Consider the following 1,153,433-nt stretch of genomic DNA (forward strand, 5'->3'; position numbering starts at 1 on the left):
GCCGTGTGTTGGGCAAGACTGGTAAAAAAGAAAGCTGCGCCCCTTGAAGGTGGTCTAACCTAGGTGTATTCTGATCTCCGTGGGGAGGCCCATTGCCCTTTACCTGGATTTCATCCACCTTGCATTCCAATGTCAGATTAGGGGTTGGCTCTTCTAATGGGATGCAGGGAGTGTTTACATGCGATCTCACCCACACCCTATCTCTCCGCTGTCTTTTTTGCCCATCAATGACACTACAATGGTTACTCTCAGCTAGTGGTCAGTCAATATCATCCAGAGTGTCAAAAATGTCATAGCGGTTACTAGTTGGAACTGTATACATTGACTGGCCTCCATATGTGTACTCCGTCTCCCTAGACGTATGCTATGGGTGAATAGATGGAGGACGGTAGGGCAGCGGGTAAAAGAACAACAAGGGTAATATGGCAAACTCATCTGATCTAACTGCAGCTTTACCTGCCCTGTTCAGTATTAATTGTACAAAGTCTGGGGTCCTAAGGGATAAGACAATACAATCCCTTTTTAGTGACTTCCTGGACTGACCCACCCAGCCAATTCTGCGTGCCATCTTATATTCTGAATATAAGAGGTTAGAGTTAATCCGAGTCCTAGCACTAAGAAAGTGGAGGGATTTGTTCCGCAGGCTTGACCAGTGCTCATTGTTACCATCCGGCAACATGGGGACATTTGCCAGCACCACAGTGTAAGGTGTTGCATCAGGGGGCAAATGTAGGTTGCTTGCTGGCCTATGGGCATCCTCATGACCGGGGACTTTCTCCTTGCTATGTTTGGAGACAAGCCTCTCCCCGTTTGAGGGCGGTTATCCCTGCTTATACTGCTACCAGATGGTTCCTGTGAGGATATGACCTGGCTCTGTGATACCCCACCCGTGGACGGAATGGAAGATACTCTTCTGATCTCGGAGTTACCAGAATCGATGCCTACGGGGCGCATATTACCGGGACCACTACCCCCTGGGTGAGAAACAGATAAGGGGCCCTCACTCCCCTCCGGTTCTCCGTTGGCAATACAAAGGAGTTAATATAGATTTTTCGAGGTTAACTAGTCTTGCTTCGATGCTATTGAGTTTTAGAATTACAGGCTCCAGAAGAGTGGATAAAATGAATTCCTTCTTGCATATAAAATCTCCTTACAGTAAGTAACCTGGGTTTTCCACAATCACGGCCTCATTCGGGACTGATGTATTATCTTCGGTGTGGTCACTATTGGGTTCGCAGGGTTTCCCACCAGCAGATTTTAACATGGATTTCAGCGTAGAATTGGCTGATTTGTAGCTACTCTGTCCTTTTCTTTCTTTGTCGGAGGCGCAAGGGAATGACGCTGCGTAGACTTAGCCTTAGCCTTCTGGCCCCTTGTTGTAACTGGGGACCTATGTGTAGGATCATTAATTATTGGAGCTGCCACTACAACTGGGGCTGGGATCGTTGTGTCTAGACCAATCACAGGGAATGAAACCTCCTCGGTTTCCTTCACACTAATAGAGGACAGGGTGGTAGAGGGGGTATCTCGTATGAGTGTACTCTGAGGATCCAGGGATAACCTCCTTTCAGCTAATTCAATCTTGTGTGTTAAAACAGATTCGGCCCTTATAAGGAAGGCATCCAAAGCCCCAACATCCCCCTGCCCTGATGTAGACTTTTTACTCATGTTGAAATCGGCACAATAGGTCCCATTGATTGATGTATGTAAAATCAGGTCTTCACAAATTGGGCCTAATAGAAATGTTCATATACCCTACTCATCTCCTACCGAACGCTAAGATGATCGTGAACTCCAAGTATGCCACCCATTGTTTGGAGGAAAGGTTACAAGGCACTTAGGCTATGAAAACAGTTGAATATTACTTGCAAATATCTACAGTTAAATTAATTGAACCATATCTGGGATGTAAATCATCGGCTCCTTTAAACATACTTCAAATTTAATTTCATTCACCTTAAAAGTTGCTTTTCCGTTACAATGCTGTTGGCAGCAGAATTACCCCCATGTCATTGTGATAATGCCACCAAACAAAGCACATGTCACTTTAACTTGTTTTGTCCACTTTATTCAGGTCCAAGAAGTACTTCCCGATTCCTTTGCTGTGCCAGGTAGAGATTAGGCAATACCAGTCAGCCATGGAATTTTTGCAAAAAGTAATCACGAAATACATGTGCCACGCAGTTCTAAATTTTATTAGCAGTGTGATCTGGATTAAAAACCACTACGAGCTTGTAAATTGTAACTGAGGCCTTGTTTTAAAGGAGAATTATCCTTTTTTCTGAATTTTAGAGGTATCATGTAACGGAATATTTTATGTGTTTTAATGACCATTTAAGATCGTTTATATTGAAATCTATTCATGTTTTGTTATATGCTTTTTTTGGCAAATTCCCGAAATAAAGAAGCACTCAACTGAACTGACAAGGCGAAAACAAGAATTTTGAAAGGTGAAGTGTTCACGGAGCCCAGCGAGTGAGCAATTATACAGAAACAATTGCGATGCACCTGGACTTAAGCTGGAATCTGTTTTATAGCCCTAAACAGGAAGTGATAACATTTAGAATGGTGCCGGCCATCATGAATTGCAAACATACATACATAAAAATATAAATGTAATATTCTAACTGAAAATATGATAATAGCCCTGGGGCAGTAAAGCTAGAGGGGCATCCCTGCTTTTTTGCTGATGGCGTGAATACTTATAGCAGAAGTCTTCATACTTTGATTGTTCTCAGCTCCCCGTAAGCAAAATGTTTTGAAGTTGAGCCCCCTACAAACTTTGATAGATTTGGGGATCAAACGAGGCAAAGCTGAGCGTAGGCGGTGGGGCTTATGAGATAATTTCAGGGAAAACTTTGCTGTAGCTCATGATCCACACTAAATGTGACGCTTATTAAAAAGCACACATATTAAACTAAAGCAGATACTGGTCAAAAATCATTGCTCCTCATACTTGTGATGTTGTGAGCATGTCACTCTCCTGGGCTCCAATGCAACTGCACCTGCTGCACTAATGATAGCTGCAGCCCTGAGTGGCAGGGTGTCTCCTTCACTTCTTACCCACCGTACCTGGCCATCACTTCAATCTTGAAACAGACTCTGTCCTGTTCAGAGAAAAAATGAGTTCTCATGTGTGGTCTCTCCTCTAATGATAGCATGGAAATTGAGACCCGGTGCACCTTTTGTTGAGTAAGACAGTCACAATTGTGATGCAGTGGGCATCTCACACTCCTAGGCACCAGTGCCAAAGCACCTCATTCACTAATGGTAGTTATTGGCTTACAAAGCGGGCAGACTCCTCTGCCATTTGTTTAAAACAAGGACCCCCTACTTGCTTAATCCCCATCTCTGATGCCAGCTGTCTCCTCTGCTTCAGCTTTCCCCTCCCTTGAGCCATTGGTCCAAGGCCCAAAGCATACCTGGCACTGCAAAGGTGCACTGGAACCGAATGCAAGCACGGAAGGTTAGTAAAACAGCTATAATTGAGGTTTAGTTGGCACCTCACACCCCTGGGCCCTAGGGACACTACACCTGCAGAAGCTGTATCCTTTGCTAATTCTACTAGGCCATCACTTCTAAGCCTGAAGCCCAAAGCAGACCACATTCTCCTTTTTGGGAAAAAAACAGAAGAAAGCCCCACATTGCACCCCCGTTTCTTGGGTCTTGCTCCCTGCACAGCAAATGTGACCTGGGCTATAATGCAAGCAAGGAAAATGCCCCCTTCCTTTTTCCTAATAATACAATTTGGGGGCAGTCGTCCCTCAATCCCCTGGCCTCAGTGCCACAGTACCTGGTGCACTAATAGCAGTGGTTGCACTTTAAACAAGCATTGGCATAGCCAATAGGTATCGCCTTTGGTACCTTATAAGTGTTTAGCCTTGCAACAGTTGCATAACTAAATACTTATAAGGTCCCAAAAGCGAGACCTATTGGCTATGCAACGATCAAACATCAAAGCGGCCGCGAAAGTGAAAGTACTTGCGGTAAAGGGCGGCGCGCGCGCCCGCGCACATGCACTGTAGCTCCAGGCTGGCCTGGTAGCACTTTTTGGAGCCCTCTCAATAAGTCTCGCCAGACCAGCGCATGCGCTGGGTCAGGCGAGACCTAAAAACATACACGCCCCAATAGTCAATCACTTTCCTCAGGCAATCCCTCTGAGGAAGTTATCTGTGTCCATTTGTTAACAAAAATATTTGCCCTACAGAGCGCCCCTTCCTCTGAACCATTTCTTCAGCGCTATGCTTAGATCTTGCTCTTTTCCTCTTTCTCCTGGGACATTACTATGAGGCCCCAGGGGTCCAGACAATCATTGCTCTGGGTCTGAATGTGAATTCCCTGGCTTCGCTCCCCTCTACTTACCTCAAAGGACATCTGGTCAGAAGTCGAAGTGGGCAGAATCTGTGGGGACCGACATGCCCATGCTTTTTGAATTTTATAAAAAGTTTCCATTCTTTTTGTTAGAAACAACCCTCAATGGTTAATGCGGATCTTGATATGCCTCTAGGTGAAAATAAAAGGAGGGTGGGTATTTGAGAGTGTGTGGGTCTCCTATGCTGTGAAGCCAAAGAAGGGACAGAGTGCTAAAGAGGAAACAGGCCTTCTCACCAGGGTGCCTGCTACCTTAAAGACATGTAAATTCATGCATTTGTTTAATCGCCGAATGCAAAGCCTGCTTGGGAACCAGTCTAGGCTTTAATCAGTGGAGTCACTTGAATTTTCGGGTAACAAAGGTGCAATTCGTTTTCAGAATTACTGTAAGAGTGTTATCAGCTGAGTCCCGGAAAGTATACTTTCAATGGATACTATCAAAGTGTTTGTACTATGTATAGTTTACTGATGACTAAAATCTACACTTTGAACACATTTGTTCTATTTTAAACACTAAATTTTTTTGTGGCAGCCTATCTTATACTGTGTGTAATACAATTTTAAAATAATGACTTACATATTCATAGTGTTTTTTGCTGCAGGGTGGGACCTCGCAGCACTATAAATACACTAGTTATTAATCCCTACTGCACCAATCAGGATTCAGTTCTTAGGCTCTCTGACACACATACAGACATCTGCAGTGATGACATTAACCAACAGAGGTTTCCTAATGTGAAAAACTGCATTCCCACTGATTAATTTAACTTGCATTTATTTTGCCATAAGGTTTGTGCGTTTTATTTTTAAATATTAGGTTACCTAAAGGTAAAAATTCAACAAAACATACACCATTTGCTTCTTTTTAGTTAAGCTTTCGACCACCGTCACCATGGTACAAGTTACAGTTCCCATGTTTTTTTAAGCACTTAAACCCTGTATGTAAATGAAGTCGTGATTCCAGACCATCTTCATTTACAAATAATTACAGACTAGGCACGCCCCACTGTTTGAAGACCTCCGACTTAAAGTCAATGACAGTTATATAAAGGGACCTCCCCAAGAGTGGAGCATTGGAGATGGCCCGGGCCAACGTGGCAGTACAAGTAGTCCCTCATGGTAAAAAAAATAATATATATGTAAGACGTCTGAAAAAAGTTATAGACCTGGGTTGCATGAAGCCTTACTTAAAGGTTGACATTCTTTCAGCTGGTAAGCCGCACTTGATTTGTAGACTATTCAACAGGTCTGCCTTTGTGAAGGTCCTATCAGTACTCTCCTACCAAATCAGATGTCCTAGCCTCTCCTGAGTGTCTTGGCAGCATCACCACAGAGTGATGTCTAGTGCTGGAGAGGTAGGAGATGAGGCCCTTCTGTGTGCCTTTCACAGACAGGCTGGATTCATCAACTAGAGTGTAATCACCTTGAAGGCATGCAGGCCTGAAACTTAACAAGAGTGCCTTCGCTCTCTGCAACCATCGACCCTTAGCGGCTTACACATAAGCAAATCCACAATGCCACATCTGGTATGCTTGTTTGGCCCTCCCAATCTGCTGCGAACAACTCCATGTGCTGAAAAATGTAACCCCTCCAGGAGTTTGCTGTATATAACCCAGCGAATGCAATGCCCACGGGGACCTTAAGCAAAACGTTCTATTATAATTTACCCCATACTTTTGAGGCGGGAGATCGCTAAAAAGCTTTCTTTTCAATGCAGGCCCCAGATCTGTGATCAGTAGTCTTGTGGCAGGGTGGGCTCCCCAAGCCCACGGAATGCTACTGCTCTGATTTCATAGCCCCGTGCCAAAACACTGGCCAGCGGGAGTGTCAGAACCCCTTTCAGAAGTCCATTGGGCATGCAGGGGCTACTAGGTCCAATCGTGGTGGTTAAGGCCTTTTACTTCTGATGTTCCGGGGCCTGAGCTACTATGGATCACGCTCAACTGGGCCAAGTACCCCTCCTGCATTTGACTCAGTGGTAGCTGTGTTCGAGATGTCAGTGCTCCCTCGGGGGGATGTAAATACATGTCAATGAACATATCTCAGAACTCAAAGTGCAAACAGAATAAAAAGTAAATCAATGTCTAGCCAAATACTTGCTTTTATAACAAAAAGTAGTATTTTATTTCTAGCGCTATACAGGTAAAGAAATGCAACATTCAAATGCAGTAACCCAATCCCCTTTAGGTTGGGGCTATGGTAGTTGTCAGGTGAATTCCTGTCCCAACATCCTTTGTGTTACATGCTCAGGGTTATTCCCCGTTCAACAGGGGCCGCATCAGGGAATGCAATCTATTAAGCCGTACTCAAGAGTTCTCGCTTTTGACCCTTTAGAAACTTCGTCATAAGTGTCTATGGTGCCGCAGCACCATTAGTAGCGAGTTCCCCTGGTGCCCAACTGGCCCAGTTTTCGTCTTACCCACTCTTCCAAAGCAGAAGAGTTCAGTGATTCGATGGGATACTTACAACAGGCACCTGCAAGTCCTGCTCAGTTCGGAGAGGTTGGGCAGGTCGCGGCCCGAGGATCAGCACCCGGCATCAAAGGCTCTCTCCGGAGTGGTGCTGTTGGAGGTCTATCAGATGTCAGAGCAGCACCCGGCTCGCGAAGAAGCCGTAAGTTAACTTTGTTCAGTTGGGGTGGGAAATCCTTTCTTCATGTCCCGACTGGAACCAGCGAGAATGCGACATTTTCCTCTGCCTTTCTGGCAGTCCTCTGAACTAAGTCAGGGGCAGTTCCCTTGCAGCGCACGTTCAACCCAGCGAGTTGTAGCCTCAGTCTCTCCTTCGGCGGAGGCCCAAATCCTTTGGCAACATTGATAGCAAGAGCTCCTCCTGGCATATGGGGTTGCCACGGTACGTAGTGATAACAGGCGCATGCTCTTCCAGCCTCAGAGCAGCCCAGACATTCACAAGTCTTGCCCTCCTTGAAATAGTACTTTAATGGTTGCCCCCCAGCATACCGGGTCATCGCAGTGTAGTAGTACGGGCATACTGTGGCTGCCCTCTCCTGGCATTCAGGGGTTGCCAAAAACAATCTTGCATACGGGTGAATGCTTGAACAGTGCTCAGCCGAATCCTCACACCTCGCACAGGTAGTCCTCATGGTAGTGCTCCCCACCAGACCTTGCTCCCGCCAATTCTTTACTCTTCCTCACAGGGGACACTGGTCTTGGCAAGCAGGCAGGCGCTGGTGCTCCAGACTCCCTGGCAGGTGTTTTTGGTTTCCCTGGTTGTTGTCCCCATCACCCAGCAGGTAGATTAGCAGGCTTTAGCTCCCAGTCCTGGTCACAGGCAATAGTCCTACAGAGCTTCCCCTTCTCACACAGCCCGTCTAGCTGCTTGGAAGATGAACAACTTTTGGGGACTCAACCACCCCTTCTTATTTTCCTTTTAGACACCAAATGTAATTTAGGGCCGGGTGTTTGAAATTTTATGTTGGTGTTTTGCTTTTTTTGAAGTAGCACTTCTCCTTTTCATCTTCCTTCATGAAAGAGGTCTGCCATAGTAGGCACAACTCCGAAGCGGATTATCCACAGCACAGTTCATGGGAGTGACCAGTAAAGGGAGTCTCTTCCTTTTTCCTCTAGCGTATACCCACCCAGCTTACAGGAGTGTATCAATACACAAATCTATCTGGGGGGATTCCTCTCCTCCTCGTTTCTTGACCAGGCAGGCATGGGCTTCCAAAAATGTAACCCTCCATACAATGTACCATTGCAGGCACACTGAATAACTGTACTTACACAGCACGCTTTCAGTCCAGCACTGTTCCTCCATGCATTGTACCTTTACATGCACCCATGCATCCAGCACACACAGTTAGTCTGCACGCACTGTTCATCACTGAAGCTTTTTTTATATTTAACCAGGGTGTGCGCTTTACAAACACACACAAGCTGCCAGCGCATACACTCACAATGGACACGCTGCACAACACTTCACCCTTCATACTGTACTCCACACAAGTAGACTTTCTAAACCCTTCCCTCTGATTCTTACCCCTTCCCCTCTAGTCATCCCAAACCTTCTCCTGCTACTATGTTCTCCAAATAAACACTTTCTAGATCTTTCCCTCTTCTATCTCTCCATTATCCTTTTCAATCCAACAAACAGACTCACATGTCCACCGCTTAAATTAATTTCACATTTCCTTATATTGATTGAACACTAATCCTGTTTGGGTTCTGGAGTAGCGTGCTACTTGCCAAAAAGCAATTTGACGCCTCATCAGGCGTCAAGCTCTATATAAGTGCAAACCCCCACCTCTTCTATTCCTCCTCTAGCCTTTTTCAATCCAAATAACATACTCGCATGTCCACCGCTCAATTTAATTCCTTATTTCCTTATACTAATTTGCTACTAATCCTTTTTGAGTTCCCGATAGAGTGCTACTTGCCAAAAAGCGCTTGAACGCCTCGTCAGGGGTAGTAAACACTATATAAATGCAAGTACACTTACATATACTCAGCACATGCTTCCTCCACACATGCACTGCACAGCACTACATCTCTCAGGTAATGTATTCCTCTGGGCATACATACACCCATTACATGTACTAACCACACATGCACTGGACAGTACTGCTTCATTCTTGTACTGTATGCTTCAATGGCACACATACAACTAACGCAGAGTCACTACTCCTGCGCTATGCAGCACTCCACAACGTATCTGATGTAGGCTAAGGGTTTGTTAAGCACACAGAGGCGGAACTTGTAAAAAGGTGAGTTAGTCTGTAGGTTTCAATCCAGTGACACAGGGTAAAAAGGTCCTGTTCACTACTACTGATCACTAACACGGTATGCTGTCACCACAGTGCTTGTACTGCTAAATTCCTGATGAAGACAGTAACCCTCTACTATTGTGAGGGTAGAGCTTTGGATGCCCCTCCCGGTCGAACAAGACTGTAATCCGTGAGACAGGCTTATGTCATGGCGCACACACATGATCAGTGTTCACCTATGGCAAAACAAATCAGCATTAGGGATCCAGACAACCTTACAGATGGGCACTCATGGAAGGGGTACACATCTTTACCATGTAGATGACTTTTCCGTCCCAGCAGGAAGCAGCGAGGGTACATGGCATCCCTAGTCAGCACCAAAGCAGGAAGTGCCAAGGCAGGTAGGGAGACTGCAAAATATGTGATGGAGCTCCAGAAAGAGAAATTCAGGGGCACCACCACAAATGTGATATTGTTCTAATGAGATGCCAGGAGCCCCTTTCCACAAATCCCTGTGGAGTAAAGAACAATTCTGCTGCCCTAGGTCTCGTGGGACACTTAATGACTCATGAGCATGAGAAATCTAGAGTTTCTTTTTCGGATCTCAGAGAGCTTTGACTACATGAAGGATTATGGGGTGTTGGACTCTTATGTTTGAGGTCCTGAGGGGATGCTTAGAGAACAAGTGTTAAAAGCAGAGGTAGGTTTTCATGACAAAATGTTCATTTTAGTGACCTATGCATTGTTGATGAAATGTTAAGGCTGGGTAAAATGGTCATTTTCAGGGAAATGTTTGTTGCTTTATCATATTCTGGAAAGTGTGTCATAGTAAATAGGTCTTGCTCTTGATATTGTATAGCAATCATAGTAATTGTTTAATTTGTCATAGGTTTAACAAAGACAACTGGTCTCCATTATTGGTTTTCTGAACTGCCAAATCTGTAGAGTTAAATCATCATTAGTTATCTGCCAGGGCGCCATCATGAGGTATTTAAAAAGACTGTTTCCTCTGTGTTTAATGTTTGGTATACTATTTAGCCAACTGTATTGTGTCTATATATTTGTACGTATTGTCTAGCTTGTGTGTTAAACTATTTTTCCTTTTTAAAGTAAAAGCACTGGAGCATGGCTGGTTGGAGCCCAAAATGGCGGTGTCCTCTGTGTGCCCCCATAACAACTTTGCTCTCTCATCTGTTCACTTTTCCCCTGGAGGGCCATGAGCTGCTGTGCACAGATAAGGATACTGGAGTTGATAGTGCTTTGGTGAATGGTCATAATTTGACTAACCTGGTGCCAACTGAGGTGTAGCCTCCAAGACTGCCACTTCCCAGCCGACCTGTAGAGCAGTACTTCAGCACACCTGAGAGTGAGATTAGAGTCAAGGCTAACTGTACGTACTTACTTATGCCTACTACCACTCCTGGGGTATAGGCAATTAACCAGGACTCTCCAACTCCCCAGCCCTCTCTGTCCTGGGTTTTTCTTTCAGTCTGACTCCAGGTGTAACCCCTCCCCTCGCAGTCAGCCTAGCGGCCTTGATGCCGGGCATTTCTTGGCATTCCACGTTCCCTTTTTCCTTGAGGGTTCCAGGTGAGGGCTTTGCTGGTGGTGTTTGATTTTGGCTTGTAGAGGGGGTGCCATATCCAGCCCCAGCATATTTTCATGATTTCTTCATGAGCAGGGAGTTGGAAAGTCTGCTGCCATCGGCCGTTGTTGCTAATGGTGTTTGACCAACGAATTTGGAGGATTTTCCTCAGACAGGTGTTGATGAACGTCTGGACTTTGTTGGTGGTAGTCACTGTTGTCCTCTAACTTTCTGCTCTATACATAAGAACTGATTTTACATTGGTGTTAAGCCTGATCTTGGTTTACAGCGTTGGGTCCTTGGAGCTTCATTTTATTTTTTAGCTGAATGCAGGCAGCCCAGCTTTGCCAATTCTTGCCTTGACGTCAGAGTCCGTGGTGCCCTGCTTGTCTTTGACACTGCCCATGTAGGTAAAGGCCTCAACCTCTTCCAGCACATTGCCTGCAAGAGTCGGTGCAATTCTGCTATCTTTGTTAGCCTTCAGGATCTTGGTTTTTCCCCCTTGGATGTTGAGGCCAAGTTGTGCTAATGTGGAAGCCACTTAGTCGGTCTTCTCTTGCATCTGCAGATGGGTATGGGAGAGTAGGCCCAGGTCGTCTGCAAAGTGCAGGTCCTCGAACTGCGTCTTAAGTTGTCCATTGGATCCCATTTCTTTCCCTTTTTGTGGATGTCTTCATGATCCAGTCCATGACCAGCAGGAAGAGAAAAGGTGAGGGCAAGCAACCCTGGGGGACTCCGGTCCTCGCTTTAAAGGCTTCCGTGAGTTGTCCTCCATGGGCGATCATGCAGGTCATTCCCTCATAAGAGTTCCTGATGATTTTTACAAGTTTATCTGGCACACCGTAGTAGCGGAGGAGTTTCCAAAGGGCCTCCTTGTCCACACCGTTGAATGCCTTCTCATAGACGATGAAGTTGACATAGAGGGGGTGGAGTTCAATTCCTTCAACTGCTCAGTGATGATGCGCAGTGTTGCAATCAGGTCTGTGTGGGATCTATATTTGCGAAAGCCAGTTTGCTGGTCTCGTAACTGAGCGTCGACTTGTTCCTTCATTCTGTTCAGGATGAATCTGTTGAACACTTTGCCTGAAGTTGATAGAAGAGTTATGTAGTTTACACAGTTACTCAGGTCACCTATCAGATATCCCTCCTTCCAGTCTGATGGCACATTTTCTCTTCCCATATCCTTTCAAACATGGGGTAGAGCATGTCTACGGATATTTCAGTGTCTGCATTTGGTGCCTCTGCAGGAATGTTGTCAGGTCCTGCTGCCTTCCCATTTCTCAGATGTTTGATGTCTTGCCTTATTTCTTCCTTGGTTGGCCTGTTGCAGCCGATTGGCAAGTCCTTGTCAGCTGGTTGTATGTCTGGTGGAGACAGCAGCACAGGCTGGTTCAGCAGTTCTTCAAAGTGCATCACCAATCTTCGTTGTTGACCTTCGTTACCCATAATTGTATTCCCAGCTTTGTCTTTAACAGGTTTTTCTTGTTTGCTATATCTGCTAGAAAGTTTCCTTGTTATGTAGTAGAGATCTTTCAAATTTCCTTTGCTTTTTCTGCTCTTCTTTGGCTGGTGTTGACTGCAGCTGCCTTGACCTTTCTCGCTTGGATTTTGCAGAAAGTCTTGGTGGAGGTCCATTATTTATGCTTGTGTTTCTTGGTACCCACTCCTCCTGTCACTGTTTTTCCCACTGGCTTTCTGCTGGGTCTCTGTCGTCCTCTAGTTCTTACAGGACTTGACGCTTGTTACTGAGGATAACTGAGTATTCACTCCATTTCAGTGTATCTTTGACGGGGTGGTGTTATATAGCTGTCATTGGTTTGTCGGTTCCATCCATGCTTTCTTCAGCTTTAGCTTTATCCCGGCCACGACAAGGTGTTGGTCTGATACCACATAAGCCAATCTCATCACACACACTTCCTGCAGGGACCCTCAGAACTTCTTGGCAATGCAGACATGGTCAATCTGATTCTCTGTTGAATGGTCTAGTGACACCCACGTTGTATTTTTTTGGGTGGGAATACACTATCGCCAATCACCAGACTGTTTAGGGCACAGAGATCTGCGAGCCTTTTACCATTATCGTTCATGTCGCCAAAGGCCATGGTCGTACCCAGTGTAGTTGCTCCCAATCTTGCCATTACGTTTCCCCATCAGTATGGCAATGTCTCTCTCAAGAAATTTCTCCCAGGATAGACTGGAGTCTGTAGTAAAACTGTTCTTTTTCCTCCTCTTTGCTGTCATTTGTAGGTGCATAGCACTGGATAACATTCATGTTGAACCTCTTTTTCTTTGTGCAGAAGGTCGCTGTGATAATTCTGGGACTGTGGGCTTCCATCCAATCAGAGCTCTGTTGGCTGGTGGCATTAGCGTCAGTGCTACTCCCGAGTATGTGGGGTGTCCTCTTCCTCGTGTCAAGAATATAGCAGCATTCCTCCTGAAGACAGTCTTTTCTGGCAAGTCAGTGTCCATCTGGTCTCGCTGATGCCAAGTAAGGCAAGGTTGATTTGTTTTTTAACTTAGCTGCCAATTAGGTTGTCTTGTCTGTAGCATACATGGTCCTCACGTTCCATGTCCCGATGGTGATAGTCTTGGTCAAAAGCAGGTGTATCAGCTTTGTGATTTCCAGGGATCTCTGACTTTCGCCACAAAGCGTCATAACTCTCTATGAAGGAGATTCCTCAGTCCCAAGGCCGGGATGTCTTCGGGTGACATTTCTGTAGCTAGGATTTCTTTTTTACATGGTGGGGTAGCTAACCCCACACCTAACCCTCCTTGTTTCGCAGCTGGGCTTGAGACTGGTCATGGCAGAGTTAAGGCTAGCCGTGGCAACCTTTTAAAGCCCACAGAATGGAGACAGCCCAGGACAGCACTAAAGAGTGTCTGCCCCTCAGATTAACCAGACTAAGCGGCACAGAGGCAGAGACCCTCTGGACCTATGCTAACCCCAGGGGTAAAGCAGAGTTGAGTGGTCATCCAGGGGCAATTGGGGAAACATTGAATATGTAAGTGGAAGCCTGTAGTGGGGAAAAAGTTTAGACCAGCGTTTCCAAAACTGTGAGTCACAACTCACTAATGGGACGTGTGCCAATTTTTGGTGGGTCGCGAAAGTCCAAAGACTAAATAAAGAGGCCTTTAAATTCTTTATCTTGTCACATTTGCTGCACTTCAAAGACAGAGGTAAATGTCAGGCTATGTCTTCCCACAAATTGCTTCTTAGTTTTAAATATGGTGTTTACAAACTCCTCTTACCATGCAGTCAGAAGGAAGAAGGAAATGCAGGAGGGTGTTATTTTTTGTAACACAACAAAATGTAAATACTTCTATATAAACTGTACACGTTCAGCAGTAATGAAAGACTTTATTAGGATCAAAACAAGTCAATAGAATCTACTTGGTCATGCACATATGTTAAACATTCACTCAAACCCAATTTTCACACATTAACATTTGTGTGAAATATACATTTAAGAGTAAAACTATATGTATGTGAAACTTTAGTGGCCATTTCAATGGAAAGTGTACTGTCTGACAATGACAGTGCGGTACCACAACATGCTTTAGTTATATAAAAAAATCCCCCCCTTAAGCTTGGCGGGTTATAAAAGCTTGTTGTTCTAAAAATAGAGTTGTGGTTTTAAAAAATGTGGGAAGCACTGTTTTAGCAATGTCAAAATAGAAGAGGGGGGGACGAGGAGCTAGTTGATGGTCCAGTGGCCGTGCTCCAAACTAACCATGAAGTCAACAACGAGGGGGCACACTGTCACACATTCACTTAAAGGAGAAAGAATGGGAAACAGAATAGAAAGGGGAAGATCTCTAGGTCTAGGGCTAAATGGGGAAGAGCAGGTCTTGTCTCTTGTAGCTCTCACACACCCCGAAGAATGTCATGCTTCATCATCGGGCAGTTGCTCCTCGTCGGGCCGGCGCTGCAATGCCCTACGGGTCCCCCGAAGGGTATGTGAAGAGAGTCCTAAGTGGAGGGTGAAAAGGTGGGTGGGTAAAAAAAATCTCATCACCTGGAAGAGGTAAATTGACGACGTCCTCATCCTCTGGAAAGGCTCAGAGACAGGGGCCAGCACATTCCACTAGTGGATCAACAACCAGGACCCCCACCTACGCTTCACGAAGACATCCAGTGACCAGGAGATTCCTTTCTTGGACCTCCTGATAAGCCTTGAAGATGGTTATCTACACACCACCACCTATAGAAAGTTGACCGACTGTAACAGCCTTCTGAGCTTCAGGAGCTATCATCCCAAAGCTCTCAGAGATAATTTACCGTACAGCCAGTTCTTGAGGATCCAACGTAACTGTAGCAGGATGCAAGAGTTCGAGTCCCAAGCCAACATTCTGGCCAACAACCTGCAGGAGAGACATTACCCCAGGGACGTGATCTCTAAGGCAAGGAAACGTGCTAGAATCAACACCCGCCAAAGTCTTCTGGAGACCAGGGAACCCAGAACGAGTGAGGTGATCACATGTGTCACCACGTTTACCCAACTTTCCAACGAAACATAAAAGATCATCAACCGAAACTGGAGGATCATTAACACCGACACACTGGACCTGCAACCCCCAGTTTTGCGTTTAAACGGAAGACGAACCTTCAAGATCAACTGGTAAACACACGCCCACGAGCAAAAAAGAAACCCCAGGAAGCCACTTTATGGAATCTCCCCGCAGTTACAGGACACCACACCTGTGGTATCTGTGGGGCTTGCTCATTAACAAAACACACAAAATCTTTAAAATTGGGTGACCTTGTATGGGAACAGTGAAAGCACACCAATTGTAATACCAACAACTGTGTATACTTGATCACCTGCCCATGCCTACTTAGATATGGGGGGGTGACAACCCAAGATGTGAAGGTGAGGATCAGCGAGCACAAAAGTACCGTGAGACGCGGGCGAACGGCAACCAAGATGACAAATCACTTCATCGAAAAGGGACACTCCTGCGAGGCCATACATTGGACTATTCTAGAGGCTAACTCAGGGTGAAGTAGCTCGACACTTCTACGCCGAGAGCAACGATGGGTACACCGTCTCCGGACCCATGTAGAAGGCTTGAATGAGGAAATCCCATGGTCTGAACTCTAGTTCCATACATAATGCATTGCTACATGGGGCCCCGCACACACCACCATCGTATATACAGGCATACTGTCTGATGCCCCTCCGTTACCATATGATCAGTGGTACACACTCTCAGGTCTCCAAGAGCATTCACTCATTCATGACACCCCAAGAGCCCTGTGGGACTCGTATATGACAACTAACCACCCACCTGCGGTCACAGCCATCTCGTTGACTTTCTGTTTCACCTTCTTGTTAACACAATCGGGTACTCTCATCATGAGCCCCGATTTATTTGACGTCCCTTACTGGAATAAGAATATGTGTATGACATCCCTGGGATTAGAATCGCATATGTGTATGGCATCCCTGGGATTAGAATCGCATCCTGGGCAATGATGCCTCTCATGCACACCGTCTCCTTAGTCTCACTTGTGGCTCAGCCGTGACAATCTCCCACTATCCACAGGGACGCATGCATGATGCTGGTGGGCCTACACATAGAACACGTGAAGAGGAGCAACTTCCGTGCTCCACCACACACATGCGCAGTTGACATAATGTCTTATGCATCACGCATGCGCAGCCCTGAGACATCTAGTCTTAATGCACGCAGGCGCAGCTTGCTAGTAGAATGACGCGGCAAACCGGAAATAGGAACCTCCCTCACGTTAATTGAAGAGAGTACTTCTAGACGGCCCCTGCCTACTCTCTGTCACTTCCAGGCAGGCGTCAGGATGGGGCAGGTTGATTGGAGCCGACATCCGAGCTAATACGTGACTACTAGAACCTCATTGATGGCGAAGGAGAACTCTGTTAAAAGTAAGTTCATGCAATCTCCACTGTGTGTCTTGCATGTTACTTACATGTGCTCCCCTGCATTGTCTCATTATTTGCTCGACAACCCGGTAAGGTGCGGGCACCCTACGCCACTAGCCTATGGAGCACTACTCTCCCCCTTATTAGGTAAGGATTTCAGCAATCAGCATCCGCAGATACCACTGCATGCGATACCCTCTAAACGTTTGGTTGCTGGAACGCACATGATGGGCTAACCTAAGCCATCACCACTCGTTCCTCACTTGCTGCGTTTGGTGTTAGCTTTTCCCTTATGTTGGAAAACGAGGCAGCATCTGTGAGGCCTGCACAAATAACATGACTACATTTGTCCTTCACTGGGAACCAAACACCCAATTGTAGTGCCTGACTCTCAGAGGGTAGCGTTGCAGAGCAGTCTGAGGCTTACTCAAGGGAGGTGGTGTGGGCTAGTAATCGCCATTTGCAGGTGCACAAAAATAACACTCAATAATTGATTGTCCAGTCTATACTTTGCTTTATAAAAGTAAGAGTACATTTATTAAACACACACACTACTCAATACTATGCACCAATTTACAAATATACATAAGCTGTTGGAATTACTTTGTGACATTGCATAACATCTCCACCCCTCCTGCAGGGGGGGTGGGGTCTAGTATCACCACTCCCATGTATGCACATCAACTTGCTCCCAATGCAGATAGTTGAACATACCCTGGCGCGAGGGCCCTGTGCACTGGCACCATCCCAGTGGCGACCCACCCCATTACCTCAACAAGCATTAAAAAGGGGTAAACCTGCCTTGGTGACACATGACCCTGACTGAGCATCTCCTACTGACCGTAAAGTATGCATCTCTATATCTTAAGGGCTAGCAGTCTGGCGTCTTCACCTAAGCGCAGCAGCAAGAATCCATGTTTACGCACACTTTAGAATGACAGTACTCATCACCTTGGTTGATCATGTGAATGCATTGCAATTACAGCCCCTAAAGCATCACAGATTAAATCACAGGATTGCGCATATACAGCCAGACACCCTAGCAGGACTGTCTGGCAATATAACCCCACTTGGCTTATGACATCTCCTTACACATGTGACTTACAGTCCCTTCAAAATAAGTACTCCTGGCAACTACACTTCTCCTGCAGTGCGCCTCTTCACTTTAAAAGGAATCAAAGGTAAAAGCATGGGATTACGTAAATACAGTCAGACCCCCTAGCAGGAAGGTCCAGCAACATAACTCCATTTAGCTTAACATCACTGTACATAGGTACTTCACTTTACACATGTGACTTTCAGTCCACCTAAAAAGAAATAACCACTAGTAAATGCATTTCGGTGCAATTACACCACTTCACCTCCAGGGGTTGCACTTCTTCACACATCCCCAACTCAGCCCTTCACTTCATGATGCACTTCTCCACACACCATCAGCTGTAGAACAAAAGTTCCAGCATAGAATGTGTTTAAATGCTAGCTGAGCCCTTGAGGGGTAGTTTCCTTTGGGTCCCCATGACACTAAGGGTGGGACTTTTCTTTGGGATGGGGGGGAAGGGGTGGGAGACTGCGCTTCTCCAGCAGCTTCCCCAGCACCTTTTCACAAGTGAGGGTGACCCCCCTCTGGGGGCCACAAAGCACCAAAACTGCAGATTTCCAAATGCCTGGCGAGGCATTATGGGGCGCTTCATGCTCCTCTTTACCAGCACCAGCCACTGGGAACACTCTCCTCTGCCCTCTGGGTCTCTGAGAGGGTAGATTCAGCAGGGTGCTGTCTTCACTGGCTCCCTGCGCCAGCCTTTCGCCTGGCTCTCCTCCTTGGCCTCTCTTCTCCCTGCGCAGAGGCCACTGCTCCTGCGCTCCGGTCCTGAGCTCTTCTTCTGGTGCTGTTAGGGTCCTGGGGCAGTCAGGGGGTCTCTCCTTCCAACTGCCCATTGCGCCAGGCTCCAGCACCTTCAGCCTCAGCAGACCACACCCCAGAGAGAGCTTCTCTTCCTGTGCAAGCACTTTTTAAAAGTTGAGTAGGGGGCTGGCGGGAAGTCCCTGATGGTCCTATCAAACAGCAACACATCACTTTCCTGCCCCTGCTCCCTCCTTCTTGTCCAGCCTCTGGGTTTGTTCAAAATAGCGTCGTCCAGTGTGGGACACATGTCTCTGAAACCCCATCCCCCCACGCTGCCTTCCCTCCTTGGTGCAGCCTGGTGCCTGGCACCTAGTGATGCATGAGCCTGTAGCCCCACCCATCATCTCTTCATGGAGAGGATGCCCTCGCTTGTGGAAGAAAGGTTATCAATCCATCCAGCTGAGGTCAGCCCTCAGCCTGGGTCTGGTTGGGCTGGCTCAGAGAAATATGACAGTTCTGGATGACCCAAAAGCAGTACAAATATGACTTTGGACTCTGCAGGATACTTATTTTCACATTAGCTACATTGGACTTAAGTGCGTGTCTGGAATCTGTAGGCCTAATGGATGTTAATCTAGCCATGGGGGAATAATGAAGTTAAAAAACAGTAAGACTCACTGACTTTCCCTGGCATGTTTCTTTCCAGTGTATAAAGCCTATTCCATGTCACCACCCAATACTGCATAAGTCCTGCCACACCATTCACTTTGTAGTTGCTCCTGGACTGCGCACGCTAGGAATCTCCCCTGCGCAGCCCGTACATGTGTGCACACGCATGTACACATGTGTCTGCATGTAACCAGCCCGGTGTCCCTTACTCCAGCTGCTGCGCAGTGGTCTGGTCAAGCCAGGGGAACACCAGTAAATTTCCCATGCATTGTCTTACATCCTGAGTTCACTGTTGGTGAGTCCCAACTTATGAGGCTCCCCCACAGGAAAAGCTCAACAATTAGGTGCTCAAAAAGCGAAAAATCCGGGCGGCCCATATTGTCAGAACGACCTTCTAACACACGCTGCGCCCAGCTGATTCCTACAGGAAAGAAGTAGCCACTCTACATGGGTACACTTCCCGTAGTCAGCGATAACTAGTTATAAGGGGTTCTGACCAGACCCCCCTTACTGACCAGTTATCCGCTCAGACCACCTACTCCTCCCATCCATGAAATCTCCACCCATGACAGGGATCCCAGACTACCCTAAGAACCCTCCGGGCTCTAGGTTAGATACCTCTGGGTCACTCATGGTCTACATGGACTCAGCCTAACTGGCTCACCTTTGCCCTTGGGCTTCCTCACCCTCACTTGTGAAAAGGTGATGGGAGAGCTGCTGGAGAAGCGCAGTCCTCTCCCCCCCCCCTCCCCCTCCCCCCCTCAGCTAGCATTTAAACACATTCTAGGCTGGAACTTTTGTTCTACAGCTGATGGTGTGTGGAAAAGTGCATCATGAAGTGAAGGGCTGAGTTGCGGATGTGTGAAGAAGTGCAACCCCTGGAGGTGAAGTGGTGTATTTGCACCGAAATGGATTTACTAGTGGTTATTTCTTTTTAGGTGGACTGAAAGTCACATGTGTAAAGTGAAGTACCTGGCTACGGTGATGTTAAGCTAAATGGAGTTATGTTGCAGGACCTTCCTGCTAGGGGTCTGGCTGTATTTACGTAATCCCATGCTTTTACCTTTGATTCCTTTTAAAGTGAAGAGGCGCACTGCAGGAGAAGTGTAGTTGCCAGGAGTACTTCTTTTGAAAGGGCTGTAAGTCAAATGTGTAAGGAGATGTCATAAGCCAAGTGGGGTTATGTTGCCAGACAGTCCTGCTAGGGTGTCTGGCTGTATATGCGCAATCCTGTGATTTAATCTGTGATGCCTTTAGGGGCTGTAATTGCAATGCATTCAAATGATCAACCAAGGTGATGAGTACTGTCATTCTAAAGTGTGCGTAAACATGGATTCTTGCTGCTGCGCTTAGGTGAAGACCCCAGTCTGCTAGCCCTTAAGATATAGAGGTGCATACTTTATGGTCAGTAGGAGATGCTCAGTCAGGGTCATGTGTCACCAAGGCAGGTTTACCCCTTTTTAATGCTTGTTGAGGTAATGGGGTGGGTCGCCACTGGAATGGTGCCAGTGCGCAGGGCCCTCATGCCAGGTTATGTTCAACTATATGCATTGGGGGCAAGTTACTGTGCATACATGGGAGTGGTGGTACTAGACCCCACCTCCCCTGCGGGAGGGGTGGAGATGTTATGCAATGTCACAAAGTAATTCCAACAGCTTATGTATATTTGTAAATTGGTGCATAGTATTGAGTAGTGTGTGTGTTTAATAAATGTACTCTTACTTTTATAAAGCAAAGTACAGACTGGACAATCAATTATTGAGTGTTATTTTTGTGCACCTGCAAATGGCGATTACTAGCCCACACCACCTCTCTTGAGTAAGCCTCAGACTGCTCTGCAACGCTACCCTCTGAGAGTCAGGCACTACAATTGGGTGTTTGGTTCCCAGTGAAGGACAAATGTAGTCATGTTATTTGTGCAGGCCTCACAGATGCTGCCTCGTTTTCCAACACCTTAGTAGATCATTTTTGCCGCCTGACCAGTACCGCTACGGGACACCAGTCAGGGGTCACCTATCTCTTACAGGCACCCTTGCTACCTGATGCCTGATGGGGAGCCACTTAGGCCACTGCTCAATTCCGGGCGGCTTTTCTATGGCTCTTCATTTTTCGCATTCAGGTTGTGACATCACGAAGGGTGCATGGAGCAGAAGGGTTTGTGTCTCGCACTGCATAAGATGCCTCTCTGGGACATGCGGAGGCATGTCTGTGAGCCTCTATTACTTACCTGAGGCATGTCTCTCTCCTTTTTGTTTTTATCCTCTCTGCTTTCTAGGTCATAGTAAAGGATGGAATCGACCAATGAGTCATAGCCTTTACTAACAGCTCCTTAGTTCGTGGACCCCACGGATCGTTATGAGGGCTAATGTCACCTCTCGATTAATATAGTTTTCTTCGTGCACCACACAGTTTCCACAGTTCTTTTTTGGTCCTGATGAAACGCCAGGGATCTCTACGACCATAGAGGCGTGAAACATGTCAATCTTATAGTTACCTGGGCACATTACGCCTACTAGGGTAACCCTTAACCTACGGGTTTTTTACTCTGCTAAGGGTACTGCCCCATTAAAACTTCTCTCTTGGTAACCCTTAGACAGTTTTAACGTTTTGCACCCTCCTTTTCACCCTCCACTTAGGACTCTCTTCACATACCCGCATGCACCAAATGGCAGTTCGCAAAAGATCTCCGCTAAAGTGACCCTTCGGGGAACCCGTAGGGCATTGCAGCGCCGGCCCGACGAGGAGCAAATGCCCGATGATGAAGCATGATATTCTTCGGGGTGTGTGGGGGCTACAAGAGACAAGACCTGCTCTTCCCCATTGAGCCCTAGACCTAGAGATCTTCCCCTTTCTATTCTGTTTCCAATTCTTTCTCCTTTAAGTGAATGTGTGACTGTTTGTACCACTCACTTTGGAACAGTGCACTGCCTCGTTGTTGACTTCAAGCACTGTTTTAGACCAACTCGGAGGTGAGGGAGGGACAAAATAGTAGAGGCAGCAAGGTGATGGTCACGCTAACCTCCACAGACTGGAGAGAAAAGATACTGCAGGCACCAGTGAAGAAATGAAGTGTGATGTTGGGAGAGACTAGATTCCTTTTCTTTCCCAATCTTAGCCAGGATCTCCGTCAAGGAAAAGGGCTCAAAAGGACAAAAAGTGCAGCTTGTTGGAGAGGAGTATCACAGCATTGGTGTTTCAGAGGGACTGAGGGTAACCTTGCCGAGAAGAAATACTTGTACTCACAGGTAGACTCAGCCAAACATTTCTTGGAGAACCTGCCTTCAAAGAAGGGGATTTGCTGCAAAGCATATACAATACTGTTTATTGTGGTTCCTGTTGGGGAATATACAAGGCAGGGGCTGAGATTGTGATTAGTTAGAAAGGTTTGTCATCTTTTGTTTGTCCCTCCGCCTTACCCTTTCCCTTCTTTTAGCTCAAGGGCTAGCAATGATTAACAGAAGTGTTTTTTGAGCCAGGGAAATATTATTGTTAATTGCAAACTTTGTTATTGTTGAATATAGTTGGTGGATATATGTGTGGCTATATATGTTAATTGCTTCACTAAAAATATTTAAACTGTAAAAGCAAAGACTAGAACGTGATTTGTTGAGTGTTTGTATGTGTTTCTGCATTTTAAACCAATATCATCCCTACTGAGGGTGCATCCAACTGCCTAATTTTCAATTTGGGATGGCAATACTACGTGGACTCCACAATGCTAGTAGTAAAGAACCATTAGTGTCCCATTTGAGGCCCAGTAACCCCTGGTTGCTGAGTGCTCTAGTCCCCTCCACCCCCTCGGCCAGGGCCTGCATACATACCTAAGTGAGGGGAATCCACGCTGCTCTTTGGCTGTGCGCAGAGAGGATTGTCCATAAGGCCTGGTCTTCAGCCAAGCCCTGCGTCCAACCTCCTCCCCCACCAGTGATTAGCAGGGGTTGGTCACAAGATGATGTTGCGGCTGTCCAATCAGATCGCAAGGTGCCGCTGTACTCCATTGAGTGATAGAAGAAAAGGCTCCCTCAGCCAATGGGATATGAGTAACTTTAAACTTTTCGGTAACATGAGAGTCCTTTGTGTGTCCAGAGGTGTATAACGGTCCAGATTTCACTAACATTTCTAGGAGAGTAACCACTTCCTGACCACCCAAGCATGTTTTTACATGCAAATTTCTCAAACTACTGAGCAAATTTACAATAAATAACAAAAAGAGTTGTCGTCATGAGTAAAATGGAATGTAAAGTAAAAAGATTGCAGAATTGTACAACGAAATGTTGCGCAGGTATACTTTCTCCATGTTTATTTCATCATCATATAAGTACCAATAAAAAGAGTTTAAGAAAAAAAAAGAAAAGAGTGAATGATATCTGAGTAAAGTCCTACATTTCTGCCAAATTTGAGGTAATTCCACTCACCCATTTTTTCCGTATCGGAGAGCAAAGTTACCTATGGAAATTAAAATCTCTCCAATTTTTCCTTGCCCCCGTTTGCTGGATCTGCCCAAACCTTTCCAAAAAGGAGGTGAAGAGGGTGAAATTGTGTTTTTTGGAAACTTTCATGCAGATTCATAGGTGTTGAAGAAACAAAATTGCTTTTCATATGGAAAGTCAGACCACCTGTGCTATATGTATTGATAGGTATTCGTAAGAGCTGTTGTTGAATAACCTTGTTAACATTTTATGTTTAATAGCATCTGGAGTAAAGTCATCCCTTTCACAAGTTTGACTTTGAGCTGATCAAGCAAGACTCAGAGTTAAAAGGTATTATAGTTGAAAGCCAGGAATATTTAGATTGAGAAAGGAGCTAGAAATAAGTTTGTTGTTATTTACAACATCCTCTATGTCTCATTTCAGGTCTTGCTCCTATTCCTTTTCCCCTCACCTGGCCACACTATTACTCTATTGTACCGGATAGTCCCAGCTGGTGGTGCGTGGAAGTGGGTCAACATTGATCGTCGTATCACTCAGGAAAAAGAGGATACATCTGAAAGTAGACTAAGTTTACAAATGTTTCCTTCCTCCCGGGTGACACAATTTCATGATAGCCACCCTAGATGATGTAGTAAAAGCTTAGCGAACTGAGAACAAGATGTTGCGGTAGCCCAGTCCGAGACGGCAACACTAGCGAATAAGGTCGCTGAGTTGCAAAGCCATTAGAATTTTTCCCTTCAGGCAGGAATTTTTTAAGTTCCCTAATATGCTAGGTTCTTCAGCACAGACAGCAACTGCCACAATTTCTGTCAGTTTCTACTGCAGTTCCATTAGCAACCCCTGACAGGTTTCATGGAGACCCAACAACAGTTCAAGTTTTTTTACACAAGTTTAACTTAATTTGATATGCTTGCCAATTGTTTTACTTGTTTACATTCCAAGGTAGCCTTTTTAATTTCTTACCTAGGAGGAGCTGCTGGTCTATGGGTGGTTGGCCTGTTAACTAGGATGATATTTGTTATATTATTGGAACTTTTTCAAGACAGAATTCAAGTACGATTTTTACCTGTGGAATGCAACTTTCTCTGATAATAGAGAACTCTTTGAGTTCCATCGTGGTTATAAGGATTTAGATGTATATCTTGCTCAATTCAATGAGTTAGTGACTGAAACAGCTTGGCCAGAGGAGAAAAGATCCATTTTTTTTACCCAGGGGCTAAAGAATGATTTAAGGGATGTTCCAAAACAGATATATTCTCAACCCTCTGATTCTGTTGATGTGATAAGTTTAACTTCATCACTCAAAGATTAAATACATTGTTGAAAGAGAAGAAAATGTGTATAGGTTGAGCAAGAATGTATTTATAAGCCCACTCCAACTACCAGTGATTCCATAGCAGAGCCAAATGAGATTAGCACAGTTCGCCCCCCTTTATCTACAAATGAAAAAGAAAATCTGCAACAGAATGTTTTGTATATGTATTGCAGAACAAAAGCCCATTTTGTCACAGAATGCCCCCTAAACCAAAAGGGAGAACTACTGCAGTAGATATGAAAAAAACACCTAGTTGGAGTTGTTTCTAAAATTTTGAAGGAAAACTAAAGGCTCAAGGTAGAATGGAGGGAGCGCTTTGAGCAGGAAATGCAAAATCATTTCTATAGCACCAATTACCGGAGGAGGTTAAAACTGACATTTTGCAATTCCCATGTGCCTAATTATTTAAGGTCAAAAACCTATTTCAAGAATGGTAGCAATTGATTTAAAGGCCACCAAGAATTTTTTTTAATGCCCTCATTGCTGAAAATTGAAAATACCAGTTGAAAGAAAAAAAATCATAGCAGTAGTAGTGGCTTGTATTTTAGAGACATTACATGCCACACAGAAATTTTCTTTTGAGGGGTAACAGAAAGATAATGTTGAAAAGATTCAATTCAATGCATGTCAACAGGGAAGGACTGGGTGCATATGGTTCACAGCCACCTACATATTGTATACTATTTTATGGAGATAACCCAGTTTTTTGATTCTCCAGGCAAACTTTTGATACCGAATTATTTAAGTCACTGCAGTCAAGAAAGATGTTACCATCTCAATATGTAGTCTTTGCTGTGCTGATGTTTTTGACAAAATAAAATAGCCAAGGGGTTTAAGCCCCACATAGACAGTATGATTGCCATAGATCTAGTCCCAGGATCTGAGGTAGCTAATTGTACAAGCTGTGCACTGACCGAAGATGCAAATATACATTTATGAGATTCTATAGATAAATACTTGACCAGGAGCTTTATTCAACTTTCCAGATCCCCTGCTGCCTCACCATTATTCCTCGTGCTAAAGTCTAATGGGGAATTACAAACTTGCATTGATTACTGGACCCTCAACAAAATTACTGTCAAGAATAAATAAGGATTCCCGTTCATTCCTGTCTCACTCCAATAGGTGAGAGGCTTGGACTCAGAGCAGTTCGCAGGAAGTATAACAAACACATCAAGAACAAAAAAACATGTTTTTCTGTACCGCGCTAGACAGCGCAAAAAACAGACCCGAGGAGCTCTTTAACATCATCAGGCAACAAACCTCCAAGCCCGCTACGTCCTCAGGGCTGGCTTCCAAAGAACTGTGCGAGAACTTCGCTGACTTCTTTAATGAGAAAACCACCAAGATCGGGTTCTCACTGGACAGTCACAGCACCCCACCCATCAAGAGCATCACGCCTGGGGCGAATGATAACAAATCCAACCCCCTACCAAACCCTGGATATTCTTTCACAGTCAAACTGATCTCCACCTCCAATCCCTCATCTCACGTCCTAGATCCTTTACCCCCACAAATGACCAAAAAGCTGAAACTCTCCCTAGCCCCGCTCTGGTGCAAGATCTTAACAGCTCCCTGAGAAGCGGAGTCGTTCCTGACTGCCTAAAAGTTGGACAAGTCACACCACTGCTGAAAAAACCTGGCCTTGACAAAAAAGGACCTGAATAACTTCAGACCTGTCTCTAACCTACCTCTTCTATTCATAATTCCTGGAAAGATGCGTGCTCCTACAACTAACCCAGCACATGGATAGCATCAACCTCCTTGATTCCCACCAGTCAGGCTTCAGAAAAGGCTGCAGCACTGAAACCGCGATCCTCAACGTCATTGATGATATCCACAAATTACTTGATTCAGATCAATGCTGCCTCCTCATTCTCCTAGACCTATCGACAGCCTTCGACACGGTCGATCACAATCTTCTCATTAAGGTTCTTCAAGAAAGGGCAGGACTCGATGAGGTGGTCCTACACTGGTTCTCCTCCTTCCTACACAACCGCACCCAAAGAATTAAAATCAAAAACTTTGCGTCTGACCTACACCCAGTCAGCAGGAGCGTCCCCAAAGGTTTAGTGCTCTCCCTGCAACTTTTCAACATTTAGATTGAACCCCTCACCACCCGACGCAAAAAAGCCAACATTCCCTTCCATCTGTATGCAGATAATACACAGATCTACTTAAAAACCTCCTCTATCGAGGACATTCAAAGACTCAACGACACACTTAAAGAAGTCCAACACTGGCTGTCAAGTAACCACCTAAAACTTAATCAAGACAAAACGGAAATACTCCTCATCTCGAACAAAGAAGAGAACCCTCAAATTGCAAAATGGCTAAAAGCAATGGATGTGCTCAATGGGAACCTCACCCTGGCCGACTCTGTAAAATCACTAGGTATCACGCTAGACCCGAAATTGGACATGACCAAACGCATTAAGAACTCAGCTAAGAGCGCCTTCCTTAACCAGAAGCTACTGAACACATTAAAACCTTTCATCCCGCCCAAGGACCTCAAAAAAGCTACCCAAGCATTGGTGTTGTCAAGACTAGACTATGGGAATGCAGTCCGCTCAGGAATAACTAAATCATATCTTGCTCCCCTCAAAACAACTCTCAATGCGGCAGCCAGAATGGTAACCGGAATCAAGAAATTTGATCACATTTCACCCGCACTCAGAGAACTAAATTGGCTCTCAGTTGAAATGCAGGCGAGCTTCTGAACAGCCTGCCTCACGCACAAAGCCTAGCACACCGGCAATCCGGAATATCTGGCTTCCAAACTCCAAAAAGCCGGTCAGACCAGGAACCTCAGGAGTTCTAACACTCTTCTACTCATCCCGCTGAAAACAAGCAAACAAAAAACTGCAGCCCAGTCCTTCGCTGGGAATGCACCCAAAATCTCGAGCTCTATTCCCCCTCACATCAGAACTATCCCCTCTTTTGCAAAATTGAAAGACAGCTTGTCCTGTTCCTCGACCGTTCCCTAGTGAACCATTAGGAGCCGCCGGTGCGCTGAAGGAGGCACCGCGCACCGCTTCGACTCTGTGTCCTCAAGACTTCTACCTCCGCCTCGTCCCTGACCCCGTTCGTGTCACTCCTCCCCGAAACTGGAGCTCTGCTCATGAAATCAACTTTCCTCTAAGACTTTCCAACACCTTAGCGCCTCATGGTTACGCTACGAATTGGAACTCTCCGTTCATGATCTGTACTATTAATGTATTATTGTGATTTTCTGCAACGCGACTTGTAAAGCGCTCCAATACCCTCGGCTCAGGCCAGCGCTATATAAAACTTCTTAAATAAAATAAAATTAACACCAAAATCTATCTAAGATGTGGTTTTCATCTTGTACTAACAAGTAAGGCAGGGAGAGAAATGGAAGTTGACATTTAAAACCGTGCTTGAGTTTTTTGAGAGATTGAAGTCACTGAAGAGGTTGGTGTCAGTGTGTTGGATGAATGAGGTGTTGATAAGTTCTGTGAATCCGTTTATAAAGTCTTGGTCTGTCAAGGAAGCCTGTAGATGAAATGGAAGGTGACTGGCTGAGTTGCAGAGAGTGGGAATTTGTATGTGTGGTGACTCATGTGGTTGATTTTTGCTGGCTTGCTTATACTACCGGATCCGGATGACTTACGGATGATGGCGTGGTCCCCTCTCTTTTATTGATCACTGTAGAATCTGTAGTCTGTGGGTAGAATGACACCTAGGATATGTGAGGATATGGGGGTGAGTCGTGTTTTGTTATGAAGCGTGCATCAAGGTTGTGATAGGTGATGAGGTCTACAATGTCCTCAGCTTGAAGTGCCGCAAAGTGAGCAACAATAAGAATTAGATGAGTGTATGCCCAGTCAGTCAGTCAGTCATAATGCTTTATTTCGATAAATTAATATCATAAAAAGACATAGGAACAATACAATTACACTTAATCAACAGTTCATAATTAATACAGAATCAAATCATGATATATTTACATACTGTTTCTATTTACACAAAGAAAATCTAAAAGCTATGTAGTATCTAAAAACCCAATTATTAAAATCTTTAAAAAGAGGTCAGTTAAGTAAGACAAACAATTCACATCACTTGTATATAAGAATTTGGTATAGAAGAAATTCAGGGAGTATCCTTTACGAGTAGACAATATAAGAATCTCCCAATTATTGTAACATATTTATAGGATTGTTGGACAACATCCTTTTCTTAATCCTAATAGCCCCCACAAGAAAGCTAGCAACAGAAAACATGATCCTGGGGGACTGTAGTAACTGGAGAAACAAAAGAGCCGGCTTAACTTGTAAAAACCCTGCCTCCTTAAGGATCGGGATTAAAAATTTCCGTCTTAATGCCGTGAAGTGATCACAGAACATTAAAAAATGCAGTGTGTTCTGAGTCGAGAAGTTGTCACACTTACACGGCAAAGCGTTTTCGGGGGAACACCAGGTTGGAAAGTGACCAAGGGATAAATGAATCAAATTAAGCCGAAAACGAGTTAAAAGAAAACGATGGTAAGGCAGGTTTACAATAGTTAAGTATGGTTCAGGGCTGAAATGGGTACTCAAGATAATGCTAGTCCTCACCGTAGGTTTCTCAAGTTCTACTTGTTCCCTTTCCAGACTTAACAAGTCTCCCATCATACCTTTGATCAGAACAATGTCTTTCGCGGTTATCGAGGCGGGAGAAAGAAAAAGATCTGGTCTCCCTAGCTTATCAAGACAGTTTTTAATATAAGCTAGCCACGGTATATTGTTTACTCTATCTAGCTGCAAACAATCTTTTAAGATGAGATGGTTGAGGGGAATTTCTTGGTTCAGCCATATCTTTAACCACGTCAGGATGGGGGCCACTTTAATCATGTCTGATATATATCCTATACCAAGTTCGGAGTGGACAATATATGTTGAGGTCGACTGTGGTACAGAGAGAATAGATCTTAGAAACTTGTTCTCAGTAATCTGGATATTTTCCATGGAACAATTACCCCAAATAGCACTACCATATGTAGCAACAGCAAGGCATTTAGCTTTATAGATTTTAAGCAGAGTTACTATTGGCCTAGCTCCCAGTTTTTTTATAAAACTCAGGAGGGCAGAAGAGGACCTAGCAAGAGAAATGTTTCTAATTTTTATCTGGGGGCCCCAGGTTCCTCTCTCATCAAAAGTTATCCCCAAATAGGGAAAGGTAGTCACTCTGCAAAGCTCTTGTTTCCCACAAGTAAATGTTTTTATGGACTTGTTGTTTTTGCCCTTGCCCATTATCATAATTTGAGACTTTTTAACATTTATCTTTAGGTCCAAAGAACCCATAAAGTCCTCAAAGGCGTCCAGTAAATGTTGGAGACCGATGCCAGTCCGTGAAAGTAAGACAGCATCATCTGCGTATAGGAGAACTGGGATACCAAGTTCTCCTATACGAGGAACATCAAGGGTTACTGCATTTAAGGAAGGCTCTAGGGCATTTATATAGACAGTAAATAGGAGAGGTGCCAAAATGCAACCCTGCCTAACGCCCCTTTCAGACTTAAAGTGACTTGTGCAACGCCCCTCCGGGGTGACTCTAACTGCAGCTATAAGATCAGTATGGAGGTCTGCTAGAAGATTAACAAGGGCCCTGTCCAATCCTATGTCCAGCAGGATCTTCCAAAGTTTAGAACGATTTACAAGGTCAAAAGCTGACGAGAGGTCCGAGAACCCAAGGTACATGGACCCCTCCTTGGCCCTCATGTATTTTTCAATCAATAAGTGCAAATTAAGACCTTGGTCTATTGTGCTCCTTTTAGGTCTAAAACCATACTGAACGTTTGAAAGGACCCCTTTCTCAATTAACCAATCATTCAGTTTTGTTAAAATAACCCGGCCCAGAATTTTCACCGATGAATCAATCAACGAAATAGGTCTGTAACAGGATGGGTCTTGCCTGTTACCCTTTTTAAAGACCGGTATGATGATGGATTTTTTCCAGGGGTCCGGGATTTTGTCTGTTGTAAAAACATTAAAAACATTACAAAGAAGTTTTGACCAGAATTTTGGAGCACATTTAAAAACGTCCCCTGGAACCCCATCAGTGCCCGGAGCTTTATTTTTCAGGGTCAAATCTATAGCCCGTTCCACTTCAGCTGCCACAAAGGTGACAGCGGTCTTAGCAATACAACATTCCGCTGCCTCAGTTTCTGTAATGGCAGCAGAGGTAACAGCACTAGTAGTTTCTGAATATATCTGACTAAAATGTCTGATCCAACCCTCATCAGGAATATTTGCCTCTAGAGGGGAGTTAGAATCATCAGAAAAAAGTGGCTGATTTATAATATTCCAGAATTGGCCACTATTTTTTAAAATTTCTGGATCAAGAAGTTGGGCTACAGCATTTTCTTTCAGATCCCTCTTTTTTTCTAAAATAGATTTTTTATACACAGACCTTGCACTTACTATATCTGCTCGGATTTTAGGAGTGGCCTTCAGGGCTTTTAGTAGGACTTCATGTGCTTTTGAACATTTCCTATCAAACCATCTTTTGCCCACTAATAACTTCTGCCTAGATTTCTTCTGAAGGCCACAGTTCATTTCATTTCATTTCATAAGGCTTTATTCGAACATTAAGTAAGTTCATAAAAGCACACAATACAACAGAAAAAAAAAAAAAATTATTTGTTATGAATACAGAGGCAGAAAATTCATCAAAATAAAAACATATTAAAAAAGCATACTTTTCCTAGCATTAATGAATTTAAGGAGAAAAGTAGCTGTATAAAAACATACTACCGGATGATGTAAGTTAAAAAGTAAACACATACAGTCACGTATAGTTCTGACTTCAAATTTTAAAAACAGGGGTTTCAGATAGGCTATCCGGAGGTGTTTATACAATTGACAAAGCAGAAGAAAGTGCACAGTGCTTTGGGAAGTGGAGTTATCACATGGACATGGACCAACAGGATGTAGATTCATAATCGGGAAGGCAACAAGGTTGTGGACAACTCCCATTCTAAATCTAGTCAACACAAACCGGTGTGCCTTCCAAGTTATTTGAGACAGATGGGGTTGAAAGCCCACAACTTCATTTAAATCATGATAAGAAGTATATGATGAAAGATTGGAGCTGTTCTGATGTCTCTTAATAGCAGCCTGTTGTAAAAAACACTGCTTGAGATCGGTTTTAGACAACATATCTGCCCCGTGATGATCCGCTAGGATGTCGATGTTAAAAACCACCCGGAAGCTATCAATAGCGTACTTCAACCACGGAATCCTGGTAAAATGGTCCAAAGTAAGACAGTCAGAAATGATAGCTCTACACAAAGAAGTCTCTTCTTTGATCCAAATGGAGCGCCATAGGAGCAACGGTCTAAGGGGGGTCAAATCGGAGAGATGGCAAATACCCAATTCGTTATGCACTAAGGTGTTCGAGACAGAGCATGGCAGACACAAAAGTTTTTTCAAGAATACGTTCTCTTCAACCTGAAGAGAGCCTGCCGGGGCATAGCCCCATATGCCTGCTCCGTACAAAGCAATTGAGACACACCGTGACTGATAAATTTTCAGCATGTCACTTATCCGCCTATCTCCTAATTTGGTAGCCATAGTAAAAATACCAAAGGCACTCCTGGCCATTTTAGACCGTACATTCTTAAGTTCAGTTGCCCAGGTGTTTTTATTTGAAAAAGTAACCCCCAAATATGAAAACTTATCAACAACCTGGACCTTTTGACCCTCTATAAAAAAAGAGGGTTGTTTCTTTCCAATCCTATGGCCACATTCCATAACATAAGTTTTGGATTTGTTTAAAACTAGCTTTCTGCTTTTGATGAATTGCATGAAACCATCCAACAACAGTTGAAGACCGTATGGTGTATGTGAAATTAAAACCGCGTCATCCGCGTAGAGTAACACGGGAACATATTCATTATTAATTTTGGGAGCATCCACTGCCAGAGATTTAAGAAAGGATTCGATTTCATTGATGAAAAGAATGAAAAGCAATGGGGCTAGCACACAACCCTGACGAATTCCACGCCCAATCTTAAACATGGGTGTACATTCGCCTTGTGACCCAAAACGGACACAGACTCTTAATTTAGAATATAGGCGTGCAAGAAAGAAGATAATACCCTCTGGGGCCCCCATTTCTAACAGCTTTTCCCAGAGAATGCCGTGGTCCACCAGATCAAAGGCACTACTGAGATCCGCAAAGCAAAGGTAAATAGTGCCAGTCTTTGCCAGGGTATATTTACCAACCAGTAGTTCCAAATTTAAACATTGCTCTATCGTTCCACGACCCTTCCTAAAACCAAACTGGCTCTCGGCTAAGATGCCATTTTCTTCAGCCCATTCCTCCAATCTCACCATGAGCACTCGACTCATGACTTTAACAGAAGAGTCCAACAGGGAGATTGGTCGGTAATTCTTGGCTTCCCCACGATTGCCTTTCTTAAATATTGGAATTAAAATGGATTCTTCCCATGTCGGGGGCATCTTATTTCTAACCGCTGTGTTAAAAATATTAGTAAGCAGAGGCCCCCAGATTTCTGGGACCAATTTGTACACATCGATTGGGACCCTATCTGGGCCTTGTGCTTTCCCCCCCTTACTGTCCCGAATACTGTCTAAAACCTCTTGAACCGTAAAATTTAGTGGGATATGCGGCCATTGTTTCCCTGAAACTTGCGCTCCACCATCAGGCTGGAAAATTTTAGAAAAATGCGTAATCCAATCTGCCTGCATAACATAGGAGGTTAGTTCTGGAATTTTGTCATCTTTAAGAAATGGGGAGTTGACAGTTTTCCAGAATAGGGAACAATTATTCAATTCAGCTGCCATTGACAAATTTTCCCAGGCCTCTTGCCGAAGTTCCCCTTTCCTATTTTTAAGGGTTTCGTTGTATCTGGCTCTTAGATCTATATCCAGTCCCTTATCTCTGGGTTTGACAGATAGAGCAGATTTCAGCTCCCTCAGGGCCGAGGTGCAAGCTGAATTAAACCAGCCCCGCAGTTGGTCCTCTTTATGTTTACGGGTATCTGTAAGTTTTAGATTAATGGCCGCATTAATACTAATAAAATGTTCAATTGAGGAAGAAGTACATAAATTATCTTCGAGAATCACGGTAATATGTACCAGGGAACTGGTTATGATGGAATCAGACATAATGTCTGCCTTATCCCCCTTCCACCTGAGTCTTGTACCATTAGGGCGCTCTGCCTCAATACAATTAATAGTACGGCCGGGGATACTAACATCATCCATTTCCCACAACTTAGCCTTTACTACCAGGCAATTGTGGTCACTTAATTGGATATCTATAATTTTTGGGGCCGTAAGCAAAACCTCCAGGCCCGTAGAGATGCAAATAAAATCTATTACAGAGTTCATACCCCGGCCTGAAAAGGTGGGACAAATATCCCCTTGTGCATTTTTCTCGTTATCCATAATGTACATATTATAAGAGGCGAGGAAATTATTTAGGGCATCTCCATAATAATTGTGTTTAAAATGGAGAATCCCATCCTCATGAGCGTCCACTAATCTGCAAACATTAGCCTCAGAGAAAGGGCAGGTGGTAATATTAAAATCCCCTACCAGGAGTAAATCAAAGACTTCATTAGAGTCCTTATACAACTCTTCTGGTGCTTTGGAAAGATCTTTGACCGGCTGATCCCTGGAATCATTAAAACTATTGTTATAAAAATTGATTAAAAGAATGTTCCTACCTCCTTTTATTTGCAGCCATAAGATCTGGGAATAAACCCCAACTTGTACATATTTGATAACAGATAAAGGAGCTTTAACTGAAATCAAAACAAGTAGACCTCCCTTGGCTCTACCTGAAACCGAGCCAATGGCAGGAAGCTGGTATGAATTAAAACCACTATAACCTTTAAAATCAGTACACCAAGTTTCCTGTAAACAAATAATGTCAAAAATATCCAAGAATTCCATCCACCCCAGACTATCTGTTTTTGATCGGATCCCAGCAATATTCCAACTTGCAATGTAACAGTCAGGTGAGGTGTAGGTACCTGTCCCCAAATTTATACCAATGCTATCCTGTTGGGAAGGGGCAACATTTAAAATCTCGTCTACTGACACAGAGTTACCCGATATATTTTCCATTACTGCTGGGGGCTGACAAACTACAGGAATTTCCGCCACCAACCCTGATAAACACGTTTTTGGGCCAATTGTCAACAAGCCTAAATTCCCTGGAGGTTCTTCTGTAGGACCTGGGACGGCACCCTTCTCCTGTCAATCATTTTGGTCCAATCCACTCAGGCATTGATAACGGTTAGCAGTAGCTACCTCAGTGTTTATCAGACTAATGCCCTCATCTCCCCTCATTGTCCCTCCCCTCCGCTGCAATGGGAGGTGCTCAATATTTTGCCTATAGAAAAAGCCAAGGGGGCGGAGTACGATACCCTGGTCAGTGCTGGGACGGGACGTAGCGCGAATCAGAGCTGTCGTTGCTAGGTGAGGGTTACTAAAATTTATGATAACACAATCACCAGGAATGTTTTTAGGGGACATTCCAATCCAATTTGTTCTGGTGGTAACCAGAATCTGATCCGCCATAGCCACAGGAAAACCGCATTCACGGTTGAGCCACGCCACAGTTTTATTCTTAAGGGAATCATGGGATTCCACAGTACGATTAGGGCCGTCCTGTCTGATAGCTGGCACGTTGGTCAAAACTGCCACATAAGGTGCGCAGTCAGGTGGAAGATTAGGTTGGGGGAGGCAATTATCATTAAACCTCCCTCTTCTTGAAGTCATATTCGTGATCCCCGTATCATGAATAATTATATTAGTCGGGGCACCGTTAGCTGGATTAGCACTAGAAGTATCCCCGGGGGCGCATAGTGTTGCATTACCAGCAAACCCCCGCCGATCATTACTAGGAATAATCCTTTTAATTGACTGAGTAGGAGAAATAGAACCCATGCATATCTGTCCCGTACTTTTTAAGGTTTTAGATTGTTGCACATGTTGGCCCATTAAATCCCCAGTCTCCCCCACCACAGCGATCGAAGGGGAGCTATTATGGGATTTAAATCCCTGTTGCACCAGTTCACCCAATCTGTTCACTTCCCTGGATACAGCCTAGAGTTTATCTAAAAGCGGTATGATAATTTTATCTAGCTTACTATCAATCATACCGATTAACATGTCGAGCTGAGCTGGTGCTAGTATCATTTGGGTAGGGTTATCTCCATTGTCTGAACAGGTATGCTCAGGGGTGCCAGCATTAGCGACCGTGTTCTTTTTGCTTTTGCGGCCTCCCTTTTTGGGTTCAACATATCTGTTAACATGTAAACCTGATCTTAGCACTCTATGTGTTTTAGGGGGTACAGGGGTTGAAACTACAGTGACATTAGGGGACTTGCTAATATCAGAATCCATGGGCAAGTCGATATCTGGCAAGGGGACCGGAGTAGACTCTGTTACGCAAACACCCACCCTCGATGGGGAAACTGTAGGTGCCAATACTTGGCTGTCATCAAATGAATGGATCTCGACCGAAACTAATTGGCTTGTAGTCTCAGGGCCACGATTGCTGGTCAAACCTAGGGATAGTCTACGTTCCTTGTTGATTTTGTCTACTACTTTGACTAAATAATTATCAAGTGTAGACACAGTTGAACGTGGGGTCCCAGTCGTTTTAGACATGCTGCCCAAAGATAAAAATCCAAATAATATAATACAATTTCTAAAACAATAGCAACTGTTTCAAATAGCACTTACTATGAAATGATACCACCAATATAAAAGTTGGATACAAGTTAAAAATAGTTATGTACCGTAGTGATATGCCTTGGAATAGAATGCTTATTTAGCTGATACTATATTCCTAAGACCTTTATGTGCAGGGAACAAAGACCAACTACACTCCGCAAAAACACGTATATAACATATGCGGAAACAGACCTAAATAGCGTATCACAACACATCAAAGTCCACAACTTACAGCGAGGTGTCGTTGAGCCACAACAAATTAAAGCACCCTGGTTACTTCAGTGTATTTGGCGATGTCCAAATGTTCACAACTAAGGGGGATAGCCCTGCCCGGCCTCCTCCGGCCCCGGACGGCCACAGACGGTCCCGCCCTTGTCCCGGGCTTCTCCCGGCGCCGACCCGCGCGCGATCCCGCGACGCGGAGGGAGCGTCTGACTTTTAAACGCCTCCGGGCGCTTTGGTGACGTCTGGGGCGCTAAGGCGCCCGTAAGCAGTAGTCTCCCCACACCGGGCCGCGAGGTGGTCTGGCGGCGGCGGGGAAACGCACAGCGGAACACCAGCGGTGCGTGAGGAAGACAGAAAAGGGCAGGACACCAGCGACTCACTTCGCAGCTTCACAGGTAAATGTCAGGTCTCAATGCACACACCTCCCGCTCCACCGGGGGAGCGACTGACTTTTAAACGCCTCCGGGCGCTTTGGTGACGTCTGGGGCGCTAAGGCGCCTGGGAGCAGTAGTCTCCCCACACCGGGCCGCGAGGTGGTCTGGCGGCGGCGGGGAAACGCACAGCGGAACACCAGCGGTGCGTGAGGAAGATAGAAAAGGGCAGGACACCAGCGACTCCCTTCGCAGCTTCACAGGTAAATGTCAGGTCTCAATGCACACACCTCCCGCTCCACCGGGGGAGCGACTGACTTTTAAACGCCTCCGGGCCCTTTGGTGACGTCTGGGGCGCTAAGGCGCCTGGGAGCAGTAGTCTCCCCACACCGGGCCGCGAGGTGGTCTGGCGGCGGCGGCGGCGGGGAAACGCACAGCGGAACACCAGCGGTGCGTGAGGAAGACAGAAAAGGGCAGGACACCAGCGACTCCCTTCGCAGCTTCACAGGTAAATGTCAGGTCTCAATGCACACACCTCCCGCTCCACCGGGGGAGCGACTGACTTTTAAACGCCTCCGGGCGCTTTGGTGACGTCTGGGGCGCTAAGGCGCCTGGGAGCAGTAGTCTACCCACACCGGGCCGCGAGGTGGTCTGGCGGCGGCGGGGAAACGCACAGCGGAACACCAGCGGTGCGTGAGGAAGACAGAAAAGGGCAGGACACCAGCGACTCCCTTCGCAGCTTCACAGGTTAATGTCAGGTCTCAATGCACACACCTCCCCCACAGTTAATTTCTGTACAGATATTATCAAAAGCCATTATGACCTCTTTGCTTTGTATTCTATTAGATAAACATATTGTAACATCGTCCTCCACCTTGGACAGAACCTCCTGAAGAAAAGTTTCAGGGACTATTTTTGACCATTTCAGCCTTCGGTTCTGATCTTTAACCATTAGGTTTACTCCACCTCTACCTTTCACTGATTTTAAAGAAATTAAATCAGCAAGCTTCAATTCTAATAAAACAGGATTATGGTCACTAAAAACTGATACCTCCGTATAATAATTTAACACGTTATTTAACAAAAAAGAAGTCATAAAAATATAATCAATAATAGCACCCATGTCTTTTCCCTTAAACGTAGGGGCTCTATTTTTTCCATCCCCGCAGCCAGATTCATATGAATTCCATCTTGCGAGAAAGATTTCAAGAAGCTCACCACCCCTAGTATGTTCCAAATGAACTGGAAGAGAGAGGGGGGGGGGACCTTCATCTTCCTGTCTAATGCATGGTAGGGTGCATGGGTGTATATTAAAATCCCCTAAAAATATTAATTCAAAAGTATTTACATTTGCACTATAGACTGAAAGAAACTTGTCCAGTACTTCCAAATTTTGACTGGTACAATTATTTGGTTGTGAATTATAAAAATTAACAAAAAGGATCTTGGCCTTATCTTGGGAAGAAAGTTCAACAATCAAGCAATTATCAGATCCAGATGAACACTGAGTTAATTTGCCTTTTATGTCTAATTTAAATAAACTTAGCAAGCCCCCCTTTGCTCGACCTGCCACACTGCTAATAGCTGGGGTACAAAAATGGCTATAGCCATCCAGGGAATAGCTGTTAGCCTGATCCCAAGTTTCTTGTAGGGCAATTATGTCAAAAGCTTTTAATGTTGATAGCCATTCGTCATTCCCAATTTTATTCTTTATACCGGCGACATTCCAAGTGGCAATTTTGAAGGACGTGGCTGATGGCTGAGTAAGATTCCTCGAGGCATCGGGTAGTCAATCGTTTTCTTCCAATGAGGATAAAACAGTATAACGATTGTAAAGGGGAAGAGTATTGACCATCTGCCTATTGGCTGACTGATAACCATAAGAATCGCCGCTATTATGGTGCATAGGTGCATTCATAGGTATATTAGAGAAGCATCCAGCCGTTCCCTTTGCATAACCATTTCCGGGAAACCTATGCTGCTGAGGTGGTTGGTGTTGAGTGATAGCCAGATGATTATAAAAATAACCTAGGGGTCTGGCAGATACAGAATTTTCCTGGGTTGGTAAAGATGCAGCTCTAAGGAGGACGGTAGCAACATGTTGTGGGTATTTAAAATTTACAATGATGCAATCCCCTCTTATATTTTTTGTTCCTTTACCAATCCAACTGACTCTATGGGTAGATATAATGTCATTAGCAAATGCTAGGGGAAAACCACAATTCCTATTTAGCCAAGCAAGTGTTTTATTCTTTAAGGCATCATGTGTTTCTAGCCTAGGGTCAGTCAAACAAGAGTCAACCTCAGGAACATTTATTAAAACCACAGTGTATGGGACACACTGCGGTGGGAGGTTGACAACATTTTTCCCCCTGTATTTGCTATTCCTAACCGTGTCTCCCCCTGCTAGGTTATTCTCAATGCTCTTTTGTACTGTTTGAGGATGTGGTAAAGTAGGTACTAGAGCTAGTGCAGTACCCACTGGTGGTGGGTTAGATGGTAGAATAACCTGAGTATTTACAGCTGGAGGAGCCTGGGTGATCACCCCTGAACCACACGCCCTGGAGCTAGCTGATGCATCTACTACGGGTTTCAATGAACTATAACCTATGGAACCAGATGGACCGGGTTGAGGGTTCCCCATGGTAGGAGACCGAGTTAAATGGAGATCAAGTAGGCCCTTCAATCTGGTGACCTCTTGGACAACTGATTCTAATTTTGCCACCAATGGGCTTATAAGAGCTTCTAATTTAGATTCAAGAATGGCTGCCAGGAGTTCAATATGTGCTGGAGGCAGAATACTACCGTCAGCATTATTTGTAGACTCTGGAGTATCTCCCCTACCAAGTGATATTGGACCTGAATTTTTGGACTTTCGTCCCGCCACCCTCTTAGCCGGAGCCTTCCTACATGCACGCACTGTTCTACGTGCAGGGGATTTAGATGATGTGGGCCTTAGAGGGGATGTCAGGGTCTGGCTAGAAATAGGGTCAGCTAAAAATTCCGGGTCCACTGTAGACACTAAAGTGGATACATCATTCATTAAATCTACATTGCTGGAATTAGCACAGCCTATATCCGAAGTAGTAGATATGCTCAACCTTGTAGGTGACACATCTGGACTCAACCTGCTCAATGATAGTCTCCTATCTTTATTAATCTTACTGACTACTTTAACAAGATAGTTATCCAATGTCCTTGTGTCATTAGGAGCCACTGATTTAGAGGACCTGAGTTTAGACATGTTCTAGCCAGCAGGTGTTAACTACAATATATTTAGACACCAATGTATAAGAAACAGTAATGTCAATGGGACCAACACACAAAATGCGAACCTGAATCAATAATGGAAATAGTGTCCAAGCTTATTGGCAAGCCAAGAACCGAATAATACGAACCAAGATCCGTGGCCCAGCCCGGCCTCCTTTGGCCCCTGACGGCCACAGACGGCCCGCCCTTTGCCCGGGCTTCGCCCGGCGCGTCCCGCGATGCGGGCCTCTGCGCGATTTGTAGGCGCCTCCTGGCGCTGTCACAGCGTCAGCTCAGCGCGCCGCCGCTGGGGCTGCCGGGAGATCGAGTCCCGGGGCGGCGAGGCGGAAGATTGGACCCGCTGCTGCTCGCTGGCAATGGCGCCCTTGGACTCCTGGCGGTGGCGGTGGCGGCGTGGACCAAGAAGACCCAGCTTGGTAAGTTTGCTGCTTCCCTCATTTGAGGATATGGGGTGGTTAGTGGGATATGTCAGAGGCTTGATCTATGTGTTGTAAGGATACCATGTGACTGTGTTGTCTAGGTGTGGGTGTGATTGTTGAGAATGACAGTGTGATGTGCTGGATGAGGCACATGACCAGCTCTTACTTTGTAGATCAAAGTGCTGCCTTTGGTTGGGGATGCTGGGCAGTAGATTGCCCATCTGGAGTGGCTCAAAGGAGACAGCAGGAAGTGATGTCACTTCCTGTGGAGATGGAGGTTGGAGAGTGAAGTTCACTTGTCTGGCTTCTTTCAGAGATGATTTTGGTGGGAAAGCAATGATGTCACTTACTGTAGAGGTGGATGCTGGGTAATGCAGTGATGCCGCTTCCTGTGCAGATGGATTCTGGTGTTGGGACAAGCTCACTCACCATCATGTTTGTGACAAGGATTCCCTCAGCCCACATAAGGATGTGCAGCAACATTTGGTGATGTTTGACTAACTGAAGCAGCTGTCGAGTGGGGAGATGGATGGAAGTTGTGTGGGGGAAGGAACTTCATTTCCTGGAACTGACACAGTCACACAAAGGCTCCCACAACTCCTCTGCAGTTCATCTAGGGTCTGGCCCAGTAGCTTCTTACTCATTCAGCAGTCTCTTCTCCCATAGGATCTACATGGCATGGCTTCCACTTGAGTCTTCGAGCAAGGCATATCCCCAGCGAAGAAGGTCGTCCTCTGGAATTCAGTCTCCTCACCTATACTTATGTGCAGCTTTGCCTTGAATATAGATATGTAATATATATATATATATATATATATATATTTATTTTCATTGAAAAAACAAAGGTTACAGGGACGTTATAGTTATAAAATAGAATTAAAAACCTTGGAAATTCACTGAAAAAACCAAAGGTTAACAGGACGTTAAAGTTAAGTTCAGAATTTACACACACACACACAACCACAGAAATTCAGCAGTTATAGTTACCTGAGCTGACTATAACTTACACCCCCACAATGCACTACTCATGACCTCACATATTACATCACTCATGATATGGACAGGTACATCACTGATGACATTTCAAATTGACATCATTGATGGCCTCATCCAGTGAGTGTTTCGTAAAAGTTTCTGACACTGAAAGATATATACTGAGCTACTACACAAGTTGAATTACTATTCTTTCTGTACTACTACTGAGTGTTAGTATTTCTAGCATATATAATCAGAACCATAATCCCATTTTTAAAGCAGGTGTATTAGTTATGAGTGAACTGGTCTCTACACTGACACATGTCCCCTGCTGATGTATGTGTACGGTAGTGCTTTGCAACAGTCTAAACTGTTCATTGAGAATTCATTCTACAGTAATGGGGGAGTATAGTTGTGTTTTACGACATACTGACCACTTTGCTTAGACCTCACTCCTTTGTGATGATTGAGTGTAGTAGTAGTGTGTCTGAAATGTATCTGTTCACTAAGACCGCTCTCTAGGGGATGGCTCGGTGTAGTGATGGTTTGCAACAGACTGACGTCTCTGCTGACACCTTTCTTCAGGATGAAGAATAATTTTACTAGTGCTTTGTGACACAGTGGCCTGCCAGCTAAGATCTCTCTACTGGTTGTGTGTTGTGATTTGTGTAAAACTTACATATGCACAAAACCTCTTTCAAGGTTGACCAATGGTGGTGTTGTAGACTAACCTGTATGGTTAGACGTCTTACTTTGATCATTAGTGTTAATAGTGGTTTAGAAGAAACAGGACAATCCACTGAGATCTTTCTCCTGGGGGATAACGGAGTGCAGTAGTTGATAATGTTACAGTGAGCTCTCTGCTGTACTTCTATCATCTATCTCCTTTTCTTTTTAAAAAACATTAAAATGGTATTTTATGAAATATATTTGAGTTAACTTTGCTTGATGATGTTGTCAGTGATATCATCAATGATGTCATTTGAGATGTCATCAGTGATGTCAGTGACCATGTCATGAGAGATTTACATGTGTGGTCATAAGCAGTGCATTGTGGGGGCATAAGTTATAAATAACTTAGGTAACTAACTGATGAATTACTATGGTTTTGTGTGTGTAAAATCTGGACCTAACTATAACGACCCTGTAACCTTTGTTTGTTTTCAGTGATATTCTAAGGTTTTTTTTAAAGTCTATTTTTTAACTTTAACATCCCTGTAACCTTTGTTTTTTTCAGTGAATTTGTATTTTGTTATATTTTCTAACTATAACGTCCCTGCAACCTTTGTTTTTTTAGTAAATTTCAGTTTAAAAGAAATATAAATTGTACTACAATTTGACCCATAAGTTAAATGTATTAATATACATTTTCACAAGTCAATAAAGACATTTTATTTACACATTCATTCTTATATATTTTAAAACTGAAATTAAAAAAATGAAGGTAAGGTAACTTATGTAGACTTTCTATAAGTGCAATGCACCAAGTCTTACTTTTTATAATTAATTTTATAGATCCGCAGAGCTGTTCCCAACCAAAAGCACACATTCAATATTAAAACAACAGCAATTTTAATATAAACATCTAACATCATCATAACAGGGGACTTCAACATGCACCTCGTAGGGCCCCCGACAAGGGATCCACTTCTGGAAGAGCAGTTTCTTGCAGGAACAGGAGGCGAGCAAGCGGGGCAAGCAATGCAGACTAGCAAGGGAAAGCTTAAAGGACCTAGAGCACCTTAATCTAGCAGCACTAAATGGCCGTTTTCCAAACGACAGTCGGCCGCCAGCCACTTTTCACAATTCAACAGCAAGTTCAATCATAGGCTATACATCTACATCATTGTCACTGTTCAGTAAAGTCTCCGACTTCCGAATAGAAACAATGAACGTCAGCGATCACTTATCGCAAGAGATCACTAAATATTCAAGGGGCAGCATCAACCTTCCCAGTAGTAAATCCGCTGTCTTCTCTCTCAGTTACACACAAAAGAATAAAATGCAATACGCGCAACCTGGAAAGCTTTGAGATGGAAGCAAAAATACTCTGGGGAAAAAAGCACAGCGATTCATATTGATAACGTAAGACGCTGGGAGCTATTCATTAACAGCCTTGGGGCTGCACACACAAAGAGAAACAAGCATTTGCAATGCAATAGGTCTTGCATTATTAAAAGTTTGAGTTTTTGTGGTAGCAAATATTAATGCTACATTACTAGCTCGAATTTTGTTAATGTAGACCTATAGAGTGTAGTGTGGTACAGTGAAGTGGTGTAGTATAGAGTAGAGGAAATCATTATAGAGTGTAGTGGAGTTGAGTAGTTTAGCGTGGCGTGGTGTTGAGCTGAGTAATATGGAGGAAAGTTTATAGAGTGGGATTGTGTGTGCTTGTATTATGAAAAAATATAGGAATATTATGTAGGAATAAACGCATGAGAACTATACGTTGGTGGTACTACATTTGCTGTACCAATTTATTTATAATGTGTTTTGTTGTGCAAGATGACTGCTTGTTTAGTTGCCTGTTTAGGCTTTAAGCAGTGCATATAAAAATAGTATAATAAGGAATTATCTATAAGCAGAAATAATAGGGAAACATTTTATACAGCATGCAAAAAGCTGGTAATTTAGTTGGAAAGATAGCTGTTTATAACATTTGAAGTGTATAAAGGCGCATAAAAGGCAAAAAGTTAGTAAGCAATGTTGCGCGAGCAAAAAGTGTAGTATAATAATGTGTAGAGTATAAAGTTATTGCCAACCCCCTGGTAATACGGAGTGTTTGTAGGGTGATAGGGGGGCCTTGGGGCAGCCTATTTAAGTTATAGTAGAGTTAAAAAAAATACATGGGGAACAATAAAAAAAAAGGTGTAAAAGAAGTTGTATGGGTATATAAGATAGTAAGGCGCTATTGTATACTAAAAAGATAAAAATAAGCATATGGAAGAGGGGAAAAAAATTAAAGGGCGTTTGTGTGGGTATTTAATAATGGAAATGGGCTGACATTTAATAAAAAAAATAGAAGGGGGTAGTTGGAGAGAGGGAGAAAGGAGCGCCAAGGAAAAAGCAAATAGTAGTGGCATGTAGTTAAAGCAGAAGGGGCCTTAGAGAAAGAGAAGAAGGGTATGTAGTTAAATCAGTAGGGGTTTAGAAATAAGGAGGTAGACTCAGGGAGGGAGAGAACAAGCAAGTAGCAGTTGGGTAAAAGTAAGGTAGTATTGTGCGCGAATGGGATGGTGCATTATAAAACCACAGAGACACCTAGTAACAGTCTGATACAGCACCCCTGGGGGTGTACTGCGTATGCTCCTAAACAGTTCTAAATTAATCTGGTGTTTGGTGCAGGTTTGAAACCCCTTAGAGAATTTTGTTGGCAGCAACATTTGATCACTTTCTTCTGGGCAGAAGCACTGGCGTCCTCATGAACAACTGCAGGAGATTCTGGAATTAAAATGGAACCGCCACTGCAGGGCTGGACATAGCTAAACTAATGGAGTCCATCCAGCCTGAGCCACAGCCAGAGTTATAGGCAGCTGTATGGCACCGAAACTTCGCACTGGGAGGAAGTCGGTGCATCCGAGTTAGCCTGCAGCCACAAGCATGTGCTCGGCTCAATAATCCCACTGGCTAGAAACAAGCCTTAGCTAGTTATGTTAATGTATCCCGGTCTAGATCACAGTTTGAAAATTAGTATAGCTCGGGTGACGTCCAGAAACAATGCATCTGGGGCAACATTAAAGCCTCTGAAGAAGTGGTAAGGCCTTGGACTTCTTTTCCAAGATGAAGGGGAAGGGGAAGGAGCATTTCAGCTAAGGCCTTTGTTGTTGAGGAAGTGGGGGTACGGCAGAGTCTGGGTCATTCCCCCCTGCCCTTGAAACATTTCTCAGGAGTGTGACAGCTTTTCCCCTTTCATGTTTTATCAGCCTCCTCTCTTCACAAGGCCCGGAGACCTTCAGAGGGTTCCACCAAGTAGACCCTTTTTAGGTCTCGGCTAGCGAAGGCTGCGCTTGCGCAGTCTCGCTCGCGAGAGATAATGACTTGGGAGAAGAGGGGCTTGAACCCGCCCCTCTTCTGCCCTGTTCTCCATTGGCTGGCCTCGTAAATGCTGGCCAGCCATTGGAGAAGAGGTCCCGTCACTCCAATCATGCCCCGTCCTTTTCGGATCGGGGGGCGTGTTTTTTAAAGAAAGTCTCATTCTCTCCTCCAGCCAATGGCTGGAGGAGAGAAAAGACAAACACGCCCCCGAATCCGAATCCGCCACTGCCTTTCTCCGAGGCATTTCTTCTTGACCTCGGAGAAAGGCGGTGGTGTGCTTGCCTCTCCCGCATCTCTGACCTGTGTATTGCTAACAAAGGTCTGCGAAACCCAGTCCTATTAGGCATCTTTTCGTCAACATATTCAATCGGCTGAGAAAGGAAAATGAAGGAATCGTAATCTGTTTACCAGTTTCTTATCAGTCTGCTGGCTCATTCTAATGGCCATTCTGTTAGCTCTCTAGTTGTGGTTTTATTGTTATGAGACCAGCAAAGTCACAACTGGTCACGCGTTTTCTCACGTGAGTTGCAGGGACTTCCTCGTTGCGGTCCTTCATCCATTTCTAACTCTCATTTGGCACTGGCAGTACACAACAAGGGAATGTTTCTGTTCTGAGAGGGAGGGATTTACAGGCGTGGGTGCCTGGGATCCGGAAGCTGTATGGCCGAAGATGGCAGCAGTGGCGACGCTGCTGTCTCAGACGGTGGCGCGGGTCCTCAACTGGTCACGCGTTTTCTCACGTGAGTTGCAGGGACTTCCACGTTGCGGTCCTTCATCCATTTCTAACTCTCATTTGGCACTGGCAGTACACAACAAGGGAATGTTTCTGTTCTGAGAGGGAGGGATTTACAGGCGTGGGTGCCTGGGATCCGGAAGCTGTATGGCCGAAGATGGCAGTAGTGGCGACGCTGCTGTCTCAGACGGTGGCGCGGGTCCTGAGATTGGCCGGGCTTTCTGAGGGGGAGCGGGGCGCTGGCCGTGGGATTCGAGCCATGGACGAGGGGGCGCTGGAGGTTTATGGTGAATACCCGGAGCTTGATAGAATACTAACCCACCACAGATCTGTCAAACACTACCCTGCGATCTCAAACAGTTATCAACTTCATGCTATGACTTTTGCAAGGAGAGTGCCGTGCTTCAATGGTGACTTCAATTACAGTGTTTTAATTCCAACCGAGACATCCTAACAAGAAGGCCAAGCACTGGTATTGTGTTTCAGCTTTTACATAGCGCTTCCTACTACTGACGGGGCCAGAAAGCACTTTGATGGTGATTGGCTGACTGTGAAGCCATTTCGAGTGTACGGTTGGAAAGTTGTGGGGTAATTGTATGGTCTTTGCAAGAAGCACTGCGCTTAGTGCATATTGCTCAGGGACATGCTTCATATGTGTCGTACTCGTATTACTTAATTAAGTTTAGCACTCGGTCTCGGTATCAAATTAGGCCCATTCTCCACTATTGCAAAGGTTGTTTCAGAGCTGGTCCACATCTGATGTGAGGAAATAGTTGTCCAGTGTGTTTTTTCCTTGGAATTCTAGTATTTGTAGCAACACATTTATAAAAGACAACAATCTGCAAGCCCACATTTTCAAAGAAAAAACATGGCCGAATGTTCCATTCCTGCACCGGGTCAATGAAAGAGGTGTTTGTTTAGACTGGGTTCCTAAGCCTGGCAATGCCAGATAATCAATTGTGTGGGATCAAGACTGCACACTCCTATCAGTATGTAAACAAATGTACCCTTTGTACTCTGTGTTACTACATTGAGCGTGCTGGCTGGGAATGAGGAGCCAACCCCTGTGTTAACTAGATTGCTAATGCAAGAGTGTATGTTCACTTGCCCCTTCCCGCACTGCTGGGGGTGCAAAGAGCTACTTGCACAGGTTTTACAATATTTCAGTACTGCCTAGACATACATTATCTAATATACTATACACTCATTTTGTCAGAATCTTCATCTTTTTGTTACGGATCACTCTCCGTAATCAACTCATTAATGTATACAAAACATAACATCAGATCATTGAAAACAGTTTATACACAGTATTCACAGAAATCAATAATGACTGTAGTCGTTTCCCAATGCATTTCGGGATAACCTTATCCCTTCGTCAGAGGAACTAAAATGAAACAAAAAAGCCAGTGTTAGACATACAAGGAGGAAATATCGCTCCTAAGCTTTGCCAACCATTGACTCTGATAATCTGTCTGGATAGTTATCAGCATACATTTATGCCAATGTAATCACATGATACCGTATTCGGTGTAAAGTCCTCTCACTGAATTACTACTAGTGATACATAAGCCATCACCATAAAGTGTGAAAATATTCTTTTTGCGTGCTACCAAGTGCCTGCAAGCTCAAACAAGCATTTACAATGCAACGGTCTCGGCATTGTTAAAGTTAGAGCTATTGGCATTGCTCATGACAATGCCGTTTCTTTAAATGTTTTAAAAACAAAAACATAAACAAAAAAAATGTCATGAGCAATGCCAATAGCTCTAACTTTACCAATGCCGAGACCATTGCATTGTAAATGCTTGTTTCACAACTTTACCGTCGTAAAAAATAGAGGCAGGAGGCCGCAGCCCCTGGCAACTCGGCCCCAGCATGAGAAACCGGAGAGACTCCAAACTTTGTGGTCGATTTTCCAGCTAAATTGCTAAGCCGGCGGAAATTCCAGGTCCCCGGCTCAGCTTCAAACAACTGTTTATAACATGTAGTAACAAGTAGTTTGATCTTTTCACCCCCAACGTTGTTATTGTTTATATAACGTGTAAATAAAAGATGATAAAGGCAAGGTGGCATCTGTAACCCAGCTGGATTTTGGATTATGTAATGTTAACAGTTAGACATTTAAGCAAGATGCCATCAACATCGAAGTGCTGAATAAAGAATGTATAATGAGGATTTGCGAGGTTAAAGTTCTGCTCCAACTTATAACTGTCCTTTGAAATGCATTTGACTTACTAGGGGAAAATGTGTGGTCACTTAAGGAAATGTGTTATTTAGTTTTATTTACTTAAAGTGAGGATCGAATATGATTTACTTTGGGTGTCAAAAACTTTAGCTTGTAAAAACATGTTTACAATGATTTGAGCTGTTTTCCAGTCAAATGAAACAAGCATTGGCATAGCCAATAGGTCTCGCCTTTGGGACCTTATAAGTGTTTAGCCATGCAACAGTTGCATAACTAAATACTTATAAGGTCCCAAAAGCGAGACCTATTGGCTAAGTGAAACATCAAAGAGGCCGTGCGGCCGCGAAAATGAAAGTAATCGCGGTAAAGCGCGGCGCGCGCGCCCGCGCACATGCACTGTAGCTCTAGGCTGGCCTGGTAGCACTTTTTGGAGCCCTCTCAAGAAGTCACGCCAGACCAGCGCATGCGCTGGGTCAGGCGAGACCTAAAAAGGAGTGCACACAGCGCATATCGCAATATTTAGGCGCCCTTCTGATTTAATGAAAAAAAACAGTAGTCTAATTATTAACAAGATAACAGTCACTTTGAGGCAGCGTGGGAAACACCCATAGAAGGGTTCACCAATCCCGGACTTGCCTATGCAGGTGGGTGGGGTTATGAATGTCTATTCTCTCTGGTATGGCTACTCCTAGAAACGCACCTGCAGACAATCCAAGTGCAGACTGCTGAAAATAAGACGCTGCCCGTCAGTCACGTCACGAACGTCCACAGACTAGAAAGGATTGCAGCCAAACATGTTCGCCTGGTCCGCAGAGGTGCGCTGTCTGCGCCCATGTTTTATTTACAGAGCCCAGGTAACCAGTTCGCAGAGCAGGGACTAAGCGCACTTAAGACGAGCACAGGTAAACAGCGTGCAGGGCTGATGCGTGCTTAATTATGACATGCAAGAGGGGAATTGAGCAGGTTTGTAAAGGGGGGCTGGGCTTGCTCGGGGTAGACGTCACGAGGGCTCCTAGTAGTGCTGGGCTGACCTACTGTACACCGAAGGGAGTGTGGGGAGTTTCCCAGTAGATTAGGAAACTAGGCTGTGAACTAAATGCACACGGTGGGCTGCCTCTCACACGAACCTGCCTACACTGTCAGCCGCCACCATCACCCACAACCCCACGGGTGTTTCCACTCACCATTACTGCAGCATGCGACGGGGGGGGAGGCAGCCGGTGCTCTGCTGCTGCCACAGGTGAGCTTCCCTTCAGCTCATGCTGTTCCCACAATGCCCCAAACTGAAAGTTTAATTATCGCGCCCGTGACACCAATAGGCCATGGGCGGAGCAATGCACCCGTCTTTGGCCAATTGCATGCTGTCTTTTATAAAAAGACGCATGCAAAGGCCAATAGTGTGGGCCAAAAGGAAAAGCACACGCACGAGTGTGTGTGATTCCTAGGTCCATTTTCAACCTCCCCTCAAGCGGTCTCTCGCAGCGCACTGCAACGCAGGCACGAGACCTAAAAATGATCAATCAACAGCAGAAGTTCAACTGCAAAAAGGGCCCTCCCCTGAACCTCATAGTGTGGGAGGCCACGGTTTGTCATCAGAGCAAAAAACTAACAAAAGGCTCCTCAAGAGAAACATTTATAAATTACTGCGGCGCCTACGCCAAGCTGGCCCGGATACGGCTGTTCAAGTGGAATTAAAAAATCTAAAAACCTCCAAAAAGAAACTCATCTGGCACTCAAAAAGGGAAACCGAGGAGAAGCTGTGGGCCAAGCTGCTCCATGATGCGAAAAGAAACAACAGCAGAAGGTTCTGGCTTACTGTGAACAGTCTTCAGAATCCAAGAGCACCCTGCATTACTTCGCACCTGACAGAAGAAGCTTGGGCTGAGTACCTTTGGCATCACTTCAACGCGGCACCACTGGACAAAACAATCGGACCATCTGAACCCACTAGAAGCGCATCAGATCGGGCCTAGCTTGCATGGCCTTCACGGAAAAAACAAATTACAAGAAGGATAGCGAAAGGCAAAACAGAGGGGGCACCGGGTCCTAACGGTATCCCCCCCCCATCCTGTATATGCGAGACCCGGAATATCAGGCAGCGGCATTATTACCGCTTTACAAGCAGATCTTAGGAACGGAGATAATTCCCGACTCATGGAAGGGGTTAATAATAGCTCCAATCCACAAGAAAGGCAGCATAAACAAAGCAAAAAACTACACTCGTGGCCTTAATAGACAACGACGCCAAATACTATGCTGGCCTTCTATTGAATGAGCTTACGGACTGGGCCAACAATAATGCAGTGATCCCCATCAACCAGACAGGTTTCCGCAAACACACGGGAACAACAACAAACATCCTTGCCTTAACACTTCTAATAGATGCAGCTAAATCTGCCAACTAACCACTCTGTCGGCTTCATCGATTTTACCTCCGCCTTCGACAACATCAACAGAAATATACTGTGGGGTAAGCTCTCTAAAAGAAAAATTCCATCAGATTTACTATCTCAACTGATGCTACTACATACGGACATGTGGGTGCAAATCAAGCTGGGATCAGGTGACTGTTTGTCGAGGAAAATACAGACTACCAAGGGCCTTAAACAAGGATGCGTTCTGGCCCCGACCCTATTCAACATCTACATGTCCGACCTCACACCCGAGCTAGATGACTGCAACTCTCATGCTCCCAAGCTGGGAGGTCTTAACCTCTCAAACTTATTATATGCCGACGACATTGTTCTAATCAGCCGTACGCCAATTGGTTTACAACATCTTATTGATACAACATATAAGTACTCGGCAACAAATTGACTAAGCATAAACCACTCTAAAACAAAAGTGATGAGAATAAACTCTAAGAGGTCTACACCCAGGTTCCTCTGGCAACTGGGAGGATTACCATTGGAAATTATGGAAGAATTTAGGTATTTCGGTGTAATAGTTGATAGTAGAGGTACATTCCAACCACACAAAGAAGCAGTAGCAAGGAGAGGGAATGCAACGGCGGTTGCACTGAAAAAATCTCAAACTGAAAGCAATCTGGCATCAGCTTTACTCCTTTGCTACAGGTGATCCAAGCTAAACTTCTTCCTGCTATCACCTATGGAAGTGAATGCTTACGAGGAGGTGATGCACGGACCTTGGCCAATACAGTATCTAGGGCAATGCGAATGATATTCAATCTCCCTAAATATATATCTTAGGCAAGCAGAGGGGCCTCGCAGAGCAGCAGTGGACATCTTGCTGCATCGGGAGTAATACAGTCGGCAGCAGCAGGCAGAACCGGGCAGCCATTCCCTGCCTTCCACCGGACTTCCTGCCGGACACCAGCGCGCCCGGAGGCGCTACTTAATCAGAGGCTCCCTCGGCAGAGCGGGGGGCTTCTCACCTGGTCCAGAGAACAGCGGACGCAGCAGCAGGCAGAACCGGGCAGCTTACGGGGCCCTGACGTTGTTTGTTCCCTCGCCGCCACTTTCCATTACTGGCCGCAGCAGAGGGGAACTACAACTCCCGCCATTCCCTGCCTTCCACCGGACTTCCTGCCGGACACCAGCGCGCCCGGAGGCGCTACTTAATCAGAGGCCCCCTCCGCGTCGCGGGACGCGCGCGGGCGGCGCCGGGCGGGGCAGACTGAGGCAGGGCAGGGCCTCCCCCCTTCGGTCCACGCTATTGAATCTTGTATTGGCCCAAGGTGAGTGCACACCCTTATTATGGGGAAACGTTCTGCCACAGCTCCTGGACAGGGTCCCAGATACCCTCCTGTAATTACGTCTACCTTGGAAAACATGCTAGAAAATGCTTTCATGTTGGTCACTTCCGAAATTGAGAACACGGAACGGAGACTATCTTCGGGTCAACTTACATTGGTATCCCCAATGTCTCATGGTACCGTTGCTATTGACCCCATAATTTCTGTGCCTTTAACACCTAATATAACAGTTGTTAATCCCATCCATCATGGAAATTCTCCCAGGGTTACAGAGGCCACAGAGGTTATTACCCCCACCGTTGAAATAGCTGACTCTCAGCCGGAAATTGAAGATGTCCATCTTACTGTTAAACCGGCCTTAAACAACAAGCCCTCCGGGGGGAAAAGGAAAAATGGCAATATTAAAGCACCTATTGCTAAAAGAAAACAACCTCTTCGCAATACTAAAAGCCAACCAACTCCTCAAAGTATGTGGTCGCGAGGGAAAACCCCTGCAAATGTGGAACCTATTAGTGTAAATATACACTCTCATGGCCTAACTAAAAGCACTGCTGATGTCACCATAATCGCAGCTGAAACGAACTCCATATGTACACAAACTGAGTTAATAACTGCTAACAGCATGTTGGGAAGGCCTACTGAGAACCTAATTGACACTATTGTGGACTCAACTTTTAAACAATTGAAAAGTCTAATGGACAAACAGTTTAATCTTATTTTTAAACGCCTGGATAGGCTGGAGAGCCTAGTAAAGAAAGAAGATACCAAGAGGAAAGGGACCACGATTATTGATCAAATTAGGGGTGAACGTTTACTAAAGGATATGGAGGCTATTAATAGGGGCACCCAAGGCGGCTGCGGAAAATGTATTACAACTAGTGTAGATACTGCACGCGCTAAGTGTAATGGCAATAAGGAGAGTTTGCCCCACAGCCCCCCTTTGAGTAATCTGGCCAGCTCTTCACCCCTGCTAAGAGCTCCGGTGACCAACGAACCCTCCCGTCACAACCCATCTTCAGGGGCTGTCCCTCCCACCCCCTTAGAGACAGCACTTTTAAATCCAACGTCACATACCAATCATGAGCCCACTCCCCTTACCCGGCCAAAAACACATGCTGTTGCGGTACTTAATTTGCCTCCAGAAGCATGTCCTTATGTTCTAATTTTGGCCGGAGTACCACCTTTGCAGGAAAATCAAAATGAGTCTTGGGATCAACTCAAGAATAAATGTATTGATTGGTTATGTAAGTTTAAGGGGATGAGTATGGGGATTGCTAATGAAATCTTGATGGTGAGACGGGTGGGTTGGGTTGGACCTTCGATAAAAAACATCACAGGTGACTGCATAGTCATGAATTTTAGGTATCCTTCCCTGGTAAAAAGCATATTAAAATACAATTTTATCCACCCTAGCATTGTAACTGCTATAACTTCCTTACCACTAGGCTTCTTTTATAGACCACCCCAAATTAATCGTCATCCCGTTACTTCAATATATTCTGTACAGAATCGATTCAACGTCCTGACTGATTTAGAGGGTCAGGACTGACTCCCGGGCAAATCTTTAAACACTGCAGGGGAGGTATTAATAGCTAAGCTACCTATGGATAAAATTATCCCAACCAAGAACATTCAAACAGTCTGTCCGGTAGAGCATCCTCCCATCAAGTCTGCCATCTGTAAACCCATCTCTCCTGACCAACAATTAAAAATTTTAAGCTGGAACATCGCAGGACTAAAATCAAAATTGAACATAGTAGAGTGGACACAAATGGTCAGTAGCTTCGATGTTTTGATGTTCCAGGAGACATGGAGTACTACTAGCCTGCTACTTGAGGGTTTTGTATGCTTTAATAGTACTGCTTCTATTCCTGATGTTGGTAGACCCAGTGGGGGCCTATCCACATGGATAAAAATTACTGCTGGTAGTAGTATTAAACCTCTGGAAACAAATGACAGTCATTTTCAGGCTACAATATACTCGAATGGGATCACAATATGTTTTATAAATTTTTATAATAATGATTTTAAATCACTGCCAAATAGGAATTTTATCTCCTTATTCGATTTTATTGATGACATGATAGAGGGTAATGGGCTTGGGAAACTGGATGGAATTTGTTTAGGGGGCGACTTTAATGCTCATTTGTATAAAAAACCGTATAATACCACAGCCTCATCTTCTACGATAATTTCTTGTAAAAGAGGAGAAGAATTGTTTAACCATTTATCCTCCAGGGATCTAACCAATGTTATGGAAAAAGCTGGTGGTACACTCGATATTGAGCAACCGCCTACCTTTATAGGTCGTGGTTGTTCATCAATCATTGATTATGTTTTTATATCATCGGCCCTTGAGAACTGCCTAGTTAAGGCTGAGGTCCTGCCAACTAGTTATAGCGACCACAACCCTATATTGACAATTATTAAATTTGTAAATAAAACTATTAAACGACAAGAAATAGGGGCTAGGGACTTGGCCGTATCCACCGACAAACTTAGAGTAGTTTGGAAAGGAATAGATAATAAAGCATTACTCGCGCGAATCATAAAACTCTATCCCTTAATGGTGGAAACGTGCTTGTCCAGCGACTCCCAAGATATAGAGATTGTCGAGGCCTTTACTGGGTTGTGCTCTGCGATTAAAAAGGAAATTTCAAAACCTATTAGACAACAGAGCAAGAATAAGAGATGGTTTGATAGGTCCTGTTCACGGGCAAATCGGGACCTCCGTAAGGCATTGGCCGAAAAACCTCGGATCATCACGCTGGTTTCGGCCTTGAGAAATCGTTATAAAAAAGCAATCAAATTACGCACAGATGAGATCCTGAAGGAGAGGTGGGACTCACTGGCATGTACTGCCGCGCTCAAAGATGTAACAGGGTTCTGGGGCGAGGTAAAAGCTCTGAGGTCCATGGGATCCAATCTAACCCCCATTAACTGTAACATACCAAGTAAATTATGGGAGGAGCATTTCGCGAAAATATATGCAGCCCCTGTAACAACTATCGCTCTCTCTTGCCCTGTACCAAAGGTTAACATATCTATTTTTGAGGTAGAAGATGCCATTATTCAAAGTGCAGGAAACAAAGCCCCAGGCCCAGATGGCCTATCCATCGATCTAATAAAATCCGAAATAGACTTTTGGTCCCCACTGCTTTGTAACGTTTTTAACAAACTGTCTAACACCAAAATCCCTGAAACCTGGTCAAGCAGCATCATCGTACCTATCTTTAAGAAGGACGATAGATCAAACCCCAGCTGCTATCGCCCTATATCTTTAATAGATAACACATTGAAAATTTTGGGTAGGGTGATTTTTAATAAAATCAGATTTTGGGCAGAGGAAAACCAAATTTTACATCCCTGCCAGCTGGGATTTAGAAGTAAAGTGGGAACCGTGGAACAATGTCTGAATTTAAACCTCATATTAGACAAGTACACCATCGCTAAAAAAGTCCCCTTGTACCTGGGCTTTATGGATTTATCTTCAGCGTTGGATTTGGTCAATCGCTCAAAACAATGGGAGATTCTCCTGAATTATGGACTAGACGAGTCACTTGTCTATTTCCTGGCACATCTGCATAGAGACCTCAAAGCTCGTGTTAGGATAAACAATGACGGAGAGGTCTCCGGTGATATTTTAATCGGCAGGGGGGTCAGACAAGGTTGTGTCTTGGCCCCCCTGCTTTTTATTCTTTATATAAATGAACTAAATAAATCCCTCTCTAAATCCACATGCGATGTGCCGAAAATTAATGGTAAATTACTCCCAGTACTGTTATACGCAGATGATGCGGTCCTGATGGGCCGCACACCTAAAGCACTACGTACTTTAATTACGGGCTTTGTCTCCTTCATGGCTGGTTTGGACCTATGCACTAACTTTAAAAAGTCATATATTATGTCGTGCGGTCCAACTAAATATCGCATTAATCACATAGTCTCAGGAGAAAACATTTTAAAAAGCACTAGCACTTTTCCGTACTTGGGCCTGATTTTTTCAGACACTGGTTCATGGGCCGCACATGTAGCACATGGCAGAAACAAACTCGCAAAGGCAGTTAATTCTATTATTAGCTTACAACAGCCAAAGAGAGCTGAGGTTATGGTGCCCCTAATACAGATCTACAAATCTCAATGCCTACCTACCGCAACATACGGTGCTGAGGTGTGGGGGTACACAAACAGTAGTGGCATTCAAAGAGAAGAAAATAGATTCTGTAGAAAGATTCTGGGGGCTCAAATTTCTTCTCCTACTTATATATGCCATAATGAGCTAAACTTGTATTATGTTGAGGATTTTATCAAGTCCCGGCCAGCTCTGTTCTGGCTGAAGATATGGCAAAATCCGGCTGCAATTTTAACACAGGAAATAATCATTGACTGCCTCAAATGCGATAGGGGCAGTTCCATACCGTGGCTTAACGCTGTGAAGGAAAGTTTAGCTAGTGTGGATTTGGAACATATCTTTTTTGACCGTTCGAACACAGAGGGCGTGAATATTAAGACACTGAGAGAGGCATTATTTGATTTATACCGAAGGGAAAGAGAATGTTCAGAGCTTCCTAAACCTTCAATAATCAGATATACTTCTTTCTCGCCTAGTTTAGGTTATAAGAAAGACACACCACAAGAATATCTTAAAAAGAGTATTGGAAGATGGAATAGGAGCCTGCTCTTCCGCCTTAGGGATGGAAGTATAAAATACTCCCTTTGCTTCCCTCTTGGCTTTACCAAAAATTTAGAGCATTCACTTTGCCCTTGTGGGAACGGTCAAAAACAAACAATTCTACACTTCCTTCTTTTCTGTAACTTTTACAATAGTTACACTAAACAGTATTTTATTCCTTATTTTAAGTCACTTGCTATCACTGACCATAAAATGGCATATAACGAAATACTACGGTTAGGAAGTGACATGATGATTTTTAGAGTAAGTTCTTTTTTATATTCTGCGGTTCGCTCACGGAAAACAATGGATATTTCATAGTTGTATTATATCTGTTTTTCCTGTCATTTTTTGCTTACAGCTTGCTCATTTGTACATGGTTACAGTTTGGCTGTTGTATGCATAGTGTGTATACTGAAATTGTGAGCACTTTATTGCTAGTTTGCACAACTTTTATGACATTGACAAGACGCCCTGGCTATATAAGTGAATTTACTTGTATTTTATTGTTACCCTGCACTTTCTGCCTATGTTTCAACACCATTACCATGAAATTGATCATGTTTTTACTATTGTTTCATGTTTGTACTTTTATCCTATTGGTGGTGATGACTTGTACTTTTATGGATATTTTTATCCGAATAAAGACCATTTGACTTGACTTGATATCTTAGGCACAAATAAGGCTTGAATTTGGCCTGAGGAACCAAAGAATAGCACAAATGGGTGCCTACGCCAAATGTTGGCATATAATACAGGGAGCTGACGTAACAACAATGGATCACTATCTCTGGAAGGAGCTAGAAACAAAAAAGGTAGCGCAGCTACAATCTACCTACAGCATTCAATAGACACCCTGGCTCTACGAGATCTTTGGGAAAGCACTGGATCGCACAATACGCTCAAACAACTGGTAAATAAAACAGTAAGGATCATCTCTCAGAGGACAAAGCAACGTTAATCAAAAGGGCCCATGGCTGGATTGTCATTCAAAGCTACACCAGAGGCTCCCATCAACCCTATCTAGGCGCTGGATTCATGCGGACAACGAAGGAAAGGTTTCTACAACTACGGCTGGGCATCCTTCCATCACTGTATCATCTGCCCCCATGGAAAAGCCCACAAACAGCAACCAACTGTTGCCTATGCGGGGACTAAAAGAGGATATTCTCCATCTAATATGCATCTGCAAGGGATTAGACAAGGAGCGCAGATCCCTATCAAAACCTGCCATAAAGAAAATGGAAATTAGAACATGCAGGCAGGCGGTTAAAGCATGCTTTGATGGTGAAAATATCCAACTAGCGTGCTGCCTTGTCCAATTCTTAGATAAAGCAGAAAACAGCGGATTTCTAACTGGCAGCGAACAGATGATTACACATTATGCTGTACACAAGACGCACTGCCCTTGGCAAGAAATAAGGGGAAAACAGCAGCAACCCGAAATTAGGCAAATGCAAAACTTTTAACCCTTCTATTTATTCTCCTTTGTTGAACAGATCACTCTCTAAACCTGGAGACTTATGAAATGATACACGTTACTCCACAAACAAGGACCTGACCCTTTAACACTTGGCTGTGTCCATTTTACCACAACGCCCTGTGATTTAAATATGTTTGTTCAATTGAAATTGTTTTCTTCTTTTAACACATTGATTTTATGGTTGCAACGGTTTTAAGTAATCACGCAATAAAGGTTATTATGATTATCAATACAAACATATGTAATTGCAATTTCTATAAGTGTATAACTGCCTGTGTGTGGGTATGCGAATAACTTGAGTGGCTATATGGGTGTGTAAGTGGGTGTGTCTGTGGGGGTGAGTGTAGGTGGTGTGTGAGTGGCTGTGTGGGTGAGTGAGTGGTTGTGTGGGTCTGTGAGTGGGTGTATGAGTGGCTATATGGGTATGTGATTGGGCGTGTGAATAGCTGTGTAGGTCTGAGTGGGCTTTGTGGGTGTGTGAGTGGCTGTGTGGATCCATGAGTGGCTGTGTGTGCTTTTGTGGGTCTGTGAGTGTGTGTGTTAGTAGTGGCTGTATGGGTGTGCGAGTGTTCGTGTGGGTGTGTAACAGCAGGTGTGAGTGGCTGTATGGGTCTGTGAGTGGTTTTGTGGGTCTGTGATTGGGTGTGTGAGTGGCTGTATGGGTGTGTGAATAGGTGTGTGTGATTGTGTGGATGTGTGAGTGGCTGTACAGGTTTGTGAATAGTTGTGTGAGTGATTGTGTGGGCTGGGTGTGTGAATGAGTGTGTGAGTGGTTATGTAGGAGTCTAAGTGGGTGTGTGAGTGAATGTGTAGGTATGTGGGTCTGTGAGTGGGTATATGTGTTTTTCTTTAATTGGGGTTTGGATGCGTGGATCCACTGTTGGGTCACACTAAGGACTGCGGTGGCTCTGGACCCTCATGTGATAAAAAAAAAGCATGTTGGGACAAATTCTTACCCATTAGGGGTCCCTCGCAGATCCCACCATCAGTCCCATGGGGTCAGGTTACCCCTACCCTGTCCCCTTCTATCACTTTTAATTTTTCTTTTTTTCTTTGTAAACTGAGTCAAGAAGGACAAAATGGCAACCACAACTTTCCTCTCAGGTTGCAGCCAGCCAATAACGACACTACTGTTAGCTCACAGATTCGCCACGGTGGATCCGCGTCTCTAGATATACATACATCTTTTTACTTAAATAACTCCAAAACTACTGAACAGAGTTACACCAAATTACAAAGAGCATTCTGTCTGGACCAAGCTCTAGCTTTCTGCCAAATGTGGTGTAATTCCGTTCGGCGATTCGGGCTGTAATCATTTCTAAAATCCCTATGGAAATTGCATGACGAAAACGCGTTTTGGGAGCCCCTCCTTTTTCTCGACCCCCACTTGACGGATCACCCCAAAACTTTCCCGACAGTAGTTGAAGTAACTGGCAAACTAGTTTTCGAAGATTTTGTGAAGATTAGTCAAACGGTGCCAATGTTATTGGTAAAACTAAAAATATTCTTCCTATGGAACTAGGTCCTAACTATAAATATATCTACTGGCTGTCATTCGGTTCCTACGAATTAAGTAGAACTGTGTATCTAGACAACCTAACCATCAGAATATGGGGATTGAGTCCACACATATCAAGAGTATGTTGGCCCAATTCCTAGCTAGCTCACAGTGCTCCATCTGAACCCCCAACCTTCCAGGATACCAGAGTGCATCTGCAATCTCAGAACATGACCACTCTAATTCCCCAAGGAATTTGTGGAAACAGATCTACCCTTTCATTGTTACACAGGTATGCCCAAGGGAGATACAAAAGATACAAATTGGTTTTTCAAATATTTATTGAAACAATTATTTTCCTGTGTGAAAGGCATGAACTGGAATTATTAGGAAGATGAACCAAAGCATTGTAACTAGCATTTCAAGAATGGTGAAAAAGATAAAACAGTTCAACATTTTTGTGTGATTATATGATCATGGTTATAAGTATACTCCTATCTAATACTACCTACACTAGTGGGAGCATAGTGGGAGAACCCTCTGCCAGATCTCTTCGGACAACCAAACCCCCATACCTCTGGTGTTGAGCAAGCTACCTTCCTTTGCAAGATAATGGCTAGAGTTAGCAGAGCTGCATCTCAGTCACAGTGCACAGCATTCCAGGATAATCCACAAAAGTGCTCCTGTACCGAATTTGGCAGTTTTATATAATAAAAGCACAGTTCCACTCGCACTGTGTCAAAGATGCAGCACTGATGTAATTGTTTGTCTTGAGACTTAGAGCTGTCTCTAACCGGGCAACCAAATGCAAGGGCATCACGTTCAATGTTCCTTAGCCTTGGACAGAGTGTACAAACTACATGATATAATGCTTACTAACAAATGTGCTGCATGCAGAATAATTTCAAAGTATATTATTGTGTAAGTGCAAGGCATGTAAAAAGTCACCATTAGAAAAAGATGTCAAGTTTAAATGTGTAACTAAAATGGAGACTTGTGTTTGGGCCCTTGAACCTTACAACATCCACTCCTTGGCTGGAGGCAGACTTTGCTTAAAAATAAAAAATGTAAAGCTAGTCTAAAAAATGTAACTCCATATATAAGCCTAATGATTATAAAATGAGTATAAAATGCACTCTAATAAAAAAAGTGAATGAAAGCTATAATGCATCAAAATGCCAATTAAAAACATGAAGTTGTTAAAAATTATTACAAATCTATTTGAATTAAAAACAAGGTGCCCTGTTGATATCTAGGAGGCTCCCTCCAGAATGTTTTCCATGTTAAGAGAGTCCGTAGGATCCAGAAAGGAACCAGCATCCACAGATGGTGTTTCCACAGTGGCCTGGTCTACAACTTCCAAAGAACAACCATGGCCATATTCTGCCCAGTCAGCAGCCGCTGATGGTGTGCCAGCCAGCAGTGTAACCACAAAGGAGGAGAAAGTATCTGAAGCATCTAGGAATGGCTCATAGAAGCATCCTGTTGCAAAGGTAGTCTCAGAAGACAGCACTAAAAAGCCCTTAATGTAGACACCTGCAGATCCATATCCATAGATTGAACCAGATGCATTGCAGACATAGTTCCAGTGCACACTTGAAAGTGCACAGTAGATATTGGAACAAAGTCTGCATGCAGTATAACCATATAGGTCGAAAGGACAAAGACCTGTTGTCATTCAGTTCCTGAATTAAAGACACTCCAGAGTACTGTATCATGCGTTCACTACACAGCAGGGCATGGGGTAGTTCCATCACCATTTGGGCTCGAGGAGGAACATCCATTGCTGGGCAACAAAAATAGGTCCAAAATTCCAACAATCAGGAAGAACACTAGCGGTATGCCTCCAAATACTCTGGATATCAAAGAGTATATAAAGGACGGAATCACTCAGAATACAGGCTGGAACGTGCTTACACAGCCAGACCCAATCACTTTAAAAAAGTGTATCCCTCCTGTGGTATTTGAAGTATTAAATATGCGGTAAACAAAATGTAGTGACAGATTCGTGTGCAGTAGAGACTGTATTTCAGAAAAAGACCTTGCATCTTGGAGATCAAACGTCTCTCTACCAGATGTTAATATGACATCCGTTTGAAACCATAAGGCTTTCAGTCGACTTGTCAAAATTAACTTTAAGAATAGCAATTGAAGGCCATACGGTAACTTCCCTGACTGTGTGTGTAGGTGGGAACAACACATTTTTACAAGAGGTCACAGCCCTGGAAACTGTCACCACATATGGTACTCCCGGTTTCATTCCACAACAATCTTGGTCGATTAGAATCATCTAAACTGGCAAATTAAGGCTGCAGAGACACCCTTCAGATAACATGACAAATTGGCCATGGAAGCATCGCATACGCCATGAAGCGTTATCTCCTTACATATTAATGAATGGCAAAACTAAGTTTCACATTCGTTTCCGCTGCGAAAGATCTCAGTTTCCACTCAAACACCTGTAATTGAAAGGTGAAACCCAGGTTTTGTGAACAAATCTCTCCCCTAACACCTCATATCTGCCTACTTGAAAGTGTTTCAAACTAAATGTAAAATGAAACATTGAGATTGGTAATGAAATGAATCAACCTTACGGCTGATAGTGTTTCATTTACTGTGAAGGGCAATTTCTCTAAACGCTCTATACTTGTACATTGTGTAAGTCACATCTTTTTTGCCATTATTTTTTGTGCACATGTTAAATTATAATGCATAACGAAATCAGTTGAGTTCAGATATTTCCATGCACACAATTTGATTTTACGATCTGCAATGTCTAACTCAATTGCATAATCAATCTCAGTTGACTTTGTCCATACTGGAGGAGGGACTTAATTCTGTATTTTATTGAATGCAGATGATACAGTATTATTCAGAGAAGAAATGTGAGTTGATTATGTGGACATGCCATAATCTATAGCAGCTAAAGCCTTTTCTAAATTAGCCCTGTCAATTTCTTTCAGAATTTCATCAGTTTCCTGTAGGGGCACTTTCCAAATTTCATTGTATATGGCGTATAGGAAATGTTTAGAATGTGGTAATCTAGGACCCAATAAGAAATCTTGTAATTCCATGTCATCAGAAAGGAGACTTAAATGTTCCTTAACTGCAGATATAGTCAAATGGTGTTACCATTACTGGCATAACTTCCCTACACTGTAGGTAGTAACCGCTCCTGAGTGTGTTGTGTGCGCATATCTTCTTTCTTTAAAACCGGTTGTGGTGTTTAAAAAAAGGTGCATGACAATCATTAGTGTCTACTGGCCACACTAACCACCCGTATGAACCTGAAAGTGAAGAATTATTTATACAATTCTGTATCATGTTGAGCTATTGTTCTGAGAAATTTGCAAGGTATTGCCAAAACGTGCAAAAGAGGGAATCTTAGGTGTGCTCATGTCTTTAATTTTTGCCAAACCCAGTCAGGTTGTTTGCTCTGTCTTGTTTAGAAAAAAAGTATTTATCTGAGGGTTAGACAAGCTCTAAATAATGCCTCATAGCTGAGGACTTGCCAATTTCGTGTTCCCCAAATTGATTTTAACTCAGTGTTGTCCTTTCAAAATTCATAGACTTGTACGGTCCTCTGGGAAATGAATGACTCTGACTAGATTAATTTTGTTTGGGTCAGCATATTTTTCTTCGCTGGATCCAAAAGGTTGATACCAGAAAAATATGCAAACTTGTGCAGGTATGTTTTTGAACTTCCCACTAGTGGTGTCTGGCAAAGTTCACATTGAGTGTAAATGAAAATTTCACATGGAGTACTAGCTCAGTGTAAATAATGGTGTGCATAATGATGATCACAAAACATTTCACCATAATTAGCAGATATAAGTCCTTAGTTTTAAATGCTATACAAGATTCTAGTTTGAAAGCATGCTTTCAACAGTGATAACACCCCAGTCATCAGAAATACTACCAGGAGCGATAATGTCATCTAAGGAGATTTTAAATTGCTAAGGAATTTGTTCGGTTGGATCAAAAATATCAAATGGGACCTGATCCCAAATAATTTCTTTCAGGACAGGAAATGCAGATATGTTTACAAGTGACAGGTCTTTTAGGACTTTATGTGAAGAGGAATGAGGCTTCAATATCTCAGCTACCAGTTTAGCAGAAGAGCGTTCTGGGAGATAATGTTCATTTAGGAGCAAAAAGAAAACTGTGACAAATCCAATCAAAATAAATAGGGAAAGCAGTGAAAAAGAAATCCAAATATATGACCATGGTGGAATCAGATAAGTCTGTTTCACCCAGTAAACAAATGCACATGCAGCAAAGTATGTGACAAATCAGAGGAAAAGTAGCGGTCTGTGCAAAAACAGGTATATTCCAGGGCAAAGTAGAACTGGTAGGTACTTCCAAAGGTGGTTGTTAATAAACAGCTTCATTGTTATTAATGGCAGTCGAGGACTGTGAATTCACATATGTAGTGTTTTCAGTGTTAGCAGTAGAAACAGGAAGTAGTAAAACTTCAGTATCTGACATCTCCAGCCGGGGAGTAGCAATTTCTGTAGTATTTAGTGCTTGTAGAGGTATTTTCTGTATGGTAGTGAGAGGAGACAGGTAACTACCCAATAGCCCCCTTGGTCTATTGTGTAGGACTAGCCACATGGTGTGGTTTGATTAGGTTGATTAACACAAACAATTTGTTTCTATAACCAGCAAGTGCAATGTTCTAGTACCTGCAATGCCAAGGACTGGCACTGGTGCTCTGTATGATGGACCAAACTCCTTCTTTTCGTTAATCTTCTCTCAAACTAGATCCCCAATTTTAGGAATCCAGACAGGAGTTGCTGGTTAATCCTTCACTTCTCCAGTAGCAGAACATTTAGAAGTTAAATGTGAGCGTTCATCTTGGAAGTCTTTTAGTTCCTGTAAGACAGCGAAATGATCATTGATGTCAAAAAGCGTATCTACTGACACTGTGCCAGGAGTATCAAGATCTGAAACGTGTATCTGGATGCCGAACAGGATCTTGTAGGGGGTCTGACTACCCACGGATCTTTTACGCAGTTTATTTAAAGCTCTCTCTACTCCATACAAGTGACAGAACCAACTAAGTCCGAAACCTAATACCCTAGCTGTTAAACACTACTTTAAGTCATGGTTTTTCGTTCCCACTATCGAATTTCTCTCAGGATGATAGGGAAAGGTGCAATGCACAGCCACACCCAGGGTTTCCATGGTATCCCGATAAGCCCTAGTGGCAAAAGCTGGTCCCTGGTCCAAGTGGAATGCAGCTACTGCATATGTCCCGATAAAGACTAGTTCAATGTAGAATACCACGCACACCTTAAATTGATCATTGATTTAAAACGTTTATGTAGATCTGGGCGTGCTAAGAGGAGTCGTCCTCTAAACCAAGACATGGAAATAAGCGTCAGTTGCACCAATCCCGAATGGGTGGTGTCCCTCTTATAGCACAGACCCTGTGTGCAACGAAGTTGCAATAATGTAAGTCATGAAGTTAAGACTGTAGTTTGAAAGTAAATGATTTATTGATGATAATCCATCATAATGATAATCTTCATTATAATCATGAGATTTTCAGTTTCCAAAATTCAAGTTGTTTAAAGCAACCGGAAAATAATCCTCAATGCATTTCGGGTATACAATTACCCTTCATCAGGATGAATCCTGAAAGAATGTAAAAAATGGGAGTAAATTGAAACGACCTATTCAATGGTGTTAATGTTAGTCGTGAGGTATCAAAGTAACCCAAAAAAGCTATGATCGTGTTAACGTTGAAAGAAAAATCCGATGTGTGTAAACAGTGGTTTAAAAGATTGAAAGGAATGGAAAAGAAAACCGGTGAACGGAAAAATAATATAGTGTATCAACATTAAGAAGATAATGACATGTGCTGAAAAAAATAACTTGAAAAGTTATAGAGGTAACACCAGTGAATAGAGGAATAACGTGGTGTATCCACGTTGAAACGGTAATACCGTGTGCTGAAAAAATAACGTTCATACCCCCGTGATTGGGTGTCACTATAAACAGAAGGAATTCAGTGCTAGATAATCTGTGAAGAAAGAAGACATACCTCGGTGAAGTTGACGAAAAGAATTCAACATGCTCCGTGAAAAATACACATGGCAGCCGTGGACCGCTATGGTAATGAACAGTGAGAAGAGACAGGTTAAATGTAGACGGTTGGCGTGGCAGCCATATTAGATAGGGAAGACCATGTTAATAAAGTTACAAGAGAAAGAATGAAGAGTGAAAGTCAAATCAAGAGGGCAAAGTAAAATGCGCTGTGAGCTGAATTAGAAATGACAAATGAATGCTTAATTCAATCGTTAATAAATAGAGAATCATCTCAGAATCTACTCAACTCACACAACACATTTCAATCATGGAAAACCGTTTTCTTGATCGTGGGTATCCCACAGAAATTCTCACTACAGCCATCAAACGCCTATCTACTAAATCAAGATCTCAACTATTGGACACTAAAAGCAACATCAAAACATCATCCAGATCAGAGATGGTCTCCAAATTCTGTACTGAAAGTTTCGACTTCAAGAAAGCTATTTTGAAGCATTGGCCTATGTTGCAGGTGGAACCCGATTTCAAAAACATTTTTGTGGACAGACCTATTTTTGCCTATGAAAGAAGCAAAAACCTCATGGAACTATTGAAGCCCAAACCTTTTTCCAATTCAGTTTTGTTACATAAAGGTACCGTACCTTGTCGCAACTGTGGCAATCTCAACAAACATTATCAAGGGGAATTGTACCCAGCATCCCACACGTGGTTTTAACATCAAGTTACACGTCACGGCTACATGTGACTCCAAGAACCTTGTATACATGCTTAAGTGCCCTTGTGGCCTTGCCTACATAGGCAAAACTGAGAGAAAAATCAAAGTTCGATTAAATGAACACAAGAGCAACATCTGCAACAAAAATATGAAATCCACGGTGGCAGCACATTTCCAAGATTACAATCACAACATTAGCCAATTAAGATTTTTGGTATGTGAAATTGTACCCATCAAAGACGGCAGAGACAATCGAAAATTTTTATTGCAGAGAGAGACAGCTTGGATATATAAAATGAACTCACTGGCACCGCACGGACTCAATGACCGCGTTGAATTTAGTTGTTTTTTGTAAACAACTTAGTGTTCTTTGTACTACTTTCCGGTTCCACTTCAAGTTTCCATTATTGTGATCTTTTGCAATGTTATGTGTGTTTTTTATTAATATTTTTTCATCATTCTTCATCTTCTGTCATCACTCACCCTCTCGCACTTGCTTCATTTCATTTTCTTCCTCATTTTAGTATTGATTCTTGTATCTCTCACACCTACACATCTTCACTTTCCATTCTCAACCTTTACATTCGCCCTTTTTAACGTCTCCTAGTCATCAGTCCCAAAACATGTTTCTCATCCTTTGTGAACATTCATTCTTTATTACAATCATGTATCTTTCTAACTTGACCCATTTTACTTTTCTTCATTTTCTTCATTTTGATGACTTTTTTAGCATCATATTGTTTTACAATCATTATCCCTTTCCGTCTAACAGTTTACCAAAGGACGTTTTTTATTTCCATGTTCTTCTTCGTTTATGATTACCTTTGTCTCACGAACGTGTTTTCTTTATGGTTTTTTACATTTTATTAACGATTGAATTAAGCATTCATTTGTCATTTCTAATTCAGCTCACAGCGCATTTTACTTTGCCCTCTTGCTTTGACTTTCACTCTTCATTCTTTCTCTTGTAACTTTATTAACATGGTCTTCCCTATCCAATATGGCCGCCACGCCAACCGTCTACATTTAACCTGTCTCTTCTCACTGTTCATTACCATAGAGGTCCACGGCTGCCATGTGTATTTTTCACGGAGCATGTTGAATTCTTTTCGTCAACTTCACCGAGGTATGTCTTCTTTCTTCACAGATTATCTAGCACTGAATTCCTTCTGTTTATAGTGACACCCAATCACGGGGGTATGAACGTTATTTTTTCAGCACACGGTATTACCGTTTCAACGTGGATACACCACGTTATTCCGCTATTCACTGGTGTTACCTCTATAACTTTTCAAGTTATTTTTTTCAGCACATGTCATTATCTTCTTAATGTTGATACACTATATTATTTTTCCGTTCACCGTTTTTTTTTTCCATTCCTTTCAATCCTTTGAACCACTGTTAACACACACCGGATTTTTCTTTCAACGTTAACACGATCATAGCTTTTTTGGGTTACTTTGATACCTCACGACTAACATTAACACCATTGAATAGGTCGTTTCAATTTACTCCCATTTTTTACATTCTTTCAGGATTCCTCCTGATGACGGGTAATTGTATACCCGAAATGCATTGAGGATTATTTTCTGGTTGCTTTAAACAACTTGAATTTTGGAAACTGAAAATCTCATGATTATAATGAAGATTATCATTTTGATGGATTATCATCAATAAATCATTTACTTTCAAACTACAGTCTTAACTTCATGATTTACATTATTGCAACTTTGTTGCACACAGGGGCTGTGCTATAAGAGAGACACCACCCATTCGGGATTGGTGCAACTAACGCCGATAAAGACCAGGCCATCTTTTATAACAGTTCGAGCATCAGACGATCATTGTGGCCACCCCCATATAAATCTAGAACATGAACCTTCTAAATTTAGAGGTCTGCAGTGGTCAAGATAGACACATGCCAATGGTTTGCTTAAAACTAAGAGAGGTGTTCTGTGGTTGGCGAGCTGTGGTCAAACCTTTAATTTACTGACAAATGTTACAATTCAGGACATATTGTTTTGTCTGTTTGCAGAGACCAGGCCACCAATAGTATTTCTGTAGTAAGGAAATTGTAGCCAACACATTAGCATGGGCAGAAGCTAACCTCTCATGAGCAGCTGTGATTAATTCTAGCCTGTGGTCTTGATTTGGTATTACTCAATCCCCCACTCCGGGAATACACGCAAAAGGTATGTTTTGGGCACTCAGTAGATCGAAGTAATTTGCTGGAAATGTTTTAGGTAATGGTGTGCCAGTTCATGAAGCGTGGACAGCAACCATTATTTCAGTATCCACTCTCGTGGGTGAACGAGTAATTGCAGCTACCACAGCAGTTTGAACCCTTGTTTTTGCAGCTTCATTAGCCAGTGAATTCCCTGCAAGCTGTGTTCCACCACATTGGTGACTCAATGTATGAATTACGTGAGCCTGTGGCAAACATTCTTTAAGATGTGCCACCTTTCCCCAAAGCAATGTATGCTTGATAGAGTTCCCTTTTGAATCTCTGAATCCATTCAGGATCGGTATTCTATAGTACCAGAATTAGAGCTTTGAGTTCAGCCAGCTGAGCAGTATAATTCACTAAAGATTGTGTAAAGGTTTTTGGAGGATGGAACTCTCTATTCCTCATAACACCATGTACTGCGGCACAGGCTGCTATGTATTGCTGTTTAGTTCCAACAGTGGGCTGGGCTGAACCATCAGTATATACAATATATTCATACTTGTTAAGAGGCACAATGTCACTGGGCACAGAATACACTTGTTCATATTGGAAGAATTCTTGTGTTCATTAAGTGGGGTCAAAGACATAGTCAAGATCAGTATCTGTTAAGGAGGTGGCCCACCATCTATGGTATAAGACGTTCGCGTTAGGAACGCTGACCTTTGTGACAGCCTTTTAGGCTGGAATGGGAGGAACCACAAATACTCATTTATCCTGAGTCAACGGTCTTTCTTTAATTACATTTGTCTGAACTGCAGTCATTCTTTTTTCAATAGGTACAAAACGCATTTCAGCATTTGAATATAGATGCAATTGATATGCAATCGGTACAGTATCACCTTCGTTGAAAGTGTATAGTCAGTGGATCCCGCAATTACACGGATCACCAATTTGTTGTGTTGATACGTGTGTCTTTATGCAAGCATGTCTGTTTGCAGTGTTCTCAGAATCCATGTATGCTCTGGTGTCCAATGCGTGCGTGAAAAGTCTGGGTGAATTAATCCATAAATCTGTTTTACCTGTTGTGAATAGTTTGGTATATATGTTCTACCAAAGTTGAGAAAGTCTAAAAGTGATTCTAGCTTTTTGATTGTATTTGGTGGTAGCAGGAGTGCACATTTCTCTTAGAAATGTGGTGCTTGGCTTTAACCTTCATTTGACAACTCCTATTCCAAAAACTAGGACACTGCAATAGGCAATTTTTGTTTTAGGAAGTCGAATTTGTAGCCATATTCAGCAAGTTCCAAAACTATGCAATCCACTCTGGCTAGATGCATGTTTAAGTCATCATCCGTAAGATATATGTCATCGACATAGGACAATGCTTCTGGGTCAATTTCATGTCAAATTGATGTCACTCATGAAGAGAACAGACCAGGGCTATTCTTAAACCCTTGAGGAAGTTGACAGAATCTCTCCTGGCTCCCTAAAGTGGTGAATATGGTTAAATCCCTGCTTTTAGGCACAATGTTTTGTCAAAAAAAGGCAACTGAAATGTCCAATGTAGTTTTGTATTTTTTGCTCAATATGTTGTTCATTAGTGCTACGATGTGTGAATTTTGTATTCCAAAACTGCTTGCAAGACTGTTTAAATGTCTGTAGTCTAGGACTAGGCAGTATGAATGATGTAATTGTGCTACTGGAAACAAAGGATTGTTCATTGGAGAGATACAAGGCTCTATTACGCCTTGAAACCCTAGTTGTGTTCGAATTTCTCTAACTGATCATTTAGCTTCATGCTTAATTGGATATTGTGGTTGCACTTGCGAGCTGCACCTTATAGTTATAATATGATAAGGTGAGTCTTGATCCCAGCCTAAATGATTGCAGTCTAATGCCTGGGTTTGTGCAAGAGCCCATTTTTGTGGCATACACTTGTTTGACAACTTCAGGAACACGAATGGAGAAAGACGGTATTATCATATCTTCCCCTAGTGGGACATCCTAACAAACTCAGGTGGCCAATTCACTTCAGCCAAGAGAATGTCATAAGTCTTTGTTAAATTTTCACAAAAAAATTACTTTAATGGTATGTGGTATGTCACCCTTAATTTGGATGTCCACATCATACTGTCTGTCGGGAGGGCTAACCTGCTGATCTGGTGTTTCAACTTGAATAACTTCATTAGTTGCACTTGAAACCAGAAAATCTTGAAGATTCTGGTGAACTACTGTGACCTTTGAAGCACTGTCTAGCAGTATCAGCGCCCACTCCTTGTCCTGAAGTATTGTCCTCAATATGTGTGGCATATTTAATGGAACTACCTTCTTTTTGAATTGAGGTTTTATGTTGTGTAAGTTTCGCTTTCTTTTTTATGATGTCAGATGAGCGTTGAGTCCTTTCTCGATTTCACATACTATTCTTGTCTGCACGTTGATCATCCTCCTCTCTCTGAGCATTTGACCAGTGAGTCCTTAAAGGAACAAGAAGGATGTTTATCAGATTACTGATACCTATCAGTGTGTAATTGATTTACGGTTACACAGGTTATAACGTTTTTCAGTGGACTGTGGTTGCGGAGATCCACCCCATGTTTATGTTTTTTCTCTATTTTTTGGTTTATCCCAGTGTTCTTTAGAATATTCATTTGCCTGTTTGGTATTATCTTTTTCGGAATTACCCTTAAACTTTGGCTTATTTTATTTTGCTCTCAAATTATCTCGATCTATAGAGGTGTAAGTTTCAGCAAAAATATTCTTGGTAGTTCACGTTCTTGGTCCGCAATGGGAACTTGCGGAAGGTGTTGGCGTAATGCTAATGCTGCTGCTTCCCCTTTTATGTTATTTACAATAATTGAGCCGACTGTGGCATATTTGCCAATTAATTTAATCCCCAAATCCAGGGCAGGGGCAGCTCATTATTCACTTTGAATCTGTTTTAGCACTTCAGTGATTGATGGTGTACCAGTTGTTACGGTATATATTGCAGCAAAGACTGTGCTTCAGGTGGCAATTCATCCACTGGGGGAACCACCCCTAGTGGTAGGCACATTGTAATAATTCTATATTTGTCTTGGGGTCATGTATAGGAAAACACTGCTGCAAGCTGATTTGTTTTTAGCGCAATGCAGAACAGAATTTGCCCATGATTGCGTTGATGGTTACTGGACCATCATCATCATCATAAGTCTTTATTCAGTTTCATCAAGAAAACCATAAAATAATACACATATAATATAGATAAAAATATCCAGAGATAAAAATACAAATTAAGACAGTAGATATAACTGCTCATGAGAATTCTAACGTCACATCATGTAGCAAATAAAGTCTTTCTCAAACGGGCAGCACCAGATAAAAAAGATGCTACATTAAAATAAGTAAACACATCTGACAACAACATGAAATATAATAATACAGGACAGACTTGTCAAAATGGTTCAGGGATGTGGAATTCCTATAGCCCAACGCCCAGGACATATTGTTTGGGGCAAGGGCAACAAGTTTTCATATATATTTTGTCCTTAGGACACGTAGGCCCAACCCCCTGCAGCAAAAACCCTTTGGCTGCCAGTTTGCAGTCCCACATTTTGGATCAGGGAAGGGTACTGTCTGCAGTTAAGGTAATATTTTTGTCCATATGTTAATGCTGTTCAAACTTGTATTTGTGGTTCATTAATTGAAAGCCTTTATTATTAGGGGGAGTGTTCTAAGTAAATGTCGTAAACTTTGACTGCACTACTGACAGTGGTTCCAATATAAAAATGCGTACGCACGTTTTCAACATTTATCAACATGAGGCTATGTATAATGCTCCCAGAATGCTCTCTGATTTGATGCAAATATTTGCAGAAGTTTGAAAGCAAGATTGAGGATTCTTTGCTTTCAAAATAAAATGTTCCTAAAAAAACATGAGAGCAGGAAACATTTATTTTTGCTAAACTACTGTAAAATTTCAGGTACCATTTCTTTGCAGCATCATTTAGTAACATGTGATAATGCATGCTAGTAATTCCCAAAAATATTCATAATGAAAAATCAGTGTAACCAGTTTCAATAAGATTATGGGGGGGAAAATAAACAAGCATTTGCAAAGGCAATAGGTCTGAAATTGGTGGTCAGCTTTTTAGTTTTGTTAATGTTGCCTTGTTTTGGCATGGTTTTGTAAAACCTTATTGGTGTGGGAGCTGCTGGACCCTCACTACTATAACAAACATTGGCAAAAGCAAAATAAAATTTGGTCTCAAAAAGCACACACTGCCACAGTAGTTACTGGCACCGAACAAAACTACTTTGTGCGCCGATATGCTCCTTGTGAAAGAGCAGAATGCTGTTACTCACAGTGAAGCCAGCCGATACAGAGAAAGAGTGACATAATTTTAATAAACAAAAAAGGTCCCGGTCAACGATAGACCAAATTAAGTGCCCAATTATTAAAGAAAGTCTCAAAAGTGCACACATGGTATATGTCCTCACATTAAGTGCAGCTATAGGGCTTTCGCGAATTCCCAAGCATTTACAGAAGTAGGACAACAAATAGTACTCCTAGACAATATTTGTGAACTGCATTTTAGCATCAGCAAGATGCATGTGTAGATTTGCTCATGCGAAAATCTGAATGTTTGCAAGTTTTCTTTCGCCCCAACCACTTTTTTTCCAACTCTGGAAGAAGGTTTACGTCTGCCATTGTCAGGAGTAAATTCCCAACATTTCTCAGTATGGGAAAAGATTACCAAGGTGATGAGCCTAGATGTGGATCATAGGGTTAAATGGATATCAAACGTTAGGAAAACCATTACTCTCTTGGGCCTCAAAGAATCATGGGATAGTCAAAACCCCCCAAAAAAGATAGAGCTCAAACGCATATACTGGGATTGGACAGACAGCCAGGAACTCAGTAAGCCAAACGCAGGGAGGCTAACGGATGAATTGTTTAACCACAAGCAGACCAGAAGCCTCGAGCCTTACCTGGACATAATCCAGGTCCCACCAGATAGGGCATTGTATATGCATTTTAGGCTCAGCACACTCCCAGTCCACAAAATAACAACAAAATGGCGTCCACCCAATCACACAACAGAAGGTTGCCCTTGTTGCAGAGCCTCGCTGGAGTGTGTTGCCCATGTCATGTTTGCCTGCCCAGCCTATAGAATCGCGAGGACCAAATGGCTGAAACCGTTCTGCAGACACATGGGCACCCAAGACCATCGGGTTGCTCTGCTCATTCTGAAATCAGACTCCAGTGCTCTCTTTGCTTGTGAGGTGGCTAAGTTCTTAAGCCATGCTTGGACAGTTAGGCAAAAAGCCTTGCGAGGGGTGCCTTAATCTTACACTCTAGGTCATACTGAGAAGTCATCTCAACCCAAGAAAGCCTTTTTATAATGTAAACGCACTGGCACTTTATACAAGCCCATTGGGTTGCTTTGTCAATTTTTTTATTTTTTTAACTATTCACATCTAAATTATGCATGATTTTAGCAAAGGGTTTGTAGAAATATTTATTGTATAGCTTTGCCGATAACTATTTTAGGTCTTGTGGTGCAACAACATGTTTAAATGTACTGAGTAAGCATATTCTTTGGATCGACCATCTATCAACTGATTATTTGCATTATATCAATTTTCAACCTCTTCTAAAAATGTTGCACAATGCTTTTATGATGCAAGTTATCGAAATAAAGCAGTTGACTAATTGATTGAAAAGATTAGAGAAGAGTTGTTGAAAACCCTTAAAACGTGCAAGTTGGTAGGTTTGCACAGACTCAAAAGGGCATTTTAACCCTGGAACTATTTCTTACCACTACCTTCAGCCCCAGTAAGTAGATCTGTGGCAACATAAGGGGATTGCAAGTATTCAAACACTACTATGGTATGAGCTCTGGCATAATCAGAGAGGCTATATCAGAGCTTTTATATGAGATTGCTGCCATAATTTGTCGCTGCACTACATGACACCAAAGGGGCAAGTGGATTTTGTTACAGGACAAGTAGATTTATGTAGCAACCTGCCCCAATGGACAAGTAGATATTTTATTAAATTCCACACCCCTGTGGTTACTGGACTAATCGCAGGCACGGCCAAATGTGACTGCACAGCTCTCACTGGGGATACTGTTATTATTCGCATAAACAAACTGTGCTAAATGTCTATACAGTCTAACATGACCTGGGTAAAGAGAACGGAGGTCTGCAGCATTTAATGGTGCTAATGTTGGGTATGGTATATAGCCAACTAGGACTGGCTAGGTTGCTCCCTCATTGCTGAGGGGATTCCGTATTACATTATCTAGTAGATGTGGTAAGGTGCCTTGGAACCAATTCTGATGTTCCTGAAATGGTAATGGTATTTCTAAATTTACATAGGCTCTGGAGTAGCTTGGTATTACAGCTGTTGAGTATGTGTTAAATGTTTGTGTATTGGTATCTGCTGCAGAAAAAGTGACCCAAGAATACAATACCTCTGTGTTATATGCTTTGTGGGCCTCAAATGCAAAGGTAAACTATCCCTCTGTGAGAGGAAGCCCTTGCTGCTGTAACATTGCTGTTACAGCATACCAGAAATTAATAGGAATATTTGCTACTTCCGCCATATTTAATTAATAGAATTCAAAGAAGGGAAAAACTACAGTGGGGTGATTCTTTTAAAGGGTTCAAGCTTGAACAACCTTCAGACAGAAACAGGGGTTTCCCGTTCAGCTGAGGAGGATTAATTCCTAACAACACAGACGTATCTGTATAGGGGCCAGATGTACAAAAGCATATGGCATTTCTTAGCGGATTATTTACAATACCCAAATAGGGATTTCCTAACCACATGAACAAAGCATTTCAAAGTAATTGCATTTTCTAAATACCTATTAAAAGAAAGAAATATCTTTGTGGCCCGTTGTGAGAAAGTGCCATCTTTCTTGCATGGTATGCCCCCACTTTTTGCTGAATTGCTGAATGTACTTTGACTGAGTGTGCCCTGGACTCCTGCCAATCAGGTGCCCAGGGCCTATGTTCCTTCCCTAAAAACCTAAAACCCAAATTGGCAAACCCTGGCCACATGTCAGCCCCTGGTAAAGGGTACACAGGGCCTTGTGACCAGGGAAGGCCTCTAAGGGCTGCAGCACTCATTGTGCCACCCTTAGAGGCCCTGTACCCTAACACACACACACTGCCCTTGCAGGCTGAGTGTCTGGGTACAGGACAAAACAAAGAGTCGACATGGCACACATCCCTGTGTGCCATGCCCACCACCTACACTGCCCTGGCATACATCAGCCACCCCTCTAGCTGGGTGTCCTGTGCCAGTGGTGTGGGCACAGGAGCAGGAGCCCTGTCCCCCTACAGTACCCAGGTCCATTCCTGGGCACTGTAAGTGCAGTGCTGCCATTTAAGAGTACATGGTGCTGAGAGCTCGTCAAACACGAACTCCACAGCACCATAATGGCAACACTGAAGACTGAGAAGTTTGGTATCAAACTTCTCAGCACATTAAACCCGCACTGATGCCAGTGTAGGATTTAATGTACCAAGCACCCCAGAGGGCATCTTAGAGATTCCCCTTGAAACCTAGCCTACAATCCTCATCTGGTCTGAGAGGCTGCCTAGGCTGCCACACAGCAGACATGTTGCAGGACCCCTGGGTAGGAGAGCCCCTGCTCTCCTGGGCCTGCAACAGTGCACATCTTGGGCGAGGTGCTAGATCTTCTCCCCCAGGATGGGCAGGGGGAAGCTTCAAAGGCATGCTGCCTCTGTGAGCTTCCCCAGGCCACTGCAACCCCCCACTCTGGAGGGAAGCTTGGCCGGAAACCCCAAATAAGGACAGGGGATGTGCCAGCCTGCCAACCCCACCCCTCAGGTGGGGGAGGCGAGGAGAAGCACATCTCCGGGCTCTCGCCATCTTGAAAATGGGGAGTCCTGCCCAATCAGGACTAGGCTACTTCCCCCCTCCCACAGGAGAGAGGCAGGATAGGGGGTGTACCCACCCCGGGACAGGGACCCATTGGTCCCTGCCCTTTACCTACCTGTAACGCCCCTAAATCTATTATTTAGGGACACCCTGAACCTTCCTTCCCCAGATTCCAGATTCCGAAATACAAAGAAGAGCAAGAAGAAAGAAGACCTGCCCTGCAGCTGCTAAGAAGAGGAAGACACCAACTGCTTTGGCCCCAGCCCTACCGGCCTGTCGACCCTCGAACCTGCTCCTGCTCTAACCCAGCATCTCTTGTGGCCAGCAACCTCACAAACCCTGGAGGACCTGGCTACCTTTTGGCTGTAATCCCCTGGGACTCCCATGAGTAGAGGCTCTACTCAAAATTTGCTTCTAATCCCTGGCATCAGCCCGGAACCGCAAACCCTTCACACTCTGCACCCGCCAAGCCTGGCCTGTGCCAGAGTGAACAAAGACCACGACGACGACCCCACGGCGACTGTGACCCCGAGTCCGGCACCCAAGGACTTTCCTCGACGCTCCTGACGACGCCTGCAGCCTCAGTACCAGGTGCCCCCCCAACCGCGATCAACAGAGGGTAAGATTTCCCGACACCAAAAGGCACCCCTGCACCCGGCGCCCCGCGGCCCCCTGTGCCCAACTCCGGGGTACCTACCTATCCTCCAACTACCCAACTTACCTCTCGAAGTGGTGGTGGCACCTGAAGAATCTTCGTCCCCGAGATTGCAGTCTTTTTCTAAACCAGAGCTTTCCCATTGAAATCAATTGAGCGCCCGAAGGCTCAAAAGCACCCTGCACCCAGCCGCCCGAGGGGCCCTGGCTGTGTAACCTCTACACCTATATACTTCCCCATTTGCCCTGAGCAAGTGACCAGGAGCCCAGCTCACACAACCGCGTGGCCTGCTAGTCAGCAGCCACCAACCAATGCCCCCCTACCTCCCATAGGATAACATTGGGCCTAACTCTCTATGCACCTGGCTGCCCCTGTGCCGCTGAGGGTGAAACAACTGTACCTACCTGACCCTGGGAGACCCCTGAGTCTATGCCCAGAACCTTAACTCTGCCAGTCGAGTACTTACCTTAAAGCCGATAACTCAGTTTTCTCCATAGGGTAACATTGACTGGTTTTTCCTGAAATTTCTTCTAAGTGTGGACTTTTCAAAACTTAAAATATTCACCAAAAATCAGCCAAGTAACGAAAACAAAATTCTCACCTGCTATTAGGTGAGCTCCCAGTGCTGGATCTTGGTACCCAGCACTGACTCAGAAAAATTTTCACAACCGTACTTACCAGTAACCCAATTTTCTTCCATAGGAAACCATTGACTGTTGTTTTCTGTGAAATTTTTTCTAAGTGTCGATTTCTGCAAACTTTAAATATTCTTTAAAAATCGTATAAATTGTGAAAAAGTAATTACTTACTTGTTTTGGATAAAGGTCCCAGTACTGAGTCTAGGCACCCAGCACTGGATTACAAAAGTAACGAGAACATACTATACCTGCAACTTGAATTTTCTTTCATAGGGAATCATTGACTGTTTTCTATGAAATATTTTCTGTCATCTTTTAAAATAGCAAAATATTGTCTAAAAATCATAACAGTAACTAAGTCTACTTTTATCACTTGTTTCTAAGTACTGAATCTAGGATCCAGTCCTGGAATCACAAAAGTAATCCTTAAAATAATCTATTGCAAATAACTTGAAACTTCCATTGAACCCAATGCATTATTGTGTTTGAAATTGTGTTGCCTATTGCAACCACTTGTAACTTTCTACAAAAGCCAATTGCATATTGAAAAAGTATTTATATAAAGCATCTCATTCTGAGAAAGTATATTTTAATACCTATTGTTGGTTCTAAAATAAAACAAGCATATATTTTTTATATATAAACCATTGGCCTAGAGTTCAGTTATTGAGTGTGTGAGACCATTTGCTGACTGAGTGTGTGTAACAAATGCTTTTCACTGTCCTCTGATACTGCCTTACAGCTCCACCAAGCTACCACTTTAGAGAGTAGGGTTATATCTACCTTTAGCCTCTGCCAAACCTCTGGGGACTGTGGACTCTGTACACCCTGTACCTATTTGGGAACAGTATATACAGAGCCACTTTCTCACACCCGTGACTTTAAATGTATCTCGCATGTTGCACTGAAATATAAACACGAATTGTGTAAATGGAATTTAATCCTGGAAACCATGACAGTAATGTTTTAATTAATATGTTTCTGGCGAGCGCAATAACACTTTGACACTAATATGAGCACTTTGAGGAGAACCAGCACACATCAAAATCGCAATGGATCGTGGTCAATGTAGGAAACGATATACTGTAGTCATGTTGAGCTGTGATAAAAAGAAAAATATTGCGCCAACAACATTTGGAAAAATGATTTTTAGATAAGAACAATTCAACAACAGTGTTTTTACTAAACTTGGGCATTGATTTTGGTGTTATACTAAAAAGCAAGTAATATCAGAACTGCGACTTTAAAGATCAAGTGGCATGTGTGTGGTTGTCCTTCTTTGTCTGATGAACATTTAAATCGGAAGGGAAACTGACCGCTTCAAGAAGCATGTGAAAAAGACCTGTGAGGGGTTGAAACATGTCATGAATTAAAATGGATTTGTCAGCTGGAAATAAAGTACTTATGCCAAAGTCGGATGGTGTGGCTCATGTTTGCGCCCTCGGGCCTGAGGGTGCTGCCTCTTCTGCATGTAATATGCGGTGAACCCGCATTGTGAGCCCCGACCCGCTGGAAGGGCCCTGCCTTTGCGTCAAACTTCATATGGAATATATATTTTACACACATGAAACCACAAATTCAGTCGCTATAGTTAGTGTTATCTCAAGTAACTATACATCGTGCTCTAAGGTAACTATAACAACTATAACAAGGCTTCTCATCAATAATTTTACAGCAAATCTTGCAGTGATATTATCTTTTATTTTATTTTTGTTACCCAGACAAGTCCCCATTACAGATGATTCCTAGATAAATGACAATCGTATATACAACTTCATATAAGATATTGCTGGAGAGGCTAGTACAAAATGTTGTATACCTCCCCCATTCTGCATGAAAATACTAATTGAATAATCTATTAATTATAATATTATTAAATGAGTTTGCATGAGGAATAAACCAACATTACTAATATCCAAAATTACACGTGGGATTGCATATTGCATGGCGAAATAACCTTATGACTAAAATCCGTACGCATACTGCCAGTAGTATATGTAATGAATAGAATATTGCATGATATATGTTGCTTTTGTAATGTCTTTGTAATGTTGTCGAGAGGAGGACCAAAAGGGTGAATATAAATGCTTTAAATGTTGCTATACGCTAGATAAATACAAGCACATAGAGGGATTAGTAAGGGGTTAACATTAGATTTATTATTTCAATGCATTAATTACTCTTTTGTGTTTGTTTCGCTTAAGTTGGGCGTTTGGGCCTAAATCCCAAAATAGCCGCCGACGCGACACGACGAAGTAGCCACTGTCCCACGAGGCATGGAGCGAAGTGCACAGAAGCGACAAAGTCTTCTAGACCTCGACATGAACCCTAAACGTGGTATACCCAAACAAGGTCACTGTGGGATGATGGCCAAGACGAAAGACAATGGACTTCCACAGCAAACTAGTACGGACTGACTTTGGACGAACTCATGACATCACTCCTTGAACTGTACCAAATTTGCTAACTTCAGCATCGGACGATCTCAACCGACCAATCATGACTGTATTAAAATAACGAAATGTATCTTCTAGCTTTGATTCTATTATAAAAATACGCGGTAGAAAAAGAGGCTCTCGATTATTCTATTCAACTCTACTTGATGCTCAATGCGATCGCTCTTTCCGATGACGACAACGGTGACTTAGGGTGACTGCTGTGTTCCCTGAATCCTAGATGGTCCGGACGCTGCCCAAGTACCTGATGACTTCGAACTTTCCCTAAATTCTATGGGCACTGACAGATGCTTGCACGTCTCTGGTCTTTACCGATCCTTTGAGACTGTAGCGTGCTGAGCAAAGAACTTTGAACCTTTAGACGAATAACAACAGATCTGAGTATGCAGACTTAACGACTTAGAGGACTTTGGATAGCCAGATTAGGTAAATATGATGTTCTGTGATTTGCTTAAAATTTGAGATAAACTTTCCAAATGCAAACCTAACTTTCTAGAGATTTTCGATAAACAGATATTGATTAACAAGAATTGAGTATGTGGTTTATTAAGAAGGATAAGATCAAAATCTTGAAATGTGTTTTAGCTGGTTCTAGATCACCATCAACCAATCCAACTATTTGGTCCATTGACCACGTGGAGGGATTGCCTTGATGTTCAGGATTGAGATCTGTAGGTAGAAGGGTATTGATGTATATTTTGTAAATTAACTTTTCTTTTCCTATAGGTTATAAGGTGTTCCCCCATATGTCGAGCGCTTGAAACGCTCATCCCTCCAACTGTGTGCAGACCGGTGAATGGTTAGTGTGAGTGTTGGTGTTATGGGCCCCACCAATGAATGCGTGTGTGAATGAGTTAGTGTGACGTCTGGTCTGCCGAAGGGAGTATATCGGTACGGGTTTGCTTTCCCTGTTACCAGGGTTTCCGCGCTCCATCAGTTTTTCTGGTAGCGAGATGATGGTTTTTATTGTTTTGGTTTGGTGATTATTGCTTGTAAATAGCTTATTGATTATTCATTGTGGAAAAGTATTGGTTTATGTATTAACTCTCGCGTTGAGTTCTATGTTGTTTGACGGCTTCTGGGATGTAGGAAGTCGGAAGTTTGTAACAGTTCCGTAGTAGAGCAGAGGTAAGCGCTGCTTTCGGGAAAGACAGAATTGTTGTTGCCCTGTAGGTACTCGGGGAAAACGTGTGATGATTGGAGTCGCACGACGCATTGTCTGGGCTTAACTCGGTAACATCGCCGTGTGTTGCCATTAGGGACATTTTCTGTATGAGACAAGTGTATGGTACTGAAGGTCACCTATGAAATTTTGGTCTTAAGAACCAGGAGTCCAAAAGGAGCTCTGATTACGCTTATCACTGGAAACGTAATAGGTGTTCCCTAAGCTTTCTAGAAGGATAAAGTAGAGGGAAGTGCTACTTTATTAACGTGTGTCATAATTATGTAGTAGGACAGACTGTTCGCTGTTCTCGGGAAAGACAGAATTCTGTGTGAATGAACTACATTTTCCGTATGAAAGTGCGTGAATGAAATAGCTTTCAGGTTAATTGTGAAACTCTGGTTTTATTTCTCTGGAGCATTACGTCTCCAACTAGGTGTCTTAATTCTGGAGAAACGGTTAGCTAATGCTTGCTAGAAGGGTGAAGTAGAGGGATGTGCTACTTTATCAACGGAAGTAACGATTCCGTAGTAGGGCAGAGGTAAGCGCTGCTCTCGGTAAAGACTGAATTCTTGTGAGAAAGGTCATTTACTGTTCCTAACAGATTTGTAAATCAGAAGAACGTAAAGAAAAAGTTACCGATAAATCTTGTAAAGGAGGGGTCAGCAGGAGCAGGAGCTGCGACAGCGAGAAAAGCTGATGTCAGAAAGACCGCGCTGGGATTGGCTAGTCAGTAAGAAACGTAGACGCTCCAGATTGGTGCGTTAGTGTGAGTCGCGCTGAGATTGGAAAATTACAGGGTGACGTAGACGCTCCGCATTGGTGCGTTAGTGTGAGTCGCGCTGGGATTGGAGAATTGTAGAAGTGACATAGACGCTCCGGATTGGTCCGTTAGTGTGAGTTGCGCTACGATTGGCTAAGACAACAGAATAGTCGTAGGAAAGAAAAAAAACTAGCGATACACGGAAGACAAAATGATGTATTACGATCCACCAGAAAAGGAGAAAAGGTCCTGGTTTGGGAAGATTAAGAGTTTGTTTAAAAAGGACAAGCCGATTAAGTCTAGAGAGGGACAATTGCTTCCTCCTCCGAAATCGCCCGCATCCTTTATGGTTGCAAAATACAGATATCATACATGCATTTGGTTGGACAATTGGGCAAAATATACGAAAGACGATGGCGTTTTGGCATTTCCAGAGCATGGTTCATTTAATTTAGCGGTTTTGAGAAATTTAAGAGAGAGAATGATGAATTTAGAACCGAGACCTAGACCAACACAATTTGAAGCGTTGCCGGAATGTGAAGATGAGATGCATGACAGAGAAAGACAGAGGAGTGGCAGAAGATATAGGTACATGTTTGGTAGACCCCATTGTCAAGAGAATCACGATGACAGATTGAGGAGATGGCGAAGTGCAAATATGGCTGATGGTTTGTTTCCTATTAGACATGTTGAAGAAGTTAGTGGTAAAAAATGTACGGAAAAGAGACATAATATAGGGTCAGGAGGGTATGGAGTGAATGAATCGGAGGATGATGTTCTTGACGACATGTTTTATGCATCCCCGTATCAACCAGATTCTGAAATGTTAACACCAAGTGCTCCAATGAGAGAGACTTTGCGAAGCATTAAGATTGAATCAGTACCCCAAGAGTTAGGGAGAAATGATTCTTTCAGAGAGACAGAGAGAAAACAGGATAGCAAGGTAAGTAGTTAGAATTCAACAGAACTAGCAAAAAACACTTTAGAGTTAACTGAAAAGATCAGGGAATTGACTAAAAACTTAGAAGCCGTAACTGTCCTGTAACTATAGGTCCAGTGATGCCTATTTTTGATAAACAGAAGGAAAATGAACATTGTTTAACGGTCCCTTATAACAGTAATAAACAGACATAAAGGCCAAGAATAAATGCAGAAGAAAACCCATGGAGACAAACAGTAAGTGCATCAGAACAGAGTACGCCTTAAAATTTGTCAGCAAATCCAGGTTTAGTTGAAAGACTGATAATGACTACAGATCCCATATCAGAAACCCCAAGAGAATCAGAACGAGGTAATGAGGAGAAACCAGTAGGTCCTACTTCAGCGGAATTAAGTGAATGGCTAAGGAGCCTACAGAGAAAAGACAGAGAATCTCAATCTATAGATGTGGCAAAATTAAGGATGGTCTTGGAAGAACTAATAGTAGGAACGATCCCCACAGAAAAATTAAAATCCTATCAGGATGAAGAATTACTCTTTTTATGCAAAAGTATAACTTGGAGAGCAAAGAATCTACATGAAAGAAATGAAATGGGTATAGACATTGAAAAGGTAAAGGCTTTACAAAAACCATATTGAGTAGATTTTACTGAGAAAAATATTGAAAACTTGAACACCACAGGACGGATAATCCAGATTAAAGACATAATCATTTTGTTGAGAAAATGGGGAGATGTGGATAAATGGAGAAGTAGGTGGTTTAGAAAACGAGATGATGCCTCAGGGAAAACGTTTGCAGCTTTCCCTGTAAGAGAATACGAAAGGATAGTGACAGAATGCCCTATGAGAGAAATTCCAGGAGGAGGATATGTACATGTTCCTTGGACTAGGCAAGATATTTTGTCATTTACAAATGATTTCCCTCGACTACGCGAGAAGCCAGTCGAGTGGTATAGACAAGTGGATAGATTTGTAAAATTATCAAAAGTTTTGTGGATTGATTTGAATAGCCTATTTGACATAATAGTACCAGCAGATTTATGGACAGAGTGCAAAATTGTAATAGACTGGCCTACAAAAGAATATCCTAGAGATCCAAAGACAGGTGCCCCTGATCCAGAGGTGATGAAAAAATATGAACAAGTAATTACCTTTTTGAAAAACAAAGTACCTCCTAAAGAGATCGATTGGGTAAAAATAGACCGAACTGATCAAGAAGCTAAGGAGTCAGTACATGCATACTACGAAAGGTTAATTCTTGCCTTTAAGCAATTTAGTGGTGATGAAAATTTGAGTGAAAAGGATTTAAGTCATTTTGTATACAGATTTGTAAATGGACTACGTCCTGAAATTAGTGAAATGATCAAGCAGCATACAGTGGATTGGCAAAATACGAAAATAGATGAAGTACTGAGACATGCAAAGTATTTTAGTGATGAAATTGAGGCCAAGCAGCGTAAATTAAAAGAAAAAACTATGTGGGCACAAGTAAAGGTAGCAGAAAGACAGGAAGCACAATTGATTGAACAAGCAAATAATGCAGGACCAAAACCTAGATTTAATACAGGAAAAGGAAAAGGACAATTTAATATTGAAGAAGCCAAAAAGAAATGGCCATGTCATGATTGTGGAAGAATAGGGCACTGGAAATCAGAGTGTAAATTTCCCCCAAATACTAATGGTGATAATGCATCATTGAATCCGCAGGTGCAGAAAGAGGTGAGTGGTCAACCGCAGCGACAGCAGCAGGTTGTTACCCAACAGAATCAGGTGCCAAAACCGCCTATTCCACAGAGCGTAAATTCACAGAAATACAGTAATGAGACAGGTTTCTACAACAAAGAACAGGTAACTAAGCTGCCGCGCGCTAGCGCTGTTTCGCAGTATTGGCTACAACGCGATGAGAATGAGTCAGAAGAAGGTTATTGAAGGTGCCGAAGGGAGGAAGAATAGTGCGTACTTGGCGCAACTCTAGAGGAAGACCAGACAGGCCCTTTTGTGGACGGAAAGGTAAATGATGAAAATATTACTTTCCTAGTAGATTCTGGTGCTACTCGATCAACTGTTAGGTCAGCTGATGTTAAGAATCTTCCTCTCTCGGATGAAACAATCCAAGTGGTTGGAGTATCCAACAGACAAATCAAAACGTATCTCACAGAACCAGTAAAAGTTAATATAGGGAAATTTTCCGAAATGCACCGCTTTGTCGTGTGTGATTCCAGTCCTGTAAACCTATTAGGACGAGACCTGTTGTGCAAAATTAATTGCACCATATTTTGTACCCCTGATGGTATAGCATTTGAGACCCCTGATGAAGATGTACTGTATAAAATGACTATGGCTAATATGGAGACCGAGATTGTATTGTATTGTATATGAGCTTATATAGCGCGCTATCACCCTACGGGTATCCTGGTTCAGATTACTGAAGCCTATGCTGTATTCAACCCTGACGAACTACCAATAGAATTGAAACAGACAGTGAAAGCAGAGGTTTGGGATTTTACAGGAGAAGATGTAGGATTGAAGAGCAATGTGGATCCCTTAAAAGTAACAGTGAATGAAGGAATAAGCTACCCAAATGTTCCTCAATATAAATTAAAACCAAAGGAAATGATGGACGGAGTGTTGAACATTGCAAGCACTCACCCCCAGTCAACTGATCTGGGTTTAATCCATCACCGTTCTTTAGCCCACTCTGCCACCCCAGTTCAGACATGGCCATATGCAAATCAGTCTGACCCTGTGCCTCATGGGAACAGTCCAGCCCGAACTGCCAAACCATGTCTTCCCTGGACCGGAAACAAGCTTCCTAGGACCGGTTTCTGGCATTTCAGCCGTCTTCAGCCAGGCTAGCTTGAATCCAGTGGCAAAGTGAGCAAGGGACTCACGTCTGAGCATACCCTGCCAACCGGTCCTAGGAAGCTTGTTTCCGGTCCAGGGAAGACATGGCTTGGCAGTTCGGGCTGGACTGTTCCCATGAGGCACAGGGTCAGACTGATTTGCATATGGCCATGTCTGAACTGGGGTGGCAGAGTGGGCTAAAGAACGGTGATGGATTAAACCCAGATCAGTTGACTGGGGGTGAGTGCTTGCAATGTTCAACACTCCGTCCATCATTTCCTTTGGTTTTTGCCTCAATATAAATTGACACCTGAGATAATTGAAGGAGTTACCCCTATAATTGAGAAAATGATTAAACAAGGAATTTAGAGAGAAATAATGAGTAGCCCATGTAATTCACCAATTATGGGACTGAAAAAGCCTAACGGTAAGTTCAGGATAGTGCAGGATTTGAGAAAGATAAACAAGATTGTTGTATCATGTTGTCCTATTGTACCAAATCCATCAGTGATTTTGTATCAGATTCCTCATGATGCAGAATGGTATATAGTAATTGACTTATGTCACGCTTTCTTTTCCATCCCGTTGCACCATGATAGCCAGCAAATTTTTGCGTTCCGTTTTGGCGAATGTATTTTGGCTTGGTGCCGAATCCCACAGGGGTATACGGAAAGCCCCTTGATATTTAATCAGATTTTGTAAAGGTCTTTGGAAGATTTAGAAATGCCTGAAAATTCAGTACTAGTCCAATATATCAACGAACTGCTTGTGGCGTCGAAAACTCGAGAAGCTTGTGTAATGGACACCATAGCATTGTTAAATCATTTGGCAGATGGAGGACCTAAAGTGTCCCCAACAAAATTGCAATTTTGTCAGAAAGAAGTACAATATTTGGGTCACAAAATTGAAAAGGGATTGAGGAAAATAACAACAGACAGAATCAGGATAATAAAAGTAATGAGAGCCCCAATGACGCACAGAGAAGTGAGGATGGTTCTTGGAATGATTGGATTTTGTCGTCAGTGGATAAGTAACTTTTCCCATATTGCAAAACCTATGGTACGACTGACGAGAAGTGATGTGAGAGATCCTATTGACTTAGATAGGGAAGAACTAGCAGCATTTAAGAAATTGAGAGACAGTTTGTGTGAAGCGCCAGCATTAGGAATGCCTGACTATGAAAAGGAGTTTGAGCTGTACTGTAGTGAGAGGAATGGGTGTGCACTCTCTGTATTGATGCAGAAACATGGAAAATTAAGAAGACCAATTGCATATTTTTCAGCTATGTTAGACCCTGTAGCTGTAGCCCTTGCCAGGTTGTTTGAAAGCAGTAGCTGCTACTTGTAAGAGTCTGGAACAGAGTGAGGGAATTGTGATGATATATCCTGTGTGAGTGTTTGTACCTCATGATGTGGCAATCCTTTTAACAAGGAGTCGCACTCAGTTCATGACACATAGTCGGCTGACTAAGTATGAGAAAGTCATATTAGGTGTAACAAATGTGAGCCTTGTGAGATGTTTGAATGTGAATCCTTCAATGTTATTGCCTGATGCTGAAAATGTCGAAGTTAGAGACGAAGTGGATCATGATTGTTTGGATGTTTTGGATTTCTGTACCAAACCACGTCCTGATATAAAGGATGTACCCTTGTCTGAGAGTGACTTTGTGATGTTTGTAGATGGATCATGTTTGAGAACAGACAAAGGAAATCTGAGTGCAGCATATGCAGTATGCACAGTTGCAGCAGTAATGGAAGCATCTTACCTGAAGGGAGTAAAATCAGCCCAGGTTGCTGAACTGATAGCTTTAAGTAGAGCGTGCAAGATTGGAAAGAATGTGAGAGTGACTGTGATAACTGATAGTATGGGTTTGGTGTTGTGCATGATTTTGACCAGATATGGCTGCAGAGAGGATTTCTGACTTCAAGTGGAACTCCAATAAAGAATGCTGAAGTGGTTGGGAAATTGCTTGAGGCGATACAGCTGCCAAAGCAATTGACTGTTGTGAAGTGTGCTGCTCATGTGCAAACCGCTGATTACATCGCGGTTGGAAACAACTATGCCAACGATATGGCTCAATATTGTACTCGAATTCAGAATTCAGTGAACAGGGCTAAAGAGAGGGAAATTAATTCTTTGCCTCTAATGTTTACTAACATTGTGGGTACCTGGGAAGAAGTGAGGCAATTGCAGGAAGAAGCAGGAGATGAGGAAATGAGACAGTGGGTAAAAGCAGGTTGTGCACCAAGGGTTGGCATCACTGGCTTGGCGGTCGGACGCGTAGGTTCAAGAGTGCAGGCACCTGCCATCTACAGTCATGTTCAGGAGCAGTACAAATGGCCCGCCCTGACATATATTGTCATGTTCAGGAGCAGTACAAATGGCCCGCCCTGACATATATTGTGGGTATTTATTTATATATTTTTATATTCACGTACACACTCACGTGCATTTCACTACTCTTTGCACTTCTTTGGTCCTGATGAAGCGCCAACGACTCTAGCAGCGACAGAGGCGTGAAACATGTTGACCGTTTTAATGACACCGAGGCACAATGTGTCCTTGGGGACCATACTCAAAATGAGAGTTTTTTGTTGACAGGAGGGTAACTAAACCAACATAACCCCCAGTCATTTTTAATTCACATTGCACACATTTTAGCTACCCTCTTTAGAACCCACACACCCTCATACACCTTCCGGCATGCCTCAAAAAGATCTCCGAGAAAGTGACCCTTCGGGGGCCCGTTGGGAATTGCAGCGCCGGCCCGACGAGGAGCATAGCCCGATGATGAAGCATGACACCCTTCGGGGTGTGTGAGGGCAACAAGAGGCAACATATGTGCTTTCCCCCTTGTGGTGGGTCTGCCTAACCCAGGACTTCCCCTCTTTTCTTTTTGTCTTTTTTACAAGACATATGGGTCAACCTCTGGACCCTATCCTTGGAACAGTGTCCAACCTTTGTTTGTGGTAATGTGCACCAAGAGAAACAGATAATGTGTGGGTTTATCGAGATGGAAGACCAGTCATGCCTGATACCATGATATCTGCCATGGCACGGATGTATCGTGGACAGGGACATATAGGGAGGGACGCGATGATTCGGTCCTTCAAGCAAACGTGGTACAATGCAAAATTTAGACTTGTAGCTGAGAGTCTTTGTCAAAGATGCCTTATATGTCAGCAGTTCAGGCTGGAGGGATGCCTGCATGTCACCCAGGATACAGGTCATATCATGAAGGCTCCGACTCATTCAACTCAACTTCTACACATGACCTACATCACACAAGTGTGGCTTTGGCACGCCGACACTCTGGCAACGCCGGAGTGTTGCCGATGCTCAGAGACATGCATTCCAACCTACCACATGGTATGGAAGTGCTCCCAGATATTCCAATACTGGCACATCATTTTCACCACACTTGCTAGGGTGATTGGGGCCAATAGACTTTTTTCCCAGGCTCGCAATGCTGGAGGTCCTAGGCGGGATCAGCGGCACAGTCGTGGGAAAGAATCCTGTTGGAGATTGGGAGTTCTCTCCTCCACCCATGACAGCTTGGATGAAGGCAATGGACTGGCGCGCCACGTAGGATAAAGCTGTCTATATATCCCGGGGCTGTCACATGAAAATATATATCGGGACGTGGATAACTTATCGTGGGATATCATAAATTGTAGCTAACTTATAAAGTTTTGTACTGTGCATTTCCAGGATCAACTCTGTATCGATGAAAGTGGTTATATAACACTGAGGTCCCTTGTGCAAAATAATAAAATACAGTTTATAAACAAAATAGGTTTTGGTAGCCATATTTAAGGTCTAGTTTTGAAAATCACTTTGATTCATTTATCTTTGCCACAGGGTCATCCACTGTCCGTATCAGGTATCTTCCACATTGATTGTACACATGTACATATAAAAGCAGATGCACACAACATTAGATTATTTCGGTTTGTATGCAACTATCACTGCAGAAACCGATGGCATTGATCCATCTACTGGCACAATGCCTGCTTTCTCTAAATTCAGTAGTTCTTCTTCTGCCTTTTTTATACTTCTGAGATGCCACTAATTGGTGCCTCAACACCACAGTTTGAATGATCTCACCTATCTGGAGTCACTAATTTGCCTCTCAGGTACAGACTTTTTCAGTCATTTAGCACTCAGTCTGTCTCAAAAGCTTGTATGTACACTGACGGTAAACTGGATCAAATGTAAATGTTGTATACTTGTAAAGCGCACAGCTGCCCCAGCAACGAGGCGTCCCGGCGCTGTATACCGCTGGGGAACCCATCCTGGCTTTCCCTGTGAGATGGTCCCTACTGGGCATCTCCAAGGTGAAGACAAGCATCCCCGGCGCTGATGGGGCCGTAAGTGGAGATTAAGCAAGCTATTGCCCAGAGTTGCTGAGTGGGATCCATGGTTAGAGTAGGCACCGAGGCGAGAATTATCGAGTCCGCTGACCTTGGCCCAAGACCCTGCCGCGTCGGGAATCGAACCCTGGTCCCGGGCCGACCTCTGCTTCCGGGTCTGCTGCCTCTAACCAGTGAGCCACACCACTCCACCGCTGTCATTTGGCTGTTCGACAGCTGAGGATGTTGCTGTTTACCAGCTTGGTGATGACAATTTCCTTTGTTTCAGTTTGTGGTGGTGTAGTGTTTCATTAACATGTGCATTATATATATCCATTTTGTCACCATATAAGTCATCCGTATAAATATTTTTATCCACAGACTTCATAGTTTGGATAGTTTTGATCATCAGACCAAATTATTTAATTATATGATACTGAGCATTTCTTACCTTTTGCAGGGCATTCATCTGTCTGAGGATAAGTTTCACAGATCTTGCTTGACTTCTGGGTGGTTTGTCGCTAGCTTTGCAGCCTAACCACAAAGTTCAGCTTTGATGCTTATGGCAATAAAAGCTTTATTCATGTGGGATGCTCTGGCATTAGGCACTTTGTGAGCTGCCCCAATATTTAACTAAAAAGGTTAGCAAAAATGTTTTATGTAAAATAATTTTATATAATGATTATAAATATAGAACAAAATAAAAAATGCTACATTAACTTAATTCTGCATTGCATTTAAATATATTAAATTTAAAAGAAAATTCTGAAACTTTCCACTTAAAGTAAAAAATTATTTTAATATGCATTAACAATTATTAAAAGCGATGTATAGAAATAATTACAGGTAATGTAATTATAGTTTCATAATATGAATGTTACATTAATTTATAAATTCAAAAAAGTTGTTCAAATATTTTAGAAGTAATAATGTTTTTGGGGGGATATTTCTTTCAACATTAGATTATATTTATTTATATTTTAAAATATTTTATACAATTAGATATAATTTATCATGATTTCATAAGGGTTTTTATTGTAATTTCCTACCTCCATTATTTTCTAGGGTCTGTTGCAGTGCCAGTGGTTAGCCATGTGTGGTGCTGGACTTACTCCAGCTAGGAGCAGGAGCAATTTACTATTGTTTTGGATTCCTTTATGGCTGTAGTAACTTTTAGAAGTGTAGTTTGTGAACGGCAAGCAGTTACCTCTTATGTGTGTGGGTGCATGTCGCTCCCTAAACCCCTCCTTCCTCCTCCCTAAACTAGGGTGACCAGACGTCCCGGTTTTCCCCGGACGGTCCCCGTTTTTGGAGAAGTGTCCCCGTGTCCCGACACTTTTCTCCAATTCAATGAAATGTCCGGGTTTTTAAACAGTGTCCGGGTTAAACATACAAATGTCCCGGTTTTTCATTGTCCGGGTTAAACATACAAATGTCCCGGTTGTAGCAGGAAGGGAAATCGGGCTTTGAATGGGATGGGGGGTGGGAAGAGGTGCTCCTTTCATTCCACAGCGTGAGGTTCAGCGCTTTGAATGCGACCTCTGTCTCCAGGCCGAGAAGTTAAAGGATGCAATCTGCATACATTCACACCTGAATGCCGGTCACTTAGGGTGCTTCCAGAGATACCTTTGTTTTGTTAATGCAGCGCTCCTGCTCCAACAGCTACTGATGGCAATGCGTCTTTGAATGTCTTTATTTTGTAAAAGCCTACTTGCAGGACCTGCTTATATCCTTGTTTAGAAACAGTAACCTGTTTGTACTTCGTGTCCAGGGCACCGGGTGCTGGCTTCCTGGGGGCGCCGTGTTTTAAAGTTTATTATGCTTTTGAAGCACCTGCTGCAGCGTTTCTATACCCCCAGCAATTACCAGGCCTCACATAAATGTCAAGATAACTCGTGTGATTAATATTCTTCCTGGAGAGAGATCAGCATTTTGTATAGTAGAGGTTTTGACTTCGGTGAAGTTAGTGTAGAGGGTTAACATGCCTGCTGCAAAGAACCTGTACCAAGTAGATTACAGAGTGCGTATGATGTAAACAGATCAGCAGATTACTGCTTTCAAAAGAGATATCCTTTTGTTACTTGCAATTTATAACTTAAAGTCCTGATATAGAATAGTGAGCTATTAACTTTCATCCTAGAACTACATACACACTGCAAAGTATACATTATTAGAGCATTGATTAATGTTGCAAAAAGGGATAATTTGGCTAGAAATCGATTCTTATTATTAAAGAAAACTCCCAACTATGCTGTTTCTTTTTCAACTCTGCGTTTGTGCTTCTCCACACAAAGCACTCTTAAACTATACAGCCTACAAGTATGGATGACATGTGACTCCCTACACTTTTAGTCCTTTGGCTTATGTAACATTTCCTATACACTGATTACACATGCATGATTGATTGTCTCTGTGTAATGTGTGTGTGATGCGAAGTGCTCGGACACCCTACACTGGTATGAGTGGCGCTATATAACTAATTCAATGCATCTGAGAGAGTGTGGTTATGGAGACTTGGTCACTGTTAAAGGGTGCTAGTGAGAGAATCCGTGGTGGAGGTGGTCTTGGGGGGGCGCCAACAAACACTGTCGCACAGGGTGCCACCAGCACTAAAGCCGTGGTCACCAACTATAGCAAATGTTGAGGCAAAGTCTGTTTACATGGAATTAATGGTTACAGCCAATAAAAGACCTCTGATTTGTCGTCTGTAATGCTTCATCTCGGTCTGTGGAGGGAGCTGTCTTTAAAGTCCTTTTTCTATGTCCATGGCAGCTGTCAAATAGTCCTACCTTTATGTCGATGGTTACTGCAAACCGTAGTCCTACTTCTATGTCTATGACCTGTCCCCGTTTTTTGTTTTGAGAATCTGGTCACCCTACCCTAAACCCTCCCTTTAGTAGTAAGATTGCAATTCTTGCCAGCCACTCCACCAGTCCCTCCCACACTGACTTCAAAGTAGTACACTTATCATGTGGTGATCTCCCCATAGAAAAGATTGGAGAGGTGGAGGTGTAGATTTACACTCATAAGTTTGTTAATAACATTTTGTAGTAGTTACTACTAAACGTATAACAAAATGCAGCTTGTGACTAGGCTCCTGAGTGTTCATTGTTGCCAGCTTTGTGCCAGAAGTGTCGCCAGCGTTGGAAAAGGATTTGAACATCGTATGCACTTTCTTGCAAGCTGGGTTTTTAATTGTTATAAGCGGCAATGACATTGCTGTCATTCTTGGCGACCCATTGCTTCCTTAAATTATTGCAAAATGTTGCAGTCAGAGATGTTGGAGGACTGAAAAGAAGAGAACACATTACTTCTGGTTGTGTCGGCGCCTCCTTTGACTTCCTGTGAAACGTAGGATCTCCTTTTATACTTTGTGTCTTATGCACAAGGTTTATTGTACGTGAGACTCAACCTCCTCACCCAGTTTCTTTGTTTCAAACGCACACAAGAGCTGTTATAAAACAAGCATTTGCAATGCAATAGGTCTCGCATTTACGCGAGTTTGAGATATTGACATTGCAAATGACAATGCCTTTTATTTTTGTTTTTAAAACCTAAATAAAAGGCATTGTCATTTACAATGCCAATAGCTTAAACTCGTGTAAATACGAGACCTATTGCATTGCAAATGCTTGTTTGTTGCTGGAACCGTAATCCTGCCTTCCTGTCCCTGCTTAGAGGGCAGCTAAGGAATGAGCTTCCCAGAGATAAGCACCTGATTTATGAGGTCTTTGAGCTCCACATGAAGGCCCCTTGATGTTTACAATCCCTTGTGTTCGCACTGAAAGGGGGGGGGGGGGGTTTATGGCCTTCACAGTCGCCTGCTAGAAGCTTCTTATATGTTAGCTGTATCTGGGCCCGTGTTGTAATTGTGCTGCATGCAAAAAAAAAAAAAAAAAAGCATTTGCAATGCAATAGGTCTCTCATTTACGCTTGTTTGAGCTATTGACATAGCAAATAATAATGCCTTTTATTTTTGTTTTAAAAACATAAATACAAGGCATTGTTATTTACAATGCCAATAGCTGTAACTCTCGTAACTGCGAGACCTATTGCATTGCAAATGCTTGACATCTGTGACACTTCCGCTATCCACCTTTGCTTCGCCCCTTCCTTCAGTGGCACAGTAGATTGCACTCTGGCTGCAGGGAATTCCCGCTGAATAAAGTCACTGTGTGCCCGTCTCCCTCCTCACAGCCACAGAAGAGCCATCTCACTTTAAGAGGGGAGAGGGTGCTGCTTTAGGGCTAGAGCGAATCACACTCCGTGACGAAAACCTCACACGTTCTTGGTGACAAGACGGGAAGTGACATGCAGTTCTTTTGTCCTGGGGTGGGGGTGGGGGGAGCACCACTCGAGATGACATCATGAAAGGAGTAAACAGTTCTGGTTTAAATATACAATACATTCTGCATATTACTGATACAGCTCACTGACACTTCTAGGCACTACAGCCCTATCTGTATAATTGCTCAAAATAATGATTCATACACGTTAGATCAGAGGATGTGCAAAGACGTTATTGGGGTGACAGCAACTCCACAGAGGAAGGAAGTCTATCTGGCAACTTCATCATTTCTAAAAGCTGTCAGTTCAACGATTTTGTATACACGTGGAAGTAACGCACACAGTAAAATGTGAATGACAATACAGGCAGTGACTTTTAAATTAGCCCCTTTCAAAATACAACTGTATTTTGCCTCCTGTTTGCTGCTGTGTGTATAGCAGTTGGGGAATGCCACGTCTTAAAATAAATCGCGCCGCCTTGTCTTTTTTTTTTTTTTATAGAAACCGCATGTGCGTTTAAGTAACATAAAATAACAGCACTCAGTATGGGTGTACATACTATGTTTTCCTTGTCAGTTTGTTGGAAGGGAACTTCATTTCTAAAAGCTGTCAGTTCAACGATTTTGTGTACACGTGGAAGTAACACACACAGTAAAATGTGAATGACAATACAGGCAGTGACTTTTAAATTTGCCCCTTTCAAAATACAACTCTATTTTTCCTCCTGTCTGCTGCTGTGTGTATAGCAGTTGGGGAATGCCACGTCTTAAAATAAATCGCGCCGCCTTGTCTTTTTTTTTTATTTATAGAAACCGCATGTGCGTTTAAGTAACATAAAATAACAGCACTCAGTATGGGTGTACATACTATGTTTTCCTTGTCAGTTTGTTGGAAGGGAACTTCTTTCGAACAACTAAAATGCAAGCCTAAACCGTTTGCAAGTGTGTGAGGGGTAGCCCATACATTAGAACAGAGTACATTCTTTCCCAGAACTGTTTCACCTGAAAACGTTTCTTTGTATGCTGTGGTTGGTGCAAGAGTGTGTTGTAATTTATGTAAAACGCGCACGAGGCACACATTACAGCGTCTTGACACAATGTGTACATTGTATGTTTAGACTGTTTAATTGTAAATGAAGAATATAACGATGCTGTTTTCTTTTAGAGTGCTCTTTGTACACGCAGGCTGCCACAGTGTGAAAGTGATCGCGATCACATCAAAGCGGCCGTGCCACACTTCAAAGCGCGGCTGTGTGACAGGCGAAAGTGAAAGACGAGTGCTTTCAGGCTGCCAAATGGTGCGCGCGCCCGGCACACATGCACAGTAGTTGGCGGCCTGAAAGCACTCGTTTGCACTTCCAAAAGTGCTTACTATAAGTCTCGCCAGAACAGCGCTAAAGCGCTGTCTCAGGCGAGACCTAAAAAAAAAGATGGATGCAGTGGCGTAGCTAGTCCTTTTGCCGCCCGTGGCGGTCCCTCCTTTGCCGCCCGCAGGTGAGGGGGGTGGGGGGAGGGCGGGATTGAGGCCGCCCCCTTTTGCTACGCCACCGTGTGAATGTTTAGTGGCTTTTCAGTACCATATGATTGCACGTGACTCAAGTTCTGCCTATGTCACTTCTGGCTATTTCAGTGACGTCAAAGATTGTACCTTCTACATTTGCTCCCACAGGGAAATTTGGAAGCTGGTTCTAAGGCTCCAGAACATTCATACTTATGAGCCTGACTTCAACCATCCCTTCGTCCTTCCACTTCACAGCATTGCACATTTACCGCTACGTATGTGCTTAGAAACCAAAGACGCGGTAAAAAAAAAAGCAAACACAGATTAAAATAATAAAACAATTGATATATAAAACAAACTAGTATATACATTTAAAATGCACGTGATGCATGTAAATCCATCCATGAGTACTATTTAAAATTCCATATCTCCGTGTTTCATTTCGTAGTGCACCAAAGCACGTAATGGCCACTAGGTGGCAAACAATCGTAAAGAATGAAATGTCCGTATTCTAAATTAAACATATTCAGCTTTCAAATGGGTACTTATCCACAGAAACCCGCAGTTGCCTAGCTGCTTGATGAGATATCTCAGGCCAAATTGATGCTTGATTATGTATTATAAAACATATTGGTACTTCTATCTAACATTCAACTGTTGTGTCAGTTCAAGGGATAGTATATGCTAGACACCCTGTGTCACATGAGGGAATGTTAATCATATCACAACCCAAACATTCACTAGGTAACACATTTTCATCATCACTGGGGCTCAAGTTGACCGTATGTATCCAATACTGGATAGTAAGTTAGATAGTTAATGTTCACATCTGCTGTCAAATAGCAATAGAAGTTTGTTGGGGGGGTTTGTTTCGGTTCCGTTTCAGAAAAATGTAAATCAAAAAGTAGTAATGTGATTACAGGGCACAATTGCAAATAGACTATTGTGATTGTGGGATATTAAGGATCCCTAGAATACTGTACCAGCAATATGGCCTAGATTACATTGTAAATTTAATTCCTTTGCGGCGCCTCCTAAAGCTTGCGCTCTGTGAGCTTGGAACGGCGCCAAGCAACTGTTTACAGATGGGCACGTTACATACCGCATTGATGCTTGTAATATGATGTCTGTATATTGATCAGAATATCACTCGTTACTTAGCATGCGTTTAGTACGCATGCCATTACAACGTGGTCGTTAGTACAACCGCGTTGTTAGTTCGCATACCTTTACTACACAATTCAGAACAACGAATTGCAGTAGGGGGCACTGGATGTTGGAATAGTATAATTTACTATTCCAACTCCAGTCTATGCGGACAGTAGGGAAGGTGTTGGATTTTAAATCCAACACCTTCTCCCCCCTAACGCAAGTCGCTGTTCCGACTTGCGTAGTAAAGGTATACGAACTGACAACGCGGTCGTACTAACGTCCGCGTTGTAATGGCATGCGAAGAATCGCATGCGAAGTAAACGCTGTTTATCTATTGATCATCCCATGCATACTACTATTAAAAAAAATTGCATTTTTTTTTTTCACATCTAATCACCTATTTGCTATTATGAACTGTTTATTATATGTATTTCCTAAAGGGAGCTGTAGTATTAAACCCAGCAGTGCCATAGTGTTAAAAACTAAAAACAATATAAACTAGGTTTAAGCAAAACACACAAAATACAAATTAGTCCTGATGCTCGGAACACTAGTTAAATATGTAGTGACCCACCGTAGATCACACATCGCAGTGGGTTGCAGGAGTTGTATTCTAGTATGTCAGGGAGGGAAGGAGGGGTCTACAAGGCAACCCATCTATTGGAATAACCCAGTGATAATTCAGAGAGGTCAACAGAACACAATTGCCCAGGGGGTGGGGGGAGCCAACACCTGTTTCGCCCCTTTTGGTGGGCAGGCCTGGGGCTTTCTCAAACCTACAAGTATGTTGTCTTTAGGGACGCGGTGCACCGCAAATTCAGAATGAATTGTGAAAACTTGATTGAGTGTGCTTTAATATGTACCTTAAACATTCTGTGTATTCCTTCAAATAGAATCAAAGCAATAATGAAAAAGTGCCATAGAGCATTGTGTTCCTTGAAACCTCGCATACTATACCATTTGTGGTTATAAATATTTGGGAATGAATGCATGTGTACAGCACAGCTTTAAAGTTTGGTCATATGTGAGGGCCATGCCCCCCTAAAAGCATGATTCTGGCTAGGGCCCTGCGGCAGTTCATAGTTCTCTTGTAACTTTGACTTTTCTGCCTAATAAATAAATACATTTTGCAAAATAACACAAAAGAAAACATAGAAAAAAGAAAGAACTGCACTGTTTCTCAGTTGAAGGAAGAATAACAATCAAATGAGAAAAAAAACAGAAAGACTCGTATTGCTACCCTCTAGGGAAAAGAATACAATTCAAATACTTTGCACATTGTGGGCAAAAGGTTTACATCCCTACAGGAACCGCACTATAAACAGAACATAAGGTGGGCACTGACCAGCAAGATTGATCTCTCAGCAAAGATGCAACTATAGTAAGAATGGAGGCAGAGCAATCAGAATACTAGGCCCACAACTCTGGACCGGTCTAAGGCTTTTAGAACGATGCTCTAATCTCAAGCTATGAAAGTCACAGGATCACCAAGGCTGTTCATTCTAAGGATTCCACATTATCAACCAGTAAAAGACCTGACACAAGCAGGTAGTGTTACAGCAATTAAATGATGGACGGAATGCTGACAATGCAAACATTCTCCCCCAGTCAAAAGATCTGGGTTAAATCCATCGTTCTTTTGCCCACTACGCCGCCCCAGTTTGGACCTAGCCATATGCAAATCAGTCATGACCCTGTGCCCCATGGGAACAGTCCAGACTGAACTGCCAGGCCAGGTCCTCCCTAGACCAGAAACAAGCATCCTGGGACCGGTTTCAGGGTATTTCACCCTTCTTCAGCCAGGCCCCGAAACAGGTCCTAGGATGCTTGTTAAATGGTGTAAATCCATTCAGTAGTTCCTGAGAAATGTAAACATTTCTCAGATATAGAACTGGGGACACAGAGGATCTGTGAACCCTCCCGATCTCATGCCTGAGATCTGATTGGCTGCCAAAACTTCAAACCAGGAAGTGTTGACAGCCATCTTGGGACTCGGTTAAACCAAGCCACAAGAAAAAAGGTGAAAAAAATGATGAAAAACGAGAAAAGGGGTCTGGGTAGAAACACTCTGACCCCCTAGGCCTGCTCAGGGAGTCCCACAGGGACCGCCACCTCGCCGGGGCTCAGTATATAATTAGGTGCGGGAGGTTCCTGCCCCCCCACGGAGCCCGGGGGACCGCCACCTCCCCGAGACTATGTTGAAAATAATGTGTGCAGGGCTCAAACCCCACCCACATCCCCTGGGGATCAGCACCTCCCCGGGGCTACTTACAAATGGGAGGGGGCCTGCGACCACCTCTCAGCAATCCCACTGTGTGGGGCTTACTGAAGGTAACAGGTAGGCTAGTTGGCCCCTAAGGACCCACAGCAGGAAGGGGACTTCATCCCTTAACCAAGAGCACGCCAGGAGGTGCATTTTCAGACTGCTGGAGAAAGGGGTCATGGCCTGCTATCAGAACTCAGCAGTCCTGGACTTACTGGCGGTAATAGGAGGGGTATTTGACCCCCAAGGACGTCCTTGGTGGCCAACTACCCCTCTTGTTACCTACAGTAGGTCCCACACAGCAGGACCCACACAGCAGGATTGCTGAGAAGTTCTCAGAGGCCACGCCCCCTTTCTTTATCACTCTGACCACTCTGCAAATGCGCCTGCCAGCGCACTACTAGTTGGGGGATAAAGTCCCCTTGGCACCATAGGGACCTTGGGGGCCAGGAAACCCTCCTTCTACTTCCTGTAAGTCCTATGCAGTGAGATTCCTGAGAGCTGGTTGGAGGCCGAGCCCCCTTTCTCCACCACTCTAGATACGCGGCTGCTAGTTAAAAAAAACCCTAAAAATTTACTAAGAAAAACAAAGGTTACAGGGATGTTAGATTTAGCAAATAGAACTTAAAAAACCTTAAAAATTCATAAAAAAAATAATGGTTACAGGGACGTTATGGTGACGAAATGGAATTTTAAAAACCTTAAAAATTCACTGAAAAAACCACAGGTTTCAGGGATGTTATAGTTAGGAATTAGCATTTAAAAACCATAGAAATTCACGGAAAAAACAAAGGTTTCAGGGACATTATAGTTAGGAATTAGCATTTAAAAAACCATGGAAATTCACCAAAAAAACCACAGGTTTCAGGGACGTTACAGTTAGGCTGACATATCACTCGTACAAAACCAAAGAAATTCAGCAGTTATAGTTAGCCGAGCTACCTATAACTCGAGCCCCCGCAATGCACTGCTTATGACCTCACATATTTCATCACTCATGACATGGTCAGTGACATCGCTGATGACCTCACTGATGACATCTCAAATGACATCAGTGATGACATCATCCACAGCATCTGATGCACCCACTCACACGCTATATAATCTTTTATACACCCACTCCCGCACAACCATTCACAGAGCCATACCAGTACTTACACACCCACTCACTGATTCATTGATCTATATACACATCCACTCTCTCCCCCATACTCCCACTCATAGACCCACTCCCTCACTAATACAGCCATTGACATATCCACTCATACAGCCATACAGGCGCTCACACACTGAGTGACTCACCCATCAAACTACTCACACACCTAGACACTCACCCATAAGGTCAATTATACAGCCACTTACTCACCCAAACATTTACACACCCACCCACTTATACAAATAGTAACACATACTCACTCAGCTATACAATCACTGACAGAAGCATGCACTCATACATATAGCCACTCTCATATTCACTCACTCACGCAGTCACTCATATATCCTGTCACTCGCATATACTGCCTTTCACATACTCAGTTACTCACCAATACTGTCACATGCTTTCAATCACGACACAGCCATAGACACTCACCCATACAATTGCTCACACATGCAACAGTACCCCATACAGCCACACACTCACCCACTCACTGATCCATACAGGCAGCCACACACCTCCTCACCCACAAACACAGACACCCAACCATAGACATAGTCAGACAACCAATCAATCACCCATATAGCCATTCATGTACCCACTAACACACTTATAGACCCACACACCCACTTAGACTTCAACTGACAGACAGATATACACATTCACACAACCAGTCACTCACCCATACATTCACTGAGACACCTAATCACTCACTTATACAGTCAGTCATGCACCCACTGAGTCATCCATACAGTCACTCATACACCGACTGATTCACCAATACACCTTGGTATATATATTTAACACTCATAAATGTTTAAAAACACTCAGTCACTGGATGGTCATCAGTGATGTCATTTGAGATGTCATCAGTGATGTCACTGACTATGTCATGAGTGATGTAATATGTGAGGTCATAAGCGGTGCACTGCGTGGGCGTGAATTATAGTTAGCTCAGCTAACTATAATGGCTGAATTTCTCTGTTTTTGTATGAGTGAAATGTCAGCCTAACTATAACGTCCCTGTAAACTTTGTTTTTTCGCGTGAATTTCTAAGGTTTTTTTAAATGCTAACTCCTAATTATAACGTCCCTGAAACCTGTGTTTTTTCAGTGAATATTTATATATATATATATATATATATTTCAAAGCAAATATTGAAGAATACGCCGCACTCGTTCTGGAAATAGCCAACTCATATTTATTGACTTTAGCTTCTCTCCTCCTACACATTTCGAGCTGAACGCAGCTCTTGATCACGGTAGTAATACAAGTCAGTTTTTTGTTTTACCACATTTATACCAAGTAACCACTCAGGCAATTCATTACATTTCTTACATCTGTTAATGTAATACAATGATCACTAACAAAGTCCATACCGGTTTGTCAGACAATGATTCACACACATGTAAGCATGTATTAGTTAAAAACTACCAAGCCCACAATGCCTCATTATGGGCGTTTGTGGTTACTTGGTATAAATGTGGTAAAACAAAAAATGGACTTGTATTACTACCATGATCAAGAGCTGCGTTCAGCTCGAAACGCGTAGGAGGAGAGAAGCTAAAGTCAATAAATACGAGTTGGCTATTTCCAGAACGAGTGTGGCGTATTCTTCATTATTTGCTTTGAAATACCACGCGAGGACAAGTTCTTTCCTCGCCGCCTGCACCAGCTGAAAGTTGTTCCCCCCCACAAGGACATTTTGCTAATTTTATATATATATATATATATATATATTCAATCCAATTCCAATGTAAGGCGCGCTCTCAGTTTAGGTTATAACAGCGATCTTTTATTCCGACGTTACGCGTTTCGAGAGTGAACTCTCTTGATCACACGTCGAATGCCAGTGACCCAGTGCATTACATACAGTTCGACAGCTCAACATGGAAAACGGACTCATAGTGAGGTAGTATTTCCAAAGTACATATGGTCGCCATCTTGGAACATGTCATATTCAATACATACAACTGTTCAGTGCCGTAATACCAACAGATAACAGTGATACATTATAAATTCAATTGGTGCATACGAAAGTAATGCCAAGAGGCACTTCGATTCTGCTAATTCAGTGCCTTTTCTCAGTAACAACATAATTTTTTTTTTCGTGTACCCATTGGTATGCAGACCTCATATGATATAGACCGCTGTCTCCTAATGCGCGCCATAGCAGGAAGTTAATACAGACGTTGCCTACAGACATCGGTATTTGTATATGCATCAGCACCGAGTGGCGTGCAGTAATAAATTCAAGTATGTGGCGCGCACTTGCAGCCTTAATCGTAATAGTCTAATTTGAACGTCCTGTAGTGGCACATATACTACTGCTGGCGCTCTAGTGGCTAAATGATCAGCACCGAGTGGCGTGCAATTATTAAAGTGTGTGGCGCGCACTGACAGCCTTAGTCTAATTTAAACGTCCTGTTTTGGCACATGTACTACTGCTGGCGCTCTAGTGGCTAAAGGATCAATAAGGCATGGTACTGATAAGTGAGTAGCAGTCGAACAGTGAAAACTATAGTGACAAAATAAATGTGGAAGTCCTTATCTAGTTTCTTCTTCGGTGCTCTCCCTGGAGTATTGAAGAAAAGGGTAGGTGGCCCGTGAATGTGCTCGTGTTGCTGTGATGGGCCCCTTCCTTTCTTCCTGCATAGAAAGAGAAAATACAGGTTAAAATATACTAGAGCACCAAGTGTTCTAAGTCATAAAATCAAAACATAGTAATTACATACGTAGGTACATTTACATACTCATCATGAATTTAACACAAGCGGACAAAAGCCAATCCACACTTATTCTTCTATCAGGTGAGTCGCCATCTCCTCATCATGATTATGTCCCTTAGGCTGCCTAGTTTCGAGGTCTAGGATCCATTTCGATTCCTTCCTTCTAAGGGCCAGCTCCCTGTTACCCCCTCTCTGTTTGGCAGGTATCTGTTCTATGACAAAATATTTAAGCAGTCTGCTGTTGGATAGATGAAATTGCGGCAGCAGGCACAGCACGTAATCCCTTCCACAAGTGAAATGCCAAACATGTTTCGGGCGGGGACAGTGAGATAACAGTCCTCACAGCTGCCGGGACTGTGTTTGATTGCAGCCAGTGAACAAGGGCTTGGCGCCCGAAACATGTTTGGCATTTCACTTGTGGAAGGGATTACGTGCTGTGCCTGCTGCCCACATTAAAGGAGGTTCTTATGCTCAACTGTGTTGGCGTTTCCATGCAGAGCGCAACAGGGTGAAACCTGGACTTTGGAATTTAATTGCGGCGTGCTCCGCCGCGGAGATGCCCCGCCGCAAATGAAAGCGGACCTGCGTGCCCTCAGTCATCGGCACGCATAGGAGTTGGACATGCCTATTTTTGTGGGGGTAAGAAAGTCAGCAGAGTATGTGATGTTTTTCCTGCTACAGGACCCACTTTGTTTTTTAATTTGCACGACTATGTCTCTGCAGGCTTCCACTATGGCTATTGAAGGACTACTTACCCCAGAAGGCTATTGGCTAAAAGAAGTCCCATTTGGGCGGGGACAGTGAGATAACAGTCCTCACAGCTGCCGGGACTGTGTTTGATTGCAGCCAGTGAACAAGGGCTTGGCGCCCGAAACATGTTTGGCATTTCACTTGTGGAAGGGATTACGTGCTGTGCCTGCTGCCCACATTAAAGGAGGTTCTTATGCTCAACTGTGTTGGCGTTTCCATGCAGAGCGCAACAGGGTGAAACCTGGACTTTGGAATTTAATTGCGGCGTGCTCCGCCGCGGAGATGCCCCGCCGCAAATGAAAGCGGACCTGCGTGCCCTCAGTCATCGGCACGCATAGGAGTTGGACATGCCTATTTTTGTGGGGGTAAGAAAGTCAGCAGAATATGTGATGTTTTTCCTGCTACAGGACCCACTTGGTTTTTTAATTTGCACGACTATGTCTCTGCAGGCTTCCACTATGGCTATTGAAGGACTACTCACCCCAGAAGGCTATTGGCTAAAAGAAGTCCCATTTGGGCGGGGACAGTGAGATAACAGTCCTCACAGCTGCCGGGACTGTGTTTGATTGCAGCCAGTGAACAAGGGCTTGGCGCCCGAAACATGTTTGGCATTTCACTTGTGGAAGGGATTACGTGCTGTGCCTGCTGCCCACATTAAAGGAGGTTCTTATGCTCAACTGTGTTGGCGTTTCCATGCAGAGCACAACAGGGTGAAACCTGGACTTTGGAATTTAATTGCGGCGTGCTCCGCCGCGGAGATGCCCCGCCGCAAATGAAAGCGGACCTGCGTGCCCTCAGTCATCGGCACGCATAGGAGTTGGACATGCCTATTTTTGTGGGGGTAAGAAAGTCAGCAGAGTATGTGATGTTTTTCCTGCTACAGGACCCACTTGGTTTTTTAATTTGCACGACTATGTCTCTGCAGGCTTCCACTATGGCTATTGAAGGACTACTTACCCCAGAAGGCTATTGGCTAAAAGAAGTCCCATTTGGGCGGGAACAGTGAGATAACAGTCCTCACAGCTGCCGGGACTGTGTTTGATTGCAGCCAGTGAACAAGGGCTTGGCGCCCGAAACATGTTTGGCATTTCACTTGTGGAAGGGATTACGTGCTGTGCCTGCTGCCCACATTAAAGGAGGTTCTTATGCTCAACTGTGTTGGCGTTTCCATGCAGAGCGCAACAGGGTGAAACCTGGACTTTGGAATATGTATATATATATATATATATATATATATATATATATATATATATATTCACTGAAAAAAACAGGTTTTACAGACGTTATAGTTAGGAATTAGCATTTAAAAAACCTTAGAAATTCACTGAAAAAAACATAGGTTTCAGGGATGTTATAGTTAGTTGGACATTTGACTCATATAAAACCAGAAAAATTCACCCTTTATAGTTAGTTGAGCTAACTATAACTCGCGCGCCCGCAATGCACTGGTGATGACGTCACATATTACATCACTCATGACGTGGTCAGTGACATCACTGATGACATCTCAAATGACATCACTGATGACATCATCCAGTGAATGTGTGTTTCTGTAAAGTTTAAATATTTTTCACATATATCTATGCCAAGGTGTATTGAAGAAAGAGTGAATTTACAAGTCCCTGAATGGATTATTTAGTAGGTGCGTGCCTGATTGTATAACTGAGTGATTGAACATGTGTTACTGAATGTATAGGTTAGTGACTAAACTGTGTGAAAGTCTGTATTAGTGTCTCAGTTGGTGTATGAGCGGCTGCATGGGTTGGTGAGTAGCTTCATGAGTGTCTATATGTGTTATTGATTTGTTGTCTGAGTATCTGTATGAGGGTCTGTGTGGGTCGGTGGGGGCGGTGTGACTCTGTGCACACATGTCAGAGTGGGTGATTCACTGGTTGTATGGATTCAAAAGTGTAGGAAAGTGGCTCTGTATATACTGTTCCCAAATAGGTACAGTGTGCACAGAGTCCACAGTCCCCAGAGGTTTGGCAGAGGATAAAGTTAGATATAACCTTACTCTCTAAAGTGGTAGCTTGGTCGAGCAGTAAGGCAGTATCAGAGGACAGTGTAAAGCATTTGTTGTACACACTCAGTCAGCAAATGGTCTCACACACTCAAGAACTGAACTCTAGGCCAATGGTTTGTATATAAAAATATATGGTTGTTTTATTTTAGAACCAACAATAGGTATCAAAATATACTTTCTCAGAATGAGATGCTTTAGTTAAATACTTTGCAATGGCAATTGACTTTTAAATGCAATAGTTACAGTTTGTTGCAATTGGCAACACAATTTCAAACACAATAATACATTGAGCTCAATGGGAATTTCAAGTTAAATGCAATTGATTACTTTTAGGATTACTTTTTTAACTCCAGGACTGGATCCTAGATTCCTGGGACAGTTCTTTGAAACAGGTGAGTAAATACGATTTAGTTACTGTGGTGATTTTTAAGCATTATTTTGGTATTTTAAAAGTTGACACTTAGAAACTTTTTCTAATGAAATCACCAATGTTATCCTATGGGAGGAAATTCACTTAGCAGGTAAGTGGGGTTATTGTTACTTTTTCTATCTCAGTGTTGGATCCTGGATCCAGCACTAGTGTACCACCTGTAAGCAGTTGAGAGAATGCGTTTAGGTTATACAGGCGATTTTTAACGAATATTTGTAAGTTTGCAAAATCGACACTTTTTCAGCAAAAACCAGGCAATGTTATCCTATGGAAGGAAATTCAAGTTGCAGGTAAGGTATGTTCTCGTTACTTTTGTAATCCAGTGCTGGGCTCCTAGGCTCAGTACTGTGACATCTATCTAAAACAGGTAAGTAATTACGTTTTCACAGTTGGTACGATTTTTAAAGAATATTTGTAGTTTGCAAAAATCGACACTTAAAAGAAATTTCACAGAAAAACAGTCAATGGTTTCCTATGGGAGAAAATTGAGTTAGCGGTAAGTACGGTTGTAATTACTTTTCAGAGTCAGTGCTGGGCACCAAGATCCAGCACTGGGATCTCTCCTAATAGCAGGTGAGTATTTTCGATTCCGTTACTCGGTTAATTTTAGGTGAATATTTTAAAGTTTAGAAACTCTACACTTATATGAATTTTCAAGTGAAACCAGCCAATGTTACCCTATGGAAGAAAAGTGAGTTATTGGCTCTTGGGTAAGTACTCGACTGGCAGAGTTAAGGTGGTGGGCATAGACTCAGGGGTCTCCCAGGGTCAGGTAAGTACAGTTGTTACACCCTCAGCGGCACAGGGGCAGCCGGGTGCAGAGTGAGGTAGGCCCAATGTTATCCTATGGGAGGCAGGGGGCCGGTGGTTGGTGGCTGCTGGCTAGCAGGCCACGCGGCTGTGGGAGCTGGGCTCCTGGTCACTTGCTCAGGGCAGAAGTTGCACTGCCAGGGCCATCCATGTGGCTGGTTGCAGGGTGCTTTTGAGCCGTCAGGCGCTCAATGGATTGCAATGGAGAAGCTCAAAAATGAACAAAGGTTGCAATCTCGGGGACGAAGATTCTTCAGGTGCGACCACCACTTCAAGAGGTAAGTTGGGTAATAGGAGGATAGGTAGGTACCCAGGAGTTGGGCACAGGGGGCCGCAGGGCGCCGGGTGCAGGGGTGCCTTTTGGTGTCGGGAATTCTTACTCTGTTGATTGCGGTTGGGGGGGTCCCTGGTTCTGAGGCTGCAGGCGTCGTCAGGAGCGTCGAGGTTGGTCCTTGGGTGCCGGATTCGGGGTCACAGTCGCCGGGGGGATGTTCTCTTGGTCTTTGTCCACTCCAGCACAGGCCAGGATTGGCGGGTGCAGAGTGTGCAGGGTTCGCGATTCCTGGCTGATGCCAGGGGTCAGTTACTTGCTTTGAGCAGTCACTGCTCGTGGGAGTCCCAGATGCTCAGAGTCACAAGGTAGCCAGGTCCTCCGGGGTTTGTGAGGTTCTTAGCCACGGAAGATGCCGGGATTTAGCAGGAGCAGGTTCGAGGGTCGACAGGCCGGTAGGGCTGGGGCCAAAGCAGTTGGTTTCTTCCTCTGTTTGCAGCTGCACGGCAGGTATTCTTTCTTCTTGTTCTTCTTTGTTAGTTTAGAATCTGGAATCTGAGGAAGGAAGGTTCAGGGTGCCCCTAAATACTACATTTAGGGGCGATACAGGTAGGTAAAGGGCAGGGACCACTGGGTCCCTGCCCTGGGGTGGGTACACCCCCTATCCTGCCTCTCTCCTGTGGGAGGGGGCAGTGGCCTAGTCCTGATTGGGCAGGGCTCCCCATCTTCCAGATGGCGAGAGCCCGGAGATGTACTTCACCTCGCGTCCCCCCCACCTGAGGGGTGGGGTTGGCAGAGGCTGGCACAAACCCCTTTCCTTCCTTGGGGTTACCGGACAGTTTTCCCGCCAGAGTGGGGGTTTAGAACCGGTAGGGGCCAGTTGCTGAGTACAGCAAATGGCCTGGAGAAGCTGACAAAGGCGGCATGCCTTTGAAGCTTCCCCTGCCCATCCTGGGGGAGGATACCTAGCACCTCGCCCAGGATGTGCATTGTTGCAGGCCCAGAAGAGCGGATGGCTCTCTACCCAGGGGTCCAGCAACATGTCTACTGTGTGGCAGCCTAGGCAGCCGCTCAGACCAGACGTGGATTGTAGGTTAGGTTCAGGGGGCATCTCTAAGATGCCCTCTGTTGTGCATTGTACATTAAATCCTGCACTCGCATCAGTGCGGGTTTAATGTGCTGAGAAGTTTTCTCAGTCTTCAGTGAAGCCATCATAGTGCTGTGGAGTTCGTGTTGACGATCTCCCAGCACCATATACTCTTAAATGGCAGCACTGCACTTACAGTGCCCAGGAATGGACCTGGGTACTGTAGGGGCACAGGGCTCATGCTCTTGTACCCACACCACTGGCATAGGGCACCCAGCTAGAGGGGAGGTTGATGTATGCCATGGCAGTGTATGTTGTGGGCATGGCACACAGGGATGTCTGCCATGTCGACTCTTTGTTTTGTCTTGTACCCAGACACTCAGCCTGCAAGGGCAGTGTGTGTGTGTTAGGGTACAGGGCCTCTAAGGGTGGCACAATGAATGCTGCAGCCCTTAGAGGCCTTCCCTGGTCACAAGGCCCTGGGTACCTATGGTACCATTTACCAGCGGCTGACATGTGGCCAGGGTTTGCCAATTTCGGTTTGAGGTTAGGGAAGGAACATAGGCCCTGGGCACCTGATTGGCAGGAACCCAGGGCACACTCAGTCAAAGTACATTCAGCAATTCAGCAAAAAGTGGGGGCATACCATGCAAGAAAGATGGCACTTTCTCACAATGTATATCACACAAAAAAAGAGGGGGGGATCTAGGAGCCAGAAAGGTCCAGTGTCCATGCTCCCTAAATTCAATATCTAAACCAAGAGGACACAGTTCCTATGGGCGGGTGCAAAAAGTCACCAAGCCCTAAAAAAGAAAAAAAGGAAAGCAGAGTGTGAAAATTTCCTAGATTGGAAACCCACTCATGAAACTGGAAGACCACTCTTTGTCCTCTATTGCCCTCACACACCCCGAAGGGTGTCATGCTTCATCATCGGGCGGTTGCTCCTCGTAGGGCCGGCGCTGCAATTCCCTACGGGCCCCGCGAAGGGTCTCTTTGTCGGAGATCTTTTGAGGACCGCCGGATGGTGCATGTGGGTGTGTGGGGAGTGGGTTGTTGATGGAGGGTAAATGAAGTGCGTGCTAGTTGGTGTGAAAAATATGTAAAAAAGGGTCATCATGCAGCAAATTGTGTTAGATGTACCCTTAGCAGGCTTTGGACTGCTGAAAAGTTATGACCCTAGAGGCACGCTATGCCCAGGGGTCATAGGTCATAGGTCAGTCATAGGTCAACATGTTTCGCGCTTCTTCCGCCTATAAGAGGTCGACGGCGCTTCGTCAGGACCAAATTGTTAAAATTAAGTGCACGTGAAGGTTGGTGAGACATAATAAAATACCCTCAATACCGCTCTGGGCCACAAACTGTGTTCCTCAGTGTGGTCACAGGTTGATGATGAATAGTGAGCTCCAGGTCAGTATCCTCAATACCGCTCTGGGCCACAAACTGTGTTCCTCAGTGTGGTCACAGGTTGATGATGAATAGTGAGCTCCAGGTCAGTATGTTGTTTGAGAATATCGAAGGAGGATCTCAGTGTAGTTTGAACTGCATTTAATTCTGTTCGCACTGCACTTTAGTTCCGCTATCTGCTATCCACGGTCCACCACGGCTTTGTGTGCCGCTTGTGTGGAGGGACGCAGCTCCACCCCCAGCCCTCCTTTCTCACAATGGCCACATCAAAAGCATTCAGCATGTGCACAACCAGCAATGATGCGTGCTGCGGGCGGGCCGTACTAGGAGCAATGTCTGTTGCCTACAACACTACATCATCTGCAATAGCGACTCGATCTGAATTGTAAACACTGCTGTCTGCAGTGTAGGCCAGAGAGCGGTCAGCAAGGGCCCACAGCCACGTGGTGTTGACTTCAGCTGCCCAGTTTGCCATACGTGAAGCAACAAAAACCGTGTGCGGACCCTGTGATTATGCGTGGTGCGGACATAGCGCACTGGAGTAATGTCTTTTGCCTACAGGACTGCGTCATCTACAATAGCGACTCGATCTGAATTGTGAACACTGCTGTCTGCAGTGTAAATTGAAGGCAGTAGTGAGCACAGTCTTCCATGAATACTTTTTCTCACGTCTTCTGCACAAAATACAACATAAATTACACAAAACTCTGCAATAAATCAATCAAAACAATTCGAATTGCCATCTCTGCTGTCCACTGTGTACACTGTTATTCAGTGTTCTTTACCACTACCAAGAAAAATTTGGTCATTGTACTAGACCTATATGTCATCTTAAAAAACTTCTTCAAGCAGGTATACTAAAAGGCTATTGTGTATATTTCAATAGACGTTGTAGTTAGTTGCCTACTGGATTTGGTAATTAAACAATCACCACTCGATCTGAATTGTGAGCCCTGCTGACCGCACTGTAGGCCAGAGGCAGTTGTCATTAACGCCTCACAACCACATGCTGTTGGATTCGGAAACACGCAGTTGGTTGCACCTGATCGGAGTGGGTACACAGAAATCATCACAAACTTTAACTTCTGACATCCTCAATCACAGAATCAAGACCCCGTTTCACTGTTCCGACCTGCTGTACCACGGTGTATTCCACCGACTGCAGTCAACCAAGCCCAATAATCATGTGCAGCAGTTAGCTACTGAAGCAGAGTCTGATGCACCTCAACGGAGGGAGTTCTGTCAAAACCAAGCAGCAAGTAATATCGGACATCGTCTATTTTGGGATCAAGACACCGTTCCACTGTTGGGACCTAGAGTTGGTTGCACCTGGTCGAAGGGGCTACCTTCATCTCCACTCTCAGATACAGTTCTAACATCGTCCATTGTGGGATCAAGACCCCGTTCCACTGTTCGGACCTGCTGTACCGCGGTGTACTCCACTGACTGCAGTCACCCAACCCCAATAATCATGTGCAGCAATTAGGTACGGAAGCACAGAGTCTAATGCACCTCAACGGAGGGAGTTCTGTGAAAACCAAGCAGCACGTAATATCGTACATCGTCCATTTTGGGATCAAGACCCCGTTCCACTGTTCGGACCTGCTGTACCACGGTGTACTCTACCGACTGGTGTCAACCAAGCACAATAATCATGTGCAGCACTTCGCTACGGAAGCACAGAGTCTGATGCACGTCAACGCAGGGACTTCTTTGAAAATTCACAAGCAGCAGGTAATATCGGCCATCGTCCATTGTGGGATCAAGACACCATTCGACTGTTGGGACCTAAAGTTGCTTGCACCTGGTCGAAGGGAGTACCTTCATCTCCACTCTCAGATGTAGTTCTAACATCGTCCATTGTGGGATCAAGATACCGTTTCACTGTTGGAACCTAGAGTTGCTTGCACCTGGTCGAAGGGAGTACCTTCATCTCCACTCTCAGATGTAGTTCTAACATCGTCCATTGTTGGATCAAGACACCGTTCCACTATTGGGACCTAGAGTTGGTTACAGCTGGTCGAAAGGAGTACCTTCATCTGCACTCTCAGATGCAGTTCTAACATCATCCATTGTGGGATCAAGACACCGTTCCACTGTTGGTACCTCTTCGACTACTGTGTTAGTAGAATACAGAGCACTTCACGGTGCTGGGCCTCAGGCTGGGCGCTGTCTGCCTGTGTCACGGTAGCCAGCGTTGATCTCAGGAGCCTACCCAGCTTGCAGACCTCTGCCCAAAAGCTTCCGCCGGCACGTGGTGGGCCCTATTTCACATATGACGGTGTCGAAAGGTGAACTGTGGGGCCTATGTGCGTCGCAGGGGCCATGACGGTTTCTGGGTAGCAGCAGGCTGAGAGCATTATTCCCGCAGCCACCTTCGCTCACGGCGTCAGCCTCGTGGCGGTGTAAGCTGCGCAGACCTGACAGACATGTTTGCCATTCCGGAAGAGAACCACACCCAGAGAAACGTACCTTTTATTCATACCCCTACGCTAGCCTTGTGTACGCCGAGCCAGCCAACTACGCTAAAGATTTATTGGGGGGGGGGGGGCAGGTACCCGCTATGTTTTCATAATCTTCCCTACTGACTGCACTATCATGGTTGTGTCCACTGTCGACTTCACTCAATAGACCATCAGTGTATGTTGACATGTAAATGTCTGTGCTCTGGATACTAAAGTCTCTCAGGCACATCCCCTCAACACTTTGCATTGTATACTTTTATCATCGAGAATCACTTGCCACCTTCGCACATACTTTGCTCCCATTCTCCCCACATTATGCATTGTGTGGCAGAGGTGCCATGCGTTTGTGTACATGGCTAGCCACAGTTCCCACAGTGCGTAGTGTCGTTGTGTCTGCTAGGTGTACATGTTGTTTATCATGTTGTATGTGATTATATAAGGTAGCACGTTTATTTACGAACAGTGGTTTCTCCAATTTACATATCGCTGTCTTAAAGAGGATACAGAAGTTTTTCTCACAGGTGAAAAGTGCGAACACAATGGCAGTCATTCATTACTATGCAAGAATGTCCAACTGTACAACGCTTGTAAGCTTACAGGCCCCAATCTTGCGTGCTTTCTTAAAAGCATGCCAACTTCCACAATCAGACCAACATTCACACAGCTTTCTAACGGCAGTTATCTGCTTCTTTTCCTCTTCTTTTTTTCCTTCAAAAAAGCTTTATTGTGCAGAGAAAAAGGGTACAAGCACGGGCCTACAACCTCCTGGGCCGGCCGCTAGTATTCAGAGATGTTCAAGCAGTTCAAAAACAATGACTGGCCCACAGGGGCTCCGCTAAATTACAGGAGATCAGACTGCACATAAGGGACGTCAGGATACACCCTTTTAAAAAAAAAAAAAAAAAAAAAAAAAATTAAATAAAAAACCAAAAAGCAAGGCGAGAAACATTGAAAGGGCGTCTAACCACAGCAGAGGAACTCCACACCCGACCACCATAGGGTGGTCAATAAAAAGGGGGTCTGAGAGGGAGGGGGGGCCACGGGAAAACCAAACCTATACACAGATGAACAAATTAAGCAAGGAACCCTCAAGGATCAGGGGGACAAGGCAACCTCAGACGCATCCACCAGGGGGGGGAGAACAGATAGTCCCTCGATACACATTCCACTGACCCCAGATTCTACCCCATGCCCCCGATTTACCACGAGCCACATACACCGTCTTCTACCTGAACATGCACCAGTCCATGTTCTCCTTCCATACGGACACGGTGGGAGGCCGTTGGGAACCCCAAAGCTGCGCAATATCTCTCTTTGCAATCATGTTCCCAAGGGCCGCCCACCGAGCCTGGGCCGCATTACAGTCATTGGGCTCCCACACATTCAGAACACATCGGCGCACCTCCGGCAGCAGAGCGACCCCAGTGACTCGTTTCATAACATCATGCACCTGGCGCCAATATTCCGCCACCTCGCGGCACTCCCAGAGGATGTGGAGAAAGGTGGCACTGAGCCCGCAGCCACGCTTACAGAGCCCGTCGTCAGAAAACCCCATCGAGACCAAACGGGGACCCGTCACATAGACACGATGGAGAATCTTAAGCTGGACCAGACGGAGACGGGCCGGGATGGCAACCTCCTTAGGGGATGACAGCGCAGACTGCCAGTCCTCGTCATCCAACTCAACCCCATCCCCCGTCCACGCCTCCCGAAGACGCACCAAGAGATCAGCCCGATTATTTATTAGTTTTTTATAAATCAGAGAGATAGTACTGTCGGGCACGTGTCCGTCGAGTATACGGTCCTCGAGAGGCGAAGCAACAGGGACCGTGGTCCCCTCCCCAAAGACAGAGAGTAGGGCGTGCCGAACCTGGGCATAGCGGAAGAACTCCCTTTCACTAAGCTCGTACTCGCTCTGAAGCGCCGCGAAGGATTTAACCGCGCCTTTAACCCATAGGTCCCCCACTCAGCTAATGCCGATCGTATCCCAGTGCTCAAAGCCTTTCGTTGTCCAGAGGCTTCCCAAGCGCTCTGAGGCGAACAAAGAAGTAGCACACGTTAAACGCTCACTCCAGCCCACAGCTACATTCGCCGCCTTCCACACACGTACCGCAATCCTAGTAGGGCCCGTGAGGGTCCTCCCGGCAGATCGAGAGTAAAGCGCTCTGTTATAGTTACCGCCGGGAAGCAGGAATTTATCCATCTCATATGCCGGGTTCGAACCAGGAGCGTACGTAGCATGGTTAATGGCAGACAGCTGGGAGGCCCAATAGTACCTTCTAATGTCAGGAAGCGCGATGCCCCCGTCATACCAGGGAAGAGTCAGCTTTGCCAAAGCGATACGCGCCCGACCGTCCCAAACCAGTCTCCTCTGCAAACTCTCCACTTCCCTAAAGTAGGCCGCCGGAATGATATCGAAGGAGTTCTGGAGTGCGTAAAGAAATCTGGGGAGGGACATCATTTTAAACAGTGCTGCGCGACCAAGTTGAGACAAGGGCAACTTACACCACCGAGCCGTATCCACCCTCAAACGCCAGAGGGGAGACAGGAGATTCTGCTCGTAGCGGACCGCCGGATCCAACGAAACGTACACCCCCAAGTATTTAAAGCCGGATTGAGATGTTTGAATCGGAAGCCGAGGCGGTAAGAGAGGAAGGCCACCGGAGATAGGATACACGCAAGATTTGGACCAGTTAATTATCAACCCCGAATTCCTCCCGAAGGAAGTAAGGACATCAAAAAGCACATTGAGCGACTTCCGCGGCGAGGTGAGGTACAAAAGAATGTCGTCCGCGTACAACGAGACCTGATCCTCGAAGCCCGGGGCCCACCGGATCCCTCTGATCGAGGGCTCCCAGCGGAGCCAGGCAGCGAGCGGTTCCAAGGCGAGAGCAAAGAGCAGAGGGGACAACGGACACCCCTGCCTAGTACCCCTCCCGAGAGCGAAGGGCCGAGAAACCCGCCCATTGACAACAACCTGAGCCACTGGTCCAGCATAGAGGAGCTTAACCCAACTAATAAATCCCTCCCCAAAGCCAAACTTCGCCAAGACGGCCCAAAGGAATGGCCACTCGATGGTATCAAAGGCCATCGTGGCGTCTAAGGAAACCAATATGGCCGGTTCAGAGAGGTACTCCGCCCTAGCGAGGACGCCGTGTAGACGCCGCAAGTTGAGAGCGGTATTCCGATGAGGGATAAAGCCGCATTGATCCGGATGTATCAAATCACATATAACTCTCAGCAAGCGATTAGCGAGGACCTTGGCGAGGATTTTCGGTTCGGCATTTAGTAGGGAAATAGGCCTATATGAGGCACAGCGGTCTCGTGGCTTACCGTCCTTGGGAATCACAACTATAGTAGCCAGACGCTGGTCGTCGGGGAGGGAACCCCGCTCGAGCGACTCCAGAAACATACGACGGAGGAAGGGCGCGATTTTATCCAGGCGTAGTTTATACAGTTCAATCGGCAGTCCGTTGGGGCCCATAGCCTTGCCCGAGCGAAGGGAACGAATCGCGGTAGCAATCTCGTCGACAGACAGTGAGGCCTCCATCTGCTCACGGTCCTCGACGGATAAGCCGGGCAAGGCAATATCCCGCAGCAAGAGACGAGAGTCATCCTCATCTCTATCAGACACCGGGGAGTACACCGCCTATCTGCTTCTTAATAACATGGACTGATACCCAATGTGAGCTGGCATACCGTATGTCCTTACTGTTTCAAACCGGATAACTTCCTCTGGCAATCTCTATTTCCAACCACACAAAGTAACTCCCAAAGTTCAACTTGGCCTTCAATACCTACTTTGAAAACAGATTTTTTTAAACGGAGCAAACTGAAAGCGCTTTTGCTTACACGAATCCCAAGAATCAGGCACAGATGAATGTATTAATTACAGAGCTGCCACATCTAACGCGTTTCGGGCAGTTGCCCTTGCTCGCAGCCCTTTCCCGCCATTTGTTTAAATATGCTTTGTGTGCACCACGTGTGATAATAAACATAAAGAAAATACTATGTGTTTCTTACATTTGGGTCAGTCTTTTTTCTGCCTGATCATACACCATGAGTTAATCTTAATAAAATCTAACAACGAAAGGCATATATGTCTGAATAAAATATGACCAGTTTCATAATTTAAAAACGGAGCAATTTGTTGTTACTTTAATTCGTTCAATTCGTGTGCTACACGGTTTGTCGGCAATCAATATGTCTAATATTGTATATTCAAAGACAAATGTGCAAATTCATGTGCAAATACCGCAAATAAATATGTGCAAAATAGAGCATGCATCTCTTACAATATGTGCAAATTGCGCTGTCTATGTATTTATGTGCAAATACCGCTACGATCTGTTGTGTAAATCAATGAAAATTTGTAAACAATTACATCGAACATGTGCAAATTACGCAAGCCTTGAATCAACCTCATATTGAAAGCCAATATGGTCTCTCCTAACAATAAAACATAATCAATATACAGCCTAAATGCTGATTGATTCTCTATTGCCTTTGAACTGAAGGTTCTTATGCTCTATACTGAAACCAACATGGAGTATATTATCTACAAAATGACTGAACCATCCTCTGTGAAACAGCTTATAGAATGTGTAAGTATAATGTACAATCCACGTCAATATAGGAAAATCCCCAAAAGGTGAACATAATATCTTTTAAGAATCAAAAGAAGTTATAGTTAAAAACAACGGTGCTGCAGGGAAGCAGTCTAAATGGATATATGCAGAAAATTAAATGTTGCTATATTTGTACAGAAAAACAACCGATTATAAAAAATGATACAAATCTTCCGTAGTATTTAACCACTTGGGGAATTTACTGTCTAGTTCTAAAATTATTCTTGATTCCATCCTTCTCAGCATCTTATCCCTGTCTCCTCCTCTGTTTGGTTTGGGAATTGCCACTATTACAAAGTACCTTAGACACTGCAGATCATTATTGTGAACTGACTTAAAATGTCTGGCAACTGGATAAGAGCTGTCGTTGTTCACGATTGCTTGAAGATGCTGGAGGATTCTGACATGCACCTGCAGCTTGGTGCTACCAACATATCTCAAGCCGCAGGTGCATGTCAGAACATAAACTGCATATTCAGTTTTGCAATTGTAGGTCTCCTTGATTTTTACCATGTCTGGACGGAAAGGGCTTGCAAGTTTGGTATTAGTTCCAAACTTGCAAGCCCTGCAGCTGGAACATTTGACAAACCCTGGCCGGGGCTGCAAACACATGGGGTCTTTGCTCAATTCAGGAAAACTTTTAGTAATTTGAGCTCTCATTGAGGGTCCTTTTCTGTATGTAATGGTTGGAGTACTGGGGAGTCTAGGAGCTAGAACCCCATCAGTTAAAAGTATAGGCCAGCTTTGTGTAATGATGGACCTAATCTTTCTTTTTTGGCAATTGTACGTTGTGACAAACCTAGGAGCAGAATCATTGTCCTTCGCTACTGAATGTGTATTATGTATTGTTGTTGCATCATTTCTTAACAAAAAATCTCTGGGCTTGGCATACATTTTCTTGACTGCCTGATTTAAAATGGCATCTTTATACCCTCTCTGTTTGAATCTATCGAGTGCCAGTGTGGTGCAGGACGCTAAATCCTCTTCTGTGCTGCAGTTGCGCTTGAGCCTTAATAGCTCACCATACGGGATGTTATTAATGACGTGTTTAGGGTGAGCACTGCTGGCATGTAATGTAGAATTGCCAGCAGTGCTTTTCCTGTGGAGGGTGGTTGCTATTTGTCCTTCACGAATAAAGATGTTAACATCTAAAAAATCAACTTGTTGTCTATTTATGTTAGATGTAAATTTAAAATTCTCGTTATTGATATTAACCTCTTTGACAAATTCAATTGCACTTAACTCATCCCCCCTCCATATAATAAAAACGTCATCGATATAACGCATCCATGTTAAAACATGATCAGTAAAAACAGAATTATGTGTGCGCTTGAGGACCCGCTCCTCCCACCAACCCACGTGAAGACACGCATAGCTGGGAGAGAAGCAGGCCCCCATCAAGACACCCCTCTTCTGTAAGTATATATCCTTGACAAACAGGAAATGATTGTTGCTGAGACACCAGGATAATAGTTCCATCATCATTTTGTTATGGCTATAACATTGTAACGGTCTAGTACCTAAATTTTTTTTTAATCCAGTATGATGTTCAATACTGGTATAAAGGGATTCAATATCCAAAGTAATGAATATCGAATCTTCAGTCCAAGGAATGTTCTTGATCTTTTAAAAAAAAATCTCCGGTGTCTTTAATATAAGTTGGCAAACTCGTTACTAGATCCTGTAAAAAGTAATCAATGTACTGAGTGATATGTTCTGCGACGCCCTGTATGGCCGATATAATGGGTCACCCAGGGACCGGTAATATCTTTTTATGCACTTTGGGTATTAGATATAACCTAGGTAAAACAGGATTTTCTACATGTAGAAACTGGAATTCCTCCGTGGAAATCATCCCCTCTCTTTTCCATTTGAAGAGTATTTTCTTGAGGTAATCTCTAGCAGCATTGTACTCCCTGAAAGTGGATTTTTCATAACACAAAGGATCGCTTAGCTGTTTCTGCGCCTCTGCGATATATTCTTTTTGCGGCCAAATAACAATGTTGCCCCCTTTGTCAGATGTTACAATGCCAAACAGGAATTGATTGTTGCTGAGACACCAGGATACTAGTTCCATCATCATTTTGTTATGGCTATAACATTGTAACGGTCTAGTACCTAAAAAATTTTCTAATGCTTTTAATCCAGTATGATGTTCAATACTGGTATAAAGGGATTCAATATCCAAAGTAATGAATATCGAATCTTCAGTCCAAGGAATGTTCTTGATCTTTTAAAAAAAATCTCCGGTGTCTTTAATATAAGTTGGCAAACTCGTTACTAGATACTGTAAAAAGTAATCAATGTACTGAGTGATATGTTCTGCAACGCCCTGTATGGCCGATATAATGGGCCGCCGAGGGACTGGTAATATCTTTTTATGCACTTTGGGTATTAGATATAACCTAGGTAAAACAGGATTTTCTACATGTAGAAACTGGAATTCCTCCGTGGAAATCATCCCCTCTCTTTTCCATTTGAAGAGTATTTTCTTGAGGTAATCTCTAGCAGCATTGTACTCCCTGAAAGTGGATTTTTTATAACACAAAGGATCGCTTAGCTGTTTCTGCGCCTCTGCGATATATTCTTTTTGCGGCCAAATAACAATGTTGCCCCCTTTGTCAGATATGGTGACAATAATTTAATGGTCATTACTCAATTGTTTGATCAACGATGCATATTCTTTTTCCTGTTCGCTCTTGTATCTTCTCCCGTGTTGGATTTTGTAGTGCAATTTTTTTAGATCTTCCACTATGACCTCATGGAAGATATCAATAGCGTCCTTAGGCATGTTTGGCACAAAAATGAACTTTGGCTTGAAGGGGCTTGTGTTAGCTCCTATTTGGGAAATGGTCGCCTCAGTTAGTTCTTGTTGGGTTGATAAATCCTCCTCTGAGGCACCAGTCATGTCGAAGTTGGTGCATTGTAAGAAACATTTTCGCATCGGCTGCTGTAAGCTTGATATTTGACTGGTTGTCCAGGTTATGTTCTCGTTCTTTGGGACCTTCTTTAATACTAAAGAATTTCTGCAAGTTGAGTTTACGGATGTAACAAAAGATGTCTACACGTGTCCGTGTGTAATCAAAGTCACTGATAGGGCAGAAAGACAGACCGAGACTGAGAAGCTGTTTTTCAGCCTCAGAAAGAGTGATGGTAGAAAGATTTACTATAGTGTTGTAAGTTATTGATTTTTCTCGCCAATACTGCCTTTTTGTTTTTTTGTAAGAGTTTCCGCTTCTTGCGGCGCTCTCTCCGTCTTTTGTTGGTTCTTGTTCTTTTTTATTTTGATTGCGGGGCCTCAATGTTTGCAGACGATCGTATACTAAAAAAAAAAAAATCGATCTCCTCGCCTAAATCTAAAATTTTGGACCTGTCGAATGTTTCTGTACTATTAATGCTGCCTTCATCTGACGACATAGTGTTAAATGGTAGCGGCAGTCGTAGTCGATAACCTTTCAAGTATTGCCCGGCGGTAATCGCCTCTTATACCATTCGATGCTAAACCAATAAAGAGGCAGGCGCCGGAGACTGGAAGGCAGGAAACAAAGTTTTATTCCGTCGGAGTGGAACACATCAGATCAGACAGCGAAGTATCGTCACGAGGTGCTCTAACTGCATCTCTGAGACCTGTTCTCTTATACACACGTTTATGACTTTATTGCAGGGTTATCATACATGGCACATTCTTGAGATCACTTTGATGCATGAAAGAACATCCTCAGAATCCCCGGCTCAGATCCGATCCCACGCATAGCTACAGTAGAAGTTCCCACCCCACCCGCAGTAGGAGATGGCTATCACACAGCAGGATATTCCGCCAGTTCCCGGGGGTGTGTGCAACCGGTCGGGTCTCAGGGGGTGGGGGCCTTGATCTGCTGTAATCCCTTTGATGTGGGGTGTTTCCCTTACAGTAGGGGCAATAAACTGCATCCGCAGGGCTAGGTGATGGCCTGGGATCGGTTCGGACAATCGGGCGCGGAGGAAGGGGGTTATCAGAAAGGATGTATGACCATGTATGGGATGAAAGGAGGTGTTGGTCAGGCACGGGGTGCGATTCCATGGCAGGGTCGCGCAGAAGGAGAGGTTTTACGGCCCATGTATGAGAGAGCGGGGGTGGCCAGCGCGCGGGGGATGTTCGCAGCGCCTGAGGGGCGCGCTGGTGATCGGCAATGAGCGGGGAGAGAGAGTGGGGTGCCTAAAATGGCGGCCGTGCGTTCGCTGTGCGTGGCGCTGGGGAGAGGCAAGATGGCGCAGATAATGTTCAGTTACAAGCTAAATTTCCACAATAGTGCTCACCAATGAATCACTGTCACTATTGCCTGGGGCAGATTCAATATTCGCACTTGCAGTTGCCCCTCTTTGTGCAGTCGATGTGGTTGGCTTTTGGTTCAGTTTTGATTTTTTTGCATTATCAAACTTTCGCTCAAAAGTATAAATGCGCCCCTGCTCATAGTCCTCTTTGTCTCGAGCGAACTTACATACTTTGCGTGCCTTAATTTTGTCTTCTTGCTTAGCCAACCGTTCCTGCATTTCCTTTCTAGATTTTGTAATGAGTTCACTGGGTTCAAACTTACGTAGCAGCTCATTTATTTAATCAATTTCTTTTACCAAAGGTAATCTGTCAATTTCTGCGTATTTAACTAGAATTTTTACTAGATTTGTCGACGCTTCCAAGTTGCTATGTCCCCATTCCTTCAGCATTTCCGGATTGGGGCTCTCGTAATTTGGGGCTAGTAGGATATGTAGCCCCCTCGGTACTCGCCCCTCCTCAATGTATTTGGATAATGACTTGTGCTCCCAACATTTTGTAACTTCGGAGCGCATGCATTTCTCAAATCGATTGAGTAGATTTTTAATTTGACCCTCATTGGTAGTGTAAGTACCGCCGTGAGTTGTCGTGGCCATTGCCCCTTTATTGATTGTTTTCGGGAGGTTGGAAAATAAAGCATCCGTCGCTGCCTCCCTGCCACGGACTGCCTCTGCTGACATTGTTATGCGAGCTCGGTTATATCTAGTAAAGTTTTTTTACGCGGTTATCTTCCCGTATACTCTGTGAGTTCCGCTTGTGCAGTAAAGTCCTCCCCACCGCTGCTATTAGCCGTCTCACTCACCGCAGACAGGAACCGTTGTCGTACAGAAATGTAGTTTATGCCGTCTTTTCCCTTCGCTGCGGGATTTGTATATAGCTGCTATATATATATATATATATATATATTACCTACTGGCGGTCGCCAGTAGATAGTTATAGTTAGGACCCTGTTTCCATAGGAAAACCGCAACATTCTATTTGGAATAACTTTGGCGCCGGTCGACGAATCCTCGCGAAATTTTCAAAATAGGTGGGGCGCTACGCTCCGCTCCTACCCTGAAAGTCTCGGGGGGATTCGTCAAGCGGGGGCTGAGAAAAAGGGGGGGTCCCAAAACGCGTTTTTCCCATGCATTTTTCCATAGGACCTTTAGACACAGCTACAGCCCGAACGGCTGAACAGAGTTACTTGAAATTTGGCAGAGAGGTAGTCCTCAGGTCAATGAAGTGCCTTTTGTAGGTCTGGTGTAAATCTGTTCAGTAGTTCCTGAGAAAATAGCATTTAAATCAATATATATATCTGTGGCAGCTTACGGTGCGCTTACGGTGCGCTTACGGTAAGCTTAACGTACGCGTACGGTGCCGTGCGCGAGCGCGAATCTGATTGGCTGTTAGATCTTAGTAAACATTCGAATCGGTCGAAACCAGGAAGTGGCGGCCGCCATTTTCTCTGTCGCACTCTGAGAGGGGGTTGAAAAACAAAGGCCAAAAACATGTAAAGGGGCTGTTTAGACGCGCGGGGGATGTTCGCAGCGCCTGAGGGGCGCGCTGGTGATCGGCAATGAGCGGGGAGAGAGAGTGGGGTGCCTAAAATGGCAGCCGTGCGTTCGCTGTGCGTGGCGCTGGGGAGAGGCAAGATGGCGCAGATAATGTTCAGTTACAAGCTAAATTTACACAGTCCTCCCTTTTAACATATCTCGCCAGCTTGTTTAGTTCGGATCTATCCCCATAATACTACGAACTTCCAACTCATACAGAGCTTTCATTCGTTCCGCTTCAAAGTTCAAAGTCTTAGGGCAGATGCAGTTCATAAAAAGCGAACATAAAGGTGGCAGACACTGAATCCCCAAGCAACATCCACATAGTATCACAATCGGTATTAGGATAAATGAAAACAGCATCCATCCCCAACTTTTAATAGTGTCCCAAAACCAACTCCCAAGGGACCATCCTTCTTGCTCCTGATGAACCTCTGCGGAAAGTCTGTGGAGGTGTTCAATTGCTTTGTAGACTGAGGGTGAGTTATCCGGTACGTAGGTACAACAGCTGGACCCAATGATGCGGCATGCTCCTCCACGATCATCCAGAACCACATCTAGAACGAGGCGGTTCTGAAGAGCCACCAGGCGGACGGCCTGAAGCTCGGGGGTGTTGTTGGCGAGGATGCCAGCCGTAATGTTCATCGCCGTCTCGACTGCCTGAGTTAAGTGGCGGATGGCACGGCTGTTTGCCATTGGACCCCAGAGTGGAACAAGTCCCTTTACTGCATCCAGGAACTGTGCTCCGGTGGAGTCGGCTTGTACAAGGTCTTTGGCACGTTTCTGTCGGTGATGGTTTGCTGGAGCCACATATGTCGGAGGAAGGACAAAAGCGATGTAGCAGGTGCCTCCCCAACCTTTCGGAAGCCAGGTGTAGGCCTTAGTACCACAGACGAAGTACATATTCGGGGAGGCAACAAAGGAGGGTGGATCAACTGAGTCCAATGTTCGGGTGATGAGGCAGGAGCTGTGGCCCACCAGCTGCGCCCCCAGGCCTTCGAGGCACACAAATCCAGTGGTGTTGATGACGGATAGGGCCACTGTTAGGGTGGCGGACGTTCGTTTCCGGAGGTAAGAGAAGGTGGGTCTGGCTGGGTTGTTGAACACTTGCATTTCAACTCGTTCTTTGGCAGGGATGTCCATGTGAAAGGAAGTGTTTGATCTCAGAGGACAGAAGGGGGCAGAAGTTCTTCCAGTTTTGTTCAGCCAGAACCCATGGTAGAAGTGTGACATAGTTCTGCCGGAAGTGGCATTGTCCTTGTAGCTTTCTTGCAGGAGGATTAGCCAGGCGAGGCAGGAACCATGGACAGAAAAAGGTGAAGGGATGAAAGGGATAGAGTGTCCAGTGGCATGTGGTAGCAATCCACAGATCCAGCAATTAGTGGCATTGGCGGCAAGATTGTGTTGGTGGAGCAACTGCACAAAAGAGTTATTCCAGAACTCCTTACGCCTTTCTCGGAGTTGGGGTGAAAGTGAGATCAGATGGTGTTCTTTCATGGTGATAGGTTGAACGGTGGTCAGCAATGTCTTATGAGCGGGTGTGCTCTCCTCCATGATCCAGAAGGTGACCATGAGGAGAAGGGAAAAGAGAAGGGTAATGAAAAGGGCAATAGTCTTTGAGCTGTGCATTCTGTCAGTCTTTGGGTTTTTGTAGTGGATCTTCGGACGTCCGGTTGCTTCCATCATCTTCATGTCGGATGCTTCCATCACCTTCAAGGGACTCGGTAGCGGGCAGAACCACAGATTTTGTTTAGTTTCTCTCCTGGTGGCCTTTGAGGTGACTAGGCAACCGCTCTGAGATTTCAACTTAGTTTGTGGTCTGCTTAGCCGAAGTTCCCTCCTTTCGTCGTAGGTTATACCCTTCCTTGGATGGCACAGTGGGATCGGGATATTTCATTAATTCAAGTGTCTCTGTATCCGGGCAGCGGCTCAGGGATGGTCGGTCTTTGTCCAGAAGTTCTTCTTGGGCGGTGATGTTGTCCGTGGTCGTCAGGGTCGATGATACCTTCTTGCAGTGGTGTGCATGCAGCCAATTGCGCTTCCCCTCCACTCGAAGAGCTGTTCGGGTGGTGATCAGGACTTGCAGGGGGCCCGTCCACCGGGGCTCCAGACTCTTGGTGCGCTGGAAGTTACGCACTAAGACAAAGTCACCGGGTTGGATGTCGTGTCCGGGGCCCCTGGAAACATCGGGAATGGCTTGCAGCACCTGCTGATGGATAACAGACAATGTTTTAGTTAGGTTGTACAAATAGTCAGACATGAGGACGTCCGGGACGTCGTGGATGGATGTTGGTTTCGGTGCAGTCCAAAGGTTCATGGGCCGCCCGAAGACGACCTCGTAGGGGGTTAAGTGGTGTTTGGTGGGGGTGGAACGCATTGATAGTAATGCTAGCGGGAGAGCGTCTGGCCATTTCAGTCCTGTGGTGGCAACTATTTTTGCTATCTTAAGCTTCAATGTGGCATTATGTCGCTCAACCAAGCCTGCAGATTGGGGATGGAAGACCGCATGGAACTTCTGTTTTACACCCAGCCCCTTTAAGATGAGTTGGATAACCTCGGCTACAAAGTGGGGCCCGTTGTCGCTCCACAAAATTCGACAAAGGCCGTATCGGGGGAAGAATTCTTTCAGTAGTACTTTTGCGGTAGTCATAGCGGTGTTGTCGTGGGTTGGGTAGGCTTCCACCCACTTGCTGAAGGCACACACAACGACAAGTACGTACTTCAAACCTTGGCACCTTTCTAACTGGACGTAGTCCATTTGTAGGACTTCAAAGGGGTGATTGGGAACCCCAAACCCTCCCCGGGGTACAGCAGTTCCTTTCCCAGGGTTGTGTTGGAGGCATACCAGGCATTGTTGGACCAGACGTTTGGCTGAGTCTGGGATTTTGTCGTTGTGCCAGACTTTGGAGATGAGTTCGATCATGGGGGCAGACCCTATGTGTGCGGGGGAGTGTGCCATGGTCAGCATGGGGATCAAGTATGAGTCAGGTAGCAACCATTTGTTCGAGTCTTTAGTTCGCCAGCAACCGTCATCGTCCTTCAATCCCACCCGTGCCCATTCAGTTAACTCGTGTGGTGTGCTGGCTAGTTCGATGTCCCTAATCGTTTCCCTAGCATCCTTCCATTTCTCAGTTTGTGACCTGGTCACGTACACACGGGTCGTGGACCTATTCTCGGCTGTGGTTCGGGCAGTAATGTCAGCTAGTGCATTTCCCTGTCCTATAATGTCTGTCACCTTCTTGTGTGCCTGGCATTTGATCACAGCCAGCCGTGTGGGGAGGAGGACTGCTTCGGTCAGGGCAGAGACTAGATCTCCATGCAGGATGGGTGTGCCATGGGAAGTCAAGAATCCCCTCTCTTTCCATAAGAGCCCAAAGTGGTGAACTACCCCGAAGGCGTACTGACTGTCTGTGTAAATGTTTGCGGTTGTCCCTGCTGCCAGGATGCATGCTCGTGTGAGAGCAATTAGTTCCGCCGCCTGTGCGGATCGCTGTGTGATGCGGGCTGTCTCAACAACTGTTCGGGCTGTGGTGACTGCATAGGCAGCTGAGGTGGTGCCATCGGGGAGCTTGATGCATGAGCCATCCACCCACAGTTCTCCGTCAGGGTCCGGGAAGGCAGTATCTCGGAGGTCAACCCGACTCTTGGTCTGTTCGTCGGTGAGGGTCACGCAGTCATGTATAGGGGACGCATTGGGGTCAGTGTCAGGGAGAGGTAGTAGAGTAACTGGATTCAGAGTGGTGCATCGTTTCAATGTGATGTGGGGTGCAAGCAGAGTCAGTTCGTAACCAGTCAGTCGTGCGCTAGTCAGGTGTTGAGTCTTGGTCTGGTTCAGGAGGGTGTCAACCGCATGGGGTACCAATACAGTGAGGGGGTTCGAGAGCACGATCCCCTCACTTTGCCGGATAGAGACAGCAGCGGCGGCTACTGCTCGAAGGCAGGCGGGCAATGCTCTGGCTACAGGGTCAAGAGTGGCAGAGAAGTAGCACAAGGGCGTTGTTTAGGGCCTATGGACTGGGTTAGTACAGACAACGCACATCCCTCCCTTTCGTGGGTGTAGAGGGAGAAAGGTTTAGTGTAGTCTGGGGTTCCTAGGACTGGGGCCGAGCAGAGGGCGTCTCGTAATTCTTTGAAGGAGGATTGGCATTCGGGTGTCCAGGGGAGGGGGAAGGGGACATCTTTAGCCAGCAGGGAAAGCAGAGGTTGTACAATAAGACTGAAGTTTGGCAACGATTGTCGACAAAAGGAGGTGAGGCCTACTAGAGACCGCACTTGCTTCTGAGTTTTGGGAACAGGGGTTTCTAGGATGGTCTGGATTCGGTCAGGCGTACGTTTCCTCCCATCCTTGGATAGGAGGTGGCCTAGGTATGTCACTTGGGGTTGGCAGAACTGCAACTTCTTCCTGGAGACCTTGTGACCGTTCTCCGCGAGGAAGTGGAGGAGGTGAAGGGTGGCCGTGACAGCAAGTGGGGTGGTGTCGGCCGCCAAAAGGATGTCATCGACGTACTGTATTATCACCACTCCATCGGGCAATTGGACTGCATCTAGTTGTCTCTTGAGGGCTTGGCTATAAATGCTGGGACTCTCAGTGTAGCCTTGGGGTGCCCTACAGAATCTGTACGACCGTGCTTTCAAAGTGAAGCCGAACAGGTAGCGGCTGTCTGGGTGGATGGGGATGGAGAAGAATGCGTTCTTGAGATCAATAACAGTAAAGGTGGTGGCAGTGGACGGAATTAGGGTGAGGATGGTGGTGATGTCTGAGACCACGGGGTACTGAGGTATGACTACTTTGTTGACTTCTCGTAAGTCAACAATGAAGCGGTATGCTTTCTCATCTCCCTCGCCTTGCTTCTTTACAATGGGTAGGATAGGGCTGTTGCAAACATTACTGACTACTTCTTCTACTACTCCTGCATTGACTAGGGACTGGATGATTTCCACCAATGCCTTCTCACCTTCGGGCGATATTCGATACTGTGGAAGCTTTGGTAGCACTGCGTCCGGTCGGACGGTTATGTGTACTGGGTCGATCACCATGCGCCCTACATCTGAGTCGGTTTTAGCCCATAGATGTGAGGGTAACGTGTCGAGTAGGGACAGGTCAGCATCAATTATAGAGAGCATACGTCGTGTGTGACAAGGTCTGAACAGATCTGGGTTATCGTGCAGGATGACTCGAACTCCGTCTGGGGAGCATCTGATGGTAGCTCGGAAATGTTTTAGCAAATCAAGTCCCATAATAGCATCGGGGGTGTTGGAGGAGAGCAGAAAGGTCGTGTCAGTGGCGTTATCTTCTAAGTCAAAGGAGATTGGTGCTGATAAGGGTTAGTGGAGGGCGTTCCATCGAAGCCTATTGAGGTTACGTGTGAGCCAGACAAGGGTGCCCTAGGAATCAGTCGTTTAGATAACGCACTACGTGTCGCCCCAGTATCTACCAGGAATGGAGACTTTGTGCCCAAGACCTTAGCAGTGACGTAAGGACCTTGCTGGTCAACACGGAGTTCGACTGGATCCCTCCCTTGCCCCTGGCGGTCCTATGCGAAGTCATGGGTGCTTTCATAGTCGGACTGCTGACACTGGTTTTGTCGGGGGCGATCAAAGGTGTTTGGTCTGCCTGGCCTGTCGTTGATGGCGTCGTTCGTGTACCCTCGTCCCTGTCCTCTATTTCTGGGGTCATATGCTGTGTCTCTGGGGTCCCTATTTTTGTTCAATTCCAGAAGGACCGGGCACTGGGATTTCCAGTGTCCGAACCCTCTACAGAACGCACATTGGTTCCCATCTAAGTCTCTCCGTCCGTTGTTCTTCCTCTCTGACGCCCTATCATTCTCATTCTTTTGGTTTTCGTAGTATTGGGCCATCTGGAGGATTGCTGCGGGTTTGGAGGCTGCCCAACTACTCTCGCTGGTCTGTAGCTTCTGGGAGACTTCTTGTGACAGACCCTTCACATAATTCTGGACAAAGAGGTGATGTCCGGTTGCGGTGGTCATGTCCTGGCCACTATAATCGGCAAACACAGTCTCGAATCGAGAGAAGTATTCAGACACATCCTCCTGGGGTTTCTGGCGACAAGCCGTCACTATCGACCAGTCTACCTTTCTTTCTGGGATTAGAGTCTTCAACTTCTGTACAATCTTGTCTGGGAGCTCCAATATGGCTTTCGGGGGTTTCTGTCCCGGTTCTCGCTGTTTATCTATGGTATCGAGTTGTACCCAGGTATATCCGAACGGCTCAGCGTGGTCAACTTTCCGGATTTGCTTCCACACATCAGCCGGCAGACATAACCCGAAGAACAAGTCGATATCTGCTAAAGTCATTATTGTTGAACCTAAGGCTGTACCTAGTTCGGTGTAGAAGGCAGTCGGGTTCTTTCTTAAGTCGGGTAGAGTTTTTCTAAAGGTCAAAATGTCTTGTCGGTCCCATGGCTGGTAGACCCAATTATATACAACCCTTCCCTTCGCATCTTGGTGGTTGATGTCGTCATGTGTTCCCTTACCTCGTGGGGGGACCCAGTAGGGGGCGGCCTCTTTGATGGGCATCATGGTATCAGTCCTTTCTGCCTGGGGCTTAGTCGCTATGGGAGTTTCTGCTTTGGTTGTCTGTCTGTGCTCTTTAAGGTGTCGATAGACCTCGAGTGTACGAGTGAAGAGGTTCGTCACATCGCCCTCTCCTTCTTCCCCAATGTCTACCTTCCTATATAGGGCCGCTAAGCCTTCGGGACCTTTATCGTGGTACCTATCCTCATATGTATTCAGGGCGTGATAACAAAGTCGTACGACAAAGTGTCGTCTGCGGTTGTCGGCATACGAGTTATACACGTCTGTTATATACTCCTCACTTTCCTTTCGCTCCACCAGTGTCCCTACTATCTTGTCGATTCCTGCTCGTTCATCCTTTGTTAGTCGATTCATTTTGGTGGAATCTTTCTTTCTCATCTCAGGGTCATCCAACGTTATTGCCGACGTTGTGTTCAGTACAAGAGGCTCGGCCGGCGCGGAGGCCGTGAGGACCGAGGCCCCTGTACTGCTTTCGCTTGTGTTTGGGGGTTGTGGGTGTTGCACTACCGATTGGGAGGGTGCGTATGGAGGGGGCATGTAAATGATCGGGGGACCTAATAGTAATTCGTCATTCGTTCGTTGCTTAGAGGACAACTCAGGGTAGAGCATAGAGGGGGTCCTAACAGGGTACTGGCCTGATGTTTCGGGCTCCTGTCTTAGTTTAGTTTCCCTTCTCTCCTTTATTTCTTCTTCTAACTTTCTAGCGGCAAGGTGAGCTGCCTTTCGTAATTCCTTTTCTGCTTTTACTTCTTCCCTCTTTTTCCGTTGTGTTGCTTCTTTGCACCACATGCCGATACTGTCAAGCATAGTAGGCGTCGTCTTATTGCTACGCAGAGCTATTTCTAGCATTTCTATCTTATGGTCGTCGAAGGATCCCATCAGTGGCCACTGACTCTCGTGGTCCTTCCTTGTATATTTATGCCATAGCTTGCTATAAGCTACAGCGACTAGTCCATATTTAGTGAACATGTCCTTATTAGGGGTGCCATCCAGTGGAGCCGGATGGTTCACCTCTAATAAGCGGTCCGGGCAGAACCAACTACCAATCAGTGGGGAGAAGATAGGCATGACGGGTTACAACGGGGACAAAAGTCAGCACTACCTATCTTTTCACTGCTTGCAAAGACTAGACAGAATATCTCTACTCCTCGTTATTTGTAAGCAGAGAATACCTCCAAAGAACCAATATCGAACAACTAGTGTTCGGACAATCAATCAATCAATGGGGAGATAAAGATAGGCACGACGGGTTACAATGGGGACAAAAGTCTGCGTTACCTACCCTTCACTATTTGCAAAGACTAGACAGAATATTTCTATTCTACGTTATTTGCAAACAGAGAATATCTCAAAGAGCACGATCCTTCAAAACAATCAATGTTTGGACAATCAATCAGTGGGGAGATAAAGATAGGCAAGACGGGTTACAACGGGGACAAAAGTCTGCGTTACCTACCCTTCACTATCTGCAAAGGGAGAGAGAGAGAGTATTTCTACTCCTCCCCGTTTGTAGACAGCGAATATCTCAAAGAGAACAATCAATAAGCAATACTAGTATTTTTCAATCAATCAATCAATCGTTTCGCAATTTGTCGTGTTTCACGACCTTACCCGGACCGCGTGGACAGTTTCTCGTCTTCCGCCTCCAGCGCCCGATCGTCCTCTACTCTCCGTTATTGCCGCGGCACTCCTGATGGTTCCCAGTCAGGACCGTAGATCACTCGAGAGAGGTCTGCTCGGAACCAGTGAAGTTCGGATGATCGGCTGCCAGACGAGGGTCTATCGGGCAGGAGCTCTCCCGATCGTTGCAGTTGTTCACTCTGTCGTCGGGACCTCTCCCACTGGATCCACGTGTCGCTGATGGGCCCCACGCTTGGGACGCCAATTGTTAAATGGTAGCGGCAGTCGTAGTCGATAACCTTTCAAGTATTGCCCGGCGGTAATCGCCTCTTATACCATTCGATGCTAAACCAATAAAGAGGCAGGCGCTGGAGACTGGAAGGCAGGAAACAAAGTTTTATTCCGTCGGAGTGGAACACATCAGATCAGACAGCGAAGTATCGTCACGAGGTGCTCTAACTGCATCTCTGAGACCTGGTCTCTTATACACACGTTTATGACTTTATTGCAGGGTTATCATACATGGCACATTCTTGAGATCACTTTGATGCATGAAAGAACATCCTCAGAATCCCCGGCTCAGATCCGATCCCACGCATAGCTACAGTAGAAGTTCCCACCCCACCCGCAGTAGGAGATGGCTATCACACAGCAGGATATTCCGCCAGTTCCCGGGGGTGTGTGCAACCGGTCGGGTCTCAGGGGGTGGGGGCCTTGATCTGCTGTAATCCCTTTGATGTGGGGTGTTTCCCTTACAGTAGGGGCAATAAACTGCATCCGCAGGGCTAGGTGATGGCCTGGGATCGGTTCGGACAATCGGGCGCGGAGGAAGGGGTTTATCAGAAAGGATGTATGACCATGTATGGGATGAAAGGAGGTGTTGGTCAGGCACGGGGTGCGATTCCATGGCAGGGTCGCGCAGAAGGAGAGGTTTTACGGCCCATGTATGAGAGAGCGGGGGTGGCCAGCGCGCGGGGGATGTTCGCAGCGCCTGAGGGGCGCGCTGGTGATCGGCAATGAGCGGGGAGAGAGAGTGGGGTGCCTAAAATGGCGGCCGTGCGTTCGCTGTGCGTGGCGCTGGGGAGAGGCAAGATGGCGCAGATAATGTTCAGTTACAAGCTAAATTTCCACAATAGTGCTCACCAATGAATCACTGTCACTATTGCCTGGGGCAGATTCAATATTCGCACTTGCAGTTGCCCCTCTTTGTGCAGTCGATGTGGTTGGCTTTTGGTTCAGTTTTGATTTTTTTGCATTATCAAACTTTCGCTCAAAAGTATAAATGCGCCCCTGCTCATAGTCCTCTTTGTCTCGAGCGAACTTACATACTTTGCGTGCCTTAATTTTGTCTTCTTGCTTAGCCAACCGTTCCTGCATTTCCTTTCTAGATTTTGTAATGAGTTCACTGGGTTCAAACTTACGTAGCAGCTCATTTATTTAATCAATTTCTTTTACCAAAGGTAATCTGTCAATTTCTGCGTATTTAACTAGAATTTTTACTAGATTTGTCGACGCTTCCAAGTTGCTATGTCCCCATTCCTTCAGCATTTCCGGATTGGGGCTCTCGTAATTTGGGGCTAGTAGGATATGTAGCCCCCTCGGTACTCGCCCCTCCTCAATGTATTTGGATAATGACTTGTGCTCCCAACATTTTGTAACTTCGGAGCGCATGCATTTCTCAAATCGATTGAGTAGATTTTTAATTTGACCCTCATTGGTAGTGTAAGTACCGCCGTGAGTTGTCGTGGCCATTGCCCCTTTATTGATTGTTTTCGGGAGGTTGGAAAATAAAGCATCCGTCGCTGCCTCCCTGCCACGGACTGCCTCTGCTGACATTGTTATGCGAGCTCGGTTATATCTTGTAAAGTTTTTTTACGCGGATATCTTCCTGTATACTCTGTGAGTTCCGCTTGTGCAGTAAAGTCCTCCCCACCGCTGCTATTAGCCGTCTCACTCACCGCAGACAGGAACCGTTGTCGTTCAGAAATGTAGTTCATGCCGTCTTTTCCCTTCGCTGCGTGATTTGTATATAGCTGCTATATATATATATATATATATATTACCTACTGGCGGTCGCCAGTAGATAGTTATAGTTAGGACCCTGTTTCCATAGGAAAACCGCAACATTCTATTTGGAATAACTTTGGCGCCGGTCGACGAATCCTCGCGAAATTTTCAAAATAGGTGGGGCGCTCCGCTCCGCTCCTACCCTGAAAGTCTCGGGGGGATTCGTCAAGCGGGGGCTGAGAAAAAAGGGGGGTCCCAAAACGCGTTTTTCCCATGCATTTTTCCATAGGACCTTTAGACACAGCTACAGCTTGAACGGCTGAACAGAGTTACTTGAAATTTGGCAGAGAGGTAGTCCTCAGGTCAATGAAGTGCCTTTTGTAGGTCTGGTGTAAATCTGTTCAGTAGTTCCTGAGAAAATAGCATTTAAATCAATATATATATCTGTGGCAGCTTACGGTAAGCTTACGGTAAGCTTACCGTACGCGTACGGTGCCGTGCGCGAGCGCGAATCTGATTGGCTGTTAGATCTTAGTAAACATTCGAATCGGTCGAAACCAGGAAGTGGCGGCCGCCATTTTCTCTCTCGCACTCTGAGAGGGGGTTGAAAAACAAAGGCCAAAAACATGTAAAGGGGCTGTTTAGACAGCTCCTAAGCACCTAGCCATGTTGAGGGAGTCCCCAAAGATCCCCCAAGGCCAAAAAGGGAATTTTAATTTTTTCGAAAATTTCGCCGATTACGCTTACCGTACGCGTACGGTAAAAATTATTTAAAAAAAAAAAAATTATCCATACTCTCCCCACCCCATGTGCAAATGGTGCACCAAGGGCACCATTTGTGCATGGCATATCACTGCTCTGAAAAATTAAAATATTACCTTTCACAACGAAGCGCATCATATGTCCTCCATGTGCACACGGTGCGCGAAGCGCATCGTGCGTACATGGCCCATCTAGCGTAACGTGGGCACGCGGTGCGCGTAGAGCACCGCGTGCCCACCGTGCGTGCACGGCACTAACTGCGTAAAGTGGGCGCGCGGTGCGCGAAGTGCACCGCGTGCTCACTGTGCGCGCACGGTGCGCGAAGCGCACCGTGCGCGCACGGAACGAACTGCGTTAAGTGGGCGCGCACGCCACGAATGGCGTAAAGTAACTTAGCATTTAAAAAAACGTACAAATTCACTGAAAAAACCATAGGTTTCACACACGTTATAGTTAGGAATTAGCATTTAAAAAACCTTGTAAATTCAGTGAAAAAACCATAGGTTTCACACATGTTATAGTTAGCTGGACATTTTACTGATAAAAAACCAGTGAAATTCCCCCGTTATAGTTAGTGCAGGCAACTATAACTCACGCGACCGCAATCCTCTGCTGATGACATATGTGTCTTTATGAAAAAAAAATATTTGTAATATATGTATAGCTAAAATTTAATGGAAGAAGACATGGGCAAATAAGTGTCTAAATACAGTATTAGCATCAGCAGAGGATTGCGGTCGCGTGAGTTATAGTTGCCTGCACTAACTATAACGGGGGAATTTCAATGGTTTTTTATCAGTAAAATGTCCAGCTAACTATAACATGTGTGAAACTTATGGTTTTTTCACTGAATTTACAAGGTTTTTTAAATGCTAATTCCCAACTATAACGTGTGTGAAACCTATGGTTTTTTCAGTGAATTTGTACGGTTTTATATATATATATATATATATATATATATATATATATATATATTTAGTCCAATCCTGCTTGTCTTCGTTACGAACAGGCACTGACACCGTGGGATATTTCAAAGATTCTTTATTCCATCAAGAACGCTTTAACCCAAGACGCGTTTCGGCGGACAGGTCCGCCTTGCTCACTTGTCTGATTTCACTCAAATGCGGTCCTTTCACAGTTTTCAACACTCGTACACAGCACAAGGGGTTACCTTGGCAACACAAGGTCAGTAAAAGACATAGAAGAGTTCTTAAGATAAGTGAAATACTAATGGTTGACTCACGTAAAAAACAGAAAAGAACCAAATGTCAAATTAAATTACACATTTTGTCAAGTTTAAACATTGGTCAACTTTGTTAGCTCTTGTGATTCAAATAATTCAATTTGGTGTTTTGCCTAAATGCAACTCATGAGCGAAACAGAGCGCTCAGACCATTGAGCCCAAGTGGGCAGTGATTAATCAAGAAAATATATAAAACACCAAAAAATCCAAAATTACAAAAAATTACAAAAAATAAATAAAAATTCCAAGAACAGTTGGCCTTGTAATGTGAGTCTAATATTATAATATGTTCATGATCACAGAAAACTGAATCAAAGCAGGATTTGCTCAAATCTAAGGAGTGAGTCAGAAAAAAGGGGGGGAAAAAACAATAAACAAATTAAGAATTGCTTCAGGGATTTCAAAGTATGCAGCGACTTTACAATACTAAGTGATAATTCGGACATCATTATGCGGTTTCACTAAACAAGGGATTACAGATGTGTACTCAACGCTTCGTCTGCATTCATACCATTGGGAATTTTACAATCCAACAAGGTTATATATTTGGATTCCAATCTCCGTAGTGCCAATTGCCTATTTCCTCCCCTGACATTCTTTTTCACACTATCGATGACAAAATATTTTAGATCCTCTGCTCTCCCACCATGTACTGAGTTTATGTGTCGGGCAACAGGATATGTCGGGTCGTCATTGTTAATTGCCCTTAGGTGTTGCAATATCCTGACATTTGCGGGGTGGATCGTACTGCCTACGTACATTTTATTACATGTACATTGTAGTACATAAACCGCGAAATCCGTTTTACATGTGTAGTGGTCACGGATTTCTAGCGGAGTTTTTCTCAGGGGAGTGGAGAATGATCTAATATTTACTCCATGTCTGCAGGCTTTGCATCTTGAACATTTGAAAAATCCCTTTTGCAATTTTAGCCAACTGCTACCTTTCTCATTCACAGGGGCATTGACAACTAATTCACTTTTCATAGACTTGGCTCTTCTGAATGTTAATTGAGGGAGCTTAGTACACGAGGGGCCTATGATGGGATCACATTGAACTATCGGCCAGTGTCTGTACAAAATCCTTCTTAGATTATTATGATACATATTGTACCCTGTAACTAATCTAGGGGTTTGAACTTTCTGGACCAGTTTTTCTTCAGATTTTTTGAAAATCAAATTTTCTCTGGTAATGCCTACACACTTTTGTTTGGCTTTTTCCAAGGTTTGTGTTCTATATCCTCTCTTGCTGAGTCTTGTACATAAATTCTGCGTGGAGGCTTGTAAACTCTCCGGGGTACTGCAATTACGTTTCATACGCAGACACTCCGCATAGGGAATACTTTCTATCAGATTAGTTGGATGGAAACTCTGGGCGTGTAAAATCGCATTTCCTGATGTTGTTTTTCTAAATGTACGAGACTGTACTTTGTTGCTACTAATGTAGAGCTCTAAATCAAGAAATACTATAGATGTAGTGCTAGTAGTACAGGTAAATTTAAGATTTAAGTCATTCTCATTAAGTTTAGTAGCAAAATCGATGGCTTCCTGTTCAGTACCTCTCCACAAAAGGAAAATGTCGTCTATGTAGCGCTGGTATATCACTACATTTTCTGACATGTGTGTGGAGAATTCTTGCATGAGTACTTGCTCCTCCCACCAGCCCATATGCAAATTAGCATAACTGGGGGCGAAGCAAGTACCCATTGCTGTACCTTGTAATTGTTTGTACAGAAGTCTGTCAAACATGAAAATATTGTTTTCTAAACACCATTCGATCATGTTTAGCAGCATGAGAGTATGTTGATGGAAACCTATATTTCTTGTACTCAGATAATATTTCACTGCATTCAAGCCATCAATATGTCTAATACTTGTATATAGGCTTTGTACATCCAATGTCATGAAAACAAAGTCTTTTTCCCAATTACAATCGAAAAAAAATGTCAGAAAATCTCCAGTGTCCTTTAAATATGCAGGTAGTGTTTGCACAAACGGTTGAAGAAAGAAGTCTATGTATTTGCTGGTGTTCTCAAAAAGGCTTCCAATGGCAGAGATGATGGGCCTACCCGGTGGACATTCTGCATTCTTGTGAACTTTGGGGAGTAAATAGTTGTGGAGTGATAGGGTAATCATTTTTCAGATAGTCAAGTTCCAATTTTGAGATGAGACCTTTTCCTCTCCATTCGTATAAGCAACGTGGTATCTTTCTTTGATACTGATTATATTCGTAGCAGTTATCCGGATGTAACAATTTTTATCCAAGAGTTGTGACATGGCTTCTCTGTTATACATTTCAATTGGCCACAGCACTACGTTCCCTCCTTTGTCTGACCACCGTATAACTACGTCTGTACGTTCTTTGATTTTTTGCATGACTGTGGAATATTGTATTGCTTGTTTATTCAAAGTCTGTTGAAAGTTGTTACTGCTGTTGATTGCCAATTTCTTGAGGTCTGTAATCACTTTGTCAGAGAAGATGTCAATGTTATCTCTTGGCATTATTGGATTAAAAACCGATTTAGGTTTGAATGGAGTCCGAACAGTTGTGTAGATGTTCACATCTGATCTGCCTGCAGCTTGGCTCATACTCATTTGATCGATTTCTTCATTGTACTCCAACTCTACCATGTCTCTCAGAATCGTCATGTCAGCCACATCCAATGCCATAGGTGAAAAATTATTATCTGCTTCTTCGTTCTTTTTACTTTTCATATTGAAAAAATGTTTGCGTAATTTCAAGTTTCTTATGAAATGATAAAGGTCTATCCTGGTCTGTATGTAATCAAAGTTCGTTGGTTTACAAAAAGATAGGCCAAGGGCCAAAATTTGTTCTTCCGCTTGTGTCAAAGCCATGGTGGAAAGATTTATAACTGTGTTGTCAGACTCTTTGAGGTCAATTATCTTCGTCTGTTCCGCCTGTAAGTCGGTTTTGTATAATGTTGTTGACCGCTTTCCCCATCTCCTGTCTTTTCTCCGTCTGCTCTTTGATTTGGAGTTCGGTTTGATGTGAACTCTCGTTGCTGGGGTCTTGGACGTAGGCTCATTAGGCGTTCTACACGTAACAAACCCAGCTCTTGTACAGGTGTTGGGGCTTTACTTGCTTGGGGTCCACCGCCAGGACCTTCAGGGTCAGATTCAATTTCCGAACTTAATTCGGATTCACTGGGTACAGGATATCCACTGGTGCCGCTACTGGTTGTTGATAGTTGTTGGCGGTGAATGTTATCGAATTTTCTCGAAAAAGTGTAGATACGACCATAAAGATAATCATTCCTATCTCGTTAGAATTTGTTAGCCTTTCTTTCCTTGATAGTTTGTTCATATTTAAAACACGATTTTTGATATCCAGCAGACCCTTATTCACTTCCTCTTGATTGGATGCTTTGTCAAGTTCTTTGCATATTTCATCAATGCGTAATAGAATTTTTTCTCTGTCCGTTGTCGCAAACTTGATTAGTATTTCTAACATGTTCCTGGATGATTGGGCACTATTCTCAGCCCATTCTTGGAGCATAGCGGGATCAGGGTTGTCATAGGTCGGTGCCACTAAAATCCTCAGACCCCTCGGTATCCGCCCCACCTCGAGATATCTTTTTAAGGATGTGCACTCCCACCACTTAGCCACCTCATGTCTTCGTAATTTCTCCAATTTGCCCAATAGCTGCTTTACACCACTTCCTGCTACTGTTAGTTGCGTGATTCCTCTCGTGTTGGCAACATTTCCTTCCTTATCACTGAATATGTCAATCGCTGCCGCTTCTCGATCTCTGATCCAATCCTCAGCCATTATTGTGGAATAGCGTATATTTTAAACACCCACTGTCTGTAAGTTACGAACCCCACATAACTCACTCTCCCATAAGCCACCTGAACGGAAACAGAAGCAAAAGATGGATCACACTGTGAGCTTACCTGGATCCCGGTCTGCCCTCCGGCAATCACGAGAGACAGGATACTCACGTACGTGTAGTCACACCTTGTGCATCACCGTAGTATCGGCTTGGGGGGGCTCTCCGCTTTCCTTGTTTACAAAGAAAATCCACACAGTTTGCCGGCAGCCGAGTGCGCCAAAACGAGGAGGGCCAGTGTAGGAGGCTCCGGAATGCCTCTAATATTTAGTCCAATCCTGCTTGTCTTCGTTACGAACAGGCACTGACACCGTGGGATATTTCAAAGATTCTTTATTCCATCAAGAACGCTTTAACCCAAGACGCGTTTCGGCGGACGGGTCCGCCTTGCTCACTTGTCTGATTTCACTCAAATGCGGTCCTTTCACAGTTTTCAACACTCGTACACAGCACAAGGGGTTACCTTGGCAACACAAGGTCAGTAAAAGACATAGAAGAGTTCTTAAGATAAGTGAAATACTAATGGTTGACTCACGTAAAAAACAGAAAAGAACCAAATGTCAAATTAAATTACACATTTTGTCAAGTTTAAACATTGGTCAACTTTGTTAGCTCTTGTGATTCAAATAATTTAATTTGGTGTTTTGCCTAAATGCAACTCATGAGCGAAACAGAGCGCTCAGACCATTTTGTCTTCTTGCTTAGCCAACCGTTCCTGCATTTCCTTTCTAGATTTTGTAATGAGTTCACTGGGTTCAAACTTACGTAGCAGCTCATTTATTTAATCAATTTCTTTTACCAAAGGTAATCTGTCAATTTCTGCGCATTTAACTAGAATTTTTACTAGATTTGTCGACGCTTCCAAGTTGCTATGTCCCCATTCCTTCAGCATTTCCGGATTGGGGCTCTCGTAATTTGGGGCTAGTAGGATATGTAGCCCCCTCGGTACTCGCCCCTCCTCAATGTATTTGGATAATGACTTGTGCTCCCAACATTTTGTAACTTCGGAGCGCATGCATTTCTCAAATCGATTGAGTAGATTTTTAATTTGACCCTCATTGGTAGTGTAAGTACCGCCGTGAGTTGTCGTGGCCATTGCCCCTTTATTGATTGTTTTCGGGAGGTTGGAAAATAAAGCATCCGTCGCTGCCTCCCTGCCACGGACTGCCTCTGCTGACATTGTTATGCGAGCTCGGTTATATCTTGTAAAGTTTTTTTACGCGGATACCTTCCCGTATACTCTGTGAGTTCCGCTTGTGCAGTAAAGTCCTCCCCACCGCTGCTATTAGCCGTCTCACTCACCGCAGACAGGAACCGTTGTCGTTCAGAAATGTAGTTCATGCCGTCTTTTCCCTTCGCTGCGGGATTTGTATATAGCTGCTATATATATATATATATATATATATATATATTCACTTAAAAAACCATAGGTTTCACACATGTTATAGTTAGCTGTACATTTCACTCGTAAAAAACCAATGAAATTCCACGTTATAGTTAGATCAGGTAACTATAACTTGCGCGCCCACAATAAACTGCTGATGACGTCACATAGTACATCACTCATGACATGGTCAGTGACATCACTCATGACATCAATGATGACATCTGAAATTACATATTGTGGATTGCGGTCGCGCAAGTTATAGTTACCTGATCTAACTATAACGTGGAATTTCATTGGTTTTTTACGAGTGAAATGTACAGCTAACTATAACATGTGTGAAACCTATGGTTTTTTAAGTGAATTTGCAAGGTTTTGTAAATGATAATTCCTAACTATAACGTGTGTGAAACCTACGGTTTTTTCAGTGAATTTGTACGGTTTTTTAAATGCTAAGTTATGTATTTATTTTTTATTTTTTTTTCCGGTTTTTCACTATGCGCACACACTGCGCGCGAGGTGCGCTTCGCGCACCGTGCGCGCGCTGTGGGCAGTCGGGCACCGAGCACCCACGTTGCGCAGTCCATGCCGTGCCCGCCTCGCCTTTTTTTACGCAGTAACATTTGTTTTTTTCTCCCTTGTGGGTCCTTTAATTTATTTAATAAATGTGATTGTTACTTCTTTATTTTTTTATTTTTTTTGCCGTGCGCGTACGGTAAGCTTACCGTACGCGTACCCCGCGATTTTTTTTAAAAATTATTAAATTTATTTTTCGTACTTTTGGGTCCTTCTTGGACCCCCTGACAAACACTAGGGGGTCTGCAACTCTCTTCGTTGCCCCCGTTTCACGTTCCCCACCTTTGTTTCTCAGTGCGAGAGACAGAAAATGGCGGCCGACCGATTCGAATGTTTACAGTCATGTAACAACCAATCAGAATTGAGCTCGCGCACGGCACCGTACGCGTACGGTAAGCGCACGGAGCGCGCTTACAGATATATATATATATTGATTTAAATTCTATTTTCTCAGGACCTACTGAACAGATTTACACCAGACCTACTAAAGGCACATCCTTGACCTGAGGACTACCTCTCTGCCAAATATCAAGTAATTCTGTTCAGCCGTTCGGGCTGTAGCTGTGTCTAAAGGTCCTATGGAAAAATGCATGGGGAAAACGTGTTTTGGGACCCCCGTTTTTTCTCAGCCCCCGCTTGACGAATCCCCCCGAGACTTTCAGGGTAGGAGCGGAGCGTAGCGCCCCATTAGTTTTGAAAATTTCGCGAGGATTCGTCGACCGGCGCCAAAGTTATTCCAAATAGAATGTTGCGGATTTCCTATGGAAACACGGTCCTAACTATAACTATCTACTGGCGACCGCCAGTAGATAATATATATATATATATATATATATGAGTTACTCTGCATTAGAGGGCCTCCCACAAAAAAGTTACTCTGCATTAGAGGGCCTCTCACAAAAAAGTTACTCTGCATTAGAGGGCCTCCCACAAAAAAGTTACTCTGCATTAGAGGGCCTCCCACAAAAAAGTTACTCTGCTGTTGGGAACGTTGTGCTTCCAGTTGGTGGAAATCGAATTTTGGGAAGGTGAGCAACAATGAACTTACATGCTAACCTACTACAGGATTAACAGCGTTTTTCATCTGGCAGTATGCACTATGCTCATATTGTGGATACTACATCTACCATGATGCAGAGTGAACCAGGGGCGTGTATTTAAATGAGGCGCAGGTGCGCTTTGAAATGTTTGCTGCTTCCTGAATTTGCCTTGGATTTTAAATGCCAGTGATCAAGGGAAATGCTGCCCGAAACATGTTTGGTTTTTAAGGCAAAGCTGAATAAAGATGCTTGTAAGGACAATGTTTACGAGCCTTCCTTCTGCCAGCAAAAGAGGAATTCATTGCCACAACGTGAGAGGCCCTCTAATGCAGAGTAACTTTTTTGTGGATTTATTACGGTCTGACTCAGATCGGGGAGGGCCCCACTGCAGAAGTGCAGGTCTCTGGCACTAATTATTTCCAGCGCTGTTGGGAACGTTGTGCTTCCAGTTGGTGGAAATCGAATTTTGGGAAGGTGAGCAACAATGAATTTACATGCTAACCTACTACAGGATTAACAGCGTTTTTCATCTGGCAGCATGCACTATGCTCATATTGTGGATACTACATCTACCATGATGCCGAGTGAACCAGGGGCGTGTATTTAAATGAGGCGCAGGTGCACTTTGAAATGTTTGCTGCTTTCTGAATTTGCCTTGGATTTTAAATGCCAGTGATCAAGGGAAATGCTGCCCGAAACATGTTTGGTTTTTAAGGCAAAGCTGAATAAATATGCTTGTAAGGACAATGTTTACGAGCCTTCCTTCTGCCAGCAAAAGAGGAATTCATTGCCACAACGTGAGAGGCCCTCTAATGCAGAGTAACTTTTTTGTGGATTTATTACGGTCTGACTCAGATCGGGGAGGGCCCCACTGCAGAAGTGCAGGTCTCTGGCACTAATTATTCCCAGCGCTGTTGGGAACGTTGTGCTTCCAGTTGGTGGAAATCGAATTTTGGGAAGGTGAGCAACAATGAACTTACATGCTAACCTACTACAGGATTAACAGCGTTTTTCATCTGGCAGCATGCACTATGCTCATATTGTGGATACTACATCTACCATGATGCCGAGTGAACCAGGGGCGTGTATTTAAATGAGGCGCAGGTGCGCTTTGAAATGTTTGCTGCTTCCTGAATTTGCCTTGGATTTTAAATGCCAGTGATCAAGGGAAATGCTGCCCGAAACATGTTTGGTTTTTAAGGTAAAGCTGAATAAATATGCTTGTAAGGACAATGTTTACGAGCCTTCCTTCTGCCAGCAAAAGAGGAATTCATTGCCACAACGTGAGAGGCCCTCTAATGCAGAGTAACTTTTTTGTGGATATATATATATATATATACCTGTGCTCGTGATCAAGGGGTTGTCCCCGAAACGCGTTGGGTTGTGTTCGAAGCGACAATAAATCACCGCTTTTTGCAACGTTATGGTCTTCGGCTGTTGATTTAACGAAGAGGAATCGACAATTGTTTTGGATATATATATATATATATATATATATATATATATATATTTTTTTTTTTCACTGAAAAAAACAAAGGTTTCAGGGGCGTTATAGTTAGGAGTTGGCATTTAAAAAACCTTAGAAATTCACTAAAAAAAACATAGGTTTCAGGGGCGTTATAGTTAGCTGGACATTTCCTTCGTACAAAACCCTAGAAATTCCCCTGTTATAGTTAGTTCAGCTAACTATAACTCGCACCCCCGCAATGCACTGCTGATGACGTCACATATTACATCACTCATGACATGGTCATGGGGATCCTAACAAGAAATACTCATGCGGCACGGCTAGTATGATGAAGCACCTAAGGACCCTTCATCCAAACAATCTTGCACGAGAATAGTGCAAACGGATGAGAAACACTCCTACGCCTTCCACCTCATCGCAGCCGAGCACTTCAAGAGTGCATCCATCAGCCCAAAACTTGGACATCCGTCCTCAATTTCAATTTTTAAAAGTGCTCTGCACTAAGTGCAATGCGACTTTGTGCTACGGTGAGCAGTCGATCGATCTGATCTGCCGCCGGCAAGAAAGTCACATTTGCTAGTTTTTTTATTTTTATTGTTCCCTGAAGTTCATTGTTTGGTTCCTCCTGTTTTGTTTTTTTGTTTTTCAAAAAATCCCCAAAAATCACAAAATTGTTGGAAAAACCAAAAAAAAAGAAGGAAAAAAAAGTTCTTGTAAGAACTAACTTTCCTGGTTTAAAAAAAGAGCTAAATTTCTTTGTTAGTGTGTGGAAGTTTAGATGAATGTATGTGTAGTATGTAATTGACTGAATGAATGCATTAGTAGCGTATGGTGAATGTATAAGTGCAGAACTATGAGGAAGTGCTGCAGCATCACACAGTAACCTCCTTAACTGCAGTGTGCAGTAGTACTTTCAAAGCACAGGGATGCAACATATGTACATAAATATGTTGCAAATCTATGCTTCCCTCTGCACGGCTGCTTAAACTGCAGCCATGTGGTGACACTGTTGGCCCCGTCTTCTGTCTACTGTGCTGTGTCTCTTGTGGCAGGTTGTTATTAAAAGCACCGGGACACTCTTTGGAGTAGCTGAGCGCTATAAAGGACCAATTTTGACATAACATAACATAACATAACAGGCACCCTTGCACCATAGTGCAAGGATATCTATGTCATGTGCTGTTTGTTTTTGTGCAGGAAGACGCACCTTCCTGCACAAAAACAATCATTAAAGGCATTTTTCTCCTTCAATGTATGCTGAGCATTGTAGCATGCATTGAAGATATAAAAATGTGGAGAAATGAAAACAATTCTCCTTGTTGTGCTCTCCTACACCAATTTTAGAATGGTGCAGCATTCACACACATATCGAGATTTATGATTTATGATAAATCTAGACATGTGTCTTGTTCTATGAGTATTCAGTGCAATCATGCACAACAACACTTATAGAACACCCTTTCAACGCAAACTGGTGTGCATAATGAGGTTGTATTTACATGGAGTATAACAAGTGCACAGAGTGCCTTTTCCTCTCTTTGTAAATATGAAAGAGTGTCTTGCGCAATAACTATGTTACAAAAAGTGACATTTCCAGTTTTAAAATTCCTTGCGAATGATAGAAGGTAAGCACAGAGTTTTGTCTGCAAAGATGTTCAAAGAAGAATGATTGAAATGATTGCGGTCCTTCAATAGCTACAATGGGAAATATTATGAACCCCTCAAATCTCTTTTTTGCAGGTCACATGATATCTGATTATGGTCAGATTTTAAAACTACATAGGTATAAACAGAGTGTTTTTACAAACGTGTTTCAACTTTGTAGCTTCTTGCAGACCTCCTCAATCTGCATATTGAGACTTAGTTAAACTTACCTTCACAGTAATAGCAATAAAAAATGGTATAAATTGCTTATTTTAAAATTTGGATGTGTGAAAGAAAAGAAAAAAAAAATTATAACGTGTACAAATACATTTTTAACAACACAGCATAATTTCCACAAAGTAATTTGTTTGCCTTTTTTGCTGTTCTCAGAATATATTGAATTTCACTAGAAATAGTGATTTCAATCGTACTCATCACTTAACAGCGGGCAAAAAAAAAACAATCAGAAAGATTGTTAAAAAAAAACAACATGCTATTCTCAGTAAAATACCAGAAAATACAAATCACACATATATGAAATGCTTACGGCTAACAAAAGTTTATAACTTTATCTTATAAAAACTGTAAATATTGCCGCATTAAAATATTCACCGAATCAATGACCACCAAAAAGTCCATAATTCAAAAATATACCTTTCCTTGAGGCCAAATGGTATTTTTGCACTCCTTCTTTATGTAAATTGTCCAATGGTAGTCCTATTAAATTATAATAATAAATTCCTCAGAGAGTGGATTATCTTCCTAAAACTTTGACTTTAAAAATATTAGTTAGGAATTTTGTAATTCCTCAGGCAAACGTTGTTTAAAAACCAACTGGGAATCATTACAAAGTGTCCAGCCTGTCTCACATTTTAGATAGGCAGTGTAATGTCCAGATGTGGTGGAAGGACCATCATGGAAAATTATTGCAATTGCTACAAAAGTCCTTCCTGATATTGATAGTTGTGCTGCTACAAATTGCTTTATTAAAGTCTCCAATGTTCTTCCGTCAGCTGTACAACGTTGCATCATTAAAATTATATATTTTCCATATTTTGTTAAGAATAATGTGGATAACATTTCTGATTTACATTGGCTACACTCCATGTTTTGATTTGCACCTTTAACCAATTTATTGAAAGACACTGATTTACAGTCTGGTAATGTTAAATACAGAAATCTCTCAGTGTCTACATTGGTGCTACATGTATACATGCAATTTTCACAATTATGTTCCCCTTTGTAAGAAAGGCCAAAAATATTTTCTATTTCTACACCTTCATTTTCAAAAATGGTAAGCATATACATTAAAAATTCCTGAGCATCTTGTTGGATATTTTGTGTAAATTGTGTGGAACCAGAACACACATCCAAAAGACTACGAACATCTGAAACAGATTGTATTTTACTTCTATCTGTTGTCAATTTTTCATAAACAGAATGCAACAGAGAACAAAATCTTTTTTCCTGATTCTGCATAATCTGTTCTTGCACACCTTCCAGATAAAAAACAACATTGACCAATACATTAGCATAGCAGTTGACATCAGAACTATTTTCAAACAGATAACCAACAATCTCTTCAGCAGTGTCCAATTTCTTTATACCTGCAATCACAACATTATCTTGTTCTTTTCCCTTCTTCACACCTTCAGAACAGATATTCTCTAACCTTCTTTTTCGACCAACCACGCGCTTTTCAAATACAGGATATTGACCTAAATTTGGAGCATAAACCCTTCTTAACCTATTATACTCTTTTACACAGTTTGCATCTGCAGTAACCTTTGTCTCATCAAAATCAATCAAAAACAAACCAGATAATGTTCTGACTCGCGACAAAGCAACATATGCCATACCCTCTTTAAATACAGTAGATCCAATGTTCACCAATGCACTGTCTACACTTAATCCTTGAGATTTATGAATAGTCACTGCATATGCCAGAGAAAATGGAAATTGTTTCCAACGGACATATAAATCTTTAACAAGCAAAAAACGAACTGTACAACGACCAATTTCTTTAACTTCATCAATCTGATCAAATTTAATTTTTAAAAATTAAATTCCTTCTTTTTTCTGATAATTCACAAAATCCACCACTTTACCCATTGCACCATTAACTAAACCTTTCTCTACATCCAAATTACGCCTTAAAATTACCCGACAGTTTACACACGAATATAGTGTCTTTTCTAAACCAGCAGTTTTAGAAAGAAAATATTTCAAAACAAGCCAGTTTTGATCTCAACTTTTCCGTCAAAATAATAGTGATTCCTTCATGCAGTATTTTATCGATGGCTTCCATTTTTACAATTTCTTCATTTTCCAGTTTCAATAATTCTTCGTTGAATATGGAACTCTCACGCAGTGTTGGCATTAAGCAAATTACTGATTTATTTTTAGCAATTTCCACGTACACTTTTGCAGGAACTGCATTTTCATTTGGAAAGACATTACAAAGTAATCGACTCTCCAAAGCTTGTTTTCCTTGTTTTGAAAGAATTCCAATTCTTATATCTTGAAGAATACTTCCATATTCAGCATAATTTGCCTGTCGCATATTTGTTGTCAGTTCTTTGTATTCAAAATGAGTCCAAATGTTCACATTACCAACACTGCCAAGAGACTTTCTGGTGTCTACATGGGCTAGTGTTTTAAATACTGGTTGTCCTTTTACCGGAGTCAGTTGCAGTAGATCTCCAAAAACTATGACGTGGTTTCCTCCAAATAACACGTCATACTCTGTTTTAAGAATTTGCTGCATTCTTAAATGTACAAAGGCAAGCATCAAGTTTGAGACCATGCTCACCTCATCAATAATGAGAAGTTTCATTTTCTTCAGGACTCTTGAAACTTCACAACAAGCTTCTCCAGATAGCTTGTGGTATTCCAATTTGTTCTCATGCTCTACTGGCAGCATTAGTAAACGATGTAAAGTAATTCCTTTAATGTTATGTGCTGCCAACCCAGTTGGAGCAGTGACAACACAAGACAAATGCGAATCAGTTGTTTTCTGTAGATAACTTGTAATTACTTTAATTAAGAAACTTTTTCCTGTTCCAGCTTGACCACTCAAATACATTCGGATAGGTTGAAATGATGTACATGAGCACCCTCTCTTTTCATGAAGTAATCCATGGTCAATCTGCTCTTTCACTTGCTGATATATTTGTTTATGTTCAACATTTAGTTGTTCTTCCAAGTTTCCTAACTGTATTGCATCTTCTTGAGCTTGATACATTGCTGTTTCCACCTCATTCATTGCAATCGCTGCTTCATTTTCAATAATTGGTTGTCCTAGTGGATCTTGACTCAGTGCAGGAGAACTTTGACTGTCTTGAGAACTGTCTCTAGCAATCTCAGCTGCAATTGTAGCTTCTTGATCAATTTCATCATTCAACATTTTGACATAATTTGCGAAAGCACTGCATTGTATGCTATCTTTAGAAGCATTAAATGAATGTTCATAGCTGGGAAAATCTCCAAGTAATTCCAGTTCTGAACGCCATGGTTTGAACATTTGCAAAAGGGCTAAATAGTAAAATTCCCTTTTGTCAGCAGTGTCGCAACTCAGTTTCCTGTGATTAATAAAATTTCCTTTCCTTTGTTTCACCAGACATCGTTCGGAACCAATCACTCCATATTTTCCATCGTTGATGTTCTCTGTAGTATTGCGTTTAGAAGTGTAGTTTTGCAGCACTTCATAGAGACACATGTTCTCAAGATGATGACTTCTATTTGGGTAGTATGCGTCCAACATATTCGTTTTCAAAATATCTGTACTTTCTGGTTCATTTTCTGCTAAATATTCAATTTCTTGAACAGATTTCAGTACCCGATTTCGCATTCCTGCAAGACCTAGACTCACCCAAATGATTCTTCTACTTTTGGAATATAGACTTGCAGATGATAACCGATGTGTACATTCATATGCTCCAATTTCATGATGCGATAACATCTTGATATGATATGATATGAGATGAGATTGTATTTATAGAGCGCTGCTGTCACTCCGCAAGGAGTATCTTGGCGCTATTGTCAAACGTGGATAAGGGAACCCAGAGTGGTGAACTGTTGAGAAAGGTTTTAAATCAGAGCAAAACAGCAGACCTCCGAGATGCCATAGATCCAGGTTTTAAGTTCTTTCATGAAAGTGAGTTCCGAGTTGCTAAGTTTGATCTGAGCTGGGAGTTTATTCCAGGCTCTGGCACCCAAGAAGGCCATCGTTCTTGCACCTTTTGACTTGTATTTAAAGTGTGGTACTTTAAGAAGGTTAGCTGAGGATGACCTAAGCACTCTGGAAGTGGTATAAGGAGTAAAACGAGCAGACAGGAATTTAGGGCCAATATTCATCTTTGCCCTATATGTGACCAAAAGAATTTTAAAAAGGATTCTTTTCGGAATCGGGAGCCAGTGTAGAGCGTTCAAAGCAGCCGAGGCTGAGGACTTTCTAGGGAGCTTGAGCACCAGGCGGGCTGCAGCATGCTGCACCACCTGGAGCTTCTTTAGAACTGATTTATTAACTCCAGCCAAAAGGCCGTTGCAGTAGTCGATACGAGAGAGTATCAGAGCCACTGCCACGGACTTTCTTGCGGACAGGGGAAGAAACTTAAACATTTTTTTTAAAGATTTAAATAAAGTAAAACAGGTGCCTGCAACTGTTTAGACATGGGGAAGGAAACAGAGGGAATTGTCGAATTGAACTCCTAGGTTCCTGACAACCTTCACCATCTCAGGAGGGGGGGCTGCTCCCTCAGGCCACCATCTAGACGGCTGGAAAGAGATCTCCGACCCTATCGGGGGAATCTCAGTCTTATCCGTGTTGCACCTCAGATGATTGTTTCGCATCCATTGGAGGATAGCAGTCAAACATAGTTTGAAATTTATTTCCGCCTGCATAGAGTCATTCTCCAAGGAGACAATCATTTGGGTGTCATCTGCATATGACATAACCTCAATCCCAAATGAATTGATCAAGGTGATAAGGGGAGCCATATACACATTGAAGAGTAACGGGCTAAGGGAAGATCCCTGAGGGACTCCTCCCGTGATGGCGCGCTCTGCGGAAAGGAACGAGCCCAAAGTAACCACCTGTCTCCGACAGACCAGGAAGGATGTAATCCACTTCAGTACTGTACCAGTAATGCCGCTGCATTCGAGACGCCTCAGAAGAATGTCATGGGAGATCGTGTCGAATGCAGCCGACAAATCCAACAGAATCAGAACCGCTCTTCTCCCTCTATCTGTGATCATTTTCAAAGAGTCAGAGACTTCAATGAGAGCTGACTCTGAAGAGTGTTTGGGCCGAAATCCGGATTGACACGGATGAAGAGTATGATGCTCTTCAAGAAATTTAGTTAACTCCCTTAGGACAAATGTTTCCGTGATTTTACCCAAAAAAGGGAGAAGAGAGATAGGGCGAAGATTAGAGAGTACTGTCGCATCTATATTTTGTTTTTTTTTTAGTGGTTTAACTAGTGCCAGCTTCCACTCCACTGGCACCACCCCCGTCTTGAGAGAAGAGTTGATGATCTGATTAATCATAGGGTTTGCTACCATTAACAACTTCTTTAGAACTGACGGGGGACAGGCATCCAGTGGTGAACCAGATTTACAGTTTTGAATGGCTAAATGAGTCATGTCCAATGAAACAGGTTCAAATGTGGAGATGGAAGCCGAACCGTCATTCCAAGGAGGATCGGGAATGAAATTTCCTGCTGGAAAATCTACCTGAATCTTGAGGATCTTTTCCTGAAAGAACAGGGAGATCTGGTCACACAGTGACTGGGAGGCCGGAAGCCCCGCTTGTTCTGCCATGGGTTTAAGAAAGGACCTCACAATTTGAGAGATGGTTTTCTGATTATCCTGTGCCATGTTGATTTTATTAGTAAAGAATTCCTTTTTTGCCAACTGCACCTGACAAAAATATACTTTCCTGCCCTCCCTATACAACTGTTTTTTGTCCTCTCTATATCCCTTTCTCCACTGCCGCTCCAGTTGCCTGCAGTGAAGGCGAGCTTGGGCCAGTTTGGATGTGAACCAGGGAGTATTTAAGTTTTTTGATTTTTGCGGTTTAGTCTTAGAGATTGAGGACGAATTTACCCTACCTAGGGTGGCCAGCCAAGACTGAAAGAGACGAGAATCCGTCTCTGTCTGGCCAGTCAACGTAGGGACAAGATCTATGGCCGTCGTCAGAAAGTTGGGGTGTTTCATGATCTGTAGCCAGCTCGGTCCTTGTTGAGGATTATTAAAAAGTTTTGCAATCTGTGTCTTCGGAGGCAAAGTAATTCTAAAAGAAATAAACGAGTGATCAGACCAGATTACAGGGGAGGGAGGGTCGACTGCAAGCCAGGATAGGTTGGAGCAGACCCCATCCAAGGTGTGACCTGCCTGGTGGGTAGGACCCTTAACTATTTGTTGTAATGAAAATACATCTAGAACTTGAAGAAAACTAGATGTCCATGGATTGGAGTTCTCTTCCAGGTGAAGATTAAAATCACCGAGGATTGTAAAATTGGCATATTTGAGCATTAGATGACTTAAGGAATCATTAAGTGCTTCAAACTGAAACTGTATAATTTCTTACTTAGAGTCTTCTCGTGAGAAATCTTTTCCCACATTTCTTTCAATTCAGTCTTTTCTGATTTAGTAATGTAAGACGTTACATATCGAGCAACAGCAATGGAATTGTCCGCAACATACTGAATATCCATGTTAGCGTTCCACATGGATAAAATAACTGGATTGTAGTCATTTATGTATTTCGATTCTTCGCTTCTTCTTAAGTTGTAAGTGTTTTTCGGAGACTTTCTTGTGATGGTATGTCGCATAGCTGACATAAAACTGTTCACTCTTCCTTTGGATAATACAGGACGTGGAAATCCAAAACGACATTTGGTATAGAACTTATCCTTTGACTTGTACTTTCGTCGACAGTATTTTCCACACCTGTGGCTTTAAAATCGTAAGACTTGTTGTTTGAAGTTTTTATCTTCTCTGCTATTGGGAAGAGCACATGTAGCATAATCTTCAATGAAAGACAAAACAGTTTCATCTGAATCTGTTCCAAATTTGGGGGCGTCCTTGATCCATAACAACATATGTATATGAGGAGCACCTCTTGCTTGATGCTCCTTTCTCCAAAAGAAATCCACAACTTCTCCAAGAGGAGGATTCTTTTTATTGCAGATGAAAGACATCATAGCTTCAAATCTATGATTGAAATATCTGCATACATTGACAGGATCCAAAGAGCACAATTCTCCAGGTGTCTTGTATTCAATATTTTTTATATTGGAATTTGCCTCTCGAAGAAATTCAAGTAAATCATCCCAAGCATACTCAGCACAGCTTAGTGTAGCAAACCATGTAGGAGTTCCCAAGTTCCGTAGCATACATTTCAGTTCTACATGTCGACGGTACCAATATTCATTAGTCCCACACTGACATGTCATCAGATTAATCAACTGAGATTCTATATGATCATCTCTCTGATGCACTTTATCCATAAAATCCTTTGCAGTTACATTTTGAAGATGCATTCCAGTTTTTAAAATGTGATTTACTGCATATGAAAGTCCAGACAAGTCACTTTCAAACAGAAGATGAAACATATAAGGGATACATTGTCGAAATCTTGGATCTTCTGCATATAATCTTGTTGTCCGATATTCAGATGCAGGAATCTGCACAGGACGTTCATCATATCGTCCACCTTTTCCTGTTGGAAACAACTGTGGGAAATAATGAGCTTCCAAGCTCTCTTCCCATACACTCATGGGACTTCCTGTTGCTTTTTTCATTTGAAACAACTCAATTGTATTCCCCATCACCTCTTTGGAATGAAGTGGATGTACACTGTAATGTTCATAGATTTCTTCACATCTGGACATGTCCACTTTTTCTATTTGTCCACTTAATGTTTCAGTATCTTCTGCTAAATCTATTTCTTCTTCTCCTACAAACACATTTCTATAGTACTCATTATTTTTTAACAGATACAATGATGCCTTTTGCACTTTTCGAACATCCACTAACTCTTGCCAAATTTTCTTAGTCTTAGTAGGAACACCATTAACTAGAATGACTAGTGGCTCATTTTCTGCATGGTCTACACCAATAGTTTCAATATTTTTCGTTAAATCTAACGGTAAATACACAACTCTTCCTTTCAATCCTCTTTGCAACTCTGATGGAGGTAATTTACCTGTTTTGGGCTCCATACGAACAATAGCCTGAAACGGGTGAACACATTGTATGAGAATAGACTCATACGTATTTAAATCTATCAGCTCTGATGGAATAGCAACCAACTCTAGATTATTATGAACAGCTCTAGCAGGCATTTTATTCTCAACTAATTTTTTATAACAATATTTGCAAATACGCTGCTCAGATCCCAAATCAAAACAATCCTCTACCAACAAATAAGTTGCAAATTCCATCCACTTATCATTATCTTCTATTTCACTTTTTAAATACAGATTGACACCCCTAGTCTGATTTTTATAGTGACTTCGCTGACAACAAATACAAGAAACATTTGGTCTTTCACCTGAAATTACCTTAAACTTTGTGATTTCATCCTCAAATGTTTCTGTAATTACGGGTTGTACATTGTCTTCAACATTTTGTTCTACTAATGTGTCAGTTTCTTCACTCTCTTGCTGAGGACCAAAGTAACAAAACTCAATATCATCACAGACCTGCTTCACATCTGATACTGACCCACGCAAAAGAGCACTGTTCAAATCACTTAACTTTAGTGCTGGACTTTTAGCATAATACAACCTTCTTACTAACTTCCGCATTTGAGTATGATGTACTGCCAGCATTCCGAAATGGTGAAAAACACTTTGACAAACTTTCCTAGAAAGACAAGCCAGAGAATGACCTTGCAAACCAGTATGTTTTCTCACTCTGCAAGGGTCTAGTCCATGCAACAGCTTAATCTTTTGTTTTACACTTTTTTTAGTATAGGCTCGTAAAAAACTACATAATTTTTCAATAGATTCCTGTCGTACACTGCAAGTACTACTGCAATCCCAAGTGTACACAGGGTTTTTAGAACATCTCCCTAAAACTTCATCAGCTATCACTTCTTCTGCATTTCTTTCAACCATTTTCTCTTTCTAAATTGGACAACCGTCTCTAACCTCATAACCTCTACCATTGGTGTCAACTGCATACAATAATTTTTCGCTCTGTGAATAACTCTCTTCGTTAAAAAAAGGCTCTGAACTGGAACTGTGTTTCCATTCTCCCAAAAAAACATCACCACATTTTTTTTTTATTAAAAACTCTTTTCCTCCTACTTTTGGCCTTCATTACATGGATTGGTTTATCTAGTGATCGAATTCTGTTTAATACTAAAATAAACAGTTTCCTTTTTATTTCAAAAGCCTTTTCCACAATGTTTTCAATATGCTTCTTCTTTTTATAAAATAAAGCTCTCTTTTTATATTTCTTCACATCTTTCAGCAAATTATGCACTACTCTCTTGTAAAATATTGTTTTGCGTAATTCCTTATACTGATTTTGCCTTCTTTTACCATACTTTGTCTCCTTTGACTGGCCATTTGCTTTTTTGCTTTTCCTCTTATTTTGAATTTTTTTCTTACTTGAAAAATTCTCAGTAGTTCTAGCATTATGTACATTCTGTTTGGTCCTACAAACATTTTTAATAAATTGCTTTGTAATCTTACCAGAAGATTTTTTCCTTTTAGCCACATTATCTTGTACATTCAATACTTGTGGTTGATGTTTCTTCAAGTAATCCTCCTGTTTCTGTTCTTTACTTTTTCTTTTTTTTTCTGGCATGATTTCTCTATTTTAACATTGAAAAACAGTACCTGTAAAAAACAATCACAAATAAATGTATATTAATAACTTTCAAATTTGTACTATTCTATTATTGTAGAAACACATTTTATATAAAAACTGACTAAGAAACTATAGCCCTGAAGCACAAGTGTGACAATGGTTAAAACACTACATGAATAGTGCATACTACTTTGAAGCAGTTCATGACCTAAAGCCTACCTCACTAAAAGACTACATGCTAACTGACTGAATGATTACAGTACTATAAGGAAACACACTGGGTGAGTGACAGGGTGTTTGCTAGAAGTGTACGAATACTGACTGGGGAATTGAAGGTGTGAAAGACAAGTGTGTAGGTGGTTAGAGGACTGCATGCATAGTGGATAGGCGTTTGAAGCAGTCCATGTGCTAAGGCCTGGCTCACTGCATGAGTACTTGGGTACTGACTGAATGATTAGAGTACTGCAAGGAGAGTGCCTGGGTGAATTTATAAATGGTTGGCTTTTGGCGCAGTGAATGGATTAGTACTTGGTACTGAATGAGTCACTAGAGGAGTGCAAAGGGAGTGACAGGGTGTTTGTTGGAGTGTATGGATACTGACTAGGGAATTGAAGTTATGAAAGAGAAGTGTATACGTGGTTACAGGACTGCATGTATAGTGGATAGGGGTTTGAAGCAGTCCATGTGCTAAGGCCTGTGTTGCTGCATGAGTACTTGGATACTGACTGAATGATTAGAGTACAGCAAGGAGAGAGCCAGAGTGAATTTATAAGTGGTTGGCTTTTGGCGCAGTGAATGGATTAGTACTTGGTACTGAATGGGTCACTAGAGGAGTGTAAAGGGAGTGACAGGGTGTTTGCTGGACTGTATGGATACTGACTAGGGAATTGAAGGTGTGAAAGACAAGTGTGTAGGTGGTTAGAGGACTGCATGCATAGTGGATAGGGGTTTGAAGCAGTCCATGTGCTAAGGCCTGGATCGCTGAATGAGTACTTGGGTACTGACTGAATGATTACAGTACTGCAAGGAGAGTGCATGGGTGAATTTATAAGTGTTTGGGTTTTGGCGCAGTGAATGGATTAGTACATGGTGCTGAATGGGTCACTAGAGAAGTGCAAGGGGAGTGACAGGGTGTTTGCTGGAGTGTATATATACTGACTGGGGAATTGAAGGTGTGAAAGACAAGTATGTAGGTGGTTAGAGGACTGCATGCATAGTGAATATGCGTTTGAAGCAGTCCATGTGCTAAGGCCTGGCTCAGTGCCAGATTACTTTGGCACTGACTGAATGATTAGAGTACTGCAAGGAGAGTGCCTTGGGGAATTTATAAGTGTTTGGGTTTTGGCACAGTGAATGGATTAGTACATGGTGCTGAATGGGTCACTAGAGGAGTACAAAAGGAGTGACAGGGTGTTTGCTGGACTGTATGGATACTGACTAGGGAATTGAAGGTGTGAAAGACAAGTGTGTAGGTGGTTAGAGGACTGCATGCATAGTGGATAGGGGTTTGAAGCAGTCCATGTGCTAAGGCCTGGGTCGCTGAATGAGTACTTGGGTACTGACTGAATGATTACAGTGCTGCACGGAGAGTGCATGGGTGAATTTATAAGTGTTTGGGTTTTGGCGCAGTGAATGGTTTAGTACATGGTACTGAATGGGTCACTAGAGAAGTGCAAGGGGAGTGACAGGGTGTTTGCTGGAGTGTATATATACTGACTGGGGAATTGAAGGTGTGAAAGACAAGTATGTAGGTGGTTAAAGGACTGCATGCATAGTGGATACGCGTTTGAAGCAGTCCATGTGCTAAGGCCTGGCTCAGTGCATGAATACTTGGGCACTGACTGAATGATTAGAGTACTGCAAAGAGAGTGCCTTGGTGAATTTATAAGTGTTTGGGTTTTGGTACAGTGAATGGATTAGTACATGGTGCTGAATGGGTCACTAGAGGAGTACAAAAGGAGTGACAGGGTGTTTGCTGGAAGTGAATGAATACTTACTGAGGAATTGAAGGTGTGAAAAACAACTGTGTAGGTGATTAGAGGACTGCATCCATAGTGAATAGGCATTTGAAGCAGTCTATGTGCTAAGGTCTGGCTCACTGCATGAATACTTGGGTACTGACTGAATGATTAGAGTACAGCAAGGAGAGTGCCTGGGTGAATTTATAAGTGGTTGGCTTTTGACACAGTGAATGGATTAGTACTTGGTACTGAATGGGTCACTAGAGGAGTGCAAAGGGAGTGACAGAATGTTTGCTGGACTATATGGATACTGACTAGGGAATTGAAGGTGTGAAAGACAAGTGTATAGTATGTTAGAAGACTGCATGCATACTGCATAGACATTTGAAGCACTCTATGTGGTAATGTATGGTTCACAGCATGAGTACTTGGAAACTGACTAAATCATCAGACTACTGCTAGGACAGTACCTGGGTAAAACTTTTAAATTTTCAGTTCTGGTGCAGTGAAGAGAATACTACATGGTACTGCACTTTAGTGTCAATGCATAACAAAAGACTAGCTTCTAATGCTACTAAAACTTGACAACATGAACGGTTTTAAAACAGTTATCTATCAGCAAATACACGATCTACCAAATGCTTATCTCACAGTTCCCAAATGCACACAGACTCACAGTGCGATTCTAGACAAGCACCACTATCCCTAGGGGTTTACCAAAACTCATTCACTACAGTGGAATTGGTAAGGGAACTGCACACAATCTACATATTTCAGGACTGCACTTTTGTGTCAAAGCCTGACTCATTTAATCAAAGCATAAGCAAAAACTGCCTTCTAATGCTACTAAAACTTGACAACAAGACAGGTTTTAAAACAGTTATCTGTCAGCAAATACACGATGTTACCAAATGCTTCTCTCACAGTGGTTCCCAAATGCACACAGACTCAGTGTGATTCTAGACAAGCAACACTATCCCAAGCAGCTTACCAGAACTCATTCACTACTGTGCAAGGGGTAAGAAGACTACAAACAATCTACATATTAAAGTACAGCACATTAGTGTCAAAGCATGACTCATTTTATCAATGCATAAGCAAAGACTGGCTTCTAATGCTACTAAAACGTGACAACATGACAGGTTTTAAAACAGTTATCTGTCACCAAATACACAATGTTAACAAATGCTTCTCTCGCAGTGGTTCCCAAATGCACACAGACTCACAGTGAGATTCTAGACAACAACCACTATCCCTAGGAGTTTACCAAAACTCATTCACTACTTTGGAAGTGGTAAGGGAAGTGCACACAATCTACATATTTCAGGACTGCACTTTTGTGTCAAAGCCTAACTCATTTAATCAACGCATAAGCAAAGACTGGCTTCTAATGCTACTAAAACTTGACAACATGACAGGTTTTAAAAGAGTTATCTGCCAGAAAATACATGATGTTACCAAATGCTTCTCTCACAGTGGTTCACAAATGCACACACACTCACAGTGTGATTCTAGACAAGCACCACTATCCCTAGCAGCTTACCAAAACTCATTCACTACTGTGCAAGGGGTAAGGAGACTACACACAAGTTACATATTAAAGTACAGCACATGAGTGTCAAAGCCTGACTCATTTAATCAATGCATAAGCAAAGACTGGCTTCTAATGCTACTAAAACTTGACAACATGACAGGTTTTAAAAGAGTTATCTGTCAGAAAATACATGATGTTACCAAATGTTTCTCTCACAATGGTTCCCAAAAGCACACACACTCACAGTATAATTCTAGACAAGTACCACTATCCCTAGGAGTTTACCAAAACTCATTCACTACAGTGGAAGAGGTAAGGGGAATGCACACAAACTACATATTTCAGAACTGCACTTTAGAGTCAAAAACTGCCTTCTAATGTTACTAAAACTTGACAACAAGACAGGTTTTAAAACAGTTATCTGTCAGCAAATATACGATGTTACCAAATGCTTCTCTCACAGTGGTTCCCAAATGCACACAGACTCACTGTGTGATTCTAGACAAACAACACTATCCCTTGCACTATACAAAAACACATTTCTTCATCTAGAATGTACTACATTTTAGTGTAGAAACATAACTCATTTCACAAATTCATAAACAATGACTGGTTTCTAATTCGACCAAAATATAAAAACAGCACAGTTATCTGTCTGCAACCACATGAAGAACACAAATGCTTATCACAGAATGGTTTCTACATGCACACACCCTGTCAATAAGATTGTAGAGAAAAAAAGTACTCCCTACACTTTAGCAGGAGAAATACATGAGTCTGATTAAAATCAAAATAGTCTACATACATCCCCTCACAATTAAATAACTCACCTTTCAAGTTGTTTTGTAGATTAAGAAGTATATCAGTCACACACCAGATTTTCTTATACAGAATCTCTGCACTGTGCACCTGTCAGCAGAACCAAAGAATGGCAAAGTTTCCCTCTCATTTTCCCCACATATACATGTACACATCAAATCCCATTCCTTCCCACATAAATTCAAAACCAAACACACATTTCTATTGGTTAAACATTTCAATCCTTTCCAAATGACATAAATTTGAACCCTTCCCCCAATCTGCCTTCTGCCTGTTACCATAGAAACAGGTCATGGAACACTGTACTGAGCACACAGGTCACAAGTTCAGCACACAATGTTGCTAATCAAGACAGCAAGTGTGCTTGACTTTTCAACATATCAGCTTATCATATATAATGTTCCTTACAATCAGTTTTTGTTAACCCCTTCCCTGCTCATGACGGAACCGTTCCGTCATGAGCCACGGTTGCCGTGTGCTCATGACGGAACGGTTCCGTCATGACACGCCCGTTGGCGGCCGCTCCGCCTGCGCGGCGCTGTTTCCCCGCCTGTGCGGGGGGACAACGCAAATGGGCGGAGTCATGACGGAACCGTTCCGTCATGAGCACAGCCCAACCGTGGCTCATGACGGAGCGGCTCCGTCATGAGCACAGCGCCACCGCGCTGCCCCCCCGCACCCCCCAGCACCGCGGCGGAATTCCCGCCGCGGTGAAAGGGTTAACCAATAAGAATCATACGTTTACAAAACAGAAATATGCACCCTACCTTTCAGTGTAGAAGGTTGTCAAACAACCAATGATTTCTTGTCTTTTTTCAAAACTGCATCTTAGCCACCAATTTAGAAAAATCTTACTTTCCAAACTGCCATTTCATTTACAGAGACCATCTGAGTGCATCCAGACCTCCTTTCAAGATGCTTAGAGTGTGGATTGTGGGACACAGCTATATTTTCTGGAGCCAAAGGTATGCAGAATACAAAGGCATTCACAAAGACCTAGGTTTGCCAAATGTAGACATTAAATGGATTGGACAGAGAGGGTTAAAGTGGCACCAATTGATGCCATTGGTGAAATCCTTCATGCATATCCAACACCCTGACCTCATAATAGTGCACTGTGGTGGCAATGACCTAGGCACTTTGACTGGGGTAGGTCTGGAAATGCTTATGAAGGACACCTTTGCAGAACTGATTTCACTTTTTCCCAAAACTGCCTTTGTGTTTTCTAACATATGCCAAAGGCAGAAATGGAATTGGTCCGATCATTTTTGTCCACAAATTGAGAAAGCTAGGAAACATGTGAATAAATCGGTTTCTGCTTTTCTCCGAGACTATAGAATGGGGTCCATTTACAATAACAATCTGCTCTTTCATATGCAAGAGATGTATAGGAGAGATGGCGTACACTTTACTGATGAAGGAAACAGAGTCTTCCTCAACAACTTTAGACTGTATAGGTACTTACTTATAAGTACCAAACACTCTCAATGAACACAACGGCTCTTTTTAGAGCCACTCAAGAACAAAACACTTAAGCTTGATGTTTATCTCCCAAAAATTTCAGTTTTTTTTCCTTGGATCCGCGCACCCAACGCGTTAGGAACCGCTCAACCAACGCGTGAGAATCCGTGCACCCAACGCGGTAGGATGCGCACATTTCGCCGTTTTTTTTTTTTAAAGGGTGGTCCTTCTGGGACCCCCTAAGTACCTCTAGAGGGTCAGAGTATTTCCACTCTGCCCCCTTTATATGTTTTACACACTTATTCCCCTTGCTTCTTCAGCCTCACTTCTACCGAGGCAGAAAATGGCCACCAACAGTTCCTGGTTTCGAATGGTTTCGACACTCGACAGCCAATAAGCATTCAGCGCGCGATCGGGAGGGTGCGCGCTTGGTGCGGGGAGGGTGCGCTTACGATGCGGGTAGGGTCCGCGGATCCTCCCCCGCCATAGTTATCACTAACTTTTTTACCCTAATTTTCTCAGGAACTACTGAACAGTATGCAAAAGGCAGGAGTCTGAACTGAGGACTACCTCTTTCCCAAATTTGGTGTCATTCCGTTCAGCGGTTCGGGCTGTAGCTGCGACAACAGATCATATGGGAAATTGCATGGGGAAAACACGTTTTGGGACCCCGCTTTTTGCTCGGCCCCCGCTTGACGAATCACCACGAAACTTTCAGGGTAGGAGCGGAGCGGAGGTGGCCAAAAGTTTGGAAAATTTCGCGAGGATTCATCAACCGGCGCCAGACTTATTGGGAATAGAATGTTGTGGATTTCCTATGGAAAATAGGTCCTAACTATAACTATCTACTGGCGACCACCAGTAGATAATATATATATATAAATATATATATATATATATATTCACTTAAAAAACCATAGGTTTCACACAGGTTATAGTTAGGTGGATATTTCACTCGTAAAAAACCAATGAAATTCCCCCGTTATAGTTAGTTCAGATAACTATAACTCGCGCGCCCGCAATCCACTGCTCATGACGTCACATATTACATCACTCATGACATGGTCAGTGGCATCACTCATGACATCACTGATGACATCATCCTTGTGATAGAGTGGCGGTCGCGCGAGTTATAGTTATCTGAACTAACTATAACGGGGGAATTTCATTGGTTTTTTACGAGTGAAATATCCACCTAACTATAACCTGTGTGAAACCTATGGTTTTTTTAAGTGAATTTGCAAGGTTTTTTAAATGCTAATTCCTAACTATAACGTGTGTGAAACCTATGGTTTTTTAAGGGAATTTGTACGTTTTTTTTAAATGCTAAGTTATGTATTTATTAATTATTATTTTTTTTCAAGGTTTTTCACCGTGCGCGCACCGTGCGCACAGTGCGCGCACGGTGCGCGCGTATAGATATTTAAATGCTTTTAAATGCTATTTTCTCAGGAAATACTGAACAGATTGACACCAGACCTGCAAAAGGCACTTCCCTGACATGAGGACTACCTCTCTGCCAAATTTCAAGTAATTCTGTTCAGCCGTTCAGGCTGTACCTTCGACTAAAGGTCCTATGCAAAAATGCATGGGGAAAACGCGTTTTGGGACCCCCCTTTTTTTTCGGCCCCCGCTTGACGAATCACCCCGAGACTTTCAGGGTAGGAGCTGAGCGGAGCGCCCCATTTGTTTTGAAAATTTCGCAAGGATTCGTCAACCGGCGCCAAAGTTATTCAAAATAGAATTTGAGATTTCCTATGGAAACACGATCCTAACTATAACTATCTACTGGCGACCGCCAGTAGATAATATATATATATATATATTCAACTTTTCTTTCCCTCGGTACAGCCGCCGCTCACCAAACCAACGGGTGCGTCGTCATAAAGGACCACCAAGGCAAGGTCCGCAATATTGTCTCTCTCTTTCTCGAACCGACAAAGATTGACGACGCTGTGTTCTGACCAAAAATTTATTGGAACAGCTTAGGAGGACGCGTTTCGCCTGCCAAGCAGGCTTGTTCACCAATAGTTCAACCATTTTTGAAATCAGACATTTTACATCGTAGTGCATGAGTCAAATAGTCACGTGATGAGACTACAATCACAGTGTGTTGGAAGAAAGACTCGTAGTTCTCACTCATGGACAACTACCGTTCTCGCTGTACAATTCATACAACTATGAATAAACAAATGTCACAATGTCTGCCATTACAGTACAATACTAATTAATAATTAGCTAAATAAACATAAAGTGCATTTATATAATTTCATTCGTTATTTTTCAATAAAACTTTATGTAAAATTTGGCATCTGGCTCAGCGAATCACAATGTACTGAATAATCAATCGTCCCTGAAATGCTTGACCTAGGACACGCATAGATATATTTGTCCTAGCGGGTTTATCTTTTTGCATACACCTTCCATTTGCAATAAAACTTTATGCAGACAATTCTGTCCTTGCAAAATGTATTCATATTGACATCTAAGGTTCTATTCTCATTAGTGCAACCTGCTCTCGAGTACAAAATACAACCCAAGTGGGTATAAATTACTCGTTTTTACAAGCAGTTTCTCAAATGATGAAGGTTGAAAGAATTGTATCGCTTGGTCTAATTGCGCCCAAGTGGGCAAACACCCATTTCTGATGATCTTCACGAGTATGATCCTGGTTAAAGTAACAGTGGGATAAGCGTTTAAAAGTGCAATCAGCTTGAACTCAATAATCACATAAGCAACTATAGTGTATAGATCCTTCAATCCAACTTCCGACTTATAGCCTCTCATGCCTCAAAGAAAAACTTAATAAAGATAAAATCGAAGAAATGAAAAACAAAAGAAAATAGTTAAAACTAGAAATTGAGAGAGGTATAGCATGCATTTCTTGTATCTTTGGTTGTCCAATTGCATCACAGATTAGTGCAGATGTTGTGCCTACACTTTACAAATGGGTTAACAGGTCCTCTTCCATATTTAAGCCCATAGGCGTTTTGGTGTTTAATTCGATAATATAGCGCGATTCTAATCTCCTAAGCTTTTTCTCTCGGTTGCCGCCTCTGATACTCGGAGGCACGCAGTCGATGACAAAATAGCTTAGTTCTTGCGCGTTTTTATCATGAAATGCGTCAAAATGACGTGCAACTGGGTATGTTTTATCCCCATTTCTTATGGCTCTCAGATGTTGCAGGATTCTTATATGTACTGGGTGAATAGTACTGCCTACGTATTGCAGGCCGCAAGGGCACTGCAAAACGTAGACAGCATATTCTGTTTTGCACGACAGAAAACCTTTAATCTTTTTCTCTCTTTTGGGGAGTCCCGGTTTGTAGGAAGAGGTATTCTTCCCATGGTTACAGGCTTTGCATTTTGTGCATTTTAAAAACCCTTCTTTTCTTCTAAGCCATGTGAATGATTTTGTAGTTTGCTGGTTTGAAATCATGTTGCTGACTAGCATCTGCTTAAATGATCTAGCTTTTCTGAACGTGATTGCAGGCCTTTTTTGTACTAACTTGCCCAGAATTGCATCGTTTCTGATAAGATGCCAGTGCTTACTCAGAATGCTCCTAACCTGGCCATGCTGTCGGTTGAAGGAGGTGATCATTCTTACTTGATTATTCTGCGTGTTGTGTCGCTTAATCTTACTCTTGCTGTCATGAATAAAATATCTTCTCTTGTTCTTTTTTTCGCTTGTTTAATAGAAGCCTGAATATATTCCTTTTAAAACCCCGGGATTGAAATCGTTGTTCCATCTGCTCTAATTCAGTATCCAAGGTTTTCTGTTCACTACAGTTGCGGATGGTTCTGAGGCACTCACCGTAAGGAATGCTTCTGATTAAATTTTGCGGATGAAAACTCGTTGCGTGCAGCAACGTATTCCCCGCTGTGGGCTTTCGATACAGTTTTGTATGGACTTTGGAGTTTTGTATATATACAGTTAGGTCTAAAACATTAACTGAACTATTACTGATAGTGTTGGTAAATTGTAAGTTCAAAGAGTTTATTTGGATTTTTTCAATGAAACTCTTTATAGATTCCTCCGTCCCTTTCCAAATGATAAACAAGTCGTCGATAAATCGACTCCAATGTAAAATGTTGTTTTCCCATTCTTGATGGCACTTAACTCTGACCACCTGCTCCTCCCACCAGCCCATACGCAAAGTCGCATAGCTGGGGGCGAAGCAGGTGCCCATTGCAGTGCCACAGATCTGGTGGTATAGATCATTTTTGAAAAGGAAATAGTTGTTTTTCAAACATAACGAGGTCATTTGGATTAACATTTGGGTGTGTGCCCAGAGGGTTATTGGACGCACACTTAAAAAATGTTTGATAGCTCTCAGTCCATCTTCATGTCTGATACTGGTATACAATGTGGTCACATCAATGGTGACCAATAGCATGTCATCTTCCCAAGGTATGTCATATATTCTTTTTAAGAAGTCGGGGAAAACGCGTTTTGGGACCCCCCTTTTTTTTCGGCCCCCGCTTGACGAATCACCCCGAGACTTTCAGGGTAGGAGCTGAGCGGAGCGCCCCATTTGTTTTCAAAATTTCGCGAGGATTCGTCAACCGGCGCCAAAGTTATTCAAAATAGAATTTTGAGATTTCCTATGGAAACACGATCCTAACTATAACTATCTACTGGCGACCGCCAGTTATATATATATATATATATATATATATATATATATATATATATACACACAGACATACATACATGCATACATACTACTGGCAGTTGGTAGTTATAGTCAGAATCTAGTTTCTATCAAAAGGTGATTTCCAGTTGCCTATATCTTTGGAGCCGGTTGATGAATCTTCATGAAACATTCCCCTAAAATTTGCGCATTGCTCCAGATGCTGTCTGGAATGTTTCGGGGTGTTTTGTGTAGTAGGGACAGAGAAAAAGGGGGGTCCCAAACCTAGTTTTTCCCATGTTAATTCTCATAGGATCCTAAGATACTAAGATCCTAAGATACGACTACTGCCCGAACCGCTGGACAGAATTACACAAAATTTGGTAGAAAGCTAGTTTGTTCCACAGATTGTGCTTTTTGTGATTTGGTGTAAATTTGTTCAGTAGTTTTGAAAATACTCAGGGAAATACAAATTTGTCTATATAGGGACACGGATCCTTAGCGGATCCAGCAGTCAATGTGTTGAAATCTGATTGGCTGCCAACAATTCAACCAGGAAGTGTTGCCAGCCATTTTGGGTTAGGCTTAAGTCCCACAAAAAATGTAAAAAAATACCTCCCCAAGGCTTTTCTTTAATTTAATGGGAGGGCCGAGCGGACCTCCCCCACAGACCTAGAGACTGCCATCTCCTTGGGGCACTTTAAAATAAGGATGCAGCCAGCCACACTTAGCCCTCCCACACCCTGGGGACCACCACCTCCTTGAGGCCAAATCCAAGAAAGAAGGGGGGCTGCACGCCCCCACCCCTCCTGGAGCCATAGATGGACCTTGGGATGGCCACCACCTGCTATGTCCTGGGGTGCCCACCCCTGAACATAGCTGTGGCTTGGTGGGAGCTTTACTGCTCCCGCCAAGCCTCAGCAAACACTCCGCTTTCAGCAAGCGAAAGCAGTGGAATGCTCTCGCTTGCTGAAAGCGGAGGAATCCTCTGTTTCTCTGCCCGCTGTCAAGAAAGCAGGGAAACAGACATATTGCTTTCACACGCAGGGAGCTGCATGTTTAGCAAATCCCTGTGTATGAAAGCAGTGCCAGCTCTTGCAGAATGCAGGGAGCCGGCAGGGACTGCAGGTGCCTTGAGGTTTGCAGACAGGGTACCCTGGGTGGGACCAAGGCACCCAGACACATATGGCTGAGGATGGGGTCCCCGGGGCCGAAATCTGGCCAGGAAGAGGAGCTGCTTGGGCTGAGCAGCCACCCTCCCCCATTAAATTGAGGCCTAACCCAGAGGGAAGGAGTCCCCAGCGCCAAATCGGCCTGGGAAGGGGAGCCGCCAACCCCCCTCCCCCATTAAATGAACCCCTTTGCGGACAGGCTTTTTTTGGCTATTTATTTTTGTTCCCACTTAGGCCCCCATAACGTTTTCTCCACATAAGGTATCCATGCCAAATGTGTGTCCTTTTTTTTCAAGTACCCTAAGGATTCTGAATGTACCCAGGGTTTGTGGATTTCACTGCAGAAGACCAAGAAATTAACCAAAATACAGCTACATTTTGTTTTTTGGGGGGGATGAAATGGGAAAAAGTGCTGCAGAAGAAAGCATATGGTGTTTTCCCTGCAAATAGTATCAACAAAGGGTTTGCAGTTCTCAAGCAATCAATCAGGGATTTGTAGAGCACACTACTCACCCATGAGGGTCTCAAGGTGCTGAAGGAGGAGAGTGTGAGAGCAGCTCTGTTGGGGTCATTCGAAGAGCCAGGTCTTGAGGTCCTTTCTGAATTGGTGCAGTGTCGGGCTTCGTTGGAGGAGAAGGGGGGGTACGTTCCAGGTCTTGGCTGCAAGGTAGGAGAATGATCTCCTACCTGCTCTGGTCCTGTAGAAACAAGGGACGGTGGCTAAGGCGAGGTCGACTGAGCGGAGGTTTCTTTTGGGGGCGTGGAAGGAGATTCGGTCATTGAGGTATTGGGATTCAGTGTTGTGGAGAGCTTTGTAGGCATGTGTGAGCAGTTTGAAGATTATTCTTCTTTCAACGGGAAGCCAGTGGAGGTTGGGGGAGGTTTCTGGTGATGTGGTCATGTTGTTCGATGTCCAGCATAAGTCTGGCTGCGGCGTTCAGGGCAGTCCGGAGTTTGCGGAGGAGTTTTTTGTTGAGTCCGGCATAGAGAGCATTTCCGTAGTCCAGTCTTCTGGTGATGAGTGCCTGGGTGACAGTTTTCTTGGGGTTGGGGGGATCCACTTGAACGTCTTGCGAAGTATGCAGAGGGTGTTGAAGCATGCAGCAGATACGCCGTTGATCTGGCGATTCATGGTGAGTGAAGAGTCGAGTATGATGCTGAGGTTGTATGCGTGGTCCGTTGGGGTGGGTGGGGGGCCACCAGGTGTTGTCCCATGCAGAGGGGGTGGAGCCGAGGATGAGAACTTCTGCTTTCTCTGGATTGAGCTTCAGGCCGCTGTTGCTCATCCAGGTCGCGACAGCGTTCATCCCTTCATCAGTTCTAAAATCACCATCTTTACAGCTTTCAGGAACAGGCAGACTTTTGTCAGAAAATCAAATTTTTCTGCACAGTTTTGGCATTTTACAGGGAGATAACCTAATTTTCCTATATTTTGTGCTTTCAACCTCCTTCCAGTTTGTGGTAGGAATGGACATGAAACCAATAATCGTTCCTAGAAAACTATACATTTCTGAAAAGTAGACATAATTCTGAATTCATCAAGTGGTCATTTGAATAGATCCTTGTAGCTTTTCCTGTAGAAAGTAACAGTTGAAATAACAACATTGTGAAATTGAGTTGAAAAAGCATAATTTTTTGCCAACATTTTCACCTGTAACTTCTTCTAACTATGGCTGATTTTTTAAAGCAATATACCATTACGTCCCCTGGACCTTTCTGATTGCGGGGATATATAGGGCTTGTAGGTTCACCAAGAACCCGAGGTACCCAGAACCAATGACTGAGCTGCACCTTGCAATGGTTTTTCATTGTGTACCGGGTATTCAACAATTCATTTGGTCAAATATAAAGAGTAAAAAAAAGGACTCAAGGAAAGGGAACAAGACACAGAGTTTAGAAGCATTGGTTATTTGCAAATCTCTGAATTTGAGGATACCCATACGAGCATGTGAATTAGAAGGCATTATTCAAAATGACTTCTTTTTTACACACTGTCTTACAATTGGAAGGCAGAAATGCATAAAAAGACAATTGGTTGTAACATTTGAACTACTATTCTGTATTCCTCTAAGTCTCACAATAAAAATGGTATCTCACTTGTGTGTGTAGGCTTAGTGCCCGCGACAGGAAACAGCACAAAATGCAACATGGACACATCACATTTTTCCACTGAAAACTGACCCTTTTTTTTGCAATGTGCCTAGCTGTGGACTTTGGGTCCTAGCTCAGCTGACATCTAGGCAAACCTGTACATTTTTAAAAACTAGACACCCAGGGGAATCCAGGACGGGGTGATTCTGTGCCTCTTATCAGGGTCTGTTGCCCCGAATTCCTTGCAAAGCGCAAACTTTGTCAAAAAAGCACATTATCCTGACATATCTGTGATGGAAAGTTTTTGAATCTGTGAGGAGCCACACATTTCCACCACCCGGCATTCCTCCAAGTCACCTGATAAAAATGGTACCAAACTTGTGTGGGGAGACCTAGTGCCCGCAACAGGAAATGGTCCAAAAGGCAATTTTGACAATTCACGTATTTTCATTGAAAACAGATCCTTTTTATGTAATGTGCCTAGCTGTGGATTTTGGGTCCTAGCTTAGCCTGCACCTAGGGAAACCTAGCAAACCCGTAAATGTTTTCAAAACTAGACACCTAGGGAAATCCAGGATGAGATGACTTCTGTGGCTCTTACCAGGGTCTGTTACCCAGAATCCCTTGAAAACCTTGAACTTTGTAAAAAAACAAACACATTTTCTCGACATTTCTTTGATGGAAAGTTTTGGAATCTGTGGGGAACCGCAAACTTCCACCCAATCAGCATTCCCCCCAAGTGTCCCGATAAAAATGGTATCTCACTTGTTTTGGGTCCGGGGCTTGGCAGCCATCTATGGAAACCTACCAAACCCAGACATTTCTGATAACTACACATCTGGGCGAGTCCAGAGATATGTGGTTTGTGTGGATCCCCAAAAGCTTTCTTACCCAGAATCCCCTTCAAACCTCAAGTTTACTTACAAAATCATATTTTCCTCTCATTTCTGTGTGGGATCACCGCACCGGCACAAATTTCCTATCACCCAGTGTTCTCCTCAGTCTCCTGAGTAGAATGATACCTCACTTCTGTGGGTGCCCAAAGCAGAGTCAGGCTATTTTTGGGGGGATGGGGGCATTGTCATGCCTATTCTAGTTAGCCCCCACCCCTAACATACAAACAAAAAAGTCCCTGGTACCTAGTGGGCTTTCTGTCCTCCCGGGGGTACAGATCGGGGGCTATTGCCCCATATGCCCCCACAGTGAGGCAGAAAGACAGTGGCCATTTGTTTTTGAGTGTGATGGGGCATTGGCATGCCCATTGTGGGAAGCCCCCACCCCTACTCTGGCAAAAAACAAAATGCTAATGTCGCCATCTGCGCACCAGGGGGGCCGAAACACTGTAGCTATTTTTGGGGGACATTGGGATGCCCAATCTGGGCAGCCCTCACTTCTGAACTACTAAACAAAATAGTCCTTGGCTTCCTAGTGGGCTTTCTGCTTCGCGGGGGGCAGAATGACTATGCCCATTGTTTTTTGAGTGGGCTGGGGGCATTGGCATGCCCATTCTGGGCAGCCCCCACCCCTACTCCATCTAAATAAAAATAGTGGCCCCTGTTTTGTTCATCAGGACTCTGTTTCCAACAGGGAAAATAAAATTAAAAAGTGATAGAAGGGGTCGGGATAGAGGTACCCCGACCCCATGGGACTAATGGAGGGGTCTGTGAGGGACCGCTCATGGGCAAGGAACTGTCCAAAAACCTGTATTTTAAAACCATATGGGAATCCGCGGATTCTTCCGGATCCGGATTTGGATTCAGAACCGGATTCGGATTATCAGATCTAGACCCCAATAAAAAAAAAATTACACTCACTCACAGACTCATACCTATGCATGCACACACACACACACCCATTTACACACCGACACAACCAGTTACACACCCATGCAGCCACTCACACACCCACTCACAGACCCTCACACCTACTCACAAAACCACTCGTAGACCCACACAGCTTTCACACACCTACTCACACACCCACTTACAGACCACTCAGACACTCACGCACCCACTTAGAGACTCATGCGCCCACTCATGCATCCACTCTGGCACCCACACTCTGACCCAAACAGACACAAAGGCTGTGTGCAACGCGGGGCTGGATGCATGTGGGGGTTGACTGTAGGGCCTGGCCGCAAACTAGGCCCTGCAGCCTACCCCCTGCTGCGCACATCCAAATGCTGTGCGCAGTGTGGAATTGGCAGCACGTCGAGGTTGGCCGCAGGCCAAGCCCTGTGGGCAACCCCCGCTATCTTAAAAAAAAAAAAACATAGAAATTTACTGACCAAAGGTTACAGTGTGTTATAGTTAGGAATTTCCACTTAAAACCCCTAGAAATTCATTAAAAAAAACAAATGTTATAGGTGGATTCTGAATTTACACTCACAAAACCATAGAAATTCAGCTGTTATAGCTAGAGTTATTTCAATTAACTATAACTCGTGCCCTCGCCATGCACAACTAATTACCCCACACATTATACCATTGATAACATCTTCTATAGCCTCATTGATATTATCACTACAACATTTGCAGTGAAATTATTGATGCAAAAACTGTGCATGGTGGGGGCACATGTTATAGTTACCATTGGGCATGAGTTATAATTACTTGAAATAACTAACTATGACTGCTGGGAAAAAAAATATATATATATATATATATTCGAGATGAAATCGTCCAACAGGCACACTGGTACACCGGCAAAAAGGACGAAGCGAACCCGTTGACTGGTGCTCAATATTTTATTTTTCACTGCCCGACACCATCACCACCATGACGCGTTTCAGCCCACGTGGGGCCTTGATCACATGACACGCAAAGGAAATACAATTGAATTTAAAGTGCACAGTGCATGACGTCTTTCCTGAGATGCAATAGACATAGAAAGAGTGTACAGATCTGATTCAATGTTGAAACAGAGACACGTTCAGAATACCATTACTATATGTAAAATACATCAGATAAAATGGATGGACATCTTAAAATTATCAAGTGCAGCAACGTTGCTACCTGACAAATATTACATGGGTTTAAAAATTAATTAATTCATTGATTAACACAAAATCAGACAATACTTATAAATACACTTAAATAATTTAAATACATTATATAAATATATAAATACATTGTAATAAATATATAAATATATAAATAAATAAATAGATAAATGCTAAGAGTAAAAAAGTCATTTGTCTAAGTTTTAATATAGTGTTAAAGTAGACCCATTGTCTGCAAGGTGCCTGGTATCTGACCAAACCTAGTCTTTACAAGGGGAGAAGGGGACACTTAAGCCCAAGTGGGCCCTCTCTTATTTTAACCCTGGAATGGATCAAAGGTTCTATGTGCAAATATAAGCAGAAAGATTTAAAAGAGATAAAAAAATAGTGCAAACCCAATGTGAATGGAATTGTGAATTAAAATATCATTATGTGTAAAACAAATTTTTTTATTTTTTAAGAGAGGTAGATGCAGTAAGTACGGAAGACTATGACATTGCCTAGTGTAGATAGGTATAAAAATCCTCACTAGCGTTGAGTCCATTTGGGGTTTTACAGTCCAAAAGAACAATGTGCCTGGTTTCAAGTTTACGTAAAATTGACTCACGATCCCCACCCCTTCTCTGTGGTGGGACTGAGTCAATGACAAAATATTTGAGGCCTACGGGGTTTTTTTCGTGTAGTGCCTCAAAATGTCTCGCCACGGGATATGCGATATCCCCATTGGAAATGGCACGTATGTGCTGAAGTATTCTCTTGTGGACCTGAAGTTTAGTACTTCCCACGTACCGTAGGCCACAAGGACACTCCAGCACATACACCGCATATTCAGTTTTGCAATTTAGTTTGTTACGAATACGGGTGGGTGTGTTGCTGAGAGGTGTCATATACTCGGTTTTGTTCACACCATACCTGCAAGCTTTACAAACTGAACATTTGAGGAACCCTTTACTGCTGCCAAGCCAAGAGGTGTTAACTCTAACCTCAGGACTACTTGAGACTAGGAATTGACTCATAGATTTGGCCTTCCTGTATGTCATACAAGGGGAGTGAGTCATGAGTTGGCCTATCACAGGATCATTGGCAATTAGGGCCCAGTTCTTTTGGACAATTTTGCGTATACTCTGATGCTGAGTATTGTAGGTGAGGATCAGGCGGGTTGCCTGCACATCATTGGACTCATTGTTCTTGGTGTCTTTTATATACGGTGTAATCAAAAGACTGCTGGACTTATTTGCTTTACAGATTGCTTTATCAAGCAAATCGGGGCGGTACCCTCTTCTCAAAAATCTTTCTTTGCAATCTTTCTGAGCCTCGAAACAATCCTGATCAATACTACAAATTCTTCTAATACGGAGCATTTCGCCGTATGGGATGCTTTTGATCAGGTGTGCAGGGTGGTGACTCGAGGCATGTAGCAAGGCATTACCAGCTGTGGGTTTACGATACATCCTAGTTTGTAATGTGTTCTGTTGGATGTATATTTCCACATCAAGAAAGTAGATAGTGCTACTGCTAATCTGACTTGTGAAATGTAGATTGAAATCATTTTCATTAATGTCAGAAATAAATTGCACGGCATCAGTCATGGTACCATCCCAAATGATTAAAAGGTCATCAATATACCTGAACCAATTTACCACATTATTGGACATGACATCAGGAAATGTAGGTAAGAGGACCTGTTCCTCCCAGTAGCCCATATGAAGGCAGGCATAGCTTGGCGAGAAACAGGCCCCCATAGCCACGCCCCTCACCTGATGGAACACTTGACTAGAGAACAAAAAGAAATTATTTTCCAAACATGATTTGATCATAGATAATAACATTTTGTTATGATCACAAAAGTTCATTGATCGCGTGTTCAGGTAATATTCAATTGCTCTCAAACCATCTCTGTGGTAAATGCTAGTGTATAGGGATGATACATCCAAAGATATTAACAAATATCCATTTTGCCAATGTACTCCCTGTAGTTTTTGCAACAGGTCTCCAGTGTCAAGTATAAACGACGGGAGTTTTTTGACATGTTCCTGCAGAAAGAAGTCAACATATTTACTCATGTTTTCCATGATGCTACCACACGCAGAGATAATGGGACGCCCAGGTGGTTTCACACTGTCTTTGTGAATCTTGGGGATAAAGTAGATTGCAGGCATCACCGGGTGTTCAGTTTTTAAGAATTTGTATTCATCCATTGTGATGAGTCCCATACTCCTCCATGCCATCAACTTAGTATAGTGCGTATTCCATGAAAGTTTAACCTCTGCCATGGTGGTTCTTTTGTAGCACTCTCTATCATTAAGTTGTCCGAGGGCCTCCTCCATATACATCTCCCTTGGCCACAGCACCACATTGCCACCTTTGTCCGATTGGCGGATGACCAAATTTACGTTCATTTGTAGTTTTTTAACCAATTGATAATATGCATGGTCACGGTACAGGTGTCTTTTATTGGCATTGACCACATTGATATGTAATTGTCTTAAATCATATGCGATCTTATCATGGAACATGTCAATATTGTCTTTAATCATCAAAGGGCAGAAAGTAGACTTGGGTTTAAACGGGGTAGGAATAATCTTGGTAGCTTGTCCCAAAGCAAGGATAGACGTTGACTGTGTATCCTCAGTCTGCAACTGGAGCAACGCATTAAGCAAATCTTCGTCTCCTGCTGTTAAAGATGGAGAACTAAGATTAGGAAGCAATGGCTGTGGGACACGGTCAGGTTTCTGCAAACAATGAAACTTGCGCAGTTTTAGTTTTCGAATATATTTGTAAAAATCAACCCTGGTCCCCGCATAATCAAAGTTACTCCTAGCACTGTAGGATAGACCCAATGCCAAGGTATTCATCTCTTTGTCAGACAGTACAAGTTTTGTGAGGTTTACGACTGATTGCGAATCATATCCAGCATTCAGGCCACTTACTTGTTCTTCCATTGTTTTCGCGCTTTTCTGTATGGTTGCTTGGTGCTTGCGTTTTCGCTCTTTGTTGCATCTCCGCCTCTCGCTTCGTTTGTTGTTTGCCCTTTGTTTGAATTGGCATTTCGTACACCGGACCGTAGGGTTTGCCGGCGGTCCTGTCGCATACAATCCAACTCTTGCGCAAGAGTGAGTTTGCGAAACCCCAAACGCTGTTCTCTATGTTGCTCGTTGTCTGATTCACTGTCTATGTTTGAACTGAGCTCAGATACTGATGAACACTCTGGGGGATTACTGGCAGTTTTTTGTGCAATGTCAGGTACACTCGTTGTTATATTGCTTTTTACCCTGGCATTGTCATATTTCTTCGCGAATGTAAAAATCTGCCCATTTTCATAATCCAAGCGATCTCTTTGGAATTTATAAGTCTTTCTTTTTTTGATGATTTCTTCCTCCCTTTTGAGCCGCACCACCATTTCCTCACGATACTTGCTAGTGAGAGGAGTTTCGGGTAGTTTATCAATTTCATGGTTAAGCGCCTCTATTTGGTTTTGCAATTTCACTCGATCACTCTCGGCGTACTTGACCAAAATTTCCACCAGACGCCGAGAGGACTCTAAATTGCATTCGGCCCATTCAAGGAGCATACCAGGATCCGGATTTTCGTATGAAGGCGCCACCATTATACGTAATCCCCGCGGGATCCTACCCACCTCCAAGTATCTTGTTAATGAGCGATGCTCCCACCACTTTGCTTGTTCCGACTTACTTGCTCTCTCTAGGGTTTTGAATAGTTCTCTTAAGTTGGGTTGTGAATCCGTCGTACCAACGGAAGTCCGATTGAGTACACTTTCCCCAGCCGGGGAATCCACAAACATATCGGAGGCTGCCGCCTCCCGACTCCTCAACGTGTCAGCAGACATGGTGTCGAACAGTGGGCTTGCAGAAATAAAGACTGTGGCTCAGACCGCAGTAAATACCGCAGGTCCAAACCAGGCACACTCCTTCACGGGGCTCTCCGCGGGGCTCCTGCCACAAGAGGAAGGTAACGGCTAGCAGCACAGGCCTTCCGGTCAGCTGACCATCAAACCCGCTTCGCCAAACCACTCCCCTGCAGTCCGTCGCACTACCGCTGTCCCGGGGCAATCACAGCTGTTCCTTACTTGGAAAAGAGACGGACTCCAAACAACGGTTCGAAGTCACTGCTTCATGCTGTACAGCCCGAAAGAAGGAGGGGTTTCGCTGGTTTCCGAGGAAGCAATCTCAGAAAATATTTGAGATGAAATCGTCCAACAGGCACACTGGTACACCGGCAAAAAGGACGAAGCGAACCCGTTGACTGGTGCTCAATATTTTATTTTTCACTGCCCGACACCATCACCACCATGACGCGTTTCAGCCCACGTGGGGCCTTGATCACATGACACGCAAAGGAAATACAATTGAATTTAAAGTGCACAGTGCATGACGTCTTTCCTGAGATGCAATAGACATAGAAAGAGTGTACAGATCTGATTCAATGTTGAAACAGAGACACGTTCAGAATACCATTACTATATGTAAAATACATCAGATAAAATGGATGGACACCTTAAAATTATCAAGTGCAGCAACGTTGCTACCTGACAAATATTACATGGGTTTAAAAATTAATTAATTCATTGATTAACACAAAATCAGACAATACTTATAAATACACTTAAATAATTTAAATACATTATATAAATATATAAATACATTGTAATAAATATATAAATATATAAATAAATAAATAGATAAATGCTAAGAGTAAAAAAGTCATTTGTCTAAGTTATAATATAGTGTTAAAGTAGACCCATTGTCTGCAAGGTGCCTGGTATCTGACCAAACCTAGTCTTTACAAGGGGAGAAGGGGACACTTAAGCCCAAGTGGGCCCTCTCTTATTTTAACCCTGGAATATATATGTATTCACTTATATATATATATAGTTACTGCAGGCAACTATAACTCACGCGACCGTAATCCTCTGCTGATGCTAATACTGTATTTAGACACTTATTTACCCATGTCTTCTTCCATTAATCTTTAGCTATACATATATTACAAATATTTATTTTTCAGAAAGACACATATGTCATCAGTGATGTAATATCTGACGTCATCAGCAGAGGATTGCGGTCGCGTGAGTTATAGTTGCCTGCAGTAACTATAACGGGGGAATTTCATTGGTTTTTTATGAGTGAAATGCCCAGCTAACTATAACATGTGTGAAACCTATGGTTTTTTAAGTGAATTTGCAAGGTTTTTTAAATGCTAATTCCTAACTATAACGTGTGTGAAACCTATGGTTTTTTCAGTGAATTTGTCCGTTTTTTTAAATGCTAATTTATTTATGTATTATTTTTTTTATATATTTATTTTACAATAAACTACGTATTAAAAATTATTCTTTTTTTTTTTTTGGTTTTCACCCTGCGAATTATTTTTTTTCTTTTATAAATTTTTTTTTTTTTTTGTGTTTTTCAGGGTGCGCGCACTGTGCGCGCACCCCCGCGATTTTTAAAAAAAAAAAAAAAATTTTTTTGCCTCCGGGGTCCTTCAGGGACCCCCTGACAAAGGCTAGGGGGTCAGGAACTCTCTACCCTGCCCCCTTTTCACGTTCGCCACCTTCCTTTTTCACTCTCGCACTGAAAACAAACAAAATGGCGGCCGACACTTCCTGATTTCGACCGATTCGAACGTTGACTAACATGTAACCACCAATCAGAATTACGCTCGCGCACGTTAGGGTGCTCGCACGGTGCTCGCACGGTGCGCGCACCCTGCGCGCATATAGATATATATATATGGTTTTAAATGCTATTTTCTCCGGAAATACTGAACAGATTTACACCAGACCTGCAAAAGGCACTTCCTTGACCTTATGGCTACCTCTCTGCCAAATTTCAAGTAATTCTGTTCAGCCGTTCGGGCTGTAGCTGTGTCTAAAGGTCCTATGGAAAAATGCATGGGAAAAATGCGTTTTGGGACCCCCCTTTTATCTCAGCCCCCGCTTGACGAATCCCCCCGAGACTTTCAGGGTAGGAGCGGAGCGTAGCGCCCCACCTATTTTGAAAAATTCGCGAGGATTCGTCGACCGGCGCCAAAGTTATTCAAAATAGAATGTTGCGGATTTCCTATGGAAACGTGGTCCTAACTATAACTACCTACTGGCGACCGCCAGTAGGTAATATATATATATATATATATATATATATATATATATATATATATATATATGCCACAGAAATCGTCTCACAGCTTGCCAATAATCCTCGTGCAAGAGACGAACACGGACCCAATATTCAGTGCCAATTTTTATTCAGTCCAACATAAACGCACCACCGCCATGTCGCGTTGCGGCCTACTGGAGGCCTTGATATATATATCTACTGAAGAGTTGTTGCGCTTAGTGGTTCCCTTCCCACGGCATCGGTGCCTGATAAACGGCGGCAACAGCTGTTTGTAAATTCAAATGGAATCCTTTATTCCGCCTCAATGGCAAAACATAACAGGAAGCGGCACACCAGGAGACAGCACAAATAATTTTATTGTGTACCAAAGTTAAGAATGACGCGTTTCAGCGTTTCGCCTTTATCAAGTTACTTCCTGTACATCTAATTCCTTTAGAAATATGTTTCAGAATTCATAGACATAGTAAACATACTCCGCTTGTTTCCAATGTTTCTCCATTTGGCACTACACAAGAATATTCAAACTGAGAATAAAGTAAATTAAAATACAATACAAATAGCTAACAATGCATTAATGTGATTGTCATGAAATGTGCTGTTGAGTGCCACTGAATAAATACAAGTCATAGGCAGTGTTTGTTCCCAGCATTTCGGTACAATAAAGTTATCGTAGTTGGTCTCCCACATTATAGAAACTACTTATACCAGAATGCCTCATTCATAGTCTGCGAATACCTTGCACTGAAACCATGCATTCCGCCACTATAATAAGCATCTCCGCAGAGATGGTTTTAAGTTGAACCGTATTATCTCGACACAATTACCAGTGCGCAATTTGACAATATTCACATATGCGTGGTGCTTGGCACGGAAGTACGTACAAACATAATTTTTGACCATACTCAGGACTTTTCCACAATCTTATGACAAATTTGTCCCAAAGGTCTAAACAGCAGAGAGGAGCTTGCAACTCATATTGGATGCTGAATCTGAAAGAAGCTGCGATAAGGGCCGACCAGGTTTTAGATGCTGTAAGAACTGTAAGGCATGTAGAAAAAGCATTGATTGTGACAAATTGCTGTTACCGAATTCTAAGAGAGAGTTTGTGATCAGAAAACCATTGAAATGCAATACTGTATACTATGTTTATGTCTTGATATGCCCCTGCAATAAATGGTATGTAGGGAGCACGATACATCGGGCCAAGAAGCTGGTACTTGAGCACATTCGTGCAATAAGACATAACAGGCAGTACCCGTAGCTCGCCATTTTCATGCAGGTCATCTCCAAGATAAAAATGGTGCTCGAATGGTGGTCATCGATTCTGTAATTATTGGTGTCAGAGGTGGCAACTGTGAGCTCTCTTAAGAAAACTTGAGTCACGGTATATTATTGATTTCGAAAGCAAGTCACCGAAAGGCTTGAATTCCAGTGAGGAGCTGGCAATCCATCTGAATGTTTAATTAATTGGTATATTATGGCAGTATCCAGGTTTTAGTGATTTTAAAAACTTTTTTTGTATCCCTTTTTCAGGTTTGGGCACTTCATCTATCAACTGTGACAAGAATGATGGGTTGTTTTTGTTATACTGTCATTTTATGGTGTTATTATGATTGGAATTTGTATTATGGCCCACTTGGGTTAGACTAAATGTACACCATTCACCCATATTGGGTTCCTGAATGCCTATAAGTTAATGTCAACTTTTGAATTATAGGCCCACTTGGGCGAGACCATAATGCGAGTGACATGATGCAAAACATTATATTGTGTTTACCTAGTGCATTTGCATAGGTTTTGGATTGGAGTTAAAGTAAATCCAAGTACGAGAGGCACAGGACCTGGGAGTATTTTAGTGTATGATTTCTACAAAATCCCAATTGAATTGACTATGCAACATATTAAGTTTGCACATTACAAAATGGCCGCCACAGTTGCTAAGAATGTATATACACAGTAAGATTGTTAGTCCATCCTCTAATGAGCCTAAGGAAGTGGATATAATCACGTGTGTTTTGGTCTTCTACGAGCGTGAGCAAGGCACAAGCCAAAACGCATCAATTTAGTCTGCCATTAAAGACTTTCTGCAGCACATAGAAGTGTCCGAGTGTTTCCTGTGATCTGCAGTGAATTGTGGAGTGAATATTTAGGATTTCCGGTATCCCGTATCGGACCGCCCGTGACAGCCTTTCATAGTCCTTACCGGGAATTGTGGAGTGAATATATATACATATATATATATAAATATAATGGCAGTGATGATGTATTCTGGGTATTGTGGTCCGAGTACTACAATTGAAGACCATTGGAAAACTATACAGTGGTGGGACACAGTTATAATGAAAATACTTTAATTTTCAATGGCTTTTCCATGATTAAAACAAAAAGTACTTACTGCCACTGTATGAAAGAGAAGCGATGCACATTAATTCCGCTTTAAATCGAACAGGTGGACATCAGTCCTTCTTCAATGTTTGGAGCTACGTTTAAATATGCTAACGAACCCATCTATAGAAACTCTGCATATGATTAAACCTCGAGGGAGGCGAAACGCGTCATGCTGCTCTTGTCTCCAATAAAGAAATGAAGAAATGCAACAGCATGTTGGAGTGGCCTGTTTCATGTTACGAAGGGTAACGTGCTTTTGTTGAATATATAAATATAAATATATATATATATATTATATATATATATATATATATATATATATATATATATATATATATATTGTATCCAATCCTGGTTTCTCGTCGTTAGAAACAGGCGCCGACACCGTGGGATAGAGTTTCAAGGAAAATATTTAATTTCAACATGTGGCCCAGATGCGTTTCGGCGGACTGGTCCGCCTTGCTCACTGTGTCTGACCCTGTTCACGTGAGTTTTTTATACAATTAATCCACATGACACAAACCAAAGAGTTGCTTAGAAACAGTGAAGGCAAAGATTAACATAGAGGAAATACTAACGGAAAAGAAGTCTTTCTTCCGAATAGCAATATTTACAAAACTAATAAGCAAAGCAATACATTAGTCGAACAAAATGCCACCATCATGATTAATGATTTAGTGCCTTCATAAGCAACATGGATCAAATAATTAATATCTTAATGATCGTTATGAATGAACGTGTCACAAATCAAATAATATTGGAACGGGATAAAGCCCCAGTGGGCAATAGACTTGACTTGCATCTCCTCTGCTTAGTATAACCCAATTGATACAAAAAATGGTGGTGGCAAATCTAAACAATTGTTACTACATCATAGTATTTTTGCTACAAAGTAAACATATGATATTGCCATAGGAATTCGGTTAGTGAAGATTTTGTGAAAACCAAACAAAAAATTAATACGAAAATAGCTAGGTCAGATCTAATAGGATTGGTATTCGAATTTTGAAGAGGCCGTTGTTATTTTAAAGATGTACACTTAATGCTTCATCAGCATTGAGGCCATATGGAATCTTACAATCCAACAGGATTATATATCTTGACTCAAGTCTCCTGAGTGCCTGTAGTCTGTTACCACCCCTGATGTTCTTCTTGACACTATCAACAACAAAATATGCCAGATCTTCTGCTTTGCCACCATGTGTGTTGTTGATGTGACGGGCCACAGGGTATGCTGAATCGTTATTACTAATGGCCCTGAGGTGTTGTAGAATTCTGATATGTACGGGGTGAATGGTACTACCCACATACAATTTGTTACAGGTACAGCGCAGCACATATACTGCAAATTCTGTTTTGCATGTGTAGTGCTCCCTAATCTCCAATGGGGTTTTACGTAAGGGAGTGGAGATTGAACTGGTGTTGACTCCATATTTACAAGCTTTGCACTTTGTGCATTTGAAAAATCCATTTTGGCACTTAAGCCAACTAGTGCCCTTAACTTGTACTGGAGCATTGCATACAAGTTCATGTTTCATTGATTTAGCCCTCCTGAAGGTCAATTGGGGGAGCTTAATGCATGATGGGCCTATGATAGGGTCACAACTCACTATAGGCCAGTGTCTATACAGGATTTGCCTCAATTTCTGATGGTAAATGTTATACCCTGTGATTAGCCTTGGTGTTTGTGACATTGCCTGCCCTGGTGTTGCTGTTTTATCTTTATTTTTGAATAACAGATCTGCTCTGCTAACATTTGAACATTTCTGCTTGGCAGTTTTCAGAGTTTTGACATTATACCCTCTGTTGCTGAGTCTTTTAAACAAATTATTAGTTGAATCTACTAGACACTCTGGAGTGCTGCAATTTCTTTTCATGCGCAAACACTCTGCATAAGGGATGCTTTCAATCAATTTAACAGGATGGAAACTTTGGGCATGTAAGATAGCATTGCCTGATGTTATTTTTCTGTGTGTACGTGAATGTACTTTGTTATTCATAGGGTAAAGTTCCAAATCCAGATATACAATGGATTGCTTACTGATCGTGCCTGTAAACTTTAAATTTAACTCATTACTGTTGATGGCATGTATGAAATCATTGGCACTTTGTTCACTGCCCTTCCACAAAATGAAAATATCATCGATGTAGCGCTGATACAACATTACATTATTAGACATTTGGATGTTATATGCCTTCATGAGTACCTGCTCCTCCCACCAGCCCATATGCAAATTCGCATAGCTGGGGGCGAAGCAGGTACCCATGGCCGTACCTTGTGTCTGTTTGTACAGCAATCTATCAAACATGAAAATATTGTTCTCAAGGCACCATTCCATCATTTGCGTTATCATAACAGTGTGTTCATGGAAACTTATATCCCTTGTACTTAGATAATGTTTGGCTGCTCTTAGACCATCCGAATGTCTTATGCTCGTGTACAGACTCTGTACATCCAATGTAACAAACAAATAATATTCATGCCAATTGCAGTCAAAAATCTTCGTCAAAAAATCCCCAGTATCTCTGGTGTATGCTGGCAAAGCCTGTACGAAAGGCTGAAGAAAGAAATCAATAAATTTGCTCGTGTTTTCGAACAGACTTCCTATGGCGGATATGATTGGCCTGCCTGGCGGACACTCTGCATTCTTATGAATTTTGGGTAACAAGTATAATTGAGGTGTTACAGGGTAATCATTTCTCAGAAAGTCCAATTCATTCCTTGTTATTAACCCATTTCTTCTCCATACATACAGACTTGCATGATATTTTTCTTTGATACTAATGGTGTTAGTGGCACTGATTCTTATGTAGCAGTTTTTGTCCGATAGTTGGGTTAAAGCTTCTTTATTGTACATTTCCAAGGGCCAGAGTACAATGTTGCCCCCTTTGTCTGACCAACGTACAACAATATCGGGGCATTCCTTTATTTTACGCATTACACTTGAGTATTCCATCGGTTCTTTATGCCTAATTCTGTTAAAGGCATTGCTACTCTCAACTGCCAAAATTTTGAGATCCTTAATCATTCTCTCAGCAAAAATGTCGATGTTATCCCTGGGCATTAAAGGATTAAAAATGGATTTGGGTCGAAATGGTGTACTCACAGATATGCCCGTATTTAAATCCGATACAAATCCTGCTTGCCCGTTAGTTTGTTCATTTGCTGAGATCTCATTTTCCAGATCCGTCATGTCCTTCAGGAAAGTAAAGTCTGCCACTGTTAAGGTCCCAGGCTCTTGAGATATATTGCCCTCCTGGTCCCTAACTTCAAGCTTTTGCTTAGTATTAAAGAAATATTTTCATAGTTTCAGTTTGCCTGTGAAGTGGTACAAATCGATTCTGGTTTGTGTATAATCAAAGTTCGTTTCCTTGCAATATGATAGTCCTAAGGCAAGGATTCTTTCTTCTTCTGATGTCAAAGCCATGGTTGTCAGATTGACTACTGTGTTATCACTTTTTGCTGTCATATTTATCTCCTTTTGTTGCACCTGTACGTTGTTCTTTGTGCTTTTTTTGCCCCATCTGCGGTTTTTCCTCCTTCTGTTCCTTGACTGTGAGCTTTGTTTGATGAGTATTCCTGTCTTTGAGGTCTTGGACGCAAACTCATCAAACGCTCCACACGTAAAAAAACAAGTTCTTGGATCGGTGTTGGTGCCTTAAGTGGTTGATCTCTGCTTCCACTTGTTTCAGGTTCTGATTCCAATTCAGAACTTAATATAGATATATACGCACACACATGTCAAATAACGCTACTTTGCAGTGAAAGGTAGAGGGACAAATATGTGTATCAAGGTGTAGCATCTGTATTACCTCCTGGTACATTTAACAGCTGTAGCGGTGAGGCACAAAGTGGAGGGGACTAGGACACATTGAGCCGGGGCACAATCAATCAATCAAAGAACTAGTAAAGCACGCTACTTACCCGTGAGGGTCTCAAGGCGCTGAGGGGGGGTGTGCTGCTACTGCTCGAAGAGCCAGGTCTTGAGGAGCCTTCTGAAGGTGAGCAGGTCTTGGATCTGCCGCAGACGGGTGGGGAGGGTGTTCCAGGTCACGGCGTCGAGGAAGGAGCAGGATCTGCCACCGGAGGTAGTACGTTGGGTGCGCGGGATGGCGGCAAGGGCGAGGCTGGCAGAGCGGAGCTGGCGGACGGGGGTGTAGAAGTTGAGTGTTGTTCAAGTAGGCTGGTCCGGTGTTGTGGAGTGCTTTGTGTGTGTGGGTGAGGAGCTTGAAGGTGATCTTCTTCCTGACGGGGAGCCAGTGCAGGTCTCTTAGGTGGGAGGTGATGTGGGTGCGGCGGGGACATTGAGGATCAATCGGGCGGAAGCGTTTTGGGTGCGTTGTAGTCGTTGCAGGTGCTTGGCCGGGATTCCTGCGTAGAGTGCGTTGCCGTAGTCCAGCCTGCTGCTGAGGGCTTGGGTCACTGTTCTTCTTGTTTCGGTTGGGATCCACTTGTAGATCCTGCGAAGCATGCGGAGGATGTTGTAGCAGGAGGAGGAGATGGCGTTGACCTGCTTAGACATGGAGAGGGAGGAGTCGAGGATGAATCCTAGGTTGCGTGCGTGGGTGTTGGAGCTGTTCCCAGTGTGGTCGGCCACCAGGAGTCGTCCCACGCCGAGGGGGTGGGGCCAAGGATGAGGACCTCTGTCTAGTCCGAGTTCAGTTTCAGACGGCTGCTCCTCATCCACTCGGCGACGGCCTTCATTCCCTCGTGGAGGTTTGTTTTGGCGGTGTGCGGGTCCTTGGTGAGGGAGACGATGAGCTGGGGGTCGTCGGCGTAGGAGATGATGTTCAGGTTGTGCTGGCGGGCCACTTGTGCGAGGGGGGCATATAGACGTTGAACAGGGTCGGGCTGTTGATGATCCCTGGGGAACACCGCAGATGATGTTGGTGGCTTCGGATCGGAAGGGCGGGAGGCGGACTCTCTGAGTTCTGCCGGAGAGAAAGGACGTGGTCCAGTCCAGGGCCTTCTTCTGGATTCTGGCTTCTTGGAGGAGTGTTCTTAGTGTGCGGTGGCAGACCGTGTCGAACACGGCTGACAGGTCCAGGAGGATGAGGGCTGAGGTTTCGCCGTTGTCTAGTTGGCGCCTGATGTCGTCTGTTGCGGCGATGATGGCAGTCTCGGTGCTGTGGTTGCGTCTGAATCCGGACTGGGATGGGTCTAGGATGTTGTTGCCCTCGAGGTGGCCGGTTAGCTGTATGTTGGTGATTTTCTCGATAACCTTCGCCAGGAAGGGGAGCAGGGAGATGGGCCGGAAGTTCTTGAGGTCTTTGGGGTCCGCCTTGGGTTTCTTGAGGAGGGCGTTGATTTCGGCGTGCTTCCAGCTTTCCAGAAATGTCGCTGTGTCGAAGTGATGACCTTCCGTAGTTGGGGTGCGATGGTTGCGTCCGCTTTGTTGTAAATGTGGTGTGGGCAGGGGTCTGACGGAGATCCTGAGTGGATGGAGTTCATGACTTTGCGTGTCTCTTCGTCGTTGACGTGGGACCAGGAGGTCAGCTGGTTGGTGCGGGTGGCGTTCAGGGTGGGGTCAGTTGCTGTCAGGGCGGATGAGGAGTTGAAGCTGTCGTGGATGTCGGCGATCTTGCAATGGAAGAAGGTAGCCAGTGAGTCGCACAGCTCTTGCGAGGGCAGGATGTCGTTGGTGTTGGTGCTGGGGTTGGAGAGTTCCTTCACAATGTTGAAAAGTTCTTTGCTGTTGTGTGCGTTGTTGTCCAGTCGGGCTTTGAAGGACGATCTCTTGGCTGTTCTGATGAGATGGTGGTGTCTGCGGATGGCGTCCTTGTGGGCTGCGTGGCTGTCTGGTGTGCGGTTGTGGAGCCATTTCTTCTCCAGCTTTCGACATGTGCGTTTGGAGGTCTGGAGTTCTTCGGTGAACCAGGCGGGCTTCTTGCTGGGATGGTTGCCGGAGGGTTTCTTGATCGGGGCGAGGGCGTCGGCGCAATCGTCGATCCATTGTCTGAGGTTTCGGGCGGCGGCGTCTGTGTCAGTGGGGTCGGTGAGTGGGTTCAGGGCGAGGGTGGTGGTCAGCTGGTCTTTCGTGACTTTGCTCCAGTAGCGGCGAGTCGGCAGTTGGGTGCGGTGGTGCGTGGTTGGTTTCTTGAAGGTGAAGTGGATGCATCGGTGGTCGGTCCAGTGGAGTTCGGTGGTGTGGCTGAAGGCGATGTGGGTGCTTGTGGAGAAGACGGGGTCGAGCGTGTGGCCGGCGGCGTGGGTGGGTTCGGTGACGAGTTGCCGGAGGCCGAGGATGGCGAGGTTGTCGATCAGGGTGGCGGAGTTTGCGTCGTTGTTGGTCACAAGGTGGAAGTTCAGGTCCCCGAGGAGGATGTAGTCCGTGGAAGCGATTGCGTGGGTGCTGGCGAGGTCGGCGATGGAGTCGCTGAAGAGGCCCTGGGGTCCAGGAGGTCTGTAGATGAGTATTCCTCTGAGGGTGGTGTTCAGCCGCGGTCGGTAGTAGGAGTTCCTGCAGGGCGGTGACGTCGGGAGGGGGAGGGGCAGGGTGGGGGGTAGTAAACTATGGATTACGGAGGTTTACAGGTAAGTAAACATATAAATTAATAAAACGAATTTCGTTGCGTGCACTGCATCGCATTTGGGGATGCAGTGCACGCAATGAAACTCGTTTTATTAATTTATATGTTAACTTACCTGTAAACCTCCGTAATCCATAGTTTACTACCCCCCACCCTGCCCCTCCCCCTCCCGACGTCACCGCCCTGCGGGAACTCCTACTACCGACCGCGGCTGGTGGTGTTGGGGTCGGTGTGAATCCGGAAGTGAAGGTGTTCGGCTGAGCTGAGGGAGTCGTCTGCGAGGGTGTGGACCTGGAGGGTGGACTTGTGAACAATGGCTATTCCTCCTCCAGTTCCGTTGGTGCGGTCTCTGCGGGAGATCTTGTAGCCGTCCGGGATGGCTAAGGCGATGTCAGGTGCCAAGGAGTCGTTCCACCAGGTCTTCGTGAGGAAGGCAACGTCTGGTGCGGCGGTGTCGAGCAGGTCCCAGAGCTTGACGGAATGTTTGCGAGCGGAGCGGGTGTTGTGGAGTATGCAGAGGAGGTGGTTGGGTCCGGTCCTTGGAGGTTTGGTGGTTCTGTCACATGCGAAGTTGCAGGTGTGTCAGGAGAAGGGTCCGTGGGTGCATCTCGGGGCAGCCTGGAAGCAGCGGTGGTCTCGGCCAGTGTTGAGAGCATGAAGGGTGTTGGCGTCGTATCGGAGTCTGGCGTCGTGGCGTGTGCGGGGTCCTGGTGTTCTGGTGCTGGGCGCGGTCCAGGCGCGGACGGGCGCAGACGGGCTTGCCTTTGGCAAGCCTTCGGCGCAGCAGCCACCATTTAAGGTGGGAAGGGCGGGAGGAGCAGCTGGGAGGCGGGAGCGAGGCGGCGAGGGGGCATGGCCTCAGGGGCAGCGGCAGAACAAGAGCGGGGTACAGAAAGCAAAAGGGGGGTGGGGGGAGCGAGTAAACAAAGGGTCTAAGAAATGGAGCAAAAAGCACAGAGAGCACCACAAAAACACAAAAACAGGATACAAGATTCAAGCAAAGATCTGACCTAAGGTCACGGCGGTGAGCAGCGGCAGACAGCTGGCGCGAACCCGCGCGCAGTCACAGGAGCAGGCAGTCAGCTGGTGGAGCTGTTCGGCAGCAGGGGGGTGACCTGGCCTGCAAGCAGGGTCGGGGTCACTCCTGCTGTCGAGCAGCGGCCGCCATTTAAGGCGGGGAGGGCAGGAGGAGCAGCTGGGAGGCGGGAGCAGGGCGGCGAGGGGGCGTGGCCTCAGGGGCAGCGGCAGAACAAGAGCGGGGTACAGAAAGCAAAAGGGGGGTGGGGGGGAGCGAGTAAACAAAGGGTCTAAGAAACGGAGCAAAAAGCAAAGAGAGCACCACAAAAACAGGATAAAAGATTCAAGCAAAGATCTGACCTAAGGTCACGGCGGTGAGCAGCGGCAGACAGCGGGTGCGAACTCGCGCGCAGTCACAGGACCCTTCTGTCCTTACTCTAGAGATGGCAGTGTGGGTCAAGTACCCGCGACAGGCAAGAGCACAAAACGTATTGAGGAGACATCAAAATGACCTATCACAAAACAACCTGCTTGCAAGAGGGGTCACCTGGGCTTTTTTGCCCCGGGCTTGACGGCCATCTTGGAAAACTACCAAACCCACACATTTCTGAAAAGTAGATACCCAGGGAGTCCAGCGAGGTATGGCTTGCGTGATCCCCCAACGTTTTCCTACCTAGAATGCCCTCCAAACCTCAAATTTAGCTGAAAAAAACACATTTTCCACATATTTTTGAGTGGAATCACTGTGCCGGCACAAATGTCCTACCCCACAGCGTTCCCCTCAGTCTCCAGAGTAAAATGATACACTTTTTAACATTTTTCCTATATTCAGCGGTTAGTTTCTATAAAGAAACCTTGAAGGATCTACACAAATGACCCCTTGCTGAATTCAGAATTTTGACTACTTTTCTAAAATGTATAGCTTTCCAGGGTCCATTATTGCTTTCATACCCATTTCTACCATTAACTGGAAAGAGGTTGAAAGCACAAAAAATACCAAAATAGGCTATGTCCCTGAAAAATGCCAACAATGTAAAACATTTTGGTTTTCTGACAAACGTCTGCTTGTCCCTGAAAGCTGGGACGATGGTGATTTCAGCACCCCAACCACTTTTTTGATACCATTTTCAGGGAGAAAACCAGACGCTTTCATCAGTAGCCCTTTTTCCATTCAAAATGTACCTGTATTTTGGCTAATTTCTGTGTCCCCTCCAGGGGAATCTACAAACCCTGGGGGGGGGAGGCCTAGCAGCAAAGGGGATTAGCAGATCATGTATAATCGCAGAATTTTAACGATTGTGCTCTGCCCCTTGCAAAAGCCAGCTTGGAGATGTGATATTATGTAGTTTTCCTCCACCAAAAATGTTGCCTACATCGTCCAGTAGCGAAATAGGCCGATAATTGGTGGGGTCATCTCTCCTCCCTTTTTGTGGATTGGAACTATTACAGAGGGCCTCCAGGAGTCAGGAACCACACCTTCCTCCAATATGGTGTTGAATGCTGCTGTCAGAGGACCCAGCCACGCCTCCAGGTTGGTTTTGAACACATCAACTGCCACCTTATCTGGGCCTGGAGCTTTCCCCAAATTTTGATGTTGTATAGTCTGGTCTATTTCCGTTTCACTAAAAGAGATTTCTTCAATATGGTGGTTGCACAGGGAGGCTGAGGCTACAACTTGATTCTTTTGAGCTCCATACAGGTCTTTTTCTGTGATTCCCTAATCAGCCTCTCGGAGCTCTTGATATAGGGAGGCAAATGCAGGGCTTATGTTAGGTTTGAGATTCCTGGAAGATCCTGCGCAGCCCCAGCCTATGATTTCCCAGAACTTTTTTGTCAATTGCATCTTTCCAGGCCTTGGTGCACTGGTTCTTCTTCTTGTGTCTTATGAGGTGTCTGTAGGACCTTCTGGCTTCCAGCAACTGTGTCTCGCCACCAGGTTATTTCTGCAATTTTCACTGAGCTCTTTCTTGTTTTCACAGCAACCCTTGTCATATCAATCGAGATATGAATCTTGCACTTGCAGGTATATACAGAGTCTGTTTGGTGCCATTTCTCAAATTGAGTTTCTGGAAGATCAAGCACAAGGTGGTGTGGATCGTGGTCATTTCTTATTCTTTCTTCCACCCATATATCCGAGACCAGATTCCAAGCCCCTAAATTGATCAATATGTAATTGATGGCACTATCGCTTCCCAATACGAAAGGTTGGTTTTGGGGGATTGTCGAAAGTAGTTTGACCATTCAGTGGCCTCAGGCCCACGTTAAAGATAATCGCACTTAATAGTTCCACCTTTTTGTTGTTATTCTGTATCCCTTAGATGAAGGTAGTGGAAGCCCCCATGCGTGGTCCTCCTCCGTTTCTTTGCAGTCCTGCATGACTGGGTGGAGGCTGGTATTCAGGTCCCCACATGATATTATTATTCTTGCCAGATTGTCAGAATGTGTGCGATTAGTGGCACTATCCTGCCTTAGAGCAGACAGTAGTAAGTCAAGGGATTTTAGAAGCATTGAGGTTTCATCCTTCCCACACGGTGGTAGATAGACGTTGATAAGGTCTATCACTCCTTTGTCTTTTTCCAACTTCAGGTGTTATTATTGAGGAAGAGAATGTTATTTTAGCATTTTCGGTGCAGGAAACTTTGACCCAGATATGAAGGTCACCCTTTGCCCTTCCTCTTGGCTGGCTTATGTCAGGTGTATTGAAGAAATGAACCTCTCTAAATCTATAGTCTCCGATCCCAGGTTTCGTGCAGGCAACAGATGTTTTGCATTGCCATATATGCTGCCCAGTCCTTGTCTTCCATCTTTTTGCCTAATCCCGCTGTTCAAGCTAATTATCCACATTGGTTTGGCCACTGGATGGAGGGATTACTGTTCTTCCTATAAAAAAACTGTTTGATCGCCGAGCAGTGTCAATGGGGTACCACCCAGAATGATGTTGCAGATTAGTGGGACAAGGGATGGCTTTGGCCTGTCTGCCTAGTAGCAATTGTAGACCTGCCACTGCAGCTTGCTTTGTTGCACCATGGAACTTTAGTTTCTGGAGATCGTCTTTTGATGGTAGGGCATAAGAGGGACCACATGCTTTGTCCAAGGTTGAGGAATAATCAGACCGTTCTTTGGGGCTGGGGTCTTGGTGCTTTTGTGTCTCACCTCAAACTTGGAAGGGTATGGTTTTATAGACGGCTTCGACTGTTATGCACCAGGCTGCCAGGTCTTTGACATAGTCTGCTGCAGCATAATTTCTCCAGGGAGTTAAAGTCTGCTCTCTCCTCAGCGGGAGAAAACGTACACTAAATAGGTCCTTGGAAGTTATTTGGAACGATCCTATCAAGGAGTTGGGCAGTTTGAGAATGTTACCCCTGTTTAGAATATTGTGGTTCCCTGAATGATACTTCGCGTAAAAACTAAAGCCACTCTGCCTCTGGGCCCTTGGTGCATCTGAGTGGGGCATTGGGTTCTCCGTGGGAGTGCTTTGGTTGAAGGCCAGATTTTTGACAGGCCAGGCCCTGCATCGCTGCATGGACTACAGCATTTGCATACATAGCTTTCTTAGCACAACTTGATATTTTAGGGGCTTCTAGCACTGATCTCAAAGAGAATTCTGGAATCTCAGAGTTAGTGTGGACAGTGTGAGGGAGATCGTCAAAATTATCCTCAACCACCATTGTCGATTTAGACTGGTTTCGAGATCACAGTTGAGCTGCGTTGAAGTTCGCTAAGTCAATATTAGATAAAGCCACAGGGACCAAATTGCTTTTCTGCACTAACGCAGCTCCCATGCCATCTTTCATCCTGTGTTGATTAATTGCAAATCATCCTTAACTAAATTAATGACTGTCTCTTTCTTTAGTACCACTTCTTGCAGTTCTAAAGGCCACCATCAATTGTGACTGATCTGGCCCCACTCCAGGACCTTGCTGTGGCAATAAATCTCTTTGGTCTCTCCCGGGGAACCCATTTGGGGACACCTTGTTAAGCTGATAGTAACGGTATGGTCTGAACTTGCTTTGGCTGAGACCAAAGCTTGGGAACCCTTAGTGCGTGTGGCAGTATCATTAGGACAGCAAATATAGGAAGCTTTCCCTCCTTTGCTGATCTTTGGGCTAGCCACCTGGGTATGTCTCTGGTCAGTGAGGAATCTGTTAATGTGTGTGTGTAACTTGCACTGTTTGTCACATAGGATGCTATGGTAGACAGAGGGTGGATCCCGAAGTGAAGGGTTGGTAGGCTGGAAGACCTGCAGATTATTTAGTAAAGTCCCAGAGTAGCGGGCACGTTATCCTCCAAAGCATCGGATGGCGGACCAGTAAAGGGTGCCATTCAGTCAGTCAGTCAAAATACTTTAGTCCGCTCTATTTGAGCCATAAACGCGTGCCCAAAATCCAATTCATTTAACTCCATTTACATATAAAATAACAAATAAATACATATTACTTGCATTAAAAACAGGAGCGAACATAATACAAATTTACTATTTACTACGTATCCTAAATGCTGTTAAAATAAAATTGAAAACATCATATAGAATAGCCTTGTTGTCTAGGGACAGTAAGCCAGAGCCAGAGGCGCAACTAGAGCCAAATTTCGGGGGGGGCTGAGCAAAAATTTCGGGGGGGGCTGAACTTTAAGCAATCGGCAGAGTGGAGCAGCAGGGGCTCTTAGAAGGGGTGAAACAACAGCAAGGTCTCATTAACATGCAAATAGTCGTTTAAAGACCTGTGAAGTGCTCGGGTGCGGCTGCTTTTTTGCCCGGGAAGGTGTCTCATCCCGGGCTGCCACACGCGACGGGGGGGGGGGCTGAAGCCCTGTGAGTCCAATGGGTGTTGCGCGCCTGGCCAGAGCCATCTCGTGATTCCTGATTTTCTGTGCTAATAATAACGGACGGCACCGCGAGGAGGTGTTTGCTTGGACGGGCGAGCGACGGAAGCTCAAGCCACACACCCCGCCACGTTCTGACTCAGAGTCGTCTTCTGGAGAGGCCACGCAGCAACTTCCTAAGACTAAAGGGAAGACAAACCGAAGATCACGGTCGAGGCGCCGCTGGAAATCACAGGGCGCTTCTGGCTCCCGGAGTGATGGGGCCTTCAGTGAGTCCTCGCTGGCGCACAGCGGAGACTGAAAACTGCAGGCAACATCTTTATATGGACTGGACTGGCTGGTGAATTTTAACTCACTTTGCCAAGTAAAGAAGATATATATTTTGTAATCTCTTTAAACTAAATGACATGTATATGGGGATTTGAGAATTGTGTTTGTTCATTATGTTGATGGTACTTCACATGGGCCTACATGAGGCCTTCGCCCCAACCCTCTTTTCTCAGTATCTGAGAGCCTAGTATTTGTTTGGGGATAGTTCTATAGGGATCCATTGGTGTGGGGCTGTGCCTTGCCCCCGTTGGGGCAATGGTATGACGCTCACCACAACAGATACAGGTTTTCTTGATTTGTTTGATGCCATTTGTTATTACCACTATATTTTCCGCCTTATGTACTTTTGAGATTGTCAATGTTATCCACTTTATTAGATCCCTAACTATATGCCATCGCTGTGCATGCCGCAAGATTTAGCCGGGGTCAGGAGTTGAGAGCTCCTAGTCCTTAGTTGGAATGTTAATGGTCTACTGGATAAGATCAAGCGGGGTGCGGTCCTGCGCCAAGCAAAGCCCCATAGGGCGGGGGTTCTCTGTTTGCAGAGGACTCACCTAGCAGATAACAAGACACCTAGCCTGGGACTGTTTGGTTTTGCACACACTTACCATGCTGGCTTCACTAGAGGCTCCCGGGGAGTTGCAATACTTATACATCGCAGTGTCCCCTTCGTTCATAGCAGCACATGGTCGGATCCACAGGGTCGATACATCATGATATACGGGACGTTATATGGGGAGCCCATTGTTTTAGGTAGCGTCTATGCGCCTCCCCCTCTCTCGTGGTCTTTACTGGAAAAATTTACAGTACTTTGGACCGACCTTTCGTCTGTATTATCAATAGTTGGGGGGACTGGAATGATGTTATGTCCCCATCACAAGATAGAGGGTGTGCTACGGCCCGAGTTGCAGAACCTCCAGATTCCAAACTATTGCCCATGGCTTGGGGTGGGCTGACTCGTGGAGGACTATACACCCAGACACATGCACCTACTTTTCCAGTGCCCATGATTCCTTTTCTCGCTTAGATTACATTTTCCTTTCTGAGACACACACGCATAGGCTGACTGACGCTACAATTCTCCTTAGGGGGTTATCTAACCATTCCCCGGTGTCCATTCTCCTGTCCCTGGATCCCAGGCGGTCCCGATTTCGGTGGCATCTGTCGCCTTGGTTATGGAGGGATGAGGAATATAGGGCACATGTGCATGTGCCTTTAACGGAGTACTTATTACTAAACACAGAGACGGTGGAGTTGCCGGCCATCCTGTGGGAGGCTATGAAACCTACTCTCCGGGGAGCGGACATTGCCTTCTGTACTGGCCAACGTAGACTGCGACGTGACAAGCTGCTTAGCATTGAGGCCCAAATACTTGATACGCGCTAGTAGGGATGTAGCAATAGTGGGACAGCCCGCACGCAGACAATTATTGCCAGTGCAGCAGACATACGCCAGTGAGCTACTTAACGAGGCCCACATCTATTGGCTTGCTACCCGTAGCCGAATTTACCAGTGGGGAGACAAATCCAGTGCACTGCTGCATCACCTGTGTCAGCAGACACTACGCCCTCAGACGCTCCCGAGTATACGTGGCCCTGATGGGACTGCGCCTACAGACCCGTCCGCCATTGGTGACAGTTTTGCCGCCTACTTTGCAGACCTCTATGCTCCCCATGAAACATTGCCTGCTGCAGAAATTTATTGATGACTTCCCTTCCCGCGCGCTGTCAGATACAGCGCGGGAGGCACTGGACGCTCCCCTCTCGGCAGATGAACTTCTGCCGGCACTTTTGGCTATGCGGGTGGGAAAGGCACCAGGCCCAAACGGCTGCCCATGTGAGTTCTTTCAAAAATATCACGTCCAACTCTTAGAACCTTACTTAGCGACCTTGGAGGCTTCTTGGGAGTGAGGAATCCTTCCATCCGATTGGCAGCATGCGGAGATTGTTGTGTTCTTGAAGCTCGGCCGTCCACCGGAACACTTCTCGTCCTATCGCCCAATTTCTTTATTCAACGTAGAAGCTAAGCTTCTAGCTAAAGTCATTGCAAACCGTCTAGTCCCATACATCACGGAGCTGATCCATCCGGATCAGGCAGGATTTATGCATCGTGCTATGTGACACAATATCAGACGTGCCCATAATGCCATTGCCGCAGTTGACAAACTTGGCACTCCTGCTGCACTTCTTTTGGCAGACATGAACAAGGCTTTTGATTCCCTTAGCTGGACCTATCTTTTTTCCTTGCTAGATCGTCTTAATATAGGCCCCCAGCTGCTCAGCTTTATTCGCCTGCTCTATACGGACATAACTGCCTCAGTCCGAGTGGCTCATTCGATATCCAGAGGCTTTCGTATTGGGCGGGGGACGCGCCAGGGCTGCCTGCTTTCTCCCTATCTTTTTGCTCTTGCTATGGAGCCGCTCGCGGCTTGGATACGGATAGACGCGCAGCTGCGCGGCTTCGAGTGGGCACCGGGCATCTCCGGCCGCATAGCGCTTTATGCAGATGATGTTTTGTTCTTCCTCACTAATCTGGACCGGTCTGGTCCGCGTCTTATCCGCATCATGCAGATCTTTGTCGAAACCTCTGGCCTCTATATGAACTGGGGTAAATTCTATTATGGCCACTGCGGGGCGGAGATCGGCAGGGTGACTGGTCGCAGGAAGTGGTGGTGGCCCCAGACGGCTCTAAATATTTGGGAGTTTATCTCTCTTCATCTCAGGCCCTGGCATGGAGTAAGAACCTCATCCCTTTATGGACACAGGTGGGGGACCAGACACGAGTATGGTCTCACCTACCTCTATCTCTTTTTGGTAGGTCTGCTTATTTTTAAAATGATCTTCCTCCCTCGTCTTCTTTACCAGCTACAAAATCATCCTTATCTGATAAAGCCTACGTGGTTTCACCAATTGAATGCCATTCTAGACCGCTTCCTCTGGGGGGGGCGGCGCGTTGTGGGTGGCTCTGAGGACTTGCTTCCAATCTACTAACACCGGCGGAGTGGCCACTCCACATGTTCAGGCATATTATAAGGCCTCCCATCTGCTTGTCCTCAATGATTGGTGGTATGGTGACCGTGGGGACCCGGCGTATGCGGTTGAACCACCTGCCACAGCCACGATTTGTAAAATTTGGAAGGCGGCACTCCATAGGATGGGCTGGTGAGGGAGACTTACTAGGGAAATTCCACTGTGTAATAACGGCCAACTACCAGAGCTAATACACCTGTCCAGGTTCCGGGGTTGGGAGGCCATTGGGATTGATACGGTAGGGGCAGTAGTGCGTGGATGCACTCTCAAGTCTTTTCTAGATATACACACAGAATATGATATGCCTCGTAAGCAATTTTATCGTTATATCATATTCCGATATGCCTTTACCCCATACTGGTCTCATCTGACGGTAATCCCTGAATTTAACCCTATTGAAGCAAAAGTTTTTATGGGCGATCTAGGCGACCATAAAATCACTAAAATATATTGCACACTTATCAACAACACCCCTACCACACTGTCTAAAACTTGAGAGGCATGGCAGCAAGATCTGGGCCCCCCTAAAGGAGGATGAATGGGTGGAGGCTCTGGCGTTCCCACGTAGAGCAGCAATTGCGGCTCGGCTGCGTCTCATTCAGTTTAAATACTTACATAGAGCCTACTATACCAGACACAGGTTATGGCGTGGTGGGCTCATTGCAACCCCACACTGCCTGCGATGTTAGTCCATAGAGGGTACTATCCTACATATTGTGTGGACATGCCCACTATTGTCAGAGTTTTGGAAGGGGGTGTTCACATGCTTGTCGGAGGTCTTGGGGTGGGTCATTGCTCCTCACCGAGACTTGCTATACTACATATTACAGAGGACATAGATGGGAATAGGTACAAGCGCCACCTCCTATTTGTGGGCCTTACACTGGCCAAACGAGATATTTCCCTGATCTGGAAAGATGAATCCCTGCCGTCACTCAGGGTGTGGAAGAAATGTCTGTTTTGTATGGGCCTGGAGCTTCTGGTGTTCGAGGCAAGAGGATGCCCCCTAAACACTACAAAATCAGGAAATGGTGGGCCGACTATAGAGGTTTATATCTGGAGCCTCCTCCCCCGTCTGATGCTGAAGAATCATTACTATAATATTAGTTGATTGGCATATACTTAATGATAGCATTCACGACGACTATGGATGGCAGAAACTTTCTCGCTATATGGGATCCTTAGGTTTCTTAAATAGAGGCAATGTGGCACAGTGGTTCTTTTCTTTTTCCTTTTCTTTGTTGTTAATAATTTTTCCTGCAATATATCTTTTGTGGAACCAATCCTTTTTTTTTGCTGAAAATGTTGATTCACTTATTTGCTACCATGTATATCTACACGGATATTTTCGCGCCGGGACACTTCGGAGTAGCCGTGCGCGCTTTAAATGCTGGTTAACATAACATAACATAACATGGAGTGCTCTATGAGGCCATTGTATTGGATGTCAACAATAAAATTATGTTGTGGAAAAAAAAAAATAACGGACAGAGAAATTGCCTTCTCTGAAGAATAAAAATTGTGCAGGATAAAATAAAATACCTAGTGCTTTGATATGTAGAACCATCACAAGGACATGGTGTCTGCGAGTTATGCTGGGGTTTGGAGTCTGCCCCTCAGTCAGCTAGGGTTCCTCGCACTGCCAGACTCCTGGGAGGTTGTAGGAAGTGCTTGCCGCTCACGTATGCGGCTCCCTGCCGTGAGTTTGGCTGGGGCTGCTCACGTATGCAGCTCCCTGCTGCGAGTTTGGCTGGGGCTTTGAGTCTGCCCTTGGTCGGCTCTGGTGCTATTTATTTAAGGATGGTTCAGGAGATCCACAGGCCTTTACGACCTCCCCACATGCCCCAAGGTCATTGAACTCACAGATACACTGATGCAGATACATTAATGATTCTTTGGGCACCTGTTTAGCTAAACACAGTAGGTTTCACCAGCCATATCTACTGGAACAGCAGTTGTCACCTGAGGGAGATAGAAGAGTCTCATTAGGAGCTCTGTGTGGTATTTGGCTGTGTGGCTGACTAACTTAGTGGAACATTGTTTCACTATCTTGATAACTGCATTATTTGCAAGTCTTGACTGTCACCCAGCATGCCTGTATCATGTCATGAATCCAGAACATGTTTTAAGTATTCATTGAAGCATAAATTAACATCAGATACTAACTGAATTCTACAAGTGATGCATCCATGGCAGTTTCAGTGGGAAACTGCTACCTGTAAGGCCTCTTGATGGCTATTTAAGTGCATTCAATGGCCCCTCTATTGAGGGAAAGTGACTGATATAGTAGGCATACCTCTGTAGCTTTTCCTGTAATATATGCTGTGGAATGCGTAGGACGGTGACGTGGCAAGCAATATGGTATTTTCGTTTTTTGCCCTGCAGGCTTGTGCATGATTGCTTATGAGATGCTGATTGCAGGTCTGGGGACTCTTTTTGCAGACCCAATGACCTGATATTGTAGTGTGCATAGAGACTTTGGCCCTGATTTAGGGCCAGATGTACCAAGCATTTTTCTGATGGCAAACAGCCTGATTCTCAAAATTAGGCCATCTGGGACTGTAAAAATGCTTTTTCTGATGTACAAAATGCGATCAGTAACTTGTTACCGAATCACAATTTGCATTTGCGATTCACTATTTGGAAGAGGTGTGTGCTTTGCGCGTCTCTTTCAAATACCGAATTGGTTTGGTTTATATTACTGTTTTGCGATCAAATTCCGTTCGCAAAACAATAATACTTTACCACCAGATTTAAACTGGTGGCAACCCATTTTCAAAGGGGAAGGGTTCTCCAAGTGACCCCTTCTGCTATGAGAATGTAATTAATGATATTTTTAAAGTGCAGGGAGTGGTCCCACGGACCACTGCCTACTCTTAAAAAATTGAAACTTCAAGGTTTTCATTTCTTCTTTTTAAACTGAACTGGGGTGGCAGAGTGGGCTAAAGAACAGTGATGGATCAAACCCAGATCTGTTGACTGGGTGTGAGTGTTTGATTGGTTCTGATGCTCCGTCCATCACCACCCCCTTTTGTACCCCTTTGTTCGCCATAAGTTGGCAGGGTATGCTCAGACGTGAGTCCCTTGCTCACTTTGCCACTGGATTCAAGCAAGCCTGGCTGAAGACGGCTGAAATGCCAGAAACCGGTCCTAGGAAGCTTGTTTCCGGTCCAGGGAAGGCATGGCTTGGCAGTTTGGGCTGGACTGTTCCCATGAGGCACAGGGTCAGACTGATTTGCATATGGCCATGTCTGAACTGGGGTGGCAGAGTGGGTTAAAGAACGATGATGGATCAAACCCAGATCTGTTGACTGGGTGTGAGTGTTTGATTGGTTCTGATGCTCCGTCCATCACCACCCCCTTCTGAACCGCTTTGATCGCCATAAGTTGGCAGGGTATGCTCAGACGTGAGTCCCTTGCTCACTTTGCCACTGGATTCAAGCAAGCCTGGCTGAAGACGGCTAAAATGCCAGAAACCGGTCCTAGGAAGCTTGTTTCCGGTCCAGGGAAGGCATGGCTTGGCAGTTGGGGCTGGACTGTTCCCATGACGCACAGGGTCAGACTGATTTGCATATGGCCATGTCTGAACTGGGGTGGCAGAGTGGGCTAAAGAACGGTGATGGATCAAACCCAGATCTGTTGACTGGGTGTGAGTGTTTGATTGGTTCTGATGCTCCGTCCATCACCACCCCCTTTTGTACCGCTTTGTTCGCCATAAGTTGGCAGGGTATGCTCAGACGTGAGTCCCTTGCTCACTTTGCCACTGGATTCAAGCAAGCCTGGCTGAAGACGGCTGAAATGCCAGAAACCGGTCCTAGGAAGCTTGTTTCCGGTCCAGGGAAGGCATGGCTTGGCAGTTCGGGCTGGACTGTTCCCATGAGGCACAGGGTCAGACTGATTTGCATATGGCCATGTCTGAACTGGGGTGGCAGAAAGGGCTAAAGAACGGTGATGGATCAAACCCAGATCTGTTGACTGGGTGTGAGTGTTTGATTGGTTAAATGCTCCGTCCATCACCACCCCCTTTTGTGCCGCTTTGTTCGCCATAAGTTGGCAGGGTGTGCTCAGACGTGAGTCCCTTGCTCACTTTGCCACTGGATTCAAGCAAGCCTGGCTGAAGACGGCTGAAATGCCAGAAACCGGTCCTAGGAAGCTTGTTTCCGGTCCAGGGAAGGCATGGCTTGGCAGTTCGGGCTGGACTGTTCTCATGAGGCACAGGGTCAGACTGATTTGCATATTGCTATGTCTGAACTGGGGTGGCAGAGTGGGCTAAAGAACGGTGATGGATCAAACCCAGATCTGTTGACTGGGTGTGAGTGTTTGATTGGTTCTGATGCTCCGTCCATCACCACCCCCTTTTGTACCACTTTGTTCGCCATAAGTTGGCAGGGTATGCTCAGACGTGAGTCCCTTGCTCACTTTGCCACTGGATTCAAACAAGCCTGGCTGAAGACGGCTGAAATGCTAGAAACCGGTCCTAGGAAGCTTGTTTCCGGTCCAGGGAAGGCATGGCTTGGCACTTCGGGCTGGACTGTTCCCATGAGGCACAGGGTCAGACTGATTTGCATATGGCCATGTCTGAACTGTGGTGGCAGAGTGGGCTAAAGAACGGTGATGGATCAAACCCAGATCTGTTAACTGGGTGTGAGTGTTTGATTGGTTCTGATGCTCCGTCCATCACCACCCCCTTTTGTACCGCTTTGTTCGCCATAAGTTGGCAGGGTATGCTCAGACGTGAGTCCCTTGCTCACTTTGCCACTGGATTCAAGCAAGCCTGGATGAAGACGGCTGAAATGCTAGAAACCGGTCCTAGGAAGCTTGTTTCCGGTCCAGGGAAGGCATGGCTTGGCAGTTTGGGCTGGACTGTTCCCATGAGGCACAGGGTCAGACTGATTTGCATATGGCCATGTCTGAACTGGGGTGGCAGAGTGGGCTAAAGAACGGTGATGGATCAAACCCAGATCTGTTGACTGGGTGTGAGTGTTTGATTGGTTCTGATGCTCAGTCCATCACCACCCCCTTTTGTACCGCTTTGTTCGCCATAAGTTGGCAGGGTATGCTCAGACGTGAGTCCCTTGCTCACTTTGCCACTGGATTCAAGCAAGCCTGGGTGAAGACTGCTGAAATGCCAGAAACCGGTCCTAGGAAGCTTGTTTCCGGTCCAGGGAAGGCATGGCTTGGCAGTTCGGGCTGGACTGTTCCCATGAGGCACAAGGTTAGACTGATTTGCATATGGCCATGTCTGAACTGGGGTGGCAGAGTGGGCTAAAGAACGGTGAGGGATCAAACCCAGATCTGTTGACTGGGTGTGAGTGTTTGATTGGTTCTGATGCTCCGTCCATCACCACCCCCTTCTGTACCGCTTTGTTCGCCATAAGTTGGCAGGGTATGCTCAGACGTGAGTCCCTTGCTCACTTTGCCACTGGATTCAAGCAAGCCTGGCTGAAGACGGCTGAAATGCCACAAACCGGTCCTAGGAAGCTTGTTTCCGGTCCAGGGAAGGCATGGCTTGGCAGTTCGGGCTGGACTGTTCCCATGAGGAACAGGGTCAGACTGATTTGCATATGGCCATGTCTGAACTGGGGTGGCAGAGTGGGCTAAAGAAAGGTGATGGATCAAATCCAGATCTGTTGACTGGGTGTGAGTGTTTGATTGGTTCTGATGCTCCGTCCATCACCACCCCCTTTTGTACCGCTTTGTTCGCCATAAGTTGGCAGGGTATGCTCAGACGTGAGTCCCTTGCTCACTTTGCCACTGGATTCAAGCAAGCCTGGCTGAAGACGGCTGAAATGCCAGAAACCGGTCCTAGGAAGCTTGTTTCCGGTCCAGGGAAGGCATGGCTTGGCAGTTCGGGCTGGACTGTTCCCATGAGGCACAGGGTCAGACTGATTTGCATATGGCCATGTCTGAACTGGGGTGGCAGAGTGGGCTAAAGAACAGTGATGGATCAAACCCAGATCTGTTGACTGGGTGGGAGTGTTTGATTGGTTCTGATGCTCCGTCCATCACCACCCCCTTTTGTACCGCTTTGTTCGCCATAAGTTGGCAGGGTATGCTCAGACGTGAGTCCCTTGCTCACTTTGCCACTGGATTCAAGCAAGCCTGGCTGAAGACGGCTGAAATGCCAGAAACCGGTCCTAGGAAGCTTGTTTCCGGTCCAGGGAAGGCATGGCTTGGCAGTTTGGGCTGGACTGTTCCCATGAGGCACAGGGTCAGACTGATTTGCATATGGCCATGTCTGAACTGGGGTGGCAGAGTGGGTTAAAGAACGGTGATGGATCAAACCCAGATCTGTTGACTGGGTGTGAGTGTTTGATTGGTTCTGATGCTCCGTCCATCACCACCCCCTTCTGGACCGCTTTGATCGCCATAAGTTGGCAGGGTATGCTCAGACGTGAGTCCCTTGCTCACTTTGCCACTGGATTCAAGCAAGCCTGGCTGAAGACGGCTAAAATGCCAGAAACCGGTCCTAGGAAGCTTGTTTCCGGTCCAGGGAAGGCATGGCTTGGCAGTTGGGGCTGGACTGTTCCCATGACGCACAGGGTCAGACTGATTTGCATATGGCCATGTCTGAACTGGGGTGGCAGAGTGGGCTAAAGAACGGTGATGGATCAAACCCAGATCTGTTGACTGGGTGTGAGTGTTTGATTGGTTCTGATGCTCCGTCCATCACCACCCCCTTTTGTACCGCTTTGTTCGCCATAAGTTGGCACGGTATGCTCAGTCGTGAGTCCCTTGCTCACTTTGCCACTGGATTCAAGCAAGCCTGGCTGAAGACGGCTGAAATGCCAGAAACCGGTCCTAGGAAGCTTGTTTCCGGTCCAGGGAAGGCATGGCTTGGCTGTTCGGGCTGGACTGTTCCCATGAGGCACAGGGTCAGACTGATTTGCATATGGCCATGTCTGAACTGGGGTGGCAGAGTGGGCTAAAGAACGGTGATGGATCAAACCCAGATCTGTTGACTGGGTGTGAGTGTTTGATTGGTTCTGATGCTCCGTCCATCACCACCCCCTTTTGTACCGCTTTGTTCGCCATAAGTTGGCAGGGCATGCTCAGACGTGAGTCCCTTGCTCACTTTGCCACTGGATTCAAGCAAGCCTGGCTGAAGACGGCTGAAATGCCAGAAACCGGTCCTAGGAAGCCTGTTTCCGGTCCAGGAAAGGCATGGCTTGGCAGTTCGGGCTGGACTGTTCCCATGAGGCACAGGGTCAGACTAATGCATATGGCCATGTCTGAACTGGGGTGGCAGAGTGGGCTAAAGAACGGTGATGGATCAAACCCAGATCTGTTGACTGGGTGTGAGTGTTTGATTGGTTCTGATGCTCCGTCTATCACCACCCCCTTTTGTACCGCTTTGTTCGCCATAAGTTGGCAGGGTATGCTCAGACGTGAGTCCCTTGCTCACTTTGCCACTGGATTCAAGCAAGCCTGGCTGAAGACGGCTGAAATGCCAGACACCGGTCCTAGGAAGCTTGTTTCCCGTCCAGGGAAGGCATGGCTTGGCAGTTCGGGCTGGACTGTTCCCATGAGGCACAGGGTCAGAATGATTTGCATTTGGCCATGTCTGAACTAGGGTGGCAGAGTGGGCTAAAGAACGGTGATGGATCAAACCCAGATCTGTTGACTGGGTGTGAGTGTTTGATTGGTTCTGATGCTCCGTCCATCACCACCCCCTTTTGTACCGCTTTGTTCGCCATAAGTGGGCAGGGTATGCTCAGACGTGAGTCCCTTGCTCACTTTGCCACTGGATTCAAGCAAGCCTGGCTGAAGACTGCTGAAATGCCAGAAACCGGTCCTAGGAAGCTTGTTTCCGGTCCAGGGAAGGCATGGCTTGGCAGTTCGGGCTGGACTGTTCCCATGAGGCACAGGGTTAGACTGATTTGTATATGGCCATGTCTGAATTGGGGTGGCAGAGTGGGCTAAAGAACGGTGATGGATCAAACCCAGATCTGTTGACTGGGTGTGAGTGTTTGATTGGTTCTGATGCTCCGTCCATCACCACCCCCTTTTGTACCGCTTTGTTCGCCATAAGTTGGCAGGGTATGCTCAGACGTGAGTCCCTTGCTCACTTTGCCACTGGATTCAAGCAAGCCTGGCTGAAGACGGCTGAAATGCCAGAAACCGGTCCTAGGAAGCTTGTTTCCGGTCCAGGGAAGGCATGGCTTGGCAGTTCGGGCTGGACTGTTCCCATGAGGCACAGGGTCAGACTGATTTGCATATGGCCATGTCTGAACTGGGGTGGCAGAGTGGGCTAAAGAACGGTGATGGATCAAACCCAGATCTGTTGACTGGGTGTGAGTGTTTGATTGGTTAAATGCTCCGTCCATCACCACCCCCTTTTGTGCCGCTTTGTTCGCCATAAGTTGGCAGGGTGTGCTCAGACGTGAGTCCCTTGCTCACTTTGCCACTGGATTCAAGCAAGCCTGGCTGAAGACGGCTGAAATGCCAGAAACCGGTCCTAGGAAGCTTGTTGCCGGTCCAGGGAAGGCATGGCTTGGCAGTTCGGGCTGGACTGTTCCCATGAGGCACAGGGTCAGACTGATTTGCATATTGCTATGTCTGTACTGGGGTGGCAGAGTGGGCTAAAGAACGGTGATGGATCAAACCCAGATCTGTTGACTGGGTGTGAGTGTTTCATTGGTTCTGATGCTCCGTCCATCACCACCCCCTTTTGTACCGCTTTGTTCGCCATAAGTTGGCAGGGTATGCTCAGACGTGAGTCCCTTGCTCACTTTGCCACTAGATTCAAGCAAGCCTGGCTGAAGACGGCTGAAATGCCAGAAACCGGTCCTAGGAAGCTTGTTTCCGGTCCAGGGAAGGCATGGCTTGGCAGTTTGGGCTGGACTGTTCCCATGAGGCACAGGGTCAGACTGATTTGCATATGGCCATGTCTGAACTGGGGTGGCAGAGTGGGCTAAAGAACGGTGATGGATCAAACCCAGATCTGTTGACTGGGTGTGAGTGTTTGATTGGTTCTGATGCTCCGTCCATCACCACCCCCTTTTGTACCGCTTTGTTCGCCATAAGTTGGCAGGGTATGCTCAGACGTGAGTCCCTTGCTCACTTTGCCACTGGATTCAAGCAAGCCTGGCTGAAGACGGCTGAAATGCTAGAAACCGGTCCTAGGAAGCTTGTTTCCGGTCCAGGGAAGGCATGGCTTGGCAGTTTGGGCTGGACTGTTCGCATGAGGCACAGGGTCAGACTGATTTGCATATGGCCATGTCTGAACTGGGGTGGCAGAGTGGGCTAAAGAACGGTGATGGATCAAACCCAGATCTGTTGACTGGGTGTGAGTGTTTGATTGGTTCTGATGCTCCGTCCATCACCACCCCCTTTTGTACCGCTTTGTTCGCCATAAGTTGGCAGGGTATGCTCAGACGTGAGTCCCTTGCTCACTTTGCCACTGGATTCAAGCAAGCCTGGGTGAAGACTGCTGAAATGCCAGAAACCGGTCCTAGGAAGCTTGTTTCCGGTCCAGGGAAGGCATGGCTTGGCAGTTCGGGCTGGACTGTTCCCATGAGGCACAGGGTCAGACTGATTTGCATATGGCCATGTCTGAACTGGGGTGGCAGAGTGGGCTAAAGAACGGTGATGGATCAAATCCATATCTGTTGACTGGGTGTGAGTGTTTGATTGGTTCTGATGCTCCGTCCATCACCACCCCCTTTTGTACCGCTTTGTTCGCCAAAAGTTGGCAGGGTATGCTCAGACGTGAGTCCCTTGCTCACTTTGCCACTGGATTCAAGCAAGCCTGGCTGAAGACGGCTGAAATGCCAGAAAACGGTCCTAGGAAGCTTGTTTCCGGTCCAGGGAAGGCATGGCTTGGCAGTTCGGGCTGGACTGTTCCCATGAGGCACAGGGTCAGACTGATTTGCATATGGCCATGTCTGAACTGGGGTGGCAGAGTGGGCTAAAGAACGGTGATGGATCAAACCCAGATCTGTTGACTGGGTGTGAGTGTTTGATTGGTTCTGATGCTCCGTCCATCACCACCCCCTTTTGTACCACTTTGTTCGCCATAAGTTGGCAGGGCGTGCTCAGACGTGAGTCCCTTGCTCACTTTGCCACTGGATTCAAGCAAGCCTGGCTGAAGACGGCTGAAATGCCAGAAACGGGTCCTAGGAAGCATGTTTCCGGTCCAGGAAAGGCATGGCTTGGCAGTTCGGGGTGGACTGGTCCCATGAGGCACAGGGTCAGACTGATGCATATGGCCATGTCTGAACTGGGGTGGCAGAGTGGGCTAAAGAACGGTGATGGATCAAACCCAGATCTGTTGACTGGGTGTGAGTGTTTGATTGGTTCTGATGCTCCGTCCATCACCACCCCCTTTTGTACCACTTTGTCCGCCATAAGTTGGCAGGGTATTCTCAGACGTGAGTCCCTTGCTCACTTTGCCACTGGATTCAAGCAAGCCTGGCTGAAGACGGCTGAAATGCCAGAAACCGGTCCTAGGAAGCTTGTTTCCGGTCCAGGGAAGGCATGGCTTGGCAGTTTTGGGCTGGACTGTTCCCATGAGGCACAGGGTCAGACTGATTTGCATATGGCCATGTCTGAACTGGGGTGGCAGAGTGGGCTAAAGAACGGTGATGGATCAAACCCAGATCTGTTGACTGGGTGTGAGTGTTTGATTGGTTCTGATGCTCCGTCCATCACCATCCCCTTTTGTACCGCTTTGTTCGCCATAAGTTGGCAGGGCATGCTCAGACGTGAGTCCCTTGCTCACTTTGCCACTGGATTCAAGCAAGCCTGGCTGAAGACGGCTGAAATGCTAGAAACCGGTCCTAGGAAGCTTGTTTCCGGTCCAGGGAAGGCATGGCTTGGCAGTTTGGGCTGGACTGTTCCCATGAGGCACAGGGTCAGACTGATTTGCATATGGCCATGTCTGAACTGGGGTGGCAGAGTGGGCTAAAGAACGGTGATGGATCAAACCCAGATCTGTTGACTGGGTGTGAGTGTTTGATTGGTTCTGATGCTCCGTCCATCACCACCCCCTTTTGTACCGCTTTGTTCGCCATAAGTTGGCAGGGTATGCTCAGACGTGAGTCCCTTGCTCACTTTGCCACTGGATTCAAGCAAGCCTGGCTGAAGACGGCTGAAATGCCAGAAACCGGTCCTAGGAAGCTTGTTTCCGGTCCAGGGAAGGCATGGCTTGGCAGTTCGGGCTGGACTGTTCCCATGAGGCACAGGGTCAGACTGATTTGCATATGGCCATGTCTGAACTGGGGTGGCAGAGTGGGCTAAAGAACGGTGATGGATCAAACCCAGATCTGTTGACTGGGTGTGAGTGTTTGATTGGTTCTGATGCTCCGTCCATCACCACCCCCTTTTGTACCGCTTTGTTCGCCATAAGTTGGCAGGGCGTGCTCAGACGTGAGTCCCTTGCTCACTTTGCCACTGGATTCAAGCAAGCCTGGCTGAAGACGGCTGAAATGCCAGAAACCGGTCCTAGGAAGCTTGTTTCCGGTCCAGGAAAGGCATGGCTTGGCAGTTCGGGCTGGACTGGTCCCATGAGGCACAGGGTCAGACTGATGCATATGGCCATGTCTGAACTGGGGTGGCAGAGTGGGCTAAAGAACGGTGATGGATCAAACCCAGATCTGTTGACTGGGTGTGAGTGTTTGATTGGTTCTGATGCTCCGTCTATCACCACCCCGTTTTGTACCGCTTTGTTCGCCATAAGTTGGCAGGGTATGCTCAGACGTGAGTCCCTTGCTCACTTTGCCACTGGATTCAAGCAAGCCTGGCTGAAGACGGCCGAAATGCCAGAAACCGGTCCTAGGAAGCTTGTTTCCCGTCCAGGGAAGGCATGGCTTGGCAGTTCGGGCTGGACTGTTCCCATGAGGCACAGGGTCAGACTGATTTGCATATGGCCATGTCTGAACTAGGGTGGCAGAGTGGGCTAAAGAACGGTGATGGATCAAACCCAGATCTGTTGACTGGGTGTGAGTGTTTGATTGGTTCTGATGCTCCGTCCATCACCACCCCCTTTTGTAACGCTTTGTTCGCCATAAGTTGGCAGGGTATGCTCAGACGTGAGTCCCTTGCTCACTTTGCCACTGGATTCAAGCAAGCCTGGCTGAAGACTGCTGAAATGCCAGAAACCGGTCCTAGGAAGCTTGTTTCCGGTCCAGGGAAGGCATGGCTTGGCAGTTCGGGCTGGACTGTTCCCAGGAGGCACAGGGTCAGACTGATTTGCATATAGCCATGTCTGAATTGGGGTGGCAGAGTGGGCCAAAGAACGGTGATGGATCAAACCCAGATCTGTTGACTGGGTGTGAGTGTTTGATTGGTTCTGATGCTCCGTCCTTCGCCACCCCTTTTGTACCGCTTTGTTCGCCATAAGTTGGCAGGGTATGCTCAGACGTGAGTCCCTTGCTCACTTTGCCACTGGATTCAAGCAAGCCTGGCTGAAGACGGCTGAAATGCCAGAAACCGGTCCTAGGAAGCTTGTTTCCGGTCCAGGGAAGGCATGGCTTGACAGTTCAGGCTGGACTGTTCCCATGAGGCACAGGGTCAGACTGATTTGCATATGGCCATGTCTGAACCGGGGTGGCAGAGTGGGCTAAAGAACGGTGATGGATCAAACCCAGATCTGGTGACTGGGTGTGAGTGTTTGATTGGTTCTGATGCTCCGTCCATCACCACCCCCTTTTGTACCGCTTTAAAACGCTCTGATGACCTTGTGAAGGTCCCATCCACCAAATTTTGAAATGTCTGTCTGACCGATAGACATTTCTAGCATTCACAGAAACCGCTGTCAAGGTGATTCCAGTGAATGCATTGAAACTATGCCCTAGGGCTCCGTAAAACATGACAGAGCCGTACAACCAAGTTTCCCAAAATTTTCTTTTTTTAAATACAAAAATCCCAAAGTGTTTTGTGTTTTTGAAAATGTAAAAAAACACAATGCCCTCCTCGCCATGGGATTATTATTTTGGTTTTTTACTGCCTCTTACTGCCAGGGTTTGCCTGGCAGTGACAGACAGTAAAAACGGCTATATGTCCACCCATCCTAATTGGACGGATAGACCTATAGCCAGTTCCTCAAATGGCCCGTAATCCGTCGAGCCGTTTGAAGAAGTCTGGCCACGCGGGAGACGGGGTAGTCTTCACCATGGACAAATTATGGTCCTCTCACTTTTAAATTCGGTAGGCAGACCATCATGTTGGCTGTAAGTCCACTCCATCGTCGTTGCAACAGAGTATGCACACCTCAACATTTAAATATTCTGGCCATATGTCACTGCAGTGATGTTCTGCTGTATGTTCTTCAGTGTGATGAAACGTCGATGGCCATTGATGCTGTCCTTACTGAGTATGGATCTAGTAAAGCATCCTGAGTTGGTGTAGTCCCAGCATGTTCTCCATTGTCTGAACCTCCTTGTTGTGTGTTCTTTACTGATCTACCTCCTGAGATGTTGCATAAGTAAGTGTGCCAGGAAGTACTGCATGTGTATGAGGGTTGGGTTACCATATTGCATGCAATGTATTGAATGCCAAGAGTATTTTATTGACTACATCAACTATCCCTATATTGTCAAAGTAGGTAGATGTGGAGTTAAGAATAATAAATACATTCTACCCTTAAAGATTTGGTGGTAGGCTATCTAGTGGATGTAATGTGTTTGTAGGTCAACATTGATGACCTCGATTTAGTGACCTCTCGCAGATTGTCTGCATTGCATAAATCAGAGTGCACAGTTATGGCCCAGCACTGAAAGCAGGTCTTAGCCATTACAGTGTTTGTAGAAGTGTGTTCAAAGGTAATCCACTGTTCACTGTGCATTGGTTGTGATGCGGGAGATGACTCATTTTGCAAAAATGTACCTCTTTGATTTGTGCATTTTCGTCCTTTTCTCCCATCCAATGATGGTTTGTTCTTCGTTTTTTCCTTTAAGAGACATTTTTACGTAATGTTTGTATCTGTATTTTTCATTTTACGTTGTGATTCTTACTACTCTTCTTGTTTTAGCGTCTGTGTGTATTCAACATGTATTTGCTGAGAACTAGTGGCAACATGTATTTAAGCAATTCAGACTTTTGCAATTTGTACCATTTTTGCCTCTTAGTTTTCTTAAGTAGGTGAATTTATGTAAACACGTTGGACATCACAGGACTTAATCTCCCATTAGTTTTGATGAAGAAGGTGTAATCACCATCATGTAATCTATTTCATAATCCGTTGTTGAATAGAGAAATATTTATATTTATGTTCAATGTGAATTTCCTTTTTAGTGTTATTTGGCAATTTGGCTGGGGCGAAACGGGACCCGAACTTCAGGGAAGGCATGGGTGGTCAAGGGGAGTTCTTGCAGGTCAAACAATGAGGCAGATCTAACCTTAGAACCAATAAGAGAAAATAGTGATACATTGTGCATTTTAAAACCATTGATCAAACCGAATATTATTACAACAAACATGTTTTAGTGAATTTGACACTGTTTATAGGCTGCTGACATGTCTTAGTGGAATATACAATGTTTCATAAAACTGATGTGTCTATCCAAAGGGGCCTGGACGTGCATGGAAGCAGAATCTGCCTTGTTCTCTTGCACCACACCAACTGAACCAGGCAAATTTGGCAAATATGTCAGGAAGAGCTGTTACAGGAGTGACAAAAAGGGTGAAGGCTTGTAATTGTGCAGCATAAGACAGGATGAAACTGGGAGCTGGCCAATACATTCATGAATGGACTTGATCCCTTGGTTTTCTCATTTAAATAACACATAGCTGCCTGAACCTGTGGAAATCGAAAAGAGTGCCTGCCTAATGCTGCTGCTGGGGGGTACTTCAGTTCCCACTGCGCATGCTAGCGCGCACATGAGCACGACGTGGCCATGTGGTGTTTGTAACTGCCTGAAGCTTGAACTGGTGGAAATCGACCAGAATGCCTGCTTGATCCTGCAGGGGGAACACCCGCTTTGCATTGCTCCTGCCAACGAGCACATAAGCGCAATGCGGCCCCTCGGCGCGGGACATGCACGGGGACATGCCCGGGCAAAGGGGGGGCCTGTCCACGCCCATCATCACCTGGAGGAGGCTGGGCTGGGCCACCCCCCTTTCGCTTGGGCTCTGAGGTCTAAGGTCTAAAGCCTTGGACATGGTCAAGAGAAAAATAAAGCCCGAACCGGGAGGGGAGATTATAACCACCCTGGACTCCTTCCTGATGAGAGCGGCTTACCATTTAGGAGGACATGGGTCCCTCGACTTCCAGGAGGGTCCCTGATAGCAAATCCCCCTCAAGTCTGATGGCCCATGGGAGAGCCCTAGAGGGATTAATTCCATTGGAACTGAATTTAGCCCGGTAATCGAACCCCCGGTAAATGGAAGAGGGGGGAGGACTAAAATCGGGACGAATAGTAATAGCAACACCAACCCAAAGGCCCCCAAACTGCGTTAAATACGATGACGAATCCAGTGCAAAGGCACATTACAAACATACCTGTTACACTGGCAGTATCCCATCCCCCGCACCCCCCCGGGGACGTTATATGCCAAAAACTGGACCAAATTTTTCCCACTGTGTTACAGCCAATCACAGACAGGTTAATAAAGATAGAAGAAGCCCTTCAGATCCTCCTCCTGAAAGATGATCAAACGCATGACCAACCAGCCCCACGGTGGTTACCGGATGGGGACACTGGTCCCCGCAACCTTCAAAAATGTCCTTCAGGGGGCCTTCGAGGATATAGTTATCAAACAGATGCTTCCGCTAAGAGACCAAGACAGACTGTACTTAGACAATCCTACTTTGAATTCCCAACACAATGGCGACCCCAATCACCATAGTGTACACTTGTCCTCCATGCCTGGAGGGGGGACACAGGGGCGGGAGAGGCCTGGATCTAACTGTGAGGAGAGAACTAGAAACATCAGAGGCAGTAATGCGTACACAACTACGGACCATTTCAAGGCTATCGAAAGAACAAAAACCATATCACAAGGAGAATACCTGGACTTACCCCCGGCAGTATGCCCATACAATATCTTAGCCAATACGCCCAAACTTAAACAGCATCAGTATGAGTCAACAATGCAGCCGATGGACAAGGCCCTGCACTGGCTCTCTAAATCTAGCATGGGGGATCTTAGGCTTTATAATCACATCATAACGGCCAGGTGTGTAAAATGGGTGTGTCGTGACACAAAATCTATTGGGAGGGACTGCGTAGCTATAAATTTTAACAACCATAGGTTGGCGGAGCATCTTTTGAATGCATTGCCAAATGCCCCTGCGATCTGAATCCCAGATCTTTGCACTACCACTTCGTTTTTTCTACAAACCATTAGGGCATATCAATATCCCACAAACCAGGGCCACTCCCAATTTAAATCAAAACTGGCATTGTGACGATTGGCTAGCAGTTGCAATGAGAAACAGATACGAGCTACTAACTGACCTGGAAGCCTGTTATTGACTCTACCCTAACTGAACCGCAGGCCCCTAATACTGTTCCCTCTAGTAATGTAACTGCCACTGCAGGCCTAGAACAGCAGAATCTAACATTCATCTCATAGAATATAGCGGGATATAGGCAGAAAACTCAGGATCACGAATGGCTATGACTTGTATCGAATTATGATATCCTGTGTCTACAAGAAACATGGGAATTTAAAACGATTCGTATAGATGGTTTTAGCCCCTACCAGGTGTCTGAAGTACCGTACAGAACAGGACGCACAAGAGGGGGACTTGTCACTTTAATAGCATGCAAAGGTGGTGTTGAGGTAAAAAAAGTTTATAAATACATCATCATGCTACCATATTTTTCTATGTGAAGGCCGGCATGGAAGGGACTGGCTCTTGATTAACCTGTACAATAACTATTTCGCAGGAGACATGGCTGGGGTGATAGAATTAATTGAGGAAGACAGACCATCTACAGGAATGCCATCATGTTCCCTTAGATATCTTATGGATGGGGGATTTTAATACCCGTACGCTTAATAGGATACAGCTTGCTGGTTGTGGCATGATGGATGAACAAGGGGACCTGATTTGTCACTTCATCCATAATGGTTATGGCACTGCACTAAACAGACTATTAGTGATCCATAACTTGGAGATACTAAATTCAGTAGACACTATTACAGGCCAATTAGATCACACATTTTTTGCCTGATCTTCTAAGACAACAATTGATTTTATCTTGGCCTCCGATTATATAACATCACATGTTTCCTCTATTAAGACAATAATGTATCCATTTAGTGACCACAAGGTAATTAGTTGTCAAATACCTTGGGGTATGAAGATTCTTACCTCAGGTGAACAAGTCGCTAAGCCATCAATTGCAAGGAAAAACTGCATTATCCTGAAGTGGGACAAGTTGGACATACCAAAATGTACCCATAGCTTTGTCTCTACTATGTTCCAGGAAATTCTAATCTGCCTAGACCCACTTTATTATTTTTTTTTTATATAATTAAATCGGACATCTTGTAAAGGGTCTTATCTCAGCTCCCTCAATATGTCTACATGTTTATCCAGTCCACCTTAGACCTCTGGAAGTTTTCTAGTAGCTCAGGCACACAGTCATCTTTTGTGCACGCTTACATCAAATCAATCCTTCATTCGCACATTCCTCTTCATACGGCCCTGCTAGGTCACTAGATCCAGTGCTAATTTGACCTGTTCTCAGAAGTCACGTACATCTTTCCTGAATTTGTAATTGGGCCCCCCTGCTTTATTACCCGACATGGCCTCTCCCAGAATGGTGATAAGCTTTGAGCACACAGGATCCAATGCCTCTACGATCAATTATCCTCCTAACCTCTCCAAAAATGCGACCAAAAAGCACAAACATCGCCTACTCAAACCCAGACCTGAAACACTAATCTTAGACATCTACCTTTGTGCAAACAAGGCTATTATATCTAATGACCTCATCTTCTATTCCAGAAAATGGCCATGTTGGCGGAATGTTTTATACTCCATGCTTCGTATAAGGGGCACAAGGAAAACCCCACATGGTCTCAAATTGACAGCCTCGCCCTCGCCTTTTTTCAAAGCAAATGCCACCATCACCATTTATAATACTGGTATCATTCTAATCCGAGCCTCTAATTTTGATCTAGCTAAGATGGACAACATTTTCCCTACACTCAAGAAAATGGTGACCACTAAATCCACTGTTAACTATCCACACCCTCCTAGTTCACAGGATTTAACTAACTCACCCTCCAACGCTTCCGGAACACCCCAACTTCTCATAACTCCTCTCACTCCATAACGGATTTAGGAGACATTCAGCCCCCTGTTTAAGTCTCTCACTCCTATCAACACAGATGGCTGGCAGGTGTACTGTTGCACCCGCCTCGCTGATCTCAAGTCAACAACACGCCTATTCCCCTTCCTTGATCCCATTGTCCTCGCCATCATCTCTGTCGGGTACAAGCGGAGTACTCATCCCAACCCACTTAATCTCCACTTGACCACCACCTACACACAATACAATTGTCCTTCCATCTTCTCACCTTCGCCAGCCACCCCATCCATTGAACAGAGACTCCGCAAGACATTAACGACTCTTTCTCTCCCCAGAACACTGCATCACTGCCCTGAACCAACCAAGCATCCCTCGAGGCCCATCTCCCCCGCTGGATCTCACCACTCAACCTACACCCTTTAACCATCACTCAGACCTTGTTGTGCTTTTGGATTAGATATCGCTCCAACTGCACCGTCTCTCATATGAACTCCATGAACAGAAAGCCCTCTCAATTGAGCGCCTACCCATGGCCAGTTCCCTAGGAAAGCTGCCAATATTCCCCGCTAGCGCAGTACCTTACCTCGCCCAACACTCTTCGCACCATATCTCTAAAACCCTACCCCTCCCTAATACCCCATCCCGCCCTAGAAGAATGCAGGCCGATCTTGCAACCAGGGATATAGAGGAGCTACTCCTCTCTTACTCTATCAATCTAGACACCGCCAAGACCCCTCTGGAGCAAATTAAAGCCATTCATGCAAACCCGCACAGGGAATGCTCACACAACCTCAGAGTAGTAAATAGTGACAACCTCAAGAGAGTTAACGTCAAGCAGACTCAAACCTCACACACGACTATATGGCCAAAATGTATACTTCTTAACTGCAGATCAGCCAGTAAACATACCTCTGATATCTTTGACCTCATCCAAAACAATGACGTAGATATCATCATCCTACTGGAATCCTGGCTTAATCCCTCTTCCACCCCTATCCTAGACATCATAGTTCCTCTGAGTCATGATATAATCCGTCTTTACAGATCTAAGAAGTAGGGAGGTGGCCCAGCTTGTATACACCGAAACACACTATCGGTTTCCCACACAGAGACTACCCCTCCACCCTCCAGTGAATACCTTTGCCTAAACATTGAAAGTAATCACCTACCAGTTTACAAACTTCACACGTTCTACCACCCCCCGGGAGACAATCTCTCCTTCATTGAACAAATAATGGAAATCATCTCCTGCAATGTCGACTCCTCAGTGTCACAAATCTCCCTCAGTGATTTCAACCTTCACTGGTCTAACCCTAATGACCAGGCGGTAACCTGCCCAAAATCATTTGTATTGGATCACGAGATGACCCAATTCTGTGACCGGCCAACTCATAATAAAGGAGAAATTCTTGACCTCATCATATCTAAAGGCAGGGCTTTAAGTCGGCCAGGTCTCACCGGGTCTGAGCACCGGCAGTTTTTTAAAGGGGGCCTCGAAACGGGTCTCTATCGGGCTCTGTTTAGATCCGTAGCACGGGCGGTCTGTTTTTTCCCCAGACTGCAGTGACCGCAGGCACGTCGATGTGCCCTGCTCACTTCTCACTAGTGGAGAAGATACAGCATGACGTCATGCCAGGTGAGCTTTGTAGGGGAAGGGAAATCCTTTAAAGAGAGTCATTTTCTCTCTGGATTTCCCTTCTCTTTTTGAAACTCAGGAGCAGCAACATTGTCGTAGTGTCTGTCACCAGGGCTTTAAGTGGAAGCTTTTTCAATATTATTTACAAGCCATAGTTGCTGCCTATTTATAGTATGCAGCTAACAACCACTGACAAAGCCAATAGTCCTGCCTTGTTGTAGGTATGATGTTACTTGTGTCATATATCGGGATGCAATGACAGAAACACCAAAATACAAGTCGGGCGGCACACTATGCTAAGCACAGATTTTTAGGTGTTTTTAAGCCACGCCCTTAAGTACACTGGCCACGCCCCTTTGAGAGACCCCCCAGTTTTTTCATCCCACTTAAAGCCCTGTCTAAAGGAAACACCATCACACTGGATGACATTACCCCATTGAATTGGTCTGACCATTACATCATCTCCTTCCATATTAACAGGGATGTCGTAATGAGGAAGGATCAGCCGAAGAAAACTAAGCAATGGAAAAGGGACCTCAGAAATATCAACTCGGAAGATCTAACAACCCACTGTGAATTCGGCTTGTCTTCACAAACCAACAAGACAGATGTTCTTGATCTCACTGAATTCTATAACTCGACTATCTCTAATATCATGAATTCCATTGCACCATTACAAAAAAAAAATGCCTCTTCCAAAATCTCCAAACCTTGGTTCAACAACAATCTAAACTTGGAATGGCGCAAGTAAATGGCAGCCGAATGATCCTGGAGATCCAAACCCTCCTCGGAGCATTTAAAAATCCTTAGATCGGTAAGGAGTTCTTATAATAAAAAAATCAAGAATGCTAAGGCTGATTACTTCAGATCCCAACTTAATCAAGCCTCAAACCGACCCAAGAAACTGTTTGAAATTGTTAAACAACAATCCGTGAGATCACCCAACCACCTTGACCCAAGAGTCGCCTCTCCTTCATGCGACGACCTGGCTACTTAAAGAGAAAACAAAACTCATCAGTACTGACCTTGAATTCAAGAAGGCTCTTCTGTCAGCATCCAAGACTGCGTCTCCTCTGGCTTACTATGAGAGGCTTGATGCATTTAGTCTTACCACCAAGAACAATGCATCATGGGGTACTTTTACTCCCCTCAGCGAAAGACATCTACAAAACCCTTCTTAGTATCAACCCTTCTAATCACTTCAGCGATCCGCTGCCACCAAACATATTCAAAGAAATCAAGGATGCCTTCATACCCCTGTGGACAAAGATCGTCAACGCTTCATTGTCACAAGGCACGATCCCCGCATGCCTAAAAGCAGCTCAGGTTACACCCATTCTAAAAAAAACGAATGCAGATAGAACTGATTCCAACAACTTCCGCCCCATCCCCAACATCCCCACTGTGGCTAAGCTCCATGAAAAATGTGTGCAATCGCAACTCTGCACTCGCTTAGAGAACTTCCAACTCCTGGAGCAACATCAATCCAATTTTTGGAATGGTCACAGCACGGAATCAGCGCTCACTCACACTATGGATGACATGTTAAAAATGCTAGACCAATCCGATTCCTGCCTCCTAATCCTCCTTGACCTTTCTTCTGCGTTTGACACTGTTAATCACAACATCCTGTTATCCATTCTTGAGCACAGGATGGGCATTTCTGGTCTGGTATTGCAATGGTTCTTGACATTCCTGCACAACAGATCCCAAAGAGTCAAGGTGAATCAATCCTTATCCCAGCCCTCCACAGTTTCCATGGGGGTCCCACAAGGGTCTGCCTTATCTCCCATACTCTTTAACATATTAATGGAACCTTTAGCAAACGCACTAAATTCCACAAACACTCTTTTTCACATGTATGCGGATGGCACGCAACTTTACCTGAAAATAACCTCCGAAGATTTCACTTCACTCAACTCTACCGTGACGAATACTCAAAACTGGCTAACTGAGAATCACCTCTTACTCAACACCTCCAAAACTAAATTCCTTCTCATATCTCCGCCTAATCACCCCCCCAAGATAGACCACTGGATGAAACTCCTCACAGCCTTTAACTGTTTTCCTCATATTATTGACTCAGCCAAATCTCTCAGAATCACCCTAGACATGGACCTGAACATGAAGAATCATATTGGTAAGGTATGCAAGGGTGCTAACCACCAGTGGAGGTTAATTAGGTATCTCAAACCATTCCTTCCACAAAAGGACCTCAAGCAGGCGGTTTAAGCGATGGTTTTGCTGAAGCTAGACTATGGCAGTGCTACGCTCTGTGACCTCCCCAAATATACCTTGGCACCCCTATGGGCTTCCTTGAATGCCGCAGCCAGACTGATTATGGGTACAAAGAGAAATGATCACATTTCCCTATCCCTAAAATCCCTAAATTGGTTGCCATTGGAAGCTAGAATACAACTAAAGATTGCCTGCATGACTCACAAAGCCCTCCATCTCAATACCCTCCGTTACCTGGCGCAAAAGCTAGAACTATCAGGAAGGGGCAGACCATCAAGAAGTGCAAACTCCTTCCTCTTGAAACCACAGATTTTGCGCAATAAGAGGATGAAGCACAGAATTTTCTCTGGTTCCGCCCTGAAGATTTGGAACTCGCTCCCACCGGAAGTCCTCAGAATCTCAGCAACAGCTTCTTTCGAAAAGGAAGTGAAAACAATCCTTATGAACAAGTTATTGCCTTAAATGACCATGGCTCGTCTGTCTCACTCACCCCCCTTGGATTAACTAAGTTAGGAGTCTATCACTTGTGACGCCCAGAGTTGTTTGGTTATACTATCATAAGTTATGTTTGTTCTTCTCCAAGCAAGCTTTTATATTATCTAAATGTGTTGTTATTTTGATACCCCTTCTTTATTGATCCTTGCATTCATTCGCAAATTACCTTTATTTTTACTTCTTTTTTTCCCCCTCTAGTTCCTCCAACAATCCAAATTATGAAGCGCTGTGATACCCATCTGGGTCTTGTTCACGGTTTACAAAACTTTATAAATAAATATATTTCACAGCCTGAGGAATCCCCTGTAGTGTTTGAGCGAATTTTAGCCCAAATTAATGCAAATCTCTTACGCCCTTGTAAAAGAACGGCCAGGGGTCCGGTATGCTGGTTCAATGATCGTTGTACCAGAGCATTCAAAAACCTTCGTACTCCCCTTCCGGACTAACCCTAGCAATATCCCACTGGTAAAATCTCTGCGCTTCATTTATAAAACAGAAAGAGAGAATAGATTAAGGGTTTAAAATGCAGAGGCATGAGATAAACTAATAAAAGCAGCTACCCTTTAAAAAATAGTAGGGATTTCTGGCTCATAATTAACGCCCTGTTCCTTAAAGACTAGACAGACCCCTCTTTAGATCAGCATGTGAAGTAGGACGATTGGGTGAGCTACTTTACGGGATATTTGGTACAGAAGGAGAGGGCCTCGTAGAGGTATTACCTTGTATGACTCGCCCAGAGGGACCTAAACTATCTTTCACCCTGGACGAAATGAAAATAGCACTGAACCAATGTAGCAGTTTGAGGGCAGCTGGGCTAGACGGGGTGCCAATAGACTTCTTTTTAACAAACCAGGAGCTTTGTGCCCCCTTACTCACTAATGTCTTCAATGCCATGTGTAAAACACATGCTCCCCCTTCTTGAAAAAAGTCTGTGTTCATCCCAAACAATAAAAAGGGGGATACAGCGCTAGGGAAAATATACGCCCAATATCGCTTTTAGATAATACAGCAAAATTAATGGGATGCCTCTAGTTAAATAGGCTAGAGGCTTGGGCCGAGGAAAACAATATATTGATTCAAACCCAGTACGGTTTTAGAAAGAACAAAGGGACAGTGGATCAGTGCCTTACTTTAAACCTGCGGATTGCCAAATATACGGCAGCTAAGGAAGGCCATCTTTACATGGCTTTTGTGGACCTGTCGCTGCTTTTGACCGAGTGGCCTATATGAAGCTATGGTCTATATTGGATGATATGGGCATAGATAAAACAATAATTAATTTTTATTCGGGAGCTGTACTGCTCAGCCGAGGCCTGCGTGCGTAAGGGAAGAGAGGGTGAGGGTTCTAGACCTTTCCCTCCTCGCTCGCGGTGTTAGACAGGGGTGCGTACTTGCGCTCTTTTTTATTCTCCATCTACACAAATGGTTTGGAGGCTGCACTGGTGGTGTCCACCATTGACGTTCCCATTATTCATTCTGCTACTGTGCCTCTACTCCTTTACACAGACGATGCATTATTGCTGGCCCGGACGGGCAATGCGTTGAATAATCTAGATCTGAAAGTTAATGAAACTTTTTCGGTTTCCTCTAATTTATAACTGGACATGCTTTAAAAATGTGATCTACCTGTTCTTCTCTGCAGTTCACTAAGCCCATATGTGGGTGTACAGCTTGCATATTCAGAAATCTAAATGCTGAAAATCTGACAATGCGGAGTTAAACTTCAAAAACCCAATGCCCCATCTTTTGCTCCACTGCATACGTGCTCAGAGGCTTCCAACTGGTGCTGAACTGCGCGCTACAAAAACTCTAAAATAATAAAATAGGCACAGAGGAGAAGTTCTTCCTATAAGGAGGTCCACTTGAATTGTGCGATTCTGCGGCCACACCATTGTCTGTATAATTATGTATTTGTCAAATCCAACATCTACTGTATAGTTGAAGCTTTAAAAAAAAAAAGAAATTGTGCCTCAAATGGATCAAAAGTTTCTAAAAATGTGCCGCTCGGTGGAGGCCCTTCACTAAGTTTGACTGGTCACCTTTCGGTTGCTTAATGCTGCATTTGGTTGTTAAACTGGTACGAATTAGGTGAAACCTTTGCTTAGAGACTATTAACATGTAAAAATGATAAAATAAATAACACTATCACATATGTGTTGCATTTTGCCACATACTACCCCTTTTTTTGACGCATAATTTAGTCAAACCTGCTAATTTGGTCCTCACTGGCCATATAATTCCAGTGGCCCTGCCAATAAGGCTTCATTCAGATTGCCGAGTGTAGTATAGCAAGAATCAGTGGGTCATACATAAAGAACCCACAGATTAGGGCAGTCTTCATTTGAGGGTGCCTTGAGCTCTTGCCTCTTGAATTTATTTACTTATTTAAGGTGTTTTATATATCGCAAACATGACCTGTCTGGGTATCAGAGCGATGTACAAATAGAAAAACAAGTTAAACATAAAAATATGCGTAAAGGTAACAAGTAATAAACAGATAAAAACACAGATAGCAAAATGTTGTACAAATAGCAAACAAGTTGAAACATCAAAAGGAACAAGCAAGAAACAAAGTATGTACAATGTAAACAAACGACTTAGTAGATTCAGAATCCAGATATATATACAAAATAAGTCAAGCATAGTGAATTCAGGACTACTGCTGAAGGTATGTATTCAGCAACAGCAGTTTTACTTTATTTTTGTAGGAGGTAGTTGAGGGGTTAGATCTGTTTCAGGAGGTATTGCATTCCATATTCCTGAGGTAAGACCAGAAAAGGAGCATTGATAAGTTTAATTTTTGTTGTACTTCTGTGGCTTCAACAACAGAGTTAGTACTTCTTGAGGAATGACTTTCACCAGATAGTTCAAGTTTTTTTGCCAATTAGACAGCAGTGTTATGATGAAGAGCCTTATGTAACATGCAGGCTATCTTCAACTGAATCCTTGCTTCAAATGGGAGCCACTTGAGATGTTTTCAGATCTAGTGTAATGTGGTTGCGTTCACTGGATCCCATGATGAGCCTAGCAGCAAAGTTTAGAGTGGCCCTTAATGGAGCCAGCCTAGCTTTGGGTAATCCTGCAAGAGCAGCACTCCTCTAGTCCAGGCGGGGAAGAGTAGGGATTGGACTGCTAACTGAAAGTCATCCAGGATTAAGAAGGGTTTGATATTCCTTAGAGTGAATTGGTAGTTAGCTTATTTGATGGTTTAACTGATGTGAACTTGCATATTTAGGTATTCGTCCAATGTTATGCCTAAAGATCTAGTGGAATCAACATGCGGGGCGCAGTTGAGCACTGTAAGTTGTTTGAGCCATTTATCTATGGGGTAGGGAGATTGTAGGGAGCAGCCAGCAGAAATTCCATCTTGAGTGTGTTTAGCTAAAGGTGATTGCGGGTTAACCATGGTTGGTTGTTCAGTAGGGCATAGTTAAGAGTTTTGATATCTTCAGGTGAGGACATTTTTAACTATAATTGTGTGCCATCCGCATACACATGGTACTGTATGTTTGAGTGTTTAAGAATTTCGGCATGAGGTTCCATGAACAAGTTGAATAGCATGGGTGAGAGTGTATCCCTGAGGTACTCCAGTCGAGACCGGAGTAATATCTGATAGGGTTTGATTGACTTTGATTTGTTGAGCTCTTTTAAGAAGGAACAAAAAAACAGTTTAAGACCGGAACAGATAACCCCATCCTTTTCTCAAAAAGGTCTATCATGTTGTCATGTTTGACCATATGAAATGCAGAGGAGAGATCATCATGTTTGACTATATCAAACACAGGGGAGAGATCAAGGAGTATAAGCAGGCAAGGTTCTTCCTGATCAAGTAGTCTCAGGGCATCATCTACAATTTGCGTTAGATCTGTTTGAGTGCTAGGACCTGTTCTGAAGCCAGATTGGCAATGGTCAACAAGCTGAAACTGCTCAATGTGATTGTAGAGTTGTAGATGTAAGCATTTCTCAAGTAGGTTTGCTTCTGTCATAGTGCTAATAATTGGATGAAAATTGTTTAGGTCAGGCAAGTCTGCATTTGTCTTTTTTGGGGATTGGGGTTACCCGTCCTTTTATTAGGCAACCAGGAATCGTGCCCTGGGACAGAGATGCATTGACAATCAAGGACTAAAGTAGGAGTATGGAAGATCTAAACTCTTTGAATTTGGCAGGCAGAGGATCTTTGAAGTGGTTTGAGGGTTTCATTAGTGGTTTGAGTATCTTAACTTCATCTGGAAGTTTGAAGTAATTTCATGTAGCATTATTTTTTGTAGTAGAATAAGTGTGTTAGGACCTTATCATGGGAAGCATAGGGAGGAGACTGGGTTAGGCCTGGCTTAGTGGACGTTGAGAGGCGAGTTGTAGCTCTGATTCAATCTTCCCAGTTTTTTCAATAGAATGAGCGGAGAAATTGCCTTTAGCCCGTAGCATTGTACCAGTGGGTGGGGCAAAGGACGACTAATGGAGACTTCCAATACTCTGTGTTTGCCATGCTTCCAGCACGGCACCTTTTCTGCCAGCATGGGAGCACAAGGACAGAATCTAGGGCAGAGCCAGACTGGCCTGCTAGATCACTCAGGCCATTTCCTAGCATTACAGTGATGCCACCTTAACTAAATTTAAACTAATGAAAGAAGACTATCGCTTGAATCATAATCAGTTTAAATGTAACTAAGGCAAACATGTCAGCAGCAGTTGGGTGATTAAATTCTGCGATGACTGACTTTGCAGGTCAGCAGAGAGTAGCCTATAATGAAGGCTCCCCGTTTCCTGTTTTTGCTGATTTTTACAGATAAATACAGACGGAAAACCATTTATTTTCATGTCTGTATTTATTTTTAAATGTGAATAAAAACTGAAATTGGGTTGCTTTTTGAGTGATTCTAAATACTGTCTGCCATGACTGCTAGGCCAATAGCTGTTTGGGTTGATAGGCAAGGGGGTTAAAAAAGAAAGTTATTTTAGTAAATAGGCTTAAACAGCAGTAGATATGCACAAGGTTGATACTGAAATTTGCATATTTTCATATAGGTGCATTGATTTATCTTCTGCAGGTGTTCAGATCACTGAAACCTGGCAAGCATTCAAGCACAAGTGCATATTTCTCGGTTAAATAAATGTGGAAATACACCAGTTTCAGCTTCATCATTTTCACAAAGTCCAAAATAAATATGGATAAATACAGATAAAATTAGCAAAAAATACATATGGATAAATACAGGAGGGAATGTCAAAAAAATAAATACCATAAAACCCAGAGCCCTAGCTATAATCACTTCCAGAGGGCAAACACAGGTTCTTTAAAAATAATTTCCTGCTCTCAACCCAAGTAGTAACATCCCCTACCCTACTCTAGACCCATCAGCAGTCTTTACATAGCTACATTCCCAAGATACACCAGTGCACAGCTGAAGCTGGCAGGAGAACAGGACAAGTGTATTGCTCTTTTCTCTCTCTTGTCAACAACAGAAGACTGACAGGTGTTCCTCAGATCGTCAACCCACAGTTGCACCACTAGACAACACCTGCCCAGGCCTGACAATGACAATTGACAATCGGTGGTATTGAAATGAGTATTGTAGCCGACTCTGGTTCACAGTATACTATAGTGAACAATGAAGTATGGAAGGAGAAATTCGCACCTCATTTGGGGGGAACAGCTGGATAAGGCTGACATCTCCATCAAAACATTCACTGGGGACCCAATAGAGGTATGTGGATTTAGAAAATTAAAATTTGCCTTTAAAGGAAGGGAGTCGATCTGCAAACTCTATGTTTCTGCCATGGGACCCTCCGTTTTGGGATGGATGGACCAAGGGGATCTAGGAATAAAACTGGATCCCAGCAGGTCAGACCCAGTCCTGGTTGTGCATGACAGCGAGAGCTTCAGCAAGACCTTGTTGGATAAATTTCCCAGTGTTTTCAACGGGGAAATTGGAGCACTCAAGGGGTATAAACACAAGATACAAGTGAAGAAGGATGCCATCCCAATAGTGCATAAAGTTCGAAACTTACCATTCTCAATAAAAGAAGAAGTAAAGACACAACTTGACAAGCTTCTAGAGGATGGGATTATAGAGCAAGTAGAAGCTTCGGAGTGGGTGGCACCATTGGTTGTGGCTAAACGGCCTAATGGCAGCCTTCGGCTGTGCATTGACTTATGCGATCTCAATCAAAACATAGTGGTTGAGCAATACCCTCTACCAAGAATCAATGAAATGCTAGCGAAAACAAAGGGGGTAAAGTGGTTTTCGACAATAGATTTGAAATCCGCGTATCACCAAGTCCCACTACATCGTGAGAACAAGAGACTTACCACGTTTATAACGCCTTTCGGATGTTACCAGTTCAATAGGGTCCCCTTTGGTTTGGCCTCTGCGGCTGCAATGTTTCAGAGGCTAATGCAAAACATCTTTGCGGACGTTCCTGATCTCCTGATGTTCCAAGACGAAATCCTTGTCATGGGAAAATCCAGGCAAGAGCATGACGACAAGGTCAATCAGGTTCTGGGCATACTTGCGGAAAAACGTTTGACAACAGAACACAAGAAGTGTAAATTTGCTTGCCGCAAGGTTAATTATCTGGGACACGAAATAACAGGGGAAGGAATCCGTCCAAAGAAAAACTGTTGGAAGCCATCAATGAAGCCCCTGTACCCAAGAATAAGGAGGAGTTACGATCCTTCTTGGGATTAGTAGAATTTTATGCAAAATTCATACAGAATTTCTCACACAAAACTTATCCCCTTAGACAATTGTTGAAATTAAAGAACACATTCTTATGGGATAATGAGTGTCAGAATACTTTTGATTCCTTAAAGCAGGAAATGTGCTCAACAGTACCTTTACAGGGTTTTGACCCCACTCTTGACAACATCATCACAACAGACGTAAGTTGTAGAGGACTAGGAGCAGTTCTAACTCAAAGGGACACCAAAGGCAATGAGTATACTATAGCCTTTGCCTCACACTCCTTGACTCTCAGTGAAGAAAAATTCTCAGTAATTGAGCGTGAGGCACTAGCTTGTGTTTGGGGCCTTGAACATTTCAGGCAATTTGTCTGGGGTAGCAAGGTTACCCTACGCTGCAACCACAAGCCACTGACTAAAGTCTTTACCACGAAAGGCTTGTACGCAGCATCACCTAGGCTTGCACGGTTATCTATGCGATTGTTTGAATACAATTACGCTGTAGAGTATGTCCCTGGGGTTAAGAACATTGTTGCAGACTTTTTGAGCTGTATGCCCATACTTTATCGTGAGAAAAGTGAAGAAAGTGATGAACTTTGCATCGCTAGTGTGAAGGAGGGATTAGATGGTATATCACAAGAAGAATGGATCTCTGAGCAAAACAATGATAAAACCTTGTGTGAAGTGATTGAGAGAGTAGAAAAGGGTTGGGGTCCCAAGTCAACCTTGCCTGAAAGACAGACATTTCTGGGAAGTGAAACACGAACTGTCCAAAGAAAATGATTTACTATTAAAGGGGGGAAAATTTGTTCCATCCAACTCGTTAAGAAGGAAGATAATTGAGATCTGCCACGAGGGGCATCTTGGCATAGCTAAAACTAAGAACAGAGTGAAGAATAGTTACTGGTGGCCAAGAGTGAGTATAGCAGTTGAAAGAGCAGTCAGGGACTGTACCTCATGTCTAAATTCAGATAAGTCACAGGTAACTTTTAGACCTCCGTTACAGCCTATTCCCTGCCCATCCATGCCGTGGGAAAGGGTAGGGGTGGACATTACAGGACCCATAATGGACAATGGTGAACGGGTATATGTAATTGTCCTTATTGACCTTTTCTCTAAATGACGCGAGGTTAAGTTCATTACCCAGCCAGATTCTTTGAATGTAGTAAAATTTATGGACGAAGTCTTCACACGTGAGGGGTTACCCAAAACAATTATCAGTGATAATGGGCCTCAGTTCACGTCTGAAACTTTTAAAAACTATATCCAGAGGAATGTAATTTGTCATAAAACCACCTCTGTATATCACCCCGCCGGAAATGGGGTGGTAGAGAGGTTTAACAGAGTCATCAAGGGTATTGTACAACTGGCTAACAGCAGTAGGCAGGCTTGGAAACAGGAGATTCTTAAAACCATTTGGGCTTACCGCATCACACCTTGAGTCACTACCGGGCATAGCCCTTTCGAGCTGATGCGTGGCAGAACCCCATTGTCCAAGGACAATGTAGGTTGGGCCAAAGCAGCCAAGAGAGTCAATTGGTCTAATGAACATGTTATGGGAAAAATGAAGGTAGCACAAGATTCTTGCAAGGAAAGGTATGATCTGAAACATGGGTGCAAACCCGTCAGGCTTGAAATTGGAGACACAGTTAAAGTTAGAAGAAGTGGCCTCATTTGCAAGGGTAATGATAGATTCACACAGCCCCTATCTGTACGTAATGTGTTTTGCAATTCAGCTTTGCTCAGCGATGGTAACGTTTGGCATTTCTCTGCCCTTTCACGGTGTACGAACACCCCCGTTGAGCATGACGCTGATATTCAGACACACAACCACACCTATGGTAGCTCATTCACTGATTCGTCAGATGAGGAAATGGATTGTGCGGCGTGGGGCAATGAGGCAGAGAGCAAGTGAACTGGTTGGGTAGGAGCATTTGGGTCTTTTGGAGTGAGGTATTATTCATAATAGGGCTTTCAGGCATCGCATGGGCATTTGTTTGGGTCCTGTGTAGTGTCTCTGGCGCAGTCGCTGTATACCCAGGAATGTGTTCAGCTGAGCAGGGGATAGTCATGGTGCAATAGTTGTTTTCATGGGTGTGTGTCTCTGCAATTGTTCCTAATGAGGGGTGGTAAGCGAATATTCCAGTTTGTTGATTCACGGGTAGCGTCTACACTTCCCCATGTGTAGGCTGAGTAATGTGTGTTGTAGACCCTGGAGGAGACCTGTAGGGAAAGGGTGTCAGTGGAGACAAGAGAGCCTTGGGCGGTGGCTTGATCATTACTATTCACGGTGTTTTTGATAATAGGGAAGGTCTCATCAAATATTTCTAGGTTGTGGTCTGAGGATAATTACATTATTGTATAGGGTGATGGTTGCGTCTGCTCTTTAAATCGGTGAGGGGGCTACAGAGAGTTTGAGCTCATGTGGAATTTTCCTAGATGTCACGATCCTGAGCTGAGAGAGCAGGGCTTTCCTCCACTGTGCTCTTCTTTTTGTGTAGAATATAAGACCCGTAATTATAGCTCCTATTTTTTGCAGAAATATGGGTCTGGAATTAGCGTTTCTGGATGTAATTTGAGAAATCTGTGTTTTAGGGTATTGGAAGCATTTTTTGATAGATTGGGAGGATAAATAAGTCTGGAGGCATTATAGCCTACCTAGTATGGAGAAGGGGAGGGATTTTTATCTATGAGAATGGATTGTGATTGGAGGCACAGGAGCCTCACTGTGTGAGTCATCACGGCGAGAGTGACGAAGGACTAATGGACTCTGTCTTTAACAGGAAGCCAGTGGAGTGCCTCGGGACCCCCTGTACCCCCTCCAGAGGGCTACCATCAGCGGGCACACAGTCAGTGCACCTCCTGACAGCATCTTTTTCTCAGCGCCTGTATCTGCAATATGGCGCAGAGGCAAAGGGTGTGTAATAATTCTTTATTGCTTGATTAACAAAAATCATTGGAATTAAAACATTAAAATCCTGAATAAAAAGACACAATTCCCTATATCTTCAAACAACGTACACCTGTACAAAAAGAATGCTTCTATGTTTACATGCCGTACTGGAACATTGATACCACTTCTAAACATCTTTTATCACGGTCATGCTGTAATCATAAAACTAATAACATATAATGGTTAGATTCCAATAAAAACTATAAACATTATGTAACATGGTGCAAGTAAGCTATAAAATGCCTAGATGAGAGAGCTGTAAACCTTATGAGTCATTGCACAAATGAGCAATAAAGTGCTTTGAAGACTGTTGTCTAAAATTACCTAAGGGCCCATGCAAATGAGGGCACACCCTCTGATGATAGTGCACACAAGCATCTGCGGCCCCTTCTGTAATACCAAAGTGCTCCAGGGACATGTAAAGCGGGCACAAATGCGGTCTTTAACTAGTAAGAGGCGTTCCATGGCAAGAGTCAGCCACAGTCCATGTAGCCAGACCGTGCAATCCGGCACAGTCGTAGAGCCCCAGTGTGCCAGGATTGTTTTTCGCGCTGCTAATAATGCCAGTGCTATTTTGCCTGCCCCTCAATGAGCGCAGGGGAAATGTCAGCGCGTTTGATAACCCCAGTAGTGTGTATCCTGGAAAACGTGGGATCTGTGTATGAAAGGCTGTATCGAGGTCGTTCAGCACCCCCTCCCAGAAGCGCCCCAGCCTTGGGCAATGACAGAGTTAGTGCACCAGAGAACGGCAAGCCCACAGCCCCTACAACATTTCTCAGTGTAATTTTTGTTCCAGCTGTGGATGCGGGCCGGTGTGAGGTACCAATAGGATGTAACCTTGTATGCTGATTCGGCTCCAGTGGTGTTATGGGCTAAATGGTATGCCCTGTAGTGGATGTTCTCCCATTCTTTGTCCGATAGGACCCTTTCCAGCTCCTCCTCCCAACATAGTTGGCCCTTTATGCGCCCCCCTCGCCCCACTCAGCCCGGCGGCGAGCATAGTGTACAGTTCTGAGATCAAGTGTTTATCATCGTTTTTACCCATTAGCCACTTCTCAAAAGGAGTGAGTAGCTGCGAGGCCTGCGTAAGGTACGGTCGTGAAGTCACCCAGTGTCTCAGTTGCCGATTGTTGTGGAACACATCGGATTTGGGCAGATCATAATCCGAACTTAGTTATACAAAGGGAAGTATGCCATCCACATTGAACAGCGAGCCCACCTGTTTGCAGCCCGCCTCCCTCCATCTCTGGAAGACTTCAGATTGGCAGCCTGGTGGGAAGTCTGGGTTATCTAGTATCAGGGACATAGGTGGGGGGAATGTCACCAGGCCCCTCCTTAGCGCCACGGCGTCCATACTTTTAGCATCGCTGCGGTGACTGGTGAAGAGTAGAGTACCCAGGCCCTTAGTTTACATTGAAGCCAAGCCTCCCTCCATGCTGAAAAATTTCCGTCCAGCCTCCCTCCATATATTTGCTCCAGCTACCGCTTGATCCATAAAGGTCCAGTGCTGTTCTGAGAGCGGACGGTTCCACTCCACAATATACCGGAGGTGTGAGGCTTGAAGATATCTGTGCACCAGCGGGAGGTCCACCCCTCCGTCTTGCTTGGACTGCGTCATTTGGGACATAAGTAGTCGCGCCTTCTTCCCTCCCCAGACAAATGTAATAATGGCTAGCTGTAAAGCATGCATAGCTTTCGGAGGGGGGACCAGGGGTAGAGTCTGGACAATATGTAGAATCCGTGGTAGCACCGTCATCTTTACTGCTACTATGCGCCCGAACCAGGCCAACTTTAGTCTCAACCACCCGTCCATGGCTTTCGCCATTTGCTCCACCAGCACCGAGTAATTCAGCCCCAGCGTTTGCAACAGCGTAGGGGCCAAAAAGATGCCCAAATAGGTTATCGGTTGCTTGGCCCATTGCAATGGGAATCTCTCTCTTAGGAGCTCTTTATATGCCTGGGGAGAGGAAAGGTTAAGAACCTGGGACTTGCTGAGGTTTACTTTAAATCCAGAGACCTCACCGAAGGCCTCCAATTTGGTCAAGAGAGCGGGCAAAGAAGTGAGTGGCTCTGCGAGAGATAAAATTACATCGTCCGCATAGAGGCTTATCTTATGGATATCGCCTCCGAATCGAAGTCCCTGTATTTGCAGATGGTACCGGATCTGTTGGGCAAAGGGTTCCATATATAGAGCAAAGAGGAGGGGAGAAAGCGGGCACCCCTGCCTCGTGCCCCTTGCGATCGGAAAGGGTTCCGAAGATACCCCATTCACTCTAACGAATGCCCGCGGGGCTTGGTAGATGCATCGGACCCATTTTACAAAGCGCTCGGCCGAAGCAATAGAGTGTGTCAAACAGGTAACTCCGCCGTACTCTGTCGAACGCTTTCTCCACGTCTATTGACAGAAATAAGGCTTCCTTACGGGATCTATGTACGCTATCCATAAGGTGTAGGAGACATTTCGTGTTATCTCCCCCCTGGCGGGTGGGGATAACCCCGCTTGATCGGGGTCGATCAGGCCCACCATCAACGGGTTTAGACGGGCTGCCAATACACCGGCGAAGAGTTTTGAGTCTTGGTTAAGCAGCGAGATGGGACGGTAGGATTCGCACAGACTGGGGTCTTTGTGGGGTTTGAGAATCACCGATATAGCCGCTTCTGCCATGGAGTCAGTGACCGCACCGCTCTCCGGAAAGGAGCTAAATAGCCGCGTCAGCAAGGGCGCCTGCTCCACGCCAAAGGTTTCATAGAATAGAGCGGGATACCCGTCAGGGCCAGGGGCTTTGTTCAATTTCAGCCTCGCAATGGCTGATATAACTTCCTCCAGACGTATGGGCTCGTCAAGTTGAGTTGCCAGGGCCCCAGGGAGACGAGTGAATTTGCTTGCCTCAAAACACGCGCAAGCATCCTGCTGCCCTGCGGCATCTTCAGTATATAGCCTGGTAGACCTGCCTAGATGTTTCAACTATCTGAGGGTCCGAGTGCACTTCTTCGCCCGAGGGATCTTAATCAATGGTATAGCCACCGCCATGGTTTTAGCCCTAAGTCTCTGCGCAAGCAACCTCCCTCATTTGTCACTGCTCAGGTAGAACTTGTGACGTAGTCGAAGTAGTGCGTATTCCGCCCTGTCTAGGTCTAGGCACTTTAGGAGGAGCTGTTTCTTCTCTAAGTCTCTCCATCCCCTTGGTTCACATGTACACTTATGTATAGCCTTCCACTCTCTCACCTCCTGTTCTATGTTCTGCCGTGTTTCCCGTCGCCATCTATTGTCAGCAGAGGAAACGGCCAGAAGTTCCCCCCCTTACTACAAGTTTATGTGCCTCCCAGATCACCACCAGCGAGGTGTCCTCCCTGTCATTGTGCTGTATGTATTGTGCAGTCTTTGTGTATATCTCCATTACTGTGCTAGATGATTGCAGCAGGCCCTCCTGCGCATTTGTGGGTGGTCTCATCTGGCTCAATGGTAATTGTGAACAGTGCATGGTCCGATATGGATCGTGGCTATATAGTTGCCTCCCGTACCCTAGGCAGCAGCGCTGTGGAGACTAGAAAGTGGTTGAGGCGTGCGTAAGATTTGTGTGCAGCAGAGTAGTGTGTGTAGTCCCGTGACTGGGTGGCGTTGACGCCAGACATCATGCAGGCCATTGTCTTCAAACCATTGTTTACCCTCTGCGGTGAGCGCCCCTACCTGAGTAGCTCTCTGGGAAGAGTGATCCCTGACATTATCCATAACTAGGTTGAAGTCGCCTCCCCCTAGAATCGCAGCGTCAGGCGATGCTAATCCCTCTGAGAGGTTTCGAATGATGAAGGGTTCTTGGTGCATGTTTGGCGTGTAGATATTGATCAGTGTGAAAGGAATGGAACCCCATTGGAATCTAAGTGCCAAAACCCTCCCCTTCACCTCGTAAAGAGTTGAGAGGACTTTCCCTTCAAATTTCGCCCCCAACAGAATAGCCACTAAAAAAATGTTCGCATCACTTGACGACCAATATTGGTGGGGAAAACGACGTGTACGCATGCGGGCTGTGTCTCTGGATAAGAGGTGGGTTTCCTGCAACATGCAGATATCACCTTCAGCGTGCTCCAGCAAGGATAGGATTGTGGAGCGTTTTACTGGGTGATTGAGGCCCGTACATTGAGGCATACAACCTTGAGGTCCTTACCGATGGGGTTTAACTGATGTTAAATAAAGTAGCGACGTGACCTCAGAATACGATGTCAAGAGGGGGTGTGTCTGAGAGTGTAATAATGCCTTCAAATACTGGCTCCCCTATTACCGGTGCAGGATACCCCAAAATAAATAAACCCCAAGCAAATGAACAATAAAACCTCTCCCATTGAACAGGATGGAACTGTGATCGTGCCCCACCCCGGACGTGGTCTATCGCCCCTCCAGTCCTCTAAAGGATACGCTTCAGTCGTGAGTCAGGAGAGTAGTAACTTTCATTATTTTTCTTACGGGGGGGGGGGGGGAGGAGGGCCTTTAACTGTCAGTTCCAGGATGACTAAATACTGCACTCAAGGGAGGGGAGAGAATGGAACAAGGCGTAGAGAAGGGCTGCGTTCTACAACGCTTGAATAAAGGATTGTCTTTAAGCGTCTCTAGGTCTGAAGGGGTTCTTTCTGTTCTTTTTTGAGGTCTTGGTTGTGTGGTACTCCAGGTCTTGTTCACTCTTCAGATACTGCGGTCCGTCTCCTCCGGATGGGGAAGCAAAAGACAACAACAACAAAAAATGTCAGGTCCCTCTCCTGAATTTTAAATGCTGTGGGGATTAGTGCCACCGTCACCCGAACCCTAACTGTGTGGTGCCTAAGTGAGGGAGGGTATCGGTGATTCAGTGTTCAGTGTCCCGTATGCCCGCCCACCAACCCCAAAACAAAGAAGAGCCCGGCACTTGCCTGAGCCCACGACCCTCCTGGGTCGTGGGAAGGGGAGTCGCAGCCTCCACTTCCCCTGTAGGAGTACCGAACTAGAGGGCGCTGCTCCCAGAGCGGTTATCCTCGTTGGTCTTCGGTTCCGGTCTGGACTGGTCCCGCTGTCGTGGTGTCTCCTCCGCCTGCGTGTCCTCTGATTCCGGCTTTTCTTCCACGCCTCCTTCTTCGGGGTTTCCCTGCCTCGCTTCTTTGCGCTTCCCTTGTAGCGCGAAGACTGCGTTTTTGGCCCCTCCTCCGGGGCTTGCTGCTTCCGTCCTGTGGGATCCGGAATGAGCGTCTGGACCGCTCACTCCACTTTCTCTCTGGGGTTCCTCGTCTGCCATGTTCAAGGAGTTCGAATAGTCCGTCCGTGATGAGGAATCATCACATTGCCTTCCCTCCAGGAATGGACGTGTGGGCCATTCAGTCATGGGATATCTGGAGAGGAAGTCCACGTTCGCCTGGAGTTTCCCGGGAACATGCAAGGTACAAAAAGAAAAGGGTTGCAATGCAAGAAACCACCTGAGTACTTTTGGGTTTGAGTCTTTATGCATAGAGAGCCAGGTTAAGGGGGCATGGTCGGTCAGAAGAAGGAATCGTTTGCCAAGGAGGTAATACTGTAATGCTTCCACCGCCCACTTGATGGCTAAGCATTCTTTTTCTATTGTAGCGTATCGGATCTCCCTAGGGAACAGTTTCCTACTTAGAAAAAGGACAGCGCGTAATTTATTTACCTTTGTCATCTGGTTGGGATAGGACAGCCCCAAGCCCTCTACCTGAAGCGTCGGTTTGAAGAACAAATGTTTTGGTATGGTCAGGGCAGGTGAGGACCGGAGCATTGCATAACATTGTCTTCAGTAGAGTGAAACTACGTTCCTGAGGTTGGGACCATTGGAAGGGTTTCTCTGTCGTGCTTTTAGCTAAGAGGTCAGTAAGAGGGGAGGCTATATCTGAAAAACAGGGAATAAATCGCCTGTAATAACCCACTAATCCTAAGAAGGAACGGACGTCTTTCCTATTGGTTGGACGGGGAATGCGGGTGATGGCCTCGAGTTTGTTCATCTGGGGCCTGATCTTTCCAGCTTGGATGTCGTAACCGAGGTACTGTATGTGTTCTGTTCCAAACATCGTTTTTTTGGGATTAATAGTGAGACCGGCTTTTCTCAGGGTTTCTAGAACTGCCTTCAGATGTAAAGGTGGGTTTCCCAGTCAGGGCTATGGATGACAATGTCGTCCAGATAGGCCATAGCATAGGCCTGGTGTTCTTTTAAGAGGACATCCATTAATCTCTAAAAGGTGGCCGGTGCGCCATGAAGGCCAAAGGGAAGGACTTTAAATTGATAAAGACCCGAATGAGTTGAGAAGGCCGTTTTTTCTTTGTCTTCTTTGGCAAGGGGTATTTGCCAATATCCCTTTGTGAGATCGATTATAGACATTATCTTTGCTTCTCCCAGTCGTTCAATCAATTCATCGACACGGGGCATAGGGTAAGCATCGAACTTGGACCTAGCGTTTACTTTGCGAAAGTCGATGCAAAAACGAATGCTCCCGTTCGGTTTAGGAACAAGAACGACTGGGGAAGACCAGGGGCTATGTGAGGGCTCGATGATGTCGGCTTTCAGCATATCCTTCACCTCGTGATCCACGGCTTGTCTACGTGCGGCCGGTATGCGATATGGTTTCAATTTAACCGGTTCAGCTCCCTCGGTGTCTATTTTATTTTCGACCAGGGAGGTCCTTCCTGGTTTTCCTGATAATACATCGGTATATACTTGCTACATAAAGCTTGCATCTGCTGTATTTGGGTGAGGGAGAGTTGGTCACCTAGGTGTACACGGCCGTTTCCCATGCCCGACGGGGGTATAAGGGGGATCTCCAGGGGTTGAGTGAGGGTGACATGTAGTATCGGTGTGTCTTTATCTGGAGATGTCAGTTGGGGGCCCTCCCATGCTTTCAATAGATTTATGTGATATATTTGGCCTGTTTGGGTTTTATGGGGAACAGCCACACGGTAAGAGACAGGGGTGACCCTTTCTAGTATTTCGTAGGGGCCTTGCCAGGGCACCAATAATTTCTTGTCATTGCTGGGAAGAAGGATCAGTACAGAGTCTCCCACCTTGAACTCCCTTAGTTTTGTGCCCCTATCATAATACTTCTTTTGTGTAGCCTGTGCTCTTTCCATATTCGTATGGACCTCCTCCCAGAGAGATACTAGAGCATCAGGCAACCCTTGGCTATACTGCAGAAGGGGTTTGCTTTCATCCTCCTCCTCTTCCCATTGTTCTTTTGCCATGTCAAGAAGGGTACGGGGCTGTCTTCTGAACAACAGTTCGAACGGGGAAAACCCTGTGGATTTCTGGGCATGGGTGCGGATAACGAATAAAGCCAGGGGAAGCTGTCTATCCCAGTCTCTACCCGCTTTATCTACTATTTTTTTTAACATGATCTTTATTGTCTTATTATATCGCTCAACCAAACCATCGGTTTGGGGGTGGTACACCACGGTCCGTATTTGTTTAATGCTCAGTATCTCACATATCTGCTTCATTAGGCGGGAGACAAATGGGGTTCCCTGATCCGTAAGCAATTCACCGGGGAAGCCTACCCAGGAAAAGAAAGAGACCATTGCCTGGGCTACAGCCGTAGTGGTCATACTAGTCTGGGGTATTGCCTCAGGATATCGTGTTGCATAGTCTACTAGTACGAGTAAGTATTGATGACCTCGGGAGGAGGGTAGGAGGGGTCCCACTAGGTCCATCCCTACTCTTTGGAAGGGCACATCTATGATTGGAAGTGGGTGTAATGGAGCCTTGGGAAGGATGGGTTGGTTAACTAACTGGCATCTCTGGCACAAGGCACAATATCTAGCCACCTCCCGCTACACCCCAGGCCAATAGCATTTATCCAATAGGTATTGCAAGGTGTGTTCCTTCCCATAGTTTCCCCCCCCAATTTGGCTGTGGGCTAGGTGTAACACCTGTTCTCTGAATGGTTTTGGGACCAACAGCTGTTCCTTCTTGTGTCCTGCCTTCTGAGTTACCCTATACAGTAAATCCTTCTTAACACAGAACAACGGGCCTACCTTGTTGGGGTGATCCTCTTGGATTTGTTCCCAGGCATTTTTCAAAGTGCTGTTGTCACGTTGTGCGGCCCGAAAGTTCCAGCCAGGGGATTGGGGAGTCTCTGTGGAGAAAAGAAGAGAAGATGGCAAAGTAGCGTGGGTAAACAGGTATGCCTTCCGTTCCTATTTTCTCTTTACGTGTTTTTGGGCTATTGGGTTTGGGCCCTTCTATGTGTTCTCGGGAAAACGGAGCCTGGTTCAACCAACCTACCACAGAGGACTGGGATATGAGGGTGGAAAGGTATTCCTGAAACTTCGGGAGATCGGTGCCTAAAAGGATGGTTTCAGGTAGAGAGGACACGACCCCCACCTTCCTTAGTTGGGGTTCTCCATCGATTTCAAGCAGTATCTCAGCGAGAGGGTACATCCTCTTCTCTCCATACACACAGGTGTCCTGGACATACTCTCTTCTCAGACTCTGGGACTCAGGGACAAGGTCCTGGCTAACTACGGTATGGTGAGGTGACACCCTGTGTCCATTAAGGCTGTTACCGGTTTACCATTCACATGGATGGATTTTTTAAAGATCGAGGGACTCTACCCAGAGAACAATACACGTCCCGGTGTATACCCCACTTCCATGGGTTCTTGGGGAGGGTTGCGTGCTGGACAATGTCTGGCTATGTGCCCCCACTCGGCACAGTGGAAGCACTGTGGTCCCTGTAGTGCTGGAACACCCTGGCCTGGTCGGAGCTTGGGTCTTATAGGGGATTGGGTCTTGGCCTCAGGGATCCTAACAGGAGGTCTGGGATTGGATAAAGGAGGTCGTTAAGAATGTACCTTAAAATCGGGGTTCCTATGGAAGGCGCATGCCAAGTCCACTGCTAAGGGGATTGTTAGGTGAGGATGTTGTTTGACCTAGGACCGTGTAGGACGAGGAAGAGCGTCCAAATACTGCTCTAAGTAAATTTGTTCTGTTACATCGTCCATGGTGGAAGAGGCCGGGCGTAACCATCGGTTTCCTAGGTCCCTTATCCTGTAATATAGGGCTCTGGGATCATCCCCAGTTGACCACTTCTCCTAGCGAAACCTGCTACGATAGTATTCCCGGTCGCAGCCTAGTCGCTCCAGGATGGCTCTTTTTACCTCGTCGTAGGGGGTTGTTCCATCAGGGTTGGCAGCCTGAAACGCAGCCTGTAGTGCCCCAGACAGCAGAGGAGCGACATACTGCCCCCATTTCTCTCGGGGGCAATCTGCGGTGGCTGCAACCCTCTCAAAATCTGTAAAAAAAACTTTAACTGTCAGTTCCAGGATGACCAAATACTGCACTCAAGGGAGGGGAGAGAAAGGAAAAAGGCGTAGAGACGGGCTGCGTTCTACAACGTTTGAATCAAGGATTGTCTTTAAGCGTCTCTAGGTCTGAAGGGGTTCTTTCTGTTCTTTTTGGAGGTCTTGGTTGTGGGGTACTCCAGGTCTTGTTCACTCTTCAGATACTGGGGTCCGTCTCCTCCGGATGGGGAAGCAAAAGACAACAACAAAAAAGTCAGGTCTCTCTCCTGAATTTTAAATGCTGTGGGGATTATTGCCACCGTCACCTGAACCCTAACTGTGTGGTGCCTAAGTGAGGGAGGGGATCGGTGATTCAGTGTGCCGTGCCCCGTATGCCTGCCCACCAACCCCAAAACAAAGAAGAGCCCGGCACTTGCCTGAGCCCACGACCCTCCTGGGTCGTGGGAAGGGGAGTCGCAGCCTCCACTTCCCCTGTAGGAGTACCGGACTCGAGGGCGCTGCTCCCAGAGCGGTTATCCTCGTTGGTCTTTGGTTCCGGTCTGGACTGGTCCCGCTGTCGTGGTGTCTCCTCCGCCTTCATGTCCTCTGATTCCGGCTTTTCTTCCGCGCCTCCTTCTTCGGAGTCTCCCTGCTTTGCTTCTTTGCGCTTCCCTTGTAGCGCGGGGACGGCGTTTTTGGCCTCTTCTCCGGGGCTTGCTGCTTCCATCCTGTGGGATCCGGAATGACCATCTGGACCGCTCACTCCACTTTCTCTCTGGGGTTCCTCGTCCGCCATGTTGAAGGAGTTCGAATAGTCCGTCCGTGATGAGGAATCATCACAGGAACAAAAAGCAGGAGTCCCTGAAGACAAAGTTTGTCTAGGTAGTACTGGTTAAGGGGGCAAGAGCCCAAGGCAGTCCTTCAAAGGTAGGCGGGGGCGGTCGCCAATGCCGCCTCATGGTTGTGCTTCACTTGCCTTCTCTATGCGATCATGTGAGGGACGATTGGACTGGACCAGTGGTCAGCGAGGAAATGACTGCTTGTCTTTCCTTCACGAAAGTTCCTGTGTCCGGTTTGTGGGCGGAGGAGGACTTCCTCACTTTCTGCCAGCGAGACTGATTGCATCTCGCACCCTCTTGGGGCTTGCGCTGTGTCTCCGGGGACATGGGCCTCGCAATTCCCAGGACCTCCCTGGCCTCTTGTAGTGAGCGAATCTGTCGCAGCTTGCCCTTATAGCGGAAGATGATTCAGAAAGGATGTCCCCATGAATAGGCAATTCCTTTCTCTTTCAAAGGCGACGTAATCGGACGGAATCCCCGCCGTTTGAACAGGGTATTGGCTGACAAATCCTGGAAGAGCATTGGAGAGTGACCACGGAACTGCAAGGGATGTGCATTCCTCACCTTCTTGATGAATAGTTCCTTCAGCTGGAAGTCATGCACACACCAATATGTCGGGTGGCGGAGCCTTGCCACTTCTCTGCAAACCTACTCAGTGGGACCTGTCGATCTGGATCTCGGTCGTGTGGTCTGCGCCCAACACCTGGCGAAAGAGGGCCGAAACATACTCTCTAATGTCCTCTCCCTCCGCACCCAATTTCACTCCTGTAATGCGCACATTGTTATGGCAGGAGCGGTTTTCCAGGTACTCCGCTTGACCCTGTGGTTCAATGTGCTACTCCTTAAGCCTGAGGATTTCCTGCTGCATCATTTACATCACTTCATCTTGTCCGTTTTTGTGTTCCTCAAATGTTGCCACAAGGTCGCCAATCTCCTCAACATCGCGCTTGACTTCTCTGAGGTTGGCTGAGAGTTGCCCCTTGAGTTCCTGCATGTCTTCCCGCAAGGACGTGAATAGCGCGGTCATGAAGGCCTTCGTAGCTGAGGGCGTCAGCTCCCTCTTGTCCTCCCGGGAGCCCCTCCTTGTCTTGGCCCACAGTCACGGTGGCTCCCTGCGTGGACTGCTTCAGGAGCATCTCCTTGACAGAGTGCTCCTTTTTCAACCTGGCGCTCGTCATTGTGCTCGCTCTAGCTCAGCCGGTATGTAGCGGGCCCTTGGTCCTTGTGCCCCCTGTACAGTTGACCGCCTAGCTCTAGTCTAAGCTGCAGGGGCCTGGTGCGGGGCCACCCCCTTATGCTTGACCGGGCGCGTGCCCTTCATGACCCCTCACTTCGGAAGACGCTGACTCCACTTGGGTATGACCCACCAGCGGGTCACACCTGTTCCCCGGCGCCTGATCCACGAGCTGACCCAAGATGTGCCTGCTGCTGGCAAGAGGCCCTGATCGCTGGAAAGGGGGCCGGGGTCACGTGATCCGGCATGCTATGCACAACAAGTGTATCCCGCTATTCCGTGTGCTTGTGCCGCCAAAGGGTGCTTCCTCGGTTGGCCTTGATCAGCATTGGAGAGGGCGTCTTCTCCCCAAGTCAATGCGCCCAGACCCGTGTGAGATTGAGGTGCCACAGGCCTCAGCAGCGTCCAAACTCTGATTGTTCTAGCTTTGGGGGCCCGATCTTCTGCCCCGCATCCATGAGCGTCTCCAGCAATCCACCCAAACTGCGTGACACGGAGAGCCCAGGCCCCCAGGGCGCCCCGTGAATTCCCCCCCATGCCCTGCACTCACCACTGGGTTGCTGCTTACATCAGGCCGTTGGCACCGGGGGGAGTTGGTGGCGAGGCTCTGTTCTCTCTACGGGGTCACTGCACCTGCAACCTCCGACACAATACGTGCCGGAGCTCCGGCTCTTCAGTGCAAGCGAGCAGGCCTCGGGCCCCGACATCTGGAAGTCTCGACGTGGTCAGTGCTGCTCCTAGGCACTGACAGGGAGCACCGTATCTCACTCCCGGGTCCCCCGCTCTGCTGGTGCCGGGGGGCCTCTCCTGCAGCCATACAATCCTCGAGGCTTCGTGTCACCCCGCTCCGGCGCTCTCAAGCCGCGGCACCTCCCCCTCTGCTAGGCCGGCTACGATCTCCGGGTACCCAGGCCTCGCCTCACTGGCAGCCCGTCCGCTTCCTCCACGCTCCCCTCGGGCCACCACTCGGTCCTGTTTGTCTCAAATCTACGGGGGTGGCCCCAGCACACGGGGGGGTTGAGGGTTGTCCCCGGCAGCCGCAAAGGCCCAGACTGTCACGCCGTCCGCGCTCCACGCCAGGTAGGCCGCGACTCTCTCGTTCCTTCAGGGGTGCCCTGCTCGGGATCTCAGGGCTCTCCGCACCCCTGGGGATCCGGGTGTACTCCGGAGCCCAGTCCTTGTCCCTCCTGCCAGTGATAAAGGCATGGAGCAGGCGATTGCAATGCGATTGTTGTGGCGGAGCAGGAGAGGCCGCACGCCACGTTTTATCTGGCCGCCATCTTGGCCACACCCCATATTTTTCTTTTTAAATGCATCTATCTAGTTTTCCTTTAAAGAAAACGGGCTCCATTTAGGAAAAGAAAAAAGATTGCTTTATTAAAAGCCAATCACAGACATGGTGGTCTGCTGACCTCAGTAGGCCACCATCCCTGTGATGGCTGTGATTCCTAATGAGTTTGAAATTGCGACCTACTTTATTAATATTTATGAGGTAGGTTGATTTGCAACCTACTAGGAATTGCTATTTTTAGGAATACATAAATTCCTACATTAGGAATAGCGATTCTGAGATAATTGCAATTAGGAAATCCGTATACTTAATGTTTGTACATCTGGCCCAATATTCTTTACTGATCTGGGCTTCCATGAATAAAGTATTGTAAAGCAGGACTCTTGGGCATTTTACTTTAGGTGTGAAATGTAGCATCGATGGAAAAATATAAGCTGTTGCAGGGCTGAAAGCTGATATTCGGGTTTTAATAAAGGGCATGGCCTCTGGTTAATACAGAGCTGGTTGCATTTAAATATGAGATCCATGGGGGCGCTGGAGAGCCCGTCAGCAAGATGGTTGCTGCCTAGCAGAGATCTGCTGGCAATGCCATAATCAACCAATTATCTTCTGGGCTCTAGTGCCTTCTCTTTGGAGTTGAAACAACGCCTCTCGAGGCAGGGTTGCCACCATGACCCACGCTGAGCTCCTGTGAGGGCGGTGAGGGCATGTAGCTGAGCCCTGCTGTCCGACTCGGGCTGTGGCGAGCAACGTGGCTATCCTAGCCCCTCACTGAGACCACCACTGCAACAACCCCTATGGTCCCTGTGGTGGAGGCCACAGCAAGTCTCTGGCATCAGGCTCTGGCTCAGTGATTTGAGCCAAACTGGATCCTGATCTGTGGGGAGAGTGCTAACCCTTGCTTGCTCCCTATGTAGAGCCTCTTGAGAGTGAGCTGTGGCTGCTGGACAAGGGGGTCTGCGACCCTGAAGGTCGGGCCTACAGCTGGAGACACGCTGTGAGGGGGCGGGCCGGCTCCTGAGGCCTCAGTGGCGCCGCCCACCACTATTTGACTGCCGAGCCTGCAGAGGGGCTGCTACGACCATGGCACTTCCTTCCTGATGGACCCGCTGCAACGGCGTTGGCCGGGTGAGTGCTTCCACATTGAAGCCTGGGTCGGGCGGCCTGTGGGTTGTGCACCAAGGTGAGACCTGGCCGTACTGGGCATCGGGCATTTCCCCAGGAGGCTGGAAGGCCGGTTTTGTTACTGGGTTGCCAGTTTTGCAGTGCTGCACTGTCGGCCCCCTGTAACAAAACTAGAAGACCAACATAACCAACACAGCACTCTTGTTTCAGCCTCCCTAGGTTTTTAAAGCAGTGGCTGTGAGTTCTTTGTATATCAAGCAACAATAAATGTGTCAAGATATCTCTGGAGATTAATTTTCATGCTGGAGTTTTGTCTAGTGACATTTTTAACTAATCTATAAGGTAGCGCAGAGGGTTAATATGGATGCTGCAAAGAAGGTGTCCCACACAGATCATATAAATGTATTTTAGGTGCATAGCTCTGTGGATTACTGCTTTTGTCACAAAAGATCTTTGTTACTGTGCAGTTCATATGTTGCAATAGTAACCTAGCACAGTGAGCTATGAACTGCCATCACAGAGCTGCATGCAAACTACATGGTAAAGGTTAGAAAGTTATATTTTCTTCCAGTCGTTCAATATCCTAATGATGCTAAAAATGGTTTGTTTAGGTAGAAATAAATTATTAATAATAAATGTAACCCTAACCACTGTGTTACATTTTGAATCCCGAGTTTGTGCTTCTCCAGCCCAAGCACTCTTAAAAAATGCCTACACCTCGGAGTGCCCTTGGTCGTATGTAACATTTTCTATACACTGACTTACACATTTATTATTCATGGTCTCTTTGTGTGTTTGATGTAAAGTGCTCCAACACCATAATCTGGTATGAGAAGCGCTATTAAACAAATAAAATACATGCGAGAGGGGCTATGGAGAGCTGAGGGGCACTGTTGGAGGGTGATTGTCAAGGAACCATTGAAGGGCCCCAATAAAGATTGCTGTATCCTAGTGCACTGTGAGCCATTCATTTATTATGCTTTAAAAGCTAATACAATTGAATATATATTGCAAAATGTGATGTAGAATGCACCATTTTAGCAATTTTTCCCCAAATTGTCATGGGGGAGCACCCCGCCATACCCTTCCTGTAGTTGTCAGGCTCGCTTGCTGAGCTCGCTAGGCAACCTATGGGTGCTAGTCTGACAAACGTTGTAAGGGTTGTTTGTGTTCCCAATCTGGCCCTGGATTACGCACCTCCTGTGGGTCTGTGTGACCTGTGCTGTGGCTCCTGGGTGGGGATCCCCTGGATCCCCTGCCCCCAGGGTGACTGAAAACTCTGGCTGGCCTCCTCAAGGGCTTCTCCCTCCGCTGCAACAACTGGACAGGCCAGAGGAGGGTCTGGAATTACACTGCACTGGCAGACTACTGGGCCCCTGCCCCTACATCAGGCTACAGGTGCACTAAATACCCGCTCCTTAATTTTCTGTGGCCCCCCCCAGCTGGCAGTTGATAGCGATGCTCCCTCCACATCGGTGCTCGCCTGCTCGTGCCCCCCACAGATGGTGGGATGTGGTGGGGACGGTGCCTGAAGCTGACCCTCTGTGGGCCCTGCACCCTACTGTCCATCATTTTTGCAGGTGCTGGGTGGTGAGGCCCCCTGGTGAACTCTCGCCCGGTGCTGCTGGGTGGTTCAGGGCCCCCACCCCGATGCTCCTGCCCCTCCCTGTGAAAGGAGGCCTTGCTGGAGATGGCCGACATTCATTGAAAGCCTGTGCTGCTTGGTGTAAGCTACGGGGAAGCTGAAGGCGTGCCAGCTGAAGCTGGCATTCAGAAACAAGCAACAGACGCACAAGATTGAGCCGGTTCAGGCTCTGGAGGATGCCTCTTGACAACTGCACGGCTCATCGTAGCCAGGTCCAGACCTAAAAGAAATACTATTGGAATTCCAAAAACAGTCTGCAGGCCATTGACACCAAGATCGACCTCCTCACTGGCTGCCTTCACCGCATGGAGGAGTGGATGGACAAATATGACGACTGGCTGGACCTGCTGGATGTCCGTATATACGATGGGGAGGATGTCCAAACCAATGTGGGTGAGCATCTAATGCGCATGGACAAAGTCCTTGAAGTAATAAAGCTAAAGAATGAAGACCTAAGGTGCTTTCCCGGCGCAATAACCTATGCATCATTGGGGTCCCAGAATCCACGGCCGTGGACACTATGGAGCACTTCGTCGAAACTATGTTGCACTCCCTGTTTGCATATGCACTTTCGAACGTCTTCATTGTAGAGTGCGCACACAGATCCCTTGGTCCACACCCTCCTTCAGGCACTCCAGCCTGACCTATAGTGGCCAGACAGCCTAACTACAGGGATCGTGTTGTAGTGCTACAATGTGCCCGTGAACATCGATCAGCCCAGTATCAAGGTAATATTGTCTCATTCTTACTGGACTACACCATGGCAGTGTAGACAGCCCACCGTGATCTCCTCCCGGCCAAGCTACTCCTACAAAATGTAGATATTACCTATTATCTGCTCTACCCAGCCAGGCTGCGGATCCATCACAATGGGAAGCCCACTACTTCAGACGCTATGGCCGAGCTCAAGTTCTCTCAACAAATTTCAATGTGGGGGTCATCCCCTGGAGCCTCCCCATGCAACCTAATGATGGCTGCCTCAGTGATAACAAATGATACCGGGCGGAGTCGCTGATGCTCCCTGAGTGCAGAGAGCGAATTCCATGCCTATGCCTCGATCCTCAACGACCTACTGTTGCCGTCCTGAATCCTGCTCACTTTGCCACTGGATTCAAGCTAGCCTGGCTGATGACGGCTGATTAGCCAGAAACCGGTCCCAGGATGCTTGTTTCAGGTCCAGGGAAGACATGGCTTGGCAGTTCAGACTGGACTGTTCCCGTGAGGCACAGGGTCAGACTGATTTGCATATGGCCATGTCTGAACTGAGGTGGCGGAGTGTGCTAAACAATGATGATGGATTAAACCCAGATCAGTTGACTGGGGGTAAGTGCTTGCAACGTTCAACACTCCGTCCATCATTTCCTTTGGTTTTGCTTTGTTCGCCCTATGTTGGCAGGGTATGCCCAGACGTGGGTCCCTTGCTCACTTTGCCACTGGATTCAAGCTAGCCTGGCTGATGACGGCTGATTAGCCAGAAACCGGTCCCAGGATGCTTGTTTCCGGTCCAGGGAAGACATGGCTTGGCAGTTCGGGCAGGACTGTTCCCATGAGGCACAGGGTCAGAGTGATTTGCATATGGCCATGTCTGAACTGGGGTGGCAGAGTGAGCTAAAGAATGATGATGGATTAAACCCAGATCAGTTGACTGTGGGTGAGTGCTTGCAATGTTCAACACTCTGTCCATCATCCCCTTTGGTTTTGCCTGAATCCTGCAACAGGTGTTAAACATTATCATACACCCAGCCTCACCAAGTTACTAACTTCTCGAATATGCTGCCCAGGCTGAACTCTTCCCTGATGCGTATGAACCACATTGGCGGCCCGGTCCCCTTGTGATAGGGTTGATCGCCTGGCTCCTGGTTGCCCCCCAGGATGACTCTCACTATGCATGTTGTTTTTCCAGTTGGGGTTTTGGGTGGAGGGTGTGCTGGGGTCCTCAATCTACTTCTGGGGTTGGAGTCGGTGGGGGGTACGATTGTTTTTCAGTTCGAGACTCCTGATCTTTACTACCTATATGTCTCCCCTGGCAGGGTACCTCTTTGAGTCCTCGCATAGCACACACTTCGCTGCATGACGCATTTCTCTGGATGCAGCAATGACCATAACTAGGTCCCTGAGCTGGAATGTCCGTTGGTTGAACCATCAGCGGAAAGCCAGGCTAGTCCACGCTTATCTCAACAGACATCATATTGACATATGATTTCTACAAGAACTCCACCTCACTCAGTCGACAGCCTCTTGCCTGTGGGCAGGGTGGTGTGTGGGGACAAATGTATTCCTCTCCTCTAATTAAGCATGAGAGACTACCATGCTTCTGCACAAGGGCTTACCCTGGCACCTAACACATGCCATATGCGGTCCAGCTAGGTGATATGTCCTATTGACTGGCAAGCTCCACCATCATCCGGTCATTTTGGCCTCCATCTACGTATCTAACACTGACAGCCCTGAGTCTTTGCAGATGTCTGGTGACTGATAGCTGACCTGGGACTGGGCGCTGTAATATGGGGGAGCGACTTTAATTTAGTGCTTGAACCTAGTGTGGCCCTCTCTGGTGCTCTGTGCTGACCTCATCCCAACACGACTGCCCAACTTCATACCTTAATGAAAGACAATTGCCTTACATACGTTTGGAGATGCATCCATGAGTGCAGCAGGTGGGGCACTTGCATCACGTTGGCGCATGGCACATGGTTGCGCATATACTATTGACTGCTCACCCAGGATGTGCTCACGTGGGCAACTGCGGTATCACATCGGCCCATTTTCAGACCATGTTCCGGTACTCCTGGAACTCTCCCCGCCATTACCCTCTTTGCGTGCTTTTACTTGGTGACTGGCCCCAGGGACCCTCCAGGACTCAGTCTTTAGAGCTGAGATCCGCACTACAATTATTGACTACTTTGCTAACAATGAGGGGTCGGTTGTCTCTACATCGGTGCTCTGGGAAGCTTTTAAAAACGTGATTCGAGGGTTGTGCATTGTGAAATAAACTGGCGTTCTCAAAGCAAACCGGTCACCTCTAGCTAAGCTGGAGTGTGAACTTTGGGCGCTCAAACTGGAGTATTATGCTTCCAAGAGTGCCACCACCATGGTGGCTATTTGTGTAAAACGTATTGACTACAATGAGGAGGCTGTGCAAGAGACAAACTATATGCACTGGGAAGCGACTGCACATCGCTATGGGGAGGGAGACAGACCCGAGAGAACACAGGTCAACATGCTCCGCAAGCCACGGGCTTCAGAGTATGTAGTAGAGCTGCTTGATGATAATCAGGATCAGCAATCTACCACCAAGCCATGCTTCGCACAGTGACCGTTTTTTTTTAAATAGAGTTTTATATAGCGTGAACTAGACCAGAAGATATTGGGTATCAGAGCGCTTTACATAGCACCAGTTTTGTTACATGAGGACACATGACACACGCACTCCCAGTTCTATAGTGCCATGACAGTACTGAGTGCTGAGGAGCTCATGACCTACTTTGACACTAAAGGACATGGACAACCAACTAATGGTTGACACTGAGCACAGTGCTGAGGGTAACTAAGACCCTAAATTGTTAATCACCTTGATAGAAAATAATGCTCAAATGCAATGTGTAGTATCAAAGAGACATATATTGATTCATATATGCGATCAGTCAATACAACGTTTTGTCAATACATTGAGAAATGACATTTATAGACACTCATTGGTCTGATGATTTTCTAACAAAACAAAGATCTAGTACATAATACAATTATATAATCACATGATGACATGTTGATGAGCCCAATGCATTTCGGGACTAAGATGTCCCTTCATCAGGGGCAATCTGTAAAAGAAAATACATCACAAAGATCAAGAGTAGTAAACCCTAAAATTACATTCTGCGATACTCAGTGGTGAAACAACACTTTTTATATAGTAGGCAACTGTGAATTTTATCCCAGATAAGTCGTGAAAAAAGCACCCTAGCAGAGCCAATCACGCTGTGTATGGGCGGTATGAATTGAGGTGCAAAAGTAAAGATAATATCACCCGGGGGTGTGAGTATACCATCTTGGTGTAGGTCAACCACGTTCAAACTGGTTTAAAAATATGGTTTAAAAATATCAGGTGAGAGAAGGGAATGAACGAGAAGGCTGGGGAGCCTCACCTCATGTATTATGCTTGTAGAAGCCTCGAAAAAAAGGAAGATGAACAAGATAACCGGACAACGACAATGCTATATAAAAGACGAGAAACCAGAAATAAGTGACACATGAAAACGCGCCAAGTGCGACTATAATGGCTGGTAATCGAAATAGATGCCTACTTACCAAGTAGTTGGTGTAGGCAAACACGGAGGCAGGTACTGTGAATAAAGAAACATCGTGTAAACAAGCATTTGACAATGCAATAGGTCTCGCATTTACTAGAGTTTGAGCAATTGGCATTGTAAATGGCGATGCGTTTTAATAAATCTATGTATGTAATCACTATGGCTACAGAAATAAACAGACATTGTTTTAGGAAATAACGGACTAAGGTTTAAACATGTCAGGCATACGCAATTAATAAGCGTCATACATTAAAGCGCTAAAGCTAAACATTAATGCTCAGCATAGTATAACGCCTAAGTGGCATTTTATGAATCCTGCTACTGCACCCAAACAGGTTACAGTAATAGCCGACCTACCAAAACGACGTAAACTTTATGTTGCTGTAATATGACTAGTGGCTATATACAACAATGCTATACTTTAGGACTAATTTAGCGCTGCAGAAAACGGCCCAAAAAGCAAATACAATTTTAAACCATAAAATGCTACAAAGGTAACATAAATTTCCCCCCTACAACTACGGTACAAACTGTGAGCCCTATCGGCACCTCTTCCAAGAACCTGCCTAGACCCGGCCAACTTAAAGTCCAAACTAAAGTGTAGTAGTAATAGTAGTTTAGCATATATAAAGCACAGGCAAATATTTACTCTCTAAAGTAACCACTGCTTAAAGTTTGCCCTTCTGTATCATTTTTATTTTCAAAAGCTTACTCGCCCGCTTGGAGCAGATTCAGTCTCCAACAGCCACTTAGTAAAACAAGCAAACCTGTTTTTAGAACACTCATGTTCCAAATTACCTGACCTCTTGTTAACGTGCATCTCCCTCTCGTCTATCTAATAAGGCCCTTGTACATAATGTGGACGGCACTGATACTTACACAAATTATTAATCCAATGCCAGGCAAATTACAAAATACAGAAGGCCTCTCAGTGGCTCTGCATCGTTGCAGCTCATATGACAGCCGAGTCAAGTAAAATATTCACCTATTATAATAGTAAAAAAATGCCCAGTCCCATTAGACCCCGTTGCAGTACCTGCTTGGACCCGGTCCACTTAAAGCAGTAAGTAAAGTGTAATGCTAACAACAATTAAACATATAGAAAGCATACGCAAATTAGAGTAGCTGTTTCCACATAAATAATTGACTGCCAAATAAAGCGTTACTGTATTAATAATAAAACGGGCTAGTCATTACGGGCAAATTTCTAGCATAGTCATTACGGGCAAATTTCTAGCATAAGGCAAACGTTTTTGCCTTTGAAGTTTGCAGAAAGCTGGTTCTAGTCACAGCGCTACACGTAAGCTCAAAATCAATGTTTAGCATATCGTACCGCACAAGTGACATTTTGCTGCTACTGTTAGTACCGAACATCTAACTAAACTAAAATTACATCTACAAAAAGCCATAACTATTGCCTTTATAAACGTTTATGAGCACACATATATGTGGTAAAAATACATTGGCCTAAAAGTAAATTAATAGTTACAGTGCTTTGTGTATATGCTAAATGTCGCTGGGCAAAAGACTAAAACAAAATACCAAACTAAAACAATGTGTAGTGTACCTCAAGTTAATTTACAAATTATTTCCTAGGCGTAGAAAAGCCTAAAGTGTTCCGTCTGAAAACGTGGTTTTGGGGGGCCAAAAGCAGACCGAAAGTCTGCGATAGTGTGATGTTTTCGAGTGAAAATCGACACTTTAGAAAGGAAACAAGGGCAGGCTAATGAAGCGCCAACAAGCAGAGAATGACAGATTAAAATCTACTCGTAGGCAGCATCTGTAGGATGCAAAACAAGCACAGCAAGCTGGTAAAGTTGTGTTCACACCAAAGCACACCGGAAACAATCTAAACAAGCATTTGCAATGCAATAGGTCTCGCATTAGGGAAGTGTGAGCAGTTTGCATTGCTATTAATAATGTAATAGTATCTATTGGTATTCTAAATGATAATGGCCTGACTTTATGTGTTTGTTTTATAAACTATATTAAAAAGCCATTGCACAGCCTTATCTGTTTTAACAACTCTGCAGACTAGGGACATGTGTCCACCAGTAATAACAAGGTTGAACTGTTGGCATTGTAAATGACAATTCCTTTTATTTATGTTTTGGTTTCTAAAACATAAATAAAAGGCTTTGTCATTACAATGCTAATAGCTTAAACTCGCGTAAATGCGAGACCTACTGGATTGCAAATGGTTGTATTACTGGCGCCCATGCAGCACTTTCACATTTATGGAGGCATTGCACCTGTCTTTAGACTAGGCGAGTGTGAAGGAAGGGGCATGGCCGACCCCCCTACTCCTTGCTAAATTATCAGTGACCAAACATGATGACTCAGGACTTCTATTCTTATCTAAGCAGCATATTTCAGTAATTCGCAGATATGTTACACACATCTAATCTTGCACACATTTTTGTGGTGCTTTTGTTTCTCTCATTTTACCGTGCATAGATAACACTCTCAGCTGCTGGAATGTTTACCCTTTTCTCGCTAATAATAGACTATAATCAGTAATTTGCAGCAGTATATGTATGTTGCCTTCTTATGTGTACACACATGAAGAAGTAGGGCATGATAGCATAAATATGAGGTTATGAGAAAGCGCAAATTACATAATAAGAGGAAGCGTTATTCTCTCAACTTGCAATTGATCTTGCCATATTCAGGAACTATTTTGTTGGCCTTTTACCTACAAGTAACTGCATGTACCATGTCAGCGACACGTATTAAATGATAAATAAATGTGAGTTACGTTTAAATGTGGCAAATACACGGCTCTGCTAGGAAAGCTCAATTGGTAATGCAATGACTTCAAAAAAGGTTTGTGTATCCGGAGGGCACAGATCTGAATCCTGGTTGGCAGGCTGAGGAGTACTATTGTGCATTTATTTATAATTCTAAGAGGCACTGTGAATATATGTCAGGAGATTTCAAATAGCATCACACAAAGGCTACCAAAGTTTAGAAAATGAAATGTATTGCACACAGCAGAAGACAAGCTGCATGCAGCATAAGAAAGGCCGCCACAAAATGTGTAAAATTATTCAGTATATAAGGGCTTACTTGAACTTCCAAAGATGTATAACAGAGTTCAACGAGCATGGCAACGGCAGATAAGTGTGGCAACAAGGGAGTGAGAGGATGATGGCAGAGGAAGGTGAGAGGGAGGGAAGGGCCACGGAAGAGGAGGGGAGGGGACACAAAACTGTTGAGAAAAAAAGCAAACAACAGGAGGATGGTAGCAGAGGAAGAGAATACCAGAGAAGGCAGTTGGCAGAGATGTGATGGCTGAAGATGGTGATGGCAGGGTAAATTAATGGTAGGAGACAGTGAGGTTTTGACAAGCAAGGAACAGTAGTAAAATAAAATATTGAAAAGCTGCCACAAAATAAACCGATTTTGCGCCTCAAAATCCCAATTTTGGTGCTGCCAAATCCGGGGAAGGGGTCGAGGGTCTGTTTAGAGGAGAGAATTATAGAATGAAAACTCAGAAACGAAGCAGGCCGTTTTATATTGTCTGCTAACACGTGAAGAGTATTGAGAAGTGAAATTGCAAAATTCACCACTCTACCCTTTACTTACACAATAACAAAAACTTTATGTGCTCAGTACAAAAGCAACATTAATAATAGAACGCCGAACGTAGCGAATGACCAAAACACATCTTACAGGAAGGAAAAAAGTTAAGATTATGATTTTGGATTTTAAAAATAGCATATGAAAGAAGTGCTATCTAGGAAACCGCCTGAGTTGGAGCTCAAAGGATAGCTGTGGCTGCATACCGATGTGAAGCATTGCCACTGCCCTCAGTCTGATTCCAAACCATCTGCAGGAACGTGCGCATCTAGGCTGGCGCATCCTGGGGCTGTGCGGAGCATACTAAAGCGAACACCTGATAAGAAGAGTAAGATGGGAGAGTTCCGAAAATAAGTATGGACATGTGGCAGAGATGTTAATACCACAGCTGTGCAGGGACAGCATGCTTTCCCTGGGACTGTGCTTCAAATATGGCAGCTGTCTGTGCAATCAGAGTCCCCTCTACGTGAATTGACTTTGATTGTTTAAATAACTTTGTTTAATTGTGTGGTGACAGGGGTAGTAGATCCTACCTCTCTGCAGCGCTGGTTGGAGCGTCGGCTTCCTCAATGTAGGTCGGGCGGTGAGCAGCGGACCCAGACTGCTTGTTCGGCTCGTACTGCCCCTGTAGCTACTTGCTTCATGACGGAGGTAATCCAAGCCTATAAATATATTTTGTTTACATCCTCTGCCGAGCTATGCCTTGGCCGCTATCCTGTTCAGCAGGTCGAGGTACCGTTACTTCCGGAGCAACCTTGATGGAACTGAAGGGCTTTCCGGTAGTTGGTTCGATAACGGAGTGCAGCCGCTGGTGATTTTGGAGCCTAATACAATAATAGAACATTTAAATTGGAAATTGGGCTCACTAACTTATAAACACGAGATACAAAAACTGAGCATATAAGAAGCAAGTAATGGTAAAAAGAATGACCGCGTGAACAAAAATGCAAGTGAAGGGCTGCTTGGGAACGAGCCTCTGCATAGGTTTAACATCGGTAATTCTCGTAAAATATAATTAATCTCCCCATGCCTATCCAAAAGTCAATGTGTCTGTCTGTTATGTAACTGGTGTCCTTTTACAGCGCTGCAATACTATTCGGTCAACTTTGCGCTATTTAAAAATACAAAAAAAAATAAAGCCCGGCTTCTAAAGTGGTCCGGACGCGAGCGCCCAAAGTGAAAGCAAATTTCTCAGGCGGACGCGCTTGGCGGGGGCGGGGGAGCGGACCCTTTGTAGTGGGATGCCAAACGGGTGATAACGAGCGAGGGCTCGTGGGTGGTAGAGTGTGGAAGTGGCTTCATACACAGAAATCCTCCTCATTACGTAATTTCAGCAGCGGTGATCTCAGCATTTCCGGGCGCAGAGGGGAGCAGTTATTAGGTCTCTGACAAAGCAATTACAGCCCATATACGTGCGCTGGGAGCTGACCTGACATTTGCCTCGGGACAGTTGTCATAGCAGCAGCCTGAATATAGCTGCTGGCTGCAGGGTCTCGCTGCAGAGGGAAGGAAAGTTCGGCGCTAATGCAAAGCTTCTGAAGGCTAACAAAGTGCAACAGCACTGTCTGCCACTTAGGAGACACCGCAGCTTCCGCATTCAATTTAGGGCTAATGTCAAAATATTCACTTTTAAAGCATTCCGATTAGCGAGGTTCCCTTAATGCTCTGCCTTTGGCCAGCGAGCGGTGTCTCATGCTGTTGCCAGGTAACACGGGGTTGCTGCTAGGGGAAGGCTTTTCAAACACGCTTTTGTTAACACTGGAGAGAGGAAGACGCAATCCGGAGCCCAATGCTTGCAAGCCTGTCCTGCAAGAATGTCATGAATATCTAAAACTACAACCTAGATGTAACCAGCTCGTGGAGGGCTATTCTTTTCAGATGAGTGAATGGTTAGGGCTTGTAGTCTTTCTTCTGTGGCTGTTTTCGCTAAGTGTTATTGACTTATTGGTAGGGTATGTGCATGTGTGAAAGTAATCGCGATCACATCAAAGCGGCCGTGCGGCCGCGAAAGTGAAAGCAAACGAGTGCTTTCAGGCCTCCAAATGGTGCGCGCGCCCGGGGCACATGCACTGTATTTGGAGGCCTGAAAAGCCACTGTTTGCACTTCCAAATCTCGCTTACTATAAGTCTCGCCAGAGCAGCGCTAAAGCGCTGTCTCAGGCGAGACCTAAAAAGGACGAAGGGTCCTAAGGACACGGTAAAGAGTTGTAGCAGTGCAGACGTGAGACTGCAGAGAGTCAATGTACTTACTGATTGAATTCGAATCGCGTGGCGTGAACCGTGGTGTCTACAGGCGTCCTGTTACTGAAGCGGGATGAGCTGGTACGGACTTGGCGCCATTTAAATATTGGAACGGAAGAGCTAATGCGGATGAGGATGTTAGAGTGTAGTGAAACGAAAAAGAGGACTGACTATGGTCGCCATATTTGAATGGGGTACCGTTACAAACGAACAAATAAACGTCAAGAACATAAGCATGAAGAGGTCTAATATCACTATGGAAGTAACTAAAGGAAAACAATAAATGTGAAATAAATAACGTGACAAAGCAATGCATCTCAACAAATCCGTCAAGAGTAAGAAACTCACACTCATGTGATGATATGATAAAAGATTAGGTATACAGGGAGCGGTGAAATGAATTCAAAGAACGGTAAGCTGGATAAGAAGTGAATGACAAGTGAACTGAAAACCAGCAGATTTAAAGGAACACTTCGCGAAAAAGGACTCATCACAAGTATCGCCAAAAAATAATGTAACAATGGGAGAGTAGTCAAAGGGAGATGAATATATGCCGCATTTCAGAGGGTGGAAAGGAAAGGTGAGTGAAGGGTGAACCCCAGGATATTAGAAAAGAATTGTGTACAGGTTAAAGAGGTGGTAAATGCCTACAGAAAACATGATAAATCTAATCGATCATTGAGCCCACACGGGGCCAAGGTGTGTAATTTCTGAATCCAGAAAATCTCCTTGCGTAATAGAAGATTGGTAATATCGACCCCTGGTCTGACATTAATGGTTTCAATAATTTGGAAACGGAGTTGAGAAATTGTGTGTTGAGCTTCTGACCAATGAATGGCAAGGCTCGAGGTGGTGCTTTTATTTCTAATCCTAGATTTGTGTTATTTATTTCACATTTATTGTTTTCCTTTAGTTACTTCCATGGTGATATTAGACCTCTTCATGCTTATGTTCTTGACGTTTATTTGTTCGTTTGTAACGGTACCCCATTCAAATATGGCGACCATAGTCAGTCCTCTTTTTCGTTTCACTACACTCTAACATCCTCATCCGCATTAGCTCTTCCGTTCCAATATTTAAATGGCGCCAAGTCCGTACCAGCTCATCCCGCTTCAGTAACAGGACGCCTGTAGACACCACGGTTCACGCCACGCGATTCGAATTCAATCAGTAAGTACATTGACTCTCTGCAGTCTCACGTCTGCACTGCTACAACTCTTTACCGTGTCCTAAGGACCCTTCGTCCTTTTTTACACGATGTTTCTTTATTCACAGTACCTGCCTCCGTGTTTGCCTACACCAACTACTTGGTAAGTAGGCATCTATTTCGATTACCAGCCATTATAGTCGCACTTGGCGCGTTTTCATGTGTCACTTATTTCTGGTTTCTCGTCTTTTATATAGCAGTGTCGTTGTCCGGTTATCGTGTTCATCTTCCTTTTTTTCGAGGCTTCTACAAGCATAATACATGAGGTGAGGCTCCCCAGCCTTCTCGTTCATTCCCTTCTCTCACCTGATATTTTTAAACCATATTTTTAAACCAGTTTGAACGTGGTTAACCTACACCAAGATGGTATACTCACACCCCCGGGTGATATTATCTTTACTTTTGCACCTCAATTCATACCGCCCATACACAGCGTGATTGGCTCTGCTAGGGTGCTTTTTTCACGACTTATCTGGGATAAAATTCACAGTTGCCTACTATATAAAAAGTGTTGTTTCACCACTGAGTATCGCAGAATGTAATTTTAGGGTTTACTACTCTTGATGTTTGTGATGTATTTTCTTTTACAGATTGCCCCTGATGAAGGGACATCTTAGTCCCGAAATGCATTGGGCTCATCAACATGTCATCATGTGATTATATAATTGTATTATGTACTAGATCTTTGTTTTGTTAGAAAATCATCATACCAATGAGTGTCTATAAATGTCATTTCTCAATGTATTGACAAAACGTTGTATTGACTGATCGCATAGATGAATCAATATATGTCTCTTTGATACTACACATTGCATTTGAGCATTATTTTCTATCAAGGTAATTAACAATTTAGGGTCTTAGTTACCCTCAGCACTGTGCTCAGTGTCAACCATTAGTTGGTTGTCCATGTCCTTTATTACTTTATATGCCCGATAGACAGCGAGCATAACACTGTAGCACCTATATCAATTATCAGCATAAAATCGATAAGTAAGCTAAAGGAGTGCGCTGCTCCCCATCTCTACTTTGACACTATATAGCTACTCTGGCTCGACCAATCACATCGCCTATACCTGTACTTCCCCTTTACAGAGAATGAGGTGCTTAAAGTCATACAGAGCCTCTCTACTGACAAAGCATCTCGCTTGGATGGACTTACAACTTCCTTTTACAAAGAGTATGTTGCCCTCCTGATTCCACACCTACTCATTATGTATGAGGTGGTCCTGGAGACAGGGGAACTGCCTCCGTCACTTTGTGAGGCAGTAATCGTCATGATACTTAAACCAGATAAGCCTGTGAGTCGGTGTGACGTATAGGCTGCTATCAATGCTAAACATTGATAACAAAATATTTGCCAAACTCCTCGCTAACCGCCTCCTTGTCTTGCTTCCAGACATAGTTCACCCAGACCAATCGGGGTGTGTACCATAACTATCCACAGTGCAAAATCTGTGTACACTGTTCTCCCTCATGCACAGCATGGAACCCCAGCGCACTGCAGTCACAGACCTACTGAAAGCCACAAAGGTGTTTGACTCTTCCTATTCCCCCTGCTCTCGCGGCTTGACCTCAACCCGAACTTTGTGAGCTTGATTCGGTTACTGTACACCTCTCCAGTGACCAAACTACTCTTAAATGGGATGATATCAGGCCAGGTTACGCACAGCACCCGACAAGGGTGCCCACTATCCCCAGTTCCAATGCAGTTGCAATTGCAGCTATGGCAGTATCATGCCCACTGGGGGCTTAACTTCACAGCCCACAAGATATTAGTTTCCATGTACGCCAATATCATTCTCTGCGTCCGGGAACCTCAAACGAATCTTGATCCCATCATTCAGGAGGTCATCCGCTTTGGCGGCTACTCAGGTATCCACATAAACTGGGCCAAATCTATCCTCTCCCCTTAGAGGGCAAGCAGCCATTTGAATCAGAGTATCCCTTACTGTGGGTCATGGAGCTGGTACACTACCTTGACATCAGGCTCAGCTGCTACATAGACTAGCATGGCCATGCGGTGTAACCACACGTTGTCATTACATCGCATGCGCTTTTACAACGCATGCAATGTAATAGCAATCCACATAATTGTGAGGAAACTGAGGCTGTTCCGTTTCCTCACAACAACTTGCACCGTGCACCGCCCCTCAGACGACAATGGAACCAGGAGAGAGGAATCACGAGGAGAGAGGGGTAAGGGGGATTGGGCTTGGGGTGGGGATTACGTTTTTAGGGTTTAGGGTAGTGTCGAAGTAGTGTTGTAATGTTTGTGTAGTGTAGGGTAGTGTTTTAGGGTTTAGGGTAGTGTCGGGGGGTCGTGCAGGGTAGTGTTAGGACTGGGGGTCAGGGGGCTGTCGTGCAGGGATACTAAATTAGGGTTTAGGGTAGGTCAGTGTAGTGTCACTTACCTTTCATACTTTTACCATGAGTATACCTTTACCACGCATGCCTTTGCGTTGTAATAGCATGTGTGGTAAAGGAATATGCGTGGTAAAAGTATGCGATGTAATGGCATGTAGTTGTAATGACAACACGTAGTAATACCCGCATTGTAATTGCATGCGTTGTATTACTATGCGTTGTAATGAGTCCTATACTCAGTCGGCACCACGCCGCCACCATCATTCGTGACCAGTCATTGAGGCACCTGACATGCCTTAATGTAGGCAGTGACGTAGGAGGGGGTGCAGATCATTCAAAGGTCTGACTCGCGCATCGCGCAAGTCTACCAGTGATCTGCCCTCCCTCCTTAAGTTTGCGCTGCAGAGAAGTTAATTCCCCGGGCCTCCGGCTGATTCACTTCACACACAACTGGCAACTTAAGGTGAGTAAAAAAGCGTCCCCTTTACAGAAGGCCTGTCAGAGCAAAAGAATTGCATGCATTGAACATGTTTTTGCTATTTGCACAAAGCTGTAATCCTGCATTACTATAAATGATCCAACCTTCTTTACATGAGGGCCCTTTTAGAGGTTAAAATGGAAAAATACTTGTTAAATATGGGATAATAATTAGACTTACTGCCCCTTTAAAACGATTTCCTACTTTTTGGAGATATTGCTTGTAAATGTTTACACAAAAAACATTCCCTTTCGCACAAGCAAGGTGTGTGTGCTAACATTACAGATTTTAAACGCAGATTTGTAATTTAAAGCTGCATTTTCAGTACCATCAAGATTATCCGGGTTTGAAACTCAATTAATTGGCATGTGGTATTACAGCAAGAAATCCAACCAACTGTAAATGAGGCTAAAAGTCCAAATATTTGTGTCACGGAGCTAGTTCGCCAGCACACCAGGTAGTGTTTTGGGAGACAAGTCTGGGATGGATGCACAGAGCCAGGGTAATCGAGTAAGCATGTCTACAAGGCAAAATAGGGGTGTTAAATGCAGGCCGGGTAACATGCACATTTAATGGTGCATCCGTGGTGAAACAGAGCCTCACTATCAGTCAAACATCAGTGTGAGTGGCACTTTAGGGAGGGCTCCTATTTTGGGCGTCCTGGTCTTTGACACACAGCCGTGTGAGTCTTCTGTCGGACCAGTCTGTGCTCAGAACCAGCCTGCGCAGCTTTGTGACAGCAACTCCGGGACTGCCGCGGGATGGGCGTGTACGTGCAGGAGGACAAGGGGTAAGCTGAACAGCTGTAGCTAGTTCTCTAGGTTAATGCACCCCCTGCGGAGATCTGTGTCTAGGTCACAGGTTTCATCCCAGCAGGATCGCTTAACCATTCATCCAGGGTTGAAAAGATGATTGACGTTGTATTCGTGTAATAGGCACATCCATTATTAAAGTGTCTTGATACTTGGGTGATAAAGCGCTCCAGGAGTATTGGTTTATTGGAATAGAAGAGTCCATTGGTATAGAGCAATGTTCTTCTCAGCAGTATGCCTATAACAACAAATTGCTGATTTTGATTAAAAAAAAGAATCTTTTACTTTAAGTATGTTCGCGAGGCAATCATGCTGTGATAGTGCTTGTTTAAAAAAATTCCAAACAAATCGGAACCAAAATATATTGCACCAGATTGATCACAATAATCTTTTAGGTTATAGTTATACAACCGTGTTCCGTTTATTACTCTATGGACATAAATGCTCTCAGTGTCCTATTGGATGTTTATTGCACTTGAAAATAATGTGAACGGAAACATCCAGATTTTAGAAGTCTCTTTCACTACCGCAAATTAATGACCACTACCACGCCCGCATATTATCAGTGGGCTTGAGGAGAACTTTGTGTTTCTTGAAACTGACAGACCTGAGTGAGAATTTTCGGAGTTAACGAAAATGATTGTTTTAAATGTGGCTTGGGTTTAGGTAGACGGGAGGATAAATGTTGTCCATTGTTTTTAATGCATATAATGAATGCATGCTGTAAGGTAGCTCAGTAGGGCAACCATCAGTTACTGAAATATTTATGTAGTTTTTAGGTCACAAGTTTTTGCCTGACAGGCAGGACACAGCCTATTATCCTCTGAGATTGATAAAATGAGTACTATTGTGGTGAGTTACCATAAACTAGGAATAATCCATGATGAAGTGCATGTAAATGACATATGGAAATTGCATATAAGTCTTGAATATATATATGAGAGTGTTAGACCTGGAATCTTTTGGCATGTTTCCCCTGTCTTTTTGCTTTCTCACTTCCTGATTTTGACTGTTTTTGCTGGTTTAGTGTCTCTGCACACTTTCCCACTGCTGTTCAGTGTTAAAGTGCAAGTCCTCTTGTATAAATTATTATATGAATTGGTGTCATGAGATGTGGTCAAGGGACACAGAGGACATGCGAAATATTTGTTGATGAGAAGAAGTTAGCCTCAACAAAAAATGTTTCCTACTTAGGCATTTTATTTAATCAGCAGAATTCTTGGGCTCAAACTACCTCCGCCAAGAAATTGGCGTTTATTAGATCAACCACAGCCCTTGTTACTTTTGCTAAAAAGCTAGGTAGGAAACCACCCACAGAGCTCCTGCAAATATACAAGGCCAAGCGTATCATCATGGCGATATATGGGGCAGGGGTGTGGGGCTTTGTAAATACCCTCCTACTACAAATTGGAGAAAATTCTTTTTTGAGGTATATTCTATCTAGGGGTGGGCGGAATTTGCGGAATTAACCTTCGCAAATTATCGCGAGAATGTTTAAAATTATCGCAAACAAGCAGAAATATCGCGAAGATGCGGAAGTTTTTTTCCGGCATGTTCGCGCGATTTTCTGCATGGTTGCGGGTCGCCAACTTACCCATGTGGCTGCTTGCGGGCGCGGCCATCTTGTTTTGAGTTGTTCTCGCGGTGCATGATCGCGAGAAGAAAGACGTGATCGCGCGACGCATGACGTCACTGCGGGCGCGAACTGTCGCGAGACAGCGCAAATGGCTAAAAACAATACAACATCTCATGGAGAACGCGACCGGATCAAGAAAACTTGTCGGCGAACGCAGGGATTCAGGTAAGGCGATCGCGCGCGCGCGAGAATGTATCATTTTACAGCGCGAGCAAGAAACAAATTATCGCCAAGCTGCGGAAACCGGAATTTTTGACATTTTCGCGCTCTCCGCGGAACGCAAAAATGTCAAAATATCGCAATTTCCGCGAACGGAACGAAATTTTTGCCCAGGCCTAATTCTATCTGTACCACCTAGCACTTCCTCTTACGTTTGTCATCAGGAGCTGGGCCTCCCTTATATTGCTGATATTGTTAAATTAGAGCCAATACTTCTGTGGCACAGGATTTGGTGCAAAGATCAAACTAAGCTAAATAGGGAGATCATGCAAGACAGTTTAAGGCTGGAAGGGGCTTTAAAGATTCCCTGGATTAGATTTGTACCTGACTTTATGAACGATCTGGGCCACCCGGAATATTTTCTAAATCCAAGCTCTATGCTGGGGATTCCCAGAAAAACTTTAAAGAAAGAGGGCCTCCAATTACTGGATTCTATTCGAATGGAAGGGGAAATTTCAAAAATAAGTTTGAGGCAACATCAGTTACTACGTACTACTTCAGGGATGGAGCCTTATTTATCTTTCGTACCTGGTGGTTTTGATAGGTTGCTCCTAACTAGATTTAGATTGTGCTATGTTCATAGATTAGTGTCACTACCAAAATTGAATGACTGGTCCCGGATGCTACCACCTTGTCCTTGTAACAAAAGTTCTGAACAATCTATTATTCATTTAGTCTTGTTTTGTAAATTTTATCATGAACTAAGGAAAGTGTGGATAATTCCATTTTTAAAAAACCTAGGGTTTGAGGCAATGCCGCCCAGCCTTTATTTCACTTCAACTATTGGAAAATGAGCACATAGCATGGAGATTAGCAATGTTTTTAAAGAAGGTGCTTCAACACAGGAAATGTATTGTAATTGATGAGTTGTAATTACTGGGCATCTTCCTCTTGTGGGTATGTGTTTTTCTTTTTTTTTTAATTGTTAAAATTATTACTTCAATTTGCAAAACTTGAGATGTGTATATTGTTTAATATTTTGTAATTTAATATGAAATGTTATAGGTTTTTATGTGTTTTTATGTCTGTTCAAAAAGCAGCCAAATAAAGCTTTCTTGATTGATTGATTGATATGAATTGGTGTTTCTATGATTGGAATATTTGATTTACTAAGTAAGTCCCTAGTACAGTGCACTGAGGGTGCCAGGGCTTGTAAATCAAATGCTGCTGGTGGGCCAGCAGCACTTATTGTGCACCCCACTTAAGTACCCACTTAAGTAGCCTATTTAAACATGTGTCAAACCTTTGCACAATTGTTTGAGGTTAAGTGCGTTTTTAAATGTCTTTATATTATTTTATATAAAGAATAAATCGGTTATATTGAAATTCATGTTTCGTGCTCAAGACTTTTCATTTTTTGGTGTTCACTATAGGAATGTCTGATTTATGACTGTTTTGACTGGGTATCCTGGTGCACCATAAGGTCATCATTTACTATGGTTTAAAAGTTAATACAATTAAATATGTAATGAAAAATGTGTTGAAAAATGCATTGTTTTGGCCTTTCTGGAGAGAACTCCCCAAACTCCCCCTAGTAGTGGTTGCATACTGCACTTGCTCACTACACACCGTATGGGAGCTGGTCTCACTTATACTTTGTGCTCTCTGATTCACTACATTTGTGTCTATTTTTGGTGCTCTCTGTAAGAATGTCTATGGGTACATATGACTGGGTAACCTGGTGCTCTTTAAGGTCATCATCTTCTATTTACTGTGCTTTGAAAGGTAATACAATTAAATATGTAATGAAAAAGGGCTGTAAAATGCACCATTTTGGTTTGTCTTTTTCCAAACTTTTTGTGGGGGGAGCCCCCCCAAACCCCCATAAGAGTGCTCGGGCTCACTTGCTACGCTCGCTGGCTCCGTGGCGGACAGGGGCTGGTCTGGAAAAAATTGCCAGGGCTGCTTTCAGTTCCCAGTCTGGCTCTGGTGTCCAATTGGCCTGGGATAGCTTGCAGTGCCGTGCTAGCCTGCCGTGCCTTTATGCCCCATCTATCCCTCTATCATGCAGCCCCCAGCTGCCAGTGCTGCCAGACTAAGGTGCTAGAACTCAAGCTCACAGAAGAAATCTGATCCCATTCGCTGACATCTACTCCGACGACCAATTCCTACCACCATTTGCGGCAAACGAGCTCCCTCGTCCCACTGCGCTTGACGTCCTGCCCTACTAACAGATTTGTGCTACCTTCCATACGACACATGACATGTTCCCAGCATGCTTGCCCACATTACATGCACTTGAACACATGCTGACAAACACATCCCCCCACAAGCTAGTTTCCTGCCTCTATAAGGTAATGCAAGACAAGCCTTCAATGAGCAGCCCAGAATCACACGGTACCTGGGACCTTAACCCCCCTCTCATAGATGAGCAGTGGTTGTATTGTTGCTGACAGACTCTGGCTCCATCACCCAACTACAGACTGTGGCTCATACATTTTAAATTTCTGCATGAGCTGTACCACACACCAGCACAACTACTACGCATGGGGCTGGTGGCTGAGGCATTCTGTTTGCAGTGTTCGGTGCCGCAGGCCTCTTTCCTTCATCTTGCTTTGGCTGCCTGAGGGTGGCGGGTTACTGGCTAGAGGTGCACTCAATCCTGCAGCACATTTTGGGCCACTACCCCCCTCACAGACTCCACTGGTAAGCCTCCTAGGTTATGTCAGAGATGTTCCCCGGGTGTCTAATGCCTTACAGTTATGCTCCTGCTTTCGGCCAAGCGCCGAGTTGTTATGCACTGGGGCCGGCAGCCCGCAGCTAAAGCTTCAGGACATGACCTATTGCCAGGAACAGCTCACCACTTACTGGGAACTGATGCCACCGACATCCTGCCCGAAAGATACCTGGGAGCAACTGCTGTCTTATCTTAGACTAATGGACACTCCCTGCCGGCTGGCGGACGGAGTTGATTCACCCATGGGCGCCTTCCCTCGGCTAGCGCCTCAGCTGACATCACCATTGAGCCACTGCCGAGCTGATGCCTGGAGATGCAGGCGGCACTGCGGACTTGTGGTCAGCCCCCCCTTTGCCGTGCCGGGGCAGTGATTCACCCATGGGCGCCTTCCCTCGGCTAGCGCCTCAGCTGACATCACCATTGAGCCACTGCCGAGCTGATGTCTGGAGATGCAGGCGGCACTGCGGACTTGTGGTCAGCCCCCCCTTTGCCGTGCCGGGGCAGTGTGATGTTATGCTGCCCGCCCCCCGATGTATTACACTTGAGCTCCTGTTGTCTGTGCCACTGATGTGCTGATTGAATGAATATGTCAATGTTTCTCTCTTTCTACTCGAAACTCTTTTTAGGTCTCGGCTAGCGAAGGCTGCGCTTGCGCAGTCTCGCTCGCGAGATTTAATGACTTGGAGAAGAGGGGCTTGAACCCGCCTCTCTTCTCTCCTCTTCTCCATTAGCTGGCCTCTGAAATACTGGTCAGCCATTGGAGAAGAGGTTTGTATTTCCAAACAAGCTTCGTCCTTTTCGGATTCGGGGGCGTGTTTTTTTCAATTATTTCTCTTTTTTGTACTCCCTGCCCCTTTCACACGTGGTGGGCGTGTTCGTTTTTTTTTTTTTTTTACATCCGAAGGTCTGAAGGTTCGGCCATTTCGTGTGCGGCGGGACTGGGAACGGAGCATTTTTTTTATCCTCGGCAGACAGGAGTCTGCAAAGGTACAGAGCGGTGGCTGTACTCCCTCTCTCTCACCTCCGTGACTGCGCACTGGAACGGCCCTAACATCAAATACTAATTGTTATGGCTGTAAAGTGGGGCTTCCCTTGTCGAGGTTTCGCGGCACCCCGGCACGCATTTTCGTCCTTACGTGTCCCCATGCTAGCGCCTACTAGTGGGCGCGCTTGACTGCCGGCGTTGCCTGCCCCGGTACACGGATCTCTGAAGTGACCGTCTCAAGTGACAGACTGCCTGTCAGCGCACGTGTCAATGCCCACATTGTAGGCTAACTCCTCTGTGACTTGTAAATTATGGATCGGCACTGCACAGAGGCCTTGCTCGCCCTCGCAGTGCAGTGTGCTGAAGGTGAGGCCACGGACGGTGCACGGTTACACTTCGCGTGTAACCGGTTCCTCCTCATTTGTTGAGATGTCTCAGCAGGGTGGAGCAGAGACTGACCTGCCAGCAGCCGAGAGCTTACTTCAGTGACGTGAAAGTGGCTTCACTTCAGGCGAGCTCGGCGCACTCGCGAGCTCACCCTTTGATTCGTGACACATCCCGAGCAAGAGCCCTGTTGTGCCAGGAGCCTTATCTCCTGAAGAGGGCGGGGAGGGGCAGGGGTGCAGCCCGTGATCTCAGCTGGTGTCAGCAGGGGGAGGGCCGAGCAGGGAGGCCGCGGCTGCATCTAGGGGTCTGCTGAACCAGTCCGAGGAGGTATGAAGCGCCAGAAGTGCAAGGGGCACGCGCTGCTTTTATTTTACTTCACTTTCCAGACGTATGTGTATGGGTTTAAAGGAATGGAAGTGGACGCTGTCCGGACACATGTAAAGAGGTAAGTGTGAGATGCCAATGTTGTGGGAGGTAAGAGGGTGGTCACGCTGTTATGACTGTGTCACACAGGCGTGGAGTGAGCAAAGTTTTAAAGCGCCGCTGGAGAACTGCAGAGCACTCACCGCCGATGGGCACTTCCACCATTCCCATTGTGCAGTGTCTGGAGCTACTTACTAACATCGCGCCGTGAAGCTTATCTTCTAGGTGTGTTTTCGGGTGGTGTTATTAGTCTAGAATGCACCGATCACGCTGACTTGCTTAGGGGCTCAAAATCATTTAGCGCACGCCCGTTCTGTAACATGTGAAGGACACAGCAGTTGTGTGAAGACGTTCTGCGCTCCCGCATGAGTGTTTTGTTTACCCTTCTGTTTAACACCCACAGTGAAATACCTCGGCGAAGTGTGCATTACAACATATTTGCATTCAGGGTAAGATTCCTCCCGAGACCGTAGGCACTTGCAGGCAGGTGTGACTTGCTCAGGAGGCCCCGGGAATAAGTAGACTTTTTTATCCTCGGCAGACAGGAGTCTGCAAAGGTACAGAGCGGTGGCTGTACTCCCTCTCTCTCACCTCCGTGACTGCGCACCGGAACGGCCCTAACATCAACTACTAATTGTATTGTATTAAGTGCACATAATGTAAATAGGTCAGTGGGGCTACTGCATGTGTGTGTGTGGCTCTGTGGGTGGCTCTATTTGTGTGTGGGTTGCTCTATGTGAGTGGCTCTGTGTGAGTGGCTCTGTGTGTGGGTGCAAATGCAATAGGTCTCGCATTTGAGCGTGATTAAGCTATTGACATTGTAAATACCAATGCCGTTTCTTTAAATGTTTTAAAAACAAAAACAAACAAAAATAATGTCATGAGCAATGCCAATAGCTCTAACTTTAACAATGCCGAGACCATTGCATTGTAAATGCCTGTTTTTGTTGGGAGTTATATATAGACTCTAAGGTATCAGAGCGCTTTACATGAGCAACAGTTGTGTTACAGACAGACACATTCATTTTTTTTTTTTTTGGTAGGCACGGGGACATTAAGTGATTTCCCAGAATCACATGATATTGAGCGTCCCTGCCGACTCTCAAACCTAGTTACCCCGCTACGAGGTCGACCGCTCTAGCCCTTAGGCCGCATCCTCTACCCTGTTTGGTGCGACAAGGTATTTGTCGCTGTGCCCTGCCCCCTCTCCTCTCCTATCTCCCCTGATTGTTAGAGGCTGCCGCCTTGCAGTTGTTCTGTATATGAAATGCCAATCAAAACAGTAAAAACAATATATATATATATTTAGACAGACAGACAGATAGAGGCTCCATGCCTAATTCATTGATAGTTGACACTGGTGCAATGTAGCATATCTGCCAATGTATAAATGAATTTCACTGTGTGCAGAGGGGGCGGAACCTTGGAGGGGGCGGGGTCTCATGCCAAGAGCTACCTAAGAGGCATTCTACCGTCCCAAAGCCCCTCACCCCTACACAAAAAAACAAAAAACAAAGGGCGATTGAGGCTGTTGCCCGTGTCCTGGGGTGTTTTCACACCTCTTAATGGACATCGGCTGCTTCAGGACAGAAATTTGTCGTGAAATCATGTTGTACTAATTTTTTACTTGGTTACAACAGGCCATCCTACCGGACTGCTTATTCGGAACCTGCCTCCTCCGTTCCTTCCCTCCCCCTGCACTATGAGCTATGGAGACAGCAGTTACAAAGCCACAGCTTGAGCCAGAACATACTATTATTAATAATCGTTCTTTGCAATATAGAATTACAAGAATCTGCAAAAAGCATTAGCAAGGTCTCTGCTTTACACATTTAATGCCTCGGTCATGTCTGGCCAATCAGATGCTCTCCTTTCTTGTGGACAAAATGACAGCTTGCCAATGAGGACTGCCAGTGAGATTTCCCACTGGTATAATAAGTGTAACAAAATGAAAAGACCCTGCCAAGGCCACAGATCCAGGTTGTATTAGAAGAAAGAAGGAAAACCACTATGTAACTATGCTTTCGCCCAAACAATAACACCCCCTCCTTCCTGTCTCAGTCCCCGACCATATGTTTATCTGTTAAAGTTGCCAAATCTGTTTTATTCTTAGACCAACAAGACTGTGCCTCGGATTTAAGGTAGAATTGTTAGAACATGATGGGCCAGATGTACAAAGCATTTTTCCGGTCACAAAGGGCCTGATTCGCTTTTACAAATGTGCAAAATGCGATTTGGTAACTCGTTATTGAATCGAAATTTGCATTTGCGATTTGATATTTGGAAGGGGTGTGTTTTGGGTAGCCCTTCCAAATACCGAATCAGCATGGTATTAATGACTGTTTTGCAACAAAATTCCAGTCGCAAAACAATAACACTTTACCACACTTCTAAAAGTGGTGGTAACTCATTCGCAAATGGGAAGGGGTCCCGAGGGGACCCCTTCCTCTTTGAGAATATTGAAAAAATATTTTTTAAAGCAGACAGTAGTCCCACAGACCACTGCATACTCTTAAAACATGAAACTTCAACGTTTCATTTTTTTCTTTTTAAGCGCATCCAGTTTTCCTTTAAGGAAAACAAGCTGCATTTAAAAAAAAGATTGCTTTATTAAAAAGCAATCACAGACATGGTGGTCTGCTGACCTCAGCAGACCACCATCCCAGTGATGGCTGTGATTCCTAAGGGGTCACAAATTGTGACCTACTATATTAATATTCATGAGGTAGGTCGATTAGCAACTTGCCAGGAATCAACATTTTGCAATACAAAAATTACTACATTAGGAATACTGATTTCCTAATTGCGATTTGGAGATAATCGCAATTAGGACATCGGTATTCCTAATGTTTGTACATCTGGCCCAATATTCTTTACCGATCTGGGCTTCCATGAAGAAAGTATTGTAAAGTAGGGCTTTTGGGCATTTTACGTTAGGTGTGAAAGGTAACATTTGAAGGAAAAACATAGGCAATTGCAGGGCTGACAGCTGTATTTTGGTTTTAACAAAGGTCATGCCTCTGGTTGATACAGAACTGGCTGCATTCAAATATGGGTTCTATGCCTCCTTTACTGGTAGTTGACACTTGTGCAGTGTAGCATACTTGCCAATTTACAAATTGATTTCATTGTGTGTGGAGGGGGCAGGGACTTGGAAGAGGGGGCTCATGCTGTGAGCTACCTAAGAGGCACTCTGTCCTTCACCAAGCCCCCTCCAAAAAACAAAGGGACATATTGAGGCTTTCGACAAAATCCTGGGGTGTTTTCCAACCTTATTGGACATCGGCTGCTTAATGCCCCGAAAATGAGATGGAAATCCACTGTTTACCCTACCACTGTGAGATTTCGGTTCCTCGGCAGGTGACAGTGTGAAGGGAGCCGAAATCGTGTGACACACGATGGCACCGTGTGAGTTGGCAGGTCTGATGTAGGTTTGTGCATTGCTACAAGACTAGCTGTTTGCAAAGCACATTTGATAAAGAGTGAGAAGCATTTCCACAAATGCAGACCAGGCTACGTCCACACAAAATCTTAGATGCTCAGTACATTTTACCAGCGGGGTTTGAAAATCGGGCAAAGCAGCAGAAGCGCGGCTTAATTTGAGCCGGTGGTTTCCGGCGCTTGGCACCGGCATTCAAATGTCAGCACCAGCACTTATGACAGTCTGCCACATGGTTGCAATGTCTGTCTTATTAGGGAGGAGCACGACACAGCTGTTGATTAATTGGATATACATTAACAATGGCTAATAACTGCCACCCAAGCCATTCTTAAAGCTTTGGGGGCCTGGAATAATAGTAGTTGTCACACGTGTTAGAGTGGGATAGTTAGCAGTTGAGCTGGGATTGAATTTGGCGGTACTGAGGGGGAAAAGGTTGGTACAAGCTGCAGTGACCTCCTGATGAGGGCCCTGGCACTTATTAATCTACCAATTAAGCATTGAGCAGAAGTGTTCAAGACATAGAATTTTGTCATAAAATCACACTGTACTGATTACTTGATTATAACAGGACCCCCTGCCTGACTGCTTCTTCGGAGCCTGCCTCCTCCATTCCTTGCATTGCCTGCACCAGGAGCTATGGAGACAGTAGTTACTAAGAGCCACAGCTCGAGCCAGGACAAATTATTATTAATAATCGTACTTTGCAATATACAGTTACAAGAATCTGCAAAAAGCATCAGCAAGGTCTCTGCTTTACTCATTTAATGCCTCGCTCTCGTCTGGGCAATTAGAGGCGCTCCTTTCTTGTGGACAAGATGACGGCTTCCAAGGAGGACTGCCAGTGAGATGTCCCACTGGTATAATCCACGAATCAAAATGGAGAAACTCTGCCAACGCTGTAGACCCGGGTTTTATTAGAAGAAAAAAGGTAATTCACAATCCAACTCTGCTTTCTCCCAAACCCTAACATCCCCTCTGAGTAGACCCCCTTCTCGTCTCAGCCCCGATCATATGTGTATGTTTTTATGCGCCTTCTGTCCGCACACTTCTCTCACTCCATGACCTTCTGCAATAGTATGTTCACGCTTCTCTACATAACCTTTGTTTTTGTAAAGCTGTCTGTCGCTTAGTTGTGCTAGGTCAGTGCCATGTGAATACCCCCATTAAATAAAAATTAAAATAAAACACCTAGTTAATCGTTTTTTTGTAGATCAGACTTTGTTTTAGTTTGTTGCTTTTCCTTTAGAAAAGTAGTAAAGAAGCTGACTTCCATTTTACAATTGTGTTTAGAAAAAGATTCCCCTCACTGCCTTCATATTCTCTGAAGAGCGTTCATTTTTGAAGTGGAACCCGTGATTTTTCATTTGGTTAAACGTATATCATATTACCAGAGCTATATTGTTTTGATGTCAATATAAAACACTTTGCATGATGACAAATAAATACTCACATCGAGACATCTCAGAAATTGTTTCGACATCTGTGAAAGCTGAGCAAGAAAACAGAAAAAAATACAAATCGTTATTGTTTCAGCTATTAGCCTTACAATTAATATATAAAATATTCACTTAAAAATAAATACAATTAAAACACGATACAACAGTCCAAGAAATAACACATTTCGCCTAATAAAACCTAGAAAGGCATCTGTCGACTGCATGTAAATACTAACGTCTTAGCAAACAGGAAAACAGAATTTAAATTACATCTAAATTGATTCAAATCAAACTTAGCCTTTAAAATTATAAAATCGCTGTTCTCCTATACTTTTGTTTGCTATATATTTTCACCATCAATGCATATGCCGCCCTCTAGCATGTCATAAAACAGGTCAAATGATCTTCTTGGCACAGTAGTAACAGCAGCATAGCTAGTTAAAATGTGCACAATTTAAGAAATACTTCCCACACGAATCCATTATGCAATTAAACGCCAAATGCAATACCATGTACAAATAGTACACATGCCACCTGGGAAAAGTTTCATTGATGCCATCTTAACGCCCATTATTCAGTTGGGTATTCTCGGCATCCACTGGTCAAGTTACTGGCAATGGCCAACAACTCTTTCACACGTAGCCAAGCTGCCCATAAATACGAAGCTATGGGATTAAAAATAAATTCATCGCCTGTCCTAAAACTGAAAGGTACTACAAACCTAGTAGAACTGATTTTATACAATCTAAATAAGAGTAGTAGCCATCTTTTGAGAGTAAACCATATTTTGTGCAAAAAAGCAGTAGGTGCAATATATTGTCCTTCCCGCAGACCCCAAACATACAGTAATAAAACTCGGTTCCCATAATGAGCCTTGCACACCTTACAAGGTATTCCCTAGTAGGCAAGGTTGATATTTAAGGTACGTTTCTATTCGAGACAGATCAAATCCAGAGACAGCCATAGCGGGCCTTGCCTGCTTTTGAAATCATCTCCAAGTATGGTGCCTGCTCTTATTGGCGAAGGCTTCGTCTCGCACCTTAGCCTATAATAACGCTCCTTTACGAGCTCTATGGCATTCCATCCTACCCTACTTGGGTCGGTCCATAGAAACCCCAGTTTTACCCCACTCAATATACCTTTCAAATGACCCAACCAACTTCTCCAAATCGAGCTGCCATAACCATCTATGTCAATTTAAAAAAACTGTTGCTTTCGGGTTCCTCACCAACCTAATCCAGTACAACAATGGTTATAGGACTGCTGATTCAGCAAAGGATGGAAGGCCGAGCTATTTACCCAGCCTTAACAAAGCCCTAAGGAAATCATTTTTGGCTACTTGCAGTAGACTTAAGTTTCTGTACCCCCACAGCTCGGCCCTGTAAAGAGCAGACACTACAGCGTTCTGTGTGTAGATTTGAAGGATGCTACTAATGCTTTGCGCGCCTGCTTCTTGTCTGAATTTCAATACTGCCCGAGGCCTGTGTTAGAACTCTGCTTGCCCTCAGGTCCTTCCAGCTGAGGTGTTCTATAAACCGTATCCCCAAGAGTCATAAAGCTTGAACCACTCAGTTTCCTCATCATTTATCATTAACCTTCTCTTGAGTCCAGGCGATGGTTTTAACATCATACTCTGTCTTATAACAATGGATGGTCAGGGTCTACCTATAGCAATAATCTGTAAATCTTTTTAGCAGTCTATGCATTGCGTTTTCTGTTTGAGCCAACAAAACCGCATCATCAGCGAAGAGCAAAATCAGGACCTTTCGTTCAGCAGTTATAGTGGCATCAATGGGTTCTTCCAATAAGTGGGCTACAACATCACCTGAAAAGAGGCTACAATGTAAGGGGGCTAACACACATCCCTGCCATACACCCCTTTCAATGGAAAATGTTTCGCTACATTCACCTGCCGGTTCATGGCTAACCCGAACTGTATTAATGGTGTGCAGCTCGCACAATTGAGCCCTCTACCCCTTGCTCTGCCATGGATCTCCATAACCTTGTTCGATTAACAAGGTCAAATGCTAATTTCAAATCAACAAAGGTTAAATACAGTGATTTTATTGCATATTTATAACAAATCATATACAAGTGTACTCATTGATCTATGGTTCCTACTCTTGATCAAAACCAGCTTGTGCCTCAGTTAAAATATTCTCCTTGCCCAACCCAACCCAACCTTGCAGTCGATTTAGTATAACTTTACCAAAAGAAATTCCAGTCCCATCCAAGAGAGAGTGGACCGTAGTTGAATAGACAGCCACAGTCACTCTTCTGAAATGGGGTTACTAAAGTTGCTGACCGCCAAGAGAGGGGGAAGGTATTATTGGCTAGGGATGAATTGAGTACTTTTGTGAGTACTCTAGCCCACAGCTGTGAGCTTTCCTGGAAGACGTCAGTAGGCACTAAATCCAGGCCTGGTGCTTCATGTTTTTAATGCTAGTCCAGTGCCCTTTCTGCTTCTAGTGCTAGAACATTCAAAGTAATGTACTTTTCACACTGTTCCTCACTGAGCGGCTGTAGACCTCTTGCACCATTCATAACATCCTTAAACAGGTCACCAAAGTGTCCCAACCATATCTTTGGGCCAATAAGACACAGTTGTTTGTTTACGAACCCCCTTTTGCGTGAGTAACAACTTCTCACAGCCTTTTGGTGTTTTTTGCCTGCAAGACTTTACATTTTTATAGTGTAACATTCGGTGACATACCAACTACAATAATAACTGCTGGTTAGTTTAAACTTTTCGGGCACAATTGCCTTTGACCACATCAGTTCCAGCTCTTAAATCATTACATCAGATGCAGCCGGGATAGCATATATTCTATCTCTAGGAGCATTCAAAATAATAGTACTTTATTTTGCAATAATAGCTTTGAACAATGGAATTTCATTTTGGTATTTCATTTTGTTCCATCTTATACTTCTCCAATTATTGATCAGAAGGATCTATGACCCACACTCCGCCCTGCTATGCATACTAGCATAAAGCTGGCTCCTGCTGCGCATTCCAGAGCTTACTCCAAGAGGGTCGTGATCGCTTTCGACTCTTTCAATAACTAGTATGCCAAGAAAATTCTCCCAGAATTCTGGGTTGACTATGATATTGTCTAATAGTGTTGCCCTTCTACTAATATCATAAGTCATTTTTGCTGGACACCCAGAAGGGGTATGACCACTAATGAACCACAGCTGTGGATTTATTAGAAATGATGAAAGACTCACATTTCTTGGTCGCCTTAGATAGACTCATGACCGGCTTTAGGATATCTAGACAATGATCTTCAGCCAGTACCTCTTTGTTAACAATAGCGTCTGATTGTGCGTTAAAAACTGCACATATCAATATTAGACGCTTATCTCCTTTGCCTCTCCCAATTTTAGTGCAGCTATCGTCCTCCTTTCTAATACGTTCAACATATCCAACAAAATTGCCTCAAGCTGCCTGAACCTCCAGTGACCATCCAGGTGGAATATATACATTCAAAATATCAACCGCACCAACTTCTTTGCTGACACTGGTGACCCCCACATTGAGCACAATGGGAGAAAGATATTTCTCACCCAGTTGCTGCACCATACAGTTGAACTACCAAGACACCCATACTGAAAGCCCCCCTGCCGGACACCCTTTATGGAGTGTTATGCAGGTCCACTAATGAACCCCTTAGCACTGTTTTCAGACAGGGCCCACGTTTCCTCGAAGCAACATATTGCATGGTTATTAATAAACTTTAACCAATCCCCAGTTCCAGTTTACTTGCCAGTCCAGCAATGTTCCATAATAAATGTCTAAGAAACCCTCATTAGCATAACGCATCTCTTTATCGTGAGGAGCCCCTTATATGCCCTAAGCACTAACTTATAGTTGTTGACTCTTTGGTAATCAGTTAAGCTGCTCTTTCATTGTACTTCTACTACCGCTTACCAGGGCAGTGGCTAGCCGTGACCAATTATGGCCCCCTGACTCATCTGCCGCTTTTCCAGTGTGCAAAAATTAAATTGTCCTTGAGTGGTAGCTTGCAGTGATGCAAAGATTCTCAAAACTAGACCATTGTTTATTCCAGTGCTCCACAAAGGGTAGCGCTCACTTGAAATTGTCTGAACAGTCTCCCTTATTGGCCACTTGAGCAGTGGTGTGTTTTTTGTCACCTCATTATCCCGATTTTACGGCATGTATTTGAAGAAGCAAGGGAAACCGGTATCCTGCCTCGCTCAATGCGCGAGGCACTTATAATATCCTTGCCTAAGCCGGGGAAATCGCCCGCACAACTGGACTCATATAGACCCCTCTCTCTCATTAATGTCGACGCTAAACCTCCCGCCAAACTTATTGCCAATCGGATTGCCCCCTTATGCCAGTATTGGTCCTTCCGGAGCAATCCGGGTTCGTTCCCACAAGGAGCACCGCCCACAACTTACGTACCCTATTTGCGCTTCTCCAGGACATAGATCCAGAAGCGGATGCGGCGGCCATTTTTCTTCATGCCCCTAAGGCATTAGACTCCCTGGAGTGGGACTACCTCTCGTTCGTCTTGGTGCGCATGGGTTTCCACCCCCCCATTCCTTGCCTGAATTCATCTGCTGTATACGGGACTCCGGGCCTCAGTAATGGTGAATGGAATGCGTTCTGTTCTTCTTCTTTTTCGCTGGCTAGGGGTACTAGACAAGGATGCCCGCTTTTCCCTCTCTTATTCGCTCTTGCCATTGAACCCCTTGCCGCCAAGATACGTCAACATCATCGTGAATATGTGATTATATACCCAGAGCGGCAGATCCTTCTTTCACTATACGCGGATGACATTACGTTATACCAGCGTCAGCCCGAAATCAGCTTGAATCCCATCCTATGACTCTTCATACTATTTGGGAAGCTCTCTGGAGTCACCATTAACTGGGGAAATTCCCAAATTTTCCCCCTAACTGCCTCCACTGTCAAGTTTCAACCCAATTTTCCTCTCCAGTGGTGTGAATCCTCTCTTACCTATTTGGGGATTATACTTTCTCGGAACCGCGAAGAGCTCATGAGGGATAACTATGGACGGACGCTAGACTCTGTTACTGACAAAGTTACTGGCTGGCTCGCATTGCCTTTGTCTATGGCTGGCAGAGCAGCGTTAATCAAAATGATTATCTTGCCCAAACTTTATTTATTTATTAATATTCCGTGTGCCCCTAGCCGCCAATTCTTTTTCGGAGATTAGAATTCAGATGATGAGGCTTGTTTGGGGGGGCAAGCAATCTAGATTAAAATGGGATGTCCTCACTCGTCCTTTTGAGGCGGGAGGGTTCTCGATCCCGGATTTGGAATTATATTTTAGCTGCGCACAGGCGCATTACGCTGCATACTGGTTGAAACCCCCCCCACTCTTCATGTCCCATTTGGCGATAGAGGACGGGTATATGACCCCCACACCAGGCACAGCTTACCTGAGTGTTCCTGAGCTCCCGCGACACCTGGTGCATAATACCGTTCAGGCAACGGTTAGCGCGTGGCATGACTTCGCAAAGGCAACCCACTGCACTTTGCTGTACTCCCCGCTTATGCCCCTCTCTGGACAGCAAGACCTCCCCGTTACACAGGAGGGTGGATGTCGCCGGCTCCTCCGTAAACTTTCTATTCCTACTTGGGGACATCTCTATATGAAGGGCAAGTTTAAGACTAGTGCAGAGTTCTTCAAAGATATTACTCTCACCCCGCTGGAACGCTTTTATTATATCAGACTCCGTCAGGCAGTGAAATCTGCCACACCTACGTTCCCTCTTGAGCCTCCGATTATGCTCCCCTTGCATGTGTTACTGCAACAGGAGACCCCTGCTCACGTGCTCTCGCTTTTGTATCGCGTGTACAAACTAATGGAGATTATGCGACCCCGCTAGCCCGCACCAAGTGGGAGGAGGAACTCGGTCACCCCCTCACGGAGGAGCAATGGACTTTTTGTTGTAAGCAGACCGGGGTGATCTCCGCCAGCAGTAGGTTCAGAATCATACATTACAAATACATTCACAGACTATATTACACGCCAGCGCGATTATACAGGCTGAAGCTCCGAGATAACGCTTGTTGTGCTAGATGTGGTCATGGGGGGGCGGATTTTAAACATCTGGCTTGGGATTGTCTGCCCATACAGAACTTCTGGGGAGAGGTCCTTGCTGCATTAGACCTCATGATAGGACTGCATATTCCTAACAATCCCTTGACTGTCCTGCTGGGCTATACTGCCCCTCTCGCTGCTAAAATACGTAAATAACGCCTCCCTTGCACTGCTTCGCGCAAAAAGGAGAATCGCTTGTAAATGGGGAAGAGGTAGAGCACCAAAATTCAAAGATTGGATTTAGGATCTCATTTACTGTCAAGAGCAACTCCACACGTATGCAGACCTTCAACACCCCTCATCATGTCCAGTCGATATATGGGCCCCATTGCAAACCTACTTGCTGGAACACCCCATTGATACAGACACAGGTTCCTCAAAAGAATTGCCTACAACCTAACCGTAGAATGTAGTGATTGACCATGCACACACTGAGCAAAGCGGGATTGAGAACGGATCGAGGTCACACGTATGCAATTAATGGTTAACTAGCCTCATCGCCTTCGCCAGGTTATCTTCGAGCACAGTGCTTTAATGGAACCAGTTAATGGGTATGTTTTTGTTGACTGTTAATGCACTTCTTAAATGCATGCTTGGAAATTATTGCATAGCTGCTCTGAAGCCTCCGTCAACGCGGCCGGCCCGGAAGGGTTGTAGGCGGCTTGCCGTGTACTCCCCTATCCCCTTCTGCATAGATAATTACTTGACATTTACGGAGCGATGCATTGCCGGCCAGATGCTGGTTGTAGGCAGTATGCTGAATTGTCTATCCTTCTCATTTTTTTTGAAGTGCAATAAAGCTTTAAAAAAAAAAAAAAAAATTGGCCGGTTCGCACGTCCAGACTCAGACACCATGATCAGAGAGAGACAGGCGGTTCTGGAGACCCTCGATGGGACATCGTCGGAGTGCTTGACTCTACGCAGGCGGAAGCTCCGTTAGCCCTTAGTTCTAATTCTAGTTAGCCGCTGGACTCTGGTCATCTGTTTTGGGTCTCGCCAGGGTGGAGCCGCACACCACAGGTTCCCTAAACTACCTTTCCAGGAGCTGGATGCTCCAGACTTTGACTGTTTGCAAGTTCTTACCCTTATTGTTCTTGTTATCCTCTGGGGTTTCTTTTGTTTGCAATGGGTTCCCTCTCACCCACCCTCCAGTCCGTCCATATACATGCCACAATGTTCTAATTGAGATATTTTGATGGGATGCCACCCAGTGGCCCGGTGGGGGAGGTGTGCTTTCCCCCGTCACCTCGCACTATGCCTCGTTCTATTTTAACCCACCCTGGTGAGTATCGAAATCCTGGCGCTTAATGTGAAGGGGCTCAACAACCCTGTCAAGCACAGAGCCATTGTGTCTTACCTAGAGAATTCCAAAGCACACATTTGCCTGCTACAGGAGACCCACTTATTGCACAGCGACACACATAGGTTGCGCTCCAAGGCCATGACTCAGCAATATTTCTCCTCCCTCCCAACTAAAAATGCCGGAGTGCCCATTCTTATTTCCTGCTCCTTCACGGGGGTTGTGGGGGCAAAGGTGCTCGAGGTTAAGGGGACCCTTAAGCTGGGGCAGCGAGAGCTCACGCTGGCCACTATACGTTCCCAATGAGGGCCAGGAGGCGTTTAAGAGGGAGGCGGTGGCGGACTTGACGTCCTCCTCCGATGGACAAATACTCATAGGGGGTGATCGGAATGTGGTGTTTGATGGGCAGTGGGATCCCTCGGCTCAAAGGCAGGGACAGTCTGGTGCTATTTCTGGCAATGTGCGGCAATGGTTACACGACATGGGCCTGCGCGACATGTGGCGTCATCTTCATCCACAGACAAGGGATTACACTTTCTATTCTCACCCCCGAAGTACTTATGCCCGGCTGGATTATTTTATAGGGTCTCAATCTCTCCTCGCTCTCATACCAGATTCGGACATAGAACCCCAGGTGCTCTCAGACCATGCTGCTCTGACTATGACCCTGTTGTCTCCCCCTATCTCTCGTCCTCCCTTCTCGTGGAGGCTTAGGGATACGCTCCTTCATCGCCCTGAAGTTATCACTCGTCTCACCAAGACACTACAGGACTACTTAGCTGTGAACGTCACCCCTGAGGTATCCAGGGTTTCATTGTGGGAGACACTCACGTTGGTAGCCAAGGGCGACCTAATAGCCACCTCTGCAGCTGACAATAGGATACGCAAGGAGAAGTGGGAGGAGCTCTCACGGCAGGTCTCTGAATTAGAGGGGATCCATAAAAGAACTGGTGCCACCAGGGTATGGAGGCACTTAAAGAACGCACAAACACAGCTTGCTAGCTTAGACTGGGATAGAGCCAAATGCGCAGCTCTTAGGCTTAAACATTTATTTTATACGATCGGAGATAAATCTGGTCGCTTGCTAGCGCACAAACGCCGCTCACAGCGTCAGGCAGCGGCTGTCCCACTGATTATAGAGGAGGGGGGCGCCGAACTTTACCGGGGAGGAGGACATCTCTCACACCTTCAGGGACTTCTATGCCCAGCTCTACTCAGCACAGCTGATACCAGACCAGAACCCTCCTGGATACTATCATGGATTAACACACTCCCTCCTGTCACCTTATCAGACCAAATTACTAGACAGTCCGATCTGAATCGAGGAGGTAATCTTAGCCATCGCAAGGCTCAAGCTTCTCAAATCATCGGGCCCAGACGGGTTCACAGCTATTTTTTACAAAACCTTCTGTACAGTCTTGGCCCCAATATTAACACGATTATATAACGCGATTGGTGATACCTTGGAGATGCCTCCCACGATGCTGATGGCATCAGTGGTAGTCCTACCCAAACCTGGGAAGGATGGCAGGCTCTGCGCCTCGTACAGGCCTATCTCCCTACTGAACATTGACCTCAAAATATTTACGGGATATTGGCGTCCAGGCTCGGTCCGCTGATGCCCGAGCTAATCAAACCCGACCAAGCCGGATTTGTGGCTACGAAGCAATGTAGCGACAATACCAGGAGGCTGCTCTACCTTCTCGACAAAGCGCACCGCCAATCAGTAGAGCATGCGGTGTTATCGGTCCACGCCAAAAAAGCATTCAACAGGGTACACTGGCCCTTTTTGGAGACCACTCTGGGACGTTTTGGATAGGCAACCGCTTCCATAAATGGGTGCTTAGCGGGTACAGCCATCCATGAGCCACTGTTCGTGTGAACGGCTATACGTCTGATCCATTCCCGATAGCTAGGGGTTAGGTGCAGGGGTGCCCGCTCTCACCGCTCCCGTTCGCCCTCTACATGGAACCGCTGGCTCAAAGGATTAGGGGAAACCAGCAGATTAGCGGGGTTCTTTTTTGAGGGGAAAGGCATACTATCAGCCTGTACGCAGATGATATCATAGCTACGCTTGAAACCCCGGAGTAATCCGTCCCAGCTTTTCTTATGGAACTAGAGCAATATCCCCCCGATTCCGGCTTCCGTGTAAATGTCTCCAAATCACAATCCCTAGGGTTCTCTCTACTGCCGTCCACCATTGATTCCCTAGCCCTGGCATGCCCCATCAGATTGGATCAAAAAACTATCCCATACCTAGGAATCACACTGGCGGTCTCAACCGCTGAAACAATCTCCATTAACTATTCAAGCTTGTTAGCGCAGATGTGGCGCAACTTGCAACGTTGTTGCCTGTTTAGCCTCTCGTGGTTGGGCCGAGTGGTGACTCTCAAAATTATCGCCCTCCCCAAAATTCTCTACCTTTTTCAGACTCTGCCTGTCGAGCTACCTCCTGGAACACTCAAGCAATTCCAGGCTGAGTTCCTTTCTTTTATATGGGCAGACAGGAAGCAGAGGATGAGTAGGGACGGATGTATGACGTTACAACGCACACTTTTACAACGCATGCACTTACAACGCATTTTTTACAACGCATAATCCATTACAACGCATGACATTACAACGCATGACACTACAACGCATTTTTAAAAAATACCTTTACAACGCATTGCCATTACAACGCATACTACCTTTACAACGCATACCATTACAACGCATTATATTAAATTACATTTAAGGTAAGTATTAGATAGTATAGGGGTAAAAATTACTATTATAACTCCAGGGGGTGCAACAGTAGGGTAAGTGTTGGATAGTATAGGGGTAAAAATTACTATTCTAACTCCAGGGGGTGCAACAGTAGGGTAAGTGTTGGATAGTATAGGGGTAAAAATTACTATTCTAACTCCAGGGGGTGCAACAGTAGGGTAAGTGTTGGATAGTGTAGGGGTAAAAATTACTATTCTAACTCCAGGGGGTGCAACAGTAGGGAAAGTGTTGGATATTATAGGGGTAAAAATTACTATTCTAACTCCAGGGGGTGCAACAGTAGGGTAAGTGTTGGATAGTATAGGGGTAAAAATTACTATTCTAACTCCAGGGGGTGCAACAGTAGGGTAAGTGTTGGATAGTATAGGGGTAAAAATGACTATTCTAACTCCAGGGGGTGCATCAGTAGGGTAAGTGTTGGATAGTATAGGGGTAAAAATTACTATTCTAACTCCAGGGGGTGCATCAGTAGGGTAAGTGTTGGATAGTATAGGGGTAAAAATTACTATTCTAACTCCAGGGGGTGCATCAGTAGGGTAAGTGTTGGATAGTATAGGGGTAAAAATTACTATTCTAACTCCAGGGGGTGCATCAGTAGGGTAAGTGTTGGATAGTATAGGGGTAAAAATTACTATTCTAACTCCAGGGGGTGCATCAGTAGGGTAAGTGTTGGATAGTATAGGGGTAAAAATTACTATTCTAACTCCAGGGGGTGCATCAGTAGGGTAAGTGTTGGATAGTATAGGGGTAAAAATTACTATTCTAACTCCAGGGGGTGCATCAGTAGGGTAAGTGTTGGATAGTATAGGGGTAAAAATTACTATTCTAACTCCAGGGGGTGCAACAGTAGAGTAAGTGTTGGATAGTGTAGTGTAATATTATGCGTTGTAATGGTATGCGTTGTAATGGTAGTATGCGTTGTAATGGAATGCGTTGTAAAGGTAGTTTTTAAAAATGCGTTGTAATGGTATGCGTTGTAATGTCATGCGTTGTAAAGGATTATGCGTTGTAAAAAATGCGTTGTAAAGGTAGTGCGTTGTAAAAGTTGCGTTGTAAAGGTTGTTCCCCGTAGAGACATGTGCTTTAGGTCCCCAGCAGAGGGAGGCCTCGGAATGCCTAACTTAGATCATTATTATAAGGCTTCTCAGGTTCGCTGACCGCTGGAGTGGGCCCAGCCTGAATCTGAGAAGCACTGGGTTTTTATGGAGAGAGCGTTGGCCGGACAGCCTCTGTGGGAAATCCCCTTCCTCTGCAAGACTTCCAGGCCCCTCGGCCTCTATGGCTCCCCGATAGCACGATCTGCCCTTAAGGCTTAAGATGCCACAGCTATTCGCAATGGCCTCACCACTTTCCCTTCGCCTCTCACTCTGATTACTGGCAATCCTGATTTCTCCCCAGAACTGGATCAGATGGCTTTTCTCCAATAGAAACAACACGGCCGCAGATCATTAGGGCACTTTTTTAACAAGCAGGGCCCTCTGCCCTTTGCAGATTTTAGAGCAGATTTCGGCATGCCGGAATCTGAGCGATACCATTACCAGCAAATACAGCACTGGGCGATGCAGCCCCAGGTGCGCCAGGGAGCTGAAAGAGCACTTACCCCTTACAAGCGGTGGCTATTATCTAAGCAATCCATTAGAAAACTCACTACAGAACTATATCATATCTTGCATCCCCCGGAACATGAAAGCAGATCCACGGGACAGAAACGGTGGGAGGCGGAGTTAGGGCGCACGCTGACCCAGAAAGAATGGGACTATATTCATTACAGGGTTAGGCACTCAGCACGCAACATCTCTAGCATTTATTCTGTTACCAAATAGCGACATATTGGTATCTTACCCGGCATAGATTGCATAGGAGTGACCCCAACCGATCGCCGAGAAGCTGGAGGGGATTGCCACTCTGTTGCACATTTTATGGGAATGCCCCAAGCTTCAAGCGTATTGGACTCCAGTCTTAGATGAAATAGAATGCCACTTCAACACTACTATTTTGCGATTCCCCGAATATACCATACTAAGTGTCTCAGATAGACTTACATTCCCCTCAAATCACATAAAGGGAAGCAGATGGGTATAGCTTTAGGGGTGGCTCTAAAGAACATCTTGGCAGCATGGGGGTCGGACAGGACACCCTCGACGCAGGGATGGTTGCACAGACTGTGGTATGTGCTAGGGATGGAGCGTATTTCCTTCTCCCTCCAAGGGGACAGAGCTTCTTTTTTGGAGCGGTGGCATACCTTCGTTGCTCTCCTATGGTCCAAATCCCACGAACTCACCTGCCCTAGGTATATGCGCCTCCTGCGGCTTTCTTCACTCTCACACGATCTCACCCAACCGCAGGTCCCCTAACTTCCCTATGTAGGCCTTGGAGATCTTCTTGGATATGGTGTGGGTGGGGGAGGGCGGGTCAGGAGGGGGGGGGAAGGGTCCAGAGGGAGGGGGATGGTGGGTTATTTCTTTTCTGTTTGTTGAATCCTTGTATATGCACTATGTAGTGTTGCATCGAGCATGGCCCACAATCTGGGCTTCTTTGGCAAAAGCATTTTTGTTTTGTATTGTTATTGCATCAATAAAAAGATTTAAACCTAAAAATCAATAGATTTCATGGGCAAATAAGTGACAATATAAGAAGAAAAAATATCCATTAGCACGTGTCGAAGGAATCCAGTATGTAAGCTGCCATGATAGAGGCAAAGGAGTCCATGATGGAGTCCAACTCCATGAAGATAGACTGGTCTGCGGCCCAGTTCATAAGTTTCGATGAACAGATATGATCCTTGGCTCCAACAGATGCACATACAATGACCGGGCAAACTGCGTTGGTTTCAACAAAACTTTGATCCAGCAATCGCTGTGCCGATGCAGAGAAACCCCAGTTGGCCATTTGCTCCAGACTCGGATTTTGTAGAGGTCACAAACACAAGGAACAGTCCCGATAATGGGCCACTAAGGGATTCATCAGCAGTTTGAGATCCAAGGCTGCGGGCGTCTGTAGAGCCAGGCATATATTTAGTGTCCATTGAAAGGGGCACCAGATGCCGTGAAACACCGGTTGCACACACGTGAAATAAGCACAGCAGAATGTTAGACACCAATCCATATCCAAAGCTTGTAACGGAATCATGCCAAAGAGCTGAAGCATCCGCTCACAGTAGTGCTGGAGTGATGCCAGGTCCGGGGCGGCAGCAGAAGGAGCATACATTATGGAACAGTAGTAACAGGATGAGAATGCCGCATATGAGAAACAGCAGTTCCGGGAACCCATCGAACACGCTGAAAAAGAAAACATAGAGTGTATAAAAGCCGGTATTACTCCAAAAATAGTTTGGAAGGAAGTGACGAGGCCAGAGCCTACAAGTTAAAAAAAAAAAAAATGAACAACACCGCTATCAGAAGCATTAAATATTTGATGTATCAGTTCCCTTAAATGCAGGGGATAATTTGTATTTAATAATGACTGTATTTCAACAGTAGTTCTAGCCACCTGCAATTCTAAGGTCTCGCAGGCAGATGTAAGAACCACTTCTTGTTGAAAGAATGATGCTTTGAGTCTGTTTAGCTTGTTGAAATCTGCTCTCAAAATTGGAATGGAAGTCCACAAAGAGCTCTCTACCAATCCATGCGCAGTGGGAAACAGGATATTGTTGCAACAAGTGGCTAACTGGGAAATGGACAGAATATACGGACTCCATACGGACTCCCGCCCGCATACCACAACAGTCGTGATTATTAAACATGAGATAGCTTCCATTTGAAAGTACAGTAATGAAGGGAAGAATTGCGAGAATTGGTGTTCCTTTTAAATTACAAGCCAAATTAGGTGTCAAAACATTACAAGTGGCATGGATTTTAACATGTTGACAAATAAGTGAACAACCGGCAGTGGAGTCACACTCCTATCACATAAGAAAAACTTCTCTATCAGCTCGATCACAGCAATAGGTAAACGGCAGGGTCCATAAATCATGGATGTGGCTGCTCACAAGGGGTTCATGTCTACCTAGTGGAAAATGTTTCATGCATGCTGTAAACTAAAATGTCAATATAGGCAGGGAGCGGACTAAAAATATTAACCATAACATTGAAGGTGTTTTGGCTACAGTAACTGGGATTTCTTTTCTAATTTCACTAAATGTAACATGGTATATGTGGCGTCTTTCATAGCCATGGATTGTTGTGTGTGTATGTGTTAAATTAAAAAGGCAGAAACAAAGCAATACAGTTCAGGTAATGTCAAGGAACGCATCAATTTCTGAGTGTTTGAAGTGTCCAACTAAACTCCATAATGGATCTGAGCTGACTCCGACCATGATACAATGTTGACATATCGTTCTGTACAATCTCAATAACAGATGACACAATGCTGTTCAAATTATAAATAAGAGATGATAATGTATTAATACTGTTGTCTTTATAGCAAGTACCTTATCCAAGCGCATAGCAGTTTAAATTTGAGACAATTTCCATATTTCATTGTAGTCTGCATATAAAAATCTTTTAGAACGAGGGTATTTGGGACATAATAAAAAAAAAATCAGATAAATTCATGTAATCGGGAAAAATAAAAAGAGGTTTCACTGCAGATAGTGTTAAATGCTCTAAACATTTCTAGCATAGATTACCCACTGAATAGGTGGTAATAGCATTTGAATGGGTTGAGTGCGAGTACCGTGGGTCTGGTCTACTGAATTTAAAACCGGAGGTGGAATTGAGAAAACGAGAATGACAACCATTGGTGTCTACTGCACACAGTAACCACCCACCAGGAGTTGCAAATGACGAGATGTGCTATTTTGTATCATACTATTTAATTGGTCTTCTGTATAATCGGTGTAGGATTGCCAATTATCAAAGTGGGCAATTGAAGGAATTGTTGGGGCATTCATTTCTTTAATTTTAGCCAATCCCAGACAAGTAGTTTGTTGGACTGCTTGATTTAGAAAAATATTTTTTCAGGGAATCAAACAGGCTTGAAATAGAGTTTCTGTACCCTGGACCTGCCAGGATTTTGTACCACAAATTGATTTCAGGTCAATATTATCTTTCCAGTAATCATAACCCTTAAGAGGCAGTTGTTTGACAAATTAAGTCGCATATATCAGCTTAGTCTGACTGAGCATATACTTTTTCGACTGGGTAGGAACCAATTTAAAATAGTATGATGTTGGGTGTGAAAGGTCATAACTTGTGAAATATGGGTATTTATCTGTCTGTATTTGAACTTCCCTGTGGCGGAATAGGACAATTTTCCCACCCTCTATAGTTAAAATGGGGACAATGGGGACACTGGTCATTTGATATATGCAGAAAATTATGTCTATAATGGTGGTATCAGAACATCTCAGTGTAATTTGCGGAATTAAGATATAAATATTCCAATTCAAACACAGTATAATATTGATATTCAGAAAGCATTGAATTCACAATATCAACATGCCAATCATCTGATTGTAACCCAGGTACTATTACATCACCCATAGAAATTTTGAACACATATGGCATCTGCATGGTCTCCGTATAATCATATATATCAAATTGAACTTTATCCCAAACAATTACATCAGTCACTGGAACAGCTGAAATATTGACCCGGGACAAGTCTTGTTTCATTTTGTGTGAGGAGGAATGGGGAGCCAGCACCCTGTCGACCAGTTCTGTAGCAGAACATTCTGGGAGGTAATGGCCGTTGATCAGAAGAAAAAAGACAATCACAAAACCTATCCGCATGAATAAAAGAACCAAAGAAAAGACTATCCAACTGTATATCCAAGGAGGGACTAGATAAGTGTGCTTAAACCAAGAAATACAAACACAAATTTGCACTAGAGGTGGATGCAGAACCGAAAACAATGAAAGAACTGTCTGATGAGAAATGAACTTGATCCATATAGACCCTAAGGAACTAAATGGAAAAGGGGTGGTTGCGATTCAGCACGCAGATTTAAAAAATGGATCTCCTAAGGAGTTTCCAATGGCGTATCAGTATAAACTACATCCATTGTAGAAGACGAAGAAGTAGAAACAGGTATCAAGGTAACAGAGGTTTCGACCTTCCCCCCTGCAGCCGGGGAGAAGCAGCAACGATGGTGCTCACGGGCTGCAAAGGAAAGTTTTGTGAAGGACCACTTCTGGGCATACAATGAAGTATCGACCTTATTGTGTAACTTTAACATGTTCAATGGAAACAAAATGATTTTTTTGTCCTGGAAGTAGTGGCAAAATTACAGTTCGGGTACAAAGGACTGGAACAGGAGCACGGTACGTTGGGCCAAATTCCTTCTTGAGGGCCACCTTTTCGCGGACAAGGTCTGCTACTTTGGCAAGCCAACCGGATATAGGAATTTGCTTATCTGGACTCGTAGAGAGGTGCAAGCAAATGTTTGTGAGGTAGGTCACTCTGTAAATCCTGCAAGATAGTACAGTGGTTATTTACGTCGAAGGTTGCGGCTGCCTCCACAACGTCTGGACCATCAAGGTCTGGAACATACATGTTTATGCCAAAGAGCATTTTGTACAGGGTTCGCCCATCCAGAGGTTTTGTAGGGAGATTTAATGTCCGCTGAACCCCATAGAGATGAATCAATCAACCCCACCCTTTACCTAATGCTCTAGCCATTAAGGATTGCTTTAAGTCATGGTTCATTCTCTCCACAACAGAATTTCCCTCAGATTTATACGGAGAAGAATAATGCACTTGCACACACATGGACTTCATTGAATCATGGTACACTTTTGAGGCGAAAGTCAGACCTTGGTCCGAGTGGGCTGTACAACAAGCATAATTTGCGACAAAGATTTGCAAATCTTTAATAACAGTTTGAGTGTCAGCCGAGCTCTGTGGCCAAACCCAGAGGAACCTGGAGCAAGAATCAACTGCAACCAAGATAAATTTGAAAACAGTCTGAGAAATTAAAAGACTGCAATTATGAGCCAAAGGGCTGATTGGAAATAAACAAACCGGTCTGTGGTGCACGACACACAGGAGAACTTTTAATTTGTTAACAGAAGTCACAACATAAATCATGTTTTTTTGGTTTGTTAATATAAACCTTGCCACCAATAACGTTGTTGTAATAGGGAAATAGTGGCAGCCACCCCAGCATGTGCCAAAGCAACTCCTTCATGCACGGCAACTATCAAAGAATGCCTGAGGCCAAGGTTGGGGATACAACGATCACCAACCCCAGGTATAGTCACAAAGGGAAAAAAAATTCATTCAGAAAATAAGAATATTTTGTAGGAAAACCTTTAGGTAAAGGGGTGCTGGCCTGAAAAGCATGGACGGCAGCCAAGATGTCATTAGCAACCCGTGTTTTAAAATGCGTAACTGCTGCTATTTTACATGTAGCTACTGCAGGTTTGGCTGCCTCATCAGCCATGATGTTGTGGCAATTTATCCTTAAAATCTGCCACCTTAACCTAGAGCATTTTATGCTTGATTGAGCTACCTTTGAAATCCTTAAAGTAATTTTGCTGCCAAAAAAGCAAATTATCATTATAATGATCGTAGACAGTAAAACAAATCACACACTATAAGTGTGGGGAATTCAGGATTCGTATGTTCAAGAGCAAAAAACATAGCCTTCAGTTCAGCTAACTGCATGGTACAGTCTCCTAGAGACCGAGTGCGAGTAATTGTAGGTTAAAAAAGCCATCTGACATAATGCCTAGAATGATGTTGCAAAGTATTGCTGCTTAGAACCTAAAGGAGGTTTCAGTGAACCATCGGTGTCGACAATACACTTGTATTCATGAAGTGGAAGAAGAGAAGAAGGAACAGGATAAACATGCTCATAGTGTAAGAATTCCTGTGTCTGTAAAGAAGGGTCAAAGACAAAGTCAACATCAACTGCTGTTAAGGATGTAGCTCATTGAATCCACCGGGGATGAAGGGCTTTGGAATTAGGAGCGCTAGCTCTTGTGACAGCCTCTAAGGCAGGCATAGGAGAAACAAGAAAAATTTGTTTATCTTGAGTCAAAGGCTGTTCTTTGAGGACAGCCATCTGGACTGTTGTTAGTATTTTTTCAACAGACGCAAAATGCATTTCCGGCTGGGAATATAAATGCGACTTATATGCAATAGGAACTGTATCTTCTTAATTGAATGTGACATAGGTAAATCCAACAGAACCCGGAATAATCCAGATTACTAAATACATTGTATTAAGACGAGTATATAAGTGCCGCGCTTCAAGCAAGTCAAATTGTAAAAATCTGAGAATATCAGTATGTTCAGGCATACAGCAGGTATCTGAAAAATGTGGTTGTATCAAAGCATTCAGCGATTTAATATGTTGAGCACAGTCTGGAATATAAATTCCTCCAAAATGTAAAAAGCCAAGAAATATTGTAGCTTTTTTAGCGTATTTGAGGGCTGAAACTGGACACATTTTTCCAAAAAGTGAGAGGCTAAGCTCATACCTTCGTGGGTTAATTCATAACCAAGGAAAAGAACACTGAGAAAAGCAATGTGAGATTTCGAGAAAATGAACTTGTAACCAGGTTCAGCAAACCACAAAACTATGCGATCCACTCTAGCCAAATGAGGATTCAATTCATCATCCGTCAAGTAAATGTTATCAACATAGGACAAAGCATCAGAGTCAATGTCATGAGGAATTGACACAATTCGAGCTGCAAAAACGCCTGGGTTATTTTTATCCCCCATAGGTAAACGGGTGTATCGCCCGCTGGGAGCCAAAGGCAGTAAACGCGTACCAATCACAGCTCTCAGGAGCCAAATTGTGACTGAAAAAATATTTGAATTATCAAAAGTCGTTTTACATTTTTTACGAACAATATTGTTAATTAAAGCTGTACCATGTGTATTTTGGACAGCAAAGTTCAAAAATGACTATTCAAATATCGAAAGTCTAAACTAGCAATAGATAAGATTGATCATGTTTTGAAACCGGAAAAAAAGGATTGTTCAACTGTGACACAGGGTTAAATTACTCCTTGGTATTCCAATTGAGTAAGAATGTCTTTAAAGGCCGCCTTGGCTTCACATTTAATTGGATAATGAGGTTGAGAATGTGGAGTGGAGTGGAACGTACAGGGATTACATGGAAAGTATAATCTTTATCCCATCCAGCCTGGTTGTGATATGAAGCAGAGGCCAAAGCAAGGGCCTATTCAGAAGCATAAGCCTGTTTGACTGTGTCTGGAACCAGATGCGAAAATGAAGGGTGGATAACATCCTTACCCTGGGGACAAACCAGAATAAAAGGATGCGACCAATCAACCTCCACCAAAAGAATATTATAAGAAGAAGTTAAGTTGTACCAAAAGATAGCTTTAATGGTGCGTTTGTCACCTTCAATTTCAATGTCTAAATGATAGTCTGTCAGGGTGTGCCACACAGGTGTCGGTGGTTTCTACCGTGACAAAAGTTTGTTACTCTTGCCTCCACAAGGAAAATCACAGGCAGGGCGAGCATCTTTATCAGAAGCTGGTTTTACAAGGGTGGAGACTGAAGGTCTGGTCCCTAAACTATTATGTCCTAAGGACGTAAACACTTGTGAAATTATGATAGGCAACTCACGCTCAGGGTCAGCAATTGCTGGCTTATAGCCAAGGAAGTTGCTTCACCTTTAACATTAGAAATTACATTCCCAAACCTGCCTCATGTTCATTCTGTATTTGTTTGAGGACTTTCAGTAGAACGCCCATCGAGGGATTGCCATAATAGAGAGTACACACTGTGGCAAACACGGTCCCCCAGGTGCTGCAGTTTTTCCCGTGGACCAGTAAGAGGAAACAGCATCAAGTTGATCAATTTTCTGGGCAATCCAAATGAAATGTCCTTATGATTAGGTGGGCGTTTGCCCACAACCGAATTTACAATCCTGGACTAATAACAAGTCCCGGAGCTTGGTGTGTCTGAGCAGGCGCCCCAGCTGGACCTCCCCGAAAGACTCGGGAAACAAATTGTATCAAACGTGTATATAAAAGAACAACTTGTACATATAATGCACGCGTATCTCCCAAATTTAGAGCAGCTAAATTTGGGTAAGGTGTAAAGCCTGCAAGAGTAGGCCAGGTGGCCACGTTAATACTTAAGGGGCCCATATTAACAATGCCTTGGACATGGGGAAGGGCGCCATTAAATGAAGTCTGGTGTTCCTAGGCCATAAGAGGAGCCCCAGTATTAGGGACACCATGGGCATGTAAGTGTTAAATAACCGCAGGGTCGCAATTAGCCACAATGGTTACAGCCATAACCTATATGCAAAGGATTAAAAAAGGCAGCACAAAAGTGGGTATAATCCCTTTAATATTCAAGTTTGAAAAACCCAACAGATCTAGGTGGTCCCTAAAAACTGTGGAGGATAAGTCCCAAACACCACGGACGTCTCCCCAAGATGGTGCAAGGGTATTGTGGACAAGTACAAGTGCTACCCAGGGTTCCCGTAAGCACCAGACTGAACGCTGGCAACGCCATGTTGCAGGGATTCTGCTCAGAGTCGGAGCTATGCTTGGGACTACAGAACATCAGTAGTTAGGGACTGAGTCACCATACTACCTCAGTACCATGAGCCCGAGTCAGACTACCTATAGTGTCTCACTTGCCTTCCTACTCATAACCAGAGGAACAAGTGAATTGACACCCCAGAACACAACACTCCTGATCATCTCAGGGATCTTGGTGACAGGACACCCCCTTTTGTCACACACTCATACTCAACCACAATCAAATATGACAGAGAACTTTGAAATGTTTATTTAAACTATTGTGCTCTAGAATTCAGTATACGTGCCACAGTCAGAAAACAACTACTTAGCAAAAGTATCAGCAGCATTGTCAAAAAAACGTATATTATGAAAAGCCCTGTCATATTATAAGACAGTATAGCCTAACCCCCCTTCTCCTTCTACAGAAGCAAAACTGATTATATAGCAAAGATCTCTGGGCTTAGTAGCAGACATTGTACCTTAGCATTCACAGATGAAAGTTCTACATCTCAGATACAGCTGTGATCTTCTCTCAGAAAATATATGTCTCTCTCTGTGTTACATTGCTGTGCATACCTTATGACAAGGTTCATGTATTCATCAACAGCCGCATTTCTGTGTTGTGTCTAGGTGCTGTGAGAAAGTGCCATCTTTCTTGCAAGGTATGCCCCCACTTTTTGCTGAATTGATGATGTACTTTGACTGAGTGTGACCTGGGCTGCTGCCAATCAGGTACCCAGGGCCTATGTTCCTTCCCTAAAACTGTGTTGAATCCTAAACCCAATTGGCATCTCTGGCCACATGTCAGCCCCTGGTAAATGGTACACTAGGTACCCAGGGCCTTGTGACCAGAGAAGGCCTCTAAGGGCTGCAGCACTTATTGTGCCACCCTTGGAGGCCCTGTACCCTGACACACACACACTGACCTTGTAGGCTGAGTGTCTGGGTGCAGAACAAAACAGAGTCAACATGGCACACATCCCTCTGTGCCATGCCCACAACACACTGCCCTGGCATACATCAGCCACCCCTCTAGCTGGGTGACCTATGCCAGTGGTGTGGGTACAGGTGCATCAGCCCTGAGCCCCTACAGTACCCAGGTCCAGTGCAGTGCTGCCATTTAAGAGTATATGGTGCTGGGGGATCGTCAACACGAACTCCACAGCACCATGATGGCTACACTGAAGACTGAGAAGTTTGGTATCAAACTTCTCAGCACATTAAACCCGCACTGATGCCAGTGTGGGAGTCAATGTACAATGCACGACAGAGGGCATCTTAGAGATGCCCCCTAAACCTAACCTACAATCCACATCTTGTCTGAGGGGCTGCCTAGGCTGCCACACAGCAAACATGTTGCTGGACCCCTGGGTAGAGAGCCATCCGCTCTCCTGGGCCTGCAACAATGCACATCCTGGGTGAGGTGCTAGGTCTCCTCCCCCAGGATGGGCAGGGGAAGCTTCAAAGGCATGCCGCCTTTGTGAGCTTCTCCAGGCCACTTGCTGTACTCAGCAACTGACCCCTACCGGTTCTGACCCCCACTCTGGCGGGAAGACTGTCCGGAAACCCCAAGGAAGGAAAGGGGGTGTGCCAGCCTCTGCCAACCCCACCCCTCAGGTGGGGGAGGCGAGGTGAAGCACATCTCCGGGCTCTCGCCATCTTGAAGATGGGAAGCCCAGCGCAATCAGGACTAGGGTACTGCCCCCCTCCCACAGGGGAGTGGCAGGATAGGGGTGTACCCACCCCAGGGAGGGGACCCATTGGTCCCTGCCCTTTACCTACCTGTAACGCCCCTAAATTTAGTATTTAGGGGCACCCTGAACCTTTCATCCTCAGATCCAGATTCCAAAACAAGCAAGAAGATCAAGAACCAAGAAGACCTGCCATGCAGCTGCTAACAAGAGGAAGACACCAACTGATTTGGCCCCAGCCCTACCGACCTGTCGACCCTCGAACCTACTCCTGCTAAACCCCGGTGTCGCCAGTGGTCAGCAACCTCAAAAACCCTGGAGGACCTGACTGCCTTGTGACTAACTGGGACTCCCACAAGCAGTGGTACTGCTCAAAGCAAGTAACAAGCCCCTGGCATCAGCCAGGAACCGCGACTCCTGCACACTCTGCACCCACCAAGCCTGGCCTGTGCTGGAGTGAACAAAGACCACAAGGATGTCCCCCCGGCGACTGTGACCCCGAATCCAGCACCCAAGGACCCACCTCAATGCTCCTGATGATGCCTGCAGCCTCAGAACCAGGGACCCCCTCCAACCGTGACCAGCAGAGGGTAAGATTTCCAGACACCAAAAGGCACCCCTGCACCTGGCGCCCTGCGGCCCCCTGTGCCCAACTCTTGGCTGCCTACCTATCCTCCAACTACCCAACTTACCTCTCGAAGTGGAGGTCGCACCTGAAGAATCTTCGTCCCCGAGCTTGCAGCCTTTGTTCGTCACTGAGCTTCTCCATTGAAATCCATTGAGCGCCCAACGGCTCAAAAGCACCCTGCACCCAACCGCCCGAGTGCCCCGGCAGTGCAACCTCTACTCTCATCTACTTCCCCACTTGCCCTGAGTAAGTGACCAGGAGCCCAGCTCCCACAGCCGCGTGGCCTGCTAGCCAGCAGCCACCAACCAAGGGCCCCATGCCTCCCATAGGATAACATTGGGCCTAACTCTCTCTGCACCCGGCTGCCCCTGTGCTGCTAAGGGTGTAACAACTGTACCTACCTGACCCTGGGAGACCCCTGAGTCTATGCCCAGAACCTTAACTCTGCCAGTCGAGTACTTACCCAAAAGCCTATAACTCACTTTTCTTCCATAGGGTAACATTGACAGGTTTCACTTGGAAATTCTTCGAAGTGTCGAGTTTTGAAACATTAAAGTATTCATCTAAAATCAGCCGAATTACGAAAACGAATTTACTCACCTGTTATCAGGAGAGATCCCAGTGCTGGATCGTGATGCCCAGCACTGACCCTGCAAAGTAATTACAACAGTACTTACCGCTAACTTGATTTTCCTCCATAGGATAACATTGCCTGGTTTTTGCCAGAAATTCTTCTGTTTCGATTTTGCAAAATTCTCTGATGGCCTTCCTGAGGTCATCTCTTAATAATCTCTCTCGTACCAATAAGGTAGGAAAAAAACATTGGGTGGATTTTGGTGACGGATTGCTTTAGTTTAGAGTTGTCGAAAACTGAGAATGGTCAGATATTGTAATGGGATGGATAGTAGCCGTTCGCAGGTCCGTGGTAAGAGGCCGGCTGAGAAAGGTGTAATCTAAGCAGGAGTATGTACAATGAGTATGTGAGTAGAAGGTATAGACTTTAGTGGTGGGGTGAAGAGATCTCCAGGCATCTACAAGGCCTAATTCCTGCACCACCTGTTTTAAAGTTTTCTGGAAACTGTCTGTGGGGGATCTGTGTGGATGTATATTGTCCATACCCGAATGCCAAGTCAAGATAAAATCCCCCATCACTAATAATTCACCCACCGCAAATCCGTCCAGCAATGCGAGTAGTGAATGAACAAAGGAGACCTGATTAATGTCAGGTGCATAGGCTGAGCCATTACTTTTTCCCCTGATCCGAACCTTCGCTAGAACGATCCTACCTTCTTTGTCTTGTAACCCTCAGGCTGAAATTTCAGGGAAGAGTGAAATAACAGTTCTACTCCATTGTGTTTTGTGGATGCTGAGTATTTATAAACGAATGGGTAGGATTTGTGTTTTAACCTGTGGTCTTCCGATCTTTTAAGGTGTCTCTCCTGCATGGCTGCAACATCGTAATGTTGGTGTGTCATGTATTTCCAGACTTTGTGGCATTTAAGTGGGGAGTTTAGGCCCCTGACATTCCACAGTAAAGTGGTGATCTCCTAATATCTGAGGTTTTTGATTTCCCATTCATGAAATTCTTGCCTACTCGTTCATCTCATGTCTCCTTTGTTTTGTCCCTCCCTTCCCTTCTCTCATCTCTCTCGGGAGCCCTGTATGAGCAATGTGTCCCTTAGTACCGCTGTGCCTAAAAGAGAACAATCCATGCACCTAGAAATAAAAAAAATATCTCAAATTAGAAACCGTCGGGACAACAGATGCCAATTCAGTGTTCTCATTTAAATGATACATTACGTTAGGAGAGTCGGTCAGAGTCCGCTACCATATCTTTCAAGGCGCGTTGTTAATTAAGGCCAATTAGGCCTCTTATGCTGATGTGATTACACCAGGACCTGTGTTCTAGGTCTTCATTTTTCAGGCTAGCAGGCTAGCAGCTTGAAACTGTGAGCAAAGTGATTGAATGACGTCTCCGAATTGGTTAGTGTGCTGTTCCAGCTTGAGTGTTTTCGCTTCTAGATTCTCCACTCTTGTGCCTACGGAGTGGACAACTTGCTGTAGGGTGATTAGTTTACTGTTCAAATCAGCCTTCAAGTTTTCCTGTGAGGACGCCAGATCAGTTTTTAGTTCCTCTCCTTGCGTGAGAGCCATGGTATCCCCTGTTGCAGTTGCTACCTGGTTATGCCTTGTCTCCGCTTTAGTGAAGTAACTGGACACCCTGTTGGATTGGTGTTTTTTTGTCAGTAAAGATAATTACAGTGGTCGTGTGAAAGGGCTGGTCGGGAGCATCACAACTGACGTGAGCACTGCTACAAATGTCCTATAGCCCCTACTTGCTTTTTGGTTGCATTCAGCGGGAGGACAGCAGCTGCCCACTATGTAGTATCACTTGGGGTCGCTTCTTCCTAGTGAGGCTTGCCTGAGTGATAGGTAGCCCCCAGGCCCATTCCCGGAGGGGTCAAACACCAATCGTATATGGCGCTCACAGGCCTCGGATCACAGAGGGCGGTGCTTCAGCACTTTAAACAGTTACCCCGAGGTTACCTGGTCAATCCCAAGGTTGCCGAGTCTGCTCTGTTCCATCAAACTGCAACATGCCATGTAGTGCCTTTATAATTGATGGGGCTATTGGGTCAGTAGGGCTCCCTCCCTCGGTATGCTGTATTTGTGATCTGCTTATTATGACTTGCTTTGTTTGAGTGTTGGCCACTGGAGAAGTCTAAACATAGTCCAATTTCCTTGTGGAGTTCACGGGGGCCACCATTTTAAAGTCAGGCATTTGCTTTGTGAATATTATGTTCCTGTAGATTCCAAGTATGTAATCCAGACCATCCACGCACACCACCGCCTGCCACGGAGACCCGCTGACAAACCTGCTAAGCAGGGGGATGAAAACGATGTCTTCTAATCGCCCCAGCTTTCCTGCAGCAGCTAATTGGACGCCCTGTTAAGGTCAGTCACGGAGTCTTCATTCTACCCCAAGTCTCTGGTTTCTCCCTGTCCCACTGACGTTGCTCTGCCTCCTCTGCAGCCTCCTCCACAAGTCGCTATATTTGGATATTGGTGTGAGGTTCCCTTCGGCTTTTCTTAGCAGTCTGCCCTGTCTGTCTAAGCAGTGCGGGGTACTCTGGCTGCTACCTGTTACTCACCAGAGAACTCACAGGGGGAAGGATGATCTCTGCAGTGTTTTATCATCTTGGCTGTGGGGCAGTTTGTTATAGCACCAGCTCCCGGGCTCTCATAGCGTATCAGGGGCTCCTCAGTGACAGTACAGGCCCATGGGTTGCTTCAAGCAGGAACCGTCCCCATCATGTCTGGGGGAAGCCATGTTCATCTGGGTCCTGCTCAGTTATTAAATCAGTCCCCTGCCTGCCATCGTTATCTTTATATATTCCAGTTAGCCTTCAGCGTCCAAGTGCACAGAATTGTGCTTGAGGAACATTGCAATTGATATGCATCCTGACGTGTTTTTCCTGATGCTGTAGTAACCAGTAAGCTTAATTGGTTAAAATCTCTTCATAGTTTGAGCTAAGAATTCTAATGCTCTTGTATTTTGCGTCCATCGTGTTTCACTTAGCAATGGCACATTGGAAATAAGAGATATTCTTTTGACTCTCATGAAAAAACTTGATGATGGCTTTTACTGTGTGTAGGAAGCTGTGTTTCTGTTGCAGTAATCCCCCTTCTTTTTGCCAGACTACTGATGCACTTTGACTTGATGTGCCCTAGGTCCCTGCCATTCAGGTTCCCGGGGCCTGTGTTCTTTCCCAAAACTGAACCTTGTACCCCCAATTAACATCTCTCTGGCCACATGTCAGTCCCTTGTAAAAGGTACCATGGGTACCAAGGGCACTGTGGCCAGGGAAGGCCTCTAAGAGTTGCAGCACGTATTGTGCCACCATGAGAGGCCCTGTACCTTTACACACACACACACTGCCATTGCAGGCTGTGTGCTTAGGTGCAGAACATCCCTGTGTGCCATGCCTACAACCCACTGCCCTGGCATAGGTCAGCCACCCCTCTAGCTGGGTGCACTATACCAGTGGTGAGGGTACAGTGGCATTAGCCCTGTACCCCTACAGTGTCTAGACCAATTCTTACATATTATAAGTGCAGTAATGCCATTAAGAGTATGTGGTGCTGAGAGTTTGTCATTACAAATTCCACAGCACCATAATGGTTTTACTTAAAACTGGGAAGTTTGGTATCAAACTTCTCAGCACATTAAACCCACACTGATGCCAGTGTGGGATTTAATGAAAAATGCACTCAGAGGGCATCTTAGAGATGCCCCCTGAAAAACGACCAGCCTCTGGTGGGTTCCCTGACTAGTGCACACCAGCCTTCCACCACGAGACATGTTTCTGGACCCCTGGGGTGGGAGCCTTCGCTCCCTGAGCCCAGAAACAAAGCCTTTTCCAGGGCCGGAGTGCTCACACCTCCCCAGGCCAGGAACAGCCATCTGTGGCAGGGGAGCTTCAAAGGCCTTGCCGCCTTTGTAACGCGACCCACAGCCTCTCCTGCTATCAGGAGCAGGCCCCCTTCTTGTCTCCCCTCCTTTTCGCTCGAGACCCCTAAAACGTCCCCTATATACAGTATTTAGGGTGCAACCCTGAACTAAGAAGACAGATTCCTGCAAACTACAAAGAAGGACGAAAGAAGACGCCCAGCAAAGGAGGCTGCAGAGAACAACTGACTTGACCCCAGCCCTACCGGTCTATCTGCAGTTTTCAGAGATCCTGCACCAAAAGTCGCCTTGTCCTGCAGCCAGCGACCTCCAGAACCCTGGGAGGACTGACTGCCTTCAACAAAGACTGGATCTCCTGTCAACAGCAGCTCTGTTCAAAAGAAAATCCCAAGACAGACTCTGAGCCTGCTGAGGACAAATAAACCAGACGCCTGGAACCACCACTGCACCAGATGCCTACGGCCTGAATTCGGGTGGCCCACAGGTCCCAGCAAGGTCCCCCAGTGCTCCAGAGTCCGAGTCCACCGTGGGTTGATCCCTCCAGGGCTCCCCGACATCGCCTGCAGCCTCTGCACAGAGACCCCCCTGACCGCGAGTGGCCCGGTAAGGTGAAATCCAACCTCAAAAAGACACCCCTGCATCCAGCCGCCCTGTGCCCTGGAGAAGAGAACCCAAGGTGCACCTACGTCCCTGTACCCTCCAACTTACCTGCCCAGCTGTTGGTTCCTACCGGAGGTCTTCCTGGACCGAGCCTGTAGCCAAAATCCAAAACTGGCAACCCCCATTGAAAACAGGGCACCCAACGTCAAAATCGCAGCTTGCACCCGGCCGCCCCAGCACCACTGTGGGTGGTCCTTGTGTGCTAAATCGGATCCCCTTTGCCCTGTGCCTAACACCAGGAGTTTTGCTCCCACAAACTTGTGGCCTGCTGGTGAGCAGCCACCAACCAGAGGCCCCCTACCCCCCATTGGATAACATTGGGCCTCAGCACTCTCCACCAGACCGCCCTAGTGCCGCTGAGGGTGCTTTGAGAGTGCACCCTTGACGCTGGGGGAACCAGTGTTCTTTTTTTTTTTTAACCACAAAAAACAAAGTTTATTTTGCTTCTTTTATTTCTGACTGGACTCCGATTTTGAGGTGGAGACTCTCAGTGAAGACAGCTGGCGTCTCACCAACTCTCAAAACAAAGTACTTACCGTTAAACCGATAACTTAATTTCCTCCAATAGGATTGCATTGACTGCTTTTCTATGAAAACTCTTCTAAGTATGGAGTTGGTTTCTATGAAAACTTGAAAAACTGTAAATGTACCGAAAGTGAATTATTTACCTTTTGTCTAAGAAATGTCTCAGTGTGATATCTAGGCATATCACTCTGATTAACAAAAGTAACTTAAAAAGTTATCCAAGAAGTAACATGTACTGTAATCTACAAAGTAACGGAAAAGTAATTCTGATTATTGATTTACCTGTAATTGAACCAACTGCATTTGAACCTGCATTCAACTGTAAACCACGGCATAAGATTTTGCAAAGTATTATTTCACTTACCTGCACCAGGCTTGGCCAGGTTCTAGAAATAAAATGACAAAATAATATTTTTTTATACAAACAAATTGGTCTGAGTTCAGTCTTTGAGTGTGTGAATTCATTTCTTGACTGAGTTTGTACACTAAATGCTTAACACTACCCTCTGATAAAGCCTTACTGCTCACCCACACTACCACAAATAGAGAGTAAGGTGCTATCTGCTTTTACCTCTGCCTACCTTTGGGGTTCCACTGGACTCTGTGCACACTATACCTGATTTTGGTATAGTAAATAGAGGGCCAGCTTCCTACACTGTGCCAACAAAAGTGCCTTATATCAGTAACAGCATTCAGATCATTAACAACCAAATTAAGTTTATGTGCAGCACATTGAGCAAAAGCAGCTTTGGAATATTTTCTATTTATTATGGCTTGAACGGCACCTTCCTTTCCTACCATTGTAGAGCATCCATCATATCCTTGGCGTTTTTCTAAGTTTAATCCAAATTTAGAACATGTATCAATAATCATATTTGCAATTGAGATAGCATCCATTTCTTTTAAGGTTGCAAATCCAAGGAATTCCTCTGATGACAGCTATGGTGCTACTTGTGTATACAAAACGTACTCCATGTAACATCTCTTCTTTTCCGGATATGTCAGCACTTTCATTAGCAATGATTGAAAATACATTTGAAATATTGACTAAGGATACTAGATCTTCTCTTAATGTTTCTTCACATAATGTAATCAATACATTTTCAACTCAAACTGATGTATAACGTGCATTAACTGGTGCATTTTCCAGATGGTTCTTTAGGATCACATCTCCTGCTTCAATACAAAATTGGTACAGACTTTGCACATTTCCGGTTGTACTTTTTTTCGCACGTAAAGAAATTTTATATGTGCCACAAAATAAGATAGTGGACTAAATTGGGAATAACTTTTTCCGATTTTCTTCAACTTGCCTTTTCACAGTGCTGCTTATTTGGCAAACAATACTTGTTTTCGTTTTCTTTCTGATTGCCAAAAAAGTGAGTTGCATCCACTTGTGCGTTTTTGTTCTTAGTCAATAAAACAAGGTTGCGTAACTTTCATGGAAGTCTTTATATTTAGTGAAAGGTATAGTTATGAATGCTCCTGGTGTCCCGCGATGAAATGGCTGTAGAAAAGATGTGCAATACTTGCACATCACACCTCTCAGTTTTGGAGAGTAGCTAAGCCATGGTGAATATTTATTAACCAACACATGACAGAAACATTGTGGCCTACCTGAATCCTTCTTGAAGTCATACTTTTCTGGTGGGGTATACATATTAGTAGATTGTATTTAAAACGATCTGTTAGTTTTTTTTTGTTGTATTCAAATTATTCCAATATCATTTACAGGAGCATCAATATCATGGATGTATTTTGTTGGAACTGAAATTGGACCTGCAGAACTGCGTGTGCTTAGTCCTTCTTCTGCCTCCTGTTCACCATGTCTAGATTCTTTTTCTTGCTTCCTTCACATCAGATTCTAAATCATCCGATTTTCGGTTAAAAAACAGAAATTACAGATTTTCTAAAAAGAAATGGGGATCATTAAATACTCTGCTCATCACCAGGATGGCTGTATTGAATAAACTGAGTTGTAAATGAGCTGCAGGGAGTTGAAACATTGATTAAAATTTCTCCTGCAAGGAGAACTAAGCTTTCCTTGCCCAATGCATAGTTATATTGCTAAAATGAGATTTGTGAACGTCAAATAATTCACCTACGATGCACTATTTATGGACTACAGCCCTGTATGCAGTAACAGAAACTTAAAAAAGGAGAAGTGTAAGTGTGTGGGTATGTATACACATACACTGACACACAGACAAATATATATATATATATATATACACACACTGTAGTACTAGATTTCACTTGCCACAGCACCAGACTGCACGCACAGCAGTTGCCACAGCACTAGATTGCATCCACAGCACCAGATTGCACCCAAAACACTTGCCACAGCACAGCGCTAATCCCATAGCACTTGCGTTGGCACTGGATGGCATTCACATCATTCACCAGATATAATCCCATATCACCAGGTATAACCCCCACCACACCAGATAATCATATAACCCCCCATTATTGCACAAAATATAAACCAACTGCTTTCTCATGCTTTTGCCCCATTTTTACTGCTTTCTCCTTCCTCTACACCATTTTTCTGAGTGCTCTCTCATGTATGCCTCATTTTTTTCCTGCTCTCTTCTTCCGCTGTCCCCGTTTTTCTGAGTGCTTCCTCCTGCTTAACCCTTGTCTTTAAGTGCTTTCTCCTTGATCTAATTTTTTTGGAGTGCTTTTTCATGCTTTGCCTTGTGTTTTTCTGCTCTCTCCTTCCGCGTCCCCCATTTTTATGAGTGCTTTCTCTTGCTTTAGCCCCGTTTTTTTACTGCTTTCTACTTCCTCTCCCACTGTATTTCTGAGTGCTTTCTCCTGCTTTTGCCTTGTTTTTTACTGCTTTTTCCTTCCTCTCCCCCCACATTTCTGAGTGCTTTCTCCTCCTTTTGCTTTATTTTTTACTGCTTTTGATCTTCTTTCCCCTGTTTTTCTATAAATGCGTAGCAAACGCCTGCGGCAGCAGACTATGACACGGCTGCCAGGAGGATTGGATGCAGCAGCCAGCAGGTCGGGGGTCAAAAAGCGCCCATGAGCCAGAGCCAGTGATTGAATAGGGACGGGCCTGTTAGTGCTGCTGCAGCGCTGCGCACAATACAGACGCTGCTACTTTCTTGAACTCCTCAGTCTTTCTTTTTATTTATTTTTTAAAAACATTTTTTATTGGAATTTTATAGTACCACTTGGGCAAATGGCCGACATATACCATCATGAAACAGGATACTGAGGATTTACCAAATAGGACAATATCATTGAGTACATTTTGTAGATACAAAAATAAAGAGGAACAACAAAACTGTACGCAGACACCCCCACTGGCGATTATGTGTGATTACAGATGTGCGTCTTAAAAAGGAGAACCCAATGTCATACACCATTGCCCCATACTTCTAGCAGAAGCTGCTCTTCAGGGGGTTTGCGAAGGAAGAGGGGGGAAGGTCTATGCCCCTGTATGTAGCCCATATCGACCAGATTTTCCTATGGTTTTGCGGGCATCCCCGTGTCTGGAAAACTGCTATCTCTGCACCCATGCAGTTGTCTAATTCTATCCGCCATTTCCCTATTAGCGGTGGGGAGGTTCCCTTCCATAGCTGGGCAATGTCGCCTTTGGCAATTGTGAGTCCAAGAAAAGTAAGTGCTGTTAATAACTGTTCCCTCCGATATCTTCTGTGCTGTGGAGCAAGAACAACCTAGAGTTGAGTGGGAGATCCCAAGATAGCACCTCTTTAAGGCAGGTTGAGACTGCGCCAAAAGAGCTGTATTGCAGCGCAGCTCCATACCGTGTGGAAGAACGACCCCTCCTCCCTGTCACACCGTAGGCACTGAGAAGAGGCTATGGCCCCCATCCTCCAAAGACGAAGGCTTGTGTAATACACACGATGTACATATTTTAACTGGATAAGATGGTGCCTGGAGGACACAGCAGCACCCGGGGGACTAGCTATAGCCCAATCATAATCTGAGAGCTCCGGAATATCGTCCTCCCATGCCTTCCTAGTCTTATGAAGGGTCATGGTGGAATGTGTAGTCAATGTTTGGTATATATGCCGGATTTTGTGCGCACCCAGATCGCCCATAAGAAGGCGACCCTCCAGAGGGTGAAACTCTGGGAGGTCATCTAAATCTGCAAGCAATGGGGAAAGAGCATGACGTAATTGGAGGTACTTGTAAAACTGGGATTTATGCAGATGAAACTATTCTTGCAGTTGCGTGAAGGATTTAAGAATAGTACCCCTCACAATATCTCCTAATGTGGAGATGCCAATAAGATCCCACTGACGGAACCCCTGCAGCTTCGCCACTTGGCGTACGAATGTTCCATGTCACAATGGCGTTGTCTGGGTCAGACGCCCATGCCACCCCATGTGCCGAACAGAATACCTCCACCACTGAATTGTCGTTCTGCTGGCATGAGGGAGAGAATCCAGAACCCCCTCCATTGCCTCATGTTCAAGGGCAAATGCCTGGTCTGTAGGTGTGTTATACCACCAGTCATTGATGACAAGGAGGTGAGAGGCCGCATAATATGAGTCACGTCTGCGGCAGAAATGCTGTAGATTGCACACAGGTCTGTAACGCCACCCTAGCAGCACCCCCACCCCATAAGAATTTGTTAAGTATGGCATTTATTTGTGTGAACCAAGACCTTGGTATATAATACGGGAAATTTTGGAGTCAGTAAAGCACTCTGGGGAGCGAGACCATTTTAAAAATAGCCGAGCGCCCATATAATGAGAGGGTCAGGGAGGACCACATGGAAGTCTCCCCCCGGAGGCCAGCCAAGAGCAGGTTAATACTACAAACTCCTCCGTCTTTCTGATGGTAGCCTGCCCAGTGTGCACTATGTTGATGCCTGGGGCCGGGGCAGGTCGTACAATGATTCGTCCAACTCAGGAGTCGCCTCGCGGTGAGGCAGCTCTTATTGGTAGCACTCAGATACCAATGACAGTGCTGCCTGCAGGACTGCAATGGCGGACTGAGGTCCGACTGTCATTAGTAGCTGAGTGCTACGCTACTGAGAGTCTCAGTGGTATTATAGCGCTCAGCTACAAATGATAGTAGGCTGCTACTACCACTCAGTAGCTGCCTGTGTCCGGACTGTTTTTGGCGCAATGGCGGCGCCCCGCCTATACCTAGACTAGTGCTAGTGCAGCATAACACTACGGCGGACGTAGTGTTACGCTGCACTATGCCATTAGTGTCTGTATCCACCATGCTGCCCTGAGTGGTCCGGGAGGGGAGGCATGCACCTCCCCTTTACCCCCCCAGCGAACGTCCATGATCGTGAATCCTAAAATAACACTTCAGACCCTAGATAGTTCTCCACAACTGACAGACATTCCCCAGTTAGAAGGGAAGCCTGATAAATATCTGTACCTCTTTGGAGCACAAAATGTAAAAGGTCGAGCTCTGGAATTCACATTCAGAGACCTGTGTCACATTTGATTAAAATAGCATAAACGGAGATGTAAGACAATGTAAAATAGATTTGCTTTTAGACGCTTTGGAAAATGTGTGCCTATAGAGCATTATATTTGTTCTTTAATTTTGGGTGCTCCTGCATCAGATCTTTGCTTTACAACTATGTTACTGTGTTGTTGTGCAATGTCTAGCTGTAAAAAAAAACATTTGGAGTAATCTCTTTGGCTTCTTCTTCCATTGTTTAACTTTTAATGAATGTCCTCTATAGATTCTTCCTCCCTGTCTGAAGATAACATTCTTTATGTTTTCTTTGGAACATTGATACAATATAGCTACAACACTAAGTAAAGAACTGTGCCTCTTCAGACAAATGTCATTTGCATCAGTAAAACCCTGAGGTCTGGAGGCAGAGAGAAGGAACCCTATGTTTTCAAGATCTCGTTCTTCTAACACATTACCAGGAGTAATGGGGCCCTAATGTAAGGAATTGGGATGCTTCCAGCTAAAGAAGGATTATCCGAAGGGTGGGTACAGGGTGTTGGAAAGCAATCAGCTGTGCCCTGATCAGATGAGCCCAGCGACAGTGGGTTCTCTAACAAGGAGGGATTTATAGCAGCCTGTCAATCAGTTACCCTCATCGGTAAATTCGCCACGAGTAAGAGAGAATGCCCCCATCCTTAGATTGGCACGGCTCATAGAGCCTATATTTAAAAGTACTATTTGTGTTAGACACGGTGGGTGTCTGCAGGTCGAAAGCCACCAAGTTCTCCACTAAATCCTTAGAGAGAAGGATCAGCTCAATAGTATCGTAATTTGAATCCATTTGAGGACTCCTGAGGGCACAAAGAATATACGCTAATAATGGAGCGACTACCTCTCTCCTTCCAAATCCAGTGGATGGATTTATTTATTAAAGAGTCTTCACCTTCCATATATTGAGTTTGGTTAGATTTAGGGACATTAACCATGAAAATAGAGCCGATTCGTGAAATTAGAGAGCCCTGCTTGCAAGTAACATGTTTTGAAAATACTTGGCTATTCTTTATTTGACTAAGTCTTCCTTGTGTTCAGTTGGAAAATACACAGGACATATGCAGGTGGTTACAGCTTGGTGGGGTCCCGTGCCCGCCATATTAGCTTGCTCTGGATATTTAGACCTAGATCTGTAATCTTTTGGGTGAGGAAGTTTACCAGCCTTGGAAGTTTTACAGCTTCCACTTAAAAACTGTTTCCCTAGGCAGCGTGAGATGCAAGTTTCACAACCTGTAGCGCTCCTTTTATCTTCCATCAATCTTTGTCAGAGCTAGAGTTGCGCTACCATAGTTTTTTAAGCCCCCGCCTCCTTTCTTATTTAAGCCGTCTGTTGGACTAGATGAAGTGGTTCGTCAGCTGCTACAGACGGCATATACTGAGTGAGAACCTGCACTAGGGTGTTGCTGAGTTTGGGGCACTGTCAGTTGAGTAAGGGAAAGAAAATTATTATTGCACCGTATTGCATGAAACTTAGAGTGCGTGTTCCTTATCTTTTGGTGTACACGTTTCACTCTATCATTTCTTCGTTTTTAATGTTGATATCACTGGATATTCAATAAAGCATTTATTCCAGTGTTAATCAATTTTAACATCACGTTTTCACACACTGCACCTTATTCCACTACACTATAGGCAGCTTCCTCCTATTTTGGGAGTGATTCCCTCCTAGTTGTATTAGCTTAAACATCCTTGAGCTCCTCCTTATAGTAACCTAAGGAGTTGTAGCTCTTTAACCGCACCAGGTGCGGTTAAGGGAGGTCCCAGATGATGAAGCATGCCACCTCGGTGGGTGATGGGACTCGGTCCTTCTTGAAGGATTCCCTTATTTAGAGTTGTAGCTGGTTTCTTTGCACATAAAATTTTTGTGTTTAGGTAGACCTATATAGACCCACGGACTCTGTTGTTGCCCTCTTCAGAGTCGACCAGGGTAAGTAAATAGGCTTGAGCACAAAAATAAGTGTCCCACCCCTTAGTATAAAAATGTGCCCCAGGTTTGCAAATTTGGACAGTTTTGCAGTTGTAAAGACATGCTCTATAAATATTTTGCAAGATATGCGTTGATTTGACCATGCTACAGGCAATATGAGTTTTATTATTAGAGAAATCAACAGTAAAACCATGCCCAGTAGATATAAAACAGGCCCACAAACAGCCTCAAAACTGCCTACACACTGACCTGTCAGACCAGTACGTCGAGCAATACCTGATTGCCCTATAGGCCAGTTCGACTATGTATCACTCTACTCGTTTAATTGCGAGGGTGAACGAAGACGAGGCTTCCACTAGTGTCTGAAAGCACAATGCATGGTGCTGTAGGAAGAGGGTATTGCAGGTTGTGCAAGAGTGGTAGCACATATGGGTGCCTGACTGGATGAGTACTTGAGAAGGTATGCTGTTAGTATCTGTAAGTGAGAAAGATGGAGTGTTTTCAAGTAGAGTGAATGATGCTAGGAGTTCCATCAGTGGACTTCCATACGCCTAACCTAAGGGGGAAAGCTTTGGTCCTGTGACCCACAAAATAAGAGGAATGGGGTATTGAAGGAGAAATGATCAAAGATCCCCACCGAGGTTGGACCCTGGCAGGAATGAGGAACACTACCCTCAGAGACCCAAGGGCTAGCTGGTTCTGGACCACAGACGGGTAGATGCCCCAGACGGGCAGATACCCCATGACCACCCATGACCAATACCATCTCTATAAAGCACAATGTTGCTGAAGATAAAGAAAAGCAGTCCAGAACCTGGATCCCGGTGTTGTAAAAATAAGATGGTGACATAAAATGCTGCCCCCTTTAGGTCTGCCTCAGTGGGTGATATAAACATTGGTAGGTGATCCCTACAAGTTCATAGGGAGGATCTGCTTAGAGCTTGCCAAACGATGAGGTGGTTATGCTCTAGTATCGTAGTCAGGGTGTGGGTTTGCCTGGTTAATAGCATGCCCACACAGCGTTCATCACTCACATCAGCCTGTATGTCCAAACTCTCATATCTCACATGTAGGTGGAGGTAATAAAGATCATCTAGTGACACCACCATGTGAGAGTAGATGAACTCCAACCTCTAGAGAGGTTTCAGGAGCCTGATGAATGCAGGAGAGATTGAATTGCATTCTCCAAGAGCAAAAGCAAGATATGTGGTGTGGAGCACTACTGTTCTTTTCATGTTCATTTAGATGTTGCAGATTCCCTTCGTGCTAATGACATTTGGTTTGTTGTAATGGAGAATGGAGATCTAAGCAAGGTACAACGCCATTGGAAAGGGAGGGATTATTGTTTATCAGAAAATTGAGCCTTTGAGTGTGAGACATCAGAACCTCCTTTCTACGACAAGTGTGAGGTTATTTATTTTGGGTTACTCTGGGTGGCTGACACATAATCTACCAACACTACACACTTAGGGAACCTATTAGCATTCTGTAGAGGCTGTTGCCAATCTTCCACAGGTTATGTGTCCTGGGTAGGGAGGTGTGGGGTGGTTCCATGTAACAAGGGCTACACAATTTGAAGGCACTGTTACAATTAGTAGTATCTATACAGGATGGAAACCACTGAGATCTAGTAGTAACGCAGAATGGAGAGTGTTGAGCTAGGATTTTTACAGAGAATGGGTATCAGTGATACTCATACCACAAGGGAAGATGGGACTGCCTTGTGTCCCATCAGAAGCTGTTAGGGCGTTGTGAGAAGAATTGGATTATTGTTAGCTGAGAGTGGTGCAAGAGGCACGTAGAGTGGTGGGTCAGGATGAAATCTAAAGGTAGGAGTACTGGCATAAATGTATTTTTTATAGCGGTTTCATGCAATAGTTCATTGATATCTGCTTTTTGCTAAGAGCTTAACTGTTTTTCTTGATGCGCTTCAGGTGAGAGGTCAGTGTGGCAAGTCACTTGTTTTCATATGTGCCCCATGTACAGTGTGGCCATGCAGCTGAAGTGCACAATGGTTGGGTGCCAGGGACCCTTAAGATTTCAGGGCAAACCTAACTAAAAGTGAGTGCTTGCTCTCTGCGGGAAAGAGAGAATTCAGGAGGAGGTTTGGCATACACAAGAGTATCTGAAAGCTAGAAAGGAGACTGGGACAGAAACTAGGAACTGTAACAGACTGTAATCTGGAAACTGGACATGAACTGGGAAAGCCTGTAAATGAGAAACTAGGAAGACAATGCAAAAACAAAATACAATCATCAGGAAAGAACAAGCTGGTGAATTATAGACAAACTTACACATGATAGTCTGTATGCTCTTTGGAAAGTGATCTCTCTGTGACATAAGATGATCTTACAATAAAGTAAAGGGAAGTTAATCTTATAGAATTTTGATAAACACCTGGTAGCTTTTATGGAAGAATAGTGCTGGGTGAGTCTCGTTGCCAGAGGCAGCAAGCCTCTGAATCTCACTGTCTCCCTTGGAAAAAATGATCAAGGCTTTAACACAGACAACAAATGAAAAAAGGAAATAGAGCAGGAAACAGAGAATTCAGAACTAAGCTTAGGAAAAAGCAGGACTGAATCAAAGAACAGGAAAAGGGTTAATCTAGAAGTTAAGACTATGAATTATGGATGCTGGAAACAAGACAGGAAAATATGCATACTTACAAGGGTAGGTCGGAAGTATACAAACAGAACAGGGAACATAAGGCAAGGGGTACAAGGGCAGGTCAAAAAGGCAGGTTGAACTAGAAACAAGGCAACTACGGGAACAGAGAGTCAGAATAACAAGGAAAACAGAGTTAGGAAAAGTATCAAAAACAGAAAAAGGGGAACAATAAAGAGACAAAGTACACAGAATCAAAGAGCAAGCCTGGAAGCAGAGCAGCAGGACAGCCCCTGATCACTATGGGCATCAGCAGTACGAACAGTTACAAGTCATTACGCACTGAGCTTTCAGGAATGAAATAGCTTGAAGCTCATGGGGAGCACAGGTGCAGGGAGACAGCGAGGTGCAAGGAATAAACTAGGTGCTAAGAATCAGGAAACCCTCAATGAAGGCAACCCTGACATGGGACTTGAAAAAGGAAAGACCAGGAAAACCAAAAGGCAAATGATGGAAAACAGAAAAGCCTGGAACGGAATGTTGGTCAGAGACAACAAAGCAATAAATACAGAAAGCATTTATGAAAGTCAGAATAATCATAGGATCCAGGAACCAAGATAGTGAATACAGCTCCACTATCTGGATAAGTTCTAGGTGGAGTCTGGCAAACAGAAAAAAACATAATGCATCAAGATGGTGGTACAGAAACCTAGACTGGAATATGAGGTTGAGCTAGGAACACAATATGTAGAAGAGTGTACTGTTATATTCTAGTGCAAAAGCAGGACCCCCACAAGGCCCGCATGAGTACCACCTGGTGGCCGGATAGCGGAAACTTGACAATGTGGCTCTGTGGTCCATGGAAGTAGGGGGTGCATTCATGTTGCGGGGATTCTGCACCTACACAGAACTATGCACAGGAAAACAGGACCTCGGTGTATAGGGGCGTACCAACCTATCACCTTAGTACCCAAAATCCCAAAACGGACTAGCTATAGTGTCTCATTCGTTCTCCTCCAAAATCACGAAGTTACAAATGATTATACAACCCAGAACACAACACTCCCGACTCTCTCAGGAACCACGGTAGCAAGACATACCCTTTTGCTCACTCACTCATACTTGTCCACAATAAGAATTGGCAGAGTGTCTGTAATAGTTTAAAAGATTTATTCTAACTATCGTGCTCTATAATGCGGAATACGAGCCACTACCAGCAGCAAAATGCATAAACTCAGAACAATTAGCATTGTTACAATTCCACAGAGTATGAAGGTGGATGCCGTTATATAAAGACAGTGGAAAAAGGACTACAAGGCCTAACCACCCTCCCATTGGCTGAAAGAAGTTTATTATATAAACGAAGATCTCTGGGATTTGTCAGCAGACCCCATACTTTAAAGCCTAGATGGAAGGTTTACATCATAGGAACAGCATAGCTATTCTCCCTGAAAAGGGATCTCTCTAAGTGTGTGTTAAAACAACATGCATCCCCGTAATATCAAAGCATGACTCTCCAGCAGTGCAGCTGTGTTTAGCATGTTTTGTGTACGTGCTAGGGACTGACCAGAACAGATTAACAAGGCGCATTGTTTATCGACCTTGCACATCGTGTTCAGACTAAACTCCAGGAACTTAGCAGAGAATGTGAAAAGCAGTCAGTTCTCATGTGGAAGGCATAAACAGAGTCTTGCTAAATAGTCATATAGTAACGTGCGCAATAGCAGCATCATGGCAGCAAAGCTCATGCTAACTTAGCAATTTCGACAATGACCCTAATGACCATATAACAGTGCGAAACCAGTGGTTCTGGCCTCGTTACTTTTTTTGAGCTTCCTCGTCTGGAGCAGAGGGCAGAGAGACTGGAGCAGCTTTGTGTGGCCTAGCTGTCCTTTGAACTGCAGGGCAGGGATAAATATAGGATAACACATGGCGGCATGGAATTTTCTAATGTCACCAAATAATGGCAGATTCCTTTTGGAATCTTTTTTATGGATTCTCCATTGTCTTACCTTTTGATGTTGGTGTGTGCTCAGTGTTGCCTTATCGGCTCCAACGTCGTTCATGAAATGCATCAAATGTGACTGGAAGTACCTTAATACTATCTCATTTGAATGTTGTTGTAAAACACATGACAGTGTGGTGGTGTAAATGCAACTGTCAACATTAAAAAAAGAATCCTATTCTGTCCCAGCCATGCCAATTCCATGAAGATAAAGGTATGCAGTCTCCACATCACTTGCTCCAACAAAGAGCATCATACAGTGGTTTCTAGACTTAAAACATGTTGTGGCATGCATTTATACTTTAAGGGCCATAGGGTTGTTACTCAGTAGGACTTGCTGTGGTGGACCCTCATGCATGCATATCCTGTACAGTGCAATGCATTTAAGCAACTTTCAAGCCCTCTCCTCTTGCCGAAGTTACTGCCAATCATCCACAAATTTAGGAGACCTGCAGGGGAAACTGCGGGATTGTTCAAGGAACCAGGGACAACCCTGTGCAAGCAATTTTTAATCCTTTCCTCGCTGTCAAAATGAGAGTTTGCTTATCTGACATCCTCAGGCTGGACTCCTGATTTTATTTAAGAAGCACCAGTGTTAAGACTGATTACAGAATTGTAGGATTTGCATCATTCATCACGAGGATATTAACTGGCTACTGATGTACCGCATCATAGGTTCTCACTGGACTGCTTTACATTCCCTTTTAACTGCCAGACCTTTTTCATGGCCCATCCTACAGCTAGCAAGGAAGCACCCCACCAATAAAAAAGGTTAGCATGCACATGGCATAGCTGGAGTGGCTGCAGGGAAATATTTTGTGTGCTTTCCCTATATTTGGGGTCACTGGGATGCAATTTGTATTTCCAAAAAACACTCCCTGCACAAGGCCCTTACTCAATCAAAAGTATACCTATGTCTCTTACCTCAGAAATCTGTTTAAATCCACACTGAGTCCTGCAGACACCATTTTGCACTTTTTAGCGGAAGACAGTATGGACAGCACAAAGTGAGGAAAAGGAAAGGGCAGGCTCATGCCAATAATTCCTAGCAGATCATTACAGTAACCCAAAGAGGACTGAGCTTTGGCACTGCTGTTGCCATTGTGAAAAGTTGCAAAGATTTTTCTTTGCTGACTTTGTGACTTGTTTGCTAACTTCACAAGCACTACAAGGTTAGCAATAAAAGTGCAAGAATAAGCTTCATAACTCTGTAGTAAGTGTCCAAGTTTGGAGCGAATAGTCAACTCAGCTAGCATGCACAATCCCAGTCCTCCTGTGGTCCCAGCCTCCCCTTTGGGCTCCTCACAGCCCCCAGAACCTGGTTTGGGGCATGAAGTACGAAGCTGGCAGCTTTCTTCATAGTTTTTCATACCAGCTGTAGTGTTGTGGGCCCAAGGCCCACATGCTATTAAAATAATGTATACAGACACATGAAGTATGGTTGATTAACTGGCCACAAACACGTGCACCCAGGCCCTTTTATTTGCAGGGTCACGTCACTTGTGTCGCTTGTGGTGGATGGGTGTGGGGGGCCAGTGTGTCCAGCTCTCAAGGGAGTGTCTGCCAATAAAAGTGCCTGCTAAGACACTAGAACGTGTCCAGCACAACATTACATTCCTCCCAAACCTAATTAAAACAAAACAAAGTCCAACCTATGGAAATAAACTATGCACATAAAACACCACTCAGTCTCGTGGTCTTGATAAGCAGTTTGCAGGACAACTTGGGACAGGTGCAGCTGGGAACACCCAGACATCTCAGCACATGTCCATAAATCCAGCTACTACTGGGCATGAACGATGTGTTGATGGGGTCCAGATTCTTTGGCATCCTGTCCGTCATATGAATGTCCGCTTACACACTGTTGGATAGACCCGTGTGCTGTTGTGGTGATGCTGTTATCGGACAACTCAAACATGGTGCATCAGGAGCATCAGTGGAGTCCCGCTATAGAGTCTTCTCTAGAGGGCACCTGGGAACTAGGATGACCCAACTGCCAGGACTGGAATGGCGTTGACAATGCCTAGGAAGTTATCCTCCAAAGCCCTCATGCCTCCAGGTACCATGTCGGTTAAGCCGCTTCCAGACTATCTCTTGTGCCGTATCCCTGGGTGCAGGAATGTCCCTGATGCCCTTATGCAGAGCTACCACGATACCGCGTGGACTGTGCAGGGCTGCCTGTGGGCCGTCGGAGGGCAGCTGCAGGATCACTGACAGGATCAGACGATGTTGTTTGTGCAACCGCTAGGGTGGGTGACTTAATGGTCTTTGTGCTTGCCAACAGGACACTGGAGCAGATGGGCTGTCAGATAGCCCCATGACACCTAAACTATCTCTTCAATAGGAGTGTCTCAGTCTCTTGGTGCTTTGCAGGTGCAAGGCTCCACCCTGGTGATTCGCTGGATTGGGTGATGCACATGGCGATGATGTGGTTGCCATTAGACCTGAACGACAGGTGGTGCTGATTCGCTGGGAGTGAGGATGACTGGAGGGACTTCGCAGCCATGTAACTGTGTCTTAGCTAAGGCTGTTCTTCACCCGTGGCATGTGTGATCAAGAGCAGGAGTGCCATCTGACAAATTATCGATGCTCGGGATGGTCGTACTGGGAAGCGCTGGGGAGGCACGCAGTTCGTGCTTGCTGTGGCTTACGTTTGGTTCTCCCGTTGAGCTGTCTTCAGGGACATCACTCCGCCTTGGTGGCTGTCTTGTGTCTGGAGTGCACTCCTGTCTTGTGGTGGTACGAGTCTTTGTTCTTCTCCCCTTGCTGAGCTCTCCAGCACACCTGTGTTTGTCCGGTTCGTCAGGGTGATAGGATTGTCACTCTTTGCTTCCTTCATGAAGTTGCGTCGTGCCACGTTCTCTTCTCCCTGTTGCGGTGGTAGCAGTTCGCCACTTGGGGGCATGCGGCTCTCCTCCTGCCTTTAATGGGCCGATGTATGATGCAGACTAAAGGCAGTATTGGGGCATTCCATTGATTGTCTCTGGCCCACTGCGGGGATTCACTGGTGCAGTGGGGATGCAGCGGTACTCCCTCCTGCATTCGACACATACTAGGCCTGCCCGGTTCTCTTTTTTCTCTGGGGAGCACTGCACATGTGCAGCATCTCTTTTGCTGACACCTGGCAGGCAACCAGGCACTTCATGTAACTTGCTTTGTGCCTATGAGGGTATCCCTGCTCTTCTCACTTGTGCAGGGACAACGTTGGCTGCAACACATGCACGTTTGTGCCTTAGGCATTCTGCACAGCTTAGTCCCATTTTTGGGCATGGGATCCACTGATGTCAACTGCTATGTGGAGGCATGAGCCTGGAGCCTCCCTTGGGATCATTCTTCCCCGCTGATTCTGCTGCTGCGGGCAGTGTGTCTGTTAGCAGGGCCTCACCATCAGTCTCTACTGCCTAGGTTGATGCTGTGGGGTAACCTCGCTCTTTGACGACCATGGCAACATGGATGCAGGAGATAATCGGTTGTCTATCTCTCTGCACCTCGCAAGAGCGGCAGATGGGGCGGGGTCAACACAGTACAGGTTCTGCCACTTCAAAGGCAGGGAATTCAGCAACCTTCTTAGTGCTGCAGATCGTTTCTTTTTAAAATATTCACTTTAAATGGGTGCAGTGCCATATTTGTCGGCTAAACAGCACTTCAGCCTTCCGCATAGCTCGATGCTGCTTTCCACACAGAAATCGACCTCAATAGATTTTTGGGGGCTGCGGGCTTTCTGCTTGTGCGTGTCCAGGTCAGGATGTTTATCAACAGCACGGGCTCGGTCTACTCAGCAAGCAGAATGCCGCACTCCAGGTAAGGTTGCCTCGCTTGCATATTAGCCCTCAGTCAGTTCATTGTTCTTGGCTCGGCCGTTGGGTTACCGTGAGGGACGCCTTATTGCCACACCCAAGGCAACCAGTAGCGCCCCATCCCAGAGGCTGCAGAATGATGCAGGCAACTTTACTCAGGGCCAAAAGTGGCCTCTTCTCTTCAGGCTTCTACACTGCTAGGGAGCAGTCAGAACTCTCTCCCTCTTCCCGCGGCAGCCACTTGCTCCGGTCCTCACAAGCACGTATGGGGGATGAGCCATCCCTGGCTCTTCCGTACTTTGAGAGGGGGGGGGGGGGTTACGGGTTATGTACTATTATCAACGCTACCCCTTTGTGTTTGTACTGCCCCACTTTGCCTTCTCATGCCGACCCAACCTCTCTGGTCATACTGGTGGCACCTTATTAGGAGCTCACTGCTCCTCTCTTCTCTGGACAGTATAGGTGGCACACCAAAGCTGTTACAGGCACTTTGTTTGCTATGGGGCATATAATGGCCTGTGCCCTAGCATACCTGGATAGGCGTGCTGCCTATAGCAATGCTGTTTGCTGTCCCACGCTGCCCGCCTCGACCGTCACTCAGTAGATGGACAACAGCAGTAACAGCTTTCTCTCTCCTCCAGCAAGGAAAATGTCTGTTCTCCATCCTCTGGGGTTGACCGGCTTGCTGGTTGGCCTTCATCTTACCCTGGCGAGCCTCTGTTTCTATCCGGCTGACAGGAGGTGTTGGGGCGCCTCAGACTCGGGCCATAACTCTTCTCACGAAAAAGCATGAAACGGCTGACAACCCACGTGTAGGGCTCGGCCAACTCTTCACCATTGTAGTGTTGTGGGCCCTAGGCCCACATGCTACTAAAATAATGCATACAGACACATGAAGCATGGTTGGTTAACTGGCCACGGGCATGTGCACCCGGGCCCTAAAATTTGCAGGGTCACGTCACTCGTGACGCCTGTGGTGGATGGGTGTGGGGTGCAAGTGTGTCCGGCCCTTGAGGGAGTGGCTGGCAATACAAGTGCCTGCTGAGACACTAGAACGTGTCCAGCACGACACTACTCCGGGTTCCACTGAAGTGCTTTATGTGGTCCTCCTACTGCACCAATACTCCTGGAGGGTGCGAGCTTTGACCACCTCCATGAGTATTGTTGTTGTCGGTGTGGAGTTAGTGTAATGCAAAGAGCCAAGTCTTACTATTGCCAGCTCAGGAATTGTAAAGAGGTGGAGCACAGTGGCAGGCACACGAGGGGCAGTAAGACCAGATCGAGTTACTGCAAGGGATCACATCGCCTGCAGGGCGACATAGAGGGGGCAGCATCCTATCCTAGTGTTGCTTCCCTACTAGATAGGTTGGGCAGTTTGTCCCAAAAAGGTTACTGCAGGGTATAGAGGGCTCCCCCTCTGTTTATTACCTAGAGTTCTTCAAACTGTGGGGTGCGCCCCCCTGGAGGGCCGTGACTGCATTCCCAGGGGGTCGCAAATGGCTCTTGAAGTACTTGCAAATGAGGAAGGCCTGGCAGCACGACTTTATTCATTTGGCGTATTTCCAGGCAATCTTGATTTACATTCAGAGGCTTTAACACAGAGTATGAACTGTGATCCTGGATGCCTTGAGGTAGGGGGTCAGCGAGTGGGGTGGCAGTGTCAAGGATGTGGCTAAAAAGAGCAATATATTCTGTAACAGGTTTGCTATTTTCCTAACCTTCAGGTTACTGCATACAAAAAAATGCACAAACGGTAAATGGAAAATAAATGCAAGTTAAACTAATCAATTTTACTACATAACCTCAGTTGCCTAATGCAATTATGGCAGATATATGTTTGTGACCAGAAAGCAGCATCACTAGAATTATGCAGCAGGAAAGGACCAAAGTTATGCAGCCGGGTTAAATAAATTATGTTGCAAGAAAATGCACATAATATGACTTAATGTGGCAGATTTTATGATAGTATTTTATTATGTTTCTATTTGTACACATGTATATAATGTCTGGGCAAAGATTTCACTTCATTAGTACCGTTTACCACTGAAATACACCACTGAGCAACTGAAAGGTTGCTACATTTTTAATACCATTTAATCTGTTTGAGCTATAAAAAACTTTTTTATATTCGCAGATTATGCAGCAGATGACTGATTAAGTGGAACATGTGGCAAATCCATAATTATGTGAATATTCCACAGAATTGCATAATTTCAGTGGTCCTGACAGAAAATCACAAAACTGAATCCTAGCTGGCGCAGTGGGGAATGTGGCCTGTGTATAAGTAATGCTACAAAAGTCCGAGCCGGTGACACAAAAAACTGTCAATATGTAAGTCATCCTTTTTATCTATATATTTTCATAAGTAATCAGACTACACCTAGAAACATTTTGATGAGTGTTAATTAAAAAGAAGCACTCAAGAACTCAGCTGGTGACACCCTCACATTACCTCTCAATAATTAAAAAACCTTAGTGGAGCTACAAGTGGCTCCATTAGTTCAAGCCTTTACTGGCTCCCACTGTTAACTAACTCAACATCCCATGAGCAAATCACCATATGCATGTGCCTAAAAATAATAACAAAAAATCTGACCCTGTGTAATGTAACTGGTGCTCATGTAAAGGAGCGCTCCAATGCCCTTGGGCAGAGTTTGTGCTGAATAGATCTCCCAAAAAACAAAAGATACAGAGCCTGTTTCAAGACTGTAGTGATTATCAGGCATTGGTGGGAGACAGGTGAAGGAGACAGCGGAGATCTCGTTCTACTCAGTGCTGCTGCTATCTATCACTAGTGAAATAGGTGTCATTGCATTGGCGGCAGGTGTGCAAGGTGAACACAACACACTAATTATGTGGAGCAGAATTTTTGGGTCAATTTCTGTTTTTTTAAATAAAAACTTGCTCTTTTTGGGTTTCAGATTTATTGTGGATTATGAGCTACTGAAAAAGTATCTATGAAATGATCTCATAAGATCCAACACCCTGCGCTCAGCCCTGGCCCTCCTCACCACAGTCCTTGCCATAGAGTTTTGAAGGGGGCTCAACTTTAATATATTTTGCTTTGTGGGGCCTCGAGGGAAAAAGTTTGAAGACCTCTGCATTAGTGTCAGAAATGGGCAGGGTGGGGCATGTTTTTTTCTTATAAGGGATCAGCAAGTAAGACAGGACCTATTTTGGGGTCAGCTCTCACAGCAGGAGCAAAGGAACAATCGGATTATTTTGAGTGTTTTTCTTCAAGTGAATGTGAGATTACAATCATCCGCCTACCTCCGATGCAGAGACAGATTGTCTGCAACTGTCAAACTTTGAATCTGAGTTAGGTACTGGGGAAGAGATATTAAATTGTATCACCTTTCGGATTAGTGAGTTCTCTTAAATGCCCCCTTTCTCTACCACGGGCGGCCTAAATAAAACCGGTCGTCAGCTGACCACCCTTTGTTTTTTTTTTAGCTAAGGATAACACCATGGTACTGTACAAAACTGGCCCTCGGGCCTCAAGGGTAACGAGGTACTTCTACACCAGGGAAGGGGGAAAGGATAAGTCATCCCAAGTAATATCCACGGACAAAAAGTATCCAAACCAACCTAAGGAAATAAAGTTAAATGAGTGGGCCCAGTTGTCAAAATGAGGAATGATGACTTACTACTACCACTATAGGGAGTACAACCCCTTTGTTAGATTCCCCTCACACACTCTAATAGTGTCATGCTTCATCATAGGGCACCCTGGCTCCTCCAGGCCAGGGTGGGCTCAACTGTTTTCCAGGGAGCTCTTGAGAGAAATGGACAGGGGGGTTAAAAATAAAAAAAACACTATCTACTCCAGGAATCCCTTTAATATGGAGAGATAGTGACTATTAAACGTTCAGAAAAATGGTGTCCCCCGGATATAATGGTCCTACGACCCTATGCATGCCAACATGTTTCAGCCGGTGTAAGGCCCTATGGGTCAACAGCTTTTGTCAGGGCACAAATGAAAGCAGATTTCCTTGCTGCAGAAAAATAGAAAAGCAGAATGATTCAAAAAATTATTTTAAATATCATACAGACGCTATGTGGATATACTTATACTAAATATGGTGTCCCGCCGTTTTTTAATCTTAAACGCCCCTGTCCATTTCTCTCAAGAGCTCCCTAGAAATGGTTGAGCCCACCTGGCCTGTAGGAGCCAGGGTGCCACTATGATGAAACATGACACTATTAGAGTGTGTGAGGGGAATCTAACAAAGAGGATGTACTCACAATATGGGTAGTAGTAAGTCATCATTCCTCATTTTGAGAACTGGGCCCACTAACTAAACTTTATTTCCTTTGGTTGGTTTGGATACTTTTTGTCTGTGAACACCATGGTACGCCACAATCCCATTTAAAATGGTTGATTTTTCGAGCCTGGTTACCCCTAAAACCTGCCTTTGCTTACCGAAACTCGAGATTCTCTCTTTTGCAGTAAATGTAAACGTAGTAATTGATACCAAACTGTGACTAGCAGGATACAACCTACCCGCTGTGTTCAGATTCCAACGGGATAGGGTGAGCAGTGGGCCGCACAAGACGAGGTCATAAGGGTTTGGTTTCGTTTTGGGCTTCGGTCACCATTGTAGAGTGCCACCTGGCCTCTTCAGTACAATGTAACACACACCCAGTGGTCGCTTGTGGCCACTGCTGAGATGTAAGCAGAGTGTTGGTGTGCATCACTTATTGCAGCGCAGGTTGAGGGCAGAAAGCCTCACATCTTGTTCGCCAGGCAACGAACAAGACACTGGTGACCAGGACGGCGGTATCCCTGCGCGCAGGGAACACCAGGAAACCCAGCAGCTACACTGCCTACGCACTGTGTGCTGTGCGAAGTAAAGGCAGCGGCCCGGAGGGGAGTGAGCCATGTTGTACACTGGTAGTCAGCTGGCGTCTGAAGAGCCCGCCTGCAGGTGGAAAGAGCCCTGTCCGGTATAGAGTGCCGCTGTCAGCTGCATCCCAGATTCTCCAGATGGGCGGCGCGCAGCAGTTAAAGGTAAACCGGTGTGGCCGATACGAGTGGCTGCACCACCACCTACTGGCCGTTTCTCCTTACTACATCACATTGCTGGAGAACCGGTGTCAATCACATGGGCGAACTGAAGCAAACCTGCAAAGCAGCCGGCAGGGAACTCAAGGTAACCAGCGAAGCAGCCGGCAGGGCTGGGACGGCCCTTCCTTGTGGTGGTGGGCAATGAACTGTGGTTTTAGATTTTTAAAAAAAATTAGATATATATTACCTACTGGCAGTCGCCAGTAGGTAGTTATAGTTAGGACCTATTTTCCATAGGAAATCCGCAACATTCTATTTGGAATAACGTTGGCGCCGATTGATGAATCTTCGCGAAATTTTCCAAACTTTTGGCCAGCTCCGGTCTGCTCCTCTCCTGAAAATTTCACGGCAATTCGTCAAGCGGGGGCCAAGAAAAAAGGGAGGTCCCAAAACGCGTTTTCCCCATGCATTTTCCCATAGGACCTGTTGACGCAACTACAGCCTGAACTTCTGAACGGAATTACACCAAATTTGGCAAAGAGGTAGTCCTCAGTTCAGACTCGTGCCTTTTGCTTAAATGGTGTAAATCCGTTCAGTAGTTCCTGAGAAAATTAGAGTTAAAAAGATAGATATATCTGGGCGGAGCCTAACCACACATCTCATCGTGAGATCTGATTGGCTGTCAGTACTTCATCCAAGAAGTGTTGGCAGCCATCTTGGGACCAATATACATGACAGCACCTCATTAAAAAGCATTGCAGTTAATAGAAGGTTTTAAGACTTTAGTTACATTATAAATCATTTGTTGATGGTACCATACCCATTTTAGGAATTGTGGTGTGTTCTAAGGTGATTTTACCATGTGAAAAAGCCTTCTGCTGTGATATCATGAATCATGTTTGAGAGAAAACTATTTTCTCATGCTTTTCCCACAAAGGTTTGGAAGGTGATCTATAAGCTAAACTGAGAGTATATTTTCTGTAAATTCACATTATCTTTCTCAGTCATGTGAGAATGAAGTCTGACATTCTCAGTAAAACATGTATATCCAACAAGGGCAGAGACTGTCAGTTGATTCCTTTGTGTTCTACTGCAGCCTCCCAGAGTGTTCTAAAGAACAACTAGAGCGCTAACAGTCCTACTTATGACAAACGTATTGCACACCTGAAGCCATCTTGATTGGAATAAAGTGGTAACTCTTAAAACATTTAATTTAAAAAGGAACAAAATGAGGGGGTTCATTCTGCCATAGAAAGTATGATTAGTGCTGCAGAAAGAAAAATTAGGGCACATTTTGAGTGACTTCTCAAATCCACTTCTATTTCATTAAAAAATTCTGACATGCAGACTAAAACATGCACTTTCAATACCAGCAGCAGACTTCCCTGGTGAGCAGTAGCTTTACTACAGTGATCTAATAAGCAACTAGAGTGCTAACATTCTAAATTTATGGCAAATGTGTGACACATCTGAATGCCTTCTTGATGGAATCAAAGTAAAAAACTGAAAGTATTTCCTACTGAGGAGACTGCAGTAAATGAGGAAATTAGGAAACTTCACAACAAATAAATCTCCCAAGATGGCCCCCAGAGACAAAAGAGCCCAAATGTAGCCCAAATATAACCCAGATGTAGCCCAAGTATAGCCCAATCACAGAATGTCCCAGAGTGTTCTAACGAACAACTAGAGCGCTGACAGTCTTACTTATGACAAAAGTATGGCACACCTGAAGCCATCTTGATTGGAATAAACTGGTAACACGTAAAACATTTAATTTAAAAAGGAACACAATGAGGGGGTTCATTTTGCCATAGAAATTATGATTAGTGCTGAAGAAAGAAAAATGCGGGCACATTTTGAGTGACTTCTCAAATCCTCTTCTATTTCATTAAAAAATTCTGATATGCAGACTGAAACATGCACTTTTAATACCAGCAGCAGACTTCCGTGGTGAGCAGTAGCTTTACTACAGTGACCTAATGAGCAACTAGAGTGCTAACATTCAGAATTTATGGCAAATGTGTGACATATCTGAATACCTTCTTGATGGAATCAAAGTAAAAAACTGAAAGCATTTCCTACTGAGGAGACTGCGGTAAATGAGGAAATTAGGAAACTTCATAACAAATAAATCTCCCAAGATGGCCACCAGAGACAAAAGAGCCCAAATGCAGCACAAATATCACCCAGATGTAGCCCACATGTAGCCCAATGACAGAAGTGTGCAAAACACTTATTTTTTGTGTATTTGCAGTTTTATATAGTGCAGACTTGTCAGGTATTGGAGTGCTTTACATGGGCATTGGTTACATCACACAAGATCAAATTCATTTTGGTTGTAGACATGGGGAGATTAAGTGATTTGACCAGAATCACAGAATGTTGAGCAGAAGCTCCAACCTGGTTCCCCAGTTGCAAAGTCTGCAGCTCTGGAAGTAACACCACATCCTCTCCCCTAGGTGCACCATTTAATCAAGTGGTCAACTGGATAAAAAACAAAGATTACAAATAATTTAAAAGTTCTTTGTTGCTATTTGAAAACTCAGAAAATATGTCCTCATTTTAGTTTTTTAGAGCACTAACCATAGTTTTGATGAAAATAAGACCCTCTCATATATGTAATTTCTAAAGGAAATACTCTAGGTATTACAGTTTTGATTAAATCAAGATGACGTCAGGCGTTCCACACTTTTGTAATAAATATAGAATGTTAGCAATCTAGTTGTTCATTGAGATACTGTTGAGAGGCAGAGGTCAGGGGCACGGACTCTGAAAATTGAAGGCAGGTAGGAGAGTGCAGAGGCAACAATTTGACCACACTGGGCAGGCAGGAAGGGCAGTGGCAGCACAACAGACTATGGAGGGCAGTGGAAAGGGGGGCAGGGGCAACAAACCAACAATACAGGACTGGCAAGAGAGGCTGTGGCAATATAATAGACCATTGTGGGCAGAAGGAAGAGGCAATGGTAGTACAACCATACATGCCAACAGACCCGTTTCAGCCAGGAAACGTCCAATGTTTTTAAGCTCAAATGGGCTTTATTTGATCTGTCTCCTGTCTACAATCTCCTCTTTTTCAATGTAACTCAAAGGGGAAAATCAATACCCCAGTTTTTTTTACAAAATCTCCATCTTACCAAGTTCAAAATGTTCGCAAGTATGGTACATTGGATCATGGTAGGCAGGAGGAATAGGGGTAGGGACATGGACTCGGATAACAGAGGACAGGAGGGACATGGAGAGGTGCACCAAACTGACCCTACAGGGCAGGCATCAGGGTTTGCAGCAGCACAATACACCACACAGGGCATGCGGGACTGGAGTGCAGCACAACAATCCATAGAAAGCAATAGGGAGGGGACAGGACCATGCACATGGACAACAGAGAACAGAGGGGAAAGAGGCAATTGTAGCTAGCTGACCATAATGTACAGACAGGAGAGAAAGCTGCAGCATAACAGACCATAAAGGGCAGGAGGGACGGATCAGGGGCATTACAATGGAACAGACAAGCCAGGAGGGAGGGAATAGGTGTCTGCACATGGAAACAGAGGGCTGGGGGCAAGGGGGCAGGGCAGGAGCAGCAAGATGACCATGGAGGTCAGGCAAGATGGGCACTAGAAACAAGACACACCATGGAGAGCAACAGTGAGACTATGATGGCATACACACAGACCATGGAGGGAAGGTGGGAGGGGGTCAGGTGCAGCTAGCTGACCACACAGGGAAGGTGGGAGGGGCCATGGAAGCATAGAAGACCATGCATGGCAAGCAGGAGGGTTAGTGGCAGCACAATGGCTATGATGGGCAAGGAGGGTGCAGGGGCATGCACGAAGGGAGGGTCAGGACCTGGGCACAGACAAGAGAGTTCAGGGAAGGGGCCTCACAACAGACCGCGCGGGGCAGGCAGGAGGAGCAGTTGCAGCACAACAGACCAGGGAGGGCAGAAGGGTGTGGCAGTAAAATGGACCATGGAGGACAGGAGGAAGGGGATAGGGGCATGGCATGTGGACAGGCAGGTTGGAGGTGGCAGGGACAGGTTACAGTCATCTGACAATGCTAGGCAGGTGGGAGGGGAGTGGCAGCTCAACAGAACACTCAGAGTTGATAGGAGTGGCAGGTCCATGGAACATGGTGGTTAAAAAGGATGGAGCAGGGGCATGCACAAAAACATCGGAGGGCAGGGGGAAGGAGAATAGGGACAGCAAGCTAAGCACAGAGGCTAAGCAGGTGTCAGGATCCCTAGCTCCAGTCCCAAAAAGACTCGCAAACGGTTACACACTAGTGATCATTCAGGGTTGAAAACCAGGCGTCAGTGGTCGAGTTGCTGGCAAGTTCGCAACTCCAAGATGGCCGCTAAGGTGCTGGGGTCTGCGGTCTAGTTGATTACAAGATTCTGGAGCGAGCTGTTGTGACGCGCGCACACCTGAAGTATTGCGCACTTCACTGAAGCGTTTCCACAGAGAAGACAGAATTTAAGAGCGTCCGTAGTTTAAGGTATAAATACTCTTAGAGCTCGAGTTTAGGAGAGTTTATCAAGCGTCCAAGTTAGTAGTCATAGAATCTTCATAGTTACCTGAGGTGAGAGAAAGGAGTCATTCGGAAATTCCGAGCGGAAAGAAAACTTATCGACATCCTGACAGCGCTTCGTTGTTCAAGTCTTCGAGTCAAGTGGCGAAGCAGCAAAACCTGAAGAGAAAAGAAGAAGAAGAAAGCTAAGTGAACTTCTGAGAGAATTCCTAGAGTGATAAGATATAATAAGTAAATGTAAGAATACAATGTCGTTTAAGTAGATACTTACCATTGACAGCAGATTTTAAGACTCAGTAACCTGTAAGAAAATAAGATAAATGATTATTGGTTGCGAGAAGTCCTAAGAGAAACGACATTAATAAGACATTAAAGACAGTAAAAGGAAAGATAAAAGGCAATAGCTGAGGAGAATAATCCAGTATAGAACTAGAACAGAGAATTCCTGTGGAGAGAAGCCGAACCAAGAACAAATAAAGAGGCAAGAAAAGAAAATGACCTAAAAGACAATAGATAAAACCATAAGGAAGAAGCAACGACATATAAGGAGAAAAACCCAGTTAATTCTCATCTGGTAGGTTAAAGAGTAGTAGGGGAACACATTAGGAAGTAAGGAATAAATAGATATTAACCAATAAAATATATTACAGGAAAGAACGCCAACTCGAACCAGAGAGAGAAGAAGGCAGCATAGCGCCAAGGAGAGGGGCACAGAGTTTAGGATCTCGGGTAGGTAGCATTTTCAAAGAAAAAAGTAAAAGCAAGAAGTAGGATAGAGTAGAGGAGGGAAAATAAATAATTGTTGTGTGCTTAGTTTTTCTAGGGAGACAGCTAGCCAGATCAAAGGCGGAAGAAGGTTTCCAGATAGAAAAATCTGAAGGTCCAGAACCAGTCTTTCTTATTGTTTGTTATTTTATCCACTTTCCCCCTTCCCCCTTGCTGATCAGTTAGCGCCAAGTATTCTTTTGGGGCTGAGTTGTTGGTAGTGGGAGTTGGGAAGCAAGCAACTTCTGTTCCTGTGCAAGACTACAGAACCAGCGAGAAGCTGAAGGTGAGCTCTGACAGCAGGAGGTCAATGATGGGCCATAGAATTGGGCAATGGAGGGCAGGAGGAGTGGACTGGTACATCATGCTAAATGGAGGGCAGTGGCAACACATCAGACCATGCATGGCAGGAGTGAGGAGGCTAGTCCATGCATTCAGACAACAGAGGATAGGGAGGAGGTGGATGGAGCAGCAAGCTAACTGTTCAGAGAAGGTGGGTATTAGGAACTTTATTGTTTTTAAAATGTGTGTCTGTGGGAACTACTTAAAATATTAACAAGTATGCAGCATAATCTCACTTTTATTCAGGAAGAAGAGGACGTTTGTGACTGACTCCGGGCTCACTTGGCAGAAACACCCCCTGACCCTCCACCCCCCATCGCAAAATGTAATGCCCGTAAAAAGGGTAGGTGGACGCAGTGTTATATAGAACATAGTCCTGAAAGCACGATTGAAAATGAAAACGAGATATAGTATATGGTATAAACTATGCACCAAAAAGTGTGATCTAAGATGAACCGGGGCGTGAAATATAATATGCAATACATTGTGCGCAATGACAGATTCATTGGAGAGCGCGAGATAGCACAGGCACTAGCGCGTGCTATGCGATATGCGCCTTGGAGTGTAATATGCACAGGGCAGTGTTGTGTAACCTAACTAGTCTCTAAAGTTGTAATATAAAATATGTGCTGGGGAGTGTAACGTTGCATATGCACTGTGACAAAGATATGGATCCCAGATTGTAATATGTATGGCATAGCGCTGTGCGTTATAACATAGGCATCGAGGAAGGCACGTTAGATGGGGCAATATAACCCGTACGAAGGCATGTGTGGCATGACATATTCACGGGGTGGTGTTACAGTGCACATGGGCTAGAGAGTGTCATAGCATACGCACTAGCTGGTGGAATACAGCACTGAGGTGTGTGGCACTCGGCGTGCACTGGTGGTTGTAACACAGCATTGGGCTCAGCCAGGAGCACGGTGTGACTCTCAAGTGAGGTTTGTCTCCTTTCCAGAGAGTAAAATAAAAAGTATTACACATCCGGCGGTGGGTGGGTGTTTTATTAACCGTGAGGGGGGTTTCTTGCATAGTTTGGTCGAATTTTTGTTGAATCCCCTTTGAATGGCTTGGTGTGCGTGTGTATTAAATGTGCCCGTCAATAGCTACCCATGTTTGTATAAATAAACAACAAGGGTGTCTACTTGGAGAGCACCCACCGGCGGGGGCGCCGGGATTAGGCACGGTAGGGCATCAGACACGTCAGAGCTTCACTAGCGGTGTAAATACATTCCACGTGGATTCATTGTATGCATAGTCGCCTTTTAATGAATATCACGCATATCGTCATGGTGATAGGTACATAGGTTTGTCCAGCATGTCCTAGGTGTTTCTATAAATATATTTATAAAGAAAATAATAAAAAACAAAGGCCGGCCCCGGGGGATGGGGTCCCCGGGGCCATAAGTGGCCTGAGGAGGGGGGAAACGCAGCCCCCCTCCTAAAGAATTTTTTTCAAAAAAAGGCCATGACCCGGGGGTTGGGGTCCCCGGGGCCGATTAAGGCCTTGGGAGAGCCAAATTAATTTTTTTCAACAAACAAAATTAGGGTGCAGGCCCTGGGGGATGGGGTCCCCAGGGCCAAAAAATTAGAAAAAGAAGGGGGGCCACACAGCCCTCCTTCTTAAAATAAATAAATAAATAAATAAAAGACCGGCATCGCGCCGGAGGCCACGCCCCCTCCTTGCAGCACTCTGCAAACGCGCCCCCTGGCCAGTTGTAAGTTGGGGAATTAATTCCCCTTCGATACTGAGGGTCCCTGAGGGTCAACTAGCCCAACAGGTATCTCCAGTATGCGCCAGGGAGCTGCGTTGCAGACAGGTGTTCTGAGGCCACGCCCCTTTTTACACCTCTACGCAACGCAGCTCTGTGGCGCTTACTGGAGGTACCTAGTGCGCTAGTTTGACCCTAGGGACCCTTAGGATTCAAGGGGACTTAATCTCTCAACTTAGAGCGGCCACAGGGCGTGTTTACACAGTGGTGAAGGGAGGGACGGGGCCTGAGGTGACGTGTGCAAACACGCCCTGTGGCGCGTTTTAAGTTGGGGAAATAATTCCTCTTTCAATCCTGAGGGACCCTGGGGGCCAACTAGCCCATCAGGTGCTTCCAGTAAGCGCCACTACTCTGCGTTGCAGAGGTGGTGCAGGCCGTGCCCCTTTTTACACCTCTCTGCAATGGCGCTTACTGGACGTACCTAGAGGGCTATTTTGCCCCTAGGGACCCTCAGGATTCAAGGGGACTTATTTTCCCAAATTAAAAAACAGCCACAGGGCGTGTTTACACAGTGGGGAAGGGAGGGGACGGGGCCTGAGGTGACGTGCGCCACTGAGCTGCGTTGCAGAGAGGTGGTCCAGGCCGTGCCACTTTTTACACCTCTCTGCAACGCAGCTCTGTGGCACTTACTGGAGGTACCTAGTGGGCTAGTTGGACCCTAGGGACCCTCAGGATTCAAATGAACTTACTCTCCCAACTAAAAACGGCCACAGGGCGTGTTTACACAGTGGTGAAGGGAGGGGACGGAGCCTGAGTTAACGTGTGCAAACACGCCCTGTGGTGCGTTTTAAGTTGGGGAAATAATTCCCCTTCAATCCTGAGGGACCCTGGGGGCCAACTAGCCCACCAGGTGCTTCCAGTAAGCGCCACTCCGCTAAGTTGCAGAGAGGTGCTCTAGGCCGTGCCCCTTTTTACATCTCTCTGCAACGCAGCTCTGTGGCGCTTACTGGAGGTACCTAGTGGTCTAGTTGGACCCTAGAGACCCTCAGGATTCAAGGGGACTTAATCTCCCAACTTAAAACGGCGACAGGGCGTGTTAACACAGTGGGGAAGGAAGGGGATGGGGCCTGAGGTGACGTGTGCAAACACGCCCTGTGCCGCGTTTTAAGAGGTAGTTTTAATCCCCTGCCCTATTATATACTAGGGGCTTACAGAGGAGGTCATGCTAATCACAGGGGGACCCCAACGCATAGTGTTCCCTAGTGTATGTAGGTGTTTTCACTGTATTCTGAGTGTCTTTTAACATAGCACTGGCTCTAGGACTGGTTAGTCAGACTCAGTTACCACCAATATCCTTCTGAAAAAGTTAAGGGTACAGGATAATTTTGCAACAAGGCTTCTTTCTGCTCTCCTGTTTGTTCTTTCTGCACGTTATCCTTCTTCCTGCACTTTTCTTCGTCTTTGAGGACTTCTGTTGCTTCTTTCTGCATTTCTTTTTTTTTCTTTCTGTGCGTCTTTTCTTCTTTCTTCACATGTCCTATCTCTGTAGGCATAGTAAGAAATTAGCATTTAAAAAACCTTTGAAATTCACTGAAAAAAACATAGGTTTCAGGCACGTTATAGTTAGGAATTAGAATTTAAAAAACCCTAGAAATTCACTGAAAAAACCATAGGTTTCAGGGGCGTTATAGTTAGCTGGACTTTTCACTCGTACAAAACCATTGAAATTCCCCCGTTATAGTTAGTTCAGCTAACTATAACTCGCACGCCCGCAATGCACTGCTGATGACGTCACATATTACATCACTCATGACATGGTCAGTGACATCACTCATGACATCACTGATGACATCATCCTTGTGATAGAGTGGCAGACCTCCTCTCCCCCTAATATAACCTTTGATACACACATTCAAAAATAGAAACGAAAATTTTCAAAACAATGGACATACCAATACCAGTTACAACAACCTATTCAGTAATTCTAAGATCCACATACACATCCACTCATTCACCAACAGTCCTTATACAGTCACTCATACATATACTCACTCATATGTACTCATACACCTATATATCCTGTTACACAACGCCACTCATCCATAGTTACTCACACACAGTCACTCATGCTAATAAAGAATCAAACATCCATTTACTTGCATATACAGTTATACACACACCACCACACTTCTACAGAAACTTACACATACTTAGTCTTTTAAACAATCACTTATAGAAACACATATTTATTCATACAGGAACTCTTTCAATCTCTCACTCACATATATTCACTTATATACACCAATAGTCACATTTACTAGTTTAAAACATATGTAGTTACTCATAAAGACAGTCATTCACTCACTAACACACCCATGCACACACTCATCCACCCATACAGTCCTGCACACATGCTGTCTTCAACACATACAAACAGTGAGTCACTCATTCATGCACCTATGCACTACGTAATACCCCCAGAACCATACAGACACTCATACTGATACTCAAAAAACCAACTAATAACCTATATAGACACTCATGTAGCTACTCACCAACCCATGCAGCCACTTATACACAAAGTGAGAGACTGATACAGATATTTACATATTTAAACATTACTCACTAAGCCATGTATTCACTAAGATGCACTTAATCAGTCAGTTATACAATCAATTTTTCAAAAACAAATCATCCATTTAGACACTTATATACCCATTTATTCTTCCATCGACCTTGAGATATACATATATAAAAACATATGTAATTTTCAGAAAAACACACATTCACTGGATGTCATTTGAGATGTCATCAGTGATGTCATGAGTGATGTCACTGACCATGTCATGAGTGATGTAATATGTGACGTCATCAGCAGTGCATTGAGGGCGCGCAAGTTATAGTTAGCTGAACTAACTATAACGGTGGAATTTCAATGGTTTGTCCAGCTAACTATAACGCCCCTGAAACCTATGGTTTTTTCAGTATATATATATATATATATATATATATATATATATATATATATATATATATATATAGACAGAAAATGCTTTGGGAGGGAGGTTTTGGACAACTCAATATCACAAAAAGAAGAGGGTTAAAGCGGTTAAGCGGTTTTGGAGCCAGGAGAAAGGAGCAGTTGCAAAAGAGTAACCATAAGTGACTGTGCAAGGAGGGACAGTGCATTTGACGGCACCACCTAATTGAATTGTTTTGGAAGTGGTGAAGGCCAAGGTACAGGCCCATGGTGACTAGGCAGAGAAGGGGAAAGAACTGGAGATTAACCGGGGATTGACCACGCATGAGGGAGTGAGTGCACTCTCAGACATAAGTGGTGACGAAGGACAGAACCATAAACCAACTGTGCCCATCGCAGTAGCGGCCCCGATTAGACACTTTGATCCACAGCTCAACCCAGATTATGAGCCCTTCAAGAAACGACAAACATGGCAGGCGGAGAAAGAATCTGTCGACATGTTGTGGCTCCGGAAGCTGGCGAGCCCATTCGTGAACATCAATCAACCTGAATAAATCCATGCCCAGATAATACAGGGCTGCTAGTCGGCGGTGCTCAGACGCCTCATGTTGCAACAATCGGGCATCTCCCTGGACGACGTCCTAACCTGCACCCATGAGCTGTTTTACAGCAGGGTTGATGACATGGAATTAGTCTTGGGAAGCAGCGCTGCCTCAACGGGGTCCACGAGAGTCATGAAGGTGAAGGAGGAACGTGTCAATGCAATCCAGAGACGTCCTGCACCTTCCCACCTGCCGGGTGCATTGAAGCCGCAAGAAAGCCAGTGCAGCAACTGTGGTCTAGATCACTGGACGCGGAACATCTGCCCTGCAAGAGGACAGACATGCTCCAAGTGTGGACAAATCTATCCCTTTGCCGAGGGGTGTTGAGGCGAAAGGCAGGGGCCCAAAGTTGGGTGCCCAAGCAGGGCAACTGCTGCTCTGCATCAACTGTCTCTCCACAAGAGGGAAGCTGAAGGTTTTCCAGAAGGCGGGGGTAGGGTGCCCCTCCAGATAAAACGTCCCCCTCTCATCTGTACGGTGGAGATTGGAGGCACCTTCATATCAGCCTTAATAGACACAGGCGCCTGTGTGTATGTCACAGACTCAGTGCAGTTCAACAAGATCATGCCATGCTCCAATCTACGCCACCAAGACACGGATGGAGGCACCGAACTGCTGCTTCCGAAGGGGATAGTGGAAGTAGATGTGAGTACACGATTCACATGCCTCAGCCATGGCGCAAGAGTTCTTTCAACTCTTCACGAGACTTGGTCGGCTCAAAAGTAAACAGATCAGCCTACACATCGATGGAGCGTAACGCCGTAGAAGGGTCCCATTTTAACTGAGGCAATAGATGGAAAAGGAATTGTGGGACCTAAAGCAAAAGAGGGTAATAGAAAAAGGTCACCGTTCCTAGGCCTTGGGTGTTCCTGTAAGTCATTGCGCCAAAGCCCCAGCAGCCGGGAGCAATCAGGCTACATGTCAATATGAGGTTCCGAACAAAGCCATCCAAAGGGAGCAACACATTACACCGACTATAGACGACATTGAGGCGGACCTGAATGGCACCCAATGGTTTTCGAAGCTCGATCAAAACACTGGCTATCATCAGCTGGCGCTAGAGCCTGCCAGTCGCAATATCACATTTTTTCCCACGCACATAGGCCTCAGGAGGTATCAGAGGCTCAATTTCAGCATCTCGTCAGCCAGAGGTATTCCAAAATACCATCAGGGATACCCTATTGAGGCTGGCTAGGGAGCTGAATGAGAGTGATGATATCCTGATTTTCTCAGAGAGCCTTGAAGAACACCACGTGCGGCAGAGGGCCACGTTGAGGTGGCTGGCAGAATGCAGATTGACACTGCACCAAAAAAAGCGCACTTTCCACAAAAACTCCACCGAGTTCTGTGGCTATATCCAGGGATGGCCTGAGGGTGGATCAGAAGAAAGCCAAGGCCATAGAAGTGTGTCCATACCACAAAATGCGACGGAGGTGAGGAGTTTCCTGGGTATGGCGACGTACTGCGGCAGGTTTGCCCCAAATCTGGTCCCTTTGTAAGAGCCACTGAGAACCCTAACGGAAGCAGATGCCCCATGGGAGAGAGGTCCAAAGTTGGAAAAGGCCTTCAGGCAAGTGAAAGAAGCTCTCCTTGATGACACAATGATGGTAATTTTCGACCCCCAGCGATGAACAGAGCAGTGGTTAACGCAAGTCCTGCAGTACTGGGAGCGATGCTCCTACAAGTGAAAACAGAAGGTTAATGGGTACCCATAGCATATGCGAGAAGGGCACTTTCTGAAACAAACCAGATACGCTCAAATTGAGTGAGTAGCATTGGCCATCCAGTGGGCATGTTACCACTTGTACTTGTGTGGGCAGCGATTCGGAGTAGTCATGGATCACAAGCCATTGGTCCCGTTGTTTGAAGGATATGCCCGACTGGCAGCCCCGAGGATTGAGCAGTGGGTGGTGCAGCTGCAGCCATAAGCCTTTGAGGTGATCTACCATCAGGGGTGAACAACCCGGCTTCAGGAAAGTAGGATCAGCTTTCACGGTCACCCCCACTTTTGCTGGTATCATTATGTTTTACTAACTGGTCTGACTGGGATCCTGCTAATCAGGACCCCAGTCTCAGTGCTTCTTCTCTAAATTGGACATGGCGAGTACTTAGGTACACTTCAGATTGGCTACTGGTATACCCCAATAGGTGCCTAGTATATGGTACTAAATTACCCAAGGTATAGGTAAACCAGGGGTCTCCCATGGGCTGAAACATATATTATGCCACCTATAAGAGACTACTCAAATTGTAACTACAGGCCTGCCATTGCAGCCAGTGCAAGCTAGTGCTAGCACCACTTATGTCAGATATAAGATTCCTTATATCTGGGGTCACTGTAATTAAAACCTATAAGGCACCCCTGAGGCATGCCTTTCAAATCTGAAGGCCGGGTGCTCAGTTCTAAGTGTGAGGGTGCCACTGCATGAGCAGGACACCCCTACAACCTTCAGAGTTCATTCTCCATTGTTGTAAGTGCATCGGCCATTAAGATACATAGAGTGGCCATGCGTCATTACACAATGACCATCTCTAAACTGGCTGTAACAAACTCGGTCATGTTTGGTATCAATTACGGTGTGGAGGTATGATTCCATGCACTGTAAAGCTCCTCTGGGAGGCCTTCAGTGCTCCCGGTACCAGTCTTCTAAACCCTGACAGCAAACTATGGCTGCTGCCGAGCAGAGACACGATTCTGCCCTCCTGCAGCTGAGCCAAGTTCGAGCAGAACAATAGGTATCCTGTCATAGGGAGGTGTGACCGCCTCCCAGACAGGGCTTGTGTATTGGGACAGGGTGGGGGCGCTTGCCAGCGCCACTTGCTTGAAGGGCACATTTAGTGCCCTCCTTGCATACTCCAGCCCAAACCAGTTCAGGGAGCTGTTGGTTCCCGCTCTGGCGCAAAACAGAACAAAGGACATGGGTTTGTCTTCCACACTTTCCAGCCCCTCCTCTGGGAGGGACCCCTAAATCGTTCCTACCCTTTCCTTAGGGTAATTAAGGGCTTAACCATGGTTAGGTCCCTAGATTCGCCGTGGGACAAGATTCAGATCAACTACCACTTCAACCATCTGAAAAGCTCTAGACTTCGCGGAACCTAGACTACAACTGGGAAGACTCCTGCTGCTCCTGGTCTCGTTGTCCTGCAAGTCTGCTGCAAAGTCTGTACCTATGCTCCATACAGCTTCTTCACAGGACCTGTGGACATCCAAGACACCCAAAGGAATCTCCTTTAGAGTGAAGGAGTCACTCCCCTGCATCCGCAGGCACCGCAACACAGCTGACCGGTCTGCTGATCCCAGGCTCTGACGGACTCCAAAAGACTCAGCAACACAGGGGGTGGTTCTGCAACTCCCACGAGGCCTGCACTGTCTTTTCACTGAGCTGGAGGCCAGTATCCCTCTTCGAAACTGCTGGAACAGAACCCCTGTGCACCATGTCGACTTGCCGTTGCCAAGGCTTGTTGACTCTCTCCTCCAGAGATCACCGGGCTCCAAAAAGCTCCAGCATCAAGCATCTCCTACAGCCAAGATCTTTGCCAGCACCGCATCCTTTGCACCATGGTCCTTCGTCCTGTGGTGAGCAGCTCAAGGTCCTCTTACGACTCCTGTGCCTTTGGCCGGTCGGTCCTCTCGAGGGTCTTCTTTGGCTCCAGTGGGCTCCCCTGCTTGCTCGGGCCAGCTCTGACTTAACTGCTTGTGGTGAGTCACTTGGACCTTGCTGGTCCTGACACTGCACCTTTTTCCTCAACTACGTTTGTTGCCTTTGCCAAGGCTTGTTGGTGTCCATGCCAGACACTGACCCCTTGGCTCTTGACATCTGACGTGGGACAGCTCATGTATGGCTCCTGGTACTCCTCTGCATCGCCTGGTCTGTTCAGCTGCAGTTTCCAGGGCACCGTCAACTCTCCTGCATCTTCGACAAGGGTGGGCATTCGTCTTCTGTGCCTCATGATCACTCCTGAGTGGCATAGACTCTGTCCCCTCTGCTTGCGAGTACCTCTCATCTTGAATCCACCTTGTGTTCCACCTGACACTTTCACCTTCTTCACCACCTGCATCTTTACTGAAGTTCTTCATTGTGGTCTACGGCGGTTTCCGACGTAACTTTGCACCTATGCACTGGCTTCCCTGGAGTAGGTATCCTGGTTCCTGGGGTATCCATGGGTGGGGCTATGTTATGTTATGTTAGCAGGTTTTTTTAAAGCGCACAGCTGCCTCAGCAAAGAGGCGTCCCAGCACACAGGTGGGGTGACTCTCCAACCTTCCATCTTACACAGGATTTCTTCAGGGTCCGCTGGGAAGGGTCCTTCTTTAAAATTGCAACCACAACTTACCCTTTGACTAACATTAAGCACACTGTTGTGTTCCCACTCTGCACACAACCTCCGTGGGGTTCCTAGATGCTCACCTTGGGTGGTTCCTTGGGTCCACAGCTCTTTTATGTCTTCTGGATCCATTCTTGTCTTAGATCGTGGATCGCATTCCACTATTTTAGTATATGGTTTGGTCTCCCCCAGGAACCACTGTGTAGTCTGTGCTATTTACGTATTCTATTGACAAAGTATTGTGTTGTATCTCTGGGTAGGAGATAATACATTGTGTTAGTGATTGTTAATAATAAATATTTTAGATGTACCGTGTAATGCAACAATCCTCTGGTTAAGCGCTCTGATACCTCCGGGTCTAGTCAGCGCTATATAAACTTCTCAAATCAAATAAACTCAAAACTGGTTTTCCTGAACACTGAGACCTGAGCAACATGGCTGATGCCCAGTGGAGCTGCTAGACAGCTAATGAGGAGATTGGCCCTGGTTTCCCCCTTGACCGTCACCTACCCAGCCGGACATTGGGCACAGTTCCTCCTCGTCTCCCCGCTATTACTCCTTCCTCCCCTCCCTCCTACGAATTCTTGCAACATTGTTTATGTGTACTGTACCTTACTATGCTCTTGTAACTGATGTAACTTTTAACGCAATGATCCTAAATGTAAAGCGCTCTGATACCCCTTGGGTCAAGTTTGCGCTATATAAAATTTTATAAATAAATAAATACATATTTATATAAATACACCGTGTGGTTCTTTTTCTTACATAGGTGAGCACCATATACTAAGCCAGCCTCTCACACCGTGGAACTACATCCGCCAGCTTCGGAAGGCCGAGAACATGCAGGTTATGACGAAGAAGCCAAGGACTTAGTGCGGATGGTGGTACGCTAAACATGCCCAAAAGCTCTATCAACAAGAAGCGATGGAAGCGGATGAGAGCCTCTCGAAGACAAAAGAACCTCTTTCTAGGAAACAGTGGAAAGATTTCTTTGAAGGCTCAATCTCTGATGCACATAGAGCATACGGCAAGGAGCCAGCTATGGTGAGTACGGAAAGAACTGAGCACCAGCGAAGAAATCTTGCTATTCGGAGGCTGGCAGATCGTGGTGCCACGGAGTCAATGGACCTGAGTGGTCAACTTGGCACACCAGGGCCACCAGGGTGTGGTTAAGACGAAGGCATGGTCAAGGAACAAGGTGTGGATCCCCGGGATGGACACCCAGGTATATGAGAGAGTGTGCAATTACCACTTTTGCGCCTATACCAGTCGGAATTCACTCCCGGCCCCCATAATCATGAAGAACCAAGCCTGAAGCCATGATGGAAAGGGAGCTTCCAGAACAGCCACCTCGTGGCCATGCTAATTGACTCACACAAAATTCCCCATGGTGGAACTAGTGCAGTCAACTGCATTTTCCAAATTTAATTCAGTTTTGGAGAAGGTGTTTGCACTAGTCGGCCTGCCCGAAGAGCTGAAGACAGACAATGGACTCCTATTTCAGCGGCAGGAGTTTCAAAAGTATCCGGCCTCCCTAGATATTCGACACAGGAAAGTGACTCCGCAATGTCCCCAAGTAAATGGGGAGGTCAAACGGTTCATTAGGACTTTGAACAAAGCTCTCAGAATAGGAGTGGAACAGGGCGAAGATGCCGAAGGCTGCCTTTATCGATTTCTGCGGGCTTACAGGTAGACCACGCAAGAGAAGAGGAGGGCTACTAACAACCGGGTGAGCTTGGACAGAGGGCCAGTTGTTCCTCAACTCTAAGTGGGGGATAACGTATTTATGTGGCACCGTCACCTGGGGTGGAAGTTACATACTCCATTTGAAGCCGAAACCTGGCAAGTGGTATGAATCTGTGGGACAATGGTCACTTTCAAGCGAGGACATCAGACCACTGTCAGAAACGTACTGTGGTTCAAAAGGGTGACCAGCCCGTCAATGAAGTCTGACAGAGGATCTGGAGAAGGTGAAGATGCCATTGGGGAAAGTCCGCCCATGCCAAATTCACCAAGGTGGGACATGCCCCATGATACCAACACCTTTCCTGGTGGCAAGAGTTCAACACCCTCAATGGCTGGCTCGAAAGCCTCCGCCCCAGCTTGAGTGGGCCTGGATACTCCCGTTCTGGCCAGCAGGAGTGAAGAAGAGGTCTGAAGTCCGAGGTATGACTTTTGCCCTACCCTGCACCCAGCCAGAAGCTGAGGGACTCTGTCTGTCCTGTAGGACAGTAAGGTACACCCCAGTAAAAGTTGGAGGGGACACAGAGTGCCACCTGGCCTCAACAGTACAATGTAACAGCACGCACCCTGATGGCCAGGCTCGGCCCAAAAAGATATAAATAAATGTGACTTTGGTCGCTTGTGGCCACTGCTGAGACTTAAGCTAAGTGTTGGTGTGCATCATTAATGCAGCGCAGCGTGAGCACAGAAGGCCTGGAATTGCGTTTGCCAGGCCACAAACACGACAGCCATTATACTGCATATCACTCATGAAAATCTATGTTGGGAACCTTGTATGCTTGCGAAGGCTTATGCTTTCCAGTTGACACTTTTCCTGAGGTTAAGCATTTTGTCTTGCCAGGCTTGAGTAAATGTCATGTTTTTCAGGTTTATGGTTTGAATTTGAACAACTTGCTTAGTATTGAAAAGGGCCGCAATGGCCATTTGCAGTCTAATACTGCAGGTCTCTGGCAGATCCGATTGATACAAAACATGATTGATTTTTCACCCACTAACTTGCCAGGAACAGTTTCCTTGACATGCGACAGTTAATAAGGCTGTTTGCAGTGTATAACCTCAGCAACAGTTTAAACGTCAGGGCTGTAAAGATACAGGTGTTTTAACAAGATAGAGTGACCGGATGTTAAACCAAAAACAAGCACTAGCAAAGCCAAAAGGTCTTGCCTGTGGGAGCTAATGGCTTTGGCAATGTTTGGAACCATGATGTACAGCAGAGCAGATATTTTGCAGTGTGGCTTTAACTGATTTCAAAAAGCACTATGATGCAGCCAGGGCTAATGCGCTTTTAAAAAATCAAATGCATTAGCACTGGATGCATCATAGCTCTTTATTATTATTTTTAGAGCTACTGCACAGCAGCCATGCTGATGTACAGAATAGCTGCAAATCATTGCCAAAGTTGGCAAAGCCCATGCTGTACAGCAAAAACAAAAGGCAACGGTAGAACCTATTAGTTTTAAAGGCAAGACCTATTGGCTTTGGCAATGCTTGTTTTCTATTCTGATTTGTGGCTTTACCCTTACCTTAATTATTTTGGGGTCATATATGAGTACATCATTTAAGTGATTTTTTATTCCTTAACGTTTTCTATCATTTTTGAAGGACCTCTACAAATCATATTGAAATGCCATTTGATGAAAGAACACTAAGATCTCTGTATCCTCATTTCACATGCCACAACATAAATCATTTCTCTTTTTGATCTACAACCGATGAATAGTGGCATTTTGACAAGTTCTTAATTCTTACCCTGGCTTGCACAAATTTATTTTAGGGGTTTGTACGAATACCTTATTGGTCTGTGGTGTTGTCTTGAGATATTCCTTAGTGAATAGATTACTGCATTAAGACATTGACTTTAAGCCCTGGTAATTTATGTACAAAGGCACTTAAGAGTCTTGGATTTTACTAACATATACTCTGTACTCATTAGGTTTATACTTATTGCAGGCATAGTGGATGTTGATTCCCAAAAACTGTTTTGTTCTGATGATGGTCTGTAACATTAGAGGGTTTCAGGCCGAAACGTCAACCGTTTCGTTGGCTTACAACTTTTGTTTAGATATATGAAACCTCGAAACCAACATTCTTGTACCTTCAATTGGCAGTCTTTATGGTAAATCACTAATGGGTTGGTTTTCCTTCACAAACACAGTATTATCCTTGGTTAACTGAAGGAGTTATTCCAATTAAAACTCTTGCTTCTAAACCGCTTTGTCTTTTTCATGTTTTACAAAAAATTGCGCTAGCAACTGTTTTGGAATTATTTTAAAAGTAATTTCTTTTTGTAGAAACTGTTTTTAATGTGCATAATTAATTAAATCAGTGTAATTGCATTAAAACAACAAAGTTAATATAATGAATTGCCCTTGTGTAATGAATCGAGCAGCTACCAACCGTTCCATGCTCTTCTTCCAAAAATGGAAGGGTGGTTGTAAAATGCCACTGGCTCGAATACAATAGGGACCCTATCGACTATGAGTAAATCTGAATAGTCATCTTCTCCTAATGTAATTTTGATCACATTTCTTAAAGTATTGCTTATAATTGGCGACTGGGTGAAAAAGCCTCAAATGCTACCCTTTTACCATGTAAGAAGTCGCAAAAACACACCACCTGAAATCACTCTGTGGATTCTAATGGACAGCACAAAACGTACTCTTTCAACTCGTAAATTGTGTCATTTGGACAAACAGCACAACTGAGAGAAAAGCAACTCCAGAGACATTTAGTGACAGCAAACATGAAAACTGCACAGGCACAGTTTTTAGTCTGTAGAATGGATGTGCCACTTATTTCACATTTATTTATCTTATTGCTTATTTCTTGAGCTATATCCTCGCTCTGCCATAATGCCACAATAATGTCCTCAGCGGGAGCACGCTTTGCACAGGGAGACGAACCGTAGAGAGAACCTCCTCAGACGGCCTAGGAAGGCTGGGCTAGTGGATGGTACTATCCACAATTGCCAAAAACTAGTGGATAAATAGAGAAATGCATACAAAGAGCGACAGAAAGAAAGCGAGGGACTTTGATATAGATCGGCAGGTCGGATAGATAGACAGATACATACAGCGATACCATTACTAGAATTGGACTAATCTTCGAGTGAATCCTTCCAGACGCCAGCCTAGAGAATGGCCTGCTTATTATATTGTCTCCATGTGTCCTCTGTAGTAACTTAGTCCACGCTGGTATGATGTAATCCAAGTAGGTTTATTCAGGTAAGTAAACAGGTAGGATAAATCCTTATTAGCAGGTTTTTAAGTGCTGTAGGGCAGCCCCGCTAGGAGCAGCCTGCTAGCTGCTCAGCCCCATCCACCAACTGTCATCACTCATCCAGTCACCCAAACATTCCACTCATGGCCCATTCACCAACATTCCATAGAGAGCGCACACACACACACAGGCTGAGCAGCTAGGACAAGGTAACATAGGGTATGAATCATAACACAAGAATACTACATATCTCTTCCCTTTTGAACAAAAGCAAAACATTAAAACTATGAGCATGAAAGAAAAACTATAAACATGAAAGTACAGCAAACAAACAGTCCACACCGAAAAGATGAGGGAGACACCGCCCGCATCATAAATGGATATGAACTATTACAACAGTCAAAAGCCCAGGGACGACGGGAACACCGCATCACGAGAGGGTAAGGAACTAAAGACAAGAAGGAAAGATGGATACAGAATACCCATCCCCCTCCTCAAATAAAGAAAAAATGAACGTCAAAATGTAAATTCTCCATGGAAGACTAGCCGTGTGGATCAAAGGGACTAAAACCGAATATCCTGCCCCCAACTTAAACAAGGGACAACGTGTAAATTCATATACACTCTCCATGTGAAAAAACACGACATGTGGACTAAGACCCAATGTCCTGCCCCCACTTTTAAAAGGGACAACAACGTTACGCAAGTGCTCTCCATGTAAGGAGGTAAACAAGCACAAAACCCTGCACAACAAAAACAAATGTGCGGCACATGGTGTCTTACGCACACATGAACCAAACCCTGCAACCAAAATAATATGTGCGGCACAAGGTGTCTTACGCACACAGGGAAAAAAAAACCTGTAACAAAATAGTACGTGCGGCACAAGGTGTCTTACGCACACAAGGAAAAAACCTTGCGACAAATAGAACGAATACCCATTCTCTATGAAAAAGTGAAAGGAAACAAACCCCTAAAGCCAACCCTCATGTAAGGGTAAAGTGTAAAATAGTGTGGAAATGGGTCTATAAACCCATACGTCAACCCTAATATAAGGGACAGTGTGAAGGACAGTGTGAAAACAATCACAATACAACTGCAAAAGGGACATGGGACAAGGACCGCCACTCCCCTCACTAACAGTTGGCATAGAGGGAACATGGCGGCCAGCTAATCGGCAGGTCGCGAGTCGTTTGCTCTCCTGTCCTCTGTTCTTGGTACCGACTAAGGCCAATGCGGAATGCTTACCTAGTGTGTCTGAGGGACTGATGCCGCCGCATCCTGGTCTGTGATTTTGTCGTTCCGGAGCCTGGTTCTTCGCCTGCTTCGCGTCCCGCTTGGGCCGGGAGGCTTCAGCTGTTTTGCGGACCCGCCCGCCCTCTCTCTCTCCTTGTGGCTGTCTGGGGCTGCCTCCTGTGGGGGTGGTACCGACGCATCCTGATTTGTGGCTTTGCCGCCCTGGAGCCTGGGTTTTCGTCCACTTCGTGTCCCGCTCGGGTCGGGCGGCTCAGCTGTTTCTGCGGCCCGTTCTCTCTGGTTCATCTGATGCTGTCTTCCGTATCTGGGATTGACTGTTCCTGCCTGGGAGTCCTTCCTTTGCCGCCGGAGTCGCTGGAGCTAGTGGTTTCGGGGCTTCGGGGCTAAAGCTGCTGAGGTTTTGGGAGGCTGTCCTATCTGCCTCTGAGGCATCATCAAGGGCTTAATGGCTGCGGTGGAAACGAAGTACTAACAGAGGAAGAGTCGAATTTCTCTTAGCCAGGTAAAAGAGACTGTGGTGGCAGCCTGAATGTGTGCAAGACTTACATTTCCCCTCTTCAGGGCAGCTGGGGCACTATCGCAAAGCAGACGTGCGCAGTGTTATAACCGAGCACAGTTTGCTAGCTGCTTTACACTAGGAGCGCTAGGTGTGCTATGTATATCCCCTGAAAAGCTGCCCCAAATATACAGAGATTGCAGCAGAGGCGAAACTTATTCAGGGAATTGTTTGTATAGGGCTCAATCTTCATATAAACAGCGCAAGCCTTATATTATATTTTCTGACGTGGCTAAAATAGGTAATGAGAATATTTGCTACTACATGGAGGTAGACAAGTTGCAGCCTGAGCAGGACCCAGCTTTATCGGGAGGGAGAAGGCAACAGCCGAATAAAGGGATAGACCCAAACTCAACCAAACAGACGCCCAGTACTGCCACTACTCAGGCAAGGAGGTACAAATTAAGATCGCAAACTTTTCTTGGGATAGAGCCCCTTGTACAAAAGCCAGCGCAGGCAATACAGTATATACAGCCTACGCAGCCTCCTATGCCCACGGAGGCCTTAATAAGTGGCCATAAGAGTAAAAAGCCGGCCTCTAGAACAGGGAAGCCAGCTCTCGTGAAAGGCAGGAAGAGAGATAAAATCCAACCTCTTACAAAAATAACGCCCTCTTTAAAGGCCTACTTTATGTCTAATCCACAGGGGAAAAGGGACCTAAGCAAGGGGACCCCAGTGGTAGACTCCGCTTTAGTTCTCAATCCTGTCATCCCTCTATCAAATAGATACTCTGTACTAGATAAGATTAATGGTACAGCCCCTACCACTATGGAAGATAGACATGAAAACCGAACTGACTTCGGGGATGCGATGGTGGAAGACACAGAACGCAATTTGGAAGGCCGGAGGCAGAGTGTAGAAGGGGTCGAGTTAAGTCCTGCTATTGATTCAATACAAGGGATGCTGAGACAGATATCTGCAGAGATGAGCACCCGATTCTCAACCTCGGAGGATAATCAGAGGAGGATACAGGATACATGCACCAGCCTAAAATAAGATGGGAGAACTTGGTCAGAAGGTCAAGGATAGTGCTCAGGCTAAAAGAGAGAGAGCAGGATGTCGATGAGAGGCTGGAAAGACTTGAAACTGTATCTAGAAGAAACAACATAAGAGTACTAGATTTAAAAGAAGGACTGGAAGGGGACAATCTGAAAGCATATGTTATAGATATTCTTGTTAAAGCATTTCCCCAAATTGCCTCAGCACCAATATGGGAGAAAGAAATACAGCGCATTCATAGAGACCCCTTTAGGTTAGACCCTGCAAGAAAGAAGCCAAGGAAGATCTTAATATGCATCCACTCCTACCCTCTAAAAGAGCAGCTATTAGGGGCAGCCCTTAAACTTAAGTCTATTGAGGTTAATGACATCTCCTTTAAGATTAGGTCTGACATCTCTAGGGTAACGGAAGATAGGAGATGGGAATTAGGGAAGCGGATGGATGCATTAAGAGAGTTGGGGGCTCAGGTGCATCTGAGATTTCCAGCCTTCTTGAAGGTTCTCTGGGCTAATAAGATGTTTAATTTTAGGTTCCCGGAAGAAGTAGACACATTTCTAGAACAGGCTAAAATTAGAAATGAAGTTAAAGGTTAAGGGATGTCGGTACCATATATACCATTATATCTCACTTTTCTTTCTTTGTGGGAGACGGGAGAGCTACGACTCATTGGGCAATACTCATTGCCATGGTTAGACAGGGAGGGTTCCCGGGGGTGGGTGTACCAGCAAATAGGGGGAAGGGATGGTGTGGGGGGGGTTTACACATGTGGTGGGGAGCATTGGAAATTTTTTTACAAAACAAAATGGTTAAACCTTTCTGATATAATAACTCTCAGTAGCCTTAGCAGGGGAGGTGACCAGGACAAAGATAATGATGGTGGATAGACCTCTACAGGGATCAAGACGGGACTTGGGTTTCTTATGCTGGAATGTCAACGGGCTGAGAATTAAGAGAAGACAGCGTCTGATCCTTCAATATCTAAATAATAGTTCGGCTTCAATCTGTTTGATTCAGGAAACTCATCTTTTACAATCAGAGTGCAGGGCATTATTCGGTAAGGAAAGATGGGTAGACAAAATTATTGCTTCAGACCAACAGTGCTGTTCGAAAGGGGCAGCCATTATTTTGAAACCAAATTCGGGGATTGAACTTATCAGATCTCAGGTAGACACAATGGGGCGCTGGGTCATAGCCGAAATAAAATCTTAGATGTCTAAATACACTATAGTTAGTTACTATGGCCCGAATGAGGATGATACAGGTCCACTAAATAATCTTTGTTTTGCCCTGGCTGACTTTGACTCCCCACTTATATTGGGTGGAGATTTTAATGTCCTTATGGATAATGGGCTGGACAGATCCTCCTTTTGGAAACAGATTGCGGCTCCTCGTGTCAAAGCCTATCTTAGGACTACTCTAAAAAATTTTAAGTTATGTGACGTATGGCGGAAAAAAAATGGTGAGGTGAGAGAGTACTCCTTTTTTAGTAAAAAGAATTTACACTTTTCTAGGCTAGATTATATATTTATGGAACATTCTGAGGTGGACAAAGTAAGCAACATAGAGTATATGCTGTCGCGGGATGCAATGAGGCTCGGAGACAGTAGTGCTTTCTCGTGCTCTTTTATTCTTTTTAAGCACACTTTTCCTTTCTATCGTGGGGCGATAATACGGCAAAGTGTTCTCTTCTTCGAGGTCTTGGGTCCGGCGATGGGTAGTGGGCGTCTTCCCTCTCCGACTCCGCTCCAGGGTGCCGAGGTCTTCGGGACAGGGCGCGTATCCGGTCCTCAGGACGGGGGGGGGTGTAAAGAAAGGACAGAAGGGAAAGGTGTGTCAGTACGGCGTTCACAACAAATCCCGAGAAAGGAGCCAGGGAGTGGAGGAGGTTCACCGTGCTCAGTATTCCTAACCTAAGTGACGAAGGTAGTGAGGAAGGGTACAGTCGGGGATACGGTTCTTTTTAGGTTCTAGGCTCACTACGGCGTCCTGCCCAGCCCGCTATACGAGCCCGTACCTGGTGATGCCACGCTTCTCCCACGGAAACGTGGCGGGGCGAGTCACAGGGTCGTTGGCCTCCTGGCTCTGCTACCGGCACCGCTGCTCGATGTCCGTTGGTCTCGTCCGTCGTCTCCTCCTCTACGCTCTTCGCTCGGTTCTCTCCTCTCTCGTTCCGCTCCTCTTCTCTGCTTCTCCTCTCCTCTCCGGTGATCACACACCCCTCTCGTACTCGACTTCCGGGATATGTTGGCTCCGTATCAGTGACGTCCTCCACGGGGGCGTGGTCTGCTGCTAGTTCACTCCAATTAAAGAAACAGTGTTCTCCAGGAGAGCCTGGGCCTCCGAAGGCTGTCGTTCCGTCCCGGGACACCGGGTGCTGGAGGGAAAGAGGGGACATGAAGGGGGACACACAGTCAATGAGAGGCGGGCATGAGCAGTCTCTGTCGGGGCCGGGCTCCGTGTCACACACCTCCCCCCTTGGATTCTCCCGATCGGGGAGAGGGTGCCGTGAGAGAAAGTCCGCGCTACAGTTCTCAATACCCTTACGGTGGAGGACGGTGAACGAAAAGGGCTGTAGGGATAGGAACCAGCGTAATACTCTGGGGTTATTCGACATGTTGCGGCTCATCCACTGTAATGGGGCATGGTCCGTGTATAGGGTGAATGGGTGTCCTTCCAAATAATACCTCAACTTGTCCACCGCCCACTTGATAGCCAAACACTCTTTTTCTATTGTGGGATATTTCACCTCCCTGGGGAACAGTTTCCTGCTGATGTACAGTATGGGGTGCTCAATCCCTCCGTCGGTCTTTTGTGATAACACTGCCCCCACCCCATAGTCTGAGGCGTCCGTATGAAGTATAAAGGGCTTGTTGTAGTCAGGCGATGCCAATACCGGGTTTGTGGTAATGATCCCTTTAAGGGTATTAAAGGCTTTCCACATTGACGGTGATGGTGTCTGTAAAGCCTGTTGATCATATTGTCGTTTTAGGGTGTCTGTTAAAGGGGCGGCTATTTCTGAGAAAGAGGGGATGAATCTTCTATAATAGCCTATCAGCCCGAGAAAGGCCCTCATTTCTTTTTTGGTGGTGGGAAAAGGAGTGTCTGAAATAGCCCTGACCTTCTCGATCTGGGGTTCGATGACCCCGTGGCCCAGTATGTATCCTAAATATTTCACCTTCTGATACCCTACTCGGGATTTTTTTGCGTTTATGTGTAGCCCCGCTCTCTCTAGGGCTTGTAGGACTAAACATAGATGACGAAGATGTTCCTCCCAGCTGGTGCTGAAGATGATAATGTCATCAAGGTATGCTGATGTGAAGGTGGAGTGTTCTCGAAGCGTTTCATTCATTAACCGCTGGAATGTTGCGGGGGCTCCATGCAGGCCGAAAGGAAGGACGTTGAATTCAAACAACCCATCAGGGGTTACAAACGCCGTTTTCTTGCGGTCTTCCTCCCTCAGGGGTACCTGCCAGTACCCTTTTGTTAGGTCCAGCGTACTGATATATTTGGCTTCACCTAATTGCTCGATGAGTTCATCCACCCGTGGGATGGGGTAGGCATCAAATGTTGACAGTTGGTTTAGGGCCCGGAAGTCCATACAAAACCTGGTACTCCCATCAGGTTTCGGTACCATTACAATCGGTGATGACCATTCGCTTCTGGACGGCCGTATGATCCCAAGGCGTAACATTTCCCGGACCTCCTTCCGTATAGCCGGTCGTTTGGCGGCTGGAATACGGTACGGTTTTTTTTTCACTAAGGTTCCTGGAGGGGTATCGATTCGATGCTCTATCGCAGTGGTTTTCCCGGGCTCATCCGAAAGCAAACGGTCATATGGACTGAGAGTATCGAGCAACGTAGTCCTCTGGTGGAGAGTAAGCTCCTCGTTTATGTTCAGGTCCCCCAACGTAGAATCTAGCGTACCGGTGGGCGTACTCGCCAAGTGTACGTCTTTGGGAGGAGGGCCTATCCATTTTTTTAGTAAGTTTATATGGTACACTTGTGTTTTCCTCGGCGTTATTTGTAATCGGTAACTGGTTTTTCCAATGGTGGCGGTGACTTTATACGGTCCCATCCATTCAGTGTGAAATCGTCGGGTGGCCGAAGGTAATAACACCAAAGCCCAGTCGTTTATCATTAGGTGTCTCCATTTTTTTCCTTTGTCATAGCAGTGCTTTTGTCGGGTTTGGCTTTGGGTCAGGTGGACGTAGGCCAGTTCTCGTAGCTTTCCCAGCTTATTTTTCAGGTCTTGTTTGTAGTCCAGTACTCCATGGTTTTCCCCCGTATCTTTCTCCCAGGCTTCTTTGGTCATCTCTAGTAGCGTACGCGGCTGCCGCCCGTAGAGCATCTCAAAAGCCGAGCATCCCAGGCTGCTTTGGGTTTGCCCTCGAATGACATACAGGGCCAACGGAAGAACAGCGTCCCATTCTCTCCCACTCACTGCGAGCATCTTCTTTATGACGGTCTTGAGGGTCCCGTTATATCGTTCAACTAGGCCGTCGGTTTGAGGGTGGTAGACGGATGTTCTTATCTGACGTAGGTCTACTAGTTGACAAACTTCCTTCATTAGGCGGGACATAAACGGCGAACCCTGATCCGTCAGTATTTCCTTCGGGAAACCCACTCGGGAGAACAGTTCGATCATCTTGTCAGCTATCACGCGGGTGGTGGGGTTGCGCAACGGGAAGGCTTCGGGGAAGCGGGTGACATAGTCGACTATGACCAGCGCGTATTGGCTCCCCCTTTTGATTTTTGGCAGGGGTCCTATTAGGTCCATGCCCTCCCTTTCAAAGGGGGTCCCTATAATAGGTAAATTCTGCAAAGGAACTTGGGGTGGGCGCTGTATATTTTTCTTTTGACAAACCTCACAGGCCATACAATGCAGTTTGATGTCTTTGTAGACCCCGGGCCAATAGAAATATCTTAGTACATTCTGGGTCGTCTTTTCACTCCCTATATGTCCTGCAAGGAGATGAGAATGGGAGTAGAACATTATTTGCTCACGAAAGGGGGAGGGTACTAGCAGTTGTGGGGGCTCGTCTTTCTTCCCTTCTCTGTACAACAATCCCTCCCTGATGGTGAACCGTGGGTATGTGGGGTTGGGGTCGTCTTTCGACTGGTGAGCCTGCTCCCAGGCGTTAAAGAGAGAGCGGTCGTTTGCTTGTGCGAAACTGAAGTTTTTGTCTCCCACCCAAGGTTCTGGTGTAACATACGCAGGGTGGGCTTGCCCCTTAGGTAGGGAGGTCTGTGTAGGTGAGCATGTCCTAGCGGTGGACCGAGAAAAGAGATCCAGAAACTCGGGATTGTCTGTCCCTATAATCAACTCCTCGGGTAAGGACTCTAAGACTCCCAGTTTTACTCTATGTTGGGCCCCTCCCGGGAGCTCGAGACTTAGAGTTGCTACCGGATAGGGTTTGACATCCCCATGGACACATTTGATATTCACAACGGACTGGGGAACCAGCTGTTTGGGCTCTACCCACCTCCCTTGTATCACTGACTGTCGGCACCCTGAATCAAGGAGAGCCCGGACCGCTTTCCCATTCACCCTAACACTTACGTAGAAGGAACTCCCAAGTTCCGCGGTATACAAGACCGATCTGGGGACATATCCCACTTCCATGGGCTCTTCTGTGGGCCTGCGGTGAGGACATAAGCGGGCGATGTGTCCCCAATTCCCACATTCAAAACACTGCGGTCCTTTGACGGGGTAGGTCTCGGGTTTGTAGGGCTTTAGAGGGAGGCTTTCTCCGAGTGGGCGTGGTTTTCTCTCCGGTTTCAACGGCGCGGGGCGTGTTGGTTTCTCGGTCTCCCATGGAGCGTTCCGTGGTTGTGCTCGAGCGTATGACGTCGCCATCTCAATGGCCTGAGCCACGGTCAAGAGTGGTTGTTGTCGTAGCCACCTTTGGGTACTGAACGGTAGAGCTTCCAGGTATTGCTCAAGGTACACCTTGTCCATTATATCCTCTTTTGTGCTGGTGTTTGGAGTCAACCACTTGTCAGCAGCCATTTTTAGGCGGAAGAACAGAGTCTTGGGGTTCTCGCCGGGTCTCCCTCTTTCTTTCCTGAAACGCACTCTGTACGCTTCGGCATCTAGCCCCAGATGGTCCAAAATTATGGCCTTGATAGTGACGTAAGGTACTGTGCCGGTCGCGTTGGCCACCTGATAGGCCGCTTGTGCCTCGCTGGTGAGCAAAGGGGCGAGGAAATATGGCCACTTTTCCACCGGCCACCCGCACGCTAGGGCAGCCCTTTCAAAGTTTAAGAGGAACGCATCAGGATCCTCTCCTGCTACATACTTCTGTAGTGAGATACCGGATGGCCCCGGAGGAGCCGGCCTGGGACTGGGGTTGGAACCGGCAACCGGATCTCGAATCATCGTGTGGAGGCCATCCAACTGCGCCGTGATGGTGGCTTTAAAGGTCTCTCTATCCGCTTCTGCCGACTTCAGTTGCTGTTCCACTACCCATCCTAACTGCTCCTGTCCTTGTATGATGTGCTGCAAGATTTCATCCATCTTTTCCTTACAGATGTCGGTGCTCATGCCCGCATTCTCCACCACTTGTCGCGGGATGCAATGAGGCTCGGAGACAGTAGTGCTTTCTCGTGCTCTTTTATTCTTTTTAAGCACACTTTTCCTTTCTATCGTGGGGCGATAATACGGCAAAGTGTTCTCTTCTTCGAGGTCTTGGGTCCGGCGATGGGTAGGGGGCGTCTTCCCTCTCCGACTCCGCTCCAGGGTGCCGAGGTCTTCGGGACAGGGCGCGTATCCGGTCCTCAGAACGGGGGGGGGGGTGTAAAGAAAGGACAGAAGGGAAAGGTGTGTCAGTACGGCGTTCACAACAAATCCCGAGAAAGGGGCCAGGGAGTGGAGGAGGTTCACCGTGCTCAGTACTCCTAACCTAAGTGACGAAGGTAGTGAGGAAGGGTACAGTCGGGGATACGGTTCTTTTTAGGTTCTAGGCTCACTACGGCGTCCTGCCCAGCCCGCTATACGAGCCCGTACCTGGTGATGCCACGCTTCTCCCACGGAAACGTGGCGGGGCGAGTCACAGGGTCGTTGGCCTCCTGGCTCTGCTACCGGCACCGCTGCTCGATGTCCGTTGGTCTCGTCCGTCGTCTCCTCCTCTACGCTCTTCCCTCGGTTCTCTCCTCTCTCGTTCCGCTCCTCTTCTCTGCTTCTCCTCTCCTCTCCGGTGATCACACACCCCTCTCGTACTCGACTTCCGGGATATGTTGGCTCCGTATCAGTGACGTCCTCCACGGGGGCGTGGTCTGCTGCTAGTTCACTCCAATTAAAGAAACAGTGTTCTCCAGGAGAGCCTGGGCCTCCGAAGGCTGTCGTTCCGTCCCGGGACACCGGGTGCTGGAGGGAAAGAGGGGACATGAAGGGGGACACACAGTCAATGAGAGGCGGGCATGAGCAGTCTCTGTCGGGGCCGGGCTCCGTGTCACATATGCCTATTCATATTTCTGATCACGGGGCAATAGTCTTCAATTTGGAGCTCCCTCAAAAATCTCCTATGAAGAGATGGACTCTAAATAGGAGATTTCTACTGCAGCCTTCCACCCCTGATCTCTTGAAATCCAAAACCGCCTGTTTCTTACAAGACAATCTCGGATCAACCTCCCTGCATAATGTTTGGGATACTTATAAAGCCTGGTTGAGGGGAACTCTAAAGGGGCGGTAGCGGGCTGGTCTAGGGCAGAGAAGACTGAGTTGGCCGGCCTAGAGTCACAAATAAAAAAAATAGAGGTAGAGCTTAAGTTGAGGAATACAACTGCTACAGTGAGAGAAGATCTAGTAAGGAGACTCGAGGAAGTACAGTTGAATTTTAGGCTTAAATCTGAGGAGATCATACTTCAAAAATGGGAAGCGAGTAAGATGTTTGACTTTGAGCAGGGGGATAACCGTGGTACACTCTTGGCGATAAAAATTCGAACTGATAGATCCTATAACTACATCAGTAGGATAAAATTTCATGCACATATCACTGAGGATAAAGATGTGATAGAACAGTCTTTTGTACAGTTCTTTCAGGAGCTTTATCAAGAAGATTCTTATACAGCGAAAGAACACAGACTCCTGGCTTATTGAGAAATTACTCCCGAAAATATCAGAGGATAGTCAGAACTTCATAAAGTCTAAAATAACTGGAAGTGAGATTTTGGCGGTATTAGATAAATCTAAGAGGGGAAAGACCCCCGGTCCAGATTCAATCCCAATTGAAGTCTACTCCATATTAAGAGATCAGATTATTCCAGTTTGGTTGAATCTATTTAATGATATTCTAGGTGGTCTTTCCCCCCTGCCAGACTCTTGGAATGGAGCACTCATATCTCTCATTTTAAAACCAGGGAAGGATCCGACTCAATGCCAGTCATATCGTCCGATTTCCTTATTAAATACTGATTTTAAAGTATTTGCAGGGATATTGAATAACCGCTTGTCAAAAATTATAGGTCCCATTATACATCAAGACCAGAAGGGTTTTATTCCTGGTCGGCAGATGTCAGAACTGGTATATACTCTAATTGGGGCAGTTGATTTGGCAGTGTCACAGAATATGCCTTTTTCCATCATCACTGTGGACGCAGCCAAAGCTTTTGACCGTGTAAATTGGCACTTTTTAGATAGGGTCTTGAAGGTTTTTGGACTCAGGGATGAGTTCAGGGATGTACTCAAGAAAATTTACTGGTCACCTTATGCCCAGATACTAGTTAATGGAAGCCCTTCCCCAACTGTTAAAATAAGTAGAGGAACTAGGCAGGGTTGTCCTCTGTCACCTATTTTGTTTGACCTATATATTGAGCCCCTTGCCCAAAGTCTCCGTCAGAACCAGATGATAACCCCCTTTTCTATAAATGGATTTGAGAGGAAAGTCGCCCTTTATGCAGATGACTTGGTGTTAATGTCCCCTAATCTCACTACTGCACTCCCGGAGCTTATGGCTGAAGCACAGGCGTTTGGGAAACTTTCAGGGTATGAAGTGAATGAAGATAAGATGGAGGTTATGGCATGGAATATCCCAGATCATGAGAGCAAGTCGGCCAGGGAGCTTAGATACTTAGGAATTACAATTACCCACGACCTGGAGAAACTCCCAAGAACAAATCTAGAAAGGGTGTCTAAAGAGGTCGACTTCTTGTTGAAAAGGTGGCAGAGTATACCTCTCTCCCACTATGGGAGGGTGAACCTCATAAAAATGTCCATACTAACAAGATTTACCTACCTGTTTAATAATATTCCTTTAGCATTTGCAAAAGCGGATCTGCTTAAAATCCAGGGCAAGATTTAGTCTTTTATATGGGCAAGCAAGGGGGTCCTTCTATCCTGGAAGAAACTAAGACGTAAACTGAAGCAAGGAGGTATGGGTTTACCTGACCTACAACTCTATTGCTGGGCCTACCAGTTAAACAACTGTAGGATGCTACTGCTCTCCCCAGACAAGTCACTAATAGGGAGTATGTTTTTCGCCATGTTAATGAGCATAGACGCATTCGGATTTATGTATAAATTCGGCTCTTCTAAATTCTTCAAAAAAGTGCGTTTGAAGACTTTACAAATGGCGGCAAAGCTATGGTTAAGCTGTCGTGATTGTCTCGGCCTCTCATATTATAGTGAGTGGGCCCCTGTGTGGGGATCCCAAGGAACTCCGGAGTGCCTCCTAGATGCTTTAGCTCGTCCTTTGTTTGAGGCTGGTGTCATGTCTTGGAAGGATATTGTCCTAAACAATGAATGCTTCTCATGGGAGTATTGGAATTCCAATACTAGAGGCACTTTATCCAGGTTTAAATACTATCAGATTGCTTCCTAGTGCAAGAATCAATCCTGGCCGCCCTTTGAGGAGTGTCAAATGGAAAGTGACCTACAAGATGTGGCTCCCAGGAAAAAGGAGGTGGCTCTTTGGTACGGGTATCTCCTAGCCGCAGCCGACAGGAAGATCGACAACCCACCGCGAGTCTGGGAAAACTACTTGCCGAGAGAGGAGTTAGATCAATTATGGCAAGTATCAATAGATACTCTTTATTCGACTGTCAAATCTGCTCCACTCAGAAAGAAACCTTTTTTTACAATTCACAGGCTATATTGGTCCCCCCTGAAAATTTCAAGAATGAGCGGCGGGGGAGAAGCAAGATGCATTAGGTGTGGCTCCCTGAATGCGGATGATGTTCATATATTTGCCTCCTGCCCTAAGATACAGGGATATTGGAAAAACGTGGGTAAGAGTATTTCTAAGGTGCTTGGTTTAGATGTAGAGATAAGCCCATCTCTTATACTTTTTGGGATAACCCTTGAACCTGGGGGGAGGCAAGACATGAACGTACTGTAATATAAGCTGGTGTTTTATATGATCCTTCTGGCCAGGAGAGAGATATGTAAACTTTGGCGTCAGATGGCACCACAGTCTTGGAATGCCTGGTGGAATTCAGTTACTTATTTTAGAGCTCTGGATCAAAGGGTGAACATCTATAGAGGCAGGCCTGCTACGGGGTTATTTTGGAATCTCCTGGATGGAAATACAATGGATAGTAGATTAGAGTAGGTTAAGGTTAAATTCCAATGATTAAAACCTCTTGGTCAGCTCATGATGTGTACTTTGGGCGGTCCCCAAAGAAGAAAACATTTGAGACTGAAACCACCAAGTCATCAGCATTAGTGGTGGATTAGGTCGAGAGGTTGCTGTGGCTACGGAGGTTATATGAGGGAGTTGGCATAGAGCTATAACAAGTGACTTGTAAAATAATACATTTATTTTTCCTGTAAAAAACACAGTAAAACTGGCAAAATTTTTAGTTTACCACATGAATGAGCAACAGCCAATAACTGGGGTAGTCAACACGTGTGAGCGATGTCTCACACGAAATAGCATCAGTCATTTATATGAGAGTGAACTGCAATGTCTAACAGCTGTTTCTAATGGAGCACGTACGGCCAATAATAGTCTTAACAGACAACCACATCAGACTCCATTTCGTAAAGAGATCGTTGTTGGCCCCCCGACTGTGCACAAATGTTCTGACGAACCCAAAGGAAGAAAAATACCTGGGAATACCTGTGCTCCCATAAACACACCGCCGGCAGACAAGAAGAAATGAAGTGTAGCCAATATTCTCACCACGGGGTTTCAGTCAGACTTCAACCTTCAGTTAACTTTAATGGAAACACCGCACCTGACAAAGACGTGGCTGGCAAATCGAGGGCAGAGCACTAACAACAAATATGAGCCATAACCAACCCAAAGATGGCCGCACGCGGTTCACATCACGGCGAGTGGCTCCCGGTGCATAGGTGCTCCCAAACGTTGGACAGCAGCTAACAATCCTACGTTGAAGTCGAAGCGTCACAGGAGACTTGTGGCAGGCAGCAGGATGTAGGTAAGTGCTCGGGCTGATAGGACTCACGCCTGAGTGTGTGTGCGCTGACTACGACTCACGCCACCATTTTTTAAAAATCTGTGTAAGAGCTGTTTAACTGCCACTGTGATCTGGATGGCTCAAACTACCACCAAAAATAAAAGACAGAAAATGTCTCAACCATTTGACCAGTAACAGGTCAAATTCCAACGTGGTCAGAAAATGCCACAGACAAGAGGTCTCATCAGTAAAGTTAAAAAAACAAGGACAAATAATGTCTCATCTCTCTTTGTCACCAAGGGTTTGAAAGACATTGCTGCTGTGTGGCCTCAAACACATCTTCACACTTGTTACCGTTCTGTCAGCCACTGCTAGTGTAAAGACACCCAATAGCTTGTGAATCCGATAGAAAAGTCCATGTAAATCTGTTTGCACACCTCCATGCGTAAATCTGTGCAAGTCCCAGTGTGTAGGGAACACCGCCCCAACGCAGGCAGAAATAAGGCACACACATGTAAAGTTTGTAAGACTTGTTTGTGAAAAAAATGTAAATGCGAGTCACACTGCGCAGCGTTCATGAAATAAAAATAGTGTCTCACTGTACTTGAAGACTCACTCTGCACAGCATCCATGAAGTAAAAGAAGTGGCTCATTGTATTTGAAGTCTCAGAACTTGATGTAGTTTCCTCTTGAGACGGGGTACAGAACGCTTGAGTAGGGGCTGTCCGTTGTAATGGACACTGGTGGGGCTGCACGGCGCGCTGTACTAATTTCCTTACTTCCCTTTGTAGCATATAGTGTTTCAAGTGATCTTCTTGTGTAGCCACAGGTGACTCATACTTGTGGCGTCTTGTCCTTGTCAGTGCCTGTCGTCTTCTCCCTGTTGTATCTTCTTCCCAACATGTTTTAGAAGGCATCTTGAAGTCTCTTCAAGCTACTTGTATTAACTGTAGAGCGTGGAGATGTCTCCAACTCGTCGCCAAAATGTATGTAGTAACTTAGTCCACGCTGGTATGATGTAATCCAAGTAGGTTTTTATTCCGGTAAGTAAACAGGTAGGATAAATCCTTATTAGCAGGTGTATAAGTGCTGTAGGGCACAGTGGCGTAAAGAAAGTTCAAGGAGCCCCCCTGCAATATACACAGAGGGGCCCCCGCTCCGGATTTATTCTGGAGCGCTCAGGCATAAGTACTGTGCCGAGGGGGCCCCCTGCAGCTTGGGGGCCCCCCTGCACCGCGGCGGATGCGGGGGCCTGTGTTACGCCCCTGGTAGGACAGCCCCACCAGGAGCAGCCTGCTAGCTGCTCAGCCCCATCCACCAACTGTCATCATTCATCCAGTCACCCAAACATTCCACTCATGGCCCATTCGCCAACATTCCATACAGAGCACACACACACACAGGCTGAGCAGCTAGGACAAGGTAACAGAGTATGAATCATAACACAAGAATACTACACCCTCCTTGCAGCATGTACCACATGAACATCCAAAAACGTCTTGCTGTTTCAAATTTCCACGTTTTTTTTTCCTAGCTCAATTTACATTATTTTATTTGGAGACTAATGTATTAAAAACAGTGACAACTAGTCTGAAATCAACTGCAAATGAATGTCCTCGTGTACAGCTGACACCATTGTATACTAACCTGAACCGGTTTCCCCTGTACTGTACCACGGTCCCGTAATAAGCGGTGCTTCGAGCTTCTCAGCGATGCGGCCTCCGAGCAGGAGGTGGCGCTATTGTAACCACAACAAAACAAACAAAACGTTCTTAAAATGTACATGCAAATCCATACAAAAACATCTCGTGTGCCCTCAGTTTCTGTAGCCTAGGGTATATTTGGCCCATCTGTCTGCACGGTCTTATGTGTGAAATGTACTTTGAAGGAACCAGGAAGAATCACCGGTGGAAGGTTTCAAAATATTCTTACACACTGAAAACATGCACATTTGTGGGCAGCATACGTCGTTCTTTGTTGGCGATTGACGTTTTAATATGACAAAGAAAACCGCATATCAAACATTTCCACCTTAAAACGACATGTTATCTCGGGCGCTGTGGAACTAGAAATCTACCTCACCTCAGCCTCACACCCACGTGTGACTGGAGCAGGTTTCCAGAATGTGATGGTGGGCCCTACCATGCGCCGTAGCCATACTGCAGCGGCTCTCGCTGTGACTGTAAACCACACCTTACAATCTCATGTGGGTATAGACTTCGTGCGGTCTGAGACCCCTATATTTATAGCCTCCGGCCCCGCCCAGCCAGAGGATGTGATGCGATGCGATGACATCAGGCGCACGAACTACCTCTATAGAGTCCGTGTGGCTCATTACTCAGAAGATAGAAACCTCACAGGATGGATGTGATGTGGGCACCATTACAAGAGGCTTTGAGGCCGCTGGGCATTCTTCGCTTTTTAGGGAATAAGACTGCAAAGCCATTCTAAATTATAAGACGTGCTTTGTGCCTTGCAAGCTCTAGATAAATAACAATACAACACAGTACAAAAGAGGTTGTATTGTGTGTGACAACGTTAGCCAAAAAGCATGTTGCATTCTGGGACTTCTAGTTTTGCAATTACTATTGAAAAGATGAGCTCACAAATTCTAAAGTGCAAAGTTCTGTTTATTTAAATCCAGTACTGCTGAATGTGTTCTACATAAGAAGGAGCAGCATGGCAGCCAAAATGGTTGGATGCACTTTAACACTTTGAACAAATACTTGTAATGTGACAACCGTATTAATGGGGTATTTTGATAATCCACAGCTGGTTGGATTTTATATTTTGAGTACAGGTAAATTCAGTTGTGCATGTGTAATTAAGTTCAACATGGTATTGACTGCATTTAAAAACAGAAATCATGCAATTTCCATTGATGAAATGATGCATTGAATAGTTGTACTCAGTTTACACACCCTTCCCAGTCTCTATATTATAATTATCTCCATTACTTATTGTACATGAACAAGCCATCACCCTTCCTCTGACCTCTCTTGGTTTTTTGAAAGAAATGCTGTGATCGCACATATGAAGAATACCCATCAACTGTAATCTCTGGCCTGATCTAAGGCCTTTGTGCGTTAGTTACCAAGCATATTTCATTGCAGGCGTGCCCCCATATCACAAGAAGATTGCGATAACAACGTCCAGACAAGAGCAAAACATCTACCGTGACTCCAGGCAGCAAAGGTGCAGTGGTAAAGGTAATGTGGATTACCTCCTCGTCCGTCTTCCTCGCCACAGTAATTAACACATGAGATTTAGGCTTCCACAGAAACTCCAAGCAAAAGAAAGTCAGCCTAGTAGTCTCCCATCCCTCCAACATGGCCCCCACCTCTGTCCACCAATCGGATAAAAGGAGGCACCGGACACATCAAAGACCTATTTTTAGGTCTCGCCTACGCAGTTAGCATGCGCTGCATAGGGGACCTCTTGTAATCAATTCGCTTTTTCGGCGAAAAACGTGCACGCGTTGCATTGCTTTCAATAGCAACGCGTGCACGTTTAGCGATTCTCTTGCGGAAGCGAGCTTTGGATGGTGCCCCTGCACGCTCCCGCAAGGGAAACGCTCTGTGTGCTCTCGGCCACATTCACCCCCACCCTCACCCACCCCTCCACCCTCAGCGTGTACAGGCGCGCGGGACATCTTTATGTCGTTAAAGACCGTAGAGCGCAGTGCAGGAGAGCGCTGCTCACAAGCCTGTCGCCTCTAGGCACTGCGGTTCGATCCTGGCCTGAGGCTGTTACTCCGCTGAGTCTTTGCAATCATGTGTGTAGCGCTGCGTTTTGCGCATTTTCACCTTCAGGTGCAAAGATTCGATCCTGACCACACTCAGTTCTATTTAAACGTCTTAAATAATTTATTAGACAAGTGCATTGAACCTTTCCTTTCTAGGTCGTAGTTTCAGTTCTGACATCAGCAGGGCATTGGTCCAAGTGAATCTGTGACCGGCTGAGGAGGCCCCGTCTTCTGAACCTTTCACCTCTAGCTGCACGGGTTCGAGTCTGTCCTCAGCCGGTGATTGTACTATTTAAATATTTAAAATGCTCCTGGTCCCCTTGTCACCGCTCCTGTTTGCGCTGGCCTTGGAGCCCCTGGCGGAGTGGCTGCGGTGGCACCCCTCCATCCGTGGTCTCCGTTGGACCCCCGAGTATGAGGACCGTGTGTCCCTATACGCTGACGACATCCTTTTGTACCTAGCCTCCCCACGTAAGTCACTCATAGTCCTGGTTGATGTTTTACGTTCATTCGGCCGGAACTCAGGCCTTGTCATCAACTGGGCTAAATCATGCGTGTATGTGCTCTCTGGGGAGGCTCCTGTCCTTCCGCGGGGTTGTCCAATTCAGATTGCCTCTCAGGGGTTTCGATATCTGGGTGTCTACATTACTCTGGACCCGGAGGCCCGCTACGAGCGGAACTTGCTCCCCCCTCTCCAGCGCTTGAAGGAGGACGTCGTGCGCTGGCGGCGCCTGCCGCTTTCGCCGCTCGGCCGGGCGGCGTTGTTTAAGATGATGTCGTTGCCACGTTTCTTATACGCTCTCCAGAACACTATGGACCCAGTCCCGGCGCGCTACTTCCGTGAGGTGGAGAGTTTGCAGCGCCGCCTGTTCTGGGACGGGAGGCCGCGCATTGCCCTGGCGAAGTTGACGCTCCCATGGTATGACGGGGGGATTGCCCTCCCGGATATTAAACGGTATTACTGGGCCTCCCAGCTAGCTGCAATTAACCATGGCCTCTATGGGCCCGCCTTGAACCCGGCATTTGAGATGGACAAGATGCTACTGCCCGGTGGCGACTACAATCGAGCGCTCTACTCTGGCGCGCCCGACGCTCGCCTGACGGGACCTACGCGTGTCATGGTCAGAGTATGGCATGCGGCCAATGCAGCTATGGGGTGGAAGGACCGTTTGACCCGGGCGTCACCGCTGTATGCGTCTGAGAAGTTGGGCTCTCTCTGGACCTCAAAGGGCTTCGAGAAATGGGACATGATAGGCATCAGTAAAGTGGGGGATCTCTGGTCGAGGGGAGGATTTAAAACATTCGAGATGCTGCAGACGGAGTTTCAGTTGCAGGGCAGTGAATACTTTCGATACCTGCAGATCCGTCATGCACTGGGCTCCGTCTTCCCAGACGTCGCCTCCATCCCGGAGTCTTCCCCCCTGGAGGATAGAGTGCTAGATGGCCACGTCCCAGACAGTACGATCTCCCTTATTTATAAAAAACTGATTAATGATCGATCGGGCTTGCTGATTGGCCTTCGCGAGGCTTGGGTTGCCGACGGTCTGGAATTGGACGATGAGGACTGGACCTCCGCGGTGGCCTCTCCGAAGGAGGTGGCTATACCGGCTCGCCTTCGCTTCGTCCAGCTCAAGATACTCCACCGGGTCTACATGACGGGGCCAAGGCTTCAGCGTATGGGCTATACTGAGGATGGATTGTGTAAGCGTGGTTGTGGTGCCGTGGCGACCTTCCTGCATATTCTATGGGAATGCCCGAAGGTGGAGCGATTCTGGCGCGGTGTGCATGAGGTCCTGCGAGTGGTTACGCGTGTTGCGCTGCTGCCGGAAGCGAGGAGATGCCTGTTGAATGTGTGGGAACCAACTGACTACTCGGCTCCGCAAACGTGGTGGGTGACCCTGGGATATATGATTGCTAAGCGTGATATTGCGCAACTGTGGGGATCCCAGAACCCCCCGGCGGTGTCGGCCTGGAAAGAGCACATGGACTGGTGCATGTTTCGAGAGAAAAGGTGGTGTATGTGGCGAGGGGTAAGCCTGGGACATGGGTGAAAGTGTGGGGCCCCTGGAACGCCTACCGTGGGAGTATCTGCGCGCCACCGTTGCTGCCTGCTGCCTCACCAGCCCCGTCCCCTTAGCTGACTCCTTCCCCTAGCCCCGGGCACAGGGTTCCCCCAGTCCTCGCTCTGTTTCCCTCCCCCTCCTTGGACTCCTCTGATAGTTGGGGTTCCCCATTGGGGAGCACGTGCTGCTATTTTCGACTGTGGGTAGCCTTGTGGGTGTTGTTTTCTTGTTGTTTGTATAAAATGAAACCGTACTGTGGGGTATTATGGCTGTGGCCCATGATGTTGATAACTCCTGCTTATGCTCCTTGTAACGCCAAGTGTTCTATGAACGTATGCCATATGTTTCTGCCATTCCTAGCGGCCGGCCGGAAGGTTGTGGGCCCATATTTGTATATTCTTGAGATTTGTAATAAACGGTTTCAAAAAAAAAAAAAAATGCTCCTGGTGGCGTGTGTTATGAATCTTTCCCATCTAAGCACACAGAGTTGATCCCAACCTTAGCCAGAGGTTCATCTATTTAAATGTTTGAGATTACTTTGTTAACACTGTATTATCAATCGTTCATTCTAGGTACACACATTCGATCCAGACCCCAACCTAAGATTGTTCCTTTAAATTGCCTAAAACATATTTTTCCTTTTAACTAATATTTTTCATATTGGTTAGGATCCAACAGTTCGATAACGCTTTCCAAAAAATCATGAGAAAACAAAAAAAAGCACAGCGAAAGCCAAAAGGCTGGCCGTCAATACAAGACCTCTTTGCTTTGCCAGTGCTTGTTTACTTTGTTGACTATAATTTCAGGCATGTTTATATAAAGCGTCAAAAGCACTGCCGGTGCATCCAAGCGCTAATAGCACTGATGCCCCAAACCTGTGTTTTTCTCGCCATGTGTGATGTGTGGTTGGAAGGGGATTGTTAGGTCTCGCCTACGCCGCGCATGGGCTGCATAGGGGAGCTCTTGTTATCATTGTACCAACCTATATAAGCAACACGTTACACAAACCTACCTACACCTACCACACTTTGTCAATGGTTGATAGCTCCCTGAGGTAAATTAGCAACACTTTGGCTCCATTGTACGAATATTAGAAAACCCTCAGTTCTGATCTGATGAGACTGTGCAAGATATCTAATGAGTCATTTTGAATCCTTTCTTGCAGTGTAGCTCTGGGCGAAAAAGGATTGCCAGGTGGGTGGGAGAGGTAGATATACCTCGCTCCCCGCCCACTGGTGCACCTGAAATGACGTGTGACGCGCCGGACCCCAGAGGGTCCAAACACTAGCCCGGCTGGCTCTGTGCCTTCATGTGGCATTAAGGTGTCTGCCCTCCAAGGGGGCCCTTTGTGCGAGCTGCGGGCAGCCTCAATCTGCGAGTTGGGGGGGAGGGGGGCGGGGGGTCGTGAGTCTAAGACAACTTCCTGACAGTCCCTCTGGGGCGTGAGGAAGGTTAGGGGCATCTGAGGGGTGCAGGGGAGCCAGGGCAGTATTATGAAGAGCAAACAGGATGCGTGAAGCCTTTCAGACCTGTTCAAGCGCTGAGACCTCTAGGAAGAAGTTGGCACAGCAGACTGGTGAGCTGGGCACATGCCACAGAAACGGTGTCACCTGCAGGTTTGATGCTAATCGCATTGTCCAGGAGGCAGAGTGTCTTCAGTACTGATCTGTGCATACATTACAGGTCACAGACTTCAATACCTGGTAGAAAGTATGGTGGGATAATGCGCTTGCTGCTCCCGCGGGTGTGTGTATAATTGTGACCTCAAGTTTAGCTGTATGTTATGTTATATATTGATATAGAAAAAGCTGTCTCCAGTTGCAGCAAGGCACATGGCACAGAACATTTTATTGTGGAGAGGAGCATCTCTGACTTAAGGTGCTGTGAGTGCTTGCATCAGAAAGGAAATGAGATTACAAAAACAAGCATTGGCAAAGTCGGTTGTAAGCTGGGTGAACAAATTAATTAGTGGAAACGTGCAGGATGTATGACTGTATGAATGGTTAAATTGATAAATGGGGAAGGTGCTGGGGTGGTCTGTGAGAAGGGACAGCGCAGCTGCTGAAGGTTTGAAACATAAAAGAGGAAGAGGTCCAGACAAGAGGGGTGCTGGAAAGGCAAAAACACACAGCACGTGCTTAATTTATGTCTGTGTTTGCCAGTGCTTGGCACCAGCACTTAACTTATATACATCACCACATGCTTATGACTGCCTACCACATGGTGGCGTCGTCCGTCTATTCTTGAGGAGCAATCATTGCAAAGTCTGAGGGTTAGTATGTGGCAGTGCTGGCAGTGAGATGGGCGATGGCCTCTAGAGAAATACCTTGGCGCTTATATTTTCACAAATTAAGCGCTGTACTGCCAGCAGTAACTTTGGATTACTTTACTAGGACCAGTGCTTTAAATGGGCCGGTACTCACCGGTACTGAGTACCGGCACTTCTTAGATTTATTACTCTGAGTACCAGCACTTCTCTACTGCCCTGGAGAGTACTGGTACTCATGAAAAGGTTGGCTCATTGCCTGTGCTGGTGAGCAGGAGTGGGTCGTGTCTCTGGCAGCCAAGTCGCCGCTTTTGCAGCCCTGAACTGAGCCACAGCTGAGCTATTCAGCAGGGCTCATTTGAATATTGTCGGGTGCGCACCATCACGCTGTGCTTGACAGAGCAGGGTCCGTTCAGGCCCTGTGCTGTCAATCACATTCACACTATCCTGCGCTTTGTGCAAACACAGGAATCATGGCAGTTGCAATCAGGCTACGGCCAGTCCGGCCCTGGTGGCAATTAAAACAAGCATTGGCATAGCCAATAGGTCTCGCCTTTGGGACCTTATAAGTGTTTAGCCACGCAACAGTTGATGTTGTTGCACCATGGATATTGTGCTGTATAACTAAACACTTAAAAGGTCCCAAAGGCGAGACCTATTGGCTATGCTTGAGTGTGGTTTCCTGTTTTCAGGTAAGTGAGATCGAGGTCCTGTTTTAGCGGACTCTAGTATCCCTGGGATTGAGGTGTGCTGGGCATGCTGAGGTGACCACATGTTGTTTATTCTGTGTTTCACGCTCCCCGAGTTTGGTGGTCCTGCTATAATGGGACTCCCGGGGAGTGCGGTTCTGGCCTTGCCTGTGCGGGCCGCCTACTGTGTGACTAATTGCTGCGTACTCTGCCGGTATTTTCATGCTTGAGTGGACGTGCCGGTGAGTCGCGGTCTTTCTGTAAGGTGTTTACTCACCTTCCAGCCTTCCCTGGTGCTGCGTTTCACACCATGGGGGTTGTCGAAGTCCAGCCTCATCTTTAATTCCGCAGCTTCCTCTCAAGGGAGAGTGGGCGTGGCTAAGCTACAAGCGACGGTTCCCGTTTATGGGCGGCCCTGGGGATGTATTTATTGGTTACAGGTGGCATTCACATTTGAGGACGTGCCGGCCGCTGCCACGGTGCATTATGGGAGTGTTTCCCTGGCAACTGGGACGTTTTGACATCAGGTGTTTGCCGGTTCTGTTAGATTATTTATTCCTGTGTTGGGCAGTTTGGTGCTGTGCTGCATGATGGAGTCGGGTAGCAAAGCACTTGGGAAGTCCCATAACGTGGAGGAGGTAGAGCCATCAGAACCTCTTCCTTCGTTAGCTGTTATTCAGTAGATGATTCAGGCTGCTGTGGCTGCTGCAGTCCAGACAGGCAGGCTGTTTCTCCTTCTAAGAAGTCGAGGGTGGATCCTGGTCCCTCGCATGATTCTGATGGGGAGGAAGATGTGGAGCTGAAGGGTCGTTATGTGCAGGGTTTGGACTTGAAGGAGGTCCTTCAGCACATTCGGTCTAATTTGTTGTTTCCTGAGGCGGGAGTGTCTGAGGAAAATTTCTTTCCCCAGTAATCAGAAGAAGGAGCCTGAGTCTTTACCTATTCATGCTTCGGTTCCAAAGGTTTTGGAATCTGAATGGAAGGATATTGATAAGCATGGGTTTCCCCATTTTTGGGCAAGGCGCTGTCCTTTGCTGAACTTTGCGCAAGAGTTCCCTGCTTCTGTGAAAGTGGATTCATTGATGGCTGGGATGACTTCACAGGGTGCTATTATTTCTGAGCATGCTTCTCCGGCAGAAACCCCTTGATAAGAAGGTGGATACGGGTGTGAAGCGTATTTTTGCAGCTTCTAATTTAGCTTTTAGAGCTGTGGCCTATTCCTTGTATACTAGTCAGTCTTTGCTGAAAGACTTCTATTCTTTGGCTGAGTTGATTGACCAGGGCGAGGAGATTTCACCCACACACGCTCTGATGGAGTAGCAGGTGCAGCTCTTTTCTGACATTGTTAGAAATTGGATTTTTGGTTGGCTAGGGCATGTGCCAAAGTCGGGCAGAAACCACCATTCTAGTCAGGATAAGGGAGTTACACTCCTATAATAACCCCTGCTCACCCCCTTGGTAGCTTGGCACGAGTAGTCAGGCTTATCTCTAAGGCAGTGTGTAAAGCATTTGCACATAACCAACAGTAATACAGTGTAAGCAATACAAAAGGACACCACACCAGTTTAGAAAAATATCCAATATTTTTATATATTTAAGACCAAAAACGATGAAAATCCACAATACAGTACTTAAAAATCTTAAATTATCCAAATATGCTTGATAAATAGTTCCTTTATGTCGATAGCTCCGCCTGGGGCTATCACGGCGTTGTGAGCAAACAAATCCAAACAGTTCTGGCTGACCACGGCGTTGCCGGCCAGCTAAGGTGTCGGGAAGACCCACAAACAGTACCTTTTAGAAATGCAGGGCATCGGTGACCTCTCGTTGAGCTTCCGAAAGCACGGCATCTGCAGGCGTCGGTTCCAGAGGTCGGTGCAGGAGTCGTCGGGCCCTTGAAGTCATACGTGTTGCAGATCGAACTCCTCTCTGTTGAAGTCAGGAGAGCTGGCGTCGGCAGGCGTCGGGTGCTGCGGTGCGAAGTGCAGCGGTGCAGTGTGTGGTGCCCTCAGGTCGCGGTGTGAGCAGCGGCTCAGTGGCGGCATCAGATGGTGTCGTCGGTGAGACCGGGGTCGCGGTGCGAGAGGAATGCGGTGTTCGTCACGGTGCTGGCAGGTCACGGTGCAAGCAGTGGGATCATCATTGCTGAAGTGCTGTCGTCGGCTGACGAATTGGAGTCAATGGCACCGGCGTCTGTATGCCAAGGCTGCGGTGCGGGAGAAAGGCAGTGCGTCGTGTAACTTTACGAGCGGTGCCCTCTAACCATGGTGCAAGCAGCGGCGTAGATTTCGGCGCGGAGCGGCATCTGGGATACCAAGGCGTCGTCGGGAAGCGAAGCGGTGTGGAGTGTGGTGCCCACAGGTCGCTGTGCGAGCAGCGGCTCAGTGGCGGTGTCAGCAGGCGTCGTCGGTGAGACCAGGGTCGTGGTGCGGCGGTGCCCTCTGCAGTGCCTTCAGGACACGGAGTCGGCAGTGGCGTTGTAGACGTCGTCGGGTTGATTTTTCTTCTGTTGCAGCACAAAACACACAGTCCCCAGTGCTGAGGGCAGAATAGCTTGAAGTCTTTGCTGTTCCTGAGACTTCTTGAACAGGGTGCAAGGTCTTCCTCAAGCCCTTGGAGAAACTCAAAAAAATAGATTGCAGAAAGTTCAGTCCAGTCCGTTCACTGCCCAAGACAGAAGCAGCCACTGCAGGACAACACAGCAAAGCACACAGCAAAGTGGTAGTTCCTCCTCACAGCTTCTCTAGCTCTTTATCTTGGCAGTCTTCTTGGTCCAAAAGAGTTTTAAAGTTCCGGGGTCTGGGCCCCAATATTTATATCCCAAAATCCTTTGATCTCCAAAGTGGTAGTTCCTCCTCACAGCTTCTCTAGCTCTTTATCTTGGCAGTCTTCTTGGTCCAAAAGAGTTTTAAAGTTCCGGGGTCTGGGCCCCAATATTTATATCCCAAAATCCTTTGATCTCTTAGGCAGAGTGTGTCTGTGCCCAGCCAGAACAAGTTCTGCCTTCTCTGGTGTGACTTCCTGGCAGGAGGTGGAGACGGCATTGTCAGAGGCAGACCAGGCCCTTTGAGGTGCAAGGAAATCTCCTCCCCCTTCCCCAATTGCAGCCCAGGTCTATTCAGCCCTTTCCTGACCCACCTGGACTATCTGGAGCCACGCCTGCTCCCCAGCCTTCTGTCATCCAAAACCCAGACAGGCAATCCACATTCCAGCAGAGGCACACAAGATGACTGAGCAAGAAAAGATCTACTTTCTAAAAGTGGTGTTTTCAAACACAGAATGTAAAAATCACCTTCACTAAAAGATGCATCTTTAGATTCTGAGTTCAGGCATACTAAACTTTATTTTCCCAACTAATTCCCTGGGCCAGTTATGTTTATAAGATGTTATAAACAAACTCCCTATTTTGTCCTTTGGGGAACAGGTAGCCTTGCAATAGTGAAAAACGAAATTGGCCGTAATTCACTATCAGGACATGCCACACACACCAGGGCATGTCCTACCTTTCACATACTCTGCACCCTGCCTACACGGGTACCTTGGGCCTACCTTAGGGGTGCCTGACATGTAAGAAAAGGGAAGCTTAGGGACTGGCAAGTGTGTGCACTGGCAATTCGACATGGCAGTTACAAACTGCGCACAGACTCTGCAATGGCAGGTCTGAGTTACCTTTTCAGGGCTACTCACATGGGTGGCACAATCAGTGCTGCAGGCCCACTAGTAGCATTTGATTTACAGGCCCTGGCACACTCAGTGCACTTTACTAGGGACTAACAAGTAAGTTAAATATCCAATCATGGAAACACCAATCCGTAACACAATTCACACAGAGAGCTTATGTACTTTAGCACTGATTAGCGGTGGTAAAGTGGCCACAGTCCTAGAACCAACAAAAACAGGTCAGGAAAAAATAGGAGGAAGAAGCAAAAAGTTTGGGGATAACCCTGCAAAAAGGGCAATTTCCAACAGACATCTCTTTTGATTCCTTGGGGGCAGCGGCCTCCCAGCTGGCTCTTCTGTCGCTGACCACTGCCAGATGTGGTTACGTTCTTGAAAGGCGGATGCAACTCAGAAGTGATTACTGATGAAAATTCCTCTCTCAGGGTGAAACCCTATGGGCCTCCTGTGGAGAATATGGTTAAGAAGTCTGCTGAGGACCGCAAACTTCTGGCTCCGGAGAGGACGGCTCGTCCAATGTTCTTTAGTTCCCAGAGGGCTTTTGGTCTGGCTAGGCAGGGAGGGCTCACCAGCCCTTTCGTGGCAGGGGGCATAGTCGGGGTGCTCCTTCCACTGACAAGTCCCGGTTCCTTGCCTCTTCTTCCGCCTCCTCTGCTACTTCCAAACCCTGACTATATGGCTGTGAGCAGGGTCCAAGTGAAGGGACGCCTGTCTCACTTTGCGTACAAGTAGAGATGTTCCATTTCGGATCAGTGGGTCCTTCAGCTGGTGACAGAGGGGTTTCGCATTTGCTTTTCAGTAAGACCGTGACAGTTTTGGGGTCCCACCATGTCCCCAGGATAGGTTGAGAACAAGAGCTCTCCTGGCAGGGGTTCTAAGTCGCATGGAAAAAGGGTCTGTGGTTCCGGTGCCCCCGGAGCAAGTGGAGCTTGGGGTTTATTCCATTCTTTTTGAGGTCAAAAAGGATACCGGAGACCTCAAGCCTGTGTTGGATCTAAAATGGCTGAATTTGTTTAATCCCCCCAGTCAAAATCAAGGCATCTTTGCAGTTGATTCTTCCCTTGATCAATCAGGGGGATTTTCTGGCTTCCCATGACCTGCAGGATGCTTATCTCTATGTCCCACTCCATTGGGAGTACCAGAGGTCTTTACGCTTCTGTGTACTGGGCCGACATTATCGGTTCAAGGTATTGCCTTTTTGTCTTTGTTCCTCTCCATGGGTCTGTACTAAAATGTTGGCCCCTCTGATTGTGTTGTTGCATGGGAGAGGGATTAAGATTTTTACTTAACTAAAAGATCTTTTGATTTCTGCCTCTTCTTTCCCTTAGGCAGAATGTCATGTCCAGGAGGTTTGCCAAGTACTGGGGGCCCATGGATTTCTGGCAAATCTGAAGAAATCATGCTTTGTACTGACTCAGGATCTCACTGACATTGGGAATCGCTTCATGACTCTGTTGGGGAAAGTTTTCTTGCCATAGGCCCACAAATTGACACTGATGTCTGAGATTCGTGCCTTGTTGTCCATACACTGTCCTCCTGCAAAACATTGGTTGAGGGTGCAGGGCCTGATGTCCGCTTCCTTGATTGTAGTTCCTTGGTCCCACCTGCATATGTACCCTGTTGTGAAGCATATTTTGTCCCCATGGCTCCCGTGTGGTCAGGATTTCCATCAATGAGTGCCGGTTATTGCCCAGGCCAGGGAGGATCTGGGGTGGTGGTTGGATGTGGTGAACCTCTCCCGGGGTCGTCAGTTTCTGGTGGTTCCTTCTCGAGTGGTGACGATAGATGCCAGTGTTGAGCTGGGGTGCTACCCTGGGGGAGTTTTTGGTCCAGGGCAAGTGGTCTACGGCCCTGATGTCCTGTTCTTCGAATTACAGGGAACTGAAGGTGGTTCACTTGGGTCTATTGGCCTTTGCAACTCTTCTGGTGGGTCACCATGTGCAGGTCCGGACAGACAACCAGGTTGTCATGTCTTACTTGAATCATCAGGGTCGTTGCGGGGTGCTGTCCCTCAGTTGTCTCAGCCGGGTCATTTGCTCTTGGGCGGAGACGATGTTGGGCTCCATATCTGCCATTTACCTACCAGGCAAGGAGAATTTGGTGATAGACTGTCTCAGCAGGGTGTTTCCCTCCATGGGTTTGCTGTCTCTGACCCCAGAGGCATTCCTGATGTTGCAGGTGATGTTTGGGTGTCCTAAGGTGGACTGGCTTGCCTCTCTGGACAATGCCAAGCTCCATTGTTTCCCCACGATTATGCCTTGCCTGGGGGCTTGGAAGGTGGATGTGATGTCCTTCCAGTGGCTGCAGTGTCTGTTGTATACATTTCTCCCAGTTCTCCAGATTGCGGCGTTTCTGCAGAAAATCAGGAGGGATGGGCTTTGGTGCTTCTGGTGGTTCCGTGTTGGCGGCGCCGCCCGTGGTTTCCACTGTTGTTGGAGTTGGTGGTGCATCAGGGCTGGGCGCTTCCGTTTCATCCATATCCAATGTTGAGTCCCCCAGTTCCCTTCCCTGTGTTCCAATCAATGAGTCTTCAGACTTCGCTCTTGAATGGCAATCTCTGATACAGAGGAGTTGTTCCCTGGTGGTGGTTAGCCTCATTCAACAGTCCAGGCGTCCTCTACTTTGAAGGCTTCTGCTAAGCATTGGGACAATGTTTCTGGTTGGTCTGCGCCAGGGGTTGTCTGTGGATATGGTGGATCAAGCTAGTGTTCTAGATTTTTTGACGAAGGGTTTTGATTTGGGGGTGGCCTTTCCTTCTCTCCAGGGCCAATGAGCAGCTATTCGGGTGCATTGAACCATTGGTGGCTCGCCTGTTGAAGTCTCTGGCTTTTCAGCATCCTAAACCGATGTTGTCTCCCCCTCCGTGGGATCTTCCGTTGGTGTTAAGAGCCTTGCAGGGGGTTCCTTTTGAGCCTCTGGAGTCTATGCACTTCATGTTTTTGACCTTGAAGGTCATGTATTTGTTGGAGATAGCTTCTGCCAGGCGTATTGGGGAATTGGGGTCTTTCTTGAGGTCTGCCCTGTTTTTGTGGTTTTTGGAGGATAGGGTGGTGTTGAGGATTCACCCAGCTTTTGTAACGAATGTGGCTTCTTTTTTTCATAGGTCTGCAGAGGTGGTCTTTCCTGTTTTCTTTCCCAATCCCTAGTCTGAGGAAGTGTCTTTGTTGCATATTTTGGTTATGAAGCGTGCTTTGTTGATTTACTTTTTTGCGGACTGCTCCTTTCTGTAAATTGGACAGTCTATTTGTCACTTTAGGTTTGGCTAGGCAGGACTTAAAGTCTTCCCTTTCTACTCTTAGTCGTTGGCTTAAGGAAGCTATTCTGTTGGATTATGGTGCCCAGGACGGTGTTCTAGAGCTTCCTGATCAGGGACAGTCTACTCATTCTGTGGCGGTTTCTTGGGCTGCGTTCAAGGGAGTCACCATGGAGAATATTTGCAGGGCACCCACGTGGTTGTCTCCTCTTACCTTCATGGCGCATTACCAACTTGAGGTTGGGGTGGTGCTTCAGTTTCTTTTGTCACTTCTGTCCTAGATTCCGTTGATTCTTGAGATTCTGTTTCAGTCCCATGTTGTGTGTTATTAAACCTGATGTTTCTGACTTCTGTGTGTTGGCTGTCATCTGTTCTCCATGAAGCCTATTTGGCTTTGGTATCTGTTCATGTGTTAATTACTGTGGCAAGGAAGACGGACAAGGAGGTAATGGCCCGGTAAATTACAGGTAATCTTCATTACTCCGAGTCCTAGTCTTCCTCGCCACAGTATGGTTTCCCATCCCTCCCGGACCTTGTTTGGGGGCTTCATGTTTCTGTGACTTTGGTTGCAGGTCTTTGAGGTGTGTGATGCTCCTTTTATCCCATTGGTAGATAGAGGTGGGGGCCATGTTGGACGTATGGGAGACTAGTAGGCTGACTTTCTTTTGCTTGGAGTTTCTGTGGGAGCCTAAAGCTCATGTGTTAATTACTGTAGTGAGGAAGACTAGGACTCAGAGTAATGAAGATTACCGGTAAGTAACTGAGGCATTAATACAAGCATTGGCAAAGCCTATGGGCTTTGCCAATGTTTAAGACATGTTGCACCGCAGCTCAAGCTGTATTTTAAGTCATAAAGTAAAAATAAAAAGCCATATGACACAGCCAATATCATATCGCTTTTTTTGTGTGTTGCAAAGCAGCCCACACTGTACAATATGTTAAAAAAAAAAGTGGGTGGGGTGGAGGAGGGTAGAAGCACCTGACGGGGGCAGGGGGCGTGGAAGGGGTTAAGAAGAAATAGTATGTCAATCACAGCACAAGTATCAGATGGGAACTCATTAATTGGAAACAATCTGTGGTGGTCCATGCACCACAGAAAGAAACGGAAATGACTCTTTACCTGCGCTGGCCAATTAGGAGGGAGCAAAGAAGACTGACACTGAAGCCAAGAAATGGTAAGCAATGGGCAGGCTCCAAACCCATTATTGAAAACAAAAGTCTGCAAGCGAGGGAGTACATGCTCATTCAGGCTTAACCTAACAAGGACATTTCACAAATATAAAAGTAGGACTTAAATTTCACATCCAATGGGCAGAGAAGGACTTAAAAGACAGTGCTCATCAAGTCAGAAGACTCTGAATTCAAGGCACTGAGGGAAACAAATTAAATGCATGTGTTACATACAGTGCCATCTCTGTTAATTAAACAGATTTCTGAAAGTTGCTAACTAATCCTGCATTAAAACACACAAAGGCTTGCCTTTGGGTGTGAAATTAGGGAAGAGGTGTGGTGCAGTGGCCAGGGCGGCTGACTCCGGAACACGGGCCTCACTGTTCGATTCCCGGTGCCGGCGGCAGGTTAGCCCAGCACCTTTGTGACTCGGGGCAATAGCTTGCTTAATCTTCCCGACGGCCCCGGGACATCTCTCCGAAGGTAGCTGTGCACTTTGCAAATGCTGGTATATATATATGAATTGTGGGAAATTTGCTGGGAAAGAGCATGGAAACCAGGGGTGACTGCAACTCACATTATTTGCTGTAGTGTAATTACACAAAATAACGGCAAAATTGCATGAGATCACGCTGAATTACATAAGGAGCATAAGAGAGAATTTAGAGCTATTTTCCTAGTGCAAAATGCACCCTCATGTCCAAAGTGGACTAGAGGATGCAGTTTGCACTAAGAAAAGAGCGCAAAATGCAACAGAACACAAACACAGTAGCCAGCAGCTGCTTGCACTTGCTAAGCTCATTGCGTATGTGCTCCTGCAGTTGAAATTTTGTGCCAAAGCACTCATAATTAGGAGAACTGGTGTAATCTCCTCATTATTGGTAATTTCGCATCAAAAGAGTAACACAAAATTACTCGAATTACTCCACCGAAATTACAATTTCGCTCAGGCTCAATGAAAACCCAGGTGTTTTCTGGCAAATCTGGGACGCCTTCAACAAGGGACACTTAGGATTGAGGTATTACAGTCACGAGTTACAATGTAAGGATCACTCCACAACAAAGCACACTTTATTAAATACCTAGATGGGGCATGGGTGTCTTTAGAGTTAAGTTAGTTCACTGACGTTTACGTTCATTGAAATGGCATTTTCTTCGGATTTAAAGAGATGTGACACATTTTAGCTCGTGGCCTTTTGATTAAGGTTACTGACTGTGACACTCAAGGGGAAGGATTCAGTCTCTGGGGTTGCTGTGATATATGTTGTAATCAGTAAAATACTCTTATATATCAGCAAATTCTGCTTACTGCCAGCGAGGCCTCTGGGTCATCTACTAATTGATTCTATCATCCTTTTACCTGCTTTAAACGCACCCAAGAGGCAAAATGCAGTCGCTAATGTCAGCGCTGCTTTCAAGCACTGATATTGAAGCTTTCTTTATCACTTATCAATCAGCCATCATTCGGACCCTGGCTTGGCGTTAACATTATTTTGGATGCAAATTTATGTGCCATACGGTGCGTAACAAAGTATACATTTGACAGCTTTCTTCAATATTGCTTTCACCACCTTCTTGATGTTGAGATAAGTGGAGGCAGCTGGGTTTAAAACGTAATGGCCAGACGTCACGGGGAGGCCACGTCCTCAACAGGGGAGGCTGGGGCAACTCCGTTGCATTTAATTTGCTGTCTTTTTTAGGTCTCGCCTACGCAGCACACATGCGCTGCATAGGAGAACTTTAGCCGTTGTGCAGCTCTTTTTCAAAGCACATACTTGTGCTTGTGGCGGCATACGCCTTGCGGGAGTGCGCCACAAGCACGAGTATGTGCTTTGAAAAAGAGCAGACTGCTCTCCCCAGCGTGCGCGCACCACTCGCGGGTGCACCCATCCGCCTCTCTCTCCCACTGCAGCCTGCATGCCTTTTTTTTTTTTTTTTTTAAACATTGCGAGGCGGGCACTTGTTTTTCCTTGACACTTCCCCTCCCACGTATCTCTGACTGAGGCTATAAATAAAGACTGCCCCATTTCAAAGCGCTGCCTTTATGGAGAGGTTTAAATCGTGGTTCTTTGCTATTGTGCAGCAAACCAATTTATTTCTGTATTGCCGACAGACCCAATGAACCAGCTATTTGTCTCTATTACTTAAATGTTTCAAAAACGTGTTCAATCCTTTCACCGGGTAGTTTCTCCCTGCCTAAAGGCATTCCCAGTAATTTGCTCTGATGATCGGGCAAAAAACAACGAAACACATTACCACACTTCTTTTTATAGGCCAATGTCTTGCAATAGGCAAAACTGTATCATTTCCTGGTGGCACAATAAGCTTTGCATACTCAGTCTGTCAGGAGCATCATGGCTCATTACCCTCTTCACCCGATTCCACAGCGAGCCCTGGGGCCATGCCGGTTTACTTGCAGTATTCAGAGAAAGAGGTGAGACAGACCCGGCCCGGATTCAAAACACCTCTAGACCTCATCAGTTCCACCCTACAATGTGTTTGCCTTGATGATGTCAGCTTTGCTTTTGAGATGTCTTGTGACATCATCTGCCAGGAAACTCCTTTCATACTTTCTTTACGTCACTGAGCGACGCCTTCGTTGTAATGTGCATCTGCGCACAGCTAAAACATGCTAATCCCATTATTGGCCATGGTACAAATAATATTTTGCCTTTTTAGTACCTACTTTGAATTTGTTTCATGACTTGTGTTTCTATTTCTGGTGTAGCCATTTCCGTTTGCATTTTTTCAGATATAGTTTGCCTAGTTTCTTTAGTTTAGAATGTACATGACAAACGTCTATTAATTACAGTCGAATTTAAGGAGAACGTTATTTGCCACAGAGCTCATAATTCCAACCCTGCTCAAATTTGCATAGGCATCAGAATCCCAACACAGTCAAAGGACTTTAATAATGCCTGGTAGTAATAGGGCCAGTATATCATAGATGATTTACCACAAACTTTGATGTCTATAATGGCTAATGAAATGGATAATGTGCTGCGTGGCTGAACACTTATAAGGTCCCAAAGGCGAGACCTATTGGCTATGCCAATGTGTGTTTTGTTTACCCCTGTACTACTAAAATGCTGCCCCCCTATACACTGCTGTTCGATCGAGGTCACTGAAAACTTTCACAAGAGTCAATGCTCATTCGTGCATCTTTTTTTCGCTTTCTGGATATTTTATTGGGTAATGCAAGGCAAGTTCATGCATCCACGAGGTTTGTACTTGGTGGGCCCCCAGACCTGCCCCAGTGAAAAGATTGATGTTCATTTATGAAGTATGTTTTCTTTCAGGACTATATTGGCCATGGAAAGGCAGGAAGGCGTACACTAAGGGCCTTGGGCTGGTTACTTAATACAGTTCTGAGCCTCACGCCGGGGTTGTAGGGAATTGGTTATGTGCTCCCTTCCTATGCATTGTTTTTCTTCAGAGACAACAGGATAAATATCCTGTGCCTCATTTATGTTTTTTTGCCGTAGGCCTTGCTGCTGCGTTGCTCTAAGGCAAAAGAAAAGAGCAGGAATTAGCTGCATCTATTAGATACGGCACATTCCTGTCCATTTCCCCTGCGCCGGCGAACAATTTGCTACTGTGCGCCAATGCAGGCCCCTTTGCACCATGGTGCAAGGGTGCCTGCATTGTGGGGATAATTATTTTTGTTCAGTAAGGGAAACCTTCCTGCACAAAAACAATCGAAAGAGGCTTTTTCCTCCTTCCAGGAGTGCTGCAGAATGCAGCACACATAGAAAGAGAAAAGACCAATGGCGGCTCCTCGAGGGAGTGCTGCGGGGCAGGGTGGGAGGTAGTAAACTCCAGCATACGGCCGAACGGAGTTGAGTAAATTAATAAATAAATTACATGGCGCGCGCTGCATCGCCAATCGGCAATTCAGCGCGGGCAATGTAATTTGTTTTATTTATTTATTTACTCAACTCCGGCCATATGCCGGAGTTTACTACCCCCCACCCTGCCCCTCCCCCCACCGCCCCCCCTCGAGGAGCCACCACTAGAAAAGACGAGGAGAAATAAAGACATTTCTCCTCGTTGTGCCTCCCTTACGCCTCCCCTGTTTTGGCACTGCCTCAGACTTACGATTTCTCCTAAATCTGGGGCAGTTTTCAACAGCCATGGATGTTGCTGGGAACGCCCCATAGAAACACCAATGGAACACCCCTTTCACGCAGTTTTCTGCGTGAAAGGGGCACATATTTGTAAGGCCATGAAAAGCCACATAACATGGCTTTACATGGCCTTATAAATATGCCTGTGTCACATTGGAGACAAAACAACAATATCTCAACTGGTATCATTAAAGAGGACAGTTAAACATGCGTGTACAACACATTACATGAAAGGAAGACGGGAGACTCTGAGTAGATTTTTTGAAAAGTGCACTTGGCATCATATAATTAGGAACACGATAAAGCAGGTACAGTTGTAACAGCACTGTAGGCAAAAAAAGCTTGAGCAACCCGAATTGGACTTGGTGCTGAGTTTTGTGACAAATAAGGTGGCAACACAAGTGACAATGTGTAATCTGCAAAAACGGCGCAAAGTGCAGATGTGAACAAATATGTACAGTGAATATTTGTGGTTCAAGACAGTAATTTTCAAGTTTAGGATAGAGACAGTAATTTCAGTTGAACCACAGAAGATAATGCGCCATCAGTTGTGCTGAGGGGTCGACCACGTTTCGATCCTATGACTCAGGATCATCTTCAGGACCGGGTTGCAGGTTTTGGCGGTGCTGAAAAGGACACGGTCCCGTATCCGTGGATAGCAGGGTAAGGAATGCGGAGAATCAAGTTTCCGGACTCCAGTAAGGAACAGAGATCCTGGAAGCGTATCACGTCAGTTAGGCGTGTATATGCAGGAGCCGTGTCCCGGAGAGAACATCGGCGGCAGTAGGGGAAAACAATGAAGACGCTCCTCTGTGTGCCGCGAATCGGTACCGATGGGGGAGGGTTTATTGAGGTGGATTCAATCCTGGCAAGAGCGGGGACGCCGTAGTTAGCGTCTGGCCGTCACGTTCGTGTTTGTGTTGCTCAAGCATTTTTTGCCTACAGTGCTGCTACAACTGTACCTGCTTTATCGTGTTCCTAATTATATGATGCCAAGTGCACTTTTCAAAAAATCTACTCAGAGTCTCCCGTCTTCCTTTCATGTAATGTGTTTGTTGTACATGCATGTTTAACTGTCCTCTTTATTGAAACCAGTTGAGATATTGTTGTTTTGTCTCACGTACCCACCCAAATCTCAACGTGGTTTATGGGTTACACTACTGTTGTTACATACAAGAATGTGTCACATTGGGCCAACGGAAGTAAAAAACAGTGATACTCCGGCGGCGCAATAGTGCTTGTGCCTGTGTTTAGTTCCTTCCAGTTATTGGCCGGTAGGTATCAGTGGCCATATTGGCGGTACTTTAGTGTAGCTAGGAAATAACTTCTGTAGATGGACTCGCTGTGTAAGGACTGTCTCGAGGAAGAGGGACGAAGAGGAAATGGCTCTAGTGACGAAAAGCGCACCCTCCCAAGCGTGCAAACGATTAGCTCACCCCAAATTTGTGTTGTTCCTGAAAAGGCGTACTTCCGAGGGATACAGCCTGTTAATGCAGAGTTTATAATTCTAGGCTGAGCTCTACAATGATTCGAGGTGGTGCAACTTTTCCTTCCAGAGCTGGGCCCATGTTCAGTGCGTTGAGGTCAAGTTGAAGGGGCATTTCCAGGACCGATTCTTAGTATTCGTATCTGGAGGCGAAGCAGCTGGGGGAACCTCCCCCTTCCATCCTGAGCTACTGAGTTGGCTTAGTGGGATAATGTAACTATCTTAAGAATCTGTCAATAACACAATCATATAATAAACTGGATATAACCTTGTTGGAAGAATTCGATTTCCCAAGTACATTTACTAGAGGAATTATATTAATTTCTTAACTGCAGAAAGCTACCATCCTGGGGACAGGATGTGGGTTACGGCTGAAGACAGCTGAAATGCCAGAAACCGGTCCTAGGAAGCTTGTTTCCGGTCCAGGGAAGACATGGCTTGGCAGTTCGGGCTGGACTGTTCCCATGAGGCACAGGGTCAGACTGATTTGCATGTCTGAACTGGGGTGGCAGAGTGGGCTAAAGAACGGTGATGGATTAAACCCAGATCAGTTGACTGGGGGTGAGTGCTTGCAATGTTCAACACTCCATCCATCATTTCCTTTGGTTTAACTTTGGAACGAAGGAACCAGGTTCAAGTGTCAAGGTCGGCTCAACATCCTGTGATTCCGGGCAAATCACTTACATTTCCCCGGGCCTAAAACAATGAACGTGACCTTGTGTATATATCCCGGTCGAGTTTGTGCTAGAAAACACTGGAAAAAATAGCGGTAGCAAGGTACAGAGGAAGTCTTCTTAAGGTATGTGTATACTTAATATAGAGAGAGCATAATAAAGTAGAATGAGCACAAACCCCAGTTTACATCAGGGTCTGGTGGCTGTGCAGGAGACTGATGCATCCGTCCAAGGAATCTGTTGCTGTCCCCTTGGTCACAAGTTCGAATCACAGGAGGTCCACTCAGACATTCATCCTTCTATGTCTGAAAAGTGGGTGGTAAAGAAAATCAGTTATCTGTCGATATCTCCCACAAACTCCTTAGGGATGCACATATATTCTACAAATATGGCTATTATGTTACATGGAATCAGAGAGTAATACAAATATGCATGTTATGTTACACTAAATCTGATAAAAAATGTTTATTGCTGCCACACTGCCGTTACTGGTGAAAGTTGCAGGATGGACAGGGGAACATTGTTACTAACAGGAGGAAGTCATGGGACTCCCAAGGTTTCTGTGAGCAGTGTTTCATTGTTATGTAAGAATAGCTGCTGATATTTTCATTGCTGCTGCTGTCGGTTGCAGGGCTGGGCTAAGATCAGTTGACTGGGGGTGAGTGCTTGCAATGTTCAACACTCCGTCCATCATTTCCTTTGGTTTTGCTTTGTTCGCCATAAGTTGGCAGGGTATGCTCAGACGTGAGTCCCTTGCTCACTTTGCCACTGGATTCAAGCAAGCCTGGCTGAAGACGGCTGAAATGCCAGAAACCGGTCTTAGGAAGCTTGTTTCCGGTCCAGGAAAGACATGGTTTGACAGTTCTGGGCTGGACTGTTCCCAAGAGGCACAGGGTCAGACTGATTTGCATATGGCCATGTCTGAACTGGGGTGGCAGAGTGGGCTAAGGAATGGTGATGGATTAAACCCAGATCAGTTGACTGGGGGTGATTGCTTGCAATGTTCAACACTCCGTCCATCATTTCCTTTGGTTTTGCTTTGTTCGCCATAAGTTGGCAGGGTATGCTCAGACGTGAGTCCCTTGCTCACTTTGCCACTGGATTCAGGCAAGCCTGGCTGGAGACGGCTGAAATGCCAGAAACCGGTCTTAGGAAGCTTGTTTCCGGTCCAGGGAAGACATGGTTTGGCAGTTCGGGCTGAACTGTTCCCAAGAGGCACAGGGTCAGACTGATTTGCATATGGCCATGTCTGAACTGGGGTGGCAGAGTGGGCTAAAGAATGGTGATGGATTAAACCCAGATCAGTTGACTGGGGGTGAGTGCTTGCAATGTTCAACACTCCGTCCATCATTTCCTTTGGTTTTGCGTGGGTTGCAGGGCCACGTGGTTGCTGTGTGGTTTTACATCATGGAACAGTTCAAAAGTTTGATGGCCTGCTGTGCTCAGCACTGTACCCTTTTATAGTACTTACTACATGTAACATTTAAATCTTTTTATTAACCGTTCGATTAATTAAATTCTTTACAGTAACATGAGCATAAACAAATATTTATCACCTCTCCCCACCTACTCTCCTAGTTCCAAAGCAACTTGGCTCCTCAGTGCATTTATCTTCTAAAGCACTTGTTTTCCTTTGCAGATAAAACAAACATCGATTGATATTATGATACTTTTCATATATTAAAATTGTCCCACCATAAAAACAAGTTTGTTAGAAGTCCTAAATTTAACTCGTTCATAATTTTGATTGGCTATGCAATCCCTCTGCCTGATTAAAAATCGTATTCTCAGTCTTGAAGTGCAATGTGCTATCCCGTTAGACCCGGTGCAATTCCTTGACAGCCGACTGGAGCACACCAGTAAGGTTTGGGGTTCAAGAGATAATATTCATGTGCCTATTTTGAGTTGCCCAATATACTTTGTTTACGCTTCCTATCGATGAGTTCTACAGAGACAATGGAGTAATAAAAAGTGCATCCTGCAGGTAGACAGGTTATAAAGTGCGTTAGTCCCTATCCTTTACATACCCGCCAGCTGTTACTCTCCTATATTCCTGGGCTTCCCGGACTTCTTGTCCTTATGATCGAGTTTAGTGGCCCTTGTTGGACGCTCCTTTTACTCTCACTGGCCGAGTGCTCTGCCACCTCTATATAGCGATGGAAATCCCTTGTGCTGGGGTAACATGCATGAGCGACCTGTCATTGGACTTCGACAATCAGCATGTTGTTGAGCTACAATAACTGGTGACCCCGTGGGATAGCGCTAGTGCCACTTTTAGGTTATTAGACTTTGTCCAAGCCACTTGGTGTTCGCCTATAGATTGCGGTGCTTTGTGCCAGTTAATGCGTGCAATGTCTTAGCCCATCCCTGTGTTATAAAACCTGAGACTGCTCATCAAGTGCCAATCTGATTAAGTGCGTGAACTTCGCCATTCTTGCTAGATTGATTGCCTCGGTTTTGGTGAAACACAAGTCTGAGGCCTCTGTGCAAGTCCTTACTCCCTTGGCCCTAAAGATTGGGCAAAGCAACCGTTGGCGATCCTCGGCCAAAGTGGGACAGCAACACAATGTGTGGAGCCAAGATTCCTTTCTGTATGAGCATAACCTGCATGAAGCATTTCCCCCCTTGCGTGCCCATGCTGGATTAAAGTCTGTTATTCTTAACGCTGTGAGCCGCATATAAAGAATTTTGCTGCGTGGCTGAACTGACAATGCTTTGTGTAAATAAGGAGGGGTTTCCCCAGGGTATATGTTGAATCCAATGCCGCGGAAATGGAATTAAACTGAAATGTTCCCGTGTCTATTTCAGCCGAGATGATCTGTACCTGCCTCTTAACCACTTTTTTCAATTCTGACATCGAGATTGAAGGTAAGTGCAGGCTTTCAGCTAGAATCTTCAGGCTGCAGATTGCTTGCCCCAGCTTGCAGTACCAGGGTGAGTGCTCTTCCTTGAAGATCGTTCCCAGGTGCTATTTGTTATTAGGTCCCTTTATAGTGCCCCGGACTGTTACAGCCTTGAACTAGGGTGAGGGTATGGAGGGAGGATTTGAAGCTGTTTACCAAGGGGTCGTTTGTGACATTCCAGTGGATATGGAGTTCACCAAAAAAGATCTGATTATTATGTGACCTGTGGTTAGTAGAGATGATCTCCATGATTTGTTCTAGGAATGTGTGATTATGGAGCAAAATAAATGTTGTACAATTTAAGGAGAACATTGAGAAATCTAATTTTGGTCAAGTTATGACATGCCTATCCGATGATTCTACCCCGGAGACGGGCATACAGTGTTTCGAAGAGGTGGCCAATAATTTGACAAGATCCGTAAGAAGAAATGAACCACAGGAAACTAGATGGTTTAATGCTCCATGGCCCAAAAAGATCTTAAAAAAGCCTTGCATATGGTCCCCCGTGATAAGGATTTAATTAGGATTGCAAAACAAATTTCTAAACAAGCAATTGGGCATAGGAAGGACGAATTAAGAAGACTTGCCTGGGATGATCTGGAGCTAGCGCTCTCAAGGATTCTAAGGGCTTCTGGGAAGTCATAAATCGTCCCCTTTTCACAAATGATGTAAGGAACATGGATTCGACAATAACAGGAGAAGCTTGGGTAGCTCATTTTTTGAATATATTCAACCCAAAAGATGTATCATCGCAAGATCAAAGAGATAAAATAGTTATTAATTCGGAAACTGTGTACCAACTTAATTTATCTATCTCCCTTGGTGAGGTTGAAGACGCATTGACAAGGGGTATTCCGGCAAAAGCCCTAGGGCCAGATGGGGTGCCCCTGGACATGTTCAAAGGCAACCCCCAACTATGGGCACCGTTGATGGTAATGTTTTTATGGTTTAAATCTGTTTTATTGATTTTTAAAAAGGCAAAAAACAAACAACAAGACCTCATGCTCCTGAAAGACAGCGCAATGCAGACAGTTAGTGTCGGCTATGGTAGCATTACTAAGTAAGATGCAAGGAGCGGGTCAACAACAAGGACCCTCAGCAACCAACGCAAAACCCAAAAATCAAAACTCCCTGCTAACCCCACCCCACCCTCCTCCCCCTTGTCCACAGTCTATGAGTAGAAAATAAAGAAAGGAAAAAAGGACGGTCCCCGATACACGCAATTCAGCGTGGTCTTCGAGTGATGGTAATGTTTTTAAAACAATAATAGTGGGCCGCATCCCTAGTTCATGGAAAGAGGCAGTGGTGGTAGCGATATATAGGAAAGATAACAGGAATGATCCTGTATGCTACAGGCCTATTTCCCTAATTGATGCTACGTGCAAAGTCCTGGGGAGGATAATTCTTGCTCACCTGGAATCATGGGCCAATGACTCTGGTCTTATATCCCACACACAATACGGTTCCAGAAGGGGAATGGGAACGGACGAACAATGTCTTAATCTGTCCCTAGTCATGGGTAAGTACATGAAGGCCAAGGCCGGATCAATCCACCTGGTCTTCATGGACTTATCCAGTGCTTTCGACACAGTCAACAGAGTAAGCTGTGGACACCTATGGAAAAGATGAGCTTTGAGAAAGCCCTTATTACCCTGTTACGTAGGTTGCATACTTCAACCACTGTCTCTATACGTTATGGACCAGGAGGAGAGAAGACCAGGCCTATTGTATCTACAGAGGGCATACGACAGGGATGTATTTTGGCCCCTTTTTTATTTATTTTATATACAAATGGGGTGGAGAAATTTTTACTAGAACAGCAGTTGGATTATCCGAACATAGGAGGTAAGCCGGCTCCCTTATTGTCATATGCTAATGACACAGATCTGATGGCTCTAACAGCCAATAGCCTTCAAAAAGCTTTGATTGCCTTCACTGATTTTATGACGACACTGGACCTTAAAGTACATTTCTGTAAGTCTTTTATCATGGTTTGTGGCCCAAAACAGACAAAAACGAGAAATTTTGTGGTAAAAGAAAAGATTATTGATAAGGTACCTAATTTCACATATCTGGGGAATGTTTTTAACAACAAACTGAATTGGGATCATTTGATTGCAGCCAGGGTTCAACACACCAGTAAAATCATAGTGGGTCTGTTCCGCTTTGCGTGCAAGCTGGGACATAAGCCGGTGGCAGAAATGCTAACTCAATATAAATCAAAATGCCTATCAGTAGCAACTTAAGGGGCAGGAGTATGGGGCAATCAAAAATGCAGCCAGATACAAATTCTGGAAAATAAATTCTTCAAAAGATTGCTGATGGTTCCCATTAGTTCTCCCACAAAGTGTCACTCTGAAGTGGGATTGGACTATGTTAAAGATAGAGTGAACATCACCCCACTGATTCTATGGGGAAAAGTGTGGACTTCGGAGGAGTTATCATTCATCAGGGCGATTATTAGAGATTGTATGATTCTGGAAAAGGCCCTGTCTATTCCCTGGCTCTGTAATGTGAAAGATACTTTTAATAAGATTGGCTTGGGAAACTACTATGATAACCCTGATGGCATACAATCTAACATGAAATTAACTATAAAAAATGCATATTGTAATGAATTAAGAATGTCTAATCGGGCCATTGAGATACTAACTTACGGGCCGTCATGCTATCAGCAATATTCTTTTTTCTTTTACTATTCATACACAATCACGTTTCCTCTTGACCAGGTCTCGTCTTTTCACATTGCACTTTCTTGTTGCTTTTACTAAACAGGCAAGTTGGTGTGAGAGACTGACTTCCTGTCCCTGCAATAATTTAGCCCAACAAAGCACAATGCACTTTATGCTGTTTTGCACGCTATCTAAAGACATATGGGCACGCTTTATTAAGCCTATCTTGAAGGAAATTCGCCCTTGTTCTTATCAAGAAGGTTTTAATTATTTACGATCTTTGTACACCGCTGCTATTTGCAGCGCTGTGCTCAACTTCATTAGAACTGCTTTATTAATTAGGAAACAATATGAAGTGTGATAGGGGACCTGGGCCTCGAGTGATTTTAGGTTTTAAATGTGTTCTGTAAACCTGGGATAGACTGAGAAAATGTTGAATATTATAAAAATATATCTTAACATTTTAAACTGCAAATAATATATGTACTCATCCCAATTGCTGTATAGAAAGTTTTAAGTTTTGTTTAATTATTTTATGTATGAATGACATACTTTTATGTTTCACATGACTCAAATAAAGTTATTTGAACTGTGTGATTATCACAAGGAGGGTGAAACATTATGTGCATAGTGCACAATGTGTTGTCATTAGTTGAGATATTGATCCCCAGGTATTCCCATGAAGACAGATTGAGTGTGAGTTTGTTTTACTAAGAGATTGTTCCGGTGAATACAGGCAATGCCCACCCAGTGCGATCCAAGCGAATAATGTCATAGCTGAGCGGTACTAATAGGTCCAGTATGGGTGATGAGGAATCATTAAGCCAAGTTTCAGTGGGTAGTAGGAGGTCCAGGTTATTAGTGAGGATGAGGACAGCAATGTCGGCAGCATACTTCACTGCAGATTGGCAATTGAATAATGCACATTTTAGGTTGGTTTTGGTAACAGTTGGGGGTGGATGAGATATGGGGACTAGTTTAAGGTTATATTTAGTGATGGACCCTGAGATGGGATAGGGATTCCTATGAGGGTGAGCGATGAATGTCTGGATTTTTCCCAGGTGATTGGAGTGGTTGCTTGGTGCCTGGTTAAAGGAGGCAAGAAGGAAGAGGATGTTGTTGTTAGATAAGTTCCTGACCAATCTATTGGATCTGGAGGAGAGGTTATGATTCGGTTTGCAGCTCTATTTAGGTGTTGGGCTTCTGGGATGGACAGGGCTGATGATAGTAGGGCATTTGAGGATGGGAGAGTTTTGGGTCCCGTAATGCATATTTTGAATCTTAACTTTGTGTCCCAGATTGGAGGTAATATGTATACGGTTCTGGATGTCTGCCCTCATCAGATGTAATACATTTGTTACTTTGTGGAGCGTTGACCGGACAGTGGAGGTGCGGAGGAACTGATTTGGAGGTGATGTGTGAAGGGTATTGTCGTGTATTAGGACAGTTAGTGGTATGGGTGTCCCTAGAATGTAGGGATGGGTTGTTGCTATGCTGTTTGGTTTGGGGGTTAGGTGTAAGGAGGAGTTGGGTATTGAAGGAAGTGTGGTGAGTCAGATTTGGGTCCTGTGTGGGCAAAGAATTGTTGTGGAGGGTTCTTGTGTTGTCTGGGGAAGTATGGAATTTCTGATTGGTGGCCATGGAAATTGACTTTGCAGTATCATATAATTGAGTGTGTGGAGAGATGTTACTGTCACAACAGTGATCGGCGTTGATCTTAGATTGGCTTATGTGTTGGGCAGGGGAGTTGGTCAGGTGATGATGGTTAGTGGAGTGGTCATACTCTATCGGTGAGGAGGGTGTGTTTAGTACCGCGGTGGTTGGCCAATAGGGTTAGGGTCATCCTTCTTGGGGGTAAAGGAGGGAGTAAGGATTTGAGTGGGGGTGTTGGTGGGAGTGGGAGAAAGTGCCCTCTTTCTTGCATGGTATGCCCCCACTTTTTGCTCAATTGCTGATGTTCTTTGACTGAGTGTGCCCTCGGCTCCTGCTAATCTGGTACCCAGGGCCTATGTTCCTTCACTAAAACTGCATTGAAGCCTAAACCCAATTGGCATCTCTGGCCATATTTCAGCCCCTGGTAAATGGTACCACAGGTACCCAGGGCACTGTGACCAGAGAAGGCCTCTAAGGGCTGCAGCACTTATTGTGCCACCCTCAGAGGCCCTGCACCCTGACACTCACACACTGCCCTTGCAGACTGAGTGCCGTGGTGCAGAACAAAGTGGAGAGTCAGCATGGCACACATCCCTGTGTGCCATGCCCACAAACCACTGCCCTGGCATACATCAGTCACCCCTCTAGCTGGGTGCCCTATGCCAGTGGTGAGTGTACAGGAGCATGAGCCCTGTACCCCTACAGTGCCCAAGTCCATTCCTGGGCACTGTAAGTGCAGTGCTGCTACTAAGAGTATATGGTGCTGGGAGTTTGTCATTACGAACTCCACAACACAATAATGGCTACACTGAAGACTGGGAAGTTTGGTATCAAACTTCTCAGCACATTAAACACACACTGATGCCAGTGTGGGATTTAATGTAAAATGCACAACAGAGGGCATCTTAGAGATGCCCCCTGAAACTCGACCAACTCCTAGTGACCTGACTGAGTGGCTGCTTTGGCTGCCACCACCAGACATGTTTCTGGACCCCTGGGTCAAGAGCTCGCTGCTTTCGGGGGCCTGAAACAATGCACATCCTGGGACGAGGTGCCAAGCCTCCTCCCCCAGGATGGGCAGGGTTCATGAAGAAGAAGCTTCAAAGGCGCCTTTGTGAGCCTCTCCAGAACATTTGCTGCTTTCGGCAACCGGTCCCCACTGGTTCTACCCCCCACTTTGGGCAGGAGAACCAGCGGGAAAAATAAGTGAGGAAGAGAGGTGTGCCCACCTCTGCCAACTCTACCCCACAGGTGGGGGAGGCGAGGTGAAGCACAACCTCGAGTCCCCGCCATCTTGAGGATGGGGGACCCAGCCAACCAGAGACAGGCTCCTGACCCCCTCTCACTGGAAAGTGGCAGAATAGGGGGTGTATCCACCCCAGGGAAGGGACTCTTTGGTCCCTGCCCTTTACCTACCTGTAACACCCCTACATTTAGTATTTAAGGGGCACCCTGAACCTTCCTTCCTGAGATCCAGCCTACCTACAAGAAGAAAAGAAGAAGGACGAAGAGCCGTGCAGAGCTAACAAGAGAACGAAGCCCACTGACTTGGCCCCAGCCCTACAGGCCTGTCTCCCCTCTAACCTCCTCCTGCGAAATCCCAGCGTGTCCAGCAGCCAGCAACCTCACAAGCCCCGGAGAACCTGCCTGCCTTCACTTCCCAGACTCTCCCGTGACCACCGGACGTGTTTAAACTGCAGCTTCTGGTGCCAGCCAGAGACCGCAAATCCAGCCCACTCTGCACCCGCTGAAGTAGAAAAACACCACGAGGAGGTCCCCCCAGCGACCCTGACCCGAGATCCGGCGACACCTGACCTGCCTCAAGCCTCCAGACGACGCCTGCAGCCACAATCCAGAGGACCCCCCCTACCGCAACCAGAGCGGGTAAGAAAATCCGATGTCACAAGGCACCCCTGCACCCAACGCCCCACGGCCTTGTGTGCCCAAACCAACGGTGCCTAACCAACCCCGACATCCCAACTTACCCCTCAAAGTGGTGGTCGCACCCAGAAGATCCTCGTTCCCGAGCTGGCAGTGTTTCTTTGTCCCGGAGGTTCTCCATTGGAAACAACAGGGCACCCGACCTCAAAACAGCACCCTGCACCTGGCCGCCCTAGTGCCGCTGAGGGTGCACTTTTGGTGCTACTTTGGTCCCCAACTTGCCCTGAGCTTAACCCTAGGAGCTTTGCTGCCACAACCCAGTGGCCTGCTTGCCAGCAGCCACCAACCAGAGGCCCCCTATCCCCCATTGGATAACGCTGGGCCTCAACACTCTGCACCCGGCCGCCCTTGTGCCGCTGAGGGTGCAACAACAGTGCATCACTGACCCAGAACCTTAACTCCTGCAAACCGATAACCTGTTTTTCCTCCATCGGATACATTGACAATTTTCCCTCCAAAAAAACAACTAAGTGTGGAGTTTTTAAAACTAAAGATATTCATTAAAAATCGTACAAATAACCAAAACGTTTTTTCTCACCTGTTTGCAGGACATGTCCCAGTGCTGAATCTAGGCATCCAGCACTGAGGTAGAAAAAGTAACGTAAAAGTAACTTACCTGCAATTTATTGAAAAAGCCTATTTATTTCAATGTACTGGATTTGCTAAGTGTTGCATACTACTGCTACCCTGTAAATCAAACATAGTACAATTCCTATTGCATTTTTCAACTGTTCTATATCCAGTAACTTATTACTGAAAAGTGTTTAATGCTTACCTGTACCAGGCCTGCTTGGTTCTAAAAATAAACAAAAGTATATTTTTATACAACAACAATTGGCCTAGAGTTCAGTTCTTGAGTATGTGAATTCATTTGCTGACTGAGTGGGTACATCAAATGCTTAAAACTGTCCTCTGATACTGCCTTTCTGCTCGACCAAGCTACCACTATTAGAGAGTAAGGTTCTATCTAACTTTAACCTCTGCCTATCTCTGGGAACACTTGGACTCTATACACACTATACCTCATTTTGGTGTAGTATATATAGAGCCAGTTTCTTACATTGGTTGATCAGCGGTGGGATACACAACCTGCATTTGTTGGTCTACTTGGTTACCACCTGATCACATGACAGAACTCTTAAATTGCCTTTAGAATTCTGAATTTTCAAATTGGCATTTGTTTTCCAAACGACTAAATGTCTTGTTAGAGCCTTGCTTAAGTCCCTTTAGAATTTTAGAAAATAAAAAGTCACTTTAGTCAAGGGTAGAGGAGTTAAAACTTTTTGTTAGAATGTCTCACAAACAGAACCCAGCTATTAGTGAAGATAACCAAGATGGCACACAGGACATGGTTGAGGAGCTTGACCTCACCCCTTACCTTTACATGTCTTTTCAGGAGTTAAGGTCCTTATGCAGAATTTAAAAAAACATAGCCATGGGCCTACATCAAACCAAACAAAAGCTCCAGGAGATGTTGGCTGAGTCTGCTAAGGCCCACCCTTCTGAGAATGGTGATGATCAACCAGAAGAGAAAGGAGGTGAGGAGGATGGAGATAGGTACCCACCTCCATCACTTCCAGGGGAAGAAAGGGTCCCTGTACCCTTACTCCCAAGAGTTAACCACTGGGAACCTAGAAGCCACACAGGTGGTTCAGGTCCTGCTGGGGACATTGAGGACAGCCTCAATGAGGACAAACTTTTAGCAAGGCTGGCCAAAAGATTGGATCTAGAGTCCAGACTCCTGGCTCTAGAAAAAGAAAGAAAAGAGATGGGTTTAGCACTTATCAATGGTGGCAGCAATGCAAATAATAAGGATAAAGAGCAATATTATGATCCTAAAATCCCCAAAGGGTTTGTCCCTAAATGTGAGGAGGGTGATGACATCACCAAATGGTTCACAGCCTTTGAGAGGGCCTGTGAGATGAGAAAGGTGAAGAAACCTCTCTGGGGGGTACTCCTGTGGGAACTATTCTCTGGTAAACTGCAGCGACAAGCTACTGACCCTCTCTGGGCCAGATGCAGGGTCTTATGACCTCATGAAGAGAACTCTGATTGAGGGATTTGGACTCACCACTGAGGAGTACAGAATTAGAATCAGGGGGTTCACAAAACCCAGAACCAGTCCTGGATTGATTTTGTAGACTACCCAGTAAAGACACTAGATGGTTGGTTAACTGGACACAATGTGCATGACTTTACTGGACTTTACAATTTATTTATGAAGGAACATATTTTTAAAAATTGCACGAATGAAAAGTTACATCAACATTTGGAAGAACTAGGTCTAATTTCTACCCAAGAATTGGGAAAGACGGCGGACCACTGGGTCAAGACTAGGGCGACTAGGACAGCCACTGGGGGTGACCAAAAGAAAGGGGTTACAAAACCTCCCCAGGGGAAAGGTGGTGAGAATCCCCAAGATAAAAAGTCTGAGTCTTCCAAAGGGCCCTAAAAACCTGCACAGGGGGGTGGGTCCCAAACTACTCCCTATACTCCACAGCCCTATAGGGGGAAGAACTTTGATCCTGCAAAGGCCTGGTGTAACAACTGTAAGAAGTTGGGACACTTAACTGGAGACAAGGCTTGCCCTAGCAAGAAGGCCCCTCGTCCTACAGTTACAGCTACTCCTGGGGTAGCAAGTCTCCAGATGAGATCAACAGTGTGCCCAGAGCAAATCAGGTTGCACACTGAAGCAGTTCTAGTTTCAGAGGGGAAAGTTGAGTTTGCCACTTTAGCTGTGTGGCCACCCAACTTAAAGAAATACTTGCAATACCATTAGATCAATGGAACTAGGATAGAGGCTCTGAGTGATACAGGTGCCAGTGTCACTATGGTGAGAGACACACTGGTTTCCCCTGAGCAATATTTGATTGGGCGTACTTACCCAGTCACCAATACTAACAGTGTTACCACTAATCATGCAATGCCGATGGTTACATTAGACTGGGGGGGGGTGGTTACTGGCCTGGAGCAGGTAGTGTTCTTTCCAAAGCTACCAGCTGCATGTCTGCTTGGCAATGACCTGGAAACCTCAGCCTGGGCCGAGGTTGAACTAAAGACCCATGCATCAATGCTGGATATCCCTGAATTCGTGCACAGAGCAAAAGGCAGGGTGAAAAGGTGTTGGAGCCTGGAAGAATGGCCCAACCTACCAAGAGAAAAGGTAAGAAGACTGGGGAACCCGCTTCTGTTCAGCAACAGGATCGGGATCCCTATCCTCAGGGAGAGGACTTGGACACCCCGGAGGGAACTAAGCCCATGGAGCTTGACCCTTCCGAGGTTGAACTCTTAGGCCCAGGGGGACCCTCTAGGGAAGAGCTGTGCCAGGGGCAGCAATACTGTCCCACTCTTGAAAGCCTGAGGCAGCAAGCTGTTTCAGAAGCAAAGGGAGATGTTAGTCGTCCCCACAGAGTTTATTGGGAAGAGGAATTACTGTACACTGAGGCAAGAGACCCCAATCCTGGAGCCACCAGGAGAGTGGTAGTACCACAGAGGTACAGGGAGTTCCTCCTAACTTTAGCTCATGACATCCCCCTAGCTGGACATCTGGGCCAAACCAAGACTTGGGAAAGGCTAGTTAGCCACTTTTACTGGCCCCAGATGCACCAAAAGGTGAAGGAGTTTGTCAGGCCAGTGGCAAGACAGGTGGCCACCCAAAGGCCCCGCTGATACCACTGCCTGTGGTGGGGGGTTCCCTTTGGAAGGGTAGGTGTGGACATAGTGGGTCCACTTGAACCTCCCACAGCCTCAGGGAACAAATTCATACTAGTGGTAGTGGATCATGCCACTTGGTACCCTGAAACAATTCCACTTAGGACTACTACAGCTCCTGCAGTAGCCAAGGCCCTCATTGGTGTCTTCGCCAGTGTAGGGTTTCCTAAGGAGGTGGTTTCAGAGAGGTTCCAACTTCCTGTCTGCTTACCTGAAACACATGTGGAAAGAGTATGGAGTGCAGTACAAGTTTACTACACCCTATCACCCACAAACCAATGGCCTTGTTGAGAGATTTAACAAGAAATTGAAAGGCATGATCATGGGGCTCCCTGAGAAATTCAAGATGAGAAGGGATGGGATGTCCTCTTACCATGTCTGCTTTTCACTTATGCCAGAGAAGGGAGTAGGTTTTTCCCCCTTTGAACTTCTGTTTGGCCATCCTGTGAGGGGACCACTCTGTCTTGTAAAAGAGGGTTGGAAGAAGCCTCTCCAAGAACCCAAACAAGATATTGTGGACTATGTGCTTGTCATAAGGTCCAGAATGGCTGAGTACATGGAAAAGGCATCCAAGAATCTTGAGGCCAGCCAGGAGCTTCAGAAGCACTGGTATGACCAAAAGGCTACAATGGTTGCATTTCAACCTGGGCAAATGGTGTGGGCCTTGGAGCCAGTGGCACCAAGGGCACTCCAAGACAGATGGAGTGGCCCTTACCCTATCCTAGAGGAAAAGAGTGAGGTCACCTACTTAGTTGACCTGGGCACAAGCAGGACACCCAAAAGGGTTATCCATGTGAACCGCCTAAAGCTCTACAATGACAGGGCTGACATCACCATGCTGATGGTGACTGATGAGGAACAGGAAGCAGAGAGTGAACCTCTCCCTGACCTTCTCTCCTACAGCCAAAAGATGGGTCAGTGGATAGAGGTGTTTTTTCAGACACCCTCTCTGCCCAACAGAAGACTAACTGCAAGCAAGTCTTGCAACAGTATGCCAAGCTCTTCTCCTTGTCCCCTGGTCTGACAAACTGGTGTACTCACGATGTGGACATAGGTGACAGTGCACCTGTCAAAAACAAAATCTATCGACAGTCAGACCAAGTCAAGGAAAGCATCAGAGCTGAAGTCAGCAAGTTGCTGGAGTTAGGGGTTATTGAACCCTCGGAGAGCCCCAGGGCCAGCCCAGTGATTCTAGTCCCCTAACCTCATCCACAGGGTGGGAAGAGTAAAATTAGGTTTTGTGTGGACTATACAGCGCTCAACTTTGTCACCAAGACAGATGCTCACCCTATCTCAAGAGCAAATGAATTGATAGATAGGTTGGGTGCAGCCACATTCTTAAGTACCTTTGACTTAACTGCAGGGTACTGGCAGATTGGCATGGCCCCAGGAGCAAAAGAGAAAATAGCACTCTCCACACCTGATGGGCACTATCAGTTCACTGTTATGCCCTTCGTTTTAAAGAATGCCCCTGCCACCTTCCAGAGGTTGGTGAATAAAGTCCTTGCTGGGTTGGAGTCCTTTAGTGCAGCTTATCTCGATGATATTGCTGGCTTTAGTTCCACCTGTCAGGAACACCTGATCCACCTTGGGAAGGTTTTAAAAGCCCTGCAAACTGCAGGTCTAACTATCAAGGCATCCAAATGTCAGATAGGGCAGGGCACTATGGTGTACTTGGGCCACCTTGTTGGTGGAGGCCAGGTACAGCCCTTACAGCCCAAGATCTATGCCACCCCGGATCGGGCAGCTCCAACAACCTAGACCCAAGTCAGGGCATTTCTTGGCTTGACTGGGTACTACAGGAGGTTTGTGAAGGGATATGGGTCCATTGTGACTCCCCTCACAGAACTCACGTCTAAGAAGATGCCCAAAAAGGTTAACTGGACAGTTAGTTGCCAAAAGGCTTTTGACACCCTGAAAGAAGCAATCTGCTCAGCACCAATTCTGAAGGCTCCAGATTACGCCAAGCAGTTCATAGTGCAGACTGATGCCTCCGAGCTAGGGATAGGAGCGGTCCTATCCCAGACCAATGATGAAGGCCAAGACCAACCTGTTGCTTTTATAAGCAGAAGGCTTCTCCCCAGGGAGCAGCATTGGAGTGCCAATGAGAGGGAGGCCTTTGCTGTTGTTTGGTCCCTGAAGAAGTTGAGACCATACTTGTTTGGTACTCACTTCCTAGTTCAAACTGATCACAGACCTCTCAGATGGCTAATGCAAATGAAAGGAGAAAATCCTAAACTGTTGAGGTGGTCCATCTCCCTACAGGGAATGGACTTTGAAGTGGAACACAGACCTGGGACTGCCCATGCCAATGCAGATGGACTTTCCAGGTTCTTCCACTTAGACAATGAAGACTCTCTAGTCTCTAGTCTCATCATCTTTCGTTTGGGGGGGGGGTGAGAAAGTGCCCTATTTCTTGCATGGTATGCCTCCACTTTTTGCTGAATTGCTGAGGTTCTTTGACTGAGTGTGCCCTGAGCTCCTGCTAATCAGGTACCCAGAGCTTATGTTCCTTCCCTAAAACTGCATTGAAGCCTAAACCCAATTGGTATCTCTGGCATGTCCTCGGCTCGTGATCGTAAGGACTAATTTTCACACATCCGGCTGCAAGTGTTAATTTCACTCAGCTGGTTGCCCAGCTATCCTCAGCTTGAGGTCATCCAATTCCTTATCTTGGAAGACTCCGCAGTAAACCGCTATTGGTTTCAGCCCAGGATCGCTGATTGTAGCGTTCCGTAGCTCTTCGAGAGCTCCTACGCCTTTCTTGCCAGACTCTAATCTCAGCTCATCCAGAGCCTTAACGCATCTGCTTACGGTATCAAGGCAGTGTATTATTTCAGGCTTGTATAAATACCCGTCCTGTTGATGATCCTAGTATTAATTAAGGGATCGATACGTCGTCGACTTGTTTAAACAGTATGCACATTAATCCAATGCGTTAAAACAAGTGCAATAACTGTTTATTTGAAAACTTGCCCTTATCATTTGGATTGGCCATAAGCTACTTTTGTTTTGCCTGAAATGTTTGTATCCATTTGTAATTGTTTTGTGTTTTTGTAGGACGCAGGACTGTGTCCCACTCTATTACTGTGCTCTTACCTTGTTTAGAATTTGTTTTGATTAATTAAATCCGTTGTCCAGCTGGACATCATTAATATAGCACTGATTCTAGTCTATATTTATCATTACTTTATTGTATTTTTGAAGGACCCTTGTTTTTTGTAATTAACTGATACCCAAGGTCCTTTTCTACCTTGCGGGTTCCCTTGTTTGATTAAAAATACCTTCCAAAAAGGGGGCAGTCAGACAGGGGTGTGCACTTCCGCGTGGGACATGCGGTGCAGCCAGGCTTTATTGAATGACTGGTGGGCTGACCGCATGTCTGACTTTCCAGAGCAGTGAGATGGCTGCAGTCTCTAATATCGTCATGTGATGTTCCTTCTGGAGAGCAATGTTGCAAGAACTGCAGAGTACACAGTTGCCTGCTCAATCAAATCATGACTGACATCGCATGACTCTGTGGCTCGCACGAAACCCAAGGAGGAGACAGTGGGTTCCCTGTCCAGAGATTCCGGGCAGGCGAGAGAGCGGGCTAGAGGTGAGCTCTGCGGGTCTTAGGTCAGGGTGGAGGGCATTGGATCGTCTGCGTCGGGAGGCCGGCACCTAAGAAAAGAAGCAGGCTCAGTGGGGGGAAAAGAGTTGGCATGAACAGGCCCATGCGATTCAATGCCACAGCAGGTCCAGGACTCATTATGTGGGTCACGTCAGATCACTAGGAGGGATGTCGTCCTTGGATCAAGCCTTCACTTGTTTTCTTTAGCACTTCCTCAGATTCTAGATATTATCTTTCTAACTGCAAGATCTGTACTATGGCCATAGTGCTTCTCCAAGTGTCACTAGAGTTCAGTGCAGCATAGACTTGCACAAAAAAGTTAGGTGACCCTCTCTCTAAGAGAATTCTCTTCTAATCACTTTTACACATACTAGTCGCTTTCTCCTTTGCTTCTCCTTTTATCAAGTCAGGCCCCTTCAGCGACCATAGTGTCCAGGCAATACAGACAGTGCATAAGAGCTTTCTGGAGGGCTTACTTTTGATACTAGCTTCACCTGGAGGCACTAGGAGACTGAAAGACCATTTTCCAGTGTTCGCAACAAAGTGTCATTTGAAGCTCTTCACAGAATCTCAACTTCCTGTCTGCTACTGGATTCAGTGCAAGGGTGCCAGCATGGTGTGGCACTATCTTTGTAACGTTTAATTCTCCCACTACTCACCACAATCTCCTCCAACTTGCTACAGTTACTCCATTACTCTTCTCATAGTCTCAGTTTACAGCAGCACTGCTCTTTTATTGCGCTGGTAGCTCTTATTGTTTTAGCAAATGCATCCATACTAAGATTTCAGCAATACATGGTGGAGGTCAGGGCTGGATAAGGAGCAAAAGGCTCAAGGTTATCTTGTATAAAAACTAGATCATAGCTATTGGTGGCAGCAAGAAACTATGAGCACCCTTCTTTCTTGCTCCAGAAACACTGTGAATGTTTTATTCTAGTACAGATGGTCAAGATTTTGGGTGTTAAGTTGGACTCTAACTTATTACACATCAGCTATAACCTTCACCTTTTTCACCACCTCTGATGAATGAAACAGATTATGCGTCACTTTTAGATGATCCGCAACACGTCAGCTTGACTTAATATGTGGGCTGGGAAATTTGACTCTGTTACTCCTTTGCTTACAACTCTTCGTTGACTTCAGACACTGTTTTGAGCAAAGGACCATCCTTGGGGTTATGCACATATTATCGTTGACAAACTTTCCGAGATGTAGGTCTCCTCGTGCTCTTCGCTCAGCAAACAAAGGGTTCTGGTAGACACGTGGTATCACAGGCAAATCAAGGCCATCCTGACTGTAGTGCACTGCAAACGACTGTCCAGAATAGCCATGTCTTTCAACTTTGATTTTATTCCAATTACCACAAATTCAGTAAACTGCACATAGCCTAGCTCTTTTTCATATGTTTTTCTTAATGTCTAAATCAAGTGGTAATGGACTTTTTGTCTAGTGGTGACAAGAACCCATCAAATCTTCTATGATGGGAGTATAGATAGACTGTATAATCATTGCGCCTGATCAAATTTTAACCTTTACATTTTTAACTTGCTTTAGATTTGTTTATAACTGTGATTTGTTTTTAACACTGCATCTCTTGGTCTTAATGAACTACAAATATTATTAACTTAGATTGAATTATAGGCTTTAAAGAGGGCACGCTCACAATAAGTAGGGGGGACAGGATTATTTGGGAGTGAAGTGGCTACTAGGAGTCTCTACCACTTTTTATGCACTTTTGTCATCCAAGAGGCACAGCGCTTGCACCCACTTCCGGGTGCTGCCATTTTAGGTTCAGTGGTTTGCACAGTTAGCGTTCTAGTGTTCTTGGGAGCCAATGGAACACAACAGGTGGGCTATTTAATAGACAGGGCAGCACGTCTGCATAGCTGGTGCACCAAAAACAAGCCCATCTCTGGGACCAGGGGCCAGTCATAATGCCAGATCAGTTGTTTATTCAAGAGGAGAACTCCTCCAACTACATAAATTAGGACAAAATATCCCAACAGCCCTTGCCATATCCTTAAATTCTATAGGAATACTAGTGAAACCTTCATATAAAACATGGGAAACAATTGCTGCTTCTTGGCAAACCACTTTACGCAGGGTTACATCTATTAAGTACTTGATTTCTAATCACTGTGTTGGGCCTACTTGAACACTCGCTCCATAGTAAAACATAGATTGGAAAACGAGGGACTATATAAAGTGTACTAAGCCGGGCTTAATGTTAATTAGTGAGTCCTATCTGGCAGATAAAGCCTTAACCGAGTAGAGTGAAGCAATTCATAAAAATTATGTGCTTCTTTATACGAATAAAGTGGAGACAAAAAAATAGGTGGAGTGGCTGGTTTGTACATGAATTCTTAATATCTCTCATTTGCAGTGCAAAACAATTGAAAATGTGGGTTTATTATTGTTGTTAGAAGTTGGTTCTGACACTATGTGCCGCCCGGATTTTTCGTTTTTTGAGCACCTAATTGTTGAGCTTTTACTGTGGGGGAGCCTCATAAGTTGGGACTCACCCACAGTGAACTCAGGATGTAAGAGACTGCATGGGGATTTTACTGGTGTTCCCCTGGCTTGACCAGGCCACTGTGCAGCAGCTGGAGTAAGGGACACCGGGCTGGTTACATGCAGGCACATGTGTACATGCGTGTGCACAAGTTTACGGGCTGCGCAGGGGAGATTCCTAGCGTGCGCAGTCCAGGAGCAGCTACAAAGTGAATGGTGTGGCAGGATTTATGCATTATTGGGTGATGACATGGAATAGGCTTTATACACTGGAAAGAAACATGCCAGGGAAAGTCAGTGTGTTTTACTGTGTTTTCACTTCATTATTTCCCTATGGTGATATGGGGCCCATGGCTAGATTAACTTCCATTAGGCCTACAGATTCCAGACACGCACTTAAGTCCAATGTAGCAAATGTGAAAATAAGTATTCTGCAGAGTCCAAAGTCATATTTGTACTGCTTTTGGGTCATCCAGAACTGTCATATTTCTCTGAGCCAGCCATGACCAGACCCAGGCTGAGGGCTGACCTCAGCTGGATGGACTGATAACCTTTCTTCCACAAGTGAGGGCCTCCTCTCCATGAAGAGATGATGGGTGGGGCTACAGGCTCATCCATCACTAGGTGCCAGGCACCAGGCTGCACCAAGGAGGGAAGGAGTTGGGTTTCAGAGGCCATGTGGCCAGAGACACTGGACGACGCCATTTTGAACAAACCCAGAGGCTGGACAAGAAGGTGGGAGCAGGGGCAGGAAAGTGATGTGTCGCTGTTTGATAGGACCAACAGGGACTTCCTGCCAGCCCCCTACTCAACTATTAAAAAGTGATTGCACAGGAAGAGAAGCTCTCTCTGGGGTGTGGTCTGCTGAGGCTGAAGGTGCTGGAGCCTGGCGCAATGGGCGGTTGGAAGGAGAGACCCCTTGACTGCCCCCAAGACCCTAACAGCACCAGAAGAAGAGCCCAGGACCGGTGCGCAGGAGCAGTGGCCTCTGCGCAGGGAGAAGAGAGGCCAAGGAGGAGAGCCAGGCGAAAGGCAGGCGCAGGGAGCCAGTGTAGACAGCTCCCTGCTGAATCCACCCTCTCAGAAAGGAGACTCCCTGACTGCCCCCAGGAGCCTAACAGCACCAGAAGAAGAAAGAGCCCAGGACCGGTACGCAGGAGCAGTGGCCTCTGCGCAGGGAGAAGAGAGGCCAAGGAGGAGAGCCAGGCGAAAGGCTGGCGCAGGAAGCCAGTGAAGACAGCTCCCGGCTGAATCCACCCTCTCAGAGACCCTGAGGGAGGAGGAGAGTGTTCCCAGTGGCTGGGGCTGGTAAAGAGGAGCAGGAAGCGCTCCATAATGCCTTGCAGGCATTTGGAAATCTTCCATTTTGGTGCTTTGTGGCCCCCAGAGGAGGGGGTCACCCCCACTTGTGAAAAGGTGCTGGGGGGAGCTGCTGGAGAAGCGCAGTCTTTCCCCCAGCACGAAGAAAAGTCCCACCCTCAGTGTCATGGGGACCTAAAGGAAACTACCCCTCAAGGGCTCAGCTAGCATTTAAACACCTTCTTGGCTGGAACTGTTGTTCTACAGCTGAGGGTGTGTGGAGAAGTGCATCATGAAGTGAAGGGCTGGGTTGGGGATGTGTGGAAAAGTGCATCCCCTGGAGGTGAAGTGGTGTAATTGCACCGTAATGCATTTACTAGTGGTTATTTCTTTTTAGGTGGACTGAAAATCACATGTGTAAAGTGAAGTACCTGTGTAAGGTGATGTTAAGCTAAATGGAGTTATGTTGCTGGACCTTCCTGCTAGGGGGTCTGGCTATATTTACGTAATCCCATGCTTTTACCTGTGATTCCTTTTAAAGTGAAGAGGCGCACTGCAGGAGAAGTGTAGTTGCCAGGAGTATTTCTTTTGAAGGGACTGTAAGTCACATGTGTAAGGAAATGTCATAAGCCAAGTGGGGTTATGTTGCCAGACAGTCCTGCTAGGGTGTCTGGCTGCATATGCGCAATCCTGTGATTTAATCTGTGATGCCTTTAGGGGCTGTAATTGCAATGCATTAAAACGATCAACCAAGGTGATGAGTACTGTCATTCTAAAGTGTGCGTAAACATGGATTCTTGCTGCTGCGCTTAGGTGAAGACCCCAGACTGCTAGCCCTTAAGATAAGAGGTGCATGGTGCATAATTTATGGTCAGTAGGAGATGCTCAGTCAGGTTCATGTGTCACCAAGGCAGGTTTACCCCTTTTTAATGCTTGTTGAGGTAATTGGGGGGGTCGCCACTGGGTTGGTGCCAGTGCGCAGGGCCCTCGCTCCAGGTTATGTTCAACTAACTGCATTGGGGGCAAGTTGATGTGCATACATGGGAGTGGTGGTACTAGACTCCACCCGCCTGCGGGAGGTGTGGAGATGTTATACAATGTCACAAAGTAATTCCAACAGCTTATGTATATTTGTAAATTGGTGCATAGTATTGAGTAGTGTGTGTGCTTAATAAATGTACTCTTACTTTTATAAAGCAAAGTACAGACTGGACAATCAATTATTGAGTTTTATTTTTGTGCACCTGCAAATGGCGATTACTAGCCCACACCACCTCCCTTGAGTAAGCCTCAGGCTGCTCTGCAACGGTACCCTCTGAGAGTCAGGCGCTACAATTGGGTGTTTGGTTCCCAGTGAAGGACAAATGTAGTCATGTTATTTGTGCAGGCCTCACAGATGCTGCCTCGTTTTCCAACAATTGTTTAAAATTGAATTGAAAAATAGCACAATAGTTTGTCTACTAGCGTGTAGCCCACCCCAAAGTATGGCAATTTTTTTGTCAAATGTTTTTGAAGCAATCTGCTCCCTATCGATTCAATTTTCTAAATTAATGGTTATTGGAGACTTTAACTTTTGGCCAGACAAACCCTGATCCCAAATGCAAGCCCACCATAGATGCTATGATTTCCTTGGGTTGCCATCAACACATAAATCTGCCCACCCATGCAAAGGGTCACTCATTAGACTTAGTGTGGAAACTAGATTTAGAATTAACGGATTTTAACATACAGCCTTGGAATTGGTCAGATCATTATTTGATTGAGTTTTCTACCTATAGTTGGAATTACTCAAGTAGCCAGCCGACAGAGTTTATTAATATTCAGAAATGGAATCAGGTTAATATCAAACAGATAGAGGATAAGCTTGCTTAAACTACCCTGATATTAGGGGACTCTGTGTTGGAGGCAGAAAGAGAGTTTTCACACTGGCTAAAAGATGCAGCAGACCAGTTTGCACAGTTCAAAAACAATGCATAACTAAGCAAGCAAAGCCAGCCCCATGGTTTAAAAAATAATTGCAGGAAGCTACACTTAAATTGCGTCTCATTGAGCGTCGGTGGCACAAAGACTGTCTGATCGAGTACAAGAATAAATATAAAGCGGGATAAAAAGAATAATATAAAATCATATTACAATATTATAATCCAAATATTATAATGAACTGATTTTGAAAGCTGTCAATAAACAGAAGGAAACTCTTCTGATTCTAGATGAGCTCATTTCCTCGAAGAAGCTAACTGCTAAGGTGAAAGCTTCTCAAGATCTATGTGACCAGCTCATTCTTTTCTTCATAGAAAAAATCAAGACCATCAGGAACAGTATCTGATCTACTGGTCCAACTTTGTGCCTGAAATTCAAGGCGGAATCTAACAACGCTATTCTCACTTGTATCTCGGACATTGATGAGCCTAGATTAATGGAACTACTAAATAAAATAAAATCGGGTTAATATTGCGACCCTTGCCCTCCAGCCATTTTGAAAGGCATGCCTAAGGCAATATTCTCTCCATTACAAACGCTGCTAAATAAGTAACTGCAAAAGACACACAATTGATGGACGGAATGCAGAACAAATCAACACATTCACCTCAGTCAAGAGATCTGGGTTAAATCCATCATTCTTTTGCTCACCATGCTACCCCAGTTTAAACCTGGCCATATGCAAATCAGTCTTGACCCTGTGCCTCATGGGAACAGTCCAGCCCGAACTGCCAAGCCAGGTCCTCCCTGGACCGGAAACAAGCATCCTAGGACCGATTATGGGGTTTCACCCCTCTTCAGCCAGGATAGCTTGATTCCAGTGGCACAGTGAGCCCAGGACCCAGTTCGGGCTGGACTGTTCCCATGAGGCACAGGGTCAGACTGATTTGCATATGGCCACGTCTGAACTGGGGTGGCGGAGTGAGCTAAAGAATGATGATGGATTAAACCCAGATCAGTTGACTGGGGTGAGTGCTTGCAATGTTCAACACTCCGTCCATCATCCCCTTTGGTTTTGCTTTGTTCGCCCTAAGTTGGCAGGGTATGCCCAGACTTGGATCCCTTGCTCACTTTGCCACTGGATTCAAGCTAGCCTGGCTGATGACGGCTGATTAGCCAGAAACCGGTCCCAGGATGCTTGTTTCCGGTCCAGGGAAGACATGGCTTGGCAGTTCGGGCTGGACTGTTCTCATGAGGCACAGGGTCAGACTGATTTGCATATGGCCATGTCTGAACTGGGGTGGCGGAATGAGCTAAAGAATGATGATGGTTTAAACCCATATCAGTTGACTGGGATTGAGTGCTTGCAATGTTCAACACTCCGTCCATCATCCCCTTTGGTTTTGCTTTGTTCGCCCTAAGTTGGCAGGGTATGCCCAGACGTGGGTCCCTTGCTCATTTTGCCACTGGATTCAAGCTAGCCTGGCTGATTAGCCAGAAACCGGCCCCAGGATGCTTGTTTCTGGTCCAGGGAAGACATGGCTTGGCAGTTCGGGCTGGACTGTTCCCATGAGGCACAGGGTCAGACTGATTTGCATATGGCCATGCCTGAACTGGGGTGGCGGAGTGAGCTAAAGAATGATTATAGATTAAACCCAGATCAGTTGACTGAGGTGAGTGCTTGCAATGTTCAACACTCCGTCTATCATCCCCTTTGGTTTTGATAAATAAGTAACTGCAGCAGGGTTTAGTGCCACATGCTTTCAAACCCGTTGAAGTGATCCCCCTGCTGAAGAAGCAGGGGAATTATCCAGTGGTCCTAAAAAGTACAGCCCAATCTCACTTCTTCCTTTTCCGGCCAAACTGATAAAGGCATATGTCGCTTTGGAGTTGAGCAGCAATGTACAAATAACTGATTTCCTCCATCCAGCTCAGCTCAAGCAGTCTTTATACCATTCTACAGCACAGAATCCATGGTAACAGCTGTTTTAGCAGAGGATCTCAGCAGGAATGCATCCCAGGTCTTTTTAGATCTCTCTGCTGCTCTGGATACTGTTGACCATAGGATTTTGGTCGACCGTATATCATAGACAGGGAAGCAGGCACTGCTCTACAGTGGTTGAGGTCCTATTTAGAAAATCGTACACAACCAGGGAAGCTTGGAAATTTTACTTCCAAGGCAATTAGCCTTGACTGCAGAGTCCCTCAGAGTTCTTCTGTGTCTCCTTTTCTGTTTAACCTGTACATGAAACCCCTGATTGAGGCGTTGACAACTTTTGGGTGCAGGGTGCATAATTACACAGTTGATTAACAACTTCTCTTTCACATGGATAATGCCTCCGACTCCCATATAATTTTTCAGAGCACCCTGAGATTTATCGCAAACTTGATGGCAACCAATCGGTTAAAGCTGAGCACTGACAAACCGGAAATTGTCCTGCTGAAAAATGAGATTATCATGTAGAACAATAACTTCTGTCCCAGAGATTTCTGCCCTACTTTCCACCAAGAGCCCTGTGGTAGTGATAGATGGCAGTTAGAAGCTTAAGCTTCAGATAAGAGCAATTGTCTCTCAATGTGCCTTTCTTTTAAAAACTCTAAGGAAAAGTTGACCCTTGCTGTCATCTAATGTCAGGAAACGTATTGTCACAGCAGTCATCAACTCGAATTCAGTATATGCAGGGCAGCCTAATACTGCTTTAAACAAACTATTCAAAATGAAGCAGCACGGCTGATTTTTCTCTTGCCTCAGCACTCACACTCTACATATCGTTTGAGAGAACTGCACTGGCTTCCAGTACAGGAGCATATTCGTTTTAAAATGTGTTGTACAGTGTTTAAATGCCAGGACAGAGCCGACCCTAGTTTCTGGCAGAAAGAATTAAGAAGTACAGACCCCCACGAAATCCAAGATGTAGCCAGGCAAATCAGCATGTCATTCCAAGATTTCAAGTTTAATGATCAACAGCTTTTCAGTACTGACCCCTTCCACTTGGAACGCCTTACCTGGTATAATCCGTTTGGAACTTGAATTTGGGATTTTTCGTGGATCACTGAAAAGCTAGCCATTCAAGCAGGCCTACGGCATTAAGCACGGTTTGATTCGGATGAAAAAAAAACAGCCTGGGCATGCTAAAAAAAAGTGGCCCACATTTGCATAATGCCTTTCCGCAAAATACTGCTTCCGCTAAATTATATTGAAAAAAGGGAGGGGGTTAAAAAAAAATGCACCGATTAGTTTACACTGGTGAAACACATCTGAAAACAAGTGAGGCCACTTCTGCTCAGGTCCCTGCCCCCGCTCAGTATGCACACATTAATTGGCCGGCCCAGAGAGAGAAAGGGAGTGACACCTCTGCCAGTTGATAAAAGGGAGGTAATGGACGCTCATCTGCCTCCAGAAAGGCCACTCAGGCACCCACTGGGCCGCTGGCGGCATCGAACAACGCAGAAACCGCCCACATCGGCCCGCCAGGCTGCTCAAAAAAGTAGCCCACAGCTGGAATTCGGATACCGGCCCCTTGGGTATTGTTGGAGTGCCCGCATTACCAATCGGACGCTGGCATTAAGTACCTCTACTTTGATCAGTGCAGCTTTTTAGCACCAAGAAACGTTCGGTGAAGGTGCGCTTTATAGGTTATAATAACATACTCAACAAAGCTAAATGTCACCATGCACTTCCTCAGTTTCTTGTAATTCTGATCTTTTGTAAATTTTCTCTGTTTGCTTTAATTTTCCACCTGTGTTGGATTTCTGTGTTCTTCAGTTTGCTGTATTGATGCCTTATTTCCTGGTTGTTCTGGAGTCCTGGCCTAGAGACCAGTTTAGCCGTCTCACCAGCCTCATGCTTTCCAAAAAATTAATAATAGGAATACATACATATGTTAATACATACAAAGGTTTTCAATCACCCCTGTTCATGCATTGGTCTGTACAAGTGTCATTCCCATCTTGATTGGCTCTGTTCATCCACTGGTCTGTACAAGTGTCATTCCCATCTTGATTAGCTCTGTTCATCAATTGGTCTGTACAAGTGGCATTCCCATCTTGATTGGCTCTGTTCATCTATTGGTCTGTACACGTGTCATTCCCATCTTGATCGGCTCTGTTCATCCATTTGTCTGTACAAGTGTCATTCCCCTCTTATTCGGCTCTGTACATCCTTTGGTCTGTACAAGTGTCATTCCCATCTTAATCGGCTCTGTTCATCCTTTAGTCTGTACAAGTGTGTAGTAATGAAGGATATTACAAAGTGTCACTCCCATCTTGATCGGCTCTGTTCATCAATTGGTCTGTACAAGTGTCATTCCCATCTTGATTGGCTCTGTTCATCAATTGGTCTGTACAAGTGTCATTCACATCTTAATCAGCTCTGTTCATCCATTGGTCTGTACAAGTGTGTAGTAATGAAGGATACTACAAAGCGTCACTCCCATCTTGCTTTTATTCACCGCATACAGCATGGCGTAGTGCTCATGCTGTCATGCACTGTAAGTGACGGCATGCAGCCTCATCACGTGCACAGCCCCTTGAAAAGAATTGCACCTTGTTAACAGAGCTATTGTGTCTGTCCTGCTTGGCCACTCCTTCATTTTTATATTATTATAGGTTTACCTTTTTTTAAAAAACATTTTTCATATTTGATTAAAAGAATGAAACCCACACACACAACATCGCTGTGCGCTCGTCACGGTCAGCTATGTTGGCTTTGCCATTGCTTGTTTTAGTTTACTGCAGTACCGCCCTTTGGTTGCATTACTGTTCCTCAGTTTGCTATCATTCTGCCCCTATGTTGTGCTACTAAATTCCTTCGTTTTTTGTAGTGGAGCTCTTTTGTAGCACGCTTTCTATATTCTTTTAGCGTCTCGAGTTTATTTATCTACGGGAACTCCTAGTTATATTACTGAAGCAAAGAGACGTTCAAGTAACAAGAAGCACAGAGGCCATGTTTTTCTAAACACTAAAGCTGGGTGCTCGACGTCACGTTGACAGAAGTGAGGCACGCTCTTTGAAGGCTGGCGCTCGACTCCGAAGAGCTCCCTCTGTGGACAGCTGCAGCAATGCAGAACGTCTACTCATTACATTTTCCGTAGCTCAGGGCACGTGCTGAATAACAGGCGAGTGTCACAGGTGCAGTTTAGGGTCACGTCGCCACTCACGAGCCCGCCCTGCGCACAGACGTGGTCATTGCATTGCTGCCGTTCCTCACATTGCTGCTCTCAATACGTTTTCCTTCAGTGCTGCTCTATTCAGCATCAAAGTGTAATCGGAGCCGATATCGCAGATGAATGTTGGAGCCTTCTTCAGGGTCGAGTAGCCTATGGGGCAATCAGGCAGTGCCCGAGAGACTGGTCTGACAGGTCAGTGTGTGGGACGATTTTTGGACTGTTTGTGGGCCTGGTTTATGGTCTGCTGGGCTGGATTTACTACTGATTTCCTTGATATTAAAGCAAACATTGCCTGCAGTAAGAACACATCCATGCGGTCTTCCATATCTTGCAAAATACCTAGACAGTGTGTCTTTACAAGTTCAAACCTACCCCAATTTGCAAACATGGGCAATTTTATAGCTATTTAATTCACTAACAGGGCCCACTTTTATTTTGATGGCAGGGCCTTTTTTCTGTTCCAAGCAAACACAAAGAGATGATGGATGGCACTCTGAAACGTTTCAGACACTCACCCCTAGTCACAGATCTGGGTTGAATCCATTCTCATTCTTTAGCTCACTTCCCCACCCCAGTTCAGACACAGCTATATGCAAATCAGTCTTGACCCTGTCCCTCATGGGAACAGTCCTGCTCAAACTGCCAAGCCAGGTCTTCACTGGACCGGAAATAAGCATCCTGGGACCGGTTTTGGGGTAACACCCCTCAACAGCCAGGCTAGCTTGAATCCAGTGGCAAAGTGAGCAAGGGACCTATGTCTGGTCATACCATGCCAACTTAGGGCGAACAAATCAAACACAAAGAGATGATGGACGGAACGCTGAAACCTTTCAGACACTCCCCCCAGTCACAGATCTGGGTTGAGTCCATCATCGTTCCTTAGCTCATTTTGCCATCCCAGTTCAGGCCAAGCCATATGCCAATCAGTCTTGACCCTGTCCCTCATAGGAACAGTCCAGCACAAATTGCCAAGCCAGGTCTTCCCTGGACGGAAACAAGCATCCTGGGACCGGTTTCGGGGTAACACCCCTCATCAGCCAGGCTAGCTTGAATCCAGTGGCAAAATGAGCAAGGGACCCAAGTCTGGCCATACCCTGCCAACTTAGGGTGAACAAATCAAACACAAAGAGATGATGGACAGAGCGCTGAAACCTTTCAGGCACTTGCCCCTTGTCACAGATCTGGGTTGAATCCATCATCGTTCTTTTTGAAACTTATTTTTATTGCCATTTTTACATTTGACACATTGTACATCATACAGATCTTTCAAATAGTTATGTCAGATTGTACATCCAATAGTGGTACACATCAACCGTATATCTCGGTGACACGTCACCGGGGAACGTAAACAACGTACAGACTTATTGTGAGGTGTATACCCTGTTGTCTCAGGTTCCAGATATGGCACAGAAACTGGGGTATAACGCAGGCATAAACTAGGGGGGGAGACATGAACAGACATATCCAATTACATCGGCGAGGGTTTGTAGCGTCGTATGGGTAAGGCACCTCTGTGACTCATGAGTGCCTATCCTATTGGGGGCCGACCTGGAATTGCGATAGCATAACTGATGTTGGGGCATGTTATGAGATCATGTGGTCGGAATGTCGAGATATTGGTTGGGCGGGGTCTGTGTCTGCGCGTGCAGGGCTGACGATGTGGGCTGGCCGTCTGTTTGATCTGCTCCCAGGGATAGCTGCTTGAACTGATACAATAGCATGGCCCATTCCATTGATATGGGGCATTTGCGGACCCCTCTCACCTCCTCCTCCCGCAATGTCTCCTCTTCCGCCGCCACCCACTTGTGTGTAGCTCCCACCCAAGCCGCCAGCGGTGGACCTGTGGGGGAGCGCCAGTGCATGGCGATGCTGCGTTTGGCCAAGAGCACCGCAAGGGAGAGGAAGCGAGTTCGCACCCTGTGTTGCTTACCTGCGCGAAAGATGCCAATGGCGGTGGCCTCCCATGTGGTCATGCAGGTTAGCCCCGTGAGGGTACCTAATGCTGTGTGAATGTGGTGCCAGAAAGTTTTGATGATGGAGCAACTCCAAAACATATGTTGGAAGTCTGCATTCCGTTCTTGGCATCTGGGACAGAGGAACTGAGTGTCAGGGTAGAACCGTTGGAGGCGTGCAGGTGTTAAATAGGCCCTGCGCAGGATGTAGTATTGAATGTTCTTAAAGCGTGCGTTTCTAGAGACCTTCTTAGGGTACTCCAAAGCTCTCCCCCACTCCCCCTCATGGAACACACGCCCAATTTCAGCCTCCCAAGTGGCTCGCAGGGTCTCCAATGGTTTGTTAGTCAGTTCCCGGATGGCTTTATAAAGCCAGGTAGTGAGATGGCACCCTGCACCCATGCGTAGAATCGCGTGGAGAACTGGATGTGTGTGTGGCTCCCCTTTGATTAGGTCCTGATACGGTCGGTAGCTATCTAGGAGTTGGCGGTGGAGCAAGAATTGTCCCGGGGGAAGATCGTACTCTTCCACAAGGCTATGGAATGGTCTTAGTTGCCCCTCCTCGAATAGGGACTCCACCTCTGTTAAGCCACACGATGTCCACGTGCGGAGCGCGCTATTTGTGTAGTAGTGTTCCTGTTTGGGCCATCCCACCAGGGTGAGTAGAGGGGAGTACAACGGAGTCCCCGGGGACATACGGTGTATCCTCAGCATGCAACCACGCGCCACCGACACTTGTAAAGGGTATGTGCGCTTTGGTTTAGTGCCAGGGAGGAGTAGGCGATGGATCTCCGGAACCGATATCCGTCCTGCGACGGTGTGAGTTTCCACAGTGTATCTGTCTGCCGTCTAGTGAGACAGCCATTGCAGTTGTGCTGCCAAGAAGTAGGCCTCGAATGAGGAGGCTCCCAAGCCACCCTGTGTGGTGGGCAACTGCAATTTTGTCAGGGCTATCCTGTGTCTAGTGGACCCCCAAATGAGTGCGCTGACGAGGGAGTCTAGGTCCCGGAAAAAGGCTCTGGGTGGAATTACTGGCAGATTGGTAAAGAAATACAACAATCTTGGGACCATGATCATCTTGGCCAGCGCCACTCTCCCAATTGGAGCCAATGGAAGACTCTTCCAAAATCCGATCGCAGCCCTGATACTCGCCAATGCCCTGTTATGGTTACCCTCGAACATATCTGTGGAGGAGTGGTAGAGACGGACCCGAGGTATCGAGGGGCCTCCGCACTCCAGGGCACCCGCTGAGCACCCAGTCGAACCTCCCGCGGGGACAGATCCGGATGCAGCGGGTATATCGTGGACTTGTCCCAATTCACCCGCAGTCCCGAGGCCGCTGTAAATTCCGTCAAGGTTTCCCAGAGGGGAGTCAGGTCGTCCGTGATGTCCCGCACATAGATCAGCAAATCATCAGCGTATAAGGAAATATTATGCACTGTGCCTGCTACCGGGATGTCCCAACTCTCCCCTTCCTGTCGAAGGCGTATGGCGAGCGGCTCCACCGACAGAGCAAAAAGTAGAGGGGACAGCGGGCAGCCCTGTCGCGTGCCCCTCTGAACCGCGAACTCCGTCGATATGTACCGACCTAGGCGCATCCGCGAGGTCAGCCCAGTGTACAGTAGGCGCGTGTAGGCTAGGAGGGTGGGCCCAATGCCCGCACGCTGCAGTACCGAGAACAGAAACTGCCATCTGAGGGAATCAAAGGCCTTCTCAAGATCTAGGATGAGACAGGCCGCTCGAGGGTATATTCCCTTTACCTGATCCTGGATGTGGAAAACCCGACGTATGTTCTGGGACGTACGTCTGCCGGGTATAAATCCGCACTGATCCGGGTGGACCAGGGAGCGTATGATTTGTACGTATCTGTTCGCAAGTGTTTTCCCGAGGAGTTTGCAATCGGCAGACAACAGCGATATTGGGCGATAGGAGGCCATTTGCTGCGGGTCCCTGTGGGGTTTCAAGAATGTCACGATTACGGATTCTCGCATGGATTTCGGTAACTCCCCCTTCTTCAGTGCCGCCGCAAACATCTCTACCAATCAAGGGACTAGGTGCACCGAGAATGTCGTGTAATATTCTAAGGGGAACCCATCTAGTCCCGGAGCCTTATTTCGGGCCAGGGCCTGCAGGGCCCGCTTCACCTCTGCAGCGGTTATTACGGCGTCTAGAGTCTCCCTCTCTGTCCTCGTAATTGTTGGGATGGGCAGAGGATCGAGGAATCGATCCACTACAGTTTGCGGGGTAGGGGCAGGGTCGCTGTATGTCTCCGCGTAGTAGTCGCGGAAAGCCCCAAGAATCTCCGCCTGGGAGCGCACCAACATCCCCCCACGGTCCAGTATCTCAGTAATGGGCTTGATGTCCGTGTCCTGCCTGGCCAGCCATGCCAAGAGAGTGCCTGTTTTGTCCCTCTCTTTATGCATCCGCGTAGCATACGACCGGAAGTTGTACTTTCGTAAGTCCGCGGAGGCCGCCTGATAGGCCGTTTTTGCCTCGGCTACACGTCGCGTCTCCCCCTCGGATGTGACATCCCGTTTGGTGAGAGCAGCCAAGCGTTGCTCCGCCGTTGTGAGAGCCTGTTCTAGCACACGCTTAGCTCCCGTTATTTGCTTCAAGCATTCTCCCCGGGCTACCACCTTGAATGCATCCCATTCCACTAACTGAGATGATGCTGTGCCCGAGTTGCGTGTGAAATAGTCTTGGATGCTACTCTCCTGATCGTGCCGGAAGACCTGGTCCGCCAGGCAGTCCTGCGGTAAGCGCCAGATGGGGACCGGTGGGCGTGGGGGCCGCCAGTGTAACTGGAGAATGTGAGCATCGTGATCGGATATGATCCTGCCCAAGTAGTCCGAGTTGACCACCTTGGGTAATATAGTCGCCGAGCATAAAAAGCCGTCAAGACGGACGCGCAAATTGTGTGGGATGGAGTGGAAGGAATACACTCGGATCAAGGGGTGGCGCTTTCGCCAAGCATCGGCGAGCGACCAGTGAGTAATCCAAGCCCGGAATCTGTCAGTTTGCTTATGTGCCGGGGAGTGCAGTGGAGGGGGGTGTGAGCGGTCAAGGTGCAGGTCGATTGTGCAATTATAGTCTCCTCCCAGGACCCAGGGTATGGAGGCAAACGGGGCAAGGACCCCTGTGAGATGGTCCCAAAACTTGTCTTGTTCCACATTAGGAGCGTAAATGCTACAGAGAAGTACAGCCTGCCCATCCAAAAGACCCTCCAGCAGTGTATATCTACCTTCTTTGTCAACCACCCTCCGGAGCTCCTGAAAGGGGGTTCCCGGCCGTACCCAGATCAACGCCCCATGCGCATACGCAGAATAAGTTGTGGCGCATATGAGACCCCTCCATTTCGACTGTAGTTTCCCGACCTCTTTCGCGATGAGATGCGTCTCTTGTAAAAACACTATCGGGGTATTGTGACGCTTTGCGTAAGAGTACACCGCATATCGTTTGCGCGGAGTGTGAAGCCCCCGAACATTTAGGGTGTGGATGGTAACGTCATTGTGTGGCGTGTGAGGTGTCATGTCTTTGCGCCTACTCGCCATACGTGGGGACTGCGCCTATCGAGGAGTGTAAAGCTCTGTCGCACTAGCTGGCTAAGGGTGCCTGTGTCCCCCGATGCTGTGTGGTCATAAGTAGTGGACGTTTGGATCTGTGTCATGCCATGCGGGAGGTGGGGGAAGTATTGAACTGGGATAAGCAACTGAACAATGGGGGTCGGGGAACATTCCCAATGCTTAGGGCCCATCGTCAACAACGATGCGTCCAAACCTGTCTACCCAATTAAGGGGGGTACAACAATATAAGAAGGGGGCGGCGGTGCATGCGTACTGGGCCAGAAACGAATTGGGCCATTAGTAGAGAAAATGAACGTTGCTCCTGCTATAGCAAGTAGTCAGTCTGATGTCTAAATTCAACGGGTGGGGGGAAAGTATACTTAGCTATATGCCAGTTTCTGGAGTCCCATCTCATTTCGCTCGAGAGCCAGATTGTTTGTCTAAAATGAGGTCCGCCATCTGTTGAGTGACCATGGGGGGCGTCACAGAGTCCTCCCCCGACAGTGTTCCGTCACTTTCATTCTCCCACTCCGAGGTAAAGATATGCAGCGGTCCGTCTATGTCGTCCGGCAGGGGGGATGCTTGCAGATTGATCACAGCTTGTAGGGCCTCCCTCCGTTCTTTCACAATCTGCTCTAAATCCGGAGAGTCCTGGGTGCGTGCACGGGCTCTGCCACCCACTCCGCCACGTGGGCGCCGCTGTGAACGCCTTCCAGATCGTGAAGGCGTAGGGTGGGGGTCTCTTGTGATCTCCGCTCTAGACTGCCGCATGCAATGAAGGTCTGCCCAATCCTGAGCCTCCGTGGCATTAGCAAAGAATACAATTGAATCGGCGTGGACCACTCTGAGGAGAGCTGGGAATAGTAGGGAGTATTGGATATTGTTCTCGCGCAGCCGCCGTTTTACATGTAGAAAGGAGGCCCGTTGTTGTTGAACTGCTCTTGCATAGTCTGGGAACACCATGACCCGTTGATTGTCAACCTGTAGGGTGCCCGTCACTCGTGCCGCGCGTAACACTGCATCCCTGTCCCGGAAGTGGAGGAACTTCGCTAACATCGGCCTTGGGGGCACCCCCGGTGGCGGTCTGCGGGCCGGGAGCCTGTGGGCTCTTTCCATAGAGAAGAACGCGGAGCGCTCCTTTTCCGGAGTGAAGGATTTCACCCATGTCTCCAAGAAGTGCAGGGGGTTTGTGCCTTCAATTCCCTCGGGTAACCCCAGGACGCGAATGTTGCAGCGTCTTGAGCGTCCTTCCAAATCGTCCGCACGTTCTTCCATGATTGTCAGGCGATGCAGTGCCTCCTGAAGGGTCTGCTGGTGCTTATCGATCGCTGGCTGTATGTCCTCCATCTTCTTCTCTCCGTCTTTCACTCTATCCGCCAGTTTCCGATGGTCGTCGCGGATAAGACTGATGTCTGTCGCTAGCGTCCCGAGCCGCTCCTCCATCGAGACTCTGGAATGCTCAATAGCGGCTAGAACCTGGTCCAGCTTGACAGAGACCGAGGTGTCGGGCTGTGTCTCCACAACGCCCACCCATGTCCGGGCCCTGGGCATCTTCTCCGGGGCCGTCTCCGGAACCGCCGTCTGTTGGGTCCCCCGGGGCTTCCCCATCGCTGCGACCAAGGAACTTCAGCACTTCGTGCTCGTCTGCCGAGGGCGCGGGATCCCTCGTCCCCCAGGGATGCAAGGGAGTCGCCTCGTCATCAGGCCTGTCCTCACCAGCGACCTGCGCCCTCACTGAGCGCTTCCGTACTCTGCTGCAGGCCACCGCGGGTCCAGAAGACACCCCGTTACTCGTCCCCCGTCTGTGTGCCACAAGGGGGCTACCATGCGTCGACTCCAGGGATTAGATACCAGAGCGGGTGATGTGTACTGTCCAACCTCGTGACTCCCCACGAAACGGGCCGCCTCAGGTCCAGTGGACACTCCGCCGCATGGCGTCTCCCAGCAGATCTCCAAGGGGGCTACCCTCCGCCGACTCACGGGACACTTTATGGATGCTGATGTCAGGTGTCCTCCAGACGTGCGGCTCACTGTAGGGTGGGGCACCCCAGGCCCGATAAGGGGAGAGCGCAGGTCGTTCCCCGTTGCTGCCGGCAGTCTCTGCCCTCCGGTTCACGCACCAGATACTGCTATGGTGATGTCCCGACGGGCGCCATCTTGGAGTCAGGCGTCCCGATGTTGCGCTGGGACACACCAGGGCTCCCCTCCTGTGCCGCACTCACCGCAAACGCTGCCGCTGGTAAGTGCCCTGCAGGGGATGTATCGTCTCTCCCCATCACTGTTCTGCCGCTTCACACGCGGAGCTGGTCACTGTGCCGGGCGCGTGCCACCGGTGGCATGGCGTCCCGTCCTCTGCGCGCCAATTCCGGCGCGATGTTGCTCGTTCTCACAGGAAGCCTGCAGGGCTTTGCCAGCGCCACTCAGCCGTTGTTGCCACTTCACGCGGGTGCTGCGGGGGAGTCCGCCGGTCATAAGAGTGCCCTTTAGCTGTCCTCCGGGAGCACTATCTTCGTCCTCTGGGGTCGCCCGCCGCCATCTTGGGACACCGGGTCTCAGTCGGGCACTATCTTTCGCCGCCCTGATGTTTCTCCCCCTCCATGCGCCGAGTCAGCGCAGCCACAGGCGCCAGGATCGTTCCGGTGCCCAGGGTTGCGTTAGTTAGCAGGAGCAACGCCTGGAAGCAGTCATTCTGCTGGCCCGGTCTCGGAGCCCTAGCAAGCTGCAGCCGCCATGGTAGCCGGCTTGGCCACGCCCCCGAATCCATCATCGTTCTTTAGCTCACTTTGCCACCCCAGTTCAGGCCCAGCCATATGCCAATCAGTCTTGACCCTGTCCCTCATGAGAACAGTCCAACCCAAACTGCCAAGCTAGGTCTACCCTGGGCCGGAAACAAGCATCATGGGACCGGTATCGGGGTAACACCCCTCATCAGCCAGGCTAGCTTGAATAAAGTGGCAAAAGGAGCACGGAACCCACTTCTGGGCATACACTGCTAACTTAGGGCGAACAAAGCAAACACAAAGAGATGATGGACAGAGTGCTGAAACTTTTCAGACACTTGCCCCCAGTCACAGACCTGGGTTGAATCTATCATCATTCTTTAGCTCACTTTGCCACCCATATGCAAATTAGTCTTGACCCTGCCCCTCATGGGAACAGTCCAGCCCGAACTGCCAATCAGGTGCCCCAGGTCCTTTTCGTGTCAGGGGCAGCTGATATAAGGGAGTGGTAGAACGCTGAGGATTGTACTGTCTAGCATATTTCTGCCATTCAGGTAAGCATTTCCGCATGTAGGGATAATCCCCTCACCATAAAGGATGCAATCCTCAGCATTCGCCATATTGGCTGGATCAAAGGGCCCCTCTTGTGGCCATGGATTCATCTTAGAAGTTAACCTTCCGGTCCCATCTACCAAATTATCCACATATGGCACAACAATGTACCAGGTATTCTCTCCTTCGGCAACAATCTCACTAGGGGTGAGAGCTGCACTGCACAAAACTGATTGAACACTCATTTGCTGCACGGGTCTATCATGTAGTGTCAATCCTCCCATAACCTCATGAGATCCCATCCTGGGGACTGACTGACCATGTTACCTGAAAATGCAACCGCTCAAGCTCTGTCGCAGAAGGTTTCCTAACTCTAGAAAACATATCCCGTTCTCCTTCTCTAATATCAATACGATTAGGCAATCCCCTTGCACTCTTTGTGTGATCCAAATCAATAAGGGGTCTTTCTTGAATATCTACATCATAGATAGTTTGCCTAGATTTTGGTGGTAGAAGTGTTTCACCCATACTAACCACACACTTAAGTATAGATTATATTCTATTTGTCATTCTCTCAACACTTCCCTGAATCTGTCTTGAAAGGTAATTGTGATAGCCTTCTCTTCTCACTTCTCTTGCATCTCTCCTACTCTCACTTCACAATAGCCATTCTTGAACACTTTCTAGTGAAATCATTGCGTTCCCTATCTACTTCTGCCAAGGTGGTAAACTGTCTTCAGCCCTTCTAAGATCCTCATCCCTTCCTTGGGATTCTAGCCATCGTGTCATAATAATAGGCCTATCCAAATAGTCACTCCATCTTGCATTATCTGCATCTCTTCGCTGTGGGGTAGTCATTCGCTCTCTAACTACCCTTCCTGTGGTATCTCTTCTCGGCAACAAATGTGTGGTTGCTGATGAAACATGTGACTGGTCATCACTATCTCCTGGACTTAGCTTTTCACTTCTATCCTCCTGGAGAGAGGCTGGGTCTAAATGTAGTGAAAACTGTGCTTTTAGTTGGGCTGAAAACAGGGAGTAACCTACCTTTACTTGCTGCCTAGGTCTAATCACATGTTTTGACTTTAGTATTTGTGAGGCAACATTAGGGGTAACTTTTAGAGATTGTGAAGGGGCATCGGTTTCAGGGTTCTCAAATCCCAATGAAGCTTCCTGTAGCTGCAACAGTAGATAAATACTAGGTACCTTGGGAGAGGTACTCAGGATCATATGGAGGTAGGGGAACAGGTGGGGTAACAAGGGTGTCAGCTACTGAAGGAGTACTTAGGCTTCTCACAAAAAACTCAATATAAAGATAAAGTGGCTTCTCGCCTTTGTATAATTTGGCTCCTTCATATTTACTTCTAAGATGCATAATAGTATGCTCTAATATTTTATCATCAAATGTCCCTTCTTTTGGCCAGGGATACATATATTTCTGAGTGGCTTTAAACCATTCTAAACAATTGTTTTCCTAATTTGTCAGATTTGGAAAAACCGTTTGCATATACACTAAGGGAGTCTCAATGATCACTCGTATTTCTAATATTACTCCTCTTTTTACTTACTTACACAAGTCTTTAAAAACAGGAAAATTCAAAAGCTTTGTCTCTATCAATTATGCAATGCACATTAAAATAACATTATGCAACATTACACCACAACATTATACTGAGGTCACATTTCATTCACACACACACACACCACCAGCATAAGAAATATGAACACTTTCAATACTTCTAAATGTTAATCAGCATTATTATACTCTTAAACAGTAAGTGCAACTGGGAACCCCTGGTCACTTCCCTCCACACTCAAAGAGGATAGCCTTTTCAAACCATTCGTCTTTTAGACCATGGAATTACTTCTGGACATTTGGTCCAGGATAGTAATTCGAGTGTTCAGATAATTCCTGGAGGTAAAGTTTAGCGACATCAGCCTTTCAGATGTCCCTCTATGTCAAACATTTGGAACACATATTGGCACCTTCCAATTTCAAATTACCCACATCCAACCTTATATTGGAAATCATAAGTTAACCAGTTATGTAGCGCCTTTACTGAGTGTGTGTGCAACACATGTACACAATCCTGCATGTGATACCTTTATGGATCTTATAACCTTATATCTCTATCTCTTATATCTAGATCTATGTCTACCATTGCCAAGGGAAACAAGTCACATAATATATGGAAAAAATGGAACATAGTCTGCATTGTCCTCACCTTTAAAAAGATGGCAATCCCCGGATCCTTCCCAACTCCCGTGCACAGGCAGAACCTCCGAGAACACGGTGTCTGTTTCCCTCATCAAAAAGTGTGCAATAATCTATGGGGGGGGGGGGGGTAGGTGGCCTTCCGGTGTCAGAAGTAAGGTGGGGGCATGAGGGACTCCTGGGCTAGTTCGCCAACTGTTGCAGGGTAACTTAAAAACTTAAAAAAATTGGAAAACCACTCTTGTTTTGAAATGTAAAGACAGGTCTTTCCTTTTACGACAGGTATATCAACCCTCCTCACACAGGCAGGCAGCGGGTCTAAATTTGCTATTTCACAGACGGCTATTTTTATACAGAGTTAAACAATACTTTATTAAAAAACAGCAAATAATAATTGACTTGATAGCTACAGATCAAAAGTGAAAAATCACTCAAAAGGCCTATGACCCCGTAACCCCAAACTCTGACCTAATCCTCTACACATTCTTTATTGAATTTCCAACAATGTTTAGCAAACAAAATATTTTTCTACTTGTGAATGCATGTCTACTTGTGGTAAATGCAGTTTTAGTGGTTTGTGGCTTGTTGGAGGGACGGTCGGAAACAGAAGCGAGGAGGCCGTAGGGGTTGAATATTGCAGGGTTTTATTGATGATAGTTAATAACCCGTGAATAAGAAAAATAAGCAGGATATGAGTTGTAGGTAGGCAAAATAGTAATAAACAATCCAGTCCTTGGATTATAACATAGACTTGTGCTACAATGTGGTTTCCCCTGGGCTCTCCTTCAGTAAGGTTGTCAGATGGTTCTGTAGCTCCTGGCGCTCTCTCTGGGATGGTTTCCCCCGGGGTAGTAAAAGCACTCAAAAGAAGAAAAAACTAAGAAAACAGCGGTCACTGCTGTATCCTGAGTGTCATTTAAACCGTCACCACACCATGTGCGAGTTTGTTAAGGAAAGGATGTGAAGAAGGGGGTGGGTTCCTTATGTATGTTTAAACAGGGTAGGCACTTTTATGCTGCAGAGACGTGTGGGTCTTTTAAAACTCCTCTCACTTTAATTATTGACCACGTGGAGAGAGGAAGGGGTGTAAGCAGGGGAAAACGATCTCTCCAAAATCCTCCCACTCCACTCCCATACTATCCCCGCGGCACCCGTTACGTACCGCTGTCTGCCACAACTCTCCTGAGTTGTGGTGGCTCGTGCGTGTCCCCTGGGCTCCACCAATCTTTGGTCCAAATATCGCGACCCTCCGGTTCGTCGGGTGTAGTCTCTTCGGCGTCCTCTCGATGGGGAGCGGCGTACTCAATCCTCTCGGCGTCTTCGTCCGTTGTATCCAGCTTCCTTCCTGCGGGCACGCCGTTTTTCTCGGCTTCCGGCTTTTTCTGTCTCTCTTGACCTCTGGGGTCACTGCCTGATTGGTCAAGCCCTTGTGTTCTGTCACTTCCGGGAGGAGTGACTTCCAGGTCAAGTGCGGCGTACTGTGGGGCAGGGAAAAGACTTGTTATCTTGTGTTGGGTGACGTCGGCTTCGTTGCTATCGGCATACGGACGGTAAGGAATCCAGTTAACATCCGGATGTTTACCCCTGTGGACCTGCTCCGCCTCACAGTGCTTTATCATTGTGCACCTGAGACAGAGGTCTGCAAACCTTTTTACTCTGAGCCTCCCAAAACAAAATGTTTTAAAGGCAGGCCCCTCTCCAAAACTTTAAGGCAAGGATTGTGTGAGGTGGAGGGAAAAGGCTGAGCGCAGGGGGCATGGCTTATGAGCTCATTTCAGGAGTACTTTTACCATTGCTCATGAACCGCACTAAGGGCCTGATTACGACTTTGGTGCTGCAGCGCCAGGTCCGTACTGCTGCAGCATCGCCAAAGCCGTGGTCGGGCCGCCCGCCTGATTACAAGTGTAACTCGTGTATGGCGGGCTTCTGTTTTGATGTTCCCACAGCAGTGCCCTGATAATGGGCTCCTCAAAAGGAATGCCAAAAACAGTTACTGCATGGCATGGACTGAAAAGTTCATGCTGTGCAGGAACTGGGGTTCATGCACACAAGGGGCACATGTTGTGACCCCCTGCATGCACCCCAGGGGGCAGAGGCACAAGGGGGACCCTATAGAGCCCCCTTTGTTTCCTCTCCACCAGGGTTTTCATGGGGAAGGAATCGCCATGAAAACCATGGCAGAGAGGAGACTCTTAATATGTTTTGCGGGACTGCGGCGGTCCCACCAAGTATATTGAAGCCTCCTTTACCGCTGCACCACTGCCAGGGATAAGCGGTTCCCCGTTGGCTGCGGTAGGGCAATGGCAGTCTGACCGCCCTAATCATAATAGGGCGGCCGGGAGACCACCACCGTAGTGCCACCAAGGGTCTGGCGGTCTGTGGACCACCAGACACGTAATGGGCCCCTAAATAAGAGACTTATAAAACAGCAAATGAATCAAACAAGAACAGTTATTGACCCAAAAATACTGCTCTGCATAATTGAGGTGTTGTGAGCCCCTCGCACTTCTGGAACCCAATGCAACTACACTTTCTGCGCTAATGATAACTTCAGTCCTGAGTAGCAGGCTATCTCCTTTGCCTCTTTACCCCTTCGCCACTGTGCCCGATCATCACTCTAATCTTGAAACAGGCCCCTTTTCCCTTTCAGAAAAAAAGAGCTCCCACATGTTGTCACCCTTTTTCTGCAATGTCACCCTCGTTCCTAATGTTAGAAAGGAAAATAAGCTCTGATGCACCTTTTTTTAAATGAAAACCCTGGGCCCCAGTGTTGCTGAACCTGCTTCACTAATGTTAGCCACTGCGTTGCAAAGAGAGCTGTCTGTTAAAAACATGGATTCTCATCTAGCCACACACCCTTCTCTGCCATCTCTCTGAGGCCAAACAAAGGTGTCTCCTCTGCTTTAATTTTTCCCATCCTGTGGGCTATTGCTCTGAGGCCCAAATTAACGCTGGCAAGTTTGCAGTGGGTGCTAATGCCAGGAAGGATAGTAAACAGCCGTAATGAAGTTTAGTTGGTTCCTCATACCTCTGTTTACTGGTACCACTGTACCGTGCAGTACCAATGATTCTTTCTGCCCTTTGTTTTAAAAAGAAGCAGGAGTGACCAGGGCTCTAATGCTGACAAGGAAAATGGGCACCCACGCCACTTCATGGTAAGCCAGCCACAACTGAGCAGCAGTGTCCACTTAAACACCAGACAGGTGTCCTTCTTTCTTTGGGTAAAGGAAGTGGTCTCTGGCCATTTGTAACCATAAAAATGATCTCCCACACAGTGCTTTCCTCTTCTGGGCAATCTCTTTGAGTATATCTATGAATCTCACTTGTTTCATCATTCTCCTGGACCATTACTCTGACGCCCTAGGGTTCGAGAGGATCATGGCTCTGCATCTGAATGGAAACCTGTTGACTTCCTCCCTACTACCCCCTGGACTCACCTTTTACAAAAACAACTGCCCCTGAATGGTTAATGCTGACTTTGAGGTGTATCTGCCTGAAAGCAAGGGTGGGGTTGTTGTGCAGGCAGTTAAAAACAGAAACAAGTCTTTTTTTTATATTTCAGTTGTATAAAGCGCAAATTCGGTATCAGACCGCTTTACATGAGCACCAGTTCATTACAGACGGACACGTCCATTTTTTTTCAGGCACGGGAGAGTAGGTGATTTGCCCAGGATCACAGGATGCTTGAGCCTCCCGCCAAGACTCGAACCTGGTTCCCAAGCTTCAAAGTCAGCCGCTCTGTTAGTTACGCTACATCAGTGTACCAGCCTTTAATTGATTGAGTCTATTAAAACTAGGGCCACTCAAATTAGGAGTTTCTGAGACAGAAGCGTTTTCCGCATAGTTATGGATTTACCGCATTTGCTACATAATCCATCATCTGCTGCATATTCTTCAGATTTTAACCAAATCATTTGATTCTAGTTCAAACGAATCAAAAGTTACTTAAAAAGTGGCTGGTGACGTGTTCTGGAGCAGTAGAAGGCCCTTCATAAAGGTCGATTGGTCATCTTGCAGTTGATTATTGATGAATTTGGGTGCCAAACTGGTACTAATGCGATATAATATTTCCCCTGACAGTATTACCATGAGTAAAAATGAAAAAAATGTAGTAAAGCCAACTACAAAATGTGCCCGATTATGCAGCTGAATTTACCTTTTCTTCTTGCATAATTGAGTTAACCCAAAGTTTTTGAGAGGTAATGTAGGGTTGTTATCAGCTGAGCTCGGGACTAATGGAAATACTTATAAAAATGCTTTAATTAGGTACAGTGTGTGATTACTTATTACAAAAAACTGTATTTTGTAGGAACATGTTTTTATCTCAAACAAGAGATGAGATATCACGCACACCAATTGTTTATCAGAATGTTGTTAGATCTTAACAGGTGACGGCGTGCTGCTAGAGGAGCGACCCCTGAACCAAGGTCGGTAGATAATGTTAGTTGCACTGCCCCATCCGGGGTGGTGTCCCTCTATGCGCACAGCGCTGTAGGGTAACGAAGTTACCAGTCTTCTCAAACGAAAATTGAATCAGAGTTCATTTAATCATGATGAAAATATGTTTGCCATGTTACAGACTTCATATGTTGTATCACAACGGTACCAACGGATATCCTCTATGCATTTCGGGTGGGAACCCTTCATCAGGAGGAATCCTATGACAAAAACAGGAGATAATGTGGCTTACCCCCTTAGGAGATTACATGATTTAACAAACGATACGCACAAAAAAGAAACGTGATGTTTAAACCATACAAATGGGTGTGTGACATATTCCATCCAAAATATCAAAACTGAAAGAGTATACAGTGTGTGAAAACACGCAATTGTGAGAAATCACCAAGGATGTTGTCAATATCCAGAAAAGTGGCTGTGCTAAGATTCGCTAGTGTGAATAGTGCGACGAAGTGAGGCGTGGTAATGGTAACTCAAAAACAGTGCACGAGTGGGAATTAGAGAAACTTGATAGAAAAAACACCAAACGTGTGAAATTGTGCCGTATATTTCACTAAAATCGGTTCGACGCATGTAGAGAGTGCGCCGTAATAAGGCGCGATAATAGCAATAATAAGTGAAACTAAATCAAACACCAAAGTCAGAGAGGGTGATTAGTTGGGGAAGTTACCTCGGTTCGTTGGTTAAACGAGCATAGCGAAAATGTGCCGGTCCGGAAGGCCGTTAGTTATGTGGATAGCCATGTTAAATGGGGAGGTAAATAGTTAACAGAAAAAGAGGACTCAAAGTGTAGCGGCCATCTTTGAAAAGGGAAATGGGCTTGTTGTTGTAACAGTATCAAATCACGAGTGTGAAGAATAGATAACAGGTGGAAAATGAATCGAAGGAAAAACGAGTGTGTTAACTAATAACGGGAGATTAGTAAGGTGACTGTATGTGAACGCAGCTAGAAGATATCGGATGTTGGTTGGAAGGAATGTCAGGAACAATAAAGTTGGAAAAAATTAGAAAAAAGGTTAAAGAACAACAATGATCCAGAGATATATTGAAAAAAACCAGGTAATGTTGGAAAAAATAGGAAAAGGTCAACTTAATAAACATTGAAAGCATTATAAAATTAATTTGAGATAATAGGGTAAAAGTGAAATCAGGAGTGTTCAAACTTTCACGTAGGCATCAATGCAAAGTCAAATGAAGCAACTGAGTTCGAGGCGGTCATTCAGTCCATGGGGCACCATGGAGTTCATTTTGTATATCCAAGATGTTTCTCTTTGGATCAGAAATTTCCGGTTATCACATCCTTCTCTTAATGGAACTGTCTCACACACTAGGAAGCGTAATTGACTGACATTGTGTTTGTGTTCATTGAAGTGTATTGCTACTGTAGATTTGAGGTTGTTATTACGAATATTGCTTTTATGTTCATTTAGTCGTGTTTTCATCTTTCTTTCCGTCTTGCCGATGTACGGCAGGCCGCATGGACACTTCAACATGTAAACGACGTTTTTAGAATCGCAGGTTGCTGACACAAAGAGTTTAATGTTATGGCCCTTGGTTGGATGCTGTATGTTGTTGCCTTTGATAATGTTGTTACAGTTACCACAGTTGTGGCAGGGTGTGGTGCCCTTGTATTCAGAAATGCACTGTGGGGAGCGTGTAGGTTTTAGTAGGTCCATGAGATTCTTGCTCCTTTCATAGGCGAACAACGGTTGATCTGAAAAAATGTGATTGAAGTCATGCTCCATTCGTAATAAGGGCCAATGCCTGAGAATAGATTTTCTGATGTTGAAACTTTCAGTTGAAAATTTGGTGACCATAACCATTCTAGGATGTGGTTCTGAGGATGTTGGTTGGTTGTCCAGTAATGATATCCTTTGTTTGTTCAACGATTTCTCAATGGCCTTTTCTAAAATTTGTGATGGATAACCTCGCTCGACAAAGCGTCGTTCCATGTCCAAGGTTTGCTGGGTAAGCTGTTTCGGTTCAGAAATGATTCGTTTTATCCTGAGAATTTGTGAGTATGGTAAGTGACGTTTGAGTGATGGCTGATGAAAGCTGAGATAGTGTAACAAATTGTTTCTGTCCGTATCCTTCCTGTAAAGTGTGGTTTGAATGTGTTGATCAACAATATAAATGGAAACATCAAGAAACTTTATGTGTGTGTCGCTGATATGGAAAGTAAATTTCAATCTGTCGTTGATGGTATTAAGATTCTCAATCGCTTCCCTCAAGATGGTCTTGGAACCTCTCCAAATTAGAAAAATGTCGTCAATGTAACGAACAAACAGTAACAAATGGTTCTCCCAAGGTGTGGTGTGCAAAATGTGATCCAACTCAAACTTGTGCATGAACAGGTTGGCATAACAAGGGGCAGCACAATTGCCCATGGAAGTTCCGTTTAATTGAAGAAAAAATTGATTGTTGTGACAAAAATAACTGTGATAAAGTGTGAAGTGTAAAAGCACCATTAGGAAAACTTGTAAATCATGAGGAGTCTGTGATTGTAAAAGAAAATGTTCCGTGGCCTCTAACCCCATGTCATGGGGGATTGAGGTGTACAGGGAAGTCACATCTATTGTACAGAAGTACATGTCAGTTTCCCATGGGGTGTTGAAATTAAGGAGAATGTTCAAAAAATCCGTGGTGTCCTTGACAAAGGTAGACATGGCCTGCACTAGAGGTTGAAGGTGCCTGTCTAGATATTTGCCAACTGGTTCGTGGAGCGAGCCTCTAGTGGAAACAATGGGCCGCATGGGAGGATCCAATAAATTCTTGTGTATCTTGGGTAACATACGTAGAGATGGGCTTCTGGGGAATCTGGAAATCAAGAATTTCTTTTCCATATCGCCGATGGTGCCCAATAGGACTGCTTTATCCACCAAATCCTGTAGTGTTTTCAAAATAGCCAATGTGGGATTATGATCAAGTTTAGAGTAAGTGTTTGAGTCTAGCACATGTTCATCTAGTTTTCGAGTGTAGTGTATGGTATCCATGGCGACAAGTGCGCCGCCTTTGTCAGCATCGAGGAAGATGATATTGGGGTTATTCGCCAGTTGTTTGAGCAGTGATTTGTCCTTGGTTGTGATGTTCGGATGTCTAGGTCTGCGATGTTTAAAAACAGACTGAAGATCTTGTTTAACCAAAGTCTCAAAGGTATCTAGAATCTTGTGACTCACTGGGGCTACGAAGGTACTCTTAGATGTAAGACCTTTAAGTGTGTTTTCTGTTCTGGTTGTGGGTTCAGTGAGAACGTTGTCAAAGAAATGTCTGAGTCTAAGTTTCCGCATAAATTTGTGAAGGCTTACTTCTGCTTCCATGAGGTTGCTAGAATAGGTAGGAACAAAAGATGACCCCTTCTGTAGCAAGCGTAGTTGTGATTTGTTGAAGGTAGTTGTGGAAATATTAATGACCAAGTTGTCACAGTCATTTACCGCTGACTCCTTGTGGTTCTTTTGTCCAATGGTGGGACTACTTTTTTTGCCCCTCCTGGGTCTCCTTGATCTTTTTGGCCTGTCCCTAAAAAAGGGACCGCAGAAGGTAAAGAGGTAGAGGTTGAAGTTGTTGGAATTTCAGTGTCTGTAATTGTTTGCGGTTGTGGTTGGTCTTTTTGAGGGAAATTCCTCGGTTTTCGACGAGAAGTGTCAGAGTCACTGGAGGCTGGAGATGTGTCAGTATCAGATGTTTTTGACGTTGGTTTGAACTGTCTTCTCCGGGCATATACCTCCGCCCAATTATAAACCTCTCCCAGTTTATAATCGATCGTGTCTCGTCGAAACTTTCTGAGTTTTCTCTCATTCACTTCTTGTTTGTGTTTCTCAAGTTGTTCATTGATATCATTGAGAATCTGGGATAGATCATCTGAGGACATCTTAGTGGCCAATTCATTTTTGAGTTGAGTAATTTCTGTATTCAAGTCTTCAAGCATGTTGGATAGTTCTTCGATAATCAGTAATATAAGGTCCAGGGAACACTTATTCAGGATCCCATACCATCTATCGACGAATTTTGGATCATTCTTGCACAAAGATGGTTTGAGAGAGATTCGTAGACCTCTCGGAATTCGTTGCGCTCGATGATATTGGATCATTGTGCTGGCGTGCAAGCGTTGGTTAATTTCGCGTTTTGTCAGGTAAAGGAGTTGCTTGATATTGCTTTGTATGGTGCCTGTGCCGGAGGGGGTAGCTTCAATGTCTCCTATTAGTGAGTAAATCCTTTGAACTTCATCTTCGCCGAACGCAAATGTCTCGGCGCGCTTATCTGTAAGGTTGGTGAGGTCTTGGTAAGCCATGGGTGCTGTGATAGTGGTTGAGCGATGCAGAAAGTCAGGAGATGAGATATCACGCACACCAATTGTTTATCAGAATGTTGTTAGATCTTAACAGGTGACAGCGTGCTGCTAGAGGAGCGACCCCTGAACCAAGGTCGGTAGATAAGGATTTACTCACTAATAGGAGACATTGAAGCTACCCCCTCCGGCACAGGCACCATACAAAGCAATATCAAGCAACTCCTTTACCTGACAAAACGCGAAATTAACCAACGCTTGCACGCCAGCACAATGATCCAATATCATCGAGCGCAACGAATTCCGAGAGGTCTACGAATCTCTCTCAAACCATCTTTGTGCAAGAATGATCCAAAATTCGTCGATAGATGGTATGGGATCCTGAATAAGTGTTCCCTGGACCTTATATTACTGATTATCGAAGGACTATCCAACATCCTTGGAGACTTGAATACAGAAATTACTCAACTCAAAAATGAATTGGCCACTAAGATGTCCTCAGATGATCTATCCCAGATTCTCAATGATATCAATGAACAACTTGAGAAACACAAACAAGAAGTGAATGAGAGAAAACTCAGAAAGTTTCGACGAGACACGATCGATTATAAACTGGGAGAGGTTTATAATTGGGCGGAGGTATATGCCCGGAGAAGACAGTCCAAACCAACGTCAAAAACATCTGATACTGACACATCTCCAGCCTCCAGTGACTCTGACACTTCTCGTCGAAAACCGAGGAATTTCCCTCAAAAAGACCAACCACAACCGCAAACAATTACAGACACTGAAATTCCAACAACTTCAACCTCTACCTCTTTACCTTCTGCGGTCCCTTTTTTAGGGACATGCCAAAAAGATCAAGGAGACCCAGGAGGGGCAAAAAAAGTAGTCCCACCATTGGACAAAAGAACCACAAGGAGTCAGCGGTAAATGACTGTGACAACTTGGTCATTAATATTTCCACAACTACCTTCAACAAATCACAACTACGCTTGCTACAGAAGGGGTCATCTTTTGTTCCTACCTATTCTAGCAACCTCATGGAAGCAGAAGTAAGCCTTCACAAATTTATGCGGAAACTTAGACTCAGACATTTCTTTGACAACGTTCTCACTGAACCCACAACCAGAACAGAAAACACACTTAAAGGTCTTACATCTAAGAGTACCTTCGTAGCCCCAGTGAGTCACAAGATTCTAGATACCTTTGAGACTTTGGTTAAACAAGATCTTCAGTCTGTTTTTAAACATCGCAGACCTAGACATCCGAACATCACAACAAAGGACAAATCACTGCTCAAACAACTGGCGAATAACCCCAATATCATCTTCCTCGATGCTGACAAAGGCGGCGCACTTGTCGCCATGGATACCATACACTACACTCGAAAACTAGATGAACATGTGCTAGACTCAAACACTTACTCTAAACTTGATCATAATCCCACATTGGCTATTTTGAAAACACTACAGGATTTGGTGGATAAAGCAGTCCTATCGGGCACCATCGGCGATATGGAAAAGAAATTCTTGATTTCCAGATTCCCCAGAAGCCCATCTCTACGTATGTTACCCAAGATACACAAGAATTTATTGGATCCTCCCATGCGGCCCATTGTTTCCACTAGAGGCTCGCTCCACGAACCAGTTGGCAAATATCTAGACAGGCACCTTCAACCTCTAGTGCAGGCCATGTCTACCTTTGTCAAGGACACCACGGATTTTTTGAACATTCTCCTTAATTTCAACACCCCATGGGAAACTGACATGTACTTCTGTACAATAGATGTGACTTCCCTGTACACCTCAATCCCCATGACATGGGGTTAGAGGCCACGGAACATTTTCTTTTACAATCACAGACTCCTCATGATTTACAAGTTTTCCTAATGAAGCTTTTACACTTCACACTTTATCACAGTTATTTTTGTCACAACAATCAATTTTTTCTTCAATTAAACGGAACTTCCATGGGCAATTGTGCTGCCCCTTGTTATGCCAACCTGTTCATGCACAAGTTTGAGTTGGATCACATTTTGCACACCACACCTTGGGAGAACCATTTGTTACTGTTTGTTCGTTACATTGACGACATTTTTCTAATTTGGAGAGGTTCCAAGACCATCTTGAGGGAAGCGATTGAGAATCTTAATACCATCAACAACAGATTGAAATTTACTTTCCATATCAGCGACACACACATAAATTTTCTTGATGTTTCCATTTATATTGTTGATCAACACATTCAAACCACACTTTACAGGAAGGATACGGACAGAAACAATTTGTTACACTATCTCAGCTTTCATCAGCCATCACTCAAACGTCACTTACCATACTCACAAATTCTCAGGATAAAACGAATCATTTCTGAACCGAAACAGCTTACCCAGCAAACCTTGGACATGGAACGACGCTTTGTCGAGCGAGGTTATCCATCACAAATTTTAGAAAAGGCCATTGAGAAATCGTTGAACAAACAAAGGATATCATTACTGGACAACCAACCAACATCCTCAGAACCACATCCTAGAATGGTTATGGTCACCAAATTTTCAACTGAAAGTTTCAACATCAGAAAATCTATTCTCAGGCATTGGCCCTTATTACGAATGGAGCATGACTTCAATCACATTTTTTCAGATCAACCGTTGTTCGCCTATGAAAGGAGCAAGAATCTCATGGACCTACTAAAACCTACACGCTCCCCACAGTGCATTTCTGAATACAAGGGCACCACACCCTGCCACAACTGTGGTAACTGTAACAACATTATCAAAGGCAACAACATACAGCATCCAACCAAGGGCCATAACATTAAACTCTTTGTGTCAGCAACCTGCGATTCTAAAAACGTCGTTTACATGTTGAAGTGTCCATGCGGCCTGCCGTACATCGGCAAGACGGAAAGAAAGATGAAAACACGACTAAATGAACATAAAAGCAATATTCGTAATAACAACCTCAAATCTACAGTAGCAATACACTTCAATGAACACAAACACAATGTCAGTCAATTACGCTTCCTAGTGTGTGAGACAGTTCCATTAAGAGAAGGATGTGATAACCGGAAATTTCTGATCCAAAGAGAAACATCTTGGATATACAAAATGAACTCCATGGTGCCCCATGGACTGAATGACCGCCTCGAACTCAGTTGCTTCATTTGACTTTGCATTGATGCCTACGTGAAAGTTTGAACACTCCTGATTTCACTTTTACCCTATTATCTCAAATTAATTTTATAATGCTTTCAATGTTTATTAAGTTGACCTTTTCCTATTTTTTCCAACATTACCTGGTTTTTTTCAATATATCTCTGGATCATTGTTGTTCTTTAACCTTTTTTCTAATTTTTTCCAACTTTATTGTTCCTGACATTCCTTCCAACCAACATCCGATATCTTCTAGCTGCGTTCACATACAGTCACCTTACTAATCTCCCGTTATTAGTTAACACACTCGTTTTTCCTTCGATTCATTTTCCACCTGTTATCTATTCTTCACACTCGTGATTTGATACTGTTACAACAACAAGCCCATTTCCCTTCTCAAAGATGGCCGCTACACTTTGAGTCCTCTTTTTCTGTTAACTATTTACCTCCCCATTTAACATGGCTATCCACATAACTAACGGCCTTCCGGACCGGCACATTTTCGCTATGCTCGTTTAACCAACGAACCGAGGTAACTTCCCCAACTAATCACCCTCTCTGACTTTGGTGTTTGATTTCGTTTCACTTATTATTGCTATTATCGCGCCTTATTACGGCGCACTCTCTACATGCGACGAACCGATTTTAGTGAAATATACGGCACAATTTCACACGTTTGGTGTTTTTTCTATCAAGTTTCTCTAATTCCCACTCGTGCACTGTTTTTGAGTTACCATTACCACGCCTCACTTCGTCGCACTATTCACACTAGCGAATCTTAGCACAGCCACTTTTCTGGATATTGACAACATCCTTGGTGATTCCTCACAATTGCGTGTTTTCACACACTGTATACTCTTTCAGTTTTGATATTTTGGATGGAATATGTCACACACCCATTTGTATGGTTTAAACATCACGTTTCTTTTCTGTGCATATCGTTTGTTAAATCATGTAATCTCCTAAGGGGGTAAGCCACATTATCTCCTGTTTTTGTCATAGGATTCCTCCTGATGAAGGGTTCCCACCCGAAATGCATAGAGGATATCCGTTGGTACCGTTGTGATACAACATATGAAGTCTGTAACATGGCAAACATATTTTCATCATGAATAAATGAACTCTGATTCAATTTTCGTTTGAGAAGACTGGTAACTTCGTTACCCTACAGCGCTGTGCGCATAGAGGGACACCACCCCGGATGGGGCAGTGCAACTAACTTTATCTCAAACAATGCATTATTTTACAGCAACCTTTGTTAGATTGTGTGTAATGCAAGGTTAAAATATTAACTTACATATCCACAGTGCTTTCTGTCACAGGCTGGGACCTGCAGCACTATCAGTACAAAAGTCACTATTCCCCAAAGTGTCAACTAGGGTTCAATTATGTGTTACTCACGTTTCAGACTCTGCAGTGACAGTATTTGCCAACTACAAAATACTTAGAGTATTTACTTATTTTCTGTTTAGCCCACTTCTTGACACTCAGTAACCTCTCTTCAGGGCACTTTGAATCTTTATCAAGGCACTTCAAATCAATTTAAAGGTCTGCGTGTAAATAAAGACAGCCTGGAAATGGAGCAAATGAACAAGGCCGCAGTTCCAGGCCAACTTCAGTTGCATTTAATTGAAGAGGCAGTCGCGCCTCCCTTGGAAACCATTCATGGACCCCCAGGGGAGCGCTCCCGACAGTTTGAAAACCTCTGACCTAAGACTTCTATGTGTTTTTGACCAATTAAATCTCCTGCTCTTACTGTCAAATCAAGTTTCCATCTATTTGGAAACACAAAATATGTGCTAGTGAGCCTGTGTGCTGAAGCCATATATTCTTTCAATCTTGCTAAACACAAGGTGGTCTCTAACTGCAACCCTTTCAAGTTATTCATTCTGTTATGTCCACAAGTGAACTCTTCACCTCTCTCTTGCCAGCACAAGCTTTTGGTCTGCACTGCTCTTTTATCACGTATAACTGTGTGATGCTTTCTGCTGTTGTATTATACTTTCGTATTTCACATTTTCCTCGATACTGGACCTCACAATGAAGTTAATGTATTCCTCAGCAGTTTTGGATGTCTAACTGTGACAATGTAGCGGAACTCGCCAAAAGTAATCAGCAGGGTTCTGACCTTCACCCGGCTTGTGTACAATTGCATAGTCGTACTCCTGCAGGCACAACCCACAACTCTTAATGCGAGGAGGCATCTTGGCTTTCGAGTTTCTAAAATAGTGACAAATGCTTGGTGGTCTATAATGACAGTGAAACGTTTTCTGCATATAAACAAATGAAAATGTTTGCAGGCCTAAACTATAACCAGACTCTCCTTCTCTGGCTGAAAAGAAGAACGTTCTGTGTCAGGCCAAAATGCGTCTCTGAGGATTCGGATGACCATTATGTTGAGCAAGGACTGCCCCTAGCCCCACCGGGCTTGCATCTTCTGTGAACTCAATATGTAACTTGGGGTCAAAATAAACCATCGCGGTTGCATTCTCAATCACATGTTTTATTCTTTTGAAACTTTGATACATTCAGCAAACCACTGGGAAGGAACAATTCGTTTTGTCAAGTTTCTTAATGGGGCACTCACAGTAGCAATGTAAAGAATGTACCTTAAATGATACCTGGCCAAGCCTAAGAAGGATAGCAGCATGGTAACATCTTGTGGGGCGTAAGCAGTTGACAGTGCCCTTGCACTTTATCTGGGTCAGGAGTCATTACCTCATCAGAGAATATGGGCCCAAAGAATTTGAATTTTGCCTTGTGAAGCTCACACTGTGCTGCATTCAGAGTGAGACCTGCATCAGCAAGAAACTGGCACACCAGTGTAAGAGCCTTGTCATGCTCCCATTTGCAATGCCACAAATACCAATATGTCATTACTGTAATTAAAAGCATGCGTGAAAGGTTAAATTATTCCACGTGTAACATCCTGAAATATTTCTGCAGCTGATAACTTCAAAACTCAACCTTTTGTATCTGAACAAAGCAACATAAGTCGAAATAGCTGGATGTACCTACAGTTCTCTTCCAACTCGAGGTGATGATATCCCATGTTCAGGACAAGACGGGAGAAGATTGTGGCAAATTCAGTTGCATGATTATGTCCGCTATGTGTGGACCAAGATGTCTTTCTCTCTTGATTGCTTTGTTGGCTTGACACATATCAAAACAGATGCGTACTGTACCTCCACTGTACTTTCTTGGCCTTACAAAATCAAAATAACAATAACAACCACTATGGGCGAGACTCATGGTGTAGGACCGGTGGAGAGCTCAATGATGTCATGCTTCAACAGCTTTTCTAGTTCTTAACGGCTTCTTGCAAGTGAATAGTGACATGTGATGCCGCTGGGCAACAGGGCAAATGCCTTCATTAATATAAAGTTGCATTTTCATTGTCTAGAGCCTACTTACACCATGAAACGATGAGAACTGACTCTCAGTTTCAGATTGAGTGTGGAGGTTGTACTTGAGAGATATCAGTCCCATGTCAGCAGCTTTAGCAAAACTGAGAAGGCATGCACTGGACGAAGTCTCTTGAAGAACGTGGATTAATGCTTGCACTGATATAGCTTTATGTCGCATTGTCACAGTGAATGACTCTTGACTCTGCAATGGTTTAGAAGCAGCCCACGTGTATACCTTCGTATTTGACGAGTTGAGGCGTGGCACAGGAGAAAGGCTATTGAACTTCTCAATTTGCATGATGTTAATCGACGCACCACTGGCTATGATAAAGGTTATGGCACAACTGTTGACTTTTATTGGAATCTTGAGGCAGTGTACAAATGAATTCAGTTGTTTCATTTGGTGGTTTGCCTTTGTCTTTTGTTATTCCTTGCAAGTAGCCAAACCTACATGTGCCTGTCGTTCCTCGGTCGAGAACATCATTGCACATCCATCTGCTTTACTGATGCTGGATAATGATGTTGAAGAGCTTTTGTAGGATGAACTTGATGACGATCGACTTCGTATGGTTTCTGCTTGTCATAACTGATGTTGGTGTTTGGCCTTGTGAGCTTGGCGAGAATGCTTCTGTAACCTTCTGGTGCTCATTTTCTCTCCACGCATTTGTTTTCTCTTTCACTTTGAAGACTGTTATAAAGCGGTTCTCTTTCCTGAAACCTTTGCATGTATGTCCGATGGCCAGACATTTATCTTCATGGGGAAATGAAAACTCATATCAAAAACACAACTTTTTCTTTCCTGTGGACATCTACCGTGTGTTGTGCCTGCTTTTTATGATCAACGCCGATACACCTTGCACTATTCCAGCTTCTATATCAGTGGTCTGTTGATATGCACGTTCTTCTGCTGTTTTGTCCATTAATACTTTCTCTAAACTGAATGAATATCTCAAAATGCGTAATCTGAACGAGTCTGAACAACAACCATAGATGACTCTAAGGAGCATGGCTTCTTCATCGTTGAATTCACTAAACTTGCAGTGTTTGATAAGCACATCAACAAACTCATCCATCGGTTCACCAGCCCGCTGTCTCGCTTGATCGAAAATGTACCTTTCACAGTCGACATTCAGCATTAGATTAAAGTTGTTTCCCAATGCCTCTTTGATCTCACTTGAGTTGTCACACACGATCTAAGGATGTAAGGCGCCCTCACAGCACAGAGTTCTTTCTCCGCAGAGCACACAGGCACGCTGCACTTTACCCTCGTTGGGGGGGATCAAGGCACTCTGAACCTTCCCTCGCTGGGTGCCAATTAACGCCGCATCCTTCAGCCGCAGCCCGTGGGGAGGACTACGACACCCACACGCCTTAGCGCCAGGAGGCGCTATCGTCATACCTATGCGCCCGGAGGCGCATAAATTCAGCCCAGGGCTCCCGCGGCACGGGACGCGCGCGGGCGTGCCCAGCCCAAGGGCAGGCCCATCTGCGCCCGTCTGAGCCTGGACAGGGCTGGGCTGGGCCACCCCTTTTGAACCTATAACTGAAAGTCACACCACACCGGTAAGAATTCTTTTTAGGGAATTTTGTGATTTCGTCCAGGATATAAGGTTACAAAAAGTGAATAAGTAAAATGGGAAAACGTAAATTGCCAATAACTAATAAGGGGGAGTACACGGTAAAAACTGCACCGATTAAAAACTACTTGAAAAGCGCAATGGGCATTATTAATAACGAGATTGTCCAGGTGGAGGAGAAATTAGCCGCAACCAAAACGGCATTAAACGCTGCCCAAAGAGAAAGTAAACCTGTTGCGGGGGAGGCCTGCGAAGATGGCACTGCCCTCAAGTTTGAAGTACAGACCTCGGGTGCTGACATTGGTGGGACAAATAGCAATCTGACGGATGTCAGCTTTGATTTCTCTGACACACCTTCTAATCCTAAACGAGATATCGTAATTAGGCCTGGCCCCTGTGTATTGACAATTTCCCCTGAAATATCGGTAGTATCCAACTCCAACTCACCAGAACCGATTTCTTCACCTGCAAAGAGGAGTAAGCAGCAAACTGCATTAGCCCCACTAAAAAACAACTTCAAGAAATCGAAAAAAAGGGGAAGACATCGACACAGGTTGATAGAAATTCCATGAAAAGTACTGAAGACACAGCACCACATATGCAAGGCATCTAGACTTTTTAAAAAGTTACATGGGAAGATAGATACCATTGAGAGATGAGTCATGTCTGAGATAAAACCATTACAAAAAGATATCTCTACTTTAATGGAACTGGTCTCAGCTCTGCGGACAACAAACGTTAATAATATATGCCTGAGAATTACGCCTAATAGGAAGGATAATTAAGGACAAGATGTCACAGCAAAACAAGTGAAGTCTTAGTGGCATGGCAGTAGAGCCTAATAGACAACAACCCCTGTATCGCAAAGTAAGGAAGTCCCAGGAACTTCGAGATCACATCTAGCTATCAACAGGATAAATGGCAATCTGCAAATTGTGAAAAATAACACACAATTGATCGATAGTCATTATCAGTCGAAACCGCACCAGGTGGGACCCTTTAGCCTCTCTCCCCAAGCTACCCCCTATGTTATTGTTTTAAAAAATTTCGTGAAAACTCTATTGAATCTTGGGACTCCTTGAAGAACCAGGTTGTACACTGGTTCTCTAATAACACCCATTGTAGCTCTAGGCTCTTATTTCAAGAAATTATTATGTTAAGAAGAGTAAGTTGGGTGGGTAAAGGGGAAAAGCTTTGTGAAGGGGATTGTATTGTATTGTAGTGAATTTTCACCACCCTGAAGTGCTAGGCCGTCTATTGGAAGAGGTTTAATATGCCTGGAGATATGATGACTGTAATGAGGGCATTACAGCCTTACCCCTAGGTTATTTTTATAGATCCAGTTCAGACCTATCCCTCCATAAAGGTAGAATGAACTATACCCCTGCAATTTTCAGGTTACCGGTTATGCCAAATAGGTTGGCTCCCCTCAGAAGCTGTAGTGAGGTCGATTGACTGGATTTAATACCTACAAATACAGATGTTAGTACCTGTTGTCTAGATCAACCAGCTATATCCAGGGAAGTAGTATCTACGATAGGGGTGAAGCCGAATGAATGTAACTCCTGCACCCATTTAAAAGGAACAGAAGTAAACCCTGTGGAAGTATCGCAAATAAATGTCTGTAGTGATTCAACACCACAGAATAGTAATATTGGGGTAGTTCCATTGGACGACCCATTGGCTGGTATACTACAACTGATGTCTTGGAATGTCGCAGGGGTCCGTAATAAACTGCAAAATCCTTTTTGGTTAAAAAGTATCCAGCATTGCTCCTTGATTCTTTTACAAGAAACCTGGGCAACAGAAGCATTTTATATTAATGGTTTTAAAACATTTTTACTAACACAACACCGTCCAAGGCTGGGAGAGCAAGTGGAGGCCTAGCAGTATTAATTTCTATATCAGCACCTCTGGCCCTAACGAAAAATTATCTAAATTTACAGTACTTCCAGCTCCTAGTTTTTACCGTTAAAGGTAAGCAGAATATCATACTTATTAACTTTTATAATAATATTTTTAATAATACAAGGAAAGAAGTAATCTTAACCCGTTCGACGCGCATGACGGAACGGTTCCATCATGCACGTCGGTTGGGCTGTGCTTATGACGGAACCGTTCCGTCATGGCCCCGCCCGCGCACGGAACCTTCAGCGTGGCGCGGAAATCCGCGCCGCGCTGAAGGGGTTAAAACTAGAGGTAGAATTGGAGTTAGTCTTGAAAAAACTAAAGGGCGATAATATAATTTGGGCAGGAGATTTTAATTGTGAATTATGTGCACATACTATAGGGGACAAATGTGGTTAGGAAGACGTATTTGGTGATCAAAGTTCTCATTTCCCACTTAATCTATATGGCGAAGCCATTAACTATGCTATGTTTAAATTTAACCTGGAAATCATGGAGCCAGGACCCCATGAAGGAGTGTGCATTAAATATACATATGAAAGGCCCAGGTCGTCTTCATGTATTGACCACTTTTTTGATATCTAGAAACTGCGGGTGCTTGGTTGAAGACTGTTTTATACAACCCAGTCTGCTAAGTGATCATCACCCTGTTTTATTGTCGCTAAACTCAAAATTATTTTATAGAGTGAAGACATCCCCCCCTTGTAAATAACATCAAAACATCAGGCGAAAATGGGATTTCAATAAAGTGGTCCAGTATAGATCCCACAACCTTTGCAGAGAAAATAATGCAAAAAAATGAGAACCATTTAACATATGGATAGATCATCTAGCAACATAGATATCGTTTTCGCATTTAAAAATATTTCTGATTCAATCTCGAACAAATTGAAAGTTAAGAATAAGAAAAGCAGGGAGGATTGTCCACGCTGGTTTAACCATCATTGTTCCAGATTAAATAGGGATCTGAAGGAGGAACTAAAAAGTAAACCAAGGGATAGAGAAAAAATCTGCTGTCTTCGGAAGAACTATAAGCAAGTCTTAAACTTAAGAAAAATAGAAACAAGGGAAAATGCTTGGGATAATTTGATCCAAGCAGCCGAGACAAAGAACTCTATCCTTTTTTGGAAAACTATTGATCAACCCCTGCTTAAAGATGCTACTTTGGCTGGGTTGATACATTAATCACATCAGTAGAATGGTTAATTCACTTTGAAAATATATTTAATCCCTCACAACAGTCGTTTAAAATGGAAGAAAATCGCTACATTACTCTGTCAAATAACCCCAGGGTAGAATCAATTACCATTGGAGAGATAAATATAGCTTTAAATAATAGGGCAAGTGGGAAGGATGCAGGGCCGGACGGGGTTCCAATCGATGTTTTTAAGCATCTTAGCTAATTTATTTAACGTTATTATAAATGGGGTGTTACCATCAACTTGGGCTGAAAGTGTGATTGTCCCTATATTTAAGAAAGGAGATAGAGGTAGCGCAAAATGTTACCGGCCAATATCCCTTCTGGATTCCACCTCCAAACTAATGGACAGAGTTTTGTTAGCGAGACTGGAATGCTGGATACAAGAGAAATATATTTTAACAGACGCCCAGTATGGTTTCAGAAGGGGTATTGGAACGGTGGAGCAATGCCTAAACCTCGAGTTGCGAACAAGGATTAAGACAGAGATGGCGCACTCGTGCTTTTTGAAAAGAGGTAATCCTTGGTTTGGTAGGATCGTGGGTGCAGGCGAGTAACTCCCCCTGGGTTGGGATATGATAAAAGTAGAAGCACGTTCCTAGATAACAGCGTGTCACTCGTGTTGCACTCCAAATGGAATTTAATCCTTCATAAATAACTCAGTTAACAATGATATTGCTCAAAAGAATATAGAGTTTAATAAGCGTCTTCTTCCAAAACGTTATGAACTCGTGTGCATTTTCAAAAATCATTTGTGGTAAAATAATGTAATCCAAGATAACCTGGATGCCCAATGCATTTCGGGCTAGCAGAGCCCTTCATCAGGGGCGGCACTGCAGAGAAGAGGAAACAGGGAATCAGCCTATGTCCAGACAGTGATATAAAAGTAAATGACATGTAGTGTGTGGCGTATTAATAGGACTCATGCTGTGCATCTTGTAGTCAATTACCTAAACCAGGTGCAGTGTAAATGCGTGTCCCAACACTCAAGGTGAATTAATGTCTGAACACAGTCATCCGTGTACAATCAAGACGTGGTAAAAGAAAAAGAAAGAAGCTAACCAAAGTGGCGCGAGTATGCAAGTTTGCCGTGTGCTCGAACTGAAAGTGAACAAAGCCAACGCGAGCTGCTTCTCAAAATGACCATCCTTTTTACACAGATGGCAATCAAAAGTAGAAAGGACCTTACTTGTCTGGCATCGCTAAATTACGAACCTGATTAGATAGAATCTTTATTCTAACATTTTTATATTAAATTGTATGTATTTTGCTGACCTCAGGCGATGACACGCAATCCACATTCGTTTATACCTGCTAATGCTTAAAGTTACATAGTGTTTACATTTGTAAAGAATTGTGCTCTGGTAAAAATTTGTGATATGAAGCTGTATTTTTATGATGAAATGATTTTATTGTAGAATGCTTTTATGGCTATATAGCTATATACCGAATAAAGCTTGTTTTGATTTGATTTGGATGTAAGGCGCAGTTGTCTTCTTGACAGTAAGTAATGATTTCCTTTCTTGCACTTGGTCGTCGCTGCCTTTAGCTTTTTGCATTATACCTGGTTGCGGTTGCCTTTAGCGTTTTACTTTGTATTGATGCAGCGCAGTATGTCTTTTTTCAGCTTCACCAGCAGATTCTGGTGGGCTTTTTGAATGTGCTCTTCTGTAGGACCTTCAACTTCTTCAACAACCATGTCTGGGTTGGAGTGAGGCTTCGATTCTACATATGCCACCTTCAGATTGACCTGCATCGAATCAGGTGCACGTGACATGCATGAGCAGTTTGCTGTACCATTGTAAACTCTCAGGGAAAACAGTCTAGATTATTTGTGGCACGTAGCCCCTACGTGTCGCCTGATGTAGCGTCCTCCCCAGCCAGGGAGCATGCAAGTGAATACACAACACACCGAGCTCTGCATCAGACGTCTTTTTTCTTCAGCATACAATCACACAATGCACACTCATTACATCCTAACCGTTAATAACCACACCTTTTGCTGTTGAGTCTGCCCAGAACTGCAAGAGTCCTAGTGCACAGTCTTATGACACTACACCCCGTTGCTTACTTTGTCAAGGAGATATACCGTCAGTCATCCTACCTGGCCCTTTCCTCAGCAAAAAACTATAGGATAGTGTTCGCTCAAAACGAGGGCTCTCATATACATGGTGGACGTCATGATTTGGAAGTGTCTCCCCGTCAGGTATGATCATGTGCTCCCGCGTGTTGTGTGCGGGGATGAGCCAAGACACCAGCTCAGACCGTCTGTTGGAGGGAGTATGCTTACCATCTTCGTCGGTACCTCCAAAGTAACGAATAATGCTAAAAAAGGGGAGGAAATATTTACCTTCCGCCACCCTTCATCCACGTATATTATCAAGAACGCCAAAAAAAGCTTCACGCTGAATGGGAGTTGTGGTCTGTGCCTCTTGACTAAGCAACTATAAAACAGCTTCTTGTCTAATGGGACATGTAATCCATTTGTCTGTTACTCACCCGTTCTCTTGAGCTGTCCTCCATTATATGTGGCATGATATCTTTATTCAGTTTCTGGTAATATTTCTCATCTTCAAGGAGTCTGAGGCATTCAGCAGAGTACATTTCTTTTGATAATATCACTATCCCTTCACCCTTGTCAGAAGGTTAACCCCTTCCATGCGCAGGATGGCTGGGAACCGTCCTGCGCCACGGTGCTCGTGTGCGCAGGACGGCTCCTGGCCGTCCTCGCACATGGCAGGGGAAATCCCTCTAGTGCGGGCACCATAGGGATTTCCTCCCCTCCCCCCCCCCCCGACAGCCTCGGCTGTCTGTACTGTCTATATTGTTTCTGAGCAATGAAGGTCAGCGCGCACGTCGCGCTGACTTAATTGCACAGAAACCAAAACAAAAATGAGCCTTGAGGCTCATTTCAGTTTCACTTTCTACGTGCTCAGTGGGGCTATGAGACGGGAGAGTTATCATTGAAAAGGGGAGAATCTCCCCTTTCCAATGGAACCCCTCCCTAGTGGATCTCTGCTGGTGCGATCCACCCACTTGGCACCAGGGCCTTTGCTCCCCCCATAAAGTGTGGGCTAAATTCAGTCTTTCTCCCGGGGGGGGGGGGGGGGGGCAGAAACCCCACTAGAACCAGGGATTCTTTTTTACCTAATAAATTAGGGGTAGGGGATGCCCAATATGGGCACACCAAAGGCCCCCCCTGCACAATTAGAGTCTTTCTGCCTCCCCTGAAAGGCAGATCGGGGCAATAGCCCCCTATCTGCCCCGAAGGGCAGAAAGCCCACTAGAACCCCCCCCCTGCACAATAACAGTCTTTCTGCCCCCCCTGGGTGCACACCAGGGCGGTAGTCCCAATCTGCCCCCCCCCCCAGGGGGGCAGAAAGCCCACTAGGTGCCGTTTTTTTTACGATGAATTTAGGGGTGGGGGCTGCCCAAGATGGACATGCCAATGCCCCCACTCCTCCTCCCACACAATTCCAGTCTTTCTGCCCCCCCCCGGGGGGCAGATGGGGCATTAGCCCCTAATCTGCCCCCGTGGGGGCAGAAAGCACCCTAGACACCAAGAATTTATTTTTTTATAGGCCCGGGTTGAGGGCTGCCCAAAATGGGCATGCAAATGCCCCCACCCTACCCCCAAAGAAAACTAAAGACTTGCTGCCCCTCCAGGAGAAAGATGGGGGCATTAGCCCCTGATCTGTCCCAGGGGGAGAGGGGGCACAAAGCCCACTAAGCGGCAGGGACATTTTTTTATATTCAAAACGAGAACCCAGGCACTCCAAATGTTTTTATATACAATTATGTATATTAGTCCATAAAGCAAAGAAACACAACAATGAAAAGAGATTCCTCCTATTACAGGAAACACCGAAGAGAAAATCAATTGATCATTCATTGAAATGATTTATTTTCTGATAACACCAAAACCACAAAGACTTGCACATAATCATTCGTTGATACATTCATAAATTGATTTTTCTATGATGTGTGTGGTAGTCCAGTCCTTGTTGTGTAATACATTGCAAATAGCCAACGCGCGTTTCGTCACCACCGTGACTTTCTCAAGGCTTCAATGTTGCTCGAATGAGGACCAGAAATCTCATCGGCTCAATAGTCACGTACACAAAGAACCTCTTGGATCCACATTCAAAGTTCTGATGTCTACTTTTGGTCCTTTCTTCCTTATTTAGTTTTTGGAGCAGAAGATTTGTCCTCCAGAATATTTGTTAGTGCGAGTATAGGTTCAACATAATTGATTCTTTGTAGCGTTGTTTAACATTTTTAGGATAGATTCCAATTTCTAATGGTACTATGATACGACCGTTCGGCAGAAATGATTCTTTGTCGCATTATCAAGAGAATAATAAAAATCCGATATCTAGGGCACTATGATAAGCCTATTCAGCAGTTGTGGTTTTTTGTCGTGTTGTCAAAAGAATAGTAGAATCCGATAGCTAGGGCACTGTGATAAGACCCTGAATTAATGCTCCATTCGTCCACAGCAACCCGCTTCCACCGTCTGTTCTGCCGAGACCTTTTTTTATATAAATATATAGGTAGGGGTGGGGACTGCCCAGACTGGGCATGTCAAGGGCCACACCCCCCTTAAAAAATGATGTAGTCTTTCTGCCCCCCCTGGGAGGCAGATGGAGCAATTGCCCCTTATCTGCCCCCAGGGTGGGCAGAAAGCTCACTAGCCACCAGGGATTTTCTTTTCAAACGTCCGGGTGGGGGTTGCCCAGAATGGGCATGCCAATGCCCCCACCCCCCAAAAAAAAGATTCCACAGGCTTTCTACCCCCCCCCAGGAGGCAGATGGGGGCAGAAGGTCCACTAGGCGCCAGCGATTATGCTGGCTTTTCTATTAGTAGAGGTGGGTCTTCCCAGAATGGGCATCCCAATGCCCCCATCCCCCCCCAAAAGAATAGCCACTGTCCTTCTGCCCCCTTGGGGGTATATCGGGCAATAGCCCCAGATTTCCCCCCTCCCCATGGCGGCAGAAAGCCCACAAGGCACTGACTTTTTTTTAGGCTGTGCCTACCTGTGGATTTTGGGTCCTAGCGCAGCCGGCACCTAGGGAAATATAGCAAACCTATACATTTTTGAAAACTAGACACCCAGGGAAATCCAGGATGGGGTGACTTGTCTGGCTCTCACCAGGTTCTGTTACCCAGAATCCCTTGCAAACCTCAACATTTGTATTTAAAAAAACATATTTTCCTTACATTTCTGCGGTGGAAAGTTCTGGAATCTGCGTGAATCCACAAAATTCCACCCACCCTGCATTTCCCAAAGTCTTTCGAGAAAAATGGTCCCTCACTTGTATGGGTAGGCCAAGTACCCGCGACAGGCATGCAGGGTGGGTGGAACTTTGTGGATCCACACACATTCCAGAACTTTCCACCACAGAAATGTGAGGAAAATGTTTTTTTGGGACAAATTTTGAGGTTTGCAAGGGATTCTGGGTAACAGAACCTGGTGAGAGTCAGACAAGTCCTGGATTCCCCTGGGTGTCTAGTTTTCAAAAATGTATACGTTAGCTAGGTTTCCCTAGGTGCCGGCAGAGCTAGGGTTCAAAATCTACAGCTAGGCACTTTGCAAAACAGTGTCAGCTTTCACTGTAAAATGTGGTGTGTCCACGTTGAGTTTTGGGCCGTTTCCTGTGGCGGGCACTAGGCCAACCCACACAAGTGAGGTACCATTTTTCTTGGAAGACTTTGGGGAATGCAGGGTGAGTGGAATTTGTGGATCCACACAGATTCCAGAACTTTCCACAACAGAAATGTGAGGAAACTGTGTTTGTTTTGACAAATTTTGAGGTTTGCAAAGGATTCTGGGTAACAGAACCTGGTTAGAGCCAGTCAATTCACCCCATCCTGGATTTCCCTGGGTGTCTAGTTTTCAAAAATGTATGGTTTGCTAGGATTCCCAAGGTGCCGGCAGAGCTAGGGTTCAAAATCTACAGCCAGGCACTTTGCCAAAAAAGGGTACATTTTCACTGTGAAAATGTGGAGTGTCCACGTTGCATTTTGGGCCGTTTCCTGTCGCGGGCACTAGGCCTACCCACACAAGTGAGTTACCGTTTTTCTCGGAAGACTTTAGGGAACGCGGGGTGCGTGGAATTGTGTGGATCCACGCAGATTACAGAACTTTCCAGAACAGAAATGTGAGGAAAATGTGTTGTTTTGGGACAAATGTTGAGGTTTGCAAGGGATTCTGGGTAATAGAACCTGGTGGGAGCCAGTCAAGTCACCCCATCCTGGATTCCCCTGGGTGTCTAGCTTTAAAAAATGCATAGGTTTGCTAGGTTTCCCTAGGTGCTGGCAGAGCTAGCGTTCAAAATCTACAGCTAGGCACTTTGGAAAAAAAGGGTCAGTTTTCACTGAAAAAATAAAGTGTGTCCACGTTGCGTTTTGAGCAGTATCCTGTCGCAGGCACTAGGCCTACCCACACAAGTGAGGTACCATTTTTATCGGGAGACTTAGGGTAACACAGAATTGTAGAGCAACTGTTATTACCTATTGGTTTTCAATGCATTTCTGCCTTCCAAATGAAAGACAATGTGTAAAAAAGAAGTCACTTTGAAAAATGTCCTTTAATTCTCATGCTAGTATGGGTACTTACAATTTCGGAAATGTGCAATTATCTACTGTTTTTAAACTCCATATTTTGTTCCAATTTCAGAAATACATAGGTGTCTCACATACCGATTTTTCCATGTATATATTTTCCCAAATTAATTGCTGTATACCCGGTATATAATAAAAAAACATTGCAAGACGCTGCACTGTTATTGGCTCTGGGTTCGTTGGGTTCTTGGTGAACCTACAGGTCCATTATATCCCCACAACCAGAAAGGTCCAGCGGATGTAACGGTATATTGCTTTCAAACAGCTGTCATAATTAGAAGAAGTTACAAGTGAAAACGTTAACACAAATGGCTGTTTTTTTCAACTAATTTTCAATTTTTCCTATATTCAACGGTTAGTTTCTATAAAGAAACCTTAAAATCTACACAAATGACCCCTTGCTCAATTCAGAATTTTATCTACGTTTCTAAAATGTATATATAGGCTACGTCCTCTCCTTCTATGGGCGCGAATCTGGAGAGTACCAGAAATGATCAGCTACGCGGATGGCTTAACCGATGTGTTGGGGTTGCCAGGCTGGCCTAAGATTTGTTGGCTGAGGGAAGTTAAGCGCCTCCTCGGCAATCTTGGCCTTGGCGAGGCTTGGAACAACAGAACTGCCCCCCCAAAGTCTGTCCTGAAGGAGATATATTGGAGATGGGTAGCCGATGGTAGAAGTAGCAATGCTAATTTGTGTAGGACCACCATGGATTTCCTTCTGGTTAAGGAGGTGCCCTTTTGCGAACCATACCTGGACGTTATCACAAACCGCAGGGATAGGGCTCTATACTTCCAATTCAGGTTAGGTCTACTTCCCCGTTGGGGAACTGACATCTAGGTGGAAAGCCCCGGCCCAGACAATTTCTTCCTGCCCATTCTGTGAGAATAGGACAGAGTCAGTTCCCCATTTGTTGTTCGAATGCCCGGCCTATGTAGTCCCCCGCAGTAGATGGTTAAAGCCACTCTGCAGAGAACTTGGAACAAGACATTATAAGGAGGCCCTACGAATTCTGAAAAACAATCCACGGCCTCTCTTTGCTTGTGGCTTAGCAAAGTTCCTAGGGTGGGCTTGGCGCATCAGATCAATTAGGCTTTTGTATCTTGTTTAATCTGCATTTTAAAAACGGTTCTTATCTAATTTATTGGTGTCACTTGTAGTATGAATTGTATGTTTACTTTTCTATGTATTGGCTCCTTTTTATTGTTTTATTGCTCATCACTTTTTGTACTGCTTTTAAAGATATTGATCATATTGAAATAAAGCCTTTGATTGATTGATTGAAAATGTATATCTTTCCAGGATCCATTATTGCTTTCATACCCATTTCTACCATTAACTGGAAGGAGGTTGAAAGTACAACAAATTGCAAAAATAGACTATGTCCCAGAAAAATGCCAAAACTGTAAAAAGTTTTGGTTTTCTGACAAAAGTCTGCTTGTCCCTGAAAGCTGGGAAGATGGCGATTTCAGCACCACAACCCCTTTTTTGATGCCATTTGCAGGGAAAAAACTAGACACTTTCATCTGTAGCCCTTTTTTCCCATTTTTCCAAGAAAACCCAAAATGTAGCTGTATTTTGGCTAATTTCTGGGTCCCCTCCGGGAGAATTCACAACCCCTGGGTACCTTTAGAATCCCCATGATGTTGGAATTAAAGGACGCGAATTTGGCGTGGATACCTAAGCGCGAACTGCCCCAACTAGCCAAAAGGAAAATGCTACTTACCAGTATGCATCTGTTCTTGGCATGTAGAGCTGCAGATCCGTACATGGTGGATTAGATCGCCATCTGGTATTGGGCTCGGATGCTTGCACCTTGTTGTCGTCTTGGAAGAAGCCTTTTGTAGTCACTAGATAGGTGACTCCTCCCTTGGACGATAGTGCGCATGGGCATCGACTCCATCCTCAGATTGTTTTTCGCCATGATGGGAAATGATGGAGTCAGTAAGAAGTGGAAGAGATGTCCATGTGAATGTATCCAATTAGGATAATACTGGAACGGATACAGGTCCTGGGGAGGCGGGCGGGCGTGTACGGATCTGCAGCTCTACATGCCAAGAACAGATGCATACTGGTAAGTAGCATTTTCCGTTCGAGGCATATGCGCTGCAGATCATACACTGTGCATAGACTGTACAGCAGTGTCTCCCCTAGCGGTGGTCACCTGTATCCGTTGCAGTAGTTTGAAAAAGTGTTTTAAGAACAGCATGGCCTACAGAAGCTTGTTACTTAGCCTGCAAGTCAACACAATAGTGTTTGGTGAAGGTGTGTGGTGTAGACCATGTTGCTGCTTTACATATGTCATCTAATGGGATGTTCCCTAAGAATGCCATGGAAGCCCCTAGTTTGCGTGTTAAATGAGCTCTAGGGAGAATTGTTAATGTGCGTTTAGCCTTCTGGTAGCATATTTGAATGCATTTTACTATCCACCTGGCAATCCCAGCTTTGGAGATGGGGTTACCCTTAGGAGGTGGGGAGAAGCCCACAAACAGTTGTTTTGTTTTTTGAAAGCGTTTAGTCCTGTAGATATAATAAAGTAGTGCCCTTTTAACGTCTAGTGTGTGAAGGGCTCTCTCAGCTACGGAGTCAGGGTTCTGAAAAAACACATGTAACTCAACTGCTTGGTTAAGATGAAAAGCCGAGATGACTTTGGGAAGGAATGTTGGATTTGTTCTAAGAACCACTTTGTTACGATGTATTTGTAAGAATGGTTTCTGTATGGTTAAAGCCTGGATGTCACTTACTCTTCTGAGAGAGGTAATTGCGACAAGGAAAGCTACTTTCCATGTGAGGAACTATTGTTCACATTTATGTAGAGGTTCAAATGGGGGACCCATGAGCCTGGTAAGAACAATATTTAAATTCCACACTGGAGAGGGTGGTAATCTGGGAGGAATTATTATTTTAAGGCCCTCCATAGAGGCTTTAATTGCAGGCACTCTAAATAGTGACAAGTGTTGCCTATTTTGTAAATAAGCAGCAAGTGCTGCTAGATGTAATCTTATGGATGAATATGCCAAATTAAATTTTTGCAAGTGTAGCAAGTAGCAAATGATGTCCTGGATGGAAACATCCAGCGGATCAATATGACTGCTGTTGCAATAGATGATAAATCTTTTCCATTTTGCTGCATAGCAAGCTCTAGTAGTAGGACGTCTGGCTTCTTTAATGATATTCATACAGTCCGGCGGAAGGTTAAGATAACCGAACTCTAGGACTTCCTGAGCCAGATTGCTAGATTCAGCTGACCTGGTTCGGGGTATCTTAACTCTCCACGGTTCTGCGTTAGCAATGTTGGGGAGAGGCGTAGTTTTTGGTGTGGAACTACTAAGAGTTCCAGTAGTGTTGTGAACCACGGTTGGCGTGCCCATGTGGGAGCCACCAGGATCATCTTGAGAGACTGTTGTCAGAACTTGCGTACACAGGGGAATTAGTGGGAGTGGCGGAAAAGAGTCTGCAAATCTGCCTGACCAATTCATCCATATCGCATTGCCTTTGGACAATGGGTGTGGAAACCGGGCGGCGAAGGTTGGGCATTTTGCGTTTGCGTGTGCGGCGAACAGATCTACTTCTGGTTGGCCCCACATTTAAAAAAATGGTTGAAGAACTCGGGGATGAAGTTCCCATTCGTGAATATGATGTGTCTGCTGACCTAGCAGACACATCATCTGATTGTGAACTCCTGGAAGGTGTTCTGCAAGCAGGTATATGTTTTGTGGAATGGCCCATCTCCAAATGCTTTGTGCGAGCTGGGACAGCTGCAAAGAATGCGTGACCCCCTGTTTTTGTATGTAATACATGGCTGTCATGTTGTCCGTCCGGACTAGGACAGTCCTGTGCTGTAGATGTACTTGGAATGATTTTAGTGCTAGGAACACTGCTAGTAATCCCAGGTGACTGATGTGGAGCAATTTTTGTTGGGTGGTCCATTTGCCTTGAATTGTATGTTTTAGGAGCTGGGCTCCCCAACCGTTGAGTGATGCGTCTGCTGTTAGCACTATCTGTGGAACCGGCTCTAGGAATGGCCGCCCTTTGGACAGGTTTTGTGTGTTCCACCACTGCAGAAAGCGATGTGTGCGGCTGTCCACCAACACCAGATCCATAAGTTGTCCTTGGGCCTGGTTCCACTGACGTGCTAGGCATTCCTGTAAGGGACGCATTTGAAGTCTTGCATGAGGTACGATAAAGATGCAAGAGACCATCATTCCTATGAGCTGCATGAATACCCTTGCTGGGAGGGAGTGCTGTGATTACGGCTTACATACTGGCTATCCTGGCTGGAGTGGGATATGCCAGAGCTCTAGAGGTATCTATTGTGGCCCCTAGATACTGATGTATGTGGGAGGGCTGAAGGTGGGACTTGGTGTAGTTTACTGTGAATCCCAAGTTGTGTAGTAGCTGGATGGTTTGATGAGTGTAATGAACACACTGTTTGTGAGACTTTACACTTATGAGCCAGCCGTTGAGGTATGGGAAGTCATAGATTTGTCGTCTTCTCAAGTGGGCTGCTACTACCGCCAGACACTTTGTGAACACCCTGGGCGCGGTGGTCACCCCGAATGGAAGGACTTTGAACTGGTAGTGTTGTTCGTTCATTATGAATCTTAGGTATTTTCTGTGAGCGGGGTGAATGGGAATATGAAAGTAGGCGTCCTTGAGATCTAGGGCCTCATGTAGGTAAATAAATTTTACCGTTTCTTAAATACCGAGCCGTACCGAATCGGTAAATTAGAATCGGTAAGTTATATGTAGGTCAAAATTCGGTAACAGTTACCGATTCGGTAACATTCGGTAATCACGAATCGGAATTCACCGAATCGGTAAATACCGAGGTGGTATTTACCGAATCGGAAAATACCGAGGTGGTATTTACCGAATCGGAAAATACCGAATCGGTATGTACGGAATCGGTAAATAAAATCACATGACTTGACGAAACAGCTAATCCTGTGCAACCACAGCCCACCCAACCAGGAAGTGGCCACACCCAGGCAGGTGTACATAATTAGCCGACCCTGGAGAGGCTTGGAGTGCAGAGGAGAGGCAGGGAGCCGGTGCCTGTGCGAGCGGGAAAACGAACATCATGTCCAGCCAGAGAACACAGAAAGACGGAGGCTAAAGGAGGAGGAAGCTGAAATTTAGCCCCAAGGAACTCCAGGTGCTGGTGGAGGAGGTGGTGAAGCAGCACCAGAAGCTGTTTGGAAGGCAATCCCTGCAAGTGCCTGAGGCTGAAAAGCGCAACATATGGCTGGCCATCCAGGCCCATGTGAATGCTGTGGGAGTGACCCACAGGGACATAGAGGTCCTAAAGAAGCGCTGGTATGACCTGAGGATTGTAACCAAGAGGAAGATGGGCGACATCCAGAAGGAGGCCAGCCAGACTGGAGGTGGAACCAACAGGGCACCTGCCCTCACCGAACTGGAGGAGCTGGTGGGGGCCACAATCGAGCAAGAGAGCGTCGTGGGTCTTGGGGACGCCGACAGCTCTGCCAGAGCCGCCACACAACAAGGTAAGACGAAAGCACAGCAATGTAGCACCCCCTATCCCTATCCCACATCCCCCATTGTGAAACGAGAATCACACTGCAGTCCACACGTGTCAGTGCAGACAGGCAATGCATTCCGGGAGATGTAGTCAGGGAAACACCAACCATGACGTAAATGTCACAGGGCAACAAGGCATGTCACGCACTCGAGGCACAAGGAGACAGAGGACATTTTGGAATGTGAAATTATTTATTGTGACGCTTTCAATGCAGCCCTTCGGGGACACTGAGCCAATGTTGTATTTCTGTCCACAGATGTGACATCATGCAGGACAGGGCATGCTGCAGGAGAGACGGCACACCGGCCACAAATATCACCTCTAGCCAGCACAAGTTCAGACCAGGGAGCAGGCCCACTGGCAGCCGCACCACCAACACAGGCAGCCTCGCCGCAGCCAGAGCCAGCATCACCTCACCCAGAGCCAGCATCACCTCACCCAGAGCCAGCATCACCTCACCCAGAGCCAGCATCGCCACTCATGTTTGAATCACCGGCCACATCTCCGCTTGCAGGTGTGGGAATGAGGAGGCGTCCAGCAGCCAGGCTACGAGCCTTAGACACCTCGTCAGACGACAGCATGGGCCCTGAAGAACTCACCAGGCCCCAGGAAGGGAGCCATGCCACTGTGCCCCACACCTCACAGGCAGCACAGACGGGAGCAAGAGGGCGCCGCAGGTCGCGTGTCCAGAGTCCACCAGCACCCATTGACGGCCATGGTGTCTTCTTGGGTCTCGAGGGCCAAATGTTGAAACAACAGCGCCTGCAAACAAAGGCAGTCATGACAGTCCAGAGGCACATGCGGGTGATGAAAACTACATTAGTCAACATGGACAATAACATCAGCGGCATGGCTGCGGGCATTCGGGACATGTCCCAGTCAATCCAGCAGTTGTGCAGCAAATTAGATGCTGACATCGAGGCACGGCGCCGGGAACGGCAGAGAAGGGACACTACCAACAGGGCACTCAACCGTCTGGCAACTGCGACTTCTCTACTGTGCCGGCGCTCTGTGACGATGCAGGAGGGCCTAACACACTGCTGCAGCGACCTGTCTCGGGGGATGGTGCAGGTGACAAGTGCACTAGGGGTGCTATTTACTAGTCAGGCGTCGACAACTGCTGCAGGGGATGCTGCGGAGAGCATCGACACCAGCAGCAGGAGCAGCATCACACCCCCCGTCCCAGAAGGACGCAGGAGCAGCAGGCGGCTTGGGGTTGGCTCTAGTGAGGATGCACAGGCCGTGCCATCCACCACTGCAGCGCGTATGCGCAAACATTGATGTGGCCCTGCTTAGCCACTTCCCAATGGGTGACGTAACCCTGGACATACTCCTTGTATAGATGGTATATTGCCAGATTGGCTTGTTCATGTGTTCATGGCGTGGTGCCACATTAAAACTACGTCATGACTAATCACAACTGGCTGTGTCCCCTTACTTACTCAGAAATAGTTGCATGTGATCTCTGTCCGTCTCTCTCTCCCATCGATTGCAGTTGGCACTCTAGCTGCGTTGCCCTGTGGCTGGCCTGACTCATCCTCGTTGTCCTCAAAATATGTTAGTTCCACATCTGTACCTTTTTTCGTGGCAAGGTTGTGCAGCATTGCACAAGTGGCAATAATCTTGCAGCAGGTGATGGGTGTGTACTGGCGTGCGCCTCCGCTCTTGTGGAGGCAGCGGAACCTGCTCTTCAGTAGTCCAAACGTGCGCTCCACCACATTGCGTGTTGTTTTGTGTGCCACGTTGTATCGTCTCTCACTCTGGGTTGATGGGTGTAGGTAGGGAGTGAGGATGAATGACCGGCATGCATATGCACTGTTGCCTAGATGAGTTAAAGGGAAACATCAGTCACATGCTTCTTTACACTACGATTTGCAGGTTGCAAGGGGCGTCACTGTTACTCACCTAGCAGGTATCCCTCTCCAAATTCTCCGGCACTCAGTCGTGTGTAGATCCCACTATTCTGGAAGATGTACGAATCGTGGGTGCTCCCAGGAAACTTTGCAACAATATCTGTGATGATGTTCCCTGCATCACAGATCACCTGCACATTGATGGAGTGGGTGGACTTCCTGTTCCTGTAGATGTGCTCTGTGTCAGCTGGTGGACAGATTGGGATGTGTGTACCGTCAATACAGCCGATGACATGGGGGAACTGTGCCATGTGATAAAAGTCTGTTTTTGTTTTCTGCAGTGCAGCCTGTGTGTTGGGGAAGCTGATGTAGTGGTGCATTCTCTGCATCATGGCATCCAGGAACTTCCTGAAGAAACGTGACAGGCAACTCTGGGATACACCACCCACCGCAGCTATCACCACCTGATAACTGCCGGATGCCAGCAGATGTAGGCTGCAGAGCACCTGCACATCTGGGGGTATGGCGTGCGCCCTTCTTATTGGCTGGTCCAGGAGTGGGTGAAGGTCCCTGATTAAGTCCATGATGGTTTCGGGGTGTAGCCTGTACCTCTCATGTATCTCTGCATCAGTCAGGTGGAATAGTGTGATGCGCTGTCTGTAGATGCGTTCCTCCCGTCGCCAAGCCCTCAGTCCTGCTGCCTGTAGACGTAGGCGCCTTGCAATGACATACATAGCGGCCATGTTGTCCACGCTGTTGCATTTTGGGATTGCTTATATGCACTGTTGATGGTTACCACCTGCTTTCAATCCGTGTTAATTACCGACTCTTATTTACCGATTTTCTTGGATTTCTTAATTACCGAGTGCTCCTACATGTCATTTTCATTTTTACCACTTCATATTTACCACTTCATATTTACCGATTCGTTAAGTATGTATTCGGTAAATCTGATTCGGTATTTTAGAATTCGGTAAATATGATTCGGTATTTACCGCCTCATATTTACCGAAAATTCGTTTTTGGACTCCTACATCTCACTTGTCTGAATACCGGTCGGTAACGGCATATTTACCGACAATCGGCCGTTACCGACCGGTATTTGGCTACCTACATGAGGCCCCTAGTGTGGCAAAGAAGTCACCTTGTTGAAGTAGTGGAAGGACCTGTTGAAGAGTGATCATGTGGAAATGATCTGACTGTATGTAAAGATTGAGAGGTCTCAGGTCGAGTATTGGCCTGAGGGTGCCGTCCTTTTTGGGGATTAGGAAATACAGCGAATAAACCCCTGTTCCTTGATGCTGTAAGGGAACTGGATCTATTGCCTGCTTTTGAAGTAGTGAGAGAACTTCCTACTTTAAGAGCGTGAGATGTTCTGTAGACATTGGACGCTGTTTGGGTGGTATGGTGGGTGGGGTTTTTGTAAGTTCCAGGCAGTAACCATACTGGATAATCTGTCTTACCCACTTGTCTGTTGTGATGGAGTTTCCGACAGGCAGGAACTGTGCAAGCCTTCCCCCGACCGGAGTGGAATGGTCTGGGGGGAGTGGAGGGAAGTCACTGTTTATTAGCGGGGGAGGTGTGAGTGTTATTGTTACCTCGACCTCTCCCTTTGTTGTTATTTCCCCTGTATTCTCCTCTAAAATATCCACTGTTGGGGGATGTTTGTGTTGTGTTTTTGAAAGAAGAGGAGGCAGTGTCTGTTCCCATGTTTTTGGATGCTCCTCTATAAAAGGAGCGACAAAAGGAACCACATGTGGATGGAGACTGTAATGCTCCCATGGATTTAGCTGTCTCAGTGTCCTTTTTCATTTTCTCCAGAATGGTGTCTACAGCCGGCCCAAAAAGCTGTTCCTGATTGAACGGCTGGTTGAGGATGGTGGTTTGTACCTCCTGTTTAAAGCCTGAAATGCAAAGCCAGTCATGTAGCCTGAGTAGCACTCTAGTGTTAATGGACCTAGAGGCTGTGTCGGCTGCATCAAGGGCACACTTGATTGAGGCGTTGGTTTTCAATTTGCCTTCCTGAATTAAGTCATTTGCCTGAGTCTTGTACTGATCAGGTAAATGTTGCAATAGGGTTTCTAGTCGGTCATAGTGAGCCCTATCATACCTAGCAAGTAATGCTTGGTTGTTCGCTATGCGCCAGTGATTGGCTGCCTGGGCAGCAACCCTCTTGCCAGAGGCATCTAGCAACTTAGATTCCTTATCTAGAGGTGGTGCGTCACCGGAGGTTTGGGAATTGGCGCGTTTTCTAGCGTTAGACACTACTAGTGAGTCTAGAGGTAGCTGCCCTTTGATGTTGGTGGGATAATCGGGGGCAGGTTTGTATTTCTTATCAATCCTAGGATTGAGAATTCTAGATCTCACTGGGTCTTTGAATATGTCTGGGGCATGTTTAATGACCCCTTTGAGCATTGGCAGTATTTGGACAGATTTCTGCGACTGTTCAAAAGTGTCTAGGAGGAAATCCTCATCTGCAGGGTCTGAATACATGTGAACGCCATGGTAAATAGCAGCTCTATTAACAAGCTGCCCAAATCCAATATTGTCATCTGGGGGAGATGGTTTTGTTGGATATGGCTGGGGATCTGGGAGGTCTGTGGGATCTACTGGGTTATCATAATCGTCCCAATCATCCTGTGGTGTGTCTGTATCATTGTCAGGGTCAGTAAACGGGTCATTGTTGCCTCCCCCTACATCATCATCATCCTGTGGTGGAAGTGTTATAGGCTGTGGAGGTGAGAGAGGTAGAGGAGGGAGAACAGGAGTAGGAAGAACAGGAGAAGAGTGGCTTATCGAGGAAGTGGCACAGTCTTTTTTCTTCAGAGTTACTGCAGGAGTGTCTGTTGTGTCCAGCTTCCTCTTCTTGTGTGGCACTACGGCCACACGTCCTGTTTTGGGGTCAATATGGAGTTTTTTCTGTCTGGGATCGACAGGATCCGGTCGAAAAAGTTCTTCCTCCTCAATAACCGCTTTCGGCGATGACTTTTTCGGGTCCGAACGGGGTTGAGATTTGTGTTCCGAGGCCTTAGGAGGTGTTTTAGAGTCCTTTGGCTTTGCTATGGAGACTGAAATCTTTCTCAGTTCCTTAGGGTTTGGTTTCGGATCCAAAGGTTTTTCTTTCGGCTTCGAAGTGGTCGAAGCCGATTTCTTTTTGGGAATAGGTTGCTCTCCCGGGATCGGTGCCGAAGGTGCTTTGGGGATGGGAATATGCGGTGTGCTCGGTCCCGAGCTACCGGAAGGCTTGTCCTTTATCTTCAGAGCCGAGCCCGAGGCTTCTGATGTATGTCTTCGGTCATGACTGGGGCCAGCAGGCGAAGTCTTGACCAGGGCCTTCTTTTTTTCGGGTGGAGTGGGGGTGGGGTCAGTTGTACTCGCTCTTTGACCAGGAGTGATGTGGTTGTCTGAGTTGTCTGCTTCGGACACGATTTTCAGGTTTTCAGAATCTTCCTCTGGGACATCTGGGCCTTCGTCAAAGATGTCCGCTGGTGCCGGAGCTGCTTTCTGCGCCATGATGTGTTGTCGAGCCCGGCAATCACGGATGGTCTTTTTCGATCGAAAAGAGGCGCAGGCCTGGCAATTGTTCTTGTCGTGTTCTGGCGAGAGACACAGGTTACAGACCTTGTGATGGTCACTATGTAGGTATTCCGCTCCACACTGGGGGCATTTTTTTAATGGAGTCCTTTCCATGAGCTGTAGGCCTGAACGGCGTCGATAGGCCCAGCGGCCCGCGTCGACGACTGGAATCGAGTTGTCGAGATGCACGTCGAAGATCACGCGATCAAAAACAATACCGGAGAGTTCTAGAGAGTTTGCGCATCGAAAAAGTTTGAAAAACAAAGTTCTTCAACTGGAGGACAAAAGTTACATCCGAACCCAATGGCGGGAAAAAACAATCTGAGGATGGAGTGGATGCCCATGCACACTATCGTCCAAGGGAGGAGTCACCTATCTTGTGACTACGAAAGACTTCTTCCAAGACAACAACAAGGTGCAAGCATCCGAGCCCAACACCAGATGGCGATCTAATGCAGTGTACGATCTGCAGCTCATATGCTCCGAACAAAGGCTTAGCACAGGAGGGAAAAGGCCTAGCTGCGAAGGGGTTAAAGGACAATTGAGGTACCCTTTGTAACTCAGCTACTGCTTCCCTTTCTGCTTCAGTGAAAGTTTGGAAACTCTTTTGCCTGCTCTGTTTGAGTGAATCTATACTCAAATTTACAGCTTGCTCAAATGCTGCTTCTTCTAGAGGTAATTAGTGTAGTGCTGAAGTAAAGGTAGACAGTCTATGTTTTTATCACCTTCGCCATTTTATTTATCATGTCTTTTGAGGAGAATAATATTTGTAAACTTGTCTTTCTTAGGAATTCCGCAACCTCAATCCTCAATTTAAAGTATTCATCCCTATGTGTTGCGACAAAACCTAGCCCTTTGTTTATCATGCCCCTTTGGGTATCAGTTAGTACTTTATTACTCAGGTTACTAAAATTGTCACTGCTAGGTCTTGAATCCTGCCACTCCCTGATTATGTTTTTTTGCTCGTATTCTGTTTCCTGATAAGATACTTTACAGTCTTTGTTTCTCCATCTGCCCCTCCCTCTGTCTAAAAACAGACATGGCAGTTGTTGCCAAAGAAACCCATGTTGGGGTGGATATTGGGGGAAACCAAATGGGTGGGGCCAGCCCTGTTGCGGGGTGTTAAGTGTAGCAGGGTTTTAGCTATTCTGGTGTAGGGGCCCGGTGGAAAACTTTTTTTTAACCTTGTGTTCTCTTTGTTTCTGTCACTCTTTCTGTTTCTGATGATTTGCTACTCCCACCAGATGTGTCAGAGGAACCACTGTTCCTTCATTCATAAGTCTCTTTTGAATATGGGTAAATTTTCTCATGAGAGAATTTGTTCAAGTCTTTTTGTAATTTGTTAGCTTTGGATTGTGTTAGAATGTTCTTATATTCTGTAATCCTTTTATTCAACTTCTCTAGTTTTTGTATTGAGAACAGAAATGCCTATTTGTTTCGAGGGTGTTCTCACTGGTCTTGATTATTATAACTAGGGTGTCTGATAGCTTATTGGCAGTTTTTGTAATTAAGACTAACAAGTCACATGTACAATTCCAGGCTATCAGTGACTAGTCATGTGTGGACTTGTCCTTCAAGAAATTCTTGGCTTCTTTAACTCTATTAGGCCCCATGGGGCTGCATTCCCTCTTAGGTACTCTTTCATAACTGCTCCATGGAACATGTTTTTTATCTGTGTTTTCTTCATCTCACTGAGTGATTCCCATTCATTAAGTTATTTGAGCGTATCTCTTAATGAAGTGTCTCCCAACAGAGAGGATGCCTCCAGGGTAGAGGACACTTCAACATCAAATTAAAGTCCTCCCATAATTGTTCCGCTATTAGGAATCAATGTCACTAAATAGGGCAGGTATCTCAGCCTCTTCTTTTTTATCTATTCTCACAGCACAAAGGGGTTGTACAAAACACTTAACACATTGAGAATTGGAGGCTCCAACTACCATGTTTTCCTCCTTAAAGAAGCACAATAAAAAAATGTTTTTTAAAAAACACTGTGCCCTACTTGTGAGGAGTGGGATCCTTTTCTCCCTGCTCTCCAGTCAAATGATGCTATCCTAGGTGATTGTACTAACTTAGAGCCTCAAGATATTAGACGAGTTGGCCTAACCCACGTAATGTGGCATGCTTCATCATTGGCCACCTCATTACACCCTGGTAAGATAGTATTAACAGGGCAGACTTGACCTCACAATTTTGTAGAGGGAGTTCTTAAAATATAATCTTCTGGATAATAATACCGGGATACAGTTTAACCCTTTAAAAATACCTTAAAGTATACCACAAAGATTGCCTTCAATAGGTGATACCTTAGGAATGAATTAAAATACTGGAACATGTATTCAGAGGATGCTGTTAGGTACAGTGCCTCCTAATAACCATAAATAGGTCTCGGGCATACTTCAGCACACAAGAAGGATTCCTACTCTACACTTGTAATCAAAGGAAAGGACCTACCTCTCTTTATCATATATTGCATCTAGAATAAAAACAACGCACAGTTAGGCAGAACTTCAAGTCTGGTGGACCGCTCTTAATTCTATATTAACTGCTAAAACACAATCTTAAGGTGGCACATATGAGTCGTGACACTGCAAAGGACAAATAGACAATATGGGGGGAAAAGTGTTCAAATACACGCATGGAATATTCATGCAACATTTCTGCGAGAGTCCAAATCCCTTACACCATTAGGGTTATCCTTATACTATTTGGTCTGATCAGGTCAAAGAGATACGCTCTCAGTCCTCCTACCTGGCCCCTGTCCTGAGCCGAACTATGGGACAGTGTCTTCTTGAAACGAGCGCTCTCATATAAATGGCGCCCGTCATGGTTTAGGTGTGCCTGTTGGTCGAGTGTGGTCACATGCTCCCACACGTCGTCCAGGGGGATGGGGCAAGGTGCCTGCTCAGTCTGTCTGTTGTAGAGAGGGTGCTTCCACAGTAACGAATAATGCTTAGAGAGGGATAGGAAATATTTACTTTCCTCTACCCTTCTCGTGCACGTGTATTATCAAGAGCTAAATAAGAGTTTCATGCCTGATGGGAGTTGTGGTATTTGCCGCTTGACTAAACAACTAAAAAACAGCTTCCTGCCTAATGAGAATTGCTGTAAATGTTTATGGCCATAACACGAGGAGAGCACATATAGTTGTATGTATATCATGATGACTGTTGATGGTACGAATATAGGGGAGTCAAAAAAATTAATTAGCGGACTTGTATATTATTTGATATTGATGACATTTTACTTTCTTTTAAGGACTCAGATAATGATTGTCCCAATAGTGATCCATGCTGATCTCGGAGTTCCATTCTTCTGTATAATTAATAAAGGGGTTAAGGAATATGCTACTTACCAGTATGCATCTGTTCTTAGCATGTAGAGCTGCAGATCTACACACTTGTGCATAGATCGCCATCTGGTGTTGGGGCCGGATGTTTGCAGTTGGTTTTCTTCCTGGAAAGTCTTTGGAAGTCACGAGGTCAGTGACTCCTTTGAATCGTATTGCGCATGGGCTTCGGCTCCATCCTCAAATTGTTTTTGCCAGCGGGGAAAGATGGAGCGTAGTAATAACAGCGAAGATGCCCATGTGTAAATAAGGAACAGATAAAGGCAGCCGGGGAGGCGTGTGTAGATCTGCAGCTCTACATGCCAAGAACAGATACATACTGGTAAGTAGCATATTCCGTTCGAGGCATATGAGCTGCAGATTACACACTTGCGCATAGATTATATAGCAGTACCCATCCTTAGCGGCGACTACCCGTATCTGTTGCAGTGGTTTGAAATAATGTTCTGAGTACAGCCTGGCCCACACTAGCCTGTTGCTTAGTTTGCACATCTACACAATAGTGTTTAGTGAAAGTGTGCGGTGTTGACCATGTAGCTGCTCTGCAGATATCATCTATTGGGATGTTCCCTAAAAATGCCATTGAAGCCCCTATTTTACGTGTAGAGTGGGCTTTAGGGGGAACGGATAGCGTTTGTTTTGCTTTGTGGTAGCAAATCTGAATGCATTTGAAAATCCACCTAGCTATCCCCGACTTGGAGATGGGGTTGCCTTTGTGTGGTGGAGAGAAAGAGACAAACAGTTGTTTAGTCTTACAGAAAGGTTGTGTTCTCTCTATGTAGTAGAGTAAGGCTCGTTTGACATCTAATGTGTGAAGAGCTCTTTCTGCAACCGTCTGTGGTTGTGAGAAGAATACTGGTAGTTCTACAGATTGGTTTAGGTGAAAGGGAGAAATGACTTTAGGGAGGAATTTTGGGTTGGTACGGAGAACAACCTTGTTCTGATGCATTTGGAGAAAAGGTTCTTGAATGGTAAGTGCTTGTATTTCACTGACCCTTCTGAGGGAAGTGATGGCTAGAAGAAAAGCGTTTTTCCATGTTAGGAATTGAAGCCCACATTTGTGTAGAGGTTCGAAGGGAGGCCCCATTAGTCTGGTGAGAACGATATTTAAGTTCCACACAGGTGAGGGAGGCACTCTGGGGGGAATTATTATTTTAAGGCCTTCCATGAAGGCTTTAATGGCAGGTACTCTAAAGAGTGATAGATGTTGCCTGTTTTGTAGATAAGCTGCTATAGCTGCAAGGTGCAGTCTAATGGACGTATAGGCTAGATTGCATCTTTGTAGATGTAGTAAATAGCCTATGATGTGTTGAATGGACACATCTAGGGGATTGATGGTATTGTTGTGACAATAGACAACAAAACGTTTCCACTTGGCCGCGTAGCACGCTCTAGTGGTGGGTCACCTAGCTTCTTTGATGACGTTCATACAGTCAGGAGGAAGATTTAGGTAACCAAATTCTAGGATTTCAGGAGCCAGATCGCAAGGTTGAGCTGGACTGGGTCCGTGTGCCTGATCTCTCCATGGTTCTGGGTTAAGAGGTGTGGAGAGAGGTGTAATTTTTGGTGCGGTACTACGGATAGTTCCAGCAGTGTGGTGTACCACGGTTGTCTGGCCCAAGTTGGAGCTACTAGGATTAGTGTGAGGGAGTGTTGTTGTAGTTTGAGCACTACTAGTGGAATGAGTGGGAGAGGAGGAAAAGCATATGCAAATCTGCCTGACCAGTTCATCCATTTCGCATTGCCTTTGGACAATGGGTGTGGATATCTGGTGGCGAAGCTTGGGCATTTGGCGCTTTCGTGGGTGGCAAAGAGGTCTATCTGTGGATGCCCCCACATTTGAAAGTACGGGTGAAGAACTTGTGGGTGGAGTTCCCACTCGTGGAGTAGTTGTGTTTGTCTGCTGAGCAGATCTGCTATGGTGTTTTGGACTCCTGGGACACGTTGGGCTAGGAGAAAAAATGTCTGGGGTATGGCCCAATCCATATGCTCTGTGCTAGCTGAGAGAACTGTGGAGAGTGTGTGCCGCCTTGTTTTTGTATATAGTACATGGCTGTCATGTTGTCTGTGCAGACTAGGACTGCCTTGCCTGAAATCTGTGTTTGAAAAGATTTTAGGGCTAAAAAGATGGCTAGTAACTCCAGATGGTTGATGTAGAGTAACTGTTGTTGAGGTGTCCATCTGCCCTGCATGGTGTGATGTAGTAGGTGAGCTCCCCAGCCGGAGAGCGATGCGTCCGTTGTCAGTACTATCTGAGGAACCAGGTCCAGGAACGGTCGCCCTTTGGAAAGGTTTTTGGTTTCTCCACCACTGCAGAGAGCGATGGGTACGACCGTCTACCAACACCAGATCTGTTAATTGACCTTGGGCCTAGTTCCATTGGTGCGCTAAGCACTCTTGTAGAGGACACATCCGGAGTCTTGCGTGAGGTACTATGAATATGCAAGAGGCCATCATCCCTATTAGTTGCATAAACACTCGAGCTGGAAGGGAGTATTGTGTCATAAATTTTGCGCGTAGAGCCTGAATGCTTGTAATCCTATCCGGACTGGGGTAGGCTAGAGCTCTTGAGGTGTCTATGGTGGCACCGAGGTATTGTTTTATGTAGGATGGTTGTAGATGGGACTTTACGTGGTTTACTGTGAAGGCCAGTTCGTGAAGTAGCTGGATAGTGGCTTGCGTGTGTTGTACACACTGGTTGTATGAGCTGGATTTTATCAGCCAGTCGTCTAGGTATGGGAAGACAAGGATGTGTTGTCTACGCAGGTGTGCTGCCACTACTGCTAGGCACTTGGTGAATACTCGTGGTGCTGTTGTGACTCCAAATGGGAGTACTTTGAATTGGTAGTGTTGGCCATCCACTACAAACCTGAGGAACTTCCTGTGAGCGTTGTGCACAGGAATGTGGAAATAGGCGTCTTTTAGGTCTAAAGTGGTCAGGAAATCGTTGTGGGAAAGCAGTGGAAGTACCTGCTGAAGTGTTACCATTTGAAAATGGTCTGAGTGTATGTATTTGTTTAGGGGCCTGAGGTCTAGGATGGGCCGTAGAGTCTCGTCCCTTTTTGGTATGAGAAAATATAGGGAGTAGACCCCCATATTTTGTTGGTTTGTAGGAACGTGTTCTATTGCCCCTTTTTGTAGGAGGGAGATTACCTCCTGCTTTAGTAGTGTTAGATGTTCCTGTGACATTGGGCGTTGTCTGGGTGGAATGTCTAGGGGGGTAGATGTTAGCTCGAGGCAGTAGCCTGACCGAATTATTTGTGTTACCCATTTGTCTGAGGTGATGGTAGTCCAGACAGGAAGGAAATTTTGGAGTCTGCCCCCGACCGGAGTGGGATGGTCTGGGGGGAGTGGAGGGAAGTCGTTAGGTAGGTGCGGAGGCAGAGAGGGCGGTGTTTGTCTTGCCTCTGCCTTTATTATTGTTGCCTCTGTAGCCGCCTCTTTGGTAACCCCTTGTAAAGGTGGATTGGGTAGGGGCCTTAAATGAAGTGGAAGCGGTGTCAGAGGAGTAGCCTCTGGATGTGCTCCGAAAGGAAGAGCGGCGAAAGGAGCGCCTGGGAGGGTGTGATTGTAAGGCTCCCATAGACTTTGCCGTATCAGTGTCTTTTTTCATTTTTTCAAGGGCCTCATCTACTTTTGGGCCGAACATATGTTCCTGGTCAAAGGGGTGGTTCAGGATGGAAGCTTGTACTTCTGGTTTAAAACCTGAGATCCTTAGCCAGGCATGGCGACGGAGGAGGATGCTGGTATTAATGGCTCTGTAGGCGGTGTCAGCTGCATCTAGGGCACAACTGATGGAGGTATTGGTGATGGTTTTGCTCTCCTGAATTAACTTGTTTGCCCTATTTTTATATTTGTCAGGGAGGTGTTGCATTATGGCTTCTAGTTCGTCATAATGGGCCCTGTCGTATCTTGCTAGTAGCGCTTGTGTGTTAGCGATACGCCATATGTTAGCAGCTTGTGATGCAGTGCGCTTGCCGGATGCTTCCAAGAGTTTTGACTCTTTGTCAGGTGGTGGTGCTTCGCCTGACGCTTGGGAGTTGGCCCTCTTTCGTGCTCTAGACACTACCAGGGAATCTAGTGGTGCTGGCCCTCTGATGTAGGAGGGATCTGTAGGGGCGGCTTTATATTTTTTGTCAATGCGCAGGTTAATGACCCTGGCTCTGACGGGGTCTTTAAAAACCTCCGGCGCGTGTTTAATAACTCCTTTGAGCATGGGCAGTATGGAGGTGGCCCTGTGCGTAGTGTCAAAGGTATCGAGAAGGAAGTCCTCCTCCACGGGGTCGGTATGGAGATCTACCCCGTGATAGTGTGCAGCCCTCTGGAGTAAGTGGTTGAACCCTAATGAGTCTTCTGGTGGGGATGGTCTCGAAGGGTAGCGATCATCTTGTGGGACGTTAGGAATGTCAGGGATGTTATATTCGTCCCATGGGTCTGGGGAGCCTGTGGGAGTGGGGTCCCCTGTAGGTAGGTCATGGGGTACGTCCCCTTATGTCATCATAGACATTATCATTATCATCATCATCATCATCATCATCCGGAAAGGGTGTTAGAGAATGATGAGGTGGAGGAGGGGACGGAGGAGGGGACGGTGGAGGGGGTGGAGGAGGTGGTGAAGGCATTCTGAAAGGGGAGGTAGCAGAGTCCTTCCTCTTTGGTGGTTGAGCTGGGGCAGGTTTTTCAAGCTGTCTCTTTTTGATGCTGAGCATCAAGTGTCCAGTTTTGGGGTCCTTGATCAATGTCTTTTGTAATGGATCCGGTGTAAAGAGTTCTTCCGAGGGTGGTTTGTCCGTCGGCGCCAAAGGCATTGGGGCCGTTGGTTTTCTGGTTTTAGAGTCTGTCCTAGTCCGCTGTTTGGAACTATGCGGTTTGGAAAGGGCTGTTTGTTTACTCGGTGCCGAGATGGTTTTCGGCTTCGAGATATCGGTGTCAATGGCCTTGTGTTTTTTGGTCGGTTCCGGGGATGGTGTCGGTACCGAGGAGCTGTAGCTGGTTTTCGGCGCAGAGTGTTTCGGTATGGAGCTCGGTGCCAAGGAGGCCATTTTCTTTTTCGCCGTCGGTGCGGAGGAGTGTTTCTCGGCACCGACGGTGGGCTGGCTCGAGCCCAAGCCGCCGGAAGGCTTAATTGGCTTCTTTACCGGTCCCACAGGTGCGGTGCGGGAAGCAGTGTCTCTGGTCTTCCTAGACCCGGAGGCGAAGGCGTGACCGAAGCCTTTTTCGGTGCCGTCGAGGGTGTGGGGGGGGGTAGTTCGGTACTCACGACCCTCTGTGCCGGAGTGATGTCCTCCACATCTGAATCGTCGGCTTCGGAGACGCTGACGAGACCCTCGTCGGTGTGGTGTTCTTCTGGAGCGTCGCCGCCTTCTCCGAAGGTGTCATCTGGAATCGCCGTCGACGAGTGTGCCATGGTTCTTCGTGCCCTTCGGTCTCGAATGGTTTTCTTGGCCCGGAAGGACTTGCATGCCGGACAGTCTCGAGCCTCGTGTTCAGGGGAGAGGCAGAGGTTACATACTTCGTGGAGATCGGTGTGGGCGAATTTGGACCCACATCGAGGGCACTTCTTGAAGGGAGTCCTTTCCATTAGCCAGGACCGGAGCTTGGGTAGGCTTGAAGGCCGTTGTCGACGACTGGAATCGAAGGTCTTTCTCGACGAGAGCCGCACCGAGAGTGGAGATCGCGATCGAAACAATACCGCAAATTAGGGTGAGGATTGCGCGTCGATTGGAGAAATGGAAGCTGTTTGGACCCGGAGCGCGAAGATCACATCCGAGCCCGATGGCGGAGGATGGAGCCGAAGCCAATGCGCAATATGATCCAAAGGAGGAGTCACCGACCTCGTGACTTCCAAAGACTTTCCAAGAGGAAAAACAACTGCAAACATCCGGGCCCAACACCAGATGGTGATCTATGCACAAGTGTGTAATCTGCAGCTCATATGCCTCGAACATATACATTTTAGTAGAGGACTTTAAATGTAAGGGGCAGCACTGAGGCATGTATTCATCTGCGTGGAATTCCCCTTGGTATTTTGTCATTCAATTCCTATATATCTATTCGCAGTCTAAAAACCCACCACTGCTCATATCTTAACAGAGCCATTAACATGTTGTTGTGTAGGGGTTGCAATTTCTCAATTACAAATCATTCAATATCATCCTTAGTATGTTGTTTCGCAGTAAAATGATTTTTTTTATTTGGTGTTTTGTCTCCTGCACCTTATTGTACTCCTGTGCTCATTGATTTGTATTCACACTTTTTTTGCTGTCATATCTATGTATAAACGTCTACACAGGCATTTCAATAAGTATATGACATTGCATGAATTACAGGTTGTGAAGTTATTTCGTTCACTGGCAGTGCTTAATTTGTAAAAGGTATAAGGACCAGGGATCTCGTCAGTAGGCGATCACAGCTTGTACCTCCCATTGCTACTGCCAGCGCTGCCAATGCCCGTACCTACACAACAACTAACCATCATACTGCTAAAGTGTGACAATTCGAATGTTCGAGGCCCTCAAAGATATAAGAATGGCTTAAGCAGCTGGTATAGGTTTTTTTTTAATGTATATTGAATTTATAAACAACTTTTGTTCTGTTCCACTCTAAAATGACACAAACAGCGCCACATGTGACAATTAAGTGCCGCTCCCGAGCACCGGAAACCACTGGCTCAAATTAACGACTGTTCACAGGGTGCCTGGAGTCCCAAGTCTACAGATTTGCATTTCTTAGTAAACAGACACACCAGTTACCACATGGTTGGTGACCCTTAAGATTCAGTATATTCCAGAGGGTGGTTAGTTTCCTCAAAGGTGTCTGTTTCTTTGGGCATCTATGTCCAAATCTAACTCACGCATTTTGACGCCTCCTAAAAGAAAACAAATTTCTGTATTCTTAATTTGCCGCACGTCAAAATATTTCAATGTTTTCTAATCAACTTTGTTGACTTAATGATCTTGGTCAATAGGTTGTCACACAGTTAGGTCTTTATACTGACGGTTTTGCATATGTCATTAGCAACGCCTCTCTTATTGTCATTACTTGCCCTTTGTCCTGCTCTTCTAATGATTTTTTATGTGTAATGTTTTTCTTTTAATTTTTTACTTAATATTTCTGTATGTTTTTTCTGCTTCAAAAAAATTGTGTCTCAGTGTTAGATATTTCCCGATTGAAAGACCCTCCCTCAGAAAAGGGGGTGCTAACACTCATAGAGGGTAAAGCAGTTCTTATCTGTTGGTTTATCAAAACCCTCTGTTTTCAGAATTCCTCTCACTGGGTAAATTCTCTGGTCTAAAAGGAATATGCTACTTACCTGTATGCATCTGTTCTTGGCATGTGGAGCTGCAGATCTACACACTTTTGCATAGATCGCCATCTGGTGTTGGGTCCGGATGTTCTTCTTCGAGCGGAAGGAGGCACAAGCGGGACAGTCTCTGGCCTCGTGCTAGGGAGAGAGGCAGAGGTTACACACCTCATGCACATCGGTGTGGGGAAACTTCGACCCACATCGAGGACACTTCTTAAAAGGCGTCCTTTCCATGAGCCAGATGCCAAGGCTCGGGTCGGCCCAAAGGCTTTCTTCGACGGCCGGAATGGAAGATTGGTAGAGATACGCGCCGATTAGGGGTCGCGTTCGAGACAATACCGTCAAAAAGGTGAAGGATTGCGCATCGAAACTGGAATCGGTAACGGTTCCGAACTGGAGCGCGAGAAACACATCCGAACCCGATGGCGGAAAAAAACAATCTGAGGATGGAGCCGATGCCCATGCGCACTATGGTCCTAGGGAGGAGTCATATACCTCGTGACTTCCAAAGACTTTCCAGGACAAAAACAAGTGCAAACATCCGGACCAAACACCAGATGGCGATCTATGCAAAAGTGTTTGATCTGCAGCTCATATGCCTCGAACATGATATTTCTAATTGACTCAGCCTCATAGTAAACTTCAGAAATGGGTTTAAGCTATTAAGCCACAGGTTACATTCAATAGCCTCTTCCCTTGATCATTTCCAAATCACCAAGATGCCATCAATGTATCTTTCCCAATCCAGACCACCTCATCCGATAGCTTGAGGCTCTTAGTGAGATCACCTAGGATAGCTACACCTGTCTTACTTACTGCCATGCATAAGCTGCTTGTAAGAAACCAGTGGGTGAAAGGGGAAAATTGTGTTTTGTACGACAAGGAATTATCCGCATTGAATCCTGGCTTAAAGCTTTGGTGCATGTTTGTCATTGAAGAAAGTGCTTACACAACTGGGCAGTTAAAAGCTATCAGGACCCCCACAAATACCGGATTTACAATTCAAGAGGTTTAAAATGTGAAAATGATTGTGGTTTTCAACGCATGTTTATTTACTTTTTATGCGTTCAGAGAACTCTTTTGATTCAATGGCAACCAAACCAGCAACCTCAACAAAGAATTGTATGTGACATGAAAAAGAAAAAAAAAAGCCAGCTGAGATAGCTTGAAACGTGCCCCCTTTGACGTTGATTGTGCACTGGTTTCACCAACACCCAGCCCCTGCTTTTCTTATTGTCACCCACAGTCAACCTCTAGGATGCTGAGCTGTTCAGAAATGTCACCAAGAAAGCCTCTGCTTTTTATGCCCAAGTTGAGTGGAGGAGGAGGAGGGGGAGAAGCAGAATGTGGCGCTACAGCCAGAGCAGCCCACCTCAGAACTGAAGAATAAAGGGTTCAAGGCACGATGTTGACTCAACATCCTGTGATTCTGGGCAAATCACCTAATCTCAGGCTTTAAAAAAAAAAGTGAACTTGTGTAAAGTTACTGTTGCTCATGTAAAATGTCTCAATACCTTCCGAGGGGTAGAGTTTGTGCTATTTAAAATTGCCAAAATCGGAATAAATAGTAAACAGGAAATAGTTTGTGTTGATGAAACCGATTTTTTTCATTTAAACCATGGAACAAAATATTCTACAGCAAAAGAAACATTTTTGTAATTGTAACTTTATTATTCATAAAATATTTGTTTACGGTCTTACATTTACAAAACTTTTTGGCATAACGAAAACAAAATTATCCAGTGTAATTGAATATCTTATTATACAGGGTTGGCAAAAAAGGCATTCATATAGAACAGCGGCATTAGAAATACAAAAAAAAGTATGTATATATTTACAGGTGATCTAAGTGCGAAGACTATCGTAAATAAGGATGGTCTGCAGATGAAAAATCATGCTCTCAAGAGCAACTGAACACATTCTGGGGAAAAAATAAAAAAGTAGGACAATATCTGAACAAGAACCAAGAACCTTTTAACTTAATAAAAATTAAAAACAAATATAAAAGAACAAAATGACTGCCTGTGTCCAAAAAACACATCCTACCACATCAAACTCAAAAACGCATGTCTTAGTTCTCAGAAAATATACTACTTTACTAACCACAAACATACACTTTTATGCAATCTGTCAAACACCAAATGATTGGAAATTATATAAATGTCCTTGCAGATTAATGTATATGTTACAGACTGTGATGAGACGGTAAACTACTTCGTTCCCAGGCATGGACAGGCCTTGATAATAGGAAGTGCAGTTAAGCCTATTCCTTTTCAGATTAACATTTTAAGGCCTTCCCTTAAATCCTACTAGCACAACAAATACTTCCCATTTGTGTTAATAGTTCTCCGTGTACATCCTGTTGTAAATACAGCAACTGTAAAACTGTGTATTTTCTTGTCTTGTGGGACCAGAGTGAGTGTTGCATTGAATGCTCATACATCCATGTATTAAAATGTATATATATTTTTTTGTTTGTTTTTTACAGTGGCTCCGGACTGCGTCGGTTCTGCAAACAAATGAAGAAAACATAGTGAAGGCATTCAAAGTATTATTTGTGATTTCTAGATACAAAAAAATATTTTCAGAGATTCCTGTGCTTGACCAACCGACCAGCAAATTTTTGTAGTTTGAGTTTTCTTTTTTTGAGAACTAAAGGTCGAAAAAATGCTTTCTGTGGCAAGCCAAGTGCAACAGTTGGGACATGGTCCTCCTTTAACACGTCTTATTACAAACATTTGTAATGAAAAGTAGGTGGGTTGTAAACGTTTGCTTTGCATAGGAATGAGCCATCTAACTGCTGTGCAATCTGCTCATTTTCAGTCATAACACTGCATAACTTAAAAATGTTATTAAAAAAAGAAACCTGCTTACTTGGTACTTTAGAGTTAAAGGTTTTAGAACACCGTAAAAAAGAAATCAGTGTTTGAATCAAAGTAAACAAACCCAAGACTCTAACCAATTTTCTGCTTCTGATGTCTACCACACGTCTGCAAGCATCAAAGTAACCAAAACTCACAGCCACAATAAGCAAAACAATTTTAACTGGGGGAAAAAAAAAACATGTTGTGGTCATACTGTGCACAGCCGGTGTTGCTGCTCTAGGCCAACAACCAGTGTCTGCAAAGTGGCCTTCTAAGGATACATGGTGATTATTTTCATGGAGCTAACAGTTATACAACACTAAGAACACACTAGGATATCAGTACTAAATGGCGTTTTAAATAATGTTTTAAAATATGACATTCTTTTAGCTTCAGCATCCATTAACCGTGAATTGGTAAATTAAACATTATTGGGACCTGAAATCTATTAATGAACAATATTATACACCTAGCATACGTGCCCCCAGTTATCCACATACAAAGGATTCCTATCCTGACCACGGGATCCCTTTAAATCCACTCAGCACTGAACCCACCATTGCCATCCTTCTTGACAAATAAATTATTCCAGCTCCAATCAAGTGATTAAATCCTATGTGCAGGAAAAATGCTGCACCGCCGAGGGCACACATGCACCACAATGTAGAGTAGATGAATTCTAAACCAACTTTCAAAAGCACTCCTGATCAAAGAGTTGATGGAACCTTCTGTCAGACCGTTGATCTGGATGGGTGGCAATTCTAATTGAGGCAGTTATAATGTTGATTGCAGAGCTTATGTCACCATGGATGGGTAGCGTGAGGTCGTCAGGATGAACAAGATCAAGAGAAGGCTTATGACCTCGAGCACTGGACCGGCATGTTCTTGTAGGGGTGGAGTGTCATGGGCATCAGAACATCTGATAAGAGTATGTACAAGTGGAATGTTAAATTGCTACCCAGATCTGATGTAGGAAACCATTTAAGAAAAGGTGTAAAGTCTTGCAGGAAAATGGAAAATGTTATCCACCTGGTGAGCAGAGTATACATCAGAGGTATTGGCAGTTGGAGACCTACAGAGCATTGGCTGTAAGAAGGAGCGTATATTTATGGATTGAGTGTCTGGAAAACAGTAAGGGTACTGCAGGAAGAATTCAGGAAGTACCTGAAAAGGACAAATATTCTTTTTAGTACTTGTTTAAAGAAACATTTGCTGTTGAGGAAGAGACAGAACAATAAATAGTCTTGTTTTGCACAAGCTATGGGATGCTGACGATTGAGAGGACTAGAATCTTCTGTGTGCCAACGGTAGGAAAGTGTGTGGATTGTGGAAATACATATGGGAAAATCTGGTAATATACTTGAGAAAATCAATGGAATTTACTAAAGCATCTTAATAAGAAGCAAAGAGGTGGGCGAAGAGTCAAAGATGATCCACAAGGTATTTGAGTACCGAATGCTTGCTACAAACGGGAGTCCAGAACCATGATGAAAGCCTGTCTTGCGTTATGAGATCGAGGGAAAGGGTCACATAGAGTAATAAAAAGGAGTTTGATAATCTTATTTTTGATAACTACAACCAAATTTGTGAATTTGTTTGCAAAGTGTGATAGTAGTATCAAGAAAGTCACAAGGAATGGAACGACGCAAGAGGTCTGCATTGCAATATGTCTGCTGCCAATGGTGTTGGAGAACAGTGGTAAGAGCATGAAGGCAACATGTGGCAAGAAGAACAACGAGGAAGGAAGATAATGTGAAGGAAATGGGAATTTAAGTTCTAACCAGGGAACTATGGAACACAAAATACAGAAGTCAAACATGTATGTATGTACATATTGACTGCAAGGCCATTTATGACTTATTCTGGAATCAAGCAAAAGAACATGTTTCTGTTTTTGTACACACTTAACTAATTATATCACAGACTTGCTTGACCAGACAAATAAACAGGAAACTTGAAATCAATTCTACATTTTTAAACAGTATATTTAGATGTCAGAATATGCCATGTGTGAGAATTTTGTTCGGGAGTTAAGACCTATTGATAAGGAACAACTGTGTACCACTAAGATAGTTGTACAAACAAAATGGTAACTTGTGGAGCTCTTCATGGCCTTATCAGCAAGGCCATCTCTGTCTTTGGCTATTTATTGAAGTTCTGAATTCAGAATGTAACCGAAAAATTCCCGAAATTAGTGGGGACAGTTCACGTTTGTTTTACTGTTATGTGGTACATTTTTACTCCTATACAGACTCCTGTACTAGGAGGTACTAGTGGCAATAATAAGCCCTGTATTTTAACTTGGTGCAAGTGCACACTTGAAGTGTTTGCAACACTCTAGGTTCTTTAACATATAAGATGCAGCTTAGAACTTGGTGCACACTAACTAATGCTTATCCCTGGATATTTGCAGCCTATGAGTGGGTTTCCTGCTGCTCCAATTCTTGTTGGAACTGGGTGCACAGCAGCAGAATAGGAGTTGAGTAACAGCCTCAGCAACTCAAAGCCAATTGCCCTTTATAAAATGTTTCCAGAGTAACTACATGTCATCATAATTTGCCCTATTACAGGTCTCCATATCTTTCACAAAGGAAACAATGAAACTCGGCCCAGCTCCAGCAGCTCAAAGCTTGGTGCATGCCAGTTTCGCTGTGATAATTCAGTGCAAATAGGCGTACAATAGATGTTCCCAACCAAATTCATGGCAGTGCACAGCTTAATAAAATGATCTATAAAGAAAGGTCACAGCCTAATGCTTGGTTGTATAAAGGATACACTATAACCTAATGCAGCTGTGCCCAGCTGTAGCATTCCATGTGACTAACATCTGGGTTGCATGAATAATCATCCACTTCCAAAGGTACAGACGTACTTCAGAGATCACAGTCAATGCAGGGTTTATGACTAATAATTCACAGTCTGACGCAGATGTGTATGACAGAATAGTTCAAAGTCCAATACAGGAGCCTACATCTGATATTTCAGTGCTTCATTCAAGTGGTGTGTAGGATTGATTATTCACAGTCCAATGCAGGGACCTATGATGGCCTACAGCCTAAAGCAGAAGTGTCCAGCTACAGCTGTTCAGTGCCCTATACAAGGGCACACAACTAAGTCTTGTTTTTTCCGTTGCGGACTTGAAAAACAAAACTCAGTCAAGAAGTAAGAATAACCACCTGATAAGCACAAACTATAGACCAAGGGGACTAGCTTGACTGCGAGGACTTCAAGAAGATGCTCTGACCCTGATTTAGTACTTGTTCTCAGTCTGTGCTCATCTTTCCAAGTACGCTGCACTGATGTCTATAAGCATTCTATCCCGGGTTTTACAAATTTGCTCATCTATGCTCAAGCTGAAGGTCTTCAAAGGCAGACCTGTATTGCATCATGTTCAAACCAATGAGGAGGGTGACATGGTAGCTTGCAACCAAAACAAGAAGTCTAAATGTCCAAAGTGCAGGAAACTTCAAAAACCTTCTTTAGACTAAAGCTCTAGGAGATGTGGTCCCTGTCTTGGGGAAATCAGTGCTTTCTTGTTGACAATCTCAAGACCAAGTACTCCGAAGCTAGGGTAGGTAAGAACAGAGAAAAGATCAGAGTAGAAAGAAACAGAATACTGTCCTGGTCTCTCTTGTGCTTTTAATGTGTGCAGGCAAAGAGGCACGTTTGATGGCTTGGCCAGATGTTAATACTGAACCTTTAGAGTTACAATAAAACTGAGAAAGGTCCAGCACCTGGGGCTGATACAGTATACTGTGGAAGCAGAGCATTACATATCCTGCGGGTCAAAGGGACCAAAGCAAAATCCTGTCATTTCGGCATATCGGGCTGCACTGTATTCGGAGAAAAACAGATCAACTCCGAACAATTACGTACAAGGGATAATGCTCAACTGCTTGAGCAACTTATGAGTGTTTTACAGTGCAGAAAAATATAAATATGCTAAGTGCATTGGATAGTAACTGCATGGTTGCAATGCCAATTAAGTTAGTCTTTGAATGCCTAAATTAGAGCTCCAGACTTTTGCCACCCCTACAAGCACCCAGTCTAATGAAATATGGGGCCTGATTTGGTCAGCTGTGACACAAATATATAAATCCATCATCCGTGCAAGCAGTACTTCGAGCAAACTCTTAATCTACTCAGCGTGTGACTGACCTTGTCTTTGGTTTGTACTCTGCAAGTAAGCCAAAGCCATTTGTGCTGATGGAATGCGTTACGATCTGAGCTGCTTGAAACCTTTTAGCGGTTGACTAGTAAGTCATACCATAAGTAATTAAGGCCTACCTGTGCTTTAAAAAGTTGTGTATGTGCTATACACAGAAGAGCAACGAATACATGGATAAGGAATAGAATTATAGTCACCCATTTAAGTGGCAAAGGTAAAAATGTCTGCACCACTCGAGTTCCCCAAAAAGTCCCTAAAGAACACAATACAAATGAAGATCCAGGGCAACAATTCTTTTGGATTTGCAGAATAACATATCAGATTTGTTTCTGGAAGTGTGAAGTATACTGTTTATGTTACAGTAAGTGAGGTCTTACTACAGGAATCAGCTGTTCAGGAAAGAGCCTCCTGTGCAGCTGGACTGCTATATGCTTTTTTGCATAACATGGGACATGATCTAGAACGGCATAGTTGAAGACAAGTGAGGATATGGACTCTAAAGTTAATGTTTCATATGTAAATCAATGGTGTAATAATTTTTGATGCGTAACAACAAGATTATGATTTGTAACCAGATGGATTTTAGCGATCCCGTCTGTTTCAGAGTAACAATTTGTAATGTGAACAGGGCGTGGGCATAGGGCAAGTCACACTGCAGACTTTATGAAGAATATGTCTCCATGAAAACGAAGACACTGAATTACAATACTTTACAACATCATCTTCTAAATTTCCTATGTGCCTCATATTTATCAGTTTTGACTCTCACCATGTCATGGAGAGGAGTGTGTCTATAAGGTGCATTGGAGAAAAACAATACTTTAAAACTGCCACATGTCGATCAGATCAACAGAAATAGTAATCCCATTTAAAGATACAAAGGGGCTTCAATCAATATTGACTCACAACACTGATGTCAGAAAAAGAATAAGGAGCCCTAAAAAATAAGTCTCTTCTACAGATCAGCAGCAGCATTTAAAGCATAATTGGGAACAACAAGCAGTGATCCAAGGATAGCGGGTTACTGGAGAACACTGTTTAGCCCTTCTTCTGCAAACTTGACCTAATTTGGACCAGGAATAATCTGCAGCAGTGATGAGATATGATTCGTTATGAGAACTACATTCCAGTAATCTCTGGATTTATTAAAGGTATGAAATGTATTGCTGTTTAGCTCAATGCATAACTTAAAAGAACTGTTTCCAGTATTGCATCGAAGTTTACAAACATAAGTACACTTTCCAAAACCTGACACACCAAACACTAAGCTGTACAGTTTCTCCGCCTCTATTGAAGGCTGACACGCAAAAAATATGTCCTCTATACGTTCACTCCCAGTTTCCCCACATAATGCAGACATATGACAAAAAATGTGATGTACATTCCTAAAGAAGCCCCTTAACGAAGCTCGTGTCCAGGTGCACTATCAGCATCCGCAGAAAAGACATCTCCTTGCGCGTGTTTTCAAAGATGATCCTGGGCTCATCTGACTGGCACCGGAGGCAGTTGGGCGCCATCACCATAGCTAGATTGTTTACATCCATCTTGGTTGTGCCCACATTGGCCGGATGTGCAAAAATCTGCCCAATGAGAGAGAGGAAGAGGATAAGTTAGAAGGGAGTCAAAGTCAAAGAAAACATGGAACAGGAAAATTCAGATTTTCTTTTGCTTTAAAGCCCAGGAATCTTCCATTAACAAGTCTCTGTCAGCACATTAGCTAATTAAACAACGCCTCCGGGATCATTTCTCAATCATTTTTCATTTATACAACAATTAAAATAAAGCTCCTCCAGTCTTTGGAGTGTTTCAATTTTTGGAGGCAGTTTGTATCAAGCAGACAGTCAAAGGGGTGATCACCATGGTGTGTGCCCAGACAGTGGATTACAGCAGAAATACAGATATATTAGCAGTAGGGCAGTGCAGAGACTGGATGAACACGGTGGATTGACTCAGGAAGTGAGATGGGTTTGCCAACAAGCTACTACCTAATATCAAGTACACTAGTCCCTTCTCAGATAGGAGTTCTGGGATGTCCTCGGAATGCATTTGCAACTTAAACTAAAAGAGTACTAATTGACAGGACTTGACAAACGACAAAGCTGAAAAGAACAGGATGAAAAGGGGCAAGACACAGTATAATGCACGAGAGAGCTGGAAGAGATGCCCTTCGCGTTCAAAAGAAAATCTTTGGTTGCACTGCGTTAAGGTCAGACCAGGAGCGGTAAAGGAGATGGACGAACACACACAAAGCGTTTGAAGCACAACAGCAAGTGTGACACAGTTACAAAAATAGCCAAAATGAGGACGCAATAATTGCATGACGATTTGAATAACATAGTATGTGTATTTGAGGAAAATATATGCCTGAATCCCTATGCGCACTGTTAGTGGTTTATGACCTATCACAATTATCAGTGTATACACAAACGCTTTGAACAGTTGCACAAAACAACATTTTCATTTCTTTTATCTTTTTTAAAAATCCCATGTATTTACAGAATTTCACAATTCAAAAACTATGTTAGATCATTAATACAGAAACACATTATTCAACGATTCTTGTGGATTCCACTCGATGCTTGTGTAACCCTGTGCATTTCAGGAAATGTGTCCCTTCCTCAGGGGCCTCTGTATCAAATAACAAAAGTTATTTAGTTAACCAAAACCTCACACCTCAACCAAGGAAACAATTATAGCTCATCAAGTAATGCCTTATTGAGTTTACTTATATGGTGGTTCATATGTACTCACCAACATCATGTGTGTTTCAGTGTTCATCTATGGTATATCAACATCTTCCAAGAGCTTACCGGTCGCCATTTCAAAATAACTTGTTGTGTGAAACATTAAACCAGTATCACTGCGTATCACCTTCAGGGAATAATCTCTGTTGGAAATTACTCACAATTTAAGTGGGATCATCAATATCTTTCATCATAAGCAGATTGTCCAAATCTTCCTTAAAAATAACACAGTTCTTAATACAAAAAGTACACTGGATTTGTGTACCTTACATCCCACTATTTATATACCCATACCTGAAACTCAAAAGGGATTCCTACGAACCACTTGTTGCAGTCTGCTTGTTCTCTGTTCAACCTTCAACCAAAAACAGAAAACAAATATCCATTTACTTGGCCTCTATGCCAACACTAGTTCTATTTCTAACCTCTCAAGGTGCCTACCAGGTACTCCCGTACGTCAAGCCACTCCTGTGGTTCTCTGTTTGGACGAGTATCCACTTCCCCTACCCTTCCTCTTTTCAACGGACACCCTTCGAACATACGTGATGCCAGGAGTCTCCCGTTCCCGCAACCAATGACGGACCATTCAACACTATTCTTCTGTGGCGCTTGTCTGGTGGACATCTTGTCAAGATACTCATACGGAAAACCCCTTTATAACATTGCTATGTGATTAACTCCGCAACTAAGAACGCCTCCATTATCTCATTCCTACCTCAATAGTTTGTGGCTATAGAGCCGAATAATCACATGCTCCAACAGAATTATTTGCTTTTTAGCCCACTTTTTTACAAACCATGTTCAGTAAGCAACGATGCGATCATAACTAAACACAATACCACAGTGTGCATTATGTCTGTAGATAGTAGATGTTCATGTACATATTCATGACTGTATTCAAACTAACGTCATTTCTATTTGCTTTGTTTACATAAATATCCTTCCTTACTCCTTTACATTTAATGCGTTGTGTATTGCTCTATTATCACCCAATGTTGGTATGTCTCTCGTGGTGTGCCTGATATATCATGGATGTGAACACAAAGATGTAATTTTAAGTGGTTTTAGATGTGTTATAAAAACAGCTCATATCCATATTGTTGTTAAGACCTAATGGCATCATAGTATTGATTTTTTTATCCCAAAAATGTCCTGTTGTAGTAATGTCTTGGTGGGATACATGCCTTCTTTAATGGTTACTACTTCAAATATTAAAAACCTGAGTTGAGCAATGTTATGGCATTTTTCTAACCAATGTGCCACTAAATTAGAATGAGTGTTCTTGTTCCGAATCACGCTCTTAGATTCAGTGATCCTAACCTTTATTTTTCTTTCAGTTTTACCGATGTACAACATTCCGCAAGGGCAATTTATGCAATATATAACATTGGCTGGATTACAATTCGCTGAGTGTTTCAGTGTCACCGATTCTCCAGTCTTAGGATGGGTAATACTGTTGCCCACGATTACATTATTCTAAAGTATGCATTTTTGACACTTCTTTGTGCCTTCCATACTCATTTGTTGTGATCTGGTTTTTGGTGTCAATAGTTCCTTTAAATTTCTTGTTCTAATGTAGGCAAATAATGGTCTGGATTAAAAAATTCCTATGGAATCTGTTTCAGTTTGTAATAGGTCCCACCGTTTCGGAATCAATTTTTGAATGTATTTTGATGTTTGCTTCTTTCCTAATTTCAGCTGTTTGCTTAACAGATCTGTTTGTTGAGATCTTAACTATGGCTTATTCACAGGTCATTGTATCTGAAGAAATTCTTTTTGCTCCCATTATTTGAGAGTAAGGTACATTTTCAAGCAATTTCGGGGGATGAAAACTTTGGAAATGTAACGCACTGTTGCAATCAGTGGGTTTAGTGTATACACTTGTTCTTATACATGGGTTGTTTTTTTCAATCCAAACATCAATGAAAACTACACTGGTCTTGCTCACTGTGTGAGTGAATGTTATATTGTCATTTTTGGTACTTAGGGCCGTAATGTTTTCAATAAGATTGTTTTCCCTGTTCAGCCATATCAGAAATATGTCTTCAATATATCGACAATAAAATGCTAAAATGTCACTCCATGAGTTGTCTGATAAGATGTGGTCCTGTTCGAACTTAGCCATGAAGATGTTTGCAGAAACAGGTGCCCCCCCCCCAACCCATAAGTGCTGCTGATTTGTAGGAAAAAATCCTCTTGCCATTTAAAGTAACTTGATGCCAAGCTGGAGCCATTGGGACTCGATGCTTTTACAATTAAATACCCACCTAACCTATCAATAAATGCATCTAAACGTCTCAAACACAGAATTCTTAATTTTTATCCAGAAACCTTAATCTCTGATCCCTACTCCTGCTTTAAAAAGGGTTTTCTACTCGAAAAGAAGAGCTAAATGGAGGAAATCATTCCACTCACTACTCATTATCACTTCTTCCAAAATATTTGCACACGACTAAGGCTCTTGATAGTCCCCTCACCCATTTTCAAAGCTGATGCTCCATCACCATGTATAACAATGGGATAATCCTCATCCAAGCTGCTGACCGTCATCTAGGTACTTTTGAGGAAACTTTTCACATCATCAAGAAATCCATAACTAACAGCGATCTTGACATTGCAAATAGGAGGCTTAGCACCTCATCCCTCACACAACTCCCTCAAGTAATCTCGTTACATAGTCCCTCCCACCTTTTCACTCCTCCCACAACATTTTCTCTTCGAGCAGCTCATACTTTCCCATCTTCCCATCTCTGCCAGTGGGATCTGATTCTCACATGATTATCAGTGATCTTACTCAGCACACCACCCACCCCCTAATCTTGGTAGCCATAGCAATGGCTCTCCCTCTGCCACTACACATACACTCACATCCTGCACTAGCCCCTGCCTACTTGCTACTAATATGTCTCCCACACGACCCATGGCTCACAAGGTAACCACTATGAAGTCTGAACCCATTTTCACTAACAACATCAGTACTCATACAACCCTTGCATCTCCCACGCTCCCTGGCAAGCCTAGTTATCTCTCCAATTCAAACTCTCCTCTTCTGGATCTCCCAGGCCAGCATCACCCTAACTCCACAATCAGATCTCCCTCCCTACATACGGGCTCCCGGATACACTCCTTGTTGTCTGATCATCACCTCTTTCCTGCTTCATGCCTAGCTGATATCTCTCGGGATCTTCAACTACTTATGGCTGACCTACAAAAGCTTACGATCATCACCTCAGAATTGGGTAATGACTTTTTGGCTCACAGGTCGTTAGGGAAGAACAGAAATAATCAAGTACCAGCTACTAACTACTACACTAAGCTGTCATCTTCCATTTCAGTGAAGGGATTATCTCCCTATGCGGCGTCTCCCTCCCGAAAGTTGGAGAACCACTCCTTGCCTGGATGCTGCCTCCAGACCTTGTAGATTTAAGATCTCCTTAAAAGATTGTGAAATTCACTCCCTCCTTCTTACATACAATTCAACTCATACAGCCAATCTGGATAAACAGGACCATATTCAGTCTATTTCCCCAAACCCTCACAGAAGATCCAGACACAACCCTAATATTATAAACACCGTCAACCTCAAACAAGTTCTCATCACTCAGTCTACCTCATCCGAAGTCACCACTTGAATTACATGCTTATTAATTGTAGATCTGCTGTGAAACATGCCGCAGACATCGCTGATCTGATCTTGGCGCAGGATCTTGACATTCTAATACTTACGGAAACCTGGCTAAAGGAGTCTCCTGGTCCGGTCCTTGACATCCTAGTCCCTCCTAGCCATAACATCATTAAACTTGACAGATCGGTCAAACCCGGTGGAGGGTTCGCCTGTATATATCTGAATAGTCTTATTGTGAAAGAGTCACACCCTGCTACTCTCTCCTCTTGCGAATACATGTGTATAGACATCACAAGCAACCACAGGCCTCTATGCACCTTGCACACATTCTACCATCCGCCGGGTGATAACGTCCCTTTTGTGGAACAAATTATGGAAACCATCTACTCCAATGTAGATCATCACTGCCCCCAAATCTTTCTCGGAGACTTCAATCTTAACTGGAATTACGTTGATGACCCTGCAGTGAATAGCCTCAAAACTTACCTAGTTGACGTTAACATGATTAAAATTTGTGACAGCCTCACTCAGATCTCAGGCTTGATCCTGGACCTATTCATCACTAAACCCACCTCCATTCAACTTGATTCGATTGTCCCTTATGACTGGACTGATCATCACTACATGTCCTTCCGCATTATGGAACCTTGGACTAAGATAAAATCTCAACCTAAGAAACCTAGGCAGTGGAAACAATCCATCTGAAATACAACATTGAATTAAATGATAAAGGGCTGCTCGTTTGGAGACGTGGGGGCGCGTTGCTGACTCCCGCTGTGTGTCCTACCTGGTGTGTCCTGTGTGCTCCGGTCCGCTGCTCATCTGTCCTCCGCCGCCGCCAATACCAACGCGGCCGCTGAGTGGGGACTACAATTCCCAGCTGCCTGTGCGGCCGGAACTCGCCGACAGCGTTTCCCGCGCCAGGAGGCGCTTAAAAATCAGGCACTCCCCCCGCGACGCGGGACGCGCGCGGGCGACGCCGGGCTAAGCCCGGGCAAATGGCGGGCCCTCTGAGGTCCTCAGAGGTCAACAGTGGTCGGGCGGGCCACCCATCTAAGCTGCAGAAAGGTGAGAGAAGCGATATGGCCACAAGGGGGAAGCGCTCTGCTATTCAAAGTGGCGGCCCAGATGTGGCACATCCGAGTATACCGTTATCCTTGGAAAGTATGCTGGATAATGCTTTCAACATGGTTGCCAATGTAATTGCGAGTACAGAGAGACGGATGTCACTGGAGCTTTCACGTGCACACCCTGAGCCCAGGGACTCAAGTATAGCTTACACTATACCCTTATCTCCAACTGTTATAGTGTCTAAATCCAATGTGCCACACCCACCATCTATTACCCTTGAGGAGGAAAGCGACACTATTATTCTTGAATCCCAGCTTGACACCACTGAATACGTCCCTATCCCTCATATATCCCCGAAAGCCAAACCTGCTGGAGGAAAAAGGAAAAGACGCCCCCCAAAATCCTTAAATACCAAAAGGAAACCAGCTCTGTATAACAAGGGCCAACCCACACCGCAGAGTATGTGGACTAGAGGGAAGCAAAAGACAATAGGGGGCAGTAGTGTTACGACTGATGAAGTGCAATTGGTCGAAGGACTCCTGGATATTACTCCCCCCAGTAACGGTATAAACAGTACTTATACACAGACTGAGCCAGTTAGTGAAAATATTTCAGTAATGAAATCAAATGCTAATTTTATGGAAACTATTGTAGATACCGTTTTTTAAACAGTTAGAATGTCAAATGATCAAACAGTTTAATAATATTTTTAAAAGATTGGACCGTATTGAAACCTTGATTAAGAATGAGGATGTTAAGAGGAAGGGGGCTATTAGCCTTGACCTAATAAGGGGCGAGCGCTTTTTGAATGATTTAGAAACTGTTAATAAAGGTATTTTAAGCGAGGAGCAAAATGCCCCTAGAAAAGTTACTATTGCAAACATTGTATCGAAAAGCGCCAATGATGGGAGAAATTACACTTCAAAAAACCCCCAGCACACCCTGACTACAGTCATAGATGCCCCAACACTATAGCCACTAATACGCTTAAGGATGCTCCCACCCTCCATGCCACAGGAAGGAAGGTACCTATTAACACTGCATCAGACAAGGGTCAAATAACTATCACAAGGCCAACAATGTACTCAGGGCCTGTCCTTAATTTGCCTCCCGACGCCTGCCCTTATGTAATAATTTTGGCAGGCGTACCTCAGTTAAGGGAGGGACAGAGCGAGACATGGATGCAGCTTAATAACAAATGCATAGATTGGCTATCTAAACACAAAGGGGTAGGACCCAATATCATGAGAGAAATTTTGACTACACGACGGGTGAGCTGGGTTGGGCCACTACCAAAGAACATAGAAGGGGATTGTATTGTCATCAATTTTAGAAATCCCTCTACAGCTAAATTTATCCTTGGCAGTACTAATATGTGTTTCTCCCCACCTACTGACATAACCTCCTTGCCATTGGGTTACTTTTACAGACCTCATCATAGACCCCCCAGCTCCATTTTTTCACCTCTTCCCCTATATAACAGGTACAGTGCCCTGTGTGACCTGGGCACTCTGGACTGACCACCAACTATCACGTCAGATTCAGCAATTAGGAACTATTCTAAGATACCCGGGCCAGCAGGGGATTCACCTATTAATTCAACTATAGTGATTGCTAACGATGATAAGGTGCCTAAGAACAATAGCCATGTTTTTACTCCGGTACCATCTACCAACAATCTGGCAATCCTAAGCTGGAATATAGCAGGTTTAAATGCTAAAGTTACAAATAGGGACTGGGTGGACTGGGTTTCTAAAATTGATATTTTAATGTTTCAAGAAACTTGGTGCACCACTCCTCTTCTTTTTGATTGTTTCTGTTGTTTTAATCAAACTGCTTCTACACCTGCTATAGGTAGACCTAGCGGGGGACTATCAACATGGGTCAAAATAGGTGCAAATGTCAAAATCGAACCACTGGAAACATACAATAGAAATTTCCAGGCATTGCTCTATATTAGCAGTGTTAGAATTTGTTTAATAAATTTTTATAACAATGATTTTAAAACACATCCCAATATGAATTTTATCAAGTTGTTTAATTTTATTGACGATATTATTGAAGGACAAAAGTGTGGTAAACTTGATGGGATATGTGTAGGAGGTGATTTTAATGCACACATTCACCGTCAAACTCCTCCCTGTAAAAGAGGTGAAGAATTATCCAACCTTCTGGCCACGAGGGACTTAATCAATGTTATGGAAAAAGTAAACACTATGGAGAAAATTCGCCCCGTGGCCACTTATATCGGACATGGGAGTGCTTCCACAATTGACTATGTATTCATGAGCCCTATGCTCGTGGACCTTTTATTAGAGGCCTCAGTAGTCAGGTGTATATATAGCGACCATCACCCCATTCTATCCACTCTTAAACTTCCTCACAAAAAGCCGAAGCGGAAAGAAATAGGGGCAAAAAACCTAATCGCGTCGACAGATAGGCTAAGGGTGGTTTGGAAGGGGATTGACAATAAGGGGGTACTAGCCCGAGTTGTAAAATCTTATCCTGGACTAGTCTTTACCTGCCTGTCATCCGACCACCCTGACTATGCGATTGTGGAAGCATTCACTGAACTGTGCAAGACTATAAAGAAGGAGATATCCAAGCCAGTCTTAATTAATACTAACATCATCCCTAGATGGTTTGACAACTCTTGCTCTAGAGCAAACAGAGATCTGAGAGCTGCCTTAAAGATCGATCCACCAGATCAGTCTTTGGTGAGGACCCTGAGGTCTAGCTACAAACGTGCTTTAAGAACACGATCCGAAGAGCTTTTAAAAACCCATTGGGAATCACTCATACGAACTGCAGCAACAAAGGATATTGCCGGGTTTTGGAGAGAGGTCAAGAACCTGAAATCATTTGGCTCCAATATTACTCCCATAACTTGTAGCATACCAGGGGACGTATGGGTGAAGCACTTTACAAATATTTACATGGCATCGACTCCTCCTATTGAAAATTGTCAATTATCTAAGTTTCCGTATATCTCAATAACGGAAGTAGAGGATGCAATTCTTCAAAGCGCAGGAAACAAAGCGCCAGGGCCTGATGGAGTATCTATTGATTTAATAAAATCAGAGCCTGACCTATGGTCCCCACTTTTGTGTAATGTTTTTAATAATTTATCAAACACTTCACTGCCTGATTCTTGGGCCAATAGCACCATCGTACCAATTTTTAAAAAAGGGGACAGACTTGATCCTGGGAGTTACCGCCCGATATCATTAATTGACAATACATTGAAGATTTTGGGCAGGGTCATTTTTAATAAGATTAACATTTGGACCGAAGAAAATAAAATTTTACATCCATGCCAGCTAGGCTTTAGAAGCAACGTAGGGACGGTTGAGCAGTGCTTGAACCTAAACCTAGTTTTAGATAAATACACTATAGCTAAAAAATCCCCACTTTACCTAGGTTTTATGGATCTAAGCTCTGCTTTTGATTTTGTCAACCGATCACGCCTATGGACAGCCTTGCTGAGATATGGTTTGGATGAATCTCTGGTCCATTTTCTGGCCCATTTACACAGTGATTTAAAAGCCTGTGTTCGTATTAATAACGATGGTGAAGTTTCGGGCGAGATTTTAATCGGCAGGGGTGTAAGACAAGGTTGTGTCTTGGCTCCCCTGCTTTTTATTTTATATATAAATGAACTAAGTACATCCTTGGATAAACTGACTACTGATGTTCCGCTCGTTAACGGCAAACCCCTCCCTGTATTGCTTTATGCCGACGATGCGGTACTTTTAGGCCGTACACCTAATGCACTTCGCACTTTAATATCAGGCTTTGTCTCCTATATGGCCGACCTTGACTTATGCACAAATTTTAAAAAATCTTATAGAACGTCTTGTGGGCCAAAGAAACATAAAATCTGCCATATTACGTCAGGGAACAATGTTTTAAATAGCACTAGCACTTTCCCTTATTTAGGTCTGTTGTTTTCCGATTTCGGATCCTGGCAACCTCATGTTGCCAGAGGGAGGAATAAACTGGGTAAAGCCATCAACTCTATAATTACTTTACGCAAACCAAAGCACACTGAAGTCATTCTATCACTTTTACAAATTTATAAAACCCAGTGCGTCCCCACAGGAACTTATGGTGCCGAGGTGTGGGGATACTCGAGTTGCACGAACACCCAGATAGAAGAAAATAAATTCTGTAGGAAGGTACTGGGGGGGGGTTATCTCGGCACCATCATACGTGTGCCATAGAGAACTGAATCTCCCATATATAGAGGACTTTATAAAATCTAGACCTGCTCTGTTTTGGTTAAAAATTTGGCGTAATCCAGCAGCCTCACTGACCCGTGACATAATTTTAGACTGCCTAAAAAGTGAGCGGGCAAAATATATTCCCTGGCTTAACGCGGTACAGATGAGCCTTCTAAGCGTAGAAATGGGGCATCTCTTCTCAGCACCCGAAACAATTGATTCATCACATAAGACCATAGTGAAAAGGGCCTTATTTGATTTGTATCGAGTGAATAGAGAAAAAAACGAATTTACAAAGCCAGTAATTATTGGGTACATACCACTACAAACATCATGTACTAAGCCATCTAATATGCCCCAAGGCTACCTACGCAAGAAATTGGGCAGATGGAATCGGAGTTTGCTGTTTAGATTTAGGGATGGGAGTGTGGTAAACTTACTCTGCTTCCCCTTAGGTTACACTCATAATTTGGGGAATTTATTCTGCCCATGTAACCAGGGTGGAAAGCAAAGTTTGTTGCATTTTACATTGTTTTGTGGCTTTTATGTAAAATATACCAAACACTTTCTAATCCCTTATTTGAGAGCCAACGCCCTGACGGATTTTAATGAGGCTTTTAGAGTTTTACGGATGTTAAGTACTGACGATGTATTTACAGAGTCAACCACTTTCTTCAAATTGTTGTCCGTTCTCGTGCCTCAATGAATACGACCTGAAGTGTGTGGATTATTCTGCCAACTTAACTTATTGTGTTTTGCACATTGGCTGTCCATCCACCCTAATGAATTTGGTCTGACAGCCTGTTTATTATTTTGCACATTGTATTCTTGTACATTGGGTGTACCATTAGATATGCTGTTTTAAGATTAGTTTTTATTAATGACTCAGGTTGTTTTATTACTTGCACACTGCATATTTGCACATTTGATGTATCTTAGACAGTTTTATTATTCATTGGGATGACTTTTTATGCATTTTAATGGATGCATTTTCTAGAAATTTCTGACATGTTTGATCTAGAGCTATTTTTGCACTATTTGCGTATTGATATCTGCACTTATTTGACTGTGTATAAGAATGCTTGGTGTATTTTATATGTACTTTTATGGATGTTCTGTATATATCCGAATAAAGATCATTTGAAATTGAATTGAAATGATATTCCTTAGCTACATGACCTTGCCTCCACCTACTAACATGTCTGAAGTACATGACCTCACTGAGCATTACAGCAACTCCATACTGAACATTCTAGATGCTATTGCACCTTTGCAACTAAAATGAAGGTCCACCAAAGACCCCAAACCTTGATTCAACTATACCTTTAATATAAATAGACGCAATCTGAGACTAGCTGAACGATCCTGTGAGGCTCGCCATCTCTTGAACACCTTACGCTCCTGAGATCTAGAAGGAGCACTTACAATAAACCTATTAGAAGTGCAAAAGCTAACTTCTTCGTAAGCCAACTACATAAAGCCAGGAACAGGCCAAAAAGGCATTTTGAATGAATTAAACTCCAATCCAACAATCTTCCCATTCTTTCGCCAACAGCTTCTGTTATACAGCCAAATTGTGATGATTTTGCTGACTTCTTCCCCAAAAAGATGGATAAGATTGAAACTGACCTCCGGACATTGATGAACCAACTGACAGACTAATCCGCTATCTACCCCTCATCCCCAGCCACGCCCTGCTCCATGGCTCACACCCAAAAACAGCGCCTCCTGGAGCCAATTCACACCCTTTGCCGAAATCTTTATATGGTTGTGGGGTCCTCCACAGATAGCCACCACAATCCTTTAGAGCTCTCCCTAGTATTGCCTTGGGTCAGGTACATGAATCAAACCCACCCCATTGTTACGACTAGGGAGGTATGCCCAACTAATGATAGCAGACGGCTCAATTGGTCCCGGGTATCCCTTGACACAGAGAAACGAATAGTTTCTTACCTGTCGGTGTAGTTTTGCAGCTTGAAGACTTTCTGGATTCACTATGCTGTGCATTATTCCGCGGTCTGGTGGTTGGATCCGGAATCGTAGTATTTTTTCTCATGGCCCAGGTGGGCGTCGACGTCCCTCCATTTGGTGTCCTACCGTGACGTAAGCGCACTTCCTCCGGAAGCTCCCACCTTTGGGTGCCATCTTCGGATTCTTTTTTTCTTGTCTTGTGCTATTCTTGTTTTTCCTCTTCTTTTTTCAAAGTCTTTTTCCATTTTTAATCCCTTTCCTCCAGTCTCATCTTTCTGGCTGAGGTGGGTGGGTTCACTAGTGAATCCGGAAAGTCTTCAAGCTGCAAAACTACACTGACAGATAAGAAACTATTCGTTTTGCAGCGTGAATCTTTCTGGATTCACTATGCTGTGCATAGACTTTGTAGCAGTTTGCTATGTTTGTGGCGGCTGGGTGGAAGATGAGCGTTGGTTGTTGAATATATTTTGAAGCACTTTGTGTCCTACTTGTGCTTCCTTATTCATCTGTATATCCACGCAGTAGTGCTTAGTGAACGTGTGCACTGAAGCCCATGTTGCCGCCAGGCAAATGTCTTGGATGGGTGTGTTTGCCAGGAAAGCTATTGTTGCTCCCTTTTTTCTGGTAGAGTGAGCTTGTGCTGCTCATGTAGTTCTTGGCCTGTCTGCTTTTGGCAGAATTGGATTGTCTGTGCGATCCATCGTGCGATGGTGTTTTTAGTTACCAGTCTTCCCAAGAAACTGCTTGCGAAAGACACAAAGATTTGCTTTGTTTTCCTACAATCTTTAGTCCTTTCAATGTAATGGACCACTGCTCTTCTAGCGTCCAGAGTGTGCAGTGCACTCTCTCTCTGCGCTTGTTGATGGTTTTTGGAAGAAACTTGGTATCTGTTTTGTCTGGCTTATGGGGAACTTTGACACCCCCTTTGTCATGAAATGTGGGTCTGTTCTCATTACCACCATGTCATTGTGAATTTGAATGTAGGGTTCTTGTAGTGTTAGCGCTTGCAATTCGCTCACCCTGCGTAGCGAGGTGATTGCCACCAGAAAGGCTGTCTTTATGGTGAGCATATGTAGAGACGCCTTGTGAATGGGTTCGAAAGGTGCCTTCATAAGTTGCGTTAGAACTACATTGAGGTTCCATGCCGGCGGTGGCATCCTTTTTGGGGGGGCGATTCGTTTGGCCCCCTCCAGGAATCTTTTTACCACCTGGGATGTGAAGAAACTTTTTCCTGTTTCTCCTCTTGTATAGGATACTATTGCTGCTAGGTGTACTCTTAGCGAGGTGTAGCTTAGGTTACTCTTTAGCAAGTGTGTTAAGTATCTTAGCACTGTTGATTCCCTGGGGATTCTCTTCTGGAGCTCTTCCCTGATGCACCATTGGGTGAACCTTTTCCATTTTGCTACATAACACTTCCGTGTGGTGGGTCTCCTTGCCTCCCGCAGCACCGCCAGCGTGCTCTCTGGGAGCTTTAGGTGCGCAAACTCTAAGTCTTCAGGAGCCAAGCTGTTAGGCTGAGGCTCTCTGGTTCTGGGTGGAGCACCCTTCCGTTTTGCATCCGGAGCAGGTCTCTTCTTTTTGGGAACTTGTGTGGTGGCCCCTGTGCCATTTCCACAATTTGTGAGAACCAGGACTGCCTGGCCCACTGTGGTGCTATCAGAATCAGCGTCATGTTGCTGGTTCTGCACTTGCTGAGTACCCTGTCCATCAGCGGTATCGGGGAAAAAGCGTAGGCGAATGTCTTCGACCAGCTTATCCATAGGGCATTTCCTTGGGATTGCAGACCTGGCTGTCTGGATGCGAAGTATTGGCATTTTGCATTCTGGTGTGTTGCAAACAGGTCTATTTGCGGGGATCCCCACTTCTTGAATAGCTTTTGCGTTTCCTGTGGATTGAGCTCCCACTCGTGGGATGCTGATGTCTGTCTGCTGAGTCTGTCTGCTTCCACATTGTCCTTCCCTGGTAGATGTATCGCCAGGAGGTCTATTTGTAGTGGGATGGTCCATCTCCATATCTCCTGCCCTAGCCTTGATAGCGCTACTGATTGTGTTCCTCTCTGCTTGTTGATGTAGAACATCGTTGTGGTGTTGTCTGTTTGTATTAACACCCTTTGCCCATACAGCTGTTTTTGGAAGGCTTTTAGGGCAAGGAACACGGTCTTTAGTTCTAGGTAGTTGATGTGTTTGATCACATCTGTTTATGTCCACAAACCCCTGAGTAGGTTCATGTGCGCTACCCACCACATTTGGGATGCGTCTGTTGTGATGGTCACTGTTGGAGTTGGTGGCGTAAATGGCTTCCCCCTTGTTATGTTCTCTTTGTTCCACAACGCTATCTCCTCTTGCACTGTGTGCTTTACACCCACTAGATCTTCCCAACTCCCTGTTACCATTGTTGTTGGAGCCATTCCTGGAATGGTCTTATGTGGAGTCGAATATTTGGGACTAGGTGTATGCAGGACGCCATCATCCCCATGAGCTTGCTCACTGTCCTCACTGTCAGAGCTTGCCCCTTCCAGTATTGACGTGTCTCCTTTAGCAAAGCGAAGGTTCTCTTTTCGCTGGGGAACATCCAGCCCTGAATGGTGTTGATCTGTGCGCCCAGAAAGATCTTCACCTGTTCTGGTTCTATCGAGGACTTTCCCCAATGTATCGAAAACCCTAGTTCTGTCAGCGTGTGCATGACCCGCTGAGCATGTAGTTTGCATTGGTTATAGGAGTTTGCCTTTACCAGCCAGTCGTCAAGGTAGGGATATACATGTATTCCCTGCCTCCGTAGGTGCGCCGCTACCGCTGCTAGGCCTTTTGTGAAGACCCTTGGTATGGATTTCAGTTCAAGGGCTAGGGCCGTGAACTGGTAGTGCGCTTTGTTGATGGCAAATCTCAGTAGATGTTTGTGTTTTTGGTTCATGGGAATGTGTAGGTAGGCATACTTGAGGTCTATAGTGGACATAAAATCCCCGTCCCTTATTTGTGGTATAATTTCCTGTAGGGATGTCATTTTGAATTTTTGCGTTTTTATGTATTTGTTTAGGAACCGTAGGTCTAGGATGGGTCTTAGCGTTTCGTCCACTTTTGGTGCGAGAAAGTAGTTGGAGTACACTCCCTTGTTTCTTTCCTTGTACAGCACTGTTTCTATTGCCTCCTTGTGGAGGGGTTATTGTGCCTCCTGCAGGAGGAGCAAGAGCTCTCTTGTTGAGCGCGCTTTGTTGGTTGGCCTCCTGTTTGGTGGCGTTTTCTCCAGTTCTATACAGTAGCCGAACTGTATGATGTTGAGTATCCGTTTGTCCGTTATCTTCTTCCACTCCTGGAAGAAGTGTTTTAGTCTACCTCCTACCGGTGTTACATGTTCGATGATTTCTCCTTTGTATGTGTCTAATTGCTTTTTGAGTCTTTTGTTGTGCCGCCCCTCTAGAGACGTTGTCTGGGGGGGTACGTTTGGTACAGCGGAGTCACTTGGAGGCGGGTTGCTGTCCCCCTCTTCTCATTTGTCCCCGTCCGTTCGATTGCCCCCGAAAGGACTGGCCCCTCGGTTGGTACTGCCAGCTTTGCGGTTGCTGACCTTGCTGCTGCGCCTGGTTGTTTCCCTGATAAGTTTGCTGGAAGGCCTGGTGCGATGCTCCCGGTTGGCTTTCTCCTCTGCCACCCGGTCTCCTTGAGGGTGTGCCCCTTCTCATCCCTCTGAACTGCAGTGCTCCCTGGACCTTTGCAGTTTCATTATCCTTTTTGAGCTGTGTCAGCTTCTCGTCAACTAGAGTCCCAAACAGTTGTTCCCCGTTGAAGGGTGTGTTCAGAATATTGTTCTGGACTTCCGGTTTGAAACCTGAGATCCTCAGCCAGGCATGCCTCCTCTCCGTTACTCCAATCATCACAAGCCAGCTGGATGTGTCTGCCGCATCCAGGGCCGACTTTAGACAGGTGTTGGCCATGTTTTTGCCTTCCTCCACCAGGTGTGTTGCCCTCTGCTGGTATTGTTCTGGGAGATATTTGAGCAGCTGCCCGACCTCCTCCCAAGGTTGGTACGCATGCCTGTTTATTAGGACATTGGAGTTCGCGATGCGCCAGTGAATCGCCGCATTCCTCTCTACTTTCTTCCCCATGAGGTCTATTCTCTTACTCTCTTTGTCTGGAGGTGGCCCTGAGTCCGTGGGAATGTTGGCCCTTTTCCTGGCTGTTGACCTTATAATGGAGTCAGCTGGTACGGATCCCTGGATTATATGCTGGGTCCTTCGAGGAATGCTTGTATTTTTTCTCTGTTCTAGGGGTGACAGATCTGCAGGCTGCTGGTTCCTTGAAAGCTTCCCTGCCCTGATCCAGCACACTTGGGAGCATGGGTAGGAATTGGCTCCTAGTTTGAGTGGGGAGCAGAGTCTCCAAGAGGAAACAAGCTTTTGGTTTCTCTTCCTCTAATTTAACCCCATATGTTGCTGCAGTGTTCCTGATGACCAAGTTGTAGATGCCAAAGTCGTCTGGCGGTGAAGGCCTCGACGGATATGACTCTACTCCCTCCTCCGGGCTTTCTGCGTCGAGGTCCTGCCATTCCAGGTTGTGCGCCTCTGAGGATGTTGAGCCCAAGTATGTTCTTTGATCGTCCTCGCCTTCTCCTTCGTAATAATAGAGGCCTTCTTCGTCCTGTTGCTCTGCTGGTTCAGGAGTTTTCGGCGGGTCGGCGTCGTCGAACTCCTCTTCGACTTCTGTTTTGACTACCGTCGAGGGCTTAATAGGGATGGTGGATCTGCTCATCCATTTGTCGAATTCCTTTTTCCTCTGTAGGATACTGTCCATTTTGGCCTGAAGCCTTCTCTTCCTCCTCTCCATTTTGGCAGCTTGTTTGATGTCGAGAGTTTCGGCGCTTCTCTTCGAGGTCGCCGATGTTGACGTCGAAGTCGCTTCAGCTCTTTTTCCTTCGGCGTCGAGCGCGGCTTTTCGGGACCGTGCTTCAATGACCTAGGCTTTTCTAGAGCTTTCGCCGGCTAGGAGTCCTTTTCGAAGGACCCGCTGGGCTGTTTGTCCGTAGACGCAGCTGTGGCCGTTGAGTGCTTCGACGCCAGTGCTCCTTTCGAGGACTTTGGCTCAGTTTTTCGAGAGTCTGTCAGGGCTTTAAGGGTCAACGTCTCTCTTACCTCCTTTGTCGACTTCTTATCAGTCTCTGCGACGTGTAGTCTTCTGGTCCCTCGGCGATGTTGTCCTCTTCTCCGCTGAAGAGGCCCAAGTCTCGGAGCGACGGGGGTTGTCCTTGCCCCTGCATGGTGTAGTTCGCTATCCTCTGTCTCTCCCTCACTCTGAGGGTCTTGGGGGTGAATGCCGAGCAGGCGTTGCAATCCTTGCTTTCGTGGTCGATTGGCAGGCAGAGGCTGCAGACTGGGTGCTGGTGCTTCTGCACGTACTTGTGGTGGCAATTACGGCAAAATTTGAATGGAGTTTTGTCCATTCCTGCGCTCAGAGGGCCCCCTGTGTGCACATTCTCCATTGGACGTCGAAGTTCTTTATCTTTCTCACCCTCTTCGTCGTACTGACTCTGTGCTCCTGGTCGTGTGTTGAAAAACTCCAACTTTTGGTGTTTTCTGCTTGATTTGCCTATTCTCTTTTCCAAAAAACTCTAGAACACCTCGGTGATGATCCAGACCCAACGGCGGAAAAAAGAATCTGAAGATGGCAACCAAAGGTGGGAGCTTCCGGAGGAAGCGCGCTGACGTCACGGGAGGAAACCAAATGGTGGGACGTCAACGCCCACCTGAGCCACGAAAAAAAGAAAAAGAGAAAAAATAATACGATTCCGGACCCAACCACTAGACCGCGGAATAATGCACAGCATAGTGAATCCAGAAAGATTCACGCTGCAAAACTTGAAGTAATCAAATTTAATATGCTAGACATCACCAAGTTATCTAGATTTGAACAGGGAAAGCTGGGTGAGGTTAGGACTTGTCACGGCCATCTTTTTAGTCTGTTAGACACTCTCTTTGCCCCCAGGACACTAGTAGTGAGACCAAGTCACAGTTTGCCTGGTTCAACCAGGAGTGTAGGAGCCTTATACGTCAATTAGCTGTCGCCATTAGGGCAACCAATGTGGCAGAGCTGAGAGAAGTTAGGAGTGCTAATAAGGCAGCTCAGGTTAGAGTAAAGAGGGAATGGGAGGAGAACCGTTGGTCGCTAATTAGGGAGGCCTGCAATAGGAAAGACTCCAAGCAATTTTGGCTTCTAGTTAACAGGGGGGACGCCAACAGGTCCCCCCCTCCTAACAACATTTCCATTGCAGCCTGGCAAGATCATTTTTTCCACACTATACTCCGAGCCTCATAACCCAGATTTTGTAGCCTGTACCCTCGACCACACTCACTCATACATTACTGATTTCTTCACAGGAGCTGAAGTCAGGGCCAGCATTAACTCCATCGTAAAGGCCAAGGCCACTGGACCTGATGGCATTCCTGGTGAGAATTGGACAACCTACATCCTGGCACTAGCTATTGGCATTGCAGCGGAGCGGGTGCCCCAATTCCACCTTCTTGGAAGGGTACTGCGGTAATCTCAGTCTATAAGAAGGGTGCCCGATCGTCACCTTCCAACGCCAGGCCTATCAGTCTGATAGACTGTGTTCGAAAGGTGTTCGCTCATGCACTTCTTTTGAAAATACAGGCCTGGACCAGGGACCTTAGCATCTTGTCCCCCTTCTAAGCTGGGGCCAGGCAAAAAACTAGCACTATTGACCAGGTTTTTCACTTTCTCTTACTGATATGGAAGACGGTGGTCATAGGCCAGGGAAGCCTTTACGTTGCTTTTATTAATCTTAGGTCTGCCTTTGACAAAGACATAAGCTCTGGTGTGCTCTAAAAGAGATGGGCCTCCTTCCTGATGTCTTATCGTTAGTTATTTGTCTCCATGAGACTAACTATGCAAAAGTTCGCCGGGTTAGTCAAGGAAAGCTAACAGACCGGATTAAGGTTTAAAAAGGGGTTTGACAGGGCTGTGTACTCGCCCCTACACTTTTCTCGCTTTTTGTTAATGACGTAGTCCAGTATCTCTCGGAGATCCCCGCGGACGCTTGGGGGGGGGATACCAAAGTGGTAACACCTCTGTTTGCCGAGTGTATGCTGCTAGTGTCCAAAACCCCTAGAAAGCTTCAGTTGCTCCTGGATCGCTTTGAGGCCTTCTGTACCATGCGTGGCTTGAAGATCAATACCTCGAAAACAAAAGTTTTAATATTGAACACCCACAAAACATTTAATGGCAAGCTAACACTGGGTGGGGTACCCCGGGAGAGAGTGAATAGCTTTGAGTATCTGGGGATCATCCTCTCCGATGACCAGTCATGGAAGCCCCATATAGTGAAGTGGACTCTCCAACCCAGGCAGATTACCGGACCCTGATCAAGGAGCGCAGGACCTCCTCCAGCAGACCCGCTTCACATCTATGACTGCAAGGCAGTGGGCTCAGCACTATATGGTGCTGAACTGCTGGGGTTTGAAAACCTGGCCGGCCTCTTGGTTACAGAGAACAAATTCCTGAGAGCTTTGGTTTCACTTCCACAGAGCACTCTCAGGCTGGACATGGGCAGAACTTCCATGATCGAGAAGGCAAAGTTACGCCCCCTTATGTTCTGGTTGCGCCTTGGGACTACTCCTGAGTTGCTCCCATATGCTGCTGCCCTATCCGAGGTAATTGCCCTCGATCGCTCAAAGAAAATTGGTTGGTTTTATAAACTGAAATCTCTGCTTACTGCAATAGGGCTGGAGGGATTGTGGGATGCCAGGGTTCCTGCACTGCTCCTTAGCAGGGCCCTAATTAAGGAACAATACTGGAATTGGGTGGCCCAGTCTTCTCTGACTTAGCGCTGGGGCTGTCTCACATCAGACTTCCTGGAGTTCAAACTGACAAGTGAATTTGAGCAATAGCTGGAGGTCATAACAGTCCCGCAGGAGAGGAAGCTCTATGTGCAATTTAGATTTGGTTCCATCCCAGTGAACTCCCTAACAGCTTCTTGGCGAAAGTCTGCTACTCCGTCTCTGTTTTGTCCTGGATGTCCCTCAACTGCTGAGTCGATAGGCCACATACTTTTTGTTTGTCCACTCTATCGGTCCCCGAGATCTACATGGTTCGCACCTCTTTGCAAGCACCTTAGCACCAGTTGTCGCCGAGAAGCACTGCACATCTTAAAATCTGACACTAGTTTGCTGATAGTTTGAGCAGTTGCTATTTTCCTACGTAAGATGTGGGCTATCAGAAGTTCCCTGCTGAAAATATAAAATGACTATTTGTTTTTTTTATTGATTACTTTTAAAGTTTTTTTTTCCTTTAAAGTTTGCTTTTTAAATGGTATACAGTTTATGTGCAGTAGAGATTTATAAATTGTCACGTTGCTGACCTTTGTTCGATACAGGTTCTTGTTCCCTCGGCTTTAGGTGCTCCAAAAGATTACTATTTTAACTTTTTAATTATTGTCTAGTCCCAATCCTCTACAGTTTATCCTTCACCAGAATTCTAACATATCATTGTTAGCACCTTATCTCTTCCTGTATTGTATGCATTTGTACTTTTATCGTCTGAGAACCGTAATAAAGTTTATGATGATGAAATCTCTATACTTAACCTACTTACTACACTTAAACCCTCAAACCACTTCAGTGACCCGTTCCCCCCAGTTTTTTCAATGAAATTAAGAGGTCCCAAGTTCCAATCTGGACCAAGATAGCAAATGCCTCCCTATAGCAAGGTGTGATTCCTGATTGTATAAAGTCTGGGCAGGTTACACCCACTCTTAGCAAACTCACTGCGGAGCAAGAAGACCTTAACAACTTCCGTCCAATCACTAACATTACTACTCTATTGAAGCTGCTAGAGAAAATTGTCCATGTCCAATTATGTAGCCTTCATTGATCAATTCCAGCTGTTAGATCTATTCCAATCGGGCTTTCGTCAGGGTCATAGCACTGAAATGGCCATTAACCACATATTGGGTGACACTCTAAAAATGCTAAATCGGAACGAAGCTTGCCTTCTAATCCTCCTTGACCTCTCTTCGGCTTTTGATATGGTCAAACATGACAACCTCCTGGACTTACTGGAACGCAGCATGGGTCTTTCAGGATCAGTGTTAAACAGGTTTGCCTCATTTCTTCACAACAGAACGCAAAGATTTAAAGTCACTCACTCCCTCTCCAACTCTACTCCGATCACTTTTTGGGTCCCACAAGGGTCCTCGCTCTCACCCACACTCTTCAACCTGTTCATCGAGCCCTTAACGCGAATGCTCAAATCATACAATATACTCTATAACATGTATGCTGACGATGCCCAATTGTACCTGAAAATCTCCTCCCCTGAAGATATCAATTCACTCAATTCAACCCTACTAAAACCCAACACTGGCTGACTACCAACCATCTCAAGCTAAACTCCATCACAACAGAATTCCTCCTTATCTCTCCTCCTAAACAGGCACCCATTATCGTTGAATACATGAAACAGCTTACTGCTCTCAACTGTATTTTACACATCATTGACTCTACCAAATCTCTTGGAATAATACTTGATGAGGCCCTGAACATGCAGGAGCAAATCAGCGCTGCCACCAAGGGAGCGAACGTCAAAATGAGCACACAAAGAAAGATAAAACCCTTCCTTCCTCTGGAAGACTTCAAGTCTTCTGTTCAAGCGCTAGTCATCTCCCGATTGGAGTATGGGAGTGCAACTCTCTATGGTCTTCTGAGCTACAAGTTGGCACCGCAAAGGGTCTCTTCCAATTCGGCGGCTAGGCTCATCACAGGATCCAAAAGAAATAACCACATCACTCCGGATTTGAAATCTCTAAACTGGCTTAAATTTGAGGCTAGGATTCATCTTAAAATGACTTGCATGACCCACAAAGCCCTTCACCATAACACTACTGTATACCCCTTTGAGGAGTTCTATCACTTAACTGCTGAAACCGCAAATATTTCGAAGAAAGAAAACCTATAACCGGGCCTTCTATGGTATTGCCCCGAGAATCTGGAACGCCTTGATTCTGGAAACCAGACAAAATCCTGCAACATCCTCTTTCAAATAAGAAGTGAAAGCAATACTCTCTGAACTTGTAATGTACCTACCCCCTCCTAAGGCCATGCTCTGATGCTCCCTCCGCACACATATGCTCATGTATAGTGTTTATGTGGTGTTCCGATATTTTGGTACTCTTGTTAACTCGTTTATCTTGCACTTTTAGATTGTTGTTTGACCAACTTGTCTCCCTCTCTGTGGTCTTTAATCTTCTGTGAGGCGCTCTGATACTCGCTTGGGTCATGTTCGCGCTATATAAAACTTCATAAATAAATAAATGAAAAAAATAACTATGTTGGAGGCAAAATTGAAGAAGTTCTAACAAAAACACCTTGTTTGCTTTGATGTCAGATCGGTTGAGTAGTGTCTATTCCACTGCTTCTAATCCTTCTTGCAAAGGAATTTATGTATACAGTGAAGAAACCTCTATTGTGCATAACAAATATTCATCCAAGTTCTCAGCTGGCAAATCTCGCAGTTGTGTTGGAAAGTCAATAGTCTTTTACATATGAACACCATGCCTGTACAATCGGTTGTAACAAATAGTCCACATTTGTGCCAAAATGTTCAAACAAAGTACCGCAACCAGACACTATAGGTGTAAATAGAGGATCCATGTAATTTTCATGAATTTTAGGCATGGGAAAAGATGTTGTTAGGAATGCTCAAGTTTTTGTGTTGATCCCTTCCATATCAGTTGCTTTCTCTAGGATTTTAGATAGAATGTCTCTAATCTCCTGGCTAGGGTCATGATCTAATCTCAAATAAATAGATTTAGAGGCCGGTAAATTGAGCTTTGTTTTCTGGTTTTGGAAGAAGGTTGAACAGAGAACAAGCGGAATGTGACAAGTGATTCGTGGGAATCAAGTTTGAGTTTCAGGTATGCGTATATAAAGAGTGCGATGTAAGGCAGCACAATTCCGGTGTACTTTTTGTATTAGGAACTGTATTTTCTTTTAGGAAGCTTAGGAGGATGTCTGGTTTTGATGGAAGCTATTGACAATTCCACTTAGATTGGGAGTAATTTGCAGCATAGAATATTCACGGAGGGTGATACGCAATGATATTGGTTTAATGATTCACACAACAAGGTATTTTGAAATGGCGACCGGTAAGCTCTTGGTATACCATAGATGATCACTGTTGGGACACGCATGATGTTGGTGAATACATATGAACTACCATAAAAAGTAAACTCAATAAGGCATTACTTGATTAGCTGTAATTGTTTCCTTGGTTGAGATGTTAGGTTTTGGTTAGCTAAATTACTTTTGTTATTTGATAAAGAGGCCCCTGAGGAAGGGACCAATTTTCTTTTTACATGGACATAGACCATACTCTCACAAGTTCAGTAAGGGTCTCCATTTTTTAAGCCTTTGAGGGTGTCTAGTGCACCAAATGGGAGATTTTCCAACGAAGTGTTGCAGACCCTGCGTATCAACTGCCTAGACCTATCCACGGCACTTCATGCACAAAACAAAATGTGTTGCGTGGGACATGCGAAAACCTAACAGCAGAGAAAGGCTTATGACAAGAGGTTCCCCATGCACTGCAAATAAGCAAACACAGAAGACACCAGAGGTTTAACAGAAACACATTGAGAATTAAAGCCTCAAAACAGAGACACAAGAGAAATCAGAGAAGTACTCAACTTCACTAATTAGTGGAAAAACACGAACTGAATTGGTGAAATTATTAAACAGAAATTATTTTGGCACTGTAAGTAATACTTGTTAACCCAATTTACTAGTAGGTCACCTAATGGCAAGATTGACAAATAACAGCACAGGGAAACACATTTGAAGAAGTTGATTCATCTCATTTATAGAGTAGTCACATTGGATAATTAAGCTGAAGGCAAGCAGAGGTGGCACACACTGAGTTGCTTCAGTTGCACCTCCAATACGGATCTGATGCTCTGGGCTTTCAATGATGCTCTTCGAAACGCATCCATTATCTGAAGCAACTGTGTGTGCACCACCTCTTCGTCCCTGCAGTACAATTATCCACTATGGTTACTCTAAACCTATGTACATTCAGCCAATAAAGGTTGACCGAAACTGCTCATTAAAAGTCAAGTCTTAATACAATGCCACACAATTTCTGAAATGTAACTCTACCTGAAGGAAGTGTATGAGGTAACACAGCACCAGTCTGTTCAGCTCCGGCAGTAAGTGGACGACAGAAACGGCAGCGTCTGGATTCTCATAGTTGCTGATGCACTGCTTGTAGAACTGCTGTGGGATCAGTGGCTCCTCCAGCTCCCGGTACCAGAGCTTGAGCAAGGACGCTACAAGACCATGGGGAGAAAGACAGAGCTGGGTCAACGCAAGAAGCCTGTTTGTAATTTTTCAGTTCGCCATTATGAAGAACACCACTGCCAACACCCAATTAAATTCATCCTAAACACAGAAGAGGAGCCGAATGAGAAGTGCATGCACTTTAAACAGAACTTTCAGGACCATCACTGGTGTGGTGGATAATAATGTAAAATTGCTTGAAAAATATAAATAGACAGAGGGGAACAAACGCCTACCAGTGATAGCATAACCTGGGCCATACAGCTAGAGAGGAGGAAGGGTCTGACAGCAAGAAAGATTGGAGAGCAAGAAAGGAGCAAGGGCCTAACAATAACAGAGTATCCTAGGCCTAACAGCAAGAGAAAGATCAGATCAAGACAGTAAGTAAGGAAGCAGGGTCCAACAGCATGTGAAGAACGAGAGCCGAGAGCAAGTGAGGAACCAGGGCCTGACAGCTCGAGAGCACTGGAGCCATGGCCTGTCAGCAAGAGAGGAGCCAAGGCTGGACAGCAAGAGTAGGACCAAAGTCTGACAGCAAGGGAAGGACAAGGACCCGACAATAAGAGAGGAACCACATCCAGACAGTGAGAGGAACCAGGGTACAAAGCAAGAGAGGAACCAGGGCAGAAAGTGAAAAAGGGACGCTGACAAACAGCAAGTGGGAAACCAGCGCCTGATGGCAGGAGAGGAACGAGATCCAGACAGCAAGAGAGATGAACACAGACCAGACAAAAAGGGGAGACCACCAGATTGGAATCATACAGATGCAACATCAATCACCTCCACCTAAATCTGTAGACTGAGTGTACTGCTTATCCAGAAATTTCACAAATATTCATATTCATCAGGATATACAACAATATGCAGGCTGCACTTTCAGATCGTTGCGCACTCAGACAGACACATATTCAATAGAGTGGAAATTAATGTATGAAAGCAATGATGTGGCCAGAGCCTCTTCTGGGGCCCTGGCTGCACACATCTAGGGAGTGGGTCCAGGCCTCTCCCACCGGGTCCTGGCATCACAGAGCAATGGTGTGTCCACAGGACTTTTGTTCTGGGCCATGGCTGCACCAAGCACGTGTGTGGCCTTGGAGGGCTCAGACAGCACGCACCACTAGTGTGGCAAGGCTGTCTTCTACAATGGGGGCAGGTATCATTCAGCACTGGGGTGTGCACCAAGCTTCCATTGCAACAGCGTCATACTTCCACAGTTCGATGGCTGGGACAATGACACAGGCTTGAGACATCCTAATGTTGGAGCAAAAGGACAGCGTGGGAAGGGACTTTAGGATGTCGCCACTGTAGACGCTCGGTAACATGACCCATAAGGAATATGCTACTTACCAGTATGCATCTGTTCTTGGCATGTAGAGCTGCAGAGTCACACACTGAGGATAAGATCGCAATCTGGTGTTGGGCTCGGATGATTGCAGGTTGTTGTTGTCTTCGGAAGAAGCCTTTGGTCACGAGGTTGGTGACTCCTCCCCTGGACAACAGTGCGCATGGGCATCCACTCCATCGTCAGATTGTTTTTCGCCATGATGGGAAAAGATGGAGTATATAGAAAAGAAAGAAAGGATGTCCATGTGTAATGTCTAAGTAAGACGGATGCTGGAACAGATACAGGTCCCGGGGAGGCGGGCGGGCGTGTGTGACTCTGCAGCTCTACATGCCAAGAACAGATGCATACTGGTAAGTAGCATATTCCGTTCGAGGCATATGAGCTGCAGATCACACACTGAGGATAGATTATACAGCAGTGCTCCCCTTAGCGGTGGTCGCCTGTATCCGTTGCAGCAGCTTGAAATAAAGTTTTTAGGACAGCCTGGCCCACGGAGGCCTGTTGTTTGGCCTGCACGTCAACACAATAGTGTTTAGTGAAGGTATGCGTGGTAGACCATGTGGCTGCCTTGCAAATGTCTTCTAAGGGAATATTGCCTAAGAAGGCCATAGAAGCCCCTATTTTACGCGTGGAGTGCGCCCTAGGGGGAACTGTAAGTGTACGTTTAGCCTTGAGGTAGCATATTTGGATGCATTTAACTATCCACCGGGCTATTCCTGATTTGGAGATCGGGTTGCCTTTGTGTGGTGGCGCGAAAGCAACAAAGAGTTGTTTTGTCTTTCGAAAAGGTTTTGTCCTGTCGATGTAATAAAGCAAGGCTCTTTTGACATCTAAGGTATGTAGGGCCCTTTCAGCTACCGAGTCTGGATTTGGGAAAAAGACCGGTAGTTCTACTGATTGGTTAAGGTGGAAAGGGGAAATCACTTTTGGAAGAAATTTAGGGTTTGTCCTAAGAACCACTTTGTTACGGTGTAGTTGTAAGAAAGGTTCCTCAAGTGTAAGGGCTTGTATTTCACTTACTCTGCGCAGGGAAGTGATTGCGATAAGGAAAGCTACCTTCCATGTTAGGAATTGCAATTCACATTTGTGCATAGGTTCAAATGGGGGACCCATGAGTCTTGTTAGAACCACATTGAGATTCCACACTGGTGCAGGTGGCAATCTTGGGGGAAGGATTCTTTTGAGACCTTCCATAAACGCTTTGATGGCTGGTACCTTAAAAAGGGACAGGTGTTGCCTATTTTGCAAGTAGGCTGCCAAGGCTGCTAGGTGTAAACGTATAGAGGAATACGCTAGATTGCATCTTTGCAAGTGTAGTAGATAGCAAATGATGTTTTGGATGGAAGCATCCAATGGATGTATGTCATTATTAGCGCAGTAGATGGCAAATCGTTTCCATTTAGCGGCATAGCACGCTCTAGTAGTAGGGCGTCTGGCTTCTTTTATGATATTCATACAGTCTGGAGGGAGATTGAGGTAACCGAACTCTAGGACCTCAGGAGCCAGATCGCTAGGTTCAGTGTTTGAGGATCTGGGTGTCTGATTTCTCCATGGTTCTGGGTTAACAGATCCGGGGAGAGGCGTAGCTTTTGATGTGGAACTAAAGATAGTTCCAGAAGTGTGGTGAACCACGGTTGACGTGCCCAAGTGGGAGCCACTAGTATTAGTGTTAGTGACTGTTGTTTCAGTTTGCGTACCACAAATGGAACTAGTGGGAGAGGCGGAAAGGCGTACGCAAATCTGCCTGACCAGTTCATCCATAGGGCATTGCCCTTCGACTGTGGGTGTGGAAACCTGGCGGCGAAGGTTGGGCATTTTGTGTTTTCGGGAGTGGCGAACAGGTCTATGTCTGGTTGTCCCCACTTTTGGAAGAAGGGGAGTAGAACCTTGGGGTGTAGTTCCCATTCGTGGATCTGTTGTGTGTGGCGACTTAGGAGGTCGGCCACTTGATTGTGGATCCCTGGGAGATGTTCTGCTAACAGGTAGATGTTTTGGGGAATTGCCCATCTCCAGATTTGCTTTGCCAGTTGGGACAGTTGGAGAGAGTGTGTCCCTCCCTGTTTCTGTATATAATACATTGTCGTCATGTTGTCTGTGCGTATGAGGACAGTTTTGTTCTTTAGGTGAATTTGAAAGGATTTTAGTGCTAGGAACACTGCTAAGAGTTCCAGGTGGTTGATGTGGAGCAGTTTTTGTTGACTGGTCCATCTGCCCTGAGTGGTATGGTGAAGGAGGTGGGCTCCCCACCCCGTGAGAGATGCGTCTGTAGTTAGCACAACTTGTGGAAGAGGCTCTAAGAACGGTCTCCCTTTGGACAGGTTGATGGTGTTCCACCATTTCAGTGAGCGGAGTGAGCGACTGTCCACCAACACCAGATCGGTAAGTTGTCCGTGAGCTTGGTTCCACTGTTGTGCTAAGCATTCCTGTAAGGGACGCATTTGAAGTCGTGCGTGTGGGACTATGGAGATGCATGACGCCATCATGCCTAGGAGTTGCATGAACACTCTTGCTGGAAGAGATGGATGAGTTTGAAATTGAGAGATGAGATTTTGGATACTGGCTATCCTGGCAGTGCTGGGATAGGCAATGGCTTTGGATGTATCTATGGTTGCTCCTAGATACTGATGTAAGTGGGAAGGTTGTAGGTGGGATTTGGGGTAGTTGATAGTGAATCCCAAATCGTGGAGAGTTTGAATCGTGCGATGAGTGTGGAGAACGCATTTTTGGTATGTATTGGCTTTTATGAGCCAATCGTCCAGATAGGGGAAGACATGGATCTGTTGTCTTCTGAGATGCGCTGCCACGACTGCTAGGCACTTGGTGAACACTCTGGGTGCCGTTGTTACTCCGAATGGGAGAACTGTAAATTGATAGTGTTGCCCATCTACCACAAATCGTAGATATTTTCTGTGAGCGGGATGCATAGGGATGTGAAAGTATGCGTCCTTGAGGTCCAATGTGGCGAGGAAGTCTCCCTGTTGTAAAAGTGGGAGGACTTGTTGGAGAGTGGTCATATGAAAATGATCCGAATGTATATACTGGTTTAGTAGTCTGAGATCCAGTATGGGCCTTAGTGTTTTGTCCTTTTTGGGAATGAGGAAGTATAGAGAATATACCCCTTTTCCCTGATGTTGAAGGGGGACTGGTTCTATCGCATGTTTTTGTAACAGGGATTGAACTTCTTGTTTGAGGAGAGAGAGATGATGCGAGGACATTGGACGTTGTTTGGGCGGTATGTTTGGGGGGGATTGTATGAGTTCGAGGCAGTAGCCAGACTGGATAATTTGTCTTACCCACCTGTCTGTGGTGATGGAAGTCCAGACAGGTAGGAATTGTTGGAGTCGCCCCCCGACCGGAGTGGAATGGTCTGGGGGGAGCAAGTCACTGTTTGGTGGCTGGTGAGGTGCGGGTGTTGTTGTTGTTGCCCCGCCCTCGACCTTTGTTATTGTTTCCCCTATAACCTCCCCGGAAATAACCTCTGTTAGGGGATGTTTGTCCAGAATTTTTAAAGGTAGACGTGGTCTCAGTTGATGTGTTTTTGGAGCCTCCTCTATAAAAGGAGCGACGAAAGGAACCCCGGTTTTGAGGAGACTGCAGTGCTCCCATAGACTTGGCAGTTTCATTATCCTTTTTCATTTTTTCTAATGCAGTATCCACTGCAGGGCCAAATAGCTGCTCTTGGTTGAAAGGCTGAGCTAGAATTGCGGTTTGAACCTCCGGTTTAAAACCGGAAATACGGAGCCAGGCATGTCGTCTGAGTAAGACGCTAGTATTGACCGCTCTAGAAGCAGTGTCTGCTGCATCTAAGGCGCATTTAATGGAGGCATTAGATATTAATTTGCCTTCTTGGATGAGGTCAGAGGCCTGGGACTTAAAGGGTTCAGGCAGATGTTGCATAAGGTCCTCAAGTTGGTCATAATGCGCTCTATCATACCTGGCTAACAGGGCCTGGGTATTCGCAATACGCCAATGGTTAGCCGCCTGCGCGGCGACCCGTTTGCCTGAGGCTTCTAAAAGCTTAGACTCTTTGTCTGGGGGAGGCGTTTCTCCAGTTGTCTGTGAGTTAGCGCGCTTCCTGGCATTTGATACGACTAAGGAGTCTAAAGGGAGCTGGGCCTTAATGTATGCAGGGTCTTGCGGGGCTGGTCGGTACTTTTTTTCGATGCGTGGGTTGAGAACCCTAGCTCGAACAGGGTCCTTAAAGACTTCAGTAGCATGCTTTATAACCCCTTTGATCATGGGCAGTATGTGAACAGTCTTTTGTGACTGCTCAAAGGTATCAAGGAGAAAGTCCTCTTCAAGGGCGTCTGTGTGCATTGTGACGCCGTGGAATGTTGCTGCCCTATTTATAAGTTGGCCGAACCCTAGGTGGTCATCAGCAGGGGAGGGCTTGGAGGGGTAGGTAGTGGGGTCAGGCATGTCAGGTATAGGATAAGACCAGTCATCCATGGGTGCTGGGTCTGGGAACGTAAAAGGGTCGTTTGGATCAACAGGATCATTAAATAAATCAGGGTCCGCCCCTCCCCCTAAGTCATCATTATCATCCTGTGGAGGAGGTGAATGATAGGGAGATGGTAAAGGTAAAGGTAAAGGAGAATCAGGAGGAGGAGGGGGGGACGGGTTAGGAGGTAAAACAGGAGAGGAAGGACGAAGTGGTGAAGTAGCACAGTCCTTTTTCCGTATGGGAGCTGGGGGAGGTGTAGTGTCCAGCTTTCGCTTTTTATATGGGATGGCAGTCACATGTCCCGTGTTAGGATTGATGTAGATCCGCTTTTGAGTAGGATCTGGTTGAAAAAGTTCATCTGGCTCCGAAGGTGATGGCTGCGGTGTCCGCTTCGGGTCTTTATGAGCTTTTTTCGGCGGGGACGCAGTTTTCGGCGTCGATGATTTTTTCGGGTCCGATGGATTTTTCGGAGCCGACTGAGTTTTCGGTGCCGACTGAGTTTTCGGTGCCGACTGAGTTTTCGGTGCCGACTGAGTTTTCGGTGCCGACTGAGTTTTCGGTGCCGATGGACTTTCAGGCATCGATGTTGAAGAACGTTTCGGTGCCGGTGGAGACTTCGGTGCCGAGGAACGTTTCTGTGCCGAAGGAGATTTCGGTCTTGGAGCCTGTTTCGGTGCCGACAGTGGGTGTTTGGGTGCCGAGGGTGTTAAAGGCACAATCAGGTGAGGTTTGCTCGAGCCCGAGCCACCCACAGGCTTAGATGTCTTCGGAGCCGGGCCCGAGGGCGGGGCTTCTGAAGAGGATTTCCGGTCGCGACTGGGCCCAGCTGGCGGAGTCTTGACCAATGCTTTTTTGGATGGGGCAGGGGTAGGGGGGGTGGTACTCACACGCTGCCCTGGAGTGATGAGGTCATCGGAATCGTCGGCCTCGGACACGATCTCGAGATCTTCGGTGTCGTCTTCGGGAACATCTTGAGCAAAGATGTCCTCCGGTTCTGGAGCTGGTTTGGCCATAATATGGCGTCGAGCTCTTCGGTCCCGGAGGGTCTTCTTCGAACGGAAAGCGGAACAAGCTGGACAGGTGGACTCGTTGTGTTCCGGCGACAGGCAGAGGTTACAAACCTCGTGGTGGTCACTGTGGGGGAACTTCGCTCCACACTGGGGGCATTTTTTGAAGGGTGTCCTGTCCATCAGCCGCTTGCGGAACCGGTCCGAGTTGAGTTCGACGTCGATGGAATGAAGATTAAGTATTTAAAATGATTGCTAGAAGTTTTCTGCTGGAGCGGAAAAAAGTTCATCCGAACCCAATGGCGGAAAAAAACAATCTGACGATGGAGTGGATGCCCATGCGCACTGTTGTCCAGGGGAGGAGTCACCAACCTCGTGACCAAAGGCTTCTTCCGAAGACAACAACAACCTGCAATCATCCGAGCCCAACACCAGATGGCGATCTTATCCTCAGTGTGTGATCTGCAGCTCATATGCCTCGAACATAGAGATTTAAAGTGAGGTGCACGGAATGCCCAACCTCAGGAGACCGCTAATTAAAGCTAGAATGAGCCCTGTCACACCCACAGCATGTGGCAATCACAGATGCCGAAGTTTCCATTCTAGGAAGTGATTCCTGACTCATGGCTCAACCACGCACAAGGGAAATCAACCTGCAGGTCTCCTGCAAAAACCTGGAGGAAGGCACAGCATTCTACAAATTAAGATATTCACCGGACGGTGACTACTACTCGACTCTAATGATTAAAGGCAACTTAACTACATTCATCTTTGACAAAAATCGAAGTAACATTTTAAACTGTCTTTTAATGGTGGTAATAGTAAAGTTGGAACTTAAAAACACCTTGATGTTCAGAAGTTGGAGAAGCGGAAAATATTTCCAATTTTTGGAAAATGCATGCAAACTTTGATAAAATGTTGAATAATTCACATTCAATAAATAGAGCAATGAGCCACCATAAGACCAGTGACAACAGAAATCAACCAACTGACGGTAAACCCAATAGAGCAAGTACTGGCAAAGCCAGTAAGTTTGATAGTTATGGCATGTACAATGGTTGTGTGCATGCCGTTAAAACTTCAAACTTACTGCCTTTACCAGTGTTTACCCAGCAGCACTGGTGAACGAGCACATACAAAAGCATCATAGGAAATGAATGAAATTGGAAAAGGGTTGCTTTCTTTTCTGTAGAACCCATTTTTCAGAAGCTTTTGTCAGCTCTTGCTCCCCAGTGCTTCTGGGTTACTCACCAACTGATTAAAACGCGGAGGCTATCTTTACAATCAGTTGGCAAGCACCACATGGCAGCATTGCAGAGCAAATCCTGTTGGCAAGCACCACTTGGCAGCATTGCGGAGCGAAACCTAACAAAAGGATCTGTAAAATAAATGGTATAGATTATAGAACATAGAGCTGTCCCTTTTTTTGTAGCATCTATTTTTCAGAAGCTTTTTTCGATGCTCACTCCTTATCGGGATGCTTGCAAACTGATTTTAGTAGTAAAAGTGCCTCATACAGTCCAGTGGAGCTAGATGGACACACCTAGACAGCCAACATAAAAACAATAGCTTTCACCCATGTTTGGAACCAACACTAGTTCATTCACATAAGCACCTCCATGACCCAGAAGATCCCCATCACCTCCAGAGTCCCCCAAAGTTCTATTTTGTACCCAGCTATCTTCAACCTCTCCATGGAGACCCTTCGGGTCTTACTCGCCAATAATTGAATCATAATTTACCAATTTGCTGTTACAGACCACAAACGTCTCCTCTGCTCTAGACATCCAAAGCCTCAAACATTAGCTGCACCTCATCGAGACCTGGATATCTAACCCCTTCCCCACCAAAACTGAAATCCTGCTTTTTGCCATGAGCAACAAGTCCAACCCTGGGTCAATGACATGACCCTCGCGGCCTGACTTTCACCTAGTGCCAAGAGAAATGGATTCACCCTGGAAACAAACATAGTCCTCAAGGAACACATTGTCAAGACAAAAAAACACTTCGTTTCAGCTCTCGCTGATAAAGTTAAACTGTTCCTTGAAGAAAGAAATTTAAGAATTGCAAAATAGTTTTTCAAGTCTTCGCATTTGGACAGCGGCTGCGCCCTGCTACATAACTTCCCTGTATTGTTCAGGACTCCCTCAATACTGCTTCAATTTAGGAAAAAAGCTAAAGACACACTTCTCTAAAAACAATACATCACAATGCATTAACTGTCCACTTCTACTCCCAGAACCCAGCTACCTCTCCAATCATTTGTTCATTGTTGTTTTTGCCTCTGACCATATGCAGTGCTACACTGCATTTTGGCTAAATTTACATTATAGATGAAAATACTTATGTGGGCGGACCCAAGTTGTCATTGGCAATCTCTAAAGCCAACAGCTGATGGTTCTAGCGTATAATAACCCAGTGGCTGACACGGGCTGACCTGCAGCTCCTTAAAGTAAGGAAAACATACAATATATTTACCATTAAAAACACAATGCAAAAAGCTATGAGGCAATTTGGACTGCACTTATCACTATATTAGGTCATAAGTAGTTTAAACTCCTATGGTGCAAAGGACCTGATGCTCAATACCCTTAAACCTCCTAGGATACAATATCCCACAAATAGCACAATATAATAGGATCTCACACTGTGCATTGACCTATGACTAATGGCTACTTCTGTATCCTATTTCATTTCTGATCAGGCTATACTGATATTTACCAAAGGAGAAAGGATTATACATAAATGACAAGCAGATGAAAAGCGGTTTATGCACTATTGATAAACATCACTAAACAGTTCACCATATTGCTTTTTGGTAAGATTTATTCATGTTTTAATAAGGAAGTGGGTATCCTTTAAATATATTTTAAAAAACGATGCTGTTGCAGAAGCTCACATTGAGCATCAATGCCCCATCCCATTAGGAGAATACAAATAAATAATGATCTCATTTAAAAGGCATTTCATACTATTTAGAGGTTTTGTTTCTGGCAGGTATCAACGGAATTGTAGATTTATACAGACTATGGATTATTGGGTTTTCCCACGACATATGAAACTATGTGTATAAAAAGCTTAAAGAAAAATTCTGAAGGCTGATTAAAAAGAGTATTGAACAAAGTGAAATGATGGAAATATTGTATATATGTTTTTAGCCAAATCACCTTTTATTGTGTTGTGAGCACCTCTTTTTTAACATTGTAAATAAAATTGTAAATGTAATTTATACTTTTGTATATCATTTGTAGCCCTGAAGAAGTCCGATGGGACGAAATGTGTTGGCTACGGTTGTTTTATTTTGGAGAAGAATTTTGAAAAAAGAAATTTGGAACAAGACCTGATGAATGATTCTAATTTATTGCACACAGTATATTGTATAATTCATCTTACTAATTGGAGTGCTGGACCATATTGTTATTGTAATATATTTAAATCTGATTTTACTACATTTTATGATCTTCTGACGTGTATTTTTTAAATATTTATCATATTATACAACTCCCATGAATTCTTGTGTATGCCCTTCATTGCCGGATATTTTGTATTGTCTGTATTGTATTTTATATGCTTTTCATCTGTGCTTTTATAGCCTTGTCAGGCCGAAATAAAGACTATCTTGACTCCTGTAATATATTTACCATGAATGGAGCATGCGCCACAAATATCAAACATAGCAAGTACTGGAAAAGCCTACAGGTTTAACATTTTTGTAGGAGCAAAATGGGCATGTGCACAAACATCACATCTATTGACTTTCCAATGCTCATTTGCCAGGAAGCATTGACGCACATGGGCACCTAGAACTGATAGGCTGCTTGTCGAATGATTATAAATGTGGTGGCCATCTAGAATGGTAAAACAATAATGCAGTATGTAGAATACCATTCCAAAAGTACTTCCGTGTTTCTATTCTGTTGGTACCAGCACTAGGAAGTAAGCACTGACAAAAACATCTGAAAAATGGATGCAACTGACAATGTGTCAAGCCAGTGACTGAAGATTTTGGAGCAACATAGGCTAATGAGGGTTGGCCCAAAGCCCCTTAAATTAAGTACAGAATTCATGTTAACCCTAACAACAAGAAACCATAGGGATCAATAGATGTTGCTGGTAGTACTGTTTCCCCTTGTGTGCTTTGGACCTGGAGGGGGTAGGGTTGGGGCAGATAACACTATCCCCTTGTGCACCGCAGTGCTGGTGGGTACGGTGGCACTTTGTTTTCTGCACAGGAGCATAGCGACCATTTGTGCACTGCAGTGCTTAGGGGCATCTGGTTATGGGTAAACTACAGGTCCTAGTTTCCCTTTTTAGGTCTCGCCTGGCGTAGGTTGCGCACATGCGCAGTCTCGCTGGCAAGATTTAATGATTTGGGGTATTTTGTGTAAGGGGCATTAAGCCCCGCCCCTCTTTTCCATTGGCCGGTGTCACCCTTTACTCTAAACAGTGGCCAGCCATTGGAAAAGAGGTGTTGGTGACGTTTTCGGTTGGCTTTCTGAGCCGTCCCATTTGGACAGGCTTGTCTGCCTTCTGTGCGTCGTGAAAGCTTTATTATCAAGGAAAGTGAAAGCGGAGCGTGCTTGTTTCTGTTGTTTACAGAGGCGCAGCCTGCAGTAGTGCTTGATGCCTGGTGAGGTGAAGGCCAGAGACCCGGATGAAGGAGCGGGGTCAGGTTGAGGGGTGCCCAGGGCTGCTGATCCGAGGCTCACAGCCCGTTTGTTCCAGCAGCCTTCCCCAGCTCTGTGTGCACTAGTGGGGGCGGGGGTGACATCTCAGCCCACCTCTGCCTTACAACCCCGGCTCTCCTTTGCACCCAGCATAGATGAGATCCAGAGGCCGGGGGATCACGATCTCCGAGGCCCAAGCCTGCCAAGGGTGCGGCTCAGGGGTCACGGGATGCGCCTTGGCGGTGAAGCGTGGGGTGCGGGGCCAAGGGCAGCTCTCAGCTAGGGCTGCCTCTGTGCGAGGATGAGGGAGGAGAATAGATGCATTGCGAGCCGTTCAGAAAGTGAAACTAAAAGTGTCAGGGAGGGAATCCAGGATAGCGATGAGAACGGTTGCAGGCGCTACTGCCGCCTCATTGTGCCGGGTGCCCTAAGAGCTCCAGGCAGGCGATGCAGTGTGAGGGGTGCTACCCCCTCACACTGCAGTGCCATCGGGGTGATGCAGCACGGAATACGCACCCCGGTCTCCTCTCCGCGCAGTGCACTTGCGGTGGACCAGGGGATATAGGCAGAGTGTTCCCGGTCATCGCCTTGGAGTGCACCCAGGGTGAAGCAGGGCTAAGCACTGCTCTCTCCTATCCGTGCACTGCACCCGGGGTGATGCAGGGGACAAGCAGAGTTCCTGTTTGCCTCTTCACGGTGCTCCGGGGTGAAGCACGGCTTGAACCGGGAACTAGAGCTTCCTCATTGTGCAGTGCATTCTGGGCCTAGCAGGGGGCAGATGGGTGCTTCTAGTTCCTCGCCGCTCTGTGCACCCGAGTAGAGGTAGGGATGTACTAGGCTCATCGGTACCGTGCAGTGCTTTCAGGTGAAGCAGGGGGCGGTCACCTGGTTATTGCTGGTGTGTGTTGGGGGGTGGGTTTATGGCAGTTTCTCTGCGTGAGGTGATTTTGTGTTCGTGTGCGCATGCGTGAACGTGTGTGTGGCCTTGTTTGATGTGGGTAGACTGTTGTGTGTCTGTGTTTGAGGATGCATGTGTGTGCGGTGCATTTTTTATGTACGACCGTGGTTTGTGTGCCTCGGGCAGTGTACTTCCTGTGCAGTTTGGCGTGCGACGGCCGAATTGTAGAGTATGCACCTGGGTGTGCAACGTTCTTTCTTTGGATTGTATGTGGGCATTTTAGTGCCCCTTTCGTTGTGAAAGTACGTTTATATTGGTATGTATGCGTGTGAGTTTGTGTGTGTGTGAATGTGTGAATGTGTGTATCGGAGCGCGGCATATCGGAGCGCGGCGCCCCCTTTAGGGACACCGCGCTCTGTTTGTTTATTTATTTTACACCAGTGCCCCTGCGCTTCTTCTACCCGGGGAGGGATTTGCACTTCCAGCTTGCCGCTGTCTACATTTTGTGACAAAGGCATTCCCAATTGAATGGCTGCCCTCCGCTCCAGCCTTCACTGAGTCCTGGTGCACAGCAGCCAGTCTTTGCAGGGTCCTGGCTTCACAACCGCTGCTGCATAGCAGACTCGTTTCTCCTCACTCACCCTCCTCCGCATTCCAGCATCTGGGGGACAGCCATGTTCGGAACTGAATCTTCCTGTAAGTAAACGCACCTGGCTCCTCGAGCCGCCCCCTTTGGATCAGTTTCATTCCTGCCCTTCGATGCCTCTTGCACTTTTGGGGGGAAGTAAACGCTGGGGCCCTCTCACACCACTGCAAGCATCTCCTCCTCCCTACAGGCATCTCTAGCGCCTAGATACTGGGTGAGTGCTGCAGGGCGGAAATCCGGAGTGTGGGTTCCAGCGCCTAGATACAGGGTGCATGCTGCAGGGCAGAGACATGGAGGCTGGGTTCCAGCACTTGGACACAGAGTGCCTACTCCAGAGCGGAAAGCCGAAGTGTGTGTTCCAGAGCACGGGTTCTAGGGCAGGGGACCTGTAGGTTCGGTCGCAGGAGATGGGGTACCAGTGACCATGAGCTGCCCCTCAAAATGGAACAAGGAGACTGGCGAACCCCTCACCTTCCTCGGGTAAGACCTGCGAGGCGCTATGTTTCACATGTGTTGGGCTGGGCGTGGAGTAACAGCTCAGGTGGTTCATGCACGTTTAGAGGTGTGTGCGAGGGTGGAATGCACAGCTAGTTCAGTACCTTTTGACCCTCTGCATGACGCTTTTTCAAATAATTTTACACAAACATGTAGGGGGACTTGAGCTCGGGTGCTCCAAGCACTTCGTACACAAATCCTGAAAACTTAAGTCGCTAATTACTCTCCAAATGTCGGAGTGTGACTAGCACCGTGAGGTGCTATATAAAGCAGCTCCCAGAGTGAAATACCTCTAGTTATCCACGCACCTGCTGCAGAAATCGATGTGCGACCCGTATCTCGGGTGGGAGTTAGAGCAGAACGGTTATAGCCTCTACCCCCGTGGGAAGTAAATAGCAGGAGCCTGAGGTCCCTCGCGTTACAGGCAGCACGACAAGGGCTTGTGGAATGCGGCTGATTCTTGCGTGACATCTGCCTCTGCTTTCTACACTACATCCCTAAGTCTCAGCAACGCCTTACCGCAGGGTGCTCGAAGGTACGTCTAGAGGCCCTACCCAATCCAGGTGTCAGGATAAACCGCTTAGCACTCTGGGACTTGTAGTTTAGTATGAGAACAATAAAGTGAATGCGAAGAATAAAATAAAACGAGGGCTGGATTAGCAGTTCGAGACTGAACAGGCCTAACTTCAGAGCTTTGCCTAAAATTATAATACATGTATAGCTGGCAAGTTTTCCCAGGTCCATGAGCGACTAGTTCTGTCAGTTCTGTTGTTTTCCTTAGAACTGTAAAGCGATCCGATACCTTCGGGTCTAGCTAGCGCTTCATAACACAACAAAATAATAATAATTCTGGGCCATTTAGTCTTGATTTTATACATGGTTAAATGAGACTGCAAGTTGCAGAATTGCAAGGAAAACCGGGCCTGGCCTAACAGGTCACTCAAGGACCTGCTAAACATAGCACCTATGTACATGTAAGATGCGTGGCGCTGAGTGAGAAGACAATTTATATATCAGTCACATTGGATCGAAGGGCTTGATGTTCTTTTGATTTTTGCAGTAACTGTGATTTTCAGTGTTGTGTAGTTTATGTGGCGTTGGTGTGTGCTGCTGGGTTTTAGTGGTTATTGGCTATGCAGATAAAAGATCTTACAACTGAATAGTACAGATGTTATCTTGCCTGGCAGGATGAAGGACTGAGTTGCACCTGCTCGGATTCAAACATTATTCCTCGATGGCAGCAGTGCGCGCCTAACCCACTGAGCAGTCTTGCCAACTATTCCCAAGGGATTTGCATTGGCATTCCTCCCAGCGCAATCTTTGTACCCACTGCCCACACACTCCCGGGGAATCCTGCCGGACTCCCTCTCTGCCCCGCGCCAGCAGACCCCACCCCTAAGCGAACATGAGAAATGCTCTGAACAAGATAAATGCGCGCCCGTCCATCCTCAGCTGTCACACCGAAAATCTAATTTCCCAAACGCTCTGAGTGCTTTTAATCTGCTGCTGGCTGTTTGGGGGCGACTGATTCCGAAGTGCGGGTTTGCGACCTGTACCCTGTGCTTCGCAGAATGTGCACAGAACTTGGAGTGGAGAGAGGAGTTCTCGCATCCAGGGGCGTAGCTTCAATTGGTGCAGCAGGTGCTGTGGTACCGGGGCCCAGAGCAGCCCTCTAAACTCTAATTTATCGCTGTATTTTATCATTTCTACATTATCCAGGGGCCCATTTCCTTCTTTTTTGTAGGGCGCATTACACACTGGCTACATTACTGCTTGCAACCATCTAGCGCCTTAACTCCCAAATTTGTAGGGGGTGTCTGTGGACACTGATTCGCTCCAATGTTGATTGCACCATTCGATGGTACCTAGTGTTTCCACTGAGCATCTGAGATGTGGGCATAACATATGCACTGTCACGCCCTAATGTAATTGATCTGTTCAAGTACCTTGACAAGGTTTCACAGTGCTTCTTAGTATAGCGCCAGGATGCTCGCCTAAAAGTGGCAGTGCGCTTTAGAGATGTTCCATTCATTCATGTCTCTTGCCTGAGCTCCCCATCTCCGGTGTGATTTAACCTGGCTACATGCCGCCCCCGCCCCTGCAGTCACCGACAGACAGTGAGTGACTCCGCCCATTGCAGTGGGAAATCGTCACATCTTTGTAGGGCCGGCAGCTCATTTTCCTGTAGGAGAATAAAACCACTGTTAAATGGACACATAGTTCCCACATTGCTTGTCAGAAGAACCAATGCTGCTGGCGAAACTACCATTCGGAAGTTTGCCTCCTGAAGGAACGTCATTGATTGGAGAAGGTGGGCCAGGTACACTGTGCCAACTTGAGGGGCAGCGTTGTATAATGGAATGTATCACTCCAAACACTGCCATTGCAGAAACCACAGTGCTCCGCAACATGGAAGCATTCCATCTGTGGGTGGTGTCAGAAATACTTGGTGGAGACCGCATACCTGCCAACTAAAACAACAAGCATTAAAAATGCAATAGGTCTCACCTTTCATTAAGTTAAGGCCATTTGCTTTGCTATACAATACCATGGCTTTAACTTAATCAAAGGCGAGACCTATTGCATTTTCAATGCTTGTTTTCTTCCCTGCTGGAAGGGAAGGGCCTGCATGGCCCCCATTTATGTGCTCACTGCTGTGGTGGCAAGGTGCTGAATTGTGCACTGAAATGCATTGTGCTTAGCAACCTTTTGCACTCCATTGCTGGGGGCAGACACAGTGCCTCGCTGTGCTCTGCAGTATGCTTCCTTTGCACAATCCATGACAGAATGAACAATCCATGTTTACTGTTGGTCTCTGGCTTTCGTATCAGACTCCACTCTGCAGAACATAAGGCATGTCCCATTGGGCACTGCAAGGCTTGGAGACCAGGGTCACTTTGTGCTCGGAGGGTCTTGGACAGGTATGATAGCATGATATTGTGCTCTGCAGTGCTGGAGCTCAGTCGCTTAGTGCACTATAATGCTGCTGCAAGATGATATTTTATGTACTATAGCATAGTGGGCATGGCTTTTGTGTGCTGCAGTGATGGGAAAACAGTGCCCCTTTGCACAATGGAGCGCTGCGGCAGCCACTGTTCTCTGCAAGGCTGATGGTATAGTGGCCCTCTGGGCATTAAACTGCTTGGAGCAAGGATGTCTTCTGAACAGAATTCCATATTGCAGTTTTGGATATCTCTGACTGATATCCTATCATAATGAAATCTTTGACTGAATACCACTTTTGGAGGAAGCTTTCTCTTTGGAGTCCTCAAATTATTTGACCTGGCCTCTTGCTCCATCCAGTTCCTGTTTTTTTTCTCCCACGAAAGCATATCATTATACGAATCTTGTGGCTTACGACCTGCTTCGCAAAACTGACATTCACTGGAATGACTGATAATGCGTTTAGCCCCTTACCCCACCCAGAAACAAATGATTCAGATATCTATAATGCGTTTAGCCCCTTACCCCACCCAGAAACAAATGATTCAGATATCTATAATGCGTTTTGCCCCTTACCCCACCCAGAAACAAATGATTCAGATATCTATAATGCGTTTTGCCCCTTACCCCACCCAGAAACAAATGATTCAGATATCTATAATGCATTTAGCCCCTTACCCCACCCAGAAACAAATGATTCAGATATCTATAATGCGTTTAGCCCCTTACCCCACCCAGAAACAAATGATTCAGATATCTATAATGCGTTTTGCCCCTTACCCCACCCAGAAACAAATGATTCAGATATCTATAATGCGTTTTGCCCCTTACCCCACCCAGAAACAAATGATTCCCATATCTGATCACAAAGTCTCATCCAACTCAATCTTTCCATACCAAGACCAGTCTGAACATGACAAGGCCCCTCCTCCTGGTATCACCTCCTATGGCTCTTTCAACAACACCCTTCTGTTGGCATTCGACTCTCTCTCTGCCACTGAATTGACTATACTATAACGTAGGATCCTCCAACGAGTAGCTTTCCTATATGCACTTCAGCCTACGAAATTAGAAGCTTTTGCTTGGCTGAACTAATATGAATACCAAAAGTGTATACTAGAAATGAAAATGAGTGTATTTTCAGAACTCATAAGCTGATGTTTGGGGGAAATGGTTGAATTTTCATCATATATTTAATGCTGATATTTGAGAGATAAATCATCTGGCATTGAGGAGACAAATTACTAACATTAATACCTTAGTGCCATGGGCAACTGCAACTATGACTGTTCTGTAATACCCATGTAAAGGCATTACAAACTGGGAAATCCTGTTTTTACGCCACTGCCAGCAGCCCTGCCTGATGTACTGACATGATTCCTGCTGGTAAATGTGCATAGGGTGGCTTAATGTACTCTTGCCTGACATGAAAAGGATTACAACATTAATAATATTAGTGACGCAAGATGATTTTCAATGAATATAAGTAGCTCTTATTACAGAAAAGGTTGAAGCCACCTGCTCTAAAGTCACCCTTATAAGCAGCTTTTTTACCCCACTCCCTGCTCCCATACACTCTACCTAATGCCTCTCAATCTGCTCAGCGTGCTTCAGATCAACATGCTTCCTTTTATTTCCATTCAGGTACGTAACATTTTAGATCAACGGTAGTTAGACCACTGCTGCAAACTGATCACAGATCGCTCTTCTCCATCCAACCATAACAACGTGTGACAGCTTCATTTTGTCTCCAAGACACACCACCAGCAGATCGTTTTCAATCTATTCAACATTTACAATCTGGTTTCTGTGCCTTCCACTCCATTGCCCGGGCTCATACATGAATCCAACTTTATCATATTTGAGGCTGCGCTTTCCAGATAGCGCAAGCTGGTTGCAAAAGGCCTATTGTGACTTACCACCCACTGTCTGTTGCTTCTACTACCCGCTCCTCCAATGACCCTCACACCCACTATTTTTTTTTTTTATGTAAACTTTTTTCTTGGGGAGGACTATTCAGCAAATTGGTGCCAGTCACTCAGTTTTAAAATAAAAAGTGCTTTATTGCTTTTTTAATTTACTGATCTATCTGTGGTTGGAAAAAAACAAGGTGCCACATCATTTTGTAGGCATCCTTTCTTAATGTTATATGCGTACACCCAAAAAATTATGCAGCTGTGTCATCACTCCTTTTTACCCCCAAACTTTTGGCCATGCTGTACACCATCGCCATAAGGTATTGGCACACCCAATACGTCCCCAAGACAAGACTTACTGGCTTTGCCAATGCTTGTCTTCCTAACTCACTAACTGCTCTTTATAATGCAGCTCTTTACCTTCTACTGGGAAATGCTTTTAAAAACGAGAAGTTTTATTTCCTGTATCTTCTGTCACTCTCAGCCAATCAACCCTATAGTATTCCCACTGACATTCCGACGCCCTCCTCTGCTGGAAACATTAGTACTATTCAACTTCCATCTCATTGTATGCCTTCTCATCTGAAAGAACGAACGCACATGATGCCTTAACTGCAGGAGAAAAGAGATTCGCTCTAGCATCCCGTGTGCTTCGATGATACCATGTAGGGTATCATTCAGCACACCATATCCAAGATTACCACCCCAATTATTTGTAACTTTTGACAGTCCCAATGATGGGCCATCAGCCACGGCCGTAGTTAACTGACGCTACTGTCTCAATGCTGCAGGCTGCCCTGGAGCTCAGCATAAATGCAGATTCCTGCCTGTGACACCTTAGTTGCTCACTTCCAAAATTCTAGCAGAATTTGTTCTCTCTCAGTATTCTGCCCCCATGAGGGCCTGCAATCCATTAATTACAAAATATTGTATTTATTTATTTGAGGATCTTACCCTAGGGCAATTATGTAAGGGTTCAAATGGTGGACCCATAAGTCTGGTAAGTTCAATGTTGGGATTCTGAGCAGGTGCAGGGGGAAGTCTAGGTGGAATTACTCTTTTAAGGCCTTCCATGAATGTCTTACTAACTGGTACCTTAAACATTGATAAATGTTGTCTGTTTTGCAGGTATGCTGCTACCGCAGCTAGATGTAGGCGTATTGAAGTATACGCTAGTCCAGAAGTCTGCAAATGAAGCAAATAGCAAACAATGCTAAGCTAAGGCGCTAGTGTTTGATTATATGCAAACTGTACAGTCTTCTCTGCAATCCCACCGGTTATTACGCGATCATACTCCAACACGTGTTATTCTAAAATAGGTCAAACGTAACATGTTCTTATGGTAGCAAACGTGGACGTGCACAGGTGCTATTTAAAGGGATTGCAAAACAGGAGCTCAAAGAAGACATTACGCCCAACTATTATTGTTAATCACAGTACATAAGTACCAAAAGGAGAGCATAATCTGGCTTTCCATACATATATTAATATTAATCAGGGCGTAGTACTTATATTAATCACTTAAAAGATGCCAAAGCATTTAACCAATAGATTCCACTTATTCATACGCAATCGCAAATAAGTCCTGCCCTCGACTTCCACAAAAAAGTACTAAGTACACTTAACAGACCCAGCAATTTTGACACATTATACCAGACACCCCTGACCGTGTACAATTAAAGAAGACAAAGTCTATGTGGTTAGTAGTTCTCACTGGTGCCACAAAGGTGCAATAAAACGTGTTTCCGTGTAAACTTTAAAGCTGTTTGTGTCAAACATTCTGTTTTCTTAGTTTCTTTAGTAGAACATTCCTGTGTTCCTTCTGGGTCATGTCTACTTCCTGTTTTGGGAGTTGAGGAGGATTCAAAACATAAAATTAGAAAGTCTGACAAAGGCATGAGCACAAAAGCCTTTAACCCTACACGAATTCCACGACGGGCCTAAAGATTGTACACTATGTGGGAGCAGTAAAGAGGACCTTGTCCACCTTGTCTGTATTTGTCCTGAATTATCTCAAGAACGAGTCACTTTCCTAAAACAAGCCATGAAAATTAGAGGCATAAGAACATGCAGATCGGCAATTATGGCGGCCTTGGACCCAACAGACACCCCATTGAATTGCCAACTAATAAAGTTCCTCTCAGCTCATGCTCAAGCACTAAAAGGAACCCTGTGCCCTGATTACAAAAAGCAAATAAGACGGTCCGCGCTGAAGCCGATCGTACTCCCTAACAAAATGCAGAATAATATCAGAACGCTGGGAGGAACACTCTTCAATCCTACACAGTGGCTTAGGGACCAAAAAAACGCTCCAGACTCACCAAACTGTAAACTACGCATGTTAAAAACATCTCCATTTTTTAACAATGATATTCTTCACACGTGATTTTTTGTAAAAACAAAAGGCTTTTATGATATTTAGGTAAAAAAAAAAATGGAAAAAATAATTTTCTTAATTGTGGCACTCTGTTTTAGTAATTGTATTGTTATGGTTTTAATTAACTGAAACAAACTTTTGACTTGACTTGACACTACACTAATTCCACATCTCTAGAAGGTTCAAGTTACTCATAAACAAAACAATACAGAAGTACACATTGCGTAACACTGTAAATTACTTTATGTCAAAAAATCGAAAATGTAAAGGTGTAGGGAATGTTAACCATAAAGCAAGATCTTTACTTTCTGACTACAGGCATATCAATGCTTTCAGTAACAAAACTCCCTGCTGGTTCCCCAAGCTGCAAATAATATTGATGGGAAAACGTGGACATTTGATGGTTACGAAGCAAGGTCCATTACAAGCAAGCAACAGGTTTTGACTTTTCTGAAATTCGCACTTGATGTGTGCAACACTGCAGCTTCCTCATGGTGAAGAGGGTGAGGGGTTGGCCAGCTACCTTACACAACCAAGCAGGGTGGATCGCCTCTTTGTCTCAGGTCACATGGGGAAGCCTGAACTTCATAAATGTTGTAGAATGCCATTTGAGAACCACTCGAGGCGAAATAACCTTCTTTTGAGCACTTAATCACCCAAACGATTGCTTGGGGAAAATAAAAAATCAGACACAGAACAATGTGAAATAAAAATGCACTAAGTAAAAATATATTGCTCCACGTCAGTTTAGCCGATCACACCATCTTTCAGTCATACGCCTAAAATAAAGAGAGAAGCATTAAGTGACAAATGCGTGTGCAGTACGCCCTTACCAGTCCAAACTTCACATGAAGATCTGTGGGTCCACACTTCAGAACACCATCCTGAAGACACCCATCAAACATCTCAACAGACATAGTTGCCCTCGCCAGGACAAAATAGTCACGTATTCACACAGATATGTAGAAAAAGGGCTGCTTCTGGTTCTAGGAGCATGTATTTGCACAAACAAGACTGTTTTCTTACCTGGTATGGTGGGATCCACTAAGGTATTAGGAATCCGCCACTGATCCACCTGCAGCTTCAGGGCATTGACCTCATCAATGTCACCAGGTACTCTGTAAACAAACACACACTGGCATCAGCACACCACACATGTCTGTGCACTCTCCCAAAAATATGCACACGGACTGTTTAGGTAATATATGCCACTGAGCAAATGCAGATATTTTCCTGAAATCCATTACAAGAGGTAACATATAGTGATCTACTTGTAACTGTGGGTTTTCAGCGTCATTTGTCACACGTTTATATACCTGCATTCGTTCACACTTGAATCCTATTTTGGAATTATATTACATTTATGTCTTTATGTTCGATCTCCATTTCAATTTATTTTAATGACTGTGCACATAAAATAAAGAATTAACATTCTTGATTGCAGTGGTGTCTATATATAACCATATCTCAAATTGTACATTATTCTTTCGGGCAGTTCCATACTGTGACAGATCTTGAGTAAACACGCCTTCAATAAAAGTTCTGTAAGCACTAAAACACACCTGAATATTCCTTCAGTCTGCTCTCCACCCAGCGCCAGGACCTGCTCCGAGAGCTGCGTCTGCACCCATGGCAGCTTCCGGTCTGGGTACAATTCCTGCTGCCGCAACATGATCTCTTCCAGGGAGCTCCCGAACAGTGACGGTGTCAGAATGGCATTCCGCGCATGCTCGATCTCTTCGAGGGTCGGTTTCCGGATGCCCTGGAAAGCAGAAGTGATGCAGTCATAAGTGTACGTGTACTGATCAGACGTGAAAACGTCTAGCATGGAATGTTTGCAAAGACATCATTCAGCACACCATATCCAAGATTACCACCCCAATTATTTGTAACTTTTGACAGTCACAATGATGGGCCATCAGCCACGGCCGTAGTTAACTGACGCTACTGTCTCAATGCTGCAGGCTGCCCTGGAGCTCAGCATAAATGCAGATTCCTGCCTGTGACACCTTAGTTGCTCACTTCCAAAAGTCTAACAGAATTTGTTCTCTCTCAGTATTCTGCCCCCTTGAGGGCCCGCAATCAATTAATTACAAAATATTGTATTTATTTATTTGAGGATCTTACCCTAGGGCAATTATGTAAGGGTTCAAATGGTGGACCCATAAGTCTGGTAAGTTCAATGTTGGGATTCCGAGCAGGTGCAGGGGGAAGTCTAGGTGGAATTACTCTTTTAAGGCCTTCCATGAATGCCTTACTAACTGGTACCTTAAACATTGATAATTGTTGTCTGTTTTGCAGGTATGCTGCTACCGCACCTAGATGTAGGCATATTGAAGTATACGCTAGTCCAGAAGTCTACAAATGAAGCAAATAGCAAACAATGTTTTTAACAGTTGCATTAAACCGGTCAATATATTTACCACAACAGTAGAAGACAAATCTCTTCCACTTTGCAGCGCAACACGCTCTGGTTGTAGGTTTACATGCCTCTTTGCCTGAGTTTCCTAACCACAAATGGAAGAAGAGGAAGAGGTGGAAAAGCGTAGGCATATATCCCTGACAGTTCATCCATAGAGCATTGCCCTTGGATAGTGGGTGTGAGAGCCATAAAGCAAACTTTGGGTATTTTGGGTTGTCTGCGGTTGCAAAGAGGTCTATCTGTGAAACCCCCCATTTGTGGATGTATGGGAGGAGGACTACTGGGTGGAGTTCCTACTAGTGGAATTGCTGTCGCATCCTGCTGAGGAGGTCTGCAAATCCGTTGTCAGTCTCTGGAAGATGCTCCGCTAACAGATGACTGTTGTGACGTATTAAGCAAACACAGGGAGATAATGTATGCAGCGCTGAAACTTTTCTGACACGCACCCCCAGTCACAGATCTGAGTTGAATCCATCATTGTTATTTAGCTAACTTTGCCACCCCAGTTCAGACCAAGCTATATGCAAATCAGTCTTGACCCTGTGTCTCATGGGAACAATCCAGCCCGAACTGACAAGCCATGTCTTCCCTGGACCGGAAACAAGCATCCTGGGATCGGTTTTTCGGGTAACACCCCTCATCAGCCAGGCTAGCTTGAATCCAGTGGCAAAGTGAGCAAGTTCTGTGTATTCCACCACTGCAGAGAGTGATGTGTGCAGCTGTCTAGCCAGAATAGATCGCGTACTTGACTCTGTGACTGAGACCACTGTTACAGAGTGGCTGAGTGCCCTTTGGCGAAAGGTTACTTGAGGTGGGTGCGGTGTCGAGGGGGAGGTGGTGCCATACTCACAGACAGCTGAGCTGGGAGAAGGTCCAATCTCCAGGTCGGAGCCAGAACTTTCTCCAGGGGAGAAAGCCTCTTCTTCCTCAGCCAATGGTTGTGGGTATTGCTCCCCCCCCTTGACGTCCTTGGGACCGAAGAGGTCTGGGGTACTGTCTCTGCCCCTACGTGAAATCTCTTGTCGACGAGCGTGATGATCGTGAAGAGTCTTTTTGGTGTGGAAGGAGCGGCAATCGTCGCAGGCAGGCTCATTGTGTTCCAATGACAGGCACAGATTGCAGACATGATGGAGATTAATCCGATGATGTTTCGAGTGGCAGCGAGGACAATATTGAAATGGTGTCCGTTGCATTACCGTCGAGGCATGGTGGAGAGAAGCAACAGGGGGTGGGAGTAAGCCCAAGTGGCAAAGCCGAGGAGGGCCTGTCATCGACCCGGACCCCACTCAAGCAAAGTAATCAGATATCGATCCAAGATGGAAAGTAAGGGTGATGTGATCAAAGTACAATACAGGTGGAGGAAAGGAACCTCATGTACCAAAATAGCACCGAGACGGTGTTGACCCGAAGCACAGGAGTACACGTCCAAACCCGATGGTGGAAAGAAAACAATCTAATAGTGGAGTCGCTGACCATGTGCATTATTACCAAGAGGGGGAGTCCCAGTACCTTCAGACTCAAAAGACGTCTTTAAAGAGAAACAACTTGCACACATCCGGGCCCAATACTAGATGGCAGGAGTATGAACAGCATGTGTATCTATAGCCACACATGCTTCCAACATAATTTTATCTCTAATGGCTCATCCTCTAAGGTAACAGAGTTGTTCCTGAAGTGAGGACTAACTTTAGAACTATATTGCCATCAGAAGAGTTCTGATTTGAGTACTATAAATTAAATGTGTTTGAGACAAAAGAGCTATTCTTATGGCCTGACCCCTTGGAACTTGCATAAATATTCTTATTTCACAACTTATTGATCACTTTGACCTTCATGTTTGTGTGTATAAATAAACGGAATTAAAGCCTAATTGCAATGCCCATCCCTTCCTTTCAACTGGTAAATGCAGATTAAATTGAGACGTTCATGGGGGCGAATTCTATAGGGAGAAGAGTCAAAAACACCTGCCCATGGTTATCTATGTATGCATGGTTATAGTGTCGTTTTATATCTAGGCTATTAGGTCAGTTGCTTGGACTTGGCATGATTTCACACTGACTTTTCACAAGGCCCATACGTATTATGGCCTCAGTTCAGACTCAAGAGATAAGTCATTACTGTCCTCAGATTCCACACACATTTGCATGTTTGTTATCTTAAATGTCATTTTATCCTTAAAACAAAAATCTGAATATATACTACCCTTTCCGGCCTAAAATCCTATTCATTCACTTTTAATTTCCAATTTGACAGCATAAGCTTCTCATTGTCCTGCTCTGAGCGTTTCACTTTGCCCTTGGTTATTCTTTGTAGCTTGATACTTTCCAAAGGATTGAACAAAGTACAGGACTAGAGCAGAAAGGAGGGCTATAACTGGACAAAATGCATGAGACGTAACACATGCCAAAGGGGCATCAGGATAGGAGTAGAGGCGAGAGGAAGACTGTAAGTGGGCAGAGTGCAGGAGGTATAGCACATCAAGCCAAAAGGGCAGGATAGGACTAGAGGTGAGACGTGGGTAGGGGACAAGATATGAAGTGACAAAAAAAAACGGGAGATTAGGGGACAAGGTAAGAGGAAGGCTACCAGTAGGCAGAGTACACAGGATATATATAACCTTCTGCCAAAGGGGAAGGATATGCATTTAGGGGAGAGGACTGTTATAAGTGGGTAGAGAGTATGATATAAAAAAACACATGTCCAAAGGCAAGTTAGGAGTAGGAAGAAAATAAGAGTATAGATGAGCAGGGTGCAATAGTGCAAAATGTTGGGATGGGAATGTCCCATATTTGGTCACTGGGCATGTTCCCCTGCCAAGTGTGCCTGACTGTATGCAAAACTGGTATCCTGCCCTAGCATCATGTTAATCTAGCATGTAAGCAGAGGTGAAAGCCTGTCCTTTCTAATGTGAGGTCTAGAACCTGTTTTGTGATGTGGAGGGACACACCAAGTGTGCCCATATAGAGGGTACTGGATTAGTATCCATACCCTAGGTGAGTCACTAAGATGGCAGCGTACTGAATTTTAGTAATTTATTAGTGTGGCTAGTCCCTTTTCTCTGTTTCACGGAGAGAAGCATCTCATGGCCCCTCTCATTTAAACTTTCACTGTTATGTGAACTCCAGATCCTTGCACTGGTATTTGATGTGAATGTCAAGTGCATGTCGGTGTAATGTCTGTGTAACAGATGTATGGAAGTAAGACTCTGCTAGTGAAGGGAGTCTGAGTACTGGTATCAGTGGGGTCCAATCTGAAAGCCCCCGGTTTAGCATGGCACTAGATAGAGGGTGGATACAGCTTCCCAAAACAGTGAAGTGTATTGAATGTATTTCTGTTACTCGAGGTCCAGACACGGATGTGAAGGAGGATGGAAACATCCCCCTAGAATTTAGCGAGGACCTTGTCAGCAAAGGCTGCTGATTAATTCTTCTTGAGTACTGCCATTTGGTAGATGGTAGGGGTAAGGGGAAGATTTGCAGGTTCTGTTGTTCAAAGTAAGGATGTTTCTACTAGAGTCTGTCCTTTTGTCTGTCCCTGATTACTGCTTCATGATGGCTGATAACAGCCCGATACAGAGACATCACATTTCACTGTGCCTTTGTTCTGGATATTACTGCTTGGAGCCAGCATCATTGTTCCCTGTTGCGAGAGCCCTCACTTTGCACAAAGGCTGTGTCTTAGGAGCAGACAGAAAATGTGTCTTAGGAGCAGCCAGAAAATGACACCTGAAAGAGAACCAAGCCAAACTGGTTCAGAAACCTTAGACAATGGATCACATCTCTGTTCTGGAATAGGCGTATAGAAGTGGTATTCCAAACCACACCCTTTTTTCCAGTTCCAAGTTCTTGATCAACCAGGAAGAGAATGTTATGTATAGAGAGTAGAGACTGCCAAAAAGCAAAGCCAAGAGCGATCTGTGAGAGGACAGGTTCTCCCGGTTTCCCTAAAAGGTTTTGGTCATGAACCACATCAAGGCTTCTACAGAAATCAAGCATCGAGAGGGAGTGACACCCTGATCTGGCTGAAACTGGTGCTGCTGCAGCTGAAGCCCACGTGCTTAATCTACACCTAGGTGTGTGAGTTTGGTGGAAGCATCTATTGAAAACATATGCAAGGTTGACATTGGCAGCGACCACAAGCATTCCACTTTCACATGGCCTAGGGAGGCCGCAACTGCAGAAGATGGGAGTTCCTGGAGGGAGCCACTGCACTGTAATCCCTCAAGTATTCAAAGTCTCCACTGAACACCGAAAGCTTAGAAGCCACCACTGCACTAACGGACAAGTTACTTACCTTTGGTAATGCCTTATCCAGTACAGGCTTCAAGTCTCTATCAGATAGGGCCAGTGCATATTTCTGCCCTGAACCTGCCCGGACTGTAACTTCCACATGCAGTTAACCTCAGGGCTAGAAAACTGTGCGTGAAGGAGAGGCTGAATAGCAGACAGAGGTCTGCTGCATGAAGTAAGGCTTTCTTTATGAATATTTTATGGGGTGAAAAGCAAACTGAACTGTTGGATGCATATACACGTTGGGGGTTACTGGGTGAACTGTACCTGTGGCTAGTCAGGTGCCATGTCCCCAGTTAAATGCCAGGGCCAATAGTGGCAAGGGAATGCAGTTAAGCGGAGGAGGTGGCCTTCAACTAAAGGTTGTAACGCCTCGAGATCAAAAGCAGGATATTAACCTTGTGTTGCCTTTCCCTATTGCCACATGCAGTATTAAGTAATACATTGTATTTAAAGTACTTTCGTGTATTCAAAAGACAAGCAATCGGCTGGACAATATATTATTGTGTCTGCTGGTTGAATGTTCAGTTCTGAGCTCTTGTCCCCGATGCTACCCCCTGAGTAAGAAGCATTTGACTGCTCGCTCTTGCTACGCTGAAAGTCAAGTACAGAAAGGCTGCACTTGGCCCAGTTTGCAGAAACTCACTAAGACAGTCCTCCGGACAGCAATTTAAACGAGTGGAGCTCAGCAGTGTCTGAAAACTCATTGGCCTACCGAACCGGGTCTGTCACAAACCTACAACCCACAGTGCCAGGACAGGAGTGGGGGACAAAGCAAGGGTTTATAACCTCTGGCCCGGGGTGCCCATAAGCACAGTGCACGTGAGAAGAGGATACTCTTACAACGTAAATAGGATCAAGATGTAGCCCTTCTGTAGGGAAAGTAATGACCCTGAACTTGAAGGCCTCAGTGGGGCCATTACACCACACTAAGTAAAAGGAACGGTTCTTTTACAAACAGTGTAATTAGACTCTGGTGTACCAGGGAGGAAGGAAAGAGTCAACAGTTGTAAATGAAAAAATATGTACAGGGTTATCATATAATAAGGTTTCCAGGCCTCAACGACATATCCTAAAAAACAAGAATTCTCCTACAAAACCTATTTCCACAAGCAATGTGGCTTGTAATCGGTTTGTTGCCTTCTTTTGTTCTTATGAAGGTTAGACGTAGAAGGACGAAAAATTCAGTTGCACTACACTTTAGAATGTTTTCATCCAAACCGCCGTTCTCAGGCTTATCTAGTTAGTTCTCTTTTTTTCCTCTTGTTAGGTCTTCCATTTGTTTTATCAGTGTTGTGTCTCTTGTCAATGCTGCCATTCTAGTTCCCTCAACTTTTTATTCTCGCTCTTTTGTCTCACAGGATCTCCCCTTCATTCTCATTTTTTGTCTTGCTCCTTTAATCACTAGTCTTAACGCTCAGCCAATCAGGCTATCTCACTCTAATTCTCTCTACTTTTCCCTCTTAGATGGTCCTTTTCGATATTTCTGCTACTCTTATCTTTTTTATAATAATTCTCTTTTGTGTTGCCTTCATCGCTAGTCTCTTCTCTATGGTTCTGTGTTTTTCCACATTCCTCTATGTTTTTCCTTTTCCTGCCTCTTATTCACTTTAGCACATATTTCCTCACTCTTGGTATCTCTCAGGCGATCGTTCGCTCTCCTTTCATACTTTTCTTGTTTTCTCTTGCTGTCTCACTTTTGTTTGCTCCACCCACCCACACTCCGGTTCTCTTTTCCTGCAGAATTGTCCCTTGCCCTTTTCTCTCACCCTTCCAAGAATCCATCTTCCCTGGAGTAATTCTTACAAGCAGCAGCTGCTACAGTTTTTGAGGAGTGTTTCGCACTCTCTGCCTTTTGCCCCCTGAAGGCCTCTGGGTACTACCCAGGGTGGGGAGTGGAGGAAAACTGAAATGCTAAGGAGTCTCCCGGTAACATCAACTGCTCCATAAAAGAAGGGCCTCGGGTTTAGCACAGTCAGAGAAACTGTGGTATATTCCAACTCTGCAGCCGCCTTCCTGGCCAATACCTCACCACAGACTGCCAATAACATCTGGATTTATTTAAGATCTGCAATAAATGACACTCACTAAACTATACATAGACAGAGTGGAGAACAACCAACAGCCAAGTGAATGCGTACTGGTCGGTTTTCAGTCTTACCTTCTTTCCTCCAGTAATCGCCACCTTTTGCAGTTTGCGGTAACAGTACTTTGCATAAGTACTTATGGGCAATCCTGAAAAAAGAAGTGAAAGGGAGCCGGAGTTAGAGCAAAGTCACAATGTAACATGGGTGAAAACAGAACCTGAAACAAACCAATTCTCGAGTGGTCGTGTGCGTGAGCAAGCAAAGGTATATTGCGCATGGAACCGGCTCTTACCCAGCCCTAACGCCCTTTTGACGCTGCCCCTTATATAGCGACATTTAAGAGCCTGAGATGTGACCAGTGCTTTAATAGGATCGGTACTGAGTACCGGCATCTTTTAATTTTGAAAGGGGAAGTACCGGCTCTTCTTAAGAGAAATGTAATACATTTAATTGGAGAGTACCAGCATTTCTCAAAAACAAGCAGGTACACTAGTACAGAGGACCTGCACGTCTATTTTCCATTTCAAGCACTGGATGTAACCGACACTGTCCCAAATATTCAGCGATCTTGGATAATGAGACACAATTGACTATAATGTACCCCAGCCATATGATACCACACTTTCACACCTCAGCATGTATCACGCTCTGCTCAGGCCTCACTGACTCCTAAAAGCCTAGCATACCTCATGCATACCACATTTTTAGAGTCTGACCTATTCTTAAAGAGATAGTTCAGAGTCTGCTTTGTGATAGCAAACTGGTTGAAAGAGCAGTGTTCCTAATGGACTAATGCATTTCAATGAAACATTTTTACAACTGTGGGCTGCACCACCAAACCATGTATCCAAAAATAATGATTAAATGTCCATCCAATGTTGGAAATATTTGAAAATTTCTTTATTCTTCCTTTGTTTTATTCAAAGTAGAGCACCAGGAAGCCAACGCGTTTCATTCCTTTAGACAAGAACTTCGTCAGGGCTGTAAAAATATTAAAAACAAGTGTATAGTACAATCTAATGTGTATAAAAACATACAAATATTATTACCACATTTGATACAATACCGTAAGACAGAAGAAAATAATAAGTGCGGAGACACCAAAATGCATAAAATGCTTGATAGTTAGCTACAGTACTTACTTTTCTTACTTTACTGCTTCTATGCTTTTTTGTATCACTCCGTTTTCTGTTTTCTACTATAACCTAGTTTCCCTTCGTCTCTTTCTCTAAATGGGTTACTACTGTAGCTTACTATCAATCATGTATATGAAAAAATGGATTACTACTGTAGCTTACTGTCAAGCATTTTATGAAAAGCTAATGACTAATGACTGTCCACCTGTTGTATTGCCTCAATCACTTACTTGGGAAGATAATGTGGTGTTCGTAGCAGTTTTTTTAGATTCTCCAACAAAGAGTATAAAACACATATAAGTTTTGTTGAAATACACTAATGCGCTCGATGAATCTGAGACATTTGCCTCTATATAGTCCGATGTCTTTCATCAGATCGATTATATATTGCTGTGTGTAGCAATATGTTGTGTTTTAATGTAGTTGTGTCTCCGCACTTATTATTTTCTTCTTCTGTCTTATAGTATTGTATCAAATGTGGTAATACTATTTGTATGTTTTTATACACATTAGATTGTACTATACACTTGTTTTTAATACTTTTACAGCCCTGACGAAGTTCTTGTCTAAAAGAACGAAACGTGTTGGCTGCCTAGTGCTTTACTTTGAATAAAACAAAGGAAGAATAAAGACATTTTCAAATATTTCCAACATTGGATGGACATTTAATCATTATTTTTGGACAAATGATTTGGTGGTGCAGCCCACAGTTGTAAAAAGTTTATTTTGGTCATTCAGACTGCTCATTGGAAACGGCAGGAGCAGTGGTGCTGCACACCCTGGGAGCATAGTGCTCAATCTTTGTTTGACTTTTTAGGGTATGAGAACAGAGAATACTGTATTCTAAATAGAGGGAGGTGCGTCACATACACTCTTTAGTGTTTGTATGGTTTTGCGGTTTCCTTTTTTTGGGTATAAATTCACTGAGAATGGTCTAAATCTAAACCAGAACCAACCAATCGCTAATCTTTACCTATTTGTATGCTACTGACACTTTCCTAGCTTTGCTGCCTTGAAGGGGGTGACCTGCTGACATTGTCCAGACATTACCAGGCTGCCATAAATTCTCTCCAACTTACCTACAGACCAGGAGCTTTACCAAAAGAGGCCCTTGATGCCTACAGCACGGAGTTAAAGTCGAAGACTTCAGTCACAGAACAAACACAGGCAAGCCAACATCTGAGGTTTCTACATTAGGGCGTGGGGGCGTTGACCCCCTGATTGCAGCCATTTCTTACATGCATTGCACCACACTATACATACAAAATGTGTGCATGCCACCACACGGAGCAGCCTCACCCGGCAGACAGTATTAGGCATGGCTTTATTGCTGACCGGCAGCTAAGGCTGTTTGACTGAACTGCGCATGTCAGGTTGGCCGGTATTTTGCTTATGGCCAATCCGACGTGCACAGTTTATGGTTTCCGTAGACATAGTAGTCAGCGAGCTGGACAAACAACAACAACAGCCCCATCAGCGCCAGATGGAGCGTTGTGATCACCTGTCTTAGCCAATCGTCACACTGCTCTTATGCTGTTTACTATTCTAAGCAGCATGAGTAGTGCTTTCATTGGCTGAGATGCATGGTGTTTTTTAGTTTCACTTTACCCGCCCAGCATGCATTGCTCAGCTCTTCACGAGGTGTGGATTTCAAAGAGTTGGGTGGCAGGTGTAAAGAAGATTGACTGCTGAGATAAGTTGATTATTATGTTTTTTTTTAAAAATAATACGTCTTGTTTGCATCATTTAATAGGAAAGTGCTCCAATACGGTTTGTACAGTTTGCGCTTAAAAACTGCAGAAACAATGTTAAGGACAAGGTAGCAACAATAAGTACCCTATGCCCCGCCATTTTCGAGAGCTATAATTTAATGTTACTCAATTTATCTACCTCGGAAGTATGGAAGGCTCAGATGTTCATGTCAGGATTCTGATAAAACAGACCTAGGTGTCTGCAACCAGTGTTTTGACGTTTGGTTATTCTGTTGGTTCATAAGGACTGGACATCAGCAAGGACTTTCTTTATAAGGTCATGAAACTCTGGGGCAACTTGTAGTATCATTTTTCCACATTAGGGGGCATCTATTCTATTAATCACAAGATGGCACCACGCCTTCCATTTTCTATACTGGGAGTCAAGCCCCAGTTGATGCACGAGATAGTCCGGACGCGAGGTCTGCAGAATAAACGTGCAATCGATATCGCAGAAAGCACAATTCAATATGCAGTCAGGAATTAATGGCAAGCAAACATTGAACCAAATGCCAGAAATAGTTCAATCTAGGTCACTTTCAAAGACCAGCTGCAGGCCATGGGCTGACTAGTACATCGATATGCTAGCGTCCTGGATCACAGCAGCAGTAGTCCACGAGAAAAGCAGTGCAGGTTGCTATTTCAATGTTGCCTTTTGAGCGGAGGACTGCGAATGGTGGAGAAACCTATGAACACAATCTGAAAAGAAAAGTGCGCCTCATTCTGTTTTCTTAACTAAATGTCAGTTACTATTGTTCACCACGGATGTGCTTGACATTGTGCCTATGTTTCGATTGCAAAGGGGTAGCAGTAACCCCATCCGAGCACACAACTTTACACATCGCAAACGCAGTGGGACAGCAGTGTCCCAGTTGCCAGATCGTTCTGCACTTTTTTTTCCACATGTAGAATGCATAATTTACTTTTTCTGTTAGCAATGTGCCAGTGTGACAATTACAGATTTAAGGGCTATTCGTCATCCTTGAATGGCAGATTCGTCCCCTTAGTATGGTCATTTTTCTTATCCAATGGGTTTTCCGAGAGTTGGCTTCAGGTTTGTTGCCTTTGCAATGGGTTTTCTATCCCAATTCCTGACCCACAGAACAGTGGGCCTGACAATGCTCATCCAACCTCCACCAGCAACAGGTTCAATGGTATGTTGTGATGGCATCGCTGGCGCACCTATTGGGTAGATCCTCGCAGGTAAAGTACCTCACTACCTGTGGTTATTTGTGTTTTGCAATATTTTGAGAAGAGCACTCTGCCTTTCATCCCACCAAGGCCGATAAAATTTGTGTAACTTGTATTTTTTATGTATTAATTGAGACGCAATAGCGTTTCCATACAAAATACTGTAAATGTTACTCTATTGGCGCAGGCCAACCCTGACAGAGTGGTTATAATAAAGCCACTGAGGGGGGTTCGCATAGCACATAATATTTAAGCGCTAATCAACAAATGGGTGTGTGATGTGTGCTATGAAATTGTTCAACATTACATGAATGCCCTGTAACACTTGTATAACCTATACCTTATTTTTTTACATGGACTATTTCTAAAGTCAGATGTAGCTAGTAAATATTTGTTACCAGAAGACACCATCTCCCGGGGACTCCCAAACGTCCTGTAATGGCTTTTCCTTTATAAACTAATTTAAACATGTACTTCACTCCAACTGGTTCAACTCCAGCCATTCACACAGACAATTCCAAGAATGCATTAAGCAGTTAAATCAAATTAAAGGACTGGAACATAGTGTCCCTGCTGACATGCTGTCTTAATAACTTTACACTTGGATACCTGCAGTATATGGCGGTTTTTTGCAGAGCTGGCCTTCAGCATGAAGTAAGTAGCTTTGCATAGAGGTGAGCGAGCCACTGAAAGATCGAGTCAGACTCGAACCTGAAGCCCGCCTCTGGCTCAGGTCGAGGTCCTGTTGGGACCGCAAGCCCTTAACGAGCCGAGCTCATGTGGCTTCTGCCTTCCTCCCTCTACTCAGGAAGTGGCGTTACGGTTATAGCGGCTGACTGTGGCATTAGGGAACCAGGTTCTAGTCTCGGCGTCGGCTCAACGTCCTGCGATTCTGGGCAAATCAAGTAATCTCTCCGTGCTTATAAACAATGCCCGAAACGCTGTGTAATGTAGCTGGTGCTTACGTAATGCGCTCCAATATCTTTGGGTGAAATTTGCACTATATTTTAAAAACTGCAGAAAAACCACTAAAAGATAAAAACAAAATCTTAACATAAGGAAACACAAATAGATACCCATTTACTGGCTGATTTGGACAAAGTGAAACTAGAGACCCTGGATAAATCGTGGGTTCCCAGCTTAAACTCTGTGATCTTAGGCAAACATTTAATTACACCAAAACTCTTTTTTCTTAATTTTTAGGTCAAGCCTGGGCAGGGCATGCGCCTCTGCGAGGCATGCAGTATTGGAGTATGCACTTGAAGCCCGCCCACTCTCCGCCCATATTTTTTCATTGGCTTGTTTCATTGTCCTTCGCAAATGCTGGCACGACGCAGGGATCCGAGACAAGGCCCTGGACAGGACCACCTCCTTCCTCTCCGGCAGAACTCAGAGTCCGCCTCCCCCCGCTCCGATGCCTCCGAGATCATCTGCGGCGTCCATCAAGGATCTTCCCTCAGCCCGACGCTGTTCAACGTCTACATGGCACCACTAGCACGCATCGCCCGACAGCACGCCCTCAACATAATCTCCTACGCCGACGACACCAAGGACCCCCTCACCGCCAAATCCAACCTCCACCAGGGAATGAAGGCCGTCGCAGACTGGATGGAGGACAGCCGCCTCAAACTGAACACAGACAAGACGGAAATCCTCATCCTCGGATCCAACCCCTCCGCTTGGGATGACTCTTGGTGGCCCACGTCACTGGGGTCCCCCCCCCCCGGTCCCCACCGACCACGCACGCAACCTGAGTCATCCTCGACTCGAAACACTCCATGACCAAACAAGTCAACGCAGTCTCCTCCACCTGTTTCAACACCGCATGCTCCGCAAGATCTACAGATGGATCCCGACAAACACGAGGAAAACAGTCACCCAGGCCCTAGTCAGCAGCAGACTCGACTACGGAAACGCCCTCTATGCCGGAGCCTCGTCCAAGCTCATCAACAGACTACAGAGAATCCAGAACGCCTCTGCACGTCTGATCCTCAACGTCCCACGCCGCGACCACATCACCCCCCACCTGAGGAACCTGCACTGGCTCCCCGTCGACAAAAGAATCTCCTTCAAGCTCCTGATCCATGCACACAAGGCACTCCACAAAACCGGCCCAGCCTATCTCAACAGTTGACTCTCCTTCTACGTACCCAACAGGAAATTCCGCTCCGCTGACCACGCCCTGGCCACGGTCCCACGCATCCGGAGAACTACTTCCAGAGGCAGATCCTTCTCCCATCACGCCGCCAAGACCTGGAACACCCTCCCCCTCTACCTGCGACAAACCGAAGACCTGCTGACCTGCAGGAGACAACTCAAGTCCTGGTTCTTCGACCAATAGCAGCAGCTCCCCCCTCCCCCCCCCCCAGCACCTTGAAACCCTCACGGGTATGTAGTGCGCTTTACAAATTCCATGATTGATTGATTGATTGATCTGATTCATAAATAGGTTTTAGTCCCTCCTTAGTATTGCCTTATCTTCATTTGTAACCTCTCATGAGGACTAGCCCTTTTACTACGGTTCTTACACGGTACATGTTATTTAGTCTGTAATCACCATTTTCTTTAATGAGTTTCTCTTACTGCAGGCACGACATGCACAGCTTCAGCTGGTTTTGAAAGCAGCGTGCACGCCGTGCTTTAAATTCTCACTCTGGTATGGTTTATTGTATCAACCACCAGGTCTAGGTCTGTGCCCCTTCTTTGCTTTAGTGTAACACTGCTAATGCTAAGCAGCGAAGGCACCTATTCCAAAAAACACGTGTTATCTCTTTTAGTGTTTCCTTTGAACGCAGATTCAGGCTCATGCTCAACTTCATTCCGTTTCTCTAATCTAATATTACATTTTGTCATGTAAACATTTATTTAGCATGCATCTTTTTCAGTCAGACATTATAAAAAGAGTATGCGATTGGTATTAAGTTGTTCCCAAAAAACAACCACAGAATACGACCATGTAAGTGCGATAACATGTACATTCTAAGCGCTGCACAATTGCAGGAAGTGACTTAATCCATATGCATAGGGTTTGTTCTCAGAAACAGATGCGCATATCATTAACAATCATATGCAAAAGGTCTCGCATTTACGCAAGTTTGAGCTATTGGCATTGTAAATGACAATGCCTTTTATTTATGTTTTGGTTTTTAAAGCATAAATAAAAGGTATTGTCATTTACAATGCCAATAGCTTAAACTTGTGTTAATGTGAGACCTATTGCATTGCAAATGCTTGTTGAGTATGAATTCACTTTCAAATATGTGAGTTTATGGCGGCTTGTCGAAGATGGTGCTGTAGTGACAGCACTTGTGTGTGGCTCCGCCGCCCGACTGACAGCTGGTGGGTCCAGCCTGTTCACCCTGGATCTTGCCTATGATCCCACCAGGGGAAACCCAGCAGATCACGGGGGCCTGAAGAAACATCTTGTGCACCTACGCAACCACTGTGAGACATGGTGAAGGCCGGCAGACTGGGGCCCATGAGCACAACACAGGATGGTGACCTCACAGCCTGAACCACCTGCACAGGCATGACCACTGATCCCACAGAGCTTGCTGCCCAGCCACCCTCCAGGGGTCTCTGGATCCGTTCCCACAGCATGAGCTTCACATGAGGAGGGAACGAGGAAGGCAAAATGCGGCTGAGCCCATCTGCTGGATACCTGACGGCGCTCCACTTCACACAACAACAGCGCCCGTGGTGCTAGTTGGTACGGCGATGCCTGCCAAGTTCTCTAGCCACATCTGGGGTGCCTCGACCTCCTCCATCTGTCATCCGTCGAGGCCCAACGACATTACATTCTGCAGCTAGCGGACTCGACACGGAGGGAGCGACACGCGAGCAGCCTCCACCCATTCTCCCTCCCCTGCGTAGTACTGGGCTCTCATCATGGAGGCCTTCCACTGTGAGTAGTTACTGCACGTGTGGGGGGGCACACCCCCCTTGCCAGCACTGAGGCCACCGCCAGCAAAATTAGGGGGTGAGGGGGGCAGGAAGCTGGAGGAATCGGAGCAGCAAGCATACAGCGGGAGCCACACAGGATGACATACCCCCACAGGGTGATGGTAGAGACCGCCTGACTCCACCCACATCGCTCCACCAAACACCCAAGCTGCTGCTGTTGGCACACCAATTCCTCCAGAGACACGGAGTAAGACCCACAACATTACCTGACCACTGCCCAAACGGGGCCCATTCCGACATGTGGCCGGAGATTACAGGCTGTGATACTCTGGCAACCAGCAGAAACCTCTGTGAACGTTTTTTCATGCACCAACAACACAAACATGACATTTCACAACCTGGGCCACTGACAACACCATGGCGGTGCACCTATCCAAAAAAGACCCTCGCTGAAGAACTTACTCACAAAGTGCCCTGCTAAAAAGATAGATCAGATCCGGGACATCTAACCCCCACCACAGACAACACCATGAGTCCTCACCAGATCAAAAATCCCCATGACAGCCCCATGCCCCTGGTCTGGCCTCAGACTACGAATACCACTGGCCCACCCATAATATGTGATTGAATTGAACCCGAAAGAGCATACCACACCACATTACCCACATCCGCCTATATATCCTGACCTCTATGGTGGTCAGCTGTAGACAGAGCCTCCACCCCTTTCTATGTGCTTGACTGTACTAGTTATTCATAGTCACAACCCCTGTTCACAAAGTTGCTCTGACTCGCGCAGATTGAGTAGTTGAACCCCTCCCTGCCCCCCCAAGTTCCACCGTAAGTTTTCGCACCTCCCTCTCCGTCGACCAGACTTTTTGTTGCTCCACAATTATAGAGGCGGACAGTTGCGCAGCCGGCCAATGGGACTCCACTCATGTCCCTCACACTAGCCCACTAGCCATGCGCACACACCCTAACCCCATGATTAAAGTACTGAATCTAAATGCGCAATGTCCGCATGTTGCAGGAAATGCATCTCCTTAAATGCGACTGGAAACGGATGAAATACCGCTGGTTTGACCGCCAATACTTCTCCACTGGCCCATGGAAAAAAGCAGCAGTGATCCTCTTTGCTACTACCTTTCGCGGGCAGCTTCACCAGACGCAGGTAGCGCAATCAGGAAGACTCCTCTCCCTACGAATCGTGATACACATGCACACACCCTTTCACTTTAGAGACTATATACGCGCCAAACGATCACCAAGAACAGTTTACTTTTAGCGCTTTGGGACAGGTACTGGACATCCCCGACACTGATGTACTGATAGGTGGAGACTTACATTTAGTTCTAAATAAGTCGGAAGACCGCTCGGTGCAAAAAAAAAAGGGCACACTGGAGCTTTCATTCCTTAGTGCCTGCATTAACTACAGGAGGTGGGCCTGACAGATATATGGCGCTTGCGCATTCTCACTACCAAGGACTACACTTTCTTCCCCGCCGCACACCAAAATGGGCCAGAATTGACTGCTTCTTGACCACCGCACGTTTCGCAGCTTACAGCTCCGAGTCTTCACCAAAAATAATTTATCACTGGCTCAAGAATGAAATCTCAATACCGGGATACACTAATCTATCACAGAGTGGTTTTAAGTCAATATTACAAAGTGAGTGCAATAACGTTGAACTCTGGTGGGGTGCCTTGTGCAACAGTAATTTTCTTAGTCCTCAATTCATCGGTGAGAAACAAAAAGACACATGCAAGTATTGGGCCAGCCTGCAGCTGGAGTTCTTGGCCTGTCTTGTGTCTGGATGCCTACTCCTGGCTGCTCCATCTCTGACTGCGATTCACAGAGGAGACGCTTAGATTTCATACAGTGCTGAAGCTGATGCCCTGCCACTTTCTCCAGGAGTTTCATTTTGAAACAATGTTTGTAATGGGTCTATAGTTGGGAGGATGGATAGAAAAAACCTGTTACATTACAAGAGTACATTTATACAGGGATGTATTTCCTTTTGTGAAGACACCCAACAGAGTGCAAATACACTTACTATTTTATTTCTTTTATTATCCATTATGAAAATGTTTTTTCTCATGGAGAAACTCATTACCCCATTTCTACAACAACTTTGGGAGTGTCCTACCCTATTCCCAGCCTGGATACATACTTTCTCTGGCCCGTGACAGGACTGAATTGCAGATCGTATTCAGGATAGAAATCTGGATTGCTAAAGTTTACAAATGTTCAGATATTTTGCAAAACATTCCTGTCCTAGAATGTCCACCCACCAACGCCTGGGAGACTATTTACTTCCATGTAATATTACACCATACTTGGGAACTTTGAATTGACTTGCGAGTGCAACAAACATGAATTTGCACGGGTGTATCATGCATTGTGCACAGACTCGAGTTAAAATTAGGGATGCAAATGGCTTTGTGATTCGGGCCCTTACAGATGGCCTGGGAATTTTTAATAGACCAACGTATCTTTAAATGGGGAATGGCATAGCAAATTATGTTGCGCATTTCCACCTAAAGCGCCACAAGCATCAGCTTGTTGCTTGAGATAAAGGGCTTGAGAAGGGCACAGTTCAATTAGTCGTAACAACAGCTCTTAAATATGTAAATGTGGGGACTGAATGCAGGGAATGCTTTCTTCAGTCTGCACCAAGATCTACATGCAAATTTCAACCGAAGAGTTTATGTGTGCAGGAATGCGCCACAACCCCCCAAAAAGTGCACCACACTGGGCAGTTCAGTAATTGATATGCAAATACCCCCACCGTATGGAGGCTCTTTCACACGCTGATCCATTCTCGAAACGCCTGCCGGGAACTTCAATTCTGGGCTGGATGCTTTGCATCTCAAAGCACTAGCAATAGAATTGCTGCAGTCTTATACCAGAACCTGCTTTAAGATCCTTTTCCAAAAAACGGATTCACTGCATCAGTTCCGGGGAGTAGACGGGGAAAGGGAGTCGTTTATATTTTGTAACAGAGTTGGGAGCGCTAACTCCCACTTCTGCATCTTGGCAGCTCCCAGTTATGCATACAACACCATCACTATTTACAGATGAAAGATGCCACCGACTGCCGCTCGTCTGATGTCCAGTCATCATGCAATGCCATCCACACTGTTTGTACGTCGTTCAGTTCACACAATTGCCATATATTTGCGATGCACTGCCACCAGATTCGACAAAATGCAAGATGACGCAGGAATATAAGTTCAGATTTCAACTATAGCAGACACATTGAAAGCGACGTACACATAAAACTTCTTCCAAATGTGGTCTGGGGATATAAACTTAGCTCCAAATGAAACAGAGAGCAAACGAATTAATAGCAACTTTCCAAGAGTAAAGGTTGCCTTTCAAAGAAACGAATGTGGCCCATACCCACTGTATGGACATATCACGTTATCTCCCTGCCCCCCCTTCCTCCGCAAAGCTCTTACAGGCAATCACGGGGTGGCATAAAGAGCTTTGCATATAACAACAACAAAAATAGGTTTTTCTTTGTGGAGTAGCAATAATTATTCATTTTAACATTTCTTTATGAAAATACACGTATTTCATTCTATTAAAAAAGTACAAAACAATTTTAGAATACAAAACTCATTAAAAACTAAAATTTTCATTTAATGCTTTCAGGACTTCAACTGGCTTTATATACTGTCACTTATGCAGAATATAGCTGCTTTTATGACATATTTCTGTCCTTCCATTGTCATCATATTTAGAGCCCTCTATTTTAATTATTCGGTTCATTTCTAGGCCATTGGATCAAAGTTATTGTCACAACCAGCCAACAATTGTTTTATGGATTTAGCCAATTCTTGACGGCTTTATTCAAGTTCTTTTCTAGTCCTTTTACTCAATTGTGGCCGAATTTACTCTTCTATGAACACTGCATCTGATATTCTGATCCATTCGGTGGTTTACATCTATTGTTAGGTTTCTCTACCCAAGTGCAAGGCTCGCGTTATTACAGAGACATAATAGTCACATTATCTTCAGACTTCCATGATAGGAAGACTAAAACCGCATAAGTCCACTGGCAGCCACCCAATGTGCACAGATGCAGGAGACCCTGAAGAAGTGGATGAATCTACGAAACAAGTGTTGCCCTGAACGCCAATACCCAAAACTCGTTGCACGTGACCTTTGGCTCTCTCCTCTGTCTTTTTTTCGGCCTCGCTCCTTCTCTCGGCCTCAAACCCCTTCTGCATTTTTGTAACCCTCTGTGATTCAGGATTTCTTACTAAACAGTGGCAGCCCTCCGCTAAGGCGGAGGAGTGTTGCCCCACTGCTTTTAAGCAGTGTAACTAAAGGAAAAATAAAATGATAATTAGTGAATGTTATTATAATTGTATTTGTTCCTGCTGCTTTATGGCTGGGGTGAGCGGGGCTGCTCTGCTCTCCGAGCGAGGCAGCTGAGGAGTGGTTTGCCCACTCCAAGTGCGCATGAATGCTTGCAGGCTGCATTACAACCTGCATGGAGAACATGCCTAGAGCCCCTTTCCCTGGCTGAGCTCCGAACCACGGCGCTCAGACCAATCATAACGCTGCATTGCTGCGTTGTGATTGGTCAGGGGAGCCTGGGTGCTTCCTGTTCCGGCAGAGTCCTGAAGCAGAGGAGAGACTGAAGAGACGCTGCGGCGAGAAGGTTAGTTTTATTTATTACTTTCCTCCACCCCACCCCGCCTCCCCGATCTATGCCGACCGCCACTGTTATTAAATTGCAGACTAATCCACTACCTTAAATGGCAGCTATCAAAATTGTGATTGTGTTTGAGTAACAAATTATGCTCAGTTTGCTAACATTTTCCCTGGTCTGTTACTTGAGGTTTCCACATCTTTGGTTCGCCAACAACTGCCCTGCGGTCAGACACTTATTACACTGCCTTTTTTTCCCCAGTACAATAGATGCATATAGAACTCAATACCCGAATTTTCAAGATGGTGAGAAAAAAATCTACAGACCAAATCACTGATCATATTTATCTAACAATTCAAATGTGATTGACATGGGTTGCAAACCACTGAATCACAATTTGAAACAGCAGAGACATTAAGGTATATATACCTTTTCAATGCCACAAGTAATAGTTACTGAATTATGCTATAAATGATAAGGTTCAGTGTTTTCTTTTGGTTTAAAATGTTACTTTGAAACTGACATTTTTCTCTAACTATATTGCTATAAGTAAGATAATATTATTATACCCAACTATAATGTCACTGTAACCTTTGTTTTTTTCAGTGAAGTTCTATTTTTTTTTTTAACATAAAGTAATATTTTATTACCATATGTAACTATACCAACCCCTCGCTGCTCATGGTGCTTGTTGAATAGTTTTCTACACAGAGGGTGAGCATAGAGATGGATCAGTAGATAGGAAAGTTGGGTGCAAGAAGGTATTTACAAGTTTATGTATGTAAGTGAAGCATTATAAACCAAAGGTTTACGGGGAGGTGAGCGGGCACATGTGAATCTACAGCAACACTAGATAGGAACAGATGCTTACAGGGTAACATTCAATTTGTAGCATGTCTGGATGTAGATACATATGCTCTGCATAGTAGACTAGAAAGCAGTATTCCCCTAAGGCAGAGCTTTCCAAACTCTGTGTCGCGACACGTTACTGTGTCGCCTGCCATGTGTGGGTGTGTCGTGCAATGATGATGAGACGTGGCCTATTCATCCTGCCATTCTTCCGATGGCCCGTTGCAGCGGTGGTGAATAATATACTGCGGCGTCTCCAGCTGGCCCCTCTGCAGTCCCGTTCACATCCAGCCTATGCCGGCTGCAGGGGGAGGCTGGCAGCCCCATATGGCTTTGGGGTCGAAATCCGGCGCTCGCTGATGCTTCCTGTGGAAGTCGGGAGAGGGGGAGTTGCCCTAATGGAGCCTTGCGCTGCTGTTCTTGTGGCCTGGTGAAAGCGGCGTGAGTAATATACTGCGGCGTCTACCCAATACTCATTCACTTCTGACATCACCTGTCATTGATGTCCACATACAAAAGCCCTACACCCCTCTGATGCTGCAGACTTCATTAGCCTTGAATGCGCCTCGAAGCCCAGGCCCACAAGTGTATTAAAATAACAGACCCCGTGGTGCCCAAAGAATGCAATGCTATCAGGCAGCCAGATACACTAACGGCACTAAAGAGTTGAGATGAACAATCAACAGGTGGCATAGGGAAACAAAACCTCATTCACGAGGATCCGAAGCAGACTAAAGAAGCAGGCGCATAAATGATTACATCTCCAGGCAGTCCTTAAGAGCCATTCCAAAATATCCTAGGAACAGTGGTCAGGTAGCACGCGCCATCATTGCAAGCTCAACGCCACATGAATCAAAGGCTGGGAGGAGCTTCAGTCACTCTAGGTGGGCAACGAGGGACCACACTCAGTGGTCACTGAAAAATGTGTTCATACAAGCCACTTGTGTACTGAGTGAGTATAGCAAGTGAGTCTGACAGTCTAAAAGAGGATTTGTGGAAAGAAGTTATATACGAGTCTACACGGAAACTGTGTGCATTCTCTTATGGCTGTTTGTCAGCAGGATAGTGGACAATCCCCTGAACCTCAACTTACTTGGGGGGAGGGGGTTTGCTGTCTCCCACATGATCATTCCAGCCCGGACAACACCTGGCCTACAGCAAGATATTTACTGAGTATTCAATCCATGAACCACCCATACTTGGAAGTAATCCACATTCAGCCCTGGGCATGACAAATAGAGATGATGTTAACATAACTTCCCACAAGCAGCTCCAACAAATATCTGGACTTCCAACTGTTCCAGCCTCATCAATCCAGGAATGGCAACCCATGGATGGGGCCTTTAGCTTAAATTACTTAACACGTGTGTAATTTACATTTGTACAAAGCTGTTTGATATACACGATATTGTATCTTCGCTAACCTCACTAATTAATTGACAGCATGGTTTTGCTCCACTGCTCAGTTCCTGCTACATAAATACAAAGACCGATATATGCATTAGCAAATACTGAAAGACAACAAAATGAAATGGCCATCACTAGGAAGTGCTCTGTCCTTGACACTCCCCTGGCCCTGATAACGTTGAAATCATGGATGGCACTGCAGGCATGCCTGATGAATCCAACCACCACAGTACTGGTAAAAAACATCAACCCACCTACAAATCCTGACTTCAAAGTATTCTCCTCTTTCACCACAATCAACTCTCATACAAATCCAAGTGCTGCTGCTAAGCTGCCTCTGCCTACTCGCTGCCTACTACTTGTTGTCAATACTCAGTAAGTTTGTATGTATGTGCAGTGTGAAAAATGATGCATGTCTAAAAATGCCGTTAATTTAACCTCCATTTTGCCAGTAAAACTGAATTACTGTGTCGCGAAATGATGCATGCCTATAAAGTGTGTCACCAAGACGAAAAGTTTGGAAAGCACTGCCCTAAGGGGTTAGCTGGTGAATATTGCAGAAGATTGAAACAAAGTTCTTAGAACAGTCCGACCAACTCTAGCTTGTTGGCATGTGAGGACATCCACACTGAAGTGTTTAGTAAATGTGTATGGAGTGAACTATCTGGCTGCCTTCCAAATGTCAGCTACAGGGATATTTCCAAGGAAAGCGATAGAGGCCTTTTTTGCTGTGTGTGTGTGTGTAATACAGCCTGGACGAGGCAAGCACACTTCTTTTAAGCCTAAATGAAGTATGTTTGCATAACTTTGGCTATGGCCTTTTTAGGTCGAGGACTATCCGGTCTGCCGAAGGCAGAACCGGAAGTCGGAGATTTAATGTTTCAGAGAGTGGCTCCTTAGCCCGCCTCTCTTTTTGCCTCTCCTCCATTGGCTGGCTTCCTAAACGGAGGCCAGCCATTGGAGGAGAGAGCCGTCCCTCCAAATAGGCTCCGTCTTTTTCAGATTCAGGGGCGTGTTCCTTGCTGTTCTTTCCACTTTTTAGCCACGCCCTTTTAGAACAGCAGGAACACGCCCTCGAATCTTTTTTTGGAGCTTCCATCCGCCATTTTCTTGCTGTCGTCTGGCCGCGCCAGAGCAAAGCGATTATCGGTGTCAGGGCTCGCGCAGCGTCACATTTAAGTACAGCCAGCTTGTAAAAATAACTAGACCGGTGGGCTTAGCAGGATCGGGTTAGGTACGTATGACTACCAGCGCAGGCGCCTCTCTGCTCCCGAGGGGTTTTTAGGCACATAGAGCCTCTATGTACCCCAATGCGTAGTTACTGCTGAGAATCCAGCAGCACTCCTCTGAAGTTCACCAGGGCTGCCTCGGCCTGCCAGGGGTGGAGAGGGCCCGCGTCACACCGTGGCCGACAGCAGGGTCTAATCTAGCCCTGCGAAGATCAGCACAAGGCGCCCCAACCTACCTTCCAAGCGGTGCAGGTGAAGTGCTGTGTCTTGTCGGCCAAGGTCGGCGCATGACCCGCTTCACGGGTTTCACAAGACGCGAGTGAGGAACAGTCTGTGTGACCTGAACTGGATGAGAACGCTCAGACCCCAACGGATCAGGGGAGTACAGGGCTCTTCAGCTCTGTGTGTGACACTGGGCACACGGAGAGCTGTGCGTGTTTGTGCCTGTGAGTTTGTGGTCTGTTTGTGTGAAAGTGTGAGGTTGTGCGTGCACAGATTCCTGCCGGTGTGTGATGCATACGTGATTGCTTGCACCCATCTCTTTGAGTGGTCGTCCATCTCCCTGCCTGTCGATGTGTGTCTGCTTGTGTGTTGTTTGACTGTGTGTGCTGCTTAAGAGAGAGCGCGATAGTGTGTGCGTGTCCATGTGTGTGTGTGGCACTTGGCCCTTTCTCCAAGACGGCGCTTGACTGTGTGTGACCCTGGGCACACGGAGAGAGAGCCCTGTAGCAAGGAGAACGGGGGTCAGTGCAGCCTTAAGTACTCTGTCCTACATTACCTTTCAAACGACGTGCGTGTTCATCTGACGTCACTAGCGTTGGGCGCGAGTGTGTGTGCCTGCACTGTGTGTGCTTCTGTGGCCAGCTCTCACCGATATCAAAACGCTGCCAGCACTTCCTCGCATCCCTCAAACCCTGCTGTCGGCAGACACCAATCTTTCACAAAAGGCACTTTCCAAACGGACACATTATCATCTGCACTTTTAAAGAATGGAAATAGATGAAGTCACTTTTAACGAAATATGTCGACAAGCATTCCGCATTAACAATGCATTTATTCTATTACAAAATAAATGGCAGGTCACAAAACGTGTGATATCAGACAATTGTGGCCTAATCCTCACTGGCAGGATAAACTTTATTTTTAGCGCTTAGATTCATGCTTCATTGCTTAAGCACTGTAAATAATTGATGATGCTTTTACAGTTTTGTTGGTACTCAATTTCCCAACCTCCGGCCTGGAAGAGAAGTGCTTGCACCTTAACTCCAAACTCCGTGCCTCGTTTGGGTGAGGGCCGCCCTTATTTTCCCATTTAAAGCACCGCCTGTGTGGGTGAGGATTTGTGTATTTTGAGCTGTGCGTGTTTGTGCCTGTGAGTTTGTGGTCTGTGTGTGTGAAAGTGTGAGGTTGTGCGTGCACAGATTCCTGCCGGTGTGTGATGCATACGTGATTGCTTGCACCCATCTCTTTGAGTGGTCGTCCATCTCCCTGCCTATCTATGTGTGTCTGCTTGTGTGTTGTTTGACTGTGTGTGCTGCTTAAGAGAGAGCGCGACAGTGTGTGCGTGTCCATGTGTGTGTGTGGCACTTGGCCCTTTCTCCAAGACGGCGCTTGAAGTGCACAACCCGCGTCATGTCTCCCTTGTCCTGCCCCCCGATGCCCACACCGGCCTCAGTACATTCCATCTCTGCCTCTTCCGAGACATGGGCACAGCTGTCACCAGACTCACTAGAAGGAAGGTCTTGCTGTAATAGAGGCGTGGGTGTCCTCGCTGAGGGTTCACGTCACTGAAAGGGGGCGGAGCAAGTTGGAAGAACCCAAAGCTGGGTGCTTTAGAAATGTGTTGATAGAAAATCCCACCCAGGGAGCCGGAGAGCGAAGATCTGAAGCCTTTGACAGGGCTATGTTTTAAAGTCTGTCATTAGTCAAGATCTATTGGTTTTACGAAAATTATATGCAAAATATTCTTACTTATGAGCAGTGGTAAAGTATGGGAACTGTGATGCTGCGTGCAATGGGGGCGGGGTCAGTGAGCGTGGCGGCGGGATCCACGGTGTGGTTTTTAGGCCGAGGGACCATCCGGTCTGCCGAAGGCAGAACCGGAAGTCCGGAGATCTTATGTTTCTGAGAATGGCTCATTAGCCCGCCTCTCTTTTTGGTTCTCCTCCATTGGCTGGCTTCCTAAACGGAGGCCAGCCATTGGAAGGGAAGGGCCGTCCCTCCAAATAGGCTCCGTCTTTTTCAGCTCCTGCGTGGTGTAAGCTATATCTAATGTTAACTTGTTTTTCATATAGCGCTCCATACTGCTTTATCACCGTTTGAGCGCTGTAAAAAATAGAGTGCTATTACCCAATGCATTTGTTCTCCCATTTACCAAACTAAGACGGATGGGTGGTCCTTGATGTGGCTGGAACTTATGACCCAAAGAAACTCGTGTTTTAGCAACGTACTTAACCCAGTGTGCCATCCATGTTATGTTGGCAGCGTGTCAGTTTCGAGCGAGTAAATCAATGTAGTTTTAAAAATAACTTACACCGATATCTTCTTTTCCAAGATTGCCCTTCAGTTTAATTGGAGTGCGGACATTTAAACTTTCAGAATCGTTGTGTCATTTATCAGGCTTGTATTTTCGATTCGTATTGCTCTAAAACCTAAATCAATGGTATTCAAGAGCTCAGCTATCATACTGACGTATGCCATTCCAGCTCCTCTCTGCTGACCACATTTCTTTTACTTTTTATTATTTTCGTTTATGATACTTCAGTTTTTAGCGAAAATCCAATCGTAGGCCATTGCTCGACTTTTCTCCTCTCTTGCAAATGGATACCAGCTCTTGCAGGTCTGTACATTTTAGAATTTTTAGGTGTCCTTCTAAATTTGAACAATCCTCTCCACCTGGCTCGAAATGTGCTTACTGTATGTCATCTATTTACTTCTGTGCCAGGCTTTTCGGAGTGTGCAGGGCTGTCCCGCTGCTTGAACTCACTGTGTTAATTCTTTCTAAAAACTCCTTACTTGTTGCTTTTAATACCAATCCTCTCCACCTGGCTCGAAATGTGAAGCTTAAAGTGTCAGAAACACAAAGTATCCAAGGTTCATGCCTGCTGCCTTAAACTGCTCCAGCGTGAATGTGCAAACTTACCTTGCACAAACACTTCACATGAAAACAAGCAAAAGTTATACTCCCACCGGAGCCAAGTTCAGCAGCGTGTGTGCTCCTCATCACGGGATCAGAACTCTGCAACATCTCACTAACTCACTTTCACTGTCTCTTTCACTACCTCTCTCTATCTCACTACATCACAACACCACTCTGCTTACATCTCACTACCTCACAACATCCCTCTCCCTCACTACATCACTGTTTCACTACCTCACTCTTTCTCACTACATAACTCTCTCTACCTCACTACTCTACTCTATCTCACTACCTGACAACTTCTCTCTCTCAAAACATCACTACCTCACTCTCTAGCTCACAACCTCACAACTTCACTCTCTATCTCACTACCTCACTCTTTCTATCTCACTAACTCACTTTCACTCTCTCTTTCACTACCTCTCTCTATCTCACTACATCACAACATCACTCTATGCTTATATATCACTACCTCATAACATCCCTCTCCCTCACTACCTCACTCTCTCACTACCTCACTCTCTCACTACCTCACTCTCTCACTACCTCACTCTCTATCTCACTACCTCACTCTCTATCTCACTACCTCACTCTCTATCTCACTACCTCACTCTCTCTCACTACCTCACTCTCTCTCTGCTAATGCAATAGGTATCACATATGCAAAAAAAAAGCTAATGCCAATAGAAATAACAATGCCATTTAATTAGGGATACAAAAAAAATAAAAAAATAATGAGCAATACCAATAGCTCTACCTATAATATTGCCGAGACCATTGCATTGTAAATGCTTGTTTTATATACAATATGTCCTTAGAGAGGATTGGCAATAAACACAAAAAGCTGCTGTGTTTTGTGAAAGAGTTTTGTCCTGACAATGAAGTACAAGAGGGCACATTTAATGCCCAGGGTGTGAATGGCCCTCTCTAATATGGAGGGGAAAAGAAAGGGAACTCTATGGGCTGGCTGAGGTGAAAGGAAGACACCATCTTGAGAAGGAACATAGGCTTAGCCCTGAGGAACTTGATTAAAAAAGCCCCTCTAAAGCGAATGTCTGCAGCTCGCTAACACGACTGAAGGATATAAAAGAACAAGGAAGGTGATCTTTCAGGAGAGTAAGGGGCATGAGTGTAGTGGTTCAAAAGGAGGACCTGTGAGTCTGGTAAGGACAACAATAAGGTTCCAGAAAAGGGCAGGGGCTACCCTGGGGGAGGGGGACAATCCGTTTGAGTCCTTCCATGAAAGACTTGATAACAGTGATCATGAATAAAGATGAGTGTTTCCTGTTCTTTATGTAAGCTGCAAAAGCGGTCAAGTGAAAGTATATAGAAGTGTAAGCTAGGCCTGATTCTGCAAGTGGAGGAGTCAACAGATAATATCCTGGACTATGCCTATAAAAAAGTCCAGGTGCTTGGAAGTGCAGTAATGAGCAAACCTTTTCCACTTGACCAAATAGGAGGCTCATGTAGTGGGTTTGTGTGCTTTTAAGATGTCCATGCACTCTAGAGGGAGTCTGAGATAACCAAACTCTAAAACCTCAAGAGCCAAACTGCTAGAACGAGCTGCCTGGGATTGGATTGTCTGATTGTGTCTTGGTTCTGAGAGAGACGGTCCAGCCTGTTGGGTAGCTCTTCATGGGGAACAACTAACATCTCGAGGAAGGCCAAGAACCAGGGTTGCCTGACTCAATTGGGAACCACCAAGATGAGAGTAAAGGATGTTTGCTGAGACTTGTGGACCAAATACAGAAGGAGTGGGAGAGAAAGAAAAACATAGGCAAAGATGCCTTCCCAATTCATCCATGGAACATTATCCATGTACTCTGGGAACCTGGAGGCAAAATTTTGGGATTTTGCGTTTTGGGCGGTGGCAAAGTGATCGAACTCCCCCCCCCCCAAACCCCCCCCCCCGCCCCCCCCTCCCAATGGTTTAGGTACAGGAGCAGGAATTGTGAGTGGAGTTCTCACTCATGGACTTGTTGCCGCACATCCTACAGAGCTGGTCTGCCAAGTTATTGTCCACTCCTATAAGGTACTCCATCAGTTGGTGTATCCGATGGTGAAGTGCCAAAAGCTTTGCACTAGTGTTGATAACAGCAGTGTGTGTGTGCCCCCTTTCTTTTGGAGATAATACATGGCAGTCATGTTGTCTGTATGAGGACTACTTTGTGCTAAACCTCCTGAAAAAAAGCCCTGAGCACTAACTAGATGACCAGGAGCTCAGGGAAAATGATGTGGAGACCCCTTTGTTGTGGTGACCACATGCCCTCAACAGTTAGTTGCTGAAGATGCGTTCCCCATCCTGAGAGTGAGGCATCGGTGGTAATGGTCACCAGTGGAATAATGTCAGTAAAGAGCCGGCCCTGCAACCAATTGTTGCTGTTCCAACACTGTGGACCCATATCAACACTAGATCCTCCAAGTGACCCTCTGCTGGTGACCAATGTGCTGATAGGCACTGTTGGAACGGACACATATGTAGCTTGGCATGTGGGACTATGGCTACATACGAGGCCGACTATGGCTACACGAAGCCATCATTCTACAAAGGCGCATAATTGCTTTTACTAGGAGTTGACGATCTGGTTGGAAAAGAGGCAGTATCTGCTGGAATGCTTGCACCTTAGCTTGGTTGGGGTATGCCTTGAGGTGACAGCCCTCGGGAAGGGCTGGATCAGAAGGGGCTGTAGGTGAGACTTGGCGTTATTTTTGATGAACCCCAAACTGTGGAGGAGGGATATAGTGGCTTTAGTTTGAGCAAGACACTGTTGCTTGCGTGCACTCTTGATCAGCCAATCGTTTAGGTGGGGGAACACGTGAGTGCTGCCCCTTCCGATATAGGTGGCTACCACAGCTAGGCATCTGGTGAATACTCTGGGTGTTGTGGTGACTCCTAATGGCAATACTTTAAACATGTTGCCCAAATACCAAGAAACGTAGGTAGAGGTGATGAGTGGGATGGATGGGTAGGCATTCTTCGGATCCAGTGCAGTCATGAAGTCGCTTTGCTGCAACAGTGAAATCAATTAACGCATAGTGATCATGTGGAAATGTTCTGAGAGGATGTAGATGTTCAGTGACCTGAGGTCTAGTATGGGCCTTAGAGACCCATCTTTTTTTCGTATTAGGAAGTATAGAGCCAGCTTCTCCAAAGAGAAGCTCATGAGCTACAGGTAGCTCTCCAGCTACCTGCAAGTAGCTCTCCTGTGTGCAGCCCAGCCTACTAAATTTGAAACTTTTGTTTGGTTGAGTTAATATATGTGGACAAAAATTGAGAGTGAATTTAAGAACTCAAATGTTTTTTTTCTCAGCACGCATAAGCTGCTGTTTAAAGAGAAAAAGACAAATTAACAAAATGTATTTAAAACTGAATATTTGAATAATAAATAATGTGGCATTTTGGAAACATTATTACTATCATTATTATCTTGGTGACAGGGCACTGCAGAAAATTCTGTTATGTACTAATCATGTAGATGCACTCCAAATTGACACATTTTAACATTACTGCTAGCAATACTGCCTGATGCACTGAGATGACCACTACTAGTAATCTTACATATTTTGTCCACTAATGTGATCTTAATTGTTGTGGCAACTATCACAATACTAATAGTACTGGTAGTTCGGGATGATTTCATTTAACATAAGTATCTCTTATTACAGAAAAGGTTGAGACCCCTTGCATAGAAAGTACATCCCGTTCGCACTGGTTCTGTTGCCCCCTTCAGGAAGAAGCGCATGAACCTCTTCTTGAAGAGGTGCTGGTATTCAGGACTGAGAGTAAGCTTGAGGGGTGGAATGTTTTGTGGGGTTGAGGTAAGCTCCAGACAGGAACAGTGCTCTATGATAACGAGAACCCACTAGTTGGGGTGACCGCTTGCCAATGAGAAAGAAACTCCTGAAGTCTCCCCCCAACAAGTGTTGTGTGATGGTGGCAGAGATGTTCACCTCTGAATGGCAAGTTGAACAGATGCTATTTAAGTCGGAGAAACAAAGCCAGGTATGCCATCTGACCAGGATACTGGTGTTGACTGCTCTTGCTACGGCGTCGGCCACATTTAGGGCATGTGTAATTACATATGCCGTACCCATTAAAGTACTTGGCACCCTGTTCTTTTATTTTATTTACTGAACTAAAATGATGAACACCCCTTAGACCGGTAAATGTCAGCAAATGGGAGCTGCCAGGCCTTCCAAAAATAAATGACCATATGGGGTGGGGGAGCAGGTGGAGGGGAAGCAATGTGAAAGTCGAGGGGAAGCACTAAAAGAGCTTTGTACAATTTGGAACAGCCCAGCAGCAAATGGCAGCTGCCAGGTCTCCCCCCAAAATTACTACTAGGGTGAAGGGTAGGTGAATAATAGAGGGGTGGGGGTGTAAGGTTGCATGGGAAGCAATGGGCATGTGTGTGTATTGTAGGATGTTGGCTCAGTATATAGTGTCCACCTATGGTGAGGCATTGTGCACTGCATCCAGGCAACCCTTAGAGATAGTGTTTAGGTCCCTGAAAACCAGAGCTCTTGCGGGGTAGCTGTGGAAAGCAGTTAAGGCTTATTCAGGAGTGGTGTAAACCAAGTGCACGTACCACTATAGTCAGTCATTAAGCTTTTCACACAAGAAAGAACCACACCAGGTGAGTATAAAAATACTTACTACTTATTAGTACCCACTAGATACTAACTTGGTATATCTCCTGCCCGGAGAGATCAATTTCACACAAGAAATACTTTAGAAAGAGGTAAATAGCATAGGAAAACGCAAAGGGCCCAACCAGGGGGCCAAACCATATACTAAAATTGTGGACTGTCAGGTAAGTAATAAAACGGGACTTGTACTCAAGGATGGAGGACTCCAGGGGAAACACAGAACCACCCCAGGTGAGTTCCCAGGGACCACAAGGCGCCCGGGTGCAGAGTGGTTACACTGTAACGTACATAGGATAACACTGGGTAAGTCACAGTTGGAATTTTACAGTTCTAGGGCCCTTCCCTATGGACCCCGGAGGAACCACTTTGATAAAGGAAGGTTGGAGAGCCACCCCACCTGTGGATACCCCAGGAACCAGGATTCCTACACCAGAGATCCCAGGTGCAAAGGGTTGAAGTGGAGTTGGAAACGCCCATATACGCCAATGGAGGTTAATAAAAGATCAGCAGCAACAGTGTCTTCAGGACCAGGCCGGTGAAACCAGGATGAGAAATCCAGACGACAAGAACCTGAAAGCAGAGAGGACAGAGTCCAAACCATGACCAGTGGCAACCAGGGGGCACAGGAGCACAATACCAGCCCTGGTTGGAGGTTCTTTGGTGGCACGGTGAGGATGAAGCAGCAGCTGTGGAGCCCAGGTGATAATGCAGGAGCACAGGAGGCGTTCACGAGCTGTCCCACACCGATAGACGAGTGCAGGAAGGTCAGTTGCCGGCAGGACCACCAACAAACCTTGGCAAACGCAAACAAAGGTTGGCGGAAGAAGATGCTGTGTTGCAGACCAGCAAGGTTTATGGGACTTACCCAGCAAGAGTAAGTCTGGGCTGGCCCTCAACACGTAGGAGAGCTAGCAGGAATCAATGGAGCCCCCTCGAGGATCCTCTGGCAGCAGACACAGGGAGTTGCATGGAAGCCACAACAGCACACAGGCGATGAAGGCCCACAATGCAGAGGATGCAGGCAGGGCATCTTTCTTGGAGCTGTGCAGTGCTGGAGGCTGGGGCTTCCTGGAGCTTGAAGATCTTTCATGAAGAGACGCAACAAGTCTTGGTAACCTCAAACAGACGTGGTGCACAAGGAGGCAGTTCACATCGGCTGAAGAAGAATTAGTTGCCCAAGTTGCAGTCGAAGGTTGGTCAGGCCTCTGGAGAACCAACAAACCATCACCTGTGTTACAGAGCCGGGCGATATCAGTGGGACAACAGGATCAGCAAACCGGTCGTCGACGTAGAGGTGCCTGCGGATGCAGGAAAATGACTCCTTCACTCCAAGGAAGATTCCTTCAGGCTGGGACGCAGGCTGATTCTTTGGTGACTCAGGAAGATGCAAGGCCACTGAGTTGCAGAACTTGGAAAAGCACAGAGACGAAGATGCAACAGGAATCTTCCTACTAGAGCAGTCTTGTTGTAGGTCCTGGCTTAAAAAGTGAAGAGTTCCAGTGATCACCAACAGAAGAGTCTTTGGAAAGTCTTCAGGGACCAGGCAGTTGGATCTAGACGTTGTTGTTGGGACACATCTAAGGACCCATCCTCAGGGAGCCATTAAGAACCCCTAAAAAGGGGAAGGGACACTTTGATGGTGACCCACCTACCAGAGGGGGTCAGGGACGCTACTCGGCTGCCCTAGCCAGTCAGATGCTCCCAGGGGCCAAGATTCAACATGGCAGAATCAAGTGGCCACCTGAAGGAGCTCTAGGCACCATGCTAGGGAGGATCTGGACCAAGGGGTGGACACTCCCCTGTCCTTTGTGTGGTTTGGCTCCAAAGCAGGAGCCGAAGGCTCCTAAACTGGGCAAAACTGGTTTATGCAGGGAGGGCACCAAATGTGCCCTTAAATGCAGTCTGGTGGCGCTCGGAAGCTCCCCCACTCTACCTAATTCTAAAGGTGAGGTGGTCACACCTCTCCTTCAATGGAAATCCTTTGTTCAGCTTCCCCGACAGAGTGAAGCTCATCAGCAAGGGAGTAGAACACTGTCTAGGGTGGCAGCAGCACGGGCTTGCAGGCAGTCCCTGTTAGGCTAGACAGGTAGGTATTTGGGGAGGGGGTCCTCTAAGGAGCACCCCAGTATATGGTATCACGCTACTAACACTGGAATTGGTGTAGTTGCATGATTCCAACATGTTTGATACCAAACATGACCGGGTTTAGGGCAGCCATTATGTAACTGGACATCTCGACTGGACAGTGACTACTATATACCTTATAATGGCTGTTGAGTCTGGGGTTTGTAGGGATACCTCTGCTCTTGCAGGGGCACCCACACACTACCTTAAGGGTGACTTATTGGTTGAAAATGCAGTGACCGGGATACAAGGGAAACCTTATATCCAAATTTGAAAGGTAACAGCACCATTTCACACAGACTGCAAAGGCACCTCTGCAGACACAGTTTGCATGGACTCCAATGGATGGCAAAATACATGCTGCAGCCCATAGGAGACCCCTGGTGTACCAATGCCCTGGGTACCTCAGAACCATATACTAGGGACTTATAATGGTACACCAGTATGCCAATTCTGGGGTGTACAAAGTACTTAGCAGAGAATGTACAGGACAGAGCGCTGCCACTTGGGTCCTGATTAGCAGGATACCAGTGAACTACAGTCAAAACACACTGACACCAGGCAAAAATACGGGGAATGTATGCCCGAAAGATCCTACTTTCCTATAGGTATTTAATGAGAGAAGCCGCACAACACAGGTGAAAGAAAGAATGGTAAAGATGCTATGATTCGGTTGGGTGGGGCCAACACAAGAAGAGGAAGGCATGCTAACGAATGAGAAGCAAGCGAATAAATGTGACAATAAAAGTTTTTGGCATGGTCCACAAAATGTTTTTGCGTACAAACAGATAAAACCCGTCTGGAAGGCAAGACTTAACAAGCATTGGCATAGCCAATAGGTCTCGCCTTTGGGACCTTATAAGTGTTTAGCCATGCAACAGTTGCATAACTAAATACTTGTAAGGTCCCAAAAGCGAGACCTATTGGCTATGCAAAGCGGCCGTGCGGCCGCGAAAGTGATCGCGATCACGATCACACATCAAAGCGGCCGCGAAAGTGAAAGTAATCGCGGTAAATCGCGGTAAAGCGCGGTAAAGCGCGGCGCGCGCGCCCGCGCACATGCACTGTAGCTCTAGGCTGGCCTGGTAGCACTTTTTGGAGCCCTCTCAATAAGTCTCGCCAGACAAGGCGAGACCTAAAAATGAGACATGTGCAGATCAGATGGTACAAAAGCATCCTTAAAGATACTAAAGTAAAAGGTTAACAGGATGCTTCTTCACCCCTTCACCATCAAGACAAAACAAAACTGAAAATGGCAGAACTTTCAGACGGATGATCGGAGTCTGACAACAACCAACTGATCGGTTCGTTCTGGTGGGAAATCAGCGAGACGCTGTCTCATACAACTTTCAGAAAAACATTTTAAAAAAAACATTTAAAGCTGTTGGGGAGAGGGAGTAAAACGGCTACATCCTCTCGTAGACATCCAGAAAACATAGCGTGATGTCCATTTAAGGAAACGTGGGAAAGCATGGGCGCCTGAGAAGCCCATCTGTTAGGAATGACGCCTGTGCCGGCTGCATCATGAGGCTGTCGATTTCCACGAGGTATGCGCGTGGCAGTAAAACGAGGGTGTGCTTTCGGAGTACGGCCCAACTCCTTCGCATTTTAAGAACATAAAAAGTACTAAAGACTAGCCCGGTGTGGTCCTTTCTTCAAACTGTAGGGCAGAAGGTAACGAGATGCAGTTTTACTGGGTAACGAGCTCCCACAGCTAATCTGCGCACACGTGAGGTGATCTTTTAACGCGGAGCTCCGGCGGCAATCCTCAGATTCCATAGGAAGGCACGAGATATCCATTCACTGCAAACAAGATGAGCGGGGCGTGTCCTGCCAGGCCATCGACGGCCTCGGTTCGGTAATAAGTCAACCTCTGACTATTGACATTAAAGCTGCTCGCTGTGCCAGAAAGAGCACGGTGTCTTGATGCCACGTGTGAACCCTCTTGCGGAGTTCAAACGCTTCCGGTAAAGGTGCTCAGCGCCGGGTGACCGATGCACAGAAACAGCAGCTCTGGGATCATGGAGTGAAATAAGGGTGAACCACGCGGATCTCAGTCTTCGAAGAAGGTCATGTTCTCACGGTCACTCGACTGCGGCGCACTGGGCGCCCCTTCTCTGCCCACATCTAGAGGCTTTCACCAAGAACTGAGCTAATGATTATCGACTCACCAAACACAGGTCAACAATCACTTGCGTGACGCTCGAATTCATGAAAAATGCCAGATTTCCTAAAAAAAATGTTTTACTAAGAGACCTTATCTTTCCTTCGGATGCACAGCATTCGCCCCAACTGTACGCTGAGCACCAAAGCCACTAAGAGCAAAGACAACACTTTCAAGGTGACACCATAAAACGTTCCAGATTTTCTTTTGTTAAAGTATTTAGAAAAGGTAACTTTCCTCCTGCCAGGGTCGCAGGCAACATGAGCCCCGACTTTCAGCCAAATATTACCACCACTAAGAGTGAAGGAAGAAGTAGCTTTAACTTTACAAGATGCACTGTTCACACTGAGAGTAAGACAGAACATGACAAAGAACCACGGTTGCTACTGAGTGGCCCTGCCAGAGATCAGACTTTTCCACAACCAACGCCCCCACTGAGATGCAGTAAAAGGGCAGACTTTACAACAAGCGTCCCTCCCGCTGACTGATGACACAGTAGCGTAGACTTTACATCCGAATGAGCGGAACAGTAACCACTCAGACTTTACACCAATCACTATCAATGATTCAGCAACAGCTCAGACCAAGCATTAAAGCAGTACCCTACTGAGAATTACTACTCTAGATCACAAGATGTATCCTCACTGACCGCAAGATATGTTCTCCGACTTAATTGGAGGTATTGTTTCCAATAAGCCATCATCTCGGACTTCACACAACACCTCCTTCCCACCGATTGACGTATCACCAACTGGGAATTCAAAATTTTGCTGCCAAGCTCAACACAGCAACAGACATTGCATGAAGCATCATTCCATCAAAGAGCAACAACCGTGAATTTTTTACACGAGTGGTTGCCAGAGAGCAATGCAGCTTGAGCAGTGACTACAAAAACATCTCGCACAGCGATATGAATGGAGCATCAGCTCCAACTTGACAAGGCTCCTCATTCCCAACCAGACAGCAATATCTCAGATTTCACATGAAGCATCATTCCCAACAGCAATGCAGTACCACCTCTAACATTACAAAATACTTCCTGTCCACCAAGATATATGCAGTATCAATTTCAACATTACAATAGCCATTGTTCTCCTCAAGAGCGACAAAGCCTCCAATTTAACTTTGCAAGATTCATAATTTTCACAGAGACTGATGGCAGCACCACTGGCAAGTTTACAAGATGCATGTATCATTCGCAAGACCGCCAAAGCATCTGCTTTGTCATTACATAATGTATCATTCCCATTGAGAGCAATGCAACATCAGCACCAGCTTTACAAGCAGCTTAATTTCGACAGACTGACAAAACATTAAATCTAAATAAAAAGAAAATGATATCGTGTTCCCACTAACAATGACAAAGTGTCAACTTTTAAATTACAAGATGCATCATTTGCCACATAGCATCAGCCCCCCACTTTACAAGATGAATCATTCCCAATAAGGCAAACCAGCATGAACTAAGAGAATGCACTATACCCACAGACACCGCAACAGCATCAGTGTTTATTTAACACAAAGCACTACTACACAGATCTATGTAGCATCACCTCTGTCTGTACAATATGCACAGTCCCAGTCAAGATTCTTGTAACGTATACTATGGTAACAAGGTCAGAAATGCAACAATAGGTGCTCTGCACTACGTATGGGGAAAGTAGAACCCAAGAATATCTGTAAATGGTGCTGAAAGGAAAAAGGGGTCGGTTACCAACAACCCTAAAATGTCCCTCAGAAGGGAGGGACACACTATCAACAAACTGAACAGCCAGCATAGAACAGTTCAGTGGAGCCTGTTATTCTGATATATTTTTTATGATTGAGCACCTTTTACCTACGTATCAGCCCTGAAGAAGACATGGTATCACATGCCTATCGACGAAACACGTGTTGGCTGAACTGTTCCATGCTGGCTGAACAATTCTACTATTCACTGCAATTTTCATTGACTGTGTGAACTTCAACTAGTCGATTATGTGAAGATTTATGGATTACACCTTCTTTGGCTCGAGCAAATGAATTACGATTAAAGTGGGCTTTACATCATTTACTATTGGATTATGACATTGACTTTTTCTTACTACTTGAGTGCTCAGATCAGTTTGTTGATAACATTCTTGTAACATCTGCTATAACTTTATACAATGCATTGCTCCAAGCAACAGCCACATAACATCAGCTTTGTATCATTCCTATTGAGAGACACGCTAAGTCAGCTCTGACTTTAGAGGATAGATGGTCCCCACGCAGAGAGATGCAACATCAGCTCCGTGTTTACAAGGTGCTTCATTTCCAAAGCAATCTATTCAGCATGAGCTCTGAAGTTACAAGATAAATTAATCCAAGTGAGGATGACACAATATCAGTTCCAACGTTAGAGGATGCATTGAGCAAACCAATAGCAAAGCAGCATCAAATGTGACATAAGATGTATTGCTCCACAAGTGGCAAACCATTATCTCCAGGGTAACAAGATGCAGCTTCCAACAGACAATGTGGAAGTGTCTGCCCCACCATTACAAAATGCACCAATTCATTCAACATCCACGTAGCATCATCTGCACCTTTAAAGGAGGCATTATTTCCACTGAACTGCACCATAAGCTCTAATCTTACTTGATGCATCCATCCCTCCAGCACAAAGTACAATCAGCACCAGCTTTGCAGGGTATGCCCATACGTGGGTCCCTTGCTCACTTTGACACTGCATTCAAGCTAGCCTGGCTCATGAGGGGTGCTACCCCGAAACTGGTTCCAGGATGCTTTGTTTCCGGTTCAGGGAAGACCCGGCTTGGCAGTTCGGGCTGGACTGTTCCCATGAGGCACAAGGTCAAGACTGATTTGCATATAGCTTGGTCTGAACTGAGTTGGCGAAGTGAGCTAAAGAATGATGATGGATTCAAACCAGACCTGTGACTGGGGGCAAGTGTCTGAAAAGTTTCAGTGCTTCGTCCGTCATCTCCTTGTGTTTACTCTGTTTGCCCTAAGTTGGCATGGTATGCCCAAACGTGGGTCCCTTGCTCACTTTGCCACTGGATTCAAGCTAGCCTGGCTGATGAGGGGTGTTACCCCGAAACTGGTCCCATGATGCTTGTTTCCGGTTCAAGGAAGACCTGGCTTAGCAGTTCCGGCTGGACTGTTCCCATGAGGCACAGGGTCAAGACTGATTTGCATACAGCTTGGTCTAAACTGAGGTGGCGAAGTGAGCTAAAGAATGATGACAGATTCAACCCAGATCTGTGACTGGGGGTGAGTGTCTAAATAGTTTCAGCGCTCCGTCCATCATCTTATGTTTGCTTCATCCAAACTATATGACTTCAGGAGCCAGAGTGAAAGATTGAGCTGCTGAACATTGGGATGTCTCACCCTGCCCATGCTGTGAGTAAGTTTAGGTAGTTGGGTAGCTTCTCGTGAGGGACTAGGGATAGTTCTAGTAGTGTTGCATACCATGGTTGCCGAGACCATGTGAGAGCTATTAGTATCAAGGTTAATGAAGTCTGTCTGAGTTTCCTGACCACGTATGGAATGGGTTGGAGAGGCAGAAAAGCGTAAGCAAATATGCCTAACCAGTTCATCCATAGTGCATTCCCCTTGGATTGGGGTATGGGTGTCTGGATGCAAAGCTTTGGCATTTCGAGGTTTCAGATATTGTTGTACTAACAGTGTGTATTTCGCACTTGTGAACTTGCTGGTGTATAATGCGCAGGCCACACACTCATCATCTTTGTGCTCTGGGGATAAGCACAAATTACACACTTTGTGTGTATATCGGAGTGTATGTATGTGGTCCTGCACCGAGGGTACCATTGAAAGAGGTCCTTCTTCGTCTCCGTCACCTGGAGACAGGCATTCTTGACAGGCGTTTGTGTGTTGATTGCCCAGTAGGAAGTCCCCAGTGTCTACTATCCATTGGTGTAATTCACTGGATCTCCGGTCACGTTTTCTCCATACCGTAGGCCGTCGAATGCTGAAGGGCTCCGAGGCAGTCCATTCGAACCCAATGGCGGGAAAAAAAATGTCCAACAAAGGAACCGTTGAACATGCGCAATACCCCGATGGGGATGCGAGAAGACACACAACATCAATTCTAAAACTTCCTTGAGAAAAAACAACTTGCAGAGCCGGGCCCAACACTAGATGGCAGGAGTATGCATAGGATGTGAATCTGCAGCCAACTCATGCTACAGATATATTAATTTTTTACAACTACACCAAAGTTTTATTGAGCTTACTGCTCAAGATGGACATCATTTCAATAATTCAACAATCCTATCCACATCTGTAACTGACGCAGAAAGGAAGTTTTGGTACTTTTGAGACCTCATTCAGGGAGAGTATTTTATAGGCCTGAACAATGTTAAAGCAAATTGCAATTCCAGCCATTTAGGGGATATAAGGGATTCTAGAGATTGGACAGATTTTCTTGAACATTAAAAATATATGGGGTTCCTTAGAAGCAAACAGGTTTGCTACAACATTTAAGACTCCGCTTCCTTGGTTCTTCTAAGAAACCAGATACCAAAGCTGAGGTCCAAGATTGGCCTAATTTGAAAGCTTAAGACGTGGCTCTGTTTGGTCATGTTTCTGATACAGATTGACATCCACGGTTCTAGTGACCTCACTGCAGCCATCATAGTCTTGGTTCCAGTGGTGTTATACATGGCAACACCATCTGTCCCTCATCTCCTCACAGATTGTGAAAGCACCACAATCATTTTGCACAGATTCTATTACAAGTAATAGTTTGTATGATGTAAGGGGTACCTGGGTAGTCTCAGGCCTTTTTAACAATGGCTTTCCCAAAAAACTGAGTCTGAAACGTCTACAGTAGCTTGGGAAGCTTTTGTTTGCTGGAGTATTGTTGGAAGTTTTGACAGCACTGCCGCATCTCCATTTATACTTTAAACATACAAACACTGGTTCCTCTGTGTCTTGCAGATTTTCCAAGTTAGATGTAAATTAAAGAATATGTTACTTACATCCCACAATGATATTTCTGAATATGAATCTCCCCAGGTGGTAGACTGGATGCCGAAAATTGAAATAGCCCTCCTATGATGGTATGTAGTGCCACAGCCCCGGTGCGAATGTAATTGTCTGACATCAGTTCATTTTTTAGGTCAAACCTGGGCAGCACATGTACTGTTCTGCGAGGCATTCTGTATTCAGGTATGGACTTGAAGCTTCGCCCACTCTTCGCCCATATTTTTCATTGCCATGTATCATTGTCCTTTGTAAACTGTGGCTTTTCATTGATCAATAGGCTTAGTAGTCTCTCCTTGGTACTGCCTTGTCTAATTTTGTAACCTCCCATGAGGACACCCCCTGTTACAAGTGTTGTTACTCAGTAGGCTTTAATTAAAGCTTCCGAGCACTTCTTTGTTAAATGGTTTTCGCTCTTCAGCAACTTTTTTTTTTTTTAATAATAGCACGGCAAACCATGCTCTCCGCCGCCTTCGACGCCGTCTGCCACCGCACACTACACACGCGCCTCCTTGACGCAGGGATCCGAGACGAGGCCCTGGACTGGACCACCTCCTTCCTCTCCGGTAGAACTCAGAGAGTCCGCCTCCCCCGTTCCGATCCGATGCCTCAGAGATCATCTGCAGCGTCCCTCAAGGATCTTCCCTCAGCCCGCCACTGTTCAACGTCTACATGGCACCACTAGCACGCATCCCCGACAGCACGACCTCAACATAATCTCCTACGCCGACGACACTCAGCTGATCCTCTCCCTCACCAAGGACCCCCTCACCGCCAAATCCAACCTCCACCAGGGAATGAAGGCTGTCGCAGACTGGATGGAGTATAGCCGCCTCAAACTGAACACAGACAAGACGGAGATCCTCGGGTCCAACCCATCCGCATGGGACGACTCTTGGTGGCCCACGTCACTGGGGTCCCCCCCGGCCCCCACCGACCACGCACGCAACCTGGGAGTCATCCTCGACTCGAAACTCTCCATGACCAAACAAGTCAACGCAGTCTCCTCCACCTGCTTCAACACCCTCCGCATGCCCCGCAAGATCTACAGATGGATCCCGACAAACACAAGGAAAACAGTCACCCAGGCTCTAGTCCGCAGCAGACTCGACTACGGAAACGCCCTCTACGCCGGAGCCTCTTCCAAGCTCATCAACAGACTGCAGAGAATCTGCACGCCTGATCCTCGACGTCCCGCGCCACGACCACATCACCCCCCACCTGAGAAACCTGCACTGGCTCCCCGTCGACAGGAGAATCTCATTCAAGCTCCTGATCCACGCACACAAGGCACTCCACAAGATCGGACCAGCCTATCTCAACAATCGGCTCTCCTTCTACGTACCCAACAGGAAACTCCGCTCCGCTGACCTTGTCCTGGCCACGGTCCCGCACATCCGGAGAACAACTTCCAGAGGCAGATCCTTCTCCCATCACGCCGCCAGGACCTGGAACACCCTCCCCCTCTACCTGCGACAAACCGAAGACCTGCTGACCTTCAGGAGACAACTCAAGACCTGGCTCTTCGACCAATAGCAGCAGCACCGCCCAGCACCTGGAAACCCTCACGGGTATGTAGTGCGCTTTACAAATTAATTGATTGATTGATTGATATAGTGGCAGCCGCGCCTATGGTTTATTAGTGGCGGCGAATGTGGCAGCATGTTTTTTTCTATTTCTTCACTTTTTTTCACGTTAATGGCACGTCTAAAGAAAGGTGTGCAGCCGCTATTAAAGTCAAACCGAAGCAAGGGGCACTTTTACAAAAAAAAAAAAAGCATTTGTATGTCATCCTGACAAACATGATTTTTTCTGTAAAAACGCCCCATACCGCGCTTTCACTTTAATGATGGCCACGCCCATTTTTTTAGACGAGCCGCGTCTAAAGAAAGGCAAGCAGCTGCCATTAAAGTGAAAGCGTGGCACGGGGCGCTTTTACAAAAAAAAGCATTTGCAATGCAATAGGTCTTGCATGTGCGAGAGTTTATTTAAGCTATTGATTGGCACTGTAAATGACAATGCCTTTTACTGATCTGTTTTAAAAACAACACATAAATAAAAGGCATTGTCATTTATAATGCCAATAGCTCAAACTCTAGTAAATGCAAGACCTATTGCATTGCAAATGCTTGTTTTTTTAATTCACCCTTCAGCATAGTTCAGGAGTTACTTTCCGCTGGAAATTCACTTAAAAAGTGTATTTGTCATGCCATTAAGAAACAAGCCTAAGCAAAGCTAAGGAACTCACCCATGAGACCTATTAGCTTTGCTAATTGCTGTTGGTGGTGCTGTACAGTGTTGGCTGCTGGTCAGCACTGTCCAAATGAATTTTAAAAAAGCCACTGTGGCAGTTGTGTCATTCAACTGATGATTGCATGCATAGAAATGTATGTGGGTGCCAGCAGAATGACGCAGCTGCCATTTGCTGTAATTTTTTATTTACCAATCCTAGATAGTGGATGCCACATGTATCGGTAAATTACCAAAAAAATGTTTTAGCGTGAAAGCGCTAATAAATAAAGAATAGCATTGCTGGTGTTGGGGCTAACGGAGGAGTGGATGGGGGAAACGCATCACATGAAGGGCATGGGATAGCACATCTGAGAGGGTACGATGACAGGTAAGAGAGCATTAAAAGTGCAGATGGGGGAGAAAGACATGGAAGAGAGCAACGCGAAAGGAGAGAAGCACATGGACAAAAGAGAAAAACAGAAGGAGGGAGAGAAGCACACATGGGATACAGCTAGAAAACATGCACTTGTGGAGTGCTTGCGCAAAAGGAAATCAAATAGAGCAGCAGAGGGGGATAAAAGCACAGAAACGAGAGAGGGGGAGAAAAGCACAGAAACGAGAGAGAGGAACATAGAGCACAAGTGAGGGGAACAGCACATCAGGGAAACAGCGGAAAAGATATGTATTTTCGCGGGTGCTTAGGCAAAAAGGGAAAAGTAGCCCCCTAAAGTGGAAGGACACAAGTGAAGAGGTTATGCACCAAGCGAAGAACAAACACACAATGGACAAGGCAAGTCATTGTTATTAAATAAGAAGCAAGCAAATGAGCGTGACAATATTGCCAACCAATGGTAAGCAATGGATGGGCTCTAAGTCCCCTGTAAAATCTGGTAAGCTGACACTAGGTCTTTTGCAACATAGACTCGACTTAAAAATGTCACACCCAAAAAGGTCAAAATCTCAGATATTGTTCCTGGAAGTATCAGGGAGCCTATTTCAGATTACTCATGATGTCTGTTCTTTGAGTACAGATGCTGCACATGCTTTCAAGAATGCTTACTGTTGTGGCTTCATGCATTCAAAGGCTACCAAGGATGGAACTTCTACGTCTCGATCCTATGAGGAGCAGTGGCATCATCGGCTCTGCTCTTTAGATGCTATTCTCCAGGCAGGGACAAAGGGAAGTCTTTGTCCCCAGGAAGTCCTCATGCACCACGTTTAGGAAGTAATGAATAGAGGACGCTTTCTCTATACATTGTTCCCGGTCTCGGGGTGGGTTGCCTGGTCAGTGGACCTGTTCCTGGACTTGGACCTCGTCTTTGGATTTGTTTTTTTCTATGGAGGACATGAGGCCGGCTTCATTCTGGCTCTGCATCCACTGCTGCCAGTCCGACTCCTGGCTCTTTCCGCTGCTTGCACTGACCGCACTGAAACTGGGTCAGTGCCAGACTACAGTCCTTTATTTAATATCCTAATTTAGAGAATGTAAAAAAAAACTAAAGCAGTATTGCTATTGCAGTCCTGCCCTTTTTCCTGAATAGTACCAAGAATTGAAAGGACTTGGAGCACCTATTAGGTTGTTTTCCTTGCATTTATGGTTTTCCATAGAAATGCAAACCCAACACACACATTAGGTTGTACGAATCATCATAGGGGTTCCATCCACTCATTTATCAATCCATGTTTTCACTCATCCATCAATCTTTTCACTCACTAATCCATCCATGTTTTCAATCATCCGTCTATCAATTCACCCTCCGCTTCACTCATCTATTTATTCTTTCATTCATTCAACAATACACCCTTTCATCCTTCGATCCACCCTCCCTTTCACTCATACATCCAGACTTTCAACCATCCATCCTCCCTCCCTTTTACTCATCTCTTCATTCTTTCAATCATCCATCCTTTTATTCATCCATCAGTTATTTTATTCATCCATCCTTTTACTCCACCTATCCATCCACCCTTTGACTCCATCCATCCATCCCCCTTTTCACTCATCCATCCATCCACTCAGCCATCCATACTTTCCCTCACTCATCCAACCAAACATCCTTTCTCTCATCATCCATTCATCCACCCTTTCACTAACTCATCCATCCTTTCACTCACCCACCCATCCCCCTTTCACTCACACATCTACCCACCCATCCTTTCATGTTAATTATGAGACTTTGTCTGCGGCGCTGCAGACAGAAGAGTCCCATCAAGAACTCCACCTCTGCTGTAGCTGCTAAACTTGGGGGTTCAGGATGCCCCAGCATCCATCCTTTCACTCGTCCATCCATCTATCCTTACGCTCATCCAACTAGCCACCCTGTCAATCTATCCGTCAAATCCATCCTTTCACTCAATCCATCCATCCATCCTCTCACACATCGATCCTTTCTCTCACGCATCCATCTATCCTTCCTCTCATCATCGATCGACCTGTTCAATCTTCCATCCATCCACCCTTTCATCCATCCATTCTTTCACTTATCCATCCACCCTCCATTTCACTCATCCATCCTTATATCCATCTGTGAGCGGCTCAATGGCTCTCTGGGCAGAAGGGAAGCTCGGACATGCACAATAGAGGTTTTTAAGAGTGTTTAATTTTTTTTATGAGATGACCGCTTTTGAGTGTTTCGGGTGGTTAGAGGATTCAAAGGCGAACCAAAACTCAGAACACAAACAAAGGAGCATAGCCGAGTCGTTTGTTTTCTTCTTCCAACCGCCCTCTTTGGCCTCTCAGAATCCTGGTCCAGCACAGTCAGGGGCGTCACGTCTTCTCTTCACCCAGGCACTCAAAAAGGGAAAAACAATAGGTCGGGATTAGTCTCAGGGCCTCGATAAGACTACTGGAGTGCCACCACCACCGGGCGTTTGTGCAAGCAAAAGGGGTTGCTAAGTGGGGGGGAAAAAGAGGTTCTCCGTGCAGGCTTCTTAAACGTCACACGTGCCGTGGTTCCCTGTGCCACCCCAAAACCCCCACCAGAATGAACCGGTCAGTGGTACAGGCCTTGTGTTACGACCCAGGAACTGGGCCGTGGCGTTGGGACCCGGGGCGTCCTTTCCCTTCTCTGGGCCGCCGGGCTTTTCAACAGTGTACGATTCTTCAGAGGTCTCGATTCCTCCGTTCCTCTCTCATCCGCGTCCTTCCTCCGATTTGACTCGCTCTCCACTCTTCTCTGCTGTCTCCGTCTCCCGCTCCGTCTTTCTGCTCCTCTCGCCACCGCCAACAACACTGTGTGGGTCCACGCCTTCTTCTTCGTCTTCCGTGAGTGACGTTAGGTGTGTTCCTCGGATCCTCCCCACAGCCACTGGACCGCTGGGTTCTGCTGGTCCTCGCAGGGTGTCCCAACCCGTTCCACTCCACTTCCGGACCGCCGGCCCGTCGTCTTCCTCACACCATCCTTTCACTCATTCAACCTTCCACTCTCTCACTCACCCATCCATCCATGCTTTCACTCACTCACCCACCCAACCTTTCACGTTATCAATGAGCCTTTGTCTGCTGAGCTGCAGACAGATGAGGTCAATTAAACTCCACCCCCGCTGTAGCTGCTAATGCAGAGGGTTCACGATGCCCCTGCGCGGCCACTGCTGCAGCACCAATCAGCTCACCCGTTCTCCTTCACATTTTAAAGGGTGAAAAGGAGACAATCTGATCCTTCACTGATAGCCTCCTTTACCCGCCAAACACAGTTTTTCATGTGAGAGAGGTACTGGATCACAGCGGCGGCCGACACAGATTGGAGGTAGGTGGGAGGGGGCAGGAGGTGGTGAGAGTACGCGGGAGGTAGGGGAGGATGATGTGGGAAAAGCGGCTATAAAAAAATAAATAAAAAATAAGAACTTTCCTTCTCCTCTCTCGCTTGGCCTCAACAGGAACTACACCCAGGCTCCCAGTCAGCCAATCACAACGCTGCCTTAGTAGCATTGGGATTGGTCTGCGGCCTTGTTTCGGCAATCAGACGCTGACTGGGAGCATGGGCGTTTCTCCAAGTAGGCCGTAATGCAGCCTGCATGGAGAAAATACGAAGTGCGCAAGACTGTTTTGGATGGCCCGAGAGGGCTAGCCAAGCAGTCATTGCGCACTTTAGGAGGGTGCTACCACCTGCTGTGGGCGGATATAGGAAACAAAAATTATAATAACAGGAGTTATGATATCATTTAATTTTCCCTGTGTTTCACTGGAAAAAAAGCAGTGAGGCGATGCTCCTCCGCCTTAGCGGAGGACCTGCCACTGCCTGATCATTGAGCAGCGTCTGGGATATTGAAATATAATTGCCTTTGATGGCTACAATCACAATGATCAAATCGTAAACAAGCATTCAACAAAGGGTCAAAGCTACCCGTGGGGATCAGAGTTTTAAATTCAAAGGGAGACTAGACACAGTGGTCACAGCGGACGGGATCTGAAGGGCACGACGTGCTCCTACTTTTAATTTGAGAAAAACAGTTCCCTTACTTCTGAGTAATGACGACCATCCTGAAACGGTTAATTCCGAGAGCTGAAATGTAATGCAGGAAGTCTCTTGGGCTGTGAAACTGAAGAAGGGGTAGACAGCTAAACAAGCCTACATGCCAGGGTGCCTGCTTGCCTGAAAGAAATATAAATGTGCGCAAATGGTTAATCTGCAATTGTGAAGGGTGTTTGTAATCCGGTATTCACTTTAATTGATGGAATCACTTGAAGCTTCCTGATGACAAAGATCTTTTCTTTTTGAGTAGTATTCAAGGGGGTTACCAGCTGAGCTGCGAAGTGTGTGAATTAATGGACAATTATAAAAAATAATTGCACTATGTACAGTCTGGGTATTACTAAAATCTGTATTTTGGAATACTTTTTTTTATCTTAAATCTTTTTGCGCATTTTGTAGCAGGCTATCTTATACTGTGATGCAAGTTTACAATAATGACTTACATATTTACAGTGTTTTCTATCATAGACAGGGACCGTGTAGCACTAAACATACACAGGTCACTATTATCAACTGCACCAACCCGGATTCAGTCCTGTGGCTCTCTGGTTACAGACACAGACCTCTGCAGTGCATTAACTAATAGAGGTTTCATAATGTATGACAGTGCATTTCTCACTGATTAACCTAAATGTTATTCATTTTTTATTTAAGCTTATTTTATAGGTAGTTACCTTAAGATGAAAGTCCGTAAAACATTACAGAATACTTTGTATTTTTAGCCATGCCCTTAGCCCTGCCCCTACGCTCACTCACCCAGCCCCCTTTGCGCACAGCATCACAGTTCCTATACATCTGTTATGCACTTCAACTACTGACTAGATACCTTCTATAATTGGGTGTCGAAGGCAGTGGGGGAAGCAATAAGTCTCGCATTTGTTTGAGTTAGAGCTATTAGCACTGTAAATGGCAATGTCTTTTACCTGTGGGTTTAAAGTGTATGTATGTAGTGCATAGTGGAGTTACGTGGGCTGGATTGGATTAGTTGTGGAACTGTGTGGTATTTAGTGGATTTGTGTAGTGGAATTATGTTGCATGGTGTGCTGTGTAATTATGAGGATAGTAATGAGGTGGTATTGAGTGTACTGGAATTATGTGGAGTGGCATTGTGTATTAGTGTGTGTAATATTGTGGAATGGTATGTAGCGGATTTAAAACTATGTGGTGTGCTGTTGAATTTTGTGGCATGATGTGGAAGTGGTGTGGATTGGATGTATGTGGTGTGTCGGAAATTGTGTTGTTGAGTTGTATTATGTGGTTTGGTGTTGATTTTAAATAAGTGAAGTTGAACTGAATTGTGTGGCTTGGAACTGTGTGGATAGTTTTGCCTTAATGGTAATAAATGAAAACAAAATAGGTAGGAGGTAAGCTTCAGATCTGTGTGTTGGACGTTTAAAAAAAATTAGTTAGAGCTATGGCGTTGTATATGTTTCTTATCTATGTGTTATGGAGTGAAGTGGATTTATGTGGTGTGTATTGGAATTATGTGTGTGGGAAAGGAATTGTTAGTTGTGGCATTGTGTGGTGCAGAGTGGATTTGTGTAGTGCAATTATGTGGCATGGTGTGCACTGGTATTACGTGGATAGTAATTATGCGTTTGAGTGTATTGTAATTATTGGAATTATGTGGAGTGGGATTATGTGTCATGGAGTGTAATTTTGGCGAATTATATTTTGTGGTGTTGAGTGTTATGTAGTGGATTTTAATTATGTGGTGTGCTGTTGAATTTTGTGATATTATATTGAATTTAATGTTGTGTTTTGGATATATGTGGTGTACCAGAATTGTGTTGTGGAATTATGTTGTTTGGTGTGGAATTTTGTGGTGTAGAATGGATTTGTGTGGAGTTGAATTGTGTGGCATGGAACACGCTGGTACTGAGTAATAATTATGTTGAGTAGAATTATGTGGCACAGTGTATATTTATATACTCTCTACAGAGAATATAAAAAATATACTAAAATGTTTGTCTGTATTTATTAAATTCAGTATGATTTTCATATTAATCTATTTTAATACTATTATATATCAACATAAACAACAATATGTTCAAAGTATTAAGCCGATTGCTAGTATGGAAGGACCATAGCTCATTGTCAAATCCACTGGATTTGTGAAGCCTAAGAGGGTCAAATTAGGTGGCAGGGTTGAGTAAATTATGTGGCATAATACGGCACATTTTCTAACAGTCGTACTTCATTATTTTGACATTTTTACACTTAGTTACACTGTGTGGGCATTGGTTGCACCCGATTAGTACCAATTTAACACTCAAATATAGCAATAAGCAACAGAAAGTTGATCAGTCCAGCTTTGCCAAGGGCTTTCCACTGAGCAGCATTGTTAAAATCTGCAGATTATGTGGCAGATGATGGATTATGTAGCAAATGCGGCACATCTTTCTATAATCATGCGAAAATTGCCAGAGCGGCACAATCACATAATTGCAGTGGCTCTGCTCATTGTTAAATATAACTTTTAGATATATATCCATCTTCTTGTGATCTATGGTTGTGATTGACTTGAGGCCTTTGTTACATAAAAGTAGGGCAAATAAAAAATTTTAAATTCTGCCTAATAACTTGCAAGCAAAGGGCGCCATTATGTCAAGCTGAAAATCAGTTAGGCGTGGCTTTTCCATCCCCAAAATTGGCTTAGCTTGATGTTTTATGGGGCCCTTGAGCATACAACGAGTCGAGCTTTTCTATGTTTTTGCCTGCCACCAAAGCTCTAATAACATGCTCCAAGAGTTAAAGATAGAGCATTATCTCCTATCTGATCATATTTTATTGACGTCTGTTGCAAGATTTAGGTACCAAGAATGCTCAAGGCTTGGTTTAAGCACTGGTTCTTACAACCATCCCAGAGTCTTGGGTCGACTCGGACTCAGTTTTCGTTATTATTTTAGTGGCTCGCACACCTCTAAAAATTAGAGTTACCCATATATACACGAATGGGACACCCTGATGGGTGGTGCCTGGGGCTCGCACTGTTTGGCAATATACAGCTCGGACTTGGTCGCATTCCGAACCCTACTTTTGATTGACACCGACTTTTCAAACTTCCCCCCAGATCTCCATTGTGCTGCGTGCTTAGATCCTGCCCGAAAAATAAGGCAAGGCTGTTGTGAAAAATATCTGAAAAGCTGCAAAACGACGTCAACAACATTTTAAAAAGGCCAAATAAAACAAAGAAATTATGGTATAAAGAAACTACAAACGCCATACTTCATCGTTGAATAAATATATTGTAGGGTCATCAGTTGTCTTAACGGTTACTGGGTTAAAGATTTTAAGTGAAGGGGATATGTGTTGTTTGCTAACCATTGTGATAGTGTGTGGTGTTGGACTTGTTTTGGCGTATTTTTAGAGGACATATATCTTGCTTTTTCGTGCGATCCTGGTAATTCTTGTATCTGCATCATGGTAGTTGACATTAAAACACACTTTTTTTCTATTTCTTTACTTTTGATGCAATTGGTTCACTCACATAGGTGCCACGATTGTAACAAAAGTAATGAAATCGAAAAGAAATTACGGGTGGCTGCTTTCAGCATGCCAACCATACTGAACCACATGGGAGTAGATCCGATCGCCTCTAACCAACAATGCCTTTGGAAACATCGCCCCGTCCCTTTAGGGATCCCTGGACTGAGAGTGGAAGGAGGTTAGGCAGAGCAGCAAATGGCTGCGGGAGGAGGAATGAGGAAGCGTTTCCCTCCCGCCATTGTAAAACTGAAAGCGTGCAAGACACGCTGAAAGAAACACAAGACGAAATATAGCCATAAAATCCAGCAGAGAGATTTGGTGCTCGTGTGCAGAGGACGGAATGGCTCCGGGCACACGAGCACCGTGACGTATGATGCAACCATTCCATCATGCACAGAGAAGAGGTTAATAGGGATCACTGACACAATATCGGAATCAACAATATTGATTAACACAAATATTGTGTCAAAAATAGTGTGTACCTATTGTTATAATGATAAGTTAAAAAATTAAGGAAAAAAAATATCGGTTCACACTAATATCATTAAAAATAGTCTACAAATATTGTTTCTTAATTTTTACATAGTTTACATTAGTAAATCTTAAATATATTAATATATAGCATTAATATAATATTAATTAAATAAATCTCAGTAATATTTAATACTATCTGATACTATCACAGGTCATGTCTGCGTTCTATAAAACTTTATAAATAAAAATAAGATATAAATATATACTTATGTAAACACATCTAGCATTATAATTTTTTGTTGAATTCTTTAAATGTACTACTATAAAAAAAACACATATATTTATATTTTTTAACATGAAACATAAAAACATGAAATAAATTACCAAACAAAATAAAAATAAGAAAAATACATTTACAAAAAATATATTAAAGATTTCAAAACAAATGCAAATATAAACAAATAGTATGAAATTAAAATTATAAACAAATATTAATAATTAATATATTTAACCAATATTAGAAAATGTATTTGAGTCTGGGAATAATAGATCTACTATTCCCACTCCAGTTTATGCAACAGTAGAGAAAGTGTAGGACTTCGGAGGGGTTAAATATATTACTCCAACTAGTAACAGTAGGGAAAGCATTGGACTTCAGATGGGTTACATTTACTATTCCCACTCCAGCCGGTGCAACAGTAGGGAAGCATGGGGACTTTGGAGGGGTTAAATGTGCTAATCCAACTCCAGTCTGTGCAATAGTAGGGAAAGAGTTAGACTTCGGAGGGGTAAGATTCACTATTGCTCCTTCAGTCTAAGTAACACTAGGTGAACTACTTCACTTCAAACTCATTACATATTTGAATGACCCTATTAATTTAGAAACAAACATAAAACTCTTAATATAAACATTATTACGCACCATAAAATATTTGTATATATAAAACAAAACCAATTTACAAAATACATGAACAATGTCATCATTTTTAAATTACAGAATAATGGTTATTTAATTATTACTTAATTAACTTGCAACCCTATACCCTTACAAACCTAGCAGCTCACGCCTAAACTATAACTAGAATAAATAAGTATACCAATTTACATAATTGATAATCAATTACATAACTAATTAACAATTAATGCTTAGTTAATTATTACTGAACTTCCCACCCTACAAACCCAGCAAACCTCACCAAAAATATATAATTGCATCATTTAATTATACTTTTTTTATTATTACTTAAATTCCTACCCTATAATCATACACACACCTAGCAACCTGCAACAACAATAGAACTAAAACAAATCAGTATTACATAATATACATAATTAATAATCAATTCAATACTTAATAACAAATTAATATATTTTTTTAATTATTACTTAACTTCACACCCTATAACCCTACAAACCCAGCAGCCCACACCTTAAATGTAACTACAATATACGATTATGCAATTTACATAATTAATTCATTAAAAATTATTAATTTAATATTACCTAATTAACTTCCACCCCACACCCATACAAACGTAGCAACCTGCACCTAAAATGCAAGTAAATTAAATCAATATTACATAATATCAATAATTAATATCAATCAAATACTTACTTAAAAAAGATTAGTTAATGATTAATTAACTTCTCACCCTAGCCCCCTACAAACCAAACAACCCACTATGACACAATAAATTACTATTCGGAATTAAATTTAAAAAATCTAAATCAATTAAAATTACAAACTTTTTTTTTTTTAAAAATCATTGTACAAACAATAGTAACAAGTTTCATATATGAATTAAAACAAGCATTGGCATAGCCAATAGGTCTCGCTTTTGGGACCTTATAAGTATTTACTTATGCAGCACAATATCCTTGGTGCAACAACATCAACTGTTGCATGGCTAAACACTTATAAGATCCCAAAAGCGAGACCTATTGGCTATGCCAATGCTTGTTTTTTTACTTGCGGCGGGTACCGTTTTACACCCCATTAGCCCCCTTCCTTCCACCTCCCTTTTTCGTCTCACCCCCTGCTGCCACGCAACAACAACCCTAGCCCCCATATCAACAACTGACGGAGCGAAATTGTGAATTTATCAGGCTAGTTCGTTTTATTCACCAGCAGCAGCAAAGGCGCAAAATTTCTATCCACCAAGGGCGCTATCACTTGTCATATGTGAATAGTTTAATTAATCATATTTTGTTTATATTGCAGTTTGCTACTTTTAGTTTCATTCTCAACATAAAACTTAATGTACCCTTATCTAACGGGAAAACAAGACTGGAGTTACCAACACACTACCACCTTCCTGTCTGTAATAAAGTGTAACATAAGAGGCACGCACTTACCATTAATAGGCGCAAGGCACGCAGAATTCTTGGCGCCGGTGGACAATGTTGATTTCAGAGGTCTCCCTGGGAGTACGTCAGATAATGCATGTTCTCTGAAGCTTGGGTTCACGAGAATACTAGAGTTTCCTTATTTTGGCTTAGTGGTGGATTAAAACCGTGTTCTGTTTTGGGCGAGATATTCTGTGAATATATGGTTAGTAATGTCATTCCCCCAGGGGGCGGTGAAGACTCTTACTACCCTATGAAGTGGTGTGTCCCCTCTCACTAAAAATGTTGTTACTGGAGGGTACAGTTGCCTAGAGAAGTGGGTGGAGTGTTGTCTAGAAGAAGAGCCAAGCGATCACGCACCACCGCCACTGAGCACCTCCGCCGGCCCAAGGCGCTACACGCTTGGACGCCGCTCTCGCTGTATGCCGCTCCTCAGACGTCACATGATGTTTGGTCATGTGACCCCATTCATGAAGCTTGCCCAACCCACCAGGACTTGAACAAGCAAACCATGGGGATTGGCCGAGAGAGCGATGCTACGTCTTAAAGCCCCAGGCACACAAGAATATAGAAATAAAGAACTAGAGTGTTAATCAGTATCAGAATACGAAGCGGAAATCAAAAGCATGTTTAGTGAAGAGTGAAAATTCACAGCATTTCCGGGCATCTGTCTACAAGAAAGTAAACAAGAAACAAAAGCGGAAACCGTGTCTGGAAAAACAAGAGAGAGTATAAAGGGAGTGGTGCATGCACGGTTGTCGCGCGACGCGAAAGTGATCGCTATCGAGCGCGCGGCGAGCGATGCGCTTAATGAGCATGAGAAACGCCATATGGCGCCTCTGCTCAAGCGCGCGCCCGCGCACATGCAGTGCAAGCTGTAACCTAAATGGTGCAAACCGATTTTTTTTTTATCATTGTGAGTAGTCAATCCCAAGTAATTTTTCAGAGATCGCCGTCACTTATGGAATAAAGTGGTGGGATATGCACATACTAGACTGTAATATTTGTGCTTATATGTTCGAAACAGTTGGATAACAATTCATCAACCTATAAAAAGGCACCAAATATAAAGACAGTAATAGTACCGAATTTCAATTAGCAGTTTCAGAGCTCTTGATGCAGAAGGTCAGTTAAAAGATAACTAATTTAAAATTGCATCACCCCTTTATATCTTTTGACCCGTTTGATCAAATTTGGCACGCTCAAAGGTTTAATTTTGAATTGCATTTCCCACAATTTTTGTGCAAATTGGTCAATGGAGGTCTATTTACAGAGGTGAGAAAAACCAGATTACCCGTCAACTGAGGGGTCAATCATAACTACAGAGATAGGAGATCTATATTCACCTGCTGACATTCCAAGTTGACTCTAAGGGGCCGATTACGATACGGCTTGGAAGGCTCCGATCGTCCTCACCGTAATGGGCCTGTCAGATTCCTTTCCAACCGCCTCATTTTGATGGAGGCAGTGGGAAAGGAATCCGATCGTCATTCCGGCTGGCTTTCGATGGGCTCGGAGAGCCCGTCTGCCAGTCGGAATGGGGCAAGTAATCTCAAGGGCAGGCCTTTCAGCCCTTGAGATTACGATGACGGTTTCCGATATGGTTTTCATGTTGGTCTGACTGACAGGAAAACCATGTCAGAAAGCGTCTTTGGGGGCCCCCAGCAGGGCCCCCTTGGGTGCACGGCCTCCGATTGGAGGCCGTGGGGACACCTATGGTGCCCCCCCCCCCCGTTGATCCCTGCAACTTGTGGCAGGCAACTTAAGGTACCTGCCACAGGGTGCAGGGATGAACCGCATCTCCCATTTTACTATGGGAGCATGCGTCACGGCTGGTTTACGTCCGGAATGCAAGCTCCCATAGTAAAATGTAGGAATGTGACCGAAAAATGTTCGGTCGTATCTTAATGAGGCAGTTGGGACTGCCGACCGGTCCATGACCGATGCGGTGTTAGGCGGAAGTGATTCTGCCCAACATCGTAATGAGGGCCTTAATGTATTTCTGGTCAACACATACATATGAATAGTTTTTCATTGTAAATTGCTCACTGATTATAGTTCAAACCCAACTCAACTGATATTCTGTGCTGAATGTACAGTTCCTGTCTCTGAATATTCCTAGCTAAATGTAAATCAATTTCCTGTCAGCAAATCTCTGTGCATTTATTAATCTAACCTATGGCCCGTTGTGCCTTTGAACCCCTGATTACTTTATATTCCTGAAAGCGCGTAAATCAGTACCTGTTTAAGTCAAGTCCCAATTGAAAAACACTTCTTAAATAAGAATCGTATGCAGCCCTGGCCTGGAGGCATATAGGTCATGGTCCGTACACCCCTATACTTCTGCCCTTCGAACTATATAGTGCCTACAGATCCAAAATGAGAGAGTGTTTCATAACGAAGTGCCCACTGGTATGTAGTCACTCGTTTATTCTGAAGATAGACAGGACACACGTTTGTGTGGTCCTATCACCAATTGATGTTCCTCTCTGGTTTCCTTCACTATCAAGTGATTTAATCTCCAAGGTCGCTGACATTAACCCCTGAAGGCATGGAAAATAAGTAGAAGACTTCACAGGGAATACCAATTTCATATTACAGGGTAAATTGATGTTCATTACCAACCAGGAAAAGATAGCCAATGGAAACAAGCCAAAATACACAGCCTCCACAGCCAATATCCGGCAGGCCAGCCATTTCCTGCCTTTCATGACAAGCTGTTTGAAAACCTTTAACTTCTCCTGCCGTCCCATTAACAGGGCGGAAATGCCATTGTTACATGGAGTTTCTCTCTCCTATGCTACACAGGAAACCGCTTTCTCCATCAAACAGCACGACGTGGAGAGCGCCCCACGGCACCACTCTCAGTATCGCCGGCCCTCGTACCTTCGTCCTCCTCGGAGTTCTGCTTCCTTTTTTTCCTGGATTTGGAGTTCTTCTTATTTTTTAGCTCCATCAGTTCCTTAATCCGCTGCGTTACTGAAAAGGCAGAAAGGACCACCTTAGTCATGAAATAATATAAGAGCAGCATACTATTCAGATAACAAGGCAGCAGTTATTTCTCCACGAGATGTTTAGCAGCCGACAGGGCTGAGGTTTGGGCGCTTAGGGCCCAGGAAGGACAGCAAGGATCTGATTGTCACATTCGGGGGGTTCTTCAGCAGTCTGTCATTTCTGTAGCCGAATTTAAAGAAAGGTTGCCTCCGCTTCTCTTGTACAACTACGAGGCAAAACCTCAGAGGAGGTAAGACATATATGCAAGCATGCTGAGGCCTTAGCAAAACGCACACACACAAAACACAGACCAGCACACTGATCATAGAAAGAGATGCGAAGCTACAGGTAAGTAATTCTGTTTTGGGAGGAATTGTTCTACGTTAAACTTCATTACAGGTACAAACCCGGCAAGAAAAGTAATAGCAGAAAGAGCCGACAACAATAAGAATGCTGCATTCACTGGCCAAACAGTAAGAGGGCTGCAATGGGGCACATACAAATGACATAATAGCCGGAAAATGGGCAATAAGGAAAGGAATGCGGGAGCCAGGCAGACTTGGGAGAGCAGAGAGTTCCAAATTTCTGTGGATGCACAGAAGGGTTACTCGAATTGCATTGCACTAATAAATGAAATCATAGCGGCAGCCCTACAAGGCATTACAGGTGTGTTCTATAGACGAACTGGAATTGATTGGAGCTTGTATTTGAGAGGTTAGCCAACTGGCTACACAGCGAGAGCGGTTTGTGAATCGTAAAGCTAAAGGATCGATGTATACATCCTGAAATAATTGCTTAAACCATTTGTGAACTGGGTGCAGGGATGTCACTGTGAAAAACAAAATGTCATCTTTGACAGGTTTCATTTGAGGAAGGCCAAAGACAGACACATTTAACGGAGGCGGCAGAAGTCAGGGATGGTGACCTGAAGGTCTTAATCTGGAGAACTGCCGTCGGCACAAAGGAGAAAAAAAACGAGAACCAACCCTTCTGCCTACCCACTGCGCCACTGACGGCAGCAACCGCACAGAGAAGTGAATGGCGTGCGCTCAGCTACAACAAAGGTGCCATGAAGTCATAATTACCAGGGGGTAAGCAGTGCCTTCATGCGTGTCAAGCGCATCAATGATTAATCTGTGCAGGGGTTTGCAGTAGGTTGATCCGGCAATTCTTTTTTGGGCAAGGAACTTAATTTTCATCAGCAGACTGTGACCCAGCACAGATAAAGCTCTGAACCAAAGTGTGAATTGGGATGGGTCTGGGTTATGCTCAAGGCCTGCATTTAAATAAATAAAAAAAAACAGCCTAAACAGTTATTGGGACCGAAAAGTCCTCTGTATTGTAATCATTGTGCAGCCCTGCCCCGAGTGCCCAATTGTACTGATTTCTGGAACCCTAAAGCAGATTTTTTTTGTCACAGGCAAACCCAGCTCACGGTCTCACAGACTGCAGTCTTGATAGACTGGGAGGGGCATCCAAAGCACTATCCTCATAGTGATGGAAGTCTTCTGCTTTACCAGGAGTTAAGCAGCACCAGGACGGTGGAGGCAGCATACCATGTAGTGATCAGTTGGAGTGAACAGGTCCTTTATAAACCTGTGTCACTGGAGTAAGGCCTACAGGTGCACTCATTTTTAAAGTTCCGCTACTGTGCGTGCTGTGCGCTGAACTCACCCATGGCGTACATCAATTTGGTGTAAAATGCCCCGCAGCACAGAGATGGTGTATCTGTGCTGGGTGTGTGTGTGCCTTGGAAATATACAATACAGGGATAATACAGTACTGAGCAGTGTGAGCATGGTGAATGCATGTGCTGGATCTATATGCACTACGAGTGGTACAGTACCTGAAGGATATAGTGCAGTGCAGTGTGTGCAGGATAAATACATGTGCTGGCTGTATGTGTACCTTAAGTGGTACAATACAAGAAGGGTGCAGTGCATACATGTTAAATGCATATACTGGATGTGTATGCCTATGAGTGGTACACCACATAAAGGATACAGTGCCAGATGGTGTCTGCATGTTAAATGCAGGCGTTGGATGTATGGGTGCCTATGAGTGGTACAGTACACGCAGGGCAGTGCATGCATGTTAAATGCATATGCTGAATGTATGTGTGCCTATGAGTGGTACAATTCATGAAGGAGACAATGATAAGAAGTGAATGCATGTTAAAGCAGGTGTTGCAGGCATGTGTGCCTGTGGATAGTACAATAAAAGGAGGGCCCTGGGTTACAGTTTGAGAGACCCATGCCTGCCCGGTGAAACAAGGAGAGGACTTGGAGAGATACCGCTCCCCCGACCGATTTGTGTATTGCTGCATTCCAGTGAGCTGGGTGGGACACAGACTGGGGAAGAGAGAGCGGGGCTTCCCCTGTACACTACAATGGATGCTCTTTGATTCAGTGAGAGCCCACAATAAAGGGGCCCAGGAACATCTCAGGAAGAAGATGGAGCTGATAAGAGAATCATACAGAGTAGGGCTGGGGGTTTGGGGCTAAACTTTTGATGCAGATATCACTTTGACTAACATTCAGGTGTGAACTTGAGTCACTTCCATGGCCTGTGTTTCTGGACTATCACTTTTGGAGACACGTCAGGTATGACAGACTGCTTTTCAAGAGGTAGGAAAGGAGTAGACACTTCAAAAGAAGCAGACCCCAACATAAAACTTCAAAACTCAGACCCTAAATCACATTTGGTGTCAGGAAATGGACTATAAGAAGGGGAGTTTGAGACCACAAAAATTGTCATCTGCCAAGCAGCCAGACAGACTGTGGGAGGAGGGGAACTCTGCAAGACGTATGCCTGTGACCAGGACTGGGGAACAAGGCCTGCTATTCTCGCTTCTGGGTGGGGAGACATTACCCAGGGAATCCAAGACTATCTGCCCTGGAGCCTGGAGTACCAGCATCTACCTGCTTGCCATTACCAGTACACCCTGTGAAGAAGAGGAAAATGTTGGAGGGCTGATCAGGCCTGAGCTTGTGGTCTATGAGTTGCGGTGGCCCCGTATGTCAGAGGTCGTCACCGGGTGCACCCCAAGACTGCAAGCTGTTCTGCCCGTTAAAGTGAGGGCACCGTGGGAGCACCTGTGCACCATCATCCAGGGGAGGGACCCAAGAGAAGATCGTTGCAGCCACCCACACTGGGAGAAGATCGAAAAATTACCCCACAGAAGGAGCCAAAGAGAGCCTCCGGTTGCTCCAGGAGCGCAAGACTCTGCACCCGCTGAGTGCAGCCAACTCACCTGAACTCAGCTTCAGCAGCTGTGAGCACCCTTGGACAGGCACTCAGGAACTCCAAACGCTTCACACCTGCTGGAGTGGGTAAAACTAGTCTTGGGTCCATCAGCCCCTGGGGAACTTGCTGCTAAGTTAGAGCAGTAGCGCTAAAGCACTGCAGACTTTTCATTAGAGTCAGAAATAACTACCAACGCAAACGCAATGAGTAAGTGGGAATGGGAAACGCCATATAAACACTAGAGCCCTGACTTCAGTGGATATCTATGTAATTTTTTGTGGATGTCGTATTATTCCTTTGTGCGGATAGCAATAGAAATAGAAAATGTCTATTTTTTCACAAAAGTGAGTTTTTGGCTGGACAATGATTTATTATTGCTGCTGCTGAGTGTCTTTTGAGTTGTGAGATTGTGTTCATTATCCTGCATTCACCTCCCCCTGCGGGAGCCTTGAACTGTTCGGACCACGCTATCCTGAGAGTAAAATACATAAGGGCTACTTGGCCCAGTTGCTCAGAGTCTGCAGTAGGTCGGGCCCCGTGACATCAGGATTAAAAGGCATCAACCCCATCAGTTGGGCCCAGTACCCCCGAGTTGCCCTTGGCCCTCTTAAACGGGTTCTGACAACGACCAAATAGTTTTGTAGTGGCTCGTAAATAAAGCGGTTACTGCTGTGCGTTCCTCAGAAAGATTTATATTAGGAACTGGGGCCATAAGTAGGCACACAGTGCATGATGAGGGAGATGGATTTAGCAGCACGCTCCCAGAGGCATGTAGGAAATACGTCTGCTTAGAGTCCGAGCCAACCTGGTTAACACAGTCTTGGCTGTGACATGCTGCTGTGCTGCCATAATATTATTTTAATTATATTTTTATAGCGCTACATTACGCATTTCTGTAATTTCTAAGCATTGTGAATAAAATATGCTACTATTACCAAGTTCATGGTACTCAATTTTCCCGCCTCTTAAGGACGTAAGGCTGAGTTTGCCTCACTAAGATCCGAATTCATGACTTCCAAAACACCACAAAGGTCAGCAGTGAGTGCTCAAGTCCGTAACCTCTCCTTGTGGCACATAGAACCATGGGGATGTATCCCCATTTTCTAATTAGGTGCACACACATTGCTCTTGGTCCATAATGTGGATAAGATATATTTATAAGTGCATCTGTGAGGACAGAACCAGTCACTTGACAACAGCAATACCTGTATTCCTTTGTTCAAGAAGCCTTTTTCTGGGGAACAACCTTTACAACGCAACTTTTACAACGCACTACCATTACAACGCATTTTTTACAACGCATAATCCATTACAACGCATGACATTACAACGCATGACACTACAACGCATTTTTAAAAACTACCTTTACAACGCATTCCATTACAACGCATACTACCATTACAACGCATACCATTACAACGCATAATATTACACTATACTATCCAACACTTACCCTACTGATGCACCCCCTGGAGTTAGAATAGTAATTTTTACCCCTACACTATCCAACACTTACCCTACTGATGCACCCCCTGGAGTTAGAATAGTAATTTTTACCCCTATACTATCCAACACTTACCCTACTGATGCACCCCCTGGAGTTAGAATAGTAATTTTTACCCCTATACTATCCAACACTTACCCTACTGATGCACCCCCTGGAGTTAGAATAGTAATTTTTACCCCTATACTATCCAACACTTACCCTACTGATGCACCCCCTGGAGTTAGAATAGTAATTTTTACCCCTATACTATCCAACACTTACCCTACTGATGCACCCCCTGGAGTTAGAATAGTAATTTTTACCCCTATACTATCCAACACTTACCCTACTGATGCACCCCCTGGCGTTAGAATAGTAATTTTTACCCCTATACTATCCAACACTTACCCTACTGATGCACCCCCTGGAGTTAGAATAGTAATTTTTACCCCTATACTATCCAACACTTACCCTACTGATGCACCCCCTGGAGTTAGAATAGTAATTGTTACCCCTATACTATCCAACACTTACCCTACTGATGCACCCCCTGGAGTTAGAATAGTAATTTTTACCCCTACACTATCCAACACTTACCCTACTGTTGCACCCCCTGGAGTTAGATTAGTAATTTTTACCCCTACACTATCCAACACTTACCCTACTGTTGCACCCCCTGGAGTTAGAATAGTAATTTTTACCCCTACACTATCCAACACTTACCCTACTGTTGCACCCCCTGGAGTTAGAATAGTAATTTTTACCCCTACACTATCCAACACTTACCCTACTGTTGCACCCCCTGGAGTTAGAATAGTAATTTTTACCCCTACACTATCCAACACTTACCTTACTGTTGCACCCCCTGGAGTTAGAATAGTAATTTTTACCCCTATACTATCTAATACTTACCTTAAATGTAATTTAATATTATGCGTTGTAATGGTATGCGTTGTAAAGGTAGTATGCGTTGTAATGGTAATGCGTTGTAAAGGTATTTTTTAAAAATGCGTTGTAGTGTCCTGCGTTGTAAAGTCATGCGTTGTAATGGATTATGCGTTGTAAAAAATGCGTTGTAAGTGCATGCGTTGTAAAAGTGTGCGTTGTAACGTCATACATCCCCTTTTTCTGGCCCCATACATATGTGTACATTCCACTTAATAAGAATGAATTACAACCCAAACTTTTATTTCAGGAATAGAATTTGCCTGCCTGAGAAGATGTTTATTTAGAGACACTATAATGCAGATATCTTTAGAAAAGCTCTGTAACGCTGCTGGGGCTACCATAATGCAAACCAGGATTTCCTGCATAGGAGAGTATCCAGCCCTTCTCAGCGAGCCCGCTAACATTAATGCTAACATTCATTTCCATGTCAGGGACTTCTGACTGGCCTGGGGTGCGTAGTGAAAGGATGGTTTCAAAGCAGCGACACAGACCGTTTGAAAGTCACCCTTCTGTACAAGGGCTTCCGGAAATGCATCTCTTGAGGTTCAGGCGGCTAGGGAATACCAGCTCAAAGAACTAAATGATGCGACTGAAGTTCCCCTTTAATTACATAGCTCAGAACACAGGAGCACACCTCTCAAGCCGCAGTCTACGGACCTGGCCTGGCAGTTCGGGCTGGACTGTTCCCATGGGGCACAGTGTCAAGACTGATTTGCATATGGTTGGGTCCAAACTGGAATGGCATGGTGAGCAAAAAAACGATGGATTTAACCGCAGATCTCTGTACTGGGGTGAATGTATGACATTGTTCTGCATTCTGTCCATCAATTGTTCTTTTTGCATTTGTCATCCCGAGTGGGACGGGTATGCTCAGACGTGAGTCCTGTGCTCTCCATGCCACTGGAATCAAGCTATCTTGGCTGAAGAGGGGTGAAACCCCGAAACTGGTCCAAGGATGCTTGTTTCCAGTCCAGGGAGGACCTGGCTAGGCAGTTCGGGCTGGACTGTTTCCATGGGGCACAGGGTCAAGACTGATTTGCATAAGGCTGGGTCCAAACTGGAATGGCATGGTGAGCAAAAAAACGATGGATTTAGGCCCAGATTTCTGTACTGGGGTGAATGTATGACTTAGTTCTGCATTCTGTCCATCATTTGTTCTTTTTGCAGCAGTCTACGGACAGGAAGTAAAACGGTTCTAGAGAACCAATTCCATCTCACATATGGTCTTGAGGGCATTTTTTGATGTCTCTTTTGTAAGACGTTTCACAACTCAGTTCTGAGTACTGAGATTCTACAACGGAAACAGCAAAGGAATGCATTGAAGGCTTTATGGAAACTCAAGATGATGGCATCTCGTTTGCCGAGTAGTTTCAAAAGTCACAAGGGGTTGAGAAAGGAAGGGAGCCAAAGTGATCGCTTCGGTGGGCTTACCAACAAGCATTGGCAAAAAGCAAATAAAAAAAGCAATGACGCAGCTGTCTTTTCGTAGTAGTCACAAATTGTTTCATTTACTGTTTCAAGATGTATCGGTTAAAAAAAAATATTAATTTGCAGTAGTGCGAAAACACTTTAAGGCAGAAGGGTGAGCATCAATTTTCTGCACCCTCTCAAAAAAAATAAAAACATTTAAAAGGAAAAAGGACCAGCAGGGTTTTGTATGAGCAGATGGGGTGGCAATAGGGAGCATGGAAAGGGATACATAATATATATATATATATATATATATATATATATATATATATATATATATATATATATAGCTGGGTGGGGGATGCGTAACCATGCGCTTTACTATTATTATTATTATTACCCTCGGTGCTGAGGGGTCCAGAGGTTCTGGACTGTTAACTCAGAGAGGTGAGCTCCCAAACCCATAAGGGATGCATCAGTGGTGATGGTCACTTGTGGAAGCGGGTCCAAAAACCACATGCGAAGCAACAGATTGTCTCTGTTCCACCACAGCAGAGTATACAAATTCCTGAACCTTACCAATACTAGATTCTCCCAATGCCCTTCCACTTGTGCTCACTGCCTCGCGAGGCATTCCTGTAGGGGTTGCACGTGGTATCTGGCGCTTGGTACAATTGTTATGCATGATGCCTTCATTCCCAACAGTTTCATGACAGTTCAAACAGTAATTGAATGGCCTGTCTGAAAAAGAAGCAGCATCTCTTGGAATGCCATCCCCCTCTGATCACTGGGGTATGCCCAGCCGTCATTACACTGAGGACTGACCACCAGAGGGCTGAATTTGCTGTGGCTGGAGATGAAATGTTTTCGGGCTGACGGTGAAAGCAGACGTGTTGCTTTTTGAGCGTGTGCTAGGCAGTGCAGTTTGCTGCTGCTCTTGATCAGCCAACCGTCTAAATATGCTAAGGCATGAATGGCATTTCAACACAGATGCGCTGCTACCATCGATAAGCACTTTATGAACAGCCTTGGAGCTTTAGTTCCTCAAAAGGGTAGCACTTTGAACCAGTAGTGTTGTCCAATTATCATGATGGGAAGGTATGAATGATGCATTTTGTGGATCAGGATATGAAAGTATCTGTCTTTCAAATCAGGGGCTGACATTAAGTCGCTTTGGCGCAGAAGGGGATGACATCTTGTAGAGTCACCATGTGCAAGTGTTTGGAGAGTATGAACCTGTTTAATGGCTGGAGGTTGAGGATCGGCTTGAGTGAGCTGTCCTTTTTGTCCATTAGAAGGTACAGGGAATACACTCCGGCATCGCATTGGTGTGCAGGTACTGGTTCTATAGCGCCCCTTTGTAGGGTGTGGATTTAGCCAGAAGGGTATTTATATGAGGCAACATTAAAGTTTTTTTTTAAAATAATCTGAATATGATGCATTTGCGACTCTTAGAGACAGAAACAGAGGATTGTTCTATTTGAGCTGCAATGTGCTATCGGTAATGCAGTTTACTATTTTAATAACTGGCAGCAGCTTGTGAAGAACTTCTTGGTAGAAAGCCATCCGTTGAAAAGAGGGACAACTGTAGTATGAAGACTAGATTTCTAAGATCAATTGCTATTTGGGGCATGACATGTGATTGATTGGCTTTTAGAAGTCGCCAATGAGTTCTGTGATGGCTCTGGTTTTAGTCAGAGCCTTGGCTGGCATTTTCCCATGCATGGAGTTCCCAAAAGAAGTTGTAAATCATATACAGAACAACTACATGAAAGCAAATGAGCTGCAGAATTTCTACCCACAAATCCCTGATCAGTTGGATTGGTCCAATCAAGCACAGGTTCCTGTACTCCTAAGACTGACCAATGGGGGCAGCTATACATTTAACAGACATATATTTATTCACTTGCAAGAAACATCTGGAGTCAGCAAACAGCAACAGGTCATCATTTAAAGACAAAAAAACAAATACTAGTGATCATATTTATTGTCCTCCTAATCATCAGGGGATGGAAGCTTTTGCTAATGGAGCGCCCTACAGCCAGGTAAACCTGTAACATCTCAGAAAAATCCAGAGTCCCTTTGTGCATCCTTCAGGGCCAAACTGCAAGACACATGAACTATTTACTAACAATTTGTGATTACTGACATGATATAAAAGTAAATCTGTACTGTGCAGAGTCTCAATAAATAGGTGTATCGCCAAAGAACATAGTCTTCAGCCTGGAATCTAGCTGTGGCACAAAAAAGCAATCTACTCTTGTAACCCCTTCACTTCCGATGGTGAAAGATTCAGCTACGCTACAGGAATTTAGAAATCGTATGTGGTAAAGTTTTAACTGATTTGGACGATTAACTGCATATTTGACCAATTCCCCCTAATACTGCATATTACGATATTTTAAAATTCTATAATGCCTGTGACAATATGGATGCTGATTTGCGAGGGACAATCATAAGTGTCTATATGCGTGTGTGTGTGTGTGTGTGTGTATGCATGTATAGGTGTGTGTGTGTGTATATATATATACACACACACACACACACACACACACACACACACACACATACACAAACAGATACAAAGACTTTAATATGCTATTTAATTTATTACTATTGCGGAGTGTGAGGAGGAGCCATGACACATGAGAGGTAACGCCTAAAATGGACTATGGCGGCCCTCCCTTAAAAATAGTAATAAATGGCATAATGCACGATGTGCATCTGCCTATATGGTTTGTGCCATAGCTTTTTTACCTGTGTATTTTCTTTAAAAAAAAGTAATTTAATCAGAACCAAGTTGCAAGGAGTTTAATTTGTGTATTACGGTAAATAAGCTTAAACAATGTGGACGGGCCCATTATGTGTATATACTTTAATCACTAAATGTAGTATGAACATGGACCCATTAGGTGTTCTTAAAAGACCCCTCACACACCAACCTGGTTGGTGTCATGCTTCATCATTGGGGTCCCAACCGGGCGGCCGAGTGCCCCCCGGTTGTGCTACGACGCCTGATTACAGCGGAGCTGGTGTTGGTGCGTAATGTGATGTGAGGTGATATTGTTACAGTTAAAAGTATCTCTGAGAATTCTTGCCTCTTATTTTAATGTTGGCGGCTCAGGATATGTTTAAAAACAGTATGTGTGGTGCAACTAATCAGTAATTATTGCCGTTTAGTTGGCTATGTGTGGCGGTCTACATGTTTCAGCCCGTTAAAAGGATTAAAAGGGCTTTCTTCAGGAACAGGTGAGTGAAAAGTGAGGGGCAAAGGTGAAGGATGCCACGTGAAACCTGTGCTGTACCAACACACACGCTAAGGTGTGTGGTATAAATGTCACTCACTGACACTTGAAAAATGAAAAATTCCTGTTGGGGAGAAGAAGACAAGACAAAACATATGGTATTGCAACATAAAATGCAATCTTAGCGGCATATTGATTACGTTGTAGTCATTGTCTAAATGACTACTACAGTGATGTAGCCCATGCTAATGGCGGCACGCAGCAAAATCTATGCATGCAGCACCTTTCATGGATGGGCTATTCTGTTTACCAGCGCGTTATTAGGCATCGGATAGTGACTGCTCCAGAGGTGGTGCCTGGCCCACGGACCCCCGTGGAGGATGGCACTGTCACCCTGTGCAGTCTAAGGGCTGTGCTTAAGGTGGCACTGTGTCGCTTACGGGGGCCACTAAGAAAAGTGCCTAGTGGTCTGAAGCTCGTAGTGCGCAGGTGAGCATGATTTTTGTAGTGTAATTTAAGAAAGCAAGGTGCTCCTAGGTTAGTTAGTAAATGTAAAATACATGACTACGTAGGGAGCGAAGGGTTAAAAGCATGCACAAGTGTGGATTATATAATAGTTACAATGATTTTAGGTATTTGGCAGATATCGAGGCTCGGGGGGTGGGGTGCTCTTCCAAGGTTCCGATCTGTAAGTCAAAAGAGCGCCCTGGTGAGCCCAGAGGTCTGAATGGGCTCTGTAGAGTTTACACCATTGGAGCAACATTGGAGCACGCATAGTCTTACTTGGAAATGAAGAGTCGTCCGCTGCAAACCTGAGTGTATCCCCCGTAGTCCAGGCTGGTGCTGGGTGCCAGTGGGGGACCAGCTTAAGTAGTGTATGAGATCCAACCGATCCATTGTCATAAAATCCGCTGACAAGGGTGGAGGAACAGTCATCATGAACAAAGACGACTACCAACAAGAATGCGTCAGACTCCTCAGTGACACCAAGAACTATGAAAAACTCAGTCAGGACCCAAGCTAGAGTCTAAAATCATGCATTCGCACACTGGTGGAAGACGCAGAAACAACAGGACAAATCACGCCCGGAGAAGCCAAATTTCTAACTACATCGGGCAAAATACCTTATTTCAACGTAGTACCCAAGACACACAAACAGACATCACCACCCCCGGAACGCCCCATTGTCTCCGGCATAGGCTCCCTACTAGAACCTCTGTCCCAATACTGCGATTTCTTTCTCCAACCCATGGTCCAGGCCACCAACACCTACCTACAGGACACAAAGGACCTCGTCAGACTACTGAACAACATGACTTACAACCCAGAAACCTCATTCCTAGTGAGTCTTGACGTGGAGAGCCTCTATACGAGTCTCCCACAAGACGACACCCTCAGAGTCTTAAGAGATGGCCCTGGACAAAATGGACTGGCAATACCAGACCTCCAAAAGATTTATCTGGGAATGTGCAAAACTTGCGCTGAAAGACAACTTTTTGTTAATTCGAAGGCCAACTCTACCGTCAGAAGTACGACACTTCAATGGGGAGCGTTTTTGCCCCCAGTGTAGCGGGCCTCTATGTACACCACTTCGAGACCAAGTACATTTTTTCCAACAACGTGCCACGAATTTCAGAAATAAAATTCTATAAACGATACATAGACGATATCCTACTCATCTGGGAAGGAAATACAGAGTCGCTCAACTCATTCTGCCAGTGGCTTAACACCTGCGACCAGAACCTCAAATTCACACACAGCTTTGATCTTCAAAAAATGACATTCCTAGACCTGGACATCGAAGCTGTTGATGGCCATCTCAAAAGCAAAACGCATTTCAAACCCACTGCCCGAAACTCACTCCTACACTTTTCCAGCTTCCATCCTAGGACCCTCAGGGAGAACCTCACCTATGGCCAGTACCTACGGTTGTGAAGAAATTGCAGCAGTGTGGCAGACTTCAAAGATCAAGCCAAGAACCTCAGCAACAAAGTCCGGGACCGTGGGTACCCCAAACACATCACTGAAAAGGCCAGAAATCGAGCCAGAAACCAAAACTGGAAGGACTCATTGAGATACATCCACGTGAAACAACACCAATACCGCTGACATGCGGGGTACCCCAAACACATCACTGAAAAGGCCAGAAATCGAGCCAGAAACCAAAACTGGAAGGACTCATTGAGATACATCCACGTGAAACAACACCAATACCGCTGACATGCGTCACAACCTTCAACACGGTCTCCAACAAAGTCTCTAACCTCATAAAGAAACATTGGAAAATCCTCGGGACAGGGAACCTCAATTGGGACCCTCCCCTACTGTCGCACAAGAAAGCCAAATCCATAAAGGATGCACTTGTTTCCACTAGGCCGATTCAAGAGCAAAAGCGAGGGAACACTGTCCTAAATGCATGGGGACTTCCTAACGTCATTGGCCATTTTGCCTGTGGCAACTGCAGTGTATGCCACCTAACTGTAACCACCAAGAATCTACACCTGGAACCAGGGAAGACCTGGGTATTGCGACAACACACCAATTGCAACATGGCACATGCAATATACCGTATTGTGTGCCCCTGCAACCTCACCTACATCGGGATGACAAACAGAAAAATAAAAACCAAAATTTGTGAACATCGGAGCACAATAAGATGCAAGAGGAACACCACGAAAATGACCAATCACTTCCTTGAGGCCGGACACACGACCAACGACATGTGCTGGGTCATCATAGAGGCTCTGGATCCCAACATGCCCAATATCCAGCAGCAATTACTACAGAAAGAACAGAGATGGATCTACCGCCTTTATACCCATAAGACAGGCTTGAATGATAATATTCTCTGGAATAATCTCAATAGACAATAATCACCAGCTTCTACTCACCGCCTCTGAAGAACACTACCAATCATATACACATGCTGCTAATGCGGTGAGAGACACATGACTATAAGGCCTCAGTAGACACTAGAAATGTAACTGCCAGCGGTAGACACACTTTTGACTGCGCAAACTAGAAGTATGGACGCATCTCCTGGCGCAATATACCAGACATGATTTCTATATACTAGCTCATGTAAGGCCTTATAACACCACTGACCCACGCCTGGTTGTGAATACTTCACTCGCACAGAGAACTCAGTAATTGTATCTGCACAATTCAACTCTACCCTGATTATTCCCATTGAGTTCTGTGACTCTATAGCCTTTTCCAAGATGGCCGCCAATTTGGACACCCCATCCCGACTCCCAGACCTACACCTGATGCAATTACCGCGCACGGGCATGCATGCGCACCCAATGGAGTGCCGAGTCACGCAACAACCCGGACATGAATCCCTGCACGTACCGGGTCTGGCTCATACACTACTTAAGCTGGCACCCAGCACCTGCCGGGACTACGGGGGACCCACTCAGGTTTGCAGCGGACGACTCTTCAATTCCAAGTAAGACTATGCATGCTTAAATGTTGCTCCAATGGTGTAAACTCTACAGAGCCCATTCAGACCTCTGGGCTCACCAGGGCGCTCTTTTGACTTACAGATCAGAACCTTGGAAGAGCACCCCACCCCCGAGCCTCGATATCTGCCAGACCTAAAATCATTGTAACTATTATATAATCCACACTTGTGCATGCTTTTAACCCTTCGCTCCCTACGTAGTCATGTATTTTACATTTACTAACTAACCTAGGAGCATCTTGCTTTCTTAAATTACACTACAAATATCATGCTCACCAGTGCACTACGCGCTTCAGACCACTAGGCACTTTCTTAGTGGCCCCCGTAAGCAACACAGTGCCACCTTAAGCACAGCTCTTAGACTGCACAGGGTGCCAGCGCCATCCTCCACGGGGCTCCGTGGGCCAGGCATCACCTCTGGAGCAGTCACCATCCAGCGCCTAATAACGCGCTGGTAAACAGAATAGCCCATCCACAAAAGGTGCTGCATGCATAGATTTCGCCATTAGCATGGGCTACATCACTGTAGTAGTCATTTAGACAATGACTACAACGTAATCAATATACTGCTAAGATTGAATTTTATGTTGCAATACCATATGTTTTGTCTTGTCTTCTTCTCCCCAACAGTAATTTTTCATTTTTCAAGTGTCAGTGAGTACGCTGACATTTATACCACACACCTTAGCGTGTGTGTTGGTACAGAACAGGTTTCCCGTGGCATCCTTCACCTTTGCCACTCACTTTTCACTCACCTGGTCCTGAAGAAAGCCCTTTTATTCCTTTTAATGGGCTGAAACATGTAGACCGCCACACATAGCCAACTAAACGGTAATCATTCCTGATTAGTTGCACCACACATACTGATTTTAAACATATCCTGAACCGCCAACATTAAAATAAGAGGCAAGGATTCTCAGAGATACTTTTAACTGTAACAATATCACCTCACATCACATTTACGCACCAACACCAGCTCCGCTGTAATCAGGCATCGTAGCACAACCGGGGGCACTCGGCCGCCCGGTTGGGACCCCAATGATGAAGCATGACACCAACCAGGTTGGTGTGTGAGGGGTCTTTTAAGAACACCTAATGGGTCCATGTTTAGACTACATACAGTGATTAAAGTATATACACATAGTGGGTCCGTCCACATTGTTTAAGTTTAGTATTGATCTGGGGAACAGGACGCACCCCTAGTCAGATTCCTTGCTCTCCTCTTGATTTCTTCTATTACGGTAAATACTCATTGAAGAGCCCTCCTGACAATCAGAGTTCTTTCAATGTGTAAATTATTTGTGTGACAATGTAATATGTTCGGGGGTAAACAGGTTTTTTTCTCATGTCAGTTTCCCAGTGCTGTGGTAAGAATATGGATTTTAATTTTTTTTACTTTTCTAATAAATATGTACAGCTGCTCTAAATAGCATGTCACAGGGAAGTGTTTCAGTCCTCCTATCGACAAAATGCATTGATTTATAAACTCATTTCACAGGGACCCATGAAAATGTTCCATATTTTAAATAAATGTCATCATAATGCCTTCGCAGAGCTTCACTTTTGCCCATTTGCAGGTCTTGCATACAGTTCGGCTGCACTGAGTTGCCCCTCCAACTTTTCGGTTGCTCCTTGCCCCGCGTCCAATTTTATTTTTTAGTTGTGTTTTTTTCTTTCTAAAAGAGTGTGGCAGCAGCAATATGCTACTGAACTGCACTTTTCTCTAAAATGTGTATTTTTCAATTATCCACCCTAGATGGGCACCCAGTGCCGGGTGGCATGTCTTGCAGGTGGGCAGGCGTGGTGGGTTTGTCGCGCAGGTGGGGGGAGTCACAATAAAGGGAGTGAGCAAAATAAAAAGATAATAAGAAACCACTTACCTTTCCCGCCGGATCGCACGTCTCTGCTCCTAGCTCCGACTTCAGGAACAGGAAGCAGGCAGTCAGGCTCCCTCCCCTAAGCCAATTACAAGGCTGCAAAGCAGCATTGTGATTGGTATGAGCGTCGTGACACGGCGCTCAGTCAGGGACTAGAGGGGTGGGCATGTTCTCCATGCAGGCTGTGATGTAGCCTGCATGGAGAACGGGAAAGTGTTTATGACTGGTTTGGGCGGCCCAAGAGAGCCGACCAAACAATCATTGCGCACTTAGGAGTGGGCAAACCACTGCATCGCTGCCCTGCTCTAAGAGAAAAGCAGCCTTGCCCACCCATGCGCCCACAAAGCAGCACAAACGTAAAATGATAACTGAAAGTTATTATAATTTTAAGGTTTTGCTTCTCGCACTGCTTGAAAGCAGTGGGGTGACGCTACTTTGCCATAGCGGAGAAGCAGTCATTGTGGGCGCCTGCTGTGCAATCATGTGTGAATAAGCTTCAAAATGCTGATCAATTTGGATTTCTTTTGTTTTTGCCAATGCTTCTCAAAATCCTTAACCAGCTTTTTTTAACTTTTTGCCGATGGTATTAAGCATTGGTTACAAGCATTAGCAAATCCAAAAGGTTAATGGTTTTCAAAGGTGAGGCCTACTGACTTTGCCAAAGCTTGTTTTATGAGTACTAACAATTTCAAACTACTCTGAAAATACCTACAGCTCCTTGTTTAATTAGCAGTTTATATGTAAAAACAAAGCACGACATTCTTAAATGCAATCAAGAGACTGTATTTTTTAACACAAACTTTATTACATTTAATAAGTTCACATTACAGTTATCAGAGCGGCGTCCATACAATAGGCAAAATATATCATAATAGTCTATTTTACATAAGCGACACAGTATACGTATATAGCAGTGCACGGTTCAGGAACCATTGCTGCATAGAAATGCATTACAAACTCTACTCTCCAATGTCACCTATCTGAGGGTTCTGGTGGTCGAAGACTCAGATGAGGAAGCACATGTGTGTGGCTGCAGAGTAGTGGGAAAGTACCAGGACAGAACTGGTTCTCCTTGAGGGGGGCCTGCGATAGTGGCAGGCATTGTTGTACAAAAGGGGTAGTATGTGTACCTAGACAAATAGTGGGAGGGAGGGAGGTAGGGCCTTAGTGTAGGCCAGATATCAATTGTATGTATATTCGGAACAATCATGCTCATTCATCCTCAGAGACCTTGCCTTGTAGCTTGAACCTTTCTAATAGGGTTTCCCATTCGAGTGAGATGGGCCTCCTACGCCTTCCTCTATAGTCTTCCCGCCACATCGTTCCACTTTCTGCCTGTTCCTAGTGTATGACCTCATCACTCCATGGAATTATCTGTGGAGCCCTTGGGAATTTCCAGCATCTAGTTATTAGGCGCTCTACCAGTAAAAGGGCCAAATCAATAAAGCGTAATGTCACTTTGGAACCCTTTGGCCTGGGGTATAGCCCTAAGAACCAGCATGTCGGGGTGTTCCAGTATGTGAGGCCAGTCAGATCTGATAATGTTGTTGAGATCTCTGCCCAATAAGCAGACAATGATGGACAGGTCCATAGAATATGCATGAGGTCAGCATTTACCGTAAGGCAGCGAGGGCATGCTGAAGAGGCTGACTGAAACATATGGCTAATTTTATGTGGAGTTTAGTATGCTCTATAAAGAATGGAAAATTAAATGAATTTAAATCTCGAGTTACAAGAGACGTTTGCGGGATACGCCAACAAAGTGGCCCAATCCTTGTCCATAAGCCAAGGTCCGCTTCCCATTTAGCTTTTAGGGAAGAGAGTGGAGTCATGAGATGGTTTCGGGAACCCATGGTAGAGCCAACGTACTAGGTGTCTGCCATGTCCCATACTATATAACACCTGAAGTGGTTCATGCCATCGAGTGCCCAGTATTGTTGTATATACAGAAGAATGCTGGTGTGTGCGAGGCAGAGGTCTTCCGACAGTAAGACTGTGTGCGTAAAATCAGTGTGTGATAGCAGTACGCCATCTTGAAACAATGAGCACCCCCCACAACCCGCTCCCAGGAGCCCAGCCTGCATGCCGTCAGCGTACCTGAGAACGCGGGGAGGCCACACAGTGGTATGTTTGGTGCGTATGGAATCATGAAATTAGTGTACTTCCTTTCCACCTTCTAATATGGCAGTGCTATGAGCAATAGAAGGGAGTCCGTCGGAGGCAGTGTTGAGCACGGTCGATGGAGATGACCCTGTCCAATCCTTTCCACTGTGTATCTGAATTCCATTAGGTTAAAGTCAGCTAACCAATAAGACAGCCACTGTAGATGCCCAGCAAGGCTGTATGCTTTAAAATCGGGGGCTTCCAGACCACTCCCTTCTGTTGGTAATTGTAACTGTGCAAGGTTTACTCTGCGGCACCCTCTGCCCCGGGCAAGCTCTACTAGCACAGTGCTCAATAGTCTAAACATCCACACCACACTGCAGTCGGTAGGCTCACAAAATGATACAGAAGGCGCAACAGCATAACCATCTTTGCCAGCGCCAGGTGCCCCGCCACTGATAGAGGTGTGGTCCAAAATTCTATAAGGGAACACAACGAGTTGATTGTGCGGACGAGGTTGCTCTCAAGAAGGTCCTGTGTCTCTCTATAGATTTAAATCCCTAAATATCGGAATGTATGTGGAGACACATGTATAAAGGTGGTCCCAAGCAGCAGCGTGGGGCCTGTGTATGAGGCAGCAATGGAAAACACATAATCTATCTGCGTTGACATGCAACACCAATAGCTCCCCAAATTTGGCTAGTAGCTGGACTGTCCCAGCAAGACTTCCCTGGAGGTTTTTAAGGCATAGAATTATGTCGTCGGCATATAAGGAAACGGAATGTATCTTGCTGCCTGGTGCTGTATATAATAATTACACCCATCTAATATATGCCAGGGGTATGCTGAATCTGGTCAATGCCACTATCATGTAGTCCCATCCCAGTGTGTCACAAGACTGCGGATAGCCAGTGACACACAGCAAGCAAACGGATACTGCCATCAAGCAGCATCCATTATTTCAAACAAACGATGGATACCAAGGGAGGTGCTACGTCGGGGAACGAGGCTACACTGATCCGTATACAATAACCCCAGGAGCAACGGGGGAAGCCTATGCGCTAGTATGTGGCTTAAAATTTTATACTCTGTATTTAACAATGACTAGGGTCTATATTAAGTGAGATCTGAGGGTGCTTTGCCACGTTTCAGCAGTGAGGTCACTAATGCTTCCCTAGTAGTAGGCGGGAGGGAGCCATTCCCTAGCGAGGAATCATACAATATTTCTAACTGGGGTACCAATCATGTTCCATACATGGAGTAAAATTAAACAGGGAGGCCGTTGGACCCCAGAGTTTTGTTGCGGTGCGAGTTCTTTGATCGCTCCTCGTAGGTCGCCTGCTGAAATACGGACACTAAGAGACACGTGTTCAGCAGATGACACTTTTGGCAATGTCGCTTGTTGAAAAAAGGAGGCGAATGCCACCGGATCCGGGGGCGTCAGGCAGTGTACAGTGTGTAAAAGTCACGGAAGGCCGTGTTGATGTCTATCTGCGTCGTGGTGATTCCTTGGGCTGGTATATTTATTGAAGGAATGGGTGTGGGTGAGGGATCCAGTCCGATTAATCGAGCTATAAGTGCGCCTGATTTATTGGCATCTGGATATGTTCTCTGAGTGCATGCCTTACAGTCTGTGTCACGGATGCATTCTAGGAGTTCTGCATGGGTAACTCTAGATTATAGTAGCCTATCAGTGGCTTCAGTGTCATCAACCACAGCCTCCTCCAGTGACGCCAGCCTATCTTCCAATTGTGTCAGCTCCTGCACTACCCATCTACTGCCCCCACCACTGCCCCAATAGCTGCGCCCCATATCACTACCTTAAAGACCTCCCACTCCGCTAGAGGAGAGGAGGCAGTGCCCAAATTCTCAGAGACGTATGTATCAATACGGGTAGCAAGTGTGTCTCTGAATAACGCAAATTCGAGTAGGGTGGGCTGTAGGTGCCAAATGGGGATCGGGGAAGGGACTCGGTTCCATGACAACGTTGTGAGAAGTTGGCCTGGTATATGCTGTCCACTAGTTATAGTGGGCACCTTGCACCAGTCCAAACAACCCTTATTGATGATTAGGTTAAAGACAACCTTTATTGAAAGCCATCCTAGTGGCAGCTATGGAGAGCAGCCTTCAGGCTAAGTCTCGAAGGAATGTAAAGCAGCTTGGTTTACCAGATTATAACCTCCTGAATGACCAAATGAAAGGAGAACCACACAAGGTATATATAAAATATATGTATTTATTTCTAAACACTCACTACTAACCTCTTTATGAGATTAGAGAACAAGATACACAATATTAAAGCACTAGAATGACAGTAAATAGCACAGTATACAATGGGCCCCATCGGGGAGACCAAACCATATATTAAGAAAGTGGTATAAGAACCACGACTTGACTAGACACAGTGCCTAGAGCACGTAGAATCGCTGGGACCCCAATATAATGCACTTAAGAGTATATGGTGTGGCTGCATCACAAACAACCCCGGAATAAAGGTTCTAAAGGCTGCAGAGGGGCTCTGCTCATGCATGGGCACCCTCTCACATAAAACCCAGCACCCTGCCTTCAGGATTGATAAGGCCTGCCATAGGGGTGACTGATAGGTTTACATGTGCAGTGATATGGATAGATATAGGGAACCTATATCTAAGAAAGGGGTGCATACACCACCTTACACAGGCAGCTATAGCAGACCTGTGGTGTCATTTTAAATGGTCTCCCAGGGGTGGCATAATACATGCTGCAGCCCCTGAGAGGCCTCTGGGGTACCTATGCCCTGGGTATATAGGATACCATATACTAGGGACTTAGAAGGATACCCCAGAATCCAATCTGTGGTGTACGTAAAGTACATGCAATCCATTTTAGGGAGAAAGCAGATAGACTGGGGTCCTGATTAGCAGGATCCCAGTCAAACTAAGTCGAAAACCAGCAAAACACCATGCAAAAAGTGGGGGTAACCATGCAGTCAGATTCCACCTTCCTACAAACGTCATTTCTAATGGATTGTTGTTGGATGCTGTCTTTCCCAAATAAGTGTCGTGCGGAATGTCAGACTGGAGACACGAAGGTGCAGAGAAACCTGTCAAGGCGGAAGTGTAATTTGTGGGGGTATGAATGGAACGAGTATTCGCTCATACTCAGGCTATGGCAATGCCATACATCTGAGAGACCCTGCCCATCTAGCCACTGTCTCAATGCTTTTGCCTGTCGAATGGGGGCAGTTCCAGGCAAAGGGGATGGGAGCGATTGAGCGTTGTGTCTAAAACTGCGTTAAAATCCGCTCCCAGCACCCATGGGTACAATGACCAATACACTAATACTTTGGATAGGTGGGTTAGGAGCACAATGGGCGTGTAGATGCATCCAAGCAATCATGGGAGGCCCATCCAGTTCGCCCCGCATTAATACAGAACGTCCCTGGGTGTCAATTCTAGCATCTAAAACTACAAACGGAACTCTAGTTCAGAGCCATATTGCAGCACCTCAATTTTTTGCGTACTTTCTGAGCCTTCGGTGCAGTGAGATTGGTTTCCTGCACAAAGGTGATATGTGCGTGGCGCCTTTGTAATTGGGCTAATACCCAGTGTCTTTTCTGCACATATCCTAGACCTCTCACACTCTGAGTAATAATGTTATAAGCATTTGGTACAATAAGCATCGTGGCCCTTAAAACATTTTCCCCCAGTGGGAGCGCCAGCTGCCACCACACACCCTACATTACTTCCATTGAATACAATAGGTGACTGAGTCCAACTCTGAAACACCCTCCCCCGATACTCGGTCCAGCGAAACAGTGTCTTTGAACCACATAAGAAAACGAACAACCACCAATGAAAACCGTGTGCTTAAGAGGCAGTCATGATGTACCTGGTGGAATGTCATGGGGGTATAGGACGGAGTCAGTTCAGCCAATGTGGCCCTTACGGACCCAGAACCCCAGTATGTCCTCTATTCCAGCATAAAGATTATGAGCCAAGATGTCCAGCTGGTAATGCAACCCATGAGTAAACAGAACTGTCCCCTCCTGTAGAAGCTGGAAGTCCCCTAGAGGAAAACAGTGTAACATAGGCATTACTCACTCCCTTAGCTCAAGTAATAGTTGCAGGGTAATACAGAGAGGCGTACTCACTTATGCAATCAATAAGTAAACAGGACAGCTCAAGCAACAAAAATTGCTGGCGGCAACCCGAGTGTAATATGTATAGTACTCACTTCTGTTAACCTAGTATATCATGTGTCATCTGTTGGGCGCTCGAAGGGAACAGTGCCAAGCTGCCAACTGAATCGGAGTCCGAGGCACTGCCCTGCTATGAGCTGGAGCTGATGGGCTTCTTGGAGAATCAGTGTAGTCATTGACTGTTTAGCCTCCTGCTGCCTCTCCAGGACTTGCCGCATGTAGGAGGCCACTCTGGTTCCATTCTAATCTGATGCCCTCTGGTGTCATCTGTACGGAGCTTGCTGTGGCTTTGGTAGTTCGGGTCTCGGAGGCCTGCTATGCTGGGAATCTGGAAAGTGCTGCGCCAGCCAGCCCCACGCTTTTTCTGGTGTTTCAAATAAGCTGGTCTGTTGTGCATGGATCATCTTGAGCCTGGCTGGGAACAGCAGAGGATACTGGAAGCCAGTTGTGCGCAGATGTTACTTGACCTCCTGGAAGGAAGCGCGTGAGCACTGGATGGTGATCGTATGATCTGGAAATAGCAAAACCTGGCATTCTCTACGAGAATAGGCTCCTTTTCACGTGCAGCACTTCAGGAAGTCTAGGGGAGACCCGGTGTGCTCGCTTCACCACAAACAGTTCGGACAGCCCAGCTGCTGCCACCACAGTCCAGAGCCAGTCTTGCATGAATTGAGTGACATGGGGGCACCTTGTGCCCTTCGGAACTCCTACAATGCAGGCATTATTTCTATGTGCTCTCCTCTCAGCATCATCTGCTCGGTCCTGAGCTGCTTCACCTGCCGATGCAATGAGTGGGTTGTGATAAGTGATCTGTTTAGCCTGGGGCTAAGGCAGAGAGAACCAGTTCATTCTTTTTGACTCTATCAGCCAGTTTGCACTGATCATCCTTGAGGACACTGATGTCAGTCATGATGGACCGCAGGTGTTGTTCAATCGCCACCTGTGAGTCACAAATTTCTTGAAGGATGACGTCCATCTTGTCCATGTGGGGTGGCGCTGCCTTAGGGGGAACCTAGTATTCTGGTGCATGGGTCAGGGAGCTCTCAGAAAGAGTCCAGCGAGAGTGCAGGTCAGGCTTCTCCGGTTTGTTTCTGGTGCGCCCCTTGGTGTGTGTCAACAGTACCTAAGCATGACTCCCCGTCGTTCCAGTAGGTCATGGGGAGTCCCGTGAGATCCACATATGGCTCGGGGGCATAGATCTAAGCAGCAAGTAGCCCACTGTGTCATGATGGATAGCGTAATGGGGGGCTTCTAGGCAAGAGCGAGAGCCCGCACCTCGTGTGCCAGCAATGAGCAGGGGATACATTAGTTGGCAAAGGTCATTGGTATCCACCGTGGCCCCCAACCTCAGCTTCTCTGTGTAAGTTAATGGGAAAGAGTGCACCTCTGTCAAGGGGTAGGACAGACCTGCGTCCACGAAGACAGTGCTGGAGTAGATGCACTGGACAAAAGGAACATAGTCACCGCCAGTGGGCCCATCTCCACACCACCGTATAGCGGTCAATTTTTCGATAGGCAGGCAGTTAGCACAATCAACCCCTGAGGGCCCCCACAGAGGCAGCACAGGTAGAACTGGGTTTCAAACACTATGCCGAAGGTGAGGGGCAGACATGAAGGACCGAGCGAGTGCACAACTGCACCACAGGGGCCCCCTCAGCATGTACTGCCGCTGCACAGTTTCTCCGCAGTACCCCACAGCCCTAGGGAAACCAGTTAAGGCCCTCGCCTGGTCCTGCCGCCAACAATGGCTTAATCAGTGGCACTGCGGGTTCCAAGCCAATACTTGGAGGCACCATCCAGGCCCCATGTGGAAGGTCAAGCTGGGACCACACTCATGTAAAGCCGAGGTGTCGGTTCGTCATTGCGTAGTTTAAAAGCATACACCGGGTCCCCTACTTATATGTGTCAGTAGCAGTAGGGAGGCCCATACAAAGTCATAGGTGTTGGTGAATCTAGCCGGGGCCCCCTCTACGCCCACACGTGTCCGGACAGTTGTGGCAATGGGATCGCACCAGGGAAGCACAACAGCGTCTCAGTTGGTCTCAGCGGTGTTTCCAACAGGGTCCTCGCTCCCCGACTGCCCACACGGGTTCACGCTGGGATGCCCCATCTGGCGTCCACCTGTCTGCCCCAGCTGTCACCCCTCAACGGAATCTCTGGCGGGGAGGAGCGAAAGGCACTACTGCAGGCGATGCAGTCTTCCCTTCAGTCCCCCTTATTGCTTAGGAGTCGGGCCGCAGCCCAGTCTGGCCACCACGCACAACGGTGGGCTATAATGTTCAAGGCCTGCCGCTCATCCCCAGGGCAGCCTGTCAGTGCCGGTGCTGTCACTGCGCCAGGCCTCCGGGCCAACAGGCATAACTCTAAGCCACAGCAGTATCTCTCAGTGGAGCCCACACTCACGGTCCGTCTGCACTCCCCCACAACTGTAAGCCCCCGCAGGCAACCGGAAAGCGATCGCAGTCCGTGTCTTGGTCACACGGGCAGGGGGTATGTGCACCCGCTGCAGTCACTGCACATCCTCACACATCCGAGTGAGGGGTATGGCCTCATGTCGGTCTGGCCACCATTATTTAGCAGTGCTAGCGAGGTTTAAAGGGCGACTCACTGCATCCCGTCACGGCCTCAGAACACTCAGTTGAGACTGTCTGGTGTCAGGGCTGCCAGCTCTGCAATTCTAGAGTCTGATGCTGGAATTTGTGAGGCAACTGAGGTGGAGTTATGCTGACGTCATTTTAGGCGGTGCCACTCCCTATCAAGACTAAGGGGCATATGTATCAAAAACCGTATTTGCGATTCTCAAATAGCGATTTTTTGAGAATCGCTATTTGAGAATTGCAAAACGGGATGTATGTAAAAAAAAATCGCACATATTTTGCGAATTCTTAATATTCCTTAATTGCGATTAGCAAATTGCGAAATCGCAATTAAGGAATACCTTCCCATTCATTCCTATGGGCCAGGAGGCCAATAGGAATGAATGGGAAGTCATTCTCAAATTGCGAATCGTAATTTGCTAATCGCAAATTAAGAATAATTTCAAAGGTGCAAGGGTGTCATGATGACACCCTGATACACCCCTGAAATGAGCATGTGTGCTCATATGGCGCACATACATGCCCTAAAGGCATGTATGTGCACCACATGGCACTGTGAAAAATGCCAAAAAGTGCATTTTTCATTGAAATCGCAAATTACCACCAACTTGAAGTTGGTGGTAATTTGCGATTTCTTAAGGAGAAATCGCACAACTTGGGTGCTTATGACATAGCATTAAAGGAATCGCAATTTGCGATTCCTTAAATGCTTACGCAAAATTAAGGAATCGCAAAATTAGCGATTCCTTAATAATGCGATGCGAAAATGGCTCATACATCGCATTTTGCGGTTTTGTATTCGCAAACGCTGTTTTTTTGCGAATCGCAGCGTTTGCGAATACAAAATCGCTTGATACATATGTCCCACAGTTAGCTGTGTAGTGCTGGTCAAAGCTTTAACAGCCTCTGAGCAAAACTTCTACCTATTGGTTAATCATCAGTCTAATAGTAAGAGCTAAACATCCCAGGTGCAATCATGGTCCATATTAAGCTCTGCCTTGCTGACATCTGTTTCAAAATATTTTTTTTATTACACTCACTGGATTTAATTTAATCAAGAGCCTAATCGTGAAAATGTAACATTCGAAATTCAAATGGTGTTCATTGTTAACTTGCACTCTGAGCTTTAATTTCTATAGCCAGTTTGTGCTTAAGGCAAAGCCTGTTTTATCTGAAATCATGTACTCTAAACTACCTATTTTATTATGTTCTTCTTTTTAGTATTATCAAACATTATAGCTCAGTATTCTCCATAGTTTTTAATAAACATATCCTTGTTGGAAAGAAAAAGCTCTGTTTTCATGCTAAGTGCACTTAGAGAAACATTAAGTATATTAACATACAAAACAGGCAACTTATGTAATATGCTCCTATACTGCCATCCTGGGACTCTGGTGACATTTACAAATCACCTGGCATTCGGCCTCGTGGTTCATGATATCAGCAAAAACTCTAGATGCAAAAATAGGGCTGTAATAAGCAAATTCCCTAATACCACACAATTAGCAACATAGTACAAATGTCAAATTCTAATTTATTACAACAGTAGAGGGCATGAGAAAAGCAATGTTTAGTGCCTCCCAAATTGCATGTTACAATTACACATGGAAACAACTATCCTAACAGTCGCAAGGTCTCTTGCACAATTTTAACCCCTTGCATCCTAATTTCGGTTAAATATTTTTGTTTAATAAAACAAACACATATGCAAAAATGCCACGGCACATACCATAAATGCAGATGTCCAGGGTTTAATGTGCTATATATTACTGTAGTTGAGAGAAGGGCATCAATACTATCAAAAAGGCACTGTCAGGTGTATGTGCGAACTACAGACACTGAGGTAATGTAAGCATTTCACGGTACAAAAGAGGGTGGTCACTTACTGTTCTCGTCATTAACCTCGTCCAGATGCCGATAGATGTAGCCTTCCAAGTAAGACTGAAATTTTGGCGAAGGGGAGAAGAAGGCCAGGCAGATGGCCATGAGTTCCCAGCCCCATGCCAGGCTCCGATAGCACATGTTGTCCGTGGTCTGCCTTACAAGCTGTATATACAACTCATCCCGCAGGCCTTGGATACTCCAGCACTTGATGACTGTCACCAGAGCCACTTGATTCCTATCCGAACGTGCCTGTCGGTCTCCCATGTACACCTGCACCAGTTTAAACATCTCACACGCTTCTTTCTTGATGACCCGGTTACTGGTAATCAGCATGGGTTTCTTGATGGAGCCACCATTCCAAGAAAGCATGTTGGCAATGGAGATCCGGCGCCGGAAGAGCCCCTGTGTGTGCATGTTAAGGTTCTTGGCTGCCCAGTCCACCATGCTTGTTTCAGAGATAGGCTTCCGCAAGGTGGAGTAAGGGAACTGATACCGAGACAGGATTCGCGGCCGCCTGCTGCCCTCCTGTTTGGACTCATCTTCCAGCGTCCCACTCTGCGAAAGAAGAAAAACACAGGACATCAAAAACACATTGTAGCACAACCACAAAAACGATATCTAGAGGTAGCAAACACAGAACATCCTTAGTCTAAAGCAAACAAAAAAAAAATCCATGTGTACCAGTTACAAAATGGCTGCCAACAAGTTTCGATTCCTACAATTAACATATCTGTCAAAGCAAGTTTTTTGTATTATCAGTATAAATTATGAGCATATTGCATTGCATACAATGACAATGCCCTTCTCGGGCGCAATCAGCATGGCCGCAGATTTCCCTTTTTGATAAGCAGCACCTCCTACTCACCTACATACTGCAGTCAAGAGATAAGATTTTGGGTGATTTTTTAAAGTAAGCTAAATTGGTGGATTTAGGCATGTGTGTAGATGGGAGGGGGTGGGGCTCACATCTCTGGCATCCAATGCTGCATTTCAAATCTTGGCTCATAGTGGTACCAGTCGAATTGCATTCAGTTTCTGAAACAACTTGCAACATGACTGCACATAGCATCCAAAAAAGTGTCCTGGAATGAAACTAAAAACCTTGCATCCTATGGACACAAGAAATCCATTACCATGCAAAATGTCCATGACAATTGACACCATTTTTGTAAGGCAATGTACAGACATGTTTTGTAACGCGTACAGATTACTTCTATTCACCTAATGAAGCCGAAACTATTCACGTCCTGATACTAACTGCTTTATGCATGGTCTTATATGGCTTCCACAGGCAGTAAAACCAAGACTAGGACAAAGTAAATTCTAATCATATATTGCAGGACCAATGTTACTACACAGCTTTCTCCCAGCATCCCCCAACACCTGAGGCTAGAGGCCCGTAAGAGACTGGAGAGTACACATTAATCACAACAAAATGTTGGCTGTGTGATAAACTAAGAGTAAGAGTTTAAGTTTAGTTTGCTAATCTAATACTTTGTCTTCGTATTGTTTTGTAATACTTTTTTCTATTCTGTACCTTCTGGCCAAAACACTACGGAAATAAAAACAAAAAAACAATTACCCATTTGTGTTGACCACAGTTTTCTGGAAGGGGCGCGGGGTTAGCTGACTAGGAAACAAATAAGGAATACCAATAATATGAAACAAGGATTCTGTGCAGTTCAGTCTTCTCCAACAAGTAGCTCAGGAGCTACTGTAGCTTTCTAGCTACATTGAAGCAGTTCTCCTTTGTGTTCGCTTGAATTAATATATTTATATCAAATTTGACAAGTGTATATTTGAGATGAAAATGTGAAAATTTTCAGAACTCATGAAATAGAATAAAAAATTAGAATTTTCAAATTATCTTTAAATCTAATATTGGAGTGATAAATGCTGTTGTACTGGTGAGACTTATTACTAATATTATAATTACCTTGGTGCCACGAGCATTGCACTATGGCTTGTGTGTACTATGTAAATACATTCCAAAGTGGCAAAGCCTTTTTAACATTTCTGCTGTCAACCCTGCCTGATACACTAAGGTGATCACTGCTGGTAATCTTGTATAAGGTGGCCATTTAATGTAATCTTGTCTGATGTGGCCACTATGACAGCACTAATAATATTAGTAGTTCAAGATGATGTTCATTGAACATAAGTTGTTCTTATTACATTAAAGGCATGGAGACCTACATTATTTAGGAATTTGCTACATGTCAGAATCTTCAGCTAGGTCTGGAACTAAACACTCACACCTTATAAACGTCCAAAGAATTTGTCTCTATCACTGTACTACAGCTACTTAAAATGGGCACGTACCTAGATATCCACTGGTGGATAATCTATTGTCAACAGAAGCTTTGGCATTTCTCACAGATTTTCTGGAACAGGCGTTGGCTCAGCCTTTACCTTGCTTGACATGGGATAATACATGCACGCCAAACTTGAGTGAATTGGAAGTGGTGCACCATATAACTTTCAAAATACACAGTGGAACAAGTGCCTCCAGGGAGTACGCTAGTTCCATGCTATTGACCCATACATGTGTACTCAGTAACTATATGCTGTATATGATTATGGTGTTCTCAGTGATGTCACAAATTATGTCATTTACCATGTTATGAGTGACCTATTTATGTGAGGTCACAAGCAGTGCAGGGAAAAGGCATCAATTATACCCGGCTACCCTTGGGAAAGGCAGGAGTCCATAAGGACTCCACACCATTGGTCAAAGTAGGCTGCATAAAATACTCAGTATTTTATATAATGTGTTGAGGGGTAGAGTGGAGTAAAGTGTTGTAGTGTGGAGCAGAGTGGAGTGCCATGTAGTGGATTGAGCAGAGTGGCGTAGAGAGGAGTGCAGTGGCATAGAGTGGAGTAAAGAGTCATAGAATGGCGTAGGGTGGAGTAAGGTGCCATTGAGTGTCCTAGAGTGAAGTGTCAGAGTGGAGTGTCAGAGTGGAGTGTTGAAGAGTGGAGTAGCATGGAGTGTGGTCGAGTGAAGTGTTCTGGAGCAGAGTGTCATAGCACGGAGTGGCTTAGAGTGAAGGGGCATCAAGTGGAGTTGAGTGTTGTAGAGTGGGGTAGTGTAGAGTGGACTGGCGTAGTGAGGAGTTGTAACGCCCTGAACGTCTCAGGATCGTTTAACAGACACGATAATGAGGACGCAACCACTTGTGAAGGGTTAGTTATTTTAATGAAGGCAAAAATAATACAAAGAATAAACAAAAGTTATAGTCACTGGAATCCTCCAGGCTAAGTACGTTACCAGCCCACCGCACGGATGGTCCTAACCGTCCTCTGCATATACGCCGATCCCGGCGTATGCCAACAGAGGGCAGAAATGAAATGGCCGACAATGCCAATCGGTAGGCTGTGAGGGGCACGAAGAGTGTTGGGGAGAATCGAGGAGTCAGGGAAACACCCAGCCGGGGTCTCTACCTGAAGGGAGCAGCCGCTCAACCTCTTCCTCAGACTGCACCGGGACGCGGAGTCACCTCCTGGTGATGCGTCACCGATACCCCAATCAAAAAGCAAGAAGACTGAACCGAGAGCAGCCGCTCGATCGATCCTGTGGACTTCCGAGTCTGTAACGCGGCAAACACCTCCTGGTGTGCGTTACAGCTGGCAGTCCCTGTATCTCTGGTCTGGCTGGGAGTTACGACTCCAACCAGCAAAAGCGCCACTGCGCTCTGACTCAGCCGAGTCAAAAAGCGAAGCTCAATGGTTGACCGGTAGAGCTTCCGGGTCCTTCACAGGTGACGATGGGGCAAGACACGGCCCAGGGAGTAACGACTCGACCTACCTCCGTTCTTGCCTTACTGGAGCACCACTCCGGAACACTGCTCTTCACGAAGCAGGTACGTCGGTGTAAACACAATATCCGACAGCGTTGTACCTCCCGGTTCCTCCCTTTATAGGGCGTGTTTTCCTTGAGTTATGTAACAGCTCTCCTGCTTACATAAGGGCTTGTTTTCCTTGAGTTATGTAACAGCTCTCCTGTTTACATAAGGGCGTGTTTTCCTTGAGTTATGTAACAGCTCTCCTGTTTACATAACCTCTCAACCGCTAAGCATCCTGGGAGATGTAGTCCGTTTTCGCTGGTTACCGTTTTCTTCCCCTCGCATGACAGGAATTCTTGACAGTACATCCTCCCTCTCAGCGGCTCCCCACGGGTCCAGCGCTGGCAGGAAAACGCCGAACAAGGAGACCAAGCGCGGAGCATGAACCCCTTCAGCCGGTTCCCATGATTGCTCCTCCGGGCCATAGCCTTTCCACGCAACCAGGTACCACAGCTTCCCCCTGCGCCATTTGGACGCCCGTATGCCCGATACTTCCTACTCCACCTCCGACTCCACGCATACCGGCATAGGTGTCCCAGACGGCTTGGAGGGTGCAGGTTTGAGCAATGATACATGAAAGACAGGGTGTATCTGCAATGACTGGGGCAAGCACACCTTCACGGGACCCATACACTTGGCAATTCGATAGGGGCCCATGTACTTGGGATGGAACACACTGTTCTTTCGAAACCTCATGTTTCTTGTGGATATCCAGACGTAGTCTCCGGTGCGGTACAGTGGCCCGGGCCTTCTCTTCCTGTCTGCCGCAGCCTTGTATTTTCTCTTGGCCTCTATTAGGACAGCCCTTGAGCGCATCAACGTGTCTTTTATGTGTGCCACCCTGTCCGCTGTGGCGGGAATCCTGTCCTCTCTGAACGGATGTAGAAATGGCAAGAACCTAGGATGTTGGCCATAGTTGCTATAGAACGGAGATGACTGTGTGGAGCTGTGAGTGGCGTTGTTATAGGCTATCTCTGCAACCCATAGCAAGTCGACCCATTCTTCCCTGCCCTGGTCCACAAAACATCGCAGATACTGTTTGAGCGTTTGGTTCAGGCGCTCGGTTTGGCCGTCCGTTTGAGGGTGGTAGCTGGTGGACAGGGCGGTCTTAACATGCAGCGCAGTGCACCAAGTCTTCCAGAATTGCGCAGTAAACTGCGACCCCCGGTCCGACACGATCACCCCAGGTAATCCATGCAGTCGTACCACATTCTTTAGAAGTAGTGACGCCAATTCCCCGGCCGTAGGGACTCTCTTGCAGGGGATGAAGTGCCCCATTTTCGTCAAGTAATCCACCACCACCAGTATTGCCGTCATCCCCTGGTCAACCGGTAGGCCCACCACGAAGTCCAGTGATATGCTATCCCATGGTCTATCCGGGGTCGGAAGTGGATGTAAGAGCCCTTGGGTTCTGCCATGGTCGGCCTTCAGGGTAGCACACGTAGGACACTCCTGTCCCCATCTCCTGACATCCACTCTCATGGTTGGCCACCAGAAATGCCGTCCCATGCTAGCCACCGTTTTTTCAAAGCCCAAATGACCTGCGCATGGAGAGTCATGGCACCAGATGAATGCTTGTTTCCTTAGCCTAGGCGTGGGTATCAATAGGCACCTGCCCTTCAGGGGTATCCCGTCCTTCAGCTGCCATTCTCTGTGACTGAGGAGCCACCTCCGCCATGCGAACGACCTGATCCCTCTCTTTATTCCCCTCAGGAAAGTATCCGGTTGGATAACCCCCAATACCATCCTCGGGGAAATGATGGAACGCTCGGTCGCAGGCAATGGTTCCTTAACTGCAGATTGACGGGACAGGGCGTCCGCCTTCCGGTTTTCCGTCCCCGGTCGATATGTGATGCGGAAGTTGAACCCCGCAAAGAAGATCATCCACCGCAGCTGCCTGGGAGAAAGGTGTCTTGTGGCCGTCATGAACTGTAGATTCCGATGGTCCGTGTACACCGATACCACATGTCTTGCCCCCATCAACCAATGCCTCCATTCGGTGAAGGCGTCCTTGATTGCGAGAAGCTCCTTCTCCGCAATATGGTAGTTGCGTTCGGCGTCGTTGAGTTTGCGGGACATGTACGCAACGGGATGAAGCACCCCTGTGTCGTGGTTGCGTTGGGACAAGATAGCCCCCAGCGCCACATCCGAAGCGTCCGCTTCCACCACGTAGGGGAGATCCGGATCGGGGTGAGCCAACACCGGCGCCTTACCAAAGGCGCTTTTCAGGGCCTCAAAGGCTGTGTTCGCTTCAGGGGACCAGACAAACTCCTTGGACTTCCTCAGTAGCTGTGTGATTGGGGCCACCAATCCTGAAAATCCATCTATAAACCGCCTGTAAAAGTTGGCGAAGCCAATGAAACTTTGGATGTCCTTCACGCTTTGGGGCACCGGCCATTCTTTCACCGCCTTGATCTTTCGTTCTGCCATCTCCTGTCCCTCTGGACTCAGCATCACTCCGAGGAATTCCACGGACGTGACGTGGAAGTCACACTTGCTGAGTTTACAAAACAGCTTGTTTTCCCTCAGCTTTTGGAGCACAGCTTTGACGTGGTGTACGTGCTCCTCCACACTGGACGAGTAGATGAGGATGTCGTCGATATATACGACCACGTAGATATCCAACTCCTCTCTGAATACCTCATTCAAAAAGTACTGAAAGGCTGCCGGGGCGTTGCACAGACCGAACGGCATGACGAGGTACTCAAAAAGGCCGAACCTGGTCTTAAAGGCGGTCTTCCACTCGTCTCCGTCCCTCATGCGCACCAGATGGTATGCCCCTTTCAAATCCAACTTGGTGTAGATACGAGCTTTCTTGACCTGTTCCAGAAGTACACTGATGAGAGGCAAGGGGTACCGATTCTTTATGGTTATCGCATTCAATGCCCTAAAGTCCACACAGGCTCTCAGCTCCCCATTAGCTTTCGGGATGAAGAAGAGTGGCGAGGCGGCCGGAGACTTGGACGGGCGGATGAATCCTAGCTTGAGGAGTTTATTCAGGTACCCCCGGAGATGCACATTTTCAGGCTCCGTCAGGGCATACAGCCTGCCGCTGGGAACGCTGGCCCCTGGCACCAGGTCGATCTGGCAGTCAAACTGTCTATGTGGTGGTAGCACTACCGCCTTCACCTCATCAAATACATCCTCAAAACTGTGATAAGCCTGGGGGAGAGTCACATCTTTTTCTGCCGCTGTAGCCACCGTCTGACTCCCGCTCTCATCTGCGTCAAGGGATTCCGTTCTTTTTCCACAATGCAGGATGCAATACGGTGACGTCATTTCGACGCGATGTGTTGGCCATTCCACAGAGGGGTTGTGTTTCTGTAGCCACGGCAATCCCAATATGACGCCATATTGGGGCGCTCGGATGATGTTAAAATCGATTTGTTCCAAATGGTTCCTCCCATATCTCATCGGAAGGACCCCCGTGTGCTGCCCGATGGGCCCCGTCACCAATCGCCTTCCGTCTACAGCATAGACGTCTTCGGGTACAGCTTTGGGAAGAAGCACTAGCCCTAGCCTGCATGCCTCGTTGTGGTCCATAAACATGCCAGTGGCCCCTGAATCCACCATGGCCACAACGGGTATCCACTGGTCATGCACTCCCACGTGCACCGTGAGAAACAGGTGTCGGTGTCCCTTAGTGACCGAGTTGGAAAGTGAAGGGATGGATGAGTGACTCCGAGATGCCCCTTCTTTGGTCTGGGAGTCCTCTAGTTTTCCGCCGGTATGTCCACCACGGCTGTTACCGACCGGTTGGCCCGATAACGTGACGTCTTCGGTTTGGCAGGGCATTCACGTACGTAGTGGCCTTTTTTGCCACAATATAGGCACAATCCTTGTTTACGGCGTGACTCTTTCTCCGTGGCTGTGAGGCTCGCTCGTATTGCGCCGATGTCCATGGGTTCTCCCTTGGATGCGGTGGAAGTTTCAGGACTTCCCACCGTCACATAGGATGGAAGGGATTTTCCTTTTCTCCCATGATCCCCTTTTCTTTCACTTAGCCTATGTTCCAGCCGTAATACCAGGTTGATAAGGCCCTCACATGTCTTGGGTTGAGGGTCAATATGAGCCACGGCGTCTTTGAGCTCATCGCACAGCCCGTGATGGAAGAGCGCCGTCTGTTTAGCAACAGGCCACTTGGTTTCCGCAACTAGCCGTCGGAACGCGTTGAGATACTGCACCAGGTCGTTGGATCCCTGTCTCAACTCAAGCATTTCACGGTCCGCCGTGTACGAGTCAGCCCTTCTGTCGAATACCTTCAGGAATTCCTCACGAAAAGCACCCCAATCACATAAGATGGGGTCGTCCCTGCTCACCAGAGGTACGGCCCATTGTGCCGCGTTTCCAGCCAAATAGGAAATAAGGAAAGCCACACGAGCCTGACTCGTGGGGAACGCCTTTGGTTTGCACGATAAATGTAGCGCCACTTGTGTGAGGAATACCTGCACTGTGTTAGGATCCCCACTGTACCTCTCTGGTGTTGCCAAGGGGATGGCTACCGGCATTTCCACTACTACAGCAGGGGTTTGGTCCGTGAGGGAGGTGCTGGGCGTGAGCGGGTCCAAGTGGATAGCATCCAGTCTGGCTTTTACATCGGCTGTTTCTTGCCTAGAGGCAGCCAATTCAACTTGCACGGTCGCTAAAGCAGCCAGCACATCATCAAGTGTTGCCATGTCTGTTATCGACCGGGAGACAGTTAGTGTATTACGGTCGGATATTTTGTAACGCCCTGAACGTCTCAGGATCGTTTAACAGACACGATAATGAGGACGCAACCACTTGTGAAGGGTTAGTTATTTTAATGAAGGCAAAAATAATACAAAGAATAAACAAAAGTTATAGTCACTGGAATCCTCCAGGCTAAGTACGTTACCAGCCCACCGCACGGATGGTCCTAACCGTCCTCTGCATATACGCCGATCCCGGCGTATGCCAACAGAGGGCAGAAATGAAATGGCCGACAATGCCAATCGGTAGGCTGTGAGGGGCACGAAGAGTGTTGGGGAGAATCGAGGAGTCAGGGAAACACCCAGCCGGGGTCTCTACCTGAAGGGAGCAGCCGCTCAACCTCTTCCTCAGACTGCACCGGGACGCGGAGTCACCTCCTGGTGATGCGTCACCGATACCCCAATCAAAAAGCAAGAAGACTGAACCGAGAGCAGCCGCTCGATCGATCCTGTGGACTTCCGAGTCTGTAACGCGGCAAACACCTCCTGGTGTGCGTTACAGCTGGCAGTCCCTGTATCTCTGGTACGGCTGGGAGTTACGACTCCAACCAGCAAAAGCGCCACTGCGCTCTGACTCAGCCGAGTCAAAAAGCGAAGCTCAATGGTTGACCGGTAGAGCTTCCGGGTCCTTCACAGGTGACGATGGGGCAAGACACGGCCCAGGGAGTAACGACTCGACCTACCTCCGTTCTTGCCTTACTGGAGCACCACTCCGGAACACTGCTCTTCACGAAGCAGGTACGTCGGTGTAAACACAATATCCGACAGCGTTGTACCTCCCGGTTCCTCCCTTTATAGGGCATGTTTTCCTTGAGTTATGTAACAGCTCTCCTGCTTACATAAGGGCTTGTTTTCCTTGAGTTATGTAACAGCTCTCCTGTTTACATAAGGGCGTGTTTTCCTTGAGTTATGTAACAGCTCTCCTGTTTACATAACCTCTCAACCGCTAAGCATCCTGGGAGATGTAGTCCGTTTTCACTGGTTACCGTTTTCTTCCCCTCGCATGACAGGAATTCTTGACAGGAGTATGCGTTGTGCGTAGCACACTGCCATTACAGACAACACATTTTCAATTGAAATGACAATTACATTTGCACATACAATTTTACTGATAAAACTATACAGCGCACAAATGATAATGTGTGGAAATGGCATCACCTAGTGTACTGGTTTGGTCTGATCGAATTCAAATATTTATTTCCACCATCCTTCCGAATTGCAAAAAATGTGCTTTATTTGTGCTTTCGTAATCCTAATCCATAATCGTAATGCACAGTTCATTTACAGACATTTAAGTTTTGTGGTGTGCTAAACAAAAACTTTTCTTTCACAGTACCCAGTAAGATTGTCACATAACTCCACTCCCTTTGATGTAAGAAAAAGAAAAGTAAACATCAAGCTCCCTCAGAAGACAGAGACTGACATTTGACCTCAGTCTTTGAACGCACAGCAAATGTGAAAAGATAAGAACAAGATTTAATGGCCTGTTTACAGAACGCGTGGACTCATGGAAGATGGAAGAATACAAGGAGCGATGGTGAACAAGGTTTGCTCCATGGGAGCGAGTAAGTCATGCTGGACAGGCTAAAACAATAAGACCAGCAAATAGAAACCCAGAAAATGTGAGTTACAAACTGCAAAACCAATGGTAAGCAATAGGTAGAATACATTCCCAGGGAAGCTTTCAAAATACCCACAAGATATATTTTCACAACCAGACAGCTGCGCTGCTTGGAAGGCTTTAACATAAAAAAAGATTTTAATGTAAACTATAAGGAATGACAGAGGCATACCATATAACTAAAGCAAATGAGAAAGGATTCTGATGTGTGTCATTTTATATTTAAAAATCGTTTGACTGCGGAAAAGCTCACCAACTTCTCCATTTCTGAGGTGTGCCAGGAAACCAGTTATCTGAGAAAGCTCATACACTGTAACACTTGAGTGCACTTATCTCTACATTTAACGTTATCACATCCGTCAATACATTACAAATGCTTGCTTTTCAGAACTTTCATAAATAACCTGTTTTCTAACACACCTCAAAATCTTGGTGTTTGTGGGGTTTTCCTCAGTAACGTTTGATCCACACAATTGTATAAAAAGGTGACTTAAAAGGGAAGAAAGTACCCCCAGCATCTGTTTTGGAACTACAAACAGGGATCAGTATGAAGCCAGACACAACCAATGAAATTTCATGAAAATTACTGAAGTTAAAGGTGTTAATACTGTCTCCGAAGCAAAAACCTTAAAAGCCATGAAATAAGTTAAGGTAGTACAATAACCTTAACTCCCATACCCTCCATACTCCTTTACCCTTTTCTTCCAAGACTTGGAGAAAATGTAAATGAAATGTGAATGAGAGACATTATGAGTACATTGATGATGTGTAACAGTATGGGTGATGGTCTAAGTAGCTTATGTGATGGTGATCTGAAGACAGATTGTGCAATTGTTTATCTATGCTATAACATATTTCAATTAGCCAAAAGCACAGGATATTGAGGCTATGACCGGTCTGATTTTGTGACTGTGCGACCTTACAGTACAATTGAACATACATCTTTTATGGTACTGTATGATAGGCTAGTGTATTGGCTTGGGTAATGCGTATTTGTGTAATTCACAATGATTGTTGAGGAGTTAAAAGGTATTGATATTCTGTGAGCACATATGAGATCGAGGACTTGTTTGATTGTTTTCATGTTAGGATCCTGTGGGGTTATCATTTTGTTCAAACTAAAGTTTTAATGCGTACTCGTGACAGAGAGAATGTATTGGATGATGGTGTCAGATCTGTACGTCATAGAACATTTGCATTTCATGTATGTATTATTATAGATGTAGTCACATTCATAGTACTATGCGTAATATAGAAGTATGCAAGTTAAAATATGTTTGATATTGTTAAGAGTATAGACCAACGGTCGGAGTTAAGTTTAAGTGAATACAGACGAGATGGGAGTTTATGTTAAAAAACTAACTTAAGTGAGCTAGTTCAGGAGTCGGAGAATATGAATGAGTATATTTTTGTAAAACAAACGAAGTCCACATGTAGTCGTAGAGTAGATTACATGAGTACCGTTTATTAAGTCTTATTTCAGGATGTTCAGATGGTAAATTGTAGATAGTAAGTTTAGCCCCACCAGCAGCTGCCTCCTTGCTGCTCATCCCACACACTCCAACTGACACTCTCTCCACCACACCAGGCACTCCAACATTCCATACCCTCACCAAGCACCCCACCATTCCACAACATCACATCCATATTGGCTGAGCAGCAGGGAAAAAGTAAGGATGCATAATGAGAATTCAAGTCACAACACATCTCCTTCCCTTAGAGAAAACCATTAATAATATAATTACAACTAAAGGAAAAAACATTCAAGTCCTATGACAGTGGATACATTACAATTACAACAACGTAGTAGGATGCAAGACTAGAAGAATAAAGAGGCAGTCCTACACGGTTACAATTACATCGATGTATTACTATGCATTATCCTCACTCACCCACTTCTGCACACAACAGAGGGTACCACGTACACAGCACCCAGGGCACATGTCCCTTCAATGCAGTACTAGGGTACACAACCCCACAACACAGCACTAGGGTACACGACCCTTCAACACAGCACTAGGGTATACAACCCTACAAAGCAGCAAGAGGGTACATGACCCTACAACAGGGTACTATGGTACACGACCCTACAACAGGGTACTAGGGTACACGACCCTACAAGAGGGTACTAGTGTACAAGACCCTTCAACATAGTACTAGGGTACACGACCCTACAACGCAGTACTAGGGTACACAACCCTACAACAAAGTACTAGGGTACACGTTCCTTCACCACCACACTAGGGTACAGGACCCTTCAACCAATACGCACACACAATTATTAAGCATATGAGAGAGGCAGAGCTTAGAAAGACAAACAACCCCTTGGCAGAGTACATGATTCTATAGTCATTCAGAAAAACACATGCCACATCATTAGAAGACACAGGCCAAAACTCAAGATAAATATCCGTCCATCATCTCTTTGTGTTTTCTTTGCTTGCCCTAAGTTGGCAGGGTATGCCCAGATGTGGGTCCCTTGCTCACTTTGCCACTGGATTCAAGCTAGCCTGGCTGATGAAGGGTGCTACCCAGAAACCGGTTGCAGGATGCTGGTTTCCGGTCCAGTGAAGACATGGCTTTGCAGTTTGGGCTGCACTGTTCCCATGAGGCACAGGGTCCAGACTGATTTGCATATAGCTGTGTCTGAACTGGGGTGGCAGAGTGAGCTACAGAATGATGATGAATTCAACCCAGATCTGTGACTGGGGGTGAGTGTTTGAAAAGTTTCAGCACTCCGTCTATCATCTCCTTGTGTTTGCTTTGTTTGCCCTAAGTTGGCAGGGTATGCCCAGATGTGGGTCCCTTGCTCACTTTGCCACTGGATTCAAGCTAGCCTGGCTGATGAAGGGTGTTACCCAGAAACCGGTCCCAGGATGCTTGGTTCCGGTCCAGTGAAGACATGGCTTGTAAGTTCGGGCTGGACTTTTCCCATGAGGCACAGGGTCAAGACTGATTTGCATATAGCTGTGTCTGAACTGGGGTGGCGAAGTGAGCTAAAGAATGATGATGGATTCAACCCAGATCTGTGACTGGGGGTAAGTGTTTGAAAAGTTTCAGCACTCCGTCCATCATCTCCTTGTGTTTGCTTTGTCAAAACTCAAGATACCCATAAAGGCATGGCATAATACAAGTAGGCAGGAACTCGGCATGTAATACGACATGCAACATATGTAATAAATTCAGCTAATTATTAAACCACTGCAAAGGCATGAAACACAAGCAATCGAACATACACGAATCAACATAAGAGTAAGCGGAGTATGGCATCAAATAAATATAGGCAGCAGAATAACAAGATCATTTGAAACATATGTGCTAGAGCATTACTAGCAAACGTGTGATAAAAAGTAATAAGGATCACAACATTTTTCCAAGTTCCCCTCAGTGGGCGATCTCTCACTCCAACAAATATTCACCCCTTTGTACAACCAATCCCAGTAGCAGCACCTATGTATTGTACAAGACCGTCAATTTTCCCTTCTTTCCTGTTCCCCGCTCACGTCTGTACCTCAAGTGTGCTAATCCATTGTGCTTTGCACGCATGGGTTCGTATCCCTTCCTCGTCGCCATTGATGTTAAACAAACAAGGTCCACATTGATATAAAACAAACAAGGTCCACATGTAGTCATATAGTAGGTTACATGAGTAAGGTTTAATAAGTCTTAGTTACAGGATATTCAGGGGGTAAATTGTAGATAGGAAGTTTAGCCCCACCAGGAACAGCCTCCTCGCTGCTCGGCCCACACAGTTTAACTGATACTCTCCCAACCACACCAGGCACTCGAGCATTCCATTACTTCACCAAGCACTTGAGCATTCCACATCCCATCCATACTGGCTGAGTAGCAGGGAACAATCAACCAAGGGAATAGATGCATAATGAGAATCCTAGTCACAACATATATCTATACACTCAATGAAAAAAACAAAGGTTACAGGGACTTTATAGTTAGGCTCAGATTTCACTCATACAAAAACAGTGAAATTCAACAGTTATAGTTACCTAAACTAACTATAACTTACGCTCCCACAATGCCCTGCTTATGACCTCACATATTACATCACTCACGGCATGGTCAGTGACATCACGGATAACATCACTGATGAAATCATGGATGACATCGTCAGGTTAGTGTGTTTTGTGAACGTTTGGGAATCTTAAAGATAGATACTGAGCTAATGCATAAGTTAAATTACTAGTCTTTCTGCACTACTGAGTGATCCTATTTCTAACATATGTCATCTGAGTGGCTGTGTGACTGTCACTGTGTGAGTGGGTTTCTGAGTGGCTGTATGGGTGTTTGAGTGGGTGTGTGAGTGGCTGTACTGATTTGTCAGTGGGTGTGTGAGTGGCTGTATAGGTCTTTCAGTGGGTGTTAGATTTGGGGGTCTCAAGTTGGCAGAGGTAGGTACCTTTGACAAATAGGGACCCTTGCGTCTAATCAGGGTAAGGGGGTACACTCCTAAAATAACCCCTGCTCACCCCCTTGGTAGCTTGGCACGAACAGACAGGCTTATCTCATAGGCAGTGTGTAAAGCATTTGTGAACACATACAGTAACCAAGTGACAACACTACAGATGGACACCACACAAGTTTTATATCAAAAATAAGTATTCTTTATATAGATTTAACACAACCATAAACGACAAAAATCCGCAATACTGTACTGAAAATGGTGGAATTAGCTTAGTTCTCTTTAGATGTTAAAATGCGACACTGAGTCAATGTACCTTTAGATGTGTAATGCTATACAACAAAAGTGTTGCAGGGAAGGTGATGCGTCGGTTCCTGACATACAGGAACGGTGATGCGTCGGTTTCTTACTGCGCTTCCGTGGCAATGCGGCCCGCAACCCCGTGGTGCGATGAAGATCCGGTGCAATGAAACAAAGATGGTGTCGTCTTCTTGTAGCGACACGATGCGTGCACGCCTGACGGCCGTGCGGCGACTCGACGATTCTTCTGAGCCACGACAGGCCCTGCGACATGCTTGTCCGATGATCTCGACTCGATGCGATAGCTGCAGCGGCGACACCCTCGTTCAGTGATGCGACGACAGTGGCTTTGGTGGCGACACTCTTCCACGATGATGCGAGACGCTTCGGCTTGATACAACAGCTGCAGCAGCGACACCCTTGTTCAGTGATGCGACAACAGCGGCTGCGGCATGCTTCTCTGGTGATACGAGACACTTCGGCTCGATGCGACAGCTGCAGCGGCGACACCCTTGTTCAGTGATGCGACGACAGCGGCTGCGGCGACGACACTCTTCTTCGATGTTGCGAGACGTTTCTTTACGATGCAATGCGATGCGACAGCTACAGCTGCAACGCCCTTGTTCAGTGATGCGACGGCAGTGGCGGCGACACACTTCTTCTTCGTGAGTCACGCTTCCAGCTCCTTGCGACACGCAGTTCCTCAATACAGCTGCAGGCACTTCCAAAGAACTCTGGGGAGCTGGTGGTTAAAGTCTGTTGTCCCTGAGACTTCAGCAGGAGGCAAGCTCTTTTCTCAAGCCCTTGGAGATCCTTCACAAGTTGAATAAAGTACACAAAGTTCCTTTTCGCCTCTCTTTGGCAGTCAGGCAACCACTGCAAGCCAATCCCTCAAGCTTAGGGATTGTCTCTCATCAGTATCTCTGGTTCCTCTCCTCAGCAAAGGTTTCTTTTTGTTTCTCAAAGTGATCTAAAGTTCTTGGGCTTGGGTCCCAATATTTATACCCAGTTTCTCTTTCTTCTCTGAAGGCAGAGAGGCCTTTGCCTAGTCCAAACCAGTTCTGGTCATCCTGGAGCACTTTGTTGACAAGATTCCTTGTTTCCTTTCAGAGTGCAGGGCAGAGACATCAGACGCACCACAGGAGGTGGAGCCAGCCTTGTGGAGGAAAGGCACAGCCCTATTCAGGTCCCAGGTGCAACTCCTCCTACCCATCTAGATGCAGATCTCTCTATTCAGCCTTGTGCTGACTCACCCCGTCTCTTGGAATCCCCCAGCCCCCTGTCACTCAAACTCCAGACAAGGAATACACAGCCTAGTAGAGGCAGGTTTGGATGGTTAGACAAGAAAATACCTACTTTCTAAAAGTGGTATTTTCAAACACAGAATGTTAAAACCAACTTCACTAAAAGATGTATTTTATCATTCTGAGTTCAGGCACACTAAACTCGAATTTCTACCATGTTCCCTGAGTCAGTTAGGATTATAAGATGTAACAATCAAACTGCCCATTCTGGCCTATGGGGAACAGGTAGCCTTGCAATAGAGAAAAACTTAAGTGGGTGTAATTCACTATTAGGACATGCCACACACACCAGGGCTTGTCCTACCTTATACTTACAATGCACCCTGCCCTTGGGCCTACCATAGGGGTGTCTGATATGAAGAAAAGGGAAGGTTTAGGGACTGGCAAATGGGTGCACTTGCCCAGTCAGCATGACAGTACCAGACTGCACACAAGCTCTGCAATGGCAGGCCTTAGACACACTTTTACAGGCTGCTTCTGTGGGTGGCACAACCAGTGCTGCAAGCCCACCAGCAGCATTTGGATTACCAGCCCTGGGCACTCCTGGTGCACTATACTAGGGTCTGACAGGTAAACCAAACAAGCCAATCATGGAATCACTAATCCACTCATCAATTTACAATAGGGAGCACTTGCACTGTGGCACTGGACAGCAGTGGCACAGTGCCCAAAGCATCTAACACCATCAAAAACACAAGGCAACAGCAAAAAATGGAAGGGAGACCCACGCCAAGGTGCCAGGTCTAACAGTGGGTATGTGGGTGGCTGCATAGGGAGGTATTTGGGTTTGTGAATGGTTTTCTGGGTCTGAATGGTTGCATGGGTGTGTGAGTAGGTGTACGAGTGGCTGTATGGGTGTGCGAGTGGGTGTATGAGTGGTTGTATGGGTGTGTTGGTGGGTGTGAGAGGGGCTTTATGGGTGGGTATATGGGTGTGTGAGTGGTTTTGTGAGAGGTTGTATGGGTCTGCTTGCTCACAAAGAGTGAATGAGCAGTAAAGATGCCTTTCAGTCTTGTTATCTTGTCACATTTGCCTGGCTTTCAGAGGCAGAGGTCAAAAGTCAGTTAGGGGAGGGAGAGGTGTGGCACAACGCCAAGGCGGATGACTCCAGAGCACGAGGCTCACGGTTCGAGCCCCAGCGCTGGCGGCAGCTCAACCCTGCATCATCTGACTCTGCACAACAGCTCACTTAATCTCCCCAACAGCCCCCAGCACCTTGAAACCCTTAGGAGGGTGATATGTGCACACTTAACAAATTGTATTTATTATTATAGTGTGTTTTCCTACGTTTACTTTTCTGTGACTGAAGTTAGAGGATTTTTTAAAGTGAACTGTGTGACAATCACGCTGTGCAAAAAATGTGAAATTAGAGGTTGTAAGATTTCAGGCTTTTCTTTTCTAACACAACACTTAAATTGCTAATAAGTTAACTGTTCAAACATTTCAAATATATTTCATTAGTTATTAAGACAAATTTTTGTAATTCTGTGGAGAAAAAATGATTATTTTCGGATCAAAACAAAGGCAGCTCCATGAGACAAAATATTTTCCTAGGATTACACAATATGAGAACAGTTCATAGGTCAATTATATTACAGTTAGGTCGAGTATATTATTCAAATTACTAGACTTGCAGGTGTAGTAACATTTTTATGATGTTTACGAGCCTTGTTGATGAGTGAGAGGTTGTGTGTGTGCGAGTAGGTGTCCGAGTAGCCATGTGGATGTGTGAGATGTGTGTGTGGTTGTATTGGTGTGTGAGTGGTTTTATGGGCGTGTGAGTCGTTGTGCGGGTGTGTGCGTGGTTGTGTGAGTGGTTGTATGGGTCTGTAAGTGAGTGTGTGAGTAGTTGTATGGATCTGTAAGTGGATGTGCGGGTGTGTGGTTGATGTCCTCGGTGATGTCAATTGAGATGTCAGAGATTTTATCAGTGATGTCACTGACCATCTCATGAGTGATGTAATGTGTGAGGTCATAGGAAGTGCATTGCGGAGCTGTCAGTTATAGCTAGCTCAGGTAACTAGAACAGCTGAATTTCAATGGTTTTGTACTAGTTAAATCTGAGCCTAACTAGAACGTTCCTGTAACCTTTTTCAGTGCATTTCCAAGGTTTTAAAAAAAAATTATTTGCTAACTGTAACCTTTGAGAGTGAGTGTGTGAGTGCATGAGTGTCTCAGTGGGTGGGTGTGAGTGTGGTGTCTCAATGGGTGTGTGAGTGTCTGAGTGGGTCTGGGAGTGCCTGCATAAATGGCTCACTGGATGTGTGAGTGGGTGCATGAATGTTAGTAAGTGGGTGCATGAGTGTCTCAGTGGGTGAAAGTGTCTAACTGGGTGAATGAGTGGGTGCATGAGTGAGGGGCAACAAACAGAAGTTTTAATTAAAGGGCCGTATTTTAAATGCCGATTTTAAGGAATATAGTGAACATTTTTTAAACAAAAAACAAAGCGACTGAAGAATGGCGATCGCTTTTCTATATATTTACACTGATGTCTGCTTCTCAAACACCACCACCGTGACCGGAAACAGCCAAACCAGCTAAATGGTTAGATTTTTAAAACCGATATCTGCCCTCGTTATAAGCGATCTTGCTTACACGACCGAAAAAAGCTACAAGAACCAGACCTGTGACAAAAACAAAGCACGTAATGTTATATTCCAATGACAGAATCAACAGAAAGGAAGATGGCATATAGCAATAAAACAATTTACAGTTCCTATTAATATTTGTGAAAAGGTACACACGAAATATATTGCATTTCACCAAACAATGCTGGATAAAAACACTATCCAATTTGTTGATCTAGATGCTAAACTCGGAAGTAGTATTCACCCACACGCCACAGCCTGGCACACGACAGAGGTTTACAGCTCTTTCTGCAGAGGTACACAGGGAGAACCAAGCAGGCGTTTAACATCAGAGAGAGGGATGCACCCGCTTGCATCTGGTTGCAGGTTTTATGGATGGGGAAAATGAAACCAGGAGAGAACTTGCATGTGTTCCTAAAATCCGCAAGGGGCAGCTTGAGCGCACGAGATATTTAAATATGTAGGATTTAATGTAAACACAGGACTCTGCTAGTCAAGTCCCCCAGTGTTTCGCCTAAGAATGACGGGAAACCCGAGCTGTGGCTTTGCACAAGCCCCCAATCACTTCAGATATATATAGGACTGTCAAACTTCAAAGTACAGTCCTGCAAACTACAGCTCAAACTGCTCCGAGCAAGAAACCGCGCACTGACTAGAGCACCTACCCACGTTTTACAAGCTATTACAGTGCATTCATCACTTGTGCGATATTCATACATGCATCACAGAAGAAATGCCTGAGTTTTCAAAAATTCCCCCGAAGCATACATTAGAGATCCTGTAACACTTATGTGTTGAATATTTCAATTGAATGTTTACTGTGTGCATGTGTGTATGAGTGCGTTAATTTTTCACAGCGAAAGCCACTTTCACACAGCACAAGAAACCTTCCTCAGAGCACACTTTTCTCTGCACATCTCTACTCTAATCCTGGACAGCTCAAGTGCCCCATTCTGCAAAAGCATCCCTTCCCCCCACATACAATTGTGAAAGCCCATCCTGACTGCTGGAGGACCCCATTTCTGGTTAAAGGTGTGCCCCCAAAACCGCAGAGCCCTTCTCTCTCACCAGTCAGTCAGTGCAGCAGCCATTCAGTACCCTAACCCTTGGTACAGTGTCTGATATACTGTAGCGCCCCACAGTGCCACGCACTACAATTGACCCATTGGACCCAGCCATATGCAAATTAGTCTTGACCCTGTTCCTCATGGGAACAGTCCTGCCAAGCCAGGTCCTCCCTGGACCGGAAACAAGCATCCTGGGACCGGTTTCGGGGCATCACCCCTCATCAACGAGGCTAGCTTGAATCCAGTGGAGCAGTGAGCACGGGTCCCTCGTATGGATATACCCTTCCCACTTAGGGTGACAAAAGGAACACATGATGGATGGAATGCTGAAGCATTGTGGGCCTTACCATTCTGTATCATTTTATTACGGTTTAACTTGCGTGCAAATTTTACCCTTCAAACTATATTTCTGTATCTCGTGAAATAATTTTTTCTCTGCTTGTATACTGGATGGATTAAATAATTGTGTTTTGGTCCTTATTGTGGAGTCACATCGGCTTCACATATTGGAAATGTATTTCTGATGTTTACTCCCTTACAGCGCTTCAAATTGACTAATAATTGCCCATATGGCCAATGGGGTAAATATATTTCATGATTTCACCAAAAGATTGAGGTGCAGATACCAACACGCTATCAGACGCCATTCCAGAAACTCTTGGTCTGCCACGGCAGTCCATGCTGTTTTTATGTACAACTTTGCCTTGTTAAGTGCACTGCAGTCTGCATTCACTATCATTTTCTCTCTCAAAGCCTCTATTCTTGTCTGATGGAGGAAGAAACCGCATACAAAGAGCGAAGGGGTACATCTGATAGTCAGACAAGCATTTGCAATGCAATAGGTCTCGTATTTACGCAAGTTTAAGCTATTGGCATTGTAAATGACAATGCCTTTTATTTATGTTTTAAAAACGAAAACAAAAATAAAAAGCATTGTTATTTGCAATGTCAATAGCTCAAACTCGAGCAAATGCGAGACCTATTGCATTGCAAATGCTTGTATGTGAAAGCACCACAGAACCGCTCACTTGCGCACACCAGTCACGCAGGTGAACTCATATTCGACGGGCACATTGTGTGCATACCACACAGAAACTAGCACGAATGCTTAATGCACAACGAGGCAGCACTTAAGTGCACACCTTATTTCCTCGCGTGCACCTAGCCACCCGTAGCGTGAAAAACACGCCGTAAAAATGTCTGCATGACAAGCAATTATCTGTGCATTCAGTCTCACAAATGTTTATATATTATATACAGGCTTAGCACACCCTAGCAAACGGAGTCTGTCTCAAAACCGCGTCATTTGAGGGTTGGTTTTATTGCATGAATCCTGTAGCATCCTTTCGATTGAATATTTTGCAAATTGATATGTGCACATTTCTTGCATGCTTGCTGTGTATAGATTTTCTGTGTAACATGTTTTGCACGTATCTGTGAATAGGGTTTCTTGCATGTGTTATTCAGAATTCCCCACATACTTGCAGTGCACTTGTTTTATTGCATGCAACCTTGTTTACATTTTCTTGCTCCTTCGAGTGTGTAGATCTTTCTTGCACGAGTCACGCCAACCCCTGAACTACAACACACGCCTTTTTGAGTCGATATTTGGTGGTAGAAACCTCTGTTTAGGCCATACACGCTTCAGTAAAACATACACTGCCCACTCACACCGACGCACTGGCCCTTGCACACGCTGACTCGTTCCAGTGACCTCCCCGTGCACTCTGTGGGGACTGGTCTAGCTCACATTAGCAAAGAACCTCGTCCATGCTCGCTCTTGCACAAATATTTTATCACTTTAATGCGTGCCTATCGCCTTACTGCTCATGCCTGTACAAATGCTTCTGCAATTTCACTCTTGAAGGAACCCTCTCGCACGTCCACTGGTGTTGACCCTGTACACTGTTACTTTTGCATGGTAATTGTTGACCAATAGATGGCCCAACTGGTATAACAGGGCATGTAGATCGGCCAAGAGTGACCTGTTGGATGCAATAAAAAAGAAAGCGTGTAGGGAGGACATCCAACGCAAGAGACAGATTCACAGGTCCCTAATACATCATGCTAAATTAGAATGGGCTTCTGAAAACTGGGACAGATTAACATCTGCCCTCGATTCCAGAGACTCACGGAGATTCTGGTCGATTGTGTCTACTGGCACAGTGGAACCTGACGTAGCAGTAAAACCAAATATTGCTTCTGAAATTTGGGAAGAACACTTTAGCACTCTCTAGAGGGGGGTTTCCCCTGTATTTGAGGCTCTTCCGCCCACTATTGCTGGCCAAGAGCAGGTTAATTTTACCTTGAGCAAGGTACAACTTGCTATATCTATGCTTCCTGCGGGTAAAGCTCCTGGCTTGGACGGGGTCCCTGGTGATTTGTACAAACATGAACCCAGAGTCTGGGCACCATACCTCACGACACTATTTAACGCAATCCTTGGGGGTATGTCAGTTCCTCCTACATGGCTGGGCGCAGAAGTTGTGCCTATCTTTAAAAAAGGGTCCCCTCTGCTCCCTGGTAATTATAGGCCTATCAGTCTGATAGATGTTGCTCAGAAACTCTTCTCAAGGTTGATTCTAGACCGCATTCTGGACTGGATGGAGGATTCTGAGATTCTGAGCCACTATCAGGCTGGATTCAGAAAGGGCGTTTCAACAACAGACCAAATCTTTAGATTATGTATGCTCTTCTGGAAGACAGTCAAGGTGGAGGGGGTTTCCCTTTACACTGTCTTTGTTGACCTACGTACGGCCTTTGACTTGGTCCCACGTAAGAAACTTTGGACTGTGCTACAGGAATTAGGCCTCCCTGCCCCTCTTTTGCAGATTTTAGTGCGTCTCCACACTAATAACTTTGCAAGGGTCAGATGTGGAAGAGATGGCGGTTTATCTTCTAGTTTTCCTGTTGAAAGAGGGGTAAGACAGGGCTGTGTTCTGGCGCCAACCCTGTTTTGCCTCTTTGTAAACGGCCTCATTTCCCATCTAAATGATGTACCAAATAGAGACGCTCCACGACTCGCTGGTATAGGCATCTCAGCTATTATGTTTGCTGATGATACCTTGCTTCTTGCTAAGACTCCCATGGGGGTCCAGCGAGTCTTGGACGCCTTTGCCTCTTTTTGTGCCGACCGGGGGTTGGAGATCAATACGGCTAAGACAAAATTTATGATCTTCAACCCCCCTAGGTCCTCTCGCCCCAACCCGATTATTAATGGTATTAGTTTGGAGAGAGTCCATACTTTTGAGTACTTGGGACTGACACTGAATGAAAAGATGACATGGTCCCACCATCAGACAAAATCAAACTTAAAGCTTACTCAAAGGGCGGGGGGCATCCTGCATTTGTGGAAAAAATCCATGATACATCCCATTGGTCCGCCACTTGAAATTTATAAAATGCAGGCGCGTGGGGCTGTAATTTATGGTGGCGAACTGTGGGGGAACAAATGTGCCCCCGAAATTGTCGCCACGGATAATAAGTTCCTACGGAACCTGGCTGCCCTGCCATCGAGCACACCTCTTCTCCCCCTTAGGCTTGATATGGGATTGAGATCAATAAAGGAGGAATTAGGTGTGAAGCCCCTAACTTTCTGGAGGCGACTCTGGACAACTCCAGAACTCGGGAGTTTCCGGTCCGAATTTATGGAATTATACCAGCATCCAGCTTTACGTACTATTCCATGGCTCAAGTACATAAAGGACGAATTATCGGGGTTGGGTCTATCGACTATGTGGATAAATCCGCAAGAGCAATGTAGCACTATATCCCGTAAAGATTTGGTTGCATTATATTATGATTGCAATTTGACTGCTTCCTTGGCAAGTAATACACTGGGGTTAATGTCTAATACCTTCCTAACAATGAAGGATTACTACAAACTGGAGACAGTATTGGATGATATTAACCCCATTGGTCTCAGAAAACTATTCCTCCAATGGAGACATAATGCATTACCAATCAGAGCCCTTACCAGTAAATGGCACCCGCCCACTTTAAAAAACTGTCCAGCTTGTACTAATGAGCTGGAGAATGATATTCATTTAATATTTTTCTGTCCATCTTATGTGAAATCTAGAAAAAAGTGGATTACTCCCATTTGCAGAAATTGGGGTTTTAGGCACCATTTGGATGCCTATCGATTGTTGAAATCTGATTTAACCCCTCTCACTGTATTTGCTGTCAGTAAGTATTTAGCGGCTGTATGGAACATTAGAAGAACTTTTCTGATGAATTGAAATTGTAATTGTATTATATGAAGTTGTCATATGCGCTAAAAACTTATGTAAATGATGTATCCATTTTTAACTAAGGATGTCTTTTTATCTAAAATTATGTTTGTATATGTACTGTACTTCTTTTATGACTCTATGAAGTCGAAATAAAGATCAAAGAGAGGGTAATTGTTGCACCCACACACTCAAAACCCGTCTAACCCAAACCCTCTGCATTCACTTTGAGCAGACCTTCAGGCACGGTCACTCATGTACTGACCGATTTGCACGCTTAGTGTGTAGCGATTATTTTTGCGCAGGAATTCTTTCTGGGTTTCTCTTGCCCGTTTATTCGTGCACAGATATTTTGTAGCCATTATTGTAGAGATCCGGGTGTACATTCACTTGCACACAGACCTTTTTGCACTCTCACTCGTAGTGCACACATCCTTGTGCACAGTCCTTCCCAGAGTTTCTCTGGCAGGCTAACTTTTCTCAGACGTCCCTGGGTAGACCCTCACTAACACTCATTCTTGCAGAGTTGCACTAGCGCTCTCTCACAGACGCACTGCAGATCCACTCGTGCACAGAGCTCTTGTGAACACGCACACGTGCGACCTTTGTGAACGCTCACTGAAGATATCCTTTGACGGGTGGAAGTTCAAGGAGCTGGGCGAGGAGGCCTCTACCTGTGATGACGACTTGGGCTCGGTGAAGGCCCTGACAGCGAAGCTGAAGCTGCAGACACGCTGGCCCTCCTACCTGGAGTGGAAGGCCCAGGTGCAGCGCCAGCCCTGGAGGGCCCCCGAGAGGACGCCGGCATTCAAGGCCATGGCCCAAGGGCGCAGCGAGGAGGCCATGAGCCTGCCCTGGAGCAGGTCAAGGAAGGCACCGGTGAACGAAGAAGGTGGCGCCCGTCAGCTTCCCAGAGGCCCCAAGAGGGCGCTGGTGGAAAGAGTGCCTGAGGTGGGAGAAAGCGACCCCACAGCACACCTGCCGAGCACCCACAGAGGCGGAGGACGTGCCACTGAACAACACCCAGGGCTTCGCCACCCTGGGCCAGAAGCTGGAGTGGCTCCAGCAAGAGCTGGTGAGTTCTGTGCACCCCCAGATATCATAGGGTCTGGAGCAAATATTACGTGTGCTGCATATTAGACTTGTGTCTGTTTTGTGTATCTAGATGCATGCATTTGCAGAATATATATAGATGTCACACAGCGCTAATATGCATTAATGGTCTCTTTCTGGCGGCACCTTCTAGCAACATGAATAGGCTGTGCTGAGCGCGCGTAGTGCTGAGCGCTGAGCGCTAGAGCCGTACGCATGCATATTGGCAGTCCTGTACGATGCGTTGTGCTGAACGCGCGAGCCGTACGCGTGCACATGGCCTGTCCTGTCCGACGCGCGCACATGTCCTGTCCCCGTTCAGCCAAGAAACCGACAACAAAAGATCTCGCCAAGGTGCGCAGCGCATGCGCTGCATCGCTAGGGTAGACCTAAAAAAGAAAAAAAACGGAAAGCACATATATGATTACATGTGTTAACCAAAGGGACGCTGACAGTGTTATCCCAAAGAATGATAAAATGGGGGAATGCCCTCGAGGAAAGAGGACGTTTGTTCACGCTGAGGTTGACAGAAAAAGGCCAATAGATCAAGTGCCACGTCTACAAAGCAGCAAACTCGAAGCAAGTGCTGAACGTGCTCGTACTCGTTATGCCCCTCCTGAAGTGCGCCAAAGTAGATGAATAATCCTGTATCCCCAGGCACACGCTCAAGAGAAAAAAATGAAATCAGCATGCACAGTATTAAAAAGGAATGAGACACGACAAAGAGCTCAGCCACACAGTGCATTATAAAGAAAACTGGTATGGCGCCCAAATAGTCAGTAAGGAGCAGGGCTGGTCTCAGAAGGACCTGCCTTGCTGCACAGTCCGAGGAGGTGGGCAGTGTCTTAAAAGTATGAACGTTCTGGCAGAGGGCAGCACGGGCAGGTAGTGATCCCTGACTGGTAGGAAGTCTCAGTATTCCGGAAGGTGGGAGGGTGCCATTTGCAAAAGGACGGCTGGATCTCGGAGGCGTGTTACACACCCGGCAGCTCTAAGCCGAAGGAGCTACAGAGAATAAGCGCCTCTGGTTTAGTAGTTGGCTTAGCATTTAATTTAATCTCTTTAACAGATCAAACACAGAAGCGGCGAAGCCGATAATGGGCTTAAAATTCTGAGCTGGATGGCAGAAGATGGCAACAAAACAAGACATGCCGGTCACATCTTTATATCTCAGAGTGATCACCGACTGGCTTAAGCCTCACAGGAGGTTCCATAATGAGTAACACTCCAAGGAAGCAATCACTAGGGGGTTGGGAGGAAACTGCTCGTAGAAGAAAGGCTCTGGGCTAACAGAGGTGGGATTTTAGGTTATCCCTGAGGGACAGGCATTAAGGAGGCACGGTCCTAGTGTCTGTGCCTAAACATGGGTCCCAAACTCACTGAGCTAAAAAATGCAGAAACTTCTAGAGATGCTTGCGTTCCCTTTTCCTAGCCGTTTGGGCTGAACTACTCCTTTTGAAGTGTGCTTAGAAGACATGTGAAAATCCTGTGTACTTTAAATATACATCACAGAAAAATAAAGGTCTTATAGTCAGAAAGAAGGTGTACTGTTGTTTTTGAATTACTGTACACTGAAGGCAGTTTAAACACAAAAGAATGACTAAAAAACATAAAAGGAGAATAATGAATGGGAAGAAAAAGCGATGACAAAGTAAAGTACAGGGCCCCAGCATTGGCACTGAAGTGCATCTATTTTTTATTAAAAATACCATCACTAACAGCGCAAGAGAGCCAGTGGCTGAAGGATGCTGATACACTGCCTCATGCAGTGATGCAGGAGCAAAATGAGCGAAAGCCAGCAGAACAGACCAATGGATGAGGGGGCTGACACAAAACCTTTTATGTATCTATTTTTATTTTTTATTTTAAACCTTGTTTTTCATTAGTCTGGTACAACAACAAAATATGTCTCTAGGCCACACCTAACACGATAGATTGGAGGGGGCCCAGAATGCTTACCAGTGCTTCTGGTTATTTCAAGCATTCTGCTCTCCCAGCCAATTCACACAGCATCTCCCCGAAGACAACAATAAACACATGAACGCTTGTCAGGGACTGTTTGGGGCAGAGACACTCAAAGTACGGCCGGGTGGCGCATAGGGCCTTCTTGACCGTTACATGCGGCCCCCAACAGAACGACTGCACTCGGTTGCTCTTTACTTGATAGAGCAGTAACATTCAGAAGGATGTTAAACAAGCATTTGCAATGCAATAGGTCTCGCATTTACGCAAGTTTGAGCTATTGGCACTGTAAATGGCAACGCCTTTTATTTATGTTTTGGTTTTCAAAACATAAATAAAAGGCATTGTCATTTACAATGTCAGTAGCTTAAACTTCGTAAATGCGAGACCTATTGCATTGCAAATGCTTATTAATGTATGTTGTACTTTTTTGGTGCCTTTGAATGACAGACTAAAGATTTTATGAGGACTGTAAATTTTGCCAAAACATGGGCTGGTAAGACCTCTCCTGCTGTGTGCTACAGCACGGCGTGGTACAGTGCGTTCTCTGATGTTTGGTAAACAGATAATTCTATGTACAGAGGCCTCGGTTTCTTCTAACCTCCCACTCTGTAAAAAACAAACAGCAAGTACAGGTAGTATCCGATTCCTCCTGGTAAGTGTATGGCCAGTGCATGCCCATGCTTTCATACTCTGAGAGAAACTGCAAGGCTCAGTGTCTTTTGCGATCAGTTAAAGTTTTTGTGAAGCTAATATGTCCCACAGGATGCTACTGGGATATGGCACATAGATGGGTAGTCACTGTGCACAGCCATTAGCTTGGGTTCTATACTGGCAGGGAAGGAGTAGAACGTATTCAATTTGTAAGCTAAGCCAATGAGCAATGTGCTGTAGAGCCAAAAGGGATCAAACTCAGATAGTGATAGATCAGTCAGACCTCCAAACCTTACCAACTAGAGGTACTGATAAAGAAATCTGAGACAGGAAACTGGAAACAGTGTGCCAGCTGGGCTTGTAACTTCATATCATCAATCTAGAAACAGCCTATCTATTTAACAGGAAATAGAAGTGTCAAGTAAATTACTGGATTATTAGCTGGATTTATTTGCATGCAGCAGACAAGAAGTCAGCACCGAACACCACAGTAAACAAGCTTTTCAAATTTCCGATCATCAGTAATTTGTACTATTATGCAAATATAGGATTCTGGCGACGTGAAGCACGGGTCAGAAAAACTTTACAAACTGAACAGAGCTCCATACATTCAACAGAGACAAAAATGTTTGTCATTGAGCAATGTGTTTTTAAATACCTCTGTGGTGCAGGGTAGCAAACATTCCCATTCGTAATTTATTTTAAATACAATTTTCTAGTGTCCATTGCTCGTGTGTTTACGAGGTATGGGGTCATTCCCTCGTGTATTTCCATATGTGAATCAGAACTCATCCTTGTAGTCACCGAGACAGGACCCAAGCAAACAAACAACAAAATAATGCAGCAAATGCTTTTTGAAAGGTAAGGCGTAGAATGTTAGAAAAGAGGAACAGAGTGGGTGTATCGAATTTGCTCGAGACCATCAAGTGACCGAATTATGTAAGAGAGTCTTCCATTCTCATAACCATCTTTCACTTTCAAAAAACCCTTTCCCAGGCAGATTGGGGTGCCGCTATAAATGCAGAGCCCCAGCATACAAGATGAAGCTCCTGTGCATTCGTTCACTGGATACAGCTGGCAGCAAACGAGTCAATGAAGGGTGAGAGGACAATTCACCAGTCTTCCCCTCAGTCCGATCTATAACCGGGCACACCTGACCTCTCCGTAACTAAACTAACTGTATCGAGCACCTATGTGTGCCTTCATTGTAGGATGAACAGAATACCTCCCAACACAAAAAAAAAACAAAAAATGTTTTTTTAAAGTCTTCATCATCACTAAGCCCCAGCTGGATGCCTTCCTTTGACGCTGATTCCCCGACCCAGCCTCCTCCTGGGGGTTACCCAGATATTAGTTTTAACTCCTTCAATCCCCGCTCCTTTAGACAACCGCTTTGTATTTTTCAGTAGTCGTCTGAGCTGCCAAAGTGCATGGTTTCTGCCTTGAAAGTATTGACAGTGCCAAAATTAACCTCTCAAGAGTTAGGGCAGATTCGAATTGAGGTATTTAACTGAGATACGAGGCCATTCGCGACCATTAGGAGTTGACTCTCAATTGTAAATAAGCCCCCAGAGACAATAATGTGCAAACTCGCCCGTTGAAGTTTGACAGATCCTGTAACAAAGTTGAGTTGCTAAATGTAAAACGCGTTATTTGCAACAGCCATGCCATATTTTGGGGAGTCTGGCAGTCAGGATGCATGGAATATGACAAAGATCAAGAAGAACCCGCATCCTGAAAACGTGAGTTATTTGAAAACTCACTGCAAGCCACTGACACCATGCGCGCAGCTGTGATAAAAAGCATGCAGCGGTTACCTAAGCATACTGGAGAAAGTGGGAACACTGTGCGCTTTGCGCCACAGACACTCACCCACTTCTCAGACAAGGAGGGGAAAAAACGAACTTGATGGACCTTAAACATTTTACGTAAACCCTATGTACCCCACGAGCAGAGCTCCAAAATATTACATTTAAAAATACGGCGGGCCCCTTCGCCTGTGGGCACGGCACATGGGTGACTGCCCTGTGAAAAAGTCCGGGGATGGGGCACGGTCAGACGCGTGGCTGAGACACCCGATTCTACCCCAGTTCTCCCCTCCTTCTCACAGCCAAACGCCTCTCCGGCTATCTCTCCTAGTTCCCGTCGACGCCAGGCCAGCTTCCCGCTGGCGATCTGCACATATACCTGGCTGAGTGGCTGGCAGCCGTACAGTGCTAGATTTTTTCGGAATAGCATTTAAAACGGCTTCCATACAGCGCTACACACAACACATAATTGCGCGAATCCCATTGACATCTGCTTCATTACAGTTCGGCTCAGCAGCTTATTTGTATTAACAAACACCACAAGACGCGCATTGCACTGCCACCCTCGACGGAGAGATCACCTGTTGCACGGGTCCTGTCGCTGGCGCGAGCTTGGCCGGAGCCTGCAAAAACGCACTTCCTATCCTTCCCTTTAACTTTCGCCCTTGCGTGCGTAAACAGATAAAACGTGGCAGTCGCCGGGGCCTCTTCACTGCCAAAAAAAACAAGCAAAACAGAAAGCAGCTCCGGGCTGGGGAGGAGACCTGGGAGGCGAGGGCTGCCCGCGCATGCGCAGTACCTGTTACTTTCGCGTACAGCCGGTGTGGGAGCTGAAGTCCCGGGTCCCAGGAGGGGGCCCGGGTGAAGAGCGGCAGATAGCAGTGCGGGGCTCCCATGCATAAGGAGAGAGCCCCGCGTCGTGCTGGCAGTAGTGGAGCTGGAGTGCTCCGGAAGCCGCCGTTCAGAAGGATTCCCCCCGCAGACCGGGTGAGTGGGATTCTCCATATGTAGAAAGTGAAACTAAATGCTGGCTTGCGAGGGAAGAGGGACAGGAGATGTGCACGCCGCGTGGCTGTAGGCGCGTACACCAACTCAAATCCGCCAAAAGCCTGCGCGTGCACATCTCCTGTCCCCCTTCCGAGGCAAGTCAGCAACAATAGATCTCGCCGAAAGCAGCGCTCCGCGCTGCGTTCGCAGGCGAGACCTAATAAACGGCAAATGTGAAGTAAAAGAGAAGCAGCAAATAAAGTGGCGTGCACCACTTAACTGTAGGAAATCATTATATTTGTTAAGACATTTTGCAACAAACGTGTAAGGTTTGGATTTGTTTTTTATCCATGTTGTACATGGTTGAAAGTACATTTTAATAAAATGCTACGACGCGGCCAGCATCGTCTGTTTATTTTCAGCCACTTTCAGTTTCACTTAAACTTTCAGGATCCGTGAGTAGAACGAAAGTCGCAGGCTCCATACCCGCAAGAGGACTTAGCTTGATAAAGCAACGATCTAGGTGTAACTGAGGTCACGAATTGCATTCCCGAACGCATTGTTCAGTGGGATATCGTCCAAGGTGCCCTCTTCTATGCCTAGCTTGCGGTGCACGGGCTGCAGCCCCAGGGAGTGGCATAATTGTGTGGGTTCAAACACGTGTTGTCGAGAACTCTGTGTAATCTGAATGCCACAGATTCGAATCCTACTAAAACTGTTTAGCAGACAGTGGCGGCCGATGACCTTAGAAAGTGGTGAGGCACAGCACAGCACAGCTGCTACATGGAATTCATAATACAAAGGTGACCGGGCGCACTATTTAAAGAGCATTTACCGTCCGTTAAAAGAAGGGAGTACTGCAATAAATAAACGTACTCTTACCTCTACTGCAGTACACCCGACTCATCGCTCTGCCTGGCTGTTAAAAGATGAAAGCTGGTTCCAGAGCAAATAAACTTGAACCTTCCCAGCCAATCCCAGCACTGCACAAATGCGCAAATAAGACTAAAGAGCATGAGGGCAGTGCCAGGACTGGCTGGGTCAAGCAAGCACCAAGCTCCCTCCAAGACAGATGGGGCTGCGTCTCTGCCATTCCATCTTCTTTGTAACATTGGTTTCAGTATCCTGAACTGTGCTTGTTGGGCTGGCCATGGTGAAAACACAGGCCAATCTGGCATGCGCAGTCCAGTTTCCATAGCCGCTACTGGTCCTGGTCATCGTTGGAGAGCACTGTAGGCCCACCCCTAGTGGAAAAAGGAGCGACAGAACGGGTATGTTTTAGTTTAATGAGTCTCTCAGCGTGCACGGGCTCCGAGTAGGGGGTCAAGGCCCCCACGCTCCTATTGAGGACCAGACCCTGTTAGCAGATTACTTCACCTGTCGAGGAAATCTGTTTTTAAACCACCTCCGGTTTTAATACCACAAGGAAAGCTCGATGATTTACTGCACCTGCTTCAGAGACGTGCATGTGTACGCCAAGAGTTAAAAATACAATGTATGTGTGTTACTGAACATACTTTGTAGATCACCGGGCTGACTTAGCTTTTCATCCTGCAATGGTCGAAACAATATACATCTTTGAGCTATTACCATTATGTGATAGAATTAGTTTTTATTTTCATGACAAAGAGAATGTTTTTGAAATCTGCCCCGGTAGAGTTTGACTTCGTGGATGGAAAGGTGGCCGCAATCAACATGTGAGTGACATTGAGTCGATAGCAATACTGTTTATGATACGAGCCTGGCACACCTGTTCAGAGGGCAGAGACAGAAATGGTGCAATTTTAGTATCTCCGGGAACACTAGAAACAATTTCCCAAGGAGGACTGTTCCGTTAAATTGACATTGGCACCCGGGGAGCTTACTTTATTGATGAAAGGCCCGTTCGCTTCCAGAACTTAACGCAAAATGTATTTTCATGCCTAATGTAAACAGTAAGCAGTGCATGGAAGCAGCCTTGCACCAATCCCTCATGAAATATGTTATGTTATTTTAATTTATAGCGCGCACGGATACTCACGAGTGTCCCGGCGCGATACCAGCAAAGTGGAAAAGTGTCTGTTTAAACGAATAGATGTATTTTCAGATATTTCTTAAATACCACTGGGTCCTGAATATTGCGTAGGACAAGGTGCAGGGCATTCCAGGCAGCAACCGCCTTCCTTGTCAGTGAGTTACCTCCAAGCCTCTGGTATTTGGATCGAGGAACCTGCGCAAAGCGGAGGAACGTGGAGCGCAGCTGTCTAGATGGAACATAAAAAGAAAATCGTTTTTGTAGATATAGTGGGCCAAGCCCATGCAGCGCTCTGTGAGCCACAACCAATGATTTGTACTTAATCCGTTCCGCAACGGGGAGCCAATGCAGTGAATGTAGATAATTTTGCACACTGCTCCTGGTAGAGACGCCCAGAAGCAGTCTGGCTGCCGCGTTTTGGACAACCTGCAGCTTTTTCAGCAGGTAACCCGGAATGCCAATGTATAGTGCATTGGCATAGTCTAACTGGGACAAGATGAGTGTGCAGGTCACAGTTTCTCTCGCTGCCTGGGGAAGAAGAGGGAAAAACGTCCTCAAAGTTTTGAGGAGTCCAAAACAGTTACCGGCCAGCTTCGTAATATGGTATGAGAAGGACAAGCTCTTGCTGGAGCAGAGTTTTCTTTTAGAAAATTCTGGGCTTTTGAAGCTCTGGCATGTCTATGCGTTTTATTAATTTTATTAATAATTAACAATTAATTATTTGTCTTGTGAAGGTATGTTTCAATAATCAACTTGTTTGTTCTAACATAAGAGAAAGTTACATGAGGGTTAGCTTATGTGTGCTGTTCATGTATTTACAATAACGTGCAAGTTTTCATGTTTAAACGTTGCTGTGTGCTATTTATTTTGAGCACAAAACGCTGTCAGAATTAATGCTTTTTATGTCGCAAAGCTAGATAAATGCATATACATAAGGGTATTAGTGGGGTTAACACTGTTTAATCATTATGTTGTATTAACGTTGTTTTTATTTCTTTTAAATTGAGATGGTCTATTGTGGCCTATGGAGGCCTAATTCTTGTTGGCTGATTTGAGAGCCTGGCCTCGAGTGAATATTTCTGTGATGTGGCAAGAGAGACCCCTGCTGGAAATCGGTTGAAGACAACTGACCGTAGTCCTTCTATAAAACTTTCCATGAGGACATCAGCAGTTTGGAGGATCTCCAAAAGAAATGATTTGTCCTTGGTGCACAAAGGAGCTTCTGAAATGAACAATGTGTTGAAGCCGGGTTGCTGAGGGAAATGAACGAGATGGATACTTTAATAGTTTCTGTTTCTTGGTTCCTGTTCCGTGGTTTACGTATTGTGACTTTTCCTGAGCGGAGATTTCAAGATGTTGCAAAGTTACATCTCTTCCTTCTCGTTCTGCTCAGTGATACAGTTTTACTTGCCAATTTTATGTGAGTTTCCATTGTATTTTTCATTATAAAAACTGTTAGCTTAGGGAGGGCTCCCCCCACTCTTTCGTCGCCTTTGCCGCGTGAACTTGCGTTGCTGAGGCCTGATGCTGAGGACTGTCCTGAGAGACTTTACCGAGAGACTGGTCCTGACCCGTTCTGACACTTAGTTAGAATAGGTAACTATGAGAAATGATTTATTCTGATTGATTTACTTTGACTAATTTTAGATAAAGCAATATAACTTTTAAACATGGTGTTGAATATTCTTTCTTGTCAATTATTGGGTACATTTTGATTATTGTTGTTGTATAGTTTGTATAGTGTATGATTAAGGATAACCACTATAATCAGATCCTATCGTCCTAGATATAGATGCAGGGTTTTTCTTTCCACAGGTCTTATGTTGGTAGAGTAATTGAGCGTATGTTAGTGAAATGGGCCCTAGCGTATGAAGAATGTATGTGCGTGTAACTGTGAGATTACTCTATCTGTGGTAGTGGGCATATTTTTGATACCCTGATCTCTATCAATTTCTCTGGTAGCAGAGGATGGTTGTAGATGGTTGTCTTGATCTGATAAGATAAGATTGCTTGTATATTAGCTTATTGATTATTGATTTATTTTGATGTTGTTGGTATTTTTACTAATATTATATGTTGGAGTCGTCGTAATGTTGAGTTATATGTAGTGCTTCTAGAATTTGGAAGCTGTGGAAACAGTTCCGTAGTAGGGCAGAGGAAGGTGTATATGCTGCTCTCGGGAAAGACGGGATTGTAAGGAATTACGTGTGACAATTGAAGTTGCGCGTTCACATTGTCTGGGTTCGGAATCAGTGACATCGTCGTATGTTACTATTAGACATTTCTGGTATATAAGGAGTGTGAATCGTAGTGAAGGTTATCTGTGAAACTCTGGTCTTAAGTCCCAGGGATCCGTAAGGATTTCCGTTAAAGCTTATCGCGGGAGGAGTAATAGGTATTCTCTGAGCTTGTTTGAGGAACTGGGCAGAGGTAAGCTGCTTAGTTGTTGAGTTATAATTCTGTATAGAGACAGGTTGTGCTGTTCTCGAGAAGCAGGATTCTGTGTGCATGTACTATATTTTTCTCGTATGAATGTGCGTGAATGCATATACATTTATTGACTGTAAGACTCATTGGATAAGTCCTAGAGAAAACGGTTATGCGATGTATGAAAGTTGTTGATTCTTGAGAAATAGACTCTCTTTTACTATTCTGTGGTTAGCGAAGCAGACAATGGAGATGTTTATATGTTGTAACTAATAGATTTTGTAGAAATTTTGGCACACGAAGTCTACTGAGAGTTTTGTAAAGGAGGGGTAGACGAGTGACAGAGACAGGAGACAGAGACTGCAGCGACTGTTGACATCAGAAGGTCCGCGCACTGATTGGATAGTGAATCAGAATAGGGTGCGTTAGTGTGAGTCGCGCAGGGATTGGAAAAGCTGTCTAGTGACGTAGACGCTCCAGGATTGGTGCGTTAGTGTGAGTCGCGCTGCTATTGGTTGAGAAACTCGTATTGTATATTTATAATACGGAGAGAGTAGAGAGTTTGATAAGCGCTTGCAAAAATGTATTACCAAGAAGAGAAAAAGAAAAAGACGTTCTTTGGAAAAGTTAAAAAGTGGTTTAGCAAGGATAAAGAGGTTAAAACAAGAGAGGGTGAGTTGTTACCTCCAGCGAAAACGCCTGCATCCTTCATGGCTGTGAAATATGGATTGCATACCTGTATATGGTTGCAGAATTGGGTTAAGTATACTAAAGAAGATGGTGTTCTAGCATTTCCAGAACATGGTTCATTTAATTTGGCCGTGTTGAGAAACTTACGGGAAAAGATGTTATGTCTTGACCCGAAGCCGAGACCTACACAGTTCGAGGCTTTAGTGGAATGGGAAGAAGAAGTTCATGACCGAGAAAAGCAAAGGTCCGGAGGGTATTATAGGTACATGTTTGGGAGGAGACATGATCGGGAAACACATCAAGATCGAATGAAAAGATGGCGAGATGCTTGTATGTCAGAGGGATTATATCCAATGAGAACAGTTGAAGCTTCTGCTCCTTCGACAGAAAGAGCTTCTGAGTCAGACATGAGAAGGTATGGAGAATATGAGGATGAGGTCTTAAATGACATGATTTACAAGAGACCACCTCCATATAGAACAGAACCAGATGAGAGTACACCAGTTGTTTCTCCGATAAGAGATACAGTTGAGAAAGAAAAAATGACACCTGAATCAAGAGGTAGTAGTTCTTTTAGGGAGAGAGAGAGTCGAGGTAGTGAGGAAAATGCTAGAAAATTAGCAAAAACGACAACAGAACTAGCTGAGAAGATTAGAGAGTTAACGAAGAATCTGGAAGCTGTTACGGTACCTGTAACTATAGGTCCAGTTATGCCTGTGTTTGACAAACAGAGAGCAGGTGAGAATGGACTGGTAATTCCATATATTGCAAATGAATCGACAAATTCAGTTGGTCCTTCAGGAGATTCAGAGAAAAGGACAGGGAGAAGTGACCTGAGACAAACCAGACATGAAACATGTAGTGAACTGTTGGATGTCAGTGAACCTAGTTGTTCAGGGATGCCGATTTTGGAACCGCAGAAAAAAGTGGTTCCAGTAAGAAAAACTGCAGAAATAACAGTGGACGATTTAAATGATTGGATGAAAGTTCTTCAGAAAAAGGATAAAGATTCACAAGTTATTGATGTGGTTAAGTTAAGAATAGAATTAGAAGAGCTCGTGACAGGAACAGTTCCAACAGAAATCCTGAAGAGTCATCATGATGGTGAATTAATGTTTATGTGCAAGAGCATAACATGGAGAGCAAGAAATACTCATGATAGACTAAGAGCGATAGCAAATGAGCAAGGAGTAGACATTGATAGAGTAAAGGCTTTGCAGAAAACGTACAGGATGGATTTCACTGAGAAAGACATTGAAAATTTGAATACTTCTGGTAGAACAGGACAGATTAAAGAAATGGTGGCATTATTGCGAAGATGGGGTGATGTAGAAAAGTGGAAGGATAGGTGGTATAAGAAAAGAGAGGAATCTGAAGATAGAACAACTTATTCAGCATTTCCGGTAAGAGAAAAAGAGAAACCAGTGGAGAATTATCCCATGAGAGAAATACCTGGAGGAGGATATGTACATGTTCCATGGACCAGACAGGATATTTTATCATTTACGAATGATTTCCCTCGATTGAGAGAAAAGCCCGTCGAGTGGTATAGGCAGGTAGATAGGTTTGTGAAATTGTCAAAAGTGCTGTGGGTTGACCTGAATAGTCTGTTTGATATAATTGTTCCAGCAGACTTGTGGACTGAGTGTAAAATAGTTGTGAGTTGGCCTACTGAGGAATATCCAAGAGATTCAAGAACAGGGGCACCAGATCCAGAAGTGATGAGGAAGTATGATCAGGTGATGGTATACCTGAAGAGTAAAGTTCCTCCAAAAGAGACAGACTGGGTTAAAATAGATCGAACACAACAGGAAGCAAAAGAATCAGTTCATGCTTTTTACGAAAGGCTGATACTGGCATTTAAACAATTCAGTGGAGATGAACACCTAGGTGACAAGGATTTGAGTCATTTTGTATACAGGTTTGTATATGGTCTTAGACCTGAAATTGGTGAGAGAATTCGTGAACACACAGTGGATTGGCAGAGTAAAAAAGTAGATGAGATTTTGAGACATGCAAAATATTTCAGTGATGAAATTGAAGCAAAACAGAGAAAGCTGAAAGAAAAAGCAATGTGGGCACAAGTGAAAGTTGCAGAAAGACAGGAAGCACAGTTAGTGGAACAGGCAAATAATCCAGGAAATAATGGAGGAAATAGACCGAGATTTGCAGGAAAAGGAAGGGGAAGTCTTGAAGAGGCCAAAAAGAAGTTCCCTTGTCACAACTGTGGCCAACTGGGACATTGGAGATCTGAATGTCCTAATCCACCATTAGTGATTAATGAGGGTAAATCCTTAAATCAACAGGTGCAGAATGATGGGAATAACCAGCAGCAACAACAGCAGAAAGTGGTGAGACAGCAGCAGAGTCAAGAGCCCAAACCGCCCTTGCCGCAGAATAGAGGGGTACAAAAATACAATCAGGATTCAGGATTCTTCAATGATGAGCAGGTAAACAAACCGAAACGTACTAACAAAGTACAGCAGTACTTGTTAAAAAGTGAAGGGAGTGAGTCTGAGGGTGATTATTGACGGTGCCGAGGAGAGGAAGAAGAGTGCATACTTGGTGCAACTCTAGAAATAGACCAGGCAGGACCATTTGTGGATGGGAAAATAAATGAAGAAGGTGTTACCTTTTTGGTAGACACAGGTGTGACAAGATCAACTGTCAGGTCAACAGATGTTAAAAATCTTCCTCTCTCGGATGAAGCAATCCAAGTAGTTGGTGTAGCCAATACACAGATCAGAACACGTCTTACTGAGCCAGTAAGAGTACAGATAGGGAAATTTTCAGACATGCACAGATTTATTGTCTGTGACACGAGTCCAGTGAACCTGTTAGGTAGGGACCTATTGTGTAAAATGAATTGTACAATTTTTTGTACACCAGATGGAATAGCTTTTGAGACACCGGATGATGATGTTTTCTACCGAATGACTCTAGAGAATAGAGAAAATGAGTTAATTGGTGCATTTCCAGTGTTCAATCCGGAGGATTTGCCTCAAGTGCTGAGAGACACAGTGAAAAGAGCAGTTTGGGATTTTACAGGAGAGGATGTGGGATTGATGAATAATGTAGATCCAGTGAAAATTGAAGTGAAAGTGGGAATTACATATCCTAACATTCCTCAGTACAAAATGACACCAGAAATAATTGAAGGGATAACTCCTATAATTGAGAAAATGATTCAGCAGGGAGTTCTGAGAGAACTACTGAGTAGTCCGTGTAATTCACCGATAATGGGACTGAAAAAGCCCAATGGCAAGTTTAGGATCGTGCAAGATCTGAGAAAAGTTAATCAAATTGTGGTGGCATGTTGTCCCATTGTGCCAAATCCATCAGTGATTCTGTATCAAATTCCACATGATGCTGAGTGGTATACAGTGATTGATTTGTGTCATGCGTTCTTTTCAATTCCATTGCATCATGACAGCCAGCCGATTTTTGCATTTAGGTTTGGCCAGCGTATCTTAGCATGGTGTCGTATCCCACAGGGGTATACGGAGAGTCCTTCGATATTTAATCAGTTATTGAAGAAATCGTTGGAAAGTTTGATCATGCCTGAGAGCTCAGTGCTAGTACAATATATTGATGACCTACTTGTGGCATCAAAGACACGTGAAGCTTGTGAAGTGGATACCATAGCTTTACTGAATCATCTGGCAGATGGAGGGTTAAAGGTATCTCCAGCCAAATTGCAATTTTGCAAGAAAGAGGTGCATTATCTTGGACATAATATTGAAAAAGGTCTGAGAAAAGTGACTACTGACAGGATCAAAATAATCAAAGAAATGAAAGCTCCGAAAACCCAGAGAGAAGTGAGAATGTTCCTGGGTATGGTGGGATATTGTCGTCAGTGGATAATTAATTTTTCCCTGATAGCAAAGCCACTGATTAAGCTGACAAAAAGTGAAATGACAGATCCATTAGATCTGGATGCAGAACAACTGGCAGCATTTGAAGAGCTCAAAACTAAAATGTGTGAGGCTCCAGCTTTGGGTATGCCAGATTATGAAAAAGAATTCGAACTGTACTGCAGTGAGAGGAATGGATGTGCACTTTCAGTGTTAATCCAGAAACATGGGCAATTGAGAAGGCCTATTGCATACTTTTCATCGACACTTGACACTGTAGCCGTGGGGTTACCAGGTTGTCTGAAGGCTGTAACTGCGACATGCAGAAGCCTGGAACAGAGTGAGGGAATCATAATGGGGTATCCTGTAAGGGTATTCGTACCTCACAATGTGGCAATTCTTTTGACAAGAAGCAGAACTCAGCATATGTCACATAGTCGGCTGACTAAATATGAAAAAGTGATTCTGGGAGCATCAAATGTGACTCTTGAGAGATGTGTGAATGTGAATCCAGCGACACTCTTGCCGGATATTGAAAATGTGGGTATAAAGTTGGAAGATGATCATGATTGTTTGGATGTGCTTGAGTACTGTACAAAACCAAGACCAGACATAAGGGATATTCCCTTATCTGAGAATGACCATGTGTTGTTTGTGGATGGATCATGCCTGAGAAATGATAATGGTGTGCTATGTGCAGCATATGCAGTGTGCAAAGTTTCAGAGATCATGGAAGCATCACCATTGAAAGGAGTGAAATCTGCGCAAGTTGCTGAATTAGTGGCATTGACAAGAGCTTGTGAGATTGGGAAAGATATGAGAACAACCGTGTTGACTGATAGTCAGTATGGATTTGGAGTGGTGCATGACTTTGGCCAACTGTGGCTACAAAGAGGTTTCTTGACATCGGGTGGAACCCCGATAAAGAATGCTGAGTTGATTGGAAAATTGCTTGAGGCAATACAGCTGCCTAAGGAGTTAGCGGTTGTAAAATGTGCCGCACATGGTTCAGGGGATGATTTTATCACTGTTGGTAACAGGTTTGCCAACGATGTGGCGCAGTATTGCGCTAAGACCAACCAATCTATTAACCGGAGTAGGATGGAGGAAATGTCTCTCCTTTCTGTGATGTTTACTAATGTCCTAGAAACGTGGGATGAAGTAAAGCAGTTACAAGATGAGGCAGGAGAGGAAGAGAAACAAGATTGGGTTAAAGCGGGATGTGCTCCAAGAGAAGCAGACAATGTTTGGGTCTACAGAGATGGCAGACCAGTAATGCCAAACTCAATTTTGTCGTCAATGGCAAGGATGTATCATGGCCAGGGACATCTGGGGAGGGACGCAATGGTAAGGTCCTTTAAGCAGACCTGGTACAATGCAAAGTTTAGGACAATTGCGGAGAGCATCTGTCAAAGATGTTTGATTTGTCAGCAATTTAACACTGGGAAAAAGACAGTGGTGAGTTTGGGGACAATAGGCAGAGAAGGAGGTCCTTTTACAAGAATGCAGATTGATTTCATTGAGATGCCCCAAGTGAACAGACTGAGGTATGTCCTAGTGGTAGTCTGTTTATTTTCAAGGTGGGTGGAAGCTTACCCGACTAGAAGAAATGATGGATTAACAGTGGCAAAGTTACTGTTAAGGGAGTTGATTCCTAGGTACGGGTTTCCAGTTACAGTTGAGTCTGACAGAGGTAGACACTTTCAAAATGAACTCATTGGTTTGATTTGTGAAGCATTGAAAATACAGCAGAAGTTACATTGTGCATACCGACCAGAGGCTTCTGGTGTGGTTGAGCAGATCAATGGCACAATCAAGAATAGGATTGGAAAAATGTGTCTAGCCACTGGTATGAAATGGCCGGATGTGTTACCTCTTGTCCTGATGACAATGAGATCTACTCCAGATAGAACTACTGGTTTGAGCCCGCATGAAATAATCATGGGACGTGCTATGCGCCATGCATTCGTGCCTGTGAATAAATTGGTGTCAATAACTGATGACATGATTTTGGATTACTGTAAAGGCCTGGCTGACGCAGTTCATTCTGTGTTTCACCAGATTGGAGAAGAAGCTACCACACTTGAGAAGAAGCAAGCCCATGATCTGAGTCCAGGTGACTGGGTAAGGATTAAGGTGCACAGAAGAAGAAATTGCTTGATTCCAAGGTGGGGAAGGCCGAGACAAGTCATTCTGACTACAACGACTGCAGTAAAGTGTGCTGGAGTGAAGCACTGGGTACATGCAAGTCATACTCTGAGAGTTCCAAGCCCGGGAGAGGGAACTGGTGAAGAGTATTATGAAGAGTCAGATTCCAGTGATGGTGAAGATCCTGAAGATACAGAATCAGTGAGAAAAGAAGCGGAGAGAGCTTCAGGAGATTCACTGCGAGTATCAGAGGGAGAATCTAATTCTGTTATAGAGCCTGAAGTTTCAAGTAGCAGTGGGAGTAAAAGAAAAGAAAAGAGGAAACACATTGAGCCCACTCCTGAATCAGAAGAGGAGGAGATTGAAGAACCACTTGAGATTATCCTTGAAGAAACAGGGTCAGAAGAAGATAGAGAGGGACAGATTGCGGAAGACCCCCGAGGAGGTGTAGGGAACATTGATGAGGAGCTAGGTGAAGGGACAAGTAGACAGCAAGAAGATTGCGTGTCGGAGACCCGAGGAGGGACAGAAGTAGGGGAGTCTCAAACAGTGGTGGAAAAATCTGTGGAGAAAAGAAAAGCTACTGGGAAACGGAAACAAGAGGCACTTGAAACAGATGATGAAGATGAACAAACAGAAGGTCGAGTTCTGAGAAAGAGAACTTCGATTGGAGAAAAGAGTGTTAAACAATTGAAGCCGAAAAAGGTTGTGAAAGGAGATCGTTGGCCTAACAACCGAGTAAAGAGGGTGAGATACAGAATAATAAGAGCAAATTCATCAGAAGCTGAACAAGTGAATGAAGTATCAAGTCAAACCTCAAGAACTGAAGAAAAAGAATCAAAGAAATCAAAAGAACCAGTAGAAATAAGAAGAGTTAAAAGACCCAACCAAAAGTACAGATCACCGGAATGGTCTTATGTGACACTGTCTGAAGAAGGAAAAGAAGAAACAGTGACTCGAGATAATCCGGAAGTGGTCTTGAGAAAAGTGGTTGAGGAAGATACTGGTGAAATTCTGAAAGTACTCTTGACGGACATTGGAGAAGAGTCGAGTACTGAGGATTCTGACGTTGGAGATCTGATACAGTTTGATGTTGAAGAAATTGAAGTGAAAAATGACAAGTATCCAAACTGAATGAAAGAAGGATTCACTTGGATCAAGTGAATAAGGAAGTCATTTGGATAAACTGAAAGCTGAAGAGTTGCAGAAGAATTGAAGAAATTCAAACAGTAGTGGAGTAGTAGAAGCTAAACTAAAATGGCTAACATAGAGGAGAATAGAAATAGATGTGCCTTTTTAAAGAGGTGGTGCAAAATGTGCTGCTGTTGTACTGGATTATTAATGCTTCTATGGGGTGTTTTAATTTTATTAGTTACTTTTAGAGTAGAATTTGGAATGGATATAGCAAATGTGACTAATGAAGAGAAGAATTCACAAAAAGTAGTTTAGAAGTAGTGGTTACATACACAAGGATAGGTCAATTAATAATTTTTCGAGTAATGTTTTTTCTAAACTGTTATATGAATATGTGAAAACAATGGAAGTGAGGGATTGCTATGTCTGCATGCAATTACCTGCATCCGTTTCAGAGGGTGTTACTTATCACCATTTACCAGCTACATATGGTATTTCTTGTAGTATCTTAAGTAGTGTTTTTTATTTGTTAGGGAAAATAGATTATAAGATGTCTAACAGAGATAGTATTTTTGGGCACTTGCCAATGAACGAAGAGCTGAATCCAGCTAAAGAAGCTAACACTTTTGGTGAGATTTTTATTGAAGAAAAAGGACTAACATTAGATTACATTTTTAAGAATAATTTAACTTGCAATTTGAAAGGAGAGGAGAAAGCTTTCCTGGATATGGTTGAGGAAAGGAGAATGAACATGCATGAGAAAGGGGGAAAATATGAAGTGAGTGAGACAATTTGGGACATTGAAATGGGAAAGGAGTTGAGGAATGGGGCTAGTCCAACTTTGGCTCTAGATGCACCGCAGAAGGGTAAACTATGCATTACCAGAAGGAAATCCCAATATGATACATATTTTGTGGGAACTAGTGAGTGCCATGATACATACTTCATTGCGACAGGTTGGGGTTTCAGAGGTGGAGAAGATACGATTTTTCCAGGAGTGTACTATGTGTGTGGGAACAAGGCTTATTACAAGTTGCCTGACCATTGGTATGGCACATGTTATGTGGGCCTGGTTTTCCCTAAGATTTTTCATACGGATAAAGTAAAAGATGTGGAAGACATTAACCTTTTAACACGCTTTAAGAGAGAAACCTGGTCTGAAATTGTGGGTGACATTTTTGGGGTTTTAATTCCAGCAGTGGGAATTTCTTTAAATGCTTATGGAATTCGGAAACTGTCCACAGTGGTTGATCGCTTATCGACAAATACCGCAGGAGGGTTTCTTTTGGTGAATACGGAATTAAGTGCCGTACGTGCCATGTCCATGCAAAATAGACTTGCCCTTGATATTCTTTTGGCTAAGGAGGGTGGAGTTTGTGGAATTTTGAAAGTCCAACATTGTTGCACTTACATTCCTGATGAAAGTAAAGACCTGAAGGTCTATATCAAAAATATTACTGATTTGCATGAAGATTTAGTACCACTTGAGACTGGGAGTTTATGGACTAAACTAGCTAATAAAATGATAGCTGTTAAGGATTTTATTGCAAAAATAGGTAGTACTATTATAGGTAGAATATTGTTTCCTTTGTCTTGTATAATTGTTGCGTTACTGATACTAAGATTGGTGTATGTGTGTTGTAAAAACAGGAGAGGGAAAGAGAAATTGAAAAATGAAAAGAAAAACAAGAATTCGAAAATTTCAAAAAGAGAACCAGAAGAGATTGAACTAGAAGAATTAAGGGAGAGTGTTTATTTAGAGACAAAGAGAGATGATGAAAGAGTGACTGGTGTTTAAATGTTGTCTAAAGGGAAGAGACATTTCTGATTTCCTAAAATGGGACTAAAATTTTCACTAATTTTTTTTTTTTTGGGTTTATTTGGTGATAAAATCACCAAAGGGGGGATTGCTGGAGCAGAGTTTTCTTTTAGAAAATTCTGGGCTTTTGAAGCTCTGGCATGTCTATGCGTTTTATTAATTTTATTAATAATTAACAATTAATTATTTGTCTGGTGAAGTTATGTTTCAATAATCAACTCGTTTGTTCTAACATAAGAGAAAGTTACATGAGGGTTAGCTTATGTGTGCTGTTCATGTATTTACAATAACGTGCAAGTTTTCATGTTTAAACGTTGCTGTGTGCTATTTATTTTGAGCACAAAACGCTGTCAGAATTAATGCTTTTTATGTCGCAAAGCTAGATAAATGCATATACATAAGGGTATTAGTGGGGTTAACACTGTTTAATCATTATGTTGTATTAACGTTGTTTTTATTTCTTTTAAATTGAGATGGTCTATTGTGGCCTATGGAGGCCTAATTCTTGTTGGCTGATTTGAGAGCCTGGCCTCGAGTGAATATTTCTGTGATGTGGCAAGAGAGACCCCTGCTGGAAATCGGTTGAAGACAACTGACCGTAGTCCTTCTATAAAACTTTCCATGAGGACATCAGCAGTTTGGAGGATCTCCAAAAGAAATGATTTGTCCTTGGTGCACAAAGGAGCTTCTGAAATGAACAATGTGTTGAAGCCGGGTTGCCGAGGGAAATGAACGAGATGGATACTTTAATAGTTTCTGTTTCTTGGTTCCTGTTCCGTGGTTTACGTATTGTGACTTTTCCTGAGCGGAGATTTCAAGATGTTGCAAAGTTACATCTCTTCCTTCTCGTTCTGCTCAGTGATACAGTTTTACTTGCCAATTTTATGTGAGTTTCCATTGTATTTTTCATTATAAAAACTGTTAGCTTAGGGAGGGCTCCCCCCACTCTTTCGTCGCCTTTGCCGCGTGAACTTGCGTTGCTGAGGCCTGATGCTGAGGACTGTCCTGAGAGACTTTACCGAGAGACTGGTCCTGACCCGTTCTGACACTTAGTTAGAATAGGTAACTATGAGAAATGATTTATTCTGATTGATTTACTTTGACTAATTTTAGATAAAGCAATATAACTTTTAAACATGGTGTTGAATATTCTTTCTTGTCAATTATTGGGTACATTTTGATTATTGTTGTTGTATAGTTTGTATAGTGTATGATTAAGGATAACCACTATAATCAGATCCTATCGTCCTAGATATAGATGCAGGGTTTTTCTTCCCACAGGTCTTATGCTGGTAGAGTAATTGAGCGTATGTTAGTGAAATGGGCCCTAGCGTATGAAGAATGTATGTGCGTGTAACTGTGAGATTACTCTATCTGTGGTAGTGGGCATATTTTTGATACCCTGATCTCTATCACTCTCATCAAACCATACCCCCAAATTCTTGGCAGGTTTCCCTAAAGAGGTTGGCACCGGGAGCTCAGGAGGCCAAAGAGATTCTCGAAAGTTAGGAGAAAATTTTCAGAAGAGGAGAATTTCGGGCTTCTCCTCATTGCACTTTAGCTGTGCAGCTGCTAACCATTTAAAAATGGATGAGAGGCAGTGATGAACCGAAGAAACCGACTCATTATTATCCCAAGTGAATAGCAGCTAAGTATCGTCAGCGTAGGCCAGCACCTTGGCTCCCAAGCTCTCTGCCAAGTAGACTGAGGGTGTAACATAAATATTAAAAAGAAGGGGGCTGAGACAAGACCCCTGGGACACCTCCGTGGACACAAACAACACCAGAAGCCGCTGTGAAGCCTGACTGAAACCAAAGAGGTGAAGCATGGGTAGCAGTAGGCCAAAGCTTCCATGGTTATCAGGTACACCCACATCATGTGCTGTCCTTCAGCCCACCTAGACTTTTTTTAGCTAATGTTCCACGCAGTATACAGATTCTTTAACCATTGTTGAGGGGGTGGATCAGCTGCTGTTCATGTTTTCATAATCTGCCTTTGGATACCAACATGCGCTGCTGAGCCCCTTCCTGCTCGACACGGCCGTTATACCACCTTCCTACATTAAAGTGCAGTGTCTCATAAAGCACATCTTTTTCATCTTTCGTCATCTGTAGTGACGCACATAGGCAGTATCTTTCGAAATTACGGCCCAGGAGCAAGAATGCTGGACATGTGGGAAATGATGACACAAGAGTAAGAAGATATCAACTGTTGTAAAGCAGCTTGCATGGTCTTCAGGGCATACAGTACATTGAAGTTTAAATACATTTCAAATGTGAAACTGTAGTTCCTGCATTGCACTGATTCGCAAGTTGGAATCTTATCCAGACAATAAAGGTCGTATGCATCAATAAACATACTGTAAACATGCATACCTATGACTACACCCATTGATATGTAAGTAGTTAGGATTACATGTACGTGTAGACTTGTTAGTAAAGACACATACATACACATAAATATATGTATGTACATATATTTTCTCAAACACTCGTACATAAACAAAAGTACACAAACTCATACACAAATACATCCATACACACAAACTCATGCATGCAATTGAGTACTATAACATAAATGCAATGACGTGTTAAATTAGTTTCGCTGTGCAGACATTGATCTGCTGTGTAAAGCTTTGCTGTCTCATGGGAGAAAAAGAAGTCTCTGCATTTTTAGGCCGAGCCTAGGGATAGCACGCATGCGCTGCTCGTTCTGCGAGGCATGCTGTATTGAAGTATGCACTTGAAGCCCCGCCCACTCTCTGCCCATATTTGTCAGTAAACATCGTTTACCCCGCATGCGAAACAACGTATGCCATTACAACACGGTCATTGCAACGACCGTGTTGTTACATCGCATGCCATTACAAAGTAAGCTGTGACAACAGCTTACTGTAGGGGGCAGAAGGTGTTGGATTTTAAATCTAACACCTTATCTACTGTTGCACAGACTGGAGTTGGAGTAGAAAATGATACAATTCCAACATCCAGCGCCCCCCTACAGCAAGTCATTGTAATTATTTGCGTTGTAATGGTATGCGATATAACCACGCAGTCATTGTAATGACTGCATTGTTGTGGCATTCGTTCTAAACGCATGCGTTATAACGTGGCATATTCATATTTGACATTGGCTTAGGTCATTGCCCTTCAAAAAATGCTGGCGGACGGGGTTAGGCGCATGGATTCACTGATTCTGGGGGAAGCTTGGGAATCCCATTTTTCGGCCATAGTTAGCCCAAATTGTGTCCTGTTAGAGGAGAAAAGCAGGGATTTGCCACTAGATTTAACCTTGGCCTCCCAATTAAATGCATCCCCTCACAGTGGTCGAGGTAGAGGAGGCTTTAGCAAAGGAAATCTGTTTGAAAGCTCCAGGCCCTGATGGGGTCCCACTAGACCTGTTTAAAAGCAATCCAAACCTTTGGGTACCCCTGTTGACTAATGTTTTCAAAGCAGTGGTGATCAGCCCTATCCCAACAACTTGGAAGGAGGCCATTGTGGTTCCAGTGTAGAAAAAGGGCAACAGGAGACACCCCATCTGTTATAGGCCAATCTCCTTTATTAACGCAACTGTAAAGGTATTGGGGAGGGTCGTCGTTGCACGTCTTGAGACCTGGTTGAGCAACACAGGGATCATGTCAAAAATGCAACATTGCTTTAGGAGGGGAATGGGCACCACAGAACAGTTCCTCAATTTGTCCCCAATTACGGGCAAGTACATGAAGGCCAGGAGGGGTTCTATACACCTGGCCTTCATGGACTTGTCCAGTGCCTTTGACACTACCAATCGGGAGAAATTGTGGGGACAAATGGAGAAAATGGGTATTGAAGAAGCTCTCAATAGCCTTCTATGTAGGGGGAAAAGACCAGGCCAATTGTCTCCACAGAAGGTGTCTGGCAGGGGTGCATTTTAGCTCCATTTCCCTTTTTATTGTACACTAATGGCCTAGAGATGGAATTTGATTTTCCCAAATTTGGGGGAAATCTGGTCCCACTGTTATCATGTGCGGACAACACCATGCTAATGGCTTTAACAGCCAACAGCCTCCAAAAATCACTCAATGCTTTTGCAGATTTTAAGCTAGCACTGGGCTTAAAAGTCAATTTTATTAAATCATATATTATGGTGTGTCCCCACATCAACTAAAACAAGAAATTTTGTCGTACGGGGTAAGACGATCGATAAGTTGCCCAATTTTACATATTTAGGGAACATTTTTATTACCACTATGAATTGGGATTCTCTTATTACTGCAAGGGTACAACATACTAGCCGGGTTGTGGAGGGGTTATTCTGCTTTGCCTGCAATCTAGGCCACAAGCCTGGTGACAGAGTTGGTTACCCTTTACAAAGCCAAATGCCTATCTGTAGCATCTTATGGTGCAGGAGTGTGGGGTTATCACAAAAGCCGCCATTTCCCGGTCCTGGAAAACAAATTCATAAAAAGGCTATTGATGACCCCAAAAAGTGCCGCCACACTTTTTTGTCATCAAGAGCTGGGTCTGGATTATCTAGAGGATTAAATAGATACTGTACCTTTGCTCCTTTGGGCAAAAATCTGTCTGTCTGAGGACTTAATGTTCTCAAGGGAAGTCATTAAGGTTTGTACCAATCTTGATAGTGGATCGTCGATCCCTTGGTTCCGATTCGCGAGAGACGAACTCCATGAGATAGGCCTGGTGCACTACTATGACAGCCCTGCTAGTATCCACACAAATGTGAAAGCCACTATAAAAGAGGCGCATTACTCCGGGGCAAATATGTTCCGTTTACAACTGGTAGTGACAGGTCCCTCATGTTTGTTGCTGCACAACAGCAATTTTATCTAACGTTTACCACCAACACAGACATGATTTTTTTTGACCAGACACCACCTACGCACTTTTTAGTGGCATTCCCCAAACAATCAGGATGGGTCGATAAACTCATGCCTTGCCCGTGTGATAACTTGGCAGCCCAGAGTACTCTGCACTTTATGTTGTTCTGTCCTCTTTATAAAGAGCTGAGGGGAAACTTTTTAGCCCCACTTTTGTGGGAAATCCAGCCCTGTACTTACATCGATGGTTTAAACTTTTTGCACTCTGTCTACTTTTCCTATTTGCATCGCTCTTTCCAACTATATTAAAGTTGCAATGTCCATAAGAAAACACTATGAGTCACAATAGATGAACAGGACTTTCTTAACTTTTCAAATAACAATTACTCATATTAACGATTTTTTATGGTTGGCATTATTGTGTGTCGCATTGGGTATTTGGTGCTAGTGATTACACCACTTTTCTAATTGTCTGAATGCTGTGAATTGTTTGTTTTTATTGATTGTATCTAAGCTATAGCTCAAATACAACATAACATTTTGAAGTGTAATGTATGTCTGTCAAACTTGTATGGTCTTTGGAACCGAATAAAGTTATTTTGACGCGTTACGGCATGCGTTCTAAACGCATGCGTTATAACGTGGCATATTCATATTTGTCATTGGCTTATGTAATTGCCCTTCGTAAATGCCGGCTTCTGATTCGTATATAGGCCTGTTAGTCCCTCCTTAGTGCCGCCATGTCTTCATTTGTAACCTACTATGAAGACTGGCACTTTTACTTCGGTTGTTACACAGTCTGCTTTATGAACTCAGTGAGCACTATTTTCTTTAATGCCCCTCCTATTCCACCCAAGAAATTGGAGTACCCGCACGCTTTTTTTTAATAGTATTGTATTTTTATTCCAATTACAGCGCGGTCCGCTTTATAGTTGCCGCGCGTATTCAATTATTTAATATACGGCGCGTCCGCTCTCACTTTAGCGGCTGCGCCTATTTAATTACGAGCGCGGTTCGCTTTCACCTTTGCGGCCCTGCTTATTTAATTATTAATTTACCCAAGCGGGGCGCTTTCACTTTAGCAGCCGTGCTACAGAATCTTTTGAAATTACTTTTTATTTTTACCTTGGGTAAACACGCCATAAGCGCTTTCACTTCAATGTTGGCCACGCCCTTTTTTTAGACGCTGCTCACTGTAACCTGAATATGTGAGCAGCATCTAAAAAAAGGGGTGTGGCCACCATTAAAATGCTCTTGTATTTGTGAGAGTTTGAGCTCTTGGCAATAAAAACAACAATGCCTTTTATATATATGTGCTCCTTTTAAACACACCGAAATAAAAGGCATTGTCATTTTCAAAGCCAATAGCTTAAATCCTCGCAAATGAGAGACCTATTGCATTGAAAATGCTTGTTCAGGTCGAGCCTGGATAGCGCATGGGCTGCTCTGCGAGGCCTACTGTATTCAGGTAGGGACGTGAAGCTCTGATCATAATCACCCATATTTTTCATTGGCTTGTGTCATTGTCCCCTGTAAACTGTGGCTGTTCATTGGTCAATAGGCTTAGTAGTCCCTCCTTGTCTCATTTTGCAACCTCCCATGGTGACACCCAGTTACATGCTCCGAGCACTATTTTCTGATATAGCTTTGTCCTGCCTGCGACGCTCTCTCCAAATGCTTTTCAAAGATTTTTTATAGTATATGCAAGAGTTTAAGCTATGGGCATTCTAAACGACAATGCCTTTTATTTATCGGTTTTAAAAACAACACAAATAAAAGGCATTGTCATTTACAATGCCAATAGCTCAAACTCTCATTAATGCGAGACCAATAGCATTGCAAATGCTTGTTTAAACTAACGTTCCAACGCAAAGGACGAGGCGTTGTGGCCAACGCTGCCGCCTTTGGAACTGAGGAAACAGTTTTGAGTCCCGATGTCGGCTCAACATCCTGTTACCTTAGGTACATCATTTAATCTCTTGTGCTTGATAAAGAAGTGTGACCTTGTCTAATGTAACTGGTACTCACATAAAACGCTCTAGTGCCCTTGGGTCGAGTTTGCACTATACACTCTGCCTGTGCGCAGCCAGCTGAAGAGCGCTGCCAGGTGAGGTCTTGTGGGCCTGGCGGCAGCCATTAAGCAGTAAGCTGATCGGGCCAGAGGCACCGGCCTCACGGGCGGGGCCAGGATAGTGGTAAATGAGCGCATGCCCCCGAGCTCATTCAGTCCGACCTTGACTTGTAATGACACAACCTATTATGCTGAAAGCGGAACACGAGAATGGCTACTGAATTGTGTGCCTATGAAAGTGCCTCTTCCTCACAGTGACTGGTTGCCTTCCTCCTTGTATGCCTGCAACTCTGTCTTACAATTCATGTACTTCTGAGGGGAGAACTTCGAGATGAGCCCTGCAGATATCAAATATGTCCAGGAAACCACCAAACAGTCACATGAAGCAGTGTGATAGGTCCATAGAGGTTCAATGACATTACCGATGCGAGGTGGGAAGCCATACAGTGTCAGTAGGCACCTGCAAAGCTGGTGGAATTTAAGACTGGTGAAGCTTTAAGTAACATTATGACTGGCACGGTGACATTGATTTGGGGCAAATATAGGCAAAGTTAAGCAGAAACAAGGCAAATTATCATTTGAACAGCGTAAAAGCACCAGAGGTCAGTTGGGAGATTCAGACTCTGAACCAAGGGGCGCACAGTTGGCCGATAGGGAGGCCAAACCTATGTTCCTTGATTTTAAGCCAGCCTAAAAACAATTGTTGTTAAACTTGATAAGGTAACTAATCAGCTTGATCACCTGACTGAATACCTGGGCAAGCAAAATGTGTGCCTTGATAGTGTGAAGCCCCGGGTGTCAGCTCTTGTAGACACTGCCAATAATGAGAACAACCTACTTCTGAAGGAAAAGGCACTGGCAGTGGTTACAGCAAAGAATGAAGATCTGGAGATCCACTCCCACCACAACAATATCAGAATCCTAGTCTTGGTGAATCACGTACATGGCTATAATTGAGCTGTTTGTGGAAAACATACTGTCAGAGATGAAACGCATAAACCTGGGCACACGTAAATTAAGGTATCAACCACTATATGGTAATGCCAATGTCCACTATAAGGTAATGTCAATGTCCATATCAGAAGAATTCATAATAGTGTTCATGATTTATTAATCAAGAGCAAACAAAAAAAAAAAACAGCCAACACGTGTTTCGTCGCTTATCGGAATTGCTCCTTCGACTTCCTCGCTGAATACGAAGTAGATAATAAAGAAATTGCTCTGCCGGTGATAATTCCAGCCCGACTGGTTGAGGCTTCAAAACGCCATATAAAAAGTAAATAGTGTCTATAGACAGTGTAGTCGAATCATGGAATTGGTGATCTGACCATATAGCCAAAGACCGGAGCGTGAGTGTTCGTAGTGGTAATAAGGTCCACGTTAAGCAAAATATAAAACCTCCAGCGGGTGCACTCAGAGACATTTCGCTACAGAGGAGACCGCGAGCACTTGAGAAGCACATATGCTTCAGGAGTAAACTTTTATTGGGCCACGAGGACTTTTGACTTAGACGGCTTAGACTTCACAGCTCACCCGCGTTTTGAAGCCTCAACCAGCCGGGTTGGAATTATCACCGGCAGAGCAATTTCTTTATTATTTACTTCGTATTCAGCCCTGAGGAAGCCGCAGGAGCAATTCCAATAAGCGACAAAACACGTGTTGGCTGTTTTTTTCATTTGCTCTTGATGAATAAATCATGAACACTATTATGAATTCTTCTGATGTGGACATTGACATTACCTTATAATGGACATTGACATTACCATATAGTGGTTGATACCTTAATTTACGTGTGCCCAGGTTTATGCATTTCATTAACTTGGTGTAGGGCATCCTACATGTTCGAGGGGTTCAAGGGATTTTCCCCTTTCCTGGTTTGTCACCGTAGTAGAAATTTTGCGTTTACATAGCTGAGCGCCATACTTCCCGAGTTACAAAAAAACCATGCTGTCAGAGATGTTTGGGCGAGACAACTTCACAGCCATGTTCGTGATGGAGCGTACTCACTGCTGCCGAAACCAGCTCCTGGCGTACTACTACATCCAATTATTTTCCATGTATTCAAATGCTTTGAACAATGGGGCCCATGCGACATCAGGGATCAACATGGTTTTATACTCTGACTTTACATCAAAGGCATAAGATGACAGACAAAAATCCATGGAGAAATTAAGGGAAAGCTAGGGTACATCATGGGCCACAAGCTGTAATGTAATGTACCAAGCAATGCCCATAGCCGGTAGGAGGAATGACTAGACAGGTCTCCACTCTGGGTAACAGAGATGAAATGCCATAAGCAACATAGAATGATGACCCCTGGCTCGAGGGACAGGAGACAGAAAATATCCTGCACTGTGGACAGCCTGGTACAAATGATTGACACATACAGTATTTAACACTACTCTGAACTTTACAAGCTGGGGGAGGATAATTTGAAAATATGCAAGTATACCATCCCCTGGGGGTGAAATACCCACATGTGTGTAACAACGAGTTGTTGATTTTCCATTTTGTATGTGTTGGGTATCCGGTATATATATTTATTGTTGGTTGGCATCATTAATGTGGGTAGAACAGTGAAAGTTGAGGATCTCGGTGTGGGGTGGGATGAGAAGGGATTAGAGGCTGAAACACGTCACTTATCTGTTGTACAACTTTTATTGACACACCAACATGCTGCTTCATATTTCTTTACAGCCAAGACCGTAGATATGGGTGCTGGGAATGATCCGACCCTGCTACAGTGACCCCGAAAAACGCAATAGTCATGTACACATAAGCCTGTAAGTTTCATTTCATAGAAAACTAGAGGTTTAAATAACATAATAATAATCAAGCTGGTTCTTTAAAACTAGGGTGATAAAGTGTTACTATGCGTCATACAGCTCTTACAGGGGTGGCCATTCTAACACAGTGAACCATTGACTACAAACATCACTGTGTATTCAGAATTTAGAGACACTGGGGGAAGGTATACATTATGGAAATGAGCACATTAATGATTTCCACATAACTATTATCATGGTATACGGTCACAATACTGGGACCTTTTATATATTATAGAAGATTATGGATATTTGCCAGCAAAACGTGGGGCAAATTATAATTTTGGGGGGGGATTTCTCAATTTTGTATGATATCGTCAGAAGGTCAGATCCCGCCAGACAATTTCCCCCTCTAAAGAAATCCCAAAAACAGAGAAATGCAACATGGAAATGCTAGACTAGCATAATAAGTGGAGAGAGAAATATGGAAGAAGTGGGTATATTAATTCTATTCATCTGTACATGATTCATCGTCCAGGATAGATTTCTGGCTGCGCACAACATCAGTATAGCACTGAATAACTACACAGTACTATCTACCCTGCACGCTATCTGAACTCACATCGAATATTGCAGCTCTGTTGCAGCAAGGAGGTTGGGCCTTGTGGAGATTTCCTGGAAGAGCCATATTTAGGGAAGAGGGAGCCTATTCACTCAGCAAATATTTTATATTAAATGCAGACTCGATAGACAAAAGACCCATGTAGCGGGAACTAGTACATTAACGGCCATACACGTTCAGTTATCTGAGATGGAAATAAAACTTTGGATGTGAGCTCATTAATAATGCAGGTTCCGTGGTAAGGGCCGAAATGTTCAATTTATAAAGTAAAATATTGACCCACATTATTGCTAATAAACTGAAACGTCCTACTGCACCAGACTAGATTTATACCCCTCACATTTACTGCCCACAGTATATGCACATTATTCGCAACAATGCTTCAGAGTCCCAAAGAGATATCTGTTGCTTTTTGTCATGTAGAGTGTTTGGCCTGCTTACTTAGGCAACATCATGCACACTCCTTCACCAATAGAAGACTGATGCTATATGTGTATGCAGATGACATCATGCTTTTCAATAAAAATCTAAAGACGAACCATACGCCATTGCTCTGCGAAATTACAAAATTTCATATTATTCGGGGCAAGCAGTAAAGTTAAGCAAATCTGAAATGTATTCACTCATGCCAAACACACAGGTATTCAAATTAAATTACCTGTTGCTATTGAAAGATGAATCAATATGATATATGTGAATCATGATACATAGAGATGAGGATACAACATTGACTAGGAAATTACCCTGAGGGCATTATGAATGAAATTACTCAATTCAAAGGGTGCTAGATCACCAATGATAATTGGCCTCCCCATCCGCACTACTCCAATGTATAGATGAACTTCTCCTGAATGTACTTCAGGAACTTGATTGAAACAAGCTGGATCAGGACAGAGCGGTGAAAGAACATTTTCTAGTCAAAAGGTCTTCTTTTGTCTGGCAAGTTTCCCGGACCTAACGGCATCCCTCTTGAACATTTCAAAGCCAACACGTCTACCCTAGCTCCACATTTATTAGAAATATCTGCGCAGTCAGAGATTGAGGCTTATTTTGGCAATGGATGTCAACAAAGTAGTGATCATTGTGATCACCAAGATCAGCAGACCTCCAGATAGATGCAACTCCAATCGTCCAATTTTGTTATTAAATATGGAGGCCAAAAAGTTTGCTAGGGTTCAACCACTCGCTTAGGTGCCGGGCACCACTGAGTCACTCGTATATTTGTGACTAATCCGCTTAATGCCAAACGTATCTACAAGGCAGAACATCCACAGACTTTTTAATGCAATTGCACTTGCCCTTAGACTGGTGGTCATCCACCAGAATGACCCGGAAAAGGCCTTTGATTCTATAGATTGGACATACTTGTTTTTCCTATTCGAGAGGCTGTGCCAGGGCTCAAATTTTATCCAATACATGCATTGACTTCACACTTCCCCCGATGGGCAGGTTCGCTTTAATAAAAATTGTGTCTCTTCTATGGATGCTTTATTGTGTGCAAAATACCCCTTTCAAAAACCCTAAACAATTCTTCAAAGTCGTCTTCACATTGTCTTGATCATGTTTATGGCACAATAAGACTCCGCTCATTAGTCTAGCGAAATATTGCAGGCTTTTGAAAGCACACAATATTGAGCCGCACACCTAGCAGTGATCAATGAACGGTTCTTTGACACAAGACCAAATGGCTTACATGAGTCAACGGTAAAAGAACCAAGACATTTCTTGTCTGGGTGACAGATTTTTCAAGACGCACCATCTGCCACTAAAACAGTTATTGCAATTTGGAGGGAAAGGCACTTGAGAATGGGATGACAGGAAAGACTTACTGAAAACACGCCTTTATTGATAGGCGCTCATTTACTAAAAATGACAGAACTCTGTGATTTGCAGGATGGAACACGTTTGACATTTCCACCCTTGTGGACATATTGACAAACAAATCCATGAAGGTGATTATTGAAATACAGCATGAATATGGCTTATTTAAAACTCAGTTCTTTTGCTGCCTTGAACTGAGAAATGTAAATTTAGACCGATAGAAAGCAAGCTCTCAATGGCTTTAGTGCTCACTAAAAAGATCTCCCAAATTTATAAAACATGGGTGATTCACTAAACTGACACATTTTCTCATGTGAGACATAGGTGGAGATAGGAGACATGAAAGATAGTGAATGGCAGGTAGAACTAATGGCCACTGTGGCACGGTGTAAACTTATACAGTTTACATTTTTACAATGAGTATATTACATTAGAGAAGGTTTGTGGAAATAGGTTGCAAAACCACTCCAACCTGTCTGTGATGTGAGGAGGGCTGTGAAGTCTTACTGCACTGAGTGAAGGGGTACATTATACTGCAAAAGTACTGGGAGGAGGTGGTGCAAGACCTCACAGAAATCAATCATGTAAGGATTGTTTGCTCAGCCCAGTGAACTGTCATGAGCATCATAGAGGAGGTACAAACAGATCACTATACTAAAATATTTATTGGATTTCGACTGGTTGTTGCAAAGAGCCATCACCCAAACTTGCAGGGCTTTGTCCACTACAAGCTCTGCTAAGTGGACGGCAGAGCCAGAACGGTGCAGTATTCTATTATTAAGTTTCAAGGCGGCTCAGTGAAATAAAATATTTGTCTAGGATCACACAATTTGGTCATGCTGGGAAGCTTGGATTGAGCCAGGTTTTCTGTTTTCACATTGTGCATTTCAGTCACTAAATGGGTAGCTTTTTCTATTTCTTTTGTTACATCAAAGGTTAATGTTTTCCCTTTAGCTGAGCCAGAGCTAGGCATCTGACTCGAGCTTTCAGTGGCTCCCCCATCCCTAGTTGCCGAGTATGATGCCTTCGTCTTTTTAGTTATCAGAGCAGACTGTACCCGCATGTTACATGAATACTTGGGAATCTGTACAAAACATGCCATTTTAAATGTGCTATCTTTCTGTAAAAAGCGTCTTATCCTACTAAGCAGATCACTGAAATAAATTACAAAAAGGAGCTGAAAATGCCCTTCTTGGTCAACCAAAATCGTAGGCAAGAATTGCTCATCAGTTTCCAATATTTTTCTTTTCATTCTGAAACTTGTAGAAAACACAGAAAGAAAAAAAAACAAAGAATGGGTGTAATATTTATGATTACCATAGGACAAATTTAGACTCCACCAACATCTCTCGTGCCCACCTACTCAATGTCAATATATGCCCTCGCTGTACACCACCTTGATTCCAATTCTGCGCATTAATCTGCGGCTCCATAATGCACATAGCCCTGCCTCCTGAATAGTGCTTAATTTGTATAAAAAAAACGAAGTGCCAGGGCCCTTGTCAGAGGGCCAAAGCAGCTTGCTTTGCCCCTTGCCCTTGCCAGCGCTGTTAATTCATTTCAGATTATTTTTATTGAATTTTCAAGGAAAAGCAGGAACATAGATGTACAAACAGCAGCGCTGCTAATGACTGTACCAGCACAACAACTAACCATAACACTCCTAAAAGTGTGACAGTAGAGACTATTCAAGGGCACTAAAAGCTAAAGAAAAGGCCCTGACAGCAAGCATTTGTCATTTGTAAATGCATATTAAATAACTGTTGTTGTGCTAATTTCAAAAGTAGTAAACAGCGTCCCAAGTGGCTGACTGCCATCACCGCCACAAATTAAGCACTGCTCCTGAACTGTATACCAACCTTTGCTACACTGATGCACAACATCTAATGCTCCTCTCTTCCTCCGTACCAGTTCTCTTTCAATGCAGAAACTTGCTTTCATGTGGAACACTAAAAGCGTTTTTTCATTCTAATTGTTTCTGTATTATGTCGTCATTGAAATGTAAACACACAAATGCTATTACCTGTGTGTTTTTTTCACATTTGGATTGGCTATGGCTAATGTAAGCCTGTGATTGAAATGGCTCATGTTTGGAGACGTCTTGCTTCATGACACGTGTTTATTTTTATTTCTAGAGGAAACTGAAGTCTCAATTAACAAACTTGAAATGTCTTTGCTTTCTTTCCAATGTGAAAGATTTTCTTTTACATGAGAACTGTAGTATGCCCAAATTGTTTGCAACAGTAAACCTGCAGAGTACAGACTGGTCCAATGTACCTGGTTATGTTGCAGATAACTACGCTTGGAAAAGCTGTATTGTGAAGAATCCTGAGAAACGAATGAGCTCGAGATAGCACCTTCACACTAACCGGATTGGACAATTTAAGGTAACTATATGTAGGTGTAGCTCATGTTACAAATGTGTGATTAAAGCTAGTGCAGAGTGGGTTACAGTTCAGAACACTTTTAGAATACCCACTGAGCAGGAGATTTAGGGTACACTCTTTATGAGAGAACTGATTTACTTCCTTGGTCCTTTTGAGGCGACTGTATGACACTGGTTCCTCCTACTTAAATGACTAGATTGATTTGAACTTCATATTTACTAATGTATTAATATACTGGTTATTGATTCACACTAAACTGAAGATGTATGTCTTCTGTTACCTTTTAACCTTTTAACAAACCGTTATGATTTGAAAAAGTAACCACTCTTTCTTGTTTAACCTAATGTGCTTCACGGTTTTTAAATTTTGATGAATATCCTCAGTTGTGAATTTATATTTAGCAGATATGGCTCTATGGCCCCACATTTGCACAAAGAAAAATGCCAACACTTCCAGCGAGTGAGCTCCTGGGGCGCTTCACTCAAGTCTTCCAGTGAGGAGCAACGTCACCGCTGACCAATTACGCTTTCCCACACCAGCCTGTGCTGCAATGACGCATATTATCTTTTTCTTTTTGCAGCACCGTGCTATGCTTGACTGCTTAACTGTGTCCAACAATGCCTTTGTTTTTCTTGGCTTCTACACACTGGTGTCTCAATGTTTTAGATTTTATGGAAGTTAGCGGTCTGTCTCTATAGTATCCTGTCTGGATCCCCATGCGTACTCTTATGTTGTGGGCCTGTGTGCCCATGAAATATATAAAAAACAAGCCCACTGATTTTGTCAATGTTTTTCTTAGGTTGAACTTCCATGCTATAGGGGTAGATTAACGAAGACTCAGGTCTTAAAATATCCTAAACATGGCTAAAGAGGGGTTTGAAGTCCGGCAACAGATGTCAAACATTTTTGATAACAGTAGCATAATTAAGGGAACAGCTAGGAGAGAACGGATAGGGGAGAGTGATTCTATAGGAAGGATGATTAAGTGTTGACGGTCAAGGATAGAAAAAATAATCTGGTGTATCCATAATTAGTTTATGCTTTTTAATGTGTATCAATCTATAGTTTGTGCTTTTTATAAAAGTGAACCTGAAATGAGTATATTTTTACATTTATTTACCCGGAAATGATACACTTGCATTTGGATACCCAATCGGTTTTTAGTGTAAGCAGTACTCACATTTAACATCAGCATTTCAGAACAAACATGGGGACATCTTTAACTGTCCAAAGTATGGTCTCCAACCTTTTCTGCAGTGAGAGCAATTTCTGCTTATGGAAAGTTCTCCTGAGCTACTAGCAAATGTTATCAATGCCACTGGAAACCGGTTCCCAGATGCTTGTTTCCAGACCAGGGAGAACCCTGCCTGTCACTTCGGGCTGGGCTGTTCCCTTTAGGAACAGGGTCAAGGCTGATTTGCATATGGCTGGGTTTAAACTGGAATGGCTTTGGGAGCAAAGAACAATGAATTTAGGCCCAGATCTCTTACTGTGGTGAATGTTTGACATTGTTCAGCATTCTGTCCTTCAACTGTTCTTTTGGAATTTGTTTTGCTACAGGCACAATATGTGCCTCTAACAAAAATACTGTGGCCCAGCCAGCAAACCAGCAAAGCGCAGCCAGCGTGAGCTGGGGAAAGAGATGTCTGACGCCAGAGAGCATACAATACAGTTTAAAATCACACTGCAAAACTAGAGGTTGTATTATCTAACATGGAACATAAATAATTCATTAGATCCTTGAGGTTTTCCTGAAGCATTACACTAGACGTTATTAATACATATGTAGTCAGAAATGTTCCAACATTTCGATGTCTACATTCAAATCCATACTGTGAACATACATTCACTTTTCTAACCTTGAAACCAGAAATTAAATTTCTCTAAATTCCAGGGGGTTGATTGAGCCTTCACTCAATCAAGTCCAGGGGGGGGGGAGCTGGACAGTGCTGTATTTCGGCTGGTAAAGGTTCATTAATGCTAATGAGGCCTGAAGTTCCTTGCATGAGTTTAATGGGTGGTCAAATCAAGGAAAATCCTAAAGGAAAACAGGTTCCAAGAGGCAAGAATGAGCTTTTTAGTAGCTGGGCCACTAAATGTTCAATTTCTTCTTTAGACCACCAAGGCTTACCTCCATGGTTGCTGCTGCCGCCATCCTACAACAACTGCAAAATCTATGGCAGGTGAAATGAAATCTCAATGGCTTAAAACACATACCGAGCTCGATGATCGTAAGGAGATAGAGTGGCAAACAAATGTAAGAGTAGGAGGTTATTCGCCTGCAAGGCTACTTTATTGAACAACCCTAATTTTTGGTAATCTTAGCCTCTCAACCTTCAACACGCGAGCATGAATAACTTAGAGATAGCTGTAAAACACATGTTTTAAACCTCTTTAAGATTTGAGATGCTCGACTTTGAAAATATTACATATAAGATTTAAAAGCTGTACCACAAATCTGAAAACAAACTAGCGTAATATTGAGCAATACAGTTTAAATGCACAATTTTTATAAGTGCACAAGTCAACTGTTCTATTACTATTTATAGTCTTTTTTTGTCGATGTGTTTCTTTTTCTTTAAGAAGTTTTCCATGTTTTATAAATAGTTTTAACACGATGACGACACGGCTGTGGTTCGAACGGGTTGTGTTTCCTAACAATAGAAAAAAAGGAAAATAATTTAATAGACGGATGAAGTTTCCAATCATAAAATGACAGTACGACCCGGCCACGGCTCCGAGACCATATTCTTTCTGAAAAAGCAATTAGGAAAAAAGTAGCTGGAATGTCCGTATCCCAGGAAAGCAATACATATGGGCAAGTAATGCTGTTAAGACGCACATTATTTATTGCCATGGCGGATTTGGCAGTTGAAACAAGTAAGTTATTCCATGTTGTGGAGTAGAAACTGTCTCAGGAATCGAAAAACATCTGCAGCCTCAATGGCCTTGAATCCTGAATGAAAGTTAGAAAACTCCTAAAGATGCCGACGCTGCAGCTCTAGTTTGCGCCACAGTCACTACAATCCTATGCGTTTTTAAGTTTGCAATTTAAAGCTTATCATTCGGAACCCACGTGATAAGGAATAATTATTTTCACCTCTATATTGAAGATCGCTTCCTTCAAAGCAATTCTTAATTAAAACTACTCCACCCATTAACCAAATTTGAAATTCTGATACGTTCTATTTAGATGTCATGATTATATACGTTTACATTTTCATTTGCAAATTGTGTAATCATTGTCTGAAAAAGGCAGGCTGTATCATTGATTATTCAGTAGGTCATCCAGTGAAAGAACCCAGCCTTCCCTGCAATTTACTCGATCTTGCTCCACATACAAAGGAGGTGACATGCATTTTATAAATATTAGTTTATGTAGATTTCGTTGAATACACTATAGCTATCTCAGGACGGAATGTCTATGACGACAAAAGCATAGATATATAGTTAGCACCATAGGTCAGATCTGTGATGCACGATGTAATTGGCTGCATCACAGTGCGTCCTAACAAATAGTTCCTTCAAGCACGTTGTCTGTAAGTTGTGCACAATAATGACCCATAGAGGAGGAGGGTGGTGAGAAGAGAGAGTGTGTACATAAGTGACACATGTCCTCAATGTTTATGGGTGGAGTCAGTGGCCTATAGTTTTTGCCAATCAGCTCTTCTTTTCAGTTGTTGAGATAGATTTTGGTTTCCTTGAGTTTACTGTTCTCCAGGCTGTGCAATTCTGATGCCCGACATTCTGAATAGCGAGACTTTGGTAGTGCTTAGGTAGGGAACTTTCGTTTTTTTCAGACAGATAAATAAACAGTGGTGGGGGGAAGGATGCCTTTGAACTTGGTGTCTCCAGAAACACAGGAACCTGTGTCCAGCTGGCCATTCCTTGAAGGACCATCTTGCTGCCCACGCCACCGCCGCCTACCTTGTTGTGCTGCAGTCCCCCGCCGCCGCCATCTCCATCAGCGGCCGCAGTGTGGGGACAGGGGCGGACTACACTCCCCAGCATCCTGTGCGCCACCGGACCCGCTGACGCTGTGTTCGCGCCACGAGGCGTTCAAAAGAGCGCCGTTGCCTCCGCGTCGCGGGACGCGCGCGGGCGGCGCCGGGCTGAGCCCGGGCAGAGGGCGGGCCGTCTGTGGCCGTCAGGGGCCAGAGGAGGCCGGGTCGGGCCACCACCCTTGCGTCGTCCCCCTGATGTACTGCTAAAATCATCCTGACTGGTCATTGGAAACTATTCACTGTCGGACTGCCCTACTCGGACCAGCTGAAGACATCAGACGGTATCGTGCACTTTAACTCTTCCTCATAGCTCATTAATATGGAACCACGTAAAAGTACAGTGGGCACTTTAGATGCGTATCTACTGAGAGCTGAATCTCTACTCATTCAGGAAATACAATCCACCGAAAAAAGACTTTCAATAGAACCATCATTAAGATCAATCAGACTCTCTGACGCTTCCAGCCCACCCTCACCGACTAGATCCCCCATCAGGTCAATGGCCACTACGGACCCTCTAGTCCATCTCCCCTCTGCGTCACCGGGCTCAAAAGGAATACAGCAGAAAGCCACCTCTCCACTACCAAAAGGGCCCTTAACTCGGGGGAAAGCTAACATTAAACCAAGTATCGGGAGGGGGGCGCACAGAAAGGGCCAATCTGTTAAACCTGGGAGGACACCAACTCATTTAATTACTCACGACATAGGTATTCAAACAGATGAACCAATTCCACTCACCCATGCTCGATTAGATACCCTCGAAGAAATGATTAAAATGACAGCACAAAATAGTATGAAGGAAATTCAAACAGTTGTTAGCCATGATATAGAAGAAAAACTGAGTGAAATGATATCTTTACTCTCCTCGGTTTTTGAGGATAAATTTGTCCAACTTACAAAAACTTTACTCGATGGCAGAACACAATCACACTTCTCAAACACCGCGTCAGCATTAAGTCAACCCAATCCCCAGCAAGCACAAAATCCATCTCTATCAACAGAACACCAAATTAATCCCACTTCAACGACTTCCACCACTGTCTCAACAGCAAGACCACCGAGCAAACAGAGCACACAGGGAGTTTCTACACCACACACAGCAATGGAACAATCTGTGACACCTTGCACAATTTTAAACCATGAGAGCAGGGCAGACTTGACCACTACCACAATCCCAAACAAAGAAAGTTTACATCTACCGCCAGCCGCACGACCATATGTTTTGGTCCTAACAAACGTCCCGCCCCTACAAAAAGATTCTAAAGAAACATGGGTTTCACTAAGGAACAAGGTTGCCAACTGGCTCACTAACAACACCTATTTTCACCCCAGGCACATAAATCAGATCCTGATGGTGAGAAGAGTGGGCTGGATTGGGGACCTTAATAAACAAAACCCTGGAGACTGCAAAGTCATAAATTTCAGGTCTCCAGGTCTAGTTCGCTCCCTTCTTAGGATCAATAGGGGAATAATACATGAAACCACTAACATTAATCTGGTGCCACTCGCTTTTTTCTATCGAATCGAGCAAACGAAACCCCCCAGAGGGAACGGGTGCATCCTCACTCAAAACAGGTACGAACAACTCTCCATGTTAGAGGAGGTGGAATGACAACTAATACCATCGGATATCCCTACTCCTTTAATTTCCATTTTGTCCCCTCCCACATCAAACGAGCATCCTAGTTTACATCCTGACACAAATAAGATCTCGATCATATCTCGCCTTAATTACCCACTACCAACAGTTCAACTAGGGACCCTTTTAAACCCCGATCATACCAGTGTCCCTGAAAACATCTCGTTCCAAACAGCTAGATCCTGCAGGGTGGACGTCACCACTCCCACAGAGTACACTCTCGTGGGCAAACAAATTACATCCAGGACCCCTAACAGAAGTAACGAAGAAAGCTCCGTATTAACTATAACATTTTGGAACATTTCGGGCCTTCTCTCAAAGATCCAGAACGAAGAATGGATCAAATTTATGAAAGCAACCGAAATAATTGCTCTTCAGGAGACATGGGTAACCACTCCTATCCACATAAACGGTTTCAAGACTTTCTTTAGTCCAGCACTCCCCTCAACATCTGGTAGAGCAAAAGGAGGACTAACCATCTACGTCTCAAATTTAACACCCACTCTGGAAGCTTACCCCCTTAAAAACGAATCACAGTATCAGATCCTACGAGTTACCATTAACAGAATGCCACCAATTTTAATAGTTAACATCTATAATAACCTCACTGACTCTAGCTTTATGGAGGTTATTAAAGAAATTCGTGAATTCTTACAAAAACAACTCACCGAAAGGAAAGGAAATGACCCTATAATAATCTGGGGGGGGGATTTTAACTTGACACAATGTAAAAGTACCTTAAACGGAAACTGTGGCTATACGGACCATCAACAAAATCATATCCCCCATTTCGTGCACTCCCACAAGGGGTCAATCCTGAACGAGACTATGATTCTTTTGCAATTAGCATTTGCAAACGAACATACTGTACCTCTAACTCCCTTTGCTCCAACTTTCAATGGCAGAGGCCTATCTTCCTGCATTGACTACATTTTAGTGGGAAACATTCGCCCAAAGCAGATCCTTGATGTTACTACACACGATTGTGTTTTTAGTGACCATTTCCCACTATCTGTTGCCATTCAAATTACCACATTGCGAGCAAATGCTCAAACAATACTTCATGATGATTTCATTTCCATGTCCCGTTTAAACGGTTATGCACTTAAATGGTCAAACATCGACCCCGCAGACATTTTAAAAACTGTCATCACCACAGCTCGCCCAGCTTTTGAAGTCTGCCTAACAGAAACTTCTTCTCCCGCTGAGATAGTGACCAACTACGAAGAAATAATCTCAGCGGTAAGAAACGCCCTGATAGTGCACCCCAGGGGACAAAAACTGACAAAGGACAAACCTAAATTCAGATGGTTTAACCCAGCATGTTCCAAAGCTTATAAACATCTTAAAAGATCTTTAAAAAAAATCCCCAGAAACACGCTCGAGGTCAAAATGGCCAGGCAAACTTACAATAAAACAATAGCATCCAGAAAAAAGGAATTAAAAGAGGAATACTGGACTGCTTTGCATAATAGCTGCCTAAGCAAAGACTCGGTTACTTTCTGGGAGATTGTAAATTCTCCCTTCCTGACGGGCCCAAAAGGCAGTGGAACGCTTGAGTCGACCATCTCTGAACAAGAATGGGTCACCCACTTCTCAAAAATATTTTCAGCCCCAACAGATCAATCCCCACAGACGTCAATTTTACCACCGGCCAAAACTAACCTTGTAGCGATGAATTTCAATCTTGCCGAGGTAGAGCAAGCACTGAATGGTAGTAGATCAGGAAAGGCCCCAGGACCAGACTCGGTTCCTATGGACCTCTACAAATCAAACATCGACTTATGGGCCCCCCTGCTACTAAACGTTCTAGTGGCTCTGGGACAGGTAGGACTGCCAACATCCTGGTCAGACTCGATTCTAGTCCCTATTTTCAAAAAAGGAAACAGGAACTGCCCTACGTGCTACAGACCTATATCCCTACTGGACTCCTTTGGTAAAGCAGTAGGTAGAATTCTTCTAGTACGACTACAAACTTGGGCAGAGACAAATAATATTTTATCCGACATCCAGTTTGGTTTCAGAGCAGGAAGAGGCACCACAGAACAGGTTCTTAACCTCACTCTCCTGAGAGGGAAGTATGTCCATGCAAAGGGTGGCAGCCTTTACATGGCATACGTTGACCTATCGGCAGCCTTCGACTGCGTAGACCATAACAAGCTCTGGGCCATAATGACTAATTTGGGAACTGATATAAACCTAGTCAATTACATCAGAGAAATCTACTCGAATACCACAACAAGAGTTAGATTTGGCACAGGGGGCCAGCTTACTTCATCTTTCGGCATTGAACGGGGAGTCAGGCAGGGCTGTGTCCTGGCGCCTTTTCTTTTTAACATTTACACCAATGGTTTAGAAGCAGCATTGCTAAAAGGTAGCCAGGACCACCCACATATTCAACTGCGCCCAATCCCCGCCCTTCTTTATGCGGACGACGCAGTTATAATAGCCCGCACCCCTCTGGAACTTCAAAGGACCTTGGACAGATACACAAATTTTATGCACTCATTGGGTTTAAACATCAACGCCAAGAAAACCTTTACAATGACTTCAGGTAAACAACTGCGTAAAAGGAAAAACATCTACTCAAACGACTCCAAAATAGAACACACTACTACCTATCCCTACCTGGGAGTCATAATAGATAACAAATCCACCTGGAATAGTGCCGTAGAGAATAGAAATCTACAATTCTTAAAAACAACAACGGCACTGAAAATGTTTGCTTGGAGACTGGGAAAAAGAGCATCCAAAGAAATGCTTGACATTTACAACTCAAAATGTCTTAGTGTGGCGATCTACGGGGCAGGGATTTGGGGCAGCGCACGAGTCTCTTCAATTCAAAAAACAGAGAACTCCTTCCTGAAATTTTTGCTGGCAGCCCCGCGATCGACTTCAACTTTTAACATTCACAGTGAACTGGGCCTCCCATTTATCACAGACGTAATACGAATGCAGCCAATTCTTTTATGGCATCGCATCTGGTCCACACCGGAACTAAAATTTACACAGTCACTTATTTTAGATTGTATGAAATTGGAATACGGATCACGCATTACTTGGCTCACCTATGTCAAAAACTTTCTTACTGACTTAGGACTCGAACACTTTTTTACCAATCCCCTAAATACTAAACAAATCTCAAGAAAGAAAATACGTGACATATGCTCAACCCACCTAACAGACCTACGTCTGGCACTTGAATCAAACAAAACTACTGTGCAACCGTTTCTTCACATCCAGACAACAGATCAAATAGAGCCTTATCTGAACTCCGTCTTAACCAACTACGAGAAGTTCTTATTGACCAGATTGCGCTTGAACATATTCCACCGCTTAATTACATTCCCTGTGACAAATGATTGGTCAGCCCAATTGGCTCTATGCCCTTGTGACGACTCCTCTGTTCAGTCGACCCTGCACACAATTATGTTTTGTAGATTTTATACCGAGGCAAGAAAGCTATACCTGATTCCTGTTCTGAAGCATCTGGGCTTAACCCAATGTAGACCAGCCTTCATGACTCTTCAAATGTTAGAAACAGAAATGTTGGCAACTAACATGGCGAAGTTCCTAAAATTTTGCGTGCGACACAGAGCAAATCTCTAAATGAAATTTCATCCAGACGGCCCCTCGAGTCACTTAATTATACCCTACGATGAACTGGGATTAGCCCCCCTTGCACCCTAAACCTGCAACAGGGGGGTTCTGTTTTTCGAGCACCGTCTGTACATTTTTACATTTTTAATGTTTTAAAAATTTGTAAGGAATTGTGATCAATTATTTTATATGTATATTTGTATGTGCTTTTATGGTATGCAATTTCCTTACCGAATAAAGCTTTTCATTCATTCAACACAGGAACATTTAGCCTCACTTGTACTTTGTAGGTCAAACAGCTCAAGACTTCACAGTAGAGTGGAACAGTCCATGGATGGGCAGATGGCTCTGCAATCAGTACTCTTCAGGCCTTTTGTGGGTACTACAGTTTAGAGACAGGCCTGGTGCTATCTGCTGTGAGAAGCATCGCTGTACACAAAGTATTGATCTGGTGAGAAGCCCAAGAAAGACACTTTAAAAGAGAACAACCCCAAACCGGTTCTGAAATCTGAACAGTGGATCCTAATCCCTGCTCTAGAAAATGTGTATACAAGTCGGGCTCAAATCACTCCACTCTGTTCCAGTTTGAAGACCATCATGGGAGTACTCTGCAGAGTAGTCGAAGGACTGCTGTGTGACCATGGCTGATGTCTGCATGACAGCCAGTCTCCCAGAGGTGACGGAACATGACCTGAACTTTGTACTTTCTGTTGGGGTCACTGAAGGTCTGTCTAATACTCAGAAGCCTGCCTGCTGTGAAAGGGAAAGCGTTTGCCTGGCCCAACAGGATGAGAAGCACATTGTATTCCCAGGAGTGAGAGACACCCACAGAAAGCAAATTTACTGAGAGTGAAGCTGGGAGTGACTTGTGCTGCTGAGGGTCCCCATAGTTTCCCAGGAATGTTCCTGGCGGGAACCACTACAAGCTTCTGTGAAAGCCTGATCGGGGCTGAAACTACCGGGGGGACTGCGTCAGTCCGAATGGGTTTGCAAATACCACGGTGACTGCACCAGCCCAATCGGGACTGAAACTGCGGTAGGAGGTGCATCAGTATGATCGGGGTCACAACTGTTGTGGTAACAACGTCAGTCCGAATGGATCTACAACTGCCATGGCGACTGCACCATCCCGTCAGGGCTGCAAATTTTGTAGTATCAGCATCAACCCAATCAAGACAGCAACTGCCAAGGTGAAAGAGTTGGCCTGATCGGGCTGCCAAATGGTGTGGTGACTAAGTCAGTCAGAATGGGTCTGCAACCACCACAGTGACTGCATCGGCCTAATGCCCGAGTCAGTTTGACTGGGGTGCAACTGCTGTGGTTGCAGGACTGCCACTGTGACTATACCGGCTGAAGAGGTGTGCAACTGCTGTGGTGACTGCAACTACCCGGCCAGTGTCTGCAATAGTGCTTGACACCAAAGGTATTGTGTCTGTTGGTTTTTGAGTTCTGAGATTATGCACCACACACTATCTTCACGAAAAGCCTTTAACTACTCACCCACACTACCCTGAGAGTCAAGTGAGGAAAGGGTTGCATTTGGCCCCGTTTGCAGAGCCATAGTGGGGTGAGCCCCAGGACACCAGACGTAAACAACCTCAACCACCATTGTCTGGGAAGGTTACTTGGCTTCTGAGGTGCTGAAAGTCAGGGAGTTGGTTCTTTGGGGTTACATTTTCAGTTGAATGAAATGAAATGAAAACGGATTTCTAAAGCGCATGGCTGCCCTTGAGCGTCCCAGCGCTAAGTAATACACTAAGCCACTGTCCCAGAACATCAGAAGGAACCTACGAAGGGAAAAGAAGGGTCTTAAGTGTTTTGCGGAATTTTGTCAGGTTGGATTCGTTACGCAGAGCCACCGGTAAGGAATTCCAAAGATGGCCCGCATTAATAGAAAAACGACGTCCACCTGTTTTCACCTTTTTTGCTCTGGGTATTGCTACAAGGTTCCCAGCTTCAGAGCGAAGGGCACGGGAGGGTTTATAGGGGCGGATCAAATCTCTAAGAATGGGGGGCCCGGATCCTTGTAGAGCCTTAAACACCATGCAGAGGGATTTGAATTTGATGCGAGATCTTATTGGTAACCAGTGCAAGGCCTCCAAAGCAGGCCGAGCTGAAGAGGTTTTGGCTGTACCAGTAAGCATCCGCGCAGCTGCGTTCTGTGCTCTTTGAAGAACATTCAGAGTGGATTCAGGTGCTGCTAGAAAGAGGGCATTGCTGTAATCCAGCCTCGAAAGCACCAAACCATGGATAAGAAGTCTCCTGGAGTTGTCAGGAAGGAGCGGCAGGATTTTTCGGACTGAACGAAGCAGCCCGTAACACGTCCCAGCCACTCGCTTGGCTTGAGTAATGAAAGATAACTCAGGTTCAAGCCAGACCCCAAGACTTTTTATAGTGTCCTTGGGGGCCGGAAGGGCTCCCATGCTGGCAGGCCACATACACCTGGGCAGTGACGAGCACAAATTGCCAAGAATCATTAGCTCAGTTTTTGACCCATTCAGTTTAAGCCGGGATTCCGCCATCCAAGCCACGATGTTGGTGAGGCAGGCAGCGAACTTCTCCCCCTGGCTTTCTGAAAGAGACAGGGAAACAATCAATTGAGTGTCGTCTGCATAGGTTGCCATGGTCACTCCAAAGGGTGCCACCACCTCCTCCAGCGGGGCCATATAGACGTTAAAAAGCGTAGGGCTCAATGAAGAGCCCTGCGGGACTCCACACTGGAGGGGAATAGGCGAAGATCTAGAATCGCCATCGGCAACCTGATAAGAACGACCACTCAAGTATGACTGAAGCCACTGTAGTGCCCGTCCCCCTACTCCAATATTTCCTAAACGGTGGATCAGAATATTATAGTCCACCGTATCGAAAGCTGCACTTAGATCCAGGAGTACCAACGCTGCAGAACCTCCTGAATCTAAGATGCATCTGCCTTCCTCCACCATCGCTAGCAAGGCCGTGTCTGTTCCATGGCCTGGGCGGAAGCCAGTCTGCGACCGGCCTAATAAATTGTTGTCTTCCAGGAAGCCGGAGAGCTGGCGATTAACAAACTTCTCCGCGATCTTATTCAGGCCCGGCAAGAGTGATATAGGGCGGTAGTTTGCCAAATCAATGGGGTCAAGGCCAGGCTTTTTTAATAGGGCCTTCACAATGGCCTGCTTCCAGCTTGGTGGAACGATTCCATGGGTGAAGGAGGCATTCAGAAGGTCCATTGCAGGACCAACAATCAGATCGACACATTGTTTAAGGATCCGGATAGGCATAGGATCCAGCTTACGTTGTGACCTTAGCAAGTGTCGAAGGGATTGGTGCAACACAGCACAGAAGCTGCATGCAATTCATGAAGCAGAAATTTGCCTATGTTGTGCTTCAAACAATGCTAGTCCCCCTATTTTAAATGTTGATGTCTGAGCTGGTGTTCACTTTGATGGGCTGCTGAGGACACTACCAGTAGGCATCACTAGAGGTCATGGCCAGATACGCTTGTCTCGGAGCTCATGCCTTGAGCCTTCTCATTGCAACAAGGTGAAAAATACAAGGCCCCTGTTTAGTAAAAGTGGAACTGCAATGGTTGTGAGGCAACTCGTGGCTTTGAGAAATGTGTAAGGCCAGTGCTCTATTCTAATACTGTACAAGGGCATAGTTGTATATTTCTGGCTCATGGAGAATGGTTTACTCTTTTAGAATGCTAGTGGATCCGTTTTTTTTGTGTACACACTAGCATATGGTCTTTACATTGAGAGTTTCATTGTGCAGAAGCAATAAGAGTGGGACACTTTGTTAGGCCTAGTGTCCTCTGAATGAGGGTTGAACACCGATCTAGGTAGGTAGGGTCCTAGGATCCTCCTCGGGTCTGTCATCCATCCTTTCCTTCAGAATGCTTCTCTTTTCAGCTAAAGCCCACTGAGAAGTGTCCCTAGTCCATGCCTGAAAAATAGTTCCAGCACTGGACAGCAAAAGGATATGGATTTTTCTGTTACAAATAGCAATCGTAGCACGCAAATCTATTATTATCCTTCTTAGCCTTAGGGTGAGGTCTGACACAGAGAAGCCATTGCCTTATTGATACTTGCAGTATAATACCGGATACCTCTCTGTGGCGTTAGAGTACTTCTCCCTAGTAATGCTCCATCTTGATGCAGCGCCAAATCATGTGTATAAAAACACTGCACCCTCTGTGCTGCTTCTTTTACACCCATCCGACCTATTCAGATACATTGTGTGTAGCCTGGTGGGTGACAGCTAAGTTTGATGCAGCACAGAAAAATAATAAAGCTTACACGGAGAATTGTCAGACAACTCCTGCACCTGCACACAACCTCTACTCCAGTCTCCCTCTGTCAATGGTACTTGTAGGGCTTATTCCTCTCATTTCTTCTCTCGTATGGTGTCTTGGGAGGTGACCTGTCCATTTCTCCTGTCAGTATACAATTGAAGTCTCATGCCCGAAGAAAGGGGATCCCTACATATGGTGCTAGTACATCCATCACAGTACGAAAAAGGTTTTATCATCATTGTTGGGTACATATATGTTTACCAGGCGTACCTCCGTCCCATCCAGAATCCTATATAGGAGGAGGTATCCACACTCCACGTCTGCATGCACCTCTCGATCCTGGAGCAGTACCTTAGGAGCCACCTAAAAGGACACCCCCATGCATATGTTGAGTAAGAGGAAGAGTATAGCTGACCTCTCCATTTTTAATTTAATCTCTCAGCTTCCATATCCACAAGATGAGTTTCCTGTAGGAACGCTATTCCCATCTTATAACGTCTAAGTTATGTTTGTACTCTGGAACGCTTAGTGTAATCATGTAGGCCCATGGCGTTCCAGGATATTACCTTTACATTTCCCACCATACCAGACAGTCACTTCTTTTTGCAGCATGTGTCTTGGGGGGAGGGGGGGGATGTATTGTGGTCCATCCACATAAATCCTTCCAGTGACACATGCTGTGTGTTTTTGCCCTGCGACTGATATTGTAATAATTGTTTTCAAACTTTGCCAGAGCCCGGCAGCTCCTCAGTCACTGACTGCTACATAGCCCTTTGTCGCTGCTTGAAGAGCATCACACTCCATATTGCTTACAGCCATCTTTATCAATAGCTTTAAAATGCCTAGATGACCGCTTTGCGTGCACATGCATTGGCAGCCATCTTTGAATGGGTTTCCAAACTATTTCACGTTCATGTAAAACATTACTGCAAAACATTCAAAGGCATTCACATGTGAGTGCACATGCATGCATTGCCATCTTTGAACGTTCGCTCTATAAAACTGAATTAGAAAAAATGTCAATGTCTGAACTGTGCATGTGGAGGTGTGTGAGGATATACTTAAAAAAATAATTAAATATATGATTTACGAAAACTTTTTCTTTTTTAATTAGAAAAACAATGGGCTGGCAGCCAACACCAAACCTACTGACTTTGTCACTGCTTCTTTCTGTTTTTTAAATCCCTCAGAAACAACTGTATAGATTTAAACCTACCACAAAAAGAAATCTAATTTGGGCCAAGCTCATCCTTCCTGCCAGGCATAACTCAGGCCTTCAGTGTTTGATGTGCATTTGACATAAACGTATTTCTGTGCTTAACGTTTAGGGCCCTCAGAGCCACTTTGACCCCTCCCACTTACTCCCCACCAATCTAAAGACAATGTGTCAAAAAGTAGAAGTGGATGATTGGTTACTTCGGACTGCCAGAAGTAACACAGTGACGCAGGCGTCGATGCCGCAGACGTCGCAAGTCCGCTGAGCAGCGAAACGAGGATGGGTGTCCGAGCCTCCGAGCCACTAGGCTGCCGTGGCTCCTACAGTGGTTTGCAGCGCGGATCTACCTGGAGAGTAAGTTGCCCCGACCCTGAGCAAGTTCCGAAGTCGACCCATGACTTTTCCAGGGCTCACCTGCCCTCCAAGTTAAAGCCGACCTGCTGGTTCTTCAGGCGCTTTTAAAGCTAGCTTTGCCTGCTCTGTCCTGCGTTGAGCAGCCGTGATCTGTTTTCTTGATATTATATTCTTGTAGTTTTGAGGCCTGAAGAGAGAGAAGACGCCGAAGTCTCAAGGGAGAGAGGTGAGTGAGCTAAGAGGTCATTCAGCCTGTTGTCCCCACTAGGGGGGCCTTCAACAGAGGGGAGAGCACGTTGTTAGCGGAGGCGGCCGTGCTAGGTCGCAGTGCGGCATGTTGCCTTGTGCCCCCTCTATCCCACTCCCTGTTTTTGCTTTCTGCTGCCATTAATTATGAGCCAATACCCCTTGCATTCCTCAGGCAATTTTTACCATAACTCTTCCAATTCCAGCCTTATGAGGAGGTGCCCGCATTAACTATATGAACTGGTAAGAGGGAGAGTGTTCTTCCGCCTCAAGGAGTACTCAATAATCGATAAAGCGATCTTAAGAATAGCTGGAGGTGATATGTTTGATGCAAGCAGAAGTGGGTGGCTTATGATTAAGATTGTGTGATATGCTTTTTGGCTGGCATAGTGAAAAAGAACCAATTCCTATAGGAATTTGTCGTGCTTCACATGTCATTAAATACAATTAGTGGATCGGTATAACATCGGCAACTTTGGAAAATCACAAGTACAATGACCGCAAAATAATTGACATCTAGCCCCCTGCTAATGGGAAGGACATGTGCAAAAACTACATCTATCTCCTTACGAAATAGAGACCCCTTAGTCACAGCATTAAAAGGCAAGAATACATGTTTCTCTTTGTGGGAAATGGAGAAAACCACCAAGGAAGCGTATGTGGGTACTATGGGGTCAACCGAGGCGTCTAAACTCCCATGCTTAAATAGACCTAACCCTTGGTGTTTGCCTCAAAAGCAATACTCCAAAAAGAGAACAAATTATTAATAACGCATCATGAGGAACATCCTCAAAGAAAATATTCTGGTTCCCAAAACTTACATCCTACTCCCTACCCTGAATTCAGCTCCTCTCCTTGCTTAGTATCCAACATGCCAACAACAGCTATCATAGGGGGAGCGTCCGCATCAACTTCACAAGTGGGTCCTTCTCAAAGAATAACCTCTGGCACCCTGGAGGAAGATTTTACGTAACCAGATATAGATCTGGACCTTTGTAGGAGATACAGACAAGATAAGAACTATAAATCACATCCTCTGCCGTTTTCCTCTCAGCTGGGCTTCCTCACAGTGCCGGGCACTGCCGGTAGCGGGGCCCGGGCTCTCCGCCGCCGCACAACCAGAATTGGCTGGTGCGGCCGCTTGCTGCTTCAGCTTTGCAGCGAGGGAGTTGGTGCCGATGAGTGAGGTGCTGCGGGCGGCGAGCCGCGGCCGGCTGCAACGAGTACTCTAGCCTGCGGCTCGCCACGAGGAGACCAGGCCGTGCCGGTCGGAGCTTCGGCGGTGGCGGTGGTGTGGCGCCACCGGGCCTCTCCGCTGTGGTGCCCTGGACCAGCGGCGACAGCAGGAGGCGGACCTGCCCTCTTCTGTACTGCAAGGGACGCTCTGGCCTGCGGGACGCACTGGATGAAGCAGTGAAGGTGACGAAGGCGCGGAGGTGGTGGCGGCCTGCTGGTTGCGCCGCGGAGCGCGCACGTTGATGGTGCTGCGGTGCGGCGGGCCTCCTGCGGACTTCCTGAGGTGCCGCTGAGACATTGACAGGACGATTGAGGCGCCCAGGTGTGGGACCTGCTTGGGCACTAGGTGGGGATCGCCCGGAAGGGTCCCGCAGACCCGGCGGATGTGGTGAGGTGACCGGGGAGGTGCGACGGACCTCCCTACACATCGCGATGGAGTGGTGGGCCCGGCGCTGGTCAGCGAGGTGGCCCCCAACGTAGTGGATTGGCCTGAGCTCTGCGGCGGCGACGCAGGAGCCTGGAGCCTTGAGCCTTGGGGGCCCGCCGTCTGCAGCCTGGTAGGCGGACAGTGGACAGTCTGGAATCGGACTATGAGGTGAGCGGCGGTGCCGGAGGGGGAAGCCATCCAGGCGCTGGCATGAGGAGAGCGCCTGGGTTCCTTGCATATAACGGAAGAGCTAGTGCGTAGCGGTGGCGCCTGGAGTCCTTCACATCCAGTGCAGAGTCGAGGGGGCAGGAGAGGCACGGACTGACCTGCGGGTGCCGGCGGTGGCGCACGTCGCATGCAGTGCCCTGGCATAACTCGAGTTGGAGTGCCATTTGGGGCATGTTACCGCCTGTGCCGCACCTGTAGTACCGAGGTGGTGTCCAGCAGTTGGTGATTGCACAGGAGCAGCTGCCGTAGGTAGAGGCGGCGGATAGCCATTGGACCTACTTAACGAGGGACGTTGGCGTCCAGATGGAAGAGGGGTGCCCGACGTGGGACCCTGATACATCGGGGCAGCGATGCGAGACGGTTCCGGGGGTCTATGGAGCCCGAGAATAGCAGGAAGCTGGTACCTCCTGGCCGGTGGTCGCAGTCCCTGCCGGGGGGGGGGGGGTCCTGGCTCTTCTTCTCCCTCCTTGCCACGTTTGCGGAGGGACTGGGGTGTCAACTCTCTCCTGCTGTGGTGGACTGGGGGTCTGGGCCCGGGTCGCCTGTCTGGTGCCGGGGTTGCCGACGGATGCCTATGGCACAGCAACTGGTCATGGGCCGACTACAAAACGTGTCGAAGGAGGGCTGGGCGCCGGCGGCGGGCCCGGGCCCCATGCCGGGATGCCTTGACCATAGCGTGGAGCCCCAGGCGGCGGCGCTTGCGGCAAAACTGGACACAGTGCTAGCGGCAGTGGAGCGAATTGGGTCTACCTTGGAGCAGACGAAGGCTTCCCTAGAATCCCGGATCGATAAAGTCACGGTGGACTTCACCCTTCTTCATGCAGACCATCGCAAGCTGGCGGAAACAGTGGCCCAACAACGCCAAGAGCTCCAAGATGTCCAACCAGTGGTGAGCAATCACACTGTAGCCCTGCAGGACCTGATAGACCACGTCCAGACCCTGGAAGATCGTGTCGAGGATGCCGAAGGGCGCTCCCGGCGCAACAATGTCAGAGTGGTGGGATTGCCGGAGGGCGAGGAGGGACGACACCCAGAGTAGTATGTCGAGAAGTGGCTCCGAGACCTGCTTACCCCGGGGGCACTCCGCAGTTCGCGGTGGAGCGGGCACAGGGTCCTGCCGCAGAAGCCCAGGCTGGGGGCTCGGCCCCGTCCCTGCCTTTTCAAACTTCTCAATTTCCGAGACAGAGATGTGGTGCTTCGTGAGACCAGGAAGTTGGGCGTCATCACAGTGGGAGGTGGGCAGGTGATGTTCTTCCCTGACTACACGGTGGCGGTGCAGAAGCGGAGGAGCAGCTACCTGGCGGTGAAACGCCAGCTGCGTGACCTGGAGATCCCATACTCCCTGCTGTACCAGTCGCACCTCAGGGTGGTCACGAAGGAGGGGACTCGCTTCTTCGATGCCCTGGCGGATGTTTGGGACTGGCTGGAGGAGACGGGGCAGTGTAGGGGACAGAGGCCTCCGGATCCGGGACTTGGCAACCGACAGGAGAGGAGACCAAGGCGGCAGCCGAGGGGTTCCCGTAGAGATGTGGGGTTGGGATCCAGGGGTGGCGCCTAGTCCGGAGAGGATGCGCCTTGAACGCCAAGGAGCGCTGGAGGCGGTGGCAACCCTTGGGTCTGCGAGCAGCCAGGGAGATGCGGAAATTCACGGACATAATGAATCCGACACCAGCAGATCCTCTTCTCCATCCACCATGCTTTCTGAGGATCAATTAATGCCGCTAGTGACACCCCAGACTGCTGACCAGATCATGTGAGCCGGGGGCGGCGTGGCGGCAGCGCCCGCTGGCACGCACGTCAACAAGTGATGAACAATGTGTCACGGTGGCTGATTGCTTACAGACTCCGGTGTATGCTATGGTACAGAGCTGTGTGCCTGCGCAGTTAAGTCCATTTGGTCGCTTTGTGAGCGCGGGGGGGGCGGGAATTCCTGCCCAGGGGAGGGTCTGCGCGTCAGGCGGAATTTGCGGCAGGTGGCGTAGATAGCTGCAGTCAGGTTATCCGCCATGCTTAGCCAAGCCCATGCCACAGAGAGCACCTACAGCGAATACAGGGGCACCGCGGTAGGGGAGCAGCTCACGGTAGCTACAGTCACACTACGCACCCGTTAGCCACTACCTGGCTTAGTTTAACTCCATAAGCGTTTAGCTTGCAGTTTGGACGAATGCCCGTACAGGGGTTTGCCCTGGTTGTTACACAGTCTTTGATTCCCAGTTCACGTGCTCGGCAGCACACATATGTTTATTTGTTCTGTTCATCGGTGCAGCGCACTGGCATGACATATAGAGCCCATATCCCTTCCACTGGTCGACCGGACCCCGGCCCCGTCACCTATGCAGTCTTTAATTGCTTTAGATGGCCAACACCAACGTAATCACATGGAATATTCGGGGCATGCACACGCCAGCGCGTAGATATTCCATTTTCGCTTATCTGCAGAGACACAAGGCAGCCATAGCCCTCCTCCAGGAAACTCATATAACACAGTCAGAAATAGCCCGGTTGCACGCCCGCTGAAGGGGTCAGCTATTTGGAACTACATATTCAGCACACGCCCGGGGTACATTGATCTGGGTGAGGGCGGGCACTCCGCTTACATGCACGGAGGTAGTAGTCGACCGGGCGGGGCGATACACATTAGTGCGCGAGAGGCTTAATCGACAACACATATTACTCGGCTCATTGTACGCCCCGAACGTTGAACAATCGTCATGTCTTGCCCATCTGTCCACAGTGCTGGCACCATACGCGGGTCTCCCCTGGCTATTTGGGGGGGGATTTTAATTCAGTCCTCGACGTGCATCTTTGACCGATCCTTTCCTCCCCTCCGCAACACGCAGGTGGTTTCGAACGCGCGGACCCTGAATGACTGGATGTCGCACTGGGCATTGGTAGATATGTGGCGCAATATGCACCCCGACGATCGCATCTACTCGTACTACTCGGCGGTGCATGACCTCCATGTGCGTCTGGACAGGGTGGTGGGCTCCCATTCTTTGCCTCCCCTGTTAGACCAGGCAGACTATCTAGATCGGACACACTCCGACCATAATCCTCTCAGGCTGTGCCTCCGATGGAACCCCGGCCGTCCCCCAGTCCCCACGTGGCGCCTTCAACCAGCGGCTCTGGAAGATGCAGAATTTCGTGCATCCTTAGGCACAGCGATCGAGCAGTTTTTTTACCTGAATGAGGGCACAACGAGCAGTGAGCTGACAGAGTGGGATGCCCATAAGTCCTGAAATACGAGATAAGTTCTGTTCATAGATTAATTATGTTGTCATTTATCGTGATAACCACACATGAAATGAGTATGTGTATATTTCTGTTCAATTTATTTATGTGAAAATTAAAACCTGTTTGAGACTATTTACAGTCCACAGTTGTGCGTCATGTAGGTTTGGATAATCCCATTCCTTTCTTTTGCATGCCCATAAGTCCACCATCAGGGGGCATTGTTTAGGCGCAACGTGGAATATCCGTAAGCAGCTTGCACTGTCGCTTGCCGGTTTGGAATCTCGCCTACTCTCGTGCGAGCGACACGGGGAGGGCGGAGGACGTGACTCAGCTCGGCTGACGAGGCTTCGAGCGCGCCATGCTGAGCTGCTGGAGCGCTTGCGTTGCCACAATTATGCAGCTCACTCGGCTCGTGTACATGCCACATTGGACAGGGTGGGGAGGTTGCTGGCCTGGCTGCTAAGACAGGAGACTGTTCACGCTCCGATAGGTGCTATATGCGGGCCCAACGGGTCACTTGTATACACACAGTGGGAGATTCATCAGGTAACGACGACACACTACGCGTCTCTGTATCGTTTGACGGGACGTCGGCAGGCGCAGGACCTGGACCAGTTCCTGGAGGCTGCCTGCCTGCCCACGGTCCCAGATAAATATCAGGAGTCGCTCGAGGGCCCTCGTGGATGAGATCGGGGAGGCGGTCGCCTCTCTGGCCTCTGGGAAGGCGCCGGGTCCTGATGGGCTCCCAGCGGAATATTATAAGACCTATCGGGAGTCACTGGTACCCAAAGTGCACACCCTCTATCTGGCCGCTCTCGAGGAGCGTACCTTGCCCGGCTCCATGCGAGAGGCCTATCTGGTATCTCTGCGAAAAGCCTAGGCGGGATCCCACCCAATTGGGGTCCTACAGCCCCCTTGCTCTGCTTAATGCAGATTATAAAATCTTGGCTAAGGTGCTGGCGGAGCGCCTGGCGCCAGCGGTGCTGGTGCATGCCGACCAAAACGGCTTTGTGCCTAAACGTAGCACCTCCCTTAACTTGCGGCGGTTCTTTCGAGTGGCAGCCGATAGTGTTCAACGATGGCCTAGGGCGGGCTGCCTGGTCCTAGACCTTGAAAGGGCCCTCGACTGTCTGGAATAGGGATATCTGGTGGCGACATTATCGCACTACAGGTTGGGCCTCGGCTTCCTCCAGCTGGCGGCCCTTCTGTACAAGCACCCTACGGTGAGAGAGAGAATCGGGCCGTACATCTCTGATGCTATTCCTATTGGCCGCGGTACTAGGCAGGGGTGCCCGCTCTCGCCCCTCCTGTTCACGCTCACAATAGAGCCTCTTGCGGCCACACTCCGCAGGGAGCTGGCTGACGGCATCCCCCTAGGCGATGCAACACATCAGGTATCGCTCTATGCGGATGATTTGTTGGTCTTTATCAGAGATGTGACTCACATTCCAGCTGACCTGGAGCGCATTCTACTTAAATTTGAGGCCCTCTCAGGTCTCCGGGTGAACGCCGCTAAGTCCTGTCTCTATGCGTTCCGAGCCGACACTCCAGACCCGAGCTATCATCTTGGGGGTGTGCAGGTACAATGGCGACCGGATACCTTTCGTTATCTGGGTATCCAGATATATCGTCAGCCAGCGGATCTTGTGGAGGGCAACTTGGGCAAGGCCGTGTCAGCAGTCAAGACTCAGATGCAGTTCTGGGGTACGCTTCCTCTCTCAGTCACGGGCCGAGTAGCCTTAGTCAAAATGGTGATTTTACCCCGGCTCCTGTACTATTTCGCCAACCTGCCCATTTATATCCCGGCGTCTTTCTTTGCGGCCTTTGCGCGGTCACTCCGGGACTTTCTATGGGGTAATACGCGATATAGGGTCGCGTTGCCCAAGTTGTACCTCCCCACTGGCCAGGGGGGACTTGCAGTGCCGTGCTTTGAGCATTATTATCTGGCTGCGCAGCTACAGTGGATAGCCCGGTGGCTGGCAGACAGAGGACGGGATGATACTGCGACTGCCGCACCCCCCCTCTCATTGGTTGACATCATTAAGCTTTTCCACCCGGCCGCGAAGGTATCGAGGCCTGTACCTCTTCTTTTGGTGGTGGCCTACAAATGCTACCGCCGGTGCCTCTACCTTACCCGGGCCCGGACTCCTTATGTCCCGGCCATACCGCTCGAAGGTTCTCCTAGTGGGCAGGGGGTGCTCAGTGCTTCGGAAGTCGAGGACTGGAGCGCGGCAGACATTCAAACACTGGGGCATCTTTATCGGGACGGGGCCCTTCTCTCGTTTGCCGCCCTGGCGGAGGAGACGGGGTTAGCTCCCGGCCACTTTCTTAGTCATCGGTCTTTGATGGCAACGCTCGCGGGCTGTTGGGGAGATCTCAGGGAGGAGCCGGAACAACATCTCATGGTGCAATATCTCCATGTAATGGGGCGGTTGAGACATCTGGTTAGGTGGTTTGCGGCATCCTTGCGCGCACATGCGGCGATCAGTCTGGCGCCGCTGCGTCGTAAGTGGGAGGTGGACCTGGCCCGGCCTGTGACCGACAAGGAGTGGGATAGGGTGCTGCAGGGCCCGAAGAGAATCCCTAGGAACATGCGCTTCAGCCAAATACAATTCTTCATCTTACATAGAGCGTACCTCACGCCCGCCTCTATCAATAGATACTTCCACCGCATGGTTGTGGGCTGCCCCCGCTGTGCGGAGCTGGACGTCGGCCTAATCCATATGCTGTGGAGCGGTCCTGTACTGAGTTCATACTGGCGGACAGTGCAGGAGGCGCTCTGCGCGTGCACAGGCCGCAATATCCCATTCGAATGGCAAGCCTACCTATTACACCTCTTCCACAGAACTCCTTCCACAAAAGTTGCTTCTCGGTTCATTGACTTGGGGTTTGTAGTGGCGAAGAGGCTGCTCACCAAGTGCTGGAAGGCGGCTGTTCCGCCACTCACGCTGGCATGGCGCGGTTCATTCCTGGTGTGGGCTAGGGCGGAGAGCACGGCCCTCTTGCGGGAGGAAACACTAGGCCTCAGGAAGACGCCCATGGCAGCCCAGTGGGAAGCGATTTTGCAGACCATGATGCGATCAGCTGGGGATCCCGCAGAGGCCTGTCAGGTACGTGGCGAGGACGCCACCCCGGGGGGCCTAGAACTAGTCCGTCCAGACGAGTGCAACGGCGTGCAGTAGCAAGAACATAGCCAGATCGGCGAGGCACAAGAGCAAGCGCGACACTGTCTGTGAAGTAGCCTGTGTGTGAGGCATGGGGATGGGGGGACGGCCTAAGGGACATGGACAAGCAATACTTACACAATGGCCGGACTTTGCTGCTGTTGCTGTATTGGTTGGCCATTAGATGTTTGGCCCCTGTTATTTAATGATATGCTATCTGTTTATGGAGAAACCCGGGGAGAGAATGGGTGAAGTACTAGTACTCTTTATTCTCTTCCATCCGTGGTAGGATCTCAAAAGCGGCTTTATAGCTGTCACCTTAGTTGAGAGGACTCCCACGGTGACAGAAGTTCAGGAGGTGTATCCATTCTCCACAAGCCAATGTATACTCGCCTGGGTGCATAACAATGGTACAAATGTTGCTGTATGTTATTCTACTTGCATAATGTGATGTACATCTTTGGAAAAACCTCAATAAACAGATTTATAAATAAATAAATCACATCCTCTGAATTCTCCGCCATTGACCCTGCATACTGGTTGCAACTTTTTAGCAGTACACCTTCAAATCCCTCTCCTCTATAATCACACTAATGAGAAACTCCAGATCTGGAAGTAATGGTCAATCACCCGTGTAACCCCCCCAGATCATGAGCTTAAGATATCAGTTTCCCTACTTTGTTTAGAGAGGTTTCTATCGTCCATCTTGACTATGTTGGAAATATTTGTACGGGGGTTGGACTCTACTCTAGATACAGAGACACCTAAACTAAAGGAACTGATCGATGGAAAAGAAAGACAGGGAATATGGTGCTGTACAAATGGTCTTACCAGAAGCTATCCACCAACAATTGCAAAGGATGACTATAAATAGGCTCCGATTCAAATCTATTTCATTTCACAAGCAGGAAAACTAACCTGCAAAGCCAGCACAATAGAAACCCATACAGTGGCAAGTCCAACTCGCTTTATGAAATGCATCTTTGATATGGCCACGGACGGCTCCCTATCTTCAAACCTCCCTCCAAACCAAACACAGATGTAAATGAGCCATGTCCCACCCAGTTAAAGCCAAAGGGAAAATGTTTTTTAAATGGAAAGGAAAGAAAAATCTAAATCGAAGAATTACACAGAGAGGCTGTAAAAAACTGCACTTTAGAGAAGGAGTAGATCTCCCACAAAGGCCTGAACAGCTATTAAGGTCAGAAGGGCCTGCACAGTTTCCAAAGTCAGAAGAGCTCACCCACATGTCCCAACTTGACTCCCCGGTGGGGGGCTTCATATGTAACTGCCAATCCTGTGATGCTGAGGAGCCCAAAGCAGCATCTCTTGCTGGTCAGCCATCTCCCATCATGTCCTCTCTCAATCCACCACTCCATTTGTGGATCCAAGTATGAAGAAAGGACCAGGGGAATTGCGTAATTTCAATGTTTAAGATCAACCGTCGTGTAATATTGATGCCTTAATACTGGACTTCATCCCTCTCTTCGACTCTTACTTAATTTTCAATAGGCCGGCTTTGCTTGCCTGTTTCAAGGACATCGAGGCTCTAAACCTATTCCAAAACAGAGATATTAACTTGGTCTCTTTACAACATACAGGGATTGGAGCTAAATCAAGGGTGACCTTCTATTCTAAAATTATGGTAAAAACGATCCTACAAAATTCTGAAGGCCTGCAATGTAGAGGTATTGATGTCTTCTCAGTACTAGAAGATAGGGGTGGAAGGGAGGCAAGCATGCACCACAGTCAGGGTAGTGTCCAAGGTAGGGATCTTTCCTGCCCTCTACAGTGACGATTTGAGGGCTGATGCCCAGGGGTTGCAAGTATACCGTGGGCAAAAATGGCAGACAGGTGGAGTATAGGGAATCTACAATATTCTCAGACCAAAATACATATGAGGAAACACAAAGATGGAATTGGCTGCCCGGTGTCTTGAATAGCACTTGTATGAATAATCGCCCTTTGCTGCCCCATAATGAGCAATGATTTAACGATTGTCTCCTGGAATTCAGCAGCAGTAAAGAATAGCAGGGGGAAGCTACCATTCCTAAGTGCACTAAATGTAGATGTGATCTGCCTCGAGGAGACATGGTGTGATAAGGAGCTCCAGTGTGACGATTCTTCTCTATCAATTGTAAACCTAGGCCCTCTAAAAGAGGTCATGCTAACGGAGGGGAAGGGGGGGGGGGGGGGGGTAGTAGCTTTTCTCCTGTCCAATAGGTATAAGTGGAAGTATGATTACTATAGAGATCACTCCAAGTTATTTATGGCAGTAACTCAGATCCAACCTGGTGGGGAGAAGGGTATACCTCCCCTCTTATTGGTAAAAGCGTGTATTCCGCCTGAGGATTATCTTGATAACGATCAGCCTCACGTAATTCTGGTAGGGACCTAAATTGTAAATTATTCAATTATGCCTCGAATCAATTATGTGACGCTGAAAAAGAGGAAGGCCTACAAATCCCTCCCATAATTTTTCCATCAAAGATAAGAACTGATAAGAGAGGGTCCCTCCTACTGGATCACTTGAAAAGTAATGATTGTATGGCAAATGATTCGTCTGCACAATACACACGTAAATCTTCAAGGGTGGGTGCAATCCTAGATTATCTGGCGTTTGGCTGTGCTTTCTTTTATCTATTGGGCAATTTGAAGGTAATGGATGTACCCATTAGTGATCATAGCCTGGCGATCTTCACTACCTGTTACTGGAGATTTGATAGGACCTCATCCAAATTTGACAAAATAAACTGGAAGAACACACTCGAACCATAGGATGTCCACTGAATTAAAGGTTAAATTAGAAACTACTCTTGAAAATCTAGATGCTTGAGAGGGTGATGAATTGGAAAGTTTCTCCATTTTCATGAAGCAGCTATTAGTAAGTGTTAATAAGAAACCAGCCAAGAGTAATTTTAAGTCGATCCCCCTCCTGATTCCATTGCTGAATGGAGAAATAAATACCCTAGTTAGAAAACAACATATGATCTATGCACCGGAGAGGGATGCTAGGGTTTCACTACCAAAGCGGAGACGGCTCAAGGCAAGCCTGAAAAGAGAGGAATGTGACCGATTATGGGTAGATCTGACAACGGCAGTGATTAAGGGGCACACGAGGTCATTTTAGACTTTAGGAGCAGAGGAGTGTGGCTCAAGAGGAAAATCGCTTCCCTCGGCCATTGAAGAAGCTAGGTATATTAACATTACCACTGAGCTGTATGCGGCAAATGGAGAGGAGGTTGAATGCATTAACCTAGAAATAGACATATGTTCTAACGAGCCTCACTCAGTTAGTGAAATAAAACTGGCCAAACGAGGGATTGCACATATTCCACGATAGGGCCTGATGAAGTTCCTATCTCTGCTATAAAACAAGAACCATCCCTCTGGAGCAAAGTATTGTTCCCGGTTTCAAAAAGCTGCTACATGAACAGGAAAGTACCCCACTCCAGGAGGGGAAGCATCTTAGTCCTCTTATATAAGAAGGGCGATTGGAAGCTGCCAGGGCACTACCGACAGATAGCCCTATTAGATGTAGTGGGTAAAGTTTTCACAAAACGCCTTCCGACTCAAATAAACGAGGGGGCAGAAGATAAAAATAGAATCCCTATGGAGCAAACCACGTTCCGGAGAAATCATGGAACGACTGACCATATAGCAACCCTTCAGCTGATCAATGAGAAGTTTGTAAGAGTAAGAGCAGGCGCTTACCTATGCGGCCTTTATGCACTTTGTCACAGCATTTGACAAAGTGGACCGTCCTTTGCTGTGTAGGAAGCTAGTATGGGTGGGTATGCGAGACACCCTGTTAGATTTAGTATTGGCACTACTCTACTTGGTGTAGAGTTCTTTTAGTGGTGATTGTGGCCTCTCTACGAAAACAACAACTCAAATGGCTTAAAGGGTGCCTCCTAGCCCAGATTCTTTACTCACTACGTATTAAGGATCTCCCAGGTCATCTATCTCAGAGTGAGGGTATAGTACCGACTATTGGCAGTAAAGCAATAGCCTGCTTATTATCTACAGACGTTCTAATTAATTTTAGACTGTAGCCCTAAAGGACTAAATAGTCGCCTGCAGGCATTACAACAATTTGCTGACACCCACCACCTAAAGATTAAAATCTCGAAAAGTAAAATCATGTGTTTCCATGGCAACAAGAGACCCAAATATACTAATTTCTCTTAGTAACTGGGCTCCCAAAAATTAGAAATAGTAAATTCTTACACATTTTAGGGAAGATAATGTGTGGCAGTCTTAGTAACAAGGCCCATATAAAGAACAAGAACAAAGCTCATTCCCAGGCCAAAGGATTGGGTGCTCGCTATAAGGCTACGGGCAGAAGACACTTCTCTTATCTTCCCGAGGTCTAACAAGCGAAAATCCTAGCTTCCCTACTGTATGGTTTGGAGGTAATTGCTTAATAGGGCTTCTTAAATGTGAAGGAAGGGTAAACATTAAGAAATATGTCCTCTGTTAATTCTGCAATATCAGTGGCTGCCTTAAGCCTGGAAGTGGGCTTAAGAAGTGTGCATGTACAGGGTCTGGTTGGGGTAGTACGCTGGGTAGCATGTGTAGCAAGGAAGAAAAAAACCTCACTAAGGTCACTTATGAAGAAAGAAATACTAGAAGATAAAAAGAATAAGTCAATAGTATATAGAAACTTTCTCTTTGCGGTTGATCAATTACATTTAGAACCCAATTTTGTCCTAACAGTAACAGTGGCATTATTAAAAGCCGCCTTAAAACAGGCCCCGTGGGCATTAAATTTTCACCTCGAAAGGGAGACATGCCTTGAAAAAAGGGGTTTCAAGTATATAACCTATTCCATCACAGTAAATAGAGTGCAACCATACATTAATTGGAACTTGCCTCACAGGTTGAGATGTTTTTTGATCCTATTGAGGTTGAGTATGCGCCCCCTCAACCTCCTCCTGGGCAAATGGTATGGAACCTCCCCTAAAAGCAATTTGTAATTTACACTATAATAGGATTAAAGATTTAAACCATGTCCTATTTGTCTGTCCGGCGCTTTTATTACCTCGTCGAAAATGGTTGAGACCCATATGCCTGCAGCTATCCATACATTCGACCGCTGAAGCCCTACAGTCACTTTATGCGCCCCTTATGAAATGTTTTGTTATAGAAAGTTTAAGTATTTTAAGTGCTTTTTAAATTTATACTGATATTATGGCTGTAACAGTATGGTAGTTTTTATGTGGATTGGGGTCCCTATGTATATTTTGTGAATTTTATGTGTATGTATATACGTATTTTTTATAATTGTTTTTATGCGGACTTCTTTGGAGTTCCGTAACATATAAATTAGAAAAAACGTAAAACATTTTAACTTAGTTACTTTGTGAAAGTTTCAGCACATTTGTCAAATAATGGGGTCAACATTATCAGACTTCTTAATCTTGCTTTTGAAATGTAATTTTAACCTAACCATAACCAAAGAGATGATACTGGCAACATTGATACACACATAGTCAACCACTAATTTCTGAGTTCCAGCCATAACCCCCACACTATCCATCCTCTCCCTTCACAGTGTCCATATCGGCACACCCTTTCTCAGATCTTCCCAATCATTTTACATAACGCCCCCAACCCCTCCTTCCCATTCTTTGATCCTACAGTGCTCAGGAATAACAGGAATACAGTTTTGTTTTAACTCTATCTTTGTTCTCTTCCAGTCCTCACATTCTGGCCTGAAGGAATGTTTACTACCCACCCTACTTCTCAACAAGTACCTCTTTGTTTTGTGAAAAACATGCCTTTCGACCAGCCTCTATATTTAAAAATAAACGCCCGAGGTTAGGAAAAAAATGAAACGTTACAAAAATATAATGTCTTGGAATACTATAACTAAGGATTGCTTTAGAAACTGAATGTGTTTTCACATCAAAGTTATAATTACGCCCCAAAGAAGGTTTGTGACGCCTACACACATGATATTTTAGTTTTGATTTGGGAGACTCGGATAACCTGATCCATTTAAAAAGAATCCTACGACTGACGTGCCTGTCCTCAGGTTTGAGAGGTCTGGTTTAAAGTAAATTCTGGTTTGAACCTTGCTGCACGACGTAAAGCTAAACTGAAGGATAACTAAATAACGTGTTTGAATCCTTTGCTATGCAATCCGAGCAATTCTCGTTTACAAAAGGCCCATGAAAGTTTAACTCGACATGCTTCCATTTTCTTAACGCTACCTGTCAATGCTCCTCTTCACCCCTCGCTCTCCAGGCGCTGCTCCCTCTCCCAGTAACTTACTGTACACTACTATTTGTATGTAAAAAACGACCAGGCTTGCAGGCACTCACCTGCGAGTCCTTACTAACACTCTTACTAGCGCCGACGCATGGCTTCGAGTTAGTGTGAATAAAACCAGGGCAATTTAAGAGCTTTTTTTGGTTGCTCAACAGTCTGACTTGGCTATCTTGCTGCCTAGTATTTTCCTGGAAATACTACATACATACCTTCCGGAACTTTCGGTCAGCCTCTTCTTCGATTGGTCTGTTCAAGTGCTAGTCACGTTTTGCTCCTGCGCACCACAATATGCAGCATGGGCCAATGGGTCAGCCCACTTCATCCATTGGCTGAACAGGACTGTGAGTGATGGCATAATGCCGGACAACATGTGCACAATCACCTGAAGAAGAGGTGCCAGGGCTGGTGTGCCTGGGGTGCTGGGCCTGCTTGCATGTTTATGTTTGCAAATTTTGTATTTGCATATTGCCTTTGTTTGTAAGGCACAACAAAAGAGGCACTACATGATTGCTAACGCCAGACTTAAAAGCTGTCATTGGGTCGTAAACATGCTCTGGAGGCCAGCTGCCAACCACCCTTTGTACCCAGCCTCAATAATCATTCCATCTCCTTGTTAACCAAGAGTTCACACTATACCTTTGTCATGGAACTATGGAGGATATGCCAAAATGCTATTTTTAAGACCTTCTACAGTGCAGTCACTGAACATGAATACTGGTGGCAAAGAGCAGGTATCTGCAAACATATCTTTCAAGAGCATCCTTACAGAGCCAGTGCCATCTAATGTGACCAACCTGCTGATACGGAGTGAGTATGTGGTCTGAAAAGGACAAGATCCAGCCCAAGGAACTTACGAGAGAAAGAACATGCAGCAAATGTGAAAGACAGCAGCTGTTGAGCACTGTAAATTCCAAAGTATGTATACACCTTCCTAAGAACTTTAGTTTTTTAGGTATGTTGTTACATAATACATGTTGATTTTTTTTTTGTTTAAATTAGTTTATTTAATTTTGGCTTTAACAGTGGAAGGGAAGGAAGCAACAAGCATATTTTTTTCCCGACAAATTACATATTTCGATCTCAGTTGTGCACTCACTTAGACTGTCAAAAAGGGAAGGGGAGGAAACAACAAAGGCGGTATTTGCACCTGTTGGACATTTAACGGGTGTAACACAAGCATCCATGCATCACATATTCAGCATGTTTTGTCACTGCCTGTGGATGTTCCTAATGGCGCACTTGTATGTGCCATATGAGGTGTGGCAGGGGGCTAGGTGGATCCTGAAGGTCCCGAAGGTAGGAGATGGTGTTGGGTGGAGAACTCTTAACTTTCGCCCAACTGTGTTATCTCTATTGGGCGTGAGCGGGTAATGCTTAGGTGCTGTATTCTGTTATGGGATATATGCTGACTCACATGTACACTTCTTGATTGATGTTGGCTGGTGTGTCCATATCAGATATGGGAGATGCCTGGGGCTCTGCTATTTTCTGCCAGACCGTTCGGAAGTCTAGGAGGATTGTGTCCCATGCAGCGGCCATTGGATGCTTACGAATCCCCATGATATCATCGCGATGGAGAGCAACACTCTCTGCCTGCGCCCAGGTAGTGAATGAGTGAAACCAGGCTGTTTTGTGAGGGGGTTCTGAGCTTTTCCAGCGTTTGGTGATCAAGCACTTAGCCATGATTAACCATAAATCTATGAACCTAGACGTTGTTTTGTGTTTTTTGGATCTACGGTAGAGGCCTAGGAGACACATCTATCAGGACACAACCACTTCACGTTCAGTGCAGTTCGACAGGCAGTGAGCCACCACCTCCCAGTAGGTGGTGAGGGCCCTGCAGGTCCGGGCCCTGCAGGTCCACAGCACGTGCAGCAGGTCTGCGTCCGCATCATTACATCTGGAGCAACAAAAGTCTGTGCGCCAAAAGTATTTATTAATTTTGGACGGTGTCAGGTACGCTCTCTGTACTATATGGTACTGTATAATGCGGAATCTAGCAATTTGAGGGACCTGCGTGGGTCCCTACAATATGGCGGCCCATTCCTGATCTGTGCATTGTCTTTGTGGATCAGTGTCTCAATGTTGTCTAAGAGAGGTCAGTGGTTTTGTTGCGTGCGTCCTCAGTCTGCAAACCATTTGGTGAGATGTCTTTCCGCTCCTAGCTCGTGTAGGTATTAAATGGTGAGATATGTTTTGTGTTCGTGTGTTATGCCTCCCCACAGTGCCCGCATTGCTAAGATTAGCAAATTGTACAGTAGGAATTGGCCCTTTGCAGGCCATCTTCATCAGCCAGTGTGTCGAAGGGCACACAGTTGGCCCTCACGGTACAAGTCTCCCATCGTCTGTATTCCTGCCACTTCCCAGGCAACCAGCTCCCCCGTATTGACGGCTCGTACTCCTCCGGGAGTGCCTTGAATGGATGAAGAGGGTGCATATGAAATTGTGTGTCATGTAATGCGTAGACACTGGCAGAAACACCAGTAGGCCACTCCCAGTAGCAATTGAGTTGGGGTTGCCCAGGTCCGTCCTGGGTGGAATAGGTTGATAATAGATGACTGTGTGTTACCTGGTAGCTGTGTGGCCGCGTCTGTCAGGTGCGCTCCTCCAACCCATTTAGCTACCTATTGAAGCTGTGCTGCCAAGTAATAATGCTTCATATTGGGCACCGCCAGCCCCCTTGGTCCGTTTGTAGATACAACTTAGCGCAACTCTGCAGTGCGTTCCCTACCAAATAAAGTCTCACATGGCACGCTCAAGCGAGCAGAAGATTGGAGGCCTGACATAAATTGGCCGGTTGGTGAAATAGTATAAGAGAAGTGGGAGTCCAACACCAAACATCCAGAGTGCGGCCAGCATCTCCCAGAGTACTCCGCCACTCGGAAGAGCTGGCATATATTAAGGGATGTGTTGCGGGCCAGTATAAAACCGTTTTGGTCGGCATGCACTAAGTGGGACGTTAGTGGAGTCATGCGCTCTGCCAGTATTTTTGCCAGGATTTTGTAATCAGCATTTAGGAGCGCTAGTGGCCGGAAGGAGCCCAGCATTTTAGGGTTTCTGTCTGGTTTAGGAAGCGACACAATCAAAGACCCCCATAGCGCTGTCGCCAGGGCAGACATCTCTAGGGACTTGTCATAAACCGCTAGTAGTTGTGGGGCCAGCAACGGTGAATATGCTTTATAATATTGGGCTGGTAGGCCATCTGGACCAGGTGCTTTACCAGTGGCCAATGCCTTTATTGTCGCCTGGACCTCTAGGAGTGTGATCAGTTCTTCTAGTTCCGTTCGCTGTGACGGGGACAATGTTGTCAAAACCCGAGGGGTGAGGAAGACCTCTATCATATCGTATTGTAGATTTAAACCGCATTGCGTAATGTGCCGTGAACAACTGATGTATATAATGCTGGGTGGTCAGTGGATTCTCTGTCCACAAGCATTGGGAGTCGCGCCTGTTCTTGCCGAATGAGCCACGCCAGAAAGCGGCTTGTTTTGTCTGCCGCGGCATGGGTGTGGGCTGAGTGCGCAGCATAATTCAGGCAACGCAGCTGCTCCAACACTGTTGCATGTTTGTGTCGGGTCTCAGCACGTTTGCGAGTGTTCTCCGGATCTTGAGTGATATTTAATTCCAATTGTAGGAGTGAGTCTTCTAGCTGTGTCACCTCCTGGTCCAGCGGTTTGCCGATGCACCCCCCATGCCCAAGCATTGTTCTCGTATCAAAACCTTGAACGCCTCCTACTCTGTTCTCTAGTTGGCAACCAAGCCTGCATTGTTCTCGAAGTAGGTAGCGATGACGGTGCCCAGCGCAGCGCAAAATGGTGGGTCTTCAAGACCTGCTGGCCGAAGGTGCCAGACGTGTGTGGTATGCCTTGCCTTTTGCCTGCTCAGCAGTTTCAGGTGGGGATTATGGTCTGAATGCGTACTCCCCAAGTACTCTATCCAATGACACTCCAGAATCATGTCCACCAACCCCACAAAGCAGTCCATGCGGACATGTAGTCTGTGTGGAGGTGAGTAGAAGGGGTAAATCCATTCCTATGGGTATTTTGCCCTCCATATGTCAGCCAAACACCAGTTGTGCAGCTAGTCCCTCAATGTCTTGGCATTAGTTGTGGCTGCTGCATGTGGAAGCGGCGGGAGACCCCTATCTAGTGTGGTGTCTAGCACTGCATTAAAGTCCCCCCCCTATCAGCCAGGGGACCACTCTCAATGGAGACAGCAACCTGGAAAGTGTGCACCAGTAATTGGATTGTTCCGTGTTAGGGGCGTAAATGTTTTCCAGTACCATTTGTTTCCCATCAAGGCGCCCTTTTACAAATACGTAGCAGCAGCGCGGATCGATCTCCACCTAGTCTGTAACAAAGGTAACTCCCAATCTTATCCTGAACAACAGCCCCTGCCATCGGCACCTCAATACATATTGCTTTTAATATGATTTTATATACAATCTACTTAGATGTAGGAGTCAACAAGCTTTTCATAGTCAAGGAAGAGATACTTAAATTAACAGGCAAAGTGTCCATACAGTGGGCGTGCTACTGGCATGCCAAAGACAAGCCCATTTGCACACGTCTGCATAAATGCCAGGACAAGGGCCAGTCATTATGTTGGCTTCTATTGCTGCTACTCCCCTTCGGAGTTACTCACCCTAAAAGAAGCGAGACCACCTTTAGGCTTGGAACTTAAAAACTTACCACAGAGGGAACGGCTTCTAAAGCAGTTCTATAAACTTGAAAGTAACTAAGACCACATAGCATAATCATAAAGAAACCACCAAGAGGGTTAATCCCCCGAAGCCAGAATGAAAAAATTAGTACAAAAGCATTTGCACATCTTATTTGAACACACGTTCTTTGGAAAGCATACAAGCGAAATAGTCAATCTCCTGGAGGAAGACACTATTGATCTTTTACAGAGAAACCTGGCTATCTAAGGATCCAAACCCTGAAATTTTGTCACAATTTACCCTCAGTACACATTTTTTTAAACAAAAATAGACCTAACAATAAAAAAGAAGGAGGGGTTGCAGTACCTACATGGTGCTCAATAGAAATCTCAGAACTGGACTGCAGCCCCATCCCTGAGATGGGCACTTTTGTGGTAAAAGTTGATATTCTCATTAGCTGCCTTATCGTTGCAGTGACCTACCGCCCATCTCAATATACGATTACTTTCCCCAACACATTTTAAGAATTAATTTGCTCAATAATTACCACCTACACACTATTGTTAGTGGTTAGTGATTTCAATTACTAGATTGATAATCCCTCAATTAATTCAAAAGACATGGCCTTTATCAAGCTAATGACTGATGACTTTAGAACAATACATTTTTCAGCATTGCATCTATTGAGCTCTAAATTTGATGATTATGTACACTGCTGCCCCTTAGTACATTGATTTAAGTTGGTTAATATTTCTGGTTAGAAGTGATTAATATAGAGGCATGTCATTATTATGCCTAATATTGCACTTTAGCTGACTATTCTATGCTCTTGGGTCTTCTGGTGTTTTATTTTATGATATGGCCATACTTCTATTATATGTAAGGATCAGATTTATCACATGAATTTATGGCGAGGTTTGCCAAGGATTAGTCTCTATTCCACCAGGGTGAATACACATCACTGACTGCAGATATTGAATTAATGCACCTTATTCTATACTTGATTGCCAGTTTTTACTACACTAACTCTGGGAGAATTTCAAAGCAACTTTTATTTTACTTGCTTCATTTCAGGATTAGATTTTTTGTGCTGTAATTTTTTTTTTTGTAATTCTTTTTCCCGTATACAGCATTTTATCTGTTCAGCGAGAGGTTAATGATTAACTTGTTATTGTAGATATATAGTTTTCGCTGCTTGTTGAGAACTAATGGACATTATCCTATACTTGGCTGCTAGTTCTTGTCAACATTTACTTAATTTATGGTGAATGTTTATGCATTTTTGATCTTGTCGGTTCTAGTTTCGAATTACCTTTTATTGTGCTACTTCAAGGTGTACACCGTTTACTCTGGTTTTTGTGTATTCTGATGATTTGTTAAAAGTTATTTGTTATCAACTGAGACCAAGAGAACGTCCTTAGACTGTGAGGTAACCACGGGTTAAGCAGAATTGCTCATAACATGTTCATAATTTAGATTTCATTTTAAACTATTTTTATGTTTTCTGTTTTAAATGTATTGTGGATTTAGGAATGCAAGGGTTTTTAGTAACCGAACAATAAAATTGGTCTGTCTGACTCAGAGTGGACCTCTAATGTTAATAACACAAATGTAACAACTTGATTATGTATTTGGTCTGATCGCCATTTAATTACATTCTAAATATCCATTGTGGAGAATAAAAGTGGGAGCATTGCCAAATGTGAAACAATTTGCAGTTGGAATTACATAAACCCAAAACCCATGACAGCCACGCTAAAACAGCAGGTATGTACTAAGTGCCTCAGCAGATGCTGCGGTAGTTGAATTCACAAACTGAATACAGAATGCTAGCAACACTCATGTCCCTTAGTGAAGACGCAAAGTACTCATGTCCCTTAGTTAAGACGCAGAGTAACCCACCCATATGAAACCTGCGTCTTGGCTCAATTCTGTATCTTTGCCAGTTAAAAATACACTGGCCTAAAGATTATCTTTTTGAGATAGGGTGAAATATAAAGATGGAATGATAAAATGCATAACCTTATTAGTAAAAACTAAATCTTCATACTATACTAATAAAAACATCAAGCTCCCAAGAAACAAAATGAGATTTTTAACATTTTAAATTAATTCTCTTTCCCTAAAAGAGTACTGCTGACTTTGGAGACATCACAAGAGCACTTTAATTCCTTGAATACTTATTTTGTAAACAAAATCAAGCTAATCAAATAGAGTATAGTTAGTATACCCGTATGTTCTTAGACTAGAGCTGACAATTATAACTCTTGCATCCTTTGATCCTTCACTTCTTTAGAAAATGTAGTCTCCAAGCAATGATGAGAAAAGCAAAGCCATGTTCCCCTATGGGCTCTTGTCCACCGGCTATTATGAAGACAGTTGCATCACTAATAATAGCCCCACTACTAGAAAGTAGTAACAAATCACTTACTCAAGGTTCGTTGCTAAACATTTAAAAAATGCAATGCTTATAAAAAACCATGGTGATGATCCAAACACTTTGAAAAATTATCATTAATATCCTTGCTCCCCTATGCCTCCAAATTCCTGGAAGTACATACAGCCCAGGAACTATCCAGCCTTCCACAATCCTCTGACTTCCTAGACCCACAACAGGCATGTTTCTTCCTTGGCCATAGTACAGAATCTGTTAATGTTTCAGCAAGAACTGATATAAGAATGGAAGGTGACAGCGGGTAAGTCATGGCCCTAGTTCTCCTGGATTTGTCCGCCAGCTTCAATACTGTTGACAATACGAATCTGATCGACCATTTGAGGGTGGCAGTGCTCAGGTCAATGGCGTTCGTAATGCTAGATTAATTCCTTTCCGCAAGTCTCATCCCTTTCACCGCACCTGTTTAATGTGTACAATAGGCCCCTAATAAAGGCACTGTCTACAAATGGCTATAGATTATATAAATATGCGGATGACTTGCAATTTCTCCACATACATGACTCTAAAGCATCCCAGCAAGAGTCCCAAAATACTATGAAGTTCATCCAGAACTGGATGGGCAGTAATCGATTAAAACGTAATTCCGACAAAACAAAGGTTGTGATCTTAAACTACTGCAATGATCTCTAGGCAAGCCAGTATTGGCTGCCTGAGCTGGGAAATCGCCCTGTGCCAAAGACTTCGGCAAAGAGTTTAGGGTAGTGATGAACAATCATCTTACTTTGACACCTCAGGTTGGAGCGGTAACTTTAACCTCTTCAGCGCGGCGCGGATTTCCGCGCCACGCTGAAGATTCCGTGCGCGGGCGGGGCCATGACGGAACGGTTCCGTCATGCGCACAGCGCAACCGACGTGCATGACGGAACCGTTCCGTCATGCGCGTCGAAGGGGTTAAAATACACTTATGTTTTAAAAAACTATTAGACAACTTGCACGCCTTCTACCCTTAAAGGCCTTAAAATCAGTAAATATGACAACCCTTGCTTTAAAATTGGACTATCAATCTACCTGGGCCTCCCTGCCAACACCATCCACAGGTTACAATTCAAAATGAGGAAGCTCGCCTTATTTATAAACTGCCATGGGGCTCCACTTAACATCTGTACTAAGGCAATTATACGGGTTTGCTGTCAGAGGAGAGGGTACAGTTTTGTTGCATCACTTTCAAAGCCTTTACAACATGGACCCTCACTTTTTGAAAAAAAAAAATAATCAAGAAATACATCCCAGCCGGCTCCTCGGATTCCCTCATGACTACCAGGCAAAAGTGCCCCTCCTCTCTCCATAGACACGCTCTCATATACATTTCATTTGTTTTAAAGCACTGGTAAATGCTAACTTCACTAATAGGAAGGTATATCTACCCAAACAAATTATTTTAAGCTACATTAGGAATAGATAATGAAAGCACGGGGGGAGGGGGTGGGGGGGGGGGGGAAGACATAACGTCTTAACCTATTTTATGCAGTTTGCATGCAGCTCTTTGATTACAGTTCGTAAAAGTGACTGTTCTATATTAGGGTTGTATCTTACGAACTGCAGAGACACAAGTATCTCCGTGGCAAAAGCAGCAATCCACTCAGCTACCCACATAAAATACAGAGCTGTGATCTGCACAGTAAGAGTTATTTGCAGCAGGCACATGAGCCCTCTGCGCTACGTTGTGGCAAGTGAAAACTGCCACCAGACAAAACTCTGATCTCTCTCTATAGCAGGAACATTATTACATGAGTTATCTTGACATTTTTATTGCTGCCTGAAAACTGGACACACAAGTAACTCTGCTGCAGGTGCTTTTAAATCAAACGTTATTGCTAAACACAGCACCCCCTTCCCCACGCTTTGAGGTCAGCGCCCTTCTCCCCAGGTCAGCACCCAGTGCAGCCGCACCAGTCGTACTGCCCTAAAGCCGGCCCTGATCCTAGCTCTAGCCCTCAGATTGTCTGGCTCTAACTTTGTCATTATCCCTAGATACATACACTGGGGTCAGAGCTTTTCAGTGCAAGCACACTTGCCGTGGAATTCTCTCACAGAAAGGTTGTGAACAGGGAACACATTGTCTGATCTATAAAAAGTACTTAAAAACATGGATGTTCAGACCAGCATACAGCTAAGGAAGACGTTATTTTCTTGGGCGCGGGGAGAAGCTCGCTGTCATTTTCAGTCTGTGTGCTGCAGTACACCATATCCCTCAACCAGCCTACGATAGTAGGGGTCGGACCACGGGACCAGCAGATCGCTACTCTGCGCCGGGCTATCAACAGACCTATATCTACCAGTCGTCTGACTGCTTTTGGTAAGTGTTTGGAATACCCCAATAGGTTCAGTATAGGGTCAGGTGTGAGTGTTGTGTTTATGATGTCTCCCAGTGTTCTAAAAACTTAGACCCAGAAATTAGCAATTCCTGGACAAATCCAGGCTAGATGGAAAAAGTCCGCCAGGCAGTCACCACAGCGCTCACAATCCGCAGATTCCTGCAACCCGTATCTATATAACCTCTCAGGTGTCAAATAGACCCTATTTACAAATTTGAAGTGAATCAATCTGTGTCTTCCATTTAGGGAGATACGTTTCGTGCTCTCACAGCAATAGCTCCACGTTATGTCATCCAGATCTACCATACCTGCCAAACAAGTCGAGCCTTTGTATAGTGATTTTCCCGATATCCCTGGGTCAGTTTATAAATCATAGACACAGTCTGGCTTAGTTGTTATCGCGTAGGTGAGAGGGGCCAATTCAGGCGGCTCTGCTAGGTCGCTACCCAAGATTTCCGTCAGCGCATGCCTAATTCTGTGAAACTGGAATCTGGTGAGCAGCGTGTCATTTTGGTCTGATGCCCCCACCTCGCCCCATCTCTTAGCTATGCAGTCTATGAACATATCTCCAATCATCCGAATATGAATAGAGCTGAGTGACCGTATTACCCCCCCCATCTCTGCACGGAGGTAGCCAAAGGCACCAGTACAGCGGAGTCAACGGGGAGTATAAAATAGTTCCAGCTTGTACTTTCAGAAGGTGTTGCCAGGCATGTATAGTCGTATTAATCGAGTCCCGAATCCCCGTTCTGCGGTCAGGCGGATTTAACAAAAGGGCCGACAGAGGGAGAGGCGCCACCACTGCTTTCTCTGTCTGGATATGGGGAGTACCAGGTAAGCCGTGCATCCAGTGATGAGCGTGAGCACTTTGTGCCGCCCTGTAATACAAATCGAGATCCGAGGCACCTAGCCCTGCCATGCGGTAAGGTAGTGTGAGGATATCCCATCTGACCATGCGTGTTTCCCAGCCCAGGCTAATCTAATTAGTAACAAGGTGAGCGTACGAAAGAAGGAGCCAGGGAGGACCATAGGAATACTGGCGAATAAAATAAAAAAAACAGGGAAGTATTACCATCTTCATAATTGAAACCCTGCCTGCTAATGACAGTAGCAAACGGATCCATCTGTCAATCTCATCTTCCAGCCTGCTTATTGCAACCCCATAGTTTTCTCTAAACACCACATCCGAATCAATGTGTGTCCTGATCCTCAGGTAGCGCACCGGCTCCGTTGTCCATGTTAGTGGGTAATCAGGTGTGAAGGGTGTGGTACCAGGGGTAAGGGGAAAATTATTGATTTTGTCCAATTGACTTTTAGACCTGACACACTTCCGAACTTCACTACTTCCCACAACGTTGGTGACGAATTTTGGTCCGGGTCCCTAACATAAAGCAGCGCGTCGTCTGCATATGTGGATATGATCAACCCGTATCCTGGGAAGCATATGCCCCCCTGTGTCTGTGGTACTCTCGAAGTGCGCAGGCCAATGGATCCGCCACCAGAGCGTAGAGTATCGGGGATAGAGGGCACCCCTGTCGCGTGCCTCTGGTAATGTCAATTGGGGTAGTAACTAGGTTGCCAATTTTGATTCTGGCAGTGGGGGAGATATACAAGACGCTAACCATCTGAAGGAAGATACCCCCCAATCCTAGTCTCGTCAGGACCTGCTTCATGAACGTCCATTCAACAGAATCAAACACTTTTTCCATATCAAGGAACACAGCTACAGCCTGGATGTCTTGCCTTGTGTGTTGGATCGCCCAAATACTGTTCTCAAGTTGTAAGTCAAGTTTCTGCTAGGGACAGAACCTGCTTGCTCTGGTGTTACTAATATCTGGACCAGTGGGGCCAGCCAGGTCGCCAAGATCTTAACATATATCTTAGTGTCGACCTTCAGTAGCGATAGTGGTCGATACGACGAGCAATCAGTAAGCGGCTTATCTGGCTTCAGGATAGCAACGATTAACGCTTCCCTCATCGAGGGCGGCATAATGCCGTTGCCACACATCTCTTCGAACAGCGTAGCCAAGTGTGGGATACGCAGGTCTTTGAATTCTTTATAAAAGGCGACCATTAGGCCATCCACGCCTGGCACACTACCAGATTTCATCCCCGCTAGTGCTGTAGCTATTTCCTCTACCTCCAATGGGCACATGAGATATTCTCGATGTTCATTTGTATGCCAGGGTAGCTGAATGTGCATCATTTACTGATAAATCTTTATAGCGCACAAATAATGTGTGGAAATCGGGTTTCATTCGCACATCACTAAGTGAAGTGCCTTGATTTATTTTGATCCTATTTAAAATCTTTGCTTCCATCACACTTCAGAAATTACAAAAACAGTGCTTCCTTTGTGCTTTTTTAACTGCTGGTATATTTTGAAATAATTGTGCAATATTTTTACATATATTTAAATTGTATTGTGTTAGAAAAATGACATCCTACAGCTTTTCCTTTCACACTCCATGCACTCCTCATTTTGCACTCAGAGAAAGAAAAGTAAACCCCAATCTAAATTTCAGAAGAATAAACAGCAATTTGACAGAAGACATAACAGCCTGACATTTGACCTCTGGCTCGAATGCCCAGCAAATCTAACAAGACAAAATCTTAAGGCATCTTTATTTGTCATTCACTTTCTGAACTCTGGTATTCATTTCTGCAGGCTGCTGCAGGTGAAAAGGTGGTTTGTGTGCGTTTTTTAAAAAAAAACTCAAGCCCCCCTCCTCCCCCCACCGATCCGCCCCCACCCGCAGGCGCATCAGTGAAGCCCTCAGCCACAAACCAGACTGTAATTTGGCCCCCGAGAGAAATATTGTGAGTACCCATGCTGTAGAGGATGCAAGAAAAATGTGAACGACACACCAGACAAGTGGATTAAGGGGACTAGCTGAAATCTCCTAAATGTAAGCAAATTGTATCATTTTAGTAATTTCAGAAGATCGGGCTAATGCCATAGCAAAAAATTCATCAAACAGCACTTCAGTCTTCGACCTGACGGCCCAAAGCTTCGGAGCATGAATCCAAAGGAAGACAATGCGAAATCAGCACGGTGTGAGGGCCCGTTTGAGGGCCCGTTTGAGGGCCCGTTTATTTATCAATCTCATGCTGGAATGAACCTCAGCGTTATTACGACGAACTCTAGAGTGGGGTACCGTGCCATGTGAGACATACACTCAAAACCTAAAGACCTCTCTACATTACTGATCAGTTCACCCACATGTACATGTAATGTATGGTATAGATATACATTTATACAGTGTTTAGCCACGGGGAAGCGCTAAAACGCTTTGTGGAGAGGTGGGACGCTACCTGAATAGCACCAAGTGTTAGTAATTAGGGCATGCATATTACAGTTTGTTATGCTGTTTATCATACAGACGGCGTAGAAATGACTGACCTTGTAGACTGAAGTGGGAAAGCATTGCCCCGGAGAGCTCCCTAGACAATTTTTATACCACTTGTGCCTTAGAGATCCAAGTCAGCATGGACCCCACTTTGCATGATGGAGCCATTTTAGAGGCCTTTGATAAGCTGACCAAGCAAATAGCATCAAATTTAACTACTGAAAGCAGGGTAATATGCCCGAAAGTTAAAAGGTGGTTTGATGGCATGTGTTCGGTGGCCCATAGGGAGTTAATGCAGGCCCTAAAGCAAAACCTGGGGGATGTAGCATCAGTTAGGAGTTGTAGGAAGGCTTATAAGTTGGCAGTTTTGGAGAGGAAGAAACAGAGAAGAGCGCAGACTTGGGAGGCCCTTAGTTAAACCTGTGTCCTGGCCGATAGCTCTATACTTTGGTCTGTGATTAATAACCCTTTTTTCTCTAACATGCCAAATTCCAAAAGAGACTGCAGGATATCTGCAGAGCACTGGATCCAGTACTTTGGAAAGATTTATAGCGGCCCACATTTAGAAGAGTCTGAGGAACAAATAGTTACTGGCCTAGCTAGCACCCCCCTCCATTTTAGCATAGACAAGGTCTATAAAGTCATCAACTTGACATCTTGAGTCAAGGCTCCTGGCCCCGATGGGGTTCCTGTGGACCTATACAAGGCTGACCCCACAGTTTGGGCAAAGATTTTAGCTCATGTTTTTAGTGCAGCCTGCTCCTGCAGCTTTCCTTCTTCAGGGACAATGGCAGTTATTGTCCCTATTTTTAAAAAGGGTGCACAGGATGAACCCGCTATTATAGACCAATCTCGCTTTTAGACTCAGCCGCTAAAATTAAGGGAGTTTTACATCTGGCTTTTATGGACTTACATCAGCCTTTGATTGTGTAAATAGGACTAAGCTATGGCTGATGTTACGGGACATGGGCCTAAATATAGAATTGGTGGCTTTTTTACAAACTGCCCATGAAAATACTATGGCCTCGGTTAGATACAATTAAGATGGCAGTCTGACAGATTCTTGGGCAGTAAGGAGAGGGGTACAGCTGGAGTGTATCCTAACCCCCTTGCTGTTTACACTTTATATTAACAAATTGGAAGATTCCCTTATATCTAGTTGTAAAGACATCCCTAGGGCTGGCACTAAGATAATTCCTGCATTTTTGTAAGCTGATGACGCGGTCCTACTTGCCAGAACTGCAGTGGGTCTTCAACAACTTTTTAAAATGGTTTTATAGCTTTTATGGACTCATTAGATCTGACCACAACTTAAAAAACAAGCATTTACAATGCAATGGTCTCGGCATTGTTAAAGTTAGAGCTGTTGGCATTGCTCATGACCTTATTCTTGTTTTTGTTTTTAAAACATTTAAAGAAACAGCATTGTTATTTACAATGTTAATAGCTTAATCACTCTCCAATGCGAGACCTATTGCATTTGCACTCACACACAGAGCCACACACACACAGCCACCCACACACACAGAGCAACCCACACACAAAGAGCCACCCACAGAGCCACCTACACACAGTTACCCACACACAGACAGAGCCACCACGCATAGTGCCAGACACACAACCACACACACAGAGCCACATACACAGAGCCACACTCACAGAGCCACACATACACACATAGTGGCTTCCACAAACCTTCCAGCACCTGTGACGAGATTAGCAATAAATCATTTAACAGTGTTTAAGGCACGAGAAACCTAAAAAGGGTGCCAGGTAGTTGAAGCTCCCCCCACAGCCGAGCATCACAGCGAAGACCTGGTCTCTTGGTAACACCCACTAGGAGATATATGTCCCTTCCACTCTGGAACCATCACGCCCCACACCCCCTTTCCCGTCACACGTTCAAGGGTACCCCCTCGCCCGCCTGGCAACCGCATCCCATGGCCACCCCTTCCGTGCCCAGCTCATACATTCACAAAGCTTCCCCAGCTAGAGCCCTCCTACTACCCCTCCTTCCCTCCTCTCATTTTCACCTTCAAAAGATGGCGGGCAGGGAAGAAAAAAAATTCCCTCCCGTGAGCAACGCTCTTCTTCCTGCAGTTCTGGGAGCCATGCACGGAGAGCCTCCCCCCATCCCCGCCCCTACCGCCACGGCCTGCGCAGCCCCGGGAGCGGTGGAGACGGCGCAGTGGCGCCCAAGGATGCCCGCTTCGGGGGAGTGGAGAAGCCATGTATAAGCCAGGCTTGTCGTCCGCTCCGAAGCGCGCCCGGGCGGCGCTTTGTTACATTGTTGCGGCGCACAAAGGCTGCGCGGACACACATAGATTACTTGCACCCCCGGCCGCTCCCGCGCCTTGTGCCTCGCGCTCCCTCCAGTTGCTGTTCTTTTTTTTTTATCCTCGCCGAAGCAGCATAACAGACGCGCTCCTTCGAACACCAGAGCGCCTGCGTAGCACTGGCCCGAGCGCACGCTGGGAGCTGTAGTCCCATGGGTAGCGACGGCGTGATGCCACAGAATGTCTTCAAGTGCGAGGAGGACTACAAGCCCCAGGTTTCTCTATAACCGCTCGCCCCTTCCCTTCGCTGTTTGCCAGGAGGGCCTGGGAGCAGGAAGGGGATGGCGGTTAGTGTATTGGGGTTCTAGGCGCCATTAATCCAGGATGCCCAAAGCCTGTACTATGTTCAGTGCCCATGTACGCTCTGTGGTTTTACAGTGCTCAGCGTGGACGATATTTGAGGGCATACTTTAAAGCAGCAGAAGCAACTCGATTTTCACACATGGTTTCCAAACTTCTGCAGAGGTAAAACAGGACCGTTCTTAAAGCGGCAGTGCTGGCGTACCCTCAAGACCGTACTGAGATAATGTGACAACCCAAACAAGGCAGAGCAAAAGGCAAGCACAGCACTGCCTTTCTCCTAGGCAGAGCAGAAATGCCTCGGAGAAACGCAGTGGCGGTTTCGAATTCGGGGGCGTGTTTTCCTTTACTCTCCTCTTGCCATTGGCTGGAGGAGATAATTAGACTTCTTGAAAAAAACACGCCCCCGAATCCGAAAAGGACGGGGCCTAATCGGAATGACGGACCTCTTCTCCAATGGCTGGCCAGCATTCAAGAGGCCAGCCAATGGAGAACAGGGGAGAAGAGGGGCGGGTTCAAGCCCTTTTCTCCAAGTCATTAAATCTCGGATCGAGACTGCGCAAGCGCAGCCTTCGAGCCGAGACCTAAAAATCACATACCATGTCTATAGGCTCGCGAAAGGCTGCCAAGGCTAAGAATGTCTTTACTAAAGCGGCAAGGGCCACTTTGGATTTCGCTAAGAGATTGGGATCAAAACCCCTCCCCGCCCAGCTAAAGATTTAGAAAGAAAAATGAATTCTCATGGCCACGTAGGGGTGTGACGTTTGGGGCTACCGGGATGCGAAGGGTATCAAGGGGGCTGAAAACACATTTATGCGTAAAATCCTTGCAGCCCCGCCAACAACCCTGGCATTTATTTTAGACGAGGAACTGGGGGTGGGATACATCTCGGACCAGATTGTGGTGGCCCCATTGCTGCCCTTGGTCAGAACTTGGGCAAATTCGATCCCAAATCTAAATCAACTTATAATCACTGATTGCACTGTACGGGGGGGGGGGCTTTGCACATTCCCTGGCTAAACTATATGATGGAACAGACAATATGGCTTGGCTTCCCTGACTTGTACCCGAGCCCTGGGTCTTTGGGTCAAGTCGCAATCAGAGATATTAAACAGCAGCTTCTGGAAAAATGGCAGGGGCTCAGGGAAGAGACGGAGCTAGCCAAGCCCTCTGTGACTAGGTTTGCCACATTGAGTCTGAGCCAACAGATACAACCGTACCTGCTCTTTGTTAGCAAAGCAGATCATCGCTTTGTTCTGACTAGATTCCATTTGAATCTGGTCCCCTGGCTATTGGCATTTCCTCAAGGATACGCAAAACCTGGTACACCAAAGCCATGCCCATGTGACAACTTCTCAGAGCCAGACACCTTCCGTTTTATGTTTTTCTGTGATTACTATGACTTCTTTCGTAGAAAGTACATACTCCCATTGCTCAGACATTGTCAATTTGTCCAAGTCAGGCCTGCTTTGTTTTATTTGCAAATGTTATCTTCCCCCATGGTCTGCTTCGGGGTGGTGAGCTTTGTAACAGGGGCTATTAGACATAGAAAAAAGTTGTCGCTGTAGCAGCCAGCCAGTCTTTCCAGGCCGTGCTAAGGGCCTTTTTTATCCAACACTACGTGCACTTTATGATATAATATCTATAGCACCTGGTTTTATGTTTAGCACTGTTGCACTTTACGTGATGTATTCTTTGTGGTGTAATATAAGATCCTTGAAATAATCAACGCTGGTCGTTTTTTACCATCCTGTAAAGCTATTTTTAATTTATTTATGTGTCCCGATGTTTTATTCATAGAATGTACTCTGTTGAAATGTGTTTCCTCAAAAATTGTTTGCTTTTATGGCTCTTAGCTGCCGAATAAAGTACTTTTTGACTTGACTTGACTGACCTCACATTTAGGTTGTTATCATCTGACACATGCTGTCTTTAAATCCAGATTAGTAGTAGATCTTTATTGACTGATTAAAATCATTACAATTAGAGATTTGAAACCATATGCTCATTAATTCATACACAAAAGTTATAAAAGGAAAGCTATATGAAATACCATGAAAAATTTCATAAAACTCCCAGCAGTGTGGCTACGATAGTTATGATGCCTTGAGGGTAACATGCCATACTGGGATCATTGATACTGTGTATACACATCAAACAAAGTAAAGTTTTATATCAAATTCTATATAATAGCATGCCCTTTAGTGTGCTAATACCACATGATCACATTATTAAAATCCAATTCATAGATATAATAAAACAGGTAATGTATAATATGATAAACATATTAATGTCCTTAAAATGCTACGATCGTATAATACTATACTGCATTCTACCTCAATCTGGTGTAAAGTGGAAACTGTGCTGTAGAGTGTCTACGTGCTTTATGTTATACTCACTTATTATATAGTGAAATTGGTGCCTAAGTGCGTGCCATGCGAAGGGGGTTTTAAGTCCTGGTTCAACATGTTATCAGTTAAGCGAATAGATGTAACCAATCGGGTGGTTAGATGAGCTGATTGACCGGAAAGACAACATATGATAGCTTGACGGCAGGTACTCACCCCCTGGTTAATAAATGCAGGTTTCAAAAGAACTTGCCACTCTTTTAATAAGCATGGGCAAATGCACACCATGTGTAATAAGGTTTCATTTGAGGTGCCACAGAGACGGCACTATTTTTGTATCCATACAGGAGTTTCCTCCTTTGTTGGATATTTACCAAATCTTAGCTAGAGGAATTGGTCCCTAATAAATGGCTGAAGGTGTGTCAATAAATATGGCTGAGGCGCTATTTTTTTTTTTTAACGAAATGATGACGGACCAAGAATGCTTTTTCCCTGCAAGAGCCTCCCTTTCTAACAGAAGTGACTGAAAACTAGTAGAACGATTTAGTATCTCCTTAAGAGAGGTTTTGTTTATATCCAAGTGGCTAAAAGGGTGAAGATTAAAAGTATGAGGACTCACAGTTAAATAGTTTCTCCAGACGCTAGCGTAGTCATGTTTCATTAGCTCTTGCCAGCACTTTTTTGCTAAGGTACCGGATACAGAAGAATAGAAAAGATGTCAACTTTTTTAAAATGCAGATTGTCTCACTAGGGTTTCGCTTATCAAGACAAATTCCAGTCGTACATTAGCATGGCCAATATTTCTCGGAATATGAAAAATAGATTTGAACACTTTAATTTGCAAGATGTCCAAATGTTTTAAGTCTTTGCCTCGAAAGATTACTGTCCCATAGGACAAAGGAGAGATCAGCTTTACATTCATGGTTTTCAATAAGAACTCACAAATATGACATAGAAGCTTATTTCGCAGTGTTCTAAAAGCAAATATAAGAGTTGTAGCCTTTGCTCTTAAAGTAGTAAAATGTTTTTCAAAAGATACTCTATCGTCAAATGGAATTCCTAAATACTTAGAAGTTTTAACAGATTCGATCGCTGAACCATTTACTTTCCATTCTCTCATGCCAGGTTTGGATGGCCTATTGACATAATGTTGGTTTTATATTCATTTGTAGGCTATTAAGGATAATATAATCATTAAATGTCTCTATTAGGCGTTGTAAGCCGACTGGAGTATGACTAAGCAATATGGTGTCATCAGTGTATTGTAAGCATTTTATGTTGGTACCTGAGAAATTTGGCGAGTGAGAAGGAGTAGTTTCTTTTCTGTAACTCCAGTTCTGTAGTAGGGGTATCTCTGTTATAGTCATAATCTAGTGAATAGTCCCGCCCATGTGCGTGGACCCCGGAGCAATACAAAATAATCTCTAAAGGTGACAAATCATGCAGACCTGCATACACCTTTAAGAGAGAATTTAATTTAAAGACAGATAATGCAGCCTATACCCACAGGCTACACTGTCCAGTACTTCAACTAGAATTCCACCAACATCCACAAACAGCACTGCCTGTCCAGCTTTTCTCCACATAGGAAAAAACCCTGCCTCTACCAGCAAAAGCCTCTGGAATGATAGAGAGGAAGGAGTGGGCAGACAAGCCCCATAGGCTGCCATTATGTGGCTTAAAACAGGATACTGTGCCTTTAAGAAAACTTACCAGATTTCCAGAACTTTCCCCAGTATCCCAGAATGCCCAGCAGGTCCCATTTACTTTCAGTTCTTTTTGAAGGCGTAGCACGCCAGACCTGTAGCATTCTACATATGAATAAGTATCTCTCCACCGGGGAGGAGGGCGGGCGCTTATGACTATAACAGAGATACCCCTACTACAGAACTGGAGTTACAGAAAAGAAACTACTCCTTCTGTAGTAGGGGATCTCTGTGTATAGTCATAATCTAGTGAATAGAATGGCAAGCCCATCCCCACACAACAAAAGCGGTGGAGAACACACAAGACACTACCACTACTGTGCGAACAAATTTCGCAGCGAAGCCTGCCCAACCTGAGCATCTGCCCTGGCATCCGTGTCCAGACAGTAATGCGCAGCAAAGGTATGGACCGACTTCCAAGTGGCCGCCTTGCAGATTTCCGCAATCGGAACATTACGCAGCAAAGCCGGCGTGGCAGCTTTGCCCCTGGTGGAATGAGCCTTAGGTTTACCCCCTAAGGTCTTATTAGCCTTTTGATAACACAATTGTATGCAGGACACAATCCACCGAGAAATGGACTGCTTAGAGGTCGCAAGACCAGTCCTGACTGAGCCATAATTAACAAACAATTGGTCAGACCTACGAATATCCTTGGTCTTATCCAGATAAAATTTCAACACCCTCCGAACATCCAGGGAATGGAGAGACCTTTCCGCTGGCGAAGAGGGATTCTGAAAGAACGTAGGTAAAGTTATAGTCTGGTTGACATGAAAGTCAGAGATAACCTTAGGAAGAAATTTAGGGTGAGTACGCATCACAACCTTAGCAGCATGAAATACAGTATAAGGTTCTTGACAACATAATGCCTGAAGTTCACTCAACCTGCGGCCGATGTAATGGCCACTAGGAACGCCGCCTTCCAGGATAGGTGCTGCAATGAAGCCTTGTGAATGGGTTCAAAAGGCTCCTTCATCAGTCTGGACAGCACCACATTCAAGTCCCAGGAAGGCGAGGGAAGTCTGACAGGAGGAAACACTTTCTTCAAGCCTTCCAAAAAATCCTTGACCACAGGGATCTGAAAGAAGGAAGTCTGTGAAGGGCATTTCCTGTAAGCAGTCAAAGCAGCCAGATGAACCTTAATGGAATGGAAATTAATGCCAGACTGCGCCAGATGTAACAGGTACGGAAGGATGACATCTTCCTTACATGTCGTCGGATCAAAGTTCTTGGACTTACACCAGATACAGAACCTCTTCCACTTGTAAGCATAGGATGTCCTAGTGGAAGGTCGTTTAAACTCCTTCAGTATGTCCATACAATCGTCTGGTAGATTCAGATGGCCATATTGCACTATTTCAGGAGCCATGCCGCCAAACTCAAAGACGAGAGGTTGGGGTGCACCATCCGCCCCCCGAACTTCGTGAGAAGGTCCGGCCTGCACGGCAACCGCATGTGAGGAAGGAGAGACCGGTGAAGTAGGTCCGTGAACCACCACTGCCTGGGCCACTCCGGGGCGATCAGGATCATCCGCGCCCTGGACTGGGACAGCTTGATGAGCACTGCCGGAATCAGGGGAATGGGTGGAAAAGCGTACAGAAAGCTGTTCGACCAATCGATCCATAGCGCATTCCCCAGCGTCCCCCGCTGGTAGTACCTGGATGCGAAGTCTCGGCATTTGCTGTTTTCGGTGGAGGCGAACAGATCTACGTCTGGAGTCCCCCACCTTGCGAAGACTTCTCCTAGTACTTTGTCGTTTATGACCCATTCGTGGTTTTCCTGAATCAGCCTGCTCAAGGCGTCCGCCTGAGCATTCTGCACCCCTGGCAGATGCGTGGCCGTAATCGTCAGTCCTCGGGCCAGCAGCCAGCGCCAGATCGCCTGCGCCTCCTGCGACAGAGTGCGCGATCTTAACCCCCCCTGCTTGTTGAGGTAATACATCGTGGTTGTATTGTCCGTCTGTATCAGCAGCGAGTTGGTCTGGAAGGACGGAAGGAAAGCCTTCAGTGCCAGGAAGACAGATCTGAGTTCCAGGAAATTGATGTGGTACGTCGATTCCAAAGCAGACCACTTTCCTTGAATCTGCAAGTCCCCGGAATGCGCTCCCCAGCCCTGGAGAGACGCATCCGTCACGACACTCGTCGTGGGAATGTCCTTGTGGAAGGGAACGCCCTTGAGGAGGTTTTCCGCCGAACACCACCACTTCAGAGACTGAAGAGCATGCAGCGACAGTCGTATCTTGTCGTCCCAAGAGCCTGTCCTCTGATCCCACTGATCCTCCAAGCACTCCTGCAGTGGTCTCATGTGTAGCCAGGCGTGAGGAAGATACAGGAGGCCATCGATCCCAGTAGATTAGACACCTTCCTCACTGTCGTCGATGGAGCAGTCCTGAGGTCCTGAGCCTTCCGAAGGAGTGATAACCGTCTCTCCTCCGAAGGAGACACGCTTGCTGACCGCGTATCGATGGAGGCTCCCAGGTACTGTATGCACTGGACCGGAGTTGGGACCGATTTGGACATGTTGACGTGTAACCCCAGCTTGTGCAAGAGAGCGCACGTCCATCGGAAGTGAGCTTGCGCTTCCGAGAAGGATGAAGCCTTGATCAGCCAATCGTCCAGATACGGGTAGACAAACACCTTGTTCCTTCGCAGATGTGCCGCCACCACCGCCATACACTTCGAGAAGGTCCTGGGCGCAGACTTTAGCCCGAATGGCAGTACTGTGTATTGATAGTGATTGGCGCCGACTTGGAATCGCAGGAACTTCCTGTGCTTCCGTGCTATGGGCACATGGAAGTACGCATCCTGTAGATCTATGGCACAGAGCCAGTCTCCCCGTTGCAGCTGAGGGTAAATCTGATGCAACGATAGCATGCGAAACTTCTCTCTGCGAATCAATTTGTTTGCCTGTCGCAAATCCAGAATGGGCCTGAACTCGTTCTTGTCCTTCTTGCGAACGAGGAAGAACCGAGAGTACAGACCTCTTCCCCTTTGAGACAGAGGTACCTCTTCTACCGCCTTCTTTCTCAACAAGATGTCTGCCTCCGCCTGGAGCTCTCTCAGCTGGAACCGAGAGCTGACCGGCGGAATCGCTGGAGGCGGGCTGAGAAACCGAAGACTGTATCCATTGCAAACAATATTCAGCACCCACTTGTCCTCAGTAATTTTTCTCCTCTCTGCCGGAAAAAGTTGAATGCTTCCCCCCACTGGAGTGGGTAACGGTTGAGGGGGAAGTAGCCGCTCAGGGCCGAGACCCGGCCGGGCCCTTGGTAGTGGTAGTCGCCTGCTGGCCTCCTCTACCCCTCTGGCGCTTCTGGAAGGGCTTCCGGAACTGCTGCTGTTGGTGCTGCTGCTGTCCCGAACCCTGCCCACGCCCTCTGCCCGAAGACCCGAACCGCCGCTGGAACGGGCGCTTCTTCTTCTTCTCGGCCTTCTCCAACCCGACGGCCGTCAGGGTTTCCGCCTCCGCCTTCATGCGGGCCATCTCATCATCCGCATGTTTCCCGAACAGGGTTTCCCCCGAAAAGGGCAGGTTGGCCACTCTGTGCTGCGCCTCTGGTTTGAGGGACGTCAGGCGCAGCCACGAATGCCGCCTCTGATGGACGCCATGACAGTAGGCGTGGGCGGCCAACAAGGATACATCCGCCGCCGCGCCGATCACCTGATTAGAAACCAGCATGCCTTCGCGCACTGTTTCCAAGAAGTCCTCCTTCCTGTCCCGGGGCAGCAGGTCGGCATACTGCTGCAGGGACTCCCACAGGGCCCGGTCGTAACGGCCCAACAAAGCCCCTGCACTCGCCGCCTTCATGGTGGTGGTGGCGGTCCCACACACCTTCCTGCCCGCAGAATCCAGCCAGCGGCTCTCTTTGACAGGCGGAACCGTCGATGAAGGGGCGGTCGCATGTTGTTTCCTCGCCGCCGTCACGATGACCGAATCTGGCTTCGGGTCCACCCTCAAAAAGGTAGGGTCCGACTCCGGGGCCCTATACTTTTTCATGAGCCTGCAGGGGGCGGCCTTCGTCACCGCGGGAGTGAGGAACAGCTCCAACGCGGGTTCCACCAGTCCTGGTACAAGGGGCAGTAGAGGGCGAGACAGATGTTTCTTATGAAGTGTCTCGAATATCACGGACGTCGTGGGTGTTGGAACCGTCACCGTGATACCCAACTTCGCTGCCCCTCTCAACAGCACCTCTTGGAAAGAGACCAAATCGTCCACCGGAGACACCCTAGTCCCCGGCGAGTCCGACAGCGTCGGGGAAAAATCTCTGGTCGAGGATCGCGTGTGCGACCTGGACCTGTGCCTCCTACGGCGTCGTCCTGAGTCCGACGATGACCGTCCATGGCTCCGTGATCTTCTCCTCCTGAGAGAGCGGGAGCGCGACCTCTTCGGCTTCGGTCTGCCCGCCAGTCTAGCCGGTCCCGGCGACCGTGGGCGTCGTGGCTTCGGAGTCCCCTGCGGCGGAGTCGGGTACCTCGGAAGGGAAACCGACCGCGGGGGAACAGCCGGCAGTCCCAATGGAGTGCGTGGCAACGACCGAGGTGGGGGCGGCGGAGGCAGTGGCCGCGGATGTGGAGGCGGTGGTGGAGGCGGTGGAGGCGGTGGAGGTGGTGGTGGTGGCGGCAGTGGTGTTGGCGGAGGTGGTGGAGGCGGAGTCGGAGGTGGAGGAGGCGGTGGCGTAGGCATCCGAGGAGGCGTATACACCACAGAGTACACCGATCCCGATGACTCTCTCTTCCTCGACGTCGATCTTCTCCTTGACGTCGATCTTCGCCTCGATGTCGATCTTCGCCTTGACGGCGACCTTCGCCTCGACGGCGACCTCCGTCTCGACGGCGATCTGTGCCTCGACGGCGATCTGCGCCTCGACGTCGATCGGTGCCTCGACGGCGATCTGCGCCTCGACGGCGATCTTCTTGACCTCGAGCGTCTCGACGTCGATCTTCTCTTCGACGGCGACGTCGACCGTCTCCTCTTCACCGACGGCGAACGGCGATCTCCCCCCGACAGCGAGCGCCGACGCCGGGTCCGATCTCGACGCCGACCACTGGAAGGCGCCGTAGACGGCGTCGTCGCCGAAGACGCCGATGTAGTCGACGGCGGCCTATTCAGGTCCCTCGACGTCGACCGCCGACGCCGCTTCTCCCCAGAGCCCTGGGGAGACGGCGAACAGATGGTGGTCATCCTCCTCGAAGCCGCCGTCGACGCCCTCGACGTCGACGGGGAGTGGGAACGCTTACTGGTCTTCCTGCCCCTGGGGAGCCCCCCAGAGGCCTCAGTATGGGCCAAATCAGCCCCTCCAGACCCACCTGGTGCCTTCAGCCTTCTCTCCTCCAGGATTTGAAGCCTGATTTTCATTCTGTCCCTCAGGGTCCTGGCAGAGAACGAGTGGCAGATATCACAGCCTTCAGGCACGTGGGACTGGGGAAGGCAACCTATACACACCTCGTGTGGATCAGTTTTAGCCTTCTTTCTACCACATTCCGGGCACTTGTCGAACAAGCCAGGCATGTTGACAGTACCAGCCACTAAGCACTTGAAAAAGTGACAAAAATTGACAAAAAACTACAATAAACCCTTGAAAAGGGGAGAGCTCAATGCTCCAGGGTCCTGCTAGCAGGAGCCGGAAAAAAGAACTGAAAGTAAATGGGACCTGCTGGGCATTCTGGGATACTGGGGAAAGTTCTGGAAATCTGGAAAGTTTTCTTAAAGGCACAGTATCCTGTTTTAAGCCACATAATGGCAGCCTATGGGGCTTGTCTGTCCACTCCTTCCTCTCTATCATTCCAGAGGCTTTTGCTGGTAGAGGCAGGGTTTTTTCCTATGTGGAGAAAAGCTGGACAGGCAGTGCTGTTTGTGGATGTTGGTGGAATTCTAGTTGAAGTACTGGACAGTGTAGCCTGTGGGTATAGGCTGCATTATCTGTCTTTAAATTAAATTCTCTCTTAAAGGTGTATGCAGGTCTGCATGATTTGTCACCTTTAGAGATTATTTTTTATTGCTCCGGGGTCCACGCACATGGGCGGGACTATTCACTAGATTATGACTATACACAGAGATCCCCTACTACAGAATTAACTTTTTGTAAATGAAAGGGTAGGTCTGCCATAAATAAATAAGAAAGACATGGAGCTAATACAGACCTTTTTTTCAAACCACTAAAAGTTTCAAAACATTGTGTTGCTCATCTACCGTCACCCAGCTTTACCCAAACCCAAGTATTTGTGTATAACAATATAAATCATGTATGATGATTTCTTCGGAACACCCCATGCTGCCAATTTTGTCCAGAGTAGCTTGCGCGGAACAGAGTCAAAGGCAGCTTGCAGTCTACAAAAACAGATATATAACTTTTGGCCTTTGTATCTTGCCTTTTCTGCTATCAATGTGAGGGACAATAAGTTTGCAATTGTTGATTTGCCTCTTCGAAATCCAGATTGGTTAATTGGGATTATATTTGATAATGTGGCCCACTCTTCCAGATCCTTAGCAGGTATGTTGCGAAGGCTTTAGCATCCACGTCTGAGCCACTTTTATAGATAAGTTAAACAATGCTCCCTTGCAAGGATTCTGGAACCATTTTAGTAGTTACTATATCTTTGAATAGGGGAGTTACAATTCTTGCCCATAGGTCTATATTGGCTTTAAAAATAGCATTAGGAATGCCATTGGAGCCAAGCGCTCCCTTTACTCTAATCCCACCTATTATTGTTTTCAAAATTTCCTCATGTATATATTTAATTATTAATACATTTTAATCATGGGGTATTTCTTTCACATTTTTCCCACAATTTAGGTCGATTACGTTGGCTGATGTAGTCCACTGCAGATTATTACACATGTCTTTTTCTGGTAAGGCCAAATACAACTGCAAATTAAGACTTCCCATCCTGATTCAGGAATATTTGCACTATTGACCCGCATGCTCCCATGATCCAAGTAATTGATTATTCTCCAGAACGCTTTTGGATTGCTGGTTTTACAGGTGTGGTGCAGCTTTGCCCATATTTCCTCAAAGTGGGCGCTTTTAGCCTTTAAGATCTCCTGTTAGTATGTTCTTCTCAACCATTGCAATGAGAGTAAATTAGAGGATTTGACAGAACAATTTGGTTGCTTATATATTGCCCTTGTTGCTTTATTGAGAGCTTTCTTCTGTAAATACAACCTGTGCGAGTACCATCTATTGTGCGTTGGCCTAATATAATGGCCACTGGATGAAATATTAATTGGAAAATGTTCTATTAATAATGAACACAAACGGGGCCATATTTCCACCATGGATTTTCCTAATCATGATTTACAGGTTGTCAAGTTAATTTCTTTCTCTGCAAAAGCCATAATCTCAAGCTGTTTGGATGACTGGCAAGTCAGTCTTTTAAATTGTAAGTGGTTGGCATTTGCTAGAGATTTCATGACTTTGGATGGTATAAAACTGCTAATGAAAACCTTCTAACTTGTGGATTATGATCGCTTTCCACATGAGGGCCGACATGGTACCCACCAATTCCAGTTGCTAAATCCTTTGAAATGGTAGTGTAATCAATTATTGAATTTTGTATTGCGTTTTTATCGGTATGGTACCCTTTCTGCATTATGCAGATGACCATCATGCAGCAGCATTAGATTACATTTATGCAACTGGGTGCAGCATATCTAAGCTTGAATTTGCTGTAATATTCCCAAGGACCATATGTATGTTAAAATCACCTGAAATAAACTAGTTGCTGCATGTTGAGGTGACAACATTTTAATTACTTCCCAGAATATTGAAAGTTGAGTTATTTTAGTCGATCTATTTGTACTCATGTATACATTTATAAATATGTTCGGAGGTTGTGTATACATTTTGATGCATAATAGCCATGTTACTTCAAAGTCAGTTACCTGTAGTTTGATATTTCTAACCAATGAAACTTAAATTGGGCGGCCACCTTTAGCTCGTCCACATGTAGATGTACGAGTTGCAGAGGTGGAATGCTCTTGAAAACCAATAATGTCTGTGGTTTCAGTTTTCCAAGTTTCCTGTAGCATTAAAATTTCAAAGTTCTGCAAGAAAGCTATAGTATCTCGGTCTCCCAACAACCTGGACAGGCCATGGACATTCCAGGAGCATATGCTGATTGTTTTATTTGGACCTGCCAGCCGGTTTGCCCTTCAGTCAATCCTTAAGGATCTTTCCTTGGCGAGAGTTGAGGGTAGCCAACCCCAATCATCCATTAGGCCATTGTTGATCTGTGTTTGTTTGCAAATATGCAATCCCAAAGTGGAACTTGCAATTGTAGTACCTGAGGATAAAACTGTGTTAAATAGTGGATCAATTGTTCCTTTTAACACATTGACATTCCCTCTCTGATTTCTCGTAATTTTAGGGTTTGACTCGTCCAGCATCACCGAAGCTGATCTAGGGATCAATATAGTCGGATAGCATTCAATCTAGATTACGATTTGGTGCCATTCAATGTATTTCAGAAGCAAGCCATATATAACCTGAAGCTGCACCTAATCTGTAGCATCTACATTGCACCCATTTCACATCTGCAGATGAAGGAACGCAAGATGCAAGCAGCCCAGAACAGGACCGGCTTTAGCGCTGGTAGCGCCCGGTGAGACAATCTTCTTTGGTGCCCCCCAAACGCCCTTCTTTTCCATAGATTCCCGCACTACCACCCTCCTACAGGGCCCAGTCCCTCCCTTACATGTTCCATTTGTTTTCTATGGCTACTCATACCAGTTTAGGGTGTCAGAGCATTTACATCACACACATATTATACAGAGACAGTGAATCATGTGTAAGTAAATCACTCTATAGGAAATGTTACATAAGATAATGGGGATTACAAGGTGTAGGAATCCTATGACATCCATACTTGTAGGCAGTATATATTAAGAGTGTTTGGTCTGGAGAAGGACAAACTCTGGATTTAAAATGTACCACATTGGTTGGGGTTGGCTTTACTAAACAAATTGTATTAATACCCAAACTAATCCTTTTAAGCAACATTATGATAATAAAAGACTGGGGAAGAACACAAGGGTCCAATCCCATTTCTTGTAGGTTGCATACTTTGATAACAGTTAATGGGTTACTGTGCTGTATTAGGATTGGAATTAGGATATGAAAATCGAATAACAAAAGGATCTCTGTGACAAAAGCAGAAACCTAATGAGCTATCGCCATAAAATACAGGTCTGTAATCTGCATGTTCTTTGCAGCAGGCATATTTACCCTCTGCACTTCTTTTTTGAGTCAGAACTTCCCCCAGACAAAACACAAAACACGATCTCTCTCTAGCAATAACATTATTCAGAAGAGTAATCTTGATATTGTTGTTGTTGTCTGAAAACTGGGACACACAAAGAACTCTGCAGCGGGTACTTTTAAACTCGTAAGTTTTATCTAATCACAGCACCCCAGAGGTCCGTGCCAGGTGCGGCTGCACCGGTCACAACGCCCTGGAGTCGACCATGGCTCAGAATATACCCAGCTCATTCGGTGACTGACTGGTTCCTTTCTGCCCACACTACAGCACGTTTTTTAAATGGACAGGTGCTGGTACGTACTGAGAACAGGCACTTTGATTTGAAAGCCAGAGCACCCGTACTTCCCAACTGAGGTACAATACTTTTAATGGGAGAGTACCAGTACCTCACAGCTTACATAGGTGTCAGCATACTAGCTCTGGGCAATATGTACAAGATACATGTGATGATACTAGGCCTCTTTTTAGAAATTTATAAAAATTTAAAGTTGGTGGGACAACTTTAAATCTTCATACGGCAGAGTTTGAAGGCCCTGCAAAGCTTCTTTCTGGCTGAGACATGGCAGTTTTTTTACAATCCATTTGCTAGCCTCACAGCAGCATTTCCTACTTTTTTATAATCTTAGGTTGAGGTTGATGGTACTGTCTGCATAGTGCTTTAGAGTAATTAAAGTTAGAGGTGGCCACTGAGGACAGTGCAAATGTCCTGAATTGCTTAAGGATAAAAATAATGGTATAGCCTAATTTCTGAATAAATATATAGTTCTTTTTGACTATCTAATGTATGTAAGAAACCTAAGATTAAGTTTTATCTAGTGTTAACACTTACGTTTTGGCTTTTCCTTTGATGGTGATCACTCCATTAGAGATCACCTAGGTTTTCCAGGTTATGCGTGTGCTTTGAATACCTTCCTACCTAACCAAACTCTGGCAAAGCCATTAGGCGTTAGCTGGCCTGGGCTTGATGTGCTAACACTTGCAGTGTTTGTGAACGGAGCAACAGCAGTCAGATAAGGCTACAGTTGCAAAGTAATATTTCATGCAGTTCAATGCAAGTACTTGAGTGAAGATGAAAAGATACACCTAACAAATCCAAAGGATTAGGTTAGAGATGAACACTCCAGAGGGCTGAGAGAAAACATGTGGCTGGAATTCTCATGCCAAAGTGGCTACTGTATACTGTATGTAAGAGCCTTTGCTGTCAAAACCCACACCTAAAAAAGCCTTAAAGTGGTGCAGTGTGATTGCCTATCCATGTTCATGTGCAAATGTGTGTTAAGATGCTGCAGCAACAATTTTTATATTCGACCATTCCATGATGGCAGATGCTTAACTTGGAGTGGTCAATGAAAAAACATAAGGTGCCCCCATTGAAGAGAAAGTTGTGTCCTAGTGCGATTGGAAGGGGTGGAGGAAGCAATGGGCAAGCTTAAGGGGGACCACGCATAGAGCGTTGAGGGAATGAGGATAAACAGGGGAGACAGCAATCAAATACTACGAAAAAATGAATGTGTCCGTCTGTAACGCAACTGGTGCTCATGTAAAGCACTCTGATACCTTTGGGTCTAGTTTACACTATATAAAACTACAAAGAAAAATGAACAAAACACATGCCTTTGCTTGTTAGCCTGTGGAAGCAGCTGTGAAAAACCAACCCAATTAAGGCATTGAGAGACATGTCATAGTCGACGTGGAAGCATAGCTTTTAACTTTGGCAGGCAGAAAGACTGAGATTATGACAAACAAAGTCAGCTAAAGATGCAACACTGGACCAGTGGTTAGTGTCAGAAATAATAAGCACGGCTTTGTGGCTATGGTGCTGTAAGTAGTTGTTATATGTTTAGTCCTTCACTATTCTTAAATCTCTGTGCTCAAACAAGGAGCTGTCTTGGAAAAGATGAATGTACACTTGGGTGTCACAGGCAAATGTTGGGCCCACATGTGTTTAAAAATAATGAAAAACATTGCAAGACATATATTAAACATTTCTGGTAACTGAGTGGAACCCTAAGGGTTACCTCTGGGCGGTATGGCTCCCGGAGGTAGGAAGATGCCAAGGGTCACCTTTGGTGTGGGCTGCTGAAGAAAGAAATGAAACCAGCTGCGGTTGGCTTGGTCCGTGTGCACCAGTGTGAACAACCTCTCGCAACAGATTGGGTGGCTGCACACAGTTCCAGAGAGACTATAAAGCTGAGAGTCTAAGAAGGGGGCCAGTTCAGTTATCCGTTGACTGCCCCCTCCCATAAACAGCACACCTAAACAAAATATTTAGCATCAACTGAATCCAGATCCAGAAGGAGATTCTCACTCTTGATTTATGGGTACCAAAGAGGGAAAGAACAAAGTTGATCAAACACCGCTTGAGAACTGAAAAATCCTCAGCTTCCCTTGAAGGGTCCTTTCTTAAAATAATTTATATCGCCGAATACTGACAAATTAGCTTAGACTTTGGTCAATAATACAAGGTACCTCGTTTTAACTAATGCGCCCAAAACAGTTAGAAAGGAGCAAGCAGATGTTCTTTGAGATAAAAGTCTTGCATGCCCAGAAGACAAGGTGGGACAGAGGTTTGGGTTAGGCCCAGGCTAGAAGTCTGCTGGTAGGACAAGTGTAGCCTACAGCCATCTTTCAACAGATTGTTGGGCAATAATAGGTTGCAGAAACTGCAGTTTCTCGAATTTCCATTAAAGGAATCCACTAGACTGCAAACTCTACCTCTAACATGAAGGTACATTTCGCACAGAAGAACAACTCTAAGGTGTACTCGCCCTCCACTTCTTCAGGAAAGATCTGGGGTCTTTTCAGGAAACAGCTATTTTATGATTAACATCTGCCTGTTTGCAATTTAGTCCTTCATTGCTGTTTTAGTCTGTTGAAATAACGTTATTGTATAGTTTCGATATATTCGCCTCTTTTCTCTTTCTGCCTCTCAAAGGTAGCAGGTTGAGAAATTAGCTGTCCAACCCACAGGAAGGAAGATATGGCAGTTAGTCACATTGAACAACTGTGAGCTTGTGTTAGTGGCCACGTTTCTGTTAGTGACACTAGACATTGCATGCTCTCTATTTTTCCTGTCACAGCCTTTTTTAATCCATTTTACAATATTGGCACACTATCGCTGTGCACGCCCTTTTAAGAAATATTCTGTATTTTGTATTTATACAACATCTGTCTATTTATGCACAAAGGCAGAATGTCTGAATGCAAAATAGATCTAACACTTCTATTTTTGTGAAATGTCCTGGTTTTTCGCTTTAAAAATCTGGTCACCCTACCGCAGCGTGATGACGAGTTTGAGTATCCAGCTGGGGGTTCACTGACCATTTACCCCTTCTGGAGATCGACAAGATGAGCAGCAATTTCTTAGGCAATCAACAATGGTATCTAATCTGAGGAGCTCAAGAGAACCCAGCCGTGCTAGGGACAATGGTCCCACCAGAAACGCTGATATAAAGCGGGGTGTGGTCCGAGGGAGAGGGGGTGCAAGGGGCGGAGGCTTCCAAGTCTACACCTGCTCCAGCTGGAATGCAGGGCACCGGGTGCACCCCTTCCAGGCACCACTCCATGCCAAGCATAGTCCACTCACGGTGCCCCAAATTTGTAGACACAATCCATGAAAACAGAGGGCCCTGACTATTGACCCCACAGGGGCGATATGGGGGTAAGGGGGGCCACAGAGCAGCCTTTGACCCTCACTCTGCGGCACAAGGGAAAAAATGAATTGCGCTATTCAATGAAACGCCCAAACTAAAAGGAGAATCAACCAAAATTAGCCCGACAAGAAGAATCCAGATAAGAAGGCGGGGTCGAGATCAGCCAAAGATAGGTATCTGATGCCACAAGGGAGGGCCACGTAGCACACCATGTTGCAGGAACGGGGAGATGCACAAACATAAAAACGCATTTCCGAAGCACGTTGGAAGCACTAGCAACACCAAATGGCAACAAATTTCCACGTAGAAGTAGCAAAAATGTAGACTGAAAAATACAACTCACAATAAGCGCAACTGGGGGTAATATCAAAACAGGTATCCCCAAGCAGGAAAATAGTCTTGAGAAGGGACTGCACTACAACTTCGCTTTCATGCTCACATCGGGCGAGGCGGATTTTGGAAATAACTGTGACGCCCATGGTGCCTTTAGCAAAGCCGATCCTATCCCTTCCTGAACTCATAGGACCACTTCACAACATACCTAACATCGACCTGACCACCCAGAGGCAAAATGTTGGAAAAGGACAGGAAACACAGTAGTAGAATAGGGGGGAGGGAGGCATGTGCTAAACAACCTATATAATTAAGATCTGTCTCAGTAATAAAATATTTATATTTATCACCCTTACTCCCCTAATAACTGAAAGATGCACCTAACAGGGGTCACCTTCCGATACCTCACCAGATTCCGACTAGTAGGTTGATGAGATCATACCCCTGTGGTAAAATATAGGTTCCACAAAACCACTGAGAACGGAGCATATGTAACTAAGCTGAATTAACAGTCAACAAAGTTATTTCAAAGACAGATAGCCACAAAGACAGCGAAGGGAACCAAAGTTGACTTGTCATTAACATCCCACGGCCAAAGGAACCAAAGGAAAAAGATCGTTACTTAACTTGCACAAGTAAAAGGAGGAAAAACCCACGGGCCCTAAGCAAGGGGTCTGCTTAACACCCATGGCCATCGTGGAGGAGGGAGAAGTGCAAGGGTGCGCCATACCAGCATGCAGTCGAGCCAAGATCCAACGAACAAGGTAGACCCATACAGGGTAGTTGTAAACATAACACAATATGACACAGGCCCAACAGCTCTATACATCCTAACTGAACCCACAGATATTCAAACGAGCTGGACAGGATGCGTAGGAAGGGCCACATAGAGTAAGATATCACATGGCCACAAGATTTCCAGAAGAAAAGATTTTTGGAGGTGGCAAAACCCCCAAGTCAGTGCGCAAAAACGTCCGCTCCAGCGTCCAACTGTGGACTGAGAGTGGCTCTTAGTGTAATCGAGGCGGTCTTCTTAAACAACAAATGGTCTCCCGACATGGAATTTCTATGTAGGAACGTCCAGCTCACGGAAAAAAGGGGAATGAGTCACATGAGGGAGGATTGAAAGTGTGACCACCCTTTGTCAAGAAATTTGGGACACCGAGGTGGTTGGATACCCTTGGTTAGAAGGGAAAGGACAACCCCTGATTGTACGGAAACTTACATTGTATTTCTTATGTTTCAGGGGAAAAGGAATGCTTCCGATGGGCATGAATGCAAACTGCAGAGTGATATTATATATCCCCGATATGCAATGGAGCACCTCCACGCAGATTAATTTCTACTAGCAGCGTTGCAAGTACGCCTACACTTAGCTTGTTCCTGGATGGAGAGGACTGTGTTCCCTGGTCACCTTGCACACCCCGAACCTGGTCATTGCTGGAGAAGAGCTATCAGACTTGTTCCAGTACCCGTTAAGAAAAAAAGACAACCTTGCTGCACCAAGCTTGTGAAAGGAGAGCTACAGACTATTTTGGATGGGCACAATCCAAAGACATCCCAGAAGAATTTAGTCTGTTCACGGAAGCACAGCTTGGGGCAGGGGGAGTCGACACTCTTCTTCATCCTGAAGCAAAAGCTAATGACGGCTGGTTACAAATAACCCTGTGGGAGTGTCTCAAAATGATAAACAGCACTGAACTCGACCTCAATTCTATCAAATTAGAAATGCGAGCAATCCACCTCATGGTAATGAAGCACTGATATGTATTGGACTTGATGACTGCAATGGAGGGAGGGGTCTGTGCCAAGATCTTGAGCGGCTTGCTGCACGTTCTTTCCAGGGAATGACATTGACAATGGAACTCTTGACGCTTGCCTTCCAAGCACTGCACAATCTACAGAGAGACATGCATGAAAAGGGAGGTGCCCCTTAGCAGGAGTGGTTTTCGAGTTGGTTCTCCTGGATCTCACGATGGATATCCGGTTTATGTAAATCACTGTTGAGAGTTATCATTATATTGCTATTGGTATGTGGGGTTATACAATTGGGGATCACCTGCTGTAAAAATGCAGTCCTCAGTTAGATAGTGTAGCTTAAGAATCAACTGGAGGGGGAATGTTAATATGGAAAGCAATGCATTTATCGATAAAAATAGAATCTCGTCCTAATTAACAGAATCGCCCGTTGTGAACTCCACATCAAACTCGACTAGCAAATAAGCAGTCAAGCAAGCCCTGCGACTAAGGCACCGGTCCAGGTGGGAGGTGCGTAGCTAACACTCGGGCAGAAAACTTTTGATCAATCCCACAGATTGGCGCAGTGACATTACAATGGTCAAGGGAGATTGCCACAATAAAGCACACATGGCCGGATGGGGTAAGCGCACTCCTAAAAACACCATAAAAAGTCAGATGCCACATGAGCTAGGAACACAGAGCTAATCAGGACCTAGCACACGCAGTGATAATGCCCTTCCCATGCCGGACATCTGGACAAGGTAACCATTGGCCACACAGTGTCCATGTGAGGGCGACACCCACCTGTGGTAACCATTTAGGCAGTGAATTTATGACTCCAAAGGCTGCAACCAACATTCCTCACCATATATGTTACACCAGAAACATTTATAACCCATCATGTTTTGTATTAAAGAAGAAAACAGACTGACTGCAGAGCTTGCGCCTGTAACTGTTTTCCCGGTGCAATGTTTAATTAAAAAAACTGTCCCTGTTTTGCCAAACGCCACTTGTCTTCTGTTTTTATGGGATTTCTAACTCAATCAACACCTCCAAGACAGAACTGAGTACCATCACTTCACCAGAACCCCATGCTCATTCTAACTTCTTGAATATCCCCTAATGAAACAAAAGGAGGAGGTTACAGATGCTCTCTTATATTTCTAACACACATCCCCTCGCCAAACTGTAGAATAGCCTTTCACCACTAATTCACACACACAGAAAAGTTATGGAGAGTGCCCGCATGGTACTAGGTATGTTTCGTTCTTATTCATAAAGTTTTATTGTATGTTGTCTGAATTTCCATATCGATTAGATTCAAAGGCAAACTGATGAATATGTACCTTTACCTGGCATGATATTAGAAAAACCTACTCAATACTTTCTATTCATCCTAATTTTGAGATTCAAAAAATCCAGACCTGAAATTCACAAACCAACTTCTGGATGTTACCTGATCTTTCGGCCCACAGCCAGTGAAAACCAGTTGAACTGAGTTGGCCTGACACTGGTTAAAGCCTTGAAGTTGGTTAAACACATGATAAATTTCCTTTTAAGCACTGCACTGATGACCTTAACCAATGAATTTCCAGGTGTCTTTTCAGATATACTTTGTGTTTGTTTCCCCTACAAATGTGTGTTATTTTGTGTAACTCATATTGCCAAGTGGTGCTTACAGGTGCTTACACAGCAGCAAGGAAACCCTGATGCCACGATAAGATTTAGAGCACAGACGCAACAGTGTGAATTTGAAGGAAGGCAGGAGATCCAAAAAAGATGATGTAGCATGGAGAGTCAGTTTTTGACTTAGTGGTGATGCAGCACATAGAGAGCCTTGGTGGCGAGTTGCACATAGGGGTGAGAGAAATATTTCCTTCGCATATATTTCCCAAAATGCACTTGGCCAGTTTTGTGTTAGAAAATCGAATTTGAGGGCATAACTTGCATAGAAATGTAACATGAGATTCATTTGATCAGAAAATGTCTTGTGGCTACAGCACACTACAGATTCATAGTTCCTGTGAGATATTTTCTACTCAAACCAGTCTCCTGAATTAATAAAAAATGTAAAGCCCTATATTTATATTTGAGGTTACAATTGCATAATACAAATATTGCCCAGTTCTAGTTTTACATTCATGATCTGGAGCAGGCAGGGTAGCAAGGGAGGAAATGATTTTGGCCTCTAAGGGCAGGGAGAAGGAGCTAGGTAAAGTCAATGTGGCCACATCTCCTCTTCACTCCTGGTAAATACGGGCACAAGAAAGCAAATCAACACTAGGGTATATTTTGTTGGCTCGTTGACCTAGAAGAGTAAAAGAAAAAGCACCTTTCATACTCATATATAAAAATAGTATGAGGTTGCCCATTCTGACAAGAACCATTCAACGCTGCTTTACAAAGTGATGTGATGTCATAAAGGATAACTGTAAACCTAAGTAGGTTTGGGATTCTCTTCCTCTCAAACAAAGTTTTCCCCCCCCCCCCCCAGAGTTTTATACAGTGCGAACTTGACTCGAAGGTATCAGAGCGCTTTACACGAGCAACAGTTGCGTTAAACAAGGACACATTCATTTTTTTTTGTTAGGCACAGGGAGATTAAGTGATTTGCCCAGAATCACAGGATGTTAGCTTCAATGCCGAGACTCGAACCCTGTTTCCCAGATTTTAGATCGACCGCCCTAGCCGCTTAAGTTTCTCGCTCTAAAGTTGAAAAGCTATTAAACTAAACATGTTTGTGTAGCTCTGACAGACCAAGAAAAAGGCGCTGGCCTTTCCCGTACCTCAAAATGAAAAGGAATATAGGATTGCTTGTTTTACGTTGCGCTAAATTATCTGCCCAGAGTAGGCTAGGGCAACTTTCCTTCTCAACATTAAAGGCCTGGCTTGGAAGTCTCAAATCTGAAAATAGTTCAAGAATAGCTAGAAAGAGAGGCCTCATACAACAATGAGCTTGTGGCCTTACAGAAAAGCAAGTATCCATATATTTTTTCCTCTTCTATCCCTTCACGATCCTGCTCAATTCAAATAACTGACTAACATATCCACCACTCAAATTTCTATCATATTTCACAATACTAGTTTACCACTAATTCTTTATGGGTTGTGGAGTAGCATGCTACACGCCGAAAAAGTGTTTCGACACCTTGTATGGGGTAGTAAGCGCTATATAAATGCATTTACAATACAATACTTCTAAGCATCCTTCAGAACTTCCAAGCTGTTAAGAGAGATCCCCTCCAGGAACCTGGAGTGAGGTTAGAGAGAACAGGGTATTGTGTATACCTGAAGCACATCTGTGCCTAGGCCAGTGTGTAACACAGCCTTGCTTGTAGTCTCCTCACAGGGGAATATTAAGTCAGGAGATCGTGCATCCAGCCATGTCTTTTTATAGAATAGGAATAATGCTTTTCTCACAAACAGGATAAAGGATGAAAGTTCTCTAACAAAAAGTAGCAGAAACACCTCCTAGTCTTTCAGTACTTTGTGGTGCCTATAACTATGCATGTAATAAAGGCCATTGCCTAAGCTCAGAGTGGTAGGCAATCTCTCTGTGACCCACAGCCGAAAGAAAAACACTAGTCTCTCTGGTCAATAACCCAAGAAAATAATTGTGCCTGCCTACCCATGATGGTATTTGCAAAGCGTAGGTCGATTAAAAGCAAGTGACAGAACTGTTGTGCATTGTGGCCACCATTATATTACCCTCGACATTTTTATAGCTAGAACATCACTCACAGTGTTTTCTGTGCTAACCTAGTTCCTCCAGTTTCTCCTAGGTGTAAGTCCGCATGGTAATTCTGATTATCCGTCCTTCTCGAGCGATTCAAATCCTGGCTTCGGGCCCTAGAGATGGACCTGTTGTTTTAGAACACAGGAAAAAACAGGGCATCGCTCTGATCTTGGGTCCTGCTTATGACAAAACACTTCTCTGGTGTGGTTCGGGAAAAGGATAATAATTAATTCAGTCTTCAGACCGGAAGCTGCTTGCTTCTGGCTAGGAAGACAAGCGCGTCATAGCTTAGACAGAGGAAAAGGACGAACTGCATTCTTGGATAAATCCTTCTGGTGGCCTGATAGGTAGTACGTAACCACCAATATTAGTACCACAAAGCAGGGATGTAGACCTGAGTTTTAAAATGAAGCTTGTAGAAAGGAGCTGGCAACATACAAGAGTATTTCTTCACTGACAAATCAGTAAGCTGTGCCATGCTGGCAGCGAACAGCACACACTAATCAGTCAGTATGGTAGAGAAATGGCATACCTTTTACAGATTTTCTTTTTCAGGTTGTTTTCAAATAGTTCCAAGTTCCCAACACTGGAAAGCCAGGAGTCTGGATCCTTGGTGAGTATTTCGTAGGAGACGTCTTTAGTCCTTAAACAGGATGGAAAGGGGGAAGACCATACGCCTAATAGGACATCTCACCAACACAAACTGCTGTTTCCTTAGCTCCATGGCTTGAAATCCTACTAGTAGCAATAAATATATGGACTTATTTGATTTATAGGAGGCAAATCTAACTACAAAGGGACGGAGCTCTGAAAAATAAAGGTAGATTGCAAGATATGTGGCCTTGCTGTTTGATTATCTACTTATCGAATCCCTTTATTTCCATTCTTATAGCCCTTTGATCTGTAGGTGCCACTGGAGATTTTAAGGAGGTGGGGCTATAGGCTGTGTTGCAAAATAATTTACTATCTCTTAAAGATAATGCAGGCTGGCAGGGAGAGCCAGCTGAACTAGCTCTCACAGTGGGTGTGAGCCTAGTGAATATCTGGAGACCCACGACTAAGTGGTCTTCTGCTTGGAATATGCTTTTCAGAAGGGCGAGGTGGGATTCCAACACTCTTGCCAGGAGGGCACTGCCTCCATCTAGGTACAAAGGACAGAGAAGGTGGAAAACCAGATGGAATGTATTATTAGGTCAGAGAAACGGAAGCTTTGGAAATAAAACCAGATTAAGGTACGGAAGCATGGTCTAGGAGAGGGTATGCTGAGTAGGAGATGACAATGCTTAAAAGGAAGCAGACCGTGCATGGATGAACATCTGACACTGTCCAGCTCAACATTTTGACAACCAATTCACTGAGCATCTCTCCCAGTGAACCTCATCAGAAAGACACTGTCCTGCTATTATATACCTCCTTCCATTCATTGTCTTTCCTCCCCTTCTTTGGCTTAAACTCCTAGAAAGTCTAGGCCAGAACCACCCTCCTCCCAACACATATCAATCCCAAACCTCAGGCAAAAACTGATAATTAAAAGCAGGTTGTTTCATGGGAAATATTACTACTGTCCTGTGAGTTAGAGTGGGTTCACACCAGAGCTACAGCACAAATGTTGAGCACTTTGTACACCACATAGTATCAGGTACTTTTCGTTTGCATACGAAATACTATACACAAGCTGAATTGATAATCACATCATGCCTTCAACATTACATGTCATAGATTTGCATAATAAATACCTGTGATGCTGTCCGTGCCGATTCAGAAGAACGCAAGCTTGTCTGGCTGGTTAATTTTTTTTCTAAAGAGTCTATTTTTTCATAAGTCCTCTTTTGTCTAATTATATCCTGATGAGTTGATAAATCGCTATTGTAGGTTGGCCTGTTTTCCCCTCCAGCCCTATATAAAGACCTGCTGCTCGCCGTAATATCGTCCCTTGATCCACGAGCCAGATCCTTTTTCAGAGGATCGCCTTGGAAGCGGACCCTTATACTATCGGACTGCATTGTATTTTCCAATGTATCAGCATCAAGGCTCGTTTTGCTCCCTCTGCAAGTATTAGATCTTCCAACCACCACACGCATTTCTGCTATTAATTTCTCATTTAAAGCATTGAGTTCACTACTGCTGCCAACTGAGCCAGGTCTCATTTGACCAACCCCCTGCCGACGCCCCTTCCTTTTTCTCAGGCTTGGAGAAGGGCCAGTTGAGTAGCCAGAATCTTGCTGACTTATGACTGTCGGATAATCTTGGGTCGGCAGGCTATTCTGTCGACTGTGGTGGGCTTCAATATTTTTCAATACATTAGCCTCTAAGACTCTCCAAGAATTCTTGAAACTGTCCTTGGAAATGAGTGGGCCAGGGGATTGCTTAGCAGGGGACTCCCCTGACCCACTGAATGAGATGGATGGCTTTGAAGACTGATCCACATTGACCATATGCTTGATGTACTCCCGTCCTGCAGGGCTGTAGTCTGTGGCAGAGGGGTTTCGCTTGTGCTTACTGAAGCTTTGCTGGTGTAGGCTCGGGTGCTGCAACAACTTTGTAGGAACAAGCTGCTTTCGCAAACTGTTATCTGGAGACATCTGTGGGGATGTTCCACTTATGCTGCTGTTCTCAATGTCCATCTCCACTGGAGGCTCATCATAGATTGGGGACTCCAAAGAGGGCTCATCGTAGATGGGTGGTGAGGAGGCATACCTGGGCGAAGAAGGCCGTGATGTCCCCGGAGTTCTTTGAGGTGTTGAATAGTTAGAGCCATTCGTAAGCACTAAACAAAATCCACCATTGTCTGTCTTTTTAATCTGCATAAGGGGCTTGTCTGTTGGAGAAGCAGGTATTGGGGCATCTGCCGATGGCTGGACACATGAGGCTGCCTTACTTACAAGTGGTTTCTGGTTGCTTCCTTGTTGGGCATTTTGTTGCTGTAGAGAATTGCTGGAAGCACTTGGGGCATGCTTCAAGGAGTTTACTTTGACCAACATGGCTGACATGGTTCCTGGTACAGGCTGCCATCTGTTCGGAGTTTCCCTGTGGGAGAAAAAACAGGATGTTTTTTTATCTGCACAAAATGAACAAGAAAAGTAATCTTAACATGAAGACAACAACCCTCTTTATTCTGCTAAATGTTATATTAAGCTAGTTCTGCATGCGGATTCTAAAATAAGTATAATAACTTGAAACTCTGCTGTTCGTGGTATACGAATGACCAGGAAGCACAACGTTGGTAATGGAAGCGGAAATAGCATATTGTCTGCCAAAGTATGATAGTACTAAACATTAAAAAAAAAAGGCGGAATTGTGTTTTTCTATTGCAGTCTAAAAACAAACAATGCAATCAGAAGCTCTCATGTCATAACCCCATCACTCAAGAAGTACCACTTCCAAACTCAAGATGGACTATGAAACGTGTAATCTGTATAAGGTTTTAAGGTTAATAAACTGCAGTGACATTTTAAACAGGTTAATAAAAATCCTATGATAGATTGTCAACTTTAATGGTTAAACTTTTAGACAATATCTCTTTAACAGCTCAGAAAGACACACTTCTCCCTCATGTCAATGCAGAACTCTCCTGGAACAAACTCTTCACCAATGCAATGGTAAACAATCCTCCTCTACATTAATGCATGAGGTTTGAACCTAAATACTCTTAGCCAGATGTGCTTTCTCTGGGTTGTTTCTCTGCTCATCTACCTGCTAGCTGTGTCTGCTGTGTTGAGGGGTGACTTGAGGCAGGTGTTGGAGGTTTTATCCACTAGTACCACTATCTTCGCTCTCTTCTTGCACTTCTCTGGGAGATGCTGCATGAGTTCTCATATTTTGTCCCACTATTGCTGGCCATAGCAGTTGAGGAGGGCGTTTGAGTTTGTGATTATCCACTGAGAAGCCACATCTCTTATCTTTCTGACTACCAACTCCTTCTGCTTACTCTCCTTGTCCAATAGAGGCTCAGTAGATGTGGGGGCATTACCTCACTTTCTTGGTGTTGTGACAAACGCTGAATCAGTAGCCGCAGTCCCCTTGAGGTAGCTGGGGACTTGGGAGGATGGTTTGTATTATTTCGCAACACGTGGCGTCACAGCCTTCGAGGTGGCTGGCTCTCAAGAGACCTACTTATTTTGGTTGAGAATGATCATCAGAATGGGGAAGTACAAGTTCTTTTCTTGTGAAGGTATCATTGTTTTGAGAAAAAAGCATGATTCTACCTGCTCTTTCTCGAGGTGCACTCAGTAGGTGTCCGGCGCCCTTATAACAACTGTGCTGTTCATTACCAGGTCATGTAGTTGTGAAGGTCTCAAGGGATACGTGTTGACGCTATCCTCTGGGAAGTTGGTGTCAAGGTCTTGCCAGTCTTCCTCTTGTGGCTCCTGTTCTCTGAAGACAGTGATGTCTTTGTAGTCGAAAAACTCTTCCTGCTTTTCCTTGTGAGGCCCTGGCATCAAGGGTTGCTCAATGTCAGCCTGTTCTTCCTCTACTGCCGTGGGATCTATAAAATTCTTTAGCGAATTGTCAAAGTCTTTCCTTGGAGAAGTGCCGCCATTTTGGCCCCGAGACAGTGCTTTTTTTGTTTGACAATAAGTGCCCATTGGTCACCGACAGTTGTGGGCACAGCCTTCCTTTTTGGAGTAAGTGGGTCCTTTGCTTAAGGCTCTTTCTCCTTTGGCTGGTCTGCTCAGTAATGGTGTTGACAAGAGCAGAAAGAGAACTAAGGAGGAGGAGCCTACGCGTTGTAATGAGGAGGCAGTGAGGAGAGCCACGTTAGGAGAGTTGTGGCGGCTGGGAGATCGGCATTTTTCAGCATTTTCAATAAAGCGGAGGTGAAGCGACGTAGTGGAGCTGATGATTGTGGGTTGCGGAGGGCAGCGAACAGTGGATGAGCTAGGTGAGTGCAAGGGGTTGCTCTCCACCACCTGCTCCGCCTCTAGAGCAGCCATTTCCCCCTTTTTTTCCCACACCTGCCACACATCTATACTGCTGAGGCCTGCTGGTCTTATTTCATCACCCAGCCAGAAACAATAGCCACAATCACCCTAAGGCCTTCTCGAGCTCCTCCTGGCACCGTGACACTGTGTCTTGTCATTGAGCAGCCCATGCCAGCCTGTTTGTTTTTACAAGGAGTAGCTTGAGTTGGTGCGCCTGGAGTGTTTGAAGGGGTTCCGCACCACAGTTTGCACAGTTGCCTGAGAAGAGGCAATATGCTACCTCCCGACGAGTGTCCCAGCCTTCGACCACCAAACTCCATAAACTCCATTAAGTATCAGCACACCTGTGCTCCTCCCCAGTCGCAAAAGGACGTAAGTGGGGATTTAAGAGACAGTCAGGGGTGAGTGAGATGGTGAGACAGTGACCTAGCAAGCGTGTGCCCCCCTCACCACCCTGTAAGATGCAAGTGACATTGGGGGGGATGCGGCACTCCACAGGTCTGGTGGCCCAGAGAACATAACAAAAGCTAAATCAAAGGCCCCCAAATAACCAACAACCAATACTATAGACTACCACCTTGGGGGGGTGCAACAGTCAAGCGTGCTTGTGCCCCTCCCCTGAGGAGACAAGTGACACCCATGTGGGGTGAGGCAGCGCTTATAGGCTTGGAAACCCAGAGATATATAAAAAAAAAGCCAAAGATCAAAGGCCCCAATTCACTGCAGACAAAGGGAGTGTGCACCCATCACTTAGAACAGCACCTTACTTAACATCCTTGCGCAGTGCGAGCAGGATGAGGTCGGGCAAAATGAGGGGATAGGCCACAGGAGCCAACAAAAGGAAGCGGGAGCCAAAGATAGGGGGCAGCAGCAAAAAGAAGATTCAGAGGTGCAACAGCAGAAAGCCCCTCACTAGACATTTGCGACCCAGGTACTGAAAACGACAATGATGTACCATGGAGTCCTGGGAGTCCCTCTAACGAAGAAATCCTGGAAATCCAGGAAACCAGTCAGAACTTCAGACGACCTAATGGTTCAACTGCGCTGGTTAAAGCGAAAAAGATAACAGACATTTTTCAAATCCTGAGAACTGGCGAGGTTTCTGCTATAGCAGACGTAGTTGGCGTGAGTGGCGTAGCCTGCTGAAGAGAGTGATCGTGCCGTCAACCCAAGAGCATTTAGCCACACGGCATTTGGCACCATAACTGATGGAAGAAACGTGGCTGCAAGAGCAAAGATATCTCAAATTCCCTTGTCATCCAGTGAAGCAGTTCCCTGTAAATGTGGAGGGATGACCAGGCGGTAAACTGAGGTAGCAACCTCTGGGCAAACAGCAAAGAAGGATTTTAATGGAAATTGCTCCAGCCCTACTAGGCAAGTCGGCAGGTCCAGGGGTGCGCCAGAACAAGTGAGTTGAGGCAAGCATCAGCTGAATACAAAGACTAAAGGCATACAGGATGTCCTAAATCACAACATCATCTTGAAACTGATAACTGCATTACCAAGCCTGACACGTGGAATTAAACGACATCCTCTCCATCAAGTTCCTACCAGCCAGAGAATAACAGGTCTCAGAACTTACATTCATTACGTTTACCTCATTGCTCCTCATAGCACAGGTCTGAGAGAGTAAGAACTTGCTGAAGTCTTAGGGAATAGAAACAATACTGTTTCAGGGAGACCGTTATCCTATCCCGTTGATGGAGCAACAGCATCATGGCACTGAGCCAGCATCTGTTCTTAGAGGCACAATGAGGGGGAGGGTCATCCACCTGAGGTCAAACCCTCAAGCCTCGTAATCCATCACACTGTCTGAATAAGCAGAGAGGGACCATCCGTGGAACAACGAACGACAATAAGGAGGCTGGAGGCACAGGACGGCTGGAGCTGGCTGCCATCAGCTCTTCTTTTCTTTTCATAAAAAGCCCCTTAGCCTACAGGGGATTTTTATAAAAAGAAAAGAAGAGATAAGGTAAGAAAATTCTGATGAAAACTGGAAAAGGAGTCTGTGCCATAAATGATAATATTCTCTAATTGCACATTTTATATAATGAATCAAATAAATGTTGGGTGCTGATCATCTTTTCTAAGGATAGTGATTTATTAAGCACTTCTGATGGACTACAGAATCAGGCAAACAGCCAACCTACAGCATGGCTCCCGCCAGACCACTGCTACAACAAAGTCAGCTGATCATCGCAGGGGTTGCGAAGCATAAATGTATTGGCTGGACGCATATATTAGGAAATATCAGGAGCTTTAGGCGGTGCTTGAAGGAAGAAAAAAACGCATGGTCATACCAATGTGAGAAATTATATGAATTCAGAGCTGTTTCATAATTTTTCATTTACTCTAAAAAAGTAAAGTACTTTCTCTTAATTGTTGCTCGAGTGTTTTCCTCCTCACCCTTGCTAATTACTTAATTGGTATTAAGGGCTGGATTGGTCCTTTATCCCACATGCACTTCCTTGGGGGAGCTGGCGTGGGGGGGATTTGAAGCCAATGGAGGCCGCTTTTTAGACTCATAGCTGCTGCCACTGTCACACCCCCCCCCCCCCCCCCCCGACGAAGGGGTAGAGGTAGGGAGAGAGAGGGAGCGAGAGAAAGACAAACAGAAAAGAGCACAAGGAGAGCTGATCTGAACATTTCTGTCAAGGCTGTGGTAGGTTCATAGCTTGTTCCTGGTGGTATATCTGCCATACAATATTCTATTTCGCCTGTAGACTAGACTTGTTTAGTTCTTCCAAGTGATCCTAATGTATCTGTGAATATCATTTATTTCCAAAATACATCTCAAGCTTTCATTTTGTTTAGAATTCAATGCTTACCGGTTTCCTGTTTTGAACGAATATTCATATATTTCCCCGCTCACACATTTTAAAAGAAGATGAGGCGCAGCACAGTGAAAAACATTTGATACAGTTAAAAAAATTCTCTAAACGCTTGGTAAAACACGCCGGACACATTTTTATTACAAACATGAATGACCACATGAAATCATGGTCACGTGGAACTTATTTTTAGAAATATTGAGGCCTGTAAGGAAATAATCCAGAGTATTTCGGTCCCATAAAACAAGGGTAGTGATTGTTCCCTTTCAACAATAAAGTTTTCAGTGACTTCACAGTGTCCTTTTGTTCCTCGAGAAAAGTGCAATTAGCAAGGGGCGGAGGCTGAGTTCCCTGAAAGACAGCACATTTCACAGTTAGGAAAGCGAGACAAATCTCAGCAACAAAGAAGCATCAGAAAACTACAGGGTAAAATTATACCTTATGTGGTGCAGTTTTGAAGGGCAGCAGGCTGAGGGCTGCAAGCATGCCAGTCCTCAGCTTGGGCTACTCCATCGTGGTTATCAACAACGGGCCCTATTCCTTCGTAGGCAACCACAGATACCTTCCCCATTACAGCTTGCCCCTTCATTGCACTTCCCGTTGGCCCTACAAAGACATGGCTGCCAAAGATGGCAATACATACCTCATAATGACCCAGCACCTAGCCATATTCAAGCATGCACATTGGCTATGTTGCTGTACATCATAATTTTCATCCCGCATGCAATGATAAGGCAACAGGGCCACCTGCAGCTGTCTTACAATGGCTGCATGTAGCTGGCACTACCAGGTAATGGCCTTCACAGGAGACGTAACCGTAGCGATCATCACCTGCTGCTTATGTGTCCCATACTCATTATGCCTGGTCCAAGGTGTTCAACTGTATAGAAGGATTTAGGAGCACATCCTTAACATTATAGCTGTCCACACATAGCAATACATTATCAACCTCACCAGGAGCTGCTCATACTCATCATATCTCCTAACCATTTTCTAACACAACTTCCAAGCAATTGGTCATACACCATCACAACCTCTCTTGGCTGGTCATAACCCATCTTGGGCAACTGCAGTCAGCTTTACCTAATTATAGCCCTGAGGGAAGGCACTCAACAAAGAAGAAACCTTGCCACCCAACCCGAGGCGGCGGGCACAATAACAGAAAACACAAACACACACCAAGGAGTCACAAAATGCCTTCCCAATAGCTCAAGAGGATCCGAATGGGTAAGCTCCCAAGAACCACCGGAAAGCACTATGAGCACCAGAAGGCAAGCTGAACCAGACCTACCCACATCACCCCTCCCAGGAAAGGTGGAAAACAACATCAGGGCTTGGTCCGGCGCCCCTCCAGGGGACTGGGACACCAGGGAACTTCAAAACACTTGCCTGAGGCAACATTTCTAAGACCAAGCAGTGGACTACTTAGCCTAACCAGGATGGTCACAAACAACACGGCAGGAAACACCACTTGTCAAAGGGACCCGGGTAAAGCATTACCCTCCAACGTATACACTACTGAGGGGGCCAAAATATATGGGAGTGGGCAAACCGGGCCTGGGATGAACAACTCAGGTTGCTCACGCTCAGCAGACCCTCAAAGGGTCCAGCATCTATCCGGACAACACAAAGCGGGCAGGACTCAAAAGATAACAGCCACCGCAGGGCACAAAGCGCCACCTTGTTTCATCCAAAATATTGCTCACAGGGGCAAAAATACATCCTAAACCGAGGGAACCTACTGAAGCTCATGAGGCAAATTCCCTCGCTAGCAGGGATCTCCTCAACGGAAATAGAATCGGCCCACTTCATCAGCCCTGGCCCGGGGCACCATAGCGACTCAACCACGGTCTTCTGGAATTCATCAAAGACTGCAAAAAAAAATAATGGATGAGAGCAAACAGTTTATGGGCTAGGGGATTCTTGTAGAAAACCATCTTGATTCAGGATACCCACAACCGTTTTATACGGATTAAGAGCAATCCGCCCGAAAAACTAACATCCTTATCCACACCACACTCTGTCCTTAGGAACACAATCGGTACCTCCTCCAAACGGAATCACCAAGGAAAAGAGGATGACCAGACCACCCACCCACTGGATCAACCAGGGATGGAGTTCACCTGGGACAAATGGTGTTGGGTGGCAGGCATAATTAATCAACGGCCACCAACATATTCAGCCAAGGTCCTGAGGACCGAAACAAACCAGGCGGCCCCTAACTTAAGGGTATGCTCCTGGAACATATATGGCCTGAGGGCCAAAATCAATGAATCCGATACAATTAGCTACTTTAACACATTCTCCATACTAGCGCTCCATGAGACTTGGGCATCAGAACCAATACCAATCACGGGATTCACTCATGCCATCACCTCAGCCACTAGAGATGCCAAATTCAGGCGCTGGAAAGGGAGCCATGGGGTCTTTATATCAACACCATTAAAGATAACGTGCAAGATAGAAATCACACACCAAGACTGGCTGCAAATACTGCACCTATCAATACCAGTCAAGGTGAAGGAACAACACATAATGCTGATTAATCTCTATATGGTGCCAAAACAAACGCCTGCATGGAGTTATCAACAAAGCTGACTTACCATATCATACAACCAAAGGGAGAACATCCAAGCATCCCCCTGATAGTGACAGGGGACTTCAATACTACCTTGTAAGGCCAAACTAATAGCAGCGACATACTAGAGGCCCAGGAACAGGCGTGGGCTATCCTAACACAAACCCAGGTTATCACAGGAAGAAAAGATCGCCTGGGCCTGTTCCTGCTTGGGAAAGTAGAGCACCTGGGGATACGTGCTCTCAACGGTCAAACCAACAAAAGTGACATACCCCAGCACTCGTTTCATTCTCGATCAGGGAGTTCACTAATAGACCAAACCTTGGTGTCACTCTCACTACTACACCTGGTGACCACATATAAATTGTGTCCAAGGTCCGAAAGTGACCACCTACCTCAGGAGATGGACCTGTCCATGATCCCAACAGAAAACAAAAAGACAACTGAAGTAGCCGCGACCACTCATTCAACTGTACTCGAAAGCATCAAATGATCATCCAAAACAATTGAGCATTTGAGACAGGAGGGAACCAAGCACCAGCTAAGAGCCGAACAGTCCCAAGGCACAATAACTGACAAATGGGTAGAATTCACAAGCACCATCCCAAAGGAGTTCTCCACTCACTCTGCCACAACCGACACAAGTCTGCAAAACTCAAAAACCCTAAAGCGGAAAGCGAATAAAGCCCTCAGAGCACTCAGAAGGAACCTCTTAAACAAATCAAACATCGCCACCCTGAAGGATACAAAGTAGAACCTCAGGTGTGCTATTTGGGAAACCAAAAGGGAAAAGTGCGATTCATTCTGGGTAAAACTTAATTGGGACCTCAAACACAACAATCTAAGCAACTTCTGGAACATGGGAAACGTCTTAAAAAACCCTATATTGATTACCAGGCTGCCTTCGATCAGGTAGATCAGAACAAATTATGGGTGAAACAAAAGAAATGGAAAATCTCTCCCCACCTCCTGAAAGCAATACAAACATTATACTGCAATACCTGGGTCAGGATTAAACTAGTCAATGGAGGAAACCGGTCAAGGGCCATACCCACAACATGAAGGCTCAAACAGGTTGTGTGCTAGAGCCATGCTTTTCAATTTATTATTAGCAGACCTCCCACCATTACTCGCCTCTATCAACTGGCACGCCCCCAAACTAGGGATAATCCATCTACCCAATCAACTATACGCAGACCACCTAGTGCTGCTCGGCAGAACACGAGTGGGGATGAAGTACCTAATGAAGGCCACCGAGGAATACACGGACACAAATGGGATGAAAATAAATAGCAAAAAAGCTAAAGGAATATGCTACTTACCGGTATGCATCTGTTCTTGGCATGTAGAGCTGCAGAGTTGTACACTTAGCATAGATCGCCATCTGGTGTTGGGCCCGGATGTTTGCAGTTTGTTTTTGTTCTTTGGACAGTCTTTGGAAGTCACGAGTTCGGTGACTCCTCCTTCGGTCCGTACTGCGCATGGGCTTCGGCTCCATCCTCAGATTGTTTTTCGCCAGCAGGGAAATGATGGAGCGTAGTAATAACAGTGAGAAACCCATGTGTGTTGTATCTAAATAAGATGGACTGGAACGGATACAGGTAGCCGGGGAGGCGGGTGGGCGTGTACAACTCTGCAGCTCTACATGCCAAGAACAGATGCATACTGGTAAGTAGCATATTCCGTTCGAGGCATATGAGCTGCAGATTGTACACTTAGCATAGATTATATAGCAGTACCCAACCTTAGCGGTGACCACCGGTATCCGTTGCAGCGGTTTGAAAAAGTGTCTTTAGTACAGCCTGGCCCACACTAGCTTGCTGCTTGGAATGCACATCTACACAGTAATGTTTTGTGAAGGTGTGCGGTGTTGACCATGTGGCTGCTTTGCAGATGTCATCTAAGGGTATGTTCCCTAGAAAAGCCATAGAAGCCCCTAACTTTCTAGTAGAGTGGGCTTTATGTGGAACAGATAATGTTCTTTTTGCCTTTTGATAGCAAATTTGTATACACTTTACAATCCACCTAGCTATCCCTGATTTAGAGATGGGGTTGCCTTTATGTGGTGGAGAGAAGGAAACGAACAATTGTTTAGTCTTCCTGAAGGGTTGCGTTCTTTGTATGTAGTACAGCAAAGCCCTTTTAACATCGAGTGTGTGTAAGGCCCTCTCTGCAACAGATTGAGGTTGCGAGAAAAAGACAGGTAATTCCACCGATTGATTGAGATGGAAGGGGGAAATGACCTTGGGCAGAAACTTCGGATTTGTACGAAGTATGACCTTGCTGTGATGTATTTGTAGGAAGGGTTCCTGTATAGTGAACGCTTGTATTTCACCAACCCTTCTAAGGGAAGTGATAGCTACGAGGAAAGCTGTTTTCCAGGTGAGGAACTGTAGCTCACATTTATGCATTGGTTCGAAGGGTGGACCCATTAGCCGTGTAAGAACTACATTTAGATTCCATACAGGGGAAGGTGGTGCCCTGGGAGGAATTACTCGTTTAAGGCCTTCCATAAAGGCTTTAATAGCGGGCACTCTGAACAGTGATAAATGCTGTCTGTTTTGTAGATAAGCAGCGATCGCTGCTAGGTGTAGGCGTATGGATGAATATGCCAGGTTACACCTGTGAAGATGGAGCAGATAGCATATGATGTGCTGTATGGATGCATCTAAAGGGTTGATTGTATTGTTACGGCAGTAAATTACAAATCTTTTCCACTTTGCGGCATAGCATTCTCTAGTGGTAGGACGTCTGGCTTCCATGATGATGTTCATGCAATGAGGGGGAAGGTTAAGGTATCCAAATTCTAAGATTTCAGGAGCCAGATCGCAAGGTTGAGCTGAGCTGAGCTGGGTCCGGGTGCCTGATTTCTCCATGGTTCTGGGTTAGGAGGCATGGGGACAGGTGCAGTTTTTGATGTGGTACCACCGATAGCTGTAGTAGTGTGGTGTACCACGGCTGCCTGGCCCATGTTGGGGCTACCAGAATGAGTGTGAGGGAGTGCTGCTGTAGCTTTCTTACCACTAATGGAATTAGCGGGAGAGGTGGAAAGGCGTATGCAAATCTGCCTGACCAGTTCATCCATATCGCATTGCCCTTGGACAATGGGTGTGGGTATCTGGCGGCGAAGCTTGGGCATTTTTTGTTTTCGTGGGTGGCGAAGAGGTCTATCTGAGGATGCCCCCACTGTTGGAAGAATGGGTGAAGAACTTGTGGATGCAGTTCCCATTCGTGTAGTTGTTGCGTTTGTCTGCTGAGCAGATCTGCCTGGAACGTGCTGTGCCAGGAGAAAGATGTTTTGGGGAATTGCCCATCTCCATATGCTCTGGGCTAAGCGGGAGAGCTGGGGAGAGTGTGTCCCCCCCTGTTTTTGGATATAATACATTGCAGTCATGTTGTCTGTGCGAATGAGGACTGCTTTGCCCGAAATCTGTTTTTGAAAAGATTTTAGGGCTAGAAAGATCGCCAAGAGCTCCAGATGGTTGATGTGGAGCGATTTTTGCTGTGGCGTCCATAGACCTTGCATGGTGAGGTGTAAGAGGTGCGCTCCCCAGCCAGATAGCGATGCGTCCGCTGTTAGAATCACCTGAGGAACCGGGTCCAGGAATGGCCGCCCTTTGGAAAGGTTTGTGGTGTTCCACCACTGCAGAGAGTGATGGGTGCGGCCGTCCACCAACACCAGATCCGTCAGCTGACCCTGGGCCTGGTTCCACTGTTGTGCTAGGCACTCTTGAAGTGGACGCATGTGAAGTCTTGCATGGGGCACTATGAAAATGCAAGACGCCATCATTCCTATGAGCTTCATAAACACTCTTGCTGGAAGAGAGTGTTGAGGAAGGAATGTTTTGCGCAAGGCTTGTATGCTTGCGATTCTGGCTGAGTTTGGATAGGCAATACCTTTGGAGGGGTCTATAGTGGCCCCGAGATATTGCTTTGTGTGAGATGGTATGAGGTGGGACTTTTGGTAGTTCACCGTGAAGCCTAGCTGGTGGAGCAGTTGGATGGTGCTGTTTGTATGTATTACACATTGGTGGTAGGACGCGGCTTTTATCAGCCAGTCGTCTAAGTAGGGGAAGACGTGAATCTGTTGACGTCTGAGGTGTGCTGCTACTACCGCTAGGCATTTGGTAAACACCCGTGGTGCGGTGGTGACCCCGAAGGGGAGAACCGTGAATTGGTAATGCTGAACGTCCACCACGAGGTACTTCCTGTGAGTAGGGTGTATTGGAATGTGAAAGTATGCGTCTTTCAGATCCAAGGTAGTGAGAAAGTCTCCCTGACAGAGGAGCGGGAGGACTTGTTGTAGGGTGAGCATGTGGAAATGGTATGAATGTATGTATGCATTGAGAGGCCGGAGGTCCGGAATGGGCCTCAGGGTCCCGTATTTCTTTGGTATCAGGAAATACAGAGAGTAGACCCCTAGATTTTGCTGATTGACGGGGACCTGCTGTATAGCGTGTTTTTGGAGGAGGGAGAGCACCTCCTGTTTGAGTAGTGTGGAATGTTCTTGAGACATTGGACGGTGTCTTGGTGGGATATTGGGTGGGGTAGATGTTAGCTCGAGACAGTACCCTGACAGAATAATTTGGGTCACCCATTTGTCCGATGTTATGGACTCCCATGCGTGGATAAATTGTTGTAGTCTGCCCCCGACCGGAGTGGGATGGTCTGGGGGGAGGGAAGGGAAGTCATTGTGCGGGCGGGGTTGCGGAACGGGTGGTGTTAGTTTTGCCCCTGCCCTTATTGTTGTTGCCTCTGTAACCACCCCTTTGGTTGCCCTTTGAAAAGGTATTTTGAGGAGGGGACTTGTAGGAGGTAGAGGCGCTATCGGTGGAGAAGCCTCTGCCTGTGCTACGAAAGGATGAGCGTCGAAAGGAACGTTTAGGGGCCCGTGATTGGAGTGCCCCCATAGACTTTGCTGTGACTGTGTCCTTTTTAGGTCTCGCCTGACCCAGCGCATGCGCTGGTCTGGCGAGACTTATTGTGAGGGCTCCAAAAAGTGCTACCAGGCCAGCCTAGAGCTACAGTGCATGTGCGCGGGCGCGCGCGCCACGTTTTTCCGCAATTACATTCACTTTCGGCCGCACGGCCGCTTTGATGTTTGATCGTGATCACTTTCACTTTCGCGGGCCGCAGGGCCGCTTTGCATAGCCATTAGGTCTCGCTTTTGGGACCTTATAAGTATTTAGTTACGCAACTGTTGCATGGCTAAACACTTATAAGGTCCCAAAGGCGAGACCTATTGGCTATGCCAATGCTTGTTCATCTTTTCCAACGCTTTGTCCACCTTTGGCCCAAAGAGAGTTTGTTGGTCAAAAGGGTGATTTAGTATGGACGCCTGGACTTCAGGCTTGAAACCGGAGATCCTGAGCCAGGCATGACGACGAAGCAGGACACTGGTATTTATTGCTCTAGAAGCAGTGTCGGCTGCATCGAGGGCACACTTAATGGAGGTGTTTGTAATTAGTTTACCCTCCTGTATCAGGTCATGAGCCTTGCGCTTGTGTTTTTGGGGAGGTGCTGCATAAGAGCCTCAAGTTCGTCGTAGTGTGCGCTGTCATAGCGCGCAAGTAGCGCTTGTGTATTTGCAATGCGCCACATGTTTGCAGCTTGGGAGGCGGTGCGTTTGCCAGACGCGTCTAAAAGTTTCGATTCCTTGTCTGGCGGTGGGGCTTCCCCTGAGGGCTGGGAGTTAGCCCGCTTTCTAGCTGTGGAGACAACTAGGGAATCTAAGGGAGCAGGGCCCTTAATGTATGCAGGGTCTGTGGGTGCCGCCTTGTACTTTTTTTCTATTCTAGGGTTCAGTACCCTGGCCCTGACAGGGTCTTTGAACACCTCTGCAGCATGCTTGGTGACACCTTTAAGCATGGGCAAAATAGACGTGGACTTGTCCTGAATGTCAAATGTGTCCAGTAGGAAGCGATCTTCCACTGGTTCGCTATGCATGTCCACCCCATGGTAGTGTGCTGCTCTCTGCACTAAGTGGTGAAACCCTAAGGAGTCCTCTGGAGGAGACGGCCTGGATGGGTATAGGTCGTCCTGAGGCATATCAGGTATGTCAGGGTTGTGGTAGTCTTCCCATGGGTCTGGGGTCCCCGGTGGAGTGGGGTCCATTGGGGCGTCCGCTGGGTCATAATGTGGATCCCCGAAGTCCGGATCTGGGGACGGGTTCGGGGAGTGATAAGGTAAGGGTGGCGGAGATCTGGGAGGGAAAGGTTACACACCTGATGGAGGTCGGTGTGGGGAAATTTAGACCCACATTTTGGGCACTTTTTGAATGGAGTCCTTTCCATCGGCCGGGACCGGAGTCGAGGAGGGCCCGAAGGCCGGTGCCGATGTACGGGATGGAGAAAAGTGCCGCTTCGAGAGATGAAGATTGATGAAGAAAACTCGAAGAACGAGGATTTTCCGTCGAGGCTGGAACCGTAGAAGTTCGAAGCCGGAGCACGAAGTATCACATCCGAGCCCGATGGCGGAAAAAAACAATCTGAGGATGGAGCCGAAGCCCATGCGCAGTACGGACCGAAGGAGGAGTCACCGAACTCGTGACTTCCAAAGACTGTCCAAAGAACAAAAACAAACTGCAAACATCCGGGCCCAACACCAGATCGCGATCTATGCTAAGTGTACAATCTGCAGCTCATATGCCTCGAACATAATGATTCAGCCAATAAAAGGACTGAGGGGAAGTCAGCTGGGAATTAGGCAGCAATAAGATTGAGGAAACAAACAGCTAAAAATACCCTGGCCTCATATTCGACAGCAATGGTTCTTTCAGGCCACACAACGAAGAAATCAAAAAGAAAGAACTCGCCCTTGCAGCTGGCCTGGCAACAATATCAAAGCATTTAAATGGACCCTCACACAGCCCGATTCTCGAAATCGCCAGAGCCAAGGTAATACCCACCCTGGCCTATGGCTGCGAAGCACTTTGTGGGAGGGATATCCTAGTCCTGGACAAAGCAGTGACCTGAATTTACAGGCAAATATTCCAGCTCCCGCGCTGCACTTTCCCCAGCCCAAATCAGGCTTGAGTTCGGGCTCACAAAGCAGTCCTGCTCAAGAATGGCATCCTTCGCCACTGTTTGCTACAAATTGAAAAACTCAGAGGCAAATTTAATCAATCACTAGGTATGGGAAGAGATAAAAAAGGAACCATATTCATCAGCCAGTAAATACCTTAACGAAACCATCGACTTACTAAACTTGGGTGAAGTATGGTCAAAAACTGTAAGCCAAGATCAATTAAAAAAAAGTCTCCAAATCTTTAAAAATGTTATCACTTGAAGACAGGGCCACTCCAGCCAAATGTCACATGGCTGGGTTGTGCTATGGAGCTACACAAATCTACAAGCTCAGCAGTACTTCGGCAAAGCTTTACACCCCAGGATAAAAAGGAAAATTTTGAACTGTCAACTGTGGGAACTTCCCACGCTACCGCACAGCAAGCCCTGGTAGAGGGAACAACTTGCAGACTATGCAGCAAGGCAATAGAAAACTTGGTCCACACCATGTGACTGTGTGACAGTACCTTGGACCTACGGCCATAATGGATCCAGCAAGGGGTGCGCACCTGCAGGGAAGCCATTCTGTCCTACTTCAAAACATGCGACAAAGGCTAATTCACCAGGACCGTTAAATATATACAAGGGGTCGAGAAGGCCCTTAAACTGGGAGGACATCAGAGCTGAGCAATACACAAGGCACTGTCACTATAATCAACTCCTGTATTTGCTCCAAACTCACCTTCCAGCAATCTGTGCCCTAACTGATTAAAAAGAATAAAAACTCCCAACGTCTGCTTCCATCCCACCCAAGGAACTTGTGAACAAAAACCCCAAATGCTAGTTTGCTTCCGCTGGTTTTTACATACTGGGACTGAATCACAAGAAATGTAATAACTGCGGATCGCTGCTTTATGCACATGAATGCCTAACTGCATATGACTTTTTAACTGCTACTTTTAAACACTAGTCTGCCTTTCGCTGCTTTTATACACTCACTTGGACAATATCAAAAGATATTATTAATTGCTGCTCCCCTCATTTTGCACATGACCTTTTAAATGTTTATTTATATATTTATTTGTAGGTTTTATATAGCACTTGCTAGACCTGAGGGCATCAGAGCGCTTTACGTGAATGAGAGAAGAAAACCATATAATCAAGCCGCTTACCATATGATGCGAGACATATAGGATTTTAGAACACACATTAAAATATACAAAGAAAATCAGGCAATGAGCGTGAGTTGCCGAATGCGGGCAATAAGAACAATGTGTGTTAAGGGAGAAAAAGACCTAAACGACAACAGACAAAACATACAACCGTCTTTCACAGAGGGTCTCGACCTATTAAAATAGATAATAACAAAGTTCAGTATGCTTAGGTATTAAAGTATATGCTGAGGAGGAGGAGTTTCAGGTCTCCTTTGAAGCACAAGAAGGAGGGGTTGCGGTGTCCCTCACATATCGGACCCTCATGAACAACATGCCCGACACTCTGGGGGCGCTTAGGGACACCTGGGAGAAAGAAGTGGGTGAGATGGATGAAGTGGATTGGAACACAGTGCACATGCATCCACGAGAAGTGGCGATTAAGTCTCGGCTGCGGCTGATACAATTTAATATCCTGCATAGGACCTACTTCAACAGAACACGATTATACAAAATGGGGAAGATAGGGGACACGACCTGTCTGAGATGCGGAAGAGAAGGGGGGGATTTCTATCACACACTCTGGAACTGCCCACAGATTCAGACATATTGGCGAGGGATCCTGGGGGAACTAGGTAAAGTGCTAGAGGTTCCATTGCAGGAAGATCCCAAAATGGTGTTGCTGGGCATGACCAACGATGTAGATCTCACTCGCCCACTGCTGACCTTCTTGGTTCTGGCCCTAGTAGTGGCTAAAAGGGACGTGGCGAAATACTGGGGGGCACACGCGCCACCCCGACTGGAGGCATGGAGGAGGGGTCTCGACCTTTACATGGCGGCAGAAAGGGTTACATACAAGGCTCGGGGATGTCCCAAGAAATTTAGCAGAGTGTGGTCTAGGTGGAGGAAATATCATGGCCTGGAAGGGGGTCCCTAGAGGGGCGGACGGGAGGGGTTCCTACACGGTCCACGGAAGTCATTGATAGCCCAGGAGCCGGGGCAGATGAGAACATTACAGACAATTGTGCATTGGGGCGGAGCAATTATTGGACTGGCTCCTCTTATGAAGGGGGAGGGGGGGCGGTGGGAGACAAGCAAAGTAGGTGTGATGACCAGTGATGACCTGTCTGTTTGGTTGTTCTTGTTTTGTGATAAGGAAAAAAAGCAAATAAAAAAAAAATAAAAAAAAAAGAAGGAGGGGTTGCATCGTAGATCCCTAGGTAGAGAGTTCCAGATGCTGGGTGCATTTCCAGAAAAAGAGCGAGTCTGGGTTGATTTCTTTTTAGTTTGGGAGGTACAAGAAGAAGTGAGTTGGAGCTTCTCAAAGTTCTGGTTGTTCTCGCTTTCATGAGCTTGTTGTCTAAATAGCTGGGGGTATGTGAGTCACGGGCTTTGTGAATGATGCAGGCAGTCTTGAAAGTACATCTTCCTTCGATGGGTACCCAATTGAGGATCTTGAGGGATGGTGTGATGGGTGAATACCGCTTAACACCTGTTATGAGCTGGGCCGCCATGTTTAGAGCTGATCTTAGGGGGGCAAGGTGAGTTGTCGGCATCCCTGTGAGGATGGCATTATCATAGTCCAGTTTGGAGAGGACGAGAGATTGGACAACCATCTTGAAATCAGAGGGAATGAATGGTTACATTTTCTTGAGGTGTTTTCGTGTGAAGAGCGCTCCTTTGGCTGAGCTTATGATGCAATTCTTCATTGACATGTTATTGTCCAGGATGAAGCCTACAGACTTTGCGGAGTTGGACAGGGTGAGAGAACAGTTTAATGCATTCAGGTTGCTGAGCAATTCGTGGATCGGTAGGTGGTTGCTTTTAGGGGAAAACAGAATGATTTCTGTTTTGTTGGGGTTTAGCTTTAAGTGGTTATAGTTAAACCCAGATTGAATCTTGCTTAGAGTGGCGTCAAGATGTAGGATTTAACTTGGTGATTTGATTTTGTGAAAGATTTGGGGGTCATCAGCATATAGGTGATATTTGATCCCGGTTTGCTTCAGGATGATTGTAAGGAGTTCCATCAAGAGGTTGAAAAGGGAAGGGGAGAGAATTGAGCCCTGGGGCACGCCAAGTGTGACACGTGTGGGTTTAGATAGACACGAGTAGATTTTGATTTGTTGTGATGGGTGTTGCATTAATGATGTGAACCATTTTAAGACTGTGTCATTGATACCAGAGCGGATCTTCACTGGTTCAAGTAAGTCTGGGTGATATATGGTAACAAACGCCGCTGATAAGTCAACTGTTATTTTCACAAGTTATTGTCTAGCACTGCTCTCATTGTAAACATTTAAACAAACTATCGCATCTACAGGATATGTTTTAGGACTGTTGTCATTGTAAAGATTTTAAATAATCCTACACAATAAACTATAATTAATATAACTCTTCTTGTGAAGTTTAGACTACTGTAATGCTCTCTGTAAATTTAGGGAGTTACAGGAATTGTTATCTTCAAAGTGCAGCTGGCATACAGCACGCTGTAATTATGTTTACCCAAGAAAACAAGAGTTTGTTTGCTCATTCTGTGTAACATCCGTGCCATCAGTGGGTCACGGAAAGCAACTTCACTGTTCTAAGGATGAGTACATTGTGGGCGACCACTTAAATCAGATCAGAGGTTCACACACAGCAATTTGATCTTTTGGTTGGCGTTTACAGCATATCACACTGGCAAGACAAGAGTGTATCAAACTATGTAGAGAGAAAGAATGTGAGGAGGAGACATTCTCCAATGTAATAAGAAATGTCTTTCATGTCACCTGTTGTGGCTCTGAAAGTACTCTGTTACCTTACTCTACACACAGAGAGTAGCCAAGTAAGCACTGCACAAAAGCCATGGATTTTCAGAGTAAAGAAGCAGACAGATAAATGGTAGAGATGTTACTGTGTGTTATCTAAAATAGACGAGTTTGGGCTCAGATGTACTACTGATAAGCGTTTGGTGCATGTTGCATAGTGTCTGCGATGCAACTTGGCCAAATCTTTGTGCTATGCCAAATGTATGATTCTGGAAATGGGCAAAGAGGCTGGTGGAAAGAATCTACAGAAATCTTGCCTCGACAATATTCAAGGGGCAGACAGGTTTCCTTCTGTGAATCCTTGCAAAAGGGTGTAAATGCTCTGGTGTTTTAACACCTGTCACATAAAGAGAAAGAGGTCGCAATGCCAAAAGAGTGGAACTTTGTAAAAGGCTTATGAGGATGAGCATCCGCCGCTGGCTCTTCTCAATACCCACTGCTGTCATTTACGCAGTAGAAGCGGTCCCTCTCAGACTGCTCTGATTCTGTGATGGTATGAGCAGTCGCAAACTACTGAAGCTTTTTCTTTCAAGCTGCAATGGAGTATCTCTTCACAACGGCTTCTTCTTACAATTCACAAAAAAAACTACACTAGTGACACTAAATTGCAAACATATGTACAACTCGTAAAGTAATTTTAATTCTTTGCAGTTTGCTTTTTCGCCATGAGAAGGAGTGCCATTTTGAAAAGATCTGTTTTTAGAAGGTCAAACACATTTAGTGCATCAAAATTGTTATGTATGGGTTTTTTCACAAAGCTGTGGTGGCTGCTCCTTCAAACTTTTTTATTGGTCACTGTCAATTCTTTCCTTCAAGAATATGTAAGGTAACTTTGGGTACAGTGTATTTATTGTGCAACCCTACGCTACACGTACCTTACACAATTTAACTTATCCAGAGTGTGCTGAGCACATCTATTGATAGGTAATTTTATGTAAACTGCATTATTATTTAATAAAGGTGTGCAGATACAGTGCACCATAGTCAAAAAGGTGATTGAGAGCTTTACAATGATAACAAGTGAAGACAACAGGAAAAACGTTAAGAAGGCCCCATGGAGGCAGATCGTCACTCGATCAAGAATAGGTGCTCTGAAGTCTTACACTGGGATGAAAGGGTTGATTTCTGGTAGGATATCACATACAAGTACTTGTAATAACAGATTAGTGTGAATCCTAGAGTGAATCCTATGCATCTGGTATCGGTTGCTGAGGTCAGAGGAAAATCATGCAGACTTCTGGGGCAGCTTTAGAGCATCGATGACATTTTCTTTAGGGGCTCTTCAGGTAAAGCCATTTCTCATTTTCATACTGATGAATAGAAATCACCAGCTTGGATTATTATTCCATGGCTGCATGTAGGAGTTTAACAGTTGGGGTGAGCTGATCAAGCCTTAAAAGCTGGAAGATTAACTTGTTGCTGGCATAACATTCATTTTCCAATAATTGCAGTGCAATATAAGCAGGGCGGCATTGCCTCAAACCCCTTATTTTTTTAAATTGGAAGGATCCATCTTTTTCTATAATCCCTATAGTATTTACAGAATAAAATAATATGAATTGTTGATTGAGGCGTAACCCCGTCAAAAGGGCAAGCTATTAGGTTTTTGGACCAATCATTTATTATAGGGAATGATACTAAGCGATGGAAAAGGCCTAATCTAAAGCGTGTGAGTACGAATCTATCGTACCCAGTTCCATGATAGGTCAAATAGGGTTGCATTTCTGTGGAGGAACAAATAATCTGATTTAACTGAACTGTTGGTTTGTGAACTTCACTAGCATATCTGAGTTCTTCCAGATGTGACATGCATTGTTTTTTAAAATCTTTTCTGGAGATATTAATCATCTTCGCTGGACTGTGGAAAAATTCGGGCCTTCCCAAGTCCCCCATAAAATCTTTAATATATTTTAGCCATCTAATAGCTAGGGCCTGGTCCAGGTTTAAGGAATCTTTTATGACCCTTTGATTAAATGTTGTCTTTGTTGAGGTCCAGATTTGATGCCATAATAAAGCTGGCTGGGCCCTTATTTTATCCGTAATGTATTGAAGCCCCAGTTCAGTGTGACATACAAAAGTTGTGGTCGAACGTGGCACAGCCAACATGTACCTAATAAAAGCATTTTCCACTTTCTGTATGTCCACTACGTTACTATATCCCCAGATCCCAGCCCCATACAGTACTACATTAACATACTTGGCTTGATAAATTTTAATCAATTCTAATGGTGGCCTTTTACCTAATTTCTGTGCAAAATTTACAAGGGCTGTAGTTGTTTTCATGAATATCAATCTTTCTGCTCTTATGGCCTTTTGCCAGGTGCCCTTATTGTCCACTAAAATACCTAAATAGGGATACGTTTTTGTGTATTCGAGTTTATTATTTCCAATAAAGTTTGATCTTTCTTTCTTACTGACTTTCCCACAGCTCATTATATAAGTTTTAGTGACATTAATCTTTAGATCGAGGCTTTCCATATAATCATTATATTTATTTAAGGCCCGCTGAAGCTCTAGTGGGGTTTGAGCCTTTAACACAGCGTCATCGGCGTAGAGTAGGGTGGGTATGGGTCGATTTTGTACTTTTGGTAGGTCCTGGCACCCCTCGAGGATCACCCGTTCTAGACCATTAGTATACAGGGTGAACAGGAAGGGCGCCAGGACACAGTCCTGTCTAACCCCCCTCTCTACTGCAAATGAGGCTGTGTATTCCCCATTTGGTCCATACCGTACCCTGGCTTTCGCATCAGAGTACAACTCTCTTAATACTTGAATTAGGGGAAGTTCAACTCCCATCGCTTCAAGGATCTTCCATAATTTGCTGTGAGATACAGAATCGAATGCGGTGGAAAGGTCCACGAAAGCTAGGTATAATTTCCCTTTTCTTGCCTTAATGTATTTTCCATTAGAATTGTTAGATTTAAACCTTGTTCTATAGTTCCTAAACCTTCCTTAAATCCAAACTGCAAGTCTGTTAAAATATTATTATCTTCAGCCCATTCCTGGAGACGGGTTAAAATAATACGACCTAAAATCTTTCCCACCGAATCTAATAGGGAAATTGGCCGATAACATGTTGGGCTTTGTCTGTCACCTTTCTTAAAAATTGGAACCATTAAAGACTCAGACCAAGTTCTTATGAGTCCTACCTGGCAAGCTGCTTCAAGGACTTGTTTTATTAATGGGCCCCATAGGTCAGTATCATGTTTAAATATATCTACAGGTACCCAGTCTGGTCCCGGTGCCTTTCCACCCTTACAAGCTTTCAATGCCAGTTGGACCTCATCTAAGGTAAAATCTATGTTTATTGGGAAAGGCTCTTTTATAGGACTCGTAAATAAAGGGCAGACGGTTCCAGTACTAAGCTCCACTTTCTTTGCGTACATTTTAGAAAAGTGGTCTACCCACTGGCCTTCATCAATTGCTATTTCTAGTCTTGGGGTTAAGTCTTGTCTCAGAAAAGGTGAGTTGAGCACGCGCCAAAATGCAACACTATCCCCCTCTATACAGGCCTTATGTAAATCGGTCCAGGCATTCATTTTCATTTCCCTCTTTCGTGTTTTTAACGCTAGGTTATATGCATTACTGCATCGAGCTATTTCTACTCTGTCCCGTTCCTTTTTATGCAGAGCATGCGATGGTATATGCCCTTGTACAATTATTATCAAACCAACCAACTTTCTTTCCTTTCCCATTTTTCACTTCTCTTTTCAATGTGTTCCTTATAGTGTCTGTTATACAAATATATGACTTTAATATGTATTCGTGTGATGTAGTCTCATCTAAACAATTCAAAATATCTTTCAGACTATTTTCCACCACTACTTTCATAATTGCCGATGGTTCTACCTGTGCCCATTTTAATGAGTATCCATTTATTTTATTTATTTCCAAATCCTCTAGTTGTTGAATTCTTTCAGGGGGTGTTCTCTTTATTTTTGATGTGATTATTAACTCCAAACTTTGGGGAAAATGATCACTGAGAACATTTTTGGGAGTTTTAAAATTTAGGACCCTGGTAGCAAACCTATTTGGGATTATTATGAAGTCTATAATTGTGTTTGAGCCTCTTCCATGGAACGTCTGCATGAACGGAGTAGGTGGAGAAGTCAAGACATTGGCAAAACCCATATCTAAAAAGAATAGAATTTCGTTTAAGGCTTCCCCCTGTGAGCTGTGAGAAAAATGAGGGAGATTAAGTTCTCTTTCATCTGTTAAGCCACATAATACATTGTCACTATGTAGACATAAAGCTGTATTAAAGTCACCCCCCCCAGACTAGTAATACATTATTCCTATTACCATTCACAGAGTTCGACATTACATTTCTAAGCTGTTTTAACACATCAATGATACATTTCTTTTGTACATTATTATAAAAATTAACCAAGATAACTACATCTCGCTTATATATTTTCATTTCCAAGACTTGGTAGTTAGGTTAGGAAAAAACTCAACCCACTTTTTTTATCTTTAGCAAATTTGACACATATATACACAAGCCACCCTTTGGCCTCCCACTTGTCGATGGCAGGGCTGATGTATTAAAGGTCTTATAACCTTCAAGTTTCCTGCAGGCAAAGTATGTCAAATTTGCTCACGAAATTTTGCCATATCTGATTATGTAGTTTGGACCGTAGTCCTGCGACGTTCCAAAAGAGAACCATAATACTATTTATAATCGCTGATCCCTGGATTTGGTTAACGGGATGTCGGGAACTATATGGACTAGGCGGCAATATCCTGGTGTGGACTACATCTTTAGAAAGAGCTAGCGCATCTACCCTATCAATATTGTTTGTTCTATTCATGTCTAACAGATGGTGGGAGCTTGTTCCTACGGGTAGAGGCAAGTTATTCATGTTTCCTACAGTCGTAATGGATTCAGGACGGGGGCTATTTGTTATAGGCCCCTCTGTTGAAAATGAGCTATTTTCCATAACATTTACAGAAATATTCAGTACCGTTCTTCCCCAACAATCCAGAGAGAGGGCTTTCAGGTTTACAATACCTCTCCGGTTTTCTGAATAGAGGACCCCGGACTCAAGGAAACACAATCCTGAGGAGGCTTAATATTCATAGAGGGTAGGCCCGGCCCGTCCTCCAACAGCCTCTGACGGGCTCAGACGGGCCCGTCTTCGCCCGGTCTTCGGCCGCTCGGCGTCCCCGCGCAGCGGGTACACCCGCGTCTTTTGAAGCGCTCCTGCGCTCGTGGCTCCTCCCGCGGGGTCGGCTGTCAGGGACCTGGGCAAAAGTAGCAGTTCAGGTTTAAAAAACAAGGGCTCCCGCTCCGCCGGTACACCCGCATCTTTTGAAGCGCTCCTGCACTCGTGGCTCCTCCCGCGGGGTCGCCTGTCAGGGACCGGGCAAAAGTAGCACTTCAGGTTTCAAAAACAAGGGCTCCCGCTCCGCCAGTACACCCGCGTCTTTTGAAGCGCTCCTGCGCTCGTGGCTCCTCCCGCGGGGTCGGCTGTCAGGGACGCCTCCAAACCGCAAATGCCTTGACCGTAACCACTCGTCACTCCATCCGGATTTGGGCATTGGAAACTAGAATCAGGGATTCGTTTCCAACAAACAACTAACTGCAGAGACATTAAAAAAGGACGATCATACCATAGACATGGCTAAAATCAAATCCGACATCAAAGCTAAAGTGCAAATATAAGAATATAATCCATACATATATACTGGGATACATAAACAAGCAATAATTCACTAATCCTGTTTAAAAGTGAATCCAGTGTCGAGCCAAAAAAGAAACACACATAAATAAACCATCGTTCAACCATTTGTAAAAGACCCTCCATTTCACATATTATCAAGCTGCTCTTGCAAAAGTGTTTGCTGTGACTAAAAACTGTAATTTTCTATTTTTCGTGCTTGCAAATGTGAACGCAGGTGCAAGATGTAACCAGAATAAGGCCTTGCGGGTGGCTAGGCCGTTTGCATAAAGGAATGTTGATTGCTTCGACTGAGGGCCTTTAAACTGAGATAAGTTTCATAGACGGGGAGAAAGCGTTTGATCGGGTTGATTGGGGCTATTTGTTCGCGGTGCTACGTACATTCGGGTTCGGAGACAATTTCATACGTTGGGTTAGTTGTCTATATGCCTCCCCCAAGGTGACGGTGCGGGTCAATGGTTGCAAATCGTCCCTCTTCTCTATTGCCCGGGGCACGCGGCAAGGCTGCCCCTTGTCCAATCTCTTATTTGCGCTCTACATGGAGCATTTCGCTTAACGCGTTTGTTCCAACCCTGACATCGCGGGCCTGAAATTTGGTGCTGATGTTCATAAGATTAGTATGTACGAGGATGATGTCATCCTCTCACTCACGCATCCCAGAACGACGCTGCGGTATCTGACTAGGGAGCTTTCTGCCTTTGGAAAGGGGGCGGGGATCAAGGTTAACTTCACAAAATCGCAAATCCTTAATATTTCTATCCCAGAGACTGAGATACAGGATCTCCAACAAGATTTTGAGTTCCAGTGGGTGTTCACGGATATTACCTACCTGGGCATTCGGCTGACCTCTTCCATTGCTAGGACGGCCGCTCTTAATTACTCTCTGTTGCTGGAGCATACGGCCAAGGCGTTGGCGGCCTGGTCGCGTCTCAAGCTAGCGTGGTATGGCAGGTTGGCGGCAGTATAGATGACGGTGTTACCGCGCATCCTCTACGTATTCCAAATGCTTTCTTTGAGTCCGCCACCGGGTGCACTTCGCAAATTCCAAGGCCTTCTTAATAAGTTCTTATGGGATAAAAAGAAACTGCGGCTCGCATTTGCACATGTTGCCTCCTCGAAAGCGCAGGGAGGGCTCGGATTCCCGGTAGTGAGTGCCTATTATCAGGCGACATGTCTCCGTTTCATATCGGAATGGAACAGGCCTCTTTCCAGTAAGCACTGGAATTTTATGGATCAAACGGTGGGCGGTCGAAATATATGGCGGGAATTGTGGCTTCTGCGGCTGCATGGAGCGTGGGGGCTATACTCCTCTCCGGTTACCTCCCCGACTCTCAAAGTTTGGGATCGCTTAGCAGGCCCGAGAGGATGGACTACTTTCCCTTCCCCTCTGTCCCCCATAGTAGACAACCCCAACTTTCAGCCAGGATGCGCATCCCAGACCTTCCAACGTTGGCGGGAGGAGGGGTGCAAAAGGGTGGGTGCCCTGTTTGATCGCGGGGATGTGGTTCCCTTTCCTCAACTGCGTAGGGATTATGGTTTGCCTGAATCCGATGCCTTCCATTATTCACAGGTCGTACACTTGGTTACGCGGCTGGAGAATTTCCCTCTAATGTCTTGCCCCCTGACGGCCTATGAAAAATGGCTTGTGTGTAAAAAGAACGATAGTAAGCTCATCTCTGAACTTTACGCCATGATCACGGTACAAGCCAAGAGACACCGCACAAAAGCGCAGGTCCGATGGGATACTGACTTAGGAAGGCCCTTGTCGCACAAAGAGTGGGAACACATTTTTTATAGGGCGCACCATACTGCTTCTAACACGGCAGGGGCGGAATCTGCCTATAAGGTATAAGGCCTCATTGGTATTATACTCCAGGTCGCATTAAGAGTTGGGATAGCTCCAAGTCAGACCTCTGCTGGCGGGGGTGTGGTCTTGTTGGCACTCTGGTGCATTTACTTTGGCGGTGCCCCAAACTGGTGCGCTATTGGACAGCAGTCATTGATGACACTGATGCAGCATTTCAGATTACTTTGCCACGTACTCCCGAGTCTACCTTGTTAGGTCTCCCCCACCCTAAGTTTTTTCTGCTGAAATCACTAAAGGGTAAGCAAATCGCTATGGCATTGCTGGCAGCGGGACAGGTGCTCCTAGCCCATTGGGGTTCGCGGACGATTCCGGACTCTCGAGATTGGATTCAGAAACTTTGGCAACTCTTAGCAATGGAGCGGTCATCGCAGAGTGTGGATGGGAAAGGCAAGGACTTTGCAAAACCGTGGGCTCCTTTCTTGCAGATACTTACCAAAGATATGAGAGAAGTCACGTGCCCGAAAAATCTGCAAATTCTGCGTCTTATACCTTTAGAACCGCCGGGGGCATCCACAAATTGAATCACTGGTTAATTGCACGATGATTGGTGACAAGAATGAATGATTTTACAAGATTGAACTGATGCGGAGGGAGCGTGGGTGTGAGGGGAGGGAGGGGGGTTTGTTTTCTTATGTTCATGTTTTTATAAAAGTGGCACTATTGCTTGGCACCTTCTTGACTTACTACAGCTTAAACTTATCGCGAGGTCGTCCTCAGGGATGTACACCTAAACGCTGTGTCCCTTCAGTAGTGTCGCTCTGCCGGCAATATGATGTAGCCAGCTATGCTGTGTATTTGTTTTCTTGCAGCCACGTAATAAAAATGATTGATTCTAAACAATGTACTTCAATAAATGCTAAAAAAGTATAAAAAGCACAACACAACCCAGGTAGAGCAGAACACTTAGCAGGTTGGTCAACTACACGTTCTCGCTCGAGCTGAAGCAATGAATATTGCTCTTTGTTCATTACCACATCCATGTGTTGACTGTTCATTTCCTTTCAGATAATTAGGCTTTCACAAATGGTGCTGTGACTCGGATGCACTGACTGGAAATCTAGACAGACATTGTTCGCGGTTGAGAGCCTGGGGAGTCCGGGTGTCCCAGCAGAAGCGCGACTGCTTGATCGGACTGGTTTTCCGGCAGCTCAGACGAAGGAATTTCCCGGGGTTAACCCAAGTAATGAGATCCCATTAGCTGCATCCAAAAGACGAGGTAAAAGATATTAAATAAAATATTTTGTTGTATGTCAAAAGGTCTTAAATTTAAGAGACTAGATGAAAATCAGCCATCACCGGAGCCTAGAACTCCAGACTGATATATAGCAAAGAAAAAGGGTTATCATGTGGTATTGTTTTTGGATAAATGGCAACATTTAACTTGTAAAGACCTGTGCAGTAAATGGCCCAAAGGATGTCATTTGAAAAGGGAATGTTGGATTATTTAGATAAGTGTCAGATAGAAAGTGAAAAGAGGAAAGAAGGTGACGTTGTTAAAACGGGATATCCATCATGTGCGGAAAGACTATGGGCGAGGTAGACAATTGGCGGGCCAAAGGGTAATAATGGGAAATTGATGAACTACAAGAAAGACAAACAGGATGAGAAATATACTGAAGCATGTAGAGAAGATGAAATGGCAATACATAAATATTTTGTGCAAAAAGTAAAACAGGTAAAGTCGATATATCCAGCAGCACCACCTCATGCCGGACATGAAGAAGAACAATTTATGGAGCAAATAATATTAAACCACCCAAAACCACTACCGTATTCGGGAGATAACATAACTCATGTCCCAGCACTGGAACTGGATTGAGAGAACAAGGAAATACAAAATGTAAAAAGGGGACAGGAATTACTTGATTTGGGAAAAATAAAAAACTCATTAGAGAGGAAGGCGAGGTTACTATTGGCAAGCACTAGTGAAGAACAGTGCACAAAGATGCTGTAAATTTACTGGATTGTTTAGATGACAACGCCACAAGGTGTCTCCTAATAAGGCAGAATTTGTTCAACAAGAGGTTTCATACTTAGTACACCTCTTGTCGAAAGGGCGGACATGACTGGATAATGACCGCATAAAATCAATATTAGATGTACCACCTCCATCCACAAAAAAACAAGAGCGTACATTCCTAGGTATAGCCGGTTACTGCCACCACTGGATTCCACATTTTTCACAATTGGTAAAGCTATTATTGGGTCTTACCCACAATGAATCTCCTGCTTTGGGGCTACCTGACTACTTTAAAGACTTTCACCTTTTCGTTCACAAGTTTGACAGATATGCTCTTGTGTTACTTACTCAGCAGCAGGGTAATTATATACGACCATGCGCATATTTCTCTGCCACACTTGATTTAGTAGCTAAGGCATTGGCATCCTGTGGGAGAGCAGTAGCCGCAGCAGGCCTGTCCCTCCAACAGACAGAAGCACTAATAATGGGACACACATTAAAGCTCTGTGTACCACAGTCAGAGGATCTGATATTGGACAAAACAAGAACACAACGCCTGACAAACTATGTAGTGTGTCTATTCAGCCCACATATACAAATACACAGATGCAATGTCTTGAACACTGCAACACTGCAACATTACTACCTCACGAGGGGATGACACAAAGCTGCTAGATGATCATGATTGTGTCTATAGAACAGATGAAGGGCTGGATAGACATGCAGGTTACACCCTTTCAGGATGCCGAAGGGGAACTATGGGTTGATGGAACAGACGATGGCACAACATATGCTGCATATGCAGTTACCCTACTACACAATTTTGTGGGAATTTGTAGAATAGCAGAGCAATCGGCACAGGCTGCTGAAATAGTAGCACTCACAAGGGCATGTGAACTAGCAACAGGGAAGAAAGTGAAGATGTATACGGATAGCCAGAATGCATTTAATGTGGCACATAACTTTAGTGACGGAGACATGGTTAAAATCCTGGTGCAATCCAGACATCGTGAACACCCATTCCCCTGGCTATCTTATTCAAAGGGCAGACAGACCAGAGCAACGTGGGGGTGGTCTTGCAATTATTTATGGCGACACTCTTAGGTGCACAATAGATCAGCTACCTGAACTGAAAGGAGCAGAAAGCATCAGTTTTTGCATTCGGCTACATGACTCCTTCACCTTTGCAGAGGCATTAGTTTACCGCCCTCCGTGACAGCACAATGAGTTTTTAGAAAGCATTGGAGAGGTGGTAAGTACCCTTGCTCTTAGGTTCTCTAATTTTACTCTGCTAGGCGACATTAATTTACATCTTGACTCCCATAAGGATCCTGGAGCAACTTGCTTCAAGGAGATAATGGACGTTTTTGGCCTGCAACAACTCTCGCTATCTGCTACACACAGCGCAGGCCATATTTTGGACTGCATCTGTTATAACTTGGATACTCTCAAAGTGAAGTCCCCTCTTGTGCAAACATGGACCGACCATAAACTAATTCCCTTTGAATTCCTGACAAAGGACAGGCCCCCAGTTAAGGAAAAAATAAAAAACCTACAACAGGATAAAGCCAGTTGGAAGGCACTAATAGGGCTTCCAGACCTCGCTCTAAAAGCCCTCCTGGGTAGACCCAATAGGGTTGGAGACCCTATAATTGACAACCAGCTCCTTGGGCAATGGATGCTCGAACTAAGAGACCAGTCGGCACCTACAATTTCACCTCACAGGCCACCAAAAAAGAAACCCTCTGCGCCATGGTTCTCACAATCCTTATAAGAACTGCAAGGTCATGTTAGGGCGTTAGAACGTAGATGGTGCCGGAATTACGATAGTAATGACCTTAACATCTACAAAATCGCATGCAGAAAATATCATGTCTTGATCAAAACTTCAAAAAAACCTTATTACACTGAGGCTATTAAAAGCACCAATAACAAACAGAAAGAGATCTTTAAAATAGTTAAGTTGTTTACAAATCTGAATAGCTTACTTCAAGAGATCCCTCCCTCCTAGAGCCTCTGTAATAATATAGCAGACTACTTGTGACACTTATAAAAGATTTCCCCTCTCCTACTCCATTTATCATAAATAAGGGAACCTCTGCAGGCACAGACACCGCTTGTATGAAAACTTTTCAGCCCATTACGCTGGAGGAATCATGTCTGGCGATCTTATCCATCAAATCAGGCTCTCCTTACTACCCTTGCCCCCCCGCTCTACTACATGCCCTCACTGATATTGTAAACCCCATTATTAATAATATAATAAACTCCTCGCTTCTCACAGCCAAGATCCCAACAGAATGGAAACTCACTGCAGTAAACCCTCTCCAAAAAAAGCAGCTGGCCGATCATACGACCCTTTCCAACCTACGACGCATCTTGCTCTTACCTACCTTGTCTAAGTTAACTGAAAAATTTGTTAATAGACAACTCACTACTTTTTTAGAGGAAACAAATGTATGGCACTCTAATCAATCAGGTTTTAGAGCACAACACTCGAAAGAAGTCGCCCTTTTGTATACTGTGGAAACCCTACGAGCAGCCCTGGATCAGAGAAAGAAAGCAGTCCTAGAGCTATTAGACCTGTCCGCGGCCTTCGACACAGTCTCACATGCCATTCTTTTAGACTGTCTCGCATCACCTGGCATATCTGGTAATGTCTTAGTGTGGATTAAGAACTTTCTGCAAGATCAGCGCCAAGTGATCACGCTAGGACAATATAACTCAGAAGAAAAAGCACTCATATCAGGGATACCTCAGGGATCGAGCCTGAGCCCGACCCTCTTAAATGTATATATGTCCCCTCTGATCAAGCTAATATCGTCCTTCAAGATCAATACCATCTCATATGCTGACGATACACGGCTTATCCTGGTACTGGATAAGGACACTACTGAGGCAGAAGAAAATCTCAGAAAATGCCTCTCAGCAAACTTCAAATGGATGAATAACAACCATCTGAGGTGTAACTCGGAAAAAACAGAGATCCTGCCATTTGGCCAACAAAGCCCCTTCGTGCCTAAACTTTGGTGGCCAGAAAATGCCCCCCCCCCCCCCCACCCCCAAATACAATAAATGCAGCTAGGAATTTAGGAATAAAGGAATAAAGTTTGACACCACCCTATCCTTCAAACAACAATCCCTGGCAGTTGCGGGCACATGTTTCCATATTATAAAAAGTCTAAAGAAATTCTTCGACTTGCTCCCTATTCAGCCAGGAAAACTGTTGCTGTTGCCCTTATTACATCTAGTCTGGACTATTGTAACAGCCTTTATGCAGGAACCAACAGAGCAGTTATGCACAAGCTTCAGATGGTCCAGCACGCGGCTGCAGGGCTGGTACTGAAGTGACCCAGGAAATCATCTGCCTCGGCGGCATTAGACTTCTTGCACTGGCTACCAATTTACAAACGTGTTTTGTTTAAGGTCCTTATTATCACCTTCAGGGCCTTTCACTCACGAGGCCCCCAATATCTTCAAACTGGCTTCAAGCGCTACGTTCCCTCCCGTAGCTTAAGATCATCCAACGCAAATCTGCTGATCATTCCAACGTTCAGATTGGTGTCAAAGGGGGGAAAATCACTTGCGGTTATAGGCTCAAATGCATGGAATAAACTTCCACCTCAGCTTCACCAGATTGCATCTGAGTCTGTGTTTAAGAAGGCACTTAAAACCTGGATTTATAGTGCACCAGACATACTTTGTAAAACTCTGATTTGAACGCCCTTATTTTTCTGTTAGGAGCAGCAAACCAGCTCTGTTTCCATCTCTGGTTTTTCCGTATCAGCGCCAAGATGCTCCTTGGAGTGATAGTTGCGCTATACAAGTACGCTTTTACATTACATTACATTACAGTAGGCTGAGGGGAGAGATGGGTTTCATTACTTCACAGGGAGCGTAAATACAACATGGTGTTCTGACAACAAAATTGTTACATTTGTAAGCCATACCAAAAAATTGGCTACAATAAAGTGAAGTGCACATAAAAAATTAACAGATGCTGTGGGACAAGGGAATGCATTTTAAGGTAATGTTGCAAAGGCAACAGCAAAGGACATTACAGCATTAATATTTGTGGCACAAGCACCAACAGAAGAAATGTCACATGGACTAACGTAAGGGTCACATATCAGAGGGTGCTAGATCGACAAGGCAGAAACAAATATATGTTGCCCAACAGGTACTTGTATGCAATGACTTTGACAATGCACAGCTCTGCACACATTGGGAGAGATGGCCTAGTGAACTGTCAATCCTTTGGGTGAATAAAAAGATAAGCAAATATGCTATGAAAGTGTGTACAGCTTAGATGGTGTGTGTGCAACATAACGTAAGACAGTCTCCGTTCAGCAAAGACACTTTCTTCAGCCTACAGTGCCATTCAAGGCCCTGCAACTGGACCACACAGAAATGCCAGCAACAAACAAATATTCACAAGTGGCGGTATGCATGTACTTGAAATGGTAGAGGCATATCCACTGAAAACGAATGATGCGTTTTCAACTGCGAAATACCTGGTGAAAGGTTTGGAGTCCCAAAAGTAGTTTAGATGGACCAGGGGTCACACCTCTTAAACAAGGTGATGGTAGTGTGCAAAAGTCTAGGTGCAAGCCAAAAGTTTCACTCCTATCATCCAAAAGCAGTGTAGAGGAAAAATGGAGTGCCTAAAAAAAAAAAAACAGAAGCAAAAACTAAGTTGAGTCCTCATGGGATTGTAACAGGGGGACTCATGGCAGCATGGGGGGTACCAGAGAAGGAAACAACAACCGTGTTGTCAAATGAACTGATGAGAGAGTATTGCTTTGCTCTGACTAAAAGTCTTGCTTCAATTAACCAGCGGGTGAAAGTGGCCTTGCCAGTGCCTTTGGAAGCTGTGGATCAGCACCCAGTCACCTGGCTGGAATCAGTTCCCACTACTTTGCAGAGGTCCAAACTGTCTTCAGCCTTGGCGGAAAGACCCAGAGCAAGTCCTGCTAGCAACACAGACTGCTGTTAAATGCACCAAAAAGAATTGGATCCACATATCCCACCTGAAGAGGGCCCGACAGCAAGCAGCAACAACACCTACTACCACAAGCATACCAGGGGGGTTTTATCAGCTACCACAGCCCCTCAACAAGATAGCACCACCATACAATCTCAGATCACAAAACAGGGCTCAAAAAATCCACTTGCCCGCTCCCATTTGCGAGCCAGATTTAATTAGGACGAGCTATTTTTAGGTCCTACTCGCCCTTTCTGGAGAGTAGGAAGGAAGGCTAACATTTTACCTCTGTCTCTGAAAGCAGAGCAAATGTGGGAAGATAACAAGATTTAAAGGCATCTTTATTGCTCACAAAGTGAATGAGCAATAAAAATGCCTTCAAATCCTGTTAACTTGTCACATTTGCTCAAAGAGGTCGAGTGCATTACAGTGAGGTCGAATAGGTTTTGGAAGTTACTAGACTTGCAGGTCTAGTGAGAATTTTTTGATTTTTCGAAACCTGCAAAAGAAGAGTGACTGAAGGATTTGAACGACATCTTTGGCCTGGGTCCAGAAGAGGAAGAAAATGACTCCCAATCAGCACCGCAACTAACATTATGTAGTCACAATGAACAAGCGCCTACCTGTTGTTCAATGACTGCATCCAATACTAACACAATGACAACTGAGGAAAACACCAACAGACACAGGGTGAGACACTGGACACATCAGAGATAGACCGCGCCGCAGGCTTAAAAGTCAGAATGTGGCCTTGGGGTGGCTAGGCCATTTGCACAAAGGAACAATGATTCCTTCGACTGAGGGCCTTGAAACTGAGATAAGAAACTAACTACAAGTTATAGAGTTTGTGTCAAAATGCTCAACAGTTGAAATCACAGTTTTGCTTTTTTGAAGTTTAAATTAGGCAGCTGCATGCACTAGATGACTGAGCATGTACAATGTATTCCAATGAATGCTTATGAGTATAAAAAGAACAATGCCACTCAGGTAGGGCAGAACACTTGGCAGTTTGGTCAACTGCTGTTACATATTGTATTTCACGTTCAGCTCTTGGTGGGAGGAGGAAGTGTAAGGAACTGTCCGATATATAGAAATACAAGTGCCTTGAGTGTGGCCGATCTGGAAGGATAAAAACAACTTCCGGGTTCGGTACGATGCAGAATATTGTTAGCGGAACGTCTGAGCTGGGCTGTTGTTACCTGCTTGAATCCTAGTTGGAGGTAAAGGTGCTGTGCACTACTTTAAGTTTTGTCCTTGAAACTGCGTTGAGAGGGAGACGGATCACAGGCTTGCTCGTCGTTTCCTGTCTCAGCGGTTTTTGGAAAAAAAGTATTTTTTGCCATGTCTGTAAAACTCTTTCCTAGTTACTTCGATTTCCGTGGTAACACTGTGAGAGTCCTTGTCTAACCGTAAGCAGGACATTTGAATTGCTAGGCCGGATCCAAGTTGTAGATCCAATTTGGATATTTTAGAGGAAAAATTTGATGCCACTAGTTGGTATGAACGTGGCTTAATTCAAGATATGTTGGTATACAAACATAGTATGCTTTTCACAGAAAGAAATACATAAGGAACCTGAGATTTTACAGAGAAAAGTAATATTGGTTAAGACAAATAATAATCGTTGAATATTTGAATTACTTACATTATTCTGGAGAGAACTATTGCGTATTGGAGCATTTATTATATGTTATTTCTTTTTGATATTCTTAAAATGGCACGTTGAGTCCTGATTGGTTCAATCCCTGTGAGGCTAGGCTTCTTGATTCATTTGGTAGATATTGCAAGTGATGAGAAGGGAGGAGGTGAATACGGCACAATACTTCATTAAGATAATCTTATTTTATGTTTTCTTGTATAACAGTATTATGTTTGATTGTGAAATACTTGGTCTCTCTTCACCTGAACTCAGGTTCAGCCATGGTCATTTTATTTTACGGGATATATATATATATATATATATATATATATATATATATATATATATATATATATATATATATATATATATATATATATATATATATATATATATATATATATTCACTGAAAAAACCATAGGTTTCACACATGTTATAGTTAGCTGGACATTTTACTGATAAAAAACCAATGAAATTCCCCCGTTATAGTTACTGTAGGCAACTATAACTCACGCGACCGCAATCCTCTGCTGATGCTAATACTGAATTTAGACACTTATTTGCCCATGTCTTCTTCCATTAAATTTTAGCTATACATATATTACAAATATTTTTTTTTCATAAAGACACATATGTCATCAGCAAAGGATTACGGTTGCGTGAGTTATAGTTGCCTACAGTAACTATAACAGTGGAATTTCGTTGGTTTTGTATCAGGAAAATGTCCAGCTAACTATAACATGTGTGAAACCTATGGTTTTTTCAGTGAATTTGCAAGGTTTTTTAAATGCTAATTCCTAACTATAACGTGTGTGAAACCTATGGTTTTTTCAGTGAATTTGTACGGTTTTTTAAATGCTAAGTTACTTTACGCCATTTGTGGCGTGCGCGCCCACTTAACGCAGTTCGTTCCGTGCGTGCACGGTGCGCTTCGCGCACCGTGCGCGCACAGTGAGCACGTGCCCACGTTACGCTAGATGGGCCATGAACGCACGATGCGCTTCGCGCACCGTGCGCACATGGAGGACATATGATGAGCATCGTTGTGACAGGTAAAATATATGTTTTGTTTGGCTGAAATAAGCCATGCACAAAGGGTGCCCTTTGGGCACCATTTGCACACGGGGTGGGGAGAATGTGGATATTTTTTTTATTATTTATTACCGTACGCGTACGGTAAGCGTAATCGGCGAAATTTTCGAAAAAATTAAAATTGCCTTTTTTCACTTGGGGGATCGTTGGGGACTCCCTCGACATGGCTAGGTGCTTGGGAGCTGTCTAAACAGCCCCTTTACATGTTTTTGCACTTTGTTTTTCAACCCCCTGTCAGAGTGCGAGAGAGAAAATGGTGGCCGCCGCTTCCTGGTTTCGACCGATTCGAATGTTTACTAAGATCTAACGGCCAATCAGAATCGCGCTCGCGCACGTCACCGTACGCGTACGGTAAGCGCACCGTAAGCTGGCTCAGATATATATATTGATTTAAAGGCTATTTTCTCAGAATCTACTGAACAGATTTACACCAAACCTACAAAAGGCACTTCCTTGACCTGAGGACTACCTCTCTTCCAAATTTCATTAAATTCTGTTCAGCCGTTCGGGCTGTAGCTCTGTCTAAAGGTCCTATGGAAAAATGCATGGGAAAAACGCGTTTTGGGACCCCCCTTTTATCTCAGCCCCCGCTTGACGAATCCCCCCGAGACTTTCAGGGTAGGAGCGGAGCTCAAAGCCCCACCTATTTTGAAACTTTTGCGAGGATTCGTCGTCCGGCGCCAAAGTTATTCAAAATAGAATGTTGCGGATTTCCTATGGTAAGAGGGTCCTAACTATAACTATCTACTGGCGACCGCCAGTAGATAATATATATATATATAATATTGCTTGTATTGGCAATGTATTAATGGTGTTAAAGACCTTATGTTTTGTTTTACAGGTCTCCTTCCCTGCTGCTGTTCCCTTCCCTCACTTGATCACCTTAATAGTCTGTGCTATAATAGCAATCGGACTTGAGGCTATCAAGTGGTGGACCAGTTTGCGCAACAAGCCGATTCTGAGGAACTTGATTATTGAGACGTTACAAATGCGTGTTTGTCACAACGTCTGTGTGTTGACTGTTCATTTCCATTCAGAAATGTATGCTTTCACAAACCATATCCTGTATACACATCAAAGTGCAACAATTTTTTAAAAAATGCCCAGATTTTGATAATCAGTTTGTACCTGGCTGAAGCAAATCCAATTGTAAATCAGCGCAGCAATGAAAGCATAGAGAAATGGTAAAATTTAGTCACAAGCTTCTTGGGAGTCAGTGTCATGATGAGGGCACAAAGGTAAAGATTTTATGTTCTTAATGTACCAAGCAGTGCAGGGAACTTTGACTGTCTTGTTGGGCCTGCACTGTGATTCCCACGTGTTTAGTATTGACTCAACAAATGCAAAAAAACTTCACAAGCCTAGAGATTGAGAGTAGTATCCACAGGGTTAAAACAGGCAATAGCGGTTTGCTTACCAGTGCGCAGGCCACGCTCCAAAAAGGGAATCCTCCACAGACTTCTCCTTTCGTTCATTAGTGCAGGGCAAATGAAGTGCATAATATCCTCTTACACCATCCCGCAGAGGCAGCACACCTCAGATCTCCCTGTCTTCTCCCATGGTGGCAGAGCGGGTTTTAATAATATAATACCAAATCTGTATCTTATTAACCTTAACTTCATATACAGTGAATATGTTTCCCCAAAGTACGGTTGATGTTTTAGAACCCTGTAGCTGCCAATAGTCATCCATACATGCGACTTCTTTGAAAACGCATTTTTATTTTTATCCACAGCTAACTATTCTTTTAAAGGCTTCTTGCAAAATAGGCCATTCCATACCAAATGCAGCTGAAGCCTAGAATCTCGTTTACGGGTCGGCTACGGACCAGTTTTAGTCTGTTAACAATTCTTCACATATCTTGCAATCACTTGTTTTGGAATCCCAAATTCAAGACGTATCCGTGCCGGCGGTATTTAAGGTATTTCGGATGTGTGGATTTCCCATGCTACTTTGAGCATCAGAATTAGCTCTTTGATTGCTTCGCATTGAACCATTACACCAAAACGTTCATCCATGCATGTGTGGGCGGCTTGGTCTTTTCAACTCACCTTTCTGTGCCGTTGTTCCCACTTTCAGTTTCTCCCTGAGACATTATCCATTTGGATAATTTGTCTTATACTACGACCGCAAATTCTTGCATTCGGTTATAAAATCACTTTGTGTTTCACCAGATGCATCGCTTAAACTGAATTTAGAACAGCTTTAAGCTTTCCATGAAAATTAAGTTTTTTTAGTGTTTGTTTGTGAAATAAATAGAATGTACAACCTTTGAGTATTTGTTTGATGAATGCTTGTTTCTGTATTTTTTCAGTATTTTTTTCAGTTCAAATCATCGAAAATGCATAGTCCGGGGATTACAGCAATAACTCAGGGGTCGTCCGTGAATTCCAGTAATGATTTAGCAGGATCCACAGAAGTCAAAAAGTTTAAAACCACTGAGCTAAGCAACCTCGAGACAATAAAAAGGTCCCACCTTTACAATGATATTGCATATAGACCTTCATAATGCACATTCGCCGCACTTAGCGCTGCATAAAAGGCATTAATATTACCCAGTTACAATGTAACTTTTTGGTTTCAATAGAATCCACGGCTACGGATGATCTTCCCTGAAACCTAACACGTAGCACTGTCTTCATAAGGAGAGCACCTTCCATACTGGTAAAAAACATAAAAAATCTGCACCCTATGATGGAGGGATCCTTATTGGATGGCTGCATGCACTTTTCATATAGGTCACTCGGAGCCTGTTTGTCACCTCTGACGCCCGCTATCTCGGAGCACTGGAAAGAGACTGAGCCACGGGCTCCCAGAGCTGCAGGAAGCAAAAAAGGACGGGCCACCGACTGGCTGTGGTGCGTGGGTGTGGGGAACCGATGGAACAGCGTGTGACTAACCCTCATAGGTGTGTATTTCAGCCTCCAGTCATGTTATGTTATGTTATGTTAAAGACATTTCTATCGTGAGCGGCTACTCAAGAATGTCCTGGCGCGGAAGCCAAAATGAAGCATAACTGAAAAAACTGTAAATTAGATGACAAGCAAAGTTTTCAGCCGTTTCCTAAACAGTTTAGGATCTTGAGTACCACGCAATTCCTGGGGAAGGGAGTTTCAGTGTGACATCAGGAGTATTCACAGGGGCGATGATAATCGGAGCCTGGCTGAGATCACCAAAATCACAATGCCGCCCGAGCTTCAGCCCATGTCTCATACATAAGGGAACCCTACATGAGGGAACCCAAGCAGAGCAAAGGGTATCAAAGGAGACAAGCAAGTGACATATGAGCGTTCGGTAAACCTGTGCCACCCCATTCTCTCCATGTACTCCCATAAGCATCTTTGTCTCGAGGGGGTTGAATTCTAGGAGTTCTTCCAGACCTGAGATATAAAAGGTCCTGCATGCCTGAGTTGCAGGTATTGATAGAACAGACTGTGGTGGAGTTCTAATTCTCGTTGTAAGGTTTGGTAGGATTTGAGGATAAGTCCCTCCATTACCTCCCCTGGAGTAGAGAATCTAATGGCATCTCATTCCCGGAAGCCCTTGATGGCGGCTACCAGTTCCAGGGCAGTGCCCACACAGAATGGAGTTTGTCTGATCAGCTTATTCTGTCATCCCATACACCGCAGGGCGGACTTCCAAAGCTAAAGAACCATGTTGATTGCCGGCACAGGTGGCACAGTGCCACCATACAGTAAATGATGTATTGGGATTCCCTTAAGTGCCAACTTTACTGATGTGTATGTGGGGTCTCCTAGAGTGTCATTAAACCATTCAGTAAATATGAGTAGGTGCGAGGCCCCGTAATACGTTTCATTATCGGCTTCCGCGATGCCACCTTCAAGTGTGGACTTAAAGCACTAGATCAAGGCTAAACACAGAAGGCCCCCATTCCCAAGAAAGCTGAGGAGCACCTAATTAATCCAATGAAAGAGGGTACGTGGTATGTTGTACGGATAGTTCTGTAATTGGTAAAAGACCCTGGGCAGTGACACCATTTTAAAAATGGGGGATATGCCCGGAAGTGATACAGGCAGTGCTGACCATGTTTTGACATCAGTAGCTAAGTTGTCCATCAGTAGCTGTATGTTGAATTCCCAGGCACCCCGTGCACTGCTGCTTCTTGGCACAGTGAACTGCCCAGATAGTCCAGTTTCAACAATCCATCAGCTACCACTCAGTCTGCTGCCAATGCGCCACTGTATGTTACATTTAGTAATATGCCAAAGAGTGCCCTTACCACACTGCAGAGTGCGAACAGCCATGGAGTAATAACGCACAATTGATGTAGTGCACACTGTGAGGCAAGTCACTTCTAGATGCTGGGGTCTGAGGTGACGGATTGACAGCCATTAAGCTGTGGGAGGTCAGTGGGAAGGTTCAAGCCACTCCACACTGTACAAGTGATAGTGCACGCACATGTGAAGGAAAGGGTACTGAAGAGCTTAATGCAAACAGCAGCAAACACCCATAACAGAGCAGCGGGAGCACCTCTACTACGACACTATGAGTGCACCAATCAAGCAGCAGTGGAAGCCATCCAGTGTGCACAACTCATGAGGTAGTTGTGGTGTAAACACCTCTACAATACTGCACTATGCAGTAGTGGAGCCACCCATGCTATCCACTAATTAAGGATAAGCAATACCGGTGTCTGGGGTTCAAGAAGAAGAAGGAAAAAAAAAGTACCTCAATCTGAGCGTGAGCAGCGGAAGGACACTAATACAGCAATTGAGTATAAGTAACTGGTCCATGCTCCATTGAAGGGCCACACACACGGAGGAGAAAGTGAAACCGCATGAGCTGACCAATGAGAAACAAGGGAATGAGAGGGACGATGAAGCCAACCAACGGTATGAAATGGGTGGGCTATAAACCCCATCTTTAAAACAAACGATCTCTGCAAGCGACAACACATGCACTGTACCAGACGAGAACAAAAGAATGGCACTGCTCTTAGGTCTACCCATTTTAACGATATTCAAAGAGGTTTTATGATGCTGTCTCTAACAGCACAATAGGTTCCAAGTGCTGTTCTTATTGTAGGTAGGAACAAGGAATGCTGAAAGAGACGTAAGCACAGGCAGATGTTTCTCAAGCCAATGGTAATTTCATTTTCAGGCCTTTGATAATGTTAATGAAGCCATCGATTGGACTGGGAGAATATGGAAACAGTCTTGGAATATATCATCAGTGGTGTGGGTATGGGTCTACTGACATGGTGTAGTGAGTGCGATTTAGAGAACATGAACATAAGAAATAATGAAAGATTCAAAAGAGCTGAAGAAGGTGTCTGGTCATGTGCATTCAACAGAACTGTATGATGGCTAAGAGTCATTTACATGGAAATGGTCTACATGTTCCTTCTAGTCAAATCAAATCATCTTTATTCGATTCAAATAGAGAATCATAAAAGTATACAATACAGCACGATACAAATTGAATCAGAAGTTAAAAGCGAGTGCAGTAAAAGCAAACACAATTTAACATACGTCAGATAGTATCTTCCTTCTGGTAATAACAGGTCTCAAGAATCTTGCTAATACCACAAATGTGAACAAATTTGGAAGCAGTTGTAGAAATAAATACACCGGTCTACATTGTCTAAAATGTAAGGATTTCAATAAAGGCTTAATAAAAATGATCCTTAAATAGGTATAAAATTTACAAAAAAACAGTACATGGATGGTCGATTGATTAGACGTCTTATCACAGAGACAACATGTTAATTGACTGGACCAATTATTAGTATTAGGGAAGCTATTCAGACGGTGAAAGATATCTAGCCTGAAGCGCGTCACAACAAACCTGTGTTGGGCATTAAAAACACTGGTAAAATACGGGTGGATCGAGAAGCTGGTCAGAACCATTTAGTTATGCTGTACAGTTGGCTTGACCAATTCCACACATCCAGTGTCAATCTTGCTTCCTCTAAGATGTTTAGACATTCTCTCTTTAATAATTTCCTCGTACTATACCACAAGGTTTCAGGATTATCATAAAATTCGGGGTGGCAGATATCCGACAGAAAATTCTTAATATATTTTAGCCATGTGATTTTCAAGGCGTACTCAGAGTCACAGCTGTCCTGTATAATCGCACGATTAAAACTCATACAGTCCGATGTCCAGAGTTAATGCCAGAGAAGAACTGGCTGTACCCTTATCAGATCTGCTAGATAAGTTGCTCCTAATTCCGCATGACACACGAAATTAGAACAGCTGATTGGCAGCCCAAGGATAATTTTGAAAAAGCCATTTTCTAACAGCTGTAAGGAGTCCACATTTACATGCCGCCACAACTCGGTAACCATGCATCGCAATCAACCGACATTTAGCATCATAAATGTTCAACATTTCTTTAGGGTGTTAACGGCCCAATTTCCTTGAGGTTGCACAGGCCCGTAATTGATCTATAAAACTGCATCCTTCTCGATTTTACTGCACTTCTCCAATTGCTATCACCATCAAATAGAATTCCCAAGTACGAAAAGGTGGGTGTTTGAGGTAAAATCGCATTTCCTATTAAAATATTACGCCCCTTAGATAATTTTTGGCCAGCTTTCTTAACATAGGTTTTGCTTATATTAATTAATAACCCTAGATTCTCCATAAAATGTACACATTTATCTAAGAGGTGCTGCAAAGCCATGGGGCCATAAGCACTGTGTCGTCTGCATATAGCAGAACTGGTATGGGCCGATGACTGATTTGGGGCAGATCGGTACATGAGTCCACAAGGGTGCTGCCCAAACTGTTGATATATAAATTAAATAAAAACGGGGCGAGTATGCACCCTTGACGGACTCCCTTTTTGATGTCAATGGATCGTGTACATTCACCTCTCATACCAAAGTGAATCTTTGCAGAGCTAGTTGTGTACAGGTATCTAAGGAAATTAACAATGGTACAATTGATACCCACTGAGGTCATAATAGACCAAAGTTTGTTGTGAACAACACAATCAAATGCGGAGGTCAAATCCATAAATACCAGAAACAAATTTCCCCCTTTTATATGCGTTTATTTGCTCGTCAATAAATTCAAGTTGATGGCCTGCTCCGTAGTCCCAGATCCCTGGGAAAAGCCATATTAAAAGCCGGACATAATGTTGTTACTGTCTGCTCACTGATGTAATTGACCTAAAACTATACGACTGACCACCTTAACTAGAGAATCCAGCAAAGAGATGGGTCTGTAGTTCGCGGGGCAGTTACGATCACCCTTTTTTAATATTGGGACATTATGGGATTCGGACCAGGAATTTGGGAATCAAAAGTGGGCCCCAAAGATCAGTATTTAAAAAAAAAGAATATCAATCGGGATCCCATCCAGGTCTGGTACTTTTCCTCCCTTACTTGATCCCAGGGCCCGATTCCCCTCCTCCAATGTAAAGTTAAATCAAAATATTTCAACAAAAATGTAGACTAAGAGGGGGCATCTCCCGACACAGACACTGAGCTATTTTGACTGTTTTCGGTTGAACCCGTATATAGTTTGGCAAAGCGAACTACCCAATCTTCTTCCGCAATGGTGACCTCAATTCTGGGCTTATCGTCATTGCTGAAGACGGGGGAGTTTATGACACGCCAGAAAGCTGTGGTGTCTTTATTAAGGCTTGCCTCACACAGGTTTTCCCACGCCTCCTCTTTGAGGCTTTTTTTGTGATTTTTTAGTGCTAGCCTATAGGCCCGCCTGCAATTCTGTACTTCTATGGAGTTCCTAGGTGTCTCTTTCAAGGCCCCTTTAATTTTATGTGAGCCTGTGTGCAGGCGTCGTCAAACCACCCTTGGATTTTTCTAACCCCTCTCTTCTGGTTGGTGGTCAGAACAGCCTTAATTCCCTCGCTAATTTGGTTAAAGGCCTCAATAACCATACTAGCTTCTGCTGTTTCATCCAGACAAACCTCAAAAGCCCTTCTCTGATGGCTAATTAATTGTTCTAAAAAACTAGACGGGTCATAGACCAGCGCAGGGTAAAGCCATTCAAACGGGAGAGTACTATATTCTCCGCAAATAAGGTATGATGCCCTACGCCTTGCTTGATTAGGGATCTAGTATCCAGCGTTAGACTCTGGGGGAAATGGATGCTCATTGCAAAATTATATAGTGAAAAGTTGGTGACTAAGGCAGAATAGCGTTTAGGGAATAGGAGGAAGTCCATAACACTTTCTCATGCTGTCATCAAATGTACAGGATACTTCAACTGGACTGCCTCCAAATTCGTTCCTTAAACCTAGGTCATATTTAAAAAGTAGCTCATTAAGTTTCTCTCCATACCCTGAATGAGAAAAGTGAGTAACATCACCCACAGTAGGGCAAATCATGCCACAGACATTTTTAGCTAGGAGTTGGCAGGGTTGGATATTAAAACCCATGTCAAAATGTTGTCATTTGATCCCTTATCCATTATTGATTCCAGCTCCTCATCAAGGCGACATAAGGTTTCCAGTATGTCTGATTTACAAGCATTATCATAAGAGTTGACTAGAACCAGGGAAAGGGAGGCTGAAAAATTAACCTGAATAGTTTGATAAAAAGGTTTAGAAGAATTTACAGTTACATTAGTGGAGACTAGTTTGTTAGACATATAAATGCAGGGGCCACCCTTCGGTCTACCTTGTATAGATGGAATGGCTGGAGAGTGGAAAGTCTTAATGCCGTTAAAATGTATGGGTTCGATGGCCCATGTTTCTTGTAGCATCATGATGTTAAAGCCTGCCATGAACTCTAACAATTCTGGGGGGGCTAGAGAGCCCGGAGCAATATGGCTGCACTTTAGTGCTGCTCTGCTGATCAAGACAATAATCCGCCAAATATCCTGCCTGTTGGGCGCCATCTGCGGTTGCCTGAAATATTTCCAGGCTTCTGAGGCCTTTTGGAATATATTGAAGTGGCTACTGCAGCTCTACAGCGCTGGGGCATATGTTTGTGCAGTGTACTCCTGGTTTGAGCAAGATGGCGGCCCCGGGATGCCCTAACTGCTGAGATTTGCTGACAACTTGCCTGGGGTCTGCTGAAGTATTGTGTAGTGGGGGACGTCCGCACCGGAACACTGCCTTCTCAGGGGATTGGCGCTGACTGCTGGATCGTGTGGCGGTTGCTGAGTGGACCTGAGGAGCGGATCGGGCGGCCGCCATTGCCGGAGTTGAGGGCTCGAAGTGAGCTGCCGGAGTTGCGACCCTCCTGCGCATGTGACTGCCGCTGAGGGGTGCGTTGTATGATGCTGGCGGCATAGTCCTACTGCTCCGTGTGGAATTCCGACATTGCCGTAGTAGTGGCAGTGCGGTGAGCTGCCGGTGCTGTGGCCCTCCCCACTCTGTTATCCCGAGGGCCGGGCTGGGGCCTGTGTCTTCGGTAAGCTGTGTGCCCTGACCCGCGCGGCGGTGGCTGCCCTCTATACTGTGCTGCTCCTTGAAGGGCCCGGATAATTTGGTGCGTGGCGTCCGCCTGACAGCGCGGCCTGGGCAGCAGTGGAAGAGAGCGATCTGCACTCTGGGCCCCATTTTCCTGGATAGTCTCGACTTGCGGCGGAGGCGGGAATCGATCGCCTTGCCGTGAGGGGCAGTGACTGTGGCGAGCCTGGTGGACATAAATCTCTCAGTAGTGTGAACTGCGGCAAACAGATAAGTGGATGCCTTTCCCTCAGCTTTTATTACTGTAGCTCTCTAACTGCCTTTGGCTGGGCCTCTGAGAGGACTGTCATCGTAGCTGGCGGCTGCTGCTTCTGATGCCTGGTGCTCTCCATATACTCCAGTGTGCTGCTACTGCTGGGATGAACTATGCTTTTGTGGGCTACATGTCAATATATTTAGAACCATTTGTATGCATACGAGCAGACTGTTTTGGGGTGATGCTGGCTGCATACCCTGGGCGTTGATATGATCTCTGGCTTGGCTCTAAGGTGCTGCAATATTTCTGGAGTTGTGGGGGTGCTCTTCCATGGCTCTCTGATAACTCTAACCCTGCCATCTGACTGGTCTGAACAGTGGTGGCTCTGCTCCAGTCTTTTTAGGTTCCGTCTTTCGCTGCAACTTGGCCTGTGCCTGCTTGGGGTGCTTCATTGCTTTTGGGGTTTGGGGGCGGAGCGCCTGCTGGTCTGCTGCATGCCCATCAATATTGGAGGCACACATTAGTCCTTTCATATGGTGGTACAATAAGTGGTGGGAGTCAGGCTCACGTTCACTCCTCCACTGGGCTCTGAGTCTGTGGTGATCAGGTCCCGGTTACTACTTTGCTCTTTGTTTGGGTAACAGCCAAAATGGGGAAGACGGACAGGCAACAAAGCAAGTTGCACTTTGACGCTGTAAAACCAGCGAAAGCTTCGGCCCCTAGTGCCCCGGACACAGACCCGGATCAAGAAGCGGGATCAATTGCGAAACTAGAGCGCCTGATGTTAAGCATGCAACAGAGTTTGCACTCTATAGACGCCAAAATTGATCACATTAATCTACGCATGGACAACATGACGGCGAAAATAGAGAAGCTTGGCACGCAACTAGCAGAGGCGGAACAGCGGATATCAACTACGGAGGATCGCTTGGAGGATGTCAGTTCCTCCTGCGCCAGTATGAAGAAGCTTCTGGAGGTGATTAGTGCAAAGAATGAGGATATTGAGGCTCGGTCTCGGAGAAATAACCTTCGCATCACGGGTATTTCGGAGACCACCAACACTGGGCCCATGGAATCCTTTGTCGAAACGCTGCTGGTATCTCTTCTGGGGGCGGATCATTTCTCCAAGGTATTCATAGTGGAACGGGCTCACTGCCCCCTGGCTGCCTGTCCAGGGCCTGGAGCACCACCTCGCCCTATCATAGCCAGGCTCCTGAACTATTGGGATCGCAACACAGAACTTCGTCTGGCCAGGGAGAAGGGCGCTCTTGACTATCAGGGAATGAAGGCTGAAATTTTTCCAGATTTTACAGTGGCCGTGCAGCAGGCGCGTCGAGAGTTTCAAGCTGTCAAAAAGAAATTGTAGTCCCTCCACATCCAGTATGCCATGCTCTACCCTGCCCGTCTGAGAATCCAGCATGCGGGAAAGGCACGTATTTTCACGACGCCCAAAGATGCACTTCACTATATTCGACAGATTGGGTGGCAGGAAACCAGTTGTGTGAGGAGCGCCGGCTCAGACTCTGAGGACTGATCACCTGGACATCAAAGTGTTCGTTTTATTGTGTTGCACTGTTATTAACGGATCAGGTTGCCTACTGTATAGCGTGGCCAATTAGTATCAGTGCCTTATTTGGTTCTTAGTCATTATCTGTTCTTTTCAGGTATCACATGCTAGGCTTTATTGTAATATGCCTCCTGTTAACTGTGTTAGACTTGTGTATTGCAGGTTGTATGCTTTATATGATTGCATTTGTCTTGAATCCTGTGCAGGGGGCGCATCAACTGTCTATCTGCTGCGGGTTGGTTGGCCTATCACTTTGGTCTTGACCCACCCTGTTAACTCAGGGGGCTGACGGCTACTAGTGACCCACAGTATGGGTATCCCCCACAATGTTTTTCCTTTTGTTCTGGTGCTCTATAGCGCCATTGCAAGGGGGTTTCATTCATTTCCTTGTGATAGTTCCAAGGATTTACAGACGCAATTGTGTGTCTGTGTTTTTGTGTTGGATCGATGTTTTCGCAGCATTTGTTTTATGCTGCTGTGGGTGGGGGGGGGGTCTGTTGGGGAATGCTTTTGCAGTCCTAGAGCTTTGAATGCAGTATATTGGCAGAGCAAGCTGTATGCTTACTTCTTTCAGTTATGCAATAGCACGGATATACTTTTTGTTCTAGAAAGACATGACTGATTCCAAGGTGTCCACGCTATTGTGGTTGAGTTGGAATGTTAGAGGACTCAATAACCCCAAAAAAGTGAGGCAGGTGTTGGCCTATCTTGATCGTCATCATATATATGTCGCTTTCTGACAAGAAACTCGCCTTACTAGACACACTGCCACCGCTGTTGCAGCAAGATGGGCGGGGGTGAGGCTAGCGGCATCCTACTCCTCTTATGCATGGGGAGTAATGATTCTTATAAAGAAGGGCATCCCCTTTATACCTATACATGTAGAAGAGGATGATGCAGGGCGGAACATTATAGTGCAGTGTACGTTATATGGCACATCGATAATTCTTGTGAACCTTTATGGGCCAAATGTTGATGATCCTGCTTTTTATGACACCTTACGGGGCAAGATATATAAACTACCCCCGTCAGCCATTATTTGTGGTGGTGATTTTAACACCGTGATAAATCCGGCATTGGACAGAATGTCGACAGTAGACCTTCCCCCTAGGAAGGCAATGGTGTCTGTGCGCAATGGTATGGTGTCTTTGGGGCTTACGGACCTCTGGCGGATGAGGCATCCAACTTCCCGGGAAGATACATGCCACTCATATGCTCGTCAGTCACGGTCACGTATTGATTTCTGGCTAGTCACACAAGATGTCACCACGTGGGCTGTACAGATTAAACATCTACCGCGGACATTGTCTGACCACTCCCCGGTGCTCTTCAGTATGTCTCTGCCCTCTCACATCCCTTCTCAATTCTAATGGTGACTGCAATCGACCTCTCTGCAGGATCAGGTTTTTTGTGAGGGCATTCGTGAGGCTATCGCAGACTACTTCCTGCACAACACGGGAATGGTTCAGACTATTGGAACGCTTTGGGAAGCATTTAAAGTCACTATACGGGGGACCTGTATTGGTCTGCAGGCTGGGGTGCTAAAGTCCCTGCGCTGCACTATGGCTACACTTGAGAGAGAATTAAGCGATCTCGAATGATGTTATGAGCAAACAGCAGACCCAACTATACTGGCGGGTATACGAACTAGAATTACAGAGTATAACGGGTTGGCGGAGCAAGAAATTAGACATATGTCACGTCGCAGTACTGCTCGGTATTATGGCGAAGCTGGCAGGCCGGGAAGGGCACTGACCAGCCGTATTGTCGAGCCGCATCACAAGACCTCTCTGATCAAAGGGATCATTGCAGACGATGCCACGCATTATGATACGCCCAATATCCTTAAGGTCTTTGCGGAGTACTATGCGGCTATGTATGCGGGGAACAACCTTTACAACGTAACTTTTACAACGCACTACACTTACAACGCATTTTTTACAACGCAACATCCACTACAACGCATTCCATTACATAGCATGACACTACAACGCATTTTTAAAAACTACCTTTACAACGCATTCCATTACATCGCATACTACCTTTACAACGCATACCATTACAACGCATAATATTACACTACACTATCCAACACTTACCCTACTGTTGCACCCCCTGGAGTTAGAATAGTAATTTTTACCCCTATACTATCCAACACTTACCCTACTGTTGCACCCCCTGGAGTTAGAATAGTAATTTTTACCCCTATGCTATCCAACACTTACCCTACTGTTGCACCCCCTGGAGTTAGAATAGTAATTTTTACCCCTATACTATCCAACACTTACCCTACTGTTGCACCCCCTGGAGTTAGAATAGTAATTTTTACCCCTATACTATCCAACACTTTCCCTACTGTTGCACCCCCTGGAGTTAGAATAGTAATTTTTACCCCTATACCATCCAACACTTACCCTACTGTTGCACCCCCTGGAGTTAGAATAGCAATTTTTACCCCTATACTATCCAACACTTACCCTACTGTTGCACCCCCTGGAGTTAGAATAGTAATAGTAATTTTTACCCCTATACTATCCAACACTTACCCTACTGTTGCACCCCCTGGAGTTAGAATAGTAATTTTTACCCCTATACTATCCAACACTTACCCTACTGTTGCACCCCCTGGAGTTAGAATAGTAATTTTTACCCCTATCCTATCCAATACTTACCTTAAATGCAATTTAATATTATGCGTTGTAATGGTATGCGTTGTAAAGGTAGTATGCAATGTAATGGAATGCGTTGTAAACGTAGTTTTTAAAAATGCGTTGTAGTGTCATGCTATGTAATGGAATGCGTTGTAGTGGATGTTGCGTTGTAAAAAATGCGTTGTAAGTGCATGCGTTGTAAAAGTGTGCGTTGTAACGACATACATCCATGTATGCACATCGTCCAACAGCAGATGAGGCGGAACGTGAGCAATATTTAGTGCACGTGGCGTTGGTGTGACTTTCGCGGCGGCAGCAAGAGTTCCTAATGCATCCCCTTACCTTAGATGACCTACGGGACGCAATTGTCGCGCTGCCAAATGGGAAGTCTGCTGGTACCGACGGCTTGCCGGCGGAATTCTATAAAGAACATATAGATCTGCTTGCCCCCTACCTTCTTCAGTTATATGAGGAAGCATATGAGACGCAATGTCTGCTGCCCACTCTGCTTTAGGCACTCGTGATTACACTGTTAAAGCCTGATAAACCACCGGAGAAGTGCGACTCCTATAGACCATTGTCGCTGATTAATACTGATGTTAAAATTTTAGCGAAGGTATTAGCAAATAGGCTGAAATTGCTGCTTCCGGTTATGGTTCTCCCTGATCAATCTGGGTTCGTCCCAACTCGCTCTACGGCCCATAATTTAAAAACGCTCTTTGCTGTGATGCATGTACTCAAGCCTACTTTGCCGGCGGTTGCGGTGCTTCTACATGTTGCAAAGGCCTTCGATTCTATTTCCTGGTCCTATATGTTTGCGATCTTGCATCACATGGAGGTGCCTTTTATTTTTACTAATTGGATCAGGCTACTCTATACTAACCCACTACCTCGGGTGAGGGTTAATGGTCACCTATCGGAGACTTTTACTGTTAGGCTATTATTATTTGCGCTCGTACTCGAACCGTTGGCGTGTATTCTGAGGCAACATTATGCACCGGCGGCATTACGGTTTTATCAGCATCCATTGGCGGTCTCCATGTATGCTGACGATATGGTGTTGTATGTCCGTGACCCCGCTACGCATCTTGCACAGCTTATTCGGGAGTATATACGATTTGAACGGTTCTCTAGATTGGGTATTAACTGATCCAAATCGCTCATATTGCCCATTACGGATGGCACATGCCACGTTGACCTCAAATATCCCTTAGCCTGGTGTATGGACATTGTGAAGTATTTAGGTATCTGGCTTCATAGGGATCCCCAAACAGTGGTACAATCTAACTATGGTACGGCCGTCACGCGACTTGAGGGGCAAATTAGTAGGTGGATTAAACTACCACTATCATTTGCAGAGCGTATAGCACTCATGAAGATGACGGTACTACCACGCTTTTTATATCTATTTTTAAACATACCTGTGCAGCTAACACAGCATTTTTTTGGTCGGCTCCGCTCTCTCTTGATCACGCTGGCGTGGGGAGGTAAAAAGCCGCGTCTCAGATGGGAAACACTTACACTTCCGTATGAGCGAGGAGGGTTTGCAGCGCCAGACTTTCATTTATACTATCTCTGTGCGCAGGCCCATTATGCATATTATTGGCAGCATGACCCGGCTTATATACCGCACGTAGTGGTGGAGGCTGGTGCGGTGCACCCCTTGCCACTTGAAGCTATGATAGTTAACAAATATACAGTCTATGAGATAGGGGAATTTGATACTGTCCAGACTACAGCTAGGGCCTGGCGTGAGCTGGGAAAGCGGGCAGGAAAATTGCCGTTATTTGCCCCTGGCATGCCCTTGTTGCACCACGCCGCGCTCTCTGTCACACAAGAAGCTGGTGCGTTAAGAACTCTTCGTGACATGGCTCTGATCACCATGGCGGATGCGTTTCCTGGGGGGCAGTTTGTAACGGCAGTTGTGGCCGTACCATAGGGGGGAGCGCCAAACCCATGCAGTTGTTTGTTTACGCTAGGCTGCGCTCGGCTATGCGTATGCTATATCCACAATTCCCTGCAGAACCACAAACACTAGAAGCATTGCAACTTATATACGTTACCACATCTAGAGCCAAGTTGGTCACGAGACTATATAATGCGTCACAGGGGGAAGTGGCCGCAATGGAAATGTCTGCGTTGTCTAAATGGAATGCTGTGCTCCCTGAACCACTCTCTGAACAAGCATGGGCTACATGCTGTCGTCTGACGGGCCAGTTAACAGTGAATGGGAACCTGCGACTGGTGCATTTTAAATATTTACACCAACTGTATTATACTCCAGCTCAGCTGTATAAGTAAGGATTGAGGGACTCTGACCAGTGCAAGCGCTGTGGCGCTTCAGGTGCCAATTTCTATCATTTAGCGTGGGACTGCACAAAGGTACATGAGTACTGGAGGTCCGTCATGCAAATTCTGCAGCAGATGGTGGGGCTCACCATAGTTTGTGCTCCGCAGCTCTGTCTCTTGGGTGCTGTCACGAGCATCATGCCAACTCATAGGAAATTTGTAGCTATATCCTTATTACTCTCTAAACGCAGAGTGTACATGGGTTGGGGGAGTAGGGCCGCGCCATCTACTAAGCTCTGGTTGCAGGACCTGACATACTGTCGGGACCAACTAACGTGCTACGCTGAGAAACTGCCAACTACGTCCAGGCCTCGTGATATTTAGGGTCCACTCACGGCCTATCTGCTAACAGTATCTAATGGTTGAGGAAAGGTGGGTTAGATGGCTAATTACAATTTGTCTTCTCTGTGGATTGGCGAACCACTGTACTGTTCATCCTCTTGTATGATGCTCTTGGGTGAAATGCCATGTCTGTGTATCTCTATAGTGCAGAATTCTTGTAATGCTATGTGCTGCCATATGGTTTGTTTTTTCATTTGTACAGAATGTCGGTATACTGCCAAAGCTCTGATTTGTATAAGAATGTCTTGTACTTGCTTGTTCTTCTGTAAATGCAAAAAATCAATAAAATAAAAATAAAAAAAACTCTAACAATTCTGGTATATTTTGCTTACTACGAAGCCCCGCTACATTCCAGCATAAAACTGCAATATTGCTCCCAAAGGTTGTGGTGGAATCCTTGCTTTTCTCCTTTCTCAAGGGAGTCTGCACCACAGATATTTGTGGATTTGGTAGGTCCTCAACTGTCAGATGGTGTCTATTGTTTGCAGTTGATGTTGTAGTATCCTTATTTACCATGTTTCCTATTGGAACAGGCCCCGCCATTTCAGATGAGTTCGCTGGTTCTTCTGCTATTCCCTGACAGTTCTCAGGGGTCGAGGTTGTATCGTGATTAACCCAGATAGATACATCAATCCCCAGTGAGGTCAGAAACCCAGTCAAACCTATTAGACAGAGCGATAGGATGCACAAATGCGCCAGAATGCTCTACATTACAGATTGACGGTTGAGGTAGGGGTTGTGGAAGAGAAAAGGATTGTGTAGATTTATTCAAAAAGTTCGAGGACCGTAGGGGTGGTTGGTAAAAGAAACCCAATGGTAAAACTGAAATTTGATTTGGGTTAAAAAATGCTGGACTAAGCTTGCTGATTACATCTTTTACCAGTAATGGAGATTTAAAGGAAAGCACCACACTATCACCCTTCAATACTTTGGGACCTCTGCCAACCCACCCAATACGCCTGGCCATCTTAAAATTTGCAAATAGTGCACCCCCATACCAACTTTAGTGTTTAGCCAATTGAGTGATAAATTTCTTAGCGAGTCCCAGGGTTCTTTGGTAGAGTCACCTATAGTCTGGACATTAGCTAGAATAGCCACGTAGGGAGTAGCAGCAGGTGGGAGATCTAGTCCATCATCATTAGTCCTAAAAGGAGCAGAGCTTGTTCGCTGCTTATTAGGTAGGATACTGGGAAGGCCTCTATTCTCAGACAGCTTATTTTCTGTTACTGTGACTTTTTGGGGCAGGGTCATTGAATTTGACACAGAGCAAGCGAGTGCTGTAAGACCCCTAAGGCTGGCTGTACTGGTGTACATGTGTTTGCTACCAAATGACTAGAATTCTGGCCATTACTAATATGTCCAACTGAACCACACAAATTAGCTACACCCAGACGTTCTAGACAAATTTGCACGGCACATTCAATGGCCTTGAGCCTATCTGTGATGAAACAAAAAGTAGTATTAACAAGTTCAGTGAAGGCTTGGACAGATGCAGCCATTAAAGTATAGTTCGGAAGTGTAGCTGGTGAAACCAAGTCCTCTGCCCGTACAGGCTTGGTAGTGTCTATCCGCCTCCGTACTGGGACCTTCTTTTTAGTCTTATTTGATCCTTCAGATGAGGACGGGATATCGTCCGCACTATATTTCTTAAAGATTTTAGGGCGTTTAAGGGGCGAGTAAAAATCAGGGGGAATAAGAATCTCATCTTTATTCAGTACAACCGGTCCACCTTCTTGTAAGTTACCTGGTTGCACAGCCGGGTGCTCAGCAGTTAATTGGGCCGATGGACCTGGACCATCCTCAGTACACGTAGTTAAAGATAGCGATTCCTCCACACTTAAAATCTGCTACTCAATGGCCCCCATAGCTCCTGTGATGTAGTTCATGATTGACTGACGTGCTCTTGGGAGGGGACTTAGTTTGTGCAGAGCTAGGGTGTTTCCTTTTCCCCATAGTTTATAAAACACGATGTCCCCAACAAACAAATAACGGTAATTATCACAAGACTCACAGTCTCGTCGAAACAGGGGATTTGTTGGTCACCAGGAACCCACTGCCAAGAGGGAGGGCCCTGCCCTGCCTCTTCATGCCGCTGACGGGCGCAGGCGGGCCTGGCCTGGGCATTGCCCGGGTGCGGCCCGAGCTGCGGGAGCCCTGGGGTGACTTTATGCACCTCCTGGCACAGCAGAGTCACGTTGGCGCCTTCTGGTGTAAAGTCTGCTGGGGGATGGAGTTCCCCGAGTAAAGTGTGGGGACTACAAACGGGCTCCCATGCTGCGGGATCCCTGGGTTGACTTTGTGCGCCTCCGGCCGCGGCAGAGTCACGTTGGCGCTTCCTGGCGCAAAGTCTGGTGGGGGATGGAATCCCCGGAGTAAAGTGTGGCGTGCGGTGACTACAAACGGGCTCTTTTTATTGGGACTGAGCCACATGTTCGAATTTGCTATTTAATGATGCAGAGTTAGTGGTTATGATTAACAAGTTTGTGGAACAGTGATTAATGCCCCAATTGGTAATTGTGTCTGCCATAGCCACTCAGAGCTCAAGCAGCCACTGAAACCATCTCACATATAGGTTCGCATTTCAAATTGGTCCAGGCATCCTGCATAAAAAGATTTTCCAATAAACGCTCCCTCTCACACATCACCGTTGGAAATAAGTGCTTGAGCAATCACGGCTGCTTACGTATCCATGTCTATGTCTCTAAGAAGAAATATTGAGAATAGGGCACTTTCATTCCAACCTAAATGCTTCTGTCATTCTTTGATAATAAATGATATTTCATGTCTGCTGTAAAAGGAACACGTCCCGTTGAGTGCACAATAAATCTCTTCCATGCTAAGGCTGTACACTGAAGCACAGCCACTCAACAAATCCAAAACCTCCAAGAAATGTTTGAAAACGCAGCAGGGGAGCCATCGTTTTATCCAAAAAAGAAAGTAGTTATACACTTCTTGGAAAAGTCTCCAAAGCATGCTACCTCCAGCTACATTCCACCCACCATAAAGGTCAATGTGTGTACCATTACCTTTAAGGAAAATAGTGCGGCTGTAAACAAGGGAAGCATAAAAGGATGGAATACAGAAGACTAAAGAAAACGCAGGTAAAAGGAAATAATATAGGAGGAAAGGAGAAATGTGGTGTCCTGAAGTGAGCCCTCCGGTGTACCATGTAGAAGCAGCATGAACTGGAGCAACACCCGGGGGGGAGGGGGGGCAGTAGATATTTCCAGGTCAGTCTCTATCTGCAACTGTCCTAGAGGACTTGAAACACACAGAACAATCACATATCAGCTTTTACCGGAAACTAAAGTTACTCAAAGAAATAGGAAACACAGAGAGATACAAACCAAGAACATTTGCCATTTGCACATCAACACTTTGCAGAGACTAAAGCTACAACGAGAGAATCAGGGGGAGCCATACACGCCCAGGATTAACAGCACGTGCACATCAGTTCTTTCCAGGACAACAGCTTCAAACAGACACAGACAGGGTGAGAGAATCGACAAGCACATGGAATACTCACACAATCAACAATTGCGAGAGGCTAAAGGTATATAGGGAGGAACACGAAGCACCAGGTACGAGAAGAATGTACATTGGGGGGGGGGGGGTGGTCAAATGAAAGCAGAAAGAGGCGAAGGGAGCACTTAAAGACATGCAAGGGATCGTCATAGCAGAAGTGATGTGTTTGTGGAGAGAACAGATGGCCGAGAAATACAAGTGCAACAGAGAAAGGTAGGGCAGGGAGCAAGGAGAGAAAAGGAACAAGCACTGGCATAGCCAATAGGTCTCGCCTTTGGGACCTTGTGTGTATAGCCAGAAATTTTGGCTATGTTGTAGAGCATTGTGGCTGCTGTGTATGATGCTGAAAAGTTATAATAAAAAGTGTTAAACATTTTTGTTACTTTTATACAAACCAAGACGACATTATATACAACTGAACAGTAGCGGTCCGTGGAGGGAGTGACGGAGGGCAGTGAGGCGGGGCGGGGGAGGGACAGGGTGGGGAAATGTAAACGCCTGAATATGGATGAACGAAGGTAAGTACACATTTAAATAAGTAGAACGAATTTCGTTGCGCGCGCTGCATCGCATTTTGCGATGCAGCCGGCGCAAAGGAATTTGTTTTATTTATTTAAATGTGTACTTACCTCCGTTCATCCATATTCCGGTGTTTACATTTCCCCACCTTGCCCCTCCCCCGCCTCACTGCCTCACCGTCACTCCCTCCACGGACCGCTACTGCAACTGAACAACCTGATTAAAAAATGATTTTAACATAAAAAATGTCTTCTAGTTTTTTTATAGTTGCACTGCTGGCAACTTCTTTCCGCCTGTTCTTATGCTTGTTTGTTATACATTTTTTTGTTATGGGGGAGCGGGACATAAATAACAGGGGATTGGAGGTTGGAAAACAGTAACTTAATTAGAACACGAGCAGTGGACGGACACTAGGGGAGAATCAACAGATGCCAGATTCCGATGGCAGACTGACGTGAGGTTTAGGTGATGCTTAGGTGTGTGTAATTATGTGGCACTGAGTGGTAATATGTGGAGTGTATTTATGTTGCATTGAATATAGTAATTGTGATGTGTGATTATGTGGTACTGAGTGGTATTATGTGGAGTGTATTTGTGTTGCATTGAGTTGAGTGTAATTACGTGGTGTTTAATTATGTGGTACTAAGTGGTAATATGTGGAGTGTATTTATGTTGTACTGAATAGAGTGTAATTATGCGACGTGTAATTATGTGGTACTGGCTGGAATTATGTTGAGTGTATTTATGTTGCATTGAGTAGAGTGTAATTATGTGGTGTGTAATTATGTGGCACTGAGATGCAGTGGTCATGATGAGTGATGCTGTGCACTGAGTGATGCAGTGGTTGCGCTGCTGTGGTGGCGCTGAGTGATACTGGGGTGGCGTTGCGTGATGCTGTTACCCAAGTGACGCGTCCAAAATGCACTGCTTACTAGCTTCCCAGCAGTATATAATCACATCCAAATATAAACATAGATAACTTATCCAAGCGACAGCTGTAAAGATACTAGACATTTCACTACTCAAGGACCCAGAACAAGGAAGGTGACAACTACATACATATTTAAGAGCCTTACCGCCACCTTTTACCCTCCGAAATTATAAAAAGTGCACCCACTTCTACAATACATAAGCGTCTCGAGGTGATTTAGTTTGCAGTGCAGCAGCACTATACCCGTCAACGCATAAGTGTAGGTGACCCCCAAATATCTACAAACATACAATGCGGAGGGCCATATGGATAATATTCTGGGTATTAGCACCTTGTGCCCTGACATGAATTATTCACACTTGAGGTGTCTGCCAAATAATATAGGGATAAACTGCTAAACTAGGACGCCCCAAAATAACTATATATTTCTCAGTCCGAAGCAATCTCCAAGGTAAAGTTCCTAACACGACACAAGAACCAGAGGCAACGTCTGGTGTCCCCGGAAGCAGATATGAGCAGGGTTGCCCCACCCCTCCTGTCACCATCGGTAATGAGATGGTGACGGGAGGGGTGGGGCAGATACATCTGCTGCTCCCTGCCCCAGGCCAACAGATTTCCAGTTCTTATTCGGTGTCCCAGTCCAACTGGTTTAATGGAAGCAAACCCGAACTTCAACTCCCAGAATGTACGTGTTGTTAAATGAAAGACTATGATTGGAAACAGTGTACCCGTGACGTGGACCAAAGGGGCCGCCCTAAGGAAAGAGTAAATGAGACCCCAAACAATATTTATAATATAAAAATGCGATTGTAGCATCTCTATAATGACCCCATCAGTGGGGGTGCCACCTGGCCGTTTTTCTAGCGGCACCGCCGGAATTTTTAAGTCTCGGTCGGTACAAAAATAAACAACATCACCTAAAGTCGGTCTTATATGTCCTTATCTGTACATATCTCAAACAGCAAATGTAAACAGAAAACACACAAATGTGTCCTACAGATGCGCTGACGATGCCTAGATAATATTTTGAGTAAACAAAGGCGTAAAAGTCATGTGGCACAGGAATACATAGAATTTAGTTTAAGGTCCCGTTTTGCAGCACATTCGGGCTTTTGCTGACTCTTAAAGCAACAGTTACACAAGCCGGGGTATTTCTCCTGCAGAGGCGGGTGCCCTTGTCGCAGCTTGTTTCTAATTCTTTGTTTTGGCCTCTAATGGGAAGTTTTAGGATGTCTTGTCTCTCCTGTCATTCGACTGAAAACTGTTTGCAAAACTAATACACGTTCTATTTAAACTGGTTTGCCGTGGGTTTTCTTTATACCCGTGTGCAGGGTTATACAACATGGCAAATATTTAATCTGGAGTGGAGGAATTCACAAGCAACCCTGCTCATATCTGCTTCCGGGGGCACCAGACGTTGGGATGAGATGGTTAATAAATTATGCTGAGGGTGGGGGAGAACGCTTGTGCTGCTGTTTTTAATTACTATGTGACAGGTCTGGCTGCTACCAAATTGCTCAATTTGCTGTATGTCCTTTTTGATCTTGATGCCTATTTGAAAATAAAAACTTGTTTATCAAAAAAAAAAAACAATTATGCTGAGGAGACAAGAGCCCAGATAGCAGAAGCGGCATAAAATATATTTACGATAAACTATTCACATGTTTCAGCAGAGGTACTTGCGTGGGTCTTTAAACGTTTCACATGCAAAGGATGGTAAAATGCATAAAAAATTACAGACAAGCCCGGAAGTGGTGCGCACGCGAGCTCGCTTGTGCCAGCCGCGCCGAAAGTGAAAGCGCCGTGTTTGCCCATATGTTTCCAATTAACGCGACCGCGAGACGCGGCGCGATAATTGGAAACATAAGGCGCTCATGCTGGCTCCTGCGGACCCTAGGCCACAGATCAGAGAAGGCGGGACATGCACCCCCCTTGGGCCAATTGCGTGCTGTCTTTCTTAGAAAGAGAGCATGCAAAAGCCAATAGCAAGTGATAAATTCCAAGCACACGCACGAGCGTGTGTTTAGAATTTAAAAGCCCTAACTAAATGTCTTGCAGAGCAGCGCATGCACGCTGGCTAAGGCGAGGTATAAAAATAGGAAAGCGGAAAACGTGAGTGGTCAGGAGACCGGAATGATAAGGGGGAGGGGCAAATGAGGGCAGAGAAATTAACGCAAAGGAAAGAAAGCCAAGTGAGTTAGAGGAGACCAGAGAAACAAAGGGAAGGCAGGATAAGAGGGAATCAGTGAAATGGAGGGTGATTAGAAGCAGTAAGGGCAGCGGAAAGCAGCAGATGGCAACGCATTGAAGTGGAGGGTAGAACAGTGTAAAAGGCAGTGGAGAGAAAGTGATCAAATCTAGCTAAAAGCATGGGTATTTGCAGTTTTAGCGAGAGTGAGTGAAACGACAGACTTCGCTGCTCATATGTTGAAATTGCAACTAATTTTGAGACACGGACTTGAAAGAATCTTCAAGCATTCTCAATGCAGTGGTGCTCCCTGTCAGCTCCACTGGATCCCACTGTTACTGAAAGTCCACAAATCCCAGGACATCTGGTACACACGACCCAAACTCATTCGGTTAGGGCCATGCAGACCCAGCTTGCCCCGTGGCACACCTAACAGGGTCTGACACTGTGTATGTCTGAACATGAGGTCATGCTGTTAATAAGACTACCAACCATCCATCCAGCTGAGCCCTCACAACAGATGTAATTCAAGAGGCAGTCTGACATTGGGCTTGGCCAACCTTCATTTAGATCAATTTCCTCTGGCACCTTTACACAAGACTACCCCTTTAAAATCATGATGAGCCTACAATTTCCAAGCATCTCAGTTCCAAGAAGTGGTATAGAAGTCATGATCTCAAGGTAATGGGAGATCTAGTGCCAACCTTGACAAAGCTGTCCTTGGGCCATATTATTGAAAGTGCCCTGGGGGTGCAACGAGCATGTGCACCCGCTTTCCGCGACCCTGGGGCTCTTTGCTATTACAGAAAGGGCTGCAGACGCTTGTGCGACCCTTTCTGTAATACAGATAGCGCTGACACACATATAGGACCATTCCCATCATCAGAGGGTGTTCCCTCATTTTCATGAGGGAGTGGCCTCATGCAAATGAGGGAATCCCTCTGCCCCTTGCGCCTGCGCCATATTACAGACTGGGTCGCAGAGGCAAAGAAGCTGTCGGAATACGCATTGACACTGCACCACCTAAAAGATGGTGCACTCTCAGTGTGCCCCCTGATGGCAGCCCTCTGGAGGGGGGGAAAGGGGGTCCTATGAACCCCCCTACAAATCCCCTTGCAGGCAGGTGCAGTCACTCACTGCACCCACCTGCAAAGGGATCTCTCTCCAGTCTTCGAAGTGCAGGCATGTTGCCGTCTGCACAGTGAAATACAGAGCGGCTGCTTCAAAGCCGCTTCATTTTTCACTTGAATGCACTGCCCCTAGGGCAGCACGACTTTGCATCTGCACTGAGGTCAGTAAATTCAATGTAACAGGGCACACTTTCCCTGTTTGTGTCCGGCGACACTGTTCTAAGGTGCGCGGTGGCGCAAACAGGGGAAATGCACCCTATGTGTTCAAGGACCCCGGGTCTCTTAGGCCAGTGGTTCTTAACCTTTTGACTTCTATGAGACCCCACTTAACCATTACAGGAACCTGGGGAGCCCTAATGAATCATTAATGGATTTTGGAGACACACCCGCTAAGTCATACTGGAAGCCGGGGACCCCTGCTTAAGCACAGTTGATTTGAAGCACAAAACAAAACACAAAAAATGCAGAATGCATAAATGCTGAAATATTTTATTTATTTCCCCCAAAAATATGCATGAAAAATTAGAATTGTAATTTGAATGCAAAGAATGGAGCGTCCCTTAATTCAATGTAGGCCTCTCATCGTCCATTCTATAATCTATCTGGTGCACTTGCACTGCATCCACGATTTGATCTGAGGATACTAACTTAATTCTTAGCCTTTTCAACATGATTTTTTGCTTTAGTTTTATACACTATTAATCTGTTAATAGGGGACTGGGAAGGGTGTGGACACCTTGAGTCTAAAATAAACGTACTTTGCTTGAGGTCCCCCACTCATCCGAATTGGTTATACAAGGCTCAGCTAAAAAAATAAGCTATGAGAAGTTCAGTTCTGCAGTGCGCGCGCTGACTCTTCCGATCCTTCTGCTGAAGGGGGGCCTGTAATATTCATAATCCCATGCACCACCCACCCCCACCTTCAGATGTCAGCCAACGGGCGCCCACGGAGGCGCACACCCATGCAGGCTTGTTTGGAAGGCCCAGGAATGTCAGCACGGAGTTTGTTTTCAAGAGTTACCGTTTCCTGCAATTGTGGCACTGTTAATTGCATTTTTTGTCACAATATACTCCCCGTTGGGGACCAACTCTGCCCTCTCTATGTGAAGTAAAGAGGTTCTATTTTTGTAAAACGCCCTGGAAAGATCGGAAATCTTAAAAAAGGATTGTCAGACGTCCTGCTGTGAGGCAAGTCGGAGGTCAGGAAGGTGAGGTTTTTTTGGGCTCTGCACAGAAGTAACCTTGATTAGCCAACAGTTGAAACAAAAATGCTGGCAGAGATCTAAAGGGTCAGGCTACGCTTTCTCGATGTCTCAGTTGGAACGGCCGTCCAGACGTTCTGCGGTGCGTGTATCAGTTATTTCACGTATAAGGAGAATAAAGCTGACAAGTCGGTGGAACTGTGTTTAGTCCATCTTAGGAGCTCTTCGGTACTTTACCGATTGTATCTGTGGAAATAATACTTACATCAGTGGTTCTTTACCTTTTGACTTCTGTGGACCCCCTCTGAATCATTACTTGATTCCCGGGGACCTGAGCAGACCCATTACTGGAGTCTAAAAGACAAAACAATATTCTACACTCTAGCCTTATCACTGTCTTTTTTGCTCCAAATACATGTTCTCTTTTGTCGGCACTTAAATTGAGGCCACCCATCCCCTAATTAGAGGTCACGAACCCTCAGGGTTCCACAGACCACAAGTTAAGAATTGCTGAATTACAATATAAAAAGATCATAAACTGACAGCAGTACGGCCCAATAGCGACAGAAGCTGGGACCAACTGGACCAAGAGCTAGACCCTAACTAGCCAGAATCTAAGTCCCATTTCACAAGAGGCATCCCAGAAATGCTACAGCAGGGCTCAATCCTGCAATAAGCCCAGCAGAATGAGACCAGGAGCCTGGGCAAAATCTGGGCAGGACCCATGCACCTCACGCCGTACCGTAAGAAACCTGGTTCAGACTGCCTCACCCTGCCAGCTTATCCTAAGCTACCAAGAACCATACTCAGGCCAGCATAACATAGTTAGCAGGCCAATAACTACTCTCAATGTAATCCCATTAGGTGCAAGCCAGAACCAGCTAAGTCCAACCCCACAAGAAGGCAACCCAAACTTGCTAAAACTATAACCTCAATCCACTAGGAATGCAGTCCAAACCTGTTTGGAGCCTGGCTGCGCCCTCACTGAAACATAAACCCAGTTTACCAGACTGGAATGAAGGAGGCTGGGCGGAATGGACATATGGGTTTGAAGGAGAAGGACATATAGCTTAATGTAACCCATGATTGCATCTGTAACCTCAATCCTCCGGATCCCTAAATCGCCCTGAACTTCAATATATTTCAAGATAATAACTTGTTTCTTATATAGCACTTCACATATCATTCCTGCGGTTTCTAAGCATTGTGAATGACAGGCGTTGTTATTACTCAATTTAATTATATTTAATTTGCAGACCTAAGAAGGACAGAAGCCCAAATTCCCATCGCAAAGATTCTAATTCGTGACCTGTTGATCTCAGGAGAGGTTAGCAGCAAGTGTTAAACACTGGACACATCCTGCCATCATGAACTTCGTCCTCACTTTACATTGTGTTTACTTCACAATTTAATGTGAACATGTTATAATATGTTTATTGCACTTGTAGAGCTTGCGGTTACCCTGGGGTGTCCTGGCGCTAAGTACTGGTTACCGGGGAATTGAGTGTATGCTACTGAGAGAAGAGCCATGTCTTCAAGCCCTTCCGAAAGGAGAGGAGATCCGGGGAATTCCTAAGATGAAAAGGAAGCTCGTTCCAAGCTCTAGAGGCACAGAGAATAAAACTCCCACCTCCCCAATTGACTTTTTTTAAAATGTGGGGACTTGCACTTGTTTGGCTCCAGCAGACCGTAGCATTCTACCAGGGACATAGCATTGGAATTTACGCCTAAGGAACTCAGGACCAGTTCCATTGATGGCCTTAAAAATGGTACATAATGCCTTGAAGCGAGTTCTTTGATTTACAGGGAGCCAGTGCAATTTCTTAAGTTCTTCTTTCACGGAAACAAATTTCGGCATACCAGACAGCAATCTGGCCGCTGCATTTTGGACTAGTTGAAGCCTATTCGTATGTTGTTTTTGGAGACTAAGATATAGGCCATTGCAGTAATCCAAACGTGACATCATGAGGGCCGTCACCACTGTCTTGAGATTGCTCTCAGTCAAAAAGATCTTAATTTTTCTAATGATTCCAAGAACCATAAAACAGGCTGAAATCACCATGCCTACTTGATCACCCATGGTAAGTTTATTGTCGACCAATACCCCAAGGGTTTTGGCATTCCTTGTGGGTATGGGACAAGAACCAAGGTCCTCCGGCCACCACTCCGGTGTCCACACCCGAAGATTGTTCCCAAACTTTATGACCTCGGTCTTGCTGGAGTTAAGTTTTAAACAATTAGAAGACATCCAGCCCAAGATTGCACTCATACAGTCATGGAAACGTTCCCCTGTTTCCTTTTCACCTCCCTCAGTCAATGACAACACTATTTGCGTGTCGTCAGCGTAGGAGGTGAGCTGGAAGCCAAAGGACCTGATAACTCCTGCCAGTGGTGCCACATATATATTAAAAAGCGTTGGGCTGAGTGATGAGCCCTGTGGCACCCCATAAAGGAGTGAAAAAGGTTTGGACGTATTGCCATCCAAATCCACGGTTTGCGACCTATCAGATAGGAAGGATTGTAGGAGTTTCCATGCTAGACCTTCAACACTGATCTCAGACAACCGGTCCATCAATACTTCATGATGGACCATGTCAAAGTCCGCAGACAAGTCCAGTAGAATCAATACGGCATTGCCTCCCCTGTCTATGGCCTCTCTAATCTCCTCCGTGGATTTCAACAGAGCCAGCTCAGTGCTATGGTATGCTCTGAACCCATATTGCGATGGGTCCAGAGAGTTGTTGAGATGAAGAAATGCACTGAGTTGGATGTTCATTGCCTTTTCCAAAATTTTGGCAGGGAAAGGGAACCGTGAGATCGGCCTGTTGTTATTGGGGTCTTTAGGGTCCAGAGTCTGCTTCTTCAACAAAGGAAGAACAGAAGCTTTCTTCCAGATTATGGGAAAAATGCCAGATGCAAAAACGGCATTCAGTAGGGGGGTCAATGCCATTCCAATCACTTCTGTAAGTTGTTTAATAACCCGGACAGGGCAAGGATCATTAGGGGCTCCTGATCGGATCTAACTCAGGACATTGATCGTGTCTGATAACTCCAGGGGTGTGAATTGGTCAAACATCAGTGGAGAGCCACGACTGTTCAGTCCCTTCATATTAGAGCTCATCTGTGCCATTTTATTGGCTTTGGTTAAAGAAGAAAAAATGATTTCAACTTTATGTTTAAAGAAATCAGCAATTTTGTTGCAGAATTCTGGGTTGCCCTGGCTCTTAGGAGCATTCGGGGTAGACAGTTTTTTGATAGTTTCGAAGAGTTCATTTGAGTTAAATTTGGCTAATGCTATTTGTGTTGAAAATAACTATTTTTTTGCTTCTAATAGCGATTGCTTCTAAGTAGTGATGCAAAGTTTGTATCTTTCCTTATCCGAATCAGCATACTTTTTGCGCCATACCCTCTCTAATTGCTTACAAGCCCACATCGATTACATCCCTGGCGATTTCTGCTTTTAAATTAACAAATTGCTAAAATAACTTTATTGGCTCCCCCAGGAGGAAGTATAAAGTTCAAAATTGCCAGTCTCACATATAAAGCTCTGCACCTATACAAACCTAAGCAACATGGATTGACTGTATGGACTAATCATCTGTAGACCCTCCTCTAGCTGCTCGCCCCTGCTCCTGTTTTCCTCTTTTCTCTCCACCTCCTACATCACATACTTTGATAATCCGTGGCTGTTCCCTCCTCTCTTTAAATGTCCGATCTTCAGTTGTCAGTTTTTTTTGCATACAAAGCTCTGTTGTACCATGATCTACTTAGATACATAAAACAGCACGTTTATGTATTCTATGCTATGACTTGAGAAGAGGCAGCATGGCATAAACAATACATGCAGGTGCCGAGCGTGTAATAAGCTCTTATTAACCCACACATGAGAACTACAGAAAGTTCCTGGTGAACAAAGCTTTCTTCACATGGCCCACATCTACAATGAGTGCCACTTTACTCTGTTGAAAAAAGTTTCGAACATTCAACATCACTCTCATCAACACGTTCTCTTAAAATCCCAGCAGATAAAACCTGAATAAAGCAAAGTAAGCTAGGGCATTCGAAACAGCAACGAATGAAAACTGAAAGATAGACAAAACAGTCAGTTGTCCTGCCCAAGTAAACCTTGCTCAGAACCTAAAAGGCATGCTAAGAAGCTTATATAGCGAATGCCAAAAACGTTTAAAAAAATTGTTTAGGATCCAGATCTAACTGGTATGCCCCCTCCATCAGATTTCTTCTCAGGAAATGTGCAAAGACCACTAGCCATATTTAAGAACACAAAATCTATTAATTACATTTAACTTACCATTTTTTGATTTTAATCGAGATGCGACAACACAAAGGACTCTCCTCAGCACCGTACTCCACTACCCGATACAACCAAAGGAACCGCACAGCTTACCACTACTTCAGAACCAGTTTCTGCCGAGGATGTGGCTGACATTTTCTCAGCCCTCAAACCAACCTCACCTGCTATCAACATATGCAATGTCACTCCTCAATCACACTCATCAGCACCTCAATTACTACAGGAAACATTCCTTAAAAGTTGAAACATGTAGTCGTCATGCCCATCCTGAAGAAACCAAACACCATAGTACCCTATATTTGACAGAATCCCTACCTTCAATGTGCGGCCAGTGTCCTCAAGGCACCCATCATTAGACAACTCTGACACCTTGAACAACCGTCTATTTACTCAGTGACATCTACTTCAGCTACTGCCTCTGATACGGGGTGGAAACTGCATTTCTTCCATGCACCAAGAAATCATCTCATCCAAAGGCGAAGGAAAGGCTTGGTACTACTCATAATGGTCCTTTTTCATGCCTTCAACACCACAATGTATTCCTTACCCGTTTAGCACAGCAAGTTAGCAAGTTGAATGAAACCCAAGTGATTTGTGTTCTTTTTAGTGTATGGGACCTGTTTTGTTAATGTTTGCATATCTTTTGCCAAAGTCTCTACCATCACCTGTGAACAACCTTACCCCCAAGCATCTCCCAGAAACGTGTGCCACTCACACTCTTCCCAAAACACAGCTACAGCTAAAGCTTGAAGATCCACACTCACCAAGTTGAAAGGGTGGTTTACTGAAGATACTCAATATTAAGGGTTGAGTGACATAAAGACTTACTGGGGTTTGAATGAAAAAGTATGGGACATATTAGAGAGTGCCTGCTGTTGAGCTTGAGCTTTCCTGTATGTTCACAGGGTCACATCCGCTGAGAACGAATGAACTGTACGAGATAGTCATGGTTTCAATCTAAAGAAATGGAGAGTACTAAAGGAAATGTAGAGTTCCTGGTCAGACAGACAATGGAGAGTGCCAGGTTCCAAATAGAAGGAAGGCTCCCAGGTGCCTCCCAGGTGCCTCAGAGAACAGAGTGCTCCCACAGAAAATGAAGTGTTCAGTACACCCTGCAATAACTGCTGTGCACCACATGGAGCAGTGTGTGTCAGGTCCACAGAGAATTAGGATGCCAGTGCTACAGGAAATAAGGAGTGATAGGCCCCACACAGAGTGAAAAGTATTGGTGCCCCCATAATTGAGGAGAGCTGGACATCATAAACAGCAAACAGTGCAAAGTCCTACACAAAATAATTATTCTTGGGTGCCAGAGTATAAAGAGGGACAGGTCTCACAAGGAGCGAAGAGTGCCAGATCCCACAGAAGATGAAGAGTACTGGTTATCACAAAGAATGAAGAGTATCAGGTACCATAGAGGACAAAGAGAACAGAGTAGCACCGAGAATGAAGACTGCCAAGTACCCCCGGAAAGTAGGACTGCCAACAACCACAGAGAATGAAGAGTAATGTGAAGCAAAAGAAATAAAATATGATGGGTACCACAGTCAATGAACTATAGCAAAGGAAAAGAAGAGTTCTAGGTACAAGAATAAAGTGAAACTGGGTGTATATACCTCACAGAATGAAGATGAACTCGTACCCCAGAGAATGAAAGGACTGCAACCCCAGAGAAAGCAGGGGAGCAGAACAGCAGGGAAATGAAGAATGTCTTTACAATAGTGTATGCAGAGTATATGCTAGCCCCCCAGACAAAGACTGATGAGTGTCGCTGTGAAGAAAGAGTGCTCTATACTACAGTGATTGAAGTGTGCCACACACCACAAAGATAGAAAGCGAGTACTGTCAAGTCAGAGAATGAACAGTACCTTGAAAACAAGACACTGAAGAGTGCCTCGAAACTTCGAATGAATGAATAATTCATGCTAATCCAGAGTTAAATAAATACAAATAAAGCGCAAAGGAAAGGCATGACTAATACAAACTTCTGCACTCCCAATCCTAAACCAGCATCAGAAATTTAGTTGGAATATCGAATGCAGATAGTATGCTGTTTTTTAAATATACAGCTATTTTGTCCCATGCATAAGGATGAAGTCAATCGGTTCATCAAGACTTGGGGGGAAGCAACTGTCAACATGCTTGGCGACTCCTGCTTATCAAGTGTGGAAAGGAAATGCTTCCATAAAGTCAACAGCTTTTTTTTTTTTTAACACATTTTATTGATGTTTACAGTTAAGAAAGGAAAAAAGCAATACATTTGTGCATAGTTTACAAAGATGCACATTATATACCGTACTTATGGCAAACATTGCAGTGAGTGTCCCTCCATAGCTACCATATCTTAGTACATTCCATCAAAAGTGTCAACTATAATTATACATTTATAGAGAAAAAAGAAAGAAAAAAGTGCAATAAACTCCCACTCCCAAACCCCTCACCCCCCCCCCCCCCGGTAATCGTCAACAGCTTTAAATACAGTGACAAGACAGCAATGGGCTAGAATATCTAATAATTAAATGGCTATTTATCTGTAGGAGTTGTTTTCACAGCTTGAAGAATTTTCTAGATTAACATACTGAACAATATTCAAGTATCTATTGGTTGGATTCGGAATGGTCTCTTTTTAGTCCATTTTCCTTTTTTTGTGTCTGAAAGTCATGGACCATTTGATGCCGTGTCCCTCACTCATTAACGCAGACATACGCCCCGGAAACCCTCCAACATAGTCAACATTTTCAGAATTATTTTCACCTCGGGCGACCTTCTCGTGTGTCTGGTTTCATCTTCTTGTATTTTCTTCTTATATCTCTCCTTTGCAACTTCATCTCATTTTGGGGGGGGGGAAGAAAATCAAGAAAATTCTTCAAGCTCTAAAAATACTCCTACTTGTAAGTAACCATTTTGTTTTGCAGTGTTAATCTTTACCGGATTCCCATGCATGGTCATTAATTTCACAGTAGTATTCTCTTTCCTTGGGAGGCTGGTTTGACTAGATTGTGTATTTGCACACAGACCGTTTAATACTTTGTGTCCCACCTGAGCGTCCCTGTTAGCCTGAATGTCAACACAGTAATGGTGTGTGAAAGTATGAATGGAAGACCACGTAGCCACCATGCATATGCCCTTTAAAAATACACTGGCAATAAAAGAGGATGTTGCTCCCTTTTAGGTCGAGCCTAGCACAGCGCGCAAGCGCTGCTCTAGGAGATGACCTTTAGAAATCGGTCTGCACTTTTGTTACACTCGTGCTGGCATTCACCTTGCGGGAGCGAGCAGCGGCGCGCAGGGGCCAGCTGTTTTCAATTAGTGTGGCCACGCGCGAGACTGGGCTCTACACTACTCCAACCCCAACAATACCCAGAGCATCTCCCCTGTGACACCTCTGCAGTGAGGATGGCCTCCAGCGAGCCAGCCCCTCACCGCAGCGGCCCCCGTGATCTCCCTCAGGCACATCTCCCCCCTCAGCAGCACTCTGTTCCACTGCATGTTACTTCTGCCAACCTCGGCGAATTTTGAGCCCCCCAGTGTACATCTGAGGTTTCATTAGATCGCCACCTCTGCTCGTCTGCACATCTCCTCTTGGTGCCACGTGTCCCTTATTTACCTCTTTCTCAGAGCTGATCTCACCCTCTGTAGATCCATCTCCCCACTAGATCTCGCTCCTGCAGATTCCCTCACATGGCACAGCACCATGGAGATCTGTATCGCAGGGCACATTGTCTCGTCCATATTTCGTACCCTGCAGATCACGTCAGTGTTGGTGTGTTTATTCCCAAGCAGTAATGCATGCACAGGGATGCTGTGTACGGTGACACAGAGACGACTGTTGTTAAGTGGGATTAGTGCGATAATTGTGGTTTTTTAAAAATTATTATTATGAGGGATACACATGCCCGAGTATGCCCCTTATTCCATTCATTGGCAAAGGAGTACCGCGCGGATTCGGGATTCAGTCCATGCTATGGTGGAATATGGCATGAGTGGGACCTCAGTCCATGCAGTGACAAAGTGCTATAGCAGGGGACTGACCAAGCACTGACGAAATATAGCACAAGTATGATCTTCAGTGCTTCCAGTGAGGAAGGAGTATATAGTTCAGTGTGATCCAGTGTAGCACGGGCAAACTGTTTGGTCCTTGCAGTAACCTAGTTAGTGAGGTCGGATGCAGATGCATGGTGATGCCCAGGAGAGTGCTTTAATTTACGCAGTGGCATGAGAGCAGTTCAGTTCTCAGATGACGCTTTGCGTGCTTGCCAGTTTCACACAGCAGTGGTGTCCTCGCTGCACCTGACCACGCGGCCAGTGGTGCTCTCCTGCAGGGAAAGCATTGAAATGGTTGCTCTCGGCCGTCGGTGGTTGGCAGAGAGAGATTGAGCGCTGTGTGGATGGCAGTGCCGTCCAGTGCGCTGCTCCCTGTCTGCTTGGCGGGGTGGGGTGGGTGCTGAGAGCTCTGGTTAATCCTGCTGCAGGCTCATGTCAGCAGATAATGCCGCTTCTCCCCAGAGCTGGTATTTATCCCACACCAGGTGCCTTCTGTTGAAAATTCGGATTTTAAATCCATGTCAGCAGGAAAACTGGAGCTTCTAGCGCGCTGCGGCCTAGTCGGCCTCCAGTTTACCCCTTCCTTTCCCTGTGGGGAGCTTTTCGGTGCCCCTCACTACAAACAACGAATACTCGGTTCCTAGTCACAAACAGCAAGGCATCAGGTGTTTGTCAGGCCTGCTGCAGCTCGCCATAGCCACCCATCCATTTGCGCAGTTCACCAGACCACGCAGAGTGGGTGGGGCGTTGAGGGCTGGTGGTGGGCGTTAAAGTACTACATGAAGATGAAAGGGCACATAACATTTCATGGTGCTTTAATAAAACGCTCCAACTGGTATAGACAAAAGATAAAAGAGCATTCCTTCGAACAAGTCGCCTAATGCTGAACCTGCTCCAGTGGCCATTGAAGGAACACTGACCCCACCTAGTCAGTATCAACTTGCATCATTCACAACGCCCAGCATAACCAGCCTGGATAGCGCGTCCCACGAGTCCCGGGGCATGAGCAAAGACATGATCATTTCAATGTCCAGAACCCTTCATAAACTCTGCCGAATGATGGCTCATCTGGTACCTACAACAGTATACCAGACCTAACCAGGCGACAGTATTCTTCGGCTCCACCACAGAAGAAGCTGTGAAGGAGGGAGCCCAAGTCACGTTTTGCTTTCAAACTCTTTGGTTCCCAAATGAGAGCTGCACAAGCCGTAGCGCCACAACGCATGCAAAAGGAAGCTACTATGGGGATTCTTGGGGATATCCAGCTCTCCACAACCAAACAAACCATGTCTTCTCTCTTTCCTGCTTCCTGTCCCTGATCCATAAAACCTCTTAGGGCTCCTTTCCACCTGTTCTTATCCGGTATCTTTAGCAGTGCACAGGTTGTTGGGTCACCCATCACCAATCCACACACACATGCACTTTGCCTTGCCAGGCTCCATGAGGGCTGAGTCCACCCAGCGGCCTCCATGCTCTCCAGATTGGCAATGGGATCTCTTCTGTTCTGGTTACCTGTTCGTCCCAGACTTTGCAAGCCAACCTGTGCTTAGCCCTCCTTACCAATGTGTTGTTACTTCAGCTATACCTACCGCCTTGGCCAGGAAGTGTCACTGTGACTGCCGTAATGTGGTCTCTTTTTCCATTTGATCAGCCTCTCACCCATGACCAGCAAGTGCCAGTGTGAGAATTGGATTTTTGTTTTTGTTATCCCAAGCACCCAAAATGGTTTCTTTTATCTTTGTCAGCTACACGGGCTGTCCCACTCCTGAGAAAAACCCGGATAATTGTGTTGATCTTCACAGTGATGATACCATACCTGGGCTAGTTTAACATCGTATGTATAGGATGCTTCAATAAATTCCTTGACTAACTGTCTAGAGAGACAAAAACACCCATGCGGTCCCACTCCCGTGCATCCTCTTTGACAGTGCCCGCACTGAAAACCACATCCAGTCTAAACAAGCATTGGCGTAGCCAATAGGTCTCGCTCTTGGGACCTTATAAGTATTTAGTTATGCAGCACAATCTCCTTGGTGCAGCAACATTAACTGTTGCATGGCTAAACACTTATAAGGTTCCAAAGACAAGACCTATTGGCTATGCCAATGCTTGTTACCTTACTGTGTGGCCTTGGCTTTTTCCCCAATGACACTCCAGCTGTCTTGTAACTTTTTTGAATTGTCTGTACTATCTATCAAGCAATAGTACGCTCAGTGACTGGGGAGCCTTTACTTATTTGGGCAAAAAATGATGAAGAATTAGTTACCCTTTCTGATTTTGTTTTTTTTAAGTAATACATAACCGCCCTCTGACATCCATGTATTCAAGGCTCCTGCCTGTGATTCAGGCCATTGTATGGTTTGATTTAAATGGTAGTGTGATACTACGTTGGGTATAAATAGTAGTTTTGTCCTCATTATTACCTTGTCTGTATATATTTGTAGGTATAGCTCCTGCAATGTCAATGTCAATGTCTGCGGCTCACATGTTTTACTTAAAGACATGATGGCAATCCAAGGGTCTGTTTTAAGAGGTAGATTTCAGAGTTCTGTGTTGCACACTGGTTCATAGGGAGATTTCATGGGTTATGTCAGCACCAGATCATGGTTGTACATGGGTGGTGGAGCTCATCTCAGGGGACCTAGTCTCTTTGGTCCCTTCAGAAATGTTTTCTTGACTGTGATTTGAAAAAGCTTCTCCCTTTGAGTACTTTAATATGGCTGCAAACCGTCTGGTTCCGGGTGGTGGTTTACCTGTCGCCCTATATTGTCAACCAGTCTTGGTACACTGCCAATCTCATGATTCAATCCTGTGCCATTTCCAATAAAATCTGAAAACCAAGTTTGGCTGGCCAATTGAGGTGCTATCAGTCATTAAACTGTATTTGTTTGACAAACCATAAACGTTTAAACCCACAAAAACCAGTGCAGTTAAAAAAAATACAAATAGTTACATAGTGATCAACGAGATACACCATGATTTATCTAAGAAACACATTGTTTCGGTACAAGATGCAAGGTAAATTTTATCTGAAACTAACAAAGTTTACTTAAAACAAATGGCTTTGGTGCAAAATACAAAGCCAAGTCCATTAATAATCTAATGTTGTTAAAACATGCAAGGGCAGTATAAAAAATAATTAAAACATTAAAATACGATTCCTTCCTCATATCATTCATTTTTAGATCTCGCCTGAGCCAGCGCATGCGCTGCACTGCGAGACATTTAGTAAGCGGGTTTTGAAAGTGCTACCACAGGCTTTTGGTTGCCTCAAGCTTGCAGTTACGCGCGCATGCACGCGCGTAGCCGCCATCTGTCTTTCCTCCGTCACGGGTCATTAAGTGCATCGCGATCACTTTCACTTTCGCAGCCGCGTCACTTTCACGGCCGCACGGCCAATGTTTGTTTTTCTTTTAGCGCGCGCGCACACAACTCCCGTTCCTCCCCCTCCCCCACCACAGAGCGCGTCTCGCGGCCTCGCGTCTTGCTTAAAGAAGCCATAAAGGGAAAGTGACTTAAGTACTGTTTTTAACTTATTTTTAAAATCTTTCATTGGCATCTTTCATATGTTGTGACTTGTTGACCAACCTTTCATTTTCAACGGCACCGCTTATTTGACCCACGGTCCCCGTCTGTAAGAGCGGGGCCGCCATGCTTGAGCGGTCTAGTCTAGTTATCCAGGGCTACTTACAACCCTTACAGCGCGCTCCTCCCCCTCCCCCACCACAGAGCGCGGCCGCGGGTCTTGCTTAAAGAAGCCATGAAGGGTAATTGACTGCATTTACTTTATAGAGAAAGTATTTAATTGCAATCAACCTAGAATACACCTTACAGCCTAAACTTCTTTCCTCAATATTACAATAACTTTATTCCTACCCTGAAAAATGCCTGTTAAGCATCCAGGCAAACACAAACCTGCTCCTTTCGAAAGTCCCCTGCCCTGTCACCGCCCCCCAAGTGTTGCCCGCAACACATTTCACGTTCAAGCCACTGAAGTCACTGATCAGAGCCAGTACCCCCCACGTCCCTCGCACAACCGAGCTGGAATCGCATGACTTGCATTTTCCCCAACCATCATTATGAACTCCTTCGCCTGCTTTTCCTTTTACCAGACGGGCACAGACCCTATCCTCCAAGCGGCAATCAACAAACCAACAACTGCCCATAGGACCTCCTCTATCAAAGAGGGCTTGATACCCAAAACAGTCTCACTTAAAAGCACCCGGAGTCCTCAACCCCCACTGCTGTTAAAGCTTAATTCTCTGGAATACAACAGCCTCTTGCTGAATGTCTATTACCTTCAGTTGTGTCCAGGGAGAACGAGGCTACTCAAAGGTTACTACATTCCTTGCCGACCACGCCCACTTACTCTGGCAGAGTGGATTTCAGCTCTCGTCTAAAACTCAGGCTTTAAAACATTCACCTCCAAACTGGGGTATCGCAATCTGGATTTAGCGTTTTAAATAACGTACAGAAGAAGGTGACTACACAAAATAACACGGAGGCTTATGGGTTCCTTAATTAAAATGGAGTACTGCTTTATTGGAAGTGGTGAGAGGAGATGCGATGCTACAAGTGAATAGTGTCACTGTTTGCTTAAGCCAGCAGTTGTAAAGCAAGGACGCACAGGACACGAAATAGTAGTATAAAATGAGTCATGCAAGTGCACAAGAAGGTAACTCGCAAGCAAAGGGCAGTGTGGCAAGCGATTCTTAATTTTTCCCCTTGTGCATTTGGGTCTGTTAGCCTAGTGTGGACAGATCTGCCAACCTTTGAGCAGGGGAATCAGGTTCGAGCTTCTGCTTCGGATCAACATCCTGTGATTTGGGGCAAATCACTTAATCTCTCTATGCCTACCAAAAATGAATGTGTCCTTGTGTAATGTAACTGGTGGTCATGTAAAGGGCTCCAATACATTGGGGTCGAATACCTTGGGGTCGAGATCGTGCTATATAAAACTGTAAAAAAAAAAAAAACTTGCTCAGCTGTGAGGTATCCGCCATTCAGATGAGCTGCTCCTGGAAGTCCCCTCTGCACTGGGGGAACTTCCATCTCTCCCCCAACAGAGAGAGCGCGGGTGTATAATAACTACTCTTCCCAAATTGACTGCGCCAATAGGTCTCGCCTTTGGGACCTTATAAGTGTTTAGCCATGCAACAATCGATGTTGTTGCACCAAGGATATTGTGCTGCATAACTAAATACTTCTAAGGTCCCAAACGCAAGGCCTATTGGCTATGCCAATACTTGTTTATAGAGCTCAAAATGCTCCATGGCACTTCCTACTGTTAACAGCACTTCTAATTAGGTTATTTGTAGCATACCAAGTGTGAGTATGTCCTAAGTGCTGTAAAAAGCAATCCCAATCTTATATTGTCTGATACTGGCTTTGCGTAAGATTGGAATAAAAAAAAGAGGCCTGCGGAGCAGAATATAGAATGCAAAAGAGCATAAAGTGTGTGGTGCTTTGATTTGAAACTAAATAGGTTTTTAACTGTAGGTGTAGTTTTACAGCTTGAAGAATTTTCTGGATTCACATGCTGTGTATTATTCCACCATCTAGTAGTTAGGTCCGGAATTCTCAAAACATTTTGTAGTCCTTTTTCTATTTCCGTTTTTTTGTCATTCTTAGGCATCGACAGATCCTCCCATTTGGTGTTTTCTGTGACGTTGAACGCCCTCTCCAGGAAGTTCCCACTCCTGTTCGTCATCTTCATATTATTATTTTTTTGTAATCTTTGACTGTTTTCTGCTCCCATCTTCTACCTGGAGGTGGGTGGGTCACTTGTGAATCCAGAAAATTCTTCAAGCTGCAAAACTACACCTACAAGTAAGAAACTATTTTTAATTGCAGTGGGAATCTTTTTTGGATTCACATACTGTGCATTTATTTTGTATTGGGTTTGTCAGTTTTGCCATGGATGGGTTGAAGATGAGCTTAAATTTGTAAACAGATCTTTTAACTCCTTTAGTCCCACTTGAGCTTTCATGTTCACTTGAATGTCTATGCAGCAGCGCTTTATGAACATGTGTACTGATGATCACGTAGCCTTACAGATATCCGTATGGCGATATTTGCTAAAAAGGCAATGGTTGCTCCTTTCTTCCTTGTTGAGAGCGCATTTGCGGCAGAGTTTAAGCTTATCTCGGCACTTTGGTGTCAAAGTTGAATGGTTTGCGAGATCCATCTGGCAATTGTGCCCTTAGTTACTGATTTTCCCAAATTGTTGTTTGCAAAGAAAACAAATAGTTGCTTTGTTTTCTTTCTTGTCTTGTCAATATAGTACATTATTGCCCATCCTGTGTCCAGCGTGTGTAACGCTTACTCGATTATTTGGCTTTTGTAAAAAGATTGGAATTTGTATTGTTTGACTTATGTGGAAGTGTGAAATTACCTTTGGTAAGAACTGTGGGTCTATCCTAGTGATTATTCTGTCCTTGTGGACTTATAAATAGTGTTCCTGAATTGTGAGTGCTTGTATTTCACCACCAAATATCCTGCCTTCAATGGGAGCATCTTTAATGTTTCCTTTTGTAATTGCTCAAAGGGTGTCTTAATTAGCTGAGTTAGCACTACAGTTAGATTCCGTGTGGGTGCTGGTACTCTTCTTGGTGGTGCAATTCTCTTTGCTCAATCTAAAATATGCTTTATTACTGGTGTTGTTAAGACATTTCTTTCTATATGACCCTTTTGTGTAGGCCACAATTGGAGCTAAATGTACCCTCAAGGGTTCATATGTCAGCTTGCAGTCTAGTAGGTGTAGAGGATAGTTTAGCACAGCTGCGTCTTTAATGTTTTTCCGTAATAAGCCCATTTTCTTGCACCATAATGAGTATATACACAAAAGTAAGAGAGGCACATATAAAAAGACAGATTCACAACAATCCTTGGGAACAGTTCACAACAGAAGGACGAGTGACGATGACAGGAACAGGTAAGGCTTGATGTAATAAATCCTTTATTCGTAATTCATATAGTACACAGCCAACGCGTTTCACCCTTGCAGGCTTCTTCAGGGCAAAAAAGTGGTCCAACAAATGTAAATCATCCGAGTTGGTCGAAGGAAACTATTGCAGGGTCCTAGCAACAAGGCTTCCATAAACAAGCAATGCAATTCACGCCAGCAATCACAAAAGAGCAGTTTGTCGCCAATAGTAATGGTGGTTCACGAGAGGTAGCCTCGCAAACCCTAGCGCAAATAGTGTTGCACTGTACCTCCAAATAGTATACGGCTGAGAAACCACTATGCCGCTGAGTCGTATGCAGCCGGGAGACGTTCTTCTTCCACGTGTAGTTTCAAAAAAAAGGGGGGGGGGGGGAGTGGTAGCGGGACAAAAGCGTATGCAAATATTCGTGACCTCTCTATCAACAGAGCATTCCCTAAGGATTGTTGGTGCGTCTGTGTGGACGCAATGTTTTAGCATTTTGTGCTCTTTGGGGTTGCAAATAAGTGTACATTTAAGAGATCTCCAACTCCAATAATCCTGTTTGAGTACTGCTTGAGTTCCCATTCCCGAGAGCATGATGCCTCTCTGCTCAATTTGTCCACTTCTACATTGTCCTTCCCTGGAAGATAAACTGCTGTCATATCTATCTGTCTCTGTACTGCCCACTTCTGAATTTCTTGGGCTAGCCTCGATAGGGTAAAGCCCCCCCAGGCCCCCCCCCGCTGGTTGATGAAGAACATTGTAGTGGTATTGTATGTTTGGATTAATATTGTTTTCCCTAACAGCTCTTTCTGAAAGGTTTTTAAGGCTAGAAACACTGTCTTTAGTTCCAAGATATTGATATGCTGGACTGCATCTTGTTCCCTCTATACTACTCTGACCTTGAGATATCCCATGTGATCTCCCCCAAACACATAAGAGAGGCATCTGTTGTAATGGTTACAGTTGGAGTTGGTTGTGCATTTCTTTCTGAAATTTCTGTGACGACAACTATATCTTCCCAACTCCCCGATGATTGTGACCATTGGTTTTGAAGCCATTCCTGAATTGGTCTCATATGGAATCTCTCATATGGAATCAAAGGGATGCATGAGGCCATCTTCCTCAATATTGTCCCCACAGTCCTCACTGTCAGAGATTGGGCCTTCTGATAAAGGCGAGTTTCCTGAAGTAGTGAAACGTCTTTTTTTGCTGGGATACACTTTCCCTAGATTCTAATTGATTATTGCTCTGAGAAACACATTTTCTTGCTCTGGATTTGTTGGCAATTTTTCTAGGTTTACAGAGAAATTCAGTGTGAAGAGGGTCCTCGTCACCTGTTGTATATGAGTTTTGCATTTGGTATGGGAGCCTACTCTTACTAACCAATAAACCAGCTAGGGATAAACATCAATCAATCAATCAATCAGTGACACTTGTAAAGCGCGCTACATACCCGTAGGGTCTCAAGGCGCTGGGGGGGGGGGGGGGGGGGGGAGGGGGGGGTGCCGCTACTGCTCGAACAGCCAGGTCTTCAGCTTCTTCCTGAAGGAGAGGTGGTCTTGGGTCAGGCGCAGGTCGGTAGGGAGGGAGTTCCAGGTCTTGGCGGCCAGGTAGGAGAAGGACCTTCCTCCTGTAGTCGCTCTTCGGATGCGGGGGACGGCGGCGAGGGCGTGGTTGGCTGATCGGAGGTGGCGTTTGGGAGCGTGGAAGTTGACTCGGCTGTTGAGGTAGTTCGGGCCTTGGTCGTGTAGGGCTTTGTGTGCGTGGGTGAGGAGGCGGAAGGTGATTCTTTTGTTGACGGGGAGCCAGTGAAGGTCTCTCAGATGTCCGGAGATGTGGCTGGTTCGTGGGATGTCGAGGATGAGTCTGGCTGAGGCGTTCTGGATCCGCTGGAGTCTCTTCTGGAGCTTGGCGGTGGTACCGGCGTAGAGGGCGTTGCCGTAGTCCAGTCGGCTGGTGACGAGGGCCTGGGTGACGGTCTTCCTGGTCTCGGTGGGGATCCACCAGAAGATCTTCCGTAGCATGCGTAGGATGTTGAAGCACGCCGAGGAGACGTTGTTGACTTGCCTGGTCATGGAGAGGGAGGAGTCCAGGAGGAAGCCCAGGTTGCGTGCATGGTCTGTCGGTTTGGGTGCGGTGCCCAGGGCGGGAGGCCACCAGGAGTCGTCCCAGGCGGAGGGTGAGGAGCCCAGGATGAGGACCTCCGTCTTGTCCGAGTTCAGTTTCAGGCGGCTGGTCGTCATCCACTCGGCTACCTCTTTCATCCCTTCGTGCAGGTTGGATCTGGCGGCGGCGGGGTCGTTGGTCAGGGAGAGGATCAGTTGGGTGTCGTCGGCGTAGGAGATTATGCTGAGGTTGTGTTTGCGTACGATGGCCGCGAGGGGGCTCATGTAGACGTTGAAGAGGGTGGGGCTCAGAGATGATCCTTGAGGGACGCCGCAGGTGACTTCGGAGGCCTCTGACTTGTACGGTGGTAGGCGGACTCTCTGTGTTCTTCCGTCGAGGAAGGAGATGATCCAGTCCAGCGCCTTGTCCTGGATTCTGATGTTGCTGAGGCGCCGTACTAGGGTGCGGTGGCAGACCGTGTCGAATGCCGCAGAGAGGTCTAGGAGGATGAGGGCCGCTGTTTCTCCATTGTCCATCAGGGCTCGGATGTCATCGGTGGCGGCGATGAGGGCGGTCTCGGTGCTGTGATTGGCTCGGAAGCCGGACTGTGAGGGGTCGAGGGATCCGTTTGTCTCGAGGAAGGCGGCCATCTGCTTGTTGACGGTCTTCTCGATGACTTTGGCTGGAAACGGGAGGAGCGAGATGGGGCGGTAATTCTTGAGGTCGGTGGGGTCCGCTGTAGGTTTCTTTAGTAGGGCGCGGAGTTCGGCGTGCTTCCAGCTCTCAGGGAAGATGGTGGTGTCGAAGGAAGTGTTGATGATGTCTCGCAGGTGGGGTGCGATGACAGCGTCGGCCTTGTTGAAGACGTGGTGAGGGCAGGGGTCGGTCGGTGATCCGGAGTGGATGGAGTTCATCGTGCGGATGGTGTCTTCGGTGCTGATCGGGGTCCAGGCGTGGAGGGTGGTGGTGGGGGGTGGTTGTTCGGTCATGGTGTGCGTTGGTTGGTTGTTGAAGCTGTTATGTATGTCCGCGATCTTGTTGTGGAAGTATGAAGCGAGGGAGTTGCAGAGGTCTTGCGATGGGGTGATGTCGTTGTTTCCTGCGCTGGGGTTGGAAAGCTCTTTCACGATGTTGAAGAGTTCCTTGCAGTTGTGTGCGTTGTTGTCCAACCGGTCTTTGAATGCTGTTTTCTTGGCGGCGCGGATCAGCTGGTGGTGTTTCCGGGTGGCAAGTTTGAAGGAGGTCCTGTTGTCTGGTGTCGGTTCCCTTCTCCAGACTTTCTCGAGGGCTCGGCAGTTCTTCTTGGAGCTCTTGAGTTCGTCGGTGAACCATGGGGCCTTCTTGCTGCCGGGTCTGCTAGTCGGGGTCCTCAGTGGGGCGAGTTCGTCCGCGCAGTTGCTGATCCACTTCGTGAGGTTGTCGGCGGCTTGGCTGGGGTTCGCTGAGCTGGCAGGAGGGTGCTGGTTCAGGGAGGTGGCGAGCTGGTCTGCTGTGATCTTGTTCCAGCTTCTGCGGGCTGCCTGTTGCTGGTGTTGGTGGGTCGTCGTTCTCTTGAAGGTGAAGTGGACGCAGCTGTGGTCCGTCCATTGAAGCTCTGTGGCGTGGCTGAAGTCTATGTCTGTGCTGAATGAGAAGACTGCGTCGAGTGTGTGTCCGGCGAGGTGGGTGGGGGTGGACACCAGTTGCTTGAGTCCCAGGTTGGCGAGGTTGTCGAGCAGGGTGCTGGTGTTGCGGTCGTTGTTGTTCTCCAGATGGAAGTTGAGGTCTCCCAGGAGGATGTAGTCGGCGGAGGGGAGGGCATGCGGGCTGACGAAGTCGGCGATGTCCTCGCTGAATTGTGTGCGTGGTCCAGGGGGTCGGTAGATCAGGGTGCCTCTGAGGGTGGTGTTCGGGTTGGTGTGGATCTGGAAATGCAGGTGTTCGGCGCTGGTCAGGGTGTTGTCGGTGCTGGTCGTGAGACGGATGGTGTTCCTGTGGATGATGGCGATGCCTCCTCCCATCTGGTTGGCGTTTCGGTCCCTCCGGACGACCTTGTAGCCCTCTGGGATAGCGATGGCGATGTCGGGAGCTGAAGAGGCGTTCATCCAGGACTCCGTGAGGAAGGCGACGTCAGGGGCTGTGGCGTCTAGAAGGTTCCAGAGTTCGATGGCGTGTCTGTGGACGGAGCGGGTGTTGAGCAGGATGCACTTGAGGTGGGTGCTGCTGGTATTCGACTTGGTGGGTGCTGGTGCGAGGCTGGTCCGGATGCAGGTGAACTTGCAGGCGTGGCAGCTGAAAGGTCCGTGGGTACGTCGTGGAGTGGCTTGATGGCATTCTGGGAGTCGGCCGGTGTTGAGTGCGGTGAGGGTGGCGGCGGAGTACGTCAGGCGGGTCGGTCTGGATCTTCGTTGGCCAGGGGTCCTGGCGCTGGGCGCGGTCCGGTCGCAGACGGGCTTACCTTTGGCGCGCCTTCGGCGCACAATCGGCGCGCCCGCTGCGCGTGACCGCTGCGCGTTCGCACGGTCGCCATATAAGGCGAAGTGCGCGGGTGGGCGGGGCAGCTGGGAGGCGGGAGCGGGGAGGGAACAGAAAGGAAAAAGGGGCGTGGTCAGCGGTGGTGGCGGGAAGCGGGGAGCGGGGAGGGAAGGCGGAGGGCGGCGAGGTAGGCGGGCAGACAGGCAGGAGAACGCAAAGGGCTGAAACTGACTAGAAAAAATACAGGCACAAAAGTCAGACAAAAGCTGCTAACACGGGAGGAAAATGCAGTTCAAACAAGCACAAATGCTAGACAAAACAAGCACAAAAGTCAGACAAAAGCTGCTAACACGGGAGGAAAATGCAGTTCAAACAATCACAAATGCTAGACAAAACAAGCAAAAACAGACGCCAGCGGCGTCAGCCGGCAGCGAGGCAGGCAGCGAGGCAGAGGGCAAGGCGAGGGGGCACACACAGCAGCTGGTGGCCGTGCGGCGCGGGGGTGTCCCACAAGTGGGTCACACTCACCTGCGTCGCACGGTCGCCATATAAGGCCAAGTGCGCGGGTGGGCGGGGCAGCTGGGAGGCGGGAGCGGGGAGGGAACAGAAAGGAAAAAGGGGCGTGGTCAGCGGTGGTGGCGGGAAGCGGGGAGCGGGGAGGGAAGGCGGAGGGCGGCGAGGTAGGCGGGCAGACAGGCAGGAGAACGCAAAGGGCTGAAACTGACTAGAAAAAATACAGGCACAAAAGTCAGACAAAAGCTGCTAACACGGGAGGAAAATGCAGTTCAAACAAGCACAAATGCTAGACAAAACAAGCACAAAAGTCAGACAAAAGCTGCTAACACGGGAGGAAAATGCAGTTCAAACAATCACAAATGCTAGACAAAACAAGCAAAAACAGACGCCAGCGGCGTCAGCCGGCAGCGAGGCAGGCAGCGAGGCAGAGGGCAAGGCGAGGGGGCACACACAGCAGCTGGTGGCCGTGCGGCGCGGGGGTGTCCCACAAGTGGGTCACACTCACCTGCGTCGCACGGTCGCCATATAAGGCCAAGTGCGCGGGTGGGCGGGGCAGCTGGGAGGCGGGAGCGGGGAGGGAACAGAAAGGAAAAAGGGGCGTGGTCAGCGGTGGTGGCGGGAAGCGGGGAGCGGGGAGGGAAGGCGGAGGGCGGCGAGGTAGGCGGGCAGACAGGCAGGAGAACGCAAAGGGCTGAAACTGACTAGAAAAAATACAGGCACAAAAGTCAGACAAAAGCTGCTAACACGGGAGGAAAATGCAGTTCAAACAAGCACAAATGCTAGACAAAACAAGCACAAAAGTCAGACAAAAGCTGCTAACACGGGAGGAAAATGCAGTTCAAACAATCACAAATGCTAGACAAAACAAGCAAAAACAGACGCCAGCGGCGTCAGCCGGCAGCGAGGCAGGCAGCGAGGCAGAGGGCAAGGCGAGGGGGCACACACAGCAGCTGGTGGCCGTGCGGCGTGGGGGTGTCCCACAAGTGGGATCCCCTTGTCTTCTCAATTGTGCTGACACTGCTGCTAGACAGTTTGTAAATACTTGTGGAGCTGATTTTAATCCAAAGGTCTGTACACTCTGAACTGGTAGTGAGTCTTGCTCACCATAAATCACAATGTTTTCCTGCATTTTGGATACCATTGGGATGTAGAAAGAGGCGTCCTTTTAATTTATAGTTGCCATGTAAGATGACTTTCTGTAAGGCTGTCATCTAGAATATTTGTGTCTTTATAAACTTGTTTATGAATCTGAAGTCTAGATGGGCGTAGAGACTTTTCTACCTTTGGGATTAGGAAATATGTTGAGCAATTTACTTTATTGATCTCTTCTCTGGGTAACCTTTCTATTGCTGTTTTCTCCAGCAATTCCTCTACCTCTGAGTAGACATGATGTGTCCTCGTTTGAATTGACCTTTTTCTTTGCTCCCGTTGTTGGTGGCATCTTGGCCAATTCTATGCAATATCCACATTTTACGACATTTAATCTGCAGTTGTCTGACATTATCTTCCTCAACTCCTGAAGAAAGTTCTATATTCTGTTTGCCATTGCTGTTGGGTGTAAGAGTCTGTCTGTGTAGGCCAAGTCACTTGTTGGATGAGGTTGTGCTTCCCCTGTGAGGCTGCCCCCTCCCACATGAACATCCCCGAAAGTTGCTGGTATTGCCAGGGCTGCTGATTGCCTTCTACTTTGGAAGCCCTGATTAATTGTGGTACTCTGGAAAACTGCTTCTTCCTGTAAGCCTGCATTTTGACACTGCACCTCTCTTTATATTTCCCCTAAATAGCACTGCTACTGTGGATTTTTAAGTTTCATTGTCCTTTGTGAGCTGCTGCAGCATTTCATCGACAAAGCCTCCAAATATTTGTTCCCCTTTGAAGGGCATATTTATAATGGTGGCTCCTCAGGTTTGAATCCTGAGATTCGTAACCAGGAGTGGTGACGTAATGTTGTTCCAGCCATCATTGGGAGACTTGCGGTGTCAGCTGCATTTTTGCCTTCTTCAGCTAGGCTTGCTGCTGTTTTTCTGTATTGGTCAAGTAGATGTTTCATGCGGTCTGCCAACTCCTCCCAATGTTGATATGCATACCTGTTAAGGAGGGCATTGGAGTTTGCTATACGCCATTAATTAGTTGAGCTCCTCTCAAATGTCCTGCCCATCAGAGCCATCATTTTACTTTCCTTATATGGGCTGGCCCTAACGTTGAAGGGATATTAGCTCTCTTCCTGGCCGTGGAGGCGATGATCGAGTCAGCCAGCACTGAACCCTTGATGTATGCAGGATCTGTTGAAGAGTGCTTGTATTTTTTCTCAGCCCTCGGTTTCACTGCTCTGCGTGTAGCAGGCCCCTTCCTTGATCCAGTGCTCTGGGTAACATTGGAAGGAATTTGTTCCTGGTTTGTGATGATTTTAAAGTCTTAAAGAGGAAACATGATTGAGTTTTATCCTCTTATAGATGCACTCTATACTGGTCTTCGGTTTTCTTTATTATTTGACTGTACAATCGCAATGTCATCTGGAAGCGAAGGCCTCGACGGATAACAATCTATTCCTTAGGGGGAACTGTCTTGATCTCCTGTCTCCTGCCATTGAGTCTCAGCATATTCAGAATCTTCTGACCTCTGAAATAATCCCAGGCTGTCCTGCTCCTCTTCATAGAAGGATTCCTCCTCCTCTTCCTGAGGCTCTGGTGTCATGGGAGGGTCTATTTCCCCCGACCTCGTTCTCCCCGTGTTCTTTCGACGTCGAATTCTTTTGAGGAATTCAAAATTATTTAAGAGATGTGTTGAAATACTACTTCTTTTGGAATAACACTGCCAACTCGACTTTGACACGCAGCTTCTTTCTCTCGATGTCTGCCAAGCGTACTTTGGAGTCAAGCGTCGATTTACGCTTCGTCAATGTGTCGGTTATCAAGCTCCTTGACTCCTCCCGTGAGCTTGCTAATTTCGGCATCGAAATGTCTTGACTTGTGCGATTTCAACGATTGAGTCTTTTCAGCAGACTTGCTTCCTGCGGTGTCCCTATCGAGGGATTTGAGGGTTCTTTGACTCTGGGCTTGCCTTTGCGCATTGATTGTTTTGACACCCAGGCTCCCCTTTGTGTCTTTGAGTCTGATTTTCGAGATGGCAACAACAGTTTTTGGGGAGTTACCTGTGGTCTCTTGTCTTTGGTCTTGAGCAGTTCTCCCCCTTGACCAAGAAGATTCGCAGGTCGGCTTTCAAATCTTCTCCCTTGGCGATGTTCTCGTCGTTGTCGCTCAACAGACCCAGGTCTCTTAAGGATGGTGTCAGCCTCTGTCCCTGCATAGCGTAGTGCATCTGTCTCTGCTTTTCTCTTGCCTTCAGCGTCTTCGACTTGAATACTTGCAGGCCTAGCAGTCGCCGCTTCGATGGGGAGCCCCCTATCGGGGTATTCTCTAACCATCGAGGAAAACTTCCTTTCACAATAGAAATCTTCCCCCGGTACCTCTTATTTGATCATCTTCTTCCAAATTTCTTCCAAATTTCTTCCAACCTTTCTTTCTTTCACCACTTGGGAGAGCCCTCAGCAAAGCATCCAGCCCCAATAGCAGAAAATAAATAATCTGAAGATGGCGACCACAAGTGGGAGCTTCCGGGAAAGGGCAAACAACATCACAGGAAACACCCAATGGGGATTCCGTCGATGCCCAACAACAAAAAACAAAAACAGAAAGGGATTATGAAAATTGTTGTGAATCCTGGACCGAACCACCAGATGACGGAATAATGCACAGCATGGGAAGCCAGAAAAGATTCACGCTGCAAAACATTATGACAGGGACATTTGAGGAGATCCACAGTCAAAATTCCCTGTAATGGAAACGCAATCACAAAGTGCAATGTGCTCAATCGTAAATCGGTAAAATAGTACCTATAGGTAGTGTTCAATATTAGAATCAAATACGCTTCAATCCCTATTGTGGAGGACACAGCAATGTAGTTTTCAACAGTCTTCATGGATTGGGCTCATCCAGTCAGACCCAAAGACAACGTTTTATAATAAAGATATTTAACTTTCTCTTTCCAACTAGGGACTATGCATGTCAGGTTCGAGAAGAGTTCTGGGGTGCCCATGAAGTTAAAAATGTTCCTCGCATAAGTAAACCAGGGAATTAAACTCAAATTATCAAGGGCTAGACAGTCCTTTAAGAATACCTGCACCAAGCCCGCCTCCGGTTTTCACCAGCTGTTAATCCCTAATATCAAATGGGCCAGACCTATGACATCCTATATATGGCTTAAACCAGCTTCAGCATAGTATATAAATGAGACAGTACCCTGAGGGACTGATAGAAGTCTACAAAGAAAACCGTTAAAGCCATTGGAGAATTTAGGGATGCAATAACTCCAAATCCCGGCTCCATAAAGCACAACCAACAAGCATGTTCTCTTAAATAATTTCTCTCAGTATTTTGTGGCCTAGTCTCTGAGTGAACCAAAAAACTACCTTCACTGCTCTGCTAAATGTTGCAATCTTAAAGTTAAAAGTGGGACCCAGTATAATGCAGCATTAAAGGAGATTCCCTGGCAATTAAAGACCTTAACCGTACCTAGCTGTGTGCCCCCCATTTGATAAGGCTTACTCTTGGTATTACGGGGGCCGCTAGTCATAATGAACGATTTGGAATAGATCTATCAACCACTGTAGACCATTTTCTGTTCTTCCGATAAGGACTGCGTCATCCGCACACATAGCAAAATTCAAATTTGACTATTTTCCCATCTGGGACAGGTCCTTGCCTCTAAGCGACAGGTATCGGTCCAACCCAGTAACGTATAACAAGAACAAAAAAGGGGCCAGAATGCAGCCCTGTTGTCCACCACGGTTCGATCTAATAAGAGAGGTGCATTCTCACTGTGGGCTGTAACGGACCTTAACACAGGTACCCCAATGTAGACTCCTTAGAAAGGTAAATAGTTCCTTTCCCACTCTCATGTTGTCCATCAGGGACCATAGCTTGGAGAGATTTTACCAAGTCAAAGGCACAGAAGAGGTCCATGAATGATAAGTGTAAGGCACCTCACCTGGCCTTGACCTATTTCCCAGTGATAAGATAAAGATTAAAACACTTTTCGACTGTGCCAATTTCTGGACAAAATACATACTTTTCATAAAATATTCTGTTCTTGAGCCCAAATTTCTAACCTAGGCAGTAGGACCCGACCCAAGATCTTGGCGGTGGAGTCCATTAAGGAGCTAGGATGATAACAACTTGGAAGGTTCCTCTCCCCTTTCTTAAAGATAGGTACTATGATGGCAACCTTTCACGAGTCTAAAATTGGACCTGCAACTGCAGCTCTCAAAATGTTTGTAATAAGCGGGGCCCAAAGTGTGATATTCTCCTTAAAGATAACTATCTGGACACAGTCAGGACAAGAAGGTGCGTTTTCTCAGCCTTCACTGCGGGACTGCTTTGTATCGCTACTTCAATTACAGTGGCTGATTCACTGAGTGCTTCAAGTTCTGGAGTATCTAAAGGTCTGTCCACATTTTCTAGGAAAAGACCCAACTGACAATTCATAAGTAATTTTTTTTTATTTTTTATATGATTCACCCACAGCACTGCAGGGATTAAAAACATTACCCCCGTGGAATGGATAGTCAGAGAATACTTCTTCAAAATCTCCCTTCTGCCTCAATTTTTTTAATTAGAAAATGCAAGAGGCTGAACGCCAGTTCTTGCATTAATTAACCCATTAGCCTCTGCTTTCAGTTTCCGTCCACCGTAGTCACCATGCATGTCCCACAATTTCTTTACAATGATTTCACATTCAAATTACTCCCATTCTATGTAAGTACCACTTTAAAAAACGATTTTCTCTTCTAGGGTAACTGAAGAGAATGGTTGGTCAAAAAAGTACTTCACAAACTGATCTCAAATGGAATGAGGTACCTCAAACAGCGCTCAAGGTAATCTTAACCCACTCAAAGTTTTAGGATCCGCTTAGAGCAGTAATACTCAAGGTATGCGGCCCCCTGGTCAACAGCAGCACTGAGCTGCTGTTTACTGGACTCAGCACAAACATTAAAAAGATATTAAACAAACAGGCATGCTTTTATTTAAAGGTTATTTTAAGTTAAACAAAGAAAGCATCTGTGTTTTCCTGCACCACTTAACTTTAGGAGCACCTTCATTTTCAAAGACCACTTGAAGCAAAAGTTTAAAACTATGATAAGGCCTCTTCAAAATAAAAAAAAAGTGCATGTCATTTATATGTAGGACCGTTTCACCTTAGAATATCATATTATGTAAATGCATTGAGAAGTATTTTTTTTTATAAAGTGATAGTTTCCAAACATGAATTCAGAAATATTCATTCTTCTCCAACACCCGGACAACAATGTCAATAGTGAACTAAGAGGCAAGTCGGTTGTTTTGAGCACTCTGTGGGTGGCCTGGCCTGGGTTACTATTATACATGAACAACGTTCTATTTTATTAAATCAAACACAGGAGAAGGTTTTGTATGTCACACATACTGAATTCATGCATTTTGAGGCCCTCAAATGGGATAATGAAGAAAAAGGAGGCAAAGTGAAACAAAATAATTGCCTAGGATCACACAATTTAGTACAGTGGGGAAGATGGGATTAATACCAGGTTTTCTGGTTTCACACTGCGCAGTTTAGCCACTAGATGTACATCCGTTGCTCCCCCTATACCCGCCTTATCGGGGAACCCCCTGGCGACCCCACTTCCCTCTTGACTGCCATCCTGCTAGCAAAAATCCGGCGTTCGCACAACTTTGTGCCCCCTGGGAAAATGTTTGAGAGTACCCATGGCTTAGAGGCTGGTTATAATAACCACTATGCAAGGCATGGCCGCCAATGCCATGCACCATTTATTTTACATGATTCCTCACGTGTTTTTGACAGTCACGCGGTTTTGTTAGCTCTGCGTCCGTAATCAGACTGTTAGGAGCGCTACAGTACATTGACATTCAGGAAACACTGGAGCCGGCTGAATACTTCATGCAGCCAAGCTCATAACTATGTTGACGGAGCAATTGGCTCAACAAGGCAGGTGGAAGACGAGTTCAATTTCAACGATGATGAATATAGTATAAATGTAATTAACAGATGGGCCGGCACCTGCCACTGCCCATCAGCAAGCCCTGCTCTGGAAAATGACCAAGGAAAGCAAAGAGCAACCTCGCACACTCTCAGAGACACATTTTCACACATATATGCTTTCATATGTAACAATATACAATACATGGTATAAATGTGTGCAAACACGTATGATTATGCATGTACATAACAAAAACAAGGAACTTCACTTCACGTTCACAGAGTATAAAGTTTGATTTTCACTGCACATCCCTGTTGTGCAGTTTTAGCCATAGACAGACTTGCTGAGAGTACATTACTGCATACTGCTGCTGTTGATGGTACAGACTAAATGTTTAAAGGAAGATAATTGGCGGACCTAGAAATAGTGACTTAGGCCCACAAATCACTTCATTAAAGTGGTCGCAGATTATCACATCCTTGGAAAGTGTGTCCTTTACAAATATTGCTCAAACTTTGCAAATGATAATAGCAGCAGCAACAGAGCATGCAACGAGTGGCAGACAGAGCTCTTAATCCAAACACTACATTGACAGCCAGTGGTTCAGTCAGCGACCCATGGGAGGGTCCTGTGGGAATCATTAAATATTCCACAGTTGACACAGGCTGCATTACTACTGAAAGTTAGGGGAAGGGCTACCATTCTACATATGGCCAATATATGTCCTTGTAGGCCTGGGCTATATGAGGGGAGGAATGAAGGCATAGACCATGTACATATTACACCAGGCACTTGGGCAAGGCTGGGGGACTTGGAAAGGAGTTTAGGGGGTGGAGGTAGCTCACAATTTGCTGCTCAGATCCAGGGCCAGGCAGGGGCTTATGAAGAGTGCAAGGACAAATCTACTTAGGGCCTCTTTACAGCTGGACCAGGCTGGGAAGAAAGAACAGGGTACGTGGGTGAGCGGAGGCTTGACCCTGCAGCAATTACCCCCAGGCCACAGAGTAAGGTCCAAGAGTTTAAATATGCGCAAGGACAGGGGATTGCCACTATCTTTCTATTTGAGTCTATTAATTGGGCTAGGCTGAAAGAATTTAGAAAACTTTCCCTCGCCCATATCTAGTCGACGATGCAGGCACATTTACCTACACCCAATTTGGCTGTGGCATTTTTTTTTTTTTGCTTCACTAACACGGGAATTTACAAATTTCCCAAAGTGGGTGCTACCACATAAATGCTTTCTATTGTGACCATCAATCAGGTTGCTTCGATATTTAAGACTCCTGTGGGATCTGCAGACCTGCTATGGCTATTAGAAAAAAACTCAGTTGCTAAATCCATGTGTGAATACCAGTCAATTTTTTTAATCTTCAAATTATCCTCAGAAACGGATCTCAGGATAATTAGAGGATAAACTATCACTATGTAGATCACCCTCATATATGAACACTTCAAAGTCAACACTACACATTTTTAGGAAACAAATACCTCACAAACAACTCAATGGATTTAAACAAACAACAAAATGGACATATTCTAAGTGGGTTCTATTATTATACCAAGCTTAATGTAATTCCACTCAGCGTGAAATTTAAAATACCCAGAGCTATGAAATTTTATTTCATAAAAATTGTGCTAAGGTCATTAGCAAACCAAAATAGCGATTTCCTTTAAAATGTGAAAATAAACCATAGCACCGTGACTGCAGAGATTACTGATTTTGTTTTATATATGTTTTATATATTCAAAGGGAGAGTAAGAGATTCCAAAAAGCAAATAAAGTTAAAGGGTAATTACTGTAAAAGTGCATGTGTGTGTGTGATGATGGCTAAAGAACGAAAACAAAAATTAATTTAAAATTCAGAAGTGATATGAATTTAACTTAAGTGCTTATTCCCACCATACTCTACCTCCTACATGAAATATGTCCATCCCTACATACAGCACAACATGAAATAATGAGCAATGCCAGGACTAGTGTCTACAATCGTAACACAGTCATCCACATACTTATTCAGCATCACAGACACAATTCATCTTCATTTTCAACAAATGAAAGCGGGTGTGGCACTTCTGGGAAGACATCAATCTTACCTCTTTCCCCACCATCCACTATCATCCTTAATTCCTACCATGATCTGAGTCAATCTGAGTCGAAACCCAAAGCCCAAATCTTCACTTTTTATGCAAAATACATTTGTACCCCAGGACATGTGCATGATCTTGCATATACCGTAGCATGATAACAAGTTTGCAGAAAGAGAGCCCAAGGATAAGAGAATGTTTGAATCTCAAATCATAATATTGTTCTTGCATTTCTGCTGTATCCTTTAAGAGGCTCAAGCTTGTTTGTAGGTTGAAGGCACTTCACAAAGGAGCCAGAAATTAAAAAATGAAAGCAGCCTGCACAGTCCAATTAGGACAATGCCAAAGAAAATACTGCCTGTATGTGCTGGGGTTGGTAAAGGTAGATTATACATGTTTTTAGCAAAGAGAGCAAATAGACAAATTTAGTTTGGGTGTAATTATGGCTTCTTTGAAATATTCAGACGATACGGGCCATCCAATGAATCTGTGGTTATGCAGGATTTAACTAAATCTAGTATTTGCCTTAGTACGATAGTCCTGAAAGACAAGATTCTGTGGGTTCTTCCTTATGGAGCTCTTCTGACCCATTGGAATTATTAAGGGGTATGGTGATACTCGTGTCCCCAAGTTTGATATGAATTTGTCTGCATACCAGATATTTGTTTTAAAAAGCTTCACAGACTACAAAGAGCCTAGTACTATGGGGTCACAGAAAAACATTTTGAATGGTTAAGAGTTCTTTCTGCATGATATATCCCACCGTATCTTTTTCATGGCAAAGTTTATTTTGCCATATGAACTAGAATTATGAGGTTTACGATACAAGCTGAGAGCCATTCAGTTGAATACATCACAAGCAGCATACCATTTTCTCTCTTGCCTTTGTCTGTGTTTTTGACGTCCACTCTCTGAGAGGCTAAGAAGGTAGTGCCAACGTAGGATGAAGTTTTATTAGTTCCATATGCAGAGCCCAACTTAGGCCCGTATTTAATTTTCAAATAAGTCTCATGTATCGGTTTAGTAATGTCAACTTGTTTTCTTAAAGCTTTCTCTTAGAAACATCTTAATGATTAACAGGTGGTGAAATGATCTGACCAGGTCATTGGCATAGAGGCCTCAACTGTAATGCCAGTGCGTAAGGAGAATAAGGTATCTAAAGTGTGGCTTCAGTAGTGTGTGGGCCTGTTACTATTTGCCTTAAATGTAATGTTCCAAAAGGTGTTAACATACTTTAAACAGCACCAGAGTCCTGGAGCTCTACCCAAATACTAAGGTCACCTTAACTATTAAGCTAACCCACCACCTCGACCTCAATAGTGATAAGCAAGAGTGGCAGTGCAATGGGCTGAAGCTATGTCATTGATAATAGTGGTGCGCCCCTCAGTAACACAAAATTCTGTGATTTTCAACCCATCAGTATTATCATGCTCCAATAATTTTAATACTTTGTATTCCTTAAGAGATAATCTTCAGTTTATGAGCAGTCCTTATAAATGAAGATGAATTCATGCAAAAGTAGTTTCACATGTGTCACTGGCAGAGAGGTGTTTATGACAGGGCTTGGTGTGGTGAGTTTTTGTGTCGGCTATGTTCAAGGCGGAACATTTGAGCTAGCATTTGAATGGAAGGGAAATTATCTTCTGCCCATAAACAGATCAACTTAAATGAGGAGAATCAGATGCAAGAGCCATAAATAGAAACAAATGGCACTAACTGATGATAGAAAGTCATAAGCAGTTGTCAAGTCCATCACAGGCTACCAAATAACCTATTGCAGTAACCAAATATTACACCACAACTATAAAGTTCATATATTTCATTCCCTTTCGGCCAGCCTCCCAAGACCAGTGATGCAATAGCTCTGCTCTCATTCCTCACAGCAGTGCAGAAGACATTAAACTAGTAAAAACACTCACACCCTGCTTCCACTGACCTGTGTGCAGGTTGAAAGATCGAACTATGCACAGCTATCCTGGCCTAAGACACCACCACTGTCACAACAATATGTTTCCATGTGAGCACTGTCACTTATTTGGGGGGAAATTCCAATGGTAGTTGTTATACATTTTCCATCATTCTCTAATGTACTTTTCATGGAGAAGGTAGTGACTGCAATCTCACCAGACGATAGAACCACTTGCATAAGCAGTAACTAGTGAGGGTCCAGATCAGAGAGGGGTATCAAAACAAATATTTACCATGTTAGTCATTTGGTCCCTTCTTCCCTACATTCATTCATAAGAGGAAGGGATATGACGTAGCTACAAGTGTTTTGGAAACATACAGCCTTTAAATAATCAGTTCTACAGTTGGACCTCAAGATGATCTTTGACAGGAACAAACAAAATACCTATTTTGCCTACACAGTACTACGAAGTAAGTTGAATGCATGCTTCTTCTTAACATATTAGCTTATCCATGTGATTTATTGGGACTGCCACCAGATTATGGTCCGTTAACATAGGCTACCCGAAGCTATGCTGGAGAACATTCTCTCTGACGGGTTTCTTGTTGTATATGTAGCCTGTGTGCAGAGCTACACACTAATCGGGGTGAGTTAACAACTAGGTTAAACAAGGTTACAGGAGTTGAGTTAAAAGGCTCTGTGAAACCGTGTCTTCTGGCGATTATACCTAGACTTGAAAATAGAAAAACTCAATCCAAATTCGCTTTCTAGGACCTGGCACTGGCTAATTGACAGGTAGCCATCTGATGGTGAAATATGAGGCCCCCCGAGATAGGTCACTGGGAGAGGGATGTGGCTGAATGGGCGCTAGCAGGAGAGATAAGAATGGGTGGGATCAGGACCGATGAGAAATCTCTGCAAGATATGAACATGTGGGCTGAGATAAGAGACTTGAAGAAACCCAAAGTATGCAAAGTATAGAAGCATATCTTGGAAAATCTGGATACTGTTGATGCGAAGGATCCCATACAATAGGACTGTGAGATATGGTAGTATCACTCTTGGAGGAACATTTTAAGATTAATGTGATTACCACCACCTGAAGTATCCTTTTTTTGTAATTAAAAGAACTGTATGCAGTGTCTGGGATCCACTACAATGACACGACTGCTAGGATAATAGAGAGTTTCTGTCTAGATACAGGGCGTGCTTTATGGGCTTGTTAATTAATTATAATATGTGTATTATGTTTGTAAAATATGATGGCAAAATAAAAATAAAGACTTCCCAAAAAATATGCTGCCTGTGAGATTGCCTTGTGTCCACACCGACTTCGAACCTAAATGCACTCTGTTGGTGTATGTACCATAAAAACACCTTCCAAAATGCTCAAGCTTCCATACTCCTACATCAGAGGAGCACAAAGTAGGCCTTTCTCCCCGTTTAGAGTATTTGTTATGTGAAAAGGAACTTCTAAGGAAAATTCTGTTGCTTTGTGTTGGTACTCTAGGGAGAGCAGCAGCAAAGACCTGCTTTTATACGAGCACGATTGGGCTCTTAGATGGCTCATACTGCTACTTCCTCATTCACTATCAACAGCTGCTGCCCCCGACTGCCATCACCTCAGGAGGAGTCTGCCATTTCATTTTCTATTTCTGGTGCTCCCCCTCTTGATTGCGATTTGGCTGGGTACTCTTAGATGGCCACTCCTTTTTGTGCTTCGTACACCTGCCCAGGAGGAATGTCTGTGCTGAAAGACGAGCCTCACCCATTCTGGCTCCAAAACGAACTAGCATTCAGAGAAGAGGAGACCTAATCGGCAAGCTGCAGCTTGCCACCTGAACACAAGCCGAGCGCTGCAATCGAGCACTTAAGTTCAACTTGTGCTGTACCCTGTTTCAGCGCCGTGCAGGGACTCAACACTGCACAAATGCATTCTTCAAATTAGGCCTTGAGCCAGCCATGTTATTGGTACCACTTGAGGGGATGGGTTCTAATTGATTTATTGTGAAGGTATGGATGCCCAGAGATGGAAAATATGTGATAGCAAGTCATGACTCGTTACCTTTTGTGTGTTACCACTCCACTCCCAAGATACCTTGATGTAAATGGAAATGTTTTCATTATTTTTATTATTGTGAAATGTATTAATAAAAATTACAATTACAGTAAATGTGAATAATAAATTGATAATTATAATAGTAATTATGATTATATTAAGTACACCTAGTAAAATGTATACATGTTTCAATTAATTTCTTTTTCCAGACCTGGTGGTGCATGACTATGCAGCATCATGAAAAAGACTGAAACAAGCACATCCTGTCCCTCTGATCGCCAGTGTACAATTCATTTATGGCCAAATGCCCAACATGTTGTTACGCTGACAAGCCCGCAGGACTACTCATCATGAAAAACTTTGTTAGAGGCAGCTCAATTAAGGAATCACATTCCACTGTTAGACACTGCAAGAAATGTGGAAAGCAACACAGTTCCCCAAGTATTTTACCACAAGAAATGCAGAAGCTTGTTTACTATGACAAGAGATTTACAGACTATTAAACGAAAAGCTGAAGCAAGTGTCAGTGATGATACTGGAATGAGTGAGTGCACAAGTAAACGCTTATACAGAAGAACATCATTAAAGTCAAATGTGTTTGCTGAATAATGTAGGTTTTGTGGAAAGAAAATGCTACAAGGGAACATCAATGCGTGAGAAATAAATCAAGGCCACGGAGCTAAACGTTGACAAAAGGCTTTGAGAGTGTGCAACCATTAATTGTGGTTTAAAGATCTTAGCAGTTTGTAGTAGGGACATAGTGGCTGCAGAAGGCCATTATCATGCATCTTGGTATAGTAACTATACGAGGGTTAAAGCAGAAGAGGAAGATCATGCATCTAGCATTCAAACCGATGATCATTACAAAAATATGAGAGTTGAAGCATATGATGAACTATTTCAATACACCAGAACTGTGATTATGCCTAACAAAGAGGCAATACCTGTGACGACTCTCATTCAAAGGCTTGAAACCTTCATGACAAGATGAGGAATACCGGGAATAGAAGAATCAACCAAAAAGCATAGTAGAAGAAAATTGGACTCCGAGTTCGGTGACAGCCTCCACATATTCCCAGACAACCAAGGAAATGTTTGGCCCAACCGGATAGTGTCATGCTACAGGACATTGTAAGAGAAGACCAGAGTCTGAAAAAAGAATGATCAGTTTTAAAGGTTAAGGCAACAGACTTGAACAAGATCATTGATCAAATATCACAGCATTTAAGAATAAGGATTGAAACAAACTTGACATCAACACCATGGCCATGTCATCCATCAGACGTTGAAAAAGATGTATTTACAGTGCCCGATTACCTTAAACGGTTCCTATTAGGACTTCTGACTGGAGATCCAGAAAACATAAAGCTGTCCAAAAAGGTTGCCTTACATACGAAATCATTCAGTCAGGAGATTATATATGCAGGGATAAATGGCCAGCAGAACCCTCCCCACCCAAGCAATTGTTGCTACTATATGCCGTGAAAACACTGACAGGCAATGTTGAAATCATTCACATTCGAAACAGACTTAGTCATGGGATTTCATACTCTCAAATGAAGAAAATGATACCGCCTTGTGTCTTCGGAAACTTGCTGATACCTTAAAAGAGCAAATTGTTCTTCCAGCAAACAATCAGCCTCATGCCTTAACTAACTTAGCATGGGATAACATTGATAGGCTGGAAGAGACTCTTACTGGTAAGGGGACAACTCATCAAGTCAACGATATAGCTGAGCAGCCCAAGTTGTAAGGACCACAACCTTTTAAAGCTCCTCTCCCAAGCATAGAGAAACAAAAGCAAAGGTATGTTTCTGGTGAACTAGGTGAGCCTCAGTCATTGATGACAAGTACCAAAGTCATGCCGGAATGTGTTGCACAATTGAAGCTTGCACAAAATAAGAACATATTCTGGGTTTTTACAAGACAAGAAGCAAGCCTTGCACAGATAATACCAAGTTGAACAGGCTTTAACATCAGTACTAGATCCCTAATTAGTGCATCACAGAATTCCATTGGCTACTTGTCCACCATTAATGCCCCTGCAACAGAGTTGACAACTGTGTCTAAAATTTTGAAACAGTCAGAGCTGATAAGGGAATCACTGCATCTGGTGAAAATTGTATTGCCATGGATCAAGCTTTTTATACAAAATCAACTGAGATCATGTGGAAGCATAAAGCAATGTACAACAGAATCATTCTTCAAATGGGCACCTTTCACACCATTTGAAATGTCATGTCCATTCTTAGAAAACGCTTTTAAGATGAAGCAGACATGATAGCAGAAGGATAATGTCATCAGTAATAGAAGGTCCTATGTACAATAGTGCATGTATGAAGCTATGTTGAGACTGGCTTGGTTGAAATGTATCCCCTGGGTGGAGAAGAATTACGAAGAGAACATTTAGGTAGTCTACTCCTTCATTGAGGATTTTAATGACTTTGCAAAAGACCTATGCCAACAGAGGTTAGACACCCTCTTGCAGAATGCTGCCTTTGCTGCAGTATAAGAGCTTTGTGATGTTTTCCTGGATCTCTTCGTAATGACAATAGAGATCTTTCTGCATGTTGGATGTCGAATGTGGATTTTGTTGAAAATGTCTTGCTGGCTCTTCTGCAGGTTGCTCCAGAAGGAAATAGGCATTCACATCTTACCATACACTCTATGATCCCATGGTGTTTTGCACATGACAGGAAGAACTATGCTAGATATCTTCCAGCATACTATGTCGAAATTACGTTACTTGCAGGGAAACATCCAGAAATACACCACAACTTCATCAACGGATGCTTTTCAGTTCAACTGTCAGATGTCAATGCGTTTGGATGAATTCTGGTCGATCAAGCACTAGAGGTAACAGTCAATAAAGAGACACAGACTCGAGGTGGTATGACAAGGTTCAACCTCAAAGCAGGTGCTATTAAAAGATATCATATGAGGGCTGAACACAGAAGCGCCTTTTTGGGTCGGATAATGGAAATGGTTCATAACAACAGATCAGAACTTACTCATGCAGACCTAAATAAGTCACGAATTGGAAAAGACTAAGATACCATTTACGAGAGCTTAGTCTGGCTCAAAACTGGATAACCCCATTTGTTGGGCTACATGATCGTATTAGTCTCTCCATGGTAAAAAAAAGGCATCACAAGACATAGAATCCAAAATAATGAAGGTGCGTAAAATAAGTGATCAGTGCTATACAGACTTCAAACTTGAGCGACTTGAGAATACACCTATTAATAAGTTTCATGATCCAATGAAAATGAACAAACTAAAATCCTTCACTAACATGTCCAAGAAGAAGGCAGCGAAGAGCAATAGCAGGGCAATCTTCATGAAAGCAGACAAAGCACTATTTGGTTGAATCATTGTGACAGCACAGAATCAGAACTTTCAAATGGTGGAGATACTCTCTCACCCCTTAGGACCTTTACCTTGGGCTTTAGCAACACCAGAAGGTCTGTTGGGAAAGACAAACAAAGCTGTTTTAGCAACATACTTGCAGAAAAATGTCATGCCTGCTGAGGAAATACCTGGAAATTCAGCCACACTGATTGATGGTGGTTCTTGTTCAGAGAGTAAAAGGAGAGGACTCAAACTTTGGTAAGGTGGCTATGTCTAGCTTGTCCATGGCTTTGCAGGAAGGAAATAGGAGTCAAAGAATCGATGTTGTGTTTGATAAGAACAATGAGACATCTATTAAGAACAGCGAAAGCACAATCAGAGGGGGGGCAACTCTGGCAGAAGTTACATAGCATCTCAACTTCCCAGATTGTCAGATAATGGAGAAAAGTCCTAAGCCACATAAGGAATAAAACTTTTATTGCATTTCTTGTTAATGAATGGAGGAAACCGAGTAGTTTGTAAAACTTGAGAATAAAACAAAACACTGTACGCGAACTGTGAAGATAAATAATACAAAACCACATCTGAAGGGAGCCACAAAGTAACCAATCTCAAAAGTACACACAACGAAGCAGATGGTCATTTGTTGCTGCATGCTGCACAGGCTGATAATGAGGGTTATGAGGCACTAATAAGCTTAGATGACACCGATATGCTTATTATGTGTTTGGGATTCCATGACAGAATCACTGCTAAATTGTTTCTGAAATGTGGGACTAAAATACGCATGAGAGTCCTTGACATTGGGAAAATAGCGTCAACTCTTGACGAAATGTTTGTTGTGCTCAGTCTCCATACATTTACCGGATGCGACACAGTAAGCGCATCTGCGGAAAAAGGGAAAGTAAGTGCATTCAAAATTCTTTCTACCAACAGCCATACACAGGAAACATTTTTGCAGCTCAGAGACGAATGGGATCTCTTCGAAGAACTAATGGACAAATTGGAGCAATTCTAGTGTTGTTATATGCACCACAATCTTCGGTTCATCACGTGAATGCCTCGAGATATCACCTATTCTGCGCAAAGAAGGGTGAGATGGACAATAATTAGTTTCCACCTTCCAGGGACTGTCTGAAGAAACATTCCGAACGTGCGAATTAACAAGCTGCTATATGCAAGAGATGTCTTCTGAATGATCCACAGACACCTAGTCCATCTGGGAGAGGGTGGAAGTTGGAAAAACACGAGGAAGCAGAGCAACTGGTAGTGGACTGGATTGAGGGGCAACCGGCACCTCAGGCTGTGTAAGATCTATTAGCTTGCAAAAGCATCAGGAACTGCAAACTGTCAACATGTGTCTGCTGCCTAAATGACCTCAAGTGCACTGACGTGCAGACTTCCAGCCTGTGAAAATCAAACAGACACAGAGAATGATGACACCTATTCAGAAGATGATGATGATGACGAATGTGAATGATGAAATACATTGCCTATGTAAGATGCAACATTATTATTTGAACTAGTAAGTGAAAATTATGCATATAATTTATTTCAATATAGGAGGAATACAACCAAGTTTCATTGTTATTATTTTAAGGACTATATTGTTATTATTACAATGAATAATCATAATTCTTTTTAACCCTTTCGCTGCGGCGGGAATTCCGCCGCAGCGCTGGGAGGTGCGGGGGGCAGCGCGGTGGCGCTGTACTCATGACGGAGCCACTCCGTCATGAGCCACGGTTGAGCTGTGCTCATGACGGAGCGGTTCCGTCATGACTCCGCCCAGTTGCGTTGTCCCCCCGCACAGGCGGGGAAACAGCGCCGCGTGGGCGGAGCGGCCGCCAACGGTCGTGGCATGACGGAACCGCTCCGTCATGAGCACACGGCAACCGTGGCTCATGACGGAGCGGTTCCGTCATGAGCGATGAAGGGGTTAAATATTAACCAATCTGGTGGAATTAGATTTATTTTTCCACCTATTATGATGAATTTGTATGCTATTTATCAAAAATATGAAAACCTTTATTTTTTTTCCGGCCAATGTTGCAGATTCAGAAATATCAGACAAAAGACAAAGAGTGATGACTTGCCATCACATATTTTCCATCTCTACTTGTAATAAAATAATGTTAGAACCCATCTCCCGATTGGAGCCTGTAGCCTAAATTTGGGGTCCTTGCTCATGGCTTAAATGCCATCTCCAACAACACTACTACACCAATGCCTAGAAATTGAGAAGGGCTGCAGTGTGGCATGTGAGCATGAGCACTTGTAAGAACCTACTATGAACATTCAGGCCCTGCTGCAGCACTCAGGGCCTTATGCACTTCATAGTGGTCCAAGAGATAGAGTGCTGGGACTTTTGTGCCCTGGTAAGATAATCGAGAGATAACTTCATGTCACTATAACACCACAGGTTTATTTAGGGGTTTTTCATTGACAAATTATTGTTATCAATTGCTTGACTCTAACTGGTTAAACTGAAGCAAATTCAACTCATGGCTGCATTAGTTTGATGATCAAAAGCTCAGCACTCCAAGCACGGTGTCCGAAGACATGGAGGCACCTCATCGCCTTACACGATCTAAGCACCACCAGGCAGCTGGTTGTATAAAATGCATTCTTTCTGAAAGTACATATCTGATTAAGGACATCGCGTTCATGCAAACGGGAAAATCAGAACAGCACCATATCATGGTGAACAGCCATGTGCAATAATGAATGTAAGGGCAGAGAAGAACAGGGCTAAGCTGATCAGATGGGATGCCATTCAGTGCAAGGGGCAATTGTTCATATCTATCCACAGAACCGGCATGATGTATACATGAATAAAATAGGAGTCATGGGGAACGAGAGAAGCTGGCAGATGCCTGCCCATTTTTTACAGCGCATAGAACTTGAGTTCAGTTCAGTGTTAGTGACTCTAATTCCAGCACCACAGCTCCAAATAGAAGTACATCCAGGTTGTAATTTTTCAGCCAGAATGCCTTTTGCCATATATCACTAAAGGGAAAGCAGTTCGCGTTTCAGCATTGGACCCTAGGACAGTCTGCCTGCCTTAGAACAGTCTTCATAGGCATGAAGCGTGCTTATGTTGCATGGCAAAGTGCAGCAGTAGCAAGCAGCTTAAACATACAAAATCACTCAAAAATGTTACTTGATTGCTTCAGTAAGTCAGCAGTGCGTCAGATTCATCCACAGATAGAGTAGGAAGAAAATTCAAATATCAAAACAAAAATGCAAATATTAAATTTTCCCTGCCAAGAAATGATTCAGTCAGTGGAATGGTTCTTCGTTCAAGTATAACTATTGGGCACCCTCATCCACCACTTGTGACAGTACATGTATTCTCCCAGGCACACAGCACAGTGTCCTGCAGGACCAGTTAGACAAGCACCTGTCTGCCCCACGAGGTGCGAGCACTCAGGTGTCCCCGTGTGCGCACGTCATTTGGCTGCTTGCACGTTTGGGTCTGGTTGAGAAAGAGCTTTAGCAATCTCACCAGCCTCATGTTTTCCAAAATTCATTATAGCTAAGATATATATCAGCTGTCTTTTTCCATCAGTCTGTTCAACAGTTATTCACGTGTTTCTTCTGCCAACCAGAGCATGCAACATGGCGCAATAGGTCAACTACTTTACGCACTTTAAGCCATGTGAGTGACAGCGCTTTCTCTGATCAAATTTGCACGGCCACTTGGAACAAAAACGCACTTCAGTGCCAGGGCATGTGTATCCTTGCCCACTATTTTTATTTTAATATTTTTATTATTTGCATATTGCAGGTCTGCAAAAAAACATTTTAGACATTTTTTAATTTAAAAAATGCATGCTTGCCAATGCCAGACACATTGGCTTTTCTGTTAATTGCTTGCTTCATTTCGCTTTTAGGCAATGTTTGTAAGCGGGGTAAGGCTTAACTGTTAACACGGCTTCCATATCATCTGCAGTTGTAGGAGTCCTATATCACAACGTCCCCGTTTCTATGCGATGACTGGTTGCTTGCGGAGTATTCACACGGCGATGAGCACTCATTCAAACACAAAGGCGTTGCACCGATCAGGATGCTGGGCGCCACTGTTGCTCGGCAGTGTTTCCACCCACATTAACGTTAGTTTCTGCGAACAGCCAGTTTCCGTACTGAGGTGCCACACTGATATGGAAACCACTGGTGGAAAGTAAACACACTATTGCAATAAACGAACATGCTGGGCGCTAGTTTGATTCAATATTTACAAAGCATTACTTTTGGGCAGCGGCCAGGCTCCCCCAATGCTCACTCAGGCAGAGAAAGTGACGCCGAATACAAAGGAAACTAGTCTCCTCTGCGGCCTGATCGGCTGGAGAAATACAGACCAGATGCAAAGTCTAACAGCAACACGTTTTGCACAAACCTCCTAGGGAATGGTCACTAAAGAATGGTAATTAATATATTGAGGTGTCATGAAACAGTTATGGTAAAAAACGAAACCACTCCGATTTGACCCTCTAGGCAAGGATGCTGGCCTTGGCGGATCGCTCCGTGAAACAAAGCTTTTCGCATCTCAAAGGCTAGCGCTGGAAGGCAGGCCCATGTTCATATTTTCTTCAGGGACTCCCAGACCCCCGTTTCTTTACTGAAACGTAGGCGCTGAATTCCCCAGGAAAAGACCTGGCCCTCATGTGAACAGATATATCCTATACTACCCTTACCACCATGGGAACCTGGGTGTCATTTGTTTAAAGCAACAGTGGTTTCCATTGGTGACTTTAATTATCATGTGAAGAGTTATCAGAAATAATTTCTGTTTTTAATTACAGCATTAGGTCAATAAATGGACCATCGCTCCATTATCACAGTTATAATTGTAGTTTATACATACAACTACAGTGCAATGTGTTCCAAGTGTACAGAACCACAAGACAAGAATATATACATTCAAGAGAAAGTGACAGGAGGAAAACGTGTGTGTTTCTTTCAACAACAAACAATTCTAAATACTTTGAAGTCAATAGGCCTTGCGTGCCTTTGTCTATTATAAAATTAGGCCCTTTAGGTTTGCTTGTTGGTATTATGTCGATGACGTTTTGACCCCCTTACTCTAAATATAGGGCGTCATCAGGACAGGGAGATGTAGGGACATTCTAAAAACAAATATATTGGAGTATTTTACAGTAACGGGAGTGATGGCAATGACTACATGAAGGGTTCTCACCCAGTACATATTACTTCTTATGTTTTCACACCAGAAGTAAATGTCCTTAAACAAACCCATTGGCTAGGAAACCGCATTATTGGCTAGCTGTGCTAGAGGTATTCCAACCCCTACATATAACTCACAAAAACGAATGTCCCCTCCTCCCCCATGAATGTGATGACGGGCCCCCGAGTTTCCCATACCTCACAAATAGTCATTGGGTTTGGCGGATGGGCCCTCCCTGAAGAGTTACTCCCCCTCACCGCAGGGGCCTGCCTTGCACCCCTGATCACAGAATAAAAATATTCCAACCACTTTGATTTTGTACTCAAGTAAGGAGATGACTTCTTTCGCTAAAAATGTGGCGATGCACAAAAATGGGAGACTGCCACAAAAACACAATTTGTTTCCCACATTTTTTTTTACAATTTCCAGCGCGGCTCGTGTCTCATTCGCCTCAGGAAGCTGCTTAGAAAAAAGTTTGGTTTTCAAGGACTTTGCTGCCAATGTAAACATGCAAAGTGGAGCCAGAACCCACTCTCACCCACACAGCCTTGCAGGTTTTGCCCACATTTGAACATTTCTGGAATCTTATATCAGTGCGTTGAACAAATAATACAGTTGACCACTAAATGTATCTTTATTGGCAATAATCAAAGGTTTCACTGCTAAGAATGTAACCTAGACGACACGGGCAAGGAAGTGGAGAGCAGAATCTTTTTTTAACAAAAGCACTGGCAAAGCCAATAGGTCTAGTCTTTGAAAGCAGGTCGACATTTTGGGTCTGCCAATGCATTCTGCCTATGCGGAACAGCATCGGCCTAAAAAATTAATTCGGCCCCAGTGTCATGATGTATACACACTTCATCATGCATACATGCATGCGCATATGTCCTGAGACAGCTACCATTATTGCTTTTTTTGTTTTGTTTAAATGACCGTTCCAAGATGCTGAACACCCACACTGGAGTGGTAAATTGTAAAAATAAAAACATACAAAAAAGATGCAATAAAGTGCATTCAGAGAAAAGAGCAGTCAGGTAGTATATTGCAGCTGCTGAGCGCTTCTAAAACATAAAATAAAAATGAAATAAAAAATAATTGTGACTGACCAACGAAAGTGCATTGGTGGCGGTAGCAAGTCAACACCACTGACAAACAAAGAAGCCTGGCCCCACAAGTGAGGAGCATAATAAGTAAAATCTGAGCGGGACAGGGAGTAGTGGGGAAAGAAATTGATGAAGTGAGAAAAGGCAAAAATAAGAGAGCAACTTTGGCCAAGATTTTAATAGAAAAGCAGCACGCAGTGAAGACAGCGCAAGAAAACATATGCAATCCTATGAAGTGTTGAAAGCAAAAGAGAAAAAAAAGTAGTTAAAAAGTCGTTCCCTGAATGTAAGCAGTAGAAGGATACAAGTCATTCACTATAAAGGGTGGTGAAGGTGCTATGTCAATGAGAAGAACAAACCCAAGAGGTGGAAGAAAAAACACTGAATACAAAGTAAGGATAGATATCGACAAGAAAGCCAACCTATGATAAGCAGTGGGCTGGCTGAAAGCTCACAGTAAGTATTGATATTGCACACAAAAGGTCATCTAAAACTGTCCACCAGTGTGAAAGAAGAGAGACACACACAAACAGCACACAGACACTAAAAGAAAATCAAATAAGTGTACTCTTGTGAGGGGGCTCTCCTTGGATTAACTCTGGACCTTGCATCCACCAATTGTGGCACATAGGAACCATTTAAAAACGTATTAAAAACCTAGATGGTCCTTTACGTGCAGTCAAAATACCGAGCACAGGCCCAATTGCATCACACACTGGTACTTTATTATCCAAAGGCCACATTCCGAGTTGGGAGACTTTATTGGATACTAAAAAATGTTGTCAGTGCACAATATCGGGTGTATTTATCACCCTATTATAACTTTAGCGATAAACAATGAGGAATAAAGAGTACAAAAAGTTGTTGCCCCAGATTTTGTATTGTGCACATTCTCACCCAGAAAGAACATGAAGATAATTTACTATGCTACTAGTATCCGTGCTCATTCCATAACAGATGCAAAGTGCAAAACCAGGGGCAAAAACATTTGCACTCGATTATTCGTTGTGCACCCTACATGGAATGGGCATCCAGTTGTCATCCACAAGGGCGTAAACCAGTTTGCAGTTTGTCATAGTGAGTGTTTACATTCCACCACCAACTTTAAAAAAATTAGTAACTGAGAGAACTATCACTATTGGGTAAATAGTAGCCTGTCCTAGTGTTCTGATCAGTATTTCTCTGTCTGACCAGAAAATGTAACCATACCCAACTGAAAGATGGCAAAAGGAAGAGAAAGAAGTGGAGGGTAGAGAGTGCTGGGAAGACTAGAGATAAGGAAATGGAGACAGGAGGGGAGAATACAAGAGAGGACCAAGGAGCATAAAGAAGAGGTGAGTAGGGAGAAGAGAACATAACAAATTACTGACCTAAGAGGTTCTGCATTACAGCTCATCCTAACTGGGCCACAGACTGAAAATTAGTCTGTTGGTCTGTAGAAAGTGTGCTCTGAAGACCAGATTATAATACTAGAAAGTTTCACAATAGGGTTAGCTCAAGGATGATCCAATGACTGGCTTACACTAAACATGATACGCCCTGATAACTATTTGGATGATTATTTCTTATAATTGCTAACATTCATCCATCAAGTTAACAATACCATGAGCATAACTGAGATTGAGGCTTTACAATGGGCCTTTTGATAACTTGTCTTTGTAGAAGTGAGATTTTTATCTGTCTCACTGGTGCAGGGACACCCTTAGTCTACGGGTTCACAAATTGAGGATCGACTCTGGAGAGAAAGAAAACACAAGTTTATTACATCTCATGAGCGGGCTCCGTCATACAGACACTGCAAGTGTCTGAGAGGGAACTGACTATCATGGTTTCAATCCTGGGATTTATACAAATTTGGTACAGTAAGACAAGCACTAAAACCCCTTTGTCATTGTTACATAATGCTTACATGCTGAACTGTTGAATCCTGATACACCCACTCCCACATCACTTTCATAGATAGGTAGGGGTGGGTACAGGCATTGGTGGGCTTGTAGATAGGAACATCTGCGTGCTCGGGGCCTTTCGGCAGGGCAGGGCCTCTACTCTGGCACTTAAGTATTATCAGTACAACCAGCTTTCAGTGAACATGTAACTTCTGACTTTGCAAAAGTCCTCGCAGAAACACAAAATGGGTGTTCACAGACAAAATGGGGGAGAGCGGAGGCTAACTTAACAGAATACATTTTTACTGCTTAACATCATGACCCTGCCAACATGCACCACATGTACTGGGAGACACAAATAAACTACTAGTATAATTATCTCCCATTTCCATTGATAATCCAATTTGCAGTGATTACTTGTTCTCAGCTGGGTACGTGGTTATGAATTCAGGGTTGGACTTTTCCAAGCTAGTCAGCCAACTTTTGGCAATTTTCAACAGAAGCAGAATGACTAGCAGAAGCATGAGGTAGGTGGATCCGTACACACCATTAAAGAAAGCTTAGTATCTTTAAGACGTCTGCAAGAAGGCAAACTTAGGTTTTCTTGCTCTACAGCACCTGTACTTTTAAACAGAGGGACTAATGAAGTATTAGATCAATAGCCTTGTACAAGATGCTGTCCTCCTGTTTTCAAGTGAGAAAGGCTTTACAGCTGATACAGCTGTCTGAACTGGATCTTGCATAGCTCAAGTGGGTCAACGAGGATCATGGTTGAACCTCACTATCTGAAGTACTTTAACTCTACTTTGTGAATGAGGGAGAACTAAGAAAGGGTTTGACCTGATCACTCCAGGAGCATATCCAGACCTCAGGAGCCCTCGAAAGGCACACACATCCTCCCCTACTCCTAACGCACAATACACACCTAAGACTATTCATGTTCCGTTACAATTCCAACCAGTGAATAAATACGCTATATTGATACTTTCAAGGATTTTTCTTACCACACTATTAACCACACACATTTTCAATAACCATGAATTCACAGTAGCTTCTTTTATTACTTAGATCAAGGAACCACTGCAAACATTCCCAAAGTAACCACTATGATGCTGGATCTAAAAAGACACGTTAGATCACACAACCAATAGAGAAATAACAACCTATTACTAATTTCCCAATGCCGTCAAAAGACCTTGAAACATTGATGTAGAGAAGCGTGAACAACTATTAAAGACACAGAATTTGGTAGGCCCAGTGCAATTAGATTCTAAACCAGAAGACCACACACCACTAAACATCTGGGATGATGCTTTACAGATTGCAAGCAAAATATCTCTGTTCTATTTCTTGATTAATCTGATGCACTTGGAAAAGTAGATCCCATTCTGCTGGAACAAGTAAAACCTTTGTGTGTTGAGTCTCGCTCTACAATGGCTTTCATCATTTTCAGCCAACCATCAGGAAAAAATAACAAGCATTGGCATAGCCAATAGGTCTCGCCTTTGGGACCTTATAAGTGTTTAGCCATACAACAGTTGTATAACTAAATACTTATAAGGTCCCAAAAGCGAGACCTATTGGCTATGCCAAGCGGCCGTCGCGATCAAACATCACAGCGGCCGTGCGGCCGCGAAAGTGAAAGTAATCGCGGTCAAGCGCGGCGCGCGCGCCCGTGCACATGCACTGTAGCTCTAGGCTGGCCTGGTAGCACTTGTTGGAGCCCTCTCAATAAGTCTCTCCAGACCAGCGCATGCGCTGGGTCAGGCGAGACCTAAAAATGTGCATGGGACCCTAGTCTGGGTATACCCATGCCACTTGGGACGGTACATGAAACACACAAAGGATGATGGGAGGCTCCTTGTAATAAACCTAACCACTGGCAATAGCTCTGAGTAGCACACCATCTATCATTCTTTTGCTCATCATGCTACCTCAGTTTGGGCCCAGCCATATGCACATCAGTCTGGACCCGGCTCCACATGGCAACAGTCCAACCTGAACTGCCAAGTCAGGTCTTCCCTGAATAAGAACACAAGCAACCCAGGACCGGTTTCACCCTAGTTATGGGTTTATCAGCTGAGCACAGCTTTGTTCCAATGACACAGTCAGCATGGGACCCACATCTGGGCATACCTATGCCACTTAGGGCGGTACTTGAAACACACAAAAGGTGATGGGAGGCTACTTGCAATAAGTCTAACCACTGGCATCATTCTTTTGCTCACCATACCACCTCAGTTAGGAAGGGGAGTCACGACTTTTGGTAAGTAGGCCACCTGAGTCCTCAGTACCAATTTGTTTGGTCAAAAAGTGTTATAGGACAGTTGCCCTGAAAGTGTATGTAGTTCACTCAGGCGATGAGCTATCATAATTGCAGCAAGAAAAACAGTCTTCAAAGTCAGAAGGTGCAGCAATAAGCTATGCTTCTGCATGAAGAACATACTCATGAGGAAAGTCAAGACCGGGTAAAGGTCCCACCTGGCATAACAAACAGTATGAAAGGAAATCAATGTCAAACATTTAATCAACCTCATTATAACAGGTAAACTTTTATAATGCTCACTGCAAGGCTTTGCTAGGCTAAAGTCAAAACAATCACAAGGACGTCCCCCAGTTTTGCCTATGAGGGGTCAACCTTGCAAATGCTAAACCAGGTTACAAATTGCCCCAGCGCCTGGCATGAATCAATTTGAAGGACAGGCACCTGGCAGCAAGGATGGCAACCAGCACTTAAGGCGGTAAGTCAAATGCAGTCAACTGCGACCACTTGATCTCCCCGCGAATAAGCACAGAGTGTATAGATTTGGATGGAGGACCCTGCCCTGTTGCTGAGACAGGAGGGTCGGGAAAAATGGCTTATTGCAGTACCGCATAGCAGGGGTGTTGACCGTGAGAACCTGGACCAGCCTCCTCTTAAAGGATGCAAAAAGAACAGATGATGGACAGAATAGTGAAAAAATTAAAACATTCACCCCTGGTCACAGATCTGGGTTAAATCCATCTTTTTTTTGTTCGCCACGCCAGTCCAGTTTGGACCCAGCCATATGCACATCAGTCTTGAACTTGCTCCCATGGGAACAGTCGAGACCAAACCACAAGGCCAGGTCCTCCCTGGACTGGAAACGCGCATCCTGTGGCCGGTTTCAGGGTATCACCCCTCATCAGCTAGGCTAGCTTGAATCCGGTGGCAGAGAGAGCACGGGACCGATGACTGGGCATACTCTTACCACTTAAGGCGACAAATGCAAAAAGAACAGATGATGGACAGAATGCTGAAAAAAGCAAACATTCACCCCCAGTAACAGATCTGGGTTAACTCCATCGGGCTATTTTATTTATTTCTTTGCTTTTGTTCCCCTTGATTGATGGCGGAAGGTCTTCAGAGATAGACAAATAAATGGCCAGCAGCTCAGCAGAATGACATTGAGCTGGCCCTCCGCTGGAGACCAGAGTCCTTTGATTTCCACCTTGCCCAGGTGACCTCCTCAACCCAGCAGTGATGAGTCTGTCACCAGTGTCAGCTCTGGGTGGGAAAGGGAGATGGACCTGGTGCTAGAAAAATCGCATACAATATGCCACCACTATAGACCGCAAGCTGTCTCTTCAGAGTCCTGAACGGTGTTAGAAAGGCTGCCTTAAAGCTGGGCCCATTGAAACCTCCCATTGAAACTTCAAGTTTCTCCTCAGTGCATGTATGTGCCACCTGCTACCATTGATGAAGAGGATGCACAAGGCAGCCTCTGACCCACTACCATTGTGATCCAGGACAGAGCCTGAAACATTAAATCTGGCCTAAACGCCCTGGACTCACTGCTGTCCTAAACTGTCCCAATGAATGGAAGGCCTGTGAAAGAATTAGGTGGGAGTTTGACTCGTTTATAATGAACCCCAATGATGTCAAGAGTTCCGCTGTCATCTGGAGGTGGTCCAGGGCGGACTGTGGAGAGCCTGTGTTCAGCAGCTAGTCGTTGAGGTATGGGAACACAAGGACTTCGGGGCTCCTGAACTCGGAAGATGGGCAGCAACCACTGCCATCAATTTAGTGAACACCTGTGGGGTGAGGGTGAGACCAAAGGTAAAAAGGGCACACTGAAATTGCTCCATGACAACCATGAACCACGAGTGACGCCTGTTGGATTTGAGGACGGATATATAATAATACGTATTCTGCGAGTGCAAGGACACCCAGCCTGGGCAGACAGGATCTGAGATAACAGGAGCACTTTCAATGTGTTCTTCTGCAGGAAGGCATTCAAGGTTTAAAGATCCAGGAGAAGCCTGAGGCCACCATCCTTTTTCAGGATGAGGTAATTTTGAGCATAACAATGCCTCCCTTTCTTCAAGTTTGGTTCCCTCTCAATGGCAACCTTGGAAAGCAACATGCGTACCTCCTGTAGTTGGATAAACCGATGCTCCTCCAAAATTTGTTTTGTGTGGGAGGGAAACAGGGTGGGGAGAAAAGTCAGTACATAGCCTTTCTGAACAATTTGTAAAACCCGTTAACAGGCGAGATTGCTGACCAGCCCGAGGGGTAATACTGATTCCTGCTTCCCACTGGTTGGACATGCGCTACTAGGGGCAAATTAACGTGGTTTGTTGGCCACTGTAGCAGGGTAGAGAGAGCTAGACGACTGGTATCCTTGCTGGCCCACACATTGCCTGACAGACTAGTGTCCTAGACCTCAAAAGGCATAGGTTGCCTCCTGCATCACTGGGTGGGAAGGCTGTTTCTGCCTATATGTCTCTGCCTGCCTATATAGACCCTGAACATCTGGAAGTGATGCAGAAATTGTTTGGCAGGAGTCGATAGCCTCAATGAAGTGCTGTAGCTCTGCTGTCTTTAAAGCTTTCCAAAGTGGAGCCCATCTACCCTCCAATAGGGCAAGACCCATAAAAAGGCATGTCCAGTAGGGTGGCCTGTACCTCCCCGGAGAATCCAGCTGACCTAATCTAGGAGTGTCTACGAAGGACAACACTGGCCAGCCCAGGTCATCCGCGCTACCCAGACCTGTGCTGATAACAGGCTTGGCCATATCTTACTCATCATGCATCATCTGGGCCAAACAGATCCCAAGATCTTCTGGGGTCGCTTGCAAGATCTAAATGGCATGTGCCAATGGGCATGTGTGTAGCAGCCCACCAGGCACATTGAATTCACAGATCGCAGTGCCAGACTAGCAGAAGAAAACTTGCATTTACCAAAAGCATCAAACTTGCAGGATTCTCTATCTGCGGTGGTGGTTGGAAATTAATTATGATTCACCTTAATGGTGAAAGCCTGTACAATAACAAGCTCTGGAGTGGGTTGCTTGGTGAGAAAATCTGGGTCACCAGGTGCCAGTCTATGGCATCTGTCCACCTGCCTGTTCACAGGCTGACAAGAGAATGGTTATGACCAAGTAAACATCAGAGTATCTGTGAGGCCATCGTTAAATGGAAGCAGAGACTCAAATGTTTCTGGACCAGGCTGCAGAATTTCTGTCAAAAGTTTTGTTTTAGTAAATGGAAGACTGGAGTAATTTCAGTAGCAAGGCTGCCTTGAGAACCACTACTGCAATTGTGGCACTCTCTTCCACTGGTGGTCTATGCAGTGAGTCGAGTTCTATCTCAGGAAAGGTATCAAGCCCACTGACATTGAGTAAACAAAGGTACAGTTTATCAGTATAATGAGGGGGTAGAACGCCATCCCCTTCACAATCATTAGCAGCAATATATAGGGTGTATCCTACTCTGACAAGGGAACAGAATCATAACCAAAAATATGATAGAGCCGTTGTAGACAGCTGAAAGCCAGAAGAGGCAGAGCGTGAATGGTAACAGGCTCCACCTTTGTATTATCATAGTCTAGGATCATACATGGGCGTCGATATTGGATCACACGCACACAAAGCCCTACACGATCAAGGCCCGAGCTACCTCAACAACCGAATCAACTTCTACGCTCCCAAACGCCACCTCCGATCAGCCAGCCACGCCCTCGCCGCCGTCCCCCGCATCCGAAGAGCGACTACAGGAGGAAGGTCCTTCTCCTACCTGGCCGCCAAGACCTGGAACTCCCTCCCGACTGACCTGTGCTTGACCCAAGACCATCTCTCCTTCAGGAAGAAGCTCAAGACCTGGCTGTTCGAGCAGTAGCGGCACCCCCCCCCCCCCCCAAGCGCCTTGAGACCCTACGGGTGAGTAGTGCGCTATATAAATGTCATTGATTGATTGATTGATTGATCATACTCCAGTGCTAGAGCTGTCAGCACTGACAATGATCGTGGGGCTGGAGTGGAAGTCGACCAGTATGCAGGTATGGGTCTGGTAACAGGTCCCAGGGGTGCATATAACACCAGGCATGGACCCAGTGGTAACCAGACTAGAAGCCCCTGCAGTTCAGTGGCAACAAAAGTGTGGCAGATGGAGAAGAAGGTGAACTAAACATTTGTAGCACAGTCTTTTTGAAGGCTTTTATTTGCTATGGGGTCAACAATGGTCTAGGAAACTCTGGTTGTGTCAGAATCAAGTGCGAAATCGGTTCTGTGGCCGGAGACCTCAAAAGAGTGGGATTAAATCGACACGCCCTTGCACCTACTGTTTGGAGTCAGAGTGATGGGGTGGGGAGGAGTTTCGCTTCACTTTCTTATGCTTGTGTTTGGACTTGGTCTTTGACTTTCTGGAGGACTGTGAGTGCAAAGTTGAATTAGGTCACTGGAGCAGTATCTACACAAAGGCTGGGACTTCTCCTTGTGTTCTGACACAAAAAATTAAGCCTCCTGATTTCAGATTGCATTCCGGTCAATGAGGGCACACTTATCACAAAACCTCATATCTGAGCTCAGACACCAAAGCCACACCTAGAGCAGGTCCCTAATCAATACCAACTTCCTGCAGTGGCGACATGGCATGAAACCAGCTTTTTTGCTGGGGACATCATTCCCTAGCAGGCTGAAACGATTTAGAAGCCATCTGAAAACTGACAAATTCGGGAGCAACGCACTCGATCTGCATCAGAAGGCAAAGAAAGAATGGAAGAGACATCTGCACACAGGACTCGTGTTTACCTGCTGCTCTGTCACTTCCAGGGTGGCATGGAGCAGCACAATGCCACCAAGCGGCGTGTAGGAGCACTGCTACAAACAAAATTTCAGATCAAATCGGGCAATTGGGGCAAATTTAAAGCTCAGAAATCTGCAGATAGAAGTAGCCATCAGAAAAGTAGTAAGGACCGTCGCCTACAGCTGCCTATATTACCACATTCACTAAATATTAAACTCCGACTTTATTCTCCCAAACACCTAGAAAGACTACAAGAGTAAGCTCTCCGATTATTTGCTTAAACACCTGGGACTATACTATTGGGCATCTTTCTACTAGTTCCCTGTAGAAGCAAACATCCTCTTTAAGGTGTTCGGTATGCTGCACAACAATTCAATCATGACATTCTATAGATGAACCTATGTGCGTGAGAAAGGTCCTGCTACTTGCTCCTTCCACCACTAGAAGATCGAGTCAAATAAGGACATGCTAAACCTCTCAGCATTGCTCGACTGCGACATAAAAGTGAGACGTGGCCTCTTTAGTTCACATTCTGAACTAGCAAAACAGGCACAACAAAGATATATCAAACACACGGATAGGCAATTATACAAGCATTTTACAAGGGAGCAACTACCCTGACAGATGTTCTATTTGCTTTGGTACCTTTATCGTGAACTTGATGTGTACCTCACGCACTGGTAAAGAGACGCTGCTGCACCATGTAAATTACACACCGTTCCCCCACAGATCTGGCTGAGGATATATAAACAATAAAAAAAATTGTCTACACCAAAACGAGACCAAATCTCAAACTTGCAGACCAATTTAATTCTCGATGTTGCCTTTTGCTAGACTTCTGTTGAAAGGGGCGCCAGGGTAAAGCAAAGCAACATTGCAGAACAAATTCTGGACGCCTCATCCACACTACGAAAGACAAAAGAACAGGGAAGTGTGATGCATATGTTAAGGCACATGACTTGGTATAAATTGTTTCAAGAGCCTCTGCGGCTCAACCAAATACACAGAAGCAAATGAAGCACTCTCTGGTAACATTGAATTAGAAAAACAGACTCAACCACCATGCCATAATATTCATTACTTACTACACAGTCTGCTGGAACATACAATCATACCCGTCTCTCTACTTCCTAATTGTAAAGGACTTCCACACTGGCTTCACAAGCAGGTAAGATCTACCGTCTACTAGTGATAAAGCCTCACGTAATGTGCTGCCTTAAGCAATGCCCTCTGGAGCATCTGCAGCGTGTGACCGAGCATCTGGGCCACGTGATTCGGACAGACCTGCCCATCCATTGTACAAACCCCTGAAACACTGGCCAGTCTGTTCAGTGCTTTACGCCAGCGACTGTAATCCGCGAGGAATGTCCTCCAGCCTTTACTGGGATGCCAGCCACTGTCCCTCCAGCAGCTGCTGGTCACACACACAATCAGGCAGATTCTCTGTCCATGACACCAGGGCCACCGCTTCAAGAAGGGAGGAAGGCACTTTCCAACAAACATAAGGTGCTTTTATCAAAAATATCAACTGAGGCTCCTTGTAAGACTTGGTTCCTATTCAAATTATTTAATGAATGGAATTATTCACACAATAGAATTTTATACTCTAGTTACAATTTCAACACGCGTTCCGATTTGAGGCTGGTGCTAGCTTAAACGACTGTACCCTTTTGGCTACTATTTATATAGCACTTTCTCTATTTACTTCACAATATCCCACCAGTTTCCTGATCCATATATTATTAGTTTGGCTATTAGAAAGTTTTAATATTAACCCCCACAGACGGAAGTTGGGTAGGCTTTGGACTCGGATGATTTCTTCTTCACGCAGAAAGGACAGTTTAGCAATGTTAGCAACATTTTTTTGTTTACCTAATGTAATCGTGAAGGTCACCTTAGCATGCGCTAATGCTCAACAACTAGGAAATGCACATCACCTTTTTTGGGGAGGATGACATGTATTTAGAAACCACGCACATAACACAGCACAGAACAATGGTAATCTTCAGCTGCATAGAACAAGGCACAGATAAGTTCTCCCCTCATCGTGTGAGAGTCTCTTGCAACATTTTTTCACTAACTCCAAATGACATACTGCTAAATGGTGAAACTGTTCCTTGGGTGAGTCAGTTCCAGCTTCTACCCTGTGTCAGCCCTCGCTCCCAGGGTAACGAGGGAGAGAGTCCATTACAGCTTCTTCCCTGTCAGCCCTCCCAGGGTAATGAGGAAAGAGAGGGATTCCGTTTGGGTGGGAGGATTTAGAATTTCTGGGGAGTCTAGTGGCGGGGGTTCAGGGCAAGAGGGGTTGACCTCCGAATGGGTTTGTTGTGGACAGAAGAGGGGTACACAGCTGGATGATTTGGGACTGTTCTTTTATTCTGACCCTTCCTCCTCTGCATCCGCCTTTGTTTTGCGTTCTGCTTCTCGTTTGCGCTGAAGCTTCCTTCGGCAATGCGAGTGCAGTGGCAGAGTTTACTTCATGGTTTGTCACAAGATGATGTGCAGGTCCCCTGTGCAGGCAGCCGGTGATTGGTATCGGAGTGTTAGTCCGCACTGGTGCCTGCAAGTCAGGCTCCCTACGATCTGGGGCTCCTGTGACTGGGTGCTCTCCCTGGAGGAGTGCTCCTTCTTGAGCCCCGCTTTAAGCTCGTTTAGGACACTGTGGAGCATAGTCGGGAGGGAGGACAGCTTATCCACGATTGTTCCACAGCTGCAGATCAGCTTTGTCTCCAGCTGTGCCCGCTTCATCAGTGGATTTAGATTCCCAAACTTCTCATCTATGCCTGCGCCGTTAACAGCTAGGTTATTGAGTAAGGTCAGTTGAATAGCCATCTTGTCAGACGGGTACTGGAGGGCTTCTACGGACCACTGTGTGGTGTTTAACAGGGATGCCCATGCATTGTCCACTGTGGCGCAGCCGTTCTTCCTGTTAGGTGATTCCGCCCCTCCTTTAAGGGCCTGGACGGCAGCTGGAGTGGGAGCACTCCTCAGTGAATCCAGTGTGTTGGAAGCCAACATTTCTGGCCATTTCCGAGTGCCCCGATATGAGAGTTCCCCCTGCTTGACTTCCAGGTGTTCCTGGACCTCTAGCTCTTCTTGGAGTTGTTCTTGATGCTCTGGTGGTGGCAGGGTTGGGGTGGCTTTATTGGGGGTGGATATGGACAATTTTTGGGTCAGTTGGGTTGGCGTCTAGGACAGGGAAAATAGCCTGTGCCTTGGCCATGCTGTCATCCCGAAAGGATGTGGGCAAATATTCCAGGTGACATGTCCGGTGTCTGGCCTGAGATATCCAGTTTGATGACCCTGTTGCTGCCCCTTGCTTTCTCATGGCGTGAGTATCCTCCTGGGTTTTTTTGCACTCTTGGGATTCCTGCCTTGGTTGGGTAACTTGTGCTGGTGATGGTGTACCACCATCCCTGGTGGACACCTGGGGATCATTGTTGGTCATGGGGTTTCTAGGGTTCATGAGAACCTCATCTGCTTGGATGTTTGCCCTTTGGAAGACTGAAACTTGTAGGGGCTCAAGTGGTAACTGTAGGCCTTGAATTTCGCTGCTGGTTGAGAAGATGGTGGAACCTGCATCTTTCGGGAAGCAAAACTTTGATGAAACTTTCGGTTGAAAGGAGTAAGTTAGGCTTCTCTCGACGCAGTCCGCAGACTCATTCGTGCTCCGACCCTGTGTGTCCATGTCATGAGGCCCTTAATCAGTTGTGACTAGGGGACTAATCATTGCGATTGCCCCCTGCCTCTTGCAGAAGCTGCCTTCTTCTACTTTGCATTTCGAGCACTGAAGGGCGGTCCCCTTGTCTTCCCTTACCTCATGGGGATAGGGATTGGGATTTTTATCTATGCAGATAGGAACCCCCTTGTTGCGCCTCACGGACCTACTTTTTTCCATCTCTTTATTTCTCCTGATGCTTTCTTATTCCCTTAGTTTGCTATTTTTTCTGTGTTTTTGTGACGCTGTAACACTCTGCTTGCCTTTGCTTGTTCTTGCCCTGAGTTGGCTGGAAAGGTCGCTTTGCTCAGGCGCTCCCTCATTTGTTCTTCCCAATTTTGTTTTTTATTTTTCACTTCCTTTCCTCTTGTTCTCCTTGCTTCCTACACCTTTTACCTCTGTTTTTTGTTGGCTGTTATTATCGTAATTTGTTGGTAGTTCCTCGGTTCCTCAGTCTAGTTTGGAAAATAGAGAGCTCTTTTAGAGGACTTTAGCAAAAGCTTACTTATTCAATGTAGGTGGATAGCACCTGTCCAACCAGTATAATCAGATCGGAGCTGCCTCTCCCCACCCTATAGGCTTTCTGTGTGATCTTCCAGCCTTATTGGATGGGAGGTGGGCAAGAGCACGCTGTTTTTTCCCTGTCTTGGATCCCAGACTTGGCCTGAGGCTGGGATGTGGTAAAAGTGAGTGGTCTGAGCAGGCCTGGGCAGCTGATGAAACAAGGACAAGGTGTTGGGGGCCCAAACAGGGCCGGACCGGGAACCAAAACCGGCCTTGGCAAACTGCTCAGGCCAGCCCCCCTGGGGGGGAGGGGAGTGCGGCCGAGCTGTTTGCCAGGGCTGGTTTTAGGCGATATTGTTACAGGGGGGGGGGGGGTTATTGCTGGCCCCTGGTAACAAAAACGCACCCCTAGGGGCCCAAAACTGTCCCCTACCCTGGCAGGTCTCCGGGGAAGCCCCTGGTGCCCGCTACGGCCAGTCCGGCCCTGGGCCCAAAGCGCTAGTAGGTTTTAAAAGGTGGTAGGTAGAGGTTGGGACTGGGGAGCTCACTGGTCAAAGGCAGCCTGGCCGGGCTTGAGTAGCTTAGGAGCGCACGAGACAGCAGGCCGCACTGAAACCTGGCTCAACCGCCTCTGCCGTCTCCGTGCACCTCCCTGGCAGGGGTCTCCTCTACTAAGGGGACTCCTCTGTGTTGTTTGTCTTTTTCACTGAGCTCCCCTCACCTAGCCTACTGTGTGACGACCAGCCGCTCCACACTCCTCAGCCTCTGCAGTCTTTCCCTCCAGCCTCCGCAGCTCGCACCAAGTGGCCCTGCAGCTCAGGTCAGCCCGGCATCGGAGCACCACACCGCATCTGCGCTCGGCCAAAGCTCCGCGCCCTCTGCAGCACCCTTCGCACCGATTCACCTGCCTCACGCAGGAAAACATAGCTATGGAGAGCACACTTCTACAAAAAACACTTTTCCTGGCCTCTCTCGAATCCACACGAGGGCCCGTGATGTGCAAGAGGCGCACATTTGCTGGGGATGCCAAAGATGTACTTATATGAGGTCACCGATACTCCCTGAAAATGAAAAGATCAGCAACTCTGGATGTATTAAGCACAATATTAATATCAAGGCGCTCAGGTATTTATCATCGCAGACATCAAACTATCTCACACATTCTGACCCTGATCCAGACTTCATCTACTTATTGTGGCTCTCGGCAAATGTCTTCTAGTTTTTGGGGAGGCCCTTGGGGAGGCAGCGATGAAGACAGGAAAGAGAAACAGACACAGATGGGAGGCATGGTTGCAGGGAGCTCATTTATAATGGAAATGCCTTTTGAAGTGCTGACCAAATATTGATAGGGCAGGGAAGACATCTAGGAGGTGGTAGGAGAGTAGGAAGAGTTGTGTTCAGTGTTGACCAGGAGTAAGAACTGTGGATGCCCAGGAGTGCAAGATGAATATAGCCAAGAAGTGACAGGTAGAAACAACAGCTGGAAGGATGATGTCACAGCAAGAACAAGTTTGCTCATCGGTGGCGGCAGGGCATTGCCCCAGAACGATGCAGCGAGCTGTGTCCAGGACCAAATGGGGAAGAGCTTGGGGGATACTGGCGCAGAGCTGGTAGAGATGCCCAGTCATCATGTGGATAAAAAGAAAGTGAAACGAATGCCATGCAAGCAGAAAGAACTGTGGCGAGCGACAGGCAAAAGAGCCAGAGAGAGGTTTACAGGTCAGGAAGGTGTCTACCCAGCAGCACAGGCAGGGGTCGGACAGCAGACGGTTTGTACTTAATAAAAGGTAAGCCTTGACACCGCTGCATGCAGGAAGATTTCCTCAAAGTACAAGCTCAGACTAATGATTCCAGTGTAATTAAATCCAGGAACGTACTCTTTTCATTCAGCTCCCAGCAGAGTCTTTGACATATTATACAAATGAAGAACATTTTCTTCTAATTCTGAAGTTTGATCCAAACAAAGATTTTGATAGGATCCAAAACAAATTAGGACACTTTACCTGGTGATGCACAAATGATACATATTTGCTGAAACTCAATTTCCACACATTACCATTTGTGCAGAAATATAAATCAGTAAAACTGCATGTCTCTGAAAATGTTGTGACCATGTCAATGAAAAATATACTATCTGTAAATGACGGTGGGCTACCAAACCATGCTTTATTAATATATTTACAACAGTGTGCCCCAAAATTCACAACCGGCTACATACTACATCCATACCACTATCCTGCTAAACGGGCTTGGCTCATATGCTACGCTTGTTTTTTGTGTGACACTTGGATTTGCTTATATGCTACACTTGTTTTTTGTGTAACACTTGGATTTTTCACAGTCCCTATGACTGCAGTGATGTAACACAGATGACAGCACCTCATGATAAAAACTGTTCCAGCACCACTGGAAGGGGGGTGGGAATCAGAGATAGTTAAAGTGCCCGGGATGCCACTCTGGCCATCGCTGTAATTGTGTTCCATTGTGGGCAGAAGGTTTCAGTATTCCTCGGGTGCAGTAGGCATTACGTTGACTCTCGCACAGCCCCAACACCCCCTCAAATTAAGTCAAATGTCACTGGTCCTGGCAAACTCCATTCAGAGGTCTGTGCAACTAACACTGCTCGTGCAACAGACTGGGGCCTCCACAATTCAGGAGTCTTCAGACGTTCAATGACTATATAGGCTGGTGGTACCGGAAGTCAGCCTTTGGCCGTCCTTTGCCATCTATTGCTCGGTGCAAGTAATAGATCATTTGAAAGACATCTAGCAACTCCCTTTTTGTCCACCTGAGGCAAATGTAAAAAAAAAATACATAGCCTGAACTTTCCCTCAAGGAAAGTACTGTTATTCCACATTTATGAGAAACGCTGCCAACAACAAGGTTATGGGGAGAGAACCTATAATGCCTGCGAGGAAATAAGATGAACAACAAATAAAATACCGAACTTTATCTGACACATTAGTTACGAGAAGTGTGGTTCTTCCTTAGAAAGTGGTTGGCTTAATATTTAGAAAAGTTTCCAAGACCTGGCCAACACAAGAGTCAAAGAAGCACACAGCAAAATCCAGCTGAATGAGCAGATGTTTACTTCTACCAGCTACTGCACAAAACTAGACTATTAGTGTAAGAAAAAAACAGAGAAATCAGGAACCAAGCACAATGCACCACTCAAAATGAACCTCGACTGCGACAGAAAATAAACTTTGTGGGATAAAAGCAGGGCCACCTGAAACAAAGGGGAAAAAAGAGATATCAACATAGTCATAAAAAAAACAGTGTTTGATGTCTAAATGACCATAAGAATAAACTTCGCCAGAAGTAGAGGCTCTAAACCTTTCGGATAAGCTGCAAAACAAAGCGTGAGGTAAAGACTGGTGGCCTTTATTTACAGTAAATGTTGTGCAGGTCCAAACAAAAAGGGAGTGGGCGGGTCTTGTGATGTGTGAGGGCAACAAAATATAGGTCTCAGGAGGTCCACGGGTCGCCAAGCCTTTAACACAATATCGGAACCTAGCTATGATACCTAGAGATGACTTTGCACTCGGATATGCCAACATTTGGTAGCCTGTGATTGTAATCTTGCAGTTTATTTGTGTGTTGTGCATTGGTTTACAGCACATATTCCAGCAACCTCCTGCCTTAAATACCACAGTACACAAAATAAAATATTGCTAAGTGTAGAGCAGTTAGCATGACAAAGGAATGCGCTCTGCTGGCAGTTATTAACACAATGGTCACCTACCTTCCAGATTCCTTCCTGCTATCCAGGCTGTCACCTTTACCCCGGGCCGCCTCCTTCCCTCGCTCCATTTCCTGCATGAGCTTGATGTGGACGGGGGTGTTCCTGCCCTCGCTGCTCGTGCTGCCCCGGGGCGAGGGCCGCTCACTGCTCATCCGGCCCCTGAAGTCTGACTGGGAAGTGCGCTTCATGGCCTGAAGCTGAGCCAGCGGCACGATGTCGCAGTTCTGAGGCCTATGCCAGACCGTCTGTCGCGAGATGGCATTGTAGTAGTAGAAGCGGTTGTTGTTCTGGTCGAACAGCTCCCACCACTGTTTCTCATCGGACTGGCGCACGTTCACGTTGGCGGGGGGCTCCCAGCCGCACTCCCCAGTCACGAGGTTCACGTACATGCGCTCTCGGGAGCGGGGCTCGATGATCTCCACCCAGTCCGAGCTGAAACGGGAAAAGAAAGGCACCGTGAGTCCAACACGGAGCGGGAGTCAAACTGAATGCAGAGGGTTCTGACTTGGGGAAACATTCACGTGCGCTCGCGACAGCTGCTTCCATCAGCCTCACTCACACCTGTCAGGCTTCACAGCTGTCCGATTAGCAAACAGAAAAGAAATACAACTTCATGCTGTTTGGAAAGGGAAACTTTCACATGTTCTACACGAAATGCTCTTCTTAGCAGTCAATCTCTCTGTATTTTACTGTGCCCACTGTCACATGTCAATTCACCATGCAGACGCGCAGAACAAAATTGTATTAAGACTGCCGGACCAATCAGCTCTACCCCAGCCAAAATAGCGCCACCAGGCCTAGAAAAGGGACTATGATCCTGTAGGCCAATGTAACACTGGTTAAACCAATAGCAGTTTTGTTTTGACGACTTAAAGGGAAAAACAATGCAGCAGTAAAGCTGATTTAGGGTGCAACAGCTGTGAAAAAAAACTACAGAAAACAATAGACATCCTTTACATTTAAGCAAAATGAGTGATCAGCTTAACACGTTTATACCGGCGTAGCACTCTCCCTGCTAATACCAGTAATAATTCGGTCTCTTAAGGCCGGTTTTAGAAATTATGTGTTTATGTACTCCAACCCCCCACCCCCTAAAAACAAAACAAGCATTGGCATAGCCAATAGGTCTCACCTTGTTTAGCAATGCAACAGTTGCATAACTAAATACTTATACGGTCCCAAAAGCGAGACCCATTGGCTATGCCAAAAGTGATCGCGGTCAAACATCAAAGCGGCCCTGCGGCCGCGAAAGTGAAAGTAATCGAGGTAAAGCGCGGCGCGCGCGCCCGCGCACATGCACTGTAGCTCTAGGCTGGCCTGGGAGCACTTTTTGGAGCCCTCTCAATATGTCTCGCCAGACCAGCGCATGCGCTGGGTCAGGCGAGACCTAAAAAGGTAAGTTGAGTGTCATTTACACACGGGAAAACCCCATGCAGTATTTAACTCCTGGACTGTTCACCGGCACCCGGACCCTCAGAAAGTGTTTGACAAGTCGAGACAAACACAATGTACAAGCAATAACTTGGGAATTTTCATACCAGTGTTACTGGCCAGTGTTACTGGCTTTCAAAGTTGGCTTAGGGGTCTTGTGAGAGACGATCAATAAAAGGCTTGATGTTGAGGAAAATCTAGAATTTAATTTAGCCACTTTGAAAACCTGAGTTTGTATTTTTTCAGTGTTTTGTGCCCCCTAACTTGGAGGTGAAAATCTACCATCCGCAAGAGTCTGCAAGCCCTTATAGCGCTGTTACGGACGACGTCTATTCTTTCCCACTGTCAAGCTGAAGTATGTTGGCTCTGTAAGTCATTATTATTTATATATTTTTCGTACTCTAGAAGTCATCGGAGGCAGAAAGGACTGGTTTGCTGTGGTTTGTAATTATCTTCAAATTATGGGTTTCTATGAGTGGGGACGATTTTGGTCCTAGGGAGATGGTCCATATGGAGGGGATTTAGTCGGCAAGTCGATAGGCGGGCACCCTTTGAAGAAAGTCTCACTTTGAAGCTTCAGAACAAAAAGCATTTCAACACCCAGAGGTAATTTGTGTAAGTACTTCTGTTCTATTTTTTTCTTGAGGGGCAAAAGCAAGTACATGCAACTATGGGCTGAATTACTGATGTTTATTGTTACTCAACTCAAGAATACTCCTGTTACATCCACCCTCCACCGCCGATTCGAACCTGTGGGTGGAGACATTAGTCCCCTGAGCAGGAACATTTTAAGGATTGAGGGGAGGGGGGGGGTCTGGGTCAAACGTATTCTGGGGGCCCCTGTTCAGAACAGCTTTGAATTTATGATCCAATTTCAGGTCTTCAATACCCTCTTTGGCCAGGCCACTGACAGAGCACAGGAACACAAATTCATATTTAAAATATGTTTACATCCAATATTCAGGAACAGTACATATGTTTTTAATATTGTAAGTGCAGCAGCCGGTAAACATCCTTTTGTACGTGGTCATTACACTGCGTAAGATTACTACGCATGCGTTACAACGCATGCGCTGTAATAACGCGTAGCCTTTACTATGCATGTTATTACTTCGCATGCGCTGTTACAATGCATGCATAGTAATGCATGTATGGATGACGGGAGTCAAGGAGGCAGCAATGACGAATTGCAGTGAGGAGGAGGCCAGGAAGATGGCGTGGTGGAAGAAGAACAGGTGACAACAGCATCAAAGGAGGGGCTCCGGACTCCCACCGAGGAGAAAGAGGTAAGAGGGACTGTTTACATTTTAATTTTGTAGGGTTTGTGTTTGAGGAGTAGTGTTTTTAGTTTTAGTTTAAGGGTAGTGGTGTGGGTCGTGTAGGGTAATGTTTGTGTGTAGGTACAGGAGTGGGGGATAGGGAGGGTCGTGCAGGGTTTAGTATTTTAGGGATTAGTGTAGTGTTGTGTTTGTGTAGTGTCAGGGGGGTCGTGCAGCGTAGTGTTTAAGTGTAGGGAGCGGATTGGGGGTAGGGTCGTGCTTGGAGTTTTGTTTTAGGGTTTAGGGTAGTGTCGTAGTGTTTGTGTAGGGTAGTGTTTTAGGGTAGTGTCAGGAGGTCGTGTAGGGAAGTGTTTGCATGTAGGGGCAGGACTGGGAGTAGGGGCAAGGTCATGCTTGGGGTAGTGTTTTAGGGTTTAGAGTAGTGTTGTAGTGTTTGTGTAGTGTAGGGTAGTGTTTTAGGGTGTAGGGTAGTGTTTTAGGGTTTAGGGTAGTGACAGGGGGTCGTGTAGGGTAGTGTTTGTGTGTAGGTACGGGAGTGGGGGAATGAGGGTCGTGCAGAGGTTAGTATTTTAGGGATTAGTGTAGTGTTGTGTTTGTGTAGTGTAGGGTAGTGTCGGGGGGTTGAGCATGGTAGTGTTTCAGTGTAGGGGACGGACTGAGAGTAGGGGTATGGACGTGCTGGGGGTAGTGTTTTAGGATTAAGGGTAGTGAAGTAGTGTTTGTGTAGTGTAGGGTACTGTTGTAGGGTTTAGGGTAGTGTCGGGGGTCCTGCAGGGTAGTGTTTGGGAGTAGCGACAGGACTGGGGCACAGGGCAGGGTCGTGCTGGGGGTAGTGTTTTAGGGTTTAGTGTAGTGTTGTGGTGTTAGTGTAGTGTAGGTCACTGTTTTAGTAGTTAGTGTAGTGTCGAGGGTTGTGATGGGTAGAGAATGAGTGTAGGGACCGGAGTGGGGGAATGCGGATGTTCGTGCAGGGGGTAGTGATTTAGGGTTTAGGGTAGTGTAGTGGTGATTCAGTAGTGTAGGGTAGTGTAGTGTAAAAAAGGGGTTAAATTAATTTTTTTAATATGACACGTTATTCCGCATACCATTTTTATTACTAGGCAAGTTTTTACTTCGTATACATTAACACTTTCAATGTAATGGTATGCGAACTAAAAACTTGCGTAGTAAAAGTTATTGCTAAGTAATAACCGCGTAGTAATGGCATGCGAAATAACGTGTCATATTCGCAGCAGCCCACTAACATTACTGCAAATAATCTCTATGACACCCTTCCATTTCTTGTATGTGAGGTCCTGTTTAGATCTAAAAAAAAATGTTTTATGGATGCTGCATCAATTTTTAGAGTTTTCAGCCCTCCTACGCTACTACTGAAAGCTGCCATCCTGCTCCCCAAAATAAATGTTATTTTGGAACGGCTTGATGTGGGAACCGGTGGCATTTCGTTTACTTTTCGGTCAGGGAGTCTGAGGCATTTCTTGTCCAAAATAGCTCTTGCCTGTAGGAGTGGCGGGTGAACACTGTGCAGTGAGAAACCCCATAATAACATGGTCAGATTTTAGATAAACAAAAGTAAGGTCTCACGAAAATAATTCCTTCACCAAATCTTTTTCGCACGTGATTGTAAGTGCTGGAAATCAGCTTGTGCAGGGCAGAGACGGAAATCCATTTAGTATATGACCTGTACTTGTCAGGCACAAGGGGTGGTGCAGAGGTCAAAAGAGTCAGCTTTGGTTGGGTGCTGGTGCCTTGACTGCGGTAGGGTAGCACGGAAAAGTTGAGAAGCCCGAATAAGGTTTAGTATCTCGTCTATTTGCATTTTTGCAGAGGCTGCCCCCAAAGGGGGCCTCGCGGGCCGGCGCTATAACAGCCGCCGAGCCACTGGAAGGATTGAGTTCTGGGTGCCCCAATGCGCCCAGAAGCAGATGGGGGTAGCCCTTCGCGCCCACGGTGCGCGGGAGAGGCGTCATACCCCTCCGTCCAATGGGGAGGGGGGCAGTTGAGGTACGAATACCCCAATGGGGGTAAACCGCCAGCGGAGGCGGGAAAACTGCAGAGGATTATAAGTCGCCGCTCACCCTGTGCAGCTTCTTATCATCGTGGAGCGGGGGAGAGCGGCAACTTATAACCATAACCATGGTTGGTTATGGAGACACACCGACAGGGCGGCGAGTAGGAGTAGGGCCATTCACTTTGGGATGCCTTACGGCAGGGTGAGTAGGCCTGACAAAAGTGGGTAGCAAACACAGACGGCACTCGCAGCTCAGACCACGCCGGAGGGCAGGGTACAAATGAGTAACAAGGTAGCGAGTTGGGGCCTAACTCTGGGGAGAAGCAACCCCCCGCACGCAAGGAGCGTGGAAACAAACAAAAACAATTATATGACCCATAAGTGGCAAGAAAGGAGATAAGCCTGCAACAACTGACCAATGAACTGTCCGGGCGATTTACGAATTTATGATGTACAAATGATTTACGCCAAGCAATGTGTTATGACAAGCAAAGTATATGATTTATGACAAACAAAGTAGGACAGTTCGCAATGATAATTTGTGGCCAGGGGTCATAAAATTATGACCAGAGTGTATGCATGTAATCGTAATAAAACTGTGGCCAACAATGACCATTATAACCACAACGCATGTTGGCTGTTTATTATGAGAAATACAGGTGATAGAAGATTGCATGCTATACTGGAGTGGGCACAGTGCGGGGGTTATGTGAACTCCCAACGGTGAGGATCTGAAAATGGGTTGTTTACACTGCGACATTGCATTGACTATTCCAGGTTGATTTGTTCAAATGTCACCCATGGGAGTACAGATTCAAGAATGCTCCTGTAGTCAGCGGCAGCCGAGCAAAATACCATCTTGACTGTAAATCCGACTGTGCCAACTACCAGCGACGATCGTTTATTTTTTGTTGCTGCGTCTCATTGCGGTTCTGCTTTTTATACACTCTGAATCTGTATTCATGAGGACTTGAACATCAACTGCATTGGCCCTTGAATATCACAGATTTGGATGGACAAATTTCTTGCCGGTCCATTTGGTACGTTTCTAGCTTTTATCTTACATTTATAATAGTAATTATTTTAAATAAACAATAAAATGTATTTAAATTTGCGCTCCTAGCAAGAGCTTGATCTTATCCTGACCTTAAACAAGGGGTGCTCAGGTTGTACAACCAATCTCATGATCCGATGACTCACACTACAGCAATGGTGCCTTTCTGCATCTTCAGATTGTTCATACTTGTATCATGATAACAAGCACTAGCAAACCCAAGAGGTCTCGCTTACGAAAGTTAATTGCTTTGTCAATTTTTTTAGCCACGTTAAACAGCAGTGCGGCTGCCGGGCAACATGACTGAAAGTCAAAAAATAAAAAAGCGCTATGACGTGGTATAGCACCCCCCCCCCCCCCCCCCCACACACACACACACATTCAGCCATGCTTGAATATGGTTGAAATGCTTTTAAGGACAGGTTTTGGTGTTGTCAATGTTTTTTTTAGCCCTCTTATACAGCAGGCTGGTATAGGCTATCATCTAAATCCAGACTCACACTCAACAGGCTATCATATATTATATTCACTGAAAAAAACATAGGTTTCAGGGGCGTTATAGTTAGCTGGACATTTCCCTTGTACAAAACCCTAGAAATTCCCCCGTTATAGTTAGTTCAGCTAACTATAACTCGCGCCCCCGCAATGCACTGCTGATGACGTCACATATTACATCACTCATGACATGGTCAGTGACATCACTGATGACATCTCAAATGACATCACTGATGACATCACTGATGACGTCATCCAGTGAGTCTGTGTTTCTGTAAAGTTTAAATATATATATATATATATAGGGAAAGGCCTATGGAAGAATGAGTGGATGTATAAGTGTGTGAATGGATGATTTTGTAGGTGCGTAACTGACTCTATAAGTGAGTCATTAAACGTATCTTACTGCAGACTAGTGACTAAACTGTGTGAATGTCTGTATCTGTTTGTCTGTTGGTGTATAAGTGGCTGCATGGTTTTGTGAATAGCTATACGAGTGGCTATATGGGTTATTGATTGGTTGTCTGAGTATCTGTATGGGTGCCTGAGTGTTTGTGTGGGTGGCGTGTGTGTGACTCTGTGCATAGACGTGGGAGTGGGTGATTCTATGGGTGCATGGTTTTAAGAGTGCATCTGTGATGGACTGTATGGTTGGGTGAGTGTATGTATGGGTGTGTTAGTGATTGAATGTATATCTCAGTGGTACATGTGTGAGTAACTACATATGTGAAAGGCAGTATATATGTGTGTAAGAGTATATAACTGGCTATATGTGAGAGTGTGATTGTGAGAGTGGCTGTATGGATGAGTGTGTGCTTGTATCAGTAATTGTACAAGAGCGTAAGAATGTGTTAGTATTTTTATGAGTAAGTTAACTTCTGTGTGTATAACTGTATAGGTGAGTAAATGGGAGTGTGATTAATTATTTGCATGACTGACTAGGTGTGTGAGTACCTCTATGGATGATTGGCGTGTGTGAGTGTCTATATAGGTGTATAAATGCATATGATAGTCCTGTACTGAGTAACTGCAAGTATGAGCGACTGTACAGGTGAGTGAGTGGAGGTGTGTGTAGACCTAAGATTCAATGAGTGGGTATGTAGTTATTGGTATTGGAGTATCTATGGTTTTGAGAATAAGCGTCTGGAATTTTGAGTTGGTGTATCAAAGGTTATATGAGGGTGTGAGAAGATGCACTAATTTATCACATGGATGATGTCATCAGTGATGTCACTGACCATGTCATGAGTGATGTAATATGTGACGTCATCAGCAGTGCATTGCGGGGACGCGAGTTATAGTTAGCTGAACTAACTAACGGGGGAATTTCTAGGGTTTTGTACGAGGGAAATGTCCAGCTAACTATAACGCCCCTGAAACCTATGGTTTTTTCAGTGAATTTCAAAGGTTTTTTAAATGCTAATTCCTATCTATAACTTATCTCTAAAGCTATGATGTTTAATGATGACCCCATCCCCCGAGGCTTATTAAACAACGTTGGGGACCATGGGGTGGAGCCCCAACGCCCCCACGGTCCCAGCCGGCTCCCAGTGTCCTTCGGGAGCCAGCATTGATTTTCCACATGCAGCTCCCCGTGTGGAAAAGCAATATCGTTTGGATTTTGAAAGAGAGAGCATGTGTCCCTGCTCTCTCTTTCAAAATCCTAATGAAGTTTGCTATGGGAGGGTGGGAGACTCCCGCCCTCTCATAGCAAACAACAGTGTCCTGGGGGTGGGCACCCCAGGACACTGTAGGAGCCGGCCCTGGGGGGTGGCAGTCACCAGGGCCCTCAAGGGCTCAAGGAGGGGGGCCACGCAGCCCCCCTCCCCCATTCATATGTAAAGATTTTGCCCCCGGGATTAGGCCCCCCCGGGGGCTAATTGTTAACAATGCGCGAAAGCCCACGCTCCGGGTTTTTTTTTTCCGGACAGATCCACGCACCCTGCGCGCATTTCGCCGTTTTTTGTTTTTTCTAAAAAGGGGGCCCCAGGGGGGCCTTCTGGGACCCCCCTAAGCAACACTAGAGGGTCAGAGTATTTATACCCTGCCCCCTTTACATCTTTCACACACTTATTTCCCTTACTTAATCAGCCTTGCTTCTACCGAGGCACAAAATGGCTGCCAACAGTTCCTGGTTTCGAATGTAGACAGACACTTGACAGCCAATTAGCATTCAATGCGTGATCGGGAGGGTGCGCGCTCGGTTCGCAGAGGGTGCGCAGATACTCCGAGGCCATAGATATATCTATCTTTTTTACTCTAATTTTCTCAGGAACTACTGAACGGATTTACACCATGTATGCAAAAGGCACGAGTCTGAACTGAGGACTACCTCTTTGCCAAATTTGGTGTACTTCCGTTCAGCATTTCGGGCTGTAGCTGCGTCAACAGGTCCTATGGGAAATTGCATGGGGAAACGCGTTTTGGGACCCCCCTTTTTTCTCGGCCCCCGCTTGACGAATCACCACGAAACTTTCAGGAAAATTTTGCGAAGATTTGTCAACCGGCGCCAGACTTATTGGGAATAGAATGTTGCGGATTTCCTATGGAAAATAGGTCCTAACTATAACTACCTACTGGCGACCGCCAGTAGGATATGGAAATATATATATATCACCGCGCACAAAGATGCACGCGCACACTCCTTCATCCAAATAAAGCACAGATCCAAAGGGTTTGGGAATAGTTTTATTTCACGGTACCAAGGTGGAAGACCAGCATGGCAATGATTGTTACCATTTTTGATTTCACTTAATGTTGATGACTACACAGAAAGCCTGTTATGAAACACTTCTTTAATCATATGCATACACAAATTCATTATCTGCAACCCAGAGAGTTTAGATTTAATAAACAAAAACATAAAGTGACCCATGCCTGAGGCTGTATTTGCACCCTGCACAGAGAAAGATATCTGTATGCTGGACACCAGGCAGCATGGCGCTGAGTGTGCACACTTACCACTTGCTGAGTGTCAGGTGTCACCATAAGTGTGCGAGATACGAGGGTGTGTAGAGTGTCACTCAGAGCACATATCGGCACATCACATGCATCACCGGATTTCAGTGCAAAAGGCGGACTCGAAAGGGGGGCGGAAACAAGGTAATGTGAGAGGAGCAGGTACAGTGTACTAGTAGGTGGGACATTCAATTCAAGGCAGCAATGTGCAAATACAGAGGCTTAGAGCACCAAAACAATATGGCCCCCATCATGATGTGAGGACCATAAAGATACTAATGATGATGAACACTAGTACAGTGCAGCTCCAGAAGCGTGAACAGTGCAGCTCCAGAAGCGTGAGCAGTGGAAGAACAAACACTGGGCAAGGAGGAAGCAGAACTCTAGTCCTGCACCAAGGAAGGAAAAAATACACCATGAGGAAGTAAAGCCAGCATGCGCTGACCAAAGACAATTAGGGAAATGCGAGTGACGATGAAGCCAACCAATGGTTAAGCAATGGGCAGGCTCTAAGCCCCTCTAAGTAAACAAAATATCTTGTAAGCAACAACAGCACAGTTGTTGTCTCAGGCGAAACCTAAAAAACATTGGCAAAGCCAAAAGTCCCAGTGTTTATTTTCAACATTTTAGCTTTGTCAATTATTGTTTTATTTTGCCATGGATTTTGTAGATGTTATGTTTGGGGAGCTGGTGGGCTCTCCCCAATATCTATTAAAAGAAAAAACACTGACGAAAATTAAATAACTTTTTTGGTATATAAAACTACATTCTTGCACAGCAGTCCCCGTTACTGAAGGGGTTACTTAGACAAATGTTTTCAACTTGCCCCTTCAAGGTGATTCTGAGACTGTACCTTAAAGTGGAAAGTTCAACATCTCCAAATGTTTAGTTGTAGACAGGAGCCGCAACCAGTTACTCTCAAAACATATTGGTGCTCGTCTCTACATTTCTATTTATGAAATTAGATCAATTTCTAGTAGTCTATTAGCCAGCAAGCCCTGCATGTTTCACAAAACGTTCAGCCCTCCCAATCATTGGATTTGAAAGGCATCCACTTGCATTACCCTGTGTTAAGTCCAGGGCCACTGGAATTATGCGGCAGGGTTGGACCAGTTGGATTGGCTAAATTATGCTGCAAGAAAAGGTAAATTATGCAGAGTAATACAGCACGTTTGTGATAGTATTCACTACTTTGTCATTTTGACACGTTAACACTGCCTAGGCAAAGGTTTCCCCTCATTAATAGTAGCTCAACACCCAAATACAGTTATAAGCAACTTAGTGATGACTGGTCAACCTTTGCAAAGGGCCTTACGTTGCCCAAAAATGTGCCCCCAAATTTTTAGTATTTTTTTATCAGTTTGAGCTAGAATTTTTTTGGGGTGTACAAACCTGCAGAATATGCCGTAGATGATGGAGATAATGTGGCAAATCTATACTTACACCGAAAACGCTGTGGCCGCAGAATCAAGTAATTCCAGTGGCCCTGGTTAAGACCGAAGAGCAATATGTAAGATAGCTCACTAGGTTGAGCGCCACAGCTTCAACCCACAGTTTGGCCAAATCAACCCTTTATTTTTCTGGGGGCGAAAATGTATACTAAGCAGTTGGGGATCTCTCCCTCTCATCTCTCTCGCAGACAAACATTGTTTTAAATGGAGACTCCTGCAATTTGCTTACTTAATGGGCATAAAAACAACAGTCCTGTGTCAAAATAATTACATTTTCTGCTTCAAGGGGACAGAGTGTGGATTCAAACGCCTGCACTGCTGAAGAAATATACAAAAAGGACATGTAAGGGATGACATGGGCTAAAAAGTGTAACACTTTGCACAATGTTCAATGGATGTTGTGTGCAGCACACACTTTTGTTTTTAATCGCTACATGAATCCAGTGGCAGGCAGCATGAGTTAGGCAGCGACGCTGGGTCACTATTTATGTGTGTTATTCTGCTCGGTGTTGCAAATGGCAATGGTTTCTCACTGATCTCCTGCCACTCCATTGCTTGCTGCCAACAGTGCCCTGCGTGCCCTTGTAAAGAAGCAGAACAGTGCAACGAAGGCCAGGCCATGCGGCACGGGAGCAAGGCAGGGTTCCCCTATTGCTCAACAGTCTGACGAAGAAAGGCAGATTTGCACCTCAGCAGCTCTTCGACGCCTTGTCAGGAGCAGGAAGCGCTACATAAATGACATTTCCTGGTTTGCACGTCTCGTCACCAATGGACTGGTGAGTGGTCACTCCCAATGGTAGGTGATCTGCCACTGACCTCATCTGTCACCTCCTCCTTGCTGCTGTTGATATTAGTGGGGGTGGGGGTGGGTGTCCACAGGTCAAGTTCCCTCCTCAATCTCTCCGAACCTGAATCGCCTATTCAGATGCAAATTTGAATTGAGGGGCCCTGGGAGGAGATGTGTGTGTGGGGGGGGAGGGGGGGAGGAGTTAGTTTGTGCAACACATCAAGTGAATGGACAGGCGCCGAAGAAACGGCGCAGTTGAAAGGCAGGCGCACGTTCTTCAGCTGCTGGCAGGCCAGCTCAGTGGGAGTAGGCACAGGCAGCTAGCTGGGCGGTTGCACTGCTAGCACACGGGTGGGGGTTCAGAAGAGCAGTGGCGGGACGCTTAGCCCCGCAGACCCACAATTAAGCCCCAGTGTCCTCTGCATGCAAACTTCATACATCTGACGCGTGGTTCCTAAAAATCATTGAAGGAAGCCTCCGATGAATGCGATTGTCAACAGAGGAGCAAACTCCTGGAAAATGTTAAATCCATGCGAAGGAACGAAGCCGCGAAGCCATACTGGGCTGCCAGCCAAGGCACCCCAGGGAGGTTCCAGAGGAGGGTGAATGCCCCAACACCTCCGTCCCAGCATTCCATAAGGATGACGAAATGCCTCAATAACCAATTCACAGGTTCCCTTCAAATGGTTGATAGACAGAGATGTAATCTGCAGGCTTCGGTCCCGGATTTCTGCATTTTCTAAAATCTGGTTTCTAGGGTTTCTTTGTGGGGAAGACGCGTGGAGGAGGACCGAGCGAAGCGTGAACTGGACCTGTGTGCGGAGCCAAGATTTTAAATATGCTTCCTAGAGCTTATAAGCAGGGCCGTGCCTTCAGTATGGCCAGGGCGTGCACACATGCTACTCTTGGTACATACACTGCGCAAGTGCGCACTGACAAGGCCCGGCCGGGAGGACACAGAGTAGCGTGTAGGAGAAGGGCTTTCAAGACATGGCACAAGGACACTCGAAATGTAATTTTAGCCGATAAACTCTAAAATCTGTCCCGGGCCTCTGGTCTCCCAGGCACATGGACACTGTACAAACACCAGGGCTCAGCAGCACTGGAATCTTTCCAACCCGAATCAAAGTGATGAAATGTGTTCCAGTCCAGCGATTAAAGGTTTAGTTAGAAATTCCAGTTGTAATTTAATATAACAAACCCTCCACTAGCTAACACATGGAATCCGCCTTGCATGTTGCAGCCGAGCTAGAGATAATCAAACCAAAACGGAGTCGAGGAAAGGATTCTGGGAAACAGTTCTACGCGGGGCTGATGAATAAGTGAATGGGGGGAAAAAGGCTATCCCGATCAGAGGCCACAATTTTAATCTATAGGGAACTCCACGGCTGCCACAGGCTGGCGGTGGCTGATGATGCCAGTGAGTGGCCTGCAATCACTGGCTGTGGCTTGTGATAATAGGCTGTGGCTTGTAAAGCCCCTCAGCAAACGACAACCACTCCTGGGCAATGATGAGCAGCCATCTCCCCACTTGCAGAATCTAAACTCATCCCCTGGGCCCAGCCACATTCCACAGGAGAATACGGTATCTTTGATAAGGCGCTCTGAAATAACTGCACAGGGACACATAAGCACATTGTTGGTCAACAGATTAGTTGTCCACGATGGGGGGAGCTCTACACTACTAGAATGACCATGCACTGCAAACTCAGCACTTTACCCGAGAAGATGTGCGGTATCCAAATTTTGTTCTGATGAAATGTCGTGCTCTTCACCCAGTATCACCCATTAAAAGGCCATTAAATGTATTACGTGCTCCCCTGCTAGCAAGCGTACATTCAAGAGAGACTCCCTTAAAAGCCACCATCACTCTGTGACTGCTCGCACCCGTTATCACTCATAATAAAATACTGGCGAAGATACTTGCCAAGAGACTGTTCCATTTGTGTTGGGCTCCGTCTTATCAGAACAATCAGGTTTCTTCGTTGGCGGTTTCACATACTAAAACCTATGCACACTTGTCGCTGTTATGCAGCAGATCAGGTCAAACATCAAGGCAAGCGCAGTATTTTATGAATACACCAAGTTGCTCGATGCAATTCAATGGAATTACGGCTTGCGGCGCAAGAGTGAATGGGGGAGGGGATAAAATACCTACCGTGGGCTAAACTGCTATGTATGCAGCCTACAATTCAGTTCAGTGTGAATGGCATGTACTCATCCAAGAAAGAGACTGAAAGAGGGACAACGCAGAGATGCCCTCTGTCCTACTGTGTGCTTTGGCGACACTACACTAGTTCCACTCTTTCAAGAAAGATTTTCTCTGGAAAAAAGAGAATATTACTATCCCTATCAGCCACTGATATACTCCAATTCCTCTGTTTTCTTAGAATCTGATGAACTATATGGGCTAAATATAATTTAGACCACATCTGTGACATTCCTCCTCACTCTGATCACCAAGAGGGCTGAGCTCAACTTTCCTCTGCAATGGGTGGAATCCTTCGCCCACTACCTGAGTGTTCAACTTTATAAGGACACCACCCGAAAGAATACTGAATAGACTGCCTTTATCAATCGCAGGAAGGATGGTGGTACAAACATGTTTGATCTAACCATTTTCAATATATCTCTTCCACTCACATAAAACAACTTCAAGATACTGATGTTCTTAATGATACTAATAGTTTGGGTGGGAAAACAACCATTCATTCTTCTATTACTGTATGAGAGGAGAAGCACAGTGGCACCACATCAAGAACTATGCTATCACTGCGCCCACGGGCAATATTTTCGGCTTCATCCACACTCAATCGTGGAGAAGGATATCACAGCACAGTTTACTCTTGAAACAACATTATTGAACAGATGCGCTCCACTGCTTCCACCCCAGTGACGAGAGGCCAATACAGTCAAGAGTACTATGTGAATGTGTAAGAGACTTCGGGAAAGAACACAAAATAATTTGCTATATTTCACTGCACTCCCTCTGAGAGATAATCCACAACTCAGCATACACCAAAACCAGTGCATCAGTCCAACTGAAGAAGTTGAGCTTTCAATTACCGGCGGATTTAAATGGAAATTCTATGTTCATAACATTACAGTCCATTTAAGACCAATATTAAGTCACCCCATAACATTTTCTTAAAACTGGGCTACAAACTACAATACAACCATCATATCCTCGGGGAAGAGGGGGAAGCCGTACGGGCCTCCCCCACTTTCACTTATTAAGCAGCCCAGGAGAGGTGATGGTCCCCGGGGCAATATTAAGCCCCAGGAGGGGGGGGAGCCTGTACGCCCTCCCTCACTTATTAAAAATATGCCCCCGGGACCAGCCCCACCCAGGGGCCGATAATTAAGGAACCAGCTCTTTGTTTTTGAAAAACAATTTTGGCAGGATCAAAGTTTTTATAAAAAATGCTTTTTTGGACCTGTGCGACCCCCCAAGAGCCCTCGGGGTTAGGGTATCTCTACCCTGCCCCCTTTTATTAAGATAATGCAGCAGATGATGTATTATGTGGCAAATATGGCAGAGCCATACTTGTGTAGAAAACATTTGCAAGCTAGGATATTTTGCCATTCATGTTTAAACTGCTCCTGTGGAAAAAGGGATGAAGTGCTTATGACAGAAGCTGCATGGCTCAGAGACAAATGGCTTGTGACTCCACTTTTAAGAGTATGTGGGTCATTCTTGGATTGGAAACATATCCCACCTTGTGAATGTATTCTAATGTCAATAAGTCATATTGAACTTTAAATAAACATGTGTATCCATTGGTTGAATTAAATATCGTAATAAGTTGTAACTGGTCAGTGAAATGCCAAACAAATACTCAAAATTGGGATGTTTTGCTCTTTTGTAGCCACACCTCTGACTCTGCCCACTGACCCAATCCTCAGGTTATTCCCGCCCTCTGATTACCCGTCCACAGTTGCCATACTCCCCCCGCCCCCCACGTAGACCACTGAGTAGTGTACGCGAAATTATTACTGCAGTATCGGGTCTCAATTCTGGAAATGATTAGCAGCCTGTTGCCCAAATGTCCAGCTCCGAAAGCTAGTGCCCCTCCTGCAGACTGACACCCGAGCCCTAAAGAGTGTGGCATAACCGGCGGCTGGCTGCTGCTGGCTCTGGCATGGAGGGCAGTCTCGCTGTTTGACGTTTCCGTTCAGAAATGAAACAAAATCCACTGTGCTGGTTGAAGCTCGGGCTCCAAGAGTGAAGTGTGCTGCTGTGTCTGAAAACCTCACGTTCTGATTGGATCAACACTATCCGCCGCTCTGCTCTCAGACGACAGTCAGACATTCTGGGGACCCCGAGGCGCTCCCCTGACCTTCGAAGCCGAAGTTACTGTAGTAAAAAAAAACATACATGAAGCTCCCCGACAGGCTAAGTGCCTGGCCCACTGCCTCACATGGGCCAGACATTCTAATTACAACCCAAGCAACAAAAAAAACATTCAGACACAACACTGTGACCTCATCTCTGAGCACCGGAAGGTGCTGTGAAAATACCTGCTGAACCAGTCTGAAGTATGTGGTTTGTACGGTCTCTGAAGACAACTGGGAACTATGAACCCTGTGGACAAACATTAGGCCACGTGCGGAGGGATCGGTCTTTTCAGCGCCAAATCCATCGGTGGAGCGGAGCCCGCCACGCCCTTACAGACAGAAGTACAGACTGCATATCACGATGAACCGGATGGAGAGGAGAAAGGAGATTTTAGAGATGCCTCCCCTTTTCATTTAATGATCAAAAAGGCCAACAAGTGACGGTGGGAGGTGGCAGATTTTCACCATTGAGAACGATAGGCCAAAAATGTGCCAGCAAAGGTTGGCAGACGGTTCCCTAAAGGAGGTAAAAAGTCAAGAGGGGTCTGGGCAAGTAAGTTAAGAGCACACCATGCACAAATCTATAGCGTAGTGTTTCGTGATGAGAGAGCTTTTGTCTTGGGGGGGTCAAAAAGTGGTTGTAACCCAAAGGTTTCAGGCCTTCTACCAAACACTGTATAGACCGGACCGCACGGAACAACAGAGCAGGGTCGGTATCTGTGCTCCGTCTCTATGCCCTGGCTTGAAGTGAACAATATGGAGCAGCTGGATGGACAGATAACTAAAGGAGAAGTTCTGAGGGAAACTGGAGAGCTAAAATTAGCAAAGGCAACAGTACCAGATGGCTTCTTCGCCTTCTTCTATAAAAACCTTTCAATCACGACAGAATTCTTTAACAGGTTCAATGAGATCCAGGGTGTAATGTGTTCCTTGGCAGAGGAGACCACCTCCCCAATCCAAAAGCTGAGCAAAGACCCTGTGCTTAGTTTACTCGTATCACCTGATTGCTGTTGAACGTTGATGCTAAAATATTTAATTAACTACGGGTTAATACACTGGGTGAGTCGTTACCCTAGCTAAAACATGCTGATCATACAGACTTCGTTTGTGAGTGTGATGCTCCCGACAACACCAAGAAAGTCCTACACCTCACAGATATAGCTAGGGAGGAGAGGGAGGAATTCCGTTCTCCTCTCCTCGGATGCAGAGACATTGAGTATTGGGCCCAGCTTCCTTGGCTGGGTACAGGCTAACTATAAAACTACCCGTGGGCCGTGACTTGCCGAGGCAAGATGGCGGTCATTCTCTGAGACCGCTTCGACCGCTGACCTAAAGATATGGCATCATCTACCATCATCCAAGTGCCATATGACCTGAGAGTGGATTCCCTGAAGGACGACTTTCCCATGTAGGCCCTTACGGTGCTGGAAGAGCGGCTGCGGCTTCCTGCTGCATAGGAGGCACTGGTAGAAGATAGGGGGCTCTCCCCTCCTTGCCTCTACCCAGTTTGCAATGAGGACCAGACCGGCATGGCAAGCCCCGGACCGTGTCAAATGCCTGATCCACGGCCCTGACCATCCGGCCTCCCTTGATGAATACACATCTGGTCCCCCTAGCCCCACCCAGACATTGTTGAGCTGCGCCTGGCTCATACTTCCTCATTTAGTATCTATTCCTGTAAAGGTCAACCCAACACCGGGACTGCTCATTCCCCCCTTGCTGCACCTTGGCCTGGCTTGCGGGGTGAGGTGAGTGCCAGCGTAGCGGGCACATATCGACTGACCAGCGGCCCCAGCGAAGAATGTGGGCAAAGCCTAGTGCAGAGGGACTGCCTGCTACTCTTTACGTGCCTCTCTGCACCTCCATGACCTGTGGAAGTGGTGGTTGCCATAGCGCTAGCTCGTGGCAAACTACTATACAGCACCTGGCAGCGGAGTTCGCGACAGTGGGACTGGACATGGTGCCCTGATACTGTGGAGGACTGACGGGTACTGCGCTTGAGAGCACCAGCTATCCCTCTTCGCCCCTCTTCCCCTACGAAGGCTCAAAGACCCACACACTACCGCCGCTTGCGCACTGATCAGCATCCCCATCTATTCTGCGGCGATGGGGAGGTGGAGGCCTCCATTCGGTGGGGTGCCCGACGACCAAGTCCGCTGGACAGACTGATCAGGCGCAGCCGCTGGAGGAGACGTCCCCAATCCCGGCAGACTCTAAGCTGGACCAAATCCTTGCTGCTATTGCTGACACCAGAGAGGATCTGTAGAGCAGGGTTGATACAGTGGCGCTGTGGCGGAGGTGGTGGGACTCCTACAAGATGACTGAAACTTACTGCTGGTGTCAAACAAACAAATTATAGCTTGGAAGAGCTTAGGCCCACAGTGTCTGATCTAGAAGACCAGCTAAAATCTCTCACAGCCAAGGTTCAAAAGCTGGAGAATAGAGCAGAGGATTCTGAGGGGGGATTCCCGCTGTAACAACCTGAGAATAGTGGGCTTCCCTGAAGGGGCAGAAGGATCTGCCCCGGTGCTATTTTTCGAAACTTGGTTGACACAGGCAGTTGCGCCTGTGAAGTTGCCAGTGCAATACCTAGTAGAAGGCGGCCTCTGAATAGCAAATCGCCGCCCACTGCCGGGGGCTGCTCCCAGACCGGTGGTGGCTAGACTCATGAACTACAGAGATAAAGAGGCCATCTTCAGGGCAGCTCGAGCCACGGAGCCAAGCCATTATGACAATGTGCACATATTCCTGTTCCCTGATTATACACTGGTTGTCCAGCCCTGAACGCCATACTTCTTGGGAGTAAAGACATTTTTAAGAGATGCGGGACTGACCTACTCACTTCTCTTCGCGGCAAAATTAAAAGTGATGACAAATAAGACAAGCTATTTCTCCACTGAGCCACCGGACACCTGGAACTGGGTGGAACAACGACGTAATTAGTCCTCGGCACCACCAATTTCACCAATGCAAACCCAATCTGATGGAGTACGGCAACAGGGGAAAAGCACTGATGAAAGCACAGGCCAGAGAGGAACGGATTCACGAACTGTCAGCTGCAACTACCTTGTGAGCTGAGCAGCGCTTTCTGCCTACCCTGGCACATTTCCGGTACAAGTCTGTGACTATATGGGTGAGGGGCCACTCACAGTAACAACAAATAGAGACCCTTGCATGTTTATGAAATTACCTGCAAATGTTATTACCTGCAGTTACTATAGCCTAATTGTTATATTTTGAACCAATCACTCCTGTCGACTTTGATATGTTATCATATATGCGCCGGACTCAAGGTGAGATTTCTACAACTAGCTATGTAACACCGTTCAAACTGATGGCAATTTGCCTACACGTTATTGTAACGGAAATCAATAAAAATTGGTTTAGCTATAAAACGGCCTGGACAAAAATCAAATTCAATGGCCAGCAATTGAGTCTTGTTGACATTCGATGGAGAAGATACCAGGGCTGCCCCCTCTCACTACAATTATTTGCACTTACCTCAGAGCTCTTCTTGCAAAAGATTTAGAGATAATGATTGATTAAGGGTGGATCAGTCTAAGGCTGATCACATATAAACTCACAGCCTTTGCAGACAACATCTTGATAACATTAGAGGATCCACAGCAATCTACAAAAGAATTAACAGTAGAACTGGAGCCTTTCCAGGCCATAGGAGAGTTCCATATCATTATTAGCATATCTGAGGGCCTAGTTCTAGCTGGACAGACACACATAATTAAACATTTTCAGTCTAACCTCCATTAAATAGTTGATGGGATGTGTTCAATATCTGAGAACAAGATTCACACCTAGCTTAATTAATTCTTTATTCTTGAACAGATCTCCCAATGTGCTCAGTCTGGCCTGTTCCCAGCAATGGTGCCATTCCACCGGTACTCGCAGTTGGCAAGTAGTATGTCCGGGGCATAGGATGAAGAGTCTTTGGCGCAGTGTAGCCAATGATATTATTGTGCTACTTGCTAGATTCAGGGTGTAATGTTATGATGTTGGTTGTCTGTAACACTAAGGGACCTCTTTGTGATAGCCTTGTCTGTTCCATATCATATTGTAGCTCATATAGGTTTTGTTTTGCCAGTCGACGTGAGAGCCACTACATTTGTGCTTCTAAATAATATAATTTAAAATCTGTGTCCCTTAAGCCACTGTGTGATCAGCCTGCTGTTTCAAGGTCTGTAGGGCAAATCTCATAAAAGAAATTAGGGTAGCAATACCATTTTTGACACCGCTATCCATCCAGCCGTTGTGCGAAGGAGGGAACGCCGGAACATCACCTGAGACCATAGAGATCTTTATTGTTTGGCCTGTCTATTACGTCAGCTCCTGAATGATAAATCTGAACTCCCAGATATTTTAAAGTGAAGGCTTCCCACTTAGAAAGAGTAGACATGCGGAGTCCCAAGTCAGAGAGGCTTAAGGCCTCAGCGGGTAGCTACTAATGTTGCCCCAATTTATCCTAAGCCCAGAAAGGTTGGCAAAGGTATCCAGTTCCCACATGACATCCCCTATATTATTCTCTGCTTCCTACGTGCATATATGTTTAATCTCCTCCTAAACTTGGTCTTTTAGAGTGTGACTACAGGGGTCCCTCAAGTCCTCCCTTCCCATGGGACATTTCTACCCCTTACCCGGGGTAAGTTTGTGAGCTGGCCTCACTACTGTTTTTATTCTTGAGCACCACGTTTGCAGTGACACAAGTGATCACTACTACACGCATTTCAATGCACTATATGCCTGTATACAGTTTGATTTCTCTGTCTTGATAGTCAACATGATCATTTGCAGTATGTGAATGAACATCACTCAAACATACAGGACCCGCCTGGGTCTCACTCCGAGAACACAAAGAAACAGACGGAAGAATTACCTCGCTGACCTAGCTGCATGCTGTACCATCAGAGAGACAGACAAAACCCTCTACCCAGTGCAGCAGTCAGAACTCTTTCTACAGAAGGACCTCCACCAATGATCTCCCATTCAGCCTCTTGAGTTTTATTCCAAAGCAATCAATTGCTGCTTTACGCTTACCAATAACTGCACATTATATCTGCAACATTCAGGCCACATACAAGTTGCACCAAAAGGGTGCTACGAGCCCATACTGAAGGCAGAATGTGAGCTGTTCACATTTTTATAAAATAAAAATCTGGATATTTTAGATTAGGCATTTGCCACTGGAAGATGATTTTGGACTTAACTTATAGACGGCCACTTTGGAGATGCATAAATGAAATTAATTTAGTGGCTGGAAAATGCTGTTGTGTTTTGTTGAGAAGTTTTAAAGAGTGTGCCTGTCTCTGAGGAAGGAAATGCACCTTGCCGCCTTGAAACTGATCAGAGTTTGATTCTTCTTTTTAAGAGTTATTAATGTAAATTCCGATATTGAAATGAGGTGTGCCTGAAACAGTAATTGAATGTGATCTTTTGCGGCTCTTGCGGGTATGATATCCCCAGATATCCTGTGATAATCTGAGAAACCGAAACCTCTGGGAGTTGAAATGTCTTATGTTGTGAAATAAATGTCTCAGGGCATTGCTCCACTTACCTACCCGTCACCTGTGCTGTGCTCTCAAGCACTTCCATCCAACACTTGTAACGCCACTAATAAAGAATATTGTGTATCACTTCTTTCCCTTGTTTGCCTGAAAACCCCCTGGTCTATCAAATTCTGAAATAAAAGCCTCTCCTGCCCTGGTGTAAAGCCCATATTGCCAAACAGAGGCGAAATTGAGTGGGTGGGAAGTAAACCCCCACCTGCGGGTCAACCGGTGCCAGTTATAGATGCACGTTCCAACTCCAGTAGGCCATTGGTCTTCATGGGAACTCACTCATTGGGCACTTTGCCTGGTTTTGATCAATGAAAAAACACAATGTATCCGTCTCTCCATGCAGCCACTCTTGGAAGACTTGATAATAATAGAAGTGTGTGGGGCTTCCAACCCCCCTTGCTTAGGGTGTTTCTTGCATTGCCTACAATTCAGTCTAGGTTTCTGCCCTGTCAAAATGAACAAAATTACAGAGTTCCTGGAATAAACTGATGTCATTGCTTTAAAAAAAATTAAAGGGATGGCTCAGAACACGCATAAGATTTTAGGGAGCATCATGATTTTCAAGGCTGCAATATGTCCTACCCAAGATATGGAGTGATTACGCCTTGACACGAGCCCCGTTTTGACTTCTCTAAACAAGAATGTGAAGTTACCTTTGATTCCTCACTTAATACCACTGTACCCCCACCTAGGTCATTCCTATCCCACGGGGCTGGGCTGGCACTGATGCACATTCTCTGGCACATTACTGATTCAGAACCTCCATCACACAGCTCCATGCAGACTCTGTTCAACATGGTTCTGGGACGTACATTAATCACTTGGTTATACAGATCCTTATCAACTTTCTAAACCTCGCCCATATGTTGGCTTAAACTTCATTGGGAGACCGGCTTAGGGTGTCCTCTCACTGAGAAAGAACGGCCTGGGAAACGTTCCTGGAATACCGCAGAAAAGTCTTCTGCCACACTAGGCAGGAGAAAATTAAATACTTTCAGGCGCACATTGCCTATATGTCCCCTTATGTGGTCGGTAAGATTCTATCAAGCGGGATGGTGGACTGTCCATGCTGCATGGCCATAAAATACATACTTTTTCCATATGATGTGGGATTGTCCTCCTAATTCCTTGGCCAAGTCCCTTGACACAGACCACTGATAAGAGACCTCCTTAAAACGACACCATGATTGAACAGCAAACTTTATGCACCCTCTATATATGTGACCCGCCCACTTCAGAAGTAGCAATGTATCCCCCTGTGAATATATGACATCTCCGCCGTTCCAGTTGCCTCCTCTGACCCAACTAGAGATAAGGCCCCAATTTCATTCTCACGCCTCCAAACTTCGTCCTCACTCGATATAAGCCAATATAAAATAGTTGCGGTTTTTCGTTGCTCAATTATCTTTATTTCATGTTCGAATTATCTAACCTGAAAATGGCTTTCCTCCAGGGAAAGGTGGTAGTTCATAGATTTAAATAGTCAATTTTCAACAATCCCACATAGAAGAGTCATCAGAATGGATTTATGCAATGTTACTTTTGATACGTATACATAAATAATGAACATATATTGAGTATACGTACAACTTTTGCAACATTACTTATGATACGCATACATAAATAATGAACATATATTGAGTATACGTACAACTTTAGCAATATGACATTATTAAGTATTGTGTAAAGGGATCAGACGAATTGCTGATGTAGCTGCTTTTACACAATGCCGGATGAGAAGTCAGAAAAATATATATTTTTTTAAGTTAGTTGCAGCAGTTTCTGTGCAATGGAGAGTATGGAAACCGGCTTAGGAAAGATTCTTGTGATTAATGCGGTGTTGGGGTTGCAGCACCACTCGAACTTGGCACCCAGACTCTTAGAAGAGTTTGCCAATGAAACGAAAGGCAGGCCTCGAGCAGTGGCCATACCACGAAACAAATAAGGCATGTCCCCAGCCCAGAGAGGCAGAGCAGAGGCTCACCTTTACAAGTGGAGTATGTAAAAGCCAGAGTAGCCTGAATCTGTCAACTTCAAAGTGTTTGGAACTTTTGTCCCATTGCACATCAGTCCGGATAGGTTTGATGTGTAGTGCTAAAGGTTTTGTTATTGAGTACTTCTTGATTGAAGTACATGCAGTGGTTGCCAAGGAAAGCTGGCGCCCGCATCAAACACGGTGTTGAAGCCGCATCCACACACTGCCTTGAACTTCGCTCACCAGCCAGCGCAGTTCTTAATGGGGCGGGCTCAAAGAGAGCTGCTTTTACTATTAATACACCCTCCAGTGTGCACTCTGGCCATGGATTGGTGCCCAGCGCTGGGCCAACTAACGGCTGCCTCTGAAGACTGGGCATATGTCCAGTAGCAAACTGGAAATACTCTGCTTCCTCCAAAGGAATAATCCCAAGGCCTTTTCCTGTCTTTTTTCCTTTCAAACAATAACAGGCTATGTTAAAGAAAATGTGCTTTTTGCAACAGCCTAACCATGTGAACACACGCAGACATCAACTCGTGAATTCAGCACTTGGTGCAAGAGTTTCCATGATGTCAAGTATCAGGCTAGAATCCTGTGGGAGACAATGATAGGAATAGTAGACAAACAAGCAATGGCAAAACCAACAGGCCACAACATTTCATGCCAGTAGCATGCTGGTGGCACCCACATCTGCATCGGATTCAGTGACACACTGTGAAAACATAGCAATACACCACCAGGCAGATGATACCCAACTATATCCAGGGTTGTCTATTCATAAAACTACAAAAATTAATCGAAATGATGTAAATCTTCTAGTTGAAACTGAGTTTTAACATGATCAAATTCACTCTATTTCATTCCAAAGATACTCATCCACCACTTCAAAGGTCTGCTCCCCTCCCCCCTTTTTAGGAATTTCACCTACAATTGCGCTGGAAGCAAAATCCTTGGGATTCACAATGGACAACAAGTATTTGCAATACAATAGGTCTCACATTAATGAAAGTTTGAGCTATTGGCGTTGCAATAATAACGCTACACCAATAGCTCAAACTTTCAGTAATGCGAGAACTATTGCAAATGTTTGTTTAATAGCTGGAACGGATTGCAGTTCGTAATCTTTCATATTTATCTAGGTGTTTTACGTAGTGCCGAAATGTAAACTTCTAGCTGTTTCAAAGCACTTCAAGACACTTTTAATACAAATAAATATAAGGAAATGGGCAATAATGGAAGCTGGAAAACACGGACCGTTTCATAAAACAAAAAGCAAACCACATAAGGATTTAAGAAGGTTGCCGAGCACAGGGCATTAACAATGAGACATGCCAATGAAACAGTGATTCACAAAAAAGGGTACTGATGGGGCAGTGGAAGATGACTAGGCCAGTAAAGTGTGCTAAATTCCAGCTTGTTATAGCACTTACATATATGCAGGGCACAAGTCCTAAAAAAAGAAGTGGGGGGACTAACCTAGTTAATCGGTATGCAAGTGGCATCGCAGGGTGTGAGATCACGGCGCATGACATCGCGGCGCGTTACATCACAGCGAGTGACATCACAGGAACTGGCATCACAAGAAGTGACATCATATCTTAAGCCCTCACATATATGTTTAGCAGGTGTATTATGAGTACATTTGAGCACGTTTCGAGTATACTTGCAAACCCTCCTGATTTAGGCAGAAGATTCACACTTTTGTACGCCACACATAAAACAATGTTATCTTTTGTCAGCATTAAGCTTTCTCTAGCCATAGTGATTTAAAAGAAATCGTGATATTTAATTTATTACAACGCCTCCTCAGGGGAGGTAAGCACTATATAAATGCTATTTATTTTGTGCAAATACTGGGAAAGATCAACACATCTGACATTCTTATAGTGCCTGCATATCTCCTAAACAGAGCCTGAACTAAGTGAAAAGCTGCCTCTCTTAAGTATGTGTGAAGTGCTAACAAGGTGTGAGCCTTTGTTTCCCCTCTGCTGCATTGCTTCTAATGGTGAGGCTCCTGACTGCTGCCAGCCAGGAGACTTCAACAAAAGGAGGCCTGATGACCCCTCAGATTCGGCCTTTGTTATGGACACAGCAGGAGTCTGAACTAAGAAAGCCCCGTACCCACCTGCACGTTGTTGCCGATTGAAAGAAAATTACAACGTGCAGGCGCTGCTGAAAGTGTCCCCGTGTTTGGAAATTACACCAGGACGAATTCAGCATCTTTTTCAGTGGGGCCCAACTTCTTGGCATGGTAGACGACGTCCGGCTTGTGAAAATAGTGGGGGGAAGCCGTCCACCCGCGTGTACCCCCGACTCGTGCCCTGCATATATGATATATTGGGGAGAGGAGTTGGCCTAATGGCTAGGGCGGTCGACCTCGAATCTGGAGAACTGGGTTCGAGTCTCGGCAATGACGCTGAACATCCAGTGATTCAAGGCAAATCACTTAATCTCCCCGTGCCTAACCAAAATGAATGTGTGTCCTCATGTAATGTAACTGGTGCTATGTAAAGCGCTCTGATACCCGATTCGGGTCAAGTTCGCGCTATATAAAATTCTGCAATTTTTTTTTTTTTTTAATTGCATTTTCAGATGTAACCCGCTGCTGGTTGCCAAGGAGAGGACTAAGAACAGGAGTTCACAACTCCAACAATACGAGTTGCGGCAATATCTGGGAAGCTACCGTTGTAAAATGTAAGAAGCCTTGGTAACAGGCACACCAGACAACGTAAAGCAGAATGAAAATGTATGCACATGAATATTATACAGCAGGCTGTGAGAACAGTGTAATAGAAAAAAGTTAACATCGAGGCGAGGCGGTTCTCACACTCAATTTGACAGAAGCCGGTGAAACCATTCACTCGAGCAGACGGGAGATTCCCACACTTACCAGGACAATTCTGAACCCAGATGAACTGCTGTATACCTCGAGGAAAGCCATCTGCAACAGTGACGATGAGCTGGGAAGATGCCATCTTGGAAACAAGACCTATTACATTGCCTCGCTCACCTCCTCACATATGAAGGAGCCGATGCTGCCTCTGCTCCTCGTGCCACGTCCAGACTGGTCGGGGCAGTTCTCAAGTCCCAGATGACACGAATAAAGCAGTGCATATGGTACTGGAAAAGGTTGCAGCTGCACAAGCGGAGTCCCGCATCCGGCATTTTCCCATTTCAAACACTGGTTTCCTAAGCTCGCATGGAAGTTATAAGCAGATAACCGCTCTAAAAAGGTAAACCACCAACCCACAAAGTAATTATTACGAGCAGTTGAATTCAAACTACTCCCCTCAGATGTTGAATACAGCAAGCCATGCACAAATAAAGGTGTCATGCCTGCCACTGTGAAAATGAAAGAACGCAAATCACACCGAAAATAAAAACAAGAAGCTTCAGTCATTGGTCAAGCGCAGCGTCCCGCGGGTGGTGTGTTGGGTTGTGTATAATATAAGAGGCCGCCACTGCTGAAGCATGAAGTGCCGGGCTGCTTAAAAAAAATCATGAATATTAAAAAAGCAGGGGGGGGGATGGAAACCACTTTAAAGCGCTGCTTTAAAGAGCCAGTGCTTTGTGGTGCTGGATATAAAAAAAGCGGCCGCCCCTTGGACAGCATGTCGTGCCTGCTCCAGCAAGACAATAATTAAGTAAATAGTTCTCCCTGACTGCTAGTGAAAGCTAGAGAGTAAGGACACATGTAAAGAGGGGCTATCCTTATGGAAGGTAACAACAGGAGAGAGGGAGGTACTAAGAAGGGACTACTAAACCTATTGACGAATCAAAAGCCATCATTTACACAAATGGAGAGGAGGCAATTGTAAAGCAGAGCTTAATGTCCATATCCTGAATACAGGTATCAAAGAGACAGCGCAAGCGCTGCCTAGGCGAGACCTAAAAACCGAAATGCCATGAAGTAGATCAACATTCTGATGAGAACAGCAGCTGAAAACCGCCTGTACCTTTTAAAGAAATTAAGCGCCTCATCCCATGGGAAGGCATCAAAGAAACTAGGCTGCAAAGCCCCATATTCTAGTGCAACTCCTCTGCTTACCAATACACGCATGTATCAAGTGGAAGATAGCAGATATAACACACAAGGCGGTCTACTCGGTGCTCCCATTCTACCTGCAAAAAAATTCCACGCCACGGGGAAACAAAAACTAACAAGAGGAAAAGAAAAACCGACACTGGAGGTCCCACACTGAAGGGGATCGAAAGTGCGAATCATGTTTTATCCTGGCTTTCTCCTCAACAACAGAACAGGTCCCTGAATTAATAAGAATAATTCCAAAACGCCTTACCTTCCAAAAACACACTTTTAGCCTCTGTTTACTGTGGTATTCTCCTCCTTTGTAACTAGGTCCCAGCTACGTTGATTCCGCCAGATTCCCACAGCAGCCACATTTCGAACTGAGTCAGGGGTCATTGTGTCTCCTTTCTCACAGCGGGTTGCATCAACCAGTGCTTTAATCTGGGTGTAGCAGCACCTCTCCCCTTCTGGTATTGTGAGTTCAGCCCGCAAGGTAACAAACGGTATTGGGCCCTCAATCGTCAAAGAAATGTCCCTTTGACCGGCACTCTGGCCTCTGCCAGACCTTGAACAAAGTGACGTCCAGGCCTGGAGTAAAGTCCCTGTTTCCCACCACAGAGGTGAGGGGAGAAGGAAAGGATGTAAACCCTTATCGGCTCGCCACCGAGTCCCACACTTGAAGTGTGGGTGAGGAGACCATGGATTTGTAGAGATTCAATGGCCAGTGTGTATGCGCCACAAAAGGGACCTTCTACAAAGCCATTCCCGCTAGAGCTCTGTGCATAAATAACCATCTCTTTTCAGATTCTGGGCGAGTACATTCAACCAGGTACCCGAGTTGCGAGGCCTGGTAGTAATGCTTCAGGCACAGACCCCCAAGGCGCCCTTAAGGGGTGTGAACCAACTATGCTCCCTGCTCATCCGGAGGTCGTTTACAGGCCCACACAAAGTTCTGTATCTCACTTTGTGGCTACTTTAATGTCCGCTTTGGGTACTGTAATGGGAGGGTATGAAATAAGTACAGGGTTTTAGGCAAAATCGGAATTTTTATAGCAGCAACCCGCCCAATACAGGACATCGGGTAAAGACACCAACGTGTGAGATATGCATTTACCCTTCCCAACAGGTTATTATAGTTCAGAGACGTCACTTTTGCTATAGTCCGGGCGAGCCGGAGGCCCAGGTATGGAATGGATCGTGGAGCCCACTGAATTGAAAATGCCTGTGAGAGGCCCTCTCGGGTCTTGGGAGCAACCCCGAGGTCCAGTGCCTAGGATTTGGAAAGGTTTATATGGAACCCTGAGACCACCACGAAGTGCCGTGCATCCTCGAGGAATCTCGGAAGCGACCTCCCGGGGTCATCTAACGCTACCAGCATGTCGTCGGCATTGAGTGCGACAGGATGTTACTCCCTCCAAAGTCCACCCCTGATATCTACGTGGAGGAGGGACAGCGAGCAAGCCTGTCTAGTTCCTCAACGGATTGGCAAGTAATCTGAACTCGGGCTGTAAGTTTTACCGAAGACGATAGAACCCCGTGTCCCCTTAAAACCAATGCCCTAAATCTCTCCCCTAATCCTAAACGTGCTAGCATCTCCGCCATATAAGGCCAGTGGACGCGGTCAAACGCCTTCTCTGCGTCTATGGAGAAAAGTATCGTTCCGCGTTGCAAGCGAGTGACCTTGTCTATCAGATGCAGAATCCGCTTTGTTTGTCCGCACATTGTCTGGTTGGAATAAACCCGGCCTGAGTGGGCTCCACCAATACCAGCAAGAGATGTGCGAGGCGGGCCCCTAAATTTCCTGTTAGCAGTTTCAGATCAACATTTAAGAGGGAGATAGGTTGGTAGGACCCACACAGGCGTTTGTCCTTGCCTGGTTTTGCTATGACCCTTATGGAGGCCCCTGTCAGGGGGAGGGAGGGAATCTGGGCCCTTGATGGGATTTAATACGCAAGAAGAGGTGCAAGCTCTCTGCAAAAAATCTTATAAAAAGCCGCTGGATAACCATCAGGTCCAGGCGACTTGCGACTCTTCAGCCCAGATATAGTGAAAATAACCTCATCCACTTCAATCGGTGTGGTCAAGCATTTTAGGTCATCTAACAGTCACATTACTTAAAGTTTTTTTTAACTCAGAAAATTGCATTTCAAACATATGGCATAAACGTGTAGGTGTCTGCATTATTTTCAGTTAGTTATTGGCATATGCTTTCACGAAAGAAAAAAAAAATAACCATCAGACCAGTGAAGGCCAAACCTATTGGCTTTGCAGTGCTTGTTTAGATTACCATTGGGCCACTGGTTTACACTAGGCCTGAACTAAATCTACATCATGCTGCCATAGTTTGCGCAATTTTAGGAATTTTGTATTGCGATTATGCAAAATTTCCAAAATTACCCCATTATGCCACTTTGTGTAAAGAAGCACCATTTGTGGTAAAAAATGAAAGCCAACACTGCTATTCATGGTAAATATTTATTGCTAACGCACACAAACAGAACACCAGTGGTTAGTGTTCGCTTGCTTTTGTTTAAATGCTTCCTGTTGTAATCTTCTTCTAGGCATGTTATGTTAAGGAACCTCCTAGCGTGGAGTGTGGAGCGCTGTGTTCAGTGCATTCCACGTTCGACCTAGGAGTGGTAGATTCTAAGCTAGGCAGTTGATAACTGGCTGGCCTGGGGTGAGCATCGCTTTCCATGCAGGATAACTTAACTCAATAAAGAATCGCTGTTTCTCTTACCTGAGTCCATCTGGTGTTTGGAGAGGACCGTTCTTAATACTTCCTTGTGCCAAAAAGTTATGCAAGTGTGCATTTTGTACTTCAATATTTCTTGAAATGATGAATTTTTATTTTGATGTAATTATGCTTTTTTGTGCATAATTTTGCCAAAATAATGCGCCAAAGCAAAATACAGGAAATTTGCACACTCCTAGGTGTATCCTTTCTGATCAAGCTTCTACCGTACACAGTTTTTACATTAAATCTTTTCCTCGTACTCCTCACATCTGGTGTGCGTGCTACAGGCCTGTTCCTGCAAGCCCCTCTGAGGGTTATCACTCGGCTGCAACTGGGAACACGTCCTGGTGCGATGTAATAAATGTCTGCTTTACTACAGAAAGTACTCCGCGGATCTCTCTCTGGAACGCTTACAAGGATAGCGAATACATCCAACTATTACACCTTGTTTTCACAATGAAAACACTAGAGCCCTGGGAATCCAAGAGCACATTAATCAACCAGCCGCATTGGAACAACTACAAGAAAGGGCCCGAGTCTCTGTCTCCTCCACTTTAAAAGCTGTCACTAACTGCATGGCCAAAAGAAAGGCTGAGCGAAAATTCACCACAGAACAGAAATAGTTTAAGAAAGAAAAAAAAGTATTTTCTCAGCTAAAATACATTTGCAGTTAGATGTATTTTACAAACATTGCTCTGTTTTACGCTTTCCTTTTCATTCCTTAGCACATTTGGAGGTTAGCAGCCATTATTGTTATGTTATGTTATTGCAATGTATAGAGCGCAACGGTTACCCAAGGGTGTCCTGGCGCTGTGTGAAGTCCAACAGAGGCCCGCGGGAGAGAGACTATTTACGAGATTACGAAGAGAAAAGCCACATTTTTAAGGTCTTCCTAAAAGCGAATAAATTTGTTGTGGATCTGAGATGTAGCGGAAGGGCATTCCAGGCCTTCGCTGCGCAGGCCACAAAGCTAGCATTACGCAACATGGGTACCGAAATCAGCTTTGCCTCTGTTGATCGTAGCGGTCTTTTAGGTACGTACCAAACAAATTGCTGTTTAAGGAAATCGGGGCCGACTCCATGGAGTGCTTTGTGGACCAAGCACAGGGCTTTAAACTGAATCCATTTTCTTATAGGCAACCAATGAAGCCTTTTCACCTCAGCCGAGATAGAGGCATATTTTGGTGTACCTGTAACCAATCGAGCCGCTGCATTCTGAAGGATTTGTAGTTTGTGCATGAGCCCCTCTTGCAGCATGAGGTAGAGCCCATTACAGTAGTCAAGCCTGGACAAGGCTAGGGTAGTGATGACTGTTTGTATACTGTCTTTGGGGAGGTATGGCATTATTTTCCTGCATGCTCTAAGAGTATAGGAGGTAGAGGATACCACTGCATTCACCTGGTCTTTAAAATTGAGTTTATCATCCACCCAGACCCGCAGATGTTTTGCTTTTTTCTTGGGGGTGGGAAGGGGGCCCAGTGAGTCCGGCCACCATGCAGGAGTCCAAAAACTGGGGTCATTACCGAACAGCACCACTTCCGTTTTTCCGGGGTTAAGTTTAAGACAGTTGGTTTGGTTTAATAGTCTAAGCAAATATAATGGGGTCCTCTAATATATCAGCTGTCCAAGCTTGTTAAGTTCGGCTCATGTTTCACAAATACAATGCAGCAATAGTGCAGGAAAATTGGCAAATCATCAAAGATGATAGAACTCAAAAGTCTATGGCAGTCCAAAAGGACCAAAACTATATGTGGAGTCTGACTTCAGCAAGAAGCAACCAGGGTTCTCGAACCAGACACAATGTCCCGCTAAAGCAGTTTTCTCCAGGGAGTATATAGAAAGTTACCTCACACTTTGTGAGGTCTACGCTCCAAGAAGGGTTGGAACAGTCAATGGCATTGTCAGGTGAGCCTATCGCATGCCCGAATGTGCCTGGCTGGACAGTCAGCAAAGCTCACTGGCCCATGTCGATACAACTTTCCACGTGCTTTGCAAGTCCCTTAACACAGGACCCTTTAAAAGGATGTAGAAGATGCAAACGTATTTAAAGATAGTTAAGAAATACCAGTGTTTTTGTTGGTTCTGTGATTCTTTAGGGTATTGTGTGCGATTTAGCAAATTTAGGTGGAAATATAGGTGGCGGGGTGGAGCAAAAGGCAAAGCCATCAATGCACTGAAACCAACAATGTCAGAGGCAGACTGGAACGATATGATGGGGTGGTAGGAGATGTGAAGAGCTGGGAACGAGTGGTAGGGGTCGTATGAATGAGCAAGGAGGATTGGTTCTGGACTATGATGAGGAGTGTGATAGTGAGGGGAGGGAGAACTGCAGGACAATGATGTGGGTGTAGGAGGTGGGAATGGTAGTGCCAGAAAGTTACAAAACGTGGAGAGAAATAACTGAAGTAAGGAGGAGCATTGGTGCATTTCAGATGTTACTACTGGACAGAGAAAAGAGCAACAAGGACCGAAGGCGGGAGATGGAGAGTTTACTGGAAAGTACAGAGGAATACCAAGGTGGAAAGCTAAGACTGCAACAAGGTAGAGACAAATGGTGGTCAGTCTGGGATGTGGGCAAGGGAGGATATGAGGAGTCAGAGCAGAAATTAATAGGGGTAGGGAGATGGAGTAACTGAACTGTGAAAAGTAGCAACGTGCAAACAGAGATAAGAAGGGAGTCCATGCAAACAAAAGTGATCAGATGGTAAAAAGACAATGTGAAATAAAAAAAGTACAGATTACGGAAGGGGGTTACCAGCAAAAGAAGGAGAGGGGAAAGAAAGGTGAGGATAAGATGAAAATTGACCATATATGGGAATCACAATGCTTTTGGGTTCACTCATCATATTAAACAAAGGAAAACATGGGGAAAAATGAATTTGCTAACTTTTTCATACCATTACATAGAGAGGTACAATCCAAAGAAAGGTCAAAAGAAGAGTGGGAACTGGCGAGGCATCCAAGGGTGCCAATGAGCACTAGAATATGGACATCGGCTTTTTTAAATAACGCCAGTGTCTAGATCATGCAGTGACCACCTTCAAATATAAAGATGTTATAAGGAAGCCTACAATGGAGTATGGGGGATTTGGTTTGTTCAGACATGAGGAATTTATGGCAAGGTTAAGTGTTAATCCAGAGAAGTGGACTCAGAACTGTGGCCACAATGGATGGCACCCATTCGCTCTCCACCAGTAAGACACACTCAGGTAGTGGGCTACCAATAACATAACAGCCGTTTCTCAACCATCTGGTCCCACAATGGAGCATGAGGAGATTTATTGTGAGCATGTTGGGAATTAAACAGGGGATTTTGTAGTAGGCAGATGTGTAAAGATGATTGTTCCAAAGGTGGAGGCAAAAATGCAGTCATGCAATGTTTCAGAATAGAAAGCTTTGGGGTGCAATGACGAACAGCGAGAGGGATGGGGCACCAGATGCAACTTATACTAAAGGGCCTATACACCAGTCAAGGAGGACATAGTGAGAACTTGGCTACAACCCTACCAAGAAAGGGAAGTAGCAACACAATTGGAATTGGGGTTTCAAGAGGGTTTCATGTGGGGTACTATAATTCTAGGGTACAATCATGGGCAGAAAATCTGGAATCTGGAAAAGAATTTTAAACATATTATGGCAAGAAAATTGGAAAAAGAGGTAAAAGAAGGCAGAATTTCGGGCCCATTTTTTTAATGACCATTGCAGGATTTAATAAGATCTCTATTAGGTGTCATTCTCAAGAAAACAGAAGAGGAGTACTGCATGATTCATCATTAATCATGGCTGGAGGGAGCTAAGGTCAATGACTTCAAAGCACCATAAGATTCTAGTTTAAAGTATGCCATTGCTGATGATGCTATCATATTGGTCCAGACGAGCAGGGGAGGAGCGAAGCTGGCATGATGTAATATGAAATCAGCTTTTCAAATAATGTCCGTACACCCAACAGATTTTTCATTAATGGACATGCAATTAGAAGTAGATGTTTATATGGACAGAGTACTAACCAGAGAGATGTGTAATATCCTGTTCATTATCTGAGACTTTTAGTACATTTCTGCAATAGACATTTTCAGGGACATTTGGTCACAAGCTTGAGTCCCATTATTCCAAAAACTTTTTATTTGTATGAAGGGATAATTCCTGTGACTGTAACAGTTATCCTAGCATCTTTGAGGAGCTAGCAGAAAAGTTGGGGGTACCATTGGCACCAGTAGAAAATGAGCAGCCAGACATTAAATCGATTGTTCTGGTCATAGAATCAGATACATCTGAGACAGTAGTTGGACTTTCAGAAGTTAAAGTAGAGGAGATACTGGCGTTTTTGGATGAAGGCATGGCAGAGAAGCATTAGGAATTGAGGAAAGTGCAGAAACTGTTGGGAAACTTACATTTTGCATGCAGTGTAGTGAAGGTGGCCAGGACTTTTTGTAGAACCAAGCTGCACCCAACTGACGATCCCCAACTAGGTTGAAACCGGTCTTGGGCTGCTTGTGTTCTGGTTCAGAGGACCTGGCTTGCAAGTTCAGGCTGGACTGTTTCTAAAGGAGCAGTATCAAGGGTCATTCGCGTATGGCTGGGTCTAATCTGAGGGGCATTGTGGGGAAAAAAAACAATAAAATGGGACACGACCGAATATCAATGTATTTTATAGATGAAGAAACTGTGTGGCAGGTTCAATTTTTTCTGATGCTTCAGGAGCCAAATGCTCCGAATTGTTGTGCGATGGATGCAGGTGTGTTGAGAAATGACAAGAACACTGGTTACAGCAAGGAAGGAGTACAGCTTTCCTGGAATTTTTCCATTATTGGTCGTCCTGGTGATCCAGGGAGACAAGCTTGCGGATAGGAACGCGATGTTTAACATAGATAACATGACTTGGTTGACTTAGTGAATAAACAGAAAACAGGAGATTAGTGAGAGCTACATTTGCAGAGAAGATTCATATCACAGAGTCTGCAGCTGAATATTGAGTTCAAGGCAAGCCATGTGCCGGGCACAAATAATATAGCTGATGGTTTATCCTGTACGCAGTGGCAACAATATTGAACGCTAGCTTCAGGAGCAGAAGATCTGAAGACAGTTACCACAGGAAATGTGGGCAAGAGAAGAATAATATTGGTTGCCTTTAGTAGAGAGGTAGATTGTGGTAGCAATCAGGAAAGGTTCTAAGAAAGCATAGCAATAATTTATACAGTTTAGTAAGAAAAAGAGATTAAATGATAGCGGAGGGAAAAGGGCTAGAGGGGATTTGTGGCAGTTTGTTTTAAGCTTGATTAATGGGGTCTTTCACACCACTGCAGGTAAACTGGCAAGCATATCTTTTTATGAAAAGTTGTGGCAGAAATATCAGTAAGCTGAGGGTGAATTAGAGAGAAGAGTTTCAACGAGCTGGGGAGGGAGAAGGGTGCAATCAATAGTTTGAGTCACTGATTGATGTTTGACAAATACTGCTAAGAGTTTTACAGCAATGGTTCTACAATGAATTCAAAGGGAGCCCTTTTAGGTTGTGCATGTTATGGATGTTTTATGTTGCTTTCAGGGTTTCAAAGCCGGCAGAACTAGTGGCTTCAAAGCCGGCAGTAGGTGTATGGTCAATGAGGTGATATTGGAAGGCTACCGATTGGATTGAAGAGCTCAAAAACTGCCATGTAAGAGGAAAATAAGTATGGCTGAGAAAAGGAGGAAGCAGTGAGAGAGTGGCAAAATATTTTTGGAATGGCCTAGGAAGAGATTTGAAGAAATCTTCAGTCACCCAAGGATGGGCCAAAGGTGACAGCTTGTAATTTACAGAGAGTGCTGAGGAAAGCAAACTAGTTGGGTCTGCAGACAGATTTAAGTGTGGGGCACAATCTTTACAAACAGGGGCAGGCACAGAAGCCAGCAGACTGGGTTTAAATTGGAATGACATTTGAAGATGAGAAAGATGGAATTCAAAATGTTGTGAGAAATAGATTAGAAAATGAAAAAGCATGGAGTGTCTTTGTTAAGTTTATGAAGTTGTTTCTTTCTCTAAACTACAGGTTACGTTAAAGGCCACTCGGCGTGTAAAATGGTTACATGGATTTTCGGACACTGGTTGATGCATTGGGCAGCAAAATACGCAGAACAGCAGATATATGGCAGCTCTTCAGGACTGCCTAGCAGCAGTAAGAAGGTAATGTGGTGTGGAAAAAGCAGTATACAATGGGACAGGCTGCTGCCTGCTTTTTTAGCGGAGCTTGTTGTGGGCAGAAGTTGTTCGGACATCTTAGTTATCCACAAAGGAGAAAAAGATTTGGTACAATTCTCAGGCTTGTCATTGATTAAACAGACAAAGGAGGATTTGATGCTACTAAAAAAATTAAATGAAATCCTCTAATGGTTCAACGGGGGACCCTACAGTGCTGTTAGTCTAGTGGCAGGCCCCACGCTGGAACTGATGGCTTGGAAGGCAGATTCGACATGCCTAAGAGCTAAAAACGTAATCCAATCTAGATTTCCTAATGGCTTTCTGATGCTCAGATCGTGGACTAATATACCTGAACAGCAGCTAACCCCCTTCCTGGCAGCCATCCTATAGGGATTGACATATGATAGCTACTTCATTTTCACAGGACTTCAGGTCTTCATCAATACCACCTCACTACTTAAATAATGGTCATGTGATTTCAGGGAGGAACTACATGTTTTCGCTGTCCACTACACCAGGGCACTTCAGAAGCTTCCCTCATCGACTGGCGTCAGTTTACTGAGGTGTTCTTTGTTCTGATCATGTCCCCATGTCTCTTAAATACGCAAACTTCTTCCGGCCTCTCAACACTATAACTGGTTTCTCACAGTTGGAGGTCTCGTTCGGTTCTCGTGGAGACCACGGACACTGGGCAGTCTGTGTCGAGGCTGCACTGTATCCCATTCTCACCCACAGGCATCAACAATCACTATTCATTGTATGGAACAAGTGAGAGAAAGTCCACAATCTAAGGAGTGTGATGCCACCATTACTGGCTTTCTTCGTGGATGGGTGGTTGGACGGGGATCCTCGACTCAATCTAGTGACAAGAGCAAAACGCCACCTGAGACCGCAGGACATGAGGCACCACCAAACCCAGGTGTCGTTTCTCCGTAAGAACTGGAAAATTGATCAGATCTTTGGCCCAGCAAAAGAAGCCATGTCCTCTTTTATTGGAGAGGTTTGTGGATTAAGAGAACTTCTTACAGAATGGTGTAGCTTTATTCTGGGATAGAAAAAGCCCATCCAAGGTTAATTTGCGGACTGCAATTAAAGTACTTTTGTCAATTCTATGATTTAATTGATGGCCTTTCTCAGAATTCAGGAGACCCGTGCTACTGAAACAACACAGGCCACTCCTCTTGCATGGTTTCATCTTCCACTTTGTGGATGAGTAGATCAGCCAATCTACAAGATACATGGTACCATTTGGCCCTTGTGCACAGAACTCTCAATGGTGGTGCAGGTACCTTTGTGCATAACTCTGATGTCAGGCTTAAGGGCAAGCTTGCAGATTGCCGCCGTTGATCCAAGACCTCAAACCAGAGGAAATACTGACCACATTTATGAATTGAGGTATGAAGCTATGCATCTTGCAGGTCTAATGAGGCTAATTATGCACTTGGCCGTACTAGCAAAAGGGTCCCACATAATGTGTTAATTTTGAATTCTACAGTAAGGATAAATCGAATGACGTTTTTCAACACTATTACCAATCTGCATTCCCAAACAAATTCTCCTCCAGAAGCTTTAAAGAACAGCCTTTCCATTGCTTGGCACCAGAGCCTTGATTACACTTAAATCACACAGGGACAGAGGTGAACAAATTCTTATAACTTTTCTCTGTTACATACATGACCCAAGAGTCTTGAACTGGACATCTCGTAGGTAGGAAAACAATATTAGATCGGCCTTCAAGCTGCCACATGAACTGCTGTTATTTACAGAGGGAGTAACGGAAACCATTATTGCTACCTAAATTAAACCAATGTGTCCGTCTATATTTAATCCTGATATTAGATTATGTTTAGAGTTCAGTGCACCATATGTTCAGTGGGTTTGGAAATGTACCAGTGAAGGCTTTTCTGATGTAACTACTGGAGGAAAATATGTTATTGTTCATGAATGCATTTTTAACCACCTCCTTCACCCATAAGCCAAGCAGTCGACCTAAGAAGGAAAGACCAAACAGGGTGTGCTTTTATATACTCTGGGGGGCCTATTCACAAAGACATTTTGGAGGTCTGTGAATTGGCTCCAAAACATAATATGACATTTAAAGATGGAATATTCATATACATTTAGTACAAACAGAAAGGTCTGTGCCCTCACTGCACTTTTGATAATAGGCAGTTGGACGTTTTCGGGGCCAACTCACAAGTAAGATGAAGTAGCAGATTAGTCCTGCACTATTACTTCCCGCAAGTATGCATGGTTTCGTGGCTCAGCACCTCAGACTTCCATTCTTTCCTCCACAGTATTACAAAAGCAGCTTCAGATGCAATTGTTGATGTTGGCAGATTGGTAAACGCCCACATCTGCGATTAAATATTGCATGTAGGACTATTTTGTCTACAAGACATGCCTGATATTAACCCTGTTAAAATAAAACTGGCAATTTTTGTGAGCATTTGTCCATGAACAGATGTGTAAATGTCCTTCTTCCAGGTGAGATGCAAGCAAGAACCTACTGAATAGATACCCTCTACTTTCTTGACAAGTGGATCAGATGGATACGTTTCCTCTATGGCCACCAAAGAGTTTTCTTACAAATCTAATATCATTCAGTTCAAATGTATCAAAAGTTAAAGACCAGTTTGTGCCCTATCTAGGTCATATACGTGCAGCATAAATTTTGATAAACACCATATTCCAGTCCTCCAACTAGTCATGATTCAGATTTGTGACCTACTTTGGAACTGGGTAGGTAGATGCACTACTTAAATAACCCTCTGCTGGTATATGATGAGGACTTGGATGAAGGAATCCAAAACTTCATCTGAGAGAAATCCCTGGTACCTTTTCTTTAGAACACATTTTCCATTTGCTGGCTGGTCACATTCCATGTTAACTTTGGAGTTAACGTGGATGTAGTTGAAGACAGAGACATCTGTTTCTTTCAATGAGACTGTATATTCTTGGACTTTTTATTAGGAAATGTTCAGCCATTTGTTAGTGTATTTAGCATCACATACTGTGTGACAGCAGTTAAGTTGGTAGATCGCTGTTCTCTACCTGGTTTTGCTTTTTAGGGCTCGCCTAGGCAGGGCTTGAGCTGTCTCTTTGAGACATGCTGTATTCAGGAAATGAGCATGACGCTCCACCCACTTTCCGCCCATCTTTTTAATTGGCTACTGTTACTGTCCTTTGTAAATCATGGTTTTTCACTGGTCAGTAGGCTTAGTAGTCCCTCCTTAGTACCGCCTTTTCTCTTGTTGTAACCTCTCATAAAGACTGCCCCTGTTACATGTGCTGTTAATCTTGATGTTTTAATAACAGCCTCAGAGCACTATTTTGTTGAATCACTTTCTCCTGCCTGCTGTTGCAGGCAGGACATGCGGTAAACGGCGTTTACTTAGCATGCGTTACTTCGCATGCCATTACTACGCGGATGTTAGTACGCATGCGTTGTTACTTAGAAAACCTTTACTACGCAAGTCGGAACAGCGACTTGCATTAGGGGGGGGAAGGTGTTGGATTTAAAATCCAACACCTTCCCTAGTGTCCGCATAGACTGGAGTTGGAATAGTAAATTATACTATTCCAACATCCAGCACCCCCTACTGCAATTCGTTGTTCCGAATTGCGTAGGAAAGGAATGCGAACTAAAAACGCGGTCGTACTAACAACCGCGTAGTAATGGCATGCGTACTAAACGCATGCGAAGTAACGTTGTATATTCGGACATGCTCTTCCCTAATGTTTTTCTTATTTAACCAGCGCAGCACGCCTCAGCTGCAATAATGGCGGCTGCACCTTTCTTTTGTTATTGGCAGCTCACCGAAATAGGCAGCATGCCTTTTTTTCTATTTCTTTACTTTTCTTACAATGGTGGCACACCCCGCTTTAGCTTTGAACATATTAAGCTAAAGATCGCGGCACCAGCATTTTAGCTTATGATGTTTGAAGCGAAAGTGTGGGTTCAGACATTGTAACATTGTAACAAAAGTAAATAAATTGGGGGAAAAAGCGTGCTGCCGCCTTTTCTTTTTCATTTATTTACTTCAGTAGAATTCACGGCACCGGCGCTTTAATTTCAAACATCTTATGCTTCAGAAGTCAATAAATAGGAAAAATGCAGCTGCGCAACTTTTTTACCCTAATTCTTCACTTTTGTTGCAATCGCGGCACCCACGCTTTAGCTTTAAACATCTTAAGCTAATGCACGGGTGCCACGATTGCTTTAAAAGGAATTTTAGCTTAAGATGTTTAAAGCTAAAGCATGGGTGACATCATTGAAACAAAAGTAAATAGATAAAAATGCGGCCGCACGCTTTCCCCCCTCCCCAATTTCTTTACTTTTGAAGCAATCGTGGCACCTGTGCTTAGAGTTAAACAGCTAAAGTGCAGGTGCCGCGACAGCTCAAAAAATACATAAATAGAAGAAAACATTTGCAATGCAAAAGCTCTCGCATTACTGAAAGTTTGAGTTACTGGCGCTGCATATTATTAGCCACGCCAATAGCTCAAACTTTCAGTAATGCAAGACCTATTGCATTGCAAATGTGTGTTCCTATTCATGGTAAGGGGATCAGCTTATGCTTTTTCTGTGGCATTGCCGAGCTTTTTTTCTGGCAGGAGTAATGTTCATACCTCTGATCCTCAATACAATTTTTGGGGACTTCAAATCACTGCCTGGCCAGGATCTAAAACTTTTTTATATGTAGGGGACATTGTGAGTGTAAACCAACACCAAGTCACAGTATAATAGCGATAGTCAATGAGAGGATATCAATCGGAATACCAAGCCCAAATTTGGTAGCCCTGAAGGCAATTGTGAGATCACAACTATACCTATTTCCAGACAGGCTTGTGCTTCTGATAGCAGGCAGAGTCTGGCCTGTCAATAGATCTGTCCCAGAAAGTGCAGAGCTTGAGAAGCAAAAGCCAGTCCAAATATCTCTGGTGCAGGGAATTACCTAGCACCAAATGTGCAATATTTTCTCTTAAGTGAAAAGGTACTAGGACCTCGGATCAAAAAGCAAAAATAAGAGATAAGAGAGAGTTATCTCTTCACAATTCTCTAATTTGATGATAATGAATAGGAAGGAGAGTCAACAGAGATCCTTGAGCTTCCGGTTTCTAAAAGTACAGTTTGTAAGGGATTTGAAAAATCAGTAAAACCCTTTGAAAATTTCTCACCAATATGGACTAGGCTGGCATTTCAGGGATGCATTCACTGGCCTTCAGTTCAAAGTTTACTAAAAGAGACATTAACCACCAACCCTCAGAGTGCAGATAGAATCAGATACAAGACTCCTAAAAATGAACTGCTCTAAGTGCCCACGTTTAAATAGTCTCCATAAAACACGAAAAAGTAAGGTAGAAAAGGAAAAAATGACAAACATCTATCATATTACTGAAATCTCATTTTTCTACTCCATACCGGTGCAGATTGTCAGCAAAACGACACTACAGCTTAATTAGGTATGGACCATCCATGCACATTCAGACTTGTACCGAAAATAAATCCAACCAAGTGGGTGACAGAAAAAGTAGTCATGGCGCCTGTCAAGATACTCAGCAAGGTTGATCAAAGACAGACTGGCATTTAGGGAAAGCGGGATACACCAAGGCAAGGTACAAAGGCAGTTACTTCAGGCTCGACAGGCTCCACCCATGCCAGACAAGCTTTTCAAAGGAAATCATGTTTTTTGGAATCATCTCAGTTTCCCAATAGGAAAAGCAACTAGAATTAGGTGGCAGGGGTTGACTAAATTATGCGGCAAGGTTGGCTAAATTAAGCAGCAAGAAAAGGCAACTTTTGCGGAGTAATGCAGCACATTTTATGATAGTATTACTTCATTATGTTGTAATTTTTACACAAGTTATCACTGTCTGAACAAAGGTTTCATCTCATTCGTAGCAGTTTAACACCCAAATACATAACAAGCAATAGAAAAGAGACCAGCAAACGTTTTCAAAGGGCCTTACACACTGTGGCAACACGTGTCACTGTGCTTTTAAGTATCTTGTGATCTGTTTGAGCTAAAACCGAGGACTTTTATTAAAATATGCAGAATATGCAGTAGATGATGTATAATATTGCAATATGTGTACATCCATAATTATGCAAAAAATGCGAAATCGCATAATTCTAGTGGCCCTGTCAATAGGCCAGTCCACCTTTTCATTAGTCAGTAGTGCCCCGGTAACTTTTGGTACCCGACCCAACACTGAGGTTCAGCTGCAGAACCCCCACCAGGGTAGGTTTGATCTCATAAAACCCTGAACAGAGACGCCTGAACCAGGTCACCATTGTTGCTGCAGTGTTGCCATGTAAAGCTAGATTCTCGTAATTGGTTTTGCTAAGCGAGCGTGCGGGTAGAGGGAGGATATGGGGTCTTTGTTTTGGGTTTGCTGGGAGGCCCGCAAAGCCAGCCATAACAGGAAATAAGCACACTGTCTCACACAAAGAAATAGATTCGAACACGAGACCTTGAAAACACATACAACAATTACAAGTTTCACGCAGATAAAAGGCAAATTAACTGCAATCGAAACTGCCCCACAAGATGGCCATTTACTGGTGTGCCATGCACTTCCAATGAGCAAATCCCCAACGGTGTCATTCTATTAAATATCAGAATACATGAAGGAATTTGTCGCCATTGCTTCTGTGCTGTGACATTGTACGGCGCGACAACAGATCAATAAATCTGATATTATATTGTCTAAACGCTGCCTTTATGTATAATTTAGTTTAAGGTTTGGACTCACCTTCCCGTAATATCCCTCTCACGCCAGGATTTTTCCTTGGTAAATATTTTACCTTTTAAGATATACATTTTTGGTCATGAAAAACTGTACATATAGGGATGGACAGACCCCGAGGGATGGACAGACCCCGAGAGTTGTGTGACGGCCCGGGGAATGCCCTCGGTTAGGTCCAACAACTGATGCTGTAATTCCTTGACAATGAAGATCAAATTGTGTGATCACAGAAAAAGGCACACTACAACCGAACTGCACACAGCATTTGGACCCCACAGATGATCTACGAACAGAGGAGGCGCCGCACAAAAGACACGAAACACAACTGAACTGCCAGCAACACAACAGTGACAAGAAAATGCACGTCATTGCAACGAGACTCTTACTACAAAATGCCCCATGGGCGTGCTAGAGGGAGAGTAGGAACCTCACAAATGAACTCTTAAGAGTTAGTTACTTTGCTGAACTGTAACCAGACTGGCTCCCAAAGATGTGAAGAGCGAGTTATCCACAAGGACATCAAATACGGGCTCTCGCAATGTGACTTAACACAATAAAGCACCAACAACTCAACTAGAAACTGTGTACAACAGCTGAAGTGTTTGTTCTCAAAAGCTGTGTGTGAATTTCTGAAGCCAATTGTTAAGAGTCCTACAAATGACTTTATGAAGACTAACAAACGTCGACAAAGGCAATCGTTTAGGTGTTTGACTGTTGATCGAGATCTATGCAAGTGTCGCTAACCAGACCGAAAATATAGAGTATATGCTGGTTGTTAATCAAGATACGTTCGGCCTGAGCCCCTGCAATACGTGTTCCTTGCGGAGATAGAAGTCAAGTAAGCCTCTCTTACACACACATAGCCTCCCACTCACATGCACACATGTAAATGTGTTTTTCTTGGAGACATAAGATGTTGTGATTGCAATGATTTTAATTAATCAAGCAATAAAGATTATATACACACATGCACACCAAGGTACAACAAGCACATCAGCAGTACAGACTTCCCTCACACATAGGATCAGATGGGGGGAAGCAGAAACCGCGTGAGCTTCCTTGGTACACAAAACAGTTGTGTCATGGATAGGCAGGTAAGCAACCCCTCATCCAGGGAGAACAGGCACAATACATGCATCACCAGTGCGAGCCTCCCTCACTCATGCAAGCGAACAAGGAGCTCAGCAGCAGCTTTCCTCACAACCCTTCTTTAGGATCCACGCTGCCCCACTAATGCATGAGCCACTATCTCACTTTAAGGTCCCTCTGTTCAAGGTGCCACCTGTCAACGCCCCTCTGGCCCTCACTGCCCTGCTCAAGCTCCCCGGGTGCTGGCAGGTTCACGCCGCCTACCATCTCTCTACTGCTCCCTACCTGACCCACACCAAGCACCACTCTCCCTTGCAAAACATCCTTGACCAGGGGCCTCTTTTATCCAGACTACTTTTCATTATTACCTGCCCGGCACCTCCCATCGGTAACTAGGGCACTTCGGCATGCATGCACAGCACTATTTTGCAGGCAGCACCAAGTGATGGAGGAAGTATACAGTTGTAAGGTTAGGCTTCACCCCGGAGCTCATGTCTTGAAACACCACTGAATTACTCTGCACCTGGTGGTGCTAAAGCTCAACTCACAACGGCATAGAGCTCTGCGCCATGCGTACAGCTCAAGATATGTTCACGTTCAATTTATGTGTCAGTATACAATTTTCATGAACTCTCCATCTGGATAAAATTCAATTTTTTGTATGATTTTATTTTATGGTGGGGCTGCTCCTGCACTCATTGGTGCATAAGGAAGAGGCTAACTAATCAACCTTGTATTTATGTCTAACAACCACATATCCACCAGACAGGCATGAATAAGCCTCTTCACCAAAGATGACCATATCAGCATTAAAAGACGGGCTCTAGAAATCGCAGGATGTCCAGCTCCCATGTCTCTTCAGTGTCTGCAGTTGAGCAGGATCCTTGGTGGCAGTGATGCAATATCTTTATAATGCAGTAAACCTACTACTCATTTAGTTCTGAAAGTCACTAGGATATTCGGTGTACGTTCCTTAAAGAATCATGCACATTTTCAAATTCTTTTGTGCTTTACTTCCAAGAAATTACAATATTTTAGGAATTTTTCACTTTGCAATTATTTTGTGCCATTTTGTTCAGAATGTCCTGTAGGTTGCTGGACCAAAAATACACTCTTTCAAGAAATCTGAACTTTACTGAAAATCTCATGCATTTAATTCAAAACATTTTCCAAGAATTCTGACTTATTTAAAGATTTTAGCGTATAGTTTTCGGATCATGATTTTAAATTTTCTCCAAGTATTCTGAGCTGTGCTTGCCAAGATTTGTGCACGTTTCAAAAGAATTATTTTAACGTCTTTGTCACACATTTGGGAATAATTTTCCCAAAGGATTTGGAACAGTCTTTTAAAAACGCTGCACCGACATCCCTAGGATCCAACATTCTTCTTTCTGAGAATTTTGCACTTTCCACAGAATCTGCATGGTTGTTTACCCAAAACAATCTACATCATTTATTTGTCCCTGAAAATTCGGAATGTGTTTTCCGTTCGACGATTATGTACTTTCTTCAACAGTTCTGTACACCGAAGGCTTCTGTGTACATTTCCCAAAGAATTGTAAATACATGCGCACAACTTTCCTGAGTAGTGAACATCCTTTGAAGGGGTTCAGGTCCTTGGGAACGCAGCAGAACAGCTGTGATGCGCTTTCTTAGCTCCCCCAAGTGTTCTTAATAAGACATTGACGCCCATAAATGAGGTGCGAAAATTGGGTGGATTCCTGTCTGTCTGACATTTTATGTTTGGAAGTGGTCCTTATAAAGCGCTCTACAAAAATGTACCGGATTAGCTGATATCGAAGATCTACTCACATTCGTACTCAGTGCTTTAATCCAGTGCTTTCTTCCCTCTTGCACTTATTCTGGGGTGGATCTTAGAGGCTGGGACACAATAGACTGAGATATCTGCAATAAAATACCCCGTGGATCACTGTCAAAGTCCAAAAGAAGTCCGATTTCCTCAAACAAGCCCAACTCCCTCTCAATAAGTTCACCTTGTCTTTTCTCTTTGGCCAAAAAAGACAATAGTGCTGTGATGCCTCATTGTTAAACTCTGGCTCGCATCACTTTATAAACCATCAGCGAAAAGTACCCAAGAGTATTCAAAGAAATAGGCAACATTCAGTGTAAGATGTGTTAAAACTCAACAGCAATTTCCTAAGGAAATCCAATGTGTTTTCATTTACAATGCAGGGCTCCAGGATTTAGGTTTTATTTATTTTTGTCACTTCAGTGGGCATTTATCCATATTTATTTCTGCTACTATTTAAACACGTTTACCCATGATTAACAAAGCTGCAACTAGTATACGTCCACATCTATTTAATCAATAAAGGTATACTAATAAATTGATGCTGGTTGACATCAGTACAGTCATATGTAGACAGGAAGGCGGAAGTACATACACATCTGCAGCTGCTTTAGCTCTATTAGCTAATTGTCTCCCTTTTTTGCACCCCCTAACATAATTATCTGAGCTATTGGCCTAGCAGTGACAGCTAGCAGCTTTATGAATATATTTTTTTTAAATTATTTTCCATTTTGATCCATATTTAAATATAAATGACAATGGGCAAATAGTTTTCTGACAGCGCAGACTGTTATTCAATCAGTTGACTTGTATAGCGCGGCTAATCATTCGAGAGGGTATCCAGGCACTTGCAATATTGGGTTAATATCTGAAATTGACAAACAATGCCTCTGGCACCACCTTGTGAAAGGGGCCCCAGTGTTTATAGGAGTGCTTTTTTCATACCCCCAACTCCAACATCAACTGACACCTAAGGATTCTGTATCCTCTCGCCACGGAACATGATTGTCCTTGCAGTCAGGACAAGGCAATCTTGAGCAGATTACTCTTCTGATGGTATGGAATTCACCATTAACAAGCATTGGCATAGCCAATAGGTCTCGCCCTTTGGCCCATAAAAGTGTATAGCCATGCAGCTCATTATCCTGGATGCTGTGTCGCCATGAATTGAAGAGCTATACAATTACTACACACTGGGTCATGCAGTCTGATTCAGAAATACATGCTTGCCTCAGGAAACATTTATGGACACATTCCAAGGTTTTTTAACACATAGGCAGAAAGACAAGTGCTGCAATGCAAGTCAACAGCACTATAACATTCTGTGTGTGACTGCATCACTAGAATATTGAACAGCATATGAGGGTGATTGGAAACTTTCAACAATAGAAAACATGCACAATTTGTTGATTACTTATTTACTCCCTTAAGAGATTAAGCAAATCGTACTGGACACTTGAGTTTGCACATAAAACAAGCCCCAAGCTTTGAAGGACCTAATGCAAACTGGGAAATGTAGTGTCTTTGCTTCCACTGAGCGAGCAGCAACAATCACGCTGGTGTTTATTTTGCATTTTAACCCCTTCCATGCTCATGACGGAACGGTTCCGTCATGAGCGTCGGTTGAGCTGTGCTCATGACGGAACCGTTCCGTCATGAGCCAGCCCGCGCAAGAAACGGTCAGCACCGCGGCGGAATTCGCGCCGCATGGAAGGGGTTAAAAGGTTTTCCTCAAGTAAACACAATGACATGTAAAGTGGCTAAGCGTGCCAACAGAGGCCTAGTTCACAGTGGTCAGTTCACAAAGGAGTTCCGACCTAACGCCATAGCGGCCACATTTGGAACTTGGCATTAACTCAACATTCTGTGATTACTGGCAAATCAATTAATCACTCCGTGCCTTAAAAAATGAATCTGAATGCATGTAATGTAATCGAGTGCTCCTGGGTGGAATAAAAAAAAAAGCATAGTGCATTTACTGGGGAGTCCCGAAAGTGCACAATAGCCAATATTTATTTAGCAATTTGGTGCTCGCTGTGCGCGTGACGTCACATGGAGCTCTGGCCAAACATGTCAGAAAGGGACGTTGTACTGATGAAGGTTTTTTTTTTTGATAACCAACTTTATTGATTTTTCAGCAACATACGCAATAAGACGAGAGATCAACAGCCAGCTCAGATCCCATCACAGATGAGGAACATAGCGTCCGTAAGGCAGTGTACATGCTCTTAATAAGCAATAGAAGTAGAGTAACACCCACCACATCTGAAGGGGTTTTTAAAAGACTCATTCAGCATGAATTAATTGTGCCCTTCTACATGTGTGCACCTGGTGTTATAGTTTTGTTGTAAAAAAAAAAAACTTTATAGGAAAGCGATCCCTCGATAAAACCCCAATCTTTTCCCCCCTTACCCACCAACAACTTTTAAGCAAACACATGAACATCCTACCTCTCCTAACTCTAAAGAAACGGTTTCTTTGTGAGCCGTGTTAATGTTGGGAGAGATGTGCACAAGTATATAATACATTTAGTGGTTTGAAGTAGCCAACAGGTTAACTCACAGCGCTTTAAAAATTATAAAATATATAGGTTGGCCTTGCTGACTATTTTCCTTGGGACAGTGTCGGATTGTTCTTACGAAAGTCACTGCCCAACGTCTAGCATTGTTTTTGTTGCAATGAGTAGTAATTGTTTGCCCTGCTGGTAAAAGCGAGGTAATAGAGTCCAATCGGCATCCGGAAAAGGCGCTCAGACCCCCGCTGGAGGCACCTTAACAGCACAGACGCAGCTTAAATGGGCCACCATGCTGGCCAAAAAAGAGGCCCACAGCTTCAACTCTGATACCGGCCCATCGCCCGCCTTACCAATCCGACCCTGCTACAGAGCAGTTACTGTGCTAATGCTGGGGTAACCGGAAGCTATTCACTGACTGAAGGGTATTTTCAACAAATCTTTAGAAGGGGAGAATGCTCAATTGTAATAAAAACATCCGCATTGTCACTATTGCCTAACTGAACGTAGGAACAGAAAATGAATGTTGTCTGAACTATCAAAAGGGTCAGTACAGAAGAAGTACAAGGACAGTCCACTTTATCTGATATGTATGAATAGCTACGATAATAAGGTGTAACATAGGGGAGCCCCGAGAGAACAGGCGGAAATTGCAACAGAGGCAGAGATTTAGGAAGGAGGAAAAAAACTCGGATGGAGAATAAGTGGATTAATACCTTGAGTAATCCAAAATGTACTTTAAAGGCCGAAAACACAAACCGTTTTAGTCAGAAAGAGGCTAGGATACAGAATGACAAATAGCAAAATGAAAATAACAACAAGAAACGTGTAATAAAGTAAAAATGTATCCCTTATAGGAGCCCTCAAAATATGTCTTTCCCGGTGGCACAAAAATCCTTCAAATGACGCTGTCGCCTGTCGGTGAGCACATACACACGTGTTTTAACATACCAGTTAAAGCGCTGCTAAAAACGTGGCATCTTTGCGAATAAGAGAGGAAGAGGAAAAATGTCGGAGCGGGTTGATAGTTTGGCGGATGGCGACAGGGCACCGCTGGGGGACAGATCGAGCGCATATGAGGCAGTAGAGAGGGTTAGGGGGAGAGGATATGTTGAGAGAAAACAAATGGAAGAGAGCAGCGAGTGAACGGGTTAAGGGCAGGACGAGGACTGTGAGGTCAGGCGGAGAAAGAACAAGCCCGCGAGTGGTGTGCACGCGCTGCAATGAATTTAAGGAATGCAGCTGGCACACTGCGTGCCGCTGCTCACTCCGAGACCCATAGGCCATGGGAGTGAACGTTCACAGAAAAGGCGGGACATACCCCTGCCTTTGGCCACTTGCGTGCTTTCATTTTTGAAAGCCACACGCAAAGGCCAATGGAATGTGTGGGAGGAGTCTGACCCACACGGAGAAGTCTTTTGGAAGTCTGGAGTGAGTCCAAGAGGCCTAAAAAAGTACTCCTGAACCCCAGAAAGTATCTATTTTTGAGCTCAAACTCAGCTTCTGGTGCACCCTGCTCATAAACCTAGTTGCTTTTTTTTGGTCAAGTCTAGGCAGCGCATGCGCTGCTCTGCGAGGCATGCCGTTTCCAGAATGTGTGCTTAAAGCACCACCCACCTTTTCTATTGGCTCCCTTTAGTGCCCTTTCAAAGTGCCTGCCTTTGTTTGGTGGATATGCTTAATTAGTCCCGCCTTTTGATGTTTCAGACCCTCCCAGCCAACTGCCCGTTATGTGGGGCCTTACTCTTTTTTTATGTCTGTTCCTTCCTGCGCACTTTTTTTTTGCTTTCCCTTCACTTGTGAGCTCGCACTCAGGTATTGTTGAGCATTCCTCATTTTGTTTGTGTGACGATCGTCATGTATTTACATTTTATTAATTAGTTTTAGTGATGATTGGCATATTATATATATATATATATATATATATATATTTTTTTTTTTTAAGGCATAGTTTTACTGACACCGAGATTCGAACCCGGTTCCCCAGGTCCGAAGTCGGCAGCTCTGGAGGTTACACCACAGCCTCTCTCCTGCTAGGCATAGGGGTCATTGTGTTAAACTGCAACTTTCGTATTTTTTTCCCTCGCTTGTAAAGAGCTGCCGGCAGCAAAGCTTGCTTCCCCAGGGCTGTCTCCCTCGTCTCCATTGTGAGTCTCTCACCCTCCCTCCCACTCTCCAGTAGTGGGAGTGGACTGGACTGTCTTTGTGCTCTTTGGCAGTGATAAGTGAGGTTAGTGCATAAAAAAGTTCTTTTTATTCCCTTTACCCTTGTTTTTCCAAACCAGATGGTAACCCTGCACTTTGATTCAGCTGCACAGCAGGAGTGTTGTGCAAAGGTGGAAGCTATCAGATCCAAGGGAGAGGCAACCCCTGCTTCCAACTGAAAGTTATTTATACCAGGCCCTGTTCCTAACGAACGTCTATGTAGACATTGTGTTGAATGTGATATTCGCATTAACCCTCATACAAACGGGCTTGGCTCTTGTTTGATGTTATCGACAGCTCCGTAAAGAACAATCCCATTAAAAGGAGAGGTAGAGCACCTAAATCATACATATCCCATGGCCGCCACCGTACTTCATAGTTCGCCCAATTTTGTGAAAAGGTTTGCTGGAAACACCCTTAATTGGACATCTCCTGACTTGCTTTGCGGGTTGGTACAATAAATATGCCAATATGCTCTAGCATTCCTGCGTTCAAGCATAGTGCCTCTCATCGCAGTCTTGGATAACACATACTGTTACCTTTCAAATATGTGTATGTTAAAATAATTGTACAGACCTGGTCGTGAACAGCTGCTTCGCCATTACATCTTTTGGGGACAAGCATCATTTTGTAATCAAGTCTATCAACAATCGTGCCTGACCTGGCTCTGCATAGGGCAATACGAGAAAGTTTTCATAAAGTCAAGTGTATAAGTGGCAGCTGGTTGTCCGCAAAACAACAGTAAAAAGTTGTATTTCATGCGCCACACATTTTCATAGGCTTTGTGGGTTGACTGTTCCAAAGCTTTGTGTGATTTTTAAATGCAAGTATTGGTTTAATTCTCATACCGCTTTTTAGTTAGTGGGCAAATGTTATTTGTTCTTCTGCTATTCGTCTCTTTGCTTCCGTGATGTGACAGTCTTCATAATTATGTCATATTGGTTTGCGTAGCAGTGACAAGGCGTTGACTGAACTTTATATTTAAGGTGTGCATATAGTGTGGTGTTTCCCGGAATCTTTTGGCCACGGTCATTAAGTGTTATGATCGTTCTGAAATCTATATTGGATATTTTAATATTTTAATTGTTCCCACTGCAAAGTAAGATCCAACTGTGATGAGAAAATTATTTTTTGTACATTTGTGTAAAATCAATTAACCTGTTATGTTAACAGAGCCTTGTAAAATACTGTATTGCCAGAGCTGAATGATTGTGCTTTTGGCTGTCGTATTTGCATAATTGCATGACATGTTTGAACTCGGGCTCTGCTATGGCGTGCCTCGTGATCACAATTTCACAGCCTGCAGGATGTGCTGACACTGTGAAATGCTGGGTAGAGTCTTGAAGTTCTGAGCTTTTGTTTTGTCCAGCAGTGCTCTAAAGTAGTTCATGTAGCCTTGGTACCAAAAAGGCTATTATTCACACACTGAAGGGGACTTAAGACATGATTCACTTTATTTTATTTTTTGTTTTCTTCAAACAATGCTTGCATAACGGAGGTGGTAGGAAAGACTGTTAGGACAGTAAGTGAAAGGAGAGATGTTGGCAAGAAAGTCAGCTTAGGGGTAATAATAAATGCCCAGTATATCCTCGAAGACACCAACGCTCATAACAAGCATTTACAATGCAATGGTCTCGGCATTGGTAAAGTTAGAGCTATTGGCATTGCTCATGACATTATTTTTGTTTATGTTTTTGTTTTTCAAACATTTAAAGAAACGGCATTGTTATTTACAATGTCAATAGCTTAATCACTCTCAAATGCGAGACCTATTGCATTTGCACCCACACACAGAGCCACACACATAGAGCAACCCACACACAAATAGAGCCACCCACAGAGCCACCTACACAGACACACACACGCAGTAGCCCACTGACCTATTTACATTATCTGCACTTTGTGATCTGCATGGTACATGTTCTTTGCTGCAGGCACATTAACCCTATGTGCTACCTTACAGTTTTACAGAGATATAATCTGAAGTGAAACGCTTCCACTGGTTAAAGAAGCACATTTTTTAACATTGAAGACACCATATCATATTCCAACATGATCTACATGTCAAATATTCTAAGGCTCGGCTCCTGCACTAGCTTAAAGCAGAGCCAGGCCCCTAGCTCTGCCCCCCATGTTAATTTGTTGGCTCGCCGCCTTCAATTCCCAGGAGTGACCAGAGGCGTATTCTTAAAAGTGCTCCAGGATTTTTCACCTTTTTGCGATCTATATAGAGACATCATTCCTTGTAGTGAGGGGGGGTCATTCACATGAGTAAGAGGAGAATCACATCTCAGCGGACATGAACAGCAGAACATCCTTCACATTTTCCAGAAGTAAGTGGCGAACATTCTCAGCAGTCCTACACCCTTCCAGGAAGTGTGTAAAGGAGCAGTTTTAGGACTGAGGAAAGAATTCTATGCTTTGCGCCTCGCAAATTGTATAAAAGCGCTAGAAGTGAACAAGGACACATTCACCACCAATACCAAAACTGAGCAGAGGAGCATTCCTCTCCGCATAATTCTTACACGTGGTAAAGAGCGGAGAAGCATTCTACAGAGAGGCAGAGGTGCCAGGCGTGACCACTTGGCAGCTGACGCAGATGGCTTTGAAGATGGTGTGGGCTTGCAAGGAGAGCCAGTGGAGTTCTGTATGTATGCAATTACCATACTCATACATGCAATCAACTAGAACGAACTGTAACACTACTCTCGCATTTTCTCACATTATAGTGCCAAGTGAGATGACACACCAAGAATTAAATACCAGGAAAGGCTAAAGAACCATACTGCCTGGTGAGCTAAAAAAACGTGCGCACCTATTAACAGCACAAAAGAGGCACAAGCTTACAGGGCTTTTATAGGCGCCATAAAGTTTAATCTATGCAAGATTCACTTAGATAAAATCTCTGAATTATAGAAGGTCAACGACCTGAGGTGAATATGGTTCCTTCAAAAAACAATTCAGTGTACCGAGCAGAGGTAACACAGTGACACCTTTGCATGATAAAGGGGAAATTACCAAGTAAAAATCACCCTTTGGTCCTCCACCTGAAAATATAGGGCAGCAAAGAAATTATCACAAATGATGGCTTTCAAACATATACTGTACGTCACACATTGATGAAGGCACACGTTCCACTGAAATCAAAAGCGCCATCAATCTTCAAATCTGCCGCTGAGAAATAAGACTCTTAAAATCACAGCCCTAACTCAGGAATAACAATGAAAGCACAATGCACCCGTCACTGACAGAACCGTTGGGATATTACACAAGATGCATTCATCATCATATTCTTGGACCACAGCATTCCTCTCCGCATAATTCTTACACGTGGGAAAGAGCGGAGAAGCATTCTACAGTACTCCATCCCAAGTGCTGCACTCTATTACACCCTGAACCAACGCCAAGAGACGAAGCAATTTTGAAACTAGGCGCTATACAAAAACGGTGTAAAGCAGCTCAACACGGACCATGAGGCTGAGCGGATTCTACCCTGTTACCAGGAGTGGGCGGAGGCGATGCGCGCGAGACCGAGCCGAGGAGGACGGGCACTGGGGAAGAGGGCGGTGGCATTTCTAGACTTTCTCATGCAAGAAAAGAGAAACTCGCCATGCTGCTCTCTCATGTTTATGTTCAGTGCGTCCATCAACTTCTGGAGATACGTCTGTCCCTTGCAATGTATACACAGGGCGGCCTCTTCTCTTGCTTTCAGCCTGGTCATCCTCGACGTGTCCCCCTCCTGATCCTACCTGTCCGTGCCTCCTGGGACACCAGAGCAGTGCAGCCAGCCGACATGTCTAGCTGCAGTTTCTTCTCGTTGGAGTTCATATGCAGACAGGAATCTGTATGTGGGGCTCACACATCCACACTTCAGGTGGGCCGTGGACATTTGCAATCTGTGAAAATGAAATGGTGTCCCATCAGTCATATCTGGCGCGGGGGGGGGGTGAAATGCGAACACAGCTCAACACGGACCGTGAGGCTGAGCGGATTCTACCCTGTTACCAGGAGTGGGTGGAGGCGATGCGCGCGAGACCGAGCCGAGGAGGACGGGCACTGGGGAAGAGGGCGGGGGCGGAGGGAGACGGAAGAAGGATTTGGAACAAGCAGGAACAACATTGTTACCTTAACGCTTGTACTCACCGGACTTGAAACGCCGATTCAGCAGCAAGGAAGAGGTGACCCCACGTCCGCTCCGACCACGCACAAAATGGACGAATCTTCCGACACTAAAAAAAACAAAAAACACGCCCACCAAGTGTAAAAGGGGCGGAAAGGGGCGGGGCTTCAAAAAAGAGAAAGAATCGAAAAAACACGCCCACGAATCCGAAAAAGACGGGGCTTGTTTGGAGAGACAAAGCTCTTCTCCAATGGCTGACTAGCATTTAAGAGGCCAGCCAATGGAGAAGAGGGGCAGGTTCAAGCCCCACTTCTCAAAGTCATTAAATCTCGCGAGCGAGACTGCGCAAGCGCAGCCTTCGCTAGCCGAGACCTAAAAAGGAATTCATGTCAATGATTGAAGAGTTTTCATAATGAAATGTATCCCTGGCTTGTTGAAGCCGATGGTTGTTGGCTCCTATTGAGATATACCCGAAACACCAGATGCCCACCAGGGCAAACACTGTTCAAGATCCTTGGTCGGAGTTGCACAGGACACTCATACCTTTTATGCAGTTGGGTAAAATAAAAGCTTTTGCTGGAGACTGTGAATGCTTCCAAATATTTTTATGCAGTGTGTCCCAGTTTGAGATCTGACATTTACAAGTAAAATCTTGAGAGTGTGGAAAAAAAGTTAAGCAAAACCTTCTCTTAACCAGCTAACCCAATTTCTTTCTTGGATCCAAACACCGAAACTACATTTTTTATTCACATATGTAACATAAGGAAATGTATCGCCTTCTTGCGAAAAGTGCCATAGACGTGTTTATTAAATATAGGTGATTTTAAAGCTGCAGTGGAGATCTGACAGTGTTATTGTTCATCATTATGTTAATAGTACAGTTAGGCCTTTAGCAATGGACACTGAACTTACAGGGTTTTTTCTTACCATCATTTATTGCTATTATTTTCTTAGGTTACGCTACGGCTACTCGTGGTGCTTAAAGTTATCTACGATGTCACAAAAAGCACCGGAAACATTGGGATGCTACTGGACAACAAAACCATAAATCTGTGAAATTCCATAAATATTTTTCAGCTATTGATTGCAAAACACGAGTCTTGGTTACTTCACCAGTGGACTTGGAGGTTAGTTTCTGGAATTATTTCCTAATCTTTATTCTCATGGTGGGAGCCGTGCTGCCTGTTTTAAATTACTTTCAATTAAAGCTTCCATGAGTAGTTTCCATGAGTATCGTGCTTTATCATGCACCTCCAAAAACTGTTAATGGCATGAATATATTCGGATATTTTCACCTTTAAACTTCAAATTATATTTCACACATTTGAGCCTCAAATGCATACTGAAATATAAACTATGAGCTGATCTTAAATGTGTGACTGTCACCCATGCAATCCTCAAATGATTTACTCAAATTTGAAGCAGAAAGACACTTTCTTTAAATATATTACATTTGGAGAAGGCAGTGACTTTTGACATTTGTTGCTTTTTTGGCGAATGTACAGTAGCTCTGTCTCTGAAATTGGGGCACGTTCCTAATTTTAAGAGGCTTCTCTGGAGTTTATCATATTATTCTTATGTTAATTAGTGTCTTTATTATATTTGAAATCTCTTTGTGGTCTGTATTGCGTCTCAAGAGTTCATGTAAATCCTTATCTTTACTCCCCCTCCTCCTTTTTAGGTCTCGCCTGACCCAGCGCATGCGCTGGTCTGGCGAGACTTATTGAGAGGGCTCCAAAAAGTGCTACCAGGCCAGCCTAGAGCTACAGTGCATGTGCGCGCGCGCCGCGATTGCTTTCACTTTTGCGGCCGCACGCCCGCTTTGATGTTTGATCGCGATCACTTTAGCGGCCGCTTGGCATAGCCAATAGGTCTCGCTTTTGGGACCTTATAAGTATTTAGTTATGCAACTGTTGCATGGCTAAACACTTATAAGGTCCCAAAGGCGAGACCTATTGGCTATGCCAATGCTTGTTTTTGTTTCTTTGTAGATTTTCCATCTACAGTCCTCAGATAGTTCCTTGATGGGATGCTGCCTATTAGAGATTTCTACTAGAAGAATCTGCATGGAGGATAGAAAATTCTGAGGTCTCTTTTTCATGAATTGAAGTCGGTTTGTCTATTCTCCATTTAAATATCTAGGAAGATTAGCATTTCCATGCCCTAGTTCATAGACATTTTAATGCTATATGTATTCATATTCAAGTCCTGCAAGAATTGGGAAATTGGCTATCCACAAAATGAAAAGGTCTACCAACCTTGGCCAAGTGGTCACATGCTTTGAAGTCCCAATCTTTTAATTGCCAAACATAGTCTGACTATCACCATCCCATTAATAGATTTGCAACTGCTGGGTAAATACATAGCACACAGTGGTCTCACAGGCTTGTCTGTAAAACTTTTTATTGAATACTAAGAATTATGAGCCAATACAAATCTAATTACCAAATGTGAAATAGCTCCCTGTCTCACCATTTTATTCTGGTCTTAGTAGCCGGCGAATCCAGGGTGTCTGAAACGCGGTAGGCTGTAAACAGTCTACTGACTACAGCCTACCCTGATCTGTCGAATGCAGCAACAGTGGGTGCACTAAAGACGAGTGCTACCTTCCTTAACTTCCTCGTACTATGCAGTGGTCCTCCTCTCCCCTCCCACCACTCGTACCGCTCTCTTTCTCTCTCTCTCTCTCTCTCTCGCTCTCTCGCTCTCTCTCTCTCGCTCACACACTCTTCCTGCCTCTCTCATGTGGCTCACTTTAGGTCTTCGAACACAGTTTCTTTCCTGTGCCTTTTCAAGGTTTTCCGCCTTCAAAACCACTCTCTCCTCCTATTCTTGGGGTGTCTGCTGCGTACACATGCGCACTGCTCCCTTTTTATAAATCTGTGGCCCGCTCGCCCCTTCTTTTTCTCACACACTCTTTCTGCTCCTCTATCTGGAGTTTATTCATCACTTCATACACAAGCTACCTATCCCTCTCTATCTTCCTTTTCAACTATTCTGTGCAGCTCTCACTTTTATCTATTCACCATGTCACATAATTTCACCACATAAATACACTCCACACCACACACAATTTCACAGCAATTCAAATGCAACACACATAATTCCACTCCACACTACATACATCCACTACACTCCAAACCAAAACACATGGGTAAAAAAACATTAACATTTACAATGCCAGTAGCTCTAACTCTCACAAATGCTAGACCGATTGCATTGCAAATGCTTGTTTTTTAAAGCACCCGGGAAGGATAAATTTTAAGATGTTTAATACCCTGTCACAAAAAGATTTCCGATATTTTAATTGCAGCCAGACCATTGAGATCTCCTTCAGAACCAGCACCGCCAGAAATCTTTAAAGACATCCTTCGCTGAACCTGTGCAGGGAAGGTAGCCAGATGTCTGCTTAACAAGTCATTGGAACTACTTTTATTCTGATCTGAGCTGAAAACCTCCTACATTATACCTCCCCTCCAATATAAAAACCTTGACCCCTCCAACTCAGCAAACTACAGGCCCATATCAAATGGATCATTCTTAGGAGGAAAGCAGTGTTTACTCAACTCTCTAACTTTACAGAACAATATAGCGTAATGCCAGATTAACAGTCTGGCTTCAGACCAATCAGATGCACAGAGTCAGACATCATATCCATCTGAGATTATCTAAAACTCAGAGTGGACAAGAACGGAGTAGCTGCCTTTTTGCTTCTGGATTTATCAGCTATATTTTACACTGTCCGCAACCACATGCTACAACAGAGACTCCAATCTCGGAATCTGTGAAAATGCTCTAAAATGGATAGTTTCTTACCTCACAAAGTGTAGTCTACCTACCACCTTTCACATTAACTCCTCACACACAACACTGTGGAGTTCTTCAGAGGTCCATATCACCTATATTATTGAACATCTACCTAACCCTCTTACCAAATCTAATTAAATCATACAACCTCACTTGTTACGACGATGCATGTAACACCCAAATCATTTTAAAATAGATAGCCCCGAACACCTCTACTATTCACAATTTGATGACTGCCTCCTTGGCATAAACACATGGATGATGAATAATAATCTAAAGCTCAATACCGCAAAGAAATAGGTAATGACCTGTGGACAATGGTAAAGGTACCAGCTTACAACCAAATGGCCTAAGGAACTTGAAGCCCCACCAACAACATCAAAAGAAGTTAGAAACCTAGGAGCAACCATGGATTCAGACCTATCCTTGATAGCGCATGTTACCAACATCACAAAGAGTGCCTTCTACACAATGAAAACACAACGTCACATCTTTCCATACCTTGCGTACCAACAAAAACTGCAAGCCATTCTCACACTCGTAATCTCCACCCTGGACTATGCCAACAGTCTACACCTTTGTGCACTCGCCTTCATCATACGCAAAACACAATTCATCCAAATTGCTGCCTTGGTTTCTTCTTCACCCAAGACATTGCATGACTCCAGTCCTGCAAATGCTCCACTGGCTACCTATAGCTAGAAGGTAAATGCTCAAAACACTCTGCACTGTCCAGAGCCTCCCAAGAAAAAGGACTGCTATTTCTACAAATTAAATTCAAGCAATTAAAACCGAACAGAAAGCTGCGCTCCAGGTTTGCACCATTTATCATCTTCCCGCCTCACTACAAGAAATCTGTAAGAGGCACTGCTTTCTCAGTGCAAACCGACAAGCTGTGGAACTCACCACCAGCTAACATTAGAAGCACCCAAGAGCAAATATATTTCCGAGACAGTTGAAAAACATGGCTGTTTCCTAGATAACTGGAACATCCACACTCCAGCAACAGAGTCCAGAAAACAGTTGCACCTTAAAGTGCAACCATCAACTTATAAACCACGAATTGAAAATAACTCAACCAGCAAGCAGGTTGGCTAAGATGGGCTGATTTAATGTTTGCAGGGGCATTATATAGATATATGCTTGCATATATAACAGTTATGGCCTATAATAATACTAAGGCGATAAAACACAGCAGCCAATAGCAAATTGTAACTTTTACCTCTTAAATTCATGTGAGACATATCTGATGTGATGGTTGTCCATCACTAGCGCTGTACAGCGATTAAAACAAATATCACCAAATGAACAGGTATGAAACAACTGAAGTGATCTGTCTCTCATTGCTGGACAATTCAGAGGACTTTAACATTGTCCACCAATGCAAGTGCCAAATATTTATTACAATCTGAGCACTTTTTTAAAATCTCAAAGACATTCAGATACGTGATAATGAAAATGCCCATCCCAACAGATCTTTCCACCTCTCTCTCCCTCCAACCACACCAACTTCAGGCCTCAACTATACAAAAAAACTAACATTGCACAACCCAGTGCAGTAAACAGCTAAGCAGACTAAAAAACAATATGCAAAAGGGAGTGCTTAGAAAATCCAATTTTTTACTGAAAATTCCCTTAATTACATATTCATCCAGATTATTCAAACATATGAATTCTTCTTCTAGATCCAATATAACACAGGAGCCATAAAATGAAACTCCAAAAAAGGTTTTCTTTATTCTTCACAACATCAAACTGCTGCCCAGCCAAAGCATTTCATCCCGACAAGGGACTTCATCAGGGTTTAGAGATTTCCTAATGTTTACTTGTGGGCAAGTGTAAGCCACACAGAAGAAGAGGGGACTGAATAGTGGTATCACTCAAAGTTCGTTAGAAAGTCCTTATTGATTTGTCCTGGATAAGTGTAAACCAGAGAAAGGGGAAGGCTGAATATCTGTATCCCATCCACGCAAAGCCTTCTCATATGAGCGGTAGGACCATGAGAAGGTTGAGTGCTATTGCATACATATTAACAATACAAAATGCCTGTACAGTCAGTTACAGCTAATACTGCTCTTTTTTGGAATTGCTAAGCAGACTATATCATAAGAAATGCCAGAAAGGGACCTGCAAAGATGTTCAAAGTGAACGGCATACTGAAAACTATAAAACTGCTTGTGTTCCAGTTCAGAAGGAACCTGACCTGGTAGTTCGGGCTGAACTGTTCCCATGAGGAGCAGAGTCAAGACTGATTTGCATATGGCTGTGTCCAAACTGAAGTGGAATGGTGAGCAGAAGAGAGATGGGTTAGAATGCTACCCCGAGCAATTGCCAGTGGTTAGACAAATTGCAAGCATTCCTTTTATCACTTTTTGTGTGCTTCATCACATCTATTGCATTAAGTGGCGTGGGTAAGCCTAGACGTGGGTCCTGTGCTCACTGTACTACAGGAACTAAGCTGCACCCGGCTTATGAGCCCATAACTAGGGCGCAACTGGTCCTTGTTGTGTTCTGTTCAGGGAGGACCTGGCCTGGCAGTTTGGGCTGGACTGCCACATTAGGCGGAGTCCAAACTGAGGTGGCAGGGTGAGCAAAAGAACGATGGATTAGGATGCTACCCCAAGCCACTACCGGTGGCTAGCAAAATTGCAAACATTCCTCCCATCACTTTTGTGTGTTTCATGTATTACCCTGAGTGGCATGGATACGCCCAGACGTGTGTCCCGTGTTCACTGTGTCACTGGTACCAAAATTTACCGATTGATGAGCCCTTACCTGTCCTCGGTTACTTGTGTTTCAGTTCAGGGAGGACCTGGCCGTTCGGGCTGGACTGTTTCCATGAGGAGCAGGGTCAAGACTGATTTGCATATGGCTGGATCCAAACTGACGTGGCTTGGTCAGCAAAAGAACGATGGTTTAGGATGCTACCGCGAGCGACAGCCAATGGATAGACAAATTGCAAGCATTCCTTCCATCACCTGTGGTGTGCTCCATAAAACTGCTGTCTGTCTCTCACACTTCATCATCCATCATACCACTGCACACTGCATCCCATAACACAATACCTGCACCTTGGTGGTCATCACACACAACATGGAAACACTTCCCACATAAGATCAAAACAAAGACTTCCTTCCAACCACAAACTCTATATGGTGTAGTGTGTTACAAATGTAGGCAAGTGCTTCAGCGCCCTACATAAGCGCTACATAAATGATGCAGTACAATAAAACTGCATCTTCATCATCTGGGCTACTCCATCTTTTCCGCGCATTATTTCATGTAATGATGGATGACTCACTGCAGGACTCAAGACGCCCTGTGTGACACATGGCCTTTGACAAACTTATCCTCAGCAAAACTAGTTTCTAAAATTGGAACCACTGTCTCTAAACAATAATGAAACCCGAGTGAGTGATATGAAACGCAACGCTGGCACTTAGTGAGTTTTTACATACCAGGAGGCTCTTAGCTTGAACCCTGACAAATTGGAATTCTTGTCAAACCATACCCGCATTAGGCAGAGCAGTGAAGAAAAAAAAGAACACTCTTGCTCAGAAAAAACACTGTTTTATTAGAAAAGGTATGCAGCTAGCTTTTCGGAAATTGCAAGATAAAAAAAGTCCCAACATCACATACAAACTTTTGAACTATCCCCACATGCTTAAAACTCCCCTCTTTGTGAAAATTTAGCAAACAACCAACATATCCATCCGTCCTGCTGACTCACCGGCCACCGTCCTTTCAAACATGGCACACCTGTTGCCTTCACGAGCCATTCTCTTCTTTATTAACCAATCTTACGCATTTCATTTTGACGTCACTGACTGCACTCCCCCACCCCTTGATGACCCAGACCTTTCGGGTTAGTGCCTCAGCCTTGCCTTTTCTGGCAACAGCCCGCCTTAAAGCAGTACCAAAAGCAAACTTCAAGCCTACTCCTCCAAAAAAAGCAGCCACACAATGTAACGCGAATAAGCCAGAAAAACGTTACCCATCCCACTCCAATCCCCCCACCTCACACACCCCCGAGTGACCACCTCCTTGCTACATACTTTTACTCCCTCCCCCTCGTACAATTTCCCCTTGACTCCCCGAATACGTCTCTGGGAGGGCGGAAGGGGCAGAAAAGAAGCGGAACCATCCACAGGATCGTAGTTACGAGGAAAGAGGCTCAGGGCTGCCCTCGATCCTCTCCCTAACGACCGCCCAAACCCCACCCTTGCCTAAACGGGCGAATCCCTGCCTACCTTGGACTGCTTCACCCACTCGAAAACCCCTGGGGGAAAGCTGTCAAGGGGTCTCCTCTCCCCTGGGCACCTCCATTTAGACCAGACTCCTTTTATTGCAGAAATATGGCGTGAAAGCAAATTTTGCTCGGTTTTTCTTTTATTATAAAATTTGCACTGCGTTTTTGGGTCATATTTGGCTCCAATTACTGCCTATATTACGATTACCAAAATGTGTACTTGTGAAGGGCATCGGGCAGGTTTGTGAGTGTATGTATGCGTGTGTGCATACAAACATGTCTGTGTAATCTGTGTACATAAATTGGGTTCACATGCTGACAGATTCCGTATTAAGAGTTAATGAACTCGAATAAAATATGTTACTGCAATGCAGCGTATTCATAAACATGCCACTCTCTTATGTTTCATTTTTTAGAACAATAGGACATGCACCTTGAATGTGGCAATGGACAATGTGAAATAACATTTATTTAGATGTTCGCGGGGGCAGTTGCAAAAGCAGTGACATAAAAGGGCATTTAAAATATGTGCAATGCTCTCGCGCGCAGCAAATGGCGCATCAGACAGCAGGGAAACAGAACTGTTCCAGAGGGGGACGCGATATCTAATTAGCAAACTTCATATAATAGCAATTAACCTTCAGAAAAGAAAAATGCTTTTCCAATATGGAATCAGAAACAAGGCCACTAGGCTAACTCGTCTAATAGGGCACCTTTTGCTTTTAAGTGAGCAAAGTATGGTTTCTGATGACCCAATATACACAGCGCGAGCCAACGGAACGGCATTAATGACTTCCTGGTGTGTCTCTATTGATTCATTCGTGCGCTCTGCAAATTAGGGCAACCCACAGCCTGATCTGGAAGGCCAATCAATCCCGTGTTCCACAATTACAACCCGCCAGCAGTACACGTCAATACTCGGGTTACAATTCACGCCCCTTTGCAAAACAAAGATTCACATACCTTGTGTACCAGCAAAGATTCACACACAATGTCTGCTGAATTACGATTAACGTAATACGTTTTGGATTACGAGACACACGCAATATGTGGTACACTACGATTCACCGGTTTGATTTGTTATGATTCAAATACATGTACCAAATTTAGAATCACTCCAAATGTGTTCTAGAGTCACATGCACCACCACATGCTGCGCTGCCACTGACATGCAACCTGTGTCGAGCTCCAATTGCTACCCAATGTACTCTGGGCTACTATTAAGAAGCAATCAGAATTAACAAAGCACCCATCGCTCAACCTTAGGGGTGACTGAGAACTCCATCTGTAGCAGAGGGACATCAAGAAAAAAAAGCATTTGCAATGCAATAGGTTACGCATTTGTGAGAGTTTAGGCTATTGGCGTTGTAAATGACAATGCCTTTCACTGATCTGTTTTGATAATTCATTTACAATGGCAATAGCTCAAACTCTTGTAAATGCGAGACCTACTGCATTTCAAAGACGCAGCAGCCATTGTCCCGGGCTGCTTGGAAAGTGAAAGTGCGCATGGTGCACTGAATGTTGCAGGAACGCATGTCGTGCCTGCAGTAGGAGAAACTCAAAGAAAATAGTGCTTACAGACTAAATAAGAGTACTGTGTAAGAACCAAAGTAAAAGGGCCAGTCCTCACGGGAGGTTACACATGAAGACAAGGCGGCACTAAGGAGGGACTAACAAGGCTATTAACGAATCAGAAGCCAGCATTTACGAAGGACAATGACACAAGCCAAAGACAAATATGGGCGGAGAGTGGGTGGGTTTTCAAGTCCTTACTCAAATACAGTATGCCTCACAGAGCAGCGCATGCGCTGCCCAGGCTCGGCCTAAAAAGAGGAAGCAGGGGAGAGAAGAGACAGCACATTGCGAGTTGAATTAAATGAGAACAGTGCTGAAAACTATTTCAAATGCTTTCACTCAACAAAAAATACACACCGGTCTAAACAGGAAAGCTTCTCCATGTAAAACCAAAATAATAAACCATTGGGACCGTGGCATAATGCTCAAGCATTGCTTTGAAAGTTGGAAAATTAAGCTCAACAGTTAGCTACTACTTTGATCAATGTATATTTCAACAATAATCACACTGTATATTCAGTAGAAATCACTTTGTTTAGGTTTATATATTTGGATTTCCATAAAGTGTGTTCTGTGCTATAAAGGAGAGTGGCTCACCTCATTTTACAATTAAGTGCATACCATGTAAACAAATTTGTGATATTCATTAAAATGTGTGTATTTACAATAAGCTATTATTAAAAAAAAAAAAAAAGAGTTTTATCAAAATATTACGGTGCTTCTCATCATTAACTCAGTACCTTGATAATGATAACTTCACATACGATGCTGTCACCGCAAACTACTTTAACACCGACTCATATACACGGTCTGCATACAGCAAAGTCAGAAGTGTTGCTTCATGTGATCACTCGTATACCACACATGGGGTGCAGGTGCCCACTTCAGCTGAAACACAAACAACTATAAGCATGCACAAGCTAGGCTAGTGGTGTAGGGACTTTGAGTTCTAAGACCTGAACCAAGGGCCAAGACGGGACCAGTCACCATCCAGGTCTGACGTCAACTGTCTGTATGGCAAGAGAAGCCAGTGCATAGCTCTATGCCACAGACCTTTTAGAAGTGCATTACATAATTATCGTTAATTAAAGTGACACACTTGGAAAACATGCTCATGGTGAGAGCACCATGGATGCTATTGCAGAGCTGGTCCAGATCACCCTCATCAACACCTAACTTTTTTAAGACTCCTGCAGCAAGCTATCTTTGGGGCTCTAAATGCTTTCAGATACCATCATACATTACCGCAGTCCTGACCATGCACTCAACTAGCTAAGATGTCTGCCAGTCGCCATATAAATCGGTTCTGTTTAGATATTGTTGTAATATATATTTCACTTAAATTCTTCGGCGCTTATTGTTTTGATTTTGGGGTGCAATGTAGAGTCAGCATGGCTGAGATTATAGCCTGTTTCATACGTCTATAAATGGGTTGAATATGGTCGGATAAATTAATGTAATGGTCTCAAAAAAGGGCTCACAACAAATATCCAGTTGTAACTTAAGATGAGGAATTCTCGCTTATGTGCTATGGTCATGTTTATAGCCTTTGCTCTGTCACACCACGTCCTTCTATAACAAATCCCCTTCTGTCTTCCACCCACACTGTCAATTCAACCTCGCCCAGCACATTCTCTCTGTCACTTTATCCTCGTAGTCGCCACACCTGGTCACCTCCATCAGCTATACCTTTTTATCAGACCCTCTGTCATGTCACGAAAACTTTCACCGCACTCATAACTTCGGCCCCTCCATCACGTCACCTGTTCTTTAACCTCCCCACAAATCCTGTCATCCGTCTCCCTGTCACTCAGAACTTCTTATCCCCGGGAATTCTTCCGGACTGCTTCCCCCATTACCAAACCCTCAATGTCTCGACATCCCATCTTCCCCACGCCCGCCACGTCACCTCTTTACATAAGCGCTACACATGCTCCTCTCCACGTCAACAAGTGTCCCGGTTCCCATCAACAGAGAGGACGTTGTTCAGTTCAAGGAAGATTCCACTGTGGGGCCATCAGAAAAGGATGAGGTTTCCAGATGGCACCACAGCTCGACCCTTCCTGTGGGATCTGAGAAATAAAGTTTGCGCTGTACAAGAACCCAAGATTAAAGCCAGACTTTTGAACAGCAAATAGGTGATTAGAACTTTTCTGAATACAATATTTATTTTTGTTTCCTTAATTACACTTGGATTCCCCCAAAGGAAAATGGAACGAGCACGAAGACCGATTTCTATGAAATGAACGCAAACAGAATACAGAAAGAGAAGGCGAGCACAGACCCGTCTCGTCTAAATCCCAAAAGAGTTCCACCAGACTAACCCCCGGACCTGATGGAGCAGGCGCGTTACAGCCCAACCAGGCCTCCAGAGAGTGATTCTCTCCGGGCATACTGTAATCAGTCATGCGGAGTGAACTCCGGATCACATTATCGATCCACTGTCACCCATATAGCTATATCCATGAAAACATCCCACCCCTTCACATCATAGGCACCCTCGCACCCCTTCCTCCGCTGGTATGCCACTACACTGCCACCAGCCAGGCCAGTGACAGCTCCGTTGGGCTACAGGGGCACGCACGGGCCCATCACAAACGGCAGCGGGGAGCACCCGCGTTTCTGTGACTGCACACAATAAGCATTTTATGTGCGCACCTCCAAGTCTTTCTCACAGACGCCTGGTTAATCTTACCTCCGGCCCTCTTCCACATCGCACAGGAAAGCACAATTCACCGTGGATCGGGTCGAGCAGACTTAGAGCATCCTTCTACTCAACAGATTTGTCGCAACTGAGCCTACACAGTGGAAGCTTGTCTTCATTCACTTGGCCTACAGAGTGTGCAACTGTGTAGGTTGTCTCAAGCACACCAGCGATAGGTCTCGCCTATGCAAGAGCTATTGGCAAAGCCAATAAGTTTTAGCCACGCTGTACACCAGTATCGTTGCTGTTCAACATTGCTAAAGGTTAGTAGGGTAAAGGAGAGTGGCGTGGAGTGAAGTGTAATAAAGTGGAGTAGAGTGGAGTGTTATGGAGTGGCGTAGAGTGGCGTGGAGTGTCATTTACATGACATAGTTTGGAATGGTGTTGAGTGTCATGGAGGGAGTAGAATGTTGTAGAGTGGAAGGGTGTAGAGTGGAGTAGAGCTGACTGGCACAGAGTGGAGTAGAAAGTCATAGAGTGGACTGAGAGAGTGTCGTGGAGTGGTGTAGATGAAGAGTAGAGTGGTGTAGAGCGTAGTAGATTGTTGTGGAGTGGTATAGTAAAGGCGAGTGGAATGGCAAAATGGAGTAGAGTGTTGTAAAACTGAGTGGCTCAGAGTGGAGTGGCACAGAGTGGAGTGGCACAGAGTGGAGTAGTGCCATAGAATAAAGTGAAGTTAAGTGGCATAGAGGGAGTTGCGTAGAGCATCGAAGAGTGGAGTAGTGTCGTAGAGAGGCACAGAGTGGAGCAGAGTGGAGTAGAGTGTTGTAGAGTTGAATGGCATAGTGTGGAATAGAGTTTAAGGAATAGCGCGTCAGAGAGTGGAGTATCGTTGAGTGGAGTGTCGCAGAGTTAAGTGTTGTAGAGTTGTCTTGAGTTAAGTGGCGTAAAGTACAGTGGTGCAAAGTAGATTGGCATAGAGTGCATTGGTTTTGAGTAAAGTGGTGTAGAGTTCATTGGCATAGAGTACAGTGACGTAGTACAGTGACGTAGAGCGGCGCAAAGATTAGCGGCGAATAGTACAGTGGTACAGAGAACACTGAAGTGGCGTAGGGTGCAATGGCATAGAGTGGAGTGGCGCAATGTGGAGTAGAGTGGTACAGAGTAGGGGGACGTTGTGTAGAATGGAGTGGTGCAGCGTGGAGTGGTGCAGGGTAGAGTACAGAGGTTTAGAGTTGAGTGGTGTAGGGTAAAGTGGTGTAAAGTGCAGTTGTGCAGAATAGATTAGAGTGGTGTAGAGTGGAGTGATGCAGGAAGAGTGGCGTAGAGTGTAGTGGCATAGGGTACACTGGCGTCGAGTGCAGTAGAGTGGCACAGAGGTGAGTGATGTAGAGTCCAGTGGCAAACAGTGCTGCGGCACAGAGTAGAGTGACAGTGAGTTTAGTCTTTCAGAGTAGAGTGCCATAGAGTGCAGTGGCATAGAGTGCATTGGCATAGAGTGCAGGGGGGCAGAGTACAGTGGTGCAAAGTAGAGATGTGTAAAGAGCAGTGACGTAGACCCGCAATGGTGTAGAGTGGCGTAGCGTGCAGTGGCGAAGAGTGTAGTAGCATAGAGTGCTGCAGATTATTGTGGTGTAGAGTGCAGTTGTGCAGAGTAATCTGCGTAGAGTGCAGTGGTGCAGAGTGCATCGATTTTCAGTAAAGTGGTGTAGAGCGCAGTGGCGTAGAGTGGTGCAGAGTAGAGTGGCACAGAGTAGAGTGGAGTAGAGTGAAGCAGCGTTGAGTGCAGTCACGTAGATTGTTTCAGAGTAGAATGAAGTGGCATACGGTTGAGTGGTGCAGGGTAGAGTGCAGTGACATTGAGTAGTGGTATACAATGCAGTGTTGAAGAGTGGAGTGGTGTAGAGTGGAGCCATGTGCAGAGCAGAGTGGAGTGGCCTAGACTGGAGTGGTGTAGAGTGAATTGGTGAAGAGTGCAGTAGTGCAAGGTAGAACGAGGTAGAGTGTACTAGCATTGAGTAGAGTAGAGAGACGTAGAGTGCAGTGATGCACGGTAGATTAGAGTGGCATAGAGTGTAATGGCGTGGAGTGCAGCGATGTAGAGTGCAGCAGCGTAGAGTGTATTGGCGTAGAGTAGGGTGGCATAGAGTTCAGTGGCAGAGACATAGAGCGATGCAGAGCACAGTGATGTAGAGTGAAATGGTGTAGAGTAGGATGGAGAACAATGCAATGGCATACAGTGTTGCAGAGTATAGTATAGTGGCGTAGAGTGCAGCGGTGCAGAGTATATTGGTTTGCAGTAAAGTGGTGTAGAGTGCATTGGCATAGAGTGCAGTGGCGTAGAACAGAGTGAAGTAAAGTGGCACAGGGTAGATTGCAGTGGTGTAGAGTGAAGTGGCACAGAGTAAAATGGCGCAGACTGGAATGGAGTGTCATAACGTGCAGTGGTGCAGAGTAGACTAGAGTTGTTTAGAGTGGAATGGTGTAGAGTGTAGTGGCGGAGAGTGGAGAAAGGCAGAGTGAGTGACGTAGAGTGCAGTGGCGTACAGTGCATCGACAGAGTGCAATAGAGTGGTGCAGAGTAGAGTTGAGTGGTGTAGAGTGGCATAGAGTTCAGTCACGCAGAGTGCAGTATTACAGAGTAGAGTGGTGTAGAGTGAAGATTGAAAAGGTGTAGAACGGAGTGGTGCATAGTAGAGTGGAGTGGTGCAGAGTAGAGTAGTGTAGAGTGTAGTGACAGAGTGCATTGCCGTAGAGTGGCATAGAGTAGAGTGGGGCATATTAGAGTGCAGTGGCAGAGTGCACAGTAGACTGTCGTACCGTGCAGTGGTGTATAGTAGTGTGGTGCAGAGTAGAGTGGCGTAGAGTACAGTGGTGCAGAGCAGAACAGAGTGGCACAGAGTGTAGTGACAGAGTATAATGGCGTACAGTGCAGTTGGATTAGAGGATAGTGGCATAGGGTTCCAGAGTAGGGAATAGTGGCTTAGAGTGCAGTGGTGCAGAGTAGATTGGCATTGAGTGCAGTGGCATTGAGTGCTTTGGTTTTGAGTAACGTGGTGTACAGGGCATTAGTTAGAGAAGAGTGCAGTGACATAGAATAGAGTGGTGCAGAGTAGAGTGCACTGGTGTACAGCACAGTGGCGCAGAGTAGAGTGGCATAGAGTGGAGCGGCGCAGAGTGGTGTGGAGTGCAGTGGTGCATAGTAGAGTAGTGTAGGGTAGAGTGCATTGGCACAAAGTAAAGTGGTGTCCAGTAGAGGCATAGAGTGGAGTGGTGCAGAGTAGAATACGGCGATGCAGCGTGGAGTGGTGCAGGGTGGAGTGGTGCAAAGTGTAGTGCAGCAGCATGGAGTGGTGCAGAATAAGCGGGGTAGGGTAAAGTTGAGTATGCATAGTGTGGTAGCATACTGCCATTACAGACAACACATCTTCAATTGAAAGACCAATACATCTGCACAGACATTCATTATTACCGATCAAAGTTTATAGCGCACAAACTGTTATGTGTGGAGATGTCATCACCTAGTGTATTGATTTGTTCTGATCATATTAAAATATTTGTTTCCATAAGACTTCAGAATGATCAAAAAAGTTGCTTCATTTGTGCTGTCCTAATTCGGATATATTCTGAAATATCTGCACAGTTCATTGACAGACATTTAAACGTAGCTGTGTGCTAGAAAAAAATAACATTGTACAGCCTTCCTCTAGCACACTCCCAGTTGTCAGCATGATTGTCACATAATTCTCTCACTTTAAAGTCAGAGAAAGAAACGTAAACACCAAGCTCCCTGGCAGACAGAGCATGACATTTGACTTCGGTCTTTGAATGCAAAACAAATTTGAGAAGATAAGAACAAGATTTATAGGCCTATTTACAGAAATCTAGTACTGGTGGAAGAATACAGTAAATAAATAGGGTTTGGGCAATGGAAGGGACAAACTCAGGATGGAGAGCCTATAACAAATAATGCCTGCAAATAGAAAGCAAGCAAATGTGAGTTACGAATTACAAAGCCTATGATAAGCAATGGGCGGAACGCATTCCCAGGGAAGCTTTCCGAATGTCCCCAAGATGATGTTAGCAAACCAGACAGCTGCGCTGCCTGGTAGGTTTTGATCTGAATAGAAGATTTTGTAACATCGGAAATGTGTGTAAACTTTAGGCATGTTAAGAAAATGTGGTCTCACGTTGTGAACTTGTGGATTGTAACAAATTGTTGTATAATGAACTTTCTGTATAAAATTGCTTGCAATATTTTCTGAAAAGAGACACATCCAAAATCTAGTTTTCAAATTGTTACAATGAAAATATAAGGCGGAGACGGAATAACTAGTGGAAGTAAATGTTGTGGGTTCACACAGGTCCACTCTCCACCAGCAACACATACAAGTAGGTCTACATGCTTAAAGAAATACTGAATAGCCCACCATTATGGGGGGTACCACAATCAGCCCTTTATTGAACGGATGCAACAAAATATTGATGGCAAATAAAACAACCAATCCTATGTAATTGCACAGTTCTTGGCCTCTAACTCCCTAGACCATACCTAAAAGTATCCCTGGACATTATTTTGATAGGAGACCCATTTTGCGCCAAACAAGCTAGGGCAGCGACCATGGCAGCTACCATGCAGGAAGAGTTGTGGAGGTTCGCCTAAAGAAATTTAATGTGTGAAATATTGGTTTCAACAATTCAGTTTTATGAATTTATACGATAAAAGGCCAAAAGTTTTATGGAACATTTAAGAGAAGCCCACAAAATATTCCAACATTTGACAAAATACACAGATGCATCTTTTCCCTGCAGAAGCAGACCAACAAAGTGCCTATAAGAACCCTGTGCTGCTGACTCCGGGCTTTGCACAGGGCAAGACGGCCTGAGTATCTCTCAGCCCACACACTCTTGAAAGCAGCAGCTGCCCTAAAACCTCCATGGGGTTTCCTTGTGTACTGTATGAACGGTCAAGGTGTCTGACTGGCTCTACCTCAGGGGTCTACAGCCTTCTCTATGATAATTCTATAATAAGAGCTACTCGTGTTTAATGGAAATTATCCCAAACTACTAATATTATTAGTGTTGTAATAGCGACGACCTCAGACAAGATTAGTGGCCACTTTGGAACTCCCCTACAATAGCTACAATGCCTCTGGCACCAAGGTAAAATTATTAGTAATATTGAATGATTTATCACTCAAACATCCGCTTTAAATATATTCTGGAAATCAATTTTTCTCCAAACATCGGCTTATGAATTCTAAAAATGCACACACTCATCTTGAATTTACAATTTTGGGATACATATATTAATTGAACCAAACAAAAGCTGCCAATTTAGAAGACCAGGCTGCACACTGGAGAGCTACTTCCAGGTACATGGACAGCTACAGTAGCTCCTGAACTACTTGTTGGAGAAGCCTGCTCTACCTGGTCTCCATAGTCCTAACTTAAGTCTGGCTCAGAACTGCTTTAATTACCTTTTTAGGTCTCGCCTGACCCAGCGCATGCGCTAGTCTGGCGAGACTTATTGAGAGGGCTCCAAAAAGTGCTACCAGGACAGCGTAGAGCTACAGTGCATGTGCGCGGGCGCCGCGCTTTACCGCGATTACTTTCACTTTCGTGGCCGCACATCCGCTTTGATGTTTGATCGTGATCGCGATCACTTTCGCGGCTGCACGGCCGCTTTGCATAGCCAATAGGTCTCGCTTTTGGGACATTATAAGTATTTAGTTATACAACTGTTGCATGGCTAAACACTTATAAGGTCCCAAATGCGAGACCTATTGGCTATGCCAATGCTTGTTTTGATTTGGAGCAGTCCATGCATTCAACACCCTTTCTGTGAAGAAAAATTGTTTGTTACTTCCTACGACTCTCCGAGCAGGTCTGATCTAGTGATCACTCGTTCTCCAGCTACTCTATCTGATCACGCCCATGACAGTATTTACACCCATATGATATGGAAAGATCATCATTTTATCACTAATCACAATCCACATTGAGCACATTTAGGTCCTTGCAACTATAAAATCCAATTTCTGAGGACGCCCTTCTACTTCTGTCTTTGTAGCCATCTACTGAAATGCCTTTATTCTAGATTCATCATTTTGTGCCTCCAGAAATGAACCCAATATGTTAGATCTAACCCTCAGATACAGAAAAATAACTGCAGATGCAGTCTTGATAACTGGATAACCTACTGACAATGATGCATAACGAAGAATTTTTAAAGTGGCGCAAGATGCATTTTTTCCTGCTGGCTACCTCCCTGTGTAAAATATCAACAGTCTCCAGGCTCTCTAGGCCGCCTACGCATACTCGTTGGGCCACCGTGGCAGGCAAGTCGCGCTTCTTTGAACGCCCGAAGGATGACTGGTCGTAGCTAGATATGTCAGACGCACCCCAGGGGCATACCCTGAGTGAAGTTGAACCATTCCATGCCAGTGGAAAGCGACAGGGGTGCCGTCAGCCCTCTGCTAGGGGTATGTCACTGTCTGTGGAAGACTGCCCAGGCCACATGGTGATATGCGATGGTGGCACCCTGGATGCGGATGCAGCGGAGCTGTAGCAGGAGTTGGAGACATGAGGTAAATCCTCCTAGGGAGCGAGGACTCTGATACTCCTTCAAATAGAGGTAACATTATAACTGACACTGGAACTTGATGGGTGGAGTACCCCTTTGGGGGGGTCTCTTTGACTGAGGCCTGTTTAGAAAATCCACATTGATGTGGTTATGGCCAGAGAGTGCTGTGAGGGTGGCGGTTTGCATTCTGTGGAATGACGGTTGTGGGAGTCTGCACACGTGGTTCTGAGCTTTTGGGGTGAGTGGTTGTGGGAGCTAAGCTGGTGGCTCCATAGTGGGTGTTGTATGACTATGTGGGGGGATTCTTCCCCCTTCAGGGGTTGGTGGGGGGGAAAGAGTGAGGTGCAAATGTGGGTTTGATGATATATTATTGCGACTGTGGGAGTGCCTAGTTGAAAACATTAATTTGTTTCAACATTGTTCATATATTGCTTTTGGGTGATGGGGGGAGGGGGGGGGGGGGGGGTACTACCGCATCAGTTGGGGGGCGTGCGGGAAGTTCGTCTGTTTGTGAGGTTGGACAGCAGTGGTGCAAGTCCAGGCACTTCAATTACTTTTGACATGTGCATGGTGCTTGTTTGATGCTACTTTTCTGGGGTGGGGGCAGGGATTCCAGTGGTTTGGTTGTTTTTTGGCTTTAGGGGTAAGGTGCCATGGAGGGGGGTACGCGGTCTAGCCATTTGGTGTTCAAACAAGAGGACTTTCTCGAGTGTAAGCTCCTTTCTAGGAACGTGCGCAGATTGGGGTCCTATTAAAAGCAGTTTAAACAACTACTCATAATTTTCACAGGAGGTGCTGGTCTGCCATTTACATCGATGTACATGGAGTTGGATGTGGAAGTGCGGTATCTGTTGCTGCAGGGCAGGCTTGATGGAGTTGCAGGGCCCTTGTTAACTCCTATGGGCCCAATACGGATGATAAGTCCTTTTATTTAACGCTATGGGATGTTGTGTCTCCGGCTGTTGATCCCAGACGGATGTGGGTTGGAGACTTTAACTGCACTATGCATGGTACACTCGATCATCATCCCCCTCGACTACACACCAAGACAAAGATGACACCACCCACACTGCGGAAGGTTACAATGCAATAGGGGCTTTGTGATGTGTGGAGGAGTCACATCCAACTCCGGAGTTTAACCAACTATTCACTGACATGTGGCACCTTTAGTACACCGGCATCAACAACCTACTCCGCAAACTCCAGACAATACAGAACACTGCCACCAGACTCGTCCTCGGCATCCCCCGACACGAACACAGCAGCCAACACCTACGAAGTCTCCACTGGCTCCCCGTGGAGAAAAGAGTCGCTTTCAAAATCCTCACTCTACAAATGCCTACACAACAACGGACCCAAATACCTCAACAACAGAATCAACTTCCATGTACCCAAAAGAAACCTCCAATCTTCCAACCTCGCACTGGCCAAAACCCGGCTCATCCACAGAGCCAGAGCAGGTGGAAGATCCTTCTCTCACATTGCAGCCAAGACCAGGAACGAGCTATCGGCAGACATCGGACGCGCCCCCTCCCTGAACACCTTCAGGAAGATCCTCAAGACCTGGCTCTTCGGCTAAACAGATACGCGGACCCCCCCCCCCTCAACGCCTTGAGACCATCAGGGGTGAGTAGCGCGCTACCAATTCCCTGATTGATTGATTGAGTAGGCTCAATCATATCCTATTACCAACACACTTAGCTCCCAGGGTGCTCACATAGACTCACCTGTCCTGTTATCTCTCTGACCATGCCCCAATGACATGTGAACTTGAACAGGGGGATGGCCCTGTGTACCATTTTACCATGAGGTATTACAGGACCCAGTGGGCAGGGATACTCTAGCGGGTGCCCTTACAGTATATCGTGAGCTTAATTGGCCTTCTACTCAAAGGCAAGTGACTGATTGGGAGGTGATAATTGCTGTCTTGCGGGGACAGTGTAATGGCCTCTCCTGCGGGGTGCGGCGGGCATTATAGGCAGAGTTTCTCCAGAAGAAGGATGTTTTGATTGAGATTCAGCAGCTCCCCCCAGATGTGGCGGGACGCCGGGATGAGATGGGGATCCAGCATCATGTAGCCTCAGCGAGAGAAAGACTTGAAAGTTAAACCCTAAAGTCTTATAGCAAGTTACTGTATAGGGAAGAGAAAAGGTCTGGGTGGCTTTTGGCTAGGGTACTTCGGCTGGAGACAACTTGTGCCTTGTGCTCCTATTCTTCGTTTTAAGACTCCTCTGGGGCGAGATGCTTACACACAGTGCGATATTGTGAGGTCCCGTAGAGATCATTTGGAACAGGTCTATTCTAGCCCTCGGACGCCGGGCTCAGAGTGCATTACTGCACAAACAGCCAGGGTAAAGGTAGGTTGCTTGTGCTCTTACTCATGGGTGTTGGATAGGGACATGCATCAGGGCTATCCACTGTCACCTCTCTTCTTTGCCATACCGCTAGAGCATCTGGCGATTTAAATTCGGCAGACGATGTCAGAATGGGGGTATCTAAGTGGGGCATGTTATTCATTTGGTGTATCTTTATGCAGATGACACCCACTTTTATCTTACGCCCCCTCGGAAATCCCTACCCCTTCTCTTAAAATATTTAAATGCTTTCGGGGTCTAACAGGTCTTAAAATCAACCACGGAAAAGCCCTCTTGTTACCACTGGGTGTGTTGACCGCATGGGACCCAGCGTCCCTGCCCACCCTGTCCCTTAGATGGGAGACTGACTGGTTTGGTTCCTTTATTTGGGGATCATGGTAGCGCACACCTCCCAGAGACGAAGGCGCTATAATACTGATAGAATCATCGAGAGTTTAAGTGCGCCAGTCCAATTTTGGAATACCCTTCCTCTCTCCCTAATGGGTTGAGTGGCCGTGGCCAAGAAGGCTTTTTTGCCGCTGTGCCTGTATACTATGCAACATTCGTTTATTACCAATCCTCAGGGGGTCTTTTGGAAATTGCATTCTTTTCTTACTACGCCGATATGGGCCAGCGGTAGAAGCATGGTACCATATGATTTTTTGGTTTTGCTCATGCTGGAGGGTGGGTTGGCGGTCCCGTACGTGGTGCTGTATTACCATCCCCCCCAGCTGCAGCATGCCGCCCATTGGCTGTTGGATGGTGAGAACTGGAAGAAATCTATGGTGGCGGATGTGACATTTGCTCTTACTCTACCGCAATTGTTGTTGCCGGTACTGTACCTAATTAGGCACACAGCATCCCTTTGGGAGCGGGCTGTCAAGGTAGTGCTGGGTAGTGCCCCTTTTCTGCAAGAATTGAATTTTTGGAATCTACCAGCGTTTTGTACATTCGCTCAATCATTGAATGTCACTGCTTAGTCGGAGTGTGTTTGTAAGACTCTTGGTGACCTGTAACCGAATGAGGATTTTATTACTTTTTGAGGCAGCAAAGGAGGCCTTTGGATTGGGCAATAAGCAATTCTTAAGACACTGCACCATAGCTACCATAGTTCGGGAAATATGGCCAACATTCCCTGCCACCCCTCCACATCACTACAGCTTCTAGGGCTTTTAGAGCTGGGGGGAGGGGGGTAGCTCATCTGAATTGACACTTATTATATGGATCCATGATGGGGCAGATTGGGCCCCGTGTGGACGGTTGGTTGAAGGATCTAAATCAGTAGGTGGTGGCAGAGGAAGTACGACACAAGAAGTGTCAGCATGATGTGAATGTACCAGCCCGCCGCCAGCCCCTTGCCTTGACTTGTGTATGCACTCCCGATTAGGTGCACTAGTTACTTGAACCTGGCGTGGATACATCGCACTAGAGTTGTGTGTGCATCCGTAATGCAGCGCACTAAATGAAGAACTGCACCCAAGATGCAGAGCTCTATAGAAGTGTGCACAACCCACTGTACCAAACGTCTGTTTGCAGATCATGGACCCACTGAAGCACCCTCAAATGTGCATATTCATGACCTTATGAACTGCGCCAGTTCGGGTTGTCACAACACTCGACTTGTGAGCACACTTCCCGCACAGTAACTAGTTTATACAGCTCCATATGAGGTTGATAGTGAGACGGCTTCTCAATGTATGCGTACAAGTGTGTAAAATAAAGATGGTACCAGGTCCAATTCTAATACTGGAAAAGGATCTGAAAAAGCAAGATGCCTATAAAAGCTGTGGAAAAACACAGCATGATGGATGCACAGTGTAATTTCAATTTGTTCATTCAGAACGTGTTATGTCAAGAGCTGCATAATCTACAAAGAAAAGTATTTTCCTGGCTAAGGACATGGCGGGCTATGTTCATGGCATGCTCATTGCTTGTCTAAGCCTCACCAAGTAGGTCTCGACGTCACCGCCAGGCTCACAAGGATATTGTCACGGGCTTCTGTCCGCAACCAATGTCTCATCAGCACTGCCGGGGACCCACAGCAATGGTCAGTGTCACCGTCGGTGTCTTAATACAGCCAGAGCGATCAGCTGTCAGCCAGGGCCCAAAATATGTGGCCCCAAACCTACTTCTACTACAAGCCATGCCTGCAATGAGCAGCTTTGTACCTAACTCCAAGCCTTCACTGTGCCACTTCTTGCCACACTCACAGAAGGAATGGGAGATTTTGGACCACACACTCCAGCATACAATGTGCAGCTTCGTAGAATACTTTGGGATTGATGTGTAACCTACTCCTGGGCCTGTGAAGTTCTGCTTTATAGCCCAGGCCTGTCCGGCAATATTCCGCTTTGTAGCGCACTCGTACTCAATATGCCGCTTTGTGGCGCACTCGTACTCAATATGCCGCTTTGTAGCGCACTCGTACTCAATGTACGGCTTTGTAGCTGTTGTAGCTAAAGACTCCACATGCTTAACTTGAAGAGTACTTTACTGAAGCATCCACTATCTGGAGAGCAACAGTGCAACAGATACTGTAACTTATTCTAGAACATGGAACTCAAAGGAGTAACAACACAGTCAATTGAAAGAATACAAAGATGGAACCATGCCCATAACTGAAGGGCATGCTTACACAAAAACAGAACAGAGCCTTCTCAATGCTTAGCATACATATTACTACTACAGCAGCTCACTCGTCTCCCTGCGTTTTGCATCTTGGTTGCTGCTGGTTATGCGATGTGCAGTTGCGTTGCCCGCTCTGAGGCCTGTGGTGTGCAGCTTTATAGCCCACTCCAGGGACTGAGAAAGAACACTCCAAATGTGTATTCCTAACACAGTCCAGAAAAAAGCACTGACAGCCACACATTCACAATGGAGTTTTGCCACAGAAAAATATGTTCGAATTAAAAAGAGAGAGTTCTGTTTACAAATACATTTAACTTGCGGAACAAGAAAAACCTGTTCAATAAACTGCTGTTCAATTTCCATTTCAGCCTCAGTATGCAATACATACCCATAAACGTGTTACAGCAAGCACAAAGACAGTCAAAGTAACAAAGCTACCTGCCAGCTGCACACCCGGCAGGAACGCATATTCTTTATTTTCTCTTTTATTTTACAGAGTTTTATATAGCACAAACTTGACCCGAATTGGGTATCCGAGCACTTTACATAGCACCAGTTGCATTACATGAGGACACATTCAATTTGTTAGGCACGGGGAGATTAAGTGATTTGCCCAGAATCACAGGATGTTCAGCGCCATTGCTGAGACTCGAACCCAGTTCCCCAGATTCGAGGTCGACCGCCCTAGCCGTTTGGCCAACTCCTCTCCCCTATATAAGGCTGAGAGGTCTCTATGGCTAGTTGCACAGTTCAGGAGTCTTTTAAAACACTGAAGAGAATTTCAATACCCAGTGTGTTCTACCAAAGTTCAATGAACTGTATTGTAGATTTCTATAGCGCCTTCCTACCTCTTGTCGAGGTTGTAACACACGATGCGGACCAAGTCAATGGTTGTGATTCCGAGTTGCATGGATGTCAGAAGGGTGTTGGCAGTGGTGTCATCGATTATTATGGAGTATGTGTGTCACATATAAGGCTGGGAGAAGGTGTTCCAAACAAACAATCAAAATTTCGGGGCCCACCGCACAAATTATCTCCTTATACCCACTGCACCGGATTTTTATTTTTTTTACAAACAGGCAGCTGCCAGATGATGAGCTTTTAGGAGACAAACTTATGTGAATCTGATCTCTCTGGTTTGTGTACTTTAAATTGTTAATACAGTATTTTCTCTATAAAGTCTTTAATGTAAAGTTTTCGTTTGAGTTGATTCATTTTTTTCTATCTTTTGGAAACAATATTTAAGAAAGCTTACCTGTAATTTTCTTTCAAGATCAAATCAATATTGTTTTGATCAGTAGTCGCAGGGCCCCGAAAAGGAGTGGGACCCACAGGCCGGCACCTACTTTGCCTATTTGATAATCCTGCACTGGTTCCAAACAGCAGCATGAGATCCCATGTTACACATGTGGCAATAAACAAGGTAATGCAGGGATACGTTTGCATGCAGCCCACACAAAACAATCGGAATTGCGATGTACAGGTGAAGGCCAGGGCCTCGCTTGAGGAAGCAATAGGCAAACCCCATCTGCAAGCATGAGTGATATGGGGAACCAGCCCACAAATAGAAGCGTCACAAAAAAAGTCACAAGTGGTGAAGCTAGGAGGAGTTATTACCTCATATATCTGGACTTTGGAGACAATTTTATATTAATGTCGGCTTTGCTTCTCAATTTAATGTATTTCCTTGTTAGGGTCCCTCTGGCTTAATGAATGGTTTCTTACGGAACCCCAATCAACATTACCAAAAAAGTCTTATCGCAAGTTACTGTGTAGGGAGGGGAACAGTTCTGGACGGCTTCTGGCTTGGGTACTTCAGCTGGAGACAACTTGTGCACCTTTTCTTCATCTTAAGACTCATCTGGGACGAGATGCTTACACACAGAGCGATTATGTGAGAACCCTTAGAGATCGTTTGGAACAGGTCTATTCTAGCCCTCGAAGGCCAGATGCAGAGCGCATTACTGCACCAACGGCCAGGGTAAAGGTAGGTCACTTGTGCTCTGACTCGTAGGTGGTGGGTAGGGGTACATGTCAGGGCTGTTCCCCGTCGCTTCTCCTCTTTGGCATAGCACTAGAGCCTCAGGCGATCCAAATTTAGCAGATGATGTTAGAATGGGGGTATCCAATTGGGAGATGTTAATCATTTGGTGTATCTTTATGGGGGTGACACTGTTAGAAATGGGGGTCTCTAGTTGGCAATGGTTTGCACCTTGTCCTAGTAGGGACCCTTCCTTCTAGTCAGGATAAGGGAGTTACACTCCTAAAATAACCCCTGCTCACCCCCTTGGTAGCTTGGCACGAGCAGTCAGGCTTATCTTAGAGGCAGTGTTTAAAGCATTTGCACATAACCAACAGTAATACAGTGTATGCACTACAAAAGGACACCACACCAGTTTAGAAAAATATCCAATATTTTTACATACTTAAGACAAGACCAAAAACGATACAAATCCACAATACAGTACTTAGAACTCTTTAGTTATCAAAATAACCTTGAAATACAGTTCCCTGAACTCGAAAGCTCCGTCCGTGGCTATCACGGCGTAGTGAACAAACAAATTCAAACATTTCTGGCTGACGCGGGCAAACTACGGTGTCGGAGAGACCGGCAAAACAGCACCTTTAGAAATGCAGGGCGTCAGCGACCTCTTGTTGATCTTCCGAAAGCACGACGTCTGGAGGCGTTGGCTCCGGAGGTCAGTGCAGGAGTCGTCGGGCCCTCAAAGTCCCACGCATTGCAGATCGAACTCCTCGTGGTTGAAGTCAGGAGCGCTGGCATCGGCGGGCGTCGGGTACTGCGGTGCGAAGTGCAGCGGTGCGGCGTGCGATGCCTTCAGGTCGCGGTGCGAGCAGTGGCTCAATGGCAACGTCAGATGGCATAGTCGGTGAGACATGGGTGGCGGTGCGAAGTGATGTGGTGCTCGTCGCGGTGCTTGCAGGTCACGGTGCAAGCAGCGGCGTCGTTGTTGCTGAAGAGCTGTCGTCGTCTGACAAACTGGAGTCGATGGTGCCTACGTCGGTCGGCCAAGGCTGTGGTGCGGGATGAGGGGAGTGCGCCGTGTAGCTTTACGAGTGGTGCCCGCGAACCACAGTGCAGGCAGCGGCGTCTATGTCGGCGTGAAACGGCGTAGTCAGGGATACTACGGCGAGACCATGGTCGCGGTGCCGCGTTGCGGCGGTGCCCTCTGCGGTGCCTTCAGGACACGGAGTCGGCAGTGGCGTCGTAGACGACATCGGGTTGCCTTTTCTTTCGTTACAGCACAAAACACACAGTCCCCAGTGCTGATGGCAGAAGAACTTAAAGTCTTTGCTGATCTTGAGCCTTCTTGAAAAGGGGGCAAGCTCTACCTCAAGCCCTTGGAGATACCCAAAGAAAGAAGTTGTACAACGTTCAGTCCAGTCCTTTCACTGCCCAAGACAGAAGCAGCCACGGCAGGCCAACACAGCAAAGCGCTCAGCAAAGTGGTAGTCCCTCCTCACAGCTTCTCCAGCTCTTCTTCTTGGCAGTCTTCTTGGTCCAAAAGAGTTCTAAAGTTCAGGGGTTTGAGCCCCACTTTTTATAGCCCAAAATCCTTTGTCCTCTCAGGAAGATAGTGTCTGTGCCCATCCAGAACCAGTTCTGCCCTCTCTGGTGCGGCTTCCTAGCAGGAGGTGGGGATGGCATTGTCAGAGGCAGATCAGGCCCATTCAGGTGAAAGGAAATCTCTTCCCCCCACTCTAAATGCAGTCCAGGTCTAGTCAGCCCTTTCCTGACCCACCTAGACTATCTGGAGCAACTGCTCCTCCCCAGCCCCTGTCATCCAAAACCCAGATAGTCAATCCACAACCCTAACAGAGGCCTACTGGATGGCTGAGCAAGAAAATACCTACTTTCTAAAAGTGTTATTTTCAAACACAGAATGTAATAATCACCTTCACTGAAAGATGCATCTTTAGATTCTGAATTCAGGCATACTAAATTGTATTTTTCTACCTTGTTCCTAGGGCCAGTTATGTTTAGAAGATGCTAAAAAACAAACTCCCCATTCTGTCCTAATAGAACAGGTAGCCTTGCAATAGTGAAAAACGAAATTGGCAGTAATTCACTATCAGGACATGCCACACACACCAGGGCATGTCCTCGCATTCTCATACACTGCACCCTGCCCACAGGGGTACCTTGGGCCTACCTTAGGGGTGACTGACATGTAAGAAAACGGAAGGTAGGGGCATGGCAAGTGGGTACACTTGCCAAGTCGACATGGCAGTCTCAGACTGCACACAGGCTCTGCAATGGCAGGCCAGCGTTACATTTACAGGGTGTTTGTGCGGGTGGCACAAGCCAGTGCTGCAGCCCACTAACAGCATTTGATTTACAGGCCCTGGCACACTCAGTGCACTTTACTAGGGACTGACACTTTACGCAAATACGCCAATCATGGGAACACCAATCCACAACACAATTTACAACAGGAGCACTTACACTTTAACACTGATCAGCAGTGAAAAAGTGCGCAGAGACACTAAGTTAGCAAAAACAGAGGCAAAACCGGGAGGTCAAAAAGCAAAAACTCAGGGGAAACACGTCAAAAGATGCCAAGTCTAACAGACACCCACTTATTTTATGGCCCCTCTGGAATCCCTACCCCTTCTCTTAAAATATTGAAATGTTCAGGGATCTAACAGGTCTTAAAATCAACCATGGCAAACTGCTCTTATTCCCGCTGGGTGCATTGGTCGCATGGGACCCAGCGTCCCCGCCCACCCTGTCCCTTATATGGGAGACAGACTGGTTCTGTTACTTGGTGATCATGGTGGCACACACCTCCCAGTGCTATAATACTGATAGAATCACCAAGAGTTTGAGTGGGTCTAACTTTGGAATACCCTCCCTCTATTCCTAATGAGTTGAGTAGCCGTGGCCAAGCAGGTTTTTTTTTTGCCGCTGTGCTTGTTTACTATGCAACATTCGTTTAATACTATTCCACGGGTGGCCTTTCAGATATTGTATTCTCTCCTTACTATGCTGATATGGGCCGGCGGCAGAAGCAGAGTGTCACGTAATTTTTTGTTTTTGCCCATGCTGGAGGGTGGGTTGGCGGTCCCCAACATGGAGCTGTATTACCTTCTCTCCCAGCAAAAGCATGCCGCCCATTGGTTGCCAGTTGGTAAAAACTGGGAGAAATCTCTCTTGGCAGATGAGACATTTGCTCTTACTCTTCCGCAATTGTTGTTATTGGAGGTGGGATGTATTGCCAGTATCTTAACTAATTAGGCACACGGCGTCCCTTTGGGAGCGGGCTGTCAAGGTAGTGCTGGGTAGAGCCCCTTTTGCGCAAGAGATTAATTTTTTACCGGCATTTCTTACATTCGCTGAATGTCACTGCTTGGTCGGGGACGGTTGTGAGACTCTTAATGACCTGTACCTGAATGAGGATTTTATTACTTTTGAGGCTGCGCAGGAGGCCTTTGGATTTGGCAATAGCCAATTCTTAACACACGCCAGCATAGCTGCCATAGTTTGAGCAATATGGCCAATGTTTCCTGCTGCTCTGTCCACATCACTACTGTTTCGAGGGGTGTTAGAGCTGGGGGGAGTGTCATCTGGTTTCACACTTGTTACATAGAGCCATGACGGCTGACAGACTGCAAGCCCAGTTTCCTGGCAGGGTTGCGTGGGAGGTGCCTTTGGAGGATGTTACTAATTCAAAATAGGAGAGGGGGGACCGGGAGCCTATTAATGGTCCAGTACCCGTGCTCCACAAGAGTGATTAGTAAATCAAACAGGGGGGACTGTTCCAGGGTGAGTGTTGCAAGGAGTCAACACGCCGTACTCAAGGATGAGAGGACAAGAATAAAGAGAGAAGGAGAGGGGTGCCAGGTCAAGGGGTGGGGAGAGACGCAAATTGTCTCTTGTTGCCCTCATACATCCCAAGGGATGTCATGCTTCATCATCGGGCTGTTGCTCCTCGTCGGGCCGGCGGTGCAATGCCCTACGGGTCCCCCGAAGGGTCTCTTTGGCGGAGATCTTTTTAGAGAGCTGCCGATGGGTGCATGTGGGTGTGTGGGTGAAAGGTCTAATGGGGGGAATAGTGTGTGCGTGCAGTGCTTATTAAAACTGCCAAAGGGTTGCCAGAAAAAAGTTTTTTAATGAAGAGGTACCATTGGCAGGGTAAAAAACCGTAGGTTAGAAGTTACCAGCGTGGGCGCGATGTGCCCGGGTAACTATGCTGTGGTCGACATGTTTAACGCCTGAATTGGTCTGAAAGATCCTTGGTGTTTCATCAGGACAAAGTGTGAGGGTGGTGTGTGGTGAGTGCACGGACGTGTTTACTGTGAGTGGGGTAGCATTGGCCCTCTCACAAGCCTTTGGAGGATGCACAACGGGGTAGGTCCTGTGCCCTGGTCTTGTAATTCACGTATATTACACCAGTGCTGCTTAACAGGATAGATTCTAGTAGGTCTAGTGCTTGCACCGATGTCAAGCTCAAGTGGCAACGTTCCTACACCTTGCATGGTACTGCCCACTGGTGAACTCATTCTGGATATCTGTTGTAGCACGAGTGGCCACGGTGGTTGGGGCTTCCATAGGAATGGACCCATTTGTTTGTTTACTGGGGGATGTTAGGCAGCGTAAGGGGAAAAATAGAATTCAAATCAAAACAACGTGGACGGTTGGGTGAGGGATGTAAATGAGTACGCCTCAAGAAGTGTCAGCATGATGAGAAGAAGGAAGAGGCTCTGCAAGTTTGGGGGTGATGCTGGCTAAGTTTGGGAAACGTGGGTGTTGCGAGATACTACATCTGATGACAAAGTGTACTCCCCTCTCGCCTCCAATGCTGCAGCCCTTGTAGTTCTTTGGGAGGAGAATGCTGGGATATGACATCTGTATTATTGTGGGATTCGTAATGAGATATTCTGTTACTCCACGTCAAATGTTTGTGGTTGGCAGCAGTTTTTCAGATTCTTTCTTTGTATTGTTGTTTACAAATTGCAAACAATAAAAGATGTATTTTAAAAAATAAAAAAATGACAAAAATGTCAACATGTTGAAATCTAGGGATCCCTTTCATCCTGCAGTACGGGACATACAACTTCCTGTATGGCAGTGCATGAATTTCAACATGCTAATACTCACCACAAAATCTAATGGGAAACGCCACATATCTACTAACCCAGAGGAGAGGGGTGTAAAGGGCTCCCTCAAAAGACTCCCAAGTGATCTAATAATCGACCCCTGTAAAAGGAGAAAGGAGCCTCTCCATCATGAATCCCAAGGTCACACAAAGGCCACTTAACGTCTGCTCCGCCTCTATCAAAGATTTGTAAGTCGTAGACTCTCCACCAAGGCCAGATTTTGATGAACTTTTCCACTGCCTTTATGTGTGCACCACTTTTGTTAGTGAAAGAAACATTGTGTGTACTTATAACTATTTTGCGTTGTGCTGTTGTGTCCTATTTGCAGCACGGTGTACACCACTTAAGCATCAGGTACTCTCAAAACCCATTTAATACATGACGCGGGCACATCATATCGAGGGCTAAACAAAGGTGACCATCAAGGAGAAATCTCGGCTGGCAGACGTGTGACAATGCCTACAGAACATGTCGTTTTAAGGACTTTTTTTTTTTATTGAAGGCCATGAGGCTAAAAGTGGGGGGTTTCCCTGTAAGAACAGTACTAACAAATACTTAGAAGCATCTCCTGGATCCACTGCACTAAACTTTTGCACAGATCCTGGCACTTAAACGTCTGTGTGACTGTAGAGGTTCCACTTCACTCTAGAGTTGCATGGTTGTTTGTGTCTTCTGTATACTGCATGGTTGTGTCTTCTGTGACTTGTGTATGCACTTCTGATTAGCTGCACTAGTTATTTGCGCCTGGCGTGGATACATTGCACTAGAGTTGTGTGCGCATCCCTAATGCAGCGCACTAAACTAAGAACTGCACAAAAGAGACAGAGCTCTAAAGAAGTGTGCACAACCCACTGTACCAAACGTCTGTTTGCAGATCACGGACCCACTGAAGCACCCTCAAGTGTGCATATTCACGACCTTATGAACTGCGCCAGTTCGGGTTGTCACAACACTCGACTTGTGAGCACCCTTCCCGCCCAGTAACTAGATAATACGGCTTCATTTGATATACTGTTTTAATGGATTTATTGAATTTGTATTTTTGTATCTTTTATGGCTGTGATTTCTGCTGAATAAAGATTTTTATTATAATTGCTCCATATGAGGTTGATAGTGAGACTGCTTCCCAATGTATGCATACAAGTGTGTGAAATAACGATGGTACCAGGCGCAATTATTATACTGGAAGAGAATCCAAAAAAGCAAGATGCTTTAAAAAGCTGTGGAAAAACACAGCATGATGGATGCACAGTGTAATTTCAATTTGTTCATTCAGAACGTGTTATGTCAAGAGCTGCATGATCTACAAAGAAAAGTATTTTCCTGTCTAAGACCATGGCGGGCTATGTTCATGACATGCTCATTGCTTGTGTAAGCCTCACCACAAAGGTCTCGGCGTCTGCGCCAGGGTCACACGGACATTGTCACGGGCTTCTTGCCGCAACCAGTGTCCCATCAGCACTGCCAGGGACCCACAGCAATGGTTGGTGTCTTAATACGGACAGAGTGATCACCTGGCAGCCAGGGCCCAGCATGTGTGGCCCCAAACCTACTTCTACTACAAGCCATGCCTGCAATGAGCAGCTTTGTACCTAACTCCAAGCCTTCACTGTGCCACTTCATGCCACACTCACAGAAGGAATGGGAGATTTTGGACCACACACTTCGGCATACAATGTGCAGCTTCGTAGAATACTTTGGGATGGATGTGTAGCCTACTCCTGGGCCTGTGAAGTTCTGCTTTAGAGCCCAGGCCTGTCCGGCAATATGCCGCTTTGTAGCGCACTCGTACTCAATATGCCGCTTTGTAGCGCACCCGTACTCAATATGCCGCTTTGTAGCGCACTCGTACTGAATGTGCGGCTTTGCAGCTCACTCATCTCCCTGCGTTTTGCATCTTGGTTGCTGCTGGTTATGCGATGTGCAGTTGTGTTGCCCGCTCTGAGGCCTGTGTTGTGCAGCTTTATAGCCCACTCCAGGCACTGAGAAAGAACACTCCAAATGTATGTGTTCCTAACACAGTCCAGAAAGGAGCACCGACAGCCACGCATTTACTATGGAGTTTTGCCACAGAACAAAATGTGGGAATAAAAAACAGACAAGAGTTCTGTTTACAAATACATTTAGCTTACAGAACAAGAAAAACCTGTTTAATAAACTGCTTTTCAATTCCCAACTCAGCCTCAGTATGCAATACATAACTATAAACGTGTTACAGCAAGCACAAAGACAGTCAAATTAACAAAGCTACCTGCCAGCTGCACACCCATCATGAGCTCATATAAGGCTGAGAGGTCTCTATGGCTAGTTGCATAGTTCAGGAGTGTTTTAAAAGACTGAAGAGCATTTCAATACCCAGTGCGTTCTACCAAAATTCAATGAACTGTATTGTATTGTACATTTCTATAGCGCCTTCCTACCTCTTTGTCTAGATCGTAACACACAATGCGGTCCAAGTCAATGGTTGTGATTCTAAGTTGCATGGATGTCAAAATGGTGTTGGCAGTGATGTCATCGATTATTTTGGAGTATTCGTGGCACATGTGATGCTGGGAAAGAGTGTTCCAAATGCAGCGCAATATCCCATGCTACACATGTGGCAATAAACAAGGTAACAACAATACTTGAAGAGGGTTACCTTATTTGGTTGGAGCCCATTACAATCCACAAGACAGAATGTTGAGTTGCCACTATGTCACTCGGGTGTAGGATTGCTCACCCAGATAAATTGGTGACAATCACTGTGCCCTTGTGTGATATATTTTAGGTTCTTCACCCACAGGTACAACCTATGGCTTGCCTCCTCATCGGACCATCATCACACTCACCTAGTGTGGGGGACGGGCTCGACACGTAAGTGGAGTTCTTTGGCTATGTGGTTTTAGGGAATGGGAAAAGAAATTAAAATTGCCTGCCGGATCCTACTACTTTTTTAATGGTTGGTCCTTCTGCAAGGTTAAAAAAAAGTGCAATGTCATAGGGAAGTAGTGACCCTATACACCTGAGGTCGACATGTTTCAGCCGTTAGAATCGCCCATGTGGGTCGGTCAGCTTTCTTCAGGACTTATTTTGGCGCGAGTCCCTATAAGTATAACCGGCCTTTATCACCGTGTTTATCTGTCTTTTTTTATGTTTTCAAGAAAGGTGTGCATGCAAATTATACAGACCAGTATTTTGGACTTTTTCCTTTTTGCATTTACCTGAGTTGGCCTATTTAGTCAATAAGGCATCACAGGGTTAATCTGGGGGAGGGCTCTCCTTATAGTCACACTTTCGTCAAAGGACAGTGCTCTGCGTCTTTATTCGGCTCCCTGCACCGCGTATCATGCCTTATCCTCCTAATTGTTTCCCGATAAACAAGGTAATGCAGGGATAAGTTTGCATGCAGCCCACACAAAGCAGTCAGATTTGCGATCTTAGGGGTACTTCAGTCCAAGTCAGGGTTTTCCCAAGAGTAGCGTGGGCGCTACTGTTGACTTCCCAGCTACCTGTGAGTAGCTACTATATGTACTGCCCAAAATAATAAAGGAAAAGCTTTTGTTTTATTGAATTAAGCATATTTCCAAAATTTTAAAGGATGCATTTAAAGGCAAATGTGCTTATTTTCAGAGCTGATATTTGCTGATAAAATACTTTTTGGGCTGATTTTTTCAATGTTAATTTCTGCTACGTTGGGAGTCTCATTACTGATGTTATTTCTTAGGTGCCGGAGGCCTTGCGTACATGACTGCTCTGACATGTAGAGGCAGTCCAAATTTAAATTCATACTTTTTTTTTTTACATTATTGCTTCTGACCTTGCCTGCTAGGTAGTCACTGCCAGTAATCGGTCAGGCAATAGTCACTAATGGAATATTGTCCAAAATGTCTGAGAGCTACTTCTTGTTCAATAAAAATCACCCCAACTACTTTAAACAATGGGCATTTTAATTGTACAAAGCTAGATTGCAACCTGTAGATTGTCTAATGTGCGATGCAGAGTGATTTGAAGGATATTCTTCTGCAAATGTAGGTAGTGTAGTGGTTTGAGGGAAAGGATACTAAAGTCCTGTGTGTTTAAGTAGAGGATTCATCTAGCAACAGAGTCCTGCATTCTGCAGAGATTTTGTGGTTCATCCGATATAGGGTAAATTTGCATAACACAGAATCGATAGAACACGCACTGTGGATGTCCGTATTCTGTTTGACAGGCTTAAATAAAGGTAAATGCTTCATTGGATGAGTCCCCTGTTACTTTTCTGACTTGATAATGTAAAGAGATATTGGAATTCATACTAATGAAACTTTTTCCACCTCAGTCGAAGTAGTAAGTACCTATCCAATTTCCTCAGCCAAGAGGATAGGGTCATAGTTTTATCATAATCCATAGGTAAGGACTTCTCTCTTTGAGGGATTAAGTTTGAGGCTATTCGCAAGCATTTTTTGTTCCACACTAATATGCATTCACAAAGTTTTGACTTATGAGGGATATTAGATTTTGTGAACGGTCAGAGTTCCATTGGCGTAGTCGCAGCAGGTGAGGTTGAAGGAATTCACAAGATAAGAAAAGAGAAGTGAAGTAGATACCCAAGGGTAAAGGTGCAATAGTAGAGACCTGAGAAGCACCAATTGAATAGAGGCGTAGTGCAGAATTTAAAGGCGGTAGTGAGACAATTTGGGGCCCATCCTTGAGGAAGAAAGGATTTTATTCACTTGCGGACTGTATCCTGAATCCCGGTGTTGTACAGCCTTGGTTGACTCTGTTGACAACAAGTTGAGCAGTAATACAACAGCAACCCCACTGTTGTCAACAGTGTTATTAAGGTCATCCCATATGCCGATTAGAGCAGACTTCTGTCTGACAGCAGCTTATTCATTTCAATTATTGCTGATATCTGAGCGGAGGCAACATTCTCTATCGTGCAAAAACGAAAGAGCATCCTCTTAAGTCTGTGGTTTTCCGTACTAAGGCCCTGATTACAAGTAGGCTGTAAGATTTTAATCTCTCCACAAACCACTGTTTGCACAGAGATTGGAATTCTACGTAATGTGGAGTTTACCGCACCCAGTAATTATCAGTTGTGATAAACTCTGCATCACTGCACAGGTCAATTTCAGCGGGTCAAAACTTACTCGGTATTCGGTAATTACCAGGACATGAAATCCAGTGTCATAAGTGCCGCCTTATCCCCCCCATTTCCAAACTGGAACTCTGAATAGGAGTCAATTAAAAGACCCAGTAAATACCTCTCCTGTAGTGGCTACATTTTCTATAGCTGGTAAATATCTAAGATCCCACCACCCATTTTTGATTGGGACTCAAAACATATTTGAGCTTCTGGCTGCACTAATTGCAAACAGTAGATAAACATAAACTCAAGTGCTAGTAACACAAAGAAAATGTACTTTGAAATCAAGTAGACGTTTCCTCTAATAATTCACAAGTCACATTTCCTGGGAGGAATTCTGCCCCACTCCTGCTTTGTCATGTTTGAGGGGTTTCTTTTATAAACAGCTCTCTTCAGGTTGTACCAGAGCATCTCAATTGGGTTAAAAACTCAACTTTGACTTGGCCATTCTAAAATCCTGACTTTTTTCCCCATCCATTTGGTTGCAGATTTACTGATGTGCTTTGGATAACTGTCCTAAGGCATGATCCACTTTCTGCTAAGGGTTAGCTGAAAGCTCTCTTCAGGTTGTACCAGAGCATCTCAATTGGGTTAAAAACTCAACTTTGACTTGGCCATTCTAAAATCCTGACTTTTTTCCCCATCCATTTGGTTGCAGATTTACTGATGTGCTTTGGATAACTGTCCTAAGGCATGATCCACTTTCTGCTAAGGGGTAGCTGTTGGACTGATTATCTCATGTTTTTATATACGAGCTGGTATTGAGAGGAATTCATGGTGGACTCGAAGATTCCGAGGAGTCCAGGTCTTGCAGCTGCAAAATGGGTCCAGATCGTCACCCCAACACAAACCCTACACAACAGATGGTTTGTGGTCTAAACTGGTGGCGTTTTGCAAATCTAAGTCATGCAGCAATTTTGTTTTGGCGGTAAGGGGTTTTCTCCCAGCTACCCTTCCATGAATGCTGTACTTATTCAGTCTTTTCATAATGGTAAAATCATAAACTCTAACGTTTACCATCTCACCAAAAGCCTGTTGATGCCTGGCTTCAGTTTATGGGCTCTTTAAAATCTGATGGAGCGTCATACGGTCCCATCTAAGGGTGATTTTGTTTTTATAGAACAACCACTCAAGGGTAGATTGGTGACTGTCTTGAACGTTTTCTATTAGTAAATATTCTTTCACACTTTGGAACATTGTTTGAAAATGGCGTTAGAAACCATCCCAGACTTTTAATCAGCAACAATTATTTATTTGACGCTGGCATAGGATTTTTTTTCATCAAACCCTTGAAGAGTTGCCAAAAACCAAAACTCTTCAGTCCAAAACTGACAACAAATCTAGCTTTATATATATATATATATATATATATATATATATATATATATATATATTTAGGTTGCAACATTTATTTATTTTTTAAAACTCTTTTTATTAACATTGCTCAAGAGACCATACATTACAAGAGTCACTTCCATTAGTACATAGCGAGGTGACCATCATACATCAATGACATTATTTTCACCGGAAAAGAGGAGACTACAAAACCAAGGTTACAACATTTCTTGATGATAAGGTTAATGTGTGCAATTCTCATGAAAACCTGATTGTAATTACTATCTTAACTAATATGGAAGCAGCAAAGGCACACTTACGTTTTCACATGGCTTCTAAAAGTTAGCTATTTCAGTTTATTAAAAGATGACAAAGAAAAATGTATGTGTAGTCACACGTGGTTAGAGGTACCTGTTGTTAAAACCAGATTCAAATGCATTTTAACATGTAGAAGCCCATACTCTTAAGTGGGTGAACTTTCTTTTCATATCACTGTACAAGGACAAAATTAGTGATGTATGTATAAAGCCAAAACTAATCACTAAAATAAAAAAAATCAAATGCATCAAAATCTTTAATTTAACAACTGTACTCTTCCACGTTGTTTTTTTATCTGTGGTGTTCTATAGTGCTAAGTGTTACCTTTAAGCCTATTTATGACCAAGTCAGTTAGAAAATGATGTCCTGAATTTTTTCAATGAGGCCCCATATTATATCGCAACGTGTGATTTTGATCTTTCTGTGGGATATTTTACATAGGTCTAACTTATTGCCAGATTCTTGCCTCTGGGTGAATAGCTAATTTAAATAACACTACAACTGCTATTAGGACGTGTAAATCACAGTAGAAGTATCATGTAAAAATACCCAACATAAGAAATGGCTAAGGCCCCGCCACCTTGGGGGAGCCGCACACATGGTGGCTTCACCAGGCCGCCAGCGTTGGGGGTCGGCAGCGCATTGCGCTGCCACCCCTCAACACTGTAGGCGGCGCTTGTTTGTATGGCAGGACTGCAACCCCAGATGCACTTCATGTGCTTCCAAGGCGTGTGTCGAGGAGACCACAAAGCCCTGCCCATAAAATGGAGCACAAGGCGGTGGTCAAGTTTTTCGCTTCAGACTGTCGCATCACAAGGACGCTACCCGTGCTGTTCCCGCCTCCTCAGGACTGGCCATTTCTTTGTCCCGCCTACCATCCCCGTACCAAATAGGGTTAGGATGTTAATTTCTGTGTGAATACTTGGTGTGCAACTAATCTTTCCTTCTAGGTGGATTGCTATTGTCGTATTTTGTCTTGTAGCCTTGCAGGTGAGGTCATGATTGAGGGGTCATTTCGGCATTACCTTCCTTACATTTACACAACAGTGGAGTCACAGGACCTCCCAAGGGGTGCCGGCAGGTCAAATGGTGAATCCAGGGGCACGGGATTGTGAGCAACCACTGGTATATGGCCCTTGTGAATAAACACCCACGCCAGCGCAATTGGCAAGAGGCTAGCTCTGACCCTTAGGGGGGAGAAGTAATGGGTGTAGGGGTACCAGAGCTAGGTACTCATGTGGGCCGTTGGGCCATCTGCACAGGTGTACCCCCAAATGGGGATGCAGATGGGTGGGGTCCTCCCATAAGTAAGGATCCACCGCAGGTAGGCTCCTAGGCAGAAAGGCTGGGCCTTGGCCGGCTAGACATCACGGGAACCAAACATGATCTCACTGGAGGGGGTCAATCAGGGTACATAGGAACATGTCTGGATAGTGGTAGAACTACTACTAAGAAGGGGACCCCTAGTTAATGACACAGGCAGGTAAGGCAGGGGAAATGAGAAACAACCAACAAAAAGAATACCTGCCACAATTATTCACAGAAGGCCCTAACACGGGTCCTAATCAAAATAACCACCCAACATGGCAGACAAACACAAGGATTGAGAAAAACAATAATCCAACAAAGGTGTGATTTAATCAAAATGGTCAACTAAGTTTATTTTTCTGTATTTTTAACACCATTCTAATATAGATACATATGTATATTGCAAAACGTCATTCCACAATTCGAATAAATGTAATATTTCTGTCCCACACGACTCATTCAAAAACAACAATCATACTATCATACATTCCATAACAACATCATCCTAAATATCACAACACACAAATTATATTCATGAAGTAAAAATAACATCAACATGATAAATATGCCACATATTGATTGAATAACACAATGGCAGTTGGCATCCACAATGTATGGGTAGAGAGGTTTCAACTACCCAGTAGCCTTAAAAAACGCCAACGTAGTGGTAGGAATCTGATCTCTAGTATCTATGTTAAAGTTAGGCATGCATCACCTTGTGTAAATAAATTTGTAAAAATGGAGGGTTACTGTGTACGAACAATTGAAATGATGTGGGTTTCATAATGCTTGCTAATAAAATATGGCTGGGGATTATGACCTCTAATCCAAAAAATTGTGCATGGTTAGGTCTTCGGGGGTGTGTGGGGGTGCATGGTGGACGGACGTGCCTGGGTTTTGGGGAGAAGGCCTCGGCGATGCCAGGCCATGTAACCATGTACGCAAATGCATGGAAATCAGCATTGCCAGTGCCACAATCAACCTACTTTAGAAACTCAAAAGACATTTACCTCTCTGATTAAAAATGGAGGGACAAAAATACCACAATCAAACTATAGAAGAAACAAATACACCTCGGTGGATTAATACATGCCCAGAGACTTATATGCTGTGCTATTTGGGGTTTATAGGTAGGCCTCTCAGTTTTCTGTTTTTACTGATTTTCAGAGATAAATATAGACACAACATTTATATCTGTCTGTATTTTTTAAATATGATAAAAACCTGAAAATAGGTCAGCTTTTCAGTGACTTTCCATGCTGTCATTTCTGACTGACAATAAGTAAGGGGTAGGTCGCACTCCTAGTTATAATGTGCTACTCTGAAAGCCAAAAAGAATCAAGCAACATTTATGATTTTGAATGATTCATTTTCAATGAAGTACATATGAAATGGATTAAGAAATGAAATAAACCAATGAGAATTGTGAAAATTGGTATTTTGAACATTTTTGAGGCGTACAACAAACGCACAATGGAGTGCTTATATGAGTGAGTCCTTCTAGCTCATAAGGACTTATATTTGCATTTCTGACTGACAGACAGATGGCAGAGAAGTATTAAAAAAGGGTCACATTTTACTAATGAAACCTTAAACATTTGCACATTTTTTTTTTACTAAGATGTAAATGTTTTCATATAAAAGTGTACTGCGTGAGTGTTGCATTGAGCAGTGTTTCTAATATAATCAAGACATCCTAACCTTTAGTGGTTAAAAAAATGTGGAAACATTAATGTTTGCATCTTCATTTTTTTTTTCACAGAACACAAAATAAACATGAATAAGTACAGATAAAATGAACCAATGAAAATATAGAGACTACTTAAAAAATATATATATACCATAAAACCTGGAGGCCCATCTGTAAATCCCAAAGCAAGCAAAGCGCCAATTCAGAATTTGATTCCTCAGAGTACGAAAAAACAAGTTATATAAAAAGGCGTAACAAACAAACACTGTTAACACCATAGAGCTGCAAAAAGGTGTCGTTAAGCAAACATTTGATTTTTAACATGTTACATAACTGATACCTTCTGTACTACAATAACCCTTGCTCTCACACATATGGGTGTCCTCAAAAGAGGAGAGTTCCTCATTGTCATTGCAGTGCCTGCTTGTTGCTATTGCTTTCTGGAGTGTTTACTGACGAGTCTCTATGCCACACTATTTCACTGCCAAAGGCACACACTGGTGCAGCTCTGTTTTTTTACCCAGGTTAGAATGGAGAGCTGGCTGCAGGTAGATCTATTAAGCAGACAACGCATGTCACTGGCCAGACGCCAGGTGGCACAAGGTGTACAGTGGCTCGGATGGAAGCCCAAAAGGGGTCAAAACTAGACCAAAGGCGCAAAAAGGGGGCGGGCGCGCAAAGACAGCCAATTGGAACATTCCAAGAGGTCGCGGGGGGCGGGCGTAGGGTTCTTAAAGTTATGAGGAGCCAGGAGGTAAGGGCGAAAGTGCTTGGGACCCCTAAATAAGTAAAAGCTAGGTGGACCTTTCAAGGAATTCAAGTCAAGGAAGCCACGTTGGACAACAAGGAGGGCAAGGAGGATTCAAAAGACGTGGTTGATTTAGGGTGGACCGCACTGCATTGAAACAGGGAGGATTAAATGTATGACCCGGATACATAAGTAGGCAGGGACATCCCATAAAACCGGGAGATCCTTAAAAGTTACGAAGTAACATAGCACAAAGGGAAAAAGCGAACATAGAAGCAAAACGGGACGAGACAGGAACCGTGAGACTAAAAATAAACGGGCTAGTGCAAACACCCATAACACTAGGAGGCGGGCTTGGCACCAAACACACTATGTGAGAGAACTGGCAAAAAGGGGTGGGGGATAAGACACACAAGATCGGGAGAATGGGGATAGAAACACAAGCAACTGGGGGACCTTCAAGCCGAAACTTCCAAAAGGCAATGGTAACTCACAAATATTCAAGGAGTAATGGGACCAACAAAGCCATTAGAGAACCATCATAACAAACCTCTGCGTATACGAGGGGCCGGTTGGGCCTAAAAGTACACAGGGAGGCCCCAGGGGCCAGTGGTCGGGAAAGCGGGTGGCGAGGTGGGGGCGGTTGTAGGACACGAGGCCCTATGTTCGTTGCACAAGGGAGCACGATCCCAAGAAGGATATTTGCACTCCAATGAAGTGCTACAGGAGGCAAGAGATAGAGAGCACAACAATACAGCTCTGCAGTCTCGCCAGAGGGGTTCCACTTCCAACCTGAAGGGGGCAGAGAAAGTGCAGTACTTGTGGTGTCTGGGGTCGGCACAAGCGCAAAATTGTAGCGTGTTGAGAAGTTGAAAGTTTTCAAGTTGTTTCCCCCTACGATTCCCCCTCGTGGAGTGCCCCTAGAGAGTACGACTCTGCCTAGCCAGTAACACCGTCCCCTGGCAGAAACCGAGTGAGGGGGGAGGCCCCTCACTCGGTCTCTGCCACGGGACCTTCGTCCCCGGACAGACCTGCGCTTACCTCTCAGCCATCTTCACATGTCCCAAGGCCTCCCCGTCGTCTGTAGGGTCCAGGACGAGGCTCTACTCCACCACTACAACTACTGCCGGTCCGGCTTCCCCTTCCTCGGCGCCCAGAAACTCCCCAGCGCTCCGGGAATCGGATAGTTCCTGTTTCGGACTCCCCGCTTGGCACGAACTGTACAAGAAGTACACACTCGGCGCTCTCCTTGCCCCCGTCCCGAACTCCACTCGGTGGATTCTGGCTTTCTCCTCCGCGCGCACCCTCCAGGCTGTCCCCGTCGCCGTCAGGGTGCCCTCGGCGTGCCGGGCTTTCCCCGCACACTATCCGGACCCTCCCTCCCTCCAGCGCAGCAGGGACTCGGAGCTCAGGATTGAAACCCGATCCTTCCTCACAGGAGGGGGAGGGCAAAGGGGAGGGAGTGGAGAGGACAGCTGCTAGGAAGAGGGAGGACACGGGAAGCAGGCAAGGTGATCGTGGCACCGCTTAGTCAAGAGTAGAAGTGCAGGGTGGGTAGCCTCGGGACCGGGACTGAAGCGCGGAGGGACATGTACCCAGAAAGGCAAGAAACTACCCACTTGCCCATGAGACAGTAGAGATGTGAACGTCCCCTTATTGCCATGCGGGTAGAATGGGAGACCGTGAGCAACAGATTGCGCTCCAAGGGGAGAGGCGGAAAAGTTGTCCTGCAGTCACAAAGAGGGAAAAAAATTCTCCTGAGTCTCACATTGACAGGCATCCAGTTATACTGTGTCCGCCTGTGTTTTTTTGTGCTTTTTTTGGGGGGGGGGTATCATTTTATATAGCGCAAACTCAACCCGAAGGTATTGGAACGCTTTACATGAGCACCAGTTACGTTACACAAGGACACATTGGGGATAGTCTCAAGAACGTGTGATAATTATCGCAAAATTACCTTAATGAAACTTTGCATATCGCAGTCTATCGCGGGAAAACAACATCGTGTTAACATAGTATTCTCAACCCGGCGGCACCATGCGATAGTCTCATGATAACACGTCAAATGACTGCATTAAAATCAATGCGAGCCCGAAAAATCGCGAAACACGAACGTGAAAAAAGTTGGAATGAGGCCAATCGCGATACAAAAATCAGCTATAACCAGTGACAGGCCTGCAATTCCCACGCCTCATGCGGGAAAATGCACCATCAAAGCGGAACAAAAAAAATAAACTGCATAGCACCATGGATGCACCCGGACCGAGTGCAGAGGACAACGTGAACCCCACAAGCCCAACAGACCACCAGCAAGAAACCTCGGGGTCGTGGAAGGACAAGGGGAAGAAGAAGAGAAAGACGGGGTACAGTCTGCATGAAAACCTGATCACCGTCACGGAGGTGAAAGAACACTACCAACAACTGTTCGTCACCTCCACTGTGTCATTGGCAACACAAACGGAAATATGCCATTCCATCGTGAACAATGTGAATGTAGTCGTGGAGGTCAATGGAAGCGGTCAAGAGGCGCTGGTATGATGTGAAAAGCCAAACTAAGCACAACGCCGACTGGAGGTGGGAGTTCTGCGCCGCAGGAGGAAATGGTGGCCACAGTCATCAGCGTGGAGACGGTGCAAGGAGTTGGGAGTCCGGACACAGCTCGATATGACCTGACACAACATCAACAGGGTAACGAGCAGGGACTGGGGGGACGGGAGGAGATGGACACAATGGCACACATGCACAACAATGTGTAGCACACTGCACACCCACAATGACCCTGGATCATGTTCTTGATCCTGTGGCTATCATGTTCCTGCTCGCCTCCTAGCTTCCTGAGGAACGGAAGCGAGGCATTTCCACACCATAACGAGACTCCTCCCCCTGACACCGCCTCACGGGATGGCAGTCTAGTTGTTGGAAAGGAGGCGCAGCTGACGCCAACAGCCAACCGGCACTTCCGGTTTATTATGCTTATCAAGGCCAAAGACGCCCTCATCAACGCTTCGGATACTGCTACGGAGCTTCGTTGGAACGCAGGAGCGTTGCGAAGGCCCTATCTGCAACCAGACTCTCCGTCTGGACCGCGCAAGGGCGCCCAAAGATTCTCCTTCGTGACTCGTGCAGAGGTACGAGGTCACGTATACCTTGTTTTCCATTCAGCGCAGGAGCGCTTAAACCTTTGTTCACGACTCGTGCAGTGGCACGAAGTCGCGCTTACTTTTGCCCGCGACATTAGCGCAGTAAGCGCTTAAACCCTTTGTTCGCGACTCGTGCAGAGGCATGAAGTCGCGCTTACTTTTGCCCGCGACTTTAGCGCAAGAAGCGCTTTAACCCTCCTGTTCGCGACTCGTGCAGAGGCACGAAGTCGTGTTTACTCTTGTCCCAGACACCCCAGCGCAGGAGCGCTTGATCCTTTTCTTGCAGCTCGTGCAACTTGCACGAAGTGCCTCTTGCCTTGGCCCATCACCCCAGCGCAGGAGCGCTTGATCCTTTCCTTGCAGCTCGTGCAACCTGCACGAAGTCCCTCTTGCCTTGGCCCATCACCCCAGCGCAGGAGCGCTTGATCCTTTCCTTGCAGCTCGTGCAACCTGCACGAAGTCCCACTTGCCTTGGGCCATCACCCCAGCGCAGGAGCGCTTTATTTTCAGGTAACCAATTAAGGGGTGCATAGCCAGTGTTACCCGTGTCTGCCCACTGTAATTGGTGCATATGTCTGTCCCCCTGTAATTGGCGCAGTTGCTACCCCTGTCTCCTCTCTCTCACTACTAGGTGGTATTATCACAGGACCCCCAAGAACCACGGGAGGTGCCCCATCACGACATTCACTGCTCTGCCCTCACCCGCTTCCAGGCAGCCTCCCCCGGTTCCCTCTTTGACCTGATTGGGGTATTTGGTCCTTCCAGGAGAAAAAGGGGATAGGAGGGGGTTGTCCACGTCGTCCCCGTGGGATTTCTCCACAAGCTGGAGGTAAGAATTGTGGGGACCTGACAGAATCCGAAGCCCACGTAATTTATCCCACCCAGGCAACATGGACAACCCCGACGTTACCTTACAGGACATAGCGGCCATGCTAGTTAGTATCCAAAACGAGAATAGTAGTCTGCGACACGACATAACCACCCTACAAGGGCAGGTAGGTGTGAGAAACACAGGACCTTGGGGTACCTTCCCTATACATCAACCCCGGCAAGAAGGAATACTGAGGCCTCCCACATTCAACCCAGGGGGTCCCTCACCTGCTCTCTCGACTGCTTCTCCGCCCGTCCAGGTCATAGCCCAACCCGCGGCACAGCTGGCTGCGCCAGAACGTTTCTATGGCGATAGCGCGAAATATAGCATATTCCTCAACCAATGCCACCTGCACTTCATGGCCAGAGCGACTGCGTTTCCCGACGATGCCTCCAAGGTCGCCTTTGTTCTCTCCTATTTAGGAGGCGACGCCGCTCAGTGGTCCATTCCATTGGTGGAAAACGACGAACCCCTGCTGTACAACTTTCCGGTTTTCAAGGAAACCATGCGACGTATGTTCCCCCGCCATACGTTTGTGCAGGCCGCAGACAACGAATTACTCAACTTGAAACAGGGCAACACAGATTTGCTGCATTACATTACCACCTTCACTCGCCTGGTGGTGGAAGCTCGTTGGCCAGAATCGAAACAAGTGTCGGTATTCTATAGGGGCCTACGCGATGACTTGAAAGACCTCATATCTCAAATGACAGACCCTCCAGAGGAGATCGGCCCGTTTATAGATATGTTAGTTAGACAGAATTATCGTCTACAAGAGCGAAGAACCGAAAAGACCAAAGGAGGGGAGGCCAGAATCCCGGTGTACAGAGACGTACCAAAATCCCGAGACACTCCTGAGCCCATGCAGATCGGAGGGGTCCGTGCCCCCTTAACAAAGGAAGAAAAGGAAAAAAGACGGAAGCAAAACCTATGCCTGTACTGTGGCAACAACGGTCATTTCGTGCGGGATTGTCCTGCAAAGCCCCGCCAGCCCAGAGAGAGGGCTGCTTCTGTTTTCCCGATTACCCGAGGAGACGGGTTGGGAAACGGGACCCCCCAGTAGCAAACGGGGTCTGTCTACTGGGGTTGTTGGCCGAGAACAAACAGAACCCTACCCTTTGTGCCGACCATCACCACATGGGCATACCGGTAGTCTTGCGGTCCTCGACTGGATCAGCATGGCACGTTATAGCCTTGATCGACTCAGGAGCAACCGGGAATTTTATCGATGCCCAATATATGACGGGTCTGGGCATGCAAAAACGAACAAAAAGTAAACCCGAAACAGTGAAGGCAGTGGACGGCACGGATTTGACCTCAGGACTAATCTGATATAAAACCGAAAACCTCCAAATGGTGCTGGAAAACCAGCACACAGAGACCATCGCCTTTGATATTATCGATGCTCCCCAGTTTAGACTTATATTAGGTCTTCCCTGGCTGATACAGCACAATCCCCTGATTAATTGGGCAACCGGCAAAACCGTATTGGACTCCGCCCATTGTGTTCACTCTTGCTACCCCTCGGAGACGAAAATCACTTCTAGGGAAGTCCAGGTCTGTACACTACCACGGGACGGGATGGGTATGATCACACACGAGACAGTACCCAAAGAATACAGAGACCTGATTCACGTCTTCGACGAACAAGGTGCCATCACCCTACCTCCACATCGCCACTTTGACTGCCAAATTGATATTATTCCAGGATCCACGCTCCCCTGCAGCCGTGTCTACTCCCTCACGGAAAAGGAAAACGAGCACCTCCGCGCCTATCTCAGCCAGTATCTACAGAACGGGTTTATTCGCCACTCCAAATCTCCCGTCTCGTCCCCCCTCTTCTTTGTGGCGAAGAAAGAGGGCGATCTACGCACATGTATAGACTTTAGGGCGATGAACGCCATAACAATTAAGAACAGGTATCCTCTACCCTTGATACCCGACCTACTGGATCAAGTGAAAGGTGCGGCCATATACACAAAGTTGGACTTACGAGGGGCCTATCATCTTGTCAGAGTACGGGAGGGGGACAAGTGGAAAACCGCCTTCCGAACACGGTACGGGTTGTTCGAGTATCTTGTCATGCCCTTCGGACTCTGCAATGCCCCAGCCGCCTTTCAGTATTTCATCGATGAGGTGTTAAGAGAATTCCTTGACCGATTCTGCATCGTGTATATCGATGATATACTGATTTACTCCGCAGACATGAAGGAGCACCTCCAACACGTGCGAGCTATACTCCGGCGATTACAACAACACGGACTGTACGTGAAGCTGGAGAAGAGCGTGTTCCACACCACAACGGTGGAATTCCTGGGACACATTCTAACACCGGAAGGCGTTCAAATGGATTCCAGAAAAGTCGACGCCATACTGCAGTGGCCATCCCCGAGCTCCGTGAAACAAGTCCAAAGGTTCCTCGGATTCGCAAATTACTACCGGCGCTTCATTGCGGGCTTTTCCCGGATCGTTACCCCCATTACCAGCTTGTTACGTAAAGGGGCACGTTTTCTATGGGACGCCAAAGCAGAACAGGTTTTTCATGAACTAAAAACCAGATTCACCTCAGCCCCGATACTACAGCACCCCGACCCTAATCGCCCCTTTATAGTAGAGGCCGATGCCTCACAGAACGCCTTAGGGGGGGTCCTATCGCAAAGAGACAGCAAAACCAATCTGCTCCACCCAGTAGCCTACTACTCCAGGAAGCTACAACCAGCGGAATGTAATTACTCCATTGGAGATAGGGAGCTCCTGGCCATCAAAGCGGCGTTTGAGGAATGGCGACACTACCTTAAAGACGCAAAACACACGGTGACAATCTTTACCGACCATAGAAATCTGCGGTTTCTCCGGTCAGCCAGAGCCTTGACAGCAAGGCAACTACGCTGGATGCTCTTCTTCAATGAATACGATTTCCAGATCACCTACCGACCCGGAAAGGAGAACGCCAAGGCCGATGCCTTGTCCAGGCTAGAGGAAAACGAAGACCAGGCACCCACTACGGAACCAGTACCCGTTATTCCCACCGGATGCTTCCAGGGAGCAGTGACCTCCTCCTCCTTCTTTACTCACCTACACCACGACTTAAAACAAAAGAATCCAGAAGACTGGGCAGGAGACATCCAAGGACTTACAGAAAAAGATGGATTCCTGTTCAAGGAAGGGCGGTATTACTTACCACTACCTACTCACCAGCAACAAGCACTGGTCATGTTCCATGACCACCCCCTATCCGGTCACCCGGGGTACCAGAAGACCAAGGACCTTCTGCAACGACAATTCCGGTGGCCTACCCTAAACCTCGACACACAGGCCTACATAGCTCGCTGCACCGTCTGCACTCAAGGAAAGACAACCTCACAACCCGTAGTAGGGCTGTTGCATCCCATTCCTGTTCCCCCCTGTCCATGGCATACTGTCTCAATGGACTTCGTAGTGGAACTCCCTAAAACCACCACGGGCTACACTACCATCCTTACGATCGTGGACCATCTAACGAAAATGGCGCATTTCGTACCACTGAAACGACTATCCTCAGCCGCGGAATTAGCAACCGTCTTCATGAAGAATGTGGTACGACTACATGGAATCCCCTCAGTGCTGATAACAGACAGAGGAACTCAATTCGTATCCAGGTTCTGGACGGAAGTCTGCTCTCTTTTGCACATGGAAGCACGTTTGTCATCCTCCTACCATCCCCAAACAGATGGACAGGCAGAACGTACGAACCGTACCATGGAACAATACCTCCGCTGCTTGCTGCTTTCCCTTGAAACAGAATGGTCTGATGTGTTGTGGATGGTGGAGTACGCCTTCAACAACAATAAACATGCTGCCACTGGGGTTGCACCATTCTATTGTCTCCAAGGTCACCATCCCAGAACGACTCCCTGGGAAGAGGCCCGGACTTGTGGAATACCCACCATACAGGAACATCATGCTTTCCTCCGTACCATATGGCAGCAAGCCCGTTTCGAACTAGCCAAAGCCAAAGAATACTACAAACAAAACGCAGATAAACACAGGCAAACCGAACCCACCTACGTAGCGGGGGATAGGGTATGGGTGTCCATCAAGAACCTCAACACACGGGGACCCAAGAAACTGTTGCCCCGGTACATAGGTCCCTATCCCATAACTCGGGTTATCAATCCAGTGTCCATGAGGCTATCACTGCCTCCCCACATGAAAGTCCATCCTGTCTTTCATGTCTCTCTCTTACGTCCTGCCCATCCCGACTGCTTGATAGCGGAGCCCCCTCCTCCTGTTCCTGTGGAGGACCACGTGGAGTACGAGGTTCGGGCCATCCTTGATTCCCGTAGAACAAGGGGGAAACTCTTTTACCTGGTGGATTGGAAGGGGTACGGCCCGGAAGAACGCTCCTGGGAGCCCCTTTCCCATGTCCGTAATGCACCTGCCTTAGTTCGTGCCTTTCACGCCCGGCAACCCCAGAAACCCCGTCCTGTTACCCCTATTTGACCCGCGGGTTGGACACTTTTAGGGGTGGGTACTGTCATGTTCCTGCTCGCCTCCTAGCTTCCTGAGGAACGGAAGCGAGGTATTTCCACACCATAACGAGACTCCTCCCCCTGACACCGCCTCACGGGATGGCAGTCTAGTTGTTGGAAAGGAGGCGCAGCTGACGCCAACAGCCAACCGGCACTTCCGGTTGATTATGCTTATCAAGGCCAAAGACGCCCTCATCAACGCTTCGGATACTGCTACGGAGCTTCATTGGAACGCAGGAGCGTTGTGAAGGCTCTATCTGCAACCAGACTCTCCGTCTGGACCGCGCAAGGGCGCCCAAAGATTCTCCTTCGTGACTCGTGCGGAAGTACGAGGTCACGTATACCTTGTTTTCCATTCAGCGCAGGAGCGCTTAAACCTTTGTTTGCGACTCGTGCAGAGGCACGAAGTCGCGCTTACTTTTGCCCGTGACATTAGCGCAGTAAGCGCTTAAACCCTTTGTTCGTGACTCGTGCAGAGGCACGAAGTCGCGCTTACTTTTGCCCGCGACTTTAGCGCAAGAAGCGCTTTAACCCTCCTGTTCGCGACTCGTGCAGAGGCACGAAGTCGTGTTTACTCTTGTCCCAGACACCCCAGCGCAGGAGCGCTTGATCCTTTCCTTGCAGCTCATGCAACCTGCACGAAGTCCCTCTTGCCTTGGCCCATCACCCCAGCACAGGAGCGCTTGATCCTTTCCTTGCAGCTCGTGCAACCTGCACGAAGTCCCTCTTGCCTTGGCCCATCACCCCAGCGCAGGAGCGCTTGATCCTTTCCTTGCAGCTCGTGCAACCTGCACAAAGTCCCTCTTGCCTTGGCCCATCACCCCAGCACAGGAGCGCTTGATCCTTTCCTTGCAGCTCGTGCAACCTGCACGAAGTCCCTCTTGCCTTGGCCCATCACCCCAGCGCAGGAGCGCTTGATCCTTTCCTTGCAGCTCGTGCAACCTGCACAAAGTCCCACTTGCCTTGGGCCATCACCCCAGCGCAGGAGCGCTTTATTTTCAGGTAACCAATTAAGGGGTGCATAGCCAGTGTTACCCGTGTCTGCCCACTGTAATTGGTGCATATGTCTGTCCCCCTATAATTGGCGCAGTTGCTACCCCTGTCTCCTCTCTCTCACTACTAGGTGGTATTATCACAGGACCCCCAAGAACCACGGGAGGTGCCCCATCACGACATTCACTACTCTGCCCTCACCCGCTTCCAGGCAGCCTCCCCCGGTTCCCTCTTTGACCTGATTGGGGTATTTGGTCCTTCCAGGAGAACAAGGGGATAGGAGGGTGTTGTCCACGTCGTCCCCGTGGGATTTCTCCACAAGCTGGAGGTAAGAATTGTGGGGACCTGACAGTGGCACACTGCAGCACACATACAAACACCAAGTATGCCCCCGTCCACCATGTGCCGAAAGGGGTCCCACCACACACATCACCAATCTCACAACCAACACATGCACATGTGCGAAACCCAGCAAAGATGCGTATTTGTGAGCCACAATAACAATGCATCTGACTCTACATGACAATCAGCATGGCTGCAGTACAATCATCATGAAACTGTGCACGCCAAGACACTGAGGTGGCTGAGTGTGGACCACATCCAGAAAGGAGCTGGTCACACTCTGACACATCCAAGTGCACAAACAACTCCTGACGTCAACAATACATCTGCAGACAAACAATACACAAGAGTACAATAACCGTCCAAGAGCACAAATGACCCAAGTCGCCAACTTCTCAGCACCGTAAAAGTACAAATCTCAAAGGCAGACCGCCTCAAAGGGATAAGGGGCAGCAAAATCACAGCTGCAGGGGCGACTCCCCCTCAATGCAGCACACACACATAGCAATAACAGCACATCCACATTGACGACAATGTGGTACAAAGTGCAACACTTACACTGCTGTAGTGAAAGTGCCACTTTTGTGGTTGGGCACCCTATGATGACCTTCAACTACCACCATTTTAACTGACTTTAGTGTGTTATTTTGCCCTAGCCTTGATGTAGGACGGTCCTGCATATGCCTGCTTCTCTTCTTTCCTGTAATCTTGCTGTCTTTCAGTGGGAGCTGTCACGGAGTAGAACAGTCTTGCCAAGAACAGAAGGTGTGGGATGTGCATTTGAAGGCGTGAGAGGGAGAGAGAGGTGTGGAATGTACTTTTTGGTCTAGAAGTGCAGTGTTGTGAGCGGTGGTGCACACGTGCTCGGTGTTGTACATTGAGAGATAAAGTATGTAATGCTATAAGCAGTTGTGCAGAAATGTGTATGGTGTTGTTTGGGTTATGTGAATTATGAGTTCTTACTGTTGGCTTTGACATGGCCTCATGTAATCTTGTTGTCTGACTCTGCCTTGCTGCTGCGTGCACAGCAGTGCTTGCAAGTTGTTTGGGTTATTCACATTCAAGGTCTTTCTGTTTTTCTTTAATGTACTCTGGAAGACCTTGTGAGAGCTTCGTCAAGATAGAGGCTGGAAGATGTAAGAATGGAGGAAGGGACATGAGATCTCCTTACTGCCATGGGGATGCTTGCTTGGAAGTTGGCCAGTGCTGGTAAAATTCCTCTGGTGCTGGGAGGAGGTCTTTTGCGAATCTTCTAGTGTGTTTAAAGCTGAGGGTTGCAGACTGAGAAACTGGGAGTTTGGAATCCGAGCGAGGGCGGACGCGTCTATCTCAGAGTGTGGACCCTGGTTGCTGAGCTCTGAACCCGGGCTGTGAAAACTCCCCCGGCCAGAAGTGGGCTAAGATGCAGATGTAGTGTTAGCACCAGGTGATGTATTGAGTTTTGTGGTTATTGCCATTGTGATGTTTAGCCAGTGGCTTTGATCATTTGAGGTGTTTTCTTTGTGGTGTGGGAGGTGCACATCCAGAGTAATCCTCTGCTGTATGTATATATATATCTTTCTGATCTCTTGCAGGACGTCCAGTGTGTCTTATCTTATATTAGTTGCTGCTTGTTTAGTAATGAGTATTATTCATACATTTGATGAGTATTAATCAGTATTATTCATGCATTTAGATTATAGTTTGCTACATATATTTGAATCCTGTGCATTTGGTATCTGAGACAGACTTTGTTTAGAGAGCATTATGTAATAAACCCTTGCATTTTGTTAAATAAAACCCCTTTTTCAAAAGTTGCTGTTTGTTTTGTGTTGAAGTCTTTGCTGCGCCAGGGGTGGTAAGACATTCATTACATCTTGGTGTCACTTGCACCTGGTAAGGGATTGCTGGGTCTTTGCCTCCAAAGTAGGAGTGCAGGGTTTGGGTGTGTCCTTTTTGTGAAAAGCACATTCATTATATCTGCAGAACAGAGAACACAACTGGGTCCGCTTGTGCGTAGAAACTGGCATAGCAGGAAACTGTGAGATAAAAATGTACGTGTACAACCACCCATCCGTCATGTAGTCCAAATGTCCACTGTCCCGCATCAAATAGCCAGCCCCTCTCAAACAATCACAATGTACATAGTCATACAGTCTGTGTGTAAACATGAACAATGCACCAACATACATGTCAACACAATGTCAAAATGCATCTCCCCTTCACATTGCAGAGGGACAAGCAACACCTCCAGCAGAGCAGACCAGACAACACATCAGTGATGCTGAAGAGGACCTCCACACCGACGCCCTACAACAGCTCATGGACATCTTAGGCAACCCACCTCCAGGAGCAGGGTAGCCCAGCTGCATCGAGGAGACCCCACCCCCTTCACAGACCACACAGCAGGAAGCACCCACCACCACGGCTAGCCCCCAGCACCTCACCGAAGCACACATCGCATTCCAAGGCCAGATGTTAGACTGCCAGAAGGAGGTGGCCGAACAGGTGCGTGTGGGTTTCGACCTCATGGAAGCCGAACTAGATCACATACGTGGGTGTCTAAGTCCCATCAGGGACCACTTACACTCCCCAACAGAGACCCACAATGCGACAGAGACACATGCATTTGCACATTTCCAGGACTGACCAATGCCCAGAGCCCTGGTATAATATTTCACCCCCCCACGCTGGACTTGGGTACACCGGCTCAGTCCACTCCTCTTACGTATTTAGTGGGGGACGACAAAGCTACATGTCCAAGGTCTTACCGCTGCCTGCGGTGACATGGTTGCATCCGTGGAAACACAGCACAATGTAATGTTGTAGGGCCCGGGGCCCTCATGCATACATTATGACCACAGGGACACATGAAGATAGTTTGTGAAACTGCCTACGGGCACGTGCGCCTGGCACCTTTATTGCCAGGGTCACATGTACAGTGACGCCTGTGCTGGATGTGTGTGGGGTGAGTGTAAGCCAGCCCTCACAGAGTGGTTGGTGCTGGCAACAACTTGAACAGTGACCACGATTAAAGCGGAAACAGAAAACACCAGCATTACAGAAACGACTGCGAAGCATCACGGTGGTAGCCGAAGCAAGTACAGAGGTCACCCAATATGCGATCAGAAGTGTCCGTGAGTTGCATTGCACTGAGGTTGAGGCACCAGAACTGAGCGTGCTCATGTGAAAAAATTGTCTAGGATTGTGTCCCTTCGGGATATTACTGCTGCAGCTGCAGTGGGGTGTTACACCTGCATCATCTTCCTCATCATTGTCCCAGGTCTTCCACACTGCCTGAGGTGACATTGCTGCGTGAGCTGTCCACAGCACAAAACTCAATCAGAAATGGTCCATGAGTTGTGGTGCTCTGAGTCAGTGGCACTGGAAGAGCTGAGCAGGGTATCAAGCAGAGGATGGCATCCATGACAGGTGTGAGTAACTCTGATAGTCTGGCAGTAAGTCTCTTTCGACTCTGGCGGTTGTTGGTTGTAGGTGGTCCTGGCAGTGATGGCGTGTGCATCCTGTGGTGATGCGAGGTCCAAGCAGGTCAGGACTCGATTTGATGTGTGCGCCCTGGTGGACTGCAGTTGAGGCCGGAGGCAGTGGACATCGCAGGGCCACAGACACTTGGCATTGATGACCCAGAGGCCATCCAATATTCTATTAGACAAGGGCCATGACTTGAGCTGCACAGAGATAGCGGCCCCAGATGCACTGAGGCCGGCACACCGCCACGGGACGGTGACTTGCGGTGCACTGAAGTAGGGCCACGCGAGCTGAGCGGGTCCTCATCGATGTCAAAGGTAAATGTCGGGGAGGGTTGCGGGAGACAGTGGAAGGTGTCCTTCCTTCCAGGGCATAATGCAGAGGGCAGAAGCCGGCCAATGGAGGTGTGGAATGCTACAGCCTCACTTTTTACCACCAGGTCAGTATCACCTACATGATGATGAAGACAACCCCCAGGCCATGGACTCAGACGCCACCAAAGTTCAACCAGAGAGTGTCCATGAATGTCGGGGCACAGACTTAGTGGCACCGGAGCTGAAAGGGGATGCAGTCTACGATGAGGCCTGTACAATGATATGAACTCTGCCATAAATAAATCAAGGCTCAGTTCCAAATATGTGACCTACTTGGTTGCAGTGGAGGCCGGAGGCAGTGCTCAGCAGGGGCCCACAGCCACGTGTCATTGGCTTGTGAAACACAGAGTTAGTGGCACCAGAGCAGTTGTTGGTAGTGTTCGATCACCTCCGTAACAATGATCCTTTTTCCCTCCGGACTGAACCGCGTCTTCCTCTTACTCCTCTCCTTGCGTTCAATGAAATATATTCTGCCATTGAGAAATCAAGACTCAGTTCCAAATGTGTGACCTACTTGGCTGCAGTGTAAGCCGGAGGCAGCGCCCAGCAAGGGACCACAGACCGTTGTGGTTGGAATGCTATGCACAGAGTTGGTGGCACCACATCGAAGGGAGTATAGTGATATAAATGCGGCCATTGACATCAAGACTCAGTTCCAAATGTGTGACCTACTAGACCGCAGTGTAGGCGGGAGGCAGCTGTGGAGTACGTCAACGAGAAAGGAGTACTGCTGGCCTGTGTTGTAGAGGCCGTGATGGTCGTAGGAGGCTGCCAAGGTCGCGGGACTTGGGCTTTAAGCTTGCACCGGCACATGGTGGGCCCTCTTTGACACACGCCAGTGTCGGCAGGTGAGCAGTGAGGCCTGGGTGCGCAGGGGCGGGCAAGACGGGTCTGGGGACCAGCGGCCCGGGGTGCAGCATGAGCGCAGGCAACATCACTCACGGCATCGGCCTCATGGCGGGGTGAGAGGCGCCGCCCTGGCAGGCACGTTGGCCATTCCGGAAGAGAACCACGCCCAGAGCTACGTGCTTTTTATTCACACCCCTTCGCTAGCCTGGCGTACACCGGGCCAGCCCACTCCGCTCACGCTTACAGGGGGTGACATGACAAGCTACTTTTCCGCGGTCTTCCCCACTGGCTGAGGTAACATGGTTGCTTCCACTGTCCACTGCACTCCAAACACTAGCAGTATATGTCGACATGGACATGTCTGTGGTCTGCATACTGCAGTCTGTGCAGCACATCCACGCCACATTTGGCATTGTGTACATTCTCATTCATGGTTCACTTGCCTCGTTCGCACATGCCTAGTTCCCACCTCTCCCCACAATCTGCTATTGTGTGGCTGAGGTGCCATGCCGTTGATGGCTTATGTACATGGCTAGCCCAGGTTACCACAGTAAGTTGTGCTGTCGTGTCTGATAGGTGGGCATGTTGTTTGGCATGTTGTATGTGAGTTTGTAACGTGTGCATCTCCAGAGTTGTGAGATGCATGATTGTGGAGTTGAGGTGTGTGGTTTGTTCATTTGGTTCTTACCAACGAGCAGTGCATTTCCAGAGGTGCCATCCTGGAAGTGCTGGTTGATGATGGACTGTCTGAAGATGTAGGAATCATGCACACTGCCTGGGTAGTTGGCGACGACATTGGTGAAGAGTCACTGGTGGTCCACTATTGCCTGCACACTGATGGAATGCGTGTGCTTTCTGTTGCGGTAATTGTGTGCAGTGTCGGCAGGGGGCACAAGTAGGACATGTGTGCAGTCAATTGCCCCAAAACGTGCGGGAAGCCAGCTATGGCGTAGAAGCCTTGATTGCTCTCCAGCAACATTTCCATAGGTGCCATCCTGGAAGTGCTGGTTGATGATGGACTGTCTGAAGATGTAGGAATCATGCACACTGCCTGGGTAGTTGGCGACGACATTGGTGAAGAGTCACTGGTGGTCCACTATTGCCTGCACATTGATGGAATGCGTGTGCTTTCTGTTGCGGTAATTGTGTGCAGTGTCGGCATGGGGCACAAGTAGGACATGTGTGCAGTCAATTGCCCCAAAACGTGCGGGAAGCCAGCTATGGCGTAGAAGCCTTGATTGGTCTCCAGCACCATTTCCATAGGTGCCATCCTGGAAGTGCTGGTTGATGATGGACTGTCTGAAGATGTAGGAATCATGCACACTGCCTGGGTGGTTGGCGACGACTTTGGTGAAGAGTCTCCGGTGGTCCACTATTGCCTGCACATTAATGGAATGTGTGTGTTTTCTGTTGCGGTAATTGTGTGCAGTGTCGGCAGGGGGCACAAGTAGGACATGTGTGCAGTCAATTGCCCCAAAACGTGCGGGAAGCCAGCTATGGCGTAGAAGCCTTGATTGTTCTCCAGCTGTTCCTGCGCAGTGTGGGGGTAGTGAAGGTGCTGGGGTACCATGCTGATGATGGGATCCAGAACAGTTGTGATGAACTTTGATAGGGCTGGTTGTGAGACTCCTCTGACTCTTCCGGTTGTTGGTTGTAAGGTACCAGAGGACAAGTGCAGCACGGCCAGCAGCTTTGTCTGAGGTAGGATGTTGGTTGTCCGCTGTGTTGGTACCGTCAGCCTGTGGGCAATGTGGGTCAGGATGCAGAGGATGGGTGTCCTTTTGAGCCTGTAGTGGGCCATGTCATCCTCTAGTGTTGAGTCTGTGAGGCGGGTGCGTTTCCTGAAGGTCCGCTGTCTTGGTCTGCGCTGCCTCTGTGGTAGACTGGGGGAGGGGGCCTGGGGGTCCGGGGGGAAAGGGGGGTGGCGGGCCTGGGGGTAGTGGCTGTGGATGTTGTGGCCCTCTTTGGTGTCCGAGCTGCATGATCGTTGGCTCCATGGCATCTGTTGATCTTCCGGTGTGGCTTTGGGCTGGGCTCCCTTTTCTGGTGTAGGTAGTCGTCCGACTTTACACCAGGTAAGAGCAGGTGTTAAATCCCTGCTGCTAACGTGCCTTATCGCCTGTTTTGTGATCTTATCACCGAACTGGCTGGTCGTTGAGAATGTTGCGAAGTGGTGTTGTCACGGCTTTTTGCACGGGAACGCCTACTCTTCATCTCATTAGTGTTAGTTGCAGGTGTCATCCGTGGTGATGTTTTCTGCGGCTGCTATCGCAGGAAAACTGGTGATGTGGGCTGTTGGCACCAGCTTGTGAATAGGGCAATAAATGTATCGCCACTTTGGCTGCGATAAAGTGCCGATAACTCGGCAATAAGTCCTTGAGAATATGCCCCATTCATTTTTGGTAGCGGGGGTGAGCCGACGCAGAGGCTCAAACCCGTTTCTCCAGCTCCAAAGTCGGTGACTCTGGCTTTACATTCTCCATACATTCCAACATTTGGGAACACACTGGAGGGAGATTTACAAAAAATAATTGGGGCGGGGAATTTATTTTCCCCATGAACTGACGTTCGAGTGGAGGAAGTTTTTAGCAAGGGGAAAGATAAAATTGTTTTTTAAATCACAATGGATGGTTTCAGTTCCTATAGGTGGAGGGGGATACAGCCAATACTTATGTGCTGTAACAAGAAGAGGGGTAGTCTCCTGGGATAGGTGAGTGTGCAAAGAAAGAGGAAGGTACTCCTTAGTTTGGTACGTAGTGCCCTCACACACCCTTTCGAGTGTATAGCATCATCATCGGGCAAGGTTGCTCCTCGTGGGGGTGGCGCTGCAGTCCCTCACGGGCCCCTAGGGGCTCTCTAGCGGAGATCTTTTAGGAGTTGCCACAGTGGTGAGTGCGGGTATGTGGGAAGGAAGTGTTAGTGAGTGTGAGTTAAAATGGGTCAGGAGGCCCTGACAACTTTATTCGTAGGACCCCTGATCCAAAATAAAAGTCCACGGGGATGGAGATGCACGTTTGTGCCGTTACGAGAGGGGAAACAAGACCAAATAAGTTCCCACTTCTCTCAACCCGTGTAGTGTGTGATAAAGTGCAGTTTTTAAAAGGGGGTCGACATGTTTCGCGCTACAGATTGGTCCCTAAAGGATCCTAAAGCGCTTCATCAGGACCAGGTGGAGAAAAGAAACCGGGAATCAGGAAAAAACACCCTGTATTCCTTAGATAAACCTAGTTAAGGTATATGACAATAATAGTCTCAGGACCCGTTTTTATACTAATGTCCTTGTTCACAGCCTAAAAAAAGGAGACAAAAGGAGGGGGGGGGGAAAGAAGATAAAGCACAGATATTTAGAGCCCAGTGACATATTAATTACATATGTTCCTGTAGAAAGCAAGCTCAAAGTCACAAGTGCACAGACTGTGCCCAAGTGCCAGATGCATGAAACTAGTGAAGCGTCAGTGCGTCTTCGATGAAACATGCATTGTAAAAAAGAAGAAAATACTGTGGGGTGCCTTCTACCTAGGTAACGGAAAGCGGCAGTGTCCTAAGTGTACAGCTGTGGCGGAGATACACAGGGTGAACTGGGCTGCATCGGAGTCATAGACTGGTGCCGAATGGTGATGGTATGATGCATGGGTGATAGACATCTACCACCTGGTGCCATATCATGATAAGCGGTGGCCACCGGTCTAGTGATTTAGTGAAGAAAGGGAGTGACGCTGGTCATAATCTAGACCCCATTTGGAGTCGGTATGGACGAGGCATGCCTGGAGAACAGGAACTAGCATAGGTACAATTTAAAATCAAAGGTACTAGTGTGGAGTCAGGAAACGATATTTCACAATACCCAGAGTGAAGTATGACGGTTATACATATACAGTGGTAATAACATACTCAAAAACAAAAAAACGCATACCCTCCCAAGGTCGGAGAAGGGCTCCGTCGGATGTACCACGGCGTGAGGCTAAGAACAACAGACAAGAAAAGGGGGACCAAATTACAGCAGGAGAACCCAGCGATATTGCCAGGAACCAACACAGCATCCTAAGTACAGAGGAAGAGTTACTTACTCACGATACAGCCTCACGGAACCGGAAACCTACCCGTCCAGCGGTACTGCCGGTAGCATTCTTAGCCGGGAAGCGGATCTCCCTAAATACGGAATTCAGCGCGGTGGAAGGCTGTGGCGGTGGCGTCATCACGTAGCGTGAGGGGAGCTCGTCAGTTTCTGTCCGAAAGGGGGCGGCCATGTTGGAATGGGAATAACGAGTGTTGAAGTAACATCGTATGACCCGATAGTAGTACTCAGTCTGGTCCAATTAAAATAAAGCCCAGGTGGGTTTGCTAAAACCAAAACACTTAGTGACTATGTACCCTGTTTTATAGGGAATCAGTGTAGCGTGAGGGGCGGACCTATGTAGGGGTTAAGAATAGGGAAACACCCCATGTTCCGGATCTGAGTACGATGCTGGAAAGTGTTTTAGAGAAAAAGGGGCGGCCATATTGGAGCGGTAAAGGGAAGATACAAGCCTAATGGTCACCTGTGTATACTGCATATGGTTAAATGCCAATGCAAGTGGTACCTAGACCCAAATGAGTGTATTACCCACTGTAAGAGATCGGTCAGAGATGACAACTGGGTCGGGACCAAACGGGGATCCAAAAGGGGGGGGGGGGGGGGAAGTTGTTCAAGTTACGTGCCTGGGTATGGAATCGTCTTACTATGGAGGTAGTTGTCAGTGCAGACTGATATTACGTAATATTGCTGGACCCTGTTCCTTAAGTTCAATGATAGGACGTGAAGCACCTAAGATTGGCTAAGTGTGACAACAGGGTGATCCATATGTTAGAAAAGGATCGGGATCCATCAGGAGGTGTGCTGGTGTACTACCTGATTTTGTCTGAAAGGCTAGGTGATGGGCATATTTTACAAATGACTGTGGTTGATAGTATGATTCATAGTCTCAAGAGAATATTACAATGAGATGTGTGTGTTTTTGTAAGGTTCTTAATACATCTATCCAGAGTGTCAGGGTTTAATGTGATAGGTCTACCTAGGGTATATCTTCGTTCAGTCCATTTTTGTTGCTCCTGAGTTTGAACACCCATCATAGTTCTTGTCTGAATAATGTGGTGGCTGACCACTGGGAGTTGGATTCGATGATAGTCCAATGCAAACTTTCTGGAGGATGGTTCTTTTCCAGAAAGTGACTTTGTAATCTTGTGGCTGTGCGTTTGCGATGGATGGTACTCTTATGCTCCCCTATTCGGACCTTCACTGGTCTGGTGGTCATGCCAATGTACTGAAAGCCACAGGGACAGGTGATTAAGTACACGCAGTTCTTAGTGTTGCAGTTCGTGTGCCGTATCTGTTTCCAGAACCTTGGGAGTCCCAAGTCTAGTTCCTTGGTGGTGCTTGTCTGGGGGCATGCTGCACATGAGCCACATGGATAATGTCCAACCACTGGAGGTAAGTTCCATAGTGTGGGTTGTATCTGAATAGTTTTCTTAGGACGTGTGTGCACGAGCATGTCCCTAAGATTCTGGGTTCTTTTGAAAGAAAAGAGTGGTTTTGGACCTGGTTGGAACTGTCCGGTTTCCAGGATCTTCCAATTCTTCTTGATGATTTTCTGAATCTTGTTGGAGTTAGGTGTGTAAGATGTGACACACGTCAGAACATCTGTGGTGGGTTTATCTTTTATTTCAAGTAGTGCTCCTCTATGATTGTTCCTAGCTCGTTTTCGGGCTTGTTTCACGATTTTCTTAGGATACTCTCTTTGAATCAGGTTCTTAGTTAGGGTGTCCGCCTCTTTTTCATATTCTGTGATGGTATTACAGTTGCGTCGTAATCGTAGGAACTGGCCCACCGGTAAGTTGTTTCTTAAAGATTTAGGATGGTGGCTTTGGAACAGGAGGAGACTGTTCCTGTCAGTCGGTTTTTTGTAGTTAGTGGTCATAAGAGACCCGTCTTTCAAAGATATGAGAAGGTCTAAGAAAGGAATGGACTCCGGTGACATAGTGCCAACAAAATTTAGGAATGGGTTAAGAGTGTTAATCCATGTGAAAAAAGTGCGACACAACTCTTCGTCCCCTTTCCAGAAGATGATGATGTCGTCGATGTACCTTCGCCATAATAGAATGTTGTTGTTGTAAGGATTGGTGTCTGTGAGGATGTGTTCTTCTTCAAAGTCCGCCATGTACAAACAGGCCAGACTCGGCGCAAAGGTGCTCCCCATGCTGGTCCCCTGGACCTGATGGTAAAGTTGTTCTTCAAAAGCAAAGTAATTCTCTTTCAATGCTATGGTAGCGCAGTCACAGATGAAAGTGACAGGTGTTTCGGATGGCCATGGGTTCACGTTACGGAGCACCTTGTCCAAGACTGTGAGTGTCGCATCTTGGGGAATGTTCGTATATAAAGCCTCAACGTCTAAGGTGACTAAGAGGGTAATCGATTCTGGTGTTTCAAATTGTTCAATAAGGTTCAGAACTTCTGTTGTGTCTCTCAAGTAGGTAGAGGTCTTAGTTACCAAAGGGCGTAAGAATACATCGCAGAATTTGCTAAGTGGTTCTAACAGTGAATCGATCCCAGAGACAATGGGCCTTCCAGGTGGGGGGGTGATCCCCTTGTGAATTTTTGGTAGGCAATAGAAGTACGGAGTACGGGGGTACTTGTTCATAAGGAATGAAGCCTCATCCTTTGTTATCCAACCTTCTGCCTCCGCTTCCACAGTCAAGTGCTGTATCTTGGTGGAGAGACGTGTGGTCGGGTCTTCTTCAATTGGTTCGTAGTACCTAGTGTTGGAAAGTTGTCGTAGGCATTCCTCATCATAGGTGACCTTATCCTGAATGACTATGGCCCCTCCTTTGTCCGCTGGCTTCAGAACGATGGTCTTGTCCTCTGTCAGATTTTTTAGAAGAAGTCTTTCTTCTTTGGAAAGATTGTTGAAGGGGCGGGTAGTGGTTATATTCTCTACCTCTTTCAAAACAGCCTGTTCAAAAGTCAGTACCTCATGCAAGGTCATTGCTGCGGTGGGGGTAAATCTGGATTTATTCTTGAGACCTGAGCCGACAGGTGTAGTCTCTGGTTTGTCTTGAAAAAATGCTTTTAGGCGCACCTTACGAAAGAATTGGTGGAGTTCTTGATGTAAGATAAAGTCGTCTTCCTTAGGTGTTGGTACAAATCCTAAGCCTTTTTCCAGAAGGCTACTTTCACCGTCAGTGATGGGTCTCGAGGATAAGTTCACCACTAGGGTCTTGTTGTCTTGCTTCGTAAGACCATTGGTTCCGGGTCCTGCCAATGGACGGACTTGTTGCCTCCTCTTCTTTTGCCTCTGCCTCTGCCCCTCCCTCTGTTGAAAAAAGGGGGGGGAGGGTTCTGATATTGCTGGTAGCTATGTATCGGGTTTGGTCCCATGGGGCCGTTCCATGCGGGTTGGGGACCCATCCATGGTCCTTGATACATTGGTGTAGAGAACGGATGTGCAGGGAAGCCATGAAACAGTGGTGGTGGTGGAGGCTGGTGTCTGTATCCTCCTCTTGGTTTCTGATTTCTATTGTCATAGTTGGATTCATTGCTCGAAGAGCCAGAGCTGCCTGAATAATTGCTGCTCGTGTCTTCTGTTGAGGTGTCCATATTTGGAAAGACATAGTCGTCTTTTGTATATGGGTAGATCTTTTCTTTGTCAAACCTCTTGACATCCTTTTGTAACTGATTGATTTTTTGTTTCGTGAGATATTCTTTATGTTCATTCATTTCCAGATTTATCTCGGAGAGTTTCGATTTGAATGCTGTAATAGAAATGCCTGTCTTCAGTCTATTCTCAGACAGGTTGATCTGGACAAGTAATTCGTCAGACAAGCGCTTTGCTGTATTGATGATCAATATCAGCCAGTCACGTGTACACTTCCAGGATATTCTTGACCATTCACGTCGGAATGTCAGATCTTCCAGGAATATCCTTGGGGCCAAAGTTATCAAAAGGCCATTGGGGGCGATATTTGCTCTGAGATATTCCGTCATGATCGTTCCATGTAAGGCTGTTTTAATCTGGAGTTTGCGCAGATTTTGAAGCGACCTCCAGTCATCATTGCCACTGCCCGAAGGTGCACTACCATCTTCTGCTAGGAGTGATGGTGCTCTTAGGATCTCAGCTACCATCTCGTCATCAAAGCTAAGGCCTGGGTTATCCATCGTGTCCCAAAGATGTAAGATGTCAGTCTCGACCGTCAAAATAGACCACAGGTAGAAGGGGAGGGAATATGTGTACAAAAGTAAGAAAATAGGGGGTTGTCCCACGGCCGACAGCCGTACTAATTGTAAATCAAAATGGAGAGGGGGGGACAAGGAGCTGTTTAGAGAAAGGTCCTGAACCAATGCTCCCAAAATCAGTACTTTAAATCACAATGGATGGTTTCAGTTCCTATAGGTGGAGGGGGATACAGCCAATAATTATGTGCTGTAACAAGAAGAGGGGTAGTCTCCTGGGATAGGTGAGTGTGCAAAGAAAGAGGAAGGTACTCCTTAGTTTGGTACGTAGTGCCCTCACACACCCTTTCGAGTGTATAGCATCATCATCGGGCAAGGTTGCTCCTCGTGGGGGTGGCGCTGCAGTCCCTCACGAGCCCCTAGGGGCTCTCTAGCGGAGATCTTTTAGGAGTTGCCACAGTGGTGAGTGCGGGTATGTGGGAAGGAAGTGTTAGTGAGTGTGAGTTAAAATGGGTCAGGAGGCCTTGACAACTTTATTCGTAGGACCCCTGATCCAAAATAAAAGTCCACGGGGATGGAGATGCACGTTTGTGCCGTTACGAGAGGGGAAACAAGACCAAATAAGTTCCCACTTCTCTCAACCCGTGTAGTGTGTGATAAAGTGCAGTTTTTAAAAGGGGGTCGACATGTTTCGCGCTACAGATTGGTCCCTAAAGGATCCTAAAGCGCTTCATCAGGACCAGGTGGAGAAAAGAAACCGGGAATCAGGAAAAAACACCCTGTATTCCTTAGATAAACCTAGTTAAGGTATATGACAATAATAGTCTCAGGACCCGTTTTTATACTAATGTCCTTGTTCACAGCCTAAAAAAAGGAGACAAAAGGAGGGGGGGGGGGAAAAGAAGATAAAGCACAGATATTTAGAGCCCAGTGACATATTAATTACATATGTTCCTGTAGAAAGCAAGCTCAAAGTCACAAGTGCACAACCCAAGTGCCAGATGCATGAAACTAGTGAAGCGTCAGTGCGTCTTCGATGAAACATGCATTGTAAAAAAGAAGAAAATACTGTGGGGTGCCTTCTACCTAGGTAACGGAAAGCGGCAGTGTCCTAAGTGTACAGCTGTGGCGGAGATACACAGGGTGAACTGCGCTGCATCGGAGTCATAGACTGGTGCCGAATGGTGATGGTATGATGCATGGGTGATAGACATCTACCACCTGGTGCCATATCATGATAAGCGGTGGCCACCGGTCTAGTGATTTAGTGAAGAAAGGGAGTGACGCTGGTCATAATCTAGACCCCATTTGGAGTCGGTATGGACGAGGCATGCCTGGAGAACAGGAACTAGCATAGGTACAATTTAAAATCAAAGGTACTAGTGTGGAGTCAGGAAACGATATTTCACAATACCCAGAGTGAAGTATGACGGTTATACATATACAGTGGTAATAACATACTCAAAAACAAAAAAACGCATACCCTCCCAAGGTCGGAGAAGGGCTCCGTCGGATGTACCACGGCGTGAGGCTAAGAACAACAGACAAGAAAAGGGGGACCAAATTACAGCAGGAGAACCCAGCGATATTGCCAGGAACCAACACAGCATCCTAAGTACAGAGGAAGAGTTACTTACTCACGATACAGCCTCACGGAACCGGAAACCTACCCGTCCAGCGGTACTGCCGGTAGCATTCTTAGCCGGGAAGCGGATCTCCCTAAATACGGAATTCAGCGCGGTGGAAGGCTGTGGCGGTGGCGTCATCACGTAGCGTGAGGGGAGCTCGTCAGTTTCTGTCCGAAAGGGGGCGGCCATGTTGGAATGGGAATAACGAGTGTTGAAGTAACATCGTATGACCCGATAGTAGTACTCAGACTGGTCCAATTAAAATAAAGCCCAGGTGGGTTTGCTAAAACCAAAACACTTAGTGACTATGTACCCTGTTTTATAGGGAATCAGTGTAGCGTGAGGGGCGGACCTATGTAGGGGTTAAGAATAGGGAAACACCCCATGTTCCGGATCTGAGTACGATGCTGGAAAGTGTTTTAGAGAAAAAGGGGCGGCCATATTGGAGCGGTAAAGGGAAGATACAAGCCTAATGGTCACCTGTGTATACTGCATATGGTTAAATGCCAATGCAAGTGGTACCTAGACCCAAATGAGTGTATTACCCACTGTAAGAGATCGGTCAGAGATGACAATTGGGTCGGGACCAAACGGGGATCCAAAAGGGGGGGGGGGGGAAGTTGTTCAAGTTACGTGCCTGGGTATGGAATCGTCTTACTATGGAGGTAGTTGTCAGTGCAGACTGATATTACGTAATATTGCTGGACCCTGTTCCTTAAGTTCAATGATAGGACGTGAAGCACCTAAGATTGGCTAAGTGTGACAACAGGGTGATCCATATGTTAGAAAAGGATCGGGATCCATCAGGAGGTGTGCTGGTGTACTACCTGATTTTGTCTGAAAGGCTAGGTGATGGGCATATTTTACAAATGACTGTGGTTGATAGTATGATTCATAGTCTCAAGAGAATATTACAATGAGATGTGTGTGTTTTTGTAAGGTTCTTAATACATCTATCCAGAGTGTCAGGGTTTAATGTGATAGGTCTACCCAGGGTATATCTTCGTTCAGTCCATTTTTGTTGCTCCTGAGTTTGAACACCCATCGTTGTTCTTGTCTGAATAATGTGGTGGCTGACCACTGGGAGTTGGATTCGATGATAGTCCAATGCAAACTTTCTGTAGGATGGTTCTTTTCCAGAAAGTGACTTTGTAATCTTGTGGCTGTGCGTTTGCGACGGATGGTACTCTTATGCTCCCCTATTCGGACCTTCACTGGTCTGGTGGTCATGCCAATGTACTGAAAGCCACAGGGACAGGTGATTAAGTACACGCAGTTCTTAGTGTTGCAGTTCGTGTGCCGTATCTGTTTCCAGAACCTTGGGAGTCCCAAGTCTAGTTCCTTGGTGGTGCTTGTCTGGGGGCATGCTGCACATGAGCCACATGGATAATGTCCAACCACTGGAGGTAAGTTCCATAGTGTGGGTTGTATCTGAATAGTTTTCTTAGGACGTGTGTGCACGAGCATGTCCCTAAGATTCTGGGTTCTTTTGAAAGAAAAGAGTGGTTTTGGACCTGGTTGGAACTGTCCGGTTTCCAGGATCTTCCAATTCTTCTTGATGATTTTCTGAATCTTGTTGGAGTTAGGTGTGTAAGATGTGACACACGTCAGAACATCTGTGGTGGGTTTATCTTTTATTTCAAGTAGTGCTCCTCTATGATTGTTCCTAGCTCGTTTTCGGGCTTGTTTCACGATTTTCTTAGGATACTCTCTTTGAATCAGGTTCTTAGTTAGGGTGTCCGCCTCTTTTTCATATTCTGTGATGGTATTACAGTTGCGTCGTAATCGTAGGAACTGGCCCACCGGTAAGTTGTTTCTTAAAGATTTAGGATGGTGGCTTTGGAACAGGAGGAGACTGTTCCTGTCAGTCGGTTTTTTGTAGTTAGTGGTCATAAGAGACCCGTCTTTCAAAGATATGAGAAGGTCTAAGAAAGGAATGGACTCCGGTGACATAGTGCCAACAAAATTTAGGAATGGGTTGAGAGTGTTAATCCATGTGAAAAAAGTGCGACACAACTCTTCGTCCCCTTTCCAGAAGATGATGATGTCGTCGATGTACCTTCGCCATAATAGAATGTTGTTGTTGTAAGGATTGGTGTCTGTGAGGATGTGTTCTTCTTCAAAGTCCGCCATGTACAAACAGGCCAGACTCGGCGCAAAGGTGCTCCCCATGCTGGTCCCCTGGACCTGATGGTAAAGTTGTTCTTCAAAAGCAAAGTAATTCTCTTTCAATGCTATGGTAGCGCAGTCACAGATGAAAGTGACAGGTGTTTCGGATGGCCATGGGTTCACGTTACGGAGCACCTTGTCCAAGACTGTGAGTGTCGCATCTTGGGGAATGTTCGTATATAAAGCCTCAACGTCTAAGGTGACTAAGAGGGTAATCGATTCTGGTGTTTCAAATTGTTCAATAAGGTTCAGAACTTCTGTTGTGTCTCTCAAGTAGGTAGAGGTCTTAGTTACCAAAGGGCGTAAGAATACATCGCAGAATTTGCTAAGTGGTTCTAACAGTGAATCGATCCCAGAGACAATGGGCCTTCCAGGTGGGGGGGTGATCCCCTTGTGAATTTTTGGTAGGCAATAGAAGTACGGAGTACGGGGGTACTTGTTCATAAGGAATGAAGCCTCATCCTTTGTTATCCAACCTTCTGCCTCCGCTTCCACAGTCAAGTGCTGTATCTTGGTGGAGAGACGTGTGGTCGGGTCTTCTTCAATTGGTTCGTAGTACCTAGTGTTGGAAAGTTGTCGTAGGCATTCCTCATCATAGGTGACCTTATCCTGAATGACTATGGCACCTCCTTTGTCCGCTGGCTTCAGAACGATGGTCTTGTCCTCTGTCAGATTTTTTAGAAGAAGTCTTTCTTCTTTGGAAAGATTGTTGAAGGGGCGGGTAGTGGTTATATTCTCTACCTCTTTCAAAACAGCCTGTTCAAAAGTCAGTACCTCATGCAAGGTCATTGCTGCGGTGGGGGTAAATCTGGATTTATTCTTGAGACCTGAGCCGACAGGTGTAGTCTCTGGTTTGTCTTGAAAAAATGCTTTTAGGCGCACCTTACGAAAGAATTGGTGGAGTTCTTGATGTAAGATAAAGTCGTCTTCCTTAGGTGTTGGTACAAATCCTAAGCCTTTTTCCAGAAGGCTACTTTCACCGTCAGTGATGGGTCTCGAGGATAAGTTCACCACTAGGGTCTTGTTGTCTTGCTTCGTAAGACCATTGGTTCCGGGTCCTGCCAATGGACGGACTTGTTGCCTCCTCTTCTTTTGCCTCTGCCTCTGCCCCTCCCTCTGTTGAAAAAAGGGGGGGGAGGGTTCTGGTATTGCTGGTAGCTATGTATCGGGTTTGGTCCCATGGGGCCGTTCCATGCGGGTTGGGGACCCATCCATTCCTAAATTTTGTTGGCACTATGTCACCGGAGTCCATTCCTTTCTTAGACCTTCTCATATCTTTGAAAGACGGGTCTCTTATGACCACTAACTACAAAAAACCGACTGACAGGAACAGTCTCCTCCTGTTCCAAAGCCACCATCCTAAATCTTTAAGAAACAACTTACCGGTGGGCCAGTTCCTACGATTACGACGCAACTGTAATACCATCACAGAATATGAAAAAGAGGCGGACACCCTAACTAAGAACCTGATTCAAAGAGAGTATCCTAAGAAAATCGTGAAACAAGCCCGAAAACGAGCTAGGAACAATCATAGAGGAGCACTACTTGAAATAAAAGATAAACCCACCACAGATGTTCTGACGTGTGTCACATCTTACACACCTAACTCCAACAAGATTCAGAAAATCATCAAGAAGAATTGGAAGATCCTGGAAACCGGACAGTTCCAACCAGGTCCAAAACCACTCTTTTCTTTCAAAAGAACCCAGAATCTTAGGGACATGCTCGTGCACACACGTCCTAAGAAAACTATTCAGATACAACCCACACTATGGAACTTACCTCCAGTGGTTGGACATTATCCATGTGGCTCATGTGCAGCATGCCCCCAGACAAGCACCACCAAGGAACTAGACTTGGGACTCCCAAGGTTCTGGAAACAGATACGGCACACGAACTGCAACACTAAGAACTGCGTGTACTTAATCACCTGTCCCTGTGGCTTTCAGTACATTAACTTAGAAATAGGGCGTCATTACACCCTAACCAATTGCACTGCTGAAATACGCCACTTTGGCGATAATATTCTGTCACGGTAAGCCTTGAATTCCTCATATTTTTTCTGTGTGTTCATTACGATTTTAATCAGCTGTTCGGCGACCACTTTCTAAATCCACACACACGAAGTGAAATGCCATTTTCGTATTTTCTAATGTTCCCACTGTGTCCGACCGGACCTCTTGAAAGAACACGGCTGAAGCAAAAGTTCATCTCTGACAGCATTTTATTCAATAAAAACCCAATGCATTTCGGGCCAAACGCCCTTCGTCAGGGGTCACTATAAACAATGAAAACAATCACCAATTAATATATTAGCTGTAGTTTACCTGTGAATACTTAATTAACAAAACAGATTACCTTATTGCTTTTTTTATATCTCAAACATTTTATATGTGATTAGTCCCTCTTTTCTGCAAAGTCTCTGTTACCCCACTATACGCATAACGTACTAATGGCCACAACACTCCACTTTCCATTTCTCCCTTATACAAGCGCGTTTATTTCTGTTGTTTTTCAAATGCTCTTTAACACCTCACGATAGATTTGCATGTTATTGAACCTTCGGTAGTTTTCTACACTGCAGCACGTTGCTTTACCCTTCATTTCTCATTAATTTACGCGCATTTATTTCTACCGCTTCTTAAGACCACTTATACTTTAGTCTTAGCGCTTACTCATGATTGTTTCATGCGTTTAAATTCCTCAACTCTCATCTCCCTGTCAGCTCTTTCCATACCTGCAGTCAATCGTTAAAACCATCGGTGTTCATCTGTATGTATCAGCGAGCAGTTACTCACTTCACCATTCCTCTCGCCTTTAACCTATCGCTCTGGCCTCCTGATTGGCTTGCTAATTAAATTCTCCCGCCATCCCAGTACAGCTATTCATTACACTCACTACTTTGCAATGATGGACTCACATTCCCATAATTCACTTCTTTAGTGCAAAAACCGATCTTATTTCTCAGCATATATATTAAACAAGTTAATAACCATGTCTCAATGTTTGAATGTTCTCAATTCGTGTCCCAATCATTAAAAAGTTCATTTTCATATTGTTTTCCACTGTCCTTGATGAATTACGTTGTTATCTCCGTCGTGTGGATTCGTGAATTACTCCTTGTTCCAACTCATTTTTAACAAACGGGTGCTATCCCGATGCTGGGCATATATCGATACATCATCAAATGGGGGTGCGGGATGCACACCAAAATTCATGATTAAGTTTAATCACAATTATTCTTTGAATGCGTGCTAACTGGTGTTGTGCCATGCCCAAAAGACACAAGATATAACAACAACTTAGAAATAGGGCGTCATTACACCCTAACCAATTGCACTGCTGAAATACGCCACTTTGGCGATAATATTCTGTCACGGTAAGCCTTGAATTCCTCATATTTTTTCTGTGTGTTCATTACGATTTTAATCAGCTGTTCGGCGACCACTTTCTAAATCCACACACACGAAGTGAAATGCCATTTTCGTATTTTCTAATGTTCCCACTGTGTCCGACCGGACCTCTTGAAAGAACACGGCTGAAGCAAAAGTTCATCTCTGATAGCATTTTATTCAATAAAAACCCAATGCATTTCGGGCCAAACGCCCTTCGTCAGGGGTCACTATAAACAATGAAAACAATCACCAATTAATATATTAGCTGTAGTTTACCTGTGAATACTTAATTAACAAAACAGATTACCTTATTGCTTTTTTTATATCTCAAACATTTTATATGTGATTAGTCCCTCTTTTCTGCAAAGTCTCTGTTACCCCACTATACGCATAACGTACTAATGGCCACAACACTCCACTTTCCATTTCTCCCTTATACAAGCGCGTTTATTTCTGTTGTTTTTCAAATGCTCTTTAACACCTCACGATAGATTTGCATGTTATTGAACCTTCGGTAGTTTTCTACACTGCAGCACGTTGCTTTACCCTTCATTTCTCATTAATTTACGCGCATTTATTTCTACCGCTTCTTAAGACCACTTATACTTTAGTCTTAGCGCTTACTCATGATTGTTTCATGCGTTTAAATTCCTCAACTCTCATCTCCCTGTCAGCTCTTTCCATACCTGCAGTCAATCGTTAAAACCATCGGTGTTCATCTGTATGTATCAGCGAGCAGTTACTCACTTCACCATTCCTCTCGCCTTTAACCTATCGCTCTGGCCTCCTGATTGGCTTGCTAATTAAATTCTCCCGCCATCCCAGTACAGCTATTCATTACACTCACTACTTTGCAATGATGGACTCACATTCCCATAATTCACTTCTTTAGTGCAAAAACCGATCTTATTTCTCAGCATATATATTAAACAAGTTAATAACCATGTCTCAATGTTTGAATGTTCTCAATTCGTGTCCCAATCATTAAAAAGTTCATTTTCATATTGTTTTCCACTGTCCTTGATGAATTACGTTGTTATCTCCGTCGTGTGGATTCGTGAATTACTCCTTGTTCCAACTCATTTTTAACAAACGGGTGCTATCCCGATGCTGGGCATATATCGATACATCATCAAATGGGGGTGCGGGATGCACACCAAATTCATGATTAAGTTTAATCACAATTATTCTTTGAATGCGTGCTAACTGGTGTTGTGCCATGCCCAAAAGACACAAGATATAACAACAACTTAGAAATAGGGCGTCATTACACCCTAACCAATTGCACTGCTGAAATACGCCACTTTGGCGATAATATTCTGTCACGGTAAGCCTTGAATTCCTCATATTTTTTCTGTGTGTTCATTACGATTTTAATCAGCTGTTCGGCGACCACTTTCTAAATCCACACACACGAAGTGAAATGCCATTTTTGTATTTTCTAATGTTCCCACTGTGTCCGACCGGACCTCTTGAAAGAACACGGCTGAAGCAAAAGTTCATCTCTGACAGCATTTTATTCAATAAAAACCCAATGCATTTCGGGCCAAACGCCCTTCGTCAGGGGTCACTATAAACAATGAAAACAATCACCAATTAATATATTAGCTGTAGTTTACCTGTGAATACTTAATTAACAAAACAGATTACCTTATTGCTTTTTTTATATCTCAAACATTTTATATGTGATTAGTCCCTCTTTTCTGCAAAGTCTCTGTTACCCCACTATACGCATAACGTACTAATGGCCACAACACTCCACTTTCCATTTCTCCCTTATACAAGCGCGTTTATTTCTGTTGTTTTTCAAATGCTCTTTAACACCTCACGATAGATTTGCATGTTATTGAACCTTCGGTAGTTTTCTACACTGCAGCACGTTGCTTTACCCTTGAAAAACAACAGAAATAAACGCGCTTGTATAAGGGAGAAATGGAAAGTGGAGTGTTGTGGCCATTAGTACGTTATGCGTATAGTGGGGTAACAGAGACTTTGCAGAAAAGAGGGACTAATCACATATAAAATGTTTGAGATATAAAAAAAGCAATAAGGTAATCTGTTTTGTTAATTAAGTATTCACAGGTAAACTACAGCTAATATATTAATTGGTGATTGTTTTCATTGTTTATAGTGACCCCTGACGAAGGGCGTTTGGCCCGAAATGCATTGGGTTTTTATTGAATAAAATGCTGTCAGAGATGAACTTTTGCTTCAGCCGTGTTCTTTCAAGAGGTCCGGTCGGACACAGTGGGAACATTAGAAAATACGAAAATGGCATTTCACTTCGTGTGTGTGGATTTAGAAAGTGGTCGCCGAACAGCTGATTAAAATCGTAATGAACACACAGAAAAAATATGAGGAATTCAAGGCTTACCGTGACAGAATATTATCGCCAAAGTGGCGTATTTCAGCAGTGCAATTGGTTAGGGTGTAATGACGCCCTATTTCTAAGTTGTTGTTATATCTTGTGTCTTTTGGGCATGGCACAACACCAGTTAGCACGCATTCAAAGAATAATTGTGATTAAACTTAATCATGAATTTTGGTGTGCATCCCGCACCCCCATTTGATGGCTTTCAGTACATTGGCATGACCACCAGACCAGTGAAGGTCCGAATAGGGGAGCATAAGAGTACCATCCGTCGCAAACGCACAGCCACAAGATTACAAAGTCACTTTCTGGAAAAGAACCATCCTCCAGAAAGTTTGCATTGGACTATCATCGAATCCAACTCCCAGTGGTCAGCCACCACATTATTCAGACAAGAACAACGATGGGTGTTCAAACTCAGGAGCAACAAAAATGGACTGAACGAAGATATACCCTGGGTAGACCTATCACATTAAACCCTGACACTCTGGATAGATGTATTAAGAACCTTACAAAAACACACACATCTCATTGTAATATTCTCTTGAGACTATGAATCATACTATCAACCACAGTCATTTGTAAAATATGCCTATCACCTAGCCTTTCAGACAAAATCAGGTAGTACACCAGCACACCTCCTGATGGATCCCGATCCTTTTCTAACATATGGATCACCCTGTTGTCACACTTAGCCAATCTTAGGTGCTTCACGTCCTATCATTGAACTTAAGGAACAGGGTCCAGCAATATTACGTAATATCAGTCTGCACTGACAACTACCTCCATAGTAAGACGATTCCATACCCAGGCACGTAACTTGAACAACTCCCCCCCCCCCCTTTTGGATCCCCGTTTGGTCCCGACCCAATTGTCATCTCTGACCGATCTCTTACAGTGGGTAATACACTCATTTGGGTCTAGGTACCACTTGCATTGGCATTTAACCATATGCACTATACACAGGTGACCATTAGGCTTGTATCTTCCCTTTACCGCTCCAATATGGCCGCCCCTTTTTCTCTAAAACACTTTCCAGCATCGTACTCAGATCCGGAACATGGGGTGTTTCCCTATTCTTAACCCCTACATAGGTCCACCCCTCACGCTACACTGATTCCCTATAAAACAGGGTACATAGTCACTAAGTGTTTTGGTTTTAGCAAACCCACCTGGGCTTTATTTTAATTGGACCAGACTGAGTACTACTATCGGGTCATACGATGTTACTTCAACACTCGTTATTCCCATTCCAACATGGCCGCCCCCTTTCGGACAGAAACTGACGAGCTCCCCTCACGCTACGTGATGACGCCACCGCCACAGCCTTCCACCGCGCTGAATTCCGTATTTAGGGAGATCCGCTTCCCGGCTAAGAATGCTACCGGCAGTACCGCTGGACGGGTAGGTTTCCGGTTCCGTGAGGCTGTATCGTGAGTAAGTAACTCTTCCTCTGTACTTAGGATGCTGTGTTGGTTCCTGGCAATATCGCTGGGTTCTCCTGCTGTAATTTGGTCCCCCTTTTCTTGTCTGTTGTTCTTAGCCTCACGCCGTGGTACATCCGACGGAGCTCTTCTCCGACCTTGGGAGGGTATGCGTTTTTTTGTTTTTGAGTATGTTATTACCACTGTATATGTATAACCGTCATACTTCACTCTGGGTATTGTGAAATATCGTTTCCTGACTCCACACTAGTACCTTTGATTTTAAATTGTACCTATGCTAGTTCCTGTTCTCCAGGCATGCCTCGTCCATACCGACTCCAAATGGGGTCTAGATTATGACCAGCGTCACTCCCTTTCTTCACTAAATCACTAGACCGGTGGCCACCGCTTATCATGATATGGCACCAGGTGGTAGATGTCTATCACCCATGCATCATACCATCACCATTCGGCACCAGTCTATGACTCCGATGCAGCGCAGTTCACCCTGTGTATCTCCGCCACAGCTGTACACTTAGGACACTGCCGCTTTCCGTTACCTAGGTAGAAGGCACCCCACAGTATTTTCTTCTTTTTTACAATGCATGTTTCATCGAAGACGCACTGACGCTTCACTAGCTTCATGCATCTGGCACTTGGGCACAGTCTGTGCACTTGTGACTTTGAGCTTGCTTTCTACAGGAACATATGTAATTAATATGTCACTGGGCTCTAAATATCTGTGCTTTATCTTCTTTCCCCCCCCCCCTCCTTTTGTCTCCTTTTTTTAGGCTGTGAACAAGGACATTAGTATAAAAACGGGTCCTGAGACTATTATTGTCATATACCTTAACTAGGTTTATCTAAGGAATACAGGGTGTTTTTTCCTGATTCCCGGTTTCTTTTCTCCACCTGGTCCTGATGAAGCGCTTTAGGATCCTTTAGGGACCAATCTGTAGCGCGAAACATGTCGACCCCCTTTTAAAAACTGCACTTTATCACACACTACACGGGTTGAGAGAAGTGGGAACTTATTTGGTCTTGTTTCCCCTCTCGTAACGGCACAAACGTGCATCTCCATCCCCGTGGACTTTTATTTTGGATCAGGGGTCCTACGAATAAAGTTGTCAGGGCCTCCTGACCCATTTTAACTCACACTCACTAACACTTCCTTCCCACATACCCGCACTCACCACTGTGGCAACTCCTAAAAGATCTCCGCTAGAGAGCCCCGAGGGGCCCGTGAGGGACTGCAGCGCCACCCCCACGAGGAGCAACCTTGCCCGATGATGATGCTATACACTCGAAAGGGTGTGTGAGGGCACTACGTACCAAACTAAGGAGTACCTTCCTCTTTCTTTGCACACTCACCTATCCCAGGAGACTACCCCTCTTCTTGTTACAGCACATAATTATTGGCTGTATCCCCCTCCACCTATAGGAACTGAAACCATCCATTGTGATTTAAAGTACTGATTTTGGGAGCATTGGTTCAGGACCTTTCTCTAAACAGCTCCTTGTCCCCCCCTCTCCATTTTGATTTGAAAGATAAAATTGTACACTTTCTTTCTTTAAAAATATGATTATTTGCATGCATAGAGAGCTCTTGGATTGTTTTCTTTGCACTCGGGTGTTTAAATGTATGGTAGGTTCACATGACTTAAGGCATGGGTACACACAAACCTTTTCCAAGAGGATAAGGCGTGGTCTGTGATGTCACAGAGAGCCACATTGATGTCAGCAGGGTATCGGTAGGGTTGGAGGTGTAAGAGCAGTCTGTGGAGACCAAAGCTTGTACATGGCATGGACTGTCAATTGTGGAGTTATTTAAAGAGTTTAATTCCATTCTGTCCTCCAAACTACGCCCCTAGTATCTAGAAGAGTTGTAGATTTTAACATTTTATGTTACGCTGTATGTGAGTTGATATCACAGCTCTACGGGACTCCGGTGGAATCTTTCCTGCATGCTATTGCAATGTTTGGCGAGTCTAGTGTACACAGTAAGTAACTTGATTATTGAACAGGATTGAAATATAATTTTAGGCCTCACAATATCTTTTTTAGGTCGAGCCTGGCAGCGCATGCGCTGTTGCGAGGCATGCAGTAGCGCAGTATGGCTCTGAAGCTCCACCCACTCCACCCATATTCTTAATTGCCTTGTGTCATTGTCCTTAGTACACACTGGTTTCCAAGTCGTTATTAGGCTTGTTAGTCCCTCCTTGGTACCGCCTTGTCTGCATTTGTTACCTCCCATAACCACTGGACCTTTTACGTTGTTACATGGTCAGCTATACAAGTTGGTGAGCACTATTTTCTTTAATGCTCTTCCCCTATTCCACCCACGAGATCGCAGCACTCGCCCGCTTTTATTTTAATAGCCATGTTTTTATTCAAATTACAGCATGGTCCGCTTTAACGATAGCGGCCGCGCTTATTTAATATATGGCGTGGTCTGCTTTCACTTTAGCGGCCGCGCTTATTTAATTACCAGCGTGGCCGCTTTCACTTTAGCGGCTGCTGTTGGAATGGAAAATGTTTTTGGTCGACTTTCCCTTGCATTGTACGATTTAAGCTAGCATTTGCGGTACCATTTTGTATTCAGACACTATTTTGTACCATGACCAAACTAAGCTTCTGTCTCATTCTGTTTGCCTCAGCAGAAAGCAGCCTCAATGTTTTTTCTATTTCTCCAAGGTTGAGCTTCGCTGCACTAATGAATGGACTGTTTTATCATTACATACCTTTCCCGTCTGATAGGCTTGGTCCCACTCTTACAATGGCGGGAACAGGCAGAATACCCTTGGAACTGAGATAGCATGTACCCAGTCTTAGGATTGTAGCTCATCCTTCTGTGTCTCCTTTGTTCACCAGCTACTAACTGGAAAATTCTAGTCTGGGCATGTCCTTAGGGGTACTGGAAATGTATATCATGTATTACCATCTTGGCGAGGGTCAGTCCCTCTGCAGCAATCTAAGGAGGCTAGTCAGATTGGACTCCACTCAAGTGTATGACTAATAAATAACTTTGGTTTGTATTCTCTACTGTCTGACAGACTCTTCATTTGTTTGGAAGGCTGAGAGGTGGTCGAGAGTGACCCAGGTGACCCTATTCGTGTCACTTCCTTCAGATGGTGCCCAAACAGGGACCCCATTGGGTGTGGCCCTTCCTCGCCCACAGACGAGTAAGGAGGTCGTGACCGCGTCGGGTTGGACGGGCGGACTGGGGATCCCTGCACGAGAGAGTCTGGTACTCGCAGCTGCCCCATCTGTCTAACTGGGCAGTGCCTCGCCCATCCTGGCTGGGGTCCTGAACGGCAAAACCCTTAGATCTGACCGCTTGGTCCAAAGAGTCAGCAGTGGAGAATAAATTAGTTTGGCCTGTGTGCACCAGGTGAGTTTGCTTTGGTTCTTTCTGGCTATGGCGCCATTCTGGTTTGTGTTCGGTACGGTCCGAGGTTCGTTTTTGGACAAGCGCTTGAATTTGTTTGAGTTCTTTGTGAACATGGTACCATGTTGGTTTGTATTTGATGAGGTCTGAGAACCAATTTTGGTAAGATATTTGCAAATATCTGCTCAGCATCAATAGTGAACTTGCTTCTGTTTAAAAGATGCAGTGTTTTAGCAAAATGTTTTGTTTGGGCTGTCGTCGTTGTTCTACTGATGGGTGGTAGAAAGTCAGCCAGCGCCACCAGAAGGCACCCCAAATTTTGTAATGTATATCAAACATGGCCTTGGCCCTATTATGTTTAGTACGTTATGGCACAAATATACGAGTGACAATGCTGAGTTGCAGTGGCCATTGACAGGCACTTTTCATGAAGAGAAAATTAATTTTCTACTGGATAAATTGTTTGTGAAAAGAAGTAGGCAGTCGATGTTTGATTCCCTCCGAACATGGCAAAAGGAAGCTAGACAGAGACGAATTAAAGCAGAGAAGGAGGCCCGGAAGGGAAAAATGCAGACAGTGACTCAGAAAGCATAACGTATGATAGAGAGAAAACAGAGAAAGGGATAGAGTGTGCTGATAGGAAGTTTCGATTGCAATGTGAAAAGTCTTATGTTGCTCGAGAAGAAAATGATACATTTGTGGAGGAATTGTTAGATGTTCAACCTCTACCCCCATACGGCCCACAGAAAATATATCATGCCATCCCACAGCCTCAATCGCCCGTCTTTTCTGCTTCTGCTGTTTCTGCTGTTATTGATCCAGCTGCTTTGGCCACCGCGCCTACTATCCATTCTTTAGCTTTGCCTACTGCACCTGCGATGAGCGCGAGTCTTCCTGCTACACCTATTGTTTCGGCATCTCTCCCTCCAACTCTTACACCTACGACACAGTCATTGGCGACATTAGTGCACGTTACCTCTGTTATTCTCCTTACCTTTTCATTCATTCCTGATGGTACTGAGTAGTGGAATGCCTGTACGTGGATTAGGGAACAGAGACTGGGCGACTGCTAGGGAGCGACTGGGGTGGATATTGATACGATCTGATGTGGGTGATGAAGAGAAGGTGGTGGCCAATCAGGCAGCTCAGTGGGCTCGTCACCCCATTTACAGTGTGGAGGATGTGTGGAGTGTGATGAAAGATTATGAGCTGTTTGTGCAGCAGCATGCCCTTAAGCACGTCAGCTGCGTTGATTGGCCTGTGGGAACAGTGTTTTAATGATGCCGCACCCCAAATTATTTATGATATTAGGGACAATGTGTAAGCTGCTGATATGGCACCTATTGAGGTCTTTGGTAATGTCGCAACACTGGTCACTTATCGAGGTAGGCTGCTTGAGAATAGCCCGATGAGGGAAGTCCACCCCATATATCACCCTGAAATAGCATAACATTGTTACTAGACCCCGCGTAGAGGCCTGGTTCCAGGAACAATTGGTTTATACTCCGTGAAAGAGGAGTGAGGTTTTGTCCCTTAAGACTCAGTTACCCAACCCTAGGAAAAATCCTACTGTGTATTATAAGGAATTGACGGAGGCTGCTTCATCAACAGTGATGACGCTTGCAGATATTGAAATGTTCTTTGGTTTACTGGTACCTGTTAATATTTGGAGGCAGGTACACACACAGGACCACGTTGCAGAATTGAGTTGTACCTTGGATCAGATTAAGGCATGGGACCAGGAGAGAAAACCTGGTGAGGAGCCTAAGGCCGAGATACTAGCCTTGCCAGGCCAAATTATTTCTGAAATGCATTCTCTTATTCCACCAAGAAGGGTGGATTGGGACAAGTTAACGGCATGTCGTCAGAAGAAAGATGAAAGTTTGTCTGATTTTTTCACTCGATTTGAAGGTGTGTTTTGGGAATTTAGCGGACAGGACTTGTCGGTGGAGGGAGGTGTCTGATAGTTCGTTAACAGATTTGTTACAGACCTGCTTCCTGAGAGAGCGACTCGGTTGAAGGCTTCGGAGAGTACATAGACTACCTCCTCCCCTTCTGTAATATTGAGTATGGCACAGTATTATGAACATAGGGAAAATGAGAAGAAGGAGAAGGTGGAGAAAAGCACAAAGAATGTTATTGCAGCAGGCTTCTCGGGGGAATGGTAGAGGATGCGGTGGTACAGCCCGCCAGCTACCTCGGACCAGCCAGAATACTACGCCTGTAGGGCCGAATCAGTGTGGGTATTGTGAGGAGGAGGGACACTTGCGTAGCGAGTGTCCTGTGTTTTTATAGAAAGTCCCGGCCACTAGGGGCGAGGTTCTTGTGGACGGGGTCGTGGAGCTGGTGACAGAACAGGTCCCAGCATGCTGCCGCTTCACAGGATCATTCGGATGGTAACTACTTTGATGACAACAGGGGTGGCCAGTATTATCACAATGACTATGCTCTGGATGAGGTGAGAGGAATGTCTCACAGCTAGGACAGCCAGGGACAGAGTGAGGGACCAGTCCAGATACCTGTAGATCAGCGTGGTCTTTATGTTACTGCAGCTAAGGAATTTTTGGTGGATACAAATTTATCTCCCGTTCACTGGTCCCCGGGGCAGCTCTGTCCGGCCATAAAAATGTTGCAGTAGGATTCTCTGGTGTACCGGTTGTAAGCCTCATTTTCAAACCTCTTACATTGACTATAGGTCCTTTTACTGTGGATTCACCGTTCTTGTTAACATCAAATTGTGGAGAAAATGTAATGGGCTTAGATTTATTAAAGAAGTTGCATGCGACAATTTATTGTTCTCCGGAAGGTGTTTACATGACAATGGGTCAGAATGTGGTCAACTCTAAGCAGTGTCTATCCAAAGATGCACCCCGCCCTGCTGAATTTAAGGATGTGCCACCAACGTTGTGGGCAACAGGTGACACGGATGTAGGACTATTGCAAATTTCCCCGGTTTCCATTAAAGTTAAAGACCATGCCATTTTGCCTCGTATTCCCTAGTACAAAGTAACACCAGCAGGGGAGCAAATTTTGTTGCGAACTATACAGGACCTGATTGAGTCAGGAGTTGTTGAAGAGACGACTGCGAATGTATGTAATAGCCCTATTCTTCCCATTCTTAAGAGGGCACCTTCAGGATCCTCTGATGATCACCCAGATGTTTATCATTTTGTGATTGATTTGTGCGCAGTTAATAAAATAGTGGTTCCTCATTTTCTTGGGGTCCCTGACATTACTGCCCTCTGACGATGATTCCTTCCGCTGCTAAATTCTTCTCTGTCATTGATCTGAAAAATGCATTCTTTAGTATCCCGATCAAACCCGACAGTAGGCACTTGTTCAGTTTTACTCTCGCTGGCAGAAGCTTTAGATACTGTCGAGCTCCTCAGGGCTATACTGAGAGCCCTAGTATACATAGCCAAACCTTGAAAGCCCAATTGGACTTCCTCACGCTTCCCTCAGGTAATGTATTGCTTCAATATGTGGATGATATCCTCATTGCTTCTGACACTTAAAAAGGGATGCAAAGACAGTACGGTTAAGTTGTTGCTCCATTTGGCCCACCACGGGCATAAAGTGTCCCTTTCTAAATTTCAATATTGTCGACAGGAGGTTGTGAGAAGTTGGCCTGATGTATGATGTCACTAGTTATAGTGTACACCTTATATCAGTCCAAATACCCTTATGGTGATTGGTTGTAAAGTCAACCTTATAGACCAGCTATCCTAGTGGTAGCATGGACAAGAGCAGTCTTAGGCTAAACTCTGAATGGCATGTGAAGCCAGCTGTGATACCATATATAATCCCTTGAATACCAAATGAAAGGACACCACAACAGGTATATATATAAAATAAAGTGTATTTATTCTAAGCAAACCCTCAGCACTCTTTATGAGTTTAGAGGTAAGTACAACACAGTCTTATTAATGCATACAGTAAGTCACACAGGTAAGTAATACAGTTAGGCCCTAGGGGCCACGCAAACCATATACTAAGTAAGTGGTATAAGAACCACTGTCACGGAAATAGAATAGGCCTAGGCCTAGGGAATCGCTGGGGCTACACTACACTAGCGTTAGTTAGGAAGTGGGAGGCCCACGGGATTCGTGTGCAGAGTGGAAACACTCACGCGTAATGCGTAAAAGTCAATAGCAATGTTACAGTTTAGAAATAGATAGATTTAGGACACTTCCGGAGTAGCTAGGAAGTTGAGACTTGAAAACTAGACACTAGGATAGTCACTATCCTGATGAGCACCGGAGTACCCAAGTTACCTAGCCCACAGGCTGCGGGTGCATAGGGGTGAAGATGCGTCGTTTTCGTCGTCGACTCCTATGGATGCCTGAAGAAAGATGCTGACAGGCAGTCAGTGAAGAGTGTCCGGTGGATCCCAAGGCTGGGATCAAGAAGAGAAGAAACCTGCAAGCAGAGGGGACAGAGTCAAGGTCACTAGCCAGTGACCACGTGGAACCAGGAAGGAACCAGGCGATGTCGTGAAGAGTTGCAGGTGAAGGTGAAGCTTGTCGCTGCAGCCAGGAGGACCAGGAAGCGTCGAGGACGACCAGGACCAGGAGGCGAGCTGTCCCACGAAGGCTCTTGCTGTCGGCGGCGTCGAAGTTGGACTAGGACTCACCAAGCCTTGGCAAGCGGAACCCACGAAGAACAAGGGACTTGCTTCTGGTGCAGACCAGGAAGGTCTGGGGTGCTTCTTCTTTGCAGAGAAGCGGGAGCCAGTCTGGAGGAGCCAAACCAGCGCAGAAGATTTCAGGGAGCGTCGTCACAAAGGCCACTAGCCAGCGGGCAAGCAACCGGACAGACGCGGCAAGCAGGAAAATGCTGAAGGGCCCCACGCAGGACTCGTGGAGTGTGGGGGGCTGGTCTTCGGTGCAGATGGTGCTTGGGGTTGGGGCTTCTCAATCCCTGGTGCACAACTTCGAGGGTACCTCAGAAGCTGCGCTGTAAGCTACTAGCCACTTTTCCCAGGTAGCCGGTCCCACGTCGCTCGTCGCCTCCACGGATCTCAGCTCTGCTGCAGATGTGGATGAGGGTCGGAGAAGTCTGGAAATCAAGGCTCTGGTCGGGCTCTGCAGTCGGTTCCTCGTCGAACGTTTCACAAAGCAAAGGGTAGTCACTTGATGGTGCCTGTTTGCACAGGGTAGCCACTCCTTGGCTACAAGGGAGATTCTTCAGTCTTCTTCTTTCGTCGAATGTCGAAGGTCCAGAGTTTCTGTTCAGTTTTGCAGGTTCAGGATAATCTAAAGTCTTGAGGCCCAACTCCCACTCTTATACTAATCTGGGGGGCTGGGATACCTGCTAGGTCACGCCTTATGGGTGGGACCTGGGAGGGGGTGGTTACACCCACTTCCCTTTGTCCAGTTTCGCGCCAGAGCTGGGGCTGGAGTGCCCCAGCGCCGGTTTGAACTGGACTATGCAAGGAACACCTTGTGTGCCCCAGGCATGTCTCATTCCTTTCAGCCCACCCTGCCCCAATACACTAAAGGCTGTCTGGGGAGGTGCTAGCACCTCCCCAAGCAGGAAACCTATTGTCCAGGCCTCCCTGGCTGGGATCACTCCCAGCAGCAGGAGGTCAGACTTGTGTCTGTGGCAGCAGCATCCATTTTGTGATGCTGAGGCTTTGGTTAGAGTTAAACAGCAAAGTAGGATTTTAACATGTCTCTCCCTCTAGAAGGGGGGAATAATATCCTCATCACCAGAAATGGTATGGGGGTATTATTCCAAAGTGTTAGACACCTTACACGACATGTTTTGATAAAGCCAAACCATAGTTACCATAACCGTTTAAGATTATAAGGCACTTTAAGAGTATATGGTAGGCTATATCATAGAACAGCCATAAGGACATGGTTCCGAAAGCTGCAGACAGGCTCAGCTCATGCTAGAGCACCATCTCACATGTTACCAAGCACTCTGCCTCCAGGATTGTTAAGGCCTGCCATAGGAGTGACTGATAGGTACACATGTGTCTATATATAAGGTAGATATAGATATACTATATCTAAGCAAGGGGTGATTACACGACCTTGCCCCAGCTGAGTGATCAGCCAGTTGTGTCTGATTGGAAGGCCAGACCAGGGGTGGCATAATACATGCTGCAGCCCCTGGGAGGCCTAGGGTACACCTATGCCCTGGGTACCTAGGGTACACTGTACAGGGTCCAATAAGGTGATCCTTACCAATTGGTTATGTACCTAGGGTACATGGAGTCCATTTTAAAGAGAGAGCAGACAGCCTGAGACCCTGAATGGCAGGATCTCAGGCCAACTAAGTCGAAAAACCAGCTAGACACTAGGCAAAAAGTTGGGGGTAACCATAGTCAGATATCCACCTTCCTACACAACCCCCCCCCAAACGAAAGGAGATAAGGCTGGCCTTGACAAGGTAAGCCTCTATTGCCTGAGTGGCCATATAAGGAAGAACCAGCACTGGCATGGTTACCCCCTGTCTCATGGTCCACTAAGCAATCCCTCATCCTAAAGATATCATAGGGTCTCCACCATAGGGAATCTCTACCTTTGGTGTGTCTTTGCAAAGTAAAAGGCTGGTGTTGAGATGGAGTACTGAAGTGAGTGTCCCCAAAGTGAGGCCTCAGCTTCCTCCAATCATCCTCCACCATGGATGCCTTTCTTTCTCTAACTGAGTTGCACTATGCTCTCAGGGTCAGCCTCTGGCTACCTAAAGCTGGAGGCTGGGTCCCTTTTGTGGGCTTACTGGAGGGACAGGTCAGGTTTGGGGCCCTAAGGTCCCATGTTTGCCTGTGCCCAACAGAATCCCTCTGGGGGAGGTCCCTAACTACCTGTGAAGGGGATCCCTCAGGAATGTTTTTACCCATCACCTGGCTAGGGCAACTAACCAGGCAATCCTCATTCTTTTGAAGGGGGGGTTCTTGTGGACAGGGGCCCTCTTGGGGTCCACTGGCCTCCCTGACCTCTGCAGCCCTGGGCTGACTGAGGCAGGGTAGAGAGAGGCAGGCTACCTGCACCAGACTGGGTCCCACCTTGGAAGGGGCCACTGACATCAGAGGCTCTGCCAGGCCAGGCCTGGCTACCTCTGGGGCAGTTCCTTCACAAGAGGTGAGGTCAGATCCCTGAGGAGGCTGACCCTTTCCTAATGTCTGGGGAGAGGGAGACTTTTCTTCCTCCCCACTACTCTCTGTTTGTGTGGAGTGATCCATAGTTTCAGGCTTCACTACACCTATATCAGTCTGAGTGTGGGCTGAGACCATTACAGCCTTGCCAACCTTTTCAGGAAGGCACTCAGTTTGTGTTTGAGCTGTGACTGTCACAGCTCTGCCAATTTCTACAGGGAAGTCTGTCTGTGCCTGGGCTGTGGCTACCACTGTCCTTCCAACCTTTTCAGGGAGGAAAGCTACTTGGACAGGGGTTGTGACTGGCACAACCCCACTACCCTTTTTGGAAAGGCCTACCATTTTAGAATGGGTGTCTTGTTCAACTCCAGCCCAAGCTGAGAGTTCTAAGTCATTCCCCAGCAAGCAGTCCACAGGCAAGGTTGGAGACACTGCCACCCTTTTAGGGCCAGTGACACCTCCCCAGCTGAGACATACCTCTGCCATGGGATGACTGTTTTGTTTGCCATCAATGTTAGTTACCTGGTATGAGAAACCAGGCAAAAGCTGCTCAGAGGGAACTAGCCTATGGGCCACCATAGTGATGCTAGCTCCAGTGTCTCTGTAGGCCTCAGCTTTTCTACCATTGATGTAGGGTTCCTGTCTGTACCTGCCCAAAGTGTTGGGACAGGCAGTGAAGTTGGCAAACCCCATGCCACCATCACAGACAAGAGTAGCTGCTGTAGGGGAATTGGCTAAGCCAGAATCCCCCTGTGTTCCCCAAGAAAACCCAACCAAATTTTTGGGGGCACTCCCACCACCTGGGGGATTACTGCTGACAGTAATAGGTGGTGTGACAGGAGTAGTTGGAGGAACAGTCTTGTTTTTAGCCTGTGGACAACTGCTGTCAGTTTTCCAATGCCCAGGTGTTTTACACACATGGCAGTAAGGCTTTTTAACTGTGGTAGAGGAGGGAGCTTGGGACCCACCACCCTGTGTGGAGTTTTGGGGCCCTGAGGAAGATTTCTCTTTTGCTTTATCCCCACCCTTCTCTTGAGGCTTGGTGGTATCTTTCTTTTGGTCACCACCCTGATTTTTAGGCCTAATCCTGGTCCTGACCCATTTATCTGCCCTCTTTCCCAATTCTTGGGGAGAGGTCAAATCTGAGTCTACCAGGTGTTGATAGAGAAGCTGGTTCTGACAATTACTAAGGATCTGCTCCCTCATAATCAAGTTGTACAATCCTGTATAGTCCTGCACCTTGCTGCCAGTTAACCAACCTTCCAAAGCCTTAGTGGCACAATCCACAAAATCAGACCAGTCCTGTGTCTGTGTCTTCTGGGTGTCTCTGAACAACAACCTATATTGCTCAGTGGTTAAGCCAAACCCATCTATCAGAGCACTCTTCAGGACTTTGTAATTGTTTGCATCCTCATCACTGACTGTGAGGAGCTTGTCTCTACCTTTGTCAGAAAAGGAGAGCCACAAGATAGCTGCCCACTGACTTTGGGGTACCTGCTGTACTTTGCAGGCCCTCTCCAAAGCAGTCATCCATTTGTGGATGTCATCCCCATTCTGATATGGGGGGACTATCTTGCTTAGGTTTCTATGGTCATAAGACCTATCCCTATCTCTAGGAATGTTGCTGCCACCAGTGGGTTCTGACCCACACAATTTTTGCTCTCTAGCCAGAGCAAGCTTCTCCTTGGCAAGGGCAATTTCTTCCCTCTGAATCCTCAGATTAGCTTCCCTCATTCTGGCTTTATGCTCCTTTCTCTCAGGTGAAGTCATTCCCCTGTGAGAGGAAGCATTAGAGATGCTAGAAACATGGGAGTGGATGGATTCCCCTGAAGGGGATCTGTCCTTCCTGTTTCTCTGTGAATGTCTACTTGTGGGTCTGTATGGGGGGACCCCATGCAAACTCCCATGTAAACTTAAGTTAGCCTGGCTAAGTCTCCTTACTTGGCTCTGGCTGTCTACCTCTTCCTCTGAAGTCCCATCTGACTCATCTGTGGTGGGTAGACCCTTATCTACAGCTATGGCACCATCCCTGGCAGCTCTTTCAGCATCATAGGCCTCCAGAAGCTCCACTAGCTGTCTAAGGGTAGGGTTTGCACCCTGTTTTATTCCTCTGGAGGTACACAATTGTCTCATCTCCTGGAATGTGAATGCATCATACCTAGAGGGAACCTGTCTAGGATTCTCCTCTCCTGAGGGAGCATCAGTGTGATCTCCATCCAGGGGCATGATTCTAGTGAGGGTGTGGTGTGTGCACCTACCTACACTAGTTGTATCTACTAAACCTCTCTAGTAGTTGTAGTCAGGGTGTGTTACTCCCTTCACCCTACAACTACTAAGTCCAGTAGGACTTAAGTATTATAAACTATGTTATATGTACCTAGACAATATCTGTGTGATCTTCCAATTTAGTATCTCAAGATTACAATGGTATTACAACAGCAAGCTCAGATCCCAACCGCTGCTCACCAATGTGAGAAGTTGGCCTGATGTATGATGTCACTAGTTATAGTGTACACCTTATATCAGTCCAAATACCCTTATGGTGATTGGTTGTAAAGTCAACCTTATAGACCAGCTATCCTAGTGGTAGCATGGACAAGAGCAGTCTTAGGCTAAACTCTGAATGGCATGTGAAGCCAGCTGTGATACCATATATAATCCCTTGAATACCAAATGAAAGGACACCACAACAGGTATATATATAAAATAAAGTGTATTTATTCTAAGCAAACCCTCAGCACTCTTTATGAGTTTAGAGGTAAGTACAACACAGTCTTATTAATGCATACAGTAAGTCACACAGGTAAGTAATACAGTTAGGCCCTAGGGGCCACGCAAACCATATACTAAGTAAGTGGTATAAGAACCACTGTCACGGAAATAGAATAGGCCTAGGCCTAGGGAATCGCTGGGGCTACACTACACTAGCGTTAGTTAGGAAGTGGGAGGCCCACGGGATTCGTGTGCAGAGTGGAAACACTCACGCGTAATGCGTAAAAGTCAATAGCAATGTTACAGTTTAGAAATAGATAGATTTAGGACACTTCCGGAGTAGCTAGGAAGTTGAGACTTGAAAACTAGACACTAGGATAGTCACTATCCTGATGAGCACCGGAGTACCCAAGTTACCTAGCCCACAGGCTGCGGGTGCATAGGGGTGAAGATGCGTCGTTTTCGTCGTCGACTCCTATGGATGCCTGAAGAAAGATGCTGACAGGCAGTCAGTGAAGAGTGTCCGGTGGATCCCAAGGCTGGGATCAAGAAGAGAAGAAACCTGCAAGCAGAGGGGACAGAGTCAAGGTCACTAGCCAGTGACCACGTGGAACCAGGAAGGAACCAGGCGATGTCGTGAAGAGTTGCAGGTGAAGGTGAAGCTTGTCGCTGCAGCCAGGAGGACCAGAAAGCGTCGAGGACGACCAGGACCAGGAGGCGAGCTGTCCCACGAAGGCTCTTGCTGTCGGCGGCGTCGAAGTTGGACTAGGACTCACCAAGCCTTGGCAAGCGGAACCCACGAAGAACAAGGGACTTGCTTCTGGTGCAGACCAGGAAGGTCTGGGGTGCTTCTTCTTTGCAGAGAAGCGGGAGCCAGTCTGGAGGAGCCAAACCAGCGCAGAAGATTTCAGGGAGCGTCGTCACAAAGGCCACTAGCCAGCGGGCAAGCAACCGGACAGACGCGGCAAGCAGGAAAATGCTGAAGGGCCCCACGCAGGACTCGTGGAGTGTGGGGGGCTGGTCTTCGGTGCAGATGGTGCTTGGGGTTGGGGCTTCTCAATCCCCGGTGCACAACTTCGAGGGTACCTCAGAAGCTGCGCTGTAAGCTACTAGCCACTTTTCCCAGGTAGCCGGTCCCACGTCGCTCGTCGCCTCCACGGATCTCAGCTCTGCTGCAGATGTGGATGAGGGTCGGAGAAGTCTGGAAATCAAGGCTCTGGTCGGGCTCTGCAGTCGGTTCCTCGTCGAACGTTTCACAAAGCAAAGGGTAGTCACTTGATGGTGCCTGTTTGCACAGGGTAGCCACTCCTTGGCTACAAGGGAGATTCTTCAGTCTTCTTCTTTCGTCGAATGTCGAAGGTCCAGAGTTTCTGTTCAGTTTTGCAGGTTCAGGATAATCTAAAGTCTTGAGGCCCAACTCCCACTCTTATACTAATCTGGGGGGCTGGGATACCTGCTAGGTCACGCCTTATGGGTGGGACCTGGGAGGGGGTGGTTACACCCACTTCCCTTTGTCCAGTTTCGCGCCAGAGCTGGGGCTGGAGTGCCCCAGCGCCGGTTTGAACTGGACTATGCAAGGAACACCTTGTGTGCCCCAGGCATGTCTCATTCCTTTCAGCCCACCCTGCCCCAATACACTAAAGGCTGTCTGGGGAGGTGCTAGCACCTCCCCAAGCGGGAAACCTATTGTCCAGGCCTCCCTGGCTGGGATCACTCCCAGCAGCAGGAGGTCAGACTTGTGTCTGTGGCAGCAGCATCCATTTTGTGATGCTGAGGCTTTGGTTAGAGTTAAACAGCAAAGTAGGATTTTAACATGTCTCTCCCTCTAGAAGGGGGGAATAATATCCTCATCACCAGAAATGGTATGGGGGTATTATTCCAAAGTGTTAGACACCTTACACGACATGTTTTGATAAAGCCAAACCATAGTTACCATAACCGTTTAAGATTATAAGGCACTTTAAGAGTATATGGTAGGCTATATCATAGAACAGCCATAAGGACATGGTTCCGAAAGCTGCAGACAGGCTCAGCTCATGCTAGAGCACCATCTCACATGTTACCAAGCACTCTGCCTCCAGGATTGTTAAGGCCTGCCATAGGAGTGACTGATAGGTACACATGTGTCTATATATAAGGTAGATATAGATATACTATATCTAAGCAAGGGGTGATTACACGACCTTGCCCCAGCTGAGTGATCAGCCAGTTGTGTCTGATTGGAAGGCCAGACCAGGGGTGGCATAATACATGCTGCAGCCCCTGGGAGGCCTAGGGTACACCTATGCCCTGGGTACCTAGGGTACACTGTACAGGGTCCAATAAGGTGATCCTTACCAATTGGTTATGTACCTAGGGTACATGGAGTCCATTTTAAAGAGAGAGCAGACAGCCTGAGACCCTGAATGGCAGGATCTCAGGCCAACTAAGTCGAAAAACCAGCTAGACACTAGGCAAAAAGTTGGGGGTAACCATAGTCAGATATCCACCTTCCTACAGAGGTCACCTATTTAGGTCACCTACTATTGAAGGAGGGTAGGAGATTGACTCCTGAGCGCATTAGGACCATTGTTAAAATGCCTATCCCTAAAACTCAGAGGGATGTGCACACTTTCCTTGGCATTACTTCCTATTGTCGACAATGGATCCCTAACTATTCCTTACTAACAAAACCCCTGCTTGCACTAACCACTAAAGATGTGCATGAACCCCTGCCTTGGACGCCTGACTGTCACCAGTCTTTTGAGCAATTAAAAGTTGACTTTGCTCTGCACCTGTGCTTGGTACGCCTAACTATATGAAGCCGTTCGTGCTGTACGTACACGGGACTGCCGGTTGTGTGCTTTCTGTCTCAACAAAGGCCTTTGGAGGTAAGCAACAGCGTGTGCTTATTTTTCTGTTCTTCTTGACCCTGTCGCAAGAGCCCACCTGAGCTGTCTAAGAGCGGTCGTGGCAGTGGCCATCTCTATAAGGCAATCGGCTGGGCTCATACTTGATACCGACCTCACAGTCATGGTACCCAATGCTGTGGATACACTTGAATAAAACCGAGACACAGCACCTCACCAGTGCATATCTGACCGGTTATGCATTGACCCTCTTTGCACCGCATGTCACGATTAAAAGATGTGCCACTCTAAACCCAGCCACGTTGCTACTCCTCCCTTCTGAGAGTGAGGACATTGATATACATGATTGTATTTTTCAGACGAAGGAAGAGATAAAGGGACGGGTAGACCTGACTGATGTTCCCTTATCTAACCCCCACGGGGAACTATACGTCGATGGCTCTTGTTTTAAGTTATCATTTATGGACGAGTTGCACACCTTGTTTACGACCAATTTCTCCAATTTTTAAACTTTTACTTTTGACCATTGCGTGCTTTCTCAGCGGCGTCGCGCCCAGCCCAAACAGCACGTATGAAACCAAACTACAACATTTTTGGGACAACCTTCTGTCCCTAGCCGCTGGCACTGCTTTCTTTTTTCTGAATTGCATTTGCAAAAAATTGTTCATCTCAAGTTCCTCTTAACCAATTTACTAAACGTTCTTTTATTCCTTAAATACTCCATGTATTCTCTTTGGGATAATTTAAATCTTCATGCAAGAAAAGGCATTTTTCCATATTTCTAATGCTCTTGCCGGGCCATCCGAACCTCATTTCAAGAACACGCCTAAGGCAAATTCTTCCATCGCAGTTTATTAAAATCCAATGCATTTCGGGCCTCAAGGGGCCCTTCGTCAGGGACAACTGAAAATAACATTTACACACATTACTATGCCATCACGAAATGTTAAATACAACAATAATATCTCATGCCTGGAGTTGCGCTCTTTGCTTTATCTAAATAATTAATTTAACGGAAATGCATGCTTTTCTTTATTATAACCCCCCTCTTTAATAGTAACATAAGAAAGCAGTGCCAGCGGCTAGGGACAGAAGGTTGTCCCAATAATGTTGTAGTTTGGTTTCATACGTGCTGTTTGGGCTGGGCGCGACGCCGCTGATAAAGCAGGCAGTGGTCAAAAGTAAAAGTTTAAAAATTGGAGAAATTGGTCGTAAACAAGGTGTGCAACTCGTCCATAAATGATGATTCTACAAGAAATGCCCTTTTCGAGTTAGCACCCATCAAGAACAATATAACAAAAGGAAGAATCTGAACGAAGCTTTAATTTTTTCATGCAAGACGGAACATCGGAATTCACGCAGCAAGTTTATTTTTGAAGTCAGCAGAACCTGAATAGTACAGCAACTATCTCATTGGTCAAAGCATACGTTTTAGCGATTGCCAGAGACTTATAGCTTGAAGTTGAATCAAATACACTTAACCATAGTAATTTTTATGCGTAAATGCACCATGGGAAATGTAGTGTTTACAGGATAACCCGGGAGTTTTTTCAGTGATACAGGTGTTAATTATTTGAAAGTGAAGGGGAGGGCTTCTTGAGAGGAGGGGTCAGAGTTGGTTTAAAGATCCGAGGGTGGAAGGGAAATGTGAAACTTTACCCGAGATGGAGTGAGGAGGACGTTTGCTTCCTAGCAGGTATGATTAGAGCAGCTATGCTGTTGAAAACTAAGAACTGTTCGTCTTCGAAAAGGAAAGGATGTTTTCAATAAAAGCGGGATGCTAGGGGAAGCACTAATGAGGGAAGGAGTTGTGAGATTGAGAACGTGGATGATTAAAAGAGAGGATAGCAAGTGAAGGAGTAGACAGGGAGCACAAGAAGTTGGGGTAATTAGCAAGGCAATCCGCTATTGAACAATAGGTAGTCACTTATGTTACTATTAAAGAGGGGGGTTATAATAAAGAAAAGCATGCATTTCCGTTAAATTAATTATTTGGATAAAGCAAAGAGCGCAACTCCAGGCATGAGATATTATTGTTGTATTTAACATTTCGTGATGGCATAGTAATGTGTGTAAATGTTATTTTCAGTTGTCCCTGACGAAGGGCCCCTTGAGGCCCGAAATGCATTGGATTTTAATAAACTGCGATGGAAGAATTTGCCTTTGGCGTGTTCTTGAAATGAGGTTCGGATGGCCCGGCAAGAGCATTAGAAATATGGAAAAATGGCCTTTTCTTGCATGAAGATTTAAATTATCCCAAAGAGAATACATGGAGTATTTAAGGAATAAAAGAACGTTTAGTAAATTGGTTAAGAGGAACTTGAGATGAACAATTTTTTGCAAATGCAATTCAGAAAAAAGAAAGCAGTGCCAGCGGCTAGGGACAGAAGGTTGTCCCAATAATGTTGTAGTCTTGTTTTAAGTTACCAGATGGCACTGCAACAGCTGCATATGCAATCACAACACTACACACAGTAGTTGAGACATCACAAGTTCCTTATCAGTCGGCCCAAGCAGCGGAACTCATTGTCCTTATACGAGCCTGTGAGTTGAGCGAGGGACTGGCTGTCAATATCTATGCTGACAGCCAGTACTCCTTTGGACTCGCCCATAATTTTGGGCGACTCTGGGCAGAGAGGGGGTTACTCACTTCCCATGGGATGAAGATACAGAATGGCCCTCTTATGCATAGGCTTTTGTCGGCCCTGACACTCCCCAAGAAATTAGCGATAATAATATGTAGTGCCCACAAGGCAATAACTGATGATGTGGGTAGAGGGAATGCATTTGCAGACCAGACAGCTGAGACAGCCCGAACAAAGATGAACAGAATGTTTGTAGCAGATCCAGCTAGGTGGGTGCCCGAGGTTACTAAGTTTGAGAATACGTTCTCAAATGTCAAGGAGAGTCAGAGCGAGGCAACGATCGAGTAGTTAGCAGTATGGCAGGAAAGCACAGCACATTTGGATGAGGAAGGGTGTTGGACGGATAAGTCAAGGAAACAGAGGTGGATGTTACCAGATGCATACGTTCTCACCGTAGTCACTATGGCGCACGGGCCAACCCATATCAGTGCAAAAGGTATCTGTAAAATGTTAGATCCTGTATGGCACAATGACAATATTCCAAAGACGGCCACCGATTTGGTCAAATATTGTATGGTGTGTATTATGCACAATCCTGGGAAGGGTACCCCTACAACACCTGGCAATTTTTCACAACCTACTTTCCCTTTTGAGGTCCTCCAATTAGATTACATAGAGATGGATCGAGTGAACAATTTGAAATATGTGTTAGTGGTTGTTTGCGCATTCAGCACATGCAGTGGTTCTCAACGGGTCCCTTGACCTATTGGCCATTGCATGTGACTCCCCACTGGTTTTTTTTGGGAGGGTGGGAGGGATGTAAGCCCAGCCTCTGGAGTACTTGCATTTTTCTCCCAGAAAATATTTGGGATGAAGCTGATGAAGGTAAAATAATCATATAATCATATACGCAGGGTGTTTCGTATTACTAAAGCGGCGCCTCTAATAAAATATTCCTAGTTACAATTCTTTGCCCATGCCTTTTTTAGAGTACCCTCTCAAACTATTTTGTCCCACTTACAGTGCTAGATAGCATCCCTATGCATGTAGGCCCCATTGCCAAAGTGTTTCTGCACTTGAAGAATATTTGCATGCACTTCCATTTCTACCTATCTCATACGTGCCAACACACCTGTCTCAACAGGCTGACTCAATATTTTGTAAACCACATACAGCTTTATTTTTGCTGTCTCCTCCCTAAAATTGCCTCCAAATCATTGTAAGTAAAATGAATTAATCTTATATTTTTTTAAACGTCCCTCTTTCTTGGTTCCAAATGTTGGCATTATGCCGTATATAGTGTTTTACTTCCCTGTGCTCAAGGAGAGAGCAGGCCTGTCTAGAAATGTGTGTGTATTGAAAGAAATGTGTACTGGAGGAACCTATGATTAAAGTACAAATGTCAATAATTAATAATGCTTAGTGTGTTTAATGGACAGGACAACTGTACTTTCCTGATAACTTGCATTGGTGTAAAATGCCTTTGGAATAAAATGAAAAAATAACGAGTTTAACAAAATAAATCGGGGATCTTATGCACAATTTGGGAGTGTTGGAACTTTGGGATCCAGTGAAATATGGAGGTCATCTCCCTCAACATGCCATCAATTAAGAAACACGTTTACAGCTTTAGGCATGTCACTTACAAATTATCAACATCATGTGTTAAAGTCTAGTTAGTTTTCCTGAAGCCATCAGACCCTTCAACATTAAACGCATTAAAGTGCGTGGTGCACTGCTACCCTGGCTAGGTTTGGCGGCGCACCAGGGAGCCACGGTGCACAGTTTGGGAACCACTGGTAAATGGGTTGAGGCTTACCCGACTTAAGAAAATGCAGCAAAAGCGACTGCAAGGATACTCATTAAGGAGTTCTTTCCTCGCTTCGGCTTGCCCCGTTTGATTTGGAGTGATAATGGAAGCCACTTTAATGCAAGAGTCATACAGTTGGTATGCGAAGGACTCCACATCAAACAAAAGTTTCATGCTGCGAATCACCCCCAGTCAGCGGGTCTAGTTGAGAAATACAATGGTACTCTCAAACTGAAATTGGCAAAGAATCAGGAGAGCACAGGGTTGCAGTGGCCAGATGCTTCACCATTAGCCCTCTTGTCTACAAGAACAACCGCTCATTCTAGAACAGGATTGTCACCTTACGAGGTCGTGTTTGGGTGCCCGGCAAATGTCTGGGGAGTCCTGCGTCCTCGGAAATTTTCCGACATGGAATATACTCTGTTAGTGGATAATTTGTATGAGTTAACAAAGTCTGCGTTCTATTCACCAACAGATCCAAGACACACTTCCGCCAGCACCTAAGGGGCCCGGGCATAACATTCAGCCTGGGGATTACATCCTGACGCGTAACTTTCAGAGGAAGAAGGCTTTGGAGCCGAGGTGGAAGGGACCAGTCCAGGTACTCCTTGCCACCCGTACAGCAGCCAAGGTTGCTGGCCGAAATAATTGGATACATTGCCAGCATTGCCGAAAGTACCTCTTTCTCTACCTTATGACCAGTGGGTCCTTGACGGCATTGGGGATTCGGAGTGGGAGCAGGTGCCCCGCTTTGTCCCCTTTTCAGATGCCCAGCTAACGTAGACCCAAACGAAGGATGAGAATGATGCAGTGTTGAATGCGGCAGTGCCCCCTGACGTCACGGTTATTCAGGAGCCCTGTTCTACTGGCCCATCTGTGCTAGAGTCCCAGTCTATTGGCCCCTCTGTGTCTGAGCCCCTTTGAGTCTCTTTTTCCCTACCCCTCTGTGACTGGGGCAGTTAGGTACAATTTACGCCCCCGACGGAGGAACAGTACACCAAAGGAAAAGTCAGATTAGCAGGGATGGACTTGAGAAGTCAGGCAATAGTAGCATGGGGAGAGACGAGATTGGTGCATTGTTCGGACATTGGACAGGATAGACAGAATGTGCTTCCCTGGAGGGAGGTACCTTATCCTGAGCGACGTGGGATTTCTTCAAGAGCTGGGATTGCATAGCTCCACCGCTGGTGCTCAATAGCGCCAACGTTGATGAACAATAGGAGTCTACCAGTGAGGCTCTGACGGACACTGGGAACATTTGCCCCTTTTTGTCTTTTTGCCATCAGCCTTATTGCATTTCCTTTCCTCTGATTAAAATGTACCCATTTGGTCGAAAAAACAAAAGTGTTTCCTTTGGGGAATTGTTTTTAAGGCTAATGCTGCTCACTATATGTCCTGTTAGACACCAAGCTCACACACATTCAAACTAACATCACTCATGGAGGGAACAATATAACTACACGCCCAAAACCATCACCTGTAAGTCAAAAAACAGTTACATTAAAAAAATGTTTATATCACTTTATTCATCTATTTTATCCAGGCGTATCATTTAAAAAAAGGGCATAAGCTTCGTAATGTATTTATAATCAATACTTCTTTTTTGATCATAACATCATTTCCATAATAAAACCATCGATTGCATACAAGTTCATATTACAAACGTATAACACATTAAAAAGGGAGAGTACATATAACAGACAAAAGGACTGTGTCATTAATTGGCCCACATCAGTGATTACTTGATTTTAGGGCTGAGGCCAGATACCGTGAAAATATAAAGTACTCAAAGGTCCCAGTCTCTTCACAGATTGTGTTCCTTTAGTAAAGCGTCAACGCGTTTCGATGGAAACTTTATATGGCCATCTTTATCAAGACTGAGTTTTTTGTAACTCTCACAACTCTACTGGTTAAACACTGGAACAATTAGAACCACCTCCTACTACAGTTAGGAGGAAACGATGCCCTCTCCGGTACATGGAAGTCAAGGGCATGCGCCTCTGTCTTTCCTGTTCAAATCCTAGTGTCACTATCCGGCTGGATACCTGCACGAGTGGCGAACCCACCAGAAACCCGGAAGAACTACAAGTCCCAGGCGCCCCGGCAGTCCACGAGTCACGTGGTGGGTGTGTCCCGGGAAGTACAAATACACGTCCTCTCCCTCACGTCCAGGCCGATTATTCCCGGACGTATCCTGAGGAGCTACAGCAGTACGGGTTCTCCGTGAACTCGTCCTTGTGCCCGACTACAGTGATACGACGCCTCGACCCCTTTTTGAATCTCCCGCCTTTCCCGGCGTCCACCTACGTCCTTCGGAACTGACCGGGGAAAGGTTTCCTGTTCTTGGCTCCCGTCTCCTCTGAGAGACCGGAGTGGAGGCACATCCCAACGGTGCCCTTCGTCACCCGCGGAGTACCGGAACGGGTACTTCCGCCTTGGCTCTCCACGCCTCCCGGCTCCTCCGCGAGAAGAGGCGTAGTGCCAAGAGACCACCAGCGCCCAAGGATTCCGGGCGAATCAGCCAATGAGGTAATTCTTGTTCGCAGACCTGCCCAAGGATTTCCGGGCCTTCACAGTCGATAGGTGTTGCGCTCCTCGGCTTAAGGATTCGGAGCCTGGCAGTAGTAGCGCCTTCACCTACCTACCTACATATACCACCGCGCCAATTGGGCGTCATTTCAGTGAGCTGGAAGACAGGCTCTTGGGGATTACCAGAGACCTCTTGGTCCAGCTCACCTCACTCACCGAGCACTCATCTCCCCTGGGGGTTGCCCCCGCTAAGCGGAACTTACCGGACTCCAGTGTTGGAGATACTTAGCCTACGCACCGCCCAGTCACTTCACTGCCCCACACCTCAGTAGGTGGGAGGAGACAGCAGGTAAGCGACTCACACTTAGGGGGAAACACAGTAGGGGGAGCTTGAGTCAGTCGGCTATCACTCATTGTGTGTTTGTTTCCTTTTAGGTTTCCGTCCCCACCGTTCCTGCCTCACTTCCCCCACTCACCTGCCTCCTCCGTCCGCGTGTGTTACACGTCCTCCGGACTAGGGGCAGATGGGAGGTGGACCCCATATAGCATCAGCGTCATTCCGAGGAGAGGAAACCCGCGGGTACGCGACACCTAGTTTAAAATTTTCCAGATATCTGAAAACAGTCTGTGAAGGACCCAGAAGGTAGATATAACAAGTTAAAATAGATTTGGGTCAAGGGCGTCGTTGGCCCTGATCTGGTGCTTTATATGGTTTGTTTATCGTAAAGGGGATGGATAAAAGAATTGTTTATAATGGCTGTCAGCTCATAGATTTTCGGTTGCACCATCGGCAAACCCCTTTCATAATTAGGGTTTTTTAGCCTGTGAGCCGTCTTCACGCGTGCCTTCTGGCGTCTCCCGATATCGAAAAATCATTTGGTCGACCCATTACTGAGGAAGAGCAGCCATTTGTGGCACCGCGTTTAGAGTGGTATGGATCTGGTTGGTTCACAAAGAGTTAAATAGTTTTTGTAGTGATTGTCATGATTTCCCTAATAGCGTTCCTTAGTATAGCATGGTTCCTGGAGGAGAAATATCTAGTACATTCCCTGGTTGGTATGACGCCTGTTAACCCTGAGAATATATTCGTCACTTTGGCACCTCGCAAAGGGGAGCACCAAAAGTCTTATGAGGATAATGTGTTTATACAAATGTTGCACCAGACACATAATGCGTCTAACATGACAAACTGTTGGGTGTGTGGACTACTTCCCTCAGTGACCCATAAAAGTGCAAACTTATTGGCCTATATTAGTAGCTGTGAGGGGTGGTTTGCATTGTTTAGTATGGTACGTCCACCTCCCCAGTTTAATACATTAGCAAGAAAGAGTATTGATCCCCGCACCATGATACAAAACGTACGCTTCCAGCATAGAGCACCTCCTGGTGCTCCTATAGGTCGAGAGACGTTCAGTAGATTGTTCTTAAGTTCTTGCATGCATGCATGCATACAAGGGGGTGAGAAATGGTCTCATATGGAAATAGAAGATTTCCTGGGATTCAACACGTCAGAATATTTCCAGTCCTTCCAGGCTCATAATGTTACTGAAGATAAGCCAATACCACTGTCAGTGGTTAACACCACAGCTACTTTCTGTGTCCAGGGGAGTGGGAAGATGGAAGTATGAGAGAGCAGGGGCAACACCACATATAAGCTGAGAGCAATAGATAGTCCACCCCTGATACCACCCCCTAATGTCTATTTCGTTTGTGGATCCCAGGGTTATGTTTGGCTCCCTAAGGAATGGTCGGGTAGGTGTTATCTCTCTTACCTCTTACACCCGTATATATAGCTCTGCCCAATTACCATAAGGACCATCGATTGCAAAGTAGGAGCACATACCTGTCCTGAGTCAGGAGGGTTATTAACACAGAAGATATAGATCAGACAGACACTACTCTGCAGCAGTTCACCAATACCATGAAAGGTTTTATACCCTTTTGGGGCCCTATGTTCAATAGCCTTAACATTGGTCGGCTCACAAGAGTTGTAGAAGGGGTCATTAATGACACAGCTGGAATATTAACAAATATTACAGCCGAGCTCCCGGCTACGAGGCTTGTTGCTTTGGAAAACAGGATGGTGTTAGACGTCATCCTTGCTGATCACGGAGGGGCCTTTTGTGTCATTAGTAGTAGTTGTTGTGTATACATCCCAGACCACGCCCCTAATGTATGTGCTGCCATTCAGAAGTTGCATAGGCTCGCATCTGACATCCACCAAGAAAATGGTACATGGACTCTCTCTGGATGGTTCTAGGGTCTATTCACGTCCTGGGGTTGAAAGATTCTTATCTTCCTAGTTGCAATTGCTGCTATAATTTTCACCTGTTGCTTGAATTGAATTGAATTTAAATTATTTTTAAAGCGCACATACACCAGCGGTTTCTTGGCGCTACAACTAACAAAGGACCGGAGCAGAAAAACGAAAACAAACTACAGGAGGGTTAGTTAAAGGACTTCATGAACAGATGAGCCTTGAGGTGTTTCCGAAATTGCGGGTACAGGGTGAGGGTTCGAAGTTCAAGAGGAAGAGAGTTCCAGAGGAGCGGGGCAAGGGTCGCAAATTTCGAACCTCCCCATTTCTTTCTCCGGTACCGTGGGATAGTGAGAAGGGACTGGGTGGATGAGCGTAGTTCCCTGGTGGGAACGTAAGGGGTAATCTCAGAAGAGATGAAAGCCAGTGCCGAGCCCAGTCGAGCCTGAAAGGTGATGGAGGCGAGCTTAAACTGGACCCGAGCACGAACAGGAAGCCAATGCAAAGATTTCAAGAGGGGGGTAGTGTGGTGAAATTTCGGGAGTTTAAAGACCAGGCGGGCCGCCTGGTTTTGAATCTGTTGCAAACGCCGTAGGCTATATGCAGGAATACCTGCATATAGGGCGTTGCCGTAATCCAGTTGGGGAAACCACCATGGCCAAGATGATCAGTTTGAGGGCAGTGAAGGAAAAAAAACGGGACACCCTGCGTATAGTGCGCAGTGATAGGAAAGAAGAAGAAACCACAGAACTAACCTGAGAGTGAAGAGTGAGTTGAGAGTTGAGTTTTATGCCTAGTGTTTTGACTGAGGTAGAAGGGATAGGTGAAGGGCCAAGAGAGGGTGCCAGAATAAAGAAGACCAGGGGCTGGATGAACCACCCGTCAACACCAGCTCGGTCTTGTCTGGGTTGAGCTTCAAGTGGTTGTGGTTCATCCAGTCCCGGATATGGAGCATAATAGATTGGAAATTTAGAACAGAAGAGAGGGAAGAAGACAGATTAAAAACAAGCTGGAGGTCATCCGCATAATTGAATACGGCGACCTCCATTTGTTGGAGAGAAAAGATAAGAGGGGCAATATAAAGATTAAACAGAAGAGGGGAAAGGGAGGAGCCTTGGGGGACCCCGCACTGAACTTTCCGAATGTCCGCAGTAAAGTCGCCCAGGCGGACAGCCTGGGTGCGGTCGCTCAGGAAGGAGGATAGCCAGACCAGAGCGGTGCCCCCGATCCCCGCCGCCTTGACACGGGAAAGCAAGATGGTATGATCCACCGTGTCAAAAGCGGCTGAGAGATCTAGGAGCACCAGGGCCTGGGGCTGGTTAGTATCCATACCCTCCCTGAGGTTGTCCAGGACCGAGAGGACTACGGACTCCGTAGAGTGTGCGGGGCGGAACCCGGCCTGGCGGGAGGCAAGAACTCCATGCTTCTCCACAAAAGAGCTCAGAGCGCAGGTGACATGGCGCTCGAGCACCTTTGCCAGGAATGGCAGGAGGGAGATGGGGCGGAAATTGGCAGGGATTGAGGGGTCCGCGCCCGGCTTTTTCAGGATGGGTACAATAACCGCAGATTTTAATGGGTTCGGTACTACGCCCTGAGAAAGGGAGCTATTGAGGAGGTGAAGGGGGGGGTCTGGGCAAGTGATAAAGATGTGGCGGAGAATATGGGCAGGACAGGGGTCTAGTGGGGAGCTGGATTTGACAAGGGGTATTATGGATGTCAGGGTTTCCTTAGTTAGAGGGGGGAGGGTGGTGAGTTCTCCCTTAGGAAAGGGACACTGGGGGTCAACAAAAGTGGGGGAAGGGGGAGGGATGTTGGCTTTAATAGTGGCTATTTTCTGAATGAAATAGTTATTAAGGGAGTGACAGAGTTCTTTGGAAGGGACGGGCTTTAGAGTTGTTCTGTCCGAAAACGCCAAGTTGTGCACGATCGAAAAGATTTCCTTCGACTGGTTTTCTGCTGCGAGGATTTTAGAGGAGAAGTAGGTGGTTTTAGCCCCCAAGATGTCTTTTTTGTATTGGGTCAAGATGTTAATGAACTCTAATCGTAGAGAGGGGCAGTAATTTCTCCTCCAGGCCCGCTCCGCGCGACGTACTGCTAGTTTGGTGGCCTTGAGCTCTTCGTTGAACCACCGGTTGGCATCCTTCTCTCGCTTGGAGGTAATTTGTTTTAGAGGGGCAACAGAATCGCAGCCTGAGGAGAGCCACTGTTCGATGGCCTTGACCTGGGAGAGGGTGGGTAGGCCTTGCAGGGAAGGGAGGGAAGTGGTAAGTAGGGACGATAAGTTTTCCGGATCAACTCGTCCCCAAGCACGAACCCAGATGTTTTTGGGGCGAGGGGGGTTGGTCGGAGGGTGAATGGGGAGGGCAAATGAGATCAGGTAGTGGTCAGACCATGTGCAAGGCGAGATAGAGAGGGACTCCACAGGACAGTTCAGGGACCAAATCTGGTCTAATGTGTGACCTTTGATATGGGTAGGGAAGTGAATATGAGACGTAAAGTTAAGGGATTGGAGAGTTTCTGAAAATTCTTTTGAAGATGAGCATTCCGCTGGATCAGAGGGCCAGAAGTTGAAGTCACCAAGAAGTAGAATAGAGGAGTTGTTAACGGTGATTGTGGCTAGGACTTCCAGAAAGTCAGGGAGAAACAATAAAGGGGATCGAGGAGGACGGTAGGTAAGAAAGCAGGTAAGAGGGGGCGTAATGGATGTAGTGCGGATAGCCAGATACTCGGTATTCGCGATGTCTGGCAGGGACAGGGTTTGGAAAGGAAGGTCGGTACGTGCGATGACCGCCACGCCGCCCCCGGCTCTGCCAGTAAGGCGATCTGCTCGGAGGGCGTAGTATGGAGCTGGTAAAGTGGCCAGTAGGGGGGCGTGGTTTGGACGCCGAGAGAGATGGCGGCTCGGTGATTCTCTCTGCCCGTGCGTGAAACGAATGAGGGCAGAGGAACGGGTCTTACCGCTCCTATCCAGCATCGGATGGCGGAAACAGTGATCGGAAGGTGAGGGGGCCTGAGAGGCGAAGTTTGGAGACTTTTTGCTGCTGGGAAGCGGCTCGGCCGCAGCCTTAAGCGATCCGCCCGATGCCCGTGAGGACTTCGGCAGACTACGGGACCGCGTGACTGGAGGTGTGTCGGCGGCCGGGCGGTTGCCGGAGTGGATCGAGGCCAAGTGCGACGGTTATCGGAACTCAGCCGGTATATGCGCAGGAGCGCATCTGTGGTGAGGCAGAGGAGCTGCGCAGCGCGATGGGCAGTCGTTGATGCATGTCGCATAGACAAAATGGCGGCTACCGCGACATAGAAGGAGAGCCCTGACGCTTCTGCTGCAGAATCTGTGGGGTGCTTGGAGCATATTGAGCTATCTGCATTCCGCGAGGGATGTGTGTCTACTGGATTGTACCTTGATGCTGTGAAATTGTTGAGATGTGAGGCCGGTTCTACCCCCTTCAGTGATGCCCGTGTAATGATGGTGGTGTTTATGTCATCGTGGCAGAGCGCATGGAATGGACGGCTCCCTCCAGGGTGGAACTAAGCCTACAGAGTTGAATCTGATGCTCCGCCGGCGGCGCGCTCTGCTTTATTTATCTGGAGTTCGAGGAGCCTTACATGGGGATGTGGAGCTGTAACTGTCTCAGGCGCTGTCTTGTGGGGGGTGATCCTTCTTGACTGCGATCGTGTGGCTCTGAGCCTGCCTGGCTTCCCTGCTACCGTGTGATCTCGCCTGCAATCTTGTGCCTTGCACCATGGTCCCGGTGAGTGGAGGCGCGACCATTCCCTGTTCGTATTCACTGGTCTCCATGATGTGATCACGCACCTCTGTGCTTGGTGGGTAACACGAGCGCCATGTTCTGAGATCCTCCAATCACATAGCTAGCGGACGGGAAGGCGCCAGGGGATGAAGCCTTAGTTGCACGCGTGGTGATGTTTTAAGTCAAAGTAGATTTACCTGGCTGCTACCAGTAGGCAGAGGGAACGGCGATCAAGAGGTACTCCATAGGAGTAGGCTGAAGCACTTTGGGACATTTCTGTCTGGCAAAGGTATCTACACGACGGACTACCATGGCTGATAGTAAAGAATCGATGAAAAGCATGAAGAGGCTCAAATCTGATCAATCGAATCCTAGTTCACCCAGTAAGGGAGCGAAAGGTAATCCCGACCCGATGGAACTGATACTTAATAAACTGGATGAAGTTAGGGAGCTAGCTAAGGCAACCAAAGATGAAGTGGCGGCTATCAGGCAGGATAATCGCGAAACCAATGCAAAATTGGTGGAGGCAGAGTCGAGGATCAGCAGGCTTGAGGATCTAGAAGTAAAGTCGTGTGCAGCCATCAACCGCTTATGCATATCATCGGATCAAACTATGCGGAAACTGGCGGAGTTGGAAGACAGGAACAGACGGGGGAACCTACGCATTTTTGGCCTTCCGGAGGGGTCGGAGGATCAGCATGCTAGCTGTGGGGCTTTCCTGGAGTCTTGGTTTACCCAGGCTACTAATCTGTCCTTTCACCATCCACTGGAGTTTGATAGGGCTCATAGAGTGCCAGGCAAGATAAGTAAAAACCAGAAAGGGCCCAGAGCGATTGTGTGCAAGCCATTGCGATATCAACATGTGGAACAGATTCTTGACTTCATGAGGAAAAACAGCCATATTTTATGGAAATCGGTCAAGGTATACATCTCACAGGACTACAGTAAAGAGACGGTGGAGGTTAGGAAAGCGTTCTTGGCACTGCGACCAATGCTAAAGAAAAGAGGCTTCCAGTATGGGTTTGCTGGCCCTGCAAAGTACCGTGTGTTGATCCACGGGTCTCCTCATTTCTTCTCTGATCCTTTGAAATTGAAACGCATGCTTGATGGCCCGGACGATCAGGACATGGATACAAGCGCCTCAATGGGGGCAGTAGCGCAGGCCTCAGCCTCAGGTTATAAGTGAACACAGCTCTGTACGAGCTAATGCTACTTGAAGGGGCAGGTTGCCTGGGGCATATTCCCTGCCTCGGGGCTCTCTCCAAGGACAGTTCTATTGGCAGTATGCAGTTGCAGATGCTCAGAGTACTTGGCCACTTGATATGTTTTAGAATTATTACCTTTCGAATAGAGGGGTTTCAGTTTAACGGGCCAAGATTGCTAATGGTCATGTATAATGTTTCACAGGTTTCTTAAGTGGGTTTGTAGCGATTGACGGGGGTGGGCTGTTGTTTAAACGGCTGGTCTAGAATGGTTGATGAGGTGCCCGAAGGTTGTGCTGGTGGGGGGGGTGTTGATGCCTAAAGGGTGGTAACAGGCCTTAGTTTAAGGGGGATAGTTCCTCTGTTCCATGGTTCTTATCTCTCAGTAACAGCTATGCACGGGGGGGGGGTTTCTGACGCATTCTCTTTCCAGTCACCATGTCTAACTCGTTCAGTTGGGGTGGGGAGGGTGGGGGGCTGGGGGTTTTTTGGGTACGGGTATGTGTTCTTTGTTTTTTGCTTTTATTTTTGTTTGTTCCGTCTTGCATGGTCTCCATCTTCTTGCTTCTTGTGGGTGTGGGTGGTGCTGGGCACTACTGCGGCTTTAAGTGCGCTTACACTGTGAAGTATATGCTTGATGTGATGTTGATGCAACCTCCCGATGCTAAATAACTCACTTAGCTCGCCGATGGGAGTATGTAATTTGGACAGACTGAAGGTACTGTCGTTCAACGTTAAGGGCCTGAACCAGCCTGTGAAGAGACAGAAGATATTAGATTATGTTAAAAGACTGAGGGGTGATATCGTTTTGCTCCAGGAGACGAAGCTTGAGGCAAAGCAGTTTTACCACCTGAGGAATAAATTTTATAATGAGGTGGTGGGTGCAGAGGCTGTGAATAAAAAGAATGGTGTCCTGATACTTGTTGCGAGGAAATCTAAGGTGGAGGTTTTATCGTCTGAAGTTAGTGCAGATGGCAGATGGGTCACGGCCAAGATGAGTAAGGATAATACAGAGTTCTATGTTACTAGCGTGTACGCACCCAACACTAGCGACCTGGTCTTTTGGGACAAACTGAATAAACACCTTGAAACTATTCCGGACAATGCGTTGCACATAGTAGCTGGGGATTTCAATCTTCCAATAGATGCAATTTTAGATAGAGATTCACGCTGCATCTTTAAATCAACGAAAGCTCATAAAGCTTTTCTTAGTATGTGTAAGCGTTTCCACTTGGTAGATACATGGAGACTCCAGAATCCCACGGAGAGGGATTATACTTTCTATTCTCCACCACACGACTCATATTCCCGGATTGACTTCCTCCTTATCACACAGAATGGCGTTCCTAGATTAGACTCTACAACCATTGAGCCTCGTGTATTATCGGATCATTCGTGCATTTCACTAACAATTACGAATGTTAAACCATCCTCTCGTCAGACAGCTTGGAGGTTGAATGATGAAATCCTAACTAGTGACAAGCACCGGTCCACAGTTCAGGAGGCGATATCCTCCTACCTTCAGATTAATAAACAAGGGGACACGTCCGATCTCATTAGGTGGGAGGCTCTGAAAAGTACTATAAGGGGAGTGTGTATCAAAATTAGGTCAGAGATGAATAAATCTTATAATGAGAAGTTGGAGGCTTTGGAGATGGACATTAGGAATCTAGAGAGTAAACATCTAAAAGATAGGGATGAGATGTCTCTTGCTGCGTTGGCGAATAAAAAATATGAATATAATAAAATAGTTAGTGAGAGAGCGGGAGTTTGGCTTGACAAGGGCAGGCGATTTAAGCTTTGTGAGTCTAATAAGGCAGGTAAGTCCCTCGCCTCATACTTAAAGTTCAAGGTTCAGAAGAACTCTATTAGTGTCATTAAGGATGCATTAGGGCACTCGCATTCAGACCCTGACAAAATAACGGAGGTGTTTAGAGTGTTCTACGAGGACCTCTATGCAAAAAATGAGGCGGTGGAGGAACATAGAATTAAGGAATACTTAGATGAGTGTGATCTCCCACAGCTTTCGGAGGAGGACCGGGTCAATCTTAATGGTCCAATTAGCTCTTCAGAGATAGAGGCTGCAATTAAACGCTTAAAAGTAGGGAAAGCCCTGGGCCCTGACGGATTCACTGCAAAATTTTATAAAACCTTCCCCTCCCTTTTGGTCGACCCCCTCCTACAGCTATTTCAAGGTGTTAATAAATCCGGTGAAGTTAGAGGTACTTTGGCTGAGGCCATAATTGCTGTACTTCCTAAAGATGGGAAAGACCCCTCGCTACCGAAAAACTATAGGCCGATCTCATTGATTAATATTGATTGCAAACTCCTGGCCATGATACTTTCCGCCCGCCTGCAGGGGGTTCTCCCGAAGCTGATCCATCCATCCCAAGCTGGTTTCCTTAAGAATCGCTTGTCCAGTGACAACACAAGAATTCTGGCGCACGTACTAGAAAAAGCGAAACTTTTAGACACACCGACTGCAGCAATAACACTAGATGCTGAAAAAGCATTCGATAAGGTTGATTGGTCCTTCCTCCGTGCTGTTCTCTGTAAATTCAATTTAGGGGAGTCATTTACTAAACTGGTAATGTCCCTTTACTGCTGCCCTTCGGCGCGTGTTAGGGCTGGTGGATCCTTTTCCTCTCCCTTCTGCTTACAACAAGGCACGAGACAGGGTTGCCCCCTGTCACCCTCACTGTTCCTGTTGGCGATTGAACCGTTCTTATATCATATACGGCATGACCCAAATATAGCGGGTATACCGTTTGGTGATTGCACTGTAAAATTAACGGCTTATGCGGACGATGTGCTGATAATGTCGTAAAGAGCGGATGAAGCGATTCCGGCGCTCATGACTGACATTGAGGAATTTTCCAGAGTCTCTGGATATAAACTCAACAAAGATAAAACGGAGGTCAAACTTTTGAACAGTGTTGGGGACAAGGGGATTATTGGAGAATCTGGGCTTACATGGCAGCCTCGGTGTTTTAAATATCTTGGGCTGGATTTTGATAAGGATCTGATCTCCACGCTGAAAGTAAATGAAGACTTGACCCTGAAAAAGATTTCTACATTACTAGACGGTTGGTCACCAAAGTTTCTCTCCTGGTGGGGCAGAGCAGAGACGCTTAAAATGATGTCGACTCCGTTGGTCAACTATCTGGCCAGTATGCTCCCTATGACGTTCTCTAATGCTTTTCTTACTAAGGTGGATCAGGTGTTTGGGAATTTTCTGTGGCAGGGCAAGAAGGCCAGAGTCTCACTGAAGAAATTACAATTAGCAAAAGACAAAGGCGGTCTGGGTCTCCCCTCCTTCAGGTGCTATCAGACAGCGTTTCTGTGCAAACAGGGTGCTCAGTGGCTGTTAAAATCCCCTACATATACACCACTATGGATTAATATTGAAGAGGCACTGGTGGATCACGCGCCTTTGGAGGCCCTCCTTACGATGGACCTGTCACACCTTACTCATTCTAAATATATCATGCTTAATACTAGAAGGGCCTTACTTAGACTCGACCAAACACATAAAACAAACCTGACATTTGCCAGATCTTCGTTTATGTCCCTGTGGAGGAATGCCCATCTTAAACATAAGGGTAGTAGTATATTCTGGGAGTCATGGTCCAAGAAGGGCATTAATTTGGTGAAGGACTTGTATGATGATGGGGTTCCGCTGCCATTCTCGACCTTACAGCATAGGCATGATCTTACCCCGATGGATTTTTATGATTTCCTAAAACTTAAATCGATTCTGACAGCGAATAGCTTCTCTCCTTATGTCCCTTGGCTAATACAGCATATCCCACGATTAATACATGATGGACACTTTGTGTCGAAGGTATATAAAATGTTGTTGCCCCTACCCATGAAAAAACACAAAAGAGTGGAAGGAGCATGGGAGGCGGAGCCAAATCTATCAGGCATATCCTTTGATTGGGAGGTGATTCGTAAGTTAGCCCTTACACATAAAGTCTCACCCATTCTATTTCAGACGAAATATATGCTTCTCAACAGGGCCTTTTGGACGCCCGACAGGCTTTTCAGATGTAAATTAAGAGATTCCCCTGTGTGCTGGAATTGTCAGTCAGGTACTGGGGATCTTGCGCATATGCTCTTTTCCTGTTCTTCATTAGGGGATTATTGGGGGAGGATATTCGATTGCATTTCTCATGTTTTCAAGATAAAACCTATACAGGAATTTGTTTACGTCATTCTGGGGGCACTGGACCCACAAATAACTACTGACCAAGATCGCCAGCTGATGGATTTAATGTTAACAATGGCATGTAAAGTGATTCTTTGCAAATGGAAAAATGCGTTTGAAGTGAGCTTTAAAATCTGGCAGGAATGGCTATCTTTCCTGAGGGGGTCTAGCAATCCGGCGCTGCAGGCTTCTACCTGGAGCCCTTCAAACAAAAAGCTTTGGAAATCATTGGATGCATCCTCCTTTCATTACGAACCACCTTGAGAGGTATACTGTGGCTGGCCCCTCTGAGTGGGGTTGTTGTAAGGTGAGGCGTGACTGACCCATCGAGTCCCGGGGCGCTGCGCCCACACACGAAGCAATGTAATGGGAATGTACCTGTATTTGTTGATGCGAGCTGGAACGGGGTTTTATTCTTCATTTTATTTGTCTTGTCACTCATTTCTATTTTTTGTATGTGTACGTATGACATGACTATTTCGATCTTTGTACACGGAAGAGTTATTGTATTGTCTCTGTTACCTTAATAAAAACAATTTGAATTAAAAAAAAAGTGGCCAGTAGGGCAGGGAGGGAGTCATCGCAGAACCAAGTTTCCGTGTTAAGGTAAAATGCCGCAAGGGTTTTGGAGGTTGCCGGGAGAGCATTGTCACTAGGAGAGTGGGGAGGAACGACTAGAGGAGGGGGGATGTCAAGAGGAGCAACGGGAGACAGACCGAGGGACGAAATGCGAGAGCAGGTGGAGGATGGTAGGGACCATGATCCCTGGAGGCTGCGTAGGTGGTCGGGGGCATAGATGGTGAATGAGGCAGAGTGACGTGCCCCTAGCCCCGGACAGTCGCGGACGGGCGCAGACGGGCTTGCCTTAGGCGCGCCTTCGGCGCGCCTTCGGCGCGCAATCGTCGCGCCCGCTGCGCCCGTCCGCTGCGCCTCCGGCCCATACACATCCTTTATGAGGGAATCAAAGGGAGAGAGGGAATGGAAGGGGGCGTGGCCGGTAAAGTGGGCGGAGCTTGTGCATACATTGTCTTCCTGCTTGCTGACACCCAAACTGAAGGTTCCAGCACATAACCCTACGACGACGGCCATGATGATGCAGGGTTTCCAAGACCTAATGTCAATAGATGAAAGCATTTTTGAATATTGATAATGCATTTATTAACTTCTAGCAGTAATTTTCATAATATACGAGGAGTTATTTGCTTCTAAACAGTAGCAAAATGTTAGTAAATGCTAAATGAAGGGTCTGTTGAAATGGAAAATGTTTTTGGTCGACTTACCCTTGCATTGTACGATTTAAGTTAGCATTTAGGATAGGATAGGATGAATATTTATAAAGTGCACTAAACCCAAACGGTATCGAGGCGCTGGGCGGGACGAAAGAGAGAATAGCACCAACCAGCTAAGAGGCAAAGAGCCAGGTCTTTAAGATCTTCCTAAAGGAATCGAGTGAGTTTGCCGCGGTGATAAAGGGAGGCAAAGTATTCCAAAGTTTAGCAGCCGCCACAGAAAATGAGCGGCCACCTCACTTGGACCTACGAAATCTAGGAGAGACAATTTTTTTCGTAGTAGAGCACCTCAAGGTTCTGCCTGGGATGTACAAGTGGAACAAGGTTTTAAGATGTGATGAGCCTGCACAATGCATGGCCTTGTACACCAAGTTCAGAGCCTTAAAGGTGATGTGCTTCCTGATCGGAAGCCAATGCAAGGCACGGATTCCTTCCTTAACGGACTGATGTTTAGGGATGTTAAGAATAAGCCTTGCCGCAGCATTTTGCACCACCTGAAGCTTGTTCTGAGAGCCTATGCTGACATTTAGGTATAATGCATTGCAATAGTCTAGCCGAGAGGTAACTAGGGCAATGATGGTGGGCTGATGTAGCTCCGAGGGAATGTATGACAGCACTTTCTTCAGAGTTTTAGGAATATGGAAGCAAGTACTAACCGTGCGGTTCACCTGGGCATCAAAAGACAGGCCCTCATCAAAAATGACTCCCAGATTTTTGGCCATTGTCACTGGGACAGGAAGAGGATCACAGATTTTGTGCCACCAGGCGGCAGACCAAATCAAGGACTGAGGGCCGAAAACCAATACTTCAGTTTTATCCGTGTTGATTTTAAGAGAGTTGTCCTTCATCCAACTTATTATGCTGGTCATACATAGATTGAACCTTTGAGCAACCACCTGCAAATCATTAGCGATGGAGATTATGTTTTGCGTGTCATCCTCATAGGAGAGGACCTGGAAGCCAAAAGATCTCACCAATGAAGCCAAGGGGGTCACATAAAGATTGAAAAGAGTGGGGCTGAGCGAGGAGCCCTGGGGGATCCCACAGGGAAGGCTGAAGGCCTTGGCTTTGAACCTGCCGTAACTGATGACATTGGTTCTGCCGTGCATAAAAGAGTTAAAAAGCTGCAAGGCCCTCCCGGTGACACCTGCTTCCCGCAGTCGCTAAAACATGCGAACTGGGGAAATGGTGTCAAATGCCGCCGAGAGGTCTAGTAGAATCAATAGCGCTGATCTGCCCTGGTCGACCTGCATGGGGATGCAATCCGAGGCTGCTACCAAGGCGGATTCAGTGCTGTGATCTGCCTGAAAACCATTCTGAGAGCTGTCCAAGATGTTTTGAGTTTCAATATATTTCATAAGTTCGATGTTGATAAATTTTTCCAGCATTTTAGCGGGGGCGGGGAGAAAGGAGATAGACCTATAGTTTTTCAACTCTGAAGGGTTGGCATTGGGCTTCTTTAGGAGGGGTGAGACAGTGGCTTTCTTCCAGATGTTCAGATATTGCCCAGATAAAAGAATATTATTAAAAATTTTGCACAGGAAATCAGCGATAAGTTCGGGCGCAAGTCTAAATGTGGACACCCTGCAAGGATCCGTGGGGGCACCAGATTTGAGGCCAAGTAAGACTTCCTTTATGCGAGTGACTGTGATAGAAGGGAACGATGCCAAAACAGGCATAGGAGGTGAGGGTGCCAAAACGAGATCTGCGGCAGGCTCAGTTTCCTCGGAAGGGGAGAGCTTGTGAAAGATTTTCATGACTTTCTCCTGAAAGTAAAGGGCTATATCATCACAAAAGTCTTGGGTAGGATTCAGGAGCAGTGCTCCTGGAGGTTCAGCAATTTCTTTGATGACTTTGAAGAGCATGCTGGTCGAATTATCAGCTGACTCAATCTTGTCAGTGAAATATTGGGATTTTGCCTGGAAAATGGCGCGCTTATAGTCCTTCAGCAAGGATCTCTGTTTCACCTTTTCCCGAAGGCAGGGGTCTGCCGGCCACCTCCGTCCTTCTCTTCGACAAAGTCATCTAAGAGTCATAAGTTCATCCGAGAACCAAGGAGCTGAGGGTTTGGCTCTTTTAATGACACAACATTTGACTGGAGCAACAGTGTCCAGTGCATTGGTAATCTAATTACAGAAACTATCTGCCGTGGTAGGATAAGCAGTAGGGCTACCGGCAAAGGCTTAAATCAGGGCAGCCTTCCAGTCCGTGGCCGTGACCTTATACATTCTTCTACTTAATATATTTTTAGGTGGTAAACTTGAGATGACCTTAGTGGGAGGAGGAAAAGTAACATCGTACTCAACCAGCCAGTGGTCAGCCCAGCTAAGAGGCTGGACAGCCTTGATCTTAAGACTACTGTGGTTGGTAAGGATGCCGTCCAGAGTGTGGCTGGCCCTGTGCGTGGGAGAGTGAATAAGTTGTTTGAAGCCCATTGAGGTCATGAGGTTAAGAAGGGTTACAGAATCAGTGTCCTGGTTGCATTCAAGATGGAAATTGAAATCCTGAAGAATGGTGTAGTGTGTCATGATGGCAAAAGGTTCAAGAGTCTAGCCCCATGTCTCAAGATAGGTGGCCCTGGATCCAGGAGGACGATAAACCAAGAGGCCAGAGAAATTGCGGTTTTCTCCAGATTTGATTCCAAAAATGTCTGCTTCCAGAGGCGTGCCGGGGGCACCCTCCAGAGGGGTAAGAGTGCAGCTGAAAAAGTCCCCAGCCACCAGGGCTGGGCGGCCGCCTCTTCTGCTGGGTCGGTCATATCTGAGGATAGTTTAGCCTGGGGGAATGGCATCGGTCAGATCAGGCCCCAAGTGTACCTTAGCCCGGGTCTCAGTGATAAAGAGGCAGTCCAAATTAAGTGTTGTGATAGTAAGAGCGATTTTAGTCTTATGCCTAATCATGGAGCGAGCGTTAATGAGTGCTCCCTTAAAAACGGAAGGTCTACTGGTTATAGGAGAATCGTGTGTGTGCATCTTAGCTCCTCCAAGCCCCTGAGGCCAATCTGAAGGACCCAGAATGGAGGCCATTCCATTAATGGGGCAGAAGTTGCATTCCCGGCAATGATCAGCCTCCCCTGTTGCAAGGTTAATACTAGGTACACACCTCCTGTGCAGGGATTTAGGCCGCAATTCAAGTAGGTGTGACCTAGAGTATACAATATTCTGGCATTTGTTGTGATTAGTAAACCAGGCAGCATGCCTGGCCCCTGGCACCGGCCAGGCGCAGGCAGGCTTGCCAGCGGCGCGCCAGCTGAGCACGACTGCTGCGCGCTCGGTGAAGCATCCGGCAGATATGCCCCCTTTACCGGAACCGGAAGAGAGGTAGGAGCGGGGAAAAAGAGCTAGACCACCAACCTCAGTAATGGCAGCTGGCTCAGCAAAGCAGAAAGAAACCAGAAAGGGGACTCTTTCCACTCAAACGGTAAGTCCCGCGGCGGACCGTAGAGTCAAAGAAGACGAAAAAGAGAGGAGAGGAGTGCTCCCCAAAGGACTCTCAGAGGTAAGTGGAGCTAAAAGAGCGAAGCGAAATCACAAATAAAGTTAAAAACGTCAGTTAAAAGCAAGCAAGAGCAAGTGTGCAAGTGTCCATTGAAGCAATGAACTAAAAATCAGGGTAAAAACTTTAAGTAAAATAAAACTGGCAGAGAGTAGCAGCAAAGCGCATTTTGTATTCAGCTGCAATTTTGTACCATGACCGAAATTAAGCTTCTGTCTCATTCTGTTTGCCTCAGCAAAAAGCAGCCTCTGTTTTTCTATTTCTCCAAGGTTGAGCTTCGCTGTTCTAATGAATAGACTGTTTTGTCATTACATACCTTTCCCGTCTGATAGGCCTGCTCCCACCCTTAGAGTGGCGGACACGGTCAGAATAACCTTGGAACTGAGATAGCACGTACCCGATCTTAGGATTGTAGTTCATCATTCTGTGTCTCCTTTGTTCACCAGCTACTAACTGGAAAATTCCAGTCTGGGCATGTCCTTAGGGGTACTGGAAATGTATATCATGTATTACCATGTTGGCGAGGGTCAGTCCCTCTGCAGCAATCCAAGGAGGTTGGTCAGATTGGACTCCGCTCAAGTGTATGACTAATAAATAACTTTGGTTTGTATTCTCTACTGTCTGACCGACTCCTCATTTGTTTGGAAGGCTGAGAGGTGGTCACGAGTGACCCAGGTGACCCTATTCGGGTCACTTACCTCACCGTGGAGAAGTGTGGCTCAATGTTTAGAGCGGCAGACCCTGATGCAGAGGTCTGGCCCGGACCAGGGTTCAATTCCTGCCTCGGCGGGTCTTGGGCTCAATTTCCCCCGGACCCGATAATTCTCGCCTTGGTGCCTATTCTAATCATGGGTCCCACTCTGCAACTCTGGGCAATAGCTTGTTTAATCTCCACAACGTCCCCAAAAGCGCTAGGATGCCTGGCTTCACCTTGGGGGTGCCCAGGAGTGGGCACTTCACAGGGAAAGGCCAGGAAGGGTTCCACAGCGGTATGTGCACAGCGCCTGAGAGACCCTTTCGGGGGTGTGCGGAGCGCTATATAAATGCACTACATCTACCGCGCTACAGAAGCTTTTAAAATTAATTAATTTTTTTATCTCTTTGGGAGAAAGCACCATACCTGCTTTCACTTTAATGTTGGCCGCACCCCTTTGTTTAGACGCTGCTCACTGTAACCTGAATATTTGAGCAGTGTCTAAAAAAAGGAGCGCAGCCATATTAAAGTGCTCTCGCATTTGCGAGAGTTTGAGGTCTTGGCATTAAAAATAACAATGCCTTTCATATATGTGTTGCTTTTAAAAACACATAAATAAAAGGCATTGTCTTTTACAATGGCAATAGCTTAAACACTCGCAAATGCAAGACCTATTACATTAAAAATGCTTGTTTTCATTATCTTTAAACATCATGAGCGTTTAGCAAAAGGCTCAGTTAAGGTAGGGAGCGCTTTATAAATTCCTTTCCAAATACCCTCCAACAAGGTGTGCAATTCATTAAGGTGGGCAGCTTCAAACTCCAAGCCTCCATCACTCGATGTGGTACAGAGGGAACGTGTTGCAGTGGCACTATGAGACTTAATGTTTAATCCTGGCTTTAACATTTTGCCTAAATAAACACTAGAAGTATGGGCAGGTTCCACAACACATAGACATTTGTTTGGTGAGAGCAGTCCCTGAGTCTCACCATTGGAACAACTCATACTCCCGTTGTTGTGTAATAAGTATGTGATAAGAAAACTGGACTGTAACCCAAAAAATCATTTGATTTCACTCATGGGGGAGAGAATATCCAGCATCATTCCATTCACTAAAGTGTGGAGAAGTGAGGAGGTTATGGACCTTTTTCAAGGCGTCCTGCAACGTGCTGTTGGTACTCCTCTTCACTAAACTGTTTGAACATGGTGACATCATTTCCTTCCTAAGCTCTTGTCCCCTTAATTGCCTTTATGTGATAGAGGTGGGCAAGACATTGTGTCTGGCTCAACTCAATGTTACTTTGGATGCTCAAGCGCAAAATCAACCAAGTCTTCAGTAACCTCATGCATCAAGAATTAAAGGCAAAGCTTTCAAATTTGTAAAGCAAGAGAAAAACAGATCCACATCTTGTGGGTGGATTGCACAACGTGTAACCAGAAAGCACAGGATCAATCTCTGCTTCCCCGCGTGGCCAAATTGTATGTTCCTAGGTCATTATTTTGTTTCACCTGGCCTCCTTTTTCTTCCTTTTTTTTAAAAACTTGTTTTTATTACAGGATACACATTGCGAGGATATATAGCATACATACAGTACATAATTCTAGTTGCAGATGTCCGACAAGTACTTGCCAGAACATGAGATGCAATCGAAATGCTAAAGGTACTGCACATCCCTATTTTTAGGTGAACAAGTAACAGTGATACAATTATCAATGAACACATAACTATTGAAAAGCTGGGCAGCGGTTGGCAGAGCAGTACTTCTCATATATCTACTAACAGGGATCGGTGTAGTCTTATGGCTATGTCCATCCCAACTTTCCCTCTGAATGGATCTTTAATGTACTCTGTAACGTTGTACAGAGGCCTTGCCCCCATGTACATCCTACAGTGTGTGGCAAACCACAAACCCCCTCTCCCCTTTATAACCAGACAGGCACCCCCGCTGCCCAAAACCCTAAATGCCCAGGTCAGTCTGCATCGTCTGGACAGCTGGAGGTCCCCCCAGCTTCCCCCTCCCGTGTGTCAGGGGTTCCAGTCCGAGAGAGAGTGTCGGGGGTCGTCCGCCAGAGGGTCCGCAGCTTCTAGTAGTAATCCCCATGTCTCCAAATCTCGATCTGCATTCTTGTGCATTGGAGCTATGTGCAAACGTCGTTCCATAGCCACTCCCCATTCATACATATCTGCTGCCCATCTGGGGAGTCCAGGGGGCAAGGGCTGTGTCCAGTATATCGCTATGCGGCGCCTAGCAAGCACCAGTCCCAAGTTCGCAAATGTATATTGCATCCTGGTCTTTGCCTTGAGGATCAGCAAAACACTAAGAAGGCAGTGCTTAATTGTTGCCTCAACCCAAAGGCCCGTAGTCTCTTGCATTGTTTCCAAAACTCCCGACCAGTAGGGCCAAAGCAGGGCAGTCCCACGTCATATGGGTAAATGCAGCCGGCTCAGCTCCACAACAAGGACATCCAGGGGAGTGGGTCGTGTTGAACTGTGCTAATCTGAGGGGGGTAATGTATGTGCGGTGTAGGTAATGAAATTGTATGAGTTTGAAGCTAGCATTGCTGGCCACTTCCTGGACCTGTGCAAACGCTCTCTTCCATTCACTGTCTGTGAGGGGTATCGCAGGTCTGTCGACCATCTATCCTGAATGCGGGAAACAACAACATTGCAATCAGCCTTAAGTGCTCCATATAAGTGATAAATCAAGCCCCTATTGGTGCCTGGGTCAAGAATCATCCACAAGGTGTGGGACCCCTTAAGTTACTCAGGGAAGGAAGTCCAAAGTACCATCAGGACCCAGAAACCTTCCAGCTCTTCAACAAACAAGAGTAAGGTTCCATTGCAATATAGGTCACCTGCAGTGAGGCACCCCCCCCCTCGTGCCGCCCCATCAAATCCATCACAGATCATATAATGCAAAAACTGCCCAGCCATTGCAATGGCAGCGTTCGTGCATATTGTACTTTCCGCAACACCAGCGTGACCGCACGTTCCCAGGCGCCCGCGACCTGAAGAACTACAAAGGGATACTCCGGAGGAGTCCGAGATCAGAACATGAGACATCCCGGTAGACCGTTCTCCTGTCCCCAATCGGCCAGGATGTCCTTCTCTAAATTTGGGTCCTCCGCACACCATATTGCCACATACTGATGAAGAGCAGCGACATAATAAAGATGTAGGTCCAGGAGGCCCAGTCCCTGTTCCATATCTAGTTTCAGAATCTCCAATTTTACCCTGCTGCACTTTACAGCCCAACCCAATGATAACAGGAGACTATTAAGCGTCTCGAATACAGATCTACGGAGCATGCAGAAGGAATTCGGCAGGACATACAGGCAGCGCGGTAGGAGCGTCAGCCGGGCCAGTGCCACTCGACCCATGATAGAAAGAGGGAGGCGATTCCAAAAAACTAATAGAGGACTGCAAACCCGTAATTACTACTCCCATATTCAATGCATATTGCGTTTCGACTGAGTTTGCCATCTTTATTCCTAGGTAGCGAAAATGGTTGCAGTCACATCGGAACTCCATTGTGGGGAGGTCAGCCATCACTACACTGACTATTTTAGCGAGTGGGAATAAGACTGACTTCTCATTATTGACTTTCAGTATCAATACTGTACCAAATCCCAACAATTTCCAGAAGATTGGGTATTGCCTCCTCTGGATGAGCAAGATACAGCAAGGCATCATCTGCATATAATGATACAACATGAATCCGGCCACCCCCTCGGCACCCCAACTAATCATGTCCTGTTGCAGTCGGATTGCCAAAGGCTCCATCACAAGGGTGGATAAGAGTGGGGACAACGGACAACCCTGCCTCATGCCCTGTTTGATGAACAGAATGTCAGAAATCACTGCGCCATTACGTACCCTAGCAGTCGGTATATTGTACAGAAGGTGCACCCAGGAAATAAATTCCTGGCCGAGGCCCATTCATGTCAGTACCCCCCAGAGATATTCCCACCGCAGAGTATCAAAGGCCTTTTTGATGTCTAGAGCTAGAGCGGCAGCACTGATGTCCATATTTTCTGTGGCATGCAAGACGTTGGATAACTGTCGTATATTTGTATGTGTACCGTGGCCCGACATGAAACCGCATTGATCCGTGTGGACCAGTTGTTTAATAACCCTATTCAGACGCATTGCCAGTGCCTTAGCCAGTATTTTAGTATCTACACCCACCATTGACAGGGCTCGAAAAATCATAAAACATTTACTAGACCTGCAGGTCTAATAACTGATGTACTTGACCCGTGAACTGGTCTCAAATTGTTTGATCCTAGGCATATATTTTGTCTTATGGAGCTGCATTTTTCTTAATCACATAAGAGAGCACCTTCAAATATACAAGTTCACTATTTGTGCTGTACAAAAAAACCTCTTTATTTACTAGACTAAATGTTTGCTCCATGTATAACAAGAATCAAGCCCATATATAGGGTACATATCATTCCTGGCTTGCCTCTTAGTTCACTAATAGCATTGCCATCTGGGCAGGAGCAGTGATAATTCCCAGTTCATGTTTAAAACTCACTTTTCATAAATATATTACCAAAGTATGATGTAGTATTGCATTGTCATTTATAGATAGCATATTTTCCCATTGAAATGGCCACACAAATTTCCCACTAACCTGTAGTTTTACTGATAATAGTGCATAAATGATTTTTGGAAATTGGGTTTCACCAAGTAAAGTGTTCTAATTTGTTTTGATCCTATAAAAATGTTTTTTTAAACACAGAATTACAAAAGTGGGTTTTTATAACTGGTGAAATGTATTTGAAATGTTTGAACAGTTCACTTAGCTATTTCAGTGGTGTGTTAGATAAAAGCCTGACTTCTTACAGCCTTTCATTTAACATGCTTTGCACAGATCAATTGTCACAAAGTTCACTTTGCAAAATCCTCTAACTTATGTCACAGAGAGAAAAAAAATGTAATAAGATAAGCTTCCTTTTGACTTCTGTCTCTGAAAGCCAGCAAATGTGACAAGATAACAAGATTTAATGGCATTTATATTGCTCTTTTAAGTTGTGAGCAATATGATGCCTTTAAATCTTGTTATCTTGTCACATTTGCTCTGCTTTCAGAGACTGAGGTCAGAAGTCAGTTTGTCTTCCCTGAAGTTAGAGGATTTTCAACTCCTCAGAAAGGGCGAGTAGTCCATAAAAATAGCTTGTCCTGAATAAATCTTGCTCACAATGCCAGTGGATTTTTTTTAGCGTTGATTGATAACGGCCGTTATGAGCCCAGTGATTTAGGGAGCATTACGATTTGGGCCTTTCTCATCGATTGTCGTAAAGACCCACCCTCCTGGCCTCCTGCAGGGTCTCCAGAAGGCGAGGAAACAAGAGATCTGCGTAGGTCTGGAAGTACTCCACCAGTAGACCGTCAGGGCCCGGAGACTTGCAGCGGGCCATGTCTCCCACCGCTTCTTTCAGGTCCTCCAGACGAACCTCCTCGTTAAGACCCTCACGTTGGCCGTCAGTGAGGCTGGGGAGTGTGAGGTCATCCAAAAAACGTTCCAGGACGTCTGGGGCCACCCCTGCTTCCTCTTTGTATACCAACAAAAGGTAAGCATATAGGAGGGAATTAATACCATGCCATGTGGATACATGGCTACAATCTGGATGACTGAGTGTGAGTACGATTGGGGAGACGTTCACGCTTAAGTCAAGCCAACAAGCAACCTGATTTGTCTCCGTCCAGGTGAAGCAATTGGCCGTATTCGGTTCAGAACATACAGTCTAATCTGTCCCATATTTTTCCCCACTCTGCGTTGGGCATGCAGCAGTGACTCTCCCGGCGCATCCCCATCAGGCTCCGCCTCCTGCAATCCAGCCAGGGTGTTTTCCACCTTGGTCAGGTCCCTCTCCAATTAATTGTCTTCTCAACCCACCCACTCTGGAAAATCATTTCCCACGTATCACAACCTTTAAGGCTTCCCATCCTGTCCACCTAGTTATCATCAAAGTAGGTTCTCGTCACCTCCCTTATCTCTCCTCTGAATACGTCATCTTTACGGGTATCTGGCTGTAGTCGCCACAGTGGGACTCTGGGGCGGTGACACTGTCGCCCCCACTCCAAGAGCACAGGCGCATGGTCTGAGCGGTATTGTCCCAGCACCTATGTGCACAATGCCGTCACAGCGGCCTCACCTGAAAGTAAGAAGCAGTCCAATCTACTAAAAAATGTACGTGCGGAGGTGTAACGGGTAGATCCCCCATCTCCTGGGTGCATCGTGCGCCACGCGTCTGTATATGTCAGTTGGTCCATGACCCCCTCGGAGCGTGGCTGTCATGTTTGGTTTAGAGGGGACTCTAGGGGAATGTCTATCCCAGACACAATTAAAATCCCCAGCCCACACCACCAGTGTACCCACATGGGGCAGAAAAAGGGCCTCTGAACGTAGGAAAAAGTCACTGTCATCGACATTGGGAGTTTAAATATTTAAAAGGCAGATCTCCTTATAATCTAGCTCCGCATGCATCAGAATATACCTTCCCCCATCATCAGCTTCGCCACTAAGAACTTTGAATGGTACCTGCGGGGCTACCCATGTAACTACTCCTGGGGAATATGTGGAGTAAGTGGCGGAGAACATCTGGCCGCTCCATTTTTTATGGACCTTGAAAACCTGTAAATGTGATTTAAAAAAAAATCTGTAGCATTGCTAAATGTATGCCGTGTCGGGGAAGGTAAGTGAGTGCTCTGCATCTCTTAATGAAGGAGTTAAGGTCCCGCACGTTCCATGTCACAATTTTAAACAACCGCTTTTATGACAGTTCCATCCAGCTGCGGTCAGTGTAGGTAACAACGGTGGGGCTGCATGTGGGGGGGGGGGGGGGGGGGGGGATTTCAAAGGATGATGCAGAGGGAAAATGTATTATTTCTTTCTTTTTCCCTCTGCATCGTCCCTCAAAATCCCCCCCCCCCCCCCTTCCCCCCACGTGGCCCACCGTTGTTACCTGCACGGACCGCGGCTGGTTCCATCAACTATGCTCTGCCAGTGCCGCCAACAAGAACATCGATATAAATAACCCACCCCGGGTAAACACTACAGGAGCAAACTTTGCCTCCCCTATCATGTGTCCAACCCCAAAAATTCTACCTAAAAATCAGGTTATACTCAACTATTGACCACCAAAGCAAGGAACAGTGCTGATCTCAACCGCTCTACATAACCAATCACATTACAGTCAACCAGAAGTCAATATCGTGCTGGGTAGAGGAGGATCCCCAGCACAGCACCGGGTAGCGCCCCGCTGGAGCCCCCACCACCGCCACAGAATCACGCAAGCCCCCACTCACTCAAGGCACACAGTGAGAGAAAAATGCAGAATTGTTTTCTTTAAAAGGGGTAAGGGATGGGGGCGGACCGTCTGTGCAGCCGCTTGGCGTGACTCCCGCATCAATACAGACACACTTCGTCGCTCGTAATGTGAGTAGTCTATATATACGCCCACAGTCCTCCATCAGCTCACACACTGTCCAAAACTCGTGTCATCTGTGTCCACACAAACCTCTGCCTGTGGCGTATCTTCTACAACCTTTCCGGTGCTGGTGTCTGAATTTGAGGCCCACCCCGCCTCATCTCCGAATGGCTATTACTGCCGTCCTGGGAAACATTAAAAAAAAATTAAAAGTAGAGGAACGGATTCTATAAAATCTAAAAAAGTAGGAGCACACCGTGTCCTGCCGATCCCCCCCACTTCGACCACTGATCTATTCATACAATTAAACCCAATCCCTGTACCAAATCAGCACCCTGGTTTAATGAAGCTCTTTTGACTAGAAAATGTGCAACATGTTAGGAAGAAATTGGAGGAAGAACTACAAGCCTGAACTTAAACTCCGGTATCGCAGTGAAATAGCCAAATATAAACAAAGTAGCAATAGCCAATACCACAACTAAGGCCAAAAACCCTTTTCGGGAACTATTCAAGATTGTAAAATCTCTCGGTATTCCTAAGGCTTGAAGCTCGCAGATACTCCACTCCCAAAAACTCTGTAACGACCTTGCCAGACTTTCTACCTAAAAAGTCAAAAAGATTTATTTCTGCTTCTCCAAAGACGATGGAAGCAACATTCACCCCTTGAGGTCCTCGGGGGATGCCTCATTAATCAAATGTGTACCCTTCTGTGATACAGAGACACAGAAAGTGCTTGCAGCAACTAAATATGGCTCCTGGTTGACCCCTCAACACCTAAAACATTCAACTGGCAGCTGATCATCTTCAGCCTGCATATCACGCAATTGTGCAACCTCTCATTACATTCAGGTGAATGACCTAATACCCAATTGCCTCAATCATCCATGAAGAAACGTTATGCGGACCCTCAAGTTCTGGGTCGCTATAGGCCTTTTTCCCTTATGCCACTACTGGAAAACGACCTTAACAACGCGGTCAAAACACTGCAATACATTTACATTGCTGCTTTTACAACGCAAGTCCTTACAACGACTTGCGCTGGATGGCGCTATAGACTAAGGAATAGTGTGATTAACTATTCCAACACCTTCCCTACTGTACGTAGGCTGGAGTTGAAATAGTAAATCATACTATTCCTAAGTCCAGCGCCCTACAGCGCAAGTCGTTGTTAGGACTTGCGTCGTAAAAACAGCGATGTAATGTACCGCTATCTAAATGGTTGCGTTGTAACATCATACATCTGCCACTACCAGCTAAAATTCTGGTAACGTCTGTAAAAAGTAAACAACGAGGGAGTGAGAAGTATACAAGTTTGGTCTACTTCCGACTATCTCAATCGGTTTATATTGGATCACGGATGCTCCACGGTCCTGCTCCTATTGAAATTCTCTGTGGCCTTCGACATCGTATGTATCCCATCTGATGCTGACTTACCACTCTTGGTATTCGTCAGAAGTCTCTCAGCCGGTTACAATAATTTCTCTCGAATAGGGTTCAATCAGTGCCAATAAAAGCTTTCAGGTAAAACATCTTAACTATGGCTTTCTTCAGGGATCCTGCCTGAACCCCACGCTGTTCAATATTTACATGACTCCACTGGTCTCACTGAAAAACTGTTTGAAATCAACCTACAAAACGGATTGTTTCCATATTTTAGAAAAATCCAAAGAAAGAAAAAGCAACTTTGTCGACTGTGCGAACAAAGTAACTCAATGGAGGAGTACCAACTACCTAAAACTAAATAGAGATAAACCCAAGATTTTACTCTTCAAGAATCGCTGGTCCTCTGATTGGTGGCCAGAGACGCTGGACCCCCCCAATCGTCCTTCTACAGCCCCTGCTAGAAATTTACGAGTCATCATAGACACCCCCCCAACTGTCTATTTCTAAACAGGTCAACACAGTGGTGGCGGGCACATGTATTACTTACCAGAGAGCACTCAGGAAAAATATTCCACTCATCCCAACGTCCTCCAGCAGAACAGTGGTCCAGGCAGACTGATTATGTCCAAGATCGACTATGGATTTTTTTTTTTACCATGGAAAACCTAAATATATCCTAAATCTACTTCAGACAGTTCGAAATGCACCCGCCAGACTTATTTTGATAAACTCAAACGCTACTTCGACCAAAGAACACTGGCTCCACATGAGCAAAAGAATAATTTTCAAGCACAGGGCATCGCCAATAAATACATACATAACAATAAACTGTCCTACCTGGCCAATATGATGGTTAAATACGTTTCACCTAGAAACTGCTGGTCATCTAACCCCATCTGATGGTTATTTCCAAAATCTCTCGTTTTTTTTTTTTTGCATATTTATATAGCGCGAACTCGACCCGAAGGTATTGGAGCGCTTTACATAGCACCGTATTTATATTACACATTCAGGCACGTGGAGATTAAGTGATTTGCCCAGAATCACAGGATGTGGACGCGACCCCGAGGCTCGAACCCTGGTTTCCTGCACCAGAGGCAAAATTGAGAACCTTTTTGCGCCTGATCCTCAAATGGTGGAACATACTATGCCTCTTTGAATGCGAAAAATGTTCAAGCTGCTACTTTCACAAGGTTTTTACAAAACATAATAGCTGAAGCTGTAAGGCTTTCCTCTCTGTCTTCATTGTATCTTTCAGCTGCTGTATGCAACCCTGTGAACATTGCGCTTGAATCTAAAAGAAAAGAAAATGGTGCAACACTGCCACCTGCAGATCAGGAAAAAAAGCTGAGTTTCAGCTCGGAATTCCCGAATAAAAATGCAAGATAATCCAAAAAATAGTAGAATTAACATGACACTAACATTAATCACTTCAAAATTAATATCATGTGATTAATCACCCTAATGTAATGGCATGGAAACTATTGAGAATGGGTAGGAGAAGGCATGGTCGTGTTGTGTCGCGTCCCGGATGTACCGGCCCGGGGCCGCAAATGCACGAAGGCCCTGCGCAGCAACAGCTGATAGCGGAGGAGCGTCGCCCCCCCCTCCCCCCCCCCCCCCAAAGCGGAAGGAAAGGAAAAATAAAGAAACACTTGTTTTATTTCTCGTTTCCTGCCACACTACTCGTAGCTAACACCGGCCGCTACTGGCCCTGCGGCCCAGGAACTGATGACGCAGAATCAATGTAAGATTTGTTCTCTGCCCCGTCCAGGGACTTCTCGGACACCACGCTGGCCGGGGTAGTATTTGTTTCTTATGCACCACATGATGCGGGACAAATCAACGAACATTACGCCTGCAGGGGTACACACATAACACCCCTGACCTCGGGGCATTATAATAATTCCGCTCGCTCCAGTTGCGTCACTGGAGCAACACTACATTCCATCCCAAAATCCAAAGTGAGAACACATTAAAGCCAAGCCAACAACAGTTTTGTCAATACTTAGAGGTACAGATAGCACCCACAAGGTAAAGTCACATACCTGAAAACAAAAAGTTACCTGACACCAGACACAAACAAGCATTTACAATGCAATGGTCTCGGCATTGGTAAAGTTAGAGCTATTGGCATTGCTCATGACATTATTCTTGTTTATGTTTTTGTTTTTAAAACATTTAAAGAAACGGCATTGTTATTTACAATGTCAATAGCTTAATCACTCTCCAATGCGAGACCTATTGCATTTGCACCCACACACAGAGCCACCCACACAAAGCCACCCACACACAGAGCCACCCACACATACAGAGCCACTCATATAGAGCAACCCACACACAAATAGAGCCACCCACAGAGCCACCTACACACACACAGAGTTACCCACACACAGACAGAGCCACCACGCAGAGCCACACACGCAGAGCCTCCCACACAGAGCAACCCACACACACACAGAGCCTCACACACACACACAGAGCCTCACACACACACACAGAGCCTCCCACACACACAGAGAGCCTCCCACACACACAGAGCCTCCCACACACACACACAGCCACCCACACACACACAGAGCCACACACACACACAGCCACACATACATACACAGAGCCACATACACACACAGTGGCTTCCACAAACCTTCCAGCACCTGTGACGAGATTAGCAATAAATCATCATTTATTAACAGTGTTTAAGGCACAAGAAACGAAGGAGTTAAATGCCAACATCAGAAAGAAATAACACCCACACTGCGAGCATTCACGTAATTACAAAACAAATGCTGTCAGAAGCAACCAAGCTGTCAGAGCCTATGACCATTAGGATGAGTTCAGCACCCGGCCACGCTGGAGCAGCCGCTGAGCTGCTTGCTTCTCATGGCGTGCTGTCTGGTGGGCCTCGGGACCTAAGAGGGGAAGTGAAGGCATTGAACACTGCGCACTCTGGCAGCAGATGCCAGGGAGCACCTCCCGTCAAGACTCCAGGCCATTAGAGAGGCAGACAGTTAAACGGAGGGCAGAGGGCTGAGAGCTGCAGACAGAGGGAGTGAGGCAACAGCTGGAATCCCTCACTGGGCTGGACTGCTGTGTCCGGCTCTGTCTGGCAGGAGTGCAGGAACGGCTGACATCCGTGCAGAATACAGCACAGAGGCAGGGCTGCAGCGGCGCTGTACCACAGCACCGCTCTGCTGAATAGAGCGCTGAGACAGGGCTGCAGCGGCGCTGTAACTGTGTTGCACCACAGCACACGCTCTGCTGAATAGAGCGCAGAGACAGGGCTGCATAAATAAATACACACATGACCCCCCTCCCCCCATGGCAGACGTGGTACACCCCACCTCTACTCAGAGGTGTAGTGATGGGCAGCTGAGAGTGGAAGTCCAAAGACAGCGCCGAAACGGGAGCTGTGGTTTCGGGGTCCTTGGTGACTCGTTACTCGATATTTTAGGGACAGTCGGGGTTTAGCAGCCGAGAACTCAGGGACAGAACGGTCTCAGGGGTCGGAGGTGTGGCCGGAGGTGGGAGTCCTAGGGACAGCACAGAAACAGAATCCGAGGTTTTGGGACCTCGGTGACTCGTTAGTCGATATTTGAGGGACAACCAGGGCTCGGGAGCCGACGTCTAAGAGACAGCAGGGTTCAGGACCCGAGGACCTAGAGACCGCCAGTTCTCCGGGGCCGAGGACTGAGAGGCAGCACAGACTCACGGGATGCGGGCATGAAATTATTGCTCGCTGCTCCCGGGTCCCTTTCTCCGGCCTCGTTTAGCACGTTTAGGCCCTGGGGGCAGCCGGTGTAACCCCCAGCTCCAAGCTTCACCTCTGACCCCTGGGAAAAGTATTAGTGCCGCACTCGGTTAAAGTGAGCTCCACTCCAATACCAGTCACATGCATTTCTGGTGTATGTGCGGTGCATGAACGGCGATTCCCTCTTCTTTTGTGCGTGTGTAAGTACCTGTGGTGTTGCATGCACATATGAGGGGTCCGTGCGGTCATGCATGCAGGCCAACCTTCAGAGGGATCTGAGGAGGATCTAGTATGAATTTACTCACCCGCTGGTTGGGGGTTGCCACTGACTGCCGGTCCTCGAGTGTGCTTCTGTCCACAGATCACACGGTGCGTCCGTCTGCTCCCCTCTCCCATGGGGCCTGTGACCCGCTCTAGCGGACAGGCTGGCTTTTGTAGCGCCTTATCTGCATTCTCCCTGCCCTGCCGGCAGCTTCCCGGGAGGAGGAGATAGCTGGAGAACTCCAAAGAAACATTTACAAAACCAAATAAAATGCAGTTCGTACTGCTGTAGACTTAAAAAAAAATGACTATTATTTTTTAAAAACCACAGGAACTAGCAACGGAGTTAAATAGAGTGGGAAGAGCTTGCATTCATTAGTTCTCACTATCTAAATTAATGCTTCAAATATCCGCAATTAAGAATTCAAACTTTTCGAACTGAAAGAAAAGAAAATCCGCAGACAGTTGAATTACAACCTTTATCTGCTGCTTCAAAAAAACACTATGGTCTCATCCAGTAAAGAAGCTACTGACAGAAAGTGCCCAGCACTAACGCCGTCCAACTCTAAAGCTGCAGAGCCTCTCCCGGTTTCCCTCTCACAAACCGTCAGTTGGAGAGCCAAGACTGTTTTGGCGGGAGAGAGATCTGCCTGCGCCCAGCTGCGCGGATATCTGCTTACACCCTCGGCGGGGAGACCTGCGCCTGGAACTGCCCCCACAGCCGCTGGAGTGATCCGCGCGCACACACCGACGCCCCCACGCCCCGCAGCAGGTTGAGTGAGAGTGTCTGTGCGCCTTGGACTGGACTCCCTCTCCCGCACAGACTTGGATTTCTACTTTGTGAGCTGAGAAGGTGTGAGCCCTGGGGACCGTCTCTGGAGGCCTACAGGGAGGAGAAGGTAAGGGGCCTGGGAAGAGTTGAGAGGGGTGGACGGAGGGGCTGCGGGGAGGGGGTGTCGGGGGGGCATTCGTGGGGTTCATTCCGCTTCAGAACTCTCTCCGGATCAATGAGTGTCTGGGCTCCGGAGGACAGAGGCGCTGCGCCAGGTTCAGGTCTGAAATGGAGGCGGGAGGGGAAGAGGCGGACCAGCTACTGAGCTGCGAACTATTGGACGTTTCCGTTTCCCCGTCGGTTAAAGTTGCAAACACGGGGCATGCATACCGGGCCACCGCCTTTCTCCGAGGTCAAGCAGAAATGCCTCGGAGAAACGCAGCGGCGTTTTCGGATTCGGGGGTGTCTTTTTCTTTCTCTCCTCTTGCCATTGGCTGGAATGTTTACATTCCAGAAGAGAGAAAGAATCGAAAAAACACGCCCCCGAATCCGAAAGAGACGGGGCTTGTTTGGAGAGACAAAGCTCTTCTCCAATGGCTGCCCAGCATTTAAGAGGACAGCCAATGGAGAAGAGGCGAGAAGAGAGGCGGGTTCAAGCCCCTCTTCTCAAAGTCATTAAATCTCGCGAGCGAGACTGCGCAAGCGCAGCCTTCGCTAGCCGAGACCTAAAAACAAACCCTCTCACACCAGATGATCTCTCAGTCTCGTAGATGGCGCAGGATTGCTTCGGAGACCTTACAGAGTACAGGTATTGTGGCTGGTCTGCTGATCGGAAGGGCTGGCAGGGGAGCTCCGCAGTGGAACCACAGGCACACTGGGAACCCCTGATCCATTGAGGCTAGATTCCGACGACACCCATTCTGGATAGTCTCTGTCAAGACAACCCTCCGGGCCATCCAGTGAAGGGGCCTCATTATCATGCCCTCGAGAACAGTCACGTGGCTGATGAAACCGCTTGACTGCTGAAATGTTCAGAGTGAGAGTTTCTTGTTCATGCAGTGACTCAGGTACCATGCAACAAGACAATGCTCAAAAGGTAACCTAAACATGCTGCCAGGGCAGCGATCTTGAACTAATCTCACCACCCACTTGCAGATCAGACACTTTGGCTCGTTGGCGACTGATATCTTGATCATTGGACTTTTTCCATCGATCGTACATAATGCGATCGTTGACTGGATCCGGAAACCATCCAGAATGATGAGGAATCGTGTCCAAGACTACTCGACCCATGAAAAGTTACCCGACCCGTGGTAGAATGGGGAGTCTGACGATAGTCTTGCAGGAATGAGTAGATTGCAAGTTCCAGACACTGTTGGCTCGCCGAGGCAATACGAATGACTTTGTTCAAAGTTCTCATAAACCTTTCGACCTCCCCATTCGCTTGGGGCTACTTTGGGGTAATCTTTTTGTGAGTGATCCCCAAGGAGGTGAGATAAGACGCCATCTCTTGTCCGTGAAAGGGCGGGCCATTGTCAGTGCGTAGCTCCTTGATCAAACCATGGGTGGCCATAATCCAACTTAGTCGATACATCGCTGGCACTGAGAGACAAGAGAATCTCTACCACCGGATATTTGAGGTAGTCATCGATCATCACAAGGGTGTGGCGCCTATCTGGGAGGCTCCCAAAGTCAAGACTGGAACACGCCCATGGACGTTGTGGCCCCTTTTCAGTCACTACCGGCGGTGGAGGACTAGCATCCTCAGCTACTTGGCACCAGGGACAGATCGGACCACCTCCTCCACCTTTTCATTCATCAAAGGAAACTGCACGTTTGTTCACAGTCGGTTCTAGGTCTTAACCATACCCTAGTGTCCGGCATGGGCAAGTTGGATGACTCTGTCAGTAAGAGCAGTGGGCATGACCAGTTGATGCCCTCTCCAAAGGCACTCATTTGGGTTAGCGCTCTACTCCTGGCGAATGCGATATAAGCTTTCCAAAATTTGCAGCGCCTCAGGGGTGAGCAGAGACCAATTCTTCTTGAAGGTGTGCCATCGGTTAGTCTTTTAAAAAAAAACATTTTATTAGTTTCAAGCAAGTAATTACCCACTCATGGTGTATCAGCGATATGCAATACGATCAATATGCACAATGGTATCAGAAAAGCCGCATCACAATAGGAAGAACACATTGATCAGCAATTGATAATTAACATTTTTAATATAGAATGAACATACTAAGCAACCCCACATTCCCACCCCCTTCCCGGGCTAGTTAACTGGAAAGGACCTCCCCCCACCCACCCTAGACTCAATACTAAATAACTGTGCAGCCATCATCCACCTATAAACCAAGCGTGGTAGTAGTGAGGTAAAGTTTGTATGCATACCGTTTATATACAAGTGGGGGGATGCAATGGGGTCTGTCGTTTAGTCATCATATACACAATTGACGAATAGTAGACACATTCAATGTTTCAGCCTAGCGAGGGTTTAGCGGCCACAAACTGTTCTACCATCATATCCCATTCCAGAGCTATTGGGTTGTGTGCCATTGGTTAGTCTTCACTGTCTCAAGAGCTTTTTGAAAACATTCATCTGGGCTAGTAGGTTGGCATAGGACATCCACAGAGAGTGGAATGGGAAGTGATTGATCAGTCACATATCGTACATATCCCTCAGTTTCGTCTGCATCTGCTTCCTCTCCCAGAGTGGCCACCGAGTGTTCCGCGACAAATAGTCCAGCGGGTTGTGAGATTTGGGCGGTACTCCATGTGACAGTTGTACTGGAATTGAAACATCCACTTTTCAATTTGCGGAGGTGGCTTAGAAGCATTACCTTTGAATAGAGAAATTAGCGGTTTGTAACCTGTTGTCACAGTGAATGGCTTTCCATACACATAAAGGTGGAAATGGCGACATCCCCAGTGGATGGCTATCTCATCTTTTTCAACTTGAGAATATCTCTGTTCAGTGCTCATAAGAGAGCAACAGGCAAATGCCACTGGGACCCATTCTTCATCTTCAGAGGATCGTTGCATCAGTACTGCCCCCAATTCTTTGGGGCCAGCGTCCACACCTATGGTAGTGTCCTTCCGGGGGTCCAAATAGGCCAACGTGGTGTTGAAAGATAGGCTGTCCTTAGTGGCCTGAAAAGCAGCCTCCTGCTCAGGGCCCCATGACCATGGGACTGACATTTTGGTGAGTTCTCGGAGAGGTTGCGTTAGGGCCGTGAGGTCTCTGATGAAACAACCACAATAATTGACCATGCCTTAAAAACTGAGCACCTAGGCCACGGTGGCATGTGCCTCCTTGATTTCTCTGACCTTGTTGGGGTCCATAATCACTCCCTCCAACAAAAACACATATCCAAAGAAGTGTAGAATTCACACTTGTTGCAATGAAGAGTGAGACCTGACTCTTGAATTCTGTGGAGCACCTGCTCAACCTCACATTGTGTTCTGGCACAGTCTTTGCATAGATCATAATGTCATCGATGACATTAACGACGCATGGGAGGTCAACCAGAAGTTCCTGAATAGTGTTTTGAAAAACTCAAACGCTTGTAGGGCCACAGGCCTACATGTGCTGAAAAAGTTGTAATGTAGTGGGACTCCTCATCCAGGACTAGCTGGTGATATCCTGAACACAAATCCAGTTTCAAGAAACCAACCGGCTCTGCTGAGTTCACCAATCCGGTTGTCAATGATGGGTGTTAAATGTCTCTCCCTCTTTATCGCAACATAGGGCATACCCATATCTACGCATATTCGCACCTCACCAGGCCGTTTGGGTTTTCGTGTCACTACGATTGGCAATACCCAGGGTGTTGGTCCCATTACTTTTTCGATGATGCCTGCAGTCTCAAACGTGTCCAATTGTTTCTCTAACAGAGGTCTCAAGTGAAACTCATTACGCCGATGTCAGAATGCTACTGGCCTAACTGACTGGTCAATATGCAGGTGGGTCTCTTTTCCCTTCAGGCACCCTATTCCTTCAAAAACTGTAGGAAATTCACCAAGAATTTGAGATATGGCCACCTGATGTATTCCAAAGCGAAGGTTACGATGCTGAGATCTTCAGCCGCTCGACAGCCTAGGAGCATACCATGGCTTTCCTCTGCGACATATATATATAGGACCCCACCGAGTGGGATTCATAAGTTATGGCAGCCTTGAATTTTCCTTGCATCGTTAGACGTTTATCTTGGCCATAGGCAAACACCTTGATTGTCGGGGGTGCAATTTCCGGGTGAATCTCATGATATCATTGGCCTCAGCGGACATGATGTTGATCCCAGTATCTACCACGGCAGTGGCGAGGTGATCGACGACACGTATCTGGCATTGTGGTAGGCAACGTATGGGTTGAGGAGCGATGCCAATGGTGAAGACAACGTGATTGGTATGTTCCTCGGTTTCGTCATCATCCATGTCGAGGCTTCTTTCTCTCACTTGTGGGAGAGCATTGACAGTGGTACGCTGCCCTCGCTCCTTTCCTGAGTGACAGACTCATGAAATTATTGAGTTTTCAGCACCCGGCACACTTTTTTCCTCTCGCTGGGCATTCAGAGGGGCTATGACCGTTTCCTACGCAGTATCTACAGGTTTATAGTTTGGTAGCCTCTCTTCTACCTTGTTTAGTAGTGGGGTTTTGTGTGATTATATTGACCGGTTCGGTATTCACCAGGGTCTGTAAGGCAGCTTCCATGTGAGCAGCATGTGCTCTGGAAAGTTCCTTTGCCCAGCCCAGTGTTAGGATGTCCGGTAGAGATTTTCCAGACTCCTCTAGTATTTGGTCACAAAGTTTTGCTGAAGCACATCCCTGAATGACCTGCCTTCTTATTTCCTCGTTTTCATCGTTAAAGCCACACATGCTGGCAAGTTCCATTAGACGCGTGTGAAAAACATCAATCGGTTCATCATCGTGCTGCCTCGCTTGACAAAACAAGAACCTCTCATAGTCCTGGTTCGCCATTGGTTTGAAATGTGCAGTGAGAGCCGATATGAGGGTGAGGTGCATCTTGGGAGCAGCTTCATTGATAGATTTGGGTTTTTGTGTATAGCAATGATCATTTTTTTTTTTAAATCTTTTTTTTATTTTGTTAAAGCACGGGCATAGCAAAGTCATACATATGAAACAGTTATTGCATTTGGCTGACTCAATACTCTTAGCATGCATATCCTTGTTCCAAACAGTACATAATTGATCACAGTAATCATTCCACACAGTTCTTTACATACCCTCCCCACGTCAATCCGAAACGTCCTCATTTGGCAATTCAGGTGGGTCACATATAAAGCCCCTATACTTGTTCCAGGCTCCCCATATTCTCCCCCATTTCTGGGGACAGCCTCGATTTACATACGCAGCTTTCTCTGCGACCATGGCCTCATCCATGTCCATACACCATTCCGCCAGCGTCGGCGAGCATCTGGAACCCCAAGGTTTGGCTATGTTTCGCTTTGCGACCATCATTCCCAAAGTTGCCCAGTCCTGTGTGGATGATTCAGGTCAGTGGGTTTCCATATATTTAATAAACATCTTTTAGGCTCCGGTACCACCGACTCCCCCTCCGTCTGTGATATGGTTCTCATCACTGCCGTCCAGTACGGCATGATTTTCGGACAGTGCCATATAGTGTGGTAAAACGTACCCTCTTCCCCACACTCTCGCAAGCAATACTGATGGTGTGCACTCCCTATTTTGTGTAAAGTTAACCTTGTGTAATATACACGGTGTAATATCTTTACCTGTACTAATCTTAATCTCGAGGGAATTGCAACTTCCCGTGGTGATGAGAGTGCCGTCTGCCAATCTGTCTCGTCAAGATCCCCAAGGTCCGAAGACCACTTGTCCCTCAGTGCCTGCGTTGGGTCAGGTAGCAATGATCATTTTGCTTGGTATCAATCAATCAGGAATTTTTAGAGCACACTACCCACCCGTGAGGGTCTCATGGTGCTCGGGGAGGGGGGATTCGGGCAGCTCGGTCATTCGAAAAGCCAGGCCTTGAGGCTCTTCCTGAATGCTTGCAATGTGGGGCTTCATCTGATGATGAGGGGGAGTTCGTCCCAGGTCTTGGCCGCGATGTAGGAGAAGGATCTGCCTCTTTGGATGCAGGGGATTTCGGCTAGGTCACCGGAGCGGAGGTTTCTCTTGGGGGTGTAGAAGGATATTTGTTTGTTAAGTTATTGGGGTCCGGTGTTGTGGAGGGCTTTAAAGGTGTGTGTGAGCAGGTTGAAGGTCACTCTTTTTTCGACATGGAGCCAGTGGAGGTCTCGTAGGTGCTGGGTGATATGGTCTTGTTGTGGGATGCTGAGGACGAGTCTGGCTGCAGCGTTTTGGACGGTCTGGAGTTTGTGGAGTAGAGATTTGTTGATTCCGGTGTAGAGGGCGTTCCTGTAGTCCAGTCTGCTGGTGATTAGTGCGTGAGTGACGGTCTTCCTGGATTCGGAGGGGTCCATTTCAAGGTCTTGTGGAGGGTGTTGAAGCATGTGGACGATATGGCGTTGATCTGTCGGTTCATGGTGAGGGAGTAGTTGAGTGTGATACCGAGGTTGGGGGCGTGGTCTGTGGGAGTGGGGGAGATGCCAAGGGCGAGGGGGCCACCAGGTGTCGTCCCACGTGGAGTGGGTGGATCCGAGGATAATGACTTTCGTTTTCTCGGAGTTGAGTTTCAGGCAGATGCTGCTCATCCAGGTTGCAAGGTCCTTCATTCTTTCCTGGAAGTTGTGCCTGGCGATGTCGGGTTCCTTGGTGAGGGAGATGATGAGCTGGGTGTCTTCAGCGTAGGATAATATGCTGAGACCGTGTTTTCTGTCTATGGTTGCGAGGGGGGCCATGTAGATGGGGAAGAGCGTGGGGCTGAGGGAGGAAGCTTGCGGTACTCCGCATCTGATCTCTGTGGGTTCGGAGAGGAAAGGCGGGAGTCTGATTCTTTTAGTTTGGCTGGCGAGGAAAGAGCGGATCCAGTCTAGGGTAGTTCCCTCTATGGCGGCGTTGTGGAGCCTGGCACCTAGTGTGCAGTGGGAGACGGTGTTGAAGGCTGCTGAGAGGTCTAATAGAATGAGGGCTGCAGTTTGGCCTTGGTCTAGGAGTGTGTGGATGTCATCTGTGGCGGCTAGGAGGGCGGTCTCGGTGCTGTGGTTGCTGCAGAAGCCGGATTGAGATGTCTAGGATATTGTTGGATTCATGAAGTTCGTTAGCTGGATTGTTGATGATCTTCTCAGTGACTTTGGCAGCCAAGGGCAGGAGGGAGATGGGCTAGTAGTTCTTGAGGTTCATCGGTCTGCGGAGGACTTCTTGAGGAGGAGTTTGACTTCTGCGCATTTCCAGTCATCGGAGAGCGTGCCAGTTTTGAGGGTATAGTTGATTGCCTGTCATAGTTCTGGTGTGATGGCGGAGGCTGCCCTGTGGAAGATGTGTGGCGGGCAGGGGTCAGTGGGTGCTCCGGAGTGTATGCTCCTCATGGTCTTTGCGGTGTCTTTTGTAGTGTCTGGTGTCCAGGCGAGGATTGTCGGCTGAGTGGAGCTGCTGGTGGAAGGTGTTGGGTCGGTGCCTTGTGTTTGTTCGTTGAAGTTGTCGTAGTGTCATGATGTGGTGGAAGAAGGAGCAGAGTTTGTTGCAGATGTCCTGGGAGGGAGGGACGTCAGTGGTTTCGCTGGAGGTCTTGTGAATTCTTGTATGATGTTGAAGAGTTCCTTGGAGTTGTGGGAGTTGGAAGAGGATTCTGTCCTGGATGAAGTTCCTATTCCTATATCTGATGAGTTGGTGGTGTGCTGTAGTGGCGGTCCATTAGGCAATGTGTGCTTCTGGGGTTTTGCTGTTCCTCCACACCTTCTCGAGTCTTCGGCACAATCGCTTGGATTCTCAGAGGTCCGTGGTGAACCAGGTGGCTTTCGTGGTGTGTTAACTGTTGGAGTTCTGGAGGGGTGCAAGCGTGTTGGCACAATCCATTTGTGGAGTTTGTTGGCTGCAGAGTTGGCGTTGGTTGTGGTGGGGGTGGAGAGCGACTGAGGTCGGAGGCAAGGTGCTCTTCGGTGATCTTGTTCCAGTTTCTGCGCAGGGGGAGTGGTGTTGGCTTGTGTGCAGTGGGTTACAAGAAGGAGAAGTGAATGCAGTGGTGGTCCGTCCAGAGGGGTTGCGTGGTGTGGCTGAAGCGAAAGTTGATTCCTCTGGCAAAGATGGGGTCGAGGGTGTGTCCTGCCTTGTGGGTGGCAGTGGTGACGAGTTGCTGAAATCGAAGTTGTCTAGGAGGGCGATAGAGTTGGGATCGCTGAGGTTGTCAAGGTCGAAATTCAAGTCTCCAAGCACCACAAAGTCCGTGGAGGCGAGGGCGTGTGGTGCGATGTAGTCTGCGATGGTGTTAGTGAACAGGGTGCGGGGTCCGAGAGGTCTGTAGGCAAGGGTTCCGCGTAGAGTTTTTCTGGGGTTGACCTGGATCTGGAAGTGAATGTGTTCTATAGGGGCGAGGAGTCGTTTGAGGTTGTCAGTCAGAGGGCGCTTTTGTGGACGATGGCAAGGCCTTCTCGAGGGTGGTTGGGCGGTCTGCCCTCTGGATCTTGTACCCATCGGGGATGTCGGTTGCGATGTTGGGTGTGGAGCTGGCGTTGGTCTAGGTCTCTGTGAGAAAGGCGATGTACAGAAGAGGGTGCTGAGGAGGTCCCATATTTCTACTGCGTGTCTGTGCAGGGAGTGTACGTTGAGGAGGATGTAGCTCAGGGATTTGGGTGCGCAGGCGTCTGGTGGGGTGGCGGTAGCTGTTGGGGCCCAGAGGTGGGTGAAGGTGCAGCGGCAGTGTCGGCAGGAGAACGGGCCTTGGGTGATGGTCGGCATTGAGAGCTGGCAGTTGTTATTGCGTCCAGGGTTGAGTGCGTGGAGGGTTTCTGAGTCGTAGCGACGGGGGTTGAAGGACGAGGGTCCCTGGCGCTGGTTACGGACAGGCACAGATGGGCTTGCCTCTGGCACAGTCGCCATTAAGTAGGGGTCGGGGGAGGAAGAGCAACTGGGAGGCTGGAACATGCAGGGGAAGGGGCATCGGGGGCAGCAGCGTCAGCAAAGGGAGCGAAAACGGCAAAGAAGGCAAAACAGTGAAAACAGACAAAGAGACAAAAAGGCAAAAAGGCACAAACAGTCAACAAGGCACAGACAGACAAGGCACCAACAGACAAAAGCAGAAAAAACAAACAGAAAGGCTGGCAGAGCGGACCAGCAGAAGAGCAAGGCTCTCCCACTGAACCACCAGGGAAGATGCGCAGGCAGGAGCCTGCGGTTGGAGGAGAGCCTCGAACACATTACCTGGAGACCAGAAGGCGCTGGGGGGAGAGACACAACGACAGAGCTGCGTGAGGAGAGAGCTGTTTCCCTGACCAGGAGGTCAGAGGCCCTGATATAATTGTCATTACTTATTTTATGGTTATGCATTTGAAAAGCACAGTTGCGATGTGTAGTAACATATTAGCAGGACAACATTTATTTAATCACTGTATTTCATGTCTAATTTATGTTGATTGTGTCTTTACAAGCTTGATATATAAAGTATTTAGTCTATTTTGTCATCGGGCACAGGAGTCACGTGATAGGGTTTCACCACGTGACATAATTCATTAATATTCACCACACCTGGTGTGGTTTCATTTTGAGCGTGGACGCCTGGTTTGGAACGTCCATTTCAGTGGTGGAGGTTCGTATTATTTTACGTTTAATTTTAGAACTTAAAATGTTGGCAACTGATCCAGAGAGGCCCCCTCCCAGCAAACGAAGAAGGAGGCACTGGATATGTTTTTTTGAAATACAAAAGATGTATTTATTTTTTAACATTAATGTGCATTTCCAAAAGTTGTGACAAAAAAAGCACTCATCGGGGGCGCAGGGGCATCGACTCTAACCAATTGCCCATGCCTGCCCCTTCTCCAATTACTTGCTGTCGTGATGTTACACTTGGCAGGAAAACGATTGTCGGTTTTCAAAATAAAGTGAAACATCATGCTAGCAACAAAGGGGGCTCCACTGTCCATTTCGAACTGCGCACGTGTCAGGCGGCGGCTTCTTCAGTCCACCCTGCACATTCACAGTGCATAGCAGACATGAAGCACTTGCCTCGGGCAGTGGAGCCTGTCTGCTAATGAGGCTTCGGTGGGGCTTGTCACTCTTCATCCTGATATCGTATCAGATGGCAGGATAGAGGAGGCGGGCGGGTCTCCAGCCCTATCCTGGCATCTGATATGGCAAGCCCGTGTCCAGGCTAGGAAAAGCTAAAGCTATCATTCATGACCGCTTCCCCTTGTTTAGACTGACACACAGTTTGTGGGAGGCAGAATCCTGGCGCAAGAATCCACAAACCCTGGGTACCTTTAGAATCCCCATGATGTTGGAAGAAAAGGACACAAATTTGGCATGGATACCTTATGCGGTCAAAAAGTTACAGGGGCCTAAGCGCTAACTACCCCAAATAGCCATAAAATGGCTTAGGCACGGGGTGAAAAGGCCTAGCAGGGAAGGGGTTAAATAATATCTTTATTTGTCAGAGCTCACCATAGGCTAAACAAACCGAACAGTTACGCGCTGAGGATCACAATAAGTAGAGCGACGGGTGTATTTATATCAGTAGCTCTGCTCGCAGCGCTGCTGCTTCTGTCTGCTGAAGCACAGACAGGTCAGAAGTGAACCTCTCTTTCAGTGAGCCATGCTGTTTTTGCAGCAGTCCGAGCTGTCCAGTAGAGCACATCTCCGAAGACAGACAGAGTATGAGTTAAACGTTTTCGGTGGAAATACCAACTATTACGCAACACTAAAACGGGACAAAGTATCACATGCACACACCCTCCGTCTAACACCTCTGGAGGACTCTCATAAAGTTGAATTCGCTGCAAAATCTTTGCGCCACCTACAGTGACTATCGATGAGGCAGAGAGTAGGAGGACCCTCACATCCAATCAGACTTTGGAATTCGTTAGCGCGCACAGGGATTGGCAGAGAGAGCTCATATGCTCCAATCCTAGGTTATCTTACACATTTAGCAGAACTTTGTAATCATAGAATGTGTTCTGACATGGAACAGGTTGTTATGCAACCCGGAAGTGCTAACATTAAGGACAGATGATATCCGTTTACAAGACAGCAGCGGACATCGGACATTAGGTAGAATTCAGGGAAGGTCCACGTAAGTAGCGAATGGGTGGTCGCATGTACTAAATATTTCAACATAGTAACTGTTGACGTTTGAATGAAACATTCTGATCATGTTAGCATATTGCGTTTTCCCCAAATGTACACATTTTGTTCCAACTTTCGAACAGGCAAAAAGATTCCCACTGCTGCCACTTGTGGTACGGGAACCTGCTCGTGGTAAATCTCTCTTCAGGAGTACTCATCTTGCAGCGCAAAATTCAGACATGCCAACCCTCCCGATTTCAAGGCTAGTCTCCCGCCTCCCGATTCAAGCATCCAGAAACCCGATTCCTCGGGCACAGGGCTTGGTATTGTGTAACGTGCTAATTATTCCAGCAATAGTCAGAGTGGCGATGCAGGAGCTCTAGAAGAGGTTAAAAACCAACAAAGCCTCATTAACAAGCGAATGGTCTTTTAAAGACCTGTGAAGTACTGGGGGCGGCTGTGTGGGTGCCCGGAAAGCTGTTTCAGCCGGGGCTGCCACACACACGGGGTGGGGGGGTTGGTGTATGCACTGCCAGCAACCTGCCAGGCCAGTGCACAACAGTTGCATCACCCTCTCTCTGCCTGCCATTGCGCTCCATGCTTCTAAAAGGTAATAAAAAACGTCATTTGCGTTTCAAATGTCCGATCTTGCAGCACCACACTTCCAAAGCCCATACATGACAGTAACCCGATTCAAGGCCCCATTCTACCGATTTTTTCTTAAAAAAATCTCCCACTTTGCTCTTCTGAAATATTGACATGTATGCGCAAATTGAGTTAGCTTCTTTTCGTATTTACAAAGGCTCATATTTCTGAAGGCTTCTTCTTTCGAGTACATCCTTTATCAGTATTAATAGGAGAACTGCAACCTTAAAGAGGTTTAATTCTTCGTAATGTATTTTTCGAGTCTGGTGTACAGTGACCTCGGTGGCCAAGCAACTCGCAGCTTATTGAACAAGAAGGACTAGTATTTATGCACTTTAGTGGAAATCCGACACCAACTATAGTACAGTCTTTTAAAAAAAAATCAGGCACTTCAACTAGTCCTGGAGAAGTTAGTATTCTTTGTTCCCCAGCTGAGTCACAGGTAAGAACAGATTGAAATGGCTACAATTGGATTTTGGATTGTCACCAGTTTTTTCCTTACATTATGTAAGGTTTATCTTTGGTAAGCAACAGCTAAGAACACGGGAAAGAAGGAAAGCGTTTCACCAGAGCAGAGGAAACCTGCTTCCACCTCCCAAAACAAACGGAAACCTTTTCCACTACTAGTGAACCAAAAACTAACTGCCACCACAGCCAGTTTCCCCCTAGCCTGTAGTGCGGCGGCAGTTGTCATCCTCCCTCATGATGGGGTTCACTTAGGTGACCCCCTGTCAGCAAAGGCATACTCTTCTGACGAACAGTACAGCGAAAACTTAAAACACCTCTACTGCTCCTGCAAATTTCCGAGTTCACTGGAATAAACCGGCCACAAAAATACCTACAGACTGAGCTGCAGAACTTTGCCTGCCATTGGATTTTAGTCTCAGTACCATCGTGTATCTATAGTTTACCTTTTCATAAAAACAGATATCTCTGTAAGCTCATGTAAACTTAAATAAATTAGGAGTCTGCAGGATTGATTGAAACTATCTGGACCAGCGGTTCTTAACCTTTTGACTTCTGCAGTCCACCACAGAATCATTTCAGGAATCCGGGGCCCCCACTGAGTCATTATTTGAAGCTGGGGACCCCCAGTCTCAGAAGTTTCTATGATTTGAACCTCAAAGTAATTACACAAAAATATAGAAACAAGTACACGCCGAACAAATGTTCAGAAACTGCATTTTTTTAAATTTCACAATCAAATATAAAAAAAGGTGTAACATTTTCAGTTTTGCTTCTTTATTTGTGTATATACTTTATTTTGCATGCATTCATTTTAATATTAATTCATTTTTTTAAAACAGCCACAGACTCCCTGCATAGGCTTTGCAGACCCCCAGGGGTCATTGGACCACAGGTTAAGAACCACTGATCTAGACAAAATGCTTTTTTGAGAACTGTTGGAGTGGTGGTCCTTATTCTGTCGGTATTTAATGGATCTGTTTTAGTAATCAAGCCTAAGTTGTATGCTGTGACATAAGTACTTTTGTCAGGTATTATGCATTCAGTTTTTCTCTTAATTTCTTTTTTTTATTTCAGGATGCCTGTGGCCGTAGGACCGTATGGGCAGTCGCAACCCAGCTGTTTTGATAGAGTAAAGATGGGTTTTATGATGGGGTGTGCCGTTGGAATGGCAGCAGGTGCCCTCTTCGGTACATTTTCATGTCTAAGGTATGTTTGGATACAATCCTATTTTTTAAAATTTAAATGAATAATATAGATGTGGATTATGATGGGTGAACTAACCTTTAGAATAACCTTGTTTAGCATTTATAGGAAACATACGGACAAACTAATTTACCCTTTTAAAGTATAATGCATACAGTGAGGTTGGGGGCCTCATGAAAATGTACTTCTCCAACATGAACACCTTGATTTTAGATGTTTTCTACTTTTTATACAACATTTCGCAACATGTATACATTCTTTGATTCATTAACACATTGAAGAATTCATAAAGCAAATCGTACAAAAGGCCAACATTTTTTTATTACCACTTGGAATAAAATAAGGATAGAAAATTAAAGTTGGTTATAATGTAAGGAAAAAGCCTTACTGCTATGTAGGCAGCGTAACTATTAAGAATTGGGATACTAAATATTGCCTCATAGATTTATTGTTCTTCCTGAATTGGCAATTCTTCTTTTAATGGAGACTCAATTTCTTTGAAGACCGTCGCACGTGGTGAATAAGGCAGGATACGTTTTCTACAATTAGTTGAGGAAGCCCTTACTGCTCTTCGACATTTTTACTTGGTGTTAGTGACTGGGTATTCACCCAAATGGGTCATTGATTATCTCCCTCTTCATGCGATGGAATTGACAAACTTCATGATATTGAGTTTTTGTCGTGATTCTTTGTCATGCTCTTACTAGTCATCTAAGTCATTAGGTACCATTCAGCAAATTTCACATACTGTTTTCCTTATGTCCTTTAATAGCTACACAGCCCACTTAATGTAGTTTTACTCTGCAGCTTTTGGACTAATTTCGCTTGACATATATTCAGCACGAATCAAAAGAAACCTATATGTTTCAGATGAATTGATTTAAAAAAAAAAAAAAAAAATGGTCTTTCAAGTGTTTCCTTGTATAACAGTTGGAATCTTAGTTACGGAGGCTTTCCACTGGCTTGAATTACCACTGTCATACAACCCAAGAGGAGTTAAAGTCTCGAGGCTTATTTCCCAGAAATCATATTTTTGAAGCAGCCTTTATTATCTATGGCCGCTGGTGAACAATTTGTCACCATGATTGAAAATGCTCCTCCTACATTATGCATAGCTGTAAAAAACACATCTCCATTAAATGGAGCCAATACTAAATTAGGGTTCGGGCCCTTTTCATAGCATATGTCCTGGTACTCTATGCCCAGCTTCGGGTGCAGGTGCATGTTAAAGGTATCCTATCTCGTTCATTCCTTTTACAGGGAGGGACCAGACAGGGCTGGCTCCTGCCATCTCTCTTGTTTGCCTTGCCCTCTATGACGTGTTGTTGTTTCTGTCTCGCCCAGCCGACACGGTGTCCAAATGTTGGACTTACATAGGCAGGCTATTTTAGGAGAGAAAGAACATGCAGCAGGGTTAAAAATGACCGCACTGCCTGGAAAAGTCACACAAAAGTAGTGAGATATTGCCCGCCTCAAATGGTCAGCTGCTTTATGACCATAAAAAATCTAAATTATCACAGGGGTATGAGAGGCAATATTACAGAAAATAATTCACAGTGAATTCATAAGTTGAGGAGATACAGAGAAGAATTATCACAACGTTGTTTGAGATTCTTTTGTTTTTTATTCAAGATGTGCTCCTGGTACAGAAACAGAACAGCCAAAGCGTTTCGCCCAGATACGGGCTTCTTCAGGGCAAGTCGAGTAAAAAGGCAGCGCAATTATCCGAATTGACCGTACACAGAGTGGAGTGTTCCAAGTTGGAATTAGATGAAAGGAATAAAAAACGATACCTCTAAGTCGTGGGTCTGATGCAATGCTGGAGGAATTAGGAGACTAGAATTCATACCTTATCGACTGATCCGCGGTAAGGATTCAGTACTTTTAAATGAAGTGAGGTTCTTTCAGGGCTCACTAGAAGGAACCTCACTTCATTTAAAAGTACTGAATCCTTACCTCGGATTTGTCGATGGGGGATGAATTCTAGTCTCCTAATTCCTCCAGCATTGCATCAGACCCACGACTTAGAGGTATCGTTTTTTATTCCTTTCATCTAATTCCAACTTGGAACACTCCACTCTGTGTACGGTCAATTCGGATAATTGCGCTGCCTTTTTACTCGACTTGCCCTGAAGAAGCCCGTATCTGGGCGAAACGCGTTGGCTGTTCTGTTTCTGTACCAGGAGCACATCTTGAATAAAAAACAAAAGAATCTCAAACAACGTCGTGATAATTCTTCTCTGTATCTCCTCAACTTATGAATTCACTGTGAATTATTTTCTGTAATATTGCCTCTCATACCCCTGTGATAATTTACATAGGCAGACCTCAGGTCTCCAGGGGAACTTGGCCAAATCCCTATTGTATCCCCTCACGAATGATAAAAAAGCAGTGAACTGTCAGACTCATCCCAGTTAATTGGCTCATCTTCCAATATTTAGGGATTAATAACTGGTTCCCACCCTTACCTGAAGCCTCAATCTTGCACCCCTCCTGGCTGGATGCGGAAGGACCTTGATCGATGCACAATGCTGCAACTAAAACTCCTGGGGAGAATACCAATCTTCAAGATGATGGTCCAGCCAAGTTTCCTTTATGTTCTTCAGAACTTTCCATTGCTGATCCCACAGACTTGGTTCACCAATGTACAGGCAAAGATACAGGTGTTCCGGTGTGCGCATTGACTGCCCCACATTGCATTTGGCAAGTGTATTCAGACAACGTACGGTGGAGGGTTGAGAGCGGCGGATCTGGCCCTTTACTATTGGGCGTTGCAAATGGTAGTGGTTAATGACTAGCTTCATGGGGTTGGCAGGACCTGACTTTCCAAACTAATGTCTCACATGGGGTGCAGTAGCATACTGGACGTGCTCTATGGATACCCCATTCCACTACGGAGTTTTCAAGGGTGGTTCTACTGGCCTGGAGATCAGTGTTGGGCTGTGTAGAATGGGACCGCAGACTCACCTTGGAAACTCCTATCTCGCAATGGCACTGGTTGGAACAGGTGGCAAGGCTAGAAGGATTCCACACATGGGACCTCGTAGGTATTTTGAGTGTGGGGGATATCTGGCAGGGCTCTCATGTAGTCATTTCAAGAATTGCAAATAGCTTTTCAACTTCACAACTCTCAATTCTATAAATTCCTACAACTTTGCAATGCCCTATTGCCATATTACACCAATTTGATTAAATCCTCAAGTATAACCCTCTAGAGGCCAAAGTCTTTATGGGTCCCCTTGTCTGCTTGGAAAAGGTGGCATATCCCACTTTTAGAAAATGGGAAGGAACTGTAATGCACTGTCATTGGGATTGTCTGACAGTGCATTCTTTTTGAAACTCTGCATTGAGGCTGTTGTCCAACAGATGTGGGCTGAAGTTTGAAACAGTGTAATTGTCTTTTTCATGAGTAGTCAGGTGATTTTATAACAGGCAGCAATGACTATAATCCTGAATGGTAATTAATAATTATTTTCCTTTAATTAGCGCTTCTAAATTGTTTGTTTTTTCTTGCATTGACCATTGCTTAATTTTTATGCTCTAGGTTTGGTATGAGAGGACGCGAGCTTATGGGTGGAGTTGGAAAAACAATGATGCAGAGTGGAGGAACATTTGGGACTTTCATGGCGATCGGCATGGGAATCCGATGTTAAATAAATTATAATTTATAAGAACTCAATTGAACTTGCTAAATCATATCTGGACTGGAGAATAATTAAACAAATGACACAGACCTATTTCTTCATTTCCCCTCTCAAGTTTGTGTTTATATTGTTCCCAAAATGGTGGTGTGATTAGCGAAAATGTGTACTGTTGCTCCTACACTAAATTAATTGATCAATCCTCTGCCATTGCCAATTACTGTACAGATGTTCAGGTGGAGATGTACATTTTGTGTAATTATGAAATGGTTTAAACTATTAAAATGCTACAGTTAGAACATTTTATCCTCTGCCCAATCCATAGAATGTGTATCCCTGTGTATATATTTTCTTTTTCATATGTATTCAACAGTCTGACTGCAGAGGGTCCACACTTTATGAAAACAACTTTAAAGACCGGAAATGTCGCGAAGACAAAACCGTTCAATTGATCAAATTGGAGCTTGCAGACAGTTTTTTTTCTTTATATGAAACCAGTCTTTATACGCTTGTGGATCTGCGTTGTTACAGTCTAGTATATATACTGCAGTTCTGTCAGACGTATTTTCTATACAGTGGTGTCATTATGCTTTTGGATGGCAGAGAGTCGATAGGAGTAGTTCCAGGCATTGGTCATTTTTTCACATTTTGTTCTCCTTTCTGCTTTTTTGGCTTATGTCAAAGTACCTGCCCTAGAATACGAATGACAGTGTTGCCCTTTCTCCTCCTTGACCCACCTAATCTCTTTGTACTCTATTGATTCCATGCGTGCTAAGCCTCCCACCGCCTGGTCACTTGATCTGTTTGCTTTCCCCCTTCCCATCTTGAGATCTACAGCAGGATGGTGAAAGTGCTTATGTGGGTCATTGTAGTACTGTTCGGATTAACCTGTGACACACCTGCCCTCGAATCTGAGCTGCTGCACAGTTTTGACCCACCAAGTCTCATATAGGGTTAACTATGGAATCCTATTCCTCATACATATCACTGACTATGCAGCAACACAAGCTGCTCAAATTTTACAGCCATGTTCAAAAGGAAGCAGACCCTGCATCAGACTAGTACTACTGGCAACGAGTGTGGTGGTATGGCTTTGCTCTGCTGTATTAGTTACAGTAACCACCGGCCCCCTCTGACAAATGATGTTAAGTTATTGGCATTTATGTAATGCCGAGTCTGCCATTAGTGGACAACAGACATACCTGTCTGCTGTCCATGCCATGATTGGCCACAGGGCTTCTGGTTTACAACATTGATTGGAGTTATTCAGAGATCTAACATTACCAGTTATGTACGCTGAGGGCTCCAGCCTCAAGTGTCTAGATGAAGAGTCTCTCTCTCACTCTCACTCTCTCTCTTTCTTTCTTTCTCTCTCTCTTCCCCTCCTCCCCTTACAAGCTAGAATACATGCAGAGAAGCCTAAACCATAGGCACAGAGTGAAACTATATTGCAACCACTGTTCCAATAAGGTGCGCACACACATCTGTTACCCGGAAAACGCAGTGCCGTATGTGGAGCGCACACACATACAGCACATCCCACAAGAGCGTTTGTGCCACTGCGTTTAAAAAGCGAGCGGTGCGAAAAACTGTTTTTTTCTGGTTGCAGAGAGCGGCTGAATAGACTAACCCACAATCACCCCGCAGCTGTGCTCTATTAAGAAGTGAAATTCAGCAAGTCTACAAACGCAGCGTGTGCTTTACACGCCATGTTTGTAGAGCTGCTGCTTTGCTGACATCAGTGGGTCAATTTTAAAATTCTTTCCCAATAGCCTATAAGATGAGTTTACATTATTGCAAAACAAGAATCCATCATCATTCCACAAAATTGCATTTAAAGAATAAGTAACTACTTCAGATGTTAAATCCACTGTTTCTGGTAATATCTGATTACATCATTTGATTGTTAGTATAAGGGTCACAGCTTCCAACCCATTTCTATGTTAATTTGTGTATGAGGAAGTCACTTCTAAGGTCATCATACAATAATTCACTTTGACCACATTTACCTCTCTTCTGTTTCGAGCCAAGATCCAGTTTTTTTATTTTTAGTATATTATTATTGAGAAGTACGTCAGTTTATAAACAATACATTAAAAAAAAGGAGTATAAACAAATCAAATTATGGCCACACAATAAATTACTATGAAATTTTAACTTCTCAGATTTTTAAATATAAAAAAAGATAATACAGATATCAAAAGATACAATAGTTAAGGTACGATAAAGATTAATTAGAGCTGCATCATTGTCAAGGTCATATTGATATTACCACCACCTCCCAGAGAAAAACTCTTCCAACTCTCAGCAGAAAGCAGACCACTTGTATCATATTACCAAGAACATTCTTTCAGATATATATGGTGTGCTAAGTCTATCTCACTTATGGAAAGCAATAATTCTACTAATGTTCACAATGCAAAGAATATTAGACTAATTCTGTGCATTCTACTTTTATTGAATTACATTTTATGCACAGCACAATGTCCTTTGTAAGCTCCGCCGTGAAGGGAACTATGCTGCTTCCTCACACCCAGTATACTTTCAACAAATGACAAATCGGAATGCATGGTTTGCAACCACCATAATTATGTTCACATGGGTTGACGAATGTGTTTAGCCTGCATTGCAATGGCCATGGTCTCCACATTAAGGCTTCAGAAGGATCCTGGTCTCTTATTATGCTGAGGAGTCCTGCAACCACCACCTAGTGTGGCAGGCGACTTCCCCCATACAGCCAGTAGTTTGCCCCTAATCTTCATTCCTGGAGAGTTGGTGTCACCAGCTACCATCCTATTTACTGACCCTGCTTTTCGACAAGGAACTCATTTATCTAGGACTAGGGAGCTGTTTTTACTGTCTGTGTAAGGTAGGTACCCACCTCAGGTAAACCCTAGCTATATATGGAGAGAGGATGTAGCCTTATGACTAGAGCGGTCAATCTCGAGTCTCGGCAACAACGCTCAACATCCTGTGATTATGGGCAAATCACTTAATCTCCCTGTTTCTGTCATTGCATCCAGATATATGATACAAGAAGTAACATCATACCTACAACAAGTCAGAGTATTGGCTTTGCCAGTGGTTGTTAGTTGTATAAGATATATGATGGTACCACCGTTGGAGTTTTGTGCTTTTCTAAACCTGAAGTGTACTTGCCTGTGTAACCAATTCATGTCTTGGCGTGTGTATCCAAATTGCAAATCTGCCTTAAGCCCCTTAACGTGGCGCTGTATGTATGGAAATGAACCGTCTTTTCAGCAAAAGTTTGGAGTGATATTTTGACTTGCACACGCGCAGTCTGGTTCCTGGCACACATAGCCATGGCTGCAGCGCACAGGCACCCTACACTACCGCACACAAAGGAAAAAAAATTAGAGGGAACATTGATTGCAACAGTATACTGGTTTCATAGTAGTAGTAGTAGATGATGGAGGTTATGAAGTGGGGTTCATTGGGTACATGGAGAATGTAATTTACACAATTGTAGAGGAAAAGGGGTGAGACTTTGAGCTTTTGCAAGAGGTGCAGGCAGGAGACGAGCGGAACCCGGTGGGAAAGACGAGAGAGCTTCTGGGCAAGTGCTAGGAGCAGAGTAAAGTGTTACAGGGAAGCGAAAGCTCCAGAGGGAAGTAAGCCGCTGTGTATTAGACACCCTCGGTGGAGAGTGGAGCGTCAGGAAGGAGTGTGGAAGCGGCCAGCTTAGGTGCCGATGCTGCTTGTTCACCTGTCGCTCCCCCACTCCCAGGGGTTACTGTACTTTATTCTACTTTCCATCTGTATCCAGTTACCCACAACCTGTTGAGTCACCTAAGTCTGTCCAGCACGCACTACTGACCTCCCTGCCTGCATCCACCTCTTTTCCCCTGTGGGGACCATAACTGGTCAGAGCTTGCCGTAGGCTACACCAGCCAAAAGGGAAGGCCAGTAAAAACAAACCTGGATTTAAGAAGCTAAGTACTGTGAAAGATCATGGAGAAGTGGTTAATTGGAGGCAAAAGCACATAGGGGCAGATTTATGAGCCCCTTGCGCCACTTTTGCGTCACTTTTAACATGGGAAAAGTGACGCAAAAGTGACGCAAAAGTGGCGCAAGGGGCTCATAAATCTGCCCCATAATGCTTTTATGAGGATTGAAAGGCAGCGGAGGAATGCACAGCTATATCTGAAAGGAGATAGTGCAAAGTGTACTACACCTTTATTAGCTGCCTTCCTCAGCCTGCCCTTTCTTTGTTTTTACTTCCATTTTTTTCTGGACATATTCTTGTGTGCGCATAAGTTTTAGAGTATTTTGGCAGAGGTCACAGAGAGCAGGCGACGATACCACCTTTTATATATAAACAGATGGGACTTAGGATGGGCTGCAGGGTAAGTGACAAGTAAACTGATTAGGGCTTAACAATTGGGCTGAAAGTGATATTCACTTCCTAACCCCAATATTGGAACAACTAATTATAGGAAGAGAATGCACCTTTAAAGGCCGTTGCATCAACCCAAACCTCTGAAAAACTTGATGAGATAAGCAACAACATCATGTGTTTGCCTTACAGGACTCAGCTGGATAATGAAAACAAGGGATGCAATATACCATCAACTATTCACAAAGTGGACCTAGAAAAGGGAAAAGTGACGTGGACAAAGCACACAAAAGTGGATTGCACCAACATAATTAAATCATGCACTGAGCATCACGTTGCTCGACAATATAGACAATATAGATCAAAAGGATACTTAGCTATCTAAGTATCCTCAACAGAGAAAATCTCCTACGTCTTTTCAAAGCCCTCCAAGAATTAAATTACTTAAAATCAAAAGGATATAGACTGTAGGCTTCATTACTGCAATTTTTGAACAGGTTTTAAAACAATTATTACTTTGTGCAAAAACAAGCACGTTATATTGATTTGCTCCTAAAAGGATGCCTTTGCAAATTGGGATATAAGAGTAGATAAAACACCAAACTTGAAGTACCCTATCCCTCAAACATTAAGTAGCAAATCTAATTCTACGTGTGGTCAATTAATCCATCAAATTCTTTATTTGGTTAAAACCTTTAACCATAAAAGACACAAGTACATAAAGAAAAGATAAAACAATAAAATGTCCAACATCCTAATAAAAAAACATAGCATATACTAAAACCACATAATTAATATGTATAAATAGAATAGTCCCATCTAATCAGAACAGCATCAGATGCCAGACATAATTCGAGAGCAGATTATAAATTACAAATCTTTCCTCATTCTTATCCCAGTTTGCATAAAGTTCAAAACAGCCCAGCAAACATGCTGATGGCAGCGACTGAATGTAGATCAATGCCTGTCTGCACTGACCAATATTGGCACTCTTTAAAACGTGAGCCAGATATCTTCTCACTTAATGGGCACATAAAAGTTACAAAAAGAAAGTGAATCATCGTTTCTTGGGAATGAGTCACACGGACACACCTTCAAATGCCTAGTATAAGACAGAGCTGCACTGTAGGAAAAGCAACTAGGCGATGCACTATATTCAGTCTCAGGTGCATCAACAGAAACCTATGTTGACTATTCTGGATCCAAATAAGATAAAGCTCGAAGTCTAAAGTTGTCCGAATAAGCATATAAGCCAAGACAGTATTTTTTAGTTTCTCAATACGCTCCCTCTTTTCCCTGTACATAGCAAAACATATATGGTAACCAGGGTATTTTCAGGGCATTTTGTGTCCTTAAGAAGTCACGCAGTACCAGGCGCTTGAAAGATGCCTCTTTGGTCCAAATACGTACCCAATGAAGGAAGGGTCAGAGCTTAATATGATCGTTTTGTAATCTATGCCTAGCTCTGAGCGGCAGATATAGTTAGCAGTGCTCTGTGCTGCTGTAAAACATCTGCTGCCTTCAGACCCCACATCCCTGCACCATAAGTAGCAATATATACATATATAGTGCAAGAAATTCTTTTAGGGGTTCCCGTCAGTTTTAATGCAAACTTGAACATGGTATTGACAGAGTGTCTTGCTTTACACTCCCAAATAAAATAAATTCAGTACTCCCAAGGAGAGGCACTTGGTAAAACAACAAGAAAACACCTGGAAAGGAAGCTCAACACTCATAAAATGAGGCACATCAAAATAAAGCATGGGATTTTATTGATGCAACACTTTAACAGAAAGACTTTCCAAGATGTCAAATGAATCAAATAAAACAACATGCAAATGTATATAAATGTATATATATGTGCACAAGCAAATAATAATGAAACACTCACAAAATAATCAATTACATGAGATAAAACACAAGCAGATAATGATAAAACACACACAAATAATAATAGCGAAACACTCACTAGTCAAATAATAAAGAAGCAGATAATAATAATGGAATATTCACAAGTCAAATATCAGAAAGTAGAACACAAGCAAATAATAATGAACAACTGATGCAAGAAACAAGCACTGTCAAATAAAAGACAACTTTAAAGAGCATATATACACAACATGAACAAATCACAGAGCAAAGAACTTCATAACATATATAAATATATATATATATGCACAAGCAAATAATAAAACACTCACAAAATAATGAAATACATGAGATAACCTAACCAGAATCCTGCAACATCCCCTCTGTCGCCTAGATTTTGACTTTTTTGTCTACAAGGAAATTAAACTAGCATTCAAGTGAAGTGGTAGGACAGTAAGCGTTTTTTTGATACAACTGTGCTTTCCGGTAACATTTCCCAATTCTCTTGACCACACCTCCTTACCCCACTACAAAGGGGACTTCTGTATCTCATACACATCCTGTAACACTTCTGTATTTTCCATCGGGAGCTGCACCACTTGCTCATGCAGCACGGCAGTTTCTGCCTGTATGTATCACTTCCATTTGATCACATTTGCTTCTTGTGCATGCCTTGTTCTGTGTGACTTGGGGGAACTCATCACCCATTGCATTAGAGAAATTTCAAGTCTCAAAATCACATTGTGCCTTATTGTCATCTACCGAGTGTCTGTCAAAGTGCAATAACATACAAAAAACGGTATCTGCCTAGTGTCTATCACAGTGTAGTGAAAAACTAGCAACTGTTTTTCAAAGGGAGTAAACCACTCTCCAGCATCTGGCAATGTTTTAGTCCAGAAAGCCAGAAACCCCCTCTTCTTTCCTTGTTTTCCCCACATACTCCAATTGGCATACTGCCCCTGAACTGTCACATGTAACTCAATGTCTCCTTTCTGTATTGGCCACACACCTAACACATATTGCAAAGCCTCTTTTGCTGATTCAAAAGCATATTGTGACTGCTCTCCCCACTCAGAATCATGTTTAAAAATAGCATTTTTCATCATCACTGCCTTCAGACCCTGCATAGCATCTCTCAATGTAAATCAAGGTTTGTCATTTACTGGCCAGTCTGACTTGTGACTGCACCCAGCAACCACTAATTATAACAGACTGATTTGATTATATTCTCTGTAATTCCTAAAATGTTCCTGTACAATAGAGTCAACGCTAAGTGCACAAAACTGTGCTGCATTTTCTTGGTTTAACTTCACTTCAGAGGCTCCTAAATCAAACAAACGCACTATCCACGTAAGCAAAGCCTCGCCTGGTTTCTGTGGAAATCTGTCCAAAATGCCATTAATTTCTTGCGGAGTAATGTCCTCCAGAAAATTCATTAAAACCTCTGGGGGGCATTGTGAATTAACCTGTAGCTTTTGGTGAGCAACATTCCTTTCCTTCGACTCACTCTGGCTATCTGAAAAGTCTGGTAATTTACACTGCGTCACACACACGGCGTCTCGCCTGTGTGCTGTCTGGTACATTTCCAGTTTATCTTTTAACAATTTGTTTTCACACATTAATATATCAGAATGTTTTCTTTTTAACTTCAACTAACTGCTGCTATATTTGATTATGTTCTTTTTCTAACTGCGCACATTTTTCATACATGTAATGAAAAGCACTCAAAAGAATCCAACTTTTTCTTCTTGAAGTGCTATGCTCTTTTACCTCCTCAAAGGAAACTTTCTGCAAACATTTAAATATCTGTGCTTGCCCCTTGTCTGTAAAACATGCATAAGAGGCACCTTCCCACCCCAATAGCTCAGTTGGCTTCTGGGAATCTGCAACTGAAAACATTGTCTCTTTGGAATAAAATATTCCCCTTTCCCTTTTAAAATAGTACCCCACTCCTGGTACCAAAATGTCTAGCTTTACACTCCCAAATAAAAGAAATTCAGCACTCCCAAGGAGAGGCACTTGGTAAAACAAGAAGAAAGCACCTGGAAAGGAGGCTCAACACTTATAAAATGAGGCACATCAAAAGACAGTTTCCGAATAAAGCATGGGATTTTATTATTGCAACACTCTCTAACAGAAAGACTTTCCCAGATGTCAAATGAATCAGATAAAACAACATGCATATGTATATAAATGTATATATATGTGCACAAGCAAATAATAATGAAACAGAAAATAATCAAATACATGAGATAAAACACAAGCAGATAATGATAAAACAAACGTAAATAATAATAATGAAACACTCACAAGTCAAATAATAAAGGAGAAGCAGAAAATAATAATGGAATATTTACAAGTCAAATATAAGACAGACCACTAGCAAATAATAATGGACGTCCAATGCAAGTCAAATAAAAGACTCAACTATAAAGAGCATATATACACCGCATGAAAACATCACAGAGCAAAGAACCTCATAACTCGCACATCACCTTTTAGAGCACATCATTCTGGTCACTCGACTGGGAGCCCTTTCAGACCAGAAGTCTCAATAGAAGCAAAACTTTCTTGTGACGATGCGTCCATCTCACGAGTGAGCTTCTGTAGGAGCGCAAAAACTTCCTGTCTTTAATTCTCTTTACTAACACGGAGAGAGCTTTCTAGAAATTTCCCCTCCCTTCATCTGTTGCAAATCCAAACCTGACCGTACCAGTCTGTTTCAAGGTCAAGACGGAAGCCAGCCGAAGCTCATGACACTTATTTCTCTCTCATGCTTTCAAACACACATCCCACACATTCTATTCCAAGCAAGGCTGTTTTTCTCTGTGCTGTGGAGAAATGAAACAATCATACTCTGAAGGTGGGAGGAGACCAAAAATTAAATCACAAGCCAAAATGCAAGATCACATAAAATGATGTCTAACATTCAAAATGAAGTAAGTTAAAACCACTTGTCAAAGGTCACCACACTCTCACAATACATATGAGTGCATAAAGCACAACACAGAGTTTGCAAAAGCAGCCCCTTGTTACTCACTATCAAGTTCTAGTTACTCTTATCATCAAACAGAACCCCTAGTAAGGAAAGGTATGGACGGAGATAATTTACCCTGGTTCTCAAAAAAGTGATGCGTTTTGAGTTTCGTAGGGCCCGGATCCATTACATGTGTTTCCAACTGGTTAATAGGAAGATCTAGATCTTCTATAAAGAGACAAAATGTATCTGGAGGCCAAGCGAGGTCTGAACTAGCAGCACTGCGTCATCGGTGTACAATAAGGCTGGTATTTGACATAAGGCTGCTCTTGATACATCCAGGCCAAAACAAGGTATATATCAAGTCCGTTAATGTAAAGGGTCAAAAGAAAAGGAACGAGTATGCAGCCCTTGCACCCTTTCACTAGTGATGGCAAATGATTCAGTTGTCACACCCCTCAGGCCATAGCTAACGCTTGCCATTGCCCCTATGCACAGTTGCCTCAAGAAGGTGACAATTCCATCCTCCACTCCAATACCAGACATCCACTGCCAAAGTTTAGAGCAATTGAGACAATCTAATGCTAGTCTTAGGTCCATAATCGTGTGAAACACAGCGCTGCCCCTAGCTATGAAGTATTTACTAATCAAAGGGGGAGGAGCTTGAACGAGCTGCAAGATGGCCACTTATTAGAGGGCTCTGCCGATCGGATTTCAAAATCCGACACCATCCTGCGTTTACAGTACCACTATGTGGCTGAATTTGCACCTAAAATTAGGCATAACACAAGAAGATTGAAGCGGCAGGCCCCTAACAGGTGACATTGGTTTAATTGCAGTGGGGAAGGAGCTCTGGCCTAACCCAGTGCCCTGCGACACGGAGACATTGCTACGGAGGGCTCTGCACCTGGTACACTCAACCCGGCGCCAAGAGCGATGAATGCCGGCTGTGACTGAGTGGAGCGGCCCCATATAGTATCCACAAAGGCCAAAGATCACCACCTGAGGGGTCCTCGCACATTGCCGGACGAGGTGGGTGGACCTATCTGGTGTTTGTGACCTGGCGCACTCTACGCCCTCCCTGCCCACCGGTGGTACTACGGATGTCTGAGAAGGCTGCGGGCAGTGGTTTGCCTCACCGCCAGCACATAATAGCTCCACATCTCCCTGAGCGGTGCCACCAGGGAGAGAGAACCTGAGGCAAGCTGAGGCCTGTTTTTGCCCCTCATGGTCGCACTGGGGTGAGGCGGGCCTGTGTAAAGAATAACTGAGGTATACTGACACAGGAAGGCTTGTGGCCTAGCCTCACATCTCACCACAGCAGCTGGAAAACTGACCTGGTGACCATGGACAAACAGGACACCAAGCAACCTAAGCTTCGTTCGAAGGCAAGCACTCCACACATCAGGGAGACCCGGATGCCCGAGAGGGAGCACCGGAGGGCATGGACTCCCAGGACAGCAACATCAAAGAGCTGCTAGTAGACATGAAATCAAGCTTGAAAGCCATTGATATCAAACTTGACACACTCGCCTCTAGACTTGACCACATGAAACACAGGGTGGACAAACACGATGACAGAATTGAACAAGGGGAGGCGCGCATTTCGGAAGCTGAGGATGCACAGGCTGAAACTAAAGAACACCTGCTTCGAATGGATAAAGTCCTGGAGCTCATCAAAGCGAAGAACGAAGATCTCTGCATAACTGGTATTCCCGAATCCACAGTTATTCCCACCACGATGGAGGCTTACGTGGAGTCCCTCTTGAGAGACCTGTTCCCAGACGTGCTGTCCCCTTAATTCATAGTAGAGCGCCCGCATAGATCCTTGGGACCCAGACCACCTCCGGGGACCCCAGCGCACCCCATCATAGCGCAGTTATTCAATTACAGAGACACTGTATTACGCTTGGCATACGAAAAGCAGCACTTAACGCACCAAGGTAACCACATTTCGTTATACCCGAATTTCACCATCGCGGTCCAGAGCGCCAGAAGGGAATTTCTACCAGCTAAAAAAAGTGCTTCTGCAAGCTAAGGTCCTCTATGTACTATTGTACCCCGCCAAGCTGTGCATCATGAAAAATGGAATGCCGCATTTCTTCACCGACGCCAAGGAGACCCTGCGATTCACTAAAAAGTTGAGCAACAGTCGATCATCACCAGCGGGATTGCCGAAGACAGCAGGAGACTCGTCCTTGGACACAAATGACTAAGCCCTCAAGGTTGATGCACGGGGTCCCAAAAAAGGCAGAATTGACCAGGCGGAATAATGATCACATGTCAAGCACCACAGATAAGTGACTGGGCGGGTGGCTGTCGAAGGTTTAACTGCCCCTCTGACTGTGAGACCCCGATCTACTGTGTCGCCAGAGGTACTGTCATATTGGGTTGTAACCCATCCGATCACCCACCCTACATGGTGGGGTAGTCTGCACGATCTTGTTCCAAACTAATGGATGTATCCTGTGATTTTTTCTATTTCTACGTGGGATGGTTTGGGCGGGGGGTGGCTGGTGTGGGAAATGGGGGTGGCTGAGTGGGTAAATTAGCACACTGTAAAGTCTGCAGAACAACGCATGGTACATACGAGGGCACCTCTGAACTTGTGAGCCGGAACAAGGCACAAACTCCTAACAGGGCCTGCCTGTGAACAATGGCATCAGGTACACTGAGATCCACTTTGGGTGATGTCTATCAAATTCCTAACCTGGAACATTAGGGACATAAACGACTTTCGGAAATCAAGGCTAGTGCATGCTTTCTTAACACAACACCACATTGACTTCTGTTTCCTGCAAGAAACTACACTCGTCAGCCCACACAGCCCCAGGTTTGAAGGCGAGATGGTACGGTGAGGCCTATACTTTATTATATTCCAATTATGCTAAAGGTGTAGCTATCCTTCTCAGAAAAGGGCTCCAATTACGTCTTAGGGAGGTCACGGCGGACACAGAAGGCAGGTACATTATAGTCACAGGCACACTACAGACGAAGCCCCTCAGCTGGTGGCTGTCTATGGCCTGAATACTGATGACCCAGGGTTTTTCATTAATTTGTGGTGTTTGGTCACAGGTTGTAGCTATGGGGTGCAGATATGGGGGTGGGGGACTTTAATGAAGCCCTAGATGACACCTATGACAGATCAGGCTCAGAGCGGCGTACCCATCTCAGAGCAGAAGTCACTCTTAATGCCATCCTACAAGATCATAGCCTCTTCAACATTTGGAGATGGGCACACGAGGGACAGCGGGAAGGTACCTGCTTCAAAACCCCGCATCACTCATGGTCCGGGATTGATTACTGGCTTACTTCGCCGGAAATCAAACTGTGGGAGGCAAAAGTAACCCACCTGCCCCGGTCATTATTGGACCATGCTTGAATGCCACATACCCCAGAGCATCCCGCGTGCCATCACATAGCGCCTAGCACAGGGAGTGCTGCGAGTTGCCGTATTTGCAGAAGAGATACGATCAGAAATCCAGGCCTACTGTGACAAGAACTGCACAGCAGAGTCCAACCCCTCCGGGGCGTGCATCGCCAAACAGGCGGGTATCTTCAAATCAATTTGTTCCCTGCTGGTCACACTAGAGAATGCCTGGATGGGGAATACAGTTGATTCCATTGTCCGAAGGTTATGGCTACAATCTGGGAGAAACGTTCGGAGTATAACATAGAGGCAAAGCATGAGATCAAATACCGCAATTAAGAAGTTCAAGCACGCCGCTATGGGGCGGGGGACTGACCCGGGAAAACCCTTGCATGTATTCTCAATCAATCACACCCCACAACATATGTCTTTGAATTAGAAGACAGCGAATCAGTAGTACAGGACTCACCAGCTGGGGTATTAGACATCATGACCAAGTTCTACACCAGACTGTACACATTACAACCAAACAGAGATGCCAGGTAACTCACTAACTACCTAGACACATTACAGCTGGTATGGCCCGACGATGCTCATAGGGAATTTCTCAATATGCCTATCACAACTGAGGAAATTATACAAATCATCAAAGCACTCCCTGGACGGTTTCACACCCCCTTTTATAAAGAATATGCTGAGCTCCTAGCACCTCACCTGCTGGCAATATATGAGGAATCCCTCCATAAGGGTATGCTCCCACCTTCGCCACAAACCGCCCCAAAAGTGTGACTCCTACAGACAGCTTCATTAATTAATATCGACAACAAGATCCTGGATAAACTCCTTGCTAATCGCCTCTTACCATTACTCCCTAAAATTATTCGACCGGATCAGGCATGGTTTATCCCTGGCCGCTCCACCACACACAATCTGCGAACACTGATCGCGGTGTTACACTACTTGCACCCCGATGTACAGGTGATTGCCGCACTTTTGGACGCCACTAAGGCGTTCGACTCCCTGGCATGGGACTATCTATTCACATTGCTACGAGTGGGGCTTAGTTCCACTTTTATTAGATATATACAATTACTATATCCCTGCCCACAGCCAGGATACGGCTCAATGGGTCACTCTTGGAGCCAATCAAGATAACTTGCGGCACGAGACAGGGATGCCCCATCTCACCACTAATGTTTGCCATTGCCATGAAGCCATTAGCTGCTAGGGTTAGGCAACATCATGCGCAGCGCGGCATAGGGTGTACATCAAGAGGGTTGATGATATCGCTGTATGTGGATGATATCACTCTCTATGTTTGTAACCCGCGTGACAACTTCACCCCAGTTATTCAGGAGATGCTCTGGTCTGGAGGGCTCTCCGGAATAAACATTAATTGGAATAAATCAGTCATACTCCCTCTCACTGATAACACGTCTTCATTCCACACCGAGTACCCATTGACATGGGCAGAGGGTCCAGTGCGCTACTTGGGGGCCTCGGTGAGTTGAGATGTGGACTGCAAACTATGGTCGACTGGCTTGAAAGTAAGGTCCCCATTTGGTTTAAACTGCCATTATCGCTATCCGGCCGCATAGCCATCACTTTGCACTTCTGGACACACCCCACTCCCTATCTGCCTCATGTGGCGGTTGAGCAGGACCTCACAGCTCCTCTCCCACAGAACACTACCCTCTATGCCCCATACAAAGCCCCTTGCACTGAAATAAATACAGTGGAAAGTGTCCGATCGGCCTGGGAGGGAATACATAAGAGGGTGGACACCCCGCACAGATACACGCCATCTATTCCACTTCGCGATAACCCAATGATGCCTCCCCTCCTAGAGCGCAGAGAAGGGCGCAGCGCCTCAACCTGCTTAAGTTCTCAGACCTATACCCAGAGGGCGAGTTCCTGCCAGTACCTACACCTGCTGACTCACGCCAGACAAACGCAGTGGATGCACTGCTTTATTACCAACTTAAGGCCACATGCCGCAACCGGAACCCTGCGTTCCCTGAGTCACCACCAACGCTACCCCCACTAGAACTGATGCTTAATACGCCCGTGGCCCGGAAATTAATAACTCAGCTCTATTCCGGGGTGCAGCATCACATGCCACAGATAGTAATGCGCATAAGATCCCACTGGGAATTGGATCTTGGCTCGGAGTTCACGGAAGCACATTGGAACTTTTGCTGTGGGCAATTAGCTGATCTCACCAAATAATCGACATAGGCTAATGCACTTCAATTTCCTACACCGCCTACATCGCACCCATGCACTGCTGCGCAGAATACGGCTAACAGATGTTGAGAACTGTCATAGATCTTCCACCCCAAGAGCAGATTTCCTCCACCTGGCTTGGGCCTGCCTGGAGGTTGCAAGGTACTGGGCCACAGTGATTCGGACTATTCAGACTATAACAAAATGTTGATTACTGGACACACCGCTTCTTGGCCTCCTTGGGTATGTCAAGAATGTTCCACCTGCCTTGCGCAGATTGGTAGCCATTCTTTTGCTGTTAGCGCAACGCAGTGGCAATGGTATGCTGCAGTCGTAGCTCACCCAAAGAAAGGGACTGGCTCATGGAAGCAGTTTACTGTCGCAAGCAACTTTCTAATTACTGGGAGTGAATGCTCCTAGCATCCCGCCCAAGAGATCTATGAGGACCATTACAGGAGTATTCAAATCTGTTGGTGGATCAATCAAAATGTTCCTACTCCCTCCAGAGGATCCCCTATCGGTTTCGGCTGAAGCACTTCAGACCCTAGCCCACCCCAGCAAAATGCCTGATATGCTATGCGCTTCACAGGGCCAAGATACTTTAGATAGCTCATGGTTAAGTATGTGATGTCAGAAACATATTAAACATTAGGTCAACGTCAACAGAAACGATCTGTCACCAAGTCTGGACTTTCTGTGGAGGACAATTATACAAAAGGGGTACTGTATGGGATGGGCTCATGAGCAAATGGGTTGGTCCTCTTCTCCTCCCTTGTTGTATAGAACTTATACTCCACCAGTCTTAATGAGGTGCCATTTGTTTTTTCGCTCCCTTGTTTCTGCGCTTGTTCTCATTTAGCATGGAGGCAGAGGGGTCTTTGAAGATGACGATTATTCAAAATGTACGCACTGCATAATGAATGTATAAGGCCTCTCCAGGTCACATTGTACGGTATGTGTTGGTTAATAAACGTTTACATTTTTTTAAAAAGTATTTACTGATCAAATGATTCAGGTATAAGCGCTGCTCAGTGGTCCCCAAATCAGCTCTGAAATGTATTGTAAATAAGACAAAATGTTATTCACACTGGCACACAGCTCCAGCCTATCTAAGGGGATCCTGCCCATGATCATAGCTGTAGAATCTATTAAAGAAATCGGGCAATAACACTTTGTGTCCTCTTTACTACCCTTCTTGAAAATGGAAACAATAGTGGCATGCGACCTTGAAGCTGTAGGGCCTATGCTAGAAACTGCCTTTAAAAGTTTAAGTAATAGGGGAACCCAAAGAGAAGGATTATCTTTGAAAATGTCACATTAAGCCCCATTAGGACTCCGTGCTTTGCTGCTGGGACAAGCTTCCGAAGCTGTTTGTAAGTAATGGAGATCAATTACCAGGTAGTCTGGATGTCCTACTATGTTCTTAGTGCAAACTGCAGGCTCCCCCTAGGTCCTGCATCAGAATAGACTTTAATGAAATGGGTAAGCCAAGTATTGGACGGGATTACAGTGTCCATTCCCAACACAGGCCTTCCTCAAAATAGGGGGAGTTAATGACCTGCCAGAAAGCTCTATGTCTTTACATTTACTTGCCACAGTCTTAGTCCTCCTTTCTTTTATCTTCCTTTCTCTTGGCTACAGCCTTCTTGTATTGTGGCCGACAGAAATGCACCTGTTCAGGAATTCTGAGTACAAACTTAAGTGCCATGACCAGGTTGCTACGAGCTTTAAAACATTGCTTATGGAACCATCTTGGTTTGGACAATTTTCTTAGTGGACCATCTGTAACTCCCTGATTGAAGCACACAATGTTGAGTAGCAGGAGATGATCTCTGCTGGGTTGACACCCAAATCTAGAAAAGCAAAAAGGTCAGTGCCCTTTGCGCTTCCCAACTCATTCAATACTGTTCCCTTGTCACCTCTATTACGTTTCAGCAGCACCCCCTTATTCCAGTCATCACAAATGGGGAGATGGTTCAAGGGACAGAATAGAACATCCTTACTACCCCAGAAGGAAACAGACAAGTAACTAAGGTCACTATATACATATTCATATACACTGTAATCTGAGAAAAACACTCTCAACTCCAGGGAAAACAGGATAAAGTTTATCTAGCTGGAACAGTCTCGCCCATTGAATTTTGACTTTAACAATGGATCACTAGAAAAGGCATCGATGGTAAAATGCAAAGAATATTTTAAAAGAAAATGATTAAAAGCTGCACTTCATGGAGTATGGGGAAAACAGAGCACAGGGGCACCGTGCTAATCAACCAGGCCACATTCAGGGAAACAATAAAGCTCAGAAATTCTTGGATTGAAATCACCAATTTAGACAATGGGACTATTAGAGCTCTGGCTACTAATAAGCCTAGTCAATTCCCTGCTCAGAGAATCAATAATTTCAATGTTGTTGGAGTCGAAAATTATTATTATTATTATACAAATTAATGAGTAAAAATAATGTTGACCTACATTCAAACCATAAAAGCTGAAAGTTAGGTAAGGGCAGTAAAGCCCGGAAGTGCCACAAAGACAAAACAGATTGCCCTCCTGTCTCCTGTCTGGTGCTAGTGGGCTCCGCAAAGGGAAAATAGTTGGTAAACCCATCAACATGCAGTTTTGTGAGGGACCACGTCTCTTGGCAGCAGTGGATTTCAAAGTTGTTGACAAGAGCCAGCCAAAATGGGTTCTGTAATTTGGCACCCAAACTGGCTGCATTCCAAGAGACAAACATATAGGGCGGTTTGCCATTGAAACAAGTTATTGTCAGGCATAGAATGCGAGATAAGGGTATTAGACCCCAACGTTAAGGACGTGGTTAAACTTTATTAACTTATTTGTGATTGGTTTTTGGCAGGTGTGTGAATAGCATCACACAGTGGTTGTCAATCGACTGACTCAAGCTTGGTTAGAGCTTAGAGCTGAAAGTGTTTCTTCCTTGGAATTAACTAGCACAATAAAGCAACTTCCCCTCTCCCTACCTTTCAACCATAGGCAGCGTCATGGCTGGTAATTCTCAAGCGTGGTGGATACAAAAACTCATGGTGATTGCCTCTACTCTGCTTTAAGCCAAAAAGGGATGGTTCAACCTGGGCAGTAACTTACGTACAACACTTTCATTCCTGAAGTTGATAATAACATAGTGATAGGGATCAGATTTGGTTGTGTTGCCCACCCACGAAACTCTGTACCACGATGATCTCATTGTAAAGTGAAAACATTGTCCAATTCTCCCCTTGAGCCAGTGAGCAACTGTTCATAAATTTCACACATGCCCTGGCCAAGCAGTGGGACCCCTTTCAAGGTGTACGGGGTTGCTTCTTGTGATAATTGAAGTACACATTGGGATCGCACTGGCTCCCGTCTGGGTGTCATGAGAGGAGCAAGACCCTCAGAACCCCTGTTAGACCTGACAGCCTTAGGGTGGTCTTTCCCAAACGTTTTGCCTGCTTACCCCCACTCTCTGCTGTATTTGTTATGTCTTAGGACTCTAACACTTTACCACTGCTAACCAGTGCTAAAGTGCATGTGCTTCTCCCCTAAACATGGTTTCATTGACGTATCCACAATTGGTATATTTAATTTATCTGCAAGTCCCAAGTAGAGTGCACCACCTGTGCCCAGGGCCTGTAAATTCAATGCTACTAGTTGTGCTGCAGCACTTATTGTGCCACTCACACAAGTAGCCCTTTAAACATGTCTCAGGCCTGCCGCTGCACAGCCTGTGTGTAGAGTTTACACTGCCATGTCGATTTGGCATTTAAAAACCCCTTCCCAAGCCTTAAACTCCCCTTTGATTACATATAAGTCACCCCTAAGGTAGGCTCTAGGTAGCCATAGCGCAGGGTGCTGTGTAAGTAAAAGGTAGGACATGTACTTTTCAGTTTGACATGTCCTGGTAGTGAAAAGCACCTACATTTGTTTTTTTACTGCTGTGAGGCCTACCCCTCTCATAGGTTTTCATTGGGAATTCCATATTACACGTTTAAGCTGTAATTCCTGATTGAGAAGGTGTAGCTCTGTCATGTTTTATATAATTGGGATGGTAATGATAAATCCTCTTTGCTGGCAAAGTTGGATTTAACATTTCTATTTTAGAAAGGCCACTTTTAGAAAGGTTGGGCTGGACTGTTCCCATGAGGAGCAGGGTCAAGACTGATTTGCATATAGCTGGGTCCAAACTGAGTCAGCATAATGAGCAAAAGAACGATGGATTAAACCCAGATCTCTTGACTGTGGGTGAGTGGCTGAAAGGTTTCAGCACTCGATCCATCATCTTGCAATGTTGGCCGTAAGTGGCCAAGGGTATGCCCAGAGGTGGGTCCCTTGCTCGCTGTGCCACTGGATTCAAGCTAGCCTGGTTGATGAGGGGTGATACTGCAAAATCGGTCCCAGGATGCTTGTTTCCGGTCCAGGGAGGACCTGGACTGGTAGTCGGGGCTGGACTATTCCCATGAGGAGCAGGGTCAAGACTAATTTGCATATAGCTGTGTCCAAACTGGGGTGGCACAGTGAGCTAAAGAACGGTGGATTAAACCCAGGTCTGTTGACAGGGGGTGAGTTGTTGAAAAGTTTCAGCCCTCCGTCTATCATCTTGTTGTGTTTGCTATGTTCGTCCTAGGTGGCCAAGGGTATGCCCAGAAGTGGGTCTCTTGAGCGCTGTGCCGCTGGAATCAAGCTAGCCTGGCTGATGAGGGGTGATACTGCAAAATCGGTCCCAGGATGCTTGTTTCCGGTCCAGGGAGGACCGGACTGGTAGTCGGGGCTGGACTATTCCCATGAGGAGCAGGGTCAAGACTAATTTGCATATAGCTGTGTCCAAACTGGGGTGGCACAGTGAGCTAAAGAACGGTGGATTAAACCCAGGTCTGTTGACAGGGGGTGAGTTGTTGAAAAGTTTCAGCACTCCGTCTATCATCTTGTTGTGTTTGCTATGTTCGTCCTAGGTGGCCAAGGGTATGCCCAGAAGTGGGTCTCTTGAGCGCTGTGCCGCTGGAATCAAGCTAGCCTGGCTGATGAGGGGTGATATCCCAAAACTGGTCACAGGATGCTTGTTTCCGGTCCAGGGAGGACCTGGCCTGGGAGTTCGGGCTGGACTGTTTCCATGAGGAGCAGGGCCAAGACTGATTTGCACATGGCTGGGTCCGAACTGGGGTGGTACAGTGAGCTAAAGAACGGTGGATTAAACCCAGGTCTGTTGACAGGGGGTGAGTTGTTGAAAAGTTTCAGCACTCCGTCTATCATCTTGTTGTGTTTGCTATGTTCGTCCTAGGTGGCCAAGGGTATACCCAGAAGTGGGTCTCTTGAGCGCTGTGCCGCTGGAATCAAGCTAGCCTGGCTGATGAGGGGTGATACCCCAAAACAGGTCACAGGATGCTTGTTTCCGGTCCAGGGAGGACCTGGCCTGGGAGTTCGGGCTGGACTGTTTCCATGAGGAGCAGGGCCAAGACTGATTTGCACATGGCTGGGTCCGAACTGGGGTGGTACAGTGAGCAAAAGAACAAGGGATCAAACCCAGATCTATTGATTGGGGATGTGGTTGGAAAATGTCAGCACTCCGTACATCATCTTGTTCTGTTTGCTATGTTCACCATTAGTGGCTATGGGTATGCCTAGATGTGGGTCCCTTCCTCGCTCTGCCACTGGATTCAAGCTCGCATGACTGATGAGGGGTGATACCCCAAAACGGTCCTAAGATGCTTGTTTCCGGTCCAGCCAGGATCGGGCCAGGCAGTTTGTGCTGGACTGCTCCCATGAGTAGCAGGGTCAAGACTGTTTTGCATATGGCTGGGTTCAAACTGGGGTGGCATATTGAGCAAAATAATGTTCTTCACTGGGGGGTGAGTGGTTGAAAAGTTTCAGCATTCCACCCATCATCTTGCTGTGTTTGATATTTTTAGAAAGATGGCATTTCTCTGCTGTTAAAGCGGTCTGTGCCTGCAGCCTGTGTCCAATACACGTCTGGGGTAGGTTACAGCTGGACTTAGCGCATTCCCTCTAGATTGCCACACACAAAGGAAGGGTAGATGTGACTGAGTGCCCATCTGCATCCTAATGGCTCATCCTGGGCAGGATGGAAGAGAGGAGCTGACACACCTCAACGGGCAGTGTCCTGTCCCCACACAAGGGGTTGATTACCCCCCTGTATTGTGTCTGGAGCCAGGGCTGGGAACTGAGGACCTCTATGCACTTCAACACCCCTCTTTGAAGTCACGTTCACTTCAAAGGAACAACTGGGTTTAAGTACTGAGTCTCTGACCCCACCAGATCAGACACTTCTGGACCTTTAAAAAAAAACTCTGCCAGGAAGAAGGACTGCTGTGCTGCTACTCTGCTGGATTGGTGCTCTGGAAGAACTGCTTTTCTGCCCTGCTGCCTGCTACCCTCTGCCCCTGCTGAGGAAGAACTGGACTCTTGCTTGAACCCAGAGTCATCTCCAAGGGTATGCTGGCTTGCCTCCTGTTTTGAGACTAAGGGATATCGAAGTCTCACCTCCTTCCTCTGTGCCTGGTCCATTGGAAGTGGATCCAGGTGCTTGCTCCAGTGAAACCAACACATCCTCTGCTGTGTGAAGCAGAATCGGCGCATCACGGCTGTTGCAGGAACAAAAACCGGCGCATCGCACTCGGATCCGCAACATCGCCTCCAGAACTGCTTCATCGCCGCTGCTGCAGTATGAGAAGATCGACGCATCGCCTCGACTGCATGGAGATACCCAGTGCTTCAGCTTCGGAACCAAAGCATCTCGGCTTCGGCGCTTTGTCTTCGGAACCGGCCCATCACCACTATTATGTGGAGAAAATCGACACATCAGCTTTGACTGCAGGGATCGGCACTGATGCATCTCTGGGCTGCGCCATGCATCTTGCTGTTGCAACCAGGATCAATAAACTTTGTCCAGCGGACCTTGATTGGCTCCTGTATCGGGCCCGTGCTCCATCGGAGTTGGCCTAAACTCTTGACTTTTCCCCGGTCCAGTGAGACCAGATAACCACATAAGCGCTTAGTGCTTCTAAGCACTGTTTTTCAGTTTTAATCTTTAAAAAATCATATCTTGACTTTTACTTAATGGATTTTTGTCAGTTTGGTCTTATTTTATTTATAAAATTGTAATTATGGTTTGTAAACTGGTGTGGATTCTTTTTGTGGTGTTTTCACTGTGTTACTGTTTGAAGTGTTGCACAAATACTTTACACATTGCCTTTCAAGTTAAGCCTGCCTGCTCTGTGCCAAGATACCAGAGGGTGAGCACAGGTTAATTTATGGTGTGTATCTAACTAACCCTGACCAAGATTGTTGTTCCTTTTTGGACAGGGTGCATACATACCACTGCCAACCAGAAACCCCATTTCTAACATGCCACGTAATGTCAAAGTTCCTGCGGGCTGAGAGGAACCCGAACAAGCAGCATTCTGATTTAGTGGCATGCTTTCCACCTGTATAGCAGTAGTACCATCGTCCAAGCGAGAAACAGCCTGCTTTTGTAGCATTTTTTAATTATATATATTTTTAAATCATTTGAATATATTTAATTTATAATTTTCAAACACATAAAGCATCACGTCTATTGATAGCAGACGTAGCTGCACATTGGACTTTTGCATTGTATGATGATTCTGCATTTATACCGTTTACAGTCAGGTTCTTCAAATTTTAAAGTGGTGGCTTAAAAATATATATTGGGCTGAGTGAATAGTTCCTTAATATAGAACTCATTTATACTTGTATAACCCTTCTCTCTATACTGTGTTAGTACATCATCTAGCACAGTTGCCACCATTTATGTTGCATCCCTATAGTCCCTATCTTCAAAGAAGTAACACACATACACACACATGCATGTGAGTGCTACTCCTATATATATATTCAGATAGCTACACTTGCCTGTTCTTGGGATGTTTCACTCCACGTTTCTTCCCACTCATTGCCCCGCTAAGTACGCCTGATATGGCCCCCATATTTCTTTAGAGCGACTCTGTGGCATGGGGAGTTCTCGGTATGGTCTGATTGTATATTGCAATAGGTCATGTCCTTGTGCCACTTCTCAGGCGTTGGTAGAGGACCCCGGCCCCACCGCATTGAGACTCTTTGTGTCGCTGGCAAGCATTCCTATAGCTACTAAGTGCCTCACACTACGATGTATCTCCTTGTCATACCCCAACAACGCCACTATCGGGGACAGTTCTAATGAGGTTCCCAGTGATGGTGTCTAGTTCCCTAAGTATGGCCTGCCAGAAAGCCCCAATTTCCGTGCAGTACCAGGTCAGATGCAAAAAGTCCGCCTCTGCTGCACCACAGTGTTGGCAATTAGGCGTATCGCGCAACCCAAAATAAAATAATCAGACAGGGGTGTAATATACTCTGTTGATATATTTAAAGTATATCAGTCTATGTCTGCTATTTAAAGATACTGTTTTTTTTTATCACATAGCAGCAGTATTGCCATTGCTTATCCCTTATAGTTACCCCTAAATCATTTTGCCATGCAATTTGGGCCCTAATTATTTCATGTGTGCGAGCTTCCTGAGCATGTGCATAAAGTTTAGTCAATAAATGGCTGGGAGAGGCTAGTTAGATTAGAGACCTAAGTGCCGGCCTTTCTGGAGGTTCGAGGAAAAGTTAAAACTGCTGTAGGGCTGTGAGATTATCAGAGCGCCATCCTACTTCTTCCCAATCTAGCATGGTGCAGTCCACAAAGAAGTCACCAATAATTTTAATTCACAGTGCCGCTAAGGCCGTCTGTGCACCCTGCTCTCTTACCATGGGAACTATGTGCACCAGCTTCCCGCCTGCTTTTCAAGCAATCTCTGCCAAGAGTTAACCGTTGTGTTTACTAGGCCGATAGCTCCATGTTCACGGGACAGTGTTCCAAACAGTAGCTGCAGTAGGGTCGATGATCCCGCTGTGTCCCGTTCCACCACAAGTGTGGGAGATCCTTTCGGCCATGTATCCAGAAGTGGGCATGGGCGCATTGGGTAACCCTGTGATATGTCTCTAGCTCAGGGGCATTTAATCCTCCCCTGGAGTATGGTAAGGTGAGTGTTTCCCAGCTCGCTCTTGGTTGTTTGCTGGCCCGGGCCAGATGGGTCAGAAGTGTTTGGAGTCGCTGAAAGAACGACATGGATAAGAGTATCGGAATATTCATAAATAGAAACAGAAAAAATCACCATCTTCATTACGGCTATGCGGCCGTGAGTGAGAGCAGTAATCTGATCCAGCATTCTATGTCGTCTGTCAGCCTCTGCGTGACTTCGCCGTAGTTTTCCAGTATCACAACTTCAGGATTTGTGTGCCTCTGCACACCTAAGTATCGGATAGTGTCTGACGACCATCGGAGTGGAAACTCCAGCTGCACTTCCATAACCGGAGTGAGCTGGAAAATAGTGGACTTACTCCAATTGACCTGTATTCTGGTGTAGTCACCAAATTGGGCTCTTCATTTAACTCTGCAGTAAGAATACGATCTGGATCACTTATGTACACAAGCGTGTTGTCTGCGTATGTAGAGATTGTACGTTTGTAGCTTGGGAATCTCAGACCCTTATGTGCATGTTACTCCCGTATTGCGCATGCCAACAGTTCTGCGACTAAAGCATATAGCAGAGGGGACATAGGGCATTCCTGTCTTGTGCCTCTCTCAATCCTGATAAGGTTTGAAGTCATATTATTGATTCTCAGCCGCGCAGTTGGTAAAGTGTACAGAACCATCACTAGTCTGGCAAATACGTCCCCGACGCCTATGCGCCACAGTACTTTAAACATAAATCTCCATTCTACTGAATCAAATGCTTTTTCAGTATCTAGGAATACGTCTGATGCCCGTACCTCGGGGTCCAATCTCTGGATTGTGCCAAACAGTGTACGGAGATATGATGTTAAGTGACGCCCTGGGATTAAACCGGGTTGTTCCACACGAACCAGCCCTGGAAGCAATGGTGCCAGGCGGTTAGCTAATATTTTGCCAGAGAGTTTGATGTCCACATTTACTAAGGACAATGGCCTATAAGAAGAACAGTCAACTGTGGGTTTACCAGGTTTCAGAATCGTTACCAGCAACGCTTCCCGCATTGTGGGAGGCATGCAGCCGTCGGCAGCCATCTCCTTAAATAGTGAAATCAGGTGCGGGATCAGCAATTCTTGGTATGCTTTGTAAAAGGAAACTGTGAGGCCATCTGTGCTGGGAACTTTCCCCTAGGACAAAGTTTTAAGTGCAGCACAAATCTCACCAGGGTTCAGAGGTGCCAGAAGGTGTTCCCTGTGCTCATTAGTAAGCTGTTCCATGGTAATATGTGCTAGATATTTTGACTCAGCCTAGTCCTCTGAGACAGATCATGAGCCATATAGGCCAGTGTAGTATCTGACAAAGCGATCCAGTGTCTGTTGAGTTGTTTCAAGCTTCCGTCCTCCCTCATCATGTATGTCAGTGATTCTATTCTTATCTCGGCGGGGTCGCAGTAGAGTGGCAAGTGTGGCACCAGGTCTCTCTCCTTCTCCATACGCCCTGGCTAATGTATATTTACCTAAGTGAGTGACCTCTTGCAATGAGGTGCCGTAGTAGTCATCTAAATTAGTTTGAATCTCACACAGGAGTTGCCCCTCTGCTCTTTCCGTATGTCGTTTCTCTAGCACTGCGATCTCTTTTTCCAGGAAAGCTAAGCAGTTGCACAGCGATTTGAGAACCCCCATGTGTTTAGACATTGTGATGCCACAAATATAAATTTTGAATGACTCCCATACTATAGCAAATTTATCTACAGAGTCTATATTGTATGTGAAGAACTCTGTGATCCCAAGAGCTATTTCATTGCGAAATACAGAGTCAAGCAGGAAATACTGAGGCAAGCGCCGAGTGAACGCCGCAGGTCGACATTTGCCCAATTCCAGGTGCAAAAGCACCAGTGAGTGGCCTTAATTCATGTGCAGTATTACACTCCCTCACACGAGGGGCCAATTCTCGTGATATCAAACAGCAGTTAATGCAGGTGTGCGTGTCATGCACAAAGGAGTAGTGTGTGAACCTCCCAGCCGTGTTTGATCCATGACGCCATTTATCTAGAAGGTCTTCCCTGTGCATTATTTTGGCTATTATGCAGGCTGCAGCCACAGGACGTCTAGCTGCACCCCTAGATCTACCCAACCCTGGGTTCAATGTGCAATTAAAACCTCCCCCCATATTCTGGATAGGTCCTCAAGTGTGAGAATACGCTTATTGAAAGAGTTATAAAAGTGTGAGTCGTCAAAATTCGGGCCATAAACCCCGACCAACAGACCTGTCAGGTCTCTCTTGTTACACCGTGTGGCCACATATCTGCTGGCTGTACACCTCCTGTAACTTTACGTTCAAACCCCTGCATGCCCACATCAAGACTCCCCTGGCATGCGAGTTGACGCCTACCACCACACATTGGCCCCACATTCTACATTGTGTGAGGACTCTGCCACATGGGGCTAGGTGTGTTTCTTGTAATATTGCTACATTACCCTGTGTCTCTGCAAGTAGGCTACGATTTTACGTATCGTCCTATGGTCAGTTGGGCCCTTGATATTCCATGTTAATAAACGCAGCAGTAAATTATCCAGGATCAATGGTGTGTTTTGGTCTACTGACATTATTCGTCCGCCCGTCCTTGTGCAGTAGCTGTGTGAGTGAGCCCTCCATAGACATATGTGTAATATCCCCCCGACCCTCGATCCACGCTGTTTGAATCCCCAATCGACACAGCAAAGCTATTCCCCACCCCCTTCTCCCAACCTCCCAAACATTTTATTGTAACAAAACCATGTGGTACAAAACAGTGGGCAGATGTTGCCTGACCCATTACGTAGTATATACTACTTAAGTGTGTGTCTTCACCATAGTTTGTGTATATGTGTATTTGTATGCAGTAACCTGCATGTACCCGCCCCAGCCCCGACACCCAGAGCCCAAAAGCGGATTGAGTCAATGGTTTCTCATCCCCAAAGAGCCTGCCCAGCATAGCATTATACAGAAAATTCTTGTTATGCACAATAAATCATCCCTCGGCCCAATTCAGTTCTCTAAACATAAATGATCCAGTGAGGGTAGGTAATTCCACCTCAACAACCAACGGGAAAGCCACTTGACTCATGGAACCCTAACCTATTTCAAAAGTACTTTGTGAGGGAGAGTTAGTGAATAGTTCGCTTCTTTGAGTATTTTAGTCCTCTGTACCTTGCATGTTTTCCATCTCTCCACTGTCCAACCTGGGGGAGTGTTGCAGTGCCCCTCCAGCACCCCTCTGCTTGAGGAATTGCATGACTTGTTTCGAGTCATTAAATATGGTTGTCTTACCGTCAGCCGTGACATGCAGCCTGGCTGGATATAACATGCTTTAGCCAATTTGGAGTTCCTGCAATCTCTTTTTGGCTTGTGTGAAGAGACGGCGCTCCTTCTGCACCTGTTTGGTAATGTCCGGGTACAGTGCTATTTCAGAGCCCTCATATCTGAGTACCTTTAGTTTGTGTGCCATCTTCAGCGCAGCATCACAATCCCTGTAATTCAAGAGTTGGGCTATGATCGTACATGGCAGGGCTCCAGTAACAGGCCGCGTGGCAAAAGACTTGTGTGCACACTCAACTCTGAATAGGTCAGAGAAAGTCTCCCTTCCCAGTAACCCAACAAGTAACTGCTCCACAAAGTGTTCCATGTTGGCAATGTCCATTGTCTCCGCAACATCCACTATCCTAAGATTATTCCGCCTCAAGCGGGCCTCTAAGTCTTCCGTCTTGGATTGCAAAGCTGATAGCAATTTATCTACTTTCTTTTGATTGGTCGACATTGAAGTTTGTGTTTCCTCAGTCTCGGATACACACTGCTCCACAGCATCCAGCCTCTCTGTGTGCTTGTCCAGATGCTCTGACATTCGGTCCATCCTAAAAGTTAAGGCCTCTATTTTGCCATCAATCTTTGTGAGGCTCCACTGCATTGTCATCAAAGATTTGCTTTAAGTCTGCATCACCCTCTGTTTCCAATTTCACCCATTACATTCTCCTGCACATTGTCTCCGTCCCCATGCTATTTGGGTGTTTTCCTTAGGGCAAATTATAGCTTGGGCTGTGATCTATCTGGTTTGCCCATTGTCTCTATTGTTTAACAGCAGAGTGGCAGCGGGACTATGACCAACATCACCCACCTTACAATGCGTGGACCTAGGGCTGTCCGTTTTGCTGGCCCCCACAATCAGTTAATTACAGGCTCCCCCAGGAGGCCTTGGGTTGCTCCCCTCTCGTGCTGCACTGCAAGGGGTACTCTCCCAGGGCCAAATTGCTCTCTTATTCAGCTGTAGGCAATAGAATTATGGCAGGCTGGGAACAGCCAGGTTGAGGGTCAAATCCCACCAGTAGGTTACCCCAGACAGGCCTTGCTGTCATCTCAGGGATCCTGGGTCTAGGGTCTATCGCTTAGTTTTCACGCTGGGGGCTCCACAGCTCTTGCCCCTCACTGTTGTGTGCGGTCTGCACCGCCGTCAGCCCTGTCCCACGTAGTCACCACTTCTTTTCTCCTCTGGCAACGGGGTCACTCCAACCACAAAAGCCCACACGGCACGCAGTCCCTTGTTGGGCACTGCAATCTGGGTCCAGGGGTCTCCAACACCCACCAGCAAGGGATGCCACAGCCCACAGCTAGGCCCATCCAGGAACCACCAAGGGCCGCATTATGTCCACACGGAAGCCTGAACATCCGCGCTATCAATCGGCCAGCAGTGCCAGCTGCTCCTCAGTGGCTGTCCCGGGCAGGTTGTTCTCTCGCTCCCTCCACACTTAAACAGTTATATTCTCTGCCTGGCTTGCTTAGGGTTGCTCCACTCCCCCTGATCTTTGGTCTTATCCACTGACAGAATTCCTGGTTGTGGGATTTTTCCCCATTAAATTAAATACTTCAATCCTCAAGCCTTGTGCATACCCTGAGAAATAGAATGTCAGAATTCTACTATGAGGAGGAGTATGGTGAGGAAGATCCTTCTGGATCTATGGAGCAGACCTTGTTGAGGCCCTGGACGCAGGCGTGCAGCACTCTGTAAACAGAGCCTTGGCCAGGGCTATAGAACCACTGAAGCATCATCTTTGTACTTATGCTCAGCAGCAGGGCTGGCTTCCCACTTCAGGCTCCCATCCTAAGGCCAGTGGAAGAGGGGTCAAGAACCCCTAATCAGCAGATTTTGCCAAGCTAGCCAAGTCCATGCCTTTGGTTCATGAATATGGACACTCCATGAGTGAGGCTACCATTATGGAGCTCCCTCAGGAGCACACCTGCAGTACATCCTCTGACCAGCTTTCGGATCAAGAGGAGGCTCCTCGGCCCTCCAAGAAAGCTAGGAAGGAGTGCCATGTTGAGACACCCTCCCAGCCCAATGTCCTGACTTTTGACCCATCAGAGATTGTACATCCTAACTCTAAGGCCTGGCTTCCGCCACAGGAAGTGGCCGACTATGTCCAGTCACACCTTCATCAAGTGTTTGACAAGGACGTGATTGCAAAATATACTAAGGACCCTAAAAAAGGTTTAGATAGGGCATGGAGAACCTGCCAAGATAAGTTACTGTACATGGTAGGTCCCCTTACAAAAATTCTGGAGCTTGGTTTCCGAGCCAAGGAATCCACAATGGCCATAGACCTGGAGGAACTGATTGGCTGGGCTCAATGCGCAAATTGCCAATTAGGCGATGCCAACTGAGCTATGTCTATTGAGCGTCGGTGCTCTATTTATTAAAACTGGACCCAAAATTGGCCGAACGTTCTTCCTCTGAATCGGGCCCATTAGCCCAGGGCCTCCTCTTTGGACAGCCATTCCTGAAGAAGCTCACTATGTTTGTCGCTACTTTTAGTGGTTTAGATAAAGCCCAGGGCTCGCTCAAACGAGTATTCTGACCGTTTTTTGGCAGGGCCGGACGTTACAGAGGGCGATTGTTCGGCCGGGGATCTAATCAAGGAGCCCCAAGGAGACAGTACCAGCAGAGAGGTGCTTTTCATGATCCCAACTAGAACAACTCCTCCTTCTGCCCAACTCGCCCTGCCAGAAACCGGTTCCGAGGTACTGAGGGCGGACAACAGGAGTCTGGAAATGCAGGTGAGAATTATTCCCTATTCTGAAGTAACTCTGAGGGGCAGAATTCAATGTTTTCTGCATGTATGGTGAACTATATCACAAGGCGCATGGGTTCTGGAGACCGTGCAGGGCTTCAATATAGATCTTTACAGTTCCCTGAGTCAGACTTTCTTGTAGAAAAGAAAGGGGGTGGGTCCAGGCTAGTGTTAAATCTCAAAGATTTCAATGGATGGGTAGTGTACCCACACTTCAAGATGGAGGGCATCCATCTCTTGCACGACCTTCTTCAAGAGGACGATTGACTAGTTTGTCTAGACCTGAAGGACGCCTATCTATTGGTTTCGATCCCTGCGCCCCAACGTCCGTTCTTGCAGTTTCTCTGGCAAAGGACTTGCTACGAGTACTGGGTTCTTACCTTCGGCCTTTCGTCAGCACATTGGTGCTTCATGAAACTCCTACGGCCGGTAGTAAAATCTCTAAGAGTAAAAGGTGTCCGTCTGATTATTTATTTGGACGACATCTTACTCATGGCTCGGTGCCCTCGCCTGGTAGTAACTCACCTAGAATGGACGATCGATCTTCTACAGAGTCTGGGATTCCTGGTGAATCCGCAGAAGTCAATCTGAGTTCCAGCCCAATCCACAGAGTTCTTGGGTTTTCAGATTGATTCCCAGGCTTGTCAACTCCTCCTTCCGTCTCAGAAAGTCCGCTCAGTCAAGAGAGAGTTGAGGTCGATTTTGAACAAGCAGATTGTGTCCTTGAGATCTGTAGCCAGGATCGTAGGACTTCTCTCTTCATCAATCCAAGAGATCTTTCGGGCCCCTCCACTACCATGCGCTGCAACGGCTGAAGATTCAGCATCTCCGGATAGGCCTCGGGTATGCAGATCAGATTCCCCTCTCGCGGAAGGTGAGGGTGGTGATGCAATGGTGGTTAGACCATATGGAGGCTTGGAATGGTCGAGCCCTCTTCGGATCCAACCCGAAAGTGGTGATAGAATCCGATGCCAGCCCGTGGGGTTGGGGAGGCAGCTGCGGCCACATGTCAACAGGAGGCAGGCGGTCACAGGAAGAACTTTCGTTAAATATAAATTGTCTGGAGCTTCTCGCAGGCTCTTTTGCGATTCGTTGTCTTTCTCCTCAGAAGACAGATTGTTGCATCCTACTCCGCATGGACAACATATCAGCTGTACGATACATGAACAAGCTGGGGGAAACAAGTCTCAGATTTTGGCAGAGATAGCCAAAGATTTTTGGCACTTTTGCCTGCAACACAGGATTTCAGTGATAGCGGAATATCTTCGTGGCAGCAACAACGAGGTGGCCGACTGGCACTCCCGACATCTTCAGGACTTCAGCGACTGGAGACTCCATCCCAGAGTCTTCCAGTCGTTGGTTCGTCTCTGGGGTCCGTGCAAGATAGCTCTGTTTGCCTCTCGTTTCAACAGACAGGTGCCGACCTTTTTCCCCACGAGGCACAGGGTCAAGACTGGTTTGCATATGGCCAGGTCTAAACTGGGGTGGCATGGTGAGCAAAGGAATGATGGATTTAACCCAGATCTCTTGACTGGGGGTGAATGTTTTGATTTGTTCTGCAATCCGTCCATCAATTGTGTGTCTTTTGCTTTCTCGCCCTAAGTGCGCCAGGTATGCCCAGACGTGGGTCCTGGGCTCACTGTGCCACTGGAATCAAGCTGTCCTGGCTGAAGAGGGGTGAAATCCCAAAACCAGTCCTCGGATGCTTGTTTCCGGTCCAGGGAGGACCTGGCTTAGCAGTTCGGGCTGGACTGTTCCCATGAGGCACAGGGTCAAGACTGATTTGCATATGGCCAGGTCTAAACTGGGGTGGCATGGTGAGCAAAAGAATGATGGATTTAACCCAGATCTCTTGACTGGTGGTGAATGTTTTGATTTGTTCTGCATTCCGTCCATCAATTGTGCATCTTTTGCTTTCTCGCCCTAAGTGCGCCAGGTATACCCAGACGTGGGTCCTGGGCTCACTGTGCCACTGGAATCAAGCTATCCTGGCTGAAGAGGGGAGAAACCCCGAAACCGGTCCTAGGATGCTTGTTTCTGGTCCAGGGAGGACTTGGCTTAGCAGTTTGGGCTGGACTGTTCCCATGAGGCACAGGGTCAAGACTGATTTGCATATGGCCAGGTCTAAACTGGGGTGGCATGGTGAGCAAAAGAATGATAGATTTAACCCAGATCTCTTGACTGGGGGGTGAATGTTTTGATTTGTTCAGCATTCCATACATCAATTGTGTGTCTTTTGCTTTCTCGACCTTTTTTCAGTTGGCGTCCAGATCCGGAGGCGTTGGACACGGATGTGTTTCTTCAGACCTGGCCAGAGTCCCTCTGATATACCTCTCCTCCGTTCATAATGATTCCCAGGGTTCTGACTCATATCCGACGCCATCACTCGGAATTGATTCTGATCACCCCCCTGTGGAGAGCTCAGCCCTGGTATCCCATGATCCTCGAGTTGTGTGCAACTCCGATTCTTCTGCCGCAGCTCTGGAACCTATTGCTGGACCCTCAAAAAGCCCCTCACCCTCTGATAGAGTCGGGGCATCTTCATCTAGTAGCCTGGTGATTTTCAGGGACAAATGGAAGATCCCAGGCCTTTTGAGAGACGCTGACAGATTCATTAATGAGGTTTGGTCAGCTAACACGCATAAGAGATATTCCTCTGCCTGGAATCGTTGGTGTAGCTGGTGCTTTCAACGGGAGATGGATCCAGTTAAAGCACAGATCTCCTTGTTGGTAAATTGTTTGGCTTCCCTAGCTGCCTCAGGATTGGCTTACAGGACTATCAACAATTTTCGGTCAGCCATCTCAGCGGGTCACATAGCGGTTGATGGTAAACCAGTGGGTGAACATCCCTTAGTATGTAAACTGCTCAGGGGCATAAGATTAGTCAAACCCCCTTGTCCGAAGTATTTCGAATTGTGGGATGTTTCATCTGTTCTGAGATTTCTTGAATCCTGGCCCTCTAACAAATATTTGTCCAGAAAGCAATTGTCAGCCAAATTAACTTTGTTTAGTGTCATGCAAGAGGGTTTCAGATGTTAGAGCCTTAGATCTGTCTGGGCGAAGATTCTCCCCAGAAGGCGTGACTTTTTCTATCACAAGGCGGACTAAATGTAATACCTCTACGGTATCCTATCCAGCTTTTCCTGCTAATCCTAAACTATGTGTGGTTCTATGTTTAAAGGATTATGAGGTTAGTACAGCAGAGTTTCGTTCTGATATGAATGGTCAATTATTGATTGCATTACAAAAACCATTTCGCTCTGTGACTCCGGCTACTTTGTCTAGATGGGTACGCTGGTTAATGGGGGAAGCTGGGATTGATGTTTCAAAATTTGGAGCTTATTCAGCTCATGGAGCGATGGCTTCTAAGTCTTGTATTCTGGGAGTCAGTTTGACTGATATTATGAATGCAGTCTACATTTAAGTCTTTTTATTATAAGCAGATTGTGGATGTAGCATCTGTATTGGTATCTAAGCTGTGAACAAGCATAATCGGAGCCTCCAGTCCTGACATAGAATTAAAAATTTGTGAACATATGTGACAAGAATTTTCAATTCTATTAAGGACACGGAGACGTGGATTATCCCACCCAATCATCAATGTATTGATATACGTATAATATTTTATACTGCATATGTCTCCATGTTTTTCCCTTCCCTTTCGTTTGACTGTGTTGAGGATATATGGTGAAGTGTGTTACGGCGTATTTCATTGCATTTCAGGTGCTGATAACAAGTGGTGTTTGAGGAGTCTTATCAGAGATTTCACCTTCCATGGAGTTTTGGGAGTTTCGCTGGATCACAATCCAGGTTCGGAGGTCGAGCCCCGTTTGGCTGCTGGTTGTTTCTTCTGGAGAAGTTTTCACATTCTATAAAGATGGTTTCAAGAACTGGGGTTATGTTTTGAACTTGACTGTTGGATTTCGTTCAAAGAAAGAGGACACCGTTTCCTAGTACTGAGCTTATATAAGGGTTTACTCTATGGTCATTCATGTGACATGCAAGTGCTCATGGGTATTGTAGTGTTTTGTTTACTTTTACTTTATTGGCTACTGTATAGTTGCAGTAAAGAAATCAGAAGCATAATCCTCGCCTCCGTGTCCTTAACAGAATTGAAAATTCTTGTCAAATATGTTCACAAATTTGTAATTCTCTTTCTATGTAGAGTCTGCGCATGCATATTGTTACCATGCTGTGACTGAATCTTCACAATCAGCTCATTGAGTGCTTGCAAGGCGAACAAGTGATTCTCCGCTACTGTCTTATCTTCCACTAGGTATTCTGAGCAAAAATGCTTGATTTGGACAAAACAGAAGAAAAAGGAAGAGTTAAGATTGGTGTTTAAATTTACCAGCCTTTACCATTGCGAGAATTCTCCACTATGAATAAAAGTGCCTAGCTGTAGTTTTTGAACCCTAGCTCTGCCAGCACCTAAGGAAACCTAGCAAACCTATACATTTTTGAAAACTAGACACCCAGGGAAATCCAGGATGGGGTGACTTGACTGCCTCTCACCAGGTTCTGTTACCCAGAATCCCTTGCAAACCTAAAAAGTTGTCAAAAAAACAACATTTTCCTCATATTTCTGTGGTGGAAAGTTCTGGAATCTGCGTGGATCCACAAATTTCCTCCCACCCAGCGTTCCCCCAGGTCTCCAGATAAAAATGGTACCTCACTTGTGTGGGTGGGTCAAGGACCCGCGACAGGCAAAGACCCAAAACCTATTAATCGACATCAAAATTACCTATTACGAACCAACCTGGTTTTGCATGGGGGGTCCCATGAGTTTTTGGCCCGGGGCTCGGCAGCCATCTAGGGAAACCTACTTAACCCACATATTTTTGGAAACTAGACACCCGGGGGGATCTAGCGAGGTATGGCTTGCGTGGGTCCCCCATCATTCTCCTACCCAGAATCCCCTGCAAACCTCAAATTTTGTCAAAAAACTCACTTTTTTCTCAAATTTCTGTGTGGGAAAGTTCTGGAATCTGCGTGGATCCACACATTTCCTCCCAACCAGCATTCCCCCAGGTCTCCCGATAAAAATGGTACCTCACTTGTGTGGGTAGGAATAGTGGCTGCAACAGGAAATGGCCCAAATCGTACAGTGGAGACTTTCAAATTATCTATAGCAAAACTACCTGGGGGGGGCACCTGAGATTTTGGCTCCGGGCTCGGCGGCCATCTTGGGAAAGTACCAAAACCAAACATTTCTGAAAACTAGACACCCGGGGAGTCCAATGAGGTATGGCTTGCGTGGATACCCCAACGTTTTCCTACCCATAATGCCATGCAAACCTCAAATTTAGCTGAAAAAACCTAATTTTCCACATATTTTTGTGCGGAATCACCGTGTTGGCAAGGGGAATGCTGTGGGGTCACATTTTGAGGTTTGCAGGACATTGTGGGTAAGATAACTTGTTGGGATCCACAAGAGAGACATCACCATGCACTCCCATGGGTGTTTAGTTTACGACAAAAACTACAGTTGTTAGGGTTATTCTTAGATGAAATGTAAAGTTTGGCAGAGAATCAAAACAGATTACTGCACAGCCATCTATTCCTCAAGCACACACACATACTGGTTGGATTTCGCAAGAGGACAAGTGATGGTTCAGTATATAAAATTTTATTAACAAGAGATTTCACAAAAATGAAATGCACTGTCAATAATTGAAAGGACAAAAAAGTGAACCAGTGACTCACAGCTCGTGAGCTGTAAAGCCACTTCAACGCACCAACCGCTTTACAGGCCATTCACACACCTTTCATACATGATACACACAAGATCATTCACACCACCAGGCACAAAACCAACACATTACAACATTCACAAAAAAGGACAAGGTACACCCTGCTTGACAAAAACAGAAGACACATTTTTATGCATAACCACCTATTCCTCAAGCACACATACATACTGGTTGGATTTGGCACGAGGGTGAGTGATGGTTCAGTATATACAGTTGTATTAACCAGAGATTTCACAAAAATAAGATGAACTGTTAATTGAAAGGACAAGAAACTGAACCATTGACTCACAGCTCGTGAGCTGTAAAGCCATGAAGAGGCACCAACCTCTTTACAGGCCATTCATACACCTTTCATACGTGTGACACATACAAAACCATTCACAACGCCGGCCACGGGCCCAGCACATTACAATAAATAATCCACATTTGTAAAGCGCGAACAATCACCTGTAAGGTCTCTAGGCGCTGGGGGCCGTCGGGAAGATTAAGCAAGCTATTGCCCAGAGTCACAAGGTGCTGGGCTAATCTGCCGCCGGTGCCGGGGATCAAACCGTGATCCCCAGATTCCGGAGTCAGTCGCCCTGGCCATGGCGCCCCACCTCTTCCCCAGCACTCACACCAGCAGACAGTGCCATTCAAGGGCCCATCACTTTCACACGCCCACATTCCTGACACAGCAACAACAGCAGCTCACGGATTGCGTTGAGTGGTGTTTGGCTAGCAGTGTGTGTAGTGACCAGCAGCTAGTCACTACTCACACACCGCCAAGCGCCAGTCCATGTACACCGCCAGCCGAGCGCCAGTCCACACACACCGCCAGCCAAGCGCCAGTCCACACACACCGCCAGCCAAGCGCCAGTCCACACACACCGCCAGCCAAGCGCCAGTCCACACACACCACTAGCCAAGCACCAGTGCAAACACACCGCCAGCCAAGCGCCAGTACAAACACCGCCAACCAAGCGTCAATCAAAACACACCGCCAGCCAAGCGCCAGTCCACGCACACCGCCAGCCAAGCGCCAGTCCACACACACCGCCAGCCAAGCGCCAGTCCAAACACACCGCCAGCCAAGCGCCAGTCCAAACACACCGCCAGCCAAGCGCCAGTACAAACACCGCCAGCCAAGCGCCAGTCCACGCACACCGCCAGCCAAGCGCCAATCCAAACACACCGCCAGCCAAGCGCCAATCCAAACACACCTCCAGCCAAGCGCCAATCCAAACACACCTCCAGCCAAGCGCCAGACCACGCACACCGCCAGACAAGCGAGACTCCACGCACACCGCCATCACATTTAGGATTTTTTTTATATAAATAAGAAAACACAAACAAATTGCAAATGGATACAAATCTACTAACACAAAATCTGAAACTAAATGCACTACACAAATACCAACCTTGAAACTGAACAAAAAATATTAAACAATATAGGCCAGGCAGTTCACTTTACCACTCATGGATGCTCCCAAAAATAATTTTGCGTGTGGTACGTTCTAAAACAAGCAGGCACACACAGCCCAGGGTTAGAAGGACACTCGGGGCAGTACATACGAGTCTCCTGCCGCATACCTCTTTTCCAACAGACTCGACATCTTCTACTGGGATAGTCTTTTGAGGGTGTGGGAGGAATGTGATAAGGAAAGTGGCGATCTTTCAATCTAGCAACATCCTCCACCACTCCAACTCTAGGAACACTTGCCTGTTCCACTAAAACAAGGCTGCCTATTACAGACTCCTGAAACTTAGCAAAAGTCATCTTTGACTCAGGACAAGAATCCTGGAACACAAAAAAAGCATTCAAGGTTGCCATGTGGAAAAGATGGATAGCCAACTTCTTATACCAAATGTAAGCCTAACGAAGAGCAGCATAAGGTTCCAACCTCTGATCTACTCTGTCAACATCACCCATGTGCCTATTATAGTCTAAAATGCACACGGGCATGGCCAAGATGGCGGCACGGTAGGACCTGGAATCGTGTCCCTCTGGCACTGCCGAGATTTAGCTTTGAAATATTGCCTGTTCCCGGCGCCACGGACCCACGCCTTGAACTGCAGGAATACCGGTCCACTGCGGGGCACCTTTGGACCGAGCGGCGCACTCACACGCACCGCGGATGGGTGCCTCTGAGTTTTGGACGGAGGGAGACCCAGCAGCCTCGTGTCTGACGGAGGCAGCGGTCCGGGCCTGAGCCGGGGTTGAGAGCCCTTGGAGGATATCGCTGTTGGAGGCGGCGGCGGATGGTTGGCAGCCCGCCGACCATAGAAGGAAGGCTCCTGCATATTACATGGGCGCAGAGCATTCGGCTCCGGACACAGTGCTCGGGGCCAGCGGCTCTCCCCGCTGGCACCGTGCCCCGGGCTGTGGTGGTCTACCGGGGATCTCCCGGGGTGAGCCCCCGCGGCAGCGTAGCCACACCAAACGGCCCCTGACCTGCTGTGTTTGGCGTGGTGGGCTCAGTGTGGGCCCTCGCAGTTCGCGGATCGGCGGACGGAGAGTGCCTGGAGTGGGCAGTCGACCGGGGCTCAGGAACCGCCAGAGACCTTCGGAGGCACCATCTTGGGCGGCGCTAGGCCCATTGCACTGCCTGCGCTGCCAGCCATCGCCCAGCCGACACTGCAACCCTCTGAGCGGAAAGGGGGGGCCTGGAGGTTCCCCTGGGGCTGCGCCGTTGAAGCGCTGGCCTGAAGATCCTGGCTCCTCTGTCCCAGTACGAGAGGTGAGTGCCCTGCGCCAATATTCCCAGCCACCGCTGCCCGTGAGTACAGGCCCGGCACCGAGACCTAGCGGTCCACAGACCGGCGGACGGTGAGCGCTTTGTTTGTGCGGTTCCCCGGGCACGCCTGCAAGAGGGGAAACAACGGCCCTACCTTGAACATATCTGCCACAGCACTGCGGCGCGTCCATGGGGCACCACCACCGGTCCATAGTCCTCTCCCCACGCTGCGCTAGCCGCCTGCAACCCCTGCCCTGCCCGAGGGTGAGTGGTCCTCACCGGACTCTAACCGAGGGGTGCATGCCAATGGTGGCAGCACGCACTAGGAAAGAGAAATCGCTGAAGGAACTCCTCCAGAAGCCTCCGGGGCAGTACTCTACACCGATTGCGCAAGCGCCTGGGGAGATGGAGGGTGACGACTCACCGGCCACCAAAGCGTTTATGGTGGAGCTCTTCTCGGCCATAAAGGACGACATCCAGGAACTCAGGAGCCAACTCGCGGCGGACCTGAATGAAGTGCGCCGCGATGTGGATGACATCAGAGAGCAAGTGGCGACCCTGGAGGAGCACGATATTAGTAGGGATGACGAGCTCCATCATCTGCAGCAGGATGTGCTACGCCTCCAGGAGCAGAACATCAACCTTCAGGCCCATGCCGAGGACTTGGAGAACCGCTCCAGACGGAACAATGTGCGGATCAGAGGCATGCCGTGGAAGGAGGGGGATGACCTCCGGTCTTATGTCAGGGCTCTGTTCCAGAAAATCTTGGGGGAGGACAGGTCGACAGACATCCAAATGGACAGAATTCAGAGTGTGCCTTCCTCGAGGAACCAAAGCACCCCCACCAGACATACTCATGCGTTTACACGATTTTCAGTTGAAACAACGTATTATACGGCAAGCGCGTGAGGCCCAACCCCTTCAATTTCGAGGACACACTCCGGCAATCTTCCAAGATTTAGTGGCTTCTACCCTCGCCAAGCGCCGTGACTTCAAAGTGGTGACCACCCATCTACGTGAGCAAAATATTCCTTACTTGTGGGGCCACCCATTTCGTCTTATCTTCAAATACTGCGGCAAGCTATTGCAGATTCGCTCTCTCGCCAAAGCTCTGGAGGTTTTGGGCCTGGAGGGCATGTGCACAACGGAGGAGGTGGACCGATCTAAAGCCCTGCAGGTGCGCCGCTCCACAGGGTTGCAACGGGTGGGAAGGGTGACACCCATCAAGAAGCCCAACAAAATTACACGAGACAAAGAACGTGAGGCGGTCCTTTCCACTCTGTCCCAAACGTCAGCCCGTCCAGCTACTGTGAGAAAGTGCCATCTTTCTTGCATGGTATGCCCCCACTTTTTGCTGAATTGCTGAATGTACTTTGACTGAGTGTGCCCTGGACTCCTGCCAATCAGGTGCCCAGGGCCTATGTTCCTTCCCTAAAACACACAAAACCCAAATTGGCAAACCCTGGCTACATGTCATCAGCCCCTGGTAAATGGTACCCTAGGTACCCAGGGCCTTGTGTCCAGGGAAGGCCTCTAAGGGCTGCAGCATTCATTGTGCCACCCTTAGAGGCCCTGTACCCTTACACACACACACACACACACACACACACACACACACACTGCCTTTGCAGGCTGGGTGTCTGGGTGCAAGACAAAACAAAGTCGACATGGCACACATCCCTGTGTGCCATGCCCATCACCTACACTGCCATGGCATACATCAGCCACCCCTCTAGCTGGGTGCCTTATGCCAATGGTGTGGGCACAGGAGCAGGAGCCCTGTGCCCCTACAGTACCCAGGTCCATTCCTGAGCACTGTAAGTGCAGTGCTGCCATTTAAAAGTACATGGTGCTGAGAGCTCATCAAACACGAACTCCACAGCACCATAATGGCAGCACTGAAGACTGAGAAGTTTGGTATCAAACTTCTCAGCACATTAAACCCACACTGATGCCAGTGTGAGATTTAATGTACCAAGCACCCCAGAGGGCATCTTTGAGATGCCCCCTTAAACCTAACCTACAATCCACGTCTGCTCTGAGGCTGCCTAGGCTGCCACACAGCAGACATGTTGCTGGACCCCTGGGTGGGAGAGCCCCTGCTCTCCTGGGCCTGCAACAATGCACATCCTGGGCGAGGTGCTAAATCTCCTCCCCCAGGATGGGCAGGGGGAAGCTTCAAAGGCATGCCGCCTCTGTGAGCTTCCCCAGGCCACTGCAACCCCCCACACCTGCAGGAAGCTTGGCCGGAAACCCCAGATAAGGACAGGGGATGTGCCAGCTTGCCAACCCCACCCCTCTTGAAGATGGGAAGCCCTCCCCAATCAGGACTAGGCTACTGCCCCCCTCCAACAGGAGAGAGGCAGGATAGAGGGTGTACCCACCCCAGGAACCCATTGGTCGCTGCCCTTCCCCTACCTGTAACGCCCCTAAATCTAGTATTTAGGGGCACCCTGAACCTTTCTTCCCCAGATTCCGAAATCCAAAGAAGAGCTAGAAGAAAGAAGACCTGCCCTGCAGCTGCTAAGAAGAGGAATACACCAACTGCTTTGGCCCCAGCCCTACCGGCCTGTCGACCCTCGAACCTGCTCCTGCTCCAACCAGGCATCTCTTGTGGCCAGCAACCTCCAAACCCCGGAGGACCTGGCTACCTTTTGACTCTAAACCCCTGGGACTCCCATGAGTAGAGGCTCTACTCAAAATCTACTTCTAATCCCTTGCAGCAGCCCAGAACCGCGAACCCAGCACACTCTGCAACAGCCAAGCCTGGCCTGTGTCGGAGTGAACTAAGACCACAAGGACGACCCCACGGCGACTGTGACCCCGAGTCCGGCACCCAAGGACCTTCCTCGACACTCCTGAAGAAGCCTGCAGCCTCAGAACAAGGTGCCCCCCCAACCGCGATCAACAGAGGGTAAGATTTCCCGACACCAAAAGGCACCCCTGCACCCGGCTCCCCGCGGCCCCCTGTGCCCAATCCCGGGGTACCTACCTATCCTCCAACTACCCAACTTACCTCTCAAAGTGGTGGTGGCACCTGCAGTCTTTTTCCAAACCGGAGCTTTCCCATTGAAATCAATTGAGCGCCCGAAGGCTCAAAAGCACCCTGCACCCAGCCGCCCGAGTGGCCCTGGCAGTGCAACCTCTACACCTACCTACTTCCCCACTTGCCCTGAGTTAGTGACCAGGAGCCCAGCTCTAACAGTCGCGTGGCCTGCTAGTCAGCAGCCACCAACCAAGGCCCCCCTATCCCTCATAGGATAACAGTGGGCCTAACTTTCTGCACCCGGCCGCACTAGTGCCGCTGGGAGTGAACCAACTGTACCTACCTGACCCTGGGGGACCCCTGCGTCTATGCCCAGAACCTCAACTCTGCCAGTCGAGTACTTACCTTTAAACTGATAACTCAATTTTCTTCATAGGGTAACATTGACTGGCTTTTTCCTGAAATTTCTTCTAAGTGTGGACTTTTCAAAACTAAAAATATTCACCAAAAATCAGCCAAAAACGAAAATACTCGCCTGCTCTTAGGTGAGCTCCCAGTGCTGGATCTTGGTGCCCCGCACGGACTCTGAAAACTACTTACAACTGTACTTACCAACAGCCCAAGTTTCTTCCATAGGAAATCATTGACTGTTTTTCTATGAAATTTCTTCTAAGTGTCAATTTCTGCAATCATTGAATATTCTTTAAAAATCGTATAATGTCTGAAAACGTAATTACTTACCTGTTTTGGATAAAGGTCCCAGTACTGAGTCTAGGCACCCAGAACTGGATTACAAAAGTCAACTTTTAAAATAGCAAAATATTGTCTAAAAATCATAACAGTAATTAAGTCGACTTTTATCACTTGATTCAAAGTACTGACCCAGGACTGAATCTAGGATCCAGTCCTGGAATTCCAAAAGTAATCCTAAAAGTAATCTGTGGCAAATAACATGAAACTTCCATTGAACTCAATGCATTATTGTGTTTAAAATAGTTTTGCCTATTGCAACCACTTGTAACTGTTTACAAAAGTCAATTGCATATTGCAAAAGTATTTATATAAAGCATCTCATTGTGAGAAAGTATATTTTAAATCCAATTGTTGGTTCTAAAATAAAACAAGCATATATTTTTTATATATAAACCATTGGCCTAGAGTTCAGTTATTGAGTGTGTGAGACCATTTGCTGACTGAGTGTGTACAACAAATGCTTTACACTGTCCTCTGATACTGCCTTACAGCTCTACCAAGCTACCACTTTAGAGTAAGGTTATATCAAACTTTAGCCTCTGCCAAGCCTCTGGGGATGGTGGACTCTGTACACCCTGTACCTATCTGGGAACAGTACATACAGAGCCACTTTCTCACATCATGCGGATCCGTTATGGACATGCGTTTCCCACATTCACGACAAGGTTTAAATACTGACTTTTTCGTCGACATTTCTGCAGTAGACGACAAAGAGAAACCAGCAGAAAACAAAGTAACCAGTATAGCTACAGAGATTCCCGAAATCCGTTGGCGTCAACGGCGCGGAAAAAAGGGAACTGACATCACGCCGACGAGTTCTTCTTATGGAGCCGGTGACGTCAGCGGAGTCGCGAGCGGAGCAGTGTCTCTGCAACATCGTCTTCGACCTCTTCGGCGTGGACTGCTACAAAAGTTTCTGAATGTTGCTGGCGCAGGGGATATTCACAAGGTGAGGAATCCACTGGCAGATGTATCCATCAGAACTGGTCTTACTCTTTGTTAGACTGCATCCTAAGTGACCTTCATGTATTGACAAAATTATCTTTTCACACAAACTTCCAGGTGGAACAAGCTTGTCCCCCCCCTATACAAATGTTCATTATATATGTACAATTCATTCCACACCTCCCAAAATCCCTTTACATCATTAGTTAATTCAGAGCACTTATTTGGCCATCTCTTCAAAATGTATTCTTTTACACTCAGAATAGCAGGATCATCTTTTACTCTGCTTTCCCATTCCTTTTCCTGTATTCCTTCTGAGATAGCTGCAATCACAAATTCTTCAGCTACATTTTCTTCTGATTCCTCACTTGACAAGCAGTCAGCTGCTCGGTTACTAAGTCCTGGAATATACACGATTTAAAAATTGTACCCTTCTAGACAAAGGAACCATCTCGAAATTCTAGGTGTGGTCCTTTCAATATTTAACAGAAAATGCATTCACCAAAGGTTTGTGGTCAGTTTTTAAAGAGAAAGGAATACCCCACAGGAACACCTGAAAATGCTTAACCGCCCAAAACCAGGCCAGTGCCTCTTTCCACCACTGAATATCTAGCCTCTGCTTCGGATAGTGCTCTTGATGCAAACGCCACAATCCTTTCCTTACCCTTCACCACTTGGCTGAGAGATATTCCTATACCTTTGGTGCTTGCATCAGTAGTGAGTATGGTACACCTACTCCTTTGTGCTCTGGAATGCTAATCCACTGTGCTTTGCACGCATGGATTCGGATCCCATACTAGTCGCCAATGGAATAACTTGCCTAAACCACAAAATGAAGTTCTTCTCACAAGATAAGTTTTATTAAACTTTTCCGTCCGACATCCATGGTCCATGAATGACCGTTGGAATAGGGAGCGCACCTTGGAATGTTCAAAACATTCTGGAGTGACTCATGCACAGAAGAGGGGTGGGTGGAAAGAACCATGGACAGAAAGAAATTTGAAATGATAAATTACAACAGAGGCCTTATACATTTTCTCTATTTTTGGTGTGAGAGTCTTTGTTGTGGCACGCTATTTCCATTGCTACATTATGGCTGGCAACACTGGAAGATACTGATGCTTGCAGTGTTGTTGAATTAATGACTCAATAAAGAAGTGATCATACTCTGGTTCCACATCCATCTGCACTCCGCGTGTCTGCATCTGTTAACCTTCCGATATAGTGATGTGATATATATATATGTCAAGGAATGGCGTGGAGGCCAACTCAGATAAAGCGTGACTTCTTCCTGAGGAAAATCAGCCTCTATATTCTGCAAAACTTGCTCCTGAACTACAACTCTGGGTCGGTGCTGAGCCCTTCAAAGTCCTCCACCAATGGATTTCTCTCCTAGTCATAAGTATTCCCCCCCCCCCATAAAATTGTGGGTATAGGCATTGAGGAGGCTCTAAAACAAAATGGTTACTTACCAGTAGGAGTAGTTTTGCAGCTTGAAGATTTTTCTGGATTCATATGCTTTGCATCATTCCGCCATCTAGTGGTTGGGTCCGGAAAAGTCTGTTTTCTTCCTGTTTTGTGCATCATCGACCACCATTTGGTGCCAGGTATGTCCCTTGTGTGATGTCAGACAGCACTCTGTTGTACGTGGTAGCCATCGTAGGATTCTTTTTTCCTGTTTGTGCTTTAGTGTATAATCCTTTAGATGGTTCTTCCTGAAAATATATATACACATATATATACACACAAACACACACACACACACACACGTCTTCCCCAGCTGTTTGTATTCCTCGTAGGGGAGGTCTGGTAGGTCGCATATGAATCTAGAAACTCTTCAAGCTGCAAAACTACTCCTACTGGTAAGTAACCATTTTGTTTTGCAGCGTGAATCCTTTTCTGGATTCACATGCTGTGCATCAGATTATATAGAGGTTTCTCTCCTTCTGGGGGTGCTGTGGTAAAAGGAAGATCTTGCAAACAGGTGTTGAAGTACTTTCTGTCCAATTTGCGCTTCCTTATTCATTTGTATGTCTACACAATAATGCTTGGTGAATGTGTGTGATGATGCTCATGTGGATGCTGCACATATAGTGTCTATGGGAACATTGGCCATAAATGCTAGAGTCGCTCCTTTCTTTCTTGTGGAGAGAGCTGTTGTTCACACTGCTAATTCCTGGTTAGCGGTGGCATAGCATAGTTGGATGGTTTCTACTATCCAATCGTGAAATTGTTGCCTTTGTGACTACACTCCTGTGTTTGTATGTGCATAGGTGACAAATAACGGTTTGGTCTTGCGGACTTGTTAAGTCTTTTGTAGGTAATACAGTAGTGCTCTCCATACATCCAGGGTATGGAGGCTTTTTTCCTCCCATTGTTTGTTGGTTTTTGAAGAAAACCAGATAATACTCTGATCCAAGTGATATTTGGATACCACTTTTGGCAGGAATTGCGGGTTTGTTTATAAAATAACCTTGTGGATTTGCATGTATGGCTCGTGTATGGTTAATGCCTGTAACTCACTCTTCATAAGGATGTAATGGCAATGAGGAAGGCTGTTTTGAAGGTGATGTGTTTGAGTTCCGCTTTGGCTCATATGGTTTTCTCATGAGTTACGTAAGCACTGTACTGAGACTCGACATGGGGACTGGGGCTGTTCTAGGTGGAGCAATTTGTTTTAATCCTTCCAGGAATCTTTTTATGACTGGTCTTCTGAAGAAACTTGTGCACGTTTCTTTCCTTGTGTATGCCACGATGGCATCAAGGTGTACTGTTATGCTTGAGGTAGTTGATGTGGCTGTCTAAGAGGTGAGCTAGATATTATGATTACTGTCTCTTGTGATGTGATAGAGTTCATTTGATTGGAAATCTGTGCACCAAGTGGTGTATCGCTTCCATTTAGCTGCGTATCATTTTCTTGCAGTTTGCTTTCTTGCCTCTTTTAGAATTTCCATTGTTCGCCGAGGCAGGTTGAGGGGACCAAATTCTACGTATTCAGGAGCCAAGCTGCTAAGTGTAGCGTTGTTGGTTCCGGATGAAAGATTTGGACTTGTTGCATTGACAAGTCCTTGTCTGCTCTTATCCTTACGATTTGTTCCTTGGACATTTCAAGCAAAGTCGAGTCCCATGTCTGTCTCAGCCATTGTGGAGCAATGAGAACTAGGTTTGTTCCTGGTTGCTTTGCTTTTTCTATTACTCTTTGGATTAGGGGTATTGGAGGAAAAGCGTATGCAAATTTCCATGACCAATTTAGTGACAGGGATTCCCTTTTGACAGGTGGTGAGGATACCTTGAGGCAAAGTAACCGGCGTTTCTTGTTCTGTACTATTGCAAACAGGTTAACCACTGGTGTTAGCCAGGTTTGGAAGCTGTATTGTACAGTCTTGTCTTTAAATTCCCACTCGTAGGAGCAGCTGTTCTGTCTGCTTAGCAGGTCTGCTGTTGTGTTGTATACTCCTGGTAGGTGTACTGTTTGTTGATTGATACCTTGAGGTTTTGCCAATGCCAGATTTCTTGTGCCAATTTGCTTAGCTGAAATGATTTTGTACCTCCCCGTTTGTTGAGGTAGAACATTGAGGTAGCGTTGTCTGTTTGAATCTAGGCAATTCTCTTTTGAATGCGTTTCTGGAACCCCTTCAATGCTAGGAATACGGTTTATTGATCTGTTTTATGGAATCTTGTTTGTTCCATTGGCCTCTTACTTTCAGTTTCTTGAAGTGTGCTCCTCATCCATTGAGGGACGCCTCAGTTATCGTCACAGAAGGAGTCGGGAATTTGAAAGGTCTCCCCTGTGCTATGTTGTTGGATGCCCAGCATTTTGTTTCCGCCTGCAGCATTTGCATAACAACCACTAGATCAGAGGTCTTCAAACTTTTGGATGCCGATAACCCCTGTCAACATTTTGAGGCGTAAGGACCCCCTCCTGACAAAAATGTCTAAACCTGTTGACTAAATTGCGTGGGATGAAAATGTAAATCAGGTTATGTGATGCCGCGTATTTTGGGATAGCATTGCTTCTTTATTTTGATATTTGTTACACACAGTAACGCTGAGGAAAGATTTCACCCAATCAGTACCCATTTATAACCAAAATACAGCAATTATCATCAGAAAGATTTCAAGGCATCCTTTGTGAAGGGCCTTCCACTCTGCAGCAATACGTGCTGCCACATTAGAAGCTCACCTGGCCCTGACCGGAAGAAGCAGGGGTCCCTTAAAACCCTGGCGGTTTTGTGTAGAGTTAAGCTGTTTACCCATGCAGCTTTCCTCTCACCCCCTCCCTCCCTTCCATCCCTCTCTCCTCTCCTAACCCCGGATCCCTCTCTCACTTTGCAGGTCATTTTCTTTCACCCCTTTTTACAACTTCTGAACTCTCCCCATTCAACCTCTCACTTCACCTTTAATCACCTCTTGCCATTCTGTCCTTTCACTGCCCTCATCTCTAACAGTCTCTCACATTTATCTCATGGCCTCTCTGGCCCTGTCACCTCCCATGCCCCTCAGCACTTCTAATTCACCTCGTCTCTTCATTCAAATTTTTGTCTATTTGTATCTTACACCTCTCCAGTCCCCTCATTCCTCTTTCACATCTCCCCTTTGTTCTAACAGAAGCCCTCACCTTTGGATCACTCACTTCTTGCGTGTCCACACTTCTCTTCGGCAATTCACATTTCTCCTCATCCCTGACCTCTTCAATCAAATTCTCTCACTCCCTTGCTGTCCTCTCTCATTTTGGGTGCGGATGCAAGTTCAGAATGGGATGAATGAATGTATGATTACTGATGGGCTTGTTTGAGTGAGTTGCATATTGAGTAGTGAGGGGGACAGGTGAGTGAAGTGTCACATGAGTGCAGGATGAGTAGTGTACTCGTGTGGCTGCAGGTTGAGGTATAGTGTGAGCAGGACAAGTGCATTTTGAGTGCAGAGTGATCACTGTGAGTGCAAGGTGAGCGGGTGAATGGTGCAAGTGCATGGTGATCAGTGTGAGTGCATTGTGATCACTGTGAGTGCAAGGTGAGCGTGACAAAGGGCGAGAATGAGGAATGAGTTGTCTGAATGCAGGGTGCATTCCCAGACCCATGCAGTAACTCAGCATGTTATTGACGGGGCGTAGACTTTAAGATCTAAGTTAAACTACTGCGGCATTGATCGAGGGTGAAGGAAATGAATAATGTGCTGATCCTGCAACAAACTTCCAGTCCTATGGTTAGGGTTACCAGCAGATTATTTTGATGGCCCAGTCGGTACAAAACAAAGCAGTCACCTAAAGCGGTATTTTCAGCGCTTATCTATGCATACTTCCCAGGGCCGGCTTTAGTGCTGGTGGTGCCCTGTGCGACAATGTTTGTTGGTGCCCCCCCAATGACCACCCCCACCACGGATTCTCTCACTAGCACCCTTTAACAGTGACCAAGTCTCCATAACCCCACACTCTCAGATGCATTGAATTAGTTATATAGTGCCACTCATACCAGTGTAGGGTGTCCGAGCACTTTGCATCACACACACATTACACAGAGACAATCAATCATAAGTGTGTAAATCAGTGTATAGGAAATGTTACATAAGCCAAAGGACTAAAAGTATAGGAGTCACATGTCATCCATACTGGTAGGCAGTATAGTTCAAGAGTGCTTGGTGTGGAGAAGCACAAACTCAGTCGAAAAAGAAACAGCATAGTTGGGAGTTTCCTTTAATAATAAGAATTGATTTCTAGCCAAATTAACCCTTTTTGCAACATTAATCAATGGTCTAATAAGGTATTCTTTGTAGTGTGCATGCTGTTCTAGGATGAAAGTTAATAGCTCACTATTCTATATTAGTACTTTAAGTTATAAATTGCAAGTAACAAAAGGATGTCTCTTTTGAAAGCAGTAACCTGCTGATCTCTTCACATCATACGCACTCTGTAATCTACTTGGTACACGTTCTTTGCAGCAGGCATATTAACCCTCTGCACTAACTTCACCTAAGTCAAAACCTCAACTATACAAAATTCTGATCTCTCTCCAGGAAGATAATTAATCACACAAGTTATCTTGACATTTATGTGAGGCCTGGTATTTGCAGGCGGAAAGAAACGCTGCAGCAGGTGCTTCAAAAGCACAATAAACTTTCACACACGGCGCCCCCAGGAAGCCAACTTTGTATTCCTTTCCATGAAATGCATTCTCACACTACGGCAGTGAATGTAAAATCCAAATGTAAGGAATAGGCACAGTGGGGACCCAGGGGGTACTGGAACCAGCAAAAAAACCTAAGCCTCTGTAACCAGTTTACAAAGGCATGTTAAAATGCAAATGGTCTTTAAAGACCTGTGAAAAAACACGGGGTGCCGGAGATAGGAATCCAGACACTGCCCAGGTGAGCCCCCAGCAGCTCAAGTTTCACTGCAGCAGCCCGGGCTGAGACACAGGACGGGGGAAGTGTGTGGGGGGGGGGGGGGGGGGGGGGGGCTGAAGCCCTTGGGCCTGGGCAGAAGTGTGACTGGGAAGGCGCGACCCCCTTTGCATCACTCCACAGCCCCCCTGGGGGTCGCGCCCCACAGTTTGAAGACCCCTGCACTAGATCCTCCCAACTCCCTGTGGCTTGTGACCAATTGTTGGAATGAGTGCATTTGTAGATTGGCATGAGGGATGAGTGGGATGCATGATGCCATCATGCCCATGAGTCTCATGACCCTCCTCACTGTCAGATTGTCCTCGCTGGTAGAGGATGGATTCCTGTTTGGTCACTTGTATCCTGTTTTGTGTTGGATATGCCCATGTGTTTTTTGAATTTAGTCTTGCACCTAGGAAAATCTTTTTCTGGTATTGTTGAGGATTTTTTGTGATTTATGGAGAATCCTAGATCCTGCAGCTTGTGGATTGCTGTTTGAACGTGGCTGAGACATGTTTTCTTTGTGCTTGCCTTTATGAGCCAGCTGGCCAGGTAAGGATAGACGTTCATTCCCTCCCTTCTCAGGTGGGCCGCGACTGCAGCTAGGCACTTGGTAAAAACACATGGTGCTGATTTTATCCTGATTGGTAGTACCTTGAACTGGTAGTGTTTCGTTGTGCAGAAACCGGAGATATTTCCTGTTCATCGGTATGTGCAAATAGGCGTCCTTGAGGTCTATTTTTGGCAATGTAATCCCCTTTTTGGAGCTGTGGGATTATTTCTTGTAGGGTAGTAATTTTGAAGTGTTGTGTTAAAATGAATTGGTTTATGAACCTTAGGTCCAGGATTGGTCTTAGTGATAAATCCTGTTTTGGAAATAGAAAATACGGTGAGTAATTTCCTTTGAAGAGTTCTTCTCTTGGAACCAATTCGATTGCTTGTATTTGAAGAAGGTCTTTGATTTCTACATTTAACTGTTTGAGTTCTGATTTGAGGAACTTCTTTTATCTTGGTGGGTTTGCCGGTGGTGTTTGGGTTAGTTCTATGCAATACCTGTATTTTGTCAAATTTAAAATCCATTTGTCTGTGGTGATTTTTCTCCACTGATGCTGGTATTGTGCAATCAGTCCTCCCACTGGTGTTGTGTGTGGGTCCTTGTTTGTGTCAATTAGAGCCAATTCCTCTTCAGATTTGACTTCTGCCTCGAAAGGGCTGCTTTGGCTATTGCTGATAACTTTGGTATCCTGTTTGCTGGCCACTTCCCTGGCCTTGTTGTTGGTGTGACATTTGCTGCCCTTATCAAATGCTCCTCTTCCTGTGGGTTTTCTGCTGTTAAACCCACCTCTTTTGAAGGTTCCTTTTTGCTGTAGAGCTCCCATTGCTCTTGGAGACTTGTTATCAATCTTTATTTGTTGGAGTGATTCGTCCACCTCCTGTCCAAACAGTGCCTCCCCTGTGAAAGGTCTGTTAATGATGGATGTTTGAACCTCTCGTTTAAAACCAGAATTCTTAGCCAGGCATGTACTCTCAAGGTTGTACCTGTGCACACTTGCCTGCTGGCAGTGTCTGCTGCATCCAGTGCAGATTTAAGGCATGTATTAGCCATGTTTCGGCCTTCCTGGACAACAGATTTAGCTCTCTTCGTCCTCCTCGGGAGTCTGTTGATGAGTTCTTCAATCTCATCCCATTGCTGGAGTCCATATCTGTTTAGTAGGGCATTAGAGTTTGTGATGCGCCACTGCGTTGCTTCCTCTTTCTCCATCTTCCTTCCCACCATGTCAATTTGTTTGCTTTCCTTTTCTGGTGGTGGTCCATTGTTAGAGATGGTATTTGCTCTTCTCCTGACTATGGTAACAATGAGATGAGATCAGGTACAGTGATTCCCTGAACATATTTTGGGTCCTTGGAGGAGGCTTTGTACTTTCTCGACCTTGGGTGTAACTCCTTTGCTCGAGGCTGGTTCTTTAAAGGCCTCCCTGCCTTGATCTAGAATGCTTGGCAGCATTGGCAAGTATTGAGTCCCCCTTATTGGCTAGGGCTAAGGTTTCCAGAAGGAAACATGTGTCGCCTTTTCCCTCTTCGAGGGGAACTCCGAATGAGTCTGCTGCTCTTTTAACCAGTCCGTTGTAGAAGGCTATATTATCTGGTGGTGATGCCTTAGAGGGATAGCAGCAAATTTTCTCTTTGGGGCTTTCGGTGTCGAGGTCATTCCATGTGTCCTCAATTCTCCGATTCATCCTCCTCTTCGGGAGCGTCTTTGTATTCCTCGGAGTATTCCTCGCGAGATTCTGGGTTGGTGGGGACTCAAAAATCTACCCTTCGGTGTCTTCTGCCCCTTCGGCATCAAGGTTTTCTTTTTCGATGGCTGCGATCTTCGGGATTCAGAAGTCCTCAGTAAGGTGTCGAAATCCATCTTTTGGAGAAGCGTTGCCATTTCGGCTTCGAGACGTTGCCTTTTCTTCTCGACCTAGAGGACTCCCTCAGCTTCGGAGGTCAGAGACTTTAGTTTCTTGCTTGCGCTTACCTGTTCTTACGACAGCGTTGAGCTTCCCTTTGAGGTCTCATGTTCGACTCTCGTGTTTGGCGCCTTGTGTGACTTTACCATCGACAGTCTCTTTGGTAGGATTCTTGATCGCATCTAGCTCTCGATCACCCTTTTCCTTCGGCGTTGGGGCTGCCTTTGGTTGCGCCTTGTCATGGCGCTTCAGTTCTGACGGATGTTAATGGTGTCTTACCTTCTTCGGCTTCTTCTCAGCCTCACCCGATTTCTGGCGAGTGGATTTTCGGAGTCGACCTCTAGAATCTCGACGTCTGAGCCTTTGCGCGTTGATTCTGCCGTGACTCCATGGTCTTCATCACTGGAAAGGCCTAGGTCTTTCAGTGAGATTTTCTTCTGTGACATTGTTGTGTAGCAGGCCTCCCTCTGCTTTCGGCGTGTTCCGAGTGTTTTCACTGGGCGGGCCTCAGTGTCCTTATCCTGGTGGTCTTTGGGCAGGCAGAGGTTGCACACGTCATGTGGATTGCGCTGGGCAATCTTGCGGTGGCACTCAGGGCAGAACGTGACAGGGGTATTTTCCATGGCCCCTACCTTGCCATTTGTCGACCCTTGCTGTCTTGTGTTCTCGTAGCTCTGTCCCCCTTTCCGGTATCTATGTCGACAGACAATGGCTTTTCATTGAAATCTTGTCTTTCTTTTTGCTGGTTTTACCTGAATTATTTTTCAGCGCCTCTAGTCTTTCTTCCAGACCCAACTGCGTAAGAAAGAATCTAAAGATGGCTACCACGTACAAAGACTAAAAGGGCGCCGTCTGACGTTATACAGGGGACGTACCTGGCACCAAATGGTGGCCGACAACGCCCTAAACAGTAAAAAGAAAAAAAAAAAAAAGAAGACTATTACGGACCCGACCACTAGATGGCAGAATGATGCACAGCATGTGAATCCATAAAAGGACTCACGCTGCAAAAAAACACCTGCCCCTGTACACATTATCAAACTCACTTGAAGACCGTTATATGGTTCGTAGGGTGTTATAGGATTCTTAGGGACATTATCGACATTGTTAAGTTAGCATGAGCTTTGCTGCCATGATGCTGCTTTTGCCCACGCTACGACAGGACTGGTTTTGCAAGACTCTTTGTGCCTTTCACATGACAACGGCTGCTTTTCGCGTTCTCTGCCCTTGTTAGAGTTTAGTCTGAACATGATGTGCAAGGTCGATAAACAATGCCTCTTGTTATTCTGTTATGGTCAGTCCCTAGCACCTAGACATAACATGCTACACACAGCTGCAGTACTGAAGACTCGTGCTTTGATATTACATTGTTGCATGTTTTAACACACTTGGAGAAAGCTGTTCCATGGAGAGGAGCTCCGCTGTTCCTATGATGTAAACTTTACATTCAGGCCTTAAAATATGGGGTCTGCTGTCAAAGCCCAGAGATCTTCCTTTATATCAAAGAAACTTCTAGCCAAGGTGAGGGTGGTTAGGCCCGTGTGCCCTTTTCCCACAGTCTTTATATAATGACTTCTCCCTTTGAATTCTATGGAATTGTAACAATGCTAACTATGCTGAGTTCATGCATTTTACTGCTGGTAGTGGCTCGCTTACTGTATTGTAGAGCACGATAGTTAAAAAAAACAATTGAACTATTTTCAGTGACTCTACTAATTCTTATTCTGGACAAGTATGAGTGAGTAAGCGAAAGAGTAAGTCTTGCTCCCGCGATTCCGGAGAGAGTCGGGAGTGTTATGTTCTGGGTTGTCTAATCATTCGTAGCTTCGCAATATTTGGAGGAGAATGAATGAGACACTATAACTAGTTGGTATTGGTATTTTGGGCACGAATGTGGTAGGCTGGTACACCCTGATACACTGAGGTCCTGTTTTCCTGCGCATAGTTCTGTGTATGTGCAGAATCCCTGCAACATTATCTAACCCACTTGAAGACCATGACCAAAAATCTGTCTTCGTTTACAGCGATGAACTCCAGAATATGTCCTTCTATTCACTTGAACTCAAAGTTGACGTTTAGAATCTAGTTTCTTCAGGAGCTCTCCTAAAACACTTCTAAACCGGATGTGCAAAACCACTCACATCCAGCTTCAACTACAAAATTGGGGAATAATGCACAGCATATTATTCTAAAAGATATGTTACCCAAGCAAAACACTAATTTTTATGCTTTCCGCACACTAATTGTTTGGCAGAACAATGCACAACATGCAAGTCTAGAATAGGTTTACGTTGTGAAACCAGGAAAATGCTTTCACCGCCAAATTTTCTGAAGTAAATACCTTCCATTCTACAAACAACAAGCTGTTTATATTCCCTTTCTGGTGGGACAGAGGAAAGGTAACTGGCATTAGGCTATTAAACGAGGGTCTAACAAGGAAAATCTGTCCAAGATGGGGGTGGCTTGGTGAGGAGGGTTCCTTCGCTTTACCTCTATTCCTTTTATTACCACTGTGGTTTTTATGATGCTTGTTCTAATGAGGGACCTTTGAAGAACTATGGATCATTGATGATGACTCATTTGAACAGAATGTCTACTAATGAGATGACCTTCAGTGTTGCCTTGATATAGCTTCAGGAGGATGCACCAATGCATAGAAATCACATATGGCTGCCTAATCTTAGAGCAGCGGACTGGAGGGCAGAAGTATAAGAAAGAAAATGTTGAAAAAAGACTGAGCTGCAGATGGAAACAAAATAAAAAGTCACTGGTGCCATTAGAGAGCAGTTTTATTGCTTCCAGTTAGTGTTTAGCAGACCTGTTTGTATGTTGCACTTGATGCCAGTGAAGATTAATTGCTAGAAAAAAAAAGGACGATCCAGCCAGAGTACTGAAGCTTCATGTATTTAAAAATGTTTTGATATTCTCATTGGTTAACACTGTATTCATTTTGTTAAATGATTAAACTTTGAAAGCATATCTTTACATAGTCATTATCTGTTTGCTGTAAAGTGATTTTCTCTGTTGAAATTTTTTTGCTAGGAAACAAATAGGAGGGTATATCCAAGAGTTACACACATTCAATAAAGATTCGTGAGATGGAGAATTTGTTTTACAGGTCATCTCTTTCTTGTGCGCTATCGGTCTTCGATAAAATAGCCAACCAACAATTCGCTCTCAATTTACTCTTTCTCACAACTTCAAAAGATCATGAAAAGTTTTCATTTATAGGAAAACGCTTAAGAGTTTTTATTTCAGTGTGGCTCTTTACAAAGATAGTTGCAATACGAAAGTCATTTGATAGAAATAGCAAGCGGTCTCAAACACACTCAATTAGCCAAAAAATAGATTTCGGAGCTCACAGAGCTTAAGATCAAAGATTATATGCAACCAGACAAAATTGCAACTGCATTTCCAATTTTTATGCTTTTCAAGTTGAATGTTTTTCAGACTTGCATGCAACAGGCTTTTCTGTTTTCAGGAAATGCAGTTTGAATTTTATTTGGTATGTCACAGACACAAAAACACTATTTACAAAAGAAACTTCCACAGATATTTAACTTGAAAAAAGTACCATCAAGAAATAAAAACTTTGAAATCGATCATTCATCCTCAACAGCAGATCAGCATATAGATAGGTAATATGACCAACTAATGAAAGTTTATTTTGAAGATGGATGCTACTTAGATGGATTTTCCTATTGCACATTAGGATAAAAAAAAGTGTGCAAAGTTCCAACAGGATCTCCCACAAACACTCTAGTAGCCCATTTATAATTCAATATATTCAAACTATATTTATGGTGTCTTTAGATAAAGCGAATACACAGTGAAATGTAAAATTTAACTTCCTGATACCAAGAACAACCGGTTAATGTCTAAAAATGCAACTTTTCCTTCAATGACGTTTAAAGAATATTTCAACCTCCCCCCCCCCGCCCTAAAAATAATCTACACTGCCTCTACGCATCATCTTTATCAATGTACATTAATTGTAAGGCAGAATAGGAACATGTTTTGTATATAACTGGAATACAACAGTGGAAGAATGAAAAGAATGCATTCTTTTTTTATTATATATTTTAACAGGAAGAGTACACAAAATGACATACAACCTTTCTTTCTTAACTTTGCCTAAATAAAAGAACTAATCCTCCTTTCAAAAAAATATGTACAAAAAATGGCAGAGTTCTGTACATTTATCGCCGGACTGGAACAAGAAGCTGGGTTGAGGTCATGGAATCTGGAAAAAGGCTGTGATATGCAGGAAGAGGAACGTAGGCTGCTGTGATCATTTTACCTGTGTAAAAAACAAAAAAAGTTTTTTTAAACAAGAGTTAATAAGTTTTAGTAGGCCATACATTTCTGGCACGAGCTATTGTTTCTACCCTGTAACTTGTTTTCTTGGGTCCTGTAACAGTCTGGTTGCTTACCTCCATGGATACTGAACCACTGGATCTCTCTGACCTACACTATTTAGGTACTCAAACTGAAATTCCAAGATTCTCCCTTTAGGGCCGACTTCACTTTCATGATTGTGATTAGTGAGCAAGTGCAGTCCAAACCTCTGAGTTAGGGGTGGGGGGTGGAGCAGCATAGGGGTTGATTTGGAATTTAATTCAGTGAGAGATAGTAAAGTACTCTTTATATTAATGTCAACTCATGCTTTTACTTTGTAAGAACAAGTTAGTAACCTTTGGTAATGATTTATCTGGTAGAGACATGTTAGTTGAAGATTCCTTACCTTAGAATTTCCCCCAGGTGTCGGTCTGGATCCGGAGTTTTTTTCTTCAGCAATACCCCTGTGCGTCAGTAGGTGGCATCAGTCAACTTAGTGTCCGTTGTTGTGGTCTCCGGAATGACGTTGCTGTGCCTGCTTGAACACTGCCCCTGTGAGCTGACGTCAGTTCTGACATGACTTTCCATGCCAGAAGCACAGAGCCATGAAAGACACTAACCACTGGTGCGCCACAACTAAGGCCCTGTAAGGGAGACCCTATCCCAAGAAATCAGTTTGCAGAGCAGGGAGGATGGGTGGGGTGGTAAGGAATCTACAACTAAAATATGTCTCTACCAAATACATCGTTACCGGAGGTAAGTAACTCGTTCATGTGATAAGAGACTGTTAGTTGTAGATTTCTTACCTTAGGATAGATACCCCAGAATACCATCCCCAGAGGGTCTGCCCACGAGAGAGTCCTGGAGGAGCGAATTGGCAAAATAATCTACCATCCTGACTTGACTGTCCAGGCAATAGTGTCTGGTAAATGTGTGAAGAGATCCCCATGTTGCAGCCTGGCAGATATCAAGGAGAGGAATTCCACATGCCAATACAGTGGTTGCTGCTGTAGCCCTAGTGGAGTGAGCACGTGACCCCAATGGAGGATCCTTATTAAATAAAGCATAGCGGATAAGGCAAAAGACAACCCATCGAGACATGGTACACTTTTGAACAGGCCGGCCTCTCTGGGCACCCACATAGCCAACTAAGAGTTGATCATCCATCTGGAAATATTTGGTGTGGTAAAGATAGAATGACAGCGCACAGTTCAGATGGTGGAGCCTCTCCTCCTTGGAAGGGTGCTAAGGTGGGCAAGCTGATGGATTGTCCTACTAGAAATGGTGTAACCACTTTAGGAAGGAACAAAGGCCGCATTCTAAGCACCATTTTGTCCAGATGCACAGAGAAGAAAGGGGACTTGGAAGATATAGCCTGAAGCTCACTCGCCCTGCGAGCAGAAGTGATGGCAACAAGGAAGGCAGTCTCGAGTGTGAGGAGCCTGAGAGGACAATTAAGAAGAGGCTTAAAGGGAGCACACACACGAAATGTGAGAACAAGATTTAAGTCCCACTGGGGCATTATGAAAAAAGAGCGAGGAAACAGATGAGTAATGCCCTTGACTTGAACAAGGATAGCTGATCTGGCAGCCAAAGAAAAGCAGAGATAACTGCAAGGTAACATTTGAGAGTGCCCACGACCCCACCCCGCCCTGTTTGTTGCAGTACCACATGGAGCTCATGAGATCTGTGAACACCTGCACCACTTTCCCCTTGAGAGAGGGAAGGAATGCCTTCAGTGCCTGTCTGCTTGCCTGGAGCTTCAGCAGGTTGATATGGAGCCTGAACTCCACCGGAGACCAGACACCTCTGATCTCTGCCTCTCCCAGGTAGGGGAAGGGAGAGGGATCTGCCTCACACCCAATCATGGTTCGTTAACCACACTGCAACTGTTTCGCAGTCCCCTCAGATCTGGACATAGTCTGAAAGATTCCCCTGATGCTGCGCCCACTGGAACTTCAGGTCCCACTGCAGAGCCCGCATTTGCCACCTTGCATGATCCACCAGCAGGATGCAGGAGGCCTTGAGGCACCAGCAGACTCAGTCATTCTCATCGAAATCCGGGAGAGAGTCTGAAACATCTGTATCATAGACCGAATATCCCAGACTCGCAGTTCGGGAGGATAGGCCTGAAACTGCAAGTGTCCAGAACAGCTCCGATGAAAGGGAGTGTCCAAGAGAGAATCGCGTGCGACTTCGGCACATTTATAGTGAACCCCAGCGAATGCAGGAGGGCCCCCGTAGTCTGGAGGTGGGAGACGACAACAAGGGGCGTGCCTGCCTTCGACAGCCAGTTGTCGGGGAAGGCTGGAACCCCTAATCTGCGCATATGAGCTGCGAATACCGCCATCACCTGTGTGAACACCCGAGGGGCATTGGTAAGGCCAAAGGGGAGCACGGTGAACTGAAAGTGCTTGTGATCCACCATGAACCATAGATAGTGTCTGTGGGCTGGCAGGAGGGGAATGTGGAAATAAGCGCCACCATCCAGTCTTCAGAGTCGAGGGCAGACAGGACTTGAGCCAACGTAAGCATCTTGAACTTCTTCCAGAGGAAGCGGTTGAGGGCCCTTAGGTCTAGAATAGGACACAGGCATGTGTCCTTCTTAGGCCCCAGAAAGGAGCAGGAAGAGCAACCACGACCTACTTCTGGCGCAGGGACCCTCCCTTGTCCTCAAGATCAGAGAATTCCTGGCAGAGAAGTGCCAAATGATCATCCAACATGCAATCGTAAGACGGTGGCATGGATGGGGGGGGGGGGGTTAGTCTCAAAGGGGAGGGAGTAGACCCTGTGGACGATTTGTAGAACCCACCTGTCCTACGTGATGGATTGCCAGTGGAGAAGGTGATGGCGAATCCTGCCTCCAACTGGCTGCAGACAGGCCTGGAACGTCGGACTAGTAAGATTTGGAGGCAGTGGTAGGAGGGGAGCTGGTGGACTGGCCCGCCTGCTAGCCTGCAAGAATGCTGGGTCCCACGTCTGCAGCCACGCAGAGGCGGGGCAGCTCGCGGAAACCGGTGGCTAGACTGAACGAATGTGGTTGGGCGAACTTTCCGGAAAGGAACGAAAAGCAGACCGGAGTGGACGGGAAGACAGTGAGGTCCAAACACCTGGCTGTAGCTCGCGTCTCTTAAGCGCTCAAGCCAAAAAGATGACGGCCATTAAAGGGCATGTTCATCAAGGTTGACTGGACATCCTCCGAAAAGCCAGGTGTCCTCAACCAGGCGTAGTCTCTAAGGGCTACAGATGTGGCAATTGTAACGCCCAGTAAGTCAGTGGTATCCAGTCCACACCGAATGGCAAATTCGGCTGTTTCTCTCCCATTCGCAACTGCATGGGAAAGAACGGCCCAGGCCTCCTACGGGGACTGAGGCAGCACCTGAGCAACCGTATCCCAGATGATATGGGAGTAGCGGCCCAAGAGGCATGCAGTATTCACAGACCACAGTGCCAAGCTGGAGGAAGAGAACATTCGCTTTCCAAGATGGTCCAGCTTCTTGGATTCCCTATCTGGAGGAGCAGAAGGGAACATGCTCTTAGAAGAGACTTGGACCACCAAGCTCTCAGGGGAAAGGTATTGGATCAGGAACAAGGGTTGCCCAGGGCCTGGCAGTGGCGACGGTCAATTATCCTCTCTACAGGAGCCCCTGTGCTGGGCTTGGACCAAGTTCCCAGTAGGACATCAGTAAGGGCTTCATTGAATGGCAATAGGGGTTCTGAGGAAGAAGTCGCAGGATGAAGCACCTCTGTCAGGAGGGTAGCTCTGACTGCCACTGAAGGGAGCTCAAAGCCAAGGATCTTGGCCACCCTTACCACCACCACAGCATAGGATGCTTTCTCCTCCGTAGCCATGGTAAGGGGAGAAAGCAAACCAGTGTTTGGAGAGGTGTCCAGACCACTGGCATTACCCAGGTCCTCTCGCCAGTCCGGTTCTTCCAGTTGGTCGGCTAAAGGGTCTAGCGACCCCTCCCAGTCCCCATCACCAGCCTCTGGTTGATAGGGAACACCAGAGATGAACAAGGGAACAAAAGTACCCTCCAGCATTGGTTCTGACGTCGGCCCTGCTCCGTGTCCGACTCGGGGATGAGGATGGGGACTGTGTTGGCCGGGAGAACAGCCGGCACAGGGGGTGTCGAGATCGGCACCAGGGAAGGTAGAGTGAGATCAACCGGCATCTATCCGGATACAGGCCTGGATCATTCTGGCCCTCCAGCGCCAGAGCCGCTGGCATCACTCCACAGGGCCTAAAGGCACAGCGGTGGAGTCAGGCTGCCCAAAAACGAGATGCAAGGCCTTGTAAAACTGAGTTGAGCAGGGAACGCTCCAGCTACTGGAAAGAGTGGGAGGCATGGAGTCAAAGCCTTCGACATAATCGTGAGACAGGAGCAGCAGGGCTTAAAGCCGGTCAGATGTTGGGACATCCCTCGCCCACCAGGAGTCCAAGACTCAAAAGGACGTCGACATAAGTTGAAAAAAAGTTAGCCAAAAACCAGCTAAGGGGTAGCCGGATCTGTGCTAGGCTGGTTTAGAAAAAGAAAACGGACGTCAGCGCGCAGGGGTGGCGGCTAAGTAGGCGTAGCAAAGTCATCCCGGCGACCACTAAGTCACGTAGGGGTATTGCTACAGAAAAAAATCTGAATCCAGACTGACACCTGTTAGAAATTCTAAGGTAAGGAATCTACAACTAACAGTCTCCATCAGATAAAGCCAATTACTATACTACTTGGCGGGTATAAAAAAACCTATTAAAACTAATTTACACTAAAAAACAGAAGGTATGAGCAGCTTCCTGTGTCAAGATAGGACCTCAATGTCCGTTTGCCTCCTTAGCACTAGATTTCTTTCACACACTGGCCCAACAGACAATGTTATTCTAAGGGACTTGGTTTGGTTGTCCCTGGCACTCTGGAAGTATTCTGCTCTCTAGTGCTATGTTAGAGCAAACATCTCAGAATACAGTTTTTTTTTCTATTTCTTTTTTATTTCGAAGTGCCAAGGACAGCTGAAGGAATCTCTGGAGTAAACATGGTCCTGGAATACCACTCTTGTTCAAGAAAGGGGAAATGACATTTTCAGCTTTAAGAATAGTCTCAGCTGGTATCATCCCCCAAAACAAAACATTCAAAAACCCACCGCGCAAAGAACATAAGATCTCACAACCACTAAAAAGTGCTGCAGATTATAGTGTAGGAGATGATTTTTCGTTCTGTTACTAACTCCATCTGATCCCAGTGGGTTCAGTCGTACCGGGAGTGAAGACCTGTGGAACTGCCAATACGCCAATGTGACAGACTGTGCTGCAAAACTGCCACTGGCATCTATTTTCTTACTCTCTCAGTCCGGAGGGAGCATGTACCACTAAGAAATTGAGAGGTAGCTGGCCCCTGACATAGGCTGTGTTGATGGCAGAGCCTTTGTACTTTGTCTACGTCAGGCAGGACAATTTGCACCTTCAAGGGCGCCCTAAAGATGTGCTCCACAAGTTTAAGCATGCCCTTGAGCATCAGGAGATATTGGAGGAAGGGTTGTGTGGAGGAGATGGTTTTCGTGATTAAAGCAGCCTCCTGGGGCTCGAAATGCATTTCCATTTTAGGGAAGGTGGCCACTCTGTGTGAGAACTTGCGGCACTAGGTGGTATCATCTGGTATCATCTTGGGTGAAGGTTTCAAAGATTATAAATAAGGGGCAGTGTCAACCGGGGGTCAGCATCAATCATCCGAGAGGTCTGGGGACTATAGGGAGGGGTGTAAGGATTAGTTACTTTCCTGTAATCCTAGTTCTAATCCAGGGGTATACTCAAAGTCATAATCTATGAATAATCCCCACCCATGTGCGGGATCCCGGAGCATATAGAAAATACATATATATGCATATGTGAAAACATATACATGCCGCCTAAAATGTTTCAAACACGGCAATGCTGAAATTACATAGGTTTGCATTGTAGTACTCCCTAACCCATAAGGAAAAAAGGAAGCACTAAGCCAATTGTCACACAACAATGCTTTAGTGCCATAAAGCAAACTTGTAATTGCAGGCATTTGCCTGTAGGCTGCAGTAGAGTATCACGAAAACAAAGAAAACTGACACTTTGCCTTTAAGGCATTAGAGTAGGGAGACCTTGCTTTAAGACCTGCAGGAGACACCTTGCTCCCATGATGCACCACAGGTGACAGTAAGGTCAGTTCTTTTTGACTGTGCACTCGCACCTGAGTAGATCTGCAATCAATAAACAATAACTTGAGGAGAAATGCTCGTCCGGGGAGGTGGGTGGGTCGCTTATGACTTTGATGAGTATACCCCTGGATGAGAACTAGGATTACAGGTAAGTAACTAATCCTTCTCATCCAGGGGATACTCATCAATAGTCATAATCCATGAATAGAGTAGCAAGCCCATACCCAAAGTCTCGCGGAAAAGCAATATAGCATCTAAAACATGCATTAACATCACATTAGCATAGCAGTTATGCAAACAAATTCCTCAAAGAGGCCTGCCCCACCTGGGCGTCGGCCTGTGCGTCTGAATCTAGGCAATAATGGCGTGTAAAGGTATGTATGGAGCGCCATGTAGCCGCTTTGCAAATTTCAGACATGGGAACGTTGTGAAGGAGAGCTACAGTAGAAGCTTTCCCTCTAGTAGTGTGCTCTTGGTCGAACCTGTAGAACCTTGTGAGACAGTTGATAAGACGAGGCTATACATGTAACAATCCATCTAGAAATAGACCTCTTGGAGGCAGCCAGCCCGGTATTTGTTGGACCGTAATTGACAAAGCCTGTCAGACTTTCTAAGCGAAAGGGTTTTAGCAAGATAACATTTCAATACCCTCCGGAGGTCTAGAGAATGTAAAGCTCTCTCCGGGGGAGTGGTTGGCTGAGGAAAGAAAGTGGGCAGCGTGATAACCTGATTATTGTGGAAATCCGAGACCACCTTGGGCAGGAAGTTCGGATGAGTATGTAGTACCACTCTATTGGCATGGAACACAGTGTAAGGTTCCTTGCAGCAGAGGGCCTGAATCTCACTTACCCTGCGGGCAGAAGTGATGGCTACTAAGAAGGTAGCCTTCCAGGTCAGATGCTGCAAGGATGCCTTATGAATAGGTTCGAAAGGAGCTCCCATCAACTTAGAGAGAATAATGTTGAGTTCCCAGGGAGGAAAAGGAGACCTCACTGGTGTAAATACTTTCTTAAGCCCTTCTAGGAAATCTTTGACTACCGGCATCTGGAAGAATGAGGCCTGGGTAGGAGATTTACTATAAGCTGTGATAGCAGCTAAGTGGACTCTGATAGATGTATACTTTAAACCAGACTTTGCCAAGTGCAATAAGTAGGGGAGAATAACCTGTTCTTGACCCTGGATTGGATCAAGGATGTTATCGCTACACCAAATGTAGAACCTCTTCCACTTGAAGGCATAAGACTTCCTAGTGGAGGGTGTTTTTGCTTCTCGAAGAATGTTCATACAGTCCGCCGGAAGATCTAAATATCCGTACTGGATGAGTTCAGGAGCCATGCCGTCAAGCGAAGAGAGGGGAGGTTGGGATGGAACACTCTCCCCTGGTTCTTGGTCAGTAAGTTCGGCAAATCTCCGGTGTGGCACCTCAGACAGCTGGAGTAGATCCGGGTACCACCACTGGCGGGGCCACTCCGGAGCTATAAGGATCATCCGCGTTCTGGTCCTGTACAATTTCTGTATCATCGCTGGGATGAGAGGGAGAGGAGGAAAAGCGTACAGCAATGTCCGCGACCAGCTGATCAAAAGTGCGTTCCCCTGAGATCTCTGTTGGGGAAACCTGGAGGCGAAGACGGGGCATTTTTTGTTTGCCGCGTCTGCGAAAAGGTCGATGTCCGGTACTCCCCACTGCCGGAAGATCTCTTGGGCGACGTCTTCGTTGAACACCCAGCCGTGCGCTTCGACGAAGTCTCTGCTGAGGCAGTCTGCCTGCACGTTCAGGGTCCCTGGCAGGTGAACAGCGATGATCGAAAGGCCTCTCGCCAGTAGCCACCGCCAAATGGACTGAGCTTTCAGAGATAGGTCTCATGATCTGGTGCCTCTTTGCTTGTTCAGATAGAACATAGTTGTTGTGTTGTCTGTCTGAATCTGAACGTGGCTGGTTTGGAGAGACGGATACAGGGATTTGAGAGCCAGATGGACTGCTCGTAGCTCCAAGAAGTTTATGTGATAACTCTTTTCGGTATTGGACCAGAGACCTTGTACCTGAAGCTGGTCCATACGAGCACCCCAGCTCTGCATGGAGGCATCTGTGACCACTGTGTGTCGGAGGCGTCTGATGGAAGGGGACGCCGTGAAGCAGATGGGAGCGTTTCATCCACCATCTGATGGAGTCTTTGGCGGCTTGGTGAAGAGAGATCAGATCTTCCCAGTGACCAGACCTCTGCGACCACTGATCGTCTAGCTCTTGATGTAGAGGACGCATGTGAAGACGTGCATTGGGCACAATGTGAATGCACGAAGCCATCGACTCCAGAAGTGACAACACTTGCCTGGCTGTGGGGAATGCAGTGTCGAGAAGTGTGTGGCATTTCTGAAGCATGGATAATAACCTCTCCTCCGAAGGACACACGCTTGCCTTTGCGGAGTCCAGAGAGGCGCCCAGGTAGTGAATCCGCTGAGTGGGATTGAGGACCGACTTTTTGTAGTTGACTTGTAATCCCAGCGACTGTAGCAGATTGAGGCAGAACGAGAGATGGCTCTGAAGTCGAACAGGAGTGGAACTCTTCAGGAGCCAGTCGTCTAGATAGGGATAGACGAAGATCTTCCGTTTGCGGAGGAAGGCAGCTACCGCCGCCATACACTTGGAGAATGTCCGTGGGGCGTATTTGAGGCCAAACGGCAGAACTCTGTACTGTTAGTGCTGACGAGAGATCTAAAACCTGAGGAATTTGATGTTTCACTGAGACAGGAATATGAAAATAGGCATCCTATAGGTCGATGGCACACATCCAGTCTCCCTGATGAAGATGCGGGAAGATTTGATGCAGGGCTAGCATTCTGAACTTTTCCTTCTTGACAAATCCGTTGAGCAGACGCAGGTCGAGAATGGGTCTGTACTCTTGGACTACTCCTTGTTTTTGAACTAGAAAATACCGGGAGTATACTCCTTGGATTTCTTTGCAGGGGAGGTACTTCCTCTATGGCGTTCTTGGAGAGGAGAGTAGCTACTTCGTCCATTAAAAGCCGATTTTGAATTTGAGGAAGGTGCTGCCTCCGTGGGGATACTTGCAGAGGGGTAGACTTGAACCTCAGCAAGTAGCCATGCTGTACAATAATCAGCACCCATCTGTCTCTTGTGATAGCTTCCCACTCTTCCAGGTGAAAACTGATACTTCCTCCTACCGGAGTGGCGAACGGGCGCGGAGGAAGTAAGACCTCACTGCTTGGAGGGCTGCTTGATGGAGGACTGTTGCTTTGCGTTCCCTCTTCCTCTGCCACAACCCCTTTGTTGGAACTGGGACCTCTGCTGGTTCTGAGAGGACAATTGGGGTGTTTGAACGCGCTGATGAAAAGCGCGCTTGTCGCCTTGACGAAAGCGCTTCCGATATTCCTTGCGCTTTTCCAGCCCAACAGCTTTAACGTTGTCCATCTCTGCTTTCATCTTGTTCATTTGGTCATCAGCGTGAGCCCCAAACAAGGATGACCCGTTAAAAGGCAAATTAAGAATTTTCTTTTGAGCATCGGGCTTGAGGCCCGTTAGCCGCAGCCAGGCTGAGCGCCGAAAGGATACGCCATGGGAGTAGCCATGTGCGGCGAGGTCCGAAGCATCAGCAGCCGCACTTATGATCTGATTGGCTACAAGCCCACCTTCAAGGAGAAATTCATTGAAATCCTGTCGGTCTTCCCTTGGCAGTTTTTCAGCAAATCTGGAGAGGGAATCACAAAGTGCGCGATCATAACGCCCCAGAAGGGGACTGAAGCACTAGCCACGTTCATGTATGAAGCAGAAGTGTTGCACCTCTTCCTGCCATAGGAATCCATTTGCTTACTGTCTTTCTCCGGGGGGACAGAAGAGGAAACAGACGCAGAGTGGGACTTCATGGCAGCCGCCACAATAACGGAGTCCGCTGGAGGGTCCCGCTCTTCGGAATAAGGGATCCTCGGCAGGAGCCTTATACTTCTTAGCGATTCTTGAAAGCACAGAGCCCACCGTAGAAGGAGTGAGAAATGTGGCCATAGCTGGCTCCAACAGTCCTGGCACCAACGGCAGCAAAGGTCTGGGTGCTGAACGGGGATGTAACGTATCAAATATAATTGATGTGGGAGCCAGAGGGGTGTGCAGCGTGATGTTCAATTTCTGCGCACCTCTACCCAGGACGTCAGAGAAAGTAGCGATGTCATCAATAGGAGACACTCGTGATGGAGGTGTAGAGGAAAAGGTCGGAGAATAGTCCCAGACCGAGGACTTTGTGGAGGAAGACCAGGTGGGTGATCTAGTGCGTCGCCTCTTGTGGGGACGGTCACTGTGATGAGCCCTGGACCGTGATCTGTGTTTAGAAGGAGATCTTGGCCTTCTGTGAGAGGAAGGACGATCCCTGGATCGGGACCGGCATGGAGACGGTGACTTTAGCCTACCAGGAGGAGACTTGCTTCTACGCAGAGAAATCCTGGAGGGAGAGTACGTGCAAGAATAGTCCAAGCCCGGACTTCTGCAGTCACCTGTACCCACATTCTCCAACCAGCGAGGTGAAAGTCCAAACTTCTCTGGAGCCTTAGGTGATTTCTCCGGAGAAATCTGTACGATATGTAGACCTGGAGATGATGAGCGATCCCCTGAAGATCTAGATCTGGCTCTAATCCTCTCCGTGGCCGCTGCAGTTCTATCCTTCGACGTCGAACGTCTCGACGTCGATGATGTTTGTGCCACCATCGGTGCCGATTGCTGGGAATGCCGCTCCGCCCTCGACGCCGATCGCCTACAGCGTTGCGGAGACCTTGACCTTCGCCGTCGAGCTGGTGACGTCGACCTTCGCCGTCGAGCTGGTGACGTCGACCTTCGCCGTCGAGCTGGTGACGTCGACCTTCGCCGTCGAGCTGGTGACGTCGACGTCGACCTTCTATGACGTCAAGTTGAGGTTGATCTTAGACGTCGAATGCTGTGACGTCGATCGACCCACTTGCGGCGAGATACAAGTCGTCGCAGCTCTCGACACTGACCCCCTCGAGGTCGGCGGAGAGTGTCTCGACATCGACGGAAGCCTCGACGTCGACGGAGACTGTCCGGATCTCATCGGACTAACAGCCTTCGAGCCCGAAGGGCTGTGCCTCGACGCCGACTTGTATGCGGCGGAGAATCGACGTCAAGATGAATCTCTTGACGCAGAAGTAGTCCTGGGTCTTTTAGACAGTGCCTTCGACGTCGACGGCCAATATTCTGGAACCTTGGTCTTCCTGGGGTCAGGAGAGGTGGTATGTCGCCGTTTCTGAAGTCGTCTAGCTGAAGAGGGTGGTTTTAAGGATGAAAGGTCGCCTTCACAACGGCTTCTTTCCTTCTCCAGCTGGGCATGCAGCTTAATGCGCTCTCTATCGCACAGACTGAGCCTGGAAAATTTCTGGCAGAGGGGGCACCCGTCAGGATTGTGTGAAGTTGGCAGACACACAATACACACAGAGTGTGGATGCGCCAGTGCCATCTTATTGCCACAGGAAGGGCATTTCCTGAATAAAGCAGGCATTCTGACTGGAAAAAAATTGAAATTATTCAGGAAACCAGCAGAATAAGCTTTCAGGAGCCAGAAAACGTCGAATTGTCTGAAAAAATCTGAAGTGAAAAACTTTCAGTCAAAAAACTGAAGAGCTCAAGCTCCAGGATCCACATAGAAGGAGCCGGAAAAAAGAACTGACCTAACTGCCACCTGTGGTGCATCATGGGAGCAAGGGGTCTCCTGCAGGTCTTAAAGGCACGGTCCCCCTACTCTAATGCCTTAAAGGCAAGGTGTCAGTTTACTTTATTTTCTTGATATCCTACTGCAGACTACAGGCAAATGCCTGCAATTATAAGTTTGCTTTATGGCAATAAAGCATTGTTGTGTGACAATTGGCTTAGTGCTTCCTTTTTTCCTTATGGGTTAGGGGGTACTCCAATGCAAACCTATGTAATTTCAGCATTGCCATGTTTGAAACATTTTAGGCTGCATGTATATGTTTTCACATATGCATATATATGTATTTTCTATATGCTCCGGGATCCCGCACGTGGGCGGGGATTATTCATAGATTATGACTATTGATGAGTATCCCCTGGAGGAGAATAAGTCGATCCTGGACTGTCCAGAATTCGCGGAACCCTGCGGGGAATGTTGAGAATCCAGAGGCAACAGAGGATAGGTAGGAAGAGGAGGAAGAAGAAGATAGGAAGGGACAGGTGGCAGAGGAGACGTGCTACTATCCTGTAGCTTAAGCTCCTTTGAAGTTTGCTCCAAAGGAGGGAGGAGGACCTCCTCAAAAGTCAGTTTCCTGTTGTGAGGAACGAAGTCCATAGATGGCTTGGCAAGGATCCGACCAGCGCCAGGCTTTTGGAGAATGCATTGTTGTCTGGCAATGAGGTGTTCTTGGAGCCGTTGGAGAATTTGGTTGCTGAAGAGTGCTTGGGGTCTTTGGGTCTCAGCTCAGAGTGCTGCAACTTAGTAGATCTTGGCTTCAAAGGCTTGGAGTCAGTGTGTCTAGGCTCCAAATGCTGTGGCTGGGTGTGTTTTGGCTCAGAGTGCTTTGGCACAGTCTGTGGCCGAGGGCACGTCTTTTGAGTTGGAGCCATATCAGCGGTGGACGCACGAGTATTCTAGAAAGACACACACTGAATGGGAACAGGGAATCGGGTCCAGCTTGGATGTTTGGTGCAGACCAGAGGCATTGCATAAGGCACAGGAGCTCGAAAGCTGGTGACTCTCCGGAGTGATATGCAAAAGAGTGGTACTCACTGCTGCAACCTTCGGCGGCAGGCTATAAACCAGTAGGGGCCCCTCTGCTCCAAAATTGGCCTCTGAATCAGCCCTCTCCGACAAGATAGCCACTTCCATCTCTGACCTGGAAACATCTGGGAGCTGCAGTTAGTCTCGCTTACCAAAGAGCTGCAGTTAGCCTCATTCAATGAAGAGGTCAGGAGTAACTTCTGCCTCCAGACGATGTGCCATGGAAGCTGAAACTATGCACCAGTCGATTCTGAAGCATCTAGTTTGAAACGTAAGGCACGCCACAGAAGAGTCCTCTCAATGGTGACCCAAACAGAGGTTACTATCTTTATGCAGGTCTGGCTCAGATATTGTGTGTGGCAAGTGGGACAGAAATTTAACACTGTCATTTCCATCACATGGACATTCTTGGTCTGCTAAGTGATGGTAGTCCAAGAGTCAGAGCCCCGAATTGTTTATGTCATCAACTGCGGGACAGAGTCAAAGAGTATGCAGTGGTAGGGACAGACAAGTATGCAGAATCGTTTCAACTAGAGAGTACCAGATCTGAGGGCCCAGCGAGAACACCATGAGGGGTCAAACTGGAGCTTAAAAAGACATGTCTGAGCCCAATAGGAGAGATAAAACTAACACTGGCGCAGAAGCCCATGGGCATTGCCAGAGATTAGTGGATTCACTATACCTCATGACTCAAAACAACTTCTTTGAATAAAAACAAGCTGTACACGTCTGAGCCTAACTCTAGATGGCAAGAGTATGCACAGCATGTGCATCTACAGCTACGAATATACAATTTATAAGAGCATTAGCCAGTCAAGTACAAAGAACCATTGAGTACAAATAAATCTAAGCATTTTTTGGGGATTGATTAGACTAGTTGATAAGCATTGAAGTGGCTTTCTTTGTCGACTTCCCCAGGACAAAACAAGGAATTTTTAAAGAACCAAATCAAATACTGGAAGTATGCAGAATAACAAATTACAATGGCTTTTTGAGTAAAGCTATTCTAGCTAACTTAAAGAACAAATAGTTACCTTCTGTGAGGAAGGTAACTGTAGGGATCTGACTGTATATATGTAAGGAAGTGGGTTTCTGTTGCAGTAACCCCCCCACTTTTTGCCTGATAACTGATGCACTTTTCCTTGGTGTGCCCGGGGCTCCTGCCAATCAGGTGCCCAGGGCCTGTGTTCCTTCCCTAAAAACTGCCTAACAGCCAAAACCCAATTGGTATCTCTGGTCACGTCATCCCCTGGTAAATGGTACCCTATGTACCCAGGGCCTTGTGACCAGAGAAGGCCCCTAAGGGCAGTAGCACTGATTGTGCCACCCTTAGAGGCCCTGTACCCTGACGCGCACACACTGCCTTTGCAGGCAGAGTGTCTCGGTGCAGAACAAAACAGAGTCGACATGGCACACATCCCTGTGTGCCATGCCCACAACACACACTGCCCTGGCATACCTCAGTCACCCCTCTAGCTGGGTGCCCTATGCCAGTGGTGTGGGTACAGGTGCATGAGCTCTGTGCCCCTACGGTACCCAGGTCCATTCCTAGGCACTGTAAGTGCAGTGCTGCCATTAAGAGTATGTGGTGCTGGGAGGTCGTCAACACAAACTCCACAGCACCATGATGGCTACACTGAAGACTGAGTAGTTTGGTATCACACGTCTCAGCACAGTAAACCCACACTGATGCCAGTGTGTTATTTACTGTAAGATGCACGACAGAGGGCAACTTAGATTTGCCCCCTGAACCTAACCTACAATCCACATCTTGTCTGAGGGGCTGCCACACAGCAGACATGTTGCTGGACCCCTGGGTAGAGAGAGCCACCCGCTCTCCTGGGCCTGCAACAATGCACATCCTGGGCGAGGTGCTAGGTCTCCTCCCCCAGGATGGGCAAGCGAAGCTTCAAAGGCATGCCGCCTTTGTGAGCTTCTCCAGGCCACTTGCTGTACTCAGCAACTGGCCTCCACCGGTCCTGACCCTCTCTCTGGCGGGATGACCGGCGGGAAAAGCTAAGTGAGGAAAGTGGGTGTGCCAGCCTCTGCTAACCCCACCTCCCAGGTGGGGGAGGCGAGGTGAAGCACATCCCCGGGCTCTCGCCATCTTGAAGATGGGGAGCCCTGCCCAATCAGGATTAGGCTACGGCGTCTTCAGTGGTCAGCAACCTCAAAAACCCTGGAGGACCCGACTGCCTTGTGACTAACTGGGACTCCCACGAGCAGTGGTACTGCTCAAAGCAAGTAACAAGCCCCTGTCATCAGCCATGAACCGCAACTCTTGCACACTCTGCACCCGCCAAGCCTGGCCTGTGCCAGAGTGGACATAGACCACAAGGACGTCCCCCCACAACTGAACCCGAATCCAGCACCCAAGGACCCACCTTGACGCTCCTGACACCTGCAGCCTCAGAACCAGGGACCCCTCCAACCGCGAACAGTAGAGGGTAAGATTTCCCCGATGCCAAAAGGCACCCCTGCACCCGGCGGCCCCCTGTGCCCAACTTCTGGGTACCTACCTATCCTCCAACTGCCCAACTTACCTCTTGAAGTGGTGGTCGCATCTGAAAAATCTTCTTCCTCGAGCTTGCAGCCTTTGTTTGTCCTTGAGCTTCTCCTTTGAAATCCATTGGGCGCCCGACGGCTCAAAAGCACCCTGCACCCAGCCGCCCGCGTGCCCCTGGCAGTGCAACCTCTACTCTAATGTACTACCCACTTGCCCTGAGTAAGTGCCCAGGAGCCCAGCTCCCACAGCCGCGTGGCCGGCTAGCCAGCAGTCACAAACCAAGGGCCCCCTGCCTCCCATAGGATAACATTGGGCCTAACTCACTCTGCACCCGGCTGCCCCTGTGGCGCTGAGGGTGTAACAACTAAACCTACCTGACCCTTGAAGAACCCCTAGTCTTTGCCCAGGACCATAACTCTGCCAGTCGAGTACTTACCCAAAAGCCGATAACTCACTTTTCTTCCATAGGGTAACATTGACTGGTTTCAAACTTGAAAGTCTGAAACTTTAAAATATTCAGCTAAAATCGGCCGAATAACGAAAACAAATTTACTCACCTGCTATCAGGAGAGACCCCAGTGCTGGATCTTGGTGCCTAACACTGACCCTGCAAAGTAATTACACCGTACTTACCGCTAACTTGATTTTCCTCCATAGGATAACATTGCCTGGTTTTTGCCAGAAATTCTTCTGTCGATTTTGCAAACTTACAAATATTCGTTAAAAATCGCCTGTATAACAAAAACGCATTCTTTCAACTGTTTACAGGAGATGCACCAGTGCTGGATCCAGGATCCAACACTGAGCAAGAAAAAGTAACAATAACCCTACTTACCTGCAAAGTGAATTTCCTCCCATAGGATAACATTGGTGATTCTATGTGAAAAAGTTTCTAAGTGTCAACTTCCCATTGAGCTCAATGTACAATTGTGTCTGCAATTGTGTTGCCTATTGCAACAACTGTAACTGTTGCATTCAAAAGTCTATTGCCTATTGAAAAGTATTTAACTAAAGCATCTCATTCTGAGAAAGTATATTTTGATACCCATTGTTGGTTCTAAAATAAAACAACCATATATTTTTATATACAAACCATTGGCCTAGAGCTCAGTTCTTGAGTGTGTGTGAGACCATTTGCTGACTGAGTGTGTACAACAAATGCTTTACACTGTCCTCTGATACTGCCTTACTGCTCAACCAAGCTACCACTTTAGAGTGTAGGGTTATATCTAACTTTAGCCTCTGCCAAACCTCTGGGGACTGTGGACTCTGTGCACACTGTACCAATTTGGGAACAGTATATACAGAGCCACTTTCTTACAATATACTATACCAAAATTAGGTATAGTGTGCACAGTGTCCAGTGGAACCCCAAAGGTAGGCAGAGGTAAAAGTAGATAGTACCTTACTCTCTATTTGCGGTAGTGTGGACGAGCAGTAAGGCTTTATCAGAGGGTAGTGTTAAGCATTTGTTTCACACACAAAGACTGAACGCAGACCAATTTGTTTGTATCAAAAATATCATTTAGTTATTTTATTTCTAGAACCAAGTCTGGTGCACCTAAGTGAAATATCTGCAAAATCATATGCAATGTTTTACAGTTTAATGCAGGTTCAAATGCAGTTGATTGAATTACAGGTAAGTCCATGTTTCACAATTAGTTTTCAGTTACTTTACAGATTACTTTGTACGTTACTTTTTAGCTAACTTTTTAAGCTACTTTTTCTACTCAGTGTGATATGCCTAGATATCACACTGGGACATTTCCTAAAGAAAAGGGAAATAAATCACTTTTTGTACATTTGCAGTGTTTCATACAAACCAACTCCACACTTTAAAGATTTTTCAAGGAAAAATAGTCAATGTATTCCTAGGGAGAGAAATTAAGTGAACGGTTTGGAGGTAAGTACAAGTTTGTGGGAGTTGGTTTCTGGGGTTAGAAACAGAGTTCCCCGGGATCAAGGATGCACTCAGAACACCTTCAGCGGCACTAGGGCGGCTGGGGGCAGAGTGCTGAGACCCAATGTTATCCAATGGGGGATAGGGGGCCTCAAGTTGTTGGCTGCTCACGAGCAGGCCACAAGGTTAGGTTCAGGGCAAAGGGGGACCACAGTTAGCACACAAGGTGCACCCGCAGCGGTGCAGGGGCAGCTGGGTGTGGGTGCTGTTTTGGCGTTGGGGGCCCAATTTTCAATTGGAGTTGCCGGTTTTGGATTTTAGCTGCAGCCTCGCTCCGTGCACAGGCGACGTCGGGGAGTCCTGGAGGGGTCATCCCACTGTGGACTCGAACTCAGGAGCGTTGGGGGACCTCGCTGAGACCGGTGGGCGACTGGAACTTGGGCCGAAGGCGACTGGTGCAGTGATGGTTCCAGGCGTCGGGTTTGTTTGCCCTCAGCAGGCTCAGAGTCTGTCTTAGGAGTTTCTTTTTAACAGAGCTGCTGTTCACAGGAGATCCGCACTTTGTTGAAGACAGTCTGTCCTCCCAGGGGTTCTGAAGGTCGCTGGCTGCAGGACAAGGTGACTTTAGCACAGGATCTCAGGAAAGCGGGCCGGTAGGCTGGGGCCAGAGTGCTGAGGCTCAATGTTATCCAATAGGGGGCCTCCAGTTGGTGGCTGCTCACAGGCACACCACTTGGATGTGGGAGCTAAGCTCCTAGGGTTTAACTCAGTGCAAAGGGGGATCCTAAATAGCGGCACAGGGGTTGCCAGGTGCAGGGTGCATGATCGACATCGAGAGCCCTGTTGGCTTCAATGGGGAAGTCCGGTCAGAACAAACTACAGTATCGGGCACCAAGATCTTCTGGAGGCGAACACCGGTTAGAGAGCTAAGTTGGGATGTCGAGACAGTCCGTTGTGTCAACCAAGGCCGTTGGGCAGCTGGTGCAGGGGTGTCTTTTGGTGTTGGGTTTTCCTTACCAGCTCCGGTTGCGGGGGATCCTCCAGATAGAGACTGCAGGCGTTGTCGGGAAAATCGAGGTAGGGCCAGGATCACGAGATCCCAGGACATGGTTGCCGGGGAGACCTCCTCCTGGTGTTGGTCCATTCTAACCCAAGCCTTGGGAGCAGACTTGGTGATTGGACCGGAGCCAGAGTGTCTCCCGTGAGCACCGGATTTGCTCACCAACAGTCTTTTCAGGGAAGGCAGCACAGGTCCTCCGGGTTCTGGGGGGGCTGCTGGCTGTAAGACACACCGGGATTCCGCTGGAGGAGGTCGGGACAGACTGATAGGGTTGGGGCCAAGTCAGTTGGTGTCCTCTTTTTCCTTCAGCATGATTCAACACTCGCCCTTTCTTGTTGCAGAAGCAAGGTTCAGGGTTGCCCCTAAATACTAGATTTCGGGGCGTTTCAGGTAGGGAACAAAGGGTCCCTTCCTTGGAGTAGGTACACCCCCTATTATGCCAGCCTCTAGTAGGAGGGAGTGGGCGATAAGCCTCACTCTGGTTGTCTGGGTCCCCCCATCTTCAAGATGGTGGGGTACTGAGTTGTGCTTCGCCTTCCCCTCTGAGGGGTGGGATTGGTAAAGATGGGCACCCCTCTCCTCCTAGCTTGGTTTTTCTGCCTATTCTCCTGCCCAAAGTGTGGGGAGGTCAGAACTGGGAGAAGCAAATGGCTGGGTCAGCTCACAAAGGCGGTAATTTGAAACTTTCCTTTCGTGGACCTTGCCCATCCTGGGGGAGGAGGCTTGGCACCTCGGCCCAGGATGTGCTCTGTATCAGGACCCCAAGAGCAGGAGGCTCCAGAAAAAGGTCTGGGGGTGGCGTCTGGCGAGCAGCCAGGACACTAGAGTTAGGTCGTTTTTCAGGAGGCATCTCTAAGATGCCCTCCAAGTACATTTGGCACTAAATCCCGCACTGGTATTAGTATGGGCTTAATGTGCTGAGAAGTTTGATATCAAACGTCCCAAATTTTAGTAAAGCCATTATGGTGCTGTGGAGTTCGTAATGATAAACTCTTTATGGCTTTACTGCACTTACAATGTCTAAGAAAGCACTTAGACGTTGTAGGGGGTACAGGACTCATGCACCTGTACCCTTACCAGTGGTATAGTGCACCCAGTTAGAGGTGTGGCTTACCTATGCCATGGCAGTGGATTGTAGGCATGGCACACAGGAATGTGTGCCAAAAACACACAGCCTGCAATGAGGGGGGGGCACCCATGCAAAAAGGGGCATTTTTCTACAATGTTAGATTTGATCAGTGATGGAAGTTGCAGGTCAAGCATGTCTACCTCTTTTCTCACTAAATAGGTTCATGTCACCTCAGGTGGAGGAAGACCATTGAGGAGACCAGGACGCCCTTGTTAAGTGTCGAGGCCACTTGCACCCTTAAAAACCTTGGCCCATCATTATGCATTCAGTGCCTTTTAAAGAAGGTATTTGTTCTTTTACAAGCCTCTGTAGTTCTTCCAAGAATGACAGGGCACAAGATGCAAGGATTTTTGATGGGCCAGTGTTGGTAGCAACTAAGCGGGATCGTTTGTGATGCCAGAGATCTATTGTGTTTTGATTTTGTCAGGTGTGTAGGTGCCCAGGACACTTGAGGCAACGGCAGGAGGGGCGCCTGCTGGTAAGGTGCCGCAGAACATTCCAGGGAGTATGCCATCTGTCCCATGGGGCCAGTCGACTCACCAGAGGGGGATCAATACCTTGTTGAAGACACTGAACATGGCGATCAGGAATACTAATGGATATGTCCCACGTGTTAGAAACTCTTGGTATGGTCGTTCAGACTGGGGCCTTTGAATCAGCGCCACAGGTAGAAAACTAGATGGAACCAGGTGTGGTCAAATGGAGCAGGCACGCTGAGCCTGTTGGAGTTACCGAGTCGATGGAGAGCCGGATCATCTTCAATAGGGTGTTCTTGGTCAGACGCCAGGAGAGGCGTTTTGGTGACTTGCTTCTTGAAGATCATCTGGATTTGTGTCTTCTCTTTTCCTTGTGTTTTCTCTTCGATGACTTTGAAGACTGAGGCGACAGATTTTGATCTTGGATGAGATTTTTAACGTCCCAGGCGCTTTCGCCGTACTTTCACCCAGAACATCTTGGCTGTTTCTTCTTTGTTCGTCTTGGGATGCATTTCTTGACTGAAGTCGCAGGTGGTGACACTGTGGTCGGATCGAAGGCACCAGAGACAGATGGAATGAAGGTCCATAAAGGACATCTGACCCTTGCAGACTTGACAGCTTGAATCTGGATTGTTACGCCAAAGACAAACTGATTAAAACTGCACCTAATAAGATAAGGGAACTAAGATATTGTTCAACAACAATTATTCTCTTGAAGGGAGTTGAATTCTGTATCGCACCAATGGCACAAAACAAAAAAATAGCTATCAGCATCCCGACTGGGCGCTTTATCGCTTCAGTGATGACGCAGAGCGCCGCCGTGTGTGAACTCGTGATGGAGCCACAGCCCCTACGGGTAGGGGAGACCTATTGAAAAATTACTGGATCGAGACAGACGCTTAGGGAATTCAAAAGGTGAGGAATCTGCTGGTAGAAGTATCCATCAAGACTCTCAGGTTTGGAATTTGAGACTGAAAAAATGTTTTGCAATGTACTACACCTGTTTCTGGAGTAACTTATAACTGACTCCTTTAAAGGACTTAGAAATGGATAACGAATCGCTATTTGGAAATAACGTTAGATCCCGTTACAGAGATTCCTATCCTTATGTATCAATGTTTTAGGACAGAAGTAGCAGTTAAGAGCCCACAGAAAGGTTACTGGCCTCCAAGCAGAGGTGGTAACCCATTTTCAGAAGGGAAGATGTTCCTTGTGGACCCCTTCCCCTTTGTGAATCCTAAAATAGCTTGTTGGGGAGTAGGCAGTTATCTCTAGGATCACTGCAAACACTCAAAACTTAAGAAGGTTTAAGTAAAATGGGCACATTAAAAAAAGTTTACTTTATTTAAATGTGATCACAGACCAGTGGTCTGCTGACCCCAGCAAGCCACCATTCTTGTGATGGCCTTTAATCATAATCAATTGTAATTTACAGCCTACATCATTCATATTCATAAGGTACGTCAGATTGCAACTCACTAAAATTTGGATTCTTAAGAACTGACCTATTCATACAGGTTAGTTTTTTTTAATCTTTACTGGTCGCAATTTGCGATCAATATTTTGCAACAAGGTATTTGTAAACCTATCCCTATCTACTTACTGTTCCTCTAGTCATAACCCTCTTTCGAAGCCGAGCAAGACAGTTTAGGCTTTTTCAGCAAACCAGTATATTTTGATTACTGTTTTGACTCAGTATGCCTTTTTCAGCATTCATCTTTTTCACAATATAGGTTTTCTTTTTGTCTTAGCATCCAATATTTTCGGCTCTGAAGACTTGCACTCATTAGTAATTGGATACTTCAGCTTCTTAAGTAGTGTTTTGGGCACCTCCATCTCTGACTCACATCTTCTATGACACATTCATGGAGTTGTTCTCTTTGTGCCTCCTCGGTAGTGTACAATGTGTCAGTCTTCTTCAATCTGTACATCACTAAACTCTGCACTTTGGCCTGACCCATAGTATAATGCACCCAAAGTTATTTTTCCCCTCCGTTTTAAAGTATTTGGTGTAAAGTGAGTACATTTTTCCACGATCACACTTGGCAAATATTCAATGGTATTTTGGGCAAGTATTTTCCATGTCCTTCAATATGTAGGCACCTAAGAAACCCTAAGAACCAAGGTATTTTGCTTCCAAGACTCAGGAGCGTAACAAATATTCTGAATGTGACCACCGGTAAAGAGCTCTAACTAGTTAGTGTAAAAATATATTCTGACGTTTTATGTTTCAATAAATGATATGAAGATGGAACTATTGTTAAAGGGATTTGTAGGCTTGCACTTTAAATGATGAACCCCAACAGTGCTTAGTTAGGGGGAGGGGGGGGGGAAGAGAAGAGCCGGGGCGTTTCGATAAGGTGCCGGGGAATTTCACATGTCACAATGTACTAGACTTAGGTTTTTAAGAATTATTAAATAGTTAAATGTTCCACAAATAACCTCTACTAACAAAACACACGCACAATGCCACCATGCTGTATATTCTCATAAATTGTGCCAGTATTTACAAATAAGTGCCTGGCCCGAGCACTGGCAAACACCGTCACTCATTAAGCACTGACCAATGCTGGACTCTTCAAAAGAAAACTTTATACAGAATTTATCATGACATGACCACTAAAAGGCAGAATAATGCACAGCATGTGAATCTAGAATAGGAAGGCACTGCACAACCACTGACTGTTAACACTCCAAGAATGCTGCTCTCAAACCATGGGCTGCCTTCTACGTCAAAAATAGAAGAAAAAAATAAACGTAAAATATACATATTAAATTTGCTCACCTGCAAACCATCTTCCGTGTAAAGCATTCACAGCTGCAGCTGCTGCAGCGATTGATGGGCATTTTACATACACATTTCCCTAAAATAAAATAAAAGTCAGTCCATCAAATATGTAAAGAATATGTACATGCCAATAACTCAAAACTCACAATATGCCAAACCAAAGAACTGCACTGAAAGCAACCTTTGCCGAGGTAAGTAGTTTAAAAATGGCAAATGCTCTGCTTTTATAAAAACAAGAATTAGTGACGAGAATTCATAACTCAAACATGTAAATATTTATATTTGAGCAGAAAGAAAAAATTGTACAAATGGAGCAGTAATGGATGTAAAAATTTGAAAGAAACAGCTACATGATATACACTCAATCTCTGATCGCATAGAGATTTCGGAACCATTCTTAAACAGGAAAGCAAACACTCCATACTTAAAAGCAAAAACGTAATGGCTCAATGAAACATTTGATTTGCATTATTGGTTTTGGTACGAATGTGTGATACAAACAAATTAAAAAAGCGATTGCTGATCAAAAAAAAAGGTTAAAGTTTTAAAAGCAGAAATAAATAGGAAACAAGCCTTCAGTCTGAGTTAATCTAACCCCCCCCCCCCCCCCTCCTGAAATCACGATTGCATCAAGGGGGAAGGGGTGTTTACAAAGAGCAATGAAGGGGCCCACTCAGTTCCAGGAGGACATATTCATATTATCAAAGGAGAGTGAACTGCTGCACCAATCTCACTGCCACAGTCTCACAAGAATTATACCCAAAACAATTGACCATTAAAAGTATGCAACGCCTCCAACTGGAAGGAGATTTTCTAGTAAACTGTACTGGTGGGATTTGTACAACTATAAAATTACCTCCTATGCCCAAGGAGAGACTGCTTTTAATATAGAATGAAGGCACAGGGGTAAAATTCTAAACGGAGCGTGATGCTGTTTGGACACATTATTAGTCCTAAGCATCAACAGTGGTGGTCAACATGTTTCCGCCGTGGAAAAGGCTCATGAGTCTGCGGACTTCGTCAGGACCTATTTAGATCAGATCCCTTAGTGGTCTAGGTTCTTTTATAGACTCACAGTTCTTCGTTATGACTTATAAAGTTGTAACAGATGTGGTGGAGGCCTGCGACTGAAAGGACAAACAGAAAACAGGAGGAGTGTATAAAGAAAATGAGTACATGCTGTATCTCATTTTGCGGGTAACGTATAGTTTCTTACCGGGTGATGTAGTTTTGCAACTGGAAGAATTTTCTGGATTCACATGCTTTGCATTATTCTGCCATCTTGTGGTTGGATCCGGAATTTTTCTAAAAAACTATCCTTCTACTCTTCGGTTTTTAGGTCTCGCATGGCGTTGCAGCGCAAAGCGATGCTCGCTAGGCGAGAGATTTTGTAGGAGTCGATTTGAGAAGGGGACTTGAAGCCCCGCCCCTCATTTTCATTGGCTTGCATCACCGTTTATGCTAAACGGTGGCCTGCCATTGGAAATGAGAGTTTTTTTGTGGACGCCCTTTCGCCTCCGATCCGACTGGGTCGCCTGCTTTGCTGTTGTCGCAAAGCACTTTATCTTTATGGGGCCATGTGTTTCTAATTAGAAACACATGGCCCCCATAAAGACAAGGGATCGGTGCTTGTTTTTTGAATTATCGATGTACAAATCTGGCTGCCGAAACATAGCTGGGTTTTGATTTCCTTTTGATTCTGGCGCAGTGCCAATCTCCCAGCCACCGTAGGAAACAAGAGCCCACAAACTGACGTAAACACCAGCAGCCGAGAGAACATTTAATCTCATTTGTGGCCATATTTTCTTTTTAAAAAAACAACCTTAAACAAAGAGTCTGAAAACCTTCAAGAATGCAGAGTAGTAATACAAATCGGATTCAATTTTTAAACCCACCTCTCCGGGCTGTGAAAATTGACACTCACCCCTCCCCGCTTCCCACTTGCCCCTTCTCTATGCTGCCTGCAAATACAGATGAAAAGAAAAGATTACAGGAAGAGAGGGGTGGAAGTGACCTAGGCTCGAAGGTGGAAATCTAAACGTGCTCGTTCTAAATACACCCACCATACTGTCTTGATACTCTGTCTCTTTTCTTACCACTTTTGCCCTTTCTCCCTCTCCTTCATGTCAGTCCCCCGTCCACCCCCTACCCAACTCACTCTGACCCCACTTGCAACACATTGCAGGTATTAACCTCTGGGTGAGATGGGAATGCCTGTTCAAAGCTTCGCTCTGGTAGTGAACCTCTGTGCCGCATGAATGCAACGGTTACATCGCAGCTCTACTGTTGATGCAGAGTGTGACCTGAGGCCGACATCCAAGATGTAAATCTTCTACTGGCAAGCAGAGGCTTCGTATTCTTGCTGCAGCTCTGCTGCCCATTGGCTCGAGGAATACTGGGTAATCACAGCTATGTTTTTGACCCCCCGTGTGATATGCGTCAAGTGAGTACAAAGAAGTCAGAGAGAGCCAAGTTATACTGATTAGAGTCCTGCCAGGAGCATAAGTAAAAATTAGGAGAGGTATCCGTCACCAGAACCACATTTGGTGCCAGGGGTGGAGCTGCGATTTCAACTTCCCTAGTGCACACTGCGTGCCTTCTGGATGGCTCGTCGCGACCACCTGCTGGCTCTTATCCAGTGCCATTCAGCCCAGCACTCTCGCCCACCTCCCTCGCCTAATCTATGCAAAACCTGCTGCTTCGCGACATGCGAGCTCCTAAATAGACCAGAGACTATAAGGCATGGGCAAAGTGGGCCGTGATACAGCCACCTCTGTCCCACAGTGTTGACCCGATGACACTGGATACTGTGGGGGAGTCTATTACAGACATTTTGCAGATAAATGTTACTAGCAACAACCATGACATGGGTGGGGGTTACAAAGATTATTTGCAATAATATTAGTGAGTAGTTGTTGTATATTCTAATATCAAAAACAGGCCAAGATCCTTGAATATAGTATGTAAACTCATTTTGAATTTGGACCAGTGTACCTGTGAACTTTGTGACCTGGCCTAATAGGGCAATAAAAACCTGACATTTTTTTAAGTATATGCACGGGCGCCATGCATAATAACAGCATTTGCTTAATTTGATATGCATGGGCGCCGCGCAAGCATTTACAATGCAATAGGTCTCGCATTTGCGAGAATTTGAGCTATTGGCACAGTAAATGACAATGCTTTTATTTACGTGTTTGTTTTTAAAACATTAATAAAAGGCATTGTCATTGACAATAGCTTAAACTCTCGCAAATGCGAGACCGTTTGCATTGCAATTGCTTGTTTGTTGTTGGGAGTCAAAGTACCTCCATTTAGTGCCTCCTAGTGACATCATACTTCCTCCGGAAGCTCCCACCTTCGGTAGCCATCTTTTTTTCTTTTCTTTTCCTCCTATCATCTACATTGACAGAGGAGGGTGGGATTGCTTGTTAATCCAGATAATTCTTACAGCAGCAAAACTACACTGACCGGTAAGAAACTATACGTTTTGCAGCAGAATTGTTTCTTGATTCACATGCTGTGCATAGATTTTGTAGCGGTTTGTTACTACAGTGGTGGCTGGGTCGAAGATGTGCGTTGATTTGAAAACAAATGTTGTAAGACCTTTTGTACTACTTTAGCTTCATTTTTCATCTGGATAGCTACACAACAGCGCCTAGTAAATGTGTGCACTGATGACCATGTTGCTGCCATACAAATGTCTTGTAATGGTGTATTTGCTAAAAATGAAATGGTTGCTCCTTTTTAGGTCTCGCCTGACCCAGCGCATGCGCTCGTCATGGCGAGACATTTTGTGAGGGCTTCAAAAAGTGCTACCAGGCCAGCTTAGAGCTACAGTGCGCGGGCGTGCGCGTCGCATTTTACCGCGATTACTTTCACTTTTGCGGCCGCTTTGATGTTTGATCGCGATCACTTTCGCGGCCGCTTTGATGTTCTCCGTGAGGCTTCAATAGATTGCAGCAGTTAAAACAAGCGGCATTGCCAATAGGTCTCGCTTTTGGGACCTTATAAGTGTTTAGTTATGCAACTCTTGCATGGCTAAACACTTATAAGGTCCCAAAGGCGAGACCTATTGGCTATGCCAATGCTTTTTTTTGTAGAATGCGCTTCTGGGGTATTTTGTAATGCCTCTCCTGCATTCTTGTGACCCAACTGAATAGTTTGGGCTATCAATCTTGCATTTGTATTCTTGGTACCTGTGGCCGTTTTACAATAAATGCCTCGGGGGCGCAACGGGTGTTTGTGCCTACTTTGGGCGCTCCCTTCTTTGGGTACTCCTGCCTACTTTGGGGGCTCCCGGGGCACTTTGGTATTATAGAAGGGGCGCAGACGCTTGTGCGTTCCCTTCTAGCTTGTGCACTTAAAGCGCCATAGCTACCTTCAGAGGGTGTTCCCTCATTTGCACAGGGGTGTGCCTTATGCAAATGAGGGAATTCCTTTGACTCTGCACCTGCGCCGTATTGCAGGCGCAGAGTCAAAGCGGCCCTCAGGAGGCACACTGACAGTGCACCATTTAAAAAGGTGGACCACACAGACATCCCCTTTGAAAGTGCAGGCAGGTGCCGCCTGCACAGTGAAAACAAGGAGCGGTTGCTCAGTGTTTTTACATGAATGCGCTGCCACCAGGGCAACGCGAGTTCACAGTTGCCCTGGGGGTAGCGCATACAACATAATAGGGTGCATTGTGATGGTTTACGCCCGGCGCACCTTTTGCGCAAACAATCACAATGCATAATACGGCCCCTGGTCTTCCTAGAAACCTATTGGCAAATGATAAAAAAAGCTGTTCTGTTTTCATGTCAACACACACAAGGAGGTAGAGCAACCAAAAATCGGCCTATGTATGTTTGCAAATGTAATAAATTTAAGAGAGCTCACACACTTTGTAAAAACTGCCCTCACCCACAACAAGTTGTGGTATGCTTCATCATAGGGCTGCTACTAACGCCTCTGGGCAAAACCAACGCTAGAGGCGGAGCAATAGGGAGGGGTAAACAATACAACAGTGATAAAGACAAATGGAAAAGACAGGATCCTAAAGTGCAGATAAGTCGTGAATTTAAAAACTGGCTAAGTGATATCTCTATAATAATTGTATTCCTAGATTCCCTAGTCAGAGTTAAAAAGGTATATAAAAAATATACCTATTGGATAGTGGTGGTGTGAGTAAATTAAGTGCTCACCACTCCTCCATTCTGCATAGCGGTCAACATGTTTCTGCCGGTTCAAAGCTTATTCTCCGGCATTCATCAGGACAAGTTGGATCCCTATGCTACTTTTCCAAAACCCTCTAACTGCCCACTCTCATGGGCTATACTCCACCTGTAAGTCAGGAGTGTTTTTGTAACTTTACTCTTCCAATAGGAACAGAGTTTATTAAGTAGAAAGCTAGAAATGGCACTGGAGTAGAGGGCGACCCTCTGTAGTCACACATTCGTCAAGAGTGGTGCGCCACCTACGAAATTCGTCTCTCCTAGTGCCGTGTTTTCATGTCAGCCTTTTGTTTTTTCCAATGCAATACATTACTGCATGTCTAGCGCCAGAGTATGTACTTTCCTTTCTGCATGCGTTTTTGAAAACCAATTGGTGTCTGTATACTTTGTTTCATGAGGAACTGTGAGACCACCTTTGCATTGAATTGCAGGTCAGTTCTCATGGCAATTCGGTGTTTGTGGAATTCAAAGTAAGGTTCCTGTAAGGTGGGTGCCTGCAATTCACTAACTCGGCATAGTGAGGTTATAGCCACTAAAAAGGCGGTATTTAGCGTGAGCATTTATAATGTAGCCTCGTGTAACGGTTCAAATAGAGTCTATCAATTGTGCAAGCACAATATTTAAATTCAATGTAGATACAGGTACCTTCTTTGGAAGTGCGATTCTTATTGCTCCTTCTAGGAACCGCTTAATGACTGGTGATGTGTAGAAACCTCTTTCAATGTGAACCATAGTGTTCACCTCTACTGCTTCTAAATGAACCTTCAAGGATGCACAAGTCAATTTGTAGTCTAGAGAATGTTTTAAGTACCATTTTATCTTTTGTGATTTGTTTTCAATAATCCTTCTTTTAGACACCATAGCGAGTATCTTTGCCACATTTAGCTGCATGGCACTTTCTAGTAGTCTGTCATCTTGCTTCTCTTAAAATATGCCATTGTTTTTTTCTGGTAACTTAAGGTGCTCAACTTTTAAATATTCAGGAGCCATGCTGCCAGGCTTAAAGACTCTGGCTCTGGATGAAGCACCCTTTCTTCTTGCATTGATAACAGATCTTGTCTTGATTATTCCGTGAGATAGTTCTATTAGTTCTGAGAACTATATATGTCTCACCCACAGTGGTGCAATTAGTATTAGACTCATGCTGCTGATTTTGCAAACAGCCTAGCTAAAAAGGTGGCCGCAATTACACAATCTAGCTCCAAGTTCCCAGCAAGGAAACCTGTGCAATTTACACCACATGCCATGATTCATGCCTACCCTCCATCCACTCTCGTAGCCCAACCAAGGCAGATGAGCCTGCAAAATCCGTAAACCTTAAGATTAACACAGTTCCACAGAGTGAAGACTAGGCCAACCAGCAGTCACATTCCAGTAAAGGCCTCCCTGTACTCAATTTATCACCAATCATCAAAGCAAGTGACAACTCCCCCATTAATTTGAGCACTTCCGCACATCAGAAAGTGCAAAATCCTCAAACTAACACGCAATCCCCTGCTAACGGTATCATTACCAGCCCACCAGCAGCACAATGGACTCTGGCCCCAACTGGAAATATAAAATCCCTTACACCAAAGTCATTTCACCTTAAAGACCTACATCACCCCATTATCTCATCCAGAGAGCCAAATGACCAATTATTACTGGACTTATCCTTCTTTCAATCAGACACAATCAGGAATAAGAGTACACAAGAAGGTCGAGCTTTTGAAATGGCTGCAGAACCCCCCAATATATAGTCTGGCCTCAACTCTTGCAAACTCTGCAATCCAGTCTCAGCACTATATTATCACACCAATAAACTAGACCTCCAAGTTGATCTTTTGAATGCACTTGCAGTGTACACAGCATGAACAGACAGCAAACTGGAAAGTCTAAACAAATTGATCATGAGAGCGCAAGCAAAGACCAATCTGGGTCAATCAGTATGCTGATGTTTGCCAATAACTGACGGCTTGTCCTCGTTCCTCACTAGTCCTGACAGAAATCAAGGAACTCTCTAAGGGTCCGACACAATGCCAACAAATGGACACAGCCACTTGCCAAACTTTCGAAGTACATAACTCTGAAAAACAAGTCACCAATACTGGAATGACGCTTAGTTCAAGCCCCATCACAGCAGAGGAGGAAAAAGTGACTGTATTATCACCAGATAATCAGCCCGCAAGTCCTAAGAACAGAAAATTCCAGCCCCCTCAAGAGACGTAACCTGGATAAGTAAGGTCTGCGAATAAAACCCTTGACCGCAACAAAGACATCAGGTAGCGGAGAAGTTGGACCAAGTAACTAAGTTACTGAAGATCAATGGCTACAACGACCCCTTAGCAAGAGGGAAAACATAAGCGTCTGAAAACAGCACATCAAGGTTAACAATTCCCCTCAATACACAATGTTTCCAATCTTCAAGGGTAAAGCAGGATCTCATCCAACCAGCAGTGAAAGCAGACCTCCACGGTCAACAGATGTCAACTATGCAGGCTGTTTCCTAAGAAAGCCATAGTAGCCCCTATTTTTGAGAGTGCAATGCGCTCTAGGGGGTATTGTTAAAGTTCTTTTTGCTTCTGCATAACATGTTTTAATGCATCTGGCAATACCAGACTTGGATATGGGATTGCCCTTGTGAGGTGGAGCAGAAGCAACAAAAACTTGTTTAGTTTTACGGAATGATTTTGTTCTTTCAATGTAATATAAAAGGGCTCTTCTAACATCTAAGGTGTGTAGAGCTAGTTCTGCCACTGAATCTGGTTGAAGATAGAATACAGGTAACTCAACCGATTGATTTGAAAGGCAGAAACTACCTTAGGTAGGAGCTTGGGGTTAGTACGAAGAACCACTGTCTGAAGTTGGAAAAAAGGTTTTTCTATGGTTGGTGCCTGCAGTTAACCCACTCTCCTCAGTGAAGTGATTGCAATGCGTAAAGCGGTTTTCCAGGAGAGAAACTTTAGTTTGCATTTATGCATGGATTCAAAAGGTGGGCCTATTAATTGTGTGAGGACTATGTTAAGATTCCACACTGGGGCTGGTGGAAGTCTTGGTGGGATAACTCTTAAGTACCTTAATGAAAGCTTTGATTACTGGCCCTCTAAAAAGAGAAGTGTTGCTTATTTTGTAGATAGGCAGCTATTGCAGCAAGATGTAGTCGGATAGAGGTGTAAGCTAACTCTGACTGCTGCAAGTGTAACAGAATTGATATTTTGTATTGAAGCATGAAGAGGATCGATATTATTGCAACAGATAACAAAATGTTTCCATTTAGCTGCCCAAATACCTAGAGACTGTATTCTTCTAGCGAAAATTTACTTGCCCTGGTGCATGAGGAACAAAGTGAGCAGCGCCAAAAAAGATGCCTTGCTTAAAGTTTTCCCTCTCATGCTACCCTCCTTGGTACCACCGCTCTCCTTGTAGTTTCTGGTGGGCTTTCTTGTCTGCATCTGCTGCTGTATTCGCTCAGACGTCTTGAGTGCACCTCCGATCTCCATGGCGGAAAAAATATTCTGAGAGCTTGCACACACACAAAGGGGGTTGTAGCCCGACCGGGGGGGGGGGGGGGGGGGGGGGGGGGGGAAATCAGGTTTCACCGTCGAAGAAGAAAAAGAGCAAAAAAAAAAAAAAGCAAAGCACTTTCCGACTCCAACAACTAGATGGCGGAACATGTACAGTATGTGAATCTAGAAGACGTCTATCCTGCAAAACAGGCTCTTGTAGTAGACCTTCTGGCCTCTTTTTTAAATTTATGTAGCCAATAGCCATTTGCAGAGGACATATACATAAACCAAGAATGTAGGAGAGAAAAAAAACAAAAGAGCATTGTACAGTTTGTTCACTCCAAAAACATAGGTTACGCCACCAAAACAAATTAAACCAAAAAAGCGAATCAAATACTTTCTCAATTAAAAATGAGTATATATAGCAGGTTTCCAGGGGGGTGACAACTACATGAATAATATCGACCTCCTGGGGACCATCTTAATGTATTGTGGGTGATGAGTACTTAATAAGAGCCCCCAAAATCTTGATGCCCAGTCTCCGTTTCTGTAACCATTTGATGGCATAAAGGCTAGTTTCCAGCTTACATATAGCCTTTCTCTCCACATTCCAAGGTAGGGGGTTCTTTCTGCTGCCACAGTGATGCTATACATAGTCTAGCCACTGCAACAGCAATATATATTAAATACCTAAATGCATACATTCCCTGTGTTAGCACACCATCTTCTAAGACCCCCAGTAACATAACTGTAGGGGTTATCACAATCTGTGCCCCTGTAACTTCCGGCAAAAAGGTCTGCATCTTATCAATTGTTTCAATTCTGGACATATTGAAAACATATGGACTATATCTGCCTGATCCATCCCACACCGAGTGCATTTATCCTCATTTACTCCCCCCCCGCGAGCAATTTTTGCAGGTGTGTAATATAAATTAAACATGGTCTTATACTCTTGAGTTTTAAGACTGGAGGAGATTAAGAGTTTATCAGCTAATATGATAGATTCTTGTAGGATATCTGCTCCAAAGTTTAGCCTGGTGTTCCATTTAGCATTCTATGCCTCTACATCATCATTTTGTATTTCAATAAGTGCTTGGTATAGGTTCCCAATCCTCCCCTTTCCCTTCACTGCCTCTAGTAAGTTATTTTTCTGTGCTAGGTGTGAAACCACCTCTTTTAATCAAATAGTCACAAATCTTCAGGTATTTAAAAAAGTCTGCTTTAGCGAGATCATACTTAGACATTAGCGAAGCGTATGTCCTAACACCACTGCGGTCTACTAAGTCTCCTAGAATCTGAATGCCTTTACATCTCCATCTATTCATAATACGATCCGAAAAAAGAGGTAAGTAAAGCTGGAGCATCCGTGGGGGTGTAATAATTAATCCTACCAATCTGCAGATATCTCCGAATCTGAAGCCAAGCCTTATGAGCGGCCTGGACCACCTAGAAACGAGTTTTTCTTTTATAATAGCTGGGCTCAAGAATCTTTAAAAAAAAAAAAAAACCCTATGCTGTAGAACCCAATAGTATCTGGAAAATATGCGTTATTTCACCTACACTCACCTCGTTTTCCCCAACTAATAAAATTACCATATGTTGTAGTAAACATGCCAAATAGTAAAACTGAAAATTGGGAACTGCCCAGCACCCTCGTGCTCGCGGGGTTTACCCTGCACCCACAGGAAGCTGCTACATACAGATTGTAATTTCTGAATCTGTTTCCCTGCAATTTCTAATAGGACCGCCCTGAAAAAATTAAGGACTTTAGGGAGAATATTGAATATGCTACTTACCAGTATGCATCTGTTCTTGGCATGTAGGGCTGCTGACATTCATATCTGTGCATAGATCGCCGCCTAGTGTTGGGTCCGGATGTTTGCACGTTGTTGTCCTGGAAGAGTCTTCGAAGTATCACGAGATAGGCGACTCCTCCCCTGGACCACAGTGAGCATGGGCATCCTCTCCATCCTTAGATTGTTTTTCGCCATTGTGGCAGTGATGGAGTAGATACAGTAAGTGATGACCATGCTGTACAGTAATTCTGAGAGCTGCAGCTGCTACAGGCGCCGGGGAGGAGGGTGGGCGATATGAATGTCAGCAGCCCTACATGCCAAGAACAGATGCATACTGGTAAGTAGCATATTCAGTTCGAGGCATGTGGGCTGCTTAATTCATATCTGTGCATAGAATACATAGCAGTACCTCCTATTAGCGGCGGCTACCCGTGCCAGCTGCAGCAGTCTGAAAAAGAGTTTTGAGAACAGCCTGTCCTACAGCTGCCTGCTGTTTTGAGTGTACATCTACACAGTAGTGTTTGGTAAATGTATGTATAGTGGACCATGTGGCTGCTCTACATATTTCCTGTAAAGTAATGTTTCCCAGGAAAGCCATGGACGCCCCTAACTTTCGTGTTGAGTGGGCTCGTGGGGGAATCGTTAATGTGCGTTTAGCTTTTTGATAGCAAATTTGAATACATTTAACGATCCATCTGGCTATACCTGCTTTGGAAATGGCGTTGCCCTTGTGTTGTGAAGAAAAGGCAACGAAAAGTTGTTTTGTCTTCCTAAAGTCCTTAGTTCTGTCTATATAGTACATGAGGGCTCTCTTTACATCTAGTGTATGGAGCATTCTCTCTGCGACATTCTGTGGATTTTGAAAGAAAACAGGCAGTTCAATAGTTTGATTCATGTGGAACTGCGATATCACTTTGGGCATGAATTTGGGGTTGGTACGTAGTACAACCCTGTTTGCGTGAACCTGTATGAATGCCTCTTGAGTGGTTAGTGCCTGGAGTTCACTAACTCTTCTTAACGAAGTGATTGCCACTAGGAAAGCTACTTTCCAGGTGAGGAATTGAATCTCACATGAATGGAGAGGTTCGAAGGATGGACCCATTAATCTGGTGAGGACTAAATTGAGGTTCCACACCGGTGCTGGTGGGTGTCTTGGGGGAATCACTCGTTTGAGTCCCTCCAAGAAGGCTTTGATGGCAGGCACTCTGAATAAAGAGAGGTGCTGCCTGTTTTGGAGATAGGCTGCTATCGCGGTTAAATGGATACGTATTGAGTTGTATGCCAGATTGCATCGGTATAGGTGTAAGAGGTAACAGATGAGGAAGCTGGTCCCCATTCTATCTACTTCCTCCATGAAAACCATAGTCTCGGCCACTATTTTATCACGCCTGGACTATGGAAATGCGCTTTATCTGGGACTTCCTCAGAAACTCACCAACCGGCTCCAGGTGGTACAGAATGATGCTGCCAGGCTGGTTTTCAGCCTGCCTAGGAAGTCTCATGCATCACCTTTGCTTCTAAAACTACACTGGTTGCCCGTTAGACAACGCGCAAAATTCAAGGCCCTATGTATCGCCCATAAATCACTATGGGCATGCCCCTAGCTACATTAGGGACCGCCTGGCTAAGTATGTTCCAGGACGCCTACTTCGGTCCACAGATGCTTTCCAGCTAGTCTGTCCCCGAAGCAATCTGGCTTCCAAGGGCGGGCGAGCTTTCTCTGTTATCTTGCCACGTCTTTGGAACCAACTGCCGGATGCCTTACGGAAAGAACCAGGCTTACTCCCTTTTCGAAAGCTATCGAAAACGCTGCTTTTTAGAGACACTTCTTAAGATCCCTGTCACCAGGATTGTCTTTGCCGGGCTATTTCTGCATATCTCCTTCTGTCAGCGCTAAGAGACCTGCCGGTATACATGCGCTATATAAATTCCCATTCAAATACAAATGTTTTGAATGGATGCGTCCAGCGGGTTAATGTCATTGTTGTTGCAGTAAATGACAAACCTCTTCCATTTAGCCGCATAGCAAGCTCTGGTAGTGGGTCTCCTGGCCTCCTTGATGATATCCATACAGTCAGGTGGCAGGTTTAGGTAGCCAAACTAAGACTTCAGGAGCCAGATTGCCAGGTTCAGCTGTTGCGGATCTGGATGCTGAATTTCGCCATGGTTCTGCGTTAAAAGTGCGGGTTTGATCCGCAGCCTTTGATGCGGCACCACGGAAAGTTCTAGAAAGGTGGTGTACCATGGTTGGCGCGCCCATGTGGGAGCAACTAGGATGAGTGTCAGCGAGTGTTGTCGCAGTTTGCGTGCCACTAGCGGTATTAACAGCGCTGGGGGAAAAGCGTACGCAAATCTGCCGGACCAGTTCATCCATATCGCATTGCCCTGTGACTGTGGATATGGGAACCTGGCGGCAAAGCTTTGACATTTTGCGTTTTCGTTTGTGGCGAATAGGTCTATCTCTGGATGACACCACTGTAGGAAGTACGGTTGGAGTACTGACGGGTGTAGCTCCCACTCGTGCATCTGGTGGCTGTGTCTTCTGAGCAGATCCGCCATCTGGTTGTCCTTGCCGGGGAGGTGTTCCGCCATGAGGAATATGTTCCTCTGAATGGCCCACTGCCACATGCTCTGAGCCAGATGAGACAACTGTGGAGAGTGTGTTCCTCCCTGCTTTTGAATGTAGTACATGGCAGTCATGTTGTCCGTCCGGATCAACACAACTTTGTTGCACAAGTGTACTTTGAATGCCTTCATGGCTAGGAAGATTGCCATCAGTTCCAGAACGTTGATGTGCATCTTCTTTTGTTGCGTTGTCCATAGTCCCTGCACTGTGTAAGTGAGTACATGAGCTCCCCAACCCTGGAGAGAGGCGTCCGCTGTCAGTATTATTTGTGGAACAGGCTCTTGGAACGGTCGGCCCTTGCAAAGGTTTTGTGGATTCCACCAATGCAGAGAGTTGTATGCCCGACCGCTCACCAACACTAGGTCTTTCAATTGCCCGTGAGCCTGATTCCATTGACGTGCCAAGCACTCCTGAAGCGGGCGCATATGTAGTCTCGCGTGCGGGGCTATGAAAATGCAGGAGGCCATCATGCCTATCAACTGCATGAACACTCGCGCAGGAAGGGAGTGTTGAGGTTTGAACTTTGAGATCAGCAGTTGCATGCTGTTGATCCTCACTAAATTTGGCTGAGCTGTGGCTGCCAGAGTGTTTATGGTCGCGCCCAGGTACTGTTGTACGTGTGCGGGTTGGAGATGTGATTTTGGGTAATTTAGTGAGAATCCCAGACTGTGAAGGTGAATGGTGAGGGACATGTGGCTGGCACATTGCTGGGCTGACTTTGCCTGAACAAGCCAGTCGTCCAGGTAAGGGTAGACGTGAATGTGTTGTCTCCGTAGATGTGCAGCCACCGTAGCTAGGCACTTGGTGAAAACCCTGGGTGCTGTTGTTACTCCGAAGGGGAGAACTTTGAATTGATAGTGATGCCCCTGAATAGTGAACCCGAGATATTTTCTGTGTGATGGGTGTATGGGTATGTGGAAATACGCATCTTTGAGGTCCAGTGTGGCTAGGAAGTCTCCCTGACCGAGTAGCGGGAGAACCTGCTGTAGGGTGAGCATATGGAAATGCTCTGACAGAATGTAGTGGTTGAGGGGTCTCAGGTCTAGTATAGGTCTGAGTGACCCGTACTTTTTTGGGATTAAGAAGTACAGAGAGTACACCCCTGTCCCCTGCTGGTCGATGGGCACGACCTCTATTGCACCTTTTTGCAGCATACTTAGCACTTCCTGCTGCAATAATGCCAAGTGCTCTACGGACATAGGACGGTGCTTTGGCGGTATGTTGGGTGGAGTGGACGTTAATTCGAGACAGTAACCGTGCTGGATAATGCCCCTGACCCACCTGTCTGTGGTGATGGTTTTCCACGCGGACAGGAACCGCTGGAGTCTCCCCCCGACAGGTGTTATGTGGTCGGGGGGAAGGGAGAGGGCGTCACTGTTTGTTTTTAGGGGAGGACCTGGTGTTGCCGTAACCACGTCCTCTGCCCTTGGTGCTGGAGCCACGATATCCACCTCTGTTGGTTTTATCGTAGGTACTCTGTGTGCCCCCTTTAGTGTATTGCTGCTGTGACCCCTGACCTCTAGCTGCTCCTCTATTCCCGGGGCGACGAAAGAAGCCACTACGAAACTGCTGCGTCTGCAGAGCCCCCATTGATTTCGCAGTGTCCGTGTCTTTCTTAATTTTCTCGAGGGTAGTGTCAACTTCAGGGCCGAATAAGTAGTCGGGGTTGACTGGTTGATTTAAGATGTTGTTCTGAATCTCCGGCTTGAAGCCTGAGATTCTCAACCACGCGTGCCGTCTCAACATGACACTTGTGTTGATTGCCCTCGCCGCTGTGTCGGCAGCATCCAGGGCGCACTTGATGGATGCATTGGTAAGGAGTTGTCCCTCTCTGATGAGGAGCTCCACTGACTCTTTATATTCATCTGGCAAATGTTGGAGTAGTGATTCTAGTGTGTCGTAGTGGGACCGATCATAACGGGCCAGGAGTGCCTGTGTGTTGGCAATGCGCCAGATGTTTGCTGCTTGCGCTGCAATCCTTTTGCCTGATGTCTCCAGCACTTTGGACTCCTTGTCTGGGGGAGGAGCATCACCTGTTGTCTGCGAATGGGCTCTTTTGCGAGCATTAGCAACCACCATGGAGTCCAAAGGTAACTGACCCCTAATGTACATAGGGTCTCCGGGTGCAGGCTTGTATTTTTTTTCAATCCTGGGGTTTAGCACCCGTGCCCTGGTTGTTTCCTTAAAAATGTCTTTTGCAGGTTTGAGAATTCCTTTCAACATGGGCAGAGTTTTGACAGTTCTTTCGGAAGAGGCGAAAGTGTCCACCAAGAAGTCTTCTTCGACAGTGTCAGAATGGAGTTCTACTCCATGATTGGCAGCAGCCCGTTCTATGAGGGCATTGAAGGCAGCAGTGTCCTCTGTGGGAGATGTCTTTGTGCTGTAAAGCTGCGTGTCATGGGTATCTGGTGCGGTACCCTGGTCTGTAGGGTCATCCCATGCCTGATCTGGGTCTTGCAGGTGCTCATCAGGATCGACATCCCCAGGGTAGGTGGTATCATCCCCCACATAGTCCTCTATTGCATCTGTCTCTGAAGGCGCAGGAGAAAAGGACTGGGGATCCTGATGGGAGGGTTGAAAGCGTTCATGAAGCACTGGCTCCGACCCTGCTGGCAATTTGTGCTTGAGAGGGATTCTGTAGGAGTCCAATCCCCTCTCTGGCGTGATTTTCCGCTTGCGGAGCATCAGTCTACCAGTGTTGGCGTCGATGAATTGTGGCTGTGAAGGCTCAAAATCTGTGTGTCCAGTGGATGGGGACTGTGTCTGGTGGACACGTGTCCGGATCTCGAACATCTTCGGCGCCGTGGACGGCGGCAAGCCAAACGTGATGGTGGTCTGCGTCGAGGGAGCTTTCGGAGCCTTGTGGGTGTCGGGGCCCGACGTAGAGCGGAGGGCTGCCCGTTCCCTGATGCGTTGCAACGATGCCGCGACCTGTTGCACGGAGAACGCAGAAGGTTCTTTGGAACCGGTCGGCACCTTGGAGGTAGGCGTCGACTGCTTTGGAGCCATCGATCCGAAGAGAGGCGTCAACGGTCGTTGGGAGTCGAATTGGCGGGCGCCGCTGTCTTCGACGTCGACGGGGTGGCCACTTTGACTTTGGTGGTCGTGGCCGACTGCTTCGGTGCCAGAGGCCGAGGCGCCTTGTGGGGACCGGGGGCCTTTTTCTTGGGGTCGGCACCGATATCCGCTGCGGTGAGCTCGGCGCCGAAATCCCTTTTACTGCGTTCGGGGCCGATGGCCTTTGCTGGCGTCGAAGGAGTGGAGGGCTTCGAGGCCTTCGAGCCGATTACAACCAGTTTCACTTTTGGTTTCGATGGAACTGGTGCGACGATTGGTTTCGGTTTCGCTGAAGGGAATCCAATCGTTTTCGTTAATAATGGCTCTTGCGGGATGTTCGAGGCCGGGCCTGAAGGCGGGGCCGAAGAACTTTGAGATTGATCTCGGGTAAGGCCCGAAGGCGATCCCTCGACCCGAGCCTCATGATGACGCATTTTGTCGGCCTCCGTATCGACGGGTGGGCCTAGCTCCTCGCTAGAGCTATCTTCTTCGGCCCCAAAGGCCTCATCGTAGTCTCCTACCTCGTCGATGACTTCTTCCCGTTGAAAAAGCACCTCATCGTCGTCTTCCGATCGGGAATCGTTTTCGGAAGCGGAGCTGGAGTCTACTTCTTCCATGCTCTCGGCGTCCTCGTCTTCGGTGCCAAAGATGTTGGCCGGGGCAGGCGCCGATTGCTGCGCCTCTAATCTCGCCGCACGTCGATTCCGGAGAGTCTTCTTCGATCGGAATCGGGCACAGGCCATACATTTCGACTTATCGTGATCCGGTGAGAGACATTTGTTGCATACTGGGTGGACGTCGATGTGTGGGTATTTCGCGTGGCATAAAGGACACCGTTTGAATGGGGTCCTCGATTCCATCGTCGATGGAAGTTTGATGTTCGGACCAGACGGATCCGAAAAGCTGGAAGAAGGTTCTAAAGCACTAAAGAAACTAGTCGACACAGAACGGGAACAGTACCGACGATAACTAAAGGCCTTTTGGCCTTAAACTGAATTTTCCTAACTTGAGCCAAGATAAGCACATCCGAACCCAATGGCGGAAAAAAACAATCTAAGGATGGAGAGGATGCTCATGCGCACTGTGGTCCAGGGGAGGAGTCACCTATCTCGTGATACTTCGAAGACTCTTCCAGGACAACAACGTGCAAACATCCGGACCCAACACTAGGCGGCGATCTATGCACAGATATGAATTCAGCAGCCCACATGCCTCGAACTCATTTTTAGGACATTACATCTTCCCAGCATTGACCAGTGTAGGCCTTCCATCTTGTCTAATTCCTTTTTAATCTTGCGTAACATAGGATCCCAATTGGTCATAACCATCGTATCAAGGCACGCATTCAGCCCCACCCCTAGATACGCTGCCTCCTTCATAACTCTAGGATCATTAAAATGTGCTTGGCCTGTACATATAACGTGTCTTGGCCAGATTTAACTTCTATCCTGAGCTCCTCCCATATATTGATGCTAGTTCTGTCTCTACCAATGTGGTGGCAGGATCCGGCGTACCTATTGCTATATCATCTGCATATGCTAATATATTAACCCGTTCCTGCCTGGGGCTCAGTAGTTGTGTATATAGCCTATACTCCAATAGGTTTAGGAACGGGTTAATGTATAACGCAAATAACAGAGGAGAGCAGGGGCAGCCCTGTCGGGTACCCCTTGATATAGATACGGGGTTCGATTCAAGTTCCAGCGCGCAGACCAAAGCATTTGGGGATCTGTACATAGTTTTAACGGCCTGGATAAATCCAGTTCCGAACCCTTGCCACCTCATAGTTGCCCATAAAAATTCCCAGGAGACACGGTCAAACGCTTTTTCTGCGTCCAATAAAATCACTCCACATGGCAGTTTACGTTTATTGGCAATATCCAACAGTGCCGTAACTCTACCTATGTGGTTGACCGTGCCTCTCCCTGGTATAAATCCATGCCCCAGGAACCAGATCGAGAGGTTCAGTTGTTTGGGATCTGGGTTTCTGATTTCTCAATGGCTCTGTGTGAGGAGACGGGATGTGAGGTGCAGTGCCGTTTTTGATGCAGAACTAGTGACAGCTGCAACAAGGTTGTGAACCAAGGTTAACGGGCCCATGTGGGAGTTACAAAGATCAGTGTGAGGGATGTTTGCATGGGTTATCGAACCACTAATGGAATGAGTGGAAGAGGCGGAAAAGGGTAGGCAAATATCCCGGACTAGTTCATCCATTGTGCATTGCCTTTGGAGAGCGGGTGTGGGTACCTGGAGGCAAAGTTTGTGGATTTGGCGGACAGAACTATTTGAGGGACTCCACAACTTTGAAATTATGGGAGGATAACTTGAGGGTGAAGTTCCCAATCTTGGATCTGCGGAGAAGTTCGGCAATCTAGTTGTTCACTCCTGGGAGGTTTTCTGCTAAGAGATAGATTTGTGGTGAATGGGCCACTTCCAAATGTCTTGAGCCAAGTGCAACAGCTGGAGCGAGTTTTAGGTAGAGGTCTCAGTACTGAGCCTAGGAGCCCAGCGATGGATTACTAAAGTAACGAGAACATACTTTACCTGTAACTTGAATTTTCTCCCATAGGGAATCATTGACTGGTTTTCTATGAAATTTCTTCGAAGTGTCAACTTTTAAAATAGCAAAATATTGCCTAAAAATCACAACAGTAACTAAAACGAATTTACTCACTTGTTTCCAAGACCTGTCCCAGAACTGAATCTAGGATCCAGCCCTGGAATTAGAAAAGTAATCCTGAAAGTAATCTATTGCAAATAACTTAAAATTCACATTAAGCTCAATGTATTATTGTGTTTGAAATTGTGTTGCCTATTGCAACAACCTGTAACTATTACCTACAAAAGTCAATTGCATATTGCAAAAGTATTTAACTAAAGCCTCTCATTCTTAGAAAGTATATTTTGATACCTATTGTTGGTTCTAAAATAAAAACCATATATTTGTTATACAAACCATTGGCCTAGAGTTCAGTTCTTGAGTGTGAGACTATTTGCTCACCGAGTGTGTACAATAAATGCTTCACACTGTCCTCTGATATTGCCTTACTGCTCGTCCAATCTACCACTTTAGAGAGTAAGGTTATATCTAACTTTAACCCCTGCCAAACCTCTGGGGACTGTGGACTCTGTACACACTGTACCTATTTGGGAACAGTATATACAGAGCCACTTTCTCACAGGTATCTCTTGTGTGCTTGGTTCATGGGGTTGTGCAGATAGGCATCCTCTAGATCTATTGTTGCCATAAAATCCCTTTTTTGTAGGTGTGGGATTAGTTCCTGTAGTGTTGATATCTTGAAAGGCTGTGTGCGAATGAATTTGTTTATGAATCCGAGGTCAAAGACAGGTTTTAGCACGAGATGTTGCTTTGGTTCCAAGAAGTAAGGCGAGTAGTTTCCTTTGTGTTCACACTTTGGTACCCTCGCTATTGCTTGTGTTTGTAAGAGTTCCTTTATCTCCGGTCCTAATTGTAAGAGTTCTGTTCCTTTGAACCTCTTCTTCCTTGGTGGATTTGGTGAGGGTTTGTTAGTTCTATACAATAGCCGTGGCGTACCACATTTAAAATCCAACTGTATGTGGTGACGTTTTCCCATTGAAGTAGGTGATGCGCTATTCTGCCTCCCACTGGTGTTGAGGGCCTACCCCTCTGGGCAAGTTATTGAATTTGCTCCTTCCCCTCTCGAGTGTTGTCACCTGGGTCTAGCTCTGCCACAAAAGGATTGCTTCGGTGGCTGCTGCCAGGCTTGGTATCTGGACTGCTGGTTTGATTGTTGTACAATGCCCTGTGTTTGAGGATGTTGCGAAGACCCCCCCCCCCCCACTTCCTGTGGGTCTTTAGAGATTAAATCCTCCTGTCGGTCTGT

General features: G+C 45.5%; 3 protein-coding genes and 1 long non-coding RNA gene across 12 annotated transcripts in view; 1 reads left to right on the plus strand and 3 right to left on the minus strand.

The window, feature by feature from the left end:
• Positions 1 to 324,234: 324,234 nt before the first annotated feature.
• Positions 324,235 to 356,247, minus strand: LOC146812048 (uncharacterized). Its single transcript, XR_014965861.1, has 3 exons — positions 356,133 to 356,247; positions 324,460 to 324,489; positions 324,235 to 324,347 (listed from the first exon to the last, which is right to left on the minus strand). It is a non-coding gene; the product is annotated as an uncharacterized LOC146812048 (long non-coding RNA).
• A 109,237-nt stretch (positions 356,248 to 465,484) lies between these two features.
• LOC146812049 (rho GTPase-activating protein 39-like) lies at positions 465,485 to 951,475 on the minus strand. Of its 2 annotated transcripts, XM_085619025.1 has the most exons (10): positions 951,083 to 951,475; positions 853,796 to 854,227; positions 731,015 to 732,305; positions 602,017 to 602,569; positions 575,465 to 575,557; positions 526,450 to 526,523; positions 519,140 to 519,339; positions 518,604 to 518,695; positions 496,660 to 496,829; positions 465,485 to 472,448 (listed from the first exon to the last, which is right to left on the minus strand). In XM_085619025.1, the coding sequence occupies exons 1-10, from the start codon at positions 951,091 to 951,093 to the stop codon at positions 472,254 to 472,256; spliced, it is 3,111 nt and encodes a 1,036-aa protein (XP_085475151.1). In that variant the 5' UTR covers positions 951,094 to 951,475; the 3' UTR covers positions 465,485 to 472,253. The 2 variants fall into 2 exon arrangements, with proteins under 2 accessions (XP_085475151.1, XP_085475152.1); XM_085619026.1 differs by lacking the exon at positions 575,465 to 575,557.
• A 96,817-nt stretch (positions 951,476 to 1,048,292) lies between these two features.
• ROMO1 (reactive oxygen species modulator 1) lies at positions 1,048,293 to 1,054,678 on the plus strand. Its single transcript, XM_085619027.1, has 3 exons — positions 1,048,293 to 1,048,422; positions 1,050,603 to 1,050,734; positions 1,054,276 to 1,054,678. Exons 2-3 carry the CDS (start codon positions 1,050,604 to 1,050,606, stop codon positions 1,054,382 to 1,054,384), a joined length of 240 nt encoding a protein of 79 aa, XP_085475153.1. The 5' UTR covers positions 1,048,293 to 1,048,422; position 1,050,603; the 3' UTR covers positions 1,054,385 to 1,054,678.
• Positions 1,054,679 to 1,109,488: 54,810 nt separating this feature from the next.
• The window catches only part of RBM39 (RNA binding motif protein 39), a 564,082-nt gene continuing 520,137 nt past the window's right edge, over positions 1,109,489 to 1,153,433 (minus strand). For all 8 annotated transcript variants that reach the window (XM_085619028.1, XM_085619029.1, XM_085619035.1 and 5 more), the window contains 2 exons: positions 1,133,382 to 1,133,460; positions 1,109,489 to 1,110,564 (listed from right to left, as the gene is read on the minus strand). In XM_085619028.1, coding sequence (XP_085475154.1) covers positions 1,110,464 to 1,110,564; positions 1,133,382 to 1,133,460 — 180 coding nt within the window. In that variant the 3' untranslated portion in view covers positions 1,109,489 to 1,110,463. The remainder of the gene's footprint in view (positions 1,110,565 to 1,133,381; positions 1,133,461 to 1,153,433) is intronic.

This window comes from Triturus cristatus, chromosome 7, assembly GCF_964204655.1.
Source record: "Triturus cristatus chromosome 7, aTriCri1.1, whole genome shotgun sequence".
NCBI classification, from domain to species: Eukaryota; Metazoa; Chordata; class Amphibia; order Caudata; family Salamandridae; genus Triturus; species Triturus cristatus.

Excerpts from the sequence above, each read along its gene's own strand:
- LOC146812049 (XM_085619025.1), bottom strand. Across the intron at positions 575,558-602,016 it reads CGAGGTTAATGACGAGAACA|TAACGCAGCGGATTAAGGAA; the intron begins GTAAGTGACCAC and ends CTGCCTTTTCAG. Across the intron at positions 518,696-519,139 it reads CAGACTGAAGGAATATTCAG|AGTACCTGGTGACATTGATG; the intron begins GTGTGTTTTAGT and ends GTTTGTTTACAG.
- ROMO1 (XM_085619027.1), top strand. The coding sequence starts at position 1,050,604 with ATGCCTGTGGCCGTAGGACCGTATGGGCAGTCGCAACCCAGCTGTTTT. Across the intron at positions 1,050,735-1,054,275 it reads GGTACATTTTCATGTCTAAG|GTTTGGTATGAGAGGACGCG; the intron begins GTATGTTTGGAT and ends TTTATGCTCTAG.